The 1153433-nt window shown below is 44.5% G+C and overlaps 1 protein-coding gene across 1 annotated transcript; it reads left to right on the forward strand.

Moving 5' to 3' along the window:
- Nucleotides 1-359115: 359115 nt before the first annotated feature.
- Nucleotides 359116-928132, forward strand: EGFR (epidermal growth factor receptor). Its single transcript, XM_085631553.1, has 28 exons — nucleotides 359116-359611; nucleotides 731816-731967; nucleotides 740852-741041; nucleotides 742916-743050; nucleotides 748916-748984; nucleotides 756518-756636; nucleotides 770710-770851; nucleotides 774847-774963; nucleotides 781196-781316; nucleotides 781416-781489; nucleotides 792388-792478; nucleotides 806831-807030; nucleotides 814864-814996; nucleotides 829836-829926; nucleotides 836487-836644; nucleotides 842968-843006; nucleotides 857076-857217; nucleotides 860703-860825; nucleotides 862174-862272; nucleotides 866407-866592; nucleotides 870835-870990; nucleotides 883098-883173; nucleotides 895542-895688; nucleotides 896768-896865; nucleotides 901067-901234; nucleotides 901321-901368; nucleotides 920230-920332; nucleotides 927229-928132. Exons 1-28 carry the CDS (start codon nucleotides 359536-359538, stop codon nucleotides 927564-927566), a joined length of 3591 nt encoding a protein of 1196 aa, XP_085487679.1. The 5' UTR covers nucleotides 359116-359535; the 3' UTR covers nucleotides 927567-928132.
- The last annotated feature ends 225301 nt before the right edge of the window (nucleotides 928133-1153433 follow it).

Here is a 1153433-nt window from a genome sequence, read left to right on the forward strand (position 1 = left end):
TGCGCACGCAGACATCATTGCCAAATGCTAATTTGATTTATGATGTGTATTTTTCAAATTAAAGGCATTAAAATAAAGTATATTATGGAAGATAGTTCATACCCCCAGTACATAAATAACCCACACATCGAGTCAGGAAAAAGAGAACAAAGTTGAATATTTCAGGAAACCCATACAGTCTGCACTCTCTGAAAATTCTAAAAAGTTAAACGGGTGCAAATATAAATACACTACTTAATTTCGTTCAGAATGTCTTCTTATTTTCAAACCTGTAATATTATGCAATATACACTGCTCTTCAAATGTCACCAATTTGTGGATTTTGTCTTCCTAAACAGCTAACATAATTCTGTGGATTAATTGTACTAAAAGATCTAGGCTACGTGCACATTTTAATACGCCTGACATCCGCTATGTAGAGCTCTATCATACCACAGTGCTCTGGTAACCATCTCCACATGTGACAAAGTTTGTATTCCGAACTGAACATTGTGAAACTGAGCGCAGTCACGATTCAGTGAAACAAGTCGATAGGTTCCGTGAATTCCAGTCCCCTCCCCCTGGCTCAGGCTCGTGGCTCTAGCTAAATTCCACACCTCTGCAGAGCGGGCACTGTCTTCGCCTGCTATTATAGTGTTTCTGGTCAAGCATGTCCCCGTTGTGTCTTAATGCTGGATTTGTCAAGAACAAAATGCCATAAAAATTAAGAAACGTTCGCATAGTCTACTGCACAGCATTTTGTTCGTTTGTGACAATCAGAAACCCTCAGTTAAACTGACTTCCAAAAGTTACAGGGCAACGACGACTAAACTGAACACCTAGCAATTGATCACAGACTAAACAATGAGGGAAATGTTAAGTGTGGGTTCGACAGCATCTAGTTCAAGAAAAACATATTAGGTGTATTCCATCCCAATTGCTGCCTCATATGTTGCAAATTATGTTTTACAAAGTAAGCACCCAGCTCAACACAAAGGGTGCTGAACACGTGTTTGCCCCTCATTCTGTGTACTCATCTCACTGCTGCACCAACGAAATAGCCACATATGTTCAGTGAAATGGAACACTGACTGTACCATGCATGAGTTGCAGTGGCTGTGTATGTGAGGGGGACTGAGCTCGCATCTCCTCTGGGTATAGACTGCATGAGCTCCGTGAGACATTTAAGTATGTTTCAGCCAGGCCTACAAATGCTCTTTATGTGACTGGAGAATGAGGTTGCCTGAGGAACCTGGTTTGCCTCGAACCAAAGGGCTTTTAGGGGCCATACTAAATAAGGTACCTACACCCTGGTGCACGCTTAGAGCATCCCCAAGGGTATCTTTTTGCGTGCCCATGTGCTAATAGTATGAAGTCTGTGCGTGGCATGGCCATTCACACGGGGCGATGCCTCCATGCAATGATGCAATGCCAACCTGCCCTCGCGCTTTAGGAAATTTTAGGTTTAGGATTCGCACCCATAAAGCGCGACTCTGGGGTAGAAAAAACAGTATCAAGAATGTAGAGACGGTTTAAGGCAAGGGCAAAGTGGGCAATTGCCCAGGGCCCCACCTTAAAAAGGGCCCCTGATGAAGTAATTGGGTCACTAAGACTCTCTTTATACTCTTAATCTCAACCTCTCACTCTCTGACCACCCCTGACCTTGTCTCTCTCTACTTATCCCTACCTCACCACTCTACTTTCTCTTTCTCTAGAGCACCTATCTATTGCTCTGTCCTCTCTCTTTCGTCCTTCCTTGCTTACCCGTATTTGCCTCTCTCTTCCTCTCTACTTCCACTTCTCCCTTCTTCTAACTACCCTTCCTCCCACGGTTTACCTTGCCTCTCTTTCTACCTCTCCTGCTCAACCCAGGAACTAATCCACCCACTGTCATTGTGCAACTTAAGGAAGACCCGGGCGCCCTGGGAGGGGCAGGCAGCTCGCTGCTGATTGGCCTGGGCATTCAATGTGCTTCTTGTTTGGTGGCAGGTGAAGCAGCGAAGGATGTGCATGGCATAGTGATTAATCTACACTGTAACTAAGGGTGTTGTCACCAAGTAGCCCTTGGGGAGAAGTGCGGTTTGGGGACATGTACAATAAACACCTGCATTAGCACTTTTATCTACTGTGTGCCCCCTTTTCTGAAAAGTTAAGATATAAATAAATAATGGTTGGGATCACGACGGCTTGGATTAGCTCAAAATGGCCAATACATTTAAGGTTGGTCTGAACAGGGAACCCTAAAATATGTTTTGCCGGGGGCCCCAAATATCCTTAAAATGTCCCGGCAGGAATGTGCATTTACCCAAAACTAGTCAAAACCGTACACGGTCCTACAGAGATGGGAAGTGGCTCGTCTTCAAGGCCTTCTAAATGTATGCAGGGTGGTACCCTGCCGAAGATGCAAAGGCAAAGAATGCCATAGAGGCGCCTCTGCTACAGAGAACGCACGACCACCCAACAGTTCTCACTGAAACCTCAGGACTACCACAAGAAATGTGTCTCTCGATCTCAGTAATCGAATTGGATTGTGCCAGTGACATGGGGGCGTATCAGAGAAGAAATGGAGAGACCAACCAATGACTATTACAGAACAAGTACAGACCACCGCTGCTCCTGTCGGGCAGATCCTCGTAGAGTATTTGAATATAGGACCACAGTCCCCTGGGGCTGGGGGGAACACTCAACACATAGGCAGCGTGTTTTGGCAAAGTAGCTCAGTGGGCAAAGCCACTGTTCAGTTTATCTGCAGGACCAACTCTGCCTTTCATCCTTTACAAAATCACTTAAAGGGTTAGCGTTAAGCGTGTGAGTTTTAAAACAACATAAAACAAACATTTATTGCTAAAGGTAGCCTGCAGCGTGCATTTGTGCTCACCCTGAAATGTGTACGGAATAATTGTCCGCTAGACATGATTTCTCACGCTCATTTGGGCCTGTTAATGATCACAGCAGAGGCAACTTAACCGTATATGCCCGGGGCCTTTCCACTCATATTAATTAATCACTTGTATAACTGAAGGCTGCGGATAAGAAAGTCAAATCCCAAATAGATGAATCATAGCAAGAGAAACCTTGATGCAGGGCACGGAGCTGGTACCTGGCAGGCCTGCCACAGCCTGTGCATGAGGGCAAAGCTTCCACTGCCAAGTCTCATATCAGGAGGGTGCAGGATTCTACAAGACTCTCTCTGAAGTGCTCCAATGGGAAAGCGGGCACGTTCACTGACACTGACATACCTGGCAGTCGATGAAGCCATAGGCTTTACAAATTGTGTCAACGCGGGCTGCTGTGAGCCCCGCTGCTAGGGTTGAGCTGCATCGGTGCTTTTCTACTCGCCATAACTTTTGCCGCCCTGTACAGCGGGCACTAAACCGACAAAATGGAAAATGTGCACACCTGATTTTCGGAATGGTAAATTTGGAGTGGGCGGTTTGCGGGTTTTGCGATGAACAGAAAAAATGAGAACGCTTTTCAATGTAAGGTAGTTTAGGGCAGATCAAATTTGTCAGACATTTGTTCAAAATGTCCTCTTTGAAAGAAACACGATACAGTGCAAGGGGTCTGATTCTAATGGGGAAACGCTTTCGTGCGCTAAAGATAAAGACATCTGTACACCTTTACCCATATTAACACAAGTATTTCTGGATAGGTCTCCCTCGATTATTGAGGGAAGCCCTGAAGGACTTCACCAGGATGAGTGCAATTAGATGCTGGTCTGCAGAGATCTTTTATTTTGCAGTGTTGTATAGCGCGAGCTCGACACATGGACATTGGAGCGCTTTACATGAGCACCAGTTCAATTACATACAGTCAGAATATTTATTTTAGGCACGGAAGTTTAGGGATTTGCTAAGAATAACAGGATGTTGAGCCGACGCCGGACGGACTCGCACCTGGTTCGCCAGTTCCAAGGTCAGCAGCCGGCCCTATGCCACGCCCTCTCCCCAGATAATGGCGGACCCTGTCGCACGGGAGCTCTCGAACCTTCCCAACTTTGGGAAGGGGGGCAGAGATCACATACCCCCATGATGTGCATTATATAACAGCACCCACTAATTGGCATTGCCCTATAGGAGCCTTGGAATCCCATTCACCCACTTATCACAAGTACCTCACTCATCATTACCTGAAAAAAATATGTCACTTCCCAGGGGCGTACTTTTAACAAACCAACCTTTTTGCCCGTGTGCAATAAGGCGCATGCGCACTGGCAAAACCATTTTTCCATTTGCAAATGCACATACATACACGTGTGAACGTGTAAACACGGACTGTGTGGAAACATCCATCACTGAAGGAGACACACGAGCTGCTGGCCCTTCCATGATGTTGTCATCATGCCTGTATGTACACGTGAGTGTGTTTGTGTGTGTGTGTGTGTGTGAACACATAGAAATACAACAAACCCCCCCAGTCTCGTGGTGGTAGTAATGGTGCTATCAGTCTGTTTGTTTATGGTTGGTGCACTGACGTACTGAGGTTCATGAATGTTATTCGCAGTGCCAGCCTGGGCATTAATATATCCAAGCGCTCGCTGTGGGAAATTTCTCATCCTGTCTTAAGCTCAAAAGAGACAAAGATCTCTCTAAGCAAAACCATGCTAGGGAAATCATTCGTGTCAGCAAAGCTACTATACTGTCATGTGAGAGTAAGCCACTCAGTGCATACTTCTCGACCAGTACAACCCCCTTTCAGTGGCCAATGCTGACCCCTGTTATCACCTGATTCAAGACATCGTGTCGGGCCAAAATTACACAGCGGTTGCCCAAAGTAACTTATTGCTGAGTCCGTTTCGTACAGAACTTGGCCAAGATCACGCAGCATTGACCCAACCTTCGGATCTATCAACACATGGCTTGCAAGCAATTATCCAACTTGACCTGTCTGTTGAAAATCGATGGACTGTGTGAGGATATTGGAGAGCCACTGTAGCATTTTTGACTGAAAAAAGAAGATGAGAAAATCCAAATGAATGTTACTTGGGAAATATGATGCTGAAGGGTTGGGTAAAGACGAACACCCAGAAGGCGGCAGAAACTGATCGCTGTTACTTGTTAAACCAGCTAAAGCAGTGGCGTGTGATCATGTGTGCTAAGCAGGTTCTTCTGTTTCCACTGACCCTTCATGGGTAGAGGGAAGGCCGTGGCCTCTATTTTAATGGCCCCATGTGTCCCCTCTCCAAAACTCTTCCTGATTGTTACTGTTTACCTCCTTTGTGGGACAGACCCTGGCCCAAATCACACAGAGCTGGACCAATAACAGAAAGCCCAAGACCAATGCCACATGGCCAGGTTTGAAGACTGCAGAGCAATGGTTCGTAATTTTACTGCGCTGCAGCGAGATAACAGACCGCGAGCAGCAAGCATACGATCAAACTGCACTCGCCCAAGATGAAAAAGCACTGCTCTAAATTGTCACAATGCTGCGCTATGATAGCAAAATACTGGCCCAATGTCATAGACAACTGGGCCAAAAGAACAAAGTATTGCAGCATTTGGCCAATACCACACAATGCTGGACTGATAACACACATAGCTTACATCCGATATCATTGAGCAATGAGATAATATCACACTGTGGGAGGCCGATATCAGACAGTGCTGCACAGAATGCACAGCTCACAATCTATCACATGTGTCCATGATCCTGTGACGATGAAGCAATGGTCACACATTCTCTTGTCACTTGTATACAGTGGACTGCATTCATCAACTTTTGCCTATCTTCACCAAGGGTGAAGTTTCCTGATTTCACACACATTAACAATGAGCATCATGTCCAAGGAACAAAGGATGCTCACAGGGCAACAGACTTGAAGTTTGGCTGCTTCAGCTGCAGCACTTTGGATCAGCTGTAAGGTGTGCATAGCGTAAGGCTTTGAATTTGGCCAAATAACCAAAAGGTGATCAGAAGCCACATTTTGGGGAGAAGTTGGTTTACCTATGAGTGGTTTCACTCACCAGGTTGTTGGACAGGCTTGGCCATAGCACCTAAAAAGTCTATTACTGCTCTCCCGTAAAGTCAGCCAGTCACATAGCACCAGGATTTGTCTACGACGAACAATTTGCAAGCAGAGGTAGGACAAAATAAAGGTTTTACCCCTGAAGGATGCCATCAGACTGTAACCTATTTTAGAAATAGAGATCGATTTGGCCTCTGCCGACACAGAGTCCAGCTGTTTGTGAGCTCTGCAAAGAAAACCGTCTCGATCATAGTTCTAAAATTAAGATTACAGAATTAGTGAGAGCCTCTGAGCACAAAAAGAAGTGAGATAGGGTCAAGTGGAACAAGGGAAACCCTCGAGATGAAAACCCTCAAGATCACCTAAAATAGATATTCCAGATAACCTCTTTGAGGCCCAGAATCCCTCCTGCTCTGTTGTCTCTTCCAAACTAACAGCACGGCTACTGCTAAGAGCCTCACCATAGAGGAGTTGCAATTGAATAAACTGCAAATGGAAGATAGGATGTTAGCTCTTGAAAGAAATGTAGCCACAAGGGAATTTAAGCACCTGATGACTTGTAATGTCTCATGCTCACAAATGTTTGAGCTAATTGAGAATGTGAATAAGGCTCCTTTTCTCTATTGGACGCAGTCAAGGTGACAAGAAGATGATTGGATCATTCACTACCTCTCTATGAACTAACTATAAGGTGCAGCAGCAGTCATCTGTGCCAAAGGTTGAGGCAGCACTGCTGTGATGAGAAGCAGTAGTGCTTGGAGGACTCCAGCAACATCTCTGTGGTATTCAGCCATGGCTGCAAAGTGTGAAGCTTGCATTCGCTCCATGTTCTCCATGATCATTCGCATGTGACGCAACTCCTTGGTGACATCGCTGGAGCCACACCACTGGACAGTTGTTCTTGTCTCTGAGTTAGTACTCCAGCGATGTCAGCCATGGAATGCTGGAGAGCATTGAGCGGACTTTGGGTGCCTGTGATGGACTCTAGGTGGCCCCGAATGGGACTGAGACACCCATGTGCCCCATCTAATTTGGCCACCAGGCTGTCAAACCCCATCCGCACCTGACCAGCCATCACCTGCTGGACCTCTAAAGCATGACGTTGAAATGTTAGAAGTGGGTCCTCAAGGTCCTGGGAGACAGGGGTGTTGGTAGGTGCGTGCTGTTGGGTATTTTGTGCAGGGGGTGGAGCTAGCACAACGCTGCCCGATGTCCCTGCTTCCAGAAATTGGCTGCCAATGGAGTTGAGCAGCTCTTATAGGGTGTCCTGGTTGATGGTTGATATGTCTTCATCTTCATCATTGAAGAGTGGGACAGGCTGCTGTACAGGAGGTGATGTTTCTACACACATGCAGCACCAGTTGTCTCCTCTGTTCATTAGCGACAGTGGTGCAGGTTGTACCACATTGTGGTCAATGCTGATTAGCTCAGATTTATGTGTCTGTACACTGCATTGTGGTAGATTCACCCCTACGCCGTGCACTATGATATTTTTAAAGATTGTTCAGTTTTGAATGTGTGGATTGCATGCTGCCACACATTGCTGTTGGCAATACTACTTGATTGTTGTTGTGGCATGAGTAGGGATATCACACTGTTGATATCTGGGTTGATGTGATGTGCCATATGATATGGGCAGGGAGATATGCTTGAATGGCCATGATACAAGCTGTGTAGATACATGTTAATGTTGTTAAATCAAAGTGAGTAATGACATTCTCATCGATGCAAGTTGATCTGCAGGTATGGTACAGCTTCTGTTTTACTGCCCCTTATCCCTTTCACCCAGTGACCCTTTCATTTATGTGCATTTCCAATGGTGTGATGTTGCAAGCTGGAGGAAATATGGGCCTTGGTCACGGTTGGGACACTTGTGCATTGTTGGACAGCGGATGTCTTTCTTATATCCGGGGTTGTATGGATATGAGGAAGTGACAGTGTAAGACCTGCTCCTTAAAGGATAAACTCCCCACTAATCCACTTCAGTGACAGGGGCCTGCACCATCTTTACATGTTTATGGTGCAGGCATGCGTTTCATCATGCACTGGCACTTGACTTGTAGGTGTGGCACACAGACAGGCAGCCTTACAGGGCAGTACAAATGTGCATAGCTTCAGGGCGAGAATGTTTATGTGTGAGGAGGGACCCCATCAGGCACATTAGCAATGATTGACTAATTGCTGTTTCTATGTGTGCTGCACAATGCAGTACACATGTAAACCAAATTAGCTTTGGCAATTGTGATTTTTATTGTATGTATGTTGTGAGTCATGGTTTTCCTTGCATACATTGCTTACTGCCACATTAACCGTTGTGAGTATAGGGCACCATGACTTTCTATGGGTGTTGCAGGGTGATCAGACAGAAACAACACCCATTACCCTAAACGATCACACCACGTGCAGTGTGTAAGTGGGCTGTGTTTACATGGCTGTGGATTTCCACTGGCTTCTTAGTGGTGCTCAGGCCCTATGATCGCCCCAACATCACATCAGGTGTGATTGGCAGGGTGATGTGTGCTTGAGAATATGCCCCTCAGATGGTCACATGGATGATACGTGCTGTTCTGTTTTGGATTGTTGGATGCCTTTGTATGTGTGAGGATATTTACAGACCGGACTGCCTATTTGTTCACTGACACTGTTGACTTTCCCAAAATACTTGTTTCCATGCACATCAAGGTGTCATGGGCATCTCACAGCAGGAATGTGATTACTGTAAAATACTGTTATCTGTATGGCCATGAGTAGATGAGGGCATTTTGCATTAAGGTGTGATGGTGACATGTGGCAAGTTGACATGCATTGGTGCTAAATTGCTATTCTTGCTAGGTGTCATACCTAAATTGTCATACTTCTTTACAGGGACATTATAGTTCTGTGAGCATGGCACACAGACAAGACATGTAGATAATGTTTTGGGGACACATTCCTGATATGCATGGTCCATGCACGGTACTGTTGTAGGCATATCCTCCCTGCTCATCGTCAGACATCACGTTATGCCTCAAGTATGCAGAATTTGTGCATTGTGGGACAGCACATTTTAGACAGTGGGCTGCATGATCACTGTGTTGTGGCAAAGCATGTGTTTATGGTTTGTAGACTCACTACATGCGTTCTCACTTAGTGGACCCAGGGCTGCATCTCCTGAACAAGCAGAGGGGTACATTGACTGGAGAGGCAACAGAGTGTCACACTGGCTTCTTTGCATCAACACCTCACACATAAAAATTGTCTACACAGAGCTGCATCTCTTTGACAACAATATGATGATGCACCGTGAATGAGACTGATCATGGGCAAAAGTGAGCATGCCACCACCGATGGCAGCACATATGCACCATTGTGCACGAGTGTCTGTCTGTCACTGTCCTTTTGACCTCTGTCAGAATTCACCTACCTTGAATATGATGGACTGCCATATTGCATTTTTGGTCCCCAATGACACAGTGAAGCTGACAAAGAGCTGGTGTTGTTTGTCTGTCACCTTCGCAATCAGGATCTCATTTTCCAGCTGGCTGAACCTGGTTTTCCTCTTCCTTTTCCCCTGGGTCTCTGGCTGGTCCTCCTGGCTGTTTGTGGTGTTGGGGGTATTGTTCCCTCCTGCATTGCTGGGTCAAGCTTCCTCCATGGTTCTTCTGTGTTTTTTTCTTGTTTGTGGTGTTTTGTGAACTTCGCTGGTGTTCTGTAGTTGATTTTCCAGCAAAACGTGAAAAAAGTGGCGTCACGCTGATTAGCGTGCAGTTTCTGGCCGCTGACTGGCACGCCACTTTTTTCACTTTAGGGGCAAGACTTTTGTCGTAGTAACGCAGAGGTTAGCGTTGAAAAATCCCACTGCGATGAGGAACTATCGCCATATAGCGACATATTGTAAATCCGTCAGTACCATGGTGATAGTTTTCAGCTGTACAGGGCGGTAAGGAAATTGCCGCTAACTATTGCTAACGTTAGTTAATGGCAATGCTTGTACATATACCCCTTTGTCTTCACCTAAACACACAGGATCAGTCTTAACTTGCACTTATTCCACATAACAACATTTGAATATTTGAGAAGTTCAGTCAGTCTATACGAAAATACTTTTTTTGGAGCAATTTATTATGCTGCTGTTTTTATTTGGAAAAGATAATTTAGAAGAAATAGAAACACATCAGTTAAATTGAAACAAATAATGTTATACCACATGAGGAGATTAATTTAACCGAGCAGATGCATGGAACAAAACGGGTTATGCATTAAATTTTAGCACCGGTTTGTGAACATTTTCTATTTTATTATTTTGATTCTTCCCAAAAGGCCTTTACCAATTGAGTCATATTTGTATTAATTAATTTCAAGGGCCAAATTATATTTACTGTAATACATCGTCTGAGATAAATGCAGTAGAAAGTAATTCTGTGATTTCCACAAGAACATAGCATTTCACATGCTAATATGCCATTTATTTTGTTAATTATGTACTTATACTTTTCATATTAAATGCCAATGAAGGTCTCCCTACTCTGTAGATATGAGCTTCTCCTCTGCCAGTATCAAAGTCCTACCTATTTTGGAAGCAAGGTGCATAACATCAGGTGAGATTAGTGTGCTTCAAACCTATAATACATGTATTTTAAGCCAGTAGGCAGCCTCAGAGACAATGTGAGACAATGTTTGTGTTTGGCTTCCGATTGGGCCAGTATTATCCACTAGCCAAGACTCACAACTTGACAGAGAAACAAATGGAGTGGTGAACACACATTGAGATCTGATGCCACTGTACTCAGGTGATATCCAGAAACTTTGCACTTGTTAAAATGGGAAACAACCTTTACAAAGTAGTCATTACATCGCACTACCTTTGCATAGTAGTCATTACATCGCAACATCCTTTACATCGCATGTCATTACAATGCAGCCATTACATCGCATGTCACTACAACGCATGTCATTACAATGCATGTCACTACAACTCAGGCATTACATCGCAAGCCATTACAATGCATAGTACCCTTACACTATCCAACACTTACCCTACTGTTGCACTCACTGGAGTTAGAACTGTAATTATTACCCCTATACTATCCAACACTTACCTTAAATGCGATGTAATAGTATGCATTGTAATGGTGTGCATTGTAAAGGTATAATGCGATGTAATGGAATCCGTTGTAAAGGTAGTTTCTGAAAATGCAATGTAATGGCATGCGATGTAAAATAATGCATTGTAAAGGATGTTGCGATGTAAAAACTGCATTGTAAAGGCATGCATTGTAAAGGTATGCGTTGTAACATCATACATTCGTTAAAATATGTGCCTTACCCTTTCTGTATTGAGAGAAGATGTTGTAACATATTCACTTTTTGATCAGTTACATGCGTTGAGGATCACAGACACATCATTTCAAATTACTGATTGTTTGATGGGAGAGTAGTGGCTGAAAATACCAATAATTCTCTGTTTGGAAGCTCCTCTGTTTTTATGAGGGAGGGCTATGTTTTTAGGAAGCTGTGTATAATTGAGGTTTGCTTTCATGATACTGAGATTCTAATATTGACTGACAAAAACGGTGACTGCAGAGTATTGACTACCACTATCATGTCAAAGTAATGGCACATAGATAACTATTGAATTGCTCTTCTTAACTCTATGTACCTCAATGATTTATACATTTTCAATGTATATATAGATGTGGAGTTAAGAAAAGTAAATCTATACTTATGTAGATGTACTTTCTATGATGATATATTGATTGACAATATTATAGAGTCAATATTTTTACAGGTTGACATTTATTACCTTGACATTCTGAGGTACAAATGAAATAGGAGGTGCAGTGTAACAGCACTAAAATAGATGACGCTTCACTTTGTAAGTGCATGCTTTTATATACAGAAGTGGGAAATGTGTGCAGAGCCCACAGTATATCTATTAAAAAAAATATCTTTATTGAGTTTTCACAATAATACAGATGCACAGCAATAGTGAAGCAATCCCTATGTAGGGTATTACGAAAGTTTACATATAGAGTGTAATGTCAAATCGTAGGGTATACACCTTGTATATCAATGTATCATCATAGAATCAACCAATAATAAAGAACAAAATGGGAACTACGATGCAGAATGATACAACCAGCCCTTGAGGTAGACTGAAAACTTGATGCATTGGAGGTCAGATAGGAGTGTCTTGCATTAAACAAATCCCTGCGGTGGTGTAGGCAGGGCCGGGAGGGCGATTAGTTGTATATTTGCATGATGTGCGTTGTTGAGGGGAAGTGAGGCATGGGGCTAAGAAGTAGACTTGTGTGTCAAAAAATAATGGGAGAGATGCTCACAGGGGGCTCCCCGTGTAGTTGTAATGTGGTATCTAGCTCATGGGGTAAATCATCCAGTGACATGAGTTGTAGGAATTGTGAGAGAATGGTGTCCCATTACTTGGATATAGGGCGCATGCAAAGGTTATGTGCTTCCTCGTAATGGAAGATGGTTCCCTCTGCTGTTCTCCATTTATGTACCGCACCCCCTATGTTGTCAACCCTTACATAAGTGCTAAGTGACCGATGGTAATTAGGCGCTATATAAATGGCAATGCAGCTAGTGGTGGGGCTGTGGTGGCTCGCCATCGTAATGTAAGTGTTTGCTTGGCCAGTATAATAGCTAAACTGGTGAAGGGTGTGCGTACAGAGTATTTTTTCTGTCACTCAAAAATACCAAGGGCACAAGCCTCCCAGGTGGAGATGTGCATGAATTCATTGACCTCGTGGACTATAGTGTGAATGCCTTTCCAGTAGGTGAAGAGGGCAGGGCAGGACCATAACATGTGGCAGAGGTCTGCATCCCCCGTGTTGCAGCAGGGGCTTCACAGATTTGCCATGGGAAAACAGCAATTGAGTTGCGCAGGTGTCAAGTGTGCATGATGTAATATATGTGATGGAGCAGGTGAAACACATTTTTTTGTATACCTTCTCTATTTTGCATGAAAATACTAACAACGTAATCAATTTACATATCAACCTATATTAACTGTGTGCCGTGGTATACTAATCAATAAAGTGCACCTTGATAAACATGAATTACACGCGGGACTAATTGCTATTTGCATGGCAGAATAACTTTAATAACTAACTATGGTACGCATATTAACAATAGAAGGTGTGGTGATAGAAATTGCATGATTTGTGTTGCTTTTGTGATATTTTGTGCTCCTGCTGGGCCCAAATGGTGAGTATTATTGCTTTAAATGTCGCTATAAGCTAGGAAAATACAAAAAAATAATTGGATTAGTGTGGGTTTAAACATTAGAATCTTCAATTCCGTATATTAATTATGTTTTATGTTTGTTTTGCTTAAGTTGGCATTCGGACCTACCAGGCCATGTTATTCAAAATGGAGTTCGGAAGTGGCCACCGTCTTGTGAGCACAATGTCTTCTGCGCAGACTCGGATGGCTCCGAAGATCTCCAGGCATCCTCAATTTCAGAGCACAGTGTTCCTTGTCCAGGATAGGAACGTGGAGGACTGCCAGATTTCTGTCAGTATAAATGACCCGCGAGAACAATAGCCACCTATAACGGAAGGTCGAATTGTCGATACATCGGATCCTTTCACATGGGAACTGCATAAGCTAAGGGAATGATATAGCAAATTTGTTTTGAGAAACCCAGGACCACGAGAAATAAGGATAATATTGTAACTTTAGAGGGTTCAACCAATCAAAAACATTCCCAATCCAGTAAATGTTACACGTTCCCTAGAATTTATTATAAAAGGATAGTAGAATAGGGAGGTGTGTGCGTTCCGGTGGGGTGTCCCGAATTTGCGTGATAGACTTGCTTGCACGATTGCTTGGTCCTTTGGATATCTTTGGGACTGTGCTGAGCGAAGGAACTTTTTGGAATTGTTGAATCTTGGCCGGCATTCGATTGGGACGGTTTATCGAAAGAGATTTGAGGTATGCAGAGCTAACAGAATTAGAGAAAAGCCCTGATAGCAAGAATAGGTAAATATAAATGTTATGCTAAATTGTGTTGATTAATTAAATTGGATCTTTGTTGAATAAATGATAAATTATGCAACTGAAAGCAAGTAATTAGATAAACTAAACATTGATTAACAGAGATTGAGTTTGTGGTTCTTTAAATAGGGCATTAAATAAGAATTTCGAAGCTTTAATGTGTTTTAGCTGGTTCTAAATCACCATCAACCAATCCAACTAATTGGTCTATCGACCAAGTGGTGGAGTGACTTGATGTTAAGGTTAGGATTCTATGGTTATTGATGTATATATGTAAATATTGTAACAACTTTCCTTCCCTATAGGTAATAAGGTGTCCCCCACATGTCCAGTGGGAATATCATCCTCCTGTGTCCAGATTCGGAGTGAGACGTATGAGTGTTGGTGTTATGGGCCCCACCAATGAATGAGTGGATGAATGAGTAAGAGTGGTGATGGGTCTGTGACGCAGGGAGGATCTGTAAAAATGTCACCCCTTTCCGCTAGTGCAGTTTTATGCAATTGGATATTTTTAAACCTGGCATTCCTTGAAACATTGTGAGCAAATGCCAAGGCCTGTATCAATTCAGCATAATTTAGTGCCCTTTCCATATCTTCCCACTTAGTGCGCAGGGGTCCAGGGAAATTCCAGTGTGACCCCCAGATGACTTGTAGAGCCACATCATTAAATGACCACCCCCCTGCATGGTCAGAAGTGTTGGATAAACCACAAGGTGAAGCAAGTGTTGTGTAGATGGTGGCAGGTGAGGAATTGTCCTGGTGGGAAGCCATGATCCGCTCGGAGTAGCTCAAAAGAGAGGAGATGACTGTTGGAAAAAAGGTCTACGGCCTTGGTCAGGGGTTGCTCTTGCCAGCTGCATAAATCTAAAGATGGATATGTGCCCGGATAGCGTGGTAGTCCCCGTAGTAGGAAGCCCGGAGCGTAAGGGACAATATGGCGTGTGAGAAAACATGTTCTGTTGAATCATTTGTGGGCAATCTTAACTTGTTAACAGTGCAAATAGTCTAGGTATTTGTCGAGGAAGTAGGACACAGCAAATGGTGGCGATGGTGAGGGGTTGTGTGTGGTTGCATGTATCTTCCAGGTCGCAGTTTGCCAGCCACCTTGTAGTCCATTGAAGTTCTGTTACTAGAAAGTAGGCTTCAAACTATGGGGCGCCTAGACCTCCTTCACCAGTGGGCAACTGTAATTTTTTCAGGCCTATTTGGCAGCAGCCATTACCCCATAGGAGCTTTAATAGTAGTGAATCAAGGTCACAGAAGAAACAGCTGGGGGCTGGTACCACCGGGAATTTGGCAAAGTAATACGGGAAACAACCTTTACCATGCACTCTAAACATCTTAGTGCCTTTACAACATGGGCACTACCTCAAATGTGACGTTAGCATGTGTTCCTTTAGCATGCAAGTTATTACAAGAACTTGTTTGAGGGAACGCCTTGTTGAACTGTGTTAGATTTAAAATCCAACACCTTTCCTACTGTTACACACACTGGAGTTGGAATAGTAAATTATCATTTTCCAAGGTCCAACGTTTCCCTAAGGCAAGGCGACGTAATGACTTGGGTGCTAAAGGAAAGCGTGGTAATGAGGCATGCATTGTTCTGTCATACAACCAGTAATATAGCAGTCGGGGTAAGATTACCATCTTTGATGAAGCTATCTGGCCCAGTGCAGCAAGTGGCAGCTTCTTCCAGAACAGAATGTGTGACTTTTACGCTGTGAGTACAGGCCAGTCAGTAGGAGAGTGGTACAAACGAATACCTAGGTACCGGACTGCTGAATGCAGCCAGGTAAAGGAGTCCCTCCCAGTTGAATCTCCTGTGAAGCGAGGTTGGCATAGAGCGGGTAAACAGAGGATTTGTATGAATTGACTGCTAGGCCTGCGTGTTTGGCAAACATCTGGAGTGCATTTTGGATGGGATGAGGTTTATGCGGGCATTACAGAGATACAACTGGAGATCGTGGGTGTATAGTGATACCGCATGTGGTCGGTCATTGAGAGGAATGCCCCTAATGCTGGCCCTCTAGTCAGAGCCATATGACAAGCGGTTCCACCATTATTGCAAAGCGCAGGGGTGAGAGAGGGTACACCTGACGGGTGCCTTGACCGACTAAAAATGTGGGTGACATGGAATATCCTAACCATATCAGCAAAAGAGGCTTAGTGTATAGCAGACATGTGTAGGATAGAATGTGTTTACCTATGGCCATCTGTGTAAAACTTGATATAGGTATTCCCATCGTAGCATATCGAACGCCTTCTCCAGGTCCAGAAGCAGGCAGAGCACAAACGGGAACAGTCCTTGAACCTGATCCTGCACATAATACAGACACCGTAGATTGTATGAGGTGCTACAGCCTGGGACTAAACCGTTCTGGTCAGAATGAATAAGCTCAAGCAGGATTTTGGTGCATCTGGTTGACAAGATTTTGCCCAGTATTTTATAAGCAGGCCCTAGGATGGCTACGGGGCAATACGCGGATACACAGGTAGCCTCTCGGTTGGGTTTGAATATTGATACTACTAGAGATTCCCAAAGGGAGGATGGTACCTTCCCAAATCTGAGGGCTTCATTGTACATTTCAGCTAGTAGAGTTGCTTTACATTTGCCGGTGTGATCACGGTGTGTAAGCATTCTCTTTGGGGCACAGTGATGCTTGGTAGGGGGAGGTTGGTTAAGAATTACTCCTTGATGTTGTCTGGTACAAGACGGTGCTTTGTAAATGCCAGGGTAATATCTGTAGGATTACTGGTTTATACCATGTTGTGTGTGTGGAGAGTTGCACCCGTAGATGAGGTGAGCTTGAGGATGGGAGTTACACTCTGCACTTGATAGATTAACCAAGCGAGGAGGCAGCCAGATTTGTCAACCTGTCTGTGGGTTTTAGCCACATACACTGTGAGGTTAAAGCACCCTAAGTGCTCCAAGCCTGGCATTCTAGTAGTGGCAGGCGTCTTTCTTCTTCCTCGATTTCCCTGTCAAGAGTCCTACGGACACCCACTATCTCCTGGGTACAGATGCCAGGAGTGACTACTTTAAAGGTGTCCCATGTCAGAATTCTGGTAGAGGCAGCACCTCCATTGGCTTCAAAGTACTTGTATATGTGTGTTTCCTGGGTTTCCCAGAGCACGGGGTTCTCCAGGCAGTCTTGGGGTAGTCACCATGTGGAGGTAAGGGGGTGGGGGACACCCCATTGCATGTCCATGGTCGGGCATCATGGTTGGAGTCCACCCTTCCTAAGTAGTCTGCAGCGTGGACCGATGGTAACAGAGCTAGGGAGCAAAAAATGCTATCGAAGTGCACAAAAAGGTTGTGGGGTGGCGAATAGAAGAATAATGCTTGGGAAGTGGGGTGGAGTGTTTTCCACACGTCAGCTAGAGCCCAGTGTGTCACCCACTTGGCAAATCGCTTTGCCTTAGTAAAGGGAGGGGTGTTTGGCCATGGTGAATGGGAGTGATTTAAGTGTAAGTAGATGACAATTGTAGTCGCTCCCTAGCACTAATGGTACATGTGTCTCATGGGCTAAGACATCAGTAATTGATTTCCAGAATATCTCATGGTCAGTGTTCATGGCATAAATGCTGCCTAAAAGTACAGGAAGGTCATCGAGTTGACCCTCAAGCAATACATAATGTCCCTCCTTGCCGATGATTGTGTCAGAGATGTCTTTTAAGAGAACTCCCGCGCAAATACAGACATGGGGCCCCTAGCATAGGCGGAATAAATGGTAGCTCGTACTGTTCCGTGCCATAGTTTCTGGGGGCATTTCAATTCAACTGTAGTAGTGTGGGTTTCTTGGAGAAAGATGATTCAGGCCTGTTGTCTTTTGAGGTATGAGTATATTGAGTAGCACTTGCCCGACGTATGCATTCTCCTAACATTGAGTGTGAGGAATCTAGTGGTGGTCTGTGATGTCAGATGGAATGAACGCACCCTCAGGGGTTGGGGGGTGCTAGTAAGCACTGCCCGATAGACATGTCCTACCCTCTGCCGTCAATGTGTTGGCTTGTGTATGTCTGCCTCTGTGCGTCGAATATTGGAATAGGGTAAAAGTGGGAGTAGTTATTATAACAATAGCTCGTGGCGTCTACCGCAACAGGCAGTAGGCAAATCTGGAATCATCAGGAAGGCGTGGGGAGTGGCCGAGTTGAGGAACAAGTGAGTGCACACGCGGTCTACCATATACATCAGGAATGTAAGTTGCTGGAGCTTGGCTGCATCTATGTAGGCATGCGAAGAGTCACAATGCCCAGGATGCCGGCTGTATTGAGGTGAGTCCAGGATTTAACAACTATTGAACATAAGATATATAGTACGGACGGTGTAATAGTTTTGGTGTCAATGACGTGGTCATATTATAGTCTCTGTGTTTTGAGGTGTCACCTGTGGAATGGGGGTGTTGTTTGTGTGGAGGCAGGGAAGGAGTCGAGTCACCATATGAGTAGAAGATGTGTTGACATTTTCACTGTCCAAGTCCGATGGGTCAGGCTCTACCCTCAGATTGGCTGCAGCTTTGAGGGCTTGTCTGTGGTCCTCTATTATCTGTTCCAGTGCCGGGCCTTAAGTGCTGAGGACCTCAGGGCTGGGCTCATCTTTGAGCGGCTTTGTCATTTCCAGCCTATTCTGGGAGTTTGGGCTGCTCTGCTGGGCTTCCTGGGCAAGGAGTTGTCCAAATATTTGTCTATCCAGTTCCAGAAGTCTTTGGGGTCTGTAAAGTAGTGTGATTTGCCTTTATCCAAAAGTTTGAGGCATGCTGGAAACAGCAAGAAGTATTGGATCCCCATTTGCCTGAGGGGCCTCTTGGCTTTGAGAAAAGTAATGTGTTGACGTTGCACTGTCAGAGTTTATTCCGGTTAGAGTATAGCCTGTCTGTATTCAAGGTGCAAGGGACCTGCCAGCCAAGCTGCCTGCAGTATGGCATCACAGTCCAAAAAGTGCTAAAGACTGGCCAGCATGTGACTTGGTGGGGGTCCCTGGTGGAGGACGGATTGCTAGTACAGGATGTGCTCTCTCTATGGAAAACAAAGCAACAAGGTCCGAGGCAGGGACGAATGATCAAAACCAGGTATCCAGAAATGCCAAGGGATCTTTACCTTCAAGACTGTCTAGAATGCCCAGGATTGGAGGTTTCTTTTGTGGGAGAGGCCTTCTTCATCATCTGCCGGTTCCTCTAGAATGTGAACATGGTCCTGCAGATCCTAGATAGCACAATGATTGTCCGTTGTCTGAGGTTGCAGCGCAGCTAGTGTTTTCTTTCCTTCTGTCACCCGGTCTGTGCATTTTCAATGGTCGTATCTGAGGAAGCTGAATTCTGTGACTGGGGATCCCAGGGTAGTTTCCATGAACTTCTAGGAGCTTTCGATAGCTTCTAGCTCATGGTCCAGTTTGCCGTGTGGAGGCTCAGGGTGGTACCGACATCTCGTGTTGAGGAGCATCCGGTATGGTGGGTGGGGGTCAGGTTGTATTGGTTTTGGAACGGAGGTGGTGACTTTCAAACAGCCCATAGCTGTCTGTATCAAGGGATGAGCCCTTGTGTAATCGGGATGTATGGTGAGTTACCTAATCAGGGCACATGGCATATGCACCATGCAATGTGAGAAATTAGCTTGGAGGTGAAAACGGGGGGGTTTCACCCTTAAGTCCGAGGAGTTACTTTACGGGCCGGGTGACCCCTCTCTCAGGGTGTGTGGGTTCAGGGGTAGCTAGCAGTGGTTTTCTAAGTTGGTTTAGAGTGCATGGACAATGAGAGGTGTGGGGGGTTGGTCCCTTCTGCTCTCCAGCATAATTGTGGATAGGGATAGTGGGTTGACTTTAGGTGAGTCAGGACCTGGTAGGCTTGTTGTAGGCAGGTCGCCGTGATTTGCCATGCCGTGTCACAACCTAGACACCGAGAGCCCTGTCTGGTGTGGCCTGTTTATTTGCAGTTGTACTCTCTGTGGCAGCCGTAGGCCTCTAGCTGTAGGATTGGGCTGAGGGGTCAGTGCTGCAGCACCCCCAGCTGTGATGTTTAGGGAGGGTGAGGCCAGGGGTAACCACCCGTTGGGGCAGGTCGGGCAGTCCACACAGCCACAATCCCCAGGGCAATTCAGTATGGTGCTGGTGAGGGCAGCTGGGATTCGGCGTGGGCATGGTGTTATGTTATGTTATGTTATAGTCAATTTGTAGAGCGCCTATCACCAACGGTCTCTAAGCGCTTACACAGAGAGAGCATAACCAACTGCGCCTAGATCATTCCACCAGACGTCCTACTTGGGATGAAGAGATTATCTTTTTAAACAAATGAGTCTTCAGGTTCTTCCCGAAGGACAGCAGCTGCGGGTCTGCCTTCAGCTAGTTGGTAACTCATTCCACAATTGCGGGAGGAGTACAGATAGAGCTCTGCCCCCTTTTGATTTTAACTTAAATCGAGGTTGACAGAGGTTGGAGGCCGTGCCCGAGCGCAGGGTTCTGCCTGGAGTGTACTTCCTCAGACGCTGCTTGATGTAGTCTGGAGCTTTGCCAGAGATTGCCTTATGAGCTATGCAAAGGCATTTAAACTGCACTCTGGACTTAACAGGCAGCCAATGTAGCTTCCGAAGGAGAGGGGTGACGTGCGAGTTCCGAGGTAAAGAATAAATTAACCTAGCAGCGTCATTCTGCACTACCTGTAGTTTCCTCAACAGCCTCTGTGGCAAGCCAAGATACAAGGCATTGCCGTAGTCCAGCCTTGAGATAACTGTGGCGGACACAATGGACTGCAGGGTGGGGGCAGAAAGAATAGGAACTAACTTGCGCAGTTGCCTCAGCACCCCCGTGCACGACCCCACCACTGCTGAAACTTGGGGGGCCATAGAGAGGTCTGCATCGATCTTTAGTCCTAGACTTTTCACCACCCTACCCGGAATGGGAGTTGTACCAAGTTCTGGAGGCCAAAACAGGTCACACCAGGGGTTTGCTTGATTTGTGATGACCAAAACCTCTGTCTTCTCAGCATTTACTTTCAGCAGGTTATTGGTCATCCAGTTTACAGTAAATCGAAGCAGGTTTCTTATTGATTCCTGTGCTTCCACTGAATCTTCCAGCTGGAGCAAAAGCTGGGTATCGTCGGCATAGTTAAAGATTTGACAGTTCCTATGCATTAGCTCCTCCACCAGGGGTTGTAGATAGATATTAAAAAGCAGAGGTGAAAGAGCGGACCCTTGGGGCACACCCCAGGTCACAGCACTTGCCTCGGATAGCTGGTCCCCCAACTGCACTCTCTGGGTGCGACCCGTCAGAAAGGACTCAAGCCACTTAAGCACTTGTCCTGTAATTCCCAGCCTTGCGATACGGTCCAGTAAGATGGAATGGCTGACCGTATCGAAGGCCGCTGACAGGTCTAAAAGAATCAGGGCACAAGGCTGTTTGTTATCCGCCCTGATTCTCAGCTCATCAATGACGGCGGCTGTTACTAGCTCAGTGCTATGTTGGGGTCGAAAGCCCGCCTGCCTGGGGTGGAGTAAGCCATGATCCTCTAGGTAGCTAGCCAAGGTGTTCAAGACATGCTTTTCCAGGATTTTACCCAAGAATGGCAGTTGTGAAATAGGCCGATAGTTCTTTAAGGCCTTAGAGTCTGTGCCTGCTTTCTTTAACAGTGGGGAGACCCTGGCTTCCTTCAACTGGACTGGGAGATAGCCCACCTTTAGCGACTCATTCAGGAGACTCAGCAACTGAGTTTGAATAGCCGGCAGAGCCATTTGGAAGAACCTTGGGGGGCATGGGTCCGTGCCGGACCCTGACTTGACTTGACCGACAAGCACGGCCAGGCTCACCAAGTCGATGCAAGGGAAATTACTCAATGTCCCTGAAAAGTCCTGACTAGCTGAGCAGGATGACAGCGAAGACTCAGCTGAGATCGCTGTGATATCCCTAATGATGTCTTGTACTTTCTGGAGAAAGAACCTTTGGAAGGCGTTGCAGTCAGGCTGGTTGCTAGCAGGGACCCTCCCATCCAGCTGCGTAAGTTCCCTTAAGATAGCAAAGGTCTCTCTTTGTTTATTTGTGGCTACTCTGATCCTGTTTTCATAGAAGGCTGACTTCTTCACCAGAATCTCTGCCTTGTATTTTGAAAGGGACTTTTTATAATTTTCTGCCTCCGCAGGACTATAATTAAGTCTCCACCTTCTTTCCACCTTACGAAGGGCTTGTTTTTGTTCTCTAAGTGATGCATCAAACCACAATGCTCCCTTTCCTTTAGCTCTGGTTTTCTCTAGTCGTTCGGGAGCCAGTTTGTCCAAGGCGGCGCGGATCCAGGCCATGAAGGCTGTGGTATCCGAATCCAAGTTTGGTTCCCTTACCATAGGAGGTGGGGTGGAAAGCAGCGTGGCAAGTAAGGAATCTGCCTCTATCTTTTTCCACGATCGGACCTTCCTCCATAGTGGACTCGGTCCAGCGGGTGGGGGATCTCCTGGGACCCAGCACTTAATCAAGAAGTGGTCCGACCATATACAGGGACTAACTTCAGATATTTCTGTCTGGGGTATAGAGGACCAAACTAAATCAAGTGTATGGCCCTTCTCATGTGTAGGTCCTGCTACTAATTGCTGTAGGTTAAGTGAGGAAAGGTTATTTCCAAACTCGCCCACTATGGGGTCCCTAGGCGTCTTATCCCAGTGGTAATTAAAGTCCCCTACCACCATAAGGAATTTGTATCTAGAGGACAAGTTAACCATGAGCTCGAGAAAATTATCATTAAAATCTGGCGAGCTCTGGGGTGGACGATACACAGCCAACAGCAAAATGCAGGAGGTTTTGAATGAAATTTTTATCCCAAGGAGCTCTGCGCAGTCACAATTTTCAGCTACCACTTGTGTTACCTTGAGACTATTTTTAAACAAAAAGGCAACACCACCCCCTCTACAATTATTAGGGCGATTATACCATAATGCATCATAGTCCGGCGGGAGTGCCGCCAGTATATCTGGCATAGATGAAGGAACTAACCAGGTCTCTGTGAGGGCACGGATATCAATCTCGCCGTCAGCAAGGAGTGTGAAAACCTCTAGGTGGTGTTTTTGTAAAGAGCGCGTGTTAAGCGTGTCGATTTCTAACCCAGGAAGTTTCGGTGGATGTGGCGAGCATGAAGGTCGTGGAGGTACACCTACTTCCTGCAATAAGGATTCTTTCTGCAACGTGGCTAATGTGACATTGTCTAGCCCCGTGATACCTGGTCGTAGAGTCCGAAGAGTATCCATGGTGTACCGTAGAGGCGGATGAAGGGACCTGGCCCTTAGGCCCGGTCTGGCGCGGACGGGCGCAGACGGGCTTTCCTCTGGCGCTCCTCTGGCGCGACGCTGCGCGCGTGCGCTGCGCGCTCGCATGCCGTTCCCCTAAATAGTGTGTGGCAGAGGACCTGTGTTGACACTAGAACGCTGACCCCAGAGGCGTCCTGGGAGCGTCACGGACACACACACAAGATGGCGGTCGGGAGCAAAAGCGGCGTGAAAATCACCCAAATGGTGAGTCTTGTGGGTCTCAATTTTAAGGTGCGAGCAGTGCGGGCATGAGGGGGAGTGGGAAAGATAAATTTGACACAATAATAATACAATACAATCAAAATTGTTAAAAAAAAGCAAAGTGCTCTAAAAAAGTTAAAAGTTAAAAGAAACGAGCAGCAGTGATTCTAGGTCCTGGTGGGAAGCCATGATCCGCTCGGAGTAGCTCAAAAGAGAGGAGATGACTGTTGGAAAAAAGGTCTACGGCCTTGGTCAGGGGTTGCTCTTGCCAGCTGCATAAATCTAAAGATGGATATGTGCCCGGATAGCGTGGTAGTCCCCGTAGTAGGAAGCCCGGAGCGTAAGGGACAATATGGCGTGTGAGAAAACATGTTCTGTTGAATCATTTGTGGGCAATCTTAACTTGTTAACAGTGCAAATAGTCTAGGTATTTGTCGTGGAAGTAGGACACAGCAAATGGTGGCGATGGTGAGGGGTTGTGTGTGGTTGCATGTATCTTCCAGGTCGCAGTTTGCCAGCCACCTTGTAGTCCATTGAAGTTCTGTTACTAGAAAGTAGGCTTCAAACTATGGGGCGCCTAGACCTCCTTCACCAGTGGGCAACTGTAATTTTTTCAGGCCTATTTGGCAGCAGCCATTACCCCATAGGAGCTTTAATAGTAGTGAATCAAGGTCACAGAAGAAACAGCTGGGGGCTGGTACCACCGGGAGTTTGGCAAAGTAATACGGGAAACAACCTTTACCATGCACTCTAAACATCTTAGTGCCTTTACAACATGGGCACTACCTCAAATGTGACGTTAGCATGTGTTCCTTTAGCATGCAAGTTATTACAAGAACTTGTTTGAGGGAACGCCTTGTTGAACTGTGTTAGATTTAAAATCCAACACCTTTCCTACTGTTACACACACTGGAGTTGGAATAGTAAATTATCATTTTCCAAGGTCCAACGTTTCCCTAAGGCAAGGCGACGTAATGACTTGGGTGCTAAAGGAAAGCGTGGTAATGAGGCATGCATTGTTCTGTCATACAACCAGTAATATAGCAGTCGGGGTAAGATTACCATCTTTGATGAAGCTATCTGGCCCAGTGCAGCAAGTGGCAGCTTCTTCCAGAACAGAATGTGTGACTTTTACGCTGTGAGTACAGGCCAGTCAGTAGGAGAGTGGTACAAACGAATACCTAGGTACCGGACTGCTGAATGCAGCCAGGTAAAGGAGTCCCTCCCAGTTGAATCTCCTGTGAAGCGAGGTTGGCATAGAGCGGGTAAACAGAGGATTTGTATGAATTGACTGCTAGGCCTGCGTGTTTGGCAAACATCTGGAGTGCATTTTGGATGGGATGAGGTTTATGCGGGCATTACAGAGATACAACTGGAGATCGTGGGTGTATAGTGATACCGCATGTGGTCGGTCATTGAGAGGAATGCCCCTCATGCTGGCCCTCTAGTCAGAGCCATATGACAAGCGGTTCCACCATTATTGCAAAGCGCAGGGGTGAGAGAGGGTACACCTGACGGGTGCCTTGACCGACTAAAAATGTGGGTGACATGGAATATCCTAACCATATCAGCAAAAGAGGCTTAGTGTATAGCAGACATGTGTAGGATAGAATGTGTTTACCTATGGCCATCTGTGTAAAACTTGATATAGGTATTCCCATCGTAGCATATCGAACGCCTTCTCCAGGTCCAGAAGCAGGCAGAGCACAAACGGGAACAGTCCTTGAACCTGATCCTGCACATAATACAGACACCGTAGATTGTATGAGGTGCTACAGCCTGGGACTAAACCGTTCTGGTCAGAATGAATAAGCTCAAGCAGGATTTTGGTGCATCTGGTTGACAAGATTTTGCCCAGTATTTTATAAGCAGGCCCTAGGATGGCTACGGGGCAATATGCGGATACACAGGTAGCCTCTCGGTTGGGTTTGAATATTGATACTACTAGAGATTCCCAAAGGGAGGATGGTACCTTCCCAAATCTGAGGGCTTCATTGTACATTTCAGCTAGTAGAGTTGCTTTACATTTGCCGGTGTGATCACGGTGTGTAAGCATTCTCTTTGGGGCACAGTGATGCTTGGTAGGGGGAGGTTGGTTAAGAATTACTCCTTGATGTTGTCTGGTACAAGACGGTGCTTTGTAAATGCCAGGGTAATATCTGTAGGATTACTGGTTTATACCATGTTGTGTGTGTGGAGAGTTGCACCCGTAGATGAGGTGAGCTTGAGGATGGGAGTTACACTCTGCACTTGATAGATTAACCAAGCGAGGAGGCAGCCAGATTTGTCAACCTGTCTGTGGGTTTTAGCCACATACACTGTGAGGTTAAAGCACCCTAAGTGCTCCAAGCCTGGCATTCTAGTAGTGGCAGGCGTCTTTCTTCTTCCTCGATTTCCCTGTCAAGAGTCCTACGGACATCCACTATCTCCTGGGTACAGATGCCAGGAGTGACTACTTTAAAGGTGTCCCATGTCAGAATTCTGGTAGAGGCAGCACCTCCATTGGCTTCAAAGTACTTGTATATGTGTGTTTCCTGGGTTTCCCAGAGCACGGGGTTCTCCAGGCAGTCTTGGGGTAGTCACCATGTGGAGGTAAGGGGGTGGGGGACACCCCATTGCATGTCCATGGTGTGGGCATCATGGTTGGAGTCCACCCTTCCTAAGTAGTCTGCAGCGTGGACCGATGGTAACAGAGCTAGGGAGCAAAAAATGCTATCGAAGTGCACAAAAAGGTTGTGGGGTGGCGAATAGAAGAATAATGCTTGGGAAGTGGGGTGGAGTGTTTTCCACACGTCAGCTAGAGCCCAGTGTGTCACCCACTTGGCAAATCGCTTTGCCTTAGTAAAGGGAGGGGTGTTTGGCCATGGTGAATGGGAGTGATTTAAGTGTAAGTAGATGACAATTGTAGTCGCTCCCTAGCACTAATGGTACATGTGTCTCATGGGCTAAGACATCAGTAATTGATTTCCAGAATATCTCATGGTCAGTGTTCATGGCATAAATGCTGCCTAAAAGTACAGGAAGGTCATCGAGTTGACCCTCAAGCAATACATAATGTCCCTCCTTGCCGATGATTGTGTCAGAGATATCTTTTAAGAGAACTCCCGCGCAAATACAGACATGGGGCCCCTAGCATAGGCGGAATAAATGGTAGCTCGTACTGTTCCGTGCCATAGTTTCTGGGGGCATTTCAATTCAACTGTAGTAGTGTGGGTTTCTTGGAGAAAGATGATTCAGGCCTGTTGTCTTTTGAGGTATGAGTATATTGAGTAGCACTTGCCCGACGTATGCATTCTCCTAACATTGAGTGTGAGGAATCTAGTGGTGGTCTGTGATGTCAGATGGAATGAACGCACCCTCAGGGGTTGGGGGGTGCTAGTAAGCACTGCCCGATAGACATGTCCTACCCTCTGCCGTCAATGTGTTGGCTTGTGTATGTCTGCCTCTGTGCGTCGAATATTGGAATAGGGTAAAAGTGGGAGTAGTTATTATAACAATAGCTCGTGGCGTCTACCGCAACAGGCAGTAGGCAAATCTGAAATCATCAGGAAGGCGTGGGGAGTGGCCGAGTTGAGGAACAAGTGAGTGCACACGCGGTCTACCATATACATCAGGAATGTAAGTTGCTGGAGCTTGGCTGCATCTATGTAGGGATGCGAAGAGTCACAATGCCCAGGATGCCGGCTGTATTGAGGTGAGTCCAGGATTTAACAACTATTGAACATAAGATATATAGTACGGACGGTGTAATAGTTTTGGTGTCAATGACGTGGTCATATTATAGTCTCTGTGTTTTGAGGTGTCACCTGTGGAATGGGGGTGTTGTTTGTGTGGAGGCAGGGAAGGAGTCGAGTCACCATATGAGTAGAAGATGTGTTGACATTTTCACTGTCCAAGTCCGATGGGTCAGGCTCTACCCTCAGATTGGCTGCAGCTTTGAGGGCTTGTCTGTGGTCCTCTATTATCTGATCCAGTGCCGGGCCTTAAGTGCTGAGGACCTCAGGGCTGGGCTCATCTTTGAGCGGCTTTGTCATTTCCAGCCTATTCTGGGAGTTTGGGCTGCTCTGCTGGGCTTCCTGGGCAAGGAGTTGTCCAAATATTTGTCTATCCAGTTCCAGAAGTCTTTGGGGTCTGTAAAGTAGTGTGATTTGCCTTTATCCAAAAGTTTGAGGCATGCTGGAAACAGCAAGAAGTATTGGATCCCCATTTGCCTGAGGCGCCTCTTGGCTTTGAGAAAAGTAATGTGTTGACGTTGCACTGTCAGAGTTTATTCCGGTTAGAGTATAGCCTGTCTGTCTTCAAGGTGCAAGGGACCTGCCAGCCAAGCTGCCTGCAGTATGGCATCACAGTCCCAAAAGTGCTAAAGACTGGCCAGCATGTGACTTGGTGGGGTCCCTGGTGGAGGACGGATTGCTAGTACAGGATGTGCTCTCTCTATGGAAAACAAAGCAACAAGGTCCGAGGCAGGGACGAATGATCAAAACCAGGTATTCAGAAATGCCAAGGGATCTTTACCTTCAAGACTGTCTAGAATGCCCAGGATTGGAGGTTGCTTTTGTGGGAGAGGCCTTCTTCATCATCTGCCGGTTCCTCTAGAATGTGAACATGGTCCTGCAGATCCTAGATAGCACAATGATTGTCCGTTGTCTGAGGTTGCAGCGCAGCTAGTGTTTTCTTTCCTTCTGTCACCCGGTCTGTGCATTTTCAATGGTCGTATCTGAGGAAGCTGAATTCTGTGACTGGGGATCCCAGGGTAGTTTCCATGAACTTCTAGGAGCTTTCGATAGCTTCTAGCTCATGGTCCAGTTTGCCGTGTGGAGGCTCAGGGTGGTACCGACATCTCGTGTTGAGGAGCATCCGGTATGGTGGGTGGGGGTCAGGTTGTATTGGTTTTGGAACGGAGGTGGTGACTTTCAAACAGCCCATAGCTGTCTGAACCAAGGGATGAGCCCTTGTGTAATCGGGATGTATGGTGAGTTACCTAATCAGGGCACATGGCATATGCACCATGCAATGTGAGAAATTAGCTTGGAGGTGAAAACGGGGGGGGTTTCACCCTTAAGTCCGAGGAGATACTTCACGGGCCGGGTGACCCCCCTCTCAGGGTGTGTGGGTTCAGGGGTAGCTAGCAGTGGTTTTCTAAGTTGGTTTAGAGCGCATGGACTCAGACAATGAGAGGTGTGGGGGGTTGGTCCCTTCTGCTCTCCAGCATAATTGTGGATAGGGATAGTGGGTTGACTTTAGGTGAGACAGGACCTGGTAGGCTAGTTGTAGGCAGGTCGCCGTGATTTGCCATGCCGTGTCACAACCTAGACACCGAGAGCCCTGTCTGGTGTGGCCTGTTTATTTGCAGTTGTACTCTCTGTGGCAGCCGTAGGCCTCTAGCTGTAGGATTGGGCTGAGGGGTCAGTGCTGCAGCACCCCCAGCTGTGATGTTTAGGGAGGGCGAGGCCAGGGGTAACCACCCGTTGGGGCAGGTCGGGCAGTCCACACAGCCACAATCCCCAGGGCAATTCAGTATGGTGCTGGTGAGGTCAGCTGGGATTCGGCGTGGGCATGGTGTTAGCCTGGGGTGCAGACCTTCCTACAGGGAAGAGTGATGTTATAGCACCAGTACCGCCAATCTGCTGTACCCCAGTATGGGCACCGAGGGGTCTCCCAGTGACAGGACCTCAGTCGCTGGATGGCGTAGTAGCCGGCTGTGGCGATTGGGTGTGTGCGGGTGCGTCCCTAGGAGCCACAGTGCAGGGAAAACATGGAGCTTTATCCATATCCTGAGCAAGCAATGAAGGCCCAGTGATGTACCTCCGAAGCCCAGAGTCGTGCCAGAGCAGTCTGTTTCTCAGCATGTCTTGGAGCGGAGAAGCAGGGGAAGCTGTCATGCAGACCAGGTTGTCCATTCCCGCAAGCGTGGGCTTCAGGCTGGTATAGCCCTCTGCAGGAAAAGCAGGCCAGGATCAGTCACCAGCATGCATTGATCTTTTGTGCAATACGTGGCTGGGAGGAACAGCAATGGAGGCGCCCGAGCAGATAGAGGCTCACAGACGCCCAGTTATTGAAGGGCCCCCAAAGCTGAAGCCTCTGCTGCAGGTGATTAGATTCTTGCCAGAGTGTAGTGTCAGGTGGGGGAAACTCAATGCTGAGGGGCTGTGCCTCCTGTTGCAGTGCGGCTGCCATTTTCTTACCCAGCGGTGTGGTCCGTGAATGGTTCTTTGCCTTGGTGTATGGTGTTATTGGCCGCTCAATCTGGGTCATCGCCGCTCCCAGCACCTCCTGTAGTGAAGGGTTGGTTTGGATGCTGGGCCCCGGGTTGCAAATCTGCAACGATTACAGGGTGGATGTCACGGAGCGCTGCTAATGTACGTCCGCCATTGCTGCCAGCTTGGCCACACCCCTGCCCACAGGAAATCTAGTGATATTTCTCAGCAGTTCCCCCTTAGCAAGACAATCCTGACATGCAGACCTACAAATGCAAATATAAAAATGTGTTATTTGTTTTTCTTTTATAAATCGATCTCGCCACTTGTTATTCCATTTCTGTAAAGCAGAGCTGTAGAATAGTTAACATGAACAGCCACTAGGCAATACCTACTAGTTAGAGAAAAAGCTCTTGCTGCTGTCATGTTTGGATAACTTCATTTTGACCTTGGACCCCGAAGGTATGAGTTCCAAACGGTGTGATTGTGGGCAAATGGCTGCCTCTTTCTATTTGTAAGTTATAAATTAATATAATGGAATGCCTAACTGTAGATTGCACTGTCTATAAATATTGCAGTACCAAATTACTTTCCATCATCTTTTAAATACATTTTACTTATTGTTTTTCAACCAAACCTTAAACAAAAAATCGAATTCAGTGTGTACTGCGCCTCAAGTTTAAGATACACCTGCTAACATTACAATAGTCCATGTAAATCACCACATAGCTCCATGAATTTAGGTTATTGCTATTATGAATGAATGAATATAAACTTTATTCGGATTGTTTACGATCCATAAAAGCATTACAATTACAATTTAAAAAGTCTTTCAAGGAGATCTAGTTTTAAAAGTTAAAAAAGCAGAAAATAAATTACGGTACTGTTTAAAGGTTTTTCCGATGTCTATAAATACATTTCAGAAAATTAAGGACATGATAACATGTGGCTTCGGTGTCCAAAAGCTGCAAACTTAACATGGCTGCTCTGCATTGTCTGAGACCCCAGGATTTTAAAAGGGTCAGTAGCCAGAGTTTACGGTGTTCCTGATAAAATTTACAAAATAGGACTGTGTGAATAGAAGATTGACTTGATGTCCCATCACATGGGCATGGGGGTGGATTTGAATCCCACACATTTGGCGTTGGAAAGGCCACCAGTTTATGAAATATGTTCAATCTAAATCTTATCAGGAGAAAACGTTCAAAGGTGCCAATGTCAAGTTTTAAATACGGCTGCATTGAAAGAGTAGCTTGGACCAGCGTAGCATGCTGCACCGACTGTTTTCCAGCTTCTGCCTGAAGTCTCATATTTGTCAGATGGTCCAACGCTCGCTTCTTTAAATTGTCGTTTGTGATTTCCCCGAGTTTTTCGGGATTACAATAATATTTTTCCAGTCCGAGATCGCCAAGAAAGGTCCGGATATAGGCCAGCCATTTGATTTTAAAAGCATAGTGCAGAGACATTGCATCCGCCAGTATTGTTTTTGTGACGTCGTTTGTGTCTGCCACCCAAATTCGTCGCCAGAGTAGAAGAGGTTGGATTTTGGCAAGATCTTCAATATATGATGCCCCTAATTCTAAGTGGCAGGCGTAAACGGAAGATGTTTTGGGGGCAGACAGGATAAATCTGAAGAACTTATTTTCTGCAGTTTGCAGAGAAGTAACGTCCGTGTATCCCCATAGTCCTGCTCCATATAGGGCTGTAGATTGGCACTTGGCTCTATATATGGTTAGCAGTTCTCTGGGTGGACGTTTTCCTAATTTTTGGGAAAACGACATCAAAGCTGCTAGAGCTCTTTTAAAACAATGCTTTCTAGCTTCTATTGCTGGTTTCCAGGAAAGTTTATTGTCTATCGTGACCCCCAGATAACAATAATCGTTTGTTGAGGCAATTTTTTGGCTGTCGAGGTAGATGGATGTTTGCTGTTTTTTCCCGACCCCAGCCTTCATTACGAAAGTTTTTTTCACATTTATGTGGAGGTCAAGAGTTTTCATAAACCGGGAATATCTGTTTAGGGACCTTTGGAGTTCACGGGGAGTTTGTGCAAGGAGGACGGCGTCATCCGCATACAGCAGGGCGGGGATCGGGCGGTGTTTGGCCCTTGGGAGGTCACAGGCACCCTTTAGTAACTCAACCTCCAAGTTGTTGGTGTAGAGGGAGAAAAGAAAGGGTGCCAGGACGCATCCCTGTCTGACCCCCCGCTCTACTGTGAAAGTCTCCGTCAGTTCTCCCTTTGTCCCGAAGCGAACTCTTGCGGATGGATTGGAGTAGAGTTCCCTTAAAAAGTTCAAAAGTGGCTGGTCTACCCCGATCTGAGCTAGAAGGGACCACAATTTTGTATTGCTATTATAAAATATGTAACATAAAATTCAAATAACATTGAGTACACAAAAGCGCACACGCACACTACTGCAGCAGGTGCATTTAATCAGCAAGCTACTACACTGGCGGTGGAAGTTTGATACCTATGACCTTTAGTTTCAGGGGCGTAGCTTCAGGGGGTGTTTGTGGTGTCACACCCCCCTAAAAAAAATAATTCTGTTGTAAATAATTGGCTATCTTTCTTTTCAGTGGGTACGGTGAAGTGTCTATCGGATTTGAACTGGGATTTCAACATGGCCACAGTGACAAAAACACATACACTCTCTCTTTCGACTGTATTTTGAAGGTCTTAAAAAATGTTTATTGGTTTGAAAAATGTTGGGGCATATTTACAAGTAAAAAGGCGAAGCGTGTTGTTAAGCAAAGAAGGCTAACGACACGCTCTGTCACTTCAAAAACACAGGGCTGCACCATATTTACAAGAATATGGTGCACCCTGCCTTTCTCCCTGTGCTGGTGCTAAATTTAGCTGCCTAGCTCCAACGCAGATAGTGCAAGGGTGTCTGTGTTGCAGGGGAAGTCTGTTTATGTGCAGGAAGGTGTGCCTCCCTGCAAATAAACAATCTTTAAATGGCATTTTGTAACTTCTAAGAGTTGCAAAACGTCATTTTCTTTTTAAAATGATTGTTTTTGTGCAGGAAGCACATAAACAATCATTTGCGTTTTGCTGTTTTCAAGTGTGCTGCACAACTCAGCACACATGAAAACAGTAAAAACAAGGAGAAATTAAACACTTCTCCTCGTTTCGCCAGGGTAAGATCTGGTTTTCCCTTGTCTTAATTTTTGCGCTACACCATATTTACGCCACCCATGTAAATATGGGACAGCATCAAAATCAGAGGGTATTGCGGTGGAACGCTCACCGCAACACCCACTTTCACGCTAAGTATAGCGTGAAAGGCTGCCTTATTTATAAGCAGTGTTAAGCTACGTTAAGTGGCTTAACGCTGCCTTGTAAATAAGGTGAAGCCCCTATCACCATCACAACGTCCTGAAAAGTGACGTTCCTGTGGCGATAGGGGCTTGTAAATATACCCTGTTGTTTTGAAGTGCTGCTAACAATGCGCCCTCCTCTCTCTTTCCACTACCCCTCAAGCCCACCTCATGTCCTGCTTTTCATGTATTGTGTACACCAGCATGATAGTTAAGAAATCTGAAGCTTACCCCCCCTCCCCACAAATCATATTGACCAAGCTAAGCCCAGTGTAGGTTACACAGGTATCACACCAGAAGACACACAAATTCCTGAGTTATCCAACTGGGACTGGAACGTTTAACCTGCTAGCGGCACAATTTACATGGTATATTAGTAAATTACTACTCTATTTACTGGCAGGTTTTTTCAAGCTGTTTTCATGCAGTACAAAAATACCATGTATGAATGTCTCTGAAGGGCTTCAAAAATATTGTTTACTTTTCAGAATATTGTCCACTCTCCTCTTCCACCACTAACCTGCCCTGTAAGGATATCCTCCTCTCTAAGGGGGTGATTAGGATGGCTGGTGGATCGCCAATTCGCCCGCCATCGCAACCTGATTTACTCCCGCCATATTATAATGGCGGGGGTATCACGGTAGACGCAAAGTGTGTGCTCCGCTTTTTCACCGGTCGGCAATCGTTCCGATTGCTGGCGGGGCGGACTTGGGCCAAAATATGGTGGCGGTGCCTTGCAGGCACCCCCATCCATATTAGTATGTGTGGCTTGTAAGGCCTTTCCCTGGTGACGATTCTGCCATAGAAAGGCTGGCGGGGTATTGCTTTGAGGGCCCGTTGTGAGCCCCCTGGGGGTGGGGGACTGCACTTAAGGGGTACCTATGTTACCCCCCTACATTGCCATGCACAAGGTGGCAGGCACCGCGCGGTGCCTGCCACGTTGTGCATGACAATGCACAACATGGCACTTTGGCATTGTGGCGGGTGCTGCTTACAGCAGAACCCGCCGCAATGTCAATTATGCGGAATGCGACCGCCAGGGTGGTGGTCGCATCCTAATTAGCGGGGACGGACTGCCAAACATCTGGCAGCCGGTCACAGCACTGCTAGGGTGGCAGGAAGACTAAAATCCGCCCGCCATCCTAATAACCCCCTAAGCCCCTGGTTCTACCACCACTTCTCACACCATCTTTACCTTTTAGTTCTGTACAAAGAGTGATAAAAAGCCAGGAAATCTCAGGCTCACCTTTTCAGTGTTGTCCTTAAAACCAACATCCCGCAGTAGCTCTGTTCTCTCGTACTGCCATCTCTCAAAAGAACTGCGTGGCCCATCTTTCCACTTTCTACAGAAATGAGCACCATTTTATTGGTGTCTGTTATTGCAGCCGTGATGCTCCATCAGGCTGCTGTGTTGTACTTTTTCCCTATTAAATAGTTTACAGTCTGGAGTGCTGGTTCTTCTCAAGGAATCATAATATTTATCTTGGTGACTGTAAGATCCTCTCTGTCATCACTCTTCGTGTTATATCTAGTGACACAATCAGAGTTCAGCACGAGATTAGACAAACATCTCTCAGAGCGGCCTCTTAATGCCGGCAAGGTTGGATTTTGTGTTTTGAAATGAGATGTCTTATGCATTATCTCATTTATACGTTCTAAAATAAATTAATTCGTCTCAACGTACTTCAACACGGATTAGGTACTTATTCTCTTTTGGACGTAAGTAGTCTTTTTTTAAAGTTATTATACTTATGGGAAGTGTGCCAGATCAGTATCTTCACTAACAGCCACTTATCCACCTTTTTGCCTACTCTTTTAAGATTGTACTACTGAATATTGAACACAAAAATATATCGTCATATAAGAATGTTGTGGACAAAATATGGTAGACCAAAATATCCAAAGGAAAGTTCATATAGAGGATGTGTAGATTCACTATTCCTGACTCCCCATCTTTTTTTTAAGTTCAAAAGAATTTTATTAGACAAAATAAAGGTGTCAATGCAGAAGAAAACCTAAAGCATAACAGCAATATGAGCTACACAGTAGAACATGACTATGAAAATAAACATGAGATTGAGAAACAGCAGATAATTGAGGCTAAATAACAAAAAGCAATATTGGAGGTAATGCGTAATAAATGAATTATAAAAAAATGTAAAGGAACAAGCAGGTCAATCAAGGAGGCTTAGAGACCTCCTGCTGAAAGGGAGGCAAATGAGACGAGCGTTTGGCACAAACATCAAGGTACAGGGTTACAGGAAGCCAAAGGTCCTGTCGCTTTTTGGCCAAATTCAGGGGGTAAACAAGGACAGTATCTAGTCTGTGATTATGACATACATTGTACCACCATGCTCTAAAAGAAATATTAGCAAAGTTTTTCCAATTAACAGTAATTTGCTGGAATGCAACAGCTAGCAATAGGTCAACAATTTGCAAATTAAAATCAATGTTAGCCCAACAGGGAGAGAGACTGCCTAAAAAGATATTAACAAAGGAGAAGGGAAATGCAGTATGAAATATGGCATTAATTTGCACCCTAACTTGTTTCCAAAAATTGTGCGTAGCAGTACAGGAAAAGAGCATGTGAAAGAGAGAAGCCTTAGGTACCGTACAAGACCAGCAAAGGTCAGGTGTTAGAGGAAACCTCTTATTCAACATTTGAGGAGAAAAGAGGAGTCTGTTATAAATAAAAAAGAGGGTTTGTGTGAGAGAAGCAGCCCTAGACGACTTCCGAAGCTTGGTCCACACTTTATCCCAAAGAGAAGTGGGCCAGGAGACGTCAAAATCAGACTCCCATTGTTCCTCTACCTTGGATTTTGATCTAGGTGCAAGAGTTTTCTGAAACGAGTGGTAAATTGAGGAGGCAGTGGGACGTGTACGTAACAAGGAGTGTAAGCGCAGAGTAGGGCTGGAAGGGTCAGAATGAGTGGGAAAGCTAGAAAATTGGGTATAGGCGGACATAACTGCGGTCCTGAGTGCGAGGTACTTACGGAGGGAGGAATGAGGAAGACCAAACTTTTGGCTAAGAACGGGGAAGGGTAAGAAATCGGAGCCAGAAAAGAGATGGGACACCCAAATTAAGCCCTTCTGCCTCCAGGATTTCCAATAAAAGGATTTGTGGTTAATGAGGATACTATTATTATACCAAATGGTGGTATTGAGAAATTCAGTGACAGAAGAAGGGGAGCTTGGGGAAGCGGAAAGAAGAAGTTTGGTAGTAAATTTATGTATGGGAGTGGAAATGACCTGGGGCTTACGAGAAAACGAGAGATATTCAGCAAAAGTGAAGGGGGATAACGAAAGGCGCTCAATAGCAAGCCATAAGGGGGAGGATTCAGCAGGATCCCGCAACCAAAGGGAGGCTTGACGCAGAAGGAACGCTTTGTGATAAGTGGGGAAATCAGGAAAGTCGACCCCACCCTCTGATTTGGGAAGTCGTAGCCTGCACAAGGACATGCGCGCTTTTTTGCCGGACCAGAGGAAGGAAGAGAGAACAGTATTGATTTTCCTAAAAAACTTCGCTGGAATAGGCACCGGAATATTGGAGATAGTATACAGAACTATTGGGGAGAGCATCATTTTAATCGTGTCAAGACGGCCCCACCAGGAAAGGTAAAGCGGGTGCCATCTGGAGGTGAGATCAGACAATTTCTGGGTGCATTTATTAAGACATAACGAGACAGTGTCAGGGAGAGAAGGGGTAATATACAAACCAAGGTATTTAATATGTGAGGGACTCCAGGTGAAATTGGACGCAGCGAAGTCAGGTTTAAAGGTAAATTTAGTAAGGGGCAGGATTTCACACTTGTCATTATTCAACTTATAGCCAGAAATTTGGGAATATTCATGAACTTCAGATAGAAATGTGGGAATAGAAATGGCAGGGTTGGACATAAAGAGTAGGATATCATCCGCATAAGCAGCAAGTTTGATGTTGGTCTGTGAGAGTTGGAAACCATGCAAATGAGGGTTTTGGCGAAGTTTTGAAAGAAAGGGTTCTAAGGCTAGGTTGAAAAGGAAAGGGGAGAGGGGACAACCTTGACGAACACCTCTACCTAAGCTGAAGAAAGATGATACTAAACCATTAGCACAAACCGCCGCTCTGGGACTGGAATACAGAAAAGAGACAAAAGAGATAAAATTAGGACCGAACCCAAACCATCTGAGAGCAGAAAAAAGGAAAGTCCACTCTACCCTATCAAACGCTTTTTCGGCGTCCAAAGCAATTGCCGCTAGTGAGTCCTCAAATCGTGAGGATCTGGACAGGACATTAAACAAAAGCCTCGCATTATCTGTGATGAAACGGCCTTTAACAAATCCAGATTGTTCCGGACCTAACAAGTCAGGAAGAAAAGGGTCTAATCTTATGGCAAGAGACTTAGCATACAACTTGTAATCAATATTGACCAAGGAGATTGGTCTATAATTCTTGCAATATTGGGCGTCTTTACCTTCTTTGGGTATAATACATATGTGAGCGTCTGAAAAAGTACCAGAGGAAGTGCCACTGAGTATAAAAGAATCAATAAGAGAGTGTAATCTGGGTAATAGTAATTTGGAAAAGTGCAGAAAAAATTTGACGGTAAATCCATCCGGACCCGGGGCCTTATCTTTCTTGAGTGACTGAAGTGCAGTATGTAGTCCGGAGCTAGAGATAGGCAATTCAAGAGAGGACAAGTCAACAGGAAAATTAGAAGGTGCCTTAATTGTAGAGAAGAAGGTGGCAAGAGATTGGGCAGTAGGGTGAGTTTCAGAGAAGTATAACGTGGAGTAAAAGCGGGAAAATTCCTCTAAAATATCGGCATCTGTGTGATTGGCTAAAATCTTCCCCGCTCTGTTCTTTCCCCCATAAAATTTTTAACTAGATTTCAGCAAATATAGCGATGCATCATCAGTAGATTGTTTGTTAAATTGCATCTTAGCCTTAATAAGAGTAGTCAAACTTTCCTGCGAATGAGAAGTGTAGAAGGAGTGTTCCAATTTTTTAATGGTAAGGAGGAGATCGCTTGCGTGCATGCGAGCAGCTTTGCGCTTTCTGGCTACAAACTCAATGATGAACCCCCTGGCTGTAGCCTTAAAAGCGTCCCAAATAGCATGCTTAGGCAAAGTGGGTGTATCATTAATGGAGAAAAATTCTTCAGTAAACTCAACAAAAGAAGTGGTGAATTTGGGATCGAGCAACAGAGCATTGTTGAAGCGCCAACGTTTTGGCCCAGTGGAATTGGGTAGGATATCGATGTTAACCAGAACAGGGGCATGGTCAGAGAATAGTATGGGACCAATATCGGCACAAGTGAGGGATTGGGAAATGTGATGAGAAAGGAAGATGTAATCGATGCGGGATTGTGAATGGTGGGATGGGGAGTAAAAGGTAAACTCTTTAGTAGTAGGATTGCATAAACGCCAGGCGTCAATGAGTTTGTGCTGGGAAATTGCTTGAGCAAACAATTTGTGAGACTTATTAGGAATGTAAGATGCTTTGGATTGCCGATCTAAAAAGGGATCAAGGGGTAGGTTGCAATCTCCTGCCATAATAAAATTGTCATCGACAAATTCAGAAATACGAGAAGCCATTGAGCACCAGAAGGCAGGATCACCACCAGTAGGTGCGTAAATGTTGAAAAGGGAGATGGGGATACCATTCGAGGAAAGTTTGACGTACAACCATCTACCTTCAGGATCCGACTCAGAAGACAAGAGCAAGTGAGATAAGGATTTGCGAATTAACACAGCCACACCATTTCTCTTACCATCACCAGGAGCAGAAAACACAGCGCCCACCCAACCCCTCCTGAGCTTAGCAGCTTCAATATCAGACAAATGGGTTTCTTGCAAGAAGGCAATGTCAACATTTAACTTAGCTAAATGAGAAAGAATTTTTTGCCTCTTAATAGGAGAATGGAGACCTTTAACGTTCCAAGAAACAATACGCACAGACATTAGGAATTAGTAAAGGAGTGATGTAAAGACAAATTAAACCATTGAAAAACTGCCTCACAGAAAAAAGAGAACATAGGAAGAAGAGGGAAAAAGTAAGAGTAGAGAAGAGATGTAATGAACAAATGAGAGAAGAAAAAAGGGGAAGCAAGGGGTATCATAAAGGTAGAAAAAAGCCAAGGTGTTGCTGAGAGCAAAAAAGAGGTAAAATGAAATTCAGAGATGTTAATAAGTAAGGTTAAGTGAAACAGCAAAAAGAAAATGCGCACAAAGACCATTGAGTAGATAGAACACAGAAGAAGAAGATCAGAGGGAAAGGAACGCAAGTATAGGTCATGGGAGAAATGATATAGCAGGGTGATAAAATGTAAAAAGAGAGAGAAGCATGACCAAGGGAACCAATAAGCGACAAAAGTAAAGAAGAAGAGAAAGAAGGAAGAAGAGAGTGAGTGCATAGAGAATATTGACACCAATAAACCTGAAAAAATGAAGAGAAAGAACAAAGTAGGGAGAGACTAAATAAGAACATACCTGTGGAAGAAGGGATAAGGGGATCTTACAAGGGGTAGCTCAACAAGGGTACGATCAGGAACAAGGACAAGCAAGGACGTGCGTGGAAGTAGGGGGAGGGAGGTAGGGCCAACTGAGGAAGGCAGGACACTCGGGGTCAATGGGACGTCCAACCAGAGAAACAGGACGGAACGCACAACAATGATCTGTAAGGGAAGAAAGGTAACAAAGTTAGGCGACGGCGGACGACAAAGGCAAAAAACACATATGGAATAGAACAAACCAAGGAATTCCAACGTCAGTAACAAATACTACAATGGAAACAGCACTCAACCTGAAAACATGCACGTTTAAGACCAATTGAATTAGAGAAAACAACAGACATAAGCAATTAGAGCATCATAATAAAACTTCCAAAGAGAGTCATGGTGGACGAGAAGAGGAAGGGCCAGAGAGCTCCATCTCAGCTTGACCACAGGAATTCAGGAAACTCCGAAGACGCGCAGGCCCCTCATATGTCGTAGTCTTATTATTGTAGGTGACTTTGAATAAGCAAGGATGGAAAAGACCATATCTAGCACCAATAGAGCGGAGATCAGGTCTCATGTCCAAGAAGGCCTTACGACGATTCGCAGTGGCTCTGGCATAATCCTGCGCAAAGAGCAAGGTGGAACCCGACCATGTGAGACGAGGAGAGGCTCTGGCCGCAGAAAGGACTTTCAGCAGGTCAGTGTATTCCAAAAAGTACATTATTACACCTCTAGGCTTCGCTGGTGTGGAGGAAGAGGAGGAGGCTCGACCAAGTCTGTGGGCACGTTGGATATTGAGCGAGATGTCCTCAGGCAAGTGTAGAAGCTTGGGAAGAAAAGACTTGAAGAAAGCGATAGGATCATTTCCCTCACAGCCTTCCACCAGGCCATAAAGGCGAAGATTGTTGCGTCTGTTTTGATTTTCCAAGTCCTCCACCTGTTTCTGGAGAGAGGAGATGTGCGTGTGCAAGTGGGTGACCTTAGCTGCAGAGTCTTGAAGAGAAGAGACATCACGTTCCACCGAGGACACTCTTTCATCCATTGAAGCCCAATTGTCCGTAAGAACCTGAAGCTTAGCATTTGTTTCCTCCATGAAAGGGCGCAAGGCCCGTATCTCTTCGAGAATTAGCTCCATTGAAATGGTCGAAGAAGATTTAGGAGGCGAAGGCGGGTCCTTTTTTAATCTCTTAGGCGTCATTTTTGCTGAAGCTTGTGAAGAGGTTTCCATATTCGGCGACGCCTCGCTGGCAAAAGAAGGCTGGGACGCTTCTAAGTGAGCCAACTCCGTGAAAAGCTTGGAATTTTTAATGTAGTTGCGCCTTTGAGTCTTGCCAGAACTATCAGCCATCAACGTACTAGTAAGGTGCAGGGTGGCCCTGCCAGACTGAGGGCAAAAACAAACAGTTTGCTGGTTCCAATGAACGTGGAGATTAAAAAGGAGCAATAAAAAAAGTTGATAAGGAGAAAAAGAAAAAAGAATAACAAAAAGAAAAAATAAATGCCAGAGGAATTTGAATACCACAGAGCCAGGCGAAGGAGGTGAATGCACAAAATGGCTGCCAAAGTTGAGGTAAGCAAAAATACGTTTTAAGCCTGTGAACAGCCGTGTGAGTAATGAAAAAAGAAAGAAAAAGTCACCTAGCAATGTAGATCCATGTTGTTGGTGGTGTTGAGAATATTACAGGATCCATGTGGCAGCCGGAAGCACAAAGCGCGATAAAACGCGCTGCTGAAGGAATCCTGGCAAAGATACACAAAATGGCGGTCGCGGCCGATGCAGAGCCGCGACCAGGGACGAAAGCAGGCAACAAAGACAAAGGAGGTCCGCCGCGGCAAGAAGAGAGGATTCAGGGCATGCCTGAAGCGTTCCGACGAACAGCGCTGCCTTTCATTGTTCGCCTAAAGAGCGCGAACCGCCGATAAACTCTGGCGTGGACGGAGCCCCTACGCCGGCGCCGCCATCTCTCTCGGGCACCTAGCCACGCCCCCCCTGACTCCCCATCTGTGTACGTTGAAGATCTATATATATCATCAAGGTATATATATGTAGTGTTAGTTATAGAAAATATAGACACCTTTTGATATTTCAGTTTCAATATTTCGCCTCCAATATTTCCATGCCATGATATTCTGTCTTCAGTATTTAAGGGGAACACTCTCTATGAAGCAAAGGTAAACCTTCTTTCGTGGATCATTACCCATGCCTGGGTATAATAATGTGCACAGGGAAAGGCTGGTGCTGTGCAGGACATTCTTTGAAATCATTCTAAACCATTTCCTTTTTCCTTTGTCTTGCTTATCAATATTTTTGGAGTTCCGACTTGCGGAGTAATGGTATGCGGAATCACAACACGTTCGTTGTAACGACTGCGTTGTGATTCCCTGCGGGGTAAAAGAATGCGGGATGAGGAGATAGATTCTTGGATGGTAAACAACGTTTACCGCGAAACTTTGTCCCCGCAGGGAATCACAACGCGGTTGTTACAACGACCGCGCTGTGATTCCGCATACCATTACTCCGCAAGTCGGAATAACGACTTGCGGAGGGGGGGGGGGTGTGAAGGTGTTGGATTTAAAATCCAACACCTTCCCTAGTGTCCGCACAGACTGGAGTTGGAATAGTAAATTATACTATTCCAACATCCAGTGCCCCCCTCCGCAAGTCGTTGTTCCGACTTGCAGTGTAATGGTATGCGGAATCACAACGCGGTTGTTGTAACGACCACGTTGTGATTCCCTGCGGGGTAAAAGAATGCGGGATGAGGAGATAGATTCTTTTTGGATACATCATTTTTATTACATCATAGCTTTAAATTCTGCCTAGGCTCATCTGCCATGTTCTTGGAATGAGACAAACCAGCAAAGTTAAATACATACATATATATAACTATATAACATTTAATATTTAACTGTATAATGGCCAAGTGGCAGAGTTCCATACTGAAGCTGCATGTACAGTCGTCTGGCTAATCGCAGTTGGATCTCATCCAAGAAGCTGTTTTTCCTGGTGGAGTTTTTAACAGCCATAAAAGCTTCGACCAGAGAACTACCACTCGGCTGAGAGTGCAACACAGAATCCTTGAATTGGCAGCAAATAGTTTTAACTAGAGCCTTATAAATCGCCCTTGGTGAGCCAGGTGAACTCCACAGGCTCTCAAGCCCTATGTCCTGACAGGTGTCTTTAACATACCTGATCCATGAGACATCAGGTGAACCAGGTAGAGACAGTATTTCCTCCTGACCTTTATGGTATGAGGAGAGTTCTGGGGTGAGCCTGACTCTTCTTCAATGGAGTAAGGAATGCAGACCTACCTTCACATTAACTGATCTCAGCTCATGATCTCCTCTGAGTGGAAGCAGGGGAGTGCTTACAGGGAGCCCAATTAACTGTTGCATTAAGCGTTTTTTTTACCTCTGTAAGGGAGATCACATGAAGGTGGCCCCTCAGTTCTGCTCCATAGCATGCCATCCCTAAGTATTGTGATTGCATATATCTAAACCAGGCTGAATTGGACAAAACTGTGATTGTAATAACATCTTAATGAGTAAATTCAGTGATGCATATTGTGTGAATGCCACCCCAGGTGTTCAGTTAGAGCATGGGTACTCACAAACTTTCTCTCGGGGCCAAATTTACAGTGTGGTTTGCGGCCGAGGGCCACAGTGGTGGGGGCAGGGTCAGAGGGGGAGGGGCGGGGCTAAAGCAAAAAACAATTGTGACCATGAGGTTGAACACAGGTCCCTGCAGCAGATGCCTTTGTCCACTGTGCCACCAGACCTGGCATACACACATCTCTCTCCCCCTCTCCCTCCCTCTCTCCCCTCCCTCCCTCTCTTCCCCTCCCTCCCTCTCCCTCTCCCTCCCTCCACCGTCCCTCTCCCTCTCCCCCCCTCGCTCTCCCTCTCTCCCCCTCCCTCTCTCCCCCTGTCTCTCTCTCCCTGTCTCTCTCTCCCTGTATCTCTCCCCCTGTCTCTCTCCCTCCATTGCCCTCCCTCCGTCGCCCTCCTCCACTGTCTCCCTCCTCCCTCTGTCTCCCTCCTCACTCTGTCTCCCTCCTCTCTCTCTGTCTCCCTCCTCTCTTTCTGTCTCCCTCTCTATCTCCATCTCTGTCTCCCCTCTGTCTCCCCCTCTGTCTCCCCGTCTGTCGCCCTCTCTCTGTCGCCCTTCCTCTGTCGCCCTCCCTCTGTTGCCCTCCTCCCTCTCTGTCTCCCTCTCTGTCTCCCTCCCTCTGTCTCCTCCCTCTGTCTCCTTCCCTCCGTCTCCCTCCCTCTGTCTCCCTCCCTGTCTCTCTCTCTCTGTCTCCCTCCCTCTCCCTCCATCTCCCTGTCTCTGTCTCCCTGCCTGTCTCCCTCCCTGTCTCCGTCTCCCTTCCTGTCTCACTCCGTCTCCCTCCCTCCGTTTCCCACCGTCTCCCTCCGTCTCCCTCCCTCTGTCTCCCTCCCTGTCTCTCTCCTGCCCCCGTCTCCCTCCCTCTCCCTCTGTCTCTCTCCATCCATGTCTCCCACCCTGTCTCCCTCCCTATGTCTCCCTCCCTCTGTCTATCTCCCTCTGTCTCTCCCTCTGTCTCTCTCCCTCTGTCTCTCTCCCTCTGTCTCCCTCTCCCTCCCTTTCCCTCCGTCTCCGTCTCCCTCCCTCCATCTCCCTCAGTCTCCCTCCCTCTATCTCCCTCCCCCTCCCTGTCTCCCTCCATCTCCCTCCCTCCCTGTCTCCCTCCGTCTCCTTCCCTCCCTCTCCCTGCCTCCCTCTGTCTCCCTTCGTCTCCCTTCCTCCCTCTCCCTCCCTCCGTCTCCCTCACTCTGTCTCCCTCACTCTGTCTCCCTCCCTCCATCTCTCTCTCTCTGTCTGCCTCCCTCTATCTCTCCATGTCTCTCTCCCTGTCTCTCTCCCTCCCTCTGTCTCCCTCCCTCTCCCTCTGTCTCCTCCCTCTGTCTCCCTCCTTCCGTCTCCCTCCCTCTGTCTCCCTCCCTCCATCTCTCTCTTTCTCTGTCTCCCTCCCTCTATCTCACCCTGTCTCTCTCCATGTCTCTCTCCCTGTCTCTCTCCATCACTCTCTCCCTCCCTTTGTCACCCTCTGTCTCCCTCTCTCTCTGCCTCACTCTCTCTGTCTCTCTGCCTCGCTTCCTCCCTCTCCCTCTGTTTCCCTCCCTCTCTGCCTCCCTCTCTCTGTCTCTCTTTGTCTCCCTCCCTCTCCCTCTGTCTCCCTCCCTCTGTCTCCCCCAGACTGCGCCTCTCTGTCTCCCTCTCTCTGTCACCCTCTGTCAACCTCTGTCTCCCTCCCTCTCTCTTTGTCTCCCTCTCCCTCCCACCATCACCCTCTGTCATCTCACCCCGTGTGTGTGTCAGCCCTCAGCCCGGGCTGAGACAGCTTCCCAGCGCGCACACACAGCCGCACCCGAGTACTTCACAGGTCTTTAAAAAGCTTTGTTGTATTTCACCTCTTAAGCCCCTGCATCTCCACTTTGACAATCACTGGAATCCCCCGGCCCCCACAGAGCAGAGTCTCAGAGTCCGGGCTGCTGCACCCGGCAGTGTTTGCTAACACTATTGAATTTATTTTTTTTAAAACAGAGGTAGGATGTCTGCAAGGTACGCGGGCCGCCAAGGAATGCTTGCCGGGCCGCCAAGTGATGCCCAAATAATTAATAGTGCGCATTCGCTCAAGAGAGGTCCCTGCTAGCCCAGGATTTGCCCTATTTAGATGTCCTGGATTCAAGACCATATATTTCATCTTCTTCACATTGATCTCTAAATCCCGCTCTGTACAAAAAATGTTGAATCGATCCAAAAACCTCTGGGGGCCCATTAGCGATTTAGAGAGTAATAGGGTGTCATCTGCAAACATAAGTGCAGGCACCCTCTGGTTTACCAGCTTTGGTGTGTCATTGTCACACAAACCCAAGATAGTCAACCTGGCCATTGAAATACAGCGGAAATAGTGTAGGGGCAAGGACGCACGCATGCCTCACCCCTCTTCACTGCAATAAGATCATTCAGCTCTCTCCTGCTTTACCAAATCTCACTTGAGCTTAGTTATCAGTATGTAGCCTTTCTATAATATTTAGCAGATGACTGGGGATCCCCATCTCGGCAAGGACCCTCCACAAGGTTTTTCTAGGGATGAGATCAAAGGCCGAGCGGAGATCAACAAATATGACATATATCGACCCTTGCCCATGGTAATAGTTTTCCATTATAGCAGATGGAGTCCAAATACCTGGTCAATGGTACTAATGGATTTCCTGAATCCTGCGTGCAGTGGGGTCAGAATCTCATTTAGGATCATCTGTTCCTGCAATCTAGCTAGGATTACGCTGCTAAACATCTTATGTGCGCTATCAATGAGGCTTATTCGTCGATAATTGAGAGGAGAGTCCTGTGAGTCTTTTTAACGTCTCGCTGAGCCAAAGGCTCGAAGAGACATTTTGTATGTGGGATTTTCAAAGTGCTACCCACAGTCTTTTGGCTGGCCTAAACCTTGAGTGCACGATCACATGCACGTGCACAGCTGCTCCCACTTCCCCCTCCCTTCTCTATAGCTTTCTTTCACTTTAGCCGCTTTGACCCTTGCATTCCCCCCTCCCTTCTCACCCAGCCCTTTGATGCTCTGCTCGATTACTTTCACTTTCGCCGCTTTGATGTTTGATTTTTATTGCCTTTGTTTATGTGACGGAGATCCATTGCATTTGACAGAACATTTCTGAGGCCGTATTGCATGAAATACACCAGGTGGCGCTAACGTGTTTTACAGAGCACCATACAGCATTTTGTTCTGCGTTAAAAAAAAGACGCTTTACTTGTATTAAAATGTATTTTTAAAGGTGTCTCAAAGGATCCTGAACATAGTTTATACTAGCATGCTCCAATACTGTCCGTATTTCACTCCTGATTGCACTGGCCTTCCAGGTCCTAAGACTCAGACTCATGATTTTACTGTTATTTCAAAACCAATCTAACATTTGTTTTGTTTTAGGTATTACCTTAGTAAAGCATACCTATGTGATCTTACTCTCCTTGGTCAGTGTTTTATTATGGATGACAAGATGTTTTCTCATTAGGACTCGCACCATAAGCCTCTTTCATTCCAAACATCTGGAAACGCATTCATCTCTGTAACTATATAGTAATGGCTTTCAGTTACAGCTGGCGGAAATTATGCTACACACCTATTTATTGCCTTCACCAAACGATTCTGCTTTCACTGGTGTGACCATAACTTGCCAAAATATTTTACTGATGCTTTCGGCAGTGTCTCCACTTCTGTCTGATCACTCCTCAAATGACACCTTCCTTAATCCCACCCACAAGCAAGGTAAGCCACTCAATTTTATGCTAATTTCAAACACTTTACCCAAATCTAAACCCATCATCGCTCCATCTGACATCACACATTTCACATGCAAATCAGTTCGCCTCCTTGTAGATCGCTCTCTCATGTACCCATCTGCTGTGGAAAACAGGACCCCACTGCTCTCACTGCTTTCCACGTGATCTTCATAAATACCTCACTTCAGTCTTGCACTACAGCTCATACAACTGCTTCATTATCCACCTTGTACCAAAGATAGGCCTCAGCCATGAAGTACACTTGAAATAAGAGTGCATAACAGTAAATGAGGGCAGCAGTACATAAATGGCGAAAGCACATATTCAGTGCTAACTTCTTGGTTAATAAGCAAGCCCTTCATACACTGCGTAATGATCTAGGAGGTGTCAAATCTATCTATTTCCAGGACCTCATTACCTCACCATCCACAAGCGCTCTGTGCAAACCTTCAGCTCTTTACTCTCTCCATCATCTTCAATTATCAGTATTCTATTGTTCATCCTTACCTGCTCATGACTTCACCCTGCTACATCTGCTCCAAGATTAACACTATAATTAGTCCACAGTGCTCAAGTCCTCACTCGCCTCAACCCTTCGCAGTTACATTATTACGATTCAACACAACATCCTCCTAACAAACGTTTCCTCTTATGAAAGTAGCTAATCCACCCTGTGCCCCCCCTGTAACCATTTCGTCCTCCCTTCATCAAATCTTTGCCTCTTTCATCCAACAGTTTCCCCTGCGTTTCCCTTCGCACTGACTGCCTGTCCTGTAACCGACTACTCAACCCTCTCCTGTGTTTGGGACCCTTCATTCCACTATCCTATCCTCTCCTCTGTTCTTGTCTATGCTCATACTCTTAGATCGTTCTGCCTCTCCTTTGATATTGCTGGTCACCCCACACTTTTCTCAATGAGCGCACGGGGCATTAGCTGGGTACCAGCCCTTATGCTCCTCAATAAGCAGCAGCAATCGTTGCAGTTTCACCAAGGTGAGTTTAGTAAAAGTTTATTTTACTACTTTCGATAACTGGTGCCTTTCGCAAACAGAAAAGGTAATGACAATGTATGGCACATTACAAGATGGCATGTTTTAATACTAGGGCTTCTGATTATATGCATAACGTTTGATCTAGCAGACATGATTGAACATATGGTGAGACCCTTAAATGAAGGCTTAGGGCTCAAATCACAAAGGGACTAATATGCAATAAAGTTACGTGTCTCTTCACTCATGGCAGAATCTCCGCACTGCACTCACTGCAGTGCGCTGGACAGAGAGGCTGCCCAGAGTGCAGAGACTCGACACTTGTACCTTTACTACACGTAAGTCCCTTTGCAAATCAGACCCTTAACCCCTACTTCTTTGTGATTTTTAAAATAAAGAGAGGGAAGCATTTATAGTAAAATTGGAAAACTTGTGTCTCTATTTACAATACAGTTATTGGTTGTTTTTAACTTTCAAGAAAATAACACATTTGTTTTTAAACGACATCCATATCTTAAATCACATATTTTATGATTTTGACATTTGGAATTTCATGTCATACCCTTCACTTGTGCCCATTCCCGACTTCTTATACCCTTGTTATCTAGCAGTGCTTTCAACACCACAGGCCATCAAATTCTGGACGGAACGGCCCTAAATGGTTTCGCCCATACCTCTATAATCACACTCAAATGCTAACAAGCATTGGCATAGCCAATAGGTCTCGCCTTTGGGACCGTTTAAGTGTTTAGTTATCCAGCACAATATCCTTGGTGCAACAACATCAACGGTTGCATGGCTAAACACTTATAAAGGTCCCAAAAGCGAGACCTAGTGGCTATGCCAATGCTTGTTTATATATGGGGATGATTTTGGCCCCGGCCCACGTGGGAGAAACTGGGCCATCTTTCACGATAGCATGAAATGCTATTGAAAAGTGGACACTCCAAACTCCAGGCTCATTGAAAGATATCGCCTGGCTTTTAGAAGTTCCTGAGCTGTGATCTCATGCGGATCCCTATCTAAGGATTGTCTGGTGGTCAGTGAAAAACAGCCGCAAGCTTGTGTTTCCACTTGCACCAGCACCACATGGCTTGCTTGGGGCCTCAGAAAGGCCCTTCCCAGGTGGCGAGGACATCCTGTCCCTGCCCTCTGTGTAAAGGGTTGTTAAATGCATGACCCAATCGCAAGCTGCAATGTCACAATCAATGGGGCATGACCCATCCGTTTTCTAGCTGTCACTATGTTCCAAATGGAACTAAAGTCTTTAGATCTTACTGCCTCAAGGAGTCCCTCCCATTTTTCGCTTTCCCCAATTCTTTTGCATTCGAGAGGGCTTTTTTATAGTGCTCCCTGGCAACCAAAATCAGTGAACTATCCTGCAATTTGTATAGTTGCATGCCAACTGTGCCTACCAATGAACCATTACAGTACTCTATTTTGATCCTAAATTTCTCTTGCTGTGGTAGTCCACTGTTTGCTGAAGGGAAATACGGATGTGGAACAAATGCGATGGATTTAAAGTAAATGTGCTTTGAAGGCATGTGCTCAAATAGCATAGCCACCAATCAGAGTTTGCCTAGAGTATGGATCTACAGGTCTGATTGGAGGATGGGCTTCAAAATGGGGATTATTTTTACAAGTCCCTTGATAGAAACAGTAATAGGTTTTTTAGCCATTCTGGTTTATGCACTATAGAATCATTCTAAACATAATTTGAGCAATGTGCATATCTTCCTGAAACTGACTTGTAAGTTCCAACATACAAGGCTTTCGTTTGCATCTATATACAAGTTGACGCCTAAGATGTGTTGAAGTGCTTGTTTACAACCCTTATTAAAAGAGGTGACAAACACGAGCCCTAAGAAACTCCACAGCAAATTTGCATTTCCTTGGAGGAAATACTCCACTATTTGAAATGTTGACACTCTTCTGAACTAGAAGCAACCTAATGATTTTATAGACACATGTAACACCGCTACCATCTCATTTAAATATTACAAAAAGAGCGGGTCTTCGAGGGTATCAATGCTGTAAAAAAATGTCACTGACAATAGAAGAAAAATGCACTTCTAGACATGTGGTCTTGGCATAATTAGACTCAAGGACGTACTGCACATCGAGCTGCATTTTCTTTGATTTAGGAAATAGTTGCCTCTTGGTAGTGGCCATATATTACTCTCTTTTCAGGAGCGTTTAAAAGGAGATGGCACTCATTGCAAAACTGAGGATCCAGGATTGGCTTCTTGAGTAGACGTGTGACCCTTGCTTAAGCAGCATTTTGCCCAAAGGGATTTTGTCTTTGACAGAAGTGTCTTAAGCAGCATAGGAACATCTACTGTTCTAAATAAAGGTACCTCCTGGCAACATTCTTCTAATATGGGTTAAAAACCATCTTTATTGTTTCTCTCATAACTCTAAGAAACAGTGACTTAAATGCAAATGTTTCAGCTTCAATGAGAGTCTCTGATGTATGTTCATCATTTTGTGTGCAATAAGTATCACTCTAATATGTGACTTCTAGCAAATCTGTTTTTATGCATTTTATTTATAAAGCATATAATCACTCAAATAATTATCTGAGTAGTAGATAAAAAGAAAATAGAATAACTCAGGGAGATCTAAGATACAGTAGGAGATTGCTGGATACAAAACACTTTTTTGAGAATTTTGCGTCAATTACGTTTTTTTTCGAGTGATGTAGAGAGTTCCACAAATAGGAACCTTGCACACTGAAGGGTGTACCACCCAGCCCTACAGCTTTTTATAGTTATTTGGAGAAAAACAGGAAGTGATCCATTATAGGCAAATGCATTAAGCATGCGTCCTTACTGGACATGTCTATTCGCTGGCGACCAATGGAATGAATTGTGGTAAAGCGTGGCGTAGTCAAACTTTTTAAGAGTAAAGACTAGTTTAATAATTGCATTTTGTTCGTTTTGCAGTCTTAGAAGACATTTTAAGGGAGTCTCGGATAGGCAAATGATCAAAATCAAGCTGCAATTGAATTAAGGCACTTACAATAATGTTTTTTGGGTAAAGGATAAGAAGGGAAAAGAATTCTGTCGGAAACTTGTTTTTTTTGTTTATCCCACAAAAGAAAGCCATGACCTTGAAATGTTGCTTTAGACAGAGTTGGAATTTCGGAGTTTTATTGAAAAATATACTTTTTAACCTGAGTAAAATCTTTTAAATGAACTTATCTCTTTTATGGAAATTACTTTGCTGACCTCAGAATTATCCTTTTGATGCTGCTTTTTGCATTTTCTTAGTTCTACTTTAACAGTACTTAGTTTTGTGGAAAAACATACATTTGAGTGCTTTTTAATTCTGATTTTGCTGTTTAGTTCTTAAGCGAACAGATTATTAGTACTTTGTAAACCATCATAGTGACGAAAAACTATACTCTCCAGATTTTGGCATGACAGGCAGAACTCTACCTCATCTCTGAAATATGTCACCTCCAAGCTACCAGGTCTCTGGTTTCAATTATTTTATCACTTTGTTTGTCCTCATTTTTCTTGCACTGCAAGTTTATACGTAAGTGCAGAATAATCCGAACTGCTCTGGTTCAGAAACTCCTACATCAATGCACTGGATATTATGAGACAGAAGCATCGCTAATATATGTCATTTCTTGTCTGCTGGATTGGATACTCCTGGAGGAAAATTTTAATCTTTCAAAACCGACCTAGACTTAGAGCGTCCTGGTTGGATGGGGCTCGAACTCAAAGGCGGCCACCAATTGACCATGGCTGGTCAGAAGAGTTAAAAGAAGATATTGTGAATCTGCATCAAAGGGTCATCAGGCGATTGCTTGATTTGCACCACAATTATAGACATGGAGAAGCCAGGCATAAATTTAAAAACTGGATGATCAAGCAAGTAGTAGTTTTAGAAGGATGGCCTTTAAGATTAAAATAGTAGTCACTTTGGCATAAATTCCATCAGTACAGTATGATTAGCTGATTTATAGATGTGTAGCAAAACTACACTGACTAAAGTTCATGGTATGTCAACCAGTAAAGTTATGCCAAGTGCAGATAGGTCTAAATTGAGATTTCTAATAGGCTCCACAACAGGGTATTGTATGTAGTTAGTGAAATGACATGTAAGTATACTTAAGTTGCACATTTATTTTCTCCAAAAACATTTCTCTAATTGGACCAAATTTGCTACTCAATTTTTAATTTTGAGACAGAGGTTCACAATTTTCCCCAGGAAAGTCATAATGAAATGTAAACAAGGCAACTCAGGGCCCTAGCACGACTACAGGGGCATCTATACCAACTTGGGGCCGTATCAAACTTAAGGCACATTTTCCTTGTTTGCACCAGGTGCACCTGTTAAAAGGCGTATTCCCATCAGAAATAACATTACACTCAGAAACATTTAATTGATCTTCTACATCTTCATCTTTACACTTATTCATACAAAATTTGCTTATTGGTGACATAAACCTTCCGATTTCTTGTTCAACTTCTTCACCATTCAGTATTTTTCCTTCCTTACACTCTTTACCACAGTGTACCCTTTTTCCATAATTTTGACACTGCAAATATCTTGCATAGTATATATTCCTTGTTAAAACATGTCCCGATCAATAAATCATATCAAAATTTATAGTTTGTATTAACTAAAACCATAACATCAAGACACTATATGAAAACATGTGCAAATCATGAACATATTATTATTAAAAGGTTATTTAAGTCTGGTTTTTTCAGAATCATGAGGAAAGCAGGATTCCTATATAACATTTTTTTTAATTAAGTGCTAAAGCCTTATTTGAGTCTAACTCATCTCGGGAGCATGGAGCGGTATGGGTACTGTATAGCACTTTTTCAAGATAACATGCTCTTTCAGTGTGAAGTGCTGATTCCATTAAAGTCTCATCTCAAGGAGTTGGAAAGCCAGTGTTCTGTATATATTTTTTCAAGGTAAGGTGCTTTTTTAGGTCTTGGCTAGACAGCACATGCGCTGTCTCAAAGAGACATGTTGTGTTTAATCCCGCCCACAGGCTTCCCATCTGTCTCATGTTCTTTGTCAGTCAGTCAGACAGTCAGTGATAACTTTACTTGGTACTTTTCAGTAGCATAAATTATACTACAAAATAGATTAAAAGCTCAAAATATTAAAAACAGCTCTTTGTATGTACAGTTCAGTTATGAACAATCAAGAAAATACCTGATTAATAGAGAAACCAATTTCATCCAGTTGAATAACTCATTTTAAAATGCAACAGTTATGCTATGAGGTACTTTAGTTATGGGGGTACCCCTGCAGGCTTTTCCTACTTTTCAGTACCTTCCATAAGTAAGAAGACATTACACAGCACACGTATGGAGTATGTCATTGTTGTAAAAATAAAAGTGCTGGTCCACACTGTCTAAAATTAAATATTTTAAATACAGGTAAAATATATCTCTTCCTGGGAGTTTCATAACATTTACAAAAGAATATGATGTGCAAATTGGTTATGGTCGACGCACTATTGCACAGGTACAGCGCTAACTCTGACAAGGAGTGACAATTATTTGGAAACCCTACCATCAGCGACAGCATATTTGCCCTAAATCGGGTCAAGATGAACCTTTGCTGATCATTGCGTGCAAGGATCAGATATGGTTTCAAGCCCTTGTGGGGGCCATTATATTATAAGCGAGTACAGATGGTTTGACTCCCTTGCCCACCATTCTCCTTCCCATGGCTTTGTTCCGGACATAATGTTGCAACTTTTCTACATCTAATAGTTTACAGGAGTCAGGGTTAGTGAAAAGATTTGATAGGCTGATCTCCACGCATACAGATTTAACGTATCTCAGCCAGGGAATCTCCATTGCATAGTCTAAGTTCATTACATCACTGAGAATTAATTTATTCAATCCTCTTTCTTCGCACGACCAAATTGTATGCCACAGTAATATCGGGGCCATCTTTAGTCTATCAGAGTTGTACGGGGTTCCCAGTTCGGCGTGGGGTAAGTGGTTCGAGCAACATAAGGAGAGGAAAATTATGCATTTAAGAAATGAATCCTCAACCCTTTGGATGCTCTGAGTATTGACCATTCCCCAGACCCCCGCGCCATATGAAGCCACTGCCACTGTTTTGATTGCATATATGGTGAGGCGATCCCTTATTGTCTAAAAACCCCTTTTCTTAGTAAATGTGGATATCCCATTGATGGCAGAAGGTGGGTGATTCACTCAAATTCTTCACTTCTGCATAGAAGACAGGTTTTGTCCTGGGTTTGGCCCCATAAGTCATGGCGTAGGGTTTGGAGCCATTTACTTTCAAATCCAGGTCTGCCATAAAAGAAATGTAGTCATCCATTAAACCCTGTAACCCCCTCCCAGTTCTAGCGAATAATACAGCATGGTCTGCGTAAAGTAGAATTGGGAGGGGGGCATGAACCCAACAGGGCTCTGTCCCTGCTAGATAAACTTAGGACTGGCTCTACCCGATTCGTCTAGAGTGAGAATAGGAAAGGTGCTAAAACGCATTCCTGCCTGACCCCTCTTTTGATGTTTAAACTCACAGAGCATTCAAACTCCCTTCTGAAACGCACTCAGGCGTTGCGTCTATGTACAGTTGCCTTATATAGTTGGTAATTCCTGCCTCGATCCTCAGATCCTCCATGATTTTTCAAAGCCTTGAGTGCGAGACGCAGTCAAAAGTTCATGAGGATAAAATTAGTGTCCCCTTTTTTGCCACGGTGTACTTTCTTATGATGGTGCTTAGGTTCAGGCATTGATGGACTGTGCTCAGACTCTATTTGAATCCAAATTGAATACCCGCCATTATATTATTTGGTACTGCCCATTCTTCCAGTCTGTTGATCAGAATGCACCCCATAACCTTCTCGGTGGCATTAAAAATTGATATTGGGGGTAGGAATGTGTCACCTTTTTATGAATCGGGATGAAGATCAAGGTTTTACATGAAGGGGGGGTACCGCTATGGTAGCATTATAAACGTCTGTGAGCAGCAGAGTCCAGAGTTCTTGCTGCCCCCTGTACAAAGGTGTTCCCTTTGCTACTTTCATCTAGGGCTCTTGCGACCTTAGCCAGGGTCACGGGCTGGAGAGGATACTGTGAAGTGGCTCTGCCATGGGTCTCTGGGTTCCTAGGGCTTTTATGTACCATTTGATCTACTCATGTGGGGGAGGGGTGGACATCATATATGGCTTAGAAATGATTCACCAAGACATCATCCACGATATGCACCTTGATTGAAGGCTCATGGGGCCCCTTAAAATAGTTAATTTATTACCTTTCAGAAGGATTTGCTATCCTTTAGTGCGCTCACCTGTACCAGTTCCTTCCATGCCATTCTATGATGTGTTTCTTTCTCCGGGTGATGGTCTGTTTGAATTGCACACAAGCCAGCCTAATTGTTTGCGGGTCCTTTTTTTTTTGCTTTAGTGCTAATTGAAGATGCTTTCTTCCTAGTGTGCACTCAGAGTCAAACCAGCCTCTCTCACAGGCTTGCAATGGTTGTGTCCTACGACTTAGTGCTTTGTTTGACACATCATGTAATAGCGATGAAGGAGGAAATAGTGTATATTGGATCAGCCTTAGAATCTAAACATCGTACAATCTTGGGATAGTATACTGAATAATAGATGGGAGAAAGACTGAATGGTATACTTTCTCCCATTTGATAGAAAACCGGTTTGTTGAAACCAGGATTGGGTCAAATCCCACCTTTGTTCTACCTTTCGTTTTCGTGGGAAGGGTCACCCTCATTTCTAACAATGAGTGGTCGCTATAGCATATTCTTTGTCACCATTTGTCCCTGGCAGGCATAGTCATGCCTCTTCTTGTGTTCAGCCCTCCCCCAGAGCATAGACCAAGTACTTCTAAACATCCACTGCTCCTGTTTTTACGACCATTTTAGGACCTACTTTTTTCTTTCTTTTTAAGCACTCTACACAGTGCTCATGCTTTTACCAGCTCTCCCCGGTCACTGCTTTTACTATTGTTGCTGCTTTTCATTCCCCCCACTTCATTCCTTCCATCACTGATTGCTCTTTTGCTCCTCCCAGTGCTTGTCCCGCGCACAAAGCACACCCTCCCTGTCAATGCTTTTCCCTTCATTATTGCTTTCCATTCCCCCACCTCCTCCCTCCCATCTCTGCATTCTCCCTCGTACCTTCTGGTGCTTGCTCCATCCACAGATCACCCTCTCCCTCAACCCTGTCACTGCTTTTCCCTTTGTTAAACTTTCCCTGTTTCTCCGACCTCCGCCCTCCCACCTCTGCTTGCTCACTCATACCTCCCGGTGCTTGCCCTGTCCACAAATCCCCCCCTTCCCCAACCCATCACTGCTTTAAACCCCCATTGTAGTCTGTTTTGTTCTAGTGAGTGGTGATGTTTTGCCTTTTAATGTCCTGCTAGTGTATAGCTGACGTGCCGATAAGAGCATGTGTGCACGGATGCTATTACTTGGCACACGTGTAGTCTCTGTTTATTTTCCACACTTGTGGCTACTAGGTGTGTGCGTGCATGTTTACAACATCTGTGGTCATTCAGCAATGGTGTTTATAGCTGAAAAGTCAGACCTGAATCAGGTATGCATTATCACTGGGCATGTCAGAGCTTCTAAAGTACCTGTGTCTTCTGCTGTGTTTGCTTAGACATGTTTCTCTTGCGCAAAACATTGAACTGTTCATGTCTCACCTTGTTGCTTTTCATTTCATAGGGTGGGACTCTATTTCTTCAAATTTCTCATGTCAGGACACTTTCTTACTTTTCCTGCATACACAGATTAAGTGTTTCTTTGCTCCATTGTTGCTTAACTTGAATTCTCTCCAGTGGAGCCAGGCTGAGTCTCGATGTCATCAAGATCTGCCTGCCTCTGGATGTCCACGGCAAAAGCTGTCCTTTTAATGTGGTTGCCGATGTAATGTATTTATTTCCTCTTGTTCACTACTGTAAACCAGCCTAACACTGTGATTATTTCTGGGTTTTTTGTGCAGTTTTGTATAGCGCCAACACCACTTGGAGGTATTGGAGCGCTTCACATTAGCACCAGTTCTTTTACACAAGGACAGATTCATTTTTGTGGGCAAAGGGAGATGAAGTGATTTTCCCAGAAAAAAAGGTGTTAAGCTGATGGTGAAAGTCGAACCCGGTTTCTCAGCTTGAAAGTTGGCAGCTGTTGCCCTTACGCCACACCCTTTCCCAAGAGGATGCCATATCTTCTCCCTAGCCTCGGCTTTAGTTCCACCTTTTGTGATTATGGCCAAATCACTTAATCTCCCTGTGGCAGCCCACATTTGCTGTTGGCTGCCCGTCCACCTCCTGCCTGTTGCTGCTTGCACCGCTGAACTCTGATGCATAGATCCCTTCCTCCCCTGACTCTGCTGTTCACATTTTTTGTGTGCAGTTTAGTATAGCGCCAACACTGTCTGAAGGAATTGGAGCACTTTACATTAGCACTACCTACTCTTTTTGTGCAGTTTTATATAGCGCCTCCACAACCAAAGGGTATTGGAGCACTTTAAATTTACACCAGTTACTTTTCACAAGGACACTTAGGCAGTCACTAAATCTGACCGCGGCAGCCTGCATTTGCTGTTGGCTGCTCGTCAACATCCTGCCTGTTGCTACTTGCCCACGCTGGACTTCCATTGCACAGATCCCATCCTCCCCCAGATCCCCTTCTTCCCTCAACTCGGGGAGAGATTTATAAAAATATTCGAGCAGCCCAGCCCCCCACGAGGCTGTTCTGCGTCGTTTGACAGGGAGGGAGCAGGAGAGCGCCATATATTCAGAGTTATGGCTCTCTCCTCCTCTTTCCCTTGCACCGGCGCTGGTTATAGATGCCATCCGCCACGCATACACCTTAGTGCCATAGCGCTAAGGTTTGTGCATTAGTCTAGCATAGGTTTTGTACAGGAAGGGTAGCCTTCCTGTACAAAATACGATGCCCAGACACAATGCAAAGTTTTCCACACTTTGTTTGCGTGCTGCACAGTGCAGCATGCATGCAAAGTCAGAAAAAGAAGGAGAATTTAAATAATTTCTCCTTCTGTGCGCCTACTTGAAAAGGGTGCATTTTTCTCATGCTAAACCCATGCTCATGCTTTACATTAGCACCAGTTACTTTACATAAGGACATCATAATTTTTGTAGGCACAGGGAGATTGAGGGATTTGCCCAGAATCAAGGATGTTAAGCCGACGCCGAAACTCAAACCCAGTGCCCCAGGTCCCTAGTCTGCAGCCATGGCGCTTATGCCACATCCTCTCCCAAGAGGACACCATACCGTCTCCCTAGCCTCGGTCCCAGTTCCACATTTTGTGATTATGAGCAAATCACTTTGTGGTGGTTCACATTTGCTAATGGTTGCCCGTCCACCACCCGCCCATTGTTGCTTGCCCCTGCTGAATTTCATTGCACAAATCACCTCCTCCACCGACTCGGTTTTCACATTTTTTGTGCATTTTTATGTAGCGCCAACAACACCCGACGGTTATGGAGTGCTTTACATAAGCACCAGTTACTTTTTTTTGCAGTTATATATTGAGCCAACACCATCCAAAGGTATTGGAGTACTTTGCATTAAGCACCAGCTACTTTACACAATTACACATTCATTTTTGTAGGCACAGCGAGATTAAGTGATTTTCCCAAAATCAAGGATGTTAAGCCAGTTCTGAAACTCAAACCCCGTTTACCAGCTCCATATTCTGCAGCGCTAGCCCTTACACCTCATCCTCTCCTGAAAGGACGCCATAGCATCTCCCTAGCCTCAACCTTAGTTCCATATTTTGTGACTACAGACAAAGGTCTTAATATCCATTTTTCTAAACACCACAAGCATTGGCAAAGCCAATAGGTTTCACCTGTGCGAAAAGTATTGTTTTTAGGTCTCGGTTAGACAGCGCAAGCAGTGCTCCGCTAGACAGTGCATGTGCTGTCTCAAAGTCAAGTGTTGTCTTCTGTCTGTGGGCTTACAGGCAGTCCATCTCCTACCATTGTTAAACTTTAGCGTTGCTCTCATTTTCATTGATGCCATTCGTCATGGCATGTTGGCGTCATACCCTCGTATTGTGTTTGACCCTCCATAGCACATGGACCAAGCACATGTCTCCTTACACTGCTCCCGGTTTCCGCAGCTATATTTTCTTTGTTTTCAAGCATTCCAGAGGAGTACTTGTGTTTTCAGGCCTTCTCCCTTTTTCACATACACATATACCACTAAAATGTATGCACGTGTAGATAAACGAATGCATTTCTTAAAAAATTGTTGAAACACAAACAGCACTTGTGTGGTTTTTTGCATGCTCCAATGGTATTGGAGCATTCACTCTATCTTGCCATAGCGCAAAACACGAGCCAATGGTATTTGAGCGTTTTAAGTACTCACCAAGTTACATTCCACAACGAAAAAATCATTTTTGTTGCTGATCCTGCTTAAATTAGTATTTTTTTTGCCCCCTCATTGTTGCTTCCGCTAGCCCTCCCCTGTTGTTGCTTGGTCGTCTCCATATCCCCTCCTGCTTCCCTGCTTGACCCGTCCACCCACTACCTCCCTTGTTGCCAGATCTTTGTTTTGTAGTTTATGAAAAGAAATGCTCTTACTATTGTTGCAGCGGCAAACTTCGAATTACAACCTTAACACTCCCATTGGGCCCTTACGGGTAGGATCTTTACTCGAATATAATACTTAACCTCAGAGGCTATGGTCCTTCGATGGATCGTTCTCTGTCATATTGAGGAGTGAGAAATCAGGATGTTCCACTGTCAGCCTCCCAATGAGGACCATTAATTGGTAGCCAACTCTCAAATTTGAGATCAGGTTCAAATATATTACTCTTAGAACCATGCTATAAAAATAGAGTATTACAATTGGAAGACACAACCTCCTAAAGAAGTTTAGTCTGACAAGAATCACACAAACCAAGAGCTCTGCTGTGGCTACACAGAACCAGAGCATAAGAACCTGATTTTGGGAAAATAATCTAGGACTCTCACTATAGGCCCGGTTTCTGTGGAAAGAACATCGAGACACAAAAGAAAACTCAGTCAATTTTAGATATTTCTTTTATTGTATTAACTATCCAAAATCCCTGCATATAAGTAATATTGTATGAAGCTCTGTCATAAATCTAACAGCTTGAAATATAAAACCACACATCAGTTAAAGCTAAATACAGACATCCATAAGAGAATGTTCCCAAATCGTTAGAGATTCCTACCACCTACATAGGCAGGAGGATAGTTCACAAAGGTTCTTTTAGCACTGGCAAAGGGATCAAGTTAAAGTCCAGCAGGGGGAAAGTCCATGGGAATGGGCAAGAGTAATGGAGCATTAATCAGGAAAGTTCAAGTCAGATCTCACACCAAACTGCTCCAAATTGTCCAATAGGTATGTTCATCAGCAAGGGCAAAAAGGCAAGGAGCATACCAGAGAAAGCTTGACAGGAAGCAAGGAAAGTGAAGCAGGGTGGCTAGAGCCATAAAGAGCTTGAGCTCCCTCCTCCTAGTAAAGAGACCTTTTATAGTTCATATTTGTCACTATGACATCAATGGTCGGTCCACAATGGTCTGATCACTATGTGATCATTCTTCCGTTCTTCAGGTACAAATTGATACTGCAGCATACTTTCCCATGCACATTATAAGAAATGGCTGTCCATTCTTTCCTCACAGGTTAGTTGACAAAAAGCTTATTTACTGTGTTGCTTTCCAAGGATATAGTCCAAAGGTCGAGTTCCCACCATTTGTACACAAAGATGGGCTATAAGAAAGTCTCTTGTTGCTTAAAGAATATTGCATGAACAAGAACAAATAATGCCACATTTGAAGAAACGTCCTTTGCACAAGGCTATTAAATATTGTAGCCTAAGGAGAAAAGGTAACTCAAACATATTTTAAAGTTAGCATTTCTTATTTAGTAAAACAAATCGTCATTAAGTTCAAGCATATCGAAATAATTCACACATATCATATATGAGCATTTTGTAATGTTGTCAGTGACTATTACACAGAAATGTTCAACTCTAATTCTGGCCACAATTTCAAAATGTAAACTATTTATGTAATCACTAAAATAAAACTATTTCTATGAATAAATGATCTTTATAATGTAGGCACTTACACTGAAAATGTCAGACATCTATCATATTGCATGCACAAAGTGTACCAATGTCGAGTTTGTTTTGACACAAATGAAGTCAATAGAAGTTCTAAATCTCATCATTAATTTTCATGACATCTTTGTTAAGAATATAAGGTAATCAGATACTAGAGATCTTGAATTTACTATTTGATTAATCCTATTGTTTCTACCTAGTCAAGCACACTCCAATGGTGCTCCAACTTTTTCTCAGTTTTAGTGTAGTTTTTCTAGATGTGTGCAAAGTGCACATTTGTTTTTTCATTGTCAAGATCCGGGTTATGTGTTACACAGAGCATGATCACTTTTTATGCTGCATCACTATTTTGTTAGTGTGCATTACTATGTCCCTCCTTAAACTCCACCTCAAATTGGTCTATCTCCTCGTTTTGAGTACTAAGTATTCCCCATTTTTCAACAACTCCCACATTCACTATAAAAATGTATACTTACGTGGATATGGATCTTTGCACAGAAAAGATAGGAGAGGTGGAAGTCTACAGCCATAGGTTAGTGCATACCATTTTGTAGTACTTAAGTAGTATTAATGTAGTAGTAGTTTACATACTACAAAATGCACTTTGAGAATAGGACCCTCTGTCTCTTCTTCACAGAGTACCTGTGAATTATTGACAATTATGTTCAGTTCTTTGTGCATCTCTCAATTTTTCTCATTTTGATATTCCATCCATTACCCACACTATGCACCATTTCATAGATACAGAGTCCCATAAAGCAGGTCCTCCTTTTTTCCCTTAATTGTGATTGCATGTACTTTCTCAATGCATTTTCTTTACTCCTTCACATGCCTGGTATGCACAAGACTGACAGCACTGCACTGAGCTCGCTTCTGCTTGTTCTCCCTTAGAGGTGTATCAGCACAACCTAAGATGGCTGACACTCTATATACCCTTAGGTGAGCATATAAGATGCCAGACCGCTATTGAATGTATGAAACTCCATGAGTTTCATTTAGCATTTCCTAATCGGTTGCAAATCGACTTACCTCATTAATATTAATGAGGAAGGTCTCAGTTTGCGACCCATTCGGAATCGCTAAAATCACAGGGATGGTGGCCTGCAGGGGTCAGCTGACCACCATGTCTGTGATTGCTTTTAAACAAAGCAATAATTTTTTACTTTTTAAATGCAGCCCATTTTCCTTAGATGAAAATGGGCTGCTTTTAAAAAAGAAAAATTAAGTTTTCTTTTCATTTTTCAAGAGCAGGCAGTGGTTTGTGGGACGCACGACTGCCTGCTCTTAAAAAACATTTTTATGAACATTCCCAAAGTAGAAGGAGTCCCCTGGGGACCCCTCCTCATTAGCGAATGGATTACCACCTACATGAAGTAGGTGGTAAAATGCAAATGATTTGCGCCCTCATTTTGGTCGCAAACCATTCCAACATACTGCTGTAATTTGGTATTAGGAAGGGACGCCCTAAACAAGCCCCTTCCTAATACTGAATCAGTATGTATTCACAATTCCAAATTATGATTCGTTAACATGTTACTGCTATAGTGCCACTGAGCCTATTTACTTTGTCTCACTTTATCTCCTTACACTACACCTCAGAGTCAATTACTTGGTCCTCCGATGGATCATGGACCATGCCGAGAGGGGATAGATATAGAGGATCCAATCCAGTTATACAATTAGGACAGGGAATTTGGTAACTGACTTACGACCTTGTAATTAAATTCATATATATAACTCTCAAGACTAAACTATAAAAGTATAGAAGTATCACAGCTAGACCAAATCTTCAAAGAAATTCAGCCGAACAAGAATCATATAAACCAATAATTCAGTTAGATTTATACAAAATAATAACATTAGGATTCGTTGACTAGAGACCGCTCTATTAAAATTCCCATCCCTCATTAATACTCAATTGAAATGCACAATCAATAATTTTAGACAAGTCATAGAGAGACAGAAACATGATTTCAGGATGGTTAGATTTTAGCAGTAAATTAAGAACAGTAAATACATCAGTATCAGGCATTTGAATTTAGGAGTGCAGAATAATCAGATTAATCTAACTTCGGGCCAACAATTACCAAAGTTCTAGAGGAAGAGCTCAGGAAAGGGCATGAACCATATCAGTTCAAAGTACTCTCCCATGCAGGAAAGAAGTCAAGGAATAGCGCATACAGATTATGCTTCAGCCCAAGGAAACCTCGTGGAGTCCACAAGGAGCAAATCAAATGATATCTCCCAGTCTGCAAAGAGCAAGATCTCCAAAGAAGTAGAAAAAAATCTCTCTGTGTCCTTCAGTGTATATCGATCCTCAGGTTCCGGGGTGACACCTCCTGGGTCATCTCATCTGGTCAGACCACTGAGTCCGTTGGTCAGTTTGTATAGGGCAATTGTCATGCAGTATAAAGAAGACACATTTTATGGCAAAAAGGTGGTGATCATCACGTAAGCTGCTGAACCATTAAAAAATGCAAAGTTGTGAACAATAGTCTTTTATCAAAGGCACATGAGTGAGTTCAAGAGGACTGTTTCTCACAACAGAAGTTCCCAAAGTAGCAAATTAGTAGCGAGTAGTCCTAGTATGTGCATGGGAACTCTTTCTATGATGCACAGTTGCATCCCACGTTGCAAGTTTGCTAAGTCTTTCCATGAGAACAGAATCAAGCAAAGTAAGGAAATTGCAGGCCTAAATTAAATTTAGTTAATGAAATACAGAATTTAAAATAATGGAAATATGCATTACATTTAGAGTCTTTAGAACCTTTACATATTACTTTCAATTCAGTGCACTCATAAAGCATTTTGGTGTCATTGTAATTTGCACGTGTAACTATAACACATTACTACATTCTCAAAGTACCAACGTATAAAATCATTTCGTAATATAAAATCATTATATTGTTTCTAGAAATTCTCATTAGTACATGTATGAAGATTATTCTGTAGAAGTTTCAAAGAAATTGGTATCATTATAAATGTGCAGCACCTTTCTTTCTTTCTTTCTCCACTTGGTCCACGTTAAAGAATACACCATTGCAATTTAGTAAACTGGACCCTATGTTATTCAAACAAGCATTTTCATCTAGTCTACACTCTTCTGCATGTTTTTACAATGCAGTAACTTAAGGGCCTGATTACGAGCCTTTGACTGCCACACTCGCAGTGGCGGTCCACCTTCTGCCGGATTACGACCTTCAAAGTAGTACCAGTGGTGGACCGATGCCTGCACTAGGGAACCTCCGTGCCCTTGCAGTGGCGCGATGGAGGGCCAATGTAACATGCTGAGTGGGACTGGTGCAGTCTCACTGAGCATATTATGAGTTTCTCCACCACAGGCTCCCTGCCATGAAAAGGCTGCCAGTGGAGGAACAAAGGAGGCCCTATAGGGCTCCTATGCCCCCCCCGCCATGGGGATGCATTCAAGTGGCACAGCATGTGCCTCCCTGACTGCTCGCACCCCCAGTTCCAGCTTGGTATGGACGTCACCGCGCATGCTGTGCTGGAACATTTTTGCTGTTCCAAGTGCATTGCCTGCTTTTCTTGCACCGCCATGGGAAAGGCATAAAGACCATTCGCGTGCATGAGTTGAACTCGTAATTAGGTTGCCGGTCCTTGCACAGCTTTTGCGCTGCTGTGCCGGCGGAGACCCGGTGCAACTGCACCAATGTTGTAATCAGGCCCTCAGTCCTTTCATGATCTATTGCTTAAAATTCTCCAATGTATAGTGAGCACATATTGTGCACATTTGTCATTTTTCTCTCAAAAGGTGTCAAAATCGGTTTTATGTGTGAACTAAGGGATTCAGCAGTTTATCTGCTTCATCATTACCGAATCACAAATTGGAATTTATCCATACCAAAATACATTTTACTTGTCGCCAACGGCATGATTCTACAAATCGAGTTGTTTACGACAGGTAAAATGCATGATACATGTGGCCTATAATACCTCATCCCATAAATACTATCAAGAAACACAGCAAAAACTCTCTTAGGTCTCAAGGTGCAGCTATAAAGGGTCCACTGCAGTAAAGAACAGTTCAGAGTCTGTGGGAATTGTTATGTCCTATGTTGTATGGCATGGTTCAAACCACTGTGACATTTGAGAATGAATAATAATTTCCAGCGATAATCTCACGTTTGGCAGTTAGCGCTAGGATTTTTATCGCTTTTGAGATAAACGTTGCTAATAGCACGCTATCTCAGTGATAAAAATCCACGTTAACCGGCGATAATTATCCTAGCGCTAAGTGCGCTTAGCGATAATTATCGCCGGTTGTTGCTGATATGCCCCCTAGTTTTTTATCCCTCTGGCCCTTTCATTCATAAACCCCTTTTACAAACTAACAAACAAGCTAAGGTAGTTATGCAGGGGTTACAAGATAACCTGAGGAAGACTGAGGAAGGTTTATTAATCGCCACTATGGGCAATAGTCCAGCTAGGAAGGAAGTAGTCGAACAAGTGCAACATCATGTGGCGATTGCGAAAACTCAAATTACGAATATTTTTTCGGAAAAAGCAATTAAAAAAGCACTTGCCCAAAAAGAGAGGGTATATGAAGTAAATGAACAAATCGGACACCAGTTAGCCATTCGTATGAGACAACAGGCCACCTCAAACTTAATCCGGGAAATTCAGGAATCTTATTGAACCCGCTTAGAGGACCCTAAACTTATAAACGATGCTTTCTGGCAATATTACCAAGATTTATACTCTGAAACAGGGGGAGGTGATCAGGCGAGTATTGAGGATTACCTGGATAAGTCCAGTCTTGTTAAATTTGAAGCTGAAGATGCAAATATATTAGAGGAGTCCCCCACAGAAGATGAAATCGTTGGCATAGTTAAAGACTTACCAAGAGGGAAAGCTACTGGGCTAGACTGTATTCCATCTGAATTTTATGCCCTTTTCCTAAATCAAATTAAAAACATTCTGGTTAATCTCATCACGCACATCTTTAACCCCTTCGCTGCGGCGGGAATTCCGCCGCAGCGCTGGGGGGTGCGGGGGGGCAGCGCGGTGGCGCTGTGCTCATGACGGAGCCACTCCGTCATGAGCCACGGTTGAGCTGTGCTCATGACGGAGCGGTTCCGTCATGACTCCGCCCAGTTGCGTTGTCCCCCAGCACAGGCGGGGAAACAGCGCCGCGTAGGCGGAGCGGCCGCCAACGGCCGTGACATGACGGAACCGCTCAGTCATGAGCACACGGCAACCGTGGCTCATGACGGAGCGGCTCCGTCATGAGCGGGGAAGGGGTTAAAGGAGGTCACCCCCCAAAGTCCTGGTCTTGGGCTAAAATAATCATTTTTCCCAAAAAAGAACAAACCTCCAGAACAGCTCGGGTCATATCGCCCCATCACTCTTATTAACACAGACTCTAAAATCTATGCGAAAGTTCTGGCTAACAGAATAGCCCCCTTAATCCACAAGGTGATCGCTCCGAGCCAACACGGCTTCATTCCTGGTAGATCTACCACTAATTACATCCACCGAGTAATCACCTTGTGCGTTGGAATGGAAGTGTCAGGAGACCCTATGGCTCTGGTTTTGCTTGATGCGGAAAAAGCTTTTGATAGGGTCTCCTGGCACTTCCTCTGGGCTGCAATGTCCAGAATCGGGATTCAGGGAGGGTATATTCAAGCAGTTCAAAAACTATACGTTAATCCAAGGGCCATAGTTATGTTAAACGGTAGTCTAACAGAACAGCTGATAATTTCGCGCGGAACGCGGCAGGGCTGCCCCTGCTCACCATTGCTCTTCGCAATTTATATAGACTCTTTTATCAGGCGATTAGAGGAGGACAGTGTAATTAAACCTATAATAACAAAAGGTTATTCCACTAAAACTCTGTCCTATACGGATGACATCGCTACTGTGACCATCGATTCAAATTCGGCCATATCCGCAATAGAGAATGAGGCGAAACAATTTGGAAATGTGTCAAGATATGCACTCAATCAGGGGAAAACCCAGATCGTGTTAAATAAGAAATGCGTGATGAGGGATGCGCGGGTGGTGGAACAAGCTACTTATCTAGGTGTCTGCATTACATCTGATCTGGATAACTTGGTTAATATAAACTTGAAACCAATAACAGCTCCAATCAAGAAAGATCTTCAACGTTTAGACAATTTACATCTCTCTATCATTGGCAGAGTAAACGTGATTAAAATGGTATTCTTCCCCAAAATTCTATATTTGCTTAGAGCAATCTGCTTAGAATTTTCTATACCTTAGCTTAAGTCGATAGAACGGATGTTCTCTAGTTTTATTTGGGCATACTCACAACCACGGTGGGCCTATAAGCTTCTTACTCTCCAGAAGGATCGTGGCGGATTAGCTCTCCCAAACTTACAGGCGTATTACTGGGCAACCGTGTTATTATATAGTAAGAAACTACTGCATAATAACTTGGAAGGTGTGGAGGGGGATGACAATACGCCTTCTACTTTTCAACTACTTTTGGGTAGTGAGAGCAGAGGGTACTGGTGGAGACATTTACACGACAGTTACCACAAAAAGGTTAAGTTTAAAACATTACTTAGTGGATTCAAGGTTTGGAAGACCGTCAGGAAATTGCTTGGGATAGGAAGATTATCTTTCTATACATCCATAAAAAATAATCCAGATCTGCCCGAAATTTTTTATAATAAGTATATGCACAAATGGCACAATAAAGGAATCAGCCAGATAGGCTGCCCCTTTTCCTCTGCCGGGATCCATTCTTTTGAAGAGCTAAAAAATTAATTCGGATTAGACTGGCGGAACTTTTTTAAGTACCTACAAATTAGAGACTTCTTGTCACAGAAAGTAAGCGGGACGGGGGGGGGGTTACAAAAGTTAATCTAGTAGACACATTGTTATCTGGCACAAGAAACACGATTGGGGGTATTTATTCTCACATCAATACTATGTTTCCCGATGATATGGAGAAAGTTGCACAGAAATGGCTAGAGAAGGCTGAAATCTCCAATGAAGAGTTTAATTACGCCTATGAAATGCCACAAACAATTTTAATGTCAACCAAACTCCAAGCACAATTTTTTAAAACCTGTTTCTTTTTATACTATACACCGGATAGAATAGCAAAGTGGGGCAGTGGTATGAGCTCCTGTTGCCCTAGATGTATGCTTTATAATACTGATTGTATACATATTTTCTCTACCTGTGAAGGACTAAAATCTGTCAAAAAAGAGATAGGGAAATTTTTATCCACAATCTTGCATAACACTACTGCTCTATCTAGTGGGGTTATTTTACTGGGGGAAGCAGACCCCGGAAAAAACAGTGCAGGCCATGAACTTGTCTTTATTGCAATGGCTGTTTTCAGGCTATGTATTGCCTCAGCGTGGCGAGATATTACTGCCCCCACCTTGCAACAATGGTTGGCCAGATTTCTTGCCATCGCAAACATCGAAATTGCTATCTATAAACGCAAGGGCAATAGGCGACGAAAAAGAGGTTTAAAAATCTGGTCCCCGTCAATTGTATGGCGCCAGACCTTAGGCTTTACGGAATGAATTGTAGGTTTAACGTGTAATCAAATGTGGGTACATTAATATATGTATTTTTTGTGTGCTAAATATGGTGCTCTATGTTCTATAATTGTATGTATTCCTGTCTGTCCGGGGGGGAGGAGGGCTGGGGGGAGGGGGGAAATACTAAGGTTGTTGTTAAAACTCTGAATAAAGATATTAAAAAATAAAATAAAAAAGAAATTCAAAAAAAGAAATCCAGCGATAATCTCACAAAGTTTGGCGTTAGCTTGATGATAGGGCAAGGCAAACTTAGCCATGATATCCACCTTCCATAGGATATCATGGCTAAGTCAGTCTTGAAGCAGGCGTAAGGAAAGTAGCGATAACAGGGGTTATCGCTACTTATCTTGCCACTATGCTTCATAGCGTGGGGCTTGATTATAGGAGAAATGTCGCTTAGCGGCATTTCTCCAGTCATGTCAGGTCAGGAACGACCACTTTGCATCTCATTAGAGATGCAAAGCTGGGCGTTCAGATTTCAGGCGCTAATGCAAGGTTTCACACGATAGCGTGACCTTGCTGATTAGGCGATAAAATTACCGCCGCTTTTCGCCTGAAAACGGACGCAAAAGCGGCGATAATTTTGTATCGCCTCGTTGATGATATGCCCCAGAATTTTTATTCATATCCAGTAGCCCAGTCCACAGTGGTAGACTTTTCAGTAAATAGAACTGCGGCTCACATTTGACAGCCTTTAGTTCAAAAAGTTATAAGCAGGATAAAGTAACATCCCACAACCACAATTCGAAGGAGGCTTGTCAGCTTAAATGTCGAGGTGCCTTTCTGCTCGAAGTATAGTTATTTGGTTTGAAATTTCAAAGTTTACGTAAGACATTTTCCTTTTCTCTATTTTCTTGAACTTTCTGGGATAATTCTCTGGTGCCCTGTCAACTTGTGGAAAAATATGTTAGGGTGTCCCACCTCAGGAACCAGCCCACGCAGAAGCAGTGTGTCCCTGTCAGACCTAATCAAGGATTAAACCCTAAAGCTCGAACAAGCACCGAAGGTGAAGTGTTTTACAAGAGCAGATGTAATTTCAGATGCTTCATGACCCAAGAAAGAGTCCCAATTTTTATCTGGTTCTCAAGGATGGTGCAGGGTAAGACTATGACTCTGTGCATCCCTGCAGTTCCTTTTCTATTATTATACATCGCCTTTTACCACCACCTATTGGAAACACTCCCCTTTTCCTCCCTGACTATTACCGGGGTGTAAATGAGGGGTGTAAATGATCAAAGCCTTAACTTTATTTGTTTATTCCTTCATATACCTGAAATATAATTCCTAGGTACAGTATTGCCTACTTTTTTTGAAATGATGCACAATTATTCATTTTCCAAGAATCTGAAATGCTAAATAGCATAGTAATTGTTGTAACAATGACTAACAAATTGGTCCCACCACCTAGTATATTGCTTGTGTCCATATTAAGAAAACCATCCATCCCAAAAGCTCCTCATCATTTTCCACGGACCGCTGCGGTCATTGAGAGCCACTGGTGTTCGTCGATACGAGAGAAACTGCAACTGGTGAATATATTGGAGACCTTTTTTGCTATTAGGGTGATTTAGGGTGAACGTACGGGAATCACATTCCCATATGACCTACATTAGCTGAAAGACATACCTGTAAATACAAAAAATTTGAAAAATCATAACATTGTTTTTCAGAGCAAGAGTCAGACACAAACTCCGAAAGGCAGCTGGCTCTGAAGAAGTGCTTCGGGAACCTCGTCAGGGTTAATAAACGCTATGCACTCATATCATATACGTTTGTCTGTGCATTGATCTCCTTAAATAGCCATTGTGCCAGAGGCATCTTTACGGCTGCTGTAAGATTCCCTTATCTCACACCTCGCGCATGTCCTGCGTATCGACGAACACCAGTGGCTCTCAATGACAGCAGCGGTCCGTCCGTGGAGGGAGTTCCGTGGGGCGGAAAAGCGGGGGGGGGGGGGGGGGTTACTAAACACCGACACATGGATAATTGGAGGTAAGTAAACAAATAAATAAATAAAACAAATTTCGTTACGCGCCCTGCATCACAAAATGCGGTGCAGCGCGCGCTACGAAATTCGTTTTATTTATTTAATTGTTTACTTACCTCCAATTATCCATATTCCGGTGTTTAGTACCCCCCACCCTGCCCCTCCCTCGCCCCGCCTGTCCGCCCCATGGAACTCCCTCCACGGACCGCTGCTGCTAAATGACATGCCCAGAAATAGCTCATTTGTCCCTCACAGAATTTCAATAGCAGACTAGATTAAACTCAATTCAGTGCAATGGTGGCCTGCATGGTTCGCGGATGGCAGGGCGGGAGCGGGGGGTCGCGCGAGGGGTTGAGCATATAAAAAACATATAAAAAATAAATAAACTTACCTTGCCGCCGGGTCCTGCGTCTCTGCTCCTGCTCTCCTCGTGGAACTCGAGGAACAGGAAGCAGGCCCCACTGACCAATCACAATGCTGCAAAGCAGCGTTGTGATTAGTAAGCACCCAGGCTCCCCTGACCAATAACAACGTTGCAGTGCAGCGTTGTGATTGGTCTGAGCGTCTTGTTTGAATGCTCAGCCAGGGAATGGGGGCCTAGACATGTTCTCCATGCAGGCTGTAGTGCAGCCTGCATGGAGAACAGGGAAAGTGTTCATGACTGTTTTGGGCAGCCCGAGGGAGCAGACCAAACAGTCATTGCGCACTTAGGAGTGGGAAAACCACTCCTTCCCTGCCCTGCTCTGAAAGCAGAGCTGCCCAGCCCACCCGCCCGCCCACAAAGCAGCAGGAAGCATAAAATGATAATAACTCGACGTTATTATCATTTTATGTTTCTTCTTCGCACTGCTTAAAAGCTGTGGGATGACGCTCCTCTGCCTTAGCGGAGGAGCCGCCACTGATTCAGTGGCTGAATGAGAAAAGGTATGGCGTCCTACTAAATTTCTAGTCGAGATTTCTTCTGCCTAACAGGCATTCTGGGAAATCGTTGCTGGGTGTTGGACCTGGTCCTTTTTGCAGGGATATTCTTAAACTTTTTGCCTTCTTTCTCCTATTTTTTTGGACCTGTTTTTGTTGGCTTTAAGTCTCTGGGCACTTTACCATTACTAACTAGTGCTAAAGTGCATATGCTTTCTGTCTAAATTGTAATTGTGATTGGTTTATTCATGATTGGAATATTTGATTCACTAGTAAGTCCCTAGTAAAGTGCACCAGGTGTGCGCAGGGCATGTAAATCAAATGCTACTGGGGGGCCTGCAGCACTGATTGTGCCACCCACATGATTAGCCTTGCAAACTTGTCTCAGACCTGCCACTGCAGTATCTATTTGTGCACTTTTGAACTGCCATTTCGACTTGGCAAGTGCCCCCACTTGCCAGGCCGAAACCTTCCCTTTTACTGCATGTAAGGTCCCTCTATGGTAGGCCACCTGACTGGGCTGTGCCTGTCCTCACACAAAGCTGTCTCCACCCCCTGTAGTTTGTCTGAAGCCAGATCAGGGAAAGTCAGGGTCTTGTGCACTACAAAGACTTTCCTTTGAAGTTTACCTACTTTAAAGACAGAAAGGGCTAAAAGTATTGGACTGCTGACACTCCCAAATCAGAACACTTCAGGACTAAAGAACATTATGCTAGGAATAAGAGCTGAATGCTGTAGGATAAACTGACACTCTGCCTATTGCTTTGTTGTGCTGGCCTCCTGCTTGCTGCTTCTGTCCTGGGAGTGAAAGGACTGGACCTTGCTTTCTTCATCCTGCTGCCAAGGTTCTCCAAGGGCTTGTGCGTGCTTGCCACCTGTTAAGAGGTCTCAGGGCCATCAACGACTTCCCCTATCAATACCTGGGCTCGTCTGCTGAGACACTTGACTTGCCAAGTGGTGCCTAATCCAGTTCCTGGGCCCTTGGAAGAAGACTCTGGTGATCTGAAGAAAATCGATGCATCAACGGTCATCTCCCAGCACAGCCATGCGGTTGAAAAATGATTGCATCGCTGCTGTGCTGCCAAAGAATCGATACAGCCCTTGCAGTACAACTGGAAAATAACTGCAGCTTGAGTTCCAAGCACCATGTCACAGATGTTTGTAGCACCCACTCGGGCCCATTCCCTGCCTTGCAGTTGAAGAATCAGCTCTTCACCTGCTTCGAGGCAGTGACATAAACACAGCGCCTGCCTCGTCACTGCTGCATCGACACAGTGTGTCTGAATTTTTGATGCATCGTACCTCGACGCTGTCTGTTCACCGATGCTGTCCAGCAGTAAGAAACTGAGGCTGCGTATTTGGGCATTGACTCATCACCTTCCCTCACAGTAAGGAACAGTAAGGAACTGACGCATCACCTCCTCTGCGCTGCAGTAAGAAAATGACTCATCACCTCCCCTGGCAGTAAGGAACCGACGCATCAACTCCCCTGAGAGTAAGGAACCGACACATCGCTTTACTGTTCGGCGCCTCACCTCCCATGTGCCTGCTTTCGTCTTTGATTTTGACTCATCCCAGGTACTTTGTGCTAGAAGTAACGCATCCAAAGATTTCTACTGATTGAACTGATTTAAACTTTGAAAAGTGATATCTTTACTTGTGTATGTTGGATGTTTGTCGTTTTGGTCTTGTTTTATTCAGATAAATATTGGTTCATTTTCTAAACTGGTGTGGACTCACTTTGTAGTGTTTTCACTGAGTTACTGTATGTACAAATGCTTTACACAATGCCTCGGAGATAAGCCTGACTGCTCGTCCCAAGCTACCAATGGGGTGAGCAGGAGTTATCTTAGCTGTGTGACTCCTTTACCCTGACTAAAATAAGGGTCCTTATTTGGACAGGGTGCAAACCTCTGTCAATTAGAGACCCCTATCTCAAACACCGGGTACCTTTCCAGGAGAGGGGGAGATACTGCCAGTACTGGAGTCTAATCCCAGAGAGCAGTGTTGTGAAAGCGATAGTCTTCATTATGTGAGGAGATGTAGTAGAAGCCTGAAAAAGAAGTGTGGTAAGTGAAGTATGCTTGCTTATGACTCTGGGCTGCTCCAAGAATGCTGTTTGTGAGTCTAGATGTTACCTCAATAGGAATCAAAGGCTAACAGACATGGCTCATGGTTCGTGGTAAGCGAGCGCAAGCTGACACCTGACCATGAGGTTCTCTTCAAACAATTAGGGGTCAAGTGTTGCATAGACTGCTGTTTCTTAAAAAACACACACCTTGATATAATTTCAATAGGAGGACTTGCTAGTTGAATGTGATAATTTGTCGATCTACATGTGGTGAATTTTAGTCCCTCACATGTTCAGGTTTTTTTTTCTGATTTCATGGGGGGTGGAGGCTATATGTTTTGAAACCGCAGTACACATTGGTATCTAAAGTAATGTAAGGAAGCATTCTTCAGAGGGATAAGGTACTGAAAGGGTGTGTGGTGCCCACTGGCAAGATGTGAAATGTTGCACCTTTCCGTTTTTGCCTTTGTACCCAAAGGTGTGGTCATTTGCTCATCTCACATAATGTAAGGTGCTGATTACAATAACGGCTAGGAGGATTGCATTCATGCGGTCTCAGTCTCTAAACTTTTGATGTTGCTTTGTGAGGAGTTTGGGAGCATTGTGGTGAAAGCTTAACATTTTTTGCTTGCTTGTTCGTACAGCCCCCGGTTGGCAGTGGTATTGGAGCCATTGTGCATTGTTAGAGAAGAACTTGCCTCTTACCCTACTATGCTTGTTGAGGGGTAAGTAGGGTGCGGAAGAAGAGGAGCACAAACTTAATTTGTTGCTTGACCTACAGTCTTCGGCCTCCTTTTATCGTTTTAGGAGTTTTGCAGTCTTGGACTCCTTGGATTTTTGTTGATCGCTGCTCACCTTTGCTTTCTTTAGTAGGTGCTTTGCTAGGGTCCACTGGTTTTTTTTTTAAGCATAGAACAGCCTCTGTCCTCAGCAGGGCACCAGGATTGCACAGATTCCTCATTACAGCACATTGGGAAGGGCCTGTCTACTTCAGGGATCGCATGACACTTGATTAGTGACTGCATTGCAATGCTAGGCCTGTTCTTTCAATGACATTGTGCACATGAGTTAGGGGTACTTTGGCCCTGTCTCCCCTGGTCGGCTTAATTTGAAACCATTTATCTCTGCAATTGGAGTTTTTACATTGCTATCCTGCCTTTAAAGTTGCCCATATCTGTGAAAACAGAACAGAGACAGCTACCTTTCGTGATAAGGAAAGGTACATTTCAATTCGTTTACATTTCAAACTTCTGAAGACAGCTGAGAATGGATATGAATACCAGCTGCACAGGACAATCCAAAGATTTTCCCTACACAAGGGCAGCCCCTTGGTACAACAAAGAACCAGACATTTCCAAATGTGAGTGGTGTTTTGAGATTAGAATTGGAATGCAGCGTCCCGTTCCAGATTTCTCTCCCTCCTTAGTTTCTCAGGGCCTCATTTATGAGGTTTTGCCATAGGTCAGTGCAGCAGGCCTTCCTGCAGCGCTGCCCTACGGCAAAGGAAAAGGGCAGGAATGATCCGTATCCAGCCGCGGCCCATGGAGGGAGTTCCATGGGGCGGAAAGGCGGGGCGGGGGAGGGGCAGGGTGGGGGGTTCTAAAAACCGGAATATGGATAATTGCAGGTAAGTAAACAATAAAATAAATAAAACAAATTTCATTGTGCGCCCTGCATCGCAAAATGCGATGCAACGCGCGCTACGAAATTCGTTTTGTTTATTTTATTGTTTACTTACCTGCGATTATCCATTTTCCGGTTTTTAGAACCCCCCACCCTGCCCCTCCCCCCGCCCCGCCTTTCCGCCCCACAGAACTCCCTCCACGGGCCGCGGCTGGCCGTATCTATCAGATACAGCACATTCCTGTCCTTTTTCCCTGCGCTGGCTCCCAATGGGCTGCCATGCGCCAATGTAGGCACCTTTGCACCATGGTGCAAGGGTTCCTGCATTGCAGGGATGAATATATTTGTGCAGGAAGGGAAACCTTCCTGCACAAAAACAATCACAAGCAGCATGCAGCAAACATAGAAAAAGGAAAACGAGGAGAAATACAGATATTTCTCCAATGTTTCTCCACGGTGTGCCTCCCTTACTCTTCTCCTGGGGAGGCGTAATTTTTTGGCGCTGCCTCAGATTTACGCACACTGCTTAAATGGTAATGGTAATGTGTGGCATTTATTTGGTATGTAGAACTATTGCAATGATTTTGAATAATCCATTGAAATGATTTTGTGGATCAATACATTTTGATAGGTTCAAAAACTGAGAAGAAAAAAGGTCTAGTGGCCACTTTTGTTTGGTTCAATGTGACATGTTTAAAACAAGGCTAAAGAAGTTATCAGTATTGGCTTTCTATTGTTTATTGTTTAGTGTGGCTCTGCCTTACTGATTAAGAGTCCAAACCCTGGTTGTTTTACACGCAGGCCCACTAGCAGCATTTATTTTACAGGTCCTGGACGCATGTACTGCACTTGCTAGGGACGTATCAGTAAATTAAATATACCAGTTCGGTATGAGCCACTGTTACTATGTTTTAGGCAGAGAGCACAAGCACTTTTAGCACTGGCTAGCAGTGGTAAAGTGTAGAGAGGCCTAAGCCCAGCAAAAACGAAGTCAGCAAAAACAGAAGGTCTGAAGGCAAAAGGTTAGGGGGAAATCAAGCCAAGGATGCCAGGTCTACAAATACATTTTTATTATTTAATTGTAAAATATTTTAATACCCTTTTTGGAGTTTAAAAATTAATATAACAATTTTATTAAAAATAATTACATAACTTTTAATTAAATCTATATATCACTTATAACACTTATAACTGCATAACATTTTTTTTACTTTAGGTGGGAATTTATTTTTTAATTAAACTTGAGAATCATATTCTTGTTAATTTAAAATATTCAAATTAATTTAATCCTTAATTCAAAATTAAGTTAAAAGTGCTACAGCATTTTTTCCTTTCTTTTTAAAATTTAAAATAAATCTTTTTAATTATGCCAACCAAAGCCACTTGACCCCCAACTACACCGGTGCAAGGTAACGGAAGGCGGTCCCATTTTAAATGGGCAAACAGGTTATATCTTCATTTTCATGAAGAAAAACGGCTGCTGCACTCCAATGTTATGAGGACACTCATGAGTGTATTAAGTGATAACATGTCATGGCGGACACAGCCTTCTTCAGATCAACGTGTCCCACCACCATAGAAACTTTTAAAAATCAATCAACAGCAACTGTAGAAAGAACTATATTGCTAACTGTCCCAATGTTCCACAGTAAAAAAAAACATGAATCGAATTATTCCAATCGTGGTTATCATCATTATGGGGGGTATTCACATACATTTCTAACTCATCAGAGACCATGATGATATATTCATCAAACATATTGATACAGTGATGAACATTCATACCTGTATGATCAATGCTTAATTATGCGTTTTGTTGATACCTATAAACACAATCCTCTGACACGAGTCTCACTTTATTATAAATTTACATTCATCCATTCATGCATCCTGATTGAATGATTCACTTAACAAAGCTACACTCATCCATAAACCAGGATCAGATTCTGACAATATATGTGATCCAGGGGTATGCCCTATTTCCCATGGTCATGTAGGAATCATGTGACAAGGGGTCCATCTATCTATGGCCCATATGGTCACTGTGTGGTACAGCAGCAATGGCCACCATATGAAACAAGGTAAATGAATCAATAGATTGATTGGTACCTTTTGGGGCTGCAACTATCAAAATTGCCACCATTCTTGGAGCTAGTTAAGTTATCAATCTATTGACCAAAATGTGCCCCTTTCTCAATGTAACAATCTCACATCAGTTCTCTATATGCCATTCAATCCAAACAAAATCACGTCAGTAGGCTACCCCATTAAATCAAACTTATACCGCCTTGTCGGCTAACCATTACCGGTTAACTTACATGATGTAGGGGCATGCCTTGTAACCCATGGTCATAAGAGGATAATGTGCCAGAGGGGCCACCATCTGCAGCTCATATAGTCACTGTGTGGTACCTTAAGGCTACAGGTGTCATGTGTGGCATCGTTCTTCCCAGCAAATTATGTCATCCATCTTATTACTGTCAAGCGCCCGTTCACAGTGTGATAATCAATAATCAGTTTGGTCCTCTGCATTCAATTTGATCTAGTCAAGGTCACCTCAACTGGCAACCCCATTCAGTCAAAGCATTGCCACCTCAGTGGGCAGTCTATTACAATGACCATAACTGTGTAACACAAAAACAAACAGTAAGTAAACTGCACATTCAAGCAAAAGATCCTTCACATCTGGTCCCATAAAGCAGTTATGGGGGACTGGGCAAATAAAATGGAGGCAGAGAGACAAAAAGAGGAGGAGCAGGATGTACTACATAGTACTACATAGTACTTAGTGATAATATATAAAAGGGGTATAGTCATAAGTAACTGCTGACACCAATAAACAGGCCCTGAAGCATTGCTATTTATACAAATTGTTGGAGTGGTCAAGTATATAGTTTCAGGATACTGTGGCTGTAATTCATTGGAGCAACTCCATCATTGCCTTTCCAGGTAGCTGGGGCAGGTACTGTGGTAACACCCGCCTTTTAACATGTATTGTTTCTGAATACTTTCTACCCAGACTCGTTGAGTGCAACATCTGTTGTTCATTTTAACACCATTCACATTTAACCCATGTGCATGTTCCGAAATACCTATTCTCCGCACACTACATCACCCGCCCTATTAATTAGTTCTCATGCCTTTTTATCACAGGACTCACCCACTCATTGGAGCTCAATATTAGAAGTGCTGGCTCATACCCTTTATTTCAAATCAATCTTAAAGGTGAGTATCAACCAGTTGCACTTCACATCTAATCAAACCATAAGCATCATAAAGACCATCAATATTGTTTTTCTGTTTTAAATGGTCCACCAGTTATCTATTTATTTAACCAGTCAACTTACTTTATTTCTCGATTTCCTCAATCTTCCTTAAATTAAGGATATTTTATATAAGCTAATGTCATCTCGGGGATATTTTTTCTTTTATCCAGTTGTCGATTACCTAAATATGCAAAGAGTAGAGAACAATTCTAATCTTGATCTCACATGGATTCTCACTGCGGGGAAGCCTTATATAACCCCCCTCTATTGTTCATTCAACTTAAATAGTGTTACCCTCCTCTAGTCGGATACTTCTAATCAACCCTTCTTGATCAGCCCTCTCTTACATCTCTACCCATTGTGATTCAACCAACTCATCTTCCTGCGGTACTTATCAAACAATCAACTTGAGGATTATATTGATATGTCATTTATTACCTATAATAAAGATAAAAACTTTGATACGACCACCCCATTATGTCTACATTATGGCGAGAGCACTGTGAATATTATTAAAACCACTAATCACCTAGAGCTTTTCTATTCATTCCATGCATATTTATCTTCAGGTTTCAATTTTCAGTTACCTGTAAATGAAGATTCCCTTTCAGTACCATGCGCAATCACCAGGGCAAAAAAAGTCCTAAATCCCTCCCAGTTAGCTTATCCTGTACAATTCCTCAATGTGCTCCCTTGCTGAAAAATATGAATTTGCACTCATTTCAGAGTTGCGCCTTTTAAGAAAGAAAGGAGGACTCCTGATTGGTCCCTTACCCATTTTCACTAAGACGTGGATAGGTGGCCCTTTGCCTTCCTTTTAACTAATTATTTGTATCCTTTGTACACAGACAGTATCGTATCACGCTCTTTACCTACTAACGTCTATAAGGAGTTTTACTCTGTCCTTTCCTGACCCATTGTTCACTTCACGGCATACAGCTTTTCAGTTAACCAGTAGTTGAGTGGGACAACCTCCCTTTCTTTAGTACGATATTTTTATTTTCTCCAGACAGAAAACACTCAGCTATCCCAGCCTTCCCTCTCGCAGCTTGTGACTTTGTAAGTAACATTCAGAATGCAATAAGGGAAAAGTACATAAGTACCCAGGACTCGTCTAAGAACTGACTGTTGGAATCCTTATCCACTGTCAGCAATTTCAATATAAAGATGGGACCTCCAAGCGATGGGAGAAAATTACTTTACCAAAATCCAAAGTCTCCACACCAATGGCAACAGCAAACCTCTATTGTGCTCCAAGCTTGAAGTATCCACCACCAACTTCCCTTGCCATGTTTGGGTCTAAAATCTGTGACACTTTCATGAAGACTGTCAGAATGAACATTTTGGATACTATTTTGAGGTAGAGAGCTGACGGACTCTCAGAAGGAGAATTGCTTGAGTAAAACAGGGCACAGAAGGTCTGTGAAGAAGCTGATGCTGGATGACCGCAAGGTGTCTTCGGCTGCTCTAGAGATGGACCAGCCCCTCTCTACAATGGTGAGGCCTAGGGATGACTAAGGGCCCACCCCACTGCCGCACTGCCAAACCCGTGGTGAGGCCGCCCAGGCTTTTTTTTGGGCGTTCCCATGGTGGTGCCTTTAAAAACAGGCACCGCAATGTGAACGCCACAAACAGTTCCTGCACGGCATGAACTGAAAAGTCCATGCCGTGAAGGATCTGGTGTGTATGCACACAGGGGGGCACATATTGTGTAGGGCCCCCTTTGTTTCCTCTCTGCCAGGGTTTACATGGAGTAAGAACCTTCATGTAAACCCGGGCGCAGAGGAAACTCGTAATATGCTTGGCATGACCACGGTTGTCCCGCCAAGCATATTGCAGATTCTGGACCACTGCGCCACTACCAGGGAATGGCGGTTCCCTGGGCAGAGGCCCCATGGCGGTCCGACGATCCCAACTCATAATCAGGCAGTCGGGAGACCACCACCGCCGCACCCTCAGGGACACTTAGGGGTCCATGTAATTGACCCCTAAGTGTCCCCGCAGCAAGGGTGGAACTGAGTACTCCCTGGATCGAAGGTAATTAGGAATGCCCAGGTGAGTTTCACTGCAGGAAATTAAGTAACAAAAAGGAATGGGGTACTACGAAACATTAGTCCACAGTTCACAGTCCCCCCAAGGAAGAAACAAGAGCCAGAAGAGAACCACACTGAGCAAGAGCCAGAGAGCTGCACACTAAGATGAAAGCACTCAATGAGACAATAAGGATGGGCACCTAACTTGTGTAGGTGATGGGATTTGAACATGGGCCTGAGGAAAACACAAACCACAAGAACTGATGAGCTGTAAATGCCATGATTTCGTCACCTCTTCCTCAATATGTGATGGTGCTGCTGCGACTCATTTTGTGCCAGTTCTAAAGATGCTGCTGGCGTATCAATAGTCAATCAGGGGGGCACGATGACCACGCTTTCAGTGCTCTGTGGGCCATACGATTCACACTACGTTGAGCTACTCTGCCATGTCAAAGAACAAAGGAGTGACCTGCACAACCAGCAAACTCTAAGACAACAAGAAGGTTGTTGCAACCTCAAGAAAACCCAGGAAGGAGGAGGAGCCTAGCGCTTGACCAAGATGGCCGCGTGAGCTTTGAGCTCCCGAGACCCTCGCGCCCTCCGTCGACTATCCTGTCTTTAATCCTGTTTATATGCATGGTATCGTGCAGATGACTCGTTATGGAGGCGATTGATGTTGCCCGAGGTCGGATCGCCCACCGGGAACCGGAGTTATGCATGGCGGAAGATTGAGGCCTATCTCCGAGGGATGCCAGGGGCTAGCGTTGGCAGGATGCCCGACCTCTAATTGAACAACAGCGGCCAGGCGAGGTGTGAACTGTCGGACGGAGGTCCCCGTCCTTTCACTTTCACTTTCTCGCCCTTTGTCTGCCCTGGCCCGGGAGTGCCTTCGGCTGCTTTATTATCCCCTGGACGCTCTGCGCCCTACTCAGGCGGCCTATTGCAGAACTGATCTCTCCTGATCCCTCTTACCGAGAGAGGGCCGTCTTTTTTGTACCGGCCTGCTTGGTGCCAGACATGTCGGGTAAAGCGGAGGTGGATCAGCTGAAACCCAAGGCTACCAGGCGGGGAGCCTATACTCAAGCCAATAATATGGACCGTTATGCCCAGCAGAAGGGGTCGCCGGGTGGATCGAGCCAGTCGCTGGATGTACAGAAGACTGCCTCACCCTTGGCCCCGGAGCTCTCGTTGCAGGATGTAATGGGCGCGCTCGAAGGGATGCAGACTTCGATTGGGAGACAGTTTGATGCCCTGGCGCACAAAGTGGATACCATCTTGGTGGACGTTAACCTGATCCGCGCGGATTTGGGCAAAACTAATGAACGAGTTAAAACCCTGGATCTCAAGACCACGGGCCTCGCTGATGATGTCTCGGAACTACAGACTGAGGTTCGTAAGCTGCGGGCCGAGAGTTATCTCTCCGCCCGTAGGCTCGAGGACTTTGAGAGCAGGGCCAGGCGCAATAACGTGCGCATTATCGGGGTCCCGGAGTCCTCGGACGAGATTTCTGTAGACCTGCTTGTGGAGGACTTGGTGCTTAACCATCTGAAGCCTAAGGGTCTTGGGAAGTTTTTCGCAGTTGAGCGAGCGCATAGAGTGCCGGGTGGGAGGCCCAAGGTGGGAGCTCCACCGAGACCGATTGTCGCCCGGCTCTTTCACTTCCGAGATCGGGACGCTATCCTGCAAGCATCGCGGGTGACGGGCCCGGTCCCTTTTCAGAACGCGTCGGTGAGTTTCTATCCTGACTTCACCCAGCTGGTGCAGAGGCAAAGGCAGGGTTTCCTGGGGGTGAAGAGACGGCTTCGTGAGAGGGACCTGAAGTATGCCATGCTCTTCCCTGCCAGATTACGTGTGGTGTACGAAGACCGGACTTTCTTCTTTGAGTCACCTGCTATGGCTGATGAATGGCTGGACGCTTTGCCCCGACGACGGACTGGCGAGGACACTGCTGCAGACGGGGACAGTGGCCTGGATGGGCAAGGTTGATGTCTTTGGAGCCGGACTGACTCGATTTGGTTCTAGATAATGACTTGAACTGATTGCAGTAATACGGAGGGTTGCGGGAGGAAGATGGGGGCTCTTTCCTCCCTTAGGGTACTTTTTGTAGATTTTGGTTTTGGTAGGGCGACAGGCACACTGCAAGTTGGGGGGGCTTTGTAAGCTGCAGCAGGGGTGCAGGGTGGGGGGGACAGTTGGGATTTTGGGTTCGTTGTTGGGGGGTTTGTTTCTGCAAGGCGTAGTGATCATTGTCAGGATTGTTCCATGGTGGCTCTTCGGGTGGGGGGTGGGCCTCTCTGTGTGTGGGGATGGGGGGTAGGGGTTTAAGTGTTCTTAGCTGGAATGTTAATGGTTTGGGGGATCGCATTAAGCGGGGGATAGTCTTGCAGTACTTGAAACGGTCATTGCCGGATGTTGCCCTACTGCAGGAGACACACCTTATAGGTAACACGTGCTATGCTCTTAATAGGAAAGGTTACAAATTCATAGCTCACTCGGGATTCTCCTCCGGCTCCAGGGGTGTGGGCATCTTAGTTAGGGCCTCGCTACCATTTGAGGTGAACTCCACCATTGTTGATGATAGGGGGAGGTTTGTGGCAGTGGCGGGGAGGTGGGAAGGAAGAACTTTGGTTTTAGTTTCGGTCTATGTCCCTCCTGCCCTGCAGGCCTCCACGTTTACAGATCTGGGTAGGGCCTTGTTGGACCTCCCGGAGGGTATGCTAGTGGTGGGGGGTGATTTCAATGCTGTCGGCTCTGGGCTGCTGGATAGGTCCCCGCCCAGAGACACTGGGGGGGCTCAGAAGTGGCTTCCAGACTTTCTAGACACACTCGGCTTGGTAGACTGCTGGAGGCTCCGGCATCCCACACAGAGCCAATACACCTTCCATTCCGGGGCGCATGGTAGCCTCTCTAGGATTGATTACCTGCTCACTCTGGCTGCGCACGCCTCATTGGTATCTGAGGCCAGGCATATGGCGCGGGGCATATCGGATCATTCGCCAGTGTGGGTCCGGCTGGACGTCGGCCGCGAGGGAGGGGGCAGGGTTGCTCCTATTAACCCCTGGTACTTTCGTGACCCCAGGATGCGCAGTGCGCTGTTGAAGACAGTTGATAACTTTTTTAAGGACAACCAGGGGTCCGTTGACTCGGCCGTGTCGTTGTGGGAAGCATTTAAGACCGTGCTGAGAGGAGAGGCCCTCTCCTTGGTAGTGGCAGCCAAGCGGCGGAGAGATGGCGAGGTTATGCAGGTTGAGGAGGAGATCGCGGCTTTAGAGGGGGCGCTAGAAGGGGAGGTTACAGAGGCCTCACTGCATGAACTGAGCTTGAAGCAAGCCGAATATAAGGACCTGGTGACGAATGCCGCCAGGACCCTCAGTAGGGAACAGCAGGGCCGCTTGTATGATGTTGGTGACAAGGCCGGGAAACTCCTAGCTTGGCTGGACAGAAAAGAACGGGTTAATAGAGTGGTGCCGGAGCTGACGAGAGAGGGGGGAGAGGTGGTTGTAGACCCTGGGGGGATAGTACAGTGTTTCTCGGATTATTTCCGTATGGTTTATGCCTCAGTTTCGGATAGGCCGCCCGAGGATTCGCTTGACCTCCTGCGTGATATCGCTTTGCCCTGTCTCTCTGACGTAGATAGAGATGATCTTGATGGAGATATAACGGTCGATGAGGTGGCGGGTGCCATCCGTGCGCTGAACTCGGGCAAGGCCTCGGGCCCTAATGGCTTGCCGATTGACCTGTATAAGCTGTTTCCGGATAGGGTTGCCCCTCACCTGCGCGCCATGTTTGTGGAGGCGCGGGGGAGTGGGACCCTCCCGTTGGATCAGCGACTGGCGACGATTGTTGTGATACACAAGGATGGTAAACCCCGAGATAGGTGTGCCTCCTATCGGCCTATATCGCTCCTTAATGCTGAGCCGAAGATTTTGGCTAAAATTCTGGCGGGCCGCTTGGTCAGGGTGCTTGGAGACTTGATCCACCCGGATCAATCCGGTTTTATTCCGCACCGTAACACTGCGCTAAACCTTCGGCGCCTTCATGGTGTGATTGCCAGGGCGAGCACGCTGCGAGAACCAGCTATTGTGGCGTCTCTCGATGCCACGATGGCCTTTGATACGGTGGAATGGGCATATTTGTGGGCTGTGCTTGCCAAGTTCGGCTTTGGCCCTGGTTTTGTGAGCTGGGTGAGGTTGCTGTATGAGGGTCCCCTTGCGAGTGTTGTGGTGAATGGGCGGGCGTCGACTCCGTTTCAGCTTGGGAGGGGCACTCGTCAGGGTTGCCCCCTGTCGCCTTTGTTGTTCGCCCTCGCCCTCGAGCCGCTAGCGGCGTGGATACGCTGGCACCCGGATATACGTGGACTTAGATGGTCTCCCGAGCATGAGGACCGCATTTCGCTATATGCCGATGACATCCTGTTATATCACGCCTCGCCCAAGAACTCGCTTATAGTGGTCTGTGACGTTCTGACGTCTTTTGGTAGGAACTCGGGTCTCGTCATCAATTGGAGTAAATCGTATCTATATGTTCTGAGTGGCGAGGTTCCACCTGTCCCGCGCACTTGCTCGATCCAGATCGCTCAGCAGGGCTTCGTGTACCTTGGGATTTTTATCTCCATGGATTCCACTTTGCGATATGAGAGGAACCTGCTCCCCCCCTGGCGCGTCTGCGGCGGGATGTTGAGGGCTGGCGGAGGTTGCCGCTCTCCCTCGTTGGGCGAGCCGCCTTGTTCAAAATGATGTCTCTTCCCCGGTTCCTCTACGCATTGCAGAATACTCTAGATTGGGTACCGGTTAGTTACTTTCGGGAGGTCGAAAGCCTCCAACGATCGTTGTTGTGGGATGGGCGGCCGCGAATAGCGATTGCTAAGTTGACGCTTCCATGGTACGACGGGGGTATTGCTCTTCCCGACATTCGACGCTATTATTGGGCCACCCAGTTGAGCGCGATTAATCATGGACTCTATGGCCCAGCCCTCAGCCCCGGTTACGCCATGGACAGATGGTTGCTGCGCGGCGGTAATTATCATAGAGCGTTGTACTCGCGGTCCCTGGACTCGTCCCTCACGGGGCCCACTGGGGTGGCGGTGCGTGTGTGGAAGTTGGCGACTGACTCGCTGGGTTGGAAGGATAGGCTCACCCTTGCTACCCCGTTGTTTGAATCTGAAAAATTGGGTAGGCTTTGGCATACGAAAGGTTTTGATAAATGGGACTTGATCGGTATTTCCAGGGTTGGAGATGTGCTGATTAAGGGGAGGGTGAAGTCCTTTGAAGAGTTGCAGAAGGACTATGAGTTGGGGACAACCGAATTCTTCCGCTACGCTCAGGTGCGTCATGCCCTGCGGTCAGTCCTCGTAGAGGGTGAGAAGGTGCCTGAGTCCTCTCCTTTGGAGGACCGGATCCTCGATGGCCATATGCCAGAGAGCACGATCTCTCTCATCTACAAGAAATTGATAAATGTTCGGGCGGATATGCTGTTGGGGCTGCGGGACCAGTGGACTAGGGACGGACTCGAGCTGGATGACGAGGATTGGCAGTCTGCTGTCTCCTCTCCTAAGGAGGTCGCGATCCCATCACGTCTGCGGCTGGTGCAGCTCAAAATACTCCATCGAGTTTATGTGACGGGGCCGAGGCTGGTTCATATGGGATTCTCTGAGGAAGGCTTATGTAGGAGGGGCTGTGGTATGGTGGGTACTTTCCTGCATATCATTTGGGAATGTGGTGTCATCATGGAATTTTGGAGGAGAGTCCATGCAGTGATGGGGGAGGTGACGGGCATTGTTATGCAGCCGGAGGCGCGGTGTTGTCTCCTGAATGTTTGGGGGCCCACTGATCACGATGAGGCACAGACCCAGTGGGTGACTCTGGGTAACATGGTGGCTAAGAGAGACATCGCGCGCTTGTGGGGCTCCGTGGGGCCCCCCACATTGACTGCGTGGAAGGAAAATATGGATTGGAGTATGCTCAGGGAAAAGACAGTATATTGCGCTAGAGGGCGCCCTCGGAAGTGGCATGCCATCTGGGGGAGGTGGAACCAATACAGAGGGGGCATATGTCTTGCCCCTGATCTGGATCCCCCCGAGGAACAGCTTTCTTCTTAACATTCTTTCCAGCTCTGTATATAGATGTGACTGTTAGCTGACTTGGGCCTCTGCTTTTCCCCCTTTTCCTCTTATTATAGTACTGTGACTGTTAGACGACGGGGGCCCGGTCTCCCCTGAGGGGCAATCACCATGGGCACTCAGTGTTTCCGCCTTGCTGGGGTTTGTTGTGTGTTTGTGTTTATTTTAAAATGAAACCTTTTGCTGCCCCTTTACTGCACTGTGGACGCTTCTTTGATCTGCTCTCCTAAAGCTGCCGAACCTCCGGGTTGTCGGCTGAATAGCTGTGTCCATGTTTTTGAAGAAATAAAGGTTTTTTAAAAAAAAAAAAAAGAAAACCCAGGAAGAGGTGGGAAAGAGATCTGCACCTACATTGAGGGAAGATTACAAAGTGCTGACTCACAACCTGCTCAGCATTGTTAGCGATGTTCCAGATACTATTCCCCTACAAGGAAGGCCCTCAAAGATAGATTGTGCAGTGTTGCACATATTTTACCCCCTCTACTTTTGTCTTGGGATGGAGGTTCAGGGGCTCCGAAAATGGAACAGACCTGGATCGATCAGTTCATGGAAGTTTGCTGTGGGAAAATTAAAGAGCTTCTTCATGCTGAAGTTTTTCCTACTTTAGAGGTGCCCAAAATGTTGCCCCAAGCAAGTCCATCATTAATATTTCAACTTTAGTGCAGGCAGGAAGCTCTGATTTAGGACAGTATGCTCTACCTTCTAATGAATCTCGTGTGAACCTGCGTAGTGGTTCTTTCCCTAATCCGTGAAAGGAGGGTCTTGCGAAAGGATATCACAGAAACAATCCATGCACCTTTAAAGCTCTGCCCAACATAAATCTTTCACAGACCGCTTGTAGATATGTTGCTATACTCACTGGAGTCCCTCCTTTGCATGCGGAGCCCACCATTGAACTAGATAATAAAGTTTTGAACTGGGTGGTGCCAGAAGCAGCCCGTGCAGGTAAGAGCGATGGCTTGGGGGGGGAGTCGACAGACGATAATGAGGGATAATTACATTTAAAATAAGAAAACCACTTAGCCCACACTCACCGCATCGCCGACTCGAAAATGCAGAGAGCAAAAGGTAAGTGTTTTTTTTTAAATTAAATATTTCCTCATCGACTTCTCTCGACTTCCCCCCACCATGCCGACCGCTCTAACATGCATAAGCTGCTCCTGGTTGATGCGTTCCAGAGGATTTTTCTTTGTCTTTGTTAGCGATAGCCTGCTGACCCGTAGAGTTTGGTGGATTGGGCTTGGACCATTCGTTGTTGAGGGGGACTTGGTTATTGTCAATTTTAGATCCCCACCTCTGGTGCAAAGATCCTTGAGGCTCAAGAAATACAGGGATGCTTTGATTTATCTTCAGTTTTTAAACCACTATGACTTTTGTTGTGGTGTTTGCTCTTTCCTGAAAGCGGTGGTAAGATGCAGGAATTTAATGGAGGGTGAGCTCGATATCTATTCTTTTTGTCTGGTAAGTGGGCCACTGAACCACGTCTTTCATTGTTGTTCTCTGTATGAAATTGTAATGTATTTTAACATATTGTTTCTTTTAAAAAGCTGATTTGTTTATGAAATTGCTATATACTTCATATAAGTGTTAATTATGTACTTTTTTATGGCCACAAATAAGCTTACTAAAGAAAATTGACTGACCGAGTTTGTCTCACCGCAGCATCCTAGGCTGCCTCCCATGCAATCACTGTGTTGGTTGTCTTATTGGGTTCTGAGTCTCTAAACCCACCCTCAAAAAGCCTTGTGATGCTCTATTTCACTTCCCAGATGGTCGAGGGCTGAAGGGGTTTACTTGTTGCTAATTTTTGGTTTCAAGTATAAGGTTAAGAACAAGGACCCCAGTGGTAAATGGGTCTGATCAACATAATCTTAGATCAGTAACCCTGATTGGCCTGGTTATCTCGCAAATGTTCAGACAGTCATATACATACTCATATTTTTTGTGATTATTTAGAACATGCCTATTTTTCTCGTCATGTGATATCAACAAGCAAACCTAATTTTAAATATTAATATACACGCTATGGGATTATACTTAAATTAATGTATTTAGAGGCACATATGAGGATTCATTTCATAGTACTTAAGAACATGATATACGACTAAAAACATGTATTGGGTTGCATTCCACTCGACACAACATGATGTCCTGATCGTTGAATTTCTTGTAGTCTTGTTTATTAAGCATATTGTTGTCAAGTATTGTAGAGCAGACATATGGTATTAAATTTGCGGATGCCTCATTGCTTATTGGTATCATGCAGGATACCAATACTTATAAAATTAATAAATAACATTATAAGAAATTAAGACATTTTAAAATGAATTACAGTATAATGTATTGTTTCATAATTTAAAAACAACCTTTACATAGAAAACACACTTAGATTTACCTGCTTATATCATCTGTACTACATTTGTGTTAACTATGGAAAATGTTTGGAAATTAAAATGAAGCTACTGAGCACAACTCTAGTCAGAGGGTACTAGTAGTGTCATTTTCACAAAATAAACTCATAAAAAAGTAAAAGGTACACTCATTTATATAACAACATGCAAGAGGAAAAATTATGTAGAAAACTTTTAAATTATGAATTGTGTTTATGAGTGAAAGTAAATAATCTTATCAGTTGGATTGTAACTTGTTAAAGGCTAGAATAGTGGCTGCATAGATTTGAAAACAACTAGGTTTGTTGTGAACCTAGATAACGTATACAATATTTAAAATGCACAAATGTAAAGTAATTATTTTTAGCCTAAATATAACACTTTTCGTATGATGCTTTAAGTCCATTACACGTCCACCCTCACAAAGGCTCATCAATGTGAAGATTGACCACTTTCGCGAGAACTAGCTCGCAATGTGCAAGACGCTATCCAGACTGACAGCCTTTATAGGCAGTGTAAATTGATCATTTTCTTGGTGAATATTTTTTTGTCTGTAGCTTCGGCCCCAGCCTGGGCACTGGCCAATGACTATGCCAAACACGGAGCTTAGTAAAACACATCTTTAATCTTCTGATTGTAACCTCAAACCAAATCTTCTAAACCTGCATTCACTTCACTTCACTTCACACTAACACTTACATCACAGTTCTATGGAGTCCATCAGGAGCCAAAAGGGTTCCGTCATTGCTAACTCACACAACGCTACATCTCCCCCTCTGCTAAAAAAGAAAATCCAATTTGTTTACAATTACATACAATTATTACTCTTCAATGAGCCTTCATGGTGCTCTGATCACACGGCCCGACTGTGTCTTCAGAAACTGGGGACAGGCAGCCGAAGTGTCCATGATCTGCGTTTTTCGATGTAGAAAAAACAGCAGTCAGGGGGTCTTCAGTTGTCCTTTCAGGCCAAGTCTCTACATTGACAATAGTGCCTGAAAAGTGATGAGCCACATGGTGGAAATGCAAGGAATCTCGTGTAGTAGACCTCCCAGGACACTGGGCAGTCACCATGTGTCCTTTGTTGGTCACAACATGGAATGGCTCAGCATTGAAAGGAGCATCAGATTTTCATTTTCTAGACAGACAAGCAAGCACACGATATCCTTTAATAAAAGTAATGTCTTATGCATAATGATGCTTGGCTGCATAGGCCTTCATTTTCATTTTAAGATCCAAGTCTTTATACAAGTTTCTTCCTTAGTACTTGATCTTCTGTTGGTCCATTGATGTAACTTGGTTGTCATGGCTCTGCTTTAGAACACGGTTGTAGGGTCGAGTGAGGGGATGAACGGTAACCTCGAAGAGTAGAATTCAACACAGTTTTAAGGTTGAGGTTTTCCAATACAGCACGCTCAACAGCTTTTGTGAGAGTACTCATGAAACGTTCTGATGCTTCACATTAAGATGACTGAGAAAGTCTATGAATTCTCGACTCTGAAAAGGTGGGCCTTTTGGTAGATTTTAGGATCGCAGGAACATACCCATATTGCAAAAATGCTGTCTAATCTCTCGATGACTATTTCTTGAGTGATGGATAAGAGATCTTCTATCAATGGAAAACAAGAGTATTCATCAACAATCACCATCAGGTGATGTCCATTGTCATGAGGACCAAAGAAGTCAATGGCAATTCTTTCCCATGCATGCTTTGGAAACTCTGACATGTTAAAGCTGTGTTAGTGGTTTTACATGAAAGGCAGTTGCAGAGATGACAGGCCTTCAATTCTCTTTCACATCTCTCATTTAGTTGAGGAAACCAGACTTGGTCTCGGAGAGCACGTTTTGTGTGATTGATTCCACGATGTACATCATGGGCCACTTCAGTCATCTGTTGTCACAGACTCTCCGGAATAACACTTCTCCAGCCTCTCAGGATTACACCTTCTTGAGTAACTGACAGTTCATCTTTGACATTTTCAAACTTTTGGCGTTCACTGTCACTGGTTTCATGACTGATGTGCAATAATGCCTTTCAATTTTAACATGTCACTATCTTGACTTGTGGCAGTGACAATTTGTTCTAACGAAATGGCAGCTGGTGTGCTGGAATTCACAACTAAATTTATGTGGGCTTCAACTGTCTTAGAAAAGGTAACATGGCACTATAGAGGCACTTGTGAGAAGTAATCAGCAAAGTTTTGCTCTTTTCCTGGATGGTGCACAATTATGTAGTTGTAATTTTTGTAATTGTAGACCACAAAGTTCAATGCGAGGAGGCATCTTGACCTTTGGATTGCCAAAGATAGTCAACAATGCTTGATGATCCATCACAAGCGTGAAAGGCTTTCCATATAAGAATACGTGGAAATGTTCACAAGCCAACACTTCTGCTAAACTTTCTTTCTCAGGTTGTGAATAGGAACGTTCAGTTTGGGACAGACTTCTGCTTTCATATGCCACAATATGCCTTTGTGCATTTGGGTGTGTAAGGATAGCACCTAACCCACCTGGGCTAGCGTCAACAACAGCCTCTGTATGAAGCTTTGGATTAAAGAAGGCCATTTCAGTAGCATTCTAAATAGCTTATCTGATCTTCTTGAAGCTTTGCTCGCATTCATGCGACCAATGGAATGAAACATTCTTATTCATCAAGTCTCTCAACGGGGCACTCACAATGGCAAATTCTCGTTTATATCGAGAGCAGTACCTGCCCATGGTAGGGAATGAACATACAATGGAAACATCTTGTGGGGGACAGGCAGGTGACAACACTTGTGCTTTAGCTGGATCGAGTGTTATGCCCCCATCAGAAAAGATGTGGGCAAAGAATTTTAGCTTTGTCTTATGGAACTCACGTCTTGGCATTCAAAGTCAAACCTGCATCCGCAAGTAAACGACACACTTTTCTGAGAGCTTTATCATGCTCCTTCCTTGTAGCTCCGAAAACCAGTATGTTATCACTATAATTAAACGCATTCATCACAGGTTGTATGATATGTTGAATGACATCTTGAAACAGCTCTGCAGCTGATGACATACTGAAATGTAGTCTTTGGTATTGGAATGGATCAATATGTGTAGAAAGTTCCAACTGATGATATCCTTTATTCAAATCAAGGAGAGAGAAGACCTTTGCATCATTCACTTTGGTTATCATGTTGGCGATGTGCAGACAATGATGTTGTTCTCGTTCAGTTGCTTTGTTTGCAGATGTGTACAGCTCCTTTACTGTCCTTTTTTGGCACTACTACTATTGGAGAAACCCAGGGCATTAGGCCAGTGGACCGTTCAATGATATCATGTTTGAGCAGTGATTCAAGTTCTTTTTCAACAACTTCCTATAAATGAAAGGCAGTTTGTCTGTGTCTTTAAACAACAGGACGGACATCCTAATTAATGTGTAACTGTGCTTTTATAGTCTTGAGTTTTCTGAACCCAGGAAACAGTAAAGGGAATTGACTTACTATTTTGTGATGAGCCTTCGTGTTATAGTTCACTGATATCAGTCCCATATCAGCAGCTGTGCTGAAGCTGAGCACACAGGCACTGGATGCCATACCTTGAAGTACATGAATGGGTGCTTGTACTTTCGTTTTTTCATGTTTCACTATTGCCTCAAATGAACCTTGACTTTTTAATGACGTCAATGCAGCCTATGTATACACTTTAGTTTTTAATGGCTTAAGTTGTGGCAATGGAGATATTTTATTGTATTTCTCCTCAGGCATTATGTTTATTGACGCACCACTGTCGACAATAAAAGGGTATTGTGCAACCGTTTACTTTTAGTGTAATCTTTGAACAATGCTTGAACGCTTTTTCATGTCAACTTTTCTTTGATTTGTATTTTTCTTCACAAGCGGCCAGTCCAGCATGTGCACATTTTCCTGAGGTAAACATCAATATTGCACAACTATCGTCTTCACTTTCACTTGATGTTGATACTGAATAACGTTTTTGACGATGGTTTAGATGATGATCATTTTTGTTTGTTGTTGTTTTGCCTCAATTAGTGTGACCGCTTGGCCTTGTGGATATGCGTCGAGCATTGCTTCTGAAGTGTTTCAGTAACCATTTTGTCTTCGTGCCATGACAAACTTACTTTTGCCTTTGCCTTACAAGCCATTACAAATTTGTTCTCCTTCCCACAGCCTTTGCACACCAGTCCAATGGTGGGACACTTACCATTACACTTAATGAAAATCCACAATTGAAACACAACTTCTTTTCGTGTGGAGACATCTCTCTGCCTTTTGCTTTGTCTTACTTTTCATGTTCATGACTGACTCACTCTGGGCACCTCCAGCCTCCATGCCAGCAGCTTCTCGATCAGCATGCTCTTCAACTCTGGCAACCATGAAAACTCGCTCCAGACTAAGAGTTTCTCTCAGTTTTCGTCATCTGAATGAATCTGACTGGCATCCATAAATAATTCTGAGGCGTTTATCTTCCTCATCATTATATTCATTGAACTTACAGTGTTTGATGAGCGTATCCAGTCTCTCAACAAATTTGTCAATGGTTTCACCATCTCTCTGTCATTCTTGACTGAAAATGTACCTTTGGTAATCTACATTCAACTTCGGATTGAACTTGAGATTCAAGGCTTCTTTGATTTGACTGTATGTAATTTCTTCAACTCACAGCATTTTCTTCATGACTTCTTTTACACCTTTGCGAGCTAGATTCTTTAGGTATTTGATAATCTTCTTGTTATCTGTTTCTTCTAGCACATCAATGAAATCATCAAATGTCTCTATCCAAGCAGTCCATCTGTCACCAATATGCAATTTGTTGGTGGATTAAATGGTGGTAGCGGTTTCAGGAAGGCTGCGGCATTATAGCAATTGTGGAACTTACTGGTGTAGAAAGTAGTGTTCTTTCAGACGCTGCTTGGTGATGTTGTTTATGCAAACCATCTCTGAGGGCTTTTGACATGCTGGCCTCTGGGTCATCTTTGATAATTACAAGAAACATAGCCTCTTTCTTGGTTTTCCTGGGGAAAACAACCTTTCACTCTTCCAATCACCGCTCTCGGCTTTCTGATCTTCGAAGACCTCTGGAGTTGTATTGAGCCCCACTCAGCAGCTGTGGTGCTGTGCTGCTTCGGGTATGGACGGTTCTGTAAACACAACCCAGGGTACTTATTTTGGGACCATTTACCCCAACGCGGTGGTATGATAGCTCTCTTTACTCAGTTCTGATAAGCAAATTACCATTTCTTGTATTTGACTTGCTTTGCTTGTAAGTATCTCCTTATACTGTCTGACACATGGTTGATCCCTGCCTCGCAGCACTTCTGTTTGCAGCGTTATCACTCCATATGATGTATATCTTTAGGTTGCGTAATAGCGCGATACCTCTTTTACTGCCTTCCCAGCAGGTTCTTGGCCAATTATTTGTAGACTTGCCAGTGAAACCTTTGTTATCTTCAAATGCGTTACACAGATTAGAGTTGCGCTTTGACCACATATGCCAAGCGTTGATTTGGCACTTCAATTGAAGCACACATGGCATGAACAAGCAGTTTGCTGGACCATGGCAAACTCTCTGGGAGAGCACTGTCAATCTTCTGGTTACTTATCTCCTATCTCGTCGCCAGTTGTAGCGTCCTCTCCAGCCTGGGTTCCTGCGAATGACTACGCCACACACAGAGCTTAGTAAAACATGGCTTTATTCTTCTGTGTGCAACAGCAAATCTAACATTCTAAACCTGCAATTCACTTCACTCCGCAGTAACACTTACGTCACAGTTCTACTGAGCCAAAAGGCTACATTATGCACTTGGAATATGAAGTCAGCCACCACCCTGTTCAACTTATATCATCATTAAATCAAGAACAAATAACATTATTAGATCACAGAGGCACTTGATCTTTCTAATGTAGAAATGGAGGCACAGTATTCACTTAATAGAATTATGACAGACAATTTTACGTTTGTATAATAGTATGTTTAGACATGTTTCAAAGGGCATTTCACCTGTAAATGTTACTCATTTTAATTGCCCATTACCATGGCATATTGGCATTTTTACATTATATCAAATGTTTAGAGTATGTTGCAGTGAAAAATAGAACTGTTTTAAGTGAATATACACACATTATTTTTCAGAATTATTTCCTCTGCTTGTACCATTACCACAGTAGCATAAATAACGAATAAATACTGCTTCTTCTCTACGAAGAGGCTATAAATCCAAATGATTGTTTTATTTAAAAAAAAATTATATTCAATGTTTTACAAAGCTCCTAATTCATTTCCTCATGATGATGGGCCCAGCCAGCAAACTGTGTTAATCGACTTTCATGTACACAGCTGCTCACATCTGCATTGGGAGTACAAACTATGCCCACCAACCAAAAACTCTGGCCATGTTCTTTTCGGTAATTTCCAAGTTTAAAAACAAATATACACACTACTCTTATCTTTTATTGTTCCTGTGTTGGCCTACCCAAGGAACTTGCCACTTTAAATTGAAAATATATTAAAAACAATATGGTTTTACCTTAAATAGAATCTTTATTGTATAGAGCAATGTAGATTTATTAGATGATGGTACTGCTTTCTACTGAATTCGTCATGGTGACTAATTTAAATAGGAAATATAATAAATATATTAATTAAAACTTCACTACATTTAGCTAAGAACTAAAAAAGTAAATGGCATCCTGATAACCATTCTTATTATGTTTCAAAAACATTTGAGGATACTATCAGAGATAAGTCTTAAGTTGAGAATCTTTTTCTGCCAACCATGATGTACATGTGAAAAACAACATTACCCCTTTGCACACAGCCATCTCCATATATATGAAGCACTGCTGAATAGACACAATTTTTACAAATTTCTTATGCAACAGACTTTATTTGGTACAATTATCCATTCTAACTCCTTGACATGGGACATGTATTAAGGTTTTATTTAGTTTTCTAAATAAGTTCAAATACTAAAGAAATTTGCGTCAGTTATTGAACAATTAGACTATAAACACATTTCAGTGTTTCTACTGCTTAGAAACTCACATACACACTGTTCCTGACCGTTTATAATGCTACATGAGGATGTTTGAGGTATGTGTGGGGTTCAATAAGAAACAGAGAATAACTATTATTCTTTGTATGTTAGTCAGCATTACATGTATAATTATTAAAATATTATACTTTTTTTAAAGAAATGTTCAAGTGTGTGAAGTGTCCTTTTCTTTATGACTATTAAGTGTTTGTATTTGAAAACGAGATTAACATGAACATATTTAAAAAAATCATGTGTATATGGTTATTCTTCAAATTAGAAATAACACATGAATATGTCATTGCAAACGTAACAACTAAGGGCCCGATTATGATATTGGGCAGTCGGATCGCCGCCCGCTGTTGCGGCAGTCAGGAGACCGCCCAACAAGCAGCCGGCGGTCCAACTGCCCAATAAAGATTAGATGACCGTGGTGGCGGTCGGAAAGTGCTACTTTACACTGCTGCTTGTGCTGCGGCCCAGGAAAAGGGCTGCAGCACAAGCCGCAGTGTAAAAGAGCACTTTGTGCATATCCATGCACCGTGTGCCATGCACCATGTGGTGCATGGGTGTGTGTGGGGGCACTACATGTGCCCAATGGCCACTTTGTATTGGCACATGAGGGACAGGGGCCCTATGTGGGTCCCCAAAGTCCCTTTCCAACAGCCTTTTCATGGTGGTCGGAACGCCTTGAAAAAGCTGTTGAAAAGGGCCATCGTAATCCTGACGGCGGTGTCTGCCACTGCACTGCCTCCATTCTGGGTCACGATTCTGGCCACTGTCCTTTTGGGATTGCTGATCCTGGAGGAGGCGGTGGTTCGTCCCCCGACATACCTGGGTTCAACCGCCAGCATTGTAATGTGGCGGTCAACTCGAAGGGCTGTCTGTTGGTGGAACCACCACGTACGGCCTGTTAGTGGCAGTCCCACTGTCATCATGAGGCCCTTAGTTAGTAACCTAAACGCCCATAACATTCCATTAAGGCTGTTTTATCCTGTTACCATATTTAGAACATATATATTTACAGCATTGAAATGTGTGACAAAATGCATTGTCTATGGGACATCTGAGCATGCACTTTTAGCTCTGCAGTTTCATGCTATAGCTTGCTTACCCTTTCATATAAGATGGCTGCATATACATTCCATGCTCTTGCGATGCGTTTTAATATTTGCGCAGGTAAATAGATAATTTTAGTAGTCCGTGTCAGACACTAAAACTGCAGAGCTAAAATTAAATAGTTGGTTGAACAAGCAATGTTGACTCAAAAATGTCTCCTTGTTTTAGAAACCGCTCTTATAAAGAGAGTTTTTAAATCTCCCTGCGCACCCTAAAACACAAGACGGTGGCTCTAACGGGTACAAGAAAAGGACATATATTATATGAGGTACATCAAAAAATCCCTCTAAGATTCTCTAAACACGCAAGAAGATATATAACTTAAGTTTAGAGTATGTATATATATTACAAAAAATTGAATATAAAAACTTCTTTTGGAATACAAAGGGAAGAGGCTTAATGTTCTTTTTCTTTCCCGTGTAAAGGTCCCATTAATGAGACAGCAACGGTGGTGAATCACTTAACCTCCGATGATTATGTAATTGATTAAACATAATCCACCTAAACAAAAAGGTATGCTTAATATTGGAGAATAATTAATTAGCTCGAACGTAGTCATAGGACATGTAGATTGTGTTAATCTTGCGAAAAAAAATTTTTTAGGAAGCTAAGGTATTATCCCTAGTGTAAGGAATTAGTAAATCATTTTTTTTTTTTAAATTCTGTTTATTATTTTAAGTCAACTTACATCAAACGGTCATCCAATAGAAGTATTGCAAGCAGTAATCAGTGCCCCAACATATCATGTGTATTCACAGGCAAGTCCATTACACATCATAATAACATCTTAGTGCAGCACAGAACGTACTGCCAATACCCAACAGGCATTTGCCTCATAGTCCATGCCACCTTATTCACTTCTCCTCCCCCACCCCTCCCGCTGCCCCTCATAACTAGAGAATCATATGCACCAGCAGCAGTTTATCTGAGGCGGCCACAGTCATGTCCAGTCCACAAATAGCCTCGCTACCGTAGTGGGCACAATGCCTCTGACTCAATCGTGCAAGCACAGCATCCTCGCCCTCCTCCCACTCATAGCAAAAACAAAAAAAATACAAAAAAAACACTCCCACTGCAGAGCAAGCATGGCCTCTCCTCCCCCATTCAACGTCCACTCCAGTAGATCCCCCCGGAGCCCCAGAGCCCCGTCGTCCTAGTATGCGACAAGTAGAGCCTATGGTGGCTGCCCAGTTCCCACCAGCACTAGAAGGGGCATCACTGCGCGGTCGCAGCAGGGGCCGCCACTTGCGAGTGGGACAGCAGGTAACAGGTCAATGGTGCCCATATGTCCCTAGGTCTAGATGTCACAGGGAACAGCTCAGCATACGTGGCCAGTCGTTCCTGGCAAAGTACTAAGTCATCAATCCAATCCTTAAACTTGGGTGCACGTCCCCTGCCCCAGCGACAAGCCACTCGCCTCTTAGCCAGGAGGAGGGCAAGAGTGACGTACCTCCGATGCACCGCCTGCACAGGCTTGACATATCCCAGCAGTGCCATTAATGGTGTGGGTTCCAGCTGCTCATTTGTCATCAAAACCAATGCTGCAAAAACTTGCTCCCAGAACTCATACACTGCCGGGCAGTTCCATGCCAGGTGGAGAAAATCCGCCCCTGGTTCTCTACATCTGTCACATCTGTCCGAGTCTCGCAATTGATAGCGATGCATTTTGGCCGGCGTATAATATAACCTATGTAGGTATTTATAATGGAGGATACAAAGCCTACTGCTAGCCGAGACCCTCTCGGTTTGCACACTGCAGTATTCCCACTGGTCATCTGTCAAACCGAAGCCCAATTTGTCGCTCCAGCGCCCCCAAGATGGTGCCACCGGAGATAGACGCTGCGTATGTACCACCTGATAAATTGTGGAGACCAGCTGCTTACTTGTCGTGCGGGTAAGTATGACCTGCAGCGGCACCAGTATCTGCGGCTCCGCAGGAAAATCCAGAGTCAAAGACCTTATTCCGTGTCTAAGACGGATGTATATGAAGACATCCATCGGGGTTTGATGAAGTCCCTGGAAAATGTGATCAAGAGTGCGAAAGCGGCTGTCATGATATAGATCCCCCCAGGTGTTGATACACGTGCGCTCCCTAAAATGGCGAAACAACGTCTCCTGAAGTAGAGGCAGGCATGGGTGATACCGAAGAGGCAGCAGTGGGGAATATAGTAAAGGCACATTCTGCATACGCCCAATACGCTGCCAGGACGCCGCTGTGCAGGTGAGCGTAGTCGGCTCGCGATCTCTGGGAGTGCGCGGGTCATAAAGCACCCACTCCAACGGGGTGGGATGCGCCAGCCAGTGCTCAGCCGCCACTTGCGGCATATACCGCGGCTGCTTCACCCAGAACCACGCATAGTGAGCTTGTGCACTAAGATAGTAGAGCTCAAAATCCGGTACTCCGAACCCACCTTGCGCATATGGTCTGAAAAGGATCTCCCACTGCAGCCTCGGCTGCTTCCCTCCCCACACGAGTCGGATTAACTCAGATCTGAGCGTCTTGAAAAAAAGGATCCAGGGTGATATGGGATGTTTAAGAATAAATAAAGCAAATGGGGAAGGATCACCATTTTAATGAGGGAAGTCCGCCCCGCCATAGAAAGAGGAAGGGTCAACCAACGGCAGATCATTTCAGTGATGCGAGTCATAGTGATGCCATAATTCAATCGCATGAGCTCATCCTTATCTCTCGTGACACGGATTCCTAGATATTGCAACTCATCCTCACACCACATTAGAGGGTAATCTAAGGGGAACCCCCCCGTAGCCGTCGTGAGCGGGAAAATACACGATTTCCCCCAATTGATTTGGATCCCCGACAGCGCCCCAAAGAGGATAAATTCTCGCAGTACCGGGTTCAAATATTGTTGCAGGACCTGTATATACAGCGTGATATCGTCGGCATACAATGAGATCAAAATCTGCCGCAAGTTGCACCTCAACGCCTTTTCGTTATGACGCTGCCGCAATCTCGCCGCCAGCGGTTCCGTCGCCAAAGCGAAAAGCAAAGGCGACAGTGGGCACCCCTGCCGAGTACCCTGTGTGATACTAAAGGCCTGTGACACACGCCCATTAATGAGCACTTTAGCGACCGGCATGTGATATAATAACCGGATCCAGGATAAAAAAAAGTGGAGGGAAACCCATCCGCTGCATAACTCCAAAAATGTAATCCCATTCTATGGAGTCGAATGCTTTAGTGGCGTCTAAGAAAACCGCAGCTAACGGTAACTCCGGCGAGACGTTATTCAGCACGGTAAAAAGCGTCCGCAAATTATGAGAGGTGGCCCTGCCAGGCACAAAGCTCGACTGATCCGGCAGGATCAAGTTCTCCAGAAGCAGACTCAGTTGAGTGGCAATGAGTTTGGCCAATACTTTAGCATCACAGTTAAGAAGGGACAAGGGTCTGTAGGAGTCGCAGTGCCTAGGCGGCTTCTCTGGTTTCAAAATGGAGACAATCACAGCCTCCCTCATGGATGCTGGCAGGTGGAACACCTCCAGGGACACCTCAAGCACCTCTCGTAGAATGGGGGCCATAAGGTCGATATACATTTTATAGAACTCTATGGGGATGCCATCTGTACCTGCAGCCTTCCCAGATTGCATACTCATGATGGCCTCCTTGACCTCATCCAATTCAAATGGTGCGCATAAAAACTCCCTCTGCCTGTCACTCAGCCAGCCCAACCACATCTCCCAGAAAGCTGTCCAAGTCCAAGTCGCCCTCGCTCTGGGAGGTATACAGCTGGGCATAATGCCGCGTGAATGCTTGGATGATATGAGCAGTGTCTCCCTGTATCATCCCGTCTGCGTCCTCCACCTCTAGCACATATCCAGAGTGCCTGTCCCACCTAATAACCTGCGCCAAAGCCTTACCTGGCCTATCACCCTCTCCATAGCAGCGCGCCACCCAAAATTTCCCACGAAAGCGGGTCTCCCTCTGCGCAGCATCCATGTATTCTGACAGCTTTTCCCTGAATTTAAGTTGTATATCACTACTTGGGCTCGCAGCCAGCTGCGCATCCAACGCCTTAAGCTCCCCATCCAGTTTGTGCAAGGTATTAACTATATCTTTGAGCTCCCCCGCCCCCTTGGTGATGCAAAATCCCCGTAGTGTAACCTTAAACGCCTCCCAGATGGTTTCTACGCTGTCCACCCACAGAGCCCTTATTATGCACAAAAAAATCTTTTATCTCTTCTCGCAGCTCCGCCTGAAATACTGTGTCCAGCAAGATGGGAGCGCGGAGACGCCAACCGCCGCACGGGGCATAGAAGTCTTCAGACGCCAGCGAGATCCGAACCGGCGCGTGATCGGAGTATGTTCTGGCGAGATGCTGCGCTGGCACCAACGCTGGCTCCAAGCCCCGGGATAATAACCAGTAGTCTAATCGCGCCCATGACGCTGCTTGCGCCATATAGTGCGTCTCCTCTCTAGCGTGCGGGTGGGAGTGTCTCCAGGCGTCCAGCAAGTGGTATGCCTCTATGACGCCTTGAAGAGCCGTGTGTGCTTTTGTATAATGGTGCGGGGCAGGATGAGATCTATCCCTGTCAGGATCATACGTCACATTAAAGTCACCCCCCCAAAGAACATGACTAGAACCTATGTCGAATATCTTGGCCCATAGTGCTGTAAAGAAATCCGTTGCGTCCACGTTAGACCCATAGCAGCAAGCTAGCGTAACTGTAACCGATCCCAGTCTACCCCACGCTAGGCAATAGCGTCCCTGCGGGTCACAGTCGGTTCCCGCAAGGTGAAACGGTATGTGCTTCTTGACGAGAATTACCGTGCCCCTCGCATAAGAGGAGTAGGAGGAGAAGATTCTATAGCTCGCCCATCTGGGTCTCCCATGCCCCTTACATTCCAGGTAAGGATGTTCAACTCTCCACCCGTGTTAGCCACCATCTATAACATCATGTATCAGTGACCTAGAGGCCGCCCGCTCCGCATATCCCATCCCCCATTTCCTCGGTGAGGAGCCAAGCCCTAGGTGTAGATAGCATATGCATACTTGGAAGCCCCAGTCACCCCCACAAATAGCATCAGCAAACTTCACTTGCGGAATGACCGTCAGGCACAAACAACATCCCCTCCCCGTCCCTCCCCCACCCACTGCAGCAACCCCAACTTGCCAGAATTATGCGCCCACCCACCCCCCCAAATATAAAAAAAAAAAAAAACCCTCAACCATCCCTACCACCATTATGCAAAAAAACAAGCCCAGGGGGATGCCCAATGGGGGCCAGCAATAGGTGGCAGCACAAAGACCTCCCACCCGACGGGCCCACCCCTGACCTCCGCCACAGGCCCGCACGGGCAGAGAGTGCCCGATGATTCTGCAATACAGCTCACAGTCAGACCTCCATTAAAGTAATTGTACTGGTCTCACCCTGAAACCCAGTTCAGAATGTTCGGCACAACATGAACTACGATGCGTTCAGCCCCGTAAGCGAGGCCAAGTCACTTACGAATCCCCCTCCGTTGCCGATGTTGTAGACTGCTGCGATGCCTCCAGGTCGCCATCAGCGCGGGCCCCGCGCCTGACTCGCTTAAGGAAGTCCTCCACCTGCTGCGGTTTTGTAAAGAAATATTGCTTGCCCTGGTGGGTCACTCTCAGCTTCGCAGGGTAGAGTAATGCATAATCAATTTGAGCTTTACGCAGCTTGGCATTGACATCTAAAAATTTGCGCCGTTCCTCCTGGACTACCGGTGTGAAGTCCGGATAAATGGAAAAGGTGTTCCCGTCGAAGGTTAAAGTACGCTTGCTTCTCGCCACTCTCAACATCACATCACGGTCCCTATTATTCAAAAGCCGTGCTATGATGGGCCTCTGGGCGCCGCCGGGAGGCGGGCGCGGACCAAGGGATCGGTGAGCCCGCTCCACTATAAACTGGTTTGAGAGGGAATCGGCCCCAATCGCGGTCAGCAGCATCTTTTCAATATATTCCTCCATCCTCCCTGTATTGGTGGACTCCGGGACGCCAATAACGCGAATGTTATTGCGTCGACTACGCGCCTCCAAATCCTCATTTTTGGAGGCAATAATCTTAAGGAGTTTATCCATGTGGACTAGTTGCGTCCCATGCCTGGCGGTCACATCCTCCGTGGTAGACACACGCCTTTCTGCCTCCGCCAGCAGCTCATCATGCTTCTTCAGCTTGTGCGCAATAGCGTCCATACGCGTCGACATTCTGTCCACCTTGTCCACAATGGTGGCAAATTCCAAGCAGATCTCCTGCAGGATACTTTGGACATCAGTAGCCTGCGTCTGCACCCCTCCTGGAGCCACCTCTCCATTGTCCAGATCTCGATCTGCCGCGGAACCACGGGGGCCTTTTTTCACAGCTTCAAACTGCAGCTTTGGCTGCCTGGCATCTGGCTTGCCCATGACTTCTGACGGCAGCAGCTCCACAAGGTATTTCTGAACGAGCCTCCTTCGGATCAACAGGGCAGGACGTCACCCAATATCTCCGATACAGGTCCACCGACGGCAGGCCGTGCGCCCACGCACCGCCAGGAACCCACCTGCGCATTAATTTACCGCTGTCGCCTTCTCATCATGTCGTCGATACTGCAGCCGCCCTGCCTCGGGCCAGTCGCCACGGAGGACCACCTCCTCCAGCTCAACCTTCATCAACAATCAGCAGGTAGTAATACATAGAGGCAGCTGCCTCCGCCAGCAGCCCCCCGCACGCCAGCGATACTCCGCAGGGTTCGATCTCGCAATATCAGTTCAGGCCACCAGCATGTGCAACGAGGCCCTGGTCCACCGCCTGTGGCAATGCCATGCAGAGCGAGAAGGAGTGCAGCCAGCAGGGCGACCCACCGGCAGGCAGCGCCTCACGAGACCACCAAACGCCAAGTTTGATGCAAGTTTCCAGGTCCAGGCAGCACACTATCCCCCACGTTCAGCCCGGTACAGAGCTCTCCCACCAGCCGCTCTCTGTGCTCTCTCGCAGGGGGGGGTCAGGCTCACCTTCCACTTCTCGCCGCCCGCCTCGATGCTCAGTGATACCGGGGCTGAAGCGGCCCTGTGACCGCCGCCGGCGTGCTCTCGTCTCTCGCGCGGCCTCTCCTCCTGCATTCCTGAGGGTGATGCGGGCCGAGGCTCACCCCTGCCGATGTCACACCTGCCAGGAGCCGTTCCCAGCCGCAAAGGAGTCACGCCGGACACCGCCAGCAATCGCAGAGCCCCAGGCGCTTCTCTCCGTGCACGCCTCAGGGCCTGGCCGCCGCGTGGTCAGCCGCGGACTGGCTCAGTCGGGAAGTCCGCGCCACAGCCCTGCTTCCCTCCGCTCGTCCTCACCATCAAATCTCCAAACGGCCGTCCCTGGAAGCCAAATGATGCAATAGGGCCACAAAGTTCGTTGCGATGGCAGCCAGAGCTCGCCCAGCCGAGGACGTCGTCTCCAGCAAGACAGGAGGTCAGTGAGCAGGATAAATTGCAGGATTACTGCATCGGGCTGCCGGTGCCTCACTCCAGTGTGGCCATCTTGCACGCGCGCCACCTAGCGCCCCCCAAGGAATTAGTAAATCATTGCCTCAAAAGCAAAGAGTAGAGGATATATAGCCTGTTTGAAATGTGTTTTAGAGATTTAGTTCCCTTCTTATGATTAATTATGATGTTTGCTAATAGACTTGTGGATTGAGTTGCTTTATGTATAAAAGAACGCCATAAATTAAGAAATAGAGGCGCAAAATCGATGTCTCAGTATTTAATGACTGCTGAGTTACACAGTACATGCTAGGTTGCTTAACTTATGCTCTTTATGTTTAGATTTTATGAAAAGTTTCCGTCCTGATGAAGGTGAAAATATAGAACTAACACCGAAACGCTGCGTCAACTGTTTTTTTAAATTATTTTTTTAAAGTTTTTATATACACACAATTAGATTGTAACCCAGTAAGGGAGGAATGTGAGTAATGACACATGCATAATACGTAATGTAATTTTAAAAATATATTCATCTTTTCTCATATTCCGGCAACCTGTTATAAGAGTTTTTGAGAAACTGTTAGCTGTACTGTGATACTGGAAATTGTGGTGAATTATAATTTGTTTTAGATATAGATAATGTTAGGGGAATTGATATTTCAACAAGAAAGAATACTGTACTAGCCCTTGTACTGAGAGAGGGATCTGTCCTTTTAGATACTACACTACAGGGATTTTGAGTCTTTCTATTTTACTGGTATACCCTGTCCCTGTGTAAATCATAGGGGTATCTCCCTACTTTTTTACTTTTAACCCCTACTGTTAACATCCTTTTACCTTTGCCCACCTTGTTACCTTTCCCCTTCCCTCTAACCAGATCTTGTTGAAATATGGGATCCCTGGACTGGGCTTAACTTATTATCAGCCCGTCAAATTGCATAGAGATGCAACCTTATTAGCAAGGAAAAACATTTTGCGCTCTCCCTATATCTGTACTTCCTGTTCATGGATTTGCATGAAACTGCATGCATATTAAGAGTCAGAGAAATATGTTAAGGGCATGGCAAATTTTGTACGGGTCGATGATACAGTGGCAAGGATATTAGTAAATCAAATCAAAATAAGCTTTATTCGGAAAGTTAATTTCAATCCATAAAAGCATATACATTATAATATAACATTCTAAATACATAAAACAAAAAGAAAATTTTTAAAAACCCGTATGTACACAATATAATTCGAAGAGAACTCATTTCCATGATTTATAAAGAAAGTAACAAATGAGTCCAAAAAAGTAATACTTCAAAAAAAGAGATAGACGGTACAAGATTATGAAAAGCGATGACAACATTACAACTCAGAAATATGCAGGTCATAAATCAATTTTTTACCTCTCTCTAACTTTCCCTTCTTTGTCAGATCTGCCTGATATCTGCATATCCTGCACTAGGCTTAACTTGCTAACAGCTATCATGCTGATTCATTGAACAGAACCACACTTATTATAAAAAAAACACATTTTGTTCCCATTCCCTCATTTAACTGTGCATCTCCTAGATAGATTTGCATGAAACACAATATATCAAGAATAAGCGAAACATGATATGGGTGTGCCAAATTGTGTGCAGATCTGTGGTGAGGTAGAAATGTTTTTAGTAGATCTACACAAATAATCAATGGATAATCCGGGCACTTAAATGGTACAAACATTCGTCACTATCCAAACAAGGTAGTTGATAGTAAGTCCACTTTAATACAAGTATGAGTCAATGGGTAGACAATCCCAACAGATCTCCACATCAGATGAGATTTCCATACAACCAACAAAAGGTTTCCAACATTAATGGTGTCGAGTAGCCGTCATAGAAAGTCAGCCAACGGGTGTTTCATCATTGGGTAGGTAATACCATGACTTTATCAGGGCTGAACTGACTAGTAACTTGCAACAAATAGATGAGAAAATAAAGCATCTAAACAGCATCAAAAAGCCAGTATCAAAATGTAAAGTTTAGCCTGAATCCAAGTCAATTCCAATTCCAGAGTACAAATTAGAAACGATAAGGAGAGTGCTCCCGTACAAAGCAAATTAGCATTTTTAAAAAGCTCAGACTCCCACGCTTGTTTATAATTAAGCTCCCAGGTGAGCCAGGTCCCTGGGACATACCTTAAAAATAGGAGGGGGTGCATGGGTGCATAAATGGTGCCACGTCCCTGCGGCACCATTTATAATGCGCTGCGGGGACTGGCACCTCCCAGAGGCATAAGTAATTAAATGAATGGGGAGACCTGCATGGCCCCCCTGCAGCCCCAGGGACTGCCACCCTCCAGGGCCAGATCCTGCTATCTCCCAGAGTTCCCAAACCCGGGAGAGAAAAGATGCCCCCGGGAACTGGCCCACCCAAGGGCTCTTTTCAGAACAAACACAGGAGACCGCGCATGTCTTTTTTCCACAGGAGTTGTAGATCCAGCCTTGATTAAAAAATGTTTAAATGCTTTTTTGTCCTGGCAGGGTCCCAGGGGGACCGGATGACCAAGGCTAAGGGGTCAGGATAATCCTACCCTGCCCCCGTTTTCTTTATTTTTCACTTTTTTTTGGGACTCGGCTGAGGCCGAGTCACAAAATGGCTGCCAACACTTCCTGCTTGAAGTGTTGGCAGCCAATCAGATCTCAGCACGAGATCAGGAGGGTTCGCGGAGCCTTTGCGCCTAGATATACAAATTGGGATTTCTCTAAATAACTCTAATACTACTTAACAGATTCACCCCAAATAACAAAAAGTGTGCTTTCTGGACCAAAAGCTAAATTTGGTGTATTCTGTCCAGCGGTTCGGGCTGTAGGCGTGTCTAAAATTCCTAAGGGAATTACCATGGGAAGGACACTTTTTTTATCCCCCTTTTTCTCAGCCCCCTCTTGATGGATCACCCTGAAACTTTCCAGGCACTTTGTGTGGAAAATATTGTGAATATTCGTCAAACGATGCCAAAGCTATAGGCAAGGCAAAAATGCTTTTCCTGTGGAAACATGGTCCTACGTACAACTACCTAGTTGCTCCTCCCGGAGTGCTGGGACCCAAGAAGGATGCGTACACGCCGGCAGAGCACACCGGCACTCAATACCCAAATCCAAAGTCCAATTAGGTACGCTCTCGGGTAGAAAAAGGCAGATCACCAATATCTTTGTCCAAGTTTATGGACAAAGATATTGGTGTTCTGCCTTTTTCTACCCGAGAGCGTACGTAATTGAACTTTGGATTTGGAGATATATATATATATATATATATATATATACATATATATATATATATATATATATATGGCTGGCATGAAAAAATTGTATGCATCTACACTACGTGAAAAAACACAATACACCGCACAGAATAGCTGTTACATTCAGTTGGTTAAAAAACTGCAGGCAAATAACAACATCATTATCCGTCAATCAGATAAAGGCGGCAATGTGGTGCTTTGGCCTCGTGAACTCTATCTAGAGGAAGCCCACATTCAGCTTAATGATCCTCTGTGTTATAAACGTTGTGAGGCAGCTGTAATGAGAAAAGCACAAAACGATTTTCATGCTCGTTTGGTCGCCTGGAGAAGTACCGGACTTTTAAGTCAGGATGAACTCAAGTTCCTCAAGAATGAGCATCCAATCACCCCGGTGATTTATTTCATCCCAAAAGTACACAAGGACCCCGTTAAGCCTCCTGGCAGGCCTATCATCTCAGCCTGTGGGGGGTTATTGGAGAATACATCTGTGTACATTGACAATTTCTTGCAGGAACATGTCCGAGCCCTACCGTGTGCAGGACACAGGTGATTTTCTAAGAAAAATTGCAGACACGACTTGGGACAATACGTATTTGCTGATCACACTTGATGTAACAGCTTTATACACAAGTATTCATCATTCTGATGGCTTGAAAGCAATTGTACATTATTTGGGGAACAGACCCATTATGCTAGCCAATCATAACAAGATGTTACTAGATATGATTTCATTTTGCTTGTATAACAACTTTTTTATGTTTGGTAACCAATATTTCCAACAGGTCAGAGGTGTAGCCATGGGGGCCTGCTTTTCTCCCAGCTATGCCTGTTTGCATATGGGCTGCTGGGAGGAACAGGTCCTCTTTGGCCAACACCATGACATTTTTTCCAAACATGTGATTGTATGGCTCCGCTATATCGATGACATTTTTCTGATATGGCAAGGTACCAAACAGGCAGCCCTTGATTTCATTAGTGCACTCAACATCAACACTCTTAACCTCCGCTTTACGTCCAACATAAGCCAGGAGTCGGTGTGCTTCCTAGATGTAGAGATTGTTGCCAGCAATGACCAGTTAACAACGCGACTCTTTAGGAAGCCCACTGCAGGCAATACAGTGTTGCATGCCTCAAGTCACCACCCGACAAATCTCATACGCAGCATACCCTACGGGGAGATGTTGCGTATCAGGCGCATTTGCAGCACTGATTCAGAATGTGCTAAAGCTCAACAAGCTAGCAAAGCACGGTTTATTCTAAGGGGTTATACTGTTGCTATGGTTGATAGTGCAATTCTAAAAGCTAATCGTATCCCTAGGAGTGAGGTCTTAAAGAAGTCTGTGCCTATCGAAACGGTCATACCAACCAATCAACCGATTAGATTGATTGTGACCTACAATCGTCAGCATCAGGCTCTACGCAAAATACTCAAGAAAAATTGGAGCCTTGTTTGCAATGACCCTGTCATTGGGGACCTGATGTCAGCTAGTCCGGTCATTACATTCAGAAAAGCTCGTTCGATGAAGGATGCGTTAGTTAAATCCAGTCCTGAAATTGTTGCCACTAAAACATGGCTACAGATGAGCAAGGGTTTTAAGCGCTGCTCTAGCTGCAAAGCTTGTAGGCATGGGGCTAGCAAAATGGAATTCCGTATTCCATTTTGTGACATTCCTCGCCCCATCAATAAATTTCTTACCTGCAAGACTGAATTTGCGGTGTATGTGCTGGAGTGTCCGTGTGGCCTGCAATATGTTGGCAGTACCAAGTTGCAGGACCACAAGCGGATACTCCAGCACATACGGGCTATCAATGGCAATGATTCCACATACCCTGCTGCATGCAATTTCAAGGAGTGTCATGACAACAAAAGCGAACTCCTTAGGTTTTTTGTCATTGACTCTGTGTCCCCGTTGAGACGGGGAGGGAATCGCGAGGCCCTTCTTCGTGCGCTAGAAACCCGCTATATCCTAGAACTGGATTCTAAGACCCCTGTGGGCCTTAATGCCAGTGAAGATTTCTTCACTTGTCTGTAAATCATATCTTTTCCATTAGTCTTAAAGAGGTTCTCAATTGCTGTTTTTTTTATGTTTAGCCTCCACATCTTTTTAGTACTCAGAAAAAATATATTTTTGTAACATTACTTCATATTATATAAAGATTTTTTTAATGTAGCACTATTCTTGCACTTTGTACACTACGTATCATCTTGATTGGCACATTGATACAGACATGGTAGTGTTCATTTATGATGGTTACCTGTATTATATATGCTCATCGACTACAAACATTATGAGGATTTTACCCACTTGGGTTTCATTTGCACAAATTGCCTATTTTGCACAGTTTATTTCGTTGTTGCACATGCAGGTGTCTGTTTTTTAAACATAAAAGTTTTTTAAACTGTTACTGCCCGTTGGTTTTACCTTAAATTTAGATCGCACTTAATACCTGTGCTTTCTCTGTTTTTAAGGAGTGTTTTTACCAACTGTTTACTAATGTTTGTTGATCTGTGGTTGATAAACCCTTTTCTTTTTTACATTTATGTATTTTACTGTCAGTGAACTACAAATGTATTTTTGCATATATCCCTTCCATGTCTATTACGCTATTCATGCGTCAGCCAATCAATGCACATTACTCATTTGCACTTGCACTTTAAATGGATCCTGCTCAGCCTCGGCGTCATGTGTTCAAGGCCTTTCGTAGGCTGAAACGCGTCATGCAGGCATTGCTGTAGAACAAGAATAAAGACATTTTCTCACTTGCATCCTGGGTCAGCTTTCGTCTGTTCCTGTTTTCCTCGAGATTGTTGGTGTACAGGAGCACTCTTGGCGAAATTCTTCGATATATATATATATATATATATATATATTACCTACTGGCGGTCGCCAGTAGGTAGTTTTAGTTAGGACCAAGTTTCCATAGGAAGAGCATTTTTTGTTTTCTTATAACTTTGGTGTCGTTTGATGAATCTTCATGAAATTTTCCAAACTAATTCTTTGTGCACATTAGCTCCTATGTTGAAAGTTTGGGGGTGATTCGTCAAGGGGGGCTGAGAAAAAAGGGGGGTCCCAAAACATGTTTTCTCCTTGCAATTTCCATAGGAAACTTTAGACAAGGCTACAGGTCGAACGGGTGAACGGTATTACCCCAAATTTGGCAGGGAGAGGGGTCTTGGTCTAGAAAGCACGCTTTTGTTTATGTGGTGTAAATCTGTTCAGTAGTTTTGGAGAAATATCGAAATTTGCAGATATCTATATTTGGGAATTCTGCCATCTGATTGGCTGAGACGTTACGAGCACGAGCTTGATGCTTATTGACTGCGAGCGGTTGCAACTGGGATGTGTTGGCAGCCATTTTGTGATTCCGTTGAAACGAGTAAGGGGGAAAAAGGGCAAAAAGAGTAGGAAACAGGAGGATAGGAGCACTGTAACCTCTGTGGGGGAGTGTGAAGCGAAGTAGTCACTCATACCGGACTGAAAGTGCGGTGTTGCTCAGAGTGACATGGTGCTGAGATGAGATGCTGCTACACTCGGGTATGAAACCAAGAGCCTAAACCGTGAGGTCATTGCTGTAAAATGATGTGCTCTTGTCTTTGCAGCATACCTGTGGAAGTAGTGTTAGTAGACGTTTATACCATACAGGGAGTGGGAAGCGAACTACTGACCTCTACCATGCGTTTATACTATACCGGAAGTGGGAAGTGAAGTACTCACGCCTACCGTTGTGAAGACTCAGGGATCAAACCGAGCTGATTGCTGTAAAGTGATGGGCTCTGGGCGCTGTAGCATACTGGCCGCTATAGTATAACCAGTGTAAGTAGTGTTAGTATGCGTTTATACTATACAGAGAGTGGGAAGCGAACTACTCACCCCTACTGGTCTGAAGACTCGGGGATTAAACCGTGAGCTCATTGCTGTAAAGTGATGTGCTATGGGCTCTGTAGCATACCTGTGGAAGTAGTGTTAGTTTGCTTTTATACAATACAGGGAGTGGGAACCGAACTACTCACCCCTACCGGTCTCAAGACTCGTGGACGAAACCATGAGCTCATTGCTGTAAAGTCATGTGCTCTGTGTAGTATTCCAATGTAAGTCATAGTAGAATGTTAGTATGCAATGCTACTACAATGTCAGTATGTAATGTAAGAATGTAGGACTGTCATGAGGGGAATCTTGGGGAGTTTGTACACGGTGCTGAAGAAGACAGTTGCCTTGCTGTCTGGTCCTGTTGGTGGCTGTTTAAGCTGTCTTCTTTTCCTGCAATAAATCTACTTATCGGACCCACTGCTGTCTTCCTCTTCACTACATAAATTTGGCGACGAGCGGGAGAAGGTAAAAAGAAGGCAGCACTCACCAAGATTTTGAGCTTGCTTGTGTTCTGCTGAAGACCCTTTTTCGTGGTGAAGCTGTTTCTACTCATCCCAGGGTCGTCGGCTCATCGAACTATGTGATCCTACCTCTGGTAGATTTATATTTTTTTATTTTGGGCTTCCTCTGCCTCTTCACTACACTCTGGTTGCTGTACTACACGTGTGCAAGTAGTGTTAGTATGCGTTTATACTAATTCTGTAGTTATGCATTAACCAATGCATCATGGCCCTATGGAGCGCCACCTCCCAGGCGCAGGTCATACAATGTGCCGGGGTGTGCATCCGTGGGACATTTATGTTTGCAATTACAGCACGGGAGCATTGCTTCCACCCTGTGATAGTAAATTCTTGTTTGCCTCATTGAAGCGAGAGGAGGAAAACCTCGTATCGCTTCAATAAAGCGGATGCGGATGGTAAAAATGGAGAAAAAAAAATGAAGCGGGGTCTCACCCGTTCATTTAAATGAACCCACTGGTGGGTAATGTTCCAGGGACAATCCTATTATTATATTGCGGGGTCTCTGCAGCACTTGGGACCTTAATCTCACATGTAAATTAGGCGCGGGTGGGCACAGAGACGTTTTGCAGACTAGGGGATCAACACCTCCCCAGGTATTGTTTACTAATTGTTCGGGGGGCTTCGAGGCCCACTCAAGACTGGGAATCGGCAACCTCCAGGGCTTTACTTAAATATGCAGGGTGGGACTCACCAGTCCTTGAAGCCTCGGTGGACGTAGGCAGTGCCTTATTGGTTCTGTAATCACACGGCAGTACTCATAGTGTTATAAAGTGATACACTCATAGAACCCTTGCCGTTGTAGAATTGCCCAGGCTTCATTTATGTAATAGTCTGTTGGTTTATATTTGGTAGGTGGACCGCAAAATTACAAATGTTTTCCCTCATAACCTCCGTTCAACCGCCGATTTTCCCAATAAATTACAGATAAGTGTTGTCAGAAAAAGAAGACCCATACACTCACTTATTTATTGGCAAAAGAAAAAACTTTTAGTAAAACAACACAAATAAATGGAAACTTAACTTTATTCGAACAAACAACAGTGAAACATGAAAGAAGTGGGTGAGACTCCTACGGAAGCAGCGTACAAAACCTGCAAGAGAAAAAGGAAACATAAGTATGTGTGCCATGTCCAAGAGAAAAAGAAAGGTAGTCAGAATGAAAGGAAGAAAGTGAGAATGGGACAGAGAGCGAGTGGGTGGAAGGGAGAAGGGGAGGGAGAGTCAAAAGAACAGAGGGAGGAGGAGACAGAGCGTCGGCCTACTGCATCCAGCCCTCACTGTTCACCTCCCGTCACCCGTGTGTCTGGGATGCTGGGGTCCGCGAGAAACAGTGCGGTCTAGCAAGTCTTTAAAATGAAACAGAGATGTGAATGAGGCCAGAGATTATATTATTATCTATGGCAACATCGCTTGCCTGCACCTGTGCACTCAGGCTGGAGGACCCCAGGCCCTTCCCCCGCACTGTGCTCAAATGCACCTCCTGCGCACCGAAGCTTCACTGCTCACCTGCCACAACTGATGTGTTCAACGAAGTGCCAGTGCGAGCTGTGACTCCGGTGTGCCTCTCAGGGTGGCACAGCAGGTCTCCGGTCTGGGACGGTGTCTTGATACCACGATGGAAGGCGTCAGAAAGGCCAGAGCATCAGCACCGGTTGAGCACCTGCTGCGTGCTTTTTCGTGCAACTAACTCAGTGTCTGAAAAGGGAGAAATAATATAATGGTGGAAACGTCTTAAGGTAAATGAAGGTTTATTTCAAGCTTAAGAGAGGACACCAGTTGAGTGCATCCTTCCTTCTTGAAGTACGATCCACCAACTGTTAGTGGTAATCGTGGTTCAAAGAGGAGTTGGAGTGCACGAGAAAAGACAAGGGTAAATAATAATATGTTATGCCAACGTTCACATACAAAGGAACAGAGTGCATGCTAGAAGCATAATGTGCGCTTGCAATGCAGTGGCGCAAGACTGTGTGCATGTACACTTAGTAGTCAACTCACTACAGTGCCCCAAAAGCCAACGACACGTGTCTGTAGGGCAGCGCTGCCCGCTGGCTCAGGCCTACAGAACTGTCCAGCAGGTCCTTAAAATGAGACAGAGATGTGACTGAATGAGGTCAGAGATCACATCATTACGCACGGCAACATCACTTGTTTGCACCTGCGCACCCAGGCTGATGCACCCCACCCCTCCTGCCGCACCGCGCTCAATTGCAGCCCCTGTGCACCCAGGCCCCACTGCTCACCTGCTGTCATTGGTGTGTGTCTAAACACGACGGCCAGCAGGGTTCACAATTCAGATGTAGTTTTGATTGTCAGGATGATGTACACCTCATGGATCCCTTTTTTTTATTGCGTATTGTGATATGCAAGGTGGATGCGGCCATATCACCTGAAGCAGTGTGGAAGAACTGGGACATGTGGCGGCGTCGTTATCTTATTTATACGTACGCAAAGTGGGCTGGGCTTGCGTACGGCAGGACAGCGTAGGGGTGTGAATAATTTTTCCGGGGACCTGGGCGTGGTTCAGTTCCTGCCTGGCCAGGAAGTGTACTTATGTGTGTGTCCCCGTTGCAGGGTTGACGTCGCACAATCCACAATTTACATTAATATAGCATGTACCGGGAGGGTGGCAACTATCGCTAATGAGATGCTGTCCAAAACATTGAATGGACAACATCGCATGTTATTGTCAAGGTTGTGGATATGCGCAGACACGCATGTCAATGGTGTGCTGTATTATTGAAAGTGTTGCTATCGAGAAGCGCACACATGTGAATGTGCTCGTATGGAGGGAGGAGCAGCAGTGAGGCTACGTCATACACAGTGATAACCCTCATTACAGTCAAGCAATGCATGTCAAACGTGAATCTGAAAGTCTCACATATGACACACTACTATACTGGTAAAGCCTGACAACAGAGCATACTGCAACATAAATCTACACATTACTCTTTACTGTTTGTCACATGTGATCTAGGATGTGCACTCTGCCCGTGGCTGATGATACCCCTTCGGGCCACCAATACCCAGGCCAAAAGGCAGCACAATAATGCGCGCACACACACACCCCAGGGGCATTGTGTAACACACATTTGTTTTTGATGTAATGTTTCAGATGCATGGCTATCACACGTGGAAGGCTACTGTACAGAGCATGATTATTGATCAAGATGATCGTTGCATGTTGTGTGTACTAGATATGTGTACACAGCAGAAAAGTTTTCAAAAAAGCTCTGTAAGCAGAAGAGGTGTCTCTCATCAAACGGTGTAGAGAGAATGACTAAAATGGGTGGGGTCCTCCAACTGTTACAATGGGAAATGTTATGAACCAATCAACAGCTTTTTTAAGGTCACATGGCAATCGTGCACCGAGCGGGCAAGTTTATTACAGTTAAAAATATATAAATGTGGAAAATATTTTAGATTATCGCTTGCTCTCAGATACACTTTAAACTTATTTTGATATAGTTTTGAGACACAAAAAAATAAATGAGGGAATAGCGTACCCTGCGCGATACCATATGTCTATGACGTAACACAGGGCCTGGCAGCGTGCACTCGTCGCATACGGAACGCACAGTCGGCGCGACCCTATACGTAGAAGACGTAATGCGCGTATTGGTACCGCGCAGCCGTCGCATACCAAATTAGGAGCTGGCACGACCTTATACGGATATGATGTGACACGGGACACCGTGCTATGAAGCCATCGAATACGAAATGCGCATCCTTAACGAGTTTCACAATATGGCGATAGGATACCGGTACGGGAGTCTAGTTTTCTAAAAAACAATATATATATATTACCTACTGGCGGTCGCCAGTAGGTAGTTATAGTTAGGACCCTGTTTCCATAGGAAATCCGCAACATTCTATTTGGAATAACTTTGGCGCCGGTCGACGAATCCTCGCGAAATTCTCAAAATAGGTGGGGCGCTACGCTCCGCTCCTACCCTGAAAGTCTCGGGGGGATTCGTCAAGCAGGGGCCGAGAAAAAAGGGGGGTCCCAAAACGCGTTTTCCCCATGCATTTTTCCATAGGACCTTTAGACACAGCTACAGCCCGAACGGCTGAACAGAATTACTTGAAATTTGGCAGAGAGGTAGCCATAAGGTCAAGGAAGTGCCTTTTGCAGGTCTGGTGTAAATCTGTTCAGTATTTCCTGAGAAAATAGCATTTAAAAGCATATATATATGTGGGCGTAGCCTAACCACACATCTCATCCTGAGATCTGATTGGCTGTCAGCACTTCATCCAAGAAGTGTTGGCAGCCATCTTGGGACCAATATACATGATAGCACCTCATTAAAAAGCATTGCAGTTAATAGAAGGTTTTAAGACTTTAGTTACATTATAAATCATTTGTTGATGGTACCATGCTCATTTTAGGAATTGTGGTATGTTCTAAGGTGATTTCACCATGTGAAAAAGCCTTCTGCGGGGATATCATGATTGAGAGAAAAATATTTTCTCATGCTTTTACCACAGAGGTTTGGAAGGTGATCTATAGGCTAAACTGAGAGCTTATTTTCTGTAAATTCACATTATCTTTCTCAGTCATGTGAGAATGAAGTCTGACATTCTCAGTAAAACATGTACATCCAACAAGGGCAGAGACTGTCAGTTGATTCCTTTGTGTTCTACTGCAGCTTCCCAGAGTGTTCCAAAGAACTACTAGAGCGCTAACAGTCCTACTTATGATAAACGTATGGCACACCTGAAGCCATCTTGCTTGGATTAAAGTGGTAACTCTTAAAACATTTAATTTAAAAAGGAACAAAATGAGGGGGTTCATTTTTCCATAAAAAGTATGATTAGTGCTGCAGAAAGAAAAATTAGGGCACATTTTGAGTGACTTCTCAAATCCTCTTCTATTTCATTAAAAAATTCTGACATGCAGACTGAAACATGCACTTTCAATACCAGCAGCAGTTTTCCCTGGTGAGCAGTAGCTTTACTACAGTGATCTAATGAGCAAAAAGAGTGCTAACATTCTGAATTTATGGCAAATGTGTGACACATCTGAATGCCTTCTTGATGGAATCAAAGTAAAAAACTGAAAGTATTTCCTACTGAGGAGACTGCAGTAAATGAGGAAATTAGGAAACTTCATAACAAATAAGTCTCCCAAGATGGCCACCAGAGACAAAAGAGCCCAAATGTAGCCCAAATATCACCCAGATGTAGCCCAAGTATAGCCCAATGACAGAATGTCCCAGAATGTTCTTAAAAACAACTAGAGCGCTTACTGTCTTCATTATGACAAAAGTATGGCACACCTGAAGCCATCTTGATTGGAATAAACTGGTAACACTTAAAACATTTAATTTAAAAAGGAACACAATGAGGAGGTTCATTTTGCCATAGAAATTATGATTAATGCTGAAGAAAGAAAATGAGGGCACATTTTGAGTGACTTCTCAAATCCTCTTCTATTTCATTAAAAAATTCTGACATGCAGACTGAAACATGCACTTTTAATACCAGGAGCAGACTTCCATGGTGCAGTAGTTTTACTACAGTGATCTAATGAGCAACTAGAGTGCTAACATTCAGAATTTATGGCAAATGTGTCACATCTGAATGCCTTCATGATGGAATCAAAGTAAAAAACTGAAAGCATTTCCTACTGAGGAGACTGCAGTATATGAGGAAATTAGGAAACTTCATAACAAATAAATCTCCCAAGATGGCCACCGGAGACAAAAGAGCCCAAATGTAGCCCAAAATCACCCAGATGTAGCCCAAATATAGCCCAATGACAGAAGTGTGCAAAACACTTATTATTTTGTGTTTTTGCAGTGTTATATAGTGCAGACTTGTCAGGTATTGGAGTGCTTTACATGAGCATTGGTTACATCACACAAGAACAAATTCATTTTGGTTGTAGACATGGGGAGACTAAGTGATTTGACCAGAATCACAGAATGTCGAGCTGAAGCCGAAACTTCAACCTGGTTCCCCAGTTGCAAAGTCTGCAGTTCTGGAAGTAACACCACATCCTCTCCCCTAAGTGCAACATTTAATCAAGTGGTCAACTGGATAAAAAACATAAAGATAACAAATAATTTAAAAGTGCTTTGTCGCTATTTGAAAACTCAGAAAATATGTCCTTATTTTAGTCTTTTAGAGCACTAACCATAATTTTGATGCCAATAAGACCCTCTCATATATGTAATTTCTAAAGGAAATGCTCTAGGTATTACAGTTTTGATTACATCAAGATGATGTCAGGCGTTCCACACTTTTGTAATAAATATGGAATGTTAGCAATCTAGTTGTTCATTAGGATACTGTTGAGAGGCAGAGGCCAGGGGCACGGACTCTGAAAATTGAAGGCAGGTAGGAGGGTGCAAAGGCAACAATTTAACCACACTGAGCAGGCAGGAAGGGCCGTGGAAGCACAACAGACTATGGAGGGCAGTGGAAAGGGGGGCAGGGGCAACAAACCAACAATACAGGACTTGCAAGAGAGGCTGTTGGAGGGAAGATCTATTACGGGTCAAGGAAGCTAGGGGCGGTCCCCAGATCCCCGGGAGCCACCACAGAACTGAGCAGGAGAGTGAGTCAGGGACAAAAGGGGCACCTTAATTTGAGCCGGGGTGCCTAGGAACGCTTGCTCCAAAAATGAAGAAAACAGACATATGAGACATGGAATTGGAGGCAGAATACAATGGCAGTTTAATGAGAAGATGCAACTTCAAAGAAACCGCAGAATAGAGACATAAAGTACAAAATACAGAATCCAGATAATCATACAGCTGTCATAATATTCTCTGTATCTCAATTAATGTACTGACAGAGAGAGAGAGAAAACACATCTATAAATGCATCATGAGAAACAAGTTACACCAAGGAAAATGTTACCTAGGAACACTCATGTTTACTCTTAGAGCAAGCATTCCTGCAATTACAATACAAAATCTTTTAAATGCAAAAGTAAAGAGAACAATGGTTAAACATAACATGACATTTCATATAGGTAAAATAGAATAAGATACTTCAAGCAAAGCAGAGCAAGACATTTTAAGCAAAGGAAGACAAGAGCTCCCAGCTCTTGGGGAAAACCTGCACTGCCTGTTAACCTACATACAGACGGCGAGGTAGTCCGTCGATATCTGTGGGTGCTCCCTTTTTATATCATTTTGTGGGCTCCTTTGCACGCTACATCTACCTACGTATGCTACCCAAAAGCTTCGTCTGCAGATTTTACCAGACATTTCGTCATTTACCCACTTAATGCTGACAATGGACTGGGTGAAAAAGTCAGTCTCTCAGGCCAATCGCTTATCGTAAGTTCCATAGAGCAAGCAGAAAATAATGGGTATTGTACGGGAATTCAATATATTCATGTATAAAATCTCCTCAGTTCTCCTAACTTGACGCTCTGCGGTTGCCACTTCCTTAAAAGCGGGAAACCTGCCCAGGAAGCAAGTACCAGTCCAGGATGCAGCCTACTGTATGTCGACAGCTTCAGGGGGATGTTGAACTTTGATACCGAGCACGGAGCACTCGGGTAGGGTGGGGGCTACTAGTTTGGATCAGAAGGCCTCGCAGACCTGCCTTCAGACTGCTATACACTAAAATTGCAGAGCTATGGTCAATTTAACAAAGAGGCCTACATATTGAACAGAAGGGCCTACACAGGGGTTTTATGCTGGCTGAGTGGTAAGGATGTCTCAGGATAATTATATAGCAACACAGGACCCGCTGGTCAATTTAATACGGCCTACAAATGCAGCTGGCAGGGCAAGGACAAGGGTCTCATACTTCAGGTGTGGACAGAACGGGCCAGGGGCCCCCTGTGATACAAAATCTACCCTCCTTCAAGGCTGTGGCAATGTAATAGACCATTGTGGGCAGAAGGAAGAGGCAATGGTAGTACAACCATACATGCCAACAGACCCGATTCAGCCAGGAAACGTCCAATGTTTTTAAGCTCAAATGGGCTTTATTTGATCTGTCTCCTGTCTACAATATCCTCTTTTTCAATGTAACTCAAAGGGGAAAATCAATACCCCAGTTTTTTTTCAAAATCTCCCTCTTACCAAGTTCAAAATGTTCGCAAGTATGGTACATTGGATCATGGAAGGAAATGGGATAGGGACATGGACTTGGATAACAGAGGACAGGAGGGACATGGAGAGGTGCACCAAACTGACCCTGCAGGGCAGGCATCAGGGTTTGCAGCAGCACAATACACCACACAGGGCATGCAGGACGGGAATGCAGCACAACAATCCATAGAAAGCAAGAGGGAGGGGACAGGACCATGCACATGGACAACAGAGAACAGAGGGGCAAGAGGCAATGGTAGCTAGCTGACCATAATGGACAGACAGGAGAGAAAGCTGCAGCATAACAGACCATAAAGGGCAGGAGGGATGGATCAGGGGCATTACAATGGAACAGACAAGCCAGGAGGGAGGGAGTAGGGCTGGGGGCAAGGGGGCAGGGCAGGAGCAGCAAGATAGCCATGGAGGTCAGGCAGGATGGGCACTAGAAGCAAGACACACCATGAAGAGCAACAGTGAGACTGTGATGGCATACACACAGACGATGGAAGGAAGGTGGGAGGGGGTCAGGGGCAGCTAACTGACCACACAGGGAAGGTGGGAGGGGCCATGGCAGCACAGAAGACCATGCATGGCAAGTGGGAGGGTTAGTGGCAGCACAATGGCTATGATGGGCAAGAAGGAGGGTGGAGGGGCATGCACAAAGGACGATGGAGGATAGAAGGGAGGGTCAGGACCTGTGCACAGACAAGAAAGTTCAGGGGAAGGGACCTCACAACAGACCACACGGGGCAGGCAGGAGGAGCAGTTGCAGCACAACAGACCAGGGAGGGCAGAAGGGTGTGGCAGTACAATGGACCATGTAGGACAGGAGGAAGAGGATAGGGGCATGGCATGTGGACAGGCAGGGTGGAGGTGGCAGGGACAGGTTACAGTCATCTGACAATGCTAGGCAGGTGGGAGGGGAGTGGCAGCTCAACAGAACACTCAGAGTAGATAGGAGTGGCAGGTCCATGGGACATGGTGGGCAAAAAGGATGGAGCAGGGGCATGCACAAAGACATCGGAGGGCAGGGGGAAGGAGAATAGGGGCAGCAAGCTAAGCACAGAGTTTAAGCAGGAGGTCAATGATGGGGCATAGAATTGGGCAATGGAGGGCAGGAGGAGTGGACTGGTACATCATACTAAATTGAGGGCAGTGGCAGCACATCAGACCATGCATGGCAGGAGGGAGGAGGCTAGTCCATGGATTCACACAACAGAGGATAGGGAGGAAGGGGATGGGGCAGCAAGCTAACTGTTCAGAGAAGGCGGGTATTAGGAACTTTATTGTTTTTAAAACATTGTGTCTGTGCGAACTACTTAAAATATGAACAAGTATGCAGCATAATCTCACTTTTATTCAGGAAGAAGAGGACGTTTGTGACTGTGACTCCGGGCTCACTTGGCAGAAACACCCCCTGACCCTGCACCCCCTATCGCAAAATGTAATGCCCGTGAAAAGGGTAGGTGAACACAGTGTTATATAGAACATAGTCCTGAGAGCACGATTGAAAATGAAAACTAGATATAGTGTATGGTATAAACTATGCACCAAAAAGTGTGATATAAGATGAACCGGGCGTGAAATATAATATGCAATACATTGTGCGCAATGACAGATTCATTGGAGAGCGCGAGATAGCACAGGCGCTAGCGCGTGCTATGCGATATGCGCCTTGGAGTGTAATATGCACAGGGCAGTGTTGTGTAACCTAACTAGTCTCTAAAGTTGTAATATAAAATATGTGCTGGGGAGTGTAACGTTGCATATGCACTGTGACAAAGATATGGATCCCAGATTGTAATATGTATGGCATAGCACTGTGCGTTATAACATAGGCATCGAGAAAGGCACGTTAGATGGGGCAATATAACCCGTGCGAAGACAAGTGTGGCATGACATATTCACGGGGTGGTGTTACAGTGCACATGGGCTAGAGAGTGTCATAGCATATGCACTAGCTAGTGGAATACAACACAGAGGTGTGTGGCACTCGGCAGGCAATGGTGGGTGTAACACAGCATTGGGCTCTGTCAGGAGCACGCTGTGACTCTCAAGTGATGTTCGTCCCCTTTCCAGAGAGTAAAATAAAAAGTATTACACATCCGGCAGTGGATGTGTGTTTTATTAACCGTGAGGGGGGTTTCTTGCATAGTTTTGGTCGAATTTTTGTCGAATCCCCTTTGAATGGCTTGGTGTGCATGTGTATTAACTGTGCCCGTCAATAGCTACCCATGTTTGTATAAATAAACGACAAGGGTGTCTACCAGGATTAGGCACGGTAGGGCATCAGACATGTCAGAGCTTCACTAGTGGTGTAAATACATTCCACGTGGATTCATTGCATGCATAGTCGCCTTTTAATGAATATCACGCAAATCGTCATGGTGATAGGTACGTACGGTTTGTCCAGCATGTCCTAGGTGTGTCTATAAATATATATTTTTTTAAAATAATAAAAAACAGTGGCCGGCCCTGGGGATTGGGGTCAAAAAAATATAATTAGGAGACTGGCCCTGGGGGATGGGGTCATCAGGGCCAATAAATTAGAATAAGAAGGGGAACCAAACAGCCCACCTTCTTAAAAAACTAAAATAAATAAAAGACTGGCATCGTGCCGGAGGCCATGCCCCCTCCGTGCAGCACTCTGCAAACGCGCCCCCAACAGGCATCTCCAGTATGCGCCAGGGAGCTGCGCTGCAGCCAGGTGTTCTGAGGCCAAGCCCCTTTTTACACCTCTCTGCAACGCAGCTCTGTGGCGCTTACTGGAGGTACCTAGTGGTCTAGTTTGACCCTAGGGACCCTTAGGATTCAAGGGGACTTAATCTCTCAACTTAGAACAGCCACAGGGCGCGTTTACACAGTGGTGAAGGGAGGGGACGGGGCCTGAGGTGACGTGTGCAAACACGCACTATGGCACGTTTTAAATTGGGGATATAATTTCCCTTCAATACTTAGGGCCCCTGGGGGCTAACTAGCCCACCAAGTGCTTCCAGTAAGCGCCACTGAGCTGCCTTGCAGAGAGGTGGTCCAGGCCGTGCCACTTTTTACACCTCTCTGCAACGCAGCTCTGTGGCACTTACTGGAGGTACCTAGTGGGCTAGTTGGACCCTAGGGACCCTCAGGATTCAAATGAACTTAATCTCCCAACTAAAAATGGACACAGGGCGTGTTTACACAGTGGTGAATGGAGGGGACGGGGCCTGAGTTAACGTGTGCAAAAACGCCCTGTGGCCTGTTTTAAGAGGTAGTTTTAATCCCCATGCCCTATTGTATACTAGGGGCTTACAGAGGAGGTCATGCTAATCACAGGGGGACCCCAACGCATAATGTTCCCTAGTGTATGTAGGTGTTTTCACTGTATTCTAAGTGTCTTTTAACATAGCACTGGCTCTAGGACTGGTTAGTCAGACTCAGTTACCACCAGTATCCGTCTGAAAAAGTTGAGGGTACAGGATGATTTTGCAACAAGGCTTCTTTCTGCTCTTCTTTTTGTTCTTTCTGCACGTTATCCTTCTTCCTGCACTTATCTTCGTATTTGAGGACTTCTGTTGCTTCTTTCTGCACTTCTTTTGTTTCTTTCTGTGCATTTTTTCTTCTTTCTTCACATGTCCTATCTCTGTAGGCATAGTTAGTAATTAGCATTTAAAAAACCTTTGAAATTCACAGAAAAAACCATAGGTTTCAGGCACGTTATAGTTAGGAATTAGCATTTAAAAAACCTCAGAAATTCACTGAAAAAACCATAGGTTTCAGGGGTGTTATAGTTAGCTGGACTTTTCACTTGTACAAAACCATTGAAATTCCCCCGTTATAGTTAGTTCAGCTAACTATAACTCGCGCGCCCGCAATGCACTGCTGATGACGTCACATATTACATCACTCATGACATGGTCAGTGACATCACTCATGACATCACTGATGACATCTCAAATGACATCACTGATGACATCATCCTTGTGATAGAGTGGCAGACCTCCTCTCACCCTAATATAACCTTTGATACACACATTCAAAAATAGAGACTAACATTTTCAAAACAATGGACATACCAATTCCAGTTACAACAACCTCTTCAGTAATTCTAAGATCCACATACACATCCACTCATTCACCAACAGTCCTATACAGTCACTCATACATGTACTCACTCATCATATGTACTCATACACCTATACATCCTGTTACACAATGCCACTCATCCATAGAGTTACTCACACACATAGTCACTCATGCTAATAAAGAATCAAACATACATTTACTTGCATATACAGTTATACACACACCACCATACTTACTTCTACGGAAACTTACACATACTTAGTCTTTTAAACAATCACTTATAGAAACACATACTTATTCATACAGGAACTCTTTCAATCTCTCACTCTCACATATACTCACATATATACACCAATAGTCACATATACTAGTTTAAAACATATGTAGTTACTCATAAAGACACTATTGAGACAGTCATTCACTCACTAACACACCCATACACACACTCATCCACCCATACAGTCCTGCACACATGCTGTGTTCAACCCATACAAACAGTGAGTCACTCATTCATGCACCTATGCACTACGTAATACCCCCACCGAACCATGCAGACACTCAGACTGATACTCAAAAAACCAACTAATAACCTATATAGACACCCATGTAGCTACTCACCAACCCATGCAGCCACTTATACACAAAGTGAGAGACTGATACAGATATTTACATATTTAAACATTACTCACTAAGCCATGTATTCACTATGATACACTTAATCAGTCAGTTACACAATCAATTTTTCAAAAACAAATCATCCATTTAGACACTTATATACCCATTTATTCTTCCATCGACCTTGAGATATACATATATAAAACATTTAATTTTCAGAAAAACACACATTCACTGGATGATGTCATCAGTGATGTCATCAGTGATGTCATTTGAGATGTCATCAGTGATGTCATGAGTGATGTCACTGACCATGTCATGAGTGATGTAATATGTGACGTCATCAGCAGTGCATTGCGGGCGCGCGAGTTATAGTTAGCTGAACTAACTATAACGGGGGAATTTCAATGGTTTTGTACAAGTGAAAAGTCCAGCTAACTATAACACCCCTGAAACCTATGGTTTTTTCAGTGAATTTCTAAGGTTTTTTAAATGCTAATTCCTAACTATAACGTGCCTGAAACCTATGGTTTTTTCTGTGAATATATACATACTTTTTTTTGAAGATATAAAAAATTACATAATTTTTCACATTTAAAAAAAAAGGATAACAGAGTTCCAAAATATTACAAAAAAATAGAAAAAATATAGGTTTTATAAAATAAAATATGAAATTAACATTTAAAAAAACCTTTGAAATTCACTGAAAAAACCATAGCTTTTACAGACGTTATAATTAGGAATTAGCATCTTAAAAACCTTAGAAATTCACTGAAAAAACCATAGGTTTCAGGGACGTTATAGTTAGTTGGACATTTGACTCATATAAAACCAGAGAAATTCGCCAGTTATAGTTAGTTGAGCTAACTATAACTCGCATGCCCGCAATGCACTGGTGATGACGTAACATATTACATCACTCATGACATGGTCAGTAACATCACTGATGACATCACTGATGACATCTCAAATGACATCACTGATGACATCACTGATGACATCATCCTCGTGATAATCTTATGCACATACTGATGGCCTAATATAAACTTTGATACACGCACTCTAAAATACAGACTACTATTTTTTAAACCATACACACAACAATGCCAGATACTACATACCACCCACTATTTCCTAGGTCTACACTCACATCCACTCACTTATACATGCAGTTACTCATCAATACAGTACTATAATATACACTCATACACCTATACATACAGTCACAGTCCGCCACTCATCCATGGAGTTACTCACACACCTAGTCAGTCATGGAAAGAATCAATCACATAGCCATTTACTCATGTATACAGTTATACACACCAACTGTGTTATTTATACACACACCACATCACTTATTTATGCAGATACTAACACATACTTACTGTCTTATACAGTCACTGATACAAGCAGACACTCTTTTATACACCCACTCTTCAAATAACTTACTCTCACGTATAGTCACTTATATATTCCAACACTCACATATACTGCCTTAAAACATATGTAGTTACAAACACATATACCAGTGAGACATTCATTCACTCACCAACACACTCATACACACACTATCTCACCCATACAGACCTTCCCAGATGCACTTTTTAATCCATAAAACCAGTGAACACACCCCCCACCCACCCATAGAGACACTCAGGCACCCATACAGATACTCAGACAACAAATCAATAATCCATATAGACACTCATGCAGCTACTCACCAACCCATGCAGCCGCTTATACACCAACTGAGACACTAATATAGACTTTCAAACAGTTTAGTCACTAACCCATACATTCAGTAACACATGTTCAATAACTCACTTATACATTCAGTCACGCACCTACTAAATAATCCATTCAGGCACTTGTAAATTCACGCTTTCTTCAATACACCTTGGCATAGATATATATGAAAAATATTTATTCTTTACAGAAACACACAATCACTGGATGATGTCATCAGTGATGTCATCAGTGATGTCATTTGAGATGTCATCAGTGATGTCATCAGTGATGTCACTGACCATGTCATGAGTGATGTAATATGTGACGTCATCACCAGTGCATTGCGGGCGCGCGAGTTCTAGGTTTTTTTGTTGAAAATATTTTTATTGAGCACTGCATATAGTTCACAGGTGTGCACAGTAAGTTAGAAGCGTTTTGGAAACATTACAAAAGAGTAATTTGGTAGATATCTTGTCTACATGTTGTACCAAGCATACATAAAGTAATAGGACCTTACAGAAAGTTCAACATTTCTTGCATCATAAGTGTACAAACTGTAAATTCAAACAGCTAGTAACCACTCTAATAAATGATATCCAGTGCTGTACCCATTTCACCCCCACCCAAAATAACCCTCCCTAAACAATACCCCAACGAAACAAGTAACGTAAGTGCCGCTATATAGACAAAACACTGATGTGCCTGCGTCCGGTGTGTGTCAGGTCTAAGAACCCCAACAAGGGAAGTGTACCGAGGGGGGGGGAGGAGGAGCGGGGGGGAAAGGGAACAAGGAGGGGAGTAAGAGGAAGGAGGAATAAAAGGGGAGGGACGGAATAAAAAACACAGCCAGGGATAAGGGAGTGAAAGGGAGGCACCCAGGTAGAGTATGGACAGGCATGAGTCTGCCAGTTCCTAACCAACTGCACCACTCTCCTGCAGGCCGTATTGCGATACCACGGGGTCAACTCCCTCCATCACCTTGAATTGTTCTACTAGGAGTGCCCAGTCCAGCGAAATCGGTCGCTTCTGCAGTCCCCTGTATTCTTCTCGGTATAAAGCCTCCCGTTCAGCTACCACCCATCTGCCCACTTCTTCGCGCCAAGCACCCACTTGCGGTGCTAGGGTAGACTTCCAGCGTTCTGTTATCATACGTTTTGCCAATATCAGAGCCAACCCTGCAAATCTGCATAGCAACTTTGCTTTCTGAGGGAGGGGGAATAAACCCAAAAGGCATGCCTCAATGGTGTCCCATGATGTGCGCTCCGTCAACACCTGCAGCCCCCGGATAACCTCTGACCAAAACCCCCGCAGCAGCGGACAGTACCATATCATATGTAGGAAATCAGCTTGCATCGCGGACATACCGCGGACCCCTTGGGAACATCTTTTGTATCATTGCTGGGGCAAGATATGCTTTATGTAGGATAAATAACTGGATCGTTTTTAAGCGGCAATTCCGAGAGACTCGCCGGGGATGCTCTAGCATTTGTGCCCATTCCCTATCTTCCAAATCCCACCCCAAAATCAAGTCCCACTTCTGCCTAAGATGTATCAGTGGAACATGCAAATGCTCTCTCAAGCCTCGGTAAAGCCAGCGGACCAAGTATTGGCCATGTCCCATAATGTGTAATGATCTCAGCAATTGGAAAGTTGGGGGTTCTGCTTGATCCGTGTACCAATAAGTTTTAATGAAACGCACTACAGCAGCATGCATAAGAAACAAGGTGTCAGGCACCGAATTGGCGCGTGCAAACTCATCATGCGGCATCAATTGGCCCTCGAAAAAGAAATCCCCAACTGTCTCCACCCCCTCCCGAGTCCATCCCTGTATTTGGATCATCGATAATACCCCACGCCTAGTAGGCAGTCCACATAGGGGGATATTCGGGGCGTACGGAAATGGTACCCTAGCTATCCTTTTCGCCTGAGCCCAATACTGTAATGCAACATGCAACAAGTAAGGAGGATCACGTAACTTCTGTGTTCCCGGACAGAGCTGCGATTGAAGAAGCCCTCGTTTTAACAATTCCGAGGAGTACCCAATTTCAAATAAATTCTTACCCGCCAACCAATATGCCAGCCACTGTAACTGTCCCGCTATGCAATACGTCTTAAAATCAGGCGCCTCCATGCCTCCTACTGCACTGGGCAGCTGCAGCTTAGATAGTGCCGATCGATGCCTGCCCGCCCCCCATATCAAAGATGATAATAACATATCAAGCAATTTAAAGATCCAAGCCGGCAGGACCACTGGTAAGGGCGCGCGAGTTATAGTTAGCTCAACTAACTATAACAGGCGAATTTCTCTGGTTTTATATGAGTCAAATGTCCAACTAACTATAACGTCCCTGAAACCTATGTTTTTTTTCAGTGAATTTCTAAGGTTTTTAAATACTAACTCCTAACTATAACGTCTGTAAAACCTATGGTTTTTTCAGTGAATATATATATATATATATATATATATTCACAGAAAAAACCATAGGTTTCAGGCACGTTATAGTTAGGAATTAGCATTTAAAAAACCTCAGAAATTCACTGAAAAAACCATAGGTTTCAGGGGTGTTATAGTTAGCTGGACTTTTCACTTGTACAAAACCATTGAAATTCCCCCGTTATAGTTAGTTCAGCTAACTATAACTCGCGCGCCCGCAATGCACTGCTGATGACGTCACATATTACATCACTCATGACATGGTCAGTGAAATCACTCATGACATCACTGATGACATCTCAAATGACATCACTGATGACATCACTGATGACATCATCCAGTGAATGTGTGTTTTTCTGAAAATTAAATATGTTTTATATATGTATATCTCAAGGTCGATGGGAGAATAAATGGGTATATAAGTGTCTAAATGGATGATTTGTTTTTGAAAAATTGATTGTGTAACTGACTGATTAAGTGTATCATAGTGAATACATGGCTTAGTGAGTAATGTTTAAATATGTAAATATCTGTATCAGTCTCTCACTTTGTGTATAAGTGGCTGCATGGGTTGGTGAGTAGCTACATGGGTGTCTATATAGGTTATTAGTTGGTTTTTTGAGTATCAGTCTGAGTGTCTGCATGGTTCGGTGGGGGGTATTACGTAGTGCATAGGTGCATGAATGAGTGACTCACTGTTTGTATGTGTTGAACACAGCATGTGTGCAGGACTGTATGGGTGGATGAGTGTGTGTATGGGTGTGTTAGTGAGTGAATGACTGTCTCAATAGTGTCTTTATGAGTAACTACATATGTTTTAAACTAGTATATGTGACTATTGGTGTATATATGTGAGTATATGTGAGAGTGAGAGATTGAAAGAGTTCCTGTATGAATAAGTATGTGTTTCTATAAGTGATTGTTTAAAAGACTAAGTATGTGTAAGTTTCCGTAGAAGTAAGTATGGTGGTGTGTGTATAACTGTATATGCAAGTAAATGTATGTTTGATTCTTTATTAGCATGAGTGACTATGTGTGTGAGTAACTCTATGGATGAGTGGCATTGTGTAACAGGATGTATAGGTGTATGAGTACATATGATGAGTGAGTACATGTATGAGTGACTGTATAGGACTGTTGGTGAATGAGTGGATGTGTATGTGGATCTTAGAATTACTGAAGAGGTTGTTGTAACTGGTATTGGTATGTCCATTGTTTTGAAAATTTTAGTCTCTATTTTTGAATGTGTGTATCAAAGGTTATATTAGGGTGAGAGGAGGTCTGCCACTCTATCACAAGGATGATGTCATCAGTGATGTCATCAGTGATGTCATTTGAGATGTCATCAGTGATGTCATGAGTGATGTCACTGACCATGTCATGAGTGATGTAATATGTGACGTCATCAGCAGTGCATTGCGGGCGCGCGAGTTATAATTAGCTGAACTAACTATAACGGGGGAATTTCAATGGTTTTGTACAAGTGAAAAGTCCAGCTAACTATAACACCCCTGAAACCTATGGTTTTTTCAGTGAATTTCTGAGGTTTTTTAAATGCTAATTCCTAACTATAACGTGCCTGAAACCTATGGTTTTTTCTGTGAATTTCAAAGGTTTTTTAAATGCTAATTTCTAACTATGCCTACAGAGATAGGACATGTGAAGAAAGAAGAAAAAATGCACAGAAAGAAACAAAAGAAGTGCAGAAAGAAGCAACAGAAGTCCTCAAATACGAAGATAAGTGCAGGAAGAAGGATAACGTGCAGAAAGAACAAAAAGAAGAGCAGAAAGAAGCCTTGTTGCAAAATCATCCTGTACCCTCAACTTTTTCAGACGGATACTGGTGGTAACTGAGTCTGACTAACCAGTCCTAGAGCCAGTGCTATGTTAAAAGACACTTAGAATACAGTGAAAACACCTACATACACTAGGGAACATTATGCGTTGGGGTCCCCCTGTGATTAGCATGACCTCCTCTGTAAGCCCCTAGTGTATAATAGGGCATGGGGATTAAAACTACCTCTTAAAACAGGCCACAGGGCGTTTTTGCACACGTTAACTCAGGCCCCGTCCCCTCCCTTCACCACTGTGTAAACACGCCCTGTGTCCATTTTTAGTTGGGAGATTAAGTTCATTTGAATCCTGAAGGTCCCTAGGGTCCAACTAGCCCACTAGGTACCTCCAGTAAGTGCCACAGAGCTGCGTTGCAGAGAGGTGTAAAAAGTGGCACGGCCTGGACCACCTCTCTGCAATGCAGCTCAGTGGCGCTTACTGGAAGCACTTGGTGGGCTAGTTAGCCCCCAGGGGCCCTCAGTATTGAAGGGAAATTATATCCCCAATTTAAAACGTGCCATAGTGCGTGTTTGCACACGTCACCTCAGGCCCCGTCCCCTCCCTTCACCACTGTGTAAACGCGCCCTGTGGCTGTTCTAAGTTGAGAGATTAAGTCCCCCTGAATCCTAAGGGTCCCTAGGGTCAAACTAGACCACTAGGTACCTCCAGTAAGCGCCACAGAGCTGCGTTGCAGAGAGGTGTAAAAAGGGGCTTGGCCTCAGAACACCTGGCTGCAGCGCAGCTCCCTGGCGCATACTGGAGATGCCTGTTGGGGGCGCGTTTGCAGAGTGCTGCACGGAGGGGGCATGGCCTCCGGCACGATGCCAGTCTTTTATTTATTTTAGTTTTTTAAGAAGGGGGGCTGTTTGGTTCCCCTTCTTATTCTAATTTATTGGCCCTGATGACCCCATCCCCCAGGGCCAGTCTCCTAATTATATTTCTTTGACCCCAATCCCCAGGGCCGGCCACTGTTTTTTATTATTTTTAAAAAATATATATTTATAGACACACCTAGGACATGCTGGACAAACCGTACGTACCTATCACCATGACGATTTGCGTGATATTCATTAAAAGGCGACTATGCATGCAATGAATCCACGTGGAATGTATTTACACCACTAGTGAAGCTCTGACATGTCTGATGCCCTACCGTGCCTAATCCTGGTAGACACCCTTGTCGTTTATTTATACAAACATGGGTAGCTATTGACGGGCACATTTAATACACATGCACACCAAGCCATTCAAAGGGGATTCGACAAAAATTCGACCAAAACTATGCAAGAAACCCCCCTCACGGTTAATAAAACACACATCCACTGCCGGATGTGTAATACTTTTTATTTTACTCTCTGGAAAGGGGACGAACATCACTTGAGAGTCCCAGCGTGCTCCTGACAGAGCCCAATGCTGTGTTATACCCACCATTGCCTGCCGAGTGCCACACACCTCTGTGTTGTATTCCACTAGCTAGTGCATATGCTATGACACTCTCTAGCCCATGTGCACTGTAACACCACCCCGTGAATATGTCATGCCACACTTGTCTTCGCACGGGTTATATTGCCCCATCTAACGTGCCTTTCTCGATGCCTATGTTATAACGCACAGTGCTATGCCATACATATTACAATCTGGGATCCATATCTTCGTCACAGTGCATATGCAACGTTACACTCCCCAGCACATATTTTATATTACAACTTTAGAGACTAGTTAGGTTACACAACACTGCCCTGTGCATATTACACTCCAAGGCGCATATCGCATAGCACGCGCTAGTGCCTGTGCTATCTCGCGCTCTCCCATGAATCTGTCATTGCGCACAATGTATTGCATATTATATTTCACGCCCGGTTCATCTTATATCACACTTTTTGGTGCATAGTTTATACCATACACTATATCTAGTTTTCATTTTCAATCGTGCTCTCAGGACTATGTTCTATATAACACTGTGTTCACCTACCCTTTTCACGGGCATTACATTTTGCGATAGGGGGTGGAGGGTCAGGGGGTGTTTCTGCCAAGTGAGCCCGGAGTCACAGTCACAAACGTCCTCTTCTTCCTGAATAAAAGTGAGATTATGCTGCATACTTGTTCATATTTTAAGTAGTTCGCACAGACACAATGTTTTAAAAACAATAAAGTTCCTAATACCCGCCTTCTCTGAACAGTTAGCTTGCTGCCCCATCCCCTTCCTCCCTATCCTCTGTTGTGTGAATCCATGGACTAGCCTCCTCCCTCCTGCCATGCATGGTCTGATGTGCTGCCACTGCCCTCAATTTAGTATGATGTACCAGTCCACTCCTCCTGCCCTCCATTGCCCAATTCTATGCCCCATCATTGACCTCCTGCTTAAACTCTGTGCCCTCCGATGTCTTTGTGCATGCCCCTGCTCCATCCTTTTTGCCCACCATGTCCCATGGACCTGCCACTCCTATCTACTCTGAGTGTTCTGTTGAGCTGCCACTCCCCTCCCACCTGCCTAGCATTGTCAGATGACTGTAACCTGTCCCTGCCACCTCCACCCTGCCTGTCCACATGCCATGCCCCTATCCTCTTCCTCCTGTCCTACATGGTCCATTGTACTGCCACACCCTTCTGATCTCCCTGGTCTGTTGTGCTGCAACTGCTCCTCCTGCCTCCCCCGTGTGGTCTGTTGTGAGGTCCCTTCCCCTGAACTTTCTTGTCTGTGCACAGGTCCTGACCCTTCCTTCTCTCCTCCATCGTCCTTTGAGCATGCCCCTCCACCCTCCTTCTTGCCCATCATAGCCATTGTGCTGCCACTAACCCTCCCACTTGCCATGCATGGTCTTCTGTGCTGCCATGGCCCCTCCCACCTTCCCTGTGTGGTCAGTTAGCTGCCCCTGACCCCCTCCCACCTTCCCTCCATGGTCTGTGTGTATGCCATCACAGTCTCACTGTTGCTCTTCATGGTGTGTCTTGCTTCTAGTGCCCATCCTGCCTGACCTCCATGGCTATCTTGCTGCTCCTGCCCTGCCCCCTTGCCCCCAGCCCTACTCCCTCCCTCCTGGCTTGTCTGTTCCATTTGAATGCCCCTGATCCGTCCCTCCTGCCCTTTATGGTCTGTTATACTGCAGCTTTCTCTCCTGTCTGTCCATTATGGTCAGCTAGCTACCATTGCCTCTTGCCCCTCTGTTCTCTGTTGTCCATGTGCATGGTCCTGTCCCCTCCCTCTTGCTTTCTATGGATTGTTGTGCTGCACTCCCGTCCTGCATGCCCTGTGTGGTGTATTGTGCTGCTGCAAACCCTGATGCCTGCCCTGCAGGGTCAGTTTGGTGCACCTCTCCATGTCCCTCCTGTCCTCTGTTATCCAAGTCCATGTCCCTATCCCATTTCCTTCCATGATCCAATGTACCATACTTGCGAACATTTTGAACTTGGCAAGAGGGAGATTTTGTAAAAAAACTGGGGTATTGATTTTCCCCTTTGAGTTACATTGAAAAAGAGGATATTGTAGACAGGAGACAGATCAAATAAAGCCCATTTGAGCTTAAAAACATTGGACGTTTCCTGGCTGAATCGGGTCTGTTGGCATGTATGGTTGTACTACCATTGCCTCTTCCTTCTGCCCACAATGGTCTATTACATTGCCACAGCCTTGAAGGAGGGTAGATTTTGTATCACAGGGGGCCCCTGGCCCGTTCTGTCCACACCTGAAGTATGAGACCCTTGTCCTTGCCCTGCCAGCTGCATTTGTAGGCCGTATTAAATTGACCAGCGGGTCCTGTGTTGCTATATAATTATCCTGAGACATCCTTACCACTCAGCCAGCATAAAACCCCTGTGTAGGCCCTTCTGTTCAATATGTAGGCCTCTTTGTTAAATTGACCATAGCTCTGCAATTTTAGTGTATAGCAGTCTGAAGGCAGGTCTGCGAGGCCTTCTGATCCAAACTAGTAGCCCCCACCCTACCCGAGTGCTCCGTGCTCGGTATCAAAGTTCAACATCCCCCTGAAGCTGTCGACATACAGTAGGCTGCATCCTGGACTGGTACTTGCTTCCTGGGCAGGTTTCCCGCTTTTAAGGAAGTGGCAACCGCAGAGCGTCAAGTTAGGAGAACTGAGGAGATTTTATACATGAATATATTGAATTCCCGTACAATACCCATTATTTTCTGCTTGCTCTATGGAACTTACGATAAGCGATTGGCCTGAGAGACTGACCTTTTCACCCAGTCCATTGTCAGCATTAAGTGGGTAAATGACGAAATGTCTGGTAAAATCTGCAGACGAAGCTTTTGGGTAGCATACGTAGGTAGATGTAGCGTGCAAAGGAGCCCAAAAAATGATATAAAAAGGGAGCACCCACAGATATCGACGGACTACCTCGCCGTCTGTATGTAGGTTAACAGGCAGTGCAGGTTTTCCCCAAGAGCTGGGAGCTCTTGTCTTCCTTTGCTTAAAATGTCTTGCTCTGCTTTGCTTGAAGTATCTTATTCTATTTTACCTATATGAAATGTCATGTTATGTTTAACCATTGTTCTCTTTACTTTTGCATTTAAAAGATTTTGTATTGTAATTGCAGGAATGCTTGCTCTATGAGTAAACGTGAGTGTTCCTAGGTAACATTTTCCTTGGTGTAACTTGTTTCTCATGATGCATTTATAGATGTGTTTTCTCTCTCTCTCTGTCAGTACATTAATTGAGATACAGAGAATATTATGACAGCTGTATGATTATCTGGATTCTGTATTTTGTACTTTATGTCTCTATTCTGCGGTTTCTTTGAAGTTGCATCTTCTCATTAAACTGCCATTTTATTCTGCCTCCAATTCCATGTCTCATATGTCTGTTTTCTTCATTTTTGGAGCAAGCGTTCCTAGGCACCCCGGCTCAAATTAAGGTGCCCCTTTTGTCCCTGACTCACTCTCCTGCTCAGTTCTGTGGTGGCTCCCGGGGATCTGGGGACCGCCCCTAGCTTCCTTGACCCGTAATAGATCTTCCCTCCAACAGCCTCTCTTGCAAGTCCTGTATTGTTGGTTTGTTGCCCCTGCCCCCCTTTCCACTGCCCTCCATAGTCTGTTGTGCTTCCACGGCCCTTCCTGCCTGCTCAGTGTGGTTAAATTGTTGCCTTTGCACCCTCCTACCTGCCTTCAATTTTCAGAGTCTGTGCCCCTGGCCTCTGCCTCTCAACAGTATCCTAATGAACAACTAGATTGCTAACATTCTATATTTATTACAAAAGTGTGGAACGCCTGACATCATCTTGATGTAATCAAAACTGTAATACCTAGAGCATTTCCTTTAGAAATTACATATATGAGAGGGTCTTATTGGCATCAAAATTATGGTTAGTGCTCTAAAAGACTAAAATAAGGACATATTTTCTGAGTTTTCAAATAGCGACAAAGCACTTTTAAATTATTTGTTATCTTTATGTTTTTTTATCCAGTTGACCACTTGATTAAATGTTGCACTTAGGGGAGAGGATGTGGTGTTACTTCCAGAACTGCAGACTTTGCAACTGGGGAACCAGGTTGAAGTTTCTGCTTCAGCTCGACATTCTGTGATTCTGGTCAAATCACTTAGTCTCCCCATGTCTACAACCAAAATGAATTTGTTCTTGTGTGATGTAACCAATGCTCATGTAAAGCACTCCAATACCTGACAAGTCTGCACTATATAACACTGCAAAAACACAAAATAATAAGTGTTTTGCACACTTCTGTCATTGGGCTATATTTGGGCTACATCTGGGTGATTTTGGGCTACATTTGGGCTCTTTTGTCTCCGGTGGCCATCTTGGGAGATTTATTTGTTATGAAGTTTCCTAATTTCCTCATGTACTGCAGTCTCCTCAGTAGGAAATGCTTTCAGTTTTTTACTTTGATTCCATCATGAAGGTATTCAGATATGTCACACATTTGCCATAAATTCTGAATGTTAGCACTCTAGTTGCTCATTAGATCACTGTAGTAAAACTACTGCACCATGGAAGTCTGCTCCTGGTATTAAAAGTGCATGTTTCAGTCTGCATGTCAGAATTTTTTAATGAAATAGAAGAGGATTTGAGAAGTCACTCAAAATGTGCCCTCATTTTCTTTCTTCAGCATTAATCATAATTTCTATGGCAAAATGAACCTCCTCATTGTGTTCCTTTTTAAACTAAATGTTTTAAGTGTTACCAGTTTATTCCAATCAAGATGGCTTCAGGTGTGCCTTACTTTTGTCATAATGAAGACAGTAAGCGCTCTAGTTGTTTTTAAGAACATTCTGGGACATTCTGTCATTGGGCTATACTTGGGCTACATCTGGGTGATATTTGGGCTACATTTGGGCTCTTTTGTCTCTGGTGGCCATCTTGGGAGACTTATTTGTTATGAAGTTTCCTAATTTCCTCATTTACTGCAGTCTCCTCAGTAGGAAATACTTTCAGTTTTTTACTTTGATTCCATCAAGAAGGCATTCAGATGTGTCACACATTTGCCATAAATTCAGAATGTTAGCACTCTTTTTGCTCATTAGATCACTGTAGTAAAGCTACTGCTCACCAGGGAAAACTGCTGCTGGTATTGAAAGTGCATGTTTCAGTCTGCATGTCAGAATTTTTTAATGAAATAGAAGAGGATTTGAGAAGTCACTCAAAATGTGCCCTAATTTTTCTTTCTGCAGCACTAATCATACTTTTTATGGAAAAATGAACCCCCTCATTTTGTTCCTTTTTAAATTAAATGTTTTAAGAGTTACCACTTTAATCCAAGCAAGATGGCTTCAGGTGTGCCATACGTTTATCATAAGTAGGACTGTTAGCGCTCTAGTAGTTCTTTGGAACACTCTGGGAAGCTGCAGTAGAACACAAAGGAATCAACTGACAGTCTCTGCCCTTGTTGGATGTACATGTTTTACTGAGAATGTCAGACTTCATTCTCACATGACTGAGAAAGATAATGTGAATTTACAGAAAATAAGCTCTCAGTTTAGCCTATAGATCACCTTCCAAACCTCTGTGGTAAAAGCATGAGAAAATATTTTTCTCTCAATCATGATATCCCAGCAGAAGGCTTTTTCACATGGTGAAATCACCTTAGAACATACCACAATTCCTAAAATTAGTATGGTACCATCAACAAATGATTTATAATGTAACTAAAGTCTTAAAACCTTCTATTAACTGCAATGCTTTTTAATGAGGTGCTATCATGTATATTGGTCCCAAGATGGCTGCCAACACTTCTTGGATGAAGTGCTGACAGCCAATCAGATCTCAGGATGAGATGTGTGGTTAGGCTCCGCCCACATATATATATGCTTTTAAATGCTATTTTCTCAGGAAATACTGAACAGATTTACACCAGACCTGCAAAAGGCACTTCCTTGACCTTATGGCTACCTCTCTGCCAAATTTCAAGTAATTCTGTTCAGCCGTTCGGGCTGTAGCTGTGTCTAAAGGTCCTATGGAAAAATGCTTGGGGAAAACGCGTTTTGGGACCCCCCTTTTTTCTCGGCCCCTGCTTGACGAATCCCCCCGAGACTTTCAGGGTAGGAGCGGAGCGTAGCGCCCCACCTATTTTGAAAATTTCGCGAGGATTCGTCGACCGGCGCCAAAGTTATTCCAAATAGAATGTTGCGGATTTCCTATGGAAACAGGGTCCTAACTATATCTACCTACTGGCGACCGCCAGTAGGTAACCTACTGGCGACCGCCAGTAGGTAATATATATATATATCCAAAAACCAAGTTGCTCCTCCCGGAGTGCTGGGACCCAAAGAAGGGTGGCGTACACGCCGGCAGAGCGTACCAGCACTCAATATCCAAATCCAAAGTCTAATTACGTACGCTCTCGGGTAGAAAAAGGCAGAACACCAATATCTTTGTCCAAGTTTATTTACACAACACGTTTCGGCAAACTGCCTTGATCACGTGTAAGAGTGCACAATACAAGCAGTAACTGATAAAGTTTTTCCACGAGCACAGAATAAACATCAACAGAGGACTATGCCTATTATCTGAAAAAACCATGGCGGCCACATTATACTGGCAAAATGTATATACAATACTTAGTTCTGTCACGAGTTTCTACAGAAATACTGTTCAAACAAACAAAACAAGAGTGCCCTCCTGAACGTACACGTCTAATGCTAGTGTGCACATAAATGCAAAATTATGTAGTTCCCAATTTGCAGACCAAATGAAGGAAGAAAATTGTAATTCAAGGAAGAGGTGCCTAAAAGCTCATAAATGGAGTATGTAGACCTAATGCCAGAAGAAAAATAACGGCACTGCACATATTAGTATGAACAACAAATCTGATGTATATGTATGGTGGGCAAATGTGCATTCACTACGGGACAGAAACACATAAAGAGCTATGTTAAACTCTAAGCGCTAGTGCGCATTCCTGCCACAGTGTTAAACAAAGATGGTAGGGCTCCAGAAATACGGATATCAAATAATCACTAGAAACAGTGCACAGCAGGACAGTAACGGGCAAGTGCCCTTACACACAGGGGCGCAACTACCAAGGCAATGGAAAAAATGACTCGTGCACCTACCAGTTAGTTGCTGGTGAATGAATCTAATACATTACGGTGTGACAGGTGTGCAAGCAGGTCGGGGGAAAAGGGTAGGATGCCCGTGCAAGTGAATACATGTGAGAGGGTCCCTTCCTTTTCTCATGTAGAGGAAACACAAGAAGAAGAAAGAAATGGTTAAAATCATGTAGTAACAACTAATTGCAATCACTTCATGTGAATGAAGACCAAATTAAAAACAGTTCCTAAAGCACACCCACGATGGGTTGGTAGCAGAGAATCATTAAGGGCAAAAGGGAAAAACATGTAACTTATAGACACCGCCGTATCTATACAAATACAGGAGCAAAAAGGATAAATCACTAAGAATAATTTACGACCCTTCCCGATTGTTTGTGTCCATTGGAAGAAGTTTTACATCACTGTATGGGCTCGTGTTGCTAGGACTTCAGCGCGTTATATGGTGCATTTTGCCTCAGCACTTTGGAGGTATTTTTGCGACCATTTTTCTTTCGCATTTGCAACAATATATGAGCACACTTATCACATCATTTAAAAGACGTCACCTGTGACAGATTATTGGGTCCGTTCTACAATTCATAACGAGTAAACTACACGGACTTTGTTTGCGGATGGCAAAGGGAACTTTCCATTTTATGGAAAGGGGTTGATAGGCAGAAAACACCTTAATATTAGTCCAAGTATAAGCACATTATGGAGGAGGAAGCAGAGAGAAGAGCGGCTGCTCTAACCCTATTTAGCAGAAAAACAGGGGTTACTAGTAGGCCAGAAACAGCGGACAAATCAAATCCATCAACACAACCTCTGGAAGAAAAAGAAAAACTTGGAGAAATTAAAACGAACAGAAACGTCGAAGTGGTGGGAGTCTATCTCTCTGTAAAATTATGTCGACCAGGCAATGGCACTGAGAGGTTTGAGAATATTTATTACTCCCACCTATGAGGCTCCCAATCCGAAAATGTTGGAGGAATGGTCCGAGCATTCTGCATTGAGTTCCAGGAAAATGCTGGAAACATTGATCAAATATGCTTGGCTGGACAGGGAGGAGATACTCAAACAAATCAAGGAAATCATGACGGAACTGCAACAAATCTTGGATAGTGAAACATTGATCAAGACTAATGGGAGAAAAAGCTTCCCCTGCAAACTAGAAGCCTTATGTTTTAAATTTTCAGTACTGTGAGAGTACTGCGGGACCAATCGTTCAGAGATACCTAACATTTTAAGCCTTTCGAGTCCAACCTAAGCACCTCTTTAAATGCTAATTTATCAAAAACGTCTAAATGGATTTACAGCAAATCACAAAGAAAACAATTTCCGAGTAAAGTTCGAAGTTTCTGCCAAATTTAGAGTAATGCTGTTTAGTTATTGTTTTCTGTATCGGAGAGCAAAATTTCCCATGGGAACTATCATGTGAAATCAACATTTTGGGACCCCACTTTTTCTTGGCTCTCTTGACTTATTGGCATGAATCTTTCCATGAAGGAGCAGAGGTGAATTAACTTTTTCTCAACAGTTTCTTGAAGATTCATCAAACGTTACCAAAGTTATTAGCAAAACAAAAAACTCTGTTCCTATGGAAACTCTGACCTACTTATAATTACACAGCAGTGCCAACCAACACTGTGTAATATATATGAACACTGTGTAATATATATAAATATGATATTATATAATGTTATTGCACATACAAAATGTAGCAGAACCATAATTCACAGGACCCATAATACATGGAAAATATTTCACTGGTTACCATGAGATTTGGGTCTCATTACCATAATATGAGTCCACTTTGAAGAGTTTTCCCATTATCAACATTCTATTTTAATTCGGATCAGGGTCCATTGTCAACAGCATCTTGGAGAGAACTGCTTCAACACCATTCTTGAAACAGAATGTTTTTGCTGAATAAATTAAAGAATGCTGTGTACAATTTTACACTCAATCACATTATTAGGTAAATTTTTCTTCCTTTTGCCTCAAACAAAAATGAATCTGGGAAGCTGATGGCGTGTGTGGGGGTTCTCCCAGCAGCACAAACTACATCCACTGGAGAGTGCCACAATGCTAACCCCGTCCCCTGGTTGCTTAAACACACAAATTGACCACCAATTTGCACAATCCACTTGACAATGGAGTGCAGTCTCGTTTGTTCCTTTCTCTCACCCAATCAAGACCCTTCCTACTAGCTCCTTATCTCTCTTCCGCTACTCAGGGCACCCCATTTGTCACCTGCCTGCCACTTATGAGACAATTCTGTTTGACACTCAACAGCCAAATGATGTGCTTCTCTCAACCCTTAGGGAACACCAATCAGTTAGTACAGTTCATCTACATGAGGATGAGGGAGTCTTGATGCTCTGTGTGCCCATACATGTGTGTATGTGCATGTGTAAACGTGCCTGTGTGTGTGCATTGAAATGTTTGTGAGTGTGTGTGGCCATGTCCCCTCTAAGGAGGAACACATGCAACCCTAGGCTGGTTTTCCCCTTGCTGGCCCTCATCAGTAAGAAAAACAAAAACATAATGCACAGAATGCTTGAAGTAATGCTAGACACTGTAAATAACTTGGCTCCATTCAAGTTCATCATTTTTGTGCCCAAACCTGCCAGGTCAGATCTCTATACAGGAACACTATCAATTTTAGACAGTTTTCACCCTTGTTGGCCTCGTTCGGTAAGGGCAATTTGAGTCTGTAGGCACAGTGAAACCAGAACCCACATCTAGGCAACCTGTTGCACATGGGCATCTCTCAAAAAAGTGATGAGTGGAAGGTTTGAATTAATCTCGGCCACTGGTAATTATACAGGCTGAGCTTCTATTTTTGTGGATTAGATTTATCCTTAATATATAATTTTAATGGGGCTAATGTAAAGCCTAGGCAAGGAATAAACACACAAGATAAATCACCTGTTATCTTTACTTAAACTATCCCCATCTGTTGTTTGGAAGTTACAAGTGAAGCAGTGACATAACATTAAAAATCCAGACCAAGTATGGAGATGTCCATTACAAAACTCCCTGGTAAAAAGACATCGGGCCCGATTCACAGAATTAACTTAAGACAAAATCCTAAACTTACTACTTTTGGAATTCACAGAATGCACTTACTACTTTTGGTATTCACAGAATGCACTTACTACTTTTGGTATTCACAGAATGGATTTACGACTACTAACTTTACGTCCGCACTCGGACCGGAAATTCCGGCCCGGAGGCGGAGCTTCCAGCCCGGAGGCGGAGCTTCCGGCCTGGAGGCGGGGCTTCCGGCCCGGAGGTGGGGATAACGGCCAGTGGCGGAGATTTAGCCATGGCCAAAATCTCCACCTCCGGTCCGGAAGCTCCGCCTCCGGCCCAGAAGCCCCGCCTCTGGGCCGGAAGCTCCGCCTCCAGACCAGAAGCTCCGCCTCCGGGCCAGAATTTCCGGCCCGAGTGCGGACGTAAAGTTAGTAGTCGTAAATCCATTCTGTGAATACCAAAAGTAGTAAGTGCATTCTGTGAATACCAAAATGGTAGTAAGTTTAGGATTTTGTCTTAAGTTAGTTCTGTGAATCGGGCCCACCATTTCCATCATATGACAAGGCAACCATATCAATGTCAGATTTCAATATTGGGTCAAAGCATCAGATAGCACAATGGTGTACTCTCATCATTTACCATCTGCCCTGGCTGGTAGTTATCCTAGCACTAGCACTTGCAAAGGTCCTGGACCAAGCACCATAGCCATCGACACTCCACGATAGAAGCTGCGGTGTAACTGCACTTTCCAGAAGAAAGAGCAAGAAACCTATACTTGGATTGAGTAGATCTGCTGTCGAAATGGGTCTAATATGACAACAAGGTTACACATCAAGCCTTTGTTAAAAAGGGCTCTGAAAATGTGAAAAAGGCTGTGGAGAGGTTTAGTAGCCATCAGAAGTCAAACCTGCATCAAACCACTGTGAGCACGCTAGCAGCTGTAAAAAGCGGCAGTAATGTTATAGCTTCTTGTTCAGCAGGCTGCACGAAGAAGATGAAGGATGCTAGGAGCGCACTTCTGAGGATGCTGTCATCAATATTATTTTGGCTAGGAAAGGACTTGCTGTGCGGGGACATACAGATGAACATTTAAATCTACTGGAACTGCTGTCACTGCTGCTGAAACCATGGCTTGGTCGAACAGGATTTGTATGGGTTTCTCATGAAGTCCTCAATTAAATGTTGTCAATTATGTCAGAAGCACTGCTTCAAAGGTTGGTGAAAGAAATTAATGCATCAGAATTATTTTCTAATATTTTAGAAGGAAATACTGACATATCAGTAAGAGAGTAGATCTCTGTATGCTTCTACTTAGAATTTGAGTATCTTATTGTGGAAGATTTTGTTTATAGTAGACAGCCCTACAGCTCTATCACTATTTCAAATTTTAAAAGATATTGTTTTAAGATTTATTTTTTAAATTAAAAAGTGTCAGGGTCAGTGTTACAATTTAGTTTCTAATGTGGCAGGGCATCAACGTGGTTTACAAGCTTACTGCAAGAGGTAGAACCCAGAGCCATCTGTGTTCTCTGCCTTGCACATAATTTGAATTTATTAGTTCGAGATAAGGTTCATGGAATTCTCCCAAATATTGTGCGTGGTTTAAAAGCTTTCAAACAGACAGCAGTGTCCTACAGAGTCTATGTTGTCCAACCCAACAGTTTGTGCAGCATCTTGAAATCTGTGAGCACCGACTATGAACAAATTACGGAGTTTTTGGAGGAAGTTTCCACTGAAGGTGGTGAGACAGGAGCAAGAGCCAGAAGGTTCCTCCTCCACGTTGCAGAAATGTAAAACTTTTCCGGTCAAGGCAGTACTACAGAAAACAAATTTAAAATATCATGAGGCATCTGGTATGACTCAACATCTAAAGGACACCATTGTACAACTTTGTGAGAAATGTACACATTTCTATAAGAAAACTTTAGCAGCTGTTTCATAGATGAACTTGGAAATGGAAGAACCCAAAAGTCAAAGAATACTGTTAAGGTGATGGTTCAGCTCCTCATGCATTCTAATTTGAAGGAGACAGATACAGACACAATTACTATGAACCGATTGACAGCATAGTGGGTGCCTTATCAGAATGATTTAATATAACTATGTGTGATCATATGTCCAACATTAAGAAATTTGTGCTGGATTTTTATAAAATAGATTGTCATGGAAGCAGAGTGGAGCTCCTCCATGACATATTTCTGAGTTTTATAAAACAGCAGGAACTAATGTTACCTCTCATCAACAGGCGTTGGAAGCACTGTAGGGTGAACTAGGGGACCATTTGCACACTCTTCTGCCTGAGTTGTCGCACCCTGTTAAATTGACAGTGACTATCCCCATTTCCTCCTGTACATCTGAATGTTCATTTTCTAGCCTTTGTCTGCGCTCAACCATGGGGCAAACTAGACGGAATGTTGTGGCCCTCCTACTGGGACACAAAAATTAGACCACTGAGTGGGATCTTGAGACAATTGCACATTAATTTATTCAATACTACACTATTTGCCAAAAGTCAATCTACATGAAACTATAAAGACATCAGTAAATCTGACAGACCATATATCCAGCATTGAGAAGTCTGAAGAAGAAAATGCTAGCTTCTAATATGTTTTGGGGACAGACTATGTCAATCAGAGAGGAATTGCTTGTCATATCATTTCAGAGAGTAACTGATGCACTTCAAAGTGAGTATGGTCAGCATTTATGTTCTCATTATACTAAGTAACTAGACTTAGGGGCCGATTCCAATCCTGGAAAAAGGCTGTACGAATCGTTGTACGGAGCGTTTTCTCCGTACGACTCGTACCCGGTAAACTTTCCATACAACCCAGGAAGTACGATTCGTACAGAAAGCCTATTTCCGTACGTTTCGTACAAAAGACCATACGGATAAAAAAAAACTACGATTCTGATCCGGAACAGCCTGTACGCGACATCCGTACGTATTTAAGCAGCATTTTCCGGCCCAGCAAGTACGATTCATCCCTACGTCACTCGTACGGCTCTTTTTTTACGGGAGCCAAAAACAGCCGTAAAAACTGAGTCCCCAGGGTACGAGTCATACAGGCATACACCCCCGTGCGTTGTGTATGTACGGTGCGTACCCCCAGTGCGTATGTACGGTGCGTACATACGCGATGTTGGGATACGCACCGTACATTCGCACTGGGGGTAAGCACCGTACATACGCACTGGGAGTACGCACCGTACATATGCACTGGGGGTACGCACCATACATTCGCACTGGGGGTACGCACCGTACATATGCGATGTTGTTGTAAGATGCGTACATATGCATGGGGGGGGCCTGTATGACTTTTCCCGGGATACCAGTCGTACAAACTTCGCTTCGTAGAGGGTAAAGTCATTCCCCATGTACGGGACGTTTTCCGTACGAATCGTAAATCGGAAAGCCGGTCCGGATCGTACTTGTACGGTCGGACAGTATTTTTAGGATTCGTACGGAAAAGTGTCCGGGTTCGTCTCGTACAACTTTTCCCGCTACGATTCGTACGGACGGGCCGATCCGTATGTATTTTTCCCGTACGAATCGTACTTCACGGGTCGGACGTGACTTGTACGATTCATACGGAAAAAATTACGGATACTAGTCGTACGGAAAAAAAAAATACAGGATCGGAATCGACCCCTTAATATTGTCGCCCTCTTACATGAACACAAAAAATGGACTATTAAGTTGTTTGTTAAAGCAATTGCAGATACATTTGCTTCATCAGTTTTCAATAAATGTATTCTGTATTTAAATAATAATGAATTCAGCAATATGTCTGTGAGCATAAGTCCAACATAGAAATTTGATGTGGGAAATACTTACTAGTTCTGTCGCATATTTCTGAACAGTTTCATAGACACTTTATTTTGTTTTGCCCTAAAGGTTTAAAAATGTTTATTCTACCAGTCAGGGGGCTTTCTCAGTGCCATATAAGTACAGTTGACACCACTTCTAGTGATGTTAAATAATAATAACACCCCCTGCATCCCTTGGGAAATTCAGACGTTGCCTCCCCTGTTTTGCTTGTTTATCACCTGGGACATGCTGATGAGCAACTTTCTAGTTGGGTCATGCAACTGTGTGAGCAAAATGCTAATTCTTTGCTCGATTGACATGCATTTTTCTATAAGCAATTTACACACAGTGCTTATGGAAATCTTTCTAAATCCGAAAAATAAGTACATTTTATGTGCAGTAACTAGCATTTTTTAGCTTATCATATTTCAAACATAAATCCCTTCAGGCAAGTACACAGCCCATTGTGTCTTTTTTATTTACTTTTCTCAAATTAATGATCACCCTTGGAATTCGTTTGCAAAGATCCAATAAGTTAAACCCAGCCCCAACCGGGCGCACCTCCAAAACAGTAAGTGGATATTGCTCGTCACAAGCAGTTTTTAGCGGCTTTACCGGCATCCACCACGAGGATGCACCCAGGCCTTTTGGGCTCACCTCTAACCAGAAAGTGAGTATTTTTCCCCACGAGAAGGTTGGCGGTCTTATCGGCAACCATCACGAGGACGCCTACGGCTGCACGCCTTCCGCGTATATGAAGCTACCCGCCACGCACCTTCAGCATCTCCGGGGCCACGGGCGAATGGGTCTCTTCCCCAGTGAGGGAGTAGCCTTGATGAAGTAACTGTTGGAATTCTTACCCGGGCCTCTTGTACCTCCCAAGACGGTGGAGGAATTGCTTCTACTGCATCTAACATTTTTTGGGGTAATGTCTCTTCCTTAACTCACAGGGTCTGACTACAGGTGTCCCTCCTTCCCCAATTTGGACACATGAGGCCTAATAGGGTCCTTGTTTCATGTATGTAATTATAATTCTTTTCAATGGACAATAAGGTCCCGCATGGGATTAAGTGCAGTGTGTGTAGACAATGTGTGTTTTTTCCTTGTTTTGTGTATTGTGTTTCCATTTTTTCGCACAGAACAATTTCATTTCACAGTGTGCTCACGTGTTTTGAGAAATATATCACTACTCACTATTTAACACATGCAAAACAAACAGTTGAGAATGTCAATGGGCTGTGCATATTTTTTATGACTTTCTTTTGTTCCCCAAACTCTGTAGAGATTTTTGAAAATTATAACAGATCATCTGGGTGCTGTATACTATACTTTTCTTTATTTGTGATGACCCCGAGAGTGTTCGACTTTAGGAGTGGGAGCAACCCCTTAGGTCCTGAAGAAAAGCATTACGTTAGGGCTTAAAACTAGTTGACCAGGAAAATGGTGGGTCAAATACCTTAGGCATTTCCCACCATCCCCATATTTTAATCATGTCAGCTAGGGGAGCGATTAAACTAACCTTTTCCCACTAGCTAGATATTTTAATCCTCTTTTTATGACCATTGAAAACCCACTCCAATCCTATTTCAACCAGCATAGGTGTACAGGAGCATCAAACTATTAGTGCTCCTGCATCTCTGCTGGTCGTAGCACGCCCCTTTCCATAGCAGGTTAGGGATGAAGCCAATGATGAAGCATGCCACCAAGGGGTAACTCTGGTGGGTGAGGGGTACTTGAAAGGAAAACTTCTATCCTTTCTACTAAGAGGTTGTTGTCCTTACATTTTTGTTCTTTTCTCTCTGGACGGACTCTTTTTGCTAATTTCTTACAGCATGATACTTCAGGAAGAAAGAATTGAGATAGATCAATGACTGAAACGTCCAATACAAATGTTGATGCCATACAATAATGTAACATAATATAACATAGCCTTGCTTGGTTTTTACATCTGTGCTGCAAGAAAACAAAAGCTTTATAAGCTAACATTATATTTTGGTTACACAACCTTGTTGTAAGCTAAAACTGCTACACATTCTAAGTTGTCCTCTGTGTTACAATAACTGACTTAAAAGGGAGCATGCTGGGAGCACATTGACCGTAGGCGAGCAGGCACCTTACGACACAGAGTGCTCGTCAGTGTCTGGGTGGAATACGAGTAAATACTGAAATATTTTAATACAGATCCGTTTGATTTCCTTATGTTTTAAGAATAGCTGCAGCTCCCGCCACCGAAATACTGTTAACATCCGCTTTGGTGGAACTATATTTTCATAAAGTTTTACCTTTTACTTTTGCAGCCTATTTATAGAACAATTTATCACCCAGAGAAATTAAGTGATTTGCATAGAATCACAGGATGTTGCGCAGTGCTGCCAAGACGAGCGGGGATCCCGTCTATCGAATCAGTAGCTCTGGTCGCTGTGCCACGTCCTCTCCACTCCTGTGATAGCTGTCAGGGAGCTTTTTCCTTCTCCCAGACGATGATTGATTAGAAAGCTCTTTATTCATTACCTAGGTGTTTTGTGACCCCGAATGATCACAGGAAAAATAGTAGTTGGTGCTACACAGCTCAACAGCTGAGCTGGGCACAAATTGCATGCAGTAGGATCTAGTTCCGGGCATACAATTGGGAGACCATGGGTGGAAAAATCAGAACAGAACTACCTGACAGGATATACATGATGAGGAAAAGATTGGGGCTCCCTTAGGACTGCAATGTAAAAAGAATTGAACTGGAGAAGTTTGAAGAGGGAGGGATCAGCAGGGACAGAACCTCTTAGACCAGGTTAGTCCTATTAACTGAATCTTGCCCAAAGTTAGGCAAAGCAAGCTGGAGTAGAAGTAAAAGAGAAGGTTGAAGGGAATAAATTAAAGGCAAGTGATAGCTTGCTGAGGTGGTTTCCATCTCTACACGCATCACAAAATGCTAAAAGCATTAAGAATGCCAGAAACGTTCATTTAAGATCATACAAGTCCCCCACCTATAGAGAACAGTACAAACCCACCATTATTAATAAGAGGCCCAGTGTAGTGAGTGCAGTTCTGAACCCTATGAAAGCTTGGTCCATAATTGTAACAGAGTTAAGTGAATGCGTTAGATATTCACAAGTAACATCGGCAAATAAAGTAGATACACAAGGTACATGAAGTATCCGAGGCGCACCAAAAATTACCTCACCCCTTAGATCCTATTTTCAGGTATCAAATAAAGTTAAAATGACTAACGGGGCAAAGAAGGTAGATCATGGAAGAGCAGCACTACCCCACATAACATCACAGAGGCCAAATGGAGCTATACAAGGAAACTAACCATGTAGTGGTATAATAGATGAGCCAGCGGAACGTTTAGTAGAAGCAGGATGTCAGATAGCTCCTGAAAAAGATCTTGAGAACAGGTTCAAAATGTTAAACTGCATTGGTGATTCAGTAATGGATAATGGGATTGTAATCCTGCAAGAGAGTCGGTGGGAAGTTAGTACTCCCAGTGGGACTGTTCAATCAATGGGAAACCACCAACAAATTCAAATTAGTAGTCAATATGCTTCCAGAGGAGGACTAGAGAAGATGCTGATGGACCTTAACTGTGAGTTGAGGACTAGCTTTCCTATTTCAGAGCTTAATCAAAGAGAGATATTAGAGACTATCACATTACCGTAGAAAACATAGAAGAGCAGTAGAATAGAACTATTTTGCTCAAAAAGCAGTACAGCAGACTAAGAAGCTGTCTAGGAAAATTCCAAAACAGTAACACAATTAAGACAACAGGACAACAACATGATGGAGAATTTGGAAAGGTTAGAGAACCATTGCAGAAGGAATAACTTGTGTTTGATACTGGAAGGTTTAGAAGACAGTGACATCAAACAGTTTGTTATATCCTTTCTCCAGGAAATTGTCCTTCAAAGATTTCCCAACAATCAATCTTGATAGAGAAATTCCACAAATAAACAGGGATCCTTTTAGTTTAAACCCCAGTTAACAAAACCCAAGAAAAATTCTGGTATATTTTCAAACTTATGCTGTAAAAGAGTGTATTCTAGAAATAGCTCTCAAGAAATAGCCCCCTAAAGTTCAATCAATCAATCAATCTGGGAATTGTGAAGCGCGCTACTCACCTGTTAGGGTTTAAGATGCTGAGGGGGTGGGGGTGCAGCTTTGGGTCAGGCCAAGAGCCAGATTTTGAGGCTCTTCCTGAAGGTGTATCAGCTGTTGCTCTTGGGTAGGTGGAAGGAGATTTTTTCATTGAGATATTGGGGTCCGATATTGTGGAGGCATTTGTAGGTGTGGGTGAGTATCTTGAAGGCAACTCTCTTCTCGACGGGGAGCCAGTGGAGGTTTCGCAGGTGTTGGGTGATGTGTTGATGTTGAGGGATGCCGAGGACGAGTCTGGCAGCTATGTTCTGTATGGTCTGGAGCTTGCGGAGCAGGGATTTGTTGATTCTGGTGTAGAGGGTGTTTCCATAGTCCAGTCTGCTGGTTATGAGTGCGTTGGTAAGTGACTTTCTGGATTCACGGGGGATCCATTTGAAGGTCATGCGAAGGGTGTTGAAACAGGTGGAGGTGACGACGTTGATCTGTCGGTTCATAGTGAGGGAGGAGTCGATTATGATGCCGAGGTTCTGGGGGTGGTCTGTGGGGGTGGGGGGGCTGCTGAGGGGGGTTGGCCATCAGGTGTTGTCCCATGCAGAGGGGGATGGTCCGAGGACGAAGACTTCTGTCTTCTCCTAGTTGAGCTTCAGGCAGCTGCTGCTCATCCAGGATGTGACGTCCTTCATTCCTTCCTGGAAGCTGAGTCTGGTGGTGTGGAGGTCCTTGGTGAGGGAGAGGATGAGCTGGGTCATCGGCGTAGGATACTATGCTAAGTCAATGCTGTCTGACGATGGCGGCGAGGGGGGACATGTAGATGTTGAAGAGAGTGGGGCTGAGCGACGATCCCTGGGGCACTCTGCAGTTGAGCTCTGTGGGTTCGGAGAGGAAGGGCATGAGTCTGATTCTTTGGGTCCTGGTGATACCACTTTTATTATACATTCAGAGTTATGTAGAGCCACTGATAGGAGCTGGGAAAAGGCATCTAACAATTACAGCAGTTGAAAGCAAAAACTGAAATGAGGTCTCCTGCTTTACTAGAGTAATGTGGCAAAATAAAATGCATACCTTTAGGAAAGAGGAGGAGGTAGATGCCTTTATTTGGGGGACTAAAAAAAGACCACGATTTTAAGAGATATCTCTATTTTATGTGTAACATGAGGGAAGTCAATGTATGATTACCTTAGTATTCAGTATCTAACCCTTATCATGAAATAATAGCGGGGGTCTGGCTGTTTTATCTATTAAAATATTTTCAATTTAAACCAGGTGCCTGAGGCATGAAAAGGGTACTTCACTAGATCCACAAGGAATGGGGAAGGTTCCTAAGGAAGAGGGGGAAGCACTTCAGTGTAACATCAGTGAAGGCAAACAATTGGAAAAAGGAGCTCCTTATACATTATATGGAAAGATGATCAAAACAAATATTTGAACATAATTCTTACTTTCTAATGTACTTACATTGTTGTTCAGGAACATTAATGGTGTGAGGTCTAAGATGACATTGCAGAAAGTTGTTGCCTGTATTAAAGATTCAAATGCAAATATAATCATGCTACAAGAGACACACCACAAAATGAATGTATAGCAATTTTTAGGAGGGAACAAAGGGTACAGCACATAGTCTGTCCTCATGTTCCCAACACTATGAAAGGATTAGCGCTAATAATCAGACAATCCCCCAATATTGAAGTTTTACAGACAGACATAGGCACACCAGGGAGAAGGGCAATAGCCAATATTGAATATCGTGATTAATTATATGCCTGTGTGAAATACTATGGCCCAAACCAGGAAAAGTGTGGTCCTATAAAGCCATTAGGGCCATATGTAGGTAGAACGTGTTTTGCGATTCTCTAATTGCAATTTTTAGGGAATCACAATTAGAGAATTGCAAAACGGAATGTAGGTAGGATTAGCAAATAATTTTGCGAATCCTACATATTCCTTAATTGCGAATTGCAAATTGCAATTCGCAATTAAGGAATACCTCCCCATTCATTCCTATGGGCCTAGAGGCCCATAGGAATGAATGGGAAGACATTCTCAATTTGCGATTCTCAATTAGAGAATCGCAAATTGAGAATGCAATTTCAAGTGTGCCAGGGTGTCAAAAGGACACCCTGTTGCACCCCTGAAATGAGCATGGGTGCACATGTGGCACACATACATGCCCTAAGGACATGTGTGTGCACCACATGCCACTTTGAAAAATGCAAAAATATGCATTTGTGAAACAAATCGCAAATTACCACCAACCTGTAGTTGGTGGTAATTTGCGATTCCTTAAGGCCAAATTGCACTTTTTTGGTGCTTCTTACATTGCATTTAAGGAATCGCAAAATTTGCGATTCCTTAAATGCAATTGCAAAATAAGGAATCGCAAATTTAGCGATTCCTTATTTTGCACGCAGATTTGCCTTCCTACATACAACTTAGCAAAATTGCGATCGCAAACGCCGAAATTCGGCGAATTTCGGCGTTTGCGATCGCAATTTTGCTTTCTACATATGGCCCTTAGTCACACATCGCCTTATATTTCAGGGACACTATAATGTGAGGGGGGATTTTAACACCATATTCTATATTATACTAGATAGAACAACTAACACACCAATAAGAAATACCCTTCAGATGCTGAAGCAAGTAATCTACATGATGCAGAATTGGGGGTATTAGAAGATATGGAGATAGAATATGGGAGAAAAACAAGGTGATACTTTTCGTGTGAAGAAACATGGGCACTTTTCAAGGTTTCATTGCATCCTAGTAGATACCTTACTTTGTTGATACACTATTAAAATACCTCATTGTCATATTAACATCTCAGACCATGCTTCCGTAAAAATACCTGCATTGCAGAAGTGTAATAGAAGGGCTACGTATCGCAAAATAATTTATGAGGCTTATATTACCAATCAAATAAGGCCAAATCCAAAGAAATCTTTGATCTCAGTAATAGGTGGGCTCCCCTTTGAGTTGTGTGGGATGCATATAAGGTAATCCACTCTCTGTTTAAGTGGCATGCCAGAAGTGAGCTGAAAATAAATAAATCTTTAGAGGATACGATTGAGAAGATCCAAGGATATATGGAGGTTACTGACCCAGGAAAGCTAAATCAACTAAGTAAAGTTCTGGAAGCAGTGCAGCAGAAATATAGGATAAGATTGGAAGAAATTATAAGGAAGAACTGGGAAGCTAGTAATAGTAACACTTTGAGTATCGGGAGAAAAGTGGATCCTTTTTGGCCTAGAAAACAAGAGCTAATAGGAAAAGACTAAAACAATTGAGTTTTGTTCAAACTGGCCAAGATACAACAGTTCCAAAACAGATTATGAATTTTTTTTTACAGTTATCAATAGTCAATGTATCAAGAGTGCTTCGACTTGCGCCAGTCATGGTTAAAGAAGCAAAATACACCCGCTCTCACTGATGAAGACTTAAAAGATTTTAACGCCCCCATTGTAAAGGAAGAAATCTCTATGTCTATGAGGATGCTTATATTGGAGAACTCAGCTGCCCTGTGAGTATCCCAGGGGAGGTATACAGTGTTTGGATAAACTAACGATCTGTTAATATTGGGAGACAGAAATATCAGAGATAAAATATTGTGATACAAAAGTATTGTGATGCAAAAATATAGTTTATTAGGTAACTAAAATAGTTTTAAAGAATATCGTTGATTTTAATATAATTTTCAGTAATTGAGTTGGAAATAATATTGCTTTTTAATTATTTCAATGCTTTTTAGTTCATATCTTAATTTTATGTTACTATTGTTTCTATAATTGTTATTAATTCTTTTAATATAGTTTGTAATTTTAAGCTATCTAGAATTTTTTATTTCACTGTTAATAGTAATTTATAGTGTTGCAGCGGGTTGTTGGGTTTGTAAGGGGATAGTTCAGGAAGTTAATTATTAATAAATTAATAATTTTGTATTCATTATCTGATTAATATTAATTATGTAACTTTTTAATACTAATTTATATAGCTTTATTTTGTGTGTAGTGTGGATTGTTAGGTTCGCAGAGGTATTGGGTGAGAAGTTAATTAAGTAGAAATTAAATAATAAATAACAATTGATTATTCACTTAGAATTAATTATTTAACTGATTACTAATCAGGTGAATCGCATACTACTTATATATTTAGTTATATTTTAGGTTTGGGCTGCAATGTTTGTAGAGGTTTATAGTGAGGAGTCAATTAACCAATAATTAATTAACAAATAAAGCATATTAATTTTTTTGCTGATTATTAATTATGTCACTTGTGTAATACTTATATATTTTAGGTGGAGGCTGCTGGGTTTGTAGGCATATAGGGTAGGAAGTAAATTAAGTAATTCATAATCAACAATAAGCTGTTCATTGTTAATGATTATCAATTGAGTAAAATGTGCTATTCTTCTTTATTTTAGTTTTATTTTAGGTGCGGGCTGCTAGGTGTGTATGGGTATAGGGAGGGAAGTTAATTGTGTAATAGTTAAATAATTATTTTGCCTTCTCCAGCTGGCACCAGCTTTCTCTGGCCATGCTGCAGTGTTATCCCCTCTCCTAGAGATTCCGGGCACAACTTGCTTTCAGGGACTATGGGATCTGCCTCTCTGCGGCACTGTGTAGCGGATAGTGCTATCTCCCTGGAAGACTGCATGCTCTGGCTGTAGTGCTTCATAACCTCACTTTTCAGAGGACTGCTCCCGCACCACCGCACCCACTTGGTTGGAGACGTGCTCCCTGCTTTGCCTGGCCAGTCCTCCGAGCGCTTGGGCCTCCAAGCAATAATTCACCCTGAGGGGCACATTTCTTGCACACTAAGCAGCGGGACTTACCAGGCGAAGACCACTAGACCACCAGGCTGTAACGGGACGCTGACGCTGTGTGTTCCCCTCGCCGCCACTCTCCATCGCTGGCCGCAGTGGGGGGGAACTACAGCTCCCGGCATCCTTTGCTTCCTCCAGGACCTCCTTCCGGCCAGTTTCGCGCCCGGAGGCGCTACATAAACAGAGGCTCCCTCCGCGTCGCGGGACGCGCGCGGGCGCGGCCGTCCGGGGCCAACCAGGGTCGGGTCGGCCGAACCCCTGACAACGTGCGCCTGGATTCCTAAGGTCCTCTTGTTACTTGTTATTTCCCACAGGCATGGGCAAGAGGAAAAACCCGGAGGGGGAGTCCGACCCATCCAGTTCCCTGCCTGTGAAATCCAAGATGAGGAAGCCTAAACCAAAGAAATGTCGTCAACATGCGGGTAGCAACTGTGTAATGGACCGCATTGATGTTATTATTGATGAATGCGGGGATCTACTTAATGCCACCCCTTTGCCTGCTACAGGAGGGAGAAGAGAGATTTCTAAAGGTGCTGTTACAGTTCCGGATATGTTTCTTTTGAAAAAGGGTGGGGAGGAACAAACAAACGGGGAAAGGGACAAAGTTTTGGTTCCTATTACCCCTTTAGTATCATTGGCTGAGGGTCAAGATTATTCTGGTAAACCCCTTCCCGCCTCCAATCAATCTCCTGGTATTGCTTGTAGCAATAGGTTTTCAATACTGAGTGAAATTGATACTGATGCCTGTAGTTCCGCCCTGCCTTCCTCTGCACCTTTGGACGTTAATTTAGGTCCTTCTTTATCTGAGGATAGCTCCACTATTAATTTGCCTGAGGGTTTTCCAGGGATTGAATCTAGCAACCATGACATGAAATCTTTACTGGCGGTAGTAAAAACTCTTTGCTCTTTGATCGAAACTATGCAAACCAAGATTGAAACATTAGCAGTCACTGTCAGGAAACTAGATGAATCCAAGTTGGCTATTGACACCCATCTTAAGCCTAATCCTGCCACCTTAGAGGGGGCTCTGTTCAAGGCCCCTTCAAAAGTGGCATCAAATGTATGTGGTAAGATTCTGCCCCACGATTCTCACTCCCTGAGCATCCAGTCTCGTTTTCTAGTCCCATCAATGGTCGACCATCCCTCTGCTTGTACCCCATCTCTTGTTAGACATCCCACTAGAGCCCTCCCTGGTACGTGTCAGGTTTCCACACGTGCTGGAGGACTTCCCCTTATAAAAGAGAGATTTGGAATTAATCCTAGAGGTAATCCTCATCACCAAACTCAAATACATGGGTTATACACTCGTATTTCTCATCCACGAAAAATGTATATGATAAATGTCCCTAGATTGTCCTCTGGGTCTAACCGTGAAACCAGTGAATCTTTGCTTAATAAGGTCACTCACTGGATTAGGCACGTAAGGGGTTGCTGCTCTGTGATTAGAGCTGACATAGCTGGAGCAAGTAGGATTTCTCAGTTTAGTAAAAGGACGGACCATATAGAGGTCATTTTTCATGATCCTACTATAGCAGATAACCTAATTAATCTTGAGTTTAGAAGCTGTTCCCCGGATTCTTCTGCAATCCAAATTAAGTCCACTCCTATCTGGTCTTCTTGCCCAGACGGTGTTTCTAGCCAGTCTCTGGGAGAGTCTTGCTTAGAACAAAATGACTGACTGTGCAAGGAGGATAGTCTAGCAGTTTCTCCTATTTGCTCCTGTCTGCCCAATAAAGTTCTTAAAACTGAGCTAGGTACTCCGGCGAGTATGGAAAAACAATGCCTCTCCGTAGACCCGGTAAGGATAACCCCACTGAATAGTATCCTGAAGATCAATAGGGATGATAGTATAACCCACCCTGAGCTTGGTACGCTTTTGTCCTGGAATATTGCAGGATTAAAATCTAAGTTGAATGATCCAAACTGGGTATTATTTATCAATTCTTATGATATCTGCCTATTCCAGGAGACCTAGCTACTTGAGGCCCAGTTTTTAATGGGTTTTCTGAACTTTGATGTTTTGGCCGTAAAGGGCAAAAAGGGGCGCCCCTCAGGTGGTTTTACCATTTGGATTAGACAGGACCTTGGTATTGTTGTCAAGGAGCTCCCCACTTTACATCCAGATATCCAGTTACTTAAGCTTAAGTTTAGAGATGGCAAATTGCTGGATATTTATAATATCTATGCCAGAAGTACTGGTGGAAAGAAGTCTGATATTATAGCTCGTCTGGATGAACTGTTGCTTCTTTATTCCCAGCACTCCCATGTAATTTTAGGTGGAGATTTTAACACAACCTTTGAACCCCTTTCTGGTGTTGATTGGAGTATCTCGGAGGCTGAGGATGGTTTATGGGGTGTTCCAAGTTTAGATCTTGAACCTGTCACTCGTTGGTCAGAACTGGCAATTCAGATCAACGCCCTTTGTCTGAGCAAGGGGCTTCGTGCTACAAATGGCAGGTCTGAACAAGATAGATCAGGCTCAATCACCTTTAAGAGTGGTTCCCGTACTAGTAGGATTGATTATATTCTACTATCTTTAGATTTATGGGATACCCTGAAGGGCATGGAGGTTATAGACAGACTGGAGAGTGATCACAATCCTCTCTCTCTATCTTCCTTGTTTTGGGTGACCTCCATTGCCCATAGTGATCCTTCTCCACAGCACCATCAAGATGTAGTTATTGCTAACGATTTGCGCCATGTAAAGTGGGATAAGGTTGTTCAAAGTCAAGAATGTCTTACTTGTATTTTTAACAGTTTAGAGCTTGCCACTCAGGATATAGGGGTTGCATATAACCAGCGTCATTTGTTATCACATTGTATATCTGGAACCTCGATTCATGATTCTTTTTTTTTAGAACTTAAAGACATTTTTGTAAAGCCCTGCAAACCATCTAAACCCAACTATGATCCTTCACCACGGTGGTATTCTACCGAATGTAGAGATGCTCGCGTTAACTTGGGCATCGCATTGAAATCTGGTGATAGCTTTAAAGTTCGCTCTGCTAGATATGCCTATAAGCAAGCTATCTTTAAAGCTAAGAGAGCGTGGGATCTCCAAAGATGGCAGGAACTTAGGGAAGCAGGTGCCCAAAAGGATATGAGACGCTTCTGGTCTGTCTTTAAATGGGGGACTGGTGGTAACCCCGATAAACCCCAAAACTGGGTTTCACAAGACGACTGGGTTAAGCATTTTGAATCTCTATATGCCGTTGAAGAAGACATGTGTCCTCCTTCTAATTACCAATGTACCTTTTATAAGGAAGATGCTTTTACCCTGGGTGACGTTGTCATTGCCCTTAAGTCGCTGGTTCCTGGAAGAGCTCCTGGGATGGAGGGAGTCCCTGCTGATATTTTTTTGTGTAATAGCGAACCTTGGGGAAACTATATTTTAATCCTAGCCAACATGATTGCTAGAGGTGCCCCGGATCCCACTTCCTGGAAAGGAGCAGAAATTATTCCAGTGTTCAAGAAGGGGGACAAGTCCCTCCCTGCAAACTATCGTCCAATCAGCCTGATCGATACCACACAAAAGATCTTAGGTAGGCTGATTTTGAACAAAGTGCTGGATTGGGCTCTAGACAATGCAATCCTTTCCCATCTACAAGCTGGTTTTAGAGCAAGAATAAGCACCATCGATCAGGTGCTGCATTTTGCTATGCTCTATTGGAAAGTGGTTTTTCTGGGAGGTGGCAGCCTATATGCTGCCTTTATTGATCTTAGGGCAGCCTTTGATCTAGTCCCTCGGACAACCCTATGGGCTGTCTTAGACAAGTTGGGGATGCCAGCTGTTCTAGTTTCCCTAATCGCTAGACTCCATGTAGACAATTTTGCGCAGGTTAGATGGGGTGGTGTCGGCCAAGTGACCAGGCAGTTCCCTATCCAGAAGGGGGTCAGGCAGGGCTGCGTCCTTGCCCCAACTTTATTTTCCTTGTATATCAATGATGTGGCAAAATTATTAATAGATGCGAATGTTGATGCCCCCTCACTGGCAGGTGCAAAAATTCCTATTTTAATGTTTGCCGATGATTGTCTTATTATTTCTAAAACCCCGAGCGGCTTGCAGAGGTCCCTAGGTATGTTCGAGGACTTCTGTTTAGCCCGCGGGCTCGAAATAAATGTTTTAAAATCAAAATTTATGTCTTTTAACCAGTCCAAATCCTTCAAATGTAAAATATTTATGAATAATATGTTACTGAACCAGGTTCAAGATTTTACCTACCTAGGCATTTGCATTCAACATGATCTGGGTTGGAAAAAGCAGGTAGATCTGGCATCTCTCAAACACTCCCAACTCTCTGGTGCGCTAAGCAAAGAACATGTTAAATCCTTGACTAAACCCATTGATCCTGCACTTCGGGTGTATGATGCCAAAGTGGTTGGCGCCGCACTTTATGGAGTCGAGTTGTGGGGATTTGACAATGTACATAAATTATCTACCTCCGAAAACAATTTCTTTCGTAATCTTACCAAATTACCTCAGAGTACTCCCCTTTGCCCCCTGTTTTATGACCTCGGTATGAGACCAATAGCATTAATTGCCTTATTCAGCCCCATTCTATACTGGCGGCGTTTATGGGTTACTCCTGAACTTAGGCTCTTTGCTCTTGGCCTCATGGATATCATTAAACTGGATACTTTTCGCAAGGTCAAGTGGCTCCGCAGGATCTGCGAGTCGCTTCAGGATTTGGGCTTAAAAAACTTATGGGAGGATCCTCAAAATGCTAGCTTCCCGTCTAAACAAGTACTGAAGGCTCTGTATTAGGAAATGGTAGCTTCCCGAGTTTTCAGATCTACAGCTCCGTTTTCACTATCTGGCACTTTTTTGGACTTTAAGGACACTATTTCCTTGGCACCTTTTTGGGACGATATAACTAATCCCTTGGACAGGAAGCTTTATTTTCAATTCAGAGTTGGCAGTCTCCCAGTAAGAGAGTTTTCATCTAGATGGTCCTCGGCTAACATGCTTAATTGCCCTGGCTGTACTGCACCTATCGAATCTGTCAACCACTTCCTGTTCCAATGTCCATCTTATGTAATTCCCCGCCAGACCTGGCTAAAACCAATGTGCCGGCACTTGAGTACCAGAAATGCCAAGGTGGCAGTACGCATCTTACGTTCAGCTGAAATCCCACTTGTTTATATTTCTGCTGCAAAGTTCCTTGGAAGGGCATGGGTGATTAGGAGTAGATTGTTGTCTGGATAAATTTTCCTAGCCCTTGAATTGCTAATTATTCTGCAAATGCCCTTATTTATTGTCTTAAACCATTTTTAACATGTTTGTGTATTTTGTATATATATAAAATTTGTATGCTTTTATGACAATCGTCGAATAAAGCTTTCTTGACTTGACTTGAATTCACCCTGAGGAGCCCCTGGGATGACATGTTATGACTTTTAGTAACTGCTTGTGCTGAAGTAGATTGATAGTACTCATTGCCCAGCCTGCCTCCACACATAGCCCTCTCCATCTTGGCCCGGTTCTCGCACACTTTCCTCCCACAAAATCGATGACATCATTACTAGGCTTTCACCTTCCCTCCAACAATGCTGATAGCAGAAACTAGAAAGTGACATAGGATTCCATCCTTCCCAAAGCCATAAACTGAACGAGGACTCTCCTCAGCCTGAAAGCCTCCATCTGGAAACCGCAAAAGAGGCAGCCATCTTGAAGTGAGCCCTGGCTTCCCATCTCTACCTCCATCATGACCCAGTCAATTATTCACCTCCCACTAACCCTTTCCCTCCAGCAGACAATGCTTCTTCATCGAGGTCTTACTAAGGGCATCACCCCCTTGTTGGGCTGCACCCTGTACGTATAATCCACTGTCTCTTTATTCCCCAATGTCTGGAATCACTGTTGGGAGCCCCGCCTTTTCAGGATTGTGCTGGTTCTTATGCTATATGCCTGTAGGTGCCTGTTAGTTTCTGCTTACAAGAGGCTTATATTTTGTGATGCTTCTCCCACTCCTCAAAAGATCACACTACTAGTCTCACGGTCAGCTATGCAAGGCATGTTAAAATATACTCCTGGAATTTAACTCAATGCACTGTTCTAAATGCCCTGTCTGACATGCTCCTGCAATTGTTATTATTGCATTTCTATGCACATACTGTTCTATATGCGTATAAGATGGTTGTCACCTACCTTAAGCCAATATTGGATCCCTGTGCATATACTGTGATTTCATATTGATGCTGTTATCTGTACTGTGATTTATGCCTACCTTGTGGATGGAGTAGTAAACCTGCTTTTCTAATGTCTACTAATCCATGTTTACTCTGATACCTTACCCATGCTTTCTGTATTGTGTATATATACCTACAAATTACATAGGCCTCTCCAACAGACTAGCCAACAAACCCTGCTACAACCCCCAGCTCCTAGATACTGTGACTACGAAGAACCTGGAAAACAGGCTCACCTGTGCACTTCAAATTTCAAGGCCCCCTCTACCTCACAGGAATCCTACCAAATCTTTTTGATGACCTCCATTCAACACACCTCTGACACTGGTACCCTACTCTTCCAAAGCAGTGCCCACCACTCCTCCACAGAATGGCCCACTGTTGCAACAAGCATCCATCTTGGAGGATCCGCTCCCCTATGGAGGACTCTAGACTACTGTGATTAAATATGTTAATTGTCTAATACTTCTTTATTTTAGTAATATTTTAAGTGTGGGCTGCTAAGTTTGTGGGAGTATAGAGTGGGAACTTAATTGAATAATAATGAAATAAAAAAATATAATGCAAAATGAAATCTTAAAATTTAAATAATCATGTAAATTGTTTAATTGTGTTTTTATTGTTATATGCATAATTTATATATTAAGAGTTGTATGTTTCTGGTCAACTAATAGGATTATTAAAATATGTTATGTGTTTGTAGTGAAACACTTTTCCTACTGTTGCACAGTCTGGAGTGGGACTAGTAACTGTAACCCTTCAAAAGTCCAACGCTTTCCTTACTGTTGCACAGACTGGAGTTCGAATAGTAAATTTTACCTCTCTGAAAGCCAACACTTTCCTTACTGTTGCATAGACTGGAGTGGGAACAGTAAAATTAACCCCTGCAAAGTCCAACACTTTCCCTACTGTTGCACAAACTGGAGTTGGAATAGTAAACTTAACCCATCTGAAGTCCAACGCTTTCCCTACAGTTGCACATACTGGAGTCTGAATCGTAAATTTAAGCCCGTCGGAGTCCCAACGCTTTCCCTACTGTTGCACAGAGTGGAGTGGAAATAGTAAATGTTACCCTTCCGAAGTCCAACGCTTTCCCTACTGTTGCACAGACTGGAGTTGGAATATAAAATTGTATCTCTCCAAAGTCTAAATGCTTTTCCTACTGTTGCACAGTCTGGATTGGGAATAGTAAATTTAACCCATTTGAAGTCCAATACTTTCCCTACTGTTGCACAGATTGGAGTTGAAATAGTACATTTTACGTCTCCAAAGTCCAACATTTTCCCTACTGTTGCACAGACTTGTGCGGCCTCATTTGGTAGCCAGTTTAGACTTTCCCCCGACAGTAATCTAGCCGCTGCATGGAGTATAACTTTCAAAGGGGCTACATTTGTTTTTGTGGAACCCATGATCATTGCGTTACCGTAGTACAGCTTGGAGAGGACTAAGGATTGTACCACCGTCTTTAGGTCTTCTATGGGGATGAAGAGTTTGATGTTTTTAATGTAGAAGACACATTTAACTGAGGCATTAATATGCTCTTTCATGTTCAGGTTTTTGTCACGTGTAATCCCCAGAGATTTGACAGAGTTGGAGATGGATAGTTTGCCGTTTAATGCAGTGAGGCTGTCGAGCCAAATATCTATGGGAAAGGACTTTTCTTTTGGTTGTATGAACTGAAGTGCAGGTTTGCTGGGATTGAGTTTAAGAGGTTTGTTAGTCAGCCAGAATTGAACCATGGAGAGCACGCAGTTTGGGGACTGGGGGCCCGATTCACAGAACTAACTTAAGACAAAATCCTAAACTTACTACCATTTTGGTATTCACAGAAGGCACTTACTCATTTTGGTATTCACAGAAGGCACTTACTCATTTCGGTATTCACAGAAGTTAGGAGTCCTAACTTTAGGACCCCTAAATGCCTTCTGTGAATACCGAAAGTCTTAAAATTAGGATTTTTCGCAGTTTAGTAGTAGTATAATTAGGACTCCTAACTTTAGGACTCCTAAATGCCTTCTGTGAATACCGAAAGTCTTAAAATTAGGATTTTTCTTAATTTAGTAGTCCTAAGTTTAGATTTAGGACTACTAAATTGAGAAAAATCCTAATTTTAAGAATTTCGGTATTCACAGAAGGCATTTAGGAGTCCTAAAGTTAGGAGTCCTAACTATACTACTACTAAACTGAGAAAAATCCTAATTTTAAGACTTTCGGTAGTCACAGAAGGCATTTAGGAGTCCTAAAGTTAGGAGTCCTAAACTTAGGACTACTAAATTGAGAAAAATCCTAATTTTAAGAATTTCGGTATTCACAGAAGGCATTTAGGAGTCCTAAAGTTAGGAGTCCTAACTATACTACTACTAAACTGCGAAAAATCCTAATTTTAAGACTTTCGGTATTCACAGAAGGCATTTAGGAGTCCTAAAGTTAGGACTCCTAACTTCTGTGAATACCGAAATGAGTAAGTGCCTTCTGTGAATACCAAAATGAGTAAGTGCCTTCTGTGAATACCAAAATGGTAGTAAGTTTAGGATTTTGTCTTAAGTTAGTTCTGTGAATCGGGCCCTGGATGTCTTTACCTGATGATATTTTAATGTAGAGTTGGGTGTCATCTGCATAGAGATGATAGGCAATAGTAGCTCTTTTCAGGATCATTGCAAGATGTTTCATATAGAGGTTGAATAAGGCAGGAGACAGGATTGACCCTTGAGGGACTCCTTGTGAGACTGCTGTTGCTTTTGAGAAGGAGTTGTTTAGTTTAATTAGCTGTGAGTGTTGGTTCAGGAAAGAAGCAAACCACTAAAGGACTGCCCTATTGATTCCTGCACGCTGTGAGAGGGTGTTTAGGAGGATGTCATGGTTGATAGTATCAAAGGCCGCCAAGAGGTCCAGGAGGCAGGACTGGCCATCATCCAGAAATCTATGTAGATCGCCTATGATGTTCAGTATTGCAGTCTCTGTACTGCAGCCTTTCCAGAGCCCAGATTGGAAGGTGTCGTGTAGGTTGTATTTTTCAATGTGGTTGTTGAGTTGTGAAACCACACATATTTCAAAGGATTTGGCAAGGAGAGGGAGGTTAGTTATAGGTCTATATTTGTTAAGGTCGTTCCGGTTGGCGTCTGTTTTTTTGATGAGGTTGTTGACTTGGCAGAGTTTGAGGGAGGCAGGCATGGAACCTCTAGATAAGGGGGAGTTAATGATTTTGGTCCATGTAGGAGAGATGATGTGGCTGAGATTTATGACAAGTGCAGCAGGGAGGTGGTCAGAGATGTGCAATGTTGGCTTCATGCAAGCAGGTAATTTGAGGACTTCTTCTTCAAGGATATAGTCGAATTCTGACCATGTTGCATCGTTTTATAATTGCAAGTGGTTGAGTTTGGTTTTCTGGATTGTTGAGAAGGGGAGAACTGGGGAAAGTCGGGGGTAAGGCCATAGATGGTCCCTCATTGCAAAGAGGGGCATTCTTGGTGGTGGGTGGGGAGATTGGTGAGACAAGAGAGAGTGCGATGTCAGTTATTTTTTCATAGAAGAATGTTGCAAACCCTTTGCAGCCCTTGGTGGAGTCATTCATTGAGTGTTGAGGGAATGAGGCTTCCTGTTTGATGATGTTAAAAAGGTATTTAGGTTTGTCCATGACTGGTCAAGTTGGACTAGGAAGAAAGAGGATTTTTCTCTCAAGATGTGTTTTTTGTATTTTAGGTGTTCAGCCTGGAGGATTGAGAGATGAGTTAGTGAGGGTTGTTGTCTCCAGTTCCTTTCAGCCAATCAGAGTTGTTGCCTCTCTCTGTTAAGGTCTTTGTTAAACCAGGATCTGGAAGGGATACTCCTTGATTTCTTGAGTTACAGAGGGGCGACTGGGCCAAGGAGTGCAGCCATTTTTGTGTTGTAGTGGGCGTTGAGGTAGTCAGCGGAGGTGAGGCCGGGTGGAGCTAGAATTTGGGAACTGACTAGTGCCTATAACTCTGCCTGGCGGATTCGATGTGTGTTTCTCACCCAGTGCTTGGGATGGATAGTTTGGGGGCGGGCCATAGGTTGAGGAAAGCTGAACTCCTAAATATTCAATCGATGTTTGCCATAGCTTTGTGAGGTTGGAGCAGGATGCAGGTAATCTTTGCTTCCTTAAGTTGTGACTACATTTCATTCAGAATAGTGCTGATTTTGAGTCCTATGCAGGCCATTATAGGGATCAGTTGAGAGGTGGTTGGGTCTCTTGTGGAGTATGCTCGAGCTCGTCTGAGACTGAGGTGGAGGCTAAGGTAATATCCAGCCTGCTGAATTTGATCGATTTGAGCGCAATAGATGAATTAAGCTAAGCAGTGGAGCTATGCAATGGAGAGGGGGAAAGTAAGTCTGGTGGCGAAACTGAAGCTTCAGAGCGTCTGGTAATTTAGGCGGCTGTTGGGGGGTGGAGGTCGATACAGTGCAAGAGGTATTTGGAGTAGAAGGTTCAGCTAGTACAAGAGGGGGTGCATGGGTGAGTTCAAGAATATAATATTTACACAATTTACATAATTAACAATGAATTAAATAATTAATAATAAATTAATAATCTAGTATTAATCAATTATTACTTTATTAAATGTCAATCCTATACCCCTACAAAGCCAACACCCCACACCTAAAATATCACTTTAAATATATAATAATTGCACAATTTAAATAATGAACAATACATTAAATAATTAATAATACATTAATAATTAATTAATAACGAATTATTACTTAAATAACTTCCCACAATATACCCCTAAAAGCCCAACTACCTGCACATAAAAATATGACAAAATAATGATTACAGAATGTACATACTTATTTATCAATTAAATTATTACAGAATTTAAAAAATTCTTATTAATCAATTATGCTTAATTAACTTCCCACCCTTTACCCCTACAAATCTCACAACCTGCTACGACACTATATATTACTAATAACTATTCAATTAAAAATGATTTACAATCTGCCTGACAGATTACAATGTTTGTGGTTGGATTGTAACCCGCATGGTCTTTCCAGATCGGTTCCAACCAGCTCTCGGAGAATTCATGTCAGTCGGAACCGCATCGTACAGCTCTACGGACAGCGTTTCTGACCGAGCGACTACGGTGCTGAATCGAAATTTGCCTAGTATAGTAACGGTAAGTTTCAATTCCATTAAGGACACGGAGGCGAGGATTATGCTATTTCCTTCTTCGCTTTAATAACATATTTTTTCCACAGCAGCCCAAAATAGAAACAATCAACATTTCTATCCTCAAAACAAGGAAAAACGATCTGGAGAGAGTAATCACGATCACAACCACAGTTCGTAAGACTACAGCTCCCATCAGTCACAGTCTCATCCAAACGTAGTCCTTCCTCAGTGTTAGCCTCCAGTAGAAGGTCTGCCACATCCGTTGTCCCTCCTCTTTCTTCGCGCGAACGCCTCCACGTTATTGGTCTTGTTTGGAACCATCATTCCCTAGAAGCAAAGTACAAGGCGTAAAGACCCTTAAACTGCATAATTCATCACCACAGCATTGTGAAACAACGAGCAGACATGACAACATCATGTAGTGTAACAAAACATCTTACTTACTGCCATACGGGAGGGTTCGCACAGATTGTGCCAAGGGAGGGATAATCCTCGCCTCCGTGTCCTTAATAGAATTGAAACTTACCGTTACTATGTGTTCTGCTTGGGTTTTCCTTTCAGATAGAACCCGCTCATCAGGGCCTCACTAACCCAGCCAGAACGTTATCCCCTCCCTCTCCCTAGGGCCTATTTACAATAGGTAACCACATATATCTACCACCTAAGGACAGGGAATTCCTACTATACATACCAAGACCTCTTATAATCGGCGGCCTCGCGATCCCATACGGATCCAGAACTCTCTACCCAGACGGCAGTCTCAGCACAAGTGGCGGCCTCGCGATCCCATACGGATCCAGGACTCTCTACCCAGACGGCAGTCTCAACACAAGTGGCGGCCTCGCGATCCCATACGAATCCAGAACTCTCTACCCATACGACAGTATCACAAATGGCGGCCTCGCGATCCCATACGGATCCAGAACTCTCTACCCAGACGGCAGTCTCAGCACAAGTGGCGGCCTCGCGATCCCATACGGATCCAGAACTCTCTACCCAGACGGCAGTCTCAGCACAAGTGGCGGCCTCGCGATCCCATACGGATCCAGACCTCTCTGCCCATACGACAGTATCACAAATGGCGGCCTCGCGATCCCATACGGATCCAGAACTCTCTACCCAGACGGCAGTCTCAGCACAAGTGGCGGCCTCGCGATCCCATACGGATCCAGGACTCTCTACCCAGACGGCAGTCTCAACACAAGTGGCGGCCTCGCGATCCCATACGAATCCAGACCTCTCTGCCCATACGACAGTATCACAAATGGCGGCCTCGCGATCCCATACGAATCCAGACCTCTCTGCCCATACGACAGTATCACAAATGGCGGCCTCGCGATCCCATACGGATCCAGAACTCTCTACCCAGACGGCAGTTCATCCTATGATCACCATAACATACAAGAAGGGAATCAGTCTCACTATTCATCAGATCACACAAGAACTGCTAGTTCGAGCACAGCCTGTTCCCCGGTTCGAGGGGCTCCTCTCTCCCTTATTCAGTTACCACTTACCTGCATGTAGCCGCAGCTGACTAGAAGAATAGGCTACCCTCCCATACAAGAACACGCAGCACATGTTGGTTCACTACAAACGGGGTACTTTATTACTCATTACATACGCAATCACATAACATTACAATATAACACATAACCTGCAAAGAAAAGTGAAAGGTTAAGTTGTACACTCTAATAGGAAAGGGTCGACATCACCTTAGTAGTGTGTAGCCTGCACTCAGTGGTCATCTAGGTTCCCTTCTCGTCTGTGCCTCGGCTCGCCTGGAAGTCACACCTCCGCAGTCATGGCGCTGTTCCCTTCACCCTTCTCCGAGTCACTGGGACCTCTTCCTTATCGGCTACTCTCTCCTCTCTGGCTATTCTGCTAGGAGAGTATCTGTCTCTCGGTTTTTCTCCGCCTTCAAGATGGCGTCTGTCTTCCCTGGAATAAGTAGTAGCTTTACTGCTAACGGCTAGATGCCGCCTACGGACTGAACTAATAACTGCCTCAGACTTTCACTAATATAGAGGTGCGTTTCCTCATGGAAAATTCCGGCCCGTAACCTGCCGCCCACCAAATTCTTGTACCTCCCCGTACCAAGGACACGTTCCCAGCCGGCCGGCCTGATGTAGTGTCTTCGGCATGAAGAAAAATACAATCCTTCGATAAGGGCCGGCCTGAAGCGGTTCTCTCCAAGCCAATAACACCTCATAACTAAAACATTACATTTGACCTAGAAGCATCCCAAGCTGCCGGAGCAGAAAGAAAGATGGAGTCTCTTCCGTTTGAGGCCTACCAGGCCTGAATTCAGCACGGCTCCATGAAATACCCTCACTATAGGACAGGTTATCCCTAATACTAACGAATCTATCCCCTAGGCTATGTGTGCAAGCCCTGATCTATGGGGAAGAGCACAGGATCATGTCGAAGTGCCTAGTAAATAGGCTCCATTCACTACTCTAACCCTTAGACTTGAATGGTAAGAGACTGAAGTCACATTCAATCACTTTTTTCTCACAAGAAGGCCGGGAAAATCGAGCAGAACACTATGCTAGGCAAATTTCGATTCTATGGCAGGACCGGAGGCTCCGATTATGCTAGTTCAAAGCTTACTTACCACCAAATGTGCTAAATCCACTACCGGTTTAAAATAAAACCGTTTAAAAGTCGAATCCGAAGACAAGTCCGCAGCTCGCATTAAATCCTCCAAGCGAGCCCCCAGGGAGAATGCTTTCGACGCCATTGCTCCTCTGGCAGAATGAGCACCAAACTGCTTTGTGTCTATCCCCGCCTCTTGCATGACCCACCGCACCCACCGAGCAATGGTGGGTGAGGAGACTGCATTGTGCGGTTTTCTTAATGCAATGAGAAGTTGTCTTTCGCCCGGAGGGCATAATTCAGAGGTTTTATCCTCATAAGCTTTCAAACAGTTCACGACACAAAGTTTGGGCACCTCCAGAAAGGCCGGATACGATACGATATTGACCTTGAAGCCGACTTCGTTCGGCGGCCAATTGTAAAAGTCACGCCATCCGGAGAGAACACTTGCGCCGAAATGTCCAGCGCACGCACATCCGAGACCCTGCGACAAGAGACTAGACACAGCAGCGTGGCTAGCTTCGCCTAGATCTCCTTCAAGGAGAGGTACTGATTCGACTGCCAAGATAAGAACAAATTAAGAACCACATTGACATCCCATAAGACGGAATAACGAGGTTCCGGGGGCAAAGACAAACAAATCCCCCTCAAAAGACGACAGACAAAAGGGTGTTCACCCACCGGCACATCCTCTATAAGACAATGGGCCGCTGAGATAGCCGAGCGCATTGCGTTAATGGTTCGATATGCCAGGCCGTCCGATGCCATTTTGGCCAAGAAATTCAGAATGGGAACAATGCCCGCGACCACGGGATCCAAACCCCGTCGAAGACACCAATGAAACCACTTCGTCCAGGCGGACCGATAGCGTTTGGAGGTGCTTGCGGCCCAGGCCTCTGACAAGAGGTTCTCAGCCGATCCCGAAAGGCCTGGGAGCGACCAGCGTCGCCGGAAAGCCACCATGCCATCAGGAGGAGAGAACCCTGAGTGATCAGGTGGTGTTGTTCCCCGTTCGGATTCAGAAGAAGATGAGGAAACAGGGGGAGTGGGATTGGAAAATCCCAAGAAAGTTCCAGAAGAACTGGAAACCAAACTTGATACCTCCAAAACGGCGTCACCACGACCATCTCTGCTTTCTGCCGGCGAGCCCGCGCCGCCAACCTCACAATCATGGAGAACGGAGTAAACGCATAACTCTGTTCCTGACTCCACTCCTGCAGAAAAGCATCTGTTGCCTGCGCCAGAGGGTCCGGCCTCCAACTGAAAAACCTCGGAAGCTGATGGTCCAGACGGGACGCAAAGAGATCCACCGAGAATGGGCCCCAAAGGGTGGCTAACCACTGAAAAACCTGAACGTTCAGCTTCCATTGACTGGAATCCCGTAAATGCCGGGAGTGCCAGTCTGCCACCTGATTGTCCTGACCCGGCAGGTACTTCGCCGTCACAGATATGTGATGATCCAGACAAAACCCCCAAAGGTCTTTCGCTAGGTTTGCCAGAGCCTGCGACCGAGGGCTCCCCAGGCGGTTGATGTAACGAACCGCGGAGATATTGTCCATTCTCAAGAGGACGCAGGAGCGAACCCTGTCTCTGGTCCAACACTGGATCGCGAACGACCCTGCCAGAAGCTCCAGACAATTGATATGGAGCCCCTGCTCTTCAAATGACCAAGCGCCACCAGTAGAGAAGTCGCCGCAGCGAGCGCCCCACCCCGACCTGCTGGCGTCGGACTCTATCACCATGTCGGGAGCGGCTCCGAAAATGGCTCTGCCATTCCAGGCATCCATGTGGGCGAGCCACCAGGACATTTCCTCCTTGACCTCCTCTGACAGAGACACCTTTTGGTCGTACGACACGCCCCTCCGAAGATGATGTGCTTTCAGGCGCTGCAGCGCACGATAGTGCAGGGGACCCGGAAAGATTGCCTGGATGGATGAGGAGAGAAGACTCACCACCCGGGCAATCTGACAGAGGGAGGTGTGGGACTTGGAGATAGTCTGTCGTAACAGGTGCCGAATCTTGGCCAACTTCCGTTGGGGAAGGCTCAAAGACGCGTGGACCGAATCTACTACGAACCCCAGGAAGACTATATTTTGAGTCGGGTGTAAGATCGACTTGTCTCCGTTGATGATGAAGCCCAAGCTTTGCAAGAGCGACACCGCCTGACGCAGATGAGAAAGTAACCGCTGCGGGCATTGTGCCATGAGAAGGATATCGTCCAGATATACGATCATCCGCACCCCTTGGCTTCGCAGAAACTCCACTACCAGATGGAGCACCTTCGTGAAGCACCAGGGTGCCGAGGACAGCCGGAACGGAAGGACGGTAAACTCGTACACATGCTGTCTCCACTGAAATTGCAGAAAACGGTGATGAGGAGGGTGGATCGGGACAACCAGATACGCGTCTTTTAAATCCAAGCGTGCCATCCAGTCTCCCTGAAGGAGCACATCCCGAAGGAGGTGGATTCCCTCCATCTTGAAATGGCGATATATCAGCCAGCCATTGAACTCCTTCAGATTGATGACCGGTCTCCGCCCCCCATCCGTCTTCTCCACAAGGAAGATATTGCTCAAGAAGCCCTGGGGATGCAAAGTTGACCGACAGATTGCCCCTTTGCGGAGCAGAGCGGAGACTTCCTCGTCTATCAGACTGGCATCGGCCGCAGAAAAACTTATAGGATGCGGAAGGCCTGCCTGGCGGGGTGAATCGTAAAACTCTATGTGGAACCCCCGAATGGTCTGCAGAACCCAAGCATCGCTCGTAATGGCTCCCCAGGCCTCCCTGAAGTGCGCTAGCCGGCCCCCAATTTGAACTTGGGAAGGGGAAATTAGACTTACCGCCACCTGCGGGTCCTCCGGCGGTGTTCTTGTAGCCTCCACGACCCCGGAATTTCTGCCCTCTGGTCGGGTAGAAATTGGTAAAGTTGGCGGAGGTGTTATATTGACCTCGTCCGGAGCTTTGTCCCCTACCAGGGTCCTGCTGTCCGCCACGGCTGGTCGCGCGGCCCCTGCCATGACCGGCCCCACCGGAAAAACGAGACTGAAAGACCCGCTCAATATTGGACTGGGCCTTGTCCAAACTCGTGAAGGTGGCCACAAACTTGCCCAATTCCTTCACAAAAGGCTCGCCAAAAAGCCCACCTTCTGCGACCGCCCCTGCCTCGGACGAAGCCAAGTCGCCTAGCTTGGGGTCCAATTTAATCAGGAACGAACGCCGACACTCCGTCGAGAGGGCACAATTAGCGTTGCCCAGAAAGACCCCCGCCCGCTGCGCCCAGTTCGAAAGAACGTCGGGAGAGATGGAGGAACCTGTCGCCTTGGCCTCCTCGGCCATATCCAAAATCTTTGTCAAAGGCCCTATCACGTCGAGGAGCTTATCCTGACAGGAGCGCCAGGAACGGTCTATGCCCTTACGGGGGTCCTTCATACACTTGGCCAGGAAGGTGGCCATCTTGGAATCTAACTCCGGTGTAAGGGCCACCTTCCCGTCCAACGACGGCCTAGGGCACTCCGCCCTCAGACAACCTCTAGCCTCTTTCTCTAAGGGCTTCCGGAGGTGACTCGCTACAAACTTCACCACCTTGTCACCGGGTGCCCAGGCCGCCGACCGCGGATGAATGATGTCATCCGGGTTCAGCATGCCCAAGGCATCCTGCGGCAACTCCGCGACAGAGCCAGTAGGGCGCCAGGACCGCGAAGACCCTTCCTCCTCGTCCGAATCCGCCGGCGAACCTGCGTCCGGGGAAGGGGAATCCGGAACTACGGATGCTGCAGGAGTTGGGACCGGGGATGGCGCCGGGGGCGACAGGGGCGCCTTTGCGAGAAACGCATGCTTTAGACGCTCAAACGCGTCCCTGTCTACCCCCCGCGGCTCCCCAGAGCCTCCCTCCGTGCGACCCTTTTTAGGTACAGGCGGCCCCTCCCGCAGGGAAGGGGTAGAAGTGGAACCCTGGGAAAAAGCCAATTTTGCGCACTCCGCAATAATGCGATTAGAGAGGCGCTCTTCCATAGGCCCCATCATATCATTCATACATCTATAAATGGATTCATCCACCGCCTCAAAAAACTGGTCGTCCAGGGGCAAGTACTGAACCTGCTCCTCTTCTACAAACTCCGAGTGGCTCATAGCAGCTAGGCAGCACCACTTCGCAGACACCAACAGCGCCAAGCGCCCACCGCCCAAGTAACCGGGCGGCAATCACCCTTAACATGAAGACAGGGCAAGCCTCCCCTTGGAGTATCAAGGGAGTTCAACAATGGAGGGCAGGAACCCCTCGGTGGTATGTGTGCAGCCTGGCAAACTGCGTAAAGATTTGGGCAGTGTGACACACCGCAATAGAGGCCGCACCCGCCTCACGCGCGCAGCCCCCACTTAGTGACGGGGCCCAACCACCATCCAGCGCGCCAAAAGCTCTGAAGAGCGAAGTGCGGATAAATTTATGCCCGCAGGCAATCACCGCGGCACTGCCGCTATACAGACCCCCGCCGGGGCGTAAAATTATGATTGCGGGAGGAATACGGACCCCCACCGGGGCGTTCAGGTGTGGCGGCACGGGGGACAAGGCTCATCGGACCGCTGGTCTCGCTTCGCGCTCCGTCAACCAAGGAGACGCGCAGCGGGACCAACGAGACGCGCGAGCTTCCCCTGGCGGTGGTAATTATCTACCGCAGAGGTGGAGTGTTCGCAAAAGGAGCGAAGGCGCTCCCGCGGCACCGGGGAATCTGAAACAAAGTCGCATAAAGGAACCCCGACAAGGAGCCTGAGACCCGCTAGGAAACGGCCCCGAAACCACTATCAAAACACTTTAACACACCAAAACCGGCGAGGAAAAAGAAAACGACTTATCTGGTGCTGCGGAGCAGCGAAGAAAGAGGAGGGACAACGGATGTGGCGGACCTTCTACTGGAGGCTAACACTGAGGAAGGACTACGTTTGGATGAGACTGTGACTGATGGGAGCTGTAGTCTTACGAACTTTGGTTGTGCTCGTGATTACTCTCTCCAGATCGTTTTTCCTTGTTTTGAGGATAGAAATGTTGATTGTTTCTATTTTTGGCTGCTGTGGAAAAAATATGTTATTAAAGCGAAGAAGGAAATAGCATAATCGGAGCCTCCGGTCCTGCCATAGAATTCCAACAGCCTTTCTGAGTCAGAAAGTCTGACATGAAGGCTGTCGAAAACTGACTTTTGGAGGTCCTGGCCTGCTCCCCTTTATCCTGCAACTTCCAGTTTGGGCCCAAGGGGGTACCTAAGCGACCCCCCTGTAAAACCCTGCACTGTGTGGCAGGCACATTGGGGTGCCTGCGACATGGTAAAGGCTTTTCTGCACACACTCCATTTCCCCATAGAAGCCTGTGTTGTCAGGCGGAACACAGGCTCCTATAGAAGTCAATGGGACTCCGACCGAACAGTGTTCGGTCGAATCGTATTCGGTCGGGAGGAACCGCCAACCGTGAGTCGGTCGGTCACAATTCTGAGACGGTGTCGAGCGGAAAGTTTCCTCCCTAAATCGTAATGAGGCCCTAATATTTAACATAATTTTAGTATATGAACTAAACCACATAAAGATCATTACAAACAATATTTTAACAACTTAGGGCTGGATTACGATGTTGGGCAGAAAGCCTCCGACCAGCTGTCGGAGGCTTTCTGCCCGACATCGTAGGTTTCAGTCCAAACGCCGTATTAGGATGACGGCGGTTAGAGTGAAACATGTGGGGGGATTCACCCCTAATGACGGCAGAGCCAGGCTCAGCCCCTCCGTTGGTATTATGATGGCACTTTCTGACAGACTTTTCATGTTGACCTTTCTGACATGGAAAGTGTCTTTGGGGGCCCCTAGCAAGGGCCCCTTCCCCCTAACCCTCTGCTATGGGGGTTGGTGGGCAAACATCCCTGCACCAGTAGCAGGCACCGCATGGTGCCTGCCACACAGTGCAGGGTTGTTTGAAAATATCCATTTCCCAATGGCAGCTTGTGCTGCGGGCTTTTCCGCCCACAGCACAAGCTTGTATTGGGATATGGATGATTCTGAACGCCCATAGGGCGGTCGAATCAAAATCCCGGTGTCAGAACCACTGACCTATGGTCGGTCGGTTACAGACCGCAACGGTGTTGTCCGCCTGACATCGTAATTAGGCCTAATAATATTGAAAATGATATTAAAATACACAGTTATTCTTGAACACAATATTTCTTATCTAATAATGCGATATTCCTGTCAACCATATTTCTGTATCACAAGAAAGTATGGATAACGATATTAAACACTCGATATTTGTATAGCTCGTTATTTATAATTTTGTCAACATACAATTCAGAGTGGGAATAGTACTTCTATTCCCTCCTAAGTTCAACACTTTCCCTACTGTTGCACTGTTTGAAGTGGGAATCATAAATGTAACCCCTCCAAAGTCCAGCACGTTCCCTACTATTGCATAAGCTGGAGTGGGAATTGTATTGCTAACATTCCCAGACTCCAATCGCTTCCTTATTATTGGTTACATATATTTTTTCTTTTTTTCTTTGATATTATTTGTTTACATCTTACATTTATTTTAATGTTTTAAATATTTTTTGTAATTGTGTTTTTTGGTTTTTAATTTTTTTATATATAATTTTTTATAAATCTTGAAATTGAACTTTTGCCTTATACAGAATGTATGAGTAAATATCGCATTTCCAATATAGTACAAATAGACTTTTGATTCAGATACAGTAATACATATAATACTTCACGACAATTTCCGAATGGGACCGTGTCCCACACGGAACCTGATCGCAGAAACTATCACCGATATCACATTAACCTTACCTAGCCCCCTCTATTTGATATCGTCAAAAACCCTGAACTCCCTCCAAGCCCCCCAGAGCTTCTTCCACTTCTTGTGGCAGCCCTGTCTTTGCTATATTACATGTTTCTCTCTTTGACACCAGTCCAAGTCTAGCTTTCATTCCTCAACAGTTGGGGGATCAGCTTTACCCCAAGTTCTAGCTACATTACGCTTAGTGAGACCAGCTGCTAGTGTCACCCATATGGGCTGGTATCTGGGTCTCGGGTCCTCTGCGAAAATATATTTTATTTATTTGGTAATTTATTTAATATATTGTAATTTAATTTTTAATATTGTTTAAGTTTTATTTCAATATATATTTATGTATAGATAGATATATAGATAGATAGATTGATAGATAGATAGATAGATAGATAGATAGATAGATAGATAGATAGATAGATAGATAGATAGATAGATAGATAGATAGATAGATAGATAGATAGATAGATAGATTGATTGATTGATTGATACATATATATATATGCTTTACATAGTAGTACATTTAAATATTTAACTAAATAAATGGAAAATAATGTCAAATAAATACTTTTGATAATTGTGTTACACTATATATAGATATATACAGATATATATAAACACACAATGAATATGTGTGTGTGTGTGGGTTTCTAGAAGTATATATTTGTATACATCTTTCAGTTTCAGTGGAATGTATGTCATTTACATTATATAAAAGTTATATACTAAAGTATTTAAGATTCACTACTTTAAATTATGTATATATATTACAAAATTTACATTTTTGTATGGTTTTGGATGATATTAGTGTTAAACTATATTTTATTTCCGATATTTTTGTATTTACCATTATAAGTATAAGGACACAATATTTTGGTAAACTACATTTTTGACACAATATTTGTGTCAAATGATTTTGTTTACCTCAACATTACGTAATCCAGATACCTTAGTGGTGGGATACAACTAGGCCTGGGTGGGGTTCACGGAGTCGCGCTACGGGGAACTCAGCAAAGTGCCTGAAGAACTCCGTGGTGCTATGCGGAGTTCTGTAATCGGGCAGAGTTTCCTGGCACACCTGCTCGCATTGCGTTTCACATCAAACAAGGCTGAGTGCATACTCGCCTTGAAAATCGCACGCGAACAGCACCACTATGTTCACATGGGCAAGACCCTCCTGTTTTCTCTGTTCTGTTCATGGTGCTGGGCCTAATTGTGAATCCCCTGTTAATCCTTTCAATCCTCCGCCCTCCTAATTAATCTACCCCTAATTTTTATTTATTATATTAGTTTGTGTGTTAGAATTTTGTGTTTTTCTTCACATTTTTTGTGTGCTTTTCATGCCATTTTGCACTTTTTTATTTTTATTTTTCATTTCTATTTAATTTCTTCCCTTCCTTCCTTTCTTCCTTCCTTTCCCTGTTTTTTCTTTCCCCTCCCCTACCCAGCGCCATGTCAGAAAAGGAAAGTGGTAGTACCAGGTCACCAACCAGCCGCCTACCCTGCGGACGCCGGTGCCACCATGATGTGCAACCAAGAGCTATCTTCAGTGAGGTGGAGGTGGCAGCACTGTTTTTTTCCGTGCGATGCCACCTCTCTCTATGCTGGCAGCAGGTTGCAGACTCGGCAGTGGGTATGCCCTACAAGAACATCAACTGCGCTGGGGTAGGGTGCACTGGTGTGTGCGGCGCACCAGCCAGGTTCGATGCAAAGTCCAGCAGCTGATGCACCGCTGGGCGTATATCGTTGACCTGGAGCAGGATCTGCTCTTGTGTCAAGATTCACGGGCTATGGAAGTATTAATTATTTGCTGTGTTTGTGTTCTATAATGCTAGCATTTTTTTTCTGAGTAGCATGCCCCACACACTCGGAGGTAAGTTACGTTTAGTTTAGGCTTGAATATTATTATTATGTGATCCACTTTCAGCTAAGTAGGTGCTCTGCGATACGTAATCGTACTCATTGGCGCTCGCTTTGGCTGATTAATTAAGAAGCCATTGCAGACTCTACTGTCATCCAGTCACCCTAGTGAATCAGTCACTTTCTGTACGTAGCTCACACAGTCCCAAGCTATTTCACAATGTTGTGTAGTGTGCATCTGTGTATTGTAAAAAAGGGAGACTGTGTTTGTACATCCAGGGGGTTGAGAATTGAGAATAGAGTCTAAGATCATTCATTGCAATGCATTAATTCCTAATGTAGGTTTTGTTAAGGAACTTTGGAATAGGGTTTTAGGATTAGTATGGCCAACTCTCGACAGTCAATAGACTCATATCTATTACTGTTGGCGATCTGTTTTAGATAAGTACAATGTGACTGCATTTGCCTGTCATAATAATTTTTGGGTGCATAACTCTATGACTAATCTATTTTTTTTATCTTCTTCATTTTTTACATTCGAAACCGAGGGCAAGAAGAGTGGCAGTTCAGAGGAGTGTCTGGGAAGAGCTGGGGAAGAGGCACCGAACACCAGCGCCATCGCTGAGGGCTTTGCTCAGCTTAGTAAGCCCTAATATTTATTATTATTATTTCCCTAATGTAGTTTGTGGGCTTAGGGTAGAATCTTGGGGTATTGGAATGTTGGTGCTGGGTTCCAGGACAGGAGTTGCTGCCTGGAGCCTGGTGTCACTTTTGAGAAATAAAGCTGTTCTGACATCCTTACCTGCCGTCTTCATTTCACATGGCGATGAGGACGAGATACGAACCCACGTGTGCAAAGCACAATGGATTAGCTCTTTTCCTTTGCCTACTATGCTACTTTTACATTTTGCCCTGGTTTCTTTTTATACTGTCTCCTTTTTTTCCCAACTCCCCTATCCAATTTTTGTTGTATACCTGTTATCCCTGCATTATCTTTTTTTCCTTATTTCATATTTATTTTTGGTAGCTGACTTTTCCAGTCTGTACTAGTCTCTAGTTCACTTTTCTTCATCTATGTTGGTAATCTTTCTCTCTGCTGTGTATCTTGTGGTATTGTAAGACGAAGAACAGATTTTGGTTCTCTACTCTCTACTACGACAATTGCAGGACCAAGTAAGTTAGTAATATAAATAATATTCAGCATGTGCGTTTGTTGAGAAGGCTTTCTACCCTGCTCATGCTCTAACAGTTAACAAGAGAGTCGCCATGGTCATGGATCATTCTTCCACCTTTCCTATTGTTGTGGTGTGTAATTCATTTATACAGCAGACCAGCAGTTTCTGTGACAGTGCAGCATGGCTTGAAAGTATGAGGTCCTATTGCATTTGCCAACCAACACTGTATGTCTTTCATCATTTTCCACCCCTTCATTGTACTTCAATGACTCAGAGTCATCATGATTATCATAGGCTATAGCTCTGCCACTCTATTATGAAAGGTTTTTGGCTGTCTTCATTTCCTGGCTTGACCTAGAGTGATATTTTTTTTAGAAGATACTAAAGTGCTAACTGAACTGTAGTGATGTATTGCATTTGTATTTTTTGATTAAAAACATGAAGGGGGGGCATTTCTGCTTTCTAATAAATGTATAATGTTTTTTCCAGCCACACTGACCAACAGTGCCGCCAGCTCAAGTGCCGCTGCAAGAGGAGGAGAGTCAGTTGGAGAGGGAGAAGTGGTGGGAGGGATGGGCGGTGGTAATTCACATTGCTTGCTTATTTATAATTACTATTATACTCATTAGCTACAAGGTCATCATCGTGATCATGAACCTCCTGCTTTACCAGCTGTATTGGTGGTTGAGGTATGGCCTCTTTTATCTGCAACACAGTAAAATCTCACATAATGAACACTAAAAATGATGGCTTGAGGAAAACAGAAAAGAACAGAAGAGGTTAAACCAAAGGATAGGTGAAATGTTATGTGAGTGAAAAGATGCATGAGTGGATGAAAGGATGCTTGGGTGGGTATTGGGTAAAGGGATGGATGGGTGAAATGATGGTTGAAAGGAAGGGCGGATACAGAATGGATTGATAATGATTGGAAATGGCGGTGAAAGACTTCATGGGAGAAAGCAAAACTTAAATCATGGTGGCTAGAGGTGAATAAAAAAGAATGAAAGGATGAATTGATAATTGGATTGCTTGGATGAATGGGCAAGGGGCATCTTCTGGAGAGCGGCATGCTGATCACCTACTTCGCTACTTTATTTTATGGCTATCAAAGCTATGGTTCAAAGTGGGGGGCATTTTTTAAACTTTTGTTCTACTCCCTTGACTTACTGTATCTGTTAAGCAAGGCAGATATGTATTCCACCCATCATCATTCATCACCCCCCTCCCTGCCCATGGCATATCGCCACCCATGACCGAAGTGCAGTATGGTTCAATTTCGTGACTGCAGTGTTGGCTGTGCAATGTGTGTCTGCTTCAGATAATGCAGCATTTGCAAAGTTTTCAATGCATTGCAAACCGAACACACAAGGTGTGTTTCCCTTCTCTCACTCACTCACCTCTTAGTACTTCACTCTTTTATTCTTTCCTAAGTTCTTCCGACCCAGCCTGCCAAAAAATAGAAAAATCCATTCTTGGCATGTGCTACATTTTATGGCCATGTGAAGGGATTTCAAAATATATTTCATGGTTTCCCATAGCAGATTTATTTTACGCCTGTTCAGATTTTTCCCTTCCGACTTTCGTCAACTACAGTGACTGAATAAGCTTAAGCTTAATAGTCACATGACAAATCAATGATCAGTGATATCCCTCTATTCTATATCAAAAGCTCTACCTATCCGCCTAATCCCATAACCTTACCCTGCAGTAGAGTTAGGGCCTTAGTACGAGTTTGGAAGTCCGTGAACTGCCGTATCCATGGTCTGACCGTCACGAGCTCAGTGGTCCTACCGTAGTATTACGAGATGGACGGATTGCTATTGCTGTACCGCCTACACCGCCAGCACACCACAGACTATAGGGGTCTCAGTCGCGGAAAAGAAGCTGCCATTGGGTGGTACAGAGGAGTTTCACTGCTGCCCCTATTCAGAGTTTGCTTTCCGATGAGCCAATCGCAGCACTGGGACCGCCAGCTTCAAGTCTGCGGAAACAAAGGATTTGGGTTGTATTCTCACCCCTTTCCTGTTATTTTGGTCAGAGTTCAATGTGGATATCTTTCTTCAGGTCTCCCTTCACAGCAGCATCTTCACCCCGAGGAATACAGCCCTGTTTGTGGCGATTTACAGATGAGTCCTTTTGTACCATTTACCCGTTGCCCACATATAGGCCAGACTCCGGCAATGGGTAGGTGGTATTTTTCCACATGTATCATGCATATGTGTGCATTTGTCACATATGCAGTCAAAATGTTCCCACAGACATCGATACACATGGAAGAGTAATCACCACTGCCGCAAGATCTCCGCAGCCACACCGCCGGCAGTGTGGTAAACTCGTAATATGGCGTTTGGAAGACTGCCAGCTCTGTGGTCTTCTGATGGGGCGTTCGGGTGGTCAAATCGCCAAACTCGTGATCAGGCCCTAATTCAACTTTCCTTTCCTTACTGCCCAGTGAATTAATCTGTTGGGTAATAATTTGTGGTGGTGGGCGAGGCCAGTAAGTAAAGTGGGACTAAGTGCCTAATTTGATTTCAACTTCAAATTGACATTTGGTATACTCTGTGACAAATGTGACAAATACAATCTACATAGCCCGTTCCCTTCCCTGAAGAGCAGTGCATTGTTTTCCCCAACATCTACTTACAGCAGACAGGATAATATCCACATTTTTTTGTACATGAGGTGTGTGACGTAGTATCTTATTTATTATTAATCTGCCTCTATGGAGTCAGGGTAGAAAAAGAAAGGCATTTGGAGATGAGCAGGGCCATTGGAATTAAAGATAGATAATTGTCAACTACAGCTGTCCTAGCTGCAGACAGTAGCAGAGTACCTGACATGCTGGCTAGCATGCCTCCATTAATTTAGCACAACCCAACTTGTACTCCATAGTGCATAATGACTTACTCATTTACAAGAGGTAATTTATTTTTCTTTTCCACTGAAAGGGCCTCGATGTCGGGCGGACTCATGTCTGTCCAACACCGTGGCGGAATCGCGACTGACCGACCTCTGGTCGGTGGTCTCGACCACAGCATTACAATTCGAACGCACATGATGCGGTCGCATACTGCCATTTCCCTATGGGAGCTTGTGCTGCGGCCGTAAACCAGCCATAGCACTGGCTCCCATAGAGAAATGAGAGAATCTGTTCATCCCTGCACCGCGTGGCCGGCACCTTGAGGTTTCCCTCGTCGTCATATGTCCACTTCCCCCGACCCTGCCCCACCTCTCTTACCTGCACGGGCTGCGTCTGGTGTGAACAACACTTTGCTACAAAGCTTGTCGAACCAATTGCTGCAACTCTGACAACATAGGTCTGACTTGGAACCTTCCATTTCAGGCAGATAGCAGTCACAAATTCTAAGAATCCCACTCTTTCCACAAAAGAAAAAGTGAGGAAGTCCAGCACTAACATTTTTGCCAGCTTCTTATTGTATAAACGTGCCATTGAATGGTTGTGGTCATAGGACTCCTCCTGCCTAAATATGCCCGTAGTAGTAGCCTGTATTTTTTTCTTCTTTTCTGGGGCAACTGACGCAGGCGACTTTTGAGAAGTAGATTGTGGTAGACTAAGTGCGTGTTGAGGTGGGGCAGTCACTGTTTGCCGTGGTGTCTCCATCTGACTCCGAGTCTTGTGCCATTGTGAAGTCGCTGAGGCTGGTATTTAGCTGGTGCACTGCTGGGGACAGGACTGTTTTGTGTGAGAATGGCACTCTGTTCTATCTCATCATCACTTCCATGATTGGACTTTTAGCAGATGTTCACCGACTCTCCTCACCTTCACCATCATGACTCCGTTCAGCAATTTTTTTAAGGTGCTCTTATCACCTGATTGTGTTGCGTTTTCTCATATGGTCATTTGGCTTCCAGTACCAAAATGTGCACCAGGGTCACCTCGACAAACATGGGTGTTGCAAATGCTGCATACACTTTGCTAACCGTAAAAAAGTTTCAAACTGGGGAGGGGTACTTTTTACTGTACCACTGCCAAAGCCTAAAGAAGAACTGGAGGTAGGTGGGCATGTCATCATTTGCCTCTCTGCACTGCATACTTCTACTGAGGTAGTGGTTAGTGCAGGTCTCAGCTTTGGCTTTGCAAATATGGGAGCTGGAGGTGCTACCTTCCACAATGACTAGCTCATCATCGTCATCCTCCTTATCATCCCCTTTCATAATTCTAAGGCTTTCAGAAAATGTTCTTTTTTCTTTCCTCTCTTGGCGTCATCCAGACTCTGCTGGAGTCCACCTCAGTGACCCCAACTCCACCACCCTCCTGGACAACCTCACCAACCTCAGACTGACACAACTCATCACCACCCCCACCCACAAGGCAGGACACAGCCTTGACCCCATCTTCGCAGGAGGTAGCAACATCCACTTCAGCCACACCACGCAACCCCATAGACAGACCACCACTGTGTACACTTCCACGTCGACAAACCCACGGCGCCCAAACCTGCACCCCGCCCTCCATGAAAAAACTGGAGCAAAATCACTGAGGAGCAGCTCAACTCCAACCTTAACCGCGATGCCCCCGCCAACTCGACCGACACCAACCTTGCAGCCAAAGAACTCTACAGATGGATCTCCAACTGCGCAGACGAGCTCGCACCCCTACGTAACTTCGACAGACAGCACCCCAGGAAGGCCACCTGGTTCACCACCAACCTCCAAGAATCCAGACACACCTACTGACGTCTCAAGAAGAACTGGAGAAACAGCAAATACTCGGAAGACTGCACCACCTACAACAACGCCATGACAGAATACCACCAACGCATCAGATCCAGCAAAAGGACCTTCATCCAGAACAAGATCCTCACCAACGCCAGCAACTCCAAGGAACTCTTCAGAATCATCAAGGAATTCACCAAACTACCCAGCGAAACCAAAGACATCACCCCTTCCCAGGATATCTGCAACAAGCTTGGCTCCTACTTTCATCTGAAGATCAAGGGCCTCTATGACAACTTCAACGACCAGACACCTGACTCCAAAACCACACCATCCTCCAGCAATGCCAGCCAGCCCACCATCTCCTCTTGAACCCCAGTCACCACCGAAGACACCGTATCGACCATGAAAGCCCCCATGGACCCCTGCCCGCCGCACATTTTCCACAGAGCAGCCACCACCATCGCTCCAGAACTATGACGCACCATCAACGCCACCTTTGAAACTGGCATCTTTCCCAATGACTGGAAATGCGCAGAAGCCAGACCCCTACTCATGAAGCCCTCAGCAAATCCCACGGATCTAAAAAACGACTGACCCATTTCCCTCCTCCCCTTCGTGGCCAAAGTCACCAAGAAGACCGTCAACATCCAACTAATGAAATTCATTGAAGTAAACTCCCTCCTCGGCCCCTCCCAATTTGGATTTTGCAGCAACAACAGCACTGAGACCGCCCTACTCGCCGCCACGGATGGCATCCGCACCCTCCATGACCAAGGACACACTGCAGCCATGATCCAACTCAACCGCTCTGCAGCCTTTGACACAGTCTCACTCACTGCCGGACTCCGCGAAGCCGGCATACAGGGAACCGCCCTCGACTGGCTCCGCTCCTTCCTCGCCGACAGAACCCAAAGAATCAGACTTACGCCCTTTCTCTCTGAACCCAGGGAAATCAACTGCGGAGTACCCCAAGGATCATTGCTCAGCCCCACGATCTTCAACATCTACATGGCCCCCCTCGCCACCATTGTAAGACAGCACTGACTCAGCATAGTATCCTACGCCGACGACACCCAGCTCATCCTCTCCCTCACCAAGGACCCCATCATCACCAGACTCAACTTCCAGGAAAGAATGAAAGATGTCGCATCCTGGATGAGCAGCAGCTGCCTAAAGCTCAACTCGGAGAAGACAGAGGCCCTCGTCCTCGGACCCCCCCCCCCTCTGCATGGGACAACTCCTGGTGGCCCACTGCCCTCGGCAGCCCCACCACCCCCATGGACCACACCCGAAACGTCAGCATCGTACTCCATTCCTCCCTCTACATGACCCGACAGGTCAACACCGTCACCTCCACCTGCTTCAACACCTTCTGCATCCTCCGAAAGACCTTCAAATGGATCCCCTTCGAATCAAGGAATACCGTCACCCACACACTCATAGCCAGCAGACTGGACTACGGAAACGCCCTCTACGCCGGGATCGACAAATCTCTGCAAAATTGAAACCATACAAAACACTCCAGCTAGACTTGTCCTCGGCATCCCTAGGCACGAACACATCACTCAGTACCTGGGTAACCTCCACTGGCTCCCCTGAGAGAAAAGAGTAACTTTCAAGATACTCTCCCATGCCTACTAATGCCTCCACAACACAGGACCCCAACACCTCAACAACAGAATCTCCTTCGACGTACCCAAGAGGAACCTCTGATTTGCCGGCCTCGCCAAACCCCCCACGCATCCATAGAGCAATAACGGGTGGAAGAACATTCTCCTACATTGCGGGCAAGGCCTGGAACGAGCTGCCGATCGACATCAGATGCTTCCCCACCCTCTTCGGGAAGACCCTCAAGACCTGGCTCTTCAACTGAACGGAGCTGCCCCCCCAGCGCCTTGTGTCCTTCACGCTTAAAATTCCCTGATTGATTGATTGATTCCATGTCCCTATCATCATCATCAGAAGTGGGGCTTGGAAAAGATGGTGGAGTTGTACCCTTCCTTTGCTTTGCTGGCGATCTGGGAGCCAATGATTCTAAAAGAAAAGGTTCTTGCTTGGCAGGAAACTCAGCCTCCTGTTCTGCTCCAACATTAGTAAGATGTACTGTTGCAGGCTGTGGCTGCTGTCCACTTTGCTCTGTTTCCTAAAACGACTGGGTACTACTTTGTGAAAGGGAAAAATCAAAATCAGCGTCACTGCTCGCTGGCGTTGCCATGATTGCAATGGCCACCACACTGACAGACATGGTATTGAGCTTAAGTTGGAGTTATGCTTTCAGCTTGCTTCCAGAAGGCCTGTGCGGCAGGCACACAACGTGGTCCAAAAAAGGTTTGCTCTGACACGCTATTGGTGGGAAGCTGGTTCTTCTCACAGACCACTTTCTTGGAAGCATCTATCTTTGGGGCCATATTAAAGCTCTCGGTTGGCAGTTGCACTAAGCTGCACAAGCGGAACATATTGGAGGACTGACGTGTGACATCACTGCACAGGCCTTCTGTATGGCAGTACTGCGGGTGATGTCTCTTCTCTTGTGCACCTAATAGCAAACAAACAAGAACAATATTTAGTGAAACATTTTATTATTTCAGTTTGAATTAGTACAGACAAAGGTGATATTTGTGTGGTGTATTACTTAGGTAATACCACTTTAAAGTCAAATCACACCACCATACCATAAAATGTAATTCCCCATCAGGATAAATCACAATATACAGGATAGCTCTTTCCTTTATGTTCATATATTCTAAAGGAAACACCTGTGGCACTCAGGAAACTGCATGTATCTAACTCGCATAAAGGATGTTTGTATAGAAAGACATAACTATGGCATACAGTGTTCGTTTGTACATCTTTCTTCCCTTGTATAGCGCTCTGATACCCTCAAGGGTCAAGTTTGCGCCATATAAAACCTTCAAAATACATAAATAAAATAAAATGGGTAAATGGAAGGATAATCTTTGGAAAAATGGAGGCTAGTGTGTGCCTATGGCAGGCAATATGGTCCGGGGGAAATGTAATAACCATTACATAAATGAATGATGCTGATGCGTCTGCAGTGCACCGCAGCCAGGGTGACCAGGAGGAAATAGAATTATATCTAAAAAAACTAAATGCTGTTGCACGGCTGTGCGCCTATGGTGGATGGATGGATGGATTGATTGACCAAAGCAAAATGAAAAAACAAAAATGTAAAAAGAATTTTAAAAATTGAAATAAAAAATGTTCAATGTTTGTTTAATTACATGTACAAAATTTTTTATCAAGTTAAAAAAATAAAAATCTTTAAAATAAAATTACTAATTAAAAAGATAAAATATTATGCATTTGGGTGGGAATTTGTTATAAGATTTCTGAGCACGGTCTGTCTCGATGTCCTCATGTTCTAACTGTTGTGAAAACAATAAAAATTTTACAAAAAAAAAAGATAAAATATAAATTACAATTAAAAAAATCAATAATTGCCCATGTTTGCATGGGAGGCTGAGAACAAACCTATTGTAAGGAAAAGAGGTGCTAAATAAAAAATAATGCATGTAATATATAAGCACTGTTCATCAAAAACATATTCTTACTACACATACTGCAATGATCCTGAAAAAATTTGGCAAACTGGTATCACATCCATCCATGCAAACCTATGTCAAAGACACACTGGCTGGATGCACAAAATGGCTGACAGCCACATGGCCAAACAACAACAGCAAGCAAGGAGTCATGAAGAACAAAGAACACATGCAAGCCTCTGGAAAAGGCACACTGGCTGGATGTACAAAATGGAAGCCAGCCACATGACCAAACCACAACAAGCAAGGAGGCATGTGGGACAAAGAAAACATTGAAACCTTAGGCAAAGGCACCCCGGTTGGATGAACAAAATGGCTGCCACCAGTATCACATGGTCAAATAACAACACCGAGCATGGAGGCATGGGGAGCAAAGATCAGATGCAAGCCTATGGCAATGGCACACAGCCAGGATGCACAAAATGGCTGCCTGTCACATGGCCAAACAAGAACAGCAAGCAAGGAGGCATGGGGAACAAAGAACACATGCAAGCCTATTGCAAAGGCACATTGGTTGTATGCACAAATTCGCTGCCAACTACATGGCCAAACAACAACACATTTTTCATTCAATCCAATGCCATCTCAGCCCTAAGGTGCCGATTCCGATCCTGTAAAACCCGGGTATGAATGGCCGTACCGATCGCATTCTCCATACGACTCGTAGCCGGCAAATCCTCCTTACAAAGCAGCAAGTACGATTCGTACAGAAATACCATTTCCGTACGATTCGTAAAAAACTACGTGCGGCGAAAAAATACCCACAATTCCGATCCGGAACATCGCGTACGTGAGGTCCAGACGGAGTCAGGCAGCGTTTTACGGACCAGCAAGTAAGATTCGTGCCTACGTCACTCCGCACGGCTAATATTTTACGGCAGCTAAAAACTACCGGGAAATTGAGGACGACGCGAAGAAGGAGCACCGGTACGCGACGGACAGCCATGGACCCCATCCTACGTGTATTCTCGGCCCTCCTAGCCTACGACCTGGTGCACCGAAACCGCCGCGCACGCCGCAGAAGGTCAGAACAACACCCAGGGGCAAAGGGGAGGGGCGAGGGGCAGGAAACATAACCCCTACCCAATTTAAAAAAACTATATTCTGTACATACATTACCTCCAGGCTCTGGTCACTTCGGGGGGTGTGTCCACCAATCCCTGCGTACCGCCACAACGGAAGTGGACGTCTATGCGTACCCGTCACCACTAAAATGGTGGGACGGACCTTACCCACGCTCTGAGGGCGTAGGTATGGTCCGTACCACCATTGCAGTGGTGATGTAGGGGTACGCGTGGTACGGACCGTCCCACGCCCTCAGAGCGTGGGTACGGTCCGTAACACCATTGCAGTGGTGATGTAGGGGTACGCGTGGTACAGACCGTACCCACGCTATGAGGGCGTGGGTACGGTCCGTACCACCATTGTAGTGGTGATGTAGGGGTACGCGTGGTACGGACCGTACCCACGCTATGAGGGCATGGGTACGGTCCGTACCACGCGTACCCCTACATCACCACTGCAGTGGTGTTACGGACCGTACCCACACCCTCATAGCGTGGGTACGGTCCGTACCACGCGTACCCCTACATCACCACTACAATGGGGGGACGGACCGTACCCACGCTCTGAGGGCGTGGGTACGGTCCATACCACGCGTTCCCCTACATCACCACTGCAATGGTGGGACGGATCGTACCCACGCTCTGAGGGCATGGGTACGGTCCGTACCATGCATACCCCTACATTATCACTACAATGGTGGGACAGACCGTACCCACGCTGGGTACGGTCCGTCCCACCATAGTAGTGGTGATGTAGGGGTATGCATGGTATGGACCGTACCCACACTCTGAGGCAGTGGGTACGGTCCGTCCCACCATTGTAGTGGTGATGTAGGGTTACGCGTGGTCCAGACCATACCCAAGCTCTGAGGCCGTGGGTACGGTCCGTACCACGCGTACCCCTACATAACCACTGCAATGGTGGGACGGACCGTACCCATGCTCTGAGGCCGTGGGTACGGTCCGTCCCACCATTGCAGTGGTGATGTAGGGGTACGCGTGTTACGGACCGTACCCATGCTCTGAGGCCGGGGGTACGGTCCGTACCACGCGTACCCCTACATCACCACTACAATGGTGGGACGGACCGTACCCATGCTCTGAGGCCGTGGGTACGGTCCGTCCCACCATTGCAGTGGTGATGTAGGTGTATGCGTGGTACGGACCGTACCCACGCTATGAGGGCGTGGGTACGTTCCATACCACGCGTACCCCTACATCACCACTGCAATGGTGTTACGGACCGTACCCACGCTCTGAGGGCGTGGGTACGGTCCGTACCACGTGTACCCCTACATCACCACTGCAATGGTGGGACGGACCGTACCCACGCTCTGAGGGTGTGGGTACGGTCCGTACCACGCGTACCCCTACATCACCACAGCAATGGTGTTACGGACCGTACCCACGCTCTGAGGGCGTGGGTACGGTCCGTACCACGCGTACCCCTACATCACCACTGCAATGGTGGGATGGAACGTACCCACGCTCTGAGGGCATGGGTACGGTCCGTACCACGCGTACCCCTACATCACCACTACAATGGTGGGACAGACCGTACCCACGCCCTCAGAGCGTGGGTACGGTCCGTACCACCATTGCAGTGGTGATGTAGGGGTGCACGTGGTACGGACCGTCCCACGCCCTCAGAGCGTGGGTACGGTCCGTAACACCATTGCAGTGGTGATGTAGGGGTACGCGTGGTACAGACCGTACCCACGCCCTCAGAGCGTGGGTACGGTCTGTACCACCATTGTAGTGGAGATGTAGGGGTATGCGTGGTATGGGCCGTACCCACGCCCTCAGAGCGTGGGTACGGTCTGTCCCACCATTGCAGTGGTGATGTAGGGGTACGCTTGGTACGGACCGTACCCACGCTATGAGGGCGTGGGTACGGTCCGTACCACCATTGTAGTGGTGATGTAGGGGTACGCGTGGTACGGACCGTACCCACGCTATGAGGGCATGGGTACGGTCCGTACCACGCGTACCCCTACATCACCACTGCAGTGGTGTTACGGACCGTACCCACGCCCTCATAGCGTGGGTACGGTCCGTACCACGCGTACCCCTACATCACCACTACAATGGGGGGACGGACCGTACCCACGCTCTGAGGGCGTGGGTACGGTCCATACCACGCGTTCCCCTACATCACCACTGCAATGGTGGGACGGATCGTACCCACGCTCTGAGGGCATGGGTACGGTCCGTACCATGCATACCCCTACATTATCACTACAATGGTGGGACAGACCGTACCCACGCTGGGTACGGTCCGTCCCACCATAGTAGTGGTGATGTAGGGGTATGCATGGTACGGACCGTACCCACAGTCTGAGGCCGTGGGTACGGTCCGTCCCACCATTGTAGTGGTGATGTAGGGTTACGCGTGGTCCGGACCATACCCACGCTCTGAGGCCGTGGGTACGGTCCGTACCACGCGTACCCCTACATCACCACTGCAATGGTGGGACGGACCGTACCCATGCTCTGAGGCCGTGGGTACGGTCCGTCCCACCATTGCAGTGGTGATGTAGGGGTACGCGTGTTACGGACCGTACCCATGCTCTGAGGCCGGGGGTACGGTCCGTACCACGCGTACCCCTACATCACCACTACAATGGTGGGACGGACCGTACCCATGCTCTGAGGCCGTGGGTACGGTCCGTCCCACCATTGCAGTGGAGATGTAGGTGTATGCGTGGTACGGACCGTACCCACGCTATGAGGGCGTGGGTACGTTCCATACCACGCGTACCCCTACATCACCACTGCAATGGTGTTACGGACTGTACCCACGCTCTGAGGGCGTGGGTACGGTCCGTACCACGTGTACCCCTACATCACCACTGCAATGGTGGGACGGACCGTACCCACGTTCTGAGGGTGTGGGTACGGTCCGTACCACGCGTACCCTTACATCACCACAGCAATGGTGTTACGGACCGTACCCACGCTCTGAGGGCGTGGGTACGGTCCGTACCACGCGTACCCCTACATCACCACTGCAATGGTGGGACGGAACGTACCCACGCTCTGAGGGCATGGGTACGGTCCGTACCACGCGTACCCCTACATCACCACTACAATGGTGGGACAGACCGTACCCACGCCCTCAGAGCGTGGGTACGGTCCGTACCACCATTGCAGTGGTGATGTAGGGGTACACGTGGTATGGACTGTACCCAACCGATGAATGCGGGGGTACGGACCGCATCACCCGTACCCCTAGGGCACCAGTACATTTGTGAGACAAGACGTACACACGCCACGAATGTTGGTTTAGGGCCTGGTGCAGCATATAACCAGTACATTGGGGGGGTGTATGGCCAGGACAGCAGTGTACTGCACCAAGGGTGCGGATGGGTGGGTGGGTGGCTGCCTAGGATTCCCAGCAGTGGACAGAGATATGTGAGGGGTGGGTGCCTATCACTCCCAGCAGTGGACAGAGACATGTGAGGGGTGGGTGCCTATCACTCCCAGCAGTGGACAGAGACATGTGAGGGGTGGGTGCAGAGGACTCCCAGCAGTGGCCCGAGTAATGGGGATGGGTGCAGAGGACTCCCAGCAGTGGACAGAGACATGTGAGGTGTGAGTGCAGAGGAATACCAGCAGTGGACAGAGACATGTGAGGGGTGGGTGCCTTTCACGCCCAGTAGTGGACAGAGACATGTGAGGGGTGGGTGCAGAGGACTCCCAGCAGTGGCACGAGACATGGGGGTGGGTGCAGAGGACTCCCAGCAGTGTACAGAGACATGTGAGGTGTGGGTGCAGAGGAATACCAGCAGTGGACAGAGACATGTGAGGGGTGGGTGCCTATCACTCCCAGCAGTGGACAGAGACATGTGAAGGGTGGGTGCCTATCACTCCCAGCAGTGGACAGAGACATGTGAGGGGTGGGTGCCTATCACTCCCAGCAGTGGACAGAGACATGTGAGGGGTGGGTGCAGAGGACTCCCAGCAGTGGCCCGAGACATGGGGGTGGGTGCAGAGGTCTCCCAGCAGTGGACAGAGACATGTGAGGTGTGGGTGCAGAGCAATATCAGCAGTGGACAGAGACATGTGAGGGATGGGTGCCTATCACTCCCAGCAGTGGACAGAGACATGTGAGGGGTGGGTGCCTATCACTTCCAGCAGTGGACAGAGACATGTGAGGGGTGAGTGCCTATCACTCCCAGCAGTGGACATAGACATGTGAGGGGTGGGTGCCTATCACTCCCAGCAGTGGACAGAGACATGTGAGGGGTGGGTGCCTATCACTCCCAGCAGTGGACAGAGACATGGGGGTGGGTGCCTATCACTCCCAGCAGTGGACAGAGACATGTGAGGTGTGGGTGCAGAGGAATACCAGCAGGGGACAGAGACATGTGAGGGGTGGGTGCCTATCACTCCCAGCAGTGGACAGAGACATGGGGGTGGGTGCAGAGGACTCCCAGCCGTGGACAGAGACATGTGAGGTGTGGGTGCAGAGGACTCCCAGCAGTGGACAGAGACATGTGAGGTGTGGGTGCAGAGGACTCCCAGCAGTGTACGGAGGTATGGGGGTGGGTGCAGAGTACTCCCAGCAGTGGACAGAGACATGTGAGGGGTGGGTGCAGAGGAATACCAGCAGTGGACAGAGACATGTGAGGGGTGGGTGCCCATCATTCCCAGCAGTGGACAGAGACATGTGAGGGATGGGTGCCTATCATTCCCAGCAGTGGACAGAGACATGGGGGTGGGTGCCTATCACTTCCAGCAGTGGACAGAGACATGTGAGGTGTGGGTGCAGAGGGACACCAGCAGTGGACAGAGACATGTGAGGGGTGGGTGCCTATCACTCCCAGCAGTGGACAGAGAAATGGGGGTGGGTGCAGAGGACTCCCAGCAGTGGACAGAGACATGTGAGGTGTGGGTGCAGAGGAATACCAGCAGTGGACAGAGACATGTGAGGGGTGGGTGCCTATCACTCCCAGCAGTGGACAGAGACTTGTGAGGGGTGGGTGCCTATCACTCCCAGCAGTGGACAGAGACATGTGAGGGGTGGGTGCCTATCACTCCCAGCAGTGGACAGAGACATGGGGGTGGGTGCAGAGGACTCCCAGCAGTGGACAGAGACATGTGAGGTGTGGGTGCAGAGGAATACCAGCAGTGGACAGAGACATGTGAGGGGTGGGTGCAGAGGAATACCAGCAGTGGACAGAGACATGGGGTGTGTACATCATTATCAGATGACCACAACTCCATGGGTGAACGTACGCATCCCTAATTTTCGACTATGTCGAAAGTGCCATAACAACACATCACTGACAGCAGTGTCCCACTCCCATGAGGATGGATGTTTTTCCCCCACTGCATGACACACCACATGTGGGTGTGAGGACAAATGACACATGCATACCCACCCCTGGCAGATGCTGCACAATACACACACAGAGATCATGCCACAAAACTGTATAGTCATGTCAATGCCTACTAAACTAAGAGAGCCAAAGGGAACACACACTGTCACGCACATCCCAGGACTGATAGGAATGTACAGGTGCTGGCACAGCCACCAAGATGTTGTCTCTCATGGAAGGAATAGGGTGGAGTTCCCACAGATACAATGCCCACAATTGTCAGTCAGGTGCCCAAATACCCTGCAGAACAAGTACAATATGTGTGCTAGGCTGGGATTACACACATGCATAGTGCGGAAAAGGGAGAATTACTCCTTGAAGGCATGGCAACATACTCGATACACAAGTACAGCGACTAGCAAGCATGGCACAGACGATGCAGCCGGAGACATTGCTGAGCAGGCATGGCCATAGTTGAAGGGATCCGTCACCAACAAAGGGAATGTATACACACGTCAGCACAACAATTGTGCAACTCTCTGCAGGGAAGATGTCAGTTGCCACTGAGGAAGGGACACACCTTGGTACAATGTCTCAAAAACAAATAACACACACAACAAAAGATCCTTTGCAGAGACCCTGTAATGGCACGCAGATCCCATGGGCCACCTCCTGACCATCAGACTCAGACCTTTGCCCGAAACATAACACATTACCACAACCCCAACTCCTGGAGCATCAGCACCAACATCAATACCTGAAATGCAATAGTGTGCAAAGTCAAAAGAAAATGCTTTAATCAGCATAAGATACAAATTGTATCAACAACACTATATACAAAGGCCAATGGCCAGTCCAGAATAGAAGTCCTTGGGGGGACACATGAGCACGTGTCTCCCCTAGCTTGACTGCACATTAGAACCCTCAGGTTCGTCGACTGGGGGGGGGCATCATGTGGGGAAGGACCAGGCACCGCAGGGACAGGAGGCGGAAGGGTAGGTGTGGTGGGTGCAGGGCTGGACGCCTCCACCACAGGGGGTGGGGCTGCGCCAAAGGTGAAGGTGAGCTCGGCGCTGCACACTTCTGCCAGGGCGTCCAGAGTATCCCCTGCACCGGAAGAAACCACAGGCACAAAGGAGGGGGTGGGGTCAGAGGGATGGGGTGCAGCGCTACTGGGGGAGGGGGTGGACAGGGGGAGGGTCAACTCCCCTAACCGGGGAGCGCCTTGCACGTTTGCGGGCTGGTGAGCCAGTGGGGCTGAGGCCCAGCACAGCCAAGTAGCTCTCCTTGTCTGACTGTGTGGCAGGGGAGCCAAGGGGAGTGTCTTTGGAGGGACTGGGTAGTGAGGCATGCGGACTCAGACTGTGGCTGCGTGTATGCCTGTGTGCCCCAGACCCAGTGGGTGTGCCTTTATCCCCCTGAGTGTGCATGCCAGGAGGTGTGTGCTTGCCCTTATGTGTTTGTGTGCTGCCTGTGTCTGGTGGGCTGCGTGCTTGGGAATTTCTGGGTGTGCATGGGACAGGCATGGGAGTGGGAAGTGTGGATGGTGCAGGGGTAGGGGGGGACGAAGCGCTGCAGGAGACTCACTGCTGCCGTCAGTGAAGAGTCCATGGACCTCAGCAACATCCGTTGGTCAGACATCGCTGCTGACATGCCCTCCATGAACGACACCATCTGTGTCAGCAGTCTGGTTTGGCCATGGAGGACATTCAGCATCGATGTCTGGCCAACCTGCAACTGCCGCTGAATGTCCACAGACTCTGCAGTGAGGGCAGCAGGGGGGACAGGGGCAGGGGGTGCAGTGCCTGGCACGAAGGAGACACGGTGGTGCCCTGCACGGACAGAAGGGACCGGAGCAACTGGGAGGGCGGTGATGGGAATGGAGGAGGTGGTGATGTTGTGCTGCTGCCAGGTGTTGTAGCAGCCTCCGCCCCCTCGAGGAGTTCAGCCTCAGACCCATCAGCGTCGTAGTCGGTGTCGCCACCAGACAGGTCCTCCGCCTGACTCACCTCGCCCTCCGTGCCACTTGCTCCCGCAGACTCCACAGCAGTGGTGGCACCAGTGCTGGATCCCTCCTCAATGTCCGTGCAGGTGTCTCCCTCGGTGTCCTCCGATGATGCTGTGGGCAAGGTGAAGATACAGAAAATAATCAGTCACCTGTATACATCTGACACATGAGTCCAAACACAGTGCATATCAGGAAAAGCATCATGAGTAACATCTACATTACTCAGCACATATGTAAGCCCTGCACTCCCCAGTTGGTTGACCCACCATGCTACTTGGAAACAAGGAACATTAGGACACAACAGCAAATGACTTGATATCGAATTATACTGAGAAGCTAGTGTTTGGGAACAGTTGAGCACAGCAATACTATGAAGGCATGCCACCTCTTGTTTACTGTGAACGAAACAGTATTGGTGCACCCAAGGTTAAATAACAGACCGCAATGCTGAAGGTGTCCCCACAATCAGAGACCTGTGAGTACTTTGGAAACCCAAACGAAATACATTGTGATCCCTTGGGTATCACAACGCTTTACACAATCTACATGTTTAGAATGTGTGAATGTGCCACTTTGTGAACAGAACACACATGTGCCTGTATAAAAGAAGTCAAACAAGGAGGTGCACACAAAACTACATTTACACAGTCATTGTATGAGCTGCCAGCCTTATTCAAACAGGCCACTGTTAGAAAGAAATGGGGTTTCTGTAAGTAGATATACATGGCCCCACGGCAGTCTGGATGACTTGACACTCGTAAGTTGGTATCACCAACAACCAAGGACTTATCCAAATGCCACCACACTGTGGGAACATGGATATGTATTACCTTAAAAAAAGTGTTATTCGAACTGTGCCTTTCTTTAATATGTGCCAGCATGTCCCCTGAAAGTGTAAAGGTGGTTTCTTGTGCACTTCCGTGGGAGACATCTGTCATGCAGGCACATTATTGTCCTACACAACAAAACATCAAAGTCAAGCATTGAAAACATGAAGACATGTTGACAAGTATAGTGAGTGCCAGGGTACAAGACTTCTTGACTAACAACTTGAATCATGCCACCTGTCACATGGCCATCCGTACCATGATGACACAGTTGGCAACACATCTGACCCACTGTCTGTCATGTGGAGTGGCACACATGTCCAAACACAGGGCAATGCATAAGATAATGGGCCTGCAATTGTGTCGGAATAAGGAGCACCTGCACTGAGGAGACACAATCATGGCAAGCAAGAATGTCCACACAGATGTAACCACACAAAGAACAAACTACGTAGCATCTGGACCACACACTGGTGCCAAAAATAGATGAGCAGGAATCATGTATTTAAACTTTTGACACATGCAGCAAAGCACTAAAATTAAACCCTGCACAACATGACTGGGTCACTGCATGTTGAGTGTCTGTCCAACAATTGTCACACACAGGTCAGACCTGGCAAGGAGACATAAGGTTTGGACATGTAGGCCTTGCCTGCACAAACCCTCCATACCTGACACAATGTGATTGAGACAGATCAAGAAGTTACACCTCTTAATCTGGGTTTACTAAAATGTGCATGAAGAAATCCCAAATGTACTCCACATCACTTTGTGAGGCTGCCAACACATATTTGTGACAAACAACCATCAACAGATAGTTGTACATAGACACACAGGCACTGCCCAGTGTGAGGATGCACAAGCCAAATGGGGTCACCCTGTCCAGTGGACACATGTAGCACACTTTAGATAAATACAAATGAGGCCAGGGAACAATGCCACAGAGGCCAACCTATGCTGAACACACAGAGAATGGGCACAGTGTTGGATGACACACATGATTCCGAGGCAAGGGTGTCTCAGGGGACTGTAGTGGGCACACTGCTCCATGGTCGTGGAATAATCTGACTGTAACATGAGCAACTGTCCCGGCACTATGCATATCTCCCACTCATGCACATCATGTCTGAGGCCACAACATCGGTCATGCATGCTGCAAGTCTGTTAATTTGAAACCTCACACTCCTATGTTGAGACTCAGCATCAGTGCCAACAAATATGGACCCACAAATGACTGAACAGGACAGGGCACAGGCAAGGTACCAACACATGTCACAGACCACCCCCACACATGATGCAGAAAGCAATGTGCACTTGGATTAACTGGAAGCCTAGATGACCATGTGCAATAGTGTTTACACACAGACCAGGGAACACATGTCAAGGAGGGGAAGAGAGGAAGAACACCACCGGTTGACTTGGGGGAAAAGGATATGCACTGCATATATAAACCCTGGCAGTGTATCCAGGCGACTGAGCACTTCCAAAAGCTGGTGACACACAACAAACACACATGTACCTACCCCCTTCCTGCTGCTGCATCTCCTGTAGCCGCCTATCCATGTCAGGGAAGACCACCGCCAGTACACGCTTCATCTGGTGGATCAGGCGTCGGCACCCGCCGTGGCGGCGTGGAGGTGAGTCCTTCAGCAGGACCCGGGCGGTCCTCCGGGTCTAGCACCGAATGTCCTGCCACCGTTTTCTTACTTGGCCTAGGCGCCGACTGCGACCCTCCACCGATCTCACGGCCCTGACGGCCTGCTTCCAGATCTCCCCCTTGGCGTAGGCAGTTACCTGTGAGGATGACAAAGTGAAACAACATCACTACACCAGCTCCATGTCAGAGAGACACACATTTGAACATCTTTGATATGTTGAACAGGGCATAGGATGCTGCCAAGGAATAGCATCTCAGTCCTATGGACATTGGCCTCTGTGGAAGCCCCAATGCACTACATGGCATATAAAGTACACAGGTGGCATGAGGGGTGCGACACACTCCATGAACATGGCACACACTGTGCATCACAAGAGACACCAGGCTGATGGACAGCACCTCCAAGCAGTTACATGCCCCAGGCCACTGACGCAACCTCAGCAGAGTACACAGACACACACAGGCACAGATCAATCACATGCCATTGGCAACAGCGGATACAAACCTCAATCTGCACATGTGCCACTTGCCTGTGGGGTGTCACAGGTGTGGGGCTAGCTCAGCAAGTCAGACAGACAGCACGGCTTACTTCTCACATCAGATGGGTATAGCTGTTGCCACCTCTATGCAGCTGTGGTGCAACACTTCACATAGACACTCACCAACATGACAAGGAACATTCACACACATCAATGTCCAGGGGCGTACACATCACTTGGACACTCTCACCACAGCTCCACTCAACTCACACACATCTGTGGGAACAGTCACTTGTCACACCAGGGGGACCACTGAATCACCTCAGGACAACAGACAAAAAATGCCACAAAGGATTAGCCAGGCTGAATGTGTCATGCACTATGCAGTGAATGTCACAGTAAGCACAATGCAAGTGAGGAGTGCACACATGAACTACATCATGCTCTGCATGGGAGACATAAGCCATTCCCCCCCTGGGACCCACTCTAAACACATTGCATGTCTGTCACACCTGGACACAATGCCAGAAGTGACAGTCACAAAAAAGGTGCACAGTCAAAGCTAGTGGAGTCAGCACTCACCTGCTCCCCTGCTCTCCCATGCAGGCTGGGGTACTGTGGGAGGATGACATCCAGCAATGCCTCATTCTCCTCCTGGGTGAATGGCTGGGCCCTCTCCACAGATCTTGACATGGTGCCAGAGGAAGCACAGACAGCAGCAGTGTTGTCGACAGGAAACTTGTGCAGGCAAGTGCCCTCTCATGGGTTCTGGCAGACTTATATCTGTCTTGCTGAGGGGCATTCATTTGGAGGAGTGCCTAGTGATTGGTCAGATTCATTTGCATCTTACGTTTACTCCAATCCCTTTCCACATACACCAGTGACAGCATTTGCATCGTTCAAAATTTCAGAATCATGTCAAGTCAACAACCACTTTGAAACATTGTATTTTGTGGCCAACTGACTTTTCCAGGCCACCTGATAGAAAATTTGAACAGAAAACTCTGTACTTGTCCCTTATGTGTCTCCTATGTAATTTTCAAATCCACACACAGGTACGGTGCGTTTCACACGTACCCCTACGGCACCAGTTGCACAGTGCCTTTGACACGTACGTGTAGGCACTGGAACTACACGTACTTGTCTGCAATGTTAGTACACGTACGGGTACGTGTACTACCAGTGTCTACACGTATGTGTACTACCAGTGCCTACACGTACGTGTAGGCACTGGTAGTACACGTACCCGTACGTGTACTACCATTGCGGACACGTACAGGTAGGCACTGGTAGTACACGTACCCGTACGTGTACTCCCAGTGCCTACACGTACGTGTCCGCAATGGTAGTACACGTACCCGTACATGTACTACCAGTGCCTACACGTACGTGTACTCCCAGTTCCTATACGTATGTGTCCGCAATGGTAGTACACGTACCCGTACGTGTACTCACAGTGCCTACACGTACGTGTCCGCAATGGTAGTACACGTACCCGTACACGTACCCGTACGTGTACTACCAGTGCCTACACGGAATGGTAGTACACGTACAGGTACGTGTACTCCCAGTGCCTACACATACGTGTACTCCCAGTGCCTACACGTACGTGTCCGCAATGGTAGTACACGTACGGGTACGTGTAGTACCAGTGCCTACACGTACGTGTACTCACAGTGCCTACACGTACGTGTCCGCAATGGTAGTACACGTACCCATACGTGTACTACCAGTGCCTACACATACCTGTACTCACAGTGCCTACACGTACGTGTCCGCAATGGTAGTACACGTACCCGTACGTGTACTACCAGTGCCTACACGTACGTGTACTCACAGTGCCTACACGTACGTGTAGGCACTGGTAGTACACGTACGTGTGTACGGTCCATACCACGAGTGCTCCTACGGGCACACAACTCTAGTGATACGGACCATACACATGCCCTCAGAGCGTGTGTACGGTGCGTTTCACACGCTTACACTGTTGATAGGATGCCCACACGAAAGGAATGGAGGTCTCAGACCCGCAGAAGGATGTACTTCAAGTCATTGTCATTGCTGTCCTACATGTGCAGGGCCTAGGTGTGTCAGGCAGTGATATTGCACATGTCTCCTCATGTATTTGCACAATTGATGTGTGATGACCTGTGTACACATGTCATGTGTGATGGGGCACTATGTGGCACACTTCCCCTTCACACTTTGCACATGTGTGCATGTAGTACAAACGTGTCACGCACAGCATCACTGGTATGGCACAGTCACCACCACCCGCAACTGTCCCGTGATGCCAGGGACAGGGACACTGACAATTTACATTTCACAACCAGCGTGCACCGATGTGACTATGTCATGTGTGTGTCATGTGTTCCCATGAGCTTGCTGTTGGTGTCCCGTCCACTGCATCTGCTGTTCCTGCATCCAACATGTGTCTGTGTCTAGATGGGCATGGCACACATCTACGCACACCATGCCACATGTGGATTTCCACATAACGTGTGTCTGTATGCATCGAACTTGATATTTTGACATGAGGACATATCTGCGTCGTCTCAATGTCTGTGTTTTCTGTTTTTACGTGTACCCCTTCATCGCAATGTGTGTGATCTGTACATTTGACATTCCATGTGATTTGTGCATCTAGCTTGCCGTCAGCTGTCTGTATGAGATGACATCCTTAAAATGCAGAAGTGTGGATGTATGTCACTCTTGTGATTTCTCTGGCTATTCACTGACACTGGCCCACAGCTCATTTCAGGGCATGTCATGTACACTTGCCAATCAACGGGTGTAGCTGGCTTTTCGTAGGAGTATCACCTACCTGGCATACGTGTCCTGGATGTATTGCACAGACCAGACTCTGTATTTAGCAGATGTGTATTAGCAGTTGAGCATGTGCTCAGTTCATTGACATTGATGTTGTTATGTTCTCACTCTTCGTTATTTATTCCCAATTTCTGCAGGGCACCGCCTGTCCCCAGACCAATGCCAGACTTGGGTTCCATGAGGGAATGTGACTGCATACGCCATTACAGATTCACCCAACAGTTGATTGAGGACCTGACAAATAGGCTGGCACCATACCTCCAACCGCGACACAGTTATCCTACTGCGCTGACCCCCAAGATGAAGGTGATGGCAGCCCCACATTTTTTTGCCACAGGTACGTTTCAATTCACCATAGCTGATGTTGGTGGCATGTCCCACACGATGTTCAACCGTGTCCTGCATGATGTTTTGGCAGCCATGTTGGAGCACCTGGATGAATTCATCCATTTTCTGACCCCTGAGGAGTTGACAGGATTCAAGGGTGATTTCTATGCCCTGGGAGGGATGCCCCATGTCATTGGTCCATTGATGGGACACATGTGGCTCTTGTACCACCACAGGCACAGGAGGTCGCCTATCGCAACCGTAAACATTACCACTCTATAAATGCCCTTGTGGTGTGTCTTGCTAACATGCTGATTTCCCATGTCTGTGCACGTTTTCCAGGGTCAGCACACAATGCCTACATCATGAGGCGTAGCAGGGTGCCAGAAATGATGCTGCGGCTGCACAACGAACGAGCATGTCTTGTTGGTGGGTATACTCTGTTTGTCCTGTGTTTTGCGGTATCTGTATCTTACGGCATCTCCTGACCCACTTTTTTACATGATGTTTCCATGTAGGTGACTCTGGCTATCCCAGCATGCCATGGCTGATGACGCCTCTCCGCAACCCCAGATCAGCTGCAGATCACCGTTACAACGATGCACACGGGCAGACCAGGCGAGTGATTGAGAGGACGTTTGGCCTCCTGAAGAGCCAATTCCGGTGCCTTCACAAGACAGGCGGTCCCTCCCATATGCACCGGTGAAGGTCTGCAAAATCTTCCTCGTGTGCTGCATGCTGCACAACATGGCAGTGGAGAAGGCAGTGCCACTCATCCTGGAGCAGCATGAGCAGGAACATCCACCCGTGGAGGATGAAGGTCTTGGTCACGAGGCAAGTGAGGAGGAGGAGGAGGATATCCGGAGTCAGCTCATACACAACTTCTTCTCATAATGGTGAGTCACTGGGTCTGAGTGTGCACGCTTGGAGCCTTGTGTAGCATGTGTTGCAATGTGTGTGTCCACCTGACTAAATGCTAAGTGACTTAGATGTGTGTTCTTATGTGTCACTCGAGTGATGATGTCATTCCAATCATTTTAGCTGTTACCCTAATTTTTATAATCGAATGGTGAAAACATTATTCCTGTAGAGTAAATGACCATGTATGCGGATAACAATCTTTTAGCTGACTGGTTGTGTGTCTGTCATCCACAGGTTCTTGCGCATGTTGTCTGGTCGTGTCATCATTGGCCTCCTGCTATTCCTCATGAGTATTGCAACGTGTGCTGAATCAGCGCTCCATGCACGGACATGTGGAAAAGTCATTTTGGGTGAGGATTGCAGCAAGGCATTTTGGGGTTGTTAGGTGTTTGGAATGTGTGGGGACTGCTCCTGTGCATGTTGGGTTACCATGCATACATGTCGACTCACCATAGGGCACATGACATGTAGCATGACTCCCATGAATTGATAGTCTACCTTCGTGACAGTCATCTCAAATGGTTAGTGGATTCTGATGAAGGCATCAATGTGTGTATAACTTCCCTCAGAAACATACGGGATGCTACGGGTGGACATGGTGTGGGACATCCCCATAACAGGCTCAATGGGGAATTGCAGCTTCTCCGTGTGCAGAAGGGGGTGTTTGGCTCATCCCCTTAACTTGTGTGCCAGGCCATTAGGATTTACTACATCTGTGTTGTGAAAGGGGTGTCCAGTGTAGGTCCCACATGTTCAGCCAAATGACCTGTGTGTCTGTTCATATTGATGCTTTTCCCTTAGTGTGAGCCTGAGTAATAAAGGGGTTCCTCACCCTCCAAGGTGCCTCATCTCTGTCAATGCAGGTCTCTTGCCACTTTGCATGCGGCATCTCTGGCATAGTTGTCAAAGATTGTGCATATGAGTCTATGTGTAGTTTGGCTACATGCATGCAGGTCTTCATGGGTCAGAATCTCTATTGTGCATGAAGTCCATGGTTGTGTATGTATTTGGGCATGTTGGCCCCCACGACGGGCCGTCAACGCCTGCTGAGGGTGTGTCTCCTGTGCGCGGCTCAGCCTTCTGTTTCCTGATTCTGTGTCAGTCATCTTTGGTGATTGTGCATCCATTTTCTCTGGGTGTTCCATGGGTAACCGGACACTCCTTCCTTTACTTACGCCTCTTGCATTTGTCCTTTCTGACATCCTTGTCTTTGTGTGCTACTTTTGGCATAGTTTCAAGGACATGCCACCTGCTGCTGCGGCCCCTGCAGCAAGGGCCCACAAATTGGTGGGATTCGGCAACACACACGCCTCAAAGATGTTCCTCCCTGCCTACCTCCAGCCATTCATTTGGCTGTCATCACCTTGTCTGTGCCACTCTTGGGTACACACGGTGCCAAAGGCAGGACCGTCAGCACATGCAACGTGCACATTGCACGACCCTCATATCCTTGCATGACCCACATCACACTACAGTCTGAGGTTGTTGCCACCCTCCAAGCAATGTCTATCCGAAACTCAACCGCCTGCTCTCAGCCATACCCTAAGCGCACACATGACACCTTTGCATGCTGAGTGTACAACTCCAACTGCCTACACAGCGCTGCCTCTCCTTCCAGGCCCTGTCACACCAACCAGATCATGTCCCTCCTGCTCCACACCGCCTCCGTACACCAGCAAGGCCATGGGAGTGGGACTCAGGCCTTCAGCATGTGGTATAGTGGCATCATCTGGCACATGGCCCAGGGCTCATCTCTCAGCGTGTCAGTCTTCAATGTGTCCAGGACCCCCCTCTCCACCATCACATGCGCACACAACCTCATCATCATGTCGTATGCCATTGACACCCAGGTGCTCCTCACCCTCACCAAAGACCCAGCCATTGCCAGTTCCAACATTCAAGAAGGCATGAGGTCCGTGGATGAATGGCTGAACATCAGCCACCTGAGGCTGAACTTGTACAGGACTGAGGTAAGCATCGGAGGATTGTCCCCTTACAGCTGGCTCAACTCCTTGTGTCCCACCCGCAGGGGCCCTACACAAGCACCCAGTGGGCATGCACACAAAATATTGTGCATCATGGATTTGTCACTCACTATTGCCATGCAAATCACCATCATCTGTACCTCATGCTGCAGCACCCTCTGCATGATGCACATGATCCTCTGATAGATCCACTCCAAGGAAAGACAGACCATCCCACAGGTCCACGACACCAGCCATGTCAACTACTGCCCCGCCCTCTACGCAGCAAGTACATCCTAACTCACGGGAAAATTGTCCACATCCAGGGTGCATCTGCACAACTCAGCTTCAACATCCCGCACCCCATCAACATTACCGTCCACCTGAGATAGCTGCAAGGGATCACTGTGTGCTGCAGGATGACCTTCACACTCCTCACACACACTCAGGAGGCAGTCAACAACCCCAGAGCCCAATACCAACCTTGTACGTCTGTCATCCAAGACCCCGTTGGCCCAACTCAATGCATCCGAACTTGGCCTAGCCACCATTCTTCACATCCACAACACTCCAGCATGAAGGAGATGGTTCTCCCACCTGGCCAAACATACCTGGGACACACTACCCGGGAACCTCCACATGAGTCATGACCTGTAGGCCTTCATCATCCTCTTCCTGATTGGTGTGTGCGCACAGTACTTCAAGCCCCCCCTCAGCAGCATGAGGCCATCACAGGTGAGTATTGGGCTCCCAGGCTGTATTGGATGATACATTGTGACCCATGTGTGTCCTGTACCGGACTCAGATCCCACGGTATGGATGGCTGGAGTTGGTTCAACACTGAGGCATAGTTTGACATTAACACACACGTATGTTGTGGACTAATGCAAAATGACGGCAACATCTCATGACAAAAAAATAGTTTTATTCTCTGTGGGGTGCGTGTTTTGGTAGATGACATAAGATGCTCTAACGGGTGCATAGAATCCAAATTCACAGGGGGAGATGCTATCCTTGGCATTTGAAGGCATCAGAGTCCAGACCACAGTGTTGGTCATCATTGGTCAGACTGTGACCAGCAAGTCCATGTGGCAGAGAATGTCAGTGAATGATGTGCTGCTGTTGCGCATGAAGGCCAGGTGCCAGGGCAGGTGACCTGGGTGATGTGGATGGTCCGCTGCCTCTCACGGTCTTTTCCGTGGACGACCCACCTTCCTCCGGGGACCCTCAGATGCAGGCCTTGACGGTGTTTGGGACGCTCTGTCGGACGAATCCTCCTCCTCCTCCTCCCTCCCTGTGGCTGGTGCTGGTCTGCGCCTGGTGTCACAGGGAGGGTTGCCCATGTTGTCGGCGATCCGACGGAGTGAATGGCTTATGTCCCTTTGCACCGCCAGGAGCTCAGCCAGTCTTGCCTCCATCCGTCCTTGGTGTTGTTGTTGACTGGCGTGTTACTCGGCCTGCTGATTCTTAATGTCTGTGAGGGTCGCCACTACCTGACTGATGGCCCTGGTGTCACGCCGGTATGCCTCCATGATGTTGTGGACGTGTGACATACCGGTCCCTTCAGCTGGCTGGTTAGGTTCTCACCTCCGCCTGCCTCCACTCCCACCACCCCTGCCCACACGGGCCTGGCCTGCCGTTGTGGGCACATCGGGTCTACGGGACCCCTGAGGGATGGCAGTGTCGGTGTTGTCTGCCTCCTCCTGGGTGCCCGGCGAACCGTGTCCCTCCAGGTCAGACTGGCTCAGTTGTTCAGTGTGGGCAGGGCTCCTGGGTGTCTCCTGGGATGTGGCAGGAATGGTGGTGGTGGTTGGCACAGATGTACCTGAAGCAGGTGCTACAGGGGCTTGGACACCCGAGGGGCCAGGTGGGTTGGGGTCATCCGCGGAGTGTTGTGAGGTGTCGCTGCCGGTGGGATCAGGTTCCTCCCGAGCCTGGGACTATGGTTCTTCTCCCCCATTTTTGGGGGGAGATCAATGACATTGCCCTGTGTGTGAGAGAGAGACAATGTTAAAGCTGTTTAATGCGACTTCCATGTTTCACACATATTCTATTTGCCACAGTTCCTCAAGGTAGTTGTATGTGCCTAGCATTCACATCAATGTTCACTTGTGGATGGGTATGTTGCAGGGGACTGATTGAAATGTTCTCCACGGTGTCGACATGTCGAATTTGGCCTTGGATGCTTTTTTGGCTGTGGCTTGATCTTGTTGTGTCACATGTCCATTGTGAGAGTGGGTAACTCCATTGGCTGCCCCGGGGGTGTGTGCTTGTGTAAGGGGTGAGTGATCATCCCTCAGCCCGACGCTGTTCAACATCCACATGGCTCCCCTCACACAAGTGGCCTGCCCCCACCACCTCAAGACCATCTCATACGCCAACAACACCCAGCTCATCCTCTCCCTCAGCAAGGACCCTCACACCACCAAAAAAAACATCCACAAGGGCTGAGGTCCATCGCCGACTGGATGAGGAGCAGCCATCTGAAACCGAACTCGGACAAGACGGAGGTCCTCATCCTGGGACACACACCCTCAGCCTGGGACGTCTCCTGGTGGCCGATCACTCTGGGGACAGCACCGACACCCATCCACCACGCACGCAACCTAGGATTGATCCTCGCATCCTCCCTCTCCATGTCCAAGCATGTCAACGCCGTCTCCTCCTCCTGCTACGACACGCTACGCACGCTCTGCCAGATCTACTGGTGGATCCCGACCGAAACAAGTAGAACAGTGACACAGGCCCTCGTCAGCAGCTGACTGGACTACGGCAATGCACTCTACGCAGGACTCCCATCCAAACACCAACGGCGACTACAACGCTTCCGAAACGCCTCCGCACGACTGATCGCCAACGCCCCCGCCACAGCCACATCACCCCCCTCCTGAGTGACCTACACTGGCTCCACATCGACAAGAGGACCACCTTCAAGCTCCTCACCCACGCACGAAAGGCACTCCACAACGCCGGACAAGCCTACCTGAACATCAGACTCAGCTTCTACACCCCCACCCGCCAGCTCCGCTCCGGCAGCCTCGCCCTCGCAGCTATCCCCTGCATCCAACGTACGACCGCCTGCGGGAGATCCTTCTCCTACCTCGCCGCCAAGACCTGGAACACCCTCCCAACCCATCTACGACTGACCCAAGACCTACTTGCCTTCAGATGACTCCTCAAGACCTGGCTCTTCGAGCAGTAATGGAACCCCCCCCTCAGCACCTTGAGACCCTCACAGGTAAGTAGCGCGCCTTACAAGTACCCTGATTGATTGTTGATTGATTGACGGTGCCTGCTGGTGGGTGTAGTGTGATTTGGCAGTGGGTCTCCCAGGTGATGTATCTGTCCCCCCATGGAGCATGCTGCCATGTCAGTGAGTCTGAGTTCCTGTCCTAGATATCTGAGCTGGTTGTGTTTGTGTTAGATTTTGCAGTTGTCACAGGAGGGCCTTGTGCTGCCTACAGCAGGGCCAAGTGTCAGCTATCTTGTCAGTACTTTGCCAGTCCCTGTGTATTGCGCATGGTGCATGGGTATGTACCTGGGCCATTTGGGCTGAGGGCAATGGTGTCTGTTTCTGAGTTTTACAATATGTTTAGGTGAAATCTGGCTCCCCTTTAGATCCCATGCCTCCTACTATTCTGGGACAGCTCGCACCAGCCCCCCTTTTGGTGATTCAAGAATTGCTTAATGCCTCTCTTCGGGAGTCCACTGTCCCCGCTGACTGGAAGAGGGCCATGGTGATTCCCCTTTTGAAAAAACCTGGGGCAGACCCCAAAAGTTTTGCTAACTTTCGGCCTATCTCCCTACTACCCATGTTTTCAAAAATTTTTGAGAAGCATGTTAATACTCATCTAACTGCACATATAGAGGCAACAGGTTATTTGCATTCCTCTCAGTCAGGCTTCCGTGCGAATTTTTCCACAGAAACTGCTTTACTAGGGGTTACTGAGACTCTGCGTAGTCATCTGGATCAAGGGAAACTATGGCACTGATTCTACTTGACTTGAGCGCCGCCTTTGATACGGTGTCACATTCTATTCTTATCACCGCATTAAAAAAGGCTGGGGTGGTTGGGCCTGCTCTGTCCTGGCTAGCCTCGTTCTTGTGTCAGCGCTCATTTCAGGTTTGTTCATCAAGCTGCTCCTCCTCCATCCGTACAACTGCTTATGGGGTTCCTCAGGGGTCTACACTAAGCCCCATGCTTTTTAACATCTACGTACGACCCCTGGCCTCAATAGTGGAGAAGGCGGGACTATTTCTTTACTCTTATGCAGATGACACGCAGATCATCTTTTCTCTCTCCTCTAATAAGGAATGCTCCTCTTCTACACTTCAGGAGGGACTTGGTCGTGTTGCTGAATGGATGCAGGCCAACCTGTTAAAACTCAATGGTGATAAAACCGAGTTAGTCATACAGGGCAAAGATAAATATCTTTGGGGCCCTAATCACTGGACCTTGGCAATGGGTCCGATACCTCAACCGGTTACGCATGTACGCAACCTGGGCTTCTTGCTGGACGATTCTTTATCGATGCGCCAACAAGTTGTCAGCATTTTAGCCACCTGTTTTACCATCTTAAGGTGGCTTCGAAAAATTCTCTGGCTTCTTCCCGTTCCAACAAGACGTACCGTGGTCCAAGCTCTTGTAACCTCTCGCCTTGATTATGGCAATCTACTTTATCTGGGTTGCACACAAGAGGTACGTAAGAAGCTCCAGCTGGTGCAGAATTCTGCCGCTCGGCTCCTTTGCAAGGCCCCGAAGAGATCTTCCATCACCCCTTGTTTGCGGGACTTACATTGGCTGCGTATAGAGAGCCGTATTAAATTCAAGGCTCTTTGCGTCATGTTTAAAATCAAACATGGTTCGGCACCTCAGTACTTGCGTTCACGGGTCCACCCTTACGTCCCTTCGCGCGCTCTTAGATCAGCCTCCCAGGGCAATTACGTGATCCCCAGATTCAAATTGGCGAGAATGGGGGGTTGCTCCTTTTCGCATCTGGCCCCTAAGCTTTGGAACTCCCTGCCTGTATCCCTAAAATGTCAATCCATTTTTACACAGTTCCGTAGGGGCCTGAAAACTTGGCTCTTCACGCAGTAGACAATTATCTCAGTTAGCCTCCTTATTGTTGGCGCCGGGAGACCCCATGGTGGGTAGCTGTGCGCCTTATAAATTTATCTACAATACAATACAATCCCCACCCTCCCAGCATCCCGGACATCCAGTCTTGGGTTTGTCGTTTGTGTAGGCTGGGACATGGCATGGCCGTGCTTCGTGAATGGGGCATACACATGTTAGTGGCATGAGCGTTGTTTTTGAGTGTGGTTGTGTCCGGTGCGGGCTTGGGGGTAGGTGTGTGCATTTGTTGTAGTTGGGGTGTGGATGCCATTACCCCCATGTTACGTTAGTTGTTTGTGTACTCACCAGGCTCGGCAACTCCTTCGACTCCGTGTACTCCCACCGGCGGAAGCAGGGCCATCACCTTCTCCTCCCAGGGATGGTAATGTACCAGTCTGTGGGGCAGCCCACCTCCTGTGATGTTACTCTGGGCGTAGTCCTCGTTCATTTTGCGCTTGACTGCCCTGCGCAGATCATACCACCTGGCTTGGCATTCATTCCTGGTCCTTCTGATGGGCGCAACAGCATTCACCCGATCGACGATCCTCTGCCACAGGAGTGATTTTTCGGCTATGCTGGTCTGTCTGACCAATGTTCCAAAGAGCTGTGGCTCGACTCTGATGACTTCGTTGACAAGGATGTCCAGCTCCTCCCTTGTGAACTTTGGATTCTTGTCTGTGGGCATGGTGTGGGGTGTGGGTGTGGATGGTTATGGGTGTGTGGGTGTGAATGTGTAGGTGTGTGTGTGAATGTGTAGAGGGGGTATGTGTGAAGGAGGTTGTGTGATGGTGTGTAAGTTTAGGTGTATGGGTGCTGTTGTTTGTGTGTGGTGTCTGTCAGCAGAGAGTCTGTTGCAAAGGCGCATGGTTTGTGAGTGTGGGCCCTTTTTATTGGTCCATTTGTGGGTGTGGCTGGATTTGAAATTTTGGTGGGTGTGTTATAAGAGGTGGTTGTGAGTTTGGGCCTCTGTTTGCCTGTTTGGATGTGCCAGGACAGTCTTTTATATGTTTTTAGTACTGTAGATGTGTTTTATGGTGTTGTGCGATTCGAATTGGCCCTCCTTGTGCTGTTTTGCAGTGTCCTGGTTCTGTACGAGTCGTTTTAGCGTATGTAACGTGCGTACATACGCGATGTTGTTGTACAGTGCTCACATATGCAATGTTGTTGTACGGTTCGTACATACGGGATGCTGGGGTACGGTGGTGGGGTACGGTGCGTCCAAGTACGCGGCTGGGGTACGGTGGTGGGGTACGTGGTGGGGTACGGTGCATCCAAGTACGCGGCTGGGGTACGGTGGTGGGGTACGGTGCGTACAAGTATGGGGCTGGGGGACAGTGTTGGGGTACGCTGCATACAAGTAAGGGGCTGGGGTAGGGTGGTGGGGTACAGTGCGCACATGTACGGGGCTGGGGTACGGTGGTGGGGTACGGTGCGTACAAGTATGGGGCTGGGGACGGTGTTGGGGTACGGTGCATACAAGTAAGGGGCTGGGGTAGGGTGTTGGGGTACAGTGCGTACATGTACGGGGCTGGGGTACGGTGGTGGGGTACAGTGCATCCAAGTACGTGGCTGGGGTACGGTGGTGGGGTACGGTGCGTACAAGTATGGGGCTGGGGGACGGTGTTGGGGTATGGTGTGTACACATACGGGGCTGGGGTACAGTGCGGACATGGGGGGGTACGAGGCAGACATGTGGGGGGGAGGGGGGCTGTACGACTCGTATCCCGGGCACAAGTTTACCCGGATACGAGTGCTACGGCGTTCGATCCGTATGGAGCCTTTCCCATGCGCTTGTGTTTTCGGACGGCCAGTACGGATCGTACTTGCGCACTCGGACTTCACTTGTACAATTTGTATGTAAAAATGTCTGGGGACGTGTCGTAGACTTTTCCCGAAGTCATTCGTATGGATTTTTCACGTACGAATCGTACTTCGCCGTTTGTACAGGACTTGTACGATTCGTACGTAAAAAAATACGGATGCGAGTCGGATGGTAATATTTTTTAACGGATCGTAATCGGCACCTAAATGATGCTTTAAAACAACATATACCACAGACACAGTTGTTTCATTGGCCCATGACGAGCACTGGTCACACAGTAAAATAAATAAATATTGCACATTTATCAAAGATGAATGTACTGAATTGTGCAACATTGTTACTTTATGAAAAAAGAAAAATTAAAGTTAAAAAAATATAACTAGGCCCCTTTTGAAAAAATGCATGCCACCTACCACATTAACTTTGAAAAATTGAATAAAAGTACAAATAAATACAGGTGCATGCCCTCTAACAAAGAAACCACACCCTTCTACAAGAGTTTTTGAGCTTACTTGTGAAATCTCAAATACAAATGCTTATTTACAAGCCCCTTGTGCTGCTGGTACGTCCCTTTTTCCCATATAAAAAGTGACTCACCGGTGGTACAAAGGGCTTGTAAATAAGCCCCAAAGTTCTTCACACCAATAGCATATATGCAGCAGATCATTCCTTCTCCAAATCCAAATGAAAAGTGACCAGGTGATGGCTAAAGCACTGGGAGGAGTCTACTGGGCAGGAACAGGAAGTTGGAGTCCCTGGAGCACTTTCTTGCTGTTGGCAACAAAAGTTTTAAAAAAAAAAACAACTCCAACCGTCCATTGGAGAAGAAAATCCATTTGAAAAGCCTTTTTAGTTGCTTCTCGAGAACAAAAGCTACTCGTGTAGTGCGTTCGCAACCATGATCGGCACTACATTGACACCGTTGCGGCCAGAAGCTGTGCTAGTGAGCGCCAAGTCTTGCGTGCACTCACTTGCAGCCCGATATGCAATCTCATCAAACAAATCTCAAACTTGTGCATGGAACAAAAAAACTCTGCTCTGAGCCCGGAAGGGTCAATTCAGGAATTCCGCGCTCCTCCACATAGCGCCCATGTATTGCAAACTCCACGAGTGGAGCAGAGTTTACCTCCCATGCCTAGGCAGAATCTCCCTGATTCCTGGCATGCAGCAATAATCACCCTTACTTTGAAACCTAACAAAGATCCTAAAAAAGTGGGATCGTTTAGACCCATCTTACTGCTCAATACAAATTAAGAAATATTTTCAGGTATTTTAACCAGGCGTTTGAATGAATTGATGGGCCTTTTGATACATGAAGACCAAAAGAGCCTTCTTCCTGGTAAACAAAATACAAGATTTTACTCGCCTGTTGATCTGCACTATAGATCTTGCAGTGAAATTCCAGACTCCCCTCGTATTTATTACCTTAGATGCAACTAAAGCTTTTGACAGGGTCAACTGGGCATATCTGTGGGAGTCTCTCCAATAATATGGCATAAAAGACAATTTTGTTAAAGCAATACAAGCAATGTACCAGGCACCCAGTGCAAAGGTCCTGGTTAATGGCATCTTCATATCGAGTTTTAGAGTAGGAAGGGAAACATGTCAAGGTTAACCACTCTCACCCTTATTGTTTACCTTGTACATAGCACCATTAGCCCAAGCGATCCAGATAGCGAAGGAGTTTATTCCATTTAAAAGTGGCCAGTTGAATATTATAGTGACACTGATATCGAGTTTCAAATATCGTGACACAGAAATATCGACAGCAAGCATATCGTGGTCAAGAATATCGACTTTAAGGTAAGAAATATCGATTTTAAAAATATAGAAGTAATTAATATCGTTTGCAAAAATATAATTGTTTAAAATATCAAATTTTTAATTAGTGTTATGTATTTTAGTATATATTTAAATCTTGTGATGTATTTTTTTGTATAAGTATTGATTATGTTTTTTTAATATATGTGTTACATTTTTAGTAGTCATAAATTTAATTGTATTATATTTTGGTGCCGATTCCGATCCGTTAAAAAATATTTCCGTATGACTCGTATCCGTATTTTTTTCCATACGAATCGTACAAGTCACGTGCGACTCGTGAAGTACGATTTGTACGGGAAAAAGTACATACGGATCGGCCCGCTCCGTACGAATCGTAGCGGGAAATGTTGTACGAGACGAACCCGGACACTTTTCCATACGATTCGTAAAAAGACAGTCCGAGTGTACCAGTACGATCCGGACTGGCTATCCGATTTACGAATCGTACGGAAAACGGGCCGTACACGGGGAATGACTCTACCTGCTACGAAGCGAAGTTTGTACCCCCCGTATGTACGCACCGTACCCCCACCCCCCGTATGTATGCACCGTACCCCCCGTATGTACGCACCATGCACCCACCACCCCCCGTATGTACGCACCATACCCCCGTATGTACGCACCGTACCCCCAGCACCCCCTGTATGTACGCACCGTAAACCCCACCCCCCGTATGTACGCACCGTACCCCCACCACCCCCTGTATGTACGCACCGTACCCCCACCCCCTGTATGTACGCACCGTACCCCCCATATGTACGCACTGTACCCCCACCACCCCCGTACGTACGCACCATACCCCCACCCCCCATATGTACGCACCGTACCCCCATCCCCCGTATATACGCACCGTACCCCCACCACCCCCCGTATATATGCACTGTACCCCCGTATGTACGCACCGTACCCCCACCCCCGTATGTATGCACCGTACCCCCACCATCCCCGTATGTTTGCACCGTACCCCCACCCCTCGTATGTACGCACCGTACCCCTCCGTATGTACGCACTGTACCCCCACCACCCCCGTATGTACGCACCGTACCCCCCGTATGTCCGCACTGTACACCCAGCGCGTACGCGCTGGGGGTACGGTGCGTACATATGGGGGTGGGGGTACGGTGCTTCGCTTCGCCTGTACGACTCGTACCCCTGGGGAATCAGCTTTTACGGCTGTTTTTGGCTCCCGTAAAAAAAGAGCCGTACGGAGTGCCGTAGGGACGGATCGTACTTGCTGGGCCGTAAAACGCTGTTTACATACGTACGGACGGCGCGTACAGGCTGTTCCGGATCTGAATTGTAGGGTTTTTTTACCCGTACGGTCTTTTGTACGATTCGTACGGAAATAGGCTTTCTGTACAAATCGTACTTCCTAGGTTGTACGGACAGTTTACCGGGTACGAGTAGTACGGAGAAAACGCCGTATGGCGATTCGTAGAATCGGCACCTTTGTGTTTTTTAGTTCTGTAGCGGGTTGTGGGTTTATAGGGGAATAGGGTGGTAAGTAATTTAATTATAATAAATTAATGAATACTAATCAATATATTTATTTATTAATAATTTTTTTATTTAACCCCTTCGCTGCGGCGGGAATTCCGCCGCAGCGCTGGGGGGGGGTTGGGGGCAGCGCGGTGGCGCTGTGCTCATGACGGAGCCCCTCCGTCATGAGCCACGGTTGAGCTGTGCTCATGACGGAGTGGTTCCGTCATGACTCCGCCCACTGCGCTAATCGCCCGCACAGGCGGGGAATCAGCGCAGCCTGGGAGGAGCGGCCGCCAACGGCCGCGGCATGACGGAACCACTCCGTCATGAGCACACGGCGACCGTGGCTCATGACGGAGTGGTTCCGTCATGAGCAGGGGAGGGGTTAATTTTATAGTGTTAATTGTGTTTTTAATTTTTTGGGGTAAATTGTAGGTGCGGGTTGTGGGGTTTATAGTGATAAATGGTGGGAAGTTATTTATTTTTAATTAATTAATAATTTTCTGTTAATTAACTGATAATTATGACAATTGTGTAATTAATTTTAGGTGTGGGTTGTGGGGCTTTTTTGGGGTAAAGGGTGGCAAATAATTTATTTGTAATTAATTATTTATTGATAACATAAAAAGATGTTTGCTGAGCACATTCAAGTCCAATAATATAATTCCAGCGTCTCTTCAAATTTAGTATTTCAACAATATCAAAGTTCAAACTTTAAATTCCAGACACCAGAGTCCAGTTGTTTTCATCGATGGTCCACTTTATTCAGATAGTAGTTAAAGACAAAACTCTGCACCCAACACGTGTTTCGTTGGGAAAACGTCTTTTCCACACAACTTCCTCAGGGCTGCAACCCAAGCAAAATAGTAACATAAGTTCCCATCTTCCCTATTACAAGTCTCAAAGAAGAGCTAAAAAGAATTTATATCAATTATCAAAATAATATATCACCGCCTAAGTGAAGAAAGCACAGCACCTCCAATTTGTGACTTTTCTTAATATAACTCTTCAATGCTCCCCAGTGTCTGAGATACCATTATACATATTTTACCATGAAACAAGCTGACATTCAGAGAGCTAAGCAATCTATATCATACAACATATACTCTAATTCACCTTTGTATTAGAATCTTGAATACAATACTGTAAAAACCACGTATTTCTTCTCCAGTATAAATGCCTCGGTATGGACCTGAAATGGCAAGGAAACCCTTAGTCTTGCCCGTGCCCCAGCACACAAGAGTCAGGAAAGCTACATATCATTTATTAAGTTACTCACACAAGACCCCTAAATTGTTACGGAGGTCTTACTTCTAATCATCTATGGTTCTCAAGCACCAGGACTCTTCCTGATTCAAAACATTAATTGAGCTCATGTAGACCTAACCTGCGTCTCTGTTACATGTGGAGACAATCCTTGATCCCCACGCAAAATTAAATTATGTTTAGAGGCCAACTGTTAATAAAAGATATATAAAAGGAGTAAGTGATAATCCAAAGTACCATGTCAAAAGAAAACTACAGGGCTGGGACCAACCTGCTAGTATATAAATCTATCACCCACGTTTAATATCTCACGTGTGTGTACTAACGTCCACGTAATTCTAAAGTATAAGATGTACTGTAAGTAAAATTATAATAAATATATTCTAATCCTAATCTTCTCAAATTCTATATTTAGAAGGCTCACCTATTATGCTTGTTGGTGCCCGTAATAAAAAGAGTCACTAGATAAATATAGGCACCTTCTAGTCAAACTTATCACTAGAAATCAAAGGATAGGCTGTCAGTTTTGACCCCTATTTCATAATATAGTAACTCGTAATTCATTTATAAGTAACCGGCTTACCTAATCTTTATAATCAAAAATGTATAAGGCAGCCTCCAGTCCCTCGTTTCTCAGTAGCTATATATGCAACTGTAATTTCTTCATCCTGCCGAAAGAGAATATTTCCCTTAATTAATCAAGTTTCTTAGTGGAAAACAGAAGACTAAGCCCTTTTTTTCTCACGTTTGACACTCACCGATCATTTTCAATTCTAGGTCTGGTATCGTCTGGCAACTCTCCGAGTACGAGTAGTCGGCGTCTACCTTAGGCGCCATCTTGATTAAGTATCATAATACCGGAAACTGAGTTTACAGACCGGTTTCTAAATTATTTCGCGCAGAAGCCCCATGTTACGGCTTCAAACAAATAAAAATCCATAATTCAAGTATTTAAGGCATTTAATTTATAAACGGAATATTTCCGTTATTTTTTGTCTACTCCAGTGTCAGGTACTAACAGCCTCATAATACCTATAAGAATAGCGGAAATAATATAATTTACTCTAATATTACCATTACATTATACATTACTGTATCTATTTGAAAACATTTCGTATTCACTGATTTTAAAGATCGGTGCAACCGCCATCTTGGATTGGGGCCGTTTTTTATTTTTATTTTTATTTTTATTAAGAGAATACAGTATCCTACAAGGGAATATCGGGCATTAGTCTGACATCCATAATCACCGTCATATACCCAGAGTATAAGGTATCTCACTTTCGGTTTATGAATATTATACTCTACTCTATATATTGCTCTATACTGAAATGCAATAGTCAAGTATTCCTGACTCCGTGCACCAGGGTCGTCCCAAGGCACATGGGACCCCCCAACCACAACAGGTCCCAAACCATTACACCTACGTTATTACAAGTCGTGGAACATGTTTAGGGGGAGCAACCAATATATAGTCAACTCAAAACATCCGCATAATTAGTGTTACTTTGCAGGCAGAGTTTTACAAAAGTAATGACAACATTTTTCTCGCAAGACGTATTAAACATTCCTATTATTGTTATTCCTCATTCTAAAACAACACTCTCTGGCCTGATTAATACATAACTTTATATTTTCCACAACCTTGGGAGGCATATCCAGATATTCATTACAGTCTACTTATCTCCCAGGAAAAATTGTAGTTCGGTATCAATATTAAGTCCTTCTTCTACAGCTCGAAGGACCATAATCCATCTTGCCTCCCTACGTCTCAACTTTAATATTCTATCACCCCCTCTTCTATCTTTTGTCACATGCTCTATCCCATGATAGGTAAATTTATGATTTATGGAATCACTTCTATTTAGTACCGCATGGGAAGCAATCGGGTACCGGGTGTCACCATTTCTTAAAGCACGATAGTGTTCAATTATACGGTCCCGGAGTCTCCTAACTGTACTTCCAACGTAAATTTTGCCACATGTACAGGTAATTACATAGACAACAAATAGTGTTTCACATGTAATAGAACTCTCAATATTAAATCTGCCAGTGTTATTATATTCAAAAGACGTCACTTTTTTCTTAGCCCACCAACAAGAACTGCAATCCCCGCAATAATAAAAGCCATTATTGCGTATACGTAAACAATCACTTTGAGATGCCTGTTTCGCTGGTTTCGGATAACTTGGGCTCACTCTATTAGCAATTGTAGTTCCTTTTCGAAATGCAATACTTGGTTTTTCAGTTACGAACGGTAACAGATCATTATCCGAACGTAAAAGATGCCAATGTTTGTTAAGAATTGTATACAACTTATTACTCCCATGCCCAAAACTGGTTACCATCCTAATTTTTGGTATTTTATCAATAGAGCTGGATTTTATTTTCAATGTATCTTCTCTTTTTAGTTTAGTTACTCTTGACACTGCTTTGTTAATCACTCTGTCTGCATACCCTCGGTATTTAAACCTATTCACCATGTCTTTCAAATTGTACTTGAAGTCTTCATCTTTAGAGCAGTTCCTCCTCGCTCTTACCATTTCACCGTACGGGATTGAATTAATTTGACTACTTGGGTGGCAACTATCAGCACGTAATAATGCATTACAACTGGTTTCTTTGCGGAACATCCGACTATACAGTCTGTTGTTCTCAACATAAAGTTCTATATCTAAAAAGGTCAATTTTGTCTTATCATAATGTGATGTAAAAGTCATATTAAGGTCATTGGTATTCAAATATGCAAAAAATTGTTCCAATTCCTGTGTTGTACCTCTCCAGAAAAGTAGACAATCATCTATGAATCTGCCCCAGTAACAGATGTCATCTATCCAGCGTTGACCCTGTGGGCCCCAGATCCACTTCGCCTCTAAGCGACCCATATAAAGGTTCGCAAAGGACGGAGCAAATCTGGAACCCATCGCCGTACCAAGCTTTTGTTTATACCAGGCAGATTCAAATAGAAAATAGTTGTTTTCTAAGACTAGTTTAGTCATTTCTAACAACATTGCTGTATGATTCATGTATTCGATAGGTCTATTGTTAAGAAAACTCTCAACAGCTTGTATCCCCATTCCATGATCAATATTTGAGTATAAAGAGACTACATCAAGTGTAGCCAAAATCATGTCGTTGTCCCAGACCATATCGTTCGTGATGTTCAACACATGCTTAGTATCCTCAATATGGGAGGGTAAATTATTTACATATGGCCGTAAATACGAATCAACAAATTGTGACATTCTTTCTGTTGGCCCTCCAATGCCAGAGATTATTGGTCTACCCGGAGGTTTCTGCCGGTCTTTGTGAATTTTAGGAAGACAATACAAACAAGGTGCTCTTGGTGTTTTTATTTTAAGAAACATATACTCATCATGGTCAATTAATGATATATCATACCAATCTTGTAATCTCTGATTGATTTTATTTTGAATCATGTCTAACGGGTTAGTCATAACCCTGTCATAATATTTAGTATCATTAAGTTGAGAATAAATCTCCTTATTATAATCCACACGGTTCATAACAACAATGTTGCCACCCTTGTCAGCGTTTCGTATTATCAAACAGGGATGGTCGGTCAATTCGCGTAATGCAACTCTCTCACCTTTCGTCAAATTATCTGAGAATAAACTTCTACTTTGTTTTTGTTTAGAGATTATCTTATCTATCTCTAAATTAACTGACTTGAAAAAAGCATCTACCACATTTCCTGCTGATAATTGTGGAGTCCACTTTGATTTCTCCTTAAATCCACTGGATTCTGTTTGCCAGGGATTAATTTCTAAGTCTCCCAATAATGTACTCATTGTCGCAGGATCATCTTCAGTTTCAGACAATGATAGCATACATTTCTTGTATGGAAAAACTACTTAATACTGGTTTGTGTGTAGGTCTCCTAACACTTTCTTGTTTTGCAAAGTGTTTCTTCAGTTTAAGCATTCTGGCAAATTTACACAGGTCAATTTTAACAAGATACCAATCAATATGCATAGTAGGACACTATCCAAGGCCTTTTTTCAACAATTTATTCATGTCATCAGACAATTCAACGGATGATAGGTTGATTACCTCAATCTCATTGAAACCCATATTCACTTTTTCCATGACCGTAATTTTTCTCTCATCCCTAGATTTGTGCCCCCTGCGCTTGCCACGGCAGCCTAGTCTAGTTTTGGGGCGGAAAAATTCCCAAATCTGCCCCCTGGTTCTCGATTCCCTCTCCTGATCCGTTGTACTTCTTCTAAAAAAGTAGTTTTATCACTCGTGGAAGCTTTAGGTACACCCACATTATCCTCATTATCAGTCGTTGAAATACTACTGGATGACGTATTAGCCACCGAGCTCATGGGTGTCATCCCTTTCTTAAAACTCTGTCCTTTAGTAAACAGAAAATCAAATTTACGTGCAAATGTAAATATTCTCCCAGATAAATAATCATTCTCGTCCCGTTTTAATTTACACGCCTTCCTGCGTTTAATATCCGCCTGTAGATTAGATAGAATCTCATCTAACATATTATAATTTTTTACCGTAGCCTCTGGAAGGTTTAATTCTTTAATTTTATCTTCTAGAGTTTGAATTTCTACAAGCAATTTAGTAATTTTAAGTTCCGCGTTTTCTATCAAAAGTTTCATAAGGTTACTAGAACTAGTACTGAGTTCATGCTCCCACTTGTCTAAAAGGTCAGGTTCTAGATCTTCATAAATTGGGATAATCTGTGAACGTAAACCTCTAGGAATACGATTAAGTGTGACATACTGTTTGAGTGTCACCGCATCCCACCACTTATTCAATTCCGCTCTTTTTAATTTCTCTAACTTTACAAACTTAGCTCTCAATCCTTCTTGTTTTGGTTGTGTATTCACTACTACTGCTGCATTTACAGACGAACCTGAACTCAGGTTCTTGAAAAGATCTTGTGCCTCTTGTTCTCTATTCATTATGGAGATATATATACATCAACTGAGCCCAAAGCGGCTGCCCAAACCTAAAAAGGCTTTAAACTATTGAGGTGACTAGGTCATAGAATAGGCGCACAGCGTTAAGTATGGCTCTTGTTATTGCTGTCAGTTACACAAAAGTGCTCTAAGCAAATTTAAGGGAGGTCACCCCTCTCCCCCACACCTCCTACTACAAACACTGTAGGAAAAACATAAAAAGATGTTTTTAGGTTTGGGCTTGAGAGCTAAGTTTGTAAAGTTAGAGAAATTAAAAAGAGCGGAATTGAATAAGTGGTGGGATGCGGTGACACTCAAACAGTATCTCACACTTAATCGTATTCCTAGAGGTTTACGTTCACAGATTATCCCAATTTATGAAGATCTAGAACCTGACCTTTTAGACAAGTGGGAGCATGAACTCAGTACTAGTTCTAGTAACCTTATGAAACTTTTGATAGAAAACGCGGAACGTAAAATTACTAAATTGCTTGTAGAAATTCAAACTCTAGAAGATGAAATTAAAGAATTAAACCTTCCAGAGGCTACGGTAAAAAATTATAATATGTTAGATGAGATTCTATCTAATCTACAGGCGGATATTAAACGCAGGAAGGCGCGTAAATTAAAACGGGACGAGAATGATTATTTATCTGGGAGAATATTTACATTTGCACGTAAATTTGATTTTCTGTTTACTAAAGGACAGAGTTTTAAGAAAGGGCTGACACCCATGAGCTCGGTGGCTAATACGTCATCCAGTAGTATTTCAACGACTGATAATGAGGATAATGTGGTTGTACCTAAAGCTTCCACGAGTGATAAAACTACTTTTTTAGAAGAAGTACAACGGATCAGGAGAGGGAATCGTGAACCAGGGGGGAGATTTGGGAATTTTTACGCCCCAAAACTAGACGAGGCTGCCGTGGCAAGCGCAGGGGGCGCAAATCTAGGGATGAGAGAAAAATTACGGTCATGGAAAAAGTGAATATGGGTTTCAATGAGATTGAGGTAATCAACCTATCATCCGTTGAATTTTCTGATGACATGAATAAATTGTTGAAAAAAGGACTTGGATATTGTCCTACTATGCATATTGATTGGTATCTTGTTAAAATTGACCTGTATAAATTTGCCAGAATGCTTAAACTGAAGAAACACTTTGCAAAATAAGAAAGTGTTAGGAGACCTACACACAAACCAGTATTAAGTAGTTTTTCCATACAAGAAATGTATGATACCAACTTATTGCTATCATTGTCTGAAACTGAAGATGATCCTGCGACAATGAGTACATTATTGGGAGACTTAGAAATTAATCCCTGGCAAACAGAATCCAGTGGATTTAAGGAGAAATCAAAGTGGACTCCACAATTATCAGCAGGCAATGTGGTAGATGCTTTTTTCAAGTCAGTTAATTTAGAGATAGATAAAATAATCTCTAAACAAAAACAGAGTAGAAGTTTATTCTCAGATAATTTGACGAAAGGTGAGAGAGTTGCATTACGCGAATTGACCGACCATCCCGGTTTGATAATACGAAACGCTGACAAGGGTGGCAACATTGTTGTTATGAACCGTGTGGATTATAATAAGGAGATTTATTCTCAATTTAATGATACTAAATATTATGACAGGGTTATGACTAACCCGTTAGACATGATTCAAAATAAAATCAATCAGAGATTACAAGATTGGTATGATATATCATTAATTGACCATGATGAGTATATGTTTCTTAAAATAAAAACACCAAGAGCACCTTGTTTGTATTGTCTTCCTAAAATTCACAAAGACCGGCAGAAACCTCCGGGTAGACCAATAATCTCTGGCATTGGAGGGCCAACAGAAAGAATGTCACAATTTGTTGATTCGTATTTACGGCCATATGTAAATAATTTACCCTCCCATATTGAGGATACTAAGCATGACTTGAACATCACGAACGATATGGTCTGGGACAACGACATGATTTTGGCTACACTTGATGTAGTCTCTTTATACTCAAATATTGATCATGGAATGGGGATACAAGCTGTTGAGAGTTTTCTTAACAATAGACCTATCGAATACATGAATCATACAGCAATGTTGTTAGAAATGACTAAACTAGTCTTAGAAAACCACTATTTTATATTTGAATCTGCCTGGTATAAACAAAAGCTTGGTACGGCGATGGGTTCCAGATTTGCTCCGTCCTTTGCGAACCTTTATATGGGTCGCTTAGAGGCGAAGTGGATCTGGGGCCCACAGGGTCAACGCTGGATAGATGACATCTGTTACTGGGGCAGATTCATAGATGATTGTCTACTTTTCTGGAGAGGTACAACACAGGAATTGGAACAATTTTTTGCATATTTGAATACCAATGACCTTAATATGACTTTTACATCACATTATGATAAGACAAAATTGACCTTTTTAGATATAGAACTTTATGTTGAGAACAACAGACTGTATAGTCGGATGTTCCGCAAAGAAACCAGTTGTAATGCATTATTACGTGCTGATAGTTGCCACCCAAGTAGTCAAATTAATTCAATCCCGTACGGGGAAATGGTAAGAGCGAGGAGAAACTGCTCTAAAGATGAAGACTTCAAGTACAATTTGAAAGACATGGTGAATAGGTTCAAATACCGAGGGTATGCAGACAGAGTGATTAACAAAGCAGTGTCAAAAGTAACTAAACTAAAAAGAAAAGATACATTGAAAATAAAATCCAGCTCTATTGATAAAATACCAAAAATTAGGATGGTAACCAGTTTTGGGCATGGGAGTAATAAGTTGTATACAATTCTTAACAAACATTGGCATCTTTTACGTTCGGATAATGATCTGTTACCGTTCGTAACTGAAAAACCAAGTATTGCATTTCGAAAAGGAACTACAATTGCTAATAGAGTGAGCCCAAGTTATCCGAAACCAGCGAAACAGGCATCTCAAAGTGATTGGTTACGTATACGCAATAATGGCTTTTATTATTGCGGGGATTGCAGTTCTTGTTGGTGGGCTAAGAAAAAAGTGACGTCTTTTGAATATAATAACACTGGCAGATTTAATATTGAGAGTTTTATTACATGTGAAACACCATTTTTTGTCTATGTAATTACCTGTACATGTGGCAAAATTTACGTTGGAAGTACAGTTAGGAGACTTCGGGACCGTATAATTGAACACTATCGTGCTTTAAGAAATGGTGACACCCGGTACCCGATTGCTTCCCATGCAGTACTAAATAGAAGTGATTCCATAAATCATAAATTTACCTATCATGGGATAGAGCATGTGACAAAAGATAGAAGAGGGGGTGATAGAATATTAAAGTTGAGACGTAGGGAGGCAAGATGGATTATGGTCCTTCGAGCTGTAGAAGAAGGACTTAATATTGATACCGAACTACAATTTTTCCTGGGAGATAAGTAGACTGTAATGAATATCTGGATATGCCTCCCAAGGTTGTGGAAAATATAAAGTTATGTATTAATCAGGCCAGAGAGTGTTGTTTTAGAATGAGGAATAACAATAATAGGAATGTTTAATACGTCTTGCGAGAAAAATGTTGTCATTACTTTTGTAAAACTCTGCCTGCCAAGTAACACTAATTATGCGGATGTTTTGAGTTGACTGTATATTGGTTGCTCCCCCTAAACATGTTCCACGACTTGTAATAACGTAGGTGTAATGGTTTGGGACCTGTTGTGGTTGGGGGGTCCCATGCGCCTTGGGACGACCCTGGTGCACGGAGTCAGGAATACTTGACTATTGCATTTCAGTATAGAGCAATATATAGAGTAGAGTATAATATTCATAAACCGAAAGTGAGATACCTTATACTCTGGGTATATGACGGTGATTATGGATGTCAGACTAATGCCCGATATTCCCTTGTAGGATACTGTATTCTCTTAATAAAAATAAAAATAAAAATAAAAAACGGCCCCAATCCAAGATGGCGGTCGCACCGATCTTTAAAATCAGTGAATTTGAAATGTTTTCAAATAGATACAGTAATGTATAATGTAATGGTAATATTAGAGTAAATTATATTATTTCCGCTATTCTTATAGGTATTATGAGGCTGTTAGTACCTGACACTGGAGTAGACAAAAAATAACGGAAATATTCCGTTTATAAATTAAATGCCTTAAATACTTGAATTATGGATTTTTATTTGTTTGAAGCCGTAACATGGGGCTTCTGCGCGAAATAATTTAGAAACCGGTCTGTAAACTCAGTTTCCGGTATTATGATACTTAATCAAGATGGCGCTTAAGGTAGACGCCGACTACTCGTACTCGGAGAGTTGCCAGACGATAGCAGACCTAGAATTGAAAATGATCGGTGAGTGTCAAACGTGAGAAAAAAAGGGCTTAGTCTTCTGTTTTCCACTAAGAAACTTGATTAATTAAGGGAAATATTCTCTTTCGGCAGGATGAAGAAATTACAGTTGCATATATAGCTACTGAGAAACGAGGGACTGGAGGCTGCCTTATACATTTTTGATTATAAAGATTAGGTAAGCCGGTTACTTATAAATGAATTACGAGTTACTATATTATGAAATAGGGGTCAAAACAGACAGCCTATCCTTTGATTTCTAGTGATAAGTTTGACTAGAAGGTGCCTATATTTATCTAGTGACTCTTTTTATTACGGGCACCAACAAGCATAATAGGTGAGCCTTCTAAATATAGAATTTGAGAAGATTAGGATTAGAATATATTTATTATAATTTTACTTACAGTACATCTTATACTTTAGAATTACGTGGACGTTAGTACACACACGTGAGATATTAAACGTGGGTGATAGATTTATATACTAGCAGGTTGGTCCCAGCCCTGTAGTTTTCTTTTGACATGGTACTTTGGATTATCACTTACTCCTTTTATATATCTTTTATTAACAGTTGGCCTCTAAATATAATTTAATTTTGCGTGGGGATCAAGGATTGTCTCCACATGTAACAGAGACGCAGGTTAGGTCTACATGAGCTCAATTAATGTTTTGAATCAGGAAGAGTCCTGGTGCTTGAGAACCATAGATGATTAGAAGTAAGACCTCTGTAACAATTTAGGGGTCTTGTGTGAGTAACTTAATAAATGATATGTAGCTTTCCTGACTCTTGTGTGCTGGGGCACGGGCAAGACTAAGGGTTTCCTTGCCATTTCAGGTCCATACCGAGGCATTTATACTGGAGAAGAAATACGTGGTTTTTACAGTATTGTATTCAAGATTCTTATACAAAGGTGAATTAGAGTATATGTTGTATGATATAGATTGCTTAGCTCTCTGAATGTCAGCTTGTTTCATGGTAAGATATGTATAATGGTATCTCAGACACTGGGGAGCATTGAAGAGTTATATTAAGAAAAGTCACAAATTGGAGGTGCTGTGCTTTCTTCAATTAGGCGGTGATATATTATTTTGATAATTGATATAAATTCTTTTTAGCTCTTCTTTGAGACTTGTAATAGGGAAGATGGGAACTTATGTTACTATTTTGCTTGGGTTGCAGCCCTGAGGAAGTTGTGTGGAAAAGACGTTTTCCCAACGAAACACGTGTTGGGTGCAGAGTTTTGTCTTTAACTACTATCTGAATAAAGTGGACCATCGATGAAAACAACTGGACTCTGGTGTCTGGAATTTAAACTTTGAACTTTGATATTGTTGAAATACTAAATTTGAAGAGACGCTGGAATTATATTATTGGACTTGAATGTGCTCAGCAAACATCTTTTTATGTTTTTCCTACAGTGTTTGTAGTAGGAGGTGTGGGGGAGAGGGGTGACCTCCCTTAAATTTGCTTAGAGCACTTTTGTGTAACTGACAGCAATAACAAGAGCCATACTTAACGCTGTGCGCCTATTCTATGACCTAGTCACCTCAATAGTTTATTGATAATATGTTTTGATAATTAATTAGTGGAATTGTTTAATTTTTTTTGTGGGGGTTTTGGCTTTATAGGGGTGAAGGGTGGGGAGTAAATTACATTTTCTTACTTTATAATTTGTTGTTTAATATTATTAGTTAATTAATTGAAAATGTTTTTTAATTGTGTAATTATTTCTTTTTACATGTTAATTTTTGGTGTGGGTTGAGGGGATTATAGGTGTAAAGGGTGAGAAGTTTAATACATTTTATGTGTTTAAATTTGTTTTTTTTAATTAATAATATTTGTTTCATTGATAATTAATTATATGAATTATTCAAATACTTTTTTTTATTGGGTTGTGAGTTGTGTGGTGTTATAGGGTAAGAAGTAAATAGACTAAATTTATGTAATAATTAATGTTCTTGTTAATAAATGATTTCTAAATAAAAATATTTATTTTTGGGGAAATTATTTTTTATTTAATTTAATATATTTATAGGTATTTGTGATATGTATTTAACATTATAATATTTTTTTTATTGTTAAATATATTTTTATTTTTAACATATTTATGTATTTTTATTTACTTTAAAAAAAATGTTAGGGGGCGTGGCCAAGATGGCGGCGAGTTTGGACGTGGATTCCTGTCCCTCCGGCGCCGCCACACTTTAGCATTGCGATATCGCCCAAGTTGGAGCCCATCTGCGAGCCACACAGGCGGGGTGCCCCTGGCTGAGCCCCAAGCACCAGTGGATCGCTTCTTTCTGGCTGATTCCTGCATTTTAGAGACTTTCCGACCACTGTGTGGTTGCGGCCTAGCGGGTTGAGGCTGGTCCACGGTCCCGGCGGGGTTCCAGTGGTTTTGGACAGGAAAGCCAGGCAAAGGTGGATAGCGGAGACGCGCTGCATCGGGGCGCTCACCTTCACAAGTGCCCGGAGACGAGAAGAAGTGCGGAGAAGGGCTCTGTCGGAGTGATCGCAGAGTTAGATCTGGCGCCATTTTGGGCTACTTTGTTGCTGCCAACCCTGGCGACTGGCGGGGCCTGCGGGCCGCTGACAATTGGGCCTGGCGAGCAGCGGGCTTGCTTGCACCTGAAGCCTCCGCCCTGATATGCGGGACGATCATCAGAGAGCTACGGACTGTGGTGGAGCCCTGCGGTAGTGGCCGGAGCCCTCGGTGGCACCTACGAGTCTGTGAGGTGAGGAGCGGAGGGCCTGGTGCATGTGGAGTGGCCTAGTGGGGCTGGTTTCAGTCTACGGCACGGCGGGCGGCGGATGCGGGTGTTCGGAGCGGCTCCCTCCCCCTGTGAGCTTTGGCGATTGCAACGTTCTCCCCACAGTGGTCCTCAATTGTGTGTAGCACTTTGGTGGGCAATCACGGGCCCGACTGCAATGTGAATCTGCCGCTTGGCGTGGGAGGAAGTCCCCATGTATTGAGGAATGCTTGGCTGCTGGAAGAACGGGACGCACTATATGGCAGATGCGGCCCGTAAGCATGTGTGACTCGGGTACCCCTGCCTAGGAAGCCAAGCGACATTGGAGAAGGCCAGAGGTGAGGGTCAGTAGCTGGTTCCTTGTGGCGCTGCTTTGGAAGGCTGATTACGGTTCGCTGGTCAGTGGACGACACCCTCTGGCATTTGCGGCCACCTTCAGGCCCTGCTCATCGCGCCAAGGCGGTTGCTTCCTGCACGACAGTCTGCGGTGCTCCTAAACGTTTTTGGGGGGTGACTGAGGGCTCGGTGGCAGGCTGTTGTTGACTTTCTGGAACTGGGAGCTCCCAGCCCATGGATCTGCTGATGTGAGACTTTGTGAGATGAGACTGGGCAGTGTTGCAGTGAGGCCCAGGAGAGGTGTGCAACTGGTGTCCCCCTCGGGGGAATGAAATACGCAAGCAAGAGTGGGGCGTGGATGTGCTCCCTTGCCTAGAGAGACCTCAGCGAGGGCCCCTACTTGAATCCTCCCCTACCAGGCCAGGGCCGAGACGGCGAAGTGGGACTGATCAAGTGAGGGCGTTGGTTGGTCCGTGGTCCGGCAGACAGACGTGGTGCTCTACGGGCTGCCTGTGCACGGAGAGGTGCAGGCACAAGATTTGTCCCAATGTTGCGAGGAGATAGTTGATGCTGATCCTTGCGTCGGAGTGGTGCTCTGACCGCTAAGAATCGCTCCTACCAGTGGGCTCGGAGATCCTCTCAGGGGCCTGGTGAACTGTCCCTCCCCTGCAGCCAGAGTAGTTGGAGACCTCAAAGAGAGAGCAGTGGTCCTGCAGATGCACCATGGCATCGGCCAGGGCTCGAAGAGAGAAATTGCTGAAAGTGCTCCTCCAGAAATCAGCGGGTCACTCGAACCCACAGACTGATCCAAAGGCAGGCCACATGGAAGGTGACGACACGCCAGCGACCAAAGCTTTTATGGTCGAGCTCTTCTCGGTTATCAAAGAAGACATTCAAGAACTGCTCTCTCAACTAACTGCTGACCTGAGGGAGGTTAGGCGCGATGTCGATAACATCGGTGAAAGGGTGGCGACCCTGGAGGAGAACCGACCTCGATAGGGAAGAAGACATCCACAAACTACAACAAGAGATGATACACCTACGGGAGCAGAACCTTGATCTACAAGCCCACGTGGAATACCTGGAGAACCGCTCCAGTTGGAACAACATTCGGATTCGGGCGGTTCCATGGAAGGAGGAAGGTGACGACCTTCGTGCCTACGTCAGCGCGTTATTTCACCAGATCCTCGGAGATGAAGAGGCTCAAGATATCCAAATGGACCGGGCCCATCGGGTCGGTCTCCCGCGTGGTGCTAAAGCCCCACCTCCAGATATACTTGTCTGTGTGCACGACCTCCAATTAAAAGAACGCATCCTCTGGAGGGCCGCTTGTTCAGCTCCACATTCCCCCCAACATTACGATGGGTAGAGATTTGAAGGTAATTAGTTTGAATGTCCGAGGGTTGAAAAATCCAGTGAAACGCTCAGCTATACTGTCCCTCCTGGAAAACACCGATAATGATATTTGCCTACTCCAGAAGACCCACCTCCTTGCTAAAGATACCAAGCGCTTGCGTGATAAGCGATTCCCGTAGCAATTCTGGTCCTCCGGGCCATCCAAAAGGAATGGTGTAGCGATTCTGTTCAGCGTGCGATCCCAGTGTAAAGTTGTCTCGAAATTGCAGAAATTAAGGGAAGGCTACTGGCCATCAGGGTACAATGGAGGGATACACATTTTACGCTAGGGTCCCTATACGCACCTAATGAACGACAAGAACCTTTCCTACGCTCGGCCCTGACCGAGGTGCTTGCTTCCCCTGATGCTGCGATTTTGGTCGGAGGTGACTTAAATGTGGTAATGAATCCGGACCTAGATAGATCGGGGCAGAGATCACACCAAACAGGGGTGCTTTCACAGGCTGGGAGGAAGTGGTTGGAGGACTGTGAGCTGCGCGACGTGTGGCGAACACAACATCCAAACGAGCGCGACTATAAATATTTCTCTGCAGCGCACAAAACATACGCAAGACTTGATCACTTTTTAGCCTCCCCATCTCTTATAGCTAGCTTACACTCAGCAGAGATCATTTCCCGCTCTCTCGCGGATCATGCCGTCATCTCAGTTCTCTTGCAGGCGTGGTGCTCATGCTCAGCCCCCCTGGGTTAGAGACTTTGTGAATCTTTCCTACATTCTGAAGAGGTAATCAAGCGGATACGAGATACTATAGTACAATACTTTCATGATAATGACCAGGGATCTACCCCTCTTGCGGCGGTGTGGGAGGCTCTGAAGTTGGTAACGCGGGGAGAGTTCATCGTGGTTGCAGCATCATTCTCGACCCTGCGCAGGGAGAAGCGTGCAGAGTTAGAAAGAGAGGTGGGAGAGCTGGAGGTGGTCCATAAACGGACGGAAGCTCCGAGGATGTGGCGGGAATTGGAAAAACTATGGCGGATGCTGAAACACCTGGACCTAAACAGGGCAGAGCACACTCTCTTGAGGTTGAGACACAAATGTTATCTTAGCAGGGATAAGTTTGGGGAAATGCTAGCACACAGACTATGGGCAAAAACGCAGATGTCCGCAATTCAATCCGTGCGAGATCAAGATGGGACGGAACACGCCGCAGATGACCGTATTGTTGAATCCTTTTGCAGTTTCTACCGATGCCTCTATGCAGATAGAGACGCCCCCTTGCACGACCCTGATGCGTATCTGGGCTCCTGCAATATTTCTCCTATACCCAAACATACAGCTGATAACCTGGACTCAGCCATTCGCATAGAGGAGGTGATATCTGCTATCTCAAGGTTAAAAATAGCTAAGTCACCAGGGCAGGATGGCTACCCGGCCGTTTTTTACAAAACATTTTGTGTGGAGCTGGCTCCCTTTTTAACGCGGCTTTTCAACTCTTTCCTTGACACGGGGGAAGTGATGCCTACAATGTCGGAAGCGTTGATTTCTGTTATCTTGAAACCTGGAAAAGATGCCAGAGATTGTTGGTCATACCGACCCATTTCACTTCTTAACATCGATGCGAAGTTGTTCGCGGGCATCTTAGCCTCGCGCCTTAGCCCCCTAATACATAGTAGACCCGGACCAGTCTGGTTTTATACCTACTAGACAGGGGGGAGACAATTCTAAGAGACTGTTGCACCTCATCGACCTCGTACATTGCTCGCGAACACAAGCCCTCCTGCTTTCGATAGACGTGAAGAAGGCCTTTGACCGCGTTGATTGGGGATACTTGTTCGCGGCGCTGCGTAAGTATGGCTTCGGAGACAACTTTATCCGATGGGTTCATTGTTTATATGCTGCCCCTGAAGCCTCAGTGCGGGTTAATGGATGCATGTCGCCCTTCTTTCCTATCGCTCGGGGAACGCGCCAGGGCTGTCCCCTATCCCCGCTTTTGTCTTCGCTCTATATGGAGCGGTTCGCCCAGCGGATTCAGTCAAATCCTGACATCGTCGGTCTCAGGTTTGGGCTGACGTGCATAAAATCAGCATGTATGCCGACGATGTGATACTTTCGCTGACGCAACCACGGCGCAATCTGCAGTCCCTGACAACGAACTTACCGCTTTTGGGAACGCTGCAGAATTCAAGGTCAATTTCACAAAGTCGCAGATTCTCAACATCTCGATACCTGCGAGTGAGGCTCTGGACTTACAGCAAGATTTTGCATTCCACTGGGCGCCCACGACATTACCTATCTTGGCATTCGGTTAACCTCGTCCACTGATAAAACAGTCTCCCTCAATTACTCTTTATTGTTGGAACAAACGACCAAGGCGCTGGACGCATGGTCGCGCCTCAAGCTGGCAGGGTATGGGAGAATAGCGGCGGTGAAAATGACGGTGCTCCCAAGCATCCTTTACATCTTCCAAATGTTGCCATTATCCCCTCCGCCGGGCACAATCAAGAAACTGCAAGCGCTACTCAATAAGTTTATATGGGAGGGTAAGAAGCCACGCCTCTAACTCCCACACATTACTTCTATGGTTTGGGATCGGCTGGCAGTGCCGAAGGGCTGGACCACATTTCCCTTGCCCATGTCCCCCATTGTGGACAACCCCGACTTCAAGCCGGGGCAAGCGTCTCTGGATATTTCATCGTTGGAGGGAAGAGGGATGCAAGAGGGTGGGCTCCCTTTTTGACACCTAAGGTTTAATCCCGTTTACCCAACTGTGTAAAGACTATGACTTACCGGCTTCTGATGCATTTCACTACTGACAAGTCGCACACTGGGTTATACAAACTGCGAACTTTGCCCAAATGTCCCGGCCTCTGACTCCCTTTTTAAAAATGGTTGGTATGCAAAAAAGATGATCATAAACTCATATCTGAACTATATGCCATGATAACTACACGTCCGAAAGGGCACCGTATAAAAGCGCAAGTGAGGTGGGAGAATGAATTGGGGAGGCCCTTATCGTTTACGGAGTGGGACCATATACTAGACCGAGCACATCATACTGCATACAACACAGCGGGAGCGGAATCTGCCTCTAAAGTGGTTACATACTGGTATTACACACCGGCGCGCGTACATTGCTGGGATAAGACTAAGACAGACCTCTGCTGGCGGGGGTGTGGCTTAATGGGTACCCTAATTAATTTACTCTGGCACTGCCCGAAATTGGTGCGTTACTGGACAGCGGTTTTTGATTACATTGATGCTTCATTTCAGATCACATTGCCGCGGGCTCCTGAATATACATTGCTGGGTCTTTCCCATCCTAAATACTTCCCATTGAAATCGTTGAGAGGTAGAGAGATCGTGATGGCGCTGCTTGCTGCGCAACAGGTTATTTTAGCGCAATGGGGGTCTTCGTCATTACCTGAGCCAATCGACTGGATACATCGTCTTTGGCAGCTTCTGGCCATAGAGCGCCTTTCGCTCAGTGTGCAAGGGAAAGGCAACGAATTTGCGAAATTGTGGGCCCCTTACTTGCAGATTCTCACCAAGGATATGAGGGAAGTGACTTGTCCTAAATACTTGCAAATTTTACAGCTCATTCCATTAGAGCCGCCCGGGTCATCCAAAGGCGGGGATACTGGGTAATTTACCACTGTTGTAGCCGGTTGATGAGAGGTCATGCATGCACGTGCTGGAACTGATGCAGACAGAGGGTGGTGGGGTGGGTGTGGGTGGGCGGGGTTGTTTAATTGTTTTATTTGTTCTTTTCTAAAAGTGGTAGTCATTGCTAGATGTGCTAATCCATAACTTATGCTTGAATTTATCGCGGGGTCGCCCTCCGGGTTGTAGACCTGAACGCTGTGTATCTCTGCTCATCCTACGCTCTGCCGGCCCTCTGATGTAGGCAGCTATGCTGTGTATACACTTCTAAGAAAAAAATGTAATGATATTTTGTATTTTTTTAATTTTGAACTGACTGAAAATAGTACATTTTACCCCTCCGCTATCCAACACTTTTACACTGTTGCACTCATTGGAGTGGGAATAGTAATTTTTCCCGTCCGCTATCCAACATTTTCCCTACTGTTGCACTCATTGGAGTGGGAATAGTAAGTTTTACCCCTGCACTATCCAACGCTTTCCCTACTGTTGCACTCATTGGAGTGGGAATAGTACTTTTTAACCCTCTGCTAACCAAAACTTTCCCTACTGTTGCACTCACTGGAGATTCCAAGTCCGTCGTAGTCGAACTCAGCAGATTCCAAGTCCATCGCCCCCCTGCAATTGCTGGGGTGGTGCTGTTCTCCACGGCTGGGAGGCGGTGAATATATGTCAATGCTCCAAATTGTGCCCACGCACAAGAACGCACTCGGGCAGCAAGTAACTCCGAGTCTTTATTTTCAAACCGTATATACATTGCAATAGCAAGCAAAGCCGCGTTCCGATGTATGTAATCGCCGACACGTTTTGGGCATAGCGCCTTTCTTCTTAGGCTGTACTCGAAACCTGGCAGCCTGCGAGCGCATTGGCATCCAGTTATCCGCCCTCCAATTGGCCACCCAAATGAGTGAGTCCCTTAAGCATCCTGGGACTTGTAGTGCGCTTCACATTAACAGTTCCTTTATGATTGCTGCTTCCATTCGGCCCAATGTAATGAAGTTTCCAATCTTAAAATTGCTGCCCCATAGTCGAACTCGGCAGATTCCAAGTCCGACGTAGTCGAACTCAGCAGATTCCAAGTCTGTCGGCACCCTGCAATCCCTGGGGTGGTGCTGTTATCCACGGTTGGGCAGCCGTGACTATGTCAATGCTCCAAAATGTGCCCACGCACGAGAACGTACTCGGGCAGCATTGGAACACGGCTCTGATTGACATTGCAATGTAAATGCGGTTTGAAAATAAAGACTCGGAGTTAATTGGTTCCCGAGTGCGTTCTTGTGCATGGACACATTTTGGAACCAGAGGAACACAACGGGGACATCTGGAGAATGTCGTTAATAATGCTGATGGCATGACGCGTTTCGGCATAAATGCCTTTTTCAAATGACTCTCACAGCACAAATTGCTCCCCCACACTGTCTTTTAAACTATATATACACACACACACATATATATGTATATGTGTTTATTTGTTACATTTTTATATAATTTTAAAATTATTAGTTTAATGATTGTTTTATGGTAAATATATATTAAATCTAATGTATTTGTTTAAATTAATTTTATTCTTTAATATATTTAGTATTTATTCATAATTTCATTGTGGTATTTCACCAGTCACGTTCCTCGATAGGATGCTTGAAATGTGTATATTTACATTGCTGAAAGCTCTTATCACTGCATGCTTTGAACATACCAGTATTTATTTTATGTTTACCATTGCCTCTAGGGGGGAAGGGCTATTTATATTCAAATGTGTATTTGCGCCATTTAGATTGAGAAAGCCTTCTGTGAAGGCGAAACACGTCTCTCTTGCCAAGGGGTCGAGCGAGACCCGAGACATTAAAATAAGCCATACCTGACTTCCTCGAGTACGTGCCTTCTTCTTCATTGGAGTGAGATGGTTTTTTCACACATATCTATATATATATATATATTCACACAGCTTTCCCCATATCCGGAGCCCCCGACCCTTCAGGGCGACCTCAATACAATGGGCCTGGAGCAGCCCATCAAGCACCATGGGTAACACAAAAACTTGAGGTCCATTACTGGCGAAGAGGCTTTTATTTCGGCATCTCGCAGCACAGCGTACTTCCATTACCTAACGTTTCAACCATACATTGGCCTTGTTCACAGGTGGAAGTTTGACAATCTAATTGCCCAGTGCGCTCGTGCATGCTTAAAAGTTCTTGGGTCACGTGACTTAGTGAAAAAATACAAATCCCATAGTGCACTGTACCGCATTAGAAAGTACCTTATGGAAGTCCTCATTAATGCTCAGAAAGTTATGTTATGTTATGTTATGTTAAAATGGGACTTTTATAGCGCAACGGCTACTCCAAAGGAGTGTCCCGGCGCTTTGTGCTCCAGACCTAAAGAAAGAACTGGAAAACATAACAGTAAAAAGACAGGAGCCTAAAAGAGGAAGCGGACTAACCAGAGAACAGCCAAGTTTTTAAGCCCTTCCTGAAGGCAAGAAAGTTCAGCGATATTATTCGCTTTTTAAAAGCAGTTGCACTGATGTTGGTGTGGAGTCTTGTACATACCCAGTCAGGTGAGTTGGTTTCTCTGCACAATGCTGCGTTAATCAAACCAAGCCGAAAAAAGACACCAACACACCAGCACGATCAGAACGGGGTTTAGTCCATCCCGAATCCCTTCCACACGCGCTCATTCTTTCGCCCCATTGGCATTCCTGTGTAGGCTGGGCGCGTGAGTGGGTCATGCTCCTCTTTAAATATTCACACAGCTTTCTCCATATCCGGAGCCCCCGACCCTTCAGGGCGACTTCAATACAATGGGCCTGGAGCAGCCCATCAAGCACCATGGGTAACACAAATACTTGAGGTCCATTACTGGCGAAGAGGCTTTTATTTCGGCATCTCGCAGCACAGCGTACTTCCATTACCTAACGTTTCAACCATACATTGGCCTTGTTCACAGGTGGAAGTTTGACGATCTAATTGCCCAGTGCGCTCGTGCATGCTTAAAAGTTCTTGGGTCACGTGACTTAGTGAAAAAATACAAATCCCATAGTGCACTGCACCGCATTAGAAAGTACCTTATGGAAGTCCTCATTAATGCTCAGAAAGTTCAGCGATATTATTCGCTTTTTAAAAGCAGTTGCACTGATGTTGGTGTGGAGTCTTGTACATACCCAGTCAGGTGAGTTGGTTTCTCTGCACAATGCTGCGTTAATCAAACCAAGCCGAAAAAAGACACCAACACACCAGCACGATCAGAACGGGGTTTAGTCCATCCCGAATCCCTTCCACACGCGCTCATTCTTTCGCCCCATTGGCATTCCTGTGTAGGCTGGGCGCGTGAGTGGATCATGCTCCTCTTTAAATATTCACACAGCTTTCTCCATATCCGGAGCCCCCGACCCTTCAGGGCGACCTCAATACAATGGGCCTGGAGCAGCCCATCAAGCACCATGGGTAACACAAAAACTTGAGGTCCATTACTGGCGAAGAGGCTTTTATTTCGGCATCTCGCAGCACAGCGTACTTCCATTACCTAACGTTTCAACCATACATTGGCCTTGTTCACAGGTGGAAGTTTGACGATCTAATTGCCCAAGGCGCTCGTGCATGCTTAAAAGTTCTTGGGTCACGTGACTTAGTGAAAAAATACAAATCCCATAGTGCACTGCACCGCATTAGAAAGTACCCTATGGAAGTCCTATTAATGCTCAGAAAGTTCAGCGATATTATTCGCTTTTTAAAAGCAGTTGCACTGATGTTGGTGTGGAGTCTTTTACATACCCAGTCAGGTGAGTTGGTTTCTCTGCACAATGCTGCGTTAATCAAACCAAGCCGAAAAAAGACACCAACACACCAGCACGATCAGAACGGGGTTTAGTCCATCCCGAATCCCTTCCACACGCGCTCATTCTTTCGCCCCATTGGCATTCCTGTGTAGGCTGGGCGCGTGAGTGGGTCATGCTCCTCTTTAAATATTCACACAGCTTTCTCCATATCCGGAGCCCCCGACCCTTCAGGGCGACCTCAATACAATGGGCCTGGAGCAGCCCATCAAGCACCATGGGTAACACAAAAACTTGAGGTCCATTACTGGCGAAGAGGCTTTTATTTCGGCATCTCGCAGCACAGCGTACTTCCATTACCTAACGTTTCAACCATACATTGGCCTTGTTCACAGGTGGAAGTTTGACGATCTAATTGCCCAGTGCGCTCGTGCATGCTTAAAAGTTCTTGGGTCACGTGACTTAGTGAAAAAATACAAATCCCATAGTGCACTGCACCGCATTAGAAAGTACCTTATGGAAGTCCTCATTAATGCTCAGAAAGTTCAGCGATATTATTCGCTTTTTAAAAGCAGTTGCACTGATGTTGGTGTGGAGTCTTGTACATACCCAGTCAGGTGAGTTGGTTTCTCTACACAATGCTGCGTTAATCAAACCAAGCCGAAAAAAGACACCAACACACCAGCACGATCAGAACGGGGTTTAGTCCATCCCGAATCCCTTCCACACGCGCTCATTCTTTCGCCCCATTGGCATTCCTGTGTAGGCTGGGCGCGTGAGTGGGTCATGCTCCTCTTTAAATATTCACACAGCTTTCTCCATATCCGGAGCCCCCGACCCTTCAGGGCGACCTCAATACAATGGTCCTGGAGCAGCCCATCAAGCACCATGGGTAACACAAAAACTTGAGGTCCATTACTGGCGAAGAGGCTTTTATTTCGGCATCTCACAGCACAGCGTACTTCCATTACCTAACGTTTCAACCATACATTGGCCTTGTTCACAGGTGGAAGTTTGACGATCTAATTGCCCAGTGCGCTCGTGCATGCTTAAAAGTTCTTGGGTCACGTGACTTAGTGAAAAAATACAAATCCCATAGTGCACTGCACCGCATTAGAAAGTACCTTATGGAAGTCCTCATTAATGCTCAGAAAGTTCAGCGATATTATTCGCTTTTTAAAAGCAGTTGCACTGATGTTGGTGTGGAGTCTTGTACATACCCAGTCAGGTGAGTTGGTTTCTCTGCACAATGCTGCGTTAATCAAACCAAGCCTAAAAAAGACACCAACACACCAGCACGATCAGAACGGGGTTTAGTCCATCCCGAATCCCTTCCACACGCGCTCATTCTTTCGCCCCATTGGCATTCCTGTGTAGGCTGGGCGCGTGAGTGGGTCATGCTCCTCTTTAAATATTCACACAGCTTTCTCCATATCCGGAGCCCCCGACCCTTCAGGGCGACCTCAATACAATGGGCCTGGAGCAGCCCATCAAGCACCATGGGTAACACAAAAACTTGAGGTCCATTACTGGCGAAGAGGCTTTTATTTCGGCACCTCGCAGCACAGCGTACTTCCATTACCTAACGTTTCAACCATACATTGGCCTTGTTCACAGGTGGAAGTTTGACGATCTAATTGCCCAGTGCGCTCGTGCATGCTTAAAAGTTCTTGGGTCACGTGACTTAGTGAAAAAATACAAATCCCATAGTGCACTGCACCGCATTAGAAAGTACCTTATGGAAGTCCTCATTAATGCTCAGAAAGTTCAGCGATATTATTCGCTTTTTAAAAGCAGTTGCACTGATGTTGGTGTGGAGTCTTGTACATATCCAGTCAGGTGAGTTGGTTTCTCTGCACAATGCTGCGTTAATCAAACCAAGCCGAAAAAAGACACCAACACACCAGCACGATCAGAACGGGGTTTAGTCCATCCCGAATCCCTTCCACACGCGCTCATTCTTTCGCCCCATTGGCATTCCTGTGTAGGCTGGGCGCGTGAGTGGGTCATGCTCCTCTTTAAATATTCACACAGCTTTCTCCATATCCGGAGCCCCCGACCCTTCAGGGCGACCTCAATACAATGGGCCTGGAGCAGCCCATCAAGCACCATGGGTAACACAAAAACTTGAGGTCCATTACTGGCGAAGAGGCTTTTATTTCGGCATCTCGCAGCACAGCGTACTTCCATTACCTAACGTTTCAACCATACATTGGCCTTGTTCACAGGTGGAAGTTTGACGATCTAATTGCCCAGTGCGCTCGTGCATGCTTAAAAGTTCTTGGGTTACGTGATTTAGTGAAAAAATACAAATCCCATAGTGCACTGCACCGCATTAGAAAGTACCTTATGGAAGTCCTCATTAATGCTCAGAAAGTTCAGCGATATTATTCGCTTTTTAAAAGCAGTTGCACTGATGTTGGTGTGGAGTCTTGTACATACCCAGTCAGGTGAGTTGGTTTCTCTGCACAATGCTGCGTTAATCAAACCAAGCCAAAAAAAGACACCAACACACCAGCACGATCAGAACGGGGTTTAGTCCATCCCGAATCCCTTCCACACGCGCTCATTCTTTCGCCCCATTGGCATTCCTGTGTAGGCTGGGCGCGTGAGTGGGTCATGCTCCTCTTTAAATATTCACACAGCTTTCTCCATATCCGGAGCCCCCGACCCTTCAGGGCGACCTCAATACAATGGGCCTGGAGCAGCCCATCAAGCACCATGGGTAACACAAAAACTTGAGGTCCATTACTGGCGAAGAGGCTTTTATTTCGGCATCTCGCAGCACAGCGTACTTCCATTACCTAACGTTTCAACCATACATTGGCCTTGTTCACAGGTGGAAGTTTGACGATCTAATTGCCCAGTGCGCTCGTGCATGCTTAAAAGTTCTTGGGTCACGTGACTTAGTGAAAAAATACAAATCCCATAGTGCACTGCACCGCATTAGAAAGTACCTTATGGAAGTCCTCATTAATGCTCAGAAAGTTCAGCGATATTATTCGCTTTTTAAAAGCAGTTGCACTGATGTTGGTGTGGAGTCTTGTACATACCCAGTCAGGTGAGTTGGTTTCTCTGCACAACGCTGCGTTAATCAAACCAAGCCAAAAAAAGACACCAACACACCAGCACGATCAGAACGGGGTTTAGTCCATCCCGAATCCCTTCCACACGCGCTCATTCTTTCGCCCCATTGGCATTCCTGTGTAGGCTGGGCGCGTGAGTGGGTCATGCTCCTCTTTAAATATTCACACAGCTTTCTCCATATCCGGAGCCCCCGACCCTTCAGGGCGACCTCAATACAATGGGCCTGGAGCAGCCCATCAAGCACCATGGGTAACACAAAAACTTGAGGTCCATTACTGGCGAAGAGGCTTTTATTTCGGCATCTCGCAGCACAGCGTACTTCCATTACCTAACGTTTCAACCATACATTGGCCTTGTTCACAGGTGGAAGTTTGACGATCTAATTGCCCAGTGCGCTCGTGCATGCTTAAAAGTTCTTGGGTCACGTGACTTAGTGAAAAAATACAAATCCCATAGTGCACTGCACCGCATTAGAAAGTACCTTATGGAAGTCCTCATTAATGCTCAGAAAGTTCAGCGATATTATTCGCTTTTTAAAAGCAGTTGCACTGATGTTGGTGTGGAGTCTTGTACATACCCAGTCAGGTGAGTTGGTTTCTCTGCACAATGCTGCGTTAATCAAACCAAGCCGAAAAAAGACACCAACACACCAGCACGATCAGAACGGGGTTTAGTCCATCCCGAATCCCTTCCACACGCGCTCATTCTTTCGCCCCATTGGCATTCCTGTGTAGGCTGGGCGCGTGAGTGGGTCATGCTCCTCTTTAAATATTTACACAGCTTTCTCCATATCCGGAGCCCCCGACCCTTCAGGGCGACCTCAATACAATGGGCCTGGAGCAGCCCATCAAGCACCATGGGTAACACAAAAACTTGAGGTCCATTACTGGCGAAGAGGCTTTTATTTCGGCATCTCGCAGCACAGCGTACTTCCATTACCTAACGTTTCAACCATACATTGGCCTTGTTCACAGGTGGAAGTTTGACGATCTAATTGCCCAGTGCGCTCGTGCATGCTTAAAAGTTCTTGGGTTACGTGATTTAGTGAAAAAATACAAATCCCATAGTGCACTGCACCGCATTAGAAAGTACCTTATGGAAGTCCTCATTAATGCTCAGAAAGTTCAGCGATATTATTCGCTTTTTAAAAGCAGTTGCACTGATGTTGGTGTGGAGTCTTGTACATACCCAGTCAGGTGAGTTGGTTTCTCTGCACAATGCTGCGTTAATCAAACCAAGCCAAAAAAAGACACCAACACACCAGCACGATCAGAACGGGGTTTAGTCCATCCCGAATCCCTTCCACACGCGCTCATTCTTTCGCCCCATTGGCATTCCTGTGTAGGCTGGGCGCGTGAGTGGGTCATGCTCCTCTTTAAATATTCACACAGCTTTCTCCATATCCGGAGCCCCCGACCCTTCAGGGCGACCTCAATACAATGGGCCTGGAGCAGCCCATCAAGCACCATGGGTAACACAAAAACTTGAGGTCCATTACTGGCGAAGAGGCTTTTATTTCGGCATCTCGCAGCACAGCGTACTTCCATTACCTAACGTTTCAACCATACATTGGCCTTGTTCACAGGTGGAAGTTTGACGATCTAATTGCCCAGTGCGCTCGTGCATGCTTAAAAGTTCTTGGGTCACGTGACTTAGTGAAAAAATACAAATCCCATAGTGCACTGCACCGCATTAGAAAGTACCTTATGGAAGTCCTCATTAATGCTCAGAAAGTTCAGCGATATTATTCGCTTTTTAAAAGCAGTTGCACTGATGTTGGTGTGGAGTCTTGTACATACCCAGTCAGGTGAGTTGGTTTCTCTGCACAACGCTGCGTTAATCAAACCAAGCCAAAAAAAGACACCAACACACCAGCACGATCAGAACGGGGTTTAGTCCATCCCGAATCCCTTCCACACGCGCTCATTCTTTCGCCCCATTGGCATTCCTGTGTAGGCTGGGCGCGTGAGTGGGTCATGCTCCTCTTTAAATATTCACACAGCTTTCTCCATATCCGGAGCCCCCGACCCTTCAGGGCGACCTCAATACAATGGGCCTGGAGCAGCCCATCAAGCACCATGGGTAACACAAAAACTTGAGGTCCATTACTGGCGAAGAGGCTTTTATTTCGGCATCTCGCAGCACAGCGTACTTCCATTACCTAACGTTTCAACCATACATTGGCCTTGTTCACAGGTGGAAGTTTGACGATCTAATTGCCCAGTGCGCTCGTGCATGCTTAAAAGTTCTTGGGTCACGTGACTTAGTGAAAAAATACAAATCCCATAGTGCACTGCACCGCATTAGAAAGTACCTTATGGAAGTCCTCATTAATGCTCAGAAAGTTCAGCGATATTATTCGCTTTTTAAAAGCAGTTGCACTGATGTTGGTGTGGAGTCTTGTACATACCCAGTCAGGTGAGTTGGTTTCTCTGCACAATGCTGCGTTAATCAAACCAAGCCGAAAAAAGACACCAACACACCAGCACGATCAGAACGGGGTTTAGTCCATCCCGAATCCCTTCCACACGCGCTCATTCTTTCGCCCCATTGGCATTCCTGTGTAGGCTGGGCGCGTGAGTGGGTCATGCTCCTCTTTAAATATTTACACAGCTTTCTCCATATCCGGAGCCCCCGACCCTTCAGGGCGACCTCAATACAATGGGCCTGGAGCAGCCCATCAAGCACCATGGGTAACACAAAAACTTGAGGTCCATTACTGGCGAAGAGGCTTTTATTTCGGCATCTCGCAGCACAGCGTACTTCCATTACCTAACGTTTCAACCATACATTGGCCTTGTTCACAGGTGGAAGTTTGACGATCTAATTGCCCAGTGCGCTCGTGCATGCTTAAAAGTTCTTGGGTCACGTGACTTAGTGAAAAAATACAAATCCCATAGTGCACTGCACCGCATTAGAAAGTACCTTATGGAAGTCCTCATTAATGCTCAGAAAGTTCAGCGATATTATTCGCTTTTTAAAAGCAGTTGCACTGATGTTGGTGTGGAGTCTTGTACATACCCAGTCAGGTGAGTAGGTTTCTCTGCACAATGCTGCGTTAATCAAACCAAGCCGAAAAAAGACACCAACACACCAGCACGATCAGAACGGGGTTTAGTCCATCCCGAATCCCTTCCACACGCGCTAATTCTTTCGCCCCATTGGCATTCCTGTGTAGGCTGGGCGCGTGAGTGGGTCATGCTCCTCTTTAAATATTCACACAGCTTTCTCCATATCCGGAGCCCCCGACCCTTCAGGGCGACCTCAATACAATGGGCCTGGAGCAGCCCATCAAGCACCATGGGTAACACAAAAACTTGAGGTCCATTACTGGCGAAGAGGCTTTTATTTCGGCATCTCGCAGCACAGCGTACTTCCATTACCTAACGTTTCAACCATACATTGGCCTTGTTCACAGGTGGAAGTTTGACGATCTAATTGCCCAGTGCGCTCGTGCATGCTTAAAAGTTCTTGGGTCACGTGACTTAGTGAAAAAATACAAATCCCATAGTGCACTGCACCGCATTAGAAAGTACCTTATGGAAGTCCTCATTAATGCTCAGAAAGTTCAGCGATATTATTCGCTTTTTAAAAGCAGTTGCACTGATGTTGGTGTGGAGTCTTGTACATACCCAGTCAGGTGAGTTGGTTTCTCTGCACAATGCTGCGTTAATCAAACCAAGCCAAAAAAAGACACCAACACACCAGCACGATCAGAACGGGGTTTAGTCCATCCCGAATCCCTTCCACACGCGCTCATTCTTTCGCCCCATTGGCATTCCTGTGTAGGCTGGGCGCGTGAGTGGGTCATGCTCCTCTTTAAATATTCACACAGCTTTCTCCATATCTGGAGCCCCCGACCCTTCAGGGCGACCTCAATACAATGGGCCTGGAGCAGCCCATCAAGCACCATGGGTAACACAAAAACTTGAGGTCCATTACTGGCGAAGAGGCTTTTATTTCGGCATCTCGCAGCACAGCGTACTTCCATTACCTAACGTTTCAACCATACATTGGCCTTGTTCACAGGTGGAAGTTTGACGATCTAATTGCCCAGTGCGCTCGTGCATGCTTAAAAGTTCTTGGGTCACGTGACTTAGTGAAAAAATACAAATCCCATAGTGCACTGCACCGCATTAGAAGGTACCTTATGGAAGTCCTCATTAATGCTCAGAAAGTTCAGCGATATTATTCGCTTTTTAAAAGCAGTTGCACTGATGTTGGTGTGGAGTCTTGTACATACCCAGTCAGGTGAGTTGGTTTCTCTGCACAATGCTGCGTTAATCAAACCAAGCCAAAAAAAGACACCAACACACCAGCACGATCAGAACGGGGTTTAGTCCATCCCGAATCCCTTCCACACGCGCTCATTCTTTCGCCCCATTGGCATTCCTGTGTAGGCTGGGCGCGTGAGTGGGTCATGCTCCTCTTTAAATATTCACACAGCTTTCTCCATATCCGGAGCCCCCGACCCTTCAGGGCGACCTCAATACAATGGGCCTGGAGCAGCCCATCAAGCACCATGGGTAACACAAAAACTTGAGGTCCATTACTGGCGAAGAGGCTTTTATTTCGGCATCTCGCAGCACAGCGTACTTCCATTACCTAACGTTTCAACCATACATTGGCCTTGTTCACAGGTGGAAGTTTGACGATCTAATTGCCCAGTGCGCTCGTGCATGCTTAAAAGTTCTTGGGTCACGTGACTTAGTGAAAAAATACAAATCCCATAGTGCACTGCACCGCATTAGAAAGTACCTTATGGAAGTCCTCATTAATGCTCAGAAAGTTCAGCGATATTATTCGCTTTTTAAAAGCAGTTGCACTGATGTTGGTGTGGAGTCTTGTACATACCCAGTCAGGTGAGTTGGTTTCTCTGCACAATGCTGCGTTAATCAAACCAAGCCGAAAAAAGACACCAACACACCAGCACGATCAGAACGGGGTTTAGTCCATCCCGAATCCCTTCCACACGCGCTCATTCTTTCGCCCCATTGGCATTCCTGTGTAGGCTGGGCGCGTGAGTGGGTCATGCTCCTCTTTAAATATTCACACAGCTTTCTCCATATCCGGAGCCCCCGACCCTTCAGGGCGACCTCAATACAATGGGCCTGGAGCAGCCCATCAAGCACCATGGGTAACACAAAAATTTGAGGTCCATTACTGGCGAAGAGGCTTTTATTTCGGCATCTCGCAGCACAGCGTACTTCCATTACCTAACGTTTCAACCATACATTGGCCTTGTTCACAGGTGGAAGTTTGACGATCTAATTGCCCAGTGCGCTCGTGCATGCTTAAAAGTTCTTGGGTCACGTGACTTAGTGAAAAAATACAAATCCCATAGTGCACTGCACCGCATTAGAAAGTACCTTATGGAAGTCCTCATTAATGCTCAGAAAGTTCAGCGATATTATTCGCTTTTTAAAAGCAGTTGCACTGATGTTGGTGTGGAGTCTTGTACATACCCAGTCAGGTGAGTTGGTTTCTCTGCACAATGCTGCGTTAATCAAACCAAGCCGAAAAAAGACACCAACACACCAGCACGATCAGAACGGGGTTTAGTCCATCTCGCATCCCTTCCACACGCGCTCATTCTTTCGCCCCATTGGCATTCCTGTGTAGGCTGGGCGCGTGAGTGGGTCATGCTCCTCTTTAAATATTCACACAGCTTTCTCCATATCCGGAGCCCCCGACCCTTCAGGGCGACCTCAATACAATGGGCCTGGAGCAGCCCATCAAGCACCATGGGTAACACAAAAACTTGAGGTCCATTACGGGCGAAGAGGCTTTTATTTCGGCATCTCGCAGCACAGCGTACTTCCATTACCTAACGTTTCAACCATACATTGGCCTTGTTCACAGGTGGAAGTTTGACGATCTAATTGCCCAAACTTCCACCTGTGAACAAAGCCAATGTATGGTTGAAACGTTAGGTAATGGAAGTACGCTGTGCTGCGAGATGCCGAAATAAAAGCCTCTTCGCCAGTAATGGACCTCAAGTTTTTGTGTTACCCATGGTGCTTGATGGGCTGCTCCAGGCCCATTGTATTGAGGTCGCCCTGAAGGGTCGGGGGCTCCGGATATGGAGAAAGCTGTGTGAATATTTAAAGAGGAGCATGACCCACTCACACGCCCAGCCTACACAGGAATGCCAATGGGGCGAAAGAATGAGCGCGTGTGGAAGGGATTCGGGATGGACTAAACCCCATTCTGATCGTGCTGGTGTGTTGGTGTCTTTTTTCGGCTTGGTTTGATTAACGCAGCATTGTGCAGAGAAACCAACTCACCTGACTGGGTATGTACAAGACTCCACACCAACATCAGTGCAACTGCTTTTAAAAAGCGAATAATATCGCTGAACTTTCTGAGCATTAATGAGGACTTCCATAAGGTACTTTCTAATGCGGTGCAGTGCACTATGGGATTTGTATTTTTTCACTAAGTCACGTGACCCAGGAACTTTTAAGCATGCACGAGCGCACTGGGCAATTAGATCGTCAAACTTCCACCTGTGAACATGGCCAATGTATGGTTGAAACGTTAGGTAATGGAAGTACGCCGTGCTGCGAGATGCCGAAATAAAAGCCTCTTCGCCAGTAATGGACCTCAAGTTTTTGTGTTACCCATGGTGCTTGATGGGCTGCTCCAGGCCCATTGTATTGAGGTCGCCCTGAAGGGTCGGGGGCTCCGGATATGGAGAAAGCTGTGTGAATATTTAAAGAGGAGCATGACCCACTCACGCGCCCAGCCTACACAGGAATGCCAATGGGGCGAAAGAATGAGCGCGTGTGGAAGGGATTCGGGATGGACTAAACCCCGTTTTGATCGTGCTGGTGTGTTGGTGTCTTTTTTCGGCTTGGTTTGATTAACGCAGCATTGTGCAGAGAAACCAACTCACCTGACTGGGTATGTACAAGACTCCACACCAACATCAGTGCAACTGCTTTTAAAAAGCGAATAATATCGCTGAACTTTCTGAGCATTAATGAGGACTTCCATAAGGTACTTTCTAATGCGGTGCAGTGCACTATGGGATTTGTATTTTTTCACTAAGTCACGTGACCCAAGAACTTTTAAGCATGCACGAGCGCACTGGGCAATTAGATCGTCAAACTTCCACCTGTGAACAAGGCCAATGTATGGTTGAAACGTTAGGTAATGGAAGTACGCTGTGCTGCGAGATGCCGAAATAAAAGCCTCTTCGCCAGTAATGGACCTCAAGTTTTTGTGTTACCCATGGTGCTTGATGGGCTGCTCCAGGCCCATTGTATTGAGGTCGCCCTGAAGAGTCGGGGGCTCCGGATATGGAGAAAGCTGTGTGAATATTTAAAGAGGAGCATGACCCACTCACGCGCCCAGCCTACACAGGAATGCCAATGGGGCGAAAGAATGAGCGCGTGTGGAAGGGATTCGGGATGGACTAAACCCCGTTCTGATCGTGCTGGTGTGTTGGTGTCTTTTTTCGGCTTGGTTTGATTAACGCAGCATTGTGCAGAGAAACCAACTCACCTGACTGGGTATGTACAAGACTCCACACCAACATCAGTGCAACTGCTTTTAAAAAGCGAATAATATCGCTGAACTTTCTGAGCATTAATGAGGACTTCCATAAGGTACTTTCTAATGCGGTGCAGTGCACTATGGGATTTGTATTTTTTCACTAAGTCACGTGACCCAAGAACTTTTAAGCATGCACGAGCGCACTGGGCAATTAGATCGTCAAACTTCCACCTGTGAACAAGGCCAATGTATGGTTGAAACGTTAGGTAATGGAAGTACGCTGTGCTGCGAGATGCCGAAATAAAAGCCTCTTCGCCAGTAATGGACCTCAAGTTTTTGTGTTACACATGGTGCTTGATGGGCTGCTCCAGGCCCATTGTATTGAGGTCGCCCTGAAGGGTCGGGGGCTCCGGATATGGAGAAAGCTGTGTGAATATTTAAAGAGGAGCATGACCCACTCACGCGCCCAGCCTACACAGGAATGCCAATGGGGCGAAAGAATGAGTGCGTGTGGAAGGGATTCGGGATGGACTAAACCCCGTTCTGATCGTGCTGGTGTGTTGGTGTCTTTTTTCGGCTTGGTTTGATTAACGCAGCATTGTGCAGAGAAACCAACTCACCTGACTGGGTATGTACAAGACTCCACACCAACATCAGTGCAACTGCTTTTAAAAAGCGAACAATATCGCTGAACTTTCTGAGCATTAATGAGGACTTCCATAAGGTACTTTCTAATGCGGTGCAGTGCACTATGGGATTTGTATTTTTTCACTAAGTCACGTGACCCAAGAACTTTTAAGCATGCACGAGCGCACTGGGCAATTAGATCGTCAAACTTCCACCTGTGAACAAGGCCAATGTATGGTTGAAACGTTAGGTAATGGAAGTACGCTGTGCTGCGAGATGCCGAAATAAAAGCCTCTTCGCCAGTAATGGACCTCAAGTTTTTTTGTTACCCATGGTGCTTGATGGGCTGCTCCAGGCCCATTGTATTGAGGTCGCCCTGAAGGGTCGGGGGCTCCGGATATGGAGAAAGCTGTGTGAATATTTAAAGAGGAGCATGACCCACTCACGCGCCCAGCCTACACAGGAATGCCAATGGGGCGAAAGAATGAGCGCGTGTGGAAGGGATTCGGGATGGACTAAACCCCGTTCTGATCGTGCTGGTGTGTTGGTGTCTTTTTTCGGCTTGGTTTGATTAACGCAGCATTGTGCAGAGAAACCAACTCACCTGACTGGGTATGTACAAGACTCCACACCAACATCAGTGCAACTGCTTTTAAAAAGCGAATAATATCGCTGAACTTTCTGAGCATTAATGAGGACTTCCATAAGGTACTTTCTAATGCGGTGCAGTGCACTATGGGATTTGTATTTTTTCACTAAGTCACGTGACCCAAGAACTTTTAAGCATGCACGAGCGCACTGGGCAATTAGATCGTCAAACTTCCACCTGTGAACAAGGCCAATGTATGGTTGAAACGTTAGGTAATGGAAGTACGCTGTGCTGCGAGATGCCGAAATAAAAGCCTCTTCGCCAGTAATGGACCTCAAGTTTTTGTGTTACCCATGGTGCTTGATGGGCTGCTCCAGGCCCATTGTATTGAGGTCGCCCTGAAGGGTCGGGGGCTCCGGATATGGAGAAAGCTGTGTGAATATTTAAAGAGGAGCATGACCCACTCACGCGCCCAGCCTACACAGGAATGCCAATGGGGCGAAAGAATGAGCGCGTGTGGAAGGGATTCGGGATGGACTAAACCCCGTTCTGATCGTGCTGGTGTGTTGGTGTCTTTTTTCGGCTTGGTTTGATTAACGCAGCATTGTGCAGAGAAACCAACTCACCTGACTGGGTATGTACAAGACTCCACACCAACATCAGTGCAACTGCTTTTAAAAAGCGAATAATATCGCTGAACTTTCTGAGCATTAATGAGGACTTCCATAAGGTACTTTCTAATGCGGTGCAGTGCACAATGGGATTTGTATTTTTTCACTAAGTCACGTGACCCAAGAACTTTTAAGCATGCACGAGCGCACTGGGCAATTAGATCGTCAAACTTCCACCTGTGAACAAGGCCAATGTATGGTTGAAACGTTAGGTAATGGAAGTACGCTGTGCTGCGAGATGCCGAAATAAAAGCCTCTTCGCCAGTAATGGACCTCAAGTTTTTGTGTTACCCATGGTGCTTGATGGGCTGCTCCAGGCCCATTGTATTGAGGTCGCCCTGAAGGGTCGGGGGCTCCGGATATGGAGAAAGCTGTGTGAATATTTAAAGAGGAGCATGACCCACTCACGCGCCCAGCCTACACAGGAATGCCAATGGGGCGAAAGAATGAGCGCGTGTGGAAGGGATTCGGGATGGACTAAACCCCGTTCTGATCGTGCTGGTTTGTTGGTGTCTTTTTTCGGCTTGGTTTGATTAACGCAGCATTGTGCAGAGAAACCAACTCACCTGACTGGGTATGTACAAGACTCCACACCAACATCAGTGCAACTGCTTTTAAAAAGCGAATAATATCGCTGAACTTTCTGAGCATTAATGAGGACTTCCATAAGGTACTTTCTAATGCGGTGCAGTGCACTATGGGATTTGTATTTTTTCACTAAGTCACGTGACCCAAGAACTTTTAAGCATGCACGAGCACACTGGGCAATTAGATCGTCAAACTTCCACCTGTGAACAAGGCCAATGTATGGTTGAAACGTTAGGTAATGGAAGTACGCTGTGCTGCGAGATGCCGAAATAAAAGCCTCTTCGCCAGTAATGGACCTCAAGTTTTTGTGTTACCCATGGTGCTTGATGGGCTGCTCCAGGCCCATTGTATTGAGGTCGCCCTGAAGGGTCGGGGGCTCCGGATATGGAGAAAGCTGTGTGAATATTTAAAGAGGAGCATGACCCACTCACGCGCCCAGCCTACACAGGAATGCCAATGGGGCGAAAGAATGAGCGCGTGTGGAAGGGATTCGGGATGGACTAAACCCCGTTCTGATCGTGCTGGTGTGTTGGTGTCTTTTTTCGGCTTGGTTTGATTAACGCAGCATTGTGCAGAGAAACCAACTCACCTGACTGGGTATATACAAGACTCCACACCAACATCAGTACAACTGCTTTTAAAAAGCGAATAATATCGCTGAACTTTCTGAGCATTAATGAGGACTTCCATAAGGTACTTTCTAATGCGGTGCAGTGCACTATGGGATTTGTATTTTTTCACTAAGTCACGTGACCCAAGAACTTTTAAGCATGCACGAGCGCACTGGGCAATTAGATCGTCAAACTTCCACCTGTGAACAAGGCCAATGTATGGTTGAAACGTTAGGTAATGGAAGTACGCTGTGCTGCGAGATGCCGAAATAAAAGCCTCTTCGCCAGTAATGGACCTCAAGTTTTTGTGTTACCCATGGTGCTTGATGGGCTGCTCCAGGCCCATTGTATTGAGGTCGCCCTGAAGGGTCGGGGGCTCCGGATATGGAGAAAGCTGTGTGAATATTTAAAGAGGAGCATGACCCACTCACGTGCCCAGCCTACACAGGAATGCCAATGGGGCGAAAGAATGAGCGCGTGTGGAAGGGATTCGGGATGGACTAAACCCCGTTCTGATCGTGCTGGTGTGTTGGTGTCTTTTTTCGGCTTGGTTTGATTAACGCAGCATTGTGCAGAGAAACCAACTCAGCTGACTGGGTATGTACAAGACTCCACACCAACATCAGTGCAACTGCTTTTAAAAAGCGAATAATATCGCTGAACTTTCTGAGCATTAATGAGGACTTCCATAAGGTACTTTCTAATGCGGTGCAGTGCACTCTGGGATTTGTATTTTTTCACTAAGTCACGTGACCCAAGAACTTTTAAGCATGCACGAGCGCACTGGGCAATTAGATCGTCAAACTTCCACCTGTGAACAAGGCCAATGTATGGTTGAAACGTTAGGTAATGGAAGTACGCTGTGCTGCGAGATGCCGAAATAAAAGCCTCTTCGCCAGTAATGGACCTCAAGTTTTTGTGTTACCCATGGTGCTTGATGGGCTGCTCCAGGCCCATTGTATTGAGGTCGCCCTGAAGGGTCGGGGGCTCCGGATATGGAGAAAGCTGTGTGAATATTTAAAGAGGAGCATGACCCACTCACGCGCCCAGCCTACACAGGAATGCCAATGGGGCGAAAGAATGAGCGCGTGTGGAAGGGATTCGGGATGGACTAAACCCCGTTCTGATCGTGCTGGTGTGTTGGTGTCTTTTTTCGGCTTGGTTTGATTAATGCAGCATTGTGCAGAGAAACCAACTCACCTGACTGGGTATGTACAAGACTCCACACCAACATCAGTGCAACTGCTTTTAAAAAGCGAATAATATCGCTGAACTTTCTGAGCATTAATGAGGACTTCCATAAGGTACTTTCTAATGCGGTGCAGTGCACTATGGGATTTGTATTTTTTCACTAAGTCACGTGACCCAAGAACTTTTAAGCATGCACGAGCGCACTGGGCAATTAGATTGTCAAACTTCCACCTGTGAACAAGGCCAATGTATGGTTGAAACGTTAGGTAATGGAAGTACGCTGTGCTGCGAGATGCCGAAATAAAAGCCTCTTCGCCAGTAATGGACCTCAAGTTTTTGTGTTACCCATATATATATATATATATATATAGCTATATATATATATATATCCAATCCAAACGAAAATTCAGTACGCTCTCAGGAAGGAATCAGGCAGCACGTAATGGAGTTTATCCAAAATTTAATCTACACAACGTGTTTCGGCAAAAGCCTTGTTCACGTGAACAAGGCTGTCGCCGAAACGCGTTGTGTAGATTAAATTTTGGATCAACTCCATTGCGTGCTGCCTGATTCCTTCCTGAGAGCGTACTGAATAAATTTTCGTTTGGATTGCAGATTGAGTACCGGCACGCTCCGCCGGAGTGTACGCCACCTTCCTCGGGGTCCCAGTATCCCGGAATGAGCTTTTCGCGGGGTATTTTATATATATATATATATATATCGACCCAAATCGGCTCCGTTCGTAGGACCCCTGGCGCGTCTGAATCCGGTGCTGTGCTAAGGCAGAGCCATGCCGTTTGGTATTGTCCCCAGAGATTCACTTTGCAGTGAAACAAGTAGCACGCACTCACAGTCTGTTGAGTTTCCCAATTATTTTATTTTCAATTTTAGTAATTCTCCAGTCTCCAATTTAACCAACGCGTTTCGCCATCCACCGATGGCTTGGTCACGGTTAGCACAGTACATTACATTTGCCCAATAAAAACATTTGTTGTTAGTCATGTGGGTGTTGATGTCACACCTTCCTTGGAAGCATGGAATTCTGGTATATGTAGTTTTTTCGTTTTTTTGTTTGTTTTTTTGTGTGTTTTTAACCCAACCATCATCTACACAGTGTTCATAACTTAAACCAATTATCAATCATTGGCACCCTTGCCTTTAGTAAATTTCGTGACAGAGAACCGGTTCTAAAAAGGGTTCACCAGGAACCCATTTTTTGGTGATTGGCATTTCACTAATTAATGTGTACGGTCACCATTTGATGTTAGTTGATTCTCCCAATGCCACTGTAAGGTACATTTATTTATCTCCCCTCTAGTGGGGATCGACTCTCATTGGTTTCCCGTATGATCATTCTTACCAACTGTGAGAATGTATCCGTAGTTATGACGTTCCATTAATTATGTGCATGATTACCAGTTACGTTAGTCTGATGTCTTCCAGTGATTTGATCCTCCCGATGTCAATCTGAAATCACATTTATTTGTCTCCCCTCTAGTGGGGCACGACTCTCGTCCGTTTAATACATGGTGGTTCTTAACTCACTGGAATGATATCTATCTTGTGTCGACCAAGGGTAATTCTAATGTGTATTATTTACATGTGTGTTTTTTTAGCTATCAGGTGTATGGGTTATGTGTGACTATATGAATGTGACTAACAAAAGATATTATTAAAAACCTTTACAGTAAAAACATTTGTGCTTGAAAGCGGCTTTCTCTCCTGTTCACAGGTAACTCACTCATTGGGATAGCATATTGAGTCAATGTCTCTACAAATGGACGTACAGTTCCTCACTTTGATTGAGGCCCCATGGCGTAAAGGTCCTGAAATTGAGAATCTGGTATGATTCTCTCCGTCTTAGAGTCTTTTCCCGGTCACCCCCTCTTTCGTGTGGGGGTATTGTCTCCAGGGCATAGAAACAAAGGGATTTCCAATCTCCTCCATGGTTGATCTCCATATGTTTCGCCACAGCATTGCTCCTGTCTTTATTGACTGTGGCTCTGACGTGTTCCAAGATTCTCTTTTTGAGTTCACATTTCGTACTTCCTATATACTTCAGCGAGCATGGACACTCGATTACATATACCACAAACTGGCTTTTGCACGTGATTAATTCCCTTATCTGCCACATTTTTCCGTTTGTTAGTTTTACTTCTGTTGTATTTTTAGCAATCTGACAAACTTTACACATGTGGCATTTCTTGAAGCCTTTTGTTGTTAACCATTGCGTGCCTTTCTTTTTAGTGTGGTCTTGATGGTGACTATGTATCAGTTTGTCTCTCAAGTTTTTTGCTCTGCGATAGGTGATTTGGGCATGTTGGCCCACAATTTCTCTCACTGTCGAGTCTAGTTGTAGGATTTTCCAGTTTCTCCGAAGAATGTTTGATATTTCTTTTGATTCTTTGGAGTAGTCCATAATTAATCGAATTGTTGTGTTTTCTAAGTGATTCACATTTCTATTGGATACTTTCTTGATCTTTTGCTGGTTCTCATCAAGAATATCCTCTCTTCTTTTTTCATGAGCTCGCTTCCAACATCTTTGGATGTTTCCTTTTTGATATCCTCGGTGCGTGAATCTGTTGGCTGTCTTGTTGCTGTGTTTTTCCCACTCTTTTTCTTCTGAGAAAATTCTCCGTAAACGTAAGAATTCCCCATATGGGATATTGTTCTTGACCGAAGATTGGTGAAAGCTAGTTGCATGTAATGTCGCATTTGTTGAAGTTTCTTTCCTATGTAACGTCGTCTCTAGTTTGTTATCCACGACGTAGATTTCCGTGTCTAGGAAGATCACTTTTTCCTTGCTGATGTTATATGTGAATCTTATGTTTGCTTCTGTGGAGTTAAGAATTTTAAAATATTCCTCAAATTCAGTCGAAGTTCCATCCCAAATAATTAAAAGGTCGTCAATATATCTCAACCATTTCATTATTTTGTTGACATGTTTGTCGTTTTGGGGGTGCCATGCTATTTCTTGTTCCCACCACCCCATGGTGAGGCAGGCATATCCGGGACTGAAAGAGAACCCCATAGCACATCCTTTAGTTTGTAGAAAAATATCTTCTCCAAAAAGGAAGGTATTTTGGGTGAGGCACATATTGATCATGTCCATTAACATCTGGTTGTGTTGTTTTAATTTGATGTCGCGCTCTCTGAGAAAATAACTGCAGGCTCGTAATCCAATGTCATGCTCGATGTTTGTATAAAGTGACGTGACGTCCATTGTGATTAACATGTAGGATGGCTGCCATGGTAATCCTTGTAGATGTCTCAGTAGGTCAGTGGTGTCCTTCAGATATGAGCTTAGGTTAAAGACGAAAGGCATCAAAAAATGGTCGACATAGTTCGCTACTGGTTCCATAAGAGAGCCTTTGGCAGACACTATAGGTCTGCCTGGTGGTTTCGATGGGTTCTTATGTACTTTTGGCAGGAAATAAATCGTCGCCATTGTAGGATGTTCCGTGCTCAAAAATTTTCTTTCGTCGTCATCCAGTAAATTCAGTTGTTGCCATCTTTGTATTTCTTTGTCTAGATGTTCTTTGAAGATTCGTGTTGGATTCTTGTCTAGTTTTTTGTAGTATTCCCGATTTTTTAATTGTGAGAAAGCCTCTGCCACATAATCTTGGGTGTCCATTATGACGATGTTTCCCCCCTTATCCGCCATCTTGATGGTTATTGACTTGTCTTCCATTAGTGTTGTGAGGGCTAGTCTTTCAGTTTTTTTCAGGTTGTCTCGAAAATTAGTCCCTCTTATTTTGTACATATCCTGTACAACTGCCTCCTGAAAGATGTCGATTTTATTGCCGGGAGGTAGTTGGGGGTAGAAACGTGATGTGGGTTTTTTTCCACTTAGGCCTGCTCCAATCTGTGGGCATACCGTAGATTCTTCAATGGTGTCAGCTTTCTCCATTATATCTAGATTAACCAACGTTAGAAGGGCTGTCATGTCCGTCGTTTTTAGAATTGGTTCTTCCATTTTAGAAAGTGTTTTAGTTTTCCGTAGTGTGGTGTCTTTCATTAGCTCTTGATTTTCTTTGAAGAGTTTGGCTAGTTTGATTTTCCTTACGTATTTGTATATATCAATACGTGTTTGCGCTAAGTCCATCGACTGAGTTGGGCAGAAATTGATCCCATGTTTCAATAAGGATATTTCGTTATTAGATAGGGCGCGTTTAGATAAATTCATGATGACTAGCTCCTCCTTGTCATCTAATTCGTCTGTCCAGTTTATTTTGATGTCTTCTGACGCATGCTCCTGGTCTTTGTCCCCATTTCTTCTGATCCAGCTTTTCCTTTTTCCTCTTCTTGTTGGTTTTTTGGTGTTGATGCCGGTGTTCGTGGAGTCCATCTGCGCCCTCTTCCTCTTCCGCGTGTGGATCGGAACTGATTTTGATTTTGTTCCCACGATCTCTGTTGGAGGACCAGTCGCATGTCTCCTAAAAAACTGCTCGTCGTTTGTTCCTCAATTGGTTCCCCATCATTGTCACTCGCGCCTGTTGATGTTAGTGACGTTAGACTTGAGGAGCTTGGTGCCTCCATCGATGTTCTGCCTTGATTTTTAAATATGTCGAATTTTTTCGCATACGTGAATATGCGTCCTTGCGCATAATCCTCCTTGTCCCTTTGGAATTTCGATTGTTTCCTCATTTTAACCAACTCCTCATGCTTTTCTACATATTTTTCCAGATCTTCTTTTAGTTTATTCATTTCGGTGTTCATTTCTTCAGACGCTAGGTCTTTTTCTAGTTGAGATAATTCCTCTTTAATTTTTGATAGCGCGACTTCAATGTGTTTAATCAAGATGGCGATCAGACCTAGTGATGAATTCAACACGAACTCTCCCCACTCCTGTAGTAACTCATTGCTCGCGTCTTGTTGGCTGGGCATTAGTGATATCCTGAGTCCTCTTGGGACCCTCTGAACTTCCAGGTATTTTTTTAAAGTAGTCAGTTCCCACCATTTGTTGATTTCCTTTTTACTCAACCTTTCCCACATCTTCAATTTACTCCGTGTGTCTATTTTCTTTGGATCACCATTTGTTGCTTTCGACATCCGACCATGTGATGTTGTTTCCTGTTCAAAGAAAGAAGCCAAGCTCTCATTCCGTTTAGCATCTCGTTTTTCCATAATTCTTTGTGGAGTGGCTGAAGATGATCTCAAATGATGAAAGATAGCTTTACAGGGTTATATAAACTGTCCCTTGCGAGAGCAATTCTGATTAACTGCTGATTGTTTTCCTCGCTACTTCCCTTTGGATGTCAAAATTGCGATTTTTCTACCAGTGTCAATCTTAGCTCTCAGACGGGAAATAACCAGCTAGGCGTTCAAGGACACATCCTTGGATTAACGTGGTTCACTCAGCCGATTGCCTATTGCGGTGGAAAAAAGCTTACCAAACATTCTTCGGGGAAACTGGAAAATCCTACAACTAGACTCGACAGTGAGAGAAATTGTGGGCCAACATGCCCAAATCACCTATCGCAGAGCAAAAAACTTGAGAGACAAACTGATACATAGTCACCATCAAGACCACACTAAAAAGAAAGGCACGCAATGGTTAACAACAAAAGGCTTCAAGAAATGCCACATGTGTAAAGTTTGTCAGATTGCTAAAAATACAACAGAAGTAAAACTAACAAACGGAAAAATGTGGCAGATAAGGGAATTAATCACGTGCAAAAGCCAGTTTGTGGTATATGTAATCGAGTGTCCATGCTCGCTGAAGTATATAGGAAGTACGAAATGTGAACTCAAAAAGAGAATCTTGGAACACGTCAGAGCCACAGTCAATAAAGACAGGAGCAATGCTGTGGCGAAACATATGGAGATCAACCATGGAGGAGATTGGAAATCCCTTTGTTTCTATGCCCTGGAGACAATACCCCCACACGAAAGAGGGGGTGACCGGGAAAAGACTCTAAGACGGAGAGAATCATACCAGATTCTCAATTTCAGGACCTTTACGCCATGGGGCCTCAATCAAAGTGAGGAACTGTACGTCCATTTGTAGAGACATTGACTCAATATGCTATCCCAATGAGTGAGTTACCTGTGAACAGGAGAGAAAGCCGCTTTCAAGCACAAATGTTTTTACTGTAAAGGTTTTTAATAATATCTTTTGTTAGTCACATTCATATAGTCACACATAACCCATACACCTGATAGCTAAAAAAACACACATGTAAATAATACACATTAGAATTACCCTTGGTCGACACAAGATAGATATCATTCCAGTGAGTTAAGAACCACCATGTATTAAACGGACGAGAGTCGTGCCCCACTAGAGGGGAGACAAATAAATGTGATTTCAGATTGACATCGGGAGGATCAAATCACTGGAAGACATCAGACTAACGTAACTGGTAATCATGCACATAATTAATGGAACGTCATAACTACGGATACATTCTCACAGTTGGTAAGAATGATCATACGGGAAACCAATGAGAGTCGATCCCCACTAGAGGGGAGATAAATAAATGTACCTTACAGTGGCATTGGGAGAATCAACTAACATCAAATGGTGACCGTACACATTAATTAGTGAAATGCCAATCACCAAAAAATGGGTTCCTGGTGAACCCTTTTTAGAACCGGTTCTCTGTCACGAAATTTACTAAAGGCAAGGGTGCCAATGATTGATAATTGGTTTAAGTTATGAACACTGTGTAGATGATGGTTGGGTTAAAAACACACAAAAAAACAAACAAAAAAACGAAAAAACTACATATACCAGAATTCCATGCTTCCAAGGAAGGTGTGACATCAACACCCACATGACTAACAACAAATGTTTTTATTGGGCAAATGTAATGTACTGTGCTAACCGTGACCAAGCCATCGGTGGATGGCGAAACGCGTTGGTTAAATTGGAGACTGGAGAATTACTAAAATTGAAAATAAAATAATTGGGAAACTCAACAGACTGTGAGTGCGTGCTACTTGTTTCACTGCAAAGTGAATCTCTGGGGACAATATATATATATATATATATGATTGCTCCCGTTTTGCCCATAGATTGAGTCGCACTCAGACACATGCTTGCAGTGGCAAACCTTTATTTAAGAGGTGCAGGCGGGCCTCTCTCCGTAGCTTCAATCAGGCAGTCCCAATGCGATGAGCCTGACGCGTTTCAAGAGTTCATCTCCCTTCCTCAGAGGCACTCGCAATGACGAATGCGTGCTCCAGTCTCCTTTTCACAATGCAAAATCACGCCCCCAGATGGGCCGGTCAGATGACCGCACAGCATTGTGGATGGTGAAGTCCTGGTCATAAATCCACAGATGGTGCACTAATTTCTGCCAACATTTCAAACCCCTGGATGGGTCACCACAGAGAGCGCACGCCTCAAATCCCCAGCACGTGTTCCGTGAAAAGGCCCAACCAATTTGAGCCATACGGCCCCCTCACTTCGCAGGGTGGTGCAGACTCGACGGCTGGACAGCCGTCTCAAATGATTGCTCCCGTTTTGCCCATAGATTGAGTCGCACTCAGACACATGCTTGCGGTGGCAAACCTTTATTTAAGGGGTGCAGGCGGGCCTCTCTCCGTAGCTTCAATCAGGCAGTCCCAATGCGATGAGCCTGACGCGTTTCAAGAGTTCATCTCCCTTCCTCAGAGGCACTCGCAATGACGAATGCGTGCTCCAGTCTCCTTTTCAAAATGCAAAATCACGCCCCCAGAAGGGCCGGTCAGATGACCGCACAGCATTGTGGATGGTGAAGTCCTGGTCATAAATCCACAGATGGTGCACTAATTTCTGCCAACATTTCAAACCCCTGGATGGGTCACCACAGAGAGCGCACGCCTCAAATCCCCAGCACGTGTTCCGTGAAAAGGCCCAACCAATTTGAGTCATACGGCCCCCTCACTTCGCGGGGTGGTGCAGACTCGACGGCTGGACAGCCGTCTCAAATGATTGCTCCCGTTTTGCCCATAGATTGAGTCGCACTCAGACACATGCTTGCGGTGGCAAACCTTTATTTAAGGGGTGCAGGCGGGCCTCTCTCCATATCTTCAATCAGGCAGTCCCAATGCGATGAGCCTGACGCGTTTCAAGAGTTCATCTCCCTTCCTCAGAGGCACTCGCAATGACGAATGCGTGCTCCAGTCTCCTTTTCACAATGCAAAATCACGCCCCCAGATGGGCCGGTCAGATGACCGCACAGCATTGTGGATGGTGAAGTCCTGGTCATAAATCCACAGATGGTGCACTAATTTCTGCCAACATTTCAAACCCCTGGATGGGTCACCACAGAGAGCGCACGCCTCAAATCCCCAGCACGTGTTCCGTGAAAAGGCCCAACCAATTTGAGCCATACGGCCCCCTCACTTCGCGGGGTGGTGCAGACTCGACGGCTGGACAGCCGTCTCAAATGATTGCTCCCGTTTTGCCCATAGATTGAGTCGCACTCAGACACATGCTTGCGGTGGCAAACCTTTATTTAAGGGGTGCAGGCGGGCCTCTCTCCGTAGCTTCAATCAGGCAGTCCCAATGCGATGAGCCTGACGCGTTTCAAGAGTTCATCTCCCTTCCTCAGAGGCACTCGCAATGACGAATGCGTGCTCCAGTCTCCTTTTCACAATGCAAAATCACGCCCCCAGATGGGCCGGTCAGATGACCGCACAGCATTGTGGATGGTGAAGTCCTGGTCATAAATCCACAGATGGTGCACTCATTTCTGCCAACATTTCAAACCCCTGGATGGGTCACCACAGAGAGCGCACGCCTCAAATCCCCAGCACGTGTTCCGTGAAAAGGCCCAACCAATTTGAGCCATACGGCCCCCTCACTTCGTGGGGTGGTGCAGACTCGACGGCTGGACAGCCGTCTCAAATGATTGCTCCCATTTTGCCCATAGATTGAGTCGCACTCAGACACATGCTTACGGTGGCAAACCTTTATTTAAGGGGTGCAGGCGGGCCTCTCTCCGTAGCTTCAATCAGGCAGTCCCAATGCGATGAGCCTGACGCGTTTCAAGAGTTCATCTCCCTTCCTCAGAGGCACTCGCAATGACGAATGCGTGCTCCAGTCTCCTTTTCACAATGCAAAATCACGCCCCCAGATGGGCCGGTCAGATGACCGCACAGCATTGTGGATGGTGAAGTCCTGGTCATAAATCCACAGATGGTGCACTCATTTCTGCCAACATTTCAAACCCCTGGATGGGTCACCACAGAGAGCGCACGCCTCAAATCCCCAGCACGTGTTCCATGAAAAGGCCCAACCAATTTGAGCCATACGGCCCCCTCACTTCGCGGGGTGGTGCAGACTCGACGGCTGGACAGCCGTCTCAAATGATGGCTCCCGTTTTGCCCATAGATTGAGTCGCACTCAGACACATGCTTGCGGTGGCAAACCTTTATTTAAGGGGTGCAGGCGGGCCTCTCTCCGTAGCTTCAATCAGGCAGTCCCAATGCGATGAGCCTGACGCTTTTCAAGAGTTCATCTCCCTTCCTCAGAGGCACTCGCAATGACGAATGCGTGCTCCAGTCTCCTTTTCACAATGCAAAATCACGCCCCCAGATGGGCCGGTCAGATGACCGCACAGCATTGTGGATGGTGAAGTCCTGGTCATAAATCCACAGATGGTGTACTAATTTCTGCCAACATTTCAAACCCCTGGATGGGTCACCACAGAGAGCACACGCCTCAAATCCCCAGGACGTGTTCCGTGAAAAGGCCCAACCAATTTGAGCCATACGGCCCCCTCACTTCGCAGGGTGGTGCAGACTCGACGGCTGGACAGCCGTCTCAAATGATTGCTCCCGTTTTGCCCATAGATTGAGTCGCACTCAGACACATGCTTGCGGTGGCAAACCTTTATTTAAGGGGTGCAGGCAGGCCTCTCCCATTGCTTCAATCAGGCAGTCCCAATGCGATGAGCCTGACGCGTTTCAAGAGTTCATCTCCCTTCCTCAGAGGCACTCGCAATGACGAATGCGTGCTCCAGTCTCCTTTTCACAATGCAAAATCACGCCCCCAGATGGGCCGGTCAGATGACCGCACAGCATTGTGGATGGTGAAGTCCTGGTCATAAATCCACAGATGGTGCACTAATTTCTGCCAACATTTCAAACCCCTGGATGGGTCACCACAGAGAGCGCACGCCTCAAATCCCCAGCACGTGTTCCGTGAAAAGGCCCAACCAATTTGAGCCATACGGCCCCCTCACTTCGCGGGGTGGTGCAGACTCGACGGCTGGACAGCCGTCTCAAATGATTGCTCCCGTTTTGCCCATAGATTGAGTCGCACTCAGACACATGCTTGCGGTGGCAAACCTTTATTTAAGGGGTGCAGGCGGGCCTCTCTCCGTAGCTTCAATCAGGCAGTCCCAATGCGATGAGCCTGACGCGTTTCAAGAGTTCATCTCCCTTCCTCAGAGGCACTCGCAATGACGAATGCGTGCTCCAGTCTCCTTTTCACAATGCAAAATCACGCCCCCAGATGGGCCGGTCAGATGACCGCACATCATTGTGGATGGTGAAGTCCTGGTCATAAATCCACAGATGGTGCACTAATTTCTGCCAACATTTCAAACCCCTGGATGGGTCACCACAGAGAGCGCACGCCTCAAATCCCCAGCACGTGTTCCGTGAAAAGGCCCAACCAATTTGAGCCATACGGCCCCCTCACTTCGCGGGGTGGTGCAGACTCGACGGCTGGACAGCCATCTCAAATGATTGCTCCCGTTTTGCCCATAGATTGAGTCGCACTCAGACACATGCTTACGGTGGCAAACCTTTATTTAAGGGGTGCAGGCGGGCCTCTCTCCGTAGCTTCTATCAGGCAGTCCCAATGCGATGAGCCTGACGCGTTTCAAGAGTTCATCTCCCTTCCTCAGAGGCACTCGCAATGACGAATGCGTGCTCCAGTCTCCTTTTCACAATGCAAAATCACGCCCCCAGATGGGCCGGTCAGATGACCGCACAGCATTGTGGATGGTGAAGTCCTGGTCATAAATCCACAGATGGTGCACTCATTTCTGCCAACATTTCAAACCCCTGGATGGGTCACCACAGAGAGCGCACGCCTCAAATCCCCAGCACCTGTTCCGTGAAAAGGCCCAACCAATTTGAGCCATACGGCCCCCTCACTTCGCGGGGTGGTGCAGACTCGACGGCTGGACAGCCGTCTCAAATGATTGCTCCCGTTTTGCCCATAGATTGAGTCGCACTCAGACACATGCTTGCGGTGGCAAACCTTTATTTAAGGGGTGCAGGCGGGCCTCTCTCCGTAGCTTCAATCAGGCAGTCCCAATGCGATGAGCCTGACGCGTTTCAAGAGTTCATCTCCCTTCCTCAGAGGCACTCGCAATGACGAATGCGTGCTCCAGTCTCCTTTTCACAATGCAAAATCACGCCCCCAGATTGGCCGGTCAGATGACCGCACAGCATTGTGGATGGTGAAGTCCTGGTCATAAATCCACAGATGGTGCACAAATTTCTGCCAACATTTCAAACCCCTGGATGGGTCACCACAGAGAGCGCACGCCTCAAATCCCCAGCACGTGTTCCATGAAAAGGCCCAACCAATTTGAGCCATACGGCCCCCTCACTTCGCAGGGTGGTGCAGACTCGACGGCTGGACAGCCGTCTCAAATGATTGCTCCCGTTTTGTCCATAGATTGAGTCGCACTCAGACACATGCTTGCGGTGGCAAACCTTTATTTAAGGGGTGCAGGCGGCCTCTCCCATTGCTTCAATCAGGCAGTCCCAATGCGATGAGCCTGACGCGTTTCAAGAGTTCATCTCCCTTCCTCAGAGGCACTCGCAATGACGAATGCATGCTCCAGTCTCCTTTTCACAATGCAAAATCACGCCCCCAGATGGGCCGGTCAGATGACCGCACAGCATTGTGGATGGTGAAGTCCTGGTCATAAATCCACAGATGGTGCACTAATTTCTGCCAACATTTCAAACCCCTGGATGGGTCACCACAGAGAGCGCACGCCTCAAATCCCCAGCACGTGTTCCGTGAAAAGGCCCAACCAATTTGAGCCATACGGCCCCCTCACTTCGCGGGGTGGTGCAGACTCGACGGCTGGACAGCCGTCTCAAATGATTGCTCCCGTTTTGCCCATAGATTGAGTCGCACTCAGACACATGCTTGCGGTGGCAAACCTTTATTTAAGGGGTGCAGGCGGGCCTCTCTCCGTAGCTTCAATGAGGCAGTCCCAATGCGATGAGCCTGACGCGTTTCAAGAGTTCATCTCCCTTCCTCAGAGGCACTCGCAATGACGAATGCGTGCTCCAGTCTCCTTTTCACAATGCAAAATCACGCCCCCAGATGGGCCGGTCAGATGACCGCACAGCATTGGGATGGTGAAGTCCTGGTCATAAATCCACAGATGGTGCACTAATTTCTGCCAACATTTCAAACCCCTGGATGGGTCACCACAGAGAGCGCACGCCTCAAATCCCCAGCACGTGTTCCGTGAAAAGGCCCAACCAATTTGAGCCATACGGCCCCCTCACTTCGCGGGGTGGTGCAGACTCGACGGCTGGACAGCCTTCTCAAATGATTGCTCCCGTTTTGCCCATAGATTGAGTCGCACTCAGACACATGCTTGCGGTGGCAAACCTTTATTTAAGGGGTGCAGGCGGGCCTCTCTCCGTAGCTTCAATCAGGCAGTCCCAATGCGATGAGCCTGACGCGTTTCAAGAGTTCATCTCCCTTCCTCAGAGGCACTCGCAATGATGAATGCGTGCTCCAGTCTCCTTTTCACAATGCAAAATCACGCCCCCAGATGGGCCGGTCAGATGACCGCACAGCATTGTGGATGGTGAAGTCCTGGTCATAAATCCACAGATGGTGCACTAATTTCTGCCAACATTTCAAACCCCTGGATGGGTCACCACAGAGAGCGCACGCCTCAAATCCCCAGCACGTGTTCCGTGAAAAGGCCCAACCAATTTGAGCCATACGGCCCCCTCACTTCGCGGGGTGGTGCAGACTCGACGGCTGGACAGCCGTCTCAAATGATTGCTCCCGTTTTGCCCATAGATTGAGTCGCACTCAGACACATGCTTGCGGTGGCAAACCTTTATTTAAGGGGTGCAGGCGGGCCTCTCTCCGTAGCTTCAATCAGGCAGTCCCAATGCGATGAGCCTGACGCGTTTCAAGAGTTCATCTCCCTTCCTCAGAGGCACTCGCAATGACGAATGCGTGCTCCAGTCTCCTTTTCACAATGCAAAATCACGCCCCCAGATGGGCCGGTCAGATGACCGCACAGCATTGTGGATGGTGAAGTCCTGGTCATAAATCCACAGATGGTGCACTAATTTCTGCCAACATTTCAAACCCCTGGATGGGTCACCACAGAGAGCGCACGCCTCAAATCCCCAGCACGTGTTCCGTGAAAAGGCCCAACCAATTTGAGCCATACGGCCCCCTCACTTCGCAGGGTGGTGCAGACTCGACGGCTGGACAGCCGTCTCAAATGATTGCTCCCGTTTTGCCCATAGATTGAGTCGCACTCAGACACATGCTTGCGGTGGCAAACCTTTATTTAAGGGGTGCAGGCGGCCTCTCCCATTGCTTCAATCAGGCAGTCCCAATGCGATGAGCCTGACGCGTTTCAAGAGTTCATCTCCCTTCCTCAGAGGCACTCGCAATGACGAATGCGTGCTCCAGTCTCCTTTTCACAATGCAAAATCACGCCCCCAGATGGGCCGGTCAGATGACCGCACAGCATTGTGGATGGTGAAGTCCTGGTCATAAATCCACAGATGGTGCACTATTTTCTGCCAACATTTCAAACCCCTGGATGGGTCACCACAGAGAGCGCACGCCTCAAATCCCCAGCACGTGTTCCGTGAAAAGGCCCAACCAATTTGAGCCATACGGCCCCCTCACTTCGCGGGGTGGTGCAGACTCGACGGCTGGACAGCCGTCTCAAATGATTGCTCCCGTTTTGCCCATAGATTGAGTCGCACTCAGACACATGCTTGCGGTGGCAAACCTTTATTTAAGGGGTGCAGGCGGGCCTCTCTCCGTAGCTTCAATCAGGCAGTCCCAATGCGATGAGCCTGACGCGTTTCAAGAGTTCATCTCCCTTCCTCAGAGGCACTCGCAATGACGAATGCATGCTCCAGTCTCCTTTTCACAATGCAAAATCACGCCCCCAGATGGGCCGGTCAGATGACCCCTGGTCATAAATCCACAGATGGTGCACTAATTTCTGCCAACATTTCAAACCCCTGGATGGGTCACCACAGAGAGCGCACGCCTCAAATCCCCAGCACGTGTTCCGTGAAAAGGCCCAACCAATTTGAGCCATACGGCCCCCTCACTTCGCGGGGTGGTGCAGACTCGACGGCTGGACAGCCGTCTCAAATGATTGCTCCCGTTTTGCCCATAGATTGAGTCGCACTCAGACACATGCTTGCGGTGGCAAACCTTTATTTAAGGGGTGCAGGCGGGCCTCTCTCCGTAGCTTCAATCAGGCAGTCCCAATGCGATGAGCCTGACGCGTTTCAAGAGTTCATCTCCCTTCCTCAGAGGCACTCGCAATGACGAATGCGTGCTCCAGTCTCCTTTTCACAATGCAAAATCACGCCCCCAGATGGGCCGGTCAGATGACCGCACAGCATTGTGGATGGTGAAGTCCTGGTCATAAATCCACAGATGGTGCACTAATTTCTGCCAACATTTCAAACCCCTGGATGGGTCACCACAGAGAGCGCACGCCTCAAATCCCCAGCACGTGTTCCGTGAAAAGGCCCAACCAATTTGAGCCATACGGCCCCCTCACTTCGCGGGGTGGTGCAGACTCGACGGCTGGACAGCCGTCTCAAATGATTGCTCCCGTTTTGCCCATAGATTGAGTCGCACTCAGACACATGCTTGCGGTGGCAAACCTTTATTTAAGGGGTGCAGGCGGGCCTCTCTCCGTAGCTTCAATCAGGCAGTCCCAATGCGATGAGCCTGACGCGTTTCAAGAGTTCATCTCCCTTCCTCAGAGGCACTCGCAATGACGAATGCGTGCTCCAGTCTCCTTTTCACAATGCAAAATCACGCCCCCAGGTGGGCCGGTCAGATGACCGCACAGCATTGTGGATGGTGAAGTCCTGGTCATAAATCCACAGATGGTGCACTAATTTCTGCCAACATTTCAAACCCCTGGATGGGTCACCACAGAGAGCGCACGCCTCAAATCCCGAGCACGTGTTCCGTGAAAAGGCCCAACCAATTTGAGCCATACGGCCCCCTCACTTCGCGGGGTGGTGCAGACTCGACGGCTGGACAGCCGTCTCAAATGATTGCTCCCGTTTTGCCCATAGATTGAGTCGCACTCAGACACATGCTTGCGGTGGCAAACCTTTATTTAAGGGGTGCAGGCGGGCCTCTCTCCGTAGCTTCAATCAGGCAGTCCCAATGCGATGAGCCTGACGCGTTTCAAGAGTTCATCTCCCTTCCTCAGAGGCACTCGCAATGACGAATGCGTGCTCCAGTCTCCTTTTCACAATGCAAAATCACGCCCCCAGATGGGCCGGTCAGATGACCGCACAGCATTGTGGATGGTGAAGTCCTGGTCATAAATCCACAGATGGTGCACTAATTTCTGCCAACATTTCAAACCCCTGGATGGGTCACCACAGAGAGCGCACGCCTCAAATCCCCAGCACGTGTTCCGTGAAAAGGCCCAACCAATTTGAGCCATACGGCCCCCTCACTTCGCGGGGTGGTGCAGACTCGACGGCTGGACAGCCGTCTCAAATGATTGCTCCCGTTTTGCCCATAGATTGAGTCGCACTCAGACACATGCTTGCGGTGGCAAACCTTTATTTAAGGGGTGCAGGCGGCCTCTCCCATTGCTTCAATCAGGCAGTCCCAATGCGATGAGCCTGACGCGTTTCAAGAGTTCATCTCCCTTCCTCAGAGGCACTCGCAATGACGAATGCGTGCTCCAGTCTCCTTTTCACAATGCAAAATCACGCCCCCAGATGGGCCGGTCAGATGACCCCTGGTCATAAATCCACAGATGGTGCACTAATTTCTGCCAACATTTCAAACCCCTGGATGGGTCACCACAGAGAGCGCACGCCTCAAATCCCCAGCACGTGTTCCGTGAAAAGGCCCAACCAATTTGAGCCATACGGCCCCCTCACTTCGCGGGGTGGTGCAGACTCGACGGCTGGACAGCCGTCTCAAATGATTGCTCCCGTTTTGCCCATAGATTGAGTCGCACTCAGACACATGCTTGCGGTGGCAAACCTTTATTTAAGGGGTGCAGGCGGGCCTCTCTCCGTAGCTTCAATCAGGCAGTCCCAATGCGATGAGCCTGACGCGTTTCAAGAGTTCATCTCCCTTCCTCAGAGGCACTCGCAATGACGAATGCGTGCTCCAGTCTCCTTTTCACAATGCAAAATCACGCCCCCAGATGGGCCGGTCAGATGACCGCACAGCATTGTGGATGGTGAAGTCCTGGTCATAAATCCACAGATGGTGCACTAATTTCTGCCAACATTTCAAACCCCTGGATGGGTCACCACAGAGAGCGCACGCCTCAAATCCCCAGCACGTGTTCCGTGAAAAGGCCCAACCAATTTGAGCCATACGGCCCCCTCACTTCGCGGGGTGGTGCAGACTCGACGGCTGGACAGCCGTCTCAAATGATTGCTCCCGTTTTGCCCATAGATTGAGTCGCACTCAGACACATGCTTGCGGTGGCAAACCTTTATTTAAGGGGTGCAGGCGGGCCTCTCTCCGTAGCTTCAATCAGGCAGTCCCAATGCGATGAGCCTGACGCGTTTCAAGAGTTCATCTCCCTTCCTCAGAGGCACTCGCAATGACGAATGCGTGCTCCAGTCTCCTTTTCACAATGCAAAATCACGCCCCCAGGTGGGCCGGTCAGATGACCGCACAGCATTGTGGATGGTGAAGTCCTGGTCATAAATCCACAGATGGTGCACTAATTTCTGCCAACATTTCAAACCCCTGGATGGGTCACCACAGAGAGCGCACGCCTCAAATCCCGAGCACGTGTTCCGTGAAAAGGCCCAACCAATTTGAGCCATACGGCCCCCTCACTTTCTTGGGGTGGTGCAGACTCGACGGCTGCACAGCCGTCTCAAATGATTGCTCCCGTTTTGCCCATAGATTGAGTCGCACTCAGACACATGCTTGCGGTGGCAAACCTTTATTTAAGGGGTGCAGGCGGGCCTCTCTCCGTAGCTTCAATCAGGCAGTCCCAATGCGATGAGCCTGACGCGTTTCAAGAGTTCATCTCCCTTCCTCAGAGGCACTCGCAATGACGAATGCGTGCTCCAGTCTCCTTTTCACAATGCAAAATCACGCCCCCAGATGAGCCGGTCAGATGACTGCACAGCATTGTGGATGGTGAAGTCCTGGTCATAAATCCACAGATGGTGCACTAATTTCTGCCAACATTTCAAACCCCTGGATGGGTCACCACAGAGAGCGCACGCCTCAAATCCCCAGCACGTGTTCCGTGAAAAGGCCCAACCAATTTGAGCCATACGGCCCCCTCACTTCGCGGGGTGGTGCAGACTCGACGGCTGGACAGCCGTCTCAAATGATTGCTCCCGTTTTGCCCATAGATTGAGTCGCACTCAGACACATGCTTACGGTGGCAAACCTTTATTTAAGGGGTGCAGGCGGCCTCTCCCATTGCTTCAATCAGGCAGTCCCAATGCGATGAGCCTGACGCGTTTCAAGAGTTCATCTCCCTTCCTCAGAGGCACTCGCAATGACGAATGCGTGCTCCAGTCTCCTTTTCACAATGCAAAATCACGCCCCCAGATGGGCCGGTCAGATGACCGCACAGCATTGTGGATGGTGAAGTCCTGGTCATAAATCCACAGATGGTGCACTATTTTCTGCCAACATTTCAAACCCCTGGATGGGTCACCACAGAGAGCGCACGCCTCAAATCCCCAGCACGTGTTCCGTGAAAAGGCCCAACCAATTTGAGCCATACGGCCCCCTCACTTCGCGGGGTGGTGCAGACTCGACGGCTGGACAGCCGTCTCAAATGATTGCTCCCGTTTTGCCCATAGATTGAGTCGCACTCAGACACATGCTTGCGGTGGCAAACCTTTATTTAAGGGGTGCAGGCGGGCCTCTCTCCGTAGCTTCAATCAGGCAGTCCCAATGCGATGAGCCTGACGCGTTTCAAGAGTTCATCTCCCTTCCTCAGAGGCACTCGCAATGACGAATGCATGCTCCAGTCTCCTTTTCACAATGCAAAATCACGCCCCCAGATGGGCCGGTCAGATGACCCCTGGTCATAAATCCACAGATGGTGCACTAATTTCTGCCAACATTTCAAACCCCTGGATGGGTCACCACAGAGAGCGCACGCCTCAAATCCCCAGCACGTGTTCCGTGAAAAGGCCCAACCAATTTGAGCCATACGGCCCTCTCACTTCGCGGGGTGGTGCAGACTCGACGGCTGGACAGCCGTCTCAAATGATTGCTCCCGTTTTGCCCATAGATTGAGTCGCACTCAGACACATGCTTGCGGTGGCAAACCTTTATTTAAGGGGTGCAGGCGGGCCTCTCTCCGTAGCTTCAATCAGGCAGTCCCAATGCGATGAGCCTGACGCGTTTCAAGAGTTCATCTCCCTTCCTCAGAGGCACTCGCAATGACGAATGCGTGCTCCAGTCTCCTTTTCACAATGCAAAATCACGCCCCCAGATGGGCCGGTCAGATGACCGCACAGCATTGTGGATGGTGAAGTCCTGGTCATAAATCCACAGATGGTGCACTAATTTCTGCCAACATTTCAAACCCCTGGATGGGTCACCACAGAGAGCGCACGCCTCAAATCCCCAGCACGTGTTCCGTGAAAAGGCCCAACCAATTTGAGCCATACGGCCCCCTCACTTCGCGGGGTGGTGCAGACTCGACGGCTGGACAGCCGTCTCAAATGATTGCTCCCGTTTTGCCCATAGATTGAGTCGCACTCAGACACATGTTTGCGGTGGCAAACCTTTATTTAAGGGGTGCAGGCGGGCCTCTCTCCGTAGCTTCAATCAGGCAGTCCCAATGCGATGAGCCTGACGCGTTTCAAGAGTTCATCTCCCTTCCTCAGAGGCACTCGCAATGACGAATGCGTGCTCCAGTCTCCTTTTCACAATGCAAAATCACGCCCCCAGATGGGCCGGTCAGATGACCGCACAGCATTGTGGATGGTGAAGTCCTGGTCATAAATCCACAGATGGTGCACTAATTTCTGCCAACATTTCAAACCCCTGGATGGGTCACCACAGAGAGCGCACGCCTCAAATCCCCAGCACGTGTTCCGTGAAAAGGCCCAACCAATTTGAGCCATACGGCCCCCTCACTTCGCGGGGTGGTGCAGACTCGACGGCTGGACAGCCGTCTCAAATGATTGCTCCCATTTTGCCCATAGATTGAGTCGCACTCAGACACATGCTTGCGGTGGCAAACCTTTATTTAAGGGGTGCAGGCGGGACTCTCTCCGTAGCTTCAATCAGGCAGTCCCAATGCGATGAGCCTGACGCGTTTCAAGAGTTCATCTCCCTTCCTCAGAGGCACTCGCAATGACGAATGCGTGCTCCAGTCTCCTTTTCACAATGCAAAATCACGCCCCCAGATGGGCCGGTCAGATGACCGCACAGCATTGTGGATGGTGAAGTCCTGGTCATAAATCCACAGATGGTGCACTCATTTCTGCCAACATTTCAAACCCCTGGATGGGTCACCACAGAGAGCGCCCGCCTCAAATCCCCAGCACGTGTTCCGTGAAAAGGCCCAACCAATTTGAGCCATACGGCCCCCTCACTTCGCGGGGTGGTGCAGACTCGACGGCTGGACAGCCGTCTCAAATGATTGCTCCCGTTTTGCCCATAGATTGAGTCGCACTCAGACACTTGCTTGCGGTGGCAAACCTTTATTTAAGGGGTGCAGGCGGGCCTCTCTCCGTAGCTTCAATCAGGCAGTCCCAATGCGATGAGCCTGACGCGTTTCAAGAGTTCATCTCCCTTCCTCAGAGGCACTCGCAATGACGAATGCGTGCTCCAGTCTCCTTTTCACAATGCAAAATCACGCCCCCAGATGGGCCGGTCAGATGACCGCACAGCATTGTGGATGGTGAAGTCCTGGTCATAAATCCACAGATGGTGCACTAATTTCTGCCAACATTTCAAACCCCTGGATGGGTCACCACAGAGAGCGCACGCCTCAAATCCCCAGCACGTGTTCCGTGAAAAGGCCCAACCAATTTGAGCCATACGGCCCCCTCACTTCGCAGGGTGGTGCAGACTCGACGGCTGGACAGCCGTCTCAAATGATTGCTCCCGTTTTGCCCATAGATTGAGTCGCACTCAGACACATGCTTGCGGTGGCAAACCTTTATTTAAGGGGTGCAGGCGGGCCTCTCCCATTGCTTCAATCAGGCAGTCCCAATGCGATGAGCCTGACACGTTTCAAGAGTTCATCTCCCTTCCTCAGAGGCACTCGCAATGACGAATGCGTGCTCCAGTCTCCTTTTCACAATGCAAAATCACGCCCCCAGATGGGCCGGTCAGATGACCGCACAGCATTGTGGATGGTGAAGTCCTGGTCATAAATCCACAGATGGTGCACTAATTTCTGCCAACATTTCAAACCCCTGGATGGGTCACCACAGAGAGCGCACGCCTCAAATCCCCAGCACGTGTTCCGTGAAAAGGCCCAACCAATTTGAGCCATACGGCCCCCTCACTTCGCGGGGTGGTGCAGACTCGACGGCTGGACAGCCGTCTCAAATGATTGCTCCCGTTTTGCCCATAGATTGAGTCGCACTCAGACACATGCTTGCGGTGGCAAACCTTTATTTAAGGGGTGCAGGCGGGCCTCTCTCCGTAGCTTCAATCAGGCAGTCCCAATGCGATGAGCCTGACGCGATTGAAGAGTTCATCTCCCTTCCTCAGAGGCACTCGCAATGACGAATGCGTGCTCCAGTCTCCTTTTCACAATGCAAAATCACGCCCCCAGATGGGCCGGTCAGAAGACCCCTGGTCATAAATCCACAGATGGTGCACTAATTTCTGCCAACATTTCAAACCCCTGGATGGGTCACCACAGAGAGCGCACGCCTCAAATCCCCAGCACGTGTTCCGTCAAAAGGCCCAACCAATTTGAGCCATACGGCCCCCTCACTTCGCGGGGTGGTGCAGACTCGACGGCTGGACAGCCGTCTCAAATGATTGCTCCCGTTTTGCCCATAGATTAAGTCGCACTCAGACACATGCTTGCGGTGGCAAACCTTTATTTAAGGGGTGCAGGCGGGCCTCTCTCCGTAGCTTCAATCAGGCAGTCCCAATGCGATGAGCCTGACGCGTTTCAAGAGTTCATCTCCCTTCCTCAGAGGTACTCGCAATGACGAATGCGTGCTCCAGTCTCCTTTTCACAATGCAAAATCACGCCCCCAGATGGGCCGGTCAGATGACCGCACAGCATTGTGGATGGTGAAGTCCTGGTCATAAATCCACAGATGGTGCACTAATTTCTGCCAACATTTCAAACCCCTGGATGGGTCACCACAGAGAGCGCACGCCTCAAATCCCCAGCACGTGTTCCGTGAAAAGGCCCAACCAATTTGAGCCATACGGCCCCCTCACTTCGCAGGGTGGTGCAGACTCGGCGGCTGGACAGCCGTCTCAAATGATTGCTCCCGTTTTGCCCATAGATTGAGTCGCACTCAGACACATGCTTGCGGTGGCAAACCTTTATTTAAGGGGTGCAGGCGGCCTCTCCCATTGCTTCAATCAGGCAGTCCCAATGCGATGAGCCTGACGCGTTTCAAGAGTTCATCTCCCTTCCTCAGAGGCACTCGCAATGACGAATGCGTGCTCCAGTCTCCTTTTCACAATGCAAAATCACGCCCCCAGATGGGCCGGTCAGATGACCGCACAGCATTGTGGATGGTGAAGTCCTGGTCATAAATCCACAGATGGTGCACTATTTTCTGCCAACATTTCAAACCCCTGGATGGGTCACCACAGAGAGCGCACGCCTCAAATCCCCAGCACGTGTTCCGTGAAAAGGCCCAACCAATTTGAGCCATACGGCCCCCTCACTTCGCGGGGTGGTGCAGACTCGACGGCTGGACAGCCGTCTCAAATGATTGCTCCCGTTTTGCCCATAGATTGAGTCGCACTCAGACACATGCTTGCGGTGGCAAACCTTTATTTAAGGGGTGCAGGCGGGCCTCTCTCCGTAGCTTCAATCAGGCAGTCCCAATTCGATGAGCCTGACGCGTTTCAAGAGTTCATCTCCCTTCCTCAGAGGCACTCGCAATGACGAATGCATGCTCCAGTCTCCTTTTCACAATGCAAAATCACGCCCCCAGATGGGCCGGTCAGATGACCCCTGGTCATAAATCCACAGATGGTGCACTAATTTCTGCCAACATTTCAAACCCCTGGATGGGTCACCACAGAGAGCGCACGCCTCAAATCCCCAGCACGTGTTCCGTGAAAAGGCCCAACCAATTTGAGCCATACGGCCCCCTCACTTCGCGGGGTGGTGCAGACTCGACGGCTGGACAGCCGTCTCAAATGATTGCTCCCGTTTTGCCCATAGATTGAGTCGCACTCAGACACATGCTTGCGGTGGCAAACCTTTATTTAAGGGGTGCAGGCGGGCCTCTCTCCGTAGCTTCAATCAGGCAGTCCCAATGCGATGAGCCTGACGCGTTTCAAGAGTTCATCTCCCTTCCTCAGAGGCACTCGCAATGACGAATGCGTGCTCCAGTCTCCTTTTCACAATGCAAAATCACGCCCCCAGATGGGCCGGTCAGATGACCGCACAGCATTGTGGATGGTGAAGTCCTGGTCATAAATCCACAGATGGTGCACTAATTTCTGCCAACATTTCAAACCCCTGGATGGGTCACCACAGAGAGCGCACGCCTCAAATCCCCAGCACGTGTTCCGTGAAAAGGCCCAACCAATTTGAGCCATACGGCCCTCTCACTTCGCGGGGTGGTGCAGACTCGACGGCTGGACAGCCGTCTCAAATGATTGCTCCCGTTTTGCCCATAGATTGAGTCGCACTCAGACACATGCTTGCGGTGGCAAACCTTTATTTAAGGGGTGCAGGCGGGCCTCTCTCCGTAGCTTCAATCAGGCAGTCCCAATGCGATGAGCCTGACGCGTTTCAAGAGTTCATCTCCCTTCCTCAGAGGCACTAGCAATGACGAATGCGTGCTCCAGTCTCCTTTTCACAATGCAAAATCACGCCCCCAGATGGGCCGGTCAGATGACCGCACAGCATTGTGGATGGTGAAGTCCTGGTCATAAATCCACAGATGGTGCACTAATTTCTGCCAACATTTCAAACCCCTGGATGGGTCACCACAGAGAGCGCACGCCTCAAATCCCCAGCACGTGTTCCGTGAAAAGGCCCAACCAATTTGAGCCATACGGCCCCCTCACTTCGCAGGGTGGTGCAGACTCGACGGCTGGACAGCCGTCTCAAATGATTGCTCCCATTTTGCCCATAGATTGAGTCGCACTCAGACACATGCTTGCGGTGGCAAACCTTTATTTAAGGGGTGCAGGCGGGACTCTCTCCGTAGCTTCAATCAGGCAGTCCCAATGCGATGAGCCTGACACGTTTCAAGAGTTCATCTCCCTTCCTCAGAGGCACTCGCAATGACGAATGCGTGCTCCAGTCTCCTTTTCACAATGCAAAATCACGCCCCCAGATGGGCCGGTCAGATGACCGCACAGCATTGTGGATGGTGAAGTCCTGGTCATAAATCCACAGATGGTGCACTAATTTCTGCCAACATTTCAAACCCCTGGATGGGTCACCACAGAGAGCGCACGCCTCAAATCCCCAGCACGTGTTCCGTGAAAAGGCCCAACCAATTTGAGCCATACGGCCCCCTCACTTCGCGGGGTGGTGCAGACTCGACGGCTGGACAGCCGTCTCAAATGATTGCTCCCATTTTGCCCATAGATTGAGTCGCACTCAGACACATGCTTGCGGTGGCAAACCTTTATTTAAGGGGTGCAGGCGGGACTCTCTCCGTAGCTTCAATCAGGCAGTCCCAATGCGATGAGCCTGACGCGTTTCAAGAGTTCATCTCCCTTCCTCAGAGGCACTCGCAATGACGAATGCGTGCTCCAGTCTCCTTTTCACAATGCAAAATCACGCCCCCAGATGGGCCGGTCAGATGACCGCACAGCATTGTGGATGGTGAAGTCCTGGTCATAAATCCACAGATGGTGCACTCATTTCTGCCAACATTTCAAACCCCTGGATGGGTCACCACAGAGAGCGCCCGCCTCAAATCCCCAGCACGTGTTCCGTGAAAAGGCCCAACCAATTTGAGCCATACGGCCCCCTCACTTCGCGGGGTGGTGCAGACTCGACGGCTGGACAGCCGTCTCAAATGATTGCTCCCGTTTTGCCCATAGATTGAGTCGCACTCAGACACATGCTTGCGGTGGCAAACCTTTATTTAAGGGGTGCAGGCGGGCCTCTCTCCGTAGCTTCAATCAGGCAGTCCCAATGCGATGAGCCTGACGCGTTTCAAGAGTTCATCTCCCTTCCTCAGAGGCACTCGCAATGACGAATGCGTGCTCCAGTCTCCTTTTCACAATGCAAAATCACGCCCCCAGATGGGCCGGTCAGATGACCGCACAGCATTGTGGATGGTGAAGTCCTGGTCATAAATCCACAGATGGTGCACTAATTTCTGCCAACATTTCAAACCCCTGGATGGGTCACCACAGAGAGCGCACGCCTCAAATCCCCAGCACGTGTTCCGTGAAAAGGCCCAACCAATTTGAGCCATACGGCCCCCTCACTTCGCAGGGTGGTGCAGACTCGACGGCTGGACAGCCGTCTCAAATGATTGCTCCCGTTTTGCCCATAGATTGAGTCGCACTCAGACACATGCTTGCGGTGGCAAACCTTTATTTAAGGGGTGCAGGCGGGCCTCTCTCCGTAGCTTCAATCAGGCAGTCCCAATGCGATGAGCCTGACGCGTTTCAAGAGTTCATCTCCCTTCCTCAGAGGCACTCGCAATGACGAATGCGTGCTCCAGTCTCCTTTTCACAATGCAAAATCACGCACCCAGATGGGCCGGTCAGATGACCGCACAGCATTGTGGATGGTGAAGTCCTGGTCATAAATCCACAGATGGTGCACTAATTTCTGCCAACATTTCAAACCCCTGGATGGGTCACCACAGAGAGCGCACGCCTCAAATCCCCAGCACGTGTTCCGTGAAAAGGCCCAACCAATTTGAGCCATACGGCCCCCTCACTTCGCGGGGTGGTGCAGACTCGACGGCTGGACAGCCGTCTCAAATGATTGCTCCCATTTTGCCCATAGATTGAGTCGCACTCAGACATATGCTTGCGGTGGCAAACCTTTATTTAAGGGGTGCACGCGGGACTCTCTCCGTAGCTTCAATCAGGCAGTCCCAATGCGATGAGACTGACGCGTTTCAAGAGTTCATCTCCCTTCCTCAGAGGCACTCGCAATGACGAATGCGTGCTCCAGTCTCCTTTTCACAATGCAAAATCACGCCCCCAGATGGGCCGGTCAGATGACCGCACAGCATTGTGGATGGTGAAGTCCTGGTCATAAATCCACAGATGGTGCACTCATTTCTGCCAACATTTCAAACCCCTGGATGGGTCACCACAGAGAGCGCCCGCCTCAAATCCCCAGCACGTGTTCCGTGAAAAGGCCCAACCAATTTGAGCCATACGGCCCCCTCACTTCGCGGGGTGGTGCAGACTCGACGGCTGAACAGCCGTCTCAAATGATTGCTCCCGTTTTGCCCATAGATTGAGTCGCACTCAGACACATGTTTGCGGTGGCAAACCTTTATTTAAGGGGTGCAGGCGGGCCTCTCTCCGTAGCTTCAATCAGGCAGTCCCAATGCGATGAGCCTGACGCGTTTCAAGAGTTCATCTCCCTTCCTCAGAGGCACTCGCAATGACGAATGCGTGCTCCAGTCACCTTTTCACAATGCAAAATCACGCCCCCAGATGGGCCGGTCAGATGACCGCACAGCATTGTGGATGGTGAAGTCCTGGTCATAAATCCACAGATGGTGCACTAATTTCTGCCAACATTTCAAACCCCTGGATGGGTCACCACAGAGAGCGCACGCCTCAAATCCCCAGCACGTGTTCCGTGAAAAGGCCCAACCAATTTGAGCCATACGGCCCCCTCACTTCGCGGGGTGGTGCAGACTCGACGGCTGGACAGCCGTCTCAAATGATTGCTCCCATTTTGCCCATAGATTGAGTCGCACTCAGACACATGCTTGCGGTGGCAAACCTTTATTTAAGGGGTGCAGGCGGGACTCTCTCCGTAGCTTCAATCAGGCAGTCCCAATGCGATGAGCCTGACACGTTTCAAGAGTTCATCTCCCTTCCTCAGAGGCACTCGCAATGACGAATGCGTGCTCCAGTCTCCTTTTCACAATGCAAAATCACGCCCCCAGATGGGCCGGTCAGATGACCGCACAGCATTGTGGATGGTGAAGTCCTGGTCATAAATCCACAGATGGTGCACTCATTTCTGCCAACATTTCAAACCCCTGGATGGGTCACCACAGAGAGCGCCCGCCTCAAATCCCCAGCACGTGTTCCGTGAAAAGTCCCAACCAATTTGAGCCATACGGCCCCCTCACTTCGCGGGGTGGTGCAGACTCGACGGCTGGACAGCCGTCTCAAATGATTGCTCCCGTTTTGCCCATAGATTGAGTCGCACTCAGACACATGCTTGCGGTGGCAAACCTTTATTTAAGGGGTGCAGGCGGGCCTCTCTCCGTAGCTTCAATCAGGCAGTCCCAATGCGATGAGCCTGACGCGTTTCAAGAGTTCATCTCCCTTCCTCAGAGGCACTCGCAATGACGAATGCGTGCTCCAGTCTCCTTTTCACAATGCAAAATCACGCCCCCAGATGGGCCGGTCAGATGACCGCACAGCATTGTGGATGGTGAAGTCCTGGTCATAAATCCACAGATGGTGCACTAATTTCTGCCAACATTTCAAACCCCTGGATGGGTCACCACAGAGAGCGCACGCCTCAAATCCCCAGCACGTGTTCCGTGAAAAGGCCCAACCAATTTGAGCCATACGGCCCCCTCACTTCGCAGGGTGGTGCAGACTCGACGGCTGGACAGCCGTCTCAAATGATTGCTCCCGTTTTGCCCATAGATTGAGTCGCACTCAGACACATGCTTGCGGTGGCAAACCTTTATTTAAGGGGTGCAGGCGGGCCTCTCCCATTGCTTCAATCAGGCAGTCCCAATGCGATGAGCCTGACGCGTTTCAAGAGTTCATCTCCCTTCCTCAGAGGCACTCGCAATGACGAATGCGTGCTCCAGTCTCCTTTTCACAATGCAAAATCACGCCCCCAGATGGGCCGGTCAGATGACCGCACAGCATTGTGGATGGTGAAGTCCTGGTCATAAATCCACAGATGGTGCACTAATTTCTGCCAACATTTCAAACCCCTGGATGGGTCACCACAGAGAGCGCACGCCTCAAATCCCCAGCACGTGTTCCGTGAAAAGGCCCAACCAATTTGAGCCATACGGCCCCCTCACTTCGCGGGGTGGTGCAGACTCGACGGCTGGACAGCCGTCTCAAATGATTGCTCCCGTTTTGCCCATAGATTGAGTCGCACTCAGACACATGCTTGCGGTGGCAAACCTTTATTTAAGGGATGCAGGCGGGCCTCTCTCCGTGGCTTCAATCAGGCAGTCCCAATGCGATGAGCCTGACGCGATTCAAGAGTTCATCTCCCTTCCTCAGAGGCACTCGCAATGACGAATGCGTGCTCCAGTCTCCTTTTCACAATGCAAAATCACGCCCCCAGATGGGCCGGTCAGATGACCCCTGGTCATAAATCCACAGATGGTGCACTAATTTCTGCCAACATTTCAAACCCCTGGATGGGTCACCACAGAGAGCGCACGCCTCAAATCCCCAGCACGTGTTCCTTGAAAAGGCCCAACCAATTTGAGCCATACGGCCCCCTCACTTCGCGGGGTGGTGCAGACTCGACGGCTGGACAGCCGTCTCAAATGATTGCTCCCGTTTTGCCCATAGATTGAGTCGCACTCAGACACATGCTTGCGGTGGCAAACCTTTATTTAAGGGGTGCAGGCGGGCCTCTCCCCGTAGCTTCAATCAGGCAGTCCCAATGCGATGAGCCTGACGCGTTTCAAGAGTTCATCTCCCTTCCTCAGAGGCACTCGCAATGATGAATGCGTGCTCCAGTCTCCTTTTCACAATGCAAAATCACGCCCCCAGATGGGCCGGTCAGATGACCGCACAGCATTGTGGATGGTGAAGTCCTGGTCATAAATCCACAGATGGTGCACTAATTTCTGCCAACATTTCAAACCCCTGGATGGGTCACCACAGAGAGCGCACGCCTCAAATCCCCAGCACGTGTACCGTGAAAAGGCCCAACCAATTTGAGCCATACGGCCCCCTCACTTCGCGGGGTGGTGCAGACTCGACGGAAGGGAGATGAACTCTTGAAACGCGTCAGGCTCATCGCATTGGGACTGCCTGATTGAAGCTACGGAGAGAGGCCCGCCTGCACCCCTTAAATAAAGGTTTGCCACCGCAAGCATGTGTCTGAGTGCGACTCAATCTATAGGCAAAACGGGAGCAATCATTTGAGACGGCTGTCCAGCCGTCGAGTCTGCACCACCCCGCGAAGTGAGGGGGCCGTATGGCTCAAATTGGTTGGGCCTTTTCACGGAACACGTGCTGGGGATTTGAGGCGTGCGCTCTCTGTGGTGACCCATCCAGGGGTTTGAAATGTTGGCAGAAATTAGTGCACCATCTGTGGATTTATGACCAGGACTTCACCATCCACAATGCTGTGCGGTCATCTGACCGGCCCATCTGGGGGCGTGATTTTGCATTGTGAAAAGGAGACTGGAGCACGCATTCGTCATTGCGAGTGCCTCTGAGGAAGGGAGATGAACTCTTGAAACGCGTCAGGCTCATCGCATTGGGACTGCCTGATTGAAGCTACGGAGAGAGGCCCGCCTGCACCCCTTAAATAAAGGTTTGCCACCGCAACCATGTGTCTGAGTGCGACTCAATCTATGGGCAAAACGGGAGCAATCATATATATATATATAGATAGATATATATATATATATATATATATATATATTACCTACTGGCGGTCGCCAGTAGGTAGTTATAGTTAGGACCACGTTTCCATAGGAAAACCTCAACATTCTATTTTGAATAACTTTGGCGCCGGTCAATGAATCCTCCCAAATTTCTCAAAATAGGTGGGGCGCTACGCTCCGCTCCTACCCTGAAAGTCTCGGGGGGATTCGTCAAGCGGGGGCTGAGATAAAAGGGGGGTCCCAAAACGCGTTTTTCCCATGCATTTTTCCATAGGACCTTTAGAACGAGCTACAGCCCGAACGGCTGAACAGAATTACTCAAAATTTGGCAGAGAGGTAGTCCCTAGGTCAAGGAAGTGCCTTTTGTAGGTTTGGTGTAAATCTGTTCAGTAGATTCTGAGAAAATAGCCTTTAAATCAATATATATATCTGAGCCAGCTTACGGTACGCTTACCGTACGCTTACGGTAAGCGTACGGTGGCGTGCGCGAGCGCGATTCTGATTGGCTCTTAGATCTTAGTAAACATTCGAATCGGCCGAAACCAGGAAGCGGCGGCCGCCATTTTGTGTATTTCACTCTGAAAAAAAAGAGTGAAAACAAGGAAAGGGGGCAATGAGGAGAGTTACAGACCCCCTAACAATTGTAAGGGGGTCAAAGAAGGACAGAAAAGTACAAAAAAAACATTTATTGATTTTAAAAAAAATCACGGGGTACGCGTACGGTAAGCTTACGGTAAGCGTACGGTAAAAAAATAAAAATAAATAAAAGAAAAGCAGATTTAAGAGTTTAGATATTAGGGAGCTCTAAAAAGAGCTGTTGTGTTTATGGAGTCATTTTTTTAGTGGTACCTACAAGTAAGTACCGATGCAGAGTCTAAGGTTCAAGAGGAAGACTCTGTTCCCTTCATCATTGAAGTGCACACCATCTCCTCTATAAATGTCTTGCATGTCGTAACGCAAGTTGTTGTGGTAAATGGCACCCATACCATAGTCACGGAGGAAAGCAGAAACAGATTTGTTGACGTGCTTTCTTGCTTTGTCAATCTGTGGACAGAAATGATTGGACCAGTTCCATTTTTGCCTTTGGCATATGTTGGAAAACACAAAGGCAGTTTTAGGGAAAAGTGTAAACAGTTGTGCAAAGGTGTCCTTCATAAGCATTTCCAGACCTACCCCAGTCAAAGTGCCTAGGTCATTGCCACCACAGTGCACTATTATGAGGTCAGGGTGTTGGATTTGAATGAAGGATTTCACCAATGGCATCAATTGGTGCCACTTTAACCCTCTCTGACCAATCCATTTAATGTCTACATTTGGCAAAGCAAGGTCTCTCACCATATCTGTTTTCTCTGCAAACTTTTCACTCCAGAAGACATAGCTGTGCCCTACAATCCACACTGTGAACATCTTCAAAGGAGAACTGGATGCACTCAGGAGGTGTCTTTCAGTAGAATGGCAATATGAAAAGAAAGACAGTTTGGAAATGGAGGCATACATATTTTTTACAAAACAAAAAGAACTGATTGGCTGTTTCATACCATTCTAGAAAAAAAACTAGGCTGTATGTGAAAATTAATAGAAGCATGTTTTGTATTGGTACAAAAAAATGTGTAACCAAAGAACAGTACTATGGATTTGCTGTTAGGTTTGAAAAGTCAAGCACTCTTGCTCTGTGGAATTGATACATTGTGTGTCGAACTTCTGACCTAACTGCACACAGCAGTGTTCCATGAGCTGTTGCTATGGTAGCAGGCAGAAGTCAAGTTGGGGGAAGGGTACTAGGCAGAAGTCAAGTTGGGGGAAGGGTACTTTTGGAAAAGGGTTGGTTTTCAACCAATAGAAATGTGTCATTACATTTGAAAAAAAGGGGGAAGCACTGAGATTTGAAACTTACATGTATATGTGTGGAAAAATAGAGGGAAAGTTTGCCATTATCTGGTTCTGCTGAGAGGAGAGAGGTGAACACAACAGAGATCCTGGCTCTGATAATCTGCTGTTTGAGTGTCACATTTCTTTCACAACTAACTAATTTTAAAGGTGAGTTTACAGTTTGAGAGGGGATGTATGTGGTAACTTAAGAAATGAATAATAGAAATGGGAATTGTTTTTGTTGTAGTTACACATGGTGGTTTCATAATGTGTCAGTCTGTAAAAGTGATTTTCACTTGGCCCGAAAAAAAAAGAGCAGTAAGTGTGCTTTCAAATTGGCAAAGAAATTTCGTTTTGGCACTAATGTGAAAACATGACTCTGTGTGCATAGAAGAATTATAGGCAGAGATTTATTGCGTCTTGCTCTGGTGATTTCACAGTTGCAGTAGATTGAAAAGAGGAGCGAATTTTTGGGGGAAGAAGCAGAGGCTTAGCACACACCCATGTGCTTGCCATGTATAGTCATGCACAATAATTAGAAGCGAGTGGGGTTTTCAGGTTTAAGTCTGTAATGCAAATACATTCAGCATCACTAAGGCTGGTTGCCCTTGCTGGAGTGTAGGCAGTCACAGAGAATACACACGGTGGTGGTCTGAAAAAAAATAGCTTGGACATGTGCAATTAAATAAATTTAAAAAAAAGGTTTCAGAATGTGTCAGTCTGTAAAAGTGATTTCAAATTGTAAAAAGAGATTTTCACTTGGCCCGAAAAAAAAAAGAGCAGTAAGTGTGCTTTCAAATTGGCAAAGAAATTTCGTTTTGGCACTAATGTGAAAACATGACTCTGTGTGCATAGAAGAATTATAGGCAGAGATTTATTGCGTCTTGCTCTGGTGATTTCACAGTTGCAGTAGATGGAAAAGAGGAGCGAATTTTTGGGGGAAGAAGCAGAGGCTTAGCACACACCCATGTGCTTGCCATGTATAGTCATGCACAATAATTAGAAGCGAGTGGGGTTTTCAGGTTTAAGTCTGTAATGCAAATACATTCAGCATCACTAAGGCTGGTTGCCCTTGCTGGAGTGTAGGCAGTCACAGAGAATACACACGGTGGTGGTCTGAAAAAAAAACAGCTTGGACATGTGCAATTAAATAAATTTTAAAAAAAGGTTTCAGAATGTGTCAGTCTGTAAAAGTGATTTCAAATTGTAAAAAGAGATTTTCACTTGGCCCGAAAAAAAAAGAGCAGTAAGTGTGCTTTCAAATTGGCAAAGAAATTTCGTTTTGGGACTAATGTGAAAACATGACTCTGTGTGCATAGAAGAATTATAGGCAGAGATTTATTGCGTCTTGCTCTGGTGATTTCACAGTTGCAGTAGATGGAAAAGAGGAGCGAATTTTTGGGGGAAGAAGCAGAGGCTTAGCACACACCCATGTGCTTGCCATGTATAGTCATGCACAGTAATTAGAAGCGAGTGGGGTTTTCAGGTTTAAGTCTGTAATGCAAATACATTCAGTATCACTAAGGCTGGTTGCCCCTGCTGGAGTGTAGGCAGTCACAGAGAATACACACGGTGGTGGTCTGAAAAAAAAACAGCTTGGACATGTGCATTTAAATAAATTTAAAAAAAAGGTTTCAGAATGTGTCAGTCTGTAAAAGTGATTTCAAATTGTAAAAAGAGATTTTCACTTGGCCCGAAAAAAAAAGAGCAGTAAGTGTGCTTTCAAATTGGCAAAGAAATTTCGTTTTGGGACTAATGTGAAAACATGACTCTGTGTGCATAGAAGAATTATAGGCAGAGATTTATTGCGTCTTGCTCTGGTGATTTCACAGTTGCAGTAGATGGAAAAGAGGAGCGAATTTTTGGGGGAAGAAGCAGAGGCTTAGCACACACCCATGTGCTTGCCATGTATAGTCATGCACAGTAATTAGAAGCGAGTGGGGTTTTCAGGTTTAAGTCTGTAATGCAAATACATTCAGTATCACTAAGGCTGGTTGCCCCTGCTGGAGTGTAGGCAGTCACAGAGAATACACACGGTGGTGGTCTGAAAAAAAAACAGCTTGGACATGTGCATTTAAATAAATTTAAAAAAAAGGTTTCAGAATGTGTCAGTCTGTAAAAGTGATTTCAAATTGTAAAAAGAGATTTTCACTTGGCCCGAAAAAAAAAGAGCAGTAAGTGTGCTTTCAAATTGGCAAAGAAATTTCGTTTTGGGACTAATGTGAAAACATGACTCTGTGTGCATAGAAGAATTATAGGCAGAGATTTATTGCGTCTTGCTCTGGTGATTTCACAGTTGCAGTAGATGGAAAGGGGGAGCGAATTTTTGGGGGAAGAAGCAGAGGCTTAGCACACACCCATGTGCTTGCCATGTATAGTCATGCACAGTAATTATAAGCGAGTGGGGTTTTCAGGTTTAAGTCTGTAATGCAAATACATTCAGCATCACTAAGGCTGGTTGCCCCTGCTGGAGTGTAGGCAGTCACAGAGAATACACACGGTGGTGGTCTGAAAAAAAAACAGCTTGGACATGTGCATTTAAATAAATTTAAAAAAAAGGTTTCAGAATGTGTCAGTCTGTAAAAGTGATTTCAAATTGTAAAAAGAGATTTTCACTTGGCCCGAAAAAAAAAGAGCAGTAAGTGTGCTTTCAAATTGGCAAAGAAATTTCGTTTTGGGACTAATGTGAAAACATGACTCTGTGTGCATAGAAGAATTATAGGCAGAGATTTATTGCGTCTTGCTCTGGTGATTTCACAGTTGCAGTAGATGGAAAGGGGGAGCGAATTTTTGGGGGAAGAAGCAGAGGCTTAGCACACACCCATGTGCTTGCCATGTATAGTCATGCACAGTAATTAGAAGCGAGTGGGGTTTTCAGGTTTAAGTCTGTAATGCAAATACATTCAGCATCACTAAGGCTGGTTGCCCCTGCTGGAGTGTAGGCAGTCACAGAGAATACACACGGTGGTGGTCTGAAAAAAAAACAGCTTGGACATGTGCATTTAAATAAATTTAAAAAAAAGGTTTCAGAATGTGTCAGTCTGTAAAAGTGATTTCAAATTGTAAAAAGAGATTTTCACTTGGCCCGAAAAAAAAAGAGCAGTAAGTGTGCTTTCAAATTGGCAAAGAAATTTCGTTTTGGCACTAATGTGAAAACATGACTCTGTGTGCATAGAAGAATTATAGGCAGAGATTTATTGCGTCTTGCTCTGGTGATTTCACAGTTGCAGTAGATGGAAAAGAGGAGCGAATTTTTGGGGGAAGAAGCAGAGGCTTAGCACACACCCATGTGCTTGCCATGTATAGTCATGCACAATAATTAGAAGCGAGTGGGGTTTTCAGGTTTAAGTCTGTAATGCAAATACATTCAGCATCACTAAGGCTGGTTGCCCTTGCTGGAGTGTAGGCAGTCACAGAGAATACACACGGTGGTGGTCTGAAAAAAAATAGCTTGGACATGTGCAATTAAATAAATTTAAAAAAAAGGTTTCAGAATGTGTCAGTCTGTAAAAGTGATTTCAAATTGTAAAAAGAGATTTTCACTTGGCCCGAAAAAAAAAAGAGCAGTAAGTGTGCTTTCAAATTGGCAAAGAAATTTCGTTTTGGCACTAATGTGAAAACATGACTCTGTGTGCATAGAAGAATTATAGGCAGAGATTTATTGCGTCTTGCTCTGGTGATTTCACAGTTGCAGTAGATGGAAAAGAGGAGCGAATTTTTGGGGGAAGAAGCAGAGGCTTAGCACACACCCATGTGCTTGCCATGTATAGTCATGCACAATAATTAGAAGCGAGTGGGGTTTTCAGGTTTAAGTCTGTAATGCAAATACATTCAGCATCACTAAGGCTGGTTGCCCTTGCTGGAGTGTAGGCAGTCACAGAGAATACACACGGTGGTGGTCTGAAAAAAAAACAGCTTGGACATGTGCAATTAAATAAATTTTAAAAAAAGGTTTCAGAATGTGTCAGTCTGTAAAAGTGATTTCAAATTGTAAAAAGAGATTTTCACTTGGCCCGAAAAAAAAAGAGCAGTAAGTGTGCTTTCAAATTGGCAAAGAAATTTCGTTTTGGGACTAATGTGAAAACATGACTCTGTGTGCATAGAAGAATTATAGGCAGAGATTTATTGCGTCTTGCTCTGGTGATTTCACAGTTGCAGTAGATGGAAAAGAGGAGCGAATTTTTGGGGGAAGAAGCAGAGGCTTAGCACACACCCATGTGCTTGCCATGTATAGTCATGCACAGTAATTAGAAGCGAGTGGGGTTTTCAGGTTTAAGTCTGTAATGCAAATACATTCAGTATCACTAAGGCTGGTTGCCCCTGCTGGAGTGTAGGCAGTCACAGAGAATACACACGGTGGTGGTCTGAAAAAAAAACAGCTTGGACATGTGCATTTAAATAAATTTAAAAAAAAGGTTTCAGAATGTGTCAGTCTGTAAAAGTGATTTCAAATTGTAAAAAGAGATTTTCACTTGGCCCGAAAAAAAAAGAGCAGTAAGTGTGCTTTCAAATTGGCAAAGAAATTTCGTTTTGGGACTAATGTGAAAACATGACTCTGTGTGCATAGAAGAATTATAGGCAGAGATTTATTGCGTCTTGCTCTGGTGATTTCACAGTTGCAGTAGATGGAAAAGAGGAGCGAATTTTTGGGGGAAGAAGCAGAGGCTTAGCACACACCCATGTGCTTGCCATGTATAGTCATGCACAGTAATTAGAAGCGAGTGGGGTTTTCAGGTTTAAGTCTGTAATGCAAATACATTCAGTATCACTAAGGCTGGTTGCCCCTGCTGGAGTGTAGGCAGTCACAGAGAATACACACGGTGGTGGTCTGAAAAAAAAACAGCTTGGACATGTGCATTTAAATAAATTTAAAAAAAAGGTTTCAGAATGTGTCAGTCTGTAAAAGTGATTTCAAATTGTAAAAAGAGATTTTCACTTGGCCCGAAAAAAAAAGAGCAGTAAGTGTGCTTTCAAATTGGCAAAGAAATTTCGTTTTGGGACTAATGTGAAAACATGACTCTGTGTGCATAGAAGAATTATAGGCAGAGATTTATTGCGTCTTGCTCTGGTGATTTCACAGTTGCAGTAGATGGAAAGGGGGAGCGAATTTTTGGGGGAAGAAGCAGAGGCTTAGCACACACCCATGTGCTTGCCATGTATAGTCATGCACAGTAATTAGAAGCGAGTGGGGTTTTCAGGTTTAAGTCTGTAATGCAAATACATTCAGCATCACTAAGGCTGGTTGCCCCTGCTGGAGTGTAGGCAGTCACAGAGAATACACACGGTGGTGGTCTGAAAAAAAAACAGCTTGGACATGTGCATTTAAATAAATTTAAAAAAAAGGTTTCAGAATGTGTCAGTCTGTAAAAGTGATTTCAAATTGTAAAAAGAGATTTTCACTTGGCCCGAAAAAAAAAGAGCAGTAAGTGTGCTTTCAAATTGGCAAAGAAATTTCGTTTTGGGACTAATGTGAAAACATGACTCTGTGTGCATAGAAGAATTATAGGCAGAGATTTATTGCGTCTTGCTCTGGTGATTTCACAGTTGCAGTAGATGGAAAGGGGGAGCGAATTTTTGGGGGAAGAAGCAGAGGCTTAGCACACACCCATGTGCTTGCCATGTATAGTCATGCACAGTAATTAGAAGCGAGTGGGGTTTTCAGGTTTAAGTCTGTAATGCAAATACATTCAGCATCACTAAGGCTGGTTGCCCCTGCTGGAGTGTAGGCAGTCACAGAGAATACACACGGTGGTGGTCTGAAAAAAAAACAGCTTGGACATGTGCATTTAAATAAATTTAAAAAAAAGGTTTCAGAATGTGTCAGTCTGTAAAAGTGATTTCAAATTGTAAAAAGAGATTTTCACTTGGCCCGAAAAAAAAAGAGCAGTAAGTGTGCTTTCAAATTGGCAAAGAAATTTCGTTTTGGGACTAATGTGAAAACATGACTCTGTGTGCATAGAAGAATTAAAGGCAGAGATTTATTGCGTCTTGCTCTGGTGATTTCACAGTTGCAGTAGATGGAAAGGGGGAGCGAATTTTTGGGGGAAGAAGCAGAGGCTTAGCACACACCCATGTGCTTGCCATGTATAGTCATGCACAGTAATTAGAAGCGAGTGGGGTTTTCAGGTTTAAGTCTGTAATGCAAATACATTCAGCATCACTAAGGCTGGTTGCCCCTGCTGGAGTGTAGGCAGTCACAGAGAATACACACGGTGGTGGTCTGAAAAAAAAACAGCTTGGACATGTGCATTTAAATAAATTAAAAAAAAAGGTTTCAGAATGTGTCAGTCTGTAAAAGTGATTTCAAATTGTAAAAAGAGATTTTCACTTGGCCCGAAAAAAAAAGAGCAGTAACTGTGCTTTCAAATTGGCAAAGAAATTTCGTTTTGGGACTAATGTGAAAACATGACTCTGTGTGCATAGAAGAATTAAAGGCAGAGATTTATTGCGTCTTGCTCTGGTGATTTCACAGTTGCAGTAGATGGAAAGGGGGAGCGAATTTTTGGGGGAAGAAGCAGAGGCTTAGCACACACCCATGTGCTTGCCATGTATAGTCATGCACAGTAATTAGAAGCGAGTGGGGTTTTCAGATTTAAGTCTGTAATGCAAATACATTCAGCATCACTAAGGCTGGTTGCCCCTGCTGGAGTGTAGGCAGTCACAGAGAATACACATGGTGGTGGTCTGAAAAAAAAACAGCTTGGACATGTGCATTTAAATAAATTTAAAAAAAAGGTTTCAGAATGTGTCAGTCTGTAAAAGTGATTTCAAATTGTAAAAAGAGATTTTCACTTGGCCCGAAAAAAAAAGAGCAGTAAGTGTGCTTTCAAATTGGCAAAGAAATTTCGTTTTGGGACTAATGTGAAAACATGACTCTGTGTGCATAGAAGAATTATAGGCAGAGATTTATTGCGTCTTGCTCTGGTGATTTCACAGTTGCAGTAGATGGAAAGGGGGAGCGAATTTTTGGGGGAAGAAGCAGAGGCTTAGCACACACCCATGTGCTTGCCATGTATAGTCATGCACAGTAATTAGAAGCGAGTGGGGTTTTCAGGTTTAAGTCTGTAATGCAAATACATTCAGCATCACTAAGGCTGGTTGCCCTTGCTGGAGTGTAGGCAGTCACAGAGAATACACATGGTGGTGGTCTGAAAAAACAGCTTGGTTTCATAATGTGACAGTTTGTAAAAGAGATTTTCACTTGCCCAAAAAAAAGAGCAGTTTGTGTGCATTCAAATTGGCAAAGAAATTTCGTTTTGTGACTATTGTGAAAAGAAATGTAGTAATATATTTAAATACAATAAAGGATTTTTTTTTTAGTTTTTTTCAGGTATTGCTGAAGAACAGTGAACAAAATTTAAGATGCCTACAAAATCTCGAATTCAAAAAACGCTAAAAAAAAACTATATTTGAAGACAACTGGAGGACCAAAGTTAGTAGAAGATGCTGATGTTGGGAAAAAGAAAAAATCTTCTGGTAAGCAAAAAAAACAATTTCTAAACAAAATATTCAAAACAAAGAAAAATGTACAAAATGTCTGTTCTCGGAAAAATGTAACAAAACATAGAGAACAGCAAAAAATTGAGAATTTAGTTAATGCAAATATACCTTCTGCAATTGAAAAGTTTAACATAAACAGAAAAACAGCATTTAAAGAGATACGTAGAAAAATGTTTCAGAGAAGAGTTATGTCCAATTTGATAAAGGATATAAAGAAATATAAGCAAAAGGCTAAATATTACAAGAGAAAAAAAGAAATTGAAGCCATTGCAGCAAAAGCATTAGAATTAAAAAGGAAACTATTCATATTAATTTTGAATAGGATGCGTACATTAGATAAAATGGTTAATGTACTGAAATCACAAAGCAAAAGCAAAAGAGTAGTGAACAGAACAAACTTTTGTAAAGTGTTTTTTGGAAAGTGGATGCATAGTTCAAGTAGTGAACCTTTTTTTAATGAAGAGAGCTATTTTCAAAGTAATAGTTTGCTGCATGCAGTTGACACCAGAGGTCGTTCATACGAAGTAAAAAATGGTTGCATAATGGAGAAGGAGATAATGGTTCCAAGAGATGAGGTACAAGTGATGGCAGATGAGGCAATGGGGAGACGTCCTAAAGCCCCAGTGTACACTTGGAATTGTAGTAGTATTTGCACTGTGCGTCAGGAATCTATTGACAGATTTCGAGAGTTTCTAAGAGAATATAGTAAAAAAAGTGTAAAACAAAAGATTAAGGTGCTTCAAAGTCTGGATCCATGCAGAGTGAGAGAGAATACTGGTTTGCAGGGTCATTCTCTTGCTTGTCTATCTAGAAAAGTGTGCAATAGTGTTTTCCATCATTTTAGGATGCTGGCTGTTCATCATACAGAAATGAGAAAGTTTGTGAGACGGTTGTATTTTGCCAAAAGTCCAGCAATAAAGTTAAATGAATTGAATAGGGCTCTGTTCCGAGGAACGGTATCAGATGTAGAGAAGGTTGTTGATGAAATTCAGTTTTGTTACTTTGGTCCTGAACAAAACAGTGCAGAGAAGGACACAGTAAATGAGGCAGAAGTGGAAGAGAATGTAGAACCTTGTGTAAGTAAGACATTTAATGATCACATAACAAAATTTGCAATAGTCTCTAATGAAAGACCAAATGTTACTTGTATTTGTTGCCGCAGAACTCATTATAGAAAACAAACTAGGAATGTTGATCTCTACAGAAAGAGTGAAAATGAAGATAATTATAAGTGGATGGATTTTGCCACATATATATTTCTTGAAAATTGTTTTGAATTGGGTGAAGATCAGCGTATTTGTAAATACTGCTACAACAAGTTAGAGGAAAATAGAATGCCGACCAGAGCTGTACATAATAATTTAGAATTGGATGCTATTCCTGCTGAACTTTCTGAATTAAATACATATGAGTCTATACTCATTCAATGTGTTCATCCGTTCCAGACCATAGTACGTATGGAGCCCAAAACTGGTAAATTACCTCCTTCAGATTTACTGAGAGGTTTAAAAGGTAGAGTGGTGTATTTGCCCTTGGATTTGAAAAAAAATATGGAAACTATTGATGCGGATACTTTGGAAACTGAACCATTAATTATTCTGGTTAATGGTGTACCTACAAAGAATAAGAAGATTTGGCAGGAGCTGGTAGATGTGCGGAAAGTACAAAGAGCAAATTTGTATTTGAAAAAAAATAACAAATGGTATGAATCAATTTATATAGAAGAAGAAGAAGAAGAAGAAGATTTACAAGGAGACACAGAAACACCAACTGGACAAATTGAAAAAGTGGACAAGTCAAAGGAAGAAGAAATTTATGAACATTTTAGCATACATCCTCTCCATTCGAAAGAAGTTATGGGAGACAATATTGATCTCTTTCAGATGAAGAAAGCAAAAGGAAATCCCGTGAGTGTATGGGAGGAGAGCTTGGAAGCTCGATGTTTTCCCCAGCTGTTTCCTAAAGGAAAAGGAGGACGATACGATGAACGTCCAGAACAGATTCCAGCTTCAGAGTATCGAACTACAAGACTATATGCTGAAGATCCCAGATTTTGACAAAGTATTCCTTATTTGTTCCATCTTTTATTTGAAAGCGACTTGTCTGCACTGTCTTATGCAGTAAATCACATTTTAAAAAGTGGAGTACATTTACAAAATGTGTCTGCTAAGGATTTTATGGAGAAAGTGCAGCACCGAGATGATCATTTGGAAACACAACTGATCAATCTGATGGCTTGTCAGCGTGGGACAAATGAATATTGGTACCGACGCCATGGTGAACTAAAATGCATGTTACGCAATTTAGGAACACCAACATGGTTCCTTACCCTAAGCTGTGCCGAGTACGCTTGGGATGATTTACTGGATTTTCTACGAGAGGCCAATTCAAACATTAAAAACATTGAATACAAGACAGCAGGAGAACTGTGCTCATTGGATCCGGTTAATGTTTGCAGATATTTCAATCATAGATTTGAGGCTATGATATCCTTCATCTGCAATAAAAAAAATCCACCCCTTGGAGAAGTAGTGGATTTCTTTTGGAGAAAAGAGTACCAGGCAAGAGGTGCTCCTCATATTCATATGCTGCTGTGGATCAAGGAAGCCCCAAAGTTTGGAACAGATACTGATGAAGCAGTGTTATCTTACATTGAAGAATATGCAACATGTGCTATACCTAAAAGCACAGAAGAGAACAAGTTAAAGGAGCAAGTTCTACGTTTCCAAAGTCATCGGTGTGGAAAATACTGTCGACGGAAATACAAGAGCAAAGAAAAATACTACACTAAATGTCGATTTGGATTTCCTAGACCTGTTCTTACAAATGGAAGAGTCAACAGTTTTATGTCAGCTGTGAGACATACTATCACAAGAAAATCACCTAAGAATACCTACAACCTTAAAAGAAAAGAAGAATCAAAAAATATAAATGACTACAACCCAGTCATTTTATCCATGTGGAACGCTAACATGGATATACAGTATGTTGCTGACAATTCCATTGCTGTTGCTCGATATGTAACGTCTTACATTACGAAATCAGAAAAAACAGAATTGAAGGAAATGTGGGAAGAGATTTCTCACGAGAAGACTGTCAGTAAGAAGCTGTACAGTTTCAGTTTGAAGATGTTATCGCATCGAGAAATTGGATCCTACGAATGTTCAGATAGGTTATCTTCTGCAAGTCTCTACTCGAAGTCAAGAAGAATAATTTGGGCAAGTTTAGGCCTTGCAACAATGAGAAATCGGGTACTGAAATCTGTTGGAGAAATTGAATATTTGGCTGAGAATGACCCAGAAAGTACAGACATATTGAAAACAAACATGTTGGACACATATTATCCCAAGAGAAGTCATCATCTGGAGAACATGTGTCTCTATGAAGTGTTACAGAACTACATTTATTCACGGAAAGCTGCAGAAGACATCAACAGTGGAAAATATAAAGTTGTTGGTGAAGAAGGATGTTTGGTGAAGCAAACCAAAGGAAGTTTGATAAATCACCGGAAGCTGAGTTGCGACACTACCGACAAGAAAGAATTTTACTACTTGGCTCTTTTACAGTTGTTTAAACCATGGCGTACAGAGGATGAACTACTGGGAGAATTCCAGAGCTATGAAGATTCTTTTAATGCTTGCAAAGACAGCATACAATGCAGTACATTCTCAACTTATCTGCAAATGTTAAATGAAGAAATTGAACAGGAAAGTACAATTGCAGCAGAAATAGCTAGAGACAGTTCTCAGGACAGCCAAAGTTCAGGAACATACAGTCAAGATCCCCTAGGACAACCAATCGTTGAAAATGAAGCATCAATAGCCATGAATGAAGTGGAAACGGCTATGAATCAAGCTCAAGAAGAATTTATAGACTTAGAAAATTTGGAAAGACAACTGAATCAAGAGCAGCAACAAATTTATGAAGAGATCAAAAACAAAATTGATCACGGATTTCTACATATCAAAAAAGAGTGCTCATGCACATCATTTCATCCAATCAGGATGTATGTAAGTGGACAAGCTGGCACTGGAAAAAGTTTCCTAATTAAAGTCATCAGAAGCTACCTAAAGCAAAAAACGGATTCTACTTTGTCTTGTGTGGTTACTGCTCCAACTGGGTTAGCAGCATATAACATAAAAGGAATCACCTTACATCGTTTGCTAATGTTACCAGTGGAGCATGAGAACAAAATACAATTCAACAAGCTAACTGGAGAAGCATCCTTGGAAGTTTCAAGAGTATTGAAGAAGATGCAAGTTCTCATTATTGATGAGGTGAGCATGGTATCAAACTTAATGCTTGCCTTTGTGCATTTAAGAATGCAGCAAATTTTGAAGACAGACTATGACGTGTTATTTGGTGGAAAACACGTCATAGTTTTTGGGGATCTTTTGCAACTTACTCCAGTTAAAGGACAACCAGTGTTTAATACTGTGACACATGAAGACACGAAGAAGTCATTGGGAAGCATTGGAAATACAAATATTTGGTCCTTCTTTGAGTACAAGGAACTTACAACTAATATGAGGCAAGCAAACGATGAAGAATATGGAAGTATTCTGAAAGATATCAGGATTGGACTACTCACAGAAGTTGGGAAAAAAGCATTACAGAGTCGGCTGCTACATAATTTATTTCCAAAGGAAGAAATAGTTGCAGAGAAAATATACAAGAATATTGCAGAAAACAAAAGTGTCATCTGCTTAATGCCAACTCTACGTGAATGCTCAATATTTAATGAGGAGCTTTTGAAATTGGAAAAGGAAGACATCAGGAAATTGGAAGCAGTGGACAAAATTGAGGATGGAAGAATTACTGTCACAGTAACAGGCAAACTGAAAAATAAATTGGACTCACTAGAGAAGAACATCTCCAAAACAGCAGGATTAGAAAAAAATCTATATGTTTGCATGAACTGTAGAGTGTTTTTAAGGAGAAATTTGGATGTTGAGAAAGGCTTAGTGAATGGAGCGATGGGAAGAGTTGTGGGTTTTATTAATTATCAGAAAAAAGATGGAATTGAATGTTTAAAAATAAAATTTGATCAGATAGAAGAAGTTAAAGACATTTGTCGTTGTTCAGTTCGTTTCATGCTTGTGAAAGACTTATATGTACGTAGGAAGCAGTTTCCGTTTTCACTAGCATTTGCTGTAACTATCCACAAGTCTCAAGGATTGACTGTAGATTGTGCATTTGTGAACATTGGTTCAACTGTGTTCAAAGAAGGTATGGCATATGTAGCTTTGTCACGAGTCAAAACATTATCAGGTTTATTCATGATAGACTTTGATGACTCAAAAGTTAGTGCTGATACAAACTGTGTAAAGGAGTATAATAGATTAAGAAGAAGCTATGCTCCTCATTTAGGTCAGTATCCTGTGTTGGAGAAACGTGTAGTTTCTCGTAAAAGGAGAAATGAGAATATCTGTAATGAAGATGTAGAGAGGAGGAAAAAAAAGAGGAGTGATGTAATTGCAAGCAAAAAGAATAAGGAAAATGAAGAACAGGTTGTAGGATGTCATTTTGAAAATAGCTCTGGTGTCAACTGCTACGCTAATGTAGTGCTGAATGTTGCATTTTATCTGGAAAGTTTGCAAGAGCAGATAATAGTAAATCAGGGAAAAAGATTCTGTTCAGAGCTCAGTCTCCTTTTTCAAAAGCTGAGTAAAGATAAAACACAAATAGAAAGTGCTACTGATATTAGAAAACTTTTAGATGTATGTTCAGGACGAACACAGTTTTCTCAAAATGAACAGCAAGATGCACACGAATTTTTGATGTATTTTCTTCAGGTAGTAGAAGAAGAAGGAGTTCCCATTGACATTTTTTTTGGTCTCTCTTATAAATGGGAACATAGTTGTGATAATTGTTATAATATATGTGGCTCTATTGTTGATAATGAAAGGTTTATTTATTTGACATTGCCAGAGAGTAAAACAGTCACTTTTGCAAAATTAGTTAAAGATGCTAATCATAGCATGAAATGTGGTGAGTGTAATTCTGACATGTTATCAACATTAATTTTAAGGGAATACGGACAGTATGTAATTTTAATGATGCAACGACGTAGAGCTGATGGATCAAAATTGGATACTTTAATAAAGAAGTTTACAGGACAGCAATTATCAATTTCAGGAAAAACTTTTGTAACTGTTGCAATAATTTTCCATGATGGACCTACTGTTAGTTCTGGACATTACACAGTTTATCCAAAATGTGAAAAAGGCTGGACACTGTGTAATGATTCCCAATTGATTTTCAAACAACGTTTGCCTTTTGATTTAGCAAATTCCTATCTAATCTTCCTGAAACCTAAATTTTAGAGAGACTTGGCAAGATCTGGACAAAATAATTTTACCATTTTACTGGATTACCATTGCAATTTTGTAGAAAAAATATTTTTAAAATTATCATTTGGCCTAAAGGAAAGATAACCAATTGTAATGTGGACTTTTTGAATTTTTAATGCAATTTTGAAAAACCAATAATTTAAAGATAATCGGTAACTTCTGCACATTTTAAATTTTGGAATGCTATTGGACTGCCATTGGAAATTTTTTCAAAAATGATTTTAAAAATTACTATTTGGCCATGTGGAAAAGTAAGCAATTCTATTGTGGACTAAATAAATTATTCAAAAAATTTTCATGAACCAAAATGTTACAGAGAATCGGTGAGATCTGGACAGATTAAACTTTAGAATTTTAATGGATTTCCCTTGGAAATTTATTCCAGGAAAAAAAAAAAAATACTATTTGGCCTAAAGGAAATAAAATCAGATGTATTTTGGAGTTATTTGAGATATAATATTGTGATTATACTTCTGAAACAAACATATCAGACGGTATTTTAAAGAAAAAAGTATTGTTTTTAGATGATATTTTTTTAGAATAATATGCATTTCTGTAATGATAAGTTTAAGTAAAAAGAGATTCTGGGCTTTTTTAATACAATCTTTGAGATTGTTATTTTTTTTTGCCCGCTGTAAAATGATGAATGCAATTGCTTTCACAATTTATAGTGAAATGCAATATATTCTGAAAACAGCAAAAATAAGGCAAAAATATTTTTGGGAAAAAAATGTAAATATGTGTACTGTATTATAAAATGGTTTAAAAATATTAATACTTTTTTCTTTTTTTTCAGATTGATTTAGTAAATTTTCGGAAACTACAACCATTTTAAAAGTATTTTTTAAAAAAACAAATGAATAAATATTTTTTTGAGTGAGTATGGTAAGTCAATAATAATATTTGTAGTCTCTCAAGGACCTTGTAATGTGATAAATGATTTTTAGTGTTTTTTTTAAAAAATAAAAAAAAGGTACGCTTACCGTACGCGTACGGTAAAAAAAAATAAAAAAAAGTTTTTAAAAACATATGTAAAAAAAAGATGAAAGATAAGGTTGGCTCTTAAAAGAACCGTTGTGTTCATGCAGGGACAGAGGAAAGAAAGATTGGGAATATTAGACGGTACGACAAGTGTGCTGATCTATTTTATTGTTCACCAGGGAAACACTGGTCTCCCTATAAGTAATTAGATCGTGACAAGTGGCGCACCGTACTTCAACCCTCGCAAACCGAGGGTTAATTTCCAGAGGGCCAGCAAAAGGAGATTCTCCCCCCACAGATGAAGGGCTCACCTGACCTGCAGAAGAAGGAGTCAGCCCTGCAGATGATGGTCCAGGCTGAGCTGCTGTGGATGTACTGGCTCGTCTTTCTGAAGAGTTACCTCCAAAAAGATGACCATGTGTCCTTCTGTGTACATCCTGGAGGTGTCTCTTCATGGTGTGATTCCCAAAGGAATACTTCCTGTCAGGATTACCTCTAGAAAGTACACGCTTACACAGCTTACAAGTAACTAAGGGTGCATTCACCTTTTGCTGGCCTTCTGGAAAAGTAAAATAATCCCAAACATAAGAGGGCTTTACTTTCCTCGCTCTCTGCCTCAAGACAGTGCTGCTAGTGCTAGCCTCACTCTCAGAAGAGCTCTGCTGTTCTGCCATCGTATCCCAAAGACAAACCAGCTCCTTCTCCCAAGGGATCACAAGCAGAAATGAGGGGAATGGGTGTGGTGTAGGAGAGTTCTAGAACTGAAAGTAGTTTCAACCAATCAAAAGTTGTGTTTCATGATCACATGACCTACCGTACGCTTACGGTACGCTTACGGTACGCTTACGGCAAAAAGTACGCATGCGCGTAAAAAAGACACGCGCTTCCGCGCATGCGCATAACAGTCACTCCCCGGCACTTCCGCGTAACGTGCGCGTGTTGCGTAAGCGCGCACGCGTCCCACGCGCAGTACGCGCGGCTACGCAAAGTACGTAACTATACGCAAGCAGCGTAGATAGATTACGGACGTTGCGTAAAACGTACGCTTACCGTGAGCTTACGGTACGCGTACTATAAAAAAAAAAAAAAAAAAAATCTGGAAAAAAATTTTACATGTTAATTTTAAAAAATATATATAAAAAAAATATTTAAGGATTTTAAAAATTTAAGCATAGTCTTTATAAAAGGTAAGAAAATTAAATTAAAAATATGTTTGAAAAAAATGAAGAATAAAAAAAAAAAAATAGCATTTAAAAAACCTTGCAAATTCACTGAAAAAACCATGGGTTTCACACACGTTATAGTTAGGAATTAGCATTTAAAAAACCTTGCAAATTCACTGAAAAAACCATGGGTTTCACACACGTTATAGTTAGGAATTAGCATTTAAAAAACCTTGCAAATTCACTGAAAAAACCATGGGTTTCACACACGTTATAGTTAGGAATTAGCATTTAAAAAACCTTAGAAATTCACTGAAAAAACAATGGGTTTCACACACGTTATAGTTAGGAATTAGCATTTAAAAAACCTTGCAAATTCACTGAAAAAACCATGGGTTTCACACACGTTATAGTTAGGAATTAGCATTTAAAAAACCTTAGAAATTCACTGAAAAAACCATAGGTTTCACACACGTTATAGTTAGGAATTAGCATTTAAAAAACCTTAGAAATTCAGTGAAAAAACCATAGGTTTCACACATGTTATAGTTAGCTGGACATTTTACTCGTAAAAAACCAATGAAATTGCCCCGTTATAGTTAGTTCAGCTAACTATAACTCGCGCGCCCGCAATGCACTGCTGATGACGTCACATATTACATCACTCATGACATGGTCAGTGACATCACTCATGACATCACTGATGACATCTCAAATGACATCACTGATGACATCACTGATGACATCATCCTTGTGATAGAGTGGCAGACCTCCTCTCACCTTAATATAAGCTTTGATACACACATTCAAAAATAGAGACTAAAAATTTCAAAACAATGGACATACCAATAACAATTACAACAACCTCTTCAGTAATTCTAAGATCCACATACACATCCACTCATTCACCAACAGTCCTATACAGTCACTCATACATGTACTCACTCATCATATGTACTCATACACCTATACATCCTGTTACATAATGCCACTCATCCATAGAGTTACTCACACACATAGTCACTCATGCTAATAAAGAATCAAACATACATTCACCTGCATATACAGTTATACACACACCACCACACTTACTTCTACGGAAACTTACACATACTTAGTCTTTAAAACAATCACTTATAGAAACACATACTTATTCATACAGGAACTCTTTCAATCTCTCCCTCTCACATATACTCACATATATACACCAATAGTCACATATACTAGTTTAAAACATATGTAGTTACTCCTGAAGACACTATTGAGACAGTCATTCACTCACTAACACACCCATACACACACTCATCCACCCATACAGTCCTGCACACATGCTGTCTTCAACACATACAAACAGTGAGTCACTCATTCATGCACCTATGCACTACGTAATACCCCCCACCGAACCATACAGACACTCAGACTGATACTCAAAAAAACAACTAATAACCTATATAGACACCCATGTAGCTACTCACCAACCCATGCAGCCACTTATACACAAAGTGAGAGATACACTTAATCAGTCAGTTACACAATCAATTTTTCAAAAACAAATCATCCATTTAGACACTTATATACCCATTTATTCTTCCATCGACCTTGAGATATACATATATAAAACATATTTAATTTTCAGAAAAACACACATTCACTGGATGATGTCATCAGTGATGTCATCAGTGATGTCATTTGAGATGTCATCAGTGATGTCATGAGTGATGTCACTGACCATGTCATGAGTGATGTAATATGTGACGTCATCAGCAGTGCATTGCGGGCGCGCGAGTTATAGTTAGCTGAACTAACTATAACGGGGCAATTTCATTGGTTTTTTACGAGTAAAATGTCCAGCTAACTATAACATGTGTGAAACCTATGGTTTTTTCACTGAATTTCTAAGGTTTTTTAAATGCTAATTCCTAACTATAACGTGTGTGAAACCTATGGTTTTTTCAGTGAATATATATATATATATATATATATATATATATATATATATTATCTACTGGCGGTCGCCAGTAGATAGTTATAGTTAGGACCGAGTTCCCATAGGAAATCTGAAAATTCTATTTTGAATAACTTTGGCGCCGGTTGACTTATCTTCGTGAAATTTTCGAAACTAATGGGGCGCTCCGCTCAGCTCCTACCCTGAAAGTCTCGGGGTGATTTCTCAAGCGGGGGCCGAGAAAAAAGGGGGTCCCAAAACGCATTTTCCCCATGCATTTTCCCATAGGACCTTTAGTCGAAGGTACAGCCCGAACGGCTGAACAGAATTACTTGAAATTTGGCAAAGAGGTAGTCCTCAGGTCAGGCATGTGCCTTTTGCATATATGGTGTAAATCCGTTCAGTAGTTCCTGAGAAAATCAAAAGTAAAATCACATATATATCCGGGCGGAGCCTAACCACACATCTCATCGTGAGATCTGATTGGCTGTCAGCACTTCATCCAAGAAGTGTTGGCAGCCATCTTGGGACCAATATACATGATAGCACCTCATTAAAAAGCATTGCAGTTAATAGAAGGTTTTAAGACTTTAGTTACATTATAAATCATTTGTTGATGGTACCATACTCATTTTAGGAATTGTGGTGTGTTCTAAGGTGATTTTACCATGCGAAAAAGCCTTCTGCTGTGATATCATGAATCATGTTTGAGAGAAAACAATTTTCTCATGCTTTTCCCACAGAGGTTTGGAAGGTGATCTATAAGCTAAACTGAGAGCATATTTTCTGTAAATTCACATTATCTTTCTCAGTCATGTGAGAATGAAGTCTGACATTCTCAGTAAAACATGTACATCCAACAAGGGCAGAGACTGTCAGTTGATTCCTTTGTGTTCTACTGCAGCTTCCCAGAGTGTTCTAAAGAACAACTAGAGCGCTAACAGTCCTAATTATGACAAACGTATAGCACACCTGAAGCCATCTTGGTTGGCATAAAGTGGTAACTCTTAAAACATTTAATTTAAAAAGGAACAAAATGAGGGGGTTCATTTTGCCATAGAAAGTATGATTAGTGCTGCAGAAAGAAAAATAAGGGCACATTTTGAGTGACTTCTCAAATCCTCTTCTATTTCATTAAAAACTCCTGACATATAGACTAAACATGCACTTTCAATACCAGCAGCAGACTTCCCTGGTGAGCAGTAGCTTTACTACAGTGATCTAATAAGCAACTAGAGTGCTAACATTCTGAATTCACCCAGATGTAGCCCAAGTATAGCCCAATGACAGAATGTCCCAGAGTGTTCTAACGAACAACTAGAGCGCTAACAGTCTTACTGACAAAAGTATGGCACACCTGAAGCCATCTTGATTGGAATAAAGTGGTAACACTTACAACATTTAATTTACAAAGGAACAAAATGAGGGGGTTCATTTTGCCATAGAAATTATGATTAGTTCTGCAGAAAGAAAAATTAGGGCACATTTTGACTTCTCAAATCCTCTTCTATTTCATAAAAAAATTCTGACATGCAGACTGAAACATGCACTTTGAATACCAGCAGCAGACTTCCCTGGTGAGCAGTAGTTTTACTACAGTGATCTAATGAGCAACTAGAGTGCTAACATTCAGAATTTATGGCAAATGTGTGACATATCTGAATACCTTCTTGATGGAATCAAAGTAAAAAACTGAAAGCATTTCCTAACATTCAGAATTTATGGCAAATGTGTGACACATCTGAATGCCTTCTTGATTGAACCAAAATAAAAAACTGAAAGTATTCCCACTGAGGAGACTGCAGTAAATGAGGAAATTAGGAAACTTCATAACAAATAAATCTCCCAAGATGGCCACCAGAGACAAAAGAGCCCAAATGTAGCCCAAATATCACCCAGATGTAGCCCAAGTATAGCCCAATGACAGAATGTCCCAGAGTGTTCTTAAGAACAACTAGAGCGCTTACTGTCTTACTTATGACAAAAGTATGGCACACCTGAAGCCATCTTGATTGGAAAAAACTGGTAACACTTAAAACATTTAATTTAAAAAGGAACACAATGAGGGGGTTCATTTTGCCATAGAAATTATGATTAGTGCTGAAGAAAGAAAAATTAGGGCACATTTTGAGTGACTTCTCAAATCCTCTTCTATTTCATTAAAAACTTCTGATATGCAGACTGAAACATGCACTTTTAATACCAGCAGCAGACTTCCGTGGTGAGCAGCAGCTTTACTACAGTGATCTAATGAGCAACTAGAGTGCTAACATTCAGAATTTATGGCAAATGTGTGACATATCTGAATACCTTCTTGATGGAATCAAAGTAAAAAACTAAAAGCATTTCCTACCGAGGAGACTGCAGTAAATGAGGAAATTAGGAAACTTCATAACAAATAGATCTCCCAAGATGGCCACCAGAGACAAAAGAGCCCAAATGCAGCACAAATATCACCCAGATGTAGCCCACATGTAGCCCAATGACAGAAGTGTACAACACACTTATTGTTTGAGTATTTGCAGTTTTATATAGTGCAGACTTGTCAGGTATTGGAGTGCTTTACATGAGCATTGGTTACATCACACAAGACCAAATTCATTTTGGTTGTAGACATGGGGAGATTAAGTGATTTGACAAGAATCACAGAATGTTGAGCTGAAGCAGAAACTCCAACCTGGTTCCCCAGTTGCAAAGTCTGCAGCTCTGGAAGTAACACCACATCCTCTCCCCTAGGTGCAACATTTAATCAAGTGGTCAACTGGATAAAAAAACATAAAGAATACAAATAATGTAAAAGTTCTTTGTCGCTATTTGAAAACTCAGAAAATATGTCCTCATTTTTGTTTTTTAGAGCACTAACCATAATTTTGATGCAAATAAGACCCTCTCATATATGTAATTTCTAAAGGAAATACTCTAGGTATTACAGTTTTGATTACATCAAGATGACGTCAGGCGTTCCACACTTTTGTAATAAATATAGAATGTTAGCAATCTAGTTGTTCATTGGGATACTGTTGAGAGGCAGAGGCCAGGGGCACGGACTCTGAAAATTGAAGGCAGGTAGGAGAGTGCAGATGCAACAATTTGACCACACTGGGCAGGCAGGAAGGGCAGTGGCATCACGACAGACTATGGAGGGCAGTGGAAAGGGGGGCAACAAACCAACAATACAGGACTGGCAAGAGAGGCTGTGGCAATATAATACACCATTGTGGGCAGAAGGAAGAGGCAGTGGTAGTACAACCATACATGCCAACAGACCCTTTTCAGCCAGGAAACGTCCAATGTTTTTAAGCTCAAATGGGCTTTATTTGATCTCTCTCCTGTCTACAATCTCCTCTTTTTCAATGTAACTCAAAGGGGAAATTAAATACCCCAGTTTTTTTTCAAAATCTCCCTCTTACCAAGTTCAAAATGTTCGCAAGTATGGTACATTGAATCATGGTAGGCAGGAGGAATTGGGGTAGGGACATGGACTCGGATAACAGAGGACAGGAGGGACATGGAGAGGTGCACCAAACTGACCCTACAGGGCAGGCATCAGGGTTTGCAGCAGCACAATACACCACACAGCGCATGCGGGACAGGAGTGCAGCACAACAATCCATAAAAAGCAATAGGGAGGGGACAGGACCATGCACATGGACAACAGAGAACAGAGGGGAAAGAGGCAGTGGTAGCTAGCTGACCATAATGGGCAGACAGGAGAGAAAGCTGCAGCATAACAGACCATAAAGGGCAGGAGGGACGGATCAGGGGCATTACAATGGAACAGACAAGCCAGGAGGGATGGAATAGGGGTCTGCACATGGAAACAGAGGGCTGGGGGCAAGGGGGCAAGGCAGGAGCAGCAAGATGACCATGGAGGTCAGGCAGGTTGGGCACTAGAAACAAAACACACCATGGAGAGCAACAATAAGACTATGATGGCATACACACAGACCATGGAGGGAAGGTGGGAGGGGGTCAGGGGCAGCTAGCTGACCACACAGGGAAGGTGGGAAGGGCCATGGCAGCACAGAAGACCATGCATGGCAAGCGGGAGGGTTAGTGGCAGCACAATGGCTATGATGGGCAAGAAGGAGGGTGCAGGGGCATGCACAAAGGACCATGGAGGATAGAAGGGAGGGTCAGGACCTGGGTACAGACAAGAGAGTTCAGGGAAAGGGGCCTCACAACAGACCGCGCGGGCAGGCAGGAGGAGCAGTTGCAGCACAACAGACCAGGGAGGGCAGAAGGGTGTGGCAGTAAAATGGACCATGGAGGACAGGAGGAAGGGGATAGGGGCATGGCATGTGGACAGGCAGGGTGGAGGTGGCAGGGACAGGTTACAGTCATCTGACAATGTTAGGCAGGTGGGAGGGGAGTGGCAGCTCAACAGAACACTTAGAGTAGATAGGAGTGGCAGGTCCATGGAACATGGTGGGCAAAAAGGATGGAGCAGGGGCATGCACAAAGACATCGGAGGGCAGGGGGAAGGAGAATAGGGGCAGCAAGCTAAGCACAGAGGCTAATCAGGAGGCCAATGATGGGCCATAGAATTCGGCAATGGAGGGCAGGAGGAGTGGACTGGTACATCATGCTAAATGGAGGGCAGTGGCAGTGCTCCAGCGCGGAGTGCAAAATCCCTCCCTACCGTTGCGGACCAAAAGATCTAACACACGCACCCTATCCATACATTCGCTGGTGGGGCCCATAACACCAACACACACTCACCATCAGTCCGTACGAGAGACGATTATCCTTCCAAGTGCTGGATAATGAGGGAGGAAGATACCACTTTACCCTAATGAGCAACAAACCTACAAACCCTTCTTATACTCATTAGGCCCTAGATTCTACATTTGGTATTCCCCTCATGACCGGGATTGATCTGTTAGTTGTAGATTTAAGTGAATTTCTAATACTCTAATTAACCTTTTCATTAACACATTTCAATGAATAAACAACCCAACTCATTTCTGTAGATGTTCAAATCCAAATTTATATTAATATTGCAGATTAAATCATTCATTTGATCAAGTTGCCATTCATATTTACCTATTCTGGATAAAGTCGTCCTCTATGTCAAATCTGGCAATCTCGCAAATCTATGCCCATCAATTTAGCAGGTTAAGTTCATCAGGATTTTGGACATTAATTCAATCCGTCAAAGATTCTGGCTAACAGCTGTCCTGCAGTGTCACCGTCCTCTTCGTCAGCATATCATCAGGATATCGAAGGAGCGACCCTCCAACCTCTCTATTCTATGGGTTTTATAATAATTTCAATAGCAAAATAAAACATTATTGAGTTTTAAACTGTTCTGATTGGCTGATCAGGGGTCAACCTCTCTGTTCCCATAAGGTTTAGTCCATGTTGTCAGCATACTTGCTGATTCCGGCTCTTTAATAAAGCCTTTTGTCTGTAGCGCTGGCACCTTTCCCAGTGGCCTTGATAAGTACAGCTTGCCTGGGGTCAAGACAGGGCCATTGTTGCTCATCTTTTAGCGCAGGCGCACTTCACCCAAGCCTGGTTCAGCGTCGGCAGTTGGGTTAGGCACCAAAAGCAGCCATCATTTGATAGGCCAGAATAGTCAACTAATGCAAAGAAACACAAAAACGTAATTAATACATAGAAATGACTAATTAAATGTTATTCCCTCGCTAATACTGTGTGTGTATTTATCTAGCCAAAAGCAACACTCAATGCGGTTTATACTTACTAAATAAAGCACGAATCACAATTTCATCACCAAAGCGACATATATCATGCAATGTTCTAATTATCTATCATTAATATGCGTACGAAATTTAGTTCACGTCATTAATTAGGCCATGCAGATGCAAATCCCACGTGTATTTCGGTCATTAATAAGGTTGATTAGTTATTTCCACATCACTCCAAACCATTAGTACGATTATGATTAATTAATTAATCTAATTAATAAAACGACATGCAAAATGGGATGGGTATACAAAAGTTTTGCATAACCCGCTCCAGTAGCAGCACATCAGACCATGCATGGCAGGAGGGAGGAGGCTAGTCCATGGATTCAGACAACAGAGGATAGGGAGGAGGTGGATGGGGCAGCAAGCTAAATGTTCAGAGAAGGTGGGTATTAGGAACTTTATTGTTTTTAAAATGTGTGTCTGTGCAAACTACTTAAAATATGAACAAGTATGCAGCATAATCTCACTTTTATTCAGGAAGAAGAGGACGTTTGTGACTGTGACTCCGGGCTCACTTGGCAGAAACACCCCCTGACCCTCCACCCCCCATCGCAAAATGTAATGCCCGTGAAAAGGGTAGGTGGACGCAGTGTTATATAGAACATAGTCCTGAGAGCACGATTGAAAATGAAAACTAGATATAGTATATGGTATAAACTATGCACCAAAAAGTGTGATATAAGATGAACCGGGGCGTGAAATATAATATGCAATACATTGTGCGCAATGACAGATTCATTGGAGAGCGCAAGATAGCACAGGCACTAGCGCGTGCTATGCGATATGCGCCTTGGAGTGTAATATGCACAGGGCAGTGTTGTGTAACCTAACTAGTCTCTAAAGTTGTAATATAAAATATGTGCTGGGGAGTGTAACGTTGCATATGCACTGTGACAAAGATATGGATCCCAGATTGTAATATGTATGGCATAGCGCTGTGCGTTATAACATAGGCATCGAGGAAGGCACGTTAGATGGGGCAATATAACCCGTGCGAAGGCAATTGTGGCATGACATATTCACGGGGTGGTGTTACAGTGCACATGGGCTAGAGAGTGTCATAGCATACGCACTAGCTGGTGGAATACAACACAGAGGTGTGAGGCACTCGGCGGGTGCTGGTGGGTGTAACATAGCATTGGGCTCAGCCAGGAGCACGCTGTGACTCTCAAGTGAGGTTCGTCTCCTTTCCAGAGAGTAAAATAAAAAGTATTACACATCCGGCGGTGGATGTGTGTTTTATTAACAGTGAGGGGGATTTCTTGCATAGTTTGGTCGAATTTCTGTCGATTACCCTTTGAATGGCTTGGTGTGCGTGTATATTAAATGTGCCTGTCAATAGCTACCCATGTTTGTATAAATAAACGACAAGGGTGTCTACTTGGAGAGTACCCACCGGCGGGGGTGCCGAGATTAGGCACGGTAGGGCGTCAGACACGTCAGAGCTTCACTAGCGGTGTAAATACATTCCATGTGGATTCATTCTATGCATAGTCGCCTTTTAATGAATACCACACAAATCGTCATGGTGATAGGTACATACGGTTTGTCCAGCATGTCCTAGGTGTTTCTATAAATATATATTTTTTTTTAAATAATAAAAAACAAAGGCCGGCCCTGGGGGATGGGGTCCCCGGGGCCATAAGTGGCCTCAGGAGGGGGGCAACGCAGCCCCCTCCTAAAGATTTTTTTTTTAAAAAGGTCAGGACCCGGGGGTTGTGGTCCCCGGGGCCGATTAAGGCCTTGAGAGGGCTAGGTTTATTTTTTTCAACAAAAAAAATTAGGGTGCAGGCCCTGGGGGATGGGGTCCCCAGGGCCAGTAAATTAGAAAACGAAGGGGGGCCACACAGCCCTCCTTCTTAAAAAAAATAAATAAATAAAAGACCGGCATTGCGCCGGAGGCCACGCCCCCTCCTTGCAGCACTCTGCAAATGCGCCCCCTGGCCAGTTGTAAGTTGGGGAATTAATTCCCCTTCAATACTGAGGGTCCCTGAGGGCCAACTAGCCCAACAGGTATCCCCAGTATGCGCCAGGGAGCTGCGCTGCAGACAGGTGTTCTGAGGCCACGCCCCTTTTTACTCCTCTATGCAACGCAGCTCTGTGGCGCTTACTGGAGGTACCTAGTGGGCTAGTTTGACCCTAGGGACCCTTAGGATTCAAGGGGACTTAATCTCTCAACTTAGAACGGCCACAGGGCACATTTACACAGTGGTAAAGGGAGGGGATGGGGCCTGAGGTGACGTGTGCAAACACGCCCTGTGGCGCGTTTTAAGTTGGGGAAATAATTCCCTTTCAATCCTGAGGGACCCTGGGGGCCAACTAGCCCACCAGGTGCTTCCAGTAAGCGCCACTGCTCTGCGTTGCAGAGAGGTGGCGCAGGCCGTGCCCCTTTTTACACCTCTCTGCAATGGCGCTTACTGGACGTACCTAGTGGGCTATTTTGCCCCTAGGGATCCTCAGGATTCAAGGGGACTTAATCTCCCAACTTAAAAAATGGCCACAGGGCGTATTTACACAGTGGGGAAGGGAGGGGACGGGGCCTGAGGTGACGTGTGCAAACACGCCCTTTGGCGCGTTTTAAGTTGGGGAAATAATTCCCCTTCAGTCCTGAGGGCCCCTGGGGGCTAACTAGCCAACCAGGTGCTTCCAGTAAGCGCTACTGTGCTGCGTTGCAGAGAGGTGGTCCAGGCCGTGCCACTTTTTACACCTCTCTGCAACGCAGCTCTGTGGCGCTTACTGGAGGTACCTAGTGGGCTAGTTGGACCCTAGGGACCCTCAGTATTCAAATGAACTTAATCTCCCAACTTAAAACGGCCACAGGGCGTGTTTACACAGTGGTGAAGGGAGGGGACGGGGCCTGAGTTAACATGTGCAAACAAGCCCTGTGGCGCGTTTTAAGTTGGGGAAATAATTCCCCTTCAATCCTGAGGGACCCTGGGGGCCAACTAGCCCACCAGGTGCTTACAGTAAGTGCCACTGCGCTGCGTTGCAGAGAGGTGGTCTAGGCCGTGCCCCTTTTTACATCTCTCTGCAACGCAGCTCTGTGGCGCTCACTGGAGGTACCTAGTGGTATAGTTGGACCCTAGGGACCCTCAGGATTCAAGGGGACTTAATCTCCCAACTTAAAACGGCCACAGGGCGTGTTTACACAGTGGGGAAGTGAGGGGACGGGGCCTGAGGTGACGTGTGCAAACACGCCCTGTGGCGCGTTTTAAGAGGTAGTTTTAATCCACTGCCCTATTATATACTAGGGGCTTACAGAGGAGGTCATGCTGATCACAGGGGGACCCCAACACATAGTGTTCCCTAGTGTATGTAGGTGTTTTCACTGTATTCTGAGTGTCTTTTAACATAGCACTGGCTCTAGGACTGGTTAGTCAGACTCAGTTACCACCAGTATCCGTCTGAAAAAGTTGAGGGTACAGGATGATTTTGCAACAAGGCTTCTTTCTGCTCTTCTGTTTGTTCTTTCTGCACGTTATCCTTCTTCCTGCACTTTTCTTCGTCCTTGAGGACTTCTGTTGCTTCTTTCTGCATTTCTTTTTTTTCTTTCTGTGCGTTTTTTCTCCTTTCTTCACATTTCCTATCTCTGTAGGTATAGTTAGAAATTAGCATTTAAAAAACCTTTGAAATTCACTGAAAAAACCATAGGTTTCAGGCATATTATAGTTAGGAATTAGCATTTAAAAAACCTTTGAAATTCACTGAAAAAACCATAGGTTTCAGGGGCGTTATAGTTAGCTGGACTTTTCACTCGTACAAAACCATTGAAATTCCCCCGTTATAGTTAGTTCAGATAACTATAACTCGCGCGCCCGCAATGCACTGCTGATGACATCACATATTACATCACTCATGACATGATCAGTGACATCACTCATGACATCACTGATGACATCTCAAATGACATCACTGATGACATCATCCTCGTTATAGAGTGGCAGACCTCCTCTCCCCCTAATATAACCTTTGATACACACATTCAAAAATAGAAACTAATATTTTCAAAACAATGGACATACCAATATCAGTTACAACAACCTATTCAGTAATTCTAAGATCCACATACACATCCACTCATTCACCAACAGTCCTATACAGTCACTCATACATGTACTCACTCATCATATGTACTCATACACCTATACATCCTGTTACACAACGTGGGGCGAGTCGAACTAACCTGGGCTGAGTGACACGGACAGTGCGTTCTTTCCCTGCCTGATCCTGGTGCAGACAACACTTCTCCACGTTCCCTGCCGCCGCCGCAGCCACGTTCTCTTGCGGCCGCTGTGAGCAGGACTACACTGCCCGGGAGCCTTAGCGGCGGAAGTCCGCTCCCATCACCACCACCGCGCACGGAGGCGCTTAAATTCGAACAGAGCCCCGGCAGAGCGGGCGAGTCGAACTAACCTGGGCTGAGTGACACGGACAGTGCGTTCTTTCCCTGCCTGATCCTGGTGCAGACAACACTTCTCCACGTTCCCTGCCGCCGCCGCAGCCACGTTCTCTTGCGGCCGCTGTGAGCAGGACTACACTGCCCGGGGGCCTTAGCGGCGGAAGTCCGCTCCCATCACCACCACCGCGCACGGAGGCGCTTAAATTCGAACAGAGCCCCGGCAGAGCGGGCGAGTCGAACTAACCTGGGCTGAGTGACACGGACAGTGCGTTCTTTCCCTGCCTGATCCTGGTGCAGACAACACTTCTCCACGTTCCCTGCCGCCGCCGCAGCCACGTTCTCTTGCGGCCGCTGTGAGCAGGACTACACTGCCCGGGGGCCTTAGCGGCGGAAGTCCGCTCCCATCACCACCACCGCGCACGGAGGCGCTTAAATTCGAACAGAGCCCCGGCAGAGCGGGCGAGTCGAACTAACCTGGGCTGAGTGACACGGACAGTGCGTTCTTTCCCTGCCTGATCCTGGTGCAGACAACACTTCTCCACGTTCCCTGCCGCCGCCGCAGCCACGTTCTCTTGCGGCCGCTGTGAGCAGGACTACACTGCCCGGGGGCCTTAGCGGCGGAAGTCCGCTCCCATCACCACCACCGCGCACGGAGGCGCTTAAATTCGAACAGAGCCCCCGCGTCGCGGGACGCGCGCGGGCGGCGCCGGGAGAAGCCCGGGACGAGGGCGGGACCGTTTGTGGCCGTTAGTGGCCGGAAGAGGCTGGGCAGGGCCATTTCTCTGAGCCCTACTCTTTTGAGCACTTACAGTACGAAAGGTCTGTCTAAACTACTCGTAAACTCTGGTTATTGGTGTAGTACCTGTAATTTGTGTTATAGCAAACTGTGATAGGGGAGTGGTAAATATTATATTGTAGTCCACTTGTTGTGCATACTTATATGGTTGTTTAGCTGGTCCATAACCCTGTATAATACGCTTTAGGTTCGTACCTCCTATTAGAACTCGTAAAATGGGAAAGCGCAATACCCATAAAACCTCACTTGTTTACAACCAAAATGCTATTACACCACAGCTTCCTAGTTTAACAGCGATAGACTGTATGTTACAAAAAACGATTGGCGTGGTGGCAAATGCCATTGAAAGTACGGAACGTCGCTTGTCATTGCCCATGGGTTGCCTCCCTCCCCTCCCAAATCCCGATCTGTCACTACTTACTACTAATTCTCAGGATTCCACCTTATTACCTTCCTTTGCATTGCTTCCAATGACTCGACAGGTTCCTGACACCATAGTTGTGTCCTCTATGGATAATAATGTGTCCCCTAATCTTCCCCCTTTGCCATCTCACTCAAGGCTATCCCAGTCACCGATCATATCAGCATCCCCTCCAGGTGGTTCCCAATCAATTATCAACTGTTCGAGGCCACTTAATTTGTCTCAGAGGATGCCCAAAGCATAAGCTCGCCTCATGTAATCACCCGAGGTCAGTCTGCTAGGCTTAGATCTGAGCTACCTCACAGGGTAAATTCCTTCGACCTAAGATCTAGTGGGGGTAGGGGAACTGCAAAAAACAAAAAGCACCAAAAATCCAAGAAGCGCAAGATAACTCTTGAAAACTCTGATGTTAGTCATTTATCTGACACCTCTGTTATAATATCGGAAACTGGTGGTGTTACTCTTGGAGACTCACCTTCACATAGGCTCCCGGTACAATCCAATAACGAAACTACTAATACTGGTCCCATATTACTCCAGAGTGACACTTCAAACCGGAAACATCCCTTAAGCCGTGCTCAAGAGATTCCTTTAATTGACTGTATTGAACAAACTATGAAGTCTCTCTTACTTCCGGTCAATGAGAGGCTTAAAGCTTTATCAACTAGGCTGGATAGGCTTGAGCAAGATATCCTTGACAACTTTTTTTCCTTAAAATCTCTTATTAAATTGCACGCAAAAAATAGTTCTATTTCAAAGGAAATCCATTGCCAACGCATACTGTTGCTATTTTAGAAAATAATAATGTTACTCCTGGGAATGTGGGTAGTGACAATTCTTCTGCATTAAGCTCGAAAAAAGGAAATAAAACGAGCAAAAGCTTAGCAACAAAAACTAGTAAGGTGTCAAGAGCCGATCAAGCTTCCCAACCTAAGGCCACCCTTAACATCCCTAATAATGGAGCTATTGCGGGAAGTGAGAGAGGCAGTCCTGCCACATCTCCACAAAATTCTGGTGATAAATCCACTTCTAAGAAGGTAATCGAAGTGGGGGCAAAGTTGTCAAATGGTGTGGACAGGGGTGACAATGAACAGTCTAGTCCCCCCAATATTGACCTACCTTCAGCCAGCATGCCCTATGTGGTAGTATTGGTAGGAGTCCCTCAGCTGCCATCTGGCAAGATTGAAGCATACTCGGAATTGAAAAATAAAACCATCTATCACTTGAATAAAACCTGTCCTCTCCCTAGACAGTTAGATGGGAAGGTTTTGTTTGTTAGAAGGGTTGGCTGGGTAGGCAATAGACGCAAGGAGGCCCTTGGTGACTGTATTATAGTTAATTTTCGTGATCCACAGGCCGTGAAGTTCATTTGTAACCACCAAAATGAGTCCCCTAGCAGCACAATCAGAGTAGTTGGTTTAGATTTCTTTTATCCCTGTCAAGTTCCTCAAATCCAATGGCCAACTCAGAGTAATAGATTTTGGGGTAGGCATATGAATGAGTACCACCCTTGTGCTACTTCTACCTATGGCTACAAGGGGGAATTTTTTGACCATAATCTAGGGTTTTGACGTATCCACTATTCCCCCTTGTATTTACAAACCAACCCCACTGATCCTTTCTCTTTGGCGTCCCCTTCAGTGGATATAAGAAGCACTCTGGATCTGGAAACATCCTTCCATTATACTTCCACTCTCAATCAAATCAATGTAGTGGTTAATTCTCCTAGAGATCAATCTGATCTAACATTGAGCTGTATTCGTCCTACGGTGGAACCACTTAAAATTATTAGTTGGAACCTGGCTGGCATAAATAGGAAGCTGGGCCTGCCAGAATGGAATTCTCTGGTAGAAGATCATAAGATCTGTATTTTCCAGGAGACCTGGAGCTTGAAGCCCCTCCATAAAGTCGGGTATGTCACCTTTTTTTGCCCGCAATACCCTCAAGTATAGGGAAGGGCCGCCCCTCCGGGGGTCTCCTTATATGGGTAAGCATCACGCTTGGATGTAATATCACGCAAAAAAATACTAATTGCCCAGATATAATGAGAATTTTACTGAGAGGTCCTAATAGGGGGGGAGCCCTGGAAATAATTAATGTTTATGCCAGGGGTTCAAAAAATGGTTCCATTTCCCCTACAGTAACCTTACTCGAAAATGAGCTCAGAACCTGCAGTGATGGGGCTCAGGTCTTGGTTGCGGGAGATTTTAATTGCTCATATGAGCCCCTCGCGACCGAAGACATTTTGGACCTGGTGGAAGATGATTTAAAAAGAGGTATACCACCATTAACTATTAAACCAATTAAAAAGTGGTCCCAAAGGGTGATACAGCTAAATGCATTGACTATGGAGTTTGGATTGAGAGCTGCAAATGGCCGCACTGTTTCAGACTCAATGGGTGCTGACACCTACAACAGGGTGAATTGCTCTTCACGGATCGACTATATCCTTCTTGATTTTTCACTTTGGAACTCGGTTCAGGATATGACGGTCCTACCTACTATTGAGAGTGATCATAACCCGCTGTCTCTAATCCTTAATGATCTATGGCCTAGTAAGATAAATGGATTAATTCATAAGCCTGCCCCTGAAGTTCTTCTATCCAATTGTGGGCGGCGTTTAAAGTGGAACAAAATAGTTCTAGATGAAATCAAACTCAATTTTATAGACCAAACCCTATTAACCTCTCAATCAGAGTTTGATGCTATCTCTCAAAGTCCCCTTGCAACAGGTAGGGTAACACTAATTTTTGAAGATGCAATTAAAACTATAGGGGAAGTTTTCCTTGAACAAGTGCCCCGGGGTAAACCTATAACGAATTCACAGCCGAAGGGCACTCATGATTGGTTTACTCCTGCATGTAGGCAGGCAAAAACAGCATTAATTAAAGCAATTAAGGGTAAAACACAATCCCTAATACAGTCCAACAGGATGAACTACAAACGGGTGATAGCTAGTGCTAAAAAGGATTGGGAGGATGAGTATTGGTATACCCTGAAAAAGGCTAGCTCTGCTAAGGATGCTAGACTTTTTTGGGATACTATCAGAGCTAGGAATAGACCTGATAGTAACCATATCACATGTAGTATTACCAGTCAAGCATGGTTTACCCATTTCTCCCAACTGTATACTTGCCCACAGGGGTTTAGCATCGGAGCACCATTTGATTACTCTGTTTTAGAGGGCGATATGATCGAGCCCGATTTCACAATTAAAGAAGTTGAGTCTGCTATCAATACTATCTTGCCCCAAAAAGCGGCTGGGCGTGATGGTATTCCTGGCGACTTGCTTCGCTATGATATCCCAAAGTGGGGGAAGCTTATACATTCCCTGCTTGTTGCCATCCATAAAGGTGCGGCAGTCCCCGAATCATGGAAGGGAGCAGAGGTCGTCCCTATTTTTAAAAAGGGTTTAAGGGACGACCCTTCTAACTACCACCCTATAAGCCTATTGGATACAACCCAGAAGGTAGTTGGGAAGGTCTTATTGGGGAGGATCCAACAATGGATTGAAGATAATGATATCCTCTCCAATTACCAAGCGGGGTTCAGAACAGGCACGGGAACAATAGAGCAAGTATTTAGATTAATGCTGATCTATTGGAAGGTTGTGGTTATAGGCAAAGGCAGTCTTTATCTCGCTTTCATTGACCTAAAGACTGCCTTTGACCTTGTGCCTAGGGAGATCTTATGGGAAGTCCTTCATAAAATGGGCCTCCCACGCTATATTCTTTCAATGTTGATGAGGCTCCACGAAGGTAATTTTGCCCAAATTAGATGGGGTACACAGGGCGAGAAAACAAACAAAATCCCGGTGGATAGAGGGGTCCGTCAGGGATGTGTTCTTGCTCCCACCCTCTTTTCTCTATATGTCAACGGTGTGGTCGAGCATCTGTTAAAAGATCCTTCAGATGAACCATCCCTGGCGGGCGAGCGTGTCCCCACTCTCCTTTTTGCGGATGACACGCTTTTGTTATCCAAATCCCCAATGGGCCTTCAGAAGCTCCTTAACAATTTTCAGACCTTGTGCTTGGAGCGGGGATTGGTCATTAATACTGACAAAACCAAATACTTGGTGATGAATCCCCCAAAATAAAAACCTGCCCGACCCCCTGTCCTGAACTCAGTTCCCTTAGGTAGGGAGAGGGTATTTGATTATTTGGGAATACGCATCTCACAAACAATGCAATGGACCCCCCATTTAACCAAAATGCTCCTAAACCATAAGAGGGTGACAGGGGCCCTATTAAAGGAACAACGTCTCTGCACAATAAGACCGATAGCCCCGGTTGTAGACATTTATAAGGCAAGAGGAGTTAGTTCTGCTCTTTATGGAGCAGAACTATGGGGTACCCACAATATAGATGAACTTTCTAAGTCGGAAAACAAATTTTGCAGATCATTGATGTTGCTCCCCCAGGGCACGCCAACTCTACCGTTGATGCTTGATTTAGGCTGTCGTTCCATAGCTGATCTCGCAAAATTCCGGCCATTGCTTTTATGGGCCCGGTTGTAGCGAGTCCCTGAACTCGCCAAATACGCTAAAGGGTTGTTCGAAATAATGGCATTACCGGGATGGCATAAAATAAAGTGGTTGAGAGATGTAAAAGCTTTACTTATCGCTCTTGGACTAAGTGAAGCATGGGATAATAGATCATCTCCACCAAAGGCAACTCTAAAGACTTTATATTGGAATTGGGTTATGTCCCGAACATATGTTGACCAGTCATTGGGGAAACTTACGGAGGACTTCTTGAAGTTCAAGGACTTACCCATTCGGGAACTCTATCTGGACATTATTGAGAAACCGTTCGATAGAGCTCTCTATTTCAAGTTTAGAGTTGGGACTCTCCCACTAAGAGCGTTTACAGCACGATGGAAATTTCCGGCACAGACAACTGCCTTTTGCCCTTTTTGTATAACTAGCACCGAGACCCCAGCGCATTTTTTGTTCCAATGCCCGGAGTATGTAAAACCCAGGAAAAAGTGGCTCAAAGCACAGTGTCGGTTCTTAGGCACTAGGTCACACATTGAGGCCCTGCGTATCTTAACGTCAGATTCACGCCCACTTTATGTCTGTGGTTTATCTAAATTTTTATCATGGGCCTGGTATCTACGTAGCAAAAGGCTTGAATTTAATGTTTAATTCTTTTTTATTGTCAAATTGTATTAATTGCTTTTAACCTGTGTAGAATGTATTTACTCCTTCGCTGAAAACTTATGAAATTTAGTGGTTGTTGTAAATGCTTTTTTAAAAAAGGAAAAATTTATTTATTTATTTATATTCAGCTTTTATGATATGTTTTTATCGAAATAAAGCCTTTTTTGACTTTGTTACACAACGCCACTCATCCATAGAGTTACTCACACACATAGTCACTCATGCTAATAAAGAATCAAACATCCATTTACTTGCATATACAGTTATACACACACCACCACACTTATTTCTACAGAAACTTACACATACATAGTCTTTTAACAATCACTTATAGAAACACATACTTATTCATACAGGAACTCTTTCAATCTCTCACTCTCACATATACTCACTTATATACACCAATAGTCACATATACTAGTTTAAAACATATGTAGTTACTCATAAAGACACTATTGAGACAGTCATTCACTCACTAACACACCCATGCACACACTCATCCACCCATACAGTCCTGCACACATGCTGTCTTCAACACATACAAACAGTGAGTCACTCATTCATGCACCTATGCACTACGTAATACCCCCCACTGAACCATACAGACACTCAGACACTCATACTGATACTCAAAAAACCAACTAATAACCTATATAGACACTCATGTAGCTACTCGCCAACCCATGCAGCCACTTATACACAAAGTGAGAGACTGATACAGATATTTACATATTTAAACATTACTCACTAAGCCATGTATTCACTAAGATACACTTAATCAGTCAGTTATACAATCAATTTTTAAAAAACTAATCATCCATTTACACACTTATATACCCATTTATTCTTCCATCGACCTTGAGATATACATATATAAAACATATGTAATTTTCAGAAAAACACACATTCACTGGATGATGTCATCAGTGATGTCATCAGTGATGTCATTTGAGATGTCATCAGTGATGTCATGAGTGATGTCACTGACCATGTCATGAGTGATGTAATATGTGACATCATCAGCAGTGCATTGCGGGCGCGCAAGTTATAGTTAGCTGAACTAACTATAACGGGGGAATTTCAATGGTTTTGTACGAGTGAAAAGTCCAGCTAACTATAACGCCCCTGGAACCTATGGTTTTTTCAGTGAATTTCTTAGGTTTTTTAAATGCTCATTCCTAACTATAGTACCAATCCTGATTCCAAGTATACAAAGCAGGCGCAGACACAGTGGGACGTTCTGTCAAAGAGAAGTGTTTATTCCATAAGATCACCTAGACGCGTTTCGGCGGATGAAACCGCCTTGCTCACTACATCTGGTTTTCTGCAATGTACTGCTTTTATCTACATGCTCGTGGCACAAAATACAATGGTTGTTACAGCAACCGTCATTCTTCAAAGGACATAGAAGAAGTGAAAAATCAAGCGTGTTAATACACTCTGTAAAAAACACCTAACACCAAAACATACTTGTGATTTACTGTTGTTAAAATCACAACAAATTAAATTATGTGCTATTTACAAATGTGCAGGAGTTTATTTAGAGTAAAGCCACTGAATTATAAAGTACAAGTGTAAAAATGTCAAACATAGCGTGGTGACGACATAATACGTGCCAGAGGCGGATTACGGAGACATAGAAGAGTTGCTGCTGCCGTGAATTCCACAATCATCAGGGTGCATATGTATAGTACAACTAATAATGCTGCCTAGGTAAAACTGTGAAAATCGACACAATTGTGTGATGCTTCAGTTAGGTGAGTAAACGTACATGACATGTTATTGATAACTTAGAAAGTGTTATGTAGGTGTATATATAAAAAACTATATTTTGTAAAACTATATTTATGACATCGATATTTTTTTTCTGTTTTTCTACTTACCATTATAAGTATAGGATGTAGATATTTTCGACATCGATACTTTGGTCACGATATTTTTGTATGGGGATATTTTGGCTGTGTACCGAGAGAATTTGGGAATATCTCAGGTTGCAACACAAAAAGATGATGGACGGAATGCTAAATATTGGCAATTATTCACCCCCAGTCACAGATCTGGGTTTAATCCATTGTGATTTTGCTCACCACACCATTCGAGTTTGGACCCAGCTATATGCAGATAAGCCTTGACCCTGGGTTCCTTGCACGATGTGTCACTGGATTCAAGCTTGCCTGGCTGATGAGGGGTGATAACCGGAACCTGGTGCCAGGATGCTTGTTTCTGGTCTGGTGAGGTCCTGGCCTGGCAGGTCGGGCTGGACTGTTCCTATGGGGAGCATGGTCAAGACTGATTTGCAGATGGCTGGGTCCAAACTGGGGTGGCATGGTGAGCAAAAGAACAATTAATTTGACCCAGATCTCCTGACTGGGGGTAAGTGTTTCAAAAGTTTCATCACTCCAGCCATCATCTTGTTGTGTTTGCCATATTCGCCCTAAGTGGCCAGGTGTATGCCCAGACGTGGGTCCTTTGCTGGGAATGTATAGCACTAACAATTTAGGGAGAGTTAATCTTGTTTAAATGACCCTTATTCTGAAAGTTAAAAAGCTGTTTAATAATATCCCATTTAATTTTAACAACATTGCTCTAAGTGATCTCCAATCCAAATCAACAGCTTTGCATGGAACTCCAAAGGTGCTATCATTTCTTAGAAATGTTAAGGGAAAGAAAGAGCAAGGAGGATTGAAGTTTAAAACTGTACATTTCAGATTAAGGCCTTTAAACACTTATTTGGATTGCCTGGGGAATCCAAGATGGGACTGCTTTTCCAGGAAATGACATTAGGGTGGTGTGGGGAAAAAATCATTTATAAATATTGGGGCATCAAAATAATTTAAGAAAGTAAGGCTGAAGACACTGAGACCGGCTGCAAGACTGTGGTATGAGATGAGGAAACCTATGGAAATCCCTACCTATTGCATGCGGGCACCAATTTGGGGTTTCCCTGGAACATCGAAGTTATTGAAGGAATATCTGAAAGTACCTTTGTGAGAAATAGTAAAATAATACAACTGATTGAGGAAGGAGATGTTCTAAAATAGGAAAAATATCTCTACAAACCAATGGCTCTATCACAACTTTTTGATATCTACATCTGAAATGTTGGTGTTCTATACACAAATGGAGTCAAAACACTACATCAGAGGTAAAGGAGGCATTACAGGACATGTCACCAATGAAAAATTAGGTAGCCTATTAATATGCTGGCCTTTTGGAGTGGAAAGAAAGAGAAATACTAGCACAGCAGTACGCCTGGGAACAGACGTTCCACCAACAATGACAGAGGATAGCAAGTATCTACAAGTTGACTATATCAAACGGTTAAATCTATACCACTTAGGGGAAATCATTTCTTCAATATTTATTGAATCTATTGGATCTACTGGACCCCTGAAAAGCTGTTTAATTCTCCAGCTCTGATGTAAAATATGTGTGCAGATTCAATCAGAGGATCTTTATCTGTTTGTAGGCTGTCGGGTACTAGAAACTATTTGGAATGATGTAGGTAAGGTGATTTACGAGATACTTCCACAACATCTCAAAGTTAGTCCTTCGCTCATTATTTTTGGCATAGCTGAAGAAGATGAGAATAACCAATTTATTAGATTAGATAAAGGGATATTGTTTTACCTGAAACTCATGGACAGGACTCTGATTTGTAGAACTAGATCCTATCGACATCTCCCGCACTCAAGGAATGGTTAGCAAGAGTACTATACAATGCAGAACTAGTTAAGAAAAAGGGTTCACTGATAGAATTTTGACGCCCAAAATATCCCCATACACAAATATTGAGTCATAAATATCGATGTCAAAAATATCAACATTCTATATTTATAAGGGTAAGTATAAAAATATCTGGGGGGAAATATCGATGTAAAAAATATAGATGTACAAAATATCGATTTTTTTAAAGATAGAAAAAATATTTTAAAATATATTAAGCGGCCGATTCCAATCCTGGCAAAAGGCTGTATGAATCGTTGTACGGAGCGTTTTCTCCGTACGACTCGTACCCGGTAAACTTTCCGTACAACCTAGGAAGTACGATTCGTACAGAAAGCCTATTTCCGTACGTTTCGTACAAAAGACCATACGGGTCAAAAAAACAACGATTCTGATCCGGAACAGCTTGTACGCGACGTCCGGACGCATTCAAGCAGCGGTTTCTGGCCCAGCAAGTACGATTCATCCCTACGTCACTCCGTACGGCTCTTTTTTTACGAGAGCCAAAAACAGCCGGAAAAGCAGAGTCCGGCGCGAACCGCTACGCAACGGAGCCCTGGTACGCGACGTACATGCCATGAACCCCATCGTACATGTCATCCCGGTCCTCCTAGCCTACGACCTGGTGCACCGGACCCGACGCACACGCCGCAGAAGGCGAGAACAACACCCAGGGGCCAGGGGGGGTGAGGGGCAGGAAACATACCCCATACCCAAAGCAAAACGTATACTATGGAGCCCATACATTACCACCAGGGTCTGGTCACTTGGGGGGGCGTGGCCAGCAACCCCTGCGTACCGCAACAACGGAAGTGGACACATACGGTGCATTGCACACGTACCCCTATGGCACCAGTACAATAGTGATACGGACCGTACACACGCAATGAATGCGTGGGTACGGTGCGTTGCACACGTACCCCTACGGCACCAGTAGAACAGTGATACGGACCATACACATGCAATGAATGCGTGGGTACGGTGCATTGCACACGTACCACTACGGCACCAGTAGAACAGTGATACGGACCGTACACACGCAATGAATGCGTGGGTACGGTGCTTTGCACACGTACTCCTACGGCACCAGTAGAACAGTGATACGGACCGTATCCACGCAATGAATGCGTGGGTACGGTGCATTGCACACGTACCCCTACGACACCAGTAGAACAGTGATACGGACCGTACACACGCAATGAATGCGTGGGTACGGTGCGTTGCACACGTACTCCTACGGCAACAGTAGAACAGTGATACGGACTGTACACATGCAATGAATGCGTAGGTACGGTGAGTTTCCACGCACTCCTACAGCACCAGTACATTTGGGATACGAGGCGTATACACGCCAGGAATGTGGGCTTACGGACTGGCCCTGCATGTTACATTCATATTGGTGTGTGTGTAGGTCCAGGCCAGCAGTGTACTGCTCCAAGGGGGTGGGTGGGTGGGTGCAGAGGATTCCCAGCAGTGGTCAGCCATATGGGGTGGCTGCAGATGAATACCAGCAGTGGCCACACATATAGGGGTGGGTGCAGATGAATACCAGCAGTGGACAGAGACATGGGAGTGGGTGCAGAGGACTCCCAGCAGTGTCCAGACATGTGGGGGTGGGTGCACAGGACTCCCAGCAGTGGCCTGCAATATGAGGTGTGTGTGCAGATGAATACCAGCAGTGTCCAGACATATGGGGGTGGGTGCAGAGGACTCCCAGCAGTGGCCTGCAATATGAGGTGTGTGTGCAGATGAATACCAGCAGTGTCCAGACATATGGGGGTGGGTGCAGAGGACCCCCAGCAGTGGCCTGCAATATGAGGTGTGTGTGCAGATGAATACCAGCAGTGTCCAGATATATGGGGGTGGGTGCAGAGGACTCCCAGGAGAGGACAGAGATATGGGGGTGGGTGCAGAGGACTACCAGCAGTGGACAGAGACATGGGGGTGGGTGCAGAGGACTACCAGCAGTGGACAGAGACATGGGGGGGGTGCAGAGGACTCCCAGCAGTGGACAGAGATATGGGGGAGGGCGCAGAGGACTACCAGCAGTGGACAGAGACATGGGGGTGGGTGCAGAGGACTACCAGCAGTGGACAGAGACATGGGGGTGGGTGCAGAGGACTACCAGCAGTGGACAGAGATATGGGGGGTGTACATCATTATCAGATTACCACACCTACATGGTGGTCTGGACGCATCCCTATCTTTGGACTATGATGATAGTGCAATAACAACACATCACTGACAGCAGTGTCCCACTCCCAGGAGGATGGATATATTTCACACACTGCATGACACACCACATGTGGGTGTGAGGACATATAACACATGCATACCCACCCATGGCGGATGCAGCACAATACACACCCTGATATCATGCCACAAGACTGTATAGTCATGTAACTGCCTACAAAACTAAGATAGCCAAAGGGAACACACACTGTCACACACATCCCAGGACTGATAGGAATGTCCAGGTGCTGGTCCAGCCACCAAGATGTTGTCTCTCATGGAAGGAATAGGGTGGAATTCCCCTAGATACAATGCCCACAATTGTCAGTCAGGTGCCCAAATACCCTGCATAACAAGTACCATTTGTGTGGTAGGCCGTGATTACACACATGCATAGTGCTGAAAAGGGGGAATTTGTCCCTGAAGGCATTCTGCCATACTCAAAACACAAGTACAGTGACTAGCAAGGATGGCACAGACGATTCAGCAGGAGACATCGGTGAGCAGGCATGGCCATTGTTGAAGGGATCCGTCACCAACAGAGGAAATGTTGACACAGGTCAGCACAACAATTGTGCAACTGTTTGCAGGGAACATGTCAGGTGCCACAGAGGAAGGGACAATGTCTCTAAACAAAATTAACACACACTACCAATGATTCTTTGCAGAGACATTGTGATGACACACAGATACCATGGTACACCTCATGACCATCATACAAAAACATTTCTCAGAACCCTAACACATTACCAGAACACCGACTCCAGGTGCCTCAGCACCAACATCAAGTACCTGAAATGCAATAGTGTTGAAAGCAAAAATAAAGGCTATATTCAGCACAAAAAAAAACCAACGAAAAATAGACTATGTACAGAGGCCAATGGCCAGTCCATATTTCAAGTCCAAGGGGGGACGTAGGGGACCGCGTCTACCCCTAGCTTGCCTGCACAAAGGAACCTCAAGGTTTGTCGACTGGGGGGGGGCATCATCTGTGGCAGTACCAGGTACCGCAGGGACAGGAGGGGGAAGGGTAGGTGTTGCGGGTACAGGGGGGATGTCTCCACCACAGGGGGTGGGGCAGCGCCGAAGGTGGAGGTGAGCTCGGCGCTGCACACCGCTGCCAGTACCTCCATCTGAACCCTTGCACCTGAGAATTCCCCAGGGTCAACAGAGGGTGTGGTGGGTGAGGGATGGGGTGCTGCGCTCTTGGGGGAGGGGGTCGACATGGTGGGGGACTCAACTCCCGTGCCCGGGGACTTCCTCGCCCGCTTGTGGTGTGGTCGCTCAGTGGGGGCGAGGTCCAGCTCACCCATAAAGATCTCCTTGGGTGAGAGTTTGGCAGGGGAGCCAAGGGGAGTGGTTTTGGAGGAACAGGGTTGTGAGGACTGCGGACTGCGACTGCAGCTGTGTGTATGTCGTCTGTCCCCAGACCCTGTGGGTGTGCCTATATACCCCTGAGTGTGCATGCCAGGAGGTGTGTGCTTTGCCTTACTTGGGGGTGTGCTGGCTGTGTCTGCTGGGGTGCATGCCCGTGACTGTCTGGGTGTGCGTTGGACAGGCATGGGAGAGGGAAGTGTGGATGGGTCTGTGGTAGGGGGGGGACGGAGCACTGCAGGAGAGTAACTGCTGCCATCAGGGAAGAGTCCATGGACCGCAGAATCCTGCGTTGGTCAGACATCGTTGCTGACATGCCCTCCATGAACGACACCATCTGTGTGAGCAGTTTAGTGTGTCCATGGAGGACATTCAGCACCGATGCCTGCCCAACCTGCAACTGCCGCAGTATGTCCACAGACTCTTCACTGAGGGCAGCAGAGGTGACAGGGGCAGGGGGTGTGGTGCCTGGTCGGAAGGAGACATGTTGGGCCTCTGCATGGACAGAAGGGACGGGAGCAACTGGGAGGGCGGAAATAGTAACGGAAGAGGAGGGGATAGATGTGGGGATGCTGCCAGGTGGTGTTGCAGCCTCCGCCTCCTCGAGGAGGTCAGCGTCGGACCCGTTGGCGTCATAGCTGGTATCGTGTCCAGACAGGTCCTCTGCCTGACTCCCCTCGCCCTCCGTGCCACTGGCTCCTCCTGACTCTACAGCACTGGTGGCACTGTCGCTTGGTCCCTCCTCCAGGTCCGTGCAGGTGTCTCCCTCTGTTGCGGATGATGATGCTGTGGGCAAGGAGAAGAAACCAAAATGCATCAGTCACCTGTATACATCTGACACATGAGCACAAAAACAATTTGTCACAGTGCATATCAGGCAATGCATCATGAGTAACAGCTAGATTACTCCGCACATAAGTAAGCCCTGTACTGCCCAGTTGGTAGACCCACTATGCCACTTGGACACAAGGAAAAAAAGAACACACCAGGCCACTACTTGAATGAGAAATATACTGAGAAGCTAGTGTCTGTGAACCGGTGAGCACAGCAATACAATGAAGTCATGCCATCTCTTGTTTACCCTGAAAGAAATAGCAGTGGTGCACCCAACGTAAACTGACACACCTCAATACTCAAGGTGTCACCACACTCAGAGACCTGTAAGGACTTTGGAACACAAAACTAAAAAATGTTGGTACCTTGGGACTCACAATACTTTACACAATCGACATGTTTTGAATGTGCCAATTCGCCATTTCGTGAAAAGACCACTCATGTGCCTGCATTAAATATGTCTCACAAGGCAGTGCACACAATACTACATTTACACTGTCATTGAAGAAGCTGGCACCTTTTCTAAGAAGCCACTGTTAGAAATGAATGGTGTTGCAGAAAGACAATTTAAACAAAAACCTCTTCTCAACAACTGATTATACTATGGGGAATATCTCCACAATCTATGCACAACAGCAACCATGTACCACAGAAATGGATTTATAATTCACAGTTTTATTAATCAGAGAGTATGTACATTATTTTTATATTTATAATTTTCTCTTTAGTGGCATACATTTACAGACACAAACAATCATTTTTTTTTTTTGAAAAACCTTTATTGTGCACATTTACGTCATCGTACAACGCACAGTCACCGTCCAGGTGGTGAAGCAGTTAAGCAAAGTGTACGCTTCAAGACATTAGAACACAGCCATTTAGCCGACAACCCGGGGGTCCGGCGGCATCGTACAGGGTAACATGCGTACAGAAGGGAGGTGCGTGCGTTGTGAAGGGAGTAGGTGCGTAGTGCTGCGTATGTGCTTTTGAATTTTAGTGGTGTCCCAGGTGCATATTAACAATGAGAGAGGATGGCGCTGTGGTCTAGCCCACTCCACGGCTACGCCGGCTGCCACCCAGGCCCCGAGCCAGAGACCCATCGGATGCCTCTGTTGCCCCAGAATGTAAAGGCCTCCGGGTGGCCGAGCGCCAGCAGCGCGCTCAGAGTGTGGGCCGAAGCGCGGCAAGGATAACGCAGTATAGCTCACAGCTATACAGACACAAATAATCATGTGTTGATTTGTTCAAATAAGAATCAAAATTCAAATGTGAGACACAAACAGAACATTACCAATAGACACATAATTCATGTTTGATAACAAGACGACCAGACAATACATACACCCTAAGCAACAAGAAATAACTTATAAAAACATGTAATTATACATTTCAGATATATATACATTAAAATAGAAATGTAACCAAAAAGGACAACAAACAGAAAAAAGAGAGAAGCGCCGACGCGCGTTTCGGAGAAGGATCAAAAGACCCACAGTTCCTTCGTCAGGGCGCAACAATCCTTTAGTGGTTCGTGTCAATTTAATTCCCAACTTGTTCCAGGGTTTTATTCAGACGGGAGGGTTATTTAACAATTGCTTAGAGGATATGAATTTGTACTTGTTTAAACATTCTGTGGAAACAAGGAAAACAATGATATAAGATAACCTAATGAATACAATACAAACAACTAGATGCAATCTATGAGGGAGCCTGCAACACCAGAAGAAAGCCAATAAATCCCAAAGACAAGAAGTAGTGAAATGGATAACACCACGTGGAGGATGAAATAAGTGCATCAGCCTTAAATAGGTATGTACCAACAAAACTACCACCAAGAATAAAGAGGATCTTGTGAGAAGAAAAAGGGGAGTATGTGAATGAAGATGGAAAAAAGAATAAAGAATCATAAGACGGAACCTACTTAGTAACAAGTATAATGAGGACACCGCTTCATGTAAAGGATATGGCCAGCCAATTACTTTTTAGGGTATTTTCAAACAGCTACGGGCTGAAACAAGGACAAATACGAAATCTACTCGACAGTCTCAATGGGTAAGGTTATCATACATTTAGAAGTCCAAAAATAAGGTTAAATGAATAGGGATAGTAACAAAACAGGTAAATGAGAAAAAGGCTATGGGTAGAAAGAAGGATATCTGATAAGAGTGTCGGTAAAGAATTAAAAGACATAAGTAGATAAAACTAACAGACTACCAACCTATGAAAGGCAGATAAGGCTACAGATGGTGCTATAATCCTGGTACAAATAGGGACGTCTAGATCGGACGCCAGAGACAACTAAAAAGGAACGGGAGTGATTAGGGAAAGAAGATGACCACAATGACTAACAAAATGGCGCCAAATACGGGACAGGACTTGGATTACGAGTGCCTGGTCAAGAACAATTATTTAAGAACGGTCACATCTCAGGCTAGAGAGTAGGTACAGCGGCATGTGTAGATTTACCCTAAAATAAAGAAAAAGTTCTAAGTAATAGAAAAACAAAAAAAAGGTATAAACATACATCTAAAACGGGCGTGTAAGCATCGCGGATATATTTCTTACCTACAAGAGGAAAGATGTAACTGCAACCAGTTTCCAAGAGAGCGGTGTCCAAGAAAGCGGTGTCCGTGTATAAGGACCCACCGACACGGATAGACGCCACTGGGGATATATATATGAGAAATCACCCGGGAAAATTAGCCAGGAGATAGAGGGCGTAAACAGCGTGCAGCTGATAAGTCCAAAGGAAATGTGATAGAAGGCAAAAGGAAAGCGCGAAGTTACAAAATGTATAAAACCTCAGCGTCAGAGCGTGGCCGCCATGTTGGAAAGGTTAAGGAGTAATGAAAAAGAATCCAGGTATAGAAACGTACCGATAACTATCTGAGTAAAAGGTACGGTAATGGATATTAAACACAGAATATGTAGTGAAAAGCTGCTGGGAGCATGAGATAAAACATGCATCCAAGTAAACATGAATAGAACAATAACTCGATTGAAGAACCTAAACGTCACGGAAAGACCGCCATGTTGGGGGAAATAACAAAGAATAAATAATTAAATGAAGGCATACGGTGATACACGGTAAGTATTAGGTATGTTCTAACAACAGGTTGCTGAACTTTACGTGATGGAAAGCAAGCAACTGCTAGGTGTATATATAGAACATGGCAAAAATAGCCAGGGGGCGGAAAAACAGATGTTGAGAGTAGTGAGTGGCCAAATATAATAATGGCCGGCCAGGTGAAAACTAACAGAAAGAATGTTTTAGTAGGTTTACAGAAGCGCATTTTCCCAAGGGATATGCTCATTCAGGCCACAAACAGCTGTTTGGAGAGTAAACATCCAAAATACCTCTCTTTTTTTCCTTAGTGGCTCAGTGTTTTTATCTCTTGGAATCAGTACTTTTTCTACAATAATCCATTTTAAATCCTCAATCTTGTGATTTTTGTCAAGCCAATGTTCAACTAGAGGAGCCCCTCTACGCTTATTCCTGATTGAAGATTTGTGTTCACTCAATCTTGTTCTAAATTCCCTGCCTGTCTCTCCTACATATCCTTTATTGCAGGGGCAGAGGATAAGGTAGATAATGTTAGATGATCTGCAGTTGGTCATATCTGTGAGGTAAAATTTGGACTTACCCCATTCGAGTACACTGGATGTAATGACAGACTCACAGGCGTGGCAATTGCCGCACCTGTGGTTACCTAACACCGGGTTATTGCCAATGATAGATTTTTGTATCCATTTATTGTTGTTATTAAAGTGGGATTTCACTAGAGAGTTGCGTAAATTCTTGTTCCGGCGAAACGCAAAAATAGGTTTAGGCATATTGTAGTTAGGGTCCCCTGTGTTAAGAATATGCCATTGCGAGCCAATGATTTGACGCAATTTGTTATCAAAGTTGGAGTGACGAGTAACACATACAAGTTTTTGTTCTTCAGTATGGGTTCTTTGTTGTAAAAGAGCCTCCCTGTTATAATATTTGGCTCTTTTATACGCGTCTCTTATGACTCTATGTGGGTATCCTCGTTTGAGTAATTTACCTCTAAGGTCATTGGCATGAAGTTCAAAATTGGCCATGGTGGTACAATTCCTACGTAATCTTAGGAATTGACTGAATGGTATGTTGTCTTTTTGATTACGTGGGTGATAACTTTGGTATTGTAGGATGGTGTTTCTTGCCGTGGGTTTGGTATACAATGACACCTCAATTTTGCCCTGTATGTTTTGGATCCAAATATCCAGAAATTCAATCTGTTCCCTACTGATATTAGCGCAGAATTTAAGATGGCTATCACAAAGGTTAAGCCAAAGAATAAATTCTTGAAGTTGTTCTTCCGGGCCACTCCAAATAAAAAAGATATCGTCAATAAATCTGCTCCAGTGTTGAATATTTTCAAAAAAAGGTGCAATTTCGTTGAAGATACAGCGCACTTCAAACGACCCCATATAGGTGTTAGCAACATTGGGTGCACAGGCTGCTCCCATGCTTACGCCATGGATCTGTTTATAGATGGTATTGTCAAATTCAAAGTAGTTTTCATTGAGAACGATAGCAAGACATTCTAGAATAAAAAGTATGTCTTCAGTGTTGCTATTCTTTTCCAATGAACTTTTGACCGCCTCTAGGGCTCCTTTCTGCGGGATGTTTGTATATAAGGCTTCTATATCCATAGAAACCAAAAAATCTGTATTGGAATTAAACAACAAACCCTCAATGTTGCCTATTAGGTGGCCCGTATCCTTGATATATCCTGGTAGGATGCTGACCAATGGATTTAAAAATGTATCTACATATTTGGATAGGGGTTCTGTGATGGAACCAATAGTGGATACAATAGGTCTGTATGGGGGATTGACTGTGTTTTTATGCATTTTTGGTACTCCATAAAGGACTGGAATATTAAAATACTGTTTATTAAGATAATCAAATTCTTGTTGACAGATAGAGCTTCTGTCCAGAGCTCTCTGCGTAATAACCAGTATTTCTTCTTGGATTCTCTTGCTTGGGTATGAGTTGACTTTGTGGTAGTGTTCAGGGACTTGTAACATTTTGAGCATTTGTGTTTTATAGTCTGTACTATCTAAGAGCACAATCCCGCCACCTTTATCACACGGTTTAATTGTGATTTGTTGATTCGACGATAAATCTTTCAGAGTCCTGTATTCCTCGTAGTTCAAATTGTATATAGGTTTAGGTACAAATTTAATGGAGTTTTGTATTTTGGTGTAGACACTCTTCTCAAAAATACTAACTTCTGGGCCAACTTGATCTAAGGATGGTATAAAGCTGGAATCCGGTGTTGCAGAAAGTACATATACATGGGCCCACGGAGGTCTTGATGTCTTGAGACTTGTTAGTTTGTATCACCAACAACAAAGGAGTCTCACAAAATCAAGACCACTGTGGGAACATGTATATGGAGAATCTGCAACACAATTTAATTCTAACAGTGGCTTCTTTGCAAAGGTGCCAGCGTGTTCCATGAAAGTGGAAATGCCGTTAGGTGTGCACTTCCTTGGGAGACATCTTTCATGCAGGCACATCAGTGTTCTTAACACAAATCATCAAATTACCACATTTAAATCATGAAGAACTGTTGACAAGTGCTGTGAGTGCCAAGGTACAATTTTTTTAGAGTAACAACTTGAATTATGTCAGTTGTCACATGGCCATCCGTCACCTGATTACACAGTTGGCTACACATATGACCTACTGCCTGTCATCTGGAGTGGCACCAATGTCCACACCCAGAACAATGCATAAGCTACTGGGCCTGCAATTGGGTTGTTAAAAAGTATAGCTGTACTGTGGGGACACCCTCATGGCAAGCCAGAATGTCCACACAGATGTCAGCACACAAAGTCCAAACTGTGTTGCATCTGAACCACACACAGGTGCCAAAAATGTATGAGCAGGAATCATGTTGTTGAAAATATGACACAGGCTGCAAAGCACGAACATTAAGCACTGGCCAGCATCACAGGGGCACTGCACGGTGATTCTGTGTACAGCCAATTCTCACACACAGGTCAGACCTGGCAAGGAAAAATCAGGGGTGCCCATGTAGGCCTCTCCCGCACAACCAATGTGATTGATACAGATCAAGAAGTGATACCTCTTATTCAGGGTAACAAAAACTGTGCAGCAAAAATTGCTAGATTTACACAACATCACCTCCTGGCGCTGGCAACACATATTTGTGACAAACAGCCAGCAACAGATTTTTGTGAATAGCCACACACGTGTGAGTATGCACAAGCAAAATGGTGTATCCCTGTCCAGTGGACACATGTAGCACACATTAGAAAAATACAAACTAGGCCAGGGACCAATGCCACAGAGGCAGACCTATGCTGAACCCACAGAGAATGTGCACAGTGTAGGATGACACACATGATTAGGAGGCCAGGGTGTCTCAGGGGACTGTAGTGGGCACACTGCTCCGTGTTCCTGGAATGAGCTGATTGTACCATGAGCAACCGTCATGGCACTATGCATATCTCCCACTCATGCACATCATGTCTGAGGCCACAACATTGGTCATGCATGCTGCAAGGGTGTTCAGTTGAAACCTCACACTCCTATGTTGAGAATCATCATCAGTGCCAACAAATATGGACCACCAACATAGTGAACAGGTCATGGCACAGGCAAGGTACCAACACAAGTCACAGACCACCCTCCCACATGATGCAGAAAGCAATGTGCACTTAGATGTACTTGAACCCTAGAAGACCATGTGCAAATGTGATTACACACATACCAGGGGACAAATGTCAAGGAGGGGAAGGGATGAAAAAGAGCACCAGGTGACATTGGGGAACAGAAAATGCACTGCACATATAAACTCTGGGAATGTATCCAGGCTACAGAGCACTTCCAAAAGCTGGTGACACATAACACAACAAACAGCCATGTATCTACCCCCTTGTTGCTGCAGTCTGTCCTGTAACTGCCTATCGAGGTCAGGGAATACCACCGCCAGGACACGGCTCATGTGGGGGGTCAGGCGTCGGCGCCCGCCGTGGGGGCGAGGAGGGTCGATCCCCAGCTGGACCCGGGCGATCCGCCAGGTCCAGCACCGGATGTCCTGCCACCTTTTGCGGACCTATGGCAGGCTCCGACTACGCTCTACCGCAGTTCTCACGGCCCTGACGATGTCCTGCCAAATCTCCCCCTTCTCGTAGGCAGTTACCTGTCAGGATGACAAAGTGACACAACATCAATACACCTGCTCAATGTCCCAGGGACACACATTTGAACATTTTTTAAATGTTGAACAGGGCATAGGATGCTGACAGGAATTGCATCATTCACAATAAGAAATTGGCCTGTGTGCAAGCCCCAATGCACTACATGGCATTGAAAGTCAACAGGTGGCATGAGGGGTGCGACACACTCACTGATCATGGCACACACTGTGCAGCACATACAACAGCAGGCTGATGGCCAGCACGTGTCAAGCAGTCACATGTCCCACTCCACTGATGCACCCTCAGCAGACTAGACAGACACACCCAGGCACAGATCACTCGCCAGTCATTGACAACAGCGGATACAACCCTCACTCTGCACATGTGCCACTTGCCAGTGGGGTGTCACAGGTGTCGTGCTAGCTCTGCAAGTCAGACACACAGCACGGCTTACTTGTCACATCAGATGGGTAGATCTGTTGCCTCCTCCATGCAGCTGTGGTGCAACACTTCACATAGACACTCACCCACATGACAAGGAACATTCACACACATCAATGTCCATGAGGCCGTACACATCATTTGGACACCCTCCCCACAGGTCCACTCAACTCATACACATCTGTGGGTACAGTCACCTGTCACACCGGGGGGACCACTGAATCACCTCAGGACAATAGGAAAAAAAGCCACCAAGGATTTGCCAGGCTGAATGTGTCATGCACTATGCAGTGAAAGTCACAGTAAGCACAACAAGTGAGGAGTGCACACAGGAACTACATCATGCTCTGCATGAGAGACATCAGCATGTCCCCCACTGGGACCACATCAAAACAACATTGCATGTCTGTCCCACCTGGACACAATATTGCCAGTCACACAACAGGTGCATAGGCAAAGGTAGTGGAGTCAGCACTCACCTGCTCCCCTGGTCTCCCATACAGCTTGGTGTACTGTGGGAGGAGGCAGGCCAGCAACGCCTCATTCTCCTCCAGGGTGAATGGCTGGGCCCTCTCCACAGTACGTGACATGGTCCAGAGGAAGCAGAGACAGCAGCAGTGTGGTCGACTCGAAGGTGATGCAGGCAAGTGCCCTCTCATGGGTTCTGGCTGCCTTATATCTGTCTTGCTGAGGGGCATTCATTTTGAGGAGTACATAGTGATTGGTCAAACACATTTGCATCGTATGTTTACTCCAATCCCTTTAAACATACACCTATGACACGCATTCGCATCGTTCAAATTTTGAGCATCATGTCAAGTCAACAACCACTTTGCAACATTGTGTTTTGTGGCTAACTGACTGTTCCAGGACACCTGATGGACACATTTCAACTGAAAACTCAGTATCCATGACAACCAGCATGCATTTAGGGCCTAATACTTGTCCCTTATGTGTCCCCTATGTAATTTTGAAATCCACACACAGGTGTGGTGCATTTCACACGTACTCCTACGGCACAAGTACAATGGTGAAATGAAGCATACACACGCGATGATTGCGGGTGTACAGTGCGTTTCACACGTACCCCTACGGCACAAGTACAATAGTGAAACGAAGCGTACACATGCGATGACTGCGGGTGTACGGTGTGTTTCACACGTACCCCTACGGCACAAGTACAATAGTGAAATAAAGCGTACACACGCGATGATTGCGGGTTTACGGTGCGTTTCACACATACCCCTACGGCACAAGTACAATAGTGAAACGAAGCGTACACACGCGATGATTGCGGGTGTACGGTGCGTTTCACACGTACCCCTACGGCACAAGTACAATAGTGAAACGAAGCGTACACACGTGATGATTGCGGGTGTACGGTGCGTTTCACACATACCCCTACGGCACAAGTACAATAGTGAAACGAAGCGTACACACGCGATGATTGCGGGTGTACGGTGCATTTCACACGCTTACAATGGTAATACAGGCGTGCACATGCCAGGAATGGAGGGCTACGAGTCGCACAAGGATGTCCATCAAGTACTTGTCATTGCATACTTTCATGTGCAGGCCCTAGGTGTGTCAGCCAGTGATATTGCACAGGTCATCTCATCTAGTTGCACAACTGATGTGTGATGACCTGTGTACACATGTCATGAGTGATGGGGCACTATGTGGCACACATCACCTTGACACTTGCCACATGTGTGTCTGTAGTCCAACTGTGTCATGCACAGCAGCAGTGGGATGCCACAGTCATCAACACCCGCACCTGTCTCCTGAGGCCAGGGACAGGGACACTCTATCAACTGACATGTCACAATCAGCGTGCCCCTATGTTACTATGTCAGGTGTGTGTCATGTGTTCCCATGAGCTTGCTGTTAGTGTTCCGTCAACTGCATCTGCTGTTGGTGCATCCAACATCGGTCTGTGTGGAGATGGGCATGGCACACATCTACGCACACCATGCCACATGTGGATTCCCATGGCTGTAGGTTCTGTGTGCATCGGACATCATATTTTCCCAGGCATACATGTCTGCGTCGTCTGAATGGCTGTGTTTAATTGTTGTCACGTGTACCCCTTCATCGCAATGTGTGTCATATGTACATTTGACATTCCATGTGACCTGTGTGTGTGCCTTGCAGTCAACTGTCTGGATGAGATGACATCCTTCCAATGCATCTATGTGGATGTGTGTCACTCCGGTGATATCTCTGGATGTTCACTCAGACTTGCCCCCAGCTCATTTCAGGGCATGTCATGTAGACTTGACAATCAACAGGTGTATCTGGCTTTTCGTAGGAGTGCCAGCAATCTGGCATATGTGTCCTGGATGTATTGCACACACCAGACTCCATAGTTACTTGATGTTTAGTAGCAGTTTAGCATGTGCTATGTTCATTGACATTGATGTTGGCAGACTCTCAATCTTCATGATTCCTAACAATGTCTTGCAGGGCACCGCCTGTCCCAAGAACAATGCCAGACTTGGCTGCCATGAGGGAACGTGCCTGCATCCGACGTTACAGATTCACTCAACAGTTGATTGAGGACTTGACCGACAGGCTGGCACCACACCTCCAACCGCGACACAGGTATCCTACTGCGCTGACCCCAAAGATGAAGGTGATGGCAGCCCTACTTTTTTTGCCACAGGTACGTTTCAATTGACCATAGCTGATGTTGGTGGGATGTCACTGACAATGTTCAGCCGTGTCCTGCGTGATGTTTTGGCAGCCATGTTGGAGCACCTTGATGAATTCATCAAATGTCCTACTCCTGAGGAGTTGACAGATGTGAAGGGTGATTTCTATGCCCTGGGAAGGATGCCCCATGTCATTGGGTCCATTGATGGGACACATGTGGCTTTGGTACCACCACAGGCACAGGAGCAAGCCTATCGCAACCGTAAACATTACCACTCAATAAATGCCCTTGTGGTGTGTCTTGCTAACATGCTGATTTCCCATGTCTGTGCACGTTTTCCAGGATCAGCACACGATGCCTACATCATGAGGCGTAGCAGGGTGCCACAAATGATGCTGCGGCTGCACAACGAACGAGCATGTCTTGTTGGTGGGTATACTCTGTTGGTCCTGTGTGTTGTGGTATCTTTGGCTCTTACGGCATCTCCTGACCCACTTATTTACATGATGTTTCCATGTAGGGGACTCTGGATATCCCAACATGCCATGGCTAATGACACCTCTCCGCAACCCAAGAATAGCTGCAGATCACAGGTACAACAATGCACACGGGCAGACCAGGCAAGTGATTGAGAGGACGTTTGGTCTCCTGAAGAGCCAATTCCGGTGCCTTGACAAGACAGGCGGGTCCCTCCCATATGCACCGGAGAAGGTGTGCAAAATCTTCATTGTGTGCTGCATGCTGCACAACATGGCCGTTGAGAAGGCAGTGCCACTCATCCTTGATCCTGATGAGCAGCAACACCCACCCGTGGAGGATCCAGGGCTTGGTCACGAGGCATGTGATGAGGAGGAGGATGATATCCGGAGTCAGCTCATACGCAACTTCTTCTCATAATGGTGAGTCACTGGGTATGAGTGTGCAAGCTTGTAGCATTGAGTGGCATGTGTTACAATGTGTGTGTCCAGCTGACTGAATGCAAAGTGACTTTGATGTGTGTACTGATGTGTCACTCGAGTGATGATGTCATGCCACACAGTTTTGCGGAGAGACTTTCTTAGAAATTTGCATGTGTCCAACATTGTTCATGTTTCGTAACTGACCATGTGTGCGGCGAGATTTGTTTTACGTGACTTCTTGTGTGTCTGTCATTCCCAGGTTTTTGCGCCTGTTGTCTGCTCGTGTCATCTTTGTCCTCCTGCTATTCCTCATGAGGATTGCAATGTGTGCTGAATCATCGTTCCATGCACGGACATGTGGAAATGTCAGTTTGGGTAAGGATTGCAGCAAGGCTTTTTGGTGGTGGTACGGGTTGGGAATGTGTGGGGACTGCTTCTATGCATGTTGTGGTACCATGCATACATGTCTTCTCACCATGGAGCATATAAGATGTAGCATCACTCCCATCACATGATAGTCACCCTTCTTGACAGTCATCTGTAGTGGAGTGTGGAGTCTGATGAAGGCATCAATGTGCGTAAACCTTGCCTCTGAAACATTGCTGATGCTACAGGTGGACATAGTGTGGGACATCACAACAACAGGCTCTATGGTGATTTGCAGCCTCTCCGTGTGCAGCAGGATGTGTTTGGCTCATCCCCTTGACTTGTGTGCCAGTTCATTGGGATTTACAATATCCGTGTTGTGAAGGGGGTTCCAGCGTATGTCCCACATGTTCTGTCAACTGACCTGTGAGTCTGTTCGTATGGATGCATTTCCCTTTGTGTGAGTTTGTGCAATAAAGGTGTTCAGCACAATCCAAAGTACCTCATCTCTGTCACTGCAGATCTCTTGCCAGTTTGCATGCGTCATCTATGGCATAATAGTCAAAGATTGAGCATATGAGTATAAGTGTACTTCGGCAACATGCATGCATTTCTTCATGGCTAATAATCTCTATTGTGCATGAAGTATCTGGTTGTGTATGTATTTGTGCAGGTTGCTCCCCACAACGGGACGTCAACGCCTGCTGACGGTGTGTCTCCTGTGCGCAGCTCCGCATTTTGGTACCTGATCCTGTGGCCATCATTTTTGTTGATTCTTCATACATTTTCTCGGAGTGACCCATGAGTAACCTGACACTCCTTCCTTTACATACACCTGTTGCACTGTGCCTTTCTGACCTCCTTGTCTTTGTGTGCGACTTTTTGCCTAGTTTCTCGCCCCTTCTGCCTGCTGCTGCCTCACCTGCGGCACCGCCCCACCGAGTGCCCTGATTCTGCAACCCACACGCCTCCAAAATGCTCCTCCCTTCCCCCCTCCACCCATTCTTAATGCAGCCAGCAGCTTGTCTGTGCCACTGTTGCGCCAACGCCGTGCCAAAGGCAGGACCGTCTGCGCCTGCAACGTGCACAGTGCACGACCCTCTGGCCCTTGCATGACCCACGTCACACAACAGGCTCATGCTGCAGCCATCCCTCCAAGCAATGTCCACCAGACAAGCAACCGCATGCTATCAGGCAACCCCTAAGCGCACACACGACACCTTTGCATGCTGAGTGTGCAACTCCAACTGCCTACACAGCGCTGCCCCGCCTACCAGCCCCTGTCAGAACAACCAGGTCATGTGCCTCTTACTCCACTCCCGCTCCGTCCACCAGCACGCCATTGGACTCTGTTACCTCCTCAACACAACAGCCCCACACATCACCTTCATGACAGTAACCTGGATAAAAGCATCCTCAGCACACAACTTCTTCATTGCCATCTCTGACGGATACAAGATCACCCGCAGGGACGGCACCAACAATCACGGCGGATGACTTGCAATTTATTCACAAGTACACCCTCAGAGTCACAAATCCGGTTTCTCACCAACCCCTTGGCAACCCTCAGAGTAACTCTCATCTACAGATCTCCAGGCCTACATCCACAAATCCCCAAAGTCATCAACACGTACATCTGCACGCACGCCCTCACCTCCACAGGCAACATGTGGCTGGGGGCCAGTAACTTCTTGCTGGAGGAGAACCACACCACCATCCATCATTGGTCCATCAACATTTGCATCCACGTCTCCGACAAGCAACACACTGCCCCACACCCCGCTACCGATCACCCACAGATGCTTGATGTAAGTCACCACAGACAAGCTGTGTGGGACACTCGAATCAACACCCCCGCCACACCCTGCAACCTCACACACTGGATCAGCAACTGATCCAACAATCTTGCCACATTGACGGACTTTCCTGTGAAGCACAACAACAGTTAAGCCACCTGGGACAAGGCAGACCTACTGGACTCATACAGATCTAGCCGGACTCTTGTGCAAACATTGCAACACAAAGAACCATCAGTTACCTTACAGCCCTGGAAAACGCCACACACAGCCCTCACCATATCATCAGCAAGGACAAGTGGAGATCCTTCAGATAGGGCCGAGGCACCACAACACAGGACATAAAGGAGTTCATCAGCATTGTGAGTGGACTGACAGCAACTCTCCATTCAAAAGACACCCCACCCTTGCAAGTCAGATCAAATCCCTTGCAACTTTCTACCACTGCAAGCTCATGGCCATACACGACAGCCTTGGCACACAGAGGCAGACAGCACTATTATCTATGGGACAAACCCCCCTCAGGTTCTGAACTCCCGTCAGCAGCAAATACACCACCTGGCTCATGTGAACCATCCACTCTGGCTCTCCATCAGGCCCCTTCCCACACAACATCTCAACCACATCATTCCCCATCCTTGAAGCCCACGTCCAGCGCGTCCTGAATGTCTCCTTTGAGTTTGCCACATTCCATGGGAGCTGGAGGCATGCAGAGACACAGGCCCTTCTTCAACAACGGACGGCAGTACCGCAGGATCCCCTTGAACATCACCCTGCTTCCCTACACAGCAAATGTCATCAGGAAGACACTCAACGAGCAACTGACAAACTTCCTCCGCGCAAACAGCTCCAGGCAATCGGCACCAGAACTTCTTCCACAGTAATCACACCACTGTAACTGTCATTATTGCCACCACCAACGACAACTTAGCCCTGCTCAACAATGGTGAGACCACCCCCCTTGACCTCTCAACGGCATTCTACACCATGTGCTACCACACTGTCAGCTCACACATCTCCAACACTGGTATGCAGAGGAGGGCCCAGGATTAAATCAACAAGTAGCTCACCAGCAAGGCCCAGGGAGTCGGCCTCCACCCTGCAGCATGTAGTACACTGGGGTCATGTGGCCTATGCCCCAGGGTTAATCTCTCAGCGTGACGAACTTCAATGTCTCCATGACCCCCCTCTCCACCATCACATGCGCACACGACCTCATCATCATCTCGTATGCCATTGACACCCAGCTGCTCCTCAACCTCACCAAAGACCCAGCCATTGCCAGATCAAACCTTCAAGAAGGCATGAGATCCGTTGACGACTGGCTGAACATCAGCCACCTGAGGCTGGACTTGGACAGGACTGAGGGCATCATCTGAGGATTGTCCCCTTACGGCTGGGTCAACTCCTTGTGTCCCACCGGCCTGGGCACCGCACCAGCACACAGTGGCCACGCACGCAAGCTGGTGTTCATCATAGACTCATCGCTCACAATTAACATGCAACTCAACACCATCTGTATCTCATGCTGCAACACCCTCCGCATGCTGCAAATGATCCACAGATAGATCCACTCCAAGGCAAGACAGACCGTCCCCCAGGTCCACGACACCAGCCGGCTCAACTACAGCACCGCCCTCTACGGAGGAACAACAGCAAAACTGCAGGAGAAGTTGTCCACATCCAGGGTGCATTCGCACACCTCATCTTCAACATCCCCCGCCCCAGACACATCATCGTCCACCTGAGATAGCTAGAATGGCTCACTGTCTGCTGCAGGATCACCTTCAGACTCCTCAACCACACTCAGGAGGCAGTCCACAACCCCAGACCCAAAACCGACCTTGGACGTCTGTCATCCAACACCCTGTTGGCCCAACTCCGTGCAGCCCACCTTGCCCTGGCCACCATTCATCACATCCACAGGAAAACTGCATACAGGAGATAGTTCTCCCACCTCGCCAAACAGACCTGGGACTCCCTTCCCGGGCACCTCAACATGACCCATGACCTCTACACCTTCATGATACTCTGCCAAATTGGTCTGTCTGAGCAGTATTGCAAGCCCCCCCTCAGCAGCTTGAGGCCATCACGGGTGAGTATTGGGCTCCATGTCTGTATTTGGTGATACATTGTGACCCATGTGTGTCCTCAACCGGACTCAGATCCAAGTGTATGGATGGCTGAAGTTAGTTCCACACTCATGCATACTTTGACATATCCCCACACGTATGTTGTGGACTCATGCTAAATGACTGCAACATAAAATTGCAATTATAAATGTATTTATTATAGGTCTGGGGCGTGATTTGTGCACAGAAAAAGGTGCAATACAGGGACCATAGAATCCAAAGTTCACAGGGGAAGATGGGATCCTTGGCATTTGAAGTCATCAGAGTCCAGGCCACAGTGTTTGGCATCATTGGTCAGACTGTGACCAGCAAGTCCATGTGGCAGATGATGTCAGTCAATGAGGTGATGCTGTCGCACATGGAGGCCAGGTTCCAGGCCAGGTGACCTGGGAGATGTGGATGGTCCACTGTCTCTCACGGTCTTTTCCGTGGATGACCCACCTTCCTCCGGGGACCCTCAGATGCAGGCCTTGACGATGCTTGGGACGCTCCGTCGGACGAATCCTCCTCCTCCTCCCTCCCTGTGGCTGGTGGTGGTCTTCGCCTGGTGGCAAAGGGAGGGTTGCCCATGTTGTCGGCGATCCGACGGAGTGAATGGCTTATGTCCCTTTGCACCGCCAGGAGCTCAACCAGTCTTGCCTCCATCCATCCTTGGTGTTCTTGTTGACTGGCGGGTTGCTCGGCCTGCTGGTGTGAGGGTCACCACTACCTGGCTGAACTCCCTGGTGTCAAGCCGGTATGCATCCATGATGTTGTCTATGTGTGACATACCGGTCCCTTCAGCTGGCTGGTCAGGTTCTCGCCTCCGCCTGCCTCCACTCCCACCACCCCTGCCCACACGAGCCTGGCCTGCCGTTGTGGGCACATCGGGTCTACGGGACCCCTGAGGGATGGCAGTGGCGGTGTTGTCTGCCTCCTCCTGGGTGCCCGGCGCACCTTGTCCCTCCTGGTCAGACTGGCTCAGTTGTTCACTGCGGGCAGGGCTCCTCGGTGTCTCCTGGGATTTGGCAGGAATGGTGGTGGTGGTTGGCACAGATGTTCCTGAACCAGGTGCTGCTGGGGCTTGGACACCAGAGGGTCCAGGTCGGTCGGGGTCATCCGCGGAGTGTTGAGAGGCATCACTGCCGGTGGGATCAGGTTCCTCCCGAGCCTGGGACTGTGATTCTTCACCCCCATTGTTGGGGGGAGATTCATCATGTTGCCCTGTGTGTGAGAGACAGACAATGTGAATGCTGTTTCATGCAACATCCATGTTTCATACACATTCAAGTTGGCACTGTTCCTCCAGGTAGTTGTATGTGCCTAGCATTCTCCTCAATGTTCACTTGTGGATGGGTATGTTGCGGGGGACAGATTGATATGTTCTCCTGAGTCTTTGACATGTAGATTATTTGCTTGGATGCTTCTTCGGCTATGTATTGGTGTTGTTGTGTTACATGTCCATTGTGACAGTGGGTAAATCCATTGCCTGTCCCGGGGGTGTCTGCTTGTGTAAGGAGTGTGTGTGACAAGGCCTGCTGGTGGGTGTAGTGTGATTTTGCCCTGGGGCTCCCAGGTGATGTAGCTGTCCCCCCATGGATCATGCTGCCATGACAGTGAGTGTGAGTTCCTGTCCTAGATATCTGACCTTGTTGTCTTGGTGTTTCTGTTTGCACTGGTCACAGGAGGGACTTGTGCTGCCTACACCCAGGCCCAGTGTCAGCTATCTTGTCAGTTCTTTCCCAATCCCTGTGCATTGTGCATGGTGCATGGGTATGTACCTGGGCCATATGGGATGAGGGCAATTGTGTCTGATTTGGAGTTCAAAAATGCGTTTTGTGACACCCACTCTCCCAGCATACCAGACATCCATTCTTGGGTTGGTGCTTCGTGTAGCATGGGACATAGCATGGTCTTGCTTTGTCAATGGGGCATACACATGTTAGTGGCATTAGCGTTGTTTTTGACTGTGGTTCTGGCCGGTGAGGGCTTGGGGGTAGTTGCATGCATTTTGTGTAGTTGGGGTGTGGATGTCATTACCCCCATGTTACGTAAGTTGTTTGTGTACTCACCAGGCTCTGGAAGTCCTTGAAGTCCATGTACTCCCACCTGCGGAAGCAGGGCCATCACCTTCTCCTCGCAGGGATAGAAATGTACTGGTCTGCGGGGCCCACCCCCTCCAGTGATGTTGCTCTGGGTGTAGTCATCATTCATTTTTTGCTTGACTGCCCTCCGCAGATCGTACCACCTGGTTTGGCATTCAGTCCTGGTCCTTCTGATGGGTGCAACAGCATTCACCCTATCGACGATCCTCTGCCACAGGCGTGATTTTTCTGCTATGCTGGTCTGTCTGACCAATGTTCCAAACAGCTGTGGCTCGACTCTGATGACTTCATTGACAAGGATCTCCAGCTCCTCCCTTGTGAACTTTGGATCCTTGTCTGTGGGCATGGTGTGGGGTGAGGGTGTGGATGGTTGTGGGCGTGTGGGTCTGAATGTGAAGGTGTGGGTCTGAATATGAAGAGGGGGTATGAGTGAAGGAGGTTGTGTGAAGGTGTATATGTTAAGGTGGATGGGTGCAGCTGTTGGTGTGTGCTCTCTAGCTGCAGTGAGTCTGTTGTAAAGGCTCATGGTTTGTGTGTGTGGGCCCTTTTTATTGGTCCATTTGTGGGTGGGCCTCAGTTTGAATTTTTGGTGGGTGTGTTATAAGTGTTGGTTGTGAGTTTTCCCCTCTGTTTGCCTGTTTGGATGTGGCCAGGTCAGTCATTTCCATGTCTTGTGCACTGTAGACATGTTTTGTGGTGTTGTGCGAGTCGACTAGACCCTCCTTGTGCTGTTTTACATTGCCTATGTACGGTGCGTACATACGCGATGTTGTTGTGTGGTGCCTACATACGCGATGTTGGGGTACGCACCGTACATACGCGATGATGTTGTTGTTCGGTGTGTACATATGCGATGATGTTGTTGTTCGGTGTGTACATACGTGATGATGTTGTTGTGAGGTGCGTACATACGCGATGTTGGGGTACGCACCGTACATACGCGATGATGTTGTTGTGAGGTGCGTACATACGCGATGTTGGGGTACGCACCGTACATACGCGATGATGTAGTTGTGAGGTGCGTACATACGCAATGATGTTGTTATGAGGTGCGTACATACGCGGTGTTGAGGTACGCACCGTACATATGCGATGATGTTGTTGTTCGGTGTGTACATATGCGATGATGTTGTTGTGAGGTGCGTACATACGCAATGTTGGGGTACGCACTATACATACGCGATGATGTTGTTGTGAGGTGCGTACATACGTGATGATGTTGTTGTGGGGTGCGTACATATGCGATGTTGGGGTACGCACCGTACATACATGATGATGTTGTTGTGGGGTGCGTACATACGTGATGTTTGGGTACGCACCATACATACACGATGATGTTGTTGTGAGATGCGTACATACGTGATGATGTTGTTGTGGGGTGCGTACATACACGATGTTGGGTTACGCACCGTACATACGCGATGATGTTGTTGTGGGGTGTGTACATACGCAATGTTGGGGTACGCACCGTACATACGTGATGATGTTGTTGTGAGGTGCGTACATACGTAATGTTGTTGTGAGGTGCGTACATATGCATGGGGGGGCCTGTATGACTCGCACCCCGGGAAATACTTTTCCCGGGATACGAGTCGTACAAAGTTTGCTTTGTAGCGGGTAAAGTCATTCCCCATGTACGGGACGTTTTCTGTACGAATCGTAAATCGGAAAGCCGGTCCGGATCGTACTTGTACGCTCGGACTTTATCTTTTTTTATTCGTACGGAAAGTGTCCGGGTCCGTCTCGTACAACTTTTCCCGATCGAATTCGAACGGATGGGGCCGATCCGTATGTATTTTTCCCGTACGAATCGTACTTCACGGGTGGGATGTTGTTGTTAGGTGCGTACATACGTGATGATGTTGTTGTGGGGTGCGTACATACGCGATGTTGGGGTACGCACCGTACATACGCGATGATGTTGTTGTGAGGTGCGTACATACGTGATGATGTTGTTGTGGAGTGCGTACATACGTGATGTTGCGGTACGCACCGTACATACGCGATGATGTTGTTGTGAGGTGCGTACATACATGATGATATTGTTGTGGGGTGCGTACATACGCGATGTTGGGGTAGGCACCGTACATACGCGATGATGTTGTTGTGAGGTGCATACATACGTGATGATGTTGTTGTGGGGTGCGTACATACGCGATGTTGGGGTACGCACCATACATACGTGATGAAGTTGTTGTGGGGTGCGTACATACGCGATGTTGGGGTACGCACCGTACATACGCGATGATGTTGTTGTAAGGTGTGTACATACGTGATGTTGTTGTGAGGTGCGTACATACGTGATGTTGTTGTGAGGTGCGTACATATGCATGGGGGGGGCCTGTATGACTCGCACCCCGGGAAATACTTTTGCCGGGATACGAGTCGTACAAAGTTTGCTTTGTAGCGGGTAAAGTCATTCCCAGTGTACGGGACGTTTTCCGTACGAATCGTAAATCGGAAAGCCGGTCCGGATCGTACTTGTACGCTCGGACTTTATCTTTTTTTATTCGTACGGAAAAGTGTCCGGGTCCGTCTCGTACAACTTTTCCCGATCGAATTCGAACGGATGGGGCCGATCCGTATGTATTTTTCCCGTACGAATCGTACTTCACGGGTGGGACGGGACTTGTATGATTCGTACGGGAAAAATTACGGATACGAGTCGTACGGGAAAAAAAAAACAGGATCGGAATCGGCCCCCAAGTAGTAAAATTAACTTTTAAAAAATGATTTGGATTTAATATACATTTTAACAAATATAAAAAATAAATGTAATTCAAAAAAATGTAAACATGCATATATTAAGGTGCCGATTCTGATCCTGTAAAACCCGGTTACGAATGGTCATATGGAGCGTTTTCTCCGTACGACTCGTACCCGGGAATTCCACCTTACAAACCAGCAAGTACGAATCGTACAGAAATACCATTTCCGTACGAATCGTAAAAAACACAGTACGGCTAAAAAATAAATACAATTCTGATCCTGGACAGCGCGTACGCGACGTCCGCACGGAGTCAGGCAGCGTTTTACGGACCAGCAAGTACGATTCATGACTACAGCACTCCGCACGGCTATATTTTTACGGGAGCCAAAAAGTGCCAGAAAAGCTAAGTATGCTGCGATGCATGACAAAAAGGGGGCCCGGTACGCGATGTACACGCCATCACCCACATCGTACGTGTCATCATGTACGGTGCGTACCCCAACATTGCATATGTACGGACCGTACCCCCCATATGTACGGACCGTACCCCCCACCCCCTCTTTGTACGGACCGTACCCCCCACCCCCCCGTATGTACGGACCGTACCCCCCACCCCCCCTTTGTACGGTCTGTACCCCCCCACCGCGTATGTCCGCACCGTACCCCAGGTGTACCCCAATCCTCGCATATGTACGGACCGTACATTTGCGAGGATTGGTGTATGCCTGGGGTATGGTGCGGACATATGCGGGTGGGGGGTACGGTCCGTACATATGGGTGTGGGGGGTACGGTCCGTACATACGTGGGTGGGGGGTACGGTCCATACAAAGGGGGGGTAGGGGGTACGGTCCGTACATTCGGGGGTGGGGGGTACAGTCCGTACATATGGGAGGGTGGGGGGTACGGTGCGGACGTACGCAGGAGGGGTGGGAGGCTGGGGGGGCCGTTCGTATCGTACCCCGGGCACAAGTGTACTCGGGGTAGGGGTCGTACAAAGTTCGCTCCGTACGGGGCCTTTTCCATGCGCTTGTGTTTTCGGACGGGCGGTACGGATCGTACTTGCGCGCTCGGCCTTCAGTTTTACGATTTATATGTAAAACTGTCCGGGGACGTCTCGTAGACTTTTCCCGAAGCGATTCGTATGTATTTTTCACGTACGAATCGTACTTCGCCGTTTGTACGGGACTGGTACGATTCGTACGTAAAAAAATAAGGATACGAGTCGTACGATCATTTGTTTTACCGGATCGGAATCGGCACTTAAATGTTATATATATCTATTTACTTTAAAACAATTAATAAATTATTAATTTTAATTTATTTTTATATTTTATAAATATATATAAAATTACAATTAATATATAGATATACATAAACCTATAACATAAAATCTAATAAAAAAATAACATTATATTATAAATTAAAACATTAAAATATGTAATAGTCTTTAAACTTAGCACTCCATTGAGTGCAACAGTAGGGAAAGTGTTGGATAGCAAAGGGGTATAAATAACTATTCCCACTCTAGTAAGTGCAACAGTAGGGAAAATGTTGGATAGTGAAAAGGGGTAAAAAATACTATTCCCACTCCACTGAGTGCAAAAGTAGGGAAAGTATTGGATAGCGGAGGAGTGAAAATTACTATTCCCACTCCAGTGAGTGCAACACTAGGGAAAGTGTTGGTTACGGAGGTGTAAAAATTATTATTCCCACTCGAGTGAGTGCAAAAGTAGGGAAAGTGTTGGATAGCGGAGGCGTAAAAGTTACTATTCCCACTCCAGTGAGTGCAACAGTAGGGAAAGTGTTGGATAGCGGAGGGGTAAAAATTACTATTCCCACTCCAGTAAGTGCAACTTTAGGGAAAGTGTTGGATAGCAGAGGGGTAAAAATTACTATTCCCATTCCAGTGAGTGCAACAGTAGGGAAAGTGTTGGATAGCCACAGCCACATCACACCCCACCTGAGAGACCTGCACTGGCTTTCCGTCAACAAGAGGATCACCTTCAAGCTCCTCACCCACGCACACAAAGCCCTCCACAACACCGGTCCAGCATACAGCAACAAACGGCTCACCTTCTACACCCCGAACCGCCAGCTCCGCTCTGCCGACCTCGCCCTTGCCACTGTCCCCCGCATCAGGAGAACGCCCACTGGCGGCAGATCATTCTCCTACCTCGCCGCCAAGTCCTGGAACACCCTCCCCATCCTCCTATGGCAGACCGAAGAACTACTAACATTCAGGAGGCTACTCAAGACCTGGCTGTTCGAGCAGTAGCAGCACCCCCCCCCCCACCCCCCAAGCGCCTTGAGACCCTCACGGGTGAGTAGCACGCTTTACAAATGTCTTGATTGAGTGATTGATAGCAGAGAGGTAAAACTTGATATTCCCACTCCAGTGAGTGCAACAGTAGGGAAAGTGTTGGATAGCGGAGGAGAAAAATTAGTATTCCCAATGGAGTCAGTTCAAAATTAAAAACAAAATATCAACTACAACACAAAAGATTTTAAAAAACAAAAAAAGAAAACATATATAAAAATATTAAACATTTACAAAAGATAGAAACATATTATAATGTTAAAAAGATCTAACCAATACCTAGAAAGATTTTTTTTAACTTAAAAGTAATCTACAAATAACTAATTTTAATAGAAATTATTTATAATCAAAAACTATAATTATTACATACATTTAATCATTTTTACTTCCTACCCTATAACACCAAACAATCCACTACACACATCTAAACTTAGAAAAATGTACCTCCATAATTAACATAATTAATTATCAGTTAAAGAAATATTATTAAATAAAAAACTAATTAAAACAGTTAAAAAATGTATTTACTCCTCAAACGTTACCCCTATAAACCAAAACCCACACATAAAATAAAAATAAACAATTACCATAAATATGTATGAATTGATTAACTAATATTAGTGATCAACTAACTATTAATTAATTAAACATAAATTACTTTCCACCCTCTACCCCAATAAACATCACAACCCACACCTGAAAATCATTACACAATTTCCATAACTAATTTTACATTAATAAATTAATATCAATTAAAAATAACTTATTAATTAATTTTAAAGAATTTACTTCCCACCCTTTACCACTATAATCCCAACAACTCATATCTGAAATTAATTACACAATTTCCATATTTAAATTGTAATTAATTAATTAGCATTAATTAACAAATAACGATTAATTAATTATAATTAAATGACTTCCCACCCTATTCCTCTATAAACACCACCACCCACAACCCGGAAAAAATAACACAAATAACATAATTAATTGCCAATTAATTAATTAATTAATAATAATCAACAAGCAATTAATACATAATTAATAACAAATGAATCCCCACAATTAACACTATAAAATGTAACTTAAATAAATATTAATAAATAAAAATATTAATAAATGTATTATATTTAAATTACTTCCCACCCTATTCCCCTATGAACCCACAACCCGTTACAGAACTAAAAAATTCAAAATGTAATTAAAATAAAATTAATAACTACTAAAAATGTAACACATATACTTAAAAAAAATAGTTCACATACTTTTAAAATGCATACTAAAATACATAACACTAATTAAAACATCGATATTTTAAACAACTATATTTTTGCAAACAATATGAATGACCGATATTTTAAAAAATGATATTTCTTACCTCCAAGTCGATATTCTTGACCACGATATTCTTGCTGTCGATATTTTTGCATCACAATATTTCCAACTTGATATTTGTGTATGTCAACATTTCAAACTCGATATTCTGTCTGTGCACCAAAAAAAAAGGCTGAATATATAAGGTGGAACATACGGGAATCATTTTGATATTTAACATACGGCCTAATTTAAAGTTTGGCAGACCGGTTTACTCCATCAGAAATGTGATGGATATGCCGTCTGCCGTATTACGAGACCATTATATCCTATTGCATTTGTAATACGGCGGATGGGATATCCGTCAGGTTTGGGGCAGAGTAACCCATCTGTAAAGCTCTAAATAGGGCCCTAAATCAGAACTTGATCCTGGGATTACATCAATGTTGGGTTCTCAGACCTTTTTCTGTCCTGCTCAGAGCCACTGGAATTATGCAATTCTGCAGCAGTGTTTTTGCATAATTATGATTTTGCTGCATTTGGCAAATAATCCATCATCTGCTGCACAATTTGCAGATTTTAACCAAAAAATTGTGTTTAGCTCAAACAGATCAAAAGTTACTAAAAATGCGACAATACATGTTGCTGTGCAGAGGAAGGCACTTCTCAAAGGTTGACTGTTCACCTTTCAATTGCATATTAGCGTATGTGTGTATTAAACTAGTACTAATACATTGAAACCTATGTACAGACAGTGTTACCATGTGTAAAATTACAAAACAATAAACTGATACTATCGCAAAATGTGCTGCATTATGCCAAATAATCTGCTTTTTCATGATGCATAATTAAGTAAACCCTACCGCACAATTTAGTCCTCCCTTGATGCATCATTCCCGTGGCCATGGTTATGCACACAGTCCTGCTCTAGCGGCTAGGTACAGGACAATTTCTGGATTAGAACATGTAAAAAAGTGATGGATGGAATGCTTGAATTAATCTCAGCCACTGTTAATTACTTCCAGTACATTGTTATTTTGCACACCATGGAACCTCAGCTTGGACCCAGCCATAGGCAAATCGGTCTTGACCCTACTCCAATGGGAACAGTCCAGTGAGAACTGCCTGGCCAAGTCCTCCATGCACCACAACCGAAGGCCACCAGAACCAGTTGTGCCTTAGTTAGAGCTCATCAGCCAGGTATGACTTGGTTCCAGGGACACAGTGTGCATGGGATTCATGTCTGGCCATACCAATCCCACCTAGGGAGAAACACTAGAGCATACAAAAAAATGATTGTATTGTATTGTATTACATAATTTATATAGTGCTTACTACCCCTGTGTGTGACACTGAAGCTCTTGCCTACATGAGTAGCATGCTACACCATTTAGGGTGTGTGGTTGGCAGAATGTTGCATTTGCTTTGATCCTATGTGGAAAGGTTTTTCCATGTTGTGCGTGATAACCACAAGTTGTGGTTATCGTGTTATAGGATGCAGCATGTAGCAGCATGTAGGAGGATGAAGTGTCGAGATAGATGTGCAGTTTTATGTTTTTTTGTGTGCTGTTAGTTTTGGACAGCACTGCAGGTCCCTTTATGGCATTTTACATGACACAGTCTGCTTAGCTGGTTAATGCACTGGGTTGTCCAATCTGAGATTGTGTGTATAGTTGTGGATCTGTGCTGGCATAGTTGGAGAGAGACAGAAGTGCAGAGATCTGTAGAGATGGCCATTTTTATTATCATCCCATATCTAACTGTTGATGGGAGATGTAAAGAAGCGGTCAGATTGAATAGATATTTGGGACCTAAGGTGAAAGGACTATATTAAAGTCCTCCAAACTGTCCAGTAATGTGTGACAGATCTCTTCAGTAATGCCATGCCTGTTCATTTGGTGATGTTTGTTTTTGGGCTGTAAAGTGGTGGGCAACCCTCATAGCAGATATGTGTTATGTGAAATTAATAGGTATAAGTTACAATTTGTGTCTGACCACTGAAAATTATGGTTTTAGTATTGTTGTAGACCATAACAGTTATATACGGAACTACCATAACAGTTATATACGGAAGTACATAACTATATATCGTCACAGTGACCCATTGGTCAGCCGTTTTTGCTTCCCTGCATAATGAAAGTAATTTGCTGGATGAGTTGTTTGCCATTTGTGGGTTGTAAGCTGAGGATTGCACTTGAGGGTGTGATTGTTTTCTGGGCTCTGTTGCCTGGCTACAGGTAGTGAATTTATTTAGGAAATACCCACGTTTTCAACTGTCTTCTGAAGTGTATATGCTCCTGGGTGCTTCTAATGCTGGCTGTTAGTGTGTCCCGTAGCTTGGTAGCTTGTACTAAGAAAGCAGTGCCTCCTACGGATTTCTTACTGTAAGGTGGTATGATAAGCGGTGCAAGCCGAGAGTGATAGAAGGAATGCTTGAATTAATCTCAGCCATTGGTAATTACTCCGGCGTAGGTACTGGGATGCAGCCCCAAGTTATTACAGGAAACTGAGATTAATTCAAGAATTCCATCCATCACTTTTCTGTACACTTTTGGATTTCTGGATCAGGGCACAAAATAATATAAGGACTGTGCTGTCAGCCAGACTGGAGTAAATTTCTGCTTTCTCATGGTGAACGAGGACCCCCCAAAAAAGCTAAAATACATGTCCTTAAGTCTAATTTTTTTAAATGCCAGAGAGCACAAAGTTCATCACAGGTGCTCATAAATGAGTCCTCTTTACCTGCTGGTGCTCTGAACACCACGGGCTATTTTAGGTGGCGCGTGTTGCGATAGGATTGTAGAAAGGTTTACATTTGAAAGCAGCCTGCTCTCCGTCCTTGGCTGGAGCGAGCCTTTCCGGTTAGCGCCGTGCAGTAAAAGTTAAGTCGCTTCACGTGAATTCTTGTCTCTTTGATTATTCAAGTAAAGCCAGCATAGAACATTACACGCCCTGTGTGTTCTACAGTGCATTGCCATCTGCTTTTCTTCCCCCTGGCCCCGCCTCCAGCCCCTCCAGCTGGGAGAGAGGCACGCCCACCTCTTGACGTCACCGCGGGACACTCCAAAGGTTCCTGCCGATCATTGTTTTGTAGAGGGAGCCCGAGAGCTTGGCCAAAGCTGTCAAAACTTTTGCAATTCCGGGAGCTGGGAACGGCATTGCTTCACTCACGACTCGTAGAAACTGATAAGGATTGCTGGCAAAGGAGACTGGGAGCTTTCCACTCAGTTTCAAGAGTGGCAGGAGAGTTTCACAACCTGTGCCGGTAAACGTGTATATTGGATGCTCCTGTGAAGCCCCATTACTCCTGTCCGGGCAGGACGAAGCATGGGTTTGTACAGCGGGAGCCCGGAGGAGAAGCCGAGGAGCCGGGCAGAGGATTGAGGCGAGGAAGGTGCGTACCCCAACATTGCATATGTACGGACCGTACCCCCATATGAACGAACCGTACCCCCACCCCCTGTTTGTACGGACCGTACCCCCCACCCCCCCGTATGTATGGACCGTACCCCCCACCCGTGTATGTACGGACCATACCCCCCACCCCCCTTTGTACGGACCGTACCCCCCACCCGCGTATGTCCGCACCGTACCCCAGGTGTACCCCAATCCTTGCATATGTACGGACCGTACATATGCGAGGATTGGTGTATGCCTGGGGTATGGTGCGGACATATGCGGGTGGGGGGTACGGCCGTACATATGGGGGGTGGGGGGTACGGTCCGTAAATACGTGGGTGGGGGGGTATGGTCCGTACAAAGGGGGGTAGGGGGTACGGTCCGTACATACGGGGGTGGGGGGTACGGTCCGTACATATGGGAGGGTGGGGGGTACGGTGCGGACGTACGCAGGAGGGGTGGGAGGCTGGGGGGGGCCATTCGACTCATACCCCGGGCACAAGTGTACTCGGGGTAGGGGTCGTACAAAGTTCGCTCCGTACGGGGCCTTTTCCATGCGCTTGTGTTTTCGGACGGGCGGTACGGATCGTACTTGCGCGCTCGGCCTTCAGTTTTACGATTTGTATGTAAAACTGTCCGGGGGACGTCTCGTAGACTTTTCCTGAAGCGTTTCGTATGTATTTTTCACGTACGAATTGTACTTCGCCGTTTGTACGGGACTTGTACGATTCGTACGTAAAAAGGATACGAGTCGTACGATAATTTGTTTTACCGGATCGGAATCGGCACTTAAATGTTATATATATCTATTTACTTTAAAACAATTAATAAATTATTAATTTTAATTTATTTTTATATTTTATAAATATATAAAAAATTACAAATAATATATAGATATACATAATCCTATAACATAAAATCTAATAAAAAAAATAACATTATATTATAAATTAAAACATTAAAATATTTAATAGTCTTTAAACTTAAATTTTGCACTCCATTGAGTGCAACAGTAGGGAAAGTGTTGGATAGCAAAGGGGTATAAATAACTATTCCCACTCTAGTGAGTGCAACAGTAGGGAAAATGTTGGATAGTGAAAAGGGGTAAAAAAAATACTATTCCCACTCCACTGAGTGCAAAAGTAGGGAAAGTATTGGATAGCGGAGGAGTGAAAATTACTATTCCCACTCCAGTGAGTGCAACACTAGGGAAAGTGTTGGTTACGGAGGTGTAAAAATTATTATTCCCACTCGAGTGAGTGCAAAAGTAGGGAAAGTGTTGGATAGCGGAGGCGTAAAAGTTACTATTCCCACTCCAGTATGTGCAACAGTAGGGAAAGTGTTGGATAGCGGAGGGGTAAAAATTACTATTCCCACTCCAGTAAGTGCAACTTTAGGGAAAGTGTTGGATACCAGAGGGGTAAAAATTACTATTCCCATTCCAGTGAGTGCAACAGTAGGGAAAGTGTTGGATAGCCACAGCCACATCACACCCCACCTGAGAGACCTGCACTGGCTTTCCGTCAACAAGAGGATCACCTTCAAGCTCCTCACCCACGCACACAAAGCCCTCCACAACACCGGTTCAGCATACAGCAACAAACGGCTCACCTTCTACACCCCGAACCGCCAGCTCCGCTCCGCTCCGCCGACCTCGCCCTTGCCACTGTCCCCCGCATCAGGAGAACACCCACTGGCGGCAGATCATTCTCCTACCTCGCCGCCAAGTCCTGGAACACCCTCCCCATCCTCCTATGGCAGACCGAAGAACTACTAACATTCAGGAGGCTACTCAAGACCTGGCTGTTCGAGCAGTAGCAGCACCCCCCCCCCCCCACCCCCACCCCCCAAGCGCCTTGAGACCCTCACGGGTGAGTAGCACGCTTTACAAATGTCTTGATTGAGTGATTGATAGCAGAGAGGTAAAACTTGATATTCCCACTCCAGTGAGTGCAACAGTAGGGAAAGTGTTGGATAGCGGAGGAGAAAAATTAGTATTCCCAATGGAGTCAGTTCAAAATTAAAAACAAAATATCAACTACAACACAAAAGATTTTAAAAAACAAAAAAACGAAAACATATATAAAAATATTAAACATTTACAAAAGATAGAAACATATAATAATGTTAAAAAGATCTAACAAATACCTAAAAAGATTTTTTTTAACTTAAAAGTAATCTACAAATAACTAATTTTAATAGAAATTATTTATAATCAAAAACTATAATTATTACATACATTTAATCATTTTTACTTCCTACCCTATAACACCAAACAATCCACTACACACATCTAAACTTAGAAAAATGTACCTCCATAATTAACATAATTAATTATCAGTTAAAGAAATATTATTAAATAAAAAACTAATTAAAACAGTTAAAAAATGTATTTACTCCCCAAACGTTACCCCTATAAACCAAAACCCATGCATAAAATAAAAATAAACAATTACCATAAATATTTATGAATTGATTAACTAATATTAGTGATCAACTAACTATTATTAATTAAACATAAATTACTTTCCACCCTCTACCCCAATAAACATCACAACCCACACCTGAAAATCATTACACAATTTCCATAACTAATTTTACATTAATAAATTAATATCAATTAAAAATAACTTATTAATTAATTTTAAAGAATTTACTTCCCACCCTTTACCACTATAATCCCCACAACTCATATCTGAAATTAATTACACAATTTCCATATTTAAATTGTAATTAATTAATTAGCATTAATTAACAAATAACGATTAATTAATTATAATTAAATGACTTCCCACCCTATTCCTCTATAAACACCACCACCCGCTCCTGAAAAAATAACACAAATAACATAATTAATTGCCAATTAATTAATTAATTAATAATAATCAACAAGCAATTAATACATAATTAATAACAAATGAATCCCCACAATTAACACTATAAAATATAACTTAAATAAATATTAATAAATAAAAATATTAATAAATGTATTATATTTAAATTACTTCCCACCCTATTCCCCTATGAACCCACAACCCGTTACAGAACTAAAAAATTCAAAATGTAATTAAAATAAAATTAATAACTACTAAAAATGTAACACATATATTTAAAAAAAATAGTTCACATACTTTTAAAATGCATACTAAAATACATAACACTAATTAAAACATCGATATTTTAAACAACTATATTTTTGCAAACAATATTAATGACCGATATTTTAAAAAACTGATATTTCTTACCTCCAAGTCGATATTCTTGACCACGATATTCTTGCTGTCGATATTTTTGCATCACAATATTTCCAACTTGATATTTGTGTATGTCAACATTTCAAACTCGATATTCTGTCTGTGCACCAAAAAAAAAGGCTGAATATATCAGGTGGAACATACGGGGATCATTTTGATATTTAACATACGGCCTGATTTAAAGTTTGGCAGACCGGTTTACTCCATCAGAAATGTGATGGATATGCCGTCTGCCGTATTACGAGACCATTATATCCTATTGCATTTGTAATACGGCAGATGGGATATCCGTCAGGTTTGGGGCAGAGTAACCCATCTGTAAAACTCTAAATAAGGCCCTAAATCAGAACTTGATCCTAGGATTACATCAATGTTGGGTTCTCAGACCTTTTTCTGTCCTACTCAGAGCCACTGGAATTATGCAATTCTGCAGCAGTGTTTTTGCATAATTATGGATTTGCTGCATTTGCCAAATAATCCATCATCTGCTGCACAATTTGCAGATTTTAACAAAAAAATTGTTTTTAGCTCAAACGGATCAAAGGTTACTAAAAATGCGACAATACATGTTGCTGTGCAGAGGAAGGCACTTCTCAAAGGTTGACTGTTCACCTTTCAATTGCATATTAGCGTATGTGTGTATTAAACTAGTACTAATACATTGAAACCTATGTACAGACAGTGTTAACATGTGTAAAATTACAAAACAATAAACTGATACTATCGCAAAATGTGCTGCATTATGCCAAATAATCTGCTTTTTCATGATGCATAATTAAGTAAACCCTACCGCACAAATTAGTCCTCCCTTGATGCATCATTCCCGTGGCCATGGTTATACACACAGTCATGCTCTAGCGGCTAGGTACAGGACAATTTCTGGATTAGAACATGTAAAAAAGTGATGGATGGAATGCTTGAATTAATCTCAGCCACTGTTAATTACTTCCAGTACATTGTTATTTTGCACACCATGGAACCTCAGCTTGGACCCAGCCATATGCAAATCAGTCTTGACCCTACTCCAATGGGAACAGTCCAGTGAGAACTGCCTGGCCAAGTCCTCCATGCACCACAACCGAAGGCCACCAGAACCGGTTGTGCCTTAGTTAGAGCTCATCAGCCAGGTATGACTTGGTTCCAGGGACACAGTGTGCATGGGATTCATGTCTGGCCATACCAATCCCACCTAGGGAGAAACACTAGAGCATACAAAAAAATGATTGTATTGTATTGTATTACATAATTTATATAGTGCTTACTACCCCTGTGTGTGACACTGAAGCTCTTGCCTACATGAGTAGCATGCTACACCATTTAGGGTGTGTGGTTGGCAGAATGTTGCATTTGCTTTGATCCTATGTGGAAAGGTTTTTCCATGTTGTGCGTGATAACCACAAGTTGTGGTTATCGTGTTATAGGATGCAGCATGTAGCAGCATGTAGGAGGATGAAGTGTCGAGATAGATGTGCAGTTTTATGTTTTTTTGTGTGCTGTTAGTTTTGGCCAGCACTGCAGGTCCCTTTATGGCATTTTACATGACACAGTCTGCTTAGCTGGTTAATGCACTGGGTTGTCCAATCTGAGATTGTGTGTATAGTTGTGGATCTGTGCTGGCATAGTTGGAGAGAGACAGAAGTGCAGAGATCTGTAGAGATGGCCATTTTTATTATCATCCCATATCTAACTGTTGATGGGAGATGTAAAGAAGCGGTCAGATTGAATAGATATTTGGGACCTAAGGTGAAAGGACTATATTAAAGTCCTCCAAACTGTCCAGTAATGTGTGACAGATCTCTTCAGTAATGCCATGCCTGTTCATTTGGTGATGTTTGTTTTTGGGCTGCAAAGTGATGGGCAACCCTCATAGCAGATATGTGTTATGTGAAATTAATAGGTATAAGTTACAATTTGTGTCTGACCACTGAAAATTATGGTTTTAGTATTGTTGTAGACCATAACAGTTATATACGGAACTACCATAACAGTTATATATGGAAGTACATAACTATATATTGTCACAGTGACCCATTGGTCAGCCGTTTTTGCTTCCCTGCATAATGAAAGTAATTTGCTGGTTGAGTTGTTTGCCATTTGTGGGTTGTAAGCTGAGGATTGCACTTGAGGGTGTGATTGTTTTCTGGGCTCTGTTGCCTGGCTACAGGTGGTGAATTTATTTAGGAAATACCCACGTTTTCAACTGTCTTCTGAAGTGTATATGCTCCTGGGTGCTTCTAATGCTGGCTGTTAGTGTGTCCCGTAGCTTGGTAGCTTGTACTAAGAAAGCAGTGCCTCCTACGGATTTCTTACTGTAAGGTGGTATGATAAGCGGTGCAAGCCGAGAACGATAGAAGGAATGCTTGAATTAATCTCAGCCATTGCTAATTACTCCGGCGTAGGTACTGGGATGCAGCCCCAAGTTATTACAGGAAACTGAGATTAATTCAAGAATTCCATCCATCACTTTTCTGTACACTTTTGGATTTCTGGATCAGGGCACAAAATAATATAAGGACTGTGCTGTCAGCCAGACTGGGGTAAATTTCTGCTTTCTCATGGTGAACGAGGACCCCCAAAAAAAGCTAAAATACATGTCCTTAAGTCTAATTTTTTTAAATGCCAGAGCGCACAAAGTTCGTCACAGGTGCTCATAAATGAGTCCTCTTTACCTGCTGGTGCTCTGAACACCACGGGCTATTTTAGGTGGCGCGTTTTGCGATAGGATTGTAGAAAGGTTTACATTTGAAAGCAGCCTGCTCTCCGTCCTTGGCTGGAGCGAGCCTTTCCGGTTAGCGCCGTGCAGTAAAAGTTAAGTCGCTTCACGTGAATTCTTGTCTCTTTGATTATTCAAGTAAAGCCAGCATAGAACATTACACGCCCTGTGTGTTCTACAGTGCATTGCCATCTGCTTTTCTTCCCCCTGGCCCCGCCTCCAGCCCCTCCAGCTGGGAGAGAGGCACGCCCACCTCTTGACGTCACCGCGGGACACTCCAAAGGTTCCTGCCGATCATTGTTTTGTAGAGGGAGCCCGAGAGCTTGGCCAAAGCTGTCAAAACTTTTGCAATTCCGGGAGCTGGGAACGGCATTGCTTCACTCACGACTCGTAGAAACTGATAAGGATTGCTGGCAAAGGAGACTGGGAGCTTTCCACTCAGTTTCAAGAGTGGCAGGAGAGTTTCACAACCTGTGCCAGTAAACGTGTATATTGGATGCTCCTGTGAAGCCCCATTACTCCTGTCCGGGCAGGACGAAGCATGGGTTTGTACAGCGGGAGCCCGGAGGAGAAGCCGAGGAGCCAGGCAGAGGACTGAGGCGAGGAAGGAGTTGTGAAGAGGACAAAAATCGGTTGTGGAAGGTTGAAAGAAGGGATTGAGGACACAATACGTTCCCAAAGTCTGAAATTGGGAGTTAGGAGCAGAGACTGTGGAACAGCGATAATGAAGCTCCGGGCGGCGGTGCTGCTGGTGCTGTTTATCATCGGAAGGGACACATTAGCCGATGAAGACCTGAAAGGTAAGGAGGGCTCTCGTGCCGAAACGTTTACTTGCTTTATCTCTATCAAGGCGCAGGCGGAGCTCGCCTCTTCGTTTTCTGTCTGTTAAGATCTCAGACACACACCTCTTGGAGAGTGGACATTGTTTCCAGGGCGGCAAGCCTTGTTTTGTCAGGTGGGAAGTTGGTCTTCTGTAGTTTTATCTCAGCGGAGCGCGCGTTGGTTGGTTTGAGCGGCCGCCCGGATAAGTCTACAATGACCTGTTGGCGGCTGAAGAAAAGTCCAGCAGTTGCATGCAGTAGTGTACCTCATTCTTGGAGATGAAGACGTGAGGGTGGGAGGGAGGAGGAGGAATTTGATCTGCATTCAGCCGGCGGTTTGTCGAGCCAGAAGGAAAGGCATGTTTAACTTGTCTCCAGTGCAGGCAGCCCGGCGGGGAGTTTGGGCAGGTTGCGAGGAATGTTGTCTCTCTACGCCTCATTTCCTTCGGCGGACACACGGAGTAGAAAAAAAAAGAGGCAGTGTTAATTAACGTTGCATTGTCATTGTTTTATATAATTGTTCAGTGCAAGAGTCAGGCCGGCTTAATGAGTGAAGAAAAGCGTGACTAACTTTATTTGAGGTGTAAGTTGATCTGTCTCAACCACAATAGTGTGTTTCTGCGTCACTATTAATGCCTATAAATGCGCACACACGTTGTACAACACACACTTGGTGGCGAGTGCATGAAAGAAACATACTAAGGCCGAATGCGTTGTTTTCTTTCACGCAGTCTCTCGACAAGGACTTCAGGAAATATCACCAGATGCGTATTCTGTTTTTCAAAGTTACCTATTGCTGTCCCTGAGTGCGTGTTCCGCCTTTCCAGGGCTCCACGTCACGCAGGAGCGCACACACAGACAGTCACACCTTCCGCCCTCTGGTGTATACACAAACACAGAACAACGTGAGTGAAGTGTCCTAAAGTATGCAATCTGTGTCACTTAGAGCACGTTTCAATGTTCTGTGTGGAGCACAACTATGTAAGTTGTGGAGAAAAAGAAAACAGAAAAAAGAGCCCTTTCGAATTTCCTTTTGAGTGCGTTCCCGACGGGCCGAGCTTTCATGTGCTCCCCAGACACCCCTCTTTGATGGACACCGCGACGTTCAGCTGCAGCTGACTGAGCTCCCACATGGTGCAGTGCCGCCGGTGCCGCGCGGCCCCTCTGTGACACTGGAGTCTGAAACACAAGAGTCCCCGAAGCGACTAAGTCAGACGGGCTGCTTCACTGTACCCTGCTGCGACTTTCGGTTCTCTTCCCAAGAAAGGCAAACAATGCAATAAGGAAGTAATCTGCAGAGGGCACGATGCTGGCCTCTGAAAGTGAATGTGGATGTTCCGCAGACACCCCCCCTGAACTTGCTTCCTTTCAGATTTGCGCGTATTTTCACGCATGGAGACGGCTGCGTGTTTCCATCAGAATGCAACTGGCACGTGACGTTTGGCTGCTTCTGTCAAGTATTTACACACAGGGGTGCACTTTGCTTCCTTCACTGCAGACTGACTTAGCAGCCCCCCAGAGCCAACGTGAGAGGGGACTGTTATCTGACTGAGCGTCTGCAGGGTTATAGTGCCAATATCGGCAACAGTTATCACAAAGCACATAAGTACATAAATACATAAATAAAACACACGACACTGTAATGTAAGTGGAGAAATATTGCTGCAGGTTTATTAGCATAACCAATATGCAAACAAGGTGGGTTATCTTACGGGCGATCCCAGGGCAGGCCAGCCCTATGCCGCCTGCCCGTCTGATAAGCCTAGAGTCACCATGGCAACGCCAACTGGTGTATACCAAATATTGGGAGGGTCCACCCCTCCCATCCGTGGACCACCAGTCCACATGCTTCACACGCCCCCCCGTGATGGGTGGGCGGAGCATACATGGCAGCCCCCGGTTGCTCAGACCCACAACCGCCTTTCGGTTAACGGGGCGCCGTCGTTCTTCCAGGGGACCCGCTAAACATCCCTGGGTATCCTGGCTTAGCACCCCGCGGTGCTGCTGCATGCTGTACCCCTTGGTATGTGCAGACCCTGGATCGCCCTGTAACTCCTCCTGCAACACAAAGTAGAATTGTTAGAAAAAAACCTGCCCCCCCCCCTTTTGTCCCTCCGGACGCCGGGTAAGCGGAGGGGCGGACAAGGCGAACGAGCGGACAAGAGGACGAGGAGGGGGCGGAGACAGTATAAGTACCCCTGTCTCCTGCCCGCCCTCGCCGGAAACAGCTATCTGTTGGGGTCTCCCCCGGACTAGCCCAGGGACTCGACCTCCCACCCCTGTGCCTTCCTGTGGCACTAAGGCGGCCGCCCTCCAAGGGGCGGGCCGCTGCGCAACCCCCCCCCGGGCAGCCTTACATAGTGCCAATATCGGCAACAGTTATCACAAAGCACATAAGTACATAAATACATAAATAAAACACACGACACTGTAATGTAAGTGGAGAAATATTGCTGCAGGTTTATTAGCATAACCAATATGCAAACAAGGTGGGTTATCTTACGGGCGATCCCAGGGCAGGCCAGCCCTATGCCGCCTGCCCGTCTGATAAGCCTAGAGTCACCATGGCAACGCCAACTGGTGTATACCAAATATTGGGAGGGTCCACCCCTCCCATCCGTGGACCACCAGTCCACATGCTTCACACGCCCCCCCGTGATGGGTGGGCGGAGCATACATGGCAGCCCCCGGTTGCTCAGACCCACAACCGCCTTTCGGTTAACGGGGCGCCGTCGTTCTTCCAGGGGACCCGCTAAACATCCCTGGGTATCCTGGCTTAGCACCCCGCGGTGCTGCTGCATGCTGTACCCCTTGGTATGTGCAGACCCTGGATCGCCCTGTAACTCCTCCACAGCCTTGGGAGTGGCCACCGTCACTACCAGGGCCCCCCACCAAGGTAGACCTATTTCCTTACAACCTGCTGCAGCCAAAGCTTCCCCTAGGTCCAGTAGGAAAAGATCCAGGCCTAAACTAGAGAGGTGCACCCCCTCTCCTTCCTGGCACTCTGTGCACTTGTCGTGTATAAGACCATGCCTGATGAAGCCAAGACCTCTTTGCTCTGCGCAACTGCGCATGGCTCCCGGTAGGCCTTTATACCTACAGCATACTGATACCGGGCTTCTCCCAGGTCCAGCCAAAACAAGTCTACGCCCAACCGGGCCGGCGGCCAGCGTGCACCATCAGGACAGGATTCCCCATCCTTTCTAAACTCCCCCGTGGATTTGACTGAAATGACCTTAAACCTAAAATAGGCGATGGTCCAAAGTTGCCTTTGCATGGCTAAAGAACAATCCCTTTGACAAGACACTCCTGCCTGGCAGTGCCCATGCGGGAGGAGGTAAGAGTTGACAAGCCCGCCTTACTTCCTCTTACACTCCGTTGGAGTACGCCCATCGTATTCCATCAGTCACCACCAACTGTAAAGCCTTGCCCTCCCAAAATTCTGCTAGTATACCAGGGAGACAGGTCAGGGTGACCACAGAGGAGAACGTGTAAAAATCTTCTCTAATTGAATACTGGGAAAGCCAATTGTTCCCCTGCTGATATGTAGCCCAAAAGTGTTACCCCGGTGTTTCCCTTAATCATATGGACCATACGCCCCTGTTGGAAGGCCACTTCCACAACCTGCATAGCTGCCAGCCAGTGCTGGAGGGCGGGAGAAGTTACCCGGTACCGATACTCTCATCAAAGGTACCTGTTTCGTCGAACTCCAGGGCGGGCTACTAAGTGAGCACCAGGCTCCGCCCTAGTATCCAGAGGTCAAACCCAAGCCCCTCCAAGTTCTGCTGCTTCACCTGCCTGATAACAGGAATCCCTGGGCAGACCACCGGCCTATAACCCATGCTTGGCCATGCCTGAGCTAAAATACCTCTGAACAGCATGACAACAGGCTAACCACCAGCATTGCGTTCTGAATGTTTCTGACACTGCCAAGAAACATGCGCATACCTAAAGCAACTGGCACCATGCCATAAAAGTATCAATTCAGCCTTCTATGAATGCAAAATGTGCTCTTGTGGCGATCCGTATTAGTGTTCCCTCCAAACCAGCCGCCCTAACCAGGCAACCCGCACCCTCTTGGCACTGGCACACTCCCGCCCCAGCAGCCCTAGAGTACCTGGTTGTGTGTGGCCACAACCTACGTTTCATCACTTACGTTATATCGGGGGATGATGACACTCAACTAACTCTACTGCAGAGTGCCCGTAGCACCATCGCAAGTATGTCTTTGCCTACTCAGTGTCTGGCTGCAAAGATTGATGACATTGGCGGCCCAGTCCCGGGCGAAAATAAAAGCGTTACAGTTTCTGGTGCTATCGACGGTACCCGTAGCCTGATGGAACAGAATGGAATTCCCTTACTCCTGTTGGGCACGAACCCACAACCAATTGCTCACCATGGTTCAATATCTTCCTGCTAATAATCATTTCCAAGAAGAATGTTGACAAATCTATGTTCTGCAATGGCACTACTTATCAGCCTGCACCCTTCTGCCAGTGCCGAAAAGACCTTTGTCATGCTGCCTGGCCTAATCAATCTGGCCCAGCTCTAGAAGCGCCCGCTTCAGCCTTAGGTCAACAATTCGCCAGTAACATAGCTTAGCAGAGTGTGCTGCTGGTTCTGTCTCTTCATCCATCGCGACCAATTATGAATCAACCCTCATCCGGCCCTGCAGCAAGCAGGACTAGGACTCAAATCGGCACACCAGGACTCAGTCACAAACCCCGGAACTGACGTTCTCCCCCCAACCTACTGATCCACAGACCGCTTGCATGCTGCACACAGTATGGCTGAGAAGAGAGGCTGTTGCTTTAAAACCCTTTTAGATGAACATTAGACAGACCCGACAGGGAGCATCATACGAAATGAGGTCGGGACCACCGCACCCGCCTGTGAATCAGCCCCGGTGATATTCGTCACGGCCCCTCCTAAGCCTTGGAGATCACCATCAACAACATGCAGTGGCCAGGTGGCAGGCACCCAGCGGGACCTTCAAATCTCAGATACTCTCCAAGTCCTTGCCGCCTGGTGGCGCTCCCTGCTGCCAGAAACTTGCTGCCCCACAACTCGCCCCTCTTGGCCCGTAGGAAAATAAGCGCTGGAATGTGTGATCCCTCTCGAGGGGGAGGGGGGTCAGTGGAACGTATAACATGCGTCCCGAATGTACAATTTACGCGAAGGAGTGCAGGCGTGTAGGAATCAGAACCCAACAGTGACTGTGCATAGGAACTAGTATTCAAACTGCGACCTATAGAATATGCATGGTGCTATGCAGCACAGCTTGGCCCATCTGATCCACTTCACAAACCTTGGAAGCAAGCCTTTGCTGGTTACCCTCAGATCCTAGCCGTGCACACCTAACCCAGGGGGTTCCCTTTACTAACGAAGCATTAGTCCTAATGCTAGCAAGCTTACCGCTCAGTGTCCCAGGACATGGAATGCTAAATCCACCACATAATCTACGTTCTCCCACCGCAAGTGAAAGGATGTGTTCACCCAACCAATGTAAACTAAAATTACCACAGGGGCGCACACAGTTACTGTGAAAATGGGTACTCCTACTTTCAACCGGATCCAACAAAAGACCGTCATGCTAGCCCTAGTGGTATAGGTTCCACTGCCTCTCTCATGAAAAAAAAAAAAAAAAAAAAAAAACCGGGCACCCAAAGTGAACGGCTAACATAAAGACACCAACGGAGCAGAGGGAGCCCTGCGCAGGGTTCAAAGGAACGTGTAACAGTTGACTTATCTGCGGGGCTGCACAGCACCACACCTTTACTAGGTGTTCAGCGCACTGAAATGTATGACTGATCACTAATCATGGCGTTATCTCACGCGCAATGAGAATCATCTCAATATACAAATGTGAATGATGTTACGTGCGATACTGAGCACAAGTCATGCATCCCTATATTAACTACAAAAAGGCCCTCCCTACAACAAGCCCATCTATTGGCTAACCAGCTGAACCAACAGAAGCGCAATTAAACAGGGTCGCACGTGCCGTGGGCCCACTGGAATGCAACAGCCATATGACGCCCGACTGGGAGTACACTCCTTGCGCTGGCGGTGAAGCCAACCACCTTCTAGCCGGCTGCCGCTCAGGGCCCCCCCAATTGCCTACGAGACCCTGAACCACAGACCTTCCTTACACTTTTACGGTCTTGGGGCGCTGGCCGTTACCTCACAGCTGGAAAGTGCGCAACACGGCGGCTTTGTTGACAAGGTTGAACGGTTAACAGCCCCTCCCCCTGCAGTCTTCCCTATCTTAAAACATGCAACCGGAGAAGGCTGGAAATGGGCAAAGGAACCTGGGCGACGCGACAACAACTTGATAATGCCTGATCGTTTCCGTAGCGCGGACACGGTGCTCCAAGCTCAACGAACGGTAAACCCTTTGAACGGTGAGTCCAATCTTAGCTGACACATTAATGTCAAAATTCCCCCCAGGGCGGGTGCTGATCCAAGCAGATTAAACTTCTCGCCTCATCTCTGAGGACTGCACAGCCAGTCTAATACCACTGTGCTGACCCAAGGACACGGTTGACGATCTCAGCACTGGCACCCTGCCCAATATGGAAAACACACCCCATCGCATTAATTTGGGATTGGCAATCAAAGGACAGGCATTGCCTCAACACCCTAAATTATAATCGAGTTAACCACAGACTGAGAAGAGAAACGCATCCAGTGATGACCAGTGTTCCCCCAGTGGGTAACTTGTGCCAAAAGCACCCAGCCTCCCCTAGGACAAAGCTGGTCCTCTTACCAGGAAACATGCCTTGCTTTGCAGGCCGAGACACCTCATGTGTGCTTGCACACCGTGACCACAATGAGTGACGCACCTGGTGTCCCTCTTGTGTCGCTGCACCATAAAACCTTGTGTACACCTGCCCCTGGTGACACCCCCTGAACCCCCTGAGTACTTGCACCCCGGGTCCCCCTGTGCTTGAGGGAGCTATTCTGTGCTTAGGTGATGTGCCTCCAGACTGGTATTTTGCTGTTTCTGTCATTGCATGCGGATCTATGATCCAGCAAGAACTTCAAACCTGACCCGTCAGGGTTGTTGGCTTTGTCAATGGTTGTTAGTTGCATAAGGTAAACAGCAACTGAGCTTGAAAATAATATTGCTACGTTTCACTTGGGCGCACTGACAGACAAGATTGCTTATGATGCAGCATGTACATCATACCTGCCATGAGCATTGTATTTAGCCGTTACATTGTAAGCTGCAATGCTGCATTTGCCTTTGGCTACTGGGGGGGGGGGGGGGGGGGGGGGGAAGCACCGCCTTCACAATATAATTGTTGGCTGCTGTTGCTGCTGGACCAGCACTGTGCCGCACTCCACTGACCAGCAGTGCTGACAGGAAAAACAACACCAAATTTAAAGAACAATACGTACTTTGTCTCATATGCATGTTAAAAACATTCCTTACCATGTGAGCTAAATGTAGAACATTCCTGAATTGTGTATAGTTGAATGTGGGGGTAGGATATAACGTAAACACACCACTCCTACCCTAAGTAAACTAGCAGCATTGTAAAATTATTATCCCATTCCCAGAAATAACCATCGATTGTCGTTCCCAAAACGTGGCCCACAAGCCTGCTGCTAGTGCAGTTAGAAGTCCGCATCAGTCTACCACGTCTGTGTGGAAAAGAAAACACCTCGAGCAATTCACAATGGACACACTCTGGCCCTGATATCTCTATTGCAAGACCGGCCTGAGTTAACCTATCAGCCACGAGCCAGGGTCGATGTAGAGCGCATGGAAGTAGCACGGAGGTACAGGTGTGCTACTCAAGGATATGAGGATAATTTATTATGCCCAATATGACGATAATTAATATGTCGAGCAAACTTTGCTGTGGGGTCGAGAAGAGCGCCGGGGTGCCCTCGCTATCCACCCCTCGACTGGGTCATACCTATCTAGAGATATCGTGCGTGTGACTGTCTGATCCGGACCTGGAGGTATCCAATTTCTGAATAAAATAAACAAGACAATAATATTAGATCCCGCGCCCACTGGCCAGCTAGCTCCTGTGCTTAAAGGCCGTGGGCTTGCTCTCCGTGTCCCTCACAGTTCCCCTGAGCCAACTTACACTCCTGTTCAGTAGCGAGCGGGTCCCGCCGGCCTGACGGACACCGGGCACGATCTGTGAGAAAGAATGGAGAGGTATATATTCTTTAGCATGCCTTCCCATGTTGTCCCGCATCGTGGTGAAACTCAGGGGGGGGCCCTTAAAAAATTTTCGGGGCTGCCCCCTCACCTCCCCACCCGCTGCTCAGCCGCCTCTCCCAATCGGGCATGGTTCCCTGCCAACCCCCTATCGCGCTGTCCCCCGCATGGGGGGGAGGGGGAGGGCGAACATCTGGCGTATGCCCCCGCCTTTCCATGTCTACTATGAATATTCCGACGTGATGTGGCACTAGCACGTGAGCGCCGCGTGTACTGGCACACTCAGACACCAGGAGATAAAGTGATAAATTGTCCCAGGAGTGGGGGCGCGACCTCGAGGCTTGAACGCACGTGCTGCACCCGAGGTGGCCGTGGGGCCTGCGGACCACCCTCTCTCCCCAAACATGCGTGGCGGCGCACTCCCCGCTGGGGGTGCGACCGATGCCCCCAGAGAGGTCGGCCACACAAGCCGCTCGGATGGCACCATACAGAGGCCTACTCCCCGCCCAATCTCAGCTGGCAGCCCCTCCGCCGAAACATGCGACCCCAGGCCCCCCCCCCCCTGCGGAGCCTGCATCGAAGGGGGGGGGGGGGGCGATAACTTCTGCACCAATGTAGTGTAGCGACCAGGTCTGGTTGGCACAGTAGTCGGTGCGCGGCATCCGGGACCCAACCGGGGAGGAAATAGCCGGCCCGCCGACCCAGCACCGTCCCGCGTGGGAGCGGATGCGGCCCGATCGCCACGTGTGTATGCGACTCCAAGGCACAGACCCTGGAGCCATTCACTGCCATGCCGCCTGCACGGAGACCCACCGGAGCGACGCTGTTGTGTGTGTGGGGGGGGGGGGGCGGCAGCGTGGGTCAGCGCAAGCGGTGCACCAGGGAGGCGCAGCTCCGGGTACAGGTTCCCCCGCACGAGCCACGCGGGACACGTGCACACGCCCGCGAGTGGCCTGCCGCGTCACGAAAGCGTATCCCCCCCAAACGGATTAACCCCCACCTCGCGGGAGGGGTGATCAGGGACGGGACGCGAACCCGATTCCCCTTGCTCGATGAGGCACCGTTCCACGTGCAGCCCGTCGCGTGGCCAGGGGATGCGGTGACTTTGCCTTCCTTGGACATGACCCTATCACCGCAGACCCCGAGGCCCGAAGCCTTTACCTAACAACGCCACAGCCTCATACCCAATGCGCGATTGTCGGTGTTGCCTGAACCGAGACTCGACCCCGGTGCTCCTGCCCGAACCGGAAGCCCAGCTACAAGGACGGACTCGCTAGGCCCTTACGCCACATCCCCTCCCTGCGCGCACGCGAAGACCGGGAGCCGACCCCCCCTGCCCCTGAAGTCGGGCCGGGTCGCCCTGCCGCCCCCTGGGTACGAGAGCAGCAACTAAAAGGGGAGAGTCGTGCAGGCCAGCCGGCCGCCGGCGCGCCTAGTGATGCGGCAGAGGGCTAGGGCAAGTATGCCTGCTGCAGAGATCGTGTGCCAAATACAAAGCACCTGCGTCTGGTGTAAGAGGTCAGCTGTCCCTAATTTTTAAAAGAGGCCTCCATTGTTATTGCAATTTATAACATTGAATCCTCAAATTCCTAGTGAGCACACCGTCAGCAGGAGACACGATCAGCGTCCCCACCAAGCAGGCCCCTTGCTCCCCAACAACCACGCACCACAGCCAACCCTTGAGCGTAGCTCCGCGAGCGGCCCTTCCCCCCACCCGTGGTACTCCGACCACAGGGCCCCGTCTCCTGGTACTGCCCAGGGACAGGGCCGGGGCGAGAGGAAGGTCACCGGCACTCACCGAACTAAGCTGAAGGAGGCTGGGCGCACGGCGAAAACCAAATCCGCGACGGCGAGCTATCGAACTGCGACCTCGGGCAAGGCGAACGAGCGGACAAGAGGACGAGGAGGGGGCGGAGACAGTATAAGTACCCCTGTCTCCTGCCCGCCCTCGCCGGAAACAGCTATCTGTTGGGGTCTCCCCCGGACTAGCCCAGGGACTCGACCTCCCACCCCTGTGCCTTCCTGTGGCACTAAGGCGGCCGCCCTCCAAGGGGCGGGCCGCTGCGCAACCCCCCCCCCGGGCAGCCTTACAAAGAACGCACTGCACAGACCTCGCATTATTCTGTGAAATGAATTGAACTGTAGCGGATGAGACATTGGTGTTTTTGGAGGAATGTTGCCCCGCAGCGGGTTAAGAAAGGGGCACGGTCGTCTGCCACCTCCTCTGTTATCTGGCACCCTGCTGCTACTGCCACAACAGAGGGCGACTTCGCCCCCAATAAGTGGCGTTTTGTTAAGTTGTTTTTGCATAGCGCATTGGTCGCCATGCCCTTGGCCCCTGGGCACTGGGGCTGGAACAGGTTAGCCGGGGGAACGCCCTGTCTCTCAGTTTGCACTGGCTCGAAGCGTTGACAACACGTATTTGATTTAATGCCCTATGTTATAAATTTGTATTTTTTTGTGAAAAATGCTGTTGTTGGCGAATTTCACCAGAGTACGTACTTACAATATCAATGTATGAGAGTATCGCAATATCGCTTCCTATCATCTGAGTGCCCCAGAATGTGCAATTTGTCTGATATGATAACAGCCTGGACGCCCTGCACTTCAGTCAGCAGAAAGTGCCTTCATGTGTTATCTGAAAATGTCTTATACCGAATGAAACTCAGGGGGAAGAAAGGGGACAGACAGGCAACATCAACACAAGTACCTTTGTAATGAGAAGATGTATGCATGTGTGTATGTTTGTATGTGTGTGTGTATGTCTCTAGTGTTGGTCACTCTACTTGCACCCTTGATGGGTACCATTTGTCTATTGAACTACTGACTCATATGTTCATTGCATGCCTGCATTACTGTATTCTATCACAACCATGTAAAGCGCTCTGGCACATAGGGTCTAGCTAGCGCTATATAAAACTTATATAAATAAATATGTATGTATGTATGTGTGTATGCATGTATTTGGATTCCTTATAGTAAAAGTCTAGCTCAAAGCAGCAAGATGCTGCACATGACGGCATCTCGGAGTACCTACCATCATTACCTGGGTATTCGGGTGGTTGCTGCTCAAACAATATCCCTGACTGGAATGTGGAAGATATTCCTTTTTGGGGATGAGATATTCTTTCATGCACTTGTTCTACAGTACCTTCCGGAACTGGCAAAATGGATTTTGCTAGTCAGATTTGTTTTCAGGATGCTGTTGCACATCCATCTATCTATGCCTTACTTTGTAACATTAAAGACACCATTCTTTGACCAGGTGTTTTCTCTGGGTGAATATTTCCACTCACGCACATGATTTTGAATGCTCCTCTCATGCTGTACATAGCTATAAATGCTATAATGGGGTACTACACATACAGTAAAGGTGGCATTGCTAACCTGTGATGGGGTAAACAATCAACACAGGCAAGAAGCGTGCCTCATTCGCCATTTGTATCTTACACATGAGGAGTTTCATGTCCCGGCAAGTTGGGACCTGTTGTCCGTGCTCATTATTTTGAGGCGGTGGCTTTAATTTGTGTTGTTGTGCAGCGGGTATGCTTCAGAAGTATGCCGAAGAGCAATGAATAGCATTTGTTTCAACACTAGCTGTGGCTCTAGGATGGCAGCATCGAATCAGTGTCAACAAAGAAACCCCTGAACTTCTTGTTGGATTGACCGGCCTTAAGGTGTACTCCAGAGAATGCTGCAGGCCCCACAGGTGTGTCATGGAGCAAGACTTCAAACAAAACCTTCAACAGCGCTGTGCACTGGAAAAGTCCATAAACTGTTGCTGTGGACAGGTATTTGGACAATGTGTCATCATGCCTCAGTTAGTATATATGTGCGAGGCAGCATGTAAAGCAGTCATTCAGCACTGTCGTCCATACATGTTCTTAAGTATGTCTCCCAAACCTCTAATGCAATGTACAAACCTTCCAACTACAGCCGGAGGGCCACCTGAAAGTCAAAATAGGCTACTAGCCCAGTGTCAAGGTTAGATACAAGGTTTGGGAAACAAACCGTATAGAAATGAGTTAGAAAGAAAAGAAAGAATGGGCTCAAAGGGAGTGAGAGGGATAAATGTGGCCTCCGACCAACACTTGTTGGTTGTTGTGGTGTTTACCCATCCAAGGACAGGAGCAGTTGAGTGGCAGGCCTACCAGTAGCGTTGAGATTTGGACCAAGGAAGGATTTATAGGGAATCCAGGCTCCTGGCTCTTTGTAGAGTAAAACAAAGCACCCACCACAACTGAAGGCAAGGCAAATGCTATGTAAATACTTATGTAAGTGAACTTTCTGCAGTTTTACAAGCTAACAGTGGTAGGGGGGTCTGTATCAGCACACGATTAGTGAAGGAAACCACAACCACTGACACTTACTGTGGCACTCTGTGGCAGAAAAATGTGTGGGATTGGTGATGATAAGCAGTATAAGAGGAAATGCATACCTCATGTCCCCTGCCCCCCACAGGATTTATTTGGAGTGGGAACTCAACAGTTACACAGCTGGTGAATGGGTAAAGACAACAGTGGTACAGTGGTAAGCAGGAAATTAGTGGGTTTCTGTGGCGGAGTTAGTACAACCAGATCCGAAGCTTACCATTTCAAGCCCTGCATTGATTGGGTGGTGATATAAGGGGGTGTATACTTTATGAGTTAGGCACATGAATGTGTTGGGTACCGATACAACGAGGTGAGAAATTTTTATTGCACTGGTCAGCCAATAAGACCTGTAGCTAATTTCCACTCCATTGTAAAAATAGTAACCTATCGCCCTTGTGAGATGACACACAAGTGTGCAGCATAGTGATGGGGTCAAATGAGCCAGCTGAACCATGACACACTTAAAGGATTGAGTTATGCATTTTGCTACGTGACCAGATATTGTAAAAGCCCTACTATGTGCATAATGTGTGGCAGAATCCGATAATGTACATTCTGCTATGGATAAAAAGTTACAGGAAGTGGCCTGTAGGCTTCATTGTTTGAATAGTACACTTGAAGTCCGTTGTGCTCTTCTTTCGGTTGTGTTTCTTCGTTTTTCTGTTCAAATCTTCTTATTGCTTATATTACTATAATGTCACTAACTACTACAATGTTTGTCTTCCTGTATATTAGTGAGTGCTCACCATGCCACTGGAATCAAGCTATCCTGGCTGAAGAGGGGTGAAACTCCCAAACCGGTCCTAGGATGCTTGTTTCCAGTCCAGGGAGGACCTGGCTTGGCAGTTCGGGCTGGACTGTTCCCATGAGGCACAGGGTCAAGACTGATTTGCATATGGCTGGGTTCAAACTGGAACGGCATGGTGAGCAAAAAAACAATGGATTTAGGCCCAGATCTCTGTACTGGGGTGAATGTATGACATTGTTCTGCTTTCTGTCCATCAACTGTTGTTTTTGTGTTAGTGAGTAGCACCAGGATTTATTTTCCTGGTCTCGCATTCCTCCTTCCTAAAACACAGTAACTCAATTTACACCACATTTTATGTACTTTTTCTTCTCAGTTTTCCCACTCACCGCGATACATTTGTTTATACTTTCTTAAAACAGTAATGAAAGCAGAAGGACCACTTTAAACATATATCATAATAATAATGTTACTAATTTTGTGTTGATCTTGCCTCAGTCTAAACTGGCCCATCTTTTGTGACTATATATATATATATATACAGGAAAAGTAAAGTGTTTTCCCAAGAAGCTTCCTTTGGGTAATTGCTTGTTCTTTCTGGCTTTTGGTGTGTCATGTTGGTGCATGTCCCACTTTCCCACAGGAAACAAGTCATCTACAATGAGTGATATCTAGATCTGTTATGCCTGCAGCGTATAAGCATCTAAGAACATACAGTTCTCACATAGTTACAAAAAATTAAGGGTTTCTTTAAATAATTGGCCAGTATAGGCCAGGGTCTGATAATTATTTGTAACCGTTTGTATTATGGTGATGCTCAAATAGTTTGTCTCTCTTCCCAATGAACAATTAACACCATTTTAAATAGAATAGAAATAGCAAGATTATTTGGCAGTTAATTCCTAATAGTCATCAGCGCAGTGCAGGTGCGAGGATATTTGGAAATACAGCATGTTTCATCATGTGCTACATTTCCTTTGCTTGATTACGCATTCTGATTTGCATGTACTTTTCACAGGTGTAGCTTATGACACCATCCTCTAATTTCCAAGCTTGGGAACAGTTATGGCATATTTAACATGTCCGCGTTTCCTCTGGCTCCCCCATAATGCACGCGCAACCTTGATATTATAGTAACTCTCATTCCCAAAGAATGTGCGGAGCTGTGAACTGGAAGAGTGGGGAGAAAACGTAGGAAACTTTGCTGGGAGTGGCTCCCAATGATCTTTGGGGTGTCAGCGGTCGAGGGGCAAAGTGTTGAGATGGCTCCTGGTACATGGTCATAGCTCCTCGCCCCACCAGGGAGTCATCTAAAAAATGATGCCACTTCTGGCTTTTGTAGGCGTCACTGCCAAACAGCATCTGCTGGTGTGTAGGGTACGGGAGGGACCTGTACGACAGCATCCTTCCTGGTGGCCAAGGCCCCTTCGGAATACGGCAGACCTCCGCCAGGCTCAGTCTGATTGTACTCACAAGGAGCGCCCTTCCATTTCCTCGTAACCTTTGGACTAACCCATTATGCACACACAGCCTCTCCCATTACCGGATTGTGGAGGCCAGAGAGAGGGAATGAGGGGTGAACAGGTGAGACACTAGCCGGGTCTCTATCAAAATACAGGACCGCTAATTGACACATATTGGAAAGAACAGAACTAGTGCTGAAATACAAGGTGTTTCAGTCTTTCAGGTTCTTTCAGGTACTTCTCCCACTCTGGGTGTCAACCACAAGGAGAAATAAAATGAAAAGAATTATTAAACAAAACAGTAATGTGAACAGTCACTGAACAGGGCACTACGCACAATCACCCCCAGGTCCTTACCTAATACAAAGCAAAGAACACAAACACAGGTGAAGTTGCCCCAGCAATGTACTTGGGCAGGTAACCAACCACAGCCACCTTGAAGGCTGGATCTTAATGCTTCTTTGGGCAGGAATAGTGAGTTGTGCATACTCTTCATCTGTCCATATGCGCCTATGCAGGGTTCATGGTAATCCTGCAGGAGGACCGGAAACCACAATCACAGATGGCCCAGGTATCAGCCTTAAGCACTGGGGTATCTCTGCCCCCAGTTACCGCATGAGAGGCCATGGAGGCCCGAGCAGTCATGGGGAAATAGGACTTGCCTCACCTAAGCTGGATTGTTAAGAAGTTCTTCTCCTCGAAGTTCCCAGCTTGGGCCTTGCACCATCCAATGAAGCCTCTTCCTCCTACAATTCAGGACTTTGAATGCCCGTTTCAAGCTCACAAAGTGCACAATTACTCAACGAACCTGTGAAGTTTCTCTCTGACTATAAGACAGGCTCTGCTGTTCAGTACAGTTCACAGAAAAAACGCAACATATAATTATAGGCACTGAATGAAAACACAATATTCATTATTTAAATTACCATTTCTACTTTTCATATTTTGGATAGACCACTCCACGCGCTGCTTTGATCTAGAAAAGATGTACATTTTGGACCTATGCACTACTACAGACATCATATTGGTTAAATCTCTTATGTTCACCAGGTGGACATTCTGGGCTGACTCTTAAAGTAGTTTGTGAGTCTGCAACTGCAGGTTTATTCCTTCTCATGGCTGAGGCATATTGTGAAGGGACACTCGTTCGTGAGAGTGCACCTGGGAACGTTTTGTGATTCTTTTTTTTACTTTGAATGGGTAGGCACCATGGATGGGCTATTCTATACAATGTTCAAAGTGCAATTGTAATATAACTTTTTTTTAAATCTTCTTAGGGAAAACAATTTCCCACGAAGAAGCCCTTTAGCACACACTTCCACCACTTTTGGTGCGTTGACTTTCCATTCACCTCCTAAAAACGATTTACTCCTGTTCTTGACAGGAGTAAATATCTTCCTGTACTCAGCGTGGGAATATCTTGTGGAATGACGGCCCCTGGGAAACAGAAGTCACAGGCTAGCCTTTCCCCGGGGGAATTTGTGCCACAGAAACAGGACATGGGTGGGGGTAGGTCGGTAGGGGGAAAGGGGCTGGTCATACAATAGAAATATTAGGGTCCGGAGAGGCGTGATCTGCCTCTTCCGGACCCTGTGCATCACTGGAAGAGGGGCTTGTTTGTAAGGTGAAAATTTTGGTCCACCACCAACCCTACATGCTGAAAGCGTCAGGGTAGTGGGCTTTGCATTGCAATTACAGCATTTTATTTTGCCAAAGTTAGGATAGGCTGCGGGGCTAACAGGCGGAAGTCTTGGGAGGTGGGGAGTCACATGCAGGCTCTTCCACACCCTCAGGGGGGAAGGAGAGAGGAGTGCAGGAGAAAATGTCGGGGAGATACCTTGTCGGGGAAGCATGTAAGGAGGTATGACGTTTGGGAAATGAAAGTTTGGTGGAAGAGGTGAATGAACGCGTGAGGTTGGGGGATTGGGTCTTAGCTACAAAGTTGATGTTATTTGTTAATAAAGTTGAAGTTATGCAGCCCTGTCATAATACACTGGCCTTTTATGCTATTTATGGGTTGTGGAGTGTTGTTGTAGCATGAGTGTTTGTGATTATTCAAAATCTCATGAATGTGGGAATGTTCCCAAAATGGCTGTACCATCTTTATCCTGGAACCAGGGGCGTAATGCAGGTCCCTCCAGCCCATGAGCTGCAGAAGAGTCCCTAAACGATCCAGGGGGTCCCCCGACCCTTCGGTTTGGCCCCATTCATCCCAAGGCCGATGGATATCTGTGAGATAAGGGAGACCCCTCACATTTTGGAAGGGGGGCATCATTCAGTGTTACTCCGTTGCATGGAACTCCCTCTCTCCGCCCTCCCCCACCCTCTGGAAGGATTCACTCATGCAAAATATTACTTCATCCCTTTCCAAGTACTAATTCAGATTTTGAGAATTGCAAAAACACATCCACGCTTGTAACTTGAGCCACCTTCACATGCAAGTTGACCTTTGTGAAGCTCCCTCCTGTCTCTCTAAAAGTTCTTTAATTCTCGCGGCCTCTCTTTTAGTGTTTGCTGTCCTCCCTAATCTTTCCATATCAGTCACGTACAGATGACGTCGGACTGCCATCCAAAGACGTCAAGCCCGGAAGTCGTGCTGTGAAAGGCGCAGGGTTCTTCCACATGCTCAGGCCTTGCTCTGTGTCGAGGTTTAACTCGGTGTCTGTTATCACACTGCAGCTTCGCCGCTTCCCTCTGGCATTACTCGGTTTCCAAACCAGTAATTTAGAGTGGAAAGAATGCACAGGCCCGCGCGTGGAGGGGGCGAGCGACAGCATTGCAACAGCTCTTTAAATAAGCATGCACCGACACACAATGGCTGCTCTTGTCATTCCGCCACTTCTCTCTCATGACAACGACCTATATGCCACCTTTTTATCATTATTTTCATGCAGTTGGACAGATGTGCGGGCAAAACATGTACGTGCTGGCAACATATGTACGTGCTGGACTGGGAATGATCCTTCCACCATATTTATAGCATTAAATAAGCAATAATATTAGCAAACAATGTCCCTGCCCGTTGTGTGCATGTGCAACCAGGAGCTGTACCTTGGAATGGTGTGTGCATGCTAACAATTAAAAAATGTCTTAACACAAGTGCACAATAATTATTGGTGACAAGGTTTTTGTGGAGTGTCACTATATGCTTACAGTTGACACCCTTTGCACCGGCACCCCTAAGTTAAACTACACACAAAACTGGCATGCGCCTCTTTTATAGACAGGTGCCAATGGTGGTAGCTACCCATGCTAACTTGGGGGCTGAGCTCAATGCGGGCTAAGAACATTTTTAAAATGTGAAGAAATATCATGTGCACCCATTTTAGTGCTACGTCATGGGGAGGGCGACTGAAGTTATGTGGTTCTGCATGATTATTGAATTATCGCACTTGGCACATAAGCCATCATCTGTTGAAGAATTTGAGGATTTCAACAAATGCAATTTTGTTTCTAGCTCAAATAGGTCAAAAGGTATTAAAAGGTGGCACACTTGGTGATGCGCAGGGACAGGCTCTTCAGAAAGGTTATTTGGGCACTTTTAAATCGCTTTTTATTGTACTCGTGTGTTGAACTATCACCATTGACATGAAACCTTTGCCCAGAAATTCTGTTAAAACGGCAGAATAGCCTAATTATGCTGCATAGAATACGCAGCATTATGTTCATTTTTAATTCTGCAGTTTCTAGTCAACCCTGTCACATAGTTTAATTCTCCATTGCCACATAATGGGTGTTTGGGGTGCTAAACCCCTAAGCACTGTGAGAGGTGAAAATGTTCCATAGATCATCTGCTAGGCCACACCTAACAATATTACTTGCTTCAAACACAATTATGGTCCTTTTCTATTTATTAGGGGGCACCACTCGCCAATGCTTTTACATATTAAATGAACATTGTGATATTTTGAAGGGACTGCTCCATTTTAGGCTTTTACACACATGCTTCTGTTCACTGCAGTTTTATTGCTCTTTAACCTCAGGAGTCCTGGTGAAGGTAGCAGACTAGACTCTCTAAATAAGAGATGTTATCAGGTTTTCGAGCTTGAGACTGCATTTCTCTCCGCTGAGGTTTTGAGGGAGATGTTTTCAGTGTTTGGGTACCGAGGGGCAAAAAAATCTGCAATTACTAGTGTGTTTTGGATGGCTAAGCTCATGGTTCATATGGACACGGGGCACCGGATTCTGTCAGAACCCTGTCAGAATTTGTGGTAGATTTTATGGATCAGTGGTTGCCCATTGAAATGTTTGCTGGCCTCAACCTTGAAGTCTTTAAACATGTCTGAGAGTTAGTGATTCATGGCAGAAGTTTCACACCATTAATCATCCATTCTAGCACCAGTAAAGAGAACAGAGGTCAAGCAACACCAACCCTGAAGAGCCTTCATTAAACTGCAGATGAAATAAAACATTGCAGTGGAAATCTGCAGGAAGGGATTAGACATGGAAGCTTCGAGCGTGTATTGAGAAGAGTGTAGAAAACAGAGGGAAGTAGATGGAGTAACTGTCGCCATCAACTGCACGTAGCTCTGAGACTTCAGAGCCCAAAGTACCCCATCTTTAATACCTGCTATGAATTTCTTGGCTGCAACATAATGCTCGTCTACCATCACTACGGTCCCGGAAAAAAAATAGCAGCCGTGCTTGCCCACGTGCACGGAGGTGGCAGCAGCAGAAACTATCTAGTATGGAGGACTGAAAAGGATAATCAATCAATCAGGGTTTGTACAGCCGGACTAATCACCTGTGAAGGTCTCAAGGCACTGAGGAGGGTAGGATTCAGTCGGGGTTTAGTCGAAGAGCCACGTCTTGAGATCCTTCATAAGTTGGGTCAGCGACGGGGCTTGTCTGAGGTGGAGGGCAGGGTGTTCCAGGTCTTGGCGGCGAGTTAGGAGAAAGATCTAAGACCTGCAGACTCCATCTTGAATAGAGGGATACAACAATTGAAAGGCCTCATCACATAATATAGCATTATTGCCCGCTGCCGGGGGCTATAGCAGTTTTTAAGGAGCCCAAACCTGAATTATAGCCCTTAGACACAGGCAAGATCCTATAATGAGGATGAAGGCCCTTTAACAACCGTTATAGCCCGAGGCAAATGTGGTATATAATGTTATGAGAGCATTCCACCTTCTGGGGCAGAATGTTCTAAATTGAAAGGGAGAAACAGAAAGACAGGCATTGGAATGCTGAAGCAGACAGCCTGCACCAGACATTATTGGCACTGAGCCTCTCCATTGTGTTCAATGCGGCTCCTAATGTTCTAATGGCAATTAATATTACAACACAGAGCTCCAAACAGCGGTGCTACCACTGGCATGTTTTTAAATGAGACGGTGAAGGTTTAATCTTTTTTAATGAACATTAAACAAAAGCCTCTTCTGATTTCTTAATGTTCAAAATGCAGGTCCACCCTCACTAAGATGTAAGATGTCTCCCAGACCTTGGCAAACAACACCAGCCACGCTCCTAAATTCAAACTAAGGTGCTAGTGCATGGCAAGTACTGGGAAGAGATAGGCCTGCAGCCTACATCTAGAGTATATTAATGCAAACATTTCATTTTCATAATCGCATACGGGAATTAACAATATGTGAAGGCGATGCGCGCATTTGCACTACCTCTGACGTACTCTACATACGTTTCAGAAGACTTTTGGACCTAATTTATAAATACTGTATGGATTAAAGAGCTTGAAATGTACGTCTTAATAAAAGATACAAATCTGGTTAATCAAAAATGTACCTAAAGTTAGGGGACTGGAGATGGGGGAGAGTAAGGGCCTGGTGTGGACACTCACAGCACTGGAGAGGGCGTTCGCAGCATCAGCCTTAAACTGATGACTTCTTTAGTAAAAGATTACCTTGTAAATTACTCAATAACGTGGTTAGCCTGATGTCCCAAGACTTCGAAGGAAAACTATCAGCGAAGAAAGATGGCAAGGAAAATATTGAATCTAAAAACCTCCCATTGAATGTCAGCAAGCCTTCCCAATCTGGTGATAAGTTCCACATACGCAATCAGTGTAATACAATGGTGACAACGGAAACATATCACACTGGAGAGCACATTTTGTTAAAATACAATGCACTTTTCCCGGCACATCCTGTACTAGCTAAAGATACACGTTTAATAATGCCTTCAAATTAATTGGCAAGTTGTTTGACGAAACGCATATTATTTATTTATTTGGAGAACAGAAAAAAACAACGTCAAGAATATTTTTTAGTTTGTGTCTTTTTTTTCAGTTGAGTGGGGGACATGTTGGTTTAAAATCGCCATACAGAAATTAAAAATATATATATATATTTTTGTGTGTATCCTTTTAACTTGTCTTAAGTAAATGTCTTCTAGAGTTTCAAAAGACTTAAGCTAACTAACAAAAATCCGCGTCTGGCCCTGTATGTGGTGCATAGCTTTAGAAGTAGCTGTTCTTCTTGAACGCCTTTGAGGCAGCACATAGTTCGTTTTGATGCACACACGCCTAAGGCCCCGATACTAGTACTGCGGCATCTTTCTTCTGAATTAGCACCTGCGATGACGGTTTACTAAAGAATTTTTCCAGAGAAATTCCGAACGAGAGAATCCCTTTTGTAAATACAGCCCATAAGGAGTGAAACAGCGTGTTTGGTTTTGCAGTTTGTTCACATGTTTGAACAGTACTTCGGTGCTAACTAACGTCAGTGTGCAACCAGTTTCCTGTGACTCAAGTTAAAATACACCTAGCCTACCTGGAGACATGTCTATTTCTCACGAGGAGGAAACCGTCCCGGTCTTGCACACACCATCCACACGCACAGTCTGGGGCAGTTCTAGAACCTTCACTAATCTTGGCGCATGAACAGTATAAAAACACTGATTATTGAAAATTGAATTTTCCCTGCATGGACGGAGCATTCTGTCTTTTGCTACAAAGTTTTATGTTTTTGCTTGATTTTGTTTTATTTGATTATATACATTTTTGTGCTTAGTAGAGTGGACTAGCCCCAGAGGGTGTTAGATCACCGTGTGATGGGCTGGAGGACCCAAGGAAGGGACAGTAGAGTGGACCATTAAACATTTACAACCATTAGCACAAGTTGTCAATGGTTTGGCATGATTTGGCCACCGTGGAACTGGTAACGTCAGGCAAAGGGAAGTTTCTATTCCACAAGACATTCAGCATTGCTGTTGGATTACCATCCACAGGGGTCGATGACGAGGTGTGACACGCATAGCAGCTATCCGGGCATGTTAGAATGAGCACATTCACCTTGACAAAAGGCTCCCAGGCTAGGAGGTACAGATGTGTGCCAGCTCTTTTCTAAGAGAATCCTGAAGGCAATGATCATAGCTAGAGAACCAGTGGCAAGTATAGAAGACATGGCAATTCTTGACAGGAGGTGGTAGCACAGCTGTAGTAGTTGGATCTGCAAAGATGTGGGTGAATGAGACGTGTTTTTAGGTCAAGCCTGGGCAGCACATGCACTGCTCTGCAAGGCATGCTGTACTCGGGTATGGACTTTGAGCTCCGCCCACTCTCCGCCCATTTTTAGGTCTCGCCTGACCCAGCGCATGCGTTGGTCTGGCGAGACTTATTGAGAGGGCTCCAAAAAGTGCTACCAGGCCAGCCTAGAGCTACAGTGCATGTGCGCGGGCGCGCGTCACGCTTTAACACGATTACTTTCACTTTCGCGGTCGCACAGCCGCTTTGATGTCTGATCGCGATCACTTTCGCGGACGCACTGCCGCTTTGCATAGCCAATAGGTCTCGCTTTTGGGACCTTTTAAGTATTTAGTTATGCAACTGTTGCATAGCTAAACACTTATAAGGTCCCAAAGGCGGGACCTATTGGCTATGCCAATGCTTGTTTCAATTGGCCCCTGTCCTTTCTAAATGGTTGCTTCTGATTCATTAATAGGCTTGTTACTCCCTCCTTAGTAACGCCTTGTCTGCATTTTTAACCTCCCAAAAGGACAGGACCTTTTACTTGCATGGTTACACGGTATATGTATTTAGTCTGTGAGAACTATTTTCTTTCATTATCTTGTCCTACTCCAGACACGACCTGCTTTCCTGCAACGGCTGCGCACCTTTCTTTATATATTTTTCCAGCGTGGACCACTTTCAGTAGAGTGACCGTGCGCCTTTCTTTCTTTATTTATCCAGCACGGTCCACTTTGAATAGAGTGGCCGACAGCACTCCTTTCTTTTAATTATTAAATGTTTTATGTATGTTTTTTTAAAGCGCTCCATGTGGCGCTTTCACTTTAATATCAGCCAGGCACCTTTCTTTACACGAGCCGCGTCTAAAGAAATGGGCATGGCCGACATTAAAGTGAAAGTGCGGCATGGGGTATTTTTACAAAAAAAATGTTTGTTTGTCAACTTGATAAAAAAATATTTGTTTGTCAACTTGACAAACAAATGCTTTTTTATTGTGAAAGTGCCCCATGCCGCGCATTCACTTTAATGTCAGCCACACCAATTTCTTTAGATGTGGCTCATCTAATGAAAGGGGCCTGGCCAACATTAAAGTGAAAGAGCCGTATGTACTCTTTGACAAACAAACATTTGCAATGCAACAGGTCTCGCATTTAGGAGAGTAATGTGAATGCGAGCCCTATTGCATTGCAAATGCTTGTTACGTTCTGTGGTTAGAATGTTGCACATATGTACAAGGCAAGCAAAGCTTTTCTAGATCATGGCCAAGTCAGGCTCAGTCTACGATCTGTAGTGCAATCCGGGAGGTGGCCCACAGAAAGGGGTGCTTGTGGTATATATTAGTATCTGGAAAATGGATATGCTCCCTGTGGCTTAAGTTAGCCAAAATAGCCTTTAATGTGATGCACCTCTCAGAAAGAATAGTTTGAAACTCTTTCCAGCATAGGATGAGGAATGGGGATTTGTGCAAATTGGGTAAGAGTGAATCACATTGTCTCTTATCTGAGTACAAGAGTCTATTGCTTCTGAAAGCTTGGATGTCCCTGCAGAGGTCCACTTTGCTTCACAGTGCCCTTCAGTATCCTGTGTGGGGGTTGTATAAAGTCGAGCTGAGTGAAAAGCTTCTGTATTTCAGGCATGAAGTCTTGAAAACACTCTGCTCCTTAATGGGAAGCCAGTGCAGCAACAGCAAGACAGGCATCAAGTGGTCAAGGTGGCAGGTGTTTGGTGAACTGCTTGTATTCAATTATGTGTTCCACACACTGCGGAGTGAAGATAACAGTAGCACTTCGGCCTGCATATTTTTTGTAAATGAAGAATTTAGCTCGGTCCTTGGTAAATAGCCTAGCAGCAGCAGGGTTCAAGGCAGCAGGGCATTTTCTATACATAAACCAACAAGCATTGGCATAGCCAATAGGTCTCGCCTTTGGGACCTTATAAGTGTTTAGCCATGCAACAGTTGCATAACTAAATACTTATAAGGTCCCAAAAGCGAAACCTATTGGCTATGCCAAGCGGCTGTGCGGCCGCGAAAGTGATCGCGATCGCGCTCAAACATCAAAGCGGCCATGCAGCCGCGAAAGTGAAAGTAATCCCGGTCAAGCGCGGCACGCGCCCGCGCACATGCACTGTAGCTCTAGGCTGGCCTGGTAGCACTTTTTGGAGCCCTCTCAAAAAGTCTCGCCAGCCCAGTGCATGCGCTGGGTCAGGCGAGACCTAAAAAGGCGGTGGTCTGTTGCACATCCTGCATGGGAGGGAGGTGGTAGATACCAACTGCATGAAGCTTAGCAGTGTGTCACAGCAAGTCTGGTGTGTTGCACACAAAAAAAGTAGAGGAAGAGTTTGCATAAAGTGCATGAATGTACAAAGCCTAGGCATTAAAATGCATTAAGACGGCCAGGCATGTCACTGAAGCAATCCTGTCTGAAGGCATTTCTCTTTGAATGTTTATGTCAGCCTTTCATACAGATGTAGTCACCTGTTACTTACTACCTATATTACATGAAGACCGAATGACACACATTGGTAAACATTTTCTTGCTTTGTTTTGGATTGTGAGGGGCTTTTGCTGTATAAATAAGGGTGGAAAAGCAGAGGAAAACAATAGACACTGGTGGGTGTGGTGTATTGTTTTCATTTTCTTGGAGGGAAGGGACCGACTATTGGGACTGGGGTAGGCAATGGAAGCGGGCGTGGGCACAGTTGAACTTTTGCAAGCACTTTACCAACCTAAGCTTCATGACCAATTCTGAATGTATGGCCTGCAGACTACACTAGTAGGCAGATGTTTCCTTAAACTGTGTCACTGGAATTGCAATTCGTGATGTGCAGGTTAAATGAAGATCTCCACCGCATATACAGTAACCCTTCAACATCATATTGGCATCAGTGACCAAAGATGTAGCAAGAAATTCTGACTGTGTGCCCCGAATAAGTCTGCATCCTACCTGATAACTGTCCATTTAGCCCCCTAGCCAAACCCACTCATCTTTACTAGTCAGCCCTTGGCATCCCCTAACCAGTTGCTTCCACTCTTACCAGTGCCTGAAAACTACACCAAGTTTCTCTTGCGTGTCCATTTCACTGCCCACTCTAACACCACATACATTACTTAGTATGTGCTCGCTCCGATATTATTCATTATGCATCCACAGTCAATAAATTGATGGCCTATGAGGCCACCAGCTATCAAGTTGTTTGATTTCATTGCCTTCTACCTCAGTATAGATGCTATAGGGTGTCCAACTTTATCATCAAAATAATAGAATTGCACTGAATACGAGGGTTTACAGAATGCCACATTCAAAATAATGTTTTATGTGTATGCTTGAGGGCACTTTTGTACAACCTCTTAGCATTGCAAGAAATTTCGAATATTTAGAGTGCTGTGGAATTAAAAAAACGACAGTCGCATGGCCTAAAATATACTAGATTACTACAAATCTTCTTCAGCTAAGGCAGTCTTAAAACCTGCATAAAACCTGCAGGTTGCACACATATATTTTCTTTATGCACGTTCCTTAAGCCATTCTAGAGGGATTAGATTTTATGACCTGCAGATTACACATAGATCTATATGTCAGGTCTTTATTATTTGCAGATACCCTGCATCAGATGAGCTTATGGAAGCTCAGGGGGAAACTATTTGTGGTAGGTGATGTGCCTCTTGAAAAGAGGAAGTGAGATAAGGGTTGGCGAGAAGTGTAGTAATGTTTTTAGTGATTTGGAACTTCTGTCACCCCGGATCAACAACCCACAATAGTCTTTGTGACAGGTACAACCCTAAAGCAGAGTTCGGAATATTGCTGGCGCAGAGGGTGGCACAGCACTGCAGACACAACCATAAAAAGGATGTGGTCCTAAACTCACAAAGCATGAAACACAGACATTATAAAGTGACTCTCATAGAGAAGTATACCTCATTATTGGCGGAATTGGACTTATATGTAAATGAAGCAAAAACGTTTGTAATGGTTGTTGGTGATGATTCAAAGAAGTGGGTAAAATTCTCAATAGGGCAAAGCAGATTAGAACGTGTAGATAACTTATGTACCTAGGAGTTAACTTATGTACCTAGGAGTTCTCTTTGATTCTAAATTAAACTGGAAGGACATGATAGCAAATAGAGCAAATCTTATGGAGAAAATCATAGCTGCTATATTTAGTTTATCAAAAAAGCTAGGGCTAAATCAGTCCAAGAAATGATAAAAAATCTATCTAGCTAAAGCTGCATCTATTGCAACCTATGGGGCAGCAATCTGGGGTATGGGGGATTTCACTTTATTGCAACGCGTAGAGGATGGTTTTTGTAAGAGGTTAATCTCGGTGCCACGCGCTTGTTCCAATTATGTTTATCACAAAGAATTGGGGCTACCGTATATTACTGACACTGTTAGACTGGCCCCTTACTGTTGTGGCTCTCAATATGGAAAGGAGACTCATTTTAATTAAATCAATCAGTGTTAAAAGACTATGGGGGTCATTATGATGGCAGAAGGCCCGCCACCGTCACCCGTGCGGTGGCAGGCCTTCTGCCATCGGACCGTGATTTTCCCCCGGCCACATTACTATGGCGGGGGGATCCAGACTGCGACCATGGCGGACGCGAAGACCGTCCGCTACGGAACCGCCACAGGCAATCGTTACAATTGTCTGGCGGAGCGGTAACCATTTGTAAAATGGTGGTGGTGCCTAGTAGGCATCGTCCGCCAAATTACAATGCTGCATCCCCGCCAGCCGGTGTATGGCGGTGGAACCGCCATTCACAGGCCGGTGAGGATTGGTTTCGGGGTACCCCCTACATTTCATAGCACTAAGTGGCAGGCACCATGTGGTGCCTGCCACGTAGTGCAGTGAAATGCACAACCTGCTTTTTTGGCTTTGCAGCGGGTGCTGCAGTCAGCAGCACTCGCTGCAATGTTAAATGGCGAGATGCGACCGCCATGGTGGTGGTCGCATCTTAATTTGTAGTGCTGGACCACCGCATCCATGGCGGGCTGTCCCGATCTCCACCACGATGGCGGTGGACTCTAATCTCTTTAGGGTTAGAAAAGCTCTTTGATAATCCAAGTTTATGTGGCAAATTTTCAAAATCGATTCTCAAGGAGATTTTTGGGGCAAAATGCACAAGTAATAGGAGGGAGAGCAACATGGGGAAAAGCACTTTAAGGGCATATCTGGAACTGCCCCCTGTGATGTATGGCTCTAGGTCTTGTTTGTAATCTGTTGAGAATTTGCAGCATCGTTTTATTTTAATTAAGCTTTGTTTAAACTATATCCTGCTTATGTTGGTTTATCCTGCACACCTGTATTCTATTATTCAGCTTTCCTTATGCCCATGTGATGGAAAGTCTACACAGACAGCTTTGCACATTCTCTTCTTTTGCTCTTTCTATGTTCAGGAGCGGAAAAAGTTTATCGTTCCACTGTTGCACAAATTTGGTTGAAACATAATCGTGTAGCTTTATCATTTACTCAACAATTGAAAACCCCATATGTATGCTATGTAATTACATCATTTTTATGGCCTGCTGTAAAGAATCGCGAGTCATTGCAACAAGTTTTAAAATAGTTTTGTAGTTTTAGAAATAGGTGATCATGTGATGAAGATGAATTTTCTATGAATTGCATAATGTTTTTAAAGTCTAAAGATATGGATATCTGGAGCCTGCATTAATGCTTGGATAATTCTCACTGGACAAAAACATTTTAAATATTATGATTGATTATGTATTGCAAAGGATGATCTGAACTGCTTTTTAATATGTACTTGTATGCATAGTAATATGAATAACGTTTATGATGATATTATAAAGTGACAATAACCATAACCAACTTCATTAGGCACTCACTTGATGAAAGAGACGATGACAACCCACTGTTTGAAATGCGGAAATACTCAATGTCCTCTTTTCAATATCTATGATTTAGGTCAAAAATGTAAACTATGAAATAGGAGTGCCAGCTCTATTATTTTCATGAGCATCACTTACGAAAAGTGGATTCCATTCGAATTAATCTGATATATTGAGCAATGGTATGCTCTGCCATCCTGGCTGCACTGAAAGGCTTTGAAGTTTGGACTGTCTGCCAAGGAATACACCAATTCCTCTTATCATTATTGCCTCCTTCATAACCCTGGCTCCACTTGACATTTTAATTTCTATCCTCAGTCAAGTCAAACAGATCTTTGAAATTTATAGTAACAGCAACTTGGCTTTAACATGTAGAGAAGCTGAGACGTCCCCCCCCCCCCAATCTACATGTTCAGTAAGGCTAGGAATATACTTTCCTATCCCATTAAATGCATAGGGCATGTCTTTGAAGGATTGCACTCCTCAGCAGAAAGTAGCTGGATCCATCTTTAGGTTGTGGGAAAAATGATTCCATTGCAAAGCAAGGACAGTGAAGCACCCATTGCAAGCAGTGGATGGAAATTGCTGCTAATTTATGCTAATAAGTGGGCCATCATCTTGGAGTCATCTTTGCTCTATTGGCCAAAAGTTCTAGATGTGGTTGCTGCAATCACTGCAGTCACTGTTTCTTGTTCTCTTGCTGGAATAGATCTTCTGAGCTTAGACAACCACACATGCTATGCCTTTGGTACAGAGGATGGAGCTTGCTGGCCCTCTGTCCCCTTTCCAAAGACAGGTCAAATACACATCTACAAGATCACTAGTGCAGTGTTTCCCAAACCTTTTAGATCCATGTAGAACATAAACTTTTGCAATCCACCTACCTTTAATGCACATGAAGCAGGGGAGATTTTTTAATGTAATAGCAAATTTTGTAAACATTGTGACCTTAACTATTCCGTCGATATATTCAACTGTGTTGAAGGTATTGGTCTGCCAATAAAAATCGTTGTACTGTGGAGCTGGAACACTTTTCAGAGTGGGAATGCTGACCTGAAGCATTTGTTCACTGAAATCATCAGGCCTCGGAAAAATCTTGGTGTTGATATTAATGAATTTGAGTAGCCCCTTCTACAGCAGAGTATGGCGTAAGGCCTCATATACCTTTTTGTGTAAAAACGAGGCCCAGTGTTGCATTTTGCAGTCCATATTTACAGCAATTTTATGTAGCGTATATAGCAAATAGTGTATATGGCGTATAGGGTAAAACGCAGTGGGGGCTCTCCTAGGGCATGCTGCGGGGCGGTAGGGCGGGGTGGTGGAGGGGCAGGGTGGGGGGTAGTAAACTCGGACATACGATGGAACGGAGGAACGTAATAATTACTTTCCTCCGTTCCATAGTATGTCCGAGTATACTACCTCCCCCGCCCCGCCTCACCGCCCCGCAGCACTCCCTATGCGAGCCGCCACTGATAAAACGCCCCACGAGCATTTTATATAAACACCAGTTTACATTACACAAGGTCAGATTCATGCTATTATAAGCATGGGCGATTAAGTAATTTGCACGGAATCGAAGGATGGTGAGCCAAGGCCAGGGCTTGATCCTGGTTCCCGAGATCCAAAGTTGGCAGCTTTGGACATTAGGCACATATATATATATATTCTTAAGTTATGTCCGAAAGTCATGCACAAGTGTAATGGTTGTGTATGATCACATATAGTGAGCACAATGTCTATTGAAATGGCTTTTGTTAAGTAAAAAACAGTAGCAACAAATACTGGAAGCTCCACTCTGAGTCTTGCTTGGGAATAAGTGCAAGGGTTTGATTTAAAACTGGACTTAGGGCCATTGTTTAGCACCTTTGTACTGGTGCACAAACAGGGCTAATCATTTTAAATATTACTTTCACATAAACCAGGAAATTAACAAGTCCCCACAAAACTGCTTGTGACCTACTAGTGGGTCCCCATCCACAGTTTGAGAAATATTGCACCAGTGCCTTTTAACCATACTGAACTCTGGGGATTAACTTGTTTTTTGCCTTAAATTTCTGGCTCAACTGTAGATTTTTACTCTCCCTAAATTATTCTATGCTGCATTAACAGAGTAAAAAAGGGTATTACAGTGCCTCAATAAGTTACACGCTCCCTGCTGATGTCTGGATATATACTGCAGCCTTGCGTTTGAATCCAGTGCAGCCTTTCATCAGTCCAAGCGCAATATGCTGAACATCATTTATTTTTTTAATAGTAACGCCTGTAATTTGCAGTGATTAGAATTCGGTGTCTTTGATAAAATAATTAACAAATACTTTTATGAAGAGGAAAGATGATGACAAGAAAAAAACATTTTGCATTTCGGTGACATTTATGAAGAAACAATTATGAAGAATTCCAGAATGAAGAGAATCCCTGACAACTACCCTAATTTTAACCCTCACCTTAATACTCACCTGAAACACAGCCTTTACACTAGCCAGACCCCTCTATAACTGCCTTGCCCTTACCATGACCCTCATCCAAAATTTAAACATAGTCCTAACCTTAACCAACTCGTCAACTTTAACCCAAATGCTAAATTTAAACATAACAACAGCCCTTCAAACAACTCTGACCCTAACTTTAACCCCACATCTAATCTTGGAAAATGTACATTAATAATAACAAAAATGACTTTTTCCTTAAAGTTCAATAATTTCCTTCATTACCAATGATAATAAAATTTTCTTTATTTTCACTTTTCATCGTTTTATTTTTTTATCATTCGCTTTATATTTATTTTCACGCATTGCTTTAATAAGCTGCAGAACTGTGCTATTTAGAGATATATTAGTAATATGTAATGTGAACAAATAGAAGAATTGATTATATCAACTGAGCATGAAGCGATTGTGGGAAACTTAACCTACAGCGGGTTCGCTAACAATGCTGGTCTGCTGTCCTTGAGCTAGAGAAAATGCTCCCTCGGTATATCATTATAGAATTGCTGTAGTAGAATTCTCATACCAATATTTAATTAAACACCCTGGCAGTAAATCTGTTTTACTATGCACAGATTTTGAAGAGATTAACACTGATAGATTTTCATATCCTTCTCTCTCCAAGGTAGGGATTCAATTACTTTTGAGTCATAAAGATCTTAGTGTATTTGGTTTTATTATGTGCTCAGTAAACTCAGCTTGGTGGTAATAGCCTTTTTGTTGTTAGCACAGCTTGAGATATGGATGCACCTTTTGTGAGCACATATGTGTAATTTCAAGCAAACAGTAAGGCCGCCTGGCTTACATTTAAAGTGTATGCATTTTATTCTTTTATAAGTTATAGATGAATCAAAAATAATTCTTATTTGAACCTGCAGAATCAAATCTAGGGGCTCAAACTAATAAAACTGAAAAAAGAGGCAACTAGCAAATTTTTAGATAACGTTTCTTCCATTTTTAAGAGCTTGAGACATGTCTTAGATTGCTATTAATCCTTGACTGTTTGTGTAGCAAGTCACGTTTCCATATATTTATGGTGAACAATTTTTGAAAAAGTGGTGTATTTGTAACATTTATGGCTCGAACCATTAAAGCCTGAATAAAACACGAACACGTCATTGAAGTATTGAGTTTTTAAACATCTTTAAAAAAAATGCACTCTATGTTGGTATAGGTATATGTATAGTGCAAACATATCAGGCAGTAACAGAACTCTGAACAAGATTCAGGATCATTAACAACAAGGCAGGTGAAACGTAGATGCCTTTTGAGTAGGGAGTTGAGTCCCTCTTTGTGTTAGACTTGGGAGATTTTGTGGTTCAGTTGTGTTTCCAGTCCATCGGTGGACATTGATGTGGTTAATGGTGAGTGGTGTTAGGTAGAGAATGGAAGAGGACAAGTGCTGTCTGTCGCTTTGTATGTAACGTCTGCCCTGCTCTCTTGCAGTATGAAGGCTACTTGAGGGTTTAGTGACTCGGCACAAGCTAGCCCAGCCCCCAACAAATGAACCAGTGGGCGTGGCCTACCCAATGACCTGCCTCACCCCTTTTCACCTGCTTGTAGCTCCCATGTCATTGGGAAGAGTTAGCATGAGGTCAGAGTATAAAAAGAGTACAGCTCGCAACTTGGAGCGGTATTGCGTCTCCAGTCTCCCATGAGTGAGGCTGTAGAGAGGCACAAAGGAAGCCCATCCCCAGAATCCTACTGTCACCGATTGGGTTACAGGATAAGGTCATGAAGAGGGGAAGAAGGAGCCCCTTAACTCAGTCAGTGGTAGGGAAGGAAGAGCTGTGCTATCGCTACGGCGTACTGTAAGTTATTATAAGTGATTAGGGATATCATTCTCTTAGTAGAGGTGTGTTATGATGTTAGATTACTGTTCTTTCTTACATAATATTTAACACTGCTGTTTACTCTTAGCAAGCACTGTAAATTACAGGGGTTTCCTAACACACAATTCAGTGGTTCTTAATATATCAATAATTGATGGAAGGAAAGGCCTAGTTGGTCCTACTGAAAGTGAACACTTGAACCCTTCAGCAATGAACGTTCATCTCAATGAACATTCATGTTTCACTCTTCTAGCAGTCTGAAACTCGTGGAACAGTGGGCTGGGGCTGCATTGGGCAGCCATGCCCATCACACACGTGAATTTCCATGTAATGCAGCAGAGAGCCCTGATCAAGCAGACAATGTGGTAGGAAGAGGCAAGATGCTCACATGCGGAGAGCGAGTCTCGAGGTCTGCTTTAGGGGTGTAGCTACCTTGTGTGCAGCAGATGCAATGGCACCGGGACCCAGAGTCCTGAGGGGCCCATATAATTATGTATTTACCACCCCCACAGCAGTCAAAGTGGTAATTTCCCTTGCTTGCTCCTAGGCCCATGACATCCTTTCTATGCCACTGTTTAGTGAATGTTTGACATTATGCAGCATTCTGTCCATCAAGTGTTCTTTTTGCATTTGTCACCCTGAGTTGTTCCGGTATTCCCAGACGTGTGTCTCGTGCTCTCCATGCCACTGGAGTCAAGCTAGCCTGGCTGATGAGGGTGATGTCCCGAAACTGGTCCCAGGATGCTTGTATGCAGTCCCAGGAGAATCTGGCCTGGCAATTCGGGCTGGACTTTTTCCATGGGGAACAGGGTCAAGACTGATTTTCATATGGCTGGGAATGAACTGGAAAAGCATGGGGAGCAAAAAAACTATAGATTCAGATCTCGATACTGGGGTGAATGATTGACATTGTGCAGCATTTTGTCCATCAATTGTTCTTTTTGCTACTGTTTAGTGATGGGCAGTGCTGTCACGTGGCCAAGACCTTACACAGCCAGACCAGAGCTTCATTCACACCAGCCCTCTCTAACCAAAGTTTAAAGACGCTCTTTTAAAATATACATCTCAACACTAATGTATCACAGGTCATCAAAACATCTCTGTAGGAAAAATTCTACAATATTAAATGCATTTTGACAACCTGGAGCGTCCGTGCCACATAAACAGTACACATGACATTAATGAAACATTATCAATGTACATTATTGTGTCCCCAGTGCGAGCCCGGATCGCATGTAGTTTGCGTGAGGCATGCCGGGGGCAGGAGCACTGTAACTGAAGACGGCCTCTGGTATGGGTCCATTCAGAAAACCGCGGAGGGCTCCGCGGCTCCGTGCAGCTTCAGAAGCAAGACACCGAACAACAGAAAGAAGACACAATTAAATATTGATCGCCACAGGCCGGGTGCTTTTGTGCACAGCGCGGCGCTAATTATGAGGCCGATGCATTAGTAATGCTTGTGCAGGCCATTCATTAAGATGCTCTTAGGATAGAATGTTGAAAGGTAGGTTTTTCAAAATAAAGAGCTTACCACACAGTTAAATCAGCTCTTTATGGTGTCCACGCTATCTTTTAACAACATGCTTTAAGTGAGGCTAATAACCGACCCAATGACTAACTGGCTGTGGACTATTTAACATGTCTTTTTAGTGGTTAAACTTATCTGTAACATGTTGCCTGAGGAAATAGCGCGGGGGCCGGAGGAGGAACCAGGCAGCTCCCTCGCTTTGTGTGTAAAGGCATACGATCAAGGAGGTGTTTCTCCGAAACGCGTAGAGTGACAAAACCATCGGAATAAATGCACGCTGAGAAAAGTTTGTGGCCATTGCATCGTTTCTTGAAAAAAACGGCGTAACGATTCGTTTGGATATTGGGAGTCGCTTTCCCGCCGTGGCCCGCTACTGCAAGTGGCTTTGGTCTTCGTAGCGAAAACAAAAGAAGTGGATATATATATATATATATATATATATATATATATATATATATATATATATTCTGCTCCAAGTTGCCCATTCAGCGAAGCGCACTCTAGATGCAATAAATCTCCTCAGGCCTCAACACACAGTGGGATGTAGCCGACGCGTTTCGGATAGTATTCCTTCTTCATAGGCTGGTTTACCAAGTTCACAGCGTTTCTTGCCACACCTTAATACCACTTTCTGCCTTCTGATAGGCTGATAGGCTGATAGGCTTGCTCCAATGAGCTTTCTCCAAGGACTTATGGGAGTTGTAGTGCAGTTCATTCTACCCAAATGGGTGCTGTGTGCATAGGGTCCCCAAATCAAACCCTCAAATGGGCCCCATCGTGTGCTGGGTCTCTATTGCTGGGTATTGCTTCTCCCAGGGTGCCTGACGTGATTCCAAGCCCCTCAAACCGCTGTTATGATGCGGTGGTGCGCATTCCACGGCTGGGCTGCCGTGAAAACATGATGCTCCGAGTTGCCCACAAGCGACGCGCACTCTGGATGCGATGAATCTCGCTTACCCCAAGGAGCCAGACGTGATTTCAAGCCCCACGGCCCGCTTGCATGTGCGGTGTTGCGCTGTCCACGGTTGGGCTACCGTGAAAATATTCTGCTCCAAGTTGCCCATTCAGCGAAGCGCACTCTAGATGCAATAAATCTCCTCAGGCCTCAACACACAGTGGGATGTAGCCGACGCGTTTCGGATAGTATTCCTTCTTCATAGGCTGGTTTACCAAGTTCACAGCATTTCTTGCCACACCTTAATACCACTTTCTGCCTTCTGATAGGCTGATAGGCTGATAGGCTTGCTCCAATGAGCTTTCTCCAAGGACTTATGGGAGTTGTAGTGCAGTTCATTCTACCCAAATGGGTGCTGTGTGCATAGGGTCCCCAAATCAAACCCTCAAATGGGCCCCATCGTGTGCTGGGTCTCTATTGCTGGGTATTGCTTCTCCCAGGGCCCCACGGCCCGCTTGGGGGAAGCGAGATTCATCGCATCCAGAGTGCGCGTCGCTTGTGGGCAACTCGGAGCATCATGTTTTCACGGCAGCCCAGCCGTGGAATGCGCACCACCGCATCATAACAGCGGTTTGAGGGGCTTGGAATCACGTCAGGCACCCTGGGAGAAGCAATACCCAGCAATAGAGACCCAGCACACGATGGGGCCCATTTGAGGGTTTGATTTGGGGACCCTATGCACACAGCACCCATTTGGGTAGAATGAACTGCACTACAACTCCCATAAGTCCTTGGAGAAAGCTCATTGGAGCAAGCCTATCAGCCTATCAGCCTATCAGAAGGCAGAAAGTGGTATTAAGGTGTGGCAAGAAACGCTGTGAACTTGGTAAACCAGCCTATGAAGAAGGAATACTATCCGAAACGCGTCGGCTACATCCCACTGTGTGTTGAGGCCTGAGGAGATTTATTGCATCTAGAGTGCGCTTCGCTGAATGGGCAACTTGGAGCAGAATATTTTCACGGTAGCCCAACCGTGGACAGCGCAACACCGCACATGCAAGCGGGCCGTGGGGCTTGAAATCACGTCTGGCTCCTTGGGGGAAGCGAGATTCATCGCATCCAGAGTGCGCGTCGCTTGTGGGCAACTCGGAGCATCATATATATATATATATATATATATATATATATATATATATATATATATATATATCCACCAAAACTCCCCCTTGACAAGGAAGCAGAGCACACGCAGGACTTCAGATCAAACTGCTTTTAATCACCAATGGCTTCGCATGACGCGTTTCGCTGTGATAGCTTTTTCAAATGCTGCCAAACAATTCACGGTTCTCCCGCCCTCTCTTTAAGCTACCTGCATCATTTCGATTGGTTGATGCAGTGCTGACGTCATGCCACCGGGAGGGGCCGAACCCAGGAGTCCAGGTTCAGGCAGAGCAGCTACCAATGTAAGTACTTGCCCCAGTGGGCAGTGTCTGCTCCCGTGTCCCAATGGCCGCCTAGTTCGTGAAGGCTTCGATGTAAAAGTGAGCGGGGTAGCGTTTGTCTTGGGCCCTTCACCCCACCGCTTTAAATCCCGATGTTCTCCTGTGCGCACCGCCTCAGTAAGCAGTGAGTCCCCTGCGAAGTCGCGGTCCGTCGTTGACAGCCAGGTACTGTATATATATATACATTTTATGTACCTGATGCCAGGAGTACACTACATGCAAAGCTAGAAGTACTCCTACAGACTAAAAAGTATTAATTCGGTCTTCTTATACGAGAGTCGGAGGTGTGGTGAAGACATGTCCGCCCAAAAAACATAAAGCCGCACGTGCGCTCGTCTAGCCTCAATGGTACATCATATCTTTTTTTGCTTTTTATTTCTGTGGGCACTGGTTGAGAGAATGTGCCTTTTGGCTGGCTTCAACCTTTTAAAGGGAAAGGATGTCTTTTGTTGGTGGTTTTAAATTAATCCCGGTGGTTCTTGTGCAAAGAAGCGTGGCCCTGAGCTAACATTTTCCTATCATCTGTTATGTTGACCCAAGCGTTTATCTCCTGACTTGCAGAATTGTTAACTATTTCAAGGACAGATGAGATGTCATCCCACGTCAAGCCAATGTGCAAGAAACAACTGGGGCGAATCTGAATGAATGAGTGCCCAGTATGTTATGTACATTATAAGTGCACGACAGGGCCCAGTTATTAATCAAAGGTCTGGGGGCTCATAGTGTGCCAGAACGTTATTTGGGGAAGCATTGTGTATGTTTATATTATGTTATATTATGTCATGGTAATGGCATTTGCATAGCACTTGGTAAAGTCTAGTTACTAAAGTAAGAGTTACATAGATTAAAATGAAAGTAAAGTGGGTGTGGATGGGTGCGTTGGAGGACATTTCTGATTTTCTTTCAGCTAGGTGCTCGTTTGTCCACTGCTCAGCCTCTTCAAAGTGTTTTCTGAACAAGCAATACCAGCCACTTCAGTATAATGACAGCAATGAACTGATAGATCAAAAGAACTCTAAGAATCTGCACATAGACATGTATCTTTTCACTCATCCAAGTAAAGAGCCAAGAGTAGTAGTGGTTTAATTATTGCACCTCGTTAACAACATATGTTTGTTGTTGGTATATTACAATGACAAAACTAATTGTAATCTGGATGGCGCTATTTGGTTGTCCACACCCTACTACCAAAGGTGTGACGTACAAATTGGATCAAAGGATCCAGAATGTATTCAATTTTATATAGACATAAACCAAAGTATGCAAGCAGTGCCAAAAAAAATAGTAACGGTCCAAATATTAAGGATTTAAAAAAAAAAACTCACAGCCTTGAAAAAGTCCTTGTGTGAGGAAACACTTGGCCATTTTTGAAGAAAGAACTTGTGAATTTGAATATACTGAAGCCTATACGATCTCTCACATCTACAATACAGTAAACCTCTGTTTAAAAAAAAGTCCTTAATGTTTGGATTTTATACTATTTTATAAGACTGTTTGAGTGCTTTGGTTTTTGTCTATATCTTTTCATTAGGAACCCCATTCATTAACGTAGGGCCAGCTGCCCTTCAAACTTTTACATGAATGAGGGGATGAGGTTATATTTTAGCTATTAGGTCTTGCCTTTTGACTTTGGCAGTGCTTTATGCTAATGCTGTTCAGCATCGGCATAAAGAAAAAAACAAGATTTTTTTTTTATTGCCGGTGCTGAAAAGCATCAGCATAAAAAAGTGATGTATACGAAAATATGCTACTGTGGCCCCAGCATGGGGATGTATATGCACTACCATGGCACCAGAAATACACGTATGTCGTGGCGCATCATGGTGATGGCTCTCATTTTCTCAATTTACTGTTCCTAGATTCTGGAACCCATCCTGAGTAGTAAATGGAAAAAATATATAAAATGTGCAAAGAAGTGGGCCAGAACTAACTTTTAGCTATCAGGCCTTCCAAAATATTTTTACAAAATTAAATTTAAAAAATGTAATGGAGAAGGGGGAGCAAGGGAGCAGCTGGAACTTGTAAATTAATTAATGGAGGAGGTTTAGCATGGGGGATATAGAAATATCAACGATGAGCGGCAACAGTGAGCAAGCAGGAGCGGGTTAGCAAACTGGGCGAACTGGGAAATTGGAGAAGAACACAGACTGCTTTGGAGTGGGATGTGAAGGGGGAAGGAGTGCACAGGGGAGACTCCCATGCAGTTCTAAAAGACACAGAAAAACGTAGTTCTCTGGCAGTAAGTCGTGGCAGAATTCAAGTCACCCAGTCAAAGGATGGTAAAGAAGCTGTGTTCCACGCAGAGTGCAAACGCGAGCAGAGGAAGCAAAGCCAATACATAAGTAGCAAGGAAATTACATTAACAAGAAAACCAAATAATGATAAGCAATGGGTTGAACCAATTTCTTCCATAAGTTGGTATAGTCTTCAATAGGTCATTCAACAACAGATAGCTATAGGTGTCTGTAGGCAAGTCTTAAAAAGTCGAGAATAAATAATTAATGTTTAGAGCAGTGGTTCCCAAACTTTTGACTCCTGAGGACCCCCATTGAGTCACCACTGGAAGCCGGGGACCCCAAGCAATCTTTAGGATTTAAATTTCAAATATTAAAACAGTAATTCGAAAAACATTAACACACGTGTGCACACAAAACAAATACTCGAATTACTAATGATTTTAGGTGCATATTTACAAGCCCCTATCACCATGGGAACATTACTTTTTGAGACGTTCCCGTAGCGATAGGGGCTTCGCCTTATTTACAAGGCAGCGTTAAGCCACTTAACGTGGCTTACCGCTGCCTTGTAAATAAGATCACCTTTCACCCAATGCTTAGCGTGAAAGGGCTGGGCAGTGGGTGTTGCGGTGGGCGTTTCCCCTACAACACCCATTGATTTTGACGCGGCCCCCTATTTACAAGGGTAGCGTAACGCCTTGGATTATTTATGTTCAGCAAGGTGACCCTTCCTGCACATCAACAATCTTTAAAAAAAAAATTTACATTTTGTAACTTCCATATGTGCTGCATTAAGCAGCACACACAGAAGTGTCAAAACGACATTTCAAGATTTTTTATGTGCAGGAAGGGCGACCTTCCTGTACATAAACAATCTTCCCCTGTTAAGTGTAGCGCCAGCGCAGGGGAAATGCAGGGCTGCACCATATTCTTATAAATATGGTGCAGCCCTGCGTTTATGAAGTGGCGGAGTGTGTTGTTAAGCCAAGGAGGCTAACCACACTCTCCGCCACTTCTGTTGTATCTTGTATTGAAAGAATTTGCAAGAAAACGAATAAAGTTAATGGGAAGGTTGGTGCTGCATCTCCGTGACTAACTTTTCAATGGTTGGTTTGATTTCGCAGTACGAGGCTCCTGCTCCTGCAAGGGCTAGACTGGAAATCCAAAGCAGCCCTGGCAAATGATTTCAGACCAGTCCCCATACCATGCACACCAAGTGCAATGAGTGAGCCTGACCACTACAAAGGGGGCTTTGGGAGGCTCTCTCCCCAAAACATTTAGGAAACAATGGTGCAGTCTACAACACATTTATCATTATATATTGAATTGTATTACATTTTAAAGAATAGTAAATGAAGACCTGACTATGCACCAGAATACGACAATCTTTCTGGGGGGGGTCTTCCATGATTCCCCCACTATCACCCTCCAACAGTGCTTCTCATCTCCCCATAGCCCCTCTGTCACCTGTATTTCATTTTTTATAGCATCTCTGATACCATTGTAGGATGTCAGAACACTTAACATCACACACCTATAGAGACAGTGAATCATACGTGTTAATCAGTGTATAGAAAATGTTACATAAGGCAAAGGGGACTACAAGGTGTAGAATTCACATGTCATTCATACTGGTAGGCATTTTTAAACAGTGCTTGGTCTGGAGAAGCACAAACGCAGGATTCAGAACATAATACAGTGGTTAGCATTGACTTTAACAATAAAAATGTATTTCTACCCAAATAAACCTTTTTTAGCAGCATCAGGATAATGAAAGACTGGGAAAAAACATAAGTCACTAACTTGTACCTTGCAGTTTGCAAGCAGCTGTTTGATGACAGTTTATAGGTCACTGTGCTAGATTACGATTGTCACTTATGAACTGCACAGTAACAAAAAAAACTCTCTGACAAAAGCAGTAACCCACTGACCTATGCATATAAAATACAGTTTTTTTAAATGCATGGTACACGTTCTTTGCAGTAGGCATATTAACCCTCTGTGCTACATTAGATAAGTCAAAGCTGCCACTGGACAAAACTCATCTCTCTCCAGCAGGGACATTATTCACTGATGTTATTATGACGCTTTTATTGTTCTTTGAAAACTGCTAATTAAACAAGATACTTTGCAGTGCTTTCATAACTGCTGCCTGCGGACCCCCTGGGAATGTGTCAGGGACCCCTGGGGGTCCGTGGACCACAGTTTGGGAAACACTGGTTTAGAGGAAAAATTACTGTGTATTCAATAATCTTTTTTTAACTATCATTTTGTGGGTAGGGGTAGGTATTTTCTCGTTTTCTATTTTTAACAGTGAGATTCCCAGTAAATTACATCATTGGCATCCCCTACATCTATTTATTTTTTTTAAGTTAATTTATGCGCCTGTGTTTGCTTCAGTCTTTCTTATTTGTCCACCCACCATTTTCTACGCATTTTAGCACACTAAGTGCTATTTACCTACCTCTCCTTTGGTAGTTTAACATGAAAAACCTAAAACTAAAATGTAATAATGGTCGCAACAACATAATTATGGGCCCGATTAGGATATTGGGGGGGCCCGCCACTAACAGGCCGTCAGTGGCGGTCCGCCTGACAGCCAAGAAAGCGGTCTGACTGCCTCATTGTAATGCGGCTGGTGGGACCGCAGCAGTCGGAGGTACAGACTGACACCTCCGACAGGCTCAAGTTGCTTGTCGGGGGATCGGTCAGACCAGCATCCCAACAATGGAAGCAGGGCCTGCTCAGGCAGCGCAATAGGGATCATGATGTCCCTTTCTGTCAGCCTTTTCATGGCAGTCCCACCGCCATGGAAAGGCTATCAGAAAGGTACTTTGGGCGCCCTGGCCCTCAAAGGCCTTTGCTATGTGGCCACACATCTATGCACCGTGTGCCAGGAACCACATGTTCAAAAACATCCATTTTTCAATTGCTGCCTGTGCTGCACCCCTTTTCTGGGCCACAGCATAAGCCACAATGGAAAAAGGGATGTTTACGACAGCGTGCACAGCAGTCATATCCTAATTGGGCTGTCGGGGCCACCAACTCCTTGTCAAATGGTCTCAAGCCCAAAACGATAATGAGGCCCTACGTTATGTTTTCACAAATTGATAATGTCCTGGGCCAGACCAGTCTTAAATGACTCATGTAGAGACAAAAAAGCACTTTGATATTTTATATTTAACCAACTTAGGGGAATGCATGTTTGGATAAACTTTCCAGACTAGCATATTCCTCAGTGAAAAATATAACCATGACACAATTTATATAATATTAATCAATTACAATATTAAAAATAAATTATTACTTAACTAACTTCCCACCCAATACCTGTACAAAGCTAGCAACCGGCTACAACACTATAAATTACTGTTAGCAAATTTATAAAAAAATACAAATCAAATAACATTACAAACTATATTATTAATAATTATACAAACAATAATAACATAGAAAATAATATATGCACTAAAACACATTAAGATTATTACAAAATTGCATTTTTTACAACTATATTATCGAAAACAATATTAAAAAGAACAATATTCTTAACGATATTACTTACTTGAAAAAAACATTATTCTTGACAACGATAGTTGTCATCACAAAATTTTTATATCACAATATTTTTTACTGATATGTTTGTTTCCTGATATTTACAACTCAGTATTTGGCCCATATATCAAATATCTACATATGTGAAAAATAAATTAAATTATACAGGTATAAAATATAATGATTGCATAAAATGATTAAGAATAATCCCAAATACTAATACAAATGAAATTCTAAAAAGATACATAAAAATACATACAAATACCGTTAAAAACAAGCATGTCATTATGACTAGAATTGAAAACAAAAATTTAAAAAACACATAAATCAAAGAAATCAGATTTACTTTTGCCACTCCAACATAGGCAACAGTAGAGAAAATGTTGGACTTTACAGGGGGTGGATTTACTATTTGCACTACCACATGAGCAACAGTAGAGAAAGTATTGAAATTTGGAGTGGGTGAGATAAAGTATTCCCACTCCAACATAAGCAATAGTAGGATCAGACGTTGACACTAAAATAAAGGGTGAAAGACGGAGATAGAGAAAAACAGTGACAAAGAAAGCAGGGATAAAAAGAGCCTGAAAGAGTGAGATGGAGGGGCTGGCAGTATCTGACAGTAGGTGAACGAGGCATGAGCAGGGGCAGTGTCTCCATGAGAACGGAAGAGGGTAGTTCCTCCACTGCTAGATTAGAAAACATGAAAAATATATTGATAATAAAACAAATGTATTACCATTTTATTTTTCACACTGGTAGCAGCCAAGTCTGAGGGCGGGACAGCAGCAGGGAGGAACAGTCTGCACTTCAGTTTAAAGTGCACTTGTCACTTTGGCCGTCTGTCTTGTGACAGGGAGCCTGACATGCACTTTAAATACTCCAACCCAAGCTGTCTTAGACAGCTGCTTGAAGAACAAGCAAAGGCCCCAGAGCCTGAAGGGTCGTCGAACAAGCGCTACGGCCAATCCTGGTGCTTCTCTCATGCTGCCTGGATAGCATGAGAGCAGTGGTTGAATTGGTAGAGGGGAGTTGCTGGCTGGAGCTCTAGGAGCCTTTGCTGCAGAGATAAAGAGGTGCACCGAGCACGTGGCAGCAGGTAAGTAAATCTTTTTATTTTGTTTCATTTTACGTTGGTTTAACTAACTGACAGGCACTGCGAGAAACTCTCAGTGCCTTCAGTCTCAACCCGAGCTCTCAATCATGGCCCATTATAAACATTGCTGAAATGGACTAGAATTTAGAGCTTTGACATTGAGCCTAAGGGCACTGCTGGTTTTTATTAGTGCCTGTCAGTGGGTCAAATATTCACCCCGCCCGTTTTATTTGCTTCAGGCCGCTACAGGTCATGAGGTGGAATCAAGACTACACAGCCTTGGTATTCGGCAACCCCAACATTCAAGAGCACTGGCTGCAGGCTTTTGAGCAAACCTTTGGGTCATGGCACTAAGCATCTGGAGCCTGGAGCCTATGTACCCACTCTAGTGTGTCCTGCTGTTGGAAACCTTACCACTGCTGAAAGAATTCTCTAGGTACCAAGGAATTGATGCAACCCTGCCATTGTTTGTATGAGAGATATAGCTCCCAGACCACTCTCATGAGACAGATGTGTGAGTACTGTGTGCCAGTCTTGTATTGAGAGTATAGGCAGAAGTGAATTAGAATGCATCATGTCCACAGCTTCCTCAAGAAGCCTAGACCTCAACATCAGTTCTACTTAGTTATTTCTCTTACACGACACACCTCTGGCCTTAGGCGAAATTCATGAGCATCTCCGAGGTGCGACCAGGGTAACATATTAGGTTACTCACTGTTGGACGATATCAGAGCAATTTCAGGAAGCCCTTTCCTGTCCTAGTGGTTAGACTGTTCGAAAAGAACAGATCTCCAAGGACCTTTCTCTGTCCAAACAGATGTTTACTCGCCTTCAGTTTCCTGGACACAAAGGTGTGGCACTCTGGGGGGGGGAGGGATGGAAGGTGTTTGTCATTGCTGGATGAAGTTTGTTAACATCTTCCCTGTAAGGCATTTTAGATGGTGCATGAGGGAGACTTGTGGGTGGACACCAGGTGCCATAGGCAATGCTTTTTGGGTCCCATATGAAGATCTGAACCCGGTAAGACACGTAGCCTCTAAAACCTAAGAGACGTCTGAAGAGGAACACCAAAATTGTGGCTCTACAGTACATAAATATAAATCGAGTATGACAAAACTTTATCAAAGTCAAAGAAACGAATGCAATGCTTAACCGAGTTTCAAGGTGAATGTTATGAAAGCAAGTTAAGGAAAGTGGACTTTCCTCACTGTCAGTAACATATTGTACCGTTCAGTTTCGTTATTATGCTAACCTTGCTGATTGCTGATGTGAGAAAGTAAAACAAACAAGAAGGCCGATGAGCATGAATTCCCAGAACAGTAAACTACATCAGGGACATACCCATATGACGTACTGAAAAGCATGATTAGGGGAAAATGTCATTTCCACTACCTGTTCACCTCAAGAGTGAAGTTCAGCAACAGTCTCACTCTATATTTAATTTCTTGAAGGAATTGCTCATCCCTGGGTTTTGATTTAAGGTCTACTTGTGGGAAAATGTACACGTAAAAATGCTTAATGATCACTTGTGGAATTGAGAGACCAAAATAAATGGTAGAGGTTTGTAAAAACCATAAGAAAACCAAGCTTCCTGCAATATTGAAATGGGGAAAGTGAACAAAAACTGTTTTTGCGATAGAAATTAGTGATAAGAATTGGATTAGGGTGCTATCACTGCATGTCAACATGTCCTGATTAGTTTCGTTTTCATTTTCTGAGTAATAGTTTTCCCACTCTTAGGCAGTACAGCAGCACACACCTTGGATTGTACAGCTGCCCCTCCAGGGTTTGGCATACAGACATTTGAGTACTTGAAGGGCAGAGGCAGTGAGTGTTTGAGTAGCCAAAACATTTGTGTAGCGCACAGAAGGGGCCAAACGTTGTGGCTAACACAAAGTACAGACTAGGAAATAAACCAAAAACCATTTCTTTTTAAATGTTTCCAGAACCCAATATGGCAACCGTCAGTAGTTCCCTGGTGGAAGTTCCAGTACACAAGTTAAGTCTGTGCATATGTACAGTGGGAAAAACAAGTGAAATGCTACTGGTGAAATAAAGTAAAATATCGACCGATCAACAGACACAAACTGTCATTTCCAAGGTGCAGCTGTAAAGTACTGAAATACACTCCACAAACATTCATTAGATGTTAAAAATTAAAAATGCCTGCAATTGACTGCTTTAAGAATCATTTAAAGTTTCGAAAGGGACTAAGAAAAACATGGGGAAAACATGTTATGATTTTACAAAACTATTCAGCAGAGGCGGCTGGCATGTAACGGTTGTGGCGGGCAGGAGGGGGAGAGCAGGGGAGGAGGGGACGAAAAAAAAGAACACTTACCTTTTGCCGGCCACCGTCTCTCCTCAGCTCCGGTCTCTTCCGACGCCACCATCTCTCCTCAGATGGCTTTATTGGTGATTAGTAACCAAAGAACCAAAAAACAAATACATGACTTGAACAACATGACCCAAAAGCGTTTATGTGCAACTAAAGGATCAATAGTATTTAAAAATACTTAAAACATGAACCAACCCTCAAGTTGATTAAGCATAGGTTGAAGCACAGAGAGACGATTCACAAACTGCATTTTTTGTATGTGCACAGTAGTGCTACAGTAGTACTACATACAAAAAAATTAAATTCACAAACCAATAAGTGTAAATATCCACCTCAACCTCCCCTATCTTATTCTATGGGGAGATCATCACACATGTAAATGCGCCACATAGGTGCCGATTCTGATCCGGGTCGGAAAGCACTCCAACCGAGTCAGATCTGAAGTGTTTTCTGACCGAGCCGGAGTCCTGCAGTCTGACCGAGCGAGTACGTTGCGGCCGTATGCTGCCAGACTCAGTTCGGTCAGACTCCCATAGAAGTCAATGGAAGCTGGTTGTACGACGCGTACATGGGCTCCCATTGACTGAATGGGTATGTCTCGCGCAAGGGCGCCCCCTACAGTGGGTACACGTTGGTGCCATCCGCACCGTACATGCCTGTGTTGGGGGTACCCTTGGGTCTCCCCCTGTGTCCGAGTCGTAGGACTGCGGGTGACAGGGGTTTCGACGCGGACCCCCAAAGGCAACGACCCGGACATTTTGCGAGCCGGACACTCCGGCTCGCACAGGCTGTCCGACGCGTGCATCGTACTAGCTTGGTCGTAAATCGCATCCATTGCATGCCACGGTTAGCTTCCGACCAAGATGTACGGAGCCATTCAGACCCGGAAACGGCTGGGTTGGTGAATTTCACGTAGCTCGCATCATACTTGCTCACTCGTACAGCTGTACAAGTCGGGCGGAAAACACGCGTTCGGCTCGTCGTTTTTCCAGCCGGATCGCGTTCGGTGCCCTTCCGACCCGGATCGGAATCAGCCCCTTAATAGTAAATGTGTGAAAGATCATGGGGAGTGGCTGGAAAATGGGCAATCTTATTACTAAATGGAAAGACTTTTGGGAGAAGTAAGGAGGTGTTTAAGGAGGGCTAGGATGGGTTAATCAAGTTACATTCAACCATTCACAAAAGGGTAAGCCCATTGCTATGCGCCACAAACTGCACTTCCAAAGTTAATATAGTTCTAAATGTACTCCAGTGCTGATCACCCTACAGTAAAGTATAGGAAAAAAGTAAATGAAACTTGTAAAAAAATATTGCCAATATTTTTATGTTAAATATTAATTCATATAAATCATTTTTATATATTTGTTTTAAATGTACAAAAAAAATAAAACATGCTGGAGGGTTTTTGACTTCTTTTTGAATTAAATATATTAAATTAAATAAACTTCCTTTTCTGAACTAAATATATTTCCAACCTAAAGTAAAATATATATAGGTATGAGGTATTCATAATCATTAAAAGTGATACATAAATGTAATTAAAGAACTATAAATATAGTTAAATAAAAACTAATGTTATGTTCATTTTTAAAATCAGTAAAGGGTATTAAAGTAAATTAAATAATAAATACCCTTTATTTTTATCATCAATGTATTTTTTTTTTAAAGCTGTGTAAATAGTTAGATTTAATTTAACATTATTCCCTATGGTGTTCTATTTGAAGTCCCTGCTGCTGTTATTTTCATTATGGAGGGTGTTGCAGCATAAGTGGTTGCCTGAGTTACTACTTCTCCTTTTCGGCAGTTGTAGTTTACACTCTTACATTTTGCTCCACCCCTGTTTCAGCAGGTAGATACGTGTAAGTCCTCATTTTTGTTTAACTTTATGCTCGTAATCAGTAAATAACCAAAAGTAGTTAAGCTACTCAAAGTGTAAGCATAAACTAACACGTGTAAACTAATCGCAAGTTAACTTGGTGAATAGACCCCAGACTGTTTATTTATTATGTTCTAGAACAGGCTTCCCCAACTAGTACCTCTGGAGCTACTGGTGGCTCTTCAGTTGCTTATTACTAATATTATTACCAATATTATTACCTTGGTGCAAGTGACGTTGCATCTTTAGCTTTTAAGTATTACCAATGTAGAGGCATTGCAAAACCGTTTTTGCATTATCGTTGGCAACCATGCCTGATTTGTCAAAGTAATCACTTTTGGTAATCTTGCATATGGTATCTACTAATGTAATCTTGTATGATGTGGTCACCATTACAACACTAATAATGTTAAGAGTTCTGGATCATTGTCATGATCACAAGTAGCTCTTCATGCAGAAAAGGTTGGAGACCCTGTTCTAGAATTAACTGGAACCAGATCCAGTTGCTCCGAAGACATCTAGCATAAGATGCATGCTCTTCCACTGACACTATACCTTCTCTGTGCATGGTGAGGATGCTGCCAGCCTATGCTCTCTAGAGGGTGATCCTTCATGAGCCTGGACAAATCAGATCCATCATCGAGGGTGTCTTGGATTGGGAACTGGTATTAAGTAATTGTATCAGTACCCAAATTAAGAACTGAACCTTTGAGTTAAAAGTCAGTACTGTAAACAAATATAACAATTTTTCTACCACACTGAGTGCCTGATTATGAGTTTGGTGGTGCGGCACCCGGTCTGCCCTGCCGCCACATTGCCAAACCTGTGGTCGGGCCGCCCATCAGATTACGAGTGATTCTCATCTGGTGGGCTTTTATTGACATTCCCACCGCGGTGCCCTGAAAATGGGCACCGCAATGGGAATGCCAAAATCTTCCTGCACGGCATTGACTGAAAAGTCCATGATGTGCAGGAACTGGGGTGCATGCACCCCATGGCGCAGAGGCTTTGTTTCCTCTCATAGCATAATGTGTGTTTGTAAAGCGCACATTCGCCATTAAGCATCTTGGCACTGAATAACAGATGTTTATTGTTACCCAACTCAATGGTGCTCATTTTATTGTCCTCAGATGGATGAAAGGCTGAGTGGACCTGCCGGGATTTGACCCTGTGACCATGAGGTCAAATACAGGCCCCTGCAGCGGATGCATTAGTCCACTGAGCCACCACGGTTTTCATGGAGGAGCATTTCCATGAAAACCATGGTGGAGAGGAAACTCGTAATATGCCTGGTGGGACCATGACAGTCCTATCAGGTATATTGCTGCCTCCGGACCACTACAACTCTGCCAGGGAACGGCAGGACCCTGGCGGTTGTGGCAGGGCAATGGTGGTCCGACCGCCCGAATTGTAATAGGGCAATCAGAAGACCGCAATCGCCGAGCCCCCGCGAGCAGGGCCGGCTTTAGGGCGGTGCCACCGGTGCCACCGCACCGGGTGCTGGCTTCCTGGGGGCGCCGTGTTTGGAAGTTCATTATGCTTTTGAATCACCTGCTGCAGCGTTTCTTTCCCCCGGCAATTACCAGGCCTCACATAAATGTCAAGATAACTCGTTGATTAATTATCTTCCTGGAGAGAGATCAGCATTTTGTATAGTTGAGGTTTTGACTTTTAGGTGAAGTCAGTGCAGAGGGTTAATATGCCTGCTGCAAAGAACGTGTACCAAGTAGATTACAGAGTGGGTATGATGTAAACAGATCAGCAGGTTACTGCTTTCAAAAGAGACATCCTTTTGTTACTTGCAATTTATAACTTAAAGTCCTAATATAGGATATTGAGCTATTAACTTTCATCCTAGAACTGCATACACACTGCAAAGTATACATTATTAGAACATTGATTAATGTTGCAAAAAGGGTTAATTTGGCTAGAAATCGATTCTTATTTTTAAAGAAAACTCTCAACTATTCTGTTTCTTTTTCGACTCTGAGTTTGTGCTTCTCCACAAGAAGCACTCTTAAACTATACTGCCTACCAGTATGGATGACATGTGACTCCCCCACTTTTAGTCCTTTGGCTTATGTAACATTTCCTATACACTGATTTACACACGTATGATTGATTGTCTCTGTGTAATGTGTGTGTGATGCAAAGTGCTTGGACACGCTACACTGGTATGAATGGTGCTGTATAACTAATTCAATGCATCTGAGAGGGTTTGGTTATGGAGACTTGGTCACTGTTAAAGGGTGCTAGTGAGAGAATCCGTGGTGAAGGTGGTCATTGGGGGCCGCCAACAAACATTGTCGCACAGGGCGCCACCAGCACTAAAGCCGCCCGCGAGTCTGGTGGTCTGTGGACCGCCAGACTCTTTCTTAGGCCATAAGGTGTTATGTGTGTGGGTACATGTGTATGAAGAGATAACAGGGAGCCCCATCGGTTGACAATTGGCCCAGAATGATTACCAAGTGCAGTCGACAATTGGTAAGAAATTGATATTTGAAATTGATAGTAGTCAGTAGTAGTCAGCAGAATTTTAAACGGAGACGCATGAAAATCACATAAATATTTTTGTATAAATCAACAAAGAGGATGTTAGGCTTGAAAATGTAACCATAAGACACAAAGGTCAAATTAAAAAATATGTAGGCAATGGTAACTAGTCCATCTCAAGTGTACCCCAACAATTATGTGACTGTTCATGGGAAACTGCTTTAAAATAGTCACTTATGAAGCTCACAGAAAAGAAGCAGATATTTGACATGTTCTTCTACAATCGTGAAATGGCCACCTAAGTTTGTCAGACTTGAGGAATAAAGCCAGTGTTATAGAGCGTGCCAGCAGATATTATGCACGTCATTTTTTCCTGCACCTAGTAATCCCACCAACAGTGATCGCCAGAACAAAAAATACTTCCTGGTGTGCTGCTGTCATATAGAAACAGTGAAAAGTGCCTTTGCATGCGCCTTAATTTAACAAAAAAGGAAACAGCATTACAGTCCCAGTCTTGCAACATGTTTTTCTCGTATTGCTTTCAACACCACCATATGGAGTCTAAAAAGAGATACCACCAGATTATCTGTATGCCTCGAGTTAACCTGGTGATTGCTCACTGGATTGAGAAACCGGAACCTTTTTTCTTTCCTTCGGAGTTTCAGGTGACACCTGCAAGCTTCTGCATGGGAAACCTTGTGCATGGCATGAAGATTGCCCTTTGTTGCTCATCCTTTCGGGGTCTATGAATTAGCGCTGGCAAGCGGTGGGCGCGCGCCCATTTGGTCTCTGCATAAGTCTTTCATTCGTCTAGAAAGTGGCAAACATAGCAACGCATTTACCTGCTGTAGCGAAGAAACAGCATGCATAATTTAGATATCATAAAAGATTGAGAGATAAACAGTTGCAGTGCTTTCATTCTGTACCAGTTTGTGCACTTTGTTGCTGCCATTTTGTTAGATGTTCCTTTGAATCTGAGAAGTGTAACGAAACTTGGCTCTCTGCCCTCCCCCCAGGTAGAAAGCTGAATATTTTTTGGCTTATGTGCGCTATTGTAATTTGCAGACATGTTACCTGCGAACATGGATGCTTATTGTATGTAACTAGTGGTAGAAGTTGCTACCACTGACTTACTCTTTTGGTGCCCCTTGTCTCAGTAGTCATAAAGACAGTGGCAGGAACAGAAAGGAACAAGCACTGGCAAAGACAATAGACCTGACTTTTTGTTAGGGGAAGTGGTTGGTAATAGCTGGACCGCTGTGTGTGCTGTCGTCACCTTTCCTTAGTTTCAGTAGTGAACTTAGAAGGCATACAAGGCAAAATATTGCATAGAAGATGCTTTTCACTAAGGGCCAGTATTTCTGTTGCATCTTGAAGAGAGCCTATGTGCACCTGTACTTTGTGAACAGAACAGCTGCAAATCCAACATATTATTATAGCAGGAAAGTAAATAAATGTGCAAGAGCCAGTAGTGTATAGCATTGTACCTTTATAACCAAATGACTAACAAAGGCATCTCAAACAGCAAACTCTCCCTAAACAAAAAAGACTATATGTCACCATTGAAACATAATTATATCAGCAAAGCAAATCCATCAAAGAACACACACTGACTCCATTAGACGCTACCCATCATATCACATCTGTACTCTAACAAAGAAATACTTAATGCCCCATCACCAAAACCAAGTGGGAACATATATTCTACAGTGTAGCCATACACGAAATGACATGGGTTTGATGGACAGCCTAATGAAGTAATGGCAAACCATGAAAACACATAGAAGCCAAAGACTTAAGGGAGGCCTCAAACCCTACTCTCTTTTCTTCTTAATCTATGTTTGTGAAGAATTGATACAACAAACAAATGATGGACGGAATGCTGACAATGCAGACATTCTCCCCCAGTCAAGAGATCTGGGTTAAATCCATCGTTCTTTTGCCCACTACGCCACCCCAGTTTAGACATGGCCATATGCAAATCAGTCTTGACCCTGTGCCTCATGGGAACAGTCCAGCCCGAACTGCCAAGCCATGTCTTCCCTGGACCGGAATCAAGCATCCTAGGACCGGTTTCTGGCTATCAGCCGTCATCAGCCAGGATAGCTTGACTCCAGTGGCGTAGTGAGCACGGGTTCCACGTCTGGGAATACCCATCCCACTTAGGGCGAAAAGCGTTACAACACACAAATGATGGACGGAATGCTGACAATGCAGACATTCTCCCCCAGTCAAGAGATCTGGGTTAAATCCATCGTTCTTTTGCCCACTACGCCACCCCAGTTTAGACATGGCCATATGCAAATCAGTCTTGACCCTGTGCCTCATGGGAACAGTCCAGCCCGAACTGCCAAGCCATGTCTTCCCTGGACCGGAATCAAGCATCCTAGGACCGGTTTCTGGCTATCAGCCGTCATCAGCCAGGATAGCTTGACTCCAGTGGCGTAGTGAGCACGGGTCCCACGTCTGGGAATACCCATCCCACTTAGGGCGAAAAGCGTTACAACAAACAAATGATGGACGGAATGCTGACAATGCAGACATTCTCCCCCAGGTGCAGTGAGCTAAAAAACGGTGATGGATTAAAACCATGATCTCTTGACTTGGTAAGAGTATTCTGCATCATTCAGAAACTCTGTCCATCACCACCCCCTTTTTCCCAAATGTGAAGAATTGATGACAGGAGGTCTCAGGACAGCAAAAGATGCAACCAGATCTAAATAGAGCTTTAATTGCAATGTATACTTTAAGGGCCCGATTACGAGTCTGGCGGTCTGAGGATCGCCAGACTTGTGATGGCATGGCGATGGCAGATCCAGCCACTGCCGCACTGGCAGTCCGACCGCTCCATTGCGAGTTCGGCATTCAGCCTGCCCTGAGACCGCCACTGCTGGGGGAACTGCAGTTCCCTGGAGGTGGCGTAGTGGTCAGAGGCCACAATATGTTTGGTTGGACTACCTTGGTCCTGCCAAGCATATTACGAGTTTCCTCTCCTCCAGGGTTTACATGGCGGTTCCTCCACCATGTAAACCTTGGAGTAGAGGAAACAAAGAGGGCCCTACAGGGTCCCCTGTGCCTCATCCATTTGTGCATGCACACAGGGGACATAGTACGTGCCCCCCTGTGTGTATGCACAAACCTTCTTGCATGGCATGGACCTTTAAGTCTGTGCCATGCAGGGACCGTGTGAGGCATTCCCATTTTGGTGCATTTTTCAAAGACGCTGCAGCCTTTAAAAGAGGCACCGCCATGGGAACGCCACGCCGCCCGCCTGCCAGACCACAAATAACTTGTAACCTGGTGGGCGGGTGGCGGCGAGTCTCGGTGGTGCAGTGGCGCGGCTGTGGAGTATCGCCCACCCCCACACCGCTGAATCTCCTAAGCGGGGCCTAAGTAGTTTCCCTCCTCGCCCTTGCTTTCTTCGTCACTGCAATGCATATGAGACTGCTGAGGAGCCAAAGTTAGACATCAGCTCTGTGATATCATTCAGGATTCAAAGGGTGTGTGATCATCCACAACCCTTAACATTTTGATGGATCAGTGACATCCATGGTTGTGCAGTCATGAAGATTTTATATTGTATAGCTATTGTATAGATCTTTATCTTTAACGTTAAAAATTCATCATGTGGAATTGAAAGAAACTATATGTGGGAAATCAGATTAAAGAAAACATTTTGGATTGTTTTACCAAAAGTTTGAACTACTTTGTGTGGTGATCTGGAAATAATGTGGTGCATTGAAGTGATAATTGTGCTGTTCCTTTAGTTACACGAAAGTTCTTGCGAGAAAAGACTGTGATTAATTGCTATTAAGTAGAAGGAATGTCTTCTGCACACAACCATTCTCTTGTAGTTACTTCTAAATTTGCTTTACGTGTAAAAAAAGGGACTGCTGCTTGAAACACCAAAAATGGAAAAGTCGAGCAGGCCATGATTATAATTTATCTCACAGAGGTTGCGAGCTGTACACATGGTTTAAACAGCCAGGGGATTCTTCAGCTATTCTATTTACTCATCGGTTGGAGGATGGCGCTGACGTTCGTTTCTGATTAATCATCACCCTTTGATAGTGTAGAGGAACATCAGGCTTCCGCCCTGACATCCTAAACTCCCATGCGGCTTTTAGGAATCGTGCATCAGGGGCAGATTACACTGCGTTGGTGTTAACATTTAATAACAATATTTTGCACAAATGTGCTGCTTGTGTACCAGGCAATCGAGGTAACTTAACCCTTTGCACGAAGCCAGAAAAATAGAATTTGCTCTATTTTGGCGATGGTAACACTAAAGTGACAAAAAGATATTCCTAACATTTTTTAGTGCGAAAGATAGATAAAACAAGTTTCGGAAAAAAAGCCAGTTTGTTCTATTTCTTATTATACAAGCAACCTAAATAATGTAGTAGAAGTTCACTTTTTTCTTTGTAATCAAGGGTAGTTATTCATTGATCTGTTTTTTTTGCTGTTCCAAATATGATGCATTTAGGAAATAATTTTTAAGCAATAGATGTGTCATATGATTTTGACAGTTCTTTAACAATCAATTTTCCTTTTACTGTCACCTAAAAGGCAAATTTTTAACTACCTGGCTGCAAACAACCTTGTAGGGGTCATACAAAGAAGTCACAGCGGTCTTAAAGCCTGCCCACTGTTTCCTTTCTTTTGCTTTATTATTACTCTCATTTACTTGCTTCTTATTCAGTGGCTTTCATTCTTCCTTTCCCTTTAGGTTGCAGCTTCTGTCTTCTAAAGACATCTTGGGGATATTCAGAAAGCTAACCTAGGAATGCATTCCGCCTGCTGCTTACCATTGGCTTTGTAACTCACATTTTCTGTCTTTCTATTTGCTGGATTTATTTGCTCTATACTGTCCCACTTGAGTTCATCCCTCCCGTTGCTCAAACATTGTTTACTGTATTCTTCCACGAACTCGCTTTCTGTAAACAGGCCTTTAAATCTTGTTACGTTTGCTGTGCATTCAAAGACAGAGGTCAAATGTCAAGCTCACCAGGAGCTTGGTGTTTACTTTTCTTTCTCTGACTTCAAAGTGAGACATTTTATGTGATAATCCTGCTGAGTATCCATGTAAGAGGAGAGAGTGATATTTTTTTCTAGCACACAACAAGAAAAATGAACTGTGTTGACGTTTCAGAAAATATCAGCATTAGTACAAATAAAGCACTTTTTTGTAATTCTGAAGTGAGGTGGAAATAAATATTTGAGCACGATCCAAACACATCAATACACTATGTGATGACATTTGCACACATTATCATTTGTGTGCAGTAACACTGTACTTCAGAGCAAATTTACTGGTCATTTCAAGTGAAAATGTGTTGTCTGCAACAGCAGTGCTCTACCACACCATGCATATTCAACACTCCACTCCACTCTATGGCCTTCCACTCTATTCCACACCACACCACACCATTCTGCGACAAAGCCAGGAGTTCGTAACATTGTTTCGACCTGCCAGCTTGCAATTGTTTACAACACAAATTGGTTTGACTTTTTATTAGTAATCGCCTCAGCTAGGAGGTTGGGAGAACTGGGAGTATTAGTTATATCCTATCGGTATAGGAGATTCCTGCAAATAGAGTGGTTTTGAGGCCAGACCTTAAATTTGTTTCTTAGGTTCAAATCAAATTCCACCCCTCTGAAGTGATAATTTTGCGGGTTCCTCAAGCCTTTTTGTATACTCTCAACGCAGTATTTAAATAGGGGTTTATTCATTTCAATTGACTGCACGAGGGTTTGTTGAGTTTCTAACTGGCTGTTTGTTTTATTTGATGGAGCCAACAAGAGCAACATTATTTCAAACCCTACACTTACTCTATCGGTTTGCTAAGCAATTTTTCAGGCAAGCAGGTTGGTTGATAAAGAAACGCTAGAGGAAGTTAAAGGGCAATCCACAAGGTTGATTTCAGATTCGTGGGCTAAGGCTGCAGTGGCAATTTTGTAAGAGGTTTATAGGGCTGCAACTTAGTCAAGCCCTCAAACCTATAAAACATTACAGGATGGATTGGTGTCAGTCCTTGGTTTAGAAATTTGGTTGTGTAATTATAGACTCAATAAAGAAGTAATTGTTGTTAAAAACAAATAAATACTAGTTTCTGCATCACCATCTGGTCAGTGCTTCTAAAAATCTTTCTGTTCCTTCGTTACCACTGTTTTTGTATCAGATTGATAGATTTTTAAATTCAATTTGTTTAATTGTATAACGAAATAACGTGTGTTTTGGAGGCTGTGCGGTAACAATTCCAAAATTTGGTCTGCAATTCCCTGGCAACCTGCTAGGCCTGGAGCTGGGGTGTGCCTGCTCTGTGTCTTGCAGGCGACTCCTTTGCTTTAGGATTGGTATGTTCCACCACCTTGTTTCTACGTGTGTGGGCTAATCTTGGGATTTCTCCTGTGTTGCTTTCTAAGCTTGTGGAATGTTTTCCCCATTGTCCCTGTTTCTTATCTTCTTTTGTGACTCTTTCTCCCTGAAAAGGGATATGTGAGGCTGGGTTGTGATTATAGGCCTGCCTTGCACTGGTTGCCTGTGTTGGATGATGATGATGGTTGTACAGATGATGACAATTGTCATTTATATAAAGCGGGCACTGTCACCTAGCATGGTAGTCCTAAAAGTAGTATTCTAATAGAGTGGGATTTACCAATCTGATTTTCTATCATCCGAAGTTCCAGATGTGAAAAGGATCTGCCTCCCATTCTTGCTTTATTAAATGTAGGAATTCTGAAGATTTTTTTCCCCTGAGGACCTTAATCGTCAGATCGGATTGTAATGCTAAAATTTCTCTTGCAGAAATACAGGAACCAAGGGGCTCATTATGATGGCTGATGTCCACCCACAACCATAACGTTGATGGGACCGCCCGCCTGACGTGCGGCGGTCCCACCGGCCTAATTAGGATGCGCCCGCCATGCTGGCGGGCGCATCCTGCCCTTTTACCATTGCAGACGGATCTGCTGGCTGCAGCACCGTCCGCAATGGTAAAAGAGCATGCACAGCATTTCCCTGCACCACGTGGCAGGCACCGCGCGGTGCCTGCCACTTGGTGCAGAGAACAGCAGGAGGGTACCATGGGTCCCCAAAACCAATCCCCGCCAGCCTTTCCATGTCGGCATTGCTGCCATGGAAAGGCCTATTCCTCACCCTGATCCTAATATGGCGGACGGTGCGTGCTAGGCACCGCCACCATATTAGAGGTCCAGCTCCGCCCGGCCGGCAATCGTGACGATTGCCACCAGCGGAAAAGCGCCATTCTAATATGGGTAGTGGATAGTATGTGGGTAAATCTCCTTACGATGGCGGAATGATCGCCACCGCCAGCCCCCAAGCTCTGAACAGAACAGTGAACATTACACATAGCCTTAAGTGTAATGCGTGCTTTCATGGGAAGCTAGTGTATGAATTAGGGGTGGGCGGAATTTGCGAAAGTGACTTTCGCAAATTATCGCGAAAATGTTAAAAATCTCCGCAAACACGTGGAAATATCGCGAAGATGCGGAAGTTTTTTTCCCGCCCGTTCGCGGTATTTTCTGCGTGGTCGCGGCACGCCAACTTACCCATGCGGTTGCCGCGGGCGCGGCCATCTTGTTTTCACTCTTCTCGCGGTGCATGATCGCGAGAAGAAAGACGTGATCGCGCGACCAATGACATTACTGCGGGCGCGAACTGTCGCGAGACAGCGCAAATGGCTACCAACAATCCAACATCTCGTGGAGAACACGACCGGATCGGGAAAACTTGTCGGCGAACGCGGGGATTCAGGTAAGGCGATCGCGCGAGAATGTATTATTTTACAGCGCAAGCAAGAAACAAATTATCGCTAAGCTGCGGAATGTGGAAATTTTGACTTTCGCGCGCTCCGCGGAACGCGAAATATCAAATTATCGCAATTTCCGCGAGCGGAACGGAAATTTAGCCCAGGCCTAGTATGAATGTCAATTGCTGAGAGATATTCGAGTATTTTGAGTAAATTATGAAACTCATACTGCAGCATGTTGGACGCGTACAATATGATGGATGAGTGTTTGAGAAAGGGCTAGGTAAAGGGAATTACAATACTCTAAGCATGATAGAATCACTTCCTGAACTGTTACTTGAGGAGAGGTGTGATCCAAAAAGGGGATGATTCTCATCAAACAATTTAACTGATAGAAGCAAGAGGGTGAGATTTGATTGATTTGAGGTGTCAGAGAGAGCAATTTGTTGACGAAAATCCTAAATTACAAACTACTTTTACTGGAACTGGAGATGAGCCTAATTTTGGTGCAGGGTTCAGGGTGCACTACAATGCCAAAGCAATGGTAGTAAGCGCTATACGTAACATGCTCGTGTCAGAGAGATGCCTCGACCTGGCTTGTGGAAGAGGCCAAGCCCGGAACAGCCCATCTGTTCCGGTACAGTGCGCAGGAGAGAGTGTCCTTTCACGCCGAACCCCAAACTTAAAGCCAGTGCACCTGAGAACTCAGAACAACGTGAGGCTCCTGGCCTATGGAGACCTTTGTGCTTGGGGGCGTCCATTCAGAAGTTAGGATCAGGGTTGCACCCAGATGCATATTTCAAGTCTTGGCGCCCTGCAAGCATACAGTGTGATAACACGCAGTTAGCACCCACGGCAGCGCAATGACTCTGGGTGGTCTCCACGTCTTCAAGGGTGAAGTGCCAGTGGTGGCTCAGAGCAGCATTCATTCACCACATGTGCACCACATTCCCTGCTGATGTCACCACAGCTGACAAGCAGGGGTGTCGGAGACAGGACGGAGCTCACAAGAGCCGGCTCCACACGCTGCTGCCGGCGGCCGGGTGGGTGGATGCCAGGGCCCCCACCGGGCACATTCTCTGTAGTATAGCCTGGGGACTGCTTCCAAAGCAGCACGAGCACAGCCCAAGCAGCTGCAGCCCCGGGCGCCTGTTTACACCACAGCCAGCATGCCAGGGTGCCCGCATCAGCCTAATAGTGAAACATGGCACCACTGTACTAGGACTGCGGCCTCCCTGTCTGCCAGAGCCCCTTTCGGTCACCCACAGCAGGCAAGAGTGGGGTGCCAGGCGCAGCTCTGTTAAACCACCTCATCCTACCTAGCCCATAGCACACATACCCTGGAGCAGGCCTGTCCTGTTTAACCCGTGCAGTGCTGTGGGCGGGGATGAGCAGGGCGGACCTGGGCAAGCAGCAGCACGAGCCGGGGACGACACTCCTCAACTATCTCCACCCTGCCCGACCACCAAGCCCACCACTTTCTCTACACCTGCAGCTTGGAACCCTTGCTCTCCCCTTCGGCCCCACAGCCCAGCATCTCGCCTTTCCCTTCTTTTCCAACTCCGTTTATCAAACGCTCCCCTCCCTCTACCCAACGTTAACGACTCCAACCCAGCACAGCTTCTTAGTTGCTCTTACCTGTCTAACCGAGCTCCGAAAACTACATCCCTTCGCTCCGCCTCACAGCCATCTTAAGGATTTATGGGGTATGGACACATAACTATCTAGGACTCCTAATTACAATATTTAGCCTATAGAATTGTTTATAAATTGCATAAACGTAGAAAACAGACTGAAATGTAGCCCACACACATAGAAGAAGAAAGACTAAAATTGCAGCTATATCTTAGTTATATTTAATCTATAATAATAACACTATGTCGGGTGTGTTTCAGCTCTCTCAGGAATATTTAATGTCAACATACTCCCTACCCCGCCATTCATGTCCTCAACGCCTTTGTCTGTCATTGCATGTTTAACATCGATCCAAAGTGAATCGCGCCCCACCGAGTAATGAAGGGATAAGTCTTCCAATGAGGTAATGATTCACTTTGAATGATCTGCCTTTTGACTACAGCATTGTGACTCCGTATACTATGCACCCAGGTAAACCGATTACTGCCACATTGGTTGTCCATCTCAAAGCATAGCGGATTTTTTTTTTCAAAATGAAAATTCTCGTCGTCATCCCAAAATCAACAATGTTGTACTATTGTGGATCGTAAAAGGGTAAACCGAAAACGTACAGAAATGGCAAACGCGTAACAAAAACATTTAAATATATTTTATGGCATTAATACAGGTCAAATGCAAGATCTTTGTCGATCGTGTACCCTGGATAATAATGTGTATATCCCCTCTATATGTGCTGCAGATAGAATGTCAACAAAAGCATGCCCTCATGGTCTATTCTCAGCATACCTCATGCGGTGCAAACATATCCAAACATAGGCTTTGCACAACACGTCATTAAAGACGTTGCCTAGTATGTCTCTAGATCCGGAAAAGCATTGCTCTCGGAGATGATCTAGTAGTGACAGCATTATCTCCGTAAGTAGGGAATTCGGATTTAGATTCCGCCATCCCATTTCGTGATCTGTGAATATCTGTTTACTGAAGTGTGACACGCAGGAAAAGAAGGCTGGATGCGATTCGCTTCCTTGCACGTCAGACATAATATGCGTGGCACATCAACAAAAGCTTTCTCCGGAAGGTAGTTGATAATTATCAGACCGTTTTCATTTAATTATTTTAGATTTTGTGATGCATTGGGTAGGCTGATAATGTGCTGCAGCAGCATAAACACAAGGTTCCAAAGGCGAGACCTATTGGCTATGCCAATGCTTGTTTTCTATGTCCCCGTCTCTCGTCTTTTGTCTGTCTGTCCTGCTCTCTTCTTCCTTCTTTCTTTCTTCCTTTCTCCTGTCTCTCGCTCCCTCTTTTTGTGTCCCTCTCGCTCCCCTCTCTATAACAACCCATTTTTAGATGGATCAGGGACCAAGAGACTTGGATTTATTTGTATCTCTGAACTCATTTCCACCTTTCCGGTTTGTATTTATTTAAATTAGCCTTAAGACAATGACAATGATTCTTTATTTGTGTGATTAACAAAAACCAATACAAAAGGCTGATCAATATAAATTGGATAATTAAAATAGAATAATATATATACACATCTTGTTCCTAAAACCACCATTTGGTGTTTTTGTTTTATAAAATGCAATTAGTGTTAGTCCTTTAGATGCGCTAAAGCAAACTTTCAGTGGGGGCCAGACTGCGTAGGACCCTCATCCAGATAGTTCCCACGTGGTGCCAAGGTTGACCTGTCCATAAGAGCTGTGCCGGCGTGATAAATGAACTTAGCAAAATTGGCCATATGCTGCACTGTGTCCAGCAAATATATTTATTGAACTGCCTCATTTGCTGTCGGCGTGCCCAGTTGGAGGAGAATGGGCTTTAGATGGATTAGGCGGACTGGCAACAAGGCAGGACAGCATAGCAAGATGTGAGCCAGCGATTCGCGCTTGTAATAGCAGAGGTAGCACTCCGTAATGGCTGGTCTTACTTTCACTGAAGGGTACAGATATTTTAGAGGGAGCGAATGTAGTCTGGCAGCAAGAATCCTATGTAGGGCTGCAAGAATCCTATGGAGGGCAGCAAGAATCCTATGTAGGGCCTTAATGTCAAATTATGCAAGTGTCATCTTAGCTTCTCTGTTAACCATCGATTGAATTACATTCTTTATCAAGCGCCACCATGAATATGAGTAGTGCCTTTCTACAAAGCATTTGCTATACACCAAAAGAAGCTATTTTTTCGCAAGACAACCAATCTTTCTCTATTTATTGCCTACATTTATGAATTTGAAAACACTGGTGTAGCATGTTTGGGAATATGGGTGGGCGAACCACTCATGTACTAAAGTATGTTTCAAGCTCTGTTGCAAGTCACCTAACTCAGACATTATTTAATCCTAAATTCCCTTTTTTGTCCACAAATTGACTCCGGAAACCTCTTCACTTTACTCGGATATAAACTGATCTATACACAATACATCTGTTATATATGTTTAGCAAGAGTTCCACAAAAACGTTCCTTCATGTCTTCCTAGTGCAAACAAATATTTCTGATAAACTGGAGCAAAGTGTGTTTGCTCCATATAGTATTGCACATAACGCCAAATAGATTTACCTTTTTTTTTTTTTACCACCGGTACTTTCTGTATGATGGCTCTCAGGGCCAGCATTATGGCATTGCGACTGGTGCGGCTGCACTGGGCGCTCACCTGGGGAAGGGATGCTGACCTCGAGGGAGGCGCTGGGTTTAGCAATAAATTATGATTTTAAAACACCTGCTGCAGAGTGTGCCCAACTTTCAGGCAGCAATAAAAATGTGGTGATAACTCTTGTGATTAATGTTCCTGCTAGAGAGAGAGATCAGAGCTTTGTGTAGTGGCCGTTTTGACGCGCCATAAAGTAGCACAGAGGGTTAATATGCCTGCTGCAAAGAACAGATCTGTATTTTATGTGGATAGCTGAGTGGATTACTGCTTTTGTCAAAGAGAGCCATTTGTTACCGAAGTTTATAAGATACAACCCAGATATAGAACAATGACTGTTACGAACTGCTATCAAAGAACTGCATGTAAACTGCATAAAATAGTTCAGGACATTATGTTTTTTTCCCCATTCTTTCATTATCTATTCATAATGTTGCTAAAAAATTGTTAGTTTGGGTAGAGCTATTTTCTTATCAGTAAAGTGCTTTAAGACAAATTAAATGTATGTGAGAGAGAGGCTTTATAGAGAAAAGGGGCACTTTTGCTAGGTGGAAGTGAGGGAATCTGAGGAGGCGGTCATGGGGGAGGACGCTAAAGATAATTGTCGCACTGGGCACCAAAGCCGGCCCCAATGGCACTTGTAGAATAATTGTTAGTGCCCACTACTGTTGTGGTAAATATCAGAGGTATAATGCAGTCCTATTCTGGGTGGACATTTTATTAGAATTGCTCATGCAAATTGGAATGCGACTACGTTTTACAGATGCCACAACTCTACAGATTGTAGAAGTGCCCAGAGTAGTCCAGCACAGCACCCTTGAGAACATTATAAGAATGGTGACATTGTGTTGTTGTGACAGCTGGCCCTTTGTGTGTTCCCAGGACTGTCAGTGGGGAAGGGCCGATGGGCCTCTTTTCAGGGCTCTGTGCGTCTGCTACAAAATTGAAGTAGTACATTTAAAGCATTCCTGTCTGTTTATTAATGATGAGACGGCAAAATAACTAGATAGCACCTTATGCTAAAACTCTCCTGTTTTCTCAAAAATATTCCATCCAATAGCAAATGGACCATACCCATTCAGACTTTGGGATATTTGGTAACTGGTATTTATCCTGCTCAAGTATTGAGAATAGCCACAGAGTATATCATTACGGGTGCACATAAATGTGTTGCTTCCTCCAACTCCCATCCATTTACTTGCATTTCCCCTCCCCTTTCTCACAGTTAGAGTAGTGAAAATGAATGCTAACTAGGCTTGCTTTTATGTCAAAGTAAGTGCATTTCTACTTGGAAATTCTAAACCTGTGAATTCAGAATCCCAGTTTAGAAGTGGAACTGCCATGTTTTGATTGCACGGTTAGCTTTGGTGAATTTAGCACCACATTTAGAATCAGTATAGATAGTATAATGAATGCTAGTGTTAGTAGTGTTACAAGCATCAATAGTATTGTATTGTATTGTAATTGCATTTATATAGCGCTTACTACCCCTGACGAGGCTTCAAAGCGATTTTTCGGTGAGTAGCACGTTACACCGGAACCCATAAAGGATTAATGTTGAATTAGTATAGTGAAACAGAAAAGTATTTTGAGTGGTGGATAGGTTAGTCAGTTATCTGCATTCAGAAAGATAGCGTAGATGAGGTAGTAGTAGAAGTGAGCAAGTTTGTAGTATATTACTACTATTAACAATACTATGTATAGTAGCACCACTACACTCATTGCCACATTAATATTAGTAGAAAGTCTAGCACTGGAACTATTACTAAGGCTAGAGGTAAATGTAATACTAGTTTGACTACCATCAGTGATAGTACTATTAGAAACATTAGTCGTAGTAATGGTCTTACTGGTATTAGTACAAGTTGCAGAAATAGTAGCACTATCAGCAGTAATAGTAGAAGGAGCATTAATATTAGAAGTAATAGTGCTACTCATAATACAAATCATATTACCAGTATTGGCAATAGTAACCGTATTGCAAGTGTTAGATCCAGCGGTTCCTGGCTGGCAGGGACGCATCACAGCCAGACAGAATCCACCGCCCTAGATAGGATAAGTACAATACACTTGTCAGATAATCTGTGCTCACCCTTGAGTAGCTTGGCTCAGTGCAGTCAGGCTTAGCCTCAGGGTCAAAGTGTAAAGTGTTGGCACAGCACCAACCTCGCATTACACTGCGTACACTACAAAAAGACTCCACACCATATGTATAAAACACTGTTCTCTATATGTACACACACATTGAAGTCAACACGACATACACATTGGATATATACTTCACAGTTATTTGCAATTGTAGAACTCACCCATTAGCAGCAGAACTGCATGAACATATATGCTCTAATCAGAGGTATTCATAAAATCCAACATTTTCAATATTGCATACCCCATACAGTTTGCAATTTTCAAGAAATCACAGGTTTCGACTATGCCTCGTGACCCAGCCCCTCAGTCACTCAAAAGGCACCAGCCAGCGATACACATTGCCCCTAGTGGCGACGCTTTGATTACATTATCTGGACCACCTAAGGCGGAAGGAAACTGTTCCTGGGTTTCGTCCCTCCAGGTAAGGCCATCAGGCACCCTACTGCACCTTCACGAGTGCAAGATAACTATCCTCACTGTAGGCAAAAGACTGTGACACCAGAAGCTGTCTTGCTTTCAAATGTTTCCCCTCTGGCAGAGGTGCAAGATGCAGTTGCTCCAGGCAGCCAGCCGTGGGTGCACACAAGGCGCAATGAGACCCTCGGGTCCAGTCATGATATCCTCAACAACAGAGTACCTTGTGGCGTGAGGCAGGAGAGAGGGAGCCGGCAACCTCGGACTGAAGTTGCGATGCCAGGCACTGTCTTCCTCCCAATCTGGAGGTCGGAGACAGTCAGGTTCCACTGACTCTGAAAACTTCCCCCAACAGCCTTTGGACACCATACGCTATGGAGTGCAAGTTAGCACAAGTTAACAGTTGCAAGCACAGGCCCCTTGGAGTCAGCCAACGTCACCGCACTCACAAACTCCTCATGTTCTGGCACCTCAGGTGGGCTGCTGATCTTTACAAGCACACTCCTCTGCACAGTATGATTATGACATACTTCGGGACGTTCCTTGTCCCAACCAAGAATCACTTCCACCCTTGGAGAGTGCTTAGGGACCCGGGCCACGACAGTTGGCAATTAGCTGCAGGCCAGCAACATCCCGGCAGAATCCACCAAGTGATAGTCCCTTTCTTTAGAGCACAACAAGCCCCAGGCAACCACCAGTCTATGGATATTCCAGATGCAGTCCCTCCTGCCCCACTAGTTGTTTTTGTCGATGTCTAAGTGCCGAACCAGCATAGTATGGTTCCAAACCTTCAAGCATCTCTAACACATGAGGACAGAGTCCCAATAGTTATACCCACAATGGCCTTTGAAGATGAGATCAGTTCAAAAGGTCACCTTTGAAATGCACAGGCCCTCTCTAAATGTTGTCCTGTCTGCCGTCCTACCCTGGAGGGATTGATTGGTATCTTTAGTGGGGACTCCCTTGAGACCCTACTTTATGGCTGGGTGTGTATCAGGAATGCACAGATGTAACTGTCCCTGTAGCACCCAGATGTGAAGTGGAGACAGGCTGACAGGCAAACAGAGCCCTGAGCATCAAAAAAACCACTTGCACAAAAGCCGTATTGCCACATTAGTAATGTCGAAACCCCACGCACCCCCAGAAAGGATTTGTCAGTATTAACTCATCAATGTCAAACAGTATACTGCTACTTTTCTGTACATGAAAAATACAGCTCAATAGCCTTTCCACCGATCCCTCATGCCAATCCAATGCGAGAGGCAGGCCCTACCATACCAAACAAACCATCCATTGCAATTCACTACCTGGGCACGTAGCACACACACACGCCCTACCTCTTCTCAACACCGCACCCTTTCCCCAGGGAGTACTCTGATATAGAAATGCAGAACCTTGGCAAGTAGCTTTTTAAATGCCAAGCCAAGTAACAGTACAATGTGTACACAGGCCCCACATGGGCAATCCTGTGGCATGTTTGAAGCGCTTCCTCAGTGGATGATACAACCAGCGCTGCAGGCCCACGGAAGAGGATTTGAGTCACACGCCCTAGGTATATGTCTTACTTTTAGACAAGGGACTTACAGCTAACTGAAATAATCCAATCATGTATACACCAATCACCAGTATATATATGACAAGCATAGCACTTTGGCACAGTGTCAAAAGCGCTCAAAGTCCTAATGCTAGCGCGTAGATCAGTGGAAAACCAGGAGGGACCAAAGCAAAAAGTCATGGGTAAGCGCACTAGAAAGGGCCATTTCCAACACTTAGGAATAAAACATTGTTGATGGGATAATTAATGGCACTGACTCGAGTAGTTTTAGCATCAGCACTAATGATAGGTAGTTATAGTAGTAGTGACAGCAATAGTCCTCTGCTGCCCCCTCTCAATCCCATTTTAGCATGTGAACAGAAGATAACACGCACCAAGACACCATACACACACAACATATATTTGCCTTTAGTTGCAGTTCATGTGCATTAGTGATATTCTCTCACACCTTTGCTTCTACATTATTATTGAGTATGGCTTAGATACTGCATCTTCATACACACTGGAGTAGTGTGACACATACCTTTACAGTTGTGCTCCACTGTGAAATTAGAGCAGTTATTTTTCATGTAACATATTTGGAACATATTTGGCTCACCTTTATGAATCCGTAAACGTGTGGGGGGTTGGTCGTTTGACTTGCCTTTTCTTGTCTTGTCTACAAACCAATTGATGGGGGGATTAGACTGCTCTGCCAATCTTTTTCTCACATTGAGCAAACATATATAATTCCCCTTTGCTCAGTTTGCCATTGCGCAATCTTAGCTTGTGCAAGACCAATATGTCAGTGTCAAATTGCATATCTTTTTGAACAATTTCACAATTGTCCGATTTTTCACGTCATCAGATATGTGAAACCGGTCAGTAAGCAAATATGTGCAGATAATAAAATGTTCTGAAAATATTGCTCTGTGTGAAACAGACAGCGAAAGCATAATCGTGCATGTGCTGCACAGAAGGAACAAGAGAATTGATTATGACAAAATGCCACACTTTCATCAATCTTGTTGTACACTCAGTCGAAAGGGTTGCAAGTGTTTTTTTTCAACACGTGTCCTCTTAGAGGGTGTTGCCTGTGAGAATTAGCAAACATTTACTTATGTTGTATGTCAACCTGCTATGTGGGTGAGTTTTATCTAAGGCTAATTCTGCTATAAACTGAATTTGATTGTGTCTATGTTTAATCAGTAACATAAGGTACATAGAAAGGAAGATTCCTCTTATGCACAAATGGGCAGATTTTCGTGGGTGACTGCAACCAAACAGTATGGCGTATGTTAAAGTTGTGAAAAAAATAAACATGCACGTAAACATTACTTAAATAACGCATGTGCTCCCTCTTTTTCCTTTTAGAAGAAATTAAATGGCTAAGCATAGAGTATCCACAAAAGATGTTGTCAAATGCAGAGCATCCGAAAATAAGGATACTTTTGGAACGTGGACATGCAATTACCTCACATTGGGCACTTTTTTACAGCATGTTGTGCATGGCTGTCAAGAGTTGATAATATGGCTGTGTTTCAAATCCTAGTTTGTTTAAGTTTTGGCTACAAACAGCTTTACCAGTCTTTTGGCCAGAGTCACTGTCTTCAGTTCATATCATGTGCTAAGAGTGGGCTTTTGGTCAGCCCATGGCTCATGATTGGGTGTCTTTGTTGTCTATGTCACTTTCCTGCTCCTGATTCGATGGCTAAATAGCTTCTAGTGTTATGATTGGATGAGGTAGCCTTTCACTGCTGACGTCAAATGTTGCTTTGCAGTGTGTGAGGGACTATTTTCTGTCCCACTCTCTGCCTTCTCCACCCTGTTCCCCCTCCTCCCTTCCCACCGAGCACCATCTTGTCTCACAAGCACCCTTTTCGTTCACCTGTAAACGTGTTCTCGACATGTCGCTATTTTACAACCGTTTTTAGACCACTCCAGGTTGGCCACCAACATATGTGCATGCATACACTTGCAGCAGGCTTCTCTAAGTGGGATTATTTTTTTAACAAATCCTATGCAAATACTGCCTGCGCTTGAGTGTGCATTTGCATACAAAGGCAGCCATCCTGGAATGGTCTCACGACTATTTTAAGGTAGCTACATGCAGGCAGCAACAAATAGTTAAAAAAGGGGAGGTTGGGAGAGGAAAATCAAATGTAGTTAAGGGTAAGTCTATTATTAGGAAATTAATGAATTGAGGCATAGATTGATATTCATGCTGTTGCCCATCAGTTTCTGTCACTTTAAAAGTAAGTCAGCATAAACACTCACTAGCACAAAGGCAAGCAAGCAAGCCATGAAACCACACTTAAACCTTAAGCAGTGTGGGTCTTACTGAAGAGACATTATTAGCACAGTGAGGCTTAGCAATTTCATCACTTAAACTGATGTTGAACATGTTGCACATGAAATATCCACAATGTGAGTCTATGGGGAGAAGGCACATTCAGTGATGGTTTCAATGGCAGCTTTTTGACAAACCTAATGCAGGATGAAAGAACCCCTGAGGCCATATTATGTTTCTGGCGCTTTGAAGGGGGATTAGAGATCCCTTTGCAGGCGGGTGCAGTCATTGAGGGGATGTCTGGGGGCTCCATAGCACCTCTTTTACCCCCTGCACAGGGCTGCGCTCAGGGGGCGCACTGACAGCGTGCCACCGTTTAGGTGGCACACTGTCAGTGCACCTCCTGTCATCTTTTTTGCCTCTGCGCCTGCATCTGTAATACCGCATGGCCACAGAGGTAAAGGAATTTCCTCACTTGCATGGGGCACACACCCATGCACATGAGGGAACACCCATGCAGACAGCGCTATGTTACAGAAGGGGCCGCACAAGCATCTGCGGCCCGTTCTGTAATACCAAAGTGCCCTGGGGCAAAGCGTGCGCAAAAGCCAGATGCACCCCCGGGGTATCTCTGAAATATGGCCCCTGGTTGGTAAACTGTAGCCGTGTACACATAATCTTGGCAACAAAAGAGAGAACAACTTAATAAGTGACGAAGATAGGCAGGGAGCAAAGTAGGGGCAATGTTTAACTGAACTCTGAAAACATCGACAGGCAGTGAGATGAAAACAAACAAGCAAGTAGCTAACCAACAAATAACCATCTGCAAGGAAATAGAGAAGTAGAGAATAAGCACAAATCTAGAGAATATCCCAACGAGGAACCAGAATACCTCTGAACCTCCAACCAACCAGCACAAGTTTTTGGGGCGACAGCCCCCTTCCCTCCTCCCACGCTCTCACCTGCGGCTGTCGAAGGAATCACCAGCATCCCCCCGCTCGTAGATGCTCTCGCCAAGGGTGGCAAACGCAAGGACCGCAACGGGCAGCACTAAGTCTAGCTGCGCCACTGGTCCCCCCCCCACCCCCCATATTTGAGGGGTTGAAGACTCGTTATTCCTACTACTAGGCAGAGATTTCGACCAGATTTGGTGAGTACCATTTTAGCGAAAATCTCAGCATAGTTGTAGGTGGGAATCTACATGTGTGGAGAAGTTCGCATGTAGACTTACTTGCCTTTGTGAACTGGGCCCTTAAGAGTGTATTGGAACATACACAAATGCATAATCGTGCACACATACAGTGCAAGCTTAAATTCACAGCAGATGATGAGAAAATCAGGAGCCAATAACTAAAAAATATAATGTTAAGAGATTAACTGCATGCAAACGATTTCTTTGGTGACTGCAGAGTGTTATTTCTTTGGAAGAATACTGCTTTAAACTTATGCCTGGAGACCCCCAGCATCAAATATTATATTTTCTATTAGATGAGAAATTCAATGAAAACTCTTTTCTGAATCTTTTTCAAAACTCAGTAAGAACGTAGGAAAGAATCAGACATATGATTAAAAATGAAACATGTTTCACACTTGTTCATGAACAAGTACGACAGGTAATGCCTACATTACTGTTTGTCACAGGTAAGTGATTGATAGCTTTCCCCACAGATGAATATCTTCACAATGAGGCACACAGGATGCGAGCATTTCTTCAGTTCTCCTAAAAAGACATAAGTTTTGTCTTGGAGTTGTGTCAGGGTCATGCAACCAGAAACCGCAGGACGCCCCTCAGTGAGTGACATGGGATGAGGCAGAAGTAAAAGAGCAGAACCAGACCGACCTGTCTCTGCAGACCTGGTGCTGTTTAGACACACTCGCTGCATTCCACTGATAAGTCATCGCTTGCAGCCATTTTGTGCCCCATGGACGTGCAACACCTGACAAGTGAGGACCTGCCCTACCTTTTAATTGCACACCAGGCCATGACAAATGATATTGTTGATCAACAGGAATAGCCACTTACTCTCTGTGACTTTTTTATAGGTTGACGCACAAACAGAAAAGAAACAGAAATATATGTGCAGACTGAAAGCAGTCCTTAAATAGATGTGGCTGGGCAAACGTTTTACAAGTTTGACATTAAAATGTCAATTTTCAGGAGAAAAAGTCAAATATGGGTGATATCAAACGCGATGTGGTCGAGAAGGGTAAATGTTATGAATATATATACATGTATGTGATCAAGGCCGTGGAAACGCGTCCGAAATGCGTCATGCTGAAACTGCAATAAAGCACTCACTTATAATCTACACGCTGTGGTCCGTACCTGTTTTTGTTGCCAGAAGCGGTAATTCAGGACTCTGTTCCTTTATATATATATATATATATATATATATATATATATATATATATTCACTTAAAAAACCATAGGTTTCACACAAGTTATAGTTAGCTGTACATTTCACTCGTAAAAAACCAATGAAATTCCACGTTATAGTTAGATCAGCTAACTATAACTCGCGCGCCCGCAATCCACTGCTCATGACGTCACATATTACATCACTCATGACATGGTCAGTGGCATCACTCATGAGATCACTGATGACATCATCCTTTTGATAGAGTGGCGGTCGCGCAAGTTATAGTTACCTGATCTAACTATAACGTGGAATTTCATTGGTTTTTTACGAGTGAAATGTACAGCTAACTATAACTTGTGTGAAACCTATGGTTTTTTAAGTGAATTTGCAAGGTTTTTTAAATGCTAATTCCTAACTATAACGTGTGTGAAACCTATGGTTTTTTCAGTGAATTTGTACGGTTTTTTAAATGCTAAGTTATGTATTTATTTTTAATTTTTGCGCGCACGGTGCGGTTCGCACACCGTGCGCGGGCTGTGGGCGCTCGGTGCGCTTTGTGCACCGAGAGCCCACGTTGCGCATTTCGTACCGTGCACGCCTCGCCATTTTTTTCAAAATATCAATTGTTTTTTTCTCCCTTGGGGGTCCTTAGATTTATAAATTAAATGTGATTGTTAATTCTTTTTTTTTTTTTTTTTTTTTTTTTTTTACCGTACGCGTACGGTAAGCTTACCGTACGCGCACTCCGCGATTTTTTTTAAAAATTATTAAATTTATTTTTCATACTTTTTGGTCCTTCGTGAACCCCCTGACGAACGCTAGGGGGTCTGCAACTCTCTTCGTTGCCCCCTTTTCATGTTATCAACCTTTGTTTTTCAGTGCGAGAGACAGAAAATGGCGGCCGATACTTTCTGATTTTGACCGATTCGAATGTTTACAGTCATGTAACCACCAATCAGAATTGAGCACGCGCACGGCACCGTACGCGTACGGTAAGCTTACCGTAAGCGCACGGAGCGCGCTTACAGATATAGATATTGATTTAAATGCTATTTTCTCAGGACCTACTGAACAGATTTACACCAGACCTGCAAAAGGCACATCCCTGACCTGAGGACTACCTCTCTGCCAAATTTCAAGTAATTCTGTTCAGCCGTTCGGGCTGTAGCTCGGACTAAAGGTCCTATGGGAAAATGCATGGGGAAAACACGTTTTGGGACCCCCCTTTTTTCTCAGCCCCCGCTTGACGAATCCCCCCGAGACTTTCAGGGTAGGAGCGGAGCGTAGCGCCCCATTAGTTTTGAAAAATTCGCGAGGATTCGTCAACCGGCGCCAAAGTTATTCCAAATAGAATGTTGCGGATTTCCTATGGAAACACGGTCCTAACTATAACTATCTACTGGCGACCGCCAGTAGATAATATATATATAATATATATATATTCACGTTATAGCTAGGAATTAGCACTTAAAAAACCTTGCAAATGCACTGAAAAAACCATAGGTTTCATACATGTTATAGTTAGCAGGACATTTCACTCGTGAAAAACCAATGAAATTCCCCCGTTATAGTTAGTGCAGGCAACTATAACTCACGCGACCGCAATCCTCTGCTGATTACGTCAGATATTACATCACTGTATTTAGACACTTATTTACCCATGTCTTCTTCCATTAATCTTTAGCTATACATATATTACAAATATTTATTTTTCATAAAGACACATATATCATCAGTAATGTAATATCTGACATCATCAGCAGAGGATTGTGGTCGCGTGAGTTATAGTTGCCTGCACTAACTATAACGGGGGAATTTCATTGGTTTTTCACGAGTGAAATGTCCTGCTAACTATAACATGTGTGAAACCTATGGTTTTTTCAGTGAATTTGCAAGGTTTTTTAAATGCTAATTCCTAACTATAACGTGTGTGAAACCTATGGTTTTTTCAGTGAATTTGTACGGTTTTTTAAATGCAAATTTTTTTTTGAGATTTTTGGTAAAAAATAATATCCAACCTATGTATAAAATAATATATGTACTATATCCTGCATTATGGAATGGTTAATTTTTTTTAAATTAATGTTTACATACAGTTGTTATCTTCTACAACTCTTGAAACTTGTATTTTTTTTTTTATGCCTTTTTTGCCGTGCGCGTACGGTAAGCTGACGCTACGCGCTCCGTACGTCATAAGTACGGTGCGCTTACGTGATACGATGCGCATACGGTAAGCTGACGCTACGCGCTCCGGAATTTTTCCGTTTACGCCGTGCGCGTACGCTACGCGCATTCCGCGATTTTTTGAAAAAAAAATTTAAAATAATTTTTGCCCTTGGGGGTCCTTCTGGGACCCCCTCACAAAGGCTAGGGGGTCAGGAACTGTCCACCCTGCCCCCTTTCACGTTCTCCACCTTTGTTTTTCACCCCCTCAGACTGCGAGAGACAAAATGGCGGCCGACACTTCTTGGTTTCGACCGATTCGAATGTTTACTAAGATCTAACAACCAATCAGAATCGCGCTCGCGCACGGCGGCGTGCGCGTACGGTAAGCTTACGGTACGCGCTCGGAGCGCGCCTATAGATATTTATATTGATTTAAATGCTATTTTCTCAGGAAATACTGAACAGATTTACACGAGACCTTCAAAAGGCACATCCCTGACCTGAGGGCTACCTCTCTGCCAAATTTCAAGTAATTCTGTTCAGCCGTTCGGGCTGTAGCTGTGTCTAAAGGTCCTATGGAAAAATGCATGGGGAAAACGCATTTTGGGACCCCCCTTTTTTCTCAGCCCCTGCTTGACGAATCACCCCGAGACTTTCAGGGTAGGAGCTGAGCGGAGCGCCCCATTATTTTTGAAAATTTCGCGAGGATTCGTCAACCGGCGCCAAAGTTATTCAAAATAGAATTTTCAGATTTCCTATGGAAACACGGTCCTAACTATAACTATCTACTGGCGACCGCCAGTAGATAATATATATATATATATATATATATATATATATATATATATATATATATATATATATATATTCAGTTTTTCAGGCCTTTGCAAACTGAGTCGACACCTGAGAGGTACTTGCACAGTGTGATGAGAAACAATACTTTGGTCATCGTTAGCGTGTGCCATAGCTAGGATCTTGTGAATGCAGAGTGTCTACCTACTTTCAAGTGCCAACGTGTTCGGAGATCCATAAAAGAGTTTTATCAGATCAAATGCTTGAAGTCTTCAGACTTCTAGTTCCACATTTTGTTGTGAAATTACAAATATCAAATTACAGATTATCTCTAAATATAGTGGGGCAGCTACTGCAGGGTGGGCAGAGAGGGAGCCTCTGCCTCACTCCTAAGCATCATCCATGAGAATGAAGATAGGGCATGAGCTGAAAGCTAATTCTGCACTCAGGAGAAGGGATTGGGTCAGTGTAGGGGGTGGAGGCAGAAGCTTCATGAGAGAAAATGTGTAGTAGCTGATCAAGAAGGGTAGAAGGTGTCACTTTAGAAGCAAGGAGAACCTAGGGCATTAAAGAAAAAGTGGTAGTTAGAGGAGCAATCCTAAACTGTGTGGTGTGGTTAAGAGAGAAAAAATTACAGACGATAGAGCAAAAACACATATATGCTCATCACATTTGACAACAGGAACATCGCATAACATTTACACATGTGGAATTTCCTCTAGTGGAAATTGCCACCCATGGAAAAGTACTGCCTGTGTGCATTTGCACATTTTATTTTTTTATTCGTCAAAGGAAAAATGCTTTCCTCGAGGAAAAAAGGCTATTCTCGTACACAAGTCATTCTGCAATTAACAATAGTAATTTTGTGTGGGTTTCCAGACTGGTAAACTCCCTGCAAGAAGAGTGTAAATAACCACAAACATAAGATTGTTTGGATGTTTACCTACCGTTGCTGATAAAACCATCCAGAAATACCCCACCCACTTGATATTCCGCCTTGCAAGCAGGATTTCAATATTTGCTAATACCATCAGACAGTGGTGGCTGACATTTACGTGGGAGGGGGCGGGAGTGAGTCACAAAAAATATTATTAAAAAAATAAAAAATTACCTAACTCAACGTTCTTGCTCTGGACCTTTCTTTTGCAGGAAGTGGAACCAGATGCAGAACTCCCTTGCCAATCCTGGCGCTGCTCACATGCTGCATGTGAGCAGCGCCCTGATTGGAGGGAGCGGCCTCACTCTACGCTCCACAGCGCACTGGAGGCCTGCACTCACTCTAAACCCAGTCTTAAGACAGCTGGGTTGACAGGTTTAAAAGTGTGCATGGCTGGCCAAAAAGACATGCACACTTTAAACAGCGCATTAGACAGCCTACCCTCCCCCCTGCTGTCAGTCAGCAGCGGCCCGACTCCGACCTGATGCTCAGCTCAGGACAGGCGATGAAAAATAAAATGGTAATGAACTACCATTTTATTTTTCTTCTCTGGGGCTCTGGGGCTTTGGAGGGCGTTTAAGTGGGGCGATGATCCTCCGCTCCAAAGGAGGAGCAACCCCTGCCATTAGAACATGTACAAATGTCTAGAAATCAAGACTGCCACTTTATGTTTTCAAGGTGATATTTTTCAACCTAAGGGGCCGATTACGATGTAGTTCGGAAATTATTTCAAACGAATCAGTCTCGGAATAATTTCTGTACGAATCGGGTCCTGCGAGTCCAATCGACCGATTACCATGCTTCCCAACATCGTTTGGTCGGACTTACATTGAACTTCAATGGGAGCCTGTGTTCCGAACGAGAACACAGGCTCCCATTGAAAAAAGCAGTGGTTGGGGAAAACCTTGCACCCTGTGGTGGGCACCCCATAGTGCCTGCCACATTGTGCACGGTTGGGAAGAGGGGTCCCTAGGGTAACCCCACGGGCCCCAATCGGACACCTATCGGTGAAGGGGGCCTGCAATGGGCCCCTAAAGACAGATTCCGACAGCCGTTTTGTGTTGGGCAGACCAAACAAACTGCTGTCTGAATCGGTAATCATAATCGCTCGTTTGGAAGCTGTGTCCATAGAGCTGTACGATTCGGCTCCGAAAGACTCGGGCTGTCCGAATGCCTTTCGGAACCGATTCGGACTGCCGGAACGGTTTCCGGGCATCGGAATCAGTCTTTGGAAAATGTGTACAATTCGTTCTGAAACAAGGGTTCCGAATCGGATTCTGCAATACCGAACCCCATCCGGAGCCTTTCTGAACGACATCGTAATCGGCTCCTAAATTGAATTTAGGTACTCAAAAATCTTTGTAAATTAGGACCATAGTCTTTAACTTTACCTAATAAATTCACTATGCAAGCTGGGAGGTCACAAAAGTGCCCGATCTGTATCATATTAAGGCAAAGATTGACATGGTTAGAGCAGCTAAATAGATTGCTGTATTTTAAAGCACAGACGTGCCACCTTGCCTTTTTAAATGGCCCTAGCCTAGTGCATTTATTGAAATCTCAAATACCGCACGCATATGAAGTGGGACTACTTGTATGCTATGGAGAGTAAACCCTGCACCTGGCATATTACAGTGAAATAGGTACGGTGGCCTGCTTCGCTCTGCTGACAGATGCTTGCTTTTATATAACCAGCTAAGCTGAAATTTCATCCTGAATCAGGTTTGTACCCCAGCATTCTTCTTTAATAACCAAAACATCCAACCGCGTTGTTCTCCGCTTTTTTCAGAATTTTTTTTTCTAGATGAAGACAACCTGAAATGCAGGTAAGTAAGCAAACCCCAGCTCTCTTAGGACTGTGAGTCCGCGGCGCTGGCACGTGTGGTGGTTTACAGGAGCAGGTGCTGTACGTAGCGTGCCTCCGTTTGGGCGTGTCTGTGCAATTTTTGCATTGCACAAAAATGACGTAAGTGAGCTCTGGATGTACATTGTTTTCAAACTAACATGTCACTCCCAGTTTTGTTTTCACTTGAACTGCTTTTATGCAGCACGGCACGGTTGTTTTTTAAGACCTGGCGTGCGCAGGCGCAAATCCAAATTTAGCAGTGGAAACCACACAAATGCGACTTTTTGTTATTTAAAATCAGTAGCGTTTGGTTATGCTGATTAAACAATTCTTAAAACAAAATTGTGTTTATTTGCAGAGAATTTTCTTCAAAAAAACTGAGCTACCCCTCTCCCTGGAGACAGCACTGAAAAGCATGTTCAGCTGAATCCAAGTCAGTGGGACCTTCTGGCTCGGCCCTTTACTTTTAAACACTATTTCTTTTCTTTAAATTCCTGTGCGGTTCATTTTCTGGGTATCAAGAGCAGCGGAGGATATGTTTGTTGGAAGGTGAGACACAAAGCCAGATTATTTTGTTTGCTATTAACCCCTTTTTCGCAAGTATGTTCTTGTAGTGAAAGACGATTCTCTGTATAGTTTACATGCATGTTAAGACTTGGCCGTCCACCGGGCCAAACCCCGGGGAGCTCACACCCAGTCCTCGTTGGCAAACAGTGTTTATTTTATCTCGCTCAAATTCCACACCCACTTCTTGTGTGTGTGTGAGAGAGACTGTGTGTGTGCGTTTGTGTTTTTGTAGAGTCTGTACCCCTCTATTCATTCTTTTGTAAAACAGGCCTGTTTCGCATAGCTAGGCCTGCGGGCATTAATCGGTGTGTGCACATGTGCCACAGAGACCGACGGCGCACCCCCCTTTCATGTATGAACACTTCTTGTTTGTCTGCTGAGGGACTCTCTGTGCTGGCACCTGACTCGCTAGAACTCAGAAGAGATGCAATTAAATGCATTCAAACGATTTGATGGGAGTAGTTCCCTTATCCATCTGGCACGTAGCCACCAGCCGTTGAAATCGGATCTCAAAATGTAAGCAACTAGCTCAAAAATATATAACTCGGTGTTCAAAACTATAAAACTCTGTGTTGTAATTTAGGTAGGCAGTAGGACTCTTAGAATTTTGGGTGTTAAGCCAGAAAATACAGTCAATTCGAAAAAATATGTATTTGTGTGAAAAAAATACACGTAATGATGTGCTGGCAAGATGGTTCAAAGAATAAGTGTTTGCTACTGACATGTCAGGAGGAGCTCCAGTCCTGACTTTTTATTTAGCAACCAAATGCGTTCTGGGAGATGTAGTCCTAGTTGTCTTCCTTCTGTTCATCCAATTGATGAAATATATATATTTGACAATGATGATTCTTAGAAGAAAAGTCCAGGATTGGAGAGTCGTGCCCAAGATGAGGTAGATTCATCTGGTAGTCTTGCTGCCATGCCTGGAGAGATCTTTAGGTCACAGGTTTGAATCCCGGCAAAGCCAGTTCACCCTAGCATTCTCCCGAGGCCAGTAAATTGAATGGGATTAAATTGGATATTATAAACACCTGTTGTTTACATTACTTAGCAACACCACGAGTGCTACGCAAAAAAATTAGGAGCCATATGCTGGACAATCATATTGTACGTACACTGCCATTACATAAAAGAGGACTCTGAGAGCTTTAGTTAACTGCAATGACATCACACCAGCGTACCTCCAAATAGATTGAACCCTGAAGTGACTTCACAAGTATTGGAGTTACCAGATGGAAGTTGGGGAGGGGCTGCTCTGTATCATCCTCCTCAGAGACACCAGGTACATTTCCGTACTCTTATGCTCCCACGCTGCCCCTCTTCCATTGGTTGATTTCCTTGTTCATGAGGACAACATTGTAAATATGAACAAGAAGTTTCTACCCTGGGGCTCCGAATAACGTAACCAAGTCTTGTTATCTGCAATGCCATTGAAATCGTAAGTAGAAAACATGACCTTTGCTTTTACTTACCCATGTACACCTCTACGTGTGCTTCGTCCACTTTTCATATTCCCAAACTGCAAGGTCGCAGCCACCCCTGGACAAAATAATAGATTGACGCTCTCTTCAAACCCTGAAAAGCTAAATTTTAGAGATCAATAAAGGCATTTCAATCAGAAGTGTTTTATTGGAATAACAGTCAGCACATCCAATGCGTTTCGGCCTCACTCAAACCTTGATCACTGATATCCGCCAGTTTGTTTTCCATTGTTTTTAAGCGCCCCATCTGAAAACATGTGACCCAAAAATGACACAGGGAAAGAACATTGACAAATACAACTAAAATTGCAAATACAGTTACAATGGTTGCTGCTTCACCACTTTTCACCGCTTTTCACAGAATAGCATGATGTTTTAACCCACTAACCACAAAGACATTGAATATATGTTTCCAATGTTGGTTTCCTCATTGCTTGGCTCATTCAGTCTCATATTATAGACTCGGATCTTCAATCCATTAGGAATCATTTCTGAATCAAGGAATCCGTATTATTATTTACCCATGTCTGTAGATAGATGAACAGGGACTGGTCAAAATAAGCCAGGGAGCAATATTGTAACTTTGTGAATAAAATAATCTGCACACATTTCCCCTACTTTCTTCTGGAGAGTTTGAGCATAACTGTTGAGTTGGAAACCCTGAATAGCAGTGTGCTGTAAGAAAATCATGCCATCCTTTACAAGAAAATATACATACACATTAACATTCTGTGTGTCTGTATGTAAATCCGCATGGCAGTGCAGTGAAGTGCACCGCCACGGGATCGCTGCGGGCCGCAGCAGCTTTATTTGGAGCAGCACCATGTGGATTTACAGAGTCTTACTTTTGGGGGCAACGCCTGGTGTTGGCTGCATTTGCAGAAGGAATTTTAATTGGCACGCAGTCTTGTGGCAAATCCACATGGATGAAACATGAACTACCTTTCCCAGGATGCACAGCACCGGCTAATACTCAGCTGAGCGTAATGATGTAAAATTTGGGGATAAATTGGTAGGAGATGCTTGCTGCTTTTCTTTACCTGCTGCCTTTGAGAAAGGGATTGTTATCCCACAACGTGTCACGCATTGGACTGCTTTACTATGTAGCTCACCAAGACTGCCCTCTATGAATAAATTGCCTGTGAAAGAGTGCACTTCGCCTGGGGGCAACTCTGTCGGATTTTATTGTTTCAGCCAGTCCGACCGTGAAGTGCACTACCGCGCGATCCTTGCGGGCCGCATTAGCTTTATTTGGGGCAGGGCCATGCGGATTTACAGCGTCAGAAGAGAAACCTTCAGTTGCCAGTGGTGTGGAGATGTTAGAAAATACACATGCTCCTCTTAGATCCGGGAGGATGTGGAAAGGAGGTGCGTAAACCTGCAGATTGCGTTGTCTTGCGCAAGAGTCTAGTCAATTTTGCCAGAAAATTTCCTGCTTGAAATCTTCCAGTTTGGAAAGTTATACATTCATTTTTCATGGATGTGCCAATGGAATGTTCTGCAATGACTGGACATTTCCATGTGAACAGGATTTTGTGGGGCTTAGTCCATAGATAATGAAAATGCGTACATATACTATTCACTGTAGCAGCAAAGAGAGAAATCCAAAGTATCAGACACATCTATAACCTTCTCCGCCTGCTCTTGCTTTGCTCTGTCGCTCAGGAAGTAAAAGAAAATATAGTCAGTCTGCTGTTACAGGAACACTAGAGTTGTGTGTTCTTTTTTCAGACCTCCTTGGTGACATTATTGCACTCTGTGTCTTCATTTATTTGACACATTCAACATGCAGCAGAGAGCTCGGTAGTGCAGAACCACTCACTGTAGGGTCGGTGTTTCATAAAATATAACTGTACATCCTCAGCAAATCCCACAGCCGCCTCTACATTTTATAGACGAGCATGTTGCTTTGGTCTGCTGTTCTCGTGTTTGCTTCATGCTTGGTGCTGTTAACCATTTGCCTTACATGAGATCTGATTAATGTGGAGATTTGGAGAACGCCTATTGATTGAAATGACCTCCAGGAGGATCTAATGGATTGTGCAATTCAGACAAACACATTACATCTTGCACCAGCTTGTATTCACGTAATGCTTGAGATGCTCTCTGAAATTAAATGCTATTTATTTTTGGTCTTTTTGAGGTCTTCTGTAATTGTGTTATTAATGCAGCATCTTTCCGCTCCTCCTCACCCACATATTAGCCCCAATAGTACTTAATATTAATAATGATAGATGCAATACCCGAAGACAGCATGAATTCACATTGGAAAAAGTTACTAATACAAATGCACCACCATAAAACATGTTGCTGGCAAACATGCTCTTATATATTTACAGTACAGGATGCAGCATGGTTCAAACGTATTTGCTATAAAGCAGGCCGTGAGCTTCAAGGAAATTAGATTTGTTTGCATGACACAGTTTCCTAATACAGTTTATGCCAAATGAAATCAAGGTTTGTTAATTTGCTATCTTGCTATCAATCAAACACTATTGGTCCACTGGCGAAAAGCCTGTATCGGAAAATAGGGAAATAAGAAAACCCTAAGGTATACTTACATCATTTGAGCAATCATTAATGAGTGGCATAAACAAACCAGCAATCTTCAACTGCGAAGGGATTGAACATTTGGCAATTAACACTTAATTTATATGAGAACAACCCCCTCTGAAGCTTCCATTTGCAATAAAAAAAAAATAGAATAGATCACTGTGGACAAAAAATTGAGGCACAATGAGATAATAGAGAAAACAAACTTAAAAAGGAGTCTTGTCACTGCTGGAGACTATGCTAAGCCCAACTCTGACATGGTCCTGAGGGTCCTGCTCATGAATTTTGAGGAGCTGATTAAGTTCAAGACACTTGTGGGTGGGTCCTGATTTGGTTCTGGAGATGCCAGGAGGTTTGGGGAGGAGTATGGCCATGAACTCACGAATTGGCTATGGCCTATGGTCAGGAGGTCTCTGTCTAGCTGGCTCTCTATTGCTATTGAAACTCTCGTAAATATCTGCTACATACTGTTTTGAGCTGTTTTATGTTTTTTCCTTTGAACTTTGTTTTTATTTTATCCTTTTTCAAAAGTATGTTTTAATAATTAGAACATTGGAATATTGAGAGCTCAATTGAAGACAATGGAGAAGTTCTGGGCCTGTAATTGGTGGTATAAGCTTCTGCTCCAACAATCCAATGCTTGTCTTTTTGTTTCTCACTTTTTAATTTAGAACATTCAATCCTTAATGGGCGGAATGTTGCAATTGCCTTATAACCCTTCTGCCTCGGGCTATACCGGTTGTTAAAGGCCCACTCCCTAGTTCCATGCCCTAGGCTAAGGCTCAGACCTTAACTCGGGTTCAGGGCCTTTAACAATTTGTATAGCCCTCGGCAGCAGGTTATAAGGCTATAAAATGGCCTATGATGTTTTTTCTTATATCTCAAAAATTACCTTTGTCTCAGACTGGTTAGTTTATTGTTATATGTCCTTGGACATCTCGGGCATTTGATGGGTCCCAGCCCTACTCGATTGTGGTCAAATTTTGCCAGAAGAGAGAGGGATAACAGTCTGAGGGGTTTTCCATTCCATTGGCCCACAGTGACTGTAGAATGTATAACTGGGGAAACACATCTTTAATCAGGTTGATGAGCAACTTGGTTATGATTTGATGAACTAATCTGCGTGACTTTGTAATGAGATAACAAACACAATAATCACTGTCTTCATCTGGGCTCAAGTGAGATGAAATACTTATTCCATGTGAAATCAAGACTGACTGCGCTACATTGTGGCTTTTATTACTCTGAGGTTCCCTGCTCTTCTTGCCCAGCTGTGAAACTAAAGCTGACAATTGATTCCTGGTGGAACAACCATGATAAAGGGAACTATACTGCCGAGAACCGAGAACCACACCTAATTCAAGAACGAGCAACTGGTAATTGTGAAGGTAGTACTCTTCAAACTCTTGACTTGACTGCTCTGAATTTTCTTTGGTGGGAGTTCACAAATAGTGAACATAATAATAATTATATTGCATCAGCATATCATCAAGCGGGTCTAAGGTGCTAAAAGGGCTGTATACTTCATTTTATGATCACATGGCCTATGGAAATGTACTTCTGTGATGCTTTTTCCTATGTTGCCTCAATCCAATGTGAGCTTTGTGGCATCAGTCCTCCTTCAGGGGGAAAAGGGACAGCATGCACAGATGCAGTATGTGGATGTCAGTTGCTCACTATGGCTCCGATTCACAAGGAGCCTCTCCAGTCATGGTGGAGGCTCCACAGTCGTGGCGTAGTCTCCACACTCGTGGTGGAATCTCTGCATTGCAGTTACTCATTACGGATATTCTGCCATGACCCGCCATGACTCTGGAGGCCCTTTGTGAATTGGAACCAATGGGTATAGTTGCTCTACCTTTAGTTTCCTGCTTTATACAGGGTCTCATGCATGCCTATTATGCACAGTGAGCGACCCCTAAGGCATATGCCTGCGATCATTTCTTTGAAGACCAGTACAAGGATGTATTCCTTTAAAATGGAAAAAGAGCAAATCTTATATCCACCTGTTCTGCTTGGGTTTTCGGATCAGATAGAACCCGCTCATCAGAGCCTCACTAACCCAGCCAGAACGTTACCCCCTCCCTAGAACCTATTTACAATCCTGCAACCACATACATCTACCACCTAAGGACAGGGGATTCCTACTATACATACCAAGACCTCTTACAATCGGCGGCCTCGCGATCCCATACGGATCCAGACCTCTCTGCCCATACGACAGTATCACAAGTGGCGGCCTCGCGGTCCCATACGAACCCAGACCTCTCTACCCAGACGGCAGTCTCAGCACAATCGGCGGCCTCGCGATCCCATACGGATCCAGACCTCTCTGCCCATACGACAGTATCACAAGTGGCGGCCTCGCGGTCCCATACGAACCCAGACCTCTCTACCCAGACGGTAGTCTCAGCACAATCGGCGGCCTCGCGATCCCATACGGATCCAGGCCTCTCTGCCCATACGACAGTATCACAAGTGGCGGCCTCGCGGTCCCATACGAACCCAGACCTCTCTACCCAGACGGCAGTCTCAGCACAATCGGCGGCCTCGCGATCCCATACGGATCCAGACCTCTCTGCCCATACGACAGTATCACAAGTGGCGGCCTCGCGGTCCCATACGAACCCAGACCTCTCTACCCAGGCGGCAGTCTCAGCACAATCGGCGGCCTCGCGATCCCCTACGAATCCAGACCTCTCTACCTAGACGGCAGTCTCATACGACAGTTCATCCTATGATCACCATAACATACAAAAAGGGAATCAGTCTCACTATTCATCAGATCACACAAAGATTGCCAGTTCGAGCATAGCCTGTTCTCAGGTTCGAGGGGCTCCTCTTTCCCTTATTCAGTTACCACTTACCTGATCAGGGTTAACATCTGTTCATGTAGCCGCAGCTGACTAGAAGAATAGGCTACCCTCTTATACAAGAACACGCAGCACATGTTGGTTCACTACAAACTGGATACTTTATTACTCATTACATACACAATCACATAACATTACGATATAACACATAACCTGCAAAGAAAAGTGAAAGATTAAGTTGTACACTCTAATAAGAAAGGGTCGACATCACCTTAGTAGTATGTAGCCTGCACTCAGTGGTCATCTAGGTTCCCTTCTCGTCTGTGCCTCGGCTCGCCTGGAATCACCCTTCTCCGAGTCACTGGGACCTCTTCCTTATCGGCTACTCTCTCTCCTCTCTGGCTATTCTGCTAGGAAAGCATCTGTCTCTCGGTTCTTCTCCGCCTTCAAGATGGCGTCTGTCTTCCCTGGAATAAGTAGTAGCTTTACTGCTAACGGCTAGATGCCGCCTACGGACTGAACATGTAACTGCCTCAGACTTTCACTAATATAGAGGTGCGTTTCCTCATGGAAAATTCCGGCCTGTAACCTGCCGCCCACCAAATTCTTGTACCTCCCCGTACCAAGGACACGTTCCCAGCCGGCCGGCCTGATGTAGTGTCTTCGGCATGAAGAAAAATACAATCCTTCGATAAGGGCCGGCCTGAACCGGTTCTCTCCAAGCGAATAACACCTCATAACTAAAACATTACGTTTGACCTAGAAGCATCCCAAGCTGCCGGAGCAGAAAGAAAGATGGAGTCTCTCCCGTTTGAGGCCTACCAGGCCTGAATTCAGCACAGCTCCGTGAAATACCCTCACTACAGGACAGGTTATCCCTAATACTAACAAATCTATCCCCTAGGCTATGTGTGCAAGCCCTGATCTATGGGGAAGAGCACAGAATCATGTCGAAGTGCCTAGTAAATAGGCTCCATTCACTACTCTAACCCTTAGACTTGAATGGTAAGAGACTGAAGTCACATTTAATCATCTTTTCCTCACAAGAAGGCCGGGAAAATCGAGCAGAACATTTCACCCTTGACTTCAGTCTATTATACATTCATTAAACGGAACTAATATCTGTGGAAGAATAATATGAAACAAGACTAACTGATCTATGTCTAGTACCAGGTGTGCAGAATTGAAGTAGTGAAGGAATACACTGAATAAAGCAACAGATAGAAATCAAAATGCCGATAGTAATCAGAATACCTCCTAATATTTGACGTAACATATGCAAATTAGGTAACCAATTAAAGAGCCAGTCAAACCAGCCCTGGTCAATGTGTTTTCTAACTTCTTCTGTCAAGTCATGTAATTTATCAATGTGAGCTTGAATGGATTTTGTATGATCCGACAAGTTAAAACAACAAAGACCCTCAAAATCAGAACAATCGTGTCCATGTTTAAGCAAAAGATAATCAATGGCCGCTCGATTTTGCAAGATAGCCCTTCGTTCACCCTGGGCGTCTAATAGCATGTCAGACAGGACTGTAGAAGTATGATTGATGGATTTTACCATCCAGCAGGCCATTTTCCCAATAGATTTGGCATTATAAACTGCCAAAGCAGGAACACCAACAATTGAAATAGCCAGGCTAAGGTATTCAGACTTGGAATATAAATGCAAAGATGAGTCACAATCCTCCTGTAACCTCACTGTATCTCGAATCACACGAGAGTTGGCATTCGGATGTGAGGAAAACATGAGCAAGCTCAGTCTAGTAATGGCACAAGGGCCTCCAGAAATATTTGCGGGTATATATGGCCAGGAAGTATTACCACATGAGAAAAGCCATCCGGCAGGCAGTAACATCGTGCGATAGTGACTGGGGGTAACTACCATACTCTTGCAAGTCATGTTATTCTGAACAGAAGTACATGTTTTCGGTGTCCTTTGAAGGCACAAAGTTCGTTCATGAGCGGTGAATGAAGTGGCACCTTTCAATCTTAAACGCATACATTCAGAAATCACCCTAGGATCACAAGTAAGGAAAAAACATAAATCACCCTGTGTGATATTATAGGTAACTATTTGGGACTGGATGGGCGGTATCGGGTCTGACAGTACAGTACACAAGGGGCAATACTCATGGGCAGCGAAATCGCCCAGAAGAACATTGGGGCGAGCATTTGATATATTAAAAATATGAGTCAAAGTCTCCAATGAAGCAGGGACAGCAACTAAACAAGTTGCCAGAATGTCCGTCACCGATCTCATCGGTGTCAAGCAGAAATGAGGGGCTTTAGTCACTTGCTTGGCCAATGTAATCCAAAAGTTCGGCGACGAATCCCACGCAGCGAAGGAACGCGACACTCGGGTTCTCAACTCAGCCCGGGTTGATGGGATCCCTCCTCTCTCGTCGTACCAGCCCAAAAGGAGTCCAACGCCGACACATCCTGCAGCAACAGTCCAAAGAATGATCTGAAAGAGAATCAAATACAGGCATTATTCATTCTCGTAAGTAACATTTGTCAGCCGGGACTGCTTCCCAGCTATCTTTCCCTGGTCTCATAACTAAAACGGTGTTGTCTTGACCGGTTGCAATCACTTCTGCTTGTTCAGGGGGATTCTTAGGCGACTGCACCCAAACTCTGGCCCCAGGATTATCTGTGGAGCCAAAACCTTTCTGGCCTCGTACAGTTAGCAACGTTGGGGCAGTGCCTTTTGTCATCTCACCACTGAAGACAGGCATTATTAGCAATTGAGCCACTCGGTCAGTTTGATGTATCAGTAAGTCAACCTCACTGCTATTCAGCAGGAGCACCTTAATCTCTCCCTGATAATCACTATCAATGATTCCTCCAAGCACCTGAATGCCTTTTACAGCCAGCCCCGATCTAGGGGCGATTAATCCGAAATTTCCAGTTGGTATATGAACACCAACACCGGTTTCAATGATGACTCGATCCTTACTTTTTATAACGGTGTCATCCATGGCATGCAGGTCCAAACCTGCCGACCCTGGGGTCGCTCTACATGGAGCCAAAGCTCCGGGAGTAATCTCCCAGTACATCACGGTCTCTCTGATTTCATTGGGCTTAGCATCAACATTCGGAGGAAACAAACGCATAAGTGGGAATTCAGCATTTAGAAAAGGACGGTTATTCAAAATCAATAGCGCTTGAGGCAAAAAGTCTCGCCAATTCTTATACTTGTCATCTGTTAATTTACGCAATTGATCTTTTAGCAAGCCATTCAACCTCTCCACAAGACCCGAGGCCTGTGGATAATATGGTATATGAAACACCCATTCAATATTGTTTTCCACACAGAATTCCTGTACCAATCTTCCACGAAAATGGGATGCATTATCAGATTGAATTTGGAATGGCACACCATAATACATCATAATCAATTCCAATGTTTTAATAGTATTCAATTGGGTAGCTTGCTTACAGGGAAGGGCTACCAACAGGCCACTGTATGTATCAACAATGGTGCAAACATATTGACAATTCCTACTCATAGGAAGTGGACCAATGTAATCAATCTGCCAAATTTGAGCGGGCAATTTCCCGCGATGTAAATGACCTTTAACTATTTGGGGCACTTTGCGCTGCCTGATATGCTGACAAATGGGACAATGTAGAATAACATTTTTGATTAAATCTAGGGGAATATAAATTCCTCGATCAGCAGCCCACCTGCTAGTGGCTTTCTCTCCAAAGTGTCCTGCTTTCTGGTGGGCCCATTTCGCCAATCCCGCAATATCAGAATCTTGCGTGTCCACCACTGCCTCAGCAATTTTAGATTTCTCATCTGCAATATTATGAAAGAATTTGTCAAGAGAGTCTATCGGAGTATGAGCATCCACATGGAAGATTGTAACAGTACTCTGTGGGAGCATTTCCCAAATCTCCTGCCATAATTCTTTTCCCCACAGTTCTTTTGAATGGATTTTCCAACTATGGGAATGCCAAGTCGGTAACCAAACTGCCAGTCCATTGGCAGTAGACCAAGAATCGGTAAAAATATGACATGTGCCAGGTAACTCTTGTTTCAGAACTTGATAAACAGCATAGAGTTCAGCAAATTGACTGCTCTTACCCTCACCAGTTGTACTCAGCAATTTTTGTGTGATCGGATTATAGGACACTGCCTTCCAATGCCGTTTCGTCCCTATGAACCTTGCTGAACCATCCGTAAACCAGACATGGTTTCTGTCCTCTGCGGACAAATCATCAAAAGGTTTACCCCACTTAACAGGAGACTCCTGTACTAAAGGTACGGAACATTCACTCTCAGTCTCAGTTGATGGCGCCCGTGCCACCTGCTCATGCAAAGATGCAACTCCTTTTTGTCCCACACGTGCCCTGTCTTGTATATACCATTTCCATTTAATCACACTCGCCTCTTGAGCGTGTCCAATTCGGTGAGTTTTCGGCGAACTCATAACCCACTGCATGATAGGAATCTCAGGTCGCAAAACTATATCATGTCCCAAAGTCAATTGCTCGGTATCCACCAGAGCCCAATAACATGCAAGTAACTGTTTCTCAAAAGGTGTATAACGCTCACCAGCATCAGGTAACTTTTTAGTCCAGAAACCTAACGGTACTCTACTCTTGCCTTGTTTCTGCCACAAACTCCAATTCGCATAAAGGCCTTGTACAGACACATTCAAATCCACATCACCATCACATACAGGCCATAAATCCAGAGCATGCTGAATGGCTTCTTTTGCCAGACTGAACGCATCTTGCTGTGGTTTACCCCATTCAAATGCATTCTTTTTACGAGTGACCTGGTACAAAGGGGCCAATATTTGACTTAAATGAGGAATATGCTGGCGCCAAAAACCAAACAAGCCAATGAAGCTTTGGGCTTCTTTCCTATTCCTCGGAACTGCAAAATCAAGAATTTTCTGTTTAACCTGAGGGATCACTTCTCGGTGCCCCTCATGCCAATTAATGCCCAAAAATTTCACAGCCTGGGACGGACCTTGTAATTTATCCGTGTTGATTTCCCAACCTTTCTCACGCAAGCACTCAATGACTCTATCCAATTGGGTCTGAACTTCCTCTTGTGATTCGCCTTGGATCAAAATATCATCAATATAGTGACATATCTGAATTTGCGGATGAACCGGTACCTCAGCCAGATGCTCTGCCACCAGCCGGTGACATATCGTAGGACTATGCACATAGCCCTGGGGAAGACTTCTAAACGTCATTTGACGCCCGTTCCACGTAAAACTGAATTGTTCCTGGCACTCAGGGGCAATCGGAATCGAAAAGAAAGCATTAGCAATATCAATGGACGCATACCATGTACCTGGATGTTTTTGGATTCTTTCAATTAGGGTAATAACATCCGGTACTGCAATAGTCAAAGAGGGTGTGTGTCTATTCAATTCTCGATAATCAACAGTCATGCGCCAAGAATTATCACTCTTACGTACAAGCCAAACAGGATTATTCCAAGCAGAAGTAACTGGGGTTATAACTCCTGCATCCACCAACTCCTGAATAGTGGTACTAATCTCTTCATGACCACCTGGAATACGATACTGCTTCTGACGAACCACTTTTGTCGCCTGGGGAACTTTTATGGGGGGCATTCTTAAACGACTAACCCGTACAGGCCTGGACGATATATAATGTTTAGTTCCAAATTGGTAACATCCATCATCTAAGTGCAAAGTCATTCCTTTCAAAATATCAATTCCAATTATGAATTCTAAGAGTGGCACCACTAATACAGAGTATTCTTTTCTAGGAATTCTACCTATTCTCATTTCAAGTAAGGTTTGAACTGCGGGAGTTTCCTTTCCACCTAATCCGGTAATTGTAAAAGGCTGACCTTTAAACTTCTTTGATTTTCCATGAATAAGAGTGGCCTCCGCTCCTGTATCTACCAATGCTCGGGCCCTTTGGATATTACGATGTCTCCAATAAATATCAATATCTACATAGGGTCTATTATCTCTGTGAGCCCATCTGTGTACTGGAGCTTGACCTATTTCCTAGTCCTTTTTACTGTGTTCTGTGTACCAGGATAAATCAGGATAAAGACTCTCACGTTTCCCAGGTATCGATACCTCCTGTTCATATCCATCTCCATTACGAAATGGATTACTGTTCTCTGCATTGTACTGCGGGTTTCGATCGGCCAATATGTGTCGATCCTCTCTCCTTCTCAACTCAGGGGATTGATCCCTATCATCTCTACGTCTGCTGTTAACATAATCATCTCTCCCCCTCTCTCTTTCCCCCTCTCTCTCCCTGTCTCTCACACGACGGGGGGACAAATCACGTACATAACGTCGATCATCACGACGATCAGAGCGCCCACGGCGGTCGTCATCACCGCTACCGTCAGAAAAACCACGATCACACTCAGTTGTCCGAACACGCCGGGCACCCTCCTTTCGATCCAAGCCACGTTTGCGAAACATTTCCCACAAACGAGAAGTAGTCTCACCATCAATGTCCTCCTTCCGCACACCATCGGCCATAAGACCAAAAAACATATCACGTCTAGTAAGTTTATTGTCACCAGGAGTACGAGTGTCAGGCCGGGACTGCCGTTCAGGTTTAAACCACTCACCCAACTCACCGAGTTGGCGTACCGATTCCAGCACCACAGATAACATGTTACCAGTCTGATTAATCAATAAAGTCATCATGACCTGCTTATAAGCAACAGGGGAAGAACGAATAATACGATTCCGCACAGAAGATGTTAAGAAACCATCAAGCAACCTGTCAGCAGTATTCAGAAAAATTGCAGTTTTCATCACCTCCTCCTTGAGACGTTGTGCAGCATCGCGCAAAGTATACCACGGTTTGTCATTCACAGGCCAGTCAGACTCAGTAGGATATTTTTGATTACAACCCTCAGTCGCCAATTGAAGCAAAGAAATTTGACCACCAGCATTAAAGTTACGAAAATGATCCTGTACAGTAGAATCCGAACTCAAGGAACAAAACTTCAAAGAATCGCCAGCATCCAACATAATGCCAGCAGCGCCCAGTTCATAAAGGCGCACCATCCATGTGAGTAAGGTCTCACCAGCTCGCTGCCGAAATCGCTGCAAAATATCACTCATTTCTTGTTGAGTAAAATCCTCCAAAGAGTCTAAAGCAATACCATTCGGAGCACCGGGAGCCTGCTGCACCTTCCGCCGAAAAACTGGATGCACCGAGACCGCGGGACGAGCATCACAAGGAGCTCGACCAGTACACGTAGAGGAACAATCAGTGGAAGAAGCATCGACCCCGCTCGAAGGACGAGCGCAATCACGGGGTGCACCATCAGAGGCGCAAGAAGCAGATTTACAAGCACGGCCGGAGCGAGAGGACTCGCGCTTGGCAGACTCCTCACCCGAGGAAGGAGAATCACTCGAGTTCCAGATATTACCATCCCATTCATCAGGATTCCAATCCAGTCCGGCTTTCGCCACGACCAGACGCACCTTTCGCGTCGAAACCCGACCACGCCGATTCTTGTATTTATAACGAGCAATTCGCACAGCCGCCCTCTCGGCAATAGTTTGGTACGTCTCAAGTTTGTCAGCAAGCAACTTATTTTGACACCGCAACAAAGTATGAGCATTCTGAATCTCAACAAAGTTCGCTTCCAAATCCTTATGCAAGTTCTGTAACTTCAACAACCTCTCATGCAGAATTCTGTACGCAGACAGAACAATCCAACATCTGCGCCACAAAACGGGAAGCTCATCACCCTTAGATACCGGCGCCTTCTGTAAACAAGTAATCACATTAGCCGGCTCCGCCAGCTCCAAAAAAGAATTCCAATTCTCACTCAAACCAGTAGAATCAGCCCACTCACGGGCTAAGGCTTCATAAGGCGTTGAATCCCAGCCGGGAATATCAACGGGCAACTTAAAAATAGATTTCGACTTTCTAGAAAACATCTCGGAAAAGAAAGAAAAAGAGAAAAAGAGAAAGAAGAAAGAAGAAAAAGGAAAAAAAAAAAACTACACTCACAATTGTATAGAAATAATATACAAACAAAACCACGCACGCGCTGAAAGCAAACACGATACAACCACAACGCACACAGGTTTCGTAAACGGTTCGTGACGCCAAATGTTCTGCTTGGGTTTTCGGATCAGATAGAACCCGCTCATCAGAGCCTCACTAACCCAGCCAGAACGTTACCCCCTCCCTAGAACCTATTTACAATCCTGCAACCACATATATCTACCACGTAAGGACAGGGGATTCCTACTATACATACCAAGACCTCTTACAATCGGCGGCCTCGCGATCCCATACGGATCCAGACCTCTCTGCCCATACGACAGTATCACAAGTGGCGGCCTCGCGGTCCCATACGAACCCAGACCTCTCTACCCAGACGGCAGTCTCAGCACAATCGGCGGCCTCGCGATCCCATACGGATCCAGACCTCTCTGCCCATACGACAGTATCACAAGTGGCGGCCTCGCGGTCCCATACGAACCCAGACCTCTCTACCCAGACGGTAGTCTCAGCACAATCGGCGGCCTCGCGATCCCATACGGATCCAGGCCTCTCTGCCCATACGACAGTATCACAAGTGGCGGCCTCGCGGTCCCATACGAACCCAGACCTCTCTACCCAGACGGCAGTCTCAGCACAATCGGCGGCCTCGCGATCCCATACGGATCCAGACCTCTCTGCCCATACGACAGTATCACAAGTGGCGGCCTCGCGGTCCCATACGAACCCAGACCTCTCTACCCAGGCGGCAGTCTCAGCACAATCGGCGGCCTCGCGATCCCCTACGAATCCAGACCTCTCTGCCCATACGACAGTATCACAAGTGGCGGCCTCGCGATCCCCTACGAATCCAGACCTCTCTACCTAGACGGCAGTCTCATACGACAGTTCATCCTATGATCACCATAACATACAAAAAGGGAATCAGTCTCACTATTCATCAGATCACACAAAGATTGCCAGTTCGAGCATAGCCTGTTCTCAGGTTCGAGGGGCTCCTCTTTCCCTTATTCAGTTACCACTTACCTGATCAGGGTTAACATCTGTTCATGTAGCCGCAGCTGACTAGAAGAATAGGCTACCCTCTTATACAAGGACACGCAGCACATGTTGGTTCACTACAAACTGGATACTTTATTACTCATTACATACACAATCACATAACATTACGATATAACACATAACCTGCAAAGAAAAGTGAAAGATTAAGTTGTACACTCTAATAAGAAAGGGTCGACATCACCTTAGTAGTATGTAGCCTGCACTCAGTGGTCATCTAGGTTCCCTTCTCGTCTGTGCCTCGGCTCGCCTGGAATCACCCTTCTCCGAGTCACTGGGACCTCTTCCTTATCGGCTACTCTCTCTCCTCTCTGGCTATTCTGCTAGGAAAGCATCTGTCTCTCGGTTCTTCTCCGCCTTCAAGATGGCGTCTGTCTTCCCTGGAATAAGTAGTAGCTTTACTGCTAACGGCTAGATGCCGCCTACGGACTGAACATGTAACTGCCTCAGACTTTCACTAATATAGAGGTGCGTTTCCTCATGGAAAATTCCGGCCTGTAACCTGCCGCCCACCAAATTCTTGTACCTCCCCGTACCAAGGACACGTTCCCAGCCGGCCGGCCTGATGTAGTGTCTTCGGCATGAAGAAAAATACAATCCTTCGATAAGGGCCGGCCTGAACCGGTTCTCTCCAAGCGAATAACACCTCATAACTAAAACATTACGTTTGACCTAGAAGCATCCCAAGCTGCCGGAGCAGAAAGAAAGATGGAGTCTCTCCCGTTTGAGGCCTACCAGGCCTGAATTCAGCACAGCTCCGTGAAATACCCTCACTACAGGACAGCTTATCCCTAATACTAACGAATCTATCCCCTAGGCTATGTGTGCAAGCCCTGATCTATGGGGAAGAGCACAGAATCATGTAGAAGTGCCTAGTAAATAGGCTCCATTCACTACTCTAACCCTTAGACTTGAATGGTAAGAGACTGAAGTCACATTTAATCATCTTTTCCTCACAAGAAGGCCGGGAAAATCGAGCAGAACACCACCTCATTATTCATTAAAGTCTTTCTTGATTGGTCACTTCTATTATTTTCTGAGATGTGCTGATATATGGGATGGCTGTTTGTGATGTGGCTGATCTAATACATAAATAAACCAAGCAGACTTTCAGGAAACTCGATTGACACCACACAGCTCATTTCACATTTACATGGATCAATTACCGAAAGATGTCAGTATCTTGTGTGTGCTTTCTGTACTTTATTATTGCTCACTCTCGGCCAAGACCGCTGTCCTAGGTCAGAGAGACACCCCGGGTGGCGGGGTGTTGAGTACCACGATAGCACCTCTACCTTATATTGGACGTTATTCTGCATGATACTATATCCCGAACAATTGTAAATATTGGATGTGCAATTACTGTTGGCTTAACCACCATATGTGTTTGTGTAGATGTCAATATTAAACCTGTAAATCTACAAGTCAAAGTCTCTAAGTACACCTCTAAACACAATACCAATTCCTTTTGAGCCACCACTATTCAATATGCTCTTGTAATGCAGTTATATATCATACACACCTTGTTTTGTATTCTATGAACTGTATTCTATATGTTTTAAATACATCATTAACATTTATAATACAATGAATACTATACAACTGTCACTAATGCATCATATATAATTAAAAATAAGTAGTTGCCACAAGTATGAGATTACATTCCATGTATTCTGTATAACGGTATAGGCTACCTGGTAGAGAAAAAAACCACTGAAATACTGAAAATGACCATTTGAATCTTGAAATAATGTTTTGGAGTTTGATAACTGGTCATCATACAACTAGAGAGCTAAATCTGGAATACATATGATGACATTTAAAGTAATTGAAATATCCATAGCAGTGGGGCATTTCTCGGTCCCCGCCAACAGTAATAAAGTGAACACCATACTCCCATCTGAACACCTCAAATAAAGCAGCCACTCGCTTGATGAAAGACACTTGCTGGTCTTTTTAGAATATACTCTGAAATTCTCTCACCAAAGTTGATTCATTTCAAACGCATTAGGTGTAAAATAGAAAATTAAAATCAAATGAAGTATGGATACAAGCACTGCATCAGCAGCAGTCCTTAGATTTCTAAACCTTATCGGTCGCCTATTGCTGTAGAAGTTGGATAGACTGGACTGCCGGTGCAGCGTCACTTGGTGTTCACATCTGCATATTGTGGATAGCAAACCACATGATGCTCCAGCTGTCCACTAAGTTCAATAGCATTTTAGTTATATATTTCTCTATTTCTGTGGAGTGACAGGTCTTGTTGGTATGAGGTTGCTTTGCATTGGAACGATAACTTGCCAAGATAACATCGAGATGGGGAGAGGGTTGGATATGAGTAGACCTCAATATATTGAGTTAGAGCAGGCATGCTTTCAAAGTTCGGAAGTTGCTTTGAAGAGCTTAGACCAGACTTGTTGGAAATGGTGATCCTGGAGAAGTCTGTGAAAGCTTGAGGGGGGAAAAGGGGTCAGCGTTCCGAGTATTAAATTGAAAATTCTTCTCTGATGTCTTGGGTGTTGGATGTTGCTGAGTCTTGGCTCAAATTGTTCTTGTATGACTGACCCAACTGCATCAATAAAAATCACCAATCCTCACTACTTTCCTAAACAAGAATATTACATCAGCTAGGTAGCCACTAGACTATATGGAATTCAATATACGTGTGAGGCATAGTGTATTTCTTCCTGAACCCATTCAGTGTATGCGTTTACACATATCCTGATGACAGCAACTCTACATCAAAACTGTATTCTCCATGTACAATCGGCATTGAAAATTTAACACCATAAATCACACTAATTAAAAACCTTTGTGCACTTTATTATACTAGAATAATACTTGTGGCACTGATGTATGTCTGAGCAAAACCATGGCCAACTTCCTCATGCCGACACTTTACAGCGTTCCGCTCGGCATCCACAACAAGGTAAAGATCATGAGCGCCTTCTATGGTCTCTTCTCAACAGTGAGCTCCATTGCCAACTCTGGGATTAGCTCAATTTGATGTAATACAAAACTTAACAAAGAGTGAACCTTTCCTTAAATGACAAGTATCACAAAGGTATTTGTATTGCTGCTGCTGTGGGTGCTAATTTGCAGTGTATTACAAAGTATTAGATGAATGTCTCAAGTCCTGCAAGGAGTTCTGAACCGAATATTACAATTCTTAACTTATACTATCATAACACTCCCTGCCTGTTCATCGGGCTTTATCCTATAAGCTTATAACCACTTGATTTTCGCACCTTTTTCCATTGGTTATTAAACATATCCAGCAAAGTCTACCATCTGATCTTTGAGGCAAGCAGCTTGCTGCTGCCAATGTGTTATGCTGTTTTCCAATTGTTTCAACATTTTGACATTCTAAAGACTCACTTAGTTTTACACCCTGGTGCACTAGTAGCTCACTGTTCACCTTAAGATCCACCTCTTATGGAATCTGTTTCCACTTCGCATTTAGGTTTCACAGAAAACCCCATGTATTTTTGTGGCACATTGAATACTTCTTAGTCTCTGGCTTTTGCATCTAGCTTCGGCCTCTCCTCATCACATACAGATACAAATCCTGCACCTATCAAAAGTGCAAGGTGCAAATAACGAATAATAAAGTGCTGTGCTAAAACATTTTTCCATAATCAAGTTGTTATATTTAGGCTTCCTAAGGGGACTAGTCCCTCATCCGTCCTAGATACATAGATTAAAGTGCAGTATATAGTAGCTTTTACATAGTAAAACATAATTAATCCATTAATTTCATCGTTGCATATCTCATTCATAAGCTTTCCTCCTTTCCCGAGCTGTTACATCCCATGAGCAAAAATAACAGAGTTAGTCTTCCCAACAGTGTAAAAAGTATTATGTTCCTACGAACGTTACTCATCCCGCCTCAATCTAAAATACTGAGCCTTTTACTTTCTGTCTTATCCATAAATTACCAAACTGCAAAGAATTTCCTAATAGCCCCTACCCTTTTTAGGTCTCGGCTGGCATAGGCTGCACAGACATGCGCAGTCTCGCTGGCGAGATTTAGTGTTAACAGGGTATTTTCAGTAAGGGGCTTTAAGCCACGCCCCTCTGTTCCATTGGCTGGCGTCACCGTTTATGCTAAACGGTGGACAGCCATTGGAACAGAGGTGTCTATGACGTTTTTGCTTTGCTTTTCGAGCCGTCCCATTTGGACAGACTCAATTGCTTTACTTTTGCCGTAAAAGCATTTGTTATCGTTTTGTTGCGATGTTGATGGCCGCCATTCCGTGGAAACTACCCCATTGATGCCGAGAAGAACATTTCCTTCATGGTGAGGGGGGCGGAACCAAAGCCTTGCCGAAAGGGGCTAACTTACATGTGAATATTTACATCAACCGAGAAAACAGCCACTAAATTCGGACATTTACCATTTACGTATATGAAATTACACGACAACACATTTTAATTGTATTTTAAAGTTACGAGTCTAATCCCTACAAATAATTATTGAATAATAAAGCAACTTTTTACATAATTCGTTATTAGGGCATTATGGCATTGTCAAAATTAGATTTTTAAATAGGTACCTATAGTTTCCCGATTCATAATGGAGCTCTCGTTCTGCACTTAGAACAAATGTAACTCTAAAATGGCCGTATTGTGTCTAATGTTTTATGAAAAGGCGTATTAGCTTGTCCCTCCTTTAATTTTAGCTTCTACCGTGGGAGCGCGGTGACGTTACGTGCCGGCATTTTGCGGGCGGCCATCTTTCTTCCCCTCTGTGTCTCGCTGGTTGTGTCTTTCGGGCGGCGGTTGTTGCTGCAGAGCCCGGGCCTTGTGCAGTGGAGCGGGGGACCGCTGTACAGTAAGACCAGCAGGGAAGGTGAGGCATGTTTAGGGGTACATTGTTGGGGAGACTGGAGTTAGATTAGGGGGTTGGGGGAAGAAATTGGCGAACAAGGAAGGAGGCCCTTGAACCCTCTGTGTCTTTTAATCAATGCCCATCTCTTTCGTGTCGCTTGTCATCTACTTCACGCTACCTATCCCAGCACTCATTATCCTTTCACTGTGGAGCGCCTGTTTATCTTTGCCTGTCACCCGTTTGCCGTCATTTCCACTCACCTTCACGTCTTCGAAAGATGCAGGTATGCGATTGTGAAGAAACCGGAAAGGTTCTTAAACGCTAATAGTCATCTTCTCGCTGCCGATTACTCCCCTCCCCCCAACCCCCCCCCCCTTTTGGTCACCGTTTCAATTAAGACATTATCTGCCAATCTCTGAAAGTGATAAGCACGTGACTGAAAGGTGTCAGTGTGTGTGACTGTTGAGCATCTTTGGCAGGTGCTATCCTTTACGTTTTGGTTCAAATTAGAAGCTGCAGGCACGTTCAGTGATGATCAATGACGAAAATTTGACTCTCCTGCATATGTAAATACAACTCCATGGCATCCAGCTGCTGATAAAGCCAGAATAAAATGCTACGGTCTGGGGAACAGACTTTAAAAATATCCTAAAACAAATAATTGGTTCTCTCTCAACCTTGGATGATAACGGCTTATTTGGGAAAAGGGGGCACAACGGCCCCGTTGTGTCTACCTATAGCAGCCTATAACTTCTTCCCTACCCTGACTGAGGGCTTGATTGTCCGATGTCATAATAGACTAGAGACCAAGCCTTCACGGCCTATCAGAATGTTTGAGTATGTGACGTCACAATGGGATTCTCCTGCGTCTTCACTATCCAGTCTGGGTACATTTGACGTCGCAGTGAAATGCTTCAGTAAGAATGTTTGATTGTGCGATGTCATAATAGCCAAGAAGATCTAAAAACCTTTCTGTCTTATTATGCTTGACTATGTGACGTCACAACTTGATCTCCTGCGTTTTAAATATACTGTCTGAGTGTTTGTGACGCCACAGTGAAACGCTCCTCTGCTTTCACTATGCTGACTGTGTTCACATGATGTCACACTGAACGCCAATCCCCCCCCTCCCCCGTCTTCCCTATCCTGAGTGAGTGCTTGATTTTGCAATGTCATAATAGACTAGAGACCAAGCCTTCACGGCCAATCACAATGCTTGATACTGTGACATCACAATAAATGGGTTGCCCTCCTGCCTTCACAGACCTAATACAGCGATTGATTGTGTAATGTCGGCAGCATCACTGTAGGTGTCATCAGTTGCATAGAGTCCTTCTAGCTGCCTCATTCCCTGTGAGGTTCCTCTGACATGGAATCTGTAATAAATGTTTCAAATGTGCTAATTTTCCTGTTGGTCCTAGAAAGAATTCAGTGTGTTGTGAAGCTTCCTTGTGGCGCTGCGCACTTTCACATTTTCAGAGTCACACCGGACCCTCTATCACATGCCTCTGCACAAGGTGATGGTCTCAAGTGCTAATGAAACAAGCATTTGCAATGCAATAGGTCTCGCCTTTGCGAGAGTTTGAGCTATTGGCATTGTAAATGACAATGCCTTTTATTTATGTGTTTTGAAAACCTGCAAGCGGTGTGTAAACACACACTTTGTACTTATAGTCGTTGCTTACAAGACTGGCAGTAACTGCGCCTCTTTTACTGCCAGCTATTAGTACAAACTGCGTGTTTACGGACCGCTTATAGGTTTTCAAAACACATAAATAAAAGGCATTGTCATTTACAATGCCAATAGCTCAAACTCTCGCAAAGGCGAGACCTATTGCATTGCAAATGCTTGTTGCATATGCTTCCTCGAAAGTTTTAGTATGTTGCATTTTTTATACCAATTTTGGTAGATTAGAATTTTTGCTGTCCTCCAGTTCTGAAGAATCAAGGAGCAAGCCACTAAAGCAGAAATCACTATAAATGCTTTCTCTCCTTTGGGGTTTGGAGTATTCGAACTTTGCCTAATAAACCCAAACAATGCAATCTCTGGTTCCAGTTTTAATTTTCTCTGTAAACCTTCATTAAAAGCTGAAAACACTTCCTCCCTGAACTGGGTTAAAAACTGGCATGCAAAGAAAATATGTACCCAGCCCCCCCGACCCATTTGCTGACAGCGAAAGCACTGGTCCTCTACTTCTGGATACATCTTATGTAAGGCTCTAGGTGTATAATAAGACATCCAATGGGATAAAAATACCATTCTTTTAAAATTAGCAGCTCTTAATGTTTTATTACCGTGCAGCAAAATGTCCTGCCACTCTGACAAAATACACTGAGTTTCTTGGGATATTTTGCCTAAAAACCTTTTTACTAAAGGGCTTTCCCTTTGATCTCGTAGTAATCTATACCATTTTCCGACACCCCTTAATTTAGCTCTATAAAGGGCTGGTAATAAGGAGGCCGAAGCTATGCTCAATGGAAAGCAACATTTCTTTACAAATTGAGTAATCTGAAAAGAGCCAAAAAATACGAATTGCAGCTAGTGCCACATCAAGCCTGGATCTCCTGCCATTTTAAACATCTCCCCCCTACCACAAAATGGCCAAATTCCTTAAAGCCTTTACTTTCCCAAAATCTTATCTGATTATTACGGATATAAAGACACAATATTTTACACTCTGTGAGTTTCAAAAACTCATACCCCACTGTATTCGCCTTCATATGATAAAAATGAATGTATTCTTTCCCCAAGCCCCTGTAGTGTCTTATAATGAGTCTTTTTCGGAAGTTTAGCCTTTTTAATAAAGACTTGAGTCTGCGATTCTGCTTCTTGCACCATTTTATCCACAAGAAAGCTATCCAATGTTTCCTTTCCGTCTAGCATTCGAGCCATTAAATCCACAAAAGTTGCTTCATAGTAAGTTCGTATCTCGGGAAGTGCCAATCCCCCGTGTCTAATATCGAATTGAAGCACTGAAAGTCTCACTCGTGATGCTTTCTTATTCTAAATAAGTTGTCGAATTATAACTTCCAACTGTTTAAAATATGAGATATTCATTTTTATAGGAACATTCGAAAAATAGAAATATTAATAATGGTAGGATGGACATTTTTATAAGGGCTACCCTGCCAATTATTATGAGTGGAAGAAGAGTCCATCTAATAGTTTTCTAATCTTGGTGGCCATTGCTAGATAGTTCAATTTTAAAAGTTCCTCATATCTATTTGTAACATAGATCCCTAGATAGCGATTAGGATCTGGAGATTGGGCTTGCCATTGCAAAAACTCAGGAAGAATTTGACTACTTGCATTGAGTAACAAAATTTCCGTTTTACTATGGTTAATTTTTTACCCTCCAATAATTTGGGCATTCCTTCCAAAGGCGCTTGTATCGGCTGATTGGCCCTAATTTTTACAGCAAGAGGTTCTATAAAAAATGCAAACAGAGCCGGGGATAGGGACATCCCTGGCTGGTTCCTCGCCTTATATCCACTCTAACTGCAAGTTTATAATAACTTGGGCCTGAGCCCCTTGATATAAGTTTGCCAACATTTGTGTTATTTGTATTGCGAATCCGATCTTTGTAAGGACCGCAAAAAGAGCGTCCCAATTAACTAGATCAAATGCTTTTTCAGCATCGACCGTCATAGTTCAGACAGGTAGCTCATCCAAGTTAAAAAAATCAAGCGCTTGGACTAGAAACCCAGTATTTGATGACATGTATCTGCCTGAAACAAACCCAGTCTGATCTTTATGGATAACCTTCTGAGCTATTGGAGAGAAACGGTTTGCCCAAATTTTCATTAATATTTTATAGTCAACATTTAACAAACTGATTCGACTATACGAGTTGACGTTTTAGGGCACTTATCTTTTTTAATAAAACTTACTATCGTTGACTCCTTAATAGTAGCGGGAACTTCCCCTCCAACTCTTACAAAATTAAAAGGCTCCAACAGAAAAGGTGTCAAATCTTCTGAAAATACCTTATAAAACTCTGTTGGTAAGCCATAATTTCCTGGGGCCTTGCCACCTGGCATTGAAGCAAGGGCGCTCTTAATTTCGATTGGGATGATTTCGGCACTTATTTCATCTCCCTGGTCAATTGTCATAAGCGGAAGATTGATGCCCCCCAGATATTGGTTTATCACCTCATTTGATACCACATACTTAGTTGCATAAAGCTTGCGATAATGATCCAGATTTTTTTTTGCAATTTTTTCCTTATCAGAAATCAGTGCCCCTGAATCTGGTTCTACCAGTTCTGAAATTAACATAGACTCCTGCTTGACTTTGCTTGACCAGGCGAGTAGTTTCCCCACTAACTGACTCTCCTCGTATATGTGATGCTGATACGTCGGGGAGCTAGTTATTTCTTCAAGAATAAAACATTATCTTAACTCCTGTTTTGTTTTGATTAGTTGTTACTCTAGTTCAAAGCGCTCCCCCCTACCACTATGCTTCTGCAGTAAAGCTAGATCAACAGCTTGTTGCAATTTAATTATTTGCTGCCTCCGCATCTTAGATTGTGATGCCGAGAAGGCCAACATCTGGCCTCTTACTGTAGCCTCGAAAGCCCCCCAAACCGAAAAAAGAGTCGCCGTGCCCTTATTTTTTTTCAGAAAGAATGTCTTGATCCATTCTTTCTTATCTTCTACCCATTTGGGGTTCGAAAGGAGGAGCCGATCCATCTGCCAACTGTATCTCTCCCGCCTTTCCGCCTCTGTTCTCATCTCAAAAATAACCAATGAATGATCTGAAAAGGAGTTGGCTCTAATTTCAGCATTAACACAATTAATATAACTAGGGATTAGAAAAAAATCGATACGAGAAGCTGTCTTAAACCGCTGGGAGTAGCAAGTAAACTGTGTATCACCTGGATGTACCTCACGCCATGGATCTATAAAAAGATAATCGTGTTTCATGGAGCTTAATATCCTTTTTGTCCTTGGTTTTAATTGTTTTTTCCCTTTATTAGAGGTATCCTTTTTCAAATCTTGGATAAAATAAAAATCTCCTAACACTATTGGGCCTTCTTCGCCTCTGACCAGCTCGTTAATCTTTATAAGAGCTGTTGGATCATCGTTAATTGGTGCATAATAGTTTACAACATTGAACAGTGCCCCATTTACCCTAGCAGTAACCCAGATCCACCTCTCTTGAGGGTCTCTCGTTACTTGATATATCTCACAGTTAGTTCCTTGCCCAAAACTAATAGCTACCCCCCTAACTGCTAGCCCTGCCAAGGCAAAGAAGGCCTGGAATAGTATTTAGGTATAAAGAGTTTAGGTGTATTTGTTTTTAGATGGGTCTCCTGAAGATACAAAATTTGAGGAGAAAAAGAAGTATGCCAACTAATCAGCCCACCATATTTTTTCTTATTAGATACTCCATTAACATTTATCGATACTATCCTTAAATGAAAGTCCATATTGCATCATGAAAACCAAAGCCATACCATTTGTGCCCCTTTGTTTCTCCCCTGCACATTGCTCTGCTCCTGTAGTTGCTTTGATAGCTAAACTTTCTTCTCTAATTCTGCTCTCTTTTTTTGCAATTACCTCCCTACCTACCCTGCCCTGTGCCCTACCCCCAACCCAAAATGAATGTGTTCTTGTGTAACATAACTGGTGCTCATGTCAAGTGCTCCAATACTTTCGGGTCGAGTTTACACTATATAAAACCGCAAAAAAAAGTGACATGTGCACCGACAGCTGATGAAATCGGGATTGTCATGCTAGGGGCAATCAAACACTGTCTTTGAGATCACAGAGGAGTGAAGACCGATATCAATGGCCAAAGCCAGAAGGAGAGCAAAGTACCTCACCACCAGCAAGGGATCTGGGATTTTTCTCAAAATGTATGTTTGTACAAAGCTACATGGAGCAGCACTATGCTCTGGTTCACACTGCAAAATAAACAAATTGCTGCAGCGAGTTGCCGGCAATTTCAGTTTGTTGTTTGCCTTTGAAGCAATATTTCATTTCTGCAACCTTTTGAAACAAGGTGGTGGCCTGGTACTTTTAACAAAGGCACCAATAATAAAAACATTTCTTAAAAGATCCTTGCGACAGAACCCTCAGTGCCCCATGTGAGATAGTGTTTAAGTCCTACATTAGCAATACATCTGAAAAACGTTAATGGTATAACAATGCCCTACAAGTGCAGCATTAGCTACTTCTTTTCCTTCCCATCTCCTGAACCTACCCACACCTTGAAAAGTACCAAGAATTTTTCCATAGCACGTATAGATGGAAATCAGTTGGAGGCAAAACTCTTAAAATATACCTGTTTTTTTTTCAGATTGGCTAATACCTGATATAAATAAACCATTGCCATGGACCGAAGGTTTGTTAGGACTAGATAATGTAAATATTAAAGTATATCTTAATAAGGGCGATATTATGGGCTTCTAGAATAAATCGTGGGGGACCTTATCATGGTCAATTTTCAGGATTGCAATTGACTATGTAATATACTTTGCTTTTCTGTGCATCGTGAGACCCAACTCCAGTGACAGCAAAGACACTGCTAGGGGAACCAAAGGGCAAGTCTAAGTTAGCAACTGCACAACCCCCTAATTGACATCCATGTATGTAACTGAATTCCATTTAGATTCATTGCATGTAAATCTGCTTCACGTGGATATACTCTAAATCTGGCATGGAACTGCCCTGCTGGACCTACGTTGGACACCCTTGCACTTCCTCCATGGCATGCACTGTGTGGGCTTTCTTCCATGTAGAATTCGCTTGCTTCAGTGCAGAGCTAAATTCAGCCCAGTGAGACTCTGGGTCAGTTTCTAAGAGGCTCTCATTGAAACGCAAACATTGACCCACCTTCAGCACACCCTCAGCGCACACAACTATTTCATAAGACACTGTAAACATGAGCAGGATCACATTTCAGAACATTTTCTGGCAGTTACTGGGAGTAGGTGTATATGTGTACAACATGTACCTGTAATTTGCACTGACAATGACTCCAGGCTGTCATACCTCCATTGTTTTCTAGATAGCACCCACTGAGCAGCCTTCCAAGTGGCGTGAGTCTGTGAACAGGCAATGGCACCATGCTTATCATTTCTCTGAATACATTCTGTTAATGATTACATAGACGCCATGCTGCATTTCATGTGACATCACTTTCCTTTTCACTTTTTTACAGGCTCTTGCGTTTTCCGATAAGCGCAGTTTGTAAAGCTTTTTTCTTTGCTGAGTTTGCCTTTTTCATCTTTACTGTTTTTCCTGTTGAATTATTTGTTTATTTTTCCTCCTTTATATAGTTCAAGAAGTATGCTTTTAGTTACATTTCCTCCACTCACATTTATTTGTACTTACCTACTATAAAATGCGAATTATCTCTTTCATCCATTGTTCGTTTCCATCATTTACTTAATGTGCTTCAATTACTTCTTTAATCTCCTCCCACATTTGTGTGTTTTATTAAAACTTTTGTGGTTTTACTGCTGTCTCATTCAGTGTATAAAATGTAAAAGTTCACAGATTCTATGGCTTTTTTCAGTGTTTGCATAAATATTACCCAAAAATGCTGACAATGTGATATTTAACAAAATGAATGTAATCATACATTTTGCACTTTTAATTAAGTAGCCAGTAAATTAGGCGAAAAGGTGGCTAAACTGGACATTTAAGAAATATATGTAACCACTTGCAGCAGCACTCCACAAAAATATTATACCACTCCTTGACAACCGATGACAAACTAAACAACACCCGCCCAACACGCCCCATGCAGGACTGGCTTAAAGGGACAGCGTGAACCCTAATAACACACCTATCTTGCAATTAACACGCATGCTTTCTTCAAGACAGACAATCTATTCTGATCCTAGGTAGTATTTTTTTGTGTCATTTAACAGAATACTTGGAAACTGTGACCTGAAAAATCACACGCCTTAAATGCCTGTTCATCCTAGAGTTCATTTAAGGGCCATCAAGTAAAAAAAAGAAGATAAATGGCAAACCATGTTAACAATCAATCTGCAGGCCATTGATCAAAATCAATATGATTCAATGTATTGTTGAAAACTTCCAAGGGCTTTGATTCTGAACCCCTTTGGTGAGCAGTCTGCCCATGATAATAACTACATTCTCAAGTTAATCTTGAATGAGTCACAACAGAGAATGTCCAAATGTTCCACATCTTTAAGAGAGGTCTCTTGTAGCCTGTTATGTGCTCAGCTTTGCAATGCGATGGTGCGCCACATTAACCTCTTTGTTGGTCTTAATGTAACAGCTCTATTATTTGGGATGCACACAGGAGCTCTCCTCTGCCTGCTCTTGCTACTCCACACTTAATAAATATTTCTTTAGAACTCCTCTGGCTGAAAGGTTTTAGAACCATTCTAGTAGTTCCGTTCTGTTTAAAGTCATTGAATTAACAGGCATGTCCCAAAGACAATGGTAGACCCTTGGGCCCTCCACATGTTCCTATGGTGAGTCAGGCTTTCACATATGCAGAGACTGTGTTTATGATAATTTGGAAGATCTCCATAATTTGACCCTTCTTAGCCTCTGTAATTTTATTTTGATGGAGCTTTAAGTGGTCTTTGAACCAAAGATCAGAATGGTGAGAGGATGCGGTATTACAACTTCTAATTGTATTGTATTGTAATTTATATTTATAGAGCACATTATCACCAGCAGGTCTCTAAGCACTATCAGGGGGCATACCTATCCATGTTAGTAGGGAAGTAGCAGCTGTTAAATGATGCGTAATGGATTTATTTTTTATGTCAATCATTCTCCAGGCTGGCAATCCAAAACGTCAAGAGCTTGTCCTCTATGGTGAGCAACTGCGCCCTTTCATCAACATGGGTGTTCAGCTGCGTGTGCATTTAATAAAATTCCAGGCCCTCAACTAAAATCAGATCTAAAGATCTTGCCATTAAAGACTTTTCCAAATGCATAAAGAACATGAATACATACTGCTGCATTATCATTTTACTGTAATATTTTGATGGAATGAATGAGTGCTCCTTTTTTTCAAAATGTAAATCTGACTGCTTGACCTAGTGAGTGAGTTGTGCAAAGTTGCTTCTGATGCACAAGAAACTAACATATGAATCTGTTGTGTTATGCTATGTGTATTTGTAAAGCGCACTTTCACCTGCAAAGGCATCCTGGTGCCGAGTAGGTGTGTGCGCCAGGCCCTTCCAATGGTGGTTTAATTAATTGAAAAGCCAGGTCTTCAGCTTCTTGCAGAAGTCAAGGAGAGGGTAGGAGGCTCTGACTTGGAGAGGGATGTTGTTTCACTCTAGAGGATCTATGTAAGAAAATTGCTTGTCCTCCTGATCTAGTACTATGTATGCGTGGGATGTTGGTGAGTTGGAGTCCTGCAGAGCGGAGGTGTCTGGATGGTTGGTGGAAGGAGATGTGACTGTTCAGGTAGGTGAGGCTTAAGTAAGTTGTGTAGTGCCTTGAATATGTGTGAGGAGCTTCAATTGAGCATGTTTGTGTATTGGAAGTTAGTGTAGTTCCCTGAGGTGTGGTGTAATGTGTGTTCTGTGTTGGAGATTGACGATGAGTCTGGCTTCTGAATGGTCTGTCGTTTTTTAATGAGTTGCTTGGTGATCCCGGCGTAGGGGTGTTCCCATAGTCCAACTTGCTGGTGACTAGGGCACGAGTGCCATTTTGCCTTGTTTTGCTTGGGGTCATTTGAACATCTTCCTCAGCATTTTCAGGGTGTGAAAGCAGGATGTCGTGACTGCGTTGACTTGTGCAGTCATGTCCAGTTTGCTGTTGATTATTCCAAGGTTTTTGGAGTGGGTTCTGGGTGTGGATCCAACTTCAGTCGGCCACCAGTTGGAGTCCCATGGTAAAGATCGCTCCTTCTGTCTTGTCAGTGTTGAGCTTGCGACAGTTGGCTTTTATCCAGTTAGCGACTTCGGTCATGCAGTCAGTGAATTTGTTTCCTGTGTTGGGGGTCTTGTCTGAGAAGATAGTATGAGTTGTGTGTCATCTGCATTGGAGAGGATGTCATTGGCCAGAGGATTCATGCATGCATTGAAGAGGATGGCATTGAATCTTAATGTGTACATATGAATTTTATAATTTCATATTATTTTATTGTTATTGATTTCATGAGTTAAGAGTAGTGTTTTTTACATAATAACAAAACCCAATTATTTCGAGTTGTATTTATCAACCAAAGTGGAAAGATGTAAGAACAATAACAAAACATTACAATTTAGGGGCATTTAGTTTCAACTTACATACCCCCATAGTGATTAAGAATGCAGGAAAATACATAGGTGATAATTTAAAGAGTTAATATTAATAGTACTTACATTGACTAAGATTGTCATCTTGTGCATGTAAATAAATGCAAAACAGTTAGAAAATATATGCACAACTCGTATATGGAAGTAAAATAAATTTCATTGGTGAATCCCATGTTGTTACAAACCATAGACAATATTTTCCCCTTTGTCAAAGTCATAACTGCTGCAGCTTACACTCCATTGTGACTTTTTGCCCCCTGAAAGACAGCAAGACAAGTAAGAGACAGTTTTTGTAATTCACTTACGAAGAAGCAGAGGCAATGACAGCTGTCAACCCCCCAACCCTGAAGTTGGATGGCTCCATTAGCCCCCGCTTGACATCCCCCTTGGTCGGTCTTTGAAAAAGTTACTTATCCAGTACAATTGCATTCTTTTTTTTTTTAATTCTTTTTATTGGCATTTTCAGTAACAAACTTAAAACAATGCTACTCACTGCTGTGTACATATTTCAAGCAATGACGACACGTCTCCCCACCAACAAGGCACAAAATACGGAATTTCAAGGACATCAACTCAGTGTTACATGTCAATCCCCGCTTTACCCAACTGTCCATCTGCCACCTCCTCCCACCAGTGTCTCCCCACCCCGACAGCCGCCAACACGCCTCACGGGCAACTGCAAGTACCAACCTCTCCCTCCCGTCCTAGGGGATAGCATCGAGCTACAGCGTCTGTAGCGGAGTGAGCTCCAGCCAGTGTATGAAGGGTCCCCATGTATCCTTAGGCCGCGATCGCATCGGCATAAGCTCCCAGTACAGGGCTAACTGGGTGTGGCAATAGACAATGCTTTTAACCCATACCCTAATGCTAGGTGACGTGACAACTCCCCAATGCATAGCAACTTGTCGTTTGGCCAGTAATAATAGCATCGCTGGCAGCTTACGGTGTTTGGGCTCAACCATGTGTAAAATCCCCAGCAGTGCAACCTGGGGTGTGCATGGGATCAGTAGGCCCGTGATTGCGCATATTATCTCCACCACCCTTGTCCAGAACAACGCCACTGCAGGACAGCCCCACGCCATATGTATAAAGGTGGCCCCCGGGGCATAACAGCGCCAGCATTCATCGGTGTCCCTTAAACCCATGCGGTGCAACCGGCTTGGTGTGCGATAAGTCATGTGTATGTAGTTGAAGTGTATCAGGCGTAGCCTGTAGTTGGGGGACAGAATCTCAAGAAGCTTACAACACAACTCCCAGTGTACATCAGAAATATCCGCACCCAATTCCGCCGCCCACAGGCCCCGCGCCGCCGGAAGCATCACGGGGTGGTTAGCCTGCATTCGCACATACAATCGGGATATCAGCTTGCGCCCAGACTCCACAGATAACACATTTTCCAAAGCAAGCAGATCCGGCGGCGGCGGCGGCGCCGGGAACGTGGGGAACAGCCTCCGGCATGAGTGGTGGAGCTGATAATAAAGAAGCGTGTCCAGTAGCGTCGGAGCCTCCGATCCACACATCTGTTCCGGCGTACGGAAGGTGTCCCCCGGAAACAAATCGCCCCCAGTGCGGAGGCCCAGCTCCGCGGCCCGCTCCCCGGTCCGCATATTCCGCAGCGGCGGCCACATCGGGTTCCCGCGCAGGGGCACAGAGCGGGTATAAAGAAGATCTAATCCGGCCCTACGTCTCAGCCCATTCCAGGCCCACCTGAGTGCGTGCACCGGGTCGATCTCCTTGCACCTCCGGATGTGTGGCGCGTAGAGTGCCACAGTCAGCGGCAGCGGGGCCGCCCTGTCAGTCTCGATCGCCACGTGCGGTTGAAACGGTGTGGGGTGCGCCCAGTAGTGCAGGAACTGTGCCTGTGCACAGTAGGCATATAATGAGAAGTCTGGTGCAGCCAGGCCTCCCTGTCTCTGTGGGAGAGTGAGGGTCTCCCAGGACACCCTCGGCTGTTTACCCCCCCAGGCCAGCTCCACCATCAGTGAGCGCATCTGTCGCAGAAAATGTGCAGTCAGGGGCAGCGGGATATTCACGAATAAATAGAGGAGTTTAGGCAGGATCACCATTTTAGCCACAGCAATCCTGCCAGCCAGCGAAAGGGGCAAATGCTTCCAACGACCAACCCTCTCTTCAACCCAACCCGTCACACGCCCATAATTGTATGCCTATATCTGCTGCATATCTGTGCTTATCCAAATCCCCAGGTACCGCACCGGCCCAGTTGCCCATTTCAGCGGGCAGTCCGGGGTAAAGCGGGGAGTCCCGGTAGTCAGGGGCAGAATGACTGACTTCTCCCAATTTATATTCACTCCCGACAACCGTCCATATTCCAGCAGTTCACGTGTCAGAGGGGAGAGGTTTACCTGAGGATCAGATACATATAGCGTAACATCATCTGCATATAACGATATGGTTAGCGCCCTCGACGAGAAGCCAATGCCCCTGGCCGCATGATGTTGTCTAATGCGGGCAGCCAAAGGTTCTGTGGCGATGGCAAAAAGCAGAGGCGACAGGGGGCAGCCCTGTCTCGTACCCCTCCGAATGGCAAAGGGCGCAGAGACCAACCCGTTCACCCTTACCCTAGCAGTGATGCCTGTATAAAGCAGTCTAATGTATCTGATAAAGGCCTCACTCACCCCCATGCGCTGCAGCAGAGGAAACAGGAACCCCCACTCCAGGGAGTCGAACGCTTTGGTGGCGTCCAACAGCACCGCCACAGCCTTAACATGTGGGGCCAAATAGTGCAGTACACCGAAGAGGGTGCGGAGGTTGTGGGACGTCGATCGGCCCGGTACAAAGCCCGACTGATCCGGGCGGATCATCAGGGGCAACACCGGCTGTAGCCGAGTTGCGAGCATTTTCGCAAAGATCTTTGCGTCAGTGTTGATTAATGATAATGGCCTGTAGGAGTCGCATTGCTGGACATCCTTGTCCGGTTTCAGGAGGGTAATGATGACAGCCTCCCTCATGGATTCTGGGAGTATACCTGACTCGACCGCCTCCGCATATACTGCCAACAGACGGGGGGACAGGAGATCTGCATATTCCTTGTAAAACTGCGCCGGGAGGCCGTCCGGTCCCGGCGCCTTGCCGGCTGCTAATGACCCAATTGCCTCCAGTACATCGTCTGCCGCAAATGGTCGATCGAAGTAACCTTTTTGGTGCGCATTAAACCATATAAGCTGTATCGTATCAAAATAGTCAGACAGCTCCGCCTGTGGGTGGGCTGCCCGAGCCCTATACAAGTCCCTGTAAAAAGTCCGGAAGGTATCTAGTATTTCCAGAGGGGTATACACGGTATCACCTTCCGCAGTCATCACTGAGGAGACAAAGGGAGAGGGCCGTTGCGAGCGCAGCAGGAGGGCGAGCGTTCTGCCCGGGCGATCCCCCTCCCCATATCTGCGGGCCACAGCATGCTTAGTCAGGAATTTAAGCTCCCTGTCGGCCTCTGCCTGATATTCAGTTAGCGTGGTGCGAGTGTCCGCCAACGTGGCAGTCGAGGGGTCCGAACAGTACTGCACCTCCAGAGAGTGCAGGCGATCTTCCAATTTACCGAGCGCACCCCTGATAGTCTTTAGGACTTTGGCCTGTCCCGCAATTCAGTGGCCCCTTATCACCACCTTAAACGCGTCCCACAAGGTGCCCAACGACGTCACGGAACCCTCATTGTGCTCAAAGTAGTCAAGTATGTGTTGATGGATATCCTCCCGAAACACCGGATCTGACAGGGCCTGTGGCGGCAGTCGCCACGTGAAGGGCGTGATGTATGGCTTGGGGACACTCAGAGTTAGTTCAACAGGGGAGTGGTCTGAGAGGGTGCGCGCCTTGTGAGCGACTGCAGACACCCAGGCATGGACCTGCGGGGTCAAGAGCCAGAAGTCCAAGCGGGACCAGGCTCCTCTGTGCGGGGTGAAGCAGGTGCCTTCCCTAACCGCGGGATGCAATACACGCCATGAGTCCAGTAGATTATAATCTGCCATTAGGCCGCGTATTAGACCTGCAGCTTGCGGGTGATGCGCGCGAGAAGCCCCCTCCCTATCCAGTTCCAGCGACAGCACGGCATTGGAATCTCCTCCCCACATGCACGCCCCACCGCCCAGTGATTGTGCCAGGTGCCAGACGTGACGGAAAAACCCAGGGTCATCCGAGTTGGGGCCATATGTATTAACTAACGTCATCGGCATGTGAAATAACTTCCCGAGCAGTATGATGTAGCGCCCCTCAGTGTCAGCATGTACCTTAAATGTTTGCCAGGGAAGGCCTTTACGGATAAGAATAGCCACTCCCCGGGAATAGCTGGAGCAGCCTAATGAGTGTATCTCGCCCCATCTAGCACATCGAAGCTTGTCCCCGGCGTTGCGAGTCAAATGTGTTTCCTGTAGGAAACATATGTCAATTTGGTGTCGTGTCAAATGTGCATGAGTCAAGCGTATCTTGCGGTGATCGTTAAGACCGCGGATATTCCATGTAAGGCAGCGCAATTCGGTCAGGGAGGCTTATGTGTGTGTGTCCCATATAGTGGCGAGGTTACCAATGTCCCACGTACTAGGGTCCACAGGGGATCCCCCCGCTGCCCATTCCCCGGGATCGGCAACCATATAAAGTCGGCCTGTGGCAAGGCCGCATCATCATGTCGTGGTGCAGTAAGAAAACGCAGTGTGGTAGTATCAACCAACAATAACCAGAACCCCCCTCCACCCACTCCAACCCCCCAATCAGGTTGAGATACAGTCCCCCCCCGCCACCCCACCCAACAGTAAATGTCCTGTAACAGTATCTCGGGAATCATCCCACAGGGCGTGGGGTCACCGGCTCACTCCCCCGTCTAAAAGCGACAGGGTGGCCGAACATTGCTGCCTTTTGTTAACGCAGTTCAACAACCTACAGCTAAGGAGGCCCAACATTCCTCCCCCTGCAGTGCTCCGTAGGGCATCAGCGATGCTAGCCGTGTTGAGTCGAACCAGTCTCACAGGGCCGGGACAGATCCTTCGGCCCCTGTAGGCCCCATGGACCCCCAGAGGCGGCTACAGGCCGTGTACCTGACAGTCACGGTGTCCAGCGTCTCAGCACATCTCAAAGTGATAGTGCGCTGTGTCATTCAGTGTCGCTCAACTGGCCCCGCGGAGGAGTGCCTTGTTCATCTCGCCGCTCACGCTGCGATCGCTCTGCCTGCCTCGCAAATTTGAGCGCATCCGCCGCGGCTGTAAAGATCATTGGCTTCCCTTTATGGTGTATCCGCAACTTGGCCGGGTATAACATGGCATACTTAGTCCCCACCTTTTGAAATATTTTTTTAGCCGGTATAAATTCTCGCCTCGCAGCCTGCACCGCTTGCGTAAAATCCGGAAATAGGGAGATGGCCATATTTTGGAAATTGAGCTCACCTTTTTCACGCGCCAACCTCAGGATAGTATCCCTGTCTCGGTAGTTCAGAACACGTGCCAGGATCGGTCGTGGCGGAGCTCCAGGCACAGGTCACGGCCCCAGCGTGCGGTGCGCCCGCTCGACCAGGAACATGGCCGACAGGTCCGCCCCAAACAGTTCGCGGAACAGTCCTTCAACGAATTGTTCCATGTTGCCAATGTTCGTGGATTCCGCAATGCCAATAATACGCACGTTATTTCTACGGGAACGGGCTTCCAAATCCTCGTTGCGCCCTCTTATCACCTCCAGGACCTTGTCCATGCAAAGTAACCTCTCCTGGGTGTCTCCGTGGCTCTCCTCACAGTCGGCAATCCGCGCCTCCACCGCCGCGATCCGCTCCTCGTGCTGGTCGACCTTATGTGATATGCCATCAAGCCGCTGGGCCATGGAGTCGAGCTTGCCGTCGATTTCCTTGAGGCAGCCCTTAAGGTCGCGGAACATGCTTCTGACATTATCCTCCGGTGTTGGGTCTAGCTGCGTTTCAGGGACCACAGTCGGCGATGGCGGTACCGCCACAGCACCGCAGGAAGCCTTCTTCTCAAAGTGGAGCTTCCGCTGCTTGGTGTCCGACTTCCCCATGTCGCCTCCGAGGGGTCTTCACACACCGGCACCAATGAAGGGAGGCAGCTGGCACACCGCGGGCCACGGGCCCCGCCAAGCGCCCGGATCGTATAGGTCAGGTAATCACCACTCCAAGCGGCCTTCACGCACCTCGGGGAACCTCTCCAGGTAGGTCAGGCTCAGCCAGCTCTCGGTTCACCCAGGCCGCGGGTCGGCGCCAGACACGCACCAACTGCGGACTCACCGCGGTCAGGCAGCAGCCCGGAGAGTCACCCGGCCTCTCGCGCCCTTCTTGTCACCACCTCGTAGCGCCTCAGACACTCAGAGGCCCGGGCACAGATTCCACAAGTCAGACAGCCGGAGTCCCCTCGTCGCAGGTATGGATCGGGCCTCGCCAACCAGTTGTCGCAGCTTCCGTCTCCCGCCGCCTCACGCCAGCAGGAGCACCGGCAGTCATCAGCGCAGATCGCGGCCACGTCGGCAAGGCCCAGGCAGTCAGTCCGTCAGGCCAGCACACATCGCGCTCCAGATCCGCAACGAAGGCCGTCCACAGCTCAGCAGGGGCCCACCGCTTCACCTCGGGTTCCAATCGCATGGCATCTCACGCTCTACAGGCGTCCACGCCAGTCTCCGCGCGCCTTTCGGTCAACGGCCCGCGACCAGGGCCTCGCGTAGCAGATGTCGCCGCCCAGCGCGGCGCCTCCCAGCCGCCGGATCCGCTAGGGCATGTAGCTCCGGATTCCCTCAGCCGATTCCTGCCGCAGTAGCACTGCCGGAATCCTCGGCGTCAGGGCACTTCCCGCCGTATCTTCCCTGCACAAAAATCAAGGCAGAGGCCGGATGGGCTAACGGATTAGTTGTCCGGCCGGCAGAGCCCCGTTACACGGCGGCCATCTTGCAGCTCGGCTCGGCCACGCCCCCCGTACAATTGCATTCTTAACTTGTTCTGTGAAGGTCAAAGGTTTTGTATTTCTAAAGAATGAGCTTTGTGAGATCCAAAGAAGAAGAATAACTGCTTAGTTGTGAGAAATATCGTCCTTAATTCTGTGTAAAAATACCCTGCTTCCCTGGAATATGGCTTCATGCATTTCAGGGTCCAATGTGCTGGGAAGACGAAGCAAATACATTTGCAATGCTGGTCCAATATTGCTGAGACAGCCTTACTGCTTCTGAACGGGTTGCCTTGTTTGGGCCAAGCATAACAAGTGCATGGTGGGGGCAATGAAGATGCTGCTGTGTTCTAAACTGAAAGGCAGGTTCAAGTGTCCACATTGCCTACTAGTGAAGAATTCAACAAAGGTTTGGGTTGAATAGAAGTAAACTACACTTAGAGGTTTGTGTAAAGTGACAAACCAAAAGCCTGAGGATAAGAAGAAGCCAAAGACCCACTACATCATTTATCTATGCAGTTTTAGATCGCACTATTCATCACCTCTTTGCCTCTCCGTGGTGCTTGCAGGTAGGAGATGTGGTCTCTAGATTCCCCTTCGGTTCAGTCGTCCACATGCATGTTGTTAACTGCTCATAAGTCTTCAGCCCCACAAACGATGGGTTCAGGCAAACTGAATGTAGGCTAGCGCAAGTTCCTCCTTGGAGAAATTATGCAAAAGATATGGGGGCTCTTGGATAGGATCTCATTGCTACCTGGTCTTGATCCTTAGATGGAGCTGTGTACCAATTCAGGAATTGATGTACCGAAGCCATCCTTCAAAACAGAGATTTCCAGGTCTATCCTAACATGGAGTTAATCTGGTTTCCATCTTAAATTTGGTTCCAATTTGCTCCAAAGGCTGAAGCCCATAGTATTAGGGATTTTCGCCCTTTCTCAGTTGTACTGGTTCTCGCTCTCTCTCTGTGTTTGGCACAACGAGGTAGTATTGTTGGACATTGGGGTTGTGTGAGGAATTCACTATGTTTACATTGCTTAGACCTTCATTCCTAGTGTCCTGGTATTTAAAACCAATAAAACCACCTGGAAAACACTAGGCCTGTAGTGCAATTTTTTCTGGTGTAGTTTTATCTCCACATTCCAAGTTAGGTAGATTGCAATGGGGGATAAAGCAGTAATGTTGCACTTATACTTTGTTCCAAGCAGCAACAGTCAGAATTGTCAGGATTTTTCCTGCACAGATTTTGCCAGATGAAAGCAGCTAATTTGTATTTAGAAAATTCACCAGGTCAGAGTAAAGTTTGTGCTCAACCTGCGGTGGCAAGTCAGACCCAAATCCCATTGGAGCCCAATTCAGCATTGCCTGTCCTCTGTAACAGGGCCTATTAGCTAAAAACGTGTTACTTCACCATTTTTGCAGTGAAGGGGAGATGTTTAGAGCATAAAATCTATTGGCATGAGAAGCGAAAGGAAAATGAAATTTGGATTCCAGATTTATAAACCGTTTCTGACTATAAAGGTTTGACAGCTACTTCACCTACAAGCATAAAGCCCTCGTGCCAATGCGCACAATAAATAACAAGGGATCATTCATTTCCATTGGCAGGCTGCGGATAGCATTTCCATGCATGCCTTCGCAGGGCCCGAAGACACCCAAAGCAACCTTGGCAAAAATATTCAAACCAGCCTGGACACTCTCTTTTTTCCCTTGGGATTTTAGTATGGTATCCCCCAATCAGAAGAGTGCAGAGCACGAGGGAGCAACATTGAACCCCACGCAAACAGTGTGTATTTAGCAAGTGCAGATTTTGCACAAAGGTAGCTACACCATGTGCAGACATGTCATACTTTGGCCCATACTGTTCTAGTTCCGGAGCAGACCTGGCCCACTTGACACCAAATAATTATTTCTGTGTGGGTACTAGGCGGCATCAATAAGTGGGGCTGTATACCCACCCAATAAAAAAAATCTTTATGATTGAAAATATTTTATGGGAAAATCAATCCCAATAATTATGTCTGAAGTAATATTCAGGCTAAATAACTAAGACTCCCCTCCCGCTTCCCCCCCTCTGCACCCTAACCTGGCTCAGACCCCTTTCCCTTTCTATTTACTGCTAAATGCCGAAAACACACCTTCCACTTTGCTAACAGACTATAGCAAGCGGGGCCTGATTTCCTGAGATTGGAGATAAATTGGTGAGACAAGTGCTCTTTAGAGTCAGTTCCATGTGTACAAGTAATTGAATTAATAATTGTTTTCTCGATAACGAATGCACTTTCTGTGTACAGTATGCCTATTATTGATCCATAACTCCATTTTCAGTGAGGGATTAGGATTGTTATAGTGGAGCTTCGGGGGAGGGGCCCAAACACCCGTAGAAACGCATAGAGCAGGTGCACGTGGCGCGCGCACCGAGGCCCACGCTCCACGCTGATTCTGTGCCGTCTATCTAAGTCAGTGCCCACGTCGTGACCTTTGCGGTGATTGATGGTGGCGGTCGGGTGTCCTTGGTTAAATCACACACGGTGTGGAGTGGATGCGCTGGAGTGATGTTTGAGCAGAACGCAGAGGCCCGCAGCACTTATCTGTCAGTTCCTCAAACACCAGCGACCCTGTTCGAAACAATATTGAACAAACAATAGCGCCGAAGTGTAAATTGCTTATGGGTAAATCAATACGGCCTATTCCCGTCTAATAGCCCCGGCATTGCTTTTTAAATGCCGCGTGCATTTGAACGCTTTGCATGACTGGTTTCCCCGCTTTCCATCGGATCAATAGATCACATGTTGACACAAAGCCTGGATGCAAGGACATGTGAAGGCCAGGACGGCAAAAAGCAAATGTGTTAGTTTGCCAAACCTACCGTAAAACAAGAGATGGGAACTACAAATTCGGCTTTGCATTCATTTACTGGGTTTTGAGGGGTATAAAGCACCGCCGGACAACTAAAGAACACAGCAACTTCAGAAATATTATACTTTCTTGACAACATTGTCAGATTACATTCATCGAGGACCCTAAGGTGCTGTCTTCCGCCGTGGATTAGAAAACAAAATGCAAATAAGGGCACCCTTTAACTGGGCCCACTGTGTGTGAAGTCTGCGAAGAAGATGGGTTGGGATGCCAGCGTAGAGCTGCATTGCCAAAGTCTAAGCTGTTTGTGATTAGGGCCTGCGTGATGGTACATCAGCTGTCCTGTGGGAGCCAGTTGAAGATTTTACATAATTTGCGGAGGATGTGGAAGCATGAGGTTGTGACTTTGTTGACCTGGAACTTCCTGGTGAAGTTGCGAACCAGGATGAAGCCTATGTTCCTAGTTTGGTCGTTTGGGGTGGGTGTCCCAAAGTGAACTCTTATTCCCAAAGATAAGCATATCAATTTTGTGGAGGCTGGGCTTGAGACAGTTTTCTTTCATCCAATTGGCCACACTGGTCATCCATTGTTTGAAGTTTGTCTTGGTGGTGACGGTGTCATCTGAAATGGAAAAAATTAGCTGGGTGTTGTCACTGTAGGAGATTATGTAGATTCCATGGGATCTGATGATGTACAGATTGAAAAGTGTGGGGCTGAGTGAAAATCCCTTTCGGACTCCGCATATGAGGTCCTTGTGTTCCGATGCGAATGGCATGAGCCTGACTTGTTGGGTTTTTCCAGAGACAAAGGAGGCTATTCACTCGAGAGCTGGTCCTTGTATTCCTGCTCTGTGTAGTCTCATGATGAGTGTGTGGTGGGAGACAGTGTCAAAGGCGGAGGACAGATCAGTGAGGATGAGGACGGTGATCTTTCAACAGTCAAGGATGGTGCATATGTAGTCTGTGGCAGGAGGTCTGTTTCAGAGCTGTGGTTGTTTCAGTATCCTGATTGCAAGTCATCCAGGAGTTTGTGGCATTCTAGGTGGTCATAGAGTTGTCTCTTGATGGTCTTCTCGATGACTTTGGCTGAGAAGGGGAGCAGCGAGATAGGTATGTAGTTGCTGAGTACTTCAAGATTGACTGAGGGTTTTTTGAGGAGGACGTTGACTTCGGCATGGTTCCAACTATCTGGGAAGGAGGCTATCTTGAGGGAGGTGTTGATGATGGAAGTGATTGTAGCACTGATTGTAGTTTTCCCCAGGTTGTAGATATGGTGGGGTTGAGGGGTCTGTGGGCGCCCCCGAGCAGACTGTCTACCTTTTTTTTTTTTTTTTTTTTTTTTTTTTTTTATAAAATTTTTATTGAACAATAATTCGGTTACAAGCACGGGCCTACAACCACCAGGGCCGGCCGCTAGGTACAGAATGAAATATACATTTATCAAGGCTGCAGTCAAGTCCCGGGGCGCAGCCCCGTAGTGGCTCCGGATAGTTCTAAAGGAACAGGAGACTTAAGTCCAACAGACACAAAAACTAAAAGAAAAACAAAAGGTGAGGCATAAGGGCGAACAGTGCGGGTCAGGCTTCCTCCGGGGAACTCCAGTGCAGACCATCAAGCAGCCGGCAAAAGGAAGGAGTACCGGGAGGCTGGGGACGGGGGGGGGGGGCCAAGGGAGATGAACGTCCATATGTAGTTATTCCAAAAGGTGCCAGGAACCATCAAGGGTCAGGGGGACATGGCGATATCGGTGTCCACCAGGGGGGGCGTACAGATACCCCCGCGATACGCATTCCATTGCCCCCAGATTCTACCCCATGCCCCCGGCTTACCACGGGCCACATACACAGTCTTCTCCCTGAACATACACCAGTCCATATTCTCCTTCCATACTGACACGGTGGGCGGCCGTTGGGCGCCCCAAAGCTGCGCTATATCTCTCTTGGCAATCATGTTCCCCAGGGCCGCCCACCGAGTCTGAGCCGCGCTGTAATCATTGGGCTCCCACACATTCAGGACACAGCGACGCACCTCCGGCAGCAGCACAACCCCAGTGACCTGTCCCATAACCGTATGGACCCGGCGCCAGTAGTCCGCCACCTCGCGGCACTCCCACAGGATATGGAGAAAGGTGGCGCTGAGCCCACAACCCCGCTTACAGAGCCCGTCATCGGAAAATCCCATCGAGACCAAGCGAGGACCCGTCACATACACCCGGTGAAGAATCTTAAGCTGTACCAACCGGAGACGGGCTGGAATGGCGACCTCCTTGGGGGACGACAGTGCAGACTGCCAGTCCTCGTCGTCCAATTCCACCCCATCCCCCGTCCAAGCCTCCCGGAGGCGCACAAAGAGGTCAGCCCGATGATTAATCAGTTTTTTATAAGTTAAAGAAATAGTACTGTCAGGGACATGTCCGTCAAGTATGCGGTCCTCGAGGGGCGAGGAAACCGGGATCTTGGTCCCCTCCCCAAAGACCGAGAGCAGGGCGTGTCGAACCTGGGCATAGCGGAAGAACTCCCTGTCCGTAAGCTCGTATTCGGCCTGGAGCACCGCGAAAGTCTTAACCGTGCCCTTATGCCACAGGTCTCCCACTTTGCTGATACCAATCGTATCCCACTGGTCAAACCCCTTCGTAGTCCAGAGGCTGCCCAGGCGGTCGGAGGCAAACAAAGGAGTAGCACATGTTAGTCGCTCACTCCAGCCCGTGGCCGCAGTGGCAGCCCTCCAAGTCCGCACCGCAATCTTAGTAGGACCCGTAAGGGTCCGGCCAGCCGAGCGGGAGTAAAGTGCCCTGTTATAGTTCCCGCCGGGAAGCAGGAACTTGTCCATCTCATACGCCGGATTCAAGCCAGGCGCATACGTGGCCTGGTTAATGGCCGATAGCTGCGAGGCCCAATAGTACCTGCGAATGTCAGGAAGCGCGATGCCCCCGTCGTACCAGGGGAGAGTAAGCTTAGCAAGAGCAATACGCGCCCGCCCGTCCCACACCAGTCTCCTCTGCAGGCTCTCCACCTCCCGAAAGTAGGCCACTGGGATAACGTCGAAGGAGTTCTGGAGTGCATAGAGGAACCTGGGAAGGGACATCATTTTGAACAGCGCGGCCCGACCCAGCGGGGACAGGGGCAGCCTGCACCACCGGGCCGTGTCCTCTCGCAATCGCCGGAGTGGACGCAGGAGATTCTGCTCATAGCGAGCCACCGGGTCCAGCGAAACGTATATCCCCAGGTACTTAAAGCCGCTCAGAGATATTTGGATCGGAAGCCGAGGCGGCAGGAGAGGAGGACCACCAGAGATAGGATAGACGCAGGATTTAGACCAATTGATCGTGAGACCCGAATTGTTCCCAAAGGAAGTCAGAACGTCAAAGAGGACGCTGAGCGACTGCCGCGGTGAGGTGAGATACAGGAGAATATCGTCCGCATACAGCGAGACCCGATCTTCGAAGCCCGGGGCCCACCGGATCCCTCTAAGCGAGGGCTCCCAGCGGAGCCAAGCAGCGAGTGGCTCCAGGGCGAGAGCAAAGAGCAAAGGGGACAACGGGCACCCCTGCCTCGTGCCCCTGCCGAGGGCAAAGGGCCGAGAGACCCGCCCATTCACCACCACCTGAGCCATGGGTCCCGTGTAAAGAAGCTTCACCCAGCCAATAAATCCTTCCCCAAAGCCAAATTTAGCCAAGACAGCCCAGAGGAATGGCCACTCGATGGTGTCAAAAGCCATCGTGGCATCCAAAGAAACCAGCACGGCCGGTTCGGAGAGGAGCTCCGCCCTGGCCAGGGCGCCGTGAAGACGCCGCAAGTTAAGAGCGGTGTTGCGGTGCGGGATGAAGCCGCATTGGTCCGGATGAATAAGATCGCACACGACGCTCAACAAACGATTGGCAAGGACTTTCGCCAGGATTTTAGGCTCTGCATTTAGCAGTGAAATAGGCCGGTAAGAAGTACAGCGGTCTCGCGGCTTGCCCTCCTTGGGGATCACGACTATCGTGGCCAAACGCTGGTCAGCCGGAAGGGAACCCGCCGCAAGAGACTCACGGAACATGCGACTGAGGAAAGGCGCAAGCTTATCAGGGCGCAATTTATATAGCTCAATGGGCAGACCGTTGGGACCCATAGCCTTGCCCGAGCGTAGGGAGCGGATCGCGGTCGCTATTTCATCCGCCGACAAGGGGGCGTCCAGCCGCTCACGGTCCTCAACGGACAGGCCGGGCAAGGCAATATCCCTCAGTAGAAGGCAAGAGTCGTCCTCATCTCTGTCAGTCACTGGGGAGTACACAGCCCGGAGGTGGTCGGCGAAACATTCCACAATCTCATCCGGCTCAGTCACACACACACCATCCGCAGCACGCAACTCCGGGACCACACGATTCACTCTCTCCTTTTTGTCCAGCCACGCAATCAACTTTCCCGCCTTGTCCCCGGCGTCGTACAGTCGACCCTGCTGCTCCCTATACATAGTTTTGGCCGCGTCAGTGACCAGGGACCTATATTCAAACTGTTTCAGGCTAAGGGCATGGAGCCCGTCCGGAGTGACATTCGCCTCCAAGGCCGACTCCAGCCCCGAGATGTCAGTCTCCAGCCTCACCACTGCCTCACTCCTGACCTTCTTAGCCACCACTATCTGGGAGAGGGCGTGTCCGCGGATCACGGTTTTAAAGGCTTCCCACAGGGACATTGCAGACGACACCGACCCCTCGTTATCAAGGAAGTATTGGTCCATAGCCTTAACCAGGCTGTCGCGAGTCGTAGGGTCTCGCAGGTACCATGGGTTAATGGGAGCGATCCGCCCTGCAGACCGCGACCCGGTGTCAAAAAGAAGCCACAGCGGAGAATGGTCGGAGATACCCCGCGCCAGGTGCCTGACCTCTCTAATCCGACCAGTCTGCGCCGCGGGCATAAGGAAGTAGTCTAACCTAGAGAGACTCCCATGCGCCCCCGAGTGAAAGGTGAACTGACATTGGGTCGGATGCATTAATCTCCAGCTATCCACCAGGCCGAAGGTCTCCAACATCCCACCCAGCCATGCCTGGGCAGCGGGGAGGGTCCTTGGTGGGTGACGATCCAGTTCACCCGAAACCACAGAATTAAAGTCCCCGCCCATGAGCAGGAGGCTGTCCGGAAGGTCAAGCAGCATTCGACCCAAGTCAGCGAAGGTGGAGTTCTGGAGGCCCGGGGGGACGTAGACTGAAACCAGGGTAAGGGGCTGCCCCTCCCACCTCCCAATCAAACACACATAGCGCCCTCTGTCATCCGAGACTATCTTAGTGATCTCCACCGGAAGGGAGGTTCGCAGGAGAATGCCCACCCCCCTGGAACCAGTTGTGAAACCAGAATGGGCTACGAGGCGATATCCCCCCCTGTTCATTGCATGACAAACATTACCAACCAGATGCGTCTCCTGGAGAAACACCACATCAGGAGTCAAACGACGCAAATATTGCAGCACTACACCCCGCTTGATACGGTCCCCCAACCCATTGACGTTCCATGACATAAGCCTCAACCCGTCCCCCCCCATCCCCTCCAATAGATCAAGGGTCCCCCAGCCTGCAGCACAGTTCCCAGATGTGGACAAAAATCAATACCTCGCCCTGTAAACAAAAAACACACCACAAAACAACCCCTCCTCCCCCCCAACCCCACCCCAAGTCCAACTCCCCCCACCCTGCACCCCTGAGGGCCCAAAAACCCCCCCAACTTGCAGTGTGCCTGTCGCCCCACTAACCCCATTCTACGAAAAGACCCCGGAGGAGGAAAGGGACCCGTCCCCGCCCGCCCCCCTCACAGGTCCTGGTGAAACACAATATACAAAAGAAGTAAGACCCAACTGAACAATGCAAAACGGCAAAATCAAGGACCAAAAGTCATTCTAAAGGGGACCCGTCACCTGCGGTGCCCGCAGAGGGTCCGGGACGGCCACCTCCGTCCGGCAGCGAGTCCAGCCAGTCACTTGCGGCCACAGGAGAGTCAAAAAAGGCTGTCCGATCCCCATGTTCCACTCGGAGTTTTGCAGGGTAGAGCATCGAATACTTTAGGCCCAGCTCGCGGAGACGACGCTTCACCCCTTGGAATCCCATCCGCTGTTTCTGGACCAGTTGCGTGAAGTCCGGATAAAAATTGATGGTCGAGTTCTCGTGACGAACCGGGCCGTGGGTCCGTGAGGCCTGCAGAATAGCGTCGCGGTCCCTGAAGTGGAATAGTTTGGCCACGATAGGCCTCGGGGGGGCCCCCGGCCGTGGCCGACCGCCCGGAACTCGATGGGCCCGCTCCACGGCAAAGAACTTACTTAGGCCAGCCGGGGACAACTGTTGCAGGATAAGTTCCTCGACCACGAGGTCAACCGGGCGGCTGTCGGAGGACTCCGGTACACCTATGACGCGGATGTTGTTGCGTCGGGCCCGTCCCTCGAAGTCCTCAAGCCGCCGGGCCATATGATCGTTGACCACCCTGATGTCTCCAAGCGCGGCCCGCAGATCCGACACCTCCGCACCGAGGGTGGAGGTCCGTGTATCGAGGGCCTGGACCCTCTCGTTAGTTTTGGAGAGGTCGGCCCGGATCAGGGTGACATCAATCGCGACGGTGTCGATCTTACGGGCCAGGGCCTCGTATTGCGTGGCGATGGTTTCCCTGATGCCAGCAATGGCGCCCATAATGTCCTGCAGGGAGAGTTCCGTAGAGACGTTCGTGCCTCCCCCTGCAGCGTCCGGGGGGAGGCCAGCAGCGCCAGGGGACCCTCTGCCCTGGGTGTAGCGGTCCATGTTGTTGCTCTGGACCGCTCCCCCGCGGAGGGAGGCCTTGGTCTTGCGCCCCTCGGGACCCCCTTTGCCCCCCATGTGAACACGGTCACTCAAGGGGACCTCCAATCAAGAGGTGTAAGGGCACCAGCAAGAAGACCTCAAAATGTCGGTATAGGGGGTCCGAGGCGATAGGCACTCTAGTGGCAGGTGGAGGAAAACCTCGTGCAGAGGCCCAGGAAGCACCTCGCCACCCCGAGCGCACCCGCCAGCTGGTCTCCTGAAGTCCAAAACCGAAACCGAAAGTGGTGGATCGGCAACTGGCACCGCGCTGAAGCCGCTGTTGTTCAATTGCAGCCCGGCCCCACGGGTCACCTTCACCCCGGTCACCTCCGTCGGGTGGGTCCCAAAAGTTCCGACGACGACAACTCAGGATTCCCAGGTCCGAGTTGATTTTTGAAAAGAGATATGTGCTCAGCTGGTCTTCATCTCCCAGATTCCATAAACCACATCAGGATATTCTCAGGATAAATTCCGAGGAGCAGAAAGGGTCCGGGGAGCCCTGTGCTCACGCGACCATCTTGGATGCGCGCTAGGCTCCTCCCCGACTGTCTACCTTTTTGAAGCAATGTCCTAGATGGATAGAGGGTTCCATGCATATAAATGTCCTTTTAGTGATGTCGTAAATAGTAGGAAACTAGAACCAGGAGCCCATGGAGCTTGGTTCTTGTACAATACAAATACATTTTGCTCTGTGATAAGAATGTATTGAACACTTGTGTGTGCATAGCGACAGCAAGCATTGTGTCGATTTACCATTATAAAAAAAGGTAGGCACAAGGCAAAATTGCACCGCACCACATGGGTGCCAAAGCAACCCTTCGTAAGTCTCTGCCCAAATGTTAACACACTAGACATCCCTGTGTGTGCTGCTAATAGGGTTGGCTGCCGTCAATAACTGTGTGTGCTCTCATGTGTTTGCAGCCCACGCCACCACATATGTCTAGCTGTGTTCTTTGGAACATGTCCTACAAAAATCTATTGTGCAACAGATGAATATATTTAAAGGTACATTCCTCATGAAACGCCACAGTGGTCACCATCTTTACAAGCAGCAAACGTTCCTGGCTTGCTTTGTTGACTCAATAAGCCAGGCTTTTTGGTTTCCAAAATATGCCGGCTTCAAGCTGTTTTTTAGCTTCAACAAATAAACCTAATCAGTATATCCCGTTGGCAGGGGTTGTGCAAGCCCATAGAAATAGCAATTACAGGACATACATGTCTATATTGTCAGAAGCTAATTTTTTTTTTTAACTAATGAAGCACCTGTTACCTTATTTACATCTCACTGATGATGTAAGGCTCTAAACACCATGGCGCAAATTACTGTTGCACCAGGTGCTGTCAGTGTTTTTGCCCCAATCTACTAATTGATAACAAATAATGAGGCATGACGCCTGCACAAAACCTTTTGCATTTTTGTGCACACTAATGCTCAATGTAACATTTTTTGCACTCAGAGTTTCAACCAGCAAAAAACTGGTGGTAGCACGGGGTGTGAACAGTGAGCAAGTGTAGTTTCTGCTCATCTGCAAGTAGGCACAGGTGCAATCATGGGTCTCAAAATGTTATTTCTGCTTGTTTTTTCCACATGTATTTGGATCCCCTCGGCTCAGTAGGTGTTCAAGGAGGTAGCAGTATAAACGCTCTAAGGCCTTAGGTACAGGAATGGAGGGAACTATTAGAATTTAGAGATCAAGCACCTGCCTCTAATTGCTTATAGGAAAATATCTATAATGAAAAGCATTACAGTCATTATAGTTAATGTGTTCAGGTGCAATGGAAAGGTTATACAGGATCTGAAAATAAAACAATATTCTGCCACTCTATTAACAATAGAAGCGAGAGTTAAGCATAAGGGTCGATAGCGCTTGCTCAAGATGTAAGTTGCATAGAAATGTAAAGATATGAGAAGTTGTGTAGCTAGAGAGGGAGGCAGGGGTGGTCCACCCTGGGCGGCACTGTTTTTGGGGGTGGCGGGAGTCGCGTCTGTAGACTGCCACCACCCCGAACAAGTCATCCGTCGGCCATCGCCACCAGCCCCATCCTTACCCTCACCCATGCGGAAAAATTAGGGATTGCCCCGGGTGGTAGCATGTCTAGCTATGCCACTGGATATGAGACTGCAAAGATGGTTAGAAAGTATATGAGACTGCTAATGGCAGGTAGTTCCTTCAGCGAATACCCTCTATAAGTCTTATTTTTATAATTTCACTGTTCTGGAAATGTTAATGGGTGTTTTAAATAGCGGAAGGGGTCAAAGAAAAATATGGTTCCCATAGCTGAGATAAAGTCTCAGTGAAACTGAAACAGAAGAAAGGAAAAATGCAAGGTTGGCCACTGACTTCAAAGGTTGAAACACCTCAAATCACCGTAGTCAGATTTCAGCTGTCAATTATGCCATGCAATACATCACTCCGAACCTGATTCACAAAGGACCTCCTCACTCATGGCAGAGACCCCACAGTCATGGGGGGGACTTCACTCTGGAGCGGAATCTCCGCAATGAGAATTCTCATTTTATGATTCCGCCCCGAATGCAGAGACTCCCCCGCGAGTGCGGAGGCCCTTTGTGAACCAGGCCCTCCATTTCTAGCTAGAGGAACCATCTATAAATGAGTGTCACCATTCTCTTCCCTTTATTTGTTATTCCTAACACAACTTGCATATTGCTTAACTTTACTAGGCACTGTGCTCCCTGGCAGTAATGAGGAACTTTGTATCTTATTACTTCTGTGAAATGCAGAACACCTGTTCCTGGCTCAACACACCTCGGATCACAGCCTGTTTGTTCATTGGACAAATATCACACATATAGCTCACTACATGCAATCCTAGCGCTAAACATGTAATAACAGAGCTGCAAATAAACCTGTGCCCCCTCTTGTACCCCTTTTCCATCTTGGGTAATCAAATGTATGATGCATGTGGAGTGCTGTGTGCCAATCCCTGCCACCTGCAAATAAACGCATAAACTATTACTTGAATTTAGTCTGAAATGTGCATCATAAATTGGTACACTGCCAAGGCCTATTCAGAATTTCATCATTCAAGATGCATTTAGTTCATTTGAAATTGGTGCTTCTAACACCTTTTTTTATAGTGCTTAGAATCGGCAAAAAATGTTGTATGGTGTTTTATAGACGGTCGAGTTTTTAAGCGATTATATTAAGATACCAGAATTTGTATCGCTTATTTATACCAATTTTATGGCCCTGTAGCATTTTCGGAAGCTGGGTGCCTGGTTCAGTCCTGGAAGTCACTGTTTTCTGTGGTAATGTGTTCTGTATTAGATTGGGTTTTGTTGGAGTAACATTCATCTGGGAATCTGCTGTAGAATGATATTAAAAAGGCTGGGAAACCTAGGGAGGAAAATCATCTTCATGAGGGCCATCTCAACCTGCCAAGGAAAATGGGAGAGATATTTAGCAATTAACTTTAGACTCCAGCTTGGTTATAGTTTTACGGAAGATTGAGTCAGTGGCACTGCTGACGCGTATGCCTAAATAGTTCACTGAATCTGCACAACATTGAGTGGGTACTGAAACTGAGTTTTACCATGCAGGTGATGGTCAAAATGTGAGACTTGCTCCATTTAATTTTGAGGCCCAATAGGTAGCCACATTTTATGTACTCTCTAATGATGGGCAACAAGTTGACCTGAGGATCTTTTGTGAAGAAATCTATGTAGTCTGCATACCTTGATAGATGTATCTTTTGGTCTCTAAAGCTGATTGCAGTGTGTGTGGTGCTGTCTCAGATGACACACAAGGGGTTCTAGAGCAATGGTAAGAAGAATCGGCGAGAGAGGGCATCCTTGCCTGGTGCCAAATGTCATTCTAATGTGATCAGACATTATGCCATTACCATGGATGTGTACTGTGGGGCTAGCATATAATTGTGCAATCCAGTCCATAGCACCTGCGGCTTACCCACCTGCTTGAGAATGGTGAATAGAAACTGCCACTCTAGGTTGCCACATGCTCTGCATCCAAGCGGACTCCCACTGCTCTAATGTGGGGTTATAGCTTGTGCAGTAAAGCGAATAGTGTACATAGACTGTGCGAGGTGGAATGAATCCCGATTGATTCGTAGCACTAGGTCAAAGAGAACAGGTAGTAGTCTAAAGGCAATTATTTTACCTAGTATTTTAGTATTCATGTTGATGTATAGTGGCTCGCGCAGTGTTGGGTCTTTACTCACCTTTAGTATTGTGATCACTCGCATGAATGGGGCGAGTGTGAAAAGTTGGCGTGCCACCCCAAACAGAGTCAGCCGGTGAGGAACTACTATCTTGATATAGTCCTTGTAGAATTCACCTGGCAAGCCATCAGTGCTGAACACTTTACTCCCACAAACTCTTGACGACCGCAGTGACTTCCTCAATGATGAGCAGCTGCACTAAGAATTCCTTGTGACTGCCTCCCAGCCATGCAAGGACATTTTTTATCTGGGTAGTCTGTCAGCTGTGTGCTATTGGCATGGGGCTTGGAGGAATATGGATCTGCATGAAACATGGTGAATGCCTGTCAAATATATCCTGCCTCGTAACGGATCTGTGCCCTATTATTTACAACGCAAATTGCGTCACTGAAGGCCAATGGGTGTTTGATCATACTAGCCAGCCAGACTCTTACCTGGCCCTTTTCCTTCTCCAAAATTGCGAGATGTTAGTGTCTTCCCAAATGTTTTATCTCCCTATCAGTCAACTCATTTTATTTTATTTGATATCTGCTAAAGTGTTAGAATCCGAATTTGCAATGAATCTACTCTCTAAGTCTCAAATCTCTTGTTCAATATGCTCATGCATGTGCAAAGGGTGGATCGGATCAAACTTTGTTTCGCTATGCGGGCCACCCTCATGACGACGTTAAATGCCTCCCAGATTGTATGTGTATCATTTACCGATCTAATCGTGTTTTTGAGGTTATCAGTAGTATCTTGTCTAAGTTAATTGGGGAAGGAATTGTCTGACAAAACTTCTGGCCGAAGCCTTCAGGTGAATGAATGCCTTGCAGGTTGTGCCAAACCATTTCATGCTTAGTACAACTGAATAGTGATCAGAAAGAGACCTAATCATGTGCTGACTTGATTGCACCCAGGCATTTGCATCCTCTGTGGTCAGCCAGAAGTCCAGTCAGGACCAAGTGTTATGTACTTAGGATATACGGGTGCCCTCCTGCACTTCAGATAGCCTCTCGCTCCAAATGTCAGTGAGGTTGTGGGGTTTCATTATATCCGTGCTTGCCAACGTCATTGCCCTTAGGGAGCAAGCTGTGGTCAGTGATCTATCCAGGGCAAACACCAGTGTGGTATTAAAATTCACACCCCATATTACTGTCTGGGAGAAACCTGCAGGACCTTGTTCCAGTTCGCTTTATAGAAGCCCGGATTGTCCACATTGGGGCACTATGTGTTATTAGAACATCGAAATGTTGGGCGCTCCATTGAAGACAATGGAGTTGCCCAATGCTTGTATTGAGCTTTAGCCGTATGCTCCAACATTCCAATGTTTGTCTTTTCTGTCTCTCTTTTGAATTTAGACCATTTTACCCTCCTTGGGTGAAATGTTCTAATAGCCTTATGGCCTGGTGCAGAGGGCCATACTGGTTATTAGAGACCCCCTCCCTCGTTATAGGCACGGTTCAGGGTCTTTAATAACCAGTACAGCCCTCCGCACCAGGCAATAGGGCTATAATAAGTGGTTTCTACGAAGTACGCCCTGTACAGCGATCAGTCTACTCTGATCATCAATTATGGATTTTAATAGCTCAACTGTAACAGTTTTTTCACTAGGATAATTACCCCTTGGGCAAAGGTTAAGGCTGATGCTGGCAATCTGTGAGATGCCGATCTCATTGCAGTTAGCTTGCTTGCTGTTAGGGATGGGTATGTTTCTTGAAGTAGAGCTACCTCTATCTCATGCCTATCAAGATAGCACTTGTCGAGTCTTAAATGGGTTACCTTTACAATGGTAGTAGTGGGTATGATTAACCATACATTCCAGCGACTATAGTCACTGTAGTAGAAATGTTAGCACAGGGTAGTAACACATATAATCAAGTGAACGGGTGCTTCGTCAGACGGCACTTTGCTGGAGGGCTGGAATGCCTCACTCACAATACTCACCTATTGTCTGAAGCGCACATATAGGTAATTTATTCAACTTACAGTCACTTTAAGAAGTTGGATCTCCTTTTCACACATCGTGACATGCAGTTATTATACGGGTTTGTAACGATTGGATTTTTACAATTCTTGTGCAGCTTTGATTATTATATTTTACTCTATTTTTCGAATTCAGTTTGGGATTTTTATTGTTCTGGATTTCGACTTTATTATTGTTTTGGTACTGCATAAACACTTTACACATTGCCCTAAGTTAAGCCTGCCTGCTCTTTGGGGGTTGAGCACGGGTTAATTTAGTGACTTTGCATTATATACGCCGAGGGCTGTGATTATTCTATGAAGTGGGTAGTCGCCACCCCAAAAAATTCCAATTTCTTTCAGGTCCCACATAGAGAGAAAAAATGGCCTAATTCCAATAACGCTAATAATTGCATGAGCAAAAACACCCTCATTATACATGATATTGGGTCTTTTTTTGCCCTGTTATTATATTATCAGTGACTAATGAAAAATAATTTGCAACATGTTTTTTCCAGCTGTCTATGTTCACAATTATACCCATAAAGAACTGTTTTGCCTGCACAATTAGCTCCAGGTTAGACCTGGACAAAATTGCTCAAGCAAAAATCACTAGTGGGTGCTATTTATGCGCATACATTAATGGGTGCACAATAAACAAGCATTGGCAATGCTCTGCACTGCAGTGTGGCTGCTGTTCAACATGGCTTAAGAAAAGGAAAAAAACATTTTTTACAGACCCAAAAGTCATCCTTACTTGCCCTAAAAAAACGCACACTAACACTTTAATGACCATTCGCGGAAGCTGTCCTCGCGGTGCTGGTAAATAAATAAACGCCTTTATTTGAGAAGAACACACAGCTAGAAAGGCGGCAACTTTTTTTGTTGGAATCATTTCAAGAATATTTTCCTGCTGTAACTGCGAACATTGTTTTCTTGTGTTAAAAACCAGTGCAGTACAACATTGTTATTCAGACCTCGAAATATGTTTATTTGTGCGGGCATTTCCTAATAGACTGCACTGCAGAAGAGCTTTGTTCTTCATGACAAAGTGTGCTATTGTCTATGTTTCGTAATATTAACGTAATCCCAAAGAATGGCATGCATCATTTAATATTAGGACGTAAGGTCATTTTCTTTAAAAAAAAATGTAGCTGAAAACATAACCTTCCTTAATCTTGTTTAACTTTAATAGACAATATGTATGAAATTCACATTTTTAAATTTAGCCAAAATAATTTTCAAGCTTATTATAAGAATGTATTTTTCATACAGTGCCTCCTACCTCACTTCAACCGCTTCTAAGCACGGTGGACAGAATTTCCACGCTCAGAAAGTTGGAGGACTTAGCGGCCTCGCTGTAATTCCAAAGAATGTCCTATTCGTCACATTTTGCACCCTCAGAACTCTTTTCAGTTTGAAACTAGTAGCCCCGATATGCTGTAGTTTTAAACAGGAGGACCTATGTTTAACTCGCTTTATATCTAGTTCAGAAATAGTGCATCTAGCTACGCCTCATTTTTTGGCAAATGTAATAGTGAGTCTCACGTTTACATGGCAAGCCTTTGGTAGAGGACAGTTTCTTCTTGAGGGATTCGTACTGACTTTACCATGCACATTACGATAAATTAGCACTTCATATACTGGTATCTATATTCTGGAGAAACATAACGTCACCTTAGTGTAGGTAACGTTGTCTTTCTACCATCAGCCTCAAATATTACCAAGGAAGACAGCTACATGGTCATTCATTCAAGATATGTATTTAGGTGCAGATAATCTTCCATTTTGATTCTGATACTCTCAGAAGGATTATTTGTGTTTCATTTACATGTGCAGAGTGACACATAACATGCATCAGCAAAATCCCAGTAGCTCTCGCCATTTAAATGCTTGTGCAGGGCTATTGGCCTGGCCAATGTTTGTTTGTTTGGCATAGTTTATGGCCAAGACCACTGCAAGATGGTTTTCCGTGTGTTTGCATGCATGTGGTTGCATGACTGACCATTTTGAATTTTCTTTGGTTTAAAAAATGTAAAAAATAATTCCAAGATGGATGTGTATGCGTTCTCATGCTTGGCGGCCATCCTTGCATACTTCTTTTGATACTTTAACCCTAATTTACCTTTCAAGATGGCTGAAGGTGGTTCTGGAATAGTAAATTAATTTAAAAAGTTTCCACAGAATGTACACAAAACAACATAAGCAAGTGCCAAGTAGCAATGTGCAGCTGCTGAACCATCGCAAAAATAACATAAAAAATGATGGCGGACAGGGGACGGCCCAGGGAGCAAAGGATAAGCTGAGAGGCAAGTGGCTCAATAGCAGTAAGCAAAATTAAGTTTCCAAAAGAAAAAAAAGAATTGAAAAACAACAACAAGGTGGGAGCAGGATGGGGAGGAATGTTGGAGCAATAGATCAGTAGGTGTTGAGGTGGGGTGGGGTGAGCAGAGGAAGGCCATGGACTTCCATGGAGTTCTAAAAGATAAATGGAAAAAATAGTTCCTCTACGAACCATATTTTCATTCTTGAGGCGAGAATAAAGGCAATTCAAAAGAAGGAAGGTCTATCTACAGAGAGAATAGCCAGGTTTTTAAAGGTCAAATGTTTTACCATATGCAAAAAGAACAATGAAATGGGCGGAATGATGAACAATGCCAAACATTCACCCTAAGTACAGAGATCGGGCCTAAATCCATCGTTTTTTTGCTCACCATGACATTTCAATTATGACCCAGATATATGCAAATCCGTCTTGACACTGCTCCCCATGGGAACAGTCCATCCCGAGCTACCTGGCCCGGCCCTTCCTGGACTGGAAACAAACCTCCCGGGACTGATTTCGGGGTATCACCCCTCATCAACCAGGCTAGCTTGACTCCAGTGGTGTGGTGAGCGAAAAAAGGGTGGACTTGGCTTGGCACTTCAGGCTGGACTGTTCCCAAGAGGAGCAGGGTGAAGACTGATTTGCAGATGCCTCGGTCCAAACTGGGGCGGCGTGGTGAGCAAAAATACAATGGATTAAACTCATATCTGTGACATGACGATGAATGTTTGTATTGTTCAGTGTTCCGCCCATCATTTATTCCGTTTGCTTTTGTCGCCCTAAGTGGGATGGGTATGCCCTGGCGTGAGTCCCATGCTCACTGTGCCACTGGATTCAAGCTAGCCTGACTGATGGGAGGTGATACCCTGAAACCAGCCCCAGAATGTTTGTTTCTAGTCTAGGGAGGACCTCGCTTGCCAATTAGGATTTGACTGTTCCCATGAGGAGCAGAGTCAAGACTGATTTGCATATGGCTGGGTCCGAACTGGGGTGATGGGTGAGCAAACAAATGAGAGATTAATCCCAGATCTGTGACTGGGGGTGAATGGTTGCATTGTTCAGCGTTCCGCCCATCATCCGTTCTTTTTGCTAATGATTTTCCATAGCACTCAGATGATGTGGAAGGGAATTCCACATTTTGGCAGTGACTTCGTAGAAGGGTCTTCCTCCCCATCTTGCCTTCCGAAATCTAGGAATGACCACTAATTTGTTCTTGGTAGAGCGTAGAGGTCTTTCTGGTTGGAACTACTGAGATTTGGTTCTTCTAGCTGGAGGTCCTGAATTGTGCAGTGCCTTGTGTGCAATACACAAGGCTTTCAGTGACTTGCGTACGACATGGGCAACCAGTGGAGCTTGACCAGATCATCAGCCGCCGACTGATGCCTGGGGAGATCTAGAATGAGCCTGGCTGCTGCATTCTGAGCAGTTTGCAGTTTCTTGATGGAGAACTTAATATTCAAGTACAAGACATTACAGTAGTCAATTCTGGAGAAAATTCTCACCACAACAACTGTTTTGCGCTCAGCCTCTGGAATTTAGGGAACGACTTCTCGCAGTATTCTGACCAGATTGAAACAAAAAGAGATTGTCTGTTCACTTCTGAGTCAAATTAAAGGCATTCATTCATTCATTATGACTCCCAGATTGTTTGCAGCTTTTACAGGTAATGGTAAACTGCCTAAAGATTCGGGCAACCAATTTCTGTTCCAGACGGAAGATTGACTTCCAAAAATGATGAATGTGCAAAGGTAATCCAACTAGTACCGTCTACTTTTTCCACTGCAATAAACATTTGCAGCTGTTCGCCCTTGTACCAGGCTGGCTCGTGCAAGCACAATGGCCTCTATCCATTTTGAATTCGAATTATTAATTTTCTGATTGGCTTCTTTAATGCTTTGATTTTGTCTCACGGGCCCACAACGATTAGAGCTTTTTCCATAGCACTGGAAGGCTTGCTGTCAGAATACGGAGTTTTAAAACAAATTTGTCTGTGCCAAACGTTAAAAAAAATAACCTCTGACCCACATGTGGTAATTCAGTCGCTCTCAGGAAATATATTATAGCGGGAAATAGGCCAAGAAGTGTGTATGTTGCCAGATATTTTATGTGTGCCCCCCATCTCAGAACGCCTACGCTAGGCCATGCGATTTTCCAGCTGAGGCGATCACATCTCACCTGGGAAATACTTTTGCTCTCTCCATGCAGCATGCGTTTGTTCTCACCAAAGAAGTATTTTTAACAGCTGTTAAGTATTTCAGACATGGGCTAAAACAAATATTACACCTGGTCACTAGGCTAGCTTGAATTCGAGCCAAACTACACCGCTGTACAATTTAATTTGCATAGGATTGAACACAAATAGCAAATGTGGCGAAAAAGGGCTCTTTAGGAGGTTAGCCAGAGTACGAGCCTGTGCATACAAAATGGGCAAAGTGAGGATGCTTCGGCAGTCACAAAACCAGGTGAAGCTTCCTGAATTCATTCAATTTTGTCCAAGGTGAAGTTTCACTTCAAATTCTTTGTGCTCGAATTTCAAGTCAAGACAGTTCGGGGCATGCTACCACATGTAATCAAGCATATCACTCAACTGGTCCTCACCGCAGCAGAACTGAGATGGTACAGTCCAGCTCATAACACTGAACACCAGTGGGAATATTTTCTGCTCGATGTTCACTTTGCATTGCTATGCAGCCAAAAAAAACGTATGCAACAATCTATAATTATCTCACCTTAACTCTCAGTAGGGTTGGTCTATATGACCTGCTGGTTTGGATTAGTGCTGGGAAGCCTTCGGCTAGCCACGTGTTTTACAAATTGACTAGATTAGATTAGATTACACTAGATGTTCATTTTTGCATCTTCTCGTTTAAAACACTCCCATGAAGCAAATTCGATTAGAGTTACCGTGGCGCTAGGCTTAGTCAAGGACACCACTGGTTGCCAGGTGCACCTTAATGAAAGTATTCAAAGTGGCACTTAGGCCCTTATGCCAAGTGGTCCAGTAACTGGGTGAGGTGTTTACTGCACCTGGTAAATATCAATGCAGTGGGTGCGGTATGTTATGTACCAGGTGTGGTACCTACACCCTAAGCCAAGTTTGCCTCTGGTAAACAAGGAATTACTTGCATAATCTGATGCTTTCTGTTCCACATTCTGCATGTATTGTAATATACCACATGTTTTTACTTGGTATTTTTTGGCATCCTTAAACTTTAGAAATTTACTAGGAGTCCGTTGCCGGTGAGAGGTAAATACTGCAATACTTGCAAATCCGATTAATGTACAGGCGGAGGTTTGCGCAGGGATCAGAATCTACCGGACCACTGGAAATCATGGCGTAAGTGTTTAGTCAGAAACCTCTGCAGTAGCTGCAATCAGTCATCCCAACCAAGGCTGGCTAATGGATTCCACATGGATTCAAGTCTCTAAGTCAGTAATGAACACACGCCTTGCCTGTAAGTCATTTCAGCTGATCACTCAGCAGAACCTGCTATGCAGCCTTCGCTGTCCCTAGGAGAAGATCTGCTGAGGCAATGCCTGTTTCTCATTCGTGTCTCCGAGCTGCACAGTGTGATTTGAAATAAATCTCTTATTTTAAATCTACATGGAGCTTTATTTACTTTCTACTTTAAGGCCCCACAGTTTTGAAGATGGCGAGCGTCTCGACGGGGCTTCATAGGGATTCTGAATCAATCAAACGTCCTCTGTTGTTGTCCCTACATGGGTCACTGAGGAGCAGGCGTATCTCACCAATTCCAAGACAAGACACCTTAGTATGGACTCAATTTATCTTTAACTTCCTGAATCCTGCATCAGCCCAGGAGTGTCTGATGGTCAACACGTTTTGGCCAAAATCTGAGTAATTCAAGGAATGCCTGACTTTTTTCTTTTTTTGGAGTTTAAATAGCGCGAACTTGGCTGTGGGGTATTAGAGTGCTTAACAGGAGCACCTGATTACATTACACATTTTTTAAAGGCACAGAGCGATTAAATGATTTACAGAGAAACACATAATGTTGAGCCGAGGCTGGATCTCAAACCTCATTCCCCAGATTCAAAGTCGACCTCTCCGGCTGTAACGCAACATCCTCTCCACTAAAGGTTTGCGGCAGAAACCTATAGAACTAAAGGCCACCTTTGAGTACTGAGTTGCTTATATTATATTGTATACTCCTATAAACCTTCATGTTAAAAAAAAAGTGGAAGATCACTGTTCTGTCATTTTCCAAACATCTTTAATCGGATGTATAGACCCACCTTTGTCTTAAATTTAGTTTCTGGAAGATAAGCTGCAACTACTTACATTATAATTACAGTCTAGGATATGAGCACTTCAGATGTGGGTCAAAGGGTGAGTCATATTAAGGATTAAACACACACAAATGTTATGTTATGTTGTTATGTTATTATATGCTGCTCCACACTAAATGCACAAGATTTGGAAATCGCTACCTTTACCTAAAAGATCAGAAACCAACGTTAATAACTGGAAAAGTTATCTACAAAGTTCGGGATGAGTCAAGTTTCCCTATGTGTTTGTTTTTGGGCCTGCAACCACCATCCCTCCAGAAATATCGACACCACTGGAATCAGTAACTGTATTAATCACTACCTATTAGTTTATTAATGCATAGTATCAGTAACTCTCCGGGGTGTTTGCATGTGGGTGTGTGTGTGGGGGGGGGGTAATAACTCCTAATTAAGGGTTCGTGCGGAATAACATAATTCCGTGTTGATTCCGACGTTTCCTCCATTTTCTTGCACACTCTCACCTGAACATTTTACCTGCTACCATGAGAAAAACTTAGGATGTGCGTAGTACCTGCTATACTGGCAATCCTGATGGGACTTCGACTTTAATGGGACACTGGTAGTGGCATAATGACTTTGGCAAACATGTTTGGGTGTCCTGTAGCTTTAAATGTAAACGAAGACAGTACACTTCTTTTTACATTTGTATAGATGCGCTCTCATTTACTGGCGCTCAGTTCCTGTTTCATATAAGTCTCAAGCGTTTCCCTCTAAAAAGTTGAAATAATGCGCGTCAGCTGTTAGTTCAGCAAACAATCCCCTGCATCATAATTTGAATGGCATTCTTAATTCACTTTTGGGTAGGAACAAACACCGAAAAGCACACTTCTTTCTTCTGGAACTGCTGTTCTTTCTAGTTCTCTCCACTTTACGGGCGTGTAAACATGTGCTCGGCTTCGGGTGTGTATTTGAGCAGCAGGACACAGAGGGACACCGTGTTGTACATTCATTCCTGCTTTGGAAACGGTCTGTTGTTTTAGTGTATTTGCTCGGCCGAACTGTGCAGCGCGTGGTACTAGCAGACAATTATTTTAATGCAGTTTAATGAGACACACCTTGGTCTGCGGGAGGCGCTCAGTCCGGTTATGTTCTGGCAAGCCCGTCCTTCGACAGCGTGAAAACAACAGCTCGGCACAAAAGGTAAAACACACATATAAACTAAACGTTATGAAGAAAAATCTTTTTTTTTTTTTATCCACGGCATCAGTCCTCTTGTTAGCTTCTATATTCTGCAATTCCAATATCTAGCACCACATGAGAGAGGATGTGGCGTAACGGCCAGAGCTGCCGATTTTGAAGCTGGGGGGCCAGGTTCGAGTCTCGGCGTCGGTTCAACATCCTGTGATTCTGGGCAAATCACTCGGTGAACCTACCAAAAATGCATGTGTCTTCCTGTAATGTAACTGGTGCTCATGTAAAGCGCTCTGATACCTTGGGGTTGAGTTCGCGCTTTATAAAACTGCAAAACAACCGGCAGTTACTTGTCTAACGTGTGAGGTCTGCCAGTGGGGGACTGAGAGGCATTGTGAAGAGCTGTGGCCAGCGCTGAGAAAGCCTGCAGCGCTGTACCTAGAGAAACAGCATTCCAATTGCGCGGCATTGAAAGAGGAGCCTTTTGTTCAGGCTTGAAGCAGATTGACTTTTTCTCCAAGGTTTATTTTTGTCTGTGAATACTATGAGCTGTAATTTTGGTCTTGTATGACAGGTAAGGAACATTTGGATATTAAACATGAGTGACTAAAGGGGGCGGTATTCTTCGTGGACCCCACTTCAGTAACATGTCTCCTACCGGAAAGACATTTTCCCTCCATTGTTTGGTTCCTAATGCTTAAACGCTCACCATTTATATACATTTCTAGATAACAAGGATGAACAAAAACTTACAATGATGAAGGATGTGGCCTAACGGCGGGGTCGGATTGGTAAGGCAGGCACTCGGGCAATGGCCCAGGGACCGGTATCTGAGATCCAGCAGTGGGTGGCTTTTTTGGGCCACCTGAGGGGGTGATTAGGGCGGTGTCTGTGTTGTTTGGATGCCGCCAGCGGCCCAGTGGGTGCCTGAGTGGCCTTTCCAGAGGCAGATGGGCGGAGGTGTCACTCCCTTTCCCTCGCTGGGCCAGTCCATTAATCTATGCATATTGAGCGGGGGCAGGGGGGCTGAGCAGAAGTGGCCACACCTGTATTCGGGTGTGTTTCACATGTGTGAACTAATCCATGTATTTTTTTTTAAATCCAAGTGAAGCTAAGAACACATGCCCCTGTCAGTACGCCCCTCCCCTTCTTTTCATAAAACTTCGCTGAAGCAGTGTTTTGCGGAAAGGCAATCCGCAAATGTGGGCCATTTTTTTTAGCATGCCTGGGCCTATTTTTGATCCCAATCCAACCCTACCAGCTAGGGCGGCGAGTCCAGTGGAGGCTCTTCCTCTATGGCGGTGGAGCGTTGCCCCACTGCTTTTAGCAGTGGGAAGCACAAACATAAAATGATAATAACTTTGCGTTATAAGTTTATGCTGCTTCCTGCTGCTTTGCGGGCGGGTGGGTGGGGCTGCTCTGCTTTTGGAGCAGGGGAGGAGTGGTTTGCCCACTCCTAAGTGCGCAATGACTCTTCGGTTGGCCCTCTCGGGCTGCCCAAATAAGTCATGCACACTTTCCCGGTTCTCCATGGAGGCTGCACTACAGCCTGCATAGAGAACATGCCCAGGCCCCCATTCCCTGGTTGAGCATCAAACAAGGACGCTCAAAACCAAACACAACACTGCATTCCAGTGTTGTGATTGGTGAGGGGTGCCTGGGTGATTACCAATCACAACGCTGCATTGCAGCAGCATTGCGATTGGTCAGTGGGGCCTGCTTCCTGTTCCCCAATGTGCAAGAGGAGAGCAGGAGCAGAGAGGCGGGACCTGGCCTGTGGCAAGGTAAGTTTTTTATTTTTTTATTATTTTTTATTATCGCACCAACCTTGACCCCCTTGCCATTCTCCCCTCCACCCATGCCATCTTCCCTGCGCCCACCTCACCACCCGTGTGCCATGTCGCCCGCCACTGGCAGGGACCTCAAAGTTGGGTAACCGGGTTCGAGTCTCGGCAGGGATGTTCAACATGCAGTGATTCGGGGCAAATCACTTAATCTCCCTGTACCTATCAAAAAATGAATGTGTCTGTCTGTTTCGCAACTGGTGCTCATGTAAAGCGCTCTGATGCCTTCGGGTCTAGTTTGCACTATATAAAACTGCAACAAACCCCCCCCCCTTAAATTCGAGGCAGGTTGTAGATTTCCAGGCAGTCCTATCACCTTACTCCTCGAGATTAGCTTCTTTGCCAAAAACCTGCAGACATAAAGCAGCAATACGTATTTTCACATTTTCCTTTTTCTTTCTCAGTACATAAAATATTTTTCCACCCCTAGATTCCCTGAAAATGTGGACGTCTTAGGGAGATTATCGCACCCAGTTTGAACACTTGCACCAGCACTACTTAGCACTACATTTAAGTGTGCAAATTGAATGTGATAAAATGTGATTATTTGTGACTCTCTGTCTACTCTATGATCAAAATTCATTATACTATTATATGCATTAAATTAACCTAAACTAATAAACTTTCCCACAAATGATTTTCGAACTTTGCTAGAATATTGACAGGATAGCACAAGGTAGACTTCCTCTCTGACAGCTCCATTGCAATCATAACTATCCTAGTATTTTCCCACACCCTACCCCACCACTCACATTCTGGTCCTCCTCCAAATAAAATTCTTATCAAAATATACCTCACGGTAAATAACTTGTATCCACTAGTGATTTACTGCTCTCCCTATGTCCTAGAATTGCCTTTCACTGAGTCAAGGCAAGTTAAATTAAGTTTTCCTAGACAATGAGCCCTTTTAACCTTTGGAAAAATAAAAAACAGTGTGAAATCACTCTCAAAGTTTTGAAAGAGGTATACACGTTTAATATACAGCATAGGATTGTGCTAGGAGCTTGGTGAGGCCACACTGGGTACATGATCCAAGCACTCTTGTACTTCATAATCCAAATCCTACTCAGTAATAGACGTTCAAATGGTCAAAAGGTTAATACACTCTAATCCTCGGGAAGGCGTGTGGGGTAACCTCACTGCCTCATAGTAAAGGTTGAATGTAGGTGTAGTAGGGGCAGGGAAACATCCTACAGGATGTGGGCGAATGCTTCAAATTCAGACCCTCTACACACCATAAACAAACAGCCTTTCAATGGATTGTCGCATATGAGGACCAAAAAACAAAAGAAAAAGAAAAATGATCCAAGCACTCTTATGATATATCAGGCATTGGGTTTGGAGTATGCAATGGTAAGTCAAGGTTGATTGAAAGGATCAGGAGGGATTGGTGGCTACTTCTAATGTTTTGCATCAAAGAGAGTGAGTGAATGAGACATCAAGTTACACCCCACAACGATTGAATAAAGAAACAGAGGCAACACCAGCTGCACTTTAATTTTTTGCAGTAGCGTAACAAACTGTAGTCCAGCTTTACACAAGGTATGCTATCACACATCTCTCTCTCTCTCTCTCTCTCTTTGTCTCCCTCAATCTTTTATTCTCGATCTCTCCTTTTCTCTTTGTCTACCACCAGGCACAAGGAAGGTGAGTCTATGCAAACTTCAAGAAACTTGCTACAAATTGACACTAGAGTGGCAGTAGTAAGGTGAGTAGTTTTAAGGGCCCAACGCAACAGCAAAATCTCAAACTGTATTCTTGTTATACATGTCCTGCACTCCATGGTAGCTACCCACTTTTTCCCTTTCACGCACACTTGCTCCGGAGCACCCATAGCTCCTGCTCCAGTACCAGGTACTCGGGTGCATTGCCACCGTCTCACCTGAGGGCTGTCTGGCCACTTCTACCCACTTATTTCTGTAACAGAGGGCAAATGTTTAACAGCTTAAAAATTTACAAAACAGGATTTTTTTGTAAATCAGAAAGCAAACTTGAGAAAGATAGCGCTGTGGAAAAGCATTCTGTCTGTCTAGGAAGTCTTTTGCTGAAGATCAGACATATGTTAGGTCAAGACATTTTATGGGCAATCCTTCCAGTGTTTCCAGTGCCGCTCCCATTATGAGTCTGTGAAAATGACTGTCAGAATAATCACGTGTCAGAGGGGAGGGTGAGGTGATGGAAACGTTGGAACTGTTAAGGCTACAGGAACAAAAGCAGGGGGAAGAGACACATACCGCTTATGACCACAATCTTGCCCAGCATGTCATAACCGCATGCCTCATACTCTCTCCTGCCTTCCCCACTTCATGAGGCTGTCACTCTCGCACCATGCATGCACAGGTGCAGTTTTTCCTCAGGGAGCAGAGGAAGCTAGATGTAAGGCAGGCTGTATCCTTCACTATTCCTATAATTCACCCAGGCACAGGTGGAATGATAGCTGCACAAGCAAAACACCCACATGCACATGCACATGCACATCTGTTTGGAAGGAGGAGCAAATCAAAACTTCTCCAGCCACCCAGCTCTCTTCCTCCGTCTCCCAGCCACTACTACTGTCCATATGACACTGACATATGCAGCACTGCCCTAGATATCAACTTTGATTCAGCCTTCGCCAGACTTTGATTCCACCTTTGCTAGACTTTGATTCCACCTTTGCTAGACTTTGATTCCACCTTTGCTAGACTTTGATTCCACCTTTGCTAGACTTTGATTCCACCTTTGCTAGACTTTGATTCCACCTTCACTAGACTTTGATTCACCTCTCGCTAGACTTTGATTCCACCTCTTGCTAGACTTTGATTCCACCTTCGCTGGACTTTGATTCCACCTTCGCTAGACCTTGATTCCACCTTCGCTAGACTTTGATTCACTCTTCGCTAGACTTTGATTCACCCTTCGCTAGACTTTGATTCACCCTTCGCTAGACTTTGATTCCACCTTCGCTGGACTTTGATTCGCCCTTCGCTAGACTTTGATTCACCCTTCGCTAGACTTTGATACACCCTGTGCTAGACTTTGAATCATCCTTTGCTAGACTTTGATTCACCCATCGCTCTGCAAATCTTAATACCTTTACCTCTAATGCCCAACTCTGGGGCACTATCACCATTTGAGAACTTAGAATATGCATGGGTTTGCAACCACGCAAATAAAAAACAGAAACTAAACCATAACCTAGTTGAACCCACCTGTTCCCCACTTGCCCTCACCTCAGCCTCATCATATTATCTTCCTACACTGTGTGGCAGTGATATGAAGCAAACCTAGGAGGTGTATGTGTGCGTGATTGTGTGCGATGAAGTTGGAAGGACAAATGCGAGCCTGATTGCTCAGACGGTGCCAGCCATTAATAACTGTTACTTGCCCTGCCCCTCATTATCCACCACTACCTTTGAACTTTAATTGTAGGCAGAACATTAAAAGGAGTTAACACCCTCAGTAAGGGCAGTAACACTTATTTGGAACATATTAGAGAATGTGGGAGTCTCACCCACCAAAGAGACACTAGCTGATAATAGACACCCACCCTTTTAAGCACTCTAATGCACACTTGGGACTCTCTAACATTGTCCTTTTGCCCCCTTCCGTTTTACTTCTGCTTCCAAAGACTGGTCGCTGTTGTAGGAGCTGCACATGACCATCCCCCGCTGTGGCAGTCATCCAGTGACAGCGCGAGCACAAGAACAAGGTACATACCTGCCCATGGGTCTCCAGGCAATGCCAGCGCCCCCTTCCTCCCATGAGTGCTGCTGCTGGATGAAATGTGGAGCAGAGGCTCTCATTGAGTGACAGCTACAGAAGGAGCCATGCACGCTGACATGCTCCCGCCAACCCACTGGTGGACATCCCAGGATAGGATAAAACCCCCGCAATCTTGTTCTGACACCTATTGTCATTGATACGTAACTGTTTCCTCATTGTTGGTATAGGTTGGCATGGAGGAGAATTATCTCTAGCAATGCCCACTTCATTCTCTGGTCTACAGTAAATACTCCTGAATTGCCACCTTTTCAACACTGGATTTGATGCTTTCAGTCTTTCAGTTTCTTGCTTCAAAGGTATTTTCAGAAGCCTCCATGTTTAATTTAGCTTTAGAACGTATACATTTGAGAAAGGACCTTAAAGAAACATTTGCAGTTTAGACCTCAGTGCAGCTGAACCTTAAAGTAACAGTAAACGTGCTGAAACTGCACAAAACGTTTGCTCTTGGGTTTAAAAATGGGATGTGATTGCACAGCTATTTTCATGCAGATTTTGGTGGAATAATTGGCTAACACATCCATACTGCTTGGTCTACAAGTGTAAATATTTTATCAGGTGAGCAGTTGCGGCCTTTCTAATCCAAAATCTTTTTTTCACTTGGTGAGAGAAGGGCGTGAGCGAGAGCAGGCCCAGCACGGGCACGTTTCAAAATCAACTTAATCGCAGAGACGTGCAAGGTTTAGCCTCATCCCATGGCAACTCGGGTACACAGTTAAACAAGCTGCTCAGATGACTTAGGGCAGGTTAGTCTCGTGCCAAGAGAACTAGAAATAAAGGGGAGAAAAAAATGAAACGGAGAAAGATTTGCGAGGCTCTGCTGGCTGAACACTAACAGGAAGTGGAGCCGAGAGTGGGCAGGAGCAGACATGAATTTGGCAAAAACCACAGGTTTCCACTCATATATCTGAGATTCATTTCCAAATGTTCGCTGTTCTTAATTCTTGAGGTGCGCTGGAAGTTTGCACAGGCGGCAGTCTCATTCAAAAAGCAACATGTTTAACAGAAATAATTTGATTGGTTGATTACCTTTCCAGTCAACCACAACACGCCTGCATACACCCCCTCCTCCCCGCTCTCTCTTTCTCTCTCTCTCTCTCTCTCTCTCTCTCTCGAACAGTATTAGAAAAATATGTCTCAGTAAATGTGGGCCTTTTTTAAATGAAGTATGCCGTGGATGTAAGCAGTGATAAATTGTAATCGCGTGAATAACAAAATATGATATTTCTTGTAAAATAAAGATGCTTTTGGCTTTATCTTGTTCCAGCAGTGGCCTGAGCAGGTAAGAGCAGTGAGGCTGGGTTGGGGGGGAGGGTCTGAAGCAGCTTTGTGCATCTTCATAATGTACATGAGCAAAACTTTGTCAACCGTATTGCAAATCATCATCTCACTGATGCCCCAGGCCTCCACTATTGTCAAAAGTCTTCGTAAAAATGGTATGACACAGATCCTGAAAATCTGAGATGCTCACTTGCACCTTTGTTGTCGCTGCAGGAGAAATATGTGTAGATTTTGCCCATAATGTCCTACTGGGCAGTGCTGCATGATGTAGGCATTCCCTTTAACATACAATGATGCAGATCACAGAGCCATTTAATGCTTGCTCATGCTTCCTGCTAGGCTTCCATGAGTATTCATCTGGCCTATATTTTCAATTATTACATAATACATCCTCATGCATCCATTTGGCCTCTGTGTCGCTCAATAAGTTACTTTTGTCTCATCTCACCTTTTTATGTCTCTCCTTATTTCTCCCTATTTTCATTCCTATGGCCAATGCTTGTCCCTTGAATTTCTACTCCGATTTCCAGCTCTCATCCTTATACATTCATCACAGTTCCTTATATTCACTTCAAGCTGATCATGTCGCCATGGTGATACCTTTATCCAACATATTTTCCCATCAGACAATCATATTTCCCCCACAGCCACATGGTGTTCCCATCAGCCTATATCACCCCTATATTATTGTTCAGTGTCTTTCACACAAGACCCCTTGCTACACCTGTCTCATGCGTCTCCCCCATGTGTGCCCTCTGGTCCATATTAGTCCACATCAGTCATTCTGTCACCCCCTCATTTATGATCTTCAGCCATCATGTCTCCTAAAAACCTCTCAAGTCTCACCCAAGATACCTATGCTCCCCTTAGACTACCTCAGGTTTCAAAGTCTCTCCCTTGGTTCCTCAATCTCTCCTTTGCCCATCTCACACCCTCCATCCTCTGTGTCTTACCTTTCTCCCTTCCATTGCTACCACAGACACCAGATTTCCCAGTTACTGCAGTTTCCTTACTCGATCTCTCGTGTAGCAGTTATCTGCTCCTTGCCTCCTATATGCCTGGAATATGTTGAAACCAGTCGCCTACATCACACCATGCCCCTGATGTGTCCCCATCAGCACCCAGCTTTAGCCTGCAATACCTTTGCCACAGTTACTCTGCCTCAACATCATTCCAAAGTCTCCTCAAGAAACATGGTGTCCCCTTCAACCTCCCCAGTACTAACCTCTCTGGCTCAAATGTTGCCTCCTTAGACCACATGTGTTTCTTTCATCTTTGTCCGCCATAAAGTGGGCCTAAACTCTCTGTTTAGTTTCACAACAGGTACACACCACTTCAGTGCATTGCAGCCACTGGATTTACTAAGGCTCAGTCATTTTCTTCCAATTGGCTGGAAGAAAAGGGATGGGCTGTGGACAGAGCTCTGCGAGATTGAGTGTAAGGGAAACAAACAAGAAGCAAAAACTAGCAACAGCTAAAAGTAACATGTTGTTCTAGCTGACAGATCGTCTACCACTCATGTATAGCACTTCGTCGCCCATGAGGGGTTCTACCAACTTACAAACCCATACACATGCAAATATTCTTACGTTTCAAAGACCAGTAGGCAGATTGGTTGAATCCTCTGCAAAGAACAATCTATTGGTGGCACCTGCAGCTCCCAACCTACCTCGGTATGACTTTTGACCCAGGAGGTGTTCACCTGCCTCACAATTAAACAGAAAAATAACAGCTCAAGCAGAACCGGTCATATTTACAGTTCACTCTAAAAGTTCCTGATTATGACCTGTGCTGTGCTGTATGCACAGGTAGCAGGCTGTCTATGTGACCAACGCAAGAATGCTCTGCCACATCATAGATGTTCCTGTTTCCGCTGATGAACCATTTGACTCTTACTTGACAAACCCAACAATCTGATTAAAGTCACAAAAGTACTCATTTCTATGTTCTATTTTTGTGCTTTTCCTAATTGCGGTGAATGTTTAAGATGGCAGTACTCTAAAAAGGTGGCAAAAGTTATTGACCATGTGGCAGTGTTTCGCATGGTTGGTGCCATTTCAGAAAATTTCTTGGGGTTTTGAATGGTTAGCTGTGTGCAATAGATGTGGGTGGGATTATTGAAAAATCTGTGAGGTGTGACCGTTCTATTGGGTTTTGAATTTTCACTAAATTTGCTCCATAACGTTGCTGATTTTAAATTGAGTTATTGATTTTGTTAGATTTGTTTATCCATTGCATACCTGATTTGTGGTGTCTTATGCGATGTCTTCTGTGATGTCAAGAAAAATACTACTTTGAAATGCTTTTGTGGAGCAGCATGTGTGTGTTTACAACTCTGTGTGCCCGATGTGTGTGTGGTGTGTGGTGTGAGCGTGTGTTTCCTAGAGCTGGGCGAGCCGACAAATTAACGAGAGCTGAGTCAGAGCCAACCGGCTCTAACAACCCATACACGAGCTGAGCCTTGAAAGTATTTAGCATGTAAATCTAGCAACAAACATCTTGTTATAAAATGGTAAAGTGTAGGTATGTTTCAAAGTTCAAAAAACGTATTCCTTTAATGTGTGAAAGTGTTTCACTTTAGTACATTGGATTATATCTCTGCATCCAGAAGTATTTTTGTGATAAGTGATAGTTTTAAAACAGAAACTGAGAAATATTCCTGGTTCTGCCGTGAAGACAATGCTATTAGTGATCTAAGAGACAAGTCAATTGTCATGTGTACCCTATATGTGGCCTTGATTTGTATTATATACAGAGCAACATTTTAGGGTATTAAATCAAACACAAGAAAGGTTTTTGTACAGCGCACATCCTGAACTCCGGTATATGAAAATGAACAAAAAGGAGGTTCAGTGACAAAGTATTAGCCCGGGATCACACAATTTGGTCAAACAGGGAAGCCAGGATTGATCCCAGATTTTCCAGTTTTAATCAATCAATCAATCATTTGTAGAGCGCACTACTCACCCGTGAGGGTCTCAAGGCGCTGAGGGGAGGGGGGGTGCAGCTACTGCTCGAACAGCCAGGTCTTGAGTCGTCTCCTGAAGGTCAGCAGGTCCTGAGTTTCATGCTGTACAATTTTATTTATTTTGACATCAAAGAATAAGGTTTTGTTTTTAATTCTTGGAAGAGAAGGATAGCTCATGGGTAGATCCAGTTTGGGGTCCAGTAGTCTTGTGGTGTCCCATCTCCAACTGGTGCAACTGGAGCCCAGTAATACCTGACTGCCTTGGTTTTCCAGGAAACCAGTGATCACACAGGGACCCTGCCTACTCCCTGGGTGTTTGCAGAGCAGAGATTAATCTCACAAGATTGGCCACAAATTTCAGTTTGTAACTGTTGGTCCCAAAAGAAAATCACTCTTGTCCACCATATGTTTAGGGCTCAAAGTTGCCATTTCATTGGCATACACTGACGTGTAGGTCCCTCCTTCCTTTATGAGATACATTAGAGGAGATGCTGCCTCCCAGCTGAGGTCATATGAATTCCATTGGTAGATATCAGTCAAGCTGAGATGTGAGCACGCTGGAGTTATGGCAGGGGGAAGCTTGAAGGATGCAGAGCCAATCGGGTATTCGAACTAGGAACTTTATGTTCCATGATCAGCATTTATGACGACTAGACTCTGTGAAAGGCCAGCTTGTCTTGGGCTCGAGGGTCTAAGATGTCCTCCAACTGGACCAGAGCCAACCATCTGGCTAGAACCTGGCTCGAGCTTCAATTGTGTGATTGTGCATGTGTGTGTGAGATGCAATATGTGTGTACATGTATCTTTATTGTGCTTTGCATATACAAAGGACTTACACCATGTGCAGTCATATGGGATGTAATGTGCGATGTGCGCCTATGCAGTGCATAGCATTTGTGTAGGTGGGAAGGTGTGTTGTGCGTACATGAAGTGAAATGCATTTGCAGGTGGTGGTGTTTAGTGTGTTTTTGAATTTTCTCAATAAGTACGCCATAAGGTGGTCAATTTACGTGGGCAATACACCAAAAACTTTTCACCACATGAATCTTGAATTATGCACTCGCACCATTAATGATTCCTTTGTATAGAAAGTAGTTTTAGTAATTTGCAGACTGTGTCTATCTTCTTGTTTTCACCGAGTAAACCGTTGGCTGGAAGAAGATTAGGACACAACAATAGGTGTTTTCCAGCCCTATTAGCGTAATCAACGCCTCGAGGCTTGAACAGAAAATTTTAATTGAGAATTATCACAAATCGAAGGCGCTGTGTATTTTTGTCCGGCTTCACGTGCAGTGCTGAACAGGAGTCTTACAGAAATCCTGGAGGTGGGTGTAGGAGAGTAGGGTCTGCTATCCTATGGTCACCCCAAATTTTTGCTTTTTGCTTCACTGGTTTTTGACATATTGAGGCTGTGGGCCTGCCAATCAGACCCCCAGCCTGCTGTTCTCTCTACTAAATTAAAACTATGCACCCTAGGTGCATAACCAATTGGAAGTGGATCACCCTGTCAGCCCCTGTACCAGTGTACACTAGGTACCCAGGGCATTGGTGTACCCAAGGCCTGCCAGGGGCTGCAGCATGTATTATGCCACCCCAGGCTTGGCCTAACAATCTGACACAACTGGCTGATCACTCAGCTGGGGTAAGTTGGTGTAATCACCTCTTACTTAGGTGTAGTATACCTATACCTAACCTTAAATGGGACACCTGGTAACCTCTAAGTCACTCCTATGGCAGGCCTTAACAATCCTGAAGGCAGAGTGCTTGGTTCCATGTGAGATGGTGCTCTGGCATGAGCTGAGCCTGTCTGCAGTGGTCGGAACAACTTCCTTCTACTGTTTCCAGATATCGTCATACCATATACTCTTAAGTGCATTATGAACCTCGCGGTTAAATGCTATCTTTGGTTTGGCTTTATCAAAACATGTCGAGTAAGGTGTCATACGAATTGGAATACTAACCCCTCGCCAATTCTGGCGACGGGGTTAGCATTCCCCCCTTCTAGAGGGACACGACATGTACAGTACCTGAAACCCGGGTAAAATCAGACATAGCCTCAGCTCCACAAAATGGATGCTGCCACCACAGACACAAGTCTGCCCTCCTGCTGCTGGGAGTCCTTCCAGCTTGGGAGGTGTGGACAAAGGGTTTCCTGCCAGGGGAGGTGCGTGCACCACCCCAGACAGGATTTTGTGTATTGGTCAGGTAGGGCTTGAAAGAAACCAGACATGCCTGTGGCTCACAAGGAGCCTCGGTGCATATGCCAGTTCAAACCGGTCCTGGGGCACACCAGTCCCGGGCCTGGGGCGAGCTGGACAAAGGATTGGGGGTGTAACCACCCCCCTTCCTGGTCCCACCCATAGGGAGGGACCTAGCAGGTAGTCCGGCCCCTAGAATCCGAATAAAGGTAGGAGCTGTGTCCTAAGACTTCAGACATCCTGGAATCAACTTGAAACTAAGAAGAAGACGGGAACTTCGACATTCTGCTGCACAGAAGACTGAAGAAAATCTCCCCTGTGGTCAGGGAGTGACCACCTTGCTAACGCAAGCACCATCCAGCGAATCACCGTCTGCTTTGCCGCCGCCTCCCGCCGGAGCCCGAGCCCAGAGACTGACAAGACCTGGACCTCCAGACCTCTCACCGCCCGATCCACAGTCCCTGAAAAGAGGAGACCCGTGGAGGCACCGAGACACGTGGAGCCAGCCATCTTGGAACGACTACGACAAGCTGACCAGTGCAACAACCGAGGCTCCCTCCAAGTTGTGCTTTGGGTCCTGAGAAGCCCAACCCTCGAGCAGCATCTGCACCAAAGGTGAGCCCTCCAGCATCTCCACGATCTGCGTGGGGCCCTTCTGCATTTTGCCACTCGACGCGCCTAACCGGTTGCTGGCCCGCTGGCTAGTGGCCATCTTGGCGACGAAATCTACGACAAACACCGCTGGTCTGGTTGCTCCAGACTGGCCCTTGCTCCCCTCCAAAGGAGCAATCCCTCTGACCTTGCTGGTCAGAACCAACAGCTGATTTCTGAATCCTCCTACAATTGCTTTTGCCAAGGCTTGTTTGCTTCGATCAAGTCGCCGACACCGCCGACAGCGAGAGCCTGCGTGGGACAGCTCGTGAGCCGACTCCTGGACGTCGTCGACCTTCAGGGACCACGTGGCTGCGGAGACAAGCTACCCCTCATCACCTGTTTGCACCCGACATCGCCTGGTACCCACCTGGTGCCACGCTGGTCACTGGCTAGTGACTGTGAACACTGTCCCCTCTGCTTACAGGTCTTCAACATCTCCGATCCACTCTTGGATCCACTGCATCTCTTCCCGACCGACCGCCTGCAGCATCTTTGTCCCAGGCTCAACGGAACAGATAGAAGAAACCCGACGCACTTTGAGGCCTATGCACCCGCTTCCTGTGGGTGAGGTAAAGCTGGTACTCCGGTGCCCATGTGTAGTAATACATCTCTAGTGCCTGTGTTCCAAATCTTAAGTTCCTAGGTCATCCGGAAGATTCCTTTTGCAGTAACTTTGTACTTTTTACGCACCCATTGAAACCTATGGGAGCCCGCGTGTGACTATTTGCTCTGCACACGCCACCCGTGGACCTCCTGGTCACTAACTGACGTTAGCTCCTTGTAGGCCCAGCGATTCTAGAGGCCCTAGGCCTTTTCCCTTTTCTGTTCGTGGTACTTATACCACTATTTTAGTATATGGTTCGAGTGGCCACCAGGGCCTATCCATATAAAGTGCAACTTCTGTGTATTCTGTGATAATCTTGTTTGACGATTTGTGCTCCTGTGCTCATAAAGAGACTAGGGGTTACTTTGAGAAATAAATACATATATATTTTGAATATATATCTGTGTGGTGTCCTTTCATTGGTATAAAAGGGGGTTACTATTGGTAAAACAGCTTGCTTAACACGCATCACGAGTTTAGCCTCAAAGACTGCTTAGCCTACGCTACCACTAGGGCAGCTGGTCCGAAAAGGTTGACTTACAACCACACCATAAGGGTTGCTTGGCATGGTACAAGGTGATCACTTTAACTAGTGAGCATCATATACCAGGCCAACTTCTCACATTGGTGAGCAGCGGTTGGATTTGAGCTTGCTGTGTTTTACCATTGTAATCTCTTGGTTACCAATTGAAAGATCACATAGGTACCTGTAGGTACATATAAAACAAGATTAGATATACTTAAGTTCTACTGAACTTAGTTGTTGTAGAGCAAAGGGAGTAGCACACCCTGACTACAACTACTAGATAGGTTTAGTAGGTAAACCCAAGTGTAGGTAGATTGCAACACATCCACCCACACTTAAGAGCAATGGCCGGGGCAGAGGGGTCCACTGTACCCATCTCTGTTGAGAGTGACCCCCAGAGGGCACCATCCAGCTTTGCTACCCTTAATCAGAATGAGCTCAGGCATTTGGCAACTCTTAGAGGCCTTAAACAGCCCAAGAACCCAAACTCTGCTGAGCTCAGAGAGCTCTTACAGAATGATGAGAATCAGAGAGCACTCAAGAAAGCTTCCCAGTTAGCCCCCTTAGGGTCAGGAACAGGAGGCCCCCCTTCTGAAGATACTACAGAGGTACCCAGTTCCAATAGTCACCCCTTAGATGGGATGCCTACCACAGAGGATGAGAGTGAAAAGGATACTGACAGTAGTGAGGATGAAGGGAGAACTAGCCCAGTGCCAAGTATTATACTTGGCCCAGCTAAACCAAGGCTATTGGGGACTGACAGTGGGTTCAACCCACTGGATCTCCCCAGTGGACTTAACACAGGGCTTGGAAGGCAAAGGAATCGCTCAGGTGACTCCAATGCTTCCCATGGCTCTAGAGGCTCTCAAGGTCACTCCAGGAGAAGGATGACCACCCCTCAGAGGAGGGAACATGAGGCCAAGATGCAAGAGGCCCAGCTGAGGATCAGGAAGCAGGAGCTAGAAGTAGCCCTGATGGAAGAGAAACTTAGCAAGGCTAGACAGCATAAAGAGAGTGGGTCTATACCCACTGGTGGCAGCATTGTCCCTAAGGACAAAGATAGGGTTTTCGACAATAGAAACCTGTCTAAGGTTGTGCCCCCCTACAAAAGTGGGGATGACATCCACAAGTGGATAACTGCTCTTGAGAGAGCCTGCAAAGTACAGCAGGTTCCTGAAGATCAGTGGGCAGCAATCCTCTGGCTCTCCTTTGAAGGAAGAGGCAGAGACAGACTCCTCACTGTTAGAGAAGAGGATGTCAGAAACTACAGAGTCCTGAAGAGTGTTCTAGTTGATGGGTTAGGCTTAACCACTGAGCAGTACAGGTTAATGTTCAGAGACACCCAAAAGACACAGACTCAGGACTGGTCTGAATACATTGAATGTGCCACTAAGGCTTTGGAGGGTTGGTTGCTGGGAAGTAAGGTATCTGATTTTACAGGATTGTATAATTTGATGATGAGAGAACAGATTTTAAATAACTGTCAAAACCAGCAACTGCATCAACACTTGGTTGACTCTGATCTGACCTCTCCCCAAGAATTGGGAAAGAAGGCAGACAAATGGGTCAGAACCAGGGTTAAGCAAAAGAACCAGAACCAGGGCCAAGGGGGTGATCAGAAGAAAACAGACCAAACGGGTGGAGATCAGAAATCTAAAGACCAGAAGTCTTCAACAGGGCCCCAAACTACTGCTAAGGAGGGTGGGTCCCAACAACAGTCCAAAAAGAAGAAAGAAGGTCAAAAGAAACCCTGGTGCAATCATTGCAAAAATACAACTCACTGGACTAGTGATTGCAAAAAGGGTGGAGCCCCCAACACTGTTGCCCCTAAGGCACCTGCTCCCAGTACTACTGTTAGCAGTGTTGGTCCCCAGACAAAGGGTGTAGTGGGAATCACTATGGGAACTGAAGGAGATTCTGACTTAGACAGAACCCTGACACAGGCAGTCTTGATCTGTGATGGGGACATTGATTTGTCCCTGACTGTGAGCCCCAGTAACCTGGGCAAGTACAGACAGACTCCTTTAATTAATGACAAAGTGGCTCAAGCCTACAGGGACACATGTGCCAGTGTCACTATGGTGACACCAGGCTTTGTGGATCCTGGACAGTACATACCAGGTGAGAACTACCTGGTGACCAATGCCAGCAATGCCACTACTTCACATAGTGTGGCAGTTGTTAACTTCTCATGGGGAGGGGTAACTGGCCTCAAAAGGGTTGTGGTTAGTGCAGACCTCCCAGTAGAATGTTTGTTGGGCAATGACCTAGAGAGTTCTCTATGGTCAGAAGTGGAGTACAGGACTCATGCAGAGATGTTAGGTATATCATCACATGTCCTTGCTGTGACCAGGTCACAGGCCAAAAAGTGCCTCACTGAACCACAGGTCTTGGATCCTGGAACAATGGACCAAGCACCTACCAAGAAGAAGAACAGGAGGGTCAAGGCTGTGCCTTCCCCCCTGCCTCAGAGTGATGATCAGCCTTCCCAGGAAGCTGATCTAGAGGACCCTGAAGGAACTGTCCCTGAAGAGCTTGAACCTGATCAGGTTGAGTTTCTGGGGACAGGGGGACCTTCAAGGGCTGACTTGAGGCAGGCTCAGTTATCCTGTCCCTCTCTTGAACCCCTCAGACAGCTGGCTGCTGCTGAGGCTGCTGGGAATGCTCAAGGTACCCATAAAGTGTATTGGGATGAAGGGCTCCTTTATTCAGAGGCTAGAGACCCCAAGCCTGGTGCAACCAGGAGGTTGGTCATACCTCTGCAATTTAGGGGCTTCCTTCTTACCTTGGCCCATGACATTCCTTTAGCAGGACACTTAGGCCAGAACAAGACTTGGGACAGGCTTGTCCCTCACTTTCACTGGCCTCATATGAATGAAGATACAAAGGAGTTTTGTCGCTCCTGTGTTACCTGCCAAGCCAGTGGCAAATCAGGTGGCACAACAAAGGCCCCCCTAATACCACTACCTGTGGTGGGGGTCCCCTTTGAAAGAGTGGGAATAGACATAGTGGGTCCCATGGATCCTCCCACTGCATCTGGACACAGATTTATACTGGTGGTAGTGGATCATGCCACCAGGTATCCAGAGGCAATTCCCCTTAGGACCACTACAGCTCCTGTTGTGGCCAGGGCCCTGCTGGGAGTATTCTCCAGAGTGGGGTTTCCTAAGGAGGTAGTATCTGACAGAGGTACCAACTTTATGTCAGGATACTTGACAGCTATGTGGAAGGAATGTGGTGTCAACTACAAGTTCACCACCCCTTATCACCCACAATGCAATGGGCTTGTTGAGAGATTCAACAAGACCCTAAAGGGTATGATCAAAGGATTACCTGAAAAGCTCAGGCGAAGATGGGATATCCTTCTACCCTGCCTTCTGTTTGCTTACAGAGAGGTCCCACAAAAAGGAGTTGGCTACAGCCCCTTTGACTTGTTGTTTGGGCACCCTGTGAGAGGCCCACTGTGTTTGGTGAAGGAAGGATGGGAGTTACCTCTCAAAAAGCCTAAGCTAGACATAGTGGACTATGTACTTGGTCTCCGCTCCAGGATGGCTGAGTATATGGAGAAGGCATCTAAAAACCTTGAGGCAAGCCAGGCCTTACAGAAAGCTTGGCATGACCAAAAGGCTGTCTTGGTTGAGTATCAGCCAGGACAGAAGGTATGGGTGTTGGAGCCGGTGGCCCCAGCAGCACTCCAAGACAAATGGTCTGGACCCCATACAATCCTGGAAAAGAAGGGAGAGGTCACCTACTTGGTCGACCTAGGAACTCCCAGGAGTCCCCACAGGGTACTCCATGTTAACAGGCTTAAAGCATATGTTGACAGGGCAGACATGGGCTTGCTCATGGCTACAGATGAGGGACAGGAGGAAGAGAGTGACCCTCTCCCAGACCTGTTGTCTCAGAACCCTGAAGATGGCTCAGTTGAAGGAGTGACCCTTGGAGGCAACCTCACTGCCCATCAGCAGACTGAATGTAGACAGGTTCTACAATCATTTTCACATATGTTTTCCTTGATACCTAGTCAAACTGACTGGTGTACCCATGTTGTGGACACTGGTGACAGTCTGCCTGTAAAGAACAAACTTTACAGACAACCTGACCACGTCAGGGACTGTATAAAGGCTGAGGTACATAAAATGCTGGAATTAGGTGTCATTGAACCCTCAGAGAGCCCCTGGGCTAGCCCAGTGGTTCTGGTCCCCAAACCTCACACCAAAGATGGCAAGAGAGAGATGAGGTTCTGTGTGGACTACAGAGGACTCAATGCTGTCACCAGGACAGATGCACACCCTATTCCAAGGGCAGATGAGCTCATAGACAAACTAGCTTCTGCAAAGTTTTTGAGCACATTTGACTTGACAGCTGGCTATTGGCAAATCAGGTTAGCTGAGGAGTCTAAGGCCAAAACAGCATTCTCAACCCCAGGTGGGCATTATCAGTTTGTGGTGATGCCCTTTGGTCTGAAGAATGCACCTGCCACCTTCCAAAGGCTGGTGAACCAAGTCCTTACTGGGTTGGATGACTTTTGCGCAGCATATCTTGATGACATTGCTGTCTTTAGTTCCACCTGGGAGGATCACCTGATCCACCTGAAGAAGGCTCTTGAGGCTCTGCAAAGGGCAGGCCTCACTATCAAGGCTACTAAGTGCCAGATAGGGCAGAGTAAGGTTGTGTATTTGGGCCACCTTGTAGGTGGGGGCCAAGTTCAACCACTGGAGAGTAAGATACAATCCATCAAGGACTGGTCCCCTCCAACCACCCAGACTCAAGTTCGAGCTTTCTTGGGCTTGACTGGGTACTACAGGAAGTTTGTTAAGAACTATGGGTCCATTGTGACTCCTCTTAATGATCTGACATCCAAGAAGATGCCCAAAAAGGTTCAGTGGACAGTAAGCTGTCAAAAGGCATTTGATGACCTGAAGGAGGCCATGTGCTCTGCACCTATCCTGAAAAGTCCTGACTACTCCAAAGAGTTTATTGTCCAAACAGATGCTTCTGAGTTGGGTGTGGGAGCTGTGCTGTCACAACTTAATGTAGATGGTCAAGACCAACCCATTGCTTTTATTAGCAGAAGGTTGACCCCCAGAGAGAAGAATTGGTCAGCTATTGAGAGGGAGGCCTTTGCTGTGGTGTGGGCCCTGAAGAAGCTGAGGCCATACTTGTTTGGCACTCACTTCAAGATTCAGACCGACCATAAGCCCCTCTTGTGGCTAAATCAGATGAAGGGTGAAAACCCCAAACTGCTTAGGTGGTCCATTTCCCTACAGGGGATGGACTTTACAGTGGAGCACCGGCCAGGTACTGACCATGGGAATGCAGATGGTCTCTCCAGGTACTTCCACTTAGGACATGAAGACGAGACTGGTCAAGGCTAGTTTAATGTCCCAGCGTTTGGGGGGGGGTTGTGTAGGAGAGTAGGGTCTGCTATCCTATGGTCACCCCAAATTTTTGCTTTTTGCTTCACTGGTTTTTGACATATTGAGGCTGTGGGCCTGCCAATCAGACCCCCAGCCTGCTGTTCTCTCTACTAAATTAAAACTATGCACCCTAGGTGCATAACCAATTGGAAGTGGATCACCCTGTCAGCCCCTGTACCAGTGTACACTAGGTACCCAGGGCATTGGTGTACCCAAGGCCTGCCAGGGGCTGCAGCATGTATTATGCCACCCCAGGCTTGGCCTAACAATCTGACACAACTGGCTGATCACTCAGCTGGGGTAAGTTGGTGTAATCACCTCTTACTTAGGTGTAGTATACCTATACCTAACCTTAAATGGGACACCTGGTAACCTCTAAGTCACTCCTATGGCAGGCCTTAACAATCCTGAAGGCAGAGTGCTTGGTTCCATGTGAGATGGTGCTCTGGCATGAGCTGAGCCTGTCTGCAGTGGTCGGAACAACTTCCTTCTACTGTTTCCAGATATCGTCATACCATATACTCTTAAGTGCATTATGAACCTCGCGGTTAAATGCTATCTTTGGTTTGGCTTTATCAAAACATGTCGAGTAAGGTGTCATACGAATTGGAATACTAACCCCTCGCCAATTCTGGCGACGGGGTTAGCATTCCCCCCTTCTAGAGGGACACGACATGTACAGTACCTGAAACCCGGGTAAAATCAGACATAGCCTCAGCTCCACAAAATGGATGCTGCCACCACAGACACAAGTCTGCCCTCCTGCTGCTGGGAGTCCTTCCAGCTTGGGAGGTGTGGACAAAGGGTTTCCTGCCAGGGGAGGTGCGTGCACCACCCCAGACAGGATTTTGTGTATTGGTCAGGTAGGGCTTGAAAGAAACCAGACATGCCTGTGGCTCACAAGGAGCCTCGGTGCATATGCCAGTTCAAACCGGTCCTGGGGCACACCAGTCCCGGGCCTGGGGCGAGCTGGACAAAGGATTGGGGGTGTAACCACCCCCCTTCCTGGTCCCACCCATAGGGAGGGACCTAGCAGGTAGTCCGGCCCCTAGAATCCGAATAAAGGTAGGAGCTGTGTCCTAAGACTTCAGACATCCTGGAATCAACTTGAAACTAAGAAGAAGACGGGAACTTCGACATTCTGCTGCACAGAAGACTGAAGAAAATCTCCCCTGTGGTCAGGGAGTGACCACCTTGCTAACGCAAGCACCATCCAGCGAATCACCGTCTGCTTTGCCGCCGCCTCCCGCCGGAGCCCGAGCCCAGAGACTGACAAGACCTGGACCTCCAGACCTCTCACCGCCCGATCCACAGTCCCTGAAAAGAGGAGACCCGTGGAGGCACCGAGACACGTGGAGCCAGCCATCTTGGAACGACTACGACAAGCTGACCAGTGCAACAACCGAGGCTCCCTCCAAGTTGTGCTTTGGGTCCTGAGAAGCCCAACCCTCGAGCAGCATCTGCACCAAAGGTGAGCCCTCCAGCATCTCCACGATCTGCGTGGGGCCCTTCTGCATTTTGCCACTCGACGCGCCTAACCGGTTGCTGGCCCGCTGGCTAGTGGCCATCTTGGCGACGAAATCTACGACAAACACCGCTGGTCTGGTTGCTCCAGACTGGCCCTTGCTCCCCTCCAAAGGAGCAATCCCTCTGACCTTGCTGGTCAGAACCAACAGCTGATTTCTGAATCCTCCTACAATTGCTTTTGCCAAGGCTTGTTTGCTTCGATCAAGTCGCCGACACCGCCGACAGCGAGAGCCTGCGTGGGACAGCTCGTGAGCCGACTCCTGGACGTCGTCGACCTTCAGGGACCACGTGGCTGCGGAGACAAGCTACCCCTCATCACCTGTTTGCACCCGACATCGCCTGGTACCCACCTGGTGCCACGCTGGTCACTGGCTAGTGACTGTGAACACTGTCCCCTCTGCTTACAGGTCTTCAACATCTCCGATCCACTCTTGGATCCACTGCATCTCTTCCCGACCGACCGCCTGCAGCATCTTTGTCCCAGGCTCAACGGAACAGATAGAAGAAACCCGACGCACTTTGAGGCCTATGCACCCGCTTCCTGTGGGTGAGGTAAAGCTGGTACTCCGGTGCCCATGTGTAGTAATACATCTCTAGTGCCTGTGTTCCAAATCTTAAGTTCCTAGGTCATCCGGAAGATTCCTTTTGCAGTAACTTTGTACTTTTTACGCACCCATTGAAACCTATGGGAGCCCGCGTGTGACTATTTGCTCTGCACACGCCACCCGTGGACCTCCTGGTCACTAACTGACGTTAGCTCCTTGTAGGCCCAGCGATTCTAGAGGCCCTAGGCCTTTTCCCTTTTCTGTTCGTGGTACTTATACCACTATTTTAGTATATGGTTCGAGTGGCCACCAGGGCCTATCCATATAAAGTGCAACTTCTGTGTATTCTGTGATAATCTTGTTTGACGATTTGTGCTCCTGTGCTCATAAAGAGACTAGGGGTTACTTTGAGAAATAAATACATATATATTTTGAATATATATCTGTGTGGTGTCCTTTCATTGGTATAAAAGGGGGTTACTATTGGTAAAACAGCTTGCTTAACACGCATCACGAGTTTAGCCTCAAAGACTGCTTAGCCTACGCTACCACTAGGGCAGCTGGTCCGAAAAGGTTGACTTACAACCACACCATAAGGGTTGCTTGGCATGGTACAAGGTGATCACTTTAACTAGTGAGCATCATATACCAGGCCAACTTCTCACAGTGGGCACCTCTCATTAACACTAATACTCAGTAATGAGCGGGATTAAAATGGAAATAATGAAGCCATAATCCCTGGGGCCAACCACAGTCACGTTACTCATTGTAAAGTACTCAAATTATATTGCAAATTGTTTCAAAACTTTTTTTCATAGAGGAAGCGAGCATTTTACATTATTATTGTACTTAAAAATGTAGTTGCCGCTTGTCTACAGAAGTCTGCACTTTTTTATCAACATTCTAAAGTAAGTAGGTACTGAGATGTAAGTAAGGGAGGCAAGTTCTTTCTTGATTGTGGATAAACAGGTTTTCAGTCCAGACCTAACTTGTCCACTGCAATCCACAAAACAGGTTTTCAGGCCAGACCTAACTTGTCCAAGGAAATACACCGAAATAACAACGGGCAGAATGCTCGCAGTGCAAATGGATGTAGTCTGAGGGCTAGAGCTGCTGGCTTTGGAGCTGGGAAACCAAGGTGCGAGCCTCGGGGTCGCCTACGCATCCTGTGATTCTGGGCAAATCACTTAATCTCTCCGTGCCTGAATGTGTCCTTGTGTAACGTAACCTGTGCTCATGTAATGCGCTCCAATACGTACAGTCACCATCTTGAAATACCCGGAAGTGGCGAAACCCGCTTACACAGACACCTAGTGTCAGTTTCAGGCAGAACACTATATATGTATCAAATGCGTTGCCACCATCTTAAAGGTGACCAAAAATTGAGCCCTACTATTATACGTGGCTTGAGTAAACAAACGTCGTACAGAGTGGTACATGCTGTTCTAAGCTTGGATTCACATGATTATAGAAATCATCATATAGGGTGATTGAGAGATGTGCCCTTTCATCATTATGACCCATCATACTTGCTTATCTATTGCCCTTGAGTTTACAAATTAGCAGAGCTCTCAGTGAGATAAAATCTTCAGACATGTTTTAACACTCTTCCCTTATGTATAGTTTATGTCCCAGATTTGAAAAAAACAACAGGTTTAGAGACGTCTCAGTCAAACTACAAAGACAAATTCTCTTCATGAATAATTCAAGATGACAGCATAATAATGCATTTTGTAATGCACTTATACAGTAATACGATTAAAAAATATTTGTTTCATTCAGAGACTATATACATTAATTCAATGATAAGGCATTTTATTACAGTTGTCCAAACCACATGATCACCATGAAATCAGGACATTGGATACCACATCAGTATAACTTGTTTTTGGGAGCGAACATTCCATAAAAAGTGGTACATTTCATTATTAATGTTCAGGCCCATGGTAATAGTTCTAAGGCGGCAGATCCAACTAGCTTCTGTCTGTCTCAACATTTTGACCCTGTCGCCACCTCTTTCTGGAGCACTCACATGATCAATTGCATGCAACCAGATTTTTGGTCTGTCCGGATGTATTTCATGGATATGGTTAGAAACTGGGTATCGGTCATCCTTATTTTTCACGGCCCTTACATTTTCTTGTATCCGGGTTTTGAGATTGCGAATGCTACTGCCCACATAGATTTTGTTGCAGGCGCACCCAATAATGTATATGGTAAACGTCGTGTTGCAGTTCATAAAGGTGTTTATTTTAAATTCTCTTTCCGTATTATATTTAAACTCAGATATTTTATGCAGTCCAAATTGGCAAATATTGCACGAACTGCATACAAAAAACCCAACTGGTTTCTTAGGTAGCCATGAGATCATATCTTTTTACTGGTCTTTTACATAAATGGGGCAGAGCATATCTTTTAATGTTTTGCCTCTCTCATATACCACCTTGGGTTTGTTAGAAATTGTGCCAGCTGGTAGTTGCGCTGATGTCAATAAGTGCCAATTCCTTCGTAAGATGTTATAAATATGGTGACTATAGGCGTTGTATTGTGTTATAAACACAACGTTCTCATTTTCCATTTTCTTTTAATTCTTGGGTTTGTGAGTTAACGTACTTTGCCTATTCACTTTCTTGATTCTAGTCTCTGCCTGTGGAAGGCATTTGTTTGAATTGCCTCTATGCTGGAAGTTCTTTTTTATGGTCTCCAAGTTATTATGGAAAGTGTGTTCCTGGCTGCAGTTTCGTCTAGCGCGAATCATCTCGCTATATTGTATGGCATTTATGGTTGCACTAGGATGTGCACTTTCAGCGTGAAGCACGCTGTTACATGAGGGCTGCTGATTGGATCTGAAGTCTTGTCAATTGTAACATGTTTTGATACTGCGCAATACCAATGTTAACCTATGGACGAGATAGGCCTTGCAGTAGTGATAAACAAATGTAGCAGTTTGTCACTACCAGGATATGTAAAACTCAAAAGTACATGTTCTACCTTTTAAAAGCACTGCACACTGCCCCTAGGGCTGCCTAAGGCCTACCTTAGAGGTGACATATGTTATTAAAGGCAAGGTTTGGGCTGGGCAAGTAGGTTAACTTGCCAGTTCAAAATGGCATTTTAAAGCTGCACACACAGGCTCTGCAGTGAAAGGCCTGATCTATGTTTAAAGGTTACTGAAGTGGGTGGCACAGTCAGTACTGCTGGCCCACTAGTAGCATTTAATTTACAGGCTCTAGGTGCACATACCAGTAAATGAAATATGCCAATGGTGGATAAGTCAATGTTATGTACTTTACACTGGTTAGCAGTGGTAAAGCGCCTCTAATCCTAAAGCCAGCAAAAATTAAGTCAGCAAAACAGGATGTCAGAAGGCCAAAAGTCAGGGGAAGCCACGCCAATGATGCCAGATATAACACGTGAACCCCCCCACCTTAATGTGGGGAGAACTACCTAACCCCTTGGGAGTTCTTTTCACTATGGCGGAAGAACCTGGAGAGACCATCAGCATTGGCATGGTCTGTGCCACGATGGTGTTTTACTGTAAAGTCCATTCTCCTTACTGTAGGGAGATGAACCACCTTAACAGTTTGCGGTTCTCACCCCTCATCTTCATTAACCATCTGAAGGCCTATGATCTGTCGGAACCCGTAAGTGAGTGCCAAATAGGTATGGCCTTAGCTTTTCCAGTGCCCAGACAACAGCAAAGGCTTCCCTCTCAATTGTGCTCCACCTCTGTTCCTTAGTAAGTAGCCACAAAATATTGTCTCTCACTGTTGTCAACAGCTTAGTAGAACGTGTTAGGTACTGCCCGCACTGAAGACACAAATGACATCTAATGGTTGTCATGCTGGCTCCTGCGTCTCTCGGAGCCTCCACCCTCTGCCCATTGATGAACATCTAGTATTGTCAGGCATGTGGGTTTTCTGTACCATATCTCCATCACCTAGGGACACTAGGGTCAATTCTACATTCTACATTCCTCCCCAAACTTTCCGGGGCGATCTACTCTCCAAGTGCTACACTAGCCAACCTCAGTGACTGCTCAAAGGTAGGGAGCTGTGCCCTCTTGGGACACTTGCCCTTCCTGTTGACACTCATAGAACTTCATGGGTGCCTTCCCTGCATGCTTACTGGCAGGGAACAATTTCATCTTTTCAGCAGGGGGATGGGAACCCCACACCCAGAACTAGTTTGTGGCCCTTTAGAGAACTCCTTGCTCTTTTTCTCCCCTGACTTCCTCTTCTGGAGAGGACCCTGACCAACCTTGTTGTAAATCTCCCTAGATACCTTCCTGTGAACCCTGGCGCTGACACTGTGGTCCACCTCCTTAGCAAGCTCTCTGGGGTCAGCTAGCTTACTATCAACAAGGTCTTGGCGTAGATCTGGAAAGCAAAGACTAAATATATGCCCTGTTTCAAAAGAATTATACAGCCCCTGGTAAACATTTACCTTGCTGCTCTTCTCCCAATCATCCAGTGCTTTGCAAAAGGAATTCACACAATCCACTCAGGTCTGTTGGGAAATCTGACTATCCCTGAATTTCTGTCTATATTTTTTTGGGATCAAACTAAACTTCCTGATTAGGGCTTCCTTAATACCATCACTCCCTTTCAGGGTCAGTATAATACCCCCCACACTAGGGATAGATCTCCAAAGAATAATCTCCCAATCTGCCTCAGGGGCCTTGTGCATTTAGAGTGCAATTTCAAAGGCCTCAAACCATCTGTCAATGCCATCTCCCACCACAAAATCAGACACCAAGCCATTGGGTACGTGGAACATCCTGTCAGAGGGTACAGAAGAAATTATACCACCATCACTTCTGGACTCCACCTGCCTAGCTTTGATGTCCAGCTCTCTCAAGCTCAATTCCTGAGCCAAAATCATCTTTTTCTCCTCAAAAGCCAATCTCTTTTGGCTCTCCTCCATTTTCATGGCTAGCCTTTTCTCCTCTAAGGCCATCTCCTTCTCCAATTTGAACTTAGCCAGCTCCAATTTATACTTTCTCTCCTCCCTCCTGTCCTCCAGCTCTTCTGGGGACAGGCCTTTGGATGAAACACTGCTCACTGCCCTGGAAGGAACCCCCTTTCCTGGAAATAAGTTGCCCTCCTCCTCCACAGAGAGCAGCCCGAGGCCTCCTCTTAGTCCATGGTCCAAATCCTCCCCCTCATCCAACTCTTTCTCAGCCTCACCCTCCACTGGCTAGCAGTGGTAAAGTGCCCAGAATCCTAAGCCATAAAAAATGAAGTCACCAAAACAGGAGGTCAGAAGGCAAAACGTCTGGGCCAACCACGCAAAGGATGCCAGGTCGAACATGTTATCCAGAGTGAGCTCATTGTACTTACTATCATTTGGGAGCATTCAAATTATATATAAATAAATGCATCTACCTCACCTACTTCCTGGAAAGTTTCTGGGTGATCCATCCAAGTGCAATTTTTTCTATTAAATGCAAGCTTGATATTTTAATTTTAAGTTCTTCCAACAAAAGTTTGCACATTTTTTGATGCCAGAATGTGAGCTTCTGAGTTTTTTTTTTAAGTACAGAATTAGTGCCCAAACATCAGGTTGCTACTTTCATCTAGTACTTTCATGTAGCATTGACCGCATTGACAGATTCTGGCTTACATGTGTCTGCACCAGAGCCACAAGGCAGAATTGGTCATCACATGCCAAGGATTCTTACCATTATTTTACTAAGGACATCAGAATGCTCACAATTTATCAAGAATGGGCTCCGCCATCGAAGGGCCAGAACAAGTGAACACCATTTCACAAAGTATGGCCAGTATAAGAGCCAGGAATTACCACAGAAATTCAAGAGACCGCATTATGGCAGATGCGGGCACCATCATGAGAGGAATGAGCACAACATGCTTGTAAGAAATTGGATTATTAATTGGTGTGGAGGACTTTACACCTCAAGAAATAATCACAACCCTGGTCATGGTGAACCCTCAAAGTCACTAAATGAACCTGAGCCTAACCCCCTTGTAGCTATGGCACAAAGCAGACAGTATTACATTTGGCTAATGTGTTAAGTAAACAGAAAAAAACTCAAAATGCTAAGCAAAAAAAATCCAAAACTGAATTAGAAAATTAAAGTAAAATTTAAATTGAATAAACAAAATGACACCAAAATGACAAAATCCAACAAGGGAAGCCAGAGGTATAATTGTAAATAAATGTAAGCAGAAATAGTGCCAAGACGCGTAACGTGCATATGATAGTCGATGGTTGCAGTAGAACAGGACTTAGGCGCAATTTGATGCTGACTACGATGGAGCGTGGACCAGATACTCCAACCAGGTTCATCCTGGTCACAAAATGTACCTTCTGACTTTAGCATCCATCCCAGAAGTACAATTTTAAAGCTCCCCAGAACTTAAGAGTAGGCACTTAGAGACTGACAGAGTGCCAGGCAGAATCCAACAGCAGGGTGTTGTCCAGGGCCAGTTGCCACTGATAAGCTAGGCAGGTGCAGGATAGACCTCTTGTAGCTTGTTATATCACTGTAGCTTTAGCAGGAGGTGAGCCTTATCCCCCTTGTGTCTTATTTTTGTGCTAGGTACAAGAGAGAGCAGGCCCAGTTGTAGAGAGCTCTTCCAAGGTCACGGACCACAGGTTCAGTCCTCTTCTGATCTTCCTCAGGTCCAGGAGTGTTCTGAAGTGGTTGCCTTGGAATGTCACATTTATTTATGCCTGGCACGATCTAGTGGGTGGGAACGACTCCTGAGCACACCTGAACCAATGAGATAAAAGTTCCCTTGCCTTCCTCCATGGTATGACCCACGCATTCTCCCCATATCTTGCTCAGCAAGACAACATTCCTGACTTTAATCCCATTGAAGCCAAGGTGTTCCTAGGTGAGTTGGGTGCGCACAAAATCACAGCATTATAATGCACGTTAGCCACTAACAGACACAATACACTCAATAAGACCAGAGCTGCCTGGCAGGAAGATTTTGGTCCACTTGATGAGGATGGCTGGGTACAGGCTCTTGAGCCCCCCCGAGGGTCGGCCATTGCTGCACGCCTTCGACTCATACAATTTAAATATCTCCACCATGTATACTTCACTCGCTCCAGGTTTTGGCGTGCCAGGATGATCGCCCCCCCGTGTCTCCACTGTGGAATGGCAGAGAGTACTTTCCTCCACACGATATGGGAATGTACTGCTTTATCGCGGTTTTGTCATAGTGTTCTGACTTGTCTCTCTGAGGTGCTGGGGTGGGACGTTTCACAGTCACCGCGTTTAACTATGCTTCATATTACAGAGGGAATTGACGGTAATAGGTACAAAGACATCTGCTATTCCTAGGGCTTACTCTGGCCAAGTGTGATATTGCTAGAGCTTGGAAAGCGACTTCTCCGCCATCTGTTGGGGCCTAGAAACGGGACCTTGCCTTCTCCATTGGGCTAGAAATACGAATTTTCAAGGGCACGGCAATGTCCCCAGAAACACCCGAAGATATGGAAGCGGTGGGCAGACTATCGGGGTCTGTATCTGAACCTATCCCCCCTGCATTAGGGAATAATGATTTGCCATAAAGATCAAAAGCTGGGTACTTACAGTGAGAATAATTATATCTGTACTCAAATATCACGATGGGAGTCTTTGTCCGATAATGTGTATATGGATTTTGTGGAACTGATATTTTTTGTTTACTATGTTTATGTACGTTTAATTCAGTCTTTTGCATACTTCTTTTTCCGACGACTGTATAGTGTGAAATATGACATCTTTACTAATGCCATGATACATATACAATTTGCTTCCCTGGTGCTACCTGGGCCTTTTGTGTCTGTCAACAATAAAATCTGTTGTGAAAAAAAAAAGTTCCCGGGGCCAACCCTACCCACTTTGGACATTTTCAATATGGTGAAAGTCTTTGGCCACACGCAACTTGGGCTCTGAGGGGAGGCGGTGTGTTTGTTGACTGTCCTATGGTAATCTTTGTGTCACCCCCCCCACACACATGTAACACTAAAATCCAGTTTGAGACAGCCACTGTACCCACAATACACCCAGAGACAGATGTTTGGTGAAACAATAGTATGTTTTCCATCAACCAAACAGTGGATACAAAAGAATTGTCTTGCCATCCTGTTCTCTGCCTTTCAATTGTGTCCCAAAGTGTTTGATGTAAACCCAGAAGAGTTTGATACTGTGATGTCAAAAAGAACGTTCACAGGCCCCACCCACGTCTTCGGTGAGGTTAAGAGGAGGCATCATTGCCCATTCAGTTCAGCCTATTATTGGCTCCTGGGGAGTATTTCACACCTTTTTCACACCTATTCAAATGCTAATCCCTGCCTCCTGTAACTTCAGGTAGGGAAAATGTTTCTTGCTAAAATTTACTTTTCCTCAATACGTATTAAAATCCAACTTCACCATTGAATTGGGATTTTTAATATGTATTAAAAATAGTTATTTAATTAATTTTCTTGCTAACCCCATTCCTGAGATACAATTTTGGGATTTTTAATCTGTAGTCTAGTTTTCTGATTATGACAGCTAAGCCTGCCACACTGAAAATAGCTTTTGGGTGCTAGTCACTTTAAGGACATTTTAACATTAAATGTTTGCATGCCCGCCTTTTAAATACCATGCACCCTGCTTTGTGGACTATTGGGGCTACATAGGCATGACTGATTAATATTTAAAAGAGTTTTTGACTGTCAAAAGGGTTTGTTTTTGCTGGTCGAATTAGAATATGTAAACTGCCACTGTCAGTCTACAATGCTAGGTGTAAATAGGTGCTGCAGTCTATTAGTGACAATTAACATACAGCCCATGGGTGCACTTTGTACCATATATTAGGGACTTATATGTACGTTAAATATAACAATTAGGCGTATATCAATTTCATCATGTTGAAAGGAGGAACACATTCACTTTACCAATGGTTAGCAGGGTTAAAGTGCACAGAGTTCCAAAGCCAGCATAAATATGGAGTCCAGCAAGAGGTGAACAATATGGGGGGGGGGGGGGCATGCAGAAAAGGTGGATTTCTTACATGGCCTGCGATCATCACTGTTCTGCCAAGCCAGTGTTTTTGCCAGTGGCGGTCTCTGCAGCATATAATGGGCAACCTCAGCATGACAAAGCATAACCACCATTAGGCCTGGGCCAACATTATGCCAGGGTGGGCCCCATTATGACAACAATGCCCACAATATAGCAGGTTTCGCCACATTATCCATACATTAGCACCACTGTGTTTCGGTATTTTTGAAAATACAACAAAATGAGTGCAATAAACAACAGATGGTTCGCATGTTTTATTGTATGTGTTCTAAAGTGAAATGTCAATTTAAATAAAATGACACATTTGTGATGACTCAACAAGGATGTCATAGTTAATTTCTTATAAACTATTACTATCCCCCAGTGAATAAAACTAGTTGTAGTGATTGGGCGCTGCTTTAAGTATCTATTAGTAAACAGGCATGATTCTCATCAATCTAAAAACACACGAAAAAAGTAGAGCTGGATACTCGTGTATGTCTGAATAAAAATGTTATGGGTGTGCTGGAGCTAGAGAAAGGGGGGTTGATTTAGACTGTGGTAAATGGATTTGTTTTACATATATTTGCATAATTTATTAAACCCAGACTGCATGCAGCAATCGTGCGCTTTAAATTAATTCGGTTTGATTCAGTGCCCATATGTGGGAGATTTGCAGTAAGATTTTAACTCATTTCGGAGAGATTTGTGGTTAAAATATTGACCGGTTACTTTGTTAATGTATTGGTAATATTCATTCAAGTCGAAATAACGTGTTTTCGTGGACACCATTGGGTAATGCAAGCTAACTGAAAGCATTTGTCTATCAGAATGAGTGTAGCACAGCGTCTTCCGTAATGCTGGCGAGAACTCCTGCGTCCAAACTGCTTGGAGGACTTGATTTATGACCTGCACTGCGGAAAATATTCGTTTTTTTCTGCTTTGCCTTGCAGTGGAAGCTGGCTGTGCCGGGGCTGTGCAGTGGACGTCTTTGCACCATTATCTTTACTTGGATATTATTAATATCTCTTGGTTATTCGATGACGCTTGAGCTTTATTCCTAATGTGGTGCCTGTTTAGTCAAAGCTGTAAAGACTGCTGACGGTAACAAGAGAGTGATGTCACTTCCTGCATGACGTGCGTCCCGATGCAGTTACATATAAAGCCCATTAATGAGGCGGAGCCGGGTGCCAATGTTTACTGTCCTGTACCGCGCATACTGGAATACAGTGTTCCTGTTTTCAGAAACTACCTGTTCCTATTCTCACTTATTTGGAAGTGACCTGATAAATGAACATTATAAAGTATGGTAGGATTTTGGAGCAGGCACCAATTATCAGTGTTTTAACTTTTTTTTATCTGTTGCAGGTGCTTACTGGAAAGGACTCGGGCAGTCTAAACTGCTTTCTGTTTTATTTAGCTTCATTCTTACTTGGATTTGCATTTCTTGTGATTTATCTCCTAGCTGCATCCTGCAAGGAGTATTTTCAGTTCCTTAACATTTTAAAGTGATGTAGAGAAAAATGCGTGTTATTGCCAGGGCTTTAAGTGGGCCGGGTCGCACCGGGTCTGAGCACCGGCAGTTTTTTTCAGGGGGCCTCGAAACGGGTCTCTATCAGGCTCTGTTTTGTGCCCTGGCACAGGTGGTCCATTTTTTTTTCCGGACTGCAGTGACAGAACGCACGTCGATGTGCGTGGTGAGCGTTGTAGGGGAAGGGAAATCCTTTAAAGAGTCATTTTCTCTCTGGATTTCTCTTCTCTTTTTGAAACTCAGGAGCAACAACATTGTCGTGGTGTTACCAGGGCTTTAAGTAGAAGTTTTTTCAATATTATATACAAGCCAGGCGCGCAACACCCATTGGACTTGAAGGGCTTCAGCCGCCCCCCCCCCCCCCCTCGTGCGTGGCAGTCCGGATGAGACACCTTCCCGGGCAAAAAAGCAGCCGCACCCGAGCACTTCACAGGTCTTTAAAAGACCATTTGCATGTTAATGAGGCCTTGCTGTTGTTTCACCCCTTCTACAAGCCCCTGCAGCTCCATTCTGCCTATTGCTCACCCCTTCTAAGAGCCCCTGCAGCTCCACTCTGCCTATTGCTTAAAGTTTCAGCCCCCCCCCCGAAATTTTTTCTTAGCCCCCCCCCGAAATTTGGCTCTAGTTGCGCCTCTGATACAAGCCATAGTTGCTGCTTATTTATCTTATGCAACTAGCAACCATTGACAAAGCCAATAGCCCTGACTTGTAGGTATGACGTGACTTGTATCATATATCTGGAGGCAATGACAGGAACAGCACAATACAAGTCGGGCGGCACACTGTGCTGAACGCAGATTTTTAGTTTACGTGTTTTAAGCACTGCCCCTTATTACATTGACCACGCCCTTTTAAGAGACCCCCTCCTCCCCCCTAGCAGTGAGTGCTTCAGAACACCTTGCTTTCAATCATGTTGGGCGAATATTCATCGGTGCCCCCTGTTTATCAAGCACCGGATCGATAATGAGTGATTCCGCGTTAGAAATGCGCAATAATTAGACATGCGGGAAGGCAGCTTCTGTGCCCTCCATTAAGACTGGAAAACCAGGAAAGTCTCATATTTTAAATACCAACGTAGTGTGTTGAAAGGGGAGGGATGCTGAAAAAATGTAAAGGGTAATTTTGTAGTTTTTTCATTAAATTGCTAGTAAGAGCCCACACGACATTGTGAGTAAACGATTTGGAACACATAGCCAAACAAGCAGTAAAAATACAGCTTGCACGTTTCTTTACACACACGAAGCCGCTCCAGTAGCCCTTTATAGACTCATTTCAACCCTGAATCAAGGCATACGCGAAGCTCAGGACAACACCCACTGTTTAGCTTAAATCATTCCAGAGCAAACCACCACACCTTGCTCACCCTCCTCCCTGAGGTTACCAGAGGACACCATGACAGCAGGGACACCTTGAGTCAGTTCAAGGCTCTCCATAGCAAACCAGAGCATTATGGGAATTGTAGTCCATCACAATTGGTGCAAGGGTTCTATGTAACAATGCTTTCTGTAGGCAAACACGATACTCAAAATGATGTCCCTGGTGACATGAGTCATCTGGTAACCTTTTGCTCTCATACACTCATTAAATATTGGACGAGTGGCTCAGATTTTTCAGAAAAGAAGCAGCAGCACCATAAACAGGCCAACATTCATTTTTTTTATTTTTTGATTGAGCAGAGCATCAGGGACATGACACTAATAATAAATAACAGGGAAACATTGTTAGATCAACACATACCCAACTTGGATAAAGCAATACAATGAAAGTGCGAGATAAGTGCAGGAAGCTTATTACATCAATAATTTAACGGCATGCTCATTTTTTAAAAAAGTATTAACATTAGCATTAATATACCAACTTTACAGATATGCAATTCATTCTTACTAAAGTGCTAAAGTTTCAAAAATGTTAAAGTGCAAAAGTACTAAGGTGCTAAATCTACCAGAAAACCCCCAGAGCACATTTCCCCCAATTTCCCCCAGTTCCCCCCAGCCTCAAATAAGACTGCTAATCTGTCAGGGTTTCAAGATTAACTATATATCTCCAGATTGCAGTAAACGTTTTAGTAGCACCCACCCGCCTTGCGTAAGCTTCTTCAAAAATCCTGGTCCGTTTCATTTTATTTAACCATATCTCATATGTAGGTGCTTCTGCCGACCTCCAATTCTGAAGAATTAGGGAGTAGGCGACAAGGGAGGAAATGGCTAATAAGGTCTCTTCTGCTTTTATCAAATTTGCCCTAGATTTACTAATTCCGAAGAGGGCAACCTCAGCCTCTAGATCTCCCCTCATCTGAATCGCCCGATTTAAGGCAGAGACAATTTCACCTCAAAAGGGTCTTAAACTAGGGCACGTTAAGAAAATATGTAGCCAGACCCCTTCTCCTTCTGCTGGCAGCGGAAGCATATATTCTGAACTTCTGGGTATTTTTTATTGAGGGCTTTGGGTATAAAGTATGCCAACCACCGGGACAGAAAGGCCATTCTCTTAAAATTGGCAGCTCTCAAGGCCCTACTACCTAACTGGCATATGACCTGTCACTCCTGACCAGAGAAAGAACATTGCGTTTCCGGGTTATCCTTTCTAAGTGCTTCTCGACCAATAAGGATTCACTTTGAGTGCTCAGAAGATGGTGCCAGTTCCCCACCCCTCTTAGCTTAGCTCCAAAAAGAGCAGTCACCAGCTTTGTGAAGGCATGGTTTAAAATGGCTTTTTGTTATCAGTCAAGTGATCGCTGTTACCTTCGCAGATGCTTGGTGTTTCCAGTAGCCTGTGACAACGTCTTGCTCCGGCACGATCAAAACAGGGAAATTCCCCATTCTGAATCCCTTCCTCTTTCGCTGCAACTTCACTATATTAGCATTCCCTTGTTTAGGTATGCAGCGTCAAGTGGGTCATGCTCCAGATTACAAATTCACAAGCAAACCTCCGATCACAGGAGCCCCCAACCCTACAGGGCGGCCTCGTAACAATGGGCACGGAGACGCCCATCCATTAACCTCAAAGAACAACAGCGAGGCCCATTGCCGGAGTGAAAAGTGTTTAATCACAGGTAAGGTAGCGCTTAGAATTCTCCATTATCCTTACAAGCTTCGGCGGTAATGCCTTGATCACAGGAGGAGAAACAAACAATGTCACGTGTCTTTTTGAGTTTTAAAAGGTGCGCATTCACGTATGGGACATTGTTTGTTTCTCCTCCTGTGATCAAGGCATTACCGCCGAAACGCGTAAGGATAATGGAGAATTCTAAGCGCTACCTTACCTGTGATTAAACGCTTTTCACTCCGGCAATGGGCCTTGCTGTTGTTCTTTGAGATGTATATATGTATATATATATATATATGTATATATGTGTGTATATATATATATATTTTTTTTTTCCCAATGTGCCCTTGCGCATGGGAGCGCACTCGACACCACTTCAGCACACAGGCTTTAAAATTGCAGCCCGACTGTCTGTTCCATCTTAAAATAAATTCGCCGACGCGTTTCAGGGTTCCACGACCCCTTCTTCATGGGCTCAACATCGGACATTCAAAGGCTCACAGTTAATGCATTTCCGGTATTTATTTATTTCCGGCATTCATCCATTAGTTTAATTGCCCCCTGTGGGCGTATACATAGTGTAATCTTTGTGCAGAGCATTATGGGACACAGAGTCCGACCGCAAGCATCATTATTCCTTTCGTATGTTCAAATGCCCAAGTTGTATTTTCTCACCTTAGTAGGCAATGTTGCAGGCAGGCAGGCTCAGTAAGCAGAAGTGATGTGCTAATCCAATTCTGAAGGTGCGCACTGAGTGAGGCTGCCATCTGAACCTCAGACCATAATTTGCTAGTTTAGATACTAGAAAGAGCACCAACCAGATTTATTTTCGTTTTTCTGGGGTTTTACTCCTTGAGGTATTCAAGGGTCATCATATTCAAGGGTCGTCATATGCCACTTAGCATGATTCACAGGCCAGTAGGGAAATTATCTAAATATGAATAAAAAAATTATTGTATGCCTTTTTGGGAAGGCCAATATAGCAAACAGTTGATCTTATAATAGAGGACGTATTCTGTAAGAAGTAAAATAATACAGCAAAATTAATTGTTTTTCAGCCTCTAAAGTGAATATATTGTGCTGTGCTGCTAGTGATACCCGTGGATGAGTTCTTTAGTTTACTGACATTGAGCTTCATGATGGAAAAATGTTTTGTACTGTTTTTATAAGTAACATAGAAATTCAATAGCTTTCCCGGGTATTGCCTTTGTATGCTCCATTTGATTACCTTACATAATTTATTGGAAGGTTTTTTTGGTCTACATCATTTTATTCTTTTCTGAGTATCTATTGTTGCCCTCAGCAAGCAGGCTACAATGCTTAAAATATGTATGACTTGAAGTATTTTTGTTAAGTTTTTAGGTAGTGTATTGCATGTAGTAAGTCCTGTTACATTTCACACACCATCGAAGTACTTCAGTGACACTTTATGATTGTAGTTCAATTTTCAGGCTGCAACTTTATGATTATAAGAAAGTAGCACCGTAACTACTATATCGGACTGACTGGAAGAGTAGAAGGTCAAAGATCGGTCTACATAGAAATTCTGAAATACATGTTGATATATTAATAACTATTAGTCAAAAATGACTTATTTTAAGTTATCATTTCATGAAAACATAAATAAAAACAATGTCCTTGGAGGATAAAAATACTGCATGATTGAAATGAATGATAGCATATTAAAATAAATATAGATATAAAAATAAATATTATGTACCCGTATACAACATGTCAGGCAAAGTACAATTATTTAGGGGCAAATTAACAGTAAAGTACCTACAAGATGGCCTACATTGCCAGAAAGTCAGGATTTTGTATTACAGAATTCAGTGCCAATAGGTAGAGCCTCCTGAATTTCATGTTTTAGCAATCTGCAATGAAATCACCAAATTAGTACTTTCGTAAAAATTGTTTTATTGATTGGTAAAAACCACATACCCTGTCTATGCAAACTGATGGCTTCTCTCAGCACCCATTGCCTCAGAGAGACGACCTTTGCAACGTGGGCTGAGCCACGCGTGCCATTTCCCCGCAGGCATAGCAACGCTTGCCTGAACCTCGCCTATGCGTGGTTAAGGCTGATAGCGCTCCAGTGTCCGGATGGGCAGGGAGAGGAAGAGGAAGTGTCAGAACAGGAAGCTCCGGATGCGGACAGGTAAGTGGGGTTAGGGCCGGGTTGGGAGGTGTAGTTTTTAGGGGTGAGGGTTGGTTTTAGAGCTGAGTGCAGGAGGGGTCGGGGTAGTTTTTGGACGGTGACAGGGTTTTAGGGCTTAGAGTGGGGTTAAGGGTTGGGGTAGTTTTAAGGGCTGGGGCCAAGTTTGGGGGAGGGTAGTTTTTAGGGATGGGGTTTGGTTTTAGGGGTCAGGACGGGGAGATCAGGGTAGTCTTTTTAAAGGGCAGCAGGGTTTTAGGGCTCACGGCAGGGGGTCGGGTAGTTTTAAGGTCTAGGGCTGGGTTTGAGGGGGGAATTTTTAGAGGTGGGGTCGGTTTTAAGCCTCAGGGCGGGGGGGGGGGTTGTCAGGTTGTTTTATTTAAAAAGGAGCAGGGTTTTAGGCCTCAGGACGTGGGAAGGGATATGGGTAGGTTTAAGGGCAGGGCGGGGTACGTTTAAGGGCTCAGAGTGGGGGGGTGAGGTCAGGGTAGTTTTTTGGTAGGGTTTTTAGGCCTCAGAGGGAGGGGAAAGAGTAGTTTTGAGGGCAGGGCGAGGTTGGTTTTAGGGCTATGGGGGGCGAGGTAGGGGGAGAGGATTGTAGGGCTTAGGGCGGTCGGGTAATTTACCACGCATATCCCTTTAGCAATTAAATTAGTTATAAAGGCATGCGTAGTAAAGGAATGTGTGGTTAAGATGCATTCATTGTTGCGACCACGTTGTAGAGGCATGCATGGTTCAGCAATACATGCTTCTATCATACAACCATTGCCTGCTCTTACAGTTTTCATAAAATTGTCACATCTACAAACAAAGGTTCGACTACTGTCTGTGAGTCCTAGTGATGGCTAGTCATAAACTCAGGTAAGTGAGTGGACAGGTCCTTATTTGTATTCTGGTTGCAGAAAAGTACCTGAAGAGAGATCAAAGTAAAAAAAGTGGTAAAAAATGTTTGCTGTGTAGAAAAGCACAACATTCTTAGCAATATATCTAAAAATTTTGCTCTTATTAATGGTGCGATTTCACTGCCGTTTTAATTTTAAAGAATGCTAACAGCTCTGTTTCCAATAAGTCAAGGAGAATTGGTTATACGCAACCCAACTCTCCTTTGTGAAAGGAGTGCATTGATCCTAGTCAGCAAATTCCTCATTATATGTGGAAGAATGTTAAGGAAAATCCTTTATGCTGAAGACGATCCCACCAGGATTCGCACAAGCAGAAACGCAAGGATGTAATGGGGCCAACTGAGATGTAAACAGTGGCAAATGTAGGCTTTCACTCTATTAGAATATTTTTCAAGATGAGCACTGTTTGTACCACTCAAAATCACACATAATCTTGCAACGAGTTTCTAAAAAAAAAACCTTATCAAATAAGAAGAATTTATACACTATGAAGGAAAGCCAGTGACGCCATTCTCTGCACAGCTGTAGGTCTGGGCTAGGCAATCACCGGGATTGACTTTCTATAATGCAGCCTAATCTCTAGTTGGAGATTGCCTGGTGGTGTTAGGGAGAGATTGTTGAATCCTTCACACCAGCCAGTTCTCACAATTTGCCTATATGACGTAAGATAGTATCAAAGCAAATTTGAGCCATCCATGTAGTATGAAAGTTATTTCAGAATTACCCTTCCGGGCCACAATATCTGACATATTTGTCCCTTGAGTTCCAATGCTCAAACAAAAGTGGGCAGCGGTTGAGACAGTCACATCCTGTGCCTGTGTAGGATGGAGCACTTTTTCCACACAAGATACCCTATAAGCAGTAATGCTTAACATTGTGCGAACAAGCAATGGCATAGCAAGGGTACCATAGCCCTTAACATGGAAAATTGACTTTTTACCTGTCCCTAGTTGGATAGTAAATGACAGTTGCACTGAGGAAAGCTTTCTCCCTAGTAACATACTCCTTGGGGTATCTCGTTTCCTGACATACCATTGTAGATTTAGGCCCTAACACCTGCACAAGCCCCAGTTTGCACAAAAAATGGAATTCCAAATTATGCACAGAGTTTACCACACCCAGTGATTATCAGATGCAAAGTTTGCGGCCTTCGTAAACTTTCTGCAGGTCAAACCAGTCAGAATTTTACAGAAGAAAAGATTATGGCATTTACAGCCTCAAGCAGATTTTGGGGCAGTAATCACCATCTGCATACGGCGTATTAGTCCTCAAAAACTCAGACTAAGACATTTTATCCCATCCGATAAATTCCAAACCCCAGGGGGTCGTAATTCATCAGATGTGATAAATAGCACCTTCCCTCTGGGGCACTCATTATCAGGGCCTAAAGTGTAGACCCAGAAAGCTATGGCAATATCTGTACCCAATAGGGCACAATGGAGAACATCCTCACACGAGCTAGAGGATTTCCGTTGTGTGCCAGATGGAAGCTATGGCCATATTTATGTATATGTGGAGCTTTAAAGGGAGGCTTTTAAAATAGTGCACCATCATATGTGATGCAAATAAACTTATTAAAGAAAAAGAAGACTACCTCCAGTTACATTCTAAAGTGATAAAGTACATTTTGTGTTCTAGTTTGTTTTTCTTTCTTCCACTTTGCTTTAGCTGTTTCTGACCTGACTGTAATTATTACATAACCATTTTTCATGTTTGATGTTGGTTTTCCACTTAACATGGGCTAGAATTATAAAATCCAGTCTAAATCCTGTTCTTTAAAATCAATTTCACCCAAATAATTTACATCTTAAGTCATAAGAAATTTTCAAATCAAGTAACTTATTTACAAAGAAAATGGATTGCTTGTCTCAACAGTAGCTAGGTCACTGAGTATAATGTGTAAAATATGGGTCATGCTCATTTATACTCAACTTAAACTTTTGACCTCAATATGAAGCTCTAAAGGGAATTCTGTGTTCTCCAAACACGACGTGGTTCATTTTTGATAAACAATCGGGCCAATACATAATGCACAAGCATATATTATGTATAAAGAATGTCTGCGTACAATATGTTGGATCCCCAAAATAAGCATAAAACATTTATGGTGCGTATAAGCAATGTGAATTCATTTTGCCATCCCTAGAGTAGAACCCGACAAACATAGTACATTGCACATATAATTAATATTTTACGTAAATGCATTACAAGATAGAACTGTCATCCTCCGTTGCTGACTCCTGCTACATTTTCCTTTTTTTAACAAGCATTGGCAAAGCCAACAGGTCTCCAATTTTAGCTTTCACAATGCTTTTTTGCTGATGCTATTCAACATCAGTAAAAAGGGACAAAATGGCCATTGGCGGTGCCAAATAGCCTTAGACAAAAAAGTCCCCAACCATATGTCGTATGCATGTGCATACATGATGAAGTTTCAGCATTTTTTACTTTTAATATAATTTAAAGTTCAAAGAGGAAGGATGCAACTCTTGGAGTTGTAAATCAAAAACAAAGAAAAAGAAAAATGTGTGAAAGTACATTTTCGGAAAGGAGCAGCCCGTAGCTGTCAGGCTATCCTAAAAATGCTAATATATTAAATTACATTAAAGAAAACAGGCCGTAGAGGAGAAGAAGAGCAACAGAGTAGAGCTTTTTAAAAAAATGCTGAGTAGGACGGGGAAGGTTGGGGAAAACAATACAGAGAGCACGGGGTAGAAATGGGGACGTGAAAGGGGAAGCAGCCCTTAAGGTGCTGAAACCCAAAAAAAAGTTGTTTTCTGATGTGAGCCATGAAAGGATACAAGTCGCCCAATAAAAAATTATGGTACTGATACTACGCTCCGGGCGTGGATAAAAACAAGAAGAGAGAGCAACAACTTTGAATAAGAAGCAAGCAAGTGATATTGACAAGAAAGCAAGCCAGTGATGAGCAGTGAGCTGACCTAAAGCCCATGGTAAGTATACTACATTGTAGACAACAGGTATTCAACAACAAAGGCTAAAGCTATTTCCAAGCGAGACCTAAAAAATGAAAGGATAAAAATGGGTTACTCCTACTGTGGAGGGGTACGGCAATGTAGTATTCAAAAAGAGGAAACAGTGATTCTGCCTTAAAAACACCCAAAGCAATGCTTTTTTAAGTTTAGCTGTGATAAATCTGTCTCTGTAAAATGAGTGTATATCATCCAGATATTCAAAGCGGAAATGGGAAAGTAAGTGGGGGGAAATGTAAATAGCTTACATATGCAGGCTATATGTGTAAACTCATGTTAACATGGGGAGTTGAAAACTGCCTTTAAGATGCGTTTTCAGATCCGAATGTAGGAGGCTTTTTACAAGCACACTTTTGAACCCTTTGCTACTGGGAATATGCTGCCATAAGGAAATAGTTTAAAGTATAAATTCGCTATTGTTCGGCCTCACCCCCAGTCTCAGATGGCTGATGCTATCTTGAAAATACAAAAAATAGAAAGATTGCCTGCTATTACTGTCAAAGCCCACAACCAGCTCATGAAAATATTGAAAACATATGAATATGATTTTTTTTCCGGAAACAATAAGTAGTTGTTGCCAAATATGCGTGTCAATTACATAGCCATTAGTGGTAGCATTTAACAACTCATCTAAAAGATTTTAACTATTTTTTAGTAGCTTGTTATTTGTGACTTCTATCAATTAATGTTTAATTACAGGCTTCAGGTCTGTATTTTTTAATACAGATAACTTTCTGCTTACTGCCTCCTGGATCGACGCTGGACTGCCCTTGGGCTTCTCTGCTGCTCTTTTTTACCAGCAACTCGCCGGACCCGCTGCGCGGGTCCCGCAGCGCGCCAACTCAGCGCGGGAGTTGTTAGAAGGGGCTGCCTGTCACCTGGGGTGAACGTACTTGGACCAGGGCTGTCCAGGAGTCCCTGCGAGCCCAATTACCTACACCTGGGCTGCTCTCCCTGGCCGCCACGCCCCCTCATCCACGGGAGTAAAAGAGGACTATCATCTCTCCAACAGTGGGATAACTTTCTGCTTACTGCCTCCTGGATCGACGCTGGACTGCCCTTGGTCTCCTCTGCTGTTCTTTTTTACCAGCAACTCGCCGGACCCGCTGCGCGGGTCCCGCAGCGCGCCAACTCAGCGCGGGAGTTGTTAGAAGGAGCTTGTAAAAAAGTGAGAGGGACCCCAAAGACACAGGAGAGGGGTACCAAGTATGACCTTAGTCACAAAGAAAACCTCCTAGTCATAAATACACAACAGTCAACACACCTTTCACACTGACGGGATAGGAATGAACAGCGCAGATGTAGTCAAAACAATTGAGAGAAAAAATAGCATAAACAATATTTTATTCACAATTTAATTCAAATCCTGTACACAATAAAGATTCTGTGAATATAATCCTAAATATTGTTATGAAGCTAATTAGGAAGCAATAACAATATAATACCAAAGTATCAAACTAATATTGACGAAAATATCCACAGTAATGATTAAAATATCCACAATAATGATTAAGAAACACCATAAAACATACAATTGGGAACAGTCTAAAAAGGACAATAAGTCCTATTCACAGAGGAAATTCACCAGATCAACGATTCATCAATTGTGACCCCAATTGGTATTACTTTCAATTATATATGTCACAAAGAACTGTAATCAAAGATTTTATGTGGTTTCCTCTTTGAGAGCATCGACGCGTTTCTGTGGGCACTGATTCCTTGCCAACACCTTCTTCAGGAAATTTTTTAAAATTATGGTCCCAACAACAATCATGTATAAAAACGAGTGATCTGAAAAAGAACATATATAACACATTTTTAGTCACTCGCACAATAAATTTGTTCTCTCAATTCCAGACCAATCCCACTGTTCACAAAATACCATCCCATAGTTTCAAACAAATGCTCCAAGCACGTCAGTCAAAATCAACACTCTAGGTATAAACCATCTTAAGGACTAATTTTTATAATTGTATTAGTGGAAACGCCACTTAATATCACTGAAGACAAACCTGTCCTGTTGGTACATGCACCTGTGAATGTGCTAAGAACGAGATGAATTTTATAATCTAAACGTCCTAATTATATAAACTCAAGGCATTATTTTAAATTTGTACACTATCATTCCTGTTGTAGGGCATGTATACTATTTTTCTACTGGTCTTACGGAATCAGTCTCCCTTACAACTTCAATTACAAGAAGAACCATAATCTTTTTATTTACGATAGTGATTATGGTAAACCAACTCACATATATTATTCACAGAGCTGTATCCTTATATATATAGCCGGAAGTTCTTTCCATTGACTTCTGACAGCGGCAGAAAGTTGATCCTTCACATTGAGTGTGTAAACACCTATAAAAATAGAACGCAACACACTCGAGTACTTTGTCTTAAAATGACAAAATAGAAGTATACCACAGTTAGTAACAGGAACGTATACCTTATTGACATCCGTTTCGAGACTAAATAGTCTTCGGGCCAGTTTTGTATTTCTAGTTTACATCAACTTCAAGTCTAAAAAGACCTCCGAGCGTGTTCCCTATTCGGGATAAATTTTTCCACGCACCCGGACACGTATCTAAAAAAACGAGTACAGAAATTTTTTAATATCAGAACACAATCCTACGTGTCAAAAAGAGGTCATTCGGGAAAACAACACTCCTCTAAATGAGATCTTTATTAACTCGAAATCCACCAAACAGATAACCCCACGTGGGGAAAGGGAATTCCTACCCTACTAACAAATACACGACCCCATCATATGTTTAATACTCCCTATTTTATCAGATTGTTTTATCGACTCGACACAAAACCGTCTCATTCAAGACTGAACTTCCTAACCCCGGTGCCTACTAGCATGTCAAATATATTAAAATAACACCCAACACTACCCCATCATGTGTTTCATACTACCTATTTTATCAGATTATTTTATCGACTTGAAACAGAGCCGTCTTACTCAGGACTGAAGTTCCTAACCATGGTGCCTACTAGCATGTCGAATATATTAGAATGACACCCATTCCTTCTTACCTAGGTATTACTCATTTGCATTAATTACTCTAGAGTCCTCTTATATCCAACAGATATGGATACATTGGTATTGTCCAAACCAAGATCCGGTGCCAGAGAAGCACTACGGGTGAGAGAGAGAATCGTTTTTAGAGCAAAATCAAGTCTTAGCCTCCAGGTAGCTCTATTACCACACCTAGCTGTCTCAAATAGGACCTACCTCCGCTCGGCTTATTACGGTGCACGCGATCAATTCTTCTGTGTGGATGCCAGCTCAACTCGACTCGAATCGTGGAGGTATATATAAGGAAACCCCCTCATATCGCCAAAAGGAAATGATAACATCGCTTCCGGGGCAGTTGGGACTGAAAGTCAGTGCTATGTAAAGTTTACGCGAATCGGTCCGCCATCTTGGAAGGGTTACCAAGCAAGATGTATACAGTCAAGTCACAGACATCGACATACATCCAAACTATATCTCGTAAGGTCAACATTAATATCCTGTCACAGTTGACGATCTTACATCCGATCGAAAACGCTACAGATCAGTGTTATTATCAATGATCATTTTGTTAAAGTTTATTGTAGTCTACATATAACTACAGCCGCCATCTTTTCGTGATCGGAACACCCATCCTTCTAATTATGTTCAAAGATAGGGTTACGGCTTGTACCCCGACCTACGTATAATCATTAGAAATAGAAAATCCTCTCAGATCGAGGATAGCAAAACCGAAAACACGTGACCCCTATATTATATATCTACATAATAGTGCCGATTACGTTACTAAGGGCATTATCTCAGTACCCAAAATGTACCCTACAGATTCATTATATTTGGAAAGAAAATGTGGGGATGACCCATAACTTCCAGCCAATCTTTCCAAAAAATATAAACTGGAAGAGTCTTAACTCACCCACAGCAAGAATTACCATTTCCTTCCAGGATACCATCCCTTAACTGTAATATTAGAATAGAGCCTTTCGCTTGTTAGTAACGAATAAATCAATTCACTCAATTTTTGTAAGTGAAAAAATGCAGATATCTATTCCTATACTGCTCTCATAGCCAAATCATAATCATATTTACGGGTCAGGACAGCAAAGTCCACACACAGCAAAGCAAAAATTGGGTGTGGGAAGAGCAAATAGAACCCTATCACGCCACCAACAAATGTTCCCACTCTTCTCTACAGTTCAATCCTTTTTGTACCGTGTTCAGGTGGGAAATATACCACTGTTCACGTGCTTTACGTTTGCTAGTGATATTTCCTCCTCTCCTGTCTATTTTGACCTTTTCCAGGACAAACCACAGAAAATCGTTACCTCCATGTCCTAATTCCAGGAAATGTGGCACCAAAGGCGCCGTTAATTTTTTGGTATTGATAGCTGATCTGTGTTCTTGTAACCTCACCCGTAGTTCTCTACTCGTTTCCCCCACATATCCAAGCCCACACGGGCACTGAAGGAAATAGACTACATTCTTGCTCCTACAGTTGTTCAAAGTTTTTGCTCTAATTGTACGTCCGTTGTGTTTAATCTCTTTTGTTGACAAACACTGGGGGCAGATATTGCATGTTCCACATCTGTAATTACCAATAGCACGATCATTTTCAATGGTTCTCTGACTATCAGAGCTATCATCACGATAGGTGTGCACTAGAATGTCTCGCAGATTATTATTTTTCTTAAAAGCATATATGGGTCTCTCCAGTTTGACCTCTTCTTCATGGTTTAAAATATGCCAGTTTCTGTTTATAATGTTCTTGATTTGATTGCTCATATTACAGAATTTACTAACGAATACCACTTTATTTGGTAATTCTTTCCTTACTGCGGGTCTGTTGACCAAAACATCTCGGTCATAAAACCTAGCCCGTTTGAGAGAATGGGTCAGGAGTTTTTTTGGATACCCTCTGTCACTAAATTTGCGTTTAAGATCATCCGCATGTTTGTAGAAATCTTGTATATCAGAGCAGTTCCTCCGAAGACGGAGGAACTGGCTAAAAGGGATACTATCCCTCTGGGACTTGGGGTGAAAACTTGAGAAGTGGAGAAGAGTATTCTTGGCCATAGGTTTAGTGAACAACTCCACTTCCAAGATTCCGTTGGTGTTTTTGATTGGAATATCCAAAAAATCAACTTTAGTTTTGCTAAAGTGAGAAGTGAATCTTAAATTGGGATCTCCCAAGTTTAGCCATTCCAGAAATAGTTCCAGTTCTTCAGTCGTGCCTTCCCATATGAAGAAAATGTCATCAATGTAGCGGTACCAGCCTGATACATTTTCGAAAAAAGGGGCCACCTCATTGTAAATATGTTTAGTTTCAAATTGGCCAACATATAAACAGGCCAAACTGGGGGCACAGGTAGCACCCATGCTGGTCCCTTTCAACTGTTTAAAATACTCATCTTTAAATAGGAAGATGTTATTCTTCAGAATCAAACTAACACAACTGACAATGAAGTCAGCATTGGCTCCCCCTAAGTCATGGTCCACAAGAATCTCCCGAATTACGCTAACTGTATCATCCTGTGGAATATTAGTGTAGAGAGACTCAATGTCCAGAGTGACTGGACATTGAGTCTCCCCACAAAAAGACTTACCTTCAACGAGAGAGATCATGTGCGCAGAATCTCTCACGTAAGAGCGCAGGCTGCAAACTATCGGGCGCAAAAAATGGTCCACATATTTACTCACTGGCTCCAAAAGAGACCCAATACTGCTCACTATTGGTCTCATCGGTGGATCAGTGCCGCTCTTATGGATCTTAGGAAGACCATATATAAGGCTCAAAGATGAAGTGCGCTATGAGCCTTATCTGGATATTATTCAGAAACCCTTTGACCGCGCTCTTTATTTTAAATTCAGGGTCGGTACTCTTCCAGTCCGCGAACTAACCGCGCGCTGGAAGCCTCCTCTACAAACACCACCTTACTGTCCCTTCTGCGAGACAAGGCCCGAATCAATTGCACATATTTTATTTGCATGTCCGGAATACAAATATCCTAGGACATTTTGGCTTAAACCTTTGTGCAGAGACATGGGGATCAGAGATTTTAATCATGCTTTGCGTATCTTCAAATCCGATACCAGAACCCTGTATGTCTGTGTACTCTCCAAGTTTCTTAGGTGGGCCTGGCTTTTAAGAACCAAAGGTCTCGCAGCTCAAACGTAATGCAGATTAATTTTTCTGATATATCTTTTTAACTTAATTGTCCTATTTATTATGTCTATATGTGTTTTTTTACTCAATTTCCATCTGCTCAGGAACTGTAGGTGTTGTTGCTATTTTTTATCTTTTCGATATTTAGATTGTTCACATTATTATTATTGTATGTGCTTTTATGATATCTATGTATCGAAATAAAGCTTTAATTCATTCATTCATTCATTCATTCATTCATTCATATAGAGCAGGGGTCCTTGGTTCCACATCATTGAGGAATTTAAACTCATCCTCACAAATCCAAGATTTATCCTTGGCTTCGAGAAGTAAGGATAAACATTCATTTGATACAACAACTAACTGCCTCTCATTCGTGCGTACATAGTGATCCTTGATATTCAGCATTTGAAGCATCTTGTGCTCATAGTCAACGGTATTGAAAACCACCACCCCACCACCCTTATCAGCGGGTTTGATAGTGATATTTTTATCTGCTTTTAAGGAGTTAAGAGCCTGTCTTTCTACTCTATTGATATTATTTTGTCCCCTGAATTTATTAGATCTATTTAGAATCCTTTGAATATCACTCTCTACCGCTTTCTCAAAAATTTCAATGTTTTTGCCAACCATGGCTAAGCTGGGAGTGAATTGTGATTTCGGTTTCAAACCTGAATGATTAGTGCGTTCTAAAGTATCCCTGTTTTCAAAAAAGCTCCTCAGCCTAACTTTCCTAAAGAAGGCACGCAGATCCTTTTCTAGCTGAAACTTATCAATGGAGACCGATGGGACAAAACTAAAGCCCTTACTAAGGATACTAGTTTCTGTTGCACTAAGAGATTTATTAGACAGGTTTATGACTGGTGCTCTGTCTGTCGCCAATACCGCTGGCTCCTGGTACGCATATACTCCTGTTGTTGCGGAGGGCCCCTGTTCATCTGGCCTCTCCCCGGATTCCCATTGAACCGTGACCCTCTTCTCGGGCGCGAGTCTAAAAAAGGCACATAGTCTCTGTTGTTGCCTCTATTTATGGGTTCATCTCTAGGTATACTCTCATCTTCACTACTGGAGCCAGAGGTTTCGGAGAAGGTGACCTGTTTTCTTCCACCTCTGTTGTAAATGTGTCTATTAGGAGGTTTTTCCCAGGTCATCTCACTCCTTTGTTGAAAATAGTTCTCCTTAAGGAATGGGTAAATCTTGTCCTGAGAGAACCGCTCCTTGTCCTTTCTCAGTTTATTCGTTTTTTTGTTGAATAAATAATCTCTATACCCCTCCACATCTCTATTTATTTCTTCTAACTTTCTCTTTGCTTCTTCTAAGGCAGGACAATTATTAAGTTCTAGCTCCAATTTATCAATAGCCTCTTTTTCAATTATGATGAGTTCCTGGGCAGTCTCTATTATCAGAAGCATCCAGTCACGGCTGCATCTATTTGAGATCATAGCCCATGTCTCTAGAAATTTTTTATTTTCTATAAATAGGCCAGGTTCGTTCCGGACCTGTAACCCAATAGGGATTGTACCTGTTTTTACATATTCGATAAGAAATTCGGCATGGGCCTCAGTGCGTATTAATTTCTTTTTCAAATTCAACAACTTGCCCCAGTTTTCACCTTTGCCTGATATCACTGCAATTTTGTTTCCATTTTTCGTATTAATAATTCTATTTAATTGGTCGTCACTAAAACCAAAAGTTCTAAATTGGTCCATATGTGGGCTAGAAGGCTCCAACTGAGGACTCACAGAATTATACAGTAGATTATATCAGAAGGGGCTGCCTGTCACCTGGGGTGAACGTACTTGGACCAGGGCTGCGAGCAGCGGGGACTCCATTGTCCAGGAGTCCCTGCGAGCCCAATTACCTACACCTGGGCTGCTCTCCCTGGCCGCCACGCCCCCTCACCCACGGGAGTAAAAGAGGACTATCATCTCTCCAACAGCGGGATAACTTTCTGCTTACTGCCTCCTGGATCGACGCTGGACTGCCCTTGGTCTTCTCTGCTGTTCTTTTTTACCAGCAACTTGCCGGACCCGCTGCGCGGGTCCCGCAGCGCGCCAACTCAGCGCGGGAGTTGTTAGAAGGGGCTGCCTGTCACCTGGGGTGAACGTACTTGGACCAGGGCTGCGAGCAGCGGGGACTCCATTGTCCAGGAGTCCCTGTGAGCCCAATTACCTACACCTGGGCTGCTCTCCCTGGCCACCACGCCCCCTCGCCCAAGCATCTCCCTATTTTAAGAATACAGTTCCCCGCTGCGCGGGAGCGCGCGGAAGCGCCTGGGGCTAAGCCCGGGCAAAGGGCGGGCCGTTTGAGGCCGTTCGAGGTCGGTTGAGACCGGACCGGGCCATCTCCCTAACGTTTATTGCTTTGGTATGTTAGCCTAAAATTATACGTAACGTTCCCATAGATTCAGCAGCATTGACGATTTGTTTATACAAGACTTTATTTCCTTGTTTTAGCTTAGTGTTTGGGAATTATGGTTGTAACTAGAGGAAACAAAACCAAAGTGTTGGGGGGAGGGGGTAAGCTTTTAGGCCCTATGGACGAATTTATTATCAAGGCAAATACATTTATAGACCAGAGTATTAGCCTGATAGAAGGTAGGGTGTCTTTGGATTTAGCGTTGGCTAAAAGATCCTCCATAGGTGACTTAAGGGGCGCAAGAACCCCGGAAACATCTAATCATTCCGGCCGCAGGACGCTCTGTGAAGGTAGGCGTAGCCCACCAAACAACGTGGACTTATCGGCTTCCCAGCTTTCAGATTTTCAGATAAGTTCAGACCTAGAAAGGTCACCAGAGATGTTACCCCAAGTGACCCCGGATGAAATAAGGCAAACAAGAGGGAGGAGGGAGGGTGCCATAAGGAAACGAAAGAATGATTTGAAAAATCCACTTCCCCACGAGAGTAGTGACATGCTTAGTAGGAAACAGAAAGCACCCCATAGAGCAGAACAGATAGTAGATTCCGTGATCTTGAACCAGTCAAACCAGTCCATGCATGATATGGTAGATCCCATTAGTGCGGAACTCTCTACCCATTCACTATTTAGCAAGGTATTAATGGATAACAATAATTCACAACTGTTACATAATATCGCAGATCTTTTGAAATCTTTCATCGCTCCAGTGGAAGTAAGACTGACACACATAGAGCACCAGCTATCAAATCTTGTTAGTCTTACAAAATCCAAGCAAGTGCAGGGGGACCAAAAAAGGGGGGGAACTAAGCAGCCCCCTCTTAAGCCATCATTTATACAAAAGAAGGTATCTGTTCCTATACCTTCAGAAATAACATCTAAACTACCACCTCCTGAAATATTAAATATCAATAGAGGAGTGGAATCTCCCACGAATGCTATGGTAATCCTATCTCAGGGAAATGGCACGACAGTAAAAACACCGGCCCCTAAAACATCGGCACCAAAAAAATTGGCACCTAAAAAATCGGCGCCTAAAACTCGGTCTTCTAAAAGACCTGTTTTAAAAACTTCGGCGCCAGAATCTATCAGAGGTGATATTAGGGGACCCTCTGAAGCTAGATTTGCTGTCAATATGCCACCGGAAGCAAGCCCCTTTGTAGTTGTAATTACAGGCGTGCCCGAGTTAGAGGATTATAACACAGAACCTACGTGGTCATTGAAAAACAAGGCCCTACACTGGCTAAATATCAACCGCCCTATTCCAGCAACCTGGACATGTAGGATTCTGATGGTACGCAGGACACCCTGGGTGGGAAGTACTAGGAAAACAATACCGGGAGACTGCATTCTGATCACATTTGAAGATCCCCGTGTGGTAGATTACATTTGCTCCTGGGAGTTCCCGAATGTAAATGGAGACATAGGAACTAAGCGACTTTCCTTCTTTTATCCTTCAAGGTACCGTAAGGGCACTTTCAATGATTATGATAGCCCCTGGGAATTAGCAGCTCCACGTCATGGCGAATATGGCAACCCAAGGCAAATAGCAGGCCCTCGATATCATGAGGATGATAGTTCTTGGCATACAGTGGGGCTACGTCACGGGGGAGGACGATGGGATAATTGACATTCAGAGGACGGCCTTTAGAGAGCTACCAAATAGGGACCCCTGGTCCAGTATCTCGATGACGAATAGGTTTAGTGCCCTTCAACTGGTCGATTGACCACTAATGGCGACTGAACCTATCAACTCTAAGACACCCCATTTAATGTCCAAAGTAACAACAACTCGTCTAGTAAATGAAGCTCCAGCGATCACCACTGAACTGCAGTCCTTACCTATCCTCTTTTGGAATGTTGCGGGTCTCCGTCCCAAAATTGAGGATGGGACCGCAGTGAATTTCTTGGAGTCGGGTAAAATTATCTGCCTCCAGGAGACCTGGTCCACGACGGAACTTCACCTCCAGGGCTATAAAACATACTTTACTTCAGCTTTGGGCAGTGGTGTAGGCAGACCCAAGGGGGGGCTGATTACCTATATTGCAAATACAGTAAACCACCTAAAGGTATCTGTAGTTGTTTCTGATCCAAACTTCCAATTATTTTCCCTTGCTTTAAAAAAAAAAAAAGGGTCCATTCTGTTGCTTAACCTCTACAATAATCTGGAGGAGGACCAATTCCTGACTCTTCTCTCTGATATCAAGGAGAAACTAATCCATAACCTAAAGGCAGGAAAAGGGGTCGTTCACCTTCTATGGGCAGGTGATTTGAATCTGCATCCATGCCCACACGTTGGGAAAAATCGATGTGGGATAGTGGATGAACTTGACGCTCCACTTATGCATTTTATCCATACCAAGGTGGGGATTGCTATGAATAATATCTTATTAGACCTGGAACTCATAATAGCTAATGAGCCAAGTCCAGGCTCAAACTTCCTGCAACCAACATATGTGGGTAGGGGATACAAAACGACAGTCGATTACATCTTTCTGTCATCGGGTTTGGTGTCCCGAGCTAGGTCCTTTGAGGTCCTGACTAATACTTTAAGCGATCATTCAGCCAGGATGGAGCTTCATGTAACTAATTCTCAACCCCTAACCGTCGCTATAGCGAATACCTTGGCCCAGAATAACTTAGAGCTAGGAAGGCAAAATGGATACACATTAAAGTGGGGGAAGATAAATCCAGCAGACATTACCGAAAAACTGGTAATAGAGGCATATTCAAACATAACTAAATGCCTGGATCTATTAGAATCGGATGAAGAAGTCCTAAATAATTTTATCCAGATATTGGAGAAAATTAAGGGACTCCTTACAGTAAAAACTAAAAGAGCGAATTCAACTACTAAAGGGTGGTTTAATCATAGCTGCACCACGGCCCTAACTAAGTTAAAGGTGGCTCTGAGTAAAACAGTCAGAGACTCTGAGCAGATACAACTTCTTAGACAGCAAAATGGTAGGGCACGTAAAGAAAGAATAAAAGAACTAAAGCAGAAATTATGGGACGATTTACACACTAGTGCGGTCTCTAAAAATAGTGTTGCTTTTTGGCGTACTCTTAAATCCCCCTACCTAATAGATGATAACAGTCCCAAGATAGAAGTGGCCATAGAAGAAGATATCTGGGTGTCCCACTTTTCTAAAATCTTCAAAAATACAGTAACATCAGTAGGGACAGAAATTTCAAATCCAACAGTTGAATACCCAATATCTCTGCACTTTGACATCTCCGAGGTTTTAGTGGCCCTGGAATTAAGTAAAAATGGGAAAGGCCCAGATGGGGTCCCAGTGGATCTTTTTTAATACAATCTGGATCTCTGGGCTCCTATTCTTACTAGAGTGTGCACTGCAGCCGCAAAAACGGGTCTGCTAAAATCTTGGACCAAATCTATCATGGTCCCAATCTTTAAAAAGGGGGATCGTCAGGACGTCAAATGCTACCGCCCTATCTCACTGCTGGACTCCCTGGGCAAGGTTGTTGGCAGGGTTGTGCTTGAAAGACTCCGGCAGTGGGCTGAGGAGGGAGATATCATCTCCGATCTCCAATTTGGATTTCGGGAGGGGTTTGGAACGGTGGAGCAGGCCCTCAATCTTAGTTTGATAGTGGGTAAATATATTCAAGCAAAGAAGGACTCGGTCTATATGGTCTATGTAGACCTGTCCGCTGCTTTTGATTGCATTTCACACGCAAAACTTTGGATGATTTTGGCACAAATGGGAGTGGACCCCCCACTTTTAGATTTCCTGAGAGAGCTCTATTGCAAAGCATCAGCAAGGGTGCGTTTTGGCATGAAGGGGGAGTTGACAGCGTCTTTCGGAGTAGAGCGTGGAGTCAGGCAGGGATGCGTCCTGGCCCCCTTCCTCTTCTCTTTGTATACGAACGGCTTGGAGGAAGAGATGTTGAGGGGGGCCCAGGATCTCCCACGGGTAAAACAGCGCCTGATTCCCGCTCTGCTCTATGCAGATGACGCAGTCATCTTGGCACGCACGCCGCGTGAATTACAGAAGTCCCTGAATAGGTATGTTGATTTTATGGGTGGACTGGACCTACATGTAAATGTTAAAAAAACATTTGTCATAGTAGTAGGTCCCGGGAAAAATCGAGTAAAGAATATCTACCTTAAAGACCAAAAACTTGAGGTAACTGCTCAGTATTCTTACCTGGGTATTATGATGGACGACAGGCTAAATTGGAGGTCAGCAGTAGAGGCCAGGTGCCATCTTTTTAAAAGAGCCATAATGTCCTTGATGAGCTTTTCCCAGAGACTGGGGAGAAGGGCCCCATTGGAGCTATTAAAAATCTATACCGCCAAGTGTCAGGCGATAGCGCTGTATGGGGCGGGAGTCTGGGGACATGTAGACATTAGTGCCCTTCAGGTGGCAGAAAACACCTTCCTCAGATTCCTTTTAACAACACCGACTAGTACATCAATTTACGCTTCCCATTTGGAACTTGGAATCCCCTATCTGGTGGATTTGATAAGAATCCAACCATTATTGCTTTGGAGGCGCATCTGGACCTCTGATAAAAATGCCCTAACCCAGGCAATCGTGGTGGACTCAATGACTCTTGATCAATCTTCAAAAATAAAATGGCTTCGGTACATTAGGAATTTCTTTAAGGATCTTGGTCTGGAGAAATATTACCTTGAACCTGGAGAGATTGTTGACATACCGAAGAGAACGTTGAAACAACTGGCTCTGAGCCATTTAGAGTCCCTGAGGTTGACCTCTGAGTCGACAAAATCCTCGGTCCTTCATGCCAACATGATCCAGTCCACTAATTCTATCCAGCCCTATCTAACATTACAGATTAGTATGTACAACAGAATGTTACTGACAAGATTCAGACTAGACTTTTTTTATAGACTAGTAGCCTTTCCTGAGAGAAATAGGTGGGATTTAATTCCCCCTACTTGTCCTTGTGATGAGGAATCAGTACAGTCTAATTTGCATACAATTTTGTTTTGTAAATTCTATCACCCACATCGGAAAATTTGGCTACTACCCTTGCTAAGGCGATGGGGACTTAGACAGTGTCGCCCTGCAATGCTACGTCTCCAACTCTTAGAATCTGAAATGGTTTGTTATCACGTACTTAACTTCCTAAAAACCATTATGAAGCATAGGAAAAATCTGTAAAATTTACACAGGATCTAGCCTTATACGATGCAGTGAAATTATATGATGCCTTGTTTTTAATATATATGATTTTGTGTTCTTATGAATTTTATTCTTGTAAGATGATTTTTGTTCATAGATGAATTTGTATCATTGAAATGTTCCTTTTCTGGTTTTCCAATGTGTAAAGCCGAATAAAGAAGATTTATTATTATTAATAATTGTTTAGAAACGGACGCTATCTCATCAGGGACATCTTAAGGAGTTTGGGGGCCCAGGGAAAGACACATTTTGGGCCACCTGTTTCCAACAACTTAGAATTTTATCCATTTTCATCTAACTCACACCCATTGAATTATACATTAAAATGTCAGAAAGGGTAAAAGGAAGACAAATGATAAGATTTGCTTATTTAAAATCTTCACTGTCTCATCCGTACCCTTTTAGATCCATGCTTTTCTTGATCTGACCATGGACTATCTTGATTCCCATGAAGCACACCACAGGGCACCATTAGGGAGCCCACAATGAGGATATAGTGTATTCAACAACATTCTATGACCAAAAGAGATAGAAATTTTTGGATTCCAAATGTGCTAATTTGAATAACAATGACATCACAGTAAATGACATCATAAAACCTTTAACATGACGATGAGATCACAGGAAATGACCACACAACACGTTACTTGGATGGTTTGGTCTTTGAATCTTTGAACATCACTAAGAGATGTGAGAGCTAGGCTAAGCTCACAGAAATATTTCATTGTGCACAATAGAAACATATTAGCAGATGAGAACAGTATGCCCCATCCAGTTTCGCTATTTGCTAACATTGTGTATTTACCAGCCTTAACCTTGCCATTTACCAATACTATTTCTACCCGTCGCATGTGGACCATTGAGTGTACCCTTTTCAGTCTTTTCATTACTCTCAAACTCTACACAGTCTCCAGTTTCACCTTTCTTCACACAAGTACAGAAGCTTTATTGTCATTTGCATTTGTCAATAAATAGACGACAAAGAAGAGAAAGAAGTAAACAGAAAAATGGATAGAAAGAAGAAGTAGAGACTGAAAAAGGACATATGGTTAGAATGGGAGATAAGAGGAAAAAGAGAGGTAATAGAATCAAGCAAAGGGGTAAAGGGAAGGAAATGTTATGGAAAGGAAAGAGTGAGATGAGAGTGAAAGGAAAGATGTATAGTAAGAACATGGGAGTAGAAAAAATCAGGCGCAAGAAGGAAGAACTGGGAGAAGGGATGAGTGAGCAGAAGAAAGAGGAATTTTGAATGGCAAAATGGAGGCCTGACAAGGGAGAATTTGACATGTAAGTGAAAAGCGTTTGTTCGAAGGAGGATGTAGAAACTGGGAGTTATGGGAGAGTAAAGTGACAGGGAGAACGGAAGCATGAGGAGCAGAAGTGGAAAGGAGGAGAGAGAAGTTGCAGGAGTGGAGTGAGATATGGGTGAGGGAAACGAGGATGAATTATAAAGAAAGTCTAAACAATAGAGAGAATGTATGGAAAATGGGATAAATAAATACAAATTAGTACAAATCAGAGTAGAAATGTGGTTCTCAAGAGTTTGAGACCATGTCCCAATTTGTTACTTATTTCTATTTCATCCAGATTTCTGATAAAGCATGCACCAGTTCCTTAGTGAAGGAGTAATCATGATGTTCTTGGACTCTAATTAGCAATTGTTAAGGGTACTGCTTAAATTATGTGCCCAGTTCCGTGCACCGAGCTCCGACCAGTATCTTCCTGCAATATAGGAACCACCAATATAGGAAATACATGTGCTATTATTATGGGAAGACTCCAGCTAACTGAAACTTAAATTGAACTGTGAGCTTTAAGAAAACAAAATCATTTGTTCACTCATCATTCATTCACCCACTCCTTGTATTTTCCCGATCACTCACCTACAACTTGCATACACTTGCAGCATTCTCGCAGTTGCTTACTTGTTCGCTCATATGTTTAACTCAGTCAATACTCTCACACATAGCAGGCACTTGTAATGGTATTTCAAATATGCAAAGTATTGCCACAGCTTGTTTGACCCTCATTGCGGGTTAAGAGATGCATTCCGATCCCTGTGCAAATATGTGTTTGCACAGGAATCGGGATTACGAATTGTGTGAGAATTATGACACCGTCGCATTTGTCCCCAGATAAATTCCGGCAGGTCAAGTTTTCTGAAATTTATTGGGGGAAAATTCCCTGCAAATAAGGCAAACCATGTGTAATTAAGTGTATCAAAAAAATATTCCACATGTTATGCTCCATTTTCCTTGTAAAAACTCAGAACAGGAGGTATTTACAACATGTCAGAAATTCCTTGCACTGTGAAAATGTTATTTATGAAGCGTGCCAAGTATGGTAAATACCCACCCTATTATGACAAACTCCTTATGAGTACAGTAGTATTTTGACTTTGCACTGTGAAAAATGCGATGGTAATGTGCTAAGGGGGCAGAAACTCCATCTGTTGGTTTGCAGTGAAAAGTTTGGAAAATGTTCTTTCTGTGCATGGCAGACTTTCACTACTAGCAGACACTTTATGCTTTTACAAACTGTATAGAGCTACTGAGGTGCATCTTCGCCAGACTTTGAGAAAATTAAAGCACCCAAATCATTAAAAGGATTTCAGAATGTGCTTAAAATAACGAATTCATAATAGACTGATGTGCAGCACCCCCTGTCCTGTCCACATATTGAGATTTTTGGAAATACTTTCTTTTAAACTCGATGCCAATACATTATTTTCATGCTATTTTGTCTTTTGTATGCAATAGTAGTGAGTTACATTTTGAGTTCTGCCTCAGCCACGCCTTGTCACTGCTACTCACTTACAATGTCTGCAGCAGGTACCATTTTCCCAATCCAACTTTATTAGTCAAGAAACCTAACACTGGTAGGAACGCTGAGGCTGCAACAAATAAATAACTATGGCCTATGCTACAGTTCTACACTTTGGGCCACCATTAGTTTTAAGCATTATGTACATAGATGGCTGCATCTAAACATTTTTGTCAGCAATCTGTACTATTTTATTGAGAACACTAAATATTCACATTTATAATCCAGATAGGATCTGATTAACCTGGTTTGGCATTTGCTTTTCCTTGGCATTATGACTTGGATAAGCAGCTGAAAGGTCAGGAGGGGTTGCCGTTCCCTATCCATGGATTGTTGTTCTATTTTATTATCCACCGGTCCTTCTTTCTGGGAAAGAAGACATTTTCAAAAAGCATGACAAGCAGACAGGTAAAGATTTTTTAATTTGGCTGAAAGTACTGGCTCAATTAATGAGGTCTGGACAAAGCTAAACCTCTCTGAAGAGCTATAATGGCAGTGAAACATGTGTCAGGGGTTGCTATTATTTATTCTAGGTTGGCTTGAATGATATTTTACGAATACAAAGCTGTAATACTGTGCCTGGAGTCATATAAGGCATTTATCATTGTTTAGCTCAGCATCAATGGCACTGTGCTAATCCTATCCTCAAAGATTTTCTGTAGAAATGGCAAAAGATGTTGTCCCTTTCTAGCTCAGCATGGATGGCACTGTGCTAATCCTATGCTTAAAAACTTTGCTAGAAAAGCGGACATTATAGGTGAGGAGATTCGCTGGTGTTGTAGGGTGCTCTACACAAGAGCTGCTCTCCTCCTAAACTTGGGAACTACCCAGAGTTCTTTGCTTCTTTTTTGCATAATTAATGAGACACTCTAAGCCTGAAAGGGTATTATTTGTATTAATAGTAACTGTGTGACTTTCTAGCAAATTTTTTATTTTTGCCCTGAGTTTTTGGGAACAACTGGTGGAAACATTTTGCGCAAACCACCCTGGCTGCAAGGGGCTATAGGAGACACAGGAGTCCCCACAGAAGTGTAACTGGAGGTGCACAGTATTATCGACACCGCTCCCGTTTATTTCCAGATGTTTCTAGTGGGGTGGAATGGTCAGTTATCTGATTACTCAGGATTTTCTACCTTTTGCTTAAGTAAAGCCAAGTTTGCTAATATTTTGCTGTACTGAAGGCTCAGCTAGCCATCTTCTACACATTTCCATAAGAATACATTTCTAGATTTGATACTAAAAGAAATATTTGCATTTTGCATCTACCCCTTATTTCTGCCAGATGACCATACCATGTCTGCTTGAATTTTGCCTTCATTTTGACGGATTTGGTCAGGTATTTGGAAACATTTCTGTGCAAATCTATTTGGACTAAACCACTCAGATTGGAATGCAAAGCATAATATGTGTAAAAAAGTAAACAAACCACAGGCCCGGCAAGGTAAATGTTCTCCGCATTTATATTTAAATGTATATATTAGGATACACATAGGATAAGCAATCAGTGTGAGCATTGTGTAAAACAGTTTTAATGAAACGGCATTTGCACAGCATTCTTTCAAGGTAATTTCACTTTTAGAATATTTTGGCTTGCAATCTATAAAAATGAAAATACAACTAGTAAACTCCAAAACATGAGAAAACCAGAAGTAGCTGTGTGTTCTACTCGGATGGATAATTTCATTTTATATTATAAAAAAAAACGAGCAAGGTTTCCAGCATTAAATATAATGGGCATAATGAGTAGTAAAACCAACAGGTGTGGCTTGATTGTGCTTTTACATACAAAATGGATGCATGCAAAAGTGTGCATTTGTGAATGCATGTGTTTGCATGTGTTAGCATATTAACCCCTTCTGTGCCCCGCCCTTTCCACGCCCTGTGCCGGGCATTTCATTAGCGGGCGGGGTTCATGACGAGATACTCTCGTCATGGGCACAGCGCAACCGCGCTCCATGCCGAGACTATCTCGTCATGGGCACTGAAGGGGTTAAAGCCAGACTTGCAGGTTGAGTCAACACCTGTTTTGCATAACAAAAAACAACAGGGTCATCACATTGATTCTACACCTGGCGGATCCCTTCAGAACAATATTGTACATAGTGTATGATTGTTTTACTGTTCCAAGATAGCCACTTCAGTGATGCTAAACATGCCAGACATATTAGAGCAGTAAAACAATGATACACTATGTATAATACCATTCTTAGGTATTCACCACATTTACAAACAAATGGCGGGTTGGCTGGATATCTTGGGAACTTTTATGAATAATATGTATTTCTGACATAACTAAGTGAATGTCTCATAAAATATGATGATTAGCTGTGCTTTTTCAATATAAAATGGTCCTTTATCCATCGCAGTAGACATGTAACAACATCCACAAATAGCCAGAAAGAAGATGGTGAAACTAAAATGCTTTTGGGGTGTGATTCAAGATGTGATTGACAATATTTATGGTCCTCCACAAACACAAAGCTATTAAAGGGAGACATACTCTTAGAACAGACAGATGTTTTTACATATCTGGGGATAAATTTGGGTAGGAAATTGCATTGCAAGTCACAGAATGATATACTGGCTCTAAAACATGCCCAGCTAGCCGGTGTGCTCATAAAAAAACAGAGGCTTTCGCAGACCAAGCCAATAGGCCCCGCCCTAAAGATCTATAATTCCAAGATCAGTACCTCTATACTTTACGGTGCTGAACTTTGGGGCTTTGACGATGTATCACCCTTGACTACAGCTCAAAACAAATTTGTGAGAGCTATAACAGGCCTCCCGCAATCAACACCGCTTAAGCCCCTTTACTTAGATCTGGGCTGCCACACTATAGAGGATACAGCACGATATAGACCGTTAGCATTCTGTAGAAGGCTTTGGTCAACTCCTGAGTTGTCTATGTATGCCAAGGCTGATGTTCGGGGGCAGACCTTTCATGTAAGATTGCCTGGTTAAGTAAGATAAAAAGTTCATTTACCATATGGGGATGAGCAACTTGTGGGAAGACCCAGCAAGCGGCCCATTCCCGTCGAAAAAGGATTTTAAGGCAGCATATTAGAATATGGTTAACCAATCAGTTTTCATCTACTTTAGGGCTCACTTTGTCCGGGGTATTCTTGGAGTTCAAACAAGATACCGAGTTTGAACTTTATTGGGATCTTATTACCAAACCAAGTGACAGGAAGTTGTTCCACCAAATTAGGGTGTGTTCCCTCCCAAAAAAATCATTTACAAGTAGATGGCATTCTTTGACGGATGACAAATGTGATAAATGCCTAGCTCATATTGAAACGTTAGCACACATTTTATTTGTATGTCCAGCTTACAAGTTACCAAGAAATAAATGGTTGAAACCAATTTGCTTGAATCTGGGCACAAGGTCTGGCATCGAGGCGCTAAGGATCTTGAAGACCAACACACACGAGCCCATAGTGTTTGCTGTTGCTAAATTTTTGAGTTGGATGTGGGCCATTTGAGCAACTACGATGAGGGTACACTAATTCTTGTCAGACCCTACTTATAATAACTCTAACCATAGTGGAATGATATTGTAATTCCACTCCCAGCACAGGTGGTCGTCATTGATACCCAAACAAGATGCATGTTTTGTCTTTTGCATCAAAGAGGAGGTAATTAGTATCGGCCAATAGTTGTGTAAATAATTACTTGTTGTGTATTATTGCCTACGCATTTTACTTACACCTTTTTATTAACTTTTAACTATGTTTTTTAACATTATGTGTTTTTATATATTATGAATTTGTTCGGTCACTCTTTGTATTGTGTCTTTACTGATTATGACAATCGAAATAAAGACTAAATTGACTTGATTGACAATATTTGAAGCCAATAGCTGAAGGATGCTGACCCAAAGCCAGCTGTTTTATATTTTTAGGGCAAAACAAAAGTGCTTAACTTTCACTAGAGGACAAATACATAGGAGAAGCCTACACCCTCTGCAGCTGCAGTGCTAGTATGCTGCTCAAAGCAAGTACTATCCTGGTTTTATATGTCTCAAGGTACTCTTATGTTTATATGAGTATAAGGTCATGTGAACCCTCAACTACCATTTGTTGAATAATAAAATGAACATACTTTTGGCCCTAAATCAGATAATTCAGTTCAGTTCAGTCATACTTTATTCGATGACTAAAAAACACAGTAAAAGCACATATATACAAGCAGTTAAAATACAAATAGAACATTATCAGAACCCTGAGATTACATATAAAGTTAAGAAAGAGGCTAGTAAAAAAACAATTCCTTGTGATGATGACAATCAGGCTTGCCCTCTAGTTGCCCTCAATCGCACCGCAACTTTAATAAAGTTCATAATACAACATAATGTCAAGGGGTCCACCGCTTTTTGCAAAAAAATTAGAGCCTCTTTAGCATGTGTTAATTTAGCTTGCTTTAAAATTCCTACCAAAAATCTGCGCCTAGGCATTGAATAAAAAGGGCATAGGAGTACAAAATGAAGGGTGTCCTGCGGAGACCTGTTGTCGCAGCCGCAGGCACCCTTCTGCTCAATTGGGAGTATAAAACCTGGTGATCAGCCAGTAAATAAGGTAAAAGATTGAGCCTAAAACGGGACATTAGAAATCTATCCTGTGCGTTATGCATGAGATAAAGGTACGGCTCCATTCCCTCGGTATTTTTTACAAAGCGATAGGCACTCACAGTACATTTGGTCCCTTCAACCTCTGCTCTGTATGTAGTACTCTGGGCCAACAAAGATCTCTTAATAGACAAGTGATCTTGAGATACAATCATTGTAGGATTTGTAAAAAGGTCATTATGACCAAGGCTTTCCAAGCTAGACAGTACATATTTGAGCCATGGTATACTCATGCTTTTATCCCTTCCCATGCAGTCACTTAAAATTTGTCTGCTCAAAGTCGCCTCAGGATTTGACCAGATTTTTAGCCATGCCAAAATAGGTCTAAATTTAACCAAATCCTCTAAATATGGCCTCCCTAGTTCTCTATGGGCTATAACGGCTGGGGTGCTCTGCGGTATTTTCAAGAGTGACCGAAAAAATGTATTTTCCTCCCGCTGTAGTTGCTGAATGTTCACAAAGCCCCATACTTCAGCACCATAGGTGGCCTTGGAACAACAAATGGAACCATAAAGATTCATTGTTTGTTCGGGGGACCATCGGCCAACTCTCCGCCCATAGCCTGCAATAGCGCCATTGGAGGATATCAATTTACAGCAACGTTCCTCCACCAGGGACTTAAATTTTAAGGAGCCATCAAATAATCAGCCCAAATACGAAAAAGACTGAACCTTTTCTAGTGTGTGACTTCCTATCTTGTAAGAAAAGCTGGTACAAGGTTTATTGCCTGCCAACATCTCATATGATTTACCCAAATTGACCGACAGGTCTAAAATTTCCATAAACTTTACAAATCCATCTATTAAAATCTGAAGACTCTTTGGGGTACGTGCGAGTAGGACCGCGTCATCCGCGTATAAAAGTACCGGAATGGGACGCGATCCTACGCTTGGGCAATCAGTTTTTAACTTAATCAAGGACTGCTCCAAATTGTTGATGTAGAGTGAGAATAAAAAGGGAGCAAGAATACAACCTTGCCTCACTCCGCTAGTACATGGAAAAGATTCAGTCAGCCCCCCGTCCATGTTATAGCGTACCATCGCAGTGGTGTCCCTATGTAACTCCCTCAAAATGTTAATCAATCCCAGGTCTATCCCCAAACGAGTCATCATAGCCCAAAGTTTATCCCTATTCACGTGGTCAAAGGCGGCTGCCAAGTCCATAAACCCCAAGTAAATGGCTTCATTACTGGCTTTGGTATATTTCGCTACCAGCATGTACAAATTCAAGCATTGGTCACTTGTAGATCTCCCTATTCTAAAACCATACTGTATGTTTGAAATAATATTGTTCTCCTCAGTCCACTCAATGAGGCGATTGAGGATTACCCGGCCCAGTATCTTAGCTGACACATCGGTCAGTGAAATTGCTCAATAACATTGTGGATTGTCCCTGTACCCCTTTTTAAAAATTGGGACAATTATGGCTGTAGACCAAGTTTGGGGTAGGCCACACCTAATGGCAGCATTTATCACTCTAGTGAGTATTGGGGCCCATAGCTCAACATTACTCAAGAACAGATCCGGTGGAATCCCATCGGGACCGGGGGCCTTGTTTTTTGTCAAACCCTCAATTCCCACAATGATTTCATTTAGAGTAAAATCTGCTGCCTGCCCCTGCTTTACTACCTCCCCCTCCTCTGGGTCAGATACTATTCTGTGATTATACACACCCTTAAAATTTGTAAGCCACTGGTCCGCAAGAAAGAAAGGGCTCTCAACATAGTAGTTTTTTTTAATGGAATCATTACATTCTTGCAATGATTGACTTAGAACTATCAATGACAATCAGAAATAATTAGCTGCACTCAAAATATATCATAGGGTTTGTGTGTGAAACCTGTTGAGTATGAACAAACACACTGTCACACCAAGATCACAAACGATAGATGTATTGCTAAAGAGCAACTTGCTTCATTTATTGAATTAGAATATATAACGAATATTTGTAGTGATAGCTTTTAAAGAATTTTGACAAATGCCTCTCTTATCCTTGAAATATTATAAACAATCCCAAGGCCATATTAAGACGTGAAAAGCACTGGAACTATCCTCCATAATGCACATACGCAGTGGTCACATCCCCTGACTATTTCTCCCTGTACTGTTGCCAGCCGACTTGGAACGTATGTTAAGCTCCATTGGCCACATTATACAAGGATGACATGCTGTTTGGTGCATGCCATCCTTGAGTTGGAATGACCATTCTAACCTGGGCTATTAGTTGTGGCAGTAGTAATAGTAATAGTAGTATGTTGCCTTTAGCAGGAGCCAGGCTCAAGGTGGCACCGGACCATTCTCTCATATTTTTAAATGGGAAAGAGAAGTGATTGGAATTCATTGCCCATCGGGTTCTTTATTTTTAGAAAGCACCGTGAGGATGTGTTTACTGTGTGAGGAAGTAAAGCAGTTAGTGGAAGGCAAGATCTAAGAGTGATACACAGGACATCCTCATTGAATAAATGTACATACAGAAAACACAAACGGAACTTGTTTGCATGGTTAGAGAATAAGCCCTCAAGGTCGTATTCTGAGTGCCCTAGGTTTAAGTCCTTACACGTTTATAATTTCTACTTGGAAAAACGTCTTGTGTTTGTGTGTAAGTGTCAAACACCTAACGCAGCATTGTCTGCCATTTTGCTTTTCACAAATTCTTGTTTTTATTTATTACAAAAGTACATGAACACATACGGCAAGCTTTAAAGAGTCTAGCTGAAGAAAACATTAACAAAGAGGAAGACAAATAATGCAAATTTGTCAGTCAAGAGTAGCATATTTTGAGCCTGTACCAAACTGAGTTGCATCACTGGAGCTAATATTAGGAACAAGTACTCGGAAAGAAAAGTTGGTCCAATACTGAGGTTATGCCCCTAGAAAATCGAAGCTAGAATATGGAAGTATACCAATATGGAGGACAAAACATCAATTTCAAAATATCAAAAGGTAAGTAAAGCATAGATTTTCTAGAGCTAACTCCACATACATGTACCATGATGATATATATATATATATATATATATATCTACTGGCGGTCGCCAGTAGATAGTTATAGTTACAACCTAGTTTCCATAGGAAATCTCAAGATTCTATTTTGAATAACTTTGGCGCCGGTTGACGAATCCTCGTGAAATTTTCAAACCTAATGGGGCTCTCCACTCAGCTCCTACCCTGAAAGTCTCAGGGTGATTCGTCAAGCGGGGGCCGAGAAAAAGGGGGGTCCCAAAACGTGTTTCCCCATGCATTTTTCCATAGGACCTTTAGACACAGCTACAGCCCGAACGGCTGAACAGAACCTCGCGATTTAAAAAAAAAAAAATTCACGGTGCGCGCACGGTGAAAAACCAGATTAAAAAAAAATTAATACATAACTTAGCATTTAAAAAAACATACAAATTCACTGAAAAAAACCATATGTTTCACACATGTTTTAGTTAGCTGGACATTTCACTCGTAAAAAACCTATGAAATTCCCCCGTTATAGTTACTGTAGGCAACTATAACTCACGCGACCGCAATCCTCTGCTGATGACGTCAGATATTACATCACTGATGACATATGTGTCTTTATGAAAAATAAATATTTGTAATATATGTATAGCTAAAGATTAATGGAAGAAGACATGGGTAAATAAGTGTCTAAATACAGTGATGTAACTATAACGTGTGTGAAACCTATGGTTTTTTCAGTGAATATATATATATATATATATATATATATATATATATATATATATATATATATATATATATATATATATATATGTGTTTAGCAGCTGTGGAGTTAGTAATAGTAAAATTATACTTCTTTGATAGGTGCTTACCTTTCAATATTTTGGTCTTCGATATTTTGTCCACAATATTCTTGCATTATGATATTCATAGCCCCAGTATTCCGTAGTATATTGGTTCTCAAAATCTATAGCCACATCAATCAATTACATCATCAATCTACTTTCATAGAAGTTGTAATGTAATTATATAGCGCTTACTACCCCTGATGAGGGGTTAAAGTGCTTTTTAAGTGAGTAGCACGCTACTCCGGAACCCATAAAGGATTAGTGGTGAAATCAGTATAGTAACATGTGAAATTAATTTTGAGTTTTGGAAATGTTAGTCTGTTATTTGGATTGAGAAGGATAGTGGAGGGACATGGTTTGCATTTTTATAGTGCTTGCTACCTACCCCTGGTGAGGTGTTTTAGGTGAGTATCACGCTACTCCAGAACCAAAAAGTTGAAACAAAATGCGCGTTTTGTTTGATTTCCTCATCATTAGTTTCCATTGAGCTTGTGCACAGTCTGTTAGTGCTATTAATACAGTGCCCTTCCGCACCGAGATTTGAAAGCCCCTTGTAATGTATCTGCCCGGTTTGATTCTTATGCATTAGCAGCCCTGCCAGGGCTTCGCTGGCAGCCAGCGCTGGAATGCATTGCAATGCATCTGGGGAATGCTGAAGCAGCTGGCGGACAAAGTTGGAATGATGTGCGAAATGTGTGGGTTTCTTGCCCCCACAATAGAAACGTTTCTCTTTTTCCTGGCGAGCCTACATAGGAAGTCTTAAAAAAGAGTGCGCTGCCCACAGCCTCTGGGCCCAACCTATGCCTCCTTCGCTTCAGGCAGGACCAAGAGTTGTCTGTTTTCCTTGTCTATTCAGGAAGTCATTGAAAGAAACAATGACCTCATTATCTTTTGACCAAAGTTTACTTAGACTTTTCATAGCTTCCCAGCAGCATCCAAGAGATCAATGCAAGGAAACGCCAAGTTGTGAAATGCTGCGCGGCGCCCTGTGCAGAGCGCCGCGGAATGACAACAAAGTTTTATTATGGAAGTTGGCATGTGGCATTATTCTGACCAAAAATAATGTTGTTTATGGCAATGCCGAGGCTTAATGGCCATGCCTGAGTCTAGAGTCAAGCAGTGTGGTGCCGGAAGAAATGTGCTTTTATGTCACAGTCCTAATGCCAAACCAATGAAATGTCTACAAGCAGCTAACACCAACCCAACATTGATTGGCATTGACAAGAGCTACAATGCTGAAAAATGCTGAGCTTGTCCGCTGCTGTTTTTATATAAACAACTTAAAGTAATTGTTCTGATCTGAAACTGGAAACTTACCAGCATTTTCTAACCACTTGGGACTACTTGAGAATGCTGCTTTTATTAATAATGACAACACGAAGGTGGGCTTTACAGGCTGCTCTGATTAAAGATTACCTGGGCAAAAGTTACCATAGGATGTGTGCTGCTATAATTTGGGGCAATTAATATGCTGTTGAGACGTTATAAATAAGAAAGAAACTCTTAAATTAAAGCTTTGGAAATGAGCCCGAATCGCTTAGCTGAAGTCATTCTTGTTATTATTATTAGGTCTAGATTCAGCTAAGACCTTTTGATTGTAATATAATCATATGTATAATATACTAATTTGTAGGGTCTTTAAGCCAGCGCTGTTCGTCCATTGGTCTGTTATTGTGTCAGTCACAGGCAGGAGCGGCCGGCACAGGTAACAGCGGTGGGGGGGAGGGGTCAGGCATGGGGGTGTCGACAGATGACGGGATAGGGAAAGTAAAATTAAAATTTAAAAAAAAGCTAAAACCACTTACCTTCTGCGAGCGCATTGTCGGCGAGCACAAGGACAGTGGTTTTATTTATTTTTTATTTTACTTTCTCTATCCTGTTGTTTGTCGACTCCTCCTCCCCCCGCCCCGCACCGCCCCACTGCTGTTACCTGTGCCGGCCGTGCCTGTTCACAGGGGTCTTGGGTCAGTCCATTTCAGTCATTGGCTACCTTCAGTGTGAGTAATGGCATTCTGCCTTTTCACGTGGAGTTCAGTACCCTTCAGTGCCAGGAACAACTATGGCAATGTGTGCTTTTTGAGACTAAAACAGTTTTTGCCTTTAGCCAATGTTTTTTTTTTAGATTGAAAGAGGTATTATTTATTACAATGCACCAAACAGTTTTTATACATTTTCTTTTTGAGAAATGTGCTAACATATTGTTTAGATTAAGAACATTACATTAGCATTGTCTTATTGTATCGTGTATATGAGGCTGTTTTCAACAGCTTCCGTAACATCTGAAATGACAAACCTTCACTACTTGAAACATAATAGGCCCAACATAGTCTCAGGTCTCTTGCCTTTTAAGAGTGTCAGTCAAAGTTTATACTAATCTGCTCCACAGGGTCGTACTCGCCTGTTGGCCAATCTGGCACTGGTCATAGGGCTAGTCTCACAGATCAGTGAATGGGCTGTTTTTCCTGGCTGTTTGTGGGCATGTTATACTGTCTGGTGAGACCATTTATTTTACTTTTGATTTCTCTGATATTATCACAAACAGCAAACACAAATGCATGCAGTCTCCCATACCTTACAAAACACCTATACAGCTTCTCTTTACAAGTTCAAAACTGTCCTGATTTGCAAATGTGGGCCATTTGTAGCTATTTTTTGTTTAAATATCTTTATTACAATTTTCAATTTTCCTAATACAGCCAAGCTGAACAGTGTTACATTTTCCACTTTTTACTCCTGTTGTTTTTTCCCCCTCTTTTCTTTATTCTATAACAGAATCATTTTCGCTATGCCATTACTAATATTGCTCCGAGCATTTGCCATCTAACAACCATGGCACAGGTAGCGTCTGTGGTGTAAGAGTTAACATAAATGTACCGACTGGTGTGGAAGCCTGCATCTCATTCGGACTGTCACCTCCTATCAGGGGGGCAGGGTCCATCTACCTCTTATGTGTCCCCATAATGCCAATGAGCCATGTACAGCGACATCAGTTATTTTAGGGGTGCGTGACTTATACGTAATGCCGCTTTAAAATCACAATAAACGTTGGTGCATGGGCGATAAACAGTTACCATCTCAATGCAATACAAAATTACTTTACTTACAACAATTAAACCACAACTAACGAAAGGAAAATAAATAAATAAAAAGGGAATGAGAGACATCAATTATCTAGCAGAACGTGTATGTGCCGGGTTTTGCGCCTTCCGAGTAGGGTTGTGCCAAGAGTCATGTGTGCACAGCGGATATGAGATGCTCGTCCTGTGTTGTGTGTGGGCATACAGGCAATGAAGTGTCGTGTATCTGGAGTTTTGTCTATGGATCACCGTGTTGGAATGTGGGGTCATTACTAAACTTGACATCTGTGACTTAGACGTCTTGCATGCATAGCCCGCCCATTCCCACCCAGACTGCCTATTAGGCATCCACCTCCGCCTGCTGCGTAGGAGGCGCATGCGGTGTAATATTAGTTTGTATAAGGGTTCTTAAAAGTTCATCCCAGGCATGCGCAATGGGGAATTTGCGCCGTCCTGCCGTTTCCTCCCTATGCAGAATAATGCTCTCCGCCTGCGCCCAGACCTCTAGGGATTTCAACCAATGGGGTGCCTCTGGAGGGTCTTTATGTTTCCATCTCTTGGTTATCAATCGTTTGGCGGTTATTAGGCCTAAGTCTTGGAACCTAGATCTCACTTTATTTTCTTTTGACCGTTTGTAGAGTCCCAATATGCAGACCTCCCACGTGTTCGATATCTCGACGCCAGTGCTGCTTGTGAGTGTTTCCGTTACTTTGCGCCAATAGGACATGAGTGATGGGCAAGACCACAGCATATGTAGCAGGTCAGCCCCTATGCAATGGCATCTTGGGCAATCAGAGGTAGTAACGTTGAAATAGTTATTTATCTTGTCTGGCGACAGATACGCTCTGTGTAGTATGAATGTTTGTATGAGTTTAAAGCGTGAGTTGCGTGGTATGTGCGTGGCACCAGCTAAGATACGTTCCCATTCTTTGTCAGTCCAGGGCCTACCCCTGTCTTCAGTCCAGCGCGTACGAGTCGTTGTGATGGTTTTAATACATGCGTGAGTAGGGCCTGCACCAGCCAGTGAACCACATGCGACCCCTCCCCCATCACATACAGATATTGTATAAACTGATGCATTGGCGGCTCAGTAGTCAAGTCTCCCCACGCTAGTGTCAGCGTTCGTATGATGGCTGCATGCAGGAGGAACTGGCCCAACGGCAATCCTGTATCCGCCGACAAGGCTGCAAAAGGCAGCAGGGCACCATCCTCGAATAAGTCTCCTAGTGTCTCCACTCCTGCAGTGGTCCAGGGTGCTAATACCGTGTCCGTTACAGTATCCCTGCCTCTGGGTGTCCCAGTAAGTGGGAGTACCGGGGCGTAGGGAATGACGTCTTTTGTGAGTTGAAGGCTCCTTCGATAGCATCTATGGGCTAATTCTATATGTATCTGTGTCGGACGGGGAAGTTTCGCCAATGGATGAAATAGACTATAGATCTGAGTCTATGTCCATGACGCTGATGCGGTGGCAGTGTCCGCTAGGGTCTTGCCACTTAGCAGTGGCGTAGCTAGGGGGGTGCGGTGGGGGCGGACCGCCCCAGGCGTCACTATTCTGAGGGCGGCGGCCGCGCGGCACTGTCCCGTTACCACGGCCTTTATAATTTATTTGGGGACACTATTGTCAGTCAGTGTACCCAAATAAATTATAAAGGCCGCCGCAACGAGCCAGTGCCGTGCGGCCGCCGTTTGAAATGCAAGCGCTGTGCACCCCATCTCCGAAGGTGACGTCATCACGCAGACGTGAGGTTAAAGTCTGACATTGGTGTGTCGCCCAAGTTTCACTCCTTGCCGTGCACTCTTCGTTTCTGCGGCTGTCACTCCAGCCTCCCGTGCACATGATGTTCTGACATTTCCCCATGCTGGTCGGGGAAAGTGAATAAGTGAACCATCCCACCACAACAGGCAAGGCTGTCACCCGATACCTCACCTCACAAGCACACAGGAACTAGAAAGGCACTAGGGCATGTTAAAGAAAAACATCTTTTACACAAGGTAAGTGATTGATCAAACACAGGTATGTTTCATTGGATTTTAGCATGAAGTGCAATATTTAAGTGTTGTAAAGGGCGGCCTTAACAACAGGGGCCTCCCTACAGGGAGGACAACGGAAAATGCATACTGGAGCCTGCACTAGTAAAGAGATGGTGGACGAGTCACATAGCCCGTTCTAGGAGTAAGACATTCTAACACCAGGGGTGTAGCAAAATGCAAAGTCTCTCAACTGTTCTCCATTGATGTGGCCTAAGGGTTTGAGTGCTCGATCTCGAAGCTGAGTGGGGAACTGGGTTCGAGTCTCAGCAGGGATGCTCAACATCCTGTGATTCTGGACAAATCATGTAATTGCCCTGTGCCTTACAAAATGAATGTGTCCGTCTGTAACACAAATGGTGCTCATGTAAAGCGCTCTGATACCTTCCGGTCGAGTTTGCGTTACATGAAACCCCCCCCCCCCCAAAAAAAAACACCTGCCGTATCCATAGCTGGCAGAAAGGGGACACTGTAAATGTCCAGTATTTCTAAAGCAAGAACAAGCACCCGAGGGAGTCAAGGCGCTGGGGGCTGTCGGGAAGATTAAGCAAGCTATTGCCCAGAGTCATATGGTGCTGGGCTGATCTGCCACCAGCGAGTGAACCGTGAGCCTCTGTGTTCCGAAGTCGGCCGCTGCGCCACAACTAAGGTATGGCACAGCATTCCTGCAGTAAAGGTACAGGAGGGTGCCCGCTCACAGCCAGTGTTCCCCTGCCACCAGCGACGTAGCTAGGGGGGGGGGCGGTCTGCCCCAGGCATCACTCTTTTGAGGGCGGCAGCCGCGCGGCACTGGCCCGTTGCGGCAGCCTTTATAATTTATTTGGGGACACTCACTGACACTTCTGTCAGTCAGTGTACCCAAATAAATAATAAAGGCCACCACAATGGGCCAGTGCCGCGCAGCTGCCGTTTGAAGTGCAAGCGCTACGCACCTGCTTGCCAAAAGCAAAAAATGCTGCCTGCAGCGCACGCACCAAGGTGCGCGACGTACCTCAGCATTTGTGGTTGTGTGTGGGTCCGTGACATCCGTCCCAGGGCGGTGCACATTGTTAATACCCATCCAGCACATCCGGCATGTATATATATATATATACACTTTAAGTTAAGTCGAAATGATATGGCTTACGTCAGACCTAAAAACATTTACTAGAAAGATACATTATCTCCTCACTCTAATGCCCATCACACACCTTTCCATTAGTTGCTCCTGAGTCGTTGTGCTCTATGTACCTAGAGGTGATTGAATTTGTGGTGCTGTATGATTAGAAATCAATTCCTTCCAGTACAATATAAAACCATAGGCGTTTTGCACCCCGCGTGGTGTAAATCAGTGCCCTCACACATTGGTCTTATGTGAAGATCTCTGGGGCTTCTATCCTTCCCATGACAGCTTTACTATGATGTGCATTTTTCACGCTCTTGCACACTAGGGCAAAGTCCTATATATGTTATGTATTTGATTTATTTCATAGAAATATTTCATATTAAAACGTGCTACCAAATCCAACCATAGTACAAGGGGAAAAATGCCATAAATGCAGAGAAGTAAATTCCTTTCCTCTCATTCCTGGACTCATGCCTGCGGCATGAAGGGTGCCACTGCGCCCTCTCGATGACTCTGGGGGCACCGAGGAGCAGGCCGAAGTCCTGGCATGAGAAGGCAGCCTGCGCCCTTGGTACCTCAGACTGGAGGAGGCCGATGAGGACTCACTTCCTCTGGCAGATGCCCGCCCACGCCGAATGCCAGCCAATAGCCCGCCACAGCGGAAGTAGGCCGTGATTGATAGCGGGCATCCTAGTAGTAAGCACCCCCTGCGGTCCAATCCGGCTCCTCGCCCGATTCCTCCCCAGCCCCTCTTCAGAGCCGGGCCTCGGCACGGTCCCGGGGGCCCCATTAATTAAAAACACGTCCAATTAAATGGCAGGTGTAAACGTGCAGTGGCGGGCGTCTCTGCCCTGCACACCGTGCTCCCTCCACGGGCTCAGCTGTGCACCAAGAGGCTCTCTGAAGCAGTGCCAGTCTGCCAGGGTGGTGGAGTGCCTGGCTAACTCCTCCCCCCGTCTGTTGTTTGAGATTATTAAATTTTGTCAGCTGTGTCCTGCTGCCGTTAAAGGTGTATTGTGCGCGGCCCCTGGTTCTCCCGCCTGCGCCCTTCTGTCAGGGCCATCAATCTTGTAGCATGCCAGCGCTACCAATGACGGCCTTGGACATCATTTTTGGCCAGCCCTCACGCTGAGAACGTGGCAGTGACACGTCATGCGCTCCACCACTACGCGCTCTCGTGAGGAGTCGAGTCTGTGGCAATGGCAGTGCTGGGGGATTTCCTGCTGCAGCAGGAGAGAACCAACCCCTACATAGAGACCCTGGCTGCCACCACTGTGGAGTACTGGAGGCTGAGTAAGGTAAGAGGGAGCTTAAACGGGTTTCAGAGGGGAGAAAAGGATCTTTTGTGAGTGGCAGTTCACAAGTCCTATAAAAAGAAGTGGGGGGTCAGAACTTATTTTCAAGGGCAAGATTTAGGCAGTAAAGTGAAAGATGGTCTGGACACTTTTAAATATACCCCCATGAGTTTGGATGGGCATTCCTAGAAGTGGCACTTGTCCATTCAGTATCGCATGGCAGATAAACATCACAGGACAGCAACATTTGTGGGCAATGGAAGGAGGGCAAGTCAAGGCTTCTCAATGGCTTTAGTCCTCCCTCCGTTGCACACAAGTCCTAAAACGACACAGACAAGCCACAGCACCTTAATACCTCTTGGGAGCAATTAGCTAGAAAAAATCTCTCAGGGACGCTTTCATGTGCTGCTTTATACCACCCTCTTACCTTTTCTAGGAGTAGTAAATGACACGTGGTACTCGGTTTATTTCATTGTGATGTACCAAGGGTACATTTTCCTCCACCTGCGAGCGTGGTTGGGTGAGAGTGGCAGCCGTAGGGTGACAAGAATAAAGTTCACCTTTTTCTGAGGTAGAAAAGGATGACTGAGCATTCGGCACAGCGCATTTTGTAACTGACATCTGTGAGGTAGACAAGGAAGGTCATGTGTTGTGGAACAAGAACTCATTCACAGAGTGATGCTGAGTCACGGAGAGAGGTGGATTCTAAATAGGGTTTGAAGACACTTAAACCAAGGATGAGGGCAGCCCCGGTGGGTGCCGCAGGACCCAGGTAAGGTCTTGAGAGGCAGGGGAGGAGGGAGGTTCTTGTAAATTTAACCAGATCAGCACACCCTAAAACCAGTTCTCTACAATCGCAGTTTATGCCTAGAGGAGTAGGTGTTCGTGCCACAGAAGCTGGGCACATGATAGGGTAGGTGGCTTGAATATGACCAGAGGACAGGGGTCCTGCACCAGCTGTGATGTCATGGATGAGATGTCATGGATGGGACAGATAAGGAACAGAGGTCCTGCACATGCTGTGATGTCATAAGTGAGATGTCATGGATGTGGCAGATAGGGGACAAGGGTCCTGCACAATCTGTGATGTTATGAGTGCAATGTCACAAACAGGGTAGGTAGAACTGATGTAAGTTTTGGGTTTCCTTCTGCTTTTCCTTCAGCGGCATAGCTAGGTGGGGGCGGTCCACCCCAGGTGGCACTATTTTGGGGATGGGGGCTGTCTAGCCCTGGACCGTGTCATGTATGTGCATGTGACTTGCATAATCGAGGTAACTATTAGCGGCGATACTACGTGTCTCTCGGACCTCTTTCAGGTGCTCGCCGTCCATTTTCCCCAGCACCCCCCCAGGGGGCGGCAATCTGAAGGGTAGCCCCGGGCGCCACAAGCTCTAGCTACGCCTCTGCCACTTAGCCATTTGGCTACCCATTGGTGGGCCATTTGTAGCTATATGATGCACTAATGGGGGCCCCTTTTAATTTGGTGCGAGGTCGATTTTCTGTACCAGTCGCACCATGATGTTCAAGCATACTTTGTCAATGCTCTGATTAGCAAACGTCATTGTAGCCGTGAGGAAAGCACCCCTTAAGTTTAGTGGATAGCTGCTGGAAAACATGGATTCAAAAACAGTCGTACATTTAAGAAAGTGGCTCTTTGCTCCTTAGGGGAGCTGATACTGACAAATGCTGCATAAACTCACCTTACAACTCGAAATAAAATAATATGCTTGTTCACTACCACATTATTTTAAAATATATCCTGATGTCATCAGAAAAAATGTCTAGCTTAGCTTCAATCTTATATCGTTACGAAGCATTTTTAAGTAACTTTACCTGATGCCTAATGTACAAAATAATTTTCCAGTCGAAAATTCTATGATTTGCAAAATTGGAGGGTTTGCGATCGCAAAAGAGTGTTTTGAAATGCACAAAATCCTTTAATGAGTCAGAAATATCTTACCGACCTGTAAAAGCTTTGCAACTGACTAGAAACAGGGGTTTTGTGACCCATTATGAATCCCAAATAGGACTGAGCATGAAAGAGGGGTTCCAATCCTGTTTGGGAGTTGCCCTGGAATTTATCAGTGCTTAGTGACTGCAAGTTTGGCCGCACACCACTGATCAGATTCTGACACTTCAAAGTTAGCGATATCTGATTCTTAAAAAAGGAAGCTGTCCTATTTTGGGAATCATTTTGGGTGGCCTGGTGGGGCGTGTGGTGGGGGGGGGGGGGGGCGGGGTAGTAGGCAGTAGTCCAAGGCTCCATAATCTACCCCCACCACTGTGTTCCCAGACGGGAAACATTTTTTAAGGGACACGGGCTGCTTTAAAAAAAATGTTTTCAGTTTAACATACAGTTTGAGATGCAAGCAATTGCCACATGCGTTACATCCTTACGGCTTACCCACTTGCAGGGTGCAAATTGCACATTATTGTTTGCGAAAGTGTATACCTTGACCCTGATTAGTCACTGGATTATGCAAGGTAAACTGTTGTGTACACCCAGCATTTTTAATTAAAAACATTATCAAACATAGCCTTCTTACCTATAATTGTTATTCTTATCTGCCCCACCCACGTTTTAAGGACAACATTTGCAAAGGTTTACAGGTCAAATAGCGTGGTTGCACTTGGAAATATTTTATTTTTAAATTTGATATCAAACTTTTTTGATTTCTGTAATTAAAGGGCAAGAGTTAATTAAAACCATGACAGGGGTGGCATTTCACCAAATATCATTGTAAAAATTCTCATTTGTAACCTTCAACTCTGGACTTTAGCTGTTCCACTTTAGCAAACTTTGCAGGGAAAATGTCTTTTTTTTTTTGCCTAGAAGTGCTAGGCCAGCATGGCCAGGGTGACACGTGGGCGAGCGGAGGGAAGGGCTCGGAGCGGCCTTCTTCTCGTTATTGTTTTAGGTGGGAGCCGTTAGCAGCAGTACAGGGATATTTATGATGTGATATTGGAGAGTGTGTGGGTGAGTGGGACCGGCTGAGCTCAGCTTTGGAACAGGAAGTGCGCTGCAGACCTGTTAGAACTCCGTGAACAACGCACACATATATACTGTTTAAAAGAGAAATTCATTCATTATTTTGGCACCACACACTCATGTTGCAGAAAGAACAAGTTTAAAACTATGCACCTCGTAAGCCCGAATAAACAATGTTTCTACCACCATGTGACCATTGATATGAGTGTAAATGTGTGAGTAAGTGTGTGTGTGTGTGTGTGTGTGTGTGTACACTGACATAGGTTTCCGATCAGCCTAGTTGGACGAACTGACACTTGCTGAGGGAGGTGTGGAGGAGAGTTAAGGATCTGGGAGCCTCTAGAGTGTTGGGAAAAGGGATGTGTGCTCTGTCATTCATGGTGACGCTGCATAAAAAAAATGAGAGACAGGGAACTATTAAGTTGGGATGGACGGCTCAGCTGTCTTCATGACCTATGGCTACTAATTCTTTGAAACAGTGATACTGAAAGTATGGTCATGGGGCCGCGTGCAGCCCTCCTGATGCGTCCCCCTGGTAAACAGTAGAACTGGGCTGCTGTTCACTCAACTCAGCACTAACATTAAAGAATGGTTCAGTCAGGCGTGGCTGCTCCCGGGAAGCAGCAGTGGGGTGGGGAGGGGGAAGGGAGGGAGAACGGGGGATATACAATTTTTTTTTTTTTAATTACCTGCTGGTCACCCTACCGTCCGGCCGCCACCACCTCTCCTGTATCCTCTTCCTGGCTTCTTCTCTGCAAAGGAAGCAGGAAGCAACCGTCTTCCAGCTTCCCTATAGACAATCACAATGCTACAGTGCAGCGTTGTGATTGGTCTGAGCGCTGTGGTTCGGCGCTCAGCCAGGGAATGGGAGGCTGGGCATGTTCTCCAGGAGAACATGCAAAGAGTGCATGAATGTTTGGCCAGCCCCAGAGGGCCGGTCAAACTTTCATGTGCACTTACATAGTGCCCACCACTCCTCCACCTGCTCTGAGAGCAGAGCAGATCTGCCGCGCCTCGATCGCCGAGGTACAGCAGCAGGAAAAATTAAATGATAATAACGTAGAGTTAACATCATTTTATTTTTCCATTTTTTTTCCACTGCGAAAAGCAGCAGGGCGATGCTCATGCGCCTCAGAGGAGGAGCCGCCACTCAGGCAAACATTGTTTAAAGGTTAATTGAAGCTAAAGAAGGAAAGCAACTAGTGTGCTTAACTTTAGGAACATCTTAATTTTTAAAGATCTCTTGCAGCAAAAGTGTAAAAATAGGACAAAGTCGATTCAAATTTTAAAAAGTGTTTTTCGTTAACACACAGCATCGTTTCACATTAGTACATCAGATTTTATCAGTGGATCACACAATTTGGATAAGTGGGGAAGCCGGGATTAATCATAGGTTTTTTGGTTTCACATTCACAGCCAATAAAAGCATATGTTTCCCTTCCCTTACATCCACTTTACCGTCAAGCCTCTCCCAAACTCCCGAAAGCCACCCTACTGGTATTAATGCAGCCATCGGTCACATCACAGACCAAACGTTTTGCCATAGGGAAAATGTTTGTGAGTACCCATGCTTTAAAATATACAGATAGTGGGCTTGAACTTCGTTGTTCAGAATATTTATCTCTCGTCGCATTATATTGGCTCTTTGGAGTATCCTTCCAGCACCTCTGGATTGTCCGCTTTGCGGTGCATGAGGGACTACATGAGGGAAGCCCGTTTTTCATTTCTTTTGTCAGGACTCAACTGAAAATGCAAGCCAGACCTATTGTTATTTCTTATGCTTGTTTCCTCTGGTCTTCTGCACCAACCACAAGAGGGGCTGATGTGACCTTAGTCGACATTGTGTCAGATGACTGTGCTGACAAGGTGCAATAAGTCTGAGTTAAATTCTCACAAGTCAATCAAATATTTTCATGTGTCAAAACGTATGAGTACAAGAGCCAACTATAAAAGTGTTACTGATTGGGTGTGCTTTGAGGTGCTTTCCTGCTGTAAAAAAGATGTTGTGGATGCTCCGATGTGTGAATATGTTTTTAAGAATGAGTAAAGTGAAGTGGCAATTTTAGTTTCCTGGAAAGCAGATGCAACAGTGCTTAATTTGTAAAATATTAAGTGCCAGGGCTATGATCAGGAGGCCACTGCAGCTTGCACCATTCATCGCCCTTGTCATCGCTGCCAAAACAACTACTGACCATCTCTCTCGCATGTAAATGCGACAGTTCAGATTATTCCAGGTCCCCAAAGCTAAAGTAATGGCTGGGGAGGCAGGTATTTGCAATTTCCTAATGTATGTTGTATTCATAAACAACCGTTCTTCTGCTCATCTCTAAATTTGATGAGCAGCACCACCTTGTGGTAGAGTGTTCTAAATATTGTGTTGAGAATTAGGTGCCGAGCACCGGAAACCAATTAAGTGCCGGTGCTGAGCACTGGAAAGCACCGGCTCAAATTAAGCACTGAGATGCAACAAAGGGATTCTTCAGATAGTTTTTTTCCTCAGGTTGACAGCCTGTGACATCAGGTCTTCCCTTAGTGCTAGTAGAGGCAGACATTGGCACACCAGAGAGAGCTAGAGAGGGAGATGCTTGTCGGATCAGCAGTGAGCCAATGTATGGCGTAAGTATCCCGCTGCTTATACACCATACACCTGTGGATGATGTGGTACCAGCATGCAATCCTTTTAGTGTGAAACTATCAGTAAGGCCTTAAGGGAACATCCTGTGATTCTGGGCAAATCACTTAATCTCCCTGTGCGTAACAAAAAAGAATGTGTCCTCTTGTAACGCAACTGGTGCTCGCGTAAAGCGCTCTGATACCCGACACACTCGGGTCAAGTTCGTGCTATATAAAACTCTGTAAAATAAAAATAAAAATATCCAACTCCCTTTCAGGTGGATAATGGCTGCTTCACCTGACACTCTGGTTAATGTTGACATAACTGTCCTAGCACCTTTAAGTTTCCCTCATATTGGCACCTCCTGTGTACTTGACTTTTTCAAGGAACAGATTTGGACCACAGTTCCTATGGTGATACCATACGGAGCCCTTGCAGGTTTTCATGCATATCGACAGGGACATACAAATCTACGCCTTCAATGGGCATGTAACTCACACATAACAAGAACTTCTTCTACAGACCAATGCAGCTTTCCAGGATTGAGAAGTGAAGCTAGTGCATGCAGGAAGCCTTGAGTTACCCTTGTGAGTACTCACCAACAGCAATTTGATTAATCAGCGATGCTCAACACACACCTTTCTTTACACTACTGATATCCTATGCATCATTTCTTGCACCATTTGCCTTCCCTTCCAACTGCAATGACGGGTCTCTATTCCATCTAAGTGGAGGAAAATCCAGGCACTCAGGCAGCACCCGTGGTGCAGAGAATCGCTGTATATAGCTTAAGGCTTTTCATTTTCAAGTTGTCATCACGTCGGGGCAGTGGCACATAAATAATGTATCTGTTAACAAGTGATTCCTGGTTTCCTCATGGGCTCACATTCTCCAAAGATGAAATAGCAAAGTAAATGCAGACTCTGCATTGCATCCATTTCATCTAATGCAAACCTCTCTTGTGTTTACTTTGATAGCCTATAATATTGCTCCATGTATAATAACTGAGACCACATATACAGTGCCTATGACAACTAACTTGCCTGTTAGTTCACTAATAGCTTTATCATCAGGGTGAGGTATGAGTTACTATGAGTGACTGCAAAGTGATCAGCAATAAATATGCTCAAAGCCCCCCTGCCTGCTCTTAAAAAAATCCATGTTAAAGATGTCATTATTTCTTTTGAAAGGCATCTCATTTTCATTTCAGGAAAACGGGCTCATGTCAAAGTAAAGGACTGGGTATTTCAAAGCAGACCCCAGCAGGCCTTCATGACTGTCATTCCTAATGGATCAGTAACTGCAGCCTACCTCATTAATATTCATGAGTTAGGTCGATTTGCAACCCACTAGGAATCGCAAATTTTAATAGAAAACTTTCATACATGAGGAATAACCATTTCCTAATTGCAATTTGTAGAAAATGGATATTAAGGAATCCCTGTTCCTAAGGTTAGCACACCTGGCCCCTAGTCTCTTACCCAATAACCGTGAAGTGCTTTGGCGCCTTCATGGGGTTCGAAGCACCATGCATATGCCTCCATGCAATATGACACAACAACATATATTATCAATATGTTTGTGAGCTACATTTAAAAAGTGTGTGTATGTTTATGAGCTGTCCATAACCTATGAATATATATATGCCTGCTAGCTGTGCTTAACTCCAAGAACGTTTCTCAGAGCATGTTTAAAAACTCTCACTTTAATAAATGCCTCTCAATGCAGATATGCATTATGATGTTTTAGGATGAAACACGTCCTCCATGTGTTATTCCAATGCGCTTTTTTAATTTTGCGGACACCTTATCATCCTCAAACATATTGTTTGTGGCATAATTTACTTGCCAAATATTTTCAAGCCTCGGCTCGTGCCTGAGCTCTTAGAGCCAGACCGACCCTGGGCTTGGCTCTGGCTTGACTTTCCTTGTTAATTTGCTGGCCCATCCAGCTCTAGAGGCTTAAAGAGGCATGAGGTGGAACCCAGGCTACCAGCCTTGGTATTCAGCATGCCGACATGCAGCAGTGCTAGCCGCGGGCTACTGAGCACAACTTTGGAGACCCCTCACCTATTCTTACAGAATTGGTTCTAAGCACACAGCCACTATATGCGGTGGCATCTATGGAGACATTGTTACTTTTTTCTGTTCTGTTTTGATTACACTATTTTGAGGTTACACTGGCTGAGATAAAACTTCCGGGAAATATAATAGTAAGAATGTGAGAATGTGCTGGATTTTTGACAAGTACACAAAGAGAAGACACCTTGTTGCAGTCCCACGTTTTTTAGAAAGTGTGGCATATCAGATATTCTGAGAAGCGCTTTTAACGCACACACACGCACGCACGCACGCACGCACACTCACACAACACCCCAACCCCCACCCCTCCTTGAAAGGAGAGAAGGATGTTCAATTCACTTTGCAGGATCACGACGCTTTGCTGCGTTTACTTCGGAGCTAAATGATTGTGAATATTGGACTTAATGTTGGTGCTTTCATTATATTGTTTTTAACGTTTTTTAATTCATGGATTGCCATTTACTTCTCTTTGCCTTCGGTAAATACACGGGAATGCTACTGCACCGCCTGGAAGCGAGGGGAGGCCTGGAATTCAGTAGGTGCCTCTACAGTAGGAAGGCCTCAGGGCTTCTGAGCCATGCAAGTTAATCATTCTTGCAGCTGGGAAATAGTCTTAAAATGTGAAACCCAAAGGATGGAGACACACATAACACTTTCTTTCCTTTAGTATTGTGTAGAGCGCACTTTGAAAAGAATAATAAGTGGGATATCACCATGAGCTTTTCTGCCCAGCACACAGCCAAGAGCCTGTATATGCGCCTGTAGGTAGGGCCGAAAGTGAAAGGGAATCCATTTAACGCGATATTTCTCAGAATTAGGGCGTTATTCTTGGACAGTAAAACTCGAAACTGTGAGCAAGACCAGAGATGTGCGGTCTGAAAATAAAGGTATAACTCCATGTCGGGTTAAGTGTGGACATTTGTTACATCACTGGATCTCACATCTAACTATCTGGCAAAGAAGATACACATGATGTCTCCTTGAGGCAATTTAAAAGGTGTTTCCCAGCAATTATGAGATACTGCAAAGTTATCAGGACTAAATCTTCTCAAGTAATTGGACATTGACACCAAACATGCACGCAATAACCCAACATAAATATAGGTCAATCCTCAAAATGTGCATCAATTGGTCTTTTAATAGTCCAGACATCAAATGTTTGAAGTTCAATATTAGACCAATTTGGTCCAATATGAAGAGGTAGCTCTGATTCCCCCCCAAAAATAGGAGATGGCACCTTCTCTAAGACTTGATCTGATGACAGGACTTCCCTTCCAGTACCCATCCCTACAGGGAGATGTCTTTTTAACCTTTTTAAGGGCCTAGATCAAAAAAGCCTACTTGCCAAAGTTGGAATTGTGTTACTTAATGGCCACCCACCCATACACAACACCCAACCCTTCCCACATGGTCCCCACTACAAGCCACACACTCTGCCAGTCCTGCACAATGACCTAGTCTGTTACTTGATACCTTTGAAGTGCTTTGGCGCCAATTCAAGGGGTTTGAAACACTATGCACATGCTGCAATACAGTACAACACACTACACTATAATAGCCATTAAATACTTAATCGGTGTCTGTTTGTTCCTGAACCGTGTAGAACCAATGTGAGCGGTGCTTAACTGGAGGTTTATGAACTTCAGGCATAAGCGAACTGCATGATCACAGTGACACGAAGAGTACACTCCACTACTCCCAATGTACAGCACCACAACTCTGCTCACTTAGTCCACACTCATAACCTCCACCCTTTGTATCAGGTACGATAATACAAAGCAAGTATTCTATCCCTCTCTTCTCCTCCTTCATCACAAGCTTAGCTACCATGGTCTATATCATAAGAGCACCACACAAGTCACTCCTGCGCAACATCAAAAAATTTCAAAAAAATGCTGCACCGCTTTTCAGTACTTTCCCAAACAAGCATTCCCTTTAGTTTAGTGTGGTGCCTGACCGCTACTGTCTTGTACCTCGGACTCTGCCATCTACCTTGTATCTTGAGGGTAGCATGAGTAGTGGCATGCTGCAGGGGCCACAGAGATATGCCATGTCGCGGAGACACGCCTTGCCACAGGGATTCAATAGAGAAGTAGTAGTACAGCCCTGAGGTGGTCCTGGGAGGCAGCATGTCTTAGATAACACTGGGAGATGGATGGCGATGCAGGGAGATGCAGTCTTGGGTGTGAATGGAGAGACCGGGTCAGCAGATCGTTAATGGCATCTGCACAGGCAGAATTCCACCTGTCTCAGCTGTATGCACATGTAGGAGAGGCGTGTTTAGAGCCCACGCATGCTCAGTTTTTGCACATCCTTCTCACATATACTCCGAACTCAGTTTCATTGATATTCAGTCAAAGGAAGAGTCAACCTCCATACATGGTGCTTCGCAACCTCATCTGAAGCTGCTGGGTTCCTGCAATTTGAGGTGCTTCATGTTCCATATTGCTCCAAGAAATGTCTGCTGTTCCTGGTCTATAATCCTCTCCTTCCCTTCTGTTCTGCAGTATATATATATATATATATATATATATATATATATATATATATATATATATATATATATATATATATATATATATATATATATATTACCTACTGGCGGTCGCCAGTAGGTAGTTATAGTTAGGACCACGTTTCCATAGGAAATCCGCAACATTCTATTTTGAATAACTTTTGCGCCGGTCGACGAATCCTCGCGAATTTTTCAAAATAGGTGGGGCGCTACGCTACGCTCCTACCCTGAAAGTCTCGGGGGGATTCGTCAAGCGGGGGCTGAGATAAAAGGGGGGTCCCAAAACGCATTTTTCCCATGCATTTTTCCATAGGACCTTTAGACACAGCTACAGCCCGAACGGCTGAACAGAATTACTAGAAATTTGGCAGAGAGGTAGTCCTCAGGTCAAGGAAGTGCCTTTTGTAGGTTTGGTGTAAATCTGTTTAGTAGATTCTGAGAAAATAGCCTTTAAATCAATATATATATCTGAGCCAGCTTACGGTGCGCTTACGGTACGCTTACCGTACGCGTACGGTGGCGTGCGCGAGCGCGATTCTGATTGGCCCTTAGATCTTAGTAAACATTCGAATCGGCCGAAACCAGGAAGCGGCGGCCGCCATTTTCTCTCTCGCACTCTGACAGGGGATGGAAAAACAAAGCCCCAAAACATGTAAAGGGGCTGTTTAGACAGCTCCCAAGCACCTAGCCATGTCCATGGAGTCCCCAACGACCCCCCAAGGGGAAAAAAGCAATTTAAATTTTTTCGAAAATTTCGCCGATTACGCTTACGGTAAAAAATTAAAAAAAAAAAAAAAAAAATATCCACACTCTCCCCACCCCGTGTGCAAAAGGTGCCCGAAGGGCACCTTTAGTGCATGATTTATTAGAGCTAAAACTAACACATATTTTAAATATCAGAGCGATGCTCATCATATTTCCACCATGTGCGCACGGTGCGCGAAGCGCATCGTGCGTTCATGGCCCATGTAGCGTAACGTGGGCACGCGGTGCGCAAAGCGCACTGCGTGCTCACTGTGCGCGCACGGTGCGCGCACGGAACGAACTGCGTTAAGTGGGCGCGCACGCCACAAATGGCGTAAAGTAACTTAGCATTTAAAAAACCGTACAAATTCACTGAAAAAACCATAGGTTTCACACACGTTATAGTTAGGAATTAGCATTTAAAAAACCTTGCAAATTCACTGAAAAAACCATAGGTTTCACACATGTTATAGTTAGCTGGACATTTTACTGATAAAAAACCAATGAAATTCCCCCGTTATAGTTACTGTAGGCAACTATAACTCACGCGACCGTAATCCTCTGCTGATGACATATGTGTCTTTATGAAAAAAAAATATTTGTAATATATGTATAGCTAAAATTTAATGGAAGAAGACATGGGCAAATAAGTGTCTAAATACAGTATTAGCATCAGCAGAGGATTGCGGTCGCGTGAGTTATAGTTGCCTACAGTAACTATAACGGGGGAATTTCATTGGTTTTTTATCAGTAAAATGTCCAGCTAACTATAACATGTGTGAAACCTATGGTTTTTTCAGTGAATATATATATATATTATTTTAAATCCGATGGCATCTTGTAGCCAGCCTTTTTCAGCATCTTTCTACTCTGACGCCTGTCCTGAAGCCTTACTCTGGTGCTCTCTGTATACGTCGAAGCAACAGCAGGTGGATCTTGCCTCTCACCACACAGGCAGGAAGGCCCACAACATGTTCATGAGCTCCAGCAGCACCTTTAGTTCCAGCTGGCTGTACCTGACCAGGATTCAGTTAGTTCCTGTGCCTCCTTCCAGAACATCGTGTTTCAGCTTCAGGAGATGTCACTTGCGTCTCTCACACCTCACAGCTAATCCACCTCGGTACACAGGAAATCAAACACTAATAGATTTTCTTTCAAAAAAGCGAAACGTCCATGCCTGCATCAGTTCCACATGAATCATGTGTAAAGTGACTACGTTACTTATGTAGGGTGAACTACCGGAACATGCACGAACTCGAAGGATTGTCTCGTGCTTCATTCAGAACTATTAATATTAATATTTAATTAAACTAGGTCTTGAAAGCACATGAGAGCATTCAGTTCAGTTTTAATTCACGTTTATTTGGACCATTGGTCCTCAAACAATACATATATTTGTTAAAATACATCTAAAAGTACACAACATTAAATACGCTAAAACACATCTTAAAACGCATGCAATTATAAAACCCTCCACTTCCTATATTAGGGTAAATTGTTTTGCTAAAACTAATTAAAAAAGGCTAAAAAGAAGTACCTTCACTCTTTGCATAAATTTCCCAATAGCAACGGCAATATCTAAATGGATCATTTCAGTCACCAGAATTACAGCCTGGACCCTAGTTTTAATCTCATATTTCTTAAATATCGGTCTTAAAAACATAATTCGAATATGAGAGCATTCAGAATACACAGTTTTTGACCACGGCAGTGCCCAGGAGAAGACACTCACTTCAGCAGTTGTATGAGCGATGCATTTCCAATCCTTACATTGCATTGAGCAGGGATTCAAAGGTATGTGGCATTATAGCCAATAACTTAAAGGCATCCTGCGGTTTTGCTAAATGAAACACCTAGATAATGACTCAGTAATGAGTCAGAAAATATTTCTTGTGAAGCCCAGATTCTCAGATTTGTCAGCCAGTCAGGAATTCTATTTCTGCATTCTTTATCCTTCAACAATAATTCTGAAGACCTCCCACAGTATTCGTCCATGAAGGTTGGGTTAAAAGTTACACGTATATCTACTTATACCTATGCAGCTGCTGCAGGAGATTCATCTCAGAATTACGCAACATGAAATATGTTGTGCTACACAGTGAAAAGTTTGCTGAAAATATTAACTGGGGATGCATGGTTGAAAAGCAGTGACCTACTGCATCTTGTGTAGACTCAGTACTCAGTTACCAGTCCTGTTATAAAAGATTATGCAGTAATATATAGAACAGGAAACTACTGTTGGGCGCATTATGATCATAGGGTGGTGTTTCTTCTTCATTAAAAGCTGGGGAGGGTTGAAAGGGTCATAACATACGTCATTTTAGTTTGCATGTGAGATTACCATTTGATTTTCTTCCGAACACATTTTATAGGTTTTTCCTAGTGGAATATCCATGCTGAAAGTGCACAGTAATTCTGCATGATTTTTAAAGCGATTTAAGGTGAAAACTACCATGTTTGCTCGAATCTAATTACAGTGGGACTCCAAAGGAGTTGCACTCCTGTTAAGGTTTACAATCACGTGAACATTTTCATAAGTCTACAAAACATTGATGGATGGAATGCTTGAATTAAGCTCAGCCACTGGTAATGCTTGAATTAAGATCAGCCACTGGTAATCACTCTGAGCCACATCCCAATCCATTGGTATTTTGCACACCATGCCACCTCAGTTTGGACCCAGCTATATGCTAATTAGCCTTGACCCTGTTTCAATAGGAACATTCCTGCCCGAATTGCTAAGTCAGGTCCTGCCTGAACCGGAACACAAACAACCCAGGACCAGTTTTACCCTTGTTATTGGCTCATCAAGTGGGTTTTGGGTGTTGTACCTGCTGGTTAACGCCTTTCTATTTCTTTTCTTTCCTTTTTTTCTTCTTTTTGTTTCAACTTTAAAGCTTCGGTAATTTGTCTTTTATGTATGTCTCAGACTTTTTTTATCTTAATGTTGTACTTGAACCACTCTTTAGATTCCAGCATCAAATGGGTACAGCATGGTTCCAGTGACACACTGTGAATGGGATCTGAGTGTGGGCAGGAGGATTGACGAGTAGTTAGGTATCAGTCTCCTCACAGCTCCTATAGCACTTTTCGGGTAATCTGGTCACCTTTGGCACCACTTCCAAGGGTCCAGGAGCAGAGGGGCACCGCCTGAAGGTTTAGGATTCACTCAGGTTGGGTCCAGGTGTGCGTTGAAGATGGTTGGAGCTTTTTCTCTTTCTGAGGCTCTGATCAGAAGGCCTGCCAACTAGCCCTTGGAGTCACTCTGGAAGTCTTTGGTTCAAGCAGGAAAGCAGGTCTTGGGCAGCAGGTGAATCCTCTGAGGGCGCTTTAGGCAGCTGGGCTGTCCTCTTGGTGCTGCAGGAGTCCTCTGAGGTATAGAGCAGGCCACAGGCAGCTGAGTCCTCTGACAGTCCTTCCGCAGGTCCAGTAGTGAATTGAAGACTAGGTCTAAGGGTCTTATTTAAATAGTTGGTGATGAAGGTGAAGAAACGTTTAGAGTTTTACCCCCACAGAAGTGTTTGGAATATTCTGCCTCCCTGCCTTGGTCCCATTCTCTCAATAGGCTAGTGTGAAGTTATTTGTGTGTGAGCGGAGGCAGGGCAATGTGCACAGTTGCCCCCCCCCCCCCAATCCAGCTTGGATGGCCCATCCTGCCAACACCTAGTTGCTCTATTGTGTAGGTATCTGGGGGGAATACACAAAGGCTAACTGCCAATTACACCTAGTCCTGTGACCCATGAAACAGGCTGTAGTCACCAAATGTTTAAGATAAGAAATGGCAACTTTCTTTTTTCAGAATTGTGACTTAAAATCCGGTTTTACCATTAAAGAGCTTTTTAAACTGCAATTCCTTGGACACCAAACATGACATTAGCTACCTGCTCCCTAAAAAAGTTAACACTTATTAAATGTAATACGGGAACCCAATGTTTTCCTATGTGAGTGGTAGGCCTTACAGTAGTGAAAAATGAATTTCACTACCAGGATCTGTAAAACTAAAAGTACATGTCCAACTTTTTAAATACAATGCTCCGTACTATCTGGACTGTTTATAGTCTGCCTTGGGATGACATACATAATGAAAAGGGGGTTTTAGGTTTGGCAAAAGGTTTATGTTGCCAAGCCGAATTGGCAGTCTAAAACTGTACACAGGGTGCAATGGCAGGCCAGGGGAATGATTTAAGGAGCTACTTATGTGGGTGGCACAATAACTGCTGCAAGCCCACTAGTAGCATTTACTTTACAGGCCCTGGGTGCATGTTGTACAACTTTACTAAGTAGGGACGTACAAGTCATTTAAATGTACCAATCAGGTGTATGACAATTTTACCATGTTTTAGGGGGAGAGCACAAGCACTTTAGCACTGATTAGCAGTGGTAAAGTGTTCAGAGTCCTAAGGCTAACAAAAATTAATTCTGCATATCAGGTTGGAAGACAAAAAGTAGGGGGTGACCCTGCAGAGAGAGCCAAGTCCAACACAGTATTACCCCAGACCCATTCTTAAGTATCCTTGATGTTGCCATCACTAATGTTAGTTTCAAGAATCATGATTGCCGGAGTAGTAAGCAGGGCTCTAAAACACATGTTTACTTTTAGTACTATTAAATTCTTGTCTTTGCCCTCAACAAGTAGTAAGAGGCTGTTGAGGGGCAAAGGATGTGATAAGGGGTTAAGCATGCAATATCACCTGTAGTTAAAAGATATAAGATGCCAAATCTCCTACTCCAGTCAATTTGTTGAATTGACATATGTGGGCATAACTAAGGTTTGCAAGACCAATTTCAAACACTGAAAAGGTAGCAAACTGCTAAGGATTTGACATGGCAGAGTTGTAGGGAGAGAAGCTGTAAAACATTGGTGTATGTTTGTTCACGTGTGCTGCAAATTGTGTTGATTATGGTCATAGTAAACGTTATTAGAAGATAAAGAAGAAAAGGAAAAAACAATATGTTCAAAGTGGTGAATTTGCATCATATAAGATCTCTACGGGAGGTAGTGAGATGCCATCAACCTTTCAACAGATAGTATATGCTGGAAGCTTAGTATGCTTTTTGAGTATTGTTGAGTGACAAGGTGCCTCTAAGCCTATTTTCTACGCATGACAGGAGGTGTAACATTTGTGACTTCTCACCTGCAAGTTTGGTGTACATTTTGCTCTGTGGCTACAACTCCTAATTGTTGGCTTGGTATAAGAACACTCTTTGTAAGTAAGATGAGCATGGTTTTCTATAGTTCTGTCTTTTATTTTTTTCCACCACATTTAATAAAATGTACTTATGGGGTAAAGGTTAAAAATCAATAAGGTAAACACGTTTTTAACTTTTACCAGTTTGTCTCAAAGATGGGTCAACACAAAGCATTAAGCAATCTTGCTAAAACCTTATGCTCAACCCTGCTTGAAAAAATAAACATTTTATAGAAATGTATGTCTTCTACAGAATGTATTGCTTCTTCCTTTAATCTGTCCTTTAGTATGCCAATATTGACGGTGACAGATGAGCGAAGAACAGCTAATATTTATTCAAAATTGATCATCCAGTAACTCTGTTAGCAAATCCTGGGTCATGTCCCTGGTCAGTGTGATCTTTTAAAGAAGAGTGACATCACACATTTTACAACAACAACTCTCTTACAAATCTAATAACTGAGTTATAATAATATTAATAATAATCACCTTTACAAACCAAATGAGAGACTGTGGTAGATTCTCATCAGTAAAGTTACAATATATTATTATCAATATTGATAATAATAATGGTGATGATACTACTAATTCTACAACTACTACTATTACTAGTACTATTAGTCATATTTATAATAATACCTATGATAAACAGGGGGTAAGGAAACATACTGACGTGGCTGCTCCAATCTCTCATTTGGTCTGTAAAGGTTATATTGCACCTATGTGACATGCTGAAAGAGAGGTGTGATGTGCTGTGGTACAAGCCTGGTCGCACTTTACACAAGTATATAAATTAGCACTCCTTCACTGCCACAATAAATGCATCACACAAAAAAGCATTCCCATTGTCTATGCAAACAACGATCAAATATATGTACCATCCATCGTTGGACTTCATGTTTCATTTTAAATTTGGTGCTGTATACAATAGGCACAAAAATTCTTTTGCCACTAATTTTGAGGGTACATTTCTTGGTACTTGGTAAAGTGAGGACGTATGAGAAAATCTTGGTAAGAAGCAAAGCATCTGTGAATTAATTAAACATGAGAAGCATCATCAGCCTCCTCACTATATTCAGCCAAATATCCAGCTGTCTTCACAATGTCCAAAACTGGGTGCATGCTAAAGTAGACATGCTATCTATGATATTGTGAAGATTCTTTATAAATAAGGCTCCCAGTTTTACGTTTTTTACACATACAAATAAGGACAGAAAACAACGTGTTTCCTGTCTGTATTTATTTATAAAGCAAGAAAGATATTGAAAATTATGCTCATTATGAGTGACTCGCCATGCTGTCTTTCATGAATTCCAGGCCAAAATCTGAGCAGATAAAAAGCCTGAGAAGTTAAAAAAAACTGCATGAAATTTCCTAAAATACATGCAAATTTTAACATATGTATGAAGTACAGTAGTAATATTCCCCTGTGGATGTAATGTTTTATTATATTAGACTGCTTAATTTGCTAACCCTCAACAGGCATCAAAAGTATGAGCGTAATTAAATGTGGAAATGTACCATTTTACAACTTTATTTAGCCTCAAAACACAAAATAAGTATGGATAAATGCCAATAAGATGGCCAAAAATGAAACATGGAGAAATGCAGATGGAAATGTTAAAAAGCATAAATACCATAACACTGGGACCCCTATTTATAAAGCAGTACATAAATTCCCATTATATAAGCAAATAGAACACAGAATAAAACGCACCTTCCCATCTAGAGCCACACAAAATTGTACTCCCTACCCAAATACTAACACAGTAAAAGCACTCATACACACTTCCACATCAAACATATATGGCTATGTTAAAAGGGAACGTTTGTAATTCTGGTATATGGGAACTGCTGATGGTGTGACTTTGGTGAGTGGTATGAACAGGATCGAGTATGTTTGTACATGGTTTTCTTGTTTGATTTAGGGCAAATATTATATTCAACTTTATTAGAAGACAAGAAGATGAAAAACATGATGCTCAAAGAGGTGATATAGCATTGTGTTAATGCAGAAAAGAGCAAGATCTCTACTCTCGATGGATTTATGTGCGGACTGAGATACCATCTAGTTGTCAACAGCATACAGATATGCAGACAGTTTAGTATGTATTGTGACTATTGTTGAATGACAGGATACCCCTGAGCGCATTTTTTAGGCATGACAGGAAGTGTAGCAAATGGGCCTCCTCACCTACACTTCTTGTTGTACATTTTACTCTGTGACCACGATCCGAATACTCTTTGATAAGTAAGATAAGCAAGGTTTTCTATAGTTCTAATTTGTCTTTCTCGCTATATATTTTATCAACAAACGTATGCGGTAAACTAAATGAAAAAAGCCTATAGGGTAATTGTAAGAAATTGGTTTACTGGTTGAGGTGGGTGAAACCCTTCTCAAGCAGCAACCACAATCCGTGTTTAGGTGAGGAACAAGCACACCCTAAATTAACCTGTGCTCAATACTCTGGTAGGCAGATTAGTCAGGCTCAACTTAGAGGCTCTCTGTAAAGTATTTATGCAGCACTTCAAACAGTAACACTGTAAAATCACACCTCAAAAAGGATCCTTCACGAGGTGAGAAAAAAGAGCAATTTATGATAAATAAAACAAGACTAAAATGACACAAATAAGATCACTAGAACCGGAGATAAGCAATTTTCAAATATTTCTGTGAAAATAGCGATAAAAAGCACAAAGCACCAACTGTGGACATCTGGTCACGCCGGACCAGAACAAAGTCATAAAATCAGTCCAACCACAAGGGAGAGCGGGCTGGTTACAGTGACCCAGTTAGGCAAGCTGAATGAAAGTACCTTAAGTCCTGGTTGCAGAGTGTTGCAAGGCCTTGTGTCAAGGGTGCGTCATGCAGCCAAGGAGATGTATCGGTTCTGAGGCTCTGAAGAGCTGTGATGCAAGGTCCTGCTTCATCTTTGATGATCCTGTCGATGAGGGCTTGTGATGCAAAATCCAGCGTTGAAGGTGCGTGGCACAGTCAAGGTGATGCCTTGGGTTCAAAGAGCTGTGAGGCAGCGATGCAAGAGCCTGCATCATTATTGATTCTGCCGTCGATGAGGGATTTGCAATGCAAGGGCCTGTGTCGATGAAGCTGTCAATGCAGAGTCCGCACCATGAGAACCCTTATATCAGAGAATTCCTCGGTTCTGCTGAGGACTGTGACACATAGCAGAGATGATGCGTCGGTTCTGCTGGATCCACAGATGGACTGGCAGAGTGCCTTCAGGCCAACTTCCAAAGGTCCAGGGCTAGGGTGTCACCATGTGGGAGGGTCGGACTCACAAATGGCAGAGTCCAGGTTTTGGGCTCAAAGTTGTTAGAACCTTCTGTTCCAGATGCTCTACTCAGGAGGCCGGCAACTAGCCCTTGGAGTCACTTTGGGGTCCTGGGCTCAACAGAATCAGTCCAGCCCTTATCACGCAAAAGGGCAGCAAGCAGTATGTCAGCACGACAGGGCAGCAGTTCCTTAAGAGCAGTGTTCGAGCAGAGCAACCGTTTTTTCTTGAGCACAGCAGTCCTTCTTCCTGTAGTATGGAGAAACTACAGATCCAGAAGTGTAATGAAGGGTTGGTATCTAGGGTCCAATATTTGTACCTGGGCCTTCCTTTGAAGTAGGAGAAGCTTTTATAGGTTTCATTTAAAGTCTATAGGCATCCTGCCTTCCCTTCCATAGCTCCAGACTAACTACAGGGGGTATGCAGCCCTTTGTGTGGAGGCAGGGAGGCAGTGCACAGCGTATTCAAATGTAAGTAGGGCTGTGCTCATCTCCACTCTCTCATGCTACCAGAATTGGCCCATCCAGGCACACCTAAGCTGTCTATTGTGTGTAGCTGTCTAGGAGTAAAACACAAAGCACAGCTGCAATCTACACCAAGCGATTTGACCCAGAGACAGGCTGCAGCTTCTAAATGCCTTAGGCAGGATAATGCCAACTTTCTAAAAGTGCCCTTTTCCTAATTAGATTTTAAAGTCTGACCACCATCAGACAGGATTTTTCATTACAATTCCAAAGACACCAAACATGAAACTATTACCTGCACCCGTTTGGAAATTATCACGTATTAGATATAATAAGGTAACTCCAATGTTAGTCTACAGGGGAGGTAGGCCCTGCAGTAGTGAAAAACGAATTTAAGAGTTTTGAACTACCAGAACTAGTAAAACTTAAAAGGTTTGAAATACAGTGCACCCTGCCCTCTGGGCTGTCCTGGTCCTAACTTCGGTGTGACTTACATGCATTAAAAAGGAAGGTTCAGGCCTGGCAAAAGGTTTCTATTTCCAGGCCGATATGGCAGTTTAAAAACTTTACACACAGGCTGCAATGGACAGTATGAGACGTGTAAAGTGCACCTTAAGTAGGTAGCACAATCAGTGCTGTAGGCCCACTAGTTGCATTTAATGTACTGGCCCTAGGCACAGGTAGTGCCACTGTACTAAGGACTTACAAGTAAATCAAATATGCCAACTGGGTATAAGCCAACTCTACCATGCATTAAAGAGAGAGCAAAAGCACTTTAGCACTGGTTAGCAGTGGTAAAGTGTGCAGATTCCTGAAGTCAGCATAAACAAAGTCAGCAAAACAGGAGGGTTGAAGGCAAAAAGCTAGGGGTTAAACCTTGCCAAAGTTACCAGGTATAGCAGTAATCATGATTTAAACTTTTTTTACACTTGGTTTCTCGATGATGGGTCAATAGTAGCCATTATGCAATCTTTCCAATTCTCTCCTATGTACCCTTCTGGAGGAAAGCAAACACTTCATAAAAAGAAATCTAATTTTTACAGAATGCACCTTTACTTCCTTTAACCCGTTGTGTGCTCATGATGAGCCCAGCTCGTCATGAGGCACAGTGGAGCTGTGCTCATGACGAGCTGGGCTCGTCATAACAGTCGCGCTCCGCCCACGCGCGATTGATTCCCCGCCTGTGCGGTAGAATCTATCAGTGGGCGGAGTCGTGACGAGCTGGGCTCGTCACGAGCACAGCGCTGCCGCCGTCGCCCCCCCCCCCCCCGCGGTGATTGGGTTAATCTCTCTGTTACTATGACAATATTGACTGTGACAAACGAGCGCAGAACAGCTAATGTTTATTCAAAATTTATCATGCATTAACTTATCTGCATCTTTATTAATAATAATAAAAAACAACAGCAACAATAATAACATGATTTACATTATTATTATTATTACTACTACCACTACTACTAATAATAATAATAACAATAACAAGAATAATAGTAATAATAATAATAATATAAACACGCTATATATGATATAGCAACAATTTCTTACAAAGCAGTACAAAAACCAAAACCCCCAGTACATAATCATCAAGAATGCAGAATAAAATACACATTCCTTCTAGAGTCACACAAAACTGTACTCCTGACCCACATGCTAACACTCTACAATCACCCATAGCCACTCATATACCAATGAACTAACACCACACAGCATGTCATTATATTAAAAGGAAAGTTCATAATAAAGGTATATGTGATTCCAGACAGTTAAAATGCAGTTTCGAGCTGAAAAAACCTCAGGGTTTAGAAATTGGTAGGATTATTAACCAACAGTGTTGTTTGTATACGTCTCATCCCCTGCTCAGCAGCAAGTTTGCCCTATGTACCACGAAGTAATGGCCAATGAAAAAATGGTGGTAATCAGCAACTAAAACATGTTTATTTAGTAAACAAAAGAAACACAATCGGCCTCGCCAGGATACCCAGACAAAAATCCAACTAACTCTGCAATGTCCAAACCAGCACAAGTAAATATTCTATGCTTGACAGAGCAAGGATTCCTCATAGAGGTGTGCAGTAATCCCCAATATGTTATGCCACAAACCACTACATATAAAAACCTTCTTTATGGGTCAGAAGGAAGCCTAGATACAGCTGTTTTAAGGAGGAGAGGTCCAAGTGGAGCAACACACATCCCTAGGGCAGGCTGCTGATTGCACAGTTGGACGTAGAATGTACTATCTGGGCCACAGCATTCCGCACTTACACTGACATTCTAATTGTACCTCTCCCATCCAGCATACAATACATTTGCGTAATCATTATGGGCCTTTCAGAATGAGCAGTTCAGTTTTAGTTTTAAAAGTATTTTCGGCAGGAAAATGGTCAGTGACTTGAACAATTGTCATTAACAATGCTTAATTTTAAAGTCACAACTGTTATTTACAACAACAACAAAAAGCAGAAATGCAGTATGAAGTGCTATATAAATATTATTATTATTGATGTTGTTTTTGTTGACATTTTGAATATAATATTTGAGTTGATGCTGAAGTCAACATCTTAAATGCCTGCTTGTGCCTGTGCCTGACCTTTACCTTCATTTCTATCTTGGCTCCAAAGAAGGCAGCAGGAGGAAACATCAGGGAACGTCTTCAGAAACTTTATTTGCTCAGTACCAACATATAAATCTTATCTTCGTCTAGGGGAAGCCTGTTTTGTAGTATCCAGACCTGTATGACCAGGAATCCACTCAACGTGGTGGGGAAGTGATACTTTATCCCTGTGAATCATGTTTATTTATTTATTTGCAGAGTTTTATATAGCGCAAACTTGACCCGAATCCAATCAGGTATCAGAGCGCTTTACATAGTACCAGTTACTTTACATGAGGACACACATACTTTTTTTTTGTTTTAGGCACGGGGAGATTAAGTGAATTGCCCAGAATCACAGGATGTTTTAGCGTTGTTGCAGAGACTCGAACCCAGTTGCCCCAGGTCCGAGGTCGAGCGCCCTAACCGTTAGGCCAACTCCCCTTTAAATCTGTTTGTCATATAAGTGGAAATTGACGGGAAGGATCATAAATAGATTTGTAACAAGCTTCAAATTAATGTTATAGAACAGAGCCCGTATGCCCCATGGGGCACCACATGGAATCAGAAACAAACTCTCCCAGGCCCACCCTTCATTGCCTATTGACCATAAAGAACTGAAGCAAATTCTTGACCAGACTGTCTCACCATTCTTCTCAGTCAGCTGATTAACTATGGTTGTATGATCCATTCTGTTCAAGTCAGCCAACACAATGGAACTTATTACCCTATTGAGACAAGGTCAAAAGATGAGAAGATAGTCTGTGTGCTACAATAGCGAGTCATAATAAACCTACCTAAGGCTCCATTGTATAGTTATCCATAGTTCTGCAAGGTGGAAAGGACCTTCCAAGGGACCAGGGTATGATGGGCTAATTGACATTGGAGTAAACATAAGAATAGCCCTTCTAGTGAGAATGTTACAATAGAAATAAGATCTTTGACTGTACCAAAGATAAAATATAAACCTGTAGAATTATGGGAAATAGAACTATTGAGTAAATGATAGGAAATGGCCTAATTTACTATAAGAAAGTCTAAATATAGGATTATGTGAATCCGTCTTTAAGAATGTGATGTAATGGTAATCATGTCCAAAGGGCTCACCTTTTTAATTCATGTAAACCATATGCACTGCAGATCTGAGGGTATCGTATGACTGGGATGTGCCTTTGCACCCGGTGAGGGTAAATTTGCCACGGGCCAAGATGCGAAAAAGTCATTTTAACAACTCCTTGGACCTTCATGATACCTAGAGCCTGATTATTCTGTACACAAATAGTGTATATAAAATTGGTCTTCATGCAAACACACTGCCAAACCTATTCTACCAATAATGGCATTTTATAAGTCAGCAGGAATCAAGACATTGCCTAAAGCTGAAACAACAAATACTTATTGCCTAGGTTTATGCATATTTCAGTTGTAAATCGCCATTCCCAATTTTCTGAGCAGATAATAACATGCACTGTTGCTGTACATGGAAAAGAGTAATATTTATAAGTGGAGCATTTAACTCCTAAAGGGCCTCTGAAGAGAAGTACAAGGTTATTGTTCTTCATTGGTTTGGAAATTGTAAATGAATGCAATTTTTATTCTAATAATTGCGGTAAAGGTCCATGTAAGTGTTTGATTTACATTTTCCATAAGATATTGACTGCCATGCATAAATGAGCTTCATTAGTGCGACTTTTATATGTAGCTTAATGTTTGTGGGGCTCCTGGGACACTTGCCCATAGTCAACACCACATTTTAGCATGCAATTATCTGTTGCTTTTATAACATATCCACGGGTAAACGAAACAACATTCAAGAAAAATACATTGTAAATTGGATTCAGCACATTGAAAGCTTTGATTTATGCTTTATCCATATAAACAGCAATGCAGATTACAGTGAATCGTAATAGCAATGGCCGTAGAAAGGCAATACAGATGCGGGTGATCCAATTAGAGCACATTTAATCAGCCTCTATTAAAATGGAGATCATTCATGTGAAACGAACTTTTCCAAATAATAGATCCACAAAAAAATGAGATGCAGAGGTTCCCATAAAAATTATTTTCGTATACTTTCTGAGAAACATATAGAAAATCAAAGCATGAAGAACTAACAACAGAGAAGATGCTTTTAGGTGGGGTGGGAGCGTAAATACACTAGTCCAAACAAGGTGATACATATTGCAAAAGATAACAAATATTCCGATTTAGAGAGAAGGAACATTAAGAGAGGCTATAAATTACAAGGTGATGTATGCCTTTTCCCATAATGCAAAGAAAAATCTGTGTTGGTGTAAGTAGCAGGTCTATGAATGTGATGGTGATATAGAACTTTGGTAATGCCATGTATAAATAATGCAAAAACAACAGTTGATGGACAGAATGCAAAACAATGTCATACATTCACCCCAGTACAGAGGTCTGGGCCTAATTCCATCGTTTTTTTGCTCACCATGCCATTCCAGTTTGGACCCAGCCATATGCAAATCAGTCTTGATCACGTGCCTCATGGGAACAGTCCGGCCCGAACTGCCAAGCCAGGTCCTCCCTGGACTGGAAACAAGCATCCTAGGACCGGTTCCGGTATCGCTATGTATAAATATTGGCACTTAATTACATCAGACCCACTCTCCAATTAATGCTAAATGTGTGACAAGTACTAGGGGGCTCTGAAAAATTATGATTAGTGCATAAAACTGGCATCAACAATGGTTAAGTGCAAAATAATGATAACTGGCACAAACAAAGGGTGGAGGTTTTGGAAAAATGTACAGCCAACATTACAAGCATTGCTTATGGAGTATTGTGAGAGAATGTGTCAAGAACATGTGGTGCCAGCATCTGTATGTGCCCATTCCCTAGAAGCTGCATAATGTTAAAAAATACGAACGTGGAACGTGTGAAGAATATATTTTGTAGAAACATTCAATATTAAAGAGTATGCCGAACATATAGTTTATTGCATCAGGCAAGTTTGTGGACGTAGGTGTCTACAATGGGAAGAGGGATCAACCAGAGATCAGCTCATCACACAGATAAGGTTAAGTCTAGCAAACCAGTAAATCACCTGGAAAATAACCACAATATCATAAGAAACAAATTTGGTCATTTTAGTAAATAATAGAGAAATTGGTATTATCATAATGGAAGCAAAGGAAAATCGAATTAACATACGTACCAGGGAGCGACTGCACTCCATATGCAGATTCGATGTGTTTACACAGCAAGTAGAAATGCTCAGCAAGACAATCAGATTAATTATTCATGTCTGATATTAACAAAAAATTAATTTACAGTTTTTAAAAATGGATTTCCGCACAAGTGAAATTTTACCAACATTTAGAGGTGGGTCTCCCTTGGTAGGATGAATTAAAGAGTAGAAGAAGACCCACAGTCTGGGCCTGGAGTGGGAACGCGTCCCACATTGCGAGGACTACAGAGGGAGGAATATGTTTCGCAAGTGAGAAAAACAGTGCAAATGCAACTCTGCTAAGATTTTATGCATGTGCAAATGTAATATATGTGCGAATACTCATGTGTGAGTACTTCAGAGAAGTCGTAACTGTCACAGCTTCCCAATTCTTTGTGAAATCCAGATAGTTAGAAATGTACTTGAATAACAGGCATCTGCCTCCCAATAGTAAGAATGCCTCGTTTACAAATCGAAATATGACATTTTCCCACACAATAGTAATGTATGGTGTTCACATGTCTGTGGCAAAATCACAACACATTCTTGAGTATGTCAAATGCACTCATGACACACATGGGCCTAGGCGGAGCACAGACTGTGAACATACCTGAATCTCTCTCATCCTCTTCTGCAAATTAAAGGTCCATTGTGTGCCTCTTTAAATTCCCTGGTTTTGTAGTACTCTTTCTAAGGCGTCTTTATGCCATCATTGGTGATTTTTTTTCTGTAAAATACTAATTTAGGGTAATAATAAAAACACTGACAACTGAAATGTACAACTCACATGATTATCGGTGTTAAATTTTAAAAAATCAACAAATTACCCTAGACCTCTGATTCTTAACAACCACCTTCACTAAGCATAGTCTACTTCTGTCTATCTATAACATTAAAAACAGTCAGCCAGCAGCCACCACAAACAACACAGCCGCGCATGGACCAACTCCCTCCCCAAGCAATCCAATGCTAAAAGTTGGGCATGTGGGAATAGTGCTGGCACACCAAATCAATTTTGTGGTTTTAGCCAACTGGCACTCTTTCCCGATCATAGACATACTTTACTGTATTTGTTAGCGGGAGTTGTCCTGGGAAAAAAACCAATGTCATTTGTTTTATAAGTTTAAAAAAGTTAGTAGACTTCTGCAGGCAAAACCCATATGGCTGCAAGGAGCTCTAACAGTGACGATAAAACAGGTGTTAAAGATTTAGAAGTCCAAAAGTAAGCCCTCATTGGAAGATTGAGTGACGGATAGCGTTGCCCGTCTAAATACAAGGATGTGATGCCTCAGAGGGATTGGTTGTCGGCTTGTCCGGCCGGACAATGATATGTATGTTTGATGGTGTAATCTGCAGGGATTCAAAAAGGCTTCTTGAACTATTTTTGAGGCGGCTCTGCTCATTGCTTACATTTTCACTATTTATATCACTATTAAACTTAGGGCATTCGTGTCAGCTCTGGGATTGCTTCATCATGTTTCGCTGTCTGGCTTTCAAATATTGACTGCACTAGTGGTTTGGAGAGCGTGCATTATTAGATTGCTCACATAATGCAAATCTCTCTACAAGAATAGGTTTGTATAGCTATAATGTGTATAAAAGGGATTTGCGTAGCAGGAGTGTAAACAAAACACAAAGATGTAAGGAGTGTAGATATTTAAAATGCAGAGATTGGCAGAGTCTTAAAAGGCACACAGCTATTATGAGATTAAATGGAGGGCGCGTGCACCTTGAGTGTGGTTAGAGTACATGGGTACCATAAATATAATGTAGCAGGATAATCTTTGTTAGCCCTGTATGCCGAGGCAATGTTCACCTAGGTGGTGAGTGTAGAGGTTACCTAGCTACCAAGTGAGAGGGTGGATCAGTGGCGTAGCTAGACCTTTAGCCGCCTGTGGCGGTCCTTACGATTGCCTCCCGGGGGAGGGGGGTTGCTGGTGATTCCTGAATTTGCCGCCCCGCGATGGCTGCAGGTAAGAGCGGGGAGGGGGAGGCCGCCGCCCCAAAATTCATGCCGCCCTGGATGGGCCGGCCCCCTCTTGCTATGCCACTGCGATGAATGGCACATATTGCAGCAGGAGTCTATTCAGGGTACGTCAGTATATGTCAGTCATGTGTCTGAAAAGAAGTGAACTAAAAGTGTGCAGACAGTACCCAAGTGGTGGCATTTGCCTAAAGAATACATGGATCTCAGGTCTGAGTGAATGCAGCTCCCTTGCCCTACTTTTGGACAGTTACCATGTGTTGTAACTGATGATGCCATATGTAATATTTTTAGTGATGTTATTTATTTATTTATTTATTAGGTTTTTAAAGCGCGACAGCTACCCAAAAAGGGTTTTCCGGCGCGAAGAGATATTGACCACTAGAGAGAACTAGAAACTTAGAGGAGAGGCTGGAGCAAATTACTGGCAGAAGAGCCAGGTCTTGATGGCTTTGCGAAAGCGAATATAGCTGATTTCCAAACGTAAGTGCTGAGGAAGGGAATTCCAGAGCTTAGGACCCAGTAGGGAAAAAGATCTGCCCCCCATCCTCGCTAAGCGAACTTTGGGTACACAGAAAAGACCTTGATATGAAGATCTCAAACAGCGAGTCGGAGTGTAAGTTCGCACAAGAACTTGCAGATAACTGGGGGCATTGCCCCATTTAATTCTGTGCATAAGGCTGAGTGTTTTAAATTTGACCCTATTTACGATTGGTAGCCAATGGAGTGCCTTAAGGTGACCGGACATATGTTCCCTTCTGTTGCACTTGCAGAGCAATCTTGCTGCAGCGTTCTGCACCAATTGTAGGCGACGCATGATTGCCTGTGAAGACCCCAGGTAAAGAACATTTCCGTAGTCTAAACGGGAGGTGATTAGTGCATTGACCACAGACTTTTGGGTGTCGTCAGGTAGCATCCAAATGATTTTCCTGAGCCACCTCAGAATGGTAAAACAGGTGGATGTCAGGTTAATAACTTGGGGCTCCATGGTTAGGCCGTTGTCAATGATTATGCCTAGATTGCGAACTTTTTGTGACGGAATGGGTAGATAGCCCATTTCGGATGGCCAGTGTCTTGGGTTCCAAAGATTTTGATTTGGGCCCAGAATCACAACCTCCGTTTTGCTACTGTTAAGTTTGAGCATGTGTTTACTCATCCAGGTGGAGATGTTCCTAAGGCCAGACTTCAGAAGGGAGGAGGAGTCGTGATCTCCATTTGAGAGTGAAAATATGATCTGTGAATCATCAGCATAGGTAAACATGTTTAGACCTGCTACTTCAGCGATCTGGGCAAGCGGAGTACCGTATAGGTTAAAAAGCAGAGGGCTTAATACCGAGCCTTGAGGGACACCGTGGGGGGATGGGTGGACATTCGAGGTCGCGTTACTGGAGGTAATTTGAAACGTCCTAAGAGTTAGGAAAGATGATATCCAGTCCAATGCTTTGCCCCTGATACCTATGGTGGAAAGTGAGTTTAATAAAATGTCATGGGAGATGGTATCGAACGCTGCGCTGAGGTCAAGTAGGATCAGCGCAGCGGAATCACCTCTACCAACTAGGAGGCGAAGATTTTCTATCACACCAAGCAGTGTAGTCTCCGTTGAGAAGCCAGGGCGGAAACCCGATTGGGAGGAATGTAGTATGTTATTTGCCTCTGAAAAACTAGCGAGGTGTCCATGGACATGTTTCTCCATAACTTTGGAGAAAGCGGGTAAGAGGGATATTGGGCGGAAGTTGGCCAGGATTTTCGGATCTGCCGATGGTTTCTTAAGGAGAGGTGAGACCATGGCATGTTTCCACATGGCAGGGACCTTAGCTGTGGAGAGGGATAGATTTAAAGCTTGGCAGATGATGGAAAGTTGTGGGGTGTCAAAAAGTCTAAGTACAGAGATTGGGAGGGGGTCGCTGAGAGAACCAGATTTAACTTTCCCTAAAATGAATTGGAGACCCTGATTATTTATCTCGGACCAGACTGTAAGTGGCTCGTAAGACCAGTATGGCGCAGGAAAGAGGGTAACCATCTTCGGGTCAAGGTCCCGATCTGTCACTACTTGTGTCTGGTGTTGTTTTACTATGTCCTGGTGAATTGTATCAATCTTATCTGTGAAGGAATGCGCCAATTCTTCACATTGAGCATTATTCAGTGGAAGGGGTTTGGCAGCAGTATTTGAGCCCGCTAATTCTCTTACAAGATTAAACAGAATTTTGGATTTGTTGGTGGCATCTGAAATAGATTTCGCCACGTAGGTAGCTCTGGCCATGGAACATGCTTTATGATAAAGCTTAAGTTCTTTTCGGTAAGTCAGGCAGGCTGCAGGGGAGTAGTCCGTCCTCCAAAGGCGTTCCAAGCGTTTGCACTTGGATTTGGCTACCTTCAGTTCCTCGTTGTACCAAGGCGCAGGAGTACTGTGGGATGAAAATGTTTTGCGCGCCAACGGGAGACAGATGTTTAGGGCTCCTAATAGCCATTTATTTATATTAGTGGCTACAATCTCTATATCATCAGTATTAAATAATTCATCCAGAGGAGCAGAGTCTAATACAGACATAAAATAAGTTATGTCCAGTTTCTTCCAGTTTCTTTTGCCGGACTGCCCTGTCCTGCCGGAGGATCTAAAAGTCAGATGGTCAGACACACTAAAGTAAATAAGAAAGTGATCTGACCACTGTAGGGGCACGGCTGGGTGGCTAAGTGACAGGGGAAAACTGGAAAAATTGGGTCCAGTAGAGAACCACCTTTGTGTGTAGCTCCCGTATTCCACAAGGTGAGATTCATGGCAGCCAGATCGTGAATTAAATTTATGCCAGATTTATTCAGATGGTCGTCTAAGTGTATGTTTAAGTCTCCAATAATGGATAAGTTACTATAGTTTACTCTGACCGAGGCGATCCAATCCACCAGTTGCGTGGCCCAGGATTGCAACGGGCCAGGTGGTCGGTAAATCAGGAGACGCGTGAAGGAGAAATTCGGATGGAGTAAAAGTTTAAAAAGGGCCATCTCACAGGCATTTAAGGAAACGTGTTCCAAGGTACAGTGCAGCGATTTTTTAAAAATGACTGCTATGCCGCCCCCTACTCCAATGGCTCGATCTTGTCTGACAATGGCATAATTGGGCGGAAGAGCTTCAGCTATGTCTGGGCCTGAGCTGGCGTGTAGCCACGTCTCTGTGAGGAATAAGGCATCCAGTAAGTTGTCGGACAAGAGGTCGTATATATTTCTTTTATGTTTAACAAGGGATCTGCAGTTTAGGCTTCCGAGAAGCCATGTATGTGTCGGCTTATGGCCTTGGGAGATGGGTCGACAGAGCTGGGGGACATCGAGTTGGAAGTTACAGTATGAACATGAGATGGTATCGTGCCTGTCATTTGGTAGGATCTTGCAGTTTTGTTTAACAGGGGGTCGCATGGACATTAGTAGATCAGGCGAGTAGACCCTTGATCCAGAAGCGTGGACTCCAGGGGTGGTGGTCCCTGGGCCCGGCCTGGCGCGGATGGGCGCAGACGGGCTTCCCTTTGGCGCGCCTTCGGCGCGCATACGGTGCGCCCGCTGCGCACGTCCGCTGCACGTCCGGGGAAGGCACATTGATATAGGGAGAAGGTAGGCGTGGCCTCAGGAAGTGGGCGTGGCCCGGAGGTTTGGCGCGCGATGGCGGCGATGTTGTTCCCTTCCCGTAACAGCGATAAGATCCGCTGTGCAAGGGCGATTCCAGCAGCTTTCGGGGGGTAAAGTGCTCACAGGTAAGAATACAGTGAAATTTAAAAGCAATAACAATACAAGGATAAAATCAGGACAAAATGTGAACAAACTCTCCCGGCTTCCGCCTCAGGAGTGGTTATGGTATCTGTAGCGCGCCCGTGAATCAGCACGACTAAGAAGGTTGAGTTAAATGTTATGGCATGTGTGATGTGGGCATCAGAGATGTAGCTGACGGTATTGTATGTAGCCTTATTAGTGATGCAGTGGCATGTGTGATGGGGTCATAGGTGATGCAATTGATGTCATGATATGTAATCTCATCAGTGGCAATGGCATGTGTGATGGGGTCATAGGTGATGCAATTGATGTCATGATATGTAATCTCATCAGTGGCAATGGCATGTGTGGGGCCATAAACAATGTCTTGGGGTTAATGAAGATTGTCTAACTTCTTTAAAGTCTTCGTGGACTTTCGAAGTTGTGTTTTGTAATCATACCAATCCTACACCAATGAGAGTCATGAGACTCCGATGTGGTAATACCGCATCCAAAGATCCCTGTACCACAGGTTCCAGTTATTTCTGCATGCAAAGAATGCCGCACTATCGCACGATTACAGTGAACATCGATGGTTCTGCACAGATGCACCCATGTATATGGGCTGTTTTCCTGAACATATTCCACCAGGTTTTACTGAAGAGAATGCATTGGCAGAAACGTAAAAGTGTGCAGAATTACCACCTGAATTATAATACCAGGTCTTAGCTTATGCAGACGATATAGCTTTAGTTACCACCAACCCCAAGGTGGCAATCAAGATGGTCGAGGAGGAAGCAACACGATTCGGCAAAACTTCCGGTTATTAACTGAATACGGAGAAAACCCAAATAGTTATAAATGACAAAGTGGAGATGGAGGATGATAGAGTTGTGGAACATGCGACTTATCTTGGTGTCAATATAAGCGCCAAGGTAGACAAAATTGTACAGATAAACCTTGACCCATTAATAGGGCGCACTAGAAAAGATTTAATTAGATTGGATAATCTTCACTTAACCATTGGTGGCAGGTGCAATCTGATTAAAATGCTGATTCTACCTAAATTTTTATATTTCTTTAGAACAATTTGTCTTGAGTTTTCCCCGTATTATTTTAAAAACATCGAATCTTTGTTTTCTAGATTTATTTGGGGATTTAAGAAACCACGAAGGGCATTAAAATGGATTATGCTACCAAAAGAAAGAGGAGGGCTAGCGCTGCCCAACTTTAGGATTTATTATTGGGCAACAGTGGTTAAATATTGCACAAACTTGATAAATATTGAGCCGAGTAATTGTGTGATCCCGACCCCACAGGAAAGGCTTTTAGGAGATGGAAGTAAAGGGTGTTTATGGCGACACCTTAATGACAACTTTTTCAAGAAAACTAAACTCAAGACTATTTTGGGAATTTGGAAGGTTTGGAACAACATCCGTAAACTCCTAGGGTTGGGACGCTTCTCATGCTATACTCCAATTAGCGGTAACTTTGATCTCTTAGAGATCTTCCATGATGGGTGTATGTTTAGGTGGGTTAGGGTTGTGATCACCAAACTTGGTTGCTTCTATACTGAAAACCGATTGAAAAGTTTCTCAGAGCTACGCAATGACTATAACGTTAGTAATAGGGATTTTTTTTAAGTATTTACAGGTTAGGGATTTCCTGTCAAAGAAAATGGGGGGCGCTGTCATTTTCAAAATAGCGTAGCGATAGATAAATTAATTTCAGATATATATAAGGATCTTATTAGTACTCTACCGGATGATCTAGATAAACATCTTTCTAGATGGCAGGTTAACCTATCCGTACACCAAGCAATATCGGAGCGAGCGCTAGAGTTTGCACAAACATTGCTAATGTCAATTAAATTACAAGCCCAATTCTACAAAACATTTTTTGCCCTTTATTACACACCGTATAAAATGGGCAAATGGGCTAGCGGCTCGGGGACTGCTTGTCCACGATGTTCATTGGCGGCAGCTAATGATATTCACATGTTCGCCACGTGTCCATCACTAATTAACCTTAGGTTAGAAGTATCCGATTTCATTTCGGATATATTTCAGGTAGAAATTACTATCTCTAATGAAGAAATGATCTTAGGAGTGGCTGCAACAGAGCGTCCAACATATCAACAGGGGCTGATTTTCGTAGCAATGGCTGCCCTTAGATTGTGTATAGCCACTGCATGGCTTGATCCTCAACCGCCATCTTTCTCACAATGGAGGGCTAGATTACTTGCCATTTGCAGCGTGGAGGTGGCTATATATAAGAATAAGGGATTAAAGAAAAAACAAAGAGGGATGATGTTATGGGAACCATTGTTAATCTGGATAGAAAACCATAGACAAGGGTAATATATTTAAGGGAATAACCCTAAGGAGAAAATGGATGTGTGAATCTTTCTCTTTTATGCTTCTTTTCTTCTCTTTATTGTCTGTGTTTTTTTTTTTTTCTTTCTTTTCTTTTTCTCCTTTGGTTAAAAAAATCTGTACGATGTGAGAGCCTACTTCTTCAACGCATATACTAAAGGCGATTCAACCGAATGTATTTCGTGACCTTGGTCTGCTAGGGGGGAGGGGGCCATGTATTGTATTAAATTGTCAAATGTGAATAAAAACTATTTTAAAAAAAAAATAATGAATTATATTACCAAGTCAGATGGTAACTCCAGTAGCCCTCTGAATATCCTTGGCCTTTACCATAACGGCCTAAGTTGTTTTCGTGGAATCAGAAGGTTTTATATCAACGTAAGGACTGTTTAAGGTAACATTACCCTTCCCTGTACTAAAGTTTATGTCACTTCACACTTCTCCAGTCACTGTTCCACAGATAGCCCTTTGGAAGATTTGGAATTCCACAAAGTACTTTTACTGTAACAAAGATCTCCCTACCTCTGTTTCCTGAACCGGCTCCCTGCGCAACGCTCTTACGTTGTCATAAAGTTTCAATGGAATGGATGCTGGCTATGATGAGACGCTGGAGAAATATTTTCTCGAGCCTATCATTTGTTACTCAATGTGTGCATAAATTGAGGCGCAATCAGCCTTGAGTATTGTCGAGTTGATGAACTCTCTGTTTCGGCCACAAGCGTGTTTTCTGCGGTTCCGCTGCTTGTGGGTAAGAGCGGCCTATCTGCAACAATCTGCGGCCCACAAACAATAGCTCAGTGTTCTGCGAACAGCCTTAGTCACAACACAGCTGGCGCGCTGCTTGGTGAGTTTAACCGCTGCACTTGAGGAAGTTCCATGCACTTTGGAACAGAATAACATATGGCTTGCATTCCAGAGAAGGCTCTCGGCCTTGAAACGCAGCCGCTCGCAACTTTCTACAGACTGCCCCTGGCACAAAGGCTCTCAATCCTCAATCTTTCCTTAAAATGCCTACACTGCATTGCTTTTCTTTCTTTCTTTCCTTCTTTCTTTCTTTCTTTGTTTTTTCTTTCTTTCTTTCTTTCTTTCTTTCTTTCTTTCTTTCTTTCGTTCTTTCTTTCTTTCGTTCTTTCTTTGTTTTTTCTTTCTTACTTAGGTTATTTTTTCTTTCTTGTAGTCTTTCCTTCCAAGTTTCTTTCTTTTTCCTTTCACTCTCTCACTTTGATTTATGCGAAGTGTTCGTCCATGTTCTGTTTAAATCACATTCATCCAGAAAAACAGACAGAATCAATCCATTATGTGTAAAACAGGATTGCTGGGCTTTATTTAAAGTTTGGTGGATGGAATACCCTGTTAAAACTTGGAGGATATCACATCTGCCACATTATTAGTGAAATGGGCTCTAATGCACTTGTAATAGAGGCCACGGGACATCCCCACGTTTGTGACAGTGTACCTTCTCGCTATAGTCTAAATAAGACCCCAAGTGCTTAGTACATGCTTAGACTCTTTCACAAGGTATCACAATTGTACGCATGATGTAGTTTTAATGTTGTATTACTTAAAGCTTCTGCTTTGGTTAACCACACTCTTTAAGCCCGACTTTCAAGAAAAACATTTTGTAAGTACACTATTTCTAACATAGACGTGGAGGCAACATGGTCCTAGAGACCAGCGAAATGTGGCAGGGACAATAACATTTCTATTGCTCAAGTTGCTGCAGAACTCTTTTATATCACACACTTTTATCATTCTAAGCACAGGGAGATGAGGTGATTTTCCCAGAATAACACAATTTTTGCTCGAATGCATAATCCGGGGTTGCACCCAGGACTCCCTGGTCCACGGCCATTCACACAGCCATCACATTCAAATCAATGTGTTTTTCATTAAGTACTATGCCTGTATGAGTCACACTTTGCTAAGTATTGCTTTAATTTAGTCAGTGGCACATGACTGCAAGCATAGGTCCAGTATACTACACTCCCAAGCCTTGCCAGGAAGCCTACTCGCGAGGGTGGCTGAACCCCATCCCTGAACCCTGCCGCGTCTGTTTACTCTCCCTGGAATGTCTCCAAGGAGACCCCCGCCCTCCTTGCGGGCTCTAATACCCCCCCCCAACCCCCTCCGCTCGTGGTCTTTAATGGTCCGTAACCCCCCCCCCCCCCCCCCCACACACACACCCCCTTTCTGAATCAGTGAGCGGGGCCTGTGAGCTGTCATGTTTCCGGCATGCGTCCACACATCGCACACTGGCTGACACTCGCGCATTGCTGGGTTACAGTCCCTGGAATGTAGACACACGGAACACACTGAATATTATCTCTGGGTTTAAAATAGAGTCGCTCAAGCCCGTGCGCACACAGGAGCTCTGCGAGTCCGCCCCTTATCTGCCGCTATCACGGGGTATCACTGCAAACATGTAAGCTCATGAACACAAGAATTGTTGTAAACCCAAAGCCCCAGCCATATGGCTGCATAAACAAATGGAAAGACAAAATGGCGTTGTTTTTTCTGTCCTCGGAATGGAAAATACAATTCAAAATACTCCACAAATGTTACAAAAGTCAGGGCCAGGCTTCTTTGAGGGGTGCCAAAGATCCTTTAAAAGATCGTCTGATGGACACTTTAAAATATTTGATACACAAATAAGTGAACGTCGTCATGAAGCAGAGAATTGCATTAGCTTTCTGGAAATGGCTGGAAATTGTGGAAGGAGTGATACTAGCTGAGCTTGGTGTGCAGAAACAGCAGCACAGCAGAAGCAACATCTGCATGATGTATGCAGAGCGGCCAGATGGTAGCAGTATTACTTACATAACATATCTCTAAAACAATGATGTTATGGGTTTACATAATGTTAGCTGGTGACTTGAAGCCACTTCATAGCACTACATGTTTCAGAAGTCATGCTAAACTGTTTCCAGGGCTTGTCCAGCTGAGCCATTGGTTGCCAAACGTCACTACCATTGGACACCCATCTGGCGAAATGACCTCCAAATGTCAAAGCCGGCACCTTCGCATGGGTTGCCTCCCTCAAGCAGACCTCCCACCCGCATGGTTGCTGAGTCTTACTTCCACTATGCCGCCACTAGCATTTTCCCATCGGTGTCCACACTCATGCCAAGAATTACCTCCAGTGACAGCGAGGTACCTTGGGGGCCCCATGATACAATAATTATCTTTAGTAGGTCATGGCCACCATCAGACTCACACGCATAAAACATGTCAGCAAACACACTCACACCCGCTCACTTTCATTCAGGCTCACTCCCTATTTCTTTCACTCCCTATCCTTCACTCATTATAACACACACTCTCTCCCTTACTCATTATGAATCATATTCACTTTCACTCACTATCATACACAAATGTACCCACACACTCACAATAACTGATTCTCACTGTCATCCACAAATGCACTTTGACACACTCACACTTTCACAATCAGTGACCCTCATTCACATCTAATTGGTGTACATGGGGCTCATATTAGAACTTCCAGTGAACAGACATTTTGTTTAAATACAAAGGTTTCAGTAGGCTCGTCAGGCCTATGGGCGCTGGTGCAACTGCAACTGCTGCACCAATCATACCTGGGTCCCCAACTCACACTCTCTCTCGCAATCTCCTCTCACTCACTTATTCTAACTCACTCACTCACACTCCATTACTCAATGCTGCAACCTCAATTACTCGTATTCATACTTACTCTCACTCACTCATTGATCCTCACTCACTTTTACTCTCAAACACATTAAACTAACGCACACACTTCCTTCTCTCTTAATCACTCACAAACACACATTCCCTCACACATGCACAGTGAAACAACACTAGATCATTTTTCTACTTACTTCTCTTCCTTTGCGGGCAGCTAAGAGGCTCAGTGGTAGCAGCAGGGCAGGAATCCGGTGCTGGACATCGAGCCAGCACAGCATGGTTCCTTGTGTGGATCAGACGGAACACCAAGGCCAGGTTTGCAAAGAGGAAGACACACCTCAAGCCCTCTCTCAGCTTCTTGGTAGGACTGGAAGCACAGCCCTATCAGAAGGCGGGACAGAGTTTGGGCTACTACCCCTGCTGCTTTGTCTAGCTCCTCCTTGGTCTCAGAGGCGCACTGATGTGCATCCTAAGAGCCACATTTGGGCAGATATACTGTGCTGTCGGAGGCATGCGCACTAGGTCTGCTAAATAAAATGGACTGTGCTTATGTGATGGGATCATAGTTGAACTGCACCCCAAACAAGCACAATCCAGGCATCCACCTACAAGGCACTGTGTTTTTAAAATAACACTTTGTAGATGGATCGTCACTCCGCCCCCTTAGCCGCCTCCTCCTCCTGTCATCGGGTGCCTGGAGGCAGGCCGAGAGGGCTGACCTGCACACTGGCAGTGTTCATGAAAACACAAAAGTTGTGTTTTCAGGAACACTGCTAAATTAGAAAATAAGAACATTGATGTGTGAGGCTCACGGCATTCTGGGGCACCGCCCAGGTGGCAGGGCTGTTCTCTGAAGTCCCTGCAGAGGACGGCCCTTGATAGGGTGTAGAGGATGTCTAGAATGAGAAAGGTCAGTGTAGGAAGTAAAAGATGTGACTATTGACGCAGATCGGTATCAGCTGAGAAGGATAGGAAAAGTGGGGCGGATCAGTATAGGGTGTGAAGTATGTCAAGTATGGAGTGGATTGGATGTGCTGTGAAGGATCTCAAGAATGGGGTCGGTGGTTAATTTTTCCAGCATCTTTCTGCTGGAAAGTAGACAGCGATTGCGTTCCAGGATGCTGAAAGACTGGAATTTTGGTAGTTTGGATGATTCATGGGTCACATAGTCAGTTACCACATTGATGAAGTGCTGTGCTGATCTTTGAGGTTGCGTGGCAGGGTTGACGGAAAAAGGGATAAGATTTTGAAATAGGATTACTTTTTTAGTTGTCTGCATAATGACTGTTTTAGTAGGCCTGAAGGAGAGTTTAGGGTGTGAAATTGGCATCTTGTTACAGTTGTTGTTGATATTGGCATGGTGAAGGATTGTTATAACATACTGAAGGATAAAAGCAGTTTCACTCTTGGATAGAGTTTGACCCTTTTCCAATAGCGATTTAAGTTCTAGACATAGAAAGAACATGGTTGTGCATGATTGACTGCAGCACGTTCCACTGTTCTAATGGCAGAGCTCAAAGTTACAAAAAATAAAAATACAATTAATATAAATAAGGTGTAGGGCTCATTTTGACTTGTAACCAGGAGAGGTCAGTAATGAGCAATAACTCTGAGAACCATATTGCTGGCAGGGGCGAGAGGTGCAGAGCTCTCGAGCTCTCTACAATATGCTACACGGGTTTTTTGCAACCACAATTGAAGACTTTGTCTTCCACCCAGAGTCCAGGCGTCCTGCCAGAAAAAAAATATGGTTGTATTTTGCTTTACTCCCACTTTCTGAGATTCAAACAGAATCTTTTGGAGCAAGACAGGCTATTTCAAGCAAAGGAGTCATACAGGAAATAGTAAAGAGGGAAACCAGAAACGTTCTACATCGCAGCACAAACCTTTACTAGTGACTGTTCACCCACTCGCCATCTGATACGTACTCATGTCTGGGAAACTGAGATGCGTTTTTCGAGGCTGTCGTTCATCGTAACATCGAGAAATATGCAACGTCCTTCAGAAAGAGCTGGTTTTCTAATTGTCCGCCTCTGTCAGTAAGTGGATACACTGTTAACTACTTTACCGCTTCCAGTTCCGGACAGTGTCTTGTATTTCAATAGTGGAAAATCTGCAGAAGAGTTTTGTACATGTGGGCAGGGAAACGAGCAGACATTTCGGCGGGGTTTGAACGATTCTTTTGGCAAATCATGGCCAGAAAACAACCGTTTTTGCTTTTAGGGGCCTCTTTTATCTTTTAAAGAAAGGAAAGGAAGCAAGGGTCACTGTTTCAGAGCATAAACATAACACGTGTGTTTGTAAAGCGCACGTTCATCCAGAGGCATCTTGGCGTTGAACAGCAGATGTTTACTGTTACCCAAGGGTACGCATTTTATAGACCTCAGATGGATGAAAGGCCAAGTGGACCCACCGGGATTTGAACCTGTGACCATGAGGTTAAATAGAAACCCCTGCAGGGGATGCATTAGTCCACTGAGCTGCCAAAACCAGGGAGCCATGTATGAAATGTAGTAAAGTTACCACAAACGAAGCTAAAGAGCACGGCCGGACTGGGAACCAAAACCGGCCCTGGCAAACAGCTCGGACGACCCCCCGGTTTGGGGAGGGGGCAGTGCTAGTGGAAAGCACCACTCCCGTCTCACCACTGCCGCTTTTGTTACATAGGACGATATTGCAGCTATGCTGCAAAACTGGCCCCCGGTAACAAAAACAGCCGCCTGGGGTCCAAAACCAGCCCCCACCCTGGCGGCCCACCAGAAAACGCCCAGTGTCCGCTACGGCCAGTCCGGCCCTGATGAAGAACCACGAGGGAACAACAACCCTTGGATGGAAATCTGCACAGATATAAGGGTGTCTTGAGAGTACTTGTGCATTCAACTTCCCACCCAGTATCTCATCGCAAGCCAGGCGGTGTAACAATATTTTTCAACTTTTTGATGCTGCCTTTGCAAGCACTACTAAAATCTTCACATGTCAGACGTAAAGAATGATTCGATTTAATCAACCATGAGTGGACTCTGAAAAATCCCAAACACTGCTATGTATTTGCCTTTCCCGACAACTTATAACAAAAGATTTTGGTCCATGTTACTTGATATATGACCCTAGATGTATGTGCACCACATGCTGGGTCAATAATTGTGAGATTCATATTGAATCTGAAAAACAGTGAGCCAAGGTGTGCCATTACGCAATGTAGATTCTGTTTACTGCCAGAACCACATTATAAGCAAGCATTGGCAGAGACAATATGAAGCATCTTTATAATGTGAGCGTTAAGTTATTGGCTTTGCCCGTGCTTATTTATATAGCATTGTTTAAAAAAGTTAGAGAAAATGAAACTATTGGAGGAAAAGCAAACACATTCCTTAAGGTATCTCTAAACTGAACATTGAATTCAATATTTTAATTCTTTATAAATGTAAATGTTTGTTTTTTAAACTTCATGCTGGAAACTGACCAACATTTAAAAAGCCTTTTACATATTATCCAGCTCATAAAGTAGAAATAGAAAATACTTATAACATTACAGCTGTCCAAGGAAGTGTCAAGATTGTCAAAATGTAAATGTAAATGTTTTTAATTTACTTTTCACATGACTTGTTACTGGAGAAAGTCCTCTGGCTTTTCGGTACTCCGCAGCCGCCCAGAGAGGATCTTTATGACCCACTGAGAGAAGAGACATCTCCTATCCAGTCACATTAAGTAAAGCTTCTGCCTCAAATGTAGGGTGAGTGTGCCAACACCCGGCCTTCAATGCAACATGTGGAATACAGGAGCTAAAAGAAAACAAACGCCATAAAGTCTTTTCTTTATGCAAACCTGGTCAAAGGTATACCTATTACTGTGTTTGTATGGATGAGCTGAGAGGGTTGGGGAACAACACGGAGAGCACGGGGCAAGGAATCTATACATACAATCCTTGTTAGTCACGATCATGTTCCTGTTTGAGAAACGTGGTAGACCATGCACCACCATATGAAGGTGGAGGATGCTGACAATCCACTAAGTGGTCAACTGTCCACGTTTTCTCTGGGAGATTTTTCATAGCAGGGAGGAAGGCTGTATTGTGAGGGTGCGCAAAGCCCTGGCCTGTACAGGTCCACACTAATGCAGTACGTATCAACTCAGCTACCCATATTGTGCATGAAGTAGATGCTGTGTGACTGGTGCAGGTGCAATATCTATGCCCAGCACAGCATAATGCATTTAATAGAGATCCCCTGTGTGTGCTTGCATGTGGATCACATAAAGTGGAGCACATTTTCAGGGCTGTAGTTTCTGCCATTTCTTACTGTCTACCTATTTTCATTGGTTTTGGGGGTGCGGCATGGGTGATTAGGAGCAGTGTTCAGTCACTATATTCGCTGTCTTTATGCCCCCTGACACCTTCTTGGGTCAGACATATTGACCTCCTGGTGCAGAAACAAGACACACAACTCTACACTCTGCCTGGATCTGTGCCACGCCCAGCCAACAGAAAAAATCTATGCAGTAGATGCATGATTCACTAAGCAAAGAATCTGTGTCTTCTATAAATGAGTATATGGCTAAGCTGTAATCAGTCTGCATTGATGGATTGCCCAGTATGTAGCTATCGCAACTCTATGCACCGCAGGTCTGTTTTCATTGAAAATGTCTGCCTGTTGAAATGATGACATAGAGACAGGTTTTTGTCTATGCAGATCTCAGTGATCTGGAACAAGCATGTAGAGGCATTTATTATGTGCTTAGCCTAGCAAAGAAGGAATGGAGTGCTGGTCAGAGGATACAGAATTATTTAGGACTGGGTGCTTGTAAGTATAAAAAATGAGGAAGAAGAGGGTCTGGAAAAGGGAATACTGTTGGAATTTAGGTCTATTCACAAATGGAGCTGGGTTACTGTCAGGGTGATGGTTTATGGAGGATGAGAGACTATGCCCAACGGTGGGAGGAACCTGGAGAAATGTTTGTTACCAACATTTGCTTCAATCACCAAGGTTCTGAAAGCATTTGTTTTAGTTAAAAATGCTTCCTCTGCATGACATGTAATGAACACTTTATAATAACATATAAAGCATTAACGTAAAATAATCCATTATTCCTCAAGAGTGCACCTTAAAATATCATACCAAACACAAGGAGACGATGGACGGAGCGCTGAAAATGTTCAGACACTCACCCCCAGTCACAGATCTGAATTGAATCTACCATCATCTTTAGCTCACATCACCACCCCAGATCCGGGAATAAACTGGGGTGGCATGCTGAGCAAAAGAACAATTGATTTAACCCATATCTCTTGACTGGGGGTGAATGCATGATTTATTCAGCATTCCGTACATCATTTGATTGCTTAGCACTCTTTGTCCGAAGTTGGATGGGTATACCCAGACGTGGTTCCCTTGCTCACTGTGCCACTAGATTCAAGCTAGCCTGGCTGATGAGGGGTAATACCCCGAAACTGGTCCTAAGATGCTTGTTTCTGCTCCAGTGAGGACCCAGCTTGACTGTTCGGGCTAGACTGTTACCATGAGGAACATGGTCAAGACTGATTTGCATATGGCTGGGTCTAAACCGGGTTGGCATGATGAGGAAAAGAAGGATGGACTTAACCCAGATCTATTGACTGGGGGTGAATGCATGATTTATTCAGCATTCCGTCCATCATTTGCTTATGTAGCACTTTTCATCCTAAGTGGGATGGGTATGCTTAGACGTGGGTTCCTTGTTCACTGTGCCACTGGATTCAAGCTAGTTTGGCTGATGAGGGGTAATACCCCAAAACCGGTCCCAGCATGCTTTTTTCGGTCCAGTGAGGACCTGGCTTGGCAGTTCAGGCTGGACTGTTACCATGAGGAACAGGGTCAAGACTGATTTGCATATGGCTGAGTCTAAACTGGGGTGGCATGGTGAGCAAAAGAATAATGGATTTAACCCAGATCTCTTGACGGGGGGTGAATACATGATTTATTCAGCATTCCATACATCATTTGCTTGCATAGCACTTTTCGTCCTAAGTGGATTGGGTATGCCCAGACGTGGGTCCAGCGCTCTCTGTGCCAGCGGGTTCAAGCTAGCCTTGCTGATGAGGGGTAATACCCCTAAACCGGTCCCAGCGTGCTGGTTTCTGGTCCAGGGAGGACCTGGCTTGGCAGTTCGGCCCTGGCACTTAATTTTTACAAATTAAGTACTTCTCTGACACTGCCACTTTGACAGGTTTGCAGCACCATATATAAGACGTTCCTACGTGCCACCTCTTCAAGCCTGGAGCACACTTTAAGGGATGCACAAACAACATGAAAACAGAACATTAATTGATAACACTTCAACCAAGACCCTCATTCCATTGAAGCTCTACAGATGGTTTAACAGCTAACTTGACAAACGGGGAAAGCACCTTTGAGCCTTAGCAAGAGGTAGGAATGTGATATGGAGATGTTGCAATACAAAACAGGTAGAGTCTACACATCTACTGTTACAAGTAGCAAGTTCATGCTAGTGTCTGCTTCTGTTGCAGTATACCTTAGTCAGGCATCCTCGTTTCTGGAACCCCACATCTCCAATCCTGTTAAACCCTCCTCTATTTTAGCAAACACCTTAAGCGTGTTCAGTTTCACGGCCACACACAGACTGCACACTTCATTCACCAACAAACGAATCAGGGAACATAATCTGTCCTTTGGAACACACTGTTTCGACAGGGAAATGCACTGCAATGTAAATCTCATTCTAGAACATGCACATTTTCAGAACACTGTGTCATTTGCAATGCACTCTGCTACTAAATATCAAACCGAACCCTATTTAAAAAGCACAATAACATTGCCACCTCATAAACGTTAATATTGCACAATAAATTGTACTTTTATTCTCCTTTCTGTGGGAGGTTAAATCACTTTGCAATAAATATGTTATTGTTTGATTGACATAATTAGATCTGTATTGAAGAAAGATGTTATGAAGTGATATCCTCGATTTTTTAACGATGGTTGAAATGTGTTGACTCTTTACAGGCAGCCCACGCACACTTTTATTTTTGCAGTTTGTTGCACAGGAAGAAGATGCCTCATCCTGGAGGCAGAACTAGATGTGCTGCTGGGATGAAGTGCACAGGAAATAGTTCATCTCTTGTGTTTAACATTAGATCTCTTGGGTGCCTCTTTGTAGTTGGCCAGAGCATTCAACACAAGGATTTCTGCTGTAAAAGCGTTCACATTTCATTCCGCCCTGAATTTTAACTATTTTTCTGGGGAAGGTTTTGAAATGGAAGTCACTTGAGAACGGAGTGCTGATATAAAAGAACAAACCGATATTTCAGATGAGCTCTAACCTATGTGAGGAAGAGCAAAGTAAAATAAAATAACACTAAATAAATGTATTTCAACTTTTGAAAGCAAGTTTGAATTTTTTTTTTATGTTTAATATTTTAAAATGTTTCTTGTATGTGAAACACTGCAAATGGCGAGCAGTAGGATGGCGAGGGCTGGGGGTGGGGTGGGGGGTTATACAATAAACTCTATTCCGACTGTACGAGCATTAGTTTGAGAGGCCCGGACGTGAACTTCCATGCACATCCCCTAGTTTTTACCTGTGTTACACCCCAGTTCAAGTGACATATTCTCTATCAGAGCCCATAGGGTACACACATTGTTTTTGTATTTTTATTGTTTCCTTTCCTTGCCAATTTTCCTTCAGTCTTTGCAGACGAAATGTGATACCGCATACTGTGCTATACGGCATAATTAATGGATGGATCGGTATACTGTACAGTATATAAAATCTGAAAATGTCAATAAAAATATGTTACAAAAAAAAAAATACAATAAACTCTATTCCACCTCCTAGTTTGTCGAATTCAGTCCCTACATCTCAAAAGGAAACATCTGCCCATGCAGTTATGCAGTTTAGAGTTCATTTAATGTTTAAAAAGGGCAAAGTGCTATACAAAAGTCTTACAATTTCATGCAGTTCCTTACCAATTTGGAAACATTCTTAAGGTATCTCAGAACTTTAAAAATATCAAAGACATAGCAGTATTTCCGTAGGCCTTTCTTTTACATGGATAGGCGTCTGGGCACTACTGGATTCAAGAGAAAACGAAAACATACAACACATTGCATTAAGAATGACACGTTCACTTTTCTATACGTTAACATTTTATTCTAATGAACTGCATTATACGTGGCAGCACTGCGCAGAGTAACTTAGTGTCTGAAGTTCCATGTTGTCCTTTGTTGCTTGACTTTCCAATCTATTCATTAGCTAACATTACCATAACATTTGTATTTACATAGCACACGTTTACTCCCAAAGGGGTAGCTTGGCACCAGATAACAGACATTTATTGTTACCCAACTCAATACTACTCCTTTTATCAACCTCAGAAAGGATGAAAGGCTGTGTGGGCTCGCCAGGAATTGAACCTGTGACCATGAGATCACACACAAGCCCCTGCAGTGGATGCATTAGTCCACTAAGCCACTTCACCCAGTCCATCATTACAGCAAACAAAACATAATATCCACTCGAAACCAACCATGGGCAACAGCAGAACCGAGCATAACAAACCAGAAGGCTGTGTCCTCCGGCCTACACATCATAAACATAATTCTTCATAGACAACATTGACATCATGTAGCCAGCCAATGCCCTACAAAATTCACCATGAAACAACGTACTAATCTATTTTGCTTAACCAGCCTCTAGCCTATGTAACTCACTCGTAAACAGTAACTAAGAGCAAATGCAATTTGATTCCAGTTAAAAAATTCCTAGCCTAAAAAAGGGCTCCCAGGTTGCAAATGCATTAAAAGTCTATAGAAATAGGAGGAAGTGTTGCACAAATGCACTTAACGCTTCCGCTCTACACATCTTTCACATTTTCCAAATCATAAATATCATATGGCCGAAGCCATTTTGAAAATATGCAATGTATTAATAATAGGGGGCATTAGGTCAAATTCAACTAATGTATGTGAAGCCTGCACCCGGAAAAATACCCAAAGAATCATATTCAATTGGTTAGCAAACCACCAGTTATGAGAGGATTCAGATCCATTTACATTTTCATTCTTAACTATAATAACATCAACAAAAGTTATTGAACATATGTTAATATGAGTAACACGGTAGTGTTTCCATATTGAAGAACACATTTAACAAGGTATTGTGTCGCTCTTGAACCACGCAAGTGAGATTTATCAAACCACATAAGGCCACCTTGTTTGGTCCTGCATGGCTCAATAACTCTAGAATAACGCAAGGCAGCACAAATCCCTGCCTTGCGTTACTCTGCGTCAGGGAAGCATCCCATGGGTGAAACATGGGTGTTCCCATGCATCCACTTATGGATTTTGGTGCATTCCTAGATTTACCATTAGGAGTAGACCTGGGAATGGATCAAAATGCTAGGCCTTCCCAGGTGAGGCACAACAAGGAGAAATATCTTTTTTTCTCCTCGTTGTTTCCTCTTTCTACATATGCTGCATTGTGCAGCACACGCAGAAAGAGAGAAATGACTCTCAGGATTATTTATGTGCAGGAAGGTGTCTCTTCCTGCACAAAAGCAATCCTACCTGCCATTCTTGATCCCCTCTGAGGCGGAAAGCCGGAGGTTTTGCTCAATCTGGTTTTTTAAAATTGTCGTGAATTACTTGTTTTTAAACTCACAAAAACGAGCTGTCTCACCTGTCAGTCGAAGCGCTGCCGCTTCGCGCTCACACAGACCCCCTCCTTCAGGAAACCACAACAGCGCCAGCGCTCCGAAAGGCGGAGCCACGCCCACTGCGAGGCCACGCCCACCGACCACTACAAAAACGCTAGGAAAGCGCAACTACTGCCATTCTTGATCCCCTCTGAGGCGGAAAGCCGGAGGTTTTGCTCAATCTGCTTTTTTAAAATTGTCACGAATTACTTGTTTTTAAACTCACAAAAACGAGCTGTCTCACCTGTCAGTCGAAGCGCTGCCGCTTCGCGCTCACACAGACCCCCTCCTTCAGGAAACCACAACAGCGCCAGCGCGCCAAAAGGCGGAGCCACGCCCACTGCGAGGCCACGCCCACCGACCACTACAAATGTGTCGACCAACCAAGCGCAGCGGACGAGCGCAGCGGGAGCGCCGTCTGCGCGCCGTCTGCGCGCCTAAGGCAAGCCCGTCTGCGCCCGTCCGCGCCAAGACCGCGCCTAGCGCACGAAACTCTGCGCAAACCTCAACCATCATTAGGTACCTCCCTGAAGACCTCTATCGATTACAGGGTGGCAAACACTGCCCCTGTATACTCGATCTAACAAAGTCTGCAGACACTATCAGCTGTAAAAATTGCAACTGGACGACTACTAATCATCCAGCCTCTATACCCACTCCCCTATTGCATCCCAAGGCTGCCCCAACGCTCTTTAAAGGAGGTTTGATTAACGCACGTTCTATGTGCAAGCATAATCAAGACATTTGCGACCTCATCTGCGACTCGGACCTGGACTGCCTAATGATAACCGAAACTTGGCTAACAGAAGATAGCAATCCTGATATTGCTGCTTCCCTACCTCAAGGCTACACATTCTTTAGGCAGGACAGACCAAAAGGCAGAGGAGGAGGTGTCGCCATAATACTTAGGAACACCTTCCCATGCCACTCCTTCAACCTAGAGCCCCTAAAAAACACGGAAGGTTTAGGTTTCTCAATCAAATTGAACGAGCAAACCTCCTTCTCTGGTGGCCTCATTTACCGCCCGCCCGGTAATGCCACTGAATTTCTTGATTCATTGTGCGACTCCCTGGGCCACTTTCTTCTCCGATACCCCCACTTCACCTTACTCGGGGATTTCAACCTACATCTCGACTCCAAATCTGATACCCAAGCCATCAATTTCCTCCAAACACTAGAAATGTTTAATCTCCAACAACTAGTCTCCCAGCCTACCCACCTGCTTGGTCACACCCTTGATGCTGTATGTACCAATCTCTCTTCCCTCATCACCCTACCCCCGCTCCCGCAAATCTGGACTGACCACAGCTTGATCTTGTTCCACATCCATAGCGTACATTCCCCCTCTCGCAATAACACTAACTCACGCCCCTCCAACCCTATCAATTGGAAAAAAGTCCAAGAAAGCTTGACTCTTAAACCTATGGATCAATCCCATACCCCTACTCTGTCCGGAAATGTAGAAGTCGACGACGACCTCTTTTACAATTGGCTTACACAGGAAATGAAAACCAGAAACCCCCCCAAACGTCAAGGCATCTCTCATAAAAAATCCAAAATCAATGCCCCCTGGTTTACCCCCGAACTTGCCACCTCTCACCTACTTTGTAGGAAAGCAGAGCGAAAATGGCGTAAGTCCTATGACATTGACGATCGTCTCTTATATACTCAAACAAGAAAAGCCTATCTTGCGAGTATCAAAACAGCCAAGATGTCCTACTATGTGAACGCCATCAAAGAATCCCATCAAAAACAAAAGACCCTGTTTTCTATAGTAAAGTCATTCACCCAGCCCAAAGCACTGCAACCTGAAATACCTCCATCACAAGACTTATGCGACAAAATCTCCGACTATTTTGAAGAGAAAATCGTTTCCATTCAAAGCAATTTCCCTCCTTTCTGTACCTCCTCATTCCCCCCTCCCTCTGACTCCTTTCCCGGAAATTTGAGCAGTTTCTCCCCTGTAACTCTGGCGCAAACTAAAGAAGTCATCCTGGCCTGCAAATCAGGCTCCCCTTCCGACCCCTGTCCCCCCAAAATTCTTCACCAAATTATCGACGTGATCAACCCAGCAATTAACGACATAGTCAACTCGTCGCTTAGCACAGGAATTGTCCCCCCCCGGTGGAAGAAAGGAATTGTCAAGCCTCTTATGAAAAAGGCCAATAAACCACCGTCTGACTTGACCAATCTTCGCCCGATCTCTCTACTCCCAGCCTTAGGAAAAATAACCGAACAACTGGTCTATAGAGAACTCAGCCAATACCTGGAAGCAAATAACATACTCCATTCGCAGCAGTCTGGTTTCCGTCCCAAACATTCGACGGAAACAGCGCTGATAGAATTATCAGACACGATCAAACTGCTACAAGATCAGCGAAAAAATTCAATCCTCATTCTTCTTGACCTGACCGCGGCGTTTGACACCATTTCCCATTCCATCCTCATCAGTAGACTGATGAACATAGGGATTTCAGACTACGCTCTATCCTGGTTAAAATCATTCCTTGCTGACCGATCACAGACTGTCGCTCTGGGCCCTTTCCATTCAAAAGAGAAAACGATTTCCTCAGGCGTCCCGCAGGGTTCTATCCTAAGTCCCCTCCTTTTTAACATCTATCTCATTCCTCTCCTGTCCTTGATTGAATCCTTTGGAATACCTGTAACCTCCTACGCCGATGACACCCAGCTCATCGTGCCCTTGGATGGTAACTCCACCAGCGCCGAACTCAACCTCAAGAACTGCCTAACGGAGGTCTTCCATTGGATGAACGCAAATCATTTGAAGTGTAATTCAAATAAAACGGAGATTCTCCCAATTGGAAAGAACACCTCCTTCCGCCCAGCCCTCTGGTGGCCAGACGACTCAATCGCCCCCCTGTTGAATACAAGCCCCAGCTAGGCCCGCAAGAGACAAGGGTTCGCTCTTCTGTAACGCAAATCTACAAGGAAGTTGGCACGGAAACTGCAAAGTACAAAGACAACGTTTATTAACCCTTAAGGGTGGTCCTACAATCCACACAACACTCTTCAGTATTGCAAGGAGTAGCACACAGAACTTACATACACAGTCCCCTTATATACACAACAGAGGGGCTTATGAGTGGGTGGATAGCACATGAAGTCGAAGAACATTACCATTTAGGGTCATTCTCGATTCTAAATCAATACATGGGCGGAGCTAACACACTCCTTGAGCCCGCGAAAACACATGGTCAAGCAGAACTAATTATAACAGACGTGGTCAGTTCTGGGCATGCGCCAAATGGACAAGAAGACTATTTATAAACTGTTGCTAGGCAGATTACAAGAGCAACTAACACAGAGGTCGGACTCTCCTCATGGCGAACACGTGGCAGCACGTCAATACAAAATGGAGTCCAGACTTCGGCCAACATACTGAAGAGAACACGATAAAGGGAAACATTAATGTTTTCAGTGAATGCTTAATCACGATCTGCCTCAATTTACAACAGACGACCCTTTCAGCATTTACTGAAGACATCCGGCTTCCAGGAATAATCATCGTATATATCAATTATCATCATTCCTTTAACCTCTTTAGCTAGACCCTTCTGGCGAGCAACTTCGGCAATAGCTTTCTTATCTGGAATGCAGAATGAAATGCATACAGAACAGCATAATGGTCCACATTGAATACATATACAGAGAAAAAACAGAATTGCTATGATAATACAGAGGCCAGTTAGAACCTTCCAACCCCAGGCAGTAACCAACGCCCAAAACCATCCAGAAAAGGACCATGTGCCGTTTTCCGTGTGGATTTCGGCGGCTATTTTATGCAACTTATTGATGGCGTTATAAACGGATGGCGTATGATCAGGGATAAACACACAACAGCTACTTCCTATAATTTTACAAGCTCCTCCTCGATCAGCTAACATCACATCTAATACCATACGATTCTGCAATGCAACTATTCTGGTGATTTGTAGTTCTTCCGTAAGATTCCCAAGAGCAGCAGCGGTCTGATTAGTCACAGCTTCCACCACTCTCGTTAATCTTCGGATCTTTCTACTATTCAAAGCAGCTCCGACAAAGAAGAACAGTCCCAAGTTGAAATCAATATACTGTTGCAGGCTAGTGTCCGTCTGATCTACTTCATTAATTGATAAAGTACGTTTATATCTGTTTACAGTCACATTATTCAGCAATTTCAGGTCCTTATGATACGATGCAGGTGCTAGGAATACAGGGGGTAATAGGAATGATACATAACATACCCCAGACCACCCAGCTGGCAAACGGTAATAACCTTTATTCCCGCACACAAAGTAGGTATTATGGGATGCTAGGAAGGTGCTGTTGTTCAGCCCGTCAATATTTAATACTTTTATACAATCACTGACACCAACAGGGATAAAACCCACACTCTGGACACACAGATCCGCTTGGGCTTGTGCCACTTGGATCACAAACTTATCCTTCCCCATAGTGTCTCTAGTGTTCGTAAAGATATAGGGAATGGATTCATTGTCCGGTCGGTACTCTTCCCATTCCCAAATTGTTCCATTTGCTTGTGGATATCCATTTCTGTCCTGATGACATTCTTTATTAAGTCTGAACAGCAATCGTCCCACTGTTGGTTTCCGAGTAGCAAACAACAAAGTGTACCATGCTCTACAAGAGCCATTGTGAGAGAAGGGAAGTGGTATGAATGGCGTACCTCCTTTCTTCTGATGAGCTGGCATCATCCCACATATCCAACAGTTCGTAGCATTTGTAGCAACGTGGGTGTGATGCAGCATCTGAATGAAAGTGTTATTCAAATAAGATTGTCGATGCTTCAACTCCTGATATGGCAATGTGTAAAAGTAGTGCTCCGCAGGCACTGGAGTCGTCAACACAAGTGTCTCTCGGGCTGGAGTGGCCTCCTCCACAAACCATGTTGTTATGCCAACAATAGCTATGGTTAGCATGAACCCCAACGCACAAAAGATTTTCTTCTTTTCCATGTCAAAAAAGAAACAATGCCCTAATATCTTCCTGAAACTAAAAGTCTGTCAGAACTCTTCCCCTTGGGCAGCGGTTGATTTCTTCACCAACGGGCCAAGACGGGTGTCACTACACTAATGCAGGGCTGATCCCCCCCCCTTGCCACAGCGGCTCTCCGTTTCACTAACCCAAGGGCCGTTCTGACAGTATGTCCCGGTACTGGAAATCTCACTTCCTTGGTCGCAGATGATATCGCCTTCCTCCAGAAGTCGTGTGGTCCGAAAAGAGCCCCTCAGTTTCGTTTGGCTTTGCAGCACGGCCTGTCTCTGCTGCCAGGACTTCTCGTTGATCGGTCAGCACGGCAGTCTCCACCAATCCGGGCGGCACCTTCCGACAGTGCAGGGAATGGATCCAGTTCTTCTTGTTCGAGACTCGTACTGCCGTCCTCGTCGCAAGAAGAACTTGCTCAGGTCCGGTCCATCGGGGCTCCAGACTATTCGACCTGTCGAAGACCTTGATCATCACCTGGTCTCCGGGCCGCAGACCATGTCCTTCGCCAGTAGACCGATCAGGGAGCGCCTCTCGGACCTGTTGATGAATAGAAACCAAGTTATCCGTTAACTGTGCCAGATAATCACTCATCATCACGCAGGGTACATCATACACAGCCTTAGGTCTCGGTGGACCCCAAATATTCATTGGGCGTCCAAACACAATCTCGTAGGGCGTAAGGCCGGTTCGAGAGTGTGGCACCGACCTAATTGACAATAATGCCAGTGGTAAGGCGTCTGGCCAAGTCAAAGATGTTGAAGCTTGAATTTTGGCAATCTTAAGCTTCAGTGTACCATTATACTTCTCGACCAGTCCTGCAGACTGAGGGTGGAACACGGCATGGAACTTCTGAGTGATGCCTAGGCCCTTCAAGACATACTTTATAACATCCGCTACAAAGTGAGGGCCATTGTCACTCCACAGAAGCCTACAGACGCCGTATCGAGGGAAAAACTCTTTCAGTAATAGCTTCGCTGTAGTCATCGCAGTATTGTCTTTCGCAGGGTACGCCTCAACCCATTTACTAAAGGCGCACACCACTACTAGAACATACTTCAAATTATTACAGCGCTCAAGCTGGATGTAATCCATCTGCAGAACCTCAAAGGGTGCAGTGGGCGTCGCAAATCCTCCTGCTGGAGTTCGCGTGCCTTTCCCTGGGTTATACTGCAGACAGATCATACAGGTCTGTACCACCCTCTTTGCCGTGCTAGCAATCTCTGGATGCTCCCAGACTTGGGTAAGCAATTTCACAATTGCGGAAGCTCCAACATGTGCTAGCCCATGTGCCATTTGAACCATAGGTTGTACGAAAGCCGTGGGTAACTTCCATCTATCCATCTGTTTATTTCTCCAACAACCCTCGTCATCCAACTCTCCCTCGCTAGCCCATTGCTCCCGCTCCTTTTCAGAAGCGGTCCTTTGTATTTCTCGCACTTCTTCCTTTGCATCACGCCATCTCTCCATCTGTGATTTCACTACATACATGGCAGTAGCACCAGGCTGCATCGCAGTCTCCCGTGCCACTCGGTCTGCTAACGCATTCCCTTCTCCAACTTTATCAACTACTTTCCTATGGGCGCTACATTTAACAATAGCAATTTTCTTCGGGTACGTCAATGCAGTTAAAAGATTATGAACTAACTCTCCATGCATTATCTGTACCCCATGTGACGTTAGAAACCCTCTCTCCTTCCAGAGTAGACCGAAGTCATGTGCTACTCCGAAGGCATAGCGGCTGTCTGTGTACACATTCACACACAATCCTGTACTGAGCTCACACGCTCGTGTTAACGCTATTAGTTCTGCTGCTTGAGCTGACTTCTGTGGTATGCGTGCTGTCTCTACTATCGTTTGTAACGTGGTAATTGCATACGCTGCTGAAGTCGTACCATCTGGTAGCTTCAGACATGACCCATCTACCCATAGTTCTCCATCTACCTCTGAAAAGGGCGTATCCTGGAGATCGATACGACCCTTTGTCTGTTCCTCAGTCACAAGAATACAATCATGCGCTTTCTGTGCCTCCGGCTGGGTCTCGGGGTATGGCAACAATGTGGCCGGGTTTAATGTCACGCACCTTTTCAACGTAATATGAGGAGCCAAAAGCGTCAACTCATATCCCGTTAAACGGGCACTGGTCAAATGCTGCGTCTTTGTTTGGTTAAGCAGGGCATCAACAGCATGGGGAACTAACACCAACAGTTTATGGGATAACACAATTCCTTCACTCTGCCGTATTGACACAGCTGTCGCCGCAACCGAGCGAAAACACCCTGGTAATGCTCGGGCGACAGGATCAAGCACAGCCGAAAAGTATGCACACGGGCGCTGCTTGTCGCCGTGCATCTGCACTAAAACTGATAATGCACATCCATCTTTCTCATGCACATACAACGAAAAGGGTTTTGCATAATCAGGGGTCCCTAACACTGGTGCTGAACAAAGGGCCTGCCTTAGTTGCTGGAAAGCAGCGTCACACTCATCTGACCAGGGGATCGGGATGGGCGTGTCTTTTGTCAAGAGCGCTAGTAATGGCTTAGCTATGTGTGAAAACCCCAATATCCACTGTCTACAAAAAGAAACAAGACCCAAAAATGCACGCACATCCTTCTGCGTGGATGGTCTCGGTGTGTCCAAAATTACTTGGATACGATCTGGTGTGAGTGCACGCCCCTCCTTAGACAAAAGGTGACCCAGATAAGTCACCTTTGGTCTACAGAATTGCAATTTCTTCCTAGAGACCTTATGATTATGGGAGGCTAAAAAGGAAAGTAAGGATAGTGTGCTTTTCTCGCACAACTCCAGGGTGTCAGCCGCCAGCAAGATGTCATCGACATATTGAATGAGGGCGACCCCCTCGAGTAAGGCAAAGGAATCCAACTGTCGCTTCAAAGCCTGACTGTAGATACTAGGGCTTTCTGTGTAGCCCTGGGGAATTCTACAAAAGCGATAAGATCTATTGTTTAATGTGAACCCAAAAAGAAATCGGCTATCAGGGTGGATGGGAATAGAAAAGAAGGCATTTTTCAAATCAATCACTGAGAACACGGTCGCCGTAGGCGGGACCAAAGTAAGCAACGTCGTGATATCGGAAACCACCGGGTACTGAGGTATCACGATCTTGTTCACCTCCCTCAAATCAATTATGAACCGATAAACCTTTGTATCCGTGTCCTTTTTCAGAATAGGGAGAATCGGGCTGTTACAGATATTGTAAGGAACTTCTTCCACTACGCCTACTGCGATCAAATCTTGCACAATCTGTATGAGAGCTTCCTCGCCCTCCTGGGAAATGCGATACTGCGGGAGGCGTGGTAGCACCGCCCCCTCCTGAACACTAATGTGGACCGGAGGAATCACCATTTGTCCCACATCCGTGTCCGAAGTCGCCCATAAAGCGCGGGGGAGGGTAGCCAACAAAGCCTCCTCTGAGATCGTACACATCCGCTCGGATCGGGGGTAGTTGTCATTTAGAATCACTCTCACACCCTCGGGGGAACAGCGAATCGTAGCCCTAAAGTGTTTTAACATGTCAAGGCCCATAATGTTATCCGGTGTATACGGGGCAAGCAAAAACGAACAGGGTGCAGAGAAACAATCAACCTGAAATGCAAGGGGCTGCGAAAGAGGGCTGCGGGAGAGCGCACCGTCAAACCCTACCGATGTAACCATTGAGCCGGATGGGGGAGCCCCTGGAGCCAAGTACCTAGACAATGCACTACGTGTCGCTCCTGTATCTACTAGGAACTGATCAGTAGAACCTAAAACCTCAGCCGATACATAAGGACCCGTCTGATCGACCGGCACCTCAACTGCTTCAGACCCCCACCCAACGCATTCCTATGCATGCTGAGAATCATGATACCCCGAATGATCGGCGTCCGATACATGATACTGGTGCTGACGATCGAACACATTTGAGCTATCCCGGTGCTGCCCCGCAGTGTCGAAGCGGACATTATCATTAGGATTTCCTCTAAAGTTCGAGAAACCCCCTCTACCTCTCTGGCCACCCGGGGTGTGCCCCTGCCGTGAAGCATGCAACGCTGGGCACTCCCTGGCCCAATGGCCCAACTGCTTACAGTACGCACATTGGTTTTTATTCAAATCAGATCGGCCCGAAGGGGGACCATAAGATCCGCCCCTGCCCCTGTTATTAGTATTACCCCGGCGGGGCGGGCCATATACTTGTGCTAACATTACTTTTGTTTTGAGATCTTTCGATTTCTTCTCCTCCTGGCCCTTTGCCTCTTGCTCCTGACGCTCATAATACTGGGCGATGGTCAGAAGGGCCGTCGGTGTCGCGGAGGACCAAGAACTCTCACTCGCTTTTAACCGGGCCGCAACTGCCGGCAGCAGATTAGCCACATATTTGTCCGCGAAAAGGTGGCGGCCTGTGTCGTCGGTAAGCGACTGACCACTAAAGTCATGGAACGTTTCTTCAAAGCGCGTGAAGAAATCCGCCACTGACTCATCAACCTTCTGCTTACATGCCGCCAACATATTCCAATCAATCTTTTTAGGAGGGATTATTGTTTTTAATTTAGCGACAATAGCAGCAGGAAGATCTAAAATATTCTGAGGTGGTTTCTGTGCGGGCTTCCGCTCCCTATCCTCATCCTCAAGGTCAGACCACCGGGCCTTAAAAGCAACTATATCATCCACCTTTCGGACAAATCGCCACGTGTCTGGTGGTAGAATAAGGCCAAAGAACAGATCTATATCCGCTAGGGTCATAATGCAAGAGTTCAAGGCCCCCTCAACTTCTTCATAGAAGGCCGCCGGATTCTTGCGGGGGTCAGGCAATGCATTCTTTAATGCCATAACATCGGCCCTATGCCAAGGGGTATAAACCCAGTTATACACAAAATATCCCTTAGCATCGGCGGAGTTAATATCGGAACTAGTCCCCGCTCCTTTAGGAGGAACGTACAAAGGCGCCGCTTCTCGCATTGGTTTAACATGCACAACAACATCCTTATCTGACTGGGAGGTGGATGAATGGCCCCCTGCTGCAACCGAATCCTGCTGCTCCTCCTCAGCTCGGTGACGTGCTTTCTCTCTAAGCGCCAGCACCTCGTCCCGTAAGGCGAACAGTCGTCGAGCCGCCTCTGGAGCCTTAGGGGGAGAAAAAACACCGTCATGTAATGCTTTAACCTCCGAGGTCACCTCTGCAGGCTCAAAAACACCGGAATATTTTCGGAAAGCAGCAATTACGTCGTCAGCAAAATGAGACAAAAAATACACCCTCTCTCTATCTTGCCATGACCCCCAAGTTTGAAATAAGTCCTCTATGGACATCCTGCCCTTGAATGCACGAAAGGAAAGTTTCCGAAGGTCAGCCATGTTCTCGGCCGATAGCATGGACCGCGTGTCTACCTTACCCGAGGCTGGGCCAGAATCTTGCGGCCGTGGAGCAGATGCGCCAACATAAGGGGGCGGAGAGCGATCTAGTAGATAAAAATCATCATCAGGATTATTAAGGACAGGATAAAGCGGCTGGCGAACGACATATTGACCCGAAACTTGGAGCCTACGCTCTTTCTCTTGTTTCTCCGCCTGCTCTTTGTCCTCCCGACTCTTCGCTTCTTCTGCTCGCACATGATCATTCTTTCGTTGCTCTTTATCAAACAGCGCTTTCTCACGTTTCTCTCGCTCACGCACTTCTTTCACCCATAACCGCACACACTCAAACATATCCTGACGAGCACGACGCTTACACAGACACTGTTCCACATACTCAATCTTACGCATATCAAACGATCCATACAACGGCCATCGCAACTCAGGATCCTTCCTGGTATATTTCCTCCACAATGTGCTGTACATTATGGAAGAAAGACCATGTTTCACATACATATCCCTATTAGGAGTCCCCTCTGGGGGGGCTGGAGCAGATTCCTCGAGGTTCAACCGGTTTCCAAAGCAGCAACACCACTTACGGAGTGCGCTAAAAGCAGGCATGCTAAAAATAATGCAAAATATGCAGTACTATCAAATAAAATGGCACTTAATCGTTGCGCCGTTCCAAGTTTACACAGCTCCGGAGAAATTTCTCCACATTACCTGCCTATATGTGTTGCAACGCATATATTTCACAAAGACAAATTCAAAATATGACTAGTCATCACAAATCAAACTCAAATAGCCAACCCAGGCTTCAAAACTCGGAGCAAGTACCGTACAACGGTTCTTACCAATCAAGAGTCCAGGTTCCAACTGCCAAGCTCCACAATCGCCCAAACGGCTCTCACGGCAGGACCGACAGAAGAGGTCTCAGTCGATGACCGGCGCCACCCAGACGGTCAGCTCGGAAGGGAAGGAAGAAAAAACCTCGGGATGCCAGGGCTAAGACACCACTGGCAGTGATCACGTCCCCGGCCAAATTCCTCACCTTCGTCGCGACCAGTCCTTCGAGCATCCGAGTCGCCGATGAGCCCCACGTGACGGGCGCCAATTGTTGAATACAAGCCCCAGCTAGGCCCGCAAGAGACAAGGGTTCGCTCTTCTGTAACGCAAATCTACAAGGAAGTTGGCACGGAAACTGCAAAGTACAAAGACAACGTTTATTAACCCTTAAGGGTGGTCCTACAATCCACACAACACTCTTCAGTATTGCAAGGAGTAGCACACAGAACTTACATACACAGTCCCCTTATATACACAACAGAGGGGCTTATGAGTGGGTGGATAGCACATGAAGTCGAAGAACATTACCATTTAGGGTCATTCTCGATTCTAAATCAATACATGGGCGGAGCTAACACACTCCTTGAGCCCGCGAAAACACATGGTCAAGCAGAACTAATTATAACAGACGTGGTCAGTTCTGGGCATGCGCCAAATGGACAAGAAGACTATTTATAAACTGTTGCTAGGCAGATTACAAGAGCAACTAACACAGAGGTCGGACTCTCCTCATGGCGAACACGTGGCAGCACGTCAATACAAAATGGAGTCCAGACTTCGGCCAACATACTGAAGAGAACACGATAAAGGGAAACATTAATGTTTTCAGTGAATGCTTAATCACGATCTGCCTCAATTTACAACACCCCCCCAAACTGTAACTACGGCCAGGAATTTAGGCGTCATTTTCGACTCAGATCTCTCCTTTGATCAACATGCTAAGACTGTAACCGGCAAATGCTTCGGGACAATAAGATCCTTAAGAAAGTTCTTCAACTTCCTCCCTCTCGACGCCAGAAAGAGTGTAACAGTAGCCCTTATAATTTCACGACTAGACTACTGCAACGGCTTACTGGCAGGGGCAAAAAAGAGCACTCTCGCGAAACTCCAGAGCGTGCTCAATACAGCTGCTCGACTTGTACTCAAACTGCCCCGTAGAGCTTCCATCTCCGCAGCCCTTCGATCCTTACACTGGCTACCTCTCCACAAGAGAATTTTATTCAAGATTCTAATCGTCGCCTTCAGAGCTTTCAATAAATCCGGTCCAAAATACCTCCACAGACGTTTTCCCCACTACACCCCCAGGCGATCTCTCCGTTCGTCCCAGGACAACCTCATCCTGCCTGCAAAGTATAATCTGAAGACGAAGGGAGGTAAAACCCTAAGCTACCTGGCCACCAAAGCATGGAACAATCTGCCCAAACACCTCAGGCAACTAACGCAAGAAAAACCATTCAGAAAGGCTCTGAAGACTTGGATCTTCAGCCTCCCCGATGATCTCACTAAAGCAGCCATCTAATCCCTCTCTGTCCCCAGACCGGTCATCAAGGATTCTCAGCGCCAAGATGCTCCTTCCGGAGCGAACGCCGCGCTTTACAAATACCCCTACAAATACAAATACAAAATACCTACAACACAGGCACTTTTGCAACATAAATAATGCAAGGGTGTCTGCATGGGTGCTAGGCAACCAACATTGAGGGAGAGGAATTTCCTAGGACTACTTAATTTGATCAAAAACATTTAGCAAGTCCCATGTTAAGCGCTAAGAGTGTATCCAAACATCATTAGGAGACTGTGCACATACTCAAAAAATGTGAGAAAATGGTGCATCGATGCCGAAAGTAATTGAAAAAAAATTGTTTTTGGGTCATTTTTTGTGTAACTAGCATCTCCTGAGCCCAAGTGATCTATCCAAAATGTCCATTTGCATTCTTCAGGCATATAATTTAAGCCTAAACCCGAGCTCGGTTGTAGGCATGACATCTAGTTGTAGGCATGACATTTACTGCCATAATTCACAAATTGCGGTGAATAGATGATATACCTTTGAATTCCTGTGGTCAATATAGTGGTGTACTTAATTCTGATGTTGGATATAGAACAGTCAAAACCTATTTCAAAAGGCATTTCTAATTTTGTTACTTAAAAATATTATTCTTTGGAATTTCTTTCCAGATGCAGTGTCAGACAGTATGAAAATTCCAAATACTAAGCCAGTGTTCTTTCACTCGAACACTGAATACAACATTGAGTCCATATTTATTTTATTGAAATATTTGACCATTAACCTAAAGTTAGCAAATTAATTGAAGCAGCTATTTGTCAACCATCCTTCCTCAGATGATGGATGTACTCAGGGATCAAAGTGCACCGGCACATACCCATCTCAGTACTTCTCAGACCTTTAGTCTTGGTCCAACAACTAAAGGCAACTGGTTGCTGACATTAATCACTGCTAAAACTACATCCTAAAAACTACACCCTATAAAAAATTTATGAAAGCAGGCACAACTTAACTCACACGGGCATCCCTAACATGAAGCCGTTATTGAATCCTCTTTGGAATTTACTGGAGCTGCCAAAAAGACAACGATTATCTTAGAAGTTGCATCCCATATAAAACAATGTCTTGTTCTGTCTTATGCCATGTTCCAAATGTAAAGAGTTGCAAACAAAGCTGAAAATCAAAGTAGGAATGTGACATCTCTGTGACCTCTTTCTGGATTTACAGGAGAGCCAAATAACAAGAAAATGTCTGTTTCGCATGAAACTCCTAAAAGGAGAATATCGAAAATTAATTTGCTAGTTTAAAGGAATAATTTGTATATCTCACAGGTCTACACTCTTGATTTAGATTCTACTTCAAAGACAATTCTCTCCATAATAGACTGGGAATAGAAGGGGAATTTTTGAGAAGCCTGATTACTTAATAAAAAAATGAAAATGCTACCTAGATGATTGTACAATTTTTTTAAATGCATATTCAGGTGGTAATACTTACCATTGTGGTTACAATTACCGCTGGGTTTTACCACCCATTTTTCAGTTAAATGAGGAAAATTAGACAAAAAGCTTGGGAAGACCATTGGCACTCTGTTTTTCAAATTATTTAGAGCATAGTTACCACAAGGTTCTTGTTTGCAGTGATAACAAATACTTTTTAAATTGTGTGGCGCAGTCTTCCCAGGGTGCTGATGTAGTAAAACCACAGTACCCAAGCTGCTTAACAACAGAAATCAGAGTTTCACACTTTCACAAATGCACCACACTCATAAGGACCATCTCAGTGTCTTCTTAATGCCAAAACCGGCTGATCTTTTCTATTCTAAATGACAAAAATTGCCAAGCAAGTGAAAGAGACTCGGTGCACATTGACAAACAAAAACCTTTGGTTAGGTGAAATGGCATTTGTGCAGGAGACTAAAATGTCACGGCTTTGGTGAGGGTGAACAAAAATTGGTTACAAATCTCTACAGCAAGGCATACGCATATATATTCCTACCAGTATGGGATTGGCATTTATTCAGCTTGCCTTTGTGAGTCAACAAACCTTCAGTGTGATCCTCATGTTGTTCATTGCTTGTCTAGTACACCTGCTTGTTGCCAAACAAAAAATAGTGAAGGTGGGGAATGTTTAACAAAAGCTGTAAGTGCACAAAGATAGTTTGCTATTTTGTGAATTATATAGAGGAATCTTAACCAGTTAAACATGACTAGCTCATCACAGACCACACCAATAATAATCAAATATTTTAAAAAGTATTCCACAACAACATCAAGGGCTTTTTTGGATCACTATACAACTATATATATATATATATATATATATTCACTGAAAAAACCATAGGTTTCACACATGTTATAGTTAGCGGAAATTTTACTGATAAAAAACCAGTGAAATTCCCCCGTTATAGTTAGCGCAGGCAACTATAACTCACGCGACTGCAATCCTCTGCTGATGCTAATACTGTATTTAGACACTTATTTGCCCATGTCTTCTTCCATACATTTTTAGCTATACATATATTACAAATATTTTTTTTTCATAAAGACACATATGTCATCAGCAGAAGATTGCAGTCGCGTGAGTTATAGTTGCCTGCGCTAACTATAACGGGGGAATTTCACTGGTTTTTTATCAGTAAAATTTCCGCTAACTATAACATGTGTGAAACCTATGGTTTTTTCAGTGAATTTGCAAGGTTTTTTAAATGCTAATTCCTAACTATAACGTGTGTGAAACCTATGGTTTTTTCAGTGAATTAGTACGGTTTTTTAAATGCTAAGTTTTTTTCCCTTATAATAAGCCCTGTACATTTGGTGGCCTTCGGCCACCAAAAGCACAGGGGGTGGGGTAAGTGTGGATACTGTTTTTTGCCCTTACCATAAGCCCTGTACATTTGGTGGCCTTCGGCCACCAAAAGCACAGGGGGTGGGGTAAGTGTGGATAGTGTTTTTTTTTTTTTTTTTTTTTTACCGTACGCTTACGGTAAGCGTACGGTAAGCGTACCCCGCGAAATTGCCGAAAAAAAAATAAAACCGTTTTTGCACTTGGGGGATGTTTGGGGACTCCCTCAACATGACTATGTGGGAGGGAGTTGTCAAAACAGCCCCTTTACATGTTTTTGGGCTTGATATTTTAAAAATCACTCTCAGTGCGAGAGACAAAATGGCGGCCGCCGCTTCCTGGTTTCGGCCGATTCGAATGTTTACTAAGATCTAAGAGCCAATCAGAATCGCGCTCGCGCACGCCACCGTACGCTTACCGTAAGCGTACGGTAAGCGTACCGTAAGCTGGCTCAGATATATATATTGATTTAAAGGCTATTTTCTCAGAATCTACTGAACAGATTTACACCAAACCTACAAAAGGCACTTCCTTGACCTAGGGACTACCTCTCTGCCAAATTTTGAGTAATTCTGTTCAGCCGTTCGGGCTGTAGCTCGTTCTAAAGGTCCTATGGAAAAATGCATGGGAAAAACGTGTTTTGGGACCCCCCTTTTATCTCAGCCCCCGCTTGACGGATCCCCCCGAGACTTTCAGGGTAGGAGCGGAGCGTAGCGCCCCACCTATTTTGAAAAATTTGCGAGGATTCGTCGACCGGCGCCAAAGTTATTCAAAATAGAATGTTGAGGTTTTCCTATGGAAACGTGGTCCTAACTATAACTACCTACTGGCTATCGCCAGTAGGTAATATATATATATATACATTATCTACTGATGGTCGCCAGTAGATAGTTATAGTTAGGACCGTGTTTCCATAGGAAATCTCAAAATTCTATTTTGAATAACTTTGGCGCCGGTTGACAAATCTTCGCGAAATTTTCAAAACTAATGGGGCGCTCCACTCAGCTCCTACCCTGAAAGTCTCGGGGGGATTCGTCAAGCGAGGGCCGAGAAAAAAGGGGGGTCCCAAAATGCGTTTTCCCCATGCATTTTCCCATAGGACCTTTAGTCGAAGGTACAGCCCGAAAGGCTGAACAGAATTACTTGAAATTTGGCAGAGGTAGTCCTTAGGTCAGGGATGTGCCTTTTGCATATATGGAGTCAATCTGTTCAGTCGTTCCTGAGAAAATTGCAGTTAAAAGCACATACATATCTATAGCCGCGCACCGCGCGCGCACCGTGCGCGCATCCTAACGTGCGCAAGCGTAATTCTGATTGGTTGTTACATGTCAGTCAACGTTCGAATCGGTCGAAATCAGGAAGTGTCAGCCACCATTTTGTTTGTTTTCAGTGCGAGAGTGGAAAAGGAAGGTGGCGAACGTGAAAAGGGGGCCGGGTAGAGAGTTCCTGACCCCCTAGCCTTGGTCAGGGGGTCCCTGAAGGACCCGAAAGGCAGAAAAAAACATTTAATTTGTTTGTTTTTTTTAAATCGTGGAGGTGCGCGCACGGTGCGCGCACGGTGAAAAACAATAAAAAAAGTTTTTAAAAACTTTAATACGTAGTTTATTGAAAAAAAATATATAAAAAAAATTATAATACATACATAACTTAGCATTTAAAAAACCGTACAAATTCACTGAAAAAACCATAGGTTTCACACACGTTATAGTTGGGAATTAGCATTTAAAAAACCTTGCAAATTCACTTAAAAAACCATAGGTTTCACACATGTTATAGTTAGGTGGATATTTCACTCGTAAAAAAACAATGAAATTCCCCCGTTATAGTTAGTTGAGATAACTATAACTCGCGTGACCGCCACTCTATCACAAGGCTGATGTCATCAGTGATGTCATGAGTGATGCCACTGACCATGTCATGAGTGATGTAATATGTGACGTCATGAGCAGAGGATTGCGGGCGCGCGAGTTATAGTTATCTCAACTGACTATAACGGGGGAATTTCATTGGTTTTTTTATGAGTGAAATATCCACCTAACTATAACATGTGTGAAACCTATGGTTTTTTAAGTGCCAGCGCTTTTTAACAAATAAAGCCACTTTTTTTGCACTCCGGAGCTGTCCCGCACTCTTTCTTAGTGAGAGGGAGTATTGGCTTGATGTTGTACCAGCGTGCAGGTTGCTGGTGTAGCGGGACGCCCTCTCGGTCAGGAGTTACGCGTAGTGCCTGCAACTTGGGTTGTCGCATGAAACTGCAACGCGCCACCCCCCCTGGTATGGTGGATTTCCAATTGGACGTTATCGTTACCTGGGGAGAGAGGAGGCGAGATTGATCCGCCTGACAAGGGGTGCCAAGAATGGCTTGAGCTTTCCGGACAACTGCGGTGGAGTGAGGGTCAGCAGCCACATAGTGGGACATCACATGGTGTTGTGCAATACCCCATCACTGTATGGGATTGCTCTGAGGACTCCACCTACCATCATGCAGTAGACTGGGAAGAGCTGCGCGTGGTGCCGCCGTGTCATAGAGGCGGAAGGAGGGGCAAGTGATCAGCTGACTGGATGTGGTCGCCATTTAAAGATCGTAGTAGCTGACCCCCAGAGATGGAAGGAGAACATGGAAACGGGCACTGAGGAAAGCTATTGAAGGCTGAAACGCGTCTGCCAGCGTTTCATGGACTCGTAATGCCAGCGCTTTTTAACAAATAAAGCCACTTTTTTTGCACTCCGGAGCTGTCCCGCACTCTTTCTTAGTGAGAGGGAGTATTGGCTTGATGTTGTACCAGCGTGCAGGTTGCTGGTGTAGCGGGACGCCCTCTCGGTCAGGAGTGACGCGTAGTGCCTGCAACTTGGGTTGTCGCATGAAACTGCAACGCGCCACCCCCCCTGGTATGGTGGATTTCCAATTGGACGTTATCATTACCTGGGGAGAGAGGAGGCGAGATTGATCCGCCTGACAAGGGGTGCCAAGAATGGCTTGAGCTTTCCGGACAACTGCGGTGGAGTGAGGGTCAGCAGCCACATAGTGGGACATCACATGGTGTTGTGCAATACCCCATCACTGTATGGGATTGCTCTGAGGACTCCACCTACCATCATGCAGTAGACTGGGAAGAGCTGCGCGTGGTGCCGCCGTGTCATAGAGGCGGAAGGAGGGGCAAGTGATCAGCTGACTGGATGTGGTCGCCATTTAAAGATCGTAGTAGCTGACCCCCAGAGATGGAAGGAGAACATGGAAACGGGCACTGAGGAAAGCTATTGAAGGCTGAAACGCGTCTGCCAGCGTTTCATGGACTCGTAATGCCAGCGCTTTTTAACAAATAAAGCCACTTTTTTTGCACTCCGGAGCTGTCCCGCACTCTTTCTTAGTGAGAGGGAGTATTGGCTTGATATATATATATATATATATATATATATATATATATATATATATATATATATATATATATATATATATATATATATATATATATATATATATATATATATATATATATATAAAACAATCAGACACAATAGTAAATAAAAACTTGATAGCTGAATATTTTGCTGAGCAAGAGGCAGGAAAGCTTACCAGCGACCGAGTTGAAGGGGTTATTATTGCTATTAATGAGGGAGGAAGAAATAGCAGATAATCTTGCTAATTTAGCAAATGATAAATCATGCGGGAGCAAGAGTTTGTCATGTGAGCTTTATAAAAAAAATGTAAGATCAATTAAAAACTTTGTTAGGCTTACTGTTCAATAACATCTTAATGAGAAATGAACTCCTCATTTATTTCTTTTGATTATTTGTTTAAAACAAAGGAAAGAACCTTAAAGCTGTGGCTCATATAGGCCAATTAGTCTCTTGAGTTCAGATTACAAATTAATCACCAAAATGTTACCCAACAGATTTTCAACGCACACTAAATATTTTATTCATATAGATAAATTGGGGGTTGTCCTAGGGAGACAGTTGGTAGCAAACGCTAACTTATCAAAGTTTTAGATTACTTTTTCAACTCATTGGACCTTTCAGGGCTGCCATGTTGGATGTTGGGAAAGTGTTTGACTTCAAGAGCTGAGAATTTTTGTTTCTTATCTTAGAGCAATTTAGATTATGTTGCCAGGGCAAGAGGGTTTTAACTAAACTAAGAATAAAGCTTCCACCAGATTAGTGATATAATCGCATAAATATAAATTATATCCCTCTTTTACACAAAATTACAACCCTGTTGTGGAGACAGCAGTTTCCCCTCTTTCAAAGATAAGCAGGGTATCATTAATTAAAATGTCAGTCTTGCCGTCAGTTGGATTTCTGTTTCAGAATGTGCCATGTAAAGGTTTTTTTATAAACAGGTTAAGTGAATGGTTAAAACCTTCCTATGGTTAAATAAAGGACCACAAATGAATGTGACACCACTCATACTGGACAAATAAGATGGATGCTTAGCCTTCCTGAATCAAATTATGTTATCAAACATCATTCTCCAACATTGTTTCTAAATATCATCATTCTGGATGCATAGATAATTCTGCAATTAACGGAATGTTTGATGCTCTCTAGCGACCCTTCTTACTTAAAAAATCATGATGCCCAAAATCAGTTCAAGACCACAGTTGCTCTGATGAAGAGAAAACGCTGATTTCTGTACTCATTTTAGGACATCGGCTATTTGTGTTAGAACAAGTCCATAGAGTTGTAGAGGTTTTGGTTTTTGTGGTGATGCTTCATTGATTAAAAAGTGGAAAATGTGGGATATAGTCACACAGTTGATTTTTGGATTAACAGGAAGTGGGTCACATGGGACCAAAATGATACACAATGCTTGGAGAACAGATTGTGGTTTTGGTTGTTAGCCCAGCAAATAGAAACATGTCTATACTCAAATTTACAAAATCATAGCAGCTATCTAGAAGATATAGCTAAGCACTTGTTTATGGATCAGTCATCTGTAACTGACATAAGCCTATGGGATAATAACCTAGAAGAAGGAAGACAGGATAGTTACATTGACGCGGTGCTTAATAAATGGGAAAAGGAGGTTGGGTTGAAGATCTACAGGACAATGTGGAGATAAATTTTGCAGTTTAACACTGAGTCCATTTGAAGGGCCAATTTGGATGCATGAATATGTTCACTAAAATGGATGATCTGTTATACTGCTTAGTTTCTCGATAAAGGAAATGCTAGAATTTGACCTTATACTCCACGGAGTCAAAATATGGCTATTTGGGATTGGAAGCATATGGCATGGAGTTGCCCAAATTTAAATGGAACTATTTTTATGATATGAGTAAGCTAAAAAATAAATTGAATATTTATATGCAAAAGGATAGATTTAATCAAAATATTTTAGGGCATGGAAATACTACAGAGACGCTTGAGACAAAACGTTAAGGTAATAATATGGAAGTGTATATATTTATTTACATATACATATTTTAATAGTTGAGTTCGATAATACAGTGTTTATATTTTTACGCAGGAACACGTAACTTGAAAAGTATGAATATATGGACTACCCCCTTTGTACCGAAGTTATAAAGAAAGGAAAAAGACCACTCAAATACCTTGGCCTGACATTGATGAGATAATAATGATAATAAAGGAACCTATATTCCAAGAGTTTGCACCAACTAGATAGTTATTGGTTGATAAAGTTAACCTAGAGGGACTTCTCAAACATCTCTCAGGACTCCTCTTGGGCATCCTGGCAAGGTTTTTCAAGAGAATCTATTCTGTTTTGAACAAACACTTATTGACCAGTATAAAAGAAAGTATTGGCTGATCTAGTTTAAGGAAGTACAGCTTTCAGATTGGTTATCTGTCCTTTTCACATCAAATACCATAAGTATTTGATTTAACTTTCAACGAACATTTTTCCAATAAGATGCTATGGTTAGATATAGGTAGATAAATCTAAAGAAGCAAATGCTATTTGGCTTAAAAGCTTTAATTCATGAATGCCTGGAAAGCGGGGTGGATGAAAATGTGTTACAATTTGTGTGTGGGATAAAGATCAAACGTTCCGATTGGTTGATGTCTCAATCCCTCCCTTCATTTAGAATTTATAGAAAGGTGCACACTATAAATAGTGCAGACAGGATAACCACCAATATTTTGCAATCCTCAAACTCTAAGTAACCGCCTTAGAGTGATGGTCTCTAATGTGTGGAACACTCTGCCTATGAGTTTGTGCCAAATTGAGAACAGGGCCAAACAGGAACGTTTCCGGCAGCCTGGTAGGATGCATTTAGCTTCTCAATTAGATGTCCGTCCTATTACAGTCCTGCACATTGTGAACATAAGCTGTCCACATGTGTCTTAGAGGGAGCAGGATTTGTTTACAAGGTGACTAAGGCTCGAGCTACAGCGTCAGATGCCAGTAAGGAGAAATGTCCACTCCTTCAATAAAGCTTCCTGGAACCAGCAGGTCAGTGGCACCTGAGCTTTTAATGCTGCCCAGCCCATCCAGCATTAGTCAGTTTCAGCTAATAGTCAGTTTGGTACAGTGGTAAGATATTAGCGTAAAACCCAGTTGCTTACCAAGAGTTGTAATAATGTGTAGGTTCTCCTTGAGTTTCCACCCTATATGTTCCTTCCTCTGTAATACCTTTGAGTTATTAGAGAGGAAGACTCTAGAACAGGGAATTTAGAAGGCAACTTTTGATCCGAATAGTGATGTAGAAGGCTTGGTTATTAGAGGAGTATCCTTGCTGCGGAGAATGGCAGGAGGTGAAATCGGGGCATGTGGACAGACGCAGAAGCCTGGATGGCCAATAGTTAAGTGCCACAATAGAAAATTAAACTGCACAAATGAATAGTTTTACGCAATTTTCCTGTTTGATATTAAAATCCTGTGGAGGGCGCTTTGTAGGATTTCGCCTGGAGAGATCTGCGCTGCACTATAAACATACAACTCCATGACATAGGGGATATAGTCCCCACTTAAGACGCTGAAGCTCAAGGATCTAAGTACGGTTCAAAGCGCAGCAAGCACCGGGAGCTTCAGTTCGTCGGTAACTGCATTGTTGACTATCGCAGACGCGAGAAGTAAGAGCTTCTACTCCAAAACAAATATCAATTCTTATCCCGTGGCATAAACCCTGTCCCGAAAATGCTAAATGACCCCATTGTTTCAGCTTTATTATTTGTTCCTTTTAGCTGTGCTTGTTTTGGGCCTGACTCAGTCAAGTGCGATGGCTGGGCTACGCCACATTGACTTCAAAGGGCTTGTGGTGTATGTGTTCCCGCTGTCCTGCACTTGACTTGTGCCAAACTCGCAAATGCCAGCTGTCGGACACCTTTCAAGTTTATATTCCAGCCAGTGATCAGCGCTGGTGTACTTTCTTCTTACCTCCTGAGGCCCAGCACCATCTTTCTTTTACCAAGTTCTCCCTCTTACATCATACTCTCTCTTTATAACTCTCTCAAGCTCATTCTATCTACTCGTCCCTCACACTCTGTCTCATCAGTGGCGTAATGAAACCTGAGGCCCCCCTGCACAGTACTTGTATGCCCCCCTCCGACCACACTCAGGAGCCCTCAGGCCAGGGTACTGCGCTGAGGGGGGCCCTGGAGCTCTGGCCCCCCCGGGCTGCGGGGAGCCTTTTTTACGCCACTATGCCTTTCGTTTTCCTTTCTTTCTCTCTCATTCTTTGCCACGTTCTGTCTCTTAAGCTTTCTCGCTCTCTCCCATCTTCCTTTCTCTTTCTATACTCACTTCAGTTCAATAATGCATTATTAGCATGACTTGCATGTATACAGTCTTTTTGAAAGTTAACATATTTGGGGCTGCATCACACAAACAGGCTTTCTGCCACAGATTTCAGCTGGGTGGTATCTTCAGTAGTGGAGGAACTGACTGCAAGAGCATGTTTGTATCATCTTAGTGGTGAATGGCCCTGTGTCATGGGAACCTCTGCTTTCAAGGCATGTGGCTGGAAATGTAGCAGCATTTATTGGAATGTGTAAACAACAGAGCACAACAACATAACATACACAAAGCAACAGAACGACACAATTAAAACATAACAGGTCAGATCACAAGTCAGAACACCACACAATAACTTCAGAACAACACAACAAAATCACATTGAAACAATGTCCCACAAAAAAACACAAGCCTGCGCATCACCAGCACAACAAAATACCACTCTACAAATATAAACAAAGGATTTTTTTTCACCCATTACCACATCCTTAATCCTGTTGTTATAATATGTTGTTTGGAGCAAGCATAGCTTTAACTTAGCACCGAGGACATGAATTTGCGCCAGACAAAATTATTTTGTGCTTTGGCCCTTTATGCCATGGGCCTCATGCAAGAAAGGAACTTAAGGCCCTACTACTTGAGGGCTACTAAAGGACATATATTGTTGGGGCTCACAACCCTGGACAGTGGCGACACTGGACCTGCTGCACTAATGAAAGCCACGAACTTGTCTGTTGGGTAAAACTGAAACATTCGTGACAAGCCTGTACCAATGAACGTCCTGGAATTTTGCCCTGGCATACTAGGTTTTCTAGGCACTGGCATGTAGTGAATCTGTGCATTTCTCTGTTAGGCCTATCTGCCTGTGCTCTCTACCCTCCCAGGCCCACCCATCCTCCAGGACAGGACCCCTCTCTGTTAGGCTGCTGTAAAAGGGCTGAAATTGTGACCGGTTCGAGTGAGACACCCAGGAGAAGGCTTGGCAGAGGTGCGGGGAGGGCGGCGGGAAACAAGGCACAGAGAAAGATAACCAGGGGTCAGCTTTTTATTTATTTGTATCTGTTATCAGGGAACGCACAGTGTTGAATTCCTCTTGGCAGGCAGCAGGCTCATTCCTATGAACAACAGCGTGGACGAAAGTTTACAATCCCTGCTCTTGTTACATTGTGTCAACCGGTCATGCCAACACACAGTCACAGCCTGTTGTTAAGCTCCCAGTGAGCGAGGTTTCAGCTACAGAGCAACACTCTCCTCTTAATCTTATCCACTTTGTAGGAAGAACCCGCTGGCCTCAATGTCAAGTACTGTATACAATGTTCAATCCTCCCTTGTAGCAAGCTTCCCTAAACCAAAGGTGCAGGAGAAGCAGGGCCGGCATCCTTAAAGCATAGGTGCAGAATGGATCGAGCAAGCTTCCCTAAACCAAAGGTGCAGGAGAAGCAGGGCCGGCATCCTTAAAGCATAGGTGCAGAATGGATCGAGCAAGCTTCCATAAACCAAAGGTGCAGGAGAAGCAGGACGGGCATCCTTAAAGCATAGGTGCAGAATGGATCGAGCAAGCTTCCATAAACCAAAGGTGCAGGAGAAGCAGGACGGGCATCCTTAAAGCATAGGTGCAGAATGGATCGAGCAAGCTTCCCTAACCAAAGGTGCAGGAGAATCAGGGCCGGCATCCTTAAAGCATAGGTGCAGAATGGATCGAGCAAGCTTCCATAAACCAAAGGTGCAGGAGAATCAGGGCCGGCATCCTTAAAGCATAGGTGCAGAATGGATCGAGCAAGCTTCCATAAACCAAAGGTGCAGGAGAAGCAGGGCCGGCATCCTTAAAGCACAGGTGCAGAATGGATCGAGCAAGCTTCCCTAAACCAAAGGTGCAGGAGAAGCAGGATGGGCATCCTTAAAGCATAGGTGCAGAATGGATCGAGCAAGCTTCCCTAAACCAAAGGTGCAGGAGAAGCAGGACGGGCATCCTTAAAGCATAGGTGCAGAATGGATCGAGCAAGCTTCCCTAAACCAAAGGTGCAGGAGAAGCAGGAAGGGCATCCTTAAAGCATAGGTGCAGAATGGATCGAGCAAGCTTCCCTAAACCAAAGGTGCAGGAGAAGCAGGACGGGCATCCTTAAAGCATAGGTGCAGAATGGATCGAGCAAGCTTCCATAAACCAAAGGTGCAGGAGAAGCAGGGCCGGCATCCTTAAAGCATAGGTGCAGAATGGATCGAGCACGCTTCCCTAAACCAAAGGTGCAGGAGAAGCAGGGCCGGCATCCTTAAAGCATAGGTGCAGAATGGATCGAGCAAGCTTCCCTAAACCAAAGGTGCAGGAGAAGCAGGGCCGGCATCCTTAAAGCATAGGTGCAGAATGGATCGAGCAAGCTTCCATAAACCAAAGGTGCAGGAGAAGCAGGACGGGCATCCTTAAAGCATAGGTGCAGAATGGATCGAGCAAGCTTCCATAAACCAAAGGTGCAGGAGAAGCATGGCCGGCATCCTTTAAGCATAGGTGCAGAATGGATCGAGCAAGCTTCCCTAAACCAAAGGTGCAGGAGAAGCAGGACGGGCATCCTTAAAGCATAGGTGCAGAATGGATCGAGCAAGCTTCCATAAACCAAAGGTGCAGGAGAAGCAGGGCCGGCATCCTTAAAATATAGGTGCAGAATGGATCGAGCAAGCTTCCCTAAACCAAAGGTGCAGGAGAAGCAGGACGGGCATCCTTAAAGCATAGGTGCAGAATGGATCGAGCAAGCTTCCCTAAACCAAAGGTGCAGGAGAAGCAGGACGGGCATCCTTAAAGCATAGGTGCAGAATGGATCGAGCAAGCTTCGCTAAACCAAAGGTGCAGGAGAAGCAGGACGGGCATCCTTAATGCATAGGTGCAGAATGGATCGAGACAGCTTCCATAAACCAAAGGTGCAGGAGAAGCAGGGCCGGCATCCTTAAAGCATAGGTGCAGAATGGATCGAGCAAGCTTCCCTAAACCAAAGGTGCAGGAGAAGCAGGACGGGCATCCTTAAAGCATAGGTGCAGAATGGATCGAGCAAGCTTCCCTAAACCAAAGGTGCAGGAGAAGCAGGACGGGCATCCTTAAAGCATAGGTGCAGAATGGATCGAGCAAGATTCCCTAAACCAAAGGTGCAGGAGAAGCAGGACGGGCATCCTTAAAGCATAGGTGCAGAATGGATCGAGCAAGCTTCCATAAACCAAAGGTGCAGGAGAAGCAGGGCCGGCATCCTTAAAGCATAGGTGCAGAATGGATCAAGCAAGCTTCCATAAACCAAAGGTGCAGGAGAAGCAGGGCCGGCATCCTTAAAGCATAGATGCAGAATGGGTCCAGCAAGCTTCCATAAACCACAGTTTAGGGAGAGGCAGTGCAATTATCCCTAAATCATAGTAGGGGAGGAGGCAAAGTTTCCCTAAACCACTGGAGCAGGACAAGTAGTACAAGCTTCACTTAGCCGTGGGTGCAAAACACGTAGAATAAACTTTATTAAATCATAGGTATGTGAAAGGTAACGCAAAGTTCTCTAAACTGCTTGCAAACTTATATCATAGGAGCAGGACAGGTATAGCAAATGTCCCTGAATCCTAGTTGCGGGGCAGAGAAGGTAGGCTTACATAAAAAACACTGCAGCGCAGACTGAAAAAACTTCCCTGAAACACTAGCACAGGCAGTAGCAGCTGCTACCTGACAAAAGTGGTGGGCAGTGAGGGTGGACAATAACAATAAATAAAGGCACTTACCTGCCCAAGGCCGGACTGGCTGTAGCAGGCACTGGCCGTTTCTCCGGTGGACTGCCATGGTGGGGGCTGGTTTTGGACCCCTGGGGGCCGTTTTTTGTTATCGGGGCTGGTTTTGCGCATAGCTGCATCATCGTCCCCCTGTAACAAGAGCGGCCGCAGTGTTTTACATGCGCAATCCCCCAACCCGGGACCCCCTTCCTGCGGCCGGTCCAACTCAATTGCCAGGGCCAGTTTGCTTACCCAGTCCGGCCCTGTACCTGCCGCTCGCTGCCTTGCCACCTCAGTGCTCTTCTGCTGATAAAACCCAGGCTCCTAGACTCTCCTACGGTCAATCCAGACGCTGCTCTCAGGCTGGCAATACTATTACCCAGCATGAGAGCAGTGCCGGGATTGGCCTGCACAGGCTGGTTTTGCGCCCCCACAGGGATTGGGAGCCTGTGCCTGCTGTCATCTCCACCCGGCCACACAGCTCAGGTTGGAGAGATCTCAGTGCGCATGCCAAGACAGATGGCCAAACCGACATGCGCGCTTGCAGCAGTGTCCACCACTCCTCCTTCAGTGCTCTCGTCATGATCACCCCACCCCTAAGACTCGGCTCCTGAAGAAAAATAAAATGATAATAAATAGTTTTATTAGCATTTGTGTTTGCAGCTGCTGGCAGCAGGGGCGACGCTCCTCTGCCATGACAGAGTCGTGGCTATTCCTGACCTGACAACAGGTCAGGAATAGCCAGATTCCCTAATGCATAGGTGCTGGACTAGTTTTTATTTTTGCATATGTGCAACATCACATTTAATGTGCGTTTTTAGGGAACATTTTCTCATATCATGAATGGAGCAATGCCACTGAGTCATTGTTTTATTAATAAGAATGGAAACGACTCCATTTTAAAAACTGAGTGATCTCCCAATGCTAATATTTAAGTTCACATCGAATGCATGAATCTCCTTGTAATTCTATTCTGTCTCCTGTTACATAAGATCTTGCTGCCATCACTCGCCCTCTCTGTCCACCACACTCTTCAGGTGCATTCTCTCTTGACTATCACTCATTCTCACTACCGCATTCTTGCTCACCTAATTTCTGTTCTCCCGTCTCACAGCAATCTCTCCTTTGTTACCCCCAGGTTTGTTAACAATTATTTTCTCGGTTGCCAATTCCTCATGCTCTCTCGTCCTTTTCCTTTAGATGCTCTCTTCTAGAATACCCACTTACATGTACTCTCTGCTTTGTCCAAGCTCAAGTAATCTCTGTCGACTCAATCTCCAAGTAATCTCTCTTTCATTTTACAAAAGAAGTATCCTATCATCCACCCACCCTTAGGTACCCTCTCTCTTCCATCCCCTAAGGTACTCTCTTTCCATCACACCCCTCAAGTACTTTTGTATTGCTCACTCCTGATGTTCACGCCTCCATTTTCCTCATATACTTCTTATCTGTCGCTGCTGAGCTACCCTCTGGTGCATCCCTGCTCAGGTAATCTCTATCAGCCCCATCTTCCAGTGATTATTCTTCCATTCCCCCCTAACTACCCCATCCCACAGCATTCTCCCCTCTAGTGCCATCTCTCTCCCTTCCATCCCTCCACACAGGGGTGGCTTCTCCATGTGGGCAGCGGAGCGTCGCCCCACTGCTTTCTCGTAGTGCGAGAAGCAGTCAGATAAAATGCTATAAATACTATTTCATGTTGCAGCCCTGACTGTTTTGTCGGCCCTCTGGGGCTGACTAAATTAGTCATGAGCAATCTGCCATTTTCTCCATGTAGACTGCATGCAACCTACATGGAGAAAATGGCCTCCCCATAGGCGCGTGGCTGGGCGCCGTCCCCACCAATCACAATGCTGCCATTGCAGCGTTGTGATTGGCTTCGAGTAGGGGATGGTGGCTGCCTGCTTCCTGCGAGGAGCAGAGAGGACGTGGGACTAGAACGGCCGGTTCAAGGTAAGTGTTTTAAAAAAAAAAATAATAATAATTACCCCCCATGCGACACCCCTCCCCATGCGACCATCTCAAATACCTTGTTTCATCTCAGGTACATTTCTCTATCACCGCCTCTGTACTCTCACTTACATCCCTCACTTGCACCCTTCTTCCTCATTCAGTGTCTTCTGCATCCTCAGCCACCCATTGTTCTTCTTGCAGCCTTTTCCAACATTCCTATTACATACACTCTATTACTACACAAACCCACCTCTGGTGTGTACAATTCTGCAAATCCCTTTGCACTTTGAATGCACACTGGCTGATCCCAATCTCACGCAAAACAGAGAACTCCTGGTTTCACAGGGCCCTGCGTTATCCAATCCCCATAAACAGAATATCCATAGAGCATGAATTCCTTGTGTGTTTGGTGTCATGGTCATCGCTGAAGCCCTGAAGGTATCGGACTGTGTGACGCTACAGATTTGCTGCTTATTCCAACCCACACACCAGCTTCAGCTGTGAAGTCTGCTCAGCTACAATCTATTGATAGTGCAGCTGCTAAATATGGCTGGTGCTTCCAAGGACGTAGGTGGGCAAATGTCACTATTATGTCTCTCCTACCATAGGATAAGGTCTGGGCCTGTTCACCTCAGCCAATACTCTCATCTGGTAGAACACATATAGCTGTCAAGCATTCAGGGCTTCATTTGTGCCGGTGTTTGTTTGAGCTGGCCCCAGTACATAATTATTAACACAAGCACTTATTTATAACAGCTCACTACATGGTGGTGCTATAGGCCACATGGATGAACCGATTTTGCGTTCACATCACACACAGGCCGATTCGCAGAATTGGCCCATTTCCCATGTATCCATCCCTATTTTGCAATTCAGTATCCTGTTACCGAATCACACAACTGGGTTTGCGATTCGGTATTTGGAAGGAGCGTGTATAGCGTGTCCCAAATAGCTAATCGTAACAGTATGTAGGAATGTTTTGTAGCTGTGAATGTGGTCGTAAAGCATTCGCATTTTTACCACCAACTAAAAATTGGTGGTAACCTATTCCAAAAGGGGAAGGGATCCCAAAGGGAGCCCTTCCCCTTTGGGAATGGTGGCAAAAACGTTTTTTGAGAGCAGGCAGTGGGTCCATGGACCACTGCCTGCTCTTAAAAAATGAAAAGAAAATGTTAACTTTTTTCCTTTGAATGCAACCCGTTTTCCTTCAAGGAAAACGGGCTGCATTTAAAGAAAAAGATTGCTTTATTTAAAAGCAATCATGGATATGGTGGTCTGCTGACCCTGGCAGTCCACCATCGGCGTGATCTTAGCGATTCCTAGGGGGATCAAATTGCGACCTAACTCATTATTATTCATGAGGTAGGTCGATTTGTGACCCCCCAGGAATCGCTAAATGAAACTCTTGGGAGTTTCATACATCAGGAATAGCGATTACCTAATTGCGATTCCCAGAAAATCGCAATAAGGTAATCGCTATTCCGAAAGTTGATACATGTGGCCCTATATTTCTATTTTTTAGCCTAAATTGCAACATCTTTAGGAGTGTGATGGTTAGCAGGTAACACTGGTACTCACATTTGACAGCGCTGGTACTCACATTTGGCACCACTGGTAGAGGCAGTGTGTGGAGCAAACGATAGTGGCCGCCTGGGATATATTTGGGCCTTGGCACTTTTTTTTTTACTAATCAAGCACTGCGAGCAGCATGCCATATGTTACATCTTCAATGAATTCAGAATAAGGGATTGTGCACCAATCCATCGGGTTCACACAGAAACACCACCAACAATCGGCTTTAATATAGTAGCCCTAGCAGAAAATTCAAACCTGTTGGTGTGATGTTATATTCATTAGTACATTCACAGTGGGGTGAAATGTCATATTTTAGTTTAATAGCACGTCCACTGTGATTTTATACTTTATGCTATAAAAATATTATTTTGTAAAAACATTCTAATGCAGTTTTTGATTTCATCACATTACCTTTTGCCACCCTGCTCTACTTTATACAGCACTTTGAAGTGCAGGCCGAAACAACAGCACGGTGGCGATGTCACTACAGGTGGGAGTTGTACTCTCAGAAGCACAGCACTTACTCAATTTGTAGCCTCCGCTTGCTATGCGGAAGGTCTTCACTCCAGGGGCTGCTCCTCCGCTAAGGTGGAGGAGCGGCGCCCCACTTCTCTCAGAGCAGGGGAAAGGGAAAAAATAAAATGATAATAACAGGGTTACTATTGTCCTATTTTTCGTTGCCGCGGGGCTGGGTTAGGACGGGGCAGGGCTGGTGACTCAGGGAGGAGGAGTGGACTGTGCACACTTAGTGCGCATGACTGCTTGGCCGGCTGTCTTGCGCACTTTGAATGTTCCCCACCAGGCTGTATTACAGGAGAACATGCCCAGGCCCCCAGTCCCCATCAGGATTGGGCTTGACTATGAGAGACGGAGGCAGCCAGCGTGCCCTCCCCCCCCCGTTCCCTGCCAGCCGCCACTGCCTCACTCCCAGGTTAGCCCTAATGAAACCAGACTTCAGATGGACTCAGGCAGACAGCACCAGTCAGCTGATGTTTCAAGCATGCCTCATGAGAGTGTCTGTCATCTGTCAAAGATCATGATGCAGGGCTTGTGGAGGGTTCAGGCCGTCTGTTCTGAGTCCAAGGACCTATTGCTGTGCCAGCCCAGACCCGAGCCACTTCATCATCCCCACTCCATCCAGTGCACAAGTGCACAAGCACCTTACCCCGCCCCCAACATTCAGATGTCATGCGTGCTGCGCAGGCAGAGCCAGCAGTGTTTAGCCGTGGTGTCTGTGCACCAGGGTGAGCACGAGTTGGGCCGAGGCTCCAGTCTGCTCCAATCCCCTGAAAACCAGACTTAGAAGTAAGGCTGCAACATTTTTTGAGAGCAGGCAGAGGGCTTACTAACTGCAGCAGGCAATGAGCTACCTAGGTCCCTGACCTCCCTGGGTCCTGGTGCCACTGCACCAGCTGCACCATTGATTGGCACAACTGTGGCTCGCTCTCTGTGTTTCTTGCTCCATCTTTTCCCTGCCTCTAATCACATGCCCACCCTTTGCCTTCATTTGCATGATTTATCTATTAATTTTAATGTGCGCTAAAACTTTCGCAATTCCCCTTCGTGATCAAAGCACTTGTTTTCTCTTCTTTGTTAAATGTGGGACATTAAATCATTGCATCAAAGGTCGAGATGACCCGAAACTTCATCGTCATTAGGAAAAAGAGAGAAGGCATAATGCACGCACAACAAACTGCTCCTTGTCATGAAGGTCATCGTCCCAGAACAGAAATGAGCAGACTATTTTGAAACAAAGGCTTGTAGGTCGGCCATGTTTAATACTTTTTTGAAATGCTCAGACATTAAGTAATCTAACGTCTGCACGATGTGCATCTGCCATATTTATTTTGCTTACAGTAAGTTTGGACTTTCTGCCTATTTTGTATTTGTCTTTGGCTCACTTGCCCCTTTCTTTCCCTTTCTCTTATTTGTTTGTTACTTTTTCCTTCTCCCCCCCCCCCCCCCCCCCACACGTCTCACTTCCCTCCATCTTTCTGTCTCGGTCTAGTGGCCTCATCTCATGGCCCACGCCTTTCATGTGGGATGGCGTGGAGGTGCCTCAAGCTTGTAAGAAGTTCAAATGAGGTCTGCACACACTTGAAGACATCATCCTTGACCTTGGCTTTCACAGGAAAGAGGTGTCCAAAGAAGGTCCAGGAAGGCAGGGCCCATGCAATACTTGAAATATATCCACATAAGATACATTTACACGCAATAAATCTAAATGTTTTAGATTCCAGTCAACAGGGATCTGTGTATCTTTAAGCATCTGTTGTCAATGTTCCGGCCTGGACCATCCTGTACCTCCCAGAGTCAAGAGGGGACTGAACCCACCCCTGCGAGGCTAGTGATTAATGCTATAAGAAACACGAGCCCCCTGCCTCCCCCCCTTTCTGCTCCTCTGTCCTCTGCACTGGAACATCTGCCGACGAAGGCAGCGGAGGATGGATGCCATTGTTTACACGGACCCGGTTCACGCTGGGAACACAGGCACGCTTTGCAGCACAGTCATATTTTACAGTGATGAAAGAGGGGTCGCCTTTTGTTGTTTATAGGAAGCAATTCAAGCCTCATCAAAGCAGGAAAACAATAGAAAGGAAATAATACACAATTATTGACCAAAAGAAGCTTCCGAGAGCTTGACCCGCCACACGCATCCCGTCACAGATAGTGTTCGCGGAACAGTAACAATGCCACATTGTGGAGCGAAGACTTATCTTTAGTTCTGGCCGGAAAGATTTTCAGTTCGCAGTGTAGCGTCAGCGTGTTGCTTTTAGAAAAGGGGTGCTTTGATTGGTGTTCATTCCTGGCTGCAAACGCCATGGCTGGCATAGTTTGATGGGATGTTACATTTATAATGCACATTCTTGACTTATCATTGGTGTTAAATACCTTACATTGGGTGTTTTTTTTGTAAACGGGGCGGCGGCTGATGGGGGCTCAGCCTGGTATCTGTACGCTAGGGACATTAACCCAGCACATTGGGGGAGGCTCTGCACACTGCACTGCATCGCAGAGATGCTGCGCCATACCGGTGCACTGGGTCCTGGAGACATTGACCAAGCACACTGCATCCCATCCTATGGGTGCCCGCCCTCCACACAGTGTGAGGTGGATACTAACCTGGCAAACTACGCTCCAGCTTAGAAGCACCAACTTCCCAAACTGCACTGCGTGTTTCAGACAGCACCCACCACAATGCAGGGCCTCCTGCGGAGAGGAAGACCCTACACCGAATTCTGGAAATACTGACCCACCACACTGAACAGAACCATACGAACTCCAACCCACAGGGCTGCGCATTCAAGGGGTACACGTCACTGCACTACTTCAAGGCAGCAATAATCCACCACACTGCACTCCATGCTAGGGACACCAACCCACTGTACTGCATTATAACCAAAGGTGCACTGCCCTTCATCCTTAGGGTACTAACCACCAAACTGCACAGCACCCTCTAAAAATTAACTATGCTGCACCCAAGCAACACTGCCATGTTACATTGCAGAGCAGTAACTGCTCGTAGTGGGAGTGTTGCGAGGCGGTGGGGCGGGGCGGGGAGGGGCAGGGTGGGAGTTAGTAAACTCCAGCATACGGCCGACAGGAGTTAAGTACATAAATAAATAAATACATAAAAACAAATTACATTGCGCGTGCTGCAACGCAAATGGCGTTGCAGTGGGCGCAATGTAATTCGTTGCTACTTATTTATTTATGTACTTAACTCCGGTCGGCCGTATGCCAGAGTTTACTACCCCCCCCCCACCCTGCCCCTCCCCGCCCCGCCCCACCGCCCCGCAACACTCCCACTACGAGCCGCTACTGTTGCAGAGTATCCACAAAAAACTGAGTGGCCACACTGTATCGCAGTCTATAGCAGTTCTATCAAACTGTATTTTTCCACCATAAATAAACCAGACTACACTTCATCATATGGATACTAAATGCCAGCCCACCATACTGCACTACAGGCAAAAACAATGCTTCCAACACACTTCACTAGATTCACTTCTTTTCTCAAGGTACCTGAAACTAAGAAAATAGTAGGTAGCACATCTTGAGCAGTTAGGCCCTCACCATTCCTTTTAAGCATTTGAAGTATCTTACACTACCTTTACTATACCCCACTGCTCTAGAGCAATAGCAAATATATACAAATGTTCACTAAATATGTTCCCACATGTTTACCATGTTTACTTTTGTACAACCAACTTCAGATGTATGTTAATATTTTCATAATATAAAAAAAATCTACAAAAAAGCCGTCCTTTTGGCTTTGTATATCCGTGTTTATATAGTGAATAAGCAAAATCTTTAAAAAGCATGGGTTGAGTAAATAAAAGGAGGGTCTAGTCGGATAAAGCTGGAATGATGTTTAAATGATTTTTCTTCAGGTGGCACGTTATCTATTTACATCATGCATATAATTGGCCTACAAAGGCCAGCGGGGAGTCAAGCTGAATCTATGCCACCTTAGCCTAGTAGCTGAACATATTAATCCCAGTGTGTGCAAATACAGCATCGTGCTGGGTAAACATTACAACACCTCGCTTGTGACTGCCCACAGGCTGTATGCGGTTCAGTAAAACAAGTGTGGGTGAGGGTGACGTGGGGAAAGTATGGCAATTTGCGTTGGCAGCTTTAGAACAGTAAAGCAAAGCACTGTAATTAGCAAACAGTTTATAGTGCAAGTTTAACACTATTTTTTCAATTTATTTTTAAGTCATACTTGTACATCCTGCAAAACATTTACATGATACATCTTGATTTCCCAGTCATGCTTTCTTATTTACTTATACACATTTCCATATGTCTTCTGAACCCTAAAACGGCAATTGAGGTCAAAATTACAAGTTACTCCTAACGTGTTGTTTATATCACACGGTTTATTAGTGTTTTTAGTATTCCTGTGATACATTCAGAGCATTTGGAAATTATCTGTTTCCTATTCGTTTGCCTGAGACTGCACTTATCTGGCAATGTTTTGAGAAATGTGTGTTTTTGCTGGGGTGTTTTATACTACTGTGTTTATTATTATAAATCACATTTTAAAATCAATGTGCATTGAATGGAAATTAAAGTGTGCTTTTCTTTTGCAGTACATTAACACTATAGAGTAGGTTTAACAAGACATATATGAAGTGCAATGCAGGGCAGTGCAACGTTTTGCTGACAGGGTTTGCAACCTTTATTTTCACAAACTGAGGAGTATTCATTGACAGATGGTTGCATCAAAGATAAGCCTGCAAGGGGAGGCTTGTCAGTAATGCTCATTCATTTTCTAAGCCCCTCACCGTGGAAGCGTTTATTTTTACCTGCATTGAATAAAAGACAACATTCTGTGTTTAACTTTTTTTTGTTTGTGTAGGGAAGTTAAATATCCTATGCGTGTGTGTGTGTGCACGTGCATTGTGACATTTGTAACACATCATATATAGAGAGAGTATGTGTGTGTGTGTTTGAGAGAGAAATAGAGAGAAACTAAATATCCCTGAAGGGTAGGAAATAGGATGTCCCCCTCAGGAACAGTAAGCTCTCTCTCTCTCTCTCTCTCTCTCTCTCTCTCTCTCTCTCTCTCTCTCTCTCTCTCTCTCTCTCTCTCTCTCTCTCTCTATATATATATATATATATATATATATATATATCACGTAATGCTAAGAACTGGGAATAACCAGTGCTGTTATCACCCAATTCAATAGTACTTAAATTAATGACCTTATAAGTATGGATAGTCGAGTCGCATTCAAATTCGAATTGCGACCTCTGCTGACACCTCAATAGCCTAGGCGTAGAGGAGAACATGCTTGCATACGCAGCACATAACCCACAACCAGGGAAACATTTTGGGAAAAATTCATACAAGGGTTCCCTGTATTTCCTTATTCAGTAATTAATCAAACCAGCAACAGTTCTAGTTACTTTCATTCATTGTATCATTAGCTTGTTGCAAAAACGTTTACCATTATTCCTCCTTTCCCAGGAGTTACAGATCACCAGGTGTTATGTTGGGGTGTTCAAGTATACTGATGACATACAGATCTTCAAGATACAAAGATGTGGAGTTAAGAATACTCAACCTATACATACCAGACACACTTACCTTGCTGATATAGGCCCTGCTTACGAGTCAGGAGGAATGGCATTCTCCTGTGGTATTCCGCTCCACCTGACCTCTACTAGCCTCGTTTACCCACACCCAGCTTTCCCAGGTGTGCAAACACCGGACCTGGTTTTACCGGACGGTAAATCTGACTGGGGACCTGGTTTTACCGACCGGTAAATCTGACTGGGGACCTGGTTTTACTGGCCGGAAAAACTGACTTTTGAAATCAATTGAGGTTTCAACTGCAACAGCATCCAGACTTCGGAACCGAGTCCTACCCAAACCTTTTCTCTGCCAAAACTATCTTTGACCTATGCTTCCTGGCCCTTACAGCCACCCATGCCAGAGACAGAAGCAGCTACTCACATTTACTCCCTGCTTAGGGTAGGTGCGAAATATGTGCATTAAACCCCTCGAAACAGGAAATTCCTTCTGGAATACTACAACCCCTATCCACACAGATATTTCCCATTCCAGGGCATTTAACTCATAATATCACCATACTGGTGGGGTATTACTGCACAGCAGGTGCAGCCGATACAGGTAAGAGCGGTGGGGCGGGGCGGGGACCGGGCAGGGGGGAAGTCAGCAGACAACGGAATAGAGAAAATAAAATTTATAAATTCATAAAACCACTTACCTTGCGCTCGCCTCATCACAGAGTCAGCGATGAGGTGGGCGCAAGGTAAGTTTTTTTTTTTTTTTTTGTATTTTATTTTCCCCATTCCATCATATGTTGACTCCCCCCTCCCCTGTCCGGCCCTGCCCCAGCGTTCTTACCTGTACTGGCCACGCCTAGTGCACAGTTACATTAATGACGTGTGTGGAGTTCTCACACCACCAGTACCAGGCAACTCGTAATCGGGACCATAGTGATACAGGGTACACGATATGTTACAGTTGCTATCCTGCCCGACTAAATTGTGTTACTCGATATTGCATATAAGAAGCATTTCTTTGCTCTCTGGCTCCTGCTGGAGGCTGCATGTGTTATCCCCATTAATCATTAAAGTTCATTAAGTCTGTTTTACTCCTAATCACATCTGCCTGAAATGAGATCAGGAGTATGCAATCCAAAGCTTTCCACTTTAGAAGAAGTGAGGACTAAACTGCTTGGAGAAGCTTTTTCTGCCCATGAAACAGAATCTCCCAGTCTTCTACAGAGGCCCACAAGTGAAGCTGGATAAGCCGGACCTGCAGAAGGAAATGTTTGCAATCTAGGAACAATATTTATACACCCAGTAAATAATCAAAATCTAAACGCATAAAGGCTCAGTAAATAGTTAGTAGCTCACGATCAAGGTTTTCGCACACTAAAATCCATCTGCTGAGTTTGTATACAACAGATCCCTGTACACAGGGTCGGCTCCTTCGTTTGAGCAGAGGATCGTCACCCCACAACAAATGCCCCAGGCCCGAGTTGTAAAATAAAATTGTAATATTGTTTATTACCATTTTATTTTTCAGCAACCGACCCATCCCTAACTGAGAATCAGGACGGGGCCGGCCTTTGCTGCTGAGTGGGAGCAAAGCTTTGTGCTCTCGAGTTTAAAATGTGCACGTCTGTTCGGCCGGCCGTCTTGTGACAGCCAGCCAGGTATGCGCATTTTAAACCTCTCTAAAAGGTTAGAGAAAGCAAAGGCCTCCACTGCTCCTGTGAGCACTGACAGAGGCCACTGCCACCAATCCTAGCGCTGCTGTCATGCTGCATGAGAGCAGCATCAGGATTGGCTTGGGAGCCGGAAGCCTGCCTGCCTCGAGGAGAGAAGGATCGAGGGGGATGTCGCGCTCCTAAAAAACGTAAGTGCCTTTTATCTTTTTTTATGTGCCCCACCACCCTCAGGACATGTCAACCACCACTGCCCTGTAGATATGCAGATTAAACTATAAAAAAAGGTTGGGAAATTATGATGACATTTATACTTTTGCAATATCTGCTCTTGTGTTTTTAACCGGATCTCTCATGTAAAGCAACAATTTCATAGGCTAATGGGCTGTAGAACTGTTCAATGTAGTTTCTCAAGACGACCAATCTCTTCAGCCCATTTATTGTTCTGATTATATCGGAGACAACCAAGCGCCACCCAGATGGGCAGATATCTCATGCATACTGCAATAGGAGCATAGCTCCAGGAGGGCCAGATCCATGACATATTTTCAGGCTAACCCCAGGCTCTGTAAATCACTGAAATTTAGATTCTTTAAATGTAAATGGATTTTATAAGGTCAGGTTGTCTGCTACCCAGATGCTAATTACTAATAAAAAATAGTGGATACTCTGAAAATTTGAAACGGGTCTGTACCTCCTGGAGGTACATTAGACACTACTGTTCACAGTACATTAGACACTACTGGGCGTGAGTGTCTGAAAAGTTTCAGCGCTCCGTCCATCATCTCCTTGTGTTTTCTTTGTTCGTCCTAAGTTACCAGGGTATGGCCAGACGTGGGTTCCTTGCTCACTTTGCCACTGGATTCAAGCTAGCCTGGCAAATGAGGGGTGTTACCCCAAAAGTGGTCCCAGGATGCTTGTTTCGGGTCCACGGAAGACCTGGCTTGGCAGTTCGGGCTGGACTATTCGCATAAGGAACAGGGTCAAGACTGATTTGCATATGGCTGGATCTGAACTGGAGTGGTGAAGTGAACTAAAGAACGATAATGGATTCGCACAAGATCTGTGACTGGGGATGAGTGTCTGAAAAGTTTCAGCGCTCCGTCCATCATCTCCTTGTGTGTGCTTTGTTTGCCCCAAGTTGGCAGGGTATGCTCAGACGTGGGTCCCTTGCTCACTTTGCCACTGGATTCAAGGTAGCCTGGCTGATGAGGGGTTTTACTCCGAAACCGGTCCCAGGATGCTTGTTTCCGGTCCAGGGAAGACCTGGCTTGGCAGTTCGGGCTGGACTATTCCCATGAGGAATAGGGTCAAGACTGATTTGCATATGGCAGGGCCTGAACTGGGGTGGCAAAGTAAGCTAAAGAACGATGATGGATTCAACCCAGATCTGTGACCAGGTGTGAGTGTCTGAAACGTTTCAGCACTCCGTCCATCATCTCCTTGTGTTTGCTCTAAGTTGGCAGGGTATGCCCAAACGTGGGTCTCTTGCTCACTTTGCCACTGGATTCAAGCTAGCCTAGCTAATCAGCGCTGTTACCCCGAAACCGGTCCCAGGATGCTTGTTTCCGGTCCAGGGAAGACCTGGCTTGGCAGTTCGGGCTGGACTATTCCCATCAGGAACAGGGTCAAGACTGATTTCCATATGGCCATGTCTGAACTGGGATGGCGAAGTGAGCTAAAGAATGATGATGGATTCAACCCAGATTCGTGACTGGGCATGAGTGTCTGAAAAGTTTCAGCGCTCCGTCCATCATCTCTTTATGTTAACTACTGTACTGTAGACAATTCTTTGATTTTTCCAGGAGTAATGAGTTGGCTGCCTTTGGGTTATTTAGCATGTCCTTTTCTCCAACTGTCCTACTTTCAATACGTATCTGTGACACATTTCCAAAAGAAAGTATCTTAAACACTGGTATTACAATAATCTATAATAATATATTTCAACGTCTACTATCCACCATCGGTAACTTCTCCTAATGCTGTCGGTTTTCTGGGTGTTGTATATGCCATGCCTGCAATGTTATGCTTAGGGTGTTCTGGTTCATGTAGAGCACAACATTTGAGTTGGGTCTTACTGAGTGCATTGTTAATGCATTCATTGATATGTAAAGGATCATCGATAGTCATGTTGAATAGTTTGGAGGCGTTTGAAAGTACTGGTATTACTCCTATTTTGAAAAGGGATTGGGGAAAGAGTCCTTATCACCCAGACTTCATGATAGTACCTTGCATATCATATCAAAATGTGAAACGATTAAATAAGCCATTTTAAAGATTCAGTTATGTTCCTTTCCGACTAGTACTGTTGAGTAAATAACTATTTTATCTTGTCACATAAAGAAACTCAGTGTTTTAAAAATCAAATGTTACCAAAGTGAAAATAGTGAAACATTTGGGAATATGTGTATGAGCAAAGATGTTGCCAAGACAATGGTAGTGCTACAAGAACATTGTCCCTTTGGTTATGTGCCAATTGAGAGCCACCTTTCAGCAGAGCAACAAGCCACACAAAAAATTGTGGTGGAATCAAATGTAAAGAGTGAAAAAGTAATATAAATAAAAAAAAATGCTTAGAAACCTTATGCCACCATTGCAGGACCACAATCTAATCCAGACAGCTCAGGGGGTTGTGATACAAAGCATGGACCAGTCACTTGATGGCGTGAAACCATTGTGTGTCCTGCTATGAACTGATCCAGCTCATGGGCCATTAGCTTGGAAGCACAATCCCAAGTGTGCTCACACTCTTGGTGCGCCAAAACACTGGCCAGGGAGGGTTGTCTTTCGTAGATGCCAGTGGCATGCTGGTGCATTCATCAGTTTTGCATAGTTTTCACCACCAACAGCACACCGCTGACAGAGACCTTAATCTTTAACCCCTCACCTTGCTAATTTTACAATAAAAATGCATTCTCCTTGGGGGGATTTATGGAGAAGGGGAGTTTAAAGCCTTCAATGGATTTACAGGGTCGCCCAAGTGGCAACGACAACAAAGTGCCCACACTCTGCACAAACACATTGGCCTGAGGAAACCAAGTGCCACAGAGGCCAAATGGGTTATTTTGAGTACAAATGAAGCAATCACTTTGTGTGCCTGAAAGGCTGGTGTCCTTGACATGAAGGGTTAAGGGGAGAGGAGGTAGGACACAAAGGTGGTAAGTGTCAGGCCTTGCAAGCTTATTTTGTCAAAGCAAGGGTAAGAAGACTCTCTTTTGTACTTGCAGGACATCTCTAGTGGAGAAATGCAGCATGATCATGGGAGAGCTTTCACAGAATGGGCTTGTATATGTTTGGGTGTACTTAGGAAGTTCAAAATGGTAAACAGCACATTACTCTGTCCAAAATTGGTCTTGATGTATCGCAAAGCAGAGATTAACCCAGCTCGGTTAGCATGAAAAATTGTAGGTTTTAGGACTGTGTGAAACCAACTTGCAATGTAATAAAGAAACATTGTGTATCATGAACAGGATTGTGAATCACAATATACACATATTGACTCCCTTTGTTTTGCACGGAGGATGCATTAAAAGACTGCCCCCTTCTTTCTTGCAAACAGCACAGATACACATTAATGCTTTATAAACGCAAGTGCAAACCATTGATACGGACATATCGAAGAGAGCGGTATCCTTTCGTAAAGTGGAAGTCGTCAGCCATAGACAACTTGAGGTTTGTAATGGCCACATTCGGGGGGCTGCAGTAGAGGCAAAAGAATACCAGTGGGTCACTGCATGTCTGCTCCAATGTCCATTCGCATTATGACAAATGTTTAAAAAAACCAATGTGAGTGCAGGATGAAGATCTGCTGTCCCATGCAGGCCTCTATCCCTGAAGTGGCGGGCACTTTTTAGGATGTCCAAACTGAAACTGGCCTCATTACTGTTACTGGAGCAGAGTTTCTATGTATTTTACTGGATCATTTGTGCTGTGACGAATTAGTATGTACTTTGCAGTGCAAAAAGATTCTTGGGTTGCATCGCAAAAATTTCCTCTATCATGCGTATCCAGAATAGTTAATCTGGCACCTAAATGGGGCCTCAGCCTCCTACCAAAAGTGACTAAATAGATAGAGTCAGCGGGAGCAGGCATGGGGGCTTTGCTTAGATTCAGATGCTATGAATTAATGAATATCCGGGAAGACGTCGAGAACACCTTCATACAGGCACTCAGCTCTTGCTCGGCGGCACTCCTGATCCACGGTCCTCTGTCTGATGCTCTCACTGCATCTATATACTTCATTCTGCTATCATGTTGTAAGTCTCTATGTTGGCAGTTTCTCTAATTGCCCTGTGTAGCTTTAAGACAACACAATGATGCTTTAAAAAACTAAAATATACAAGTTAATTCTTCTACCTCCTTAGTCTCCAATGACATAACCAAACCCCTTTTGTTGTTTATTTGCAGTGCATAGAAACAATTTACGTTTTTTCAAACAGTAGCACACTGGTATCTCTGGAGGGGGTCCTGATGGGGTCTGTGCCCCAGATCTGTGTGCCCTGACTCCCCATTTCAGTCCCACAACCACAGCTGTTGAGTGTACCAGGAGGCAACACAGCAAGGAAAACAGGCACTCCAACTTGACAAACATATTAACATGTCCAACTACCTTTAACTGCAAAGTAGAGCTGAGTTCCTCAAAATGCTTACATCTGGCGTTGTATGCATATATGTGTATGTGTGTGTGTGTGTGTATATATATATATATATATATATGTATATATGAATTTGGAGAGTTAAAACACATTGGGTCCACTGCAAACAAAGTTAATAAATGCACTTTGATCACTGGCACCCGGCTGTGTATGGCCTTTCCTGAATCTGCGTCCACGCACCACTCCACAAGGGCCAAGGCTGTCAGGTTAATGGGAAATTAATGTGCTATTGATAAGTAGATCTAAATATTTCTGAGTGTGTGTGTGTGTGTGTATATATATATATATATATATATATATATATATATATATATATATATATATATATATATATATATATATATATATATATAAAAAATTCACTGAAAAAACCATAGGTTTCACACATGTTATAGTTAGCGGAAATTTTACTGATAAAAAACCAATGAAATTCCCCCGTTATAGTTAGTGCAGGCAACTATAACTCACGCGACCGCAATCCTCTGCTGATGCTAATACTGTATTTAGACACTTATTTGCCCATGTCTTCTTCCATAAATTTTTAGCTATACATATATTACAAATATTTTTTTTTCATAAAGACACATATGTCATCAGCAGAAGATTGCGGTCGCGTGAGTTATAGTTGCCTGCACTAACTATAACGGGGGAATTTCATTGGTTTTTTATCAGTAAAATTTCCGCTAACTATAACATGTGTGAAACCTATGGTTTTTTCAGTGAATTTGCAAGGTTTTTTAAATGCTAATTCCTAACTATAACGTGTGTGAAACCTATGGTTTTTTCAGTGAATTTGTACGGTTTTTTAAATGCTAAGTTACTTTACGCCATTCGTGGCGTGCGCGCCCACTTAACGCAGTTCGTTCCGTGCGCGCACGGTGCGCTTCGCGCACCGCGCACCCACTTTACGCAGTTAGTGCCGTGCGAAGCGCATCGTGCGTACATGGCCCATCTAGCGTAACGTGGGCACGCGGTGCGCGTAGCGCACCGCGTGCCCACCGTGCGTGCACGGCACTAACTGCGTAAAGCGGGCGCGCGGTGCGCGAAGCGCACCGCGTGCTCTGAGTCGCGTGAGTTATAGTTGCCTGCACTAACTATAACGGGGGAATTTCATTGGTTTTTTATCAGTAAAATTTCCGCTAACTATAACATGTGTGAAACCTATGGTTTTTTCAGTGAATATATATATATTTACACACACTATTAGATTTAAACATTTAGAAATCACATATCTATGTATTTATCCACGCACACTCACACTAATTTACTATTTACCCACATATGTGGGCCAACCAAGTTTATCTGTGGCCCTATGTATGCCCCCCCCCCCCCCCCCCCCACATAGCTCACTTCTAAAGACGCCACTGCCTATGATTTCTTTCCTTCTTTTTTGTTTAGACAGTGTTCCTTAAGGAGACTCCTCTTAGGGAAAAAATAGCACTTAGTGGAACTCCGCAGCATCCAAGGCTGCTGTTTTTAAACATGAAAAATATACGTTTGCAAGTAAGCCGGACTATGCAATTTGAATAAAAACATGTTATGACTGCATGTTGGCAGATAATGTGAGTCTATGTGATTGTGAAATATACCAATTTTATTTTGAAAGTGTCCAATTGTGCAATGAACACCTCGCAGACCCACCACTTTGTACCAAAGACTTCAAAGTGCTTTAAAACGAGTTCCAAATCGTTATCAGTACTTCTCTTAACTACTCATAACTGTTAATTCTGTTTTATACTTTATAATGACGAACAATAGCTCCTAGTGCTGGTGTAAGTAGGCACAGAGTAAATGTAAATCTGGTCTCGAAAAGTACAGTGCAATGATGTGATGTGACACTCGACCCATTGCAGCCGGTTTTATGACAGTAACTTCTCCGATTAGGGAAAAAACAGAAATGAAACAAATGTACGGGCAGCCAAGCAGCGGCTCTAGAAAGAGCAATCAACAACCTTGACTAAACAGCAAAAAAATGTAAAACATTCATCCAAAGAGAATGACTGATAGCCAATTTAATGAAATGTGCACTAATACAAAGTATTGCAGGCACTTGATAAGATTGCACACGGCAGAAATAGCAAATGCATCAGCTTAATTGGCGGAAATAGGTTGCTAAACAGCACTTAAAAAGGAAATCGTATAGGAAATACAATTGGAAGGCAAGTTCCACATTGTGCAAGGCAGACTACTGCAGCGAGGCAAATGAATCTAGGCACGCGCCGCGCAGGCATTCTCATAGGAACGCTGCTGAAATGTGTACATTGTGAGTAGGCAAATGAGGGTCAGCTTTGCACAAATACCAAGTACATTACCTAAGGGGTGGTCTCTAACTGGAGGCGAGGTGGGCGCGCCTAACGTGGACTGACTTTAAGGTCCAAGGGAGAAGCCAGAAAAAACACCTTCCCCACTTCCAACTATGTGGCTACCAATGAGTGATCAAAGTGCGCACTCCCAAGCCCTTCAGGGAAGGTCCCCAGGAAATGTTCCCCATTTAAAGTTTCCTTCCTTCGTTCTTTCCTTCTCTTTTCTCCTTTCGATTTTTTTTGTTCCTTATAACCTTTTTTTTCTTCATGCCTTCTTTTAATTTTCCATCTTTCTTTCCCTCTTTGTATTGTTTTTTTCTCCTTTCTTCGGTGCTCCCATACATTTGCATCTCACATTTCCGTTGAGATTTTCATCAGTCCTCTTTCTCTTTGTCACCATAATTGAATTTTTTGTCACCCCATTACCCCACCCCACAACTGTCTCATGGTATCTTCGTTCTGTTATTTATTAGTTTCTACTTCTGTCTTGCAACCTGGAAGCCACATCTCAAAGTTAAAAAGAACCATAAAAAACAATTTAATCTGTTGATTGACAGCCCCGCTCAAGCTGGTATAGCAGGTGATTCTCTACGCCCTTGGTAACATGCAGGTATTATATTAGTGCTGGTCCATCTCAACATGGCTGTTATACAATGACCACAGAAGCACACTTTTCACCTGGGCGCCTATATTTGTACTAGACAGTGCCAGCACTTCACAGCAGAGCTGCTATACTTTTAATGAAGGTAGAAGAAATAGTGGAGAACCCAATAGACCCTTGGAGGCTTGGGCAATTAGTGCATTAGTGTGTAAATATGCCTTTCTTTTGCTCAATCTAACATCTCTAAGCAAACAATGGCCGTAAGCTCTATCCAGTAGCTTACATCAAGTTATTTCAGAAGTTAAATTGACTTATTACAATGTGAACAAATCTACCACAGATTATTTCACACAGGTGTAAGCTTTTTGAAACGTAACTTTATAATAAGAAACTTTTTAGAGGGTACAAAAAACTGTTACATATATAAATATAAATCAGCACATAGTGACTGAGATTCAAGAGTGATTTGTTGTTATAAGCATCTCATTTTCACTAATGTGGACACTATTTCAGACAATATGTACAACAGGAAAATGTGACTGATCAAACAGAAAACAAATTCTCAGGTGAACAGTTCACAAAGAAAGTAGGTGTTGTTGTTGATGTTTCGGTCTAGATAGTGAAGACCTCTGTTAGACCATCTTCAGGATGGTAAATTCATATGTTGAATGACCCTTAGGGGACTAAATACATACATGGATATTGTGGGAGAAAGTCTCCATTTATCCCAGTTGAATAGACCCTATAGGGTGAGTAGAAGGGAACAGAACCCATCTGTCATGTCTTGTGTAAGTATTCTGCTTTATGGAATCTGCTCTCATCCTTGTTGTCCCAGATGGTGGTTTGAGGGATGAGGATCTGAGTAAAACTAGCATTTTCATGCATCTTTGATTAGTGGAAACGTGTGCTTCTTTGAACGATTTTATTGAAATAAAGAATATGAAATGTAACAACAGGGAAAATTAAGTCAAACATGTTTATAGGTTAATTAAGTTCAGTCTGCTTCTTTTCAGACTTCCCTCAGTCAAAGTCTGAGGTGAGAGTGTGACGGTGTGTTCGTAAACAGTTAGTAGCTCAGAGGTGCCTGGGGAGGGTTGCAACTCTGGGCACTTGAGGCTGACATTGACACACGGCTGGAGAGACGAGCATGCGGGAAAGGAATGAAGTGAATAGAAATCATTCAGTGCTGGATTGAGGGTTTCATAAAAGGAATGAAATCCTCCTCAAAGGACTGGCCCAGTGAGATCGGAAGAGTGGTGTGTGGTCTTCCACTGTGCTTGAATTACTGAGGTATGTAGCTGGGTGTGCGCGTGCACAGAAAGGGTGAGCTGGTGCGACAGAGCCGTATTATGGTATTGGCATTGGAGCGGTGCCGTATAATGATATTGGCATTGGAGCGGTGCCGTATAATGATATTGGCATTGGAGCGGTGCCGTATAATGATATTGGCATTGGAGGGGTAATCAGAATCGGTGTGTTTAAAGGTTGGGAAGAACTGTAGGGAGTTTAAGAAGTGGATGCAGTCCTTTTGTTTGCTGTCAGATTTGGTGGATTTGAAGCGACTATTGGAAAGGGTGTAATTAGACAGCAGTGTGGCAGCCTTCCAAGCATGGTTGTAGAGTTAAAACTTGAAGTAACCAAGGAAAAAGAGGAGGTCGCGGTTGTCATATTGATAAGGATACAATCAAGGTCTTCAAAGGCCTTTTTTCGGTGGGCCTGATTATAGTAGAGGAATGCCAAGGTAATGTACTTTGGACATTATGTGTCATAGACAAATGTGTTCACTTAAGGGGTGACAAATTGAGGCAATGGACAAATGTGGTCAGTAGAGATTGGGGAGAGGAGCTGGCCTAACGGCTAGGGTGGTTGACCTCGAATCTGGGTAACTGGGTTCGAGTCTCGGCAATGACGCTGAACATCCTGTGATTCTGGGAAATCACTTAATCTTCACGTGCCTAACAAAAATTAATGGGTCCTCATGTAACGCACCTGGTGCTATGTAAAGCGCACTGTTACCCGTTTTGGGTCAAGTTCAGGCTATATAAAACTCTGTAAATACAAATAGAGATCTACTGAGTGAGAAACTAGCTCCTCACTCTTTGTAGGAGGAGCAGATGGTTCAGATAAAGCACCTGCAGCTGTTGTTGAGGGCACATTGGGTAGTTGAGTTATTTGAAAAGGGCCTTCTCCCACTGAAGAGGTGAAAGTAAGAGCTGTGATGAGTTCTGATTAATTATGATTTAATGCAGATACATTTGATATTCCAGAAGTAGGTGAGTTGGGATTAGAGGTCTGACTTTTATGGACCATGTTGGTGACACAGGGAGGTACAAAAGGGGGTGGTGATGGACGGAGCATCAGAACCAATCAAACACTCACACCCAGTCAACAGATCTGGGTTTGATCCATCACCGTTCTTTAGCCCACTTTGCCACCCCAGTTCAGACATGTCCATATGCAAATCAGTTTGACCCTGTGCCTCATGGGAACAGTCCAGCCCGAACTGCCAAGCCATGTCTTCCCTGGACCGGAAACAATCTTCCTAGGACCGGGAGGGAGGCAGATATGTCACAGATATTTGCGGGAACTACATAGCTGTGTGTAGGTAGAGTGGCCTTCTGGTTGAAGGTTGGCAGTGATGTTGAGGAGAACATGAGAGAAAGATGAGGTGACTTTAAGTGGGTGGAGAAAGAATACATAGAATGGTGTGGGGGAGATAAAAGGCTGCATTTCTTTATGTGAAGTGTGGGGCAATGAAATTCCCTTGAATGCTGGAAGAATGACAGGATCTGTGGGAGGGTGGTTGCCCTCTGAATTTGATAGTATGGGATTAGAAATGCATGTTGAAGGTTGATAGTGGTGGGGTTCTGTGGGAACTGGTAGAGCCAGGTAAATATTTATGTATTTATTTTCAGGAGCAGGGGTGAGGCTCAGGGGTTACATGACCCGGACTCTCTGAAACTTTCATTTGGATTTCCTTCGAGATTAATGCCACTACTCTGACTGGAACTCTGTTCCTTTTTGATATCACGCAATGAGAAAGCCCAGCCCATTGGGGCGAAACACGTGTCAGCTGTTTCTTGTCGCATCAGGCTCTAACCCTGATGTTCTCAATAAAAAACAGTCAAAGATACAAATAATGTTTTGGACGTTTATTCCCCAAAAAATCATAAATTGCTCAGGCCTGTCTTTCCTGAACTACCTTTTGAAATATTTATGTATGTAACATTAAAGGAGGAAGGCTATGGTTGTATGTGGGTCTAGAGCAGAAGTGGAATTTCGGGCAGTAATATTATAACAGACAGTTATGGTGATGGCAGAGGAGATGAGAAAGGGAAGCGGACTAGGAGGACACGGATTAAGACTTGTGGCCTCACAGTGGGAAGGTCAATGGGTATTGCACATTCACGTCACTCACAACCACAACTTTTTGCCTCTAGGCTTGGAGTCAGCCAACTGCTGTTAAGGCTCTTTAGGTGTGTTGGGGGCCTGGTGGACAGATATGCCTCATGGCCATCAGCCAATCAGGCTTTGGAGGATGCAGACCGAGGACCACTCAATGTCTGGCTACAGAGGCTGAAGCACTATAAGCAGTCTGTAGACCGTCATGCGGCTTGCTCAGACAGAACATATATGGCTGAGATATCAGTTCTTGAGAAAACAGAGTCCATGGATTCTATCTCCCACATTCTTTCAAGAACGTTTTGTTGCAAAATCTATGCCTCTCTTTTCTTTGGCAGCCTGGGTGCATATTCAAGCTGCATGCTATTGTGCTTTGTTTGATCATGTCCAATGTGGCTGCGCTTTTGTATAACTGTCACATTCTTACTTGCCATTCCAAGTATGAGTGGAATTATATTTCGGAGGCACTCACCTGTTTATGTTTTGATTGGACTCATCAGTGGCAGCATTTAGGGAAGGCATGTTGGTATTGGTGTGGTTGCTGGCTTAGTTAATGAAATACAATTGTGCTGCTCAGCTTGTGTCCTTTGCTTGGCAAAATGTCGATTTCCATTCAGTTTTCTTCAAGTTTATGCATTATTTTTCGCTTTAGTCATTCAGAGACAATATCCACTATTACATTTCAAGAGCTGTATTCAGGGTCGGACTGGCCGTAGCGGGCACCGGGCAATCCCCCGTTGCGCTGCACGGGTGGGGGCTGATTTTGCGCCCCTGGGGGCCGTTTTTGTTACAGAGCCGTTTTTGCAGGGGGGGGGGGCGGGGGGGCGCCCGAGCACTTTGCCAGGGCCGGTTTTGGTTCCCAGTCCGGCCCTGGCTGTATTATGAATAGGGTACATGGCATTTATCTGAAGCGATACATATCTGAACCGTATATACCTAGCAGAAATTAGGGTCATGCATTCGATTACTGAAAGAAGCATTGTCTGCAGCAACTGGCCCTTGACAAACGCACTGAAGGCCCCCAAGAGCACAAGTGCAGTAACTTGCTGCATCATGTCTTGTGATGGCCCTCAATGTAACCTTCAAGGGCGGCTGTGCACGCTGCCCCTGTGTAGTTACTGGGAGAGCAGTCCTTGATACACTATGTTATGTTTTTCTATATAGGACCACCCCTCTAATGACTTTTTGAGGGGTCCAACAAAGAATGAAGCATGTGACTGCACCCCTTCATACACGTGGAGTGTCTCCATGCCTCTCCCAAAGGAAACCCAAATACTCTAAGTGTGCCCCCCTCACACATGGAGAAACACTTACTGCAACTCCAACAGCCTTTTTGCAGTGAGCATGTTGAAATAATACAGAGCGATCCACTACTCACATATTCCCTCATCTGAAGGATGTTGCGCCCCAAGCAAATGAAAAACTGCCCAACTCCCATCCAGCGGGCAGCTTTAGGTCACAAGAATGCCTCTTACAGAAGGGACCATACAAACAGATGTAGTCACTTCTGCACAGAGGCATAGCTTGCTCACTGAAATTCAAGAGATGTGAATTTCAAATTTCCCAACTAAAAAAGTGGGGGGCCGCAGGGTGGAGGGATGAGATGACCGAGGCTCTGGGTGAACTGCTCTTGTGGGGAGCAGGGTCTGTCCTGATTTTTATTAGGTTGGCCTCTGTCTGCAGTGGCACTGTGGGTGAAATTGATGGGTTGAATGCTATCCAGTGAGATTGCCGGTGGTGTGACTATTTGCAAGCATTCATCCCATCAACGTTTGGGTGTTTGATTGCCAGTAAAATGCTGCAAAACCTAAAACTGGCAACGTTTTCCAAGCCTACTACTGCAATGTTTGTGAATTTCAAAAAGCAGGAGATTTGCACCCATTCAAAGAGTACTTCTATGGGTGCAGATGTAATACTTTTTTGGTAAACTAGTCTGCTCTAAGAAATTAACAAGTTAAAAGCTCTTAATAAATATTAGAACAAGTAAAACTAGTGCAGACATAGTGGATCAGACTCGGGCCCCCAGACTGAACTAATAAACCAAGAATGTATTTGGGGAGTATCACACCCAAACACTGCCCTCGGAAGCTAAGCCCCTGCCCGTCCCACGTGGGCTGGGTAGTTATCCCTGTGAACGTATGACTACTGTGAGGTACAACACAATTTTCTGGAGTCCCTGTCCTGGGTTCACTTCTCTTAAATGCATTTTTACTAAATGCATTCTTGTTCTTGCTGCAATGCCTTGGTGATAGAGTTGTCAAATCTGTGCATATAGGCAGGGCTCCATGTTTCCAGTCTTTGCCTTTTGCAAATCATTTTATCAAGTAACTGACAGCCGTATCTACTAAACCCGAGTCGCAAATAGAGGTGGGTGCACCAACACATTAATAGAACAAGCCGAGCCAGAGCTGAGCCATGGTCTGGCTTGACTTTCAATCCATGCATGAGCCAGGCCATGAAAATGTTTAGAATGTATATCATCCAACAAACATAATTTAAAAATATGACATTGTCTTTTCAGATTTCAAGGAAATGTATTTCTTTAACACGTGGAAGCATTTCACCTTAGTACATCAGATTATATCACTGCCTAGACAGGCATATATTAAAAGTGACAAGGCCATTAGTGATCTAAGAGGAAAATCAGTAGTCAGGTAAACCCTAAACGTGGCCTATATTTTTTATTATAGATGGAGCAATATTATAAATTTACAAATAAAACATAAGGTGTTTGTAAGCCCCTCCTGAACTATCTAAAAATCTGAAGTATCTAAAATTGCTCTCATACATGACAATAAAGAACAAGCATAGCCAATAGGTCTTGCCTTTGGGACCTTATAAGTGTTTAGCCATGCAACAGTTGCATAACTAAATACTTATAAGGTCCCAAAAGCGAGACCTATTGGCTATGATGTGATATGAAAGTGATCGCGATCAAACATCAAAGCGGCCGTGAAAGTGAAAGTAATCGGGCGTGCGCGCCCGCGCTCATGCACTGTAGCTCTAGGCTGGCCTGGTAGCACTTTTTGGAGCCCTCTCAAAAAGTCTCGCCAGACCAGCGCATGCGCTGGGTCAGGCGAGACCTAAAAAGGATGCTTTGTTTAATAAAATGTTTACCTAGGATCACACAATATGAACAAGCTGGAATGCCGGTACTGATTCTAGGTTATTTGGTTTCATACTTTAAAATTCAACCACCATATGATTTTTCATGTACTGTTTTGCATCAAAGGTCACTGTTTTGGCTTTTAACTTTGGAATACGAAAACTAACACAGCCCCCAGACCCAACCACTAAGCCAAGAATTCATTTATTTGAGGGGGTTTAACACCCTAAACCCACCCACCCCGGCCCATGAAGCTACACCTCTGCTTCTGCAATTAACGCAAAAATGTTGGAGAAGCACAGAAACATCCAATTTCCTGATGTTTCCAGGCTCCTTTACTCATAAGATGCTACCCTTTCGGTAAAAAAGCTGAATATAAATAAAGTAATATTGTAGGTATGTGTTGAACATGACCACACAGCTATGAAGCCAAAACCCTACATTAAATATCATTAATACAGGGTACATTTGTACAGTACGTGCTAAAGTTGTTCGGTGATAAGTTTACCTGTAGGTGTATGGAAAGGAGTATGTTTCACTTATTGTCTGTAGAAAGGTAATTTAGTTGTAATACCTAAGCAGCATCCTGGGTCAAAGAGCTTAAAGCTCATCGCTGACTAGGCATTTGAGAAGCATATTTCATTAGAGATTATTTCTTGAACTACATGTGTTGTGCCCAGAATTGAAATGGTGGTAAAGAATAAAAATACTTCAAAAATTATAAAATTCACCTCAATCTTATGCAAGTCAGTGTGGTTTTAGTAAAACAGAGTGCACAGCTATGGTTCTTTTTACCAGTAGCGGCCCATCCCTTGTCAAAGTGGGGGGCGGGCCGGAGGAGGAAGGTGGGGAGGAGGGAGACGGGGAGGGCTCGGTGACAAATAAAAGAAATAAAAGAAACTTATCTTAAAGCCGCCTCAGCCTCCTGCAGGAACACGCTCTTCGTGCTGCTGACCCTGAGCACAGGCTCCCAGCCAGCCTGCCCTGCGGCCAATCCTGAAGCTGCTCTCAAAAGAAGCATCTTCAGGATTGGCTTGAGCGCTGGCAACTTGCCTTCCCAGGCAGACTGGAGGCCTGTTCTCGCTCTCTTCAGCCCTAGCAATGCAGCTGGGGCTGGAGAGAGCTTCACTGCGCATGAGGGGTTTGGCCGGCCTGAGACGGCCGACCAAACATCTCATGCGCAGTGAAGGGAGTCGCCACTACTCCCCCACAAGCAGTGTCCGAGCCCAGGGTGCTTGTCCAGGGGTTTAAAATAAAACGATAATAATATGGGTTTAAAACCTGTTTTATTATCGTTTCATTTGCTGGATTTGCTGATGGTGGCGGGGGGGGGGGGGAGGATGCGGCGCTTCTCCACTTTAATGGAGTGGCCGCTGCTGCTTTTTACTGGCTAAAATTTATGGGTAAATTATTTTATGCAGTAGAATGATTTTGACGTGATTTGCAGATTTAAAATTGTGGGAATTTATCCCTTATACTTAGGGCAACCAGCTCCACATTCCAATCTGACAATAAACTAGTGTGTAAACAGCCAATCAGTGCAGTAAAGACAAAAACAGGGAACTGCTGTCATGATAGCACTTTAGCCCAAAATAAAATATATTGTTCCATACCACTAATTTTCTATATTTTACCACATATATCAATGAAAACTCAATTTGCCTTATTTTCAACTACTTGTAAGCAGAGACGTTTTAAGGTATGGGCAATGTGGGCTCTGGCCCAGGGCCCCAGCCTTTCATGGGGCCCCCTGATAGAGTCAGCTTTGTTCTGCAGAGTCTTGCCCTGATGACCTTGAATAATTCTTTAACAGGTTGTTTCAAATACCGTTTTCCTTTAATTTATTTTTTATTGTGGGTGATGTGTGAGAGTCTATTATATGATTTTTTGTTGTGAATTTTTTTTTTTATGTTTCATGCAACATGCATAAACAAAGTTTATTTCAGATCAAAAGAGGATACGAAATATGAGAAATGGGAGGGGGTCACAGAGGTTATTTTCATTAATATTAGTGAGATGCTGCTGTGTTACATTGTTGAAAACACAGCTCACTATTTTGTATATTAGATGTAAACACATTTTGAATTTGGAGGAGTGTGCATGTGCACTGTCAGTGGCCTGGCTAAAGAAGGCATGAAAGAGCTGAACTTGGATCATAAAATCAAAGCTTTTCTGAACAGGGGCCCCCCGAATATACCTTCGGCCCAGGGCCCCTAAATTCCTTAAAAGGTGTCCCGGCTTGTAAGCATTGTTTCTGTGTAGGCTGTCATCCATTTTGTAGAGTACCTTCGACAGGAAATGACATCAGAGGAGGAGAGCATGATTAGCATACAGCTCTATTTCAACTGCAACTTTGCTAAAAGGTCACATACTTTCCATCAACAATAAACTGAATCTTTGTACTTTACACTTGGCATTTCTTGTGACTTACTCTATTGTCATTTCCTGTTTAAGGGATTGAAATGTAGTTCACCAAACTGAGGAGAGCCTAAGTAGAAAAAATGCTTGCAAAAAAACGAGAAAATTAGAGATGAGCACGATTTTTTAGTTGGCAAGTTTAGTAGAAATTATACCATTAGTTGAAAAAAAGACAATGGTTCAACTTTTGTTAAAAAAAACAAAAAAACTGTAAGCTACTTCAATAATTTTGCGTTTCAACGTATAACAACAACCATGCTTCCCATTAGTTTCATGACAAGGGCAATGTATCAGAGCCTCTGGTATTAGCGAATTAGGCATCGTTAATCTTGTTAACCAAATGATATCCGGGAAACAGTCTCATTAATACTGGCTTTCATGATCATTTTATGAGTTGTTGTTGGAAAATGTACTTTCTTACAAGCTTGTCTGTGCAGAAGAGAACAGCGAGCACCAAGCACAAGATATGGCTTTCAATGTCAATGAACAAGGGAAATTGGATCTAAAGAGGAATAACTGTTGCAAAAACTGGAATCTAATTTGTGCAGCTCCAGACTGGGGCTTGAAAGCATTTGTTGCATCCTGTTTTCTTTTGCCAGTAGGATGAAGTTTATAACAGAAAAGTGCAGCTTCAACAAGATTCTTATTTTAAAAAGAATAATGAGGCTTAGGTTGTGGATTTGCCTTTCAAATTGAAAGGGTCAGCAAGAGTATCATTCCTCTGTGCAGTGTTATAGTGAGTAGCACTTTTCATTATGTAGTTCTGCATAGCTCACAAAACCAAGGTCCGCAAAATATATAGGGCACACTGTCCCTCCTTGTGCTGCTGCACACTTTTAAATGAGTGTGCTGGACACAACTGGAACTGTGCACCCTACTAAAGTTAACCCTTTCCGTGCTCATGACGGAACCACTCCGTCACGAGCCACGGGTGCGCTGTGCTCATGACGGAGTGGTTCCGTCATGCTGCGGCCGTTGGCGGCTGCTCCGCCCACGCGGCGCTAATTCCCCGCCTGTGCGGGCAATTAGCGCAGTGGGCGGAGACGTGACGGAACCACTCCGTCATGAGCACAGCTCACCCGTGGCTCGTGACGGAGTGGTTCTGTCACGAGCACAGTGGACCCGCAACTGCCCCCAAACCCCCCCAGCGCCACGGCGGAATTCCTGCCGCGGCGAAGGGGTTAATGTGCTGCACGTGGGGAGGGGGGAGGGGCATGGTGGAGGGTAGTACACTATAGATTACGGAGGTTTACAGGTAAGTAAACATATAAATGAATAAAATGAATTTCGTTGCGCGCACTGCATCCCCAAATGCGATGCAGTGCACTCAACGAAATTCATTTTTATTAATTTATATGTTTACTTACCTGTTAACCTCCGTAATCCATAGTTTACTACCCCCCACCCTGCCCCTCTCCCTCCCCACGTCACCGCCCGGCAGCTACTCCCACTACCGAGTGCGGCTGTGCTGCACCTAGCGCATCCAAACATTTGTACTAGCATAGGCGGCAGTGAAAGATGAACTGGCTGTTTGAACCAGTCAGCATGCCTTTCATTGCACAAGTAGCAACCTAGCCTGATTTTGAAAGTGGTGCAGATTCCTGTGCATGTGGGTGCAGTAAGTGACAGCACTCGTCTACTGGGGAATGATTAAAGGGTCCATGGAACCCCCTTTCAAAGGTGGCACTCAGAAGGTGTGCTCGCTTTGTGCCACCTCTTTGTAGCACACAGTTAATACACGTCTCAACTGCTGCTGTGCCTCTATACTTGCATCAATATTATGGTGTGGGTTTAGGGGTTAAGTGTTTCCTCATTTGCATGAGACTAGGCCCCAGGTAAAATAAGCAAAAGTCCTATTGAGATCACACCAGCGCACATGCAGCATTGAAGTGATCTGTATTACAGAAGGGGCCACACAAATGTCTGCGGTGCCTGACATAATACCAAATGCCCGACAGGTGGAGAAAGTGGGCACACATGCCCGTTGTGCCCCCAGGACACTCCGTGTAATTCAGCCCCAGATGTTCTAAGGTGTTGAAGTTCACATTGTAAAATGTAACGTTGTCCTACACAGTGGGACCCATGATGGTTGCTGGATCTGCAGATTGGGACATGTGGCGACTCAAAACCTGCCTCAAGCTCTTTCAGAAGTGGATGTCCAGCACCAACCTATTACTCAACCTGATCAAGGCAGAATTCCTGCTGTTCCCTGCCAACAGCAAACAGACTCAAATTAAAGCCTAGACCCTCCCTAATGGACCTGGAAAGCTTCACTACCAGCTGACATTCATTGCATAATCATTTAGAATCACCCTTAATACTCTTTAAGAGAATTTATCAACAAGAAGACTAAGACAGCATAGAAGCAGATCTCCCTCATCTGCATTGTCAGCATTCCGTCCATCATTTGTTTGTTGAAACGCTTTTCGCCCTAAGTGGGATGGGTATTCCCAGACGTGGGACCCGTGCTCACTACGCCACTGGAGTCAAGCTATCCTGGCTGATGACGGCTGATAGCCAGAAACCGGTCCTAGGATGCTTGATTCCGGTCCAGGGAAGACATGGCTTGGCAGTTCGGGCTGGACTGTTCCCATGAGGCACAGGGTCAAGACTGATTTGCATATGGCCATGTCTAAACTGGGGTGGCGTAGTGGGCAAAAGAACGATGGATTTAACCCAGATCTCTTGACTGGGGGAGAATGTCTGCATTGTCAGCATTCCGTCCATCATTTGTTTGTTGAAACGCTTTTCGCCCTAAGTGGGATGGGTATTCCCAGACGTGGGACCCGTGCTCACTACGCCACTGGAGTCAAGCTATCCTGGCTGATGACGGCTGATAGCCAGAAACCGGTCCTAGGATGCTTGATTCCGGTCCAGGGAAGACATGGCTTGGCAGTTCGGGCTGGACTGTTCCCATGAGGCACAGGGTCAAGACTGATTTGCATATGGCCATGTCTAAACTGGGGTGGCGTAGTGGGCAAAAGAACGATGGATTTAACCCAGATCTCTTGACTGGGGGAGAATGTCTGCATTGTCAGCCTTCCGTCCATCATTTGTTTGTTGAAACGCTTTTCGCCCTAAGTGGGATGGGTATTCCCAGACGTGGGACCCGTGCTCACTACGCCACTGGAGTCAAGCTATCCTGGCTGATGACGGCTGATAGCCAGAAACCGGTCCTAGGATGCTTGATTCCGGTCCAGGGAAGACATGGCTTGGCAGTTCGGGCTGGACTGTTCCCATGAGGCACAGGGTCAAGACTGATTTGCATATGGCCATGTCTAAACTGGGGTGGCGTAGTGGGCAAAAGAACGATGGATTTAACCCAGATCTCTTGACTGGGGGAGAATGTCTGCATTGTCAGCATTCCGTCCATCATTTGTTTGTTGAAACGCTTTTCGCCCTAAGTGGGATGGGTATTCCCAGACGTGGGACCCGTGCTCACTACGCCACTGGAGTCAAGCTATCCTGGCTGATGACGGCTGATAGCCAGAAACCGGTCCTAGGATGCTTGATTCCGGTCCAGGGAAGACATGGCTTGGCAGTTCGGGCTGGACTGTTCCCATGAGGCACAGGGTCAAGACTGATTTGCATATGGCCATGTCTAAACTGGGGTGGCGTAGTGGGCAAAAGAACGATGGATTTAACCCAGATCTCTTGACTGGGGGAGAATGTCTGCATTGTCAGCATTCCGTCCATCATTTGTTTGTTGAAACGCTTTTCGCCCTAAGTGGGATGGGTATTCCCAGACGTGGGACCCGTGCTCACTACGCCACTGGAGTCAAGCTATCCTGGCTGATGACGGCTGATAGCCAGAAACCGGTCCTAGGATGCTTGATTCCGGTCCAGGGAAGACATGGCTTGGCAGTTCGGGCTGGACTGTTCCCATGAGGCACAGGGTCAAGACTGATTTGCATATGGCCATGTCTAAACTGGGGTGGCGTAGTGGGCAAAAGAACGATGGATTTAACCCAGATCTCTTGACTGGGGGAGAATGTCTGCATTGTCAGCATTCCGTCCATCATTTGTTTGTTGAAACGCTTTTCGCCCTAAGTGGGATGGGTATTCCCAGACGTGGGACCCGTGCTCACTACGCCACTGGAGTCAAGCTATCCTGGCTGATGACGGCTGATAGCCAGAAACCGGTCCTAGGATGCTTGATTCCGGTCCAGGGAAGACATGGCTTGGCAGTTCGGGCTGGACTGTTCCCATGAGGCACAGGGTCAAGACTGATTTGCATATGGCCATGTCTAAACTGGGGTGGCGTAGTGGGCAAAAGAACGATGGATTTTACCCAGATCTCTTGACTGGGGGAGAATGTCTGCATTGTCAGCATTCCGTCCATCATTTGTTTGTTGAAACGCTTTTCGCCCTAAGTGGGATGGGTATTCCCAGACGTGGGACCCGTGCTCACTACGCCACTGGAGTCAAGCTATCCTGGCTGATGACGGCTGATAGCCAGAAACCGGTCCTAGGATGCTTGATTCCGGTCCAGGGAAGACATGGCTTGGCAGTTCGAGCTGGACTGTTCCCATGAGGCACAGGGTCAAGACTGATTTGCATATGGCCATGTCTAAACTGGGGTGGCGTAGTGGGCAAAAGAACGATGGATTTAACCCAGATCTCTTGACTGGGGGAGAATGTCTGCATTGTCAGCATTCCGTCCATCATTTGTTTGTTGAAACGCTTTTCACCCTAAGTGGGATGGGTATTCCCAGACGTGGGACCCGTGCTCACTACGCCACTGGAGTCAAGCTATCCTGGCTGATGACGGCTGATAGCCAGAAACCGGTCCTAGGATGCTTGATTCCGGTCCAGGGAAGACATGGCTTGGCAGTTCGGGCTGGACTGTTCCCATGAGGCACAGGGTCAAGACTGATTTGCATATGGCCATGTCTAAACTGGGGTGGCGTAGTGGGCAAAAGAACGATGGATTTAACCCAGATCTCTTGACTGGGGGAGAATGTCTGCATTGTCAGCATTCCGTCCATCATTTGTTTGTTGAAACGCTTTTCGCCCTAAGTGGGATTGGTATTCCCAGACGTGGGACCCGTGCTCACTACGCCACTGGAGTCAAGCTATCCTGGCTGATGACGGCTGATAGCCAGAAACCGGTCCTAGGATGCTTGATTCCGGTCCAGGGAAGACATGGCTTGGCAGTTCGGGCTGGACTGTTCCCATGAGGCACAGGGTCAAGACTGATTTGCATATGGCCATGTCTAAACTGGGGTGGCGTAGTGGGCAAAAGAACGATGGATTTAACCCAGATCTCTTGACTGGGGGAGAATGTCTGCATTGTCAGCATTCCGTCCATCATTTGTTTGTTGAAACGCTTTTCGCCCTAAGTGGGATGGGTATTCCCAGACGTGGGACCCGTGCTCACTACGCCACTGGAGTCAAGCTATCCTGGCTGATGACGGCTGATAGCCAGAAACCGGTCCTAGGATGCTTGATTCCGGTCCAGGGAAGACATGGCTTGGCAGTTCGGGCTGGACTGTTCCCATGAGGCACAGGGTCAAGACTGATTTGCATATGGCCATGTCTAAACTGGGGTGGCGTAGTGGGCAAAAGAACGATGGATTTAACCCAGATCTCTTGACTGGGGGAGAATGTCTGCATTGTCAGCATTCCGTCCATCATTTGTTTGTTGAAACGCTTTTCGCCCTAAGTGGGATGGGTATTCCCAGACGTGGGACCCGTGCTCACTACGCCACTGGAGTCAAGCTATCCTGGCTGATGACGGCTGATAGCCAGAAACCGGTCCTAGGATGCTTGATTCCGGTCCAGGGAAGACATGGCTTGGCAGTTCGGGCTGGACTGTTCCCATGAGGCACAGGGTCAAGACTGATTTGCATATGGCCATGTCTAAACTGGGGTGGCGTAGTGGGCAAAAGAACGATGGATTTAACCCAGATCTCTTGACTGGGGGAGAATGTCTGCATTGTCAGCATTCCGTCCATCATTTGTTTGTTGAAACGCTTTTCGCCCTAAGTGGGATGGGTATTCCCAGACGTGGGACCCGTGCTCACTACGCCACTGGAGTCAAGCTATCCTGGCTGATGACGGCTGATAGCCAGAAACCGGTCCTAGGATGCTTGATTCCGGTCCAGGGAAGACATGGCTTGGCAGTTCGGGCTGGACTGTTCCCATGAGGCACAGGGTCAAGACTGATTTGCATATGGCCATGTCTAAACTGGGGTGGCGTAGTGGGCAAAAGAACGATGGATTTAACCCAGATCTCTTGACTGGGGGAGAATGTCTGCATTGTCAGCATTCCGTCCATCATTTGTTTGTTGAAACGCAAGGCAGAATTCCTGCTGTTCCCTGCCAACAGCAAACAGACTCAAATTAAAGCCTAGACCCTCCCTAATGGACCTGGAAAGCTTCACTACCAGCTGACATTCATTGCATAATCATTTAGAATCACCCTTAATACTCTTTAAGAGAATTTATCAACAAGAAGACTAAGACAGCATAGAAGCAGATCTCCCTCATCAAAATGGCAATCGCTTTCTCCCTGAAAATGACTGCACCTAGACGAGGAAACACCTTTCTCTATTTTAGCCATACCACATTGGCCCCAATACAAGGCATCCTATACACTGCAGCACATTCATCAAAGGTCTGAAGAAGCTCGACTATCACCACATCCCTCAAGGAGTTACACTGGCTCCCTTTCCAAGGCAGCATCATCTACCAGGCCAGCTGCTGCTACACATGCAATTTGCCAGAAACAGTGCACCTGAATATCTAGAGAAACTACCACCTCAGGCCCACATTGCTGTCCTAGAAGCAAGGGCAAAACTAGACCAGAATAAAACAATAAAAACAGAAGTCAGGCCTTTCTACATTTACACTCCCTGGTAATTCAGAAATGATCTGCAACTCTTCATAGGTCACTACCTCTGTAAAAAACAACAAAGATCTTGTCTACCCACTGAAAACAATCCTGAATTGTATCCCTTGGTCTCTGCTCATGTACAAAGCCCCATTGCACACTTTACATACATACACAAGGGCTCCTTTTTTTCTAGGCCCCTAAAAATACAATGCCCCCAAAAGCCTGCAACTGTAAGGGCTGTAGGGGTTCATTTTAGGACCCTGTCTCAGCTTCAAGAAGCCGCACAGTTACAAGATTGTTCTCTTGAGAGGCTAATCTCGTCACTACGGGTTAAGTGCCCTGGAAAATATCTGTAGGGTAAAACTATTTCTAAAAACATAAAAGCTAATTTGTTCAAATAATATAAATATTTAAAACAATAATAATAAATGTTTTCTCTGTCTTTGCACCTGGATTATTCAGTTTTACTGGTGATACTTTTTAGGCCTCGCCTGCGACAGCACATGCGCTACATGCCTCCTCGCTTGCAAGATACATTGTATGCCAATCCAAACCAGCTTTATTCGACACATCGTCATAAAAGCACATAAAAATTATAATATTTACAAGAAAAGTGTCATTCAATTATATATAAAAGCCTATTTGGACAATGGTTACACTTTATATATCCCCTTGGTTCATACTTTCCTAAACAAAACTCTATATTCACAGTTTGTCTGACTTAACACAATCATTTCATACCGTAAAATAATATATAGACAAAGTTCCTAGAATTCATAATAAACAGTAATAAAAAAAATATATGATTAAACAAGTTGGCTAAAACCCAATAAATATAAAAAGCACTGTTTGACATGACATATTTTTAAACTCATGATGATAAAAATATATTAACACAGTTTAACACAGTTTAGCCAGGCACATTTTTAAATAACGATGGACTTTGCCCTAATTAACCACATCCATCCTAGGTATTTGGCTACTGCTACGAATATGGGGGATGAAATATTCGTACGCAATATTCTTTCAGCTGCCAGACTACATCTTGTCCCCAAAAGCTTACATACGGGCCTTAGCCAAACTCTACGAGGATTTTCGTAGGCTGGGCAGGCAAATAACATATGCGCAACAGATTCGTTGGGGGCCAAGCAGCAAGGACACTTACTCTCACCAAGTTTAGTCCACCTCGAAGTAAAAGACCTTAGTGGCAACGAACCCACTCTCAGCTGAAAATAAAGCTTCCTGTCTAAAGGTTTAGTGACAGTATCCCAATATGGTTCATAGGTCGAGATGGGTTTAAATTCCAAGAATTTACCTGTTAAGGAGGATGCTTCACTGGCACTAAAGATACTTAAAATAACCATCTCCCAATATTTCTCTTTTAAAACCTTCTTAGTTGGAAAGCAGGCTGTAGTGGGTTCGTCCCAAAGTGTCGACATTCCAATTTTAACTAAGATTTCTTTCACACCACACAACCAACTAATTTTATGAAAGGTATCAGCTTTTATAATATCCGTGAAACCTTCAGCATATTGTTTCAATTCCGGTGTTGTCCACAATCTACGTCAATATAACACAGTGCATAGCTTTGCAATATCCTGGAGAGGTTTCCTCCCAAGATCATGGAACAGTGGGCAGAGCGGTGTACTTTGTGGGAGATTGGTAATGCCTCTCAGGAACTTATTTTCAGATAAACTTAGTTTCGACAAGTTCTCTAACCCCCAAAGTTCTACGCCATACAATGCAGAGCTTACCACTTTAGCATCGTAAACTTGGAGCACTGGTCTAATAGTTTTCGTCAAAGACCTATTGTGCTCAAGGCGTAGAGCCCCTGACAACTGCCGATGTTTCAGGGTGGCCATGTCAATCTGGTGGTTCCACTTTAAATCAGTCTGAATATTCACCCCTAGGTATGTAAATCCCTAACTTGTTCCAGGGGACGACTGTTCATTAAAATGGCACCTTTAAAAACTTTATGTTGATTAAATGTCATGAGTTTCGTTTTTGACACGTTGACTTCGAGTCCCCGAGCGGAGCAGAACTCCTCAAATACTCTCAGTGCTCTTTGGAGCCCACTCGGGGTCTTCGAAATTATCAGAGTGTCATTGGCAAACATTAAAATTGGGATTTTAATCCCTGCCAAAACCGGAGCATCTGTATTGACTCTTACCATACAATCAACTATCCCATTTATGAACACAGTAAATAGTGTCGGGCCTTGACACATCCCTGACGCACCCCACGCTCAACCGGGAAAGAATCAGTCACGTGGCCCTGTGAGCCCCAGCGTATTGTTGCATAGTTGCCCTCATGCAATCTCTTTAGGAGTGCCAAGAGTTCAGCGGATAGATCTAAATCTTGAAGGGTCGTCCATAGCCTAGAGCGGGGGACGAGGTCGAAGGCCGATTTTAGGTCCACAAAGGCAGCATACATGCTGCCTTTGCCCAGAGCCACCACCTTCCAGTATAATAAAACAAAACAAAACACCTGATCAATAGTGCTTGTATAGGCGCAAAAACCAGCTTGCAGAGGTGATAATATACTGTACTCGACATGTATGCAAAAAGGGACTCTCTGCTCTCCCGTTGCTTACCATCTGTTGGCTTCATTGTCACTTTTATTTGCTGCCTTATAATTGTCCAGCACATAACGGCTTAACTTCCTCTTCTTTTGGCTGGAGCATGAACCAAGTACTGATTGCTTTAGCTTAATTGCTGTCCTTCTGCTGATTGAGCTGTGATTGAGGTACTGTTTAAAAATGTTCTTCTTTCCTGTCATCCTTGTTGAACTTCTTGACATTTGTAACTATGTTTTACTACGCCACACACACTTCAAAGAACCCCTTTGAAATGGATGTTTATTGTGACAACAGATGTTATCTGCTTCCAAATGTATTTTCCCAGGTTTCCCGTTCCAAAGTAGACTTTTTGGTCCATTAAGCCACATATCCTTTCTTTCAATTAATGCATAACACGGAAACTTGCACTTAAAATCTCTACAAGGAAGAGTTTAACAGTCATCATTAACCTTTGATAAATAGGTGGGCCTTAAGAACACTGCATATGCTTTACGATTGCATGTTTCTCCAGGGGTCTAGATGAGAAAAGAATTAAAGACACATCTTCTTTCAAGTACATCTAATCTAATTGTTAGCCTCTGGCAGGTATTTAGTGGTGATAGATAAAAAAGGAATACACAAATTGTTGCCAATCTTAATAAATAAGGAACACAATCATTATTTCATGACCGCTAATATCATATTCAGTGGATGCACTAGCGCTTCCTGATATTACATTCAAAATTCTATTGTTCATCAATGTTGTGGTACTCTAATAGCATATCCCGCACAAAATTAAAATTATTCATCTACTCTTCAATTACAGTACTACACTTGAGAGGAGCTTATTTCATAGTGTAACTGATTTGGATCTCTGAAGAAAACCCACTACAGGAGTAAAGGGCACCTAAGCTCACATGGCACTGCTTACCCTCCTCATTGGAGGGGAGATGGGAACTGCTGGCTTGACCTTGCACACTCATGCTCTGTGTTTTCACTAGAAAACAAAGCCTAACTTCCATCCCCGGGTCATGTCCACCCTACATGCCTACCCTACATGCCTAATCGGGTGTTAGTAAAGAAGCTGACCCCAAAAACTTTTAGTATTTCATGTACATGTAAAAGGCTGGGTTGGAAATGAAATACTCTCTGCAATTAAAAAAAACATTATAAATGTTAGCCTCAGCATGCTACATACACATGCAATGAACAGGTTGAAAGGGGACAGGATCATGTATAGACATGGTATGAGTAAAGATTGAATGTAGAAAGCAAGTTGGCTCTGTTTTTACTAGGAATTGTATTTTATATTAAATACCACGGTGCAGAAACGAGGTTAGGGCACAGCATGATGTTAGGCCAGTAGTTATATACCCATTAACACATGTATTTGAAAGTACTTGCTGTCAAAGCGTTGTAGGTGGCTGACTGTTTTCTTTGCAGATGGATTGATGGGCCCTTGGAACTACAGCGGATTTTCTAAAGTCAAATGTTTAGGGTTAAAGGAGGAAAAAGGGGTGCTATGAGGAGATGAGAAGATGGATGTCCAATGGGAAGATAGTGAACATTATGGATTTTTACAAACGTTCTCAACGGGTTTTCACACTTAATTTCTGAACTTTCACTCAGTTCTCCATAAACGGAGCCTAAGTGTGCAAACTAGGTTTGAAAAACACTCAAACGCCCTCATACTTCTTCGCAGGTCAGAGGAAGGACTTCTCCTCCTTAACAAATACTTTCCAGGTGGGGGGAATAAACGTTCACATTTACATTTCCACCCACACCAACTGGTGCAGATAGTCTTCTATGAGTCATACATGTCCACCAATCATAGAAGGAAACCTGTGATGTACTGATTGCCGCCTGTTCAGCACTTTGTTAGTAATTCGTTTGAAACCTTTTCCAATGAGGTATAACCCACGGTTGCTTATTGATATAAAAACTGAGCATAGTATCCGTTTTCCTCATACATTTTATTTATTACATATTGATACTAAAAATAGGACATGTTAAATTGGTTTTAGTTTAGCTACTAATAGCTCTGCCCCCCCTTATTGAACTGGAGGCCAGTCACAGGGCAAAGAACCCTGCACCTGTATATACTGTCTTACCAAAAGTGGGCTGACAGTCCTGAGTGTGGGCACTTTCACTGCATTACTTCCCTCTTTGCAGCCCCTCTCCTTTTCCCATCAAAGTGGTTCAACCTTTACCAGTCCAGTAAATTGGGCTATATGTTCATTTTTCCAAAGATCACAGGTGCCATAACTGAGTGCTGAATCTCCTATTTTGACAAAGACATTATATCAGTGGCGGCTGCCCCCGGGAAGCAGCAGTGGGGCGGGGAGGTGCGAAGATAGTTAAATAAAAGAAAAAATCACTTACCTGCCGGCTAGCCGCCTGGCCAGCTGGCCAGCCTCCACCGCCTCTCCTCCATCTTCTCAGTCCTCTTCCTGGCTTCTTCTGTGGAAACAGGAAGCACCCGGACTCTCAGGCTCCCCACAGTCAATCACAACTATGCATTACAGCATTGTGATTGGCCTGGGCACTGTGGTCCGGCGCTCAGCCAGGGAATGGGAGGCTGGGCATGTTCTCCATGTAGGCTGTAATGCAGCCTGCGTGCAGAACATGCAAAGAGCGCATGAATGTTTGGCCGGCCCAAGAGGGCCGGTCAAACATTCATGTGCACTTACTTAATGCCCACCACTCCTCCCCCTGCTCTGAGAGCAGAGCAGATCCGTCCTGTCACACTGAGAAGCCGCAGCAGGAACAAATAAAATGATAATAACGTAGAGTTATCAGTTTATTTTTCCTTTTCTTTCACTGCGAAAAGCAGTGAGACGACGCTCCTCCGCCTGAGTGGAGGAGCCGCCTCTGTATTCTAAGGGCATGCATCCAACCCACCATAAGGGCATGCATCCAACCCACCATAAGGGCATGCATCCAACCCACCATAAGGGCATGCATCCAACCCACCAAGGAACACAACTGAAGGGATCTTTCTCATGGAGGTTGGGCCTACCCAAATTAACCAGTTGACTATCTACAGTCACACATACGCTAACCCAGGAATTAGATTTTTTTACACTTGCCATAAAGGCAACAACACACTTTGGATAGTAGGAGCAGAATATCACTTGCCCACTAGGCTTTTCTAAAGTTAGATTCTCTGGAAAACACCTATCCTTGTTGCTGCATTGTCCCAATGTTACAGGCTCACCAGCAGTCCGGGGGTATGAGCACAGTGGGATGAGAAAGGTACCGCAGAGGCTGGATACCTACTCCTTTCCAATCGCTAAGCTATCTGTCAATGGAATTGGGCTACTCTTAATTCGCCACATGGGACATATGGATTTGAACATGGCAGACTGCTAGGACTGGGAACAGCATTCATCCTGGAGAAGCAAGTGTGGACATTCCTCGGTGTCGGGCCCAGCCACAAACTTGGGGGTCCTCAGGGTGACTATCATTCCTGGCTCACTTTCAGTTCTCTGCTCGTTCCTCAGCACCAAACCACCCATCAGGGATGGGGCCTTCCAGTCCACAGGGATGGTTCAGGGTGATCACCCACCCCTCCCCCAAGGGATGATGCACGAGCAGCAGATGATGGACCTAACATCCACACACACTATTGGTAGGCTTTTCCTGCTGCCCTGGGCCTTTATAGGATGGCCATGCCCTGGCCAATTTCTTTCCTAGGGGCATACTATAAAGGGTGTTAAGCACCAGCCCTGCTTTATTTTACTTGCATCATCCCCTCACTGTAAACTTTCGAGGTCAAACAAGTTTCATGCAGTCCCACCCATCGACCTGGTGAATCGAACTATAGGTACTGAACAACACTGTTATTTACATGGCCAGCAGGGACGCGTGCCCAGATTGCACATCGATCCTTATAGGGATGAATTTTTTGGACTGATTTGCTACAAATATGTAAAAAAAAAATGTCTTTCCGCACAAGATTAAAATGTTTTCCCTTTCAACATCACTGCAGAGACAAGATCAGATTGAATGAAAGTCAAGGTGAGGCAGGGTGTAGTGCATACTTTCTGAAGCTGTCTAATATTTTTTTTTTGAATGGGTTGAAAGTTAGAAAGACAAATCTCATTTGGTTCAGCTACCAAAGAAGGCCATACAGTGCTTGTCCTGCCACATCACTGTCTAGCTTCCACTAGCGCAGATGCAAGGTTCTTTTACACAACTCAGTAGTTGTCATCAATTGGAAACTTGATAATACATTATTAGGTCTGGCAAATCAGAATCTCCATTTGGGTGAAGAGAATGAAGTCTGGAGAAGATCCATTTTTTAGAAGTGGACCGGTCTGCATTTAGCACTAGATGGTAAATCGTCCCATCTCTTAAGATCAATGTGCAACTCTTCAAGTTGGGACCAACATCAGTATCGAGTTAAATCACAGAACTTGGGATGTCGAAATCTGGATAGCTGACATGCTGTTTGGCAAATATATATGGGTCTTGGAAATTGAAATCTATTTATTTTACTTTGACACACTCAAATTCATGAACATCCCTGTTAGACCTGGCATCATTGGCATGAGTCTCTCTTCCATTTTTTTCTGTTTGCCTCCTCTGTTTACGATGTTTTTGCTGGATTATTGCTTTGGGCACTGTGCCACTGCTGATCAGTGCCACAGTGCAAGTGCTCCCTATGTTAAATTGTTACATTGATTGGTGTTACCATGATTGGCTTGGTTGACTTACTGTTCAGACCCTAGTCTAGTGCACTGCGTGTGCCAAGGGCGTGTAAGTTAACTGCTGCTGGTGGGCTTGCAGCACTGGTTGTGCCACCCACAGAAGCAGCGTGTAAAATGTGTCTCAGGCCTGCCACCGCAGCGCCTGCGTGCAGTCCCTGACTGCCATATCGACTTGGTAAGGAAACCTACTTGCCAGTCTCTAAACCTTCACTTTGCCACATTTCAGACACCTCTATGGTAGGCCCTAGGGCAGGGTGCATTGTTGGTAAAAGGTAGGTCATGCCCTGATGTGTGTGGCATGACCTAATAGTGAATTACAGCCATTTTCGTTTTTCACTTTTGAAGGGCTACCTGCCTCCCATAGGCCAGACTGGGCAGACGGATTATTAACTCCATTATAATCTATCTGACTCAGGGAGCATGGTAGCGAGTCGAGTTTAGTATCCCTGAACTCAGAATTTAATAACACACCCTTTAGGATGGATGGTTTTTAAATTCTATGTTTGAAAATAGCACTTTTAGAAAGTGGCTATTTTCTTGTCCAACTATCTACCGGTCTCTGCTGGTTTGGTGTGTGTGTCAGGGGCTGGGTGGCTCCAGAGGTCTGAACGAGTCAGTGTGGGGTGAATGGGGCGTTTACACATAGAGTGAGGGAAGAGTAGCCTGCCCTGCCTGACACAAAACTGGCTCCACCTCCTGCTGGGCGACTGATAGCCCCGCTCCTGCCAGTGACAATACTGGCTCCGCCTCCTGCTGGGCGGCTGAGGACTCTGCCCTGCTCAGTGAATGGGCCAGGTGCCTCTGCCTGGCAACACCCACAACAAACCTGAGATGGTGGGAATCTCCCTGTTTGGACAAAGGGAACAAAGGAGAAATGGGGTATAAGAGAAGGACCCCTGAACCAAGAACTCAGATCACTTCTGACAAGGAAACCTGTACCAAGGACAAGAAGCCTGCTGATCTAAGGACTTGCCTCCCCTTTCTGCCAGAGTGCTGTTTTGCTGTGGAGGAACCTGAAAGCTGCTTCTTTATTTTTGCCAAGGAACAAGGAGAGAGGAACTGGGTGTGTACTCTCTGAACACTTGCTAGGAAATCTCCAAGGACTGGAAGAGTGCCAGTCTCCTGTTGAAGTCACAGGGCCAAAGGACTTCACCATCTACTGAATTGCTGAATTGCTGGAAAGTGTTGTTTCCAGTACACAAGGGGAAAATCTGCAGTCTCGACGCCAGCAGCAACGCCAGTGAGCAGTGGGTATCGGCCCCGGCTCCAAGTGACCCCATCTCGACGCCGGTATCGACGCCAGTGAGGAGTGAGTATCGGCTCTACCTCCAAGCGACCCCGTCCTGACGCCGCTGTTGATCGCATCGACTCGACGCCCTTCTCGACGCCGTGAGCGCTGCTCCGGCCCGACATCCCTCGACGCCGCTGCGGATCGACCCGACTCCGAGGCACGATCGACGCCGACCTCGACGCCGACATCTCGACGCCGTGGATCATCGTTTTCTTCGTTTCTCAAGGTACTGTACTTGTGGGGTCTGTTGCGACTCCAGGCTCGACGTAGCGCTCCTCGCGGTCGACGCCGAACCTTGGGAATCTTGTAGACTCGACGTCGCGTGACTCCCGTGGGGGTTACATTGTTGCCAAAGACCTGTGCTCAGAAGAATACTTTGCTAAAGAACTATTTGCCAAGAAGAAACCTTATTTGAACTATTATTTTTCCTTCCAAAGAGTATTTATTAAGACTGTGGTATATTTTTGTCGTTATTTGGTCTTGTGCTAAGCCTTATATAAAAATACTATTTTTATAATAACTTCTGTGTCGTGTCCATCTGTAGTGTATTCACTTTATTACTGTATGTGGTCATAAATGCTTAACACACTGCCTCTGAGATAAGCCTGTCTGCTCTGCCAAGCTACCAAGGGGGTAGCAGGGGTTATCTGAGTGTGTAATCCCCTTGCCCTGACTAGAGTTGGTTGGTCCCTATTTGTCAGAAGTGTATACCTCTGCCAACTAGAGACCGCCGGTTCTAACATTGGTGGTCAGCGGTGAGGATTTGAACTTTGCATTTATGACTCATGTGCAGTGATTAGTGTACGCTACATAGTGAAAGCAGACCATAACGCAGCCACAGTCTGTTTGGTAGGATATTCTATTTTTGTTCTCCGCTTTCCGGGAGCTTATTTTCTTAAACACTGCCAGTTTTGACCATGGAGAATGCCGGAGCTGCTACACCTGTGGAGAATGTTGTGGGGGAATTCGATAAGGAGAAGATAGATTCCTACACGCTAAAAGATCTAAAAGGATTTTGCAAGCAGTTTAAAGTTCCTACCACAGGTGTCTCAAAGAAAGAGGGCTTCCTCAAAGCGCTGAAGGCCTGGTTAGAGGCCAGAAATCCCTCTGATCCGGTGGTGGTACCGGAAGAGGAAGAAGAAGAGGAAGAGGAAGAGCCCACAGGTGGGCCAGTGTCATCTCCAGGCAGTAGTGCGTCCTCTAGGAGCCTTTCCCCCGAAGAATTAGAAGACAGGGAGAAGGAGAGGGGGTACAAGTTAGAAATGGCAAAACTTAAATTAGGAGGGCAGTTGGAATTAGAGAATGCAAGAAGCAAGAGAGAAGCTGAAATGGAGAGCAAAAGATTAGATTTTGAGAGAGAGAAATTAGCGTTTGAACGTGAGAAGATGGTGAGGGAGATGGAGCTTAAAACTAAGAGTTTAGAGTTGAATCCCTCTGGTGGCAGCACTCCATCTGTGCCTGCAGAAAGTAGGTTTTATTTTCCTAAAGATGTGATCAAGGATTACAGTAAGAATGAAGATATTAGCCAATGGTTTAAAGCATATGAGTTAGCATTGTTGGCCCACCGGGTCCCTGAGAAGGATTGGGGAACGGGGTTGTGGAGCCGCTTTACAAACGAGGGGAGAGATACCTTGTTGAGCCTTCCTGCTGAGGATAGGGTGTCTTATACTCATATGAAAGATGCTTTAATGCTGAGATATGGCTTAACTCCAGAAAAGTACAGACAAACCTTTAGAGAATGTAAGAAGTTGCCTGGTACTACGTGGGTTGAATATGTGTCTTTTTTCTGCAGAACCATGGATGGTTGGATAAAGGGTAGCAAGGTTGATAGTTATGATGCTCTTTATGATTTGTTTGCTTGGGAGCACTTGTCTAATAACTGTTTTCCAGAGCTACGCCAGCACCTTGTTGATAGCAAGATATCTAACCCTAGAAAACTTGCTGAGGAGGCGGACCGCTGGGTCAGTACCAGGGTCCACAAGGGTCCAGTGGGAGACTCAGCCAAAGGTGGGCAGGGTCCCCAGCAGAAGAGTGGGGGGGACAGGGGTAAACAGAGGGAGTTTCAGAAAGGGCCCCAAAGTAGTCCCCAAGGGAACCAAGGGAAGGGTTCCCAGCCTCCCCCTGTAAAGAAGCCAGAGGCCCCGACAGGTAAACCTGTTCACAGGGGCCCCATGACGTGCTATGCCTGTAAGCAGGTGGGACACCGTTATTATGATCCCCAGTGTCCCATGAAGGATTCGAATGCACCACCGCGTGCACCCCCTCGTCAGGTAGCGAGTGTAGCCCTGGGAGGGGAGGAGATGGGTGCCCCCGGTGGGTGGGGTCCCGCAGAAATGTCCCTGGTCTCTTTAGGAGACGTGGAAATGGTCCCTCCAACCCCTCTGCCTAGTAACACTAAGAAATATAGGCAGTGGGTGACCATTAATGGCCATAGGGTGGAAGCTCTCAGAGACACCGGAGCGAGTGTGACAGCTGTCAAGTGTCACTTGGTGTCCAGAGAGCAGGTGGTCCCGCATGCATTCTACCCCGTTGTAGCTGCTGACAACTCACAGAGTCAGTGTGAGGTAGCTCAAGTTCCCTTTGAGTGGGGGGGGGTCTCAGGTACTCTTCAGGTTGCTGTGAGGCCCGCCATGCCTGTTGATTGTCTCTTGGGCAATGATTTGGAGGACTCCCCTTGGGCTAAGGTGGAGAGAAAAGCGCATCTGGAAATGCTGGGTCTGCCTGAGTGGGTGTGTGCGACCACCCGGTCCATGTCAGTCAGTAAGGGTGTTGATGGGGGCCCGGAGCCTGAAAGAATGGCCCAGGTCCCAACCGTGAAGAGAAGAGGCAGGGGGCACGGGAAACCGTCCCCCATCGTTCCCGCGGTCCAGGAGGGAGCAGACCCTGAGGGGGATGCCCTGGAACCGACAGGAGAACAAGTGGCCGAACTGGGAGACCTGCCCGAGCTGACCCATTGGCAGCAGGATGGTGGTCCCCCCAGGGAGGAATTTTGTGCTGAACAGAAAGTGTGCCCTTCTCTTGTGGGTATGAGGCAGCAGGCCTCAGCCCAAACGACAGGTGATCAGTCAGGATCACATTGGGTCTACTGGGAGAACGACCTCCTGTATAGCGAGCCTAAGGCTGCTGAACCTGGGTCAGCCCGTGTGCTGGTGGTACCCCAGCGCTTCAGAGCCTTCCTACTGGGGTTGGCTCATGACATTCCGTTAGCTGGACATCTGGGGCAGGACAAGACCTATGACAGGCTTGTCACCCATTTTTATTGGCCCCAGATGAGAAGGGATTCAGATATCCATTGTAGGACCTGTCAAACTTGCCAGGCAAGTGGGAAAAGTGGGCGGAAGCAGAAGGCTCCCCTCCAACCTTTTCCCGTCGTCAGTACCCCCTTTGAGCGAGTGGGAATTGACATTGTGGGGCCACTGGACCCCAAGACAGCCATGGGCAACAGGTTTATCCTGGTCTTGGTGGACCATGCCACCCGGTACCCGGAAGCCATCCCTCTCCGCACAGTGACGGCCCCCGTGGTGGGACGGGCACTGATGGGTGTTTTCTCCCGCATGGGGTTCCCCAGAGAGGTGGTGTCAGACCGGGGCACCAACTTCATTTCGAATTATATGAAGTCTCTGTGGAAGGAGTGTGGGGTAACCTACAAGTTTACCACTCCTTACCACCCTCAAGGTAATGGGCTGGTTGAGAGATTCAACCGGACCCTAAAAGGCATGATCATGGGTCTTGAAGAACCAATGAGGCGTAAATGGGACGTCCTCTTGCCATGCCTGCTGTTTGCTTACCGTGAGGTGCCACAGAAGTCTCTAGGGTTCAGCCCCTTTGAGCTTTTGTATGGTCACCCGGTAAGAGGACCTTTGAGTCTGGTCAAGGAAGGCTGGGAGCAATCTCCCAGGAAACCTCCCCAGGATGTATATAGTTACATGCTGGCCTTTAGGAACCAGACTCGGCGCTTCAGAGATCTTGCTCAGGCAAATCTGGAGGCCAGCCAGGAAGAGATGAAGTGGTGGTACGATCAGAATGCCACTCTGGTTGAGCTTCAACCTGGTCAGAAAGTTTGGGTCATGGCCCCTGTGGAACCTTGTGCGCTCAAGGACAGGTGGACTGGACCATTTGAGGTTGTGGAGAAGAAGAGCGATGTCACCTACTTGGTGGACTTGAAATCTCCCAGGAACCCCTTAAGGGTCCTGCATGTCAACCGGTTAAAGCCCCACTTAGAAAGGTCCGAAGTGGGCATGCTCCTTGCCACAGATGCTGGGATGGAGGAGGAGAGTGAGCCTCTTCCTGACCTCCTGTGTGCAAAAGAAAAAGATGGGTCAGTGGATGGTGTTGTCCTCTCTGACACACTGACCCCTGAGCAGCAGCAAGATTGTCGCCATCTGTTGGTACAATTCCCTGATCTGTTCTCCTTAATCCCTGGTGTCACTCAGTGGTGTGTCCACGATGTGGACACTGGGGACAGCACTCCTGTGAGGCACAAGGCCTACAGGGTGACTGAAAAGGTCAGAGCATATATCAAGGAGGAGGTCTCCAAGATGTTTGCCTTAGGGGTGGTTGAGTCCTCTAGCAGTCCTTGGGCCAGCCCAGTGGTCTTGGTCCCAAAGGCTGCAGCGCCTGGTGCTTCACCAGAACTTCGGTTCTGTGTGGATTACCGAGGACTCAATTCGGTCACCAAGACTGACGCACACCCCATCCCCAGAGCTGATGAGCTCATCGATCGGTTGGGGGCTGCCCGGTACCTTAGTACGTTTGATCTAACGTCTGGGTACTGGCAGATCGCCTTGACTGATGGGGCAAAAGAGAGGTCTGCATTCTCCACACCAGATGGGCACTACCAGTTCCGTGTGATGCCCTTTGGGATGAAGAATGCCCCTGCCACATTCCAGAGGTTGGCTAACCAGGTATTGGCCGGGCTGGAAGATTTCAGCGCCGCCTACCTGGACGATATAGCAGTGTTCAGCGCCAGCTGGGAGGAACACTTGCGCCACCTCCAGGAAGTGTTGTTGGCCCTGCGCAGAGCAGGCCTCACAATCAAGGCTAGTAAGTGCCAGATTGGGCAGGGTTCAGTGGTGTACTTGGGGCACCAAGTAGGGAGTGGCAAGGTGGCCCCCCTGCAACCCAAGATAGATACCATCCTGGCTTGGGAACCGCCCAAAACCCAGACTCAGGTGAGAGCCTTCTTGGGTCTCACGGGTTACTACAGGAGGTTTGTCAAGGGGTATGGCAACATTGTGCACCCCTTGACCTCGCTGACTTCCAGGAAGCAGCCGAGACTTGTGATCTGGACTGACGCCTGTCAGAACGCCTTTGACACCCTGAAAACTGCAATGTGTACAGCACCGGTCCTCCAGGCACCCGACTTTTCAAAAGAATTCATTGTCCAGACAGACGCATCAGAGCATGGTGTGGGGGCTGTTCTAGCACAGATGAATGAGGAGGGCCGAGACTTACCTGTAGCCTTCATCAGCCGGAGGTTACTTCCCAGGGAACAAAGGTGGAGTGCGATAGAGCGTGAGGCATTTGCTGTGGTCTGGGCGCTGAAGAAGCTAAGACCCTACCTTTTTGGGACTCACTTCCGGGTTCAGACAGACCACAGGCCCCTCAGATGGTTAATGCAGATGAGGGGTGAGAACCCAAAGCTGTTGAGGTGGTCCATTTCCCTACAGGGGATGGACTTTACGGTGGAACACCGCCCTGGTACAGATCACGCCAATGCTGATGGTCTGTCCAGATTTTTCCGCCTTAGTGATGAGGACTCCCTGGGTGAAGGGTAGTTCTCCCCACATTTCAGCTGGAGGGGACACGTGTTAGACCTGGCATCATTGGCATGAGTCTCTCCTCCATTTTTTTCTGTTTTCCTCCTCTGTTTACGATGTTTTTGCTGGATTATTGCTTTGGGCACTGTGCCACTGCTGATCAGTGCCACAGTGCAAGTGCTCCCTATGTTAAATTGTTACATTGATTGGTGTTACCATGATTGGCTTGGTTGACTTACTGTTCAGACCCTAGTCTAGTGCACTGCGTGTGCCAAGGGCGTGTAAGTTAACTGCTGCTGGTGGGCTTGCAGCACTGGTTGTGCCACCCACAGAAGCAGCGTGTAAAATGTGTCTCAGGCCTGCCACCGCAGCGCCTGCGTGCAGTCCCTGACTGCCATATCGACTTGGTAAGGAAACCTACTTGCCAGTCTCTAAACCTTCACTTTGCCACATTTCAGACACCTCTATGGTAGGCCCTAGGGCAGGGTGCATTGTTGGTAAAAGGTAGGTCATGCCCTGATGTGTGTGGCATGACCTAATAGTGAATTACAGCCATTTTCGTTTTTCACTATTGAAGGGCTACCTGCCTCCCATAGGCCAGACTGGGCAGACGGATTATTAACTCCATTATAATCTATCTGACTCAGGGAGCATGGTAGCGAGTCGAGTTTAGTATCCCTGAACTCAGAATTTAATAACACACCCTTTAGGATGGATGGTTTTTAAATTCTATGTTTGAAAATAGCACTTTTAGAAAGTGGCTATTTTCTTGTCCAACTATCTACCGGTCTCTGCTGGTTTGGTGTGTGTGTCAGGGGCTGGGTGGCTCCAGAGGTCTGAACGAGTCAGTGTGGGGTGAATGGGGCGTTTACACATAGAGTGAGGGAAGAGTAGCCTGCCCTGCCTGACACAAAACTGGCTCCACCTCCTGCTGGGCGACTGATAGCCCCGCTCCTGCCAGTGACAATACTGGCTCCGCCTCCTGCTGGGCGGCTGAGGACTCTGCCCTGCTCAGTGAATGGGCCAGGTGCCTCTGCCTGGCAACACCCACAACAAACCTGAGATGGTGGGAATCTCCCTGTTTGGACAAAGGGAACAAAGGAGAAATGGGGTATAAGAGAAGGACCCCTGAACCAAGAACTCAGATCACTTCTGACAAGGAAACCTGTACCAAGGACAAGAAGCCTGCTGATCTAAGGACTTGCCTCCCCTTTCTGCCAGAGTGCTGTTTTGCTGTGGAGGAACCTGAAAGCTGCTTCTTTATTTTTGCCAAGGAACAAGGAGAGAGGAACTGGGTGTGTACTCTCTGAACACTTGCTAGGAAATCTCCAAGGACTGGAAGAGTGCCAGTCTCCTGTTGAAGTCACAGGGCCAAAGGACTTCACCATCTACTGAATTGCTGAATTGCTGGAAAGTGTTGTTTCCAGTACACAAGGGGAAAATCTGCAGTCTCGACGCCAGCAGCAACGCCAGTGAGCAGTGGGTATCGGCCCCGGCTCCAAGTGACCCCGTCTCGACGCCGGTATCGACGCCAGTGAGGAGTGAGTATCGGCTCTACCTCCAAGCGACCCCGTCCTGACGCCGCTGCTGATCGCATCGACTCGACGCCCTTCTCGACGCCGTGAGCGCTGCTCCGGCCCGACATCCCTCGACGCCGCTGCGGATCGACCCGACTCCGAGGCACGATCGACGCCGACCTCGACGCCGACATCTCGACGCCGTGGATCATCGTTTTCTTCGTTTCTCAAGGTACTGTACTTGTGGGGTCTGTTGCGACTCCAGGCTCGACGTAGCGCTCCTCGCGGTCGACGCCGAACCTTGGGAATCTTGTAGACTCGACGTCGTGTGACTCCCGTGGGGGTTACATTGTTGCCAAAGACCTGTGCTCAGAAGAATACTTTGCTAAAGAACTATTTGCCAAGAAGAAACCTTATTTGAACTATTATTTTTCCTTCCAAAGAGTATTTATTAAGACTGTGGTATATTTTTGTCGTTATTTGGTCTTGTGCTAAGCCTTATATAAAAATACTATTTTTATAATCACTTCTGTGTCGTGTCCATCTGTAGTGTATTCACTTTATTACTGTATGTGGTCATAAATGCTTAACACACTGCCTCTGAGATAAGCCTGTCTGCTCTGCCAAGCTACCAAGGGGGTAGCAGGGGTTATCTGAGTGTGTAATCCCCTTGCCCTGACTAGAGTTGGTTGGTCCCTATTTGTCACAAGTGTATACCTCTGCCAACTAGAGACCGCCGGTTCTAACAATCCCCAGTTCTGTGATGGAGTATGCAAGCTGCCAACCTCTAAATGAGATTTACAGCAAACAAAAGATGGATGGAATGCTGACAATGCAAAGATTCTCCCCCAGTCAAAATATCTAGGTTAAATCCATCGTTCTTTTGCCCCCTAGCCACCCCAACTTGGACCCAGCCATATGCAGATCAGTCTTGACCCTGTGCCTCATGGGAACAGTCCAGACCGAACTGCCAGGCCAGGTCCTCCCTGGACCGGAAACAAGCATTCTGGAAGCGGTTTCAGGGTATGTCACCCTTCTTCAGCCATGCTAGCTTGAGTCTGGTGGCACAGTGAGCAAGGGACCCGCGTCTGTACCGACCATTACGTCTTGTTAGTGTTATATAAAACTGCTAATAAATGAATGAATAAATTAATTAATCAGGATCAACCTCCTTTTTTTCCGGCTTGCCCATGTCACTAAGGTGTTGAGACCCCTTTTCACTATTAGTGTTTAGCCTTTTCTATTCTGTAATGTGGAAATATGGATTTTTCTGGTCAGTTATGTCCCCTATCTTGGACCCCAACGGTTCTATGTGCATGTTACAAGTACATGTATGTTCCCTCCAGTTCCAGTTATGAAGACGCAAATACATGTGCGTCCACCGTTAACATGTCCTCTGTCAGATCCGCCATGAATAGGCCGGATATTCCATTCCTAAGTATGAAAGGCCACCGGCTTTATATGGTTCACTTATGCCATTTTACAGTCCAGGCAAGTAGGCCCTGATTCTGTCATCAAACTCTTCTTGCCTTCTGCCTCTGAAAGCTCCAGTCTGAGCCTGCATCTGTGACCATGAACTTTGTCTCATTCTCTGCGCGGCTCACGAAGCCTGACATCAGCCTGCTGCCTGCCAAAAACTGTATTTCACCTTCGAAGTTATCTGCTCCGATCCCTGCCCAATGCATTCCTGTCTAGTAGTTTAAGTAAACATTCTGCCAGCTACCGAGCAAAGGCCCGGTTTCTCTGTCTTCATGCAAGTAATTCATAGCCCTATTACTATGGAAGATTCCGCCCTCGCATCTAGTATAGACACTTAGACGCTTGTACACGCACTAACAGTCAGTATAGTCAGTATAGAATAAGATTCTACTCGAAGAGACCTCTCTTTTGGATAACTTAGTTCTTTAAACATAGGATGTTAGATATGATTTGGGATTAGGTTGACTTGACCCTCCAGACTTCTGTCGCCACATGTAGAGCTAAATGTCAAGTCCCCTTCACCCCCTAGTTGCACGTCAATTACACGTCATGCTGCTGCGCGCGCATATCTGCCAAGTATTTCTGCTGACATTGCGAAATTCTTTCATGTAACCGCCCTCTTATGACATCACATCTGATGACGTTCTTTAAATCATTCCCAGTTACGCCTATTTTTGCTACGTACGAGTATATTATCACCACTATCAATTGTTACGCCTCTTGTATTTGCCTCACTGTAATGCCTATTGTATAAAAGTAATTGATTGTTAATAATGTATGTACTTCACTTCCTGAACCTTCGTGGTGATGGAACTTGGAGCAACCGATTATAATCGACCACTGGAATAAAGCCCATTCCGAACCTCTAATACCACGGATTCTGCCTCTTATTTACTGAGCTATTTTATTATGTTTCTGTATCAAATTAAGTCCCGGTAATGAAATTATTTACCACATGAATGGCGCCCGAACAGGGACACTTTCTCATCTCACGCGCCGGCGGTGCGTTGCAGGCCCGGTCTCCTGCCACAGCTGGACGGACAATAACGCGTACCAGCAGGATTTCCTGTATCTCCCTCCGGTTAAGTGGGGGCGACTGAGGCTGCGATCAACACCCAGACGAGGCGGTGAGAAGTGCGAAGTATCCCGACCAGAGCCTAGCTGAGAGAGCAAGATCCGAGGTATACAGAGGCCCACCAGTTTTCCGAAGTCCCAAGTCGAGTCCAGTGTCCGAAGTGTTCGAGTCGAGTCCAGTCCGGTTCAAGTTCAGTTCAGTTTCCGAGGCCTTCCGTTTCCGAGCTACCCGGTGAGTACCATTACTGGGGAGGCGTTCTGGCGTGCACATAAGTTGTGCCGGTCCAGACGGGTTTGGGTACACAAATCCGGTCTGCACTGTTTGAGCAGTGTATCTGTACTGTTTAGCAGTATATCTAGTATATCAAGTATATAAATTCAGAATAATTCAGTTCAAGTCGAGTATTATGTTATGATTAAGTTTTCTTAGATCATCAATAGCATCGCTGTTCATTAAATGTTAAATGTTAAATGTATTGATATGTCCTGCATGTTGTGGTATGAATGACTGTTCATTATTGTGTTTTATTGTATTAAGTTTGTTCAAAACCAAGTATCAGATCAGTTCTCAATATGCCGCTCTTTTCGAAACTAAGACAGATCACAACTAGAAAAGGGGTACTCGAAGAAGCTGTTCCCATTCCTCCTAGGGACACTCCAGGGTACTTCATGTATCATAAACATGGCCTAGACGCCATATTATTTCTTGATCTATGGGTAGACTACACTAAGGAATTACCAGAAAGTCAGAGGTGGCCCGCGGCTGGGACCTGGGATGCAGAGTGCATCGTGAAAGTAGAGGAAGAATTATGGAAAAAGAAAGCTAGACAATCACAGAAAGACGCCATTGAATTATGGCGTAAAGAATCGTATAGACGTACAGAAAAAGCACGTAGACAGGAAGAGAAGAGTAAAGAGAATTCAAATGAAGTCCGAGAAAATCTATTAATTGAAGAAGGTGCACGAGTGAAATCAGAACAAGTAGACAGACAAAGAAATGCCCTTATGAATGGTATGTATCCCCTTCTGGCCGAAGGATTACCTAAGGCTACTCCAGGGATACCAAAAGACTTGCCAACCCCATTATTTCCAATAAAGGTACATCCTAAGGGGAATCCTAGAACCGCAGAAGATGTTTTTCTTTCCTCATATTTAGATGACGCAGCTCCCGAGTATGCTAATCCCGCCCCACATAGACCGCCTGCCAGGGAGGTTCAACGCCAAGATCCAGTACCCGTATCCCTACAGCAACAAGTTCTGACACAAGTTCCGGCAAGCACATCTGTTTCTGCATCTGTTCCTACAGCTACTTCTATAGCTGTATCCACACCTATAGTTGCTGTATCACGTTCAACGAATCCTTTCACACCCGATACCCCAGACGGGGCTACCGGAGGTGCTACCAATATCTTTTCTACGCCACCTAGAATAAATAAACTTACTTTTCAAGAGTCAGCACATTCACGTACCCCCAAACTCATAAATGCCCGTACGCTTAAGGAACTTCTTATAGATTGTAGATATGATCCTGTGCCCGGAAAAGAGGACGAAATGACCCTAGCATCATTACGTATCAGACGAGCCGCGGTGTATTTAGGGAAGTTACCAGGAATGACTGCGCATCTAGATAATATATACCATTTTGTCCAAACAGGGCGAGATTCTGAATGTATTAACAGAGCTATGGAATACCAGAAAGTGGAAATACAGGGGGAACTGTTACGTTTCCTCATAAATTGTGTGATCAGAAATCAAGACCGACCGGGGGTAGACCCGGAAGCAATGCAAATTCTTACCAGATGGAGCCAGAATATATCAGAAGGGAGACATGATAAGCAAAACTGTATAATAGCCATGTGCCGAAAGATCCGTAAAGAAATAGAACGCCTACACGAAGAAAGATTAGCGGTAGACCAGTTCGAACAAAGCGAGGAAGAAGGATCAGGACTGCCCACAGGACAGTCAGAAACTATAGCCTATGTAGGTAGAGGAAGATCTTGTAATAATACTAGATGTCTTACTGACCAGATACGTCCGATATGTCTAGAAAATAACAGGAATTTTCAAACACCTATAATAAATATAAGGTCCCCCGAGCATTCGTTCCAAGCCGCTGACAAATTACTGCGAGAACGAAGGGGTTATCATTTTCTCGATTCTATGGATGAACAAGAATTAGCCAGGTCAGCTGTCCATTGGGTTGACAGTCCCGGAATGTATGGTGATAATACAGTAGCACACACATTTTTGAATCTCACCCCAGATGAACAGCGTTTAGCTGGGATTTATATGATTCAACAACTTCTTATACTATATAAAAGCCAACATTCAGATCCTGGTCCCTTACCTGATATATTGACTGAATTACTCACGAATAAATGGAGAGGTTCAGGTACTAAGCTAATTAAAGAAATACTAGAATCAAGAAAGCAGTACATTCTTTTTGTATGTCCAGGACATGTCTCACTGCCCATTAAGGAAAGAACCACGTATTACATGGACAGACAGAATCCCTTACGAGAAGTACACCCAATAAAAGGCGAGGACAATGAGTTTAAACGTGTATTTGTATATACACCCATATCGAAAATAGAATTGTTAGAAATGAAGAAAGTGGTACCCAGTCATGACAAAGACCCAGCGGGTTTCCACCGAGAAATTAAAGACATGTTACTCATGGGAGAGTATACCTATCCCGACATTATGACAATATTAAAGGTATTAATGCCTGCTGGCATTTATGAAAAACTCAAGGAAAAAGAGTGGGAGGTGGGAGACCAAAAGATAGATTGGACAGCATTAGAAAATGAAGAAAAGGCCCGAGGTCCAGGTTCGGGGCTTGGGGACAAAACTAAAGCACTACCAGGTTTACTAGTACAGGTACTGCCACGTTTATTAACCACGAAAAAGGAAGACTGGGGTGCAATTTCAGCCTGTAAACAAAAGCAAGATGAAGACACTAGTGATTTCTATGCACGATTTGAAAAATGTTTCGGTATAAATAGTGGCATAAAAGCAAGTAGCGAATCATACCCACATCTGTTTGTGACAAAATTAGTTGAAAATTCCTTGCCCCAAGTGAAGAATAGAGTATTAAAATTCGAGAGTACCTGGCAAGGTAACACTCCATCACAAATGTTACAAATGTTACAGTATCATCACAATAGAATTAGAGAGGAACAAGATCATGAACAAAGACGCATGAAAGACACGAAAATGAAAATGCTAGTCTCCCAGACAGTTCCAGCTGAAGGACATAAAAAGGGTACGACACATTCTGGCGATTTAGCAGGACCTGTAAAAGGGACATGCAACTATTGTAAACAACTAGGTCATCATGTACACGATTGTCCAGTCCTGAAGCGTAATATCGCCACGGGTATTACAAAAGAAAGACCACGGCCACTTAGACAGGATCAGAATGAACAAGGAGCCTTGCAGCATGCACAGTCCATGCCAGCTCCACAACAGACTATACAGTTTGTGCCAGCTGCACCAGCGCTGCCTGTTGCTGCCACGCAAACCACGACACGACAACTGTACCAGACCGCACAGTATGACTATCCTGATTATCAACGATATGCATGAACCAGCCTAGAGAGGGAAGTTGACTTACCCCTTATCGAGATCCCTGTAGATCAAGAAGGACCTTATGTACATAGTGAATTATTAGGCCAAGACAGAAAATTTTTACTCGATACAGGGGCAAGTCGAACAACTATAAAACGTAGTGAAGTTCCAGGGGCACCCCTCTCAGGCTCACAGAATATTTCCCTTGGTTTTTCAGGAAAACCTATTGTTAATGAAGTGTCACAACCTCTTCCACTTACGATAGGACCTTTGACCCGAACTACAGATTTATTGCTTACTAAATCATGTCCAGAAAACCTGTTAGGAATAAAGACATTGAAAGCTCTAGGAGCTATAATATGTTGTTCTCCGGAAGGAGTAAGATTGTTTTTACGTGATTTTAAAGGTCATTATGTGTCTAGAGACATGGATCCCCGATTGCAGACTTTACCTACACATCTATGGGCACAAGGCCCTACTGATGTTGGTTGCATGAATATTACACCATATCGAGTTACACTAAAGGCAGGAGTGGTACTACCACGAATGCGACAATACAAGTTACCACCAGATGCTGTAGTGGCTTTACTACAAATCATTGACGAGCTCATTGCCCAAGGAGTGGTTGTAGAAACAGACTCCAATGTATGTAATTCACCGATAATTCCGATTCTCAAACGAACAGATCCGAAGGCCCCGCCAGTATATCGATTGGTTATTGATCTGCGCGAATTAAACAAGTGTATTGTGCCACAATTCCCTGTGGTCCCCGATATCTCATCATTACTGACAGCTATTGATTCCGAAGCAACATTCTTTACTGTAATTGATCTCAAAAATGCCTTTTTCAGCGTCCCAATAGATCCGGAAAGCCAATATTTGTTCGGATTTAGTTTAAATGGACGTAGCTTCAAATTCTCACGCGCACCCCAAGGATTTACAGAAAGCCCCAGCATCTATAGCCAAGCACTGAAACGAGAACTCGACAGTATCCACATGCCAGTTAACACTGCCTTGCTTCAATATGTCGATGATCTGCTGATCACCGCTAGAAGCGAACCCGAATGTGAGAAAGCATCACTGACAGTTTTACAATTTCTAGCCGAAAAGGGGCACAAGGTGTCCCCTTCTAAGCTGCAATTCTGTGTCCAGCGAGTTGTTTATCTTGGACACTCGCTGTCCAAGGAGGGAAGGCAGCTTACACCCGACCGCATTCAGTTAATAGCTAACATGCCAATACCCAAGACACAAAAGGAGGTGCGGGCTTTCATAGGCCTCACTTCATATTGTAGACAGTGGATCCCTCAGTATGCATTTCTAGCAAAACCACTCATTCAGTTGACAACACAGGAGGCAGCCACATCGACTGTTCTCCCTTGGACTCAGGAACATACACAAGCTTTTGAAAGCTTAAAGAAAGCTCTATGCCAAGCACCTGTTTTAGCAACACCATGTTACAGTAAACAGTTTACACTCTTTATTACAGAACGCGAAGGTACTGCCTTGTCAGTACTCACACAGGAACAAGCAGGAGCACACAAACCATGTGCTTATTTTTCTAGTACATTAGATCCCGTAGCTCAGGCTCTGCCTGCGTGCCTGAAATCAGTGGCAGCGACAGCTTTAGCAATCAGACAAAGCGATGCCATAGTGTTAGGACATCCATTGACAGTACAAGTACCACATGCAGTGGAGGTTCTTGTGAATCGAACGCAAACACAACATTTGACTATAGCAAGACTTACAGGGTATGAACTAACACTGTTTCAGCTACATATAGAAATCAGACGTTGTAACACATTGAATCCTGCCACACTTTTACCTGTAAATGGAACAGACCCACTAGCCCATGACTGTATTGAAGTTATTACAATCACGACGAAACCCAGACAAGATTTAACCGATGTCCCATTATCAGACCCAGACCTGACGTTGTATGTAGATGGTTCATGTATGAGAAAAGGTACAGGAGAACTAGTGGCCGCTTACGCAGTCACAACAGACACTGAAATCATTGAAACAAATTGCATAAATACCTTGTCCGCTCAAGCAGCAGAGCTCGTCGCTCTGACACAAGCCTGTATTCAAGCCACAAATAAAAAAGTCAACATATACACTGATTCACGTTATGCATTCGGAGTCGTACATGACTTCGGCGTGCTGTGGCGAGAGAGAGGTTATTTAACTTCTCACGGTGCCCACATTCAGCACGGACCCCTCATTCATGCTTTATTAGATGCAATACATCTACCCACTGCAATATCAATTATGAAATGTAAAGCTCATACGAAAGTTACTGATATCATTTCTCAAGGCAATGATTTAGCTGATAGAACAGCTAAACAGACTGCTCAAACTCAAACATCCGACATGACAAAGACAATAGTCCCGACGCCAACACATTGTATGACGGTTAAAGATCCTACTCTTGACGTAATTGACATACAGACACATGCTACACCAGACGAAATAAAGAAATGGACTGAATTAGGAGGGATCCAAACTGATCAAGGATGGATGATGAAGGAAAAGTCTGTGTGGTTCCTTCCTGATTCAATGGTCCAAGTTATAATTAACACTGTACATAGTCCAGCACATCTAGGAGAAAAAGCTATGCTAGATAGCATTCAACACATTTGGTTTAATAAACATTTACGAGCTGCAGCCAAACAAAAAGTTCGTACCTGTATGATCTGTTGCCAGTTCAACCCAGGAAAAAGCGTTCCCGTAGAACAGGGTGGATTTCATCCTCCTGATCATCCTTTTGAAGTCCTCCAGATGGATTATATCCAGATGGAACGATGTAGAGGATTCAAATATGTTCTCGTAGTTGTGTGTGCTCTTTCCCGTTGGACGGAGGCATACCCGGTTTCAGATTACACTGCCCCGACTACTGCCAAACAGTTGGTTCGAGAATTCTTCCCACGATACGGTTTACCACGTGTTGTTCACTCAGATAACGGCCAGCCGTTCTCATCCGAATTAATGAAACACGTTTCACTTTTGTTAGGCTATCAGTGGAAATTCCACTGTGTCCGACACCCCGAAGCAGCAGGTCTCGTAGAAAGACATAATCAGACTCTGAAAATAAGATTATCCAAAATATGCAGAGAGAAAGGTGTCGACTGGGTAGTAGCATTACCAGTTGCACTCTTTTACACAAGAATGGTAGCACACTCTCGAACAGGGCTATCCCCGTATGAAGTGATCTTCGGCAGACCACCAAATATGTGGGGGACGCCTATACCACGCAAAATAACTGATATTGACTGTAACATGCTGACAGATTACTTGGCTTCCTTGATGTCTGCACTACAATCTTGTCGTTCACAGGTAGCTGCAGCTTTTCCTGACAACACTGAGGTGAAACCCCATGACGTGGTTCCGGGAGACTTGGTCTTCGTGAGGAACTTTGATCGAAAGACTCAGCTGGAACCTAGGTGGAGGTCACCTCAGCTGGTGTTGCTCACCACAAGAACAGCCGTGAAGATCGAAGGCAGAAAAGGATGGATTCATTCAAGTCATATCAAGAAATTTCATGGACTAAAATCAGATGTGAATACCACACCTTGTGTGTCTTCACCCATTGACTCAAAACTTCCTTTTGTGGAAAAAAGTGATTCCGAACATTATAAATTAAAGCTCAGGCCCAATCAGTCGAGCAATTTGATTGTTTAAGTCCTCTCCAAGGTGAAGCGGTTGAATTGTCTCTGACATGTATCCCTTGGACCTGAATAGAGAAAACACCCGAAAAATGTTGAAACGACAGGCGTACTGTAAATCACTGCGTAGTCATTGCATAGTGACGTTATTAATTTTGTTTTTCTCAAGTCTTTTAATAATTACTGCAAGTATATTGTTGCACATATATTATCCTATTTCTAGACATGTTTACAATATTACTGCTGAACATTCTTTTAGTGAATTACCTCCGCTTGAGTTGTCTTATAGATTTGCACTGCGCAATAACACGTTTATTAGTATGTTGCATCATTCCCATCAGGTTAGCAATACTACAAATTGTTGGATATGTGGCCGACTCCCTCCCTATCAGAATTATAAAGGAATTCTACCTCTCTTTCCATACCCGTTCACACACAACGGCTCCTGTGGAGCATGGTTTAGTTTAATTAATTCTCTAGATTCGAATTCTGCAGTTTATCAAGATAACTGGGTATGGGGAAATTTGAACTTAGTTTTGCTTAAAGTCTGCCACCCTAACAAGGAGGGACTTCCCCAGAGAACAGGAACTGATCTAGAAAATGAAGTGTATGGATTAGGTAATTTTACGCTCAATCTTATGATCCTAAATGTCGAATCAGAAGCTACTTCAATTTTGCCCGCTATGTCAATATTTCCAGTAAAAGGTGAATTATGTATAAGAAAGAATGGTTCCATACACATGGGCCATAGTAAATGCACCACTGTAGTAGAATTTAGTGATCAAGGCAAGTCTACATTTAAAGCTTCCCGCCATTCCTATTTCATATGTGGTCAGACGGCATATGTACGTTTACCTCTAGATTGGGATGGTACTTGCTATATTGGATTCCTTTTGCCACCTGTTTTTCTAGCTCCTGCTGATTATCACAGAAATATTCATTTAGTATATAATAGAGTAAGGAGAGATCTCCCGATAGTCGATTACACTGAAACAGCATGGGAAAAATACACAGATTTCAATAAAGGTCTCTTTCCCTATATAGGTACCGTTACTAATAGTAAGCTGATACGTAGATTAACTAGAACCCTTGAAGCAGTAGTGAACGAAACTATTTCCGCCTTAGGCAATTTAACAGAAGAGCAGTCTGCTATGCGGATTGTTGTGCTTCAAAATCGTCTTGTCCTTGACGTCATCCTGGCCGATAGGGGCGGAGCTTGTAGGGTCATCGGATCAAGCTGTTGCATTTTCATACCAGAAAATTCGCCATCTGTATATAAAGCCATAACTCGTCTTCATAAGATTGTAAGCCAGATACACCAGAATCCAGGCACCTGGACTTGGTCCGGTTGGTTTTGGAGTGTATTATCTACCTTTGGATGGAAGGTCCTATCTTTCCTAGGTATTGGCCTTCTCATACTATTCAGTTGCTGTCTATGTCTACAATGTGGACCAGCGATTTGTGGTCTGTGTGCCACATCGTGCATTCCACATCAAGATTTTCATTCAAGATCCCGGAAGAAGAAAGAAGAACAAATGATGCTATATGAACAGATCAATGGATTAATGAAGATTGATATCTCTTGACGGGCAAGTAGGGGACAAGGAGGGAATGTGGAAATATGGATTTTTCTGGTCAGTTATGTCCCCTATCTTGGACCCCAACGGTTCTATGTGCATGTTACAAGTACATGTATGTTCCCTCCAGTTCCAGTTATGAAGACGCAAATACATGTGCGTCCACCGTTAACATGTCCTCTGTCAGATCCGCCATGAATAGGCCGGATATTCCATTCCTAAGTATGAAAGGCCACCGGCTTTATATGGTTCACTTATGCCATTTTACAGTCCAGGCAAGTAGGCCCTGATTCTGTCATCAAACTCTTCTTGCCTTCTGCCTCTGAAAGCTCCAGTCTGAGCCTGCATCTGTGACCATGAACTTTGTCTCATTCTCTGCACGGCTCACGAAGCCTGACATCAGCCTGCTGCCTGCCAAAAACTGTATTTCACCTTCGAAGTTATCTGCTCCGATCCCTGCCCAATGCATTCCTGTCTAGTAGTTTAAGTAAACATTCTGCCAGCTACCGAGCAAAGGCCCGGTTTCTCTGTCTTCATGCAAGTAATTCATAGCCCTATTACTATGGAAGATTCCGCCCTCGCATCTAGTATAGACACTTAGACGCTTGTACACGCACTAACAGTCAGTATAGTCAGTATAGAATAAGATTCTACTCGAAGAGACCTCTCTTTTGGATAACTTAGTTCTTTAAACATAGGATGTTAGATATGATTTGGGATTAGGTTGACTTGACCCTCCAGACTTCTGTCGCCACATGTAGAGCTAAATGTCAAGTCCCCTTCACCCCCTAGTTGCACGTCAATTACACGTCATGCTGCTGCGCGCGCATATCTGCCAAGTATTTCTGCTGACATTGCGAAATTCTTTCATGTAACCGCCCTCTTATGACATCACATCTGATGACGTTCTTTAAATCATTCCCAGTTACGCCTATTTTTGCTACGTACGAGTATATTATCACCACTATCAATTGTTACGCCTCTTGTATTTGCCTCACTGTAATGCCTATTGTATAAAAGTAATTGATTGTTAATAATGTATGTACTTCACTTCCTGAACCTTCGTGGTGATGGAACTTGGAGCAACCGATTATAATCGACCACTGGAATAAAGCCCATTCCGAACCTCTAATACCACGGATTCTGCCTCTTATTTACTGAGCTATTTTATTATGTTTCTGTATCAAATTAAGTCCCGGTAATGAAATTATTTACCACAGTACCATGAATAAAGATGGACACATTTGTCCTATATCCACTTTCAAAACATTTCTCTTGTTTTAAAGGGTCTGGGCCCAGTAACAAACACTTGTATGTCCCTGGCTTCACTAAAAATGCAGCCATTATCCGGCCATCCCCACTGTATCAGATGTGCTCTATCATATAACTGAAATATTGCATCCACTACACTGACCCAACCACAGCAATGCAGGATTAGTCTAGGTAGGACGATGTGGAGTTAGGAACAATAAATACATATGGAAACTGAGCATGTACACATTTGAGAGGTTTCATGGATGTAGGATTATTGTAGGTCGCTATCTTCGCCCTCAATATAGTGTCACTCTACCAATTATCCACTTCCCTTTTTTCTAGCCGATTTGCTTGATTGATTATCAAATAAAAAAAGGTGTCATATATAAAGTTAACCTCTTTGATACCGTAACAGCTATATTCACTGAATTAAACTTTATGGAATGACAAGCAGGAGAGCAGGCCGCCCTGTGCCCTGTCCCTCCCACTCAGAGGGAGGTGGGTTCATTTTCTAGCCCCTCTGCTCCTATAATTTACCAACCGATGGTCCTCTTAGGTAACGCGGCCCGATGCCTGTCTGCAAAAGTCATTTAAACCTTTCCCGAGTGTCTCAGCTTATTATTGTTTGCACTTTTATTAAGCAGGTGTTAGATGGGAGATTGAAACGACTTTCCCATACATGATGCTGTGGAGGCCTGGACCACAGGTTAAATATTTCCGGGGGCACATGCATTTCCACACGACCAAGAAGGCTTTGTGCGTGTGTTTTAATGCGGGCATTTCCATGGCGCCATTAATAAATGTTTAATGCCTCCTGGGATTAATGTGCAGATGCTGACCGCATAAACAGAGACAACCTCTGCCTGTTCAAAGAACCTCCTCCGAGTTGAAACTGAATGTGATTCTCTGAATATGTGCATTATAAACAGGGTCCTTTCTTACAGAAATCTATGAACTTCCACATAACGACCATTTAGCTTAAAACCTTCCTTTTTTGAACGCGCATGCGCACTGACCTCTGTGAGACACAGGCACATTTCGTCAGTTATCCCCCTTTACAATGCTTGGTTCTTCTGGCAAAGGGCAGTCAATTCTATCTCCAAAATATATCATCATGCTTCACACTGGAATGAAATAATAGATTTTCCGAGTAATACGAAGCATTAAGTATTGATGCAGATGAATTCCTAAACTCTGTTGTTGGCACCTATTGCGAGTCGATCACTCAGCACCAGGATGCCCTTATGGGTGATCGAGCGCCTAACAAAACTACCAGACTAGACCATACATTTACCAAATGCATTACGAATTGTTGCTATATGGAGTGTACATTTTCTGGGAAAATGTATCTCTTTTTCCCAGAATGGAAATTGATCAAAGGTTTGACCAACAGCTCATGAACAACTTTCGTTTCAATATGTTGTCATAGTCGCAGGTGAGATTATACATTTCAGGATTTAGGGTTCCACTAAGAGAAAGCTGGTTGTGGCTATCCCACTGCAGGGCTTGCGCATTACTAAGAAGCGCTAAGGTTCGAGCCTTATGGTGCCAGCACTAGGCTCTGCACAGAAAATGCCATTAACAATATTTTTTTATCAGTAGACAGGGAGCGCTCTAATAGCATATTTGATTTTTGCCTGGAGTGCAAAAAACCCTGAAACTCTTTCTGTACTTCTTGCAACCAGGGTCCCGCATATACAGGAAGTGACATTGGACCTGATTTTCGGTGGTTTTTCCAATACGAAACGTCTCTACATCATGTCCTAGGTGCATTTAAATGTCATGCCACCCACCCCCTCCACCCACTTCCCCCTTGCTTCTGTTATGATCCTAAAGCGAGAATTAGGGTCCAATACAGAAGAATCGTGCACCTCCAATACAAGTAATATGGGAACAAGGGATACATTGAACCAAGCCATGAATGGAAATTATTAGTAAAACATTGAAAACCTGCTGCGGTCGGATTACATTGGTTGCACCAGTGCTGTTAAACTTTGCACCAATATTTCCAGCTCACAGTGGGTGCACAGGTGCCAGGTGTTATTTTTTACCGACATTTTGGGGTTACATAGATTACGCCGGTAACACCGCACCTATGCAAAGTGATGCGCACCACATAACAAGCACAAAAACGACCTTTTCATCAGGGCAACAATAAACCTTTGCACCAGTCCAGATGTGGTGCAAGGGTTGAAGCAACATTAGAACCACCCAGGTGACACGTATGCCAACCTCTGGGGTGCTACCTATCCCCTGCAATATTCCCTCGTTCATGGAATTCAAGGTGCATGCATTATGCCAGCCATTAGAACCGCGCATGCCTTGCCTTGGATATACTCCTTTTAACTAAAGTACTTAGAGCAATTACATTCAAATGAATCTTTCTGAAGCCCTGGCCAAGGAACTGGTGTTTGTACATCTATTTAAACAAGTGCAAATGAGAGCCGGATTAGGAAATACAATTCGGTGTTCCTTTATCATTTTCTCTGCCAATATTTGCCCTTGGCTTTCAACACATGGTACCTTTTTAAAATAAATATTGAATTTACATGGATGAGACCTTTAAGTTAATTAAGGTTAATATTTAACAGAATACTGACATGCGTGGCTTGCAGGCAGAAGCCACTTGCAAGGAGATGGTTGTGAAGCCGCGAGGATTTATTGTGGACCACTTGTGTAGGCGCAAGTTATGCAGCCTCACGAGTTGCGTTTCATTTCTGCCATGCGTCCGCGCGAGGAGAATCACGCAGGATGTACTGCCAGAATAATTATCCTCAGAATCAGTGCTTCTCATAAGGGCCATGATTTTTATATATAAGATTCAGAATGAATTGACTAGGGTAAAGCATTAATTCATTTTAAGGTTTGCAAAAGATAACACCCTATCTATCCATCCATCCATCCATCATCCATCCATCATCATCCATCCATCATCCATCCATCCATCATCCTTCCATCCATCATCCCCATCCATCCATCCATCATCCATCCATCATCCATCCATCATCCATCCATCATCCATCCATCATCCATCCATCATCCATCCATCCATCATCCATCCATCCATCCATCCATCATCCATCCATCCATCCATCCATCTATCATCTATCCATCCATCCATCCCCCCACAAGGGCTGGGGCTCAGGGTCTCCTTACCCTTCGTACTTTTATATGTTTTTCAACATACTTCTAGGACTCTGGAACCGAGTCCCTGAGTCCTGTAATGGCAGCAGCAGCATTATTCTGGATGAATGACGGAACAACGCATTCCGTTGTAACGCATGCCATTACAATGCTGCCTTTACAACGTGAATGCAGTTACCATGCGTTACCTTTACCACGCATATTTTTACAATGGTTATGCCTTTACCAGGCACTCCTTTACAATGAATTTTGTTGTAAAAGCATGAATGTTAAAGGCATATGCCTGGTAAAGGTTTTCTCTGATCCCAGCGTGAGCCCTAAAAAACGGCCCGCGGCACAACTCCCTCTGGCCTCCAGCTTTTTAACAAAAAACAGCCCCAGGCCCAGCCCTGAGCCCTAAAACTGGACCCCAGCGCAAGCCCCCTTGGCCCCCAGCCCTTAAAAAAATACCCAGCCCAAGCCCTGAGCCGTAAAACTGGACCCCTGGTGCAACCCGACCTGGCCCCCAACTCTTTACAAAAAACAAGCTCAGCCCAGAGCGCTTAAACTGGACCCCTAGCACAACCCCCCATGGCTCCCTGCCATTATAGAACAAAGCTGGTCCCAGCCCAAAGCTCTAAAACAGGCCATTGGTGAAAAAAAAACCCGCCCACAGCCCTTAAAAAAAGACCCCCCCAGCCTAAATCCCTACAGCCGGACCCAGCCTTGTAAAACCCCTATGCTCTCCTGTGCAATTCCCCTTAACTCACAACGAGGCAGCTCTTCAAAGCTGATGCACAGGTCATTTTTCCCTAAGGAGGAAGGGGATGGGTCGCTTTGCCTCCTCTAACAATGCTGATCGCCAGACATATGCCTTCACCAACATTACCACCCATATGCCCTTACCATCAGTACCACGCATATGCCCTTACCGTACCTTTACAACGTAATTCATTGTAAAGGCATTTGCATTGTAAAATCATGCATGGTAAAGGCTATGTGTGGTAACGGTAGACACGTTTTAATAACCGCGTTGTAATGGCTATGCGTGGTAACAGCTGCGTTGTAATGGCTGTTTCCCCATTATATATATATATATACATGTGACAAACGCTTTTACCGATATTTTTTGATGGAATAAAATCACATCCTGAATTTGAAGCCCTGCTGAGTGCCGTTCCTTTCTTTGGATCCATTGTTGGGAAGGAGTTCCTTACCTAATATATTCCTTACCTAATATATATATGTATGTATATATATATATATATATATATATAATTGCGGTTCTTTCCTCCAAGCACCAATTCAAAGAGAGAAGAGACGGCACACCAGGAAACGGCAAAAACGAACTTTATTTGTGCGCTAGCTTAATCCAGGACGACGCGTTTCGGCGTTAGCCTTTGTCAAGTAACTTCCTGTGTTCCAACAACCATAGAAATACATGCTCGAGGTTGATAAACATAAAAGAAATACTACTATTGTTGTATAGCATAGCATGAAACGTAATTTCAAACCGAAATCTTATACCTATAATTGGAATTAGTGTGGCAATCATATAATGAAAAATACATGAATAAACAAACCATAATCATGACTTGCAGAAAGAACGAACAAGTCGTATTTTCAACAATTGAGCATGACGAGTGCGCATACTGCAGATAATTTAACTCGTACTACTTTCGTGTCCACGTTTTAAATATTCATAATGCAATTGCAAACAAATAAATAAATAATTCTGCCATGTCGAATATTTACATCGTTAATAAATGAACAATAAAGTTTTCAAATTCAAAATTGTTAACATTCGGCATGTGTTCATGATTCTCTATTGCCGTTATTGTACACAAAGGTCAACATGATGAGAAATTAATCATTTCAGATAGATTTGGAGATACAATTCAGTCTCAAGTGCATTCCCATAATATTATCGCAATTGCGCTTACATAATGCTAATGTTAATTCACATGTGTATGATTGTGTACTGTTATTTTCATCGTTTTGCAATTTCATATGGGCAGAAATTTCGTGGTGGAATAGTTCATGTGGAATCCAGGAAGTGGCCCTTAATAAGTGCTAGGTATGGGGAGTGTGGGAATAAAGTGCATAGTTACAAATGTGAAGAAAAGAAGGGGGGTTGTTTTCTCTCTCTCTCTAGGACCTATATCGGACAGAATGCCTCTACCACAATTGTGGCCATTGGTTAATACGACCCCCATTGGGGCACGCTAAACTATCCGTAGATGTCCTGTAACCCCCGACTAATAAAAATTGTGAGATCTAAAAAAAATTTTTTTTTTTTTAAAAAATTATAATACCGTAACCATTAAAATCCCAGCTAAAGATGTTGGGAAAGAAAAACTTTGGTACTTCCATGCAGAATATGGCGAAAACTAGCAGATTATAGCCCTATGTGGGTTGCAAGTTCCTCCCCACTATTGAGGCCCTTAGGCGCCTTGCAGTCCAAATCATTGATAAATTTAGACTCAAGAATTCTTAAATATTTCTCCCGATCACCTCCCCGTGAGTGCTTAGGAATTCTCTCTACTCCAAAGAATCTTAGGCTGCTGTTATTACTGCTATGGCATTCAGAATAGTGGCGTGCCACAGGGTAATTGCTATCACAATTAGTGATAGCACGTAGGTGCTGTAATATTCTCAATTTTAGAGGCAACTTTGTACTGCCCACATACCGGAGGCCACAAGGGCATTCCAGTATGTAGACAACAAAGTCGCTAGTGCAGTTGATCGTTTGTTGGATTGGACGTATTTGCCCAGATCCTGTGGTATATTGTTTGCAATTTTTGCCATTGCGGTCAGCCTTACACATGCCACAGGTGGTGAAGCCATTAGGCATTTTCAGCCACTGTGACCGAGTGCCTTCATCTTGAAAACTGTGAACTAGTCTGTCCCTTAATGACCTTGCTTTCCTGTAGGTTACCTGTGGTCTTAATCCCACACGGTCACCAATAATAGGATCAGCAGTTAGTAGATTCCAATGTTTCTTTAAGATTTTTTCCAATGTCCATGCACCTCTACTGTACTGGGTTATCATTCTGGGTGTATCAAATTTGATTTCTTCGCCCTCTTCTCTCCTAGTACTAGTTTTGGAGGGTTTGAATAACAAGTCATGTTGTTTTAAGTCCTTAACTTTGTTTCTGGCTGTTGTCAGGATTTGTTCCTTATACCCCCTTGCTTTAAAGCGTGTTAGCATGGTTTCTTGTTCTTTCAAAAAGTCCTCATCTGTACTACATGCGCGGCGGGCTCTTAATAACTCACCATAGGGTATGCTGGATTTCAATGGTACTGGGTGGTGACTAGCAGCATGTAATAATGTATTACCAGCAGTTTGCTTGCGGAAAAGGCGAGTGGTAATTTGGCTCTCTTTTATTTCTACTGCAATGTCTAAAAATTCACAATATGACGTACTTAAGGTATACGTGAATTGTAGATTCAAGTCATTGTTTCCCAGTTGCTCAATAAATTCTTCAGCCAGATTTTTTGACCCATTCCATATAAGGAACAAGTCATCTATATATCTGATCCATATTAGTATATGGTCAGTATATTTTTGTAGATGTTGTGTCCATACCACTTGCTCCTCCCACCAGCCCAGAAATAAATTCGCCAGACTGGGGGCAAAGCAAGTTCCCATCGCGGTACCAGACCGCTGTCGATATAAGGACTTTTCGAATAGGAAGATGTTATTCTGGAGACAAAAAAGCATCATTGCTTCTAACATTCTGTTATGGTCCCAATGGTCAATGTGTCTACTTTTTAGGAAATACATGCAGGCAGCTACCCCTTTGTGCTGGTCAAGACACGCGTCGTCCTGGATTAAGCTAGCGCACAAATAAAGTTCGTTTGTGCCGTTTCCTGGTGTGCCGTCTCTTCTCTCTTTGAATTGGTGCTTGGAGGAAAGAACCGCAATTATTTTGAGTGGTTGCTGCTACCACTGACGGCGCCAGCGTCGCAGGCATGGGGATTGCTCCAGCAGTGAAATATATATATATATATATTCACTGAAAAAACCATAGGTTTCACACATGTTATAGTTAGCTGGACATTTTACTGATAAAAAACCAATGAAATTCCCCCGTTATAGTTAATGTAGGCAACTATAACTCACGCGACCGCAATCCTCTGCTGATGCTAATACTGTATTTAGACACTTATTTGCCCATATCTTCTTCCATTAAATTTTAGCTATACATATATTACAAATATTTTTTTTTCATAAAGACACATATGTCATCAGCAGAGGATTACGGTCGCGTGAGTTATAGTTGCCTACATTAACTATAACGGGGGAATTTCATTGGTTTTTTATCAGTAAAATGTCCAGCTAACTATAACATGTGTGAAACCTATGGTTTTTTCAGTGAATTAGCAAGGTTTTTTAAATGCTATTTCCTAACTATAACGTGTGTGAAACCTATGGTTTTTTCAGTGAATTTGTACGGTTTTTTAAATGCTAAGTTACTTTACGCCATTTGTGGCGTGCGCGCCCACTTAACGCAGTTCGTTCCGTGCACGGTTTTTATCAACTTTAATAAGCCCTGTACATTTGGTGGCCTTCGGCCACCAAAAGCACAGGGGGTGAGGTCAATGTGGATACTGTTTTTTTTATTTCGATTTTATAATTTCATGTTGCCAAAATTACGTTTTTTTTCTCTATTAATAAGCCCTCCACATTTGGTGGCCTGCGGCCACCAAAAGCACAGGGGGTGGGGTAAGTGTGGATAGTGTTTTTTTTATTTTTATTTTTTTACCGTAAGCGTACGGTAAGCTTACGGTAAGCGTACGGTAAGCGTACGGTAAGCGTACCCCGCGAAATTGCCGAAAAAAAAATAAAACCGTTTTTGCTCTTGGGAGATGTTTGGGGACTCCCTCAACATGACTATGTGGGAGGGAGTTGTCAAAACAGCCCCGTAACATGTTTTTGGCCATCATGTTTGATAAACAACACTCAGTGCGAGAGACAAAATGGCGGACGCCGCTTCCTGGTTTCGGCCGATTCGAATGTTTACTAAGATCTAAGAGCCAATCAGAATCGCGCTCGCGCACGCCACCGTAAGCTTACGGTAAGCGTACGGTAAGCGTACCGTAAGCGTACCGTAAGCGGGCTCAGATATATATATTGATTTAAAGGCTATTTTCTCAGAATCTACTGAACAGATTTACACCAAACCTACAAAAGGCACTTCCTTGACCTAGGGACTACCTCTCTGCCAAATTTCTAGTAATTCTGTTCAGCCGTTCGGGCTGTAGCTCGTTCTAAAGGTCCTATGGAAAAATGCATGGGAAAAACGCGTTTTGGGACCCCCCTTTTATCTCAGCCCCCGCTTGACGAATCCCCCCGAGACTTTCAGGGTAGGAGCGGAGCGTAGCGCCCCACCTATTTTGAGAAATTCGCGAGGATTCGTCGACCGGCGCCAAAGTTATTCAAAATAGAATGTTGAGGTTTTCCTATGGAAACGTGGTCCTAACTATAACTACCTACTGGCGACCGCCAGTAGGTAATATATATACATATATATATATATATATATATATATATATAATCTACTGGCGGTCGCCAGTAGATAGTTATAGTTAGGACCGTGTTTCCATAGGAAATCTGAAAATTCTATTTTGAATAACTTTGGCGCCGGTTGAAGAATCCTCGCGAAATTTTCAAAACAAATGGGGCGCTCCGTTCAGCTCCTACCCTGAAAGTCTCGGGGTGATTCGTCAAGCGGGGGCCAAGAAAAAAGGGGGGTCCCAAAACGCGTTTTCCCCATGCATTTTCCCATAGGACCTTTAGTCGAAGGTACAGCCCGAACGGCTGAACAGAATTACTTGAAATTTGGCAGAGAGGTAGTCCTCAGGTCAGGGAAGTGCCTTTTGCAGGTCTGGTGTCAATCTGTTCAGTAGTTCCTGAGAAAATTGCAGTTAAAGCGCATAAATATCTATAGCCGCGCACCGTGCGCGCACCCTAATGTGCGCGAGCGTAATTCTGATTGGTGGTTACATGTCAGTCAACGTTCGAATCGGTCGAAATCAGGAAGTGTCGGCCGCCATTTTGTTTGTTGTGGGTGTGAGAGTGAAAAAGAGAGGTGGCGAACGTGAAAAGGGGGCAGGGTAGAGTGTTCCTGACCCCCTAGCCTTTGTCAGGGGTCCCTAAAGGACCCCAAAGGGTAAAAAAACTTTTTTTTTTTTTTTTCAAAATCGCGGGGTGCACGCACGGTGATAAACTATAAAATAAATAAATAAAATATTAGCATTTTAAAAAACGTACAAATTCACTTAAAAAACCATAGGTTTCACACACGTTATAGTTAGGAATTAGCATTTAAAAAACCTTGCAAATTTACTTAAAAAACCATAGGTTTCACACATGTTATAGTTAGGTGGACATTTCACTCGTAAAAAACCAATGAAATTCCACCGTTATAGTTAGTTCAGATAACGATAACTCGCGCGACCGCCACTCTATCACAAGGATGATGTCATCAGTGATGTCATGAGTGATGCCACTGACCATGTCATGAGTGATGAAATATGTGACGTCATGAGCACTGGATTCTGAACTAACTATAACGATGGAATTTCATTGGTTTTTTACGAGTGAAATGTCCACCTAACTATAACATGTGTGAAACCTATGGTTTTTTAAGTGAATATATATATATATATATATACATACATATATATATATATGTATATATTTGTATAAATTATGCACCACAGAGGCCCAAATCTTTTGTGGCAAAATACAAATTATGCAGTATTTGCCACTATTTTCACACATTTAAGGTATGAAGAACAGTTTTTATGAAACCTATATCCATAATTATGCTGTAACTGCAGCAGCAGAATCATTAGACAACATAATTTACCCGGCAAGCACAAGGCTACAGAAGCAACACGTGCATCTTTGCCTGCCTCTTGAATATCTTTCTCTCTCTCTCTCTCCTGCTCTCTCTCTTCTCTTACTCTTATTCCTTCTCTCTTTCTTGTCTCATTCTGTCTCTCATTCTCTTTCATTCTCTTTGTCTCTTGTTCACTCCCTTTCTCTCTTCTCTATGACTTGCATTCTGTCTCTCTCTTCTCTATGTCTCATTCTTTCTCTCCCTCATCAGGGTCTCTTATTCGCTCTCTTGCTCTCTTCTCTGTGTCTTTCATTCTCTCACTCATTCCTGTCTCTCATTCACTCTCCCTTCTCTGTCTCTAATTCTCTCTCATTCACTCTTTCTTCTCTGTGACTATCATTCTCTCTTTCTTCTCTATGCCTCATTTTCGCTCTCATTTCCTGTCCTCTCATCTCTATTCAGTCTCGCATTCTCTATCTCTCTCTTCTCCACATCTCATTCTCTCTCGCTCACTCTCCTCCGTGTGTCTCATTCTCCCTCTCTCTCTTCTCTGTCTCATTGTGTCTCTCTTCTCTGTCTCTCATTCTTTCTCTCTTTGCTATGTCTTTCTCCCAGTCTCTCGCTCTTTCTCTTTCTTTTTCTCTCTCCGTATCCCAGAGTCATCGCTATCTTTCCTGGGAGCCGAGTAACAGAGACAGAGCTCAACTAACTCATGCATTACCCCAAGATAGGAGTGCCAGTGCTTAATTTGTGCTGGTGTTTGCAGGTGCTAAGTACCGGCACTTATTTCGTAACACCAACATATATTTTTGACAGTCCAGCACATGATGGTGCTGTTAGTCTGTTTTTAAAAAGCACATGAGCCAAGTGTTTAACTATTCAATGTACTATTACAAAAGTAGCAATACCATAGTTCTCATGCTATTCTTACAGCTTTGGATAACCTAGTGTAGTCCCAATTTCACATTTGTAGGATTGTAATGGTAAATGGGTGTTGTTGGTACAGGTAGTTGGCAGCACTGGTATAGACCCTACATGGTGGAAGCTGCAGTGGGCTCCTAAGAAATATCTTGGGCCCTGGCACTTAGTAATTTACAAATTAAGCGCTGAGGAGTATGGGAGGTAGCTTTGTCGTCAGAGACCCGCACTTGTAACCAGTGGACATGTTCTCTATCAGCATCAGCCAACAGCGCCAGTGAGATATGTAGCCTACATCACACCTCTGCTGTCTCAGGACGTAACAAAAGCTGAGTAAGGCGACAGATAGGTCTGCTATCACAGCCATTACTGACAGCTGTATTACCTGAAGGATGTGAGAGTTCTGTAGTCTTGGGTACATTTCTGCTGACTAAGCTGTGGGTGAGAACAGGGTGAGTCAGCTGTCTTGACTTGCATTTGTCTACTTAGCATAAATCCTAAATCAACCTTAAGCGCAGTGATTCATGTGATATTGATCTGTCATGTGGTATTTGAAATACAGTTAAGGATTTGTCTATAAGGTGGAAGTGCACCAATGAAATCTCAGCATTATGCTTTATCATGCATTGGTTTAGGCGTGCTGCCAAAAGCTACTGTGTTGTAGGTTTTAAGATAATCCACACTGGATGGGGTGTTGAGGCTTCAGAAATTCTTGCGCGTCTCTTTCATGAAAAGCGATCTGCTCCGCACATTCCAATTTTATGTTTAAGCTTGCATTTTTAACTCCAAAAATGCTTTCGTGTGAAAAGGATGCAATCGCACTTGCGTTCTGTTTTAATGGCTTCTCGGGGACGTAGGTGGCTGACTGGTTAGTTAAAGCATATTCAAATATATATAGTTTTGTTTTGTTTTTCTCTGTGTATTCCTTTTGTTTAAATCGACTTTTCACCATTGCCTTCGATTCTGCGCATGGCTTCCAAATCCGGGGCAATGGGACACAATGTCTACCGCTGGGAAAGTGAGCAGCATGTGTGGATGAGAATTGTGATCCATTACATACCTTTAATTCTTCAATTTCCAAGACAAGCCGCTGGAACCAATGGCAAAGCTCTTCCTGCCACATCCCAGATCCCAGATCTAATCAGGTTGGAGCAGATATGTCAATGTTATGAGGATCTGTTTGTATTCTGTAGAACCACCCAAGCTAGAGCTCTCTCCTCCTCGCCTCTGCCCAACTTCCCTTCACCAAGGCTTCGAAAGCACCTCGCGTAACACAATGGAGGCAGGTTTGGGGAACGAGAACTGTTATCCCTTCAGATGAGACGGAATCTTTGAGGAGAAGCATCCAGTGGCTTTCCACTGGGAGCTGCACATCACAGGAGGTGCAGGTCTCTTCCAGTCAGAGTACTTTGGAGGAATTCCTTCTACCACAAACTAAACAGCTTGCAAGCAATCAGCCACCTCTGCACTGATGCTTTGTAGGACATCAGATACTGCTTGGAGCCTGAGTCCTGTTAAGAAAACTTCTAGGGCCTTGAAGAGATCGAAAAATTGTCCACAGTCCGAGGCCGGCTGCCTCCTATGCCACCCGCCCCTCCTAACTCAAAAAGCATTTTTGTATTTAATTTTGTGCAGAATATTCCATGAAGCATTCAACAATTATGACATGATAGATATGCAGGTTCAGAAATCTGCTCACTTTATGGTAATTTCAAAGAATTAAAAGTCCTAGTCCTCTCAAAAATTAACTCCATCGGGCTTTTTCACAAAGATGTGTATGAGTACAGGAATTATTATTACAGGAGTACTCGTTTACGTGCTCTTAGATGTCTTTTTAAATCGGCCCACAACTTCCAACTAACAGTGTCAAGAGGCTCATTTCTTCTATCTGTATTAATTGTATATGACCATTCCCTAAATAGTCCCATTTTAGATGTTTTGGGCCAATTCACAATGGCATGTACGAGTACCTACAGGAGTACTTCCAGCCGCAGCCCGTGCAGGTAAAAGCGGTGGGGCCGTGGAGGGGGGGAGGGGTGTCAAGAGAAAATGTATGATTTATTGAATTTTCTCTCGTGGTTCTCCGTCGAATCCCCCCCAACCCGGCCCCACCGCTGTTACCTGCACGGTCCACTCCTGAGTACTACTTTATGTCCTCCAAAAAAGTCTTTGTAAATTGCCCACATTATGGCTGGTGTAGATGTGGCATCTGTATCCACACTCCCAGATGGCAATCAAAGTAACATACTTCATTGGCTCCAGGTGTAGTGCGCATGGGCAGGAAGGGCACCCCTGTACCACCGAGTGTCACAGCAACAACTCTAGGAGCCTGACTCGAGAAGGAGAAGCACCTCAGCAGGGAGTAAACACAGACCTCGTGGCACACTGCCACCGCCCACAACCAATCACACACCCACAGCATCTAAGAAACAGAAGAGCTGCACGCCACAGTGCTGTTTCGTCATGAACTCCGGATAACAATGCCCTGATGTTAATAGCTAACTACCTGTACGTTTTTCAGTGATATTTCTAAGAGCTCCTCCGGGGCAAACCACTGATGTGTGCCTCAGACAACTACGGTTTTAAAATACCCTTCTCCAAGGAATTCGTAAGCGGTAAAATACCCCAGAGTTAGTAAACCACGGCCTGCACTTGTGATTTGCATATCACAAGTGTAATACCCGGCAAGGCTGACAGCCGTCCATCCTTCCGTGGGTGTTAAGTAACAGTTATTTTAGTAAAATTAACACCTGTTATTTCTAGTGCTTGGAAACTGCATCAATGCAGAATAAAGTGCTTTATAAAATAAATGATTATTTCATGGTTTAGTTCCTCACTAAACGTTAATTATAACTGAATTCAACACTGGATTAAAGAGATAACTGGGCCTCACGACAATGTTGCATCCAAGGCCCTTACCAGCAAAATAATATCATTCATCTGAACCTTACTCACCATTCTAATTAAGTATCTCCTGAGTGAATTCCCTTAGTTAAAAGCTAATTCCCTCTTAATGATGATTGTGCCTCTGAGCTACCAGGGATGCCAAATCAGACAGTACGTTCACAGACCCGCCAATCTTAAAATAACCTGTACTGTGTGGTCATACAGAGAAAGGGACGTGGCCCTGCCAAGGATCAGGAACTTGGTGAGTCGCGCTTTAGATGACATGCTCTGCCGAAACAGCCCCCGCCACCACAGAGCAAGAATTAACTCGCGTGAAGCCACCTACCGGGTCCTGAGGAGGTATTCAATGCAGACTGAAAGTTACTTGGGAGTGAGGCAACAAGAAGTATGGGAACTGTCAGTGTAAAATTTAAAAAAGTCGGGAGCTAGGCCTGGGTGTGAAATTCCACTGCGCTCGCAGAGTTTGCAGAGTTTTTCCCAGCCTGAGCTCCGCATATGGCACGGGGGTCCGAAAAACTCAGCAGAGCAGAGTTATTTCCTCGCTCGCGTTCGCCAACGTTAAACAAGGAAAATCTTACTTCCGACCACCTCCTGGCGAGTTTTCTCAACGTGGCAATCGCAGATGGTCACTACCGCTCGTGTTGAGAAACTTTCCGTTCCCAAAAGGAATCTGACGCGCGAGTAAAACATCTACTCAAGCAGCAGAAAGAAGCAGCACCTTCTTGCGCTGCACGCGGTGCAGTTCGCATGATTTTACAGTGTGGGGCAAACTCCCGGCACTAAAAAACAGTGCGAACGCCGCAATGTAACCCTCTCGGCTGCTTGTGCAACTCCGCTAGCACGGCAGAGTTTTTTGGTCACTTTACGGAGTTCCCTCCCCCCCAGGCCTGTTGAGAATGTGGTTCCCAATATATCCCACCTACTTCAACCACTGATTAAATGGGGCCCTGCTCTACCCATGAGCTGGAAATCTTTTCTGCTAGAGGGTTTACAGCTTACTGTGAGAATGTGCCTCTTCACCGGAGCTCTGTGTGATGAGGTGGGAAACTGTGTCCCATGGCTGTAGCGGGGGGGGGGGGCCTGGGAGGCCTGCGTTCACGAAAGTCTTCCATTGCAGGCCAAATGATCAAGGCGCAGGCACTTCACTTCCATTGCACTAACCCCAAGCAAGGTGTGAGCAGGCACTGCGTGGAAACAGGAAGTCGAGCAGGGATGCCAATGTCTGACTAAGGAGGACATGACTCACTCTCCAGCCTACACTCAGCACTGAGTGAAGTGTCATCGGGTGTGATCGATAAGGAATGACCCGAGGGGATAGGCCTCGACGATACCTGCCTTTAACGTTGCACAATTTTGCATACGATGTGCTTTTAGGCATTTGGCATTTTTTTCTCAGAGCAAATGCTCCCACGCTGGTATTTCTCACAGGATGACAAGCAGGTTTGGCGAATTACGCGCCAAAATGCCTGTTTCACCAACACCCTCAAATGGCATTTCCCTGAAAAACTGCACGTATGCCACAAATGTTTAATTGCACACTTGATATAATGATATTAATAAAATGCAGTTTTAAATAGGAAATTATTTATGGACTTTTCTCTCAAGATTTTCTGCATTCAGAGCTGCGGAATTAGCCAATGGGCATGCCTGCGGTAATGTATCAGTACCATGTTACAAACGTGGTAAGGCCCCTTTTGTATTGCGTTAATAGCACAAAACTACAAATAGTAAAAGAATGCACGGATCCGACCCTCTAAATGAGGGCCCAAGTGTGGTTGTTACGATGGAGCCACGATATCTTCATGCTCATGTGTCAGATGCTTTACATTAAATAATATGGACTCTACATACATAACTCCAACTGTCAGAATACATGAAAACATTGTTGCGTTTTAGATCAACAACCAGTATGCTTTGTAAAACCACGTGAGACCCTTCGAATACGCGTGGGGCGGTCAGTTACCAAACGAAAATTCGTGACGGCCCAAATAAAGGCAAAGTCGCACGACATTTTCCTTTTTTAATATCGGAGCAATTCATTTTTTATTTTGAAAACTTTACTCTGAGTTCACTCTACACAAGATGCACACTTGGAATTGCGCTTTAAACGCCATTACATTGCTCCCAACTTAGACATTGCGTTTATTTCTGTTTTTAGGATTTTCTGTATGTGAATTTTAGATACATATGTACTCTTAATATTTCAGTTCGAGAACATCAATTGTTATTGTTTTTAATGGATTCTGAGACGTTTTGTTTTTATTAAGGATCAGCAGACAAGGGACGGTTCCTTGCAAGCTCGGGTGCTCCGCGGTCGAGCAAGGGAGCTTATGTTTTCCTCTACCAGGACAACTATGGGAGATCTTGCGCCCCTGGGGCGCATAAGTAATCGAATACTGGCGCAACATTGCCATCTAGTGGCTGATGAACAACAGCGCGAGCTAAAATTCTGCATCCCTCTCTGTGCGCTTTAAACCACAGACGCGCTTAGCGGGGAAAAAGAGGCTGTGGACGCCCGCACATTATGAATGTGAAATAGCTGTTCAACGGAGAACCCCTCAAATGATATTTATGTTTTAGGTGCCCTTATAAAACGAATGCTGCCATCGTCACCTGAAATATTTTAAGGCAGTAAAAGAAAAAGTCAAATGACAGAGGCGCGTGTACTGCTTCACTATCCTCAATCAGATTTACCCTTGCATCCAAACCACCCCCCCCCCCCCCCCCCGCACCAGCCAGGCAACTGAAGTCCAAACAAATCATTCCCCATTGTTCATTGTATTCTTCTTAATCAATAAACATTTATGGCCATATTGGATTAGAGATACCAAGTCTTACCACCTGGGATGATTAATGGAAAAGTTCAACAAATCGTTGGGTGATAAGGCAGAGATAGCACATTCAGCAACCCGGCCATGCCTTACAAGGAGGGGATAAAATGTCACGGGATAGAGGAGGAAACGCCCAAATGACGGCAAACTTCATTGGGGCCAGTTCACAAAAGCCTTTGTGAGTACGGGAAGTGATACCACAGGAGAACACTTTTACCCACACTTACACGCTTTAGTGAAGGCGCCTCCACAACGTTCAATACTATATAAGTAAAAGCACACATAGGACACAATGCTCTCTATTTCTACTAATTGTGTATGAATATTTCCTCCATACTCCATGGATACTCACATTTGAGATGTTTCAGGTTAAATTCACAAAGGCATATAAGAGTACATAAAAAGGAGCTACGGGAGTACTGCTTTACATAGTCTAAAATGCCTTTATGTGCAGGTCTGAATTGGGTATATTTTGGGCCCAGCAAGTAGCAAAACAGTTATCTGCGGTTGGTCCAGTTTTACATATGAGGTGATGGTTAGTTGATCAAACAGATAATTACATGTATAAGGGGAGGCAAACCTTCGCCTTGTTATAGTTTCAGAAGGGAAGGATATTATAACATAATACTAAGTTGGAAATATATTTATCAGTGGATACACACACACGAGTAAGAACGAATCGCCAAAATGGAGAGGCCCCCAAAGTGATGTCACAGGAAAGCCTCTATCCTTATCTGCTGCTCACCAACCTCATTATTGCCTCTTTTTGTCCATTTTACATATTCTCAGTTAATTTAATTATTGATCTCTGCTTGTTCCTTTGACTCATCTTTTGACAACTGCTGTAGTGGATGTGCAACATTTTGTATATTTAATCTAAATGTGCATGTCTATGGAGATTTCATTTCACCCACCTCAGGTAGTTAAGTGCTGTTAAGGGACCCAAGTTGTCACATGAGTTCTGATGGAATCTGTGCATAAGCTGCTGGCCACAGGTTGCAATATAAGTAGACCAGGACGGTGCCAAATGTTGAACACTGAAGTCAAGTGAGCAGGCACCAGTATTTGAAAGCATCTTCAAAGGGTCAAACTGCGAAAGCAGCTGTACAGAGAAACAGAAGGCGCATCCCTTTTGAGAGGCAGGTCTGAGAAATAACTTGTGAAAAATTAGATTATAAAGCGAAATTACAATAAGTGTTTTGTGATCCGTCCTCTTTCAAAATTATTTCCTTCAGGATTCTGAAATGTTGACAGATTCTGTACCTGACGTTTTGCAAAAATTAAACAGTGTGACCATAGCACATTCAGGAAAGTTAAGGCAAAAGACACATTCAAATGAACAGATTTCTTTGTGAAGATAACAGTTATAAACAAATAAAGTGGTGTTGAACTGTTTATACCATCAAAGACTTTCTGTCACTATGTCAGCCATAAACAAAAGAATAATTCTGTACGTTGTAGCTAGGAAGTCTTCTCATCGAACCGAAAACGGGATACGTCAGTAGTGTGCTGCTAGGGCATAGACACATTCTTGTATGCTCATTTTGTTAGTCCAAAGAAAGCTGTTACTCATTAAACCATGTTGAGGATCTGTAAAGGGCGAAGAAGATTGCTTAAAAGTTGCTGTTGTATGCATCCATTGAAATGCATTCTAGGGTTACCGCCGCCGCACCATGTGAACATCATGTCTGTACATAGTGAATGAATAATGAATCTCACTCTGTATGTAATTACATAGCCTACCTTTAAAATCTTACCAGCAGCTGATCAATTGTCCAGCATATTGTACTGATGGTGTGTGGGGAAAGACTGTTCTGTACGAAAAAACAAATTGACAGCATAGACTTATTTCTAGCTGATGCGTTAATGTAAAATGATACATTGTTTTAATATTTTTTCTGCGCCTTTCAAATTATTTCACTAAATATATAATTAAGAATAAAATGCACACTAAAATCATGTTCATTAATATTATATCCTTTAGCACATTTTGCAGTGTGTTATTTCCAACAAGCAATATATAGATATATATATATATTTTTTTTCACAGAATAAACAAAGACTAGAGAGACGTCATTGTTAAGTATGGTAATAATATCTTATGTTTTATTATAAAAACCTTCAAAATTCACAGAAATATCAAAGGTTAAAGAGACATAACAATTAGGTAAAAAATATCACTTTGAACATAACATTTTAAACTAAAAAAAACACTGAAATTCACCAGTTATAGTTATTTCAAGCAACTATAATTTGCATCCCAGCCATGCAGAGTGTTGTCATCAGTAATGTAATTTCAGATGTCATCAGTGATGTTAACAATGATGTCATCGAAGATGACATGAGTGATTTCATATGTGACGTATTAAGCTTTCTTTGTAAAGTTTCATGAAGATTCATCAACCAGCACAAAAGTTAATAGCAAACCAAAAAATGCTCTTCCGATGCTAACTAGGTCCTAACTATAACTACACAATTATATATATATTATATAGGGAAGGGGCAGTCTGACTTAGCAAGCATTGCCAAAGCCAATAGGTCTTGCCTATGCATGAGCTATTGGCTTTGCCAATATGTTTTAGAAATGTTGTACACCAGAGTGGCTGCGGTTGATCATAGCTAAAAGTTGGTAGAGTAAAGGAGAGTGGTGTGGAGTGGAGTGTCATAAACTGGAGTAGAGTGGATTGTTATGGAGTGGCATTAAGTGGCGTACAGTAGAGTTGAGCGGCGAGGAGAGGAGTGAAGTGGAGTGTCATGGAGTAGCGTACAGTGTTGTTTACTGTCATATAGGGAGTATAGTGTCGTTGAGTGGAAGGGCGTATAGTTTAGTGGTGTAGAGTGGGGCACAGTTTCAGAGTTGAGTAGTGTTGTAGACTGGAGTGGCATGGAGTTGTATAGAGCAGAGTGGAGTGGCATAGAGGATGCTGCATAGAGTGGAGTAGAGTGTTGTAGAGTAGAGTGGTTTACAGCTGAGTAGATTGTCATAGAGTAGAGTGGCAGAGTTTAGAGTGGAGTAGTGTGTCATAGAATAGAGTGACTAAAGTGGCATGGAGTGGCATAGAGGGAGTTACATAGAGCTTCATAGTGTCGAGTGTCAGTAGAACGGAGTATCGTGGAGTGGAGTATCGTAGAGTGGCGTGTTATAGAGTGAAATAGAGTGGCCTAAAGTGCAGTGGTGCAGAGAAGAGTGATTGAGACATCAGTTCCAGAGAGAGCAGTGATGCAGAGTACAGTGATGTAGAGTGAAGTGGCATAGAGTGGAGTGGTGTAGGGTTGAGTACAATGGCATAAGAGCGGAGTGATGCAGATTAGAGTGGTGTAGAGTGCATTGGCATAGATTAAAGTGGTGCAGTGACGTAGAGTTCAGTAGAGTTCAGTGCTATAGAGTGCAGTAGAGTGGCGTATAGTGCAGTAGCGTAGAGTGCAGTGGCGTTGAGTGGGGCAGAGTAGAGTGGTGTAGAGAGCAATAACACAGAGTACAGTGGTGCAGAGTAGAATAAAGTTGCATAGAGTGCAGTGAGAGAGTGCAATGGTGTAGAGTGACATAGCATGTAGCAGGGTAGAGTGCAGTAGCATAGAGTAGAAAGTTGTGGAGTATAGTGGCCTAAAGTGCAGTGGTGCAAAGTAGTTGGCATAGTTAGAGTGGCGTAGGGTGCAGAGAGTTTTAGTAAAGTGGTGTAGAGTGAATTGGCGTAGAGTGCAGTGGTTTAGAGTAGAGTGGCGTAGCGTAGAGTGCAGTGACATAGATTGGAGCAGAGTAGAGTGCAGTGATGCAGAGTGGAGTTGCACAGAGTGGATTGTTTCAGAGTAGAGTGAAGTGGCATAGAGTGGAGTTGTGCATGGTAGAATGGAATGGTATAGAGTAGTGCCATAGAGTTCATTGGCGTAGAGTGCAGTGTTGCAGAGTGAAGTGGCTTGCAGTGGTGCATAGTAGAGTGTGGTAGGGTGCACTGGCATACAATTGAGTGATGCAGAGTAAAGTAGAGACACGTAGAGTGAAGTGGCGTAGAGTGCAGTGTCAGAGTGCAGTGTTGCACAGTAGATTAGAGTGGACTAGAGTGCTGTGGCATAGAGTGCAGAAGAGTGGCGTAGAGTATTGCAGAGTAGAATTAAGTGGCATAGAGTAGAGTGGTGAGGAGTGGAGTGGCAGAGTGTTCAGAGAGTGCAGTGCTGCAGAGTAGAGTGTTGTAGAGTGCAGCAGTGTAGAGTAGAGTAGCAAGTTTAGAGGCTTAGAGTTCAGTGACTTAGCAGTGGCGTAGAGTTCAGTATCATAGAGTGGTATAAAGTAGAGTGGCAGAGAGTGCAGTGTTGCAGTGTACACTGCCACAGAGTGCAGAGGTGTATTGTACAGTGGTATGGAGAGGATTGGCATAGAGTGCAGAGGCGCAGAGTAGAGTGGCATAGAGTGCAGTGGTGCAGATTAGAGTGGCGTAGATATCCGTGGCATTGAGTAGAGGGATGCAGAGTAGAATGAAGTGGCATAGAGTGCAGTGACACAGAGTAGAATAGAGTGGCATAGAGTGCAGTGGCATAGAGTATAGTGGCATAGAGTGCAGTGCTGCAGAGTAGGGTGGCATAGAGTGGAGTGGCATGGAGTGGTGTAGACTGCAGTGGCAAAGAGTGCAGTGTGCATAGTAAAGTAGAGTGGAGTGGTGCAGAGTAGCGAGGCATAGAGTGCTTTTTCATTTCAAGTCCTTGCTACGACTTGCACCATTTTAGCACAAGTGGATGCCGACAATGGTCGGGGGTTGGCAGGGTGGGGGGGGGCAGGTGTGAGGGGGGATTGTAAAATAAGAATGAAAAAAAGTACCATTTCACCTTGTCTCTCCTCCGTCTTCTTGCCATGTCTCTCCCAGGCAGGAACAGGAAGCACATCCATGCTTCCCTGACCAATCAGTGCTGTGATTGGTCTGAGCACCGTGGCTCGGTGCTCAGCCAGGGAAAGGGAGCCTGGACATGCTCTCCACCCAGGCTGTAATGCAGCCTGGGTGGAGAGCAGGCAAAATACGCATGACTGTTTTTCCAGCCCGATGGGGCTGGCCAATCAGTCATTGCGCACTTACAGTATGCCCACTACTCCTCCCCCTGCTGTGAGAGCAGAGCAGAGCATCCCCGCAACGACACCACAGCAGGAACAAATAAAATGATAATAACAACATGTTATCACTTTATTTTTCCTTTATTTCCACTGCTGAAAGCAGTGAGGCGAAGCTCCTCCGCCTTAGCTGAGGAGCCGCCACTGATTAACACTTTTGTGTCCCTCCAACCTGGAGCAGTAGTACATGTCTGTTTCACTGTCCCACTTTGTGCTGTGGGCACCTGCAACTAGATGCACCCGACGCACACTTGGACTTGGACAGTGTGCCCCAATACAGTCAATGCGCTGTCTACTGTGACCACAGCATACACGAAAGGCCGACCAGCCCTTTGAAGCTGCTGTCTGCCATTCACTTCAGGCGGAAATCCTGCCTCACATTTAAATGGGCAGAAATTCCAATGTAGGAGGGTGCAGTGAGTGACCATACCCCCCTGCAGTGGGTTGTCTGTGGGCATATCTGGGACCCTGTAGGCTACACCTGGTAATAATTCTCCTTTATTAGACTGCACAACGAAATGGCCATTTCAGGCTCCCATAACTAAGAAGACTTTTCTAGTGAGAGAGCAACCCAAGTAACACATTTCTGCCAGGAGTTTGAGTCTTACAGTGTCATTTTAAGAGGAAAACGATTTCTGGTGCTTCATCCGTTTAACTCAGTAGCCGCTGTAGCCATGTGAAATACACATTATTGTTTCTCGTTTAGCAAACGTTCCAAAATGATATATATCTAGGAACACCCAAATGTGATTGTGCTATTCGCTTTGTGATTGTCATACTTGCCCCGTGACAAAGAGAGAACAAGCATTGGCATAGCCAATAGGTCTCGCCTTTGGGACCTTATAAGTGTTTAGCTATGCAACAGTTGCATAACTAAATACTTATAAGGTCCCAAAAGCGTGACCTATTGGCTATGCAAAGCGGCCGGGCGGCCGCGAAAGTGAAAGTAATCGTGGTAAAGCGCGGCGCCCGCGCACATGCACTGTAGCTCTAGGCTGGCCTGATAGCACTTTTTGGAGCCCTCTCAATAAGTCTCGCCAGACCAGCGCATGCGCTGGGTCAGGCGAGACCTAAAAAACAATAATCTGTTTATCACTTGTTCACAGTGGAAGTGCGACCCTCGAGAATTGGGGAACATGTGATCACTTGTCTGTAGCACCAGTATTGGACCTCTTACATCACTTTACACTATTGATTATGATCAGATCTTGGCTGGGGTTCTAGACAGATGGTTCTCTGGCTATAGCCTCCTCCCAGTTTACCTATACTAAAGATACCATCTCACTCATCTGGTAAACGCCCGAGGTTATGTTGCAGTGGAATACTTTGTGGGAGAATCTGATTGTTGCAAAGTGTTTTAGGTATTTATGTTTTTACTGATATGTAGATTCATTTCAGACCATCTCCACTTTGGGGCTTGTACTAAACTCTGCTTTGGTCGCTGTGGAGTGTGCTCACATTGCAGTGTTCTCTCTCTTTCAGTGTGCCACGGCTCAAACAATAAACTCAGCTTGATTGGCGACGAGAGCTCCCATTACACCAGCATGCAAAATATATATGGCAACTGTGAAATCGTGCATGGGAGTCTGGAGATCACCTTTGTGCCACAAAACAACAATACATCTTTCGTGAAGGTACTGTATTTACATTCCGTCACCGCAATACACAATCACGTTGAGGCGACTCACTTACTTAATGTAGGTTTGAAAGTAAGATTCAAATGATGTGCCACACATGAACAATAACAATGTATTTTAATGTATACTGTGTCCTTATGCACTTGCAAACACAATAGGAAGTTGACACGCTCTCTGGATGCTATGAATGCAAATCATTTCCCTCATCTGGTGGATAGATAACGCATGTCCAAGGATACACACGTGATTTACAATTTACAGATCAAAGGAAAATCATAGTAAGAGGCCTAACTGGGCGTTTACTCGATATTTACTAAAAACCTCCTATTAGAACAAAGGAAAAATAGCATTTTTAAAATGGCTAAATGTGCAAGGAACAGCTGGATGTGAAAGTATTACAAGACTTTAGCATAGCTCACAATCCATGTAGAGCTGCGCAGTAAGAAAGCAGCACATTAACAACTGAAGCTTTCAACTGCTTGAAACATGAGACAGCACCATCGATGCCACTGTGTTCATAAGGGCTCCTCGTTTTCTGCTCTCCTGTCGAAAGAGTCCAAAAAATGCAGATTAGAGTGGAAACAAAGGACCGAGTTGGGTGAATCGGCTTTGAGGGATAGTAGGGTAATATTTGAGACTACAATTTCCATTTGTAAGAGACAAACGAACGATGACATCTGTAAGACTAACACAGCGCCAAAACTTCAGAATCAGTTCTACTGCATTATCGAAGCGCTACAAAAGAAAAGCACAGTTTTGAACAAGGCCGTCTTATTCCAAACAATATGTGATCAGTTAGGATTATGTTTTTCATCACAATGATAAACAAACATTGGCAATGCCAATAGGTCTGACTTAAAAGGAATGTTGTATGGTAATGTGAAGCCCTATACGTCGATAGCATGGAAATTGATATAGATGTGTGCGGAAGTAAAGACCTGTAGAATAATATTGGTGTAGATTAAAAGGTAGGTGACACTTGCACTGTAAAGTCAAACCTAAAGATGGATGTAGGTAAATGACTACCCTCCTTCCACCTGTGCTGCTGCCAGAGAAAAACACCATAAATTATCTAGTTATCGAAGACACTTTAACAGCATTACAATGCCATGTGTGTGACTCTCAAAGTTCAAGCTCAGGCAACAGGATAAATAAACAAAATGTTCACAGCTGTGTGAAGGGCAAGCACTTATTTGTCAAAGCACACATCTTGTGCCAGGGAAAATCGGGAAACATCGTTTACATCGCGGTGATTACACCGCAATGCATTTAGAACGCTGTCATTACAACGCAAGCGTTACATCGACTTGCACTGGAGGGCGCTATAACCTAAGGAATAGTAAGATTTACTATTCCAACACCTTCCCTACTGTACGCAGACTGGAGTTGGAATAGTAAATCTTACTACTCCTAAATCCAGCGCCCTCCAGCGCAAGTCGTTGTAACGACTTGCGTTGTAAAAACTGCAATGTTACATACCGCGATCATTTTGATCGCGTTGTAGCATCACATATTCGGGAAAATCTGCATGTTTTGGACTAGTTTGTTGACATTTACCACCTTCACTTTGTATCAGATGTCACAGGGAGAGGTGTGGGTCAGGGGTGGGGCAGACGGCAGGGGTCAGCTAAGTCCTTGGCCTTGCCAGGCTTTGTCCTGGATGAGCTAAAAGTTGCCTTCCCCCCTGTGGTGCTTCCGTGGATCCCATGCCTGTGCCCACAACCCCTGACCTCTGCTCTGCAGATGCACACCCAGTAAACCTGGGTCTAATGTTCTCAGGCCCATTGTTATCGGATCTAGAAACAACAGACAACTCACAGGGTGAGGATCTCTATTCACAAGAGATACAACTCAGCCAGACTAAAGGCCACGAGCCATACGAATGAGGGCCTGATTGGTAATGATCGCATAGTTTCATTTGGAGAAGCCGAGGGCCTCAAAGTAACAAGTTAGCAGGTGCTGTGCTCAATAGGAAGCACATATACAACAGACCAAAGTACCAGCCTTGTCTTCTCAATCTCTAGTCAGTAATGGTTCTGTTGCCCCAGAAGTTTCATGAAAGGCCCTTGATTTGACATGGCATAATTTGCACAATCACTGATTAAATGAAGGCTGCCCTCCACCACTCTCTTGTGTGTACAGCTTGTGAGGCCAAATAATCATTTGGTAATCTGTAAGGGAAAGGAAAGCGAGATTTGCAATACACATCTACAAATATTAAGGGAATGTTCTTAGTTTCCTTGCAAAAATCGGATTGGCAATGTGCTTTCTTCGTGGAAATCAGAAACAGTTGCTGGAAACAAAATAGGAAATGTTACATGCTTCCAAAAATAGTGCGTTGAGTTTTAACGGGGTAACCCACATAAAACTACCATGACCTGGGTCATTATTACAGTACAATCGAGAAACGGTCGTGATAGCAGTTGTTAATAAAGAAAATTATGAAAGAACATTCACCACTAATGACATTTTGTGATTACTGAATCACATTTAATATACAAATTCAAAAAGGTCGAGATGCATCAAATGCAATATTAAGCCAAAGCATTTGTTAGTGGCGACACAGTTGCTTCAATGAATTGCAGTGCAATAGATATTTACAGTGCTCTAGGGGTGAGGGAAAAAGAGAAAACATAGGGTAGGTGGTGGTGAGTCAGTGAGTGAGGGACAAGGTAAAGGTAAAGTGACATATATACATCCATTATTGCATAGGGCACAACCTTTCCAGCCTAACGTAGGTCAATTGTTCCTGGGTATACACATAACTCAATTGTACATATTATTTGTAAAGGTCAGTCTTTTGAGCTTTTATTGGGGTTGTATGTTGTCAACGTTTTGACCCCTGAGTTAGAGGGTGATTTCTGTCCTCACGGCGGGTTCTTCATCAGGACAAGCTGAGAAGAGCACTTGTATTGAATAGCACGGTCACTGTGCAAGCAAGGTAAATGAGAGCTCATACGTAGCTCTGTCATTATGGGCAGCTAACGAGGTATGTTGAATCTCTTGCGCAAGCGAATCAATCAACACAGAATCTCACAGACATCTGTCCGGATCAAAGATGTCATCACTGACCCAGACAGAGCTACGTATGAGCTCTCATTTACCTTGATTGCACAGTGACCGTGCTATTCAATACAAGTGCTCTTCTCAGCTTGTCCTGATGAAGATCCCGCCATGAGGATAGAAATCACCCTCTAACTCACTCTGCTTACAAAAGTAATAAAATGAAGACCATACTTAATTGTTATGGTAACATAGACAGTGGAACCAGCTGCAGTCCGGTCCAGTGTCTGTAAATAAAACAAACATTATTGTACAAATCATAACCTACTTCTAACATCCACCCTCTAATCACCACACTCGTGTTAGAACACCCATACGTGATAAACAACGTGAGAAGTAAAAATATATTGAATCAATTAGTATCCACTCACCTAAGCGGTAATATTAATTTACCTCCACCTTATGGGAGTTTTACCTCAGATCACAGGTTTTCTGAGGAAAAAGAGAATACGCATTTCCTTTGAAAAAGTCAACCACCAAATCAAAACGCACAATCATTATCAACACCAGCGATCACAAGTAAGAGCTGCTCATAGCGATGAACATAATGTAATATGAAGATTGAAGAAGCAGTCAACGAATTAGCAGTTAATGAAAAAGCCACAGCACATCAAATCGAAGTTAAAAGCTCATATCCCTTTTACATTAATGACAGTGTTGGAAAGATGTTTTATAAGTAGTAGTGACCAAGAGCACTCTCATCTATGCCCCCTTCTCAGCACTACGTACATGTTGATCCCATTATTAACAATGTCCATATTAATAGTCAGCATCACACTTATAAAGGTAATGCCCTTATTATAGACACAGAATGCTAAACCAAAGGCCAAAAGCGACCAATGTCGAAAGTATCGTGATAGGTATCTCGTTAAAGAGAGAAAATAGTTTGCATTTATAATATCCACCAACACACGAAGCGCGTGTTGACTCGTATATTTCTCTTACGAGAATCAACATACCTCTCAATACTCTGTGTCTGTGCCATCTCGCGGTAAAAATCCAAGGGGAGGAAAACCTGTTTCTTCGTGTGTTATAAGCATACATTATGCTTTGTTATGTCGTGTGCCCCGGAAGTATAACGCAATACATTTCCGGTTTGGCGGCACCATGGGATTTGTAGTTAACAACATCCCGTAAAACGGAAGAGCGCCACTAATGTTTAAAAACTGTACAAGTCTTCTCCACCAAGTACAAACATTATCATGATCAACGTCGCCACTGTGTTCTTGCTTTCCTTTATTGATGGTGTTGCCTGATAATCAAGACATCTTACTGTGAATATCTATGATGGCGGTTGGGTGCAAGGGGGAGGCAATCCAGAAGATCAGGAGTTATTTTTTCCCTGCTTAGTTTAGTGGATGATTTCTTCCAGTTTTGGTTTCTAACCACAAATTGGAAGTTTCTGCAGTTGAACCCCACTCAGGCTTCATGGGTATCAAGGAATGTCAACTACCTCACATTGATAAGCCACAGGCAGCATCAAACCAACCTTGGATTGTAAAACATCTTAGAAAGATGGTGGTCTTAGGCAGTGTGGATTACATTGTTGTCAACTCTGCAGTTATTTACGTACACAAGAGTCTGAAAACTCTCTTGTAAGTAAATGGATGCAGAGGAGTTGACAATCACAGTTTATAATGGAAAACATTTTGCTAGCTAACAAAGAGAATTATACATTCGTAAACTTGGTGAACGTTGACTGTACTATACAGCTATAATTAAAAGAGTCAATGGATAGGGTCAGACCCTACAAATATCAGATCTGCTGCCACCCTAAATCATAATTAGACTTTCCGTATCTTAATATATTGATACCTGCTATTCCTCATGTTTGCTAACTTTCATTTGCACTGTATGAATTAAGGATTCAGAACTGTTTTGACTTTTACACACTTCATTCTTTCTTTCACTTGTTCTTGGGGATGTCTCTGGCGCGTCCTGCTGCTTTCGCTGCTGCACTCCCACCATGTATTTGGTGTCTCTCTGGCCACAAGACTGGCATATTTGGCTCACTTAGCACTACAGCACCTTTGAGGAAGGCATGCTGCCTAGTTTGCTCCTCTGATCTTTCCTTTTCCTGCCAAAACGTACTCATAAGCATCACTGCACAGCAGAGTAGTGAACAGGGGTAGGAGGCATCCCTTAAACAAGCCTGCCTGCTAATTTCCGCCCCTGGATGAGGCCATCAGTCAGGAATGTTGCCTCTCCTTCTCAAGATAAAAATGGAAACTGTTATCATGGTGATTTTCTATTGTCCCTATCCCCCCACATATGAATTTGACTCTATTTTAAAGGAGATTGTTAAGAGGAAAAACCTGCATCAATCAACCCCCCTTGAAGAATTCTGGTTTGGCTTTTATAGCTAAACTATTTTGCCAAAATTCTCAGCTTTGAACTTGAAACCCCATTGTGTAATGCTTAATCAGCTGTAAAGAGCAGAGCTCTTGCAAATTGGTTTTTATTGAAGATTCCAGTCTCCAATATAGCCTTATAGCCCACCATAGCAGGCCCACTCCAGCGTTAAAGGCTAGAGCCAAAGGCAGGGTCCTTCAACAAGGAAGCGGAACTTTGATGCTGGTATAGCCCAGCTATGGTGGGATATAAGGCTATTAGAACATTCCACCCTAGAGGGCAGAATGTTCTAATAAATAAAATATAGGCTTCAAGGACCCCGAGGGGAATGAAATCCCCTTGGGGGCCGCGAGTCCTTTCTTTACAGCAACAGGTGTGAAGAACAACATTGGAATTTTGGAGCTACGGGCTTCTACCGGCCATTAAAAACCTAGAGCACTCCATTGTTTTCAATTGAGCTCCCAACATTCCAATGTTCTAATTACTATTCTTACTGAAATGTACATGTCTGAGAAACGTAATTCCATTGTGAAGACTTTTCCGTTTTTATGTTGAGATGGAAAAGGAGAAAAAGGGGGTTGCATAGTTGTACTTTGCCTAAAATCCATCTGCACTAGTTAAAACATGTCCAAATATCCCAGAGCAGAGCTACTGTTGTTGGGAATAGGTAATGGCACCTAGAATCAGATTGGCTGTATTGTATCTTATGATCTACCCTCAGTTGTCCCTGGATATTTACAATGTGTAGATGAGTGGGTAATACATTTTCATTTGTTGTCTGATAAACCTATCAACATGCAAGATTTAAATATTTTTGGTGAACATCCTGACAATGCTTGCTCTTATATATTTCTGTGACATCCAGCCAATTAGAACGTGTTGGATCTGTGAATTTGCAATGCAGAATGAGATCAATGGTGTGCTGTTTTGTTTTTTAACCAGGTTCGCAAATCCTCATTGGATTCACAAATCTACAGAGGATCCATGAATTAATGATGCAGATATCTGTAGAATTTAATTTCTTCATGACCAAACTCAGCATCGTTTTAAATGCTAATTCCTCAAGAACGACTGAACAGATTTAAACCACAGAAAGTAATAGATCACAAACAGTGAAGTTAAGAGCTTTTATTTTGTATTTGAAACTGATAATTTGGACAGTCCCTCCGGGTTTTTCACTTTACCACTCCTTTTTAATATGTGCCTTTTTCCACTGACAAGTTTGCTTTGGGTCTATAAGTTCATTATATCTAGGCACGCTTAGGATACTCAGATTCCCTTTATTTTTAAAAAGTGATCCAGTGGTTAATAAACTGAACTAGCAGCAACTTTGGCAGCCTCCTGCCTGGTTAAACAAAAACGTACTGACTCAAAATACGGTTAATAAATTGGATCAGACCCCCTGGACCAAATCAATGAGAAAGTGCTCCGAACACCGCTAGTCATGAAAAACATGGGAACTCGGCTTGATCCTGAGCTTTTGTTAACTGAACAGGTAGTAGCAGTTTTCATTTACACATTGTTTCCTGATTTGTCCCTTCCAGTCCTTCTTCCATCGCATTATTCCTTTCATCGCTTTTGTTCACTTTATATTGATTTTTAAATTTTGGTGTACTTGGTACATCCCAAAAGTGTAGCCAGCACCTTCAAATCATTCAATTTACATCTGTTAAAGTGCGGTGTGATCTGAAAAGGTTCAACTACGTCTCTCTCCAATTATATAAACTGAAATGGCTTCCACTTCACAAAAGTGGTACTTTAAAAATGCCTATAGGAAAATTTGGGGCGTGGCAAAGATGGCGGACGGGTAGGATGTGCCTGCTTGCTGCTCTGTCCTACCGCCCAGGCCCAGCCGACATACCTTGAAGGAGCAGGCCAGGAGAGACGCAAAACTGCGAGAAATCACCCCAAGCAACTCTGGCAAGTATCTCCCTGCTGACAGCAAGTGAGACAGAAAAGGCCCTGAAATTAGCTCCTGCCCGGCCGGTGCAGAGACCCGTGCGGAATCGGGCCTGCATTCAATGTGGAGGTGGAGCGGTAATATCCGGCCTTCGAATGCTGGGGGCGGTAGTGCTCTGACCCAACCTCCCGGAGAACAAAGAAAGGCGCCGGGGACCGCTCGGAGCCCGTCTGGTGTTGTGTGAATCCCTGGAGCCAACGACAAGAAGCGGAGAGGTAGGGGGCCTAACATGTGGGAGCGCGGCTGACCCGGAGGCCCAGATACGCTCTCCCTGAAGTATGCACCTGGCATAGTGAAACCCCCTGGGTCTTCTTGGGGTGGAGGAAAGTCCGAGCCGCGATTCCTGCACTGCAGGGGAGATAGGTGTCGTCCCCTCTCCCCGTCCACAACTGCATGGGCGCCCGCCCAGTGAAGAATAGACCAGGCGAGTATTGTCTTTCTCGCCACATGAGTTCCCATCCCACCCTCCCTGTTTTGCTATCGGCTTCATGTGGTTCTTGGGGCATGGTAGTTCTACAAGAAGTGAGTTGGGACGACCCTCCCCTTATCCTGTGGTCGGCCATGTTTGGGAGGGATGGGAGGCATGGGATGCTAATTTGCTTTGGAGGGTTCTAGTGTGGAGCTAAAGCTCACTACGTAACTCATGTGGTCGAGGAAGACAATGCTGGGAGTAATGAAGATTACCGGTAAGTAACCGGGGCATTAACCTCTGCCTCCAAAGATGGGCGTCATTGGGCTGTACTTGAAGGTGTTTCCACTGTGCACTAAAGAAAAGGTGGTCATGAGTGGAGTGAGTGGTACAACCAGTTGGAGAAAATGTCTGGGGCAAATTTAGTGGCAGAAAACTTTATCATTCAGGTGTATAGTAAAAAATCTTCTCAGGGTGAGGTAACATTGCACGTGGGGAGGTGAGAGGGGGGTCTGCCAGCAGGGGTGAAGGGATGGAGGGTAAACTCAAAATCCAAATCTGAAGTGGACTAACCATATAATATTATCAGCACCAGAGTGGACTACAAAAAGAGAACGGAAAAGGAAACAGTAAGAGCTTTTATGACCATAGACCACGAAAATAACAGAAAGGAGAGCACCATGCATCTCTAAAAAGTGCGCCATCTTGCAATTACCAGTGGAACACTGCCAGGAAATGGAGAACCACTGTTGAGATTGGATAAAAATGTGTTTAAAGGCGCATTGCAATTTTAGTTTGGAACCAAATGGTGGTGAACATCTGACAAACAGTTGCCTATTTATTTCATGAGAAGACTGGTGGCTAAGAAACCCAATATACACATTCAAGCTGGTGTGCGGCTCAAAAAATTTTTTGTACATTCAAACAGTGTGTTGCTTATCAGCCATGATTTTTAATGAAGTAGAAACTACTGTATATCGCATGTGCATAAGTGAAGCTAGAATGTTTAACTAATACTAAAATGGTAATACCTAGATGCTCTCATTTGTTCCTCCAACCTAACTTATCCTACTCCATGTGTTGTTCATCTTTGACAGACCATTAAGGAGGTTGGAGGCTATGTCCTCATTGCAATGAACGACGTGAAACAAATAGCGCTGGAAAACCTACAGCTAATTCGAGGAAACCCACTTTATGTTGACAAGTACGCTTTGGTAATTATAATGAATTTTAATGCAGCGATGGATTCGGTTGGTCTGGAACAAGTCCGAATGAATAATTTATTAGGTAAGAGACTCGAGCAAAATATCATTTTTTAAATTGTTTTGAATGTGGTTTGGAAAATAACATAGAATTGAAATATAGGATAAAAGAGCGCATGCAATTTGACGGACGATCATTTGTTCTCTAAACCTGCACTGACTTCAGATCTGCACCTCTCTTTTAAGTTTCAGCTTTAGCTGTTTATTCCATTCCTTATTTACAAAAAGATGTGCACCCTTAATATGGACCCCAGTATCAAGGGCAAAATCCCCCAAAACAAACCTATCTGTAAGTCTAGATTTTCTATATGTAACTCTACATTTATGTACCAGCACAGTACATATATCTTCAAGTACGTAGAAGAGTAGGAATCTTAATTCTATACTCCCCTATATGCACTTACCTTTCAATATTTCTGGCCCACATTATTTTGTTCATAATATTCCGGCATCAGACCATTCTGGGGGTCGATATTGAGTAGCACAGTCTTTCAAAATGTGAGCTTTAATAGTGGTGCATGTCATATAAAAACAAGACATTCCTATGCAGGCTCATTGTCTCGACAGATAGCCACTTGCAAGATACTGGGATATTTTACAAACATGTGACTCAACTCTTCGCCCTTTTGAGTCAAATATGTTGCATTTATTTTATTCATTGTTAGTAATTAATGCATCATGTGCTCACTGTCTGGACTCCCTGTACATTTTTGATTTCTCCTTTTCCCAGCCTCATACTTTTTAGGTTTGGCTCAATGAATGCTGCTAAAGGCATTTATACATTCTATAGACTTTAGAAAGCTCACAAAAGTGGAAGGTATAACGCTAGCGAAAATGAATCACAACATTTGGGATTGTCTGGGTGTGAAGGGCATGCAAGGTCAATGACAGTTTTATTTGGTGACTCAGTTAAAAAGAAATCCTGTCTTCACGGAATCCATTCAAGTTTTTGCTTCAAAGGACTGTGTTCATCACAGTGGCCCTTTGAATGTACTTGTTCGCCTCTAGCAGCCTTCACATCACACTACAACGATTTATTCCAAAGAATACAAGTCTGCCGGAAAATGTAAACATCGTCTGTGGAATTTTGAAATCCCTGCAGTTTGAAAGAATTACATGTAATGTGCATCACAAGCATGTGCATGTTTTGCTTTGCTGCAATATGGCAAAATAAGTACTTTGAGAAATATGACATTTGTAAACTGCGTTCCTCGTGGACAGAAACCGTTTTTGTAGGAAGGTTAATCTACTAGTTCTCAACAATGAAGATGAAACTTTGCCAAAATCGAAAAAACATTTTTTTCCATTCATGTGTTTAAGTACACGTTTGCATGGCCATAGCTGCCGCGTGATCAGTGCCTTCTGTGACATCTGCAATTGTTGGCATTTTAGCAAAAGAACTTTGCGTTTCAGGCCTTGTAATTTTGCTTTCCAGTTATATTTCATGGCTTGGGAATTCCAGCCTGCAAAATACTTTCAGTCAAAAACCCAGGATTCGCTGAAGGCGTCACATGCTCTGATCAATGAAAACGTTTACATCAATACAAAACATTAGCACTGACTTTGGGCACCTGCTCTTCCTTGTTTTTATCTCACTCATGCCATTATAGACCAAAAACAACCATATGCAAATCAGTCCTAGCCCTTCCTGAAAGAGACATGCAGCCGAACTGTAGGGTCAGCTTTTGCACAGCTTTGGTGTTTTACCTCATGTTCATTTTAATCTGTGTCATGCTCTATTATTCTGTGATTTTACCTCTTGCATGTGGTAGTGCTTACTGCCTTCATCATGCCATGGGGTTGCTTTTCCTGGTGCCTGCCATTACTGAGAATTGGCTATCACTGTTTGCAGTCATTCAGTTCTTGTTCTTAAAGTTTGCTCTTTGTATTTTCTTGCAGAAATTCTAAACGGCGGCGTAAGAATCGAAAAGAACCCATTTCTCTGTCATATGGATGCAATCAAATGGGAAGACATTGTGAATACAAACGACCGAAGAAATGAAATTCTAGTTGATAAAAGGTCCCCAAAGAACTGTATGTACTCGTGTTCTATACGTATTTACTGCTTATGTGACATAGTTAAACGATTCCAATGTCATTTTTGCAACTTAAATATTTGATTTGAGTCTGGTATTTTAATACACATGTTTTGTGTACATTCTTACATGAGCAAACACAAAGATGTACATCACCTTATAAAGTTTCGTGTGTTTTAACTTGTTTATTGTATAAAGGCTCTAGGTCCCTAAAACTTTTTTTCCAGCAGAATTAGGATGAGTACAAAACACACACCAGATGTAATATGTTAAGCCATTCAAGAACATACAACCAAATGATACTAGGATACTTGAGAATGTGCAAAAGCGAATGGTTATTTAATTCGTACAGACAAGCTATTATTTAAGCAATCTGTATTTTCTGAAGTCAATGTAATTAAATATGAGCATATTTTAATTAGATGAAGCTCAGTGGTATTAATTATTAATGCTCACACTCAAGTACATTTACTAATCAATCAACTTATTGGGCTTTTCCTAGGTATTTATTAGCTAGTTTTAGATGGGAGCTCATGGTTTTTTAAGGTGTTTACAGGCTGCTTGTTTTCCAATACATAATGGTTTTTCAATCTCTAGTAAACAATTAAACATCTACCTCTCATAGATCATGCAAATGTAACACTCTTAGCAAAGATGCCTTAGTTAAAAGGTTTCAGAAGCCAGTTTGGCACTGTTAGAAATGGGGGTCTCTAGTTGGCAGAGGTAGGTACCTTTGTCCAAATAGGGACCATTGCTTCTAGTCAGGGTAAGGGGGATACACACTCTAGATAACCCCTGCTCACCCCCTTGGTAGCTTGGCACGAGCAGACAGGCTTATCCCAAAGGCAATGTGTAAAGTATTTGTACCAACACTCACAGTAACACAGTGAAAACACCACAAAAGGACACCACACCAGTTTAGAAAAATAAAATATATTTATCTAAACTAAACAAGACCAAAACGACAAAACTCCAACATATACATTTAAAAATATGACTTTCAAAAAGGTTTCAAGAACTTGTACCATAGAAAACTATGGATGTGTGACTTTTCACCAAAGTACCTGTAGATGCGTCAAAGTTCCCAAGCCAAACAGCCACAGCGTTGGAAAACAAAGAGATGCGACACTCCTGGGGCCTTGGGGAGGCGATGCGACAGTCCTGCTGCATGCAGAGGAAGGGTTGCGTCGATTCCGGTCTGTATGGGGAATGATGCGTCGATTCTTCGCGCCGGTTCCGGTCCGCAGGTGATACGTCAGGAAAGCGTGTCGCACAGGTACGATGCGTGGATCTTCAGGATGCACCGGCGATCGATGTGGCGGAGTTGCGTGGCGTTATGTCAGTCCTCTTCAGCTGCGATCCCTCGATGCATTTATTTCTGTAGTTCTTTGAGTTTCTTCTTGCTTCCAGCTCACAAATAGCAGCAACTACCTCCAGAGGCCCAAAACTGGCACAGGCACCTCTTGGCAGGTCAGAACTCATAGCAGCAGAGTTCAGGGGAGCTGGGGGTGAAGTCTTTGTGTCCCTGAGACTTCAGAACAGGAGGCCAGCTCACTTCAGGCCCTTGGGGGTCTCCTTCAAGCAGGGGACACAGCAGACAGCAAAGTCCTTCTCCTTTCCTTGGTAGAAACAGCAACTGCAGGCCAACCTCAGACACACAGCAAGGGTAGTACTTCTCCTCCGTCCCCTCAGTATCTCCAGCTCTTCTCCTTGGCAAAGGTTCCTCTTAAATTCCAGGAATGATCTAAAGTCTGGGGTTTTGAGTCTGATACTTATTCCCCAAAATGTGTTTGTTATCTTTGTGCAAGGGGCTCTGAGCCCAGTTCAAACCAGTTGTGGCAGGCACTCAGCAAGTGCACAACAGCATCCGTTGTCAATGTGAGCCTTGGCTCCAGACACACCACAGGGCCAGCATTGTGGAAGGCAGGCACAGCCCTATTCAGGTACAGGTGCTACTCCTCCCACCACTCCAAGTGCAGATCAGGCCTATTCAGCCTAGTGTTGACTCATCCAGACTCATGGAGCCACTGCACCACGCCAGCCCCTGTCACTCCAAAGCCAGACAGCCAATCCACAAACAGGCAGAGGCACACAGGATGGTTGAACAAGAAAACAGACACTTTCTAAAACTGGTATTTTCAAACACATAATTTAAAAACCATCTTTACTAAAATATGTGTTATTAAATCCTGAGTTCAGGGATATCAAACTCCATTGTTCTATCTTATCCCTATGGGAAGATATGCTTGTAAAATGTTACAAAGCATTCCTCGTTCTGTCCTGTGGGGCAAGATAGCCTTTCAATAGTGAAAAACGAAATTGCCAGTATTTCACTATCAATACATGTTACACTCATCAGTGCATGTCCTACCTTTCACATACACTGCACCCTGCCCAGGGGGGTATCTTGGGCCTACCATAGGGATGTCCTATGTGTAAGAAAAGGAAAGGGTCAGGCCTGGCAAGTGGGTGCTCTTGCCAAGTTGACATGGCAGTTAACAAACTGCTCACAGGCACTGCAGTAGCAGGCCTGAGACCTCTTTTCAGGGCTACTCATGTGGGTGTCACAATCAGTGCTGCAGGCCCACTAGTAGCATTTGATTTACCCGCCCTGGCACTCTTAGTGCACTTTACTAGGGAGCTACTGGTAAAACAAATATGCCAATCAGGGAGAACCAATCTGAATATCAATTTACACAGGGAGCACTTGCACTTTGACACTGATCAGTAGTAGCAAAATGCCCAAAATCTATGCCAGCAAACATGAAATCCAGCACAGCATCAAAAACACAGGAGGGAGAGGCAAAAAGGCAGGGAAAACCACACCAAGGATGCCAGGTCTAACAGCCATTGTATCAGGATGGCACCAAATGCAACCTCAAAAACTGCATTGTGTGTTTCTTCTCATCAAATATAAGAATTATAGATGGGTAGATGTCAATAACAGAGTTGCTTTGCACGGTGGAGTTCAAAGGGACATAATTGAGAAAGGTGAACAAACCTTGTGTTGTCTTTGATGTCACTTAAAGTTCTGAGAAACATTTGACCCTTGATGTCAATAAGTAGCTACACAGTTAGTACCACTTAGTTAAGTACACAGGTTATGCACGAGGTACATAGTCACTTTCACACCAGGATCATGATGTAATCTACCTATTGAGCTGCACTGGGAAAAGGATCTCCTGCGCTTTCGCCACAAACTAAAAATGCTGCTGTTCTTATGACCGGCGATCTAGGTTTTTGATTGCTGAGGGTTCTTGTTGCGGGTTCTCTATGTCAGCGCCGGGACACTCTCAGGAGTAACCGTGCGCTCTATAGATACCCAGTAACATTAACATTAACATTAACATTATTCTGTCAGATTGTAGCTGACACCCTGAAGAGATCAGAGATGTAACCTTGTGACACCACTGGCAGAATGATGACAAGTTCCAGCATAGGGCGAAAAGAAGGACAACAATTGCCATCAGACACATGCACAATTCAAACCACATTCTTCTATGGTAAATTGTTTAGACATTTGTACCATATCAGATATTATAAGCTCAAAATGATTCTTGTTTATGATGTCCAGCAGATAGTCACCTCCTATCTTGTACAATTCTAAAAACACTTAAGTGCCCTGAATCAATGACAGAATCATCAAACTTGATATATTTAGGGAAGTCCAGTGATGTCACTTCCTGTGCAGATAGATAATGGAAAATGCAGTGATGTCACTCCCTGTGCAGAACGATAATGGAAGATGTTACATGGAAAATAGAAAATGTTAACTCATTTCCCTGCCCACCAGAAACATTCTTCCTTCTCCATTCAACTTCCCTATATTATATGTTATGAATCACATGGTGTTTCAACAGCTAATGGGTCTTTCAGACCTTTTATGGATTTTAAACTGTCAATTTAGTTTTTTCAGAATTGACTAAAATAATCAATGCTCTTTGCCATCAGCTTACCGCAGAACTTTTACACTCTAAGGCTACTGGATTTGCTTAATGATTTTCAATGTGGAACAGTATCATTTCATTTGCTCTTCTAAAATATCCAGGTTGATCACAGAAAACCATTTCCCTTTCAAACCTTACTTGGTGGAACTTTTAACTCACCGGGTCCAATATATTTGGTAATCATTTTGAAAGTAACTGCTTCTAACTTCCATGTCCACATAAATAAGATCAGTGTGGCTGAGCTGTCTCAACAGGCTGCTTCCATCTTTCCTTTTTGTTAAGTAAGAGTAAGTAAGACATTCTCCAGCCACAGGCATCATCCGTCCCATCCATCTCATGCTAAGTGGCTTTACATCTCTAAAGCGTGCCAAAAAACATAAACAATAAAAAAGTACCAACAATGTCGGCCTTTCTGTGTGGGGATGGATTGTGATGTTAAAAGTCAGTTTCAATTATTGACATTAAGTGGCTTTAAAATATTCAAAGGACGTCTTCCTAAGAGAGTATCGGCCCAAATTCAACAGGTAAATGCTCACATCGAAGTGGGCCCAGCACTTTGCGTTCATTCACAAAGAATTCATTCACAAGAAATAAAGGTGTTTTGAGAATGAAAGCATTAAAAATATTTTTTCAGACATTGTTTAGTTTTATATGCAGTGGGGCAACAAAATCTCAAAGACTCAAACTCAATAAATGATGTAATTTTGATAGTTGAAGATTGTTTCTAACCATCAATGATTATGGTGAGGACTTCATCCAGACGGAATAATTACAACAGGGAAGGGATAAATTAATGTGAAAATGATCCTGTTGGTCAATTTGCATTAGTGCACTAGCTATAGAAGTATACAAAAGTAGGTGATAATTAATCATCGATCAGTGGTTTCATGGCTTAAAGCTTTGCGGGCGAAGAACGAAGGAAAACATCTGACCTTATGTCTTTGGATGACAAAAGGAGTCTGACACAATTAGGTAAATAGTTTTGTTTGCCATCACAGGAGTTGAGATGCTGATTGCAAATCCCTAAACCTTGTCTGACAGATACAGCATCCTATTGTATTGTACCTACCCTGAGTGAATTCGCTCTGGCTAGTGTGTGATCCTGGTGCAGAGTAATTAAACACCCAGGACCAGGGACAGCCATGTACCTCCACAGATACCAATCCTGATCTTCACATTCACAGCCTCACTCCTAAAATCTATACAGTATTAAGGGACATCCTTTGGCCAAGAAAGACTCATTGCAATCACCTTTGTTGTGTCACTCACCACATGTTTCATTCTGAACACAGGCTACTGGGAGAAAGAACGAGGGCCAGAAATACAATACTCAGGCTAAGTCCAATCAGAACATGTACCCCCAGGAAGGAGAGATGTCCTAGAGGCTAATACTTCTATACCTGCCAGTACCTTGATGTTCTATAACTGCCTCTAAGGACATTGGCCACAATCTCCCAACACAGCGAAACTGCCTCACATATCTGAGAGTTTAGGACTAGATGAGGTACACAATGGACATGCACTAATAATATAAATATTTTATTGGATATAATTGAAATGGCAAACAAGGCTAAGCAGTATTCTATTTTACTTTATATAATTAGTGGCAGCAAACTTTACCAAATACTTTAGTCAGTTAAACCTCCTCAAATGCAGCAGCATATGCAGAATGTTGAGGATAAATTAAATGGATGTAGTCCTGGAGTCAAACTATAAAAAGTTACACGTGCTTCTCATCAAGTGAAAGCTGTCAATTGCTGTTTGTTTATCTAAAATGGTAATCACGTTATATGTAAATAACAGAAATGTTATCTAGTTTTTAAATCAGTCTTTAAAATTGAAATGTCTATATGATTTAATAATATGTTATTTTCAGCCTATTTGATGTTTCATCTTTTATTATGTCTCAACTGTAGGTCCAAAATGTGATTTAAGTTGCAATCGAGGATCTTGCTGGGGACCAGGTCCTGAAAATTGTCAACGTTGTAAGTTTAAAGATGATTATTAATAGTAGTACAACAGTTTTTCCACCTGTATGCCATTTCTATTCACATTCGCTATGATCTTCCAATGTCCATGCAATGAAGTTCATATTATTGTTGTAATAAGCCTGCTATTAATAGGGCAAAAATAGGATACTACTGATCTGTTCGAAAATGTAAAAACAACAAAGTGACGAATGGACTGCTTGAATTACTCTCAGCCACTGGCAATCACTCGGGACACATCCCAATCCATCATTTTTCACCCACCATGCCACCTCACTTTGGACTGGGCCATATGCAAATCGGTCTTGACCCTGTTCCTAATGGGACCTGTCCAGCCCCAACTGGCAGGCCAGGTCCTCCCTGAACCAGAACACAGGCAACCTAAAACCAATTTCACCCTAGTTAGGGCTCTTCAGCCAGGTAGAGCTTGGTTCCTGTGGTACAGGGAGCCCAGAACCCACATCTGAGCATACCCAGCACACTTAGAGCGTCAAATGGAAAACAAGAAAGTGATGAATGGAATACTTGGATTAATCTCAGCCACTAACAATCGCTCGAGGCGGATCCCAATCCATTATTTTGTGCCCACCATGCCAACTCTTTAAAAATGGCATACTCCTCACCCACATTTTGTGACTCAATTCCAATGATATGGTTTACTTGTGAATCTATGAAAAGCTATTGACATGTTCACATATTTAATTTTGAAGGACAGATGCTCAAATAATATCTGTATATTTCAACCAAAGACCCTAGACATTAGATATGTTCGTTTGGCATCTCAAAATGACAGAATCAGTTGTACTTAGCTAGTAGAATGCAAACTGATATTTTATTCCTCTTATTTTCCTGAGCTAATAATTTCATTCAGTGAGTGGAAGATTTGTTTTTAGGTTCACAATATATTGACCTCGTGTTGCTTGAATATGAATTTACCTTGAAAAAGCAAAGATAAGAGGCATTTGGCAAAACCGGAACAGTTGGTTTAGTCAAACACTATGTCCGGGAATGCAGCATACAGAAACAGGTCTGAAGATTAACTCAAATACAACCATTTTGGATGTCTTTTTATTAATTTCTTGAAGCATCATAAAACAATTCACGGATCCTATTTCGGGAGTGGAATGTGGGCCTTGTCATGAAGCCATACATTTCTCCCACCTGATTACAAATGCAGGTGGGTCTCGATTGTGCATGAGCACAATGAGGGCGAGTGGGTAACATGTCCAGATGTCTGGCATGGGGAGTCCGTGATCACTGCGTTTGAGTGTGCGCTGTGTCCTTATTGGCTGAGTGTTCCTAACTTCATGTGGCATCTAACTTTATGGTGTTTTGGGAATGCAAGCCCCTCTGGCCATATGCCAGGACCATTGTGGTGTCGCTGCCTGTCTATGGGACTAATCTGAGTTTTTCCTGTTTGTGTGTTTGTCTCTCTGGTTACATGCCACCCCACCTGTGATCTGTCAATCAGTAGCCTCAGGCCTAGGGTGCAGGACCTGCCTAACCATGTATTTCTGACTCAGGGATGATGGAGAGGTCATATCGGGGGATTTCTACAACAGTGATTTGATTTCGGAGTCAATTATGCAGGGTTCAAATTCTTACTAAACCAAATTGAGTTGGACCAAAAATCTCCATTTGCTACCTAGAGGGAAGTTCGGACTCTCTCCATGGAACAGGAAGTAGAAAAGGTTCAATGGAGAGGGTGAGGACTTTCCTCAACTATTTTTCTAAGGTTACTAATGGTTTTGAACATTTCACTGATCCAGTGCGCTCTGCTGATAGATTGAATACAACAAGGGTTTCATGAAGTGATGCTATAGTCTCATAATTCACCATGGGCAGTTTTTGCAGCAATTAAAAGCTCTCTTGGCCATCTTATAAAACTACACAATTATAGTTTTCCTGGTGTTGATAAAAAACAAAGCTTTGTGGTATTCAAGGTAGTAGCCACCCTACGTTACTGGTTTCTGACAGTTCTTTAGTATTGGTTCCAGCGGAAACAGTTTATTAAAATACAAACTTAGAGCATTTAGCACAAGCGGCACAATTGGTCCCAATATATTTTCATCCCTCCAGTTAGACAGATAACAGTAATTAGTTCCCCTGCACCACAGTCTCCTCTAGTACCCTGTCCGCCAACTTCTCTGTCTGACTGCATTATTTAGAGATAAGTATTCTGACGACAAAGCCCCTGTTGGCTCCGTTGATGGAATACCTCCTCTGATGGCCCGACGGCGTAGGGGCCATTGGAGCAAAGACATTATATCATCTGCCTAATTTAGCACTGACAGTGTCATTCTTTTTTTTACCAGTCCGTCACTGCCAGAAAAAACTTGGCAGTGAGGGAAGGAAAAAAACAACTATGACCCCCACACCCTTGGAGAAAACTCTCAGGGCATGTGGTTCATTATTTTTTTGTTTTTCAAAACACAAATTAACACTTTGGGAGTTTATTTTTGTAAGACAAAATAATGTCAGTATTTTTTTTTGTACAGCCATCAAAACCAATGATAGCCACACACCAAACTTTAAGTACACTGAAAGGAACAGTCGTGATGGTAGTTCCTTTCAATCTACTGAGATGACTGCAGGGCTGGTCATCACCTCCAAATCTGGCAGGCAGAGTACCCTCAGGATGGTAGAGGTAATGTCCTCCATCATCTCAAGAGGCACTATTCTGTCTACCAAACTTTAAATAAAGACCTATGCCTTCAATGAAACAGGGCATTATCTGCAAAGTTCCTTGCTTACTCATTACAAAAGGTCAAATATCACACTGCAGTTAAGAAATATTTTAAATAATGCTGTGTGATTCATAAGAGGCCAACCTTTCATGTCAACGTATGTTTAGCCTATGAAAAAAGATAGAGAAAGTAACAGCAAAAACACAGAACTGCTGGGGCGTAATGGACAAGTTAAGAACTTACTGATGAGTTTAGGACACACAACAATAATCAGTGCACTGTGATCTCTTCAAAGAATTGATAGAGCAAGAACAGCACTGGCTGCACAATGATATAAATTAGACTAGACAAAATAATCAAACCTACCCACATTTAGGGTCTTGAGAATTTTTAGGAGGATCGATACTCCAAATTAGGTGGTTTGTTCATCTACTCCGTAAAGGAAAGCACTTCAAACTAGTCTGTTTACCTCCATATACCTCCCTCTATATAATTCCTACCACAGTAGTATAGTTTGCATGCAAAAAACCTAAGTAAAAAAAAAAGGGATGGGTGAAATTCTTGAACTAATCTCAGCCACTGGTAATTGGTCATGCCACATCACAGTCCCATCATTATTTTGATCACTGTGCCATCTCAGATTAGACCCAGCTGTATGCAAACCAGCCTTGTTCCTGCTTAGATAGGAACAGTCCAGTCCGAACTGCCAAGCAATACCCTATCTGAACCTGAAATCAAGCAACCTAACACCAGTTTTGCCACAATTGGGGCTGGTCAGTCAGGTGCTTCTTGGCCCCAGTGGCACAGTGAGCATGTGGCCCATGTCTGGGCATACCCATCCCACCATGTGTGTTGCACAGAATTAAACAAAACTGTGCTGAGTGGAATGCTTGAACCAGTCTCAGTCATTGGGTCGCATCCCAGTGCATCATTATTTTCTCACCATGCCACCTGAGCTTAGACCCAACTATAAGCAAATCAGCCCTGGTTTTGCTCCAGTGAGAAAAGCCCAGCCTATACTACAAAGCCAGGCCCTCTCTGAAATAGAACATAAGAAAGCCCCGAATAGTGCCCGTCAGTCAGATGCAGCTATGCCCCAGTAGTATAGTGAGAACAGGACCCACCCCACCTATGGTGTCGCACTGAAGTAAACAAAACAGTGATGGGTGAAATGTTAACTGATAGTTACTCTGGCCGCATCAAAGCCTTTTTTTAAAATTTTGCTCACTATGCCACCTTAGATTAGACCTAGCTATATGCAAATCAGACACTTTGGGATGGACTGTTCCTATAGGAAGCAGGGTCAGTATTGATTACAGATATGGTGGGTCTTTCTGTAAAGTGGAATAGTGGGTGAACAACGATGGACTGACATGCATCCTGAGCAATTTCAAGTGGCTGAAATTAATCTATCACATTGCTGCTGTTACAGTTGCCTCCCTAAGTGCACAGATGTGGGTCTCGATCTCACTATACCATACAAATCAAGCTACACCATACTATCAAGCCCAGAGTGGGGTAAAGCCAGTTTGGGGTGGCTGTGGTCACTTCTGGAGGGAGCCTGAGTTGGTAGTTTGGGACATACTAATCCCAAGAGGAGCAGGGTCTTTACTGATTTGTATAAGGTGGGCCTTTGTCTGAATTGGCGTGATGGACGCAAAACTATGGACTGTAACGTGGCTCCGAGTGATTGCCAGTGGCTGAGATTAATTCAAGCATCCCAAATGTTACCTTGTTGTTGTTGCAGTTGCTGCAAACAAAGTTTGAAGACACATCAGGGCAGGTCAATCTTCTCACCGTAAAAGCTGGCTTCCCTTTCATGTTAATACCCTTGTTCCCTTGCACGACCCACCTTTCTTCCTGCAATTACTACTCTTTGTTGGGTTTCCTCTCCACCACCCAGCCCCTGCACTGGAAATTATTTTCACCACTTTCAGTCCACTTGGATCGTCAATGCTCTACAGTGTACCAATCTGGCGTGCTGCCCTCTTTCTCTCAGGGCACTCCACCCATTAGGTCGAAGGGATGTTGCTACATACCTTCACCCATGCCAAGAAGACACTTCACTCTCCTCCCACCCTTATCAGCTGCCAGGCTTCTGTCTGTTGCTCAACCTGCATGCCATACCAGCGGGCCCTGTGTGTGTAAAATCTTCAGGACAGCAGAGAACCCAGAAAGCACTTCAGACTCGCTCCCCTCACAGTACTGTTGTTCATCTTCTTTGCACAATATTCAGGTAATGCCAGTTCCAAGAATCCCCAGGAAGAGCACATTAGAGAAGAGCACTATATACTTCACTGTCTGGTTCTCGACCCTCAAGCCACAGGAATGTAAGCAATACAGTGACACTGTCTGGGTGAACTGTATCCATCCTTAATCCTGTGCCATGCTAAACCAGAGGCTATTCAAAACGGATCCCACTGGTCAAGGCAAACATACATTGCACACAGAGCCTCGCTATCATGTATGGGCCACACATGCACAATGCACCCAAGCACTCAACATGCGCACTACATTTCAATATAATCGTCTGGGTACCTCACTGAAGTGCAACTTTTTGAGAATGGGGTCGATGGACCTCACTCTTCTGTGATACAGAACAAAGGTCTGTTCAGGATTATCAATTCACCAAAATGAGTCTGCTGCTACCACTGCTTCAAGCCAAGGTTTAAAGCCCTTCCAGGTCACAGGAACCTTGGCATTACCATGGATAGACTAGGGCTCAGCAAACACACTCACTAGGTAAGCCTGTTAGCTGGGCCTGTAAACCGTCAGGATATCAGTTTCACATGCAGTTGGGTCACTTAAGGCAGGGGTACATGCCTGTATACCAAGCAGGGGACTTTCCCTCTCAACAATTATCACAAAACCCTTACAAGTACGCAGTGTCGCTGATGCCTATCTGCTAGCATCCCTCCAAAGTGAGCATGTACCCATATATGCAAATAAACTTTTCCAAAATGCAGCACAGCACTTCAAAATCAGATTTGGTTGTAAGACTACACAGCACAGCAGTATGACTGGTGCACAGCAGTACTCCTGCCTGTCTATTGCACTGATGCAGACTGTTAGTGCAGCAGACATCAGCAATGCAGTAAAAGGAAGGAGCCACAGTTTGTGGAGCAGACTCATACCTTCACAGCCGTTGTTCTGGTCCAGATGATAAGTTTGCAATACTGAGCTCTAACAGTTAGGAGGTGGACTGTTTTATAGCACTGGGGAGGCCAAGATGGCTGCTGTGCTAGACGTGCTGTAACTGGGTTGTTACAAAGTTCTCCAAGGGTGTCTGCATTGTGTTCTCCTGCAGCAGAGCCCCCCGGGTCCAGGAAAATGATTCATTTCACCCAGTCACTGTACATAAGAGCCAATCAGGTCACAACCTTCCTGCTTTAGGCAGGCAGTAGGGACATCTTGATCTAATATAAAGATTGAGGGAAGCCAAAACAGACATCCTCCTGACAGCTTCGTATCATTCATTTTTTGCAAGGTGCAAAGGACCATTCTTTTGAGGTGGGTACCTCCGGCGGTTGGATCACCAAATTTTGGATTTTGTTTGCATCCTGGAGGTCTTGCCAGTAGAGACACTTCTATTAGGTCCACGATGATGCATGCTAAATGCAACAAGGACATTGGCGGTTGTGGTGTCCCATTGACAGCAGCGGATCTATCACCACGGTTCGGAGAGTTAGCTCCATGAAAAATGATCATGTCGTGTGGTGGACATTCGCCAAAAGGTTGACTATTTACTCCTTACCATGAAAAGATAATTTATGTGGGCACAAATAATGTACCCACAGGGATGATGAAAATTCTAATATGTAATGCGATACTCAGCATAATTTTCACTTGAGATCACATCGAGCTGCTCACTTCCGCAGACAGCCACTTGTTATAAACCTTTGATTGACATGACAGAAAAGTGGGTAGTGTATCTGCAAGCAGCCTTTCACAACTTCCTTAGACACATCCGTGTTTGATTGTGAGATAAAAACACACAAGTTGAACAGAGACAAAACAGAAGTTATTCTCCTCAGAGGATCCCGAGCTCTTTGGTCCATTTTATGGTTGTGCGCTTCCATGGGTCTCCATATTCCATTATCTTAAGCCCATAGCTTTTCTTCCTACCTTCCTTCCTTCCTTCCTACCTCAAACTGCCAAAAATCTTCTTCTTGCTATGTGGCTTTTCTGCTGCTCCTAATTGCTTCTCCCTTGCTGATGTAAAAGATCCTATAGGTGCTCATACCACTGAGACTGGACCATGGCAACGCATCTGCCTTCTTTATATTTTGACGGGGGAGCAAAACTAGACCAAAACAACACTAGAACTAGAGAAATAAGAGGATTTCTAGATGATAATCATACATGTGTGTACCACCCAAACTGACATCACTTGAAATGTACTTTTGTAGCGAATGCTGGACAACTACGGCATTACCTTGTCAAGCTCGCCTTTTGTGCCAGGTGTACGCAGATACAAAGTGTGTTCATTTGAGGATCTGTGCTGTGATTCGCAAACCTGTACTGCAGACTAAAAAAAAAAAAAATCACCCAGCCCACATGACACCCATCAATTATGCAGGGATCCCTGGATACCTACCTCCCTTGTTAGCTAAGACAAACTACCTAAGAGCCATAGGTGAGTTTTGTATTTAAAGACAGGAGCTTTCAATATGCCAATGGATCTTTCCTGATCAGCTCACGAATATTGTTCTCCATGTTGTCCCTGTCTTCTGGGCAAACAGTAGGGACCTGCCTGATTCCACAAATCCCTCAATGTTCAACAGGCCTCAGTACTTCTCAGTCTGTATGAGGTGGCTCACTCTTTGTTCTTGCTTTCCTCCAGTTACCAAGTTGATCTGCGCCCCGCAGTGTTCCGGGCGCTGCAGAGGAAGCATGCCAGATGACTGCTGTCACAGCCACTGTGCATCCGGCTGCACAGGACCTCGAGAAAGCGACTGCCTGGTAAGATGCATGTTATGTTATGTTATTATTTTTTATAAAGCGCTCGATTACCAAAAGGGCATCATGGCACTAGCTGAATGCCTACAAAAAGAAGAAAGATGCTCCACACTGTAGGAAATATTAAGCCAAGTTTTTAAAGCCTTAAGTAAAGCTTGAAGATTGGGCATGATTTTAATGTCCAAAAAAAGCATATTCCAGGCCTTAGCCACTCCCACCGCAAAGCTCCTGCCACTCCAGGACACATGATGAAATTAGGTACATGCACCAGTTTGGTTTCATCATTCAACATGCTCTCTCTTCCAGATCTCCCTTAATTCTAAGATCATAACTGGCTGTGTTCAGTGATTTACATCATAGAAATAGTGTGATTATAAACGTCACAGGCTATATATAATGCACTTGCAATACTGCAGATGGGCTCTCTGCCATGTTTGTGACAGAGTATCCCGCCCGCCAAAATATAAATAAGGCCAAGTGTCTTGATCAATCAATCCCTTCTTGCAAATCATTGACTTTATGTTATATCACAATATTTTGAACATTTGAGCTTTGTATCTGTTTCTTACATATCTGCGATTAGAAATAGCAATTGAGCATTTTATTTCTGATGACATTTATTGAACAATAAAAAGAGTGACAAAAATCTGAATTTTGATTATAAAAGTTATGGCACCTCGGCATCACTAATACAATGACATCAGGGAGTGTACACTCATAATGTATATTTGAAAAGTGTAATATCTTACTCTTACTAGAATCAAACTGGAATATAATAACCCCGACCCACACGTAAATAATATGCTAAAGTAGACAACCACTGGCAGAGGAGAATCCTCTAATTTGTTACAAAAAGGCCATGGTACAAAATAGACGTGAGCACATTTACGGGTGGTGAGCACGATACTCTGTGGTTGTGCTAAGACTGAAGACCACGTGACTGTCACGTGGCCTGTCTGGGGAGTGTTTTAATGTTGAGTGTAGTTGCAGTCTTGTGTGTTTGTTGCTATACCTTGGATGATTGTATCAAAAGTGTTTTAATACAATGTGGCAGCTCATAACATGTCAAATATATGTGGCGCATAAGCATGGGCGCAGAACAGAAATTTGGGAATGGGCATGGTCGTTCATGTGGACACCTGCCATCTTCGGAGCGGTCTGCGTAGCGTTGGTGACCGAGACTCAACTGAGCGAAAGAGCGAGTGTCTGATTAAATAAAGGTGAAGTTAGAGCAGGGGGGAGGGTATTAGAAAAGAAACAAGATGGTAAAAGGCACATATTAAAGATGATATGATTAAAAAATGTTGCCATTGAGACTGCAGTGCTATGGCCTATTTGGAGGCAAACAAACAGCTAATATGGGGTACTGAAGCCGTTGGCAACCAGTTCTTCAGAAAAAGACCCAGTTTTATCAAGATTTTTGCATTGAAAAGCTGCAAGAAAGTCTGCAGGGTTGTGCGAACAACAAACATTGTCATTGGTCATGCTTACGCTAATTAATCTTTTTTTATGCGCTTATGCTAAACACGATTTAGCATTGCCCAACAGTACAAAAGCTGAGTGAGCTGTGATGTACATTAGTTTTGTCATCAAGGCACACCCTCAAAGGCAAAACATGTGCCAAATTTTGTAGAAATTACACATATTGGGTCCGAAATATCACCCGATTTACATTTTGCCTTTTTTATAACTCGGTACTAGGATTCTAAGCAAAGCCAGGTTCCACTACTTAGCATGCCTTCAGTTGATCTGACTTTGTATGAAATCATTTGGGTGTTTGGACTGTTGCTGAACCATTAGGTCCACTTTCCACAAACAAGTTGGGGCTTTACGGTACGCACCGTGAGCAATAGTGGGCTATACCAGCCATTAAAGGCTCCTGGTGGTTCCTAAGCCTTTGTTTCACAGCTGCTGCTCTGAATGTTTAAGGCAGAGGCAGTGTATTAGGACATTGTAATGCTTGAGGGCAGCGGGTTTGCACCAGGTCTTATTGGCAGCTGCTGCTCCCTTGTCTTCCATTGAGATTTCAACATTCCAATGTTCTAATATAGCTTACGCCCTGTTCTTTCGGCTCAAAAATCTGTTTGCACAAGATAATTGGTTGAAGTCGTTTGCCCTGCTTCTCATCTCATAGCACTATTCTGCATGCTGCAAGCACCTGTGCTAAAGTGTAAGAAATCTGGACATACACACTCTGCTCATTTTTGCCTTCAGCTAATGGCGTGCGTACAGTATATATATGCATTATTTTATCCATGAATGTGTCAAAACTGATAGAGTGCCATTGGCTGTCAGTGTCTAATGACTTTACATGTGCAATAGTTGTACATGTCTGAAACAGGTTTACCCTGCTGGAATATTTAGGGGATTCCTTTAGAAAAAGTTGACTTTGAAGAGGTTGATACAGAACGCTCAGTTTTAGGAGGAGTTGGACAGCTGTAATCAGTGAAGCGGAATTTCCAATAATCCCGTAAACTACACATTTTCCTTCTATAAATGTTTCCACTGCTGCGTGCGCGATCACACACAAAAACACACATAGTATATATGATGCAGATGTGCAAAGTGTCATGTGCTATTTATAATGCAGATGTGCACAGTGTGATGTGCCATTTATTAACATTTTGAGTCTGGGGGGGACATAACCCATGAGAAGTGAAGACACAATAATGCACCCCCCCCCCCATCACCAATGATTAAAAATATCATTTAATATTCGGACCATCTGCATATACAGTTTATTTCACACCATTTCTTTTTCTTTTTTCTTTTTTTTTATTGAGCAGAGCAGAGCAGAGCAACGACATAGCATCCATATACAGAATACAATTTATATTGACAAGGTGTTATAAATACAAAAATACAATTGTTGATACCTCTAAAAAGTATTAGATAGCCTCCCCATCTAAGTTCCTTCCTTTATGTTACTAAAAGTAATAATCAGAAATCTCATCCATGTTGAAGAAGGGACATAATATACTAAACAGCAACAATAAAGTACTATAGGGAAAGATATAATATCCGTAATTAGTAAGCAGCAATTGCATAAAGAAAAGTGCTAGTGCTTCTCAAGTATAGTCATTTGAAATTTTTTTTTAAAAAAAATGCTAGTGCGTCCATTTATAACATATTGAATAGCCTTCCCAACCATGTTCCTTCCTTCCTTCCTTTGTGTTACTAAAAAGTAATAATCAAAGATCTCAACCATGTTTGGGAAGGGACTCAATATACCAAACAACAGCAGTAAGTGCTATAGGAAAAGATATGATATCTATCGTTGTAGCAGCGATTACATAAAGGAAAGTGCTAGTGCTTTTCAAGTATAGATTATTTAGAAAAAAGTACTAGTACATCAATCTACAGAGACTACTATAATTTACCACAAGATACAATTCAATTTCCTATACTTTACTCCTAAAAATGCCACAGAAATATTAATAGATTCTGTTGAAGAAGTGCAAAAATCGCAAAGAAAAACATTTGATTGTAAAAACTACTACAATTATTAACAACATGACAAAGACATTGTTAAATTGAACAAGAGATTTGGAAAAAGATAAAGGAAATTGCCTTTATCTTTTTCCAAATCTCTAAAATACTTCCAGTTTTTCTCAAATTTCTTAATGGCACCCACCCGGCTTGCATATGCTCTTTCAAAATTACAGGTTCTTCTCATTTTCATCCACCACTTCAAGTGAGAGGGAGCATCGGTGGACTTCCAATTCTGTAGAATTAAGGAACGGGCAACCATACAAGAAATAAATATAAAGGTCTCTTCAGCCCTACTGGATATCGTTCTATTTTTAACGATGCCAAACAAAGCCAATTCGGCCTCTGGCTGTATACTCTTCACAATTGCCCTTCCCAAATCCACAAAAACTGTATTCCAGAATAATTCTAGTTTCGGGCAAGAGAAGAAAGTATGGTGCCAGCCTCCCTGACCATTAGCAAGACATCTAAAACACTTATTTTCAACTTCCGGGTATCTTTTCCCCAAGGCCTCCGGAGTCAAATAGGCTAACCAACGTGATAGAAAGGCCATCCTTTTAAAGTTAGCCGCTCGTAATGCTTTATTGCCTAAATGACAAATCGTTTCCCAGTCTTTACATAGAAGACTGCATTGTGTCACGTGGTCTATTTTTCTTAGGTGGCTTTCAACCAATGGCGTTTGATTCTGTTGAAGTAGCAGCCTATACCAATTCCCTATGCCCATTATTTTGGCCCCGTATAGGGCTACCGCTAGTTCGGAAGGAGAATTAAAAATGCCATGCATTTTCCTTATGACATATACGATTTGTATATATTCAGAAAAAGTAGGTCTATTCGGGCTGTTTGCTCTAGTCATCACCTCTTGCCACGAAATCATTCGATTCAGAATAAAAAAGTGTCTTAATTCTTTTAGCCCACACTTTTCCCATTTAATTAAATGATTTTTGTTCAATTGGAGCCCAAGATCGAAACATTCCCTCAAACTCAGAAATTGCATGCCGGAGGAGTCTGTTTTTTTAAAAAAACACTGAAGTCTAAAATAATATTCCCTTAAGGTCTTATATCGGGTTTTTTTGGGATATTTGGAAGTCTTTAGGAACACTTGTAAGTTGGAGCCATTTTCCTGTAACATTTTATCCAAAAAGAAGCTGTCTCGCTTAAATGTCGAACCCATCAGTCCCGCCACTATATCTAAAAAGGCGGCCTCATAATATATTTTCACAACTGGTAGGGCCAAACCGCCCTGTGAGGTAGATAGTTGTACTATTGGCAATTTAACCCTAGACATTTTTTTCCCCCATATGAAACTTCTGAACATCGTCTCTATTTCTTTAAAAAAGGAGAGCTTTATTTTTATAGGGATATTACTAAATAAAAATATGAGCAACGTAAGTGTTGTCATTTGGATAAGAGATACCCTGCCCACAATTGAGAGTGGTAATAAAAGCCACTGATCAAAAAGCTTTTTGATTTTATCTTTCATCCTGATCTAATTTAATTCAAACAGCTGGTGGTAATGAGAGTTAATGTAAATTCCTAAATACCTAATCGGATCTTTATTGGCTGTTTGTGTTCTTAAGTCCGATGGAAGATAATTTAGATCAGTATTTAAAGCAAGTATTTCTGTTTTATTAGAATTTATTTTATAACCACCAATTTGTTCAAATTCTCTAAATTCTCTTAACACACTCTCTATATTTTCTTTATCGGGCATCAGATATAAAATAATGTCGTCGGCAAACAATTTTATTTTGGACATTCGTAAAACCGGAGATCGAATAGCAGCATTGTTTCTAATCTTGATTGCTAAGGGTTCAATAAAAAAAGTAAATAGCAACGGTGAAAGAGGGCATCCCTGCCTGGTCCCTCTATTAATTTTTATCGAGCCGGCTGTTTTCATGTTAATAAAAACCTGGGCCGAGGCGTCTTGATAAATGTTGCGTAACATGTCAACAATCTGGGCTGGGAATCCAAATTGTCTTAGGGTAAAAAACAAATTGACTAAGTCGAAAGCTTTTTCCGCGTCTACCATAACAATACATGCCGGAACCAAGTTGATATTGAAATAGTCTAATGCTTGTATTAGGAATTCGGTGTTGGCTGCCATGGATCTACCGGCTATGAATCCGGTCTGGTCGCTATTAATCACCTCTTGAGCCGCAAATGTAAAACGATTGGCCCATATTTTCATTAAAATTTTATAGTCCGAATTTAAAAGACTTATGGGCCGGTAGGAATTAATGTTTTCGGGGTTCTTGTCTTTCTTCACGAATGACACGATTGTCGCCTCCTTAAATGTTGCCGATATGTGACCTCCCTCTTTAATGTTATTAAATAATAGTTTCAGAGGGGTCAGCAGTTCTTTTAAGAATAGTTTATAAAATTCGATGGGAAATCCATCTGGCCAACATGCTTTTCCCCCGGCTGTTTCTTTTACAGAAGTTGATATTTCTGCTGTTTCAATCTCTGATTCTAGTTGGGAAAACCGACTCTCAGAAAGTTTAGGAATTGCGACGTTGGAAAAATAATTAAAAATCATATCGTCGCCTGTTAAATACTCCGTTGAGTAAATACTGTGGTAGTGTTTAACAAAAATCTGTGAGATCCTTTCCCTGTCAACTTCATCTCGACCGGTCTGAGGGTCTTGTATCTTTAAAATGAATGCTGACTCCTGTTTTTTCCTTGTTGCATTTGCTAACAATTTACCTATTAACTGGTTTTCTTCATAGACCTTTTGCTGATACATTTTGGAACTACAGATCTCTTCTAAGACGAAAAAATCCCGCAAGATGGTTTTTGCCTGTTCGAATTCGTTGGGACATTTCCGATCCCGAAGAATGTTCTTTCTCGACTGCGGCCTGAAGTTGAGCTATTTTGAACGATCTTGCTTTAGCCTGGGCTGCCGTATAGGCGATAATCTGACCACGGGCCCCCCTCCCTCCCCACCCTCCCTTCCACCCCTTAGAATGTGGATACCCCAACCACGCCAACCACATTTCACCCTTCCCTTCTTTATTCATGGGTATCATGGTATTACACCCGGGTGACCCTTCTACCCCTATGACCCCCCCACCAAAACCTCAAAAACAAAAAACAAAAAAACAAAGAAAACAGATTTATGCCTATTTCAACCCCTTCCCTACTTTCCTTTATAGCGAAATGTTCTTCTTCAAATTGTTAACCCTGCGAAATTTCCTTTAATAACGCCTGAGCCTCCTCCAGATCTGAAAAAATAAAAAATGTGCCCTTTACTAGCACTCTAAGTTTGGATTGCTGAGCTATTGAGGCTTGGGCTCCATGAGATTTAAATAACTGGAGGAGTTTTACAAATTCCTTCCTTCTTCGTGCTGCTAAGGCAGTCATGTCTGCAAATATACGACATTTTGAGGTTGCGTTAATAGAAAACTGTCTCTGCTGAGTAGCTTTCATCAAAATGTTCTCCTTGATTCGATAATCAGCAAAATTCAGCAGGATTGTTCGTGGCATGGTAGAGTTCAGAAAAGGATGTGCAGGGACCCGATGGGCCCTGGTGATTGTGAGGTCCCCTTCAAATTCTGGAAGCACAGTCTGTTTAATGAATGTATTAACCCATTGTAGCGTCTGTGAATTTTCGATGCCTTCCGGAACCCCCACTATTCTTAGGTTTGATCTTCGTGAATGGCCCTCAATGTCCTCCAGTCTATTTTCCAAGTGTTTCCTCTTTTTTGTCGCTTCCTTCACCTCACACAAGACCATATTGACTTGGTCCTCCAGCACTGAGATCCGAGCTTCAGCCTCCTGAAGTTTGACAGGGAATCCAGACATTACCTCCTCGATCTTCCCCAGACGTGCATGTAAAGCCGCAATTTCCAGTTTCTGGGTCCTTTTAATTTCGCGAACTTCATCTAATATTAAATTCAGCATGTCCCTGACATCCAATTGATGGGTACTAGTAGTATCAATAGTCTGATCCGTCTGATCGGGATAGCTCTGCCTTTCAGCTGTGATAATAGTTGTCCCCCCGGTTATGGCTTCTCGCGGGGGGTTAGGCAGGGTTACGTTCTGTAATACTGACTCCTGCTCTAGAAGATCTCCTACTGCCGGTGATGTATTAAATTCATGATTTTGATAGCTAGCCTGGCTATGATCTTGATCCTTTGCGGCTTCTGGGATGACTTGATGGACAGTATCCTTATTGATTTGAGTTCTTTCTGCGTTTGGGGAACCTTGGACTGCTGGGAGAGGTACTGATTCGACTGGCCCGGTTATAGATAAATCTAGGATTGACTCTATCAAGGGTGATGGGGGGATAGTTTTTTTGAAAAATAATGGAAACTGTTTGGCCCCACTCGAGTTAGCCCTTGGGCAGTCTGAAACCATATTATCTGTATCGATCCCTGTCACCTCGGTTTCCGGAGATATGACAGGAGATTGTTCTTCTTCTGAGCTTTCCAGAGTGCTGTCAAGCCCTTGAGTGTTAATATTAATTTCTCTGATTCCTTTGGTGGCTAGTCGTGTACTTTCTTTAGCCAAGGCTCGGCGAGTTTTAGTTTTAGACCGTGCTGCTGTGTCTAGTTTTGTGGCCGTGCCTCCTTGTTTCAGTGGTTTTCCCATATCTTAAGCTCCCCTCTTTTATCTTTGTGATTAATTACCTCAGATCTTCTCAGCCCTCTGTTCTTCTTTGACCTTTCCCTCTCCCTTTCATCAAAAGAAGAAAAAAAAAAAAGAAAAAAGATTCCTCTGCTGCTTTTCCCCCTTTTTTTCCTTTTTTCTTCCTTCCCTCCTCCTCCTCTTGGCACCGGACTCCTCCACGCCGGGCCGTATTTTTCTTTCCTCCTCCTCTAAACACCAGTCTCCGCTATCCTCCCAACACTAAGCGCAGGCAGCAGCATAGGCAGCGAAATTTCCGTCCACCCCACCTTCTGGAATTCCTCTGGGGAGTTCAAAGCAGGTATTCACATTTATTTTGGAACAGTCTCACCCCCGGTACACCTACGTTGCTTCAGCATGGCATACCGTCGGGGGGGGCTTTTTAAGGTAATAGGAGGTGAGGAAAGTCAAGACGGGGGATAAAGTTGCTCAGAATCCTTCCCCTTGTACAGTTCACAGGCAAGCGAGCACGGTGCCTCCCAGCTTGTTCACCTGCTTACCGAGATGCCGGATACTGGATTTCTCCACTTCTAACCATTTCCTTCACTCTCCAGAGTCACCAGATACCAGTCTCGTCGCCTCCACGATGCCCGCGGCGTAAATGCGGAAGTTGAGACACCTGAGAGGCTCGATGTCCGCGGCGTCTCCCAATTCAGTCTCCTAATTCAGATCATCAGCATATCGGCTCGCTCACCGGACTCCTCCGCACCGAACCGTTCCATTCTTTCCTCCTTCTGGACTCCGCTATCCTCCCAACCTTCGGCACAGGCAGCAGCATAGGCAGCATAGGCGGCAAGATTTCTTGCGGCTCTCCTCCTTCCTTAGTGCGAACAGCAAAACGCCGATTCCGCCATTCCGATGGGCGGGTGAACGGAGCAGCGGTCACCTGTGGCTACACGGAGGCGTGGCCATCACACCATTTCTTCATGTGTACTTGTTTTAATAAAAGGTATTCAACCATGGATGCAAGGGGATACATTTGTCCAGTGAGGGAAAAGCACAGTAAAGAGACTTCGTGACTATTAGGAGTTAATTGTTACAAGTAATCTATGAGGCAGTAAACAGTGCTTTTGTGTCAAGATTGCTGTTCTCTGTTAATAAACTTTAATTTGACTTCTACGTTCTAGAGATAAACGTGTGAATGTAGGTTTATCAGAAGAGTTGTTCTAAATAACCTTTAATTGGGCAACATTTATTTTCCCTGCTATGGCATAAATCGTAAATGTGCAGCTAAGCAGAGTGTTCTAGGCTATTTCTTATCACTGAGGAGGGAAGGGGCCAAGACTCATAAGAGGAGAAGCCTCGAAGAGTCATGTTGCCCCTCCCCGCCTACCAATCATGGCTATAAAAAGGATATCATAGGGGTTCATTCCGATGGTGCCTGTATGGTGGCCGTCCTGCACGTGAAATTACGATGCGGTCGCATTTTGCATGTTTACCATTGCGGCAGCTGCTGCTGGCTGCAGCACCCTCCGCAATATTAAAAATGCATGTAGTGCCTTTACCTGCACTACGTGGCAGACACCGTGCAGTGTCTGCCACTCAGTGCGGGGAAATGCAGGGGGGTAACATAGGTACCGCCCCACTGCACCACTGCCTCCCCGCAACACAAGGGGGGCCCGCAACGGGCCCCCAAATCCATTTCTGCCTGTCTTTTCATGGCGGGATGACTGCTGCGAAATGCCTGGTGGAAAGGGATATTGTAATTCTACGGCGGTGCCTGCACGAGACCGCCGCAAGGATTCCCTATGTTTTGGTTCCGCAAGGCAGCCAGAAAAGGACCACCTTACGGAACAGTGGTGGGCGGTCTTTGCGACCGCCACGCTGCACTGAGTATTCCCCCCGCCATCCTACTTTGGTGGGCGGGGAATCCACGTACGATGGCGGAGGGCCAGCCACCACACAGCTGGCGGTGCCGCGCCTTCTGCCATCGTAATGACCCCCATAGTCAGTGCATCTGCATATGTTTATGCAAAGCGTTTTTACATGTCTATTTGTTTTAAGAAATGTATTTACGAAAAACCAGGATGCAAGTGATTAAACTTGTGCCCAAAGGTAAATTCACACTCAAGGGATATCTTGAGCATTGTGAGAGTTGCTTCACTGTGTAAAGTAATTCATGCAATCTGTGAGCTAGTAAAAAGTGTTTTCTCATGCTATGTTTGCTGTACTGTGGTAAAGTGCTCAGTATTCAAACTCGAATTTGACCTTTGACATGTGTTTTGTGCAAAAAGTACGTTAACTGCCATGGAGTGTGTGTGTGTGTGTGTATATATATATATATGTAAAAAAATCCTGGCTGAAATTGAGACACTGTCGGAAATTCTGAGCAAAGAGGAAGATCAAGAGCAGATAAAAGAATTTAAAACAACGATGAAGGAGAGGATAAAGAAACTAGAAATATCCATAAAGGAGAGGAAGGCTCAAAAATTTATGAGAGACAAACAAGATTACGACAGAGGCCAGATTTATACTTTTGCAAAAAAGTTTGACAGCATCAGGAGAAACAAGATGGGCAAGGCTAGTAACGCAATGCAAGAGCCTCATTCAGAGCAAAGTAGTATACAAAGTTCTGAGGTGGATACAGATCAAGATGAAGAACAACTAGTACAAGGCCAAACACCAACAGTAATTGACGAATTTGATTTTTTACGAGAAGAACGCAGGTTCAATCTGCGACCAAGGCCACAAATACAATCATCAAGACCACCAAGAGGAAGAGGCAGAGGACGAAGAGGAGGAAGGGGGCAGCTCGCAGGAAGAGGGCAACAGGGACAAGAAAAGAAGAAGAACAATTGGGACTAATCGAAGCAAGTGAAGTAACAATTGTTAATTTAGCTAATGTGACTCTCACCAATCAAGAAGAAGACATATTAAAGCTGGGACTGTCATTCTGCCCAGAAACGAATCTAGACTATGTTCAGACTCGAATTGATTTATATAAATTCATCAGACTACTAAAATTGAGGAAACATTTTTTGTCTAATCCAACGCAGAAACCAATCTGTATCAACACAGATATTTCCCAAAGAGAAGGATTACAGGTGGGAGATTTTGACCTAATGTTGGAACTTAAAGACATGGATATGGAAAATGTAGAAACAATCAATGGAAGAGCTGAGAAGACTGCACAGGAAGAAAATATTTCCATCACTCAAGAAGCGCCGACAAAATTCAGACCAGCTTCTCGCTTTGTCCCCATGATGGCCAGAGATGGGATAGATGTTTTCTGTGACATTGTGGTAAATGAATTGAAAAAACTAAGTACACAAATGAGCACAAGTGGTGGGATTAATAAATATAACACTGCAAATTACAAAAAATATGAGGCTCTAATTAAAAAATTGTCAGAAAATGACAACTGTATTGTGAGAAATGCAGATAAGGGGGGCAATATAGTCCTCTGGGATAAACAAAAGTATTTAATAGAAGCCTACAAACAACTTAACAACAAAAAGTGTTATACAAAAGTAGTAGAAAGAGATTTAGTAGAGAGTAACAACAGCTACAACAATAAGTTGAAAATTTGGTTTGAACAAGGTCTACTAAACCATGATGAATACAAATTTCTTTTAATTGAACATCCAATTACACCAGTTTTTTATTTAATCCCAAAAATTCACAAAAATATTGTAGACCCCCCAGGGCGTCCGATCATCTCAGCCATAGGGAGCTCACTAGAGAATACATCTAAATATGTTGATACTTTTCTTAACCCTTTGGCGCAATCTTTACCTTCCTACATTCAGGATACCGGAGATTTTTTGAGAGGGATCTATGATATACCCTGGGAAGACGAATATTTGCTTATAACCATTGATGTGGCAACACTGTATACCAGTATTCGCCACAAAGACGGCTTGATGGCTATCAGGCACTTTTTGAGCACGCGACCTATAACTTTGTGGTCGCATACTCAAATGATTCTTAGTATGGTTGACAAGTGCTTGAATAGTAATTATTTTCTCTTCAATGAGGAACTCTTCCAACAGACCTGTGGCACGGCAATGGGCACCTGCTTCGCCCCCAGCTATGCGAATTTGCATATGGGCTGGTGGGAGGAGCAGGTGGTCAGGGAATAATATAACAAAGAGTGGGAAGAGAACATCATGCATTGGAGCAGATATATCGATGATTTATTTGTAGTGTGGAAGGGTACTGAAAATCAAGCAAGATCCTTCATTAACAAGCTCCAAACAAATGACCTCAATTTGAGTTTTACAAGTGAAATTAGTCAGACTAGTGTTAACTTTTTGGATGTAACAGTGTTTATAGAAGATGGTAAAATTCAAACCAAGCTTTACAGGAAACCCACATTCAGTAATACAATCCTACATGCTACAAGCTTCCACCCGGTAAACTTAAAAAGGAGCATCCCCTATGGGGAATGCTTAAGAACCAGACGAAACTGTAGCAGTGAGAAAGAACTAAAAAAAGAAATGAAAACCTTAGAAAAAAGGTTTAAAGATAGGGGGTATCCTAACAGTTGGGTTGAAGATGCAATACGCAGAGCCAATGTAAAGAAAAGAGAAGAGATTTTGTTTAGCAACAAGAAAGCTAAGCAAAAAGATGGAAAAGAAATAAATAAGGAGTGTAGATTTATAACGACCTACAGCATTCAGCATGACAAATTAAGGAACATCTGTAATAAACACTGGCATTTAATAAAAAATGACCCAATTTTGGGTAAGGCTGTAACACGGAGACCCCTAATTACATTCCGCAAAGTGAAGTCTTTCAAACAAGCCCTGGTAAAAAATACCCTAAGCAAGCCACCACAAAAAACCACTTGGCTTACAAGACGCAAGGGATTTATCAAATGCCCCAAATGCAAAGCCTGTACGCATGGCGTAAATACGGATAGGTACAAACCAGGCTTCAGCAAACATTCAAAGAAAATCAGAGGCAAATACTCTTGCAAAACGGATTTTGCTGTCTACGTGCTCCAGTGCCCTTGTGGCCTGCAGTACGTGGGCAGCACAATCCTAGAGGTACATAAAAGAATTTTACAACATCTCAGGGCAATAAAGAACGGCGATCGGACATATCCTGCCGCCAGACATTTTGAAAAATTTCATAAAAAAGATGTCAAAGGTTTATCTTACTTTGTAATTGATGCGGTACCAAAAAATACAAGAGGAGGGAACCGTGAAAGAGCGTTGAGAAAATTGGAGTCAAGGTATATTGTTGAACTAAACTGTAAACAACCTGATGGACTGAACATAGAAGAAGATTTGTACACCCATTTAGTCTGAAAATGTGTCATTTTATCATTACTAGTTTTAAATGTTGGATAATAGGTTTTATGATAATTCATGACATGTAGTAGAAATGCGATTGAATCTAGGACGGTGGTAGGCCCACTGGGGCAGAAATGAAAAGCAGCGATAATTGACAATAATGTGCTTACGTGAGCCCACTGGGGCAATACTCGCAATAACTGCATTTTAGAAGAATTTTATAATATTTAATATTTATAAATATTTATAAGTGATTCTCATTGTACATATATTGATTTTACACATGTTTGATCATTATTAAGTGAATTTTCAACAAATACGAGTTTTGTCAACTATCGCGTGCCACCTTCCTATTTAAGAAATCAAAAAAACTACAAGTCTGTTTTCTAATGCACTTTATTTGTAGTTCTGTTTAATCACGTGGTAGATAATGTTAAAATGGCCGCTCGCTTTGATTTTACTTGTCAGTGAACAAGAGTGCTTTGCACTCGAAACGCGTTTGGCAGAGTGGCTGAATAAAGAATTTTGAAGGAGCACACACGGCTTCGTTTTTCCTCCTGAGGATTTAGAAGGAATTGCAGTAATATATATATATATATATATATATAGATATATTTTTTTTCCAATAATATTCTATTGTATTTTTGCATTACTGTAAAAGAATAAATTAAATAGTACATGCTATTTCCATTTGTTGATATTCTATGTTTAATTACAGGCCTGTCGCCGGTTTCGTGACGGCAAAACATGTAAGGAGAACTGTCCACCGCTGCAGTTGTATAACCCTAATACATATCAAATGGATGTGAACCCAGATGGAAAATATAGTTTTGGAGCCACTTGTTTAACAAAATGTCCACGTAAGTTAATGGCCATCCACATATATTTCTGATAAAACGGTGCTCAAAGCAACATGATTGTGAGTATGCGATTGGTCGGGCAGGGCCTGATGTAGAGTTGGATGGTAGCGTAAAATTCTGCAATACGTGGAGAAACAGATACATTCTTCGAGGGAGAAATCTTGTCGTGGAGATATTCTAATATCTCTAATGTAATGTAAAGTAATGTAAATTACTGGCTGAATTGGAATTACAAATAACAAAGTAAAACCGCACACCCAAATGTTCCTACTTTGGACAATTCACCTGAAAACATATAGGAAAATGTGCAGGCAGAAAATGGAAAATAAAGAGGAATTATCATGGGAATTGAATTACGAGTGGAAAAAAATCCCACAGTAATTCCCAAGATAACTAGTTTCAGGTGGGGTTTTTGGGGTGTTACACCCCCCTAATAAATGTATTATGTAGTAAATAGTTGGGAACAGGTGCTTTCAGTAGGTATGAAGAGGTGTTAGTGGAATTTCACCTGAGGTTTTTAAATGCACACACAAACTAAAATACACTGGCACACACACACTCTCTCCTCTACTTCTTGAAGTTCTTAAAAATGCAGGTAATTTTACAAAATATTTTGTTTTAAGTACCACTAACAATCCTCACTGCTCTCCCTTTTCACAGCCCTTAAGCCCCTCTCATGTCCTGCTTCTCAGATAAGGTATGTTAACAAGATATGTCAGCGTGATTTTTGGAAAATCTGAAGCTCAAAGGGCCTAGCCTTACTGGCCAAGCCACGCCCCTGAAGATGACCTTGAATACCACAGCATTCCTGCACGCCCACGGTATCCGTAATCCTTGGTGCTGGAAAGCCCTTTAGTATTCCAGGGTCATTTGAAATAAGTGCTGATGGCAGGGGTGCACACAGCTGTCCACAGTGAGTGCTCAGCACCTTGGGACAAACCGTCTTAGAAACAAGAACGTGATAAACAAACCCAGAATAGAAACGTTTATTTTTAAATGCATTGCTTTAGAAGAGCAGATACAGTCCTGTACTGAGTAACTGCACTTTTTTAATTTGAGAGGGAGAGTACCTGCACTTTTCAGGAACAAATTAGTGCTTCTTTATAGTGAGTACCTGCACTGCTATATTTCCATTTAAAGTGCTACTTTGAAGCATGTTTATCAGTAACCTCACCTCACTTTCGAACAATATGAATTTGAGGTATTGCGTTATTTTGCAGAAAGTACAAGTGATGCAGGAAACAGCCCACTGTGTTTTGCAGTTTTGTCGGAGAAGCTGTCTCTTAGAAACAGAAGTACAATCCCATGTTTGAGAGAATAGTGAACAAATAGAATTTGTGGAAATAGTACCTCCCGGCCTCACCGCGAACACCTTCAACATTAATCTGTTTAATAACTCACCTGTAATTAATTTGAACTAAAATTTGTGGCTGATTCGAAAAAATGTTGATGTGACTTACTCTTATAGTACTTCTGCACGTGTGGCATTCACCTCCGATTCAGGATTAAGTCAGGAACTCTACAGGAGTAAGTCACTCTTAAACATAGCAAAACCTTTGTGAATCATGCCCAATATGTTTTAGTTGACATGCTATCCTGTGCAACGACTTGTAGTAGATTACATTAAGAAAAACAAGCACTAGAAATGCCAATACATCCACCTTTACTGCGCGATTCATGTAAATACTGGCATTCACAAACACTGTTTACGTCTCTTGCACGCACAAATGCTGTTTATCGCATTAAAGCCAGCCCTATTGGCTTTAACAGTGCTGAAAAAAGTGGCAAGAATGCAGCAGAAGATACAGAATCGAATGAAGCAAAACGTGTGATGCTTGAGGGTCCTTTCCTGGTGTAAAATAAGGCTTTCGAGCATGCCACTGGGAGCACTTGCTAAAAGATGGAGTGAAACACCAAACACCAATAGCACGAGGTGAGAGAGCGAAACTCCTCTGAATGCAGCCAAAGCCCACTCTATTTATGTTTTTACAGATTTTGTAGACATCTGCGCTGTCACGCCACACAGAACAAGAAATGGCAAAGTCAGTAGGCTTCGTCTTGTCAACCGTTTGCTTCACTAGTGCTTTTTGACGATAGCAGTCTGGGGCACATCTCAGAGGTGTGGACAACCAATAATGGACTTATATGAATTCAGACAGAATAGGGTGGGTGTTATAACCTGTTGTGTTGTGTGCATCTTCCTTATTCCTTATTTACCTGAGATCCTACCATCATATTTGATCCTGTAACCTGCCTAATAAATATACAACCTGTTCTACGTTACCTGGCTACCTGATTGATGCTTCATTATTACAGTGGGTCACTGCTTTCTAGACCATTTAACTTGGGAAATGTGTGTCACTCTTCTTGTCTCGGGGTTTCAAATATGTCTTTCCTCCCGTTGCTATGATTCTAAAGGTAGTGGTAAAAAATAAGAGGACAGAATTTGTTCCATTGATCCTGAGGCCCTTATGGAGCATTTGGTTCTTCTTTTCAGGTATTTCACCAGGAACTCGGTTTCTCTTCTAGATATATGTCCATCTGACATGCAATATTGCACTGCACAAGACGATCCTCCAATGAGTTCATCTCCTTGGACTCTGAATCAAAAGGGTAGGTCTCCCGAGACAGCATCTATAGAGAACAGCATGAAAGGCTTTTGGGCAATGAAATTATCAACCCATTCGCAGATCTTGCACTCATCGTTGGAATTCTTTCCTTGACTGGGGCAATCAGTCCCATACCCGGTTAACCCTATGGTTAGTTGGAGGCACTATAATCTTTGGATACCTGGTTAATGAAGGACTTTCTGATTTTGAGTCCTCCACTGAAAGTGATTGTCCTAGATTAGGACTGATCTTCCGTGTTGAGAGGTTTGACTTCACGATTTGAGTCTCTCGAAGCTCTCTAAAATAATCTGTTGACATAAAAGGTTTGATATTCGGTTGTAAAAACTCAGATTGCTAATTTGGCAATTTGTTCTACCGTATATTTTGTAAAAATTGCCAAAAGCATTACTTTTGACTCTAGTCCTTCTTTTCTTACTAAGATTTTGTCTAACTTGTAGTTGGATCAGGAAATGTCCCTTTTATGATGTAGCGTGTCCTAGGGCTTACTCAGCGATCTAGAGTTGAGGAACTTTGCAGCAGACGGGTGGCTGTCTCTTTAAACGTTTGCAGAGAAACAATTTGGGTCTCCTCTTCAACCCTTGCTAACAACTATAGGCTGCATCAGCAGCTAGTACAGAGGTTGCTGTTTCTCTTGTTGGTGTCTCATTAACAGCTTACAGAATTTGTATGCAGCATTATAAGAATGACCCGTGTGTCTTAAAATATAGAGTGTGCCTGAGTCTTTGCCTGTTGTCACCAGTAATTGCTAAATGGATTTGGTACAAACTGAAGTAAAGTGATGGGAAGAATGATGAGTGTGTAATGCCTAGAGTTATAAGCAATAACCCTTATTACAGCAAATCCTCTCTTCCAACACCTCTTTCAATGCGCACCTCTTTTAGTTCCCAGCAATTGCATTACAAACTTATAAAAAAGATATAAGAACCATAGGGGGACTTTTCCCCCCTATAAGGCATCAAATGGGAATAGGCCTAAAGGAGGTAGGGATGGTAGACATCTTTATGATTTCAGTTTTGGAACAAAGAGAGGATATGTGTGGTGTATTTTACACCTCAAGAAGTAAGCGATGTGGCGTTGAACAGCAGATTCAGCATAAAGATGGTCAGTATGTAAATTAGACCATAGTTCGGAGATCATTTTCTGACTTCTTGTATCATTGTTCATTTAAAAAAAATGTTTGGCCTTTGCTGGAAAATAAGAGACAATTACAGCATATCTATTTATAATTGTGCGTGTTGTAAAATAGTTAGTTTGTGTACTTTGTTTTTGTTGTCAAGTCAATAAACTGAAGTCCCCAAAAATTGCCAACCTATGAGCTTAAGAAAACATGTTTGTGAACTATCACATAATTTCTTATCTTTCCAGACAATTATGTTGTAACGGATCATGGCTCCTGTGTCCGCACTTGCGATGATAAATCCTATGAGGTAGAAGAAAATGGCGTAAGAAAATGCAAAAAATGTGATGGGCCATGCAGCAAAGGTAAACATTTAGACACAAATAGATGTCATTTGTCAAAAACATAATCCTACACTGGCAGCCAAGTTCTCATCAACACTGATAACCATGATGATTCTTTTGAAACATGGCATGATGGATTTAATTTACAGGAGCCTGCTGATGCTCCAAGCAATCCTAAAACAGCATTTTGTCAATATATTTAAGGGGCTGATTTAGACTTCAGAGTATGGTCCATACACTGTTGCCCTCAAGGGGTAACCACACTCCGAATTTAGAGATGTAAACTGCCCCAGCGAACATTTCTTACATTTGCAGAAACCTACCAACAAGGTGGCTACTGTCAGTGTATTAAACGCTTTGACGGATAGCACCGCCATTACGATGTTACCATCCTTAAAATGTTTAAAATGTTTTATTGTTAAAAAAAAAAAAAAGAAATTCCAAACCATGATTTTGCTTTTGAAAATAGAAAGACTAATAACTCTCACACCATGGGAGCTCTCTCCAACTCTCGCACCATGGGAGCTCTCTCCACCTCTCACACCATGGGAGCTCTCTCCACCTCTCACACCATGGGAGCTCTCTCCAACTCTCACACCATAGGAGCTCTCTCCAACTCTCACACCGTGGGAGCTCTCTCCAACTCTCGCACCATGGGAGCTCTCTCCACCTCTCACACCATGGGAGCTCTCTCCACCTCTCACACCATGGGAGCTCTCTCCAACTCTCACACCATGGGAGCTCTCTCCAACTCTCACACCATGGGAGCTCTCTCCAACTCTCACACCATGGGAGCTCTCTCCCATGGTGTAGGGGTCATTTTGCAGTTTCCATTGCCCCTTACAGCCAGGTTTTATCTGACAGTGACGGGCAGTGAAAACTGGTCTTTAACCGCCCAGGGGTGTAACACAGGCCCCCGCAGCCCCCACGGTGCGGGGGGCCCCCTCGGCACTGCACTCTGGCCAGATAGCTCCTGATTGAGCCTGGAGGGGGCCTTTCTTCGTACTGTGCAGGGAGGCCCCCTCAGTTTTATTTACACCAGTGTAACCGCCCACTCTAAATAGGGCAGATGGTCAAATGGCTAAATCTCTGACGTTCCTCACTCCATCGGAGGAGTATCTCAGCATCGTAGACAGAGTAGTGCCCGCCCCAGGCATACTGAAGGTTCAACCATAATCGAACTTTAACTCAATTATGCAATTGGGAGTGACATCATGTGAACTTCTACCAAGATCAAATTACAGCAAGTAACCCTCTTAAAAAAAAAGAGGGCCCTGGACATAACGATACAAAGGCAGGGAAACAGGGGTACAGAGACCATAATACAAGCAAAAAATAACCTGCCCAGTTAAATGATTATAAGCAGAATATCTTGCCACAACAGGTGAGCGCAATCTAGGATTGGACTACAAGGACAATGATTTTTCACCAATATAATCATTTTGGAATCTAGTGATCCACTATGTAATACTGAATCTATGTCATCTGTACGTTTGTCTGATAATTGTATATAATTGTATATAATTGTATGGGATAAGGGTTCCTGACTTTGGTCCTTCTTATCCTTTAAATATTTTTTTCTGATTTTATTGAGTTTTGTTGTATGCTTACGGATGAGTGGTATTTGTGGCCTGAATGTTATATATGCTGTTTGATTGATAGCATGGTTGTCTTTTGGGGGGTGGTGTTTAAATCTTTCCAGGGCGATTGGGCATCTTTAGTAGTAATTGTTGTGTTTGATCCTAAGGGACATTTTTATATTTAAGTTTTGTGCTTAGTTTGAATGTTCTATATCAAATATATAATATTTTGAATACAAATTATGTTTATCTGTTTATGTAAAAGTATCTGAGATTTGTTTTTGCATGTGTTGAATCACTCAGCTCTATTGCGACTTTATAGTGTTTGAAAATTGTTGTAAGATATTCCACTAATAATCATTTAACTAAGCAGGTTGTGGTTTGCTTGTATTATGATCACAGCAAGTGACATCACAGGGATGGAAGGAAAATTACTAATAAAAACATATTATTGTAGCAAGGACAAATTAAAAACCCCAAACGGATAAATAATCCCTCAAATTTTACTAAAACTGCTACTATATATGTTGTAGATACCTGAGAATACACTTGCATATATGCTACAGAGAAACAACAGCTCCTCCTATTGGTTTCTTAGTTTACATGGTGTAATGCCCTTGATCTGCTGATGGGCCTTCAAAGAGGTGTGCAGTGGCCTGTTACCTGAACATACATACCACGTTTCACAGCTCATGACCTGAGACTCTGCCACTGTCTCCTCTGGTAACCACTGCCAATCATCATCAGGAAGCAGAGACAAAGTGTAGTCTTACCTTGTGTGTGGCAAGACTCAGGTGTCTTGTTATATTAATTACAGGGCTGTAATTCAGGCAGATGTTAATGTAGGAATATAGAGTTCAGCACTTTCTTTAAGTAAGAGGTTGACTGTGTGATTTGGCAAATATCACACAAAGCCGCTTATTTATGACAGACCCTGGCAGATGCTATCACTTGTTATGCATCAGCAGCAATTTAGCATGAACTAATTACTACATATCTCCTAATGTAATTAGCAAGGGCATGTCCCTTATTGTGTTTCGATGGAAAAATTTAGTTCAAGAGAGCTAAATTAACAATTGCCTTGTTTACAAAAAGTAGGAAGCTATGGTTAATCTCTAAAGTTGAGTGGGACAGAGATGAGCATCAATTTATTAAAGTGAAGTAGCTGGGCCAAGAAAGAATTTCGAAGCAGAACTTTGCATCTGTGTATGACTTCGGGTACTGCAGTTAATCACACACACTGGCATTGGCATGCAATATGGCAAATCGCCAACTGCTAATATAAAAGAGAGAACTGGTGCCTACTGTGCATTTTTTCGGCCCATCATTGCATAAGTCATTCAAAATGACATTCTAGGGGCCAGGTGTATGAAGCATTTTTGCAGTTTCAAACGAGCCGAATTGCAGAATCTAGCTGTTTGCGAATGTAAAAAGGCTTACTGTTATGTACAAATCACAAATTTGGGTTTGTGACCCAATACCGATTCTGTACTTGGAAGGGGCATGTTTAGGGCATCCCTTCCCAATACTGAATCGCAAGAGTATATATTAATGTTTTGCGACCAAATTTCATTAGCAAAACATTACAATTCCACTACCTCCTCAAAGGAGGTGGTAAGCCATTCTCAAACGGAAAGGGGTGTCCAAGAGACCACTTCCCTTGTTAAATGTTGAAAAAAATATTTTTTAAGAAAGACCACTGCCTACTCTTAAAAAATGTTAAAATACATTTTAATTTTGTTCTAGATGCATCCTGATTTTCTTCAAGGAAAATGGGTTGCATTTAAAAAGAAAAATAGCTTTATTTAAAATCAATGACAGACATGGTGGTCTGCTGACCTCAGCAGGCCAACATTCCTGTGATTGCTGGGATTCCTAGTGGGTTGAGTTTTGTGATTATGTTAATATATATGGGGCATGCTGAAGTGTGACCCACTAGGATTTTGTTTTTGCGAACCAACTTGTTAATACGTAGGTCAGGTTGTAAAATAAAAGACTGGTTGCAAATTGCGACCAGTATTTTTCCTCTAGTGCTACGTACATTTTGCCCTTAATTACTCACTTTTGCATGCTGCATGCCCCAACATATTCACAGTTTTCAGCCTAATTTATATCTGAAAGCAAACTACAACTTTCATGCAGCGCGTGCTAGGGTTTGGAAGCCCATAGTAGTTTATTAGGAGTATAAAAGATGCAAAATTCCTAATGATTCATCCAACCCTTGAAACTGTGCAGTGGCTCTGCACATGTTGCTTGCACTCCACTACATCCTACCAACAGTCCTACATTCTACTTACAGTTACGCTACTCGTTTTAAAGACAGACTGGATGTTCACCTTTTAATTAATCTGCCTTGTGCCTCACCTTGTATTCTCAAGTGCTTCTGTTTGTACCACTCACTCTCTTATTCTTATTCATAAGGACAACTGAGACTGCAGGCCCAGCAGATAAAGTCCTCTCATGTATGTGGCGTGGTCCTAGGTTTTTTGTAGCCAGGCGGTGCCGACATTAATGAGTAGTCTGAATGTTAAGTGATATAATCAGCCATAGCATTGCTCTGGTTTCTGTGCTTACGTCGACAGTACAATTTTAGAATGAATCTCACGTTCACATGCAGAGGATGTCCGAGATGCACTCCATGCATAAGCAGTGGCGGCTGGCATCAGCAGGGAGGAAGGGTGGTGGCACGTGCTTGTAAAATATTATAAAAAATAAATAAAACTTAGCTAACGCGACATCCTTGCTACGGACCGCTTCTTCATCCAGGAAATGGAACCAGATGCTGTAACTCCATTGCCTGTGAGCAGCGCCCTGATTGGAGGGTGCGGCCTCACTCGGTGCTCCACAGCACAGTAGAGGCCTGCACTTATTCTCTGCCCAGCTGTCTTAAGACAGCTGGGTTGAGTCGTTTAAAGTGCTCATGTACGGCTGGCCTTCACAAGATGGGAAGCCAGAAAGACATGCGCACTTAATACAGTGCAATACCAGCCCACCCTCCTCCCTGCTACTGTCAGTCAGCAGCAGTCCGCCCCATCCTGACATGTGGCTCGGAGTAGGGGATGGAAAATAAAATGGTAATAAGTTACCATTTTATTTTTCATCTTGAGGGCTTTGGGGGAGGGCAATTTAAGTGGGGCGACGCTCCTCCACTCCAACGGAAGAGCAGCTCCTGTGCATAAATGACAGACACCACCCATAATGGTGAGAAGGGCATTGCCGGATATATACGCAAGTGCCATTGCAATCATTCAGGGCGATAAATAAGCATGGTTTGGTTACTTTTATATGCTACAGGGGTCGCAGGGAAAATTGCAGGGATAGCAAAGTGAAGATGCAACCCCTACATGATATTCTTGCCTTCAGCCATTGTGTTTGACTTTCTTTGTAAGTGTTCTTAGATGAAACCACTCTTTAGGGTGATTACTCTCTAACAGATGCACTCCTTGATATAGATATATATCATATGTTTAATTCGTAAACTAAAGAGTGCCGGTGCCCAAAACTCTTCTTTGAAACACAGGGCTGATGCAATTAAATGTGCAGGCATGGAATGCCAAGGTTGTGTAATCCTAAATCGAGTGATGACCTCTTTAATCCACTTACACCCACTCCCTTTCCCTTCAGCTCACTTTTGCAGGTCCCTACTTTCTACATTTGTGATATTTTCCCCTCTTTTTCTTCCCTCTTCTTTTCCATTGTGTGTTTTTCCCTCTTTTGTTTGCGGTAAATGACTGATGCAGAAAAATAGGTGCTAGTCCCAAAAGTAAGTGCTCATGCCCCCACCCGCAACTACTGGCTCAAATTAAGCACTGTATATGTCATGGTGTCCCTAGTAGCAAAAACAGGTTTTATACTTCTCTATCAAGCTTGTGATGTCTTCTTAGTAGAATGGTCTAATTTAGGAAGTCCAACATACCTTGTTTTCTGAAATACTTACATTGAATATCTCTCACTACAGAATATATATGAACTCTTTTTTTAATCATATATTTCTCTTTTAAAGTCTGTTATCTGAGTATATTTTACAATTGTTGTATCCGCTTCTACAAGTTAACAATATTAATTCAATTAACCAATCAATCAGTCAATTAATCAATCATTCATTCTAGTTAAAATCACTGTGATTACAAAATTCCAGTTACCACAGGCATATGTACCAAAATGTGAAATCACTTTATTAGCTTGACAAACTGGCTAAAAAATGAATTGCAATCAATTACACCCGAGTGATTTTGAACAAGTAAACTACTTTTGCTACATCAGTCATACCAACTTTCCATCTTTTAGAAACGCAATTTCATTATTTAACTTCGGTCACACTTATGTTGTTCAGACTGCTCTTGTTATCAAAGGCTACGTATACTACAAGACAAATAAAAAGCAATATTCTGTGGCACATGATTTGCAAATATTTGAAACTGTTTTTCAGATAATCTTGCTTTTGTTTATTGATGGTTCACTAATGTGCATTTTTGATAAACAAACATTAGGACTGATGCAGATAGGCAACTAAGAACTTTCTTGATGCATTTTTTACTTTTTGTGGAGAGACCTTTTGCCATAAAATTCTGAAATAGAAAGAAAACAATATTTTACCTCTATAAGTATCTTAGCCATGCTCATATGGCGGTGCTGCTTTATGCTAACTTTACATCTGTTCCATTTCTTAACAGTTTGCAGTGGACTACCTACTACTGCGCGTGTCCGTGCTATTAACCATTTTAATATTGAGAGTTTTGCAAACTGCACCACGATCCAGGGAGATGTTATAATCCTTCCTGTTACACTAGCTGGGTAAGTAGAAAATATTTGTCAAGGTTCACTTTTTAAAATGTTTTATTTGAATTGACATTTTGTTGACATATTTGTTGTTTCTTTCCTGCATCAATGTAGTGATGGTTTTGAAAAAATTCCGCCTTTGGACCACGCTAAACTCAACTATTTTAAAAACGTAAAAGAAATAACAGGTCAGTATAAAGATATACACTTTTGCATAATGAACTGTATGGAAAATCAAAATCGGAAACACAGTGGAAGTAAAATGTGCAAAGACATGCTAAAAGAAAATTTGAATCCCTAAGAATAATTTTATTATAAAAGACGTTTTCTTCATAATATTTCCCTGTTATTATCTAGAGCCATTAGAATGTGTCTTTACTGAAGCAGCTCCAAGGTCTTGTAGCGCCTGGCTGGAAGGAGGCAGGCCGTCTCTAGCAGCTGTGGTGGGAGTAGAGTAGAGAAAATGGGGAAAGTAGGAGATCTGGTTGTATGATACAAGCACACATGCCTAAACAACACAGTTGGAACCCGACCGATTCTATACCAGGCATGCCTTTACCACGCATGCTTTTACAACGATTTTCGTTGTAAAGGCATGATTGCTAAAGGGATATGTGTGGTAAATTAGACACTCCAGCCACTCTGCCCTGTGCCTTAACACCTGATAAATCCCAGCCCCACAATCCACCTGCCCTAACCCTTAAAACTACCCCTGTCTCCTTACCCTGAGCCCTAACACTCGCCCCTGTCAAAAAACTACCCCGACCCCAGCCCCCTGCCCTGAGCCCTAAAACTGACACCAGCCCTGAAAACTCCCTCACCCTTAGGCCTACAAACCTGCAAACTGCCAAAAAACGACCCGACCCCAGCCCTGCACCCTGAGTCCTAAAGCTGACCCCAACCCCTGAAGACTGCACCTACCCCTACCCCCACCACCCTGAGCCCTAAAACCCAGCCCCAGCCCTTAAAACTACCCTGACCACCACCGCCCTGAGCCCTAAAACCCTGCCCCCTGCCAAAATAACTACCCCGATTCCCCACCCTGAGCCATAAAAGAGACCGCCAACCTCTAAAAACTACCACCAACACAGCCCCAGTCACACTTATAAGGTGTCTCAGAGTTTTCTCTCCCAATCCTTCCTGTTCCTCTCCACACCCATCCACATATCTAGACCGCAGACTGCCTTAACCACGCATATGCATGTTTAAAGCAGAGCGTGGTTTAGGCAATTGTTGTTCCACTTGCATGGAAACAGCACACATTGTAAATGCAGTTTCCCAGGAGATACAGAACAGTGGTTCTTAAACTTTTGACTTCTGCAGACCCCATTGAATCACAAGTGGAAGCTTGAGACCATATCAAACCATTTCTAAAATTTGGACCTCTTCAATAACATGCAAAAATTACACAAATAAGTACACACTATATGAACTTTCTTCTGCACCTATATGCTTAAATATGACACCAACTACACACTAGTATAGTACCCATATCACATTCACAAATCAATAAGTACTCATCTCAAATTAGAGCTCTCAGTGGTGGGACAGAAGTAGCAAACTGATTCACATTGCCCTCAGACAAACGCAAGAATGCAATCAAGCTTAGTATGGTCAAAGTGGGACACCATGCAGAATCGCTATGTCAGAAGGTGGCAAAGCAGTGATTTCCTGAAAGCTACAAGACCAGGTGCTCCTTATGCCAGAGTACATGCCTCCTATTGAAAAGTCGTACTCGGCCTGTGCAAGTAATTCAGCTCTGCTAAAAAGTGCAGGCTTGCCTCTTTCCCAATAAGAGGATTGTAGATTTGTGGAGCCTCTAAGTGCCTGCCATTGTGAAGCAGTAGATTGGATAACAATAAGCCGGGAAGAGCCCCTTGGGCAGTCTGCTAAAGTATAAACAATAAATCACTGAGCGATTAGAACACTGGTTCCCTGAGCATTTACATGCATTTGATGTGCTAGAAAATCTTAAAGAAATCAAACATGTTTTTAGTCAGAAGCTGATTTGTTAGATCAGGCCCTAGCATGTTTGAATAAGAACAGTGACTGTCCTCAACTTTTGATTAAAACGTTTTAAAAATGTTTCGGATACAGTAGACTTTAAGTAAGAATTATTGCTACTTGATGAAACTATTATCTACTTAGAAGCAGACATCTTTATACAATTGCTTCAGTAAAAATGCTCATGATTATTGACAGAAAATAATAACTAGAGGTCATATGGGATCACAGACCACCGGAATAGGTGCTGGAGACCCCTGGGGTCCAAGGCCCTCCGGTTAAGAAACTCTGATCTAGAAGTTTAATTGTTTTATGAAAACAGGACTGAGGTGCTTTTCTGAATAAATGTCTGGTGAACGGTTTCAAAAGTAAACTGGTAAGACTTTTAGCACTTCAAAACAAACCTGAGCTGATTGTGAAGTTGTTATAGTTTGAGGAATAGAGTGGTGTAAGCCCATTCTAGGCCCTTGAGCTAGGCGTATTTGTTTGCTGACAACTAGATCTGAGTTTGATTTGGTGAGTCTTTGGTCTGGTCCAAATGTCAGATGCATGTAGCCTTTTGTGATTGGTTGAAATAGTCTACTTTAGGCAACCTTAATCTTTGTATGGAATTTTTGTGCTCCATGTCTGATGGATTCAATGGCAAGTCCATTATCAATGATTGTTCTCAGGATTGTTTGCTCCAGCATATATATTTGTGTTAATTGTTTTAGGATGTTTCAGTGATCCAGTTATTTAACCTGTTACACACCCTTTATGCCTTACCAGTGCAATATTTCACCTGCATTCATTCACTTTTGCTGATAGTGTTTCTTTGTGTTCTTCCAAGATGGCTCAGATACTGTTGTTTGTCTTCTTCAAAGAATCCTGAGTAGATGGGGAGGTTCTCATGACCTCACAAAGTCATCTGATGTAGTAGGTAAACCTGATCAGAAATGGGTTGAATATTGTGTGGCTCTGCATTTTGCCACTGCAGAAGTGTAGTAAGTTTGTCCATTACTACTTTGAACTACCTTTCTTGTAAGAAAGAGGTAGCCTCTTGAGTGTCTGACCCATACCAATGTCAGGTTGCCTAGTGAATATCATAATGTTGTCTAGTGTGTCAGATATTCCAGTAGCAGGATGCATCTCACAATGACTAATGTCACAAGAGGATTGTTACATAAAAGAGCAAAATTCTGATAGGTAATAGATATTTTATTCAATTAATAACTTGCAGATACACTTATGTGTGTTTGCTCCATGCATTTGACACAAATTCTAAAACATATTATGGTATGGTACTTGCTTTTGTGTTGCACAAGGCCAAGTAGCGCTATGGATGGCAGTATTCAGATCTCTGTGTCCCATCATGCTGATTGGTGTCTTCCTTTCCGGATGTGCGTCACTGCCTGTTTGGTCTAGTTTATATGTTAGTGTTTAACTGTTTCATTATGCATATTGCCATCTCCCTGGCCCCATGGCGGTGCCTGCATCTTACTATCAAATTGTGAGTGTCAATATTTTCCATTCTGAGTGTCTGTTCGTCTCTACTTGTCCCTCTGTTCCAGGCCATCCATCCCCGGTTCAGTGCTTGTCCATGTTTCCAGATCCAGTATCTGTTTACATGTCTACCTGTCTTTGTTTCCCTGTTTCCTTGTCCCAGTGTATGCTTTATGCCCGCACACCTCAGTACCTTTAGTTTTTTAGATTGCAGCGTGCTTATTTATCTGTTCCAATGTGAGTACCTTCTAGCCTTAGTATCTGTTTTCCATTTAATTTCCATTTGTCTGTGCCTTCCATTCCCAGTGCCTGTATCTTCTCACCCGAGTGTCTATGCTTCCATGTCCCAATGCCCAGGCCTTCTCATTTTCTGATGACCCCCCTCTCTTAGTCCGTTTTTCCATGTTCCAGTTCCTTCATATCCCAGACACATTCTCTCTCTCTCTGTACCTGCATAAGTAACTGATTTCTCATGTCTCTAAACCGCTGTTTCTGTGTTTCCTTGCTCCAGTGTGAACTTCTCCCTGATCCATTGATTACAAGCACAAATGCCTGTACTTTCTGTGTCAATGTCCATGACTCACTATCCCAGTGCTCTTGTCTGTGTCTCTTTCCTAGTATCCATATCATTCAGATCTGAATCCCTGGCTTCCTGACCCTGTTCATGTTTCCTGCCCAAGTGTGTGTGTGCATGTCTGTCACAGTCCTGATCTCCTACTTTCAACGAGAGCTGCTTCACACTCCGGAGAAGTTGGCATAACCAGGCACCCAATCTTTTACCATCACACTTGTATCTTGTGGTGAAAATATAATACCCTTCTAATAAAGAATTAACAAAACAGCTGTAGGTACTGTGAGGTTTGAGCGCTGTTGTCAGTCCATTCGTCTGGGGCACTGAAGGGTCACCTTTGGTCAGATGTTCTCAGTGGCCATGGAGTCACACAGCAGCAGCAGTGGTGTAGAGACATTGTTGCACCATTAGCACAGGTATTGCGATCATCTGAGAGAAATCATGATATATCAATCAATCAATCCATTTGTAGAGCACACTACTCAGCCGTGAGGGTCTCAAGGCGCTGATGGGGGGGGGGGAGGGGTGCTGCTACTGCTCGAACAGCCAGGTCTTGAGAAGTCTCCTGAAGGTCAGCAGGTCCTGGGTCTGTCGCAGGTGGATGGGGAGGGTGTTCCATGTATTGGCGGCGAGGTGGGAGAATGATCTGCCGCCGGCGGTTGCTCATCGGATGCGGGGGATGGTGGCGAGGGCGAGTAGGTCACCTAATCCCCCCTCTAACCAGTGCCCCATGCCCAGCAAAATACCCACCATGCTTTTATACCTGAGAATGATGGTAAGCATTTTGATTTAAGGACAGCAAAAAACTCAACTGACTGTATTCCTGCTCAAATTCTCAGCCGCTGAAAACAGTGAAAAATAAATAACATCTGGAAAAAGCTAAATATGCATACAGAGTCAATGCTGATGCTGCAGATTGGTTTGGCTTAAATAAAGCTTTGTTGGTATTTTTAAGTACAGGATGTAATGATCGCATTAAAGCTGTTCATATACATCCATTGATGGTGTAGATCACCACCCAATGGCCGCTACAGCCATTAAGTGGGGAGCTAAGGTGCAAATGTATCACCACTTCTACTGGAGTAACTTGTCCAATATTCCTACTTAACACCAGGTAGCGAAGGGCTAATGGGGTCTTATACCCTCAACTTGGTTTAATTTGTCTGTTACTCTGTCATAAAGCCCGTTCTTGGCTCCACACTCTGACCAGTCACAGTGCCGCAACATAGTACCAACACATTCACACGGCACTCTGCAATATTGCTCCCCCAGCAAGCATACCCTGTGAAGTGTTAAGTTACCATGCTGAAATTCCAACCCTGTGATGTAGATTATAAAATCTAGCAAACACCACATAACGGACCACCCAGTAAAGATATTCAGTTACATGTATAATGTGGAAATCATCTTTCTACCATTCTGACTCATGGAGTACGAACAAGTGTATTCCAATGTATTTTTTAGGCACTTGTGGTCCTGACTGATACTTTGGCACCACTGAGGTGTATCCTCAAGGTCTCCAGGCAGTTATATCATACACAACAAAATCAATGTCCAGTGACATTTATCTTTCAAAAGAAGAAGATAGCTCTATTTACAGTCTGCAAAGCTAGGGCAGATAACAAAAAAAAAACAGAAGTCCAATCACTTGCTGGGACTAAGATCTGAGCAAAAATTTTATTCTAGTGCAATTTACACAAATTTCTGCCTGCAGTGTGATGGTTAGCCTGTATTTATTGATACTGGACTACATTGTCTCTAAAATCAGATTCCAATCCTCAGATAACCGACGTCTTTGAAAGAGGCACCTCAGGGGGAACAGCCACGCTACCTGCCTGCCAGACTGCAAAACACATGTAATGTGGTGGGCGGGCAGCAGTGACTCTTGGCGGTGCTGGGGCGCAGCAGTGGTGGGCCGCCTACCCCAGCACTGCCAAAAGCCGTAATCAGGCCCTTAGTGTTTAAGCACAGAAAACCTGAGCTAATTCTGAACAGGGGACTCAGAGTCTCCGGAAGGGGTGCTAATGGTCAACCAAGGGATAAATGTACTCAGTCAGTGTTCAGGGTGTCTACTGCCTGCGGTTCCATTGAGCAGTAGACTATGCATCACTCACAGCTCAAGCGACCACCTACTCTAGGCCTACATCAATAGCCAGGAAGCCAACATGTTCGCAGGAGATGGATTAACTCCTTTATATTTCTGATCTATGATGGTAATACATTTTAGGAGGCTAAATCTCAGTGATGCTAGATACAGTCGTGATTTTTGTGTTGTGGGGCCATGCAGTGGTCTGGTATGTGATCACTAGACTGAATGGCACCAACTGGGAATAAAAGAGCTGCCAGTATTCCGGCTAGGGTGTTACTGGTTGTTTAAACAGCAGTGTCTCAATGATCATAAATCATACGATGACGTTTCTAAAGAATCAGAGTTGAGCATGACAAGCCCTAGCCTAGTTCTATGGTGACAGAGCGGGAACCCCAGTATGCTTCTTAGCCTCAACAGAGACCCCAACAAAATCAAAATGAAATTCTCTGACCTTGCTCAAGCCGTAATCTCTGTACCCCCATGGATTATGGACCTAACTGTTCACTATGGCGTTTTAGGAAACGTAAACAAGTGCAGTCTTTTGATGACTTTGGATTGTACTTAACCACTTTATGATGCATCAGATAATCTTTCTTAAATTCATGCCTTTGATACTCATAGCTCCTGGACTGACTTGTACTTTAAGTCATTCCTCCTTGCCGGTATCAACTATTTCTTACATGCAGACTAACTAGATGTTTTCTAGAAAGAGCACTACAGCAGTGTTGCTTAATTTTCCTAGGCTTTGTCATAAGCCTTGGATGGCAGGGAACAGAAATATAGGGGTATCCTGATACCTGTAGCTCAATATCTTCTCAGCTGTTGTTGCTGATGTTCTGGGTGGTGTCAAGTTGAAAAAAGAACAGATTTCAGAGTCTATGTTTATCCAAAAATATCGAAACTGGGGGGAAGCTAGGACTCAGTCAGAGTGTAAGGTAACGTCAAAGTCAGTTTTTAGTGCCAACCAGTCCAAGGAGAAATGTTCAAGATATTTTCCCAGACTCAGTACACTTAAAGGTGTAGGAAGTGGCAAGGGGTAAAACAAGTACAGCCATTGTCCAGGAATCGTAAGGAGATTTGACCAATAACTGAGCATGTCAGGCATCCAAGCAGCACAAGTTTCCCCAACGGATTTAGCCGCACTGCAGTTATAGGGCAAAAATCAGACAGAGTGTCAATCACTACAAGGTCCCCAAGCCATCACCCTCAGGGTCAGTTTGCAGGACCTGGAAGTTAGAATGGGCTTAACTCTAATGCAGGGAGCTTCCATATAATACTACATGTCAAAGGCCTTGATCAGAGTACCATCCACAGAGCACGTACCATCGCACACACATAAAACTACCACATAGAAACACTCAGTCAGTAGTGGAGTACCCCGGATATGGGGTTCAAACAAAGTGTTGTTAGACAGCTCTCTCAGGAGTACATCTCCAGAATAACAGTGAGCTTCCACCAACTGTACATGCACCCATACCCTGATATAGAGGTGAAGTAGAAGCCCTCTACTATGGCTCGCAATACAGTCTGAAGGCCCCGCCAACCCACTAGAGCTTTGTTTTCAGCTCTAAGAGAAACAAAAGAATGTGAAGAGAATCAAAAATGTTGATACAACTGGCGGAAATCAGACGGTTAGTCAAGAGATGTGAGAAGGGCAGTATAGCACAACAGTCTGCACATTGAAATTACTTTTTTTCTGTATAGCTTCTTCTACCTAACCACTTGCACTCCATCAATACCATAGATTTCAATTGCCTTTAAAAGGCATTTTCTCAATTTGCCTTAATGCTGTAGGGAGGTAAAGACAGAAGAGTTTTTCCAGTGAGTGCCTTAGTTTTTTTTGCATTTTTATACAGTGCAAATGGTATTCAGACAAATTATCGAAACAAAAATATTGTGCCCAAAATATCGTGATATGGAAATATCATCTGCAAGAATATCGTTGTCAAAAATATCGATTTAATGTAAGTAATATTGATTTTGAAAACATCAAAGTTATCAATATCATTTACAAAAATGTAGGGGCTGATTATGATGTCGGGCGGTCCGCAGTGATGCAGTAGGTGGGGGTATCGGGCTGCGGGATGATCCGCTGCTGTTCTGATGTGCTCTTTGAGCGTGTCGGAGCATCAGAAATGCTCATGATCCCTTAATGACCCCGGAGCCAAAAATATTTTGGTTCTCACCACTCAGTTTTAACTTCACCACACTCTTTTTCCTAAATTAGCTTATTGTTTGCGCTGTTGTTTTCTCACTCCACTCACCGCATAAGGGACTAAAAAGGATCTCCTTTGTATACAGCCTCATCTTTACATATAACATCCCTGGACTCCTCCCTTACAGTGAGGGGGTTGTAGCCCTCGGTGGAACTAGGTTTTTCCATCTGGAGAAAGAACTCAATGATGAAGCATGTCACCTAGGGTGAGTGAGGGTTCCAGTCCTATAAAGGGATTTTTCCTAGTGGGAGTTTACCGTAACTAACCTCTGCCACTTGTGATCATTGTTCACTTTTAGACCCAGGATAGTTCTTTGTGTTTTTTAATAGTAAATTATACCCTGTGTAATGTAACAGTTTTCCTACAGTTGCATTGTGTGAAGTGGCAGTAGTATATGTTATCCCTCCTCAGTCGAACACTTTTCCTACTTTTGTATAAATTGTAGTGGGAATAGTATATGTATTAAATGTAAATTTGAATAGTTTATTTTATATTATTACAATTTAAATTATTTTGTTTTTGTATATTTAAAACTAATATTTATAATTATTGTTTTTAATGTTTTAAATATTTTTTGCAAATTGTCATTTTTTATGTTGTTTACTTTTTTATTTGTAATTGAAATGGCTTGTTTTCATTTTTTTGTATGTTATTGGGTATATATATATATTTATATATTATATATATCTATATGTGTATACATATATATTTTATATATATTTATTGTTAAATTATTACATTGTTTAAGAAAATTGCAAATTATAATATAAACCAAAATTATTAATTTCATATTACTTTTTTAATTAGCTATAAGTAAACACACACATATATATATATATATATACACATACACATATGTGTGTTTAACTTTTAAAAAATAATTATAATTGTTAGATTTAGTCAAATAAACACTAAATATGTTTTATTTTTATTATATGAATGGTATTATTTTATATTTACAATTTAAATTTATGTATATTTAAAAAATGATATTTTATACATTGATATTAGTGACAACAATATTTCCCTCCTATATTTTTGTACTTACTATTATAAGTATCGGTTCACAATATTTTCAACTTTGATATTTATGTCCCGATATTTTTGTAGCAGTATATTTTAGGAGGCGATATTTTGTCAGTGAACCGTGCAAATTCGACCCAAATGTATTGGAGTGCTTTTCATGGGCACCAGCTATTATTACACATGGTCGTATTAATCTGTGAGGCATGGTTATATTTAGTGATTCGCCCAGAATCACTGGATGTTGAGCGACATTGTTTCCCCAATTCCAAAGTTAGCAGTGCTGGCAGTAACACGACATGCTCTCACGTTCTGAGTAAAAAAGGGGCTAGGTTTGCGGTGGGAGGATAAAAGTTTACAAAATTTGTGGTGGGGGCCAAAAACTCTCCGTAAAGTTAATCTCTCAGCATCGCCAATTCTTTAATATAAGAACCCAGTGGTTCCATCTTTAATATTGTTGAGATTTTCCCTGCAAAAATGCAATATTTGACTTTAAAGTTCAAAGAAAAGCTCTTGTGGAGAATACTGAATGCAACTTAAATGTACTTACAGAACCCTGCAAAGTGTTTACCATGTTACTCACCTGATGTGTTGCAAATGTTGCTTATTTTGCCTCAACTCTCTGGCCCCTGCCCACCAGGTGTTTTTTAGTGACCCCCCCTCAAAGAATCACTAATGCTTTTTATATAGCTTAACACTCCTGCTTTGGTCTTGTTGACTACAGACCTGGAATGGATGGCAAAGTCCTGCTGGTGAGCTTCATGTCTGCTGTTTAAAGGAAAGTTGGACAGGGCACACATTGCTCCATACAACTACTCATATTTCTTCCCAGCAGTGGTTGTAAGGCTAATGGATTACATCTCATTTAGCATTAACTGTGCTCATGCTAATGTGTGCTTGAATATCTAAATGAGAGTTTTTATGATTCACCATGGACTTTTGAGTGCCTACATCTTAAGATGTTCCTATAAAAGTAAGCAAATGGAAACTTCCGAAAGAACATATTGATTATGGGGCATGGAGACCCCAAAGGTCACAAAGAGTTTCATTGGCACTAAACAGTCCACTGGCTGCTATTACACAGGGGTAATTTCTGACGCTTGCAATAAAGATGCAACAGCGTCTTCATACTAAACAGATTAAAATGATACTTCTCACAGATAAACAAGTTAAAATTGAGTCGTCTCCTAGGTATATCCAATCAAAAGATCTCACCTCATTGCTTAGTGTGTCGAATTAGGCTATAACTCTATTCTGACTTCATCTCTATGCTCTCTTTTCTTTCTTCTCTTTTAATCTTTTAAATTACTTGATTTACTTATTTTATATGCTAGATGTGGCTCGCAACATAATGACTTATTGAATGAGCATTATCAACATTGGAGTTTTCTTCTGCTACAAATTATTATGCTGTTGTACATTATACTTATTAACCAAATATAGGGACAATATATGCATCGTTTTTTCTTTCTTATAATTTCGACTTATGTTCTTGTGTTTATCAAAAACAATACAATTATATATCAAAATGACATAAACTGTATCAGTGATCAGGGTACATTCAGCCAGGCATGTTAGTAGAAAATTATCTCAGTGTGTACAAGTATTGTTTACAAGTCTATTCAGTTTAATTATAAATTCCCTATAAATGATGTACTTTTTTCAAAGTGTTGAGGGTAAAACATTTTTCTTTCATTATAGGATATTTGGCGATTCAGGCCTGGCCTGATAATGCAACTCATCTCCATGCTTTTGAAAACCTGGAAATTATCCGTGGTAGATCAAAGACTTCGTAAGTGAAACTAAATTCTGGTTTATCTTGGAACAGAGAAAGAAGGAATTTCTAGTTATCAAAGTTTATAGAAGGTTCTGAGTTATTTTTAATGTCAACTCATATAACTAACTCATATACTTGTTCAATACTTTTTGTGGTTTTTGTTTGATGGTGAATGAATAACTAAGGAAGATAGGTTGGTGATTAAGTGACTTCACTCTTTCACTCACAATGATTTAATCAATCCTCCATCACTAACCCTGTAGGCACATGTGTGTGTAGTAGGACCATACTGCAAAGATGACTAGAAATGTACATTCATCTTGCTGGCTTGAGCAAAGAAACCTCTTCATGTTATCTATCAGAGGTTAATGTAATATGGTGTGTAGATAGGGGCTTTCAGATACTTTCCAAAATGAGGAAGTGGGGGGAGAGGACCACTTATACCAGAATGTTGTTCATAGCTTTGTTGCATAACTTGAGAAGACTTCTTTTCTTGGCTTTTCTTGGCGCTTTGTGATTTCCAGTTTTGCTAGGACCTGACACAACCATCATATTTATAAACCATTTCTTTCAAAAGTTGTTCATACAAAATGAATATGACAAAAGGAATATCTAGATTCAAAATCTTTTCTCACGCTATTGCACATCTAATACACGGACAAATAACAGATTATATCTAGTAGTTAAAGCAAATATCAATAACACTTAGATCTTCATTATTTGTGATCTCAGGATACAAATATAGATAATCAATCAGGATTCATAGAGGGCTGCTTATCACCCATGGGAGTATCCAGGCACTGAGGGCGGGTAGAGCAAGAGCAGCTGCTGAGGGCTATCCATCGATCAACCAGGTCTTCGGGCCCTGAGCTCCTGCAGGGTTGAAGCTGTTCGGAGCTGGAGTGGGAGAGTGTTCCAGGACTTTGTAGGTAAGTGGGAAAACCATGACTGCCGCTCCTGTTTCTGTGGATGTTTGGAGTGTGAGCCAGGGAGAGAGATGCATAGCGCAGCTGTCTGACGGGCTGGTGGAAGTTAACTATATGGTTAAGGTAGGCTGGACCCTTGTTGTGGAGGGCCTTGTAGGCATGGATGAGTAGTTTGAACTGGCACTCTTTGTTGATGGGCAGCCAGTGTAGTGCTTTGAGGCAGGGGTAATGTGGGTTCACCTCTGCTGCATTCTGAATGGTCTGGAGCCTGTTTTGAAGTTCTGTGGTGATCCCCAAGTAAAGGGCATTGTCATAGTCCAGGCGGCTGGTAATGAGTGCCTGGGTGACTGTGCGTCTGGTCTTGCTGGGAAGCCATTTGAATATTTTCTTCAACATTCGTAAGATGAGGAAACATGATGATAAGATGGCATTTTTCTGACACATGTGGGACGCCGCAAATGATGTCTTTTGGGCCTTAGGAGAAAGGCGGGAGGCGGATGCTCTAGATTCTACCAATGAGAAAGGACGTAATCCATTTAAGGGCTTTCCCTTGCATTCCCATCTGATGGAGACCCTGTAGGATGGTCTAGTTGACACGGTGTCAAAGGCTTTGGAGAGGTCGAGCAGTATTAGGGCTGTGGTATCTCCCTTGTCTAGGAGAGCCCTGATATCATTGACTGTAATCAGAGCAGGTTCTGTGCTGTGATTTGAGAAGAATTCTGATTGGAAGGGGTTCAGGAGTTAGTTAGTTTCCAGATGATTGGTGAGTTGGATGTTAATTGCTTTCTCCAGGACTTTAGCTGGAAAAGGGAGCAGGGAAAATGGGCGGTAGTTTTTGAGTTCTTCAGGGTCTGCGGAGGTTTTTTTGAGGAACGGTTTGACCTCTGCGTGCTTCCAACCCGCTCGGAAGATGGCGGAGTTGATGGAAGTGCTGAGGATGGTGGTGAGTTCTTTGCTGATGGAGTTGTTCTCTAGGTTGAGCATATGGTGGGAGCGGGGATCTCTGGGTGCCTCTGAGTGGATGTGCTCATGATGGTGGCAGTGGACTGTGTGGAGAGAGGATCCAATGCAGTGATTGTGTCTAGATTGCGGTCGATGATGGAGGGGAGTCCGTTTATATCAGCAAGTGGTGGTTGAGGGTTGAAGTGTTCATAGAAGGTGGCGATTTTGCTATGGAAGAATTCTGCGAGAGAATCGCAGAGGTCCAGGAGGGTTGATGGAATGTTCGGTGGCTGTGGGTTTGTATACTTCTTTGATGTTGCAGAATAGTTCTTTGCTGTGGTTCGAGTTGGCTTCAAGGCGGGTGGCCAGGGCATTCTCCTTGGCATTTTTCAGTTGTTTGCGGTAGTTGTTGAGAGCTAATTTGAAATTTTCTCTGTCGGAAGGTGCTCTGCAGGAACGCCAGATCCTTTCCATATAAGCCATCATAACATTGTTTAAAATTAGATATAACATCTAAAATTATCTTACAGATATCCATACATTAAATTGGGTCTGCAAATCCATAATCTACATACATATTTTGACACCCAAAGAATCTTCATTTCATATTGGCCTATGAATGTATGAAGGGCCACTCTCATTTTGATTACATTCTGAGCACCAGATGCCACCCTAGGTTATTTGACAAAACATAATCAACTTGAAAACTCTGGGAAGGGGCCTGGGAAGATTTTAAAACTTTCTAGAACTTGGATGCTGATAACACCTCCACACTCAACATAATAGAAGAAAAGACTAAACCAACTAACTCTCCCATCAACTCAAGGCAGATAAAAAAAATTAATACCATGCCAAAGGCATTATAGGAGTCAAACACATAAAGTGAGCGCTGAGAGTGCTAATTTAAGACATGCAATCTGCCACAGTTTTGGATTACCTGTCCCTCAAATAGTTGAAAGCCGAATCAACAGTGAAAAATGATTGTTTTCCACTTTAATGGAATGTGATGCTTTTGGCTTGGAAGGAAAAAGCATTGGTTGACATCTCTAAAGTGATTACAGTGCATGACAGGACACTTCATAATAACATAGAAAAAGTAGAGTAACAACACAACAAGAGTAGAACAGGTCCTAAAAATATTCCAAAGAGAATACAAAACAACAACCACAGTACAATGCAATAACTTAATGCAATAATGCAGCACAAATCATAACAGCACCAAAAGCAACACAACATTTCAGCAACACAACAAAATGCAGCACAACTAATATGGCCAAATATTCTTGCCAAACGTAGCTTCCAAAACAAATCTGCTTTTACACTACAGACATGATAAAAGACGTTTGCATCAAGCACTCTATTATTTACCACCAAGAACGTATAACATGCTTTGTGATCCAGCTCGCTATCTCTTATATGTCGCTTCTTATTTAAGTCCCTCTGTATGTACAGCACTCATTGTTTTTAATGAAATTGGCACCATATAAATCCCACACATACAGATATACACATCACCTTACATAAATCACCAATTTTACTCTAATTTACCCATATTCCTCATAACATCATGTCTGGCCTTTACTTTAACTCATCTATCCTAACAATCTCATTTACTTCCATGCCAATTAGTTCAGCATCTAATATGTGATCCACCCACACCCTTATTAATGTGAGACAATCTTGCAGCGCCCAGTAAAGTGCAATATGCCCTGCCAAAGAACTGCCATTCAAACTACCATTTTGGTGTGTTGTGCTGTAAAATATATGTCATTGTTGAATAAATACCTATGAGAGTATTAAGGAAATGCACTAAAATTTGTACAAGTACTGTGAGAAAAATCATTATATTAGCCAGCTTAGGAGCTCAAAAGGAGCTTAAGTCAAATACAATATGGAAGATATGCTCATAACACAGAGTACAAAGCCTCTATCAACCATGTTTCACAATCATTCTATTAATCCTGTCTACCAAATATGTAGGCTATGGGTGAAAAAAAGCAGTTCAATGACAGCTTTTGGTTGCCCTGTTACAAAGATCAGTACAGAATGTAGTAACTGTTTTCAACCAGTTGCTCCATAAAGGAAGCTTCTCCGAATGAGAATAATAATTGTCAACTACCATCATGTGACTTTGACTCTGCCATATTTGAAGAGGTGGCAAGAAATGTAACACAAGTTTATCTAATAGCCTGTTTTGAAATGGATCAGTTTGCAATACAATGAACCTGGCTCACGAGTCCATAATACATTTGCAACCAATCACTCAGTCCTGAATAGCCAACTCACCCTTGTGGTCCACAGCTGGCAACAAGAAATCTGCCCCTTCTTGTAAGCAACATTTCAATGATGGATTTTATGCAGCATTTACATTCAGTTTTCTTTAAACATCTTAGCTAGAACACTTAACTGCAAGCTCATCAGACACTTTGACAAATAACTGTGCACTGTAAGAGTAGTTCCATCTACAGGGCCACTTGTTAACCAAAATCATCCAGATCAGCTCTTACATTGCCAACATTAGCCGCAACTTTTCTAATCAATACTAGACATTAACATCTCAATGTCCACCATCATAATCTGTTATTCTTCATCCTTCATCTCCTCACACATCATTCAAACGACCTCTTTCAATAAAATCTGCAGGCCTCCCTGTTATCTTTTCCACTTTAAATTTATACTCTAACATGGATGCAAGATTTAACTAACCTTGGAGTAGATGTTGTTAACACCACCCCCCACTCCCACCCATACCAATAGATCAGTAACAGTAGGTTGTGGTCTGCCTTTAAAAAACAAATTACCCCACAGATATTTGACAACTTAAACGAGATATTAAAATGAAAAAATGTATTGCTCTACCTTTAAACATTCCTCTGTATTTCATTTAAATTAGAGCACTGTAAGAAACAGGATTATTATTTGGGTTGGGGCGCCTGCACATGTTAAGTAATAATCATAACTCTTTTTAGGGTGAATCTTCTAAATCACTAAAGTAATTTAGATCGACCCCCTTGTAGCTATGGCACAGAAAAGATAGGCTTAACTTAGGGCAATGTATAAAGTATTTAATCAGTACTTAAACAATGATAAAGTTAAAACTCCAAGCAATAAAAACCCCAACCAAATTATAAAAACAGAGAAAATCCAGTAAAGAGAATGACTTATAAACAACAAGAAATCAAAAAAGGGGAACTTTAGATAAAAATAGCGCCAAAAAGTGCAAAGCGCCAAAAGTCGTCAATAGTCATGGCAGACCGGCAACTAGCTGAGGCTGGCTGAACTGATACACCAGGACGATTGGTCCCGGTGAATGTTCAAAAGTAAAAAAGTTGAAAAAGGGTTCAAACATACTCAACCAAAAAGGGACTTGTTATTTTTTTAGGCAAAAGCTGCGTCCCCATGGGACAAATATGAAATTGTAGCTGCAGGTTTGGATCTGCTGGTAGGATACCTGCCACAGGTTGGTCCTGCTAATACTTTGGACATTTTGAGGCTTTTGCTTGAAAAGGTGTCAAGGTCAAAAACCAAAAAGGGACTCTCATTTTTCTGAGATGCTGTAGCCTTTCAGGGATACAAATCTGAAATTCAGTCTGACGCTTTGAAACTGCAGGTCAGATACTTTTTAAGGTACATTTCTTTGGCTCTGGAGCAAAAGTTTTTAAAAGTTTCTAAACATTTTCCTGGTCCGCAAGCAAGCACCCACATGAGTGCACAAATAATCCCCCAGGACCTCAGGCAGGAGCACCTAGGTAGTCTTAGAGTGTCAGGCACAGGCCACCAACAAAGTCCAGTCCACGTTCCAGTAACCACTGGCCATCTGGGAATTGTAGGGAAAAGGTCTCTTGCAACTTGCTGTGTCCATGTAATCACACATGAAGTCAGCCAACTGATTCTTGAAGTCAACGTCTTTGTTCTGTGTACAAGTTGGAGTGTGTCATGTCCCTCAGAGTATCTCACATGTCACAGACAGCAGGTTCCTTGGGCTGCTTCTGTCCATGTGCTTTGGGGTGTCACTTTTGTGCCTGGCACCAGCTAGTGGATGGGATGAGTTCTGGGTTGTCCCTAACCAATGGGGTGCATGTTCCCCGGGGCAATCCTACCTACTTGTTCAGTAGTTCCTCTAGGGCTTACTGCAAACAGTACAAAATGTCATGTGTCATGGCATTTTCAAAATGCATAAGTCTTTGGCCACACTAAACCTGAGCTCTCATTTGTGGTTATGTAGGGGAATTCCCTATGGTAATCAATATTATCCTACCACGTCTCCCACTAATATCCAGTTTGAAGTAGGCACAGTGCCCGCAACAATCCCAGAGACAGACGTCTTGTAGTATAAAAGTAAAAAAGTTGAAAAAGGGTTCAAAGTCCTCGCCCAAAAAGGGACTTGTAATTTCTTTAATAAAAAGCTGCATACCCATGGGTCAAATCTGAAATTGTAGCTGCTGGTTTGGATCTGCTGGTCAGATCCCGCTGCAGGTTGGTCCTGCTAATGCTCTGGACATTTTGAGGTTTTTGCTAGAAAAGGCATCTAAGTCCATCCCAAAAAGGTACTGTCGTTTTTTTCTGAAATACTGGAGCCTTTCGGGGGAACAAATATGAAATTCAGTCTGACTCTGTGGAACTGCCGGTCAGGTACTTTTCAAGGTACATTCATTTGGCTCTGGAGAAAATGTTTTTAAAAGTTTCTAAGCTTTTACCTGGTCTGCAAGCAAGCACCCACATGAGTGCACATCTAATCCACCAGGACCTCAGGCAGGAGCATCTAGGTAGTCTTAAAGTGTCAGGCAGAAGCCACCAACAACGTGCAGTAAAAGTTCCAGGTACCACTAGTCATCTGGGAATTGTAGGGAAAAGGTCTCTTGCAAGTTGTTGTATACCTGTAGTCACACAGGAAGTCAGCCAACTGATTCTTGAAGTCCACTTCTTTGTTCTGTGTACAAGGTGGGGTATGTCATGTCCCTCAGAGTACCTCACATGTCACAAATAGCAGGTGTTGTGGGTTGCCTCTGTCCATGTGCCTTGGGGTGCCACTTTTATGCCTGGCACCGCTACTGGGTGGGGTGACTCCTGGGCAATCCCTAACCAATGGTGTGAATGTTCCCGGGGGCAACCCTACCCACTTTTTCAGCTATTCCTCTTTGCCTTACTGCAAACAGCCGAAAAATATCATGGGTCATGGCATTTTCAAGATGCCAAAAGTCTTTGGCCACACTAAGCCTGAGCTCTGATTTGTGTTGTGTAGGAGAATGCACAATGGAAACAATAGTGTCCTACAATATCTGCCACTAACATCCAGTTTGAAGTAGTCACTGTACCCACAACAATCCCAGTGACAGGCGTCCTGTAGTCCGAATGTAAAAAAGTTGAAAAAGGGTTCAAAGTCCTCACCCAGAAAGGGACTTGTAATTTCTTTAATAAAAAGCTGCATCCCCATGGGTCAAATCTGAAATTGTAGCTGCTGGTTTGTATCTGCTGGTCGGATACCTGCCGCAGGTTGATCCTGCTAATGTTCTGGACATTTCGAGGTTTTTGGTAGAAAAGGTGTCTAAGTCCCAAACCAAAAAGGGACTGTCTTTTTTTCTAAGATGCTGAAACCTTTCAGGGGTACATATCTGAAATTCAGTCTGATGCTGTGGAACTGCTGATACTCAGGTACTTCTCAAGGTACATTCCTTTGGCTCTGGAGCAAAAGTTTTCAAACATTTCTAAATTTTTTCCTGGTCCACAAGCAAGCACCTACATGAATGCACGTTTAATCCCCCAGGACCTCAAGCAGGAGCACAGGTAGTAGGTATCTTGGGTTGCCTCTATCATATGCCTTGGAGTGCCACTTTTATGCCTGTTACCAGATAGTGGGTGGGGTAATGCCTGGGCAGTCCCTAATCAATGAGGTAAATGTGCCCGGGAGCAGCCCTACCCACTTTTTCAGTAGTTCCTCTTTGCCTTACTGCAAACAGCGGTAATTTGTCATGGCATTTTAAAGATGCTGAACGTCTACGGCCACACTAAACTTGGGCTATGATTTGTGGCTGTGTAAGGGAGTGCACTATGGTAATCAGTAGTGTCCTACCACGGCTATCACTAACATCCAGTTTGAAGTAGGCACTGTACCCACAACAATGCCAGAGAGAGACATCCTGGAGGACAAAAGCAGGGTCCTTCAGCAACCAGACAGGGGAAACACAATAATTGTCACTGTATTCTGTTCTCTCCCTTTCAAGTGCACCAAAAGGTTACATGTGGCTCAATATACTTTTCAGCCTAGATTTGACACTGTGGTGTCAACAGAATGCTCGCAGCCACACTTCCCACCCCATATTCTATTGAGCTCAGATGAGTTATCCCATTCAGGTCAGCCAATTTTGTGCTTCTGGGAGGAACTTTAGACCTCTGTCACACTTACTCCCACTCTGAACACAGGCTGGGAGCACCTGGTGAGTTAATGCAAACTAGACTTCAGCAGCTGCAGGCAGGGTAAATGAAGCTTTTTAAAAGTTATACTTCCCATATATTTATCATAAGATTATAAAATATAAAAATAAGCCTTTGAATGAAGTTTTTTCCTGGTACAGGTCAAAAAGTGCACAGTGCTCAGTCTAAACTGCGTAAGATAAAACCTGTAAACAGGGATGGATATTCATGATAAATAAGGTTCCAAACATTCCAAAGTTAAAATTGTTAAAAACTTGCCCACTGTAGTCAACTCTACTGACTTTACATACCCAACATCTTGCCACTGTTTAATTCTTTTATCTTTGAACTGTGATTTGGTATAGTTCACACACATAACTATGATATAAATCTGGGGTCCCAAGTACACAAAAAGCCTCTTTAGCATAGGCTATCCAGGAATTATTTCAGACTTATCCTGGCTCAAACAGTCCTCGAGGACCAATCCCGAAAAGGTAGCCTCGTCGAGGTGCAATTTTCACTGTAGGCTCCAAAAACTGAAGAACCGATTCTGAATGAGCGATGTAACTAACTGTACTTTTCAGAAGTTCCATCACCCTACATAAAAATTAATTCTCCTATTTTTGCAATTTTCCTGTGTGTGCATAGTCCCACTCTCCTGCTCAATATAAATAAGCAGGAAGACATGTGCTTCTATATAGTAAAATCATCTTTTTTATAGGTTTATGGCCTAATTTATGTGCAAATTTAAAGATTTCCCTTGCAAATGTATGTACCCTCTGAGTCAATAAATTTTCCCATTTTAAATTAGATTAAAAAACAATCCCTAATAATTACAATGTTTAACCTTCAATATTGTGGAGCCACTAATATGAAACTTCCTAGAACAGGTATTTTTTGGGTCAACAGTGTAACCATCTGCATGTTATTTGTATTTATCTTGTACATAGTAGTAGTTCTCCTTTAAGAGTCAGCTATTGGGAAGGTTGCTATTTATTGAAGCAGCTCCATGGTGATGGAATACTGTGATGTTGAGTATGGTCAGTTGCACCTGACAGATTGATCGTGATGGATGGGATCTTATTTCTTCTTCAATAAACTTACAATACCTTCTTTACAACCTGTACCAGTTTATCTGTTTGGATGACTTTTACAAACAGTCAATGAAGGATTTGTAATCATTTAGTTTTAAACTTAAATTTACCTTAAAGGTCCAATAAAATCTGTAGGACATTGGCTGTGTGAGCAATCAGCATAGATGAAAACTTGGACTGGACGTTTACCTACTTTGGATAAATCTTTCCCTTTTGTACTAAAAATTAGTTTGGGGCATTTATATAAAAAATAAATAAATGAGGTGCTAAGATACAGCCCTGTCTCACTCCCAATTTGTCCTAATTAGTAGGGTACATTCGCCATCCAGACTATAGCAAACGTTTGTGGCTGTGTCCCAATGTAAGCATCTAAGGAAGCCTAAAAGGGGTGCTTCCATACCAGCCCTACTCATCAAGTCCCATAATTTCCCTCTATCTACCAGGTCAAATGCACTGGAGATGTCCACAAATGCCAAATGTAATGATCCTCTCCTGGCTTTAGCATATTTCCCAGCTATTAAGGAGAGGTTTAAAGATTGTTCTATTTTACCATAACTGGTGCAGAAACCATATGGAACATCTGAAAATAAATTATTTGTTTCCATCCAGGCTTACAGTTTTTGCAGAATAACCCTTCCTAATATTTGGTGGGTGAATTCAAGAGGGATAGCAGGTGATTGCAGGTAGGGAGGTTTTTATTCCCTTTTTTTAAAATTTGGACAATACTAGATTCACTCTATGAACTTGGTAGCTCCCCATTTATGGCCTCACTGAAAACATTTGTTAACAAAGGGGCCCAGAAATCTGGAATTTGTCTAAAAGCATTAACTGGGACACCATCTGGACCTGTGGCTTTGCCCACCAGACTTCTCATAATGGCTTTATAAAGATTTTTACAGTCAATAGATTCACTCCGAATATGTGCATTATTAAGGTTAGACAGATGTTTATCTATTTGATCAGACTGGACAAAGGGATTTTTTCCTTGTCTGAAAACTTTTAAAAAATTAAGCACCCACTGATCAGCTGAAATATGACATTCTGTTTTAAGGTTTGGGAAGTCTGAAAAAAAAGGTTGGTTTACAATTTCCCAGAAGCCTCTAATGTCATGAAAATATTAATCAACTTCTAGGTCTTTCCATGCCTTCCTTCTTATTTCCTCCTTTCACTCATGCAAGACGGTCTTATAATGTAGTCTAATTGCTCTTATGTCCTCAATACTATGAGGAATGATATTAGTAAACTTTAGGATGATTTTGAGCAGCTGTGCAAGCAGGATTAAACCATTTCAGGGGAGCTTATTTCTTTTTAAATGGTTTGGTTGTCAGCATGCAGGACATTGAACTACATATAGCTTCAGAATCGATTAAAAGCTCCCTGGATGATGTTTCTTCAGACATTTAACCTCCTTCCTATTTACAACCAGGAGGCCACATAGAATGATTGTCACGGTCTATACTATTCCATTTAATCCCCAATCCCTTATTAGAGAAGTATAATGGCTCTTTTCTGTTCATTGTCTCATTCTTGATAACCGAGGGACAGTCCAAGTTTATAATTACAGGATTATGGGCAGGAAAAATGGGCAGTAGGACTTATGAATCTATAACTACTGGAGCTAATTCTGATGATATTAGTATAACATCAATGCCACTACCCCCTCCTCTTCTTGTAAAAGTTGGATGATGTACCACTCCCTCCTTATAAAATTCCATTGAGCAGTAAAGGTTATTTTTGATCATAATTTAATGTAGTGTCTCCCCATAAGGTGTACAAAGAAAATGTATAATATTCCCTCCCTGCAAATTGGTTGTTCCACAGCCACAGTCCCACCTTAAGGGACAACTGGTCAAGTTGAAGTCACCCGCCCAAATTATAGCTACTTGTTCATTGCTTCTTTACACTTAAGATGAGATGAAAGATTGAATATCTTCAATAATATTGACAGGTTGTATAGAAAAATTTTTGAACTAAAAATGAATTAACAAAATATCATAAAAGCCAACAATTTCAATATCTGAAAACAAGAGTCAGAATAAATGATCCCTGCCTTAATATTTAAAGGCTTAAGCGAGAACAAAACTGCAACGCCCCCTTTTCTCTGCCTGATGTGGAGGGCAGACTGGGGTACAAAACAATTTAAACCAATCTAGATAAAAACGTTTGGTCACCCAAGTGCTTGGCCCTAGTTACTGGGGGACCATGCCATTTTCAATGTCACACATATTCCACTCTTAAACATTATGCACCCTGCATTGTGGGGCAGCAAGTTGCACTTAGGGGTGACTTATTTAATATTTTGTAACCAGGTTTTCCTACCTGTCTAAAGGATGATTTTGACATGCCTGTCAACGTGGTTAAGCTACTGCTTTCAGGCTGCACGGGGTAGGCCTGAAGTCTTATTTTCACTGCCATTGTAGTGGATTGCCAAATAGGTGTCACAGCCCACAAGTGGTATTTAAGTTGAATGGTGTATTTCCGCACCATGTACTATTACATTACAGGAAAGATAAATGTGCCAATCAGGGTTTAGCCAATGTAACTATTTTAAAGGGGGGAACAGGCACTTTACTCCTGGTTAGGATGGGTAAATTCCCCAAAATTCCAGTGCCAGCAAAAAAAGTGTTTAGAAAAAGGCAAAATATCTGGGTTAGCATGCAGTAAAAGTGGATTTTCTATAGGCACACGCGAAAACAAGCCTCAGTTCATTTTCGTATCTTTTTACAAAACCATCATTGTGCATGAATACATGTACTGAGTTTTGCAAGAAAACCAGGTGCAATCCATAAATGATTTTACATAAAATGCAAGGTTTGTGCTATATTGGCCACCTGAGATGATTTATTAATTTCAGTCCATATTTTATTCTGAACCAGCAAACGATGAGTTAATCTTCCCATTTCAATTTAACCTTTGAATTTGATCTAACATTGGCAGACTAGTCAACAGCTTAAAAAATTTTAAAAATCTTTTAAGTGAAGGGTAATAACTGAACAAGTCTTGTTTCTTGTATACTAAAATTCTCTGTAAAAGAGATAGTAGATCTAGAATTATTTATACCTGCTCTCGATAAGTTATATATTTTTTCAAATAATGAGGGTAAATGAAGATTTTCTGGAATATCTGCAAATACTGGCATACTATTATTTACTAACAACTGACAAATACAAATGGGACTCATCTCTGACATAGGTTTTATACCACATTGAGAATATCTCATTTAAGTAACCATCAAGGAAAACAATGGACAGAGTTTACGTATCCCCTTGCTCTTAAAAGAGAAGTTCTATAGTAAGTTGTTACTATATTTCGCAATACTTTCAGTGCTTTGGCTAATTATGTTAATATGTCTTCTGAGGAAGTTGACAAACCTCCATGAAAGAAATATTATGTATCTCTGCCTTATTGAATTGACTTTTTCATTTTCATTCAACATTAATTATGGAAGTATGGTACAGGAGAGCTCATGGGGGTATGTGTTGAATTGTGTAGTGATATGGTCTTTGTTTCTAAACAAATGAATGCATACTGATGAATACAAATAATGTTATAAAAAATTATGAAAGAAATGTTTTGCAAACATAAAAAACATAGAATTGTATTAAATACATTTATTACAATTGATCTGGATCTGTTCATTGTGGGATGTATTCCTGTGTGACAAGTAATTCAGAGACGTAGGATTTTTTTTCTATTCATTTTGCTGGTTTTCCCTGGTCCTAAGCCTGAATTTCAAAGTTAAATTAATAGAGAGGGGTCCATATTGGGTATTTTGTTGCTTATAGTTTGTTCCTGGGAGCAACTTCACACCTTATTCACACCTACTCAAAGAGTAATTACGGGCTGTCAGAAGTAGCTTGTAAGGACTTCAGGCAGGGCAAAGGTAACTTTCTAAAAGGCCCCTTTCCAAAATATGAATTACAAATCCTACTTCACCAGTGAATTTGGCTTGCAATAAGTATCTAAAAAAGTCAAAATATTTAATTTGTAGCTGTTTCCTAGCTGAAAACCAGATTTCTTAAACTTAATATTCTATCCCAGTTATTCAGTGGAACAGCCAACCCTGTTACAGTGGAATAGCTTTTAGGACCTTTTCACTGTAAGGACATGTTCAACATTAAGATTTTACATGTCCTATTTCTAAATACCATGGCTCCTGCATTTTGGGCAATGAGGCCCACTTAATAGTGACTTATTCATATTAAAAGGAATGATTTATATCTGTCAGAAAGGGGTTATTTTGACAGCTCAAATTTGTAGTTTAAGACTACACAGCCAGGCCACAATGGTAAGCATAGAGATATGCTTTACAGTATCGCTGCAGTGGATGGCACAATGAGTGTTGCAGTCCACTGGTAGCATTTCATTTACCAGCCCTGGGTACTCTTGGTACTATATACTAGGGACTTGTAAGCAAATTAAATAAATGAATCGGGTGTGTACCAATTTTACCATATTGTGATGAGGAGCACTAACACTTTACTGCTAGTTATCAGGGGCAAAGTGCACATAACCAGCAAAATAGAGTGCAGCAAAAAGGCACAAACAATTGGGAGTGACCATGCAAAAAGAGCACATTTCCAACACTCTTGTAGTTTTTCTGATGTACAGCTGACTTATACCTAAAAATCAGTAGTAATCACAGCGTTCAAATGTAGATCACAGGAATATATTTGAGAATCGAGGCCTACAGAAATGTGCGCATGTGAATAGACTATATTATTGTATATTGCATGTATTTCACTGTCTTTTCATCCTATCTCAACTAAGAATAAATTACACAGGCATGTACAGCAACTTCTTCTAGTTGTATGTCAAACTTTCACATGTAAAAAGCTTTGTGAATCAGGTCCTTGCTCCCTTTACACCATCCATATTAGAAATCCCTAAATGCTATAATGCTACTTATAATATTTCTGCCAAATGTGAACACTATGATTAAAAAAAAAAAACATATTGCAATTTTATTGCTCTTTTCTTTTCTCACCTTTTAGTGGTCGTTTCTCTCTTGCTGTGATTCAATCAAACATATCATCCCTTGGGTTCCGGTCCCTTCGTGAAATAAGTGATGGAGATGTACTCCTGAGAAGGAATGCTCAGCTCTGTTACACAGATACAATAAATTGGACGAGTGTCTTCAGAACAAAGACTCAAAATATTACATCTGCTTTAAATAGACCTAAAGAGACCTGTTGTAAGTGTGTGGAATTAACTTGTGATTCAGAGTATAATGCATGAAAACAAGATGATCTAACCATAACAGAATATACTACTGAATATATAAACATGAGTGTGAAAACTTCAGTAGTGATATTGTATGACAAACTATGCTCACAACAAGATGTAAGTTGAATTAAAAGAATTCAAAGAGGCAAGTTAACAAAGTATTTGCACGTGTTCGAAGATTTATTCATGTTAAGAACACGAGTAAGTCTATCTCCATGGTGGGAATGTGGTGGCAACACACCCAAAATTGCTGGGAGTTAACTGGGAGGAGTTTCAGAAGGGAGGTACAGAAAATTTTAAAAACATTTAGAACTGCAATGGTCCTTTAATGTTTTATTTCCACATGCATAAATGTAGAATTACTACATTTTCATTTGATATTTGGACATTTTATATGGATGTAAGATTTCTGGAAATCTCCAAAGTCACAGGTTTCCAGGAGTAATCTTGGAATTCTTTGGCCTTCATCCTAAAAGTCCTGGCTGGAAAATTGGAAATTTGAACTCATTGGCTTACACACACAATTTATGTACATTTCAGACACTATTAGATTTCACAAGTAATTCTGTAATACCCATAATGCCCATAATAAGCAGTTTACTGATGCATAAAAATCCACCTTATTGAAAAATTTCAAGTGTACATGATTACATTAAGTTTTGTCAGTCATTATGGGAATTTGCATGCATAAGCAATGACACTTGCACACAAGTGTCACTTATATGTGCAAATACCTTTGTCAATCGGGTACTTCATGAGTTCCAGAAAAAGACAGAAATGTGTCCAAATAATAATCATAATTGTAAAACTGTATCTTTTTGACTTTCCGTTTTGGGAGTTGTGTGAATTTGGTAGAACTGAGGCACAAGAAAAGAGAAAAACAAACGCGCAAAACATGAAAAGGGGGCAGGGTAAAAACACCCTGACCCCGTAGGCCTGCTCAGGGGGTCACACAAGGCCCCCCAGGCCCCCCAATTTTTTTTTTTTTTTTTTAAATCGCGGGATGCGCGGAGGATTCGTGGATCCGTCCGCGAAAAAAAATCTATATTATTTAGCCCCCGGGTGGGCCAAGTCTTGGGACAATCTTTATATTGTAATGGGGGGCCCAAAGGGGCCCCCCAGCCCCGGGGACCGCCACCCCCTGGGGCTTGTGAATGAAATGGGTGGGGGGCTCAAAGGCCCAGGGACCGCGACCCCCGGGGCCTTTCTAAAATATTTGCAGGGGGCGCATGGCCCCCCGCTGCCCCAGCGACCGTCACCCCCGGGGTTTTTTTTTTTTCAAAATAAACAAACCTGTGTGGGGGGCTCGAGCCCCCCCACATGCCCCGGGGACCGCCACCTTCCCGGGGCACTAAGTATGCAAATTGGGAGGCCCCGGGGACAACCTCCTCCCCCGGGCTTTGTAAATGGTGGGAGGGGGGCCGCGCAGCCTACCTCCTGGAGCCCTCAATGGCCCTGGGGACCGCCACCCCCCAGGGCCAGCTCCTGCAGTGTCACGGGGTGCCCACCCCCGGGACACTGCAGTTTGCTATGGCAGGGCGGGAGCCTCGCGGCTCCTGCCTTGCCATAGGAAACTCTACTTTGTTTTTTGGGAAAGAGCCGCTCCCCATGTGGAAAAGCAATGCCGGCTCCCGCAGGACGCGGGGAGCCGGCGGGACCGTGGGGGCATTGGGGACCCCCACGGTCCCCAACGGATAGGGCTGGCCCCTGGGGATGGGGTCCCCGGGGCCAGAAGAGGCCCAGGAGGGGGGCCACGCGGCCCTCCTCCTCCTAAAAAAAAAAATAGATTAAAAAAAAAACAAAGGCCAGCCCTGGGTAATGGGGTCCCCGGGCCATAAATGGCCTGAGGAGGGGGGCAACGCAGCCCCCCACCAGAGAAATTAAGAAAATAATAATAGCCATGCCCCGGGGGATGGGGTACCCGGGGCCGATTATGGCCTCGGGCGGGGCCTGAGGTGACGTGTGCAAACACACCCTGTGGCGCGTTTTAAGTTGGGGAATTAATTCCTCTTCAATCCTGAGGTCCCCTGGGTGTCAACTAGCCCACCAGGTACTTCCAGTAAGCGCCATGGAGGTGCATTGCAGAGTGTTGTTAAAAAGGGGCATGGCCTATGAACACTGCTCTGCAACGCAGCTCCCTGGCGCATACTGGAGGTACCTGATGGGCTAGTTGGCTCCTAGGGACCCTCAGGATTGAAGAGGAATTAATTCTTCAACTTAAAACGCACCACAGGGCGTGTTTGCAGACATGTCACCTCAGGCCATGCCCCCTTCCTTCACCATTGTGCAAACTCTTTATTTGCCCACTCTGCCACCCCAGTTCAGACATGGCCATATGCAAATCAGTCTGACCCTGTGCCTCATGGGAACAGTCCAGCCCGAACATTTCCTTTGGTTTTGCTTTGTTCGCCATAAGTTGGTAGGGTATGCTCAGACGTGAGTCCCTTGCTCACTTTGCCACTGGATTCAAGCAAGCCTGGCTGAAGACGGCTGAAATGCCAGAAACCGGTCCTAGGAAGCTTGTTTCCGGTCCAGGGAAGACATGGCTTGGCAGTTCGGGCTGGACTGTTCCCATGAGGCACAGGGTCAGACTGATTTGCATATGGCCATGTCTGAACTGGGGTGGCAGAGTGGGCTAAAGAACGGTGATGGATTAAACCCAGATCAGTTGACTGGGGGTGAGTGCTTGCAATGTTCAACACTCCGTCCATCATTTCCTTTGGTTTTGCTTACTGGAGGTACCTGGTGAGCTAGGAGGATCCCAGAGACCATCAGGATTCAAGGGGACTTTATCCCCCAACTCAAAACACGCCACGGGGTGCGTTTTTGCTCAGCGGTGAAGGGAGGGGGCGGGGCTTGAGGTGACATGTGTGCAAACACACCCTGTGGTGTGTTTAAAGTTGGGGAATTAATTCCTCTTCAATCCTGAGGGTCCCTGGGGGCCAACTAGCCCCCTACATACCTCCAGTAAGCGCCACTGTGCTGCAGTGAAGTGGCCCAGGCCATGCCCCTTTTTACAACACTCTGTAACATAGCTCTGTGGTGCTTACTGGAGGTACCTAGTGGGCTAGTTGGACCCTAGGGACCCTCCGGATTCAAGGGGTCTTAATCTCCCAACTTAAAACGGCCACAGGGTGTGTTTACACAGTGGTGAGGGGACGGGGCCTGAGGTGACGTGTGCTAACACTTCCTGTGGCGTGTTTTCAGTTGGGGAAATAATTTCCCTTCAATCCTAAGGGCCCCTGGGGGCCAAATAGCCCACCAGGTGCTTCCAGTAAGTGCCACTGCGCTGTGTTGCAGAGAGGTGGTCCAGGCCGTGCCCCTTTTCATACCTCTCTGCAACGCAGCTCTGTGGCGCTTACTGAAGGTACCTTGTGGGCTAGTTGGACCCTAGGGACCCTCAGGATTCAAGGGGACATAATCTCCCAACTTAAAACGGCCAGAGGGCGTGTTTACACAGTGGTGAAGGGAGGGAACGGGGCCTGAGGGGACGTGTGCAAACACGTTCTGTGGCGCGTTTTCAGTTGGGGAAATAATTCCCCTTCAATCCTGAGGGCCGCTGGGGGCCAATTAGCCCACCAGGTTCTTCCAGTAAGCGCCACTGCGCTGCGTTGCAGAGAGGTGGTCCAGGCCGTGCCCCTTTTTACACCTCTCTGCAACGCAGCTCTGTGGCGCTTACTGGAGGTACCTAGTGGACTAGTTGGACCCTAGGGACCCTCAGAATTCAAGGGGAGTCAATCTCCCAACTTAAAACGGCCACAGGGCATGTTTACACGGTGGTGAAGGGAGGGGGCGGGCCTGAGGTGACGTGTGCAAACACGCTCTGTGGCGTGTTTTATGTTGGGGAAATAATTCCCCTTCAATTCCGATGGCCTCTGGGGGCCAACTAGCCCACCAGGTGCTTCCAGTAAGCGCCACTGCGCTGTGTTGCAGAGAGGTGGTCCAGGCCGTGCACCTTTTTACACCTCTGCAACGCAGCTCTGTGGCGCTTACTGGAGATACCTGGTGCGCTAGTTGGACCCAAGGGACTCTCAGGATTCAAGGGGACTTAATCCCCCAAATTAAAATGGCCACAGGGCGTGTTTGCACACTTGTCACCTCAGGCACCCCCCTCCCTTCACCAGTGTGCAAACGCGCCCTGTGGCGCATTTTAAGAGGTAGTTTTAATCCCCCTGCCCTATTCTGTACTAGGGTCTTACAGAGGAGGTCATGGTATTCACAGGGGTACCCCAACGCATAGTGTTCCCTAGTGTATGTAGGTGTTTTCATTCTATTCTAAGTGTCTTTAGGCATAGCACTGGCTCTAGGCCTGGTTAGTCAGATTCAGTTACCACCAGTACCCGTCTGAAAAAGTTGTGGGCACAGGAGGACTTTCTGCTCCTCTGTTGGTTGTTTCTGCACATCTCTTCTTCTTCCTGCAGTTTTCTTTGTCTTTGTGGACTTCTGTTTCTTGTTTCTGCATTTCTTTTTTTTCTTTCTGTGCGTTGTTTCTTCTTTCATCACATGTCCTACCTCTGTAGGCATAGTTAGAAACTAGCATTTAAAAAACCTTTGAAATTCACTGAAAAAACCATAGGTTTCAGGCACGTTATAGTTAGAAATTAGCATTTAAAAAACCTTGGAAATTCACTTAAAAAACCATAGGTTTTACAGAAAGTTAAAGTTAGCTGGACATTTCACTTGTACAAAACCCATGAAATTCCCCCGCTATAGTTAGTTCAGCTAACTATAACTCGTGCCCCCGCAATGCACTGCTGATGACGTCACATATTACATCACTCATGACATGGTCAGTGACATCACTGATGACATCTCAAATAATATCACTGATGAGATCACTGATGACATCTCAAATGACATCACTGATGACATCACTGATGACATCATCCAGTGACTGTGTGGTTCTCTAAAGTTTAAATACGTTTTAATATATATAGGGAAAGGCGTGTTGAAGAATGAGTGGGTGAATAAGTGTCTGAATGGATGATTTACTAGGTGTGTGACTGACTCTGTAAGTGAGTGATTAAATACAACTTACTGAATGCATGGGTTAGTGACTAAACTGTCTGAATGTCTGTATTCGTCTGTTGGTGTGTAAGCGGCTGCATGGATTTGCGAATAGCTGCATGAGTGTCGATATGGGTTATTGATTGGTTGTCTGAGTATCTGTATGGGTGCCTGAGTGTTTGTGTGGGTGGGTTGTGTATGACTCTGTGCATAGATGTGTGAGTGGGTGATTCACTGGGTGCATGGTTTTAAGAGTGCATCTGTGATGGACTGTATGGGTGGTTGAGTGTATGTATGGGTGTGTTAGTGATTGAATGTATATCTCAGTGGTACATGTGTGAGTAACTACATATGTGAAAGGCAGTATATATGTGTGTTAGAGTATGTAAATGGCTATATGTGAGATTGTGTGATTGTGAGAATGGCTGTATGGATGAGTGTGTGCTTGTATCAGTGATTGTATAAGAGCGTAAGAATGTGGTAGTATTTTTATGAGTAAGTGGGCTGGTGTGTGTATAACCGTATAGGTGAGTAAATGGGAGTGTGTTTAATTATTTGCATGACTGACTAGGTGTGTGAGTATCTCTATGGATGAGTGGCAGTGTGTGAGTGTCTATATAGGTGTATGAATGCATATGATAGTCCTGTACTGACTGACTGTAAGTATGAGTGACTGTACAAGTGAGTGAGTGGATGTGTGTGTAGACCTAAGAATCAATGAGTAGGTATGTAGTTATTGGTATTGGAGTATCTATGGTTTTGAGAATGGCCGTCTGTAATTTTGAGTGGGTGTATCAAAGGTTATATTAGGGTGTGAGAAGATGCATCAATTTATCACATGAATGATGTCATCAGTGATGTAATCAGTGATGTCACTGACCATGTCATGAGTGATGTAATGTGTGACGTTATAAGCAGTGCATTGCGGGGGCGCGAGTTATAGTTAGCTGAACTAACTATAACGGGGCGAATTTCACGGGTTTTGTACGAGTGAAATGTCTAGCTAACTATAACTTTCTCTAAAACCTATGGTTTTTTCAGTGAATATATATATATATCTATATATACGAATGCGAAAAGCGTGACTGTTTGGAAGGGAGTTGGAGGGGTTGACATCCCGCTCTGACCATCCAGAGGAAGAAACAATTTGATGCGGTGTGCGTAGAAAATGAGCACTGGCAAATAAATTAACACATGACAACAAGGACAATATTTCCACTATAACAATGCAGGTACGATGAAGAAATAGCTGAACTTTGCAAAAGAGAATTTATTGAAATTCCTTGAGGAACTTAACTTACCTGTACACTGCATTGTGGGATTTGTATTTCCATCTGCAGGTCATGTGACATTACGTATTTAAACCAGCACGAAGCACTTTGCCTTTGATTAACTTTCCCACCTGTGACCAAGGCGAGAGCTGAAACGCGTAAGGAAAGGGGAAGGAGTGCTGTTGAAACTGCAAATAAATCGTTTCATCACTGGAAAGGGCCTCGAGGTGTTTTTTCGTTGTGCTGACGTTGGTGGGCTGCTCCATGCCCACTGTGTAACGAGACCGCCCTGAAGGGTCGGGGGCTTCTTTGAATTGGAGAAATTTGCTGTGATGTTGATCGGGAGCATGACCCACTGCAGTCACGTAACCCATCCTGGGAACGCTACGAATGCGAAAAGCGTGACTGTTTGGAAGGGAGTTGGAGGGGTTGACATCCCGCTCTGACCATCCAGAGGAAGAAACAATTTGATGCGGTGTGCGTTGAAAATGAGCACTGGCAAATAAATTAACACATGACAACAAGGACAATATTTCCACTATAACAATGCAGGTACGATGAAGAAATAGCTGAACTTTGCAAAAGAGAATTTATTGAAATTCCTTGAGGAACTTAACTTACCTGTACACTGCATTGTGGGATTTGTATTTCCATCTGCAGGTCATGTGACATTACGTATTTAAACCAGCACGAAGCACTTTGCCTTTGATTAACTTTCCCACCTGTGACCAAGGCGAGAGCTGAAACGCGTAAGGAAAGGGGAAGGAGTGCTGTTGAAACTGCAAATAAATCGTTTCATCACTGGAAAGGGCCTCGAGGTGTTTTTTCGTTGTGCTGACGTTGGTGGGCTGCTCCATGCCCACTGTGTAACGAGACCGCCCTGAAGGGTCGGGGGCTTCTTTGAATTGGAGAAATTTGCTGTGATATATCTATATATATATATATATATATATATATATATATATATATATATATATATATATATATATATATATATATATATATATTATCTACTGGCGGTCAAGCGGGGGCTGAGAAAGAAGGGGGGTCCCAAAACGCGTTTTCCCCATATATATATAATATCATGCATTATTAGTGTACCCAAGATGACCATAGAAAGCTGAAATGTATCAACAACAACAACAATTATCTGAAAAGTTGCATTATGGAAGCAAACAGCCACACTCACCAGTAAACAGTTCTGCCCGACATTCATGCACGAAAATGTGAACACATAGAGAGACCCATATTTTTGACACCCAGAATTATTGTATGTTAAGTACTTCAATGATGCACCTTCTTTTCTGTTTGAGAGTTTAGGATTCCAACCAAACACATCCAACTTGTGGCTTGATCAAAAGTGAAACAATAAGTGCTTTGTGATAACAATGCAGTTGTTTTGTTATAGAGATTAGAGCTTAGTATGGCATGGTCTACTCATATTATTTTCTGTGGCCCTCTGGAACATACCGAAAAGAGGCTTCTGTCCATATTATAAAGACTATATTTTCTCCTTCTCTTAGCGGCAGAAAAGAAAATATGTGACCCCTTATGTTCTGACAATGGCTGCTGGGGCCCAGGACCTTTCAACTGCCTGTCCTGCCGCTATTTTCTTCGAATTACAGAATGTGTGGGAACATGCAATATTATGAAAGGGTAAGAGCCTATTTGCCTACCAGAATGCACTCTGTTTTTTTTAATATGTACTGGTATACAATACCAGTCTAATTCATTGATGGGCTGTGTAGTTAATAATAAAGATTGAAGCACAAATGATTGTAAATCTTTTAAGGTCGTTTACAGTTTGTTCTGCTGTTAGTGATAGCGTGTCACTGAAGCCGTATTTCAAGGACAGCTAACAATAATTAGATCCCTCTGTGAAACAATCAGGGTTTTTTCATGGATGTTGGTTAATCAAAATGTCAGAAGTAGTTAAAGCTCCATTGGTTCTCCTTGATCCACACTTGCATCACAGGGATGGCCCCTTCCTCTGTCCTTGCCCTGTCAATAGCCACCTATTTGCTGCTAAGCAGATAGGGTGGGAGCACTAAACAGTGGTCCAGGAGGGCCAGCTCCATGACAGATTTCCAGGCTAGCCAAATAAAACACATTAACTTACAGACAAAGTAAATGGAGCTTGTTTCCATAGTCAGTAGTTGTTAAAAATCTGGCATTGACTTGGCCCTTTTGCACCTACACTGGGCATACCTGGAATAAGGAAAGGATACAGAAAATATAAACAGAGGCTTCTGGATCCCTGGTACTGGGCGTACAGTGCTAGCCAAAGGTGGTAGTTGCTTTACTGAGAGGAAGCCCTTCCGCACTGGTATACAGGTACCTTCAAAGTCACTTGATTCAATTGTAAGACAAAGGAAAGGGAGTTATCTTACAGTCTATGAAGCATTTCATCTACAACTGTCACTACAAAAAGGAACATAGTTTTGTTTTTTATTTCATTGTCAGTAGTGCCACTTGTAATTATGTATTCCACAACTATGGCAGCCTATGGAGGTCGATCAGCTAGTGGGCTCCCTATGGAGACATTAACTCCTAAGGGTAAATGTGATGCCACCATAAAAGCATAAGCAAATGTTGCTTTGTGCTGGGCTGTTCCGACCAAAGGAATAGGCAAATCAATGGAGGCCTTTTCCATGGAATGCGCTGCTGAACCGTAACTACACAATGATGACTACCATGCTGGTATTATTACACTGTCGCAGTCACCACAGTGTACTTATAGTAATTACACTGTGGCAGTTCTCACTGTGTAGGTATGGGTCAGCTGCAAATATAAAAGGACTTTTTTATGAATTGGTTATAAATTGCATGGAGCAGTCAGCGAAGATCTGGTATGCCAATTTTTATTCAGATCTGCACTTGGACAAAATAGTTAAAGGGAGGGGATATGAAAAAAGTTTTGTTTTCCTTTTTATCTCCCATTGGAAATGTTGCCCATCTACGGCCAAAACCGCTGAACGAATTCATAAAAAAGTAGAAATTTGCTCAAAAAGTATTTTCTGTTGTTTTTAAAATATACACATCTTAAGATGTTGATAGGTGTGTTATAAGGTTTATCACTTCGGTATATGTGTATAATTTAAAATCATGATTCAGAAATCCATATATTCTGTCACTCACTTTTGAAATGTTTCTCAAATATAGTAGGGGACTATATTTATTATTTTTCTGCCATCTTTAAATCCCCATTTTTTCTAAAAATCAGTATATCCCCCTTACTATAGGAAGTACTGTGGTGCCCTCAGAGGCATACAAAATGGCAATAGGAAACTCACTAGAAAAGAATTCAGATTTGCCATGTTGAAATCATGATTTCTAAGAAAACCGTATTTCTAAAGCTGCAATTTATGCTTCTGAAAAAAGGCACTCATTTGTGTAAAAAATCCCAATGTTCATAAAACTTGCAAATTGAAATAAAAAAATAGAAAAACATAAAATGTAGAAAAATATAGGACAGGGTCCTGTACTATGTAGAGTCAAAGGTCATGCACAATGCCATTAGGCTGCCTGCAGGGGACTGGGAAAAGCCTTACAGACAAACCATACTGCACTTAGGGCCTAATTACAATGTTGGGTGAACTTATGTCTGCCCGACACCATCTCTGTCCTGGGACCAACCGACCTCTGGTCAATGGTCCCAACTGCCTAATTAGGATGCGACCGAACACTCTTCTGTCGCATTCCTACATTGCCCTATGGGAGCATGCATTTCGGCCGTAAACCGTACTGGGGTGCTGTTCATCCCTGCACCCCATGGCAGGCCCCTCAAGGCACCTACGGGAGGCCACACCCACAAGGGGGCTCTGCTGGGCGCCCCAAAACACGCTTTCCGACATTGTTTCCATGTCAGACAGGCCGTCTTGGAAACATGCTGGGACCCCTGCATCCTCATCCTTAGGGCGAAAAGGCTCGCCCTTTGGGATTACGAGCCGGCTCCTTGAGCCTGTCAGAATCCAGCCGGAATGACCAGCCGATTTAAATTCTGACCGGCTGATACATTATCAGCCGGTCAGAATTGAAACCGACGATGGGGACTGAAGGTCGGAGACTTTCCGACCTCCATCATAATCGGCCCCTCTGTCTTCAGCCATGCGCAGTGGAGGTTGACTGACTGCAGTAAGTTCGGGCAGTGTGGTACCCACCCCGAGGCAGTGATAGCGCCAATTTAGCTAGGTCAGACCTCGCATAGGAAAGGAATATTTTTGTTTGCTTAAAAACTTTGGTATCATTCAATAAATCAGCATTAAACGTTCCCAAAACATACATCCGCTTTACCTCTTTCTGATTTCCCATTGTAATTCCCATAGGAAAGCTTGCTCTCTGATACAGAAAATAATAGCTGAATAGATTTACACAAAGTTTGGAAAAACGTTTTTTCCAAACTTTGTGTAAACGTTTTACTCAGAACGCTGAGTTCTTATTTGCTGAAAATCTGTTCAGTAGTTTTGAGAAATTAGCCATTAAAAGGATGCTAAAATAGGCACAAAAGGGTTAACCACCACAAAAAGTTATCTGAATCATTTGTGACCAGATATGCTCTAATTGGTCAATTTAATGGGAGATTGGTCAATCCTGATTGGTTGAACACATTAACAATATGTTGTGGCAGCTATTACAGGATTTGGGGACATGGTCTCTGCATCTCGAAAATAAATAAAAAAACATATAGTGGGGGCAATGTGAGGATACCCTGACACCCAAGGGTGAGGTTCTCCCTCCCCCCACCCCCGATTTGCTGGCTTAATCATGGACAGCATATCATGGCAGCCATTACAGGACTCAGGGACATGGACCTCATTAAAATGCATTGTAGTGAAAGTGTGTTTCTCCACATATGAAGGCTAATAGCAGATTTTAATCATAATGTAAATCATTTGATGGTGGTACCATTCTAACTTTAGGAATTATGGTGTGCTCTAAGGTGATATCACCCTGTGGAAAATGCTTATCCTCTGCTAGGATTTGCATGTATGCTGTAGATAAAAGAAATTCTCTCTGGAATTTCTCACAGAGGCTATGGACGTTGCTATAGAAGCTAAAATAAAAACACATTTTCTATATGTTCACACTATCTTCCTCAGCCATATGAGAATAAAGTCTGATATTCTGAGTAAAACATGTACTTCCAACAATACTGGCATCCTGTCAGTTGATTCCCCAGTGTTTTCTGTGATGTTTTGCCACAGTGTTGTCATGAACTAAAGTGATAACATTCTGTTTTTATGACAAAAGTGTATCATACCTGAAGGCTATTTTGATGGACTCAAAGTAGCAAAAGTGAAAGCATTTCCTACAGGGAATACTGCAGTAGTTGATCAAAATGATGGGTTTCCTTTTGTTATAGTAATTATGTTTAGTGTTCTAGAAAGTTAAAATGAGGACACGGTTTCTATAAATTCTCAAATATCTTCTTCTTCAATGTCGAAAGAAAGAAATCTGTAATGCTAAATGATACACATACTTCAGACACTAGCAGCAGCCTTTAAGTTGATTTTATGGCAAAGGACAGAGGCCAATATTATACATTTACCTCTTTATTGCCACACACACCGCAGCAACAACTAGAACAATAACTTTAAGAATTAGAACTTAACCAAGATTCTAATATATATGAGTCGCAAACAATCAGCTATATTCCTCTTTGTTGCTGCTCACACATCAGATAAATACACTGAGTGTTAACTTAATCTTTGACACATGTGAAATGGTAGATGGTTTTAATAATTATAAAATTACCAAGAACAAAGCCAAAACATTGGTTTAATAGGTTTAAATCATAAGTAGGGTTCCCTATTTTATGGTATTTAGATTTTAACATTTCTGTCTGTATTTATCCATATTTATTTGTGGGCCATCATATTGGAATTTCTCTATATTTATTTTGTGTTTCAAGAGTAAATGTAGCTGTAAAATGGTATATTTCTGCGTTTAAATAACTCTTCAATGTGCGCTTAAACATGGATGCCAGTCATGGTTTGGCAAACTAAGTAGCCACGTATAGCAAAAGACTACACTCACAGGTACATATTAGCATCATGCTACAAATATATGTTAACATATGCCTGTATTTTAGGAAATCTCATTCTGTATTTTATCCCGCCATGCTGTCCGCCTGCTCAGCTGTTGCCTAGAATTCATGAAAGGCAGCATGGAGATTTTCTCACAAGTGGCAACATTTTCAGTATTTTTCCGCTTTTAAAAATAAACACAGACAGGAAACACTTTGTTTTCTGTCTGTATTTATCTGTAAAAATCAGTAAAAACAGAAAACCGGAAGCCTTAATCATAAGTCATTATGAATTATAGTGTGCATAAAGTTGAGAATTAAACTGCTTTATGGTTTGGAGTTTTAAAAATAAAATGTTTACAAGGGATAATTTTTCCATAGGGTTGTACTGGGACACGGTACATTCACAGGTCCAGTTAAGGAAATGTGATGTATGTAATGTAACCACAGTACAGTTACCACCTAAGAAACACAATCTTTTTTCTGTTACCGCTTTAATTTAATGAGCAGGGGTATTTAGGCTAATTAAAGGGGTCCTGTGAGTAGTATTTGAATTATTTTATATCAAAATAGGTTTTCACTTAAACTAGGGTAGAATAGTGCAGTCGAGTAAACAGTTAAGCAGACGTGAGCTGGGATTTCAAAACTCAGCCGCGTTAGTGTTCGCAAGGAAAGAGCTTGTCTCTCTGTAGCACCGGCGGCAGCGTGAGCTGAGTACAGAGAGCTTACAATGCTGTAAAGGCAGTGCGTGTGTTAGCGCAAGCGTATGATATCAAACTGAGTTCAGACAACAACTCTGGACTCATGTTAGTGTATGCTTAGTGCATATCTATACAGAAAGGCAGGCTACGTGTACCATTCAAAAACACTAGAAATAAATTAAGGAAGGGACATATTTTAAAGTAGAGTAGAAGATATTTAAGCCATACCTCATCGCTGCTGTGGGATGTTTGGTAGTTTTGACAAGTTGTGTTTGCAGTAGCAGTGTGAGGAGTTTCAGCAGCTATTTTGAAATTGGCTACCTCAGCTAAGTATTGCAGGAATAAGGGCGGCAATATTTGGGGGAAATAAAAATATTTTTTCTTTTCAGTCAGGCACACTGGAATCAGTCAGTGTCGAGGGTCAGCTGTTTGTGGAGATGTGTGTTTTGGGTACTGTGGTATGAAAAGTGAATATTATAATTTTGGAGGAAAAATATTAAGTTTTATAATGATGTAGTTGGATACTGTTGAGGGGATGAGTTCAGATGAGAAAGCGTTGGCTTGCGTTGACAAAGCTGTTTCAGGGTTATCCTCTCAGTTAGAAAAAAAGATCGATGAATGTGTGGAAAGAATGCTTCCTAAGATCAGGAGTAGGGAGCCTCATGCAGGGGAGTAAGATTTTTGGACTGTGGAGTAGGTAGAGTTGAAGGCGTCAGGTTCGAAACCGTCATAAGGCCACACAAAAGAGAAAGCATGTGGAAAGTAGAGATATGGCTAAAATGAATAAGGATTGTGAAGCACATCAGGCAAAGAGGAAATAGGCAACTCATTTGGAGTTAAATGAGAGAGTGTCAATAAAGGCCAAAAAAGGGAATCACAAAGTGATTGCTTGTGATGAGATGTCATCAAGTTATGTTATGTTATCCGTTCTTCTATAGCGCCCAGCTGCCCCAGCAAAGGGGCGTCCCGGCGCTCGAACAGGCAGAATGAAAAATAAATAGAACAGAGAGGCAGAAAGAGAAGGGGAGAGGGCAGAGTAAGGAAATGATGACCTATGTGGTAGAATTACAGCCAGAGGGAAAAAGATACGTTTTGATAGCCCTCCTGAACATGAGCGGGTCATCAAGGGCACGAATATGAGCAGGTAATGAGTTCCAAAGCCTAGCCGCCAGAAAGCGGAAGGAACACCCTGCCGCTCTGCAGCGTTTGAACCGTGGAACTACTGCTAGATTTTGATCCAATGACCTCAGACAGCGAGAGAGAACAGAAGGGGTGAGAAGATGCTCCAGGATCGGGGGGGGAGGACAGTTTAAGGATCTTGAAGGAAAGACATAAAGTCTTAATCTCAATCCTTTGAGCCATAGGCAGCCAGTGAAGCTTCTGGATAGTTTCCTTCGCGGAGCAGAACCTAGGTAAACCCACCAAGGCCTGATTGGCCCCCACCAAGAGTGAACTCGCGTAATCGAGTCGGGAGAGTATGATGGCCTGGATTATCACCTGTCTAGTGGGGGCATCAAAGAATTTCAGAGTTGGCCTAAGCCCCCGCAAGACCCCAAAGCAAACAGCAGGCACTTTTTTTGTATGTCCACAGAAACTGAGGGCAGAATCTAACCAGACCCCCAGGTTTTTAACCTCGGGGACCGGAATAGGGGCTTGGCCCAGCTCTGGGGGCCACCACTGAGCACCCCAGAGATTGCACTGTTTACCAATGATGAGGACTTCCGTCTTTTTAGCATTGAGTTGTAAACAGTTGGCCGTCATCCAGCCCGCCACTGCTGTTAAACCCTCCCTGAACCTAGGGGCCTCAGAGTCGGGATCCCCATTGAGTGCAACCGCCAACTGCGTGTCGTCCGCATAGGAAACCATGGTCAGGCCCCACTGCTTGGCGACCGCAGCCAGCGGCTGCACATACAGGTTAAACAGCGTGGGGCTAAGTGCCGACCCCTGAGGAACTCCCTGTTCGATGAAATAGGGTTTAGATTCAAAAGGAGGTGTGGCGACCCAAAATGAACGACCTGCTAAAAAAGACCGAAACCAGTCAAGTGCCGGGCCAGAGATACCTGCCTCACCCAGACGCTGTAGAAGTATCACATGTGAGACTGTGTCAAACGCGGCACTGAGGTCGAGTAACACCAGTGCCGCAGTTTGACCGGAGTCAAGCATGGTGCGCAGGTGTTCGCTAGGAGAGCAGTCTCCGTGCTGTGACCTGCTCGGAAACCGTTCTGAGAGGGATCCAAGATGTTAGCGGTCTGAAGATGTTGGGTCAGGATTCCATTGACATAGGCCTCCGCAACCTTGGCAGCCGAAGAGAGAAGAGAGATTGGACGATAATTCAGTTTAAGGGGGTCCAAGGCGGGTTTCTTCAGAATAGGGGTGACATAGGCTTGTTTCCACTTAGTTGGTACAATCCCTGAACACAATGAAAGATGAATAAGTTGGCGCACAGGGGGGAGACATAAAGCAGCCGAATCCACGAACTGCGCGGGTCTGAGCGGGTCTGCAGGGGAGCCGGATTTAACTTTGGCTGCCAGCCTATTGAACTCGGCCTCTGAAATTCCCGGCAGTGTGGATAGAGCCGCAATAGGGGTAGAAACAAGTCTCTGTCCTTCACACTGAGGGGTAATATTAGGAAAGGAGCGATAAATGGTATGCACCTTTTCCAGAAAAAAGTTGGCGAGCTCCTCACAGTGAGATGCAGAGCATATCTCAGCTGCTGAAGCTCTTTTCGCCGTCAGATCTTTAAGAACTTTAAAAATAAGCTTTGCAGGATTAGGGCTGCGTTTGAACTCCTGAGAGTAATAAGCCGCGCGAGCTCTGCAAATGGCTCTATGGTATACTTTAATTTTTGCGAGGTACAGTATTTTTTTCTCAGCATCATAGGTTTTTCGCCAGTCTCTTTCCGCTTGTTTGCATGATTTTTTTAAGAGCAGTAAAGTATTATCATACCATGGGCTGGGTTCAAAAGAGCGACATTTACCCCACGTAGCAGGAATCAAAGCATCAAGTGCACGGGAAACCCAGTCACAAAAGAGATCGTAGCCAGACTCGACATCATGAAAAGGGTCAAGTGGGTATTCGCTGAGTAACCGATGGAAGTCCTCAAGCTTAAGTTTCTTCCAAGGACGTTTAAAGACAGACCTGTCTAAATTTGTGAAAGGAGGGTTTCTAATCGCAAGGTTCAGTTCCACCAAAAAAATGGTCTGACCAGGCTACCGGGGAGGGAGGCAGAACCTTAGCCGCAGACAAATTTGTAAAAATGGGGTCCAGGATATGACCACCTATATGCATAGGGAGGGTGACCATCTGACTTAACTGCAGCGCCTCTAGATCTGCAAGAGTACTGCTGATAACAGGGGTATGGCAGAGGTCAAAATGGAGGTTAAGATCACCAAGAATAGTGAAATTAGCCGAACCTATCGCAAGAGAGCTCACTATTTCAGGAAGAGCCTTTCTAAAGGCTATATCATTACCAGGGGGTCTGTAAATCAGAAGCCCAGAGAAGGTAAGGTGATGATTAATCGTAACACAGAAGTGCGCACTCTCACAGCCATCTATAGCTAATTTCTTCCAAGTACAGGGGTAGCATGATTTAACTACCATAGCAATGCCCCCGCCCCTAGAGTTACGATTGTTAGTGAAAATAGAGTATTGTTGCGGGATGGCCAAGTTCAATTCCACCATGGCCTCATCATGGAGCCAAGTCTCAGTCATGAAAAAGATATCAGGGGCTTCTGCTAAGATAAGGTCGTGGATAGCAGCGTGATGTTTAATCAATGACCTATCATTGAGGTTCCATAATTTAAGGATTCGGGGAGTGGAAGACTCACTGGGCAGGAATGTCATGGGAGGGGCCTCACGAAGTGCTCTAATGGGAGTAGGGGAGCTAAGGACAAAATTACCACAAGGGCACCGGTAGGGACCGCACAGCGGGTCATGGGGATTATACTCACAGGGCAATAAGGTCTGCCGAATGCTGAGTAGATCCTCTCTCTTATAGGGACCGCCAGCGGTATAATGAGACCCGTTAACCCTTGTGCCTTGCGCCTCCTTAGCGCTGACGGGCGCAGACGGGCAGGACTCTGGCACGACTCCGGCGCAGAGATGGCGCGGCCGCTGCGCGTGTCCGCTGCGCGGAGCCATGCCCGTCCCCTTTTATGCGCAGCTAGAGCGCGACGGAACAGTAGCCCAACCCAATATGGCCGCCGTCTACCCCTCGTCCCGCGAAGCCGGTCTCTCAGCGTCGATACTTGGCTGAGAGTGACCGGCAACGGGGTGGGGGGGAGAAGACTCTCCAGGAGCCTTGGCAGGTGTCACCAGAGTTAAGTATAAAACTCACGCACAAGCGCACACAAAGTCAAAATAGCACATACGATTTTTTAAAATGCGCACTGCAATGCAATAAAGTAAAAGAAAGATCTCCCGGCATCCGCCTCAGGAGAGGGAAAGTAACAGACTGCCTAGTCGAGCGTACGGCCTCCAAAAGCCCCTTTTATGCGCAGCTAGAGCGCGACGGAACAGTAGCCCAACCCAATATGGCCGCCGTCTACCCCTCGTCCCGCGAAGCCGGTCTCTCAGCGTCGATACTTGGCTGAGAGTGACTGGCAAGGGGGGGGGGGGGAGAAGACTCTCCAGGAGCCTTGGCAGGTGTCACCAGAGTTAAGTATAAAACTCACGCACAAGCGCACACAAAGTCAAAATAGCACATACGATTTTTTAAAATGCGCACTGCAATGCAATAAAGTAAAAGAAAGATCTCCCGGCATCCGCCTCAGGAGAGGGAAAGTAACAGACTGCCTAGTCGAGCGCAGGGCCTCCAAAAGCCCCTTTTATGCGCAGCTAGAGTGCGACGGAACAGTAGCCCAACCCAATATGGCCGCCGTCTACCCCTCGTCCCGCAAAGCCGGTCTCTCAGCGTCGATACTCGGCTGAGAGTGACCGGCAACGGGGGGGGGGGGAGAAGACTCTCCAGGAGCCTTGGCAGGTGTCACCAGAGTTAAGTATAAAACTCACGCACAAGTGGAGATGTGGGGATAAGTTGTTCCTCAGAGTTTGAGGATTCTGAGGTAGAGGATTTAGATGTGAAAAAAGGAAAGAAGGATCTGACTAAAAAGGAATAGCGGTTGCTTAATCCATTGGGAGAAAGCATGTTTATTCCACATATGATTCAGCACCCTCTGTCCCCTCAATGGACTCCTACGGCGTATGTTGCACAATATGTGCAATATTGGCTAAAGAGTCAAATGCCTAATGAGGTATGCAATAGATTGCATTCAGAGTGTCCAAAACCTTCTTTGGAAAGACAACATTGCATATACCACTGAGTTGGATGCAAGAATGTTAGAGATCCAAGAAGCAGGTTAAACAAAGGATTAAAAGGGTTCAAGGATAAGCTTCTAGATGTTTTTGGACCCATGACAAACATTATGTAAATATTCATATGCAAATGGGGTAAAGTTGAATGTTGAAGGGCTGAGGCAATGGGTGCACAGGGTGGTTTGCCTTCTGGACAACACAAATGCAGCATTGTGTGAGAGGAGGAAGAGTATCCTCATGAAGATTGAATCTAAACTTGCAGAGTTTGCAAATTAAGAGGCTGATGTGAAGGCCAAGAGTCTTTTTTTCGAGAGGAATTTGTGAAGGACAGGGCCAAATATGTTTTCTCTTTTAATATTATACAAAAAGTGCAGAGAGATATACGCAATTTTGTTGGCAGGGCTGGGAGAGCACGGGTCGGCTTCCCGGCCAAGGATACAGAATCATGAGAACATCATTATTGTGAGGCTTCAGACCCTCCAGTGGGCATTACTACCAGGGGTTTTATCCCCACCAGGGGGATAAAAAGGACAAGAGGAGCACAACATATGTTTACAAAAAGGCCCTTTATATGCCCCATTAAAGTTGGACCGCAGACTCACTCACTTTGTTGCACATTAGGGGGATATAACATTAGATCAATGGGTGTATCAGACAGTGCAGGGCTACAAAATAGAGTTTGCAGAGGATCCAGAGCAGGGGAGTTTCCCAAGACAATTAAGATTTACAGAAGAGTGTACGAAACTGGTAGATCAGGAGGTTGAAGCTCTGTTCGAGAAGGAAGCAATAGAGAAATGCAACTCAAAGAGGTTTATAAGCAATACACACTTTTGTTCAATGCAATCATTTCTAGATGAAATGAATCCATTTGCTAAGAGATATTTTGAGAAAGAGAGACTGGTTGACTCGTCTGGATGTCAAAGATGCCTACCTAACGTAAAGTTTCAATGGAAAGGGAAGATTTGGAGGTTCACCTGTCTCCCATTCGGATTGACTTCAGCACCATTGTGATTCACCAAGTTGATGAGACTAGTGATGGCATGGTTGAGATCAAGAGATGTGCGTCTGATTGTTAACTTGTCCGATGTTTTAATAATGGCATAGTCAAGAGAGTTGGCTTTAGAACAGACCGATTTGCCAGTCCAGATTCTAGAGGATTTAGGATTGTGGTGAACAGAGACAAGTCTTATCTGGTACCAAGTCAGGAAATGATATTTTTAGGTTTCCAGGTACAGACATTGGACTATATATTGAGGTTACCAGCAGAGAAGTTGAATAGGATTTCCAGGGAGATGAGGAAGGTTTTGAACAGCAGTTTTATATCTCTAAGGCAGTTGGCGAGAATACTGGGTTTAATTTCGGCCTTATTTCAGGTCCAGCTCCACTTCTTTATTGAGCTATGTAGAGATTAAAGGCTGAACATCTCAGGAGGGGAGTGAAGCACTCCCAAGCAATTCAGTTGAGTTTGAATTCAAAAGAGGACTTGGAATGGTGGAAAGAGAATTTGGATGCATGGAATCGGACAGCAATTTTTGGTGTAGTTCCATGTGTAGTAATAGAAGCAGATGCCAGTCTTGCTGGGGAGCAAGATGTGGTCTGAAAACAACAGGAGAGAAATTGTAACTTCAGGAGAAGGAGATGCATATACATTATCTAGAGCTTGTTAGCAGGGTCGTTTGCAGTGAAGAGTTTTGTAAGGAACAGTGTGAAGTGTTGTGTGTTGTTGAGAATGGACGATGTGTCAGTAGTAAGGTATGTGAGGTCCAAGGTTGAGGTCACTGGCTAAATTGGCAAAGAACTTTGATCATTTTTACGGAGGTCAGAACGTTATGGTTAGGGCACAGCATATTCTGGGGCTCAGCAATTGCATGTCAGATTGCAATTCGAGAAATGAGGGAGACTGGAGTAATTGGATGCGGAACAGGGAGGCGTTCAGAGCGCTGGAGATGACATGGGGACCTTTTCAAAAGGATTTGTTTGCAAGCAGATTGAATGCACAACGGCCACATTTTTACAGTTGGAAGCAGGATCCGGAGGGGTGTACAGTGGATGCTTTTCTGCAGGTTTGGGGTCAGGGATGCAATTATTCGTTTTTCCCTTTCTCGTTAATTCAGAGAGTAGTAATGAAGATGAGCGGGGAGCAGGCAGATCTGTTGTTGATAGCTCCGTTTTGACCCACACAGATGTGATGAGCTCACTGGTGGCTGATCCAGTACTTCTAAAAGGTTGTGTGAGATTATGCGTGAATCAAGAAGGAGAATGTCACAAATTGGTTCTGAATGGTCAGATGCAGCTGATGGCATGGATGATTTCAGGCGAATATGGCAAGTGTCAAGATTATCATCTGAGGCTTGTAAACTCATCAAAGGATCTTGGCCTCAAGGGATCACAAAGGCATTCAGACTGGCATGAAAAAGGTAGGTGTGTTTGTGTAGTGGAAGGGATTTGGATCCCATATCAGCACCTTATTCAGCCTCATAAAAGGAATTTGCTCTTAAAAGAGTATTCTAAAAAGAACTTTCTTAATTTTATATTTTAGAAGTGTAATAAGAGTTTGCGCATGCTTTGGCCAAGCTTGAGTGGTGTCACGAACTGCAGGCCGACAGCACTTTTTGGATATTAATGAAGGAAATTTCTTTTAATGGAAGCTGGTACAATGTCTTCAGTGCCTTTTATTGTCCTCATGCATACTTTTTTATGTACAGTGGTGTGTGCTAAAATATTTAATGGTATAATCATGTTTCATCATCATATTGGAGTGCTGTGAGGCTGCCTGAAGCCCTATGTGAAGGTGGAAAAGTGCAGGGATGAGATTGATTAATTCGGGACTCGCTGAGGCATCAGACACCCCTGTGTCTTTGGAATCTTTGAGTATTAGTATGAGTAGATGAGGTTACAAAGAGAAGGTCTCTGCCTTTATCTTCAATATGTCAAGAACGATTACATGATCAATTGGTTGATTGCCACATAGAGAAAAGAGGGCCTAGGAAGCATGAATCACTTTTCTCAGTCATGGAGAGACTGTCAATGATAACCTAGAGCATATCTGATTTCCACTACTATCCCTGTAAAAGGTTTGGCCAATACTGACACAAGAATAGTTGTCCATGAAGATGTTAATGGAAGAGTACATCAGTTAGTGCCGTGCAAGTAATCAAAAAGTAGTTGATGAGATAGGGTATATTTAAGGACAGTGTTTCAACAGCTAGGTTAAGTTTACTATGAAGTGCACAGTGAATATCTTGTGGGATCAGAGGGTTTATGATTCATATCATCTTTGTGTTGAAGCCCATTTTGCCCATTGAGTCTCATGTAGGGTACAGGCAGTTACTGCCAGTGAAAATTGCTTTAGATTTTCATATGACAGATAGGAACATTCAAGCAATGTGCATATGGTTGTGTATGCTGGATTACTGTGAGAGGCGGAATCGAAAGCACTTCTAATTCAGTAGCCAGATTCATGTATTCAGATATGAAGGATATTGTTTTGACCTTCAAAATTTTGTTTTTGGACTCCTTCCTTATGATCCACAGATTGCCAAAGCCAAAATAAATTGTTCGCCATTTTATTTTTGTATGACTTTTTAACTGGCTAAGTACAATGGTGCTTTTAGTTTTATGGGGCTATAAGTGTGCAGTATTTGGTTGTAGAAGTGTGCAATTTACATCTTCCTTGACTATTATTAATTTTTTGTCCAATTTTGTCAAACTACTCTCTTTTCATTTTTTGGATTATTTTGCTCAGTGCTTTGGGGTTCATGTAACTAGTTGGTATGAAACGTTCAGAACTGAGTCAGAAGGTGAATAAGGGGTGATTTGGCCAGTTTTGTTATGTTATATTATATTTGTTAAAGCGCAATGGTTACCTGAAGGTGTCCTGGTGCTGGCTACTACCCTCTGAGCGCCGATTATTATGGAGATGCTACATGCTAAAAAGCCAGGTTTTTAGTCCCTTTCTAAATGCCTTAATGTCAGTGGCCAGTAATTGACTTCTGACAGCTAGGATTGTGGTTCTTTGCAATGCTGAAGTTCAGGTGGGTTTAATACTCTTATTAGTGAAAATATTTAGGGCATACTGCAGAATATATATGCACATACAGAATACTACTGTTTTTACATTACTTGCACTTTACATACAAAATGTCAGTCAAATGGTAAGTGAGGAGAGCTGTTTAAGACAATGCACGATATATGACTCTTTTATTGAGAATGGTTTAATAGCAATTACAGAAACGAAATAAAGTTTAACCATATTTTAGAACTAATGTTTAATCTGTATGACAGTACTACTAACAGATACCATAAACCCCCATGGCAGAGACGATTAAGGTGATGATGTTGTAGGTGTAAGTAAACAGTTTACAAGTTTGATAATTTTTCTCTTATCTCACCTTAGTGATTGCTATTCCCTTATCGCATTGTATAAAAATAATCATTATTTTATTTTTCACTGTAGGGAGCCGAGAGAGTATGTTAAAGACTTGCAGTGTTTTCAATGCCATCCTGAATGCCTAATTCAGAACACGACTACGACTTGCACTGGACCGGTAAGAGTATAACAGACATGTCAAACTTGTTAGAGAGCAGTGTAGAATAAATAAGTAAAGGTGCTACATACTTTATTTTCCCAGTTGATCATGCATTCTGTGTGATCAACTTAAAATTGATACAATGAGCATACTCTATATTGCATCAGGAAACACTTTTCCGATGTGCCTCTCAATGCGTTCAGTTTATGACAAATAGTTGAAGAAAATCACCTTACGTAAGTATATGCATTGTGGTTCATTGCTGCTTCAACAGACGTTCATATATAAATATATGCATGTAGTGAATATATACAATTTTATGCATATGCCACTTGTGCTGCACTCTCCGCAGTTTGAGGCAGATACCAAAATATTGCTCCAACTTCAGTTTATTTCAAGTTTATTTCCACCATGTTAGCCATAATACGTTTTGGCCGTCACATGTGGCTTTGATCACATAACAAGTGTGTCTTCATTTTCTTGTTTTTTATAATTAGTGCAGCACCATGGATACTAACCAAATACTCATTATCGACTTCGAGGACAGACTGGCATAGAATTTCTGCAAATTGGAAAAAACATGATTATACTTCAATTATATAATTATTCATTTCAAATAATTCAATACAACATTTATGGTCAATTGTGATTTCATCAAATTAAAATTTTGTTTGACGTGAATTTCAATGTTATGTCGTCCAAACTCTTTCCAAAACTTCACATATCTCACCCCAGCCAAAATAAAACAAAACTGAGCCCAAGTGGGCAAACCTCAATATATTGGTTACATGTCCATATTGTTAAATCAATACTTTAGCAATTAAACCACAAATGAGCATATTGCAAAAAGGAACAACAACAAAACTCAGGCAAAAAGAGAGAAAGAGAGGGAAAGAAATACTCTTGTCACTGAAAATAATATCAATAATGCCATTTGATACTCAACATAAAGCCAGCCTAGGTGAGACCACAGAACTGCCTGATTAACTACGGACACAAGAATAAATCCTTGTCAGCATTTCTAGGGCCAGATATATATGATTAAAAAAAATATTGGCATTATCAAGTTCATGAAAAATGGCATTCACCAGCTCCACAATATTGATTACCAATATATTTTCAAGCTAAGCATACATAGGGACGTATAGATTTACTACTCCTCACTTCATATTTCCTTCCCTTGACAATATGTTGATATTGTTCAACTGATATCCATGCAGGTCGTTATTTAAACTTTAATACTGTAGTGTGACATTAAGAAAGGGGTCCTGATATATTACCACAATAGGTACAGAATAGCTGAGACATGGCATGCAAAAAAGGATTTTAACCTTGAGTCCCCAGACACTCAGAGTTGCTCTAACTTTCTGTAAGAATGACAAAAACCCCAGGTATTCCATAAAAGCAAGCAAGCTTCCACCCAGATTAATCCATTAGTTTGTATTTTTCTTGCTTCTCTTTTCTATTAGTGTCCAGTATGGTAATATATTATGTAGTGACTGCCTACATTCTGTGGGACATAGTTATCTTCCAAAAATGCAAATAATAATGCAAAGAATGTACCCTTCTTCCTAATCTCAAAGAGATTAGATTTTCAAAAATAGCATTCAAATTTCATCTAATGCATCCACACAAACAAGCATTGGCAATGCCAGTAAGCCTTGCATTTCCAAGAGTTAAGGCTAATGGCGAGGTAAATGGCAATGTCTTTTACCCATGTGTTTTGGTTTGGAGTGGATGTATGTGGTGTGGAGTGGACTTATGTGGGTTACATTGGAATTGTTAGTTGTGGATTTGTGTGGGGTGGAATTGTGTGGTGGGGAGTTGATTTGCATAGTGGAATTATGTGGCATGATGGATAGTTAGGGGTGGGAGCTGCACAGAATAGATAGACAGTAAGACACGAAGTGCTGAATGAACTCCAGACAGAGGAGCAGAAAGAGTGTGTGAGAAAGAAGGGGAGAGCAGGCGACAGACTCCGAAAGAGGGAGCGCCTATGTAGGCAGAAGACACCCGAAGAAGAGGAGGAGAGTGAGGTATTGAGGGATGTTAACCTTGAAAAGCCACAAGAAAGAAACTGTGCTTGCAGACCTGAAGTTAACCACTTGAGAAAGGCAGGAAGAGTGTGTAAGAGAGCGATAGAGAGGGGTGAAAGAGAGTATGAGAGAGACAGACGACAAGTTGCTCTTCCCAAAGAAACCTTATTAACCTCAAAGTAAGGCAGGTGTTCAGAGATGCAATATCCACCCACCAGCTGATGCTGGGGCACTGTCAATGGGCACCGGACCGAGAGAGGTGTGTGAGCCAACAGAGAGAGCAAGGAAAGAGACAGGCTGTGCACATCTCCCAGTATAAGTGAGACCAGCATGAGACGAGTTGGAGGGGCACCCAGAGATGGAGGGGGTGAGAGGTGGATGAGTGGGAGGAGGTACAGGAAGGCAGCATGTGTGAACGGGCAGTATAGAAAGGAGACAGAGAGTGTGAGGGAGGGATAAGAGGGGGCAGTGGGAGTGCCAAATGAGAGGGGGCAGTGAGAGTGTGATGGAGAGATGAGAGGGGTAGTTTGGGTGTGGGGGAGAGATGACAGTTGGGGAAAGTGTGAGGGAGCGATGAGAAAGGGCAGTAGGATTGCAAGTGAGACATGAAAGGGTCAGTGCGAGGGAGAAATGAGAGTTGGCAGTGGGAGTGTGAGGGAAAGGTGAGAGGGTTGGTGGGAGTGTGAGGGAGAGATGAGCAGAGCTAACCAGAGACATTACACCACCTTAGATTGCACACTGACACACGCACGTTTTAGAGAAAGATCCAAAAATCTTTATTGAAAAGATGAAGCCACATGATATAGTTATCTTCTCTTTGAGACTGACGCAGCATTGATTACATTGTGTGTCTGCCTGCACTGAGCTCACAATACACTATTTACAGTGATTCTTTAATGCCTGGAACATTTGTACATGTAAAGTTGTGAGTGGGTTAATGTGAGAATAAAGTAATGCTGTGAGTGAATGGATGGATGAATGAGTGAGTGACTGAGTGCATGGTTAATTAATATGTGAGTGAGTGAATGCATGGCTTAAAGGGTGGGTGTACTGATGAGAGGTCAAGTGAGTACAGACATATACCACCAGTCTGAGTCATCCTTGGAAAAAGGGAGAAGGAAATTTAAAAGAGGTTATTTGAAAGAGTGATCTTTGAAAACAAAAAAGCACATTCCCCTTTATATACACTGCAAAAACTGTATGTGTATTCAGGATGGAAAAACTATTGTAAATCCTTACATTGACAAGAAAAGTGTTTTTAGGGGTTTCAGTACTAGTGATAGCATGAACAGCACCTATCCAATAAGGTGGTCCTACTGGAAATATTTAAAATTATGGTGAAGAATAGATGGAGTCAAAATTGATCCATTATCTGTTTGAAAAATTCTTGATGTATCATGATGAGACATTTCTCAGAGGTTGAATTATCAGATTGTTTGGGACACAACAGGAGTCCCTCCTGTCAAAGGTGTACATAAATCAAGTGGAAGAGGTTAATACTTAATGAAGTAAGGGTGAAGAATGATAACGTGATTGTTACATAATTAGAATCATACTCTTTGGATTAAAAGCAGCAGTTTACAAACCTTTGATGGAATGTTTCTCATCATAGAATTATGTATGTGTGCATCACATTAGTTAACAGTAATGGGATATTAATATGTGTGCATCACAGATATTATACAGCACATGCAGTGTGAATAAGTGATGCAAAGTAAGTTTACAATTCCTGTAAATGAGTTGCACTCAAGGAAATTGTGTCCCCATCAGATGTGCATGCTGAGTGCTTGTGACCGAATACAGAGACTGAAGGCAGTTCTGAGAAGTGGTCCACCACAATTTGAACACTATGCACAGCATCAGGAATGGACCATTAGCCGGCACCACATATAGATACTGAAGACGCAAGAGGGCTACTGCAACATGCTCATGAAACTGGCATTTGATTAGGATTGTTACCTTCAACATGCAAAAGATGCTTCATCTAAATATACGCTAGATGTGTCCACATTCCAGTATTGCACCTTTTTTTTACTCTGAAGTTGCAAATGGATACAGGTTTATGAAACACTGGTGGCTATCAGAAAATATCAAGGTTAAAGGAAATATGCCAGTGGACTACTTTACAAAACGGGTGCTGCAATCTGCCTTGCAGGACACAGGAGCCCTACACCCAAGGCAACATTATACATTGGACATAAGTAGGTACAATATGGAAACTTATGGAACCCTTATCTAAGGGGGACAGAAGCCCTGGAGCCATTCCAGGGCTCTATGCTAAAAGCCAATCTAATGTAAATTTTGCAAACATTCCTGCACACACAAACTAAAAATACTCCGAGCCAAAGATCACAGATGACCAATGAATCTCTATAGCACCTCACTACTGCAGAAGTATAGACTACTATTGTGTGTATACATACCTGACACTGCTGATTCTCGAATGATTATAGTACACATGCATGAAGTGCTGAATTACATATCAGTAGCTCCTAAACTTCATATCTACATTAAAATACATCTGCGTACAGTGCCAACCTGAAAATCATCATAGGCGCGCACATACTTCACAAATACACACACAGCGGTGACCTGCAGATGCTTGTGGCATGTTGCTGACTTGGCACTGATTCATGGGTCTATTAATAGAACTGCCCATTGTGTAGAGAGAGTGGAAAGGACAGGAAGGACAGCTTTCGTCCAACATAAACAACTCGTCTTGCACTTGCAAGTGCGATCAGGGGGACTGCAAACATATGGGATGGGGAAAAACTGTTGCTGTCTTGGGCAAATTCTCACGAATGGACGTTTTCTGCAAGGACCATCATCATTAGGAAGGGTGTGGAGGAGGTACAGTCTATAAGTTAATAGTAAGAATAGGAAAACATGCATGCACAGTAAAAAAATGCACACGGGTGCAGTCCGCCTTAAACCGAGGGCACATTGCACTCAGATTATGAGGAACAGCACTGAAGGCACTAGCAGGAATGCAGGCTCTGTCACACATTGCTAAGCCCTGTAGATAAATACTGCAGAGATCTTTTACAAGCAGTGCCCTCCTGCCTCCAACAGCTGAGTTACAATACAGCATAAGCAATACCGGTTACTCACTGTACCCTCGGCAAACAGAATCAGGACAGAACACTTAAGGGGAGCGCTGTGTTACCCTGCCTTGTTTCCTGGCATAAGTGCTGGGGAATCACAAATCAAGCAGGGGATGATAGTACAAAGAAACAGTGGCTACATGGTCCTATTCTTGGCTCGTCAGCAAAGGGTGCACTGGTTCCTGGTGGCAGCACTGCATGTCGGGAGCTGTAGTGTAACTTAGCGAGTGTAAGCCACATTCGGTGCTGCTGAAGGACAGGGTAGTAATCCGTGGCTAAAGGGGTGTAGCCCTTTGCTCTTATTTTAGTACCCGTTAGTGTTAACTCCATAACTACATAAATAAATAACTACCTCATATACGTGGATCATGAAGTCTCTGAGATAATGGGAAGGTGGCAATGTGATGACAACAACAACGTAGGTTACATCCCACTTGCCCAAAAGTGTAACCAGAGACAATTGCCTACTGCATTGGGGGGACAGGAAAAGCCATCTTCCTCCGCTCTACTCTGCCACAGACCTGATGAAAGAAAAAAATAGTTCCCCAAAACAACACATAAAACAGAGATGCGTAAGGATAGAAGTAATAGGGCAGTGCTCAGTGGGAGTAAACAATAGACAAAAAGGTGGCATAAAGAGGGCAAATCAGCCATTATCAAGCAAGCATTTTTGAAAGAGTATCGAAGGGATGAATTTTAAAAAAGCAATGGGCAGGCTGTTAGCCCACAGACTGAATATTGCATGTCTCGAGAAACAGCGCATGTGCTGCCTAGTCTCGACCTAACAAAGGAGAGCTGTGATTTGGTATATAAAGGAAACTATCAAATTTGAAACATGGGAGGACTAGAATGAAAAGGAGTGACATATTAATAATTAGTTTTCAGCCTTGAAAAAGCATAGTATAAAGCAGAGATAAACATCTTAGCTGGTGTACTATGAGAAATATCCTATGAAATATGAATAAACAAAATCACAGCGAAAACTTGACAGTGAGAGCTGGCTAAAGTGAATTAATTATTTTTATAGTTAACAAAAAATTTGCTTGATTGCTTCCTCCATGCAGTTTAATTGAAAAACACATTTAACTCATCCATCGGTTTATATAAGTAATGATTCAGTGAGTCCCGATTCTCTTCAGACTATGACATTTGTTATTGAGATATATATATATATATATATATATATATATATATATATATATATATATATATATATTAAACACACTTAAGCTGTGAGCACTTTATTTAACAATCTTATTAAAACAGTGAATAGCGGGAAGTGGATATGCTGAAAATATAATTTTTTTATCATGCGTAATATGAAGTGAGAATTTTGTGGGATAGAATAATGGGGTAAAAGAAATTGAATGCCTTCTGCAAAAAAACAAATAGTTGTGTCCATTTCTGTCTTTATTCATGTTCAGTGGATTTTTTTTAGGGTCCTGATAATTGTTTGGCCTGTGCCCACTATAAGGATGGGCCTCATTGTGTAAAATCCTGCCCAAGTGGAATAATGGGAGAGAATGACACATACATCTGGAAATACGCAGATGAGAACAAAGTTTGCCAGCTGTGTCATGTTAATTGCACTGAAGGGTGAGTACAACAGTGAAAATGTAAGTAAGCAGATGTGATTTTTTACAAAGACATACTTAGTTTAACACTGCTTCAGAACAAAGTTTCTAGATCGCTATTTAAGAATAGGGTCAAAGTCAAATTGAAGATTGTTCTGTATGACTGTTGCATGTATTTTTAAACTTTCAAGCCATAGTTTGTTTTTTATCAAGGTTGGGAGGCTGATGGAGTATTTTGTAGGGTAGGATGCCCAATCTGATGTTTTTTCAGTAGTATGTTGTAATCCACTAGATGGATTTTACTACTGCTGTTAGGTAGTCGAATTTCCTTGCTCCACTAATGAAGCAAGCCTCAGTGTGAAGTACCAACTGCACAGAGATAAGAATAACTTTGGGATCTGCACAATGATTGTATTTTCCCATTTATTTGGGACTGTACACATGCTTATACTGTGGTTCTGAATAAATCAGGGTGGAGAAAGATGTACTGAGGAATTACAGTTGGTATTGGGGCAGCTGATTTTTTGGCAACGTGGGCTTGCAGCTAAAGGTTATATTTCAGCAAGAAGCTGAATGTGGGTGCTAACTCATCTAGAGTGAGTTTAAAAGCTTGCTTTCTTGGATGGATATAAAAATGGGACATCCAAGCCTAGCCTTTCAGGGTTAAAGAGCATTGACACTGTCTTTTGTGGGGTTGAATTCAAGCATAGCCACAACTATTCAGGTACTAATCACTGAGAGATGTTTCAGAAATCTGCCTCTCATGATATTTCAAATTAAACTCAGAATCAACAGTGTATTAGTGTATGGAAGTACCACAGCAAGCTACAAGATCCCTTAACGGATATATGTAAACATTTGATATTTGGATGTTTACGGCTGATGCTATGAGTGTAAATGGCTTGGGAGGGAGCACCAGATCATCAGACTTGCTTAGGAAGGTGTCGTAGTAGTGCCCTGGGAAATCATGGATGGGGTGTAAGGCATACTTTAAATAGTAGTGCCTGCTATGGCTATGGATAGCAATGTGAACGAAGCCTGCCTGGGAACAGTATTACACTATATTTATAGGTTGAGTTCCATCTCCTTTTTGTGGTCTGTTACATGTGTTAGAATAAGTGCCCTTTTGGCATCAGCTTGACAAAGAAGTAGGGCGGCAGTACAGAGAACAAGGTATCTGAGGAACAGGATGTTGCAACTGTTGGTGGTAATTAAGTCAACTATGTTGATTGAGTATGTGGGGGCCCAATGGAATTCATGAATGGCACCAGGCTGTGTACTGTATATTCCTGTGATGGTTCAGGTGATGGGTATTGCTATTATGTTGTTCATGTGTACCCTTACAGCAGGTACCTTCTTGGGTGTGGGCTTGTGGCCTTTAGTGATAGTGATCAAGTGAATGCCAAATTGCGGACAGAGTGTACTGTAGGTGATGTGCTGGTTTGGGTGGGTGTGAGTACCTACTCAGACATGGTTGCCTCGTTTTGTTAGGGGCACAGTTCATTCAATGTAACACAGGGTACAGGCCACTACAAGGAGAGTTCACTCATTCAGACATGAGCACTTGTCCATTTTCAATGTGGTATTGGTCCATAAACAGCAGAGATGATAGATCACTACAAATCATTAATCTGTCTTTGCAGCAGTGGCACACATCATTGGAAAGCATCATTAGAAAGTACAGAGACAGTTGGCCACTGCATGTAGCTACTCTAGATGTGGCCATATGGTCTTATAGGGGCTCCCTGACACAGATACCCCTCTGCCGTTACTTTGGCCATTCTGGCCTGTTCTTGAGTTAGGTGCATGCTGGGGCTTCTTGAATGGCAAGCAGAGAACCTGTTCAAGGTCCGAGATACACTGAAAAAGATAAAATTGTGGATTTCTCAACACATTTCTCTTTTTATCGTCTTTCACACTTATGGGAGTCACATGGGCCTGACTGGGAAGTAGGTTCAGAGATGGAAGCGGCAAGGGGTTGTTGTAACGGGCTGGGAGAAAGTGGATTGCAAACTAGATTGAGGTGATGCCTCTCAGGTGGATAGGGCAGGGTCTGCTCAAGCACCCTACTGCTATGTCATAACAGCTCCTCCTTGTTGCATTCTCTGGGATATTACCCTTAACATAAGACGACATCCTAATGATATTAGTTAGGAAATTTTAGAATCAACCACCAGCTGCTCACTTCGCTTGCATCTGGAGCTGTCCCTTCTACGCTGCCTGGCTTCTCATGTTTTTTCTCAGCAGGTAAATCCTGATCAAAATATTTTAAGAAATGTTAATGCTATTCTTTTGCTGGGATCTTAACTTTTCTAAAGATTGTAAATAGAAATGACATACGTGAATGTTTTGCGATCACTGGATCTCTCAGAAACCATTCACCGGCAACCATCCAGCTAAGCTGGCCACTCATCACTGGCTATCAGCAAGTTGCCCATGAGACAGAAAATACATTTTGAATTGTTGACTGCATGTCTGATACAATAGTGAAAGGAATTTACATCTAGTGTTCAGTGATATCAGAGTTGTTTCTGTTTATGTGATTTGTGAAGGATTCAAGTCTTGAATGGTGCACTGAATAAAGAAGTTGTATGTGTTCATAAAAAGATAATTAGACTGTTTCAAAGATATTGCATATATTAACTTTAAGATTCTCAAACTGCGGATACCTTTTGATTTTACTAAAATTATAAGGATAATATATTTCCTTTTTAGGGGCTTTCAGCCAGCCTTTCTTCATCCATTGGTCTGTTATTGTGCCATTCAATGTTTCCTTCCACCGACTAACACATGGGGCAGTTCACTTTAGTCATTGCTAACTTCACCTTGAATCATGGCTTTTTGAGATGAAAGCATGTGTGCTTTCCCTGCTCCTCAAGTAAGCCACTCTTGTGATAGTTTTCTTTTATCACCACTGGCTGTTCCCCTCACCTGCAGCCATTGCTGTGCCGTCTTCTCAGTTGAGCTACACTTTCCCTCTCCAGAGTGCCTACCCCTTTCCTTTGACCTACATGGACAGTTCTCTTCACTTGTCACCGGTGCTATCTCTTCTCCTATGCCAGAGTGCCAGAGAGAAAACCTTTCCTACAAAGAAAAGTCTGTGTTGGGATTCAAATTCCTCAAGGCTAGTTTTTAATAGCAATCATTCAATTCACTGAGGTGTGATTGAACACAATGGTAGGCAGTCACTTAAAATGTGTTTATGTTGGGCAAGAGCCTTTCCTTGAATGTCTGCTGGACTGCTGCCCCCCCCCCACCTTTTGCTTTCCTTTCCCCTTCGCTGGCTGCTCACTTCGCTTGCGTTTGAAGCTGTCCCTTCTACTATGCTGGGCTGCTCCTTTGTTATGCCAGCAGGCAACATCCTGATCAAAACATTTTTAGAAGTTACTGCTATGCTTTTGCTAGGAGCTTAGCTGAACTAAAGATTGTTAATAGAAGTGACATGCACATGTGTTTTTTGTGGCCCCTGGTTCTCTCATAGAGCATTCACTGACAACCATCTAGCTAAGCTGGCTAGTCAACATTGGCTATCAGCAATTTTTCCATGAGAAACAGCTAACACATCTTCGGCTGGTCAAGTAGTATCCAACATATTTTGCAAGCTCTATCACTAACTCTTTAAGTCCTAGGTTTGCAGAATGTGTCATCTGTGCCATGAAGGTCATGTAGGAAGATCTTCTGTAAACCCGACCCTCATTTTTAGGACGAGCCTCGGAGACCTGTTGTATACACTTTATGGGCTTACATCCCACCTATTGCTTTTTAATTTGTTACTTGGATTGTCCTTCCAAAATGCTTGCTTGCTATTTGTGAATCCTTCCTCTTTCTCCCTCTTTTTTGTCTTTATTTTCCTCCCATGGAGCAGGGATCAAGTACTGTATTGTTATGCCTTGGTTGTTCATCTGTTCGTTTGGGGGACTATTTTTTCTTGGTTTCCTGCTTGTGTTACTGTTTGCCTGTGTTCAGCTTCGGGCCTGTAACTGGTTGCATTATCTTTTCTTTGGAATGCTGTTCAGCCAGGTTTCGGTGGATTAAGCGCATGAGGCATTGCAGCTGTTCACAGAGTATTATGATATGACACTCCGCAAGCATTTCCCTTCTTGAATGTTTTAGTTTGGCTTGGACTCCATGTCCAAATCGGTGTGCGTTCTTATTTTCCAAATCCTGAATTGCTTTCTAGGTTAAAAACAAACACTCACTGTGAGCTTGTTGACTTTTCCTCCCCCATCAGTGCTTTGATGTAAACAAGGCTGTAATTCTTATCTCGTAGCACACGACCAAGCGCAGATGCGTGTTCCTCTTCCAGAACAAAACAAGCTGGCAAGGTCATAACTTCTCCTACAAGAATGCTTTCACTTTGCAAAATATATATATATCACAAATGTCACATTGGACTCACTTATTTAGAACTTTACGCTTGCCAGTCTGAAAGCCCTAAAGTGTTTCTTCAATCATTTCTGTTCCACAAATTAACTAAATTAATATATTAATGTAGGATGCCTGACAAAGAGAACACTCAATACACGAATCTGAACTCCCAAATAAATGACACAATATATATATTAGTTGCAATATTCAATGTGTGTCAGCATCCAACATATTCAAGTGTCAAAATGTGAATAAAATAGTGCAGTCGACGCAGTCCTCACATTTAAATACAAACAAAGCATATAATATACTGTACAATTCTTAATGGTATCATTATCTCACCAAAAAATGCTTGCGCCATTTGGAAAAGTATGTCAACATTTCGACTGCAAAAGCCACTTGTGGGGTCTCCTCAGGATTTCGTTGTCTATCAATCACAACTTCCACTTCTATGTGGTAATCTACTTTTTTCTTAAAATCAGTCCAAAGATAAACAATTCTTTATACACTAGTTAGTCTTTATATACAAGCTACACATTACCAATGACATCAAATGTACAACTAGATATGTCTGGTAAAAGTTATGAAGAATGAACTGTGAAATGCATCAATCAATCTGGTATTTACAAGGCGTGGCTGGTAAGGGGTGATGTGATACAAATAATGCTTTTCAAAAAAAATGTAAAGTGAAAATAAGATTGAGACAGCTGAATATACCTAACTGGGCACATGCTTAACTCTTTTGTGGTAGGGTTGGCTCTCATAGGGTAGTAAAGATTTTCTATTTTTACGCCTCACAAAGGATAGAAGGTCATCGTAAGGCAGCATGTCTTTTGTTCCTTGAGTTCTGGGGAGATGGCAGGGCGGCATTTAAAAAAAACTATATTGAGCTTGCCACATCCCTTCTGCATTTAAGGTAATGGGGTCTGCTAGTCCAGTAGTCTATTTACTATTTCCATAGTACAACATCTATATAAAGGGAGAGTAGCAAACATTAAAATATATATGTATTTGCTGATGGCTGTTTGTTTACTAAGTCCATGGTAAACACCACGGAAATTCAAAAACAGTAAGTAGTCCGGTAGGTATGGGCAAGATAAGGACTGCTCTTTATTTAAGTGTATTCTATGCATGGGCTGCCCTTCTCTACAGACATTTAAAAATATAAAAATGCTTTCCCCGCCATGCAATGGCCTACCATCCTTTGTTGGGCTTAAAAAATGTACAAATCTTCACGGCCTCCAACAGGACTGAAAAAAGGAAACAATATGCAAGTCCCTTCAGGTCTTGACTTTAACCCCAGGTTTAACAAAAAGTAAACGTCGTTTTGCCTTAAATTAGATTCAGTTGTAATGGTTCATTTTCAATGCTTAATTTAAGTCAGTAGTTATTTTTTAAGGGCTAGCACTTACTTTTCTGCATCAGCATTTACTACGAGCAAAAGAAGCACATGGGATAGACGGAGGATGAAAACGATGGACAAGCGTCAAAAAGGGAGAAAGTAGAAAGCTGCAAGAGTGAGCTGAAGGGGCAGGGAGTAGCTGTAAATGCATTAAAGAGACCCGAAGTGGCTTTAGGATTACGCTGCCACAGTATTGTGTGCTCGCACATTTAGCATGTTTCAGATGAGAGTTTTGGGCGCTTGCACGTTTTTAATTTTAAATTAAGCACTGTTCGTATTCCATGAATCAGAGGCTTCAAATTTACAGAGGTGAAGTGAGATCCCCTTGATTCCAATCATCCAGTAATTTAGGTGTTTAGGAGTTCACCCAAAGTAAATTTCTGGCACATAATAACTTTAATTGACTATGAAAGGAAATCATGTCTTTGGTGACATCCCTTACTTTCCCAGTGGTTATTTTCATGTCATGACTGTGTAGTATTCTAAATGCTGATTTTCTTTGCCATCTGTATGGACATTGGAATTGAAATAAAGGAAATAAAGGTAGATCTGAAAGTGTTTGTATTGCTTTCTAGGTGCTCTGGACCAGGTTTGGAGGGCTGTCCGGATTCAGGGTAAATTTGAAGTTTTCTAAATTTGCAATGATTTTTTTTAGTAATACGTTTGTCTTTATTTACATGTATATTATCATTCACACCTACTAAAAGCTTATAAAAATATACTCTGTCTTAACAAGATCTAACGACTTTGTGTAGAGAATTGTCTGCAAATTAATCCAGACATTTGAGGCTATGATGGCGATGCTAATGCTCTGCGTTCTTACGAGTGAGAACAATATGCTGAACTATGCATAGCAATATGAGATTGAAATACAATTTAGCCTCATGATCATCTACAAACCACACCCCCATGGATCTTTATCATGGGTTTTGACTTCGGGATCGAGCCCATTCAATAGATGAGGGTATTCTCATTTTCAATTAGGAAAGCCCCCTTTATTGATTTCAAAATTCCAACAGAACATATATTAATGTCTTAGTCTAAGACCGCAGTGCCTTCTTGTTATGGACAATAATGTGCAGTAGAATAGACTAAATCCAAATAACGATCCATTAAGTTAAACGATGGTAGTGTGATGAGGTGCATGTATCACAAAAGGGGTTTAAGCTAGATTCAGAGTATAAATACATATCCAAGCCTACTAAGTAATTTATGAAGATTAATTGGTCACCCCCCCCCCCCCCTTCCTGAATGTATTATGGCATTTATGGGTGAGCTACTATCACAAAAAACACTTACAGGCACATGCATCAAAGGACAAACCGGTCGCAAACGGGCAGATTCTCAGAATCTGCCCCTTTGCGACCGGTATTTTTGCATTTGGGATGCAAAATCGCAATTTAAGCAATCTCTAAATTGCGATTACTTAAATTGCGATTGCATTTAAGGAATCCCATATTGAGATTCCTTGAGATTCCTTAAATGCAATGCATTAAAGTAAAAAAAATAGCGATTTCGCTAATAGGGGGAGCAAATTACCATGAAGTTGAACTTCATGGTAAATTGCAAAAACTTTGAAAAATGCACTTTTGTGCATTTTTCAAAGTTTCATGTTCCACACACACATGCCCTTAGAGCATGTGTGTGTGCAACATATGTGCACAGATCAATTTCAGGGGTGCAATAGGGTGTCATTTTGACACCCTTGCACCCTTGAAATTGCATGAGCAATTTGCGAGTACCTACTGGTACTCGCAAATTGCTCATGCAATCTGCAATTCATTCCTATGGGCCTGGAGGCCCATAGGAATGAATGGGACGGCATTCCTTAATTGCGACTCGCAATTTGCGAGTCGCAATTAAGGAATATGTAGGAATCGCTATTTTTATAGCGATTCCTACATGCATAGGCTTTTGCAATTCCTTAATTGCGATTCCTTAAAAATCGCAATTAAGGAATCGCAAAAGTCTTTGTTGATGCATGTGCCTGTTAATTGTTTTACTCCCATCAGGATGGAGCTGAGCAGGTGATAAGTTATGTCTCCTTACGGCTTTGACAACTTTCACTTTTTTATTTTTTTCATTTGTTTATTGATTGAATTAGAAATGGAAAACAAAGACACAAGACTCATCATACAATGAGAACATGACTGATCTGTTGTGTACAAATAATAATACACAAATGATTCAGCACAGATTTGCTTGACCTAAAGCCTGGCTACCAGGGTGGGTAAAATGAGAAGAGGAAGGAAGTAATTGGGGCGGGGGGGGTGCACTACTAGAGGGTGGGGGGATATTAGGGTGAGAGGGTACTATGGGGAGAAGAGAGAAGGTTCCACAGAAGGATCCCCAAAAGGACTTCGTGCCATAGTGTTGGGCTCCCAGTCATTAGTCATCAGAAGAAGCTGCAAAATAAGCATCTATAGTTTTGCTGCTGAGGGGTGAAGAAGAGAGTGGGGGGAGGGGGAAAGAATACTTGCAATTCGAGCCACCATTACCTTGTCGGTCAAGTATCAAGGATCGTCCTGTAGGAAGTGTGACCATATGCGAAGAAATGTGTCGGCCTTGTCTTGCTTATTGTAAATTAGTTTCTTGTAGGAGACGGATGTATGCATTTCTATGACCCTTCCTCATGTGTGGGTGGCTGCAGGGAGTGGTAGGGGTGGCGTGTACAGAGCTTAGCTGCCATCAGTGCTGTGTTAAGCCACCTTGTTTGTGGTGGAACAGGAGGGGAATACACCGTACCACAGAGCATAATCAGGTGGTTTGGCATCAGAGTGGAAATCCCAATTATCCCACTCAATGTAGATCCTATCTCATCCCAGAGGGCACATATGTCAGGACATTTGTGTTGTATATGTACAATATCACAGTGTGCATGTCCGCAGCACCAGCAGGTGGAGTGAGGTAGGAGCCCTGTCGCACTGAGGTTCGGTGGCTTCCAGTGCCACTCCAGCAACATTTTAAAGAGGCACAAGTTAATCCGAGCCTCTCTCGCTCCTTGGCTGAGATTGTCCAGAATCTTGTCCCAATCCTCCATCTCATATTCCACCTGGAGTCGATCCTGCAACCTGGCATTTAATTTCACTACTTGCAGCTGGCAGTACAAATGACGGATCAGGAGATTATATTGGCCCAACATCATGCCCTTGGATTGTACCCTAGTGTTAAGGTGAGTGAATACCAGAGAGGTAGAAATGTTCCAGAGCTGGATTCTGAGTCTACATGTGAGAACAATGTAATTATGTGCATTTCCATTGTTAGTCGGGGTACAGACGGAATTCCTCTCGAAGTGTCTAGAAGTATTTGAGTGTCCCTTGTGATATCATTTGATTCAGGGTGAGGATCCCTACCTCGCAACAAAGGCCTTTTTGAGCATTTTCCCTCTGATGCGGATACTGGCATTGCACCATATTGGCACCTTATCATGGAGGTTAGCGACCACCGAGAGGAGCCTATGGGCTTGTGTCCATCTTTTGGACAAGGCCTGGAATATTGGGTTGACTAAGCCTCCACAAGATATAGTCACGTTCTCATCTTCCCCTAGACAAAATTCTTAATTCCCTGGTCTACTTGTCTCAGTATCTTAAGAGGCGTTAGAAATGGAGCATTCCCAGCCCAAAGATAAATCCGGGGAGGGTTACCATTTTCACTGCCTGTGACCTCACCCATAATGAAAGGGTAAGTTTAGACCATTTCTTATAACCAGCCTTGTTCTCTCCAAAAGTGGTTCTAAGTTGACCCCTACCATGTGTTCCAGTCCCTGGTTGACATAGATTCCCAGGTACTTGACATGGGAGGGTTTTCACTCGAATGGATAGCCATATGTGGCAGCTCTGGTAGTCATTCGCACGAGTGGCAGGACTTCACTCTTCCTCCAGTTAAGCTCGTACCCGGATATCTCCGCAAAAGTGGGGAAAACATCAAGCAGCACCTGGATAGAGGTAGGTGGTGCTGAGAGTGTGAGCAGAATGTCATCCACATATAGATAAAGTGTTGATGGGCCTCCCGGGGTCTGGGATCCCTATTAACTGCTCCGATTGGGGCAGAGCGGCTGTCAGGTTCAATAGGTAGACGGAAGAGTAAAGATGACAGCAGGTATCCCCGTGGCAGACTGGAATTAGTCTGAAAGGAAACCATCAACGTTGATCTGCGCTGCGGAGGAATAATAAAGCCTGCAGACCTTGGAGATGAAGCCCGCACCAAGGCCAAATTTGTGGAGCATTGAGAAGAAATAGCTGCATTCTATCTGTTGAAGACCTGTCGAGCGATAGGGCCAGTGCTTCTGCCGGCAGATCTTTGGCCAGCTCAGGCATGAGGTAGTGTGCGAAGATGGCTACGGATGGTCGTCTGGGACAAACCCCACTTGGGTGTGGTGGACCAGAGAAGGATTGACCTGTTTAAGACGGGCCAGCAGGATTCCATCCAGTTTCTTGATATCTCCATTGAGGAGGGAGATAGTCCGATAGCTGCAAAGGAGAGGGTGCTTCTCAGGCTTGGGGAGGACTGTAATATGGGCCCTATTGGAGAGGGGCCAAGGGATCCCATTTGGTCAGTTTCTTTGAAAATGTCATATAGGAAATCTACTACTTCCACCTTCATCCATTTGTAGACCTCGGCTGGTAAGCCATCCTCTGCAGGGGCCTTATGATAGGGGATCTTGGAGATGGCTTGGCCTATGTCCTTCTTAGTGATTTCTCCCTAAAGTAGTGCCCTACCTGTCCCGTTGAGACTGGGTAAGTGAATTTTGCCAAAGAAAGCGTCTAGCTGCACCGGGTCAATGACCACTTCAGGGGTGTACAGGTCCTGGTAGTAGTTTGGCCATCTCCACTTCCCTCTGCCACATTTGTGCCGCTAGCAGCCTGCCCGCCTTCTACCCATACTCGGAGTGGCGTATTTAAATTTTTGTAGTGCGTATTCTGCCTTGGAGGTGAAGAGTGTATTGAGATCCATGTTCGCTTTTTTAAGGTGGTGTCAGCAACGGAAGGATGGCATGTAAATAGGCACGTAAGATCAGGTATGTCTCGCTCCAATACTCTCTGCTGTTCTGCCTTTTGTTTTGATTACAGCGGGTTCTCTCAGCAACTGTCATCTGATGTTAGCCTTAGCCGCTGCACATAGGATTTGAGCCACTGACACTTTGTTGTGTCAAGGTAGGTCAGGACACGGGATTTAAGCCAGTCCTTTCCTGTTCGCTGGTTGAAGCAGGAGAGGTTGAGGCACCAGGATTTATGGATTGCTGTCGCAAGTCCTGGGTCAGCCAACAAGTGAATCAGTGAATGATCTGATAGCGCTTTCTGAAGTACAATAGTATCACTCGTCATGGGAATCATTGGTTGGGAGGCAAGGAATTAATCCAGCTTCGACTGAGTGCCATGTACCATGAGATATCTGTATATTATTTGTCTACTGGACAGAGGAGGCACCAAACATCAAGGAGGCCATGATCTCAAGAATGTCGCCCATGAGGGCCCAATCTGCATTGTTAAATATGTCTACAGGGTCAGTGCGATCCAGTATCACATCCCATGCTAAGTTTCCGTCTCTCCCATGAGCAGATGGGTGGCATCAAGCTCAGTCACCAAACAATTAAGACGTAGAAGAAACTGACATTTAGGCCCCGTCTGTGCATATATTACGCCTACACTGAGCACTGAGACTCCCCTTCAAGGGGTGTGTGTGGACCCAGGAGTCGAACCTTCATGTTTTAAGTATATGTCACTGGAGCAGGAGAGGCACTTACATGCCATTTCCTATGGTTCTTAGCGCTATTCAAAGTAAGTGCTAATTTCAGAATGCAGTTGAGGCTTATATTAATGGCAATGTGGCACTTCTTGGTGGTTTCACCTTTTGTTATATTAGTCTGTAGAGATATAGCAAAACATTGTATGTATCTAACATGATAATAGTTTGGTTTATGGTTCTTCAATCACTCTAAACAATTTTGACAGTAGTCAAATTATCAATTCATATTGAGAGTCGCTTCTCCCCTCAATTGGATTCGCATTTCATTTTGTTAATTTGACCAACAAACAAAATAGGAAAAGTGATGTGTGCATCAGAGTTATGAATTATATGCATCTTCGTACATTTTAACATGTTCCTCAAGGTGAGAGACTGAATGGAAGTGAAGACATCCTTGGTGAAGTGTTATTGCAATATGCATGCACAGTATGGCATCAGAAGCAGTACGATATCTTTAGAAGGACCAACTGACAAACATTTTAAAATATCTCAATTTTTTTAAGAGCGCAAAAAGTATCCTCTGAAAGTGCAGGTCACAGACATTTACACTTTCAACTTCTAAGCATGGAACCTTTCCAAGTAGGGTGGATTTTCGCAGTTGAAAATGTAATGTTACGGGTGGGAGCATGGGTATCAGAGGAATGATGCCAGGAATAGCATTTTGAGATCACCTTTACCTTTACGGTGAGTCACCAACATTTTCAACATTTTCTGACACCCAATTTGCACACGCATGCCTAGTGCCAAAAATACAAGGGTAAGACTGCAAACTAGGTGGGATAAATTTCCATATTTTGAGAGGGGGTTTATCTTAGGGATTTCTTCACATGGAAAAAAAAAATTAATGTGAGGAAAACATTTAAAAAAAGATAAGGTGCGATTCCAGTTAACCCTTTCTTAGCTTAGCCAGATCGTACCAATAATTTACCTACTAGACAAACTGTTGAATAAATGTGGGACAGATTCAGATGATGTAAGGTTTATTGCATTGTTTCCAGCAAGAGTCATGAATACTCTAAATAAAGTATCGCGAGGACTGTCCGAAGATAAGCTGGAAGTATTTTTGCAGGCAGAGAAAAAGCACAGACAAAGTTGGATACCCCAAAGGATACAGGATTTAGCAGTATGATTCTTTTATGGAATTCACATGCTGTGGATTATTCCATCATTTAGTTAATGGGTCCAGAAAATCTTTCTTTTGTACATCTAACAATAGGTAAGGACACCCCCTTCCCTTCGTGATGTTGGATGAACGTCCGCGAAGCCCGAGTGTGTGGTCTCCATCTTTAGATTCTTTTTTTCTCCATTGGGTTAGAAAAGCAAGGGTCCACAGCACTGGATTGTACAGGCCAAAGACCCGAGTGAATACACCAGGAAGCACCAAAAAGACACCAAAAGGAGAACAAACGTTGTGTGTTTGCATTGAAGAATAGCATTGACAAATGAGTGAAATCACTGAAGAAAGCTCCTGAATAGAATAGTATTATTTTTCTGTTGGGCTTTGAGCACGTTGTCAGAGAATGGACAATTGGGGTGATAATTAATGGGAAGCCCCTTTTACCCTCCGAAGGGATAAAAAAAGTAATTTTAAGATTTGTCCGACATGCCTTCACGAACTAGCACAGAAGAACAAGCCCAAGGTGTGCAATTTGTGCCTCCTAAAGACCACCAGACAAAGGGATGCAGGGCATGCACAGAATTCCTCCCGAGAACCCTTAAGGTAAGGGAAGAGCAAAGGTGGGCACATTATGCCATGGCACAGGCCAAGGAGCCCCTTAATGACCTAGGACTCTCCAGCGACGAGGGAATCGGTGAGGACAAGGAGTAGGCAATGGGAGACTTTGGGTTAGGTCTCACAGAAATGATGTACTCCGAACCACAGGCATAAGATGTGCAGAAAAAGTCGCACAAGGAAGGAGAAGTGCAGATAAAGCATATAACTTGAAAACCACAAGACTGAGGTGGATCTGAATCGCGTATTTTAGACTCAAAGACACTAAAAGTAACCTTTATTGTAGAAGCGCAAGACAGTTGAGGTGAAAACCAAGGCAAGGGAACCTCACAGGTCAAAATCCTAAGTTGCTGTGGATGGCAACCCTTAACACCTCAGCTTCTAGAGGGGACCAAGATGGAGACAAGGTAAAGGCAGGGAAGAAAGATGGTTTTATGCTGAAAAGAAGGGCAGACCTGAAGACTGATGATAAACATCGTTGAAAGAAAGAAATGCAGGCTCAATGCTGGAATTGCAGCATTACTGCAGAGAAAGAAAAGGTTTGGTGAATCCCTAATGAGTTTTCCAGTACCAGCGAAGCTGACTGGGGACCCAACCAAGACAGAGGGGCACTTAAAGTTCGATGCACCATTATCTCCAGATCTACAAGAGGAAGAACAGGAAGAGTTTTATAAGGGAGCTGATCAGTATGAGACCCCCAATTCCGAGACTCCATGAACAGAACATTTGGTAATGCCCCTAGAAGAGGAGCAAGCAGAAGCATGCTTCCTATTAGAAATATCACAGCCATCAGAAAAGAAGACACTATTCTTACACATGTTGCCCAGTATTATAGACCAAAGGAAAAAGGCATTCAGTGAGTCTGCATCCTCAAAATCAGTAACAGCTAGGTTTGAGGAAGAAATACCAGCCTTCAAAACAGGACCATACGTGCATAAAGAACAATGCACCAGCTGACATGATTATTGTGCCAATGACCAGGAAAAGGGTCAATGCTCCCTCCACCAAAGGACACACCAGCAGAGAAGGAGATCAAGAGGATGGAAATGGTAGAAATTATGATAAAAAGGTCAGATGCTGCGCAATGAGCATTTGTTTTTTTGTGTGGAGTTTTATATAGCATGAACTAGACCTGAAGGTATCAGAGCGCTTTACACGAGCACCAGTTATGTTACAGATGGACACATTCAGTTTTGTTAGGCATGGGGAGATTAAGTGATTTACCCAGAATTACAGAATGTTGTGTGTCCCTGCCAAGACTCAAACCCAGTTCCGCAGCTGCGAGGTTGACCGCCCTAGCTGTGAGGCCACATTCTCTCTGGATTGTGAACTCCAATGCCCTGCTGAATAGAAATGGCCACCAGCAGGGGGAACAAATATAAGAATTAATGCAACACCTACCAGACTAATACAAATATGGGCTAAGCCCATAGCACATAAGGGCAAGATGATAACCAACATGTATCTAAAATCAGCTATGGATGCAGCTGACACAAGACGCAGGCAGATGTATACAAGGACCACACTCAGGAGACATGCCTGACTATGAGTCTCAGGCTTTAAGCAGCCGGTCCAGGCCCCCATCATCAAACGACCTTCACTGAGGTGAACCTGTTTGTCTGAGCGGTAGATAAGCCCCAACATCAAACAAAGAAAGACATTGGCACTGCCAAGGCAATGGAAGCCTTATAGTTAGTGGAGGCTTCAGAAGGGGCATGACACCCTACAGGCAGAGTGGGCTTCCATCCTACTCCAGCACAAGCCTTAGACTCACGTCTCTACGGCACGGGGTTCTGTAACTTTACGGCATTACCAACAATAACGAAGGTAGCCTATTCATTGGAGAGCAGGAGAGAAAAGCCAATCAGCCAGGGGGTCAGTGTCAAACAATATGTGACTACCAAAAGAAGGATCCTCTAAAACATACATTAGTAGCAGGTAGAGTGAGGGAGCTTCTCCACAAGTGAAGGCAAATGACCTCTCAAAAATGGGTATTAAATATTATCAAACAAGGATACTACATAGAAACACAAGACAGAACATGAATTTGATAATAGGGCCCATCATAGACCTCAGAATCGTGAAACAATTCATCATGACACAGCGATTCGAGATGACCACACTGCAGGAGGTCATACCCATCCTGAAAGAAGGGGACGATATGGTGACCATAGACCTCAAGGAGGCCTACTTCCACATCCCGAAACACAACAGCCAGAAGAAAATGCTCCAGTTTGCTGTAAATGATTCACATTTCTAGCTCAAAATGCTCCCGTTTGGGATAAAGTAGCACCAAGGATCTTCATGAAATACCTTGCAGTTGTGGCAGCTCACTTGAGGAGCAAGGAGTACATGTCTACCCTTACCAAGACAACACAAACGTAAAGGAAAGCTTGAGGAGGAAATGCAAAAACTGCATATAGAAGATGATCCCAACATAATAAAAACGAGATTTCTCCTGAATTATGGAAACATTTTCCCTACGTCCATGGAGAAAAAATGTCTTCCTACAGCCCTGAAATCAAACAAGGAGAGTGAGTTCTCACTGCATAGCATTGACAGAGCGAGTTCACCTCTACCAGAGGTATAATCTCTGACAGTGAGAAGTGTGATGAAACTGTTGGGAACGATGGCTTCATGGATCCCACTAATTCATTTTGCAATGCTCCACATGAGACCAGTCCACGAGTCACAGACAGCGAGAGACCGGGAGTATTTAGAGGTTGTCACAGAGAAGATACAGAAGGAAATTCAATTGTAGAAAGTACAGCATGCCTCATGGGCAGGCTTTTCAATCAGCTACCCCTCTCAGTGATCATGACAATGGGCTGGGGCAGGCACATTGGCAAACTAAACCTCAGAGGGCAAAGGAACCTTCAGGAAGTAGCCTAATATATAAATATGTTAGGACTAACAACAGTGATCCTAGATTTAAAGAAAGTCCACATGTATGCCGGGGGCTGGGAAGTATGAGCTAATCCAGACAAGCAACATAATAACTATGTTCTATCTGAACAAACGGGGAAAACAAAATCCTATGCCCTATCTACATATGAGTGACTTAATAATGTTTAAAAGGTGGGGTTAGGCCTGTCAGAAGGGGTATTTTGGCAGGTCACATTTAGAATTTAAAACTGTCACAGTCAGGTTACCTGTGTACAGCTAGCAGGCTGCACACAACTGTCGTCTGTCACATGCAGCTTGTAATCAAACGCACATGCGTGTGACCACATATTCATGTGCAACTAGCCCAGTGCCCCTTAACTTAAGTGCATCACAGTGGCATTATCTTGAAAGTCAGATACTAGCTCTAGACACGCACAGTCCATTTTACCATGGAATTTCTGGGAGTGAGGCTTAGGTAATGAGACTCACCCACCATGAAGGTCCAAAACTGGGTGATCAAAAAATCTGGCCGTACTAAATGGGCGTGTACCACTTAAGACAGCGCTACATAATAAATACACAGTATGAGCATCACAAAAAGATTAATGCTATAAAATGAAATGATTACTTACATGTGGGTGTAGTTTTACAGCTTGAAGAGTCCTCTTGATTTACATCCTGCCCTTACTTCTCCCCAAAAGAGGTGAGTTTTAACAGTTTATGGAATATCAGTTATAGGATAAGATTTGAAGCCATAGTAGAAGACTGAACACTAAGGGGAAAAAATAATAATAAATATAGTGACCACGCAGTGGGTCTTAGGGGCATAAATCTAACATCTGATATTTTAGGGGGAGGAGTATACAGATTGATGCGCAAAAGACAAGAAAAGACTGTCTGAACCCAAATATTAGATGACAGAATAATGCACAGCATATGAGTCCAGAAAAGTATTCAAGCTGTAAAACTACCAGGCAAGTAACCATTTCATTGTGATACAAAGGTGGTGGCAGCTGTTGGAAATTCTCTACTTTGAATAGCAGATTACAATCTATTTGGTTTTTAAACACAGGATATGGCCTAGTGAACATTGAGATATAGGGTATGGAACTCAAAGACAAGCTCCTAAGCAATGGTAAAATGTTTCATCATCTAAGGGAGTAAGGAACTCACTTATTGCCTTGTGAGCATTACATACTAATATAAAACCTAAATCTCAATATCTACCTCCACAATTCCATCCAGTGCTAAACAAATAAGTCCACTCAACTAAAAATGCTCAGCCTTCTGACATTCTTCATTTCCTGGAGCTCCTAGTCTCCATTAATCTCTGAATACCCTGCCAGGCCTACCATCTAACTTTACCTTTTTAGCTGACCTGCTGATATTTTTTCACCTAAACCTACCGGTCTTCTGATTGATTGCCTGCCTCGTGGACCAGGGCTACTATATTCTCTAGGTCTCTTTCATATCCCCAAAAACGTATGTAACATAAAATAAACATTTAACTCATCTTTCTTTCTGCTTTCAATTTAAGGATACCTAAAAAGCATTTGAGATGCCACATTTGATTTCACAGCGTTCACCAAAATGTATTTGTCTTCAACTGGGGCAGTTGGATAATGCCCAGCTGAAAAAGAAGGGGGTGCTATAAACTTCCCTAACTCTTATTGCAAAATGGCATCTCTTAACCTCTAACCTCCCTCAGGGCCCTGTTGATGACCTCCATTTCGTGCTTTCTCCAAGTCCTGCCTAGCAACAGTTAGGTCTTTACCTCCTCCCAGAATGACTAGTTCCTCCAGCAAATTCAACTGTTCCTCCTGTTCTTAGCCTTTTCACTTTTTTGAGGTGGCATAGAGTGTGGAGAAGTGTGGCTCACTGGTTAGAGTAGGCAGACCTGGAAGCAGAGGTCAGCCCGGGACCAGGGTTCAATTCCCGGCTCGGCTGGGTCTTGAGTCCATAAATTGTCCATGGACTCGATAATTCTCGCTCCAGTGCATACTCGATTCATGGGTTCACACTCTGCGACTCTGGGCAATAGCTTGCTTAATCTCCACAATGGCCCCTCGCGGCGGGATGCCTGGCTTTCACCTTGTAGATGCCCTGCTGGGTCATCTCACAGGGGAATACCAGGACGGGTTCCCTAAGCAAGCGCTTAGAGACCGGTTGGTGATTTGCGCTATATAAATATCTGTACATTTACATTTACATTTAAACCAAGTGCATCCAAAAGAAACGATGTTTGAATGGATAGCCTGATTTAATAACTTTTTTTTACTAGATATCTGTGCCGTACAGGTAAATTGGTATACTTTGTGGAACAAAACTGGTTTAATATATTAGGGAACTATTGTCCTTCATGTCTGTAATAAAAAGTTCTCAAACTGGCCAACGCTAGAGATACTTCTCTTTTTAAACACTTCCCTTTTTGTGCAAGTGTACATTTTGCTTCTGTACTCTGCCTAGTTCCCAGTTAAATTTAGATTTTAGTTAACTCTGACCACAAATTTTACTTTTCGTTGTAATGTTCTCACAAGTTCTTGTTGCACTTCTTTTTATTCCTACTGCTCCTCTTAACTATAATTAGCCTTAGTAGCCTCTGGCATCGAGTTAATAATATGGAATCATCAGGATAAAAGCTAATGAAGTAATAACTGCCGGTGTTGACCTCCGACATGGGCGGATATTTCTAGAGGTATTCAAATACCTTGTTCCACTGAACCTGGCCTTTGAATGGTGGTTTAATAGTTCTTGATCCACTGCTGACAAGGGGAAATTTGCTTCCAGCATGCAAGAACAAGGCAAAGCAGTGACCCTTTGGGTGATGTTGACATCAGAAAGTACTGTTGTCTCCTGAAGCTCAAACAAAACACTGAAACACATATTAAAGCTCTCGTTTTGAGTGGCCTGGTACCAGAGGCCAGTAATATGGCTCTGGATATTACCGTTACCACGGGTATCAGAAATACAAAGTTTCATTATTACCAGGAGAACACAGGATGGTCCCCGATGGATCCCTATGCAATGGGGATAGCATGTGGACATTGATACTACTGCATCAATTTCTCCATGTAAACTACATGTATGTTTACTTGGCTTTACTGGTAATCCGATTGCTTTACCAGGGACCTGGAGGACTGGTCCAAAGTAAAACATGCAGTAGTACTGGGAATGGAATTTCTGGTCAAGACAATAATGCAAAACTTGTGATTCCTATTATCAACCCCATTCGGGAATTGCACGGGGCTCATATTGAGGGCCTAAGTGTCTTTGGTTCTCAGACATGTTGTATCTGAACCATGAAATAAGATCCATATTTGAGACATTATCAAACATTATATTAGATTCTTCTCATATTGGCAATTCTTTTGGTTTGATACAATGTGACAACCTTTTGCAGATCAAACCAACATTGACATATTAATTGCCTTCAAAAAAGCAACTTACAAGGCCGTAAAATTAAAATCTTGGATATTCAACAAGGCTGAGCTTGCCCATAAATGGCACTTGTGGGTAGTTTTGTAATAATACACCATTTAGGGTAAACAGCCATATCTGACCACACATTTGTCAGCGGCCTTAAAACACGCCTTGCTGCTCTTCTGTCTTGGTAAATTTCTATCAGAGAACCTCATACCCACTTGGAAGTGGTCCTGGCCAAACAACCATTACACCATGTGGTTACAGCCAAGAAACCATGCTCCATATAATCTGCGTGTGACCTGGCCTTTCATCCCTCAGGAGAAAATGGTTCTGCCCAGCTCTGAGGGCCCTCCAAATTGGGTCCTGTCTCTCCACAGTAATGACACTTTTGAACAGACACTTCATCTGTCAATATGCCTGGTTCCTGCTTCAGGCAGCAAAGCAGCTCTCACAGTTAACACCCCTTGACCATAACTAAAATCAAAAGGGCTGACATTGGAACCAGTCTGGGCTTAACATCTAGATAGCTGCAATAAACTGCACAAAGCCCAGCACTTTAGAACTCCAGTGACTGACGTCTAAGCATCTGAGACACATTTCATTTCCAGCCCCACTAGTAACAGGGTGCTGGAACCCTATTTATCCGGTGCACTTTACCCGATAATAAACACGTCACTTTACACATAATAATACACTAAGCAATGGATTTGGCCTGACCAATTTTAAATTTACCTTTCAGGATTGACGTGTTTTAATTTGATCATTTGTTTTCATTTTTTTACAACTATTCAGATGTACATTGCAATGATTCTAATTAATTGGCAATAAAGAACATGACTTACTTACTTGCCATGTCACTGTAGACGTTTATTATAGAGGTTTATCTTTGTCTTCCAGATCGAAACTCCCATCCATTGCTGCTGGCGTGGTTGGAGGTATCCTGTGTGTGGTCATTATAGGCTTATGTATTGGATTTTTCGTTCGCCGAGTCCGTATACAGAGGAAACGCACTTTGCGGAGGTTACTCCATGAAAAAACGGTATGCTTTTTTTCATTTAAAAAATTAATTGTTTTACTTGTTAATTTTTTGCTATTGGATATTATGGCGTGGAGAAAATTCCTTTTCATTTTCTAGTCCAATTTTCTTTTCTTTTTTCTAATAATACAGGTACTTGGTAGGCTCAGTGATGGATGTTTGGAAAGACTTCCTTTTTAAATAATATAATGTTTTAAATGTATACATATGTCAAATGGAGCATACAATTTCTGCAATCTATGTAACACAGTTGCACAAGTTAAAACATTGCAGTTTTTGCTAACTTATTATTTGGGTATAGTCAATAGATTGAATAAATATGATATCTTTAAAATGTAATAAGGGTCTCCTTTATTCGTTTCTATTGCTTAACTCTATTTAGGGACTCAATATGAAGTCCCCACAACAATGCCTATCAAAGAATATTCACCTGCAAGTATATTAACCAACAGCATAAAGTTTGCGTTCATTTTTTTAAACTAAGCCCCCAGATGAAGCTTTGTAAGCGACTGCTGCTCTCAGTGAGCATAGTCTAACGACAATAATAAACGCTTAAGAGGGCATTATCATTGACATAACTGCCCTTCACTTCTTTATGTACCTTGGCCTTCAATGAACTGGACATATTACTTGAGTTGCAGTCAATTATTTCATGATAATGCCCTCTGAAGCATTGATAGTATAATACACAGGAGCCTGCGCTCCCTGTATAAAAGCCCTTTTAATTTCCTTTTTTACAGGGAACTGGTGATGCATCTAGCATCCTGTAAAATAGACATGATGTAGCTGCTCAACTGTAATAGCTTATTACAGTTGAGTTGTGATGTCACAATTCCTGCTGCATGCCAAAGCAGGAGCAACGGGAAAAGGCAAGTCACACAACACAATTAAAGCTACAGTTTCAAAAATGAAACATGGCTTTTCCTTCTTATGCTCCGTTTCTTCAAATGAACAGTAATAAGCAGAAATGTGATATTTATGCCAAATATTTAAGCATTTTGTGGGAGGAGTGAATGTGTGGTGATGTAACATAAGTGGTAAAGTAACCTCTGCCTTACAAAATAAAGATATTGCAAGGCCCTTCGCATCTCTGTAACCTTATAAGTGGACTTGGCCTTCGACCTTGTTCCTCTCTTTGGTCATGGACCCCCTCAGTGACTTACACTCTTCTTATAAAGTTTGGCAGGGTTACTTTATCCCATATACAATAGAAAGCGACTTAGTTCTGTGAGCAGCAGCTGCTTTGTAAAGGCTGATCTCGAGTCTTACCTTGTACCAGAGGTTTACATCTCTCGTTGATAGGAGGAGGAGGTCATTCAGTGAGAAAGGCATATTACAAGGTGCTAAGAAACATAATCAAAAACTTAAATTGCAGAAAGGACATAAATAGATCTTCCTGGGCAGAAACGTCATTGTATGTACCAAGCACAGCAGTTTCAACAGGGTACTCACTCCTGATCCCATTAAGGTCTAAACAAGCCACAGTTTAATTTGCACAAGCCTTCCAAACCAGGCTCCTCCCAGTTATGCCAAGTCCCAAACCTGGGTCCTACCAAAACCATGGTCCTCAGAGTCAGGCAAAGTAATTAGCCACTAATGCAGAGATCAATGAGTGGAAAATCAATATGTTGGTGCATAAATGAGTTGAAAATGAGCAAGTGCTTACATTTTGTCCGGTAGGGATCCGTAAAGTGGATGTATAATGTCTAGAAAGATTGATGATTATGATGATAATAATAACTGTACAACGGTTCAAGAACCACTTCTACTTCTAGGTGCTGTACAACTAGAAAGGGTTTCTATTACACTCTTATGGGTATGCAGTTTACAACCGTTAGACGGCTGGAAGGTATATGAAGCCTTGTGGAGGTTCAAGCTCCTGAGAGTTAGATCTCTGCATTGTGCAGTGGTAAGCATAAACCTCACAGCGTCAGTTTTAAAAAATGTACATATACAATTTGAAGATTTATTAATAGCACTGTGCTTTTCACATTGATTTGAATCTTTTCTTGGTCTTGGATCCTCAATAGAGTTATTACAGATTCATAGTTTGTCTAGATATATTAAACAGTAATGGTCATGGTTCCAACAGTTTGAGTCGCTTTCTGTCAGTATGCCATATTTTACAAATGTTTGGAAATGAGGGACAAACATGCAGGGGAGAATTCCAAAAATACTTTTCATGCTAACCCTGAGTTTTTTTTTACATAAAATGTTGTAAAAATTAAGATAATTTTGGTGGCCTCTAACCATGTCTCTATAAGCTGATTCTCCAGTAAAACCAAGTGAGTTGTAGCTTCTCTGGTCACTGTCTTAGAAGTGGTAGCGAAGCAATGGGCCCTGAGAGTGGTTCATTTCTGCTGACTATAGCCTTATCTTTGGATGAGACCAAAGAACCAGGGCAAGAATCTAGGAGAGACAACATCTTCTATACAACAGGAACCACTTCTTTATTTCTTTTAATTTAAGAAGCTTAAATTCTTGGTTGACGTATCCTCTCTATGCTTCTACGGTGATAAAACCTGTGGTTCAGGCTCACTGGCATAAATGAGAGAATATCATGGTCACACAGTTTATGACACAAACTCCCATCGAAACACACTGATGATTCCTTAAAATTCCAGGCCTACAGGACATCGCACACGCTTCGACTTCCCAAGACATTACAGGGTTTTTACTCTCTGGTGGCTGGAGGGACATTTTTTGTAATTTTGGAACTAAGAAGTCTTTTATTAGTTTTTTAAGAAATAAAGTATCATTGTAGATCCCCCTAGAAGGAAAAGAATTGGAGTAAAGTATAACACATGCCCTTGAAATTCTATGCTAAGTGAAAGAAAGAAAACTGAGAGACACCTTGAAATCCTACACAGAAGAAGGAACGTGAATGGTGAAAGAAATAGAAATGGAACAATATGGGAGATAGGTGGATAAAAAAAGAAACTAATCTGAGATTCAAATCCTTCTTGATGTTTTTAATGTAGTTGATGCCTTCTGTCTTTCAGTCTCGGATTTTAGTGTGGCTCCCCTCTATTGTTGGATGGCTGTTTGACATATCAAGGTTATTAATATCATAGAACAATAATATAATGTCCACTATTTTTGACCTACCACTATATCATAATGTGCATATATAATGTCCTATTTTTAAATCCATTCATACTTGCTTTGTAAAGTACGTATATGTATAATTAAGAATATATATCTATGTTTACTTGTCAAAGTAGTGACAGGTCAATGTTGCCAATACAATATTATTGCCATGTTATATACTTTATGTCACATAGTAGTCCTCCATCTTGTCAGACTAGTTGAGCAGAATGTGTGCTATAAAAGAGTAAACATGTAGCCCAGGACCAAAGGGAATCAAAGAATGCATTTTAGTTAAGAGGGTGGTAATTGTATCTGTTGTTAATGTAGTACCTGAGATGAAGCATGTTGCTTTTATGTACATTTATACATATTGTTTAATTTTTCATTTTTCATTTTAGTTAGTTGAGCCTTTAACTCCCAGTGGCGAAGCACCAAATCAAGCACTTCTGAGAATCCTAAAAGAAACGGAAATGAGAAAACTCAAGGTTCTTGGTTCAGGAGCTTTTGGCACTGTATATAAGGTAAGATGTGCTGTGTAATGGTAGCTGCATAACAAGTACACACACACAAAAGTGTAAATGAACTAAGGCCTTTATTACAAGTCCCTCTTAAATATCAGATTTTATTGGGTTTTATCTTTAGATTTTTTCACCCAATACATTTTGGCAGGTCATACCAACGAAATGTATGGAGTGCAACCGACCCAGTAAATACCTAAGCATGCGGGTATTGGTGAGATAAACACCAAAATATACATGCTATAGATATCATTGTTTATCGGGTGTGATAAATAATAATGCATATACACAGGCCTCGTATTTGAGACTGTGAAAAAGGCGCATTTTATTATCTCTATGTGATCACTGTTGAACTAACTTCATCATAAAACCCACAAAAGGTGATGGGAGGCTGCTTGCAATAAGTCTAACCACTGGCAATAACTCGGGTAGCAGTCCAACCCGTTTCTCTTTTTCTCACGATGGCACATCAGTTTGGACGCTGCCATATGCAAATCAGTCATGACCCAGCTCCTCATGGGAACAGTTCACCCCGAACTGTAAAGCCAGGTCCTCCCTGAACTGGAACACAAGCAACCCTGGGTATGCCCATACGTGGGTCCCATTCTCAATGTGTCATTTGAACCGAGCTGTACCTGGCTAATGAGCCCATAACGAGGGCGAAACCAGCCCCGGGTTGCTATTTAAAGTTATTTGTGGCTATACATGAAATAATAACTTGTTTAGCGCCAGTCGCAATCATGTAAAGTGTTATTGCTTTTAAATGACTTTTAATGATGTTTGTTGCCTTCATATTGCCAGCTAGGCAGCCCAATGACATTACTGGAGTTGCAGCTCATCAAATATGCTGTGCTGAATGTGTTATTAAAGATGTTTTCGTCTTTTAAACATTAAGGACCTGATTCTCAGATTGATTAAACGATCATGCGTTAAGGCTGTCTGAGGAAATACTGACAGTGTGGTGTTCATTTTCCCCCTTGTGAGTTATTACGTTTCCATTTAGGTTTCAGCAGATTGGAATGGGAAATTTACCAACAACAAATTCAAATGCAGCAGACAAAATAGGCGTATGTGATTCAACCCTGTGTATTCAGTGGCAGTGCACAAGCACAGCACCCTGATAACTCACATGGCGGGATCATTCCTAAAAACAGACCAAGCTGGATTCTCCTTAACTTAAAGGATAAATGTACATTTAATCATTGATTTTGTTGTTATTTGGTTTCACTGACTTGTGAGCTGTATGTGTGTGCTGTTGGTGATCACATTCATTTCTGCACATCTGATTCAAGTATGTGTTTAAAATAGACTGGCAATAGTTCACAATGTATCTTTTTTTTGTTTTAACAAGGGCTTGTGGGTTCCAGAAGGGGAACATGTAAAAATCCCTGTCGCCATTAAGGAATTGAGAGAGGCTACATCCCCTAAAGCCAACAAGGAAATTCTGGATGTGAGTTGCTGTCTTTCCTTTCATCTTCAACATTCTAGTTATTATTTCAAATATATAGCACGTGTTCTTGTTCAGTGAACTAATATATGACTTTTGTAAACCCAGGAACAAGTCCATGTCTACAACCGCTTATGCCACCCAACAAATATATACTGTAACCTTGAATATGGCAGCAGAAATAATAGGCCACTAAAAATCCTACCCCCTGAAGAGTATCCAAACCTAGGTACTTAAGAAGGTTCACTCTTTTTTGATTTAACACTTACATGTTGTAGATTAGTTAATGCTTTTGAAGATGCCTATAAACTAATTTTAATACTTTAATCTAACAAATTATTTTGGGGGGGAGGGGCAGAGAAGAGAGGTTGAGGCTGTCAGACCCATTCAGCCTTCCCGCTTCCCAGGATGATCTTGAAACACACAGATACTTCTTTGTTTATCTTTTCTAACTAACATTGCTCCACTGTGTTGTCCCAGGCTTTTTTTATTTCACTTGCTGCTTTTTGTCGCTACCCCTGTTTTCGGCCAAGTCTACATTATCATTTTGGTGAAAAACACCTGAGATATTTAAATCAAGTTGCATAGTGTACCCAAGTTTCAAGTTTCTTGTCCGAGAGTAGTGCGTTTTCAATATGAATACTACCCAAGCAACCAAAATGGCTTCATTGGAAATAATATTTGTGGTAAGAACGTAAGGTTTATTTTGTTGGCAGGCTGTGTATTGGCTGTGTGAACCACTGCAGTGCCTCATCTGGGGTGCAAGTGAGTTTGTGGAAGAACAAGACCCAGCCCAAGAATTTGTGGAAGACCAAGACCTAGAAGACCAAAAGGGTTTCGATTTCTGAATGCTGTAGTTGCTTTCAGCCTGCAATGTAGCAAACAGATTGATATTGCAGATTACCATAGACTTTCATTACTATTTCATTTGCACTGTTCATATCCTCAGTCACTATTAAGGTTGGCACTTAACTGGATTTCAGTGAGCATAACAGGTAGTCTGCCTGATTAGAGGTTTTGCAAAGTGGCAATATGATTGATAATTTGCTTACCTCATCTGTGGAGTACCAAATGAGCAGGAAAGGATTAGTGTGAACCAGTACTAGGTTGTTAAAGGAACTTATAAAACAGTATGTAAAGAATCTGTGAAGCATTGATGCGTCTCTCATGTGCCATTTTGTGATTTCAGAAATGCCATAGCACATAACTGGGTACAGTAGTTTGTTACACTTTCCTAAAACATAGCATTCCCCACACAGTTGCAAGGGAAACCACAGGGCCCTGAAAATGTTTACCAACCATATTCAGGAAGTGCAAACATTGTGGCCTAGATAGTGAACCAATTCAGCATATGCAGTTGTTTTGCTCACGTTTTCATGATGAGAGTAGGAAACATTCAAGGCCTTTCTGCCCTGCACAGTATACCACAGGAGCAGTGTTCTAAATAGGTGTACCCTTGGTCAGGACAACAAGATATCCTCTGGAGTTAATTTCTTTATTCTATGAACATTGATTCAATTCCTACTGACGCAAATACACATCCAGCTTTCCGAAATGTAAGGGCTTTGTTCATAAGGACTGTGTTTTGCAAATTGTATGAGCTTTGGAAAAAAGTGCTTAATCTCCAACTTTTTTCTCTAATAAGTGAGTATTCTGAATCTGATGTACCTGAGGTTATTATAATATTTTCTACATTAGGAAACAGGAACAGAATTATTGATTCTTTTGAATTAATAGAAAGCAAAAGCCTCTTTTTGTAATGTATGCCTATCGATTGCATGTACAGTGATGGGTTATTAACAAAGTTTTGAATTACTGTATGATAGGTTTCCTCATGGTTGGTAACAGCACATGAAGTTGAGTGCTGCAATACTTCATGTGGGTGCTACTGGTGATACGGATTATATGCACAAGGATAAAATAGCAGCTAACACTGACACTGTTTCTGATCTCGATGTCACAATAATAATCAACCATTAGTAGTAGAATATAATGGAGCAGATTCACAAAAGCATTTATGATTATGTAAGTAGTACTACTACTCGTTTGAGTACTCTTACCTGTATTTGTGACTTGGCCCCAAAACTGCCAACTCACTATTAGCAGATTTTAAAGACGCACAGTCCATTCTATTCCTTCTAATTGTGTATGAATATCCCCTGAATATTTCCATTTTATATATTTAAGGGCTAATTCACAAAGCCTTCTAAGGGTACATAAAAGAGTGTTACGGGAGTACTAGGTTACATACTCCAAAAGCATTAGTGAAAATGCCCTAAAGTTTTTTTATCTTTAAGCATTAAGGCCACATCTGCGTTTGCTAATTCTTTTGTTTTTGTGTACCTTTTGTAATCATGTTTGATCTCAACTAAATTACAATAAAGTTTAGAACCTGAAACTTGAAGTTTTAATTTAGTAATAGGTGTATTTAAAAAGACTTTAAAAAGTGTCCCGTTCCTTCATCCCCTCAGCCATATGACCTATCCTATCAAACCTCAAAATGATATGTCACCATTGATATCCTTCTCTGATTATTCTATGGTTACGTATCGTAATGTTTTTATGTTATAATTTCGCAATCGATTAGCATCCTTCTAAAGGCCATCCTTAATGTGCTATCAGCAAATTAAGCATAACATATCATTTGACCAATGAATGTCAGCAGTAGAGAATGTTCGGTGATTTAACAAATAGCAAAGTTTCATGTTCAGCTATTTATTGCCACAGGTGAAATGAATAAGTAACAAATTATAGCATTTTATTTTCGCATACTTTGAATATATCTTATCAAGAAAGTCTTAGGCTTCGGTCAGATTCTATTTTGTGGCCATCCAAGTGCAACTGCGAGGCAGATTTAGGAGCTGATGATGGAGCTGTGATGGAAAGAACAAGTTTGATTGAGATAGGATAAGGATTATTTGAAGTCAATTGCTGGTGACCAACTGGATAACCAGTCCCAAGGCGCACTTCCAGGGAGCCTGCAGGCTTTAAAACATTGTACCATTAAACTGCTTCTGCTCACACAAAAAAAGTAAGTCCAAATTCTTCAGTTTTGTTTTCTTAATGATTGCTTGAATATATTTCTTTAAAATTGAAGCGTAGCGATGCTCAAATTATATGTCCGTAGAACATTGCAATTCAAATGCACAAAACAATAGTATCCCACTTCATCAAGGACCTAATGCATTTCAGGTGCAAACCCTTCATCAGAAGTAACTCTGATAGAATGTATGAAAACCCTATCAGAACGGTTCATGGGGACTATCAGTATAGAATGTATGAAAACCCTATCAGAACGGTTCATAGGGACTGTCAAATAACACTTAGAAATGTGACCAATAACTGTGCCACTAGTTGATAACCATGCAAAACAATGTGACCAATAACTGTGCCACTAGGTGATAACCATGCAAAACAATGTGCAACTTACTCTCTGTGACTGAGTTGCACATTAAGTTGCATGGTTATTTGACTTGCAATGTTCCATGGATATATAAGTTGAGCAACACTATGCTTCAATTTTGAAGACATATATTCAAGCAATCATTAAAGGAATTAAACTGAAAAGCTTGGACATACTTGTATAGTCAGAAGCAGTTTATTTATTTAATGTTTTAAGCCCTGCGGGCTCCATGGAAGTGCACTTTGGGACTGGTCAACCATTTGGTCACCAGCAATTGACTTTAGATTTTCATGCATGTTTTGGACAGAGCACGCACCAAGTCTGCACACCAACAAAAATTGATTATAGATGATTAAAATCTATGTAATTCGCTATGTACAAAAGAGTGCATTCTATGTCTTATTTTTCTGAATAACAATGATTTGACCACATGGAACCAAACTGGAAGTGCTGTCCTGAATGTCTTTCTTGTGCCACAGCTTTATTGCCATGAACCTTCATGACATCAATTATAAAGGAACCTCAACCAGAAAATGTAGCTTTGAAATAGCAAACTATACAATGGTCAAAATGGTGTAGGAATGTGCATATTCTTGCACTTGCTATATGGCACAATTTCTGAAAATTTGGGAAACAAATGTGACTATTGACACAAGCAGACAATCACTATTGTATGTTTCAGCAGGATTGCAACTCCTAATTCTCATGTGTTTTTTAAAATCTTCTTTGCACAGGAGGCATATGTGATGGCCAGTGTGGACCATGCCCACGTCTGTCGTTTGCTGGGTATCTGCCTAACCTCCACCATCCAGCTGGTCACCCAACTCATGCCTTACGGTTGCCTTCTTGACTATGTACGCGAGCACAAGGATAACATTGGCTCAAACCATCTCCTTAACTGGTGTGTTCAGATTGCAAAGGTAATAATTACAGGATGGTGACATATACGAATCTTGGGCATGTATTCATTTACAATCCAAAATAGTCATGTTATAGTTATCAGCAGGGTCACTTGGATTATGTAAGTCTGAGACCACAACACTTTCCAGAAAAATATGGATTTGACGGATCTGTCACATAATCCATCATGTTATGCATAATTTTCAGAATGAAAAAAATATGTTTTATAATTGTAGCTCAAAAGGATCAAAAGTTATGTTACTGTGCAGTAGCAAGCCCTTTTCCATACAGTGGTAGGTGGCCTTTCCTTTGATGATTACTGGATTTTGGGGCCACACTATTACTAATGAGATGTGACCTCTTTCCAGAAAATGTTAACATTGTTAACATAACAAAACATTTAAGTAACACCACCACAAAATGTGCTGCATTATACCACATAATTTGTATTTTCTCCCTGCTTAATATCGTTAACTTTGGCAGATAATTTGTTCCTCCCTTGCTGCATAATTCCGGTGGCTCTGGTTATCAGGCATTTTTATAAGCATGCTATGTAAGTGAATTCTAGCTTAGCACTGATATCTATCTGCATTGCAATGTGATGTCCAAATGTGGCTGAACCATTAAACATGGGTGCAAGCTGAAAATCAAGAGAGAGAGATTTCTTTGGACGATGTTATTTGTTGGTCCTTTCTAAACTCTACTATTGCTCTCTTTCTATTAAGACACATTTGCAGGACTCTTGTTATACTCAGACGTTAATATAGAGTAAACCTTTCTGTTTTCCTCACAGCTAAATAGCAATTATGTGCTAAGGTTGCAGCAAAGACGTGGTATCATGAGATGCTCCAAGCAGTTACTCTGTGTTCTCATGCAGGCAGGTGAAAAGTTAACGGGGAACGCAGCCAGAGAACAAAAGAACTTTATTGTCCAGCATTGTTCCTTCTGAAGCGGATCCACCCTACGTTTTCAGAAAAATATAGAGGATGTTAGTTACTCCAAATTAGCTTAATTGAGTAAACAGTTATCTTTGTGGCTAGTCTGAAAATATGGATCGGATGGCCCCAATTGACCAACAATGGACAGGCTAAATGCACCAGCACTGTGCAGCAGTTCATGTAAATATGCAGTCGAATGGGGAGGTACACCAAGAAATGCTACCTGTAAATATGGCAGCTTATGAGGCTCTGAACATTGTTCTTTTGACGAACCTTCAAAGAAACGTGCTTGCAAGATTAGAATGGATGAATATGAATGCAATATTTCCTGGCTAAAAACAGAGGCTTATGACGATATCACTAAGAGCCCCATTAAAAAGTCTGGCGGTCCAAAGACCACCAGACTCGTCGTGGCGTGGCCTGGCGTGGCCTGGCGTGGTGTGGCATGGCGTGGCGGATCCAGCCATCACCGCACCGGAGGTCCGACTGCTCGTTTACGACTCGGGCAGTCAGACCGCCCTGGGACTGCCGGCTCTGCCCGGGAACCGCTGTTCCCTGGCGTAGGAGCAGTGGTCAGAGGCTGCACTATGCTTGGTGGAACAGCCACGGTTCCATCAATCATATTACGAGTTTTCTCTCTGCCAGACTTTTCATGGCAGTTCCACCACCATGAAAAGCCTGGCGGAGAGGAAACAAAGGGGGCCTACAGGGCTCCTGTACCTCAAACATATATGCCTGCATGCAAGGAGGCATAGCATGTTCCTGCATGGTGTGGACTTTCGAGTCCATTCCAGGAAGGAACCCTGTGAGGCGTTCCTATTGCGGTGCCTTTTTAAAAGTCACCGCCCCCTTTGAAAGTCACGCCGCCCACACGCCAGACCATTGAAAAGTAGTAATCTGGTGGGTGGGTGGCGGCGACCTTCTGCAGAGTGGTGGTGTGGCGGTTTGCCACGCCACCACTCCACGGAAATGCACCTACAATTAGAAATGCAATGGCACACCAAGCATAAATATATGGAACATAGGATTTTGTGCCCACATTACACCACCTTTGGACACAATACCCTATATAATTCTTTGCTTTGAATCCTATAAATCAGCATTGATAGCTAGGAACAGCTCACCAGTTATATTACTCAAGGATTAGAACTACTAAAATGTAGTAGAGCGTTAAAGATTTTGATTTATCCACATTTGTTTCTAAGGGGCGGACCTTGTAATTAAGAATTCATACATCCTAACTGAATACCAAGGTAGACTCTAAATTAAAGCACACAGTGAGAGATAACAAAAATATATTTCCCAATTTACATTGATCGAAAAGGAGAGTGTACTGAAATGGCCCAAGAACTCTGTGGTGCCTTGTACAAATTGTGGCAGTCAAACTGCTTCCCCATTCTCCATGTTCACTGAATGCAGAAGAAAACTCATCAGCACAAATGTGTCACAAGAGCTTGCCTAACGAAATAACTTGAGGAATTGACCACAACCTTTCAAATTCCATTTAAAAGTACTTTGCAATCTGAACATTAATTAGTCTACGCATATTATAATGTCAGACACAGATGGATTGGCGATTTATTTGGTTGTTATAAAATGCAAATTATTTTTCTTGTAGTGTTTTGCCACACGTTTCTGCACATTCAGGTATTGAATGCAATCCAATTTTACCAAAACACAAATACTACACAAAGGTGATAACAAATAATACATTACTATCAAACCTCATAAAATATTCAAAATATCACTAGAACCTTTCATCTCAGATTTTAATCTTAACATCAGTAACATGAACTGCATCGAACTGTGAACATCTTACTGTTTACTATTTCATTTAATATAAACAATGCCTGTGTCATAATTGCCCAGGCGCTAATTTACACTTGTTTATTTCATTTACTGGTTATAATCAAACATGAAAACATCAGTTGGTATTTAATTTTCCAAGTGAATAAAGTGCATTTCTCAATTGTTTTTATGCAACCTATTGCCCGGTACTACTTTCTTTCATGTAGTTAGTTACATGTGTGCAGACTTGCTTTCTGTCACTGTTAATGTTTCTGTTGTTGGCATGAATCAAAAGGCACACCATGGCCTGGCAAACCACACACCAATTAAATGAGAATCTTTAAACTTACATCCAATAGAGATTTATTCTTGCCAACCTTTTGAGGCAGAGTGATAATTGAGGATTCCATAAGGACAGGTTTCAATGAAGTGTCAAGAATTACAATGAACACCTTGCACAGCGAAGGAATGATTACTGAGCAAACCTTACTACCAAATAACAACACACAACAGAGACAATTGATTGACAGCCTTCTCGGATCCACACGGAAGGACATTGAGATATACAATGTGCTACAATGCCCTAAGAATAGTGGTTTGTGCTATACAAATAAGACAACTATAACATGACAATAATCAAACAAACATATTCAAAAAGTGATTCATGGCTAATATTTAGTAGAGGATCAATATTCCATCTCCATACCCTGGTAGACTAGAGGGCAAAAAAAAGGACCCCCACGGGTCGGTATTTACTAACTGTTCTTGGAACTCGAGACAGGGATCAACAGTAATAACTGTATTCAGCTTAGAATATCTTTCACAACATCATAAGGTATATAATAATGGATTACCATATGAGATGAAGTGGCTAAGTTAAGGAGCACTGCCACTTCAACACTGCTCTTCAGGGAGATTTAGCTTTCTATTGTAAATTTGTTAGCAGTTGAGCTTACTCATAAACAAAAAACAGCTTCATAAGAGAACAATTTTTGCTCAGATATATACATATAAGTATTCCAGTGTTCTTATGATTTTCTTTATTCTACACAATTGAATAGATACCTTGCAACTCAATTTCATGATATTATATAGCATATCAATAAAAAAATTGTTACGTTTATCTTTCCCTTCCTCATGTTTATCTTTATTTTATTTAAATTATTTATTATAGCCAAAAGCTTACCAACAGATTGCCGCGTGGAAGATTGTTCACTTCAGGAACACTAGCACAACTGCATGAAATAAATGTACACATTAGTAACACAGGTCAAAGTTGAAATCAATTTAAACTAAATTATATTCAGGAACTCGAGCAGCTTAGGCTGTCACCTATCCAACATATTACGGAAGAAGGAGTTTTTTAAATTTGTGTTTGAGGCAATGTGGGCTGTACTTGTAAAGTGACACTTCATTTTAAAGAGCCAGGCAAAATGCCCAATTAGTGCGCCTGGTTAATTAATGTGCAGTGCATTCAGTTTTCCAAATGATTATTGAAAGAGGAAAACGCAATTCAAATGTCTTTTAAATTTTCAGGGAATGAATTACTTGGAGGAGCGTCGACTGGTACATCGTGACCTTGCAGCTAGAAATGTGCTTGTCCGAACTCCACAGCATGTCAAGATCACAGATTTTGGACTTGCCAAACTGCTGGGTGCTGACGAGAAAGAATACCATGCAGAGGGTGGCAAGGTAAGAAATATGAGGCTTGCTAACTAAAACTTAACTCTCCTTCTGTTGTCTTATGGCCTGGGAAAAAATATAGGGCGTGGGGTTATTATGTATATTCCTAATTAAAAAAATATACTGTTTTATTTTATTAGAATATATGGCAAATACTTAATAAAGGAAAAGCAATATGATCTGTACATATGCATGTATGTGTGTATGTGTGTGTATGCATGTGTGTTTGTGTGTAAACACATATAATTTGCATTTAGCTAACCTCTTAACATATTTTCATACACAAAGATATATATATAAAAAAACAAAGATATATATGCACAAAGCCGTATTCTACACCGTAAAATAGTGTTTTCCTGCTTGACATCAAAGCTTTAGTATACAGCGTTTATATTACATCTGTCAAATGTAAATGCCACTGTCTGGAAATACCAACAATCTAAGAAAATATATTTGACAATCCTCCAAAAACATTAGAAACAATACAGATTGTTTAAATTATAGTCACTTAACAGAGGACACGTTAACCTTGTTAGAATAGTACATTTCTTAACGAGAAAGAGATGTGCAGCTAGCATGGCCAAAAAATTACCTTTCATTACTTTCAGAGTAAGCCATCCTCTAATTGTATCGAGTAGTACCATCTCCTGCAGTTTAGTTGCACAATACTGTGTGTCCATAAAGGAACATCACAAAAAGGTTCTTGTTATTGCATTGAGGAGTCCACAACTCTGCCTTTATGTCAATTTGAGATCGTGTTCACCAAGGATGATTAATTTAAAAAAAATATATTTTATTGATAGATTTATCATCTTCACAGCACAAGTACATTTGAACCATCGGGTGCCTTATGAAACAAGCATTGGCATAGCCAATAGGTCTCGCCTTTGGGACCTTATAAGTGTTTAGCCATGCAACAGTTGATGTTGTTGCACCAAGGATATTGTGCTGCATAACTAAATACTTATAAGGTCCCAAAAGCGAGACCTATTGGCTATGCCAATGCTTGTTGTTTTATTGAAATTGTGCAATATTTTTTTTTTGTTGGGTATAATGAGTGTTGAGGTCGTTATTGGAGCATATGGATAGAAAATAAAGCAGGACGTTTATTTTGTATATTAACTATTGGTGCTGAGCGGCATAAAGTTGAACGGGCCTTTCCTTGAAGAACTTGGAAACAACTTTCTCAGTGTTGAGAGAGATTCGTTTGTAAAATTATAAACACTCTAGCGCACTAGCTGTTGGCTATGCCTGAGACTTCTCTGCGCCTCCAGGTGCTTTGCTGCAGTTTAAAGATTTTTTTTGTTGCTCAAATATTATTATTATTTTTTTTTTTTTAAAACCTTTATTTATACCAACATGGATCACAGCTATTCAGCCGACATCCCGGAGGTCCGGCAGCATGATAAGAACAACACGTGAAAGGGTCCATGGCTATAGAACAGGAGTAACAAAGGTTTAGTTTTAAAATTAAACAGAAAATGTAAAACAAAAGCAAGGCAGAGCATATAATAAACATGCGCAAGTTCTCAGTTGGGGCGAGGTCCCACTCCCATCCGCAGGTCAGTACAACACACTAAAGGAGTGGGGGGAAAGCGGAGGTATGGACTCCAAGTTATAGTCAGTTTTACGTCTAAAGTTGGAAATAGAGCTAGGGGGAAAGCTGCACATCTAACGTTTGTTGCTCAAATTTAATTTAATATGTTTCCCTCTCTTCATTGCTTGATTTTGCTCGTGAAAAAGTGTCACTTGTAGTCGTTGAAATGTCACTCATAATTTCTTTGAAAATATGAAAATGTCACACATAGCAATATAAAACCTTGGCAGCAATGGAAAGACTCAATCTGAGCTAGGTATTTCTTCTTTTTAGTCTTCTTCATTCTGCCTTCACTATAGACCCTTGAGTTCTGTTGTGCTTCATAGTGGTATAGTGGGGAGCTAACCCCTGCTGGTGTCTACATTTCCCTTGGCCTCCCTTTTGAGTTGGTCTTTAACATTACAACATACCCTAGATACTTGCAATTGAGTAACTCAGGAACGGGTGCACACTCAAACGATGCAAAACACATTCCCACCCCAATATCTAATTTGTAAAATGAAAAAATAAAAGTTGTTAAAATTATAAATAATACTTCTAGGACTCTAAATATGAAGTCCTTTCAACACAGCGCAATCTATTTAAGTCCTTCTAACTCATCTTTTTGGGGAAATTTTGAGCCAGTATTTGGATTTAAAAGCACTCTAGAATTGATTAAACAGAGCAACACTCGTGGAACTGCATTTCTCACGTGCCTTAGAGGTCACGGGCTTTGAATAAATACTGTAACGCAACTAAACAAGCCCAGAGGTCTGTCCAGCAACACCACCTGGATCAAAGCCCATAATCATCTTAGCAATAGTTCAAGCTTACTAGGATTATCTGCAATGGGACTGCCCAAACTACATCTTTTGTTTATTTTTTTTACTGCCCCCCTCCATCAAGTATAGGAACCTTACAATGTGAGCACCCAATTTGACAATGTAGACGCTGTATTTGGTACTTTGGTGTTCAGGTGAAGAATTACTTAGCAATCTCTACCAGAGAGAAATTTAGTTAACACAGGTGATATTGTGTGTAAAAGTTGCACTTATTTTCCCTTAGTTCCTATGGGTCTGTGTTTTTTGTTTGTGAATGCTGTCAATTAATTCATTTCAAAACTATCGGTCTACGCAAAACAGTTATCCGACATCTATGTTTGTGGAATGTTCCTGTTTTTGGCTTTCAATATCTAGCCACCCTGAACTAGAGATATCAATTTACAAGACAGATTTTCTGTGGAAAATTTGACCGATAAGTGGAACTCGAAGCATCACAGAGCAACTGAGAACACCTCAATGTAAAATGTGTCATGCAGACCACGAGGCAACAGCAGGCATGCATGCCCCTTCTACTTTCCTTCACTTCTGCCATGCTGTCTCTCTAGCATTGTGCAGCAGCTGCTTCCTGCCACAAGGAGTGCTATACAAATTAAATTACAAAGGATACATTAACACCTCTCATCACAAGAGACAGGTTGACTTAGTATTTCTTCTATAGGGTACTGACTGTCACACGTGGCGTCCTCACTCTGGCAGAAATCAGACGGGATGGCCTGGTGGCAATATGAGAACTTTGAAAGTACTTTGTGAATGTGGTGTAACTGAGAGCAAATCTTCACTCCAACAACACCTTTGCTATCGAATGGAAACAAGGGTGTTTGGTGAGGGCTGTGACAATGCCCTCCAAACGTGTTTTTTGGCCGCCATCCACATTTGTATTCCCATCATTTATTACAGAATAATGATTTATGCACAAGAGCACTGCCTAGCAACAGTTTCAATGCAATAACAGAAATGTAAGACTATGTTTAGGCAAGAGGTAAACTATGGCAGCAGCTAGGGAATAAGCCATTTATCCACGGCTAAATGAACCGGTTGATCAATCGCTGAGTGACTACACACACAAGACCACACAAAAGTTAACCCCCAATAAAGAGAGAAAGTATGAAACTACAATGACAAAGTCAACAGATCTCACCTTTATAATGCGAGTGCCGAGCTGTTGCCTCTGCTAAGGTGATTCTGTAACGTATTGTATAGAAAAAAGTGAAAGAAAAAAACATTCCAAAATACTGGTGGACAAACAAACATATATCTTGTATTATCTCATAACTGTACATTAAATTCAATATGCTCTATGTTTATAAATTGAAGTTTTCTTTTTCAAATACTTTTCACTAAGGGAACTATGAACAGAATTAAAAAAGAATACTGAAGTGTCGGAATGTAATGGGAAACACTTATCAAGGCCTAATTTACTCTGCATAATATTCAGCCGTTTGGTCCTCAGCAGTAGCCCAAGGAGCATGTTTATGGACCTTTAGGAAAAATGTCATTCTAAGTACACCTTCTTCTTCAAAGGAAAGCTGAGTGAGCCCAGCAGGTGGCACTTCCCCCTGTGGTCAAAAAGGCTTTTATGAGCCAAAGCTTGACCTTTCATGCAGTGTGCGCAGGAACACAAAACGTTTGTTCTTCAGCCACACCCCGGCAAAAATATATGTTGCTGTGCTTTTACAGACAAGCTGGAAGGGGTGGGGATCAACACAGGGTGGGAAAAGGATAATTTTAGGAGGAAAGCAGTACACATGTGGGAAAGCTAGAAAACACATGCACTCTCATGGAGTTCAGAATGAAAAAAGCTGTTCCCTAAATGTAAGTAGTGAAAGGATACTAGCAAGCCTATCAAAAACAGAGACTTTTCTCCAGGGGAGGGACAAACACAAGTAGAGGAAAGTAAGCCATTCAATAAGAAACAAGCAACAATAAAGTGACAATAAAGCCAGCCAATGGTAAGCAATGGGCGGCCAATCGGCCCATCTTAAGTTCACAATATGTTTTTCGCAACCAGTAGGTGAGACTTAAAGACTACTACAAAACATCCCTCTTAGCACAAAACAGAAAAAATACTATTCAGCAAATAAATACATGGAACAAGTGAAGGATAGCTTTGACAGCCACAAGTACATGTAAGTCTATTGCCTATGAGAAAGTCATTTTAAATTATTAGGATTGCTGACCAAAACATTATGGTATCAAAACACCAGCAAAGCTCTCTTAAGGGAATTGTGATCAGGGTCGGACTCGCTATCAGGCTTTTCTGTGGGCTGGCAGGCTGGGGGCCAGCTTTGTTACAAGGGACCTTCCAGCCATGTTCCTACTTGCAGCCCTTCTAAATAAACAATGTAAAAACAAATGTTTTTAAAGTACGCTTTAAGCACGCTTTAACTCAGAAACTCCCAGTAGCAAGTTCCGCCCTGATTGACATACAGGACATTAGAATCAATGGACTTCACCATCAAAAGTTACTCAACTGTTAAATGTTTGTTCTCATGACGACTTTGGGTCCAAATCTAAGAAACGTCATGGTCTCTGATGGCATATGTAAATCTCACATGACCTCAAAATCAACAACATCCATGCTACTGCCTGTTTCTAAGGGAGGAGGACACGGTCTGCCTTTCTGATCTACGGTACCAGTTATTTTGAGGATTTAATTTGTGGTCGTATCAGAAGTCAATGGAAAATACGACACATAATTTCATTAACCATGCTGTCTCAAACAGAGTTTATAACTTGTCAAGAATGCTGAAGTCTGTGTGTCATTGCACACAAACACTACAGCCATACTCTCTGGGCACTACAATGGCTGCTTGAATCCAACTGTATCAAATATAAAATCACCTTAAATGAAGTCTAAGAGTCTAGGCCTAAACATTTTCAAGAAAATCTCCTGAATGTACTCTGTGCCCAAATATCACAAGTTTATCAGACACAAGTATGTTATTGTATTATAAAGTCACTAAAATATTTAAGGGACAAGGCAGAGTGTGTTTCACTGGAGTCAATACCTGTGAGTCGAACAGAAACCATTTTTAGGTTTGATGTTAGCCAAGACCTTTTTGATTTTACAAAAATATTATGCATAATATGCCTACTTATTTTGGGCCTTTTAGACCACTCTTTTCGGCCATTGGTCTTCTGTTATGTCATTCACGAACTTCTGCCCACAGTAGCATACAGCATGGAGCACTGGATCAACCCATCTCAGCCACTGGCTTGTGAGTGAAGGAATTCCTCTTTTTCACAAAGAGCACATCCACACACACAAAGTAGTTACCTTCAGTGCCTGGACTACTGTAGTTTTGGGTGCTTTTAGAAACTATTATTTTTTGTTGCTTTTAGCCAACTTTGTTTTTATATTGGCGAGTGCGCAGGAGCTCTCCCAACAAAAAAGTTTTATAAAATACCACGAGACAAAACAACGATTGCATAGCCTAAAGGATAGAAAACAACATTAGACCTATAGGCTTTGCCAATGATTGTTGACACTGAGCTGTGTTCTGTCCATCAGTCTCAAAAATTAAAAATGTGTCTGCTTGTGTAATTGTACAAAATATGCTTTTTTGAATTTCTACATTCTACCGTATCTTAAATTGAGGCAAACGTATTTAAAATACAGAAGTGTAAAATGTTTGTGTTGATAAACTGAGATTTAAGCCTTTCTAAACAGAATTCTCTTTAAGTCCATTTAGACTAACGGGCTTATATTTTTGTAAAGCTCTACGCCTCAATAAGGTTTGTGCCTGGGAGGTCTCTTGGCCGTTAATTGTCGATCTTCCTTGCCGACGCTGCCTAGCAGCTGTTCAGAATATGGTTCTCGCAGTTCTGGTGTTTAACTGCAACGTCCACGCGGAAGAAGGAAACGAGGCAGAGAGGACTAGCATGCTGACCCGCGCTTACCCTTCTCCATTTTCTTTGCTTTAAAAAAAACAAAAACTTTTGCCGTATCAATTTAAACTTCTCCTTTATTTCTGGAATATGGCGCCCTTTATCTTGGAGCGTGTTTTGTCTTAAATATCCAATTTGAAAAATGCGTCTCTAAGATAGGTCAGTCTACAAAGGTCGTGTAACATCATACTGGACGGGAGGTGAGTTGCAGAGCACCTGACGAATTCTGAATATTCATACCATAGTATCTACAGCCTGGAATCACAATGTAAAGAATGATGTGGCGCAAATACCACCCAAATCCGAGAGCACATTCAAACAAAAAGATTAACATGGAAACATTCTTCACCGGATTTAAGACATAAAAGGCAAATCTACTGAAACACTAAAAGGGAATCGTTAACTAGAAATTGCATATTTTAACAAAGGTGCTTAGTTTCTGGGTTTATGTCAGTGCAGGGCAATTTATTTCGTACACAATTAAAAAAATAACCATTCGTAACAAATATTAAACATTCGGTTGATAATATGCAGCTTTAAGAGTTTACAATATACCGTTGAAATGAACACAATATAAAAGCAAAAAACGCACTTTCAAAATTACGAAATCCAAATAATCTTCGTAATCAAGTGAACGCTGGAAGGGCAGGAAATAACTGAAAAGAAAAAAAAAGCATTGGCATAGCCAATAGGTCTCGCCTTTGGGATCTTATAAGTGTTTAGCCACGCAACAGTTGCATAACTAAATACTTATAAGGTCCCAAAAGCGAGACCTATTTGCTATGCCAAGCGGCCGTGCGGCCACGAAAGTGAAAGTGATAGCGATCAAACATCTTCGTGGCTGTGCGGCCGTGAAAGTGAAAGTAATCGCGGCAAAGCACGGTGCGTGCGCCCGTGCACATGCACTGTGGCTCTAGGCTCGCCTGGTAGCACTTTTTGGAGCCCTCTCAATATGTCTCACCAGACCAGCGCCTGCGCTGGGTCAGGCGAGACCTAAAAATGGAAGCATCTTCAATGTTAAATCTATTGCAAAATTCCCCAATGTTCTCAACTGTCTCATATTCCCTTTCCACCACCCCCACCCACCACGAGTAACTCCCACAATGCAATAAAATGCATTGCATGGTTTAGGTTGTCAAATCTACCTATTACAGGATGGACACAGCACTTCACCCTGTTGAATGGGATGTCTGATAAGGTCTGGCAAGGATTGGGTTTATGTGATGAAAAGTGTTAACATATGGGTCCTACATACTTTCTCAGTGGGGAGAGGGGGTTGGGGCAGGTGAACCTTTTGGTGATAATTAGTGTGAATTTAATTGTGGATCTTTTAGACAATCGACTAGTGCTTCTCAGGCTCGTGCAATCTCCATTGATCGTAGACTCCTTCTAGCTTCTCTGAGAAGCACTTCTCTTTCATACCCAACCCACCATTCAATCTCCTTGCACCATGTGGTGATTAGGGGTTCCCGGGGGCCTTCAAGTTTCGTATAGGTTCCCATTTTTGGCAGTGTTAAACACCAGGGGGCAGATTTACAATAACTAGTGCATCCCTGCAGATCAGCAGGGATGCGCCAATTATTTTGCGTGACATTAGGAACCCCTTGCGCCACCATGGATGCGCCGCTTTTACAATGTGGCGCACCGTGGCGCAAGAAGAGACAAATGCGTGACGCATCTGTCAGCATATAGGTGACACAGGTGACGCAGTGCTGAAGTCATGTCGCAAGCACAACGCAACTCCAGCACTGCTCATGGGCAGCCCATACCCATAGTGCTGCTACAAGCAGGCATAAGGTTTTGACGTTGCGGGGACGTAAAAGTGACTCCGTGAAATCTTGTAGATTTCACTGCGTCACTTTTACGGGGCTTCCTTGCGACGCAACGCCCACCCTGCATACATTATTCCTGATGCAGGTATAATGTAGCGCTGGGCTTTACAACGTGACGCACCTTACTAGATACGTCACGTTGTAAATCTGTCGCATGGTGGTGCATTATTTACGACGCCGCTGCGTCACAGAAGTGACGCAACAGTGTCATAAAAATGTCACAAGGGGCTTGTAAATCTGCCCCCAGGTCTTGGAATTGGCTTGTAACCTTAGTTTTGGAAGTATGAGGGAACCAGCTCAGTAAGAAGTGACTAGGTGAGCAGGGAACCTCCTTGGAGATGGTGTCCCTTACCATTGTCATGACTTTCTCCCAGTAAGCAAGCAATCCAGGGCAGTCCCATAACATGTGTTTAAGCTCAGCCCCCGCCAACCCGCACCACAGGCATGGCTTGTCTACCGTATGGAAGTATTTAATGATGTGACCTGGGGGATGCCCTATGAAGGATGGTTTATCAGTTTAAATCAGGCATTTCTTGAGACCTTTGAGGCCCTTTCTAGGATGTTTTCCCAGTCAGACATGGGTATTGGAGCCCCCAAGTGCCTTCAGCGTTTCTAGGGGTTGGAGCAATTGTAGCTTTAATGGTACCCGTTGACTGCACAATGTATTGCCATGTTTTGTGGGGTTGGCATTCCGACATACCAATGTTCCAGTGTTTGTAGACTGCCATGGTTACTACCCTATGGAATAAAAAGCGGCCCTGCGGGAGTTTGAACGGCGAACGGAAGTCTTCAAATGGGAGGAGCTCATCGGTGTGGAATAGAGCCCTCACTTTGTTGCTCCCGCTGCCAACCATTCAGCTATAACCTCCCAGCTCCAGCCATGGGGCAATGCTGTCAGCATCGTTATGGGCATTTCAGGGGAATATGGAATCCATGTTCATGTTTTTTGTAGGCCATAGATCCAACAACGTTGCATAACCTTGAATTCCTTAGAATGGGCACCTGTCTGTATAGTCAGGATCCTGCCTAAGTTTTAATCTCTACTATGACTAAATCTCTCTTCGCCACATTAACAAGCCAGGCCAAAAAGATCCAGTTCTGTACCGCTCTACATGAGCTCACACCATATAGTGTTTATAGTCAAAACATCTGAGCCTCTCAACTTGGCCAGCAACTTTCTCTCTAGCATCTATTAAGGTTTGCTGTAGATCAGGGCATACAAGTCTGCGCTTCTCCACCTCTCTCAGCTCTTGTTCTACCTCCATGACTTCCCGCATCAATGTGCCCCTGATTCCCACCAACTCTGCTATGCATTTCCCCATGATCACCGCCTTAAAGGCATCCCATTCTATCAGGGGAGAAGAGTTGGTTCCGGAGTCATCCCTAAAATATTGTCTGATGTGTTCCCCAATTACCCCCCAATACAATGGGTCCTCCAATGTTTCGGGTTTAAGTCGCCACGTGGGGATGCATGGTTTGGGGCACTCCCATTGCAGTTGTAACAACACAAGGTTGTGGTCTGATATTGTTTGTGCTAAGTATTCTACTCCGTATACTAGAGCATGAATATCAGGGGTACAGAGGAACATGTCCAGTTTTATGTGGAGGTCATATAAGCTTGAGAAAAAAGAGAAATCTCTCACTGGTGGGTGTAGCTGGCGCCATGTGTCCACCAGCCCCCATTTGGTCTGCCAGTCTGAAAAAATCTGGCCTGACCTGGGCTCAGGGGAATCCCTTAGTGGGGAATGTGAACTATCAGCTATGGCGTCTGCTACGCAGTTAAAGTACCCACCTAGGATTATGGACTGGACCATGTAGGGGTCTAAAGGGCCTGCCAATGTAGCCAAGAACCTTCCTTTGTCCACATTTGGAGCATATATATTAACCAGTGCTATGTTCCGTCCTTCTAGGTGGCCGGCTACTACTAAATATCCTCCTTCCAGGTCTATCAAGGGAGGTAAAAACATTACAGAATGTAAGCAAAAAATGGAAGGTTGCTCAAGCTAACTGCAACTCCCCAATCTGAGGACCACCCTTCTAAGTACCCCACGGCTAGTGGACTGGAAATCCTAAACTGGACCGCAGCCCCCATTACAGGCCTAATAGGAAATAACAAGTGATATAGTAAATTCCATTCATCATTTCCTCTCCCCATACATAGCAACACAATGCTCCTAAAATGTGCAGGTTGGAAACAGCTAATAAGTAAAGAATTAGATAGGAATAAGGAACAAAATTACCAATTACAAGGATAATTCACTGTTTCTCAGGGTCTGGGCAGGGTGCAACCTGGAATACTATGAGAAGAGGTAACACTTCTCAAAGGAGAGAACTATAAGCTTAGCCAATGCTTTTTTAAGAGAGGTCAAAGTAGGTCCAAACAGATATATATATGCAAAGTAGTTTGTGTACAATGGGCAAGAAGGTACAACCTACAACAGAAGAAAAAGCAAACAATAAAGAAAATGTATTGATGCACCGACTGAGTCTTAAATGCTTATGTCCAATATATCCTTTATTCTGTTCAAAGCTAATGAGCCCCTTGAAGATACAGACTCAAACCCAGTTTATTCATAATACCTCTCCAAAGGAAGCTTGGAAGGGAATGAAGCAGACCCACTCCCAAGCTACTCAAATTGTCTCCAACGAGACTGATCTCATGGAACCTCTACCAGGGAAAAGAGAAGAGGATTACACACTATTGATTCGGCAGTTATTTCACCCCAGACAGTAAGTCAAAAATAAAGCACACCAGAGCAGAAAAGGAAGAAGTAAGGAACCCTTTTATCAAATATGTGGATTACTTCCCTAACATGGCGGAAAGTGTTCCTTCACTGATCCTACTGAAAGTAGAAAAATGTAGGTGCTAGAATGAAATTAATGCTTCCAAGATGCTGGGTGATGAGTCAAAAAGATGAGTTCTTCCTCAATAAGATAAAACTATGCATAAGCAAAGTAAGGAAGAGGAGATATATGCCCTGACTAGCAGATTCAAATACTTCTCTTAACAAAGGCCGATGAAAATTGTGTTTCAAAACTAGAAAACTAAGAAATTAAGGACAGTGCATATATATAGTGGGCACCAGCAGGCAAATCCAAAAGAAAAGCAAAGATTTGGATTACAGGTCCCAAAGCACTTTACTGAACCAAAAGCAAAATACACCATCTTTGTTATTACTATTCACTGTTTTGTTTACTTTGTATATCTTTATCGGCATTTATAATTTTCATTACATTTTTGGTAAATAATAATAAAAAGTTAATGAATTAAATATTATTTTTGAACTTTGAATTTTTCAGCAAACCATGTAACCTCGACTTCTCCTTTATTCTGCTATGCCCTCAGCTGCTTTCCCATACTTCCTAAGACTGTTCCTTCGTCCTTACCCTGATGCATTACCTTGAGTGAAAACAGTGATTTGATTTTATATACAATTGTCTTTGGATCTATATTCATTTCTCTGGTTCGTGCCTCTATTGATCAATCCACAGAGCCCTTAATCAGTTTCTTACTCTAAACGTGTATTGCCCCGCCGCCCAATACAGGATGCAGAAGTCATCTTTGTAAATTTAGGACTTGCATATTTTATCCAGTCAGTGCAAATTTGAACACAACATGCACCATGTAGATATAGGAGCTGCCATGAATCCTCCTATATGTTCTCCTTATGGACAGCTATTGCGATCAAGGCGCTGAAAATCAAAGGCATTCTGTAATGGTCAGGGACGCTGGATTAAAGTTCCCAACAGTATAAATCAGCAAATACACCAAATGGCACATTTTACTGCGTGTTTTTGTATGAATTAACAATGGATTAACAGCTGTGAATTCTGTAAATATTGACGAATTGGTTTCAGCTTTCTGGCGTCACTAGTAACAATCTAAAGAAATGGTTTCCATGTTTATAATTGGTTTTGTGCTCTCTATAATAGTTGGATTTTGTTTAATGAACCATATTCTATTGTTACTTTAATTAGGTGCCCATTAAATGGATGGCTTTAGAATCTATTCTACATCGGATTTATACCCACCAAAGTGATGTCTGGAGTTATGGTAAGTCAACTATAACAGGTTTGCAGTTTTCAAATATATTCTTAGAATGACTTTCGGAAACACTTACAATGTATATGTCCTCAGGGTATCTAAATTCCTAAAAAAACACTTGCCCAACATGTTGCATTCCACAGTAGGTCTATTTTGGAATGCCAGTCCATTCCCGGCAACCTATTATGAGTTGCTGAAAAATCCTGAGAATAGGAATTGCAGGAAATGTAATACCTTAAATTAATTAACCGAATATTTAAAGTTAAGCAGACTTTAGGACTTTTAGAACTTTTCATTTAAGAATGCCATTATATGAACTTACCTGCTGGCAAAGAGAAGTTATGTATATGAAAATGAACTTGTTTAAGTGCAGGTACATAATACTTTTTCATGGTGCACGGTTTCATTTGTCCTAGATTTGGTGTTTTTTGGCAGCAACCTCTTCACCTAATTCCAGAAGTAGTCCTGCAGGTTTCTAACCCCTCTAACCTTAATCTTATCTTAATCGATTTAGGTAACAGGTTCATGGTGTTTTGCAGTTTTCTGTAAATTCTGTGTTTTTTCCGAAATACTGTTCACTGTCAAAACACTCCCAATTAAATATCAGGGTAATAATACATTCCCTTACCTAAAGCTGCAATGCACTTATTCCTCAAATTACAGTAGTCGTGTTATGTTTGTTTCCTAGGTGGGATATATCATGGAAGACTTTTGTAAATACCCACAAAGTTATGACAAAGCTTCCTGACTTTTGGGGGGGGGGGGGGGGGGGCGTTGCTTGCAGGCTGATCATAATACCGCTCCATGCAGTCAGTCACGATCCGACCTAATCATGGCTCACATCGAAGCGAAGAATCTGCAGGTTGGACCGCTGAGGTCCTGACTGATAGCTGAGTTGGTGGTTGCGTGCTTTGGTGGTGTTGGGCGCCCACGCGGCTGCTGGATCAGGGAGAGAGGCTTTCGCTGAGTGGAGGACGTGGGTGCACAGTGCGGGTCAAGGCAGAGGGTGTGGCCCGTAGGGAGATGGGCTCGCTCCATGGAGACTGGGGGTATACCCGGTGTTCAGGCTGTTTCGATTGTTGTTATTATTAATATTTTTTCTGTTCTGCATACCTGCCGCGCACCTCGCTTGTTGCCCACATCACCTGGGAGTACCTCATTAAAGCATCATGAGTGACTGAATGATAGACTGCTCCGCAGGCCAGCTTCATGTGGTTTCGTAGAACGTGAATGGCCTACTTGATAAGATTAAATGGGAGGCAGTTCTGAAAAATGCTAGGAGCCCACTTCCTTGGTAACAAGGTCCCATGCCTGGCCAGGTTTGATTACACTCACGTTTTCTACTCTGTTCATGATGGGATCCAGGGGTACAAGCATTCTGATCAAAAATATTGTTCCGTTCCAGCATATTAGAGGGGTGTGGGTGGACCAGCAGGGTCTATACACAGCTGTCACAGGACTGCTATATGAGGAATCTCTCACATTTCTCTGTGTCTACGCCCCTCCCCCCTCAGCCAGTCTTTTGTGGCCCTGATAACAACACTATGGGGTGAACTCCCCGGGGGGCTCACGGTGTTGGAGTGTGACTGGAAAGGCACCATGGACCACTCTGTGGACCCTTGGGCATCTGCATGGAACACCCCCAGGGCCTGCGAAAACCCACCTGTCTTCTTTTACATCTACAGTTGTCTTTCCTGCCTTGACTATGTTTTTTGTCCCACAGTCCTACCTACATAGAGTCTCAGATGCCATTGTCCTGGCGCGGATACTTTTTGATCACTCACCTGTGGCCATTCGACTCCGAGTGGGCCGTCGGCACCTGGCTTTCTGTTGGCGCCTTTCACCTTGGAATCTACAAATCCCATTATGTTGATTACACAAAGAACGCTGTTGAGGAATATTTTGGCTCAGTAACATCTCAAGCGACGGTGTGGAAGGCTTTGAAACCCAAACTTCAAGGGCAAGTATTAGCTATTCTACAGGGGAGCGGCAGCGTCGGTCAGAAGACTTAGTAAATCTTGAATCTCGAATGGCAGACCTGGAAACAGGGAGTTATGAGGCTGATGGGCAGATGGCTCCTAGACAGCTGGGTCTCCCACAGCAAAAATACCAGCAGACACTACTGGGAGAGAGCCAACAATCCTGGCAGGAGTCCCCGAGCTGCATATATCAATGTGGAGACAAATCGAGTAAAATGGTACATAGACTATGCCAGGTTGCTCATTACTTGGCCTCTAGTCCTATCGTCCCTGACCCATCTGGCACGTTCCTGACCGATCCCAGGGTGATAGCTGGCAGTTTTGCTGCCGATTTTGTAAATGTATACGCTCGAATGGTCTTGTTATGGGAGCAGATTGTGGACTTTGTACATGTCCTTCCCCTTAAGATCATCTCGTCTGTAGTCCATGGCTCACTGGAGGGTGCACTCATCAGGAAGGAGCTTTCATCGGCCCTGGCAGGGCTGCGTCCTGGGAAAGCCCCAGGGCCCAATGGGTTCCCTTACAAATTATTTAAAGCCTACATGCCTAAACTCCAGGAACACATGCTGGGGGTGATCCTTTCTACAGTGAATAGAGCAGATCTGTCCAGCGAGTGGATGAGCACTCCTCATATTGCCCGATCTCCCTCTTAAATGTATAGGTGACATTTTTGGTAAAAGCACTAGCGATTAGGCTAGTATGCCTAATCCCTGACCTGATACATCCTGACCAGACAGGATTTATGCCTCGCTGGGCTACCCGACATAACATTCAGAGATCATATAACGCGCTGGCACTAGCTGACAGATTGGAAGGACTGGCAGCAGTTCTCCTAGCTAATATTGATAAAGCATTTGACTCCGTGAGCTGGGAGTACTTGTTCATCCTCCTTCGACACCTGAACTTCGGTCTTCGTTTCTTTCCTATCTTAAGCTGTTATACACCGATTTGATGGTGACAGTGCGGGTGGCCGGTGCTAGATCAGACTTCTTTCGAATACAGCAGGGGAAGTGGCAGGGCTGGTCCCTGTCTCCTCTGCTGTTTGCTCTTGCCATGGAGCCTCTGGTGGTGTGAATGAGGATGGAAGCTCAGGTACAAGTTTTCGAATTGGGAGAAGGACTCTTGATAAAACTGCATTATATGCTGATGATGTTCTCTTCTTTCTAACCAGATGACTTGGGCCCCGTATCAATGCAAATTATGCATATTTGTGGGGAAACTTGAGGCCTTTGCATTAACATCTCTAAGTCTACTGTGTTCTTGGATGGTAATCATCCGCAGGACTTCGGTTGGGCATCAGTTGGGTTCAAGTATCTGGGTGTCTTTGTGTCCTCCAATGTGGCATTGACGTGGACTCGTAATTTGGAGCCTGTATTGACTCATCTCAGGGAGGATTTTCGGGTCTGGTTGGTTTTGCCTTTGTCCCTGACTGGTAGATTTGCCATTTTCAAAATGGTGTAATTGTCCTGGTTTCTATACCAACTTTAGAATTTCCCATATGATATTCCTCAGCACTGGTTCCTCAAATTCAATTCTATTCTCATAACCATTCTCTGGGATGGCAGGACGCCTTGCATTACCCTCAGCAAATGTTTTCAATCCGCTTTTTGTTGGGGGTATCGCCAAGGCAGATATCGAATCATATTATCGTGTGTCACATTTGCTGATCATCAATGACTTGTGGTACGACCTCCAGGGCAATCCCGCTCATGCCTCTGAGAAGTGCGCGATGGGGAACACCCCTCTTATCTCATATCTATATGATGGGGCGGTGGTTATCTTCCTCCAGTGACTTGAGTGGTCCTGAATCAGTGGCGATATTCTCCTCAACAGATGGGATGGTGGAGGAGACTGACAGAGCGAAGGCTGCTTTGGTGGAGCTGCCTGCTATCGCATGTGACTGTGCTGGAGAGCTTTCGGAAATGAAATCTAAAAGGGATCTCTACTCTGGGTAATGTTATGAGCGTAATGGTCCTCAAGTCCTTTCAGACCCTACAGGTACCAACTCCATTGTTTTCAGTTCCATCAATACCTTCAACTCCACCATGCACTGACCCCTTACATTGCGGCCTTGTCTGACCTCCCAGAATTTAATCCATTGGAAGGCAAACTTATTATGGGTGATATGGGTGACCACAAGATTGCGAAGATATACCAGATGCTTATTTCCAACCATCCTGATACCTTTAGTACTCTCCGGGGGGCAAGGGATGCAGATGTTCGAGTTCTAGAGAATGAGGACTGGGGGCACCTTCGAGAGGCGGGCATTGCAGTCAGACATAGATTCATTGAGCTTAAATGCCTCCAGAGGATGTATTTCACACGCCATTGATTATTGCAGATGTGGGTGATTGCCTTCCCTACATGTCTTAGATGTAGCGTAGAGGATGGAACATTTTTACATATGGTTTGGGGCTGCCCTGAGTTGATCCAGTTCTGTGTCAGCGTGACAACTTGCCTGGGCGGGGTCCAGTCCCAGTTGGTTCTGATAGAACCAAAACTTAATCTCTTTCATATCACTGACACCCTGGGCAGTAATAGATATAAACTATCGCTGTTGTTTCTAGTTCTGACTCTGGCAAAACGAGATATAGCATGAAGGCCACAAACTCCCCTGTTCCGGGCAGTGTGGAAAAAGGAGATGGACCAAAGTATGGGCTTGGAGGTGGTGATTAACAAAGCTTGTGGTTGTCCATAGAAACAGCCAAGGTGTGGCGAATGTGGGCAGATTATCGGGGCATTGAATTAGAACCTGTCCATTCTGTGCATCAAATGGTCCATGATGAAGTTCGAACATTCATGGGTTAAGAGAGGGTTGGAGGCGAGCGCAACAAGTGATCTAATATTTGGACTTGTTATATGTCTTATTGCTAGAATATAGGTGGGAGTGAGGCAGGACTGAACATGCAGGTATTTGCTTTTTTATTTATGCCTTTTTTCCTTATGGGTTTTACTGTATGTTGGCCTTCTGGGCCAAGTACACAATTTAAAATTCAAACTCAATACAAAAACTGCCTGACTTTTTCCCTCAGCTAAATTCATTCAGATCATACTGACCGTCCACTAGGCTGGAGGTTTTTGACAGGTCTTTGTCTCCACCTTCCTCTTGATGGACTGTACACCATATTGATAGATTTTGTCTTGCCTGTCTGGAATCACGTTCACTAAGGTGTTTCTGGCAGTGCAGCTGAAGCACATGGGGACAAATGGTGATTTTCCCTGCTCAGGTCTGCACACATTGCACCTCTAAAAAGGTGGAGAACTGTGAGTTTCAGTAGGCAGGAGTCCCAGGGATTTAAGGCATGGCATACGATCAACCAAACTCTAATTGAGCTCCTATATGGAAACATGAATTACTGCAATGTGTATGTTGATTTGCTTTCTAAATAACCAGAAAACCTTGATGTCTCCTCCTAGGATTTACATTTTACAATAGCTTTTTCAATTATTCACACGCTTCATTGTATGAATTAACCCGTTGAGTGCTCATGATGAGCTCGGCTCGTCATGAGTCACAGTGGAGCTGAGCTCGCCATAACGGCGCGGCCAGCCCACGCGCGATTAATTCCCCGCCTGTGCGGGAGAATTAATCAGTGGGCGGGGTCGTGACGAGCTCAGCTCGTCATGAGCACAGCTCCACTGTGAGTCATGATGAGCTGAGCTCGTCTCGAGCACAGCGGCGCCGCGGCCCCTCCCCACCCCCCGCACCACAGGGGAATTACCCCCGCAGGGAAGGGGTTAAACCAATCATCCACTCTTGGTGCTGTAGAATAGTGCAATTGTAGAACAGCATATGTGGGAGACAGCCCCAATTATAAATATCCAAGTGTTTAGATTTCCCTAAACTGCAGACTATTGGGTTCAAAATAGATTTCCAAAGGGAGGTCCATGTTATGGCTCTCTTGACCCAAAAGGCCCTTCTTGCTATATTTATATTTAAGGTGTCAAGCAGTAGATGAGAGCCAAATCTCAAATTACACTTAAGTGTCTATTTTGAGAAATCGAGCCATGCCCATAAAATTTCCTCTGCTTCACGCAGGTTATCTTAAACAATATTACATAATGGATTGGGACATAGAAAAGCTGGCATGGATGACCCTATACGTGGCCAAACTTTTTCCCATTTAGGACAGTCACACCTGCCATTTCCTCAATGCAATCTAGACAATGGATATGGTTTCTAAGATGCCCTAAGTATACTGAATAATATATTGATTGTGATAATTGTACATAGAGAAGAAAAAAATGGAAAGGTTCAATGAAGAACAGGTGGTTCTAGGATTTTCACAGTAGGACAGCCAATGATGCATACTCTGTACTGGTGGCTGTCCTGTGGTGAATGTCTGCCTTTCTACAAAATGTTTGCCCTGCCTCCAGCGGGACTACCTTCCTCTCTTAACCCACTGTGCACTTTAAAAAAAAAATGTTTACCACGCTTGCTTTGAAATCTCAGCTGTTTTTGTGGAGGAGTAATGTCCTACAAGTGAAGGCTGAATTTGGCAGGCATTGAACCAGATGTTTAGCATCCCTGTCCTCCCTTTTTAGTTCTTGCCTACGCAGAGCACATGCGCTGCACAGGAAGGAGACCTTTAGCAATCGCTTCTCCTTTTCAGCCAAAAACGTGCACGCTTTGCATTGCCTTCAATGGCAACACGTGCACGTTTGGCGATTCCCTTGCGGGAGCAAGCTTTGACAGATGGTTCCTGCTCGCTCCCGCAGGGGAAACATGCGCAGGCCCTCTCTCCCCTCCCCCTGCTGCCTCTCGTCAAACTTTTTTTTTTCTTTTTACCTTGAGCGCGAGGCACGTGCGCGCTTGTTTATCTGTGCAGTTGCTGTCCGGCCCAATAAATAGTCTTAATAAATCTTTTTCACTAATCGGATTTTTTTTCAAATTTGTATTTGTTTCGTGCACCATTTTTTTGTCCCAAGTTAATCGATCATTTTTTTAAATTTAAAGATCAGATTTTCTTTTTCACTCAGGAAAATATTTTGACCCTATATTGTTGGGTGTAATACGTAGTTTGCTGTGAAGCAATGTTGTCTCCAAATCCGTCCTTTTCACGTTTTGTTAAATTAAGTTCTCCCAGCATTAGGTAGCCCTGGATGTCAGTCACCGAGGGGGAACAGGTCTATGACGAAAGAATGAGCTTTCACTGCTCCTGTGCCGTGTAGTGGCAGCAGAGACATTTAAGTCGATACTCTGGGGGAAAAGAGTATTTACAAACACATAGGTGCCTCTGGGAGGACAACGGCAAAAGGAAAAGTCAACGACAAGCGAAACATGTGTCTGACCCTCCCCAGCCGTGCTGGCCATTCCGGGTAACCTGGCAGTTGTCTGGTCGTTGGATTTCCACACAGTCCTGTCCAGCCTGGGCGGGTGCGTGATAGGGAAGTTAAACCTCCAAGTGTTTCCCTACATTGTTCCGCGGAGCGGGCGAGGGCTGGGGGCATGAGGGACCAAGGGGGTCAGTTGCTTTTGTCATGCTGCTGACTCCGTCGCAGATGGATTGCCCTGCTTTCATATATCAGCATGCCACCCCTAGAGGCGCGCTTTGTCCCAGAGAACATTCCTGCCCATTCTTCCAGAACCCAACATGAGGCCTGGATCGCACAACACATATGGAGCCGGGGGAGGGTCAGGGGCCAGGGACGAAGACCCTCTTTTGTGTTGCTCAAACAGTGGGGAAGGAAAAGTGACATATCCCTCTGGAGCCGGTCCAGTTTTCATGCTGTCGCTTTTTCGTTTTTATTTATTTGTAACACTCATAAAATTGTATGCTTGGCAATAATATGGAAGTGAGGCGTGAGTTTGAGTATATCACGGGCAGCAGCGGTGAAAGCTTCATTCTCCTGCGCGCGCACACAGTAATGGCAATAGCATTGGAAGCATTGCTCATGCACACAAAACAAGTCGATCAAAGACAGCTACAGTGCAAACACCTCTTTGCCCCCACACACCCGAGAACACTTACAGCACAGCTAGCAGCAGTAGAGCAAGCTTCACAGCCACTGATACACACCGTACAACTAAGGCAGCAGTAAAGGTGTTGCAAAGCTTCACTCTCTAACACAGAGTCAGTACAGCACAAGTAACTGCAGTGCAATCACTCAACTGCACTTCAATCACCCCTCCCCAACATACAAGAGAGCGTGCAGCAAAGATAGCAGTGCAAGCATCACTCACACAGAGGTCACTCGCACACAAAACAAGTCAATCATAAGAAGCTGCGGTGCAAGCACTCCCTCGCCCCCTCCTCCTTCACAAGCATAAACACAGGGAAACAAGTGCAGTGTAGATGAAAGAAGCTGCGGACATTTTCATCACACTGAGATATACACACAGAACAAGTATATCACAAGCGGGTGCAGTGCAAGCATCCTCTCATCCTCCCCTTAAACACAGGAGGAAAGGTGCAGTACAGCTAGCATCAGCTGTGGAAGCTTCCCTCACAATGAGATACAACACTGAGCCGCAGGGACTTTGCAAGTTTCACTCTCATACTTCCAAGCACTCACACACAGAGCAAGTATATCACAAGCAGGTGCAGTGCAAGCATGCTGTCATCCTCCCTCCTCAAACATAAACACTAGAGAACAAGTGTAGTACAGGTAGCAGCAGCTATGGACGCTTTCCTCACAGTGAGATACAACAGCGAGCAAGCTTCACTCTCACACGTTGCAGCTTCACTCTCACATGCATTGCAAAGCCAGTGGCAATAGTGGACTAGCACATGGAGAAGTAGATCATAAAGCACTGTCAACCAATCACTACCCCCACACGCAGGGAACTAATTACAGCTGCCATCGCATCAGCAATGCAAGCCTTACACATAGGAACATGCTATTTTGGAGCCCATGCTTCCACATCCAAAACAGAAACTGTTAGTCCCACTCTTCGAGGTGCCGCTGGCTGAATTAGCCAGTGCTTGCTGAAGGTGTCACTCCTGATATGGGAATAATTGCTGATACAGGCAAAACACAATCAGCAGAAGCAGGATCTTGACACTCACACACAGAACAGGCCCAACCCTATATATGAGTACTAGACTCCCTCCATCAGAGACACAGTACCATCGATGCTCCAGCAGCCGTGCACGTGACTCACTCAGAACAGCAAGAGCACAGGTGCAAGCAGTGCATGTATCCCGCCCAAAAAACAAGTATTGGCATAGCCAATAGGTCTCGCCTTTGGGACCTTGTAAGTATTTAGTTATGCAGCACAATATCTTTGGTGCAACAACATCAACTGTTGCACGGCTAAACACTTACAAGGTCCCAAAGGCGAGACCTATTGGCTATGCCAATGCTTGTTTTTATGGGAGTGCCCCTCCCTTGCCTCCTCTTCTCCTCTTATTTTTCCACACATGCACCTGCCACTCTATATAGTGAGAAATCATTTTTGGGGTCAATGTTTCTTGGATCTGGTAGACCTAGTGTGCCAAATTCCAAAAGTGATATGGGGGATTCTTGTGGGGGTTCCAATTGCTACAAGTGGTACCTAAACACCAAAGAGTAATTACCCCTGGTGATGTGTCCCTGTAATTCTGGGGCAAAACATTTCTAAAACCTCAATATGCAAATTTTCAAATCTCTCAGAGGCGTATGCGGTGCTTCTTCAGCCCACAGGTAAGCTTTTGATATGGCCAGCATTGGTTGGTAAATTGTCATTTTTCCTTTGGTGGATATATTTGTATGCCAATCAGCACTTATTCTTTTGAAAAGGGCGTGCCCCTTTCCACGTGGACACCCATGCACTGTATGGTTGCGACCGTGAGGGACCCCAAAAGCACACGCAGTTCAGGCTAGCTCCCCACCCACCTGGCACTGGCTCCTCTGTGCTGATAGGGGACCTGGGTTCTTCTATTCACACATTTCTTGATGTTCATCTGAATGATTGAAATTAACAGGGAATAGATTTCCTGTTTTGCCAATCAAAAATGTAATTTTCGGAACAATTAGACAGATGTACTATTATCCTGGTCACAAAAAGCAGTCACAATTTGTGAGCAGTGTTTTTGTGGACCGAAACTTTTCTTCATCATACTTGGTCAGTTGAATAAATGAGGAGCCAAAGTGAATTATTACATCCAAAAGTGATAAAACAGATTAAACTGTACACATTTTACACTCCAGTAAAAAAAGGAACACTTTTTTTTTTTTGCAAATTGAATTATAAGGCCTAATAAGGTCATAGCAAATTTATTTTAGGCTAATACACCACAGGGCTACCTGTGCGCAGATGCCAGACTGAGTCAGATGTATGCCACCTCACTCACCAGTACATGTGCATCCGTGCCTAAAACCATTAATGCATGTGGTACCGATTCGGTGTTTGGAAGGAACGCTCAAAACATGCCCATTCCAAATATTGAACCAGCAGTGTCACAGCCCATTTTAGTAACTGGTCACACCTTACCGACTCTGTAAAATAGGATTTGTACATTACTCTAAACATTGTTGTGGCCACCCACTCCTGAATCGTAGTGAATTCAACCACAAACACATGTTTTACATCTGGTCCATTACACCCAAAGTGATAAAACTGATTAAACTGTACAAATTTTGCACTGCAATCAAAAGTAATTGAACATTTATTTCTTGATTACCAATTGATTTACAAGGCCTAAGGAGGCCATAACAAATTAATTTTAGGTCCATTTGCCAGAGTGCCACCTGTGCGCAGATGCCAGGCTGAGTCAGACGTATGCTACCTTGCTCAGCCTGCACACATGTGCACTCATGCATAACACCATTGATACATTTGGTATTTGGAAGGATCGCTCAGAACATTCCCATTCCAAATATCGAACCAGTTGTGAGCCACAATCCCATTTTAGGAATTGGTAAAACTTTACTGACTCCGAAAAATGGGCTTTGTGCATTACTACAAATATTGTTGAGGTCACCCATGCCTGAATCATAGTGTATTCAACCACAAACAAGTTTCATGCATCTGGCTCATTACACCCAAAGCAATAAAACTGAACTGTAAAAAGTTTACTCTCCAGTCAAAAATAAGGCCTAAGGAGGCCATAGCAGCTTTATTCTAGATCCCTTTCCCACAGTGCTACCTGTGTGTAGATGCCAGGCTGAGTCAGGCGTACTCTACCTCACTCATCTGGCACACGTGCATTCATGCGTAACACCTGCACAGAACATTTTAGCCCAGCTGTGCAGCAGCAGCCCTTATTTTAAAAGGTGGACACTGTCGATTACTGCTCAAAACCATTTTCAACAAGTGCTTACAATGAGTGTGATCCCTTTAGGGAGACTTACAGCAGAGGCTGCAAACCCGGAAGCCCAAAAGCAAGAAATTGGTGAATTGTATGGCTGGGATTCCACTTCCTCACACAGGCATATGCGACAGCTGCCAACTTTGGGTATGCGAGAACCCTGGATCGAGCAATGTCATCAGATTCCTCATTATATCTTCTGGCTCGGGCGCCACGCTCATGGATTTAAGCAGTGCAGCGCTATCCCTTTGGTACATTTGATTATGGGAAAGTTAAATCTCTATGTTTGGGAGAGTTCATTAAAAAAATATTTGTATCCGTTGGAGAATTGCCTCAAGGCACTTTAGGGAGATTTTCTGGGGACCCACAAATGTTCCGAAGTACTGGTTAAAATATTTGTCTTCTCTGCAGACATGTAGCTGTTGATATTGTAGTCATGCAGCAGACACACCAGTGGTCAAAGATATACATTATAAAGCAGGGTAGAGTAGATGAGCCCTGCTAAACTGCCCAGAAGACCGGTTTGTGATCACATACTATGGATCCGAACCACACTTCTGGGTTCCTTCCAGTTGAAAATGTTTCAATACACTGCGGAACCATACAGCTAATTGCAGAAATTACCAGGTCACAAATGAAAACTTGAGGATAGCACGGGTGAAAGTGGTGAAAAAGTCTAGCAAACGCAGCACACTGACAACACCTCAATAAACAATCATTCATAGTCATCAACCACAGCTGTAAGGACAGATTCGGTTGCCATTCCAGGTCCACACCCTGCTTGTGATGCCTCCAACAAACTGCTAGCTGTATTTGTGATTTGGAGTTGTGAGATAACAGACTTATCTTATAGTTTAGATATGAAAGGGCTGACAGAAATGGGGATCAAATTGGGTGGATCGTTCCAGATAGGCAGATGATTGGTCCCTCTATTATATCAGGGACACTAAACCAATCACCTCTATTAGAAAGACCCCTTTTATCTTTTGCAGATTTTAATCTTGCGAGGGCAAGTATCAAGTATCTGGAGGTATTTTTTACAAATCTTAAACTCTTAAAATGTAATCTTATTGATCATTTGCAGTTCACATATCTTGTGTGCATGTGGTTTGCTAACTTGGATGTAATGTCTTACCTTGCATGCTCTTTCTGCTCTTTGCCACAGGTGTAACAGTTTGGGAGTTGATGACTTTTGGCTTAAAACCTTATGATTCAATTCCTGCAAGTGAAATTTCTAATGTTTTGGAAAAAGGAGAACGCCTGCCACAGCCTCCCATCTGCACTATTGATGTTTATATGATCATGGTCAAATGTGAGTATTTGTTGTTTGCCATATGTTTATTTTGCAATTGCTACTAGAGCAGGAAGTTTCATTCGGCTTTACAAAACAACATTTGAGATGCTTGCAACTCTCACAAGGAACACATTACCACAATAAAAGACTTGAAATGTTACAGAAAAGCTATAACGCACATCTATTTGGGTAGCAAACATATAAAGTGGGAAGAAGAATGGGGCACACTACTACAGGAAATGGAATCAAGCATGAAGGTGTGGGGGGCAATAGTGAGGGTAGCAGATGAACATAAAAGTGTAGACAGTGTAGGAGTAGACGGGAAAGCGAATAGCAGAGAGGAAAAGGGGGAATTATGTCATCAAAAAATAAAGGGGCGAGGGCAGTAGGGAGAAAGTCTGTTAAAATATAGTCTGAATGTGTGCAGCAGCGACCCCTGGCATGCCCCTTGTGACCCCTGGCACTGCCTTTACAACCCCTAGCGTCAGCAGTGGCAAAAACAGTGGTAGCAACAGAAGCAGCTCGTCCTTATGGTTGTCGGTGGGGGCTTCACTTACCTCTTTTGTGTCATTTTTTAAATTATACTAATAGTGAATAATATTACAGTAGTCGCCATTAGTTTAATTAAAAAAATAGAGTGCACATAGCTGAAATATGACTTCCCCTGGCAGCTGAGGTAAGTAACAAAAATGCTTTTAAATGTATGTATGTTCTGTGCGTGTTTGCAGTTTTGAATGTGTGTGTGTATGTGTGAATGTGTGTAGGCAGTGTGTGTGTGTGTGTATGTGTGTATATATAAGCATATGTATGTGAGTGAAAGTAAAGTTCAAGGGGCATGTGAAGTCACTTTCCCTGTCCCTGCCATTATGGTGAACTGACGTCTATGGTCTCTTCAACGAGGAATCATTTACCTAATCAGGTGGCATGCATAATGAGGTGACTAGCACTTAAATGATGCATTGATCATCATCTATGAGCATTTGTTAGTGATCTTTTCTTAGTCTGGACCACAGTGATACATATTCCTCATTTCCGGATTATTTTTTTATAAATCTGCTTCCTTGCATGTGTTGTTCATTGTCTTATTATCTTCTCAGGCTGGATGATCGACGCAGACAGCCGTCCCAAATTCCGCGAGCTGACTGCCGAATTCACCAAAATGGCCCGGGACCCCCAGCGCTATTTAGTCATACAGGTATATGTGATGTAGATAAGTTTGTCAGGCGAAACCATGTAAGTAAACCAAGTACATATGTGTGATGAGGAAAGTTAACTAGGTTATGCAGAATCCGATTTAAGAGAATTGACACTGTAAATCTTTTCGATACATCTTCGCATAGATCGTTCACCAGTTAGAAAGAATCCGTTTCCAACATCAATGGAATTTAGACCTTGAAAAAATATGTAAATAGCACTTTTTGAAAGAAAAAATATTCCATATATTAGTGTCCACCTAGTGGTTAATGTAATTGCTTTTGTTAATTTCATCATGAAAAATTTGTGTATGCAATTTCGATGAAATGTTGCTCTGTGCTTTTGTTTTCGATGAAATCATATATAATCCATAGTCTTGCCTTCCTCAGACTCATTCCTTCCCTCTGCATTACATTAAAAAATACAGGTAATTGTGTTTTGCCACCCAACCCCTCTTGCCATCTCTTCTGTCTTCCATCCAGTTATTACAGAAAAATAAATGCCTTCTATCCTGAAGACCAAGCAAAAACTTATTTGGCGGAAGCCTCCACCTCCATACTCAAATATACACACAAAAAAACCTAGCATCCTGTTAGCATCACCTACACCCATGACAGTAGCCTTCCCTTCCTTGTCCCAATATTTGAAAAAATCCTACACCCAACATCCAGCTACCCTCCCCCTACCATTCCAGATATATAAACACACATTTACAATGCAATCGGTCTCGCCTTTGGGACCTTATATGTATTTAGCTAAGCAGCACATTAGCCTGAGTGCTGAAACATCTACTGTTCTTTAACATGGAGGGAAAGTAAGCACCAAACTGCGTAACTCGCCAGGTATGGGAACACATGGAGAGATATTGCCTTTCAGCAGAAAATGGCATAGTCCTAAGCTCTGTTTTTAATATAAAATCAGGGCCTTCGGTGGTCATATCACTGAAAATACAAGATTTGAAAAAATATTATTGTCTACGGGTGCTCGTGGAAGACAATTTCTATGGACTGGAATCTAGAGAATGCCATTACAGGCAGGTTTTCGGATGCATGTCGTAACCCTCTACCAAGCTTTCAGGTTCATTCTCTTAAATTGGAAGGAAGTATATCTTGGGGGTGGCATGCTTTTTGCAGCCTTTGTGGACCTAAGGTCTGCATTCGATTTTGTGCCAAGGCCCAATCTGTGGGAAGTCCTCCGGGAGATGGCTATGCCGCCAGAACTGTTGAGGCTGTTGATTAACCTGCATGAACATACATACGCCCAGGTTCGCTGGGGAAAACCAGGGGAGGTGACAACAAGATTTGAGGTGTCCAAAGGGGTAAGACAAGGGTGTGTACTGGCCCCCACCTTGTTTTCCTTGTTCATTAACGGGGTTATAAATTATTTTTTAAACTTCCCGACAGATGCACCCTCCATAGCTGGCATGAAAGTCCCCTTGCTCATGTTCGCGGATGACACTCTTTTAATTTCTAAGACGCGACAGGGGCTACAGTTAGCACTGTCCCGTTTTGAGTTGTTTTGCCGCGAACATGAGCTTGAGGTAAATGTGGGGAAGACCAAGTTTATGGTCCTTGGTGGTGCTAGACCAGTAAAAGCAAGGGTTGAAATGGGAGGAGCCACTCTGGAACAGACATCTACTTTCACCTATCTGGGGGTCACTTTTAGTGACAATCTAAGCTGGAAGTCCCAGATTGACCTCCTCACCCTAAAGCATATACAACTAGGTGGAGCCTTGCTCAAAGAACATAGGCATTCCATAACTAAACCTATGGCCCCCCTGATTAAAATTTATGGGTCTAAAATTCTTCAAGCGGTAATGTATGGTGCTGAACTATGGGGGTTTAGCAATTTGGATTCCCTGAGGGTGGCACAAAACAAATTTCTTAGGTCTGCAGTAGGGTTACCACAATCATCCCCACGCATACCTCTCTTATATGACCTAGGTTGTCAGCCTGTTGAGGACATGTTGCGGTATAGGCCGCTGGCGTTTTGGCGGCGCCTGTGGATTACCCCAGAACTGTCCCTGTATGCCAAGGCATTACTAGAAGTTAAAGCTCTAGGGGGCTCTCATAGGATCACCTGGCTGTCTGAAATTAAAACTATCTTGATTGATATGGGGATGGGTGAGTTATGGACCAACCCCGAGATGGCTGTTTTCCCCCCGAAAAAGATCTTTAGGGACACCTATTGGCAATGGATTAAAGTTAAGTGTCATGCATCCCTGACTGGTAGTTCTTTGACTATAACATATCTGGCTGTCAAGGATGATTCCTTTCTTGAAGAGTATTGGGACATAATAACAAAGCTGCAGGATCAAAAACTTTACCACCAGTTTAGACTCGGCTCCCTACCACTACGTTGTTTTCCAAAAAGCTGGAATTCATCTGGTAGTGATAAATGTCCCCTATGTAAGAATAAGATCGAAACAGTCAATCATTTTCTCTTTGTCTTCCCAGAGTATCTCCAACCAAGACGGTTGTGGTTACGCCCTGTATGTCGTGAACTGGGCGTTAGATCTGCGCAGGCAGCTAGCAGAATATTGAAGTCTGATACATCAAAATTTGTGGTTATTGGTGTGGCTAAATTTATTAGTTGGGCATGGCTCCTACGGTACCGGAGGATTAGTCCCTAATTATCTGGCCCCTAAATAATGCTGAGACAAACGTGGTATAGGCTTTACTTGATTTTAAGGTCAAGGAAGGAGGATTTCTACTATTTCTTTTATTATAACCAATTTTATCAACTCGTTTGCAAAATTTTATATTTAATATTTTCTTATTACTGATTTTAGTATGTTACTTATTTATTTGTCTTATTAAGTTTATTGTGTTAAACTATATTCTTACTATTTTTAATTAAATGCATATTATGAAATGTTTGTATGTCTTTTATGATGAAATATTCGCAATAAAGACTTTTTTGACTTGATTCTGGTATTTTACTGACCTCTGCTGGTCGTTTTCAATCAAGAAAGTTAAATAGAGGCAGTTGCCAGAAAATGTTTAAAAAAGAAAGTCCCTCAGCAGAAAGCAATTCTGGTATTTTACTGACCTCTACTGGTCGTTTTCTATCAAGACAGTTAAATAGAGGCAGTTGAACAGAAAAAAAGTCCATAAGCAGAAGCAGACAAGTCCTAGGGCTGATCTCCAGAGCCCACAAAGTACATACACATATAAGTATATACTAAAGTATATACAAGAGGTCTTGACTGCTCGACCCAATAAATGTAATACCTGCCATGGAGCAATGAGTTTTCATAGTAGGTAGAAACTAATATGAAGCAAAGTTTGAGCGAAGTACTTGTTGTTGGTCTGTGAAGCTAATTTTGCAGAGCACAAGAGAGTGTTGCTAGGATTGATTCTCTGATGTCAAATCAGTTCCTTTTAATTATGCAGAATTCTGTGAAGGATTTAGCCCTATATAAAGTTTACAGGCGTATTCAGTTTTCAGTTTCTGGAATGGAACAAAATACATTACCTGTTCCATCACACTGCCATAAAAACATTCAGGTACCAGAAACACCTTACCTGTCCATAAAACAAATTCATTGCTTCCTAAAAGCACGTCATTACTTCAGTATTTAATGACAGGCCCAATGACTCCAAGAAATCATGTGACAGGTATTACCCAGGACAACCATAGTCAGTAAACTCTCTTTCTCTAATCCCAGCTCCAGCCACATTGCAGCATAGATGGTCTACGTCAGTTGATCAGCCTATATATCTCTTACCCCCACTCGTCTTTTCAGTAATAGGACCGATATTTGCCATCCTCTTTGGCAAATGTCATAAAAGGGACTTATTGCAAAAAGTAAAACATTGTCTCTTAAAAAGTATTATTACTTTTACGGACTTGGTGCTGTCGATTCTTTCCATACATCTTCTCCGCATACCAGTTGCAGTGCACTTAGTCGATGTTGTTAATACAGAATTTGCTCACACTCGCTATCGCTAACGCTACAGTATCGATTTAACTTCAATATTTTTATCAGGAGTTCTTTTTCTAGCTGCTGGCACTCATTTTATTCAGGAAATCAAGCATTTGGACAAAAACAAGAATAATTGGGGCATTCGAAGACGTAAAGATAGGCCATAATTCTTCTGAAAATGATATTTCCTGAGTGACAAAATAAGAAATATGATTGGTTAATTGACAGCTTTCCAGTGATTTCTTACCATATGCTGTAAATATTTATTTACCAGAATGACGAGAGGATGCAGCTACCCAGCCCATCAGACACCAAGTTTTATCGCACCTTAATGGAGGAGGGAGAAATAGGCGAAGTGGTTGACGCAGAGGAGTATCTGGTACCACACCAGGGCTTTTTCAACAGTCCGGCCACATCCCGCACCCCCTTACTGAACTCAGTGGTAAGTTAATTTCAGACTGTTCCACACAATCACACTTACACAAATCCTACACACTTTGGGACTAATTTCCTTTTCTTGTGTTACAGAGTACCACCAGTAATGTTTCAGACATCCCCTTCATCAACAGAAATGGAGTAAGTACATTTTTGTCTTTTGGAAAGTGGTGATGCTGTTAGAGGTCAAGGCCTGACTGTGTCTTATTTTGGGTGCTGTAGATATAGATTGTGCTAAAATTGTGATAAATTCACATTTAAGGCATGTCCCTTATATTTAATGCTGTATTTTGTTAAGCAAATGTGCAAAAAAAGTATACATTTTTAATATGATGTGCAATTCCACCGTATTGTATTTACAACCTATTTTACCAGCATATTTCATTACCTATCAGCATAGCAGTACGCAGTACGATGTATATTGTTTCAATATTTTCTTTGTTTGTGTAGACAAATTAGTAGACACATCCCTTTGGTAAATAAAAGGCTTCCGTAAGTCTGCAAAGGTAAAAAAAAGAAGCAATCTCTTCGTATTGCAGTCACCTTTCCATGTTTTGATCACATCTCTATTTAGATGTTATGAAGCTCTCACCAGACACCAAAGGCGTGCCTGGATAAAAACAAGCATTTACAATGCAATAGGTCTCACATTTGCGAGAGTTTAAGCTATTGGCATTGTAAATGACAATGCCTTTTATTGATCTGTTTTGATAATTAACACATAAATAACAACCATTGTCATTTACGATGCCAATAGCTCAAACTGTTGTAATTGCGAGATTTATTTCATTTCAAAGAAGCGGCCACCATTGTCCCAGGCTGCTAGGAAAGTGAAAGCGTGCATGGCACACTGAATGTTGCAGGAAAGCATGTCATGCCTGCAGACGGAGAAAATACTGCTTACAGACTAAATAAGACATACTGTGTAACAAAAGAAGTAAAAGGGCCAGTCCTCATGGGAGGTTACAAATAAAGACAAGGCGATACTAAGGAGGGGCTAACAAACCTATTAATGAATAAGAAGGCAGCATTTACTAATGACATTGACACAAGCCAATGACAAATATGGGCGGAGAGTGGGCGGGGCTTCAAGTCTATACTCTAATACAGCATGCCTCGTAGAGCAGCGCATGCGCTGCCCAGGCTCGCCCTAATGAAGCAATTGAACCCAAAATCACCCAGTAAGTTGGGGCATTGATCCCACCAGGTAGATTAAGAGCAGCCCACTCCTCCCTGTTCTGTCATCCCCCATCCTCGCGGCCATAGAACACTCCAATCACATGTCTACCGTCTGATTACCTCTGCTTCTTTAATGGATTGACTGAAGCCACACAAGGGTGAGACTGTACTGCATGCCATGCACTTTACAAGGCTTCCCGTCACCGATAAAGGCCATTACATTTGGAGGAGTGAAATTAATTTCACTCTGCCTAGTTATGAGTGGTTTGTTTTCCGCATCCAGTTTTACCAGGTTTGGGAGGATGTGGCCTGATTTTTCCGGCTGTTGCATGAGCTTTGCCTGCAGCAGCCAACTTCATTCAGCACTTTATTTTGGTACAATGCCCCCTCCCCCTACTCGCCACCCCCCACCCACAGGCATGTGTACATGTTTACCAGCTGCTCAGAGCAGGTGGTAAATGTAAACATTAAAACTTCACGGAAGGGCAAATTCTGATTGTTTTTATGGAAATTCAGTTCCACAGTCCCACATGGTGTGTTACCATTCCCTGAGGTTCTACTCGTACTTGCACAATACTGGGGCGATGTCACCAGGCATGTCATTTTAAAGTCGCCCACAGCACTTGCAACTCGCAATCAGGGCAATAGAAGGCGCCTTTAATGAAGTACAAACAGCTAGAGGAATCGCAGTAAAGACGTGACATACACATTATGCCGTGTTAATATAAGATGGAAGTTCCACTTTATAAGGCGAGCCTTATTTTGGAATGTAAAGTCGAATTGTGCATTGAGATTGCACATTAGTATAAAATAGATAAGTTTAAGTAGACTCCAAAAAGCATATGGCCATGTCTGAACTGGGGTGGCGGAGTGGGCTAAAGAATGATGATGGATTAAACCCAGATCAGTTGACTGGGGGTTAGTGCTTGCAATGTTCAACACTCCGTCCATCATTTCCTTTGGATTTTGCTTTGTTCGCCATAAGTTGGCAGGGTATGCTCAGACGTGAGTCCCTTGCTCACTTTGCCACTGGATTCAAGCAAGCCTGGCTGAAGACGGCTGAAATGCCAGAAACCGGTCCTAAGAAGCTTGTTTCCGGTCCAGGGAAGACATGGTTTGGCAGTTCGGGCTGGACTGTTCCCATGAGGCACAGGGTCAGACTGATTTGCATATGGCCATGTCTGAACTGGGGTGGCAGAGTGGGCTAAAGAACGGTGATGGATTAAAACCAGATCAGTTGACTGGGGGTGAGTGCTTGCAATGTTCAACACTCCGTCCATCATTTCCTTTGGTTTTTGCTTTGTTCGCCATAAGTTGGCAGGGTATGCTCAGACGTGAGTCCCTTGCTCACTTTACCACTGGATTCTAGCAAGCCTGGCTGAAGACGGCTGAAATGTCAGAAACCGGTCCTAGGAAGCTTGTTTCCGGTCCAGGGAAGACATGGCTTGGCAGTTCGGGCTGGACTGTTCCCATGAGGCACAGGGTCAGACTGATTTGCATATGGCCATGTCTGAACTGGGGTGGCAGAGTGGGCTAAAGAACGGTGATGGATTAAACCCAGATCAGTTGACTGGGGGTGCGTGCTTGCAATGTCCAACACTCCGTCCATCATCCCCTTTGGTTTTGCTTCGTATGGGAAAAGAAGCACGTTTATTACAGATCACTCACTCTTACTAGTTTTAGAGTGACTTGAGATACACAGCAGACCTTGATATGAAACACTCAGTCTGGAAACTAATAGCTTACTGCCTTTGTCATTAGCTAGCCGATAAGTGTCCTTCTTTCCATCGTCTAGACAGCATGTTTTGTGATTCGTTTCCCAGCACAGTAAAGAGCTCGTCAACATGTGCTCATTCATTAATGCTGAAGATTGTATTCAACAACATTATTCAGCTGTTTTCCTTTAATTGCCTAGCATGGAATATTTCAATCAATCAATTGATATTAGTTTTATAACGTCGTTGGTAGAAACAGCTATTAAAATACACATTTACATAGCACACTCATAAATATGTAAAAATATAATTACAAACTTCTGTGCATCTTAAAAGAGCAGAATCGAAAAATGTGCGACTTCTTTCAAGGTCAAACGTTTAAAGACACATTTAATGTTAAATGTCTTTCTTTAAAGCCCTTGTGTAATTTAACACATTTAAGAGAGCTCGGGCACATTGTCTAATCGCTGAAGAACATAATCATGTTTTAAATACTTAGTCCCTAGTTCGGTATAAAAGTTAAACAAAAGCTCATTACAGTTTCAAAGGACAAACCATCATGCAAACCTCAGGCGGACAGTTTTTACAGGTTCTACACCTCAATAATGACAGTAGACCCAAAATGGAACCTTGTTAAAAAGTCCTCTGAATTTGTGGTGTCAACAATCGACAAATAATTGTCAGTCACTGGAAACATTTACTCTGTAGATGAGCGTGCAGGATGACTTTAGCTAGGTCTTTAAATTCTCTTGAGCTGATCATTCATGAAAAATTGAGTTTTTATCCAGCACTTGTGAGGATGCTTTTAGGCCGATGGATTTTTAAGAAAGTTAACCTTTGCATTCGACAGGCATCAGCATAATGGGAAATGTCTTTGATAACTGCGACGGTTGTTGACTGTCTCCATATTGTTGCCTACCTTTCCTCTCTTTCCCGCTTCCCTGAAGCCTACCTGAGCTCAACATCCACCTGCTCCCACAGGTCTGCAATCGGGTGGAGCACAGGTGTTGTGTGATGTGGTGGCGTATGGTGTGTGAATTCAGCTCATCCTAGCTAATCCCTTCTGAGGAGTGGGGAGGTGGTGATGGGGTGTGGTGTGAGTAAAAGGTCTGGCTCAACTGCTTGACAGCTGTCTTCAGTTTGGGCTGACCACATTCACTGCGCCAGAAGATAACAATAGGGTGAAGCTGTTATGGCTTCTTCGTCCCTAGCAGCTGGATAACAGCTTCTGCAGTGCGTTGCTGCATAGGAAACCCCATTAAAGAGAGCCCTTGGAGTTGGAAAGACTGTAAATCCTTTAGAAGTGGGGAATCCTGGTGAGCCCAAATAGCTGGTTGAGTTTGCCAGATAATGGTCAAGCTTTGATGCATTTTTTGTTAATGCTGAAAGACAAACCTGAATGGCCTGTTATGGTGCTGGTGAAAGCAGCTTGGGTCTGGACTTGACTCCATTGGGGTGAGTGACTACTGCTGGACTGGATTCGGACCAGACTGCAGTCTGCCTTTTGCGTTGGTATTGAGGATACTACGAGTAAATAACTAATTGAAGCCTGTAAAAAAAAGTATTTAATTAAAATAAAAATGACCAATCACATAGTTATCCTCAACTGAACTTACAGTTAATAATTACTCACAACTATCAGTGCCTGGGGAAATTGCTTGAGAGAAAGCCAAGGGAGATAAGCCCTTTTTTTGGCTCATGCCGTGTCATCCTTGTCATCCCTTCAAGTGCCCTGGTACATATGTATTGGGAGGGAGAGAGTTCCCCTCCAGTATATAAACAATTAAGGCTGGCTTTAACATGAGCAATGGCTGCCCACTTTTGGTCCGTGCATTCTCACACAACTCCAGGAATAGGCATTGAAACTATGAAAACATGTCAGGATCATCAAGCCCAAAATGTTTAAAGTGCTTCTGTGTGAAGCATTCCCGAGGCCCGAAGACAGTCAACTTCCAGAGAGAACAAACGCTCTCCGGCATCATACACAAAAAGTAGAGTTGACACAATTAGCTGCAGTCATGGGTACAGACACAGGCAATGATAGGGATGGTGCTACAGAGGGCATTGTGTTTAGAGGTGAAAGGTCTTTATGTTAGATGGTCAACACTATTGAAGCCAGGATCCATGTGTCATGTGAAGCCCTGACTTGGAATTATAAAAAAGCATGAAATGTCTACGCAAACCCATCAAGTTGATGCCAGAAGAGTGAACGGCCTTAAATTGCCTAGTAACTGTCCCCCTACACATATAGACATGACCTATGATTCACAAATCCTCTATCCAAACTGTTCTGGCTGATTGCACTACAGCTGCTGGAAGGGTAGGTAAGCACTTTAACCCTCTTTATTATTAGATTTATATTTGGTTTTCATTAATATTAATTAAAACCATTACAAAAAAGGAAGAAAAGATTAGAAACATCATGAGTTCAAGAAACATATTAGATCCTCCTGAGGAACAAAAGGAACAAAATATGGAGACCTCGGTATTTCATACAGAACTTCCCAGTCTCACTCATGTTGATAGAGTCCTGCACCAAACCGCGAAATGCATTGACAAGAAGCGCCCTGACGGCGATTCCTGGTAATGCTTTATAAAGATGGCCAGCTTGTCGGTCATTAATAAATCTGGCAGCCGATCCATCCACCAAGGAGATAGAGTAACTTACTCTGTCACCCTAGCAGGACAACAGTCCATCTACCAGAATTACATCGGCCCCTAAGTGATTTGCCCAGAATCACAGGATGTTGAGCCAACAGCGAGACTCAAACCTGGTTTTTCATTTCAAAAGCCAGCAGCTCTGGCTGTAATGGCACATCCTCTCCACATATACCCAAATAGAGCACTTCTTTTTAGTTAATAAGAAAGATTTAATTACAATCCCCATCAGAAATGGGAATACCCACTGAAAAGATTAAGTTATTTCTCCTTTCCGCATCTTGCCACCTGCTTCTCCTCTGTCTAAATTGTCCTGAGGCCCCAACAATGAACTACTTTCTGTCAGTGAGGAAGAATTCAGAGTCCAGGTAAAGCAAGTCCATTCCATAACTCTCGCAGATGTTTCCTGCAAACTCAGTGGAGACAATAAATATGATTCCAAGTCTCTGGTGAGTCTCCATTTTTTGTTGTTTTGTTTTTTTAACACACTTTATTGAGAACCATTTAGCAACGTACATTGTCAATGAGTATACATACGGTCATTTTTCATTTGTCGGTTTTTCAAGCATATACATTATTTACATTCCGATCTGCGTGAACAGTGGAGTGCATACATTTAAGTTGCGTATTCTCGTCTACGAGAACAGTAGGGTCCTATTCACAGAATTTTTGGACATGTCAAACATCAGGAATATGAAGCCTGTTGGTGTTCAAACAAGTTTGAAAAAAAGGAAACAAAACAGTCCACACTTTACCCCCCTCCCGCCTCCCCCCCTCCTGGCCTGCGTTTACCTGTTTACATTATTATCTATCAAGGTTATTCATGTGTTCCTATTAGTCCTATGCTGTCTGTGACCTAAGGACTGGCGGCTGACGTCATTGTCAGTGTGAGCTCTTATCATACGGGTGTGGTGTTAGCCTATTGTGCTATATTTCTCTGTGTGGGTACTAAATCTATACGCTTAAGGTCCTCCATCCTAATGTGGTGAGTCTCCATAAGTATTAAATTACTCAAAACATTTTTTGGATTCTTTTGTAGCTCAAATACATATTTTGCAGGCCACCTTCATTTATAATCAAATTATATACCGTTCACCCATTCTGTAGACAGCAGTTCTACCCTGGCAAAGCTCTGATGGCAAAACCAGCCTTTAATGTATTAGATTTAAATCTAAATCACTCTGAGCTCAGGAACAAAATGGCTATATCCCTGGAGATTGTCATTGAGGAAAATAATCGACCCAAAGACATCACAAAAGAGACTAATCATATGTCTCATTAAATAAACTGCTGCTTCTGAGAAAAACATCTATAGAGAGAAAACAAGTATATTTTTTCTCAGCAAAAACAAAAAAAACATTGTAAGAGGAAGAAAAAAACTGGAATATGGACTGTATTCAACCCAGTAAAATCATTAAACAAGCACATGATAGAGACAGCTTGGGAGATACTTGTAAAATTCAAGTGACAGATGCTCAAAAAAGTACCAGTAGGAAGACAACGCCAAAGATGTTTCCTATATTTGTGGGCAAAAGCTCCAAGTCAGGCTTAGAGAACATCAAAACAGTGATAAGCCCTATTAATGAGCCTGGAACCTGAATCCACAACAGTGTTACCATCTCTACAAACCCTAACACAAGATACATCATATAAGAGAAGATCTCCTGATGACTCATGGATAAAAAATCTGTTCTATAATACAACAATTGAAAACAGAAATTATCCCTTCGCATATATTTCCCACTTATAATGATGGCATTAGTGTAAAAAGTGCATGTAAAATGCATCGTAGCAAGGGTCAACAGTGAAAAGCGCTACAAAGCAATGTGACAGACTTAATTATCACCTGAACAGTTTATTAAGTTGTTTGAAATGATGTTCAGAAGGATGTAGATACTATTACTTCAAAGTAACAACCTTTGATTCGAGATTTAAGACACAAATGTCACCCAAAGCCTAGATTTCTGCCTGGTGCCTCAAAAGCAATTGCAGATTCATATGGGGAGAGGAGTTGGCCTAACGGCTAGGGCGGTCCACCTCGAATCTGGGGAACTGGGTTTGAGTCTCGGAAATGACGCTGAACATCCTGTGATTCTGGGCTTCATCTCCCTGTTCCTAACAAAAATTAATGTGTCCTCATTTAATGCAACCGGAGCTATGGAAAGCGCTCTGATACCTGATTTGGGTCAAGTCCGCGCTATATAAATCTCTGTAAAATAAAAAAATAAAAATAAACATGCGGTTGGGCACACTACCTTCAACCATTAACTGTGAGTCTCTGCATCACAAAGAGAGATGCGTTGGTTCTCATTGCCACTCATGGCAGTCTTCAATTTGTTCTGGCAAGGAAAGAATCAAGAGCTCCTTCTATTTCAAGATATTTAGGTCTGGCTTTTGAGAGAACCTTAGCTGTCTAAGACTATTATCTTACAGAAAACGCACACAGAATACACATACACAGTGGGGCTTTGGTCAATGGACTTCATCGCTTGGTCAGTAAAATTGTCATTCACATTTCTGCGCACCACGGCATTCATTGTGCAGCAATGTGTCGGCTCACTTAACACATTGGTTCTTTTAAGTTTAAGGGACTGAACAGAGCTCGTGCTCATTGTTTACATACACCTAAAAATTGTTCATTGCTCTTCAGTGACAAACCCGGCTCAAATGGGTTTTAGCTTATAAATTATTTATATGAGCCACCTATTTCATTTGTTAGCACTCCTTTTTTTTTTGTTGCTGTTATCAAGTGTTTGTGACATTTTAACATTGTAGCTGCCAGTGATTTGAGTGCTTTGTTAGGTGATGATTTTTTTCCTTTCCTAATAATAATAATAATAATGATATAACGAATAAAGTCCCCCTGCCGTACATTAAAAGGATATTGCACGTCACCGAGGAGTTCTATAACCATATAGAGGTATGAGGCTGAAGGGGAGTTCCTTTATAATGTTATGGAACTCCGAGGTGACTTGCAATATCCTTATCAAAAACGTCAGGGGCACATTATCCCATATAATGCATGGTCACACTCTCGCTATTACCAGAAACCACTTAAAGCCTTGGTGCGTAGCTCTTTCATATGAAAGAGGGAGCATGTTTGCAAACATGAGGAATAAAAATAAAACCTCCAGTGCAAAATTAAACACATCAAAAATCTGTTAGATATTTGTTGCAAACATATATTGGAAACAGTTCAATACAAGTCAGTTTTCTTTTTTTTTTAAAAGGGCTGCAGTAGCTCAATATTTTTAGAAACATGCTAAAAGATTCTAGCTTTTCTCTATGTAAGGAGTGCAAAAAATAAACATTCTCTCTGCTTGTCATTGTAAGCTATTAAAATAGAATAAACATTCTCTCTGCTTGTTATTGTAAGTTATTAAAATAGAGCAGAAGAAAGAAAAGCAGCCTTCGGCGCACTGGTGCATAGAATACGTGAGTGGTGCAGCTTAGGGATGGAAGAGCCACCGGAACACGATTGCCTCTGCCTTCTTTTCATCATCCCAGGTCGGACGAAGGAGGCCACCCTGCTGTATAGGGCTCTCCTGCAGAGAATGCAATTTGATCTTGCAGAGCTCCACACACATTGGGACATAGACATTGGGTCGCCGCTGACTGATCAGGGTTGGAGGAGGATTCTGGAGTGCACCTCAAAGTTGTCCTGGAAAGCTCACTTCAAACTTATCCAATTTTACTACCTTCATCAGACTTACCTTACCCCTCGGCGCATACATGTCATGTTCCCTGTGGTAGGGTCGAAGTGCCTTCGAAGTGCTGCTGAGGATGCCAGCTTTTTATATATGGTGTGGTCTTGTCCATTATTGATACCGTACTGGACGTTGGTCTTCCAGGTGGTTTGTGGTGCCACCCTTTGAGGGTCAGATAATTTATGACAACTCAGTCTTGGAAGTTTCTTCGCCCACTGCTGCCTTCGAGGTCATAGCACAGGCACGGGGTGTTCACTGTGGAAGGCGTATGGCTTCTGTGACAGTTGCGGCATAGAATGTTTGATTATGCCATAGTGCATCTGGGAGCGGATGGACACCTGGGTGACTATGATGGTGGATAGTGTTTTGGTTTTGTATAAGGTGGGAATCCTCTTGTGGTCTTATGTTCTTCTATATTGGTAGTAATGGTTCCAACGCAGCTGGCCCCTCCACTTGTTAATGATATTGCCTCCACGTGCAATGCTTGCCAATGTTGTTGTTTTATTGTTTTATTTTTATTTAGTATGCTATTGTTGTAATGAAAAATGAACGCAAGTACTTTCAAAAAGAAAGAAAAGCAACATTCCGTTTTCTTTGCTTTGAAAAGCTGCTTCAATTATTCTCTGTGGCATAAACAGCCTTTCACCTTGCTGCTGGCTCTGGCATTGTGAAGCAAACACAAGGAGATGATGAACGGAGAGCTGAAACTTTTCAGACACTCACCCCTAGTCACAGATCTGGGTTAAATCCATCATCGTTCTTTAGCTCACTTCGCCACCCCAGTTCAGACTCAGCCATATGCAAATCAGTCTTGACCCTGTGCCTCATGGGAACAGTCCAGCCCGAACTGCCAAGCTAGGTCTTCCTTGGACCGCAAACAAGCATCCTAGGACCAGTGCTTAATTTGAGCCGGTGCTTTTTGGTGCTCAGCACCGGCACTTCATTGGTTTCCGGTGCTCGGCACCGGCGCCTAACTGTTCTAAATATGTTGTTGACAGTCTACCACATGGTGGCGCTGCTCATCTAATTTACAGATGAGCAGAACAATGGTTGTTTGGGAATACAATATACATGAAAATCGTGTTAATACCTGCCTCCCCAGTCATCCCTTTAGCTTTTGGGACCTGTAATAATCTGAACTGTCGCCTTTACATGCGAGAGAGATGGTTAGTAGTTGTTTTGGCAGTGATGACAAGGGCGATGTGTGGTGCAAGCTTCAGTGGCCTCCTGATCAGAGCCCTGGCACTTAATATTTTATAAATTAAGCACTGCCTGGGACCGGTTTCGGGGTATTACCCTCATCAGCCAGGCTAGCTTGAATCCAGTGGCAAAGTGAGCAAGGGACCCACGTCTGGGCATACCCTGCCAACAAAGCAAACATAAGGAGATGATGGACGGATGGCATTGTGATGTCAGAACGCAACTGTAATGACTTATAATAGTTGAGTTCTGACGTCTTTTCTTTACAATCAGTGACTAAGTGCATCACAAGTCGTCGATTGTAAAGAAATTAGAGACTATACAAGGATTACAGAATCCCATATATCATAAGAATAAAATGCATGTTGCAGCTGAAGGCTTGCTATTTAAAATACATTGCTAGTAAAACAGCTGCATCAGTTCATTGTTTCTCATTTTAACATTTCTACTGCAAGCATATGAGGCCACGTTTAGGTAGCTGTGTGTTTTTATTTTATTTCTATATATTTTGTGGCATTTGCTTGCAATCAAAACAAAAAAAAAGAAGTAAAACCAACACACCATCTTATCAACACTTGACCTATTGGCTTTGCCGATGCATTTTTAGCAGCTCTTCTCCAGCAATGGCCCTCTTACACGATATGCAATACCTATGGCCTAAAAGTATTTTCAGCTAAAGCAATAGTAAACAACTTATGAATAAAACCTCACAATTGCATTCTTCCTTTCAAAGCCCATTATTGACATGCTCAACCCAGCATTTTGCAGAGCTCAGATAACTTATTTGTTTATTCGGATAAATGTATAGCAATATTCATACTAATATTAAGATGATCATTTGCTCCAAAGATGCCATTGTTTTCCAGGAGGGCCTGGTAGAGGTAAGCGCTGTGGGGCGGGGTGGGGGAGAGTTGACAGACAACGAGGGAAAATTAAATTTTAAAAAAGAAAATTACTTAACTTGTGCTAGCCGCATCGCCAACTCGCCGATGCGGCGAGTGCAAGATAAGTGTTTTTCTATTTTTTAAAATTAATTTTACCTCGTTGTTGTCTGTCGACTCTCCTCACCGCGCTTACCTGCACCGGCTGCTCCCCTCGTTTTCTCTGTTCTCTTCGCCTTCAACCGTGGCGAATTTCCTCCAAATCTCTACCTACACCGTAAATTGGTCACAGAAGAAGCAACTTGGTTATAGTCTTTTGTTTGTGTGTGCATGTATGGTGGTGATTTCTGGCATCTTAAAAGAACGCCACTAGGTTGTCAATTCACTTCTCTTCTGTCACACTCCTGCCACTTGTGGGATTTTGAAATCTGTGCAGCATTTACCGCTGTCGTTTTTGATACTTCTACTTTACCAGGACAATCAAAAAGTGGTCTTGTCGCTGGGGACACGCCCCAGTTTATCAATCCTTGGGTTTGCTGACACTGGAGACAACCAGCCAAAGTCTCTGTGGTTTAGCTCTAAAGATATGCCTTTATTTGGACAAAGGCTAAGGTAACAGATGGCCAACCAGAGGATGCAGTGTTTTTTCCTAGGTCCTCATTTGACATCCAAATGTTTTCTGGAAGTTGTGCTTTTGGTTCACTTTCAATGGTCATTTAAGCAACTCACATGAGAACAGTGAATTGTAAAAGAAAGGCCCAAAAATACAACATTGCTTTCTTGGTGATATTAGTCTTCTGGTAACCCTAATGTAGATTCCCACCCACTGACCTTCATAAAAGAGTAGGCCACACCAGCAGCAGGCCGGAATTTAAAGACCAATGATTCCTTGCCATTCTCCCAGGGGCATCAATAGTGCAGCACGTGCACTGGCACCAGGGCCCAGGGTTTTGACTGGCCCACATCACCTCCATCAGTGACTTCTTTTACTGCAAAATGAGGGGCAGGGTTCCAGTTTCCTTGCTTGCATGAGGGTCCAGAACTCCCTTGCTACCCCACGGGCTCCTTCCTTGGAATCTTCTTCTAAACTAGATCTTCTTTGGACTCCATGTGGCTCTCCCTGATCATGTGGTCTCTGCAGTCTCCCTCCAAAGATGATCGAAAGGACAGGCCTGCTTGCTCATCCGCACTTCATTGATGCTGAGAAACAAAACTGAAAAGGACCTCCTGCTGCGCTTCGTGTGAGTCTGGGGCTGTCATTGCTAGTACGTGCTTTATAAAAACCTCTAATAAATAAATAAACATCACTTCATTATTTTCTCATTTTTACACGTGTTAACACTGCCTGTGCAAAGGTTTCATCTCATTAGTACCAGTTTACCACCTTATTGCAGCAGTAAGCAACAGAGAGGTGGCCAGTCAATCTTTGCAAAGGACCTTCCGCTTTGCAGCAACACGTCGCCGAGGTTTTTTTAATCCTTTTCAGCTAGAAACTATGTTTTTCTGTTAAAATCTACAAATTATGCAGCACATGAAGGATTATGTGGCACATGCAGCAAATCCATAATTATGTGGAACATGCCATGCCACAGAAATGCATAATTCCGGAAGCTTCTTTCGAGGCATCTTCTTGCCAGTGAAACCAGCTACCCACTAGAACCAGTGTAAATTAAAAGGACATTCTGTCCTGCGGCTCTGCAGCAAATGTATTCAAATATGGGCGTGCCAGCCTAAGAATGTTTGCCATCGTGTGAGTGTACATGGAGAAGGGGGCATGGAATTTGCGAGGGGGTGGGTAATGACAAATGGGTCTTTGGATCCCCTGCTGTCCTTAAACAGCCACAGCTACCCTCCCCCACAGCAGAAGGAACTCATCGGACGCAACTGCCTATGTCCTGTGAAGGTTTTAATTGGGGCCCAGCTGGGAGAATGTTCGCACTGAAATGGAACGCGTGACCCTGTGATGAGACATGAAGCCGAGTGTCACACTGCAGCACTGTGTGAGATGACAGGCCTGATTATGACATTATAATTTAAAATAGAGGAAACGTTCTGAGCAGTAAAAGCGACTACTCTGGTACTGACACTCAAGTCATAGAAGTTCACCTGAGTTGTCTCCATTATGTTTTGCAAATGTGTTTGTGTCCTGAGAACAGTTTATCTTGTTCCCTTGTTGTTTGATGTTTCCCAACGCTAGCTACGCTAGTAAATGTTTAACTATATTAAATAGTACAAGAGTCAAAGCATTTACATCAATCTTGTGAAAATTCACGCGGTAATATTTTATTCATTGTCGTATAGTGCCATCTATCGGCAATATTTAGAACAGGGGATGTTTTACTGTTATGAACTAGTTTGGAACTCTTTATAGAGCCTGTGAATGATGTTATACACGGGATACTGCAATTCCTTTAGAAACGTCAGTCTCTAATAAATTTATAATCTGTCACTTGTGACGCACCCAGTTGTCGATTATAAAGAAAGGACATCAGAACGCGACTATTATAGGATATTATAGTCCAGTTCTCAGAAGCCTGGTGAATGAAGGTCAGGTTAGGGAGCATAATTTTGAAACAGCTGTCCAAAACAACGAAAACCGAATGCTTCTATTCTTTCTCCTGCTCTATTTTTCTAGCTTACAATAACAAGCAAAGAAAACATGTTTATTTTTTGCACTCCTTATATAGTTAGAAAAAAGCTAGAATATTACTGGATGTTTCTACACATTGTGAGGGGAAACAGCAATCACCACACATGCCATTACAACACAAGTATTACAACACGTGGCTTTACCACTTATGCCTTTACCACTCACATATTTACCATGACGTGCCTTTACAACGCATGCCATTAGCAGATAGATAGATAGATAGATAGATAGATAGATAGATAGATAGATAGATAGATAGATAGATAGATAGATAGATAGATAGAGTATTTTAAGGATTTTGGGTGGGTATGGGTTTTTGGGAAATTTTTAGGGAGTAGGGTGGCTAAGGGTTTTTGGGTGGTAAGGGAATTTTTAGGGTTTAGGGTGGGTATGGACTTTTGAGTGGCAAGGGCGTTTTCTATAGTTTTGAGTGGGTATGGGGTTTTTGGGAGGCTAGGGTAATTTTGAGGGTTTAGGGTCGGTAGGGGTTTTTGGGTTACCAGGGAATTTTCAAGGTTTAGGGTGGTAAGGTTTAAGGGTCGGGGTTTGTTGAGGTAAAAAGCATATCTATCTATCTATCTATCTATCTATCTATCTATCTATCTATCTATCTATCTATCTATCTATCTATCTATCTATCTATCTATCTATCTATCTATCTATCTATCTATCTATCTATCTATCTATCTTTCTAATATCTATCTATCTATATATTATATATATATATATATACATATATATATATATATATATATCGATTTCACAGATTTAATATCACGCAGCAAAAACGAACGCATTTCAACTCTTACGAGTCTTTCTCATGTGCTCATTGCAATTTTCAGTAATTGATGTGTGTGAAAAAGAGATGTTACGTTAAGGATGCACAGTAAAGCAGATATCTTTGGCACACTCTCGCTGTCACCACTTCTGCTTCATTTATTTCATAAACCGACAATAGTTTGGAGGTGTTTTCCTTGAAGTATCTGTGAAAAGTCTAAAGAATGCTATAACATAGCCACCTCTCCCCCTCAAAAAATAAATACATAAAAGGGCAATGGTCAGATTATATGAGCAAAGAAGACCCAATCACTCACCCTCAAAAGATTGGACAAAGTTTGCAGGCCCGGTGGCAAGCTTGTGGAACCCCTCTGAGCAGGCACCATGCCCCTCCACCCAACCCTGTCCTTCTCATGACCACTTGGAAGACCATGTGGCATCAAACACCGATGTTGTGTCCAACTATATCGCTCCAGTACAGGTGCATCGACTCACACTTGGAAAGAGTAAAAATTATGTTTTAGAGTAAACTGTGTGCACCAGAAAGTGGAGCATATTCCCCAAAGACAAGTTTTCAGATGTGACAGACCACGTGTCATTGTTACCGAAATGCGCTCTATGAAGGTGGGGTGTTGCTGACTTCTATAGATATACTTTGCACACAACAAACTCATGCCAGCTTTATTTGGAAGTGTTCTCACACAACCAATCAGCTGCTCTCACACCCACTCACACACCCACACAGTCACTCATACACCCACTAACATACCCATAGGCACTCGCACATCAACTCACACACCTAGATAACCACTCCCACTCCCACTCACAGACCTATACAGCACCTCACACATGCTCTCACAGACCCATACAGTCACTAACACCCACTCACACACCCAGTCACAGACACATACAGCCACGCCCACTCACAGACCCATACAGCCATTCACACACCTACTCAGACCCATACAGCCACTTACGCACCTACTCACTGACTCATACAGCCACTCACACACCCACTCACACATCGACAAAACCACTCACACACCCACTCACAAACCCATACAGCCAATAACACCCCTCTCAAAGGTTACAGGTTACATTTAGGAAATAAAACAAAGAAAACTTCAAAATTCACTTAAAAAACTGGTTACAGGGATGTTATAGTTAGGAAATAACATAAAAAAACATAGACATTTACTGATAAAACAAAGGTTACAAGGACATTATAGTTAGGCTCAGATTTCACTTGTACAAAACCATAGAAATTCAGCAGTTATAGTTACCTGAGCTAACTATAACTTACACCCCCACAATCCACTGTTTATGACCTCCCATATTACATCACTCATGACATGGTCAGTGATATCACTGATTACATCTAAAAAAACATCACTGATGACAGCATCCACAGAACCACTCACACAACCACTCACTCACCCTACAACCACACGCCCTCTCACACACTCACGCAACCACTCACACACCCCCTCACAGATCCATACAACCACTCACACAACCAGTCACAAACCCTTACAACCACTCACATGCCCACTTCCACAACCACTCACACACCCACAAATCCACTCACACATCCATACAACCACTCACACACCTGCACACACACTCATAGAATCACTCACACACCTATAAAACCACTTGCACGCCCAAAAAACCACTCACACACCCACACAGCTACACTGACACCTACTCCTACACACATTCAACCTCTCACACACCCATACAACCTATTAAACACCAACTCACAGACCCATACAGCCACTCACACACCCACTAACAGACCTATACAGCCACTCACACACCCACTGACAGATCCATACAGTCTATCACACACCAATACAGCCACCCAGACACCCACTCACACACTGATATAAACAGTCAAACAGCCACTGAGAGGACATGTCTTGGAAATAGTATCATTAAGTAGTAAAGATAGAATAGTACTTTAGCTTATGCAGTAGCTTAGTATCTATCTTTAAGTCTCAGAAATGTTCACAAAACACTTACACTCACTAGATGATGTCACCAGTGATGTCATTTGAGATGCAATTAGTGATGTTATCATTGATGTCACTGACCATATCATGAGTGATGTAATATGTGAGGTCATAAGCAGTGGCATAAGTTATTGTTAGGTCAAGTAACTATAACTGCAGAATTTCTATGGTTTTGTGGATGTGAAATATGAGCCTGTGACACCTGGGAACCCTGCATGCAGGTTCCCATGTTGAGGCACAGACAAAGGAGCCCATCCCTGACTGGCCCTGCCCGCTCATCGTGTGGGCAACACATGAGCCGCCAGCACTCTTCTGGCCTACCCGCTTCTGCATTGATTGTGGCTGGCCTCCCACTCCCCCAAGTCACGGGCACAGTGAGCAGGGCGGGCAGGCTATACGAGGAAGTGGGGTGACACTCCCCTCCCTCCCTTTATGCCTTCGGGGGCCCAGGGTTGTAGGTCCAGGGCACTTTTATCCATCACGAGGGAGTGAAACGATGCTCCCTCGAAGTCGTCTTCTTCTCGAGCCCAGGAAAGGGGTCTTGGGCCATTTTTGCCTCTCGCAGGGAAATCATGACGGTGCTTCCCCTCAGTTTCTTCTTCCCGGAGCCCCATGTGTTTCATCACTGGTAAAAAAAAAAAAGGTCAAAGGCTGCCAAACTTCAGTCACAACTCGGGCCCTGTTGGGCCATTTTACTTGCTTTTGGCCTCTTTCTGCACCTGGTGGCAAGCACCAGTCAACTAGGGCAGTTGCAGCTGAACTCCTTACCCCCCACAACAGTGCAGTCATCAGAGAGCTGGTTTTTAATAGCTCCCTGATCCAGATTTTCTCTTTGCTCTGGGCTTCTCTCACAACATTTTCTACCAGTATTAGTATCCAGAGTCATTTTGTAACATACTAATGATTTCATGATGACTTTCCTCTTTCGCTGAGCAGCATTTGTCATTTCCTCATATTAATCCAGTTTTACTTTTCTCAATATTTAGACAATGCAACCAGCCAGAGTATAATCAATGTGTGGGAGAAAAGCAATGTGCAGTATAATGTGCTTTCCCACAAGACAAATGTCTTTTAAATGTTCCATAGCATTCCTCCATCGGAAAGGACATAGCACCAAACCTCCACCCCATTTTGCTCTGCTCCCTTTCAGTTGCTGTCCATGGATTTTATGGTCCTATACATGTACTTTCAAATTGGGCAAATATTCCCGGAACTCACATTTAAAATATCCCTGCCATGCTTGGAGTTTTCCGCGCATGTCAGGAACATGTTCAGCATTTTACTGGGCGGGACTGACATGTCCACCATGGTGGCCTTGCACACAAGTGACCCCACCTTAAGTGGAGGCCGCCAGTCAACTTATATTGGGCAGCCATCCTGCCATCATTTTTGGCAGGGACCTAAAAAGGAATGAAATAATAAAATCCTTGTGTGAATTTTATAAATAGTTTGCCGACAATACTGCCCTGGCCACTGAATTTAAGAAATGTATCAGGGCGAGGAATACATCACCAACTAACTGCCTTTTCAACCGTTTTTCAACAAGTATTATATATATATCTAGCAGTGCACTCCAATCTACTTGGGCGATGCCCTGATAAGGTATCCGTGGAAGTGGTTCTATACATACCTACATATATATAGATATACATACAAAGTAGCCCATACATCAGCTCAAACTGAATCTATTTTGAAAATGATTCCCTGCAATATCCCAAGTGCAGTGATGCAATACATGGCTCGAATGTAGTTTTTAAAAATTAGGACAATTATCCTTAGTGTTAAAGAAGTGGGGGGGTCTTCATTCACCTTACCTCAGCTTGCTACATGGAACCCAGCGAATTAGTTGCCAACTCCACAGACGGTGTACTGTCTCTTTGTAACATTGAAGGCAAGGCAGCTGTTCCCTGAGCATTGTAACATGAAACTCTGTTTGCCAAAGCATAGTGCATTGCCAAAATTTCAATAAATGTTTCATCAGAGAAAGTAATTCCCAATGAGCATTGATAGCAGTCATATTGGCATCTGTGTATTTTTTTGTAACTCTGTCGTAGAAAATATTTAAGTTAAGCTAAAGATTCATTCTTGGGTATAATTTTGTAAATGACAAAAAGACAAGGTCTACATATCTTCAATTGTCTCATGGTCCTTCTCATGTTAGGCCTGTGCTGTTCGGCCATCTCTGTTAACTGTTTGCATGTTTTACTCTAAATCCTCCAGGGACCCCCTACAAGAGAAGATAGCTTTGTGCAAAGGTACAGCTCGGATCCGACTGTACTCCTACATGACGACAACATCGATGATCGATTCCTGCCGGCGCCTGGTTAGTATTTGACTCTCAAGTCTGATGCGAAATCAGCTCATGCGTAGTTTGGGAGGTGTTCATCTTTCAGTTTTCCTCTCACATAACTGCTGTGCCCTACTTGATCTGTGTCAATCAACCACATTTTTTGACAATTTCCTAAATTTCCATATACATTTTTCCCAGCATATATAATTAATAGCTGGAAAATGTTAGGAGACATTCTTGAGATCTCGAATGTGCTCTAAGGAGTCTGGACAGGTTCAATGATTGCTTTCTACCCAGCCCTGTGAGGTGCGACCAGTACCTTAACTAAGGTACAAGAGGTTATTTGAGCTTTCATGGCGTCCCCAGACAACCTCAAGCAGAACCCCATAACCTTAGGGCATCCCCAGCCATTGCTATGTGATTGTATGTCGGAGCCATGAAAGTAGGTGCAAGACTGATACTATTTTTAGTCTCAGCTGAAAAAAGCTTTCGCTCTCAGTGACGGAAAAATGTTTGTACAAAAGGTTATATGGAGATAACTGCAAGAGAGAGTTGTTCTGGAGACGGATTACAGGAGTTCTGCTATGATGCAAAATATCATGTCCCATTTCACAAATGTGCTCTATACAGTGCTTTAAAATGTCAGTTTCTAATATTTGAATGGAGCTAGCTAAAGAATATTACCAGAAATACTTATTTGGAGTACAAATCTGTAAAAGACAAATTAAGTTAACAGCAACATATAGTTTTCAATGATAGTTAAAGAAAAGTTGTATTTGAAAAGAACCAACTAAAAACAGGATAGGGAAGAAGAGCAGTAGCAGAGAGGTGGGATGGGAGGCGGTAAAGGAACAATGAGGGCAGTGTAGTGGGCCTTCCAAGGGTATGGCTCTGCAAAATGGAGTGCACATCCACAGGCTTGCATGTTACAGGCTGTAACCAGAAATATTTGAAAAAAATATACAGCAAAATGTTTGAAATTGTTGAGTGCTATTTGTGAGTGTCAACACTTCAGATATTCACACTGCTCAATTTCCACAATGCAATGTACAGACATTCTGAAACACAATAATATACACCTCTGAGTCTCAATGCACACAAGTACGTCTAATAGCCTCCCTACAAATGGGAGAATAAACTGTACACACTGAGGAATCAGCATCTTGCACAATTATACTATGTACAATGAAGTTTAGGTTGGCTTTCTCAAGTCTGCACAAAGTTCTGTTTGCTTGAAGTCCTCTCCGCTTTTATCAATTGCCAGTGAAATCATCATCTCAATTCCGCCATAACAATTTATAATGAAACTGGACGACAAGTTTCATGGACATACCACACCCAAGCTGTGCACTAAAACCCAGACACATTAGTTCAGTTAGAAACAAAACTGTGGAATTCATCCCTGGGACATTGCACAGTATTGGGGAACACATGAGTAGACACATGCAATCATTTCGCATCCCCCTGCTTTTACTCAATACCATGTCATAAACTATAATTGCATGCATGGTGATACCGTACAAAGCCAGTCATTTTAAGTGTAGAGTTACCACCCTGCTATTATTAACTAGGCCTTTAGTCAGCAAGACTAACAAGGCAATTGGTACATATTAAACATAATATCAATTCCGCATATTTGAGGATCCATCGGAGATACAGTTTGATAGAAATGGCTTTAATTAAAGAATATTTAAGAAGAGGCTACTACTAACAGCTGTGTTGCAGCAAATATGCATGATTTGCATCAAATGGTCACAGATAACGTGTTTGCCTGAATGGTGATTTGAATACAGTTTTAGTAATTGAATGGATCATTTAACATATCCCTTAGTCCAAATGTCTTTGCTCAACCCACTGTGAATGAAAGTTGAGAGATTTTTTCAAGGTCGTCTTGTACAGGGCAAATAAACAATGTAGGCTCACGGTTTTAATGTCCGAGATAATGCACATCAAATACTGAAAGGATCTTGCTTTCTCTGAGCAAAGCAGAAAGGTGATTGGCTTGTACAGGCCTAGCTTTTCCCAGGCCCATTGCTTTTTGGTCTGATCAAACTATGCAGTTTTATTCTGGGCCCATATTGCTGCATCTCATGTAAGTCAACAGACCATTTTGGTATTGTAGGCAAATACAAGACCCTGGCCCAATCTATTACCCAAAGAGTAACTGAATTTAGCCAGACTTGCCATAATTGGTTAGGACATTGTTCTTTTCAGCTATAGAAGTTGCTTCCAGGTAAATCTGTTATCAATTATGACACAAATATTTATTTTTTACACTACCTCCTAATTAGTACCTTTAGAGCTCTATGAGAAGAAGAGATCATATTTCTCAAATCTCTGTACTTTTTAGAGGCTGATGTGGAGAAGGCTGATATTGCAATAGTCTTCTACTCCTTGCTACAAGTGCTGTAACCTAACTTGAATGTGGTTAAAAAGCAATGAACCCTCAGATTCGAACAAAACCAGAGCTATGCGATTTACCAATCTTGCGGCATACGCTAACGCTATTAAAAGTGGCACTGCCCACGTTAGACAATAATGAAACTGAAACACAGCCTTGTTTTACTCCTCTATAAGCAGGTACTTTACTAGAGATGCTAGCCAATGTTCTGATCCATGTGGATGTCCATGTTAAATATGCACACCAAACTACTCCTGGCAAGAGGACTAAATCAGTTTTCAGAATAGGAGTCGGAAAGGAAACCCCCTATATTGATTCAGGGTATAAGAGGAGTCGTTTTTACATGGGAAACAAAAACAGATAATTTGCAAGCGAACATTTTCATTCCATTTATGCATGCAGAACTGTATTTCTTGTTACAGTTCTTCATGCAAAAACGTTATATATTTGAGTAGCCATGGAAATCTAAGTCATAGATTTTCATTACTACTGCTGGGATTCTTGAAAAATCAATTAAAAGTTGATAATAGCTCTTAAAATGGGAGTTATTGTATGGGAGGAACATTTGCCACCAACCTTTGTGAATCTGGCTGCCAGTCTCCAATAAAGTGTGCATACACATAATGAATATTAAGTTGAGTATATTATAAGAGTTGTAGTTTTTCATACCACAAACTATCCTGGCAAACATCTTGTTTGAAATCACATTAAGGTACATACTTATCATAGAGAACATAGGTTAGCTATGCTATTTTGAACTAAAAGGATGTACCACAATAACATATATTACAATGTAATTTTTCCTGATGTACATCGTTAGCCCATCTACCAGATATCTTTTTCCTTTCTCTTGATCCAGACATAAATGCAAACAGTTCCGTGTACACTTCAGATCAGTTAGTTTCACCAAATATGGTCACGAACTAATGGTGCGCTCACAGTTTAATCAGTTAGTGTAACATGTTCACGTCTAGTATGCATTCTCCCGCTTTGTTTAATCTTATTACAGAGAGCACAGAATTTCAATATTTCAGTGCATCTATATGAAAAAATCTTCTAATTACTGAAGTCATCACTGACTAAAATTTACATTATCCTGATAAATTCCGTCATCATAGATGTGTGGAGGGATAGAAGTTGTTCAACAAGAACTTTATATACATTGGGCCATTTTCCTGCTAAGTGTCTTCAACTTGGGCAGCCAGAATTGACAGCGTGAATAGGATCTAAGGGCTCATAGCTTTAACTTATTGTGAGTGGCTCAGACTGCAGTATTGTGGGAACAGCCCAGAGACATTCCCTTCTGTCCATTCGATTTGCACAGTTGCTTCCTCAAACCTGGGCCCAATAGAGTGCAACAGGTGGCACTCTTGCAGACAGAATTATTCTCATGATTGTGATGCTATTAAACTGTGTTGTAAACCTACCACCTTGCTACACACTTCTACACTACCTTTCTAAAAAAATCTGTCAAGAATAAGTAGAACCGCCATTTTTTCAGGGTTTGTTCCACGCTGTCCAAGTTAAAGGTAGGACAGCATGGGTGCCCTTGTTTGTCTGACTGGTGCTGTAAACAATTAATAAATTAGTAACTTATTTGTGTGTGAGGGAATTGGGGAAGTAGTCAATCTCAGGTCCTTTCAATTAGAAATTTGATCCACAGCTCAGGGCATCACGAGGGCCCTGCAAAACATCTGACGTCAATGCAGCTTATATAACCTGGCATGACCCCACTAATAATTTGGCGAATGTGGCTCCCACGGACAGGCACTGTTTTAGTTATAGGGCAGCATATGAATGATTAGTTTCATAGGTAGTGCTGATAATTAGTTTCGGATGTAGTGTTTCATACTGCACTGTGACTCTGAAGCACTATAAATAATGGGTGAATGTATGACGTTACAACACATACATTTACAACGCATGCCTTAACAACGCAGTTTTTACATCGCAACATCCTTTACAACAGATACATTTCCATCGTGTGCCATTACAACAACTTTTTTTAAACTACATCTGCAACGCATTCCATTACATCGCATTATACCTTTACAACGCATACCATTACAACACATACCATTACATTACATTTAAGGTCAGTGTTGGATAGTGTAGGGGTAAAAGTTACTATTCTAACTCCAGTGGGTGCAACAGTAGGGTAAGTGTTGGATAGTGTAGGGGTACAAATTACTATTCTAACTCCAGTGGGTGCAACAGTAGGGTAAGTGTTGGATAGTGCAGGGGTAAAAATTGCTATTCTAACTCCAGGGGGTGCAACAGTAGGGTAAGTGTTGGCTAGTGTAGGGGTACTATGCGTTGTAATGGTATGCGATGTAATGACATGCGATGTAATGCCTGTGTTGTAGTGACATGCGTTGTAGTATCATGCGTTGTAGTGACATGCAATGTAATGGCTGCATTGTAGTGACATACGTTGTAAATGATGTTGCGATGTAATGACTGCGTTGTAAATGTAGTGCGATGTAATGACTGCGTTGTAAAGGTTGTTTCCCATAATGGGTGTTAGTGCTGCACTTGCTGGCCTCAGAATGCATTTGCTAGACTCAGAAGTCTGCGTGTAAGCTCAGGTCACAGTTTTAAATCGTCATAAAATAGGTGTAGTGTATCTGATCTAAAGCACTGCATGAAACATTGGTCACAGATTTGTCTTCTCTGTAAGGTAGATAGGTGGGTTACCAATTTTGTTGCAGAGATCCTTCTGTAAGCAGTGGGCCCCCATTTCCATTCCTGGTAAAATTACTTATGCACATGTCAAGAAACTGCATGTTAAATGCAAGGCAGAATTTGGATCCTTGCAGATTTTTAATCAATCTTTAAGTCAAAAGTTAAGTGTCGAAAAATGTGGTCAGTTGAGCAGCAATAAACATTTACAATTAAGTAGCAGAAAAGTCGAGCTGTCTTGTGCTACATGCCTAGTTATTATTAGTGTAGTACAAGTCAGACATGTTTTTCCTGGTGCCACTGGGTGGTGGTCCTTGGCTAGCTTGCTTCTGGTTCCCTATCGTCCCTTTGTATGCAATGGGAAAGGGAATCTAATTGTGCTGCCATGGCATCAATAGCAGACCCAATTTGCAGTGTGCTCTTACTTTCATGTGTATTTGTAAAGCGCAAATTCACCCAGAAGGGTATCTTGGCGCTGAATAACAGACATTTATTGTTACCCTACTGTACTCATTTTATTAAACTCAGAAGGATGAAAGGAGAAGTGGACCCGCTGGGATTTGAACCTATGACCAGGAGATCAAACACAGGCCCCTACAGTGGAAGGAATGGTCCACTCTGGCTTACTTGCTTGGGCAGTGGCATGAGGCCAGAGATCTGGTTCTTTTGCTACGTTTTATCCTGTTAGAGTGGTGGGAAATGTGTGGTTCTCCTGCAATGTGTGCCAGATTGGATGGAGATCGTGTTCATATTTCTGACCTCCACCTCTACTTACTCCCCATGGGCATCTAGCTATGGTCCCTTCTTCTGCGGAGGAAGAATAGACCGCTCTTGGCTTGGACTCAGTCACCCATCTTCTCGCTTCACTCCAGTCCCACTTGTCCTGCCTATCATTATCTCCCTTCAAACCATGCCTTTTTTAATAACAGATCAAGGATTTATTTCACACTGCCTTCGAACAAATGAGGTAGAGTCGCTTTTTTGTTTTCAAAAACTCCAAATAGCACGATGTTACATCACATGGCCTGAAGACCAGTGACTTCATCACAGGAGTAACACATCACAAGATACTGATCAGACTTTAAAGAATTATGTAATAATTCTTGTTGCATGTCAGGGGCAATTCTGATCACCCTGGGTAGATTTCCCTTGCACTCTATGCAAGCAGAAGCACACCAACTTACCATTTTGAACAGGGAAAACAGACAGGTGGTGTCCCACAAGTCTCTACTGTACTTACCCAGAAGAGTTTGCATTTAGAATGTAACAGTAATACAAGTAGTACAGAGATACAGGTTTTTGAATGGGTTTTCTTTTCTTTAACTGAGCACACACAAGAAATATGCAGCACTATTTTAATAAGCATTATTAGAAAACAATCTACTTAAGCTGTCTCGGTGCCACAGTCTTCTCACACAGCACCGTACCTTATTAAGAAATCTCAGGCTCAGAGCCGCGGCTCGTGCAGGAAAGAGCAGTCGGCGGTGGGGCCGGCTAGAGGGGGGATTCCGATGGTCGATGACGAGGGGAAATTAAATAAATAAATAATCTTCCCTCGTCATCGTCTGTCAAAATCCCCAAGGCCCCACCGTCTCACCGCTCTTACCTGTATGGGCCACGACTGCAGGCTCATCTCCCACTACAATATTGACACAGATAAAGCCCTGACGAGTAGTCAAGAGACTAATCATTCTCTGTTCTTGTAAATTTTTAACTATCAAGTTAAGATCATCTGTACTGTATTTGTCATTTTGTAATATTGTCAGGCATTTTTTATGTATTTACCCAGATGGTTTCATGAATGTTTAAGATGAATGTATAACTTTCTTATTTATTTGCTTTTTAGAATACGTGAACCAAATTGTTTCCAAAAGGCCAAGTGAATCCAATGTGCAGAATCCAGTCTACCACAATCTGGCACTTGTTCTGTCTCCGACGGCTTACCACTACCAGAACTCCCAAAGCATGGCCGTCAACAACCCTGAGTACTTGAACACAGCCCATCCTTTAATGACCAATGGCACTGGCAAAGGTGAATTATGGGACCAGCAAGAGAACCACCAGATTAGTCTTGACAACCCAGACTACCAACAAGACTTTTTCCCTAAGGAATCTAAGACTAATGGCATTCTACTGCTTTCCATAGCAGAAAACCCTGAGTATTTGGAGGCTGGAGGACCCTGATGTGCTCACATGAACCTATCAGCACATTTGGATGCTAGACAAAACATTCCTTCATTGCTGGAAAAACTTTAACCCATTTGGGTGTTTTACGCTCATCCTTTTTATCTGACCAATGAGAAAGACATTAATGAATCTTCAGAACACGTTTAGCGTGTGCATGGTAGCTGCAACCACTGCAGTCATTCTAAGCGTCCCTCTATTCGTTCCTGTACATACAGCTGCACACATTGTACATATGGATTTTTACCAATATAAACCCTTATTTCCATTTTTTTTGTTTTTTTTACAATTTAAGACCAACAGCAATGACACCATTTGGATATTCTTGTGAACACTTTTTTTTCGGTAAAATTATGAATTCCGTTGTTTTGTATGTCATTTTTTAACTTCAGCAGCCGAATTCTGGCACAGGTCTATGGACAGTGTGGAACCTTGAACCATGGATTCTTAGCTGATGATGGCCGACTTCTAAGCAGCTATCTAAGTATTACAGATGTACATGATTTGGATTAGGTAATGTTCTCCAATATTTGTGTCACGTCAATAAACATAGTATGTAAATAGCATTCATGGCTCCCTTCTTGAAGTGCGGATTGGTAGTGGAAGTATTGGTGCAAAAGCCCAGTGATGACACCAATTGTGCTAGCTCAATAATGAAAAGTCACACATCATTTTAACCATTGTCAACCTATGTTGTTAGTCATTCCACCTTAAAACTGTTTCTGATTTTACATGTCTTCTTTTTTTTATTTTCCTAAAGTTACTGGTTAATAATAGTGTTCTAAATTTAGTGAACACAAAGCAGCTTTTGAAGGGAGATTTATACAGTATTTTTAGGGTTTTCAAACATGGAACAATATTGAAAGGCCAGCAGAGCACTTTACTGAATTAGTTTTATTTTGGTCGGAGACTTTCAAGCATGGGGTGCAGGACCTAAATGAGGGCGGATTACAGGAAACAGGATGTGATGAGATGGGATGGGAAAATATAAATGGGACAGTACTAGTCAGCATGTTATGCTGTTCATTTAAGCTTATTTACAAGACAAATATTTATAATTTGATGCACAGGAAGAAAGCATATTGGACAGAAGCACATGAAATTTGACCAAATATTTCTAAAAGTGCATACCACACGATTAAACCTAGCACATCTAATACATACATTAAGTGGTGGAATGCAATACACATTAATAGCTCTGTCTGTAGACAGTGCTTTTACATAAAGCAATCACCATCAGTCAGTCATGTTGCTAAAATAGGGTCTGACATCACAATCCCCTGTGGAAATTTCCCACACCCCAACAACTCAGACAAGCTAAATGCCCCCCAAAACAACCCACCCATGTACAGTGAAAACTGGTTAACCTTGAACTTGGAAGAAAAGCACTCTGGAATAAAGTTAACTAACTCATCCAATATCTCATTCATAATAGGTTGCCTAATGAGATGTACAACAATCCCTCGCTCAAGCCCACACTGATAGCATCCTCCTTGCTAATTCCCACTTAGCCGAGTCATATTGCCAAAAACAACTTCACACAAAATTACAACCCTGCTAATTTGCCGGCACCAGTCACTGCTGAAAACCTATTCTCAATCAAAGTCAGTATAAAATGCATAAGATCATTTCTCCTGTCTGCAATTCCAAGCTATTATTTCACATGTATTCTGATACACCTGCCAAGCCTGTCCATAACTCCTTCTAGCCAAAGGTGCAAGTACATTTCTCACCAGGTCTATCACTCTCGTTCTCCTAACACCCACATGTCCCGAGGCATCCTGATCTTTTCAGCTTCTGCAGCTGGAACCAGCCCAAAGAATAACTGTGACAAACCATTAGGTATATTGTTGTCCAGATTTGGCACGTGTATGGCTCTAAACAAACTACTGAGGCAAGTAACCCAGCATGGACTTGCACAACAAGTTTAGATCTTAAACATATTTAGTTATTTACCTATTCACCAACTTCACTACAGCTTAGTTATCAAAACACTGGACATCACCCCCTTGATCTCAACTATTCCACCTGCAGCACTAGAGCCACGAATAAAAAATTTACTCCAAGAATGCAATACTTCTGCCCTACTTTGTCAATGTTCTGGCCATTCCTCGGCACACAGATATCCATCCCAGAACACCCCAAACCTATGGGCCCAGCTACATCTGAATAAATCTGTATCTGCCACAACATTTTATCGTTCAATGACCACATTGTAACATCACTTAAGTGATGCAAGAAGTACTATGTAACCGACTCCTAGTTTCATTATGCAGAGAAAGCCCATTTCAGAACGAGTCTCAAGAAGTAACCGAAGATGGCACAATTTATTGAGAATACCTTCTTCACAAATATGCCCACTTCAAACTGCATTCCCTGGAGGGAGAAATTTCATAACACCAGCCTAATATCAGATTTTGTCAGTTCCACTAACCCCGTCACATTGTTTCAACATCCTAATGGCATAATTATTGGTTTCATATCTCAACAATGCATCATCTTGTGTTATGAAAATATTCACTGAACTACCCTCTAGTCATGACAAAAGATGGCTCAAGCAAAGCTCTCTTGAGCCTTTTAAGGAACCACCACCATTGGGGAAATCATCAAATCTGGCAACAGCCATGTATTAAAGGGGTTGGCCACCCTAGCTTCCTCCATCTCATTGGGCAACTTTATACTAAAAATGTGTAGCATTGACTTCAAGTTGTCTGCACAACTCCTCTCCCTGGGACCTTGATAATATAACCATAACCCTCACTTTAAGCCCCATCCTAGTATATTGGTCTCTTCCTTGTTAGGATAAAATGCTGGTCACTCACACAGCCTGTCACTCGTAATTTGTGTACAAGCCCTTTGGTAAACTCAGCTGCTGACCTCTGCCCTTGCCTTGTTGCCACTACCTCCCGCTTCCTGCTGCAACCTGCACAAAACTTTGAGTAATTAGGTCCTTCTCCCACACTTTGAGCACCCATGTTTGAAATGACACAAGGCCCTATTGTAAAATCCCAATTAAACCCCCAGCATGCCACACCTTTGAGACCCTGCCCTCTTCAAACTCTACCCAACTCAAGCCGGGTGGGACACCACAGAAAGGGTCAGTACTGTATCAGCAACCCACTTGATGTTAATGCCGCAGACGCCTGCTGCTTAGTGATCAGCCACAGCAGCCATTGAATGGTGTCTGGTTCCCCTCATGGCTTTTCAGTGTGAACACTTAGCCTGGCCTTAAAGTAGCCCCACCAATGACCCAAAATCCAGCTGTGTCTTTCTTATAATGTATTTAAATAGCATCACATACCAATCTTTATGCTTTTTGCAACAGACATAGGCATACATTATAAAGGCCAGTGTCCTTCTCTCAATGTTAACCAGGACCCTGGAATGCTTCACCAGATCCCATTCTTCCCCGTTTGCTTGAACCTCTCCGTCCAATAACTTGTATGTATCAACTCTCTGTAAGATTGATAAACCCACAATAATGGTGACAACAAACATAGTTGAGTACAATCAGTAATTATCCAGAAACTAAACTACAAAGATTGTAAATTAAAACATTAAATTAAAAAATAACAAATTCTATGCACATGCATTTTGGGATTCAAAACATACAGAATATCTTGGTTAATGTTTCATACTTGGCAGGACAAATACATTATTCGTTAATAAAGAGACATTAGACTGGTATGTGCAGCAGCGGCCCGACGGTGGAGCGGTGGGTTCGGGTTGGGGAGGGGGGTTCGACAGTGGACCACGAGGGAAAATTAAATAAATCATTACCTTTCCCTTTGTTTCGTCTGTCAAAATCACCCCCCCCCCCCCCAACCCAGCACCACCACCTCACTACTCTTAACTGCATGGGCCACTGATGAGTATATGTTTTAAATCTTGATTCCCTTGTATGCAAAAAGGGCACCTGAGTCTGAGATTTTCCTTCTTATGCCACTCAGCGTAGGTATGCATTTGTTGCCATGTTAAACATGACTTTATGTAATTCACGGTCAACCATAAACGATAAGGCAGCAACATTTTTACTTTGGGTGTATCCTCTATGAATATATCATAAATAGCCGTACTTATAAGTCTGCATGCCTGATCCATAGGTTTTGTTCGAATATTTTTTTTTATTTTGGTGAAGGGGACTTATTGTGCAAAAGTGTATTGCAAATGTTTGTGAATGGTGTACTTTGGCAGGTTATCCAATCCAGTGTGTTCTTAAAAAGAGTTCTGAGCGTGACAGCGGCCACCTTGCTTATCTTATGCCTCCACCTTGCAATATTGCCACCGGTTTTAAACTTACTTCAGGTGAGTTGAAATTCCAGTTGGATTATCAGCACTGGGATGCTTTGGTGAATATTTAGGAGGTATGTAGGATTTCACTTTCCACTTCATTGAGAAAATTATGTTTTTCAAAAGAGACACATTTCACTCCATATAATAAAGAAGGTGGAATCTTCACATTGTACACATTTATGGCATGGCCCAGATGTTTTTCACTCGGCATGTTGTGCACAGTTCTTATGACTACAGAATAGGACAACCCTTTTGCTACTAGCTGCTTATATGAGGCATTAACATTTATATTCTAGTTGATTACCATACTAAGACACTTATAGACAGGCACCCTCTCAAGCTTTTCAATCTCCAAAAACAATTAATATTTTCGCCCAAGAATCAAAGTTTTTGATTTTTCATCCTGTTGTTACATAGTGCTGAATGGCATTAAGAGGGAAGGCAGGAGAGACCAGGTTGGAGCCCTAGCACAGCTATATCAGAATTAAACTCATCAACATGACATTGCGAGCATAGAGAATAATGTCTACATTTGGGTTCCGCAGAACATGAGGAAATATTCTGATTGAATTAATCACTGTAGCACGATCATACAAATAGTGTGAAAAGAACAGTAGAGCTAACAAACAGCCTTATTTTAGGTCATTTTCAGGGCACTTCTGCTTGTTAGACTATTACTTGATTCCATAAGTGGGTGGATCCTGGTGTCAGTGTATAGCGAGATTAGGCAGGTAAGAGAGTCTGAGGCATCTGGAATATTTTCCATAGGATGTCTCTGTCAGCCTTATTGAAGGCAGTTGTATAATTGTGAGAGGCTATAAAAACTGGCTGACATTTTATTAATTACATATTGTTTGTAGATTAGTTGAACTGCTGTAATTGCCCGGAGCGATTGCCATTGCCTGAGATTAATTCATGCATTTCACCCATCACCTTGTTTTGTTGCCCTAAGTGTGACAGGAATGCCCAGACGTAGGTCCGGTGCCAGTGGGACCAGGTAATGCCTGCTGATGAGCCCTAATAAGCGGTCCTGGGTTGCTGGTGTTCCAGTTCAGAGATGACCTGGCCTGGCAGTTCGGGCTGGACTGTTCCTTTTAAAGCGGTATGAAGACTAATTTGCATATGGCTGGATCCGAACTGAGGTGGCATGGTGGGTGAAAAACAATGGCTTGGGATGCGACCCAGAGTGATTGCCAGTGGCTGAGATTAATTCAAGCATTCCATTCATCACCTTGTTTTTGTTCCCCTAACTGTGACAGGAATGCCTGACATTGGAACCAAGCTATATAAACTGATGAGCCCTATTAAGTGTGAAACCGCTCCTGGGTTGCTTGTGCACCGGTTTAGGGAGGACATGGCCTAGCAGTTCAGCCCGGACTTTTCCCACAGGAGCAGAGTCAAGACTCATTTGCATCAGCTGGATCCAAACTGAGGTAGCATGGTGTGCAAAATATTGATGGGCTGGGATGTGAGCCCAAGTAATTTCCAGTGGCTGAGATTAATTCAAGCATTCCCTCCAGCAATTCTTTGTATACTTTAGTGTGTCACCCTAAGTGGGACGGGAATGCCCACCTGTGACTTCTGTGCATACTGTGTCACTGGAATCAAGCTATAGGCAAGCTATCAAGCAAGGGGTGAGGAGTTGGCCTAACGGCTAGGGCGTCTGACCTCGAATCTGGGGAACTGGGTTCGAGTTTCGGCAATGACGATGAACATCCTGTGATTCTAGGCAAATCACCTAATCTCCCTGTGCCTAACCAAAACAAAAAAAATAAATGTGTCCTCATGTAATGCAACTTGTGCTATGTAAAGCGCTCTAATACCCGATTCGGGTCAAGTTCGCGCTATATAAAACTCTGTAAAATAAAATAAAAAATAAAAAATATATGTGGTTGATGAACCCTAACTAGGGCGAAACCGGTCCTGGGCTGCTTGCGTACCGGTTCAGGTAGGATCTGGCTTGGCAGTTTGGGCAGTACTGTTCTTATAGGAGCAGGGTCAAGACTGACTTGCTCATAGCTGGGTCCAAACTGAGGTGGCACATTGTGCAGAATGATGATAGTCTGGGATGCAGCCTGAGTAGTTACCAGTACCTGAGATTAATTCAAGCATTCCATCCATCAATTTTTTTTATACTTTAGTGTGCCCCACTAAGTGGGATGGGAATGCATAGATGTGGCTCCCGTGCATTGTGTGTCACTGGAATCAAGCTATACCTGGCTGATGAGCTCTAGCTAGGGCGCAACTGGTCTTGGGTTGCTTGTGGTCCGATTCAGGGAAGAACTGGTTTGGCAGTTCAGGCTGGATTGTTCCCACTGGAGCAGGGTCAAAACTGATTTGTATAGCTGGGTCGAAACTGATGTGGCACGGTGTGCAGAATAATTATGGACTGGGATGCGACCCAAGTAATTACCAGCAGCTGAGTTTAATTCAAGCATTCCATCCATTCGTTTTTTGTATACTTTAGTGTGTGTCCCTAATTGGGAACCGAATGCATAGACATGGGTCCCGTGCACTCTGTGTCACTTAAACCAAGCTATATCTGGCCAATAAGGTCTAGCTAGGGCAAAACCATTCCTGAGTTGCTTGCGTTCTAGTTCAGGGAGGACTTGGCTTGTCAGTTTGGGCTGGACTGTTCCCACAGGAGCAGGGTCAAGACTGATTTGCATATAGGTGGGTCCAAACTGAGGTGGCATAGTGTGCAAAATAATAATGGGCTGGGATGCGGAGCAAGTAATTACCAGTGGCTGAGAATAATTTAAACATTGCATACATCAATATTTGTACACTTTAGTGTGTCCCACTAAATCCCCCTAAGTGGGAATGGTATGCCCAAATGTGGGCCCCGTGCACACTGTGTCACTAGAACCAAGGTATATCTTCCTAATGACCCCTAATTAGGGTGCAACTGGTCCTGGGTTGCTTTTGTTCTGGTTCAGGGAGGACCTGGATTGGTAGCTGGATTGGACCATTCCAATTGGAGCAGGGTCAAGACTTATTTGCACATGGCTGGGTCCAAACAGAGGTGGCATTGTGTGCAAAATAATGATGGACTGGGATGAAGCCCCAAGTGACTACCAGTAGTTAATATTAATTCAAGAATTCATCCATAAAATTTGTGTATACTTTATTGAATCATCCTAAGTGGGACGGGTATCCCCAGACATGGGTCCCGTGCACACTGTGTCACTGGAACCAAGATATACCTGGGTGATGAGACTCAATAGGGTAAAACCGGTACTTGGTTGCTTGTATCCTGGTTCAGGGAGGACATTGCTTGGCAGTTTGGACTGGACTGTATCCATTGGAGCAGGTTCAAGACTGATTTAACATAGCTGGTTCTGCAAAATAAAGATGGACACGGATGCAGCCCCAAACAATTACCAGTGACTAAGATTAATTCAAGCATTCATCCCATCAATTATTTTTATACTTCAGTATGCAACCGTAAGTGGGATGAGTATGCCCCGATATGGTCCCTCTCCACACCGTGTCCCTGGTACCAAGATATACCCAGCCTATGAGCCCTAACCAGGGCAAAACCAGTCCTGGGTTGAGTATGTTCTGGTTCAGGGAGGACCTGGCTTGGTAGTTCAATCAATTTTTTGTATACTTTAGAAAACTTTCTAGAAGTAGCATTTTCAATTTAATATGGCAGAAGCAACTCTTGGCGAAAGTCCTGCTAAGATTACCGCCAGGCCAATCACGATGTGCCTTTCCATTGAGGAAACTGTGGCAAGGGTACCTCCTATATTAAATTTAAAATCTAACTTTACCCTTACAAAGGGGTTTACTTGACAATCTCCTAGACACCAAACATAAATTCCTATATCCCAATCAAATGTTAGCACTTAGTAAAAGTAATAAGGTAACACAATGATATTCTATGGAAGAGGTTGGCTTCAAACTGGTCAAAAACAAATTTGGGAGTTTTTCACTACCAGGACATGTAAAACTTAAAAGTACATATCCAACCTTTCAATTACAATGAACCCTGCCGTATGGACTACACAGGGCCTACCTTAGAGGTGACTTCTATGTGAAAAAAGGGAGTCTAAGGCTTGGCAAGGGGGCTATTTTGCCAAGCCTAATTGACAATTCAAAACTGCATACAGGCTGCAAAGGCAGACCTGGGACATGTTTTAAGGGGCTACATAAGTGGCTGGCACAATAAGTGCGGTATGCCCACTAGTAGCATTTAATTTACAGGTCCTGAGTATATTGCATACCACTTTACTAGGACTTATAAGTAAATTAAATATGCCAATCAGTCATAAGCCAATTTTACCATGTTATAGGGAGTGAGGACAAGCACTGCAGCATTGGTTAGCAGTTGTAAAGTGCACTGAGTACTAAGGCCAGTAATAACGAATTCAGAAAAATAGGAGGGTGCAGGCAAAATGTTTTGGGGAAGATCACCTTAAGGCTGACAGGTCTAACAATGAGCTTTACAGTACAAGCCCACAGTACGTAATTGTTTACCTATCATCTCACTATTAACTTAAGAATACTTACCACAAGACATGTGTACATATTATAAGCTGAATAGACATCCGGGCTTACACATGACATCAACAGTATACTACTTATAGAGTGGGGTGAGCTGCTCTCAGGTCCCTCCCTATCAACATATAGTTGCTTTAGAAGGTTTGAGTTCTAAACTTTTGGGACCATTGCCAATGTAAGTTGGGGTAATCAGTGGGGCTGGGAGTGACGATGGTGAGAGAGGTTTATATGCCATAGTTATATTTGGACACAGCGAGTTCTATGGAAACTCTACACTCAAAGCCCAGTTGGAAATAAGGGACTGTTTGTGGTTGAACATTTAGTTACATGTCAGCCAGTAACAAAAATGTAAAGCTGCTGTCTTGGAATATTAGGATACTGAATAATGTGACTAAGGTGAAACTGGTGCTGGCATCTCTAGAACGGAAAACATAGACATCGCTATGTTACATGAAACCCACTTTTTTCCTGTGCAACCCACTTATTTGTCCAAGAAATGGGGTACTCACCAATAATCTCCCTTTTACAAATTCCTATTTCAGAGGAGTCAGCATCCTTATGCGTAATCAGGTGGTTTTTAAACTACAGAAGTGCACCCCAGACTGGGAGAGGACATATATTATGCTAGTGGTGACACTGCATGAGAAGAAACTGGTGCTAATTAACTCCTATACACAGAACTTAGATGCCTCTGAATTTTTCTGAGAGATGTATACCACCTTGAGGCACACAGACACAAAGACAGTGATTTACTGAGGAGACTTCTATTTGGTCCGGTTGCTGATGACCCTGGCACCCACAGTCAACAGGGGTTTCAAAAGAGATCATGAGACATATCACTTGGTGGATATTTGATGGCCACTACACCCCATGAGCACAGAGTACTTCTATTATTCACAGCGTGTAATTCCCTCACCCGTACTGATTACTGGCTGATGACACCAGATGCTGGTGTGTGAGTAGACAGGGTTGACACATCACCCAAGGTCACTGCCTTATCACTTCCCTGTAGAAATGAACCTCTCAATGCCACTATACAAACTCTACCGGCCGAGTTGGAGATTTCAAACTGAGTTGCCACATGACTTACGGCCTGATTTAGATCTTGGCGGATCTGGTCCTGTCATCACTTTTTCAAAGGCCTCACCACCTGCCTACTTTACGGTCCACCCACTCCATTTAGATGTTAGCGGGTCCATGGACTAAAGACCACCCGAGTGCCACCGTCTCTGCCAGGATTTTTTACCCTCGTCAACGGCGTCTAAGGCAGAAGCAACTCTTGGCGAAAGTCTAGCTAAGATTACCGCCAGGCCAATCATGATGTGCCTTTCCATTGAGGAAACTGTGGCAAGGGTACCTCCTATATTAAGTTGGTGGAATTAAAGGAAATGAGACAGAAATGTACCTTTTCTTCTATTTTCCCACTTCCATTTCGGTCTCGAACCCCAGTGTCCAATTTCTCCTGCTGCTGCTACTACATAACCACAACGCTAATCAACTCTGTTGTCTCTGGAATGGTAAGCTTCTTTTACACTTGTCTTACTATAAATAGAATGTGTGGTCAATTGGGTTAGTCTTGTGCATTTTTTATATTGCTCTTACATGCATTTTTTTTATGTGTAATGCATTAGTGTACATTTTACGACTTATCAAGGTAAAATGAGAACACCTGCATTGACAATTAAAAAAACATGTATATAGTTGTGGTGGTTGTGGGTGTTGTGCTCGTGGTGCTGGTGGGTGTGCATTCAATAGTTTGTGTGTGTTGTTTTTGTGCTATGCAATCTGTAAGAAAAGAGGCATAACATTTTACCTACATATATTTTAGAAGCAAATACAACAAATATGTGTATTGAAACATGAATCAGTAGTACTTACCAGTCTTGTCTCCACCACACTGCATCAGCAAACCGCCACTAGGACAACATCTGAGAACAGACCAAAAAAGGATGTGTGGGAAATGATCACATTGGTGGTGGCTTTATCTTCTTTCCTTAGTTCACCAAGGTGCTGTTTTGAGTATGAGCTCTGTTTTTATAAGTGTTTATATGTTTCATCTCCATGTGTTGTTTATTCAAGTACTTGCACTGTCAATTGCATGGGAGATCAGGCACCTCAGGTTTGTAATGTAGAATATTTTAAGTATTAATGGTAATGTCAGATTATGAGTCACAATTCTGAAATTGCCACTTTTAGAAAGTTTACATTTTCTTGTCCTAACCATTTGATGCCTGCAGCTTATGCCCTGTGCAACATGATGTTAACTATAACTCGCGCGACCGCCACTCTATCAAAAGGATGATATCATCAGTGATGTCATGAGTGATGCCACTGACCATGTCATGAGTGATGTAATATGTGACGTCATGAGCAGTGGATTGCGGGCGCGTGAGTTATAGTTATCTGAACTAACTATAACGGGGGAATTTCATTGTTTTTTTGCGAGTGAAATGTCCACCTAACTATAACATGTGATAAACCTATGGTTTTTTAAGTGAATTTGCAAGGTTTTTTAAATGCTAATTCCTAACTATAACGTGTGTGAAACCTATGGTTTTTTCAGTGAATATATATATATACATATATATATATACACACATATATATTCACCCAAAAAACCAAAGGTTACAGGGCTTTATAGTTAGGGCAGACTTTACTCATACAAAACCATAAAAATTCAGCCATTACAGTTAGCTGAGTTAACTATAACTCGCTCCCCCGCAACGCACTGCCTATGACCTCACATATTACATCACTCATGACATGGTCAGTGACATTACTCATGACATCACTGATGACATCTCAAATTACATCACTGATGACATCATCTACTGACTGTGAGTGTTTTGAAAAAGTTTATGAGTGTTTAATTTATATACCAAGGAGTATTGGTGAATCAGTGGGTGTATGAGTGTCTAAATGGATGACTCAGTGGGTGCGTGACTGACTGTGTAAGTGAGCGATAAGGTGTCTCAGTGAATGTATGGGTGAGTGACTGATTGTGTAAATGTGTGTATCTGTCTGTCAGTTGATATCTAAGTGGGTGTATGAGTGTATTAGTGGGTATGTGAATGGCTATATGGGTGATTGATTGGTTGTCTGACTACCTCTGTAGTTGTTTGGGTGCCTATGTGTGTGGGTGAGGAGGTGTGTGACTGCCTGTGCCTGTGTGAGAAGCTGTGTGGGCTAGTGAGTATGTGTATGGCTGTGTCGGTGACTGAGTGCATGTGTCAGTATGAGTGAGTAACTGGGTATGGGAAAGGCAGTATAGGTGAGTGACGGGGTATATAAGTGACTGCATGTGTGAGTGAGTGAATGTGAGAGTGGCTGTATGGATGATTGCGTGCTTCCATCAGTGACTGTAGAGGTGAGTAAGTATGTGTTACTATTTGTATGAGTAAATAAGTGTGTGTAACTGTGCAAGGTAAGTGGCTGTGTGATTGACTATATGGGTGAGTGTCTAGGTGTGTGAGTAGTTCTATGGGTGTCTCAATTATTGTGTGAGTGTATGAGTAGATATGTCAATGGCTGTATTAGTGAGTGGGTATATAAGTGTCTGTATGGGTAAGCGAGTGGATGTGTTTGTGTAAATCTATGAATCAGTGAATGGGTGTGGAGGTATTGGTATGACTTTGGGAATGGGTTTGTGAATGGTTGGGTGAGACTGTCAGTGGGTGTATAAAAGATTCTATAGGGGTGTGAGTGGGTACATCAGAGATGCTGTGGATGATGTCCTCAGTGATATTATTTGCGATGTCATGAGTGATGTCACTGACCATGTCATGAGTGATGTAATATGTGAGATCATAAGCAGTGCATTGCGGGGCGTGAGTTATAGTTAACTCAGCGAACTACAATGGCTGGATTTCTCTGGTTTTGTACGAGTAAAATCTGACCCTAACTATAACGTCCCTGCAACCTCTGGTTTTGTTTAGTGAATTTCATAGGTTTTTAAATGATAATTCCTCTCCTATAAAGTTCCTGCAACCTTTGTTTTTTTCGGTGAATTTCTATGGGTTTTTTAAGTAGTACTCATGTTGGCAGAGTGGTGGAGAAAGGGATTTGGGCCTCCAACCAGCTCTCAGGAATCCCTCTGTGTAGCAAAAAGAGTTTTTGAGTGACTGATGCAGGGGCTCCCAAGTATAGGATGTTACGACTTGATTATGGTAACATCCTATACTTGGGAGCCCCTGCATCAGTCACTCAAAAACTCCAGGTGGCCCAAAACGCCGCAGCTAGAGTCCTCACGGGAACTAAAGCACGGAATTCGGCGAAACCTGCCCTCAAGAGCCTACATTGGCTCCCAGTAAAAGAGCGCATTACGTTCAAAACGCTCTGTATAGCGCACAAAATTCTGCAAGATAAAGGCCCCCCAATACTCCGATCCTTGATGAAACCTCACAAAGCTAGTCGTCATCTAAGATCTGATTCACTTGTACTGGCATCCATCCCGAGAATAAAAAAGGCAAGATCGGGTGGCCGCAGGTTCGCCTATAACGCGCCTAAACTATGGAACTCCCTCCCATTACCCATGAGGAGTGAGCAGAATTTACTAGCATTCCGGAAAAAATTAAAAACCTGGCTCTTCCCCTAAACATTTTCCTGCTCCGACCCCACTGGGAATAAACTAAGTCCTCTTAGCGCTGGGATGCCCAAGGGTAGCTATGCGCTCTATAAATCCACATCCAAATCCAAATCCAAATCCAAGAGGGCTTGTTGGCCCCCAAGGCCTCTGCACCACTCTGCAACTGTGCCTCCTGGCCCACTGCTGCTTGGGGGATGAAGTCCACTTTAATCTTGAGGGTCTCAGGAGGCAAGGGGACCTCATCTCCCTACCAGCAGTGCACTGAGAGTTTGCAGAGTGGTGGAGAAAGGGGAATAGCCTCTGACCACCTCTCAGTAATCCCACTGTGTGGGGCTTACTGGAGGAAACAGGAGGTCTTCTTGGCCCCTATGGACTGTTAGCAGCCACGGGGACTTCATCCCCCAACCGGGAGCAAGCCAGGAAGTGCATTTTTGCACAGTAGTGGAGAAAGGGAGCATGGCCTCCTGCAAGTTTCTGCTTCTTTTTTTAGTAAGGGGGGCCATGTGATCCGCCTTCCCTGGATCATTTTGGGCCCCGGGAACCCCATCCCCCAGGGCCTGATCCTTTTTATAAAATAATTCTGAAACAAATGGGAGAGGGTCCGTGCGGCCCCACTCCCTGGCCGATTTCGGCCTAAGAGACCCCATCTCCGGGGCCAGGACATCATTCATTTTTTTAGATTGGGAGGTGGGCCTGCGCACCCCCCCTCCCTGGGCCGATATTGCCCTGGGTACCCCATCCTCTGGGGCATGCCAATGTTTTTTAAAGAATTGGGGCCAGGCTTCTGTAAATATTATCTTTTTTACAAGGGAGGCGGGGCGCGTGGCCGTCCTCCCGAGGCCTATTTCGGCCTTCACCATTTATTGCCCTGGAGACCCTATCCCCAAGGCATGGCAAGGTCATTGGGGACCGTGGGGGAGCTTCAAGGCCCCCGCGGTCCCTGTAGGAGCCGGCATTGCTTTTGGACAGAGGGAGCTGCTGACATGCAGCTCCCTCTCTTCAAATGTCCGCTTCATGGAAGCAAGAGGATTTTTACTGCACTCGCTTCCAGGAACCAGAACAGAGTTTTCTATGGCTTGCTCCTGCCAAACGATAGCAAACTGCAATGTCACAGGGGGTCGGCACCCCGTGAAATTGCAGGAGCTGGTCCTGGGGGATGGCGATCCCCAGGGCCATCTAGGGCTCCTGGAGGGGGGCCACACGGCCCCCCTGCTTTCATCACATTTGCCCCAGGAGGTGGTGGTCCCTGAGGCTGCGGTGGAGCCTATAGGGCCTCTCCCACTTTTCTTTTTAAATAATAAAGTGTGTGCCCTGGGGAGGGGGTGGTCCCCGGGCAGCGGGGGATGCCTGGCAGCCCCGCATTTGAATCTATTAGCCCCGGAGAGGTGGCGATCCCCATGGCTGCATGGGTGGCTGGAGCTCCCCAAATATAATAACCTAATATTGCTACGGGGAGGTGGCGATCCCCGGGGCTGTGGGGGCCAGCACGGATACCTGCATTATTATTTGTAATTGCCCCTGGACCTGGCCCAACTGGGGGCCTAAATTAAATGAAGCATGGGAGCCTGCTCTTCATTTTTTTTTTAAATGTTGGATGGATTTGCGGATCCACCACGACTCCAGCATAATTGATTGTTTTTAAATGCTTTTTTTGGGCCCTGGGGGTCCCTGTAGGACCATCTGAACAGGCCTAGGGGGTCAGGGTGTTTCCACCCTGACCTCATATCTTATTTTTAACGTTGTTTCTTGACTTGGTTCAACCGAGTCAAAAATGGCTGCCAACACTTCCTGGTTTGAAGTGTTGGCAGCCAATCAGATCTCAGGCATGAGATCGGGAGGGTTCATGGATCCACCACGGCTACAGTTGTATATCTGAGAAAACTTTAAATTGTCCGCTTCATGGAAGCAAGAGGATTTTTACTGCACTCGCTTCCAGGAACCAGTCGCGCACTCAAAGTGTACACATCACAGTGGGTGCACGCATTCTAGCCACCATTTTAGAAAAGTCATGAAGGATCCGTGTATGGTGTGCGACGGCTGCGTGTTTTTCAGTTACATCATATACATTTAATATCACGTGATATGCGCGATTGGTATGCGACCAGTCTGCTACTCCTGCTCCCGCACATTCGCGACACATGCGCATTATGGTACGAGATGTTTGTGAGGTTGCAGGTCCCGCGTGACATCATATACGTGCTGGGGCGCGCTGGGTGCGCGACTCCAGCCAAACAAATTTATGTTCCAAAATGATATGTATGTGTCTTTAATATACATATTAAGGCAAGAGATTATGTAAGATATTCATCAAAATATTATATTTGAACTTATAATAAACATATTATTTTTAAATATATTTTCGCGAAGTCGGGTGCGTGCATCGTGAGTGCAGAAAACCAGGTCAGCAGAGCTGCTGTGGAGCCAGAGAACCAGGTCAGCAGAGCTGCTCTAGAGTCTAAGAATAGGTCAGCAGAGCTGCTCTAGAGCCAGAGAACCAGGTCAGCAGAGCTGCTGTAGAGCCAGAGAAACCAGGTCAGCAGAGCTGCTTTAGAGGGAGAGAACCAGGTCTGCAGAGCTGCTTTAGAGCCAGAGAACCAGGCCAGCAGAGCTGCTTTGGAGCCAGAGAACCAGGTCAGCAGAGCTACTCTAGAGCCAGAGAACCAAATCAGCAGAGCTGCTTTAGAGCCATAGAACCAGGTCAGCAGAGCTGCTTTAGAGCCAGAGAACCAGGTCAGTAGAGCTGCTCTAGAGCCTAAGAACCAGGTCAACAGAGCTGCTCTAGAGCCAGAGAACTAGGTCTGCAGAGCTACTGCAGAGCCAGAGAAACCAGGTCAGTAGAGCTGCTTTAGAGTGAGAGAACCAGGCCAGCAGAGCTGCTTTAGAGCCAGAGAACCAGGCCAGCAGAACTGCTTCAGAGCCATAGAACTGGGTCAGCTGAGCTGCTTTAGAGCCAGAGAACCAGGTCAGCAGAGCTGTTGTAGAGCCAGAGAACTAGATCAGCAGAGCTGCTCTGTAGCATAAGAACTAGGTCAGCAGAGCTGCTTTAGAGCCAGAGAACCAGGTCAGCAGAGCTGCTCTAGCTGACACTGACTGACTGACACACACTGACTGACTGACACTGACTGATTGACACTGACTGACACAGATTGACTGACACTGACACTGACTGACACTGATTGACTGACACTGATTGACCGACACTGGCTTACTGACTGACACTGATTGACACTGATTGACTGACACTGATTGACTGACTGACTGACACTGACTGACTACTCTCTACTACTCTACTACTGACTCTCTACTACTCTCTACTACTCCCTCTCTACTACTCACTCTCTACTACTCTCTACTACTCACTCTCTACTGCTCTCTACTACTCACTCTCTACTACTCTACTACTCTCTACTACTCACTCTCTACTACTCACTCTCAACTACTCACTCTCTACTACTCTACTACTCACTCTACTACTCACTCGCTACTACTCACTCTCTACTACTCACACTCTACTACTCTCTACTACTCACTGTCTACTACTACTCTCTCTACTACTCACTCTCTACTACTCTCTACTATTCACTCTCTACTACTCACTCTCTACTACTCACTCTACTACTTTCTACTACTCACTCTCTACTACACTCTCTACTACTCTTTCTCTCTACTACTCTCTACTACTACTCTACTATTCACTCTCTACTACTTACTCTCTACTACTCTCTACTACTCACTCTACTACTCTCTGCTGCTCTCTACCACTCACTCTCTACTACTCTACTACTCTCTCTCTACTACTCACTCTCTACTACTCTCCCTCTACTACTCTCTACTACTCACTCTCTACTACTCACTCTACTACTCTCTACTATTCACTCTCTACTATTCACTCTCTACTACTCGCTCTCTACTACTCGCTTTCTACTACTCACTCTCCACTACTCACTCTCCACTACTCACTCTCTACTACTCGCTCTCTACTACCCTTACTACTCACTCTCTACTACTCACTCTCTACTACCCTCTACTACTCTCTGCTACTCACTCTCTACTACTCTCTACTACTCGCTCTACTACTCACTCTTTACTATTCTCTACTACTCACTCTACTACTCTCTCCTACTCTCTACCACTCACTCTCTACTACTCTCTACCACTCACTCTCTACTACTCTCTACTACTCGCTCTACTACTCACTCTCTACTATTCTCTACTACTCACTCTACTACTCTCTGCTGCTCTCTACCACTCACTCTCTACTACTCTACTACTCACTCTCTACTACTCTCTCTCTACTACGCACTCTCTACTACTCACTCTCTACTACTCTCTACTACCCACTCTCTACTACTCACTCTCTACTACTCACTCTCTACTACTCGCTGCTGCTCACTCTCCACTACTCATTCTCTACTACTCGCTCTCAACTACTCTCTACTACTCACTCTACAACTCACTCTCTACTACTCTACTACTATCTCTACTTCTCACTCTCTACTACTCTCTCTCTACTACTCACTCTCTACTACTCTCTAATACTCACTCTCTACTACACACTCTCTACTACTTGCTCTCTGCTACTCGCTCTCTACTACTCTCTAGTACTCACTCTACTACTCACTCTCTACTACTCTCTACTACTCACTCTCTACTACTCCACTACTCTCTACTACTCACTCTCCACTACTCACTCTCTACTACTCACTCTCTACTACTCTACTACTCTCTTTACTACTCTCTCTCTACTACTCAGCCTCTACTACTCACTCTCTACTACTCTCTACTACTCACTCTCTACTACTCTCTACTACTCACTCTCTACTACTCTCTCTCTACTACTCTCTACTACTCACTCTCTACTACTCTCTACTACTCACTCTCTACTACTCTCTCTCTACTACTCTCTACTACTCACTCTGCTACTCACTCTCTACTACTCTCTAATACTCTCTCTCTGCTACTCACTCTCTACTACTCTCTACTACTCACTCTCTACTAATCTCTACTACTCTCTACTACTATCTACTACTCACTCTACTACTCACTCTCTACTACTCTCTACTACTCACTCTCTACTACTCACTCTCTACTACTCACTCTCTACTACTCACTCTCTACTACTCACTCTACTACTCTCTACTACTCACTCTCTGATACTTTGTCTACCACTCTCTACTACTCACTCTCTACTCTCTATTACTCGCTCTCTACTCTCTACCTCTCTACCTCTCTCTACCTCTCTCTCTACTACTCTCTACCTCTCTACCTGTACCTCTCTACCTCTACACCTCTACCTATAAACCTCTACCTCTCTGTACATGCACACATATGCACATGTATACATGCATATATGTATGTGTATATATATATATAAACATTATCTACTGGCGGTCGCCAGTAGATAGTTATAGTTAGGACTGTGTTTCCATAGGAAATCTCAAAATTCTATTTTGAATAACTTTGGCGCCGGTTGACGAATCACTCTCTACTACTCACTCTCTACTACTCTCTACTACCCACTCTCTACTCCTCACTCTCTACTACTCACTCTCTACTACTCGCTACTGCTCACTCTCCACTACTCATTCTCTACTACTCGCTCTCAACTACTCTCTACTACTCACTCTACAACTCACCCTCTACTACTCTACTACTATCTCTACTTCTGTGGTAAATAAAATTCCTTTACCTGGACTGAATTTGATACAGAAACATAATAAAATAGCTCAGTAAAATGAGAGGCAGAATCCGTGGTATTAGAGGTTCGGAATGGGCTTTATTCCAATAATCGATTATAATCGGATGCTCCAAGTTCCATCACCACGGGGGTTCAGGAAGTGAAGTACATACATTATTGACATGAAATGGCTTTTATAGTACATACATTACAATGAAGCGAATACAGTAGGCGTAACAATAGATAAGGAAAATGACGAGTTGTCTGCGTAACCAAAAATGGGTGGAACAAGGAGTAAAAAGGAACGTAATTGGTTATGATGTCATATATAGGTGGATCCATAAGATAATACTTGGCATAGATGCGCGCGCAGCAGCATGACGTGTGATTGACGTGTAACTAGGGGGGTGAAGGGGACTTGACATTTTAGCTTTACATGTGGAGACGAAAAGTCTGGGGGGTCAAGTCAACCTAATCCCAAATCATATCTAACATCCTATGTTTAAAGAACTATGTTATCCATGAAAGAAGGACTCTCGAACAGAATCTATTCTATACTGACTGTGCGTGCGTGTACAAGCGTCTAAGTGTCTACACTAAATGCGAGGGCAGGAATCTTCCATAGTAACAGGGCTATGAATTACTTGTATTAAGACAGAGAAGCCGGGCCTTTTGCTCGGTAGCTGGAAGAATGTTTACTTAAACTACTAGGCAGGAATGCATTGGCTGAGGGGGAAGCAGATAACTCGAAGGTGAAATACAGTTCTTGGCAGAGAATAGGCTGATGTCAGGCTTCGTGAGCCGCGCAGAGAATGAGACAAAGTTCATGGTCACAGATGCAGGCTCAGACTGGAGCTTTCAGAGGCAGAAGGCAAGAAGAGTTTTTGATGACAGAATCAGGGCCTACTTGCCTGGACTGTAAAATGGCATAAGTGAACCATATAAAGCCGGTGGCCTTTTGTACTTAGGAATGGAATATCCGGCCTATTCATGGCGGATCTGACAGAGGACATGTTGACGGTGGACGCACATGTATTTGCGTCTTCATAACTGGAACTGGAGGGAACATACATGTACTGGTGACATGCACATAGAACCGTTGGGGTCCAAGATAGGGGACATAACTGACCAGAAAAATCCATATTTCCACACTTCTCACTCTCTACTACTCTCTCTCTACTACTCACTCTCTACTACTCTCTGCTACTCACTCTCTACTACACACTCTCTACTACTTGCTCTCTGCTACTCGCTCTCTACTACTCTCTAGTACTCACTCTACTACTCACTCTCTACTACTCTCTACTACTCACTCTCTACTACTCCACTACTCTCTACTACTCACTCTCTACTACTCTACTACTCTCTCTACTACTCTCTCTCTACTACTCAGTCTCTACTACTCAGTCTCTACTACTCTCTACTACTCACTCTCTACTACTCACTCTCTACTACTCACTCTACTACTCTCTACTACTCACTCTCTGATACTTTCTCTACCACTCTCTACTACTCACTCTCTACTCTCTATTACTCGCTCTCTACTCTCTACCTCTCTCTACCTCTCTCTCTACTACTCTCTACCTCTCTACCTGTAGCTCTCTACCTCTACACCTCTACCTATAAACCTCTACCTCTCTGTACATGCACACATATGCACATGTATACATGCATATATATGCATATATATATATGTATGTGTATATATATATATAAACATTATCTACTGGCGGTCGCCAGTAGATAGTTATAGTTAGGACTGTGTTTCCAGAGGAAATCTCAAAATTCTATTTTGAATAACTTTGGCGCCGGTTGACGAATCTTTGCGGAATTTTCAAAACTAATGGGGCGCTCCGCTCAGCTCCTACCCTGAAAGTCTCGGGGGGATTCATGAAGCGGGGGCCGAGAAAAAAGGGGGGTCCCAAAACGCATTTTCCCCATGCATTTTCCCATAGGACCTTTAGTCGAAGGTACAGCCCGAACGGCTGAACAGAATTACTTGAAATTTGGCAGAGAGGTAGTCCTCAGGTCAGGGATGTGCCTTTTGCATATATGGAGTCAATCTGTTCAGTAGTTACTGAGAAAATTGCAGTTAAAAGCACATACATATCTATAGCCACGCACCGTGCGTGCACCGTGCGCGCACCGTGCGCGCACCCTAACATGCGCGAGCGTAATTCTGATTGGTTGTTACATGTCAGTCAACATTCGAATCGGTCGAAATCAGGAAGTGTCGGCCGCCATTTTGTTTGTTTTCAGTGCGAGAGTGGAAAAGGAAGGTGGCGAACGTGAAAAGGGGGCAGGGTAGAGAGTTCCTGACCCCCTAGCCTTGGTCAGGGGGTCCCTGAAGGACCCCGAAGGCAGAAAAAAACATTTACATTTTTTTTTTTTTAAATCGCGGGGTGCGCGCACGGAGCGCGCACGGTGCGCGCACGGTGAAAAACCATAACAAAAAAAATGTTTAATACGTAGTTTATTGAAAAATAAATATATTAAAAAAACTTATAATACATACATACCTTAGCATTTAAAAAAACGTACAAATTCACTGAAAAAACCATAGGTTTCACACACGTTATAGTTAGGAATTAGCATTTAAAAAACCTTGCAAATTCACTTAAAAAACCATAGGTTTCACACATGTTATAGTTAGGTGGATATTTCACTCGTAAAAAACCAATGAAATTCCCCCGTTATAGTTAGTTGAGATAACTATAACTCGCGCGACCGCCACTCTATCACAAGGATGATGTCATCAGTGATGTCATGAGTGATGCCACTGACCATGTCATGAGTGATGTAATATGTGACGTCATGAGCAGAGGATTGCGGGCGCGCGAGTTATAGTTATCTCAACTAACTATAACGAGGGAATTTCATTGGTTTTTTACGAGTGAAATATCCACCTAACTATAACATGTGTAAAACCTATGGTTTTTTAAGTGAATATAAATATAATCTGCATATCTATATAAATATAAATGCATGCAAACATATACATATACATATATGCATACATATGCATGGTATGTGCATGAAAGTTTGAAAAACTCTAATACAAGCAAAGCTAAAAAGCCACCTAATTACAAACAGAATTGCTTTAACTTAAACGAGGGCGAGACCTATTGCATTTTCAATGCTTGTTTACTTTGATTCCATCAAGAAGGCATTCAGATGTGTCACACATTTTCCATAAATTCTGAATGGTAGCACTCTAGTTGCTCATTAGATCACTGTAGTAAAGCTACTGCTCACCAGGGAAGTCTGCTGCTGGCATTCAAAGTGCATGTTTCAGTCTGCATGTCAGATTTTTTAATGAAATGGAAGAGGATTTGAGAAGTCAAAATGTGCCCTAATCTTTCTTTCTGCAGCACTAATCATAATTTCTATGGCAAAATGAACCCCCTCATTTTGTTCCTTTGCAAATTAAATATTTTAAGTGTTACCACTTTATTCCAATCAAGAAGGCATCAGGTGTGCCATACTTTTGTCATAAGTAAGACTGTTAGCGCTCTAGTTGTTCTTTAAAACACTCTGGGCATTGGGCTATACTTGGGCTACATCTCGGTGATATTTGTGCTACATTTGGGCTCTTTTGTCTCTGGTGGCCATCTTGGGAGACTTGCTTGCTTTGAAGTTTCCTAATTTCCTCATTTACAACAGTCTCCTCAGTAGGAAATACTTTCAGGTTATTTACTTTCATTCCATCAAGAAGGCATTCAGCTGTCTCACACATTTGCCATAAATTCGGAATATTAGCACTCTAGTCGCTTATTAGATCACTGTAGTAAAGCTACTGCTCACCATGGAAGTCTGCTGCTGGTATTGAAAGTGCATGTTTCAGTCTGCATGTCAGAATTTTTTAATGAAATAGAAGAGGATTTGAGAAGTCACTCAAAATGTGCCCTAATTTTTCTTTTTTCTGCACTAATCATAATACTCACTCGCTACTACTTTCTACTACTCACTCTCTACTACTCACTCTCTACTACTCTCTACTACTCACTCTCTACTACTCTCTACTACTCACTCTACTGCTCTCTACTACTCTCTACCACTCACTCTCTACTGCTCTACTACTCACTCTCTACTACTCTCTCTTTACTACTCCCTCTCTACTACTCACTCTACTACTCTCTACTACTCACTCTCTACCACTCACTCTCTACTTCTACTACTCACTCTCTACTACTCTCTACTACTCTCTCTCTACTACTCTCTCTCTACTACTCACTCTCTACTACTCACTCTACTACTCACTCTCCACTACTCACTCTCTACTACTCGCTCTCTACTACTCTCTACTACTCACTCTACTACTCACTCTCTACTACTCTACTACTCTCTACTACTCTCTCTGCTACTCACTCTCTACTACTCTCTACTACTCACTCTCTACTACTCACTCTCTACTACTCACTCTCTACTACTCTACTACTCTCTACTACTCTCTCTACTACTCACTCTCTACTGCTCAGTCTCTACTACTCTCTACTACTCTCTCTACTACACACTCTCTACTACTTGCTCTCTACTACTCACTCTACTACTCACTCTCTACTACTCCCTACTACTCACTCTACTACTCACTCTCTACTACTCACTCTGTACTACTCTCTACTACTCACTCTCTACAACTCACTCTCTACTACTCTCTACTACTCACTCTCTACTACTCACTCTCTACTACTCTCTCTCTACTACTCTCTACTACTCACTCTCTACTACTCTCTACTACTCATTCTCTGCTACTCTCTCTCTACTACTCTCTACTACTCACTCTGCTACTCATTCTCTACTACTCATTCTCTACTACTCTCTCTCTGCTACTCAGTCTCCACTACTCACTCTCTACTACTCTCTACTATACACTCTCTAATACTCACTCTCTACTACTCTCTACTTCTCACTCTCTACTACTCTCTACTACTCACTCTACTACTCACTCTTTACTACTCTCTACTACTCTCTACTTCTCACTCTCTACTACTCACTCTCTACTACTCACTCTCTGCTACTCTCTACTACTCACTGTACTACTCACTCTTTACTACTCTCTACTACTCTCTACTTCTCACTCTCTACTATTCACTCTCTCCTACTCACTCTCTGCTACTCTCTCTACTACTCTCTACTACTCTCTCTCTACTCTCTATTACTAATCCTCTACTCTCTACCTCTCTACCTCTCTCTCTACTACTCTCTACCTCTCTACCTCTACCTCTCTACCTCTACGTCTCTACCTCTACACCTCTACCTCTCTACCTCTCTCTACACGCACACATATGCACATATATGCATATGCATTTATATATATGTATGTGTATATATATATACATACATATATATAAATATATATAATCTGCTTATCTATATAAATACAAATATAAATGCATGCATACATATACATATATGCATGTTATGTACATGACATTTTGAAAAACACTAATAAAAGCAAAGCTAAAAAGCCACCTATTTACAAACAGAATTGCTTTAACTTAAACGAGGGCGAGACCTATTGCATTTTCAATGCTTGTTTACTTTGGTTCCATCAAGAAGGCATTCAGATGTGACACATTTGCCATAAATTCTGAATGGTAGCACTCTAGTTCCTCATTAGATCACTGTAGTAAAGCTACTACTCACCAGGGAAGTCTGCTGCTGGTATTCAAAGTGCATGTTTCAGTCTGCATGTCAGAACTTTTTAATGAAATAGAAGAGGATTTGAGAAGTCAAAATGTGCCCTAATTTTTCTTTCTGCAGCACTAATCATAATTTCGATGGCAAAATGAACCCCCTCATTTTGTTCCTTTGCAAATTAAATGATTTAAGTGTTACCACTTTATTCCAATCAATATGGCTTCATGTGTGCCATACTTTTGTCATAAGTAAGACTGTTAGCGCTCTAGTTGTTCTTTAAAACACTCTGGGATTTCTGTCATTGGGCTATACGTGGGCTTCATCTCGGTGATATGTGTGCTACATTTGGGCTGTTTTGTCTCTGGTGGCCATCTTGGGAGACTTGTTATGAAGTTTCCTAATTTCCTCATTTACTAGTCTCCTCAGTAGGCTGACTGTCAGTTTTTTACTTTGATTCAATGAAGAAGGCATTCAGATGTGTCACACATTTGCCATAAATTCAGAATGTTAGCACTCTAGTTGCTCATAAAGCTACTGCTCACCAGGGAAGTCTGCTGCTGGTATTCAAAGTGCATGTTTCAGTCTGCATGTCAGAATTCTTTAATGAAATAGAAGAGGATTTGAGAAGTCACTCAAAATGTGCCCTAATTTTTCTTTCTGCAGCACTAATCATACATTCTATGGCAAAATTTTGTTCCTTTTTCAATTAAATGTTTTAAGAGTTACCACTTTATTCCATTCAAGATGGCTTCAGGTGTGCCATACGTTTATCATAAGTAGGAGTGTTATCGCTCTAGTTGTTCTTTGGAACACTCTGGGAAGCTGCAGTAGAACACAAAGGAATCAACTGACAGTCTCTGCCCTTGTTGGATGTACATGTTTTACTGAGAATGTCAGACTTCATTCTCACATGACTAAGAAAGATAATGTGAATTTACAGAAAATATGCTCTCAGTTTAGCTTATAGATCACCATCCAAACCTCTGTGGGAAAAGCATGTGAAAATAGTTTTCTCTCAAACATGATTCATGATATCCCAGCAGAAGGCTTTTTCACATGGTAAAATCACCTTAGAACATACCACAATTCCTAAAATGAGTATGGTACCATCAACAAATGATTTATAATGTAACTAAAGTCTTAAAACCTTCTATTAACTGCAATGCTTTTTAATGAGGTGCTATCATGTATATTGGTCCCAAGATGGCTGCCAACACTTCTTGGATGAAGTGCTGACAGCCAATCAGATCTCACGATGAGATGTGTGGTTAGGCTCCGCCCAGATATATATGTGATTTTACTTTTGATTTTCTCAGGAACTACTGAAGGGATTTACACCATTTAAACAAAAGGCACGACTCTGAACCAAGGTCTACCTTTCTGCCAAATTTGGTGTAATTCCGTTCAGCAGTTCGGGCTGTAGCTGCGTCAACAGGTCCTATGGGAAATTGCATGGGGAAAACGCGTTTTGGGACCCCCTTTTTTCTCAGCCCCCGCTTGACGAATCACCACGAAACTTTCAGGATAGGAGCGGAGCGGAGCTGGCCAAAAGTTTGGAAAATTTCACGAAGATTCGTCAACCGGCGCCAGACTTATTGGGAATAGAATGTTGCGGATTTCCTATGGAAAATAGGTCCTAACTATAACTACCTACTGGCGACCGCCAGTAGGTAATATATATATACACACATATAGATAGATAGATAGATAGATAGATAGATAGATAGATAGATATATATATATATATATATATATATATATATATATATTACCTACTGGCGGTCGCCAGTAGGTAGTTATAGTTAGGACCCTGTTTCCATAGGAAATCCGCAACATTCTATTTGGAATAACTTTGGCGCCGGTCGACGAATCCTCGCGAAATTTTCAAAATAGGTGGGGCGCTACGCTCCGCTCCTACCCTGAAAGTCTCGGGGGGATTCGTCAAGCAGGGGCTGAGAAAAAAGGGGGGTCCCAAAACGCGTTTTCCCCATGCATTTTTCCATAGGACCTTTAGACACAGCTACAGCCCGAACGGCTGAACAGAATTACTTGAAATTTGGCAGAGAGGTAGCCATAAGGTCAAGGAAGTGCCTTTTGCAGGTCTGGTGTAAATCTGTTCAGTATTTCCTGAGAAAATAGCATTTAAAAGCATATATATATGTGGGCGGAGCCTAACCACACATCTCATCCTGAGATCTGATTGGCTGTCAGCACTTCATCCAAGAAGTGTTGGCAGCCATCTTGGGACCAATATACATGATAGCACCTCATTAAAAAGCATTGCAGTTAATAGAAGGTTTTAAGACTTTAGTTACATTATAAATCATTTGTTGATGGTACCATACTCATTTTAGGAATTGTGGTATGTTCTAAGGTGATTTCACCATGTGAAAAAGCCTTCTGCTGGGATATCATGATTGAGAGAAAAATATTTTCTCATGCTTTTACCACAGAGGTTTGGAAGGTGATCTATAGGCTAAACTGAGAGCTTATTTTCTGTAAATTCACATTATCTTTCTCAGTCATGTGAGAATGAAGTCTGACATTCTCAGTAAAACATGTACATCCAACAAGGGCAGAGACTGTCAGTTGATTCCTTTGTGTTCTACTGCAGCTTCCCAGAGTGTTCCAAAGAACTACTAGAGCGCTAACAGTCCTACTTATGATAAACGTATGGCACACCTGAAGCCATCTTGCTTGGATTAAAGTGGTAACTCTTAAAACATTTAATTTAAAAAGGAACAAAATGAGGGGGTTCATTTTTCCATAAAAAGTATGATTAGTGCTGCAGAAAGAAAAATTAGGGCACATTTTGAGTGACTTCTCAAATCCTCTTCTATTTCATTAAAACATTCTGACATGCAGACTGAAACATGCACTTTCAATACCAGCAGCAGTTTTCCCTGGTGAGCAGTAGCTTTACTACAGTGATCTAATGAGCAAAAAGAGTGCTAACATTCTGAATTTATGGCAAATGTGTGACACATCTGAATGCCTTCTTGATGGAATCAAAGTAAAAAACTGAAAGTATTTCCTACTGAGGAGACTGCAGTAAATAAGGAAATTAGGAAACTTCATAACAAATAAGTCTCCCAAGATGGCCACCAGAGACAAAAGAGCCCAAATGTAGCCCAAATATCACCCAGATGTAGCCCAAGTATAGCCCAATGACAGAATGTCCCAGAATGTTCTTAAAAACAACTAGAGCGCTTACTGTCTTCATTATGACAAAAGTATGGCACACCTGAAGCCATCTTGATTGGAATAAACTGGTAACACTTAAAACATTTAATTTAAAAAGGAACACAATGAGGAGGTTCATTTTGCCATAGAAATTATGATTAATGCTGAAGAAAGAAAATGAGGGCACATTTTGAGTGACTTCTCAAATCCTCTTCTATTTCATTAAAACATTCTGACATGCAGACTGAAACATGCACTTTTAATACCAGGAGCAGACTTCCATGGTGCAGTAGTTTTACTACAGTGATCTAATGAGCAACTAGAGTGCTAACATTCAGAATTTATGGCAAATGTGTGACATATCTGGATACCTTCATGATGGAATCAAAGTAAAAAACTGAAAGCATTTCCTACTGAGGAGACTGCAGTACATGAGGAAATTAGGAAACTTCATAACAAATAAATCTCCCAAGATGGCCACCGGAGACAAAAGAGCCCAAATGTAACCCAAAATCACCCAGATGTAGCCCAAATATAGCCCAATGACAGAAGTGTGCAAAACACTTATTATTTTGTGTTTTTGCAGTGTTATATAGTGCAGACTTGTCAGGTATTGGAGTGCTTTACATGAGCATTGGTTACATCACACAAGAACAAATTCATTTTGGTTGTAGACATGGGGAGACTAAGTGATTTGACCAGAATCACAGAATGTCGAGCTGAAGCAGAAACTTCAACCTGGTTCCCCAGTTGCAAAGTCTGCAGTTCTGGAAGTAACACCACATCCTCTCCCCTAAGTGCAACATTTAATCAAGTGGTCAACTGGATAAAAAAACATAAAGATAACAAATAATTTAAAAGTGCTTTGTCGCTATTTGAAAGCTCAGAAAATATGTCCTTATTTTAGTCTTTTAGAGCACTAACCATAATTTTGATGCCAATAAGACCCTCTCATATATGTAATTTCTAAAGGAAATGCTCTAGGTATTACAGTTTTGATTACATCAAGATGATGTCAGGCGTTCCACACTTTTGTAATAAATATAGAATGTTAGCAATCTAGTTGTTCATTAGGATACTGTTGAGAGGCAGAGGCCAGGGGCACGGACTCTGAAAATTGAAGGCAGGTAGGAGGGTGCAAAGGCAACAATTTAACCACACTGAGCAGGCAGGAAGGGCCGTGGAAGCACAACAGACTATGGCGGGCAGTGGAAAGGGGGGCAGGGGCAACAAACCAACAATACAGGACTTGCAAGAGAGGCTGTTGGAGGGAAGATCTATTACGGGTCAAGGAAGCTAGGGGCGGTCCCCAGATCCCCGGGAGCCACCACAGAACTGAGCAGGAGAGTGAGTCAGGGACAAAAGGGGCACCTTAATTTGAGCCGGGGTGCCTAGGAACGCTTGCTCCAAAAATGAAGAAAACAGACATATGAGACATGGAATTGGAGGCAGAATACAATGGCAGTTTAATGAGAAGATGCAACTTCAAAGAAACCGCAGAATAGAGACATAAAGTACAAAATACAGAATCCAGATAATCATACAGCTGTCATAATATTCTCTGTATCTCAATTAATGTACTGACAGAGAGAGAGAGAAAACACATCTATAAATGCATCATGAGAAACAAGTTACACCAAGGAAAATGTTACCTAGGAACACTCACGTTTACTCTTAGAGCAAGCATTCCTGCAATTACAATACAAAATCTTTTAAATGCAAAAGTAAAGAGAACAATGGTTAAACATAACATGACATTTCATATAGGTAAAATAGAATAAGATACTTCAAGCAAAGCAGAGCAAGACATTTTAAGCAAAGGAAGACAAGAGCTCCCAGCTCTTGGGGAAAACCTGCACTGCCTGTTAACCTACATACAGACGGCGAGGTAGTCCGTCGATATCTGTGGGTGCTCCCTTTTTATATCATTTTGTGGGCTCCTTTGCACGCTACATCTACCTACGTATGCTACCCAAAAGCTTCGTCTGCAGATTTTACCAGACATTTCGTCATTTACCCACTTAATGCTGACAATGGACTGGGTGAAAAGGTCAGTCTCTCAGGCCAATCGCTTATCGTACGTTCCATAGAGCAAGCAGAAAATAATGGGTATTGTACGGGAATTCAATATATTCATGTATAAAATCTCCTCAGTTCTCCTAACTTGACGCTCTGCGGTTGCCACTTCCTTAAAAGCGGGAAACCTGCCCAGGAAGCAAGTACCAGTCCAGGATGCAGCCTACTGTATGTCGACAGCTTCAGGGGGATGTTGAACTTTGATACCGAGCACGGAGCACTCGGGTAGGGTGGGGGCTACTAGTTTGGATCAGAAGGCCTCGCAGACCTGCCTTCAGACTGCTATACACTAAAATTGCAGAGCTATGGTCAATTTAACAAAGAGGCCTACATATTGAACAGAAGGGCCTACACAGGGGTTTTATGCTGGCTGAGTGGTAAGGATGTCTCAGGATAATTATATAGCAACACAGGACCCGCTGGTCAATTTAATACGGCCTACAAATGCAGCTGGCAGGGCAAGGACAAGGGTCTCATACTTCAGGTGTGGACAGAACGGGCCAGGGGCCCCCTGTGATACAAAATCTACCCTCCTTCAAGGCTGTGGCAATGTAATAGACCATTGTGGGCAGAAGGAAGAGGCAATGGTAGTACAACCATACATGCCAACAGACCCGATTCAGCCAGGAAACGTCCAATGTTTTTAAGCTCAAATGGGCTTTATTTGATCTGTCTCCTGTCTACAATATCCTCTTTTTCAATGTAACTCAAAGGGGAAAATCAATACCCCAGTTTTTTTTCAAAATCTCCCTCTTACCAAGTTCAAAATGTTCGCAAGTATGGTACATTGGATCATGGAAGGAAATGGGATAGGGACATGGACTTGGATAACAGAGGACAGGAGGGACATGGAGAGGTGCACCAAACTGACCCTGCAGGGCAGGCATCAGGGTTTGCAGCAGCACAATACACCACACAGGGCATGCAGGACGGGAGTGCAGCACAACAATCCATAGAAAGCAAGAGGGAGGGGACAGGACCATGCACATGGACAACAGGGGCAAGAGGCAATGGTAGCTAGCTGACCATAATGGACAGACAGGAGAGAAAGCTGCAGCATAACAGACCATAAAGGGCAGGAGGGACGGATCAGGGGCATTACAATGGAACAGACAAGCCAGGAGGGAGGGAGTAGGGCTGGGGGCAAGGGGGCAGGGCAGGAGCAGCAAGATAGCCATGGAGGTCAGGCAGGATGGGCACTAGAAGCAAGACACACCATGAAGAGCAACAGTGAGACTGTGATGGCATACACACAGACCATGGAGGGAAGGTGGGAGGGGGTCAGGGGCAGCTAACTGACCACACAGGGAAGGTGGGAGGGTCCATGGCAGCACAGAAGACCATGCATGGCAAGTGGGAGGGTTAGTGGCAGCACAATGGCTATGATGGGCAAGAAGGAGGGTGGAGGGGCATGCACAAAGGACGATGGAGGATAGAAGGGAGGGTCAGGACCTGTGCACAGACAAGAAAGTTCAGGGGAAGGGACCTCACAACAGACCACACGGGGCAGGCAGGAGGAGCAGTTGCAGCACAACAGACCAGGGAGGGCAGAAGGGTGTGGCAGTACAATGGACCATGTAGGACAGGAGGAAGAGGATAGGGGCATGGCATGTGGACAGGCAGGGTGGAGGTGGCAGGGACAGGTTACAGTCATCTGACAATGCTAGGCAGGTGGGAGGGGAGTGGCAGCTCAACAGAACACTCAGAGTAGATAGGAGTGGCAGGTCCATGGGACATGGTGGGCAAAAAGGATGGAGCAGGGGCATGCACAAAGACATCGGAGGGCAGGGGGAAGGAGAATAGGGGCAGCAAGCTAAGCACAGAGTTTAAGCAGGAGGTCAATGATGGGGCATAGAATTGGGCAATGGAGGGCAGGAGGAGTGGACTGGTACATCATACTAAATTGAGGGCAGTGGCAGCACATCAGACCATGCATGGCAGGAGGGAGGAGGCTAGTCCATGGATTCACACAACAGAGGATAGGGAGGAGGTGGATGGGGCAGCAAGCTAACTGTTCAGAGAAGGCGGGTATTAGGAACTTTATTGTTTTTAAAACATTGTGTCTGTGCGAACTACTTAAAATATGAACAAGTATGCAGCATAATCTCACTTTTATTCAGGAAGAAGAGGACGTTTGTGACTGTGACTCCGGGCTCACTTGGCAGAAACACCCCCTGACCCTCCACCCCCTATCGCAAAATGTAATGCCCGTGAAAAGGGTAGGTGAACACAGTGTTATATAGAACATAGTCCTGAGAGCACGATTGAAAATGAAAACTAGATATAGTGTATGGTATAAACTATGCACCAAAAAGTGTGATATAAGATGAACCGGGCGTGAAATATAATATGCAATACATTGTGCGCAATGACAGATTCATTGGAGAGCGCGAGATAGCACAGGCACTAGCGTGTGCTATGCGATATGCGCCTTGGAGTGTAATATGCACAGGGCAGTGTTGTGTAACCTAACTAGTCTCTAAAGTTGTAATATAAAATATGTGCTGGGGAGTGTAACGTTGCATATGCACTGTGACAAAGATATGGATCCCAGATTGTAATATGTATGGCATAGCACTGTGCGTTATAACATAGGCATCGAGAAAGGCACGTTAGATGGGGCAATATAACCCGTGCAAAGACAAGTGTGGCATGACATATTCACGGGGTGGTGTTACAGTGCACATGGGCTAGAGAGTGTCATAGCATATGCACTAGCTAGTGGAATACAACACAGAGGTGTGTGGCACTCGGCAGGCAATGGTGGGTGTAACACAGCATTGGGCTCTGTCAGGAGCACGCTGTGACTCTCAAGTGATGTTCGTCCCCTTTCCAGAGAGTAAAATAAAAAGTATTACACATCCGGCAGTGGATGTGTGTTTTATTAACCGTGAGGGGGGTTTCTTGCATAGTTTTGGTCGAATTTTTGTCGAATCCCCTTTGAATGGCTTGGTGTGCATGTGTATTAAATGTGCCCGTCAATAGCTACCCATGTTTGTATAAATAAACGACAAGGGTGTCTACCAGGATTAGGCACGGTAGGGCATCAGACATGTCAGAGCTTCACTAGTGGTGTAAATACATTCCACGTGGATTCATTGCATGCATAGTCGCCTTTTAATGAATATCACGCAAATCGTCATGGTGATAGGTACGTACGGTTTGTCCAGCATGTCCTAGGTGTGTCTATAAATATATATTTTTTAAAAATAATAAAAAACAGTGCCCGGCCCTGGGGATTGGGGTCAAAAAAATATAATTAGGAGACTGGCCCTGGGGGATGGGGTCATCAGGGCCAATAAATTAGAATAAGAAGGGGAACCAAACAGCCCCCCTTCTTAAAAAACTAAAATAAATAAAAGACTGGCATCGTGCCGGAGGCCATGCCCCCTCCGTGCAGCACTCTGCAAACGCGCCCCCAACAGGCATCTCCAGTATGCGCCAGGGAGCTGCGCTGCAGCCAGGTGTTCTGAGGCCAAGCCCCTTTTTACACCTCTCTGCAACGCAGCTCTGTGGCGCTTACTGGAGGTACCTAGTGGTCTAGTTTGACCCTAGGGACCCTTAGGATTCAAGGGGACTTAATCTCTCAACTTAGAACAGCCACAGGGCGCGTTTACACAGTGGTGAAGGGAGGGGACGGGGCCTGAGGTGACGTGTGCAAACACGCACTATGGCACGTTTTAAATTGGGGATATAATTTCCCTTCAATACTGAGGGCCCCTGGGGGCTAACTAGCCCACCAAGTGCTTCCAGTAAGCGCCACTGAGCTGCATTGCAGAGAGGTGGTCCAGGCCGTGCCACTTTTTACACCTCTCTGCAACGCAGCTCTGTGGCACTTACTGGAGGTATCTAGTGGGCTAGTTGGACCCTAGGGACCCTCAGGATTCAAATGAACTTAATCTCCCAACTAAAAATGGACACAGGGCGTGTTTACACAGTGGTGAATGGAGGGGACGGGGCCTGAGTTAACGTGTGCAAAAACGCCCTGTGGCCTGTTTCAAGAGGTAGTTTTAATCCCCATGCCCTATTATATACTAGGGGCTTACAGAGGAGGTCATGCTAATCACAGGGGGACCCCAACGCATAATGTTCCCTAGTGTATGTAGGTGTTTTCACTGTATTCTAAGTGTCTTTTAACATAGCACTGGCTCTAGGACTGGTTAGTCAGACTCAGTTACCACCAGTATCCGTCTGAAAAAGTTGAGGGTACAGGATGATTTTGCAACAAGGCTTCTTTCTGCTCTTCTTTTTGTTCTTTCTGCACGTTATCCTTCTTCCTGCACTTATCTTCGTATTTGAGGACTTCTGTTGCTTCTTTCTGCACTTCTTTTGTTTCTTTCTGTGCATTTTTTCTTCTTTCTTCACATGTCCTATCTCTGTAGGCATAGTTAGAAATTAGCATTTAAAAAACCTTTGAAATTCACAGAAAAAACCATAGGTTTCAGGCACGTTATAGTTAGGAATTAGCATTTAAAAAACCTCAGAAATTCACTGAAAAAACCATAGGTTTCAGGGGTGTTATAGTTAGCTGGACTTTTCACTTGTACAAAACCATTGAAATTCCCCCGTTATAGTTAGTTCAGCTAACTATAACTCGCGCGCCCGCAATGCACTGCTGATGACGTCACATATTACATCACTCATGACATGGTCAGTGACATCACTCATGACATCACTGATGACATCTCAAATGACATCACTGATGACATCACTGATGACATCATCCTTGTGATAGAGTGGCAGACCTCCTCTCACCCTAATATAACCTTTGATACACACATTCAAAAATAGAGACTAAAATTTTCAAAACAATGGACATACCAATACCAGTTACAACAACCTCTTCAGTAATTCTAAGATCCACATACACATCCACTCATTCACCAACAGTCCTATACAGTCACTCATACATGTACTCACTCATCATATGTACTCATACACCTATACATCCTGTTACACAATGCCACTCATCCATAGAGTTACTCACACACATAGTCACTCATGCTAATAAAGAATCAAACATACATTTACTTGCATATACAGTTATACACACACCACCATACTTACTTCTACGGAAACTTACACATACTTAGTCTTTTAAACAATCACTTAAAGAAACACATACTTATTCATACAGGAACTCTTTCAATCTCTCACTCTCACATATACTCACATATATACACCAATAGTCACATATACTAGTTTAAAACATATGTAGTTACTCATAAAGACACTATTGAGACAGCCATTCACTCACTAACACACCCATACACACACTCATCCACCCATACAGTCCTGCACACATGCTGTGTTCAACCCATACAAACAGTGAGTCACTCATTCATGCACCTATGCACTACGTAATACCCCCCACCGAACCATGCAGACACTCAGACTGATACTCAAAAAACCAACTAATAACCTATATAGACACCCATGTAGCTACTCACCAACCCATGCAGCCACTTATACACAAAGTGAGAGACTGATACAGATATTTACATATTTAAACATTACTCACTAAGCCATGTATTCACTATGATACACTTAATCAGTCAGTTACACAATCAATTTTTCAAAAACAAATCATCCATTTAGACACTTATATACCCATTTATTCTTCCATCGACCTTGAGATATACATATATAAAACATATTTAATTTTCAGAAAAACACACATTCACTGGATGATGTCATCAGTGATGTCATCAGTGATGTCATTTGAGATGTCATCAGTGATGTCATGAGTGATGTCACTGACCATGTCATGAGTGATGTAATATGTGACGTCATCAGCAGTGCATTGCGGGCGCGCGAGTTATAGTTAGCTGAACTAACTATAACGGGGGAATTTCAATGGTTTTGTACAAGTGAAAAGTCCAGCTAACTATAACACCCCTGAAACCTATGGTTTTTTCAGTGAATATATATATATATATATTACCTACTGGCGGTCGCCAGTAGGTAGTTATAGTTAGGACCACGTTTCCATAGGAAATCCGCAACATTCTATTTTGAATAACTTTTGCGCCGGTCGACGAATCCTCGCGAATTTTTCAAAATAGGTGGGGTGCTACGCTCCGCTCCTACCCTGAAAGTCTCGGGGGGTTTCTTCAAGAGGGGGCTGAGATAAAAGGGGGTCCCAAAACGCGTTTTTCCCATGCATTTTTCCATAGGACCTTTAGACACAGCTACAGCCCGAACGGCTGAACAGAATTACTTGAAATTTGGCAGAGAGGTAGTCCTTAGGTCAAGGAAGTGCCTTTTGTAGGTTTGGTGTAAATCTGTTCAGTAGATTCTGAGAAAATAGCCTTTAAATCAATATATATATCTGAGCCAGCTTACAGTGCGCTTACGGTGCGCTTACCGTACGCGTACGGTGGCGTGCGCGAGCGCGATTCTGATTGGCTCTTAGATCTTAGTAAACATTCGAATCGGCCGAAACCAGGAAGCGGCGGCCGCCATTTTCTCTCTCGCACTCTGAGTAGGGCAGCATAAATGAAGCCCAAAAATGGGTAAAGGGGCAGTATATTGAAATAATAATCACCCAGCAATGATATACGGGCCCCCAAACAACCCACAAGGCCAAAAAAATTCATTTTTTTTTTTCGAAAAATCGCCGATTACGCTTACCGTACGCGTACGGTAAAAAAATGTAAGTCGCAGTCTGAGGGGGTGAAAAACAAAGGTGGAGAACGTGAAAAGGGGGCAGGGTGGACAGTTCCTGACCCCCTAGCCTTTGTCAGGGGATCCCAGAAGGACCCCCAGGGGCCAAAATTTCCTTTAATTTTTTTGCGAAAAATCGCGGAGTACGCGTAGCGTGCGCGTACGGTAGAAATGGTAGAAACGGTGCGCGTACGGTACGTGCAGCGCACCGTGCGCGTACGGTACGCACACGGTGAAAAAGCTTAAAAAAAAAAAAATACATAACTTAGCATTTAAAATACTGTACAAATTCACTGAAAAAACCATAGGTTTCACACACGTTATAGTTAGGAATTAGCATTTAAAAAACCTTGCAAATTCACTTAAAAAACCATAGGTTTCACACATGTTATAGTTAGCTGGACATTTCACTCGTGAAAAACCATTCAAATTCCCCCGTTATAGTTAGTGCAGGCAACTATAACTCACGCGACCGCAATCCTCTGCTGATGACGTCAGATATTACATCACTGATGACATATGTGTCTTTCTGAAAAAAAAATATTTGTAATATATGTATAGCTAAAAATTAATGGAAGAAGACATGGGTAAATAAGTGTCTAAATACAGTGATGTAATATCTGATATCATCAGCAGAGGATTGCGGTCGCGTGAGTTATAGTTGCCTGCACTAACTATAACGGGGGAATTTGAATGGTTTTTCACGAGTGAAATGTCCAGCTAACTATAACATGTGTGAAACCTATGGTTTTTTAAGTGAAAAAAAAAAAATATATATATATATATATATATATTTTTTTATTATTATTCCACAAAACAGAGTTCCATTCGCGCTCGTGGACCAAAAACACACCATCGTAAAGAGTTCCCCCTTGCCGCTGTAGTCGACTCGTTACTCGTGTGAGAACCGCTTTGTGCACGGGAATTATTTATAAAGTAATCCTGCGGTTGTTTAAACTAGTAAACTTATGTTCCGCAATGCCTCGTATATCCTTGGTGTACAACGGATACTTAGCGTATTCACTTTTCCCGTGTATCGCGGTCTATGCCCATACAGTTTTTCAAAAAAGGAAGGAAAAATCTTCTTACCTGCACGGTGTAAACCGTCCGGGGATAGCGTGCGGTCAGTCTTCCTTCCTTATAGTTCGGGCACTCGTCGAGGACCTTTGTTTCCTGTATCGGCTATATATATATATATATATATATAGCTGTACAGTTAAGAATAGCAAATCTTTACTTACCTTCTCGATATTTTGGTCCAGGATATTTTTGATACAATATTCTGTCCACATGATATTTTTGTTACCAATATACTGTCAGTGATCCGACAGAAGGGCTAAATCAAGATAGTGACCCAGCACAGTTTCCTACCGCCTCTGATAGACAGGTCCACCCTTGGCCCATGCTTTACAGGGCTATGGCCATTCGAACCTCGGTGCATACCACACCACTGGGTCTGTCTGCTACTTTCCTCCTTGATGCACCTGTGGGGTGACTTATGTGGGTGGACGGAGTGTGATATATGGGAAAACCACCGACTGCCCAGTCAGTGCCTGTCAGTGAACCTGACTCCCTCCAGCAGTGGTGTCTAACACAGTCAGATCTAAGGACCACTTCTGTCCTTAGAAGCATTCTGGAAGGAGTGGCTGAGTAATACAGGTGCATTTCTGGAGACATTCCACAGGCCTGCCAGTTCTTCTCTTGGGCGTGGTCACTCGCCATATTGGAAGCACGCCTCCTCAAAACTGAATCAAACTTGGGTCACCTAAGGAAATATCATACTCCATGCTGCCAAAATGAGCTGCAATGATACACTAATAAATTATTTGCTCCAGAAATTTAAATTTCACACTTACCCAATCAAACAGTGTGGACATGTCAGCTGCTAGATACCTACTTTTCCTGACAAATGTAGTAAGCCAATAAGGAAAGACAAGGGGTCTCTTGCGGTTGTGCCCTTCATCCTCTATTTTTATTTTTTACGGTAATCTTAAAGTGGGCCAGCTGACAGTTGCCCCACCTCCCTGTTCATAAGAGCGTAAAGGGTGTCAGAGCAGATTTCAGCTTTCCTGGTCCTTCGTGGCATGTACCATCTTGCAGACCAGTGAGGACGTTGTAGCTGACAGCTGTGAGGATGCCATGCTGCCAGCTTGTAGCTGTCCCAGCATTTTGTTTTTTGGCCAATACCCCCGCACTCTTGTGCTAGACAAGAGGCAGCAAATACACTCCCCTCTCCTTTGGCAAAGTGAGAACACATGAAAAGCTCTCCCAGTCTAGTGGGCTGAGAAAGTTTAAAAATACCAACTTGCCTTTTAGAAACATGGGTGTATACCACCCATCCCAGCACTTGGGCTGCTATCTGCCCAAGTGTCAAAATAATATTTACTTCCCTGAGCTTTAGGCTAGGCTGGGGAGGGAAGAACTGCTTTGTCTATTGCAGCAAAACTGTGATCATAATTAAGGCTCCCTATGTTCCATTTTTACGATAAATACAGACAGAAAACCATTTATATTCCTGTCTGTATTTATTTTTAAATGTGAATAAAAACAGAAATTGTTTTTTTTTTGTGATTCTAAATGATATCAGTCATGACTGCCAGACCAATAGCTCTGCAGACTGACAGACAAGGGGATTTAAAAAAAATAAAGGAAATTTAATAAAGAGCCTTAAGCAGCAGTAGGTTTGCAGAACCATGATACTAAAATGTGCATGATTTCTTATAAGTGCATATTTTATCATCTGAGTGTGTATATATCTTTGAAACCTTTCAGGCATTCAGGCACGAGTGTACATTAACTGGTTAGATAAATGTAGAAATATACACATTTCAACTTAATATTTTCACAAAACCTTAAATAAATTTGGATAAATACTGGTAAAGTTAGCAAACAATAAATAGGGATAAATACAGACGGAAATGACTAAAATATAAATACCATAAAACCAGAAGCCCTAATCATAATCAAACATATATTTTCTTCAAAAACAAATTCTAAATGAGAAGTCTCACATTTTATATCAGGATTATGTTTGTGAATGCAAAATGCCTCATAACTCAGCCACTGTAAATAGGATTGACAAAAAATATCGTTCAGTATGTTGTGTGGAACCTATTAGTAACTCCTCCAAAATGGGTTTGATTAACGAACATTTAAGGAAATAGATAGAAAATCAATTTAGAAATCAGAGAGTGTGACCATGTACAGTTTACTAAACATTTTAATTTTTGCAGCGGCCAAAAGACTCTGGACTCTAGCTACCTTCAATCAACTTGCAGACTACAAATTAAAAGGAATTGTTCAAGGTTCTGAGCTGAGCCAGGTCAGCGTTCAACCTATGCTGCTCAAACTCTCAAGGACATCTTACACTCAATGAGTGACACCACCTCTGCTAGGACCCACATTACCACCATCTCTCTAACATCAGGCCGCCATCTCATTTCAAGATCTCTTAAATCAAGGTACTCATGAAGAAAAATCTACCGATAGCAGACCTTAGCTGGTACCGACCAATCTACAAAGGCTCGTAGCGATACCCATTAAAAGAGCGCTTGCTTCCACCCACGTCAGCAACTATCTGGAGGGTCACATCAACTGAAATAGGAAACAGCATGATCAAGGACTCCAGTTTTTATCTAGTCCTCCACGAGAACTATATCACAAGAAGGGCTTTCTAAGCATGCAAGTAACCACCTCAGAAGCTTCAGGTCACCCGTGTCAAGTCTCACGCAGACTATGCTAACAGACTGCATGCAATCACCACTCTCTTACTACTCAGTAGACTGCCAAGAATCCAAAATAAGGTTGCAAGACAATGTCTACACTTTTATCTAATGGACCACATCCCACCAGTGTTCAAAGCATTCAACTAGATACAACTGCAGGAAACTCATGCTTCAAAATCTTCTACGTTGCCTACTGGTTCTTCCACAGCAATATCCATATCTTCATTCAAGGAAAACTGCAATTATACTCACAGAATACATAACTCTTCCTTTCAGATTGGCATCTCAACTAAGCAGTGACTCCTACAAGACGAAACTGATTGGTGACACCTCCTTCTGCATTCAGGTAGCAAACTATTGCTCTCCCTCCTCACAAAAACCAGACTGTCCCAAGATGATTTGAATTTAAGAAGGCTGAAAAGAGTAACCTGCAACCCTGCCACAAAATAGTTTGGCACCTTGCCAGGGGTAGCAAGGGTTATATAAATGTAACTGCAATACAATGTAATAAAACCTTCCTCACTATAGGCTTACATTCAGAGAAATAAACAGTACATCCTGCTCTGTATCATCAGAAAAAGTTATGCCGGAGAACCCAACAAAGTGAGTTTGGACTGTAAACCATGTGTTCCCATGACCTATAAAATAATACTATATGTAGAATTGAATCGGATGCATGTAATATGTGTGCAAAAATAATGAAAAAACAATACATACATTTCAGGGCGTAATGCAGTTCTTATTGTGCTGTTAATTTTTTGGCTTTTTTTTAAATTAAATTTTCAGCAAAATAGTGGTTCACGACCTGTAGTCCGGTGACCCCTGGGGGTCCAGGAAGCCTCCTATGGGGGTCCACGACTACTTTGAAAATTAAATAATATTAGCAGATTAATCAAGTGTATATAAATAAAGAAGCAAAATGTACCACTGACATTTTTAAAACATACTGTAAATGTGAAGGAATTTGAAATTGGAGGCTAAAAGTTAAATTAGTTTCCTCAGATTGATTTGTGGGAGCAGTGCAACAACAACACAAGTGTATCGCATATGCAGAAATAGATACAGGTAAGTATCGTACATTTCCAAAAGCACAGTTACACCTGTTGAGAGTAATTTCAGATCAGATGTGCTGTTTGACTTTGTATTAAACCACAGCAATATCCTAACATGAGCATATTATCAACTACTGTTGTAACATTAATACACTATGCATTCATCAAAGGGCCCATGTGAGTCCAGAGGAAGACACCGCAGCGGATGTCGAGTCAGCGTGCTGAGTAGTGTCTTTGTAGAGCAGGTAGGTACAAAGGGTTGGGCATTTGTCTTTTGGTCTAGCTGAAATCAGCTGTAATTCCGCAAATAATGCCAGCTTTTTAATACAGAAGGCTAAATCCTTCAGCTAATCAGCCACATAATTAGACTGGGAGCCGCACCTCTGCCCCAAAGTTTCAAAACTTGTCTTTTAGCAGTAAGTGATGAGAGGAAGACTAGTTTTTTATATGCCTTCGGAATATGAGAGTTATACCCCAATATGGACAGCTTGATGTCGATGATTAATGTCTCCCCATAATTTCGGACACCGGGTTCAGGACCTCAACCCAATATCGGTGCACGTGGGGCCATCCCATGAAAAGTGACAAATCCTTTCTCCGCCTCACCACATCTTTCCATCTTTGAGTCCGGGTGCAGCCCCAATTACATAGACGAAGCGGAGTATAATAGAGCATGTGTAGCTATTTGAAAATTACAATTCTATATCTACTACTAGAAGAAGTCAGTGCCGCCTGGGGGCAACGGTATTCCTGGTCTTTATCGGATAACGGGTATCTTAGCACTTTATCACCAGCTGGGTTTGTTGAGCAGTTAGGGGGCTCTCCTTGGCTGATATGCAGGGCCGGATTGGGATCACGATTTGGCCCGGGCACTGATGAAAAAAGTGACTCACATTTGCAGGGCGTGGCCCACATGCGCAGGGCATGGCTCAGATTCGTGGGGCATGGCCCACATTCGCGGGCGTGCCCTTTCATGAAATACACAAGGAATGTAAGTGGGAGGACATTGTTCTTGGGAAGGACACAGGGCCAGGGTGACAATGTCCTACAAGCTGAGCAACTGAGCACCTGAAAAACAGCGATGCCCATTTCTCCTAAAAAGTTATTCCCCAGCCCTCCAGCGCAGGAGCACCTGAAAAACAGTGAGGCCCCTTTTTCCTACAAAATTATTCCACAGCCCCAGCACAGGAGTACCTGAAAACCAGCGAGGCCCCTTTCTACTAAAAAATTATTTCCCAGCCCTCCAGGGCAGGAGCACCTGAAAAACAGCGAGGCCCCTTTCTATTAAAAAATATTCCCAAGCCCTCCAGGGTAGGAGCACCTAAAAAACAGCGAGGCCCCTATCTATTACAAAATTATTCCCCAGCCCTCCAGCGCAGGAGCACCTGAAAAACAGCGAGGCCCCTTTCTCTTAAAAAATTATTCCCCAGCCCTCCAGGGCAGGAGCACCTGAAAAGCAGCGCGGCCCCAGCTATTTGTAAATTACTCAGCCCTCCCCAGCCCTTCACTGCATCGGGGCAATGGCCTGGCAGGAGAGGGGATAACGCAAACAAGCATTGGCATAGCCAATATGTCTCGCCTTTGGGAACTTTTAAGTGTTTAGTTATCCAACACAATATCCTTGGTGTAACAACATCAAGTGTTGCATGGCTAAACACTTATAAGGTCCCTAAGGCAAGACCTATTGACTATGCCAATGCTTGTTTTGAGTGAGTGGCTCGTGCAGGTAGGCCACGTGAGGTAGAGATGCTGCGAGTGCTTTTACAGGAGCCCCTGTGACATTGTGCCCCCTATTCCCGTCTTCTTGCACCCAATGCATCCTTAAATGTCCCATGTACAGCCGGGGTTGACACTCCTATTACCCCTGCCCTCCAGTGACACTTTACCTGTCACTGGTGGTGGTGGATGTGGTGGTGGACGTAGTGGTGGTGGTGGACGTGGTGGTAGTGAACGTGGTGGTAGTGGACGTGGTGGTGGACGTGGTGGTGGACATAGTGGTGGTGGATGTGGTGGACATGGTGGTGGTAGTGGATGTGGTGGTGGACGTGGTGGTGGAGGTGGTGGTGGACATGGTGGTGGTCATGGACATGGTGGTGGTGGTGGACATGGACGTGGTGGTGGACGTGGCAGTGGATGTGGTGGTGGTGGTGCACATGGTGGTGGTGGACATGGTGGTGGTGGATGTGGTGGTGGTGGACTTGGTGTTGGTGGATGTGGTGGTGGATGTGGTGGACGTGATGGTGGTGGTGGACATGGTGTTGGACGTGGTGGTGGATGTGGTGGTGGATGTGGTGGTTGATGTGGTGGTGGTATTGGTGGTGGACGTGGTGGTGGACGTGGTGGTGGACGTGGTAGTGGACATGGTGGTGGACATGGTGGGGGACGTGGTGGTGGTGGTGGATGTGGTGGTGGTGGAGGTGGTGGTGCTGGTGCTGGACGTGGTGGTGGTGGTGGTGGTGGACATGGTGGTGGTGGACATGGTGGTGGATGTGGTGGTGGGGGACATGGTGGACATGGTGGTGGATGTGGTACTGGTGGATGTGGTGGTGGTGGACCTGGTGGTGGACGTGGTACTGGTGGATGTGGTGGTTGATGTGGTGGTGGTGATGTGGTGGTGGTGGTGGGCGTGGTGGACGTGGTGGTGGCTGTGGTGGTGGATGTGGTGGTGGTGGATGTGGTGGTGGTGGACATGGTGGATGTGGTAGTGGACGTGGTGGACATGGTGGTGGTGGTGGACGTGGTGGTGGATGTGGTGGTGGTGGACGTGGTGGTGGTGGAAGTGGTGGTGGACATGTTGGTGGTGGACGTGGTGGTGGTGGTGAACGTGGTGGTGGTGGACATGGTGGTGGTGGACATGGTGGTGGTGGTGATGATCGTGGTGGTGGTGGACGTGGTGGTGGTGGTGGTGGATGTGGTGGTGGTGGACATGGTGGTGGTGGACGTGGTGGTGGACATGCTGGTGGTGGATGTGGTGGTGGTGGTGGGCGTGCTGGTGTAATGTAATGTAATGTAATGGTGTATTTATATAGCGCGACTATCACTCCGAGGAGCATTTTGGCGCTGAGAACGGAAAACCACAATGAAAGTAGAGGTGGTTTACTGCAAGATGGTAGGGATGGAAGGTCAGATCAGCGTTTTGCATAGAGTGTCCGGAGCACTGAAGATCCACGTTTTTAGTGCCTTCCTGAACGGGAGTTTATTTCAAGCCTTTGAACCTAAGACCGGGAGCGATTTTCTTCCCTTTGACACCAATCTGAAGGCAGGTATTGTTATCCGATTGGCATTTGCCGATCTCAAGCTTCTGGAGGGAACATAGCGCTTAAAACCAGTTTGAAGGTATTGGGGGCACCGAGAATGGTGGACATGGTGGTGGTGGACATGGTGGTGGTGGACGTGGTGGATGTGGTGGATGTGGTGGTAGTGGACGTGGTGGTGGTGGACATGGTGGTAGACGTGGTGGTGGTGGATGTGGTGGTGGACATGGTGGTGGTGGACATGCTGGTGGACGTGGTGGTGGTGGACGTGGTGGACATAGTGGTGGTGGACATAGTGGTGGTGGTGGCAGTGGACGTGGTGGTGGTGGAAGTGGTGGTGGAAGTGGTGGTGGTGGACATGGTGGTGGTGGGTGTGGCGGTAGTGGTGGGTGTGGTGGAGGTGGAAGTGGAGGTGGTCGTGGTGGTGGTGGATGTGGTGGTGGTGTTGGACATGGCGGTGGATGTGGTGGTGGACGTGGTGGTGGTGGATGTGGTGGTGGATGTGGTGGGTGTGGTGGTGGTGGACATGGTGGTGGACGTTGTGGTGGTGGAGGATGTGGTGGTGGTGGATGTGGTGGTGGTGGACGTGGTGGTGGACGTGGTGGTGGACATGGTGGTTGGGACATGCTGGTGGATGTGGTGGTGGTGAACGTGGTGGTGGTGGTGGTGGTGGACGTGGTGGTGGTGGACATGGTGCTGGTGGACGTGGTTGTGGATGAACGTAGTGATAGTGGACCTAGGGGTGGTGGTGGACGTGGTGGTGGAGGTGGTGGTGGTGGATGTGGTGATGATGGACTTGGTGGTGGTGCTGGTGGTGGATGTTGTGGTGGACGTGGTGGTAGTGGACGGGCTGGTGAATGTGGTGGTGGTGGATGTGTGGTGGTGGACGTGGTGGTGGTGGACATGGTGGTGGTGGACGTGGTGGTGGTGAACGTGGTGGTGGACATGGTGGTGGTGGTGGTGGACATGGAGGTGGTGGTGGTAGACATGGTGGACGTGGTGGTGGTGGACATGGTGGTGGTGGTGTATGTGGTGGTGGTGTATGTGGTGGTGGTGGACGTGGTGGTGGTGGTCATGGTGGTGGTGTTGGTGGTGGATGTGGTGGTGGTGGATGTGGTGGTGGTGGTGTATGTGGTGGTGATGGATGTGGTGGTGGTGGTGGACGTGGTGGTGGTGGGCTTGGTGGTGATGGCGGATGTGGTGGATGTGTTGGTGATGGACGTGGTGGTGGATGTGTTGGTGGTGGATATGGTGGTGGTGGTGGACATGGTGGGCGTGGTGTTGGTGGTGGACATGGTGGTGGATGTGGTGGTGCATTCTTTATGTTGGAATGTCACCAGACCGTGATTTTCTAATGAGGAGAGGGGCCGAGAAAGACCAGAGATACGAGAGATGAAGCAAAATGTGAACTGTATACCTGTGGGAGACGGGGCGGAAAATAACTTGCAGTTGTACTTGAATAGTGCACTTATGGGTTAAAAATGTTCTTTTGTTATTATTTTTTTGGTGTGAAGAGTTGAGCACACGTACTAGGAAGGACGTTGCATTTATAATTGTTTGTGTCTATTTTTAGAGCGTGATATCAATCGCACTAAGCACGAATTTGCATGTAGCATATACAGATTTTACACACAAAGTGAGTAAGCGTGTCTTTTTAACCGGCGGGAATATAAACAAGCGGTCTTCACTGTCTTCACTTTTGAAGCACTGCACTGGTGCTTGTGGCAGCATCCACCTTCCAGGAGCAAGCAGTGGCCATATGTTTCTAATTAACGTGGCTGCCGCTACTCGCTCCAGCAAGGTGGATGCCACCACAAGCATGAGTGCAGTGCTTCAAAGTGAAGACCGATGGATAAAGGCCCTCCTAGAGCAGCGCATGCGCACTGCCTAGGAGAGACCTAAAAACACAGCTGCTGGACCATCCATGGGGTGGGGGAGGTTAAGGTGAAGATGGTGCCAGTTCCCAACATCACCTGGCCCCCACAGCGAGACCCATTCTTCCTCACCCACTATGCCCCGAATGAGAAGGGCTGTGGGCGAGGTGTTAATGCAAACAATGTTTGAGGATTGATTGGGCCCCAGGGGGGCAGAGGTGAAAATGGCTCAATGGCCTGAGCAACACCTGGCCCCCTGGGAGGCCGATTCTGGCACGCAATCACCCCTCCCCAGCCCACCATCAGCGTGATTGCTTGGCAGGGCAGAGGTCAAGGAGAGGCCACAGCTGATCATCGCTGAATGGCCATATCACATGACCGCCCAGCGGGGCTGCTTTACTTTACTGGGAAAGGGGGAAAAATGGCCCACAGAGGGCACTGAGACACTGGCCCTTCGGCCAATGCCCGAGTGCCCGCATTACCAATCTGTCCCTGCTGGTAGGATATAGATTTCTCACCAATGTGTAGACGATTTAGCAGTCAATAATTTTAACAGTTGAAAACTGCAGGGTTCTTGGGGAAAGCACTGCATGCTTGCCTTCACTGTAGCTGATAATATATAAGGATGTTGAGTGGCATAGCCTCTGGGAGTTCCCTAAACATTATTGAAGTAGCGCCTTTAGGAAAGACGTCATCACGGTAGCACTCAAGTGGCGGATTTCCGCTTTAAGGAAAGGTACAAACGTTGACGTGGTAATTATGGTTGCTTTAAATCATGTGTCATAACGTATGATAATTCTCATACGATAAAATTGGATTCAAATGATGGTGAACATCGCTGTTACATATTCAACAGTTTGGCGAACAATTTATTCAGATGTCCCCGATGCATTTCGGGACTCGCCCTTCGTCAGGGGTATGTTTCCACAAGAGAAAAAAGGGAAAATAGGCATAGATCCAGGATGTAGGGTAACAATGTCATGTAGTGTGAATTACTATGTGAAATGAGTAACGGAAAAGGTTCTAAGTCCAAGCGTGCTATTAGTTAAAACGCTGATATGTAATAGAGTTAAAAGAAGCAGCTCGTCGACCGTAGACCAAGTGAAAGAATGAAACCCGTGGGTGAAAAGGTACCCGTTGGGATTACACAAGGAAAATAAAATGTAGCGGGGTTTGCGCGGCTTACAGCAGTGAAAAAATGGAGTACGTAGGATAAAGTGAAAGTAATCTTATACCAGAACCCCGGTGAAAACCGTAAGAAAGAAAAACTGCATGATAGTCACTGGTGAAATACCTGAAAGAACGCCAAAGCTTCCGGTGCGAAGTATCATCGAAAGGGTGATGAATTACCCAGGTAAACTGCGAAGTAAATATCCCGTGTCACCCGGAAGTGATGCTGGCGTAACGTGCGAGGTGAATCATGTGACTGAGAGAAAGTGAAAAAAGACTGGGGTTTGTGCGAAGTAGTCATGGAAACTCGGAGTATGATGCCTGTGTGGATAAATATGAAAGAGAAAAGTAAAAGAAGAATGTATTAAGAAGAGATCTGAGAAGAACATGAACAAAATATGAAAAAAACGCAAACAAGTTCGACCAAATTGTAAAAATGCGGGAGTCAAAAAGTGAGAAAAAGCAAAACGTAAAAAACATAAACAAATGATACATGCTCTAAATTATCATCAGACCCTACTCAGGAATTTTCTTCTGTCTTATTGAAGCTTGTCAATAAAGCGCTGGAACATGGCACCATTAATGACAGAGATAAACGTTTTCTTATTGCAGACAACCCAAATGTACCATACCTATATATGATACCCAAGATTCACAAGAATCTAGAGAAACCACCGTTCAGACCAATAGTGAGCACAAGAAATTCAATCCATGAGCCCATTGGGAAATACATCGACAAACACTTACAACCCATAGTACAAGCAATGTCTACATACCTCAAGGACACCACAGACTTCTTAATCAAACTCAGCCAAATAAAAGTGGCAGACCATGGTCAAATCCTACTATGTACCATAGACGTCAAATCTCTATACACTTCCATCCCACATGATTTGGGCATACAGGCGATTGAATCTTTCCTCATCAATGCTGACATGGAAGATGACCTGAAAGTTTTTTTACTTGAACTTATGCATTTTTCTTTGTATCACAGCTATTTTCTTTGGAATGATAACTACTATATCCAACTGACCGGAACATCTATGGGCAACTGTGCTGCTCCGGCGTATGCCAACCTTTTCATGCACCGTTTTGAGTTAGACCACATTTTATCACAAGAAACATGGTAAAAAAATTTACTAATGTTTTACAGATACATCGATGATATTTTTCTAATCTGGAAAGGCACCCAAATTGAATTACTCACAGAGATTAATCACCTCAATACCATCAATGAACGCATTCAATTCACCTATGAAATTAATTACAATCACATCACATTTCTGGATGTTGACATCACCGTACAAAACAATGAGTTAATTACCTCAGTATTCACCAAAACAACTGATCGCAACAATCTTTTACATTTTTCAAGCTTCCATCAAAAATCCTTGAAGAAACACCTTCCTTATTCTCAACTTCTGAGAATTAAAAGGATTTCGTCTACAGAAGAGATTTGCCAAAAACAAAGTGGTATCCTAATTGACAAATTTAGGAAGAGAGCATACCCCGTTTCTATTCTACAAGATGCTGTAAACCGAGCAGAAACCAAAAACAGATCAGACCTACTACAAAAACAAACCAGCAAGACTCCTAATGAACGACTGGTGTTTGTATCCAAGTTTTCCAAACAAAGTTATAAAATCAAAAACACGATCCGAAAATATTGGCCATTACTCCAGTCGGAACCAGATTTCAAGGGCATTTTTGACCAATTACCTATCTTTGCTTATCAAAGAACACCTAACCTACTACAACTTTTGAACAAGACCTCCTCCGAACCTAACAAAGCATACAAAGGAACCATCCCTTGCCACAATTGTGGTGGCTGTAACAACATCATTAAGGGTACCACACTCATGCATCCCTCTAAAGGCATTCCTATCAATCTCAAAGTCACGGCGACCTGTGATTCCAGTAACATAGTTTACCTTCTTAAATGCCCATGTGGACTCCCATACGTAGGCAAAACTGAAAGAAAAATGAAAACTCGCCTTATCGAACATAAAAGCAACATACGAACCTTAAATACCAAGTCTACAGTTGCAAAACACTTCTGTGAGAATAGACACAATTGCAGTCAATTGAGATTTCTTATTCTAGAACAAGTTCCATTACTACGGGGAAGAGACAACAGCGCCTTTTTACTGCAACGGGAACTGTTCTGGATTAATAGACTTAATTCCGCGTACGGTGGCGTGCGCGAGCGCGATTCTGATTGGCTCTTAGATCTTAGTAAACATTCGAATTGGCCGAAACCAGGAAGCGGCGGCCGCCATTTTCTCTCTCGCACTCTGAGTAGGGCAGCATAAATGAAGCCCAAAAATGGGTAAAGGGGCAGTATATTGAAATAATAATCACCCAGCAATGATATACGGGCCCCCAAACAACCCACAAGGCCATAAAAAATTTTTTTTGTTTTTCGAAAAATCGCCGATTACGCTTACCGTACGCGTACGGTAAAAAAATGTAAAAAAAAAAAAAGTATCCACACTCTCCCCACCCCATGTGCAAATGGTGCCCGAAGGGCACCATCTGTGCATGGCTTATGAAATAATTGAAATTAATAAACAAAACATTTCACAACGATGCGCATAATATGTCCCCCATGTGCGCACGGTAATCCTCTGCTGATGACATATGTGTCTTTATGAAAAAAAAATATTTGTAATATATGTATAGCTAAAATTTAATGGAAGAAGACATGGGCAAATAAGTGTCTAAATACAGTATTAGCATCAGCAGAGGATTGCGGTCGCGTGAGTTATAGTTGCCTACAGTAACTATAACGGGGGAATTTCATTGGTTTTTCCACGAGTGAAATGTCCTACTAACTATAACATGTGTGAAACCTATGGTTTTTTAAGTGAATTTGCAAGGTTTTTTAAATTCTAATTCCTAACTATAACGTGTGTGAAACCTATGGTTTTTTCAGTGAATTTGTACGGTTTTTTAAATGCTAAGTTATGGTTTTTGTTTTTTGTTTTTTAAATTTTTGCCGTGCGCGCACGGTACGCGTAGTCGCGGAATCGGTACGCGAAGTTCGCAGAATTTTTCCGTTTACGCCGTGCGCGTACGCTAAGCGCATTCTGCGATTTTTCGAAAAAAAATTACAAATAATTTTTGCCCTTGGGGGTCCTTCTGGGACCCCCTGACAAAGGCTAGGGGGTCAGGAACTGTCCACCCTGCCCCCTTTTCACGTTCTCCACCTTTGTTTTTCACCCCCTCAGACTGCGAGAGACAAAATGGCAGCCGACACTTCCTGGTTTCGACCGATTCGAATGTTTACTAAGATCTAACAACCAATCAGAATGGCGCTCGCGCACGGCGGTGTGCGCGTACGGTAAGCTTACGGTACGCGCTCAGAGCGCGCCTATAGATATTTATATTGATTTAAATGCTATTTTCTCAGGAAATACTGAACAGATTTACACGAGACCTTCAAAAGGCACATCCCTGACCTGAGGGCTACCTCTCTGCCAAATTTCAAGTAATTCTGTTCAGCCGTTCGGGCTGTAGCTGTGTCTAAAGGTCCTATGGAAAAATGCATGGGGAAAACGCGTTTTGGGGCCCCCCTTTTTCTCAGCCCCTGCTTGACAAATAACCCCGAGACTTTCAGGGTAGGAGCTGAGCAGAGCGCCCCATTAGTTTTGAAAATTTCGCGAGGATTCGTCAACCGGCGCCAAAGTTATTCAAAATAGAATTTTCAGATTTCCTATGGAAACACGGTCCTAACTATAACTATCTACTGGCGGCCGCCAGTAGATAATAATATATATATATATATATATATATATATATATATATATATATATATATATATATATATATATATATATATATATATATATATATATAGTTATAGTTAGGATCGTGTTTCCATAGGAAATCCACAACATTCTATTTGGAATAACTTTGGCGCCGATTGACGAATCCTCGCGTAATTTTCAAAATAGGTGGGGCGCTCCGCTCCGCTCCTTCCCTGAAAGTCTCGGGGGGATTAGTCAAGTGGGAACTGAGAAAAAGGGGGGGTCCCAAAATGCGTTTTCCCCATGCATTTTTCCATAGGACCTTTAGTCCAAGCTACAGCCCGAACGGCTGAACAGAATTACTTGAAATTTGGCAGAGAGGTAGTCCTCAGGTCAGGGATGTGCCTTTTGCAGGTCTGGTGTAAATCTGTTCAGTAGTTCCTGAGAAAATAGCATTTAAATCAATATATATATATATCTATAAGCGCGCACCGTGCGCGTACGGTAAAACTTACCGTACGCGCACGCTGCCGTGCGCGAGCGCGATTCTGATTGGTTGTTAGATCTTAGTAAACATTCGAATCGGTCGAAACCAGGAAGTGTCGGCAGCCATTTTGTCTCTCGCAGTCTGAGGGGGTGAAAAACAAAGGTGGAGAAAGTGAAAAGGGGGCAGGGTGGACAGTTCCTGACCCCCTAGCCTTTGTCAGGGGATCCCAGAAGGACCCCCAAGGGCCAAAATTTCCTTTAATTTTTTTGCGAAAAATCGCGGAGTACGCGTAGCGTGCGCGTACGGTAGAAATGGTAGAAACGGTGCGCGTACGGTACGTGCAGCGCACCGTGCGCGTACGGTACGCGCACGGTGAAAAAGCTTAAAAAAAAAAAAATACATAACTTAGCATTTAAAATACTGTACAAATTCACTGAAAAAACCATAGGTTTCACACACGTTATAGTTAGGAATTAGCATTTAAAAAACCTTGCAAATTCACTTAAAAAACCATAGGTTTCACACATGTTATAGTTAGCTGGACATTTCACTCGTGAAAAACCATTCAAATTCCCCCGTTATAGTTAGTGCAGGCAACTATAACTCACGCGACCGCAATCCTCTGCTGATGACGTCAGATATTACATCACTGATGACATATGTGTCTTTCTGAAAAAAAAATATTTGTAATATATGTATAGCTAAAAATTAATGGAAGAAGACATGGGTAAATAAGTGTCTAAATACAGTGATGTAATATCTGATATCATCAGCAGAGGATTGCGGTCGCGTGAGTTATAGTTGCCTGCACTAACTATAACGGGGGAATTTGAATGGTTTTTCACGAGTGAAATGTCCAGCTAACTATAACATGTGTGAAACCTATGGTTTTTTAAGTGAAAAAAAAAATATATATATATATATATATATATATATATTTTTTTTATTATTCCACAAAACAGAGTTCCATTCGCGCTCGTGGACCAAAAACACACCATCGTAAAGAGTTCCCCCTTGCCGCTGTAGTCGACTCGTTACTCGTGTGAGAACCGCTTTGTGCACGGGAATTATTTATAAAGTAATCCTGCGGTTGTTTAAACTAGTAAACTTATGTTTCGCAATGCCTCGTATATCCTTGGTGTACAACGGATACTTAGCGTATTCACTTTTCCCGTGTATCGCGGTCTATGCCCATACAGTTTTTCAAAAAAGGAAGGAAAAATCTTCTTACCTGCACGGTGTAAACCGTCCGGGGATAGCGTGCGGTCAGTCTTCCTTCCTTATAGTTCGGGCACTCGTCGAGGACCGTTGTTTCCTGTATCGGCTATATATATATATATATATATATATATAGCTGTACAGTTAAGAATAGCAAATCTTTACTTACCTTCTCGATATTTTGGTCCAGGATATTTTTGACACAATATTCTGTCCACATGATATTTTTGTTACCAATATACTGTCAGTGATCCGACAGAAGGGCTAAATCAAGATAGTGACCCAGCACAGTTTCCTACTGCCTCTGATAGACAGGTCCACCCTTGGCCCATGCTTTACAGGGCTATGGCCAGGCGAACCTCGGTGCATACCACACCACTGGGTCTGTCTGCTACTTTCCTCCTTGATGCACCTGTGGGGTGACTTATGTGGGTGGACGGAGTGTGATCTATGGGAAAACCACCGACTGCCCAGTCAGTGCCTGTCAGTGAACCTGACTCCCTCCAGCAGTGGTGTCTAACACAGTCAGATCTAAGGACCACTTCTGTCCTTAGAAGCATTCTGGAAGGAGTGGCTGAGTAATACAGGTGCATTTCTGGAGACATTCCACAGGCCTGCCAGTTCTTCTCTTGGGCGTGGTCACTCGCCATATTGGAAGCACGCCTCCTCAAAACTGAATCAAACTTGGGTCACCTAAGGAAATATCATACTCCATGCTGCCAAAATGAGCTGCAATGATACACTAATAAATTATTTGCTCCAGAAATTTAAATTTCACACTTACCCAATCAAACAGTGTGGACATGTCAGCTGCTAGATACCTACTTTTCCTGACAAATGTAGTAAGCCAATAAGGAAAGACAAGGGGTCTCTTGCGGTTGTGCCCTTCATCCTCTATTTTTATTTTTTACGGTAATCTTAAAGTGGGCCAGCTGACAGTTGCCCCACCTCCCTGTTCATAAGAGCGTAAAGGGTGTCAGAGCAGATTTCAGCTTTCCTGGTCCTTCGTGGCATGTACCATCTTGCAGACCAGTGAGAACGTTGTAGCTGACAGCTGTGAGGATGCCATGCTGCCAGCTTGTAGCTGTCCCAGCATTTTGTTTTTTGGCCAATACCCCCGCACTCTTGTGCTAGACAAGAGGCAGCAAATACACTCCCCTCTCCTTTGGCAAAGTGAGAACACATGAAAAGCTCTCCCAGTCTAGTGGGCTGAGAAAGTTTAAAAATACCAACTTGCCTTTTAGAAACATGGGTGTATACCACCCATCCCAGCACTTGGGCTGCTATCTGCCCAAGTGTCAAAATAATATTTACTTCCCTGAGCTTTAGGCTAGGCTGGGGAGGGAAGAACTGCTTTGTCTATTGCAGCAAAACTGTGATCATAATTAAGGCTCCCTATGTTCCATTTTTACTGATTTTTACGATAAATACAGACAGAAAACCATTTATATTCCTGTCTGTATTTATTTTTAAATGTGAATAAAAACAGAAATTGTTTTTTTTTTGTGATTCTAAATGATATCAGTCATGACTGCCAGACCAATAGCTCTGCAGACTGACAGACAAGGGGATTTAAAAAAAATAAAGGAAATTTAATAAAGAGCCTTAAGCAGCAGTAGGTTTGCAGAACCATGATACTAAAATGTGCATGATTTCTTATAAGTGCATATTTTATCATCTGAGTGTGTATATATCTTTGAAACCTTTCAGGCATTCAGGCACGAGTGTACATTAACTGGTTAGATAAATGTAGAAATATACACATTTCAACTTAATATTTTCACAAAACCTTAAATAAATTTGGATAAATACTGGTAAAGTTAGCAAAAAATAAATAGGGATAAATACAGACGGAAATGACTAAAATATAAATACCATAAAACCAGAAGCCCTAATCATAATCAAACATATATTTTCTTCAAAAACAAATTCTAAATGAGAAGTCTCACATTTTATATCAGGATTATGTTTGTGAATGCAAAATGCCTCATAACTCAGCCACTGTAAATAGGATTGACAAAAAATATCGTTCAGTATGTTGTGTGGAACCTATTAGTAACTCCTCCAAAATGGGTTTGATTAACGAACATTGAAGGAAATAGATAGAAAATCAATTTAGAAATCAGAGAGTGTGACCATGTACAGTTTACTAAACATTTTAATTTTTGCAGCGGCCAAAAGACTCTGGACTCTAGCTACCTTCAATCAACTTGCAGACTACAAATTAAAAGGAATTGTTCAAGGTTCTGAGCTGAGCCAGGTCAGCGTTCAACCTATGCTGCTCAAACTCTCAAGGACATCTTACACTCAATGAGTGACACCACCTCTGCTAGGACCCACATTACCACCATCTCTCTAACATCAGGCCGCCATCTCATTTCAAGATCTCTTAAATCAAGGTACTCATGAAGAAAAATCTACCGATAGCAGACCTTAGCTGGTACCGACCAATCTACAAAGGCTCGTAGCGATACCCATTAAAAGAGCGCTTGCTTCCACCCACGTCAGCAACTATCTGGAGGGTCACATCAACTGAAATAGGAAACAGCATGATCAAGGACTCCAGTTTTTATCTAGTCCTCCACGAGAACTATATCACAAGAAGGGCTTTCTAAGCATGCAAGTAACCACCTCAGAAGCTTCAGGTCACCCGTGTCAAGTCTCACGCAGACTATGCTAACAGACTGCATGCAATCACCACTCTCTTACTACTCAGTAGACTGCCAAGAATCCAAAATAAGGTTGCAAGACAATGTCTACACTTTTATCTAATGGACCACATCCCACCAGTGTTCAAAGCATTCAACTAGATACAACTGCAGGAAACTCATGCTTCAAAATCTTCTACGTTGCCTACTGGTTCTTCCACAGCAATATCCATATCTTCATTCAAGGAAAACTGCAATTATACTCACAGAATACATAACTCTTCCTTTCAGATTGGCATCTCAACTAAGCAGTGACTCCTACAAGACGAAACTGATTGGTGACACCTCCTTCTGCATTCAGGTAGCAAACTATTGCTCTCCCTCCTCACAAAAACCAGACTGTCCCAAGATGATTTGAATTTAAGAAGGCTGAAAAGAGTAACCTGCAACCCTGCCACAAAATAGTTTGGCACCTTGCCAGGGGTAGCAAGGGTTATATAAATGTAACTGCAATACAATGTAATAAAACCATCCTCACTATAGGCTTACATTCAGAGAAATAAACAGTACATCCTGCTCTGTATCATCAGAAAAAGTTATGCCGGAGAACCCAACAAAGTGAGTTTGGACTGTAAACCATGTGTTCCCATGACCTATAAAATAATACTATATGTAGAATTGAATCTGATGCATGTAATATGTGTAAAAAAATAATGAAAAAACAATACATACATTTCAGGGCGTAATGCTGTTCTTATTGTGCTGTTAATTTTTTGGCTTTTTTTTAAATTAAATTTTCAGCAAAATAGTGGTTCACGACCTGTAGTCCGGTGACCCCTGGGGGTCCAGGAAGCCTCCTATGGGGGTCCACGACTACTTTGAAAATTAAATAATATTAGCAGATTAATCAAGTGTATATAAATAAAGAAGCAAAATGTACAACTGACATTTTTAAAACATACTGTAAATGTGAAGGAATTTGAAATTGGAGGCTAAAAGTTAAATTAGTTTCCTCAGATTGATTTGTGGGAGCAGTGCAACAACAACACAAGTGTATCGCATATGCAGAAATAGATGCAGGTAAGTATCGTACATTTCCAAAAGCACAGTTACACCTGTTGAGAGTAATTTCAGATCAGATGTGCTGTTTGACTTTGTATTAAACCACAGCAATATCCTAACATGAGCATATTATCAACTACTGTTGTAACATTAATACACTATGCATTCATCAAAGGGCCCATGTGAGTCCAGAGGAAGACACCGCAGCGGATGTCGAGTCAGCGTGCTGAGTAGTGTCTTTGTAGAGCAGGTAGGTACAAAGGGTTGGGCATTTGTCTTTTGGTCTAGCTGAAATCAGCTGTAATTCCGCAAATAATGCCAGCTTTTTAATACAGAAGGCTAAATCCTTCAGCTAATCAGCCACATAATTAGACTGGGAGCCGCACCTCTGCCCCAAAGTTTCAAAACTTGTCTTTTAGCAGTAAGTGATGAGAGGAAGACTAGTTTTTTATATGCCTTCGGAATATGAGAGTTATACCCCAATATGGACAGCTTGATGTCGATGATTAATGTCTCCCCATAATTTCAGACACTGGGTTCAGGACCTCAACCCAATATCGGTGCACGTGGGGCCATCCCATGAAAAGTGACAAATCCTTTCTCCGCCTCACCACATCTTTCCATCTTTGAGTCCGGGTGCAGCCCCAATTACATAGACGAAGCGGAGTATAATAGAGCATGTGTAGCTATTTGAAAATTACAATTCTATATCTACTACTAGAAGAAGTCAGTGCCGCCTGGGGGCAACAGTATTCCTGGTCTTTATCGGATAACGGGTATCTTAGCACTTTATCACCAGCTGGGTTTGTTGAGCAGTTAGGGGGCTCTCCTTGGCTGATATGCAGGGCCGGATTGGGATCACGATTTGGCCCGGGCACTGATGAAAAAAGTGGCTCACATTTGCAGGGCGTGGCCCACATGCGCAGGGCATGGCTCAGATTCGTGGGGCATGGCCCACATTCGCGGGCGTGCCCTTTCATGAAATACACAAGGAATGTAAGTGGGAGGACATTGTTCTTGGGAAGGACACAGGGCCAGGGTGACAATGTCCTACAAGCTGAGCAACTGAGCACCTGAAAAACAGCGATGCCCATTTCTCCTAAAAAGTTATTCCCCAGCCCTCCAGCGCAGGAGCACCTGAAAAACAGTGAGGCCCCTTTTTCCTACAAAATTATTCCACAGCCCCAGCACAGGAGTACCTGAAAACCAGCGAGGCCCCTTTCTACTAAAAAATTATTTCCCAGCCCTCCAGGGCAGGAGCACCTGAAAAACAGCGAGGCCCCTTTCTATTAAAAAATATTCCCAAGCCCTCCAGGGTAGGAGCACCTAAAAAACAGCGAGGCCCCTATCTATTACAAAATTATTCCCCAGCCCTCCAGCGCAGGAGCACCTGAAAAACAGCGAGGCCCCTTTCTCTTAAAAAATTATTCCCCAGCCCTCCAGGGCAGGAGCACCTGAAAAGCAGCGCGGCCCCAGCTATTTGTAAATTACTCAGCCCTCCCCAGCCCTTCACTGCCTCGGGGCAATGGCCTGGCAGGAGAGGGGATAACGCAAACAAGCATTGGCATAGCCAATATGTCTCGCCTTTGGGACCTTTTAAGTGTTTAGTTATCCAGCACAATATCCTTGGTGTAACAACATCAAGTGTTGCATGGCTAAACACTTATAAGGTCCCTAAGGCAAGACCTATTGACTATGCCAATGCTTGTTTTGAGTGAGTGGCTCGTGCAGGTAGGCCACGTGAGGTAGAGATGCTGCGAGTGCTTTTACAGGAGCCCCTGTGACATTGTGCCCCCTATTCCCGTCTTCTTGCACCCAATGCATCCTTAAATGTCCCATGTACAGCCGGGGTTGACACTCCTATTACCCCTGCCCTCCAGTGACACTTTACCTGTCACTGGTGGTGGTGGATGTGGTGGTGGACGTAGTGGTGGTGGTGGACGTGGTGGTAGTGAACGTGGTGGTAGTGGACGTGGTGGTGGACGTGGTGGTGGACATAGTGGTGGTGGATGTGGTGGACATGGTGGTGGTAGTGGATGTGGTGGTGGACGTGGTGGTGGAGGTGGTGGTGGACATGGTGGTGGTCATGGACATGGTGGTGGTGGTGGACATGGACGTGGTGGTGGACGTGGCAGTGGATGTGGTGGTGGTGGTGCACATGGTGGTGGTGGACATGGTGGTGGTGGATGTGGTGGTGGTGGACTTGGTGTTGGTGGATGTGGTGGTGGATGTGGTGGACGTGATGGTGGTGGTGGACATGGTGTTGGACGTGGTGGTGGATGTGGTGGTGGATGTGGTGGTTGATGTGGTGGTGGTATTGGTGGTGGACGTGGTGGTGGACGTGGTGGTGGACGTGGTAGTGGACATGGTGGTGGACATGGTGGGGGATGTGGTGGTGGTGGTGGATGTGGTGGTGGTGGAGGTGGTGGTGCTGGTGCTGGACGTGGTGGTGGTGGTGGTGGACATGGTGGTGGTGGACATGGTGGTGGATGTGGTGGTGGTGGACATGGTGGACGTGGTGGTGGATGTGGTACTGGTGAATGTGGTGGTGGTGGACCTGGTGGTGGACGTGGTACTGGTGGATGTGGTGGTTGATGTGGTGGTGGTGATGTGGTGGTGGTGGTGGGTGTGGTGGACGTGGTGGTGGCTGTGGTGGTGGATGTGGTGGTGGTGGATGTGGTGGTGGTGGACATGGTGGTGGTGGTGGACATGGTGGATGTGGTAGTGGACGTGGTGGACATGGTGGTGGTGGTGGACGTGGTGGTGGATGTGGTGGTGGTGGACGTGGTGGTGGTGGAAGTGGTGGTGGACATGTTGGTGGTGGACGTGGTGGTGGTGGTGAACGTGGTGGTGGTGGACATGGTGGTGGTGGACATGGTGGTGGTGGTGATGATCGTGGTGGTGGTGGACGTGGTGGTGGTGGTGGTGGATGTGGTGGTGGTGGACATGGTGGTGGTGGACGTGGTGGTGGACATGCTGGTGGTGGATGTGGTGGTGGTGGTGGGCGTGCTGGTGTAATGTAATGTAATGTAATGGTGTATTTATATAGCGCGACTATCACTCCGATGAGCATTTTGGCGCTGAGAACGGAAAACCACAATGAAAGTAGAGGTGGTTTACTGCAAGATGGTAGGGATGGAAGGTCAGATCAGCGTTTTGCATAGAGTGTCCGGAGCACTGAAGATCCACGTTTTTAGTGCCTTCCTGAACGGGAGTTTATTTCAAGCCTTTGAACCTAAGACCGGGAGCGATTTTCTTCCCTTTGACACCAATCTGAAGGCAGGTATTGTTATCCGATTGGCATTTGCCGATCTCAAGCTTCTGGAGGGAACATAGCGCTTAAAACCAGTTTGAAGGTATTGGGGGCACCGAGAATGGTGGACATGGTGGTGGTGGACATGGTGGTGGTGGACGTGGTGGATGTGGTGGATGTGGTGGTAGTGGACGTGGTGGTGGTGGACATGGTGGTAGACGTGGTGGTGGTGGATGTGGTGGTGGACATGGTGGTGGTGGACATGCTGGTGGACGTGGTGGTGGTGGACGTGGTGGACATAGTGGTGGTGGACATAGTGGTGGTGGTGGCAGTAGACGTGTTGGTGGTGGAAGTGGTGGTGGAAGTGGTGGTGGTGGACATGGTGGTGGTGGGTGTGGCGGTAGTGGTGGGTGTGGTGGAGGTGGAAGTGGAGGTGGTCGTGGTGGTGGTGGATGTGGTGGTGGTGTTGGACATGGCGGTGGATGTGGTGGTGGACGTGGTGGTGGTGGATGTGGTGGTGGATGTGGTGGGTGTGGTGGTGGTGGACATGGTGGTGGACGTGGTGGACGTTGTGGTGGTGGAGGATGTGGTGGTGGTGGATGTGGTGGTGGTGGACGTGGTGGTGGACGTGGTGGTGGACATGGTGGTTGGGACATGCTGGTGGATGTGGTGGTGGTGAACGTGGTGGTGGTGGTGGTGGTGGTGGACGTGGTGGTGGTGGACATGGTGCTGGTGGACGTGGTTGTGGATGAACGTAGTGATAGTGGACCTAGGGGTGGTGGTGGACGTGGTGGTGGAGGTGGTGGTGGTGGATGTGGTGATGATGGACTTGGTGGTGGTGCTGGTGGTGGATGTTGTGGTGGACGTGGTGGTGGTGGACGGGCTGGTGAATGTGGTGGTGGTGGATGTGTGGTGGTGGACGTGGTGGTGGTGGACATGGTGGTGGTGGACGTGGTGGTGGTGAACGTGGTGGTGGACATGGTGGTGGTGGTGGTGGACATGGAGGTGGTGGTGGTAGACATGGTGGACGTGGTGGTGGTGGACATGGTGGTGGTGGTGTATGTGGTGGTGGTGTATGTGGTGGTGGTGGACGTGGTGGTGGTGGTCATGGTGGTGGTGTTGGTGGTGGATGTGGTGGTGGTGGATGTGGTGGTGGTGGTGTATGTGGTGGTGATGGATGTGGTGGTGGTGGTGGACGTGGTGGTGGTGGGCTTGGTGGTGATGGCGGATGTGGTGGATGTGTTGGTGATGGACGTGGTGGTGGATGTGTTGGTGGTGGATATGGTGGTGGTGGTGGACATGGTGGGCGTGGTGGTGGTGGTGGACATGGTGGTGGATGTGGTGGTGCATTCTTTATGTTGGAATGTCACCAGACCGTGATTTTCTAATGAGGAGAGGGGCCGAGAAAGACCAGAGATACGAGAGATGAAGCAAAATGTGAACTGTATACCTGTGGGAGACGGGGCGGAAAATAACTTGCAGTTGTACTTGAATAGTGCACTTATGGGTTAAAAATGTTCTTTTGTTATTATTTTTTTGGTGTGAAGAGTTGAGCACACGTACTAGGAAGGACGTTGCATTTATAATTGTTTGTGTCTATTTTTAGAGCGTGATATCAATCGCACTAAGCACGAATTTGCATGTAGCATATACAGATTTTACACACAAAGTGAGTAAGCGTGTCTTTTTAACCGGCGGGAATATAAACAAGCGGTCTTCACTGTCTTCACTTTTGAAGCACTGCACTGGTGCTTGTGGCAGCATCCACCTTCCAGGAGCAAGCAGTGGCCATATGTTTCTAATTAACGTGGCTGCCGCTACTCGCTCCAGCAAGGTGGATGCCACCACAAGCATGAGTGCAGTGCTTCAAAGTGAAGACCGATGGATAAAGGCCCTCCTAGAGCAGCGCATGCGCACTGCCTAGGAGAGACCTAAAAACACAGCTGCTTGACCATCCATGGGGTGGGGGAGGTTAAGGTGAAGATGGTGCCAGTTCCCAACATCACCTGGCCCCCACAGCGAGACCCATTCTTCCTCACCCACTATGCCCCGAATGAGAAGGGCTGTGGGCGAGGTGTTAATGCAAACAATGTTTGAGGATTGATTGGGCCCCAGGGGGGCAGAGGTGAAAATGGCTCAATGGCCTGAGCAACACCTGGCCCCCTGGGAGGCCGATTCTGGCACGCAATCACCCCTCCCCAGCCCACCATCAGCGTGATTGCTTGGCAGGGCAGAGGTCAAGGAGAGGCCACAGCTGATCATCGCTGAATGGCCATATCACATGACCGCCCAGCGGGGCTGCTTTACTTTACTGGGAAAGGGGGAAAAATGGCCCACAGAGGGCACTGAGACACTGGCCCTTCGGCCAATGCCCGAGTGCCCGCATTACCAATCTGTCCCTGCTGGTAGGATATAGATTTCTCACCAATGTGTAGACGATTTAGCAGTCAATAATTTTAACAGTTGAAAACTGCAGGGTTCTTGGGGAAAGCACTGCATGCTTGCCTTCACTGTAGCTGATAATATATAAGGATGTTGAGTGGCATAGCCTCTGGGAGTTCCCTAAACATTATTGAAGTAGCGCCTTTAGGAAAGACGTCATCACGGTAGCACTCAAGTGGCGGATTTCTGCTTTAAGGAAAGGTACAAACGTTGTCGTGGTAATTATGGTTGCTTTAAATCATGTGTCATAACGTATGATAATTCTCATACGATAAAATTGGATTCAAATGATGGTGAACATCGCTGTTACATATTCAACAGTTTGGCGAACAATTTATTCAGATGTCCCCGATGCATTTCGGGACTCGCCCTTCGTCAGGGGTATGTTTCCACAAGAGAAAAAAGGGAAAATAGGCATAGATCCAGGATGTAGGGTAACAATGTCATGTAGTGTGAATTAGTATGTGAAATGAGTAACGGAAAAGGTTCTAAGTCCAAGCGTGCTATTAGTTAAAACGCTGATATGTAATAGAGTTAAAAGAAGCAGCTCGTCGACCGTAGACCAAGTGAAAGAATGAAACCCGTGGGTGAAAAGGTACCCGTTGGGATTACACAAGGAAAATAAAATGTAGCGGGGTTTGCGCGGCTTACAGCAGTGAAAAAATGGAGTACGTAGGATAAAGTGAAAGTAATCTTATACCAGAACCCCGGTGAAAACCGTAAGAAAGAAAAACTGCGTGATAGTCACTGGTGAAATACCTGAAAGAACGCCAAAGCTTCCGGTGCGAAGTATCATCGAAAGGGTGATGAATTACCCAGGTAAACTGCGAAGTAAATATCCCGTGTCACCCGGAAGTGATGCTGGCGTAACGTGCGAGGTGAATCATGTGACTGAGAGAAAGTGAAAAAAGACTGGGGTTTGTGCGAAGTAGTCATGGAAACTCGGAGTATGATGCCTGTGTGGATAAATATGAAAGAGAAAAGTAAAAGAAGAATGTATTAAGAAGAGATCTGAGAAGAACATGTACAAAATATGAAAAAAACGCAAACAAGTTCGACCAAATTGTAAAAATGCGGGAGTCAAAAAGTGAGAAAAAGCAAAACGTAAAAAACATAAACAAATGATACATGCTCTAAATTATCATCAGACCCTACTCAGGAATTTTCTTCTGTCTTATTGAAGCTTGTCAATAAAGCGCTGGAACATGGCACCATTAATGACAGAGATAAACGTTTTCTTATTGCAGACAACCCAAATGTACCATACCTATATATGATACCCAAGATTCACAAGAATCTAGAGAAACCACCGTTCAGACCAATAGTGAGCACAAGAAATTCAATCCATGAGCCCATTGGGAAATACATCGACAAACACTTACAACCCATAGTACAAGCAATGTCTACATACCTCAAGGACACCACAGACTTCTTAATCAAACTCAGCCAAATAAAAGTGGCAGACCATGGTCAAATCCTACTATGTACCATAGACGTCAAATCTCTATACACTTCCATCCCACATGATTTGGGCATACAGGCGATTGAATCTTTCCTCATCAATGCTGACATGGAAGATGACCTGAAAGTTTTTTTACTTGAACTTATGCATTTTTCTTTGTATCACAGCTATTTTCTTTGGAATGATAACTACTATATCCAACTGACCGGAACATCTATGGGCAACTGTGCTGCTCCGGCGTATGCCAACCTTTTCATGCACCGTTTTGAGTTAGACCACATTTTATCACAAGAAACATGGTAAAAAAATTTACTAATGTTTTACAGATACATCGATGATATTTTTCTAATCTGGAAAGGCACCCAAATTGAATTACTCACAGAGATTAATCACCTCAATACCATCAATGAACGCATTCAATTCACCTATGAAATTAATTACAATCACATCACATTTCTGGATGTTGACATCACCGTACAAAACAATGAGTTAATTACCTCAGTATTCACCAAAACAACTGATCGCAACAATCTTTTACATTTTTCAAGCTTCCATCAAAAATCCTTGAAGAAACACCTTCCTTATTCTCAACTTCTGAGAATTAAAAGGATTTCGTCTACAGAAGAGATTTGCCAAAAACAAAGTGGTATCCTAATTGACAAATTTAGGAAGAGAGCATACCCCGTTTCTATTCAACAAGATGCTGTAAACCGAGCAGAAACCAAAAACAGATCAGACCTACTACAAAAACAAACCAGCAAGACTCCTAATGAACGACTGGTGTTTGTATCCAAGTTTTCCAAACAAAGTTATAAAATCAAAAACACGATCCGAAAATATTGGCCATTACTCCAGTCGGAACCAGATTTCAAGGGCATTTTTGACCAATTACCTATCTTTGCTTATCAAAGAACACCTAACCTACTACAACTTTTGAACAAGACCTCCTCCGAACCTAACAAAGCATACAAAGGAACCATCCCTTGCCACAATTGTGGTGGCTGTAACAACATCATTAAGGGTACCACACTCATGCATCCCTCTAAAGGCATTCCTATCAATCTCAAAGTCACGGCGACCTGTGATTCCAGTAACATAGTTTACCTTCTTAAATGCCCATGTGGACTCCCATACGTAGGCAAAACTGAAAGAAAAATGAAAACTCGCCTTATCGAACATAAAAGCAACATACGAACCTTAAATACCAAGTCTACAGTTGCAAAACACTTCTGTGAGAATAGACACAATTGCAGTCAATTGAGATTTCTTATTCTAGAACAAGTTCCATTACTACGGGGAAGAGACAACAGCGCCTTTTTACTGCAACGGGAACTGTTCTGGATTAATAGACTTAATTCCGTCCATCCTTCCGGACTGAATGAACGTCTTGAATACAGTTGTTACCTATAAGGGTCGTATCTTGGTTTCACCTGTTTATGTTCTAATCTCTTCCATATAGGTTTTGCTATTTTAACGTACCTGCTTTGTTACATTTCTTTATGTTTTTTACGTTTTGCTTTTTCTCACTTTTTGACTCCCGCATTGTTACAATTTGGTCGAACTTGTTTGCGTTTTTTTCATATTTTGTTCATGTTCTTCTCAGATCTCTTTTTAATACATTCTTTTTTTACTTTTCTCTTTCATATTTATCCACACAGGCATCATACTCCGAGTTTCCATGACTACTTCGCACAAACCCCAGTCTTTTTTCACTTTCTCTCAGTCACATGATTCACCTCGCACGTTACGCCAGCATCACTTCCGGGTGACACGGGATATTTACTTCGCAGTTTACCTGGGTAATTCATCACCCTTTTGATGATACTTCGCACCGGAAGCTTTGGCGTTCTTTCAGGTATTTCACCAGTGACTATCACGCAGTTTTTCTTTCTTACGGTTTTCACTGGGGTTCTGGTATAAGATTACTTTCACTTTATCCTACATACTCCATTTTTTCACTGCTGTAAGCCGCGCAAACCCCGCTACATTTTATTTTCCTTGTGTAATCACAACGGGTACCTTTTCACCCACGGGTTTCATTCTTTCACTTGGTCTACGGTCGACGAGCTGCTTCTTTTAACTCTATTACATATCAGCGTTTTAACTAATAGCACGCTTGGACTTAGAACCTTTTCCGTTACTCATTTCACATACTAATTCACACTACATAACATTGTTACCCTACATCCTGGATCTATGCCTATTTTCCCTTTTTTCTCTTGTAGAAACATCCCCCTGACGAAGGGCGAGTCCCGAAATGCATCGGGGACATCTGAATAAATTGTTCGCCAAACTGTTGAATATGTAACAGCGATGTTCACCATCATTTGAATCCAATTTTATCGTATGAGAATTATCATACGTTATGACACATGAATTAAAGCAACCATAATTACCACGACAACGTTTGTACCTTTCCTTAAAGTGGAAATCCGCCACTTGAGTGCTACCGTGATGACGTCTTTCCTAAAGGCGCTACTTCAATATTGATTCACTTACACCTCTATGGTTAGGAGGTGGTCTCACCAGCACCAAAGTTCATTTTACAAGGATTACCTAAAAATACAACCTCCTTACACTCGCGAGTGCAACCGTATTCTGAACTTCATTCAAGTTCCCTAAACATGAACATATGCAAAAATGTACTAGCCTGATAAATGTCACCCGATCACTTGAGATTCAAAGAATTTAAACAAGCATTATTTTCGTCTCAGTGGTTTCGGTAGCACAGGGTTGCCCTCTAAGGGGACAGATGCTGAATAGAGGAGCAGTCATCTTTTCCTATATTTAGATCTGTGTCATCCTGAAGCTGTATGTGGTGTTTATTTCTGCTCTAATTTTATTAGATGTTTTGCCCGAGCCTGAGTGTAATTGTGTGGGGTGAGCTACATCTGAAAGCACCGATGAGTGTGCAATAAATTCTTGGGGGTGATGCCAATAATAGGCGCCCAAGTAATCCAATTCCATATCCGGCGCAGTAGAGACGCGCTGACTGTAAGGTAATGTTGGCACTGACTGTCTGATACGGGCCTGCTTACCCACCCAGACCAGTCTTAGCAGTACAGACGCAGTGTTTGAAAGAATGCTTCCATAAGAGGAATGGGGATATCTATAATATAATATAGGAACTATGGGAGGATCCCTATTTTGCAAATTGCGACACGGCCAGCCAGGCACAGTGGTAGGTTCATCCAGCGTTCAATTCTATCTTCTAAGCAGGAAATTGCCTTTCTGTAATTCTCTCTTATCATAGTATTCTTGTTCTAATGTATCCAAATCAGTTCCGGATTACCAAATAGGCAAAGTAGGCACCAGCCTATAGGCCCCACTCCTTTTAGGGGCCCAGCGACAACAGATCAAAATAATATTGATTTGATCTTGAAAGAAAATTACAATCAAGCTTTCTTAAATATTGTTTCCATAAGATAGAAAAAAAATTAATCAACTTAAAGAAACTAAAACTTCACATTAAAGACTCTATAGAGAAAATACTGAATTAATGTAATGTGCCCATTAACAACTTAAAATACATAAACCAGAGACATCAGATTCACACAAAAGTTTGTTTTTCTTAAAAGCTAATTTTCTGGCAGCTGTCAGTTTGTAAAAAAATCTGGTGCATTAGGTATTAGGAGATAATTTGAGAGGGGAGTCCCGAAATTTCAATGGCCTAGGGGCCTCCACAGGGTTTAATTCGGCACTGATCCAAATGCCTAAACATTTGATAGGGCGCTTGCTCGACACTAACGGGAAGTCAGACACAGATCTAGCAGTTTTTGATGTGAGTGGGAATGGAAGATTTTTTCCAGTTTATGGTTATTCCAGACACCCCCACCCTGAATTTAATAAACGTCCTCATTATTGGATTCCGACTCATCTCTTGATCGCGTATGTATAGTGTGATTTTATCGACATATAGTGAGATGAGTACAGGGCAGGCTTTGAATCAGAAAACATGTTCTACTATAGCATTGGCACAGCTAGTCGCAAGAGGCTCCAGCATTAGAACAAACAATTCTGGGGGCAGTGGATGTCCCTGCCTGGATCTCCTGTCAATCTGGAATGGGTAGGACAATAGTCCTTTTACACTAACTCGAGTAGTGGAATTTGTGTAAATCAGCTGTATCCACCTTACAAAGGAGAAAGGAAGGCACATTATATTCAAAAGATATGCCCTTTTATTTAAATGAAATGCCTTTGTGGCATCCAAGTAAACCAGCACCTTTTTAGTGTCCGGGTTAATTTGATACAGAAGTGTGAAAAATATCTATCTATTATGTAGGATGGAATGACCAGGCACAAAGTTGTGCTAGGTTAAAGAGTAAATGGTGACAGCCCCTTCGCTATGAGTTTCGCGAATATCTAGGCATCAAAATTCATCAGTGACAAAGGATGGTATGAATTTAGCTGTTCTGGACGCTTCCCACATTTTAGGAGAGTTATTAACAGAGCTCATGAGAAGATGGAGGAAGGGGTTTTATTTCATAAGCTTTCTAAAACATTGTGAGCAGGTGGGGAGACAGGATGTCATAGTATTCTTGATAGAACTACGCTGGCTATCTATCAGTGCCTGGAACTTTGCCTGTGGGAAGACTCTTAATAAAACTGATTACTTCCTCAATAGAATATGTCAGGATTAGATATTCCTGCTGTGCTTTACCATGCCAGGCTAAGCCAGGTTAGCAAAGTAGTCTACAATCAGCTCTGAAGTGGGGTGTGTGATGGACATATATAGGTTGCCATGGAAGGGTTGGAATGCTTGCAAAATCCCTTCTGCCTCTATGTGTTGTATGCCATCTCTTCACTACATACATGTAATGTCACTACCTGTTCCCCTTGCGAAGAAGTGCCAGAGACTTTCCTGGCCGCTCTCCATCCCCAAACATGCATTCCTCACCGTATTTGCTAAGAAATGTTATCTATCTCAGTGCCAGCTCATTATATTCCATCAGCTTATCTCTCATGTTTGCAAAGAGTTTTGGGTGTAATGTTGCCTGCCAATGGTTTCATGATACAGTATGGTGTGTTCAAGCAGGCGGATATGCCTCCTGAGTGATTTTAAGATACCATTTTGTTTTGAAACGACAAAGCCACGAATAACCACTTTCAATGCCTCCCAAACCAGTATCTTGTGTTTCATTTCCGGAATACATTTTCTTTAAGCGTATCTGATGTAATACCAATTGTATAGGTAGCGATCTCATTTCTGAGACGGTAATGTGCAGTTCATCTGGGGTGTGGTCTGACAGTGTTCTAGCTAGGTAAAATATGCCCATGATCCATGTACTATCATCCCTGGCAGACAGCCAGTAGCCTAGCCACAACCACATTTTATGAGCCGTGGATATGCATGTGTCTTCTCTAAGGGGTCGACTCCGATCCGGGTCAGACAGCTCTCCGAGAGCTGTCCGTAGCCTTACCTTGCGACCAACACATACCCGTAGCCGGTCCGTCCTGTTGATGAAGTACGATGCGCATAACTGCCAAAAACCTGACCGACACGTAGGCTGTGATTCAAGCTCCATTCTCCGTCCGAGCAATAACTCCTAACACCGAACCGAGTCTCCCAGAAGCAGTGTCCATAGCAGTTTACGCCCTGACAAGTACGATGCGTACTTCCTATGCGCCGGACGGGTCACCACGTACGGCACGTCACAGCATCCGGAAAAGAAGCATATCAGCTACGATTCGCGCCATAACTCAATCCACGGCTACGAGACGGACCAGCTTGCAACGGGTATGAGATGGAGCAACAAGCAGCGTGTATGAGACGAACACATCATGAATCCCATCGCGCAGGTCATAACAGTACTCTACATCTATGACGGGATCAGGAACAGACGCGGACGGCGCAGATGGTAAGTCAGACACCTACCACACAAACAAACAACATGTACACGCAAAATGGCACACACACACAGGGGGTCCACATCCTGGCCACTAACAGCCCATCATAGGGGTTGTATGGCCAGCACCACTACCACCCCCACCCATAGGGCTTATGTTGCCCATCACCCCTGCCACCCCCACCCATAGGGGACCTGTTGCCCAGCACTACTGCCACCCCCACTCATAGGGGACCTGTAGCCCATCACCCCTGCCACCCCCACTCATAGGGCTTATGTTGCCCATCACCCCTGCCACCCCCACTCATAGGGGACCTGTTGCCCATCACCCCTGCTACCCCCACCCATAGGATGGGTGATGTGTCACACATCCATCATACTCCAACATTAGGTATGTCAGCAAAATACATCTCCCCTAACATTATGACAACAGTGTGTAGTCTGTGACAAATGCCCACAACAGTGATTATGACTTCAAATCTACAATGTAACTAACAGCACATGTGTGACCAACAAATGAGTGTGGCCTACACAAGGCAAGCATCACTATAACACTGTGTCAATGTAAAAATAACACCCCCTCACTGTGTAGAACAAACGTTAAGTGTGGGGTTCCAAACTGCAGCAAATGTCGAGCATTGTGGTGATGGGGTCTAAACCCCCCCCCCTCATCACAGTGACCAAAAGGTAAGTGTCATCATGGTCAAAGCTGCAAATGCCAAACAGCATGTATGATTCCTGCTCCCAGCACATGAAACACTTTTTGAGGTAAACTAGTGGTTGTGTCCCATACCAAACAGGCAACCTCACACCGCACATCTGACACAACATGTGTGTGTGTGTGTGTGTGTGTGTATGTGTGTGTATGTGTGTGTGTCTCAGTATCCCCAGGCAAATACACAACACATGAGGGGGGCTGAACCACAGTGACACAGATGTGGACACAGTGCCATACAAAAGTAAACCATCATTGGGACACCCTTAGTGGGCAATCAGGCATTGTGAGATGAGAGGGAGCACAACAGACACATGTGACACAAGCTGGAATTAATACAAACTAACGCAGCAAGAGACTGACACACAACAGCACTACCCCAGGGACCAGACATTGGGGTGACACAAGTATTCATGACACCTCCACTGTGATGACAAAGGTAGATGTCTTACAAACTGGGAAAACCAGACATGTGTTCTGTGCCACAAACGTACATCACATCTACACAAACACAAATCACTCAGCATGGCCCGTCATCCATGGACAAACGGGAGCTAGGGGCCCATCCATGCAAACATTTACATCAGTCCACCCTCAACACCACACACCCTGAACTGCAACAATGTGCATCTGTGAAGCCCACATGGACAGGTGACATTGCACATGCACCCATGACAAACACAGGAATGTTGGGAGGAACTAAGGTGCACAGCCTCATCACACAAGGACAGTTCACAACCCTGGTGAATAACAGACATACTGCACAGTATGCGTTACCTGGCCATGATGTCAAAGCTCACGTAACCTTCAGTATACCTCCCACAGTCGCAGGACAATGCAGAAGCCAAGGAGAACCACAAGGCACACATGCTGACACCTGCAAACATTGCAGCTCTGAACCCGACAAGTGGGAGCAGTCACACACACATACACATGTCTCAATCACTGAAAGGTACCACCTAGGGACAACTACATGATATTGCGAATTAACAAGTGCCTTGGGGACCCCTGACTGTGTCCCATCTGCGTCTGACAACATCACCACAACTCAGAACTGAAAAATCCCAATGATGAAACACCAATTAACAGTAGTGTGTCATGCACCCACCAATCTGGTAGCCCATGGCAAAGTTGTGGGATGAACACAGTACCACTCAGCAAGCATGAACATATCAAGGGAACACTGCCTGTGTATGAAAAGGAATGTGGACACACACACACATGCTCACACAACACACACCATGGGCCCAGGCTATGTCACGGAACAACACATCTGTGACATAGCCTGAGGGGACCCAACTCCTGTGGAAGCCCAGCTGTGCCAAACATAGTCACATCACATCTCACTCATGTCAGCAGAACACTTGGTCAGTCAGCCATCAGTTACCACACAATGAAGGCTCTGGTCACAACAGCCTGGGTACGTGAGTCTCCCCTAAGTCATCTGCACATACTCAACACATATGTACAGCAAGTTGCACAGAGGACCCAGTTGCTCCTATACCAATGATGCCCACACTTGTTGGTCCAGTGGAGATGCGCCCAAAGTCAGGGAAATAGACAAATTGGACAATGGGAAGCACATCATATGTGCATGGGTGCAAGCCACAGATGTGACCATGCAAATGAAATGTTCATAGAGAAGTCCACAAATTGTTGATCATGACAGACTCAGTTAGCTGCAAAGGATGACATGGATACCGACCAGAATAGGATACATATCTCATGGACCACACGGAGTACCTCACATCAACACCTTAGTATTCAACATTGGAAACCAAGTATTACAGGTGCAAGGCCATGATAAACATCATCAACCTAATGTACAGCTAAATCAAGTTCACAAGGATAAAGAAAAAAGCTTTATTCAGCATATGAAAATTCAAACGTCCGTTCAAACAAAAGGCCAATGGCCAGTCCATTATCAAATGAGAAGGAGTGAACTTGAGTGACAACTGTCCCACGTTGCTTGCCTGCACTGGTAAGGACAGGGGACATCCCCTCGGAGGAGCATACATGGGGGCAGGCCAGGCACCGCAGGGACAGGATCAGGGCGCAGCAGAAGGGGGCAGTGAAGGGGTGGTGGATGCAGGAGAGTCACTTGCAACTGCAGTGGAGCTGACTGAAGTGGTGGGTGCAGTCACAACTGTGGGGCACAAGTCAGATGGGGTGGGTGCCGGCACATCTTCAGTGGGCAGGTCTTATGGAGTGGATTGGGTCCCCACTGCAGTGCCCAAGTCAGACAGGGTGGTCGTGGACTCCACTGCAGTGCCTAAATCCATGTGAGCGGAATGGGGTGCAGGTGAGGTCGGCAGGACAGAGCGGGGGACACGGTCCCCACATCAGTGGCACTAACCATCTGACAGGGTGTGGAGGAGCAAGTGGTGGGGGCAGGGCCTTAGAAATTTGGGGATGGTGTATCTGTGGGTGGGGGAACCCAGGGCAGGGTGTGGCAGGGGAACCTCTGGAGTGGTGGCCTGGGGGATGGAGGACGGAGACTTTGCCTTGGAGCTGCGTGGCAACGGTCAGGTCTTGTTCTTCCGGCTCCGGGGGGACTTGCGGGTGGGGGTCTCAGTCTGACTGTTCCTGGGGGAGGGTGTCCGGGTGTGAGGGGCACTCCCCTCTGTGTGTGGGGACTTCCTCTTCCCCTTGTAATCTGGGTCTGCTGGGTCGGTGGGGAAGAGACCAAGGTCACAGAGGAAGAGCTTCTGTGGAGATGTGGTTGCAGGTGAGGCAAGTGAAGGGGGCTGGGACTTAGAGGTTTCGGAGGACTGCGGAGTGGTTGTGGATGACTGTGTGTGTGTCTGCAAACCAGCCCCTGTGAGTGTGGTATTAGTCCCCTGCGCTTGCTTGTGTGCACGTCTAGCCCTTGGTTTGGGTGTTTGTGTGCTGCCCGTGTCTGTGGCTTTGTGAGAATGTGCAGGTGTGTGTGTGCTTGGGACAGGTAGGCTGCTAGGAATCGTGGATGGTGCAGGGGTAGAAGGGGTATGGGACTGTTGGAGGAGGGACATTGCTGCCATCAGGGAGGAGGCCACGGACTGATTGGTCCTCTGTAGGGCAGACATGCCTGATGAAATGCCCTCCATGAACGACACCAGTTACATCAACAGAGTGGTGTGTGCATGGAGGACACTCAGCATCGATGTCTGCCCTACATGGATCTGTCTAAGTAAGTCCACAGACTCCTCACTCAGGGCAGCAGGGGACACAGGGGCAGGGGGTGCAGTGCCTGGCACAAAGGAGACATGCTCCCGAACACGGGAGCCTCCACGGACCTCTGGGATGGGAGGGTGGTAATGGTGGTGATGGGGGCGGTGGCGGAGACAGCCTCACTAGCTGGGGTTTGGTGGCTGCTGACACCCGCCTCCACAAGGGAGTCATCCTCAGAGCTGCTGTGGCCCTCAGCTGGGGTGGATGGTGCTGACGACTCCTCGGTGTGGCTCCACTCGCCCTCCGTGCCACTGGGTCCCCCCGACTCCTCTCCTTCTGTCCCTGTCAGGCTCTGTGGCTCCTCCTGGTCCGTGGAGCTGTCCCCTCCTGTGGCCGTGGATGTATCTGGATAGGAATAGGAAGAAAGAGAACAACATCAGTCAACTGCACTGACTACACACAACACAGTGAGTACATCCCATCACAGGGCAAGCCCTGGCATCATCAGCTGAACACTGCTCAAAGTGCCAACACTGTTTAGAATAAGCCAATTGTCATTCTCAACATCAACCATGGCACACATATGCCTCCTTGACTTGCACCCATATGTCTGTTGCATGTTGGATGCTAATACCCCAATGTCCCGACATGCACCACCCACACATTAGTTAAACATGCAAGTGAACACGTAGTAGTATGTCACTATACACACAGCACATCTCTTGCCACTGACTCAGTACAGGTGTCTGGATGAAGGGATGGTCAGAGACTCATTTCACATGCTTGTGATGCATGCCAGCAACACACACTATGATGTTCTCATGTCCTGATAGTCAATGCCACAATGGGGTGCATGGTGCACACTTGAACACAATGCAGGATCACTCATAGCAAGTTAAATGCCATGGAACTGGCATGCCTGGAAAGTCAGTCAACACTGTCTCCTGTCACAGGGGCAGGGCATCCAGACAACAACAGTATGCACTGTGTCACAATCATAGCTCAGGCGTAAAGCTAACTCTGCAGATGACATGTGTACTTGCCCATCCCCTGCAAACAACATATCCAGGACCCAGAAGACCCCACATCATGCAAATCAGACATATGAGTCTCTGCGAACACAACTCCCTGTACATTAGCACATCACGGTCTGCCGTGCATGTAACCCAGCTGCCTGAAGTACACAGTTGCATACACCCTTGTGCGCTGTCAGATGATCACACACCTATATGTCACACAGGTCTTGTCTCTCACAGTCATATCTCAGATGTCCTGCTGACCCTCAAAATCATGGACACCCCAGTTGTACGTAACAGGAAGCCACACCATAATGACACAGAGGCAGACACCTGAAGGCACATGTCACTAAGCACAACCTGTACGTTGATACACAGGAGTGGGATTACAGAGTGTTTCTAAATGCCCTTGAGGAGGCATGACTGCCCAGGTCTACATGAAACAGTGTTTGGCCCTGTTCAGTAGTCAGGTGGCTAAGCAAGTGTGACATACTTTATATACATACTCCTGAGGCCCACATATTGGAGTCCCCTGCTGCATGGGTTAGTTTGAAATACCCCAGCCACATGTGGCGAGTCAGACCAGCAAATGGAACACATATCAAGGGCACACACAGATCACATGTCAGATCCCAGGCATTGGGTAAACAATTGAACCACCCATGAAACACACAACAGAGTCACTGGAACAGATGTTGTCCGGAAGTTGAAGCATAGCTGACTGCAGGGACACAGTGCCCTAGTAACACAAGCAACAGACTGTAGGGGCCACACCTGTGGAACAGATGAGGAGGGTGCATCACACAATTGAGGGACCTGAGTATTGGACTACAAGCCCTACGTAATGTGGAAGTGTGACCAGGCTAAAAGACTGCAATTAGCATGTCAGATACAGTACACAGATTAGGCATGGACATACCCCCTCCTTGCTGCTGTCTGGCCTTCAGCTGCCTATCCAGGTCCGGGAAGACAACCGCCAGGATCGGGAGCATGTGGGGTCAGGGTCCGGTGTCCGCCCCTCCTGCGTGGAGGTGACAGCTTCAGCTGGACTCTAGCGATCCTCCAGGTCCAGCCCCGAAGGTCCTGTCACCTCTTCTGGCAGTTGCGGATCCGGCACTTGTAGACCCCCACCGAACGAACTGCCCGGGTGATGGTCAGCCATATCTCCTGGTTCCGGTGGGCATCAACCTGTGAGGATGACAAAGTTAAAATTCCATTAACACACATACCCCATATTAGTGATGCACACATTTGGATATACATATCATCATCACAAAGGAAAATGAGTTACACAGGTAGTGCAACCATGGGAAAGGACAAATAACCTGCATGTCTGACATGTTAACAATGCCTGGGAAGTTTAAGTTTGCACTAATGCACTTTAGCAGCAGAACACCTGTTCATTACATGTACCTACACACTTTGGGTGATGAAAGTAGTCAGTGAGAATACTTGCCACTGGTGTACACACTGCTAGTACTGCTAGTCAGACAACATGCACAATTAGGAAGGCAGTGGACTGCACACTCACCTGCTCCCCTGGTTTGCCATACAGCTTGCTGTACTGTGGAAGGAGCCCGTCCAGCAGGGCCTGGTTCTCCTCCTCAGTGAAGGCTGGGGCCCTCTCCAGAGTACGTGCCATTGCAGGAGCCAGAGGATGCAGAGACAGCAGCAGTGGTAGCAGGGATGTGGGCCAGTAGCATGTAGTGCAGGCAAGTGAGCTCCCTGGGGGCCGGCCAGCCTTATATCTGTGCTGCAGAGGCAGACTCTGTGCCATGTGTCCCCAGTGATAGGTCCAACACGGTTGCATTCTATGAATCTGGCCAATCCATGGAAATGTAAGACTCGTACACGTCTTCCGCATCATTCAAATCTTCACCTTCATGAAACACTAGGAATTGCAACATTGTTGTAAGCATCCAACTGAATTTCCAGCGCACAACTCGTGCAAGTTTTGAATCCGCATCCGTCTCCATGACAGTCCAGAGCCAATGGGTGCGCCCGGCTCAGTCAACTGACTGTACAACACGTATTTTTGAAAATACACATGCACCTGTCTCCATACGATTCAATGGCCAAGGCGTACGCCTGTCTCGGACCATGCCTGCCCGACGCGCATGCATGATAGTCACCCGCGTCAGACCTCATTGCAGTCAATGGCAAAGCGTACGCAAGGCTCGGTCATGAACCGTGCAATGCGTACGCATTGTCACCCGCGTCGGACCTCATTGCAGTCAATGGCAAAGCGTGCGCACGGCTCGGTCATGAACCGTGCAATACGCACGCTTTGTCACCTGCGTCGGACCTCATTGGTGTGACTATTTGACGGATTAAACACACAATTACTTGCCAGGAACACCTGTGCACACCTACCACACTACAGCATTGGCCACACAGTGTCCCATGGCATGTTAGGCTGCATTCCCTGTCTGTTGGGGGGGCAACATTTGGTTTGTTGGGTGGCACTTTTGTTCAGCCACTCCCAGGCTGTGCACGTGTACATGGGGCAGAATCCTTTGTGTGTTGTGCACATTACCACTGTGATGTGCAAACGTACAGTAATGGGCATGAGTCACGGACACAGTTGCAGGTTGGATATGTTTAGGACATGTCACATACACCCTGAGTCCGGGGGGTGATGGCATGTACATCACAGTGAGACCTGTACCCACAATTCAGATGTTCACCCACAGTCTGAGTGCATGTTGTGTCTCAGATGTGTCTGATCAAATGTGCCCAATGGGAGACAGTCTCCACATCCATGTGGTATATGCAGCAATCTTGATGGTGTGTGTGTGTCTAAGAGGCGTACATGTAGGGCCTGCGGGGACAACAGTGGCCACTACCTGTGGGACTCACGCTTGCCTTGTGGTGTGTACGTGATATGTCATGTCCTTGCCAGTGTTGATGTGGCAATACAGGGACCCTGGGTATCTGCATGGCAAAGATCTGTGATGCCTGGGAGACATCAGGCCTCACTTGTCACTGTGGTGTGTGTTTGTAACGTCACAGCAGTACATAGGTCGGGTGACACAGCCAAATGATTGGCCATTGCACTACATGGGACTTATGTGGACATGTGGAATTGAGATGTGAGGTGATGGTCATGTAGGTGACATATGTGTCCATGCCCAACAGCACACACCTCAGTACATTGTGTAATTTCATGATGTATCATGTGATATTGAACCTGGTCATGGCCACATGGGTGGATGAACCGACAATCTACCTTTGTTCATCTCTGTTCTGCAGGGCACCAGCTGTCCATCGACCGTTCCCAGACCTTCAAACCATGCAGGAACGCGACTGCATCGGACGGTACCGCTTCACCAGGCCACTGATTGAGGAGTTGGCGGAGCAGTTGGCACCACATCTGTTACCTGGCCGGACATACCCTACAGCACTGACCCCAGAGGTGAAGGTGATAGCAGCCCTGCACTTCTTTGCTACTGGTACCTTACAGTACACTGTGGCTACAGCAGGTGGTATGTCGCAAACTATGTTTAGTCGTGTGCTAATCGATGTCTTGGAGGGGATGTTGCATTTCCTTGACCTGTACATCAAGTTCTAGGAAGAGCTGGGAACAAATGTGCTCCCCATAGCTGGTCTCTATGTACACCATCTGGAGATGACAAAAATTCTACATCCCAATAACCCCTTTCACAATCACATCAACACCTGGAAACGATATATAGATGATATTTTGATCATCTGGGATGGTGACAAAGACACTGCAAACAGCTTCATTACTTGGCTGAACTACCAAGACGATTTCTTAAAGTTCACAAGTACCATTTCCAACAAATAACTAGTCTTTCTAGACCTTAATATATCACCCAAAAATGGAAGACTCATGACCACAACACATTTCAATACTACATCAATAAACTGTCTTCTGATGTACCAAAGTTTTCATCCCAAACATCTGCGAGACAACCTCCCCTATGGACAATTTTTACGTCTTAGGCGAAATTGCACAGAAATCAATGACTTCAAAACCCAATCAGAAGACCTAAAGATGGTGCGCAACCAAGATGGCCGCGTAGGTGCGAGGCTCCCGAGGACCTCCGCAACCTCCTACGACTATCCTGAATTTATCCTGTCTCGGATGAGGGGACTGTGTTGGTGAGCCTGAGCTGAGGTGGCACCCGTTTCCCGTTGTCAAATCGGACCTCGGACACCGGAGTGAGCACCGATTGAAGTCTGCGGCCTTCTCCTCGCCAGACCCCGGATTTGCGCTGAGGGGTGACCCAGTGACAAAGTGAACAACAGCGGCGGGCCGGGCCTGGCGAGTCGCGTACCCCGCACTTTCGCTTTCGCTTTCGCACCCCCTTGCCGTCTCTGCAGGGTTGGGTCGCGGGGCTCTTTGTGTTGGTGTGGTCTCGCTGGGAGACTCGGCCTGCCCGCCGGCTGTGACCCACCCCGCCGATCTGGGGTGGCCCCCCCCGGAGCTTGTGGCCCTGATTGCCTGCCCTTCACGACGTGGTTGGTGCGACCGGGGGACTGGTGGCCATGGCCACGAAACAAGATGGAGACCGGGCAAAGACCAAGTCGACCCGGCGTGGCACCACCCATCAGGCCAACAGTATGGACCGCTATACCCTCCAGAAGGGATCTCCCGGCGGACCGCACAAATCCCCTGAGGGCCCTCCTGATGCCCCGGACCTGCCCACGGATCTGACTCTGCGGGATGTCATGGGCGCCATTGCCGAGATGAAGGCCTCGGTGGGCCAGCGGTTCGACACACTGGCACAGAAGATCGACTCGGTCCTCGTGGATGTTGGCCTGGTGAGGGCTGATCTTTCCAAGACCAACGACCGAGTTGATTCTTTGGCCCACACCGCATCGGGCCTTACTACTGAGGTGGCGGCACTACAAACAGAGGTGCGCCGGCTTAGTCAGGCGAGCGCGCTTATGGATCGGCGCCTGGAGGACTCCGAGAGTCGGGCCCGGAGGAACAACATCCGCATCATCGGGGTGCCCGAGGGACGGGAGGAAGCGGCGGCGGATCTATTTGTGGAGGACCTGATCGCTACCCATCTCCAGCCACGAGGGCTGAGCAAATTCTTCGCGGTGGAGCGGGCCCACAGGGTTCCCGGGGGAAGGCCGAAGGTCGGAGCCCCTCCGCGACCTCTCATTGCCCGGATTTTCAACTTTCGGGACAGAGACACTATCCTGCAAGCCTCCAGACTGCATGGGCCGGTTAAGCTTGACAATATGGAGGTGAACTTTTACCCTGATTTCACCCCAGTGGTCCAGAAGCAGAGACTGAGCTTCCTAGGCGTCAAGCGCCGTCTTCGGGACCTGAACCTTAAATACGCTATGCTCTTCCCAGCCAAGCTGCGAGTGGAGGTAGAGGGTCGCACGCACTTTTTTGATCGTCCCGAAGCGGCCGGAGACTGGCTGGACACTCTGTCTGGGGATCGTGATCGAGGGGGCGGGGGGGGGCGGCGGGGGGACACGGCACACTGGATCGGGACTGAGGGGGTAATATTGGGCTTCACTCTGGACAAAAATGATGCCACTCTCAATTAAGCGTCTGTCTGTATAATTTCCCCTCCTATGGAGGTTGTGTGGGGTCTACTGGGGGTTCTCCTTCCTCCTCTAGCGGGTTTAGCTAGTTTTTACTATATATATGGGGCGACAGGCACACTGCACGTTGGGGGGGCTGTTCGGGCTCATGCAGGGGTGCAGGGAGGGGGGAGTTTTGTTGGGGCGGGTGGGCAGGGATGGGGGGGTGTTGTTCGTTTTTACCACAAGGCAAAAGTATCATTGTGTTAGCTCTATAGTGCTCTCGGGGGGACAAATGGTGGCTTCTGTCTATGATGGGGGGTAGGGAACTAACTCTGTTGTCCTGGAACGTGAATGGACTGGGGGACAGGATTAAACGTGGTGTGGTCCTGCAGTTCTTGAAGCGAATCTCGCCCGATGTAGTTTTTCTGCAGGAGACACACCTCATTGGCAACTCCTTCTGCGCCATGAATCGGCGTGGCTATCGCCTAGTGGCCCATTCGGGCTTTACGTCTAGCTCAAGGGGTGTGGGCATCATGGTTAAGAACTCGCTCCCGTTGGAGATTGATGAGGTGCTCCATGACGACAGGGGACGTTACACGGTCTTGGTGGGAAGGATGGAGGGCAAAGTGGTCGTTTTTGTGTCAGTATACGTCCCGCCGGGGCTGCAGTCGACTACCTTTGCGGACCTGGGGCGCCTCCTCCTTGGCCTTCCGGGGGGGATTCTGGTGGTGGGGGGGATTTCAATGCGGTGGTTTCCGGGACTGTGGATCGTCACCCCCCTAGGGACCTCCCCCGGGCCCAAGCGTGGCTATCTGGCCTATTGGACACTTTGGGATTGGTGGATTGCTGGCGTTTAAAACATCCCACGCAGCTACAGTATACCTTCCATTCGGGGGCCCATGATAGTCTCTCACGACTAGATTATGTCCTGGTCCCGGCGGCCTATGTTGGGAGGGTGGAAGAGGTGCGCCATTTGGCACGGGGTATCTCGGACCATTCCCCGCTCCTGTTACACCTGGATCTTTTTCCGAGGGGTGAGGGTAGGGTGGTCCCGATCAATCCCTGGTACCTGCGCGACCACACCATTCACGCTGAATTGATTAAATCCCTCCAGCGCTATTTTGACGAGAATGTGGGGTCCGTGCCTTCGGCTGTCTCACTGTGGGAGGCATTCAAGACAGTACTACGAGGAGAGGCCCTGTCCCTTATTTCCCACACCCGGAGGCGCGAGCGGGAGGAGGTGACCCGGGTGGAAGCTGAGATAGCCGAGTTGGAGGGTAATCTAGAATGTGGGGTGACGGATGCCGTATTACATGTTCTCCAACTCAAGCAAGCGGCCTATAGGGCCCTCGTCACGGAGGCGGCCAGGGGCCTCAGTAGAGAGCAACAGGGGAGACTGTATGATGTGGGTGATAAGGCTGGTAAATTGATTGCGTGGTTGGACAAAAAGGAGAGAGCGAGTCGTGTAGTCCCGCTGATTGAGAAAACGGACGGTGTGTGTGTTACTGAGCCGGAAGAAATTGTCTCCGGCTTCGCGGATTATTTCCGTGGGGTGTACTGTATTCCCCGGTGTCTTCCCGCTCTGAAGAGGATTCCCGTGCCCTGCTCAGGGATATCGCGCTGCCTTCCCTTTCGGAGGAGGACAGAGTGTCGTTGGACGCCGCTCCAACCTCCGACGAAATCGCCCGCGCCATACGTTCGGTCGCTTCCGGCAAGGCCATGGGTCCTAATGGTCTCCCCATCGAGTTGTACAAGTTGCGACCGGATACGCTGGCACCACATCTCCGATCGATGTTCCTGGAGGCTCACTCGGTGGGCTCCCTCCCGCTGGACCAGCGTCTGGCTACAATCGTGGTTATCCACAAGGAGGGGAGACCTCGGGACCGGGTTACATCCTATCGGCCCATTTCGCTACTGAACGCGGAGCCCAAAATTCTCGCCAAGGTCCTGGCCAATCGGCTGGTCGGCGTGGTGGGCGACCTGGTTCACCAGGATCAGTCCGGCTTTATTCCCCATCGTAACACGGCCCTTAACTTGCGGCGTTTGCATGGGGTGCTCGCACGTGTTCAGTACATACGGGAGCCGGCCATTTTGGCGTCCTTGGACACCACCATGGCGTTTGACACGCTTGAATGCGATGGGCGATGCTTGCGAAGTTTGGCTTTGGCGCAGGGTTCATCAGTTGGGTCAAATTGCTGTATTCGGGCCCATTGGCGCAGGTGGTGGTGAACGGTAGAGTATCGGCTCTGTTCGAGCTGGGCCGGGGCACGCGGCAGGGCTGCCCCTTATCGACGCTCCTTTTTGCGCTTGCCTTGGAGCCCCTGGCGGAGTGGCTGCGGTGGGATCCTTCCATCCGTGGTCTCCGTTGGACCCCCGAGTATGAGGACCGCGTATCCCTATACGTATCCCTATACGCTGATGACATCCTCTTGTACCTAGCTTCCCCACGTAAATCACTGATAGTACTGGTTGATGTTTTGCATTCATTTGGTCGTAACTCCGGCCTTGTCATCAACTGGGCTAAACCGTGCGTGTATGTTCTCTCTGGGGAGGCTCCTATTCTCCCGCGGGGCTGTCCGATCCAGATCGCCCCGCAGGGATTTCGGTACCTGGGTGTCTTCATTACTCTGGACCCGGAGGCCCGGTATGATCGGAACTTGCTTCCCCCCCTCCAGCGCCTGAAGGAAGATGTCACGCGCTGGCGGCGCTTGCCGCTTTCGCCGCTCGGCCGGGCGGCGTTGTTTAAGATGATGTCTCTGCCGCGTTTCCTGTACGCTTTGCAGAATACTATGGACCTCGTCCCAGCGCGCTACTTCCGTGAGGTGGAGAGTTTGCAGCGCCGCCTGTTCTGGGACGGGAGGCCGCGTATCGCCCTGGCGAAGCTGACGCTCCCATGGTATGACGGAGGGATTGCCCTCCCGGATATCAAACGGTACTATTGGGCCTCCCAGCTGGCTGCGATTAATCACGGCCTGTACGGGCCCGCCTTAAACCCGGCATTCGAAATGGATAAGATGCTACTCCCGGGTGGGGACTATAATCGAGCGCTCTACTCCAGCGCGCCCGACGCTCGGCTGACCGGCCCCACGCGTGTCATGGTGCGAGTGTGGCACGCGGCTAATGTGGCGATGGGGTGGAAGGACCGTCTGACCCGGGCATCACCACTATACGCGTCCGAGCAGTTGGGCTCCCTGTGGACCTCGAAGGGCTTCGAGAAGTGGGACATGATAGGCATCAGCAAAGTGGGGGATCTCTGGACGAGGGGAGGATTTAAAACGTTCGAGATGCTGCAGACGGAATTCCAGTTGCATGACAGGGAGTACTTTCGGTATTTGCAGATCCGTCATGCACTGGGCTCCGTCTTCCCGGACGTTGCATCCATCCCGGAGCATTCCCCCCTGGAGGATAGAGTGCTGGATGGACACGTTCCGGACAGCACGATCTCACTGATCTACAAAAAACTGATCAATGACCGCTCGGGATTGCTGACTGCCCTTCGTGAGGCTTGGGTTGCCGATGGACTGGAGCTGGACGACGAGGACTGGGCCTCTGCGGTGGCCTCCCCGAAAGAGGTGGCCATACCGGCCCGCCTTCGCTTCGTCCAGCTCAAGATACTCCACAGAGTCTACATGACGGGGCCAAGGCTCCTGCGTATGGGCTATGCTGTGGACGGGTTGTGTAAGCGTGGGTGTGGCGCTTTGGGGACCTTTCTGCATATATTGTGGGAATGCCCGGAGGTGGCGTTGTGTGCATGAGGTCCTGCGTGTGGTTACGCATGTGGTGCTGCTACCCGAAGCGAGGAGATGCCTGTTGAATGTGTGAGAACCTACCGACTACTCGGCGCCACAGACGTGGTGGGTGACTCTGGGATATATGGTGGCCAAGCGTGATATTGCTCAACTGTGGGGATCCCAGAGGTCCCCGACTGTCTCGGCCTGGAAGGAACATATGGATTGGTGCATGTTTCGGGAAAAGGTGGTGTATGTGGCGAGAGGTAAGCCTGGGACATGGGTGAAAGTATGGGGCCCCTGGAACGCCTACCGCGGGGGAATCTGTGCTCCGCCGTTATTGCCCGATCCGTCGCCTGCCCCATCCCCTTAGCCGACCCATCTTCCTTGTTCCGGGCATTGAGTTTACCCAGCCCTAGTCCTGATCTCTTCCCCTTCTTGATACTCCTATGGACTGGTAGGGTCCCCCTCTCAGGGGAGCACATGCTGCTATTTCTGATTGTGGATTGCCTTGTGGGTTTGTTTTTCTGGTTGTTCTTTCAGTTTAAAATGAAACCGTACTGTGGGGTCCGGATGGTGTGGCTATCAACGCTGCTAACTCCGTTGCATCTTCCTCAGCCGCAACACACGCTCTACAATGTGTATCATATGCTCCTTTTGTCTGCTAGCGGCCGGCCGGAAGGTTGTAGGCCCATCTTTGTATATTTTTTGAGTTTTGTAATAAACGGTTTCAAAAAAAAAAAAAAAAAAGAAGACCTAAAGATGAAACTTGAAAAAAGACAATACCCTAAGCAGGTTATAGAAAAAGCCTATAAAAGGGCACACACCAACTGCAGAGAGAGCCTCCTGGAACCCACCAACCCTAAGCTTGGAGAAAAGCGACCATTCTGTATCACAACATATAATACAAACTCCAACCAAGTTACAAAAATCATCAATAAACATTGGCGGATCCTGAATAGTGGAAGTTTTAATCTCCCGAAACCAGTTTTCTCTCACAGAAAAGGGAAAAGCATTCGTGACATGATCATTCACACAAGACCACGCAAAAATGAACCCACAGGCCAATCAACAGCAATGGCCAATATACATGGACACCATTCCTGTGGAAAATGTAAAGTATGCTCACTCACAAAGAAAAGCAAAGAAATTACATTCCTCAGTGGCACCAAATAGGAACAAAGAAAATGTACTACGTGCAACAGTAGTAGCGTAATATACCTCATTACCTGTCCATGCCTACTTGAATATATAGGTATGACAACACGACCAGTAAAAACGAGGATAGGGGAACACAAAAGCAACATCAAGTGCAAGAAAGGCACCTCAAAAATGGCCTCACATTTTCTCGAAGTAGGCCACACACCAGAAGATATCACCTGGACTGTGATTGAACAGGTGCCTAATGAGAAGTACCTTCATGAAAAAGAACAGAGATGGGGGTTCCGTCTCAAAACTATCATCATAGGATTAAATGATGAAATTCCATGGGGCCAATTATAATTTTTTTGACCATGTCAACATTGTGTAAAAAATTACCACCATCTTCATCTCTTTTTTCTTAAAGTCCCTAATCTTCACAAGTAAGAAAATGGCAGTGCTAATACTTGTGGACCCCCATGTCCAATGTCCACCTTGAACTTTGCATTTATTTACCATAATCAAAAGAAAACAATGGGGCAACCACAAGTGGTTAATCTCAGCCACCACTATCACTAACAATATCTCTCTGAACTCTATCATTGGTATATTTCCATTTTTTCGACTAAAACACCACTGTGCAGAGATTACCACCATCTTCCTTTTTTCTATAGTCCTCTATTATAAACGTAAAGACTATGGCAAAGCTAATAGCTATGGTCCCCCCTGTTCCATGTTCAAATAAACTTTACTAATACCTTCATTTTTCCCAACACCTCCAAATGATGGGGCAACTATAATTTAATCTCGGTTATCATCATAAGATCCTCTGCCTATGACATTGCCAGATATAGGTCTGTCCAGTACATCCGACAATTATCACTCTGAACAAACGCTAAGCGTATGTCCGTAAATACGGTAAAACGCCCACCTGATTTACACGTCTTGGGTAATACTGGGTAGCAGATTTGTCAGCTACCTCACCAACCATGTAGCGGTTGTCTTTCTGCCACAGCATAGAGCATTATTTTCAGCATGGAGCCTACTTTTCCATTATTGACAATGACTAGTAAGCCCTTTTTATGACATCCAAGGGAGCAGCCATAGCTATTTTTATTTTGTAAATCACCATGTGAGCCCAATATTTAATGTAAGCGATACAAATTACACAGCCCTGCAACTTCCGGTAGGACCAGGAAGTATAGCGAAGCGCACTGCTTTTTGTGCACAATCATGATAGCCATTTTGACGAATTCCACCGTTCTAGTCTTTTTTAAAAAAAAAAAGTTTTCCCGCGTCCTGGGCCAATTAGAAATCAGTTAAAAAGCCGGATGCCGATGTCTGTCCCACATCGCACGGGGCATCACGGAGGCATACAGAAGTGAGGAAAGACCGGTTTACATGTGGGTAAGACAGAGGCCGAAGTCTTTAAACCAGGCATTTGTTACAACACTCTAAGAAGCTTTTTCGATCACGCAATGATGACACAGCGAGATCGCTACACTGTAACGCTTGTATGCTTTTTCAGTTTACCTACAGTGACTATTAGAAGGCATCCTTCCCTCTGGTGTTACCTCTTGAAGCCCGATTAACTTTCACAACAGTGTATGTACCAAGCTACCTTTACGCATGATTGAAACAAGTATTTAGAGATTTATTGCCGCTCATATGTTTTGTTTATACAGATGAATGATTCATCACTCGACAAAACAGAATTAATTTGATGAATGTGTGTGTTTGTTTGTTTATGTCTAAGTGGGAGTAATAACTTGAGACTAATTTGCGCCAGAAACACGGACGACTTACTTCAACCATTTTAAGAACAGCAACCTTCATTGCTATTAAATAGAAAAATATATCACGTTTTTCTTTACACAATGAATCCACAGTATGGTGATGTGTTCCATAACAATCATAGAGTTGTTTTTTTTCATTTCTTTATCATTTCAGATACCAACTCGGTAACTTCAAACCATAGAGGTCACTGTACCTTTATACACCTTCTCCAGACCTGCACATTTTTGGCAGATTTGGGTTTTGCAAAATAGGCATACAATTACATATAAGAAATAGTATTACTTTTTGAGTGCAGTAGGGATCACACTAGGTCCTGATGAGTTAAGCAGTGGGGACTGCTTACGAAACATGTGGACCCAGTAGGGAGTATTAAATTAACTTACACCCCCTACACTTCCCCATTTTTAACATTCTCAGCCAGGGAAACGAATAAAATTGTTTTTTCCACTAGCCAGAGAATTTTTAATTTTTATAATTATTCACCACCCCTACCACTCTTACCCTCACCTTACACATAGCCTATTCCATCACTAACAATAGTGCTCCCATGTATTTCGTTGGTCGTAGCACGCCCCGCCCCGTAGAGGGACGGGAAGACCCCCATGATGAAGCATGACACTATGGGATTCATAGTGTGTGAGGGGTATTTTAAAAACACTTAGTGCCTTCCCATGACAATCCATGGAGCACTTTTCTTTGCTTATTATCACTGAAAAACCATAAAATATATTAAAAAATTCACTTTTGCAGGGTAGAATCATTTTGTTTATGAAAAGTCTTACAGGAGGTAGATTCTACCTGAATACCTCTTAACTCCCCCCTTGTTATTGTTTAATGTATGGAGTTAGCCTGGAATGTGTTGTGGCTGTCTGTTGCTGTATGAGTGTGTCTGTGTGCCACTTGACTGGATGTGTGCAGTGATGTGTCCATTCAGGTGGTGTGTACTCCACAATAGGGTAGTGTTAGAAATGGGATTTCTGGTTGGCTAGGGCTTGCGCCAAAGCCAGACAGAAACCACCACTCTAGTCAGGGCTGGGGAGTAACACTCCAAAGATAACCCCTGCTCACCCCCTTGGTAGCTTGGCATGAGCAGTCAGGCTTATCCCGGAGGCAATGTGTAAAGCGTTTGCGCGCGCACCCAGCAATAACACCCAAGGCCCACCACAAAAGAAACTCCACACAAGGTATTATATCAAAATAGCCTTTGTATTATACCAAAACACATTAGATAATATTCACACAATTTACACTGTGCCAACTGGCACGGGCAGAATTTACAGGGGGATTATCTACATGGGACAGGGCCTCATGGACCACTGTCAGGAATAAGCACTTTTAGAACTAACACTTGGTAGGAATACACTTTAGAACATAGCACCTACAATCACTGTAGCACCAATTAGAAAATGTAGCGCACAACCAGTAACCACTGGTAACAGGTAAGTACCACCTACGCAACCCTAACCACCTTAGGAAAATATTACGCAGGGAACCATGAACTTACTAGTTGTAACCTATACTAGGAAAAACCCTCTCCTACGCATAGGCACAGTTAGCAATAAACATAGCATAAAGGAAATGCATTTTGCGCAAAAGTACACTGGTAAACATAACCATGTACCCTAGGTGAGGGCACCACACAAGAAAACTGTCCCCAGGCCAACCTGGCCTTTCAGGGGCTCAAACGCCCTTTGTCCAAAGTCAGGGCTGGACTGCGCACGCAGTCAAGGCAGACGCAAAGGCCACAACCTAAACGTTGCAGCTGCCCACTAAGTACTGGATTCAAGCAAGCCTGGCTGAAGACGGCTGAAATGCCAGAAACCGGTCCTAGGAAGCTTGTTTCCGGTCCAGGGAAGACATGGCTTGGCAGTTCGGGATGGACTGTTCCCATGAGGCACAGGGTCAGACTGATTTGCATATGGCCATGTCTGAACTGGGGTGGCAGAGTGGGCTAAAGAACGGTGATGGATCAAACCCAGATCTGTTGACTGGGTGTGAGTGTTTGATTGGTTCTGATGCTCCGTCCATCACCACCCCTTTTTGTACCGCTTTGTTCGCCATAAGTTGGCAGGGTATGCTCAGACGTGAGTCCCTTGCTCACTTTGCCACTGGATTCAAGCAAGCCTGGCTGAAGACGGCTGAAATGCCAGAAACCGGTCCTAGGAAGCTTGTTTCCGGTCCAGGGAAGACATGGCTTGGCAGTTCGGGCTGGACTGTTCCCATGAGGCACAGGGTCAGACTGATTTGCATATGGCCATGTCTGAACTGGGGTGGCAGAGTGGGCTAAAGAACGGTGATGGATCAAACCCAGATCTGTTGACTGGGTGTGAGTGTTTGATTGGTTCTGATGCTCCGTCCATCACCACCCCTTTTTGTACCACTAAGTGCTGGGCAGCTGGAGAAATGAGCTTGGGCACCACTGTGCCATTAAACACATATGACCCACGTTGGAGCGCACTGGCGCTCTAGATTAACAATGCCCCCTTCGTTGGAGTCCCTCTGGACTCTTAAACAATTATTGCCCGTGGGAGTCCCTCTGGACTCTAAATAAATAATGCTCGGCGCTGGAGCCTCACAGGCTCTGCCAAATACTGCCCTCAACGTTCGAGGGACCTCGCTCTCTTGAATCAACAATGTCCCGCGTTGGAGCCTCGGGGGCTCAAAACACCAAAGAAATGCCCCCGTTAACGTTGGAGTCCCGCTCGGGGGACTCAGCAAGATAGGAAGGCTCCTTTCATTGGAGCCTCACTCGGGCTCAGGAAGACAATGCGGTCCCGTCGGTGGAGCTGCCGCTGACGGCCGGGCCGCAGGGAACTCCGTGCGCTACCTGGGAGAGACCCACGGGGACGCCTGCACTCACCTTTGGTTATCAGAGGCGGCGTCTCCTCGCTCGGGTGTCTCCTCTGGCGGCGCGGACCTCTCTTCACCCGGGCCCCCTCCTGGGCCCGGGACTTGGATCAGAGCCGGCCGGGCTCCGGACTTCGTGCTTCTTCTTCCTTCCGGCTACAGGAGCGCGGGGTAGGCTCCCATCCGCTTCCTGCTCACACCCCACCCACGTCCTGCAAGGGCTGCCTGACTTCCTGCTGAAGCCCGGCTGCGGCGGTGATTTTCTTCACGGGGTGGGCTCCCGGTAGAAGACAGAACAGATGCGGGGTGGGCACCCGCTTGGAGGATGCAGATGGTTGCGGGGTGGGCACCCGCCAAAATCACGGTATAAGCGGGGTGGGCACCCGCCAACGATCACCACAATGTGGGGTGGGCACCCACTAGTACACACGGCCAAAGCGGGGGAATCCCTACATCGGGGTTCCCTCGCAGATTATCGTAGCGCTGCGCTGCTGGCCACAAATGCAGGCGCTTCTTCAGTAAATCAAGGTTTAGCACTTCCCAGGCGCTGGAAGGCAAGGTCCAGGGAAAAGTCTTTCAGGAAAGGTCTTCAGAAGCAGGGGGCAAAGACTGGCCCAGGGGCCAGCTCACAGGGCCCTCCAGCAGGGAGGCAGTCCCCAGTGGCGGTCTCTCCTGGCGCCCAGCAGCAGCAGGCCCCCCTCAAGTTAGGATCAGAAAGAGAACATTTTGTTTGGGGTCCCAGCCCCATTTTATACACAGGTTTACCTTTGTTTCAAGGTGCAGGGGAGGGGCGAACCAGTTACAACTGGTTCCTGAGCACTTTGTTTTGCTCAGCCCCTCTCCTTATTCAGAGAGCAGGCCAGGGTCATCAGTCGCACCACAGGGGGCGGAGCCAGCATTGTGTGGGGAAAGCCCAGCCCTATTCAGGTCCTAGGTGTACTCCTCCCACCCATCTGGCTGCTGATCCCCCCATTCACCACTGGGTGACTCATCCTGACTCTGGGGATTCCCTAGCCCATCACATGACCTCAGCCAGCCAATCACGGGCCAGGCAGTCACTGCACATTTATGCCAGCGTCTAGAAGTGGCACGTCCATACTAGCTACAGTAACGCTGCACACATCATCGCGCAGCATTTAATCACAAAAGTCCACACATACCAAACTCGCACCTGCACTCCCCATGCATCAGGAACTACCAGGGACACATACATTCCCCCATGCATTCCTATGGGAGGGCAGGGCAACCTCACTACACGCACGCACTTTACCCTGGGACACAGCGGTAAAGTGCGCAGAAGCCAAAAATTACTTGCACCAGGTCACAATTAACAGCAAAAAGTCCAACAGGTAGTACTGCTAACTTGTTTCTGTGTAGGTTTCTTGTGAAATGTTTTCTGTATGTCTATTGCATTTCTTTCCTGTTCTGCTGTGCTTTTGACTGTGTCTTGTGTCTGTCCTTCAAAAGGTAATTTGCCTGTTGTTTGCTCAACACTGACCCCCAACACCGAGAATCTGGGAGCAGTCAATTGACATCAAGTGATGTGCCACACACCCCTGGACTACAATTGCCTTGCAACTATTTTTGAATAAACATGTTGCTGATGTGTAATGAACCGGTGCTATGCTTTGTTAGGTGCGTTGTCTGCATTCCCACATCTGAGTGACATTTGCTTACCTCACCTGTGGACTTGTTACGAATGACTGGATAGGTGTTGTGTTTGGGCATACCTATGTGTTTCAGGTCAACATCATTGTGTGGGATGCGTAACATGGTCATGGTGAGTATGTGTTGTGTTGCCATAGTGGTGTGTCTCCCTCACATGTGTCACATCACCATGACTCAACTAATGTTGGTCACATTGTTGCAGTATTTGGCATGCACTGTGTTGTGCAGCAGATCGACATCTCCATGACACATGACAAGTTGGAATCACAACAGAGGCAAGTATGGTGTACTGGTGAGTTTATTTTCGAACATGTGTGAGGAAAGTGCACAGGATGGTGGGTGCTGTACATTGGTTTTGGAATCCAAAGTTCACATTAGAGTTGGAAGTGCTGGTAGATGAAATGTCCAGAGTAAAGTCCACAGTCATCTGCTACATTGGACCAACATGAACCCTCCATGTCATGTGGGTGAGTTGTGTGCGATTGAACAAGCTGAACGGGTTTCGCACAAAGAACATTGTCCAGAACAGGTTTAGAGGCCCTGGGGGATGTGCTGGAACATCTGTCTCTCACATGTCCTTCTTCGGACGACCCCTCTTCTTCTTGGAGGGGGGATCCTCAGGTGCAGGCCTCTGCGGTGCAGGGGACTCCCCACCAGAGTCCTCCTCCCTCCCTGTGGCGCTGGCAGATGGTGTTGCAACAGATGTTGTGGCCACACAGGGAGGTGTGGACAGGTTTGTGTTGATCTGGTGGCATTGGAGTATGTCCCGATGCACCGCAGTAAGGGCATCCCACTTTGCCTCCATGCAGGCATGGTGGGCAGCCTGCTACTGTTGTATGTCCTTGAGGATCCCCACTACCTGGCCAAACCCTCTGGTGCTATCCTGGTACGCATCGATGATGCGTGCCAGTTGGGGGTCATCATGCAGTCCAGACCCCTCTGCAAGGCACCTCCTCTGCCTCCCACCCCTCCCAGCACCCCTATCCACACGGGCAGGACCAGCGGCGGGACGCACAGGTGACACTGGGACCCCTTGGGTGGTGATGCTGGTGGTGTTTGCTGTAGCTTCCGGGGGGTCCTGTGTCCCTGTGCTGTGGGTGTTCAGTGACCTTGGTCTGTCCGTGTTGGCAGGGGTGCCCTGTCGGTTTCCAGATGTTGGAGGCGTGGGTACAGGGGTTGCACATGTTGATGCTGCTGGTGCTGAATGATGACTCACACCGGAGGGGCCAAGTTGGTCGTCGTCATCCGAAGAGGACAGAGACAGAGTCAAACCAGAGAGCTCAGTGTCCACCAGAGTCTGGAACTGGGAATCCTCTTCATTTGGTGCTGGATCCCCAGCACCACCTGTGTTTGGAAGAGACACACAATGTAAGTTATGTTTCTACAGGCATCAATGGTTCACAAACATGACATTTTCTACTGTACGAACAGATGCCTGCCTGTACACTGCTTTTTTCCAGCTTGTCACGGACAGAGTTTGATATTGTTGTTGCCCATTTCCCAGCAGGGCCTTGTGCTCCCCACAACAGAGCCCAGTGTCAGACATCTTGTCAGTCCCTTCCCACTCCCTGTGAGGCGAGCATGGTTCAGTGTTTGCTTGCTGGGCCATGTGGGTGGGTGTGGATTGTCTGTGACTGCAACTCCCATCATACTCTTGGCTACACCCCCCTTCCCAGCATGCCCATACTTCCTTCCTCTTGACTGCTTGCCTGTGAGGGGGTGTGACAGCAATGGCAAGATGGCTGACTGTGAAGTCCTGGTGTTTGTTGTCGCCCATTTCCCAGCAGGGCCTTGTGTTCTCCACAACAGAGTCCAGTGTCAGACATCTTGTCAGTCCCTTCCCACTCCCTGTGAGGCAAGCATGGTTCAGTGTTTGCTTGCTGGGCCATGTGGGTGGGTGTGGATTGTCTGTGACTGCAACTCCCATCATACTCTTGGCTACACCCCCTTTCCCAGCATGCCCATACTTCCTCCCACATGACTCTGCTTCCCTGTGAGGGGTGTGACAGCAATGGCAAGATGGCTGACTGTGAAATCCTAGTGTTTGTTTGGCTACAAGTCCAAAGAGAGCCCCTGTGCTTCACACAGCAGCACCCAGTACGGGGTATCTTTTGCTGATATTTCACAGAGGTGTGGGTCAATGCATTCTACCCCGTGCGTTGTGTGGAGTTTGTGTTGAGGGGGTGGTGTCTCCACATGCTGGTAAGTATGGTCAGAGCTGTCAGTCCTCCTTCCCACCTGGCCAGACATCCCACCATGAAACATGCTTCCATTGGAGGGCGTGCAAGTTGTCTTTCAGGATGTCAGTCAGTTGTGTCCTGCTTCTGATTTGCGCACAAGCCCCACCAGGGCCTTGTGCTCCACACAGCAGGACCCAGTGTCAGCCATCTTGTCAGTCATTTGCCATTCCCTGTGATGTAGGCATGGTTCAGAGAGGTCTTGATGGGCCAATCAGAAGGGGGAGCATAATCTGTGACTACAAACCCCATCATGCTTTTGGATACACTCACTTCACCTGCATCCCCACTATTCCTGTCAGTCAGCTGCACTGTGAGGTAGTGTGTTTGTGGTGTCAAACTGTCTGGCAGTGTTTATTTAGCTTTGTGCCACTGCCTTGCTCTATTTGTTTGTAGGTTGGTGTATGTCATGACACAGTTCCAAGTCACTATGAGATGGCAGGTATTGTGTTTGTCTGACTGGCATACACATCTTGGGATGATTATCTATTGGTTACTGTGGCTTTGCTTGCGGTGCATGGTTTCACTGTCCCCTTGCCACACAATATTGGGTATGTTGTTTGTGTACTCACCAGGCTCTGGTATGTCTGTTAGACCATGGACGCTCTCTGGTGGTAGGATGTCCCGCACCTTCTCCTCCCAGGTCCTGAAGTAGACTGGTTTGGCAGGAGGGCCACCGCCGGTGCACTGACTCAGGGCGCGATCTTTTTCAATGAGTTTTTTGACCCTCCTGCACACGTCATACCACCTGTTCTGGATATCGTCCTTTGTGCGCCTTGCTGGTGCTTGAGCGTTCACCTTGTCCACAATCCTCGCCCACATCTTGGTTTTCTGTGACATGGGGGTCCTTTGGACCAATGTACCAAACAAATGTGGCTCTACTCTGATGATCGTGTGTGAGTTGTGTGATGGGTGAGTTGTGAGTGTGTCTGTGGTTGCTGTGTGATGGTGTTTGCTGCTGGCTGTGTCTCCTGTTTGCAAGGGATCATGGTAGTGATTGTAGTCCTTTATATAGTTGGAGTTGTGGGTGTGTCTTTGTCCCAGTTTTTTTTTATTTGATATTTATTGGCTTTGTCATTGCTTGTTTGGTCCTTTTTTTGTCTTTTTTCCTTTGGGTTTTGTAGGCATGAAGGAGACGTTCATCTGACGGAAATGGACGCTGATGTTGGCTCGTGCGGGCTTCTCTGCCTCGTTCACGCTGCCTATCTTCTGTGTTTCATACGCGTCGGTCGCAGAGATCTCTATTACTTGTGGGCCCGGTTTTCTGTGCGTGTCGGTCCTGCGGCTTGGTCTCCATGCGAGTCGGTCTGGGTTTCCACGCATTGCATCGTACTGCGCGGATTGGACATCGCGGGTACGGGTCGATCGGGTTCATTCCGGGTTCGTGTCAGTCGGTGAAACTCGCGTCGGTTTTCCGGCTGGATCACTATTTTCCCTACGGCTCGATCGTACGGCTTGTATTCCATACGTGTTGGTTGTAATTCACATGCGTTGCATCGTACTGCACGGGTCATACACCGCTGGTCCGTTTCGGTCAGTCTCCGGTCCGGGTCCGTGTCGGTCGGCACGATTTGTGGCCGGAATCGGAATCGACCCCTAAGTGTTGCATAGCATAATCTCTATAGATCTATCAAGCCATATTCTGTGATAATCCCTTTCAATGCTGTATTTGCAGCCACCACATATATATGGGTCTATTAGGATGGCGGTCGGAAAATCATCCCGACCACCATGGTAGCGGAAATTAACCGTCCACTGGTACAGCGGCAAAACCGGCAGTCCTATTAGAATCAACCGCCAAAACATTTCCACCGCAGCGGAATGATGCCACGAAAGACCACCAGCAGCGGGCAAAACTGGTGAAAATCCGTCCGCGGCAGTCGGATTCGCAGCGGAAACACACAAAACCACGGATAGGCCAGCGGAGTGACCGCACATAAAATTAGGATTCCATTGAGGTGACAGCGGGACGATCCGCTGTTTGCGACCGCCGTGATTGCAAACAGGGATGAATGGGAGAGCCGGCGGAAGGGCTGTTGCATACCCTCTGCCGCGGACGCTCCGTGACAAATATGGCGGTCGACAAAAAAAACACACAACAAGGCCACCAAGTGCACACATCAAACTAGCTCAGCCCCAAAAAACACCTAACACACCCCAATGATACACCCCCATGGCATCTTAAAAAATACAAATCCCAGGACAACCCACACAACACACCTGACAGCAATACTCCATTTCAACACACCCACATAGCTGAGTATAAAACCAGCCCCTTCCCTCACCAGAATCCTTCGCAGTTCTCCAGCCCTGAACTAAACCCTGCAGCACATTGGATAGGCAAAACACCACACATCTCACCAGCACAACAACACACACACACATCACCTACACTACCCCCACCATCCTCACAACTACACCTCAATTCATTTGCACATCACACACCATGCCATGCCTAGAAGATGTGGTTACCCCTAACCAGATATTCCATAACTTTACTGCCATTACTACCCTGATAGATGCACTTTTGACTCACCCCAATAAAAAAACATGCCAAATGCAAAGGCTGGTTCAACCATGCACGTACCACTATCACCAGGGATTTGAAATTGGCTCTTTGTAAACGACCCAGAGACAATTCACTGATTAAATCCCTTAGATTTTAGTCAGGAAAAAAGAATTACAAGATGCAGCTTGGCTGAAATTGTCCCAAGCGCGGACACTGGAGGTAGTAAATTGTTTTGGGACACTGTTAATTCTCCTTTCTTAAAAGATAACTCCTTCCCCGAACTGTTGTCACATGTCACCTGTGACGCAAGGGTTGTTCATTTTACTAGTATTTTTAGCCCATTAACAGTAGAAAATGTGATGATCAAAAATAAGGCACAGTTGTTACGTTCCTCATTAGCCTTGGATATTAAAACAGAAGTGTAATGGGCTCTGAAGGAATGCAAAGGGGGAGAAGCCCTGGGGCCAGATGGGGTCCCTGTAGATGTTTTTAAGAGTAATGCTGATTTTTAGGTGCCAATTTTAGCCAGAGTTTTTAACATGGATGTGGAGATTATGACTCCGCCCACATGGGGTACGTCTTTTATAGTCCCTATTTTTAAGAAGGGTGATAAATCAGACCCCAAAAATTATAGGCCTATTTCATTGTTAGATTCATTGGTGAAAGTGATGAGCAAAGTCCTTTAGAAGAAAGGGCCTGGGATTGCTCAATACTTTCTCCAATGCAGTTTGGTTTCAGGGAAGGCCTTGGGACTATAGAGCAATGCGTGAACCTTGATCTTATTATAGGCAACTATATTCGTGCCAAAGGCGGGAGATTGTATCTCTGTTTTGCCGACCTGAGCAGCGCTTTCGACTTGGTAGATCACACTATCCTCTGGACTACTTTACTTGCTATGGGGCACCAAGGCCAATGTATTCATTTTTGGCAAGACTATACGAGGAGGTGGAGAGTAAAGTACGCTATGGCCCCCAAGGGGTATGCATTCATAATTTTGCAGTTAAATGTGGCATTCGGCAAGGCTGTGTACTGGCCCCTTAGTTATTTTCCTTTTTTATCAACGGGGTGGACCAGACCTTACAAGTCGTGCATGTTGATGCCCCTCAAGTGGCTGGGCGTCCCATATGTGTACTTTTGAATGCAGACAATGCTGTCCTGCTGGTCAGGACTCCGGTGGGGCTGCAACATCTAATGGATGCTTTTGGGGATTTTATCGCTGCCAGGAAATTGACCATTAATAAAAGTAAAACCTATACAATGGCCTGTGGGTCAAGGGTTAAACAAAGGAGAACTTTTTTTATGTACAAATCGCCAGTGACCTCTGTCGATACTTTTTGTTACCTGGGCATTACTTTCTCAGGTAATGGCTCATGGAGACATGACATTGCCAATGTAAGGAGTAAAATGGACATAGGGACCCATGGTATTTTTAGATTCTCTGCAAAGTTGGGCTGCAGGCCAGTTAAGGAGATGACAGCAATTTATAGGGCTAAGGTTTTATCTATTGCAATATATGTGGCTGGAGTGTAGGGTCATCTCAATAGTAAAGCCCTGCAAATGGAGGAAAATGGTTTCCTCAAACGTCTCCTCAGCCTGCCCACTTTGGCTTCTTCTGAGATTATACATAGAGAAGTAGGACAATGTTATGAAGATCCCATGGTTAAATTATATTAGTTCATTGTACAGTAAATTATTTAAGATGTCAGTATGGATTAATCCCTAACAAGTAACATCACTTAGTAAGTTACTGTTTAGAGAAACCTTTATGAAACATAGGAGGAAAGCTCGGCTAGACTGTGAGAGTAGGAAACCAACTGTAAAGTTGTATTTAACACTTACATCACAAGTGGCTGTCAAGATTATTTAACTGGATAAGTGACATAATATCGATCACCAAAATATCCCCATACACAAATATGGACACATAAATATCAATGTCAAAAATATTAACAGCCTATCTTTATAATGTAAAGTATAAAAAAATCGTAAAAATATTATCAATGTAAAAAATATTGATGTACAAAATATCAGTTTTTTTATATATAAAAATAATGTTAAATACATTAAATAATAACATTAACTTAAAAAAATTATTTAGATGTAGTGTAGATTTTGACAAATATAATAAATAGATTCAATTAAAAAAATGTAAACATATATATATAAAATATTATATATATGTATATTTACTTTCAAACAATTAATAAACTAATACTTTTCATTTATTTTAAAATGTTATAAATATATAAAAATTTACAAATAAATATATATATACATACACCTATAACATAAAATCTAATAAAAAAATTATATTATAAATTAAAACATTAAAATATTTAATAATTTTTAAACTTACATTTTGCACTCCATTAAGTGCAACAGTAGGGAAAGTGTTGGATAGCGGAGGGGAAAGAATTACTATTCCCACTCCAGTGAATGCAACAGTAGGGAATGTGTTGGATAGAGGATAGGTAAAAATTATTATTCCCACTCCAAAGAGTGCAACAGTAGGGAAAGTGCTTGATAGCGCAGGGGAAAAAATTACAATTCCTACTCTAGTGAATGCAACACTATGGAAAGTGCTGGATATCGAAGGGGTAAAAATTACTATTCCCATTACAGTGAGTGCAACAGTAGGGAAAGTGTTGGATAGCAAAGGGGTAAAAATTACTATTCCCACTCCAGTGAGTGTAACAGTAGGGAAAGTGTGGGATAGCGGAGGGGGAACAAATTACTATTCATACTCCAGTGAGTGCAATAGTAGGGAAAGTATTGGCTAGCATAGGGCAGAAATTACTATTTCCACTCCAGTGAGTGCAACAGTAGAGAAAGTGTTGGATAACGTAGGGGTAAATATTATTATTCCCACTCTAGTGAGTGCAACAGTAAGGAAAGTGTTGGATAGGGGAGGGGTAAAAATTACTATTCCTACTGAAGTCAATTGAAAATTAAAAACAAACAAAATATCAACTACAATACAAAAGATGTTAAAAAACAAAAAATAGAAAACATATAGAAATTACCTACAAATATTATTTTACAAAAATTAAAAAATGAATTTACAAACAAATAACTATATTTAATAGAAATTAATTATAATCAAAAACATTAAGGTGCCGATTCCGATCCGGTAAAAAAAATTACCGTACGACTCGTATCCGTATTTTTTTACGTACGAGTCGCACAAGTACCGTACAAACTGCCAAGTACGATTCGTACGTGAAAAATAACTACGAATAGTGTTGGGAAAAGTCTACGAGAGTGCGTCGGAAAATGTCCACGTCCGAATATCGTCGGGAAAAGTGTGCGAAAGTGAGCCGGACAGTTTCACTTACAAATCGTAAAACACAAGTCCGAGCGCTCAAGTACGATCCCGACCGCCCGTCCGAAAACACAATCGCACGTAATAAGGCCCGTACGGAGCCAACGCAGTAGCACACATGTACACGGGTAAACTCATGCCCGTGTACGAGCCGTACAGCCCCCCCACCCCCAAATATGTCAGCACCGTACAACACCCTGTCCGCACTGCACCCCAGGCCCGCAACTGTACGCACCATACCCCCCCATGTGCGCGCAGCACCCCCTCATGTACGCGCAGTACCACCGCATGTACGCGCCGTTCCCCAGGGCCGAACGTGTACGCACCGTACCCCCACCGCATGTACGCACTGTACCCCCAGCCCCCCCACTGCATGTACGCACCGTACACCAGCACCGCATATACACACAGTACCCCCAGCACCCCCAACGCATGTACGCACCGTACCCCTGCACCGCAAGTACGCACTGTACCCCCAGCCCCCCACCATATGTACGCACCGTACCCCTGCACCGCATGTACGCACCGCACACCAACACCGTACCCCAGCACCCTCACCCAGCATCGCGTATGTACGGATCGTACCTACGTGAAAAATACCCTTACAGAACCAGGACACTGTAAAACAGCACAAGGAGGGTCAATCCGACTCGCACAACAACACAAAACACCTCGACAAGACAAAATACATCTCAATGACTGACCTGGCACATCCAAACATGCAAACAGAGGCCCCAAAGCACAACCACCACTTATAACACACCCACCAAAATTCAAACACAGCCACACCCAAAAATTGACCAATAAAAAGGGCCCACACACACAACCCATGAGCCTTTGCAACAGACTCACTGCTGCCAGACCCCACTGACAAACAACCCCACACAACTCATACCTTCGCTACACCTTCACTCACACACCTTCACACAACCACCTCCACAAACATCCCCCTCTTCACATTCACACCCACACACCCACAACCATCCACACCCACACCCCACACCATGCCCACAGACAAGAATCCAAAGTTCACCACGGCGGAGCTGGAGCTCCTTGTCAACGAAGTCATCAGAGTCGAGCCAGAGCTGTTTGGAACATTGGTCAGACAGACCAGCATAGCTGCAAAATCTGCCATGTGGCAGAGGTTTGTCGACAAGGTGAATGCTGTTGCGCCCGTCCGAAGGACCAGGCATGAATGCCAAGCCAGGTGGTACGATCTGCGCAGGGCGGTCAAGAGGAAAAGGAATGAAGAACATGCCCAGACCAACATCACTGGAGGTGGGCCGCCCCGCAGACCGGTACACTCCCATCCCTGGGAGCAGAAGGTGATGCCCATGCTACCGCCGGTGGGACTACACGGAGTCGAAGAAGTCGCAGAGCCTGGTGAGTACACAAACAACTCACGTAACTTGGGGGAATGGCATCCACACCCCAACCACAACAAATGCACGCACCTACCCCCAAGCAGTCACCGCACACAACCACACCCAAAAACCACGCCCATGCCACTAACGTCACCATTCACCCTTCACAAATCAAGGCAAGGCCATGTCCAAGGGTACAACAACCACAAACACAAGACTGGATGTCCAGGAGGCTGGGAGGGTGGGCCCCACACAACACATTGTGAAAATGAGACGCAGACAACAATGTCCTCAGCCCATATGGCATAGGTACATACCCATGCACAATGCACAGGGACTGGCAAAGTACTGACAAGGTAGCTGACACTGGGCCCTGCTGTATGCAGCACAAGGCCCTCCTGGGACCACTTTACACTCAAACACCAACTCCATAAGCACAGGTATCTAGCACAGGAACTCACACACACTGTCATGCCAGCATGCACCATGAGGGGACACACACATCACCTGGGAGACCCAATCACAACTCACATTACACACAACAGCACGCCCGGTCATACCCCCCCTAACACAAGCACACACCCCCGGGGCGGGCAACGGATACACACACTCCCACAATGGACATGTGACACAACAAGACCAATCCAGAGCCAAATAAGCATCAGAGCCAACTGTCAACAGGTCACACACTCAGGAGAACATCCCAATCTGTCCCCCGCAACATACCCATCCCCAAGTGGACACTGAGAGGAATGCTAGGGACATCCAACTACCTGGGGGAACTGTGTCAACTTGAATATGTATGAAACATGGATGTGGCATGAAACAGCATTAACATTGTCTCTCTCACACACACAGGGCAACGTCGATGATCTCCCCCCAACACTGGGGGGGAAGAATCACAGTCCCAGGCACCGCGTGAAGATGATCCCACCGGCAGCGACAACTCTCACCACTCCGTGGATGACCCCGACCAACCTGGCCCCTCTGGTGTTCAAGCCCCTGCAGCACCTGCGTCAGGTACATCTGTGCCAACCCCCACCCCCATTCCTGCCACATCCCAGGAGACACCCAGGAGCCCTGCTCGCACTGAACAACACAGCCAGTCTGACCAGGAGGGACAAGGCTCTGCAGGCACCCAGGAGGAGGCCAACAACCCTGCAAATGCCATCCCTCAGGGGTCCCGTAGACCCGATGTGCCCACAACGGCAGGCCAGGCTCGTGTGGGCAGGGGTGGTGGGAGTGGAGGCAGGCGGAGGCGCGAACCTGACCAGCCAGCTCAGGACCCCGGTATGTCACACATACGCAACATCCTGGACTGATACCGGCGTGACACCAGAGGCATGGACCAGGTTGTGTCCAGACTTTCCGGGATGCAGGGGACCCTCGATGAGATAAAGAACCTGCAGGTCGAGCATCATGCCAGTCATCAACAACCCCAAGGACGGATGGAGGCAAGACTGGCTGAGCTCCTGGCGGTGCACAGGGACGTGAGCCAATCACTCCGTCAGATCGCCCAAAGTCTGGCAAACCCTCCCTGTGCCACCAGGCGTAGACCTGCACCAGACACAGGGAGGGACGAGGAGGAGGAGGATTCGTCTGACGGAGCGTCCCTAACATCGTCAAGGCCTGCATCTGAGGGTCCCCGGAGGAAGGTGTGTCGTCCACGGAAAAAACCGTGAGAGTCAGCGGACCATCCCCATCTCCCAGGTCACCTGGCCTGGCACCTGGCCCTCTGGCGCAACAGCAGCACCTCACCCAATGACATTCTCTGCCACATGGACTTGCTGGTCACAGTCTGACCAATGATGACCAACACTGTGATCTGGACTCTGATGACTCCAACTGACAAGGATGCCATCTCCCCCTGTGAACTTTGGATTCTATTCCCCCGGTAGAGCACCTTGGCACATCTACCAAAAGACTCACTCCACCAAAAATAAATTCATATTGTTCTGCACATGAGATGTTGCTGTCATTTTGCATTATTCAATGACATATGTGTGTGGAAATGTCTAACTATGCCTGAGTGTTGAACCAACACCAGCCATCCATACCCTGGGAACAGAGTCTGGTACCATTCAATGTAGGCATGGAGCACAACACTCACCTGGGATGGCCTCTGGCTGCTGAGGGGGGGCTTGCTAAACTGTGCGGACAGACCTATCTGGGAGATCATCATCAAGGCGTAGAGGTCATGGCCCATGTGGAGGTACCCGTGTGAGGGGTCCCAGACATGTGTGGCCAGGTGGGGGAACAATGTCCTGTATGCTGGAGTATGGTGGATGTGAAGAACGGTGACCAGGGCAAGGTTGGATGCACGGAGATGGCCCAACGGGATCTAGGATGACAGACGTACAAGGTTGGTTGGGGTCGGGGTTGTGGACTGCCTCCTGAGTGTGGGTGGGGAGTGTGGAGGTCATCCTGCAGCAGACAGTGATCCATTGCAGCTATCTATGGTGGACGGTGAGGTGGCTGGGGCGCAGGGTGTAGAAGCTGAGGTGTGCAGATGCCCCCTGGAAGTGGACCAGTTTCCTGGGAGTTTGGATGTACTTGCTCCGTAGAGGGCAGGGCAGTATATGAGACGGATGTTGTCATGGACCTGGGGGATGGTCTGTCGTAACTTGGAGTGGATCTATCTGTGGATCATGTGCATAATGCAGAGGGCGTTGCAGCATGAGGTACAGATGCTGTGGACTAGCATGGCATATGTGAGCGAGCCAAACATGATGCACACCATCTTGTGTGTGTGGCCACTGGGTGCTTGTGCAGGGCCCGCAGCAGCAGGCGCCATCTCCCTGAAAAATGCCCCATTTTGCACACAAAGACTAGGATGTCAGAAGGACAACTGCAACAGGCGCGTGTGTAAAGTAAGGAGTGTCCAGTGTCACATGGCACACCCAGAGACAATGCATGCACAATCACCAAAGAGCCATTACACCGGATCAGGAAACTGAAGGGCGACCTGCGCACAACAGACACACCCTCAGCAGCTGGTGATGGCCCATTGTGTGGTCGACCATGCTAAAAAACATACACGACCATGTTCTTCATGCCCAATAGAGAGCCTAATCCATGAGCAACTGCATGCATGTCGCTAAACTACACATGGACTCCTATGCATTATCTACAGCAAGTATGCCAGAGATGCCGCATGCCAAGTGGCAAGAGACCTGCATTGACAGAGATGGGGCACCTTGGAGTGTGACGAACACCTTTATTACTCAGCCTCACACTAATGGAATTGCATCCATTGGAACAGAATCACAGGTCATTCGGCTGACCATATGTGACCTACACTGGACACCCCCTGCAACACACAGATGTGGTAAATCCTACTGAGCTGGCACACAAGTGAAGGGGTTGAGCCTCACACCCCTTGCTGCAGACGGAGAGTCTACAATTCCCCTTTGAGCCTCATATGGGGATGTCCCACACCTTGTCCACCATTAGCATCCCGTATGTTCCTGAGGGATGTTATATACACATTGATGCCTTCATCAGAATCCACAATCCATGACAGATGACTGTCAGGAAGGGTGACTATCAATTCATGGGAGCCATGCAACATGTCACGTGGCCCATGGTGAGTCGACAAGTATGCATGGTAACACAACATGCGCAGGAGCAGTCCCCACATATCACAGACATGTACCACCCACAAAACGCCTTGCTGCACTCCTTACCCAAAAAGACTTTTCAACATGTCTGTGCATGTAACTCTGATCCAGCACACGTAATACTCATGAGGAATAGCAGGAGTGCAATGATGACATGAGCAGACGACAGCCGCAGGAACCTGGGGAGGACAGACACACAACAATTCAGCGAAGAGCTAGTAATCCGCAGACATGTACATGCCCTCTACAGGATTGATGTTGTCACCATGCTAATAATGAATTTTGTGTACCCGCAAAAATTTGGGGAATGACATCATCACTTGAATGATACATCAGAACACACCTCCAAGTCACTTAGCAGACAGTCAGCTCGACACACACATTGCAACACATGCCACACAAGGCACTAAGCGTGCACACTCAGACACAGGGACTCACCATCATGAGAAGAAGTTGCGGATCAGCTGACTCTGGATGTCCTCATCCTCATCCTCACTTGCCCCGTGCCCGAGCCCTTCATCCTCCACGGGTGGATTATCCAGCTCATCAGGATCCAGGATGAGTGGCACGGCCTTCTCCACTGCCATGTTGTGCAGCATGCAGCACACAAGGAAGATTTTGCAGACCTTCACCGGGGCATATGGGAGTGCGCCGCCGGTCTTGTGGAGGCACCGGAATCTGCTCTTCAGGAGTCCAAACGTCCTCTCAATCACGCGCCTCGTCTGCCCATGGGTGTCGTTGTACCGGTGTTCTGCGGCTGTTCTGGGGTTGCGGAGAGGCGTCATCAGCCATGGCATGTTGGGATAGCCAGCGTCCCCTACATGGAAACATCATGGACAGAAGTGGGTCAGAAGAAGCAGTAAGATATTATGATACCGCTAAATACAGGACTAACAGAGTATACCCACCAACAAGACATGCACGCAGCTGCAGCATCATTTCAGGCACCCTCCTACGCCTCATGATGTAGGCATCGTGTGCTGATCCTAGAAAACGGGCACAGACATGGGATATCATCATGTTAGCAAGACATACCACAAGGGCATTGATGGAGTGGTAATGTTTGCGGTTACGGAAGGCTACCTCCTGTGCGTGTGGTGGTACCAAAGCCACATGTGTCCCATCAATGGCCCCAATGACATGGGGCATCCCTCCCAGGGCATAGAACTCACCCTTGACACCTGTCAACTGCTCACGAGTTGGGAAATGTATGAATTCATCCAGGTGTAACAACATGGCCTCTAACACATCATGCAGGACATGGCTGAACATGGTCTGGGACATGCCACCTACATCAGCTAGGGTCAATTGAAACGTACCCGTGGCAAAGAAATGTAGGGCTGCCATCACCTTCATCTTGGGTGTCAGTGCAGTAGGATACCTGTGTAGCGGTTGGAGGTGTGGTTCCAGCCTTGTGGTCAAGTTGTCAATCAACGGTTGGGAGAAGCGGTAGCGGCGTATACAGTCACGTTCCTTCATGGCAGCCAAGTCTGGCATTGGTCGGGGGAGAGGCGGTGCCCGGCAGAAATTTGAAAGGAATAACGAAGATTGAGTACAGCACTACACCACTGTCAATTAACTGAGCACATGTTCAACAGCTAATACACATATGCTACATACAGAGTCTGTACTGTGCAATGCATCCAGGACATGTATGCCAGCAAGGTGACACCCCTACCAACAGTCAGCTACACACGTGGGTGCTCAAGGTCAACATGACATGCCATGGAACTAGCTGTGGCCCAGTGTAAGTGAACAGGCAGACGCATTACAGGAGTGACAGACATCCACATATGTGCATGAGAAGGATGTTTCAGCATACAGACCGGTTGCGGAACACTAGAGGCACAGGTCACATGTCCTTGAAATAGGACAGTCCACACACCTTGCCATGAAGGGGTACATGTCAGGAATGATTACACATACATTGAGACTACGCAGATATGTCCTTGTCTCGCAAGTCCATGTGCGATGCATACATACACCCGTTACGTCTGATTCCACATGTGGCCTGGTGTGCGTAATAGTGTGCCATGCCCATCGACACGCACACACATGTCGTGCATGTTGATGGCCCTCAAGTGGCTGGGCGTCCCATATGTGTACTTTTGAATGCAGACAATGCTGTCCTGCTGGTCAGGACTCCGGTGGGGCTGCAACATCTAATGGATGCTTTTGGGGATTTTATCGCTGCCAGGAAATTGACCATTAATAAAAGTAAAACCTATACAATGGCCTGTGGGTCAAGGGTTAAACAAAGGAGAACTTTTTTTATGTACAAATCGCCAGTGACCTCTGTCGATACTTTTTGTTACCTGGGCATTACTTTCTCAGGTAATGGCTCATGGAGACATGACATTGCCAATGTAAGGAGTAAAATGGACATAGGGACCCATGGTATTTTTAGATTCTCTGCAAAGTTGGGCTGCAGGCCAGTTAAGGAGATGACAGCAATTTATAGGGCTAAGGTTTTATCTATTGCAATATATGTGGCTGGAGTGTAGGGTCATCTTAATAGTAAAGCCCTGCAAATGGAGGAAAATGGTTTCCTCAAACGTCTCCTCAGCCTGCCCACTTTGGCTTCTTCTGAGATTATACATAGAGAAGTAGGACAATGTTATGAAGATCCCATGGTTAAATTATATTAGTTCATTGTACAGTAAATTATTTAAGATGTCAGTATGGATTAATCCCTAACAAGTAACATCACTTAGTAAGTTACTGTTTAGAGAAACCTTTATGAAACATAGGAGGAAAGCTCGGCTAGACTGTGAGAGTAGGAAACCAACTGTAAAGTTGTATTTAACACTTACATCACAAGTGGCTGTCACGATTATTTAACTGGATAAGTGACATAATATCGATCACCAAAATATCCCCATACACAAATATGGACACATAAATATCAATGTCAAAAATATTAACAGCCTATCTTTATAATGTAAAGTATAAAAAATCGTAAAAATATTATCAATGTAAAAAATATTGATGTACAAAATATCAGTTTTTTTATATATAAAAATAATGTTAAATACATTAAATAATAACATTAACTTAAAAAAATTATTTAGATGTAGTGTAGATTTTGACAAATATAATAAATAGATTCAATTAAAAAAATGTAAACATATATATATAAAATATTATATATATGTATATTTACTTTCAAACAATTAATAAACTAATACTTTTCATTTATTTTAAAATGTTATAAATATATAAAAATTTACAAATAAATATATATATACATACACCTATAACATAAAATCTAATAAAAAAATTATATTATAAATTAAAACATTAAAATATTTAATAATTTTTAAACTTACATTTTGCACTCCATTAAGTGCAACAGTAGGGAAAGTGTTGGATAGCGGAGGGGAAAGAATTACTATTCCCACTCCAGTGAATGCAACAGTAGGGAATGTGTTGGATAGAGGATAGGTAAAAATTATTATTCCCACTCCAAAGAGTGCAACAGTAGGGAAAGTGCTTGATAGCGCAGGGGAAAAAATTACAATTCCTACTCTAGTGAGTGCAACACTATGGAAAGTGCTGGATATCGAAGGGGTAAAAATTACTATTCCCATTACAGTGAGTGCAACAGTAGGGAAAGTGTTGGATAGCAAAGGGGTAAAAATTACTATTCCCACTCCAGTGAGTGCAACAGTAGGGAAAGTGTGGGATAGCGGAGGGGGAACAAATTACTATTCATACTCCAGTGAGTGCAATAGTAGGGAAAGTATTGGCTAGCATAGGGCAGAAATTACTATTTCCACTCCAGTGAGTGCAACAGTAGGGAAAGTGTTGGATAACGTAGGGGTAAATATTACTATTCCCACTCTAGTGAGTGCAACAGTAAGGAAAGTGTTGGATAGGGGAGGGGTAAAAAATACTATTCCTACTGAAGTCAATTGAAAATTAAAAACAAACAAAATATCAACTACAATACAAAAGATGTTAAAAAACAAAAAATAGAAAACATATAGAAATTACCTATAAATATTATTTTACAAAAATTAAAAAATGAATTTACAAACAAATAACTATATTTAATAGAAATTAATTATAATCAAAAACATTAAGGTGCCGATTCCGATCCGGTAAAAAAAATTACCGTACGACTCGTATCCGTATTTTTTTACGTACGAGTCGCACAAGTACCGTACAAACTGCCAAGTACGATTCGTACATGAAAAATAACTACGAATAGTGTTGGGAAAAGTCTACGAGAGTGCGTCGGAAAATGTCCACGTCCGAATATCGTCGGGAAAAGTGTGCGAAAGTGAGCCGGACAGTTTCACTTACAAATCGTAAAACACAAGTCCGAGCGCTCAAGTACGATCCCGACCGCCCGTCCGAAAACACAATCGCACGTAATAAGGCCCGTACGGAGCCAACGCAGTAGCACACATGTACACGGGTAAACTCATGCCCGTGTACGAGCCGTACAGCCCCCCCACCCCCAAATATGTCAGCACCGTACAACACCCTGTCCGCACTGCACCCCAGGCCCGCAACTGTACGCACCATACCCCCCATGTGCGTGCAGCACCCCCTCATGTACGCGCAGTACCACCGCATGTACGCGCCGTTCCCCAGGGCCGAACGTGTACGCACCGTACCCCCACCGCATGTACGCACTGTACCCCCAGCCCCCCCACTGCATGTACGCACCGTACACCAGCACCGCATGTACACACAGTACCCCCAGCACCCCCAACGCATGTACGCACCGTACCCCTGCACCGCAAGTACGCACTGTACCCCCAGCCCCCCCACCATATGTACGCACCGTACCCCTGCACCGCATGTACGCACCGCACACCAACACCGTACCCCAGCACCCTCACCCAGCATCGCGTATGTACGGATCGTACCTACGTGAAAAATACCCTTACAGAACCAGGACACTGTAAAACAGCACAAGGAGGGTCAATCCGACTCGCACAACAACACAAAACACCTCGACAAGACAAAATACATCTCAATGACTGACCTGGCACATCCAAACATGCAAACAGAGGCCCCAAAGCACAACCACCACTTATAACACACCCACCAAAATTCAAACACAGCCACACCCAAAAATTGACCAATAAAAAGGGCCCACACACACAACCCATGAGCCTTTGCAACAGACTCACTGCTGCCAGACCCCACTGACAAACAACCCCACACAACTCATACCTTCGCTACACCTTCACTCACACACCTTCACACAACCACCTCCACAAACATCCCCCTCTTCACATTCACACCCACACACCCACAACCATCCACACCCACACCCCACACCATGCCCACAGACAAGAATCCAAAGTTCACCACGGCGGAGCTGGAGCTCCTTGTCAACGAAGTCATCAGAGTCGAGCCAGAGCTGTTTGGAACATTGGTCAGACAGACCAGCATAGCTGCAAAATCTGCCATGTGGCAGAGGTTTGTCGACAAGGTGAATGCTGTTGCGCCCGTCCGAAGGACCAGGCATGAATGCCAAGCCAGGTGGTACGATCTGCGCAGGGCGGTCAAGAGGAAAAGGAATGAAGAACATGCCCAGACCAACATCACTGGAGGTGGGCCGCCCCGCAGACCGGTACACTCCCATCCCTGGGAGCAGAAGGTGATGCCCATGCTACCGCCGGTGGGACTACACGGAGTCGAAGAAGTCGCAGAGCCTGGTGAGTACACAAACAACTCACGTAACTTGGGGGAATGGCATCCACACCCCAACCACAACAAATGCACGCACCTACCCCCAAGCAGTCACCGCACACAACCACACCCAAAAACCACGCCCATGCCACTAACGTCACCATTCACCCTTCACAAATCAAGGCAAGGCCATGTCCAAGGGTACAACAACCACAAACACAAGACTGGATGTCCAGGAGGCTGGGAGGGTGGGCCCCACACAACACATTGTGAAAATGAGACGGAGACAACAATGTCCTCAGCCCATATGGCATAGGTACATACCCATGCACAATGCACAGGGACTGGCAAAGTACTGACAAGGTAGCTGACACTGGGCCCTGCTGTATGTAGCACAAGGCCCTCCTGGGACCACTTTACACTCAAACACCAACTCCATAAGCACAGGTATCTAGCACAGGAACTCACACACACTGTCATGCCAGCATGCACCATGAGGGGACACACACATCACCTGGGAGACCCAATCACAACTCACATTACACACAACAGCATGCCCGGTCACACCCCCCCTAACACAAGCACACACCCCCGGGGCAGGCAACGGATACACACACTCCCACAATGGACATGTGACACAACAAGACCAATCCAGAGCCAAGTAAGCATCAGAGCCAACTGTCAACAGGTCACACACTCAGGAGAACATCCCAATCTGTCCCCCGCAACATACCCATCCCCAAGTGGACACTGAGAGGAATGCTAGGGACATCCAACTACCTGGGGGAACTGTGTCAACTTGAATATGTATGAAACATGGATGTGGCATGAAACAGCATTAACATTGTCTCTCTCACACACACAGGGCAACGTCGATGATCTCCCCCCAACACTGGGGGGGAAGAATCACAGTCCCAGGCACCGCGTGAAGATGATCCCACTGGCAGCGACAACTCTCACCACTCCGTGGATGACCCCGACCAACCTGGCCCCTCTGGTGTTCAAGCCCCTGCAGCACCTGCGTCAGGTACATCTGTGCCAACCCCCACCCCCATTCCTGCCACATCCCAGGAGACACCCAGGAGCCCTGCTCGCACTGAACAACACAGCCAGTCTGACCAGGAGGGATAAGGCTCTGCAGGCACCCAGGAGGAGGCCAACAACCCTGCAAATGCCATCCCTCAGGGGTCCCGTAGACCCGATGTGCCCACAACGGCAGGCCAGGCTGGTGTGGGCAGGGGTGGTGGGAGTGGAGGCAGGCGGAGGCGCGAACCTGACCAGCCAGCTCAGGACCCCGGTATGTCACACATACGCAACATCCTGGACTGATACCGGCGTGACACCAGAGGCATGGACCAGGTTGTGTCCAGACTTTCCGGGATGCAGGGGACCCTCGATGAGATAAAGAACCTGCAGGTCGAGCATCATGCCAGTCATCAACAACACCAAGGACGGATGGAGGCAAGACTGGCTGAGCTCCTGGCGGTGCACAGGGACGTGAGCCAATCACTCCGTCAGATCGCCCAAAGTCTGGCAAACCCTCCCTGTGCCACCAGGCGTAGACCTGCACCAGACACAGGGAGGGACGAGGAGGAGGAGGATTCGTCTGACGGAGCGTCCCTAACATCGTCAAGGCCTGCATCTGAGGGTCCCCGGAGGAAGGTGTGTCGTCCACGGAAAAAACCGTGAGAGTCAGCGGACCATCCCCATCTCCCAGGTCACCTGGCCTGGCACCTGGCCCTCTGGCGCAGCAGCAGCACCTCACCCAATGACATTCTCTGCCACATGGACTTGCTGGTCACAGTCTGACCAATGATGACCAACACTGTGATCTGGACTCTGATGACTCCAACTGACAAGGATGCCATCTCCCCCTGTGAACTTTGGATTCTATTCCCCCGGTAGAGCACCTTGGCACATCTACCAAAAGACTCACTCCACCAAAAATAAATTCATATTGTTCTGCACATGAGATGTTGCTGTCATTTTGCATTATTCAATGACATATGTGTGTGGAAATGTCTAACTATGCCTGAGTGTTGAACCAACACCAGCCATCCATACCCTGGGAACAGAGTCTGGTACCATTCAATGTAGGCATGGAGCACAACACTCACCTGGGATGGCCTCTGGCTGCTGAGGGGGGGCTTGCTAAACTGTGCGGACAGACCTATCTGGGAGATCATCATCAAGGCGTAGAGGTCATGGCCCATGTGGAGGTACCCGTGTGAGGGGTCCCAGACATGTGTGGCCAGGTGGGGGAACAATGTCCTGTATGCTGGAGTACGGTGGATGTGAAGAACGGTGACCAGGGCAAGGTTGGATGCACGGAGATGGCCCAACGGGATCTAGGATGACAGACGTACAAGGTTGGTTGGGGTCGGGGTTGTGGACTGCCTCCTGAGTGTGGGTGGGGAGTGTGGAGGTCATCCTGCAGCAGACAGTGATCCATTGCAGCTATCTATGGTGGACGGTGAGGTGGCTGGGGCGCAGGGTGTAGAAGCTGAGGTGTGCAGATGCCCCCTGGAAGTGGACCAGTTTCCTGGGAGTTTGGATGTACTTGCTCCGTAGAGGGCAGGGCAGTATATGAGACGGATGTTGTCATGGACCTGGGGGATGGTCTGTCGTAACTTGGAGTGGATCTATCTGTGGATCATGTGCATAATGCAGAGGGCGTTGCAGCATGAGGTACAGATGCTGTGGACTAGCATGGCATATGTGAGCGAGCCAAACATGATGCACACCATCTTGTGTGTGTGGCCAATGGGTGCTTGTGCAGGGCCCGCAGCAGCAGGCGCCATCTCCCTGAAAAATGCCCCATTTTGCACACAAAGACTAGGATGTCAGAAGGACAACTGCAACAGGCGCGTGTGTAAAGTAAGGAGTGTCCAGTGTCACATGGCACACCCAGAGACAATGCATGCACAATCACCAAAGAGCCATTACACCGGATCAGGAAACTGAAGGGCGACCTGCGCACAACAGACACACCCTCAGCAGCTGGTGATGGCCCATTGTGTGGTCGACCATGCTAAAAAACATACACGACCATGTTCTTCATGCCCAATAGAGAGCCTAATCCATGAGCAACTGCATGCATGTCGCTAAACTACACATGGACTCCTATGCATTATCTACAGCAAGTATGCCAGAGATGCCGCATGCCAAGTGGCAAGAGACCTGCATTGACAGAGATGGGGCACCTTGGAGTGTGACGAACACCTTTATTACTCAGCCTCACACTAATGGAATTGCATCCATTGGAACAGAATCACAGGTCATTCGGCTGACCATGTGTGACCTACACTGGACACCCCCTGCAACACACAGATGTGGTAAATCCTACTGAGCTGGCACACAAGTGAAGGGGTTGAGCCTCACACCCCTTGCTGCAGACGGAGAGTCTACAATTCCCCTTTGAGCCTCATATGGGGATGTCCCACACCATGTCCACCATTAGCATCCCGTATGTTCCTGAGGGATGTTATATACACATTGATGCCTTCATCAGAATCCACAATCCATGACAGATGACTGTCAGGAAGGGTGACTATCAATTCATGGGAGCCATGCAACATGTCACGTGGCCCATGGTGAGTCGACAAGTATGCATGGTAACACAACATGCGCAGGAGCAGTCCCCACATATCACAGACATGTACCACCCACAAAACGCCTTGCTGCACTCCTTACCCAAAAAGACTTTTCAACATGTCTGTGCATGTAACTCTGATCCAGCACACATAATACTCATGAGGAATAGCAGGAGTGCAATGATGACATGAGCAGACGACAGCCGCAGGAACCTGGGGAGGACAGACACACAACAATTCAGCGAAGAGCTAGTAATCCGCAGACATGTACATGCACTCTACAGGATTGATGTTGTCACCATGCTAATAATGAATTTTGTGTACCCGCAAAAATTTGGGGAATGACATCATCACTTGAATGATACATCAGAACACACCTCCAAGTCACACGCACACTCAGACACAGGGACTCACCATCATGAGAAGAAGTTGCGGATCAGCTGACTCTGGATGTCCTCATCCTCATCCTCATCCTCACTTGCCCCGTGCCCGAGCCCTTCATCCTCCACGGGTGGATTATCCAGCTCATCAGGATCCAGCATGCAGCACACAAGGAAGATTTTGCAGACCTTCACCGGGGCATATGGGAGTGCGCCGCCGGTCTTGTGGAGGCACCGGAATCTGCTCTTCAGGAGTCCAAACGTCCTCTCAATCACGCGCCTCGTCTGCCCATGGGTGTCGTTGTACCGGTGTTCTGCGGCTGTTCTGGGGTTGCGGAGAGGCGTCATCAGCCATGGCATGTTGGGATAGCCAGCGTCCCCTACATGGAAACATCATGGACAGAAGTGGGTCAGAAGAAGCAGTAAGATGTTATGATACCGCTAAATACAGGACTAACAAAGTATACCCACCAACAAGACATGCACGCAGCTGCAGCATCATTTCAGGCACCCTCCTACGCCTCATGATGTAGGCATCGTGTGCTGATCCTGGAAAACGGGCACAGACATGGGATATCATCATGTTAGCAAGACATACCACAAGGGCATTGATGGAGTGGTAATGTTTGCGGTTACGGAAGGCTACCTCCTGTGCGTGTGGTGGTACCAAAGCCACATGTGTCCCATCAATGGCCCCAATGACATGGGGCATCCCTCCCAGGGCATAGAACTCACCCTTGACACCTGTCAACTGCTCACGAGTTGGGAAATGTATGAATTTATCCAGGTGTAACAACATGGCCTCTAACACATCATGCAGGACATGGCTGAACATGGTCTGGGACATGCCACCTACATCAGCTAGGGTCAATTGAAACGTACCCGTGGCAAAGAAATGTAGGGCTGCCATCACCTTCATCTTGGGTGTCAGTGCAGTAGGATACCTGTGTAGCGGTTGGAGGTGTGGTTCCAGCCTTGTGGTCAAGTTGTCATTTAACGGTTGGGAGAAGCGGTAGCGGCGTATACAGTCACGTTCCTTCATGGCAGCCAAGTCTGGCATTGGTCGGGGGAGAGGCGGTGCCCGGCAAAAATTTGAAAGGAATAACGAAGATTGAGTACAGCACTACACCACTGTCAATTAACTGAGCACATGTTCAACAGCTAATACACATATGCTACATACAGAGTCTGTACTGTGCAATGCATCCAGGACACGTATGCCAGCAAGGTGACACCCCTACCAACAGTCAGCTACACACGTGGGTGGTCAAGGTCAACATGACATGCCATGGAACTAGCTGTGGCCCAGTGTAAGTGAACAGGCAGACGCATTACAGGAGTGACAGACATCCACATATGTGCATGAGAAGGATGTTTCAGCATACAGACCGGTTGCGGAACACTAAAGGCACAGGTCACATGTCCTTGAAATAGGACAGTCCACACACCTTGCCATGAAGGGGTACATGTCAGGAATGATCACACATACATTGAGACTACGCAGATATGTCCTTGTCTCGCAAGTCCATGTGCGATGCATACATACACCCGTTACGTCTGATTCCACATGTGGCCTGGTGTGCGTAATAGTGTGCCATGCCCATCGACACGCACACACATGTTGGATGCAGCAACTGCAGATGCATGTCACGGAACAACTACAGCAAGCTCATGGGAACACATGACACACACATGACATAGTCACATCGTGCAACGCCGGTAGTTACATCTCAGGTGTCATTATCCGTGTCCCTGGCATCAGGGGACAGTTGCGGGTGTAGGTGACTGTGCCATGCCAGTGATGCAGTGCTCGACTGTCCCCAGAGCGTAGCACCTCTGTATCAATTGATATCGAGTAATTTGCTGTTGTGTCATGCTCCCCATTGTTTCCCAGTGGCATGGTGGGTAAACCAACTGTGTGGTGCAGGGCCTACATATGTTTGTAGTATTGTAGATGTTACTCATGTTGCTGTTCATGCTATGCGCTGTGTCCTATGTAGTTTGGACTCATGTGTCATATGTATACAGGTGTCTGATCATTTCCTGTCTCTTCACCTTGCCCACAGCATCGTCGGGGGAAACCGAGGGAGACACTGGCACGGACGTGGGGGAGGTATCCAGCACAGGGGCCACCTGTGCTGGGGAGTCTGGCGCAGCAAGTGGCACGGAGGCCGAGGGGAGTCAGGCGGAGGACCTGTCCAGTCCCAACACCGACTATGACGCTGCCGGGTCCGAGGCAGAGCTCCCAGAGGGGACGGAGACTGCTCCCAGAGCTGAAGGCAGCACTCCATCTCTCGCCGCACCCTCCATTCCCACCACCGCCCTCCCACTTACTCGGGTCCCTTGTGTCCGTGCTAGGCGACAACAGGTGCGTGAGAGACGGCAAGGAGGTATATTTAAAAGGTGAAGGGTGCACTTCCACTCCGGATCATTCTGTGGTGTGTAGGCACATTCAATTGCATGGTGCTTGTCAAATGCACGCTCATGATTTAGCTTGTATTCTGAAAGGGATTCGTATGCCAGTTATGACCCCGTCTTGTACGCTGCTTGCTAACGGTAATTATGTGCTAAAGCTTGCTGTGGGATGCTTCCGGGAATTGCTCACATCGTGACTGTATCACTACGACTGGTTTTCTGTCATTACGTCCTTTTCCCACCCCCGCATGGCCGGCTCGATGTATCCATCTGGCCTTCCATTCCAACCTTGAAAGCAGAGTTCAACAAGATGAGCAGAATAAGGGCTCTTTTGTCTCAAAAACAAGTCGTGTTGACTTCATCCCGAGAAACATTTGTCCTTCACGTAGCTCACACGCGCACAGAGGTCCAAGCGCTTTTGAACACTGATCTCCCACTACATATTTGGGACTCGGAATCAGACTATCTTTCATGCCTCGTCAACAATTGGCCTGGATGTTTTTTTCTAAATTGTGGACTCCGTGCTCGTGACCTCCTTCCAAACTCTGTTTGGTGGGATCCCCGCATTTCATCATTCGATTTTTTCTAGCGTCTTCGGAGGTCTCCCTTTGCTTCTCGCCCTTGTAGCTGGGGTGCTATTATTGATCTGCGTACTACGCTGTGGCTTCACAACTTGCGTTACAAGACAGCATGCACCGGCTGCTCCATCTTCGGAAACAGATGCTTGGATTCTACGGCACTCTGCCGCTGGCGACCTTAAGCAGTGCCTATGGATTGTCCTTCCGGTTTCCCTTCTTTACCTGCGTGCAACCTGTCTTTCATTGCCTAGATTGTCCATTTGAATGGGCTCTGGATTTGTGCCTGTCTAACTCGGTGTCTCCTGACCCGGATTATGATCGACTGATGAGCCCCTTAGTGGCTCATGAGTTGGACTGTTCTGGCATCAGGATTATGGCCTGTGCTGCAGCACATGGAGTCCTAGGGAATTGGGACATCGGAACGGTTGCAACAGAATTCTTATCCAGAAGTTATCTTGATGTCCCCACCTGTTGTCCACAAATGGTGCTGGATGCCCCGTTTGTTGAGGAACACGTGTGTTCTTTCCCCCTGCTGAACTGGATGGCAGATAATTTTGCGGAGCGTTCAAATGATTTCCTCTTGGAAGCTGTTGCAACTTATTGTGCTTATACCTTGATGGATTGACTTTAGCCCTGCTCATTTCATGGTGCATCCATCGATGTTAAATTTTTTCCCCTTTTACATGGTTAATTTTCCAGCAACATCGTTCATAATTGACATTTCTTTTCTGACTTTTTCGCTTCCCTTCTATGGACTTCCAGTTCATGCCCTTGGTTCCGTTCTATCAAACTTGAACTCTGCGTTCTCGAATTTGCGCCCCTAGTGGCTAGTGGTAAGAACAAGGGGGAGTGTAGTGATGATTCCTATCTCCCTATGTACAATGCTAAGTTGGCACCACCGCGTTAGTTGTTAGTAAGCCATCTTGCCAATTTTGCTGCTTTAGCACGCGACACTGTAGTTGCGTGTTATTAATTTTAAAATGCCTACTCGAGTTTGCTTCACATGAGAACTGTCTGTTGTTTGACATTCTTCACAGTGAGCAGCGAGCTTGTACTGTACATTGTGTACACAGACAGTCTGGGTGACTAGACGGTGCATGTTGTTGTGTGCAGGTTGATCGTCCCACTATTTAGCCATTACATGCACGCAGCTGCAGATACCTGATAGACGAATGCTTGCCATATTACAGTGCAGCACGTTTTAGTTTCATTGTGATGGGGAACTTTCGCAGGAGAAGAGACTAGATGATCCTGTGATGTGATACCACTGAGCTGACCTGTACGGTGGGGGGTCCCCCATTCAAGCCTAGGGACCTTCTATTAGTCGAATGATACTACTATTGGTTTACTGGCGACCGGAAGGTTGCTGTTTCCACTGTCATTTTCTCATGATTGCTCCTTTCATTGTCTATGATATTGCAACAATGCTGATGCTTCTGAACTTAACCATTTAACGTTTTGCACAGTGGTATTTATAATAGATGGTAGGCGCTTATGGTGAGTACACCTGATATATATAAACTTAATAAATCAGTGACGGTGCTCGAGGGTAGGGGAGAACCACCAGCCTCCCTAAAAACTGTGGTCAGACCACATATAATCAAGATAAGGGTACCCAAGCACACGTTAAATCAAAGTTAAGACGGTCAGTATATACATAAACAAATAACACAACATAGATCTTCGTTTCTTTCTTTTGGGTTTCTTCGGTTTATTGTTCTTTTCTCAAAGTGTATTTCATAGTCTTCAAAACGTTCCCAAGCCAACACGTGTTTCGTCGCCTTTAGTAGTTTTTTACATGCGACTTGTTCACGGCTAGGTACAAATTGATACGGTAATTACATTAATTAATATGTTATTACAAGATGCAAACATTTGTTAACAGCGTAAACAAATGTGCTCCCAGGGTAGGTGTGAAACTATGGGTAAATTTATCCATAGATGGTATCATCAGGCTATAGTGTACTATCAAACACCGTGAGGTGTGGTGAGCACTAGCCATATCATATCAGTTGGTGATTGCCAGATCTCCTACAGACTAACGTGTGAGTGGTATATGTGAAACAATCCTGTGTGTACCGGAACTTTAATCCAGTCCGAATTTAATCCAAAATCGCATGCGGTATGAACAGTCCATTAAGGTAGAAAGTAAAATAAGTGTACAGACTCTTATTGTAAAGATTCTTTATGAGTAGAACTGTAAAGTGTGCCAAATGGAAAAAAGGGGGGTGACGCAAATAAAACAACTGACCTGAATACGGTTTAGTATGCAAAGTCTGTAAAAGTATAATCAAGCAAAGAGAAGTGTCAAAATGGTAACTATATAGACACTTTGTCAAACGTTTAAAAATTGAGAAGTTTATGTCTAAAATCATATACATACGTCTAGTATGACGATAATTCCAGGTCATACAATCCGACGACGAGGGAGGGGGTATTTGGTCAATTATATCCGAATGAATTGTTATCACATTTCCGCATGTGCCCCAAATCTGAGCACCACGTCTGTAATAGAAAGGTAGAATGTCTAAGTAAAGTGGACAGCCTAACATAAATGGTCCGTTTATCCGAAATTACATTACTATGGCAATGTCGAGATAAGCTATGTGTAGATTTGTGAGGTCGGTTATTAATTTCTATCCAAAAAAGCAATCCTAGTTGGGGACCGGTAGAGATCCTTATATTCCCACTATCTGGCTCATAATCTCTCCGCTTATTTATTTTAGTAAATAGTAAAGGGCTAGGATAAGGCGACACGGCGTGCTCCGTGATTCGTTCTCCTTACGGCATAATAACCAAGTATATCTCGTTAACCGGTACCCTCTTACCTCTCGTTCTGTAAAGTCGTATCTCCCCCCAACCGCGTCTGGCTCCAAATTAGAGTTGCCAGTATGTGTTCAGCCGTCAAGTATATGAGGTCATGTGACCGGAAGTCGGGGTGATGCAGATGGCAAACCGCTTACGAATATAGGCGCCATATTTAAGAGGGTTGCGTGTAGATAGCGTCGAATGGGTCTTAATCTCCCCAGATTCTATTCTCTCAATGAATACGGTATGATTTAACCAAGTTTTGTCAGCGTTTCCGACCTCATATTGGTGTGAGCAACATTGCTATATTCGTAACCGATTCGAGAAATTGTTAAAAATTAATATATAACTAATTCGCGTTGTTTAGACAGAAGGACCATAGCTCGGCGTATCCAATTGTGAGTATATCACTGATACCACAATCATTAAAGTGTACATCGAATTTCCAAATTTGGCAGCCATCTTGGATCAGGACACGCCAAAGATATTGAAAGCCAAAAAACTTTATCAATGTCAAAAGTGCCCAGAGATCACGACTGCACATTAGGTAGTCGTTGAAAGTATATTATAAAAGGGCATATATATAGGGCCACATATATATATTGTGGACTAGTCAAATTAAATATGAAATTTTTCAAAGTTATGGAAATGAAGCGTGCCTGTAGTGAGAATGAAACTTCATTTGTGAAATGTCTAACGTGTTTCTAACACTCAAAGACTGTACATACCGTGATGTGTGTAAAATTAATGGTGACTTACCATATATAATCCAAAGTGAATTACGGTGAATGGGCGAGTGACATCATGAAACATATACTTCGCAGAAATTCCCATAATCTCTTCAATGGAGCCATATCTATATCACAATCATAAGGTTTTCAAAGGAAAATATCCATAGGTTTGTACATTGTCCAATATACTCAGGAGATGATACAGTGATATGGTCATGTATATTGTCTGGTTTCATTTACCTAGAAAATAATGCATTTCATCATCAACATTAATCCCTAGTTCTGTCGTACGTAATTTCAATATCCAGGATGCTTCGTTCCTACGAAGCATTAGTTCTCTGTTACCCCCTCTAGGGTTCCTCATGGTTTGTTCTATACCATAGAATTTAAAGTCCCTGTGTGTACCCTGCGAATGGCATTCCAGGATGTGTGTTGCAATTGGGTATCTTTCATCACCCTGTTTCACTGCCCTCATGTGTTCCCCTATCCTGACACGTAAGGGGCGTATCGTGCTGCCCACATACTTTTTGTTGCACCTGCACTCGATGATATATACAACAAAATTTGTGTTACAATTGATATTTGTCCTAATCTTGTAACTTTTCTCGTTTGGACCCATGAATTCCAATTTTTTATTGTAAGCCCATTTGCACGCTGAGCAGTGTCCACATCTATGGAAACCCTCCATATGTGTAGCCAGCCAGTTCCTACCGGTGGTGGCTACTGGATAGCTGGGGCTAAGGAGACCTCTAAGGGAGTTTCCTTTCTTATAGGTGATTTCTGGTTTGTTACCAATAACCCCTGTCATGGTGTCGTCTTTTTTGAGGATATGCCAGTGTCTGTTAACTAGCACACCTGAAATGTCATTGTAGTTTGTGATAAATCTCACTTTGTTATCCTCTGTCTTCCTGTTAGTGTTGTCCCTGAGGGTCGTTTCTCTTTTGATCTTCATGATCCTAGTTTTAGCTTTTTTTAGGATGTTGGTATTGTAACCCCTGGATTTGAAGCGTTCAGTCATTTCCTCAGTGCATTTCGTAAATTCAGAGTCCAGACTGCAGTTGCGTCTGGCTTTGACAAATTCTCCATAGGGTATCGCATTGATCTGATGTCTAGGGTGTGCGCTGGTGGCATGCAATACTGCATTGCACGCCGTGTCTTTGCGGTACAATCTACTGTTGATCTGATTGTTCCCTACATACAATTCTATGTCAAGGAATGTGACTTTCATTTTGCTATACTCGTGTGTGAATCTGATATTCCATGTATTACTGTTAAGGTGTTCCACAAATTTCATGAGTGTTTCTACATCTCCTGTCCAGATCATTAGGCAGTCGTCGATATACCTGCCCCAAAAGAGAATAAACTCTATCCATTCTGAACCATGTTGGCCCCAGATCCACTCCTCCTCAAGCCATCCCATGAACAGATTGGCGTATGAAGGAGAGAATCTGGAGCCCATGGCAACTCCCTGTTTCTGACGGTACCACTTGTCCTTAAATAGAAATACATTATTGTCAAGGATAAGTTCTATCATGGTAATTAACATTTCTGTGTGTTCCCATGTACTTGCTGATCTAGTGCTAAGGATTTTTTTGATAGCTTTCAATCCACACTCTCTATTGATACTGGTGTAGAGGGCCGTGACATCTAGTGTCACTAGTATCATTTCTGGTCCCCATGTAATGTCCGATAAGAGTCCCAAGATGTGTTTTGTGTCCCGTATATATGATGGGAGGTTGCAAAACCAGTGGTTTTAGGAAAATGTCGACATATTCTGACAGCCTTTCTGTTGGGCCCTCTATCCCTGAGATGATGGGTCTACCCGGAGGGAACGGAAGGTTTTTATGTATTTTGGGCAGTGTGTACAGGCAAGGGTATCTTGGTTTATTAACCTGCAGATAGCTGTACTCATCATGATCTAAAATACCCATGCCATACCATTGTTTTAGATGTCTGTTAATGTGTTCTGTCAGTTTCCAAATTGGATTGCTGGGAAGATGTTCATAGCAATCCAAATCTCCTAATTGAGAGAGAATTTGTTTCTCATAGTCAAGGTTGGACATGATGACAATGTTGCCCCCTTTGTCTGCTTCCTTTATAATAATGTCGTCATCAGTTCTTAACTTGTGTAGTGCTTGTCTTTCCCCATATGTCAGGTTATCATTCATTAGTCGTGGTGTGTGTTTCTTTAGATCAAATCTGTCTAAATCACTACTAACAAGTTTATGAAAAATGTCTATGCTGTTCCCACTCTGTAACGTTGGTACCCATTTGGATTTCTCTTTTAGGCCACTTTCTATTCGTACATCACTTATCACATTCAGATCACGCATGACAATATCTGCAGTAGTAATTTCATCTTCACAATCTGTTAGTGATAACAGTAGCCTAGTGTCAATAATTTCTTGAATAGTTACCGCACTCAGAGGATGTAGTTGCTGATCAATAGTATCTTTTTTATTCATTTCATTTGTGAACATAAAGTGTTTCTTGATTTTCATTTTCCTAACAAATTTAAACAAATCAATTTTCACATCCACCACATTACCATGACTCTTGGGACAGAAGTTAAGACCTTTTTTCAGAAGTGTTTCGTCATCGTTTGTTAGAATTCTGGTTGACAAATTAACTATATTCACAGTATTTACTTTCTCTTGTTCCAAGATCTCGTTTTCATTCCTGCCCTTTCCTCTCTTCCTACCTCCTCTCTTCCCTCTCCTTGTTTTGGGCTTATAATAGGGCGTTTGTTCTGTTCCCTGTTCCCTTTCTTGATGCGTAACACCTCTTGTAAAAAACGATTCTCTAACTCTGATGGGTCTGTCCGTGTATCTCCCTGTTCTGATTCGCTTGTTATTGGTGTATCTAGTGAGGTGTTACTTGAGCTTACGGGAGTTGCCAGTTTTGATTTCACGGAGTCATCCTTGGATACAAGGTGATCGTATTTGGCTGCGAAGGTAAAGATCCTACCATTACGGTAGTCAGCCTCATCTCTCTTAAGTTTTTTGGTTTTCCGTGCTTTAATTTCTGAGATGTGATATTTCAAGATGTCATTCAAGATGTTATAGTTTTTCTCAGTTGGTTCTGGAAGATTAAGAGATTTAATTTCTGCCTCTAGGGTTTCTATCTCTGTTTGTAATTTAGCTGTCTTTCTATCGCAATTCTCAATCAGTATCTCCATAAGTTTATTAGAATTCTCTGTAAGTTCCTGTTCCCATGCTTTTAGTAGGTCTGGGTCTAGGTCATCATAAGTAGGCTGAATTTGGGAACGGAGTCCCCTCGGTATTTGCTTAATCTTAATGTATTGATTTAGGGTGGCCCCATCCCACCATTTGGAAGCCTCATTCTTCCGTAATTTCTCAAGACGTTGGAATTTACTCTTGAGGCCCTCATTCGGTCTAGATGTAGCCCCTGGGTTGGACGGAAAAGATGATGTGTTGTCATCCCTATTGTTAAAGAGATCATCCGCTTCTTTGTCCCTACTGCTTCTCATATTTTCAAAAGTATTCATGGTGCACCACAGCAGCCTTCTATTCTGTTAGGTAGTTAACGTTTTGCACAGTGGTATTTATAATAGATGGTAGGCGCTTATGGTGAGTACACCTGATATATATAAACTTAATAAATCAGTGACGGTGCTCGAGGGTAGGGGAGAACCACCAGCCTCCCTAAAAACTGTGGTCAGACCACATATAATCAAGAGTGGAACACCTTAACAGTAATACATGGAATATCAGATTCACACACGAGTATAGCAAAATGAAAGTCACATTCCTTGACATAGAATTGTATGTAGGGAACAATCAGATCAACAGTAGATTGTACCGCAAAGACACGGCGTGCAATGCAGTATTGCATGCCACCAGCGCACACCCTAGACATCAGATCAATGCGATACCCTATGGAGAATTTGTCAGAGCCAGACGCAACTGCAGTCTGGACTCTGAATTTACGAAATGCACTGAGGAAATGACTGAACGCTTCAAATCCAGGGGTTACAATACCAACATCCTAAAAAAAGCTAAAACTAGGATCATGAAGATCAAAAGAGAAACGACCCTCAGGGACAACACTAACAGGAAGACAGAGGATAACAAAGTGAGATTTATCACAAACTACAATGACATTTCAGGTGTGCTAGTTAAAAGTCTTAACAGACACTGGCATATCCTCAAAAAAGACGACACCATGACAGGGGTTATTGGTAACAAACCAGAAATCACCTATAAGAAAGGAAACTCCCTTAGAGGTCTCCTTAGCCCCAGCTATCCAGTAGCCACCACCGGTAGGAACTGGCTGGCTACACATATGGAGGGTTTCCATAGATGTGGACACTGCTCAGCGTGCAAATGGGCTTACAATAAAAAATTGGAATTCATGGGTCCAAACGAGAAAAGTTACAAGATTAGGACAAATATCAATTGTAACACAAATTTTGTTGTATATATCATCGAGTGCAGGTGCAACAAAAAGTATGTGGGCAGCACGATACGCCCCTTACGTGTCAGGATAGGGGAACACATGAGGGCAGTGAAACAGGGTGATGAAAGATACCCAATTGCAACACACATCCTGGAATGCCATTCGCAGGGTACACACAGGGACTTTAAATTCTATGGTATAGAACAAACCATGAGGAACCCTAGAGGGGGTAACAGAGAACTAATGCTTCGTAGGAACGAAGCATCCTGGATATTGAAATTACGTACGACAGAACTAGGGATTAATGTTGATGATGAAATGCATTATTTTCTAGGTAAATGAAACCAGACAATATACATGACCATATCACTGTATCATCTCCTGAGTATATTGGACAATGTACAAACCTATGGATATTTTCCTTTGAAAACCTTATGATTGTGATATAGATATGGCTCCATTGAAGAGATTATGGGAATTTCTGCGAAGTATATGTTTCATGATGTCACTCACCCATTCACCGTAATTCACTTTGGATTATATATGGTAAGTCACCATTAATTTTACACACATCACGGTATGTACAGTCTTTGAGTGTTAGAAACACGTTAGACATTTCACAAATGAAGTTTCATTCTCACTACAGGCACGCTTCATTTCCATAACTTTGAAAAATTTCATATTTAATTTGACTAGTCCACAATATATATATGTGGCCCTATATATATGCCCTTTTATAATATACTTTCAACGACTACCTAATGTGCAGTCGTGATCTCTGGGCACTTTTGACATTGATAAAGTTTTTTGGCTTTCAATATCTTTGGCGTGTCCTGATCCAAGATGGCTGCCAAATTTGGAAATTCGATGTACACTTTAATGATTGTGGTATCAGTGATATACTCACAATTGGATACGCCGAGCTATGGTCCTTCTGTCTAAACAACGCAAATTAGTTATATATTAATTTTTAACAATTTCTCGAATCGGTTACGAATATAGCAATGTCGCTCACACCAATATGAGGTCGGAAACGCTGACAAAACTTGGTTAAATCATACCGTATTCATTGAGAGAATAGAATCTGGGGAGATTAAGACCCATTCGACGCTATCTACACGCAACCCTCTTAAATATGGCGCCTATATTCGTAAGCGGTTTGCCATCTGCATCACCCCGACTTCCGGTCACATGACCTCATATACTTGACGGCTGAACACATACTGGCAACTCTAATTTGGAGCCAGACGCGGTTGGGGGGAGATACGACTTTACAGAACGAGAGGTAAGAGGGTACCGGTTAACGAGATATACTTGGTTATTATGCCGTAAGGAGAACGAATCACGGAGCACGCCGTGTCGCCTTATCCTAGCCCTTTACTATTTACTAAAATAAATAAGCGGAGAGATTACGAGCCAGATAGTGGGAATATAAGGATCTCTACCGGTCCCCAACTAGGATTGCTTTTTTGGATAGAAATTAATAACCGACCTCACAAATCTACACATAGCTTATCTCGACATTGCCATAGTAATGTAATTTCGGATAAACGGACCATTTATGTTAGGCTGTCCACTTTACTTAGACATTCTACCTTTCTATTACAGACGTGGTGCTCAGATTTGGGGCACATGCGGAAATGTGATAACAATTCATTCGGATATAATTGACCAAATACCCCCTCCCTCGTCGTCGGATTGTATGACCTGGAATTATCGTCATACTAGACGTATGTATATGATTTTAGACATAAACTTCTCAATTTTTAAACGTTTGACAAAGTGTCTATATAGTTACCATTTTGACACTTCTCTTTGCTTGATTATACTTTTACAGACTTTGCATACTAAACCGTATTCAGGTCAGTTGTTTTATTTGCGTCACCCCCCTTTTTTCCATTTGGCACACTTTACAGTTCTACTCATAAAGAATCTTTACAATAAGAGTCTGTACACTTATTTTACTTTCTACCTTAATGGACTGTTCATACCGCATGCGATTTTGGATTAAATTCGGACTGGATTAAAGTTCCGGTACACACAGGATTGTTTCACATATACCACTCACACGTTAGTCTGTAGGAGATCTGGCAATCACCAACTGATATGATATGGCTAGTGCTCACCACACCTCACGGTGTTTGATAGTACACTATAGCCTGATGATACCATCTATGGATAAATTTACCCATAGTTTCACACCTACCCTGGGAGCACATTTGTTTACGCTGTTAACAAATGTTTGCATCTTGTAATAACATATTAATTAATGTAATTACCGTATCAATTTGTACCTAGCCGTGAACAAGTCGCATGTAAAAAACTACTAAAGGCGACGAAACACGTGTTGGCTTGGGAACGTTTTGAAGACTATGAAATACACTTTGAGAAAAGAACAATAAACCGAAGAAACCCAAAAGAAAGAAACGAAGATCTATGTTGTGTTATTTGTTTATGTATATACTGACCGTCTTAACTTTGATTTAACGTGTGCTTGGGTACCCTTATCTTGAACTTAACCATTTGTCTGCTTATGTTAGCCACAGTACTGCAACTTAGGACGCGAGGTTCATTGAATGAACTCTTTCACCTTTACCGTGTCTGTGTCTATTCTGTTGTGGACTGATCTGAGAATAATGACGAACAGGTATGTCTGATTCCCACCATTCCTGGGAATATTGTCATGCGCTTGTGCTGGGTTGTCAATACATTGGGACCGCCGAGCTCAACCTGGGCTAACGAATGGGACACTAAGCTAGTCGGATAAGGGGTTCTGGGTTCTGAGGGGAGTTTGTGGTACAGCAAACATGTCTCCTTCGTGCCAGGAACCGCACCCCCTGGCCCTGTCTCCCCTGCTGCCGTCAATGCCGAGTCTGTGGACATTCAGCGCCAGTTGCAGGTTGGTCAGACATTGCTCCTGCGTGTCCTCCATGGCCACACCAGACTGCTGACACGGATGGTGTCGTACATGGAGGGCATGTCATCAGCGATGTCTGACCAACAGGTGTTGCTGAGGTCCATGGACTCGTCACTGACGGCAGCAGTGGGTATCCTGCAGCGCTCCGTCCCCCCCTCTACCCCGGCACCATCCGCACTTCCCACTCCCATGGCTGTCCCATACACACCCAGCCGTCCTCATGCACGCACCCCACCAGACACAGGCAGCACACCACCAGGGAAGGCCAAGCGCACACCTCCTGTCACGCACACACAGGGGGGAGAAGGCACAGGCACTGGGTCGGAGGGCAAACAGCAGCCACGCTGTCACAGTAGGAGTCCGCAGTCCTCACGACCCACTACCTCCAAAACCACTCCCCTTGGCTCTCCTGCCCAACAGTCGGACAGAGAGTCCTTCATGGCCAGTCCGTCCCTCAGCCCCAGTGTGACACCACCCCGCAAGCATTTGAGGGATTCCCCGGGCAGGGTAGTTGATTCCCCCCCCTGTCCACACCCTCCCCCAGTTGCGCTGCGAACTATCCCTCCGTCCCCCCCCTCCTTGGGGCCTGTGGTTCCTTCGGGTGCAGGGGAGACACTGGAAGAGCTTGCGGCCGTGTGCAGCGCCATACTGACCTCCTCCTTTGGCGCTGCCCCACCCCCTGTGGTGGAGTCGTCCGTCCCTGCACCCACGACACCTACCCGTACCCCTCCTGTCCCTGCGGTGCCTGGTTCTTCCCCCCCACATGATGCCCCCCTTCTGTGGCTGATATGGTACAGTGCACTGTGCAGGCAAGCTAGGGGAGACGCGTCCCAACGTGTCCCCCCCCCAGGACTTCGCATCTGGCGTGGCCTATGGGCTTGGTGAATGGTGTACTGTAGCTAATTGTCTTCGAAATGCTGAATGTGGTTTTTTGGTTTTCCTTTGCACACTATAGCTTTTCTGGTATTGCTGTTGGTGCTGCTGCTCCCTGAGTTGGGGTGGTGATAATGTGTTGGGTGTCTGGGAAATGTTGTAGTGTGCTGCTCATGGGGTGGACCCTGGTATCTGCATGCCGTCACAAGGTGTCTGCATATATTCGTAGGTCATGTTAGCTCTAACTGCATGGTGACATTGTCCCAAGGTGTGTTCCTTCCTCTGTGGCACCTGACATCTTCCCTGCAGGGTGTTTCCCAATTGTTGTGCTGAGCTGTGTAAACATTTCCTCGGTGTGTGACACATCCCTTCGACTTTGGCCATGCATGCTCTGCAATGTCTCCACCTGCATCGTTTGTGGCATCCTTGCTGGACACTGTACTTGTGTATGGAGTATATTGACATGACTTCATGTGGACATTTTCCCTTTTCCGCACCATGCATGTGTGTACTCCCTGCCTCACACACATGTGTTACGTTTACTGCAGGGTATTTGGGCACGTGACTGACAATTGTGGGCATTGTATCTGTGTGTACTCCACCCTTTTCCTTCCATGGGAGGCTACAACTTGTTGGCTGCCCCGGCACCTGTACATTCCTATCATTCCTGGAATGTGGGTGACAGTGTGTGTTCCCTTAGGCTCTCTTAGTTTAGTGGTGTTTGACATGAGGATACAGTCTTGTTGCATGATCTCAGTGTGTGTATTGTGCTGCCTCCGCCAGGGGTGGGTATGCATGTGTAATTTGTCATCACACCCACATGTGGTGTGTCATGCAGTGGGGAAAGGACATCCATCCTCATGGAAGTGGGACACTGCTGTCAGTGATGTGTTGTCATGGCACTCTCAACATTGTCGCACATTGTGGATGCCTTCATGCACCCATGGAGTTTTGCTCATCGGAGGGTGATGTACACACACCCATGTCTCTGTCCACTGCTGGGGGTCCTCTGCACCCACCCCCATGTGTCTGTCCACTGCTGGGGGTCCTCTGCACCCACCCCTCATATGTCTGGGCACTGCTGGGAGTGATAGGCACCCACCCCTCATATGTCTGGGCACTGCTGGGAGTGATAGGCACCCACCCCTCATATGTCTGGGCACTGCTGGGAGTGATGGGCACACACCCCTATGTATCTGTCCACTGTCGTGCTGCGAGCCGTACCCACGCGCTGATGGCCTGGGTACGGCCCGTACCCCTACAGCACCCCAACTTTGGGGGTGCGGCCCGTATCCATGCCTTTGGGATGTGGGTACGGGCCGTCCCGCCATTGTTGGTGTGACGTAGGGGGAGGCGTGGTATGTGCCGTACCCATGCTCTGGGGGGCGTGGGTACGTCCCGTACCAACATTGTGTTGGTGACGGGTACGCGTCCACGTCCGTTGTGGCGGGACGTGGGATTGGTGGACACGCCCCTTGAAGTGACCAGTCCATGGAGGTAATTAATGTGCAGGATGTTTTAGTAATTTGTGGGGTGTGGGTTATGTTTCCTGCCCCTTGCACACACACCCCCCCCTTTGCCCCTGGGGGTTGTTCTGACCTTCTGCGGCATCTGCGTCGGTTTCTGTACACGAGGTAATAGGCTATGAGGGCTGGGGTCCATCGCTGTCCATCGCGTACCGGGGCTCCTTGTTCGCGTCGTCCTCAATTTCCCGGCAGTTTTTGACTCCCGTAAAAACTGCTGCGTGCGGAGTGACGTTGGCACGAATCGTACTAGCTGGTCCGTAAAACGCTGCCTGACTTCGTCCGGATGTCGCGTATGCGCCGTCCAGAATCAGATTTGTATGTATTTTTTGGGCGGTTGGTGTTTTTTACGACTCGTACGGAAATGGTATTTCTGTGCGAATCGTACTTGCGAGTTTGTAAGGTGTTTTTCCCGGGTACGAGTCGGACGGAAAAAACGCTCCGTACGACCATTCGTACCCGGGTTTTACAGGATCGGAATCGACACCTTATTGTTACTTAAATTTAATATTTCATATTTCCTACCCTATAACACCACGCAATTCACAACACACAACTAATTTCTTTTTAAAGTTTACCTCCATAAGTAACATAATTAATTATCAAATAAAAAAAATATTAATTAAAATAAAATTTAAAACATATAACAATTCATTTTGTCACCAAACGTTACTTCTATAAAACTAAAATCCACACACAAATAAAAATAAACAATTATCCTAACTATTTAGCAACTAAGGAATGGAAATGAATGAGCATCTAATTAATTATTGAAACCTAACATACTTTCCACCCTCTACCCCAATAAACACCACAACACACACCTAAAAATCATCACAAAATTTCCGTAACTTATTTTTACATTATTAAATTAATATCAATTAACAAACACGTATTAATTAAGTTAAAATAATTTACTTCCCAACCTTTACCACTATAAACCCCACAACTCACATCTTAAATTACACACGTAATTACCATATTTAATTTTTAATTAATTAATTACCATTAATTAACAATTAATTATTAATTAATTATAAATAAATTACTTCCCACACTATTCCCCTAAAAACACCACCACCAACTCCTAAAGAAAATGAAACAATTAACATAATTACTAATTTATTAATAATAACAACCAATTAACAATAATTTAATTCCCACAATTAACATTATAAAAAATAATGTAAAAAAATATTCCTAAATTAAAAATATTAATAATTTGATTATATTTACATTACTTCCCACCCTATTCCGCAATAAACCCACAACCCACTCCTAAAAAAATAACTCAATTAACAAAAGTACCAATTAATAAATTAATAAAAATTAACAACTAATTCATAATTAATTAATAATAAATTAAACCCCACAATTAACACTGTGAAATCCAAATTAAATAAATACTAATAAGCAAAAAATATTAATTGATTTATGATGATTAAATTACTTCCCACCCTATTCCCCTATAAACCCAAAACCCGCTACAGAACTAAAAAAAGCAAAAATAATAACTACTAAAGGGCCGATTCCGATTCTGGCCGCAAAACGTACCGACCGACATGGACCCGGACTGGAGACCGACTGACACGGACCGGCGCCGTACGATCCGTGCAGTACGATGCAACGCGTGTGAATTACAACCGACACGTACGGAATACAAGCCGAACGACCGAGCCGTAGGGAAAATAGTTATCCGGCCGGAAAACCGACGCGATTTTCACCGACCGACACGAACCCGTAATGAACCCGACCGACCCGTACCCGCGATGTCCGACCCGCGCAGTACGATGCAATGCATGTAAAACCAGACCCACTCGCACGGAGAACAAGCCGCACGACCGAAACGCACAGAAAACCGGGCCCACAAGTAATAGAGATCTCCGCGACCGGTGTGTATGAAACACAGAAGATAGGCAGCGTGAACGAGGCGGAGAAGCCCGCACGAGACAACATCAGCGTCCGTTTCCGTCAGATGAACGTCTTCTTCATGCCTACAAAACCCAAAGGAAAAAAGACACAAAAAGAACCAAACAAGCAATGACAAAGCCAATTAATATATTAAATAAAAAAAACTGGGACAGAGACACACCCACAACTCCAACTATATAAAGGACTACAATCACTACCATTATCCCTTGCAAACAGGAGACACAGCCAGCAGCAAACACCATTACACAGCAACCACAGACACACTCACAACTCACCCATCACACAACTCACACACCATCAGCACCTCATCCAAAAGCACACACACATACAGCCAGCAGAACCAACACCAACCCACCCTCACTTGCACCCTCACACACACATTTCTCACCACCACCACCCATCACCATGCCCCCAAAGAAGAATCCAAAGTTCACAGATAGTGAGTTAGAAGTGCTGGTAGACGAGATCATCAGAGTAGAGCCACATTTGTTTGGTACATTAGTCCAAAGGACCCCAATGTCACAGAAAACCAAGATGTGAGCGAGGATTGTGGACAAGGTGAAAGCTCAAGCACTAGCAAGGCGCACAAAGGACGATATCCAGAACAGGTGGTATGACGTGCGCAGGAGGGTCAAGAAACTCATCGAAAAAGATCACGCCCGAGTCAGTGCACCGGCGGTGGCCCTCCTGCCAAACCAGTCTGCTTCAGGACCTGGGAGGAGAAGGTGCGGGACATCCTAAAACCAGAGAGTGCCCATGGGCTAACAGATATACCAGAGCCTGGTGAGTACACAAACAACATACCCAAGATTGTGTGGCAAGGGGACAGTGAAACCATGCACCGCAAGCAAAGCCACAGTAACCAATAGATAATCATCCCAAGATGTGTATGCCAGTCAGACAAACACAATACCTGCCATCTCATAGTGACTTGGAACTCTGTCATGACATGCACCAACCTTCAAACAAATAGAGCAAGGCAGTGGCACAAAGCTAAATCGACACTGCCAGACAGTTTGACACCACAAACACACTACCTCACAGTGCAGCTGACTGACAGGAAGGAATAGTGGGGATGCAGGTGAAGTGAGTGTATCCAAAAGCATGATGGGGTCTGTAGTCACAGATAATACTCCCCCTCCTGATTGGCCCATCAAGACCTCTCTGAAACATGCCCACATCACAGGGAGTGGAAAATGACTGACAAGATGGCTGACACTGGGTCCTGCTGTGGGGAGCACAAGACCCTGGTAGGGCATGTGCGCAAATCAGAAGCAGGACACCACTGACTGACATCCTGAAAGACAACTTGCACGCCGTCCAATGGAAGCACGTTTCATGATGGAATGTCTGGCCAGATGGGAAGGAGGACTGACAGCTGGGACCATACTTACCAGCATGTGCAGACACACCCCCCTCAACACAAACTCCACACAACTCACCGGGTAGAATGCATCGACCCACACCTCAGTGAAATATCATCAAAAGATACCCCGTTCTGGGTGCTGCTGTGTGAAGCACCGGGGCTCTTTTTGGACTAGTAGCCAAACAAACACCAGAATTTCACAGTCAGCCATCTTGCCATTGCTGTCACACCCCCCTCACAGGGAAGCAGAGTCAAGAGGGAGGAAGTATGGGCATGCTGGGAAGGGGGGTGTAGCCAAGAGTATGATGGGAGTCGCAGTCACAGACAATCTACACCCACCCACATGGCCCAGCAAGCATACACTAAACCATGCTCACCTCACAGGGAGTGGGAAGGGACTGACAAGATGTCTGACACTGGGCTCTGTTGTGGGGAGCACAAGGCCCTGCTGGGAAATGGGCAACAAAAAACACCAGGACTTCACAGTCAGCCATCTTGCCATTGCTGTCACACCCCCTCACAGGGAAGCAGAGTCAAGAGGGAAGAAGTATGGGCATGCTGGGAAGGGGGCCTGTAGCCAAGACCATGATGGGAGTTGCAGTCACAGAGAATCCACACCCACCCACATGGCTCAGAAAGTATACACTCTACCATGCTCGCCTCACAGGGAGTGGGAAGGGACTGAGAAGATGTCTGACACTGGGCTCTGTTGTGGGGAGCACAAGGACCTGCTGGGAAATGGGCAACAACAAACACCAGGACTTCACAGTCAGCCATCTTGCCATTGCTGTCACACCCCCTCACAGGGAATCAGAGTCAAAAGGGAGGTAGTATGGGCATTCTGGGAAGGGGGGTGTAGCCAAGACCATGATGGGAGTTGCAGTCACAGACAATCCACACCCACCCATATGGCCCAGCAAGCATACACTGAACCTATGCTCGCCTCACAGGGAGTGGGAAGGGACTGACAAGATGTCTGACACTGGGCTCTGTTGTGGGGAGCACAAGGCCCTGCTGGGAAATGCGCAACAACAAACAGCAGGACTTCACAGTCAGCCATCTTGCCATTGCTGTCACACCCCCTCACAGGGAAGCAGAGTCAAGAGGGAGGAAGTATGGGCATGCTGGGAAGGGGGGTGTAGCCAAGACCATGATGGGAGTTGCAGTCACAGACAATCCACACCCACCCACATGGCCCAGCAAGCATACACTGAACCATGCTCGCCTCATAGGGAGTGGGAAGAGACTGACAAGATGTCTGACACTGGGCTCTGTTGTGGGGAGCACAAGGCCCTCGCTAATTTTCTGTGGATAAAGGAATGCCGTTGACTCGGAAAGGATTTGGACTCTCACCTGTGGTTAACACTGTATTGCTCTAAGCGATTACTGCTTTGTTAGTGGCCATCATTGGGCTATCATAACGCATTCGTTCCGGACATAAAATCCTAGAAGCAGTATCGTCTGTGTTTTTCTGGCTTCCTTTTCCCTATTTGATGAAACTCTGCAATAAGACTTATTCTTCGTGGGTTTTAAAGTTTTTACACTAGGATTCCACTTTGACGTCTCTATCGACCCAACTTGCTACCATTGTTGTTTTTCCACATAATCTTATTGCCCTGAAGAAGCCCATGCTTGGGCGAAACGTGTTGGCTGGTTGATTTCTCAGAACTTACAACAAAGAATAAAGACACTTTGAATTCATTTATGTGTAACCTGTTTTCTAGAAATTTGTATGCACTTGGATGCTCTATGCCTACGTATTGCCTCTCATCCCACACAATTCATTCTTATTATTATTGTGATCTATGAGCAGCAGATTACTTGAGGTAGGCAATACAGTTTACTTTGGTGACTTTTCTGGTGGTGCAGTTATCTTTGTCCCTGCTGCTTCAAATCCTTTTTTCTATACACTGAACCATGCTCGCCTCACAGGGTGTAGGAAGGGACTGACAACAATATCAAACTCTGTCCGTGACAAGCTGGAAAAAAGCAGTGTACAGGCAGGCATCTGTTGGTACATTAGAAAATGTCATGTTTATGAACTATTGATGCCTGTAGAAACATAACTCACATTGTGTGTCTCTTCCAAACACAGCCGGTGCTGGGGACCCAGCACCAAATGAAGAGGATTCCCAGGCCCAGACTCTGGTGGACACTGAGCTCTCTGGTTTGACTCTGTCTCTGTCCTCTTCGGATGACGACGACCAACCTGGCCCCCAAGGTGTGAGTCATCATGCAGCACCAGCAGCATCAACATCTGCACCCCCTGTACCCACGCCTCCAGCATCTGGACACCGACAGGGACCCCCCGCCAACACGGACAGGCCAAGGCCACTGAACACCCACGGCACAGGGACACAGGACCCCCCAGAAGCTACAGCAAACATCACCAGCAACACCGCCCAAGGGGTCCCAGTGTCACCTGTGCATCCCGCGCTGGTCCTGCCCATGTGGATAGGGGTGCTGGGAGGGGTGGGAGGCAGAGGGCGCGCCTAGCAGAGGGGTCTGGACTGCATGATGACTCCCAACTGGCACGCATCCTAGATGCGTACCAGGATAGCACCGGAGGATTTGGCCAGGTAGTGGGGATCCTCAAGGACATGCAACAGGAACAGGCTGCCCACCATGCCCGCATGAAGGCCAAGTGGGATGCCCTTACTGCGGTGCATCGGTACATACTCCAATGCCTCCGCCAGATCAACACAAACCTGTCCACACCTCCCTGTGTGGCCACAACATCTGTTGCAACACCATCTGCCAGCGCCACAGGGAGGGAGGAGGACTCTGGCGGAGAGTCCCCTGCACCGCAGTGGCCTGCACCTGAGGACCCCCCCCCCGCCCAGGAAGAAGAGGGGTTGTCCGAAGAATGACATGTGAGAGCCAGATGTCCCATCACATCCCCCATGGCCTCTAAACCTGTTCTGGACAATGATCTTTGTGCGCAACCCGTTCACCTTGTCCAATCGCACACAACTCGCCCACATGACATGTAGGGTTCATGTTGGGCCAATGTAGCAGATGACTGTGGACTTCACTCTGAACATTTCATCTACCAGCACTTCCAACTCTAATGTGAACTTTGGATTCCCAAACCAATGTACAGCACCCACCATCCTGTGCACTTTCCTCACACATGTTCGAAAATGAACTCACCAGTACACCATACTTGCCTCTGTTGTCATTCCAAATTGTTATGTGTCTTGGAGATGTCGATCTGCTACACAACACAGTGCATGCCAAATACTGCAACAATGTGACCAACATCCGGTGAGTCATGGTGATGTGACACATGTGAGGGAGACACACCACTATGGCAACACAACACATACTCACCATGGCCATGTTACTCATCACACACAATGATGTTGACCTGAAACACATAGGTATGCACAACCACAACACGTATCCACAGTCAGTGGTAACAAGTCCACAGGTGAGATAAGCAAATGTCACTCAGATGTGGGAAGACAGACAACACACCTAACAAAGCATAGCACAGGTTCATTACACATCAGCAACATGTGTATTCAAAAATAGTTGCAAGGCAATTGTACCTTACGGTGGACACACGGTCACAGAGTGTCTGAGAATTGTAGTCCAGGGGTGTGTGGCACATCACTTGATGTCAATTGACTACTCCCACACTGGTGTCAGATTCTGGGTGTTGGGAGTCAGTGTTGAACAAACAACAGGCAAATTACCCTGTGAAGGACAGACACAAGACACAGTCAAAAGCACAGCAAAACAGGAGAGAAATGCAATACACATGCACCAAACATGTCACAATAAACCTACACAAAAACATGTTAGTAGTACTACCCTATTGTGGAGTACACACCACCTGAATGAACACATCACTGCACGCATCCAGTCAAGTGGCACACAGACACACTCAGACACCAACAGAGCTGGCTCAACACATTCCAGGCTAACTCCATACATTGACATAACAACCCTGTAAACTCACATTCAGGTGAAGAAGTTGTTGATGAACTGTGAGCGGACGTCACCCTCTTCCTCATTGGCATCTTGGCCCAGGCCGGAATCCTCCACAAGTGCCGGAGGTTGGTCATTGTCATCGTCATCCTGGATGAGAGGCACCTTCTTCCGCACTGCCATGTTGTGTCGCATGCAGCATACAAGGATTATTTTGCACACCTTTGCAGGTTCACATGGGAGGGGGGCCCCTAAGGTCTTGTCCAGGCAGCGAAAGCGGCTTTTCAGGAGGACAAATGTCCGCTCAATTACCCTCCTGCTCTGACCATGTGCCTCATTGTAGTGCATCTCGGCTGGTGTCACAGGGTTCCTGAGGGGTGTCAGCAACCACGGCATGTTGGGGTATCCGGAGTCACCTACACACACAAAAATGAACAAGTAGCTGAGTTTTGTAGGAGGGCGGAATACAACATTGAAAAACATACACAATGATAAACAGTTAGTACACACCGACAAGCCAGGCATGCTGAGCTGGCATCTGTGACATCAGTGTTGCAATACGACTGTTCCTCATTATGTAGGCATCGTGCGCAGAACCAGGGAACCGTGCCCACACATGTGTGATACACATGTCTGCAAGACATACCACCAGAGCACTGATCCAGTGGAAATGTTTCCTGTTACGGTAGGCCTGCTCATGTGCCTGTGGTGGTATCAGGGCCACATGTGTCCCATCAATAGATCCGATGACGTTCGGCATCCTCCCCAGTGTATAAAAGGCTTCCTTTATTTCAGGGAGTTCAGCTGGGCTAGGGAACTTGATGTACAGGTCAAGGAAATGCAACATCCCCTCCAAGACATCGCGTAGCACACAACTAAAAATAGTTTGCGACATCCCACCTGCTGTAGCCACAGTGTACTGGAAGGTACCAGTAGCAAAGACGTGCAGGGCTGCCTTCACCTCTGGGGTCAGTGCTGTACGGTATGTCCGGCCAGGTAGCAGATGTGGTGCCAACTGCTCCGCCAACTCCTCAATCAGTGGCCTGGTGAAGCGGTACCGTCAGATGCAGTCGTGTTCCTGCATGGTTGCAAGTTCTGGGAACGGTCGATGGACAGCTGGTGCCCTGCAGAACAGAGACGAACAAAGGAAGATTGTCGGTTCATCCACCCATGTGGCCATGACCAGGCTCAATATCACATGATAGATCATTACATTACACAATGTACTGAGGTGTGTGCTGTTGGGCATGGACACATATGTCACCTACACGACCATCACCTCACATCTCAATTCCACATGTCCACATGAGTCCCATGTAGTGCAATGGCCAATCATCTGGCTGTGTCACCCGACCTATGTACTGCTGTGACGTTACAAACACACACCACAGTGACAAGTGAGGCCTGCTGTCTCCCAGGCATCACAGATCTTTGCCATGCAGATAACCAGGGTTCCTGTATTGCCACATCGACAATGCCATGGACATGGCATATCACGTACACACCACAAGGCAAGCGTGAGTCACACAGGTAGTGGCCACTGTTGTCCCTGCAGGCACTACATGTACGTCTCTTAGAGACACACACACACCATCAAGGTAGATGCATATACCACATGGATGTGGAGACTGTCTCCCATTACTGTACATTTGCACATCACAGTGGTAATGTGCACGACACACAAAGGATTCTGCCCCCATGTACACGTGCACAGCCTGGGAGTGGCTGAACAAAAGTGCCACCCAACAAACCAAATGTGCACCCCCCAACACACAAGGAATGCAGCCTTACATGCCATGGGACACTGTGTGGCCAATGCTGTAGTGTGGTAGCTGTGCACAGGTGTCCCTGGCAAGTAATTGTGTGTTGAATCCGTTGAATAGTCACACCAATGAGGTCCAACACGGGTGACAATGCGTACGCATTGCACGGTTCATGACCGAGCCGTGTGTACGCTTTGCCATTGACTGCAATGAGGTCCAACGCGGGTGACAATGCGTACGCATTGCACGGTTCATGACCGAGCCGTGCGTACGCTTTGCCATTGACTTCTATGAGGTCCGACGCTGGTGACAATGCGTACGCATTGCACGGTTCATGACCGAGCCGTGCGTACGCTTTGCCATTGACTGCAGTGAGGTCCGACGCGGGTGACAATGTGTACACATTGCACGGTTCATGACCGAGCCGTGCGTACACTTTGCCATTGACTGCAATGAGGTCCGACGCGGGTGACAATGCGTACGCATTGCACGGTTCATGACCAAGCCGTGCGTACGCTTTGCCATTGACTGCAATGAGGTCTGACACGGGTGACTATCATGCATACGCGTCGGGCAGGCATGGTCCGAGACAGGCGTACGCCTTGGCCATTGAATCGTATGGAGACGGGTGCATGTGTATTTTCAAAATACGCATTGTACTGTCAGTTGACCGAGCCGGGTGCACCCATTGGCTCTGGACTGTCATGGAGACGGATGTGGATTCAAAACTTGTGCAAGTTGTGCGTTGGAAATTCTGTTGGATGCCTACAACAATGTTGCAATTACTAGTGTGTCATGAAGGTGAAGATTTGAACGATGTGGAAGGCATGTACGAGTCGTACATTTCCATGGATTGGCCAGATTCATAGAATGCAACTGTGTTGGACCTATCACTTGGGACACATGGCACAGATTCTGCCTCTGCAGCACAGATATAAGGCTGGCTGGCCCCCAGGGAGCTCACTTGCCTGCACTACATGCTCCTGGACCACATCCCTGCTACCACTGCTTCTGTCTCTGCATCCTCTGGCTCCTGCTATGGCACGTACTCTGGAGAGGGCCCCAGCCTTCACTGAGGAGGAGAACCAGGCCCTGCTGGACGGGCTCCTTCCACAGTACAGCAAGCTGTATGGGAAACCAGGGGAGCAGGTGAATGTGCAGTCCACTGCCTTCCTAATTGTGCATGTTGTTTGACTAGCTACTGCTACTAGCAGCGTGTACACCAGTGACAAGCATTCTCACTGACTACTTTTATCACCCTAAGTGTGTAGGGACATGTAATGAACAGGTGTTCTGCTGCTAAAGTGCATTAGTGTAAGCTTAAACTTCCCAGGCATTGTTAACATGTCAGACTTGCAGGTGATTTGTCCTTCCCCATCGTTGCACTACCTGTGTAACTCATTTCCCTTTTGTGATGATGACATGTATATCCAAATGTGTGCAGCACAAATATAGGGCATGTGTGTTAATGTACTTTTAACTTTGTCATCCTCACAGGTTGATACCCACCAGAAGCAGGAGATATGGCTGACTATCGCCCGGGCAGTTCGTTCGGTGGGGGTCTACAAGCGCCGGATCCGCAACTGCCAGAAGAGGTGGCAGGACCTTCGGGGCTGAACTCCCGGAGGATAGCTAGAGTCCAGCTGAAGCTGTCACCTCCACGCAGGTGGGGCGGACACCGGACCCTGACCCTGACCCCCCACATGCTCCGGATCCTGGCCGTGGTCTTCCCAGACCTGGATAGGCAGTTGAAGGCCAGACAGCAGCAAGAAGGGGGTAAATCCATGCCTAATCTGTGTACTATGTCTGACATGAGAATTGCAGTCTTTTGGCCTGGTCACATTACGTAGGTCTTGTAGTCCAATACTCAGGTCCCTCAATTGTGTGATGCACCCTCCTCATCTGTCCACAGGTGTGGCCCCTACATTCTGTTGCTTGTGTCACTAGGGCACTGTGTCCCTGCAGTCAGCTATGCTTCAGCTACCGGACAGCATCTGTTCCCGTGACTCTGTTGTGTGTTTCATGGGTGGTTCAATTGTTTGCCCAATGCCTGTTGTCTGACATGTGATCTGTGTGTGCCCTTGATATGTGTTACAATTGCTGGTCTGACTCGCCACATGTGGCTGGGGTATTTCAAACAAAACCATGTAGCAGGGGACTCCAATTTGTGGGCCTCAGGAGTATGTATATCAAGTATGTCACAAGCTGATATGCTTGTTTTCCGGATGCTGTGACGTGCCGTACGTGGCGACTCGTCCGGCACATAGGAAGTACGCATCGTACTTGTCAGGGCGTAAACTGCTATGGATACTGCTTCCGGGCGACACGGTTTGGCGTTAGGAGTTATGGCTCGGCCGGAGAATGAATCTTGAATCACAACCTACGTGTTGGTTGTGTTTTTGGCAGTTATGCGCATCGTACTTCATCTACAGGACGGACCGGCTACGGGTACGTGTCGGTCACATGGTAAGGCTACGGACAGCTCTCGGACCCGGATCAGAATCGACCCCTAAACATTTAACACATATTAAAAAAACAAAAGCAATACTTATACAAAAAAATAGATCACATAGTTTTAAAATACATACTAAAATACATAACACTAATTTAAAAATCGATATTTTAAACTACTATATTTTTGCAAACGCTATTACTAACTTCGATATTTAAAAAAACGATATTTCTTACCTTAAATCAATATTCTTGACCACGATATTCTTGCTGTCGATATTTCTGTATCACGATATTTCCAACTCGATATTTGTGTATGTTGATATTTAAAACTCAATATTCTGTCTGTATACTTATTTAACTCAGATTCCCAATCTTATGCATCATTTTGTATTAGTCAGATTCAGACTGGGAATTGTCCATCGCTTAGTTGCTTTCCCAAATATGAAAACCTGCTCTTTGGACACAGTTCCTTTCCCATGTGATGGATAGAGTAATGAGAGCACTGTGCACTTTATGCCGTTTTGTGGCTTTTATTCTGGTTTTAGAAATTATTATTTAAAAAACACTTTTGCTCGTAAACGGCAGTGGTTCGCACTTGGCCACAGTAAAATATCTGTCCGAGTTACACGAGGTCAGGTTTTGTCTTGATGCGGCACTTTATATTATCAATGCATTTAATACACGCAAAAGCATTGTTGTAGCGATATAGTGACGACCCAACAATGGTTTCAAGAAAGTGTATTACCCTTTTAAAAAAAATATATATATTTTACGTGCTTTTAGAGGTGATTAACTTTAGCCCCATGGTGTTTGTTAAGCATTATCAGCTTTGCTTTTTTATCTGATTGTGATTGTTCTAATCAGTTTTTATGTATGTACACTTTTATAGTTATTTTTATACATACCGAATAAAGTTTTGAATTGAATTGAATCAACTTGTGCTTTCAACATTATTATGTGGCATAAACCTGTTTGAGATTTTATTTCTACAGCCAGTTGCAATTATTCTGGAAACATGGCTTATGTCTACTTTGCACTCATTCCAGAGGTAGAGTGACGTTGGGGGGAGGGGTAGAGGCGTGGTAGGCTAACAGCTGCTGCGTCTCCACTTCTGAAGTAAAGTTCAGGTGAGTGCTTAGATAGCCCCTTAAGGTAGTAGTACTAGCGCACATATTATGCCCTCCGTCAACTTCTGAAAAGCACGATACAGTGCTGCCACATTCCAGGAACTCTAGGCGCTGGCATAGACCAGTCTTGGGTGCTACTGTTCACGTTCTAATGATAGGGATAAATCTTGACTCTAAGCTTGTGGTGATCCATAACACAGCCCTGTCTTACCCCTTTTTCTGGGGCTAATGGACCAGAGCATTGTGCATGCACCCAGTGAATAACAGAGGCTGTAAGATAAGTGGTCACTCTTTGTAGAACGTTGAGATATTTGATGCCAAACCCATGCCTCTAAGGCAGGGCCATAGCTATGGTGTTTACAGCCCCCCTATCTCTTCTACGCCTGTTCTCTTGTGCTTTGCGAAAGCAATGATATCGCACTGTGGCTGGAATAATAGCAGTGGGGTTTTCACTTCGCTTTCCAAGGATAGGTCAATTTGTTCTCTTATGGAGCTTATCACCTAATATATGGCAGAGTTATGAGAAGATTATGCTATGTAGTAACATTCACTACTGAAATAGATATACATTATACAATTACAGTGCCCCCCCCCCACCAATCCATTCAATTTCTTTGTTGTTCTACATGGGACAGGCACATTCACCTACAAGTTGCTAACAGATAAAAAATCTAGAAGATTAAATTAGGCATGAATAATATACAAATAAATAATGCATTCACAGCCAGGCATTCATAATATTTTAAATAGCACACAATAAAATAATAAAACTAATTATGGTAGTACCAACAAGACATGATTAAATACATAAACATTCACTGAACCTTCATAAATGATTATTAGGAAATGTAGATAGGCATAACCCACCCAAACTGTTTCTCCGGTTCAATTAAAAGGCAAGTTTCTTGACTGTCTATAAATGTGCCTCAGTTGATAAATGGGTGTTTGTGCATAGAAAAGCAAAACCAAAAATGTCAGTAGTAGTAGTTGTTCCACCCAGGGTGTCTCTCACCTTTGGCTGGTAATTTGAATATGACTCCCTGGAACCGCCGACGTTTATGAGCCGGCTTTAATCTAAAAGCGTCTATTGTGATATGCATATGTAAACAGCATAATGGCGATCAATTTTTCCTTTTCAGTTGTTATGCAGAATAAGTCAAATTTAGTTTTTTCTTTTGTTTTATGAGAATGGCTATACACACTTGAAAGAATATATCTAGCAGGGAAGCAAGTGAATTTAGGAAAACAAATGCCAGTCTATTTTCCACCTGGATGACTTTGCAACACATGAGCTGTGGGCACTGAAGCAGCTTCTGATGTCACATTGAAATTCTCTACCATCACTTTCTGAAACAGTTCACAACTTTAGTAGAAGTTTTCTGTTGAACGCCGCCCACCACCCAGAATGCCGCAGCCAGACTCATCCTGAACATCCTGTGAAATAACCACATCTCTCCACACCTCAACAACCCCCCACTGGCTCCCATTTTAGGTAAGATGCAGATTTAAGTTACTCACCCATGCATACAAAGCTCTCAATGACACTAATCCAGCTTACCTCAACCATTGCCTCAACTTCTTCCAACCCACCAAACACCTTCGATCTGCATCCCAGATAAGAGCACACCTCCCTCGCATCAAGAAGACCAGAAGTGGAGGACGCTCCTTCTCATACCTCACATCCAAGACCTGGAACAACCTCCCTAAACACCCAAGAACCTCCCTTTCCCTCATGGACTGCTGAAGGCAGCTCAAGACATGTCTCTTCTAGACTAAATAGGCATGAACTCCTCCTCCCCCCTCAGGCCTGCCCCACGCAGCCCCGGGATACTCTCACAGGTGATTAGCAGTGCTCTACAAATTCACATAACATAACAGGTGTGTATGTTGAAAACTTATCTCTTAATATTAAAAGGAAAGGTGTCCTCTGTCATCAGAGAGTCTCTAAATGTGTAGGCGGAAAAGCTTCTCACCCACTAGGTCTCCATCAGCAGGGATGAATCTTCTAGCAGACCAGACACCTCTCTCATGCCTCCAATACCATTTATGACTGATGTGTTCTCTCCTCTCTGGCTAAAGATGGATCTCTTTGTTATGCAGTGCCATCATGTGCACCTGCCTCTAAATGACCGACATGGCTCTGCCACATCTCCCATGTTTCTAGGTTTCCTTTGTAATATCCTTTCAACAATCACTATTACATCACATGGAAGGTATAAAAGTTATGGGACGATGCAGAGCCCTGGTCAAGCCTTTAATTACTATTAATGTCATAGCAAGTTATTAGGAATTCACAGATGTAGGGGACTCTCACGTAAAAACACAAATTTAACATGCATATTTCTGAGAACAGGGTGTATGGCATCACAGGATGTAAGCACTCTTGTGCTCATAAGGACACGTTGACTCTATAAATGTTATTAGAACTTATTTCAAATATTATGTGTATTCACAATTTAAAAAAGAGAAAGAGTACACAAGGCAATTAATATATCCACACACTGTAGAACAAAAACACTTGAGTAAATACTTACTACATGGTAAGAGAGTAAAGGGCCTTACTGAGATCTATGGACTCAAGATTGTTTGTGCTATTTGGAAAGTTTCTATATTTCTATATCAGGAGATATTAAACAGAGGCATTGTTCAACTGTGCTTAGCTTGGGTGTGAAGCCATAATGGATGTCTACCAAGATGTTACAGTCCTCTGCCCATTTCTGAATCCTAGTTTCAAATATCCATTTTACCATCCTGATAGAAGCATCTATCAGCGAGATAGTTTGTTAGAAGCACACTGCCAGACCTATTCCCTGTCTTAAAGCTCAGGATGATTGATTGAGACCAGAGCTGCGAAAAACATGTAGTTTGATGGTACTAAATAATGCTCTCCCCAAAAGTCCAAATTTGCTCTGTGCAGACACCATATGAGCACAGAGGCTCCATTGCTGGGCTCGGGAAGTGTCTAATACAACCTTTTCAAGAGTAAGTGGTAGGCAGAAGTGGTGTATGGCAGTAGCCTCAAGAATACACAAAAATGGGTCAGGAAATCTGGTGCACACCTTTGAAAATGCTCAAATCAGGAGGTCGTGGAATATTAGCTTCTAAAACTCTAGTGTCTGGGATACTATTGGTTAGGTTGACCATCAATAGTCAAAACTTAGCTGACTCTTTATGGAAATAGGCCTCTGCTAATTCTTCTCAGGTAGTCCTGTGAAACAACTTATGTTGCTCTTTGAGCACTTTTTCATAGAAATTACACTTAACGCTATTTTCTCTGTAATCAGGAATGTGTTTAACAGATTACAGGGCTTTCTTAATATTAGGTTTAGCATCTCAACATCTTGAGGATTCTATGTGTGCTATTTCGTCCTTAATAATGTCTACTGGTGTACGAAAAAGGCTTCATCGAAGAAGCATTGTGTTTGATTTCCTTAGTAGAGCTATTAACTGGTGTCAGTGTGTGCACTGGCTTTCACTTTTCTCATTATGTCAAAGCAAAATATAAATGCCTAGTCTGAATGGTTCTCCTGTACAGTAAAGATCTATGAAGCTGGATCCACAGGTTGACTGCAAGTTGAAGACAGATAGAGGGTGTTTAGACAAAATATTGGAAAAACAATATAATGTGGACAAAACATCGTATCAAGAAAATTGAGGACAAAAATATTGCAATGGTAAGTTTCTTTAGGTAAGCAATATGCATATATATATATTCACACAAAAAAACAAAGGTTACAGGGCTTTATAGTTTGAGACAGATTTTACTCGTACAAAACCAGAAAAATTCAGTGTTATAATTAGCTGAGTTAACTATAACTCGCGACCCTGCAACGCACTGCCTATGATCTCACATATTACATCACTCATGACATGGTCAGTGACATTACTCATGACATCACTAATGACATCTCAAATGACATCACTGATGACATCAGTGATGACTTCATCTAGTGACTGTGAGTGTTTTTAAAACGTTTATGAGTGTTAAATATATATACCAAGGTGTATTGGTGAATCAGTGGGTGCGTGAGTGTCTGTATGGATGACTCAGTGGGTGTGTGACTGACTGTAAAAGTGAGTGATTAGGTGTCTCAGTGAATGTATGGGTGAGTGACTGGTTGTGTAAATGTGTGTATCTGTTTGTCAGTTGATGTCTAATTGGATGTATCAGTGTGTTAGTGGGTATGCGAATGGCTATATGGGTAATTAATTGGTTGTCTGAATACCTCTGTGGCTGTCTGGGTGCCTATGTGTGTGGGTGAGGAGGTGTGTGACTGCCTGTGCCTGTATGAGAAGCTGTATGGGCGAGTGAGAATGTGTATGGCTGTGTCGGTGACTGAGTGCATGTGTCAGTGAGTAACTGGGTATGTGAAAGGCAGTATAGGAGAGTGATGGGGTATATGAGTGACTGTATGTGTGAGTGGGTGAATGTGAGAGTGGCTGTATGGATGATTGTGTGCTTCCGTCAGTGACTGTATAGGTGAGTAAGTATGTGTTACTGAGTAAATTAGCGGGTGTGTGTAACTGCGCAAAGTAAGTGGCTGTGTGATTGACTATATGGGTGAGTGTCTAGGTGTGTGAGTAGTTCTATGTGTGACTCAGTGTGTGAGTGCTTCTATAGGTGTATGAGTAGCTATTTCAATGGCTGTATTAGTGAGTGGGTGTATGAGTGGCTGTATGGGTGAGCAAGTGGATGTGTGTGTAGATCTATGAATCAGTGAATGGGTGCGTTGGTACTGGTATGGCTTTGTGAATGGGTTTGTGAATGGTTGTGTGGGACTGGCAGTAGGTGTATAAAAGATTCTATAGGGGTGTGAGTGGGTGTGTCAGAGATGCTGTGGATGATGTCATCAGTGATGTCATCAGTGATGTTATTTACGATTTCATTAGTGATGTCATCAGTGATGTCACTGACTATGTCATGAATGATTTAATATGTGAGGTTATAAGCAGTGCATTGTGGGTGTGAGTTAAAGTTAACTCAGCGAACTACAATGGCTGAATTTCTCTGGTTTTGCACGAGTAAAATCTGACCCTAACTATAACGTCCCCGCAACCTTTGGTTTTCTTTAGTGAATTTCCAAGGTTTTTAAATGCTAATTCCTCTCCTATAAAGTCCCTGCAACCTTTGGTTTTTTCAGTGAATTTCTATGGGTTTTTTAAGTAGTAGTCATGTTGGCAGAGTGATGGAGAAAGGGAGTGGGTCCCCCAACCAGCTCTCAGGAATACCACTGTGTAGGATTTATAGGAGGTACCAGGAGGGCTTGTTTGCCCCCAAGGCATTTGCAACACTCTGCAAACGTGCCTCCTTGTGCACTGCTGCTTGGGGGCTGAAGTCCACTTTAATCCTGAGGCCCTCGGGAGGAAAGGAGACCTCATCTCCCCACCAGCAGTGCACCAATAGTTTGCAGAGTGGTGGAGAAAGGGGTGTGGCCTCTGACCACCTCTCAGTAATCCCTGTGTGGGGCTTACTGGAGGAAACAGGAGGTCTCCTTGACCCTCTTAGTAGCCACGGAATCTTCATCCCCCAACCAGAAGCGAGCCAGGAGGTGCATTTGCACAGAGGTGGAGAAAGGGGGCATGGCCTCCTGCAAGTTCTGGCTTTTTTTTTAGTAAGGGGGGCCGTGGGATCCCCCTTCCCTGGACCATATTGGACCTCGGGCACCCTATTACCCAGGGCCTGATTCTTTTTATAAAAATATTCTAAAACAAATGGGAAAGGGGCTGCGCGGCCTCCCTCCCTGGGAGATTTCGGCCTCAGGGACCCCATCTCTGGGGCCAGGCCGTCATTATTTTTTTTTTTAAATGGGTAAGGGGGCCTGCACGCCCCTCTCCCTGGACCGATATTGCGTGGGGACCACATCCTCCGGGGCACGCCATTGTTTTTTAAATAATTGTGAGAGGGGGTACACGGCCCCCCTCCTGTGGCCGATTTCGGCCCTGGGGACCCCATCCCCTGGTGCCAGGCCTCTGTAAATATTTTTTTTGCAAGGGAGGGTGGCTGCGCGGCCCTCCTCCCGAGGACTATTTCGGCTTTCACCATTTTTTTAATATTGCCCTGCGGACCCCATCTACGAGGCATGGCAAGGTCGTTAGGGACCGCGGGGGAGCCTCAAGAAAGCCGGCATTTCTTTTGGACAGAGGGAGCTGCTGACATGCAGCTCCCTCTCTTCAAAAACCATTCTTCTCTACTTCATGGAAGCGAGAGGATTTTTACTGCATTCGCTTAAATGAACCGGAACAGAGTTTGCTATGGCTTGCTCCTGCCAAGCCATAGCAAACTGAAATGTCACCGGGGTTGGCACCCCGGGACATTGCAGGAGATGGCCCTGGGGGTGGCGGTCCCCAGGGCCATCTGGGGCTCCTGGAGGGGGGTCACATGGGCCCCCTACTTTCATCACATTTGCCACGGGAGGTGGTGGTCCCCGAGGCCTGGGGGTCTGCAACGGACCCCCTTAGTGATTTGATTTGGGCCCTGGGGAGGTGGCAGGGACAGCAGGGGGGGTGCCTGGCATCCCCGCATTTGAATCTATTAGCCCCGGAGAGGTGGTGATCTCCGTGGCTGCGTGGGGGGGCTGGAGCCCCCCACACATTATTAACCTATTATTGCCACAGCGAGGTGGCAATCCCCGGGCTGTGGGGGCTCTAAATTAAATGAAGCGTGGGAGCCTGCGCTTAATTAAAATAAAAATTGGACGGATTCACAGACCCACCACGACTCCTGCATAATTATTTTATTTAATGCTTTTTTTGGTCCCTGAGGGTCCCAAACCCCCTGAACATGCCTAGGGGGCCAGGGTGTTTCTATCCTGACCCCTTACCTTTTTTTAAAAGTCTTTTCTTCTGACTTGATTCAACCGAGTCAAAAATGGCTGCCAACACTTCCTGGTTTGAAGTGTAGGCAGCCAATCAGATCTCAGGCACGAGATCTAGAGGGATCACGGATCCACCACGGCCACAGTTGTATATCTGAGAAATCTTTAAATTTCTCAGGATCTACTGAATGGATTTACACCATTTAATAAAAAGAGTGCTTTCTAGACCAAGAACTATCTTTTTGCCGAATTTGTTGTAATTCCATTCAGCAGTTGGGGCTGTAACTGTGTCTAAAGTTTCCTATGGAAATTAACATGGAGAAAAAGGATTTTGGGACCTCCCTTTTTCGCTGCCCCCGCTTAACGGATCACCCCCAAAATTTCAAAATAGCAGTTGAAGTGACTGAACCAATAGTTTTGAAAATCCTAACTATAACTACCTACTGGCGACTGACAGTAGGTTATATATATATCTACAGATATGAATCAACAAATGCCCTCGAGCTTCCAGGAAGCACTCGGCAGCAAGCCAACCCTCCGACTTTCCACGATGTAACTTTCCGTCACTTCTTAGGTGAGTTATGTTGCCTGACGCGTTTCAGGGCATTCCGCCCCTTATAATAGGCTGTTACAAGTTGTGAGTGTGACAGGTTCTTTTTAATCAATTCATGCACATTTCTCATTGGTTCCCAGCCCTCAGTGGGCTAGACTCAGTTCATGTTCCAATCTTTTGCATTCTGGGAATTGTATTATTCTAAAAAGAAAGGAAAAGAGCCTGTAATTTGCCTTGAGTAGGTTCACAGTCACATACGTTATCAGTGTCCATTATCAATCCTATAGTAGGATCCAAGAAGTTCTGGAAAGTGAATTATATCTGGCTCGCTGCGCTGAGAGGTTTGGAACAAGTTTCGATCCCCAGCCTCTTCATTCCTTTCATCACGAAGACGGAGCATTCCTGATGCGACGAGGAGGCCGCGTTGCAACAATGAATCAACAAATATATATATATATTTATATCTTTAAAGTGCATAGATTTAGAGTTAAGAATAGCAAATCTTTACTTATTTTGGTCTAGGATATTTTTTTTGACACAATATTCTGTGTACACAATGTTTTTGTTGCCGATATTCTGTCAGTGGTCTGACAGAAAGGCAAAATCAAAATAGAGACACAGCACAGCCTCCTACGGCCTCTGATGGACAGGTCCACACTTGGCCCGTGCTTTACAAGGGCTGTGGCCAGGTGAACCTCGGTGCATACCACACCACTGGGTCTGTCTGCTACTTTCCTCCTTGATGCACCTGTGGGGTGACTTATGTGGGTGGACGGAGTGTGATCTATGGAAAAACCACCGACTGCCCAGTCAGTGTCTGTCAGTGAACCTGCCTCCCTCCAGCAGTGGTGTCTAACACAGTCAGATCTAAGGACCTCTTCTGTCCTCAGAAGCCTTCTGGAAGGAGTGGCTGAGTAATACAGGGGCATTTCTGGAGACATTCCACAGGCCTGCCAGCTCTTCTCTGGGATGTGGTCACCCTTCAGAAACACTTACATATTCGCCAAATTGGAAGCACACCTCCTCAAAACTGAATCAGACTCGGGTCACCTAAGGAAATATCATACTCCATACTGCCAAAATGTGCTGCAATGATACACTAATAGATTATTTGCTCCAAAAATTCTAATTTCACACTTACACAAACAAACAGTGTGTACATATCAGCTACTAGAGTCCCACTTTTCCTGACAAACGTAGCAAGCCAATAAGGACCGGACATGGGTCTGTTGCTCCCTTCATCCTCTATTTTGTTTAGGGTAATCTTAAAGTGGGCCAGCTGACAGTTGCCCCGCCACCCTGTTCATAAGAGCATAAAGGGGTGCCAGAGCAGATTTCAGCTTTCCTGGTCCTCCGTACCATGAAACAATTTGCAGACCAATGAGGACGTTGTAGCTGACAACTTGGATGATGTGATGCTGCCAGCTTGCAGCTGTTCCAGCATTTTGTTTTTTGGCCAATACCCCCTCGCTCTTGTGCAAGACAAGAGGCAGCAAATACACTCCCCTCTCTTTCGGCAAAGTGAGAACACATGAAAAGCTCTCCCAGTCTAGTGGGCTGAGAAAGTTTAGAAATACCAACTTGCCTTTTAGCAACATGGGTGTATACCACCCATCCCAGCACTTAGGCTGTTATCTGTCCCAGTGTCAAATTAATATTTACCTCCCTGAGCTTTAGGCTAGGCGGGGGAGGGAAGAACTGCGTTATCTATTCTAGCAAAACTGTGATTATAATCAAACATATATTTTCTTCAAATTCAAATTCTAAATGAGAAGTCTTATATTTTATATCAGGATTATGTTTGTGAATGCAAAATGCCTCATACCTCAGCCACTGTAAATAGGATTTACAAAAAATATCGTTGAGTATGTTGTGTGGAACCTCTTAGTAACTCCTCCAAAATGGGTTTCATTAATGAACATCGAAGGAAATATATAGAAAATCAACTTAGAAATCTGAGAGTGTGAACATGTTCAGATTACTAAAAATTTTAATTTTTGCAACTGCCAAAAGACTCTAGCTACCTTCAATCAACTTACAGAATCCAAATTGAAAGGTATTGTTCAAGGCTCTGGGCCCAGCCAGGTCACCGTTCAACCTATCCAGCTCAAACTCTCAAGGACATCTTACACTCAATGACTGACACCACCTCTGCCAGGACCCACATTACCAACAACTCTCTAACACCAGGCCACCATCTCATTTCAAGATCTCTTAAATGAAGCCACTCCTCATGAAGAAAAATCTAACCATAGCAGACCTTAGCTGGTACCGACCAGTCTACAAAGGCTCGAAGCGATACCCACTAAAAGAGCGCTTGCTTCCACCCACAACAGTAACTATATGGAGGGTAACATGGGCTGAAATGAGAAACAACAGCGTGATCAAGGACTCCAGTTTTTACCTAGTCCTCCATGAGAACTAAATCACAAGAAGTAATTTCTAAGCAAGCAAGAAACCACCTCAGAAGCTTCAGGTCACCCATGTCAAGTCTAACACAGACTATGCTAACAGACTGCACGCAAGCACCACACTCTTACTACTCAGTAGACTGCCAAGAATCCAAAATAAGGTTGCAAGACAAAATCTACACCTTTATCTAATGGACCACATCCCACCAGTGTTCAAAGCATTGAACTAGATACCAACTGCAGGAAACTCATGCTTCAAAATCTTCTACATTGCCTACCGGTTCGTCCACAGCAATATCCATATCTTCATTCAAGGAAAACTGCAATTATACTCACAGAATACATAACCCTTCCTTTCAGATTGGCATCTCAACTAAGCAGCGACTCCTACAAGACGAAACCGATTGGTGACACCTCCTTCTGCATTCAGGTAGCAAAACTATGACTCTCCCTCCTGACAAAAAACCAGAATGGCCCAAGATGATTTGAATTTAAGAAGGCTGAAAAGAGTAACCTGCAACCCTGCTACAAAATAGTTTGGCATGTTGTCAGGGGTAGCAAGGGTTATATAGATGTAACTGCAATACAATGTGATAAAACCTTCTTCACTGTAGGCTTACATTCAGAGAAATAAACAGTACATCCTGCTCTGTATCATCAGAAAAAATTATGCCGGAGAACCCAACAAAGTGAGTTTGGACTGTAAACCATGTGTTCCTATGACCTATAAAATAATACTATATGTAGAATTGATTCTGATGCATGTAATATGTGTACAAAAATAATGAAAAAACAATACATACATTTCAGGGCGTAATGCAGTTCTTATTGTGCTGTTAATTTTTGGGCTTTTTTAAAATTAAATTTTCAGTAAAATAGTGGTTCACAACCTGTAGTCCGGGGGCCCCTGGGGGTCCAGGAAGCCTCCTATGGGGGTCCACGACTACTTTAAAAATGAAATAATATTAACAGATAAATCAAGTGTATATAAATCAAGAAGAAAAATGTACAATTGAAATGTTTAAAACGTACTGTAAATGTGAAGGAATTTGAAATTGGAGAATTATCATCCTCAGATTGATTCGTGGGAGCAGTGCAACAACAACAAAGTGTATCACATATGCAGAAATAGATACAGGTAAGTATTGTACATTTCCCAAAGCACAGTTACACCCGTTGAGAGTAATTTCAGATCAGATGTGCTGTTTGACGGGGCGTGGCTAAGGAGCCGCCGGAGATGGCCGTTCGACTGGAGAGCTCCGTGGCACCGTAGAGCAACGGACATCCTCCTGCCTCTCACACTCCTGCCGGGGATCCCATTTTCGACACAGATGCGTCGGAACATCTACACCCTCCAGCACAAGTATCGCGGAGGCTCTGGGTGAGCCCAAACAATATATTTTTGACTTTGTTTCTCGGTCGTGGCTAATTGCGTAGTCGCGGGCACCATTTTGTGTTTCTGGCTGTCTCTCTTGCTTCCCGCCTGATGAATCTGAGGTGCATTTTTCCTCATAGAATGTCCACATTCTCCAGCGCTGTCCCTCTTTACTTTTTAAGGCTCTACTAATAAGCGCTTTTGGGCAATAATGCTTTATCTACTCTTGTTTTTCCCCTCAGAAGCGCGAATATTGTGTACTTAGCCACCATGAGACTTTGGCTATATCTACAACACAGCTTGACACCCGAAGACCTGAGACGCATTTTTTTCCACAGAAATGCTTGCATTTTTTGCGTTCTTGCAAGTTATTTCTTTATTTCTATTGGAATGGAAAGTTGCTCAAGTTAGACCGATCCGCAAGAACACTAAAGTTCCGTGGACGGATCTTTCCAACCTCCGCACTATCTCGCTTCTTCCATTCTTGAGCAAACTAATGGAGAAACATGTTAACACTCACCTTTCCAACCATGTTGAACTGACGGGCTGTTTAGATCATTCTCAGTCCGGCTTTAGGCCCAAATACAGCTCAGAATCAGCATTACTAGCGGTCACGGATAACATCAGGATGACCCTAGACAAGGGCCATTCTATGATTTTGGTGCTGTTGGGCCTATCCGCGGCATTCAACACAGTTTCTCACAGCATTCTGCTCAGAAGATTAAAAGAGATCGGACTAAGAAAATCAGCCTTACAGTGGATGATGAGCTTTCTATCAGCTCGCTCCCAGTTTGTCAACTTAGGCCCGTATCGTTCGGATCCTACAGAATTGTCCAAGGGAGTCCCTCAGGGCTCGTGTTTGAGCCCTACATTGTTTAACATCTATATTGCTCCCTTGGCCAATCTTCTGAGGATGCTTGGGTTCATCCCCATATCATATGCCGACGACACTCAGTTGCTCTTTCCTGTCGATGAATTTACCTCTTCCGTACAGTTGGAATTCTCCAATGGTATGAGAGCTATTCCCCACTTGATGAAGAACAATTTCCTCCAGTTTAATGTGGGAAAAACAGAGATTATGCTCTTTGGCGAGGCCCCCCTCCTATGGACACCAGAATGGTGGCCGACCAATCTAGGACCCCATCCCGCTCCCAAGCTTACAATCAAAAATCTGGGTATCCGTCTGGATCAAGCCCTTCCCTGAAAGAGCATGCTGCCCAGACAGCAGGTTCCTGTTTCCATGTAATAGGCCTGCTCCGTCGAGTCTTCCCTTTGCTTCCTGACTCTACCCGGAAAACTTTAGTCCAGGCGCTTGTACTAAGCCATCTGGACTACTGTAACGGCCTACTGATCTCCGCCAACGATGCCTCACTCAGCAGACTGCTGGTAGTCCAAAATACGGCAGCACGATTGGTCCTCAACGCTTCTTCCAGGACCCCTTCTCGCCCTCTTCTTTTGAAGCTGCACTGGCTTCCCATCCACCAACGGGTCAGACTTAAAATCTGCTGCACTATTCATAAGTCATTGCTTAATCTAGATCCCTCCTATCTCTCAGAAAAATTCATGCCTTATGTACCTTCTAGATCTCTCCGCTCAAGTGCTAAACATCTTCTTGTGGTGCCTCGAGTAAAAAAGGCAAGATTAGGAGGAAGAGCTCTCTCCCATCTTGGCTCTCGATACTGAAATGAACTTTCTTTGATTTTGAGACAATGCCTGGATCACCTTCAATTTAGGAAGCTGCTTAAGACCACTCTTTTTTGCGCTTTATTTTGTTGTAGCTGCAACACACCCTCACGGCCCGTCCTAAGCGCAGAGATACCCCTTTGGGGGTTGATTCAAGCGCTATATAAGAAATAAAATAAATAAATAATGCTCTTTTTTCTCTGCTAACTAATGTTGGACAATAGCTATTTTACCTCCTCTCGCTCTTCTACTCAGGAAAACGTGTAATAAGAGAATAAACACCTTTATAGGTTTTTGGCTCTTTTCTTTCTTCAACACAACTTTCTGCAGTTTCAAGTGGGAGGTCTCTTTCAATTCTACCATGGCTAAACCCCCGCTCTAATCGCAGTGGCATTCATCATACAGACCATACACCTACAGAGGAGTACAACCCCTTTAGTGTCTTGGAGGATTTAATCTCTGGATCTTCTGCTACAAGTGGCTTATCTCCTTCTACTCCTAGATCCAATTCCAAGCCAGGGTCCAAAATACCTTCTGCATCCAATTCAACTCCAGGCAAATGAGTTAAAATGGATCCTCCTTCGCCTACGTCTCCTCCTTCTTCAATTTCTATGGAGCTACTTCTCGAAGAAATTTGTGCCCTTAAGCCTCACATGGTGGAAACCAATACCCGTCTCCAATGCCTTGAAGATAATTCGTCGAACACGGAGCAAAGGGTTGAAGATTTAATGAAGCAAGTCAATAATATACAAACAATCACCGATCAAGTTCCCTCCATGCATAGAGAGATAACTCTCCTTAAACAACAGGTGGAAAATTTGGAAAACTGCAACAGGCGTAACAATCTACATATTTATGGAATTGTTGAAGGTCTCGAGGGTCCTGATCCTCTCTCCTTTTTCAGGTCCTTTTTACCAACTCTTCTTGGTTTTCTTGACTCTCCACCACTGAATATTCAATGAGCCCACCATTTGGGACAGAGCCCGCGCTCATCTTCTTCTTCGGTGAAACCCAGAGGAGTTATTTTGTACTTTCTGGAGTATACTGATCTACTTAGAGTCCTCCAGGCTGCCAGGCAGAAAGGAAAAAAAATTTGGAATGGTTCTACTCTCTTTTTCGCTCAGGATTACACCAAAGTGACAGAGGACCATCGGAAACAGTTCTTGGACATGAGACCAGCGCTTCGCAATTTGAATGCTCGTTATGGGTTGTTTCATCCTTGTCTCTTCAAGGTGACTTATAATAACAAAACAACAACCTATGAAGGTCCTGCACTTTTTCAGCGCTTTTTGGATACCTGCAGAGACGAGTCTATTGACATTCCTCGACCATAAATGACTTAATTGTTCCATTAATGTTTCTCGTTATTTGTATTCTTTTTTGTTTCTTCTCCTCAATGTATCCATTGTTGTATTGTTATGTCTGTTTAATAATTTCTTTTTTCTTCCTTATCAGGTGCAGCTTTGTGGTCCCTAGTTTTTCTGTCTCCTCTTCATCTGCATGGAGGATATCTCCCGTTGCCATCTTGGTCCTGGAGTCCTCTGCTCGGCGTGTTGTCCCCAATGTGTGGCTTCACCTACCCCACTCTTATTGTCTTTTTGTGGTATGTCTTTTGATTATTCTTTTTCTATATCAAATGTTTGATTTGTATTGTCTTTTTGTCCTTTGTTCTGTTCTCTTTCTTATCTTTTCCTATTTTTTCTTCATAAATTCCTTTCCCTTCTTTCTTAGTAACATCTTTCCTATATCCTTTTTTCTTTTTCTTTTCCTAAACTTTTTCTTTTTTTCCTACTATCGAACTTCTGACTGGTTTTACATTCCCACTCCTTACTCTGCCCTTTCTTTTTTTCCTTCCTTCCTTTCCCATACTGCGCTGATTTTTTTAATCTAATGATACCTTTTCTATCCTTTTTTTCCATTCCTGCTTTTGCTCTTTTATCTTTTTTCTCTTGCTTAGTAGAGATTTCAATCAGTTCTTTGTTTGCATAATAATTGTGCATATACATTTTATTAGTTACATTTAGAGTTACTACATGGAATGTTAAAGGAGTAAACAATCCTATAAAAAGACAGCGGGTATTAACCCATTTAGCCAAATTAAAACTTGCATTGATTCAAGAAACCGATTTGTCAGAAACCGAAGCAGCTAAACTAAAAAGGTGTTGGGTAGGCAATGTTTTCCTCCCCTACTGTAGGTAAGAAAAATGGAGTCTCAATTCTTTGTCATAAAAAATTTCAGGTCTCAGTTGGACATCAAGAGTCCGATTCCGAAGGTCGTTGGGTTATTGTTAAACTTATTATCAATCAGATTCCTGTAGTATTTTTTAATGTTTATGCACCAGTTATTGTTGACAATGTTTTTGGACCCATATTTCTGATAAACTTCTTAATTTTGATGATGATTATATTGTTTTTGGCGGAGATTGTAATCAAGTTCTTGACCCCATATTAGACAGACATACCTCAGTTAAATTTGTTAACACTAAGATGCACTCAGAATTCACCACCACCATACGCCGCAAATCTCTAGTTGACATTTGGAGGCTTTGCAATCCAGACCTTCGAGAGTATAGTTTCTTTTCCCCTCCTCATCATTCACGATCCCGAATTGATTAACTCTTCTTTAGTAAATGCCTAGCTCAACAGGTTCTCGACTCTGAAATTGGCTCTATTTTAATATCAGATCATGCTCCAGTTTATGTTGATTTTGATTTGCTACCTTTTACCCCTCATGCCGGTAGATGGCGTTTTAACAATGCTTTGTTATCTGATCCTAATTTTTCAAGTCAATTCAACGCTTTTGCTTCTGAGTTCTTTTCTTTCAATTCTACCCCAGTTTCCTCTCCTGTTATGGCCTGGGACTCCTTTAAAGCTGCAGCCAGAGGTTTTATAATGAATTTGGTTTCCAACAAAAAGAAGTCTTTCGAAGCTCAAGCTGCCCAACTACTCACTAAGATCAAACACCTTTAATATACTTATTATCATTCAAATACTGTATCATCTTTAAAGAATCTTATTGATGCAAAGATTACTTTCAATAAAATATCCACAGACGCTGCATCGTCCTATCTTTTAAAATGTAGTTCTCTGTATTATGGAGGCCAAAATAAAATGGGGAAATTACTATCTAATTACTTAAAAATAAGACGTGATCGCACTAGAATTGATTCCATATGAAATACCGCTGGTAACTCAGTCTTTCAAGATAGTGATATCCTACATGAGTTTGTCTCCTTTTATAAAAATGTATACACTCCTGAACAACAACCAACCTCTAAAGATCTTTCTTCTTATTTCGAATCTATTGCATCCCCTCCTACTCATCATACTGATTTCAACTCTTTAGAAGTCGATATTACTTTATCAGAAATTACACATGCAATCTCGGTTTTAAAAAGAGGTAAAACACCTGGCCCTGACGACTTTACTATTGAATTTTACGCTCACTTTGCCAACCTTCTTCTTCTGCATCTTTTACTTCTTTTTAATTCTTTTATTATAGCCGGCTCGTCTTCTGGTACTTTTAAGGAAGCCATGATATGTTTAATTCCTAAAGACAATAAAGATCCATCTCTATGCAAAAATTACCATCCAATTTCTCTAGTTAATTTGGATTATAAGTTTTTTGCAAACATTCTTGCCCTTCGTATTGATCCCATTTTACCGAATCTTATTGGTCCCAAACAGGCGGGTGTCGTAAAAGGTTGACTATCTTCAGATAACTCAAGAGTCTTTTTTAACATCCTTAGTAAAGCCTCCTCTCTTGATTATCCCATTGCAGCTATAGCTTTAGACGCAGAAAAAGCTTTTGACAGGATAGGGTGGGATATCATGTTTCAAGCCCTAAACTGGATAGGTTTTCCTCCAAAATTAATTTCGCTTATTTTCTTATTATATTCCGGCCCCAAAGCATCCATTTTTGCTAATGGTAAAACTTCAGATTATTTTCCCTTGTTTAGAGGAGTAAGACAAGGTTATCACCTCTCTTATTTATAATAGCATTAGAACCTTTCTTAACCAAGATTAGACAAAATTCTCAAATTACTGGTTTTCAACTAGGCACCTCCCACGTCAAACTATTTGTATATGTAGATGACATTCTTTTGTATTGCTCCAATCCTACTACATCTATTCCCTCTTTTCTTACTCAAATTGATGCTTTTTCTCAAGTTTCTGGTTATCGCCTTAACACAGATAACTGCGAAATCCTTCCTCTTAATGTGACATGCCTCAAACATGATTTTACGCGTACTGTCTTTTCATGGAAACCGTCTAAAATAAAGTATCTAGGACTATGGTTCTCCTCAAATATCCCTGCTACTTTGAAACTAAACTTTGATCATATCATCAAAACCCTATCTGACAGTATTGAACGCTGGCATCCACTATTTCTTTCTTGGTGGGAAAGATTGGATTCCATTAAGATGATGCTCTCCCCTTTGGTTTTATATGTTCTCTCAATGATCCCTGTACATATTCCTGGATTTTATTTTAAGAAAATTGACTCTCTCTTAACGAAATTCCTTTGCAAGTATAAATCACCTCGCATAGCCTTATCTTCTTTGAAGGCGGACAAATCTTCAGGCGGACTCAAATTCCCTGACTTCAAATTATATCATCATGCTTTCTCTTTAAAGCAATCATCTCAATGGCTTTCTTTTGATCAATGTGTTCACCCTCCTGTTTGGATTTCTATAGAAAAATCTTTTATAACCCCCTTTGATTTAACAGAATCTCTTACTTTTACTGATAATATCACATCCTTTCGCTCTCCAGTTATTTCTTATACACGCAAAATCCTTAGCCCTCTTTTACCCTTCACCTTCGGTGTTAGATCACCAACCTATTTGGAATAATAAATTATTGCCTATAAAGAATAATACCATTTATTGGCGGTCCTGGAGAGTCAAAGGGCTCCTCTGGATTTCACAATTACTGTCGAATAATACCCCCTTATCTTTTTCTGAACGTCAAACAAACTTTTCTCTACCGTCATCTTCTAAGGCACAATATAATCTTTTACTTCCTTCTCTTAACCAATTTCTTCTTTCTTTGTCATCTGCCCCCAGTCCACTTTTAAAGTGCCTTACCCTTTTTCCCTTATTAAATTCTTCTCCCTCAGCCTCTTCTCTATATAAACATTTATTTATTCAGAAAGAGTAAAAACAAAGACTGAATTGACTTGGGAAAAGGATCTAACAGAGTGCTGGTCAACCCTTACTTGGGATAAACTATGGTTCAAAATTCACAAAACTTCTAGAGCTGCTAACACCTTTCAAACCCTTTATTTTATTTATCAACGCCTTTTATTTACCCCTACTAGACTTGCCTCCTCCTCCCCAAATGTCTCACCTGCTTGTTGGTCTTGTCCCTGTACTCATGCAGACTTAGAGCATATGCTGTTTGAGTGCCCCCCTATTTCTCAATTTTGGCTCTCAGTCTGGTCCCAAATTAATAACATTTTTAACACCAAGGTACCCTTCTCCATTCCTACAATTTTTTTAGGCTCTTTATCTCCTCAATGGTCCCAACCTCCATCTAATTTTAACTTAGTAGATTTATTATTAACAGTTGCCCTCCACCTAATAACCTCTAATTGGAAACAGGCAGATAAAGTTACTTTTAAAGCATGGTGGAATGCTGTTTGTTTTCATCATAGACTTGACACTAATTATATTACTCCCGTATCCTTATCTATTACAAGAGATCTTTTGAGGCTCCCTTTACCTACTTACTTAACTTCTACTGCTACACCAATCAATAGTTCGGATGAAGTTCGGAAACCTCCCTAATGACCTAGGTTGTCTTTTTTTTACAATTTCAAATATCTCGTCCTTAATGCTCCTTACAGTTTAGGTTTTTCTTATCACAATATGACATTTTACTCTTTAGATGTTTACAGTGCTTATTTTTATAAGCTATCTCTTGTTTTTGTAATATAAAGTTTTTTATGATACATTTATCTTTTTCTTAAATTGTCTCCCTCCCCCTTATATCCTTCCTCCCCCTCCTTTTCCTTTATCCCTTAAAAGAATTATACACAATATGCTATCTTATATTGTTTGAATATTAGTTATGCTTTTTTCTTTTAGAATTTCCTATGTATTTAATTGAGATATACTGTACTTTTTCTACATGCTTGTTTTTCTTTGATCAATAAAAGCAAACTTAAAAAAAAGATGTGCTGTTTGACTTTATATTAAACCACAGCAATATCCTAACATGAGCATATTATCAACTACTGTTGTAACATTAATACACTTTGCATTCATCAAAGGGTCCATGTGAGTCCAGAGGAGGACACCGCAGCGGATGTCGAGTCAGTGCACTGAGTAGTGTCTTTGTACAGCAGGTAGGTACGAAGGGTTGGCCATACATCTTTCGGGCTAGCTAAAATCAGCTGTAATTCCGCAAATAATGCCAGCTGTTCAATACAAAAGGCTAAATCCTTCAGCCAATCAGCCACATAATTAGAGTGGGAGCTCTCCTTGGCTGGTATGATATAGATTTCTCACCAATGTGTAGACGATTTAGCAGTCAATAATTTTAACATTTGAAAACTGCGGGGTTCTTGGGGAAAGCACTGCATTCTTGCCTTCACTGTAGCTGATAATATATAAGGATGTCGGGTGCCGTAGCCTCTGTGTGTTCCCTAAACGTGAACATATGCAACAATTTACCAGCCTGATAAATGTCACCCCATCACTTGAGATTCAAAGAATTTAAACAAGCATTATTTTCGTCTCAGTGGTTCCGGTAGCATAGGTTAGCCTTCTAAGGGGACAGATGCTGAATAGGGGAGCAGTCATCTTTTCCTATCTTTAGGACTGTGCCCTGCTGAAGCTGTACATTGCGTGGTGTTTATTTCTGATCTAATTTTATTACATTTTCGCCTGAGCACCGAGTGTAATTGTGTGCGGTGAGCTACATCTGACTGCACTGGCGAGTGTGTAATAAATGGTTGGGGGTGATGCCAATCTGATCTAATCGAATTCCATATCCGGTGCAGTAGAGCCACGCTGACTGTAGGGTAATGCCAGCACTCACTGTCTGTCTGATACGGGCCTGCTTATCCACGCAGACCAATCTTAGCAATACAGACGCAGTGTTTGGAAGAATGCTTTAGTAAGAGGAATCGGGATATTTATAAAATAACATTGGGACTGTGGGAGGATACCCATTTTGCAAAATGCAACACGGCCAGCCAGGCACTGTGGTAGGTTCATCCAGTGTTCAATTCTGTCTTCTAAGCAGGAAACTGCGTTTCCGTAATTCTCTCTTTGAATACTATTCATATTGTAATGTATCCAAATCAGTTCCGGATTACCAAATTGGCAATGTAGGCACCAGCCTACAGGGCCTTACTCCTTTTAGGGGCCCAGTGACTATGAATCAAAATAATATTGATTTGATCTTAAAAGAAAATTTCAATCAAGTTTTCTTAACTATGTTTTCCAAAAGATAGAAAAAAATGAATCAACTCAAAGAAACAAAAACTTTACATTAACGACTCTATAGAGAAAATACTGTATTAATGTAATGTACCCATTAACAACTTTAAGTACATAAACCAGAGACATCAGATTTACCTAACAGTTTGTCTCTTAAAAGCTCATCTTCTGACAGCTGTCAGTTTGTAAAAAAATCCAGTGCATTGGATATTAGGAGATAATTTGAAAGGGGAGCTCCGAAATTTCGACTACCCAGGGGTCTCCACAGGTTTTAATCCGGCACTTAACCAAATGCCTGAATATTTTATGGGCCGCTTGCTCGACAGTGCACTAACGGGGAGTCAGACACAGATCTAGCAGTTTTTGATTGTGAGTGGGATTGGAATATTTTTTCCAGTTCATGGTTATTCCAGACAAACCCCCAAATTTAATAAATTCCCTCATTTTTGCATTCCTGCTCACCTCTGGATCGCATATGTATAGTGTCATGTCATCCACATATAGTGTGATGAGTATATGGCGGGCTTTGAATCTGAGAACATGTGTACTATAGTGTTGGCGTAATTTAGTCGCAAGAAGCTCCAGCATTAGAACAAACAGTTTTGTGGACAGTTGATGTCCCTGCCTGGATCCCCTGTGAATCTGAAATGGGGCTGACAATAGTTCCTTTACACTAACTCGAGCAGTGGAATTTGTGTAAAGCAGATGTATCTACCTTACAAAGAAGAAGGGAAGGCCCATTATATTCAGTATATTCAAGAGATACTGCCATTTGATTAAATAAAACGCCTTTGTGGCATCCAAGAAGATCGCCACCGTTTTAGTGTCCAGGTTAATTTGATACAGAAGTGTAAAAAATGACCATCTATTATGTAGGGTGGTGTGAACAGGCACAAAGCTGTGCTAGGTAAAAGAGTAATGGTGGCAGCCTCTTCATTATGAATTTCGTGAATATCTTGCCGTCACAATTGATCAGTGACAAAGGATGGTATGAATCTAGCTTTTCTGGGAGCTTCCCACGTTTTAGGAGAGTTATTACCAGAGCCTCATGAGAAGATGGAGTGAGAGATTTTATTTCATAAGCTTCCTAAAACATTGTTAGCAGGTGAGGAGATGGGATCTCACAGTATTCTTGATAGAACTACGCTGGCAACCTGTCAGTGCCTGGAACTTTGCCTGTGGGAAGACTCTTAACAACACTGAATACTTCCTCAATAGAATATGCCAGGATTAGATATTCCTGCTGTGCTTTACAAAGTCAGGCTAAGCCACAACCAGGTTAACAAAGTAGCCTACAATCTGCTGTGAAGTGGGGTGTGTGATGGACACATATAGGTTGCCAGAGAAGGTTCGGGATGCTTGCAAAATCCCTTCTGCCTCTAGGTGTTGTTTGACATCTCTTCTCTATATACATGTAATGTCTCTACCTGTTCGGGCGGACTAGTGCTAGAGACATTCCTGGGTGCTCTTCTTCCCCAAACATGCATGCCTCAGCGTATTGCCAAGAAATGTTATCCTTCTCAGTGTCAGCTCATTATATTCAATCAATCAATCAGTCAGGGGAATTGTAAGCGCAACTACTCACCCGTGAGGGTCTCAAGGCTCTGGGGGGGAGGGGTGGTAGGCAGCTCCGTTCAGTTGAAGAGCCAGGTCTTGAATGTCTTCCTGAAGATGTTCAGGGAGGGGGCGCTTCTGATCGGGAGCTGGTTCCAGGTCTTGGCCGCGATGTAGGAGAAAGCTCTTCCCCTTGTTCTGGCTCTGCGGATCCACAGGATTTTGGTGAGGGCGAGGTCAGCGGATCGGAGGTTTCGCTTGGGTGTGTGGAAGGACATTCTCTCGTTCAGGTATTGGGGTTCGCTGTTGTGAAGGCATTTGTAGGTGTGGGTGAGTATCTTGAAGATGATTCTCTTTTCTATGGGGAGCCAGTGGAGGTTCCGCAGGTGTAGGGTGATGCGCTCATGTCCGGGGATGCTGAGGACGAGTCTGGCTGCGGTTTTCTGTACGGTCTGGAGTTTGCGGAGCAGAGACTTGTTGATCCCGGCGTAGAGGAATTTTCCATAGTCCAGTCTGCTAGTTATGAGTGCGTGGGTGACTATCTTCCTTGCTTCGGTGGGATCCATTTGAAGGTCTTTCGGAGGCTGCAGAGGGTGTTGAAGCAGCTGGAGGCGATGGCGTTGACCTATCGGGTCATGGAGAGGGAGGAGTCGAGTACGATGCTGAGGTTATGGACGTGGTTCGTGGGGGTGGGAGGGCTGCCAAGGGTGGTAGGCCACCAGGTTTTGTCCCATGCATAGGGGGAGGGTCCGAGCATGAGGACCTCTGTCTTCCCCGAGTTGAGCTTCAGGCAGCTGCTACTCATCCAAGATGCAACGTCCTTCATTCCTTCCTGGAAATTGAGCCTGGTTGTGATGGGGTCCTTTGTGAGGGAAAGGATGAGCTGGGTGTCGTCAGCGTAGGATACTATGCTGAGTCCGTGCTGTCTGACGATGGCGGCGAGGGGCGCCATGTAGATATTGAAGAACATGGGGCTGAGCGACGATCCTTGGGGTAGTCCTCAGTTGATTTCCGTCAGTTCGGAGAGGAAGGGTGGCAGTCTGATTCTTTGGGTTCCGCAGGTGAGGAAGGAGCGGATCAGTCGGGGGCGGTTCCCTGTATTCCGGCGTCGCGGAGTCTGGCGGGTATTGTGAGGTGGGAGATTCAATAAGCTTATCTCTCATGTGTGCAAAGAGTGTCGGATCTAATGTTGCCTGCCAATGGTCTTAAGATATATTATGGTCTGTTCAAGTGTGCCCATATGCCACCTGAGTGACTTTAAAATGCCATTTTGTTTCAAAATAACAAAGCCGCGAATAACCACCTTCAAGCCTCCCTAGCCAATGCCATACTATCAACTGACTCAATATTTATTGCTAAATATTCCAGTATCTTGTGTTTAAGTTCCGGAAAACATTTTCTTTAAGTGTATCTGATGTAATGTCAGTTTTCTAGGTAGGGATCTAATTTCTGAGACTGTAATGTGCAGTTCATCTGGGGTTTGGTCTGACAGTGTCCTAGCTAGGTAAAATATGCATATGATCCATGTACTATGATACCTGGTAGACAGCCAGTAGCCTAGCCACGACCACATTTTATGAGCCGTGGATACGCATGTGCTCCCTCTAAGTGTTGTGTAGCATAATCTCTATAGATCTATCAAGCCATATTCTGTGATTATTCCTTTCAATGCCGTATTTGCAGCCATCACATATTTAGTGTTTCTTTGCGATCTATCCTGTTTAAGGTTAAGAACCACAATACATTCTCTGCCTCATGAGATTGATTTATGGACAACTTCATCAAGGTCTCCTAAAGTGTATGAAAGAATTGAGGATCATCAATATTTGGACGGTAAACGTTGATTATTGTAATATGCCTACATTCCAGTATCCGCACAGTGTTTATTTGTTGGAATCTCGTGCCTTTTTTAATCAAAACCGAATGCTTCTAGAATGAATAGAGTATGACAGTGAGAAAATGTGAGCCCTCTACCTGGCATTTAAGAGCTTCTTGGTGAACTAGTAATATATATATAGCAATTTGGTTAAAGCACAGATAGTAGGTTATATGTATACTGCAGTTAAGAACCAGTGATTGCATTATTGTAGGGTTTTGACATGGAGCTAGTGTATGGACCGCAATACAAACAAAAAGAAAACTCAACATTTCCCTCTCTCCCTCCCACACCGGTTGTACAAATAAATCAGTAGATTCCCCACCCTCCTGAGTCTCATGGTGACCAAGCACCTCAATATATATTGCAAAACTTGATAACCAGCAAATTTGACATGCAGATACCCAAAACTGGTGCGCCGGTGAAACATTTCAGAAGTTACAAAGGTGGCTAAGGCAGTTTAGACTGAGTAGAGAAGGTGCCCAGAGTTATATATTTTGAAGGAGTAAGTGATCAAAGAATGGTGCATGTTTCTACAATTGTTCTATTTGATTTATTTAATGTTCAACTTGAGTTCCAGTGGATTCAATCAACGGTGACATTATGGACGTCCTCATCTTCTTGATCTGAGTTATCCTTATTACTGTGTTTTTTATGAAGAGTTTTCAGAAACATTGAGGAGGTGCATGGTGATTTGAAGACCCCCCGTATCCTATTGCAGTTTATTCAGTCTTGCCTAAAGCATAGCATAGCTGACACCTATTTTTTACAACTGATGTTTTACTGGGAAGAACTCTTTCCGTGCAGATTGAACCGCAAGTGTAAATTCCAGAAAGAAGGTCACTACATAGCCTTGAAAATTCCGTTCATGCATTTTCTAAGCAAGATGAAGAACACTGTTGTAGTCTCTATAATTTAACATTTATGCTATATTTAGGCTTACAAGTGCACCAGAGGCGGCCTTGGCTCAAGACAGCGATGTGTTGCTCTACTCTCCAGAGAAGTGATAGCTTCTCAGTCCCAAAGCGTCATCAGCATGTTTTCAACATAGAGTTCCATTCTTCCTGTACGTTCCTGTTCAGGAATCCCAAGTATGTGTTGATGTGGTGGTGGAATCTCACCTCGAGGTCTTCATTTTTCGCTTGTATTATCTCAAGAACTTTTTTCATACCGAGGCATTTGTCAGATTCTTTGTTTTAGGTTGTCCTCTATATCTGAAATGTGCTGTTTAGCTGCACCCAATCTTTTTGTGTGCTTATCCAGTTTGGCGGCCATATGGTCCATACGATAATTCAAAGAGTTGCTTTTACTATCAATCGACTGCAGGCTTTGTTGTACAGCTTGTAAGGTTGTTTTCATCTCCGATTCAGTGTAATGCTATCAGTAGGGCTGTCTGCCCTATCAACTGATAGTACTGGATCTGTGTTTTAGTCACCAATTTAGACTCAAACTTGAGCCGACTGTCTATTGTCCATCTTCTCCATAATTACCAATGCCAGAGCGCACAGGTCCTGCAGTGAATTTCTATGGCAGGCAAATAGCAGAAAGACACTCCTGCCTTTTGCTAGAACCATACTATGCCCTTGGAACTGAAATTACAGCTTATTCTGTTTGGGCTTAATTTACACAAAGTGATATACCCCATATTCCTCAATCGCAAGCGAGGCAACGTTTAATCCAGATATCTAACAACCTTGCCTAATAATCAAAATGGGGGCTTCCGGGGTCTGGCATCCATTGGGTGTCGGCACCCAGGGAGGATTAGGTAGGTGGTACAGTCCAGGCCTTTTAGGGTTTAGGATTGGCTGGTTCAGGATAAGGGTGTGGTGTAGGAGACAGTTAGGAGTCTTTAAATGGGGGTATCAATGACATGGGGCACATCTTTCCAATAGGCAAAAAAAAAAAATATTGAAAGGGGAACATTGATGTTTATAAATTATTACACAGGGAAGTGCAAGCAAAAGAAGAGTTCAAAGAAGAGGCATGGGAGCTAGCAAGGAACACCTAGAGTACCCATAAATATTTATAATGGACATCAACCTTTTTGATTGACGCAACTGTTTATTGTAAAAAGTTTCCAGAAATATCGGTGTCAGTATTTAAATATATGGATACCATCAGAAAGGCTCACATGGATTTTGGTGGTTTTGCATGGTTACACTACGATGATGTGTTTAGGACTAGGTAAAGGGTAAACCCTCACAAACTATGGGGGGGAGTTGACAATGAACTGTGATTACAGTGGATGTACCCATCACCCACCGCCAGCATTGCATACCGCAATGGGTCTGGCAGAGCAATATCGTCCCTTTCTGGGCCAGCCCACCTCAGAGGGGGCCGCATGGGGTTCAGGTCAGGGTGCAAACATGGGGGTATGCTGGTGCTTTAACAGGCGGTACTGTCTAAGAAATCCAAACAAATATAAACACAAGTGTGTGAAATTTGGGGGAAAACATGGTGTCCTGCAGTGTTTTGGGGAACAAGCAAAATTTGGCTTCAGTGGTCAAGGCAGGGGTAAAGGGCATAGTTGCAGCCTGGTAACAAGGGCTTCCACACCAGTTAAGATTGAAGTCTTAAACAGGAAACAACCTTTACAACGCAGTCATCCATCGCACTACCTTTACATAGCAGTCATTACATCGCAACATCCTTTACATCGCATGTCATTACAATGCAGCCATTACATCGCATGTCACTACAATGCATGTCATTACAACTCATGTCACTACAACACAGGCATTACATCGCAAGTCATTACAATGCATACCCTTAGATTACATCACACAGTTGTGCACCTCCTGTTGGTTCCCAAGTCGTCTACCAATTTAAAATTACAGTAATCAGCTAGTGAAACAGAAACCTCTAATGTGACATCATTGACACCTGCCTGTCAGACTAATGTCACTCGCGCAATGCAACTTTGTACACACAGATATATATATAGCCTGCAAATACATCAAATACAATGGCGCCCATTAGACATGGCATCCATGGCGTGGTTTTCCACTACGTTTTGTCCTTCACACCTCCTGTTTTTGCTGATTTCATTTTGTTGGCCTTAGGACTCTGCACACTTTAGCACTGCCAGCCAGTGCTAAAGGGATTGTGCTCTCACTTTAAAATATGTTAGATTGGCGTATACCAAATTGGCATATTTAATTTACTTGTAAGTCCTTAGTTAAGTGGCACTACCTGTGCCCTTTTCCTGAAAATTAAATGCACCAGTGGGTCTTTAGCACTGATTGTGCCACCCACTTAAGTAGCACTTAAACATGCCTTCGGCCTGCCACTGCAGCTTATGTGTGTACAGTTTTCAAAGTGCCATTTCGACCTGGCAAAATAAACCTTTTGCAAGGGTCGAACCTTCCTTTTTAATACATATAGGTCACCTCTAACATAGGCCCTGTTCAGCTCCAAGGGCAGAGTGCCGTGTATTTATAAAGCATAACATGTACTTTTCAGTTTTACATGTTGTGGCAGTGAAAAACTCTTACATTTGTTTCACTATTGCAAGGCCTACCTCTCCCATAGTATAACATTGGAATTACCTTGTTACATTTTATAATTGCAATTTCCAAATGGTAACAGGTAACCTGATCAGGTTGGTGTCTCTGGAATCACAATTTAAAATCTTAACTCATGACAAAGTCGGAATTTAAATTAAAATTCTGAAAATGCCACTTTGAGAAAGTTGGCATTTTCTTGCTTTAGCCGTTTGGTGCCTGTACCTGTTTCTTGGTCACATGAATGGGTGTGGGTGAAAGTTGAGCTTTGTGTTTTTCCCCTAGACAGTCACGCACAATGGGAGCTTAGGTGTGGTTGGATGGGTACTCAATAGGAGGATGGGAGGGAGGAGCTGGGTCAGCCCCACTGACACTTGAGTAGGCTGTGTTCTGTCTCCACAGAAAGGGCAGCATACCCCCATAGCTAGTCTGGAGCCATGGCCTGGAAGGCAGGGCACTTGTTCACTTCAAAACACAACTGAGGATATATACTGGCCCTCAGACACCACCACTTGAGTATACTTCTGGCCATGAGGATATTGTGTCAGGAAGGACTGCTGTGCTGCTGCAAGCACTGCCACTCTGCTGGACTGCTGCTCTGAATGAACTACTGTCCTTCTGTGCAGACCTGCTGCCTGCTGCCCTCTTGCCTGGGTGAGAAGGCCTGAACCTGCACCTCTTGAACCCAGAACCCAGTATGACTCCAAAGGCTAGTTGGCTGCCCTTGTGGAAATTAGCCTTTTTAGGGGCTCACCTGTGCAGGGGGTTCACCTTATCTGTCCACAGGTCCTTAAACCAACAAAGAAGAGATTGGCACTGAAGCTGGAATTCAAAAATAACAAGTTTATTCAGTCATGAGTGAGACCACATCCATACAACACCTTCAAGTGTTCCAGGAGGTAGTGGCTTGAATACACAGACCATGGGTCTTTTATACTGAGTTTGTTGCAGAGTAAGCATGGAGACTCAAATAGAAGGTACAAACATACACAGGAATAGCTATCGACCTCGGGAGCATTGTCCGTGCTCGGAGCGGATCATGGCCCCGAAAGTGGAGAGGGTGGATAAGGCAGATAAGGCTGCCAAAGGTGCACAGAGAGATCCTCTAATCGCATCTGCGGGCGCGGGGGCCCGTGGAGCTCCCGGCGCTCCCAACACCAAGGCTGCCGACACCGCCCCTATGTCTGTGCGGGGGCCAAATTTAGCACGGCGAGGAGGTCCAGCAAAAAGGGCTGATGGCAGCTTAAAGGATGTGGGCCCAGCTGGAGCGACCCGGCTTCGGGCGGCAGCGGCGGTCGCGGAAGGGATGCTGAGACAATCGACAGTGGTTGAGGCTTTTTCTATGTCCTCGCCTGCGGCCCCCATTGCCTTGAACAAAAAAACAAAGGAGAACACTCCCAGCTCGATGGCTGCAGGAGTAACAGAGACTGGGGAAATCACTCAGCCCAGCTTGGTAACAGGGCTGTATGCACAACCCGGACCAGAGCAGGACTTACAGGTGGATCCGGATCTGCAAACTGAAATTTTGCAAGTAGATTGTGTAGATCCATCAGAACTCATTGAGCCTCCACAACTGGAATTCTCCTTGGAGAAAATGAGTGAGCTGTTAGATAATGCGGGGGTCGCATCTGCAGGTGGTGGCCAAATGGAATCTGCGGGGTCGCAGGGTGTTCGAGATAAGAACTGGTCTGAGACTGATGGAATAAACAGTAATGGCAAAATTAACACTGTTGTCACTGAGGGGGTACGCCTTAGCGCGCTTGTTGATTATGCTCTAGACAGTGACTCTAAACAAATGCCACAGTGCCCGGACATGACAACGCATAGTTCCCCCGAGGGGGATAAATTTTATTCGCTCAACGATGACTTTGACTTTCCGGCCCTCAGCGATTTCAACACTTCAGACTAAACAGATTCCGGAGAGTCTTCTACTGTGCAGAAAGGCTATCGCAGCAAACCAACCTCTCAAAGGCGTAGAACAAGGTCTAGAGAAAGCCCTGCAAAAAGTGACCTGGCTAATGTGAGAAAACTGGAATGGGACTACTCAGCTACAAGTATGGTCTATGAGAATGATGGGCAAGCGGCATCAGGTGGCTCAGGGTACCTCCCGGACCCTCTGCCACTCCTTCACTAGATTTAGTATAATCCACCCTAAAACAAATGCAGGGTGAGGCCAGAACGGAAAGCAGCAGGTCGCTTCAAGCAACAAAAAAATTGCAGGCCTCCATTCGCAAAGTAAATAAGCTATGGACCGAAATGGCCGAAAGGGTTACTCATGTGGAGGATAGAACAGTTGCTTTAGAGGAAGCAGTTGACAAATTACAGGAGTCTAAAGGGCAGCAGGAAAAACAGGCAATGGACATGTGCTGGAAACTCGAGGATTTCGAGAATCTGCAATGGAGAAACAACGTCCGAATAATTGGGATTGCCGAAAACGCGGAAGGGGGAAACATAATGCCCTTTGTCGTATCTTTGCTAAAAGGAGCATTTCCAGAACTTGTACTTTGGAATTGGGACATGGAGGTCCAGCGGGCCCATCGCTTTCCAATGGTGCAGAAGAGGAACAATTCAGCCAGGCAAGAAGAACGCCCTAGAGCAATTCTGATATACATTGGGAACTTTCTACTTCGACAAGCTATACTAGATAAGGCAAGACCAGATGCTAAGCGGTTCTTTGACGGACATACCTTTTTTGCACGTCCAGATTTTTGCCACGCCACCGTGGAGCGTAGGTGGAGGCTTCGACAATTGATAACTGCATTTCAGGGACTGGGCTGCGAGGCTTATTTGCTATATCCTGCTCGCCTTAAGGTCATTGTTAATGGGCGGGTTTGAATGTTTTCTTCTGAAGTCAAAGCCCAAGAATTTATGACAGAGCTGAAGGAGGCAAAAGGGAGGGGGGACGTTGCTTGCTAAATGCAAGGCTGGCTCAATAGCAGAACAATTGATTATTAATTATTACTTTTGTATACTGTTTTACATCTTTATCTGCTGCTGAATGGGTCGGGCTGTATCTGTTTTTTTCTGGTGGTGGCATACATGGGTGTAGAGGGAGAGGAGTTAGCGGTAACTTGAGATGTGAGATCGGTTGCCACACATAGGTCATGACTGACCTATTTGCCTGTATGGGATGTAGGGGTGGAGGGGGAGGAGGGTGGTCTGGTCCAGGGGGTTTACGGGTTCGGGGGGGTAGGTTACAGCACAGCACAGCACAACATAAATATGGTTCTAAAGGTCTTAGGAAGCATGTAGGATGGTTTTCTTCTAGAAAGGAAGCGGAGGTCATGGTGGTATCAAAAGAGAGGAAAATAAATAATTTCCCACCGAAGGAAAGCTACCCAAAATGACTTTATGAATCCTATAAATCTTAGAGTTGTTACAATTAATTTCTGCGGGCTTAACGACCAAGTCAACCGACAAAGGGCGGCTATTGTCTAGAAAACCATGCGAGCCAATATTTTATGTGTTCAAGAGACTCATATAGAGGGTACTAGAGGAGGGGTCCTTGAACAACTTGGGTTTAGGTTATTGGTGGCCACTAAACAAGGTACTAAGACCAGAGGGGTCACTATCCTCACCCGAAGGAATGACATAATCGTTAAAAGGAAGCTATCAGATAGGTGGGGTCGGTGGGTAGTATTGGAATGCGTGTTCGCCGGTGAGCCTTTCACTGTGTGTTGGGTGTATGGCTCCACTGCAGATGATCCAGAGACACTGGAGTATTTAGATGCTGAGTTAGTTAAATGGCCTACCCCACTATTAATGTGTGGTGATTTTAATATTAATGGGCTCGGCGGACTGTGGGGTAGTGCTGGAGATATATATTGTGGACGGAAGAGAAAGGTCTTTAAGGCACTTACTAATATGGCTATAAATCATGGACTCATAGACCTATGGAATCATTTAAACTGTAAAGACCCCGGCAGTATAAAAATTTCTGCGCCACACAAGGCAGTTTATAGACTCTATTATTTTTTTGTATCGCATTCCTTAGCGCACCGGGTTAAAATAGAGAAGTACCCTAGGATATTATCTGATCATAACCCCCTAGCCCTCACTGTGGTCTTTACAAATGGCGAGCGGGGTGAGCGGACTTGGACTATTGAAAGCGGGCTTTTAACAGACTCTGAATATGTCCTCCACATGAAGGGATGGATTAAGACTTATTGGGATATAAACAGACACAGTGCTAGTGCCGGTGCTGTGTGGGACGCTTTTAATGCTGGGGTCAGAGGGGAGACATTTAGTTGTAGCCTTTATCGACAGAAGAGGGAGGCGCACCGGGTGGAAACGCTCTATAAAAGCTTAGCTAGAATCGAGGAGGAGCTGGCAATAGCGGTGAACGCTGGTTTATTAACTGACGATATTTTACTCAAGCTCACCTGGGCTAAGGAAGAAATTGGAGATTGTGCTGCCGCGAAGGCAGCGGAGCTTTTCTTAGTTAAAAGAGAACATTGCCATGAATTTAGTGAACGGCTTGGGCACACGTTGGCAGCTAGACTCAGACAAAGGAGTGTTGTGAGTGAGATAAATGAGATTATAGATGAACATGGAAATCCAGTTATGGATCCACCCGGGATCCAGGAAGTGTTTCAGCAGTTCTACCAACGATTATATGGTGTGGGACCCCAGGCGCAGCAGAATTTATTTCAGGGTTATCTCAATAGCATACCATTGCAGAGTATTGAATATGAGGACAGTGCGAAACTTGAGACTACTTTGACACAAGACGAGATCTATTGTGCCCTGAGGAATCTTCCCTCAGGCAAGGCCGCCGGACCCGATCAGATTCCTTTGGCGTTTTATAAAACTTTTTGGGAAGAAATCGGACCCGATCTAGTTGACACGATATGCCATGCACAATCTGGGGGCTCAGTCCCCGATTCCTGGGCAGGAGCCGATATAATTATATTTTTAAAACAGGGTAAACCATCTCAGGAACCCGGATCATATTGGCCAATTACTCTTATAAATCGTGATGTTAAGATTCTGTCCAAAGCTCTCGCTACTAGATTAAACACCATTATAGGGAAAGCAATCCACCTGTATTAACATGGGTTTATCCCGGGGAGAGGGACCACCCAGCATATTCGTCGGGTAATAACTCTATTCGATGCAGCAGAAGTCTCAGGGGACCCTATGGCACTGCTGCTCTTGGACCCAGAGAAAGCCTTTGATAGGGTCTCCTGGGATTATCTATGGGAGGCAATGAAATGGTTTGGTATTGGGCAGGGGTTTATTAAAGCCATCCGTACTATGCATAGAGCACCAACTGCTCGTCTTAGAATTAACGGGAAACATACTGCGCCTTTTGTGATTAAACGGGGCACCAGGCAGGGTTGCCCTTGTTCACCCCTCTTATTTGCGATTTACATAGACCCCTTAATTCGACAGTTGGATGCCAGCCGGGAAATTGAGCCTATCATTTACCATGGGATAGCAACAAAAGTCCTCGCATATGCGGATGACGTTGCCTTAGTCACCCCCAACCCCTTAGCAGCAATAGCAGCAGTTGAGGAGATAGCTTTAGCTTTTGGTGGGATTTCTGGATATGCCCTAAATAAGCAGAAGACCCAGATTGTCGCGAATGGGGAGATCAGCCTTTCCGATCCGCGGATGACAGACTTAGCGGTGTATCTCGGGATAACTATAACCCCAGATCTGAATGATCTGGTGGCTATAAATATTGATCCTGTAATTCGGAAGGCCAATACAGATTTTGATAAATTCCATAACCTGCACATGTCACTGGTTGGCCGCTGTAATGTGATTAAAATGGTATTTTTACCTAAAATACTGTATTTGTTCAGGGCAATACCCCTAGAATTTGGGAAGAAGTGGTTTACCGCACTGGATAACTTGGTTAACTGGTTTGTCTGGGCACATGGTAAAACAAGGAGGGCCCTACGATATATGACACTGCCTCCGGCCAGAGGGGGCTGGGCGGTACCATATTTTAAATTTTATTACTGGGCTGCGGCTCTTCAATATATGAGTGGGATGCCCCGTGGGCGATCCAAAGACCCGAGCCCTGAAGATAAGATCCCTGATGTATATAGGCAACTGGTGGGGGAAGACGCAGTAAACTGTTTTATGAAATTCAGTGAGCCTAGTTATTTTAAGAGAACTAAATTTAAAACCATGCAGGCAGCCTTTAAAATCTGGGCTGCCTTCAAGAAGAAGACGGGCCTTGGGAGGATGAATTTCTATACCCAATTGTTTGGAAACCCCACGCTGCCAGAAATCTTTTCGGATCGAACTATGGCGGAGTGGGCGAGGTGTGGCCTCTTGAAAGTTGGAGATCTATTGAGCTCGGACGGAATTTATCAATTTAAGGACATTCAGGACAAATTTGGTATTGGCACTGGGAATTTTTTCAAATATCTTCCGCTTAGAAGCTTCCTGAGTAAAAAGGTGGGTGGGCTTAATGGATTTGGCCAGGTGAAAGTCATAGATGTAATAAGAAGTGGTGATGGCTGCACTATTAAAGGAATTTATACTGAACTCACAGCACTCAAACCGGATGATCTTGAAAAGCATGGTAAAAAATGGGAAGGCAGGTTGAGCACTGATTCGAATAATTTTTTTCAGTCTCTAGAGCTGGGGCAGAAAGTTTTATGCTCTGCTGGGCATCAAGCCCAGCATTGTAAGACAGTTTTTTCACTATATCACACCCCGGCAAAGATCGCACAATGGGGGGGGGGCAGGAGGGAACCAGGTGCCCTCGGTGTGATTCTCCAAATGCCGATTTAGCTCATATGTTTTCCACCTGCCCTTGTCTTGATATGTTAAAATCCACTCTCATGACATTTTTCGAACATACCCTGGGTCCTAAAGTTAAGCTAACCCCAGCTTTAATGCTCCTCGGGGTTGACAACAGCCAGGGGCAAACTATGTCTTACCGCTTTCTTTTTCTTGCCAAGGCAGTTTTGAGAATTTGTGTTGCTTCAGCTTGGCTTGATCAAGCCACTCCAACATTTCAGCTATGGCTAGCCCGGCTTCTTGCGGTATTTAATCTTGAGAGGGGATATATGAAAGGAAGGGCAGGAGAGGGAAATCCCTTGGCAGACGTATATGGGCTCCTATTTATAGCTGGAAGGAATCGCAGGTTTATATTGGGTCCTAGATTATTGTAATAGAACTGCAGCTAATCACAGCCAAGACATATCCCCGTTGTTTATCCGCCCGCCTGAATGTTCCCCTATTGGATATGTGTCTGAGATTCTGTCTTCCTCTTTTCTTCTTTGTGTTTGTCTTCTTTTATTTTTTTTTTCTTCTCTCAACAAAGATAACTTTCAGTTTTTTCTCTCTTCTTTTTTTAAATGCTTCTATATGAAATGCTGTTTATAAAAATTGGTATGATTATTCCTCATATGTAATTGTAATTAACAGATATAAGTTGTGCTGTATATAAATGGAAAACGGCAACAACAACAAAAAATGAAGAGCTATCGACTAACATGGGCATATGGATATCACTTAGTCAGCGAAGTGGGAGGGGAAACAGAACTGCTTACATCAGTAAGACATGATGAACAGTTACATTTTCAAACAGGTGCATTCTAGCAGCTACAGGCCTCTCTGAGCTCATACACTGCTTGAGCTTAGAATAGAAGGAGTTAACTAAAGCTGATGACTCAAGCAGAATAGAAAGGCAAGCAACAGTGAAGACTGAAGAATCACATGGCTAACAAAATGGACGCCACAACCAAGATGGCTTCAGCTCATGCTAATAGCAATTATTTTCGAAATCCACAGACGGCCCTTTTAGCATTAGCTGAAGACATCTCTATGATTTAGAAGGAGCATGTAAGATATTGTGGACGTCAATCATCATTAACTCACTAATTTCTTGGTCTGTAACTAGTCGGGCATTTACATTCTTGGCATTTTGTTCAGCTGGTATACATGAGGTACAGGTAGAAATACAGAGGGAACAGAGCATCAGGCCACATCGATATCTAAGCAGCTGGTAAAAAGGATCGCAAAAAATATACATAGGACTGTTAACATTTTCCAGCCCCAGGTAGTGAACAAAGTCCACAACCATCCAGTCAAAGTCCATGTCCCTGAATCCTGATGGATTTCAGTGGCTATTTTGTGCAGCTTAGAAATCGCTTAAAAAACTGAAGGAGCGTGGTCAGGGATGTAGACACAACAACTGCACCCGATGATGTGGCATGCTCCACCACAGCCCGCAAGGACCATGTCGAGGACCATCCTGTTTGAGAGCGCCACAATCCTCACAATTTGCAGTTTTTCCATGAGATTTCCAAGGGCCATAGCTGTCTCATTGTTTACAGCCGCTACAACATGTGTCAACTGTCTTATCTTTCTGCTGTTTAAGGCCGCACCAACAAAGAAGAACAGTCCCAAATTAAAGTCAACATATTGCTGCAGTGCAGTATCAGTCTGATCCACCTCATTATGATTTATTGTTCTCTTTGATCGGCTCTTAGAAATGTCATTGTACAGTTTATAGTCTTTATGGTAGGATGCAGGTGCTAAGAACACAGGTGGTAGCAAAAAGGACACAAAGCATGTTCCTAACCAACCAATGGGTAAAAGATAGTAACCCTTATTCCCACAAATAAAATAGGTGTTGTGTGATGACATAAAACTGCTATTGTTCACTCCAGTAATATTCAACACCAGAGTACAATCACTTTTCCCCACAGGAATACTGCCAATACTGTTCACACAAAGGTTTGCTCGATCTCTAGTAACAGCTATAACAGGAGGTCCATTACCCTTGGCAGTTCGAGTGTTAGGGAAAACATAGTGTGTGGAGGAATTTCCTTGGCAATACTCCTCCATTTCCCATACAGTTCCTTTAGCTTGTGGATCTCCTTCTTCATCAGGGTAACAGGCTCTGTTTAGTTGGGCATTAAGTCTTCCTACACCAAAGTCAGTAATGTTAGCAACCTGAGTAGCCCACAGCAGCGCAAACCAGGCCCTGCAAGAGCCATTGTGTGAAAACGGCACAAAGGAATAAAAGGCGTTCCTCCCTTTTTCTGATGAGCTGGCATCATTCCACACACCCAACAGTTGGTGATGTTCGTAGCATTGTGGGTGTGATGCAACATCTGAATGAAAGTATTGTTGAGATAGGACATTCGGTGCTTTTTCTCATGATAAGGAAGACTGAAGTAGTGGTGTTCAATGGGGACAGTAGTAGTAGCAGTCAGTAGATTTCGAGCAGGAGCTCCTCCCTCTACAACCCATGTTATTACAGCGATCAGAACAATAATCGAAGTGAGTCCAATAATGAACATAGTCTTTCGATCACAGACTCTTGCAGCAGTTGATTTCTTCTCCGTAGGCATGTTCATCTCGACGTTTTACTTATTTATTTAAGAAGTTTTATATAGCGCTGGCCTGACCTGAGGGTATCGGAGCGCTTTACAGCAGATACAATGCAGAGATTCATAACAAACAAAACAAAAGAAAGAACACATTAACATTGCAGGACGCTGTTTGTGAGCTTCGTAGTCTTGAGAACAAGGGCAGTGCGAGGTGTCTGTTTCCCCGCTCCGTTTGATCCTATCGACTCCCTAGGGAGCGGTCGAGGAACAGGATTTTGATTGGCTTTTGAATTTTACAAAAGAGGGAATGGTTCTGATGTGAGAGGGAATAGAGTTCCAGATTTTAGGCACGCTTCCGGCAAAGGATCGTGCCGCAGTTTTTTGTTTTCGAGTTTTTGGCGGGATGAGTAGGAGGGAGTTTGAGCTTCTGAGGTTGCTGACCTGATCGGCTTTTTTGAGTTTGGCCGCCAAATATTCGGGTTTGCCGGTATGTAGGGCTTTATGAGTGAGGCAGGCTGTTTTGAAGCTAATCCGCATTTCGACCGGGAGCCACTTAAGTTCTCTGAGTGCAGGAGAAATATGGTCGAATTTCTTGATTCCGGTGACCATTCTGGCTGCCGCATTCAGAGTTGTTTTGATGGGAGCCAGATGTGATTTTGCTATTCCTGAGAGGACTGCATTCCCATAGTCCAATCTTGACAGCACCAGTGTTTGAGTGGCCTGTTTAAGGTCACAGGGCGGAATGAAAGGTTTTATTTTGTTCAGTAGTTTTAGGTTAAGGAAAGTGCTCTTGGCCGAATTCTTGATGTGTCTTGTCATGTTCAGTTTCGGGTCTAGCGTGATCCTAGTGATTTGACAGAGTCGGCCAGGGTGAGATTCCTGTTGAGTGCATCGACGGCCTTTAGCCATGCAGCAATTTGGGGATTCTCCTCTTTGTTTGAGGTGAGGAGTATCTCTGTTTTGTCGGGGTTAGTTTAAGGTGATTACATGAGAGCCAGTGTTGGACATCTCTCAGTACGTCATTGAGTCTTTGAATGTCTCTGAAGGAGGTGGTTTCCAAATATATCTGGGTATCGTCAGCATAAAGATGGAAGTGGATGTTGGCTGTTTTGAGTAGTTTGGTGAGAGGCTCCATGTAGATGTTAAAGAGTTGCGGGGAGAGCACTGAGCCTTGAGGGACTCCCTTATTGACTGGGTGGAGGTCAGAAGTAAAGTTTTAGATTTTTTTTTTTTTTAGTGCGATTGTGAGGTATGGCGCAGCGGCCAGGGCGAATGACTCCAGAGTCCGGGGATCACGGTTCGATCCTCGGCGCCAGCGGCAGACTCTGGGCAATAGCTTGCTTAATCTTCCCGATGGCCCCCAGCGCCTAGAGACCCTTACGGGTGATTGTTCGCGCTTTACAAATGTGGAATATTATTATTTATTAAGAAAACCATTGGAGGACCACCTCGACAAGACTGGCTCTTTCTTGGAGAGCCCTAATGAGGAGTTTGTGGTCTACCGTATCGAATGCTGCCGATAGGTCTAGGAGGATGAGGAGGCAACATTGGTCAGAGTCTTGTGATTTGTGGATATCGTTGATGATATTGAGGATCACGGTTTCTGTGCTACAGCCTTTTCTGAAGCCAGATTGATGCCGGTCCAGGAGGTTGATGTTGTCCAGGTTTTGGGTTAGTTGTTGGAGTACGCATCTTTCTAGGATTTTGGACAGAAGGGGAAGGTTCGATACAGGTCTAAAGTTATTCAAATCCATTATGTCAAGGCCCCGTTTTTTCAGCAAGGGTGTGACTTGTCCCACTTTAAGGCAGTGTGGAACGACTCCATTTTTCATGGAGCTGTTTATGATCGTGCACCAAAGCGGTGCTAGGGAGCGTTTCAGTTTTTTGGTCAGTAGAGGAGGAATGGAGTCTAGGACATGAGATGAGGGTTTGGAGGCGGAGATCAGAGTGATTATCTCAGATTCCTGAATGGGGCGGAAGCTTAGCCAAGATTTGGAAGAGGAACACAGAGCGATATCGTACGCCCCAGACTTGTTGCTCTTTGTGGGGCGAGTATTGATTGTGTCCAGTGAGAGTTCGATCTTAGTAATCTTGTCATTAAAGAAGTTGGCAAAGTTGTTGCAGAGTTCTTTGGACGCTTGTATTGAGGAGGTAACAGGCTTGGAGGTTTGTTGCCTGATGATGCTATAGAGCTCTTTGGGTCTGTTTTTTGCGTTGTCCAGCGCAGAGCGGAAAAAAGTGGATTTCTTGTTTTTGATGTGATTGTTGTACTTCCTACGAGCTGTTTTAAGTTGTTTGCGGAGGGTGGCAGTAGGGTTATTCCTCCAGCTTCTTTCCTTGGCTCTTAATTTTCTCTTTTCGGAATTGATGTCAGTATTGAACCATGAACTGGATGGAATGGCTCGGTTTTTTTTTAGCTTTAGAGGAGCTAGTTGGTCAAGCATAGCCACCAAATTTGAGTTGTAAAGCGCGGTGAGTTCGGTTGTGGAGAGGTGGTCGTTGGTGCAGGGAAGTAGCAAGCTTATCCTTTCTTCAAGGGCTACCATGGAAATCTGGGTGAGGTTTCTGGCCCATTTGGGGGGGGTCTTGCATAGGTGGTTAAGAGAGTATTTGTTGGTTGATATGAAATAAGATCATGTGGTGGTCCGACCAGTCCATGGGGAGTATGTGGTCGATTGTAATTGCGTTTCGTTGGGCTAAATTGTTGTCACAGAGAAGATTGGATAGTGTTTGAATAAGCGGGTTGTTTGTTTCATTCCACCGCAGGTTAAGATCACCAAGAATTAGGTTGGCGTCTCCGAGAGCACAGTGAGCAATCAGGTCAGATAAATGTTCCCCGAATGCAGAGGTGTTGCCTGGTGGGTGGTAGAGAAGGTGGCAGCGTAGTGATCCATTATCTTTAGTCTTTATATTGGTGGTAAGACATTCAAAGGTGTTGTACTTGCAAGAGGCTATTTCCATGATGGCAATGTTGTCCTTATGAATGATAGCTACCCCTCCCCCTTGTTGGTCTTTTCTGTCTTTGTTAATAATGGAAAAACCTGGGGGCACAAGCATGTCTAAGCATGGTGAGGAGAGCTCATTGAGCCAAGTCTCCGTGATGAACGCAATGTCAATGTCCTGCGAGAGGATGGTTTCTGCTACATCAGTTGCATGCATAGATGCTGATCTGCAGTTGATGAGCATGCTGTTGGTTGAAAGCTATTTTTTGCCGGGGTCCTTTCCCCTGGGCGCCCTAGGTAGTGTGGTGAGTAAGGACGGTCTGGGGGTTTTGTGCAAGGAGGGTCTCTTCGGAGACCCGTGATCACTTGGATCTTGGATTTTGGGGAGTCAGGGTGAGGGGCATCATATGAAGAGGCAAGATCGGCCGCTTCTTCGTCAGATATTGCGACTTCGGTCCTAGTGGGTCTTGAAGTCATGGTCTCGATGTCGGTATTTATGCGTCTCTGAACCCTAGTGGTGAGTACTGTATTTCCTAGGGTTCTCTGTGACAGGGCCTCAGCGTCCGTTCTTGAGGGTCTCTGTAACCGTGTCACGGGGGTTGCTACGGGCTTTGTAGGGCGCTTGGGGTGGTAGGGGTTGAGTGGAGAGGGCACCCTGGGAGGGGAGTGCTGGGGCCTTCGGGCCTTGTCGAGGTTGGTGAGGATTTCGTTCAAGCCCCGGTATATCGTTTCTAGTTGGCTTTCTAGTGAAGCAAGAAGCTGCGCCATGATGTCGTGGGCAGGGGTGAGGGTATCTTGGGGGGGGTCGTCCTGTGTAGTATAGGTCATGTTGTTATGCTGCCTATTACTACTTGTGTAGAGCATGTTATTTCTTTTTGGGACCCAGGGAGGGGGGTGCGTTGGGTCATGACGTGAATTCGACCTTCTGAGGTCAGCGCTAGTACTAGTGTGATTAAAGGTGTCGGCAAAGCGGGGTCGTGGTGTTGAGGTGGGTGGATCAAATGAGGAAGTTGAGTTTGACATTCCTCTAGGAGTAGGAGAACACATTTTGTGGAGGCGCTGGAGTGGGAGGTGACTCGGGGGTGGCGGGAGGAGGAGGGGTAGGGCGAGGTGGTGATAGCTTGTTTTTCCTGGTGAGGTCGGTTACCTGTTGGTGGGAGTTGTGTCGGGAAGGGTCGAGACATGTGAAGGAGAGCGTATCGGAGTGTGGGGAAGAGGGAGTCGAAAGCCTCTAGGTTCTCGTTATTTGCCTGAATCTGGACAGTGCCGTTAGTGTAGATGGTCACAGACATATTCCCACCCCTTGACGAGCGATTAGGGAGCGAGGTTGTTAGTTTGCAGCTATGTGAGGTAGTTGTGGTTTTAGAGATGTAGAGTTGTGATCTGAAAGTGGTGTTCCAGTCCTCTAGTCTTTCAGTGTGGAAGATTAAGTCCATCTTAATCTGTCCTTTGGAGGGGCAGTGATATGTGTCCGTAAGTAGAGTTTCTTTGTGCTGTTTAATCAGTCTCTGCTTGAGATTTATTCTCACTTTAAGAGAGAGGTTGGGGGAAGCTAATAGTGAATGCGTTTGCGCTGTGAGGTTTCAGGTGGGTCGATATGGGTTGGTTGTAGTGAGTTGGCGTGTCCAGTGACATTGTGGGATTTCTAAAAAAGGGGGGACCGTGCATCTGAAAGGGAGTCTAGGACAGTTGGTGCGTTTGGACAGAACATTGGGGGGGGATAAAAATTGTCGCCTAAAGTTGTGCCAGGTAGGATAAGGTTGCCACTGAACGGTCCCTTATTGACCTGCCAGTGAAGATCAGGGGGTATGGGCTTCGGGAAGCCACCTTTTTGGGATCAGGTCTCCGGGTCTGGTGTGGGTTGGTCTGTGCCTCCTTAGTAAGGGTTCCTCGGCATCTCGGGTTAGCCCAGATAGTCTTGATTTTTCACCTTGTCCCTGCTGTTTTAGGCGAATGTGGCTTCTGTCCCGTTAATCAGGAAGGGTTGGCTGAAAAAGCTATGGGAGGCGTTTGTTTATATTTTACCAGGCAGGGATACTTAGCAGTTGTTTCGAGAAAGTAGTTAGGTTAACATGTAAAACTGTGGCAGATGGGGCCCTAAGGTCCTGGGCAGCCGTTGGTTTCTTCACTGAGGTTGAGACGAGTATCACTAAAAGAGTTCCCCCCCTTTGCTACTCAGACTTTCACTAAGCCAGGACAGTGGCTCAAACAGTCTTTTTCTCCAACAAAGTGTCTTTCTTCCGGGGTCGCAGCTGATATTGAGATGTACCAAGAATCGTGTGGTCTGGGAAGACTTCCTCAGATCCTTCAGGTGACGCAGGTCGGCCTTTCTCGGTGTCCAGGATATCGCGGTGATCTTTCAGTACAGCAGTTTCCACCAAGGCGGATGGCACCCTCTTGCAGTGGGTAGAATGGACCCAGTTCTTCTGATTGGTCACTCAGACTGCAGTTCTGGTCGCCAGAAGAACTTGCTCAGGTCCCCGCCACCGAGGTTCCAGGCTCTGGAACACCTTCACCATCACCTGGTCACTGGGCCACAGATCATGACCATCACCTTGCGACCTGTCAGAAAGAGCTTCTTGGACCTGTTGATGAATAGAAAGCAAGCTGTCAGTCAACTGTGACAAGTAGTCACTCATCAACACCTGGGGAACATCATGTAGCTTTGGGACCCCCCAAGTATTAATGGGTCTGCCAAAAACAACCTCATAAAGTGTAAGGCCAGATCGAGTATGGGGTATTGATCTAATGGAGAGCAATGCTAAGGGCAGGGCATAAGGCCATTTTCACTCTAATCTAACAGGCACCAAAGACACAGCACCTGTACCCTAAACTCTAGTCCTTCCCTAACTCCTGTGTTGCCCTGCTGGCACACTGCTCTTTTGTTGGGGCCGCAGATTGTACCTAGTATGCCCAGGCACCTCTTTATCAGCAACAAAGGTGCGGACTTGCATTCACTTGGGGACCGGGACTCAGAGGCCTGATGCACAGAAACTGGAGTATCTAAAGCAACCTTTGTTTCAGATGGGGTCCCCTCAGGCAAAACCTCCTTGCTCTTGTTATCGGTCTGTGCATCTCTTAGCTAGGCATCAAAAAAAGGAACAAAGTGAGGAATCAGCTCTCCATCCTGATTTGTGACCCCGTCTTTCACCCAAAAATTATCCGACAGTGGTAGGGGTACTCGTTTCCTCTGGCCTTCCACCTTCACCGCTGTTATAGTGGCCAGAAACACCTGGGCTGGGTCCCTTCACCTCGGCTCCAAATTAGACTTGCACATAGTCCCCTGGTTGGATCTGATATCCTGACCCCTCTGACAATGGTTGTAAGGCAGCAGATATCTGTCAGTGAACAGAACGGAAATCTTTAGACACACCATACAAATAATCAATCAAAAGAGGATATTCAATTTCAGAAACGCCCCTATATTCTTCTAAAGAACCTAAAAAAAAAGGAATTTCAAAACAACTATTCTTTTAACAAACTTGTGCTTATAAGTCATAGAAATCACTATACAGCTTCTACTTTGTGAACATTCACTATTGTGCAAAACTGCAGACACCTCTAAAATTATTTTCCTTGCATAAGAACAACCATATGTTACTATTATGACCTTGCTCTCATATTATAGGTGTAGCGCGAAACTGTGAATGTAACAGAGATCCATATTACATGAATAACTGATAAATTAAACATAACCTAGTAGGTACATGAATTTTCCAGCAGAACTTGTTTGTGGCAGACAAGAAAACAAGCAAAGAACATGTTGCTCTTAAAAATGTGTGCTAAGGGCATATGGGCAACTTTCCTAGCATTGTGAACCATGTGCCTCATACTTTTCACGATCTGGGCCATGTAATATCATATTCAGGGGAGAAACCTGACACTAAAGAACGAAGCTAGCGGTATCCCTCTAAGACAGCACTGGATTTTTTGTTAACCCATCATATTAGTTGGTGATATTTTAAGTTCACCCCAAGTGTGCACTCTTGATTAGCACCCGCCAGCACGATGCTGTTCCAGCCTCTGGAGCATATATAAATAAACAGCAAAAGGTGCACCACTTCAAAGAATACAGTGTGTTTTAAATCAGTCCATATCCTTGATGTCTTTTCTTTTCAAATATTCTTCTTTATTTTTCATTTGTTATATAAACATTAAAAACAGCCAAAGCAGCCGACGCGTTTCGTCCAACTTGGGACTTCTTCAGGGCTGCAAAAGTTTATATGAGAAAACATATATAAATAACACATATAAAGACATTTGGCAAACAATTTCTAAAAACAGAGTAAGCATGACCAAAATGCACATAAAAATCAAAGCTACAACATCAGTTCAATTCCTATACCGATTACAAAAGACACCACTTAACAATTCTAGAAAAACATAAAGTGACTGCAGTAACCACCATACCAGCAATTATTCAAAGCTAGTTTCAAGAAGATTTATACATGTTATCTGCACATTAGAATTGCGAATAATTTGGACATACAAAGGTGGCTCAATCGCTTAACAATTTAGAATATATGATCTCAATGTAAGGTTTTGATAAAAGGCTCCAACTTATATTATAGGGCCATATTATTTATTAAAGCATTGTCAAAGACCTCCGCAGGGAAAAGAGAGCACTATTGGGATGTGTGATCACAGTGTTAAGACTTAATGAAACAGTCTTGAGTTTTGCTAAGAGACATGTTTTTAGGTCATATATCATATCATACTATACGTGTAACACTCAGAGGAGCAAACAATATGCATAATTTAGCTACAAGACCCGTCATATTTCCCTAACCAAATCAAAAGAAATAAAGACTGGATATGTACCCACCGTAGACAGTGATACACCAATATATATTTTCAATAGTAGCGATTCAAAGAACACCATTCAATGACACTAGAGAAATCCAAAAGAAAAGAAAAAGAAAAATATAAGAAAATTTTGTGAAAAAACTATATGAGTGAGTCATCTATAATAAAAGCCATTGAACATATCAATCATTAACCAAAGAAAAATATGCTATTATCATTCTCTCTGTTTTCTAGGGTAATCCTGACTACGATACACCCAGTCATGAAGGGAGAGAGTTTGGTACGTAACCTACCCGATTCCGCATCTACCGTGTTAAAAAAAGAGCCACCGCTGTCGGATATCAGCAAGAAAAGGCGGTTTTCCTTGCATGTTTAAATAGTGTAAGCCGTGGGTTAAAACTAGAAACACCTGGGTTTCTCATCCCGAAACCGCGGAAATGACGTCAGAGAGAAGTCGATACGGATTGGACGGGAAAGTGGTCGCCATCTTTGAAGGGTAATATCACCTTCCAACAAATGAATGTAACCAAACTTATTAGTTACGTGTGGTACATATATGTTTTCAAATTTCAAGTCAATTAACACCGCAAATATATATAGAGGAAAATCATATAGCCCGGCATATTGAATAGATACACCTTCGCAGACCACACGGCCGGTTAGGTATATTGTTATTTAACTGAATTGACAGGGGTGACACTCAATGTTATTTATTTTTATAAAGTGATGGAGCGTTCATTTTTGCTCAGTGTCATGTTTTCTTTCTTTCGTTTGTCGTTTTTTCGACATTAATGTTTTATTTTTCCTTGCGCCTCAAAGAGTGTTTGATTAGACTTTTTATGACTTAATTATAGGTATTCTAAAGACTGTTATTCCTGTCCGTATTATTGGACGAAGTCTAAACATGAATTAACTGGAAGGATGTTATTCCATTGGCGCTATCTAGCAGATACTTTTACTTTTCTAAATCGGCATACTTACGTCGTGAATGTAAGTATACACACTCGTCTGAGGAAATCCTTATTGTGTTCTGTCACTGGAGTCCTCTATATGATATACTGATCCCTAATAATTAATAACTGGGAGAATGATAATAGCATATTTTTCTTTGGTTAATGATTGATATGTTCAATGGCTTTTATTATAGATGACTCACTCATATAGTTTCTTATATTTTTCTTTTTCTTTTCTTTTCGATTTCTCTAGTGTCATTAAATGGTGTTCTTTGAATCGCTACTATTGAAAATATATATTGGTGTATCACTGTCTACGGTGGGTACATATCCAGTCTTTATTTCTTTTGATTTGGATAGGGAAATATGGCGGGTCTTGTAGCTAAATTATGGATATTGTTTGCTCCTCTGAGTTTTACACGTATAGTATGATATGATATATGACCTAAAAACATGTCTCTTAGCAAAACTCGAGACTGTTTCATTAAGTCTTAACACTGTGATCACACATCCCAATAGTGCTCTCTTTTCCCTGCGGAGGTCTTTGACAGGGCTTTAATAACTAATATGGCCCTATAATATAAGTTGGAGCCTTTTATCAAAACCTTACATTGAGATCATATATTCTAAATTGTTAAGCGATTGAGCCACCTTTGTATGTCCAAATTATTCGCAATTCTAATGTGCAGATAACATGTATAAATCTTCTTGAAACTAGCTTTGAATAATTGCTGGTATGGTGGTTACTGCAGTCACTTTATGTTTTTCTAGAATTATTAAGTGGTGTCTTTTGTAATCGGAATAGGAATTGAACTGATGTTGAAGCTTCTATTTTTATGTGCATTTTGGTCATGCTTACTCTGTTTTTAGAAATTGTTTGCCAAATGTCTTTATATGTGTTATATATATATGTTTTCTCATATAAACTTATGCAGCCCTGAAGAAGTCCCAAGTTGGACGAAACGCGTCGGCTGCTTTGGCTGTTTTTAATGTTTATATAACAAATGAAAAATAAAGAAGAATATTTGAAAAGAAAAGACATCAAGGATATGGACTGATTTAAAACACACTGTATTCTTTGAAGTGGTGCACCTTTTGCTGTTTATTTATATATGCTTCAGGGGAGAAACCTATTCACCAGCTCTAGCAAGGGCTGTCAGCTCGATTACATAGACTAACTGATAAGGGACTTGTGATGCCTCTGCGACTTATGTAGTGCTGCAATAATATCAACAATAATGGTGTTGCCACCTGGGAATTTGGAACAAAAACCACCAACGTATAGTTCCCCTTAAAGGTCAAATAAGGGAACATTAGTCTATTCTACCCATCCTTTCATCCTTATCCAATTCCAATGTCATCAGTTTACAGAAAGGAGGGGTAGTAACATGGCGTATTTATTTATTCGTTTTTTTTAATTCTAACAATTTGTTCAAACAATATTACTTAATAGCCAATTAGACGTGCACTGGTGAGGTGCTTTGTCTCTATTTATTCAATAACATGTTCACAGCATCCTGTGAAATGAATGACTAAAGCGAGCCCACCGATTGTCTCATGGCCATTCCTAGACAGCTCAGACAGGCGAGAGAGAGAGTATACAACAACAAGCTGCCCTGCATACTTTCCACGCAGAATAGCTCACAATAATACACATAATAGGCACATAAACCAAGAAAAAAGGACACAATAATACATATAGCAAGCACAAAAACCAAAAAAACACAGTGTGTTACTTAATTTTGTTTACCCTTAATTTGCCCAGGATCTAGTCTCCTACCCCCCTTCGACAGTAGGTAACCTAAGCAGGTGACCTCCTGTCGACAACACTCCCCCCTTTTGGCAGCTGGGCACGAACAGACTTGTAGTAGGTAAATAGCTAGGGTAAATCACACCAAGGAGGCCATGCCCAATACTATTGGACTGTACCACTTTGTAAATTTTGCTATACAAGCACATTGAGCTAACTATAAAACATTAATCCAATGACCAACTACCAATTCCTTTAGCTTATTGTGTTGTTTAACATGATGGCGCATTAATGCAAACTTTATTTTATCTGGCCCAGGCACAACAACCTTAAATTGAAACCCTTATTCTGCATGCATGGCAAAGCTGCTCTCTGTGTCAGGAGCTGCACATGGCCCACAGACGCTGCTGCCCCTCCTTCTCTCTTATGGCTTCATAGAACCTGTCTGGTCTTTTGCCAAAAATAATAAGCAGAGCCTCCCCTCTCTCTCTACGCTCTCTCCCCCTCCTTCGGAATGTCTTCCAAGGTCGAAGTGCCAGAGCAAGCCTACCAGAAATAAACCCTCCTTCGTCTGCTCTGGTCTCTCCCCCCTTCTTTTTCATAGAGAAAGAGAGCACATTCCTACATGCACTTTTAAAATGTGTCTTTCTAAGCACAGAAATACACAGCACTGTTTAATTTAAAAGCGCATTTTTCTTTACATTTTTCAAAAGTTGCACTTTTCCTATGTAAAAACGAATGAACATTGTTACTAGTATTTCTGATCAAACCATGTTTTTATTTATGTATTATTATTTATTCATTCTTCAAAATTTAAAGTGTAATTCTTCCAATGGCATGTGCAGAACACAATGACAACAATAAACCAAATTGAGCTCATTCCAGACATTTCAAGAAGGAGCCACACACTCATAACACACAACACAGCTTGCTGAGGCAAGCCATCCTTACACAAAGAGTACAGTCGCTACTCACTCAAAAAAGTACTTCAGAAGCATCACCACCATAGACATTCAAACACACAATCAAACCACAAATCAACACCAGGACAAAAACAAAAGGCAGCCCACAGACTGCACTCAAACCAAACCAATTGTAAATCATATTTACAAACAAAAGAGCTCTCAAAAGCAGTCCAGAAACTGTACCAAGACAAGTAAACAGCACAAAGACTGTTCCATGTTCAAGAAGACAGGCTCTAGCCCAAGACCTTTTCCAAAATACGCCGAATTACCAGTTGGTCAGGCAGAGTGTTCGCAAACACTCTGTGTGTTTATAAAATCATACTTTTTCCAGAAGGCATGCCTATTACACGGGTTCGCAGACCCACCCAAAACAAGATAGGGTAAAACCCCCAAGCCTTTGCAAGAAGAGACTGAATTACCAATTTAAATGAATGAAATGAAATGAAAAGACCATTTGTAAAGCGCGATAGCTACCCTAAGGTTTCCTAGCGCTGCGGACAAACGCGTGCAGGAATAAAGTTAGAAACTATACGGATTTGTTGAAGAGCAGAGTTTTTAAAAGCTTATGTAAAGGGAGCAGGTTGGGCTCTACCCGCAAGTGAAGGGGAAGAGATTTCCAGAGTTTAGCGGAATTATAAGCAAAGGAGCGGCCACCACATCTAGTTCTTTTGATCTTAGGCACTAGAGCGAGGAAGGAAGATGCTGATCTAAGCTGTCTGTTCGGATGGTAGGGGGTAATCAGCGATTGGCTAATGGCCGGGCCCGTTTTCCAAATTGGCCTGGCGGAAGACTCAAGAGCACTCCGTATCACCACTTACGAATTTTACTAAATGCAGGCATATTCTTCCAAGTATACCATCCAAACAAATATCATAAGGAGAAAAATCCCCACATTACCTGCCTTTATTTATTGCAATAAATAAACAAACAAACAAAACCAGAATCTTGGCCAAGCAAATCCAAAATCAAGAGTGCCGCTTCAGCGACCTTACCAAACAAAAGTCTCCAGCCTCCAACTGCCAATCTCTTGGTTGACCTAATGGTCACTGCAAAAACGTGCGCCAAAGGAAATCTCAGTCGGGACCGGCCACCACCCGGAGGGTCAGTTCAGGAAAACCAGAAAAGTCACTTTGGTCTACAAAGTCAAGGGTCTCCTCTTGCAGGGTACCTCCTCAGCAATATTCCATTCCTACATCAAGACCACTCCTTCGGGCGGCCGCGTCTCCGATGAGCCCCACGAGTCGGGTGCCAAACTGTGGAAATGAGCCGTTTTAGGGGCTCACCGGTGCAGGGGTTCACCCTTATCTGTCCACGGGTCTTTAAACCAACAAAGAAGAGATTGGCACTGAAGCTGGATTTAAAAAATAACAAGTTTATTCACTCATGAGTGAGACCACGTCCATACAACACCCTCAAGTGTTCCAGGAGGTAGTAGCTTGAATACACAGCCCATGGATCTTTTATACTGAGTTTGTTGCAGGGTAAGCATGGAAACTCAAATAGAAAGTACAAACATACACGGGAATAGCTATCGACTAACATGGGCAGATGGATATCACTTAGTCAGCAAAGAGGGAGGGGAAACAGAACTACTTACATCAGTAAGACCTGATGGACAGTTATATTTTCAAACAGGTGCATTCTAGCAGCTACAGGCCTCTCTGAGCTCATACATTGCTTGAGCTTAGAATAGAAGGAGTTAACTAAAGCTGATGACTCAAGCAGAATAGAAAGGCAAGCAACAGTGAAGACGGAAGAATAACATGGCAAACAAAATGGATGCCACAACCAAGATGGCTTCAGCTCATGCTAACAGCAATTATTTTTGATTTCCACAACCTCTTGATCTAAAGCCCCAGGGTCATAACAGGCTTCAAACAACCTTGCACCTGCACCTGGACTCTACCATCTGTGAGACTACCCTGGTGCCACCCCACCCAGTCCTGGACCCTTGGAAGTGGGCTTAAGGTGCTCTGCCAGCCTCTGTGGATCCAGCAGAACTTAGGCATCTCCTCTGCTGCATGGCACAACCGTAAGCCATACTGACGCAGCTCTGCTGCTGCGTGGATTTGATCCATCACGAAGATCTGCATTGCTGCTGCAATCTGCCAGAACAGCCACTGTGCAGCACATCCTCGGCGCAGGCCCTCGCATCCCTCATCAATGGCATTGGCAGCCCCATCGAATGGATCCTTGACGACCATGAATGAATGAATGAATGGAAGGACACGTGTATAGTGCACTGTTACTCCACGGAGTGTCCTGGCACTTTGCACAAATGCCATCACTGCCTAGTGAAGTCCAAAACAGTTAATCCTGATTAAAGAACCACAATTTTGGTTTCTCTCTGAACAAAGAAATAGCTGCAGTAGCCTGTAACCCAAGAGGAAGCATGTTCCATGCTAGTGGCCAAAGAATGAGATGGACCTACCTCCAGCCCTAGAACACTAAATCCCAGCGATTCTGGCTAGGAAAGCATTAACTAAGCACCTTAAACGGGCATAGAAGCTAATTCTTGCCCGAGGTAGCCTGACCAGTCTGATGGAGAACCCTGTGAACCAGCACAAGAGGTTTAGATAAAATCCTCTTCTTTATCGGGAGCCAGTGAAGAATAATAAATAAAAGAGAGGAAATGTAAGAACTTTCTTAAAAGACGCAACAGTCCAAAACAGATCCCCACCACCATTTTAACCTGAGTTTGAAAGAAGAGACCATCATCAAATTTGACACCCAAATTCTTTTCTGAGTTTGCCTGACACTCAGCAGGGGAGGGGGAGTCATCTGGCCTAAAGGACTGTCATGTCTCAGGGGCCTTCAAACTAAAGAAAAGTAATTCAGTCTTTTCCGCATTGCATTTAAGCTGATGGTGTGTTAACCACCAAAAGATAGCTGTAAGACAGGATTTTATCTTTTCCCCAGGGAACACTGCATCCCTGCCCCAGGGGAAAAACCATCCGCATAGGAAATCACTTTTGCTCCCAAGGCCTTGGCAAGTAGGGCAAGCGGTGTAAGCTAGATAGATATTGAATACGGTATGGCTCAGAACTGAACCCTGTGGCACTCCCACTCATAATTCTTGAGACCCTGAGAAGAAAGGAGGAGCCCAGACCTCGTCCCTCCAAAAAGGAGGTCAGCCAATCCTGAGCTTGACCCACAAATCCAATATATTGGAGATGACCTATGAGAGTACAGTGGGGCACCGTATCAAAGGCTGCTGACAGATCTAACATAATCAACCCTGCATTGTCCCCAACATCTAAGATGCTCGTGATGTAATCGGCCAGCTCTACTAGCGTCATCTCGGTGATGAAACTGGGTTGAAAACCAGACTGACTGTGGTGTTGTCACGGATATCTGCGAGCTCCTCCTCGGGATGGCACTGATGCTAAGTAAGGCCCCCCTCCCATCCGTCCCCAGACCGGAGTATGTATGAGACACGCGCACTAGGGGGACGGGTGAGCGAGGGAAAACGGGACAGGAACAGCCGGGACAGAGAGACCTGGAAGAGAAGATGCACAGGGTGAGAAGAGGAACGAGGACCCCCGCACCCTTCCCGATAGCTCTCGGATGGTGTAATGACCCTGGTACCTTCGCGCTGTAGATGGGGGTCTCGAGGGTCACCTCGACCAGAAGAAACTGGAAACGGAGCTGGCGCTACTACTTCCACGCTCGGAACTCCGTGAGCGGAGGAGCGCCAGCCAGGAAGGTTCTCTCCTCCTCACCCTTCACAAGGAGGGAGGAAGTGGAGCGGAAGCTCGGTTTCACTCGTTGGTCAAGCGGGGGTTACGAACAGCAAGCAAAGTAAACAAAAGGAGTTGCGGGTGATCCCCGGCAGAGATGTTCGCGCTGCTACTCAAATACTCACGATACTACCGTGAGTAGAGGAGCGCACTCTGAGGAGTTGGCAAGCCCGGAAATCCGTGGGCGTAGAGGAAGAGCAGGGAGTCCGTCGGGTTGCTGGCCGTTAGGAGAACGGCGGATGAGGATTCGGAAGAGAGGCGCCGGCAAGGGTTGCTGATAGAACCGGAGACACTCACCTCTCTGCGAAGGCGTCGGTGATGTCGTTCGGGCAAAGAAGGGCAACGGCTGCAGGGGCCGCTGGAAGCTCTGGAACGCTGTAGAGGACGGCGGGCTGGAAACCGCGTAGGCTGGCAGTCGGGGAGCCGATGATGAGTGTAGGAATCATAGGCAACGCCCCCGGGTAGTCTGCGGTCTTTTATTGGCCGAAAGGAGATTACGTGATCGGGTGGCCGCGTTGCCTCTGGGACCTGTAGTTCTTTCGGGCATTTCTGTGGCGGGGTCGGTGCGCTCGGATCGTGACAGGTGTAGAAGATTGTTTCTAGGTACTGGGAGAGCCGATGATTAACATGCTTCTCCAGTATTTAGATAAAGCTGGTTGCAGAGATATAGGTCTGTAATTAGATTTCTCACCCAGATCTGCCAGGGGCTTCTTCAGCTAGGGTAGAATTTTGTCCTCTTCCAAGCCCGAGGTACTATTGCTGAATACAATGATTCATTGAAATGTTTATTGGGCAAGGGGTTGATAACACTTATGCCTAGAGCCAGCGTGTTAGGGGGGCAAGGGTCTGCCGGGGAACTAGACTTAAGTTCATGTATAGCTATTAATCATCGTTCTAGGGAAAGGGTTTACACCTTGGAGACAGACACTGTGGAATTGTGAGTTAAGCAGGAATACATTACTTCCAGCATAGTCTCTTCAGACTGCATACTGGAGGAAAGACTGGCCTGAATGTTCATCATCTTATTATGAAAAAAGTGTGGCTTCTGTTCACACCATTCAGCTGAAGGTTGCTGAAATCTAGAGCAGACCTTAGGGGACATAATGTTTTACACAGTTTAAAACGTTTCTCTAGATATATTCTCAGCCCTTTCAATTCTTCCAAGTAGGCCTTCTTGGCTATTTTAACTTCCCTATAGAATTTCTTTAAGGCATCTTTATACATAGCCTTATCATTGGGGTTATAGAGTTTCTCTCTAAGATCTTACACTGTGTCTTACCCTCTTTGGGGGTGTCTGTATTCCAAGGGCAAGACAGCTTACCTCTGCATGAAGAAAGTGGAGCTACTGGTATCAGCTCATGATGCAGGCCTTCACATCGCCACCTCGCTGTATCTCGGACCAGACACATCGCTTCGGTTGCAAGACACATCATCGACGCAGATCCTCACAACGCTCCTCAAGTCAGGATTTAAGGTGCTTTTTTCAACGGGCCTGAAACTGGCCTGCGCTCCATCACAGCCTGCCTGAACTTGTAACTTTGTACCGTTCTGTCGCAACCAGATATCTACAGTTGGCACTTTGTGCTTTTTGGTGCTATTTTCACTAAAATCTTGCATATCTCCGGTTCTACTGATTGGATTGTTGTTCTTTTGGTCTTGTTTTATTTATTTAAACCAAATCTATTTTTTTACTTGTTGTGGGATCCTCTTTGTGTGGTGTTTTTATTTTATTACTGTTTGAAGTGTTGCACATATTTATTTATACGTTGTCTTGTTGTGTAGTTCCTACAAATCTATATAGGATCTGTGCATTTAGACAACATAAATTAAGGGATTGGTGTCCAGACTGATTCCAGACACCCCCAAAGGATATTTTTGTCTGTAGACCAGCTAGCTCACAGTGCCACTATAAGCCCCACAACCTTACCAAGCAGCGAATAGTCTCTGGCACCTATCAAACATGACAACCCTGACCCCTCTGGGATTGTGTAAACAGTACAGTACTTTTCGCTCAGTCACTCGTGCTCACTTTGTCTCAGAGAGAGTCACAGAATAAACGGTGGTGACATTCTCAATAAGTATTAATTGAACCAGCGTCATTCTAATATAAAATACGTGTTCTGCAACAACCATTAGACAGAAACAGATATTCACAGTTATAAGCACCAACAGAGTAAATAAAATGTAGAGTTCTACAATGGTGCTAAAGCAATGAATGTATGCAGGCATATACATACATGGCAGTAATTATGAGTACTCCTATGATGCAAAACTCTAAATAGATGTACCTAAGTGTACCTAGCATGTATGTAGGTATGAAGCCAAGCATCCACCTAGGAAAGAGCCAACCTGATGGGAGAGAACAAAGGACCCTGCCTTGGTCTTGAGTTAGACACCCTGAAAGGGATGTCAGACCATTGTGTGCTGGAGTGTCTACGGGCAGGGACTTCAGCGTCTCGTGTCAGCATGTCAGCTATTTCTCCTCTGGTTTGCCAAGCAAAGATGCGGTACTTATATACCCAAAAAGTACCCTCAGGGGTTCTACCTAGATGTGTGATGGTACTATGGGTATGGCGGCCAAGGATGACGATAGCGGTGACCCTTATACAGAGATATTATGTGGAAGATGGTAATCCTGCTGTGATACTAAAAATCCTCATGCATAATAAATTAGGCTAGTTTTCGGAGAAAACCACACAACATTTATTCGGCACCTAACTAGGTAAAAGGTCAGCTCCCGAACCGGTATGTTGAGCAAGGTAGGACAAATGTAGGTAAAAGGTTGTGCAACTACCTAGGCCTATATTGGGGTACATTGAGGTTCATAAAAGCCTCTAAGTTAAACCTGACGGCTCAGTGCCAAGCTACCAGAAGGTTGAGCAAAGTTTTTTTTTAGGGTTGGCTTGTGCCTCACACTGATATGCTACTTGACCAGGCCTCACACCACTGTCAACCAACAACCCAATTGCTTACAGTGCCCAATGAAAAATATGAGGAAACTGCATTAAAGACACGGTCAGATAATGCTTACAGCAAAGACTCCCACAGACAGTTCTGCAGTAACATATCTGGAAACTATCTCATTTAAGGAGAGCCTATATGAAAACATTCAGTGGTAGATTAGAGAATTAAGGAGCAGGTTGTGCAGGTCTCTTATAATCCCTCATATTTATCTGATCATGCTTCCTTGAAGTTGTTTTTGGGTCTCAATGGTATGGCTTTGAGTTGAAGATTGACTATGGAACGTAAGTTACTTACCTATGAATCTCTATTACAGTATTTAGTTACTAATACACAGTGTTGTTTTTAAGAAAACGTGAACAGCGCCCATCGTAGATGCTTATGGAATACATATAAAGCATCTCTAAGGGGTATCATTACCAGATGGACTATCACACAAAATAAGAGGGAAATGAAAGAGGAGTTGTTATTACTTCAGGCTATCAAAGGGTATAAAAGACAATTGGCAAACCCCGAGCAGGAGATGTTCTAGAGTGAGATAAGGGACAGATTGGAGAATACAAAAGGTAAGTGTGAGAGCCTTTTAGAACAAAAGATATATGAAAGGTGGAAGGGCAGCAATTTGCAAGAACACAAATATGGATAGAGAGTGGGGAAAATGTTGACCTGGAAGATTAATTTGCTGGAGACACGTAATAGTATATACATCTGTTCAGGTTACGGCACAGGATCCTAATACGTCTGATAGCAATAAGATCACGATGACCTTCCAAGAATTCTATCAGTCTTTGTATGGTAGGCTCTCAATCCAGATGATCACGCTGGGGAGACTGGTTGAGGGCCCTTCAACTACAGAGTCTTAAATCGTGTGATCCGAATAATCTGGTAAGCAAACGTTTTGAGGAGGAAATAAGTCAGAAGTTGCTCACATGAAGAAGAGGAAGTTCACGGGGCCTGACAGAGTTCTGTGGGAGGTCGGCCAGGCCTTAAATTCTTGAATTATTCCAGTCTAGAGGAATTTATTTTGTAACATATTGCCGAATGGCTAAAAGTCAGCTGACTAGTGGAGAGAGGCAAATATAGTAGTGATATTAAAACACAATAATAACCCAGTCAAGCGTGAGTCTTTGTTAGACCTGGCATCTTTTGGAGTGTTTCCCCTGTTTTTTTGCTTTCTGGCCTCCTGGTTTTAATGGTACGTTGGACTTCATTTTACTGGTTTAGCCTCTGCACACTTTCTTACTGCTGTTCAGTGTTAAAGTGCAAGTGCTCTCACTGTAACTGTGTTTATGGATTGGTGTTAGACAAAAATAAAGTATATCGAAGAAAATCTGACCTTAGAGAATTAGATAGGATACAGCAAGAATTTGTTGTAATCCCTTGTTTAGAAAACAAACTTTTTTCTTGAAACCCCTCACTCACCAGGGTTGCCCCTAGGTGGCATGCTTCATCATTGGGGATCCTCTCAATCCTCTTCGGATTGAGGCGTGCTGCGACTTGTGAATTACGTAGGAGCACTTTTTATTGTAGACTATGTGTAGTGCAGTGATGTGGAGTGGAAAGGTAAAGAAAATCTAAAAATACCTAATTAGTTGGCCACTCTTTTATTCCCGCCCCTAGTTGGTATGGTTAAAAATCAGGGGTCGTTTACTGAGAAGAAAGTTGACCTTAATGAGTCTGGTTGTCTCAGTAATGTGTTTTTGTCAATATGTTTCAAGCTGTTCCCCTAATAGCTCTTCATCAGGACTCCACGGGGTCCAGCCCCCTGTGTACCACGCCTAGTGAATCCTGTAATAAGGACACAAACTATGCACTACATAATGGATGGTCTCCAGGGAGAGAAGTAGGTTACTGTACCAGAGGCGGCCTTGACGAAAGTGTGACTACAAGACCCTCTTCCCCTGGCTTTGACCATGATGCAATAATATAGCATCTACAGAATCACAGATTAATCACTAGAACCGTATGTATACAGTGCGCATTAGGTGTGCATGGTTTGTGTCCTTATTACAGGATTCCCTAGGAGTGCTGTATCCTATCTAATTCCCTAATGGTAGTTTTTCTTCGATATACTCGATTTTTGTCTAACTACGTAACTGTCAGGAGGATAAACCTAGCCTCTACCTCTGCCTCCCTCTCTACTTTGGAAACTATGGATTGGTGTTACCATGTTTGACTTATTTGAGTTTGTCAGAGGGACGGGCGGAAACAGAAGCGAGGAGGCCGTATGGATGAAATAGTGAGATTGATTTATTGAAATATACAATCCCAAAGTAATGGAAGAGGCAATTCTTAAGTCACACCAGAGCATGAAATAAAACACAGTCTTGACCGGTTCTAAATTAGCCATGGAGGTCCGCCAGTTGTAGGAGTTCTCTTCACTTCTGCTTAGGTCTGGTCAGGCCCTGAAGTTTACTCAAAGAAAAAAACAAGAAAAAGTAGCGGTCAGTGATCATGCTCTATTTGGTACCCCTAGCTTCCACCACACCTCGTGAGGGATTGGCCAATGGACTGTGTGAAAGAAAAAGAAAAGTATCCCAACAAAGACAGGGAATTATCCTGTTTAAATAAGCACCAAACCAATATATATGCACCGGCTTGCCATGCTTAGGACATAAGGGAGACCCTAGGGAGTTATAGAGTTAACAACCTGTTTCCTTCCCTCCCCCTCCTGCCTTCCCTCTGCCCGGGTCATGTACCGCTTTCTGCCACAACTCTCCTGAGTTGCGGCGGCTTATGAGCGTCCTCCGGGATCCACCAGTCTTCTGACCACACCTCGGGGTTCTCTGGGTCTCCGTCACCGTCTTCTTCAGTCTTCGCCTCCGCAACGTCCTCAGACACACTCGCAATACCTCTCGCCTTTCTCGCAGTCAGTATTCCCAACGCTTCTCCCTCAGATGCTGTTTTTTCCTGTTTTATCATCCAATCCCTGGGTACTTCCTGTGATCCTGATTGGCCAGTTTGTGTTTCAGCTCTGCCACTCCACTGAACGAGTGTTTCCGGGTTTGTTCTTCCGGGCTGTATACAGGGATGAAAGTCCATTTTTAATGTTGTTGTTTCTTCCCTGTGTTCGCTGTCTTCGTTCAAGCCATGACGGTAAGGGATGCATAAGGGGGGGACGGGGGTGATGTTGTGAGTGCCAACGGGGTATAGGGGTGCTTCCTCACATATTTACTGCTAAGTCCCTGGTATAGTGCACTATGTGTGCCCATGGCCTGTAAATCGAATGCTGCTAGTGGGCCTGCAGCACTGATTGTGCCACCCACACAAGCAGCCTTTCAAAAGTGTCTCAGACCTTCCATTGAAGTGTCTGCGCACAGTTTTTACTGCCATGTCGAACTGGCAAGAGCCCCCACTTGCCATTCACTAACCTTCCCTTTTCTTACGTGTAAGGTACCCCTCAGGTAGGCTCAAGGTACCCCCCCCCCTGGGCAGGGTGCAGTGTATGTGAAAGGCAGGACATGTCCTGGTGTGTGCGACATGTTCTGATAATGAAATACAGCCAATTTCGTTTCTCACTATTGAAAGGCTATCTGTCCCATAGGCTGACATGGGTGTCAGGATCCATAGCGGCACCTGCCTCGCAAGTACGAGAAACTACATATCCCATGAGCCTCCAGGGAAGGAAGTACTTCAGGTGTGGACGCGCATCGGCCGATGTGCGTAATTTTGGATGAGGAAACCATTTTCGGCTCTCGCTGAGGGAGAGAGCAGCCCGCCAGTAAGCTGTTCTTCCCTGCCTCCTTCGGTGTCCTTCCGGTGAGGGATCGTTTTATGTTACGGGCTCTGCGTCTCTGATGCGCAGTAAGGCTGCTGTTCTGAATCGAAGCGGAGCGTGGTGGTGGCTGACTCCACGTGTTGCCGTGTTCTTTCATTTACAAACTTACGGATTGACTATCAGGAGCGGAGCGCGGTGGTGGCCATAGCCACGCGTTGCCGATTCCTTCCTTTGTATCCACAAGTTTCCGGGCAAGAGCAGAGCGCGGTGGTGGCTGAAACCACGCGTTGCTGTGCTCTTTTATTTACAACTTACGGATTGACTATCAGGAGCGGAGCGTGGTGGAGGCCATAGCCACGTGTTGCAGATTCCTTCCTTTGTACCCGCAAAATTCCTGGTAAGAGCGGAGTGCGGTTGTGGTCGAAACCACGCGTTGCCGTGTTCTTTATTTGCAAACTTTCGGATTAACTGACAGGAGCGGAGCGCGGTGGTGATCTTAACCACGAGTTGCCGTGTACGGTGGATTACTCATGAACTCCCTGACAGAGCGGAATGCGGTGGTGATTTAACCACGCCTTCCCGTATCTGTGGATTATAATTTCATTACTGTTTCCTGGAGTGCCTTTTGGTCCTATTTTGTGGCTAGTGGGAGGAAGGAACTCTAACTTTACGGTACTATTGGTTCTCTGAGGATGATGGAAAGGTCTTCTATTATTGGATATTGAAATATGTGAGACCACCTTCTTGATAAGGTTTTTGCTTGCTTCATGTCTTAATGCACAGCAAGAGGAAGGTCTTGGGAGTATCACTGACTGGAGAGTGTGATCTGTTCTCAAACAGGTATAGAAGAGTTTAGTGAGACCACATGAGAGTAGTCTTATATCACATGCTCTGTTTATATATTTGTCTTTTGTTATTTCAGGTTCCTTTCCCTGCTGTCCTTTCCCCTTCTTCCTTTCCCTCGCCTGATGGTTCAAACACTCTGTGTAGTACTTCAGGGTATTGGTAACGTCAGGAGGTGGACCTTTACTTGCGGCAACTATATCCTGTGGAGCAAAACCTGACAGAATTACGCGCCCACGAATTCTGCTCCGCCCGATCCAAGTGTCTGGGGGTAATGGCATCCATGGAGGATGTCCTCCAGGCATTGGTCTTGGTACAACAAGAATTGGCATCTTCCAGGTCAGAAACTGCCGCCTTGAGAGAGAAGGTTGATAAGTTATCCAGGAACCCATTTGATGCTTCCCCTCCAAACCCACAGATACAGGTCACAGTCCCTCCTCCCATCCCTTTGGCTAGCCCGGAGAGATATTCTGGGGACCCGGCAAAAACTCAGGTGTTTTTGACACAGATCATGTTACATTTTTCATGTAAACCCGCTTCTTTTCCTAACAACCATTCACGTGTGGCATTCGCCATCTCTTATTTATTAGGTGATGCAGCTAATTTGGCAGTACCTCTAGTGAGGAATAACGACGCTGTCCTATCTGACTGGTCATAGGGTAAGCACACTCCTGGAAAGGGAGGGTGTCACTCGTTGCACTCATAAGAGAGAATCAATTCTCCTTGTCCAAAGATTTAGTTCCAAACACTGAAACGGTGATTCAAAGTCAATTAAATTTATTTATGAAGTTCATCCAAAGATGTAGAATTATCATCATTCTATCAATCTTGACTCATATATCAAATATTCAAATATTCATTGATCAAATGCCCAATGCATTTCGGGCCGTTCGAGCCCTTCATCAGGGGCAGCACTGTGGAGGAGACAAGGGAGCAGCACTCATTTATCACGTTATACATAGGTTTAAATATGCATGACAGATTAAAACATGACTTGTGTAACAAGGTGCGGTGAACAATAAAGTTATTTAAATCGAAAGTAAAAGAAACTGGTAGTGCTGGTGAACGTGTTCAAATAACAGCGGGTTTCCATTGTGTTGCAAACCACCGGGTGTGTTGGCGTTAGTGAATGAATTCAAATAGTACAGCTGGCTCTGAAACGCGTGGTGAGATTAAGGAGAGTCTTCATAACGAACAAACATGCTATGTTCGAAGGTGGGGATGCTAAATGGGTGTGAGTTACGGAGGTCATGGAGTGAATCTCCATTAAGTTACAGATCGTAGATCGCTAGGGTAAAAAGTGGGTTAGTAGGGAGCTTTCGTCAAGCAGTATCAGCGCGAATGGAAAAGCGTTCACTTACGTTCGAATCTTGGAATCAGAGTCCCATCACTTAGCAAGACGGCGCTCACGAGTGCTGCGGCAGTAGTGAGGTTAGTGAATCGTAATCATGTGATCAGGGCACGTGACCATTTAAAAGAGAGTAAATTGCACGTGTGCGTGAACTATGGCGGTGGTGGACATAGAAAACAGATTTGTAGTTCGTGAAACGGACGGAGGAAATTAAATCACCTGAGTGAGTAAGAGGAGTCCCTGGAAGTGCTGGGGAAATGTAAAAATAAGTGAACGAAGAGTGAGTGAGTAGTATGAAAACACAATATATCTCGTAGAGAGAAACTTGTAATGAGTAGAATTAAAACTTTTTAATTCTACTCATTACAAGTTTCTCTCTACGAGATATATTGTGTTTTCATACTACTCACTCACTCTTCGTTCACTTATTTTTACATTTCCCCAGCACTTCCAGGGACTCCTCTTACTCACTCAGGTGATTTAATTTCCTCCGTCCGTTTCACGAACTACAAATCTGTTTTCTATGTCCACCACCGCCGTAGTTCACGCACACGTGCAATTTACTCTCTTTTAAATGGTCACGTGCCCTGATCACATGATTACGATTCACTAACCTCACTACTGCCGCAGCACTCGTGAGCGCCGTCTTGCTAAGTGATGGGACTCTGATTCCAAGATTCGAACGTAAGTGAACGCTTTTCCATTCGCGCTGATACTGCTTGACGAAAGCTCCCTACTAACCCACTTTTTACCCTAGCGATCTACGATCTGTAACTTAATGGAGATTCACTCCATGACCTCCGTAACTCACACCCATTTAGCATCCCCACCTTCGAACATAGCATGTTTGTTCGTTATGAAGACTCTCCTTAATCTCACCACGCGTTTCAGAGCCAGCTGTACTATTTGAATTCATTCACTAACGCCAACACACCCGGTGGTTTGCAACACAATGGAAACCCGCTGTTATTTGAACACGTTCACCAGCACTACCAGTTTCTTTTACTTTCGATTTAAATAACTTTATTGTTCACCGCACCTTGTTACACAAGTCATGTTTTAATCTGTCATTTGTCTCCTCCACAGTGCCGCCCCTGATGAAGGGCTCGAACGGCCCGAAATGCATTGGGCATTTGATCAATGAATATTTGAATATTTGATATATGAGTTAAGATTGATAGAATGATGATAATTCTACATCTTTGGATGAACTTCATAAATAAATTTAATTGACTTTGAATCACCGTTTCAGTGTTTGGAACTAAATCTTTGGACAAGGAGAATTGATTCTCTCTTATGAGTGCAACGAGTGACACCCTCCCTTTCCAGGAGTGTGCTTACCCTATTTTCATTAGTCCCAACCCAGGGGGACATACTCGTTTTGCACCTGTGACCTGATCAACTCAACTACTTTGTTTAAAACACGGAGTGCGCCCATTTCTGTTCTTTTCCTATCTGACTGGTCGGCATTCAGGGCTGAGTTTGAGAGAGTTTTTGATCGAAGGGCTACTACTTTTAGTGCCGACAGAGAAATGTTGGATCTCAAACAGGGGAGAAGTGATCTGGTGACGTATTTGACTACCTTTAATAGGTTAGTGGCAGAAACCGCCTGGCCAGAGAAGAAAATAATGTTGCTATTTTACCAAGGTTTGAGGGTGGGGTTGAAAGAAATCATAGCACAGATTGACCCACAACCCACCACATGTACAGATATGATTAATCTGACCTTGAGATTGGCTGGTAGGCTAGCGGAAAGAGGGGGAGAGAGGAGTAAGTGGGATAGAGGGTACTATCGAACAGATACCACCCCACGTAAAGCCATGTCACCTTCTGAGGCAGGGAATTAACCCATGGAAATAGGCGCTGTCAGAGCCCCGCTATCCAGAGAAGAAAGAGAGAGCCGTAGAGTACAAGGGTTATGCATGTACTGCGGAAAGAAGGGACATTATGTAAGGGAATGCCCCTCTAAAGCAAAGACCACTGGGGGTTGGTCTAGGAATAAGAAAGTGGCAGTGTCCTCTATGAGTCCTGTTGTATGTAAAACAGAGGAGCTCAGAGGGGACTCTAAGGAGGAAAAGAACTGGAAAATCCCTTCTTTGTCCATTATGGTCCTGCAAGACACGGAGTCGCACATCGTGCTTCCCATTGGTCTCGAAACTAATCAGCAGTACCACCAGGTACAGGTCATGATCGACTCAGGGGCACCGTGAACTTTATAGATAGCAGGTTGGTGACAAGTCTTGCCTTAAAGAGGGTGTCTAGAGAAACTCCTGAGGAGGTGTTGGCGGTTGATGGCAAACTGTTGAAATCTGGTCTTATCACAGAGCAAACCGAACTGGTGGGGTTGACCGTTCCGGTCAGCAATGGTAGACATAGAGACAAACTGTCTTTGAACATAATAGAGGCCCCACAGTATGAAGTAATCTTAGGAATGCCGTGGCTGAGTCACCATAATCCCACTATTGATTGGAAAACCAAGACTATGCAGTTTCTAGCTGAGGAATGTCCGAGCCATTTAGTCCCACACAAACCCACACAGGCGGCTGCCTTGTCATTTCCTTTCCTAATAGCTACAGCAGTTGAAAAGGAGGTGATATTACCCATTGAATATCATTCCTACAGAGAGGTCTTTAGTGAAATCAAGGCGGAGCAGTAACCGCATCACAGAGAGTATGACTGCAGGATAGACCTGGTAGATGGGGCTACCATACCGGCTTGTCGTGTGCACGCGCTGTCGGTGCCAGAGACAAACATTTTGAAAGAGTACTTGGAGCATTACTTGGCGATAGGGTTTATTAGGCCTTCCCAATCCCCTGCTGCATCTCCTTTGTTTTTTATAGCTAAGGCTAACGGTGACTTGAGGGCATGTGTGGACTACCGCATGCTAAATAAACACACAGTGCGCAACAGATACCCCTTACCCCTTATTTCTGTGTTACTTGATCAAGTGAGGGATGCCAAGATCTACACTAGGCTGGATTTGAGGGGCGCGTACCATTTGGTGCATGTTTGTGAAGGGGATGAATGGAAAACTGCCTTCAAGACACGTTATGGGTTATACGAATATACTGTGATGCCTTCCGGCCTTTGCAACGCCCCGGCGGCTTTCCAGTATTTCCTTAACGATGTCTTGAAGGAGTACGTGGACCTATGTGTAGTGGTGTACATAGATGACATCCTTATTTATTCTGAGGAAGTGGAGGTACATACTGAGCATGTTATCAAGGTGTTACAGAGATTGAGGGATCACAGTCTTTTTTGTAAACTGAGCAAGTGTGAGCTTGGAGTGACTGTGGTGGAATTTTTTAGGGGTTATGCTTTGCCCGGAGGGGCTACGTATGTCAGAACGAAAGGTGCAGGCTGTGTTGGCCTGGCCCACTCCGAAAAACGTGAGAGATGTTCAATGCTTCCTGGGGTTTGCGAACTACTATCGTAGATTCATCCTCCGTTTTTCCCAGGTATCTGTTCCTCTGTCACGCTTGATCAGGAAGGGAGTACCTTTCCAGTGGTCCAGCGAGGCTGATGAGGCCTTCGAATTTCTCAAACAAGCTTTCACTTCTGCTCCTGTGCTGGCTCATCCCAAAGTGGAATTTCCTTTTGTGGTAGAAGCTGATGCTTCGAATGAGGCGATTGGAGCCATCCTATCACAGAGATCAAATCACTGGACAACTGCATCCTGTGGTCTATCTGTCAAAAAAACTGAGTTTAGCAGAAAAAAACAACACTATCGCTGAAAAGGAATTGTTAGCGATCAAGAAGGCTTTTCAGGAGTGGAGACAGTACTTGTGGGGGGCTGTTTTCCCAGTGACAGTGTATTCAGACCATCGAAATCTTCAATATATGAAGACAGCTCGGCATCTCACACAACGACAAATGAGGTGGATGCTGTTTTTTGCTAAATACGACTTTGTGATCACTTTTAGGCCTGGAGTTGAAAACCGAAAGTCAGACTCTCTGTCCAGACAGGAGGTTAAGGAAGAGGCTAGCGACAAGTCAGCTCTGGAAGTTATCATTGAACCTACAAAGGTCATCTGTACGATAGGAGCGGATAACTCCTTGGACAAAGTAAAACACACAAAAAACGAAACAGAATGGGTGTCCTGGGCGACAAGATAAAATGGACGCTCCGTGAAACAGGGGCTTCCTTTTGTTGACAACAAGTTGTATGTGCCCACGTCCAATCTGCAGAAAAAGGCGTTTGCCTGGTGTCATGAATCCCCGGTGGCTGGGCATCCTGGAGTGCTTAAAACCATACAGTTAATACAACGTCATTTTTGGTGGGAAACTGTGAAACAAGACGTTTCCTCTTGGGTGGCTCGGTGTGAAGACTGGGCCCGAGCCAAGAACGAAAGCAGTAGGAAAAAAAGGAAACTCATGCCCATGCCTACCCCACGTATGCCTTGGCAAAACATCAGCCTGGACTTCATTACCGGGTTAGCTCTCGATCACGGACAGTCAGCGATACTGGTTGTCATTGATAGTCTCACTAAGCTGGGACACTTTATCCTATGTATAAATCTTCCTACAGCAGGACAAACTGCTCAGTTGTTATTGAATAATGCTGTTCGTTTACATGGAGTGCCTGAGGTAATTGTATCGGACAGAGGGCCGCAGTTCATAGCCAGATTTTGGAAAACATGGTGTCAAGCTCTACATATCGCTTCCATGCTTTCCACAAGCTTTCACCCACAGACAGATTGGCAAACGGAAAGATTAAATCAGACCTTGAAGAAGTACCTCGGATGCTATGCTAAGGAGGCCCAGGAGTCGTGGGTGTCACTGCTGTGGATGGCGGAGTTGGCATATAACAATGCCTGGCATAGTTCAGTGGGTGTGTCGCCTTTTTGTGCTACTTACGGTTTTGATGCAAGAATCCTTCCCATCCGGATTCCTGCTGAAGTGGCAAATCAGCCTACAGTCATGGAACAGATAAGGAAACTACACTTGGTGCATTAGAGAGTAAAAGAACATAACATCTGTTTAAAGCCAAACAAGAGTACAAAAAATGGGACGATCGTCACAGAAAGGATGGGCCTGTATACCAGGTGGGAGACAGGGTATGGCTCTCCACCAAAAACATCCATTTTAAGCTGCGTAGTGTTTTCCACCATCGGTTCATCGGGCCGTACACCATCTTGAAACGGATCAACCCTGTGGCTTATAAACTGAAGCTGCCTGGTACGCTTAGAATACACCCGGTGTTTCACTGCAATTTGCTGAAACCAGCCTTGTCAGCCAGACGACGTGCCCCTCCGCCGGTGCTGTGTGATGGGGGTTTTGAGTATGAGGTGAAAAGCATTCGGGATTCCCGATGGAGAAGGGGTGTTCTGTGGTATCTGGTTTAATTCGGCGGAGGACGACTCCTGGGAGCCGTGTCGGAATGTACATGCTCCTGCTGCACTTTGTTCCTTCCATAAACGGTTTCCGCCTAAGCCTGGCCCTAGGAGGCGCTAGGCGGGGGGACCTACTGTCAGGATCCATAGCGGCGCCTGCCTCGCAAGTACGAGAAACTACATATCCCATGAGCCTCCAGGGGAGGAAGTACTTCAGGTGAGGACGCGCATCGGCCGATGCGCGCAATTTTGGATGGGGAAACCATTTTCTGCTCTCGGTGAGGGAGAGAGCGGCCCGCCGGTAAGCAGTTCTTCCCTGCCTCCTTCGGTGTCCTTCCGGCAAAGGATCGTTTTATGTTACGGGCTCGGCGTCTCTGATGTGCGGTAAGGCTGCTGTTCTGAATCGAAGCGGAGCGCAGTGGTGGCTGACTCCAAGCAATGCCGTGTTCTTTCATTTACAAACTTACGGATTGACAATCAGGAGCGGAGCGCGGTGGTGGCCATAGCCACGCGTTGCCGATTCCTTCATTTGTACCCGCAAAATTCCTGGCAAGAGCGGAGCGCGGTGGTGGTCGAAACCACGCGTTGCCGTGTTCTTTATTTGCAAACTTTCTGATTAACTGACAGGAGCGGAGCGCGGTGGTGATCTTAACCACGCGTTGCCGTGTACGGTGGATTACACATGAACTCCCTGACAGAGCGGAATGCGGTGGTGATTTAACCACGCCTTCCCGTATCTGTGGATTATAATTTCATTACTGTTTCCTGGTGTGCCTTTTGATTCTATTTTGTGGCTAGTGGGAGGAAGGAACTCTAACTTTACGGTACTATTGGTTCTCTGAGGATGATGGAAAGGTCTTCTATTATTGGATATTGAAATATGTGAGACCACCTTCTTGATAAGGTTTCTGCATGCTTCATGTCTTAATGCACAGCAAGAGGAAGGTCTTGGGAGTATCACTGACTGGAGAGTGTGATCAAACAGGTATAGAAGAGTTTAGTGAGACCACACAAGAGTAGCCTTATATCACATGCTCTGTTTATATATTTGTCTTTTGTTGTTTCAGGTTCCTTTCCCTGCTGTCCCTTCCCCTTCTTCCTTTCCCTCGCCTGATGGTTCGAACACTCTGTGTAGTACTTCAGGGTGTTGGTAACGTCAGGAAGTGGACTCTTACTTGCGGCAACTGGATCCTGCGGACCAAAACGTGACAATGGGAGTTGCTTTGTAATATCTTACAAGCATACCTTTTCATTGGGACAAGATAGAGGAATGGAGTTTAGGGTCTCTGAACTAAGAATTTAATAACACATCTTTTTAGGGAGATGGATTCTAGATTGTGCGTTTGAAAAAGCCACTTTTAGAAAGTATGCATTTTCTTGTTTAACCATTGTGTGTGCCTCTGCTGGCTTGTGTATTGACTGTCTGGTTTTGGAGTGACAGAGGCTGGGGATGTGCATTCACTGTTGATAGTTACAAGGGCGGTTGCGGTGTGTCATGCCTTCCCTGGGCGACTCATAGGTGGGCTAAAAAGGCCTGGTTTGCATTCAGAATTTTCAATGGGACCTGAATAGGCAGTGTCTACTCTGCACAATGCTGTCCCTACCTCCTGTAGTGAAGCTGGGCTAGAGAGGGCAAAACTGGTTTGGACTGGGCTCAGAGACCCTTGCTACAAAGAGAACAAAGAGAGTGGTATCAATATTGGGGCCCGACCCCACAACTTTAGAATTCTTTTTGATTAAGGAACCTGTCAAGATGAAGAGCAAGAGAAGCTATGAGAAGGAACTACCAATTTGCTTTGTGCTTTGCTGTGTTGGCCTACAGTACCTGCTTCTGTCTTGGGTAGAGAAAGGACTGGACTGAACTTTCTGCAACTTCTTTGTTGAGTTTCTCCAAGGGATTGAGGTAGAGCTTGCCTCTGGTTCAGGAAGTCTCAGGAACAACAAAGAATTCAAGTTTATCTGCTACCAGCACTGGGAACTTTGTGTTTTGTGCTGCAACAGAAGAAAAAGTAACCCAATGCCATCAATGACGCCTCCGCCGGCTCCGTGTCCTGAAGGCACCACAGAGGGCACCACTGCAATTCACACCGGAACCCTGATCTCACCAGCAGTGACACCCGATGCACCACTGAGCCGCTGCTTGCAAGGTGACATATGGGAACTGCACTTTGCACTACCTTGCTTCATGCTGCCGCCCTGGTATCCCTGACAACGCCACTCCACGGCAACATCTATGCCGCTGCTTGCACCATGCTCTGAGGGCACCGCTCGTACGTTACATGATGCAACGCAGCCTTGGCCTACTGACGGCAGCGCCATCGACTTCAGTTGCTCAGCAGACTACAGCTTTTCCGCAACGACACCGCCGCCGCTAGCACCGTGACCTGCCAGCACCGCAGCGAGCACCACACCACTTCGCACTGCAGCCCAAGTCTCACCGATGCAGCTGGGCGACTGTCACTAAGCCGCTGCCTGCACTGCAACTGAGGGTGCCGCACCGCTGCACTGCGCACCACATCCCGACGCCCTCCAATGGCAGTGCTCCTGACTTCAACTGCAAAGAGTTCGATCAGCAACGCGTGTGACTTCAAGGGCCCGACGTCTCCTGTACCGAACTCCAGAACCGAAGCCGGGACTTCGGAACTCACAGTGAGGTCCCCGACGTCCTATATTTCTAAAGGTACTGTTTTGCAGGTCTTCCCCACAATGTAGCAGGCATGTGACACCGCAGTCAGCCAAAAATGTTTGGAGTTGTTTTTGTCACTACGCCGTTATCAACTTCAAGGAACTGTATTTTAAGTACATTTTTGTTTATTGATATTTCCAAGAACTGTAATGGTGGATTTTTATCTTTTTTGGTCTTGTTTTGCACAGTTAAAATATTGGATATTTTTCTAAAAGTGGTGTGGTGTCCTTTTGTTGTGTTTTCGCTGAATTACTGTTTGTTATGTGCAAATGCTTTACACACTGCTTCTGAGATAAGCCTGACTGCTTGTGCCAAGCTACCACGAGGTTTAGCATGGGTTATTTTAGAATGTATCCCCCTTCTCCTGACTAGGAAAAAGGGTCCATACTTGGACAGGTTAACAACCTGCCAAATAGAAACCCCCATTTCTAACATTGGTTGTCAGCGGTGAGGATAGTACCACATACTGTTTTCTTTTCGTCTATTTTTGTGTTCCCATCTTTTTGCACCTACACTTTCTACTGCATATTGCCTGATTCAGCAGCATCATCAATTGCATCATTAGAAGTGGCTTTAGAGGAGGACAGGTCGGAAACCTACAATGTAAGGGAGTTGTAGGCTATTTGTCAAAACCTAAAGGTCCAAATCAGAGGCCTCACCAGGAAAGAGGAGCTACAAAAGGGCCTGGGTAGCAGCCAGACATGCCAGTGGGCCGTCTGAAGACCTCAGTGTGGAGGTGAAGGAGCCTATTCCTAGGGTGGATGTGCTGTTGGGGGGGAGGGATCCTCCAGGCCAGGCAACAGTGGTTTGTCCCCAGAGGAGCTGAAGGACAGTAGGGGAGCTAGGAGGCATCAAATAGAGCTTGAGAGGCTCAAGATGGAATCACTGATGATGGTTTTAGACCATGAGCATGGTCTCAAGAAGTTGGAGTTAAAAAGTAAATCCAGCACAGACAGTGGGTGCAATTCGTCAGTGCACTCGGATAGAATAGTACACAGTCCTAAGAATGCAAGAAAGGAATTTAAGAAGGGTGATGACATACAACAGTGGTTTCAGGGCTATGAGGCATCTATCCACATGAATGGGGTCCCTGAATGGAATTGGGGCGCAGGATTGTGGCCTTATTTCTCAGAAGAGGGGAGGGACACCTTGTTGGCTTTGGGTAAGAGGTGCAACCTCACCTACACTGAGATGAAGGAGGCCCGTCTCACTAGGTATGGTCTCACGCCTGAAAAGTACAGGGATCAGTTCAGGTCCAAAGAGAAAACTGATTCCCAGACATGGTTGGAATGTGTGGATTCTTTCTGCAGATCACTAGATGGTTGGGTGAAGGGCAGCAATGTCACAGATTTTCTGGGGCTGTACAATTTGATTGTGTGGGAGCACTTGTGTAGTCTATGCTTTTCAGAGCTGCGCCAGCACTTGACTGATAGTAAGCTGACTGACACCAAAAAGCTTGATATTGAGGCAGACCGCTGGGTGAGTACCAGGGTCCACAAGAACGTTATGTGGCAGACTCCGCCAAATGTGGGCAGGGACCCCAGCAGAGGAGTGGGCGGGACAAGGGTAAGGAAAATAAGTTCTCTAAAGAGCCCCAAACTGGTACCCAGTGTAAGGATTTCTATCCCCAGGAGATAAGAAAGCATGGGTCTCTTCAGGGAAGTCTGCAGAGACAGGACCCCGCTAGTGCTTTGCCTGTGAGCAGGTGGGTGACTAGAAAGGGATCACGGTGGGTAGTCCAAGGTGTTGGCTAGTGTAGAACTAGGGGAGGAGGGGTACCCAAAGGAGGGTGGGGATCCCACAGAAATGACCCTTGTCTCACTAGGGGACCGTGAGATGGTCCCAGGAAACCAGGTGCCTGCAAACACCAAGAAGTACAGTGCTTGGGTGACCATCAATGGGGAAAGGGTAGAGGCTCTCAGAGATACTGGAGCCAGGGTGACCTCAGTCTGGTGTCACCAGGTCTCCGAGTAGCAGGTAATCCCTGGGGCATTCCACCATGTAGTTGCTGTGGACAAGGTTCCCTTTGAATGGGGGGGTCTTGGGTCCCTGGAGGGTGGTTTTGAGCCAAACCATGCTTGTAGATTGTCTGCTAGGTAACGATCTGGAACAGTCCTTATTGAAGAATGTGGAGTTCAGGTCTCACTTGGAGATGCTTGAATTTCCAGAGTGCGCATGCATGACCACACGGTTAATGGCAGCCAGTAAGGGTAATCAGAAGGACCTGGAGTCTGAAATAGTGGCCCAGGTGCCTACCAAGAGAAAGGGCAAGAGGCGCAGGAAACCCGCCCCTGAAGTTCCCACATTTTGGGTGGAGGCTGACCTTGAGATGGACGCCCCAGCACCTACAGGGGAGCAAGTGACTGAGCTGGGGGACCTATCTGAGCTGACCCACTGGCAGCAAGAAGGGGGTCCCACCAGGGAAGAATTCTGCAGGGAGCAGAAACAATGCCCTTCTCTAGAGGGTTTGCGGCAGCAGGCTGCAAACCTGGCAGGTGGTGATTAGTATGGATCACACTGGATCTATTGGGAGAATGGTCTCCTATACAGCGAGCCTAAGGTCGCTGAGCCTGGGTCAGCCCGGGTGCTGGTGATACTCCATCGCTTCAGGACCTTCCTACTTGGTATGGCCCACGATGTTCCTTTTGCAGGACTTTTGGGGCAGGATAAGACCTTTAAAAGGGTTATCACTCACTTCTTTTGGCCCCAAATGTGAAGGCAGTTTGATGCTCCTTGTAGGTCTTGCCAAACTTGCCAGGCAAGTGGTAAGAGTGGGAGGAAGTGTAAGGCTCCTCTCCAACCTTTTTCCGGTTGTTGGCACCCCTTTTGAGCGGGTGGGGATGGACATTCTGGGGCCCCTGGACCCCAAGACAGCCATGGGCAACAGGTACATCCTGATCTTGGTGGACCATGCCATCCGGTACCCGGAGACTATCCCTCTCTGGACAACAAAGGCACCAGTGGTGGGCCAGGCATTAATGGGGATTTTTTCACACATGGGCTTCTCCAGAGAGGTGGCATCTGACCGGGGTACCAATTTCATATCGAAATATATGACACCGGAGTGTCTGTAGGATGTGTTGAGTCAACCATTAAGTAATGTAAATATCAAGTAGGGGGACATGCTTAATGAGGATGGCCTTGACTCTTGGATTATCTGTGCTACAAAACTAATGGGAACCTTTCTAGATTCAAGTATGTACAGCTGATATTTTAGTACAGAGCAAGAAAATGAGAAAAAAGGAATGAGAGTGAATTTGAGGTGGTAGTATACTCGCGTTTAGAAATAAAGAAGGACGTTGTCAAATGGTATTCCTACTTCTGCGAGGCAGATGATAAGAAGGGGACAGCTCTGTATTATAGGTGGAATGGGCTTCTCCCGGAGGAAGACATTCTAAATTTGTGGCAAGTATCTTTTACGATGCTATATTCTGTTGTTGCACCAGCCACTGAAAACAAATCACCTCTTTAGCCTACACAGGGTGTATTGGTCTTCCCATGAGATGGCCAAGTGGAAAGACCAGCCTGTGCCGAGCTGTCTGAAATGTGGTCTATAGGGAGCAGATGATGTGGATATGTTTGTAAATTTTCCGGCATTGAAAGAAATAGGACAGCTATAAGTTGAACTATTTCTATAGATGGGACTTTGAGTAAGCCCTACCACTATTTTGTTTGGGGTCTCTACCTGCACTCTTGAATGTCTTGATCAGAATGGAAGCAAACTGTATTTTACCTGGTATTGTTGGCGAGACATCTGATTTGTAAGAAGTGGCTAGATCTGAACTCTGTGTAGTGGAAGAGTGGATTAATAGGTTGTGCGGGTTAGCATACAATATCATGCGTGCTTCTGCAAAGCAAAGAGCTCAGTTTTGGCAACTCATAATAGAGTGGTCAAGGGCAAAGAACTTGCCTGTCTTGAACCCGGGTGAATGCACAGACATGGGCCCATCACCCTGTTCCATTTTGGGGGTACACTTGTCCTGTGGGCTGGACAGGGGAGTCTTAGACAGCAATTATGGTGTGCAAGATGGGCTAGCCCATCTCGGGATGGTATAGTTAGAATGCAATAAGTATTGCTTGAACCGGTGATGAGGACAAAAAAAAAAAACAATCAGAGGGTTGAATTTGACAGGGATTTGAAAAAAACATTTGAAAGAAAAAAGGTCTGCAAAACATGTTCCTACTCATAATTTTCCATACATTATGTAATGACACAAAACACACATGCAAGGACCCTAATTGAAACATGCTTTGATGCTAAAAAATAAGTCTTGGATTATCTTTGATCGAAGATGCTTACCTAAAAGGTCATTGTCGCACTGCTACGCTTCCGCTACGCATTCTAACTATAGGAGGGGATGTGGTTAATAAAATACCACAAAATCCCTACTCTATCACTGAACAAATACAGGTCTTGCCTTGTGGCTTGTCTGCTCACACTAAATCAGCACTTGCACATAATGAATTACCATATCAAAGGAAAATGTTTGCTTATGGGTCCTCCCTTCTCTGTAATTAGCTAGGACCCACTTATGAATATTTCCCTTTTAATGGGTACTGCAGATATGGAAGTGGTTCTGTTTTTCTCTCCTCAATGGACCAGTTCACCTTCCCCATCTTTTGTAAACTGCATATAAAATTGACCATCCGCACATGACTGGTTACTACTTCACAGTCTATTGCGGTAGAACGCGGATTTTATTATTCTCATCTGAACAATATAAGTACTGCAGTAAAGCGTCAGGCTTCCTTCCCAAGTACACTATTTATTTATTTATTCATGCATTCTTGTAAGTGCGCTCTGGCCGTGGGTATCGATGCACTGTACATAACACAGGCTGAAGTTTGTACACTCCAGTATTACATAGAATGAGCTATAACAAACTATTTCAATGTGGATGCACAATAAAAAAGAGTTAAGGATGAGGTGAGGCGTTGAGGAAAATGAGAGAGAAGCGAGGATGACATAAAGACAGGGTCTCCTCGTGCAATATTTTGCTCCTGGGACTAAAGGCAGGTCTATGTAGATGTCTGGGTGCATTTTTTAAAAGGACTTACATGTTTCATTACATTTTTAAACGTCAAAACTTTTGCACTGGAAAGAAAAAAATGCATTTATCTTACTAAAATGCAGTGGGTGCTTTGATAGACTATGGCTCTTCTTCTCTGACTTCCAGTAGGGCTGCAAGGCACAGCCTTCCACTGAACTTGATGCCCCATGAGAAAGCTCCTTTCTCCAACTATCTTGTAAGCTCCCTGTATGGGGTAAGGATGATAAGACCAAAGCAGAGAGAGTTTCCTATTACTCTGCTTAATGTTTTTTATATTCATTTTGTGTTATGTTTTGGCATGACATGAGAGAGTGTGAATTCTTGGTATATTGTGAGATTGCAGAGTTTTGGTATGAGGGAATTCTAAATGTTAAGTTAGGGCTGGAATGGTGACAGATCGTAGTGCCCTTATTTGTGAGCCTGGGCGGTGAACTCTGCTCCGTTCGCGGAGCTTTTGGCACTCCTCACTCGCACTCACCAATGGTAAACTGGCGAACGCGAGCGAGGAAAATTCAACACCAGACCACTTCCCAGCGAGATTTCTCAACGTGGGGGGCCACAGCTGGTCACTACGTCTCGCTTTGAGAAACCTTCTGTTTGCATTGAAGCTGCCGCTTCAGTAGAACTTCTACTCGAGCAGCAGGAAGAAGCAGCGGCCTTCAGCACTGTGCAAGATGATGTTCGCACTGATTTTACAGCGTGTGACAAACACTCGACACTAAAAATCAGTGCAAACAGCGCGAGGTAACCCACTCCACCGCTCAGGGAACTCTGCATAGCTTGGCAGAGTCTTTTTTTCTCATGGTAACTCTGCCCAGGCTTACTTGTTTGTGTAACCACGTAAAACATGGGGGCAGAGGTTGCCGAAGCCTACAATGGCCTGTAGCCCCGTGCAGCCAACGCTCCTATCCTGAAATTAAACGGCTTCCATGCCACATCTCTAACTCCCGACCCACTGCGAGAAGTGGCTGATGATTGCAGCATCGATTGAGCCGAGTTTTGCTCAGCCGGGAGCGTCAGTAACGCCATGACTGGCCAGGGCCTTGGAACACACCCGCAACGCCGTCCTGACTTGGTGCCTCCCCCGCTTTCACAAGCCTGGGAGCGGCCGCTCGGATACTGCGCGACCCTCTGCCAGACGTTGGAGCGCCCGCATTTATGGTGCCTCTTCACCACAACCCTTGCCATCCGGAGTGGTCCACGTCAGAGCGAGGGCACAGAGAGCAGTGATCCAGCTTGGATGTAAGTTCGGCGTGGCCATTACTGTCAGGCTGTGTGGCGGCCTTCCCTCGTGAGCAGCGGACCTCCATTTTGTATCGAGATCTCACTGTGGGAAATCAGATCGCTTTGACCTGTGGGGCGCAGCAGGAGCCCTGCCGCTGACTGCGGATTGAGTGGATCCTACACACCTGGATTTCGGAGGTAGGGCACAGAGGCGGCACTGGGAAGCGTGCGGTGGTGCTGCCTCCCCCGAGGCTCTGTTACTGCTGCCCTTGATGGCCCGGAGACTGATTTGCTGTGGGTGCTGTCCCCCTGAGTCTGGGTGCAAAGCAGATTGGGGCGCCGGTGACTGTTGGGTAGCGCGCTATAGCTGGCAGGGGCAAGGCCTCTGGACTATCTGCAGAGGCGTGGCGGCCCATGCACGGGGCTCATACGCTGGTTCATGTGCAGGGATTTGAAGGTTTTGGCCCTGCTCATGGATTTTTGTGCACTCTGTCCTTGCTCCTAGCAGGGTGTGGTCTCTGGAGTGTATAGGCCTCTTGTGCTGGGCTGGTCGTTGTTGCCTACGGAGCGCTGCTTCTTCCTGCCGTCAGTTCCTTGGGTGATCGTGCACCTGAACTACACTGGCCGGAGCCCTGCAGGGCGCTACCCCTGTCTTTCTCACGCCTTAGGGTCATTGAGGCGACACTGATCCAGTGAAGGGGCAGCTGGTGGGCCAGGGAATCCACTGAGACTGTGAACATGCTTGCAGCCGCAGGGAAGGTAGTGGTGCATCCTACCTGTTAGATTTTAGGAGAAGGACGGCTGATTGGTGAAGTGCGTGATTCACTCTACCTCACCGACTATCATGGGCAAGGTAGACAAAACCCAGTCGAAGCTGCAGTTTGAACAGCACAAGTCACGATCCAGAGATGCAGAGGGCGCCCCTTCCACCGACGATCACGAACGATGACGACGATTTATCTGAGGAGGCTGCGGGAGATCTGAAGCAGATCCCTTGCTGCAATGCAAAAAAGCCTACAGAAAAGCCTCTCTACCATCGACGGCAAGATTGATACTCTTGTATATCGAATGGACAGAATGTCTGAACGCCTCGATAAACATGGCGGGCGCATTGACATGACTGAACGGAGAGTCACTGAAGTGGAGGAGGCGCAGAAGGAGGTCAGCGATGAACAGAAACAATTCGCCAAGACGCTAGCTGCCTTGCAGGAGAAAGCTGAGGATTTGGAGGCGAGGTCTAGGAGGAGCAATTTACGCATCACAGGGCTGCCAGAAACGACCTCTGCTTGCAATATGGAATTATTTATTGAAAGGTTGCTGGTCACAATCCTGGGTCGAGAGATATTCTCAGATATGGTCGTGGTGGAGCGCGAGCACAGGTCCCTGGGCCCCTGGCCTCCCCTGGGGGCACCGCCACAGCCAGTGATTGCCAAGCTTCTCAATTACAGGCATAGAGACACCGCCCTGAAAACAAGCTAGAGCTAAAGGTACGCTCCACTACAATTTCCCTATTTACGGACTTTACAGTGAAAGTGCAAGAGGCTAGGCACCAATTTGATCCTTTGAAACGGCGTTTGTTGGACCAAAATATTGATTATGCTGTACCCTGCCAGATTGAGGGTCAATCATAACGGGCATTCTAGGATTTTCCTAGACCCGAAATCTCTTTGGAAAGCATTGAAAGACCTGCCTAAGACACCTGGGAGCGTTCAGGAATCCATGGGTCTGGATGAGGCAGCTGGGGGGTTGCAGGTGGCGAGGAATGGTGTGGCGCCGGCTGCACCCTGCTGGTGCAAGACTTACTATTCTGATTGGTACTACATCATCCCATCGATCTCTCTCTCCTTTTTTGCTCTCCTCGGCCTGGGATCCCGGGTCTGGGTCATGGGCCATGGTTCCTGCTCTATATCACTCATGGCTCCAGCGTACTGCAAGCATAGTTTTGCCTTTCTATGTTTCTAAGCAGGACTGGGACCTGTCTCCTTGACTGATTGTGTCAATGATTTGTGGTCACTCTGTGTGTTGGGCGGGGGGAGCTGGGTTCCTGTAGGGTTCCTGTAGGGTTCCTGTAGGGTTATTGTTTAAAATGGAAGCCACTGAACAGCGATTGATGGCTGCTTTGTGATTTATAATTTGCAACTTTTCTCTTTGTTTTCTTAGTGTCTGAGGGTAACATCTGCCCTCATGTGTTACTCACTGTCCAAGTTTTGCAGAATATGGGTATTGTGAGGAGGGAGGGGGGCTGGAGGGTGTCATCAATGCTAAGTTGGGGATTGCATGGCATGGGCGGGGGGTGGGGTTTGACAAGCTATGTTTATCTTTTGTTTGTTTTCTTCTTGACACAGTATATACATGGTACTTTTATAATGCAGTAAGAGTGTAACTGCCTAAAAGGGTGCCTCGATGGTCTTTTTGTCATAAACATGGCAGGAGGACTTATACTGTCACACTTTTGCGCGTGGTTTCTAGGGTGATGGTTTGAAACTATTAACTTGGAATATTAGGGGTCTCAATAATTTTTGGAAAACCAGGAAAGTGATCGCCTACCTCAACAGACATAACATAGACTCACAGATTGACTCACAGATGCTCACCAACAGACGTCTTCATGGCGCCTTTCATGCTGCTGGTTTTTCCACTCACGCCCGTGGGGTGCTGACATGGGTCAACACTAAAGGTGACTTATCCCTGGAAGCTCTAGAAACTAACAGGGAGGGGCGGTTTGTTATTTCTAAAGTTAAAGGGAGTGGGTTGGAGTTTATAACTATCAATGTGTACGGCTCGAATTTTGATAACCCGCAATTCTTCAGGGGCTTGCTGATACATCTGCGGTGCTGGGCATCCCTTCCACTGGTTTGGGGAAGGGATCTTATTTGAATCCTCAATTCGGCACTGGACCGCTCTGGGGGTCCGATGCGTAGACAGTCAAGTACAGCCAGAGCCGTCTAAGATGCTCTGGCGGAGCTCAATATGTTTGATGTCTGGTGCTCCAGAAATAGAGGACCAGGGGGATTTACACACTACTCTGCCCCACACAACCTACATACCAGGATAGATTACTGGTTTGTCTCCAGTTTCCTTACCGCAGCTATCCACAGTTGCAAACTTCACCCACACTCATACTTAGACCATTCCCCAGTTCAGTTATGGCTTGAGACGCCGTCTAAAAAACAGCACCCTTTACCTGGCGGTTCCCGCCTTACGCCTTGCTCGATAACGTGTTCAAGGCAGAATTAGCAGAATCCATCGAGGTTTTCTTCGACACTAATATTGGCTCAGTTACGCTAGTCTCCACGACATAGGAAGCTTACAAAGTGTACATAAGGGGGATTGCTATGTCTGAGCACTCAGGAGTGCTCCGGTCTATCAGGAATCAACTGACAACCCTGGAAAAGAAACTTGCTGCCCTCGAACGAGAGGTTCAGGAGGGGGATGCCGAGCGGGCGACAGCAGAATTAAGAGACACATTAGCAGAGTATCACAAAACTGCGGACAGAGAGGTTACATTTCTTGGCAAATACACCGTTGCCAAATAGTATGGTGAGGGGGAGCGCCCGGGCGCCACACTCACGGCAAGCCTGAAGGTTAAACGGGAGACAAATGGAATTACAGAAATCCATACTGAAACTAGCGAACTCATAGAGGATCCCAAAGCCATCACTAACAGGTTTAGGGATTAATATTCCGAGCTATACTAGTCCCGCCTATCGAGAGGAGGTGACGGAGCGGTAGACTACCTGGAATATATCAAGCTCCCTTAGCTGGAAGACGGGCATAGGGAATACTTGATGAGACCACTTGAAGTCTGGGAAACCCATGAGACGCTTAAATCTATGAGAGCAGGGAGTGCTCCCGGGCAAGGAGTTTAGGGATCTACTGGTCCCTCACTTAATATCATTATTTGAGGAGATGGGAGAGACAGGGATGATGCCGCCATCGATGCGAGAGGCCATGCTGGTCACCCTTCCAAAACCAGGCAAGCCTCTGGATGAGTGCTCATCGTATAGACCGCTTTCTTTATTGAACGTGGATACTAAACTTTTTGCTAAAGTACTCGCCAATCATTTGGCCCCGTTAGTACCAATTGTGGTCAGTTTCGAACAAGCTGGCTTTGTTCCGGGTCGCATGCTCACCCTCAATCAGCGCACAGTGTTTGGGGCTATCCAGCATACTAATCGGCAAGTGAAAGCAGCTGCGATACTTTTAGACACCGAGAAGGCTTTCGACTCGGTTGAGTGGTTTTTAATGATGTCAGTACTGAGGCGAATGGGTGTGGGAGACCTTTTTTCTAACTTAGTGTCTGCCCTGTATAACTCCCCTACAGCCAGGGTCAGGGTGGGTAATATAGTCACACCCCCCTTTAGGATATCCAGGGACACTCATCAGGGGTGTCCACTGTCGCCGCTCCTTAATGCGATTGTGGCTGAGCCCCTGGCATGTGCTCTACATGAGTATCATAGCCACCGTGGGATTCGTTTCCCTGAGTACAATCTAATCATCTCCACTTATGCAGATGACACCCTGCCATACGTCAGAGACCCCGAGTCTAACCTCTCCCCAGTTTTGAGAGAGGTAGTGCGTTATGGCGAGTTTTCTGCTCTCCGTATAGTTTGTTATTTTCCCTCTCACGCCGGCTTAGGATCCCATTGAGTTAGATTTTCCGTTACAGTGGACTACCAACTCAGTGCGTTACCTGGGTATACAGGTTCACACTAACTCCGAAGTGGTGTTCAATGATAACTATGGTAGGGCTGTGGCCAGACTTGAGGATGACGTCTGCAAATGGATACGCTTGCCTTTATCCCTCAAGGGCCCAGTCTCTTTGATGAAAATGGTAGTCCTTCCTCAGTTTCTATTCCTGTTCTGCAACATACTGATGATACTTCCCGCTGCCTTTTTTAAGCATCTTAAGTCACTCCTGATTCAGCTTGCCTGGGCCAGTAAACAACCACAGGTCTGGTGGGATATTTTAACTCTACCTTACTCTACGGGAGGTCTGGGTGCCCCGGATTTAGAACTTTACTACTATGCAGCTCAATGTATGCCTGCTTTTTATTGGTTGCATCAGCAAGCCCCCCGCCTCATTTGCATATAGAGAGGGTTGCGGCCACGCCCTCTTCACTGGCTTCGTTCCTGTTCAGCGACCCTCACAGACACTCGTGTATGTTGAATTCTATGAACACTACTACACATGCATGGTCTAACATCTTGAAGAAGCAGGCTGCGACCATATTATATTCACCTTTAGCCCCTACTGAGTTGTGTGCTTGGCTGCCGATCCTCAATGAACCGGAGGTGCAATGCGCACTTACAGCACTAGACATTACTCGCATTGGCGACTTATTTGTGGACGGCATTGGGCGGGAGTGGGAAGACATTGTCTCGGATGGCCGAAAGGTCACCCCTCTGACTATATTTCACTATTATAGGGTGAGACATGCTCTTTGCAGTGCGCTGGGTGACGAACTGTCTGAGCCTCTGGAAGTGGCGCCTTTCACTCTTTTGCTAAGAATAGAATCCCCATGTAAGGTGGTTTCAAACATTTATTCTCTAACTCAGGACTATCGGAGGCACCACTTCACTAAAGCTAGACTTGACTGGCAGACTGATTTAGATAGAGTGCTAGATGACTCCACATGGCGCTAGTGTTACCAGGCCACACAGCGTATCTCCCTGAATGGCTGGCACCGCCTTATAGATTTTAAATGTATCAATAGAGTATATAATACACTACTCCGGCTTCATAAATATGGGCTTTGTGACTCTGCAAGGTGTGAGAGATGTGGTCTTGACCCCGCATGGTTCTTTCACATGGTTTGGTTGTGCCCTGAGGTAGCCAATTATTAGTTAGTCATCTTCCGGAAACTTAGTGATATCACGGGTGTGATCCTAGACCCGGACCCGCTGCTCGGCTATTCCAAATACATTCGCAAAAACATTAGGTGTTTAGTAGACATGGGGCTACTGTTGGCCAAGCGGGTGGTGGCGATGCATTGGGCCAGAGGTTCCCCCCCACCATAGTGCAGTGGTCCCAAGATATGTTATATTGCAATACACAAACCGAATTATACAGTGAACTGCCCCCTCCCGGGAACCGTCCTAAGAATTTCTCGAGACTATATCAAGAATATCTGGATAATAAGACATAATTGTTTTTTACGTAGCTCCTTCCTGTCTCTTCCCGAATGGGCCTGGCGGGGGAAGGCGGTGGCGATACGCTGTTGGTTTTCCTAGTGGGCATTGTTTCTGTGTTGTGGCTCTGGGTATTGCACCAAAAGGACAGTTTTCGTGGAACCCTCTGAGGACCTGTCTATGCACATTGTTTCCCCACGATGTTATCAATGCATATTAATGAAGACTGTGATTGTCTCCCATTATTGGTCATCGCATCTTACTGTAAAGTCCTTCGATGCTGTACACTCCACATGGAAGGTCTTTGGATCTAGCATGTATGTATACTGTGATTGTTTTGTTTTTGTGATTTTTTTCCTTTAGTCAAAATGTATAATATTTGTATTGTTTTATTCGATTGCAAAATTTAATAAAGAAATAAAAAGTAAGAAAAAAAGAAAAAAAACACGGAAAACATTTGTTTGCCAAGTCTGCTTTGGATTCATTTTCAGAAGCCACTGCATCTTGATGACACATGATATAAGACTTGAAGATTCACAGTCAGTGTGGCCTCAGTGTTCAGAGGGAGGCAGCAGAGATACTTTCCCTGAACAAAGTGTGAATGTGGAAAAGAAACAAGCACTGGCATAGCCAAAAGGCCTCGGCAATGCAAGAGCTATTGGCATTGTCAATGTCTTTTAGCCATGTTGTATAGCTGCACGGCAACTGTTCAGTGTTGTAAGTAGATTAGATAGGCATCACCATGTCTGAAACTCATGGAAAAAAGCGCTATGACGTGGCCAGTGCTGGTCGTGGCATAGTGCTTTTTAGGTCTCGCGAGCCAAAGGCTCGAAGAGACATTTTATATCTGGGCATTTCAAAGTGCTGCCGTGGCCTAAAGCTACAGTGCACGTGAACGTGCACGCGCGCAGCGCCATGTGTCTTAACTCCGTAGCGATCGTAATCACGATCACTTTCACTTTCGCGGGCTCCTCTGTTGCTGGCATTCCCCCCTCCCTTCTCGTTTGTTTTATACATCGCTATCTCCATCCCCACCGTGACACACTCCTAGCTTTTTATGGACATTATGATATACTTTGAAGTGCTTGAGTCACTTTACGACAGTTTTAAAAAAACTTTTTGATAAGCATGTGGAGCGCTTGTTTACAATAGCGATTGCGAAAGCGGTCGCTTTCAGTGCCGCTTGTTCATTTAAGCTGTTCCTTATTTCATATGTAGTTACCTGAAGGTGAAAGACAGAATTTTTTTTAGAATATTGTTTTTAAACACACCTTTTATATCGTTTCATGCTCATTTACCCCGCTCGCATTGCGCACAGCATCACAGTTCCCATGCGTTTTTTGAATGCACTTCGACCACTACTTAAAGTAAACACAAAAAGGTGCTACGACACGGGTGCGGCGCTTTGTTTTTAATTACTTTGAGCCATACTGTACAACGGCCCGTGCTGATGTGCAAGTGCAACATCTTATAGAACGGCAACGCCGATAGATCCCGCATAGATGAAACTTATTGGCTTTGCAAATGCTTGTTTAGCACTTATAGCCTGCAAACGAAACAACGCCCAACCACATGCATGAAAATACTGGACAAAAACGGCCACTGCAAGATCCTACACCATCACCTCCCCTGCCTCCCGGATGCTGCTTTCGGTTTCATTCTCTGCCAGATTCCATGTCAGCGAACAAAATACCCTTCAACGCGACAGCAACGGGCGCCTTGACCCACTGGGTGATGTCAATAGTGCCAAGCGACCCCAACTCTCCTGCTGTGTCTAGCGACCTCAACTCTCCTGCTGTGTAACTAAGCAAGAATCTAATCTGAGGCTCGCTTGGATCCGCGACAGAACAGACACTTACTTAAGGGGGCTCACCTAGTTTATTTTCCTTTAGAAGCACTTTTCATGAGCACTGTTTTATCTCGC

Source organism: Triturus cristatus, chromosome 10 (genome assembly GCF_964204655.1).
Source record: "Triturus cristatus chromosome 10, aTriCri1.1, whole genome shotgun sequence".
NCBI classification, from domain to species: domain Eukaryota; kingdom Metazoa; phylum Chordata; class Amphibia; order Caudata; family Salamandridae; genus Triturus; species Triturus cristatus.

Bases quoted from the DNA above. Each gene is read 5' to 3' on its own strand.
- EGFR (XM_085631553.1), top strand. From the start codon at position 359,536: ATGAAGCTCCGGGCGGCGGTGCTGCTGGTGCTGTTTATCATCGGAAGG. The intron at 781,490-792,387 runs GTCAGTATAAAG...CTTTCATTATAG, and splicing joins AAACGTAAAAGAAATAACAG to GATATTTGGCGATTCAGGCC. The intron at 901,369-920,229 runs GTAAGTACATTT...TAAATCCTCCAG, and splicing joins CCTTCATCAACAGAAATGGA to GGACCCCCTACAAGAGAAGA.